The 1,026,298-nt window shown below is 34.8% G+C and overlaps 22 protein-coding genes, 2 long non-coding RNA genes, 10 other non-coding genes and 1 pseudogene across 46 annotated transcripts; 12 read left to right on the forward strand and 23 right to left on the reverse strand.

The window, feature by feature from the left end:
* Window positions 1-21,637: 21,637 nt before the first annotated feature.
* Window positions 21,638-25,456, forward strand: LOC125061755 (TAR DNA-binding protein 43-like). 3 transcript variants are annotated; one of them, XR_007119077.1, is made up of 4 exons: window positions 21,638-23,194; window positions 23,506-23,606; window positions 23,863-23,934; window positions 25,259-25,456. XR_007119077.1 is itself a non-coding variant. In XM_047667343.1 (2 exons), exon 1 carries the CDS (start codon window positions 21,862-21,864, stop codon window positions 23,191-23,193), a length of 1,332 nt encoding a protein of 443 aa, XP_047523299.1. In that variant the 5' UTR covers window positions 21,638-21,861; the 3' UTR covers window position 23,194; window positions 23,506-23,856. The 3 variants fall into 3 exon arrangements, 1 of the variants encoding a protein (XP_047523299.1); XR_007119076.1 differs by lacking the exon at window positions 23,506-23,606 and having other exon boundaries at window positions 21,639-23,194; XM_047667343.1 differs by lacking the exons at window positions 23,863-23,934; window positions 25,259-25,456 and having other exon boundaries at window positions 23,506-23,856.
* A 3,255-nt stretch (window positions 25,457-28,711) lies between these two features.
* LOC125061901 (E3 ubiquitin-protein ligase RNF169-like) lies at window positions 28,712-37,933 on the reverse strand. Its single transcript, XM_047667536.1, has 7 exons — window positions 37,539-37,933; window positions 36,885-37,014; window positions 35,938-36,159; window positions 35,578-35,755; window positions 34,896-35,113; window positions 31,275-31,467; window positions 28,712-29,600 (listed from the first exon to the last, which is right to left on the reverse strand). Exons 1-7 carry the CDS (start codon window positions 37,879-37,881, stop codon window positions 29,058-29,060), a joined length of 1,827 nt encoding a protein of 608 aa, XP_047523492.1. The 5' UTR covers window positions 37,882-37,933; the 3' UTR covers window positions 28,712-29,057.
* Window positions 37,934-38,491: 558 nt separating this feature from the next.
* Window positions 38,492-105,559, forward strand: LOC125061953 (E3 ubiquitin-protein ligase hyd). Its single transcript, XM_047667594.1, has 50 exons — window positions 38,492-38,789; window positions 40,912-41,261; window positions 42,510-42,667; window positions 43,721-43,944; window positions 46,074-46,237; window positions 47,057-47,247; window positions 49,188-49,335; window positions 50,309-50,444; window positions 51,798-51,958; window positions 53,406-53,548; window positions 54,198-54,360; window positions 55,272-55,651; window positions 56,926-57,099; window positions 57,683-57,871; window positions 58,257-58,368; window positions 59,359-59,466; window positions 59,873-60,011; window positions 61,226-61,360; window positions 62,376-62,598; window positions 63,859-63,924; window positions 64,753-64,925; window positions 65,930-66,120; window positions 67,691-67,827; window positions 69,039-69,205; window positions 70,298-70,537; window positions 72,253-72,468; window positions 73,727-73,902; window positions 74,546-74,747; window positions 76,570-76,748; window positions 77,634-77,817; window positions 78,495-78,652; window positions 79,410-79,612; window positions 83,246-83,411; window positions 84,496-84,645; window positions 85,247-85,371; window positions 86,169-86,284; window positions 86,816-86,952; window positions 87,286-87,365; window positions 88,752-88,888; window positions 89,701-89,923; window positions 91,352-91,540; window positions 92,594-92,727; window positions 93,766-93,898; window positions 94,535-94,642; window positions 95,559-95,721; window positions 97,216-97,396; window positions 98,463-98,669; window positions 101,144-101,291; window positions 102,360-102,590; window positions 104,617-105,559. The coding sequence occupies exons 1-50, from the start codon at window positions 38,728-38,730 to the stop codon at window positions 104,827-104,829; spliced, it is 8,493 nt and encodes a 2,830-aa protein (XP_047523550.1). The 5' UTR covers window positions 38,492-38,727; the 3' UTR covers window positions 104,830-105,559.
* Window positions 80,270-82,524, forward strand: LOC125061952. Its single transcript, XM_047667593.1, has 2 exons — window positions 80,270-80,597; window positions 81,605-82,524. The coding sequence occupies exons 1-2, from the start codon at window positions 80,450-80,452 to the stop codon at window positions 82,459-82,461; spliced, it is 1,005 nt and encodes a 334-aa protein (XP_047523549.1). The 5' UTR covers window positions 80,270-80,449; the 3' UTR covers window positions 82,462-82,524.
* Window positions 80,599-82,990, reverse strand: LOC125061950 (protein ALP1-like). Its single transcript, XM_047667592.1, has 2 exons — window positions 82,543-82,990; window positions 80,599-81,571 (listed from the first exon to the last, which is right to left on the reverse strand). The coding sequence occupies exons 1-2, from the start codon at window positions 82,842-82,844 to the stop codon at window positions 80,641-80,643; spliced, it is 1,233 nt and encodes a 410-aa protein (XP_047523548.1). The 5' UTR covers window positions 82,845-82,990; the 3' UTR covers window positions 80,599-80,640.
* Window positions 105,560-106,169: 610 nt separating the features above from the next.
* On the reverse strand, window positions 106,170-107,961 carry LOC125061837 (lethal(2)neighbour of tid protein 2). The gene has a single exon (XM_047667458.1). The coding sequence runs from the start codon at window positions 107,661-107,663 to the stop codon at window positions 106,176-106,178; it is 1,488 nt and encodes a 495-aa protein (XP_047523414.1). The 5' UTR covers window positions 107,664-107,961; the 3' UTR covers window positions 106,170-106,175.
* Window positions 107,962-122,103: 14,142 nt separating this feature from the next.
* On the reverse strand, window positions 122,104-125,037 carry LOC125061679 (septin-2-like). Its single transcript, XM_047667211.1, has 3 exons — window positions 124,874-125,037; window positions 123,185-123,322; window positions 122,104-122,461 (listed from the first exon to the last, which is right to left on the reverse strand). The coding sequence occupies exons 1-3, from the start codon at window positions 124,994-124,996 to the stop codon at window positions 122,294-122,296; spliced, it is 429 nt and encodes a 142-aa protein (XP_047523167.1). The 5' UTR covers window positions 124,997-125,037; the 3' UTR covers window positions 122,104-122,293.
* A 468-nt stretch (window positions 125,038-125,505) lies between these two features.
* Window positions 125,506-125,620, reverse strand: LOC125061962 (annotated as a pseudogene).
* Window positions 125,621-142,286: 16,666 nt separating this feature from the next.
* LOC125061678 (septin-2) lies at window positions 142,287-159,936 on the reverse strand. The gene is made up of 9 exons (XM_047667209.1): window positions 159,855-159,936; window positions 159,414-159,531; window positions 158,794-158,936; window positions 157,883-158,069; window positions 153,731-153,849; window positions 152,148-152,340; window positions 146,730-146,893; window positions 145,651-145,788; window positions 142,287-144,934 (listed from the first exon to the last, which is right to left on the reverse strand). The coding sequence occupies exons 1-9, from the start codon at window positions 159,888-159,890 to the stop codon at window positions 144,767-144,769; spliced, it is 1,266 nt and encodes a 421-aa protein (XP_047523165.1). The 5' UTR covers window positions 159,891-159,936; the 3' UTR covers window positions 142,287-144,766.
* A 1,029-nt stretch (window positions 159,937-160,965) lies between these two features.
* LOC125061672 (neurobeachin) lies at window positions 160,966-699,857 on the forward strand. Of its 5 annotated transcripts, XM_047667198.1 has the most exons (48): window positions 160,966-161,260; window positions 390,219-390,323; window positions 397,860-397,986; window positions 416,942-417,042; window positions 420,558-420,653; window positions 433,912-434,033; window positions 434,773-434,898; window positions 439,773-439,893; window positions 442,279-442,425; window positions 443,255-443,524; window positions 444,217-444,324; window positions 447,930-448,070; window positions 448,846-448,988; window positions 452,199-452,412; window positions 455,789-456,041; window positions 456,604-456,833; window positions 456,903-457,006; window positions 457,374-457,564; window positions 458,445-458,761; window positions 458,839-460,267; window positions 461,054-461,199; window positions 463,990-464,154; window positions 465,855-466,034; window positions 467,088-467,183; window positions 468,703-468,810; window positions 469,695-469,848; window positions 471,641-471,820; window positions 472,844-472,932; window positions 473,141-473,281; window positions 473,444-473,500; window positions 476,256-476,366; window positions 477,405-477,498; window positions 478,204-478,295; window positions 478,912-479,110; window positions 480,669-480,904; window positions 481,944-482,252; window positions 482,611-482,743; window positions 483,728-483,864; window positions 615,825-615,942; window positions 617,678-617,780; window positions 665,075-665,190; window positions 684,554-684,666; window positions 685,736-685,876; window positions 687,490-687,609; window positions 690,986-691,205; window positions 693,742-694,173; window positions 697,113-697,887; window positions 698,364-699,857. In XM_047667198.1, the coding sequence occupies exons 1-48, from the start codon at window positions 161,102-161,104 to the stop codon at window positions 698,452-698,454; spliced, it is 9,360 nt and encodes a 3,119-aa protein (XP_047523154.1). In that variant the 5' UTR covers window positions 160,966-161,101; the 3' UTR covers window positions 698,455-699,857. The 5 variants fall into 5 exon arrangements, with proteins under 5 accessions (XP_047523154.1, XP_047523155.1, XP_047523156.1 ...); XM_047667199.1 differs by lacking the exons at window positions 160,966-161,260; window positions 444,217-444,324 and adding an exon at window positions 268,217-268,483 and having other exon boundaries at window positions 443,255-443,311; XM_047667200.1 differs by lacking the exons at window positions 160,966-161,260; window positions 444,217-444,324 and adding an exon at window positions 268,217-268,483 and having other exon boundaries at window positions 443,255-443,311; window positions 455,819-456,041.
* Trnaa-agc lies at window positions 228,432-228,504 on the reverse strand. The gene has a single exon. It is a non-coding gene; the product is annotated as a tRNA-Ala (tRNA).
* Window positions 380,833-380,905, reverse strand: Trnaa-agc. The gene has a single exon. It is a non-coding gene; the product is annotated as a tRNA-Ala (tRNA).
* On the reverse strand, window positions 383,138-383,210 carry Trnaa-agc. The gene has a single exon. It is a non-coding gene; the product is annotated as a tRNA-Ala (tRNA).
* Window positions 383,755-383,827, reverse strand: Trnaa-agc. Its single transcript has one exon. It is a non-coding gene; the product is annotated as a tRNA-Ala (tRNA).
* Trnaa-agc lies at window positions 384,147-384,219 on the reverse strand. The gene has a single exon. It is a non-coding gene; the product is annotated as a tRNA-Ala (tRNA).
* Trnaa-agc lies at window positions 403,699-403,771 on the reverse strand. Its single transcript has one exon. It is a non-coding gene; the product is annotated as a tRNA-Ala (tRNA).
* Trnaa-agc lies at window positions 405,099-405,171 on the forward strand. The gene has a single exon. It is a non-coding gene; the product is annotated as a tRNA-Ala (tRNA).
* Window positions 405,570-405,642, forward strand: Trnaa-agc. The gene has a single exon. It is a non-coding gene; the product is annotated as a tRNA-Ala (tRNA).
* Window positions 405,932-406,004, forward strand: Trnaa-agc. Its single transcript has one exon. It is a non-coding gene; the product is annotated as a tRNA-Ala (tRNA).
* Window positions 422,130-422,202, reverse strand: Trnaa-agc. The gene has a single exon. It is a non-coding gene; the product is annotated as a tRNA-Ala (tRNA).
* On the reverse strand, window positions 575,127-575,661 carry LOC125061677. Its single transcript, XR_007119071.1, has 2 exons — window positions 575,557-575,661; window positions 575,127-575,370 (listed from the first exon to the last, which is right to left on the reverse strand). It is a non-coding gene; the product is annotated as an uncharacterized LOC125061677 (long non-coding RNA).
* Window positions 592,292-593,660, reverse strand: LOC125061674 (protein mab-21). Its single transcript, XM_047667206.1, has one exon. The coding sequence runs from the start codon at window positions 593,593-593,595 to the stop codon at window positions 592,498-592,500; it is 1,098 nt and encodes a 365-aa protein (XP_047523162.1). The 5' UTR covers window positions 593,596-593,660; the 3' UTR covers window positions 592,292-592,497.
* LOC125061673 (facilitated trehalose transporter Tret1-2 homolog) lies at window positions 618,456-677,566 on the reverse strand. Of its 2 annotated transcripts, none has more exons than XM_047667204.1 (5): window positions 677,384-677,566; window positions 631,272-631,371; window positions 621,996-622,125; window positions 620,583-620,768; window positions 618,456-619,987 (listed from the first exon to the last, which is right to left on the reverse strand). In XM_047667204.1, exons 1-5 carry the CDS (start codon window positions 677,413-677,415, stop codon window positions 618,840-618,842), a joined length of 1,596 nt encoding a protein of 531 aa, XP_047523160.1. In that variant the 5' UTR covers window positions 677,416-677,566; the 3' UTR covers window positions 618,456-618,839. The 2 variants fall into 2 exon arrangements, with proteins under 2 accessions (XP_047523160.1, XP_047523161.1); XM_047667205.1 differs by lacking the exon at window positions 677,384-677,566 and adding an exon at window positions 639,319-639,492.
* A 3,464-nt stretch (window positions 699,858-703,321) lies between the features above and the next one.
* LOC125061676 (40S ribosomal protein S3) lies at window positions 703,322-705,950 on the forward strand. The gene is made up of 4 exons (XM_047667208.1): window positions 703,322-703,456; window positions 703,764-704,067; window positions 704,491-704,711; window positions 705,723-705,950. The coding sequence occupies exons 1-4, from the start codon at window positions 703,424-703,426 to the stop codon at window positions 705,918-705,920; spliced, it is 756 nt and encodes a 251-aa protein (XP_047523164.1). The 5' UTR covers window positions 703,322-703,423; the 3' UTR covers window positions 705,921-705,950.
* Window positions 705,951-707,548: 1,598 nt separating this feature from the next.
* LOC125061675 lies at window positions 707,549-709,039 on the reverse strand. Its single transcript, XM_047667207.1, has 2 exons — window positions 708,834-709,039; window positions 707,549-708,646 (listed from the first exon to the last, which is right to left on the reverse strand). The coding sequence occupies exons 1-2, from the start codon at window positions 708,850-708,852 to the stop codon at window positions 707,730-707,732; spliced, it is 936 nt and encodes a 311-aa protein (XP_047523163.1). The 5' UTR covers window positions 708,853-709,039; the 3' UTR covers window positions 707,549-707,729.
* Window positions 709,040-713,471: 4,432 nt separating this feature from the next.
* On the reverse strand, window positions 713,472-817,672 carry LOC125061838 (GAS2-like protein 3). Of its 4 annotated transcripts, XM_047667461.1 has the most exons (13): window positions 817,490-817,672; window positions 803,955-804,055; window positions 770,442-770,476; window positions 738,521-738,710; window positions 735,225-735,418; window positions 725,167-725,291; window positions 723,983-724,124; window positions 723,321-723,516; window positions 722,023-722,063; window positions 718,898-719,020; window positions 717,834-717,937; window positions 716,530-716,658; window positions 713,472-715,668 (listed from the first exon to the last, which is right to left on the reverse strand). In XM_047667461.1, exons 4-13 carry the CDS (start codon window positions 738,697-738,699, stop codon window positions 714,751-714,753), a joined length of 2,151 nt encoding a protein of 716 aa, XP_047523417.1. In that variant the 5' UTR covers window positions 738,700-738,710; window positions 770,442-770,476; window positions 803,955-804,055; window positions 817,490-817,672; the 3' UTR covers window positions 713,472-714,750. The 4 variants fall into 4 exon arrangements, with proteins under 4 accessions (XP_047523417.1, XP_047523416.1, XP_047523415.1 ...); XM_047667460.1 differs by lacking the exon at window positions 803,955-804,055; XM_047667459.1 differs by lacking the exons at window positions 803,955-804,055; window positions 817,490-817,672 and adding an exon at window positions 778,512-778,591.
* Window positions 817,673-831,929: 14,257 nt separating this feature from the next.
* Window positions 831,930-850,545, forward strand: LOC125061761 (eukaryotic translation initiation factor 2D). Its single transcript, XM_047667350.1, has 12 exons — window positions 831,930-832,099; window positions 832,189-832,447; window positions 833,002-833,168; window positions 834,141-834,270; window positions 835,119-835,257; window positions 842,155-842,281; window positions 842,923-843,019; window positions 843,688-843,884; window positions 844,413-844,548; window positions 845,242-845,394; window positions 846,564-846,707; window positions 850,415-850,545. The coding sequence occupies exons 1-12, from the start codon at window positions 832,044-832,046 to the stop codon at window positions 850,505-850,507; spliced, it is 1,698 nt and encodes a 565-aa protein (XP_047523306.1). The 5' UTR covers window positions 831,930-832,043; the 3' UTR covers window positions 850,508-850,545.
* A 52-nt stretch (window positions 850,546-850,597) lies between these two features.
* LOC125061760 (serine/threonine-protein kinase Nek2-like) lies at window positions 850,598-852,906 on the reverse strand. Its single transcript, XM_047667349.1, has one exon. The coding sequence runs from the start codon at window positions 852,814-852,816 to the stop codon at window positions 850,918-850,920; it is 1,899 nt and encodes a 632-aa protein (XP_047523305.1). The 5' UTR covers window positions 852,817-852,906; the 3' UTR covers window positions 850,598-850,917.
* A 7,334-nt stretch (window positions 852,907-860,240) lies between these two features.
* Window positions 860,241-926,834, reverse strand: LOC125061731 (kinesin-like protein Klp68D). Of its 2 annotated transcripts, XM_047667307.1 has the most exons (12): window positions 926,478-926,834; window positions 919,152-919,238; window positions 915,335-915,460; window positions 897,882-898,154; window positions 886,059-886,252; window positions 867,098-867,262; window positions 866,355-866,491; window positions 864,798-864,959; window positions 863,793-864,114; window positions 862,897-863,124; window positions 862,062-862,272; window positions 860,241-860,771 (listed from the first exon to the last, which is right to left on the reverse strand). In XM_047667307.1, exons 1-12 carry the CDS (start codon window positions 926,580-926,582, stop codon window positions 860,664-860,666), a joined length of 2,118 nt encoding a protein of 705 aa, XP_047523263.1. In that variant the 5' UTR covers window positions 926,583-926,834; the 3' UTR covers window positions 860,241-860,663. The 2 variants fall into 2 exon arrangements, with proteins under 2 accessions (XP_047523263.1, XP_047523264.1); XM_047667308.1 differs by lacking the exon at window positions 919,152-919,238.
* LOC125061734 lies at window positions 868,867-869,436 on the reverse strand. Its single transcript, XR_007119073.1, has 2 exons — window positions 869,244-869,436; window positions 868,867-869,026 (listed from the first exon to the last, which is right to left on the reverse strand). It is a non-coding gene; the product is annotated as an uncharacterized LOC125061734 (long non-coding RNA).
* Window positions 926,835-927,157: 323 nt separating the features above from the next.
* LOC125061733 (vacuolar protein sorting-associated protein 26C) lies at window positions 927,158-939,141 on the forward strand. The gene is made up of 8 exons (XM_047667309.1): window positions 927,158-927,331; window positions 927,407-927,550; window positions 928,073-928,166; window positions 929,405-929,553; window positions 934,890-935,045; window positions 936,260-936,356; window positions 936,973-937,098; window positions 939,011-939,141. Exons 1-8 carry the CDS (start codon window positions 927,278-927,280, stop codon window positions 939,094-939,096), a joined length of 906 nt encoding a protein of 301 aa, XP_047523265.1. The 5' UTR covers window positions 927,158-927,277; the 3' UTR covers window positions 939,097-939,141.
* Window positions 939,142-941,428: 2,287 nt separating this feature from the next.
* Window positions 941,429-960,026, reverse strand: LOC125061877 (protein cereblon-like). Its single transcript, XM_047667514.1, has 10 exons — window positions 959,928-960,026; window positions 959,745-959,860; window positions 959,156-959,355; window positions 958,198-958,362; window positions 951,342-951,446; window positions 948,502-948,629; window positions 946,585-946,724; window positions 944,820-944,922; window positions 942,406-942,550; window positions 941,429-941,660 (listed from the first exon to the last, which is right to left on the reverse strand). Exons 1-10 carry the CDS (start codon window positions 959,935-959,937, stop codon window positions 941,510-941,512), a joined length of 1,263 nt encoding a protein of 420 aa, XP_047523470.1. The 5' UTR covers window positions 959,938-960,026; the 3' UTR covers window positions 941,429-941,509.
* Window positions 960,027-960,887: 861 nt separating this feature from the next.
* LOC125061943 (transmembrane protein 131 homolog) lies at window positions 960,888-1,006,571 on the forward strand. 2 transcript variants are annotated; one of them, XM_047667577.1, is made up of 22 exons: window positions 960,888-961,128; window positions 961,657-961,700; window positions 966,329-966,547; window positions 978,505-978,618; window positions 979,404-979,526; window positions 980,752-980,915; window positions 982,566-982,695; window positions 983,419-983,545; window positions 984,401-984,499; window positions 985,937-986,105; window positions 991,422-991,545; window positions 995,113-995,277; window positions 995,774-995,944; window positions 996,480-996,665; window positions 997,386-997,495; window positions 998,644-998,759; window positions 999,402-999,547; window positions 1,000,375-1,000,646; window positions 1,000,874-1,001,077; window positions 1,002,416-1,002,524; window positions 1,003,391-1,004,687; window positions 1,005,036-1,006,571. In XM_047667577.1, exons 1-22 carry the CDS (start codon window positions 961,035-961,037, stop codon window positions 1,005,242-1,005,244), a joined length of 4,392 nt encoding a protein of 1,463 aa, XP_047523533.1. In that variant the 5' UTR covers window positions 960,888-961,034; the 3' UTR covers window positions 1,005,245-1,006,571. The 2 variants fall into 2 exon arrangements, with proteins under 2 accessions (XP_047523533.1, XP_047523534.1); XM_047667578.1 differs by lacking the exon at window positions 960,888-961,128 and adding an exon at window positions 961,208-961,557.
* A 3,650-nt stretch (window positions 1,006,572-1,010,221) lies between these two features.
* On the reverse strand, window positions 1,010,222-1,011,695 carry LOC125061808 (thioredoxin-like protein 4A). The gene is made up of 3 exons (XM_047667410.1): window positions 1,011,512-1,011,695; window positions 1,011,188-1,011,324; window positions 1,010,222-1,010,584 (listed from the first exon to the last, which is right to left on the reverse strand). The coding sequence occupies exons 1-3, from the start codon at window positions 1,011,587-1,011,589 to the stop codon at window positions 1,010,371-1,010,373; spliced, it is 429 nt and encodes a 142-aa protein (XP_047523366.1). The 5' UTR covers window positions 1,011,590-1,011,695; the 3' UTR covers window positions 1,010,222-1,010,370.
* A 5,625-nt stretch (window positions 1,011,696-1,017,320) lies between these two features.
* On the forward strand, window positions 1,017,321-1,020,438 carry LOC125061819. Its single transcript, XM_047667432.1, has 3 exons — window positions 1,017,321-1,017,506; window positions 1,018,636-1,018,753; window positions 1,019,943-1,020,438. Coding segments are annotated over exons 1-3 (345 nt in total). The 5' UTR covers window positions 1,017,321-1,017,504; the 3' UTR covers window positions 1,020,168-1,020,438.
* Window positions 1,020,439-1,026,298: the final 5,860 nt, after the last annotated feature.

Below are 1,026,298 nucleotides of genomic sequence, written 5' to 3' on the forward strand. Positions count from 1 at the left end.
AAATTCTTCTTTTTATTTTGAGATATTTTTTTTTGTTTTTATTTTCTTATGATACAGTATTAAAAAATATATACAACCCCTAACTTTCACCCCTCTACGATCAACCCCTATTTTTTTATTATAAATGATAAACATGGCAAAACGACATTTGCCCGGTCAGCTAGTTATTAATATATGCTCGTGCGCAGCCGAAGTGAATCGCTAGTTATACAAATTCATGCGTAGTGCAAAAAAATTATCGACATTGACTGATATGGTTTTATAAACCACTTATCAAAGAGTCATCATTCTCGGTACACAGATATACACTTACCTAGTAACATTCTTTGTTCTATCTGCCACAATATAGTACATAGACCTTTATGACTATGTAAGGACTATGAGGATAATACTATTAAGCTTTTAATATAAACATTTATTTTAATATCTAGTGTAGGTGTTTTCCGCGCCGTTAGAAACCGTTTGAAAATATAGAGGGTTTTGTCGAAGTAAACTGTTTTACACACACTTATACATTGGAACAAGAAAAATCAAGTACAATTTTAATGCGAAAAGCACTTATATACACGAAGTGATAAATAAACAAAAAAATTAAATTTAAAAAACTAAACGAAAAGTTATAAATTTTCCATAGAAATGATTTGTGTTTTTATTTTAATTTAATTGCTTTCGCCTTCGAGCACGTACTCGAAGGCGACCTTAAAAATGTATCCTAATTTATCGTATGCGTATAAATTAACTAATATACATTTGATACTTGCAATACTAAACCAATTAAAACACTTTCGTTAAATTAAACAAGTATAAATATTAATAACACCATAGAGTACATTTTATAATGATTTTTAAGGAATTTAAATGGCATTTAAATGGCTAAAATTTTAATGGTATCTTGGCTAGCTTGTGGGAGAAAGTTCACGCCTCCTTATTACGAAAAAACCTAAATATTCTGCACATGAGCTACAAGTTATACCAATCCACTTCTTGTATACAGTATTGCAGGATGCCTGGGCGTTTTGGCCTAAACTCACCGATATCCAGATTGAGCATTCTGTTAAACGAGCTAGGTATATCCATAGTTGCTCCACTTTGAAATCAATTTCCCTTTAGGTTTCATAATTTATGCATCGATGTATTTTTTTCTCTTCGTGTTATAAGTCACATTAAATCTTTTGTTTTATTTTATTTAAGTACCAATGTATCAGTGTGCCGAGCGTTGGCATCCTATTGTAAATAAATAAATAAAAGTCAGCCGCAATAAATCAGCGGCGCTACAAAATCTATATTTATTTCTGAATCTGAAGCCACAGATTTCTGAATGTGATTCATGATCATTTTTAAATCTAATAGGCAAGTCGGTGATCAGCCTCCAGTGCCTGACACACGCCGTCGACTTTTTCGGTCTAAGACATGTCGGTTTCCTCACGATGTTTTCCTACACTGTTCGAGCAAATGTTAAATACGCACATAGAAAGATAGTCCATTGGTCGAACCTACGACCTCAGGTATGAGAGTCGCACGCTGAAGCCACTAGGCCAACACTGCCACAGAGGTCAGCTACTCCAATATGATGTAATATATGCTCATAAAATAAAAAAAATATCATGGTAGTTAAAAGAAAGCCTTCTAATACTTGAATACAACCTGCACTAACATGCATCTTAACTTGGACGTCCACTGAAGCGCCGCATACAATGCTACAGGTGTGTCAAAGATTGATGAAACTATTTATGATAGGGAAGAAAAGAATAGATAAAATATAGAATCATTAAGAAGAACAGTAGGTAGCAGATGTTATAATAAAAATAAATAAAATTTGGTGGAAATGGGCGGGATACATGCCAAGAGAAACAGAAAAGTGGAAGCAAGTAATAAACAGATGCACAAGTTAATAAATGGAAAATACGAACCAATTCAGAAGGTGGATAGACCAAATTAAGGAAACAGCAGGTGGTACAAGGCAGATAGTGGCACAGGGCAGACAGGAATGGCGGGATTTGGAGGATGCTTTTGCCAGAAGGGGCCCACAGCCTTGCGATTCTGTAAAACACTTTTCGAACTCACACAGCGGTTTTCAGTCATGAAGCAGTCATTTTGTGATTTGGCATTCTGATAAACAATAAACTACAAGCTCCTACCTTATCAGAATGCCAAATCATAAAATGACTGCTTCACGACTGATTTGAGAGCGACCGCCGATGCGAAAACCGCTGTGTGAGTTCGAAAAGTGAGTTACAGAATCGCAAGGCAGATACCTAAAAAGAATGAGGTAGAAATATGAGTTGAAGCGTAAAAGGATCTATTATGCTCATAAATTAATTTAATTTTCATCCACTTTTCTTATCATTGTTTGTCGTGATCAAAGCAAAATATGCTTATAAGCGCCGATCAAATGATTGAAAGATTATAAGTAAAGTGGTTGATAAGATATAAATTGATTTAGGTGATTTCCTGAAAATTACCTAGAATAAATAAGTAGATAAATTATTTATTGATATGCTGATTAACGCGGCTATTCGAGACAAGAATGCGTTAAAATCTCGATGAATTATTCATTTAGACAGAGTAGGCTTTGTATAGGTTCTGTCGTAACACTTAAAGAGAAGAGAGAGAGTGTAACAGACGTCTACGCAAAAAAAAGGAAAGAAAAAAAAAAAGAAAATTAACAAAAAATTTAATTAAATTAAAAAAAAAAATCTTTCGTTTGGGAGACGACGACGCGATTACGCACGTATTCCACTGTGACCTTCGCACCGGATTGGACAACTCGGAAGTTGAGCTCGCAGTAGCACAGCAGAAGCTCATGACGGGGTCACGGATTAAGGCCCTATCCCAGCACGAATTGCTGTGTCAGTGTCTCGGGGTGGACTGCGGTGCGCAGTGGAGAGCTGGAGCACTGAAGCGCGCCGCGCCGGCCCGTAATAACAATTAGTTATGTAAAACATTAAATTAATTTAAATTTCTCAATTTTTATCGTGTAAATTTCAAAATCATGTTCTATATACATTTTCGCCATTTCGTCGAAGTGTCAAAAATTAGCTATGTTTGGATTTTTTTTCTATCGAGCGAAGTCATTTAAATTGTGTATAGATCTTTAAAATGGATACATAAACTACTCAACTCCACCATATATTTTTTCCATTCGCCCTACTTCAAGAAACGATGACGAAAAATGGAAAGAAACAATGTACTTTTTTGGAGTTTGGCGACCATATCGGTCCTTAATGGATACTGTTACAGTGCCTTCCATCCATAGCGAGCAGATGGGGCTTTTGGGTTTTAGTGGTCCATTGTAATTTGTACCTCACAAACCGAAACCCACACTCCCCGCGTCACTTTTTAAAGTTGTAAATTGATTTCCCAACAAAAAAAGGGTTGTACAGGTTAAATATTCCAAGTTATTTATTATAATTACATTGTCCCAATTTTAATTTATTAATCCATATAACAATTGTTTAGTTTATATTTGTATTAGATGTGTTAGTATGAGTTCTAAAAAAATTACAACACCATGCGCCTATTTTATTTAGTATAGTAGTTTTGTTTTGTTCTTGGTACATTGTCTTTACATTTATTATCACATGTATACAAAATATTTTAAAAACTATTTTAAAAGAGTAAGTATAGAGTTTCTTGAAGGAGCAGTGTTGGCCTAGTGGCTTCAGCGTGCGACTCTCATCCCTGAGGTCGTAGGTTCGATCCCCGGCTGTGCACCAATGGAGTTTCTGTCTATGTGCAAAAAACAAAGTCAAAAGTCAAAAATCATTTATTCATGTAGGTCCTTACCTACCGTATTATTCATGTAGGTGTTACCTTTAACACAATGTACATTTATGAACGTAAAAAAACATTTAACATTCGCTCGAACGGTGAAGTAAACATCGTGAGGAAACCGACATGCCATAGACCCAAAAAGTCAACGGCGTGTCAGTCAGCCTATTAGATTGACAAATAATCTTGAAACAAATTCAGAAATCTGAGGCCCAGACCTAAAGAGGTCGTAGCGCCACTGATTTATTTAATTTTATGGAGTTTCATGCCCATTCTTCTCCATATACCTTTGGGAAGAGTAATTTGTTTTTTTTTTAACTCGTAATTTTCTAATAAATAAATGATTTGACTTTGAATTCTGTGAAGTATAAGCTTAGCACCGTCTATGACCTATCGCTTGTTGTGGGCCGTTGGCCGTGTTACGATGCAAGTGGGTCGCATGATGAAACATAGAGAGGCGTGTGTTATACGCAAGCGAAATATTGCGCGATGATGTCTCTCCCGAATCGTGTGTATTTAGACACACATTATCTTTGAGACAGGTAATAAAAAAAAAAATGTGTGCGTGTACTAGGTGTACACACGTAAGAAGTGAAACTTCTTTATGACCTTATTTTTCGAAAAATGATCGACTATATGCAACTTTACAGAAATTGGTTAAATAAAGTTTAACAAAAGGCTTTTATTATCATAGACATGAATACAAATACAATTATTTCATTTTACCTTATTACTACTAAGATTATTACAGAATTTCATCAATTGTAATAGAATTATTACTATCATTGTTATCGTTATTATAAATTTTTGTTATTAATGGTTTAGAATCTCTTCGGATCAACCGTGGTAGGGACGAGAAAAAGACGCGCGTAACGGTCAAATGTGACGCGTAACCGAAAAATGTGACGCGTAACGAAAAAATGTTACACTAAATTTTTTTCCAACCCCGATAAAGAAGTTTCACTTCAATAATAATCAAATGGCGCTACAACCAGTGATGTATTGGTAAATAAGAAGTAAGGGAACGCATAAAAAAGTCTACGATCATGACGAAATATTCGATGTTTTTCCGAGTCAAAAAGCCAAAAAGGATATTGAGTGTGAGGAAATAGAGTTTTAACTGTAAATGCACTATTCATACGAAATATAACTAGTTTTAAATTCTTATTTACTTCACTGTAATATAGTAACTAACAATATTTACCTACTTCATAATAATAATAAATAAAAATGGATAAAAAAACAAATACAAATTGATAAAATATTGCGATACTTAGTTGAGCGAGGAAAGCACCAGCCCTGCGATTCTGTAACTCACTTTTCGAACTCACACAGCGGTTTTCGCATCGGCGGTCGCTCTGAAATCAGTCGTGAAGCAGTCATTTTATGATTTGGCATTCTGAAAAGGTGAGAGCTTGTAGTTTATTATTTATTAGAATGCCAAATCATAAAATAACTGCTTCACGACTGATTTGAGAGCGACCGCCGATGCGAAAACCGCGGTGTGAGTTCGTAAAGTGAGTTACAGAATCGCAGGGCAGCTCTAGAGTCACCGATACTATCCACCAGACATCAACATAAATGTTTAATTAGCGCCTGTACACTAGAAACCTTTATATAGAACTAGGGGCAAACCAGCAGGAGGCTCACCTGATGTTAAGTAATACCGCCAGAAGGCTCGCAAGCGCGCTGCCAACCTTTTAAGAATTGGTACGCTCTTTTCTTGAAGGACCCTAAGTCGAATTGGTTCGGAAATACTTCAGTGGGAAGCTGGTTCCACATAGTGGTGGTGCGCGAGAAAAATTGCTTTATGAATCGCTCAGTTGTGGAACTACGGACGCCAAGGTGATACGGATGGTATTTTGTATTCTGCCTTGACATCCGTGATCCGATGATGAAACTCAGCTGCAGGTCCGAACAACTCCTCTGAACACTCTCCATAAGTTTTGTTTGTATACGTGCCATCTTGCCTTGAGAAGCGAATTGGCGAGTTCTTAAAATTATAAATATGTGTACGCAGTACGTTCTATATATGTTCTATGTATGTATTTCTGTAATAAATATTTTCACTCATAAATAATCCGAAATCTAATATATAAATTTCTCGTGTCGCGGTGTTTGTGGTTAAACTCCTCCAAAATGGCTTGACCGATTCTCATGAAATTTTGTGTACATATGTCTGAGAATCGGACAACATCTATTTTTCATCCCCCTAAATGTTAAGGGTAGTCCACCCCTAAATATATTTTTTTTATTTTTAGATATTTTTTTCTGTTTTTTTATTATACAGCATTAAAAAATACATACAACCCCTCTACGATCAACCCCTATTTTTTTATTATAAATGATAGGTATACATGGCAAAACGACGTTTGCCCGGTCAGCTAGTAGTTTTATAAATCTTAAGTTTTAATGTATTTATTTTGTTTTGTTTATATATTCGTTAAGTAATTCCCGTCAAAAAAGTGCCAGCTGAGGGCTAAGCGTCGACTCTGAATTTTAATCTGAGGCGGTCATAGCAGGTCACTGGCCACTGGCCGGTCCCTACTCCTGACTCCAAGATTGCATACGAAACCGGATTTTAAACCGAATTACACAGTTTTCCTCGTAAGGTATACAAATCTTTTCACTAATGTACGTAGTAATTGATTCGCGTGTCTAAATTAAAAAAAATAACAGGAAAGAGTAATCAGAGAACACAAAAAAACAGAGAATATACACGCTGTTCTCCGAAACTACTGAATCGTTTTACATAAAAAACATCAGTGGCGCTACAACCTCTTTAGGTCTTGGCCTCAGATTTCTGAATCTATTTCATGATCATTTTTTAATCTAATAGGCAAGTAGGTGCTTCTTTTGCCTCCAGTGCTTGACACACGCCGTCGACTTTTTCGGTCTAAGGCAAGCCGGTTTCCTCACGATGTTTTCCTTCACCGTTCGAGCAAATGTTAAATGCGCACATAGAAAGAAAGTCTATTGGCGCACAGCCGGGGATCGAACCTACTACCTCAGGTATGAGAGTCGCACGCTGAAGCCACTAGGCCAACACTGCTCTCGTTTTACATTAATAGACTAGTCTTATAAAATAAAATATAGAAATAAATAAATAATCAAACCAAGGGTTTAACAAAACGAAAGAACTTTACGTAAGTTTCTTTCAGTTTTGCGGCGATATTACGAAATTTAACATTATAATTCTCGCGCTAACAGCGCGTGTTGCAAAACATAATAAAATAATGATAGATTACGAAAAAGTTGATTGCGACCATGTCTATTAATTAACCGAAGTTGCATTAGTGTTTTTTTATATTCTTACTTTTCTCTGTACAAAATAGTTTGGTATTTTTTAATAAACATTATTTACATTCTAATGAGTTAATAAACTAGGGTAGTGAATATAAGTGCAAGTGCGGTACACATGGACATAGTGTCAAACATTATAGAACACTAAGCCTAATGAAAATTACCTTAGTTTATGGTATTAACTAGTATTGTAGAAAATTAAAGTATATTATTTATTAGCCATAATTATTGTATATTTTTAATTGTAAAGTTATGTAAAAAAAAGGGTGCGTGTACTTAAGTACGCGCGTAAGAAGTTATACTTCTTTGGCATTATTAAAAATAGTTTGGCTTTGTTCCACCTCCAGCTTTTGATGTTTCACAGCGATAAGATGACAACTCTTTTTTTGTATTCAATTTAGTGCACTTACACTGATTCATCAATTGTTTTTTGTCTCTTGTCCTTATATTTGCTAGATTAAATCAGAAAAATTACATGTTTTGGTTAAACAATGTGGTCATTTTTTTAATCAAAACATTACTCGATAATAATAATACATACGGATAGTTAACCTCAATTGTATTGAAGCACTTAGGAAGGTTGATGTCTGATGAGCACAGTTTTTTCACAAATATTTAATTAGTATTGGTTTAAATATTCAATTTAAAACACTTCTGATTATAATTCAAAAAGCATTGCTATATTTCTTTGAAAAAATAATTAAAACTCCTTTATTTGTTTAAAAGGTAAATGACAAATGTCATTATGGTCATTCAAAATTTTTGGCATACGAACTTCACGCATATTTTATTTCTTTTTACTTGTAGATTGTCTTATTCCTATCTCGCTCGCGCACGCTATAATCACACTCCTAATTTTGTGTCACAGGTGCGCGCGCATTGTAAAATTTCACTCTCATAAATTTTTCATAACGCGCCTTAAGAAGTATAACTTCAAAAAAAATTCATGTAAAGTCGCACTCTATTTTGTAAACTTTATTTTAGAAATAAAATAAAACATTCTAATGGCATCAAATCTTAAATATCTTTTGAATATTTTTTCTTATCACTCACGTGTCACTTGACTAATAAAGATTGCAAATCATTTGTGTGTTATGTCTGTGTGATTATATTATAGTAATTCTTGTTAGAAAAACAACTAAAGCATGGAAATTAAATAGTCCATAGTATGTTTTAATACTAAGGACTGACGTGTCATTGGCTGGTTTTACATTTTATTTATGTCACACTTTAAAGTATTGTCTATAGGTGATTTCTTAAAAGTCTTAATTTATGAACGAACTTCTTTGTAAAAAGATGCTTGTATAAGAAGATTGTATATGAACTTCAATACCTTAAATGCCTCAATAAATAATGAGGATAAACTTATTTTACTCATTAAGATACTTGAAGATAAAATAATCTTTCTAAGCACTTTTCCTTTATAAATAATAACAGCAATAAATATAATTCATTTCAAATCCGCTATCACGCGAATAACCGTTGTTTTCGTGGATGTAATTATTATTGACTCATGTTATTACAATAATTTGCCCCGCGGCCAGGCTGAGGTATTTCGACCTCACGGCCTTGTCTTATTCTTTTTTCGATATGAAGAAAATGTTGCAATATCGCGGGACAAAAACTCGCTAACATGAGGCGACATAATCTGTAATTTGTTTCCATTTGATCCTTATAATTTATAGCTATAAAGGTAAGTTTTATGAAATTTTATTGCAATGGACGGGCGACTTCCTCTTTACTTGAGTCATTAAAACCAGCTGCTCACTGAAGTATTTCCGAACCAATACAATTAGGGTTCTTCAAGAGAAGATCGTACCAATTCTTAAACAGCCGGCAAGGCTATTGCGAGCCTTCTGCGAGCAATGTGAGTGTACATGGGCGGCGGTATCACTTAACATCGGGTGAGTGTGATGCTGTTGCTTGAGCTGAAACCTAGAAATAGGAAAACTATTATTAAAAGACCTAAGGAAGACGATAGCATTGGATTTTGATATAGGTACGGGAGAGACTACGCGTGTAGACAGGAAGTGACTTTGTTTTTTACTATAGATAATAGAGGTTAATAAACATATAAACCGCTTAAATCCTATTAAACCGCTGTCTATTAATGTAGTAAAATCCGTAGTTTAAAGATCTAAGGTGCGGGAAGCGACGTTATTTTACAATATGTATTTTTGTGTATGTATTTTTTGCTTAATAGACATTTAGGAAACAATTTCCGTTTGTCAAGATCAACACATTTACTGGACATTATCTACACTTAATCACACTAAGACTCTGAATCTTACCCATATCCTTAAAAAAAGCACGCAGCGTACAAAGGACACATGTCAGAAGTGAAATTTCTTTGGCAAACTAATTTTTAAGTCTTGTTTATATTTATACAAATCTAAAACTTTAGATTTCCGACACTTAGAGGAATTTAATTGTCATTAAAATATTAAGTGTCGAAAATTAATACAAATTATATTTTTTTACAATTCGTCATTTGAGATTTCAATAAATTATTTTGCATAAAATATAAAATACTTATATTTCATAAATTCTGTTTACGAAATTTTAAAAATAGAATATCTTTAAGGTCTATCCTTCTCACTCTCTCTGTCAATCGCTCTCTCCCTTTTCTTCGATAAAAACGCTGCACATATTCATAACGCTAATATTATTATTATTGCGTTTCATCCGTAAAAATGAACCCTCAAGAAGTTTTACTTCAAAAAACAAATCAAAATCTGTTGCGTTTAAAAATCTATACGGACGAAGCGATCACACCAGGTATGCAGAGATTACAATGTGCAGTAAAACAAAAAAGACATTTGGTCAGATGTCAGTGGCCGCTTGAGGGACGGCGGCGAAATTCCATCGTTTTCTTGACGCACGCCGTCAGAATAATAAACATGAGAACAACTACTCCAAGCGGTGAAACTTTGTTAGATAATTGGATCACGAATGCTTAGAACGGTAAATAGAAGAACAATATGAAATTACCTGATATGTAAAAACATGCTTGACTACACTGTGGTTTATTTTTTTATCTTTTAATTAATAAATATCTATAAAATATTATACTTGTTTATTAAAATGTAAATTTAGTAAAAAAAAATTCATTTATTTTTTAATGTTTTGGAAATAAATAAAGATTATTAAGCTGGATAATGTAGCATAGTTTTTGAGTGTATTCATTACAGACACAGACACACATTTCGTCCTTATAATATTAGTATACATTACAATGTGGTGACCGTTACGTGATATGTAACGACAGTTTTAGCTAATGTATATGTTAACGTATAATAATACGTTAAATTGTAAGCAGTACGTTGAGTTCACAATTTTTCGACACTTTACAATCTCGCGAGATAGATTACAATCTAACGGTATTTACAATTTTACGTTGACATATATATCGTGTCACGGTGTTTGTAATTAAACAAACTAAGTGTAAATGTTAAGGGTTTCACCCAATTTTTTTATGATACAGCATACAAAAATACATAGTGATTTTACCCCTCTACGATCAACCCCTATTTTTTATTTGTTAATTTAATATTCTGAGATTTATATAGAACTGCCCTGAACGGTTAGTTGTGGAACGGCGGACGTCAATAAAATTCAATGATCACAAATTATATATATATTGTGAATCACATCGATATTTACTTTCAACATACAAATATACAGTATATACAATATTCTGAACCTACATAGTAATAATAATAATTAATAAATGGACAATTAAAACAAATTCTAAAATTATGATCCCTGTGGCAGTGTAATTTTATACCGGCCTTCCACTGCGAGCGGAACGGACCCATTACGGACTCCGCTTTACTCGTAACGATGATTTTCATACATGTGCTTCCACCAAAGCGGAGAAGAGCGGAGCGGAGTGAGCAGGTTGAAAGAGGCACACACAAGGTTAGCGAGTTGAGCGAGTTTCCCCCGGACTCCGTACGAAACTAGCTGAACTAGTTTTATTATATTTCATACAATTACTTCCACTGCAAAAGAGTAAAGTAGAACGGAGCAAGCGAGTAAAGCGGAGTCCGCTGCGTATGCTCTTGAAAACTAGTTGTGAACGCAGTCGTCTTGCAAATCGTTTTACATTCGTAATAAATCTCCTTTTACGGGTCTTCCTCGAATGTGATTATTGATCAAAAATCTTGATTTGTGCCGGATATGCTTCTTTTTATAGTGATACATTAGTAAGATTTTTTTTTGAAGTTATACTTCTTTAGGCGCGTTATGAAAAATTTATGAGAGTGAAATTTTACGATGCGCGCGCACCGTGACACAAAATTCAGTATGGGCGCCGACCGTGCGCGAGCGAGATGGGAATAAGACAATATACTTGTAGTACCTTTAAAACAAATAAAGCAGTTTTAATTATTTTTTCAAAGAAATTTAGCAATGCTTTTTCACAAAGACCTATTTATACTTAGTTAAAAGGTTATGAAACATACCTAGTTATTAAATTGAATAAATAATATAATATAATAATAATTATTATTAATATTAATTAATAATTGAATAATATAATAAATATTAAATATATTGTTAAATTATTAACGCTAAATATTTATTATTAATTATTTAATATTTAAAAAAAAGAAAGCCAAAGAAGTATAACTTCTTACGCGCGTACATAAGTACACGCACGATTTTTTTTTTATAGAAGGGGGAGCAAACGGGCAGGAGGCTCACCTGATGTTAAGTGATACCTATTAATACTATTCAGATTCTAGTGAAGATGATTATATTAATAAATACTTCACTAGAATCTGACATAGTGAAATTCACAAAAACGTCTTGGGCTGCCCAATACTGGTGCTCAGCTCCCCGCTTGCAAAAGGACCTACAACCTCGGATGGAGCTAGAACTAGGCAGAAAACGATCGGAGTAGTCGTCCATTTCCCGCTTCCCGCTTCGCCTAGTTGACCTCGTTTTCAGTGGAAGGCAAAAACTATTATCATTTCAAACTCAGTTCCGCCGGTCAACTATGTCTCGTTCAACACTTACGCAGTGGAAGGTGGGCATTAACGCTGCATTTCCTCGCTATATTGCGATACTAATTCGTTGAGCGAGGAAAGCACCTGCTCTGGGGTTACCGGTACTATCTACTAGGCGACACTTAAATCTTTAATTTTTTTTTTAAGACTATTCACACCTATTGACCTAGTCCCATGCTAAGCGGGTGAAGCTTGTGTTATGGGTACTAGGGAACGGATATACATACATATTATAGATAGATAGACATATAAATACATATGACGTTCGTCTCAGCCGGGGTACTAACCACTAGACCAATGAGTCGTCGAGTTAATTGTTATTAGGGCCTGTGCTTTTGAACCCCACGGTCCAAAGGGAACAAAATCAAAGTTGGAGGAAATACATATTTGAGCCGTTTATTATTTTCCGCCTGCTCCGCGCCAGCGCCATCTTTTGTGCTTGTCCGAGAGAGATCTCACGGGGCTAACGTGTCCACACAAGGAGCATCTCATACCAAAGCACGTCCCATCCTCCATCCTCATCCATCCTCCAAGGAACAATGACATTCCATTCGGCCGCTTGCCATCGTCTCTAGTGATGCCTGTTGGCTCCAAAATGGCTTGAACATTGACAAAGGCAAGAGAGCGACGTTTGATGTCCTTGAGCGCTTTTCACAATGGAGGCCATTGTGTCCAAGGCTACTTCAAAGCCAGAGGGATACTTATAGGGAGTAGATATGGGCACTCCTAAGCGACTGCTAATGGCAATGATTCAGGGTGAAAAGGAGTGCCAGTGTTTGGCGAAGAATAAGCATTAAGCCAATGACCGGCTCCCCCCCCCCCCCACAGCCACCAACCTTGCACGGTCTGTAATAGAAGTGTGACCTATTTATAATTAATTATTGGTTAATTAAATACATACGTCTTTAAATATGTAGTTCATCAAGATTTTCCTTCGTGAATAATAGCTGTAATTTAAATACAGTCAAAACCGTTTACGACGACATCGTTTAGAACAACATACCGGTTACATTGACCAAAATCAAAAGTCCCGGCTGAATTCTATTGTATTAGGTTCTTAACAAGGTCATTGGCTGTTACGACTATCGGTTTTTACGACCAAATATGAGTAGTCCCTTCGATGTCGTTATAACAGATTTTGACAGTATATACGGTCGTAAATTATGAAATATTATTATCTCAGCGCAAAGACAATTAATCATAGAGTATTTGAGTTAAAAGAGTGGAATTAGAGTGTCGTTTTTTTAAGAATTAGAGCAATATTAGGATAAAACGCTGGCAATTTGATAGAAACTATTTTGTCATATATCTTGAAGGTCGAATACCAGTTTTGCAACATTTCACTTTAATGTCTTGAACAAAGGATCAATGCAAAAGCCCCTTCACTTGTTATATGTTTCGACCAGGAAACCAGCCCAAGGCAACGGAATATTAAAAAAGCTACCGGTTATTGACAAACTATGAAATATAATACTGTTGTTTATTAAACAGAGACACATATTATTTACCCATAATTTAAATATAACAAGAGTCTCTAACTGTTCACTGTACATTGCTTTACTCTGCTCGTGGTAACTTTTATTTATATTCTTATAATTAACTCGCATTTTTATTTTCGGAACCTTGCCTAAAGGGACTCCTTTTAATAATATATTTTAGTTTATGTTAAGGATAGTTATTTATTTCAATGTATAATGTATAGAATTTACTAAATGTATTTATTTAATATATATGTTACGGGTAATGCTAGAAGGTGGAGTAAACCTAGGTTTACTCGGGTTGACTTAGTATTACCCAAGCTTCTTGGGTAAAGTCCGAATAATAAGTAAAATAAATTTAAATTCGGGGTTTACCCATGCTCTACTCAACCCAACCTAGGTCTACCCAACTCTGGCTGGGTAATGTTAAAAATTTGTCTAATTAATTAGTGAAATGAAAATCCAAGGCCATTTTAAACATTTATTATCTGAAAAACATACAAACATAAAAATTATTTATTTGAGCAAGATAAACTGCTGTGACATTTTGAGTTGCATAATTTTCCTGCAGCTTTGCATGAACACTTCTTTGTGGCACATTTTGTTTTGCAATTACACCTTTTATAACCCTGGCCTCCTGAAAGCGACTGTTCATTTGCAAGCTCTCGTAAACTTTTTTTTTCTGGTGATATATTTTCGATATCAATCAGTTTATCATGACACACAGAAAACTGATTCCTTGAGAACATTTCCTCAATAGTACCACGTTCGTTTCCTAGCCTATACAGATCACCAGCTTTTTCTATAACTACCATAAGCACGTTCCGAAACTCGCCTCTTCCTCTATCGACATCTGGTATTTGGACTCTCACCGTATCTCCAACAGAACATGGAGGAAATTTTAAATTAGATAAGGCTTTCATTTTCTTAGCTTGATTTTCTAAGCTCAATCGGGCAGATAATCTATGTTTATTTATATTTTGTTGAGTAGTACAAATTTCACATAAGTTTATTTCTTGTGTACTTGTGCCTGGGTTCATACATCTACTACACTCTAATTCGTCTTTCTTTTTGGCCGTTTCTTCTGAATTTATTTCTAATAAAACGTTCCTTTCACCTTCTTTTGTATTTAAAACTTCTGTTTCGATATCGCTTCTCATCTCCGTGTTCTGTAAGTGGTAATTCTCTGATTCCAGCTCTACATTTAGTAAATCTTCTTGAGATTCTTGTCTAGATTCCGGTCCTTCTTCTTGGGATTCTGGACTAGATTCTGCTTCGGTAGTAAATTCCGTCAACATTTTCTCGAGCTCTTCCTCAGTGTGAATATTGACAATAACTTCTTTTGGAAGAGAAGACGACGCTAAACCCACCTTGACATCACTACCGAACATGGCGGTATAAGGAGCTCGTTTTATTCCATCGTGGAATGCCCTATTTTTCATTAATTGTACGAACTTCAAACCTTCTGACCAACGCTTACAATTTTCGTCGTTCATCCACGTCATAAGCATATTTTGTACGTCTTGATTTGCTCTTTCCACACTACCTTGAGACTGACTATGGCGAGGTTTGCCATGTACTATCTTCAGACCGCTCCACATCGAGCACAACTCTTCTATTACGTGATTTGCAAACTCGCGGCCATTGTCTGATTGAAGAATTGAAGGTGCGCCAAAAATACAAAATATGTCCAAAAGCTTATAAGCAACTTCTACGGCTCGTTTAGATGTTAACGCGCGCAGCTGTACAAACTTTGTCAAATGATCTTGATAGACCATTATGAATTTGAAGTCGCCGTCAGGGTTAGACTGCATGTCAATTAAATCTACTTGACAGCGACTATTCATTTCTGTTGACACCAATGGTTTGACAACAATTCCTTTTTTAGCAGACTTTAACTTTTTTTGGCATGGTTCGCATAGTCGTAAATATAATTTGATTACTTCTTGAGTAATATTTTTATATTTTTTTTTACATTCTTTTTCCATTCGATGTTTTCCTCCATGTCCAACAGCCAAATGAGTTTCATGCAAAATATCGAACATTTCATCATTAGTCACGTAATATTTAATTGTTGTCTCACTTGAAGATAGAGGAGCAATCAGTTTCTCGACGCCACTTACCGAGCACAAATCAAAACGCTTCAATCGCCGGTATTGTAAAGTAGTTTTCGATTTAGCTTCTTTTGCACTTTTTACCGAATTAATTATTTCCAAATACTGTTCGTTACTAAAGTAAAAAGAATTTAATCCTTTCGCTGAGAATAACTCTTGAAATTTTGTATCAAAACGCTCTCGAAAAGAACGTGCACTCTGTTCGGTCGCCATTTTGTCACTAAGCAAGCGGCGGCGTGGCCAGTGTTGCCAACAAGACTAATGCAAAATTTGCTAAACTGTTGTTAAAATTTAGCCAACACATTACCCAGACAGAGTTGGGTAGACCTAGGTGAGCATGGGTAAACCCCGAATTAAAATTTATTTTACTTATTATTCGGACTTTACCCAAGAAGCTTGGGTAATACTAAGTCAACCCGAGTAAACCTAGGTTTACTCCACCTTCTAGCATTACCCGTAACATATACATTTCAATGGCACTATAATATAAACAGAGCCTAATAAGAAAATATACTCGCATTTTATGTAAAAGCTTTGTTGTTTGATGAACAAAATATTGTTTTAGGGCTGCCCTGCGATTCTGTAACTCACTTTTCGAACTCACACAGCGGTTTTCGCATCGACGGTCGCTCTTAAATCAGTCAATTAACAAAAAGTTAATTCCTATTTTTCTATACTTCTATACTAACAATAAACTTCCTTCAATCGCGTGCGCTGTGACTGAAAACTATTAATGATAGAACAAAATGATGTATTACAATTTTTCAGGACACATCACTATCTATAAAAAATGTCGCGACAGCATGTCTCTATTTTTTATAGTTACGTCCTTTTATTAATTTTTTTTTTATTAAAATACCACCGCTAGAAAAGGCTCTTTATTCGTACCTAGGTATTGATCCTTATCAAAATAAATACCAACGTTTCACATAAGCTACAATTTAATAGCATAACCACCAAAAAAGCATGGTGGATTGGTGTTCTCCTGCCGTTTCTCTTGAATCGTTTACTACTATGTAATATAACAAAAATCTTAGCCACAGCAACGCTTGGCCGAGTCTACTATATTTAATATTTGTGATACCTCGAGACCCTGTTCAAGTCTTAGGACTGGGTTATTGGCCGCCGTGACCATGGATCTCTATATAAAGTGGATATATATACGACGACACGCCAACAGTCACTGTGGTATTTTATATACAGTCGAATCGAAATATCTGCGAACCTGGCTTAATGACGTCATACAAACTGGAGAGAGCAAAAAAATTGAAGATGTAAAAATAAAAAATATTTTATTTGTGTACTTATTTTTATTGATACTCGTACCTACTTGAAATTTACAAATACTTATTATTTACATTATTTAAAATTCAAATTATTTACAAATTTACAAATAATATAAAGAATCGCTTCCATACTCGCATTCCAGCGAGGTTCGCAGATATTTCCGACGGCTTGTACCTAAGATATTGAGTATACATAACACCTATTTAGTAATACTTCTGTTTGATGACCGATAAAACCTGTTTGCATTCGCGGATGAGATCGAAAGTTCACTGGTTGACATTTTGAACATCTTTTAAATTTATGTCGCGAAATATTCGAATAATAATACGATTGGTTCGATTTGATCGTTTCTTTGTTAGCATTAAGTTGTAGGAATAAAATATCAGAAATTGATTGTTTTTTTATTATTTTGATTTAAGTAACTTTATTGCAGTATTTTTATATACAGATAAGGTTTAAATTCTTTTGTTTTGAATCTTTATATATAAAACCGTATTTGTGTCTTATTGTCTAAAAGAAACTAGGAGAAAAGTTTTCATTAGTTGTCTTTTGTTTTAATTATTGGGAATGACATAATGTTTGTGATGTATATAAAGTATATTATTATCACTTTATATGAAAAGCACGATGTTGTATATAAAATGTACGGTCTGTAATATTTTATTTTCAAAACACAAATATACAGTATTTACAATATTATTTTTGTTATTTATTATACCTTAATAAATATTACCGTAATAATAATAAAAAACTGATAAATAGAAAATACCATACGAGGAGCAGATAAATAGAGCAAAATTGTAACACTATGGCAACCAAGAGCCCATAAAAGAAACAGAGGTAGGCAATTTAAAAGGTGGGCCGATGAAAACATGGAAATGGCTGGAAAGACCTGGACGAGATTGGCAAACAATAAGGAAAAATGGAGGACAATGGGGGAGGCCTTTGCCCGTAGGCACACAAAATCAGTTATCGTAGATTAAGAAAAATAACAGTTATAATGTATATATTTTGTAATTCTGTAAATAAGGCTTAAAAGGGTATAAGGGTATAAGACTGTAAATAAAATAAAAAAAAAAATAGAAAATTAAAACAAATTTAAAAAGTTTGGTTCCTGTGGTAGGAAAAGGTCTACCATCTGCGAGCTATTCTGACGTGCGCTGCCAAAACCGGTAGAGTTACACATATGTTCATATATGATGGAAATGTTTATCTTAAATAGTTTTACAAAAAAAGCCTAGTATATATCTGTCTTATGTGTAAGCCATTATAGCCAAAATAGTGAACCATAACTACAATAAAATTTGACAATTTATTTCTAATCCAAATTTGGTAGTAATAACTTGATTACTAATTGAAAAATAGATACTTTTATCGCTTCTGGTATTTAAAGTAGATAAAATATGTCGTTCACGCTACATCATTTGGACAAATATTATTTTATCTTGCGCAGTGGAAGTCGCGCGCACCAGCCAGTTTAAAATAAAACAATTCTTAACAATAACTGCGTAACTATTAACAGTTATATAATATATAATGGCGTTGACGTTTAAATTCGAATGTCAAACCTAATAGAACTTAGTATGACTCCTGGATGGTAAGATTAAATACCTAATAATTGTTTAAATAGTATACACTGTATATGTAGAAGATATTTGATCTTTACTTGCATCGTGAAATCTGAAATTCAACAATAAACTCCCACTCAAAATAACTTTATTCATATAGGTAAACAAGTAGGTACACTTATGAACGTCAGAAAATAAGTTACATATATAAATTCTATATTTAGGTACATTTACTACCAGTTCGCAAGTCAAGGGTCTACGCAAGGGCAAGAAGAACTGGCAAGAAAGTAATACAAATTGTTTGAACTGGAGCAAATCAATCCCAAGGATTAGGATCATTTAAATATTCGTCAAATTTATAAAAAGCTTTATTGATTAATTTACGTTTAACGAGAGCTTTGAATTTATTTAGTGATAATTCTCTAATTTCGCTTGGGAATACATATTTCCTTAATATTTTTCTTTAGTTTGTTTTTTTTTAGTGACGTATTTAAACTTCTGTACAAAGATGGTGGCGGAAACTAAACTAGTATAGAATATATATATAAAGGAAAGGGAAACCTTTTTCTGGGAGGTAGTCGACATAATATAATGAACTTGAGAATATAGTTATCAAGTTTCCGTCCTTACTAGTTACTAGGGAATGATAATAAGTTACAATATATTATATACTCCTTGGCGTAACAAGATAAAAATATTTAAAAAAAAATTATTCTGTTTGTAGAAAAAACGACACTACCAATCGAAAAATTACATGTATTGTATTTAATACATTGAAAGTTTTATTATAACCCATTATCTAGTTAAATAAAGTATATTTAAATATCACAAAAAAAATATTTCTACATAATTAAAGAAATTGACATTTTTTATTTTAAAATGTTGACAATGCTAACTTCAGGTGTCGGTTTTTTGTGACGGTGTGCGCGCGCATTGCGCATTTTACTCTCATCATTTTTCCTTAAAGCGCCAAAAGAAGTATAACTTCAAAAATATCTTCGTGTAGTTTTATTTCTTTTAAACAAATTTCGTTTAATACGAAGCCTCTTTATGCAAACACCTAGTAAAAGTCAAGATTCAAGGTAATCGGTAGACGGGTCCCACTGTGTCCTTCAACTTTGTTTTACTCTGAACGATCTACAAGTTAGCAGTTATATAAATATTGTAGAAATAAAAATTTTAGACATAAATATTTCAGTAAAAGCCTAACATTATTTATTTAATTACATATGCCAAATTTAACTATAAAACTATGATACAATTAAAGGTATTTATACAATTACCAGAAAACTGCTATTAATATTATCTAATGATGATGATATTAATTTATCCCTAATGGGAAAGGCAAAATTATGCAGTCAGTCACGTCCAATTGTGGCCAACTTTTGGAGAATAATGTTATTTTCTATTCCATCAAACGCTTCGCAAAAATCAAAATATACTTACATTTACCTGACACCGCTTTTCAATTTAACGTGACTTCACGTCAGCTAATGACAAGAGATTTGTATTAACTACTCGACTACGTATAAAGTCCAGAATCATCCAGATATGGTTTTGTTATAGCGACAAATAGTTCCATATTTTAATAAAACTTATTGTATTAAGTATTAACTCGTTCTCTCAGAAGCCTCGAAACTTGTTGATTTCGGTTGCGCAGAACCTCCCACAAGATATGGAGCTCAATCGTCGAAAATCGGCCATTTATTTTATTTCCGTGCAGCTTAATATATAACTTTGAAAGCCCTTCGAATACATAAGAATTAAGAATAATAATACTATATTTTGAAGTATGCATTGAACATGTTTAAAATTACAAAATATTTAAAATTTGAACTTGCCGCCACAAAATTCACAGAATAGAAAATAATAATATCCATAGTTATAGGTCTACCAGGATCTGATGGCAAAAAGGGAAAAAAGAAATTGACGCTAGCAATACTGGGGAAATTGGAGTAAAACGTTTTGATACTTTTTTTCCCTTAAAGCGGCTGATTGTATGTGATACATGCAAATATACAAATTTATCCAATGATCAAGGATAATTTTTGAAAATTTTACTGTGGCGAATTTGGGGTTTGAAATTTAGATGAAAACTCCAATTATTCTGTTCATGAGTTTATTAATTAATTATAGGCAATAGCCTATAATTCCAAATACAGCACATCCATAAAAAGAGTCTTCATATGAAGACGCAGTATTTAAGATAAACCTATCCTCCTGCATCTCAATTAACTGATTTTGTTCTATGAACTGATTTTTAATTTTTATTAGATGTTCACAAGATTTTCGCCATTCATCGATCCCTACTTGAGAGTTAGCTTCTTAAATCTCTTCTCTGTTAAAATTTTTATGTTACTTGCAGGTATAGTAACGTTTTTACCCGCAAGTTTTTGTTTCATTATTCCTCAGATTAATTCTATGGGGTTTAACGTACAATGATGTGGCCGAAGACTTCGTGGCCGTGTGATTTAAAAATCTCATCTATCTGATATTTAGGTCTTTTTTCAATTCTAAATCAAAACCACCTTTCCTCTTTTTACCGGGCGTACTAAATACGCCTCTGTTAGATCTGCCCTCGGCAACAATTCGTCTTATGGTAGTATTAGAAACCCCTGAAATAAACCAAAGTTTATATAATTACATAATATAATACACACGAAAATCCAATAAACCAAAGTATCAAGACGTATCATTCCTACTAACCAGTCGACACTTGCACATAGCTCAATATCGATGATTGTGCATGTTCTGCACCTTGTTGATCAAGTATTCTTTGATAAACATTGAAAACAATACTTCTTGCTGGCGATCGAAGAGGTTTCTTCGACATTTTCACCACTTTTTAAAGGAAATTTGAAGCTAAAACAAAAACAATTCCTCGAAATTTCAGTTGACAACTGAAATTTTTTTTTTGTTGCCATATAAGAAGAATAAGCTAATTTTTAATTTTTTTTTTGCCATCAGATTCTGGTAGACCTATAATTCTGCAGTGATTAAATAACGTAATCTTATGAAACAAGAAAAAAACAAATATTGTTTCAGTTTTAGTCATTGACAAGTACAGTTGACAATCCAAAATTCGGCGTCCGAATCCCATTTAACTATGTACTATGTAGTATTTACTACTGTCACCAATGACCAATCGCCATTTTGAATTGAAAGAAGACCGATTATTGATAATTCATATTAATTATTATTAAAATAATAACTTTGTAGTTGTGAAAGCCGTTTTGTGTCGACTGTTGTAAATTTTTAATTAAGTGTTATGGAAGTAACGTTTATGTAAATTAAAATACAGACAGAAAACCACATTTTTACCGCAAATATGAATAACAAGGAGAGCTATAATGATGATTTATTTCAATACATAAAAGTAAGTGAGGACGAAGATGAATCTAATGCAGTGGAAATTCCTTGTGAATTAAACGGAACACTTTTACTATCAACATTAGTAGCACAGTTTCCTGGGGCGTGTGGACTTAAATTTCGGAATCCTGAAAACAAATGTGTTCGAGGTTTACGGCTTAGCGATGGCAAGCTGCACCCTCCCACAGAAGCTGGATGGGGTAAGCACCTTTACACCTGTGTTTTTCCTAAAGAAAATAAACGGAAAATGGAAGATGTGTCTCCAGAAAATTCTGCGGCTAAGACTAAGCGATTAGAAAAAAAACTCATATGCTCTGACTTAATATGTTTGGGATTGCCTTGGAAGTCTACTGAAGAGTCTATAAAGCAATACTTTGAGCAATTTGGTGAAGTTGTAATGGTGCAATTAAAAAAAGATAAGAATGGATCATTTAAAGGCTTTGGTTTTATTCGTTTTGCTACTTATGCATCTCAAATGAGAGCACTAGCTCAAAGACATAATATTGATGGTCGATGGGTAGATGTGCGTATTCCTAATTCTAAAGAAGGTGTTGTGCCACAAATGCCCTGTAAAGTATTTGTAGGCAGGTGCACTGAAGACATGACAGCAGATGATCTCAGAGAATATTTTTCCAAATTTGGAGAGGTCACAGATGTTTTTGTTCCAAGACCTTTTAGAGCTTTTGGATTTGTGACTTTCTTAGATCCAGAAGTAGCGCAGAGTCTTTGTGGGGAGGATCATGTTATTAAAGGAGCTTCTGTCTCAGTTTCTAGTGCAGCACCAAAAATTAAAAACAAAAACAATCCAACATGGAAAGAGGAACAATATGGATCCAATAGTTGGGATGGAAATCATTCAGGCCCCTCTGGTGGCTCAACCAACAATGGAGGAAGCAGTAACATTGATTCTTTGAATATGCAAAACTTGGGTATAAATCCCAACGGAGGTGGACCACCACCCAATTTTAATTTACCAATAAGCCTTGTAGCTGCTGCCTTAAATCAGGCCGGTTGGAGTGGGTTTTTGGGTCCTAACAATTCTGGGCCAAATAATTGGGGCCAAAATGGTCCGCCCCAGAACAGCAACTCAGGTAAAAACTGGAATAATAATCCTAATTGGAACCAAAATGGACCACCACCATCGTGGAATCAAGGCAACCCTAATTGGAATGGTAATAAAAATGGCAATTGGAACCAAGGCAATTGGTCAAATGGGCAAGGTTGGGGTGGCAATGGTGGCTCCGGGCCAGCAGGCTCTAACAGTGGATGGAACAACAAACCTCAAACATAAGGTGAGGCACCAAATATCATGGCCAAAAATGTGAAGAAAGAACATGTGTCTAGGTACAATGATATAATTTTATACTTTTCTCTATAGCACTGTTTAAGAATACCCCATAATAACTTGTAGTAGTTGTAAGTTTGATCTAAGAGTGTGTTTATTATGCAGTGGTGTGGTGCGAGAAATAAAGTATGTGTAATTAGCGATGGATGTTTTAATTATGAGATTGTTTATATTTTGCTGAGACGTATGTTTGATTCTTAATGACTATTCCTTTCAATAATTTGTTACGAGCTGATTAATTATTAAGTATGTGTGTAGCGAGGAAAGGTAATATAACATGAAGCAGATGCCTTGGTGTCTGAATGTGTGATGTGGAGTCTCCTGAAGATAGAAATAATTAAAGCTGCCTATTCTCTGTGGTGAGTGTGTATTTTGGGTATGATATGGTTAATTACAGCGTGTAATTTGATTTGTAATCTAATTGTTAGCTGTCTGTAGCATATGTATGTTTGAAAATCAAGTAGATTGGCAAACCCATGAAAAGTGTAAATCCATTTGTTTTTTATTCATAGACGAGATTGAAAATCTTTTATGTACAGGTGGAATTTTGTATTGAGTGAGATTTGAAATGTTGATAAGAAAATATTTTCTCAAATGAACAACAATATATTTCAGACATATTGGAGCTCTTAACTATGGATTTAACTAATATCAGTGACCCTGAAGGATGTCTTGTGTGGTTTAAAGGTCGGTATTTTTTTTACCATTAGACACTATTCAATACATGATAAGCTTTTACAAAGTATTGAGATTTGAATAGCAATCAAGTAATCTGTTGCATTGAAACCAGAACAAACAAAAAAATAAAAAAAGTGTGTGTACAAAGTACACGTCAGAAGTGAAACTTCAGTGGCAAACTAATCTTGAAGTGTTGTTCATATTTATACAAATCTAAAAGTTTAGATTGCCGATACTTAGAGGGACGGAAAAAGGAAGATATGTTAGAAATTTAATGAATTTAATTGTCATTAAAATATTAAATGTATTTATATGTATTTATTATTTATAAAAAATAATAAATAAAAAAATGTGTGTGTGTACAAAGTACACATGTCAGAAGTGAAACTTCAGTGGCAAACTAATCTTGAAGTGTTGTTCATATTTATACAAATCTAAAAGTTTAGATTGCCGATACTTAGAGGGACGGAAAAAGGAAGATATGTTAGAAATTTAATGAATTTAATTGTCATTAAAATATTAAATGTATTTATATGTATTTATTATTTATAAAAAATAATAAATAAAAAAATGTGTGTGTGTACAAAGTACACATGTCAGAAGTGAAACTTCAGTGGCAAACTAATCTTGAAGTGTTGTTCATATTTATACAAATCTAAAAGTTTAGATTGCCGATACTTAGAGGGACGGAAAAAGGAAGATATGTTAGAAATTTAATGAATTTAATTGTCATTAAAATATTAAATGTATTTATATGTATTTATTATTTATAAAAAATAATAAATAAAAAAATGTGTGTGTGTACAAAGTACACATGTCAGAAGTGAAACTTCAGTGGCAAACTAATCTTGAAGTGTTGTTCATATTTATACAAATCTAAAAGTTTAGATTTCCGATACTTAGAGCGACGGAAAAATTAAGATATGTTAGGAATTTAATTGTCATTAAAATATTAAGTGTCGAATAATAAATAATGTGACGGTAAATTTTTTTCCAACGCCGATAAAGAAGTTTGACTTCAAAAAGGAACATAGCGCGTAACCGAAAAACGTGACGCATAACGAAAAAATGTTACACTACATTTTTTTCCAACCCCGATAAAGAAGTTTCACTTCAATAAAGCATAATTATTCAAGACAATTTGTTTTGTTTACAACCTATTTTCAGTTAGTATATTTCTTAAACTATGTTAGTAAAAGTTATTGAAACCTTGACCCCATCCGGGTATATGCCTCCTCCATACAAAGATCACCACCCTCCAACAAACAAAAATATTCAGTGTAAAATCATGAGAGGTTCTTTGAAGAAATCTGATGCCATTGTTTATTTTCAGGTTGAACTGAACAGTCCTTTCGCCGAAGAATCTCAATAAATCTGGTGAAATTTTTCAAGAAAAATAGGTAAGTTGTAATATATTGTTATTTTAATTATACATAAGATTTTTTTGTTACAGGGAATGGACTAGGATGGCGGGGAGATGAAATCATTTACATAATAAAATTTTTAAAAATAAAACTATTTTTCTATTAAATCTTTTTTATTTACATATTCATGTATTTTACAGCTAAAACAAATTAAATTCGCCCAAAAAAATGAAATTCTAAAACAAATGTTGACTAACAATTACATAGGGACTAATTTATCACCACTTGTGGTATATCACAGCAAGCCTTTACAAAAATATTTCAATTAAACTCATGCATTGCATTCACTCAATACATAGAAGTACTTTATTCATTACATACATACTAAAAGTTTTTAATGTTCAGAACATACAAAAAATAATTGACCAGATTTTTAATTGGAGATCATATTATTCATGAGGTTATCAGCATCAAATAATATTATGATGTGATTGTATAGTAGGCATTATATTTAAACCTAAGACATACCCTTTACCAGGCATTAGCTCTGCCAAAATATGTACACCCTTAATTCTATAGGTAGCATATTTAATGTCTAAACAATAATTTCTACACTATAAAAACAATTTGTTAAATGGTGATTTGAAATACAGTGTAAACTATATAACGACACTGAAGGGGCTGTGCATTTTATGGCGTTATATAGAGTTTTCGTTAAATGAAGAGAAGAAAAACGGATAATCCATGACTACTTATAAGTCATGGTCAACAACAGTCTCAACGTACAAGCAATTTGTAAACAAAAGAACGAATTTCTTAGAAAGTTCGTATGCATGATGCCGACAGTCGAGTTTATTGCGGAACAAAAGAACACAGCTGCGCAGTTTTTACTAATACTAGCGACTTAAAAAGTACTCCATTACTAAAAAAAAAATCGTTATTGAGAGTGGGTGTCGTTATGTAGAGTGTATCATTGTATGGAAAACTAGATAAACCAACCAAACTAAATTACACGCTTTAGGGAGTGCGTCGTTAAATCGAGGGATGTCACATGGAGTTTACACTGTATTTCAAAACACCTGAGGGTACAATTTAAGAAATTAAAACCTTTTATGGGATCAATGGAATAATGAATTCTATTAGTTCAGAATTACACCAGTGTTTTGATTTGAAATCAAAGTTTCCATTAGTAAGAGGAAAACTAATGATTGTCTAATAAAATATAAACAGTGCACAACTGTTAAAGCAAGTTTGCGATGCATTGTAAAACATATTAATACAATGAATAGAATTCAAAGTAATAAAACTAATATAGGCTCTGTTCAGATTTAACATTTGATCAGAGTAAATTTAGAAAAACATTAGTGTTTTTAAATATACATTCAATTTATACATTATTTAAAATCTTATATAATATTACTGTATTACTAATATCTTACAGTTTAATCGGTGAGAATTTCAACTTATTGCATAATAGGAACCTACCTATTATAAATTATTATCAAATACACTATTTTGAAAATAAAATCGGTGGAAGCAAGGTAGCAAGTACTTGTAGCCAAGTTAACATAGAGTCAAAGGTAACTGTTATCTTCAGTAAAGTTTCAATCCGGGTAAAAGTTGCAGTCAGATCATTGTAAACAATAATTATTTAAGCAATTTTAAGAAAAATAAATAATATTTCTTAGATACAAATGTACAATTTTAGACAAGTATACTGATCATTTATGATAAGGTGACCAATTATACTCATTTACTGAGTTTTTTACTCTTTTTTCGCAAACCGTACTCTTTTTAAATCCTATACTCTGAAAGTACTGATTTGTATAATTTAGTTTTTAAAGAAATTTCGTTATATTGTCCAGGTACTAATGCTGCTGTGATAAGGGTATTTTCACTAGGGAATGATTATTGGAGCAGTGAAAAGTCGTAACTTTCTGTAAAAACATTATCTGCCGTCTTAACAGTCAAATTTAATACGCAAAATGAAAGTTGTTCGGATATGGCTACATTATTAGACGAACATCCTCATTTAGCAAAAAAAATCCACTCCGAAGAAAAATATGTATTTAAAAGAAAATCAACTTTTTATCGTTTTTTCTTCTTTTTTTTCACCTATGAAATACTTGCAAAGTGTACTCTTTTTGAACAAAAAATAGTTGGTCACCTTATTTATGATATTATTTTTTTAGTTAAAGATATGGTTAACTCAGCTAGAAAGTTTAACGCCCAATAAGTTAATTACTAAATTAAAAAGTTAATAACTAATTTAGGAATCATCTAGACCTCTAAGGTCTCGTTGGATCTATGGTAAGCTTATTTAGCCCCAAGTCCAATCAAGATCTTAACTGAGCTGAACTGTCAAATATGTTCTTAATTTGAATATCATCCAATACAGATTAAAATTGAAACTTAATAGTGTTAAGGAACTTTGAAAAGTTATGTTTGATTCAATGTTAACTTAGATTTGTCATATTCATCCTGTTATACAAGAATTATAATGAAGTAAAATCTGTTATACATGGCACTCTACGATACATAATATCAACATTGGTGTTGATATAGTGACAAACAATTTACAAAATAATAGTTATCAACTTTCCATTAGCACCAATCAAACATTCAAATTAATTTAAGATAAATAAGCTTTTTTCAGCATTTAAATATGCATATGTAGCTTTGTACTAATAAATAATTCAATAGATAAGGGAGCGTTCAAGTATTACGTCACGCAATGTTTGGAGATTATTGACCCCCACCCCGTGTAATGCGCCGTAACGTTTTTCTGTACCCAAGTATAGTAAAACGTTTCCTAAACACGTAGTGACTCTTTATATCTAAAAGTTACCATTATGTGGTATAAAGACCTGGAAAGTTGAAAATAATATTAACAATAACGCGTAATTCAATCCCCGCCCCGCATCGTTTTACAAAAGGACACTCCCCCCCCCCCAAATTCGTTACGTAACACTTGAAGGCTGCCTAACCAATTTATTTTGATAGGAATAATTATTGTTGTTTAACATTTAGTAAAGGTTCCACTGTTTGGGCTTTTAGATACCTTTATATAATACAACAGAAAAAATAAGCTTTCACTGGTCAGATATGTACAACTGTGATCAATTTACTAAAGTCAAATATTTGACACATTAAATTCAATTCCACACACACTAGAGTCTGGCTAACGAAAGTAGATACTGGATTTCTTTTGCAAACTTTTTATATGACAACACTAAAGTTAGAACGGTCAAAATGTCTTGATATTTTTTTTTAAATAAGTACATAATATTAGTTTTAGTTACTTTAGATAATGTTATTGTTCTTTTACAGATAGTCTTGAGATTATAAGCCAACGGTTAAAAATTTAAGAAAAACAAAAATGAACGTTCCTTATTAATTGAACGATATGATATAGCTGCATGGAGACATCGCCTTTTGCGTACCATTGCATCGAAACGTGCAGAAGGCAAGCTAATAATCTACTTAGATGAAACTTATGTCCACAAAACCTATAAGCCTAAAAATTGCAAGCATCCACTAGTAAAATAAAAATGAATGTCAAAGTATCAAAGTGAGTTGTTCCAACTTTCCTTTTTACTTTAGGACTGCCATGCTGATATTTTTTTAATTTGCCGCGCTTTTTCAGTATCAACTTTCATTAGCCAGACTCTAGCACATCATTGAATGTGCACTAGTGTATGTTGTAAAGAGAATTTGAACATCTATTTGTGCTATTGGAAAGTGAGATATTTCAACCGATGGAATGTTTTACACTTTAAGCTTTTTGGCAGGGCGTAGGGCGTAATTTAAAGATACCTGTCGTTTAGTGGCCGCACGTCGGGGCTGCCGTCTCCCATTCCACTCGGCGTCCATCTTGCACGCCAACTCATAGTCACACTTCTCTTGCTGAATGAGTTTCTCAATACGGAGCTGCTCTTGTAAAATATGCTTAACCCCACAATCTTCTAGAGGATTGGATAAATTCTTTACAGCACTCACCTTAGTTTCAGTTGTTAGACAAGTATCTTTTTTGGAATACTTTTTGGTGTCGCTCCTGAGACGTGGTTTCTTCTCAGACTCTGATTTCCGTTCGGTCACTCTTTTCTTCGGTGTCGTTTCATTGTCTTTGGAAATGCTGCCCATAGACCTGGTGCGTCGAAGGAATGTTTCAGAGTCTTCTGGTAATTTTATGTCTGCGTCATTCGGTTGTTTGTTTCTGGTAACGTTTTTGTCCTTTTTCATTGGTACGGGACTTGTAGGTACATTTTTTCTTTTGGATCTTAAACTGGTTGAATTCTTTTCTGGTGAATCCTGTAAACAAAAAAAAATAGAAGAATTTTAAATCTATTAAATATATATATATACTAGCTGACCGGGCAAACGTCGTTTTGCCATGTATATCATTTATAATAAAAAATAGGGGTAGATCGTAGAGGGATGAAAGTTAGGGGTATGTATTATTTTAATGCTGTATCATAAAAAAATAAAAAAATATCTAAAAATAAAAAAAATATATTTAGGGGTGGACTACCCTTACCCTTAACATTTAGGGGGATGAAAAATAGATGTTGTCCGATTCTCAGACATACCCAATAAGCACACAACATTTCATGAGAATCGGTCGAGCCGTTTCGGAGGAGTTTAACCACAAACACCGCGACACGAGAATTTTATATATTAGATTATACCAACAAAGACGAGAGCTCATTTAGTTTCTCAATACTACAAAGAGACCTTTTCGTAGGGTAAGAAATTTTTTTTATTGTAATAGCAAACTTAATTGACAATACACAATGAATGGATGAAGAAAAGTTGTTTTCTGTAAAATAAAATCGAAGAGGATTGGGTTTTTGTCAAACTTGTTTCTTTATGGCCCAATTTTCGACTAAGTTTTAAATTTTGAAATAGTATTAAAAACACAAACTTAATTTCGAAAGTTAAGATTTTTATATTATTTACATTTTCTTTTAATTTAGTTAAAATAAGGAAGAGATTCAAGAAAACACTATAAGAACATTTTGATAACAACGTAGGTAATTGTAATGTTTATGGACGGTTATCATTTTAGCATATAAAGCCCTAACAGGATCTATACGATAGTTTCATCGAGTTTCTATACGTTTAAAAAAGTACAGTTTTGGCCGTTCGAACACACGATTTCTAGTATTTTTCCCCATTCTAGCGATGAACTTACACGAAATACTCCCACACTGCAAAGTGTTCCATAAAAAAAACATATAATTGAAGTGAAACTTCTTTATCGGGGTTGGAAAAAAATTTAGTGTAACATTTTTACGTTACGCGTCACGTTTTTCGGTTACGCGCCATGTTCCTTTTTGAAGTCAAACTTCTTTATCGGCGTTGGAAAAATTTTTACCGTCACATTATTTATTATTTGTTATTTATTATTCGACACTTAATATTTTAATGACAATTTAATTCATTAAATTCCTAACATATCTTCCTTTTTCCGTCCCTCTAAGTATCGGAAATCTAAACTTTTAGATTTGTATAAATATGAACAACACTTCAAGATTAATTTGCCACTGAAGTTTCACTTCTGACATGTGTACTTTGTACACACACACTTTTTTTATATTCTCTTACATTTTCGCACAATTCAAAATCAGTAGTGTTGGTGTCATTAATGAAATTAGAATGCTGCAAATTTTTTGGTTACGATTACGATAACGGTTTCTTTCGAGATTTCTGTTGAGTCTTCTATTATATCCTTATCAATTAGTACAGTAGGAATAGGCGCAGTTATCGATATAATGGCGTAGTATATGCCTTTTGATTACTAATTTTAATAAAAAAGTTTAATGTGCCCGACAATAATATTTTGAGAATAAATGTGGGAGAGAAATTGTCGGTCCTTCGGGGCCCCCTGAGAATGGGGGCCCTGGGCACGGGCCCCGTGAGCCCTTATGGTGAAGACGGTATTGAATGGAGAGCCGCCAAAAGAAGTTCAATTGTAATACAAACCTTTTTCATTTTTAGTAAGCTCAGTGCTATTACAAAAGCAGATGGCAACTTCTTAGCGAGTGATGTTTGTCGGAGCTGGCAAAGTCTTTCAATATATTCAGCTCGAGATGGTGGACCATTTAATGTTACATTCGAGTCCTTGTTTACACGTACTCCAGGTACGCGTAAGGGTAGACCTCGATTAGACTTGACACTGAAAAAATAAACAAATAAAAGGTTGTTACTTAATAGTTGTTTATGCAACTGTCGTATACCTAATTATATGCAGTTGCATACACTACTTTATTTAATGTCATGGCTATAGGTTTCCAAGTCATAAAGTCTTTGTAACATTTGTCGTACGCTTTTCTTGATTTTTCTGGCAAAACACTATTCGTCAGTTTCGTAGCTGTTTCTAGAATGTCAATTTTCCTCGGTATCGTCGGTGTTGCTTGACATTTTTGCTACTAAAGTTTTATCCAACAAAAAATTACTCAAATTCGTATGTACGAAATAGCGCCAAAATGGAAAAAGTCTGTTATTGGTCTATTGGCTCGGAACCAGCGCGCTCACTACAGATGTGTACTTAAATTGAATTGAAACCTCCTTGGTCGGGACACATTGTACTTTAATAATTAAAAAAAAACTAAAGCATTGTTTTGTTAGGAGAATAATGCTTTAATTTTATTAAAGAAGTATGTAAATAAAATATTCCAATAAAAGTCTGTATTTCATTCCATAATTAGAATATTACCGGATGAGATTATATACAAAAATTAAAGAAGATTCTTCAGATTCTACCACGACGGCTTCATTACGGACGGAATTAAAACAATGGGGTGTGACTGTGGACACACTACGTGAACACGATTATGTAATGTTATCAATAGATTTTGACGACAGCGATGTGTAGTGTACATTCGCTAATCGTAATTAATTCAATACAAAATCAAATATTTTAATTTAAATTTCGGATAGATTCCAAACTAAAACGTCAATATGTATGCCCGGTTTTATTATCGTTAGATTTTTGGATTGTATGGTAGCAAATTGAAAGACGTATACGTAAAAAATTCAGATATGTGATTATAATTTTCTCAATAGTGAGCTTTCCTCCACCGTAGATTTTTCTTTGTTTAATTGCGCACATAGAAAGAAAAGGCTTACGGTTGAGAGGAGCATGCTCAGGCCACTAAGCCAACACAGCTCAGATTTTTATTTATTAAAGTATACAATAAAATAATCCCGTGGCGTACGACTCTCTATATATTGGCCAAAGATTCACTTAAATTTTATGTGTTCAATACAAGCCCCTTACTCTGGTATTTCCATTAGAGATAGCGATATTGATACCGATTTTTTTAATGCAATTTCGATGTATATAGTTCCCACAATATCCGTGGCGCTGAGGTCGCAACCTTGAAATGGCTGCCGGTTTCGCTATTGAAAGTTACAGAGTAAGGACTCAGGTGCTAAAGGTTTTTTATGAAATAAAAATAAAATATTTTTCATAACTTAAAATTATTGAATATGTACTACAATTATATTTCCAAAAAAACTTTAACTGCTTCTACTTTACAGTTTTTTAATCAAAATTTCGTATTTAATTTTCAGTCTTTGGGAGCGTTCAAGTATTACGTCACGCCATTTTTTGAGATTATTAGCCCCCCCATGTAGCGCGCCATAACGCTTTTATGTACACAATAGTAAAACGTTTCGTTACCACCGAAGTGACTCTTTATACCTAAAAGTTACCATTACGTGGTGTAAAGTACTGTCGAAAGTCGAAAATAATACAACAATATAATAGTAGGGGAGCCCACGATGCTAAATGGGGATTTACTCGAGCGTCGTAGAGACCTATTGGGATGCAAAGCTTAGATAATAAGAAGAAAAAAATGTTATATGATATATACCTTTTCATCGGTGGGGGAAGCGGCTATAGATTGTTAAATATGTAAAAAAAACTGTTGCATGGACATCCTCGAGCGCGTCAGATATTGATAGCATCAATGCCCTACGTATTTTTAATAATGTACGTATGTTAATCTGATCGTTTGCATGATGCGGGTGGTTGTATTTAAGGGTTGAAAATGAAAAAAAAATAAAAATTATCGAGCGCGTCAGATTTTCTAAGGGAGTGTTAAGTGCACCAAAAAAAAGCTCTCATTCACTAATCTGACGATTTCGATGGGACGCAAACCCACGGCCATTTTCATAATTTGCAAAAAAAAACGCAATTTTGAAATACTCAAGCGCGTCAGATTAAGATATATGTGGTATATCTTTATGTTCTAAACGTACTGTCTCATAATCTGACGATTATCTAGAGGGATTCGCCTGATCTGACAAAAAAAAATTAGAAAAACGGTTCACCTAAAGGGCCATCCCTGCAACTTCCCGCTAATTCCATTCCTGGGCGCTTAAAATTGATATTTTGAGCTCGCTGCGTTCAAAGAAATAACATTTCTATGCATTTGAGCTCTTCCAGCTCGAAAGTCTGATAGAAGTTTCATAGAACACTATTTTTGGAATTTTCAAACCGCAATAACTTTTAAATGGATCAAGCAATTTTCACGCGGTTGGCGGCATTCGACGCAGTTTTATCATCCTCATAAGTAATTTTGCAATTTTAATTGATCGAACCATAAATTTCGGAGTAATCCCGAAAAAACACTTTTTCGGGTTTCTTTCGTTCACGATATCTCCCGAACGAATCAACCGCTTTTGACCAGCTTGGTGGCGATCGACGTGGTTTTTCAAGCTCAAATACGGATTAGTTTTTGAAGTTGATCGATAAAGAATCCACTTAAAAAAAAAAAATCTTATTTTTTTAAGATTTTTCAAAATTTCTCAAAATCTATCGGTCCGAATCGGTTCAAATTCACAGGAAATGTAATTTTGAGGGAAATATTTAGAACGCCGTTTAGTAGATTCCGATCGGTTTAAGGAAATGTAGGCATCACGCAGCTGCACGCATTTAACTTTATCGACGAATTTTTGTTATTTCGGCTTGCGGAAATCGTCAGATTATATATTTTTCATTATTCTTGAATTATTTCCTTCAAAATAAAAAAAAAATTAGCTACGCTCGAGAATGTGGAGATGACGTTTTTTTTTACAACTTTGTTGCCCTCCCTTTTTTTCCGTCACTCTCAAATTGTCAGATTAGTGGAATATACACTTTTTAGGATGTAATTAACTCACCCTACCTTAATCTGACGCGCTCGGGAATTTCTGATGGTCAATTTTTTTTTTACTAATCTGATCCTGTCTCCTTCACGGGCGGCCTTGTATATGGGCCTCATATTTTGTGGAGGTACTTAACCGGGTACAAGGTATCCCCCTATATATTAATCTGCCGCGCATTAGTAAATCCCGAAATCCCCTCTTGGGCTCCCCTACCATAATAAAAATAACGTTTTTCGAAAGGACCCCCCCCCCCCCCCTCCAAAAATTCGTTACGTAATACTTGACCATTAAACAAATTTCTATAGCCTTTGGCTTATAACAAAAATATTTGTATACAACCATCACCTCTAGATAAAGTCAACAAAACATAAATAATTATGTGATGCTTGAGGGATTATTATTATTATTTTTTTATTTTACCTAAAAAAATCACATTTCACATATACATACCTGGTTGAACTTGTTGCTTCAATGGGTTTAAAATAACATAATTCTTGTTGCATTGAGTCGACACTGCCTGTTTCAATGTTTCTATTATCTATAGTAGTATTTTTGTGCTGAAGTATTCCAGACGATGGCAACGGTAAGGAAACCAACAATGACTGCATGTTATTTCTTGGCTTAGTAATAATTTTGTTGTTTGTTTCAGTGTCAGCAATGTTAGGATTCTACAAATGTAAATTAAATTATAACTATGTTTTTTATTTATTCTACTAATCTGTGACAGAATAATTTAGTCACAGACTATAGTTTATAACCGATTCTAAATATTTTTAGTAGATACAATAATCAATATCAGAATATAGTATAGTAGAATATATATATACTCATTACTTTTTTCCCGAACATCAAAAATCAATGTAACTTAAGTTTATTTTTAAAGTGTGAATGATTTCATTACGCAGGTGTAAAAGGTAGAAAAAAAACCCTTTTGTTCTATTCACTATATTTTATTTATCCAAAAATAATTTTGTTTTATAACTTATGTAACCTTCTTTTTTTTTATATGTATGTTTTAGTACAAGGTAATACAGTGTAAATAAATAAATAAGTGAATAAACATGGCGTTGTAAAGATTTTTCATAAATTATCTATGAAATATTTTCTTAAAAGTGTAGAACATGAAACCTACCTTAGCTTCCTTAACTTCTTTTCCATTTTCTTTAATTGATTCCTGTTTGGTTTGATTTTCAAGACCAATATTTAAATTTTCACAAGTTTTTGTTTCCTTACATTGTCCCTTATTAGTTGACTTTATTGATGCTCTTTTAGAAATAGTATTATCAGCGCTTGTATCATCCAATGTTGAGCTGAAAACATAATTTATAATGAATACATTTGATAAAAAAATTGAACATAAACATAATTTTATTAAATAGGTCTATGTTTTGAGAGTTTTTCAGCAATTGTGTCTTAGGAATTGGACAGTGTCTTAGAGAGACATAACCCTCAGACCTCAGGGTATTTAACATATATTTAAAAAAGTACTTACGAGTTTTCATGAGGTCTAAGCTTAGATAAAAAACAGTCAATAGTTGCGGCTTTGAGTCTAGATTTCTTTGAAGCTTTCTCCTTCTTAGTAATTTTACTTGGTTGAGCATTTTTCATATTATGTTCATTATGGTCCTGTTGTAATTTTTTGGCCAACATTTCATCCGTTTTTAAGCTTTCAATATATTTTTTATGTGTTTGTTCCTCTTCTTCTTTTAATTTCCTAAAATAATATCAAAAATTTAATTACCAATGTTATGATTGAAATTTATGATATAACTATACTTCTATACTAATATTATAAAGAGGAAAGATTTGATTTTTTGTTTGTTTGAAATGAATAGACTCCGAAACTACTGGACCGATTTCAAAAATTCTTTCACCGTTGGCTAGCTACACTATTCCCGAGTGACATAGGCTATGTTTCATTTTCAAAAAAATTAGGGATGCTTACTAAAACTTGAATAATCTAACCCAAGGTGTAAAAAAATAAACAAAAAACTTCCTTCAATCGCGTGCGCTGCGAAAACTATTAATGATAGAACAAAATAATGTATTACAATTTTTCAGGACACTTCACTATCTATAAAAAATGTTGCAGCAGCATGTCTCTATCTTTTATAGTTACATCACAATAAGCACCCTTTTATATAAAAAAATTTATTAAAATACCACCGCTAGAAAAGGCTCTTTCATCATACCAAGGTATTGATCCTTATCAAAATAAATACCAACGTTTCACATAAGCTACAATTTAATGGCATAACCACCAAAAAAGCATGGTGGATTGGTGTTCTCCTGCCGTTTCTCTTGAATAGTTTACTACTATGTAATATAACAAAAATCTTAGCCACAGCAACGCTTGGCTGAGTCTGCTAGTATAATGTTTCTATTGTTTGCAGGATGAATTTTAGAAAAATACCATATTTGGTTTACAAGTAAACATACTTTATTAGAACCACAGTCTCTTGAAAATGGTCCTGCTCAAGTTTCAACCGCTCAGCTCTTAATCTTTCTAGTTCTGCTTCATATTCCGTTCTAATTTCACCTGGTTTGCTTAATCGAGGCAATATTTGTTCTGAAATCATTAACAATAATTTTATAATAGACTTGATAAATTGTAAAAGCCGTGTTGGCTTAATGGCTTCGGCATGCGACTCTAATACCTGAGGTCGTAGGTTCAATCCCCGGCTGTGCACATTTAACATTTGCTCGAACAGTGAAGGAAAACTTCGTGAGGATACCGATGTCGGTAAGACAGGTGTCGGTGTGTCAGGCACTGGGGGCTGATCACCTACTTGCCTATTAGATTTAAAAATGATCACGAAACAGATTCAGAAATCTGAGGCCAAGACCTAAAGAGGTTGTAGCGCCACTGATTTATTTTATTTTAAATTGTAATCGGGCTGTTCACTTATGATATAGTAATAGTAGTGAATGCAAATTTGCATCATGCATCAAAACATGTCTTTAGGTATAAAAAATATAATAGTAGATATACAGTAGCAAGTAATCAAAATTTACAAGCTATATAGTATTTTTAAAATCTATTTCGAAAGGTTTATTATTCAAAACAATGTAAATAAATTATAAGATGTATACCTGGTGACAGTGGTATGTCTTCTCCGTTCAATTTCTTGTGGACTTCTTGAGAGAATTTGTTTTGTATAAAATTCCACAATTGAATGTTCACCAAGTTTTTTTGTTTTGTAGCTTTTCTAACCCAGGAACCAATTCGTAGTCGACACAACGGACAACACAAAGCATTATTTTCTATACTACCGTTAAAACAATTTTCACAAAAGTCATGATAACACGGTAATGTTACTGGTTCTATTAAAATTGATTGGCAAATCGAACAAATCACATCCTTAATTTCCAATTTCTCTAACTTGTTTAGTTTATTTTCATTTCTAGACAACCGCTTCTTTGACTTGGCGGCCATTTTCGACTTTGTTTTCTTTTTTCAAAAATTCGGCCTCTTTTGATTTTTGAAGTCAGACAAGTTTAGTATATGTCAATTACAATTGACAGAATTGAGTTTTGATAGCTTATAAATGAAGCGTTTGTAGTATATTTAAATTAATATGAAACCTATTCTAAGCTCCAATTATTCCGAATTATATAATACTTATTACTTAATGTAAATCAGATGAAAAATTATTGATACATTTTTTTTTTTGTAAAATAATTTATTGATGGAAGTCCATTTCAGATATTTTCATCGATTGTGCCCGGTTAAATCTATTGCCTACTTACGGTAAATAAAACTTGGAATACATTATTTTATCTCATTTTTGCACATTAGAATTCTTGTAAAATAAAGGACCAACATAATATTTTATAAATATTATTCCTACGTTTGCTATTTTAGCGCTAAATTTAATCCTCTTTCGAATTATAGTATCACTAGAATATTATACATCTGTACATTTGACACTATATTCAAAGCATTGCATTATAGTCTGTTAACAATGCCTTTACTTCATTTTGTTTGTACTGTACAATGGCATTATTGCGAGGCTTAGCCTAAAGAAAAGTTGTTGAACGCACCCATGAAACCAGTTGTACCAACATTTTAGTTAAAGAGGCCATGTTGATATTTTCTTTCTTTTTTCGTCTTGTACCGACTCACATGTATTTGAGAACGATAAACGGTGTTGAAAGGAATCACGAGAAATATGGTGGATAGAGAAGAATTTTAACTATCAGTGTATTTTTGATTTGCAATATTGTTGGACTAAAATATAAATATCAATGTGGTGCTAGCTCAGGATAAAGCTTTGCGAAAATGTCTTCAATGCATTTCGTTGTTCATCCCTTACCTGGGACAGAGGATCAACTAATAGATCGGTAAGCCTCTATTACTCAACTTCCTATTTGACTCCATAATGGTTATCTCACGAAAGTCGTCTCTTAATTAGTAGTCCTAACAATGAACACGTTTATTTCGTACATTTTCTAGGCTTAAACCTTTTACAATACTATTATGAAAGACCTGCTAACTCACTCAGCTGGTACTAGCATCATTTTTTTCCGATTGTTGTAACTCTAGAAACATCTAGAACAGAATTTTATTGTTCGCAAATAGGATGATATTAAAATGGATGTCGAAATTCACGATCGTCACGATCTGGTGTCGCTGATCAATTTTGCGAACCCCACTAAGTTTGATAAAGAATTTTATAATTCTATGTTTATATTTCCTTGAGAAAAAGTTTGATTGTCATTAAAGTAAAAGTTAATTATCAGATATCTTTTGTTTACCTACTTTTAAACCAACAACCTTGCTATGAATTTTTTGTTCTCTTAAAATTTTTTTTTTACATCATAAGATTAAAAATCAAATGCAAGTTATATTAATGCATACTGATTAGTTAAGCAAGACATATTTTATTTAAATATCCTAAATTTCAAATTCACATATACTACACACATTCTTTTAAGCTTTCGGTACTAACTATTCAATCATGCTATAACTATTTTCTAATGATAGTATACCTATCAAATAGTGTTCACTGCTTATTTATGCATGTTAGTCATAACAAACTTTAAAAAAGCATTGGGCAAATTATAAGTGCTTGAAGCTAAGATTTTGAATCAAGTCTTCGTCAAGTCGTCAATCTAGTGCCGAGTATGATCCCCGTATGCTAAATAAAATATGTTTTTGACATACATAGATCTCACACTATGAGATCTCTTGCAGCCTCTATTTGAATCTATGATGAACATATTAAAAATAGTCTAAAATTCTTTAACTGTTAATTCTTAGAAAATAATAAATTCACATTATATTAGCCCTGAACTCAAAAGAATTTTTGTTAAAGATAGATCTTTTGTTAATTAAATAAGACATGCATTACTTAAGACAATCTTTTTCAACTTTAAATCACTTTGTGTCACAATATGCATGTGTGTATAATATAATAATCTGTGGATTAGGATAGATGAGAAATAGTTGACATTAGTAGAGTTCAGTGTGTTGCCTATCTTTTCAAACTCAAGTATGAATTTCAGGTCAGGAGTAAATATAAAAAATAAGTCTATGAAGCATTTTTTAAAATAAATAGTTCATAAAATCAAATTAAATTTTATTGGCCTAGCTTTAACATGATATATTATTTCAGTATTATGTAAAATAGGTAGAAATTATTCGTACCAAAAAAAAACTATTTTATCAACTAAACCTTAAATTGCTGAAAGCACACTTGAAATTTAAGGTTTTTGAAATGTGTGTGTAAATCAAAGTCAATATACTAAACATTGAAACTAAATTTGTGTAATTATTCTGTATTTCTGTTGTATTCATTTTACAAATGTGAGCAATATTTTCTTTTTATTTCTACAAGAAATATTTTACATGGGTAAAATGCTACCCTGAAATAAATATAATCATAGTATTTTATATTAAGTAAATTCTAACATAGTCTATTCAATGAATATTAAAAACCAATTATTTGTGTTTAAGAGTTTACATAACCTATATATATTTATAAAAATACCACAATTAAAATAAAAGTTCATATAGTTATTTTGAATGTAAATTATTTTTAAGAATACATAACTTGGTATATATATAAATGAGTTTGATAATCTTTTTAGCTTTTGTACCATGCTACATTTCACTTCTTTGTTATTGATTTGTACGTTTTTACAACTTCTTATATTGCGGCATACTTGTGTTGATATTAAAAAATTTGGAATATGATTTTTGGAACATAAAGAAATAAATATTGTAGTCTATTTTGTTTGCATGTATAAAGGTTTTGTATTACCTCCATGGCTTGTTTATATGCATTTTTTGCCCACTGGACATGCTAGATTTGCTTTGACTGCCAGTCCAATAAATGTCCTTGCTTTATTCTGTTCACCTACACCTGAAATTTACACAGATACTTACTCCTTACAGAAATTGTATTTATATTAACAACATTCATGACACAAATAAATTAATTATCAATAATAATTCTTACAGTTTGCGAGAAGTTACTGAGAGATGGAATAGATTTGGCACTGGGGGCGGATCACCCGCACTTAGCTCCTTGCGAGGAGTGCGCTCCGTTGCTGCTGGACCAGCTCATATTGCCTGCCTTCTTGAAGATGGGACAATATGCAGAGCTGCATTTTCAATCATACCTGACAGATTGGATTTGAGTAAAGCAGACGCAAGCAAAAATAATGGAAATGGTGGTGGTGGAAGTGGCGGAGGTGGGAATAGTGGAGGAAAACAAGGCGGAAGCAGCAGTAGCTGTGGTTCCAGACAACAACCTCGCACTAGAGCAAGAATTATGAGGAACTCTATTCGAGCTGCACCAAGCTCTCAAGGTAATATATTTGTGAATTGCTCTAAATAAATTTATATATTGGCACACACCTAAGCAGACACCGTTAATTTTATTTTTATGTAGATGTGTGTATAAACGTTATTACAGTATACAGGTTAAATAGTATATTGAGTTTAATAGTAATTGTATAAAACTAAGATAATATAGTAAAGAAAACTTCACACAAAAAATGCATGCAGTGCCCTCCTAACAGTATAGTCTAGTAAACATATTCTATGTATTTCTTTAGAAGATATTTTTCTTATCTTTCAAGTGCATTGTGGAAATTTCCCTTTAATATTAATTTTTCCTTTATTAAAAATTCGTTGTTTCTTATCGCTCTGGTATTAAAAGATCGTAAATTACCTGAGGTCGTAGGTTCGATCCCCGGCTGTGCACCAATGGACTTTCTTTCTATGTGCGCATTTCGCTCGAACGGTGAAAGAAAACATCGTGAAGTTGCTACTACTTAAAAAAACATGGTTAAGAATGTATGAATCATGGTGAAACATTTTCTCTAACACATTTTCCTACAATTTTATTCTTATTACGATTAAACTCAATATACTGTTAAATTTTACGCTGTTAAAACGTTTAAAGGTTTTTTTGTGTATAAAACTGTAGCTTATAATACAATTCTCAAGATAACTTTAAATAAATATGTATTCCATGTATATGAATGTTCTAGAACTTGGTTTTTGTTGTTGATCACCTTATTATTGTGTGTGTAGATAGCGGAAGGTTATGATTGTGTATAATTCTTTTGTATGTAATCCCATATCTCCCCTGGGATGGGACTGTGTCATTTCCGCGTGTTTCACTGATATTTTTTCTTTGTCTGTAAAGGTAAATAGGTGATTTGCTTACGATGTTTTCCTTTATCCTTTTAAATGGTCACAAAAAGTAAAGTAGTAAGTATATAAATCAGTAGCGCTACAACCTCTTTAGGTCTGGGCCTCGGATTTCTACATCTGTTTCATGATCCCTTTTTCAATCTAATAGCCAAGTAGGTGATCAGCCTTCTGTCTGACACATGTCGACTTTTTGGGTCTAAGACATGTCGGTTTCCTCACGATGTTTTCCTTCACCGTTCGAGCAAATGTTAAATGCGCATATAGAAAGAAAGTCCAATGGTGCACAGCCGGGGATCGAACTTGCGATCTCTCAGGGATGAAGAGATATCCGCACCGCTGAAGCCACTAGGCGAATCCACCTTTAGGGTTGCATAATTGTTATGTATCCATTACAGGATCTACAAGTCGTGCAACCGGGGTTATTATAGGCGCATCGGGATCTAGCCGTGTTGTGTCAGCAGTGCCTGCCCCGTTTGTTCCCGAAGACCTTGTAACACAAGCTCAAGTGGTGCTACAAGGAAAGAGTAGAAGCCTCATAATTCGTGAATTACAGGTAAAAGTTACAAAAGTTCTGACGTAAATACAGCGTATTACCAACTTATTACATAATTTTCATAACTTATTACTCGAAACCTTTTATTAGAGTTTGTATTTATTTAAACGTTACATTACAAATAAAAACATGGAATATATTATTAAGTATGCAACGGGCGGCATTATCGCTAACAAGCGATCTCATCCAGGCAACCCTATTACGGAGCGTTCAAGTATTAGGTGACGCAATGTAACGCGCCGTAACGTTTTTTCTTTACCCAAAAGTAAAACTTTTCGTGACCACCCAGTGACTCTTTATATCTATAAGTTACAATTATATGGTGTAAAGTACCGGATAGTCGAAAATAATACTAACAATAACGCGTAATTCAATCCCCGCCCCGTTTCTTAACGCGTGAAGGAAGCCTGTTCGCAAAGAGATCCATCGTGGGATTTGGGTTTAGATTCAAACTCAAAAATATCTTTATTCAAGTGGGTTACCAAGTACACTTTTGAATCGTCAAGTTAAATTAATTGTAAATTTACATTTACTACCAGTTCGATTGTGTAATTTACATGTACTACCCGTATGATTGGAGATTGTATTAGTTCACATAACTTGCTACGCCGGTTCTCTTACTCTACCAAGGGTAACATTCAAAGCCGAGACTTTAGCGCTAAATATGACACCGGTATGTCAAAAACATTGGATTTTGACATACAGAAGTCATCGTTCGTCTTAGAATCTTATTAAAGTCAAAGTAAAAAATCATTTATTTATTTATTTACGGCCCAAAGGCCAAACGGAAGAGAAGAACTGGCAATAAAATCTCCAATTTTTTTTAAATATTCTAACATTACAAAAAAAAATATTAGTGGCGATATAATCTTTTTAGGTCTGGGCTTCAGATTTCTGATCATTTGTTAATCTAATACGCGCCGGTGACTTTTTGGGTATAAGGCAAGCCGAATTCCTCACGATGTTTCCCTTCACCGTTCGAGTTATCCTAACGTTTTCAAATAACTTAAGAATTTCGCATTTGTGTTAAAAACGTCTTTCAACATTTTGTAGAGAACAAATCTGGACGTGAATCTGGCAGTGAACAACCTGCTGTCCCGTGACGACGAAGAAGGTGAAGAGCCGGAGAACGGCGAGGGCGGCGATGGCTACGTGCCCGAGGACCTGATCTCCCTCCTCGATGGCGGGTTCCACGCCAGTCAGCAGGACCAGTCGGTGATCATCGATGCTGATGCGATGTTCTCTGAGGACATCTTCGGGTACGCGGCTATCAGAAGGTATTTAGGCTATGCTCCTCGGCCACTCCTGTCCATGATAGCACGGGCTTACGCATAGAGAAGTAATGGTTAAAGCGCATATTGATACCATTTGTGACAGAGCGGTTAGATTATAGTTGAATTAGCTACCGAATTGCCATGGTTACCGTAAATCATTTATTCATATAGGTAACACAATGTACACTTATGATAACATAAAAGAATAAAACTCTATTTTGACCGGATTGAAGTAATATGTATTATTATAAATTTACAACTATTTAACATAATTTTAAATTTATCCGACGTTTCGCGTGCTTTGCAGCGTGCGTGGTCACGGTGACTGAAGACAAAAGATGTTGAATGTTGAATGTCCTCCATCTTTTAGTCGATACCAACTCCGGGGAAATAAATACAGATGATGCAACTTTTTCTACAGCTGTGATACTTTTTGACATTCAACATCTTTTGTCTTCAGTCACCGTGACCACGCACGCTGTAAAGCACGCGAAACGTCGGATAAATTTAAAATTATGTAAAATAGTTGTAAATTTATAATAATACATAACTTCAATCCGGTCAAAATAGTGTTTTATTTAAATGAGTAAAAGTTATGTCCATCAAAGACAATACAACATAAAAGAAATACATAATGAATGCTTTTTATTTTACATTTACTGCCAGTTCTCAAATCAAGAGCGTAGAATGGAAGAGAAGAACTGGCAATAAACTCTCAGCCACTCTTTTTAATAGCCAAGTTTTTTGTTTTACACTGTGTTTTTAAGGAGATGCAACCATTACACCATGTTCTACATGACATCTTAAGTAATTAACTATATTAATATAAAAAACTAAGATTTATCCTTTATATATATATACACAAAAACATGGCGTTACATAAAAGTTATTATATTTCTTTCTTAACATATATTAACACATTGGGAAATATATGCGTTTTAGTCAAGTATTAGTAGTTTGTTTATGTCGTCTTGTTGTCACAAAATGTACAAATGGCATGTATGCACAATTTTTTTTACCTTAAAATATCCTTTACACCAGTTTATATTTATAATTTGAATTGGTATTGAATTTGCTTACTTTAATTGAGACCAAACCATCATCTGCCGCTTCGGATGATAGTTATTATTTTGCTAGACTTTTTTTTAATGATTTTCTTACAAAAGTATTATGCTCTGAATCGAGACTATTTCCCACATATATATGAAAGATACTATGAGTCCAAGATTTACTATCCTTACATAGTAACATTTAGGAGAACTAAGTATTTCTCCCATATGCCAAAAAGGTTTGGTATTTTGATGGGGATATTAATCTTACCCTTACATATGTATTATGTACATATATATTTCCCAAATTTGTATAGCTGCGTTAGATTTTTTTATGCAACAAATAAGTTCACCTTTGTATATATAAATATATTTTTCAAAGAAATGTTGATTAAAGATGAAGATTAAATGTTGATGAAGAAATCGTTGATCTGAAGGGCAAAAAACAATCAATTATTTGTTTAGTTTGACTGTAATGTTAATTGACAGTATGAAAAATAAAACGTTATTGAAACTAAGTTGTATAAAACATTGCTTTATATATTTGGTTTTCAATTGAAACTAAAATTAATATATTACGACTAAGTACGCGAATTTATTTATTTACATAACTCGATTTTCGTGATTCAAAACTATAATTGCTGAAAAGCTACGAAAATTTCGAATTAAAGAAGTTTAATTAGCGTGTACATGAGAAAATTTAAAATTCATATTTATTTTTGCATGATATTATTTTAACCAGTTATGACCCAGTTCCTAGGTAACACTGAATTTTTTTAGAAAATGAATAGGTTCATTTTCACGTGTAAGAGTTTTAAATTTGCCGCCAATTCACAAAAACAAATGACAAATGAATGCAATATACATTAGGTTACCAAAGAGTTCTAATATTGAAATTCAAAAAAGTTTTCATTAGCAATGTTTCTAACTGGCCAGTTCTAAACATTTTCAGTGTTACCCACGTATTATTATCACATTGGTATAGAAATTTGCTGGTTTTTTTTAACACTTAGCATGGTATTTGTGATGCAATGGCATGGTATTTTGAGCGGCCTAATAAATACTAAATAGTTATATTAACAGCCGCAGTGGGGGCGGCAGCGCTGGAAGGGCTGGTGCTTCCCGGGAAGGAAGTTCGGCCCAGGATAGAACCTCGGAGTTCAGCCGCTGGAGGGAGAGGCAGTACTTTGGACCTCGGCGTTGGCTTGAGACCGCGTTACGGGATAATTCCTGGGATAAGGAAGGAGGTATGTTTATAAGTTTATTAATTCTACCTTTAGCTAAGGAACCTTTCAAGTATTACGTCACGCAATTTTTGGAGATTATTTGCCCCCCTCCCCCCATGTAACGCGCCGTAACGTTTTTCTGTACCCAAGTATAGTAAAACGTTTCGTGACCACCTAGTGACTCTATATACCTAAAAGTTACCATTATGTGGTGTAAAGTAATGGAAAATCGAAAATAATATTAATAATAACGCGTAATTCAATCCCCGCCCCGCATCGTAACGTTTTACAAAAGGACCCCCCCGCCAAAATCCGTTACGTAATACTTGAACGCTCCCTAAGCATTTTTCCTGTATTTCATTGTTAATATAAATTAAAAGTATTTTTAATATCCATAAGAGATAGATATATACCATGCGGAGTTTTCTGTAGACCTTTTTAATGTGTACAATACTTAGTACATTATTTTGATAAATCTCGTAGGGTTCAGCCTGCGTTTGCAATGTAAGCGGGAAAAATTTAATTATTTACATCACATTAGAAACCTCAAAAATAACAGTATTTCTCCACTATTTAATGGATGTTATTATACATATAAACCTTCCTCTTCAATCACTCTATCTATTAAAAACCGCATCAAATCCGTTGCGTAGTTTTAAAGATTTAAGCATACATTTGGATATAGGGACAGAGAAAGCGACTTTGTTTTATAGTATGTAGTGATAACTCGTATGAGTACGCCATGTGGAGTACTAAATGACAAAATGTGTAACCATATATCATGCGCGTTTATTTCCAAAAAAATTAATTAAACATTAATTATAACATGTTGGTTTATAGTTGAAAGTAAGAAGAAAGATTCAGCAATGGCAGCGTCACCTCTTTGGGTATCCGAAGATTTGGAGTACTGGGACACTAACATTCGTTTCACCCATATTGCGGCCACCTATAGTGAATTGATTGCTGTCTCCACATATGGACAGATACACCAATGGCGCTGGGCGGATCCACATCCATACCAGAGGACTGATGTAAGTTATAAATATACATAGCTGCAATATAGGTACAGTCCATCGTATTCAGCGTTCAAGTATTACGTAACGAATTTAGGGGGGGGGGGGGTCTATTTGTAAAACGTTACGATGCGGGGCGGGGATTGAATTACGCGTTATTGTTAATATTTTCGACTTTCCAGTACTTCACACCACATAATGGTAACTTTTAGGTATAAAGAGTAAGTAAGTGGTCACGAAACGTTTTACTACATATTGGGTTTTACTATTTTTACGTTACGGCGCGTTACATGGGGGGGGGGGGGGGATCAATAATCTCCAAAAATTGCGTGACGTAATACTTGAACGCTTAACACGGTAGATTGGTTCCGCGTTATAGAAACGCATTGTAGGACTATTATCGCATAACGTGCGTGTATACCCTCATATTACGCGTTATTAGGAAAAACTATTTAAGAACGAAATATGTGGGTACAAATCATTATAAATGTCACAGTACAAAATTATATGGGGTAATACCCGTGTTATACGAGGGACTGATATCGCGTAATATGAAAATGCGTTATAAAAGTACTGTATTACCAAACCTTTGTTAATTGTTATATATAGCTGCCCGCTGAAGTATTTACAAACCAATTCTTAAAAGGCCGGCAACGTACTCGCGAGCTCTCTAGCATTTAGTGTATCGGTGGCGGTATATCGTAAAATATCGTTGTTTTCTAGTATTCAAAAAAAAATTATAATAGTTAAAAAAAACTATTAAACACGCTTTTAAAGCACATGAAACTAAAAAGTGAAAAATAATTCAAAATTTAGGCTGAAAATGGTAATGAACAAAAAATACTGGTATTATTGTGAAAAAAGCGTGGGTTGCTCGATATACCAAAAATATGGCACAGAGCGCGATCTTTGACAGGTGCGCAAAGTTTGAATTAAATCTGTCCATTAAAAGTGGGTCAAAATCGAGTCCGAAGGAGTCGGTTACATACATACATACAGGTGAAGCTAATATAAAGCGTGTAAAAATTCACAACTATGAATTTCAGTACATTTCTCATTAATTCCTGTTAAAAATCATAATTCTATTTCAATGGATTGGAAAATCTCTTAAATAAGGTTTAAATACAAAAGAAAAATAAGTACTAACAAAATAACTACTAATAAAATTGTTAGTCTATGACATGTAAATTTGGCGCCTTCAGCAATTATAGAATACATTACTTATTGTCTATGTTATATCTGGTATCTATGATTTGCTCTGTGTAATGTGTATAAGCTTACTTCCTTTTTCGCCATTGTCTGGTTAACATTAAAATATAATTAACACAGTGATTAATAAAATACTCGTTTCATTTAACAAAAAAAAAAAAAAGGGTGTGTGTACTTATGTACGCGCTTAAGAAGTTATACTTCTTTGGCATTATTAAAAATAGTTTGTGATTCCATGCAAATAATTAATTACAATTAAATAATCAAAGACTGAAAAAGGAGTCATTATAGTCAATTAAGTTCAGTTTACATTTGAAAAATTAAATAAATAATTATTTATTATTATTCTCTTACATTAAGTGTAACATAAATTCTATTTAGTTAAAAGTATATATTATTATATATTTAGAACATCTCTACCAAACACTAAGATGTATGTTGTAGCTTTGGCAGTATTGCACAATATAAAATTAATAAATTTCTTTGAAAAAATAATTAAGACACCTTTATTTGTTTAAAAGGTAAATGACATATGTCATTATGGTCATTCAAAATTCTTGGCATACGAACTTCACGCATATTCTATTTCTTTTTACTTGTAGATTGTCTTATTCTTATCTCGCTCGCGCACGCTATAATCACACTCCCAATTTTGTGTCACAGGTGCGCGCGCATCGTAAAATTTCACTCTCATAAATTTTTCATAACGCGCCTAATGAAGTATAACTTCAATAATAATTTGTTTGCAGGCACTGGGCAATGGGTCGTACCACCCTCGCAGCAACTGGCTTGGTTTAGCTCCAGGCGAAAGAGTCATCAACATAAATGCGGCCGGTATTAGGATCTCGATTCTGACGGATGCTGCACGTATTGCTACGTTTTTGGACGAGTCTATTGGTATGTATGAATTAAATGGATACAAAATTTCGTCTGTATCACCTTGATGGCTGGAAGTCTTCTTTTGCGAACTGTGGAATCTACTACCGGTGGGAATCTTCCAACGGAGATACGACCTCCAGTTCTTTAAAGAAAGAGTATACTCCTTCTCTTCTCCGGTAATGCATGGGTGTCCATGGGCTCGTTTATATCATAAATAAATAAATATTTTTTATTATTCTCTTACATTAAGTGTAAAATAAATTCTATTATTATTCGAATGTTGTTTTTAAATTATGTCCAATGCCGTAGCATCTTCCGTGGGCAACTTCATTCTGTTAATTTTGTGTCACGGTGCGCGCGCATCGTAAAATTTCACTCTCATAAATTTTTCATAACGCGCCTAAAGTCTTCAAAAATATAGAAATAACAACACTATGTGAATTTCAAATTAAAAAAAACCAATTGATTGATATGACGTGTGCTTTAATAAATATATAAACAAGACTCATACCAACTAAATTTCATATATTTTATTAATTATAGACAAGTAGGTGATCAGCCAATTGTTATGATAGATAATGATTGTTCTATGACATAGTTTGCTCATAATTTTTACCTCTATGAACGAAATGCTTAGAAATGGTATATCAAAAGTTGAATCTTCAAATCTTCCAACTCACCAAAGAACAAATCTGCCTCATATTTTTAGACGATTATATGTTGCAAGAATGTTTTTTTCTATGTGTATATACAATGGTCATATATGTAATGATTATATAATATACTATTGAGATACAATGCTCTTTGTGGTCTTGTTGTGATACGAATTAAAAATTAATACTGAAATATATTTGTCCAAGCTGTGTACTTGTTGTATGTATCTTGTAATTAGCTAGAATTTTTTGTTAAGAATCGAACCTAGAAACCTGAGTTGTATACCATGTAAGGAAGTAAGGTATCTATATGGTAATAATTAAAAATTCCTCTTTAGCTCACGCTCCCGGAGCTACACGCTTAGAACACCCACTACAGGCGTTCACCGAGTTTGGCTCAGACAAGCCGATTTCGCTTCACGTCTGCTCCTTATATACAGTGGCGAAACTGGATTCAGGAGCCCTCTATTGGTGGTATGTTAATTAAATACATAAAGAAAGATATGTACAGTGTACAGTTCTGTTACTTTTCCGGACAAAGGCCTCTCCAACTTTTTCCATCCTAATTTATCGTTTCCTATCAGCATCCAATTTTTGCCAGCTACCCTTTGATCTCATCGGCCCATTGCTTTTTAGCTGTTTCTCTGTGCTTTTATTCCAGGTCATACAGTTTATTGGTCGGTTATCGAAAGCTGGCGGGTTCACAGTACTCACACTAATGCAATTTCACTATACAGTATGTTTCAAAATATGATTTTTCTGCCATGCTATACATTTTAGTAAGGTTGGGTCTGTTGTAAATTCATTTTTCGACATAAGCTCCATCTAGCTCAACACACTTCACTTTTACTTCACCAACTATTCTTTCAATACTCCTCTTAGAAACCCCAGTCGCATTGATGTCAAATTAAATATTAATTTTTTTCATTAAACTGTTTTTATTAAGATGCTTAAAATAATTAAAAACATTGTGCACTATTTCACGAAATTGCCCTGGTAATGTTTGAAAAAAGATCAACATGTATAAAATAATAATAATATTAAACAGTAAAGATCAACATAAACAGTAGCAAAAGAAAAACAATAACTGTCTCTTTTATACTCATAAGCTTGACCGAGCGCGAGAGAGACGGAGTCTTTTCATGATGTATTTGTGATTGTATTTCAGTTTGACATCACGTCTCGTGCTTATTCACAGACACTACACAAGCACAAAGTGTAAATGTGTTGAAGCCGCCAGCTTTAGATAACATACCTATACCTTTTTTGATCAAAGTTGTTCGGTTTAATACCAGCAGCTGTTTCATCATCGGACGTCGAGGCAGAATACGAAATTCCACCCGTATCACCTCGACGTCCGTCGTTCCACGACGCGTTTTTTAAGGCAGTTTTTGCCCCGCACCACCACTGTGGAACCAGCTGTCCACAATTTGAAACAGGGTCCTTCAAGAATCGAGCGTATTAATTGTTAAAAGGCCTCTGGCATTGAGTGTCCATGGGCGGTGGTATCACTTAACATCAGGTGAGCCTCCTGCCCGTTTGCCTCCTGTACTATATTTAAAAAAAAACCCATCTGTAAAACCATTTAAGATAGTACATGTTTCTCAGCGCCTATTGCTTCTGCTTTTCCGCGGATATTTTCTTTGTTTGTCACTTAGTTTGATGGAGCAATAGCTGAGCGTATCTGCTTTTCCCAGGGGGAACTTTAGTGTACATAATTTTTCTTTCTTTTTGCGTATTTAAAAAAAAATCAGCTGAGATTTAACTTATGTTATTACTGACCAAAAATTTCCAGTAAGAAATTATCGTAATGATTTAATATTTTAGGGGCGTATTACCTTTGGGTCAACGGGCTCGCCTATGGGAGAAGCACCGCGCACGTTCCCGTAAACAGCAGCGAGGACATTCCTCATCAGCGCCGCAAGACTTGCAGGCCGGCCAAAGTGTTACTATGAAGAATGCTCCCATGTATCAGCCGGGGGCTATTGGTGAGTTTTATATCGTACATTCAATTAGCAAAACAGTGTACACTCTTTATAACGAATTTCAACGGAGCCGAGCACTTTTTAGAGAGTTTTCGTTATAGGGAGAGAAGAGAAAAATACCTAATTTAACCAATTATAATAATTTCTAAATTTTCTAATTAACTTTGCCTGACGTGTTTTGCTATGACAGGCAATGTAATCTAAGAATAATGGCACTCGTGCTAATGCAATTAACAATAACAAAGGCGAGACGGCTGTTTTTTAGAAATTGCGGCACCTCAAAAGGTTACTTTTGTAAGCTGATTATAAAAACAATTTCATTTAAGTATGTTGTTGATGTCTATATATGAAACAATTTCTTCATAAAAGATAATGTTGCGTTATACAGTGTGGATTAATGTATGGGTTTTGTGTTAAACCCAAAAAATATAATTATTTTTACGTTATAGAGAGTTCTTCGTTAAAAAAAATTTATACCAATATCGACAATAAAAAAAAATTTCTGGGGACGCTAAATTATCTAAGTATAGGAACGTCTCGACGTTTTTCCCAACGTGGGACCTAATATAAAATCTCTGTGCGTCAAGCGCAAGGATCTCAATTAATATAGAAGAATCATTATTCAAATTAGAATTTCTGGTTTTCATTATGCTTTGTAAATTTACTTATTGTTTCGTTAACAATTTCCTAGTGATTTCTTATCATCTAAATTTCTTAAGTAAACAATTCATTTTTTAATATACATATACCTATACATATGTTGTATGTATGGGGCCGTTCAAGTATTACGTAAGCAGAATTACTGAAATTTCCCCCCTCTCTCAGCAAAAGAAAGTAAAGCTCTCAAAAATAATAGTACATAATCGTATTAATTTTTTGTAGGAATCCTCGAAAATGCAATTCGTTTTCAAACATAGACAATGTGTGGGTAATATGTGTAAAAAAGTAAATAAGAAAATCAAAATCCCGGCTGAATTCTATTGTATTAGGTTCTTAGTAACGTCATCGGCTGTTACGACTATCGGTTTTTACGACCAAATATGAGTAGTACCTTCGCTGTCGTTATAACAGATTTTAGACAGCCCCAAAGAGCCCATACCAAAACTATAAACATTCCGCATTTGGTTACTCTATCATATTCAATAGTGTGCGACTCTCATCCCTGAGGTCGTAGGTTCGATCCCCGGCTGTGCACCAATGGACTTTCTATGTGCGCATTTAACATTTGCTCGAACGGTGAAGAAAAACATCGTAAGGAAACCGACATGTCTTAGACCAAAAAAGTCGACGACGTGTGTCAGGCACTGGAGGCTGATCACCTACTTGCCTATTAGATTTAAAAATGATCATGAATCAGATTCAGAAATCTGAGGCCCAGACCTAAAGAGGTTGTAACGCCATTTTTTTTATGTTTGAGCGTTGATGATTACAATGTGTGTATGTATTCTAGGATTCAACATGTCAACTGGAGTTCCAAAAGTTGGTATTCTCCAAAATGCGGCCTGGAATCTGTCAGACACGTGTCGGTTCAAACTTCTGCCGGCGCCTCAACCCGATCGATCCATTTCTGAAAAGGATAAGAGGGATATGCAGGTTAGTGATTGTTCATTAGTTATTTTTTTTTTTTAGGAAACATTTTTTTAGTTCAATAAAAATAACTATCTACATACTATATTAAAAAATAGGGGTTGATCGTAAGGGTTGTATGTATTTTTGTGTGCTGTATCATAAAAAAATAATAAATAAAAAATTTAGGGTTGGACTACCCCTAACATTTAGGGGGATGAAAAATAGATGTTGGCCGATTCTCATAGATTCCGGATAAGCACAAAAAATTTCATCAAAATCGGTCAAGCCGTTTCGGAGGAGTATGGCAACGAAAACTGTGACACGAGAATTTTATATATTAGATATGTATAACATTAAGGCTAGGGGCACTTTTATATTGTATTAATCATTGTATTGATCGTAGAGGGGTGAAAATTAGGGGTTGTATGTATTTTTATTAAAAAATACATACAACCCCTAATTTTCACCCCTCTACGATCAACCCCTATTTTTTATTATACATGGCAAAATGACGTTTGCCGGATCAGCTAGTATATATATATTAAGTAAAGTATAAAAAAGGGACTCCTTTTAATAATATATTTTAGTTTATGTTAAGGTTAGTTATTTATTTTTCAATGTATATTATTTTAATTATTATACATAATTATTAAATAAAAATTTCGCATTTCAGAATCAGTCTCCATTGACGGTGTCGTCTGTGAAGGCGTCATCGTCGAGCAGCTCAAACAAAGACCCAGCGAAGGACAGCAACAAAGATATGGCAGATCGCCTGGACATGCCTCCACCGCCCAGTCCTGCTTCATCGACCTGCAGTGATACTAGTACATCCCATAGTGAGTTATTTTTATTTGAAACTAGCTGGCCTGGCGAACATCGTACCGCCTAACAGTCGATTCTTTATTTTTTTTTAATACTTATTCTGCTATTCGGGACACCGGTCTAGCTAGTAAGATAAAAAAAAGAAAGTTGATAAGACAACAAATACATTATGTCAAAAAATAAAAATTTACCTTCCCGGAACCCCTCCACTAACACTTAAACTTTATGATATGGTCTTAAAATGGGAATATAGAAAAGTGTTGTTTTTGGAATTATTCACTCGATTTTTTTTTAAATTTTTCTCTCCATAAGAACCATCCTAGTACTTCAAGGAATGTTATAAAACAAAGAATTGGCCAAATTGGTCCAGGCGTTGTTGAGTTATGCGCTTACCAACACATTTTGCGATTCATTTTTATATTATAGATTTATTATTTTTCAGGATTTCTTATAATCTATTTTCTAAATCGATAAATCACAAATTAAAAGAAGTTATTTATTCATTATTAGCGAATGCACGCTTTTATATTGCAATTAAAAAAGTACATAAATCAGCAAGGTCACTATAACTCAACTAATTGTGTACTCTGCACACGTTTGTTTTATTTGAGAGCAGTGTTTGCCTAGTGGGCTTGCAGGGTGCGACCTGTGGTCGTAGGTTCGATCCCGGCTGTGCACCAATGGACATTCTTTCTATGTGCGCATTTAACATTCGCTCGAACGGTGAAGGAAAACATCGTGAGGAAACCGACATGTCTTAGACCCAAAAAGTCGACGGCGTGTGTCAGGCACTGGAGGCTGATCACCTACTTGCCTATTAGATTTAAAAATGATCATGAAACAGATTCAGAAATCTGAGGCCAAGACCTAAAGAGGTTGTAACGCCACTGATTTATTTATTTTATAAACGTTTGTAAAAATACAGAGCGTGCAAAGCGCGTGACGGTCCGCGGCGAGGAAGGTTCATCCAACGATGGAACGAAACGCGACGAAGAGGAATGGCCCCTCAAAGAAGTGGTGTTCCTTGAAGATGTGAAGAGCGTTCCACTCGGACGGGTTTTAAAGGTCGACGGCGCATATGCGGCTGTCAGATTCCCATCGGTTGGCAAAGATGGAAAGGAAATTGTACCAACGCCCGATGATTGGACGACGCTGCTGCAGGACTGTCGGTTAGTAAGGAAAGATGACTTGGTCGCTGTGAAGTGGGGAACTGGAGGAGCTGCCGGTCCACGTGGCCCGGATTGTCTTCAGCGTATGCCGAGAAAGATCTCGTTACCTCCAGAATTGCAAGTTATTACTATTGCGGTGAGTTATTATATATTATTAGTATCACTTATAGTTATCCGTATCACCTCGACGTCCGTCGTTCCACAACTGAGCGTTTTTCAAGGCAGTTTTTGCCGCGCACAACCACTATGAGGAACCAGCTGCCCACTGAAGTATTTCCGAACCAATTCGACTTAGGGTCCTTCAAGAAAAGAGCGTACCAATTCTTGAAAGGCCGGCAACGCACTCGCGAGCCCTCTGGCATTGAGAGTGTCCATGGGCGGCGGTATCACTTAACATCAGGTGAGCCTCCTGCCCGTTTGCCCCCCGTTCTATAAAAAAAAAAAACAAAAGATTAGAACGTGTAGGTACTTTAGACTTTTAAAATCTACTGAGGTTAGGTTAGTAACAAGTCCGTTCCGCACGAAGTCTCGAAGTAAAAGTGAGTCAACGCCGGTTTTGCCACGCTTTATATAGGTTTCTGCTACAAGATGGCGTTAGTCCGCTAACAATATTATATATATTGGCGAAAAATATTCTTTCTAAATTGGACGTAAATGTATCTTCGCAGTCTTATAAACTATAGTCGACGCATTTTAAACAGTCGTCGGGCAATGAATGTCACTGATAGTAGGAATGTGCACGCAATGCAACCCGTTACCAGCGCACGCGCTCTGACTCCTGATTGGTCGTTACGAGTAAGGGTTGTTGTATTCTATAAATATAAGATTTTTTGTTACGACACTACATTACTTACACTTCGTTACGCAATACGTACAATGGTGAATTTATTTCCTTACGTGGTTTTGAAAAAAAAAAAAATATTCCTATTATTACTTAACAACATTATTTAGCATATCGATCGTAACTATCCCGTTATCGATATGCACCTCTACAATTCTTACGCACATCACTACACCTCTCCATAAAACCTGTAAGTGCGAGCGAGACAGACAGATAAATATGACCTCAGTTCATAATGCGTCGACTATAGTTACTTAATATAGTATTGGTTTTATATATTAAATTCTAAATTGAGAGTTTCTTTACTAAACTCTTGGCGGATTCGGTTCTAAATGATAACCTGAGATTTTTAAACTTAAATTCTTTTATTAAGATTTTTTTTAATTACGTCAAATTAATGTCTAATAATTTGCTTTGTTTTTTAAGAATTTTCTTATATTTCAAGTAAGCTAGTTTCTCGAAACGAAAAGCTTTCTCTTTAAAAAATCTGTGTACTTTTAAATTAGGAATGACTACTAATTATTGTATATATTATTTATTGATTAATTATTGTATATATACTGAAACAGGTGGATAATCGTGGCGTACACGCCGTTGTACGTAGACCGGGCGGTGCGTTAGCGTACGCGGTGTACGCTGTGGGAACGACGCGAGCTCTCACAGATAGCGTATTCCCGACGGACCACACAGCTCTATTGGGACACTCAAATGGACATTCTATACAACTCACTACCGCTGCGGAAGTAAGGCTTTAATATTTGTTTTTTTTTTAGTGAAACTGATATTCAATTTTCAGTTGAATTTAAATCATTACTTGTTTTTTTTAATGCATTTTTAGTTACATACATTTTTTTACAACATTATTTTAGTTCAATAAAACAAATATCTACTATAATAAAAAATAGAGATCGTAGACAATTAAGGGTTGTATATATTATTGTATGCTGTATCATAAAAATATAAAAACAAATAATTTGTTTAAAAAATAAAAAAATTTTTTGGGGTGGTCACCCCTTATCAGTTAGGGGGTTTGAAAGATTGATAGAAACCGATTCACAGACTTACTGAATATGCATTAAAAATTTCATAAGAATCGGTCGAGCCGATTCAGAGGAGTATGGGAAAGAACATTGCGACACGAGAATTTTATATATTAGATTAACTCATAAATCATTCAAAAACAAAATGGAAACGAACATATTGTTATGCGAATTTCGAAGTTAATGAAATTGGTATTTTTGAAAGCGCTCAAAACGAGATTTACATTTATCAGAACCATACTACATTTATCATAAGCGACTGTGATTCATAAGATTTCTCTTTCAGGGCAGCGAACCAGTGGTAATGATGCTAGACGGCAACAACGCCCTTTACCCCATAGCACGTGACTGCGTGGGAATGGTTCGTGAACCGCCGCCATTGAACCTCGCGCCCGCCCGAGCGATCACTGCGCACGCGTTGCCTCTGCACCCACACGGCGCGGCTCATTCCTCTCACGCGCCGCTTAAGTCCCAGGTATTTAATTGTTCTTTGCTTCAAATCTAAATAATTTACTACCCATTTAAGGTTTGTATGTTTATAAATATTTTTCACATTGAATCACCGTTATTCAATTAGGAAAAGATATAAATTTGTAAGCTTTTTCTGCAATTTAGTAATATGTTATGGTAAAATATAATCGCACCATACATATTATTAAATAATTATTCCAGCATATTCAAATAGAGAATTGACAAATTTATTTATATTGTCTTTGATTGACATATTCTTTACACATTTAAAGAAAATAACTTTTTTTTTACCGGATTAAAAAGTGAATAAAATTTTAATTAATTTATAGATATTTAAAATTAAATTAAATCTTTCTTTGAGATATTTTTATGTTGTTTTTTTTTCAAAGGTTGCACTAATAATAATAGTCCCCGAGCCTCAACTGATGATGCCGCGAGTGCTGCGTTGTGATCTCGATGGACTTCGGCAGTTGTTGCATCAACTCGAAACTGATAATAACAGTAAGTTATAAAGTCTACGTCAAATATCCTTCGAGAGAGGGAGCGCTTTAGAAGGTAGAAGAGGGTAGAAGTTGGGGAGTAAATAGGAGAAGATATGCCCAACTCCTACCTCCTATATATTGCACCGGAGGTTTTTGTGTGTACCCTCTGTAATGCGGCTTTGTAGGAACTACACGAGGTGGTTTTAGTGGGTATTGCTCACCCAGTCTCTTAATAGCAGAGATTTTGGCGTGGGTCGAGTTCTACATACCCCGTGCAACTTTTGAGGGCAGGGGATGCGCAAATGCATTTAAAAAAAAGGGTGCGTGTACTTGTGTACGCGCGTAAGAAGTTATACTTATTTGGCATTATTAAAAATAGTTTTTGATTGCATGCAAATAATTAATTACAATTAAATAATCAAAGACTGGAAAAGGAGTCATTATAGAATATAGTCAATAAAGTTCAGTTTACATTTGAAAAATTAAATAAATATTTATTATTATTCTCTTACATTAAGTGTAACATAAATTCTATTATTATTCGAATGTTGTTTTTCAATTATGTCCAATGCCGTAGCATGTTCCGTGGGCAACTTCAATCTGTTAATTTTGTGTCACGGTGCGCGCGTCGTAAAATTTCACTCTCATCAATTATTCATAACGCGCCTAAAGAAGTATAACTTCAAAAAGTCAAATATCCTTTTGGACATCTTATATTTTCCTAGTTATTTATACATATAGATACACATACAGCCAGACATAGATATATAAATATCTGTTCGAGACGTTGATTCGCGCTATGTCTGTAGGGATATAATATAAAAACGCCGGGGTGGTGTTATAAAAAAAAATCTACAAACAATATATGTACTTACAATATTTGTCTCACAAACCTAGAATAAAGTTGAACGTAGACGTACGTGTACGTATACGCGTGCGCTTTGAAAACAATACATGCCTTTACGACTACTGTACAAATACTGATTTTAATTTTGTTGTATTATTTCAGAGCAACAAATATTATCAATTCTTCAAGAGCGTTGTGATGGCAATAGAAATATTTTACACGCGTGCGTTCATATGTGTTCGCCAACGTCAAACAAGGAGCCTGATATAGGTATGTCATTATTTTCTTTGGAGTAATATGTTTTTACTAGCAGACTCGGCCAAGCGTTGCTGTGGCTAAGGTTTTTGTTATATTACATAGTAGTAAACTATTCAAGGGAAACGGTAGGAGAACAACAGTCATGGGGATCACCATGCTTTTTATATATATTTTTTGCATGCTTATGTGAAACCTTGGTACTTTCAACACAGCGCCATCTGTTAGAATTGTGTCAAATTACATTGCAGGTATAAATTGACATGTAAGCTTTTAAGTTGGATCAAACTACACACGGTGTGCAAATTTGATTGATATCGGTTCGGTAGTTTAGGAGTCCATAGCGGACAAACAACGTGACACGTAATTTATATATATTGAGATATATATTTATCAGAAAATAATGAAATGATGTTTACAGTAGATAATCCATCAGTGCCTACAGTTCCGAACCCCTCAAGCGCAACTAACAATGAAGAAGCTGTTCCCGCTTTGTCCTGGCCTCCGGAGACCTTTGAAGCGTCGGGGGATGAAGATAGCTTGATGGGAATCTCCAATAAGTAAGCAGAACTTTCCAGAATTTAATAAACGTTTTCAAATATTAAAACTAAAGAAATATTAGTACACTTATTAGAACGATTATATGAGATTTCACTTAACCTATTTGATAAGATTTAAAAATTGATTTAATTCTGTTCTATTTGGCTTTGAAAAATTTAATTTTTTATTTCAAAACTCGCCAATTCGCTTCTATAGACAAGATGGCGTGCCAACAATAGGTCGAAATTTCTAGAACGAAAACGTTGGAAGCCAAAACGCACTGTTCTTTTGCAACTCCGCCGCCATACACATAATTAATCCTTCGAGCCGTTTCTGCAGCTCTGAAAATTAATCAATAAAGCTTTTTATAAATTTGACGAATAATTAAATGATCCTAATCCTTGGGATTGATTTGCTCCAGTTCAAACAATTTGTATGACAATACTTGGCGATTAAAAAGAGTGCCGGAAAGTTTCTTGCCAGTTCTTCTTGCCCGCTCTACGAACTGGTTGTAAATGTAAATTTACAATTAATTTAACTTCTTTTCTTGACGGTAAACAAGTACACTTATAAACTTGACGTTTATAAGTGTACTTGTTTATCTATATGGATAAATATATTTTGAGTCTGCTAAGATCCAAGATGAAGAAAATCTAATGAACACCTAGATGCATTCTATATGTATTATGTATCTAAAGTCACAGTCTCGTCTTGAGCGCTGTCAAATGTGTCAAACTTCATACAAAAACATCGGTTGTCTGTAAAGTCGGTTTACTGACGATAGTTGAACGTGACAACGTCATAAGAAAATACTGATGGAATGGTTGCATTCTTCAAAAGAAAATTTTAATTTTAATTGTTTGATAGATATTTTGTATGGATATAGAGAAGGACGTAAATGGAAATCACAATTAAATTGATCAAGTTACATTTATTTGTACGCATAAATACAATTATGTAAATTTTTTAACGAACGAACGCTGCCGAACGCGGAGGCCGATTGTGCCTCTTTGTCGCTCGTTCCGCGCTCTCGCTTGCACTTCAAGCCTTAAATGGAACGCCTCAGAGCGAGGTAACGCCACATGCGTGCAGCCGGCTCCATCGAATTATAAGACGTTGTCACGTCAAAAATGTTTTGACAGAACTAGATTTAAGTTTGATACACGTTCTAGAATACGGGGTTTAGATAATTGGCAAAGATTAATTTCACATTAATATGAATAATGATTTGTAGCAAAATGTCGAACAGCGGTAACGGGGCTGTGAGCGCGGATCCAGTTGAGAGGCGTGGCAATGCGCTCTCCGCCTTGAGGGCCCTTTGCGAGAGTACTGCCTTGCAACCATATCTGTTGCAACTTCTAACTGCCAAGTGAGTATATATGTGTTTCTTTCTTTTAAGTAATCTTAATATATATAAATTACGTGTCACGTTGTTTGTCCGCTATGGACTCCTAAGCTACTGAACCGATATCAATCAAATTTGCACACCGTGTGTAGTTTGATCCAACTTAAAAGATAGGATAGCTTACATCTCTATTTATACCCCCAATATTGTTTTATTGCAATATATTTGTTTATTATTTGATAGTCACAATTCTAACAGATGGCGCTGTGTTGAAAGTACCAACGTTTCACATAAGCTACAATTTAATGGCATAGCCACCATAAAGCATGGTGGTCCCCATGACTGGTATTCTCCTACCGTTTCCCTTGAATAGTTTGCTACTATGTAATATAATAAAAACCTTAGCCACAGCAACGCTTGGCCGGCCTGCTAGTTGAAATTATAAATAAAGTGTAAACTCTTTATAACGAAAATTCTCCTTAACGTAAAAAAGATATAATTTGGTTGGTTCAACACAAAACTCATACATTAATTCACTCTAACACCACAGTCATCTCTATAATGAATTATATATTATATGTATGTCTATTTAGACATCAACAACATACTTAAGTGTTATTGTTTTTATAATCAGCTTACAAAACTCCAGTTAAAACAATTTGTATGACAATACTTGGCGATTAAAATGAGTGGCGGAAAGTTTCTTGCCAGTTCTTCTTACCCGGTCTACGCCCTTGACTTGCGAACTGGTAGTAAATTTACAATTAATTTAACTTCTTTTTGACGATTCAAAAGTGTACTTATTTACATATATGAATAAAGATAATTTGAATTTGGACCTGAACAAGTTGCGTTATAAAGAGTGTATTAATGTAAAACCAAACAAATTTAACACATTTTTATGCTATATATGGATTGTCGTTATACCGAATAACATTATAAAGAGTTCAGACTGTATAGTGTATATAATTTAGATCATGTTTTAAAACTTTACACAGTGAATAACTAATATTTATTACTAAATCACTCAATAAAACAGGGATGGCATGGGTCAAACACCTCTAATGGCTGCCGTAGCCGAACGAGCGTATCGGGCGGCCTTAGCCATATTGGACGCAATACGCGCGTGTGACGCGGACGAAACTCAACGGTCGGCGGCCATTTTCCCCCCCAACGCCCATCCAGATCATTCGCCGTTGTTGGTACTCTGCTGCAATGATACATGCAGCTTCACGTGGACCGGACAGGATCACATTAATCAGGTATTTTACGGAATTTTATTATATTTCCAGGAATAATATGGAAACTGGAATGTTTTATACAATTCTATCACAATTAGAATGCATTTTGAAGTGAAACTTCTTTAGAATCGTTGTGATTTCAAACCGGATGCAACGGAAAAAGCGACAGTAAAAAGAGACAGACACATAAATTAATAGGATTTGGCGTGAGAGAGAGTGAGATAGGAGGCATTATACAGTGTATAAACTTTAAATTAGAGATTTGATGAAAATTAAATAAGTAAGTCAAGTAAGTAGTTTAATTATAAAATTAGATTATTTATCAATTTTATTTACAAATCATTAGTTATAGAAACTTTTTGAAGTGAAAACTTCGTACTACACTTAATTAAAAGTTTATACACTGTATAATGCTTCCTATCTGATTTTCTCCCACGTTGGATCTTGTGAATTTATTTCAAACTTTTATTATTTTAGTTTTTACCAAATTAAAGATTGATATTAAAGTTATAAATAAAAATTTAACATTAAAATATATATTTTTTTTAAAGAAAAGCCTAAATCCTACATTTAGATAGAGAAAAAGTCTAATTTACATAATATCTTAATTATAAAAACTTTGTTTTTGAAGATTTCACTTCTACCACGTGTGAATTGGACACATGATATTTAATTTTTTTACCAACGACTTTGTAGTTATCCTTTAATGTACCCAACGTTGCTTGTGTTAGGGATATTCCTGTCATGTTTTTAGCTTGTGTACAAAGTTTTTTGGGCAATTATTTGCCATTCTATAGTTCTTGATGAACTCGGTTTATTTATATTTGTGCTATTTGAGACAGCGGAAATGAAGGTTATTTAGCATTCTTAAAGGCAGAATGTTGATGTTGTTTTAAACTATATTTTCTAATATCTAATATATAAAATTCTCGTGTCACAATGTTCGTTCCCACACTCCTCCGAAAAGGCACGACGGATTCTTATGAAATGTTTTATGCATATTCAATAAGTCTTCTGTCTTTCAAACCCCTAAGTGATAATGGGTGTCCACCCAAAAAAAAAATATTTTTATTTTCTAAGTTATTTTTATTGAATAAAAAAAATCCCTAGAAATAATATACATTGTCGGGTCAGCTGGTTAATTAATAATTAATATATATCGTAAAAAAATTCAACGTCGTTATTAAGCCACTTGAGCCCGATCACCAAGGCTTTACTAACATATTTCGTTATTAAAATAAAATAACTTTTTGGCATTTAATAATAATTTATTTTTTTCAGGACATTTTTGAATGCAAAACATGTGGTCTCACCGGGTCACTGTGTTGCTGTACTGAATGTGCTAAGGTAAGCTTTGTCTAGTATTTAATTTAAAAATGATACACGCCGTTGTTTTTTACAGCCTTTTCTCAGGTTTCGAATTGAGAATTGTAATCTAATATATAAAATTCTCGCGTCGCGGTGTTTGTGGTTAAACTCCTCCGAAACGGCTCGACCGATTCTCATGAAATTTTGTGTGCATATTGGGTAGGTCTGAGAATCGGACAACATCTATTTTTCATCCCCCTAAATGTTAAGGGTAGTCCACCCCTAAATATTTTATATTTTTTTCTGTTTTTATTTTTTTATGATACAGCATTAAAAATACATACAACCCCTAACTTTCACCCCTCTACGATCAACCCCTATTTTTTTATTATAAATGATATACATGACAAAATGACGTTTGCCCGGTCAGCTAGTACTTTATATAGGTCTCTACTCAGGTACACCGCGCCCCGTCCGCTGTCAGACCAAACCTTTAGACTAGTGTGGAGAGAACTTACTTTGAACAACTATCTAGTAACTAGATAGTTGTTCCCAGGCCCTTTTATCAACTAGATTCTAGTTGATAAAAGGGCCTGGGACTAGTGCTAGACAGGCTACTTCTAAATAATTTGCGATATTTGTTTTAAAATAAGTGTTGTTTGATGATTTGCTATTTTAAAAGAGTACCGAGAGTTTTTTACGCCGGCTTTTTCTCTCGGCCTACACCCTCTGTCTTCTTTGCCGATGAGTAGGGATGCCTACAAATTCAAATTTAATGACGTGGAATAAGTGATACATGTATCTTATGTTCCATAATAAACAAATTTTATTTTTATTTTAACAATACATATATAACAATTTTTTTAGGTGTGCCACAAGGGACATGATTGTAAACTGAAGCGCACGTCTCCGACTGCGTACTGCGATTGTTGGGAGAAGTGCCGCTGCAAGGCGTTGGTGGGCGGGAGTTGGACCGCGCGTTGCGATCTCCTGGCCAGGCTCGCTAGGGAGACACAATTGGCTACACACTTCAATTCTAGGTAAAAAATTATATTTGTATGTAATTAAATTGTTTGTAATTTAATTTTGACTTTACTTAATATTTGTTGTCACTATTTTGATAATTTTAAGAATTTCAAAACCCTTTGTCAATTCATATAATTACGGATGGTGGAACTTTTCTGAAATATGTATGTCGAATTGATAAGAGAGAATTGAGAACTTTTTGGTTTTTGATATTTGTAAAAATTTTAAAAAGGTTATTTATTTATTCACACATCGTTACATTTATACAAAAACAAATAACATAATACAAAATTATATGGGATGCAATGGGCAGCCTAATCGCTAACAATCGATTTCTTACACGTAACCCCAGAAAGGCAAAAAAAGAAAAAAAAGAAATATGATGGGTAAAGTACAAGAAGGGCATAACCAAATCATATAAAAATTATAGAACCTAACATCTAAAATAAAAAAAGTTAAAATCTGTTAAACGACATCGAAGGGACTACTCATATTTGGTCGTAAAAACCGATAGTCGTAACAGCCGATGACGTTGTTAAGAACCTAATACAATAAATAGACTTAGGGTCTGTTTCACAATGTACAGATAAGTTCTACATAAGTTCCAAATTAGCTATTTATTACTTATTGGTAGGATAAACACTATTGTTGCGTTTCACGACTGTCAGATAGCGCTATTCGTCGCATAAAGTCCATCATAAGTTATGAGTCCGATGAATGTCAAATAGCACAATTTATCTTCCAAATAATTTATGTGTTGCATAGATATTTGGTACTTTATCCATACATTGTGAAACAGACCCTTAGAATTATTTTTTTCTGATTAGATTGACAATATAAATAAAATAAAATTTTAAAAATATGCTCGAACTTGACTCAATCGCTTTAGTCGCTTACATATTTATTTATTTTTTGTCCAAAATGGCGGAATAGTTTTATGTACTTCAAGTGAAATGGAATTTTTGAAATAATAAATAACGTGCGTTCAGGTTGTAATATTTGTCTATTTATTGTTTAGAGGTGAATCGATCCTTCTGTTCCTGGTACAAACTGTGGGTCGTCAAGCCGTGGAACAGCGTCAGTTCCGTGCTGGAAGTGGTCGTGCCCGTGCACCGCGGAAACAGCCTGGCTCTGATGCTGAGCTGGATGTGCCGGACCACGACTTGGAGCCACCGAGATTCGCTAGAAGGGCACTGGTACATTTGTTGGGTGAGTGCTGTGTGTTTATTAGTGTCTGCAGTGGGGATGTTTTTTAAAGTTGATAACACTTTTATTACAATACAAAGTCGTAGAATACAACATATGACAAATAGTAAACTTTACAGGGCAGCCAGTTCAAAAAAAAAATGTGCGTGTACACACGTTAGAAGTGAAACTTCTTTATGACCTTATTTTTTGAAAAATTATCTATATGCAACTTTACAGAAATTGGTTAAATAAAGTTAAATTAGATAAAGTTTAACAAAAGGCTTTTAATATCACAGACTTGAATACAAATAATACAATTATTTCATTTTACCTTATTACCACTAAGATTATTACAGAATTTCATAAAATGTAATAGAATTTTTAGTATTATTGTTATCGTTATTATACATTTTTGTTATTAATGGTTTAGCATCTCTTTGAATCAACCCTGGTAGGGACAAGAAAAAGACGCGCGTAACGGTCAAATGTGACGCGTAACCGAAAAATGTGACGCGTAACGAAAAAATGTTACACAAAATTTTTTTCCAACCCCGATAAAAAAGTTTCACTTCAATAATAAAATCATGTTAGTTTTTGTCATAACTATTTTAATTCATATTCTGTTATTATGATAATTGGCATACAAGCAAACAAAAGGTTTTGTTTGAAACAAAATAAAAATAATAACATTAAAATTACACAGTTTTCTAGAAAAATCACATGTTTCTATCAAATCCGTCACTTTATCGACTGATTAATTTGAAATTTAAAACACGTGGATTTTTTTTTAATTTAGCCGTAATATTTAGTCCAATGTTGTATCCAAATATGTTAAAAAGTGGATTTTGGATTTTTTTTCAAATCCGACATTGTTCTACGATCATGACGAAATGTACCTGGTAACAAATAAATATCGTAATATTTTCACGTTTTATAATAAGGTCAATTTTTTTTAAATACAAATAGTAACTTTAATTTCGATTAAATTAAATGTTTCCGTGAAATATCGTCCAATAGATTCCAAATCCATGATTATTTGTCATAATCATGACATTATATTTTATGGTATCGTATTCCCAATAGGATTCCTCATCCTATCCATATCCTAACTTTCGTACCAACTGATGTGAAACTGATCTAAAATTATCGTGATTAATGTGTCCTTTTTTTAAATATTGTCCTGTGTTCATATGTTTTAATTCATAGTTTTGTTCCATATGTTTTGTTTTAATAACTTATGTATTTTTGCACTACTTGCCTTATCTAATTTTTTCTTCTCACATATTTGCCTGGAAGATATCGCTCGAAAGCGATAAGGCCGCCAGTTGACCTCCTTTTTATTGATTAATGTCAGTTGTATTATATTTCTGTATGCGACGCAGTGTTAAAAAATAAATTTATAAATAATTTGTATTTTTATAAATTAAATTCCTGAACGAATCTATTATGTGTGCTTAAATAAGCATGGTGCAAAACAATAATCATTTGTTTTTTCTAATAGGCAAATCAGTGATCACTGAACGATTGCGTCGAACCGCAATTTAAAATGTGTGTATAAATATATAATTTTAAAAATGTATATTATTTTAAGGCGATTGGGCTGCGGTAGAAGCGGCAGTGATGTGCGGCTCCAGCACAAACGAAGAAGCGTCGGCTTCTCACCAGCAGTCTGGTACTACGCTATTGGACAAGTTCACCCATGCGCTTATAGTCAAGTGTACAAATGAGGTAATTCATATTAAATAATATTACGCTTAGGTTTCCTAGAAAAGCGGTGCCGTTAACTAACGGCCGTCTTTACTTTTTAACATAATGCAAAAAAACAATCGTTTTCGCTCGTCCAAGTCACGTTTCCACTCATTGCATTAATTAAATATGGGCACCGCTTCACGCGAAAAACGTTGAACTAATGTTCATCACCGCTATGACGGCCGTCATGCAAATGACAGCACCCCTATTTGACGTTACGGTGACACTCAACGTTCTCTAGAAAACCTACTCCGATGTTATTTATAGACAACGTATGGGTGACGTCATACAACGTTACATTACGGCCGTTAGATAACGGCACCGCTTTTATAGGAAACCTAAGCTTTAGATTCTTATATTTATTTTTTTATACAATGAAATGATTCTACAATTCTTAAAATTTAAGGCAGTGAGTTATGTAATCTAAACTAACATTAGTTAAGTTATATATATTTTAGTTAATAATTAAAAGCGTAAACAATATCGCACACTTGAAGCCAGAATGAGCCGTTTAGTTTTTCCCACACTCATAAATTGTAATCATTCTCATTTCTGATAATGTCCAATAACATAAATCTCACTTTGATTGATGAACTCTTCAATAATTCAAGTTAGTTTTTTGCTAATTCAGCGTCGCAACACTACTAAATTTTAATGTTATCATAGTTATAATCTCATGTTTTAAACAATTCAAACAAAGAGTTTCATTTAACATATATTTGAACATACAACATACCACCAAACTTAATGTACTATGCAAGTTTTAAGTTATTTATTATAAGCCCCTTAATAGCTAGGTTGTAAGTCCGTAAAGTTGTTTTCTTAAATCAAATTAAAGGGGCCTCATAGCCTAGCGGTCTTATTAAGTGGCAGCTAGGTGAGGGGTACCGGATTCGATTCCCGGTTCGAGGGCAAGTTTTAATTTAATTTAAATTTGTTCTCGGCCTTTGGGAGGGTTGTGCGGTACCGGGCGAGTGCTTAAACCGTACATGGAGGACACGGTCGAATTTCTAAAGACAAGCACGAATTATAAAAAATCCTATACTTGACGCTGGCTAATGCACAAATCGTGCAAGAGCTATGTAAAAGTCCACGGCCGATATTGTCTTAGTTTTAGACATTGAATTATTTTGTTAAAATCTAAAGGAAGTTTAAATTCTTTTTAATTAGAATACACATATTTTTTACAGATGTTGGATACGCTCCTACACACATTGATAAGAGAGCAGAAGAATGACACGATACCGGGACGTGCGGAACGCGCTCGTGAGGTGACGCGACGGTTCGTGCGTTCGGTCGCGAGGATATTTGTTATATTCAGCGTGGAAATGGCTCCAGGAGCTTCGAAGAAAAAGGGGTATGTGTAAAATATATATATATTTAGCCCTTTTAAGATACAAGTCGGTTATCGAAAGCTGGCGCGTTCAAAGTACTCACACTAATGCAATTTCACTATACAGTATGTTTAAAAATATGACTTAAAAAGTCAGTCTACAGTCTACTCTGGTTTTATTAAGGTTGGGTGGGTTGTAAATAAATAAAAATGTGTCAAATACATATCAATATTATGTGCATACGAGGGTGGATCCAAAAGTTCTTGTGTAAATAATTTTTCATTTTTCGACATAAGCTCGATCTAGCTCAACACACTTCACTTTTACTTCACTAACTATTCTTTCAATACTCCTCTTAGAAACCCCAGTCGCATCTGATGTCAAATTAAATATAACATTTTTTCATTAAACTGTTTTTATTAAGATGCTTAAAATAAATACCAATAGTTAGGGTTAGACCAGTGTTGACCTAGTGGCTTTAGCGTGCGACTCTCATACCTGAGGTCGTAGGTTCGATCCCCGGCTGTGCACCAATGGACTTTCTATGTGCACATTTAACATTCGCTCGAACGGTGAAGGAAACCGACATGTCTTAGACCCAAAAAGTCGACGGCGTGTGTGAGGCACTGGAGGCTGATCATCTACTTGTCTATTAGATTGAAAAATGATCATGAAAGAGATTCAGAAATCTGAGGCCAAGACCTAAAGAGGTTGTAGCGCCACTGATTATATAGATATCTATAGTCATTTAAAATCATATTTTAATTGAATAAGAAATATGTGTAAGGGAGCGTTCAAGTATTACGTCACGCAATTTTTGGAGATTATTGACCCCCCCCCCCCATTTAACGTGCCGTAACGTTTTTCTGTACCCAAGTATAGTAAACGTTTCGTGACCACCTAGTGACTATACCTAAAAGTGTAAAAGTACTGGAAAGTCGAAAATAATATTAACAATATCGTAACGTTGTAACAAAGGAAACCCCCCCCCCCCCCCCCAAAATTCGTTACGTAATACTTGAACGCTCCCTAATTGATATATTATGAACAATTAAACCTCTGCTTATTTAACCTAGTATGAAATAAATGAATTAATTGTTTTATAAATATTTCAGGCCAGTTTCAATAACCTCGTCTCTGGTGCGTTGTCGGCGCGTTTTCGCCGCTCTAGTAGCGTTAGCCGTCGAGGAGCTCGTTGAAGCGGCCGACGCTCTATTGGCTCCAGTGCGACTTGGGGTCGTTCGTCCCACCGCCCCGTTCCCATTGGCCACTACGTATGTGGATTTGGTCAACGGTAGCGAAGATCTGTTTGGTGTGGAGCCACTGTCGACTGGACATCCGCGGTCGTCGCGAAGGTAATTAATAATTTATATTAATATAATAATTATATATAAAAATGAAACCCATTTTTGGTTGTCACGACATAGCATGAAAACGGCTTGACCGATTTGTCTGATTCTTTTTTTATAATATTCCTGGAAGTACGAGGATGGTTCTTACGGAGAGAAAAATTAAAAAAATTGAGTGAAAAAGTCTAAAAACAACACTTTTCTATATTCCCATACAAAAGATTCGTAATAATACTTAAAAGTCAATTTGAACTATTTGTATTATAGTATGATATATGATAAAGTTCAAGTGTTAGTGGAGGGGTTCCGGGAAGGTAAATTTTTATTTTTTGACATAATGTATTTGTTGTCTTACTAGCTAGACCGGTGTCCCGAATAGCAGAATAAGTATTTAAAAAAAATAAAGAATCGACTGTTAGGCGGTACGATGTGGGCCAGGCCAGCTAGTAATTTATATTTATTTTACAAAAACAGTGGCGCTGAAATATCGAGGTCTTGCCTTTCATAAGTGCGAGAGTTAATTTCGCTCGTAGATTGAAAAATCCATTGGTACAGCTGTGTACAGGGTCTAACGGCACACTCAAACCAACATTTCTCTTATAACTCACAATACTTTATACAACACCGCTTTTTGCCGTGCACCACCACTATGTGGAACCTGCTGCCCACTGAAGTATTTCCGAACCAATTCGACTTAGGGTCCTTCAAGAAAAGAGCGTAACAATTCTTAAAAGGCCGGCAACGCACTCGCGAGCCCTCTGGCACTGAGTGTCCATGGGCGGCGGTATCACTAAGTGTGCGATTAGTCCTAGAAAAAAGCATCGTCAGGAACCCAGCATAAGTGCATGCTATAAGTTATTTAGATATATTTTTGACATATAATCTAACTAGCGACCCGCCCCGGCTTCGCACGGATGCAATGCTGATACTAAATTCAAAGTGCTATAAAGTATAGGGAGAACCGCGGCCTCCGACGCACTGCGTCCCGCAATTTTTAAATTTGTAATATCTTCGAAATATTCATTTAAATCATATGCTGTAAAGGGCCATATAAATCTATATTAAATCAGCAATTTATTTAAGGTATTTAATTGGATAAGGATTTATGCTGTATTGGTTAAAATCGCTTCGAAAATTAGCCATTATTCTCGTAAAAAGTAAATGACAAAAAAAAGTTATTGTGGGTTATCCATAAGTGATAGACATATACCATCACGGACTTTTCTGTAGACCTTTTCAATGTGTACAATACTTAGTACATTATTTTGATAAAACTCGTAGGGTTCAGCCTGCGGCAATGTAAGCGGAAAAAATGTAATTATTTACGACATCACATTAGAAACCTCAAAAATAATAGTACTTCTCCACTATTTAATGGATGTTATTATACATATAAACCTTCCTCTTGAATCACTCTATCTATTAAAAAAAACCGCATCAAAATCCGTGGTGTAGTCTCAAAGATTTAAGCATACAAAGGGACATAGGGACAGAGAAAGCGACTTTGTTTTATACTATGTAGTGATATATAAAATTCTGGTGTCACAATGTTCGTGTTCCTATACTCCTCCGAAACGGCTCGACCGATTCTTATGAAAATTTTTTATGCATATTCAGTAAGTCTGAGAATCGGAAAACATCTATTTTTCATCCCACTAAATGTTAAGGGTTAATTTTGACCTATTTTTCATTTAACTGATTGCTATTATATTTGATTACAGAGAATCAGCAACCAACGGCAATCGTGCAACAGCAACAGGCGGTACGTCGATCGGCAGTTCGACCCTCGTGCGCTCGTCTACGCCCGTAGCGACGGAATACGCGGATGATGTGGCAGGTGAAGCGTTGGGGGGAGATGATGATGCTTCGGAAACTGATGAACCAACGGCACCAACTCAGCAGCAGGATGTACAGCATGATGATCCTATGGGCGACAGGTAAACTTATCGAATCAGTTTTTTAAAAAGTGCGTGCGTACAAAGTAGTGTCAGTAGTGAAACTTCTTTGGCAAACAAATTTTTAAGTTTTATTCATATTTAGTCGGTTAGGGTTAGGGGTTAGGGTAGTAGGACTCCTGCCTCCGCAATTAGACTCGTAATTGAATTTTTATTCATATTTATACAAATCTAAAACTTATTTCGAGACTTAGAGGGAGGGAAAAAGGAAGATATGTTAGAAATTTAATGAATTTAATTTATTTCTTCGACAATAACAACACGTGGCATTTGAATTTACAATTCCTCATTTGGGATTTCAATAAATTATTTTGCATAAAATATAAAATACTAATATTTCATAAATTCTCTTCACGAAATTTAAATTTAAAAAAAAAAATGGAATTTCTATAAGGTAATTCGCCCTTCTCACTCTCTCTCAATCCGTCTCAATCGCTCTCTCCCTTTTCTTCGATAAAAACGCATTTTTATCACAAACAGTGAAAAACGCACAAGTTAAGATAATATTTTATTGTATTAAAAAGGTTTACTAAACCTGGAATTAGTCGTCAGTGACGCCAGCTAAAGAATAAAATAAAGTAATTAAAGTTACTTCGATATATTGTTCGTGATATTGAAATATTTGTTATTTTTGTATTAGGTCACTTGAGTAAGTAAATATTTAGATTTACCTTTTTGTAGGTAACACATAAAAAATATGTAGCATTTTTTTTCATGTTCTCCAAATTTGTCCCTTTTTCGATGGAGAACTTTTTTAGACGACTCATTTGTCTAGTGGTTAGTACCCCTGACTGCGAATCCATGGGTCCCGGGTTCGATCCCCGGCTGAGACGAACATAGATGCGATGAGCATTTGGTGTTGTGCTTAGGTCTTGGGTGTTTAAATATATATTTATATGTCTATCTATCTATAATATGTATGTGTATCCGTTGCCTAGAACCCATAACACAAGCTTAGCATGGGACTAGGTCAATTGGTGTGAATTGTCTATAAAAAATAGCAACACTTATGAAATGTCAGAATTCTACGGAATGAAAAATCAGAGTATAATATAAAGGTACATCATGTTAACTTGATCATAGCTTGAATTCAAAAATAGTTTATCTATTGGTACCAGTGGTTCTTTTGTTAGTACGCTAGGAATAAGTATCAATTGACTTCACTTAGATGTCATTATGAATCATTATTACTCTTCTGAGTAAAGCCTTATTTGGTAGATTAAACGAAACATATTTTCAGGGGAGCTGATCACGTGGTGGTCGAAAATGGAACAGAAAGAGCTGAGGGCGGGGAGAGTGAGAGTGAACTGGATATGCTCGCTGAGGTGGAGACTGAGAGTGATTCAGATGATCAAGATAATGCAGAATCGGCCCAACGCAGCGTACAGACTGGCGCCACGCAAGGTTCGGATGCCGGTATGTATATACAGTAAACCCTCTTATAACACGGTATTCTTATAACGCATTTTCATATTACGCGTATTCAGTCAGTCATAATGTGTTACGATATAACGCGGGTTATATTTCTGAACTGTGACAATTATAATAATGTGTACGTACTTATTTCGTTCATAACATAATTTTTAGGTAATATTTGATTTAACTTCCCTTTAACGTGAATAATTTGTACATAACGCGTTTTCTATAACGTGGAACCAATCTATCGTGTTACAGGAGGGTATATTTGTATTATATACATATACGTCTTTAATATTTTTTTTAAATAAGATATTTGAAAATCTATCTATGTTTGTGTTTACACCATACTAATAAACTGATGTGAAATAACTAATGTGTTGAAATATATATATCATATATAAAAAAATATCTTTTGTCTCTTTCTGTATTTTTATAATTGTATAGAGTTGAAAAGAGACATAAGTAGTGAAAATGGTACGAATAAAGAGGTGAACCAACTTGTATTTGTACTTCCGATTCCAAATACATCCAAAGTGCCGCTTACTATTCGATTACGCTAACTATTCGAATGTCCGTAAACAGCACTATCGTGCGAAATGCATGATTAGTTTTAATTGAAATATAGCGTTATACGACGCAGGAATAGCGTCGCTGTTATTGTACCCAGAGGAGGAAAGTGGGGATTCCACTCAGCCAGAAGACGAGGACTCGGAGGCTGGGGAAACTGACGAGCAGGAGGGAGAGTCGGAACCTCAGCTCCACGATGGAGAGACCCTGGAGAGAAGGGCGGCACCGCCAACTAGGACTAATCTAGCGCCGCATTCTATGCAGTGGGCCATACGGTAATGTTTTTCTTTTGTCGTAATAAATCTAATATATAAAATTCTCGTGTCACGTTGTTTGTCCGCGATGGACTCCTAAACTACTTAACCGATTTTAAATTAAATTTGCACACCGTGTGCAGTTACCAACTTAAAACATAGGATAGCTTACATCTTAATTTATAGCCGCAATATTATTTTATTGCAAATTATTTGTTTATTATTTGATAGTCACAATTCTAACAGATAGCGCTGTGATAAAAGTACCAACGTTTCAAATATGCTACAATTTACTGGAATAACCACCAAAAAAGCATGGTGGTCCCCATGACTGGTGTTCTCCTACCGTTTCCCTGGAATAGTTTACTACTATGTAATTTAACAAAAACATTAGCCACAGCAACGCTTGGCCGAGTCTGCTAGTAAATATATAAGTGTGTCTCTTCTTTGTATTACTGATTTCGGATATTACCGATTCATGAACGAAACCAGCTTTTGTTATAGCTATTGTTTGAATATGATTTTGATAGCTTTGCTTTAAATTTAAAGTGTTGAAATGTTCAAAAACTTAGTTACGTCAATGGCCATGCATGATATTTGATCGAACAGAAATTTTAGAATATAATAGTCGAATGTAATGGCTGGGAGAACTTGGCTGTGCCAAAAATCAATCTGGAACTGTTTAGGAAAAACACCTTTTGTGTTGGTGGCAATTAAAGTTTACAATAAATTACCAAAAGAATTAAAAGATCTTCCGACTAGAGTCTTTAAAAAGCGACTTGGTGTATTACTTTTGGAAAAAATTTACTATTCAATAAATGATTATTTGCGTGGGACACTGCAGTTGATTTAAATTAAATAAATTATGATATATGTACAATACAAATAATATAAGAATTGACTAATAATGTAAAATGTAAAATTCCTTTAAAGACAAATTTGCGGGCCGTGTGTGGCAGAATATGCGAACTTACGATTGTACCACCTTACATATTTTTGTACCATATTCTTGCAATAAATAAATTATTATTTAAAATCTTAGAGCCTATTTTCGTAAGAGACTTTAATGCAAAAATTCTCTCACAGTAATATAATTTGTAGCTTCTTTACTATCAACATTACTTTTTAATTAATTGTCCAGAGGTTGTTGGTATTCAATTGCCTTCAAAAAGCATGTTGTTAGAATATGATGATCTATTTATGCTTTTAAACGCACATCCTAAATTTCGTAAGATTTGAGGGTACACCTAAAAACAATTTCATCAAAATCGGTTAAGGGAGCGTTCAAGTATTACGTAACGCAATTTTTAAAGATTTTAGAAGCTCCCTCCCCCCATGTTTTGCACCATAACGTTTTTCTGTAAAACCATCTCCCCCCTCCCCTCACTTAACGTTACGTAACATTTAAGTTTAAAGACACAATCATATTAAAGATTTAAACAAAGTAATACCTTTGTTATTGTATTAATTGCGTTTGCAGTTGTAATAAACAAAAGAAGAGCTTTTTAAGTTATATATATAACATCCTTTATATGTTCTAAAAACTTTTCTTTAGCCGTTTTCCAAATTTCGTTGGCATTTTTTTGGCACAATTGTGCTAGCAAGTAAAAAATATTACGTAACGCGTTGTTTAAATAAAACCCCCCTCCCGCCCATGTAACGCAGTGTAACGTTTCAAACGACTCCCCCCTCCCCCCAAATTGCGTTACGTAATACTTGAACGCTCCCTAAGTTGTTTTTTGAGTTTTGGGTGTTTATATAATATATTTGATATGTGTAATCTCAGTAAATAATGTTAATTACAGTTGTGTGATAATTTTACTAATGTATCTTAATTTTTCAGTTCTCGCGAAGCCCTCCGCGGCGGTAGTAGTGGAACGAGCGGGGTAAGACTGACGGGTGCCTCTTCTCTGGTCTTCATTGACCCGGCGTCTTTGCGCCGTTCGGCCGGAGTGGCAGCTGCCGGAGCTCACGACCCCCATTCTACTTCCACCACGGCCGCTTTTCTTGCGAGGGCTTTTGGTAAGGATTTTCACCACAACGCTCTAATTAAGGAGCGTTCAAGTATTACGTTACGTCGGGTGGGTCATTTATGTTTGAAAAAAAAAGGATCACAATGTTTAAATGGTGACTGTAAATAGAGTACAGAGTTTGATAGCATTTGGATTTAATCTTCTGCCTCTGGAGTTATGTGAAAAAAAAAATGACTATTGTTTTTTCAACAAAAGCAACGATCTTTTCTTTTTAAGATCAAAAAGTCAAAGAAGTCAAATTTAAAATGTATTACAACTTTACGTATCAATTATCTACGCCATTTAGCACCGGCCGGTACGCGTTAGAGTGAGACAGACTATATAGGCGTGTTAGTCTGAGTCTGGTAGAGTGGTAGATTGAATTAATTATCAAAGAAAAAAAATACTGCATAAATAATTATAATTTTTTTAATTTTATTTTTTTACATTTAAGGTACAGAAACAGACATCAGATTGGTTAAATACATACAAGCAATTGCATAAGTTGATAAAAAATGCTATACTTTAGTTTTACCGAGGCAGTCCCTGAGTGCCACTTTTTTTTTTACCCACTCTAGTGTATATCTACACTAATATTATAAAGAGGAAAACTTTGTTTGTTTTTTTGATTGTAATGAATAGGCTCATAAACTACTGGACCGATTTTAAAAATTCTTTCTCCATTCGAAAGCTACATTATCCACGAGTAATATAGGCTATATTTAATTTTGAATAAAAATAGGGTTCCGGTTGTTCTAAGTAATTGTAGATCTTATAAATATCTACAAAAAAGTCGGCGACACACTATACCTATCTATGTCGAGTGAGGCACAATAACCATTTTTTATAAGTATCTAATTGTCCTCAATAAAAATAAATATAATTTCACCCTCAGGTATCGTAATTCGTCAAATTGCTGATCTTCTATGGGAATACGAGCGCGCTCCATTGCCGCTTACGCGTATGCTACCGTTCGCCTATACTGATGCATTGCGTCTTCAGTGTTACTTGGAGAGACAACTCAAGCCCACCTGGGATTGGCTGGTCACCGTTATGGACGCCACTGAGGCTCAACTTAGGTAAGAATATATTTCGTCATGATCGTAGAACAATGTCGGATTAAAAATCTTCCTAGAAAGATATTAGAGTGACTCATGGCCATGTGTAATACCTTTTCAGAATCCCTATTAAATACGCTAAAACTTGTTATACAGGGTCACTTTTCGGTAAATTATTTTTTTTTCACAGTGGGGTCCGAAGTAAACAAAAAGTTATCATTTGAAAACAATTTATATCGTATAACTTAATATTATCTTCAATACACTCAATAAACTACTATAAATAGTATGTCTAACGCAAGAATTCATCAGGACCAATCTAGTGGATATTATGAAAAAGATACAGGTGTAGACTTTTTAGAATTTTAATAAGAATTAGTAAAAAAAGTCAATTTTCTTATAAAACGCAAAATAAATTATAACTCTGCAGGGGTTGAGTTTAGAGACCTCCCGTAGAACAATTTTTTGCAGCTGATGACCTCATCTATCCCCTATTTGCGTTTGATCCACGACTTTTTAACCATCCTGTATATAATTTTATTTTCACAGCGTAGTCTAATTGCTTATAACAATTTAACGATGACAGGTTTTTAATTAAAAAAATGCTTTGAAGTCTTATTTCCTAAATATTATGGTTTAGTTTTCAATAACGAATAACTCTGTTACTAAATTAATTTGGTTAAATATATTTGTTTTAGATTTGGAGCATCATTAACCTCCAACAATGCAAGTACATCCACAGCGGAGCCAAGCAGAGCGGCCGCTCCGACCACTCGCAGAGCGACTTCTTTTACCACACCCGCTTCAAGAATTATAGGATTTTCTGAAGCGCCACGGGTTAGGGATCGTGATCAAGGTAGGCTTTTAATTAATCAATTGAAAAGGGAATTAATGATACACAACAGAACGAGCGTTTGAACATTAATATTAGGAAGGATGTCTTATAGATTTCTCATGTAAAAAAAACGTGTTTGTACTTATGTACACGCGTTAGAAGTTATACTTCTTTGGCGTAACAAGAAAAAAGTCTTTTCAAAAAGCTAACGCTCCAAAAGAAGTATAACTTCAAAAATATCATATTGTAATGAGAAGTAAAATTTTTTAAACGTTAGTTTCTGTATTCACTACTGTTAGTCTAGTCAACAAGTTCAAAAACGTAAAAGTTTGTTAGTTATGATTTTTTATAATTTATTTGATTTTTTAGGAAATTATTGAAAACTTAAAAATCTAAAAAATGTTAATAAATTTAAAAAAAAAAACAGGCATAGCTAAATATTAATTTAAAAAAAATTATCAACATTTTTTAAATTTTTATTGCTTAATTTAAAATTGCTTAAATGTTAATATTTTTTGAGTTCTTAACAGAAAACGAAATATCATTTTTTTTTCATCTTATTTTGTTAATAACAATTGCAATTTTTAACCTGCACCAAAATCCTTTAAAAACTTTTTCTAGAGGTGATTTCGAATCGAATGAGTCATCGCTCATATTTTTAGGATCTTTATCTCTATTTTTACGTTTTTAAACTTGTTGACTAGACTATATTAGATTAGATTTACATTTAAATTGAGTATATATTTGATATTTATACAAACCATTATATATATTACAGGCGTGGAAGCCGGTAGCGCAAGACGCGAGTTCCTCGCATACTGTTTGTCCCTTCTACGTGCACATAGCGCTGAGCACGCGGAACAACTGCCCGTACTGGATGTGGCCGCACTCAAGCACGTCGCGTACGTACTCGACGCACTCGTCTATTACATGAGAGCTGCGCAGCCGCAGCCGCATCATCATCACCATTTGTGGACACCGGTATGTTGTGTATTTAAAAAAAGGGTGCGTGTACTTATGTACGCGCGTAAACAGTTATACTTCTTTGGCATTATTAAAAATAGTTTTTGATTGCATGCAAATATTAATTACAATGAAATAATCAAAGACTGGAAAAGGAGTCATTATAGTCAATAAAGTTCAGTTTACATTTGAAAAATTAAACAATAAATATTTATTGTTATTTTATTACATTAAGTGTAACATAAATTCTATTATTATTCGAATGTTGTTTTTAAATTATGTCCAGTAGCATCTTCCGTGGGCTTTCTCCAATATTGATTAGAAGCGTGTTCTATTTTTTTGCGCGTGAACTGCGAGTAGTGACGTCGCGCGTCTCCCCCTTACTCGCAGCGTGTCTGCCAAACTATATGACAACTGAATGTATAGGTCGGGAGATAGTGACACAAAATAGTGGGTCATTTGTACCAGTTTGGCGGTTCTTCAGGGGTCTTATTACGAAATGAAAAAAGGCGTCGGTATGCCTGGCTGTAAGTCACACCGGCGTGACACCGCCGCCTCTTATTTTTTTTATGGACTATAGGAAAATACTAGAGTTTTTGTGGGACAAATCGTTTGAAAGTCGTAATTAATTCGACGAGTGACGACGACCTGCGCTATGACCATCATAAAGCCCTTCTCCCATTACGATACGCCCGCGCGACTCTAGTCTCGGAGACTAGTCGCCGCGAAGTATCTCACATACATTTATATGGACACTCTCACATTACGATACTGGTATTCTACGCGTTCGCGACTAGTCTCGCGATACCCGCCGTGTTGGTCGCTTGTGCGTCGCGTCTCGCGCGTTTCGACAAGATGGCGGCGGAGCAAGAAACAAATATTAAGTTTGTACAAGAAATTGAAAAACATGCTTGTTTATATAACTACAAACTACCTGAATACATGCGAAAAAATATAATAGACAAGACTTGGGCAGAAATTGGGAACAAATTTCAAATAACAGGTTGGTTTTTTTTGTACACATACATAGTTTATTATTATCAATGTTACATTGTATTCTGCAAACAGGATTGGTATTGCCAAGGCAATGAACCTTGCTCAGATATAAAGTAGTTTGCTAAATAATTTCGTTGATTATGTGGTGACATATTTGCCGTTATTTCTATATTATGAGGTTGTATTGTCGTTGTAACGGGAATAGTGCCCGATCTGTTTTGTATAAACTCCCTTGGACTATATAGAATACCCTCACGTTTTCGAACATAGTTGTGTAAAATACACACTGCTTTTATTATATTTGATACTTTTTCTATTGTATGACATCTTATAGCAGTACTTAATACTTGAAATTTTTCAGCCATCATCCCAAAAGCACATTCAATTGTATTCCTCCCTCGGCTTAGTCTGTAGTTAAATACCCTTCTCAAGTCATTCAAGGTTCTTTGGGGATATGGTCTCATCAAGTAAGATAGAAGGGGAAATGCCTCATCCCCAATAAAATAGTATGGTAATTCATAGTTAGATTGGTCATTAGGAAGTTTGGAAGGTAAAGGAATATTAAGACGTCCATGTTCTATCCAACGTTTGATCCTGGAAGCACTGAAAATTCCTCCGTCGCTGTTCCTACCAGCATAGCCAGTCTCGATAACAGTAAATAATCCATCGGAATCACAACATGCCATTAATACTATCGAATGGTAGGATTTGTAATTAAAATTACTTGATCCTGAATCAGGTAATTTTTCTATTCTGATGTGTTTACCATCACATGCCCCTAAGCAGTTGGGTAAATTCCAGAGGCGATCAAAACGAGCAGCAATGTCTTTCCAATGTTGCACATCTGGTAATGGCATATAGTCTCCATTTAATATCTCCCATATTATAACTGTCATTTCAGCTATGACCTTGCAAATTGTATTATCTCCTCTTGCAAAATACAATCCTAGGCTTACAAACGTACAACCTGACCCCAAATATCTGAAAAACAATTAATATTAAGGTTATTTTCAGGATCAGAAGCTAAAGAAAAGTGGAAAAATCTACGTAGTGTTTTTGTTCGCCACTTGAAACCGGCCAAAAGTGGAGCAGGTACTGCACAAAAAAAACCATACTACTTAGCAGACTATATGCAATTTACTGTACCCTTCATAAAAACAGCAGGAAAACCATCAGGAAATTTGAAAGAGACGATAGAACCACAGACACCTGATCTTGAACTATGTGAACAAACACAGTTCACAGAAAATGTACCTACAAGCACTCAATCAATCTCGCAACAGCAATCATCTCTTCCTTCTACTAGTACAAACACTCAACTAATCTCGCAACAGCAATCATCTCTTCCTTCTACTAGTACAAACACTCAACCAATCTCGCAACAGCAATCATCTCTTCCTTCTACTAGTACAAGCACTCAACCAATCTCGCAACAGCAATTACCACCACCACCACCATCAACAAATAATAAAAAAAAACGGAAGAAGCTGGAAGAAACTCAAGCCGAGCAAGACATTTCAGCTTATTTTAAATTTAAACAATCTAAAATTCTAGAAAACTGTGACAGTACTGAAAATTCAAACAAAATGTTCTTACTGAGTTTACTATCGGACGTGAACAAAATGACTGATAGTCAAAGAAGACTGTTTAAGAGAAGAGTGCTTGCATTGATAGACGATATAATGGACCAAAGTAGTGAAAATATGAATAGTCCCAACACACTTTATTCTACTCCTTCACCGATGAGTGCTGCCGAGGTAATAAGTACGCCAATTACCATAAACGAAAGTCTGAATGTAGTACAATCAAATACTGCCAGTCTTTATTATGAATCAATACCTATGTTATTATCACAGGAAGATGAAGAATAAGTAATAATTATAAAGTACTTACATATTAAAATTTAATAAACATTTAATTACCTACATATGTCACAATGAAGTATTATTTACCTTAGGGTTATCATAATCCTTTCTTCCGCACTGACACATTCTCTAAATTTAGTATTTCGTTGATGTATAGCTGGTTTTAATAATGTAACAAGATGCAAGTAGGTCTCTTTAGACATTCGGTAGAAAGATAAAAATTTCTTATCATCATGTTGTAGTTCTTGTGCGGCTACAAAAACTCTACAATTTATGTTTCTTTCAATATATGGATGAATCCAGTATTTTCTACTCTTGCGTTGACGTCTTCTATTTCTATAAAACAGAAAAACTGCAAGAGCTTCTTCGTCACTGGAGTCGCTCGACATAACGTCCGTCTACAAAAAACAAGTTTGCACAAATGATGAATTTAGTAATTTTTCAGTAGCATAATATGCGAGCGTCGCGTAGCGAACATGTATCCAACTAGTATTATACTCGAGTATCGTACCCTACAAGTATCGTAATGGGAGAAGGGCCTAATTCTTTTTTTCAACCATAACCCCTGAAGAACCGCCATACTGGTACAAATGACCCACTATTTTGTGTCACTATCTCCCGGCCTATTATAGTTCAGTGGTCACCTAATCGATTTGTCCAATATGTTGAATATGGTTATGACCAGTTTGAAGGGCACGGACGCCTATAAATACAACATATTATTTTTTATTTAAATCATTATTTTAGACAAAGTATGATATTGATAACAGAATCATTTTTATTATGACAGGATGAAAATGAAAACGAGGAAGGTGAAGAAGAAATGGTCGTAGGTGGCAGCACTGCGGCAGAATCTGACAATGAGGGGGAGAATGGACGAGGAAGGCAACACTCGTTCTTCCAGAGAACTGATTCCACGCTTTGCCTTGGCTGTCCGCCACCCGATCCATTTAATAGTAAGTTTTTTTTTCATGTTTATATATTGATTCAAATTATATTCTTCTTGGGCCAATGTGTTTTAAAATTGATGCTTTTGTATTTTAAAATTAACTGTAACGTAAAAATAGTTACTTTTGGTTGGTTTAACACGAAACCCATACATTATTTCACTCTTTATAACGCAACAGCCATTCTCTATTACGAAGAAATATTTTCATATTTAGACATCAACAACATACTTAAGTGAAATTGGTTTTATAATCAGCTTACAAAACTAACCTATTGAGATGCCGAAATTTCTAAGAAAGATACCTGAAGTCATAAACAGCCGTCTCGCCTTGGTTATAGTAAATTGCATTAACACGTGTGCTAATATTCTTAGATTACATTGCCTGTAGAAAATTTTGGTCTCAGTACTAAACGTACCATCGTCACCTATCGTGTATTATCAGTCGTAAACTTTGAAATTGTTACGATGGGCAGTAAAATAATTGTACCTATTAATAGTAATAAAATTAGAAATTATTGTATTTGGTTTTTAACTGTCTATAAAGAATTTGAGAACTGGCAGTAAATGTAAAATTAGAAGCATTAATATTTATATCTTTAATGACGAATCACAAGTGTACATTGTGTTACCTACGTGAATAAATGATTTTTTTGAATTTTGAAAAAATGCTCGGTCCCGTGAAATTCGTTATAAAGAGATTACACTGTATATTGTTTTACCCATATGCTAGCTTATACTTTTTATACTAGGACTAACAAATCTAAGATTTATTAATGTTATTAAAAAGGGAGGAGGGGGGTCAATAATCTCCAAAAATTGCGTGAAGTTATACTTGAACGCTCCCTAACTCAAATGTTAGCGCTACCTGTTCAAAAGGCACTACACAGTTATTGTATGTAATTTAATATTGGCGATTAAAAAGAGTGGCGGAGAGTTTATTGCCAGTTCTTCTCTTCCGTTCTACGCCCTTGATTTGAGAACTGGCAGTAAATGTAAAATTAGAAGCATTAATATTATGTATTTCTTTACTGACGAGTCATAAGTGTACAATGTGTTACCTATATGATTAAATGATTTTTGAATTTTTTCAGTGACAATGCAAGACGCTCTGCCATTGGCTGATCAGCCCCAACTATTGCAACCCAACGCTAGGCGCGAAGAACTCTTTGGAATGCCGCGACAACCCGTCACTGTGCCGCCCTCTGGTGATGGACCACCGGGGACTAATAACCCACTTGAAGGTAAGGCACTTTTCTGAAACATATAATTCATCATATCTTTATTGATTTCAAAAATAAGTTCATCAATATTTCTTCTGTATCCCTATATATATTTATATAAAATTCTCATGTCACAATGTTCGTTCCCATAGTCCTCCGAAACGGGTCGAGCGATTCGTATGAAATTTTGTTTGCATATTCTGGAAGTCTGAGAATCGGCTACTGATATCCTTCAAACCCTTAATTGATAAGGAGTGTCCACACCAAAAAATATGTTTTGATTTTTTTATGATACAGCATACAGAAATACATACAACCCTTAATTTTCACCCCTCTACAATCAACCCCTATTTGGTATTATTGTAGATAGTTATTTTTATTGAACTAAAAAAATGTTTCCTAGAAATAATATACATGGCAAAACGACGTTTGCCGGGTCAGCTAGTAACCTATAAAGATATATATATATATATTATGATGATGGATTTAGCATTTTTAATTATTTACTAATTTCCCATAATTTACACTAGAAGTTATATCGAGATGATTCTTCATGAGATGATCCTGTAAAAATATATTTTTTATTTATTTGTTGTTATGATTGACGAAACATGTATTCCAGTTGTGCCTCGTCGCCTAGGGCTCTCCAGCCGAGGCCCGGAACGTGGAGCTTCGCCTCCAGCCCGTCCCGCTTCGGCCCCTCCTGCGCATACGCACACGCACATACTATCCAGAGACGAACCACAGGTACATAATATTATTTTGTTTTAAACTTTAAATAAAATTAAAGATGGTTATATCATATAAAAATAGTTTTTTAACTAAATAAATTATAATAAATAAGGGGCTTCAGTTTGCGACTCTCATACCTGAGGTCGTAGGTTCGATCCCCGGCTGGGCACCAATGGACTTTCTTTATATGTGCGCATTTAACATTTGCTCGAACGGTGAAGGAAAACATTGTGAGGAAACCGACATGTCTTAGACCCAAAAAGTCGACGGTGTGTGTCAGGCACTGGATGGTGATCACCTACTTGCCAATTAGATTTAAAAATGATCATGATAGAGATTCAGAAATCTGAGGCCAAGACCTAAAGAGGTTGTAGCGCCACTGATTTATTTTTTAATTAAATTAATACACGTTACGCTGTTTTTTTTTTTAAATAATAAACATGCTACACTAAATAGAATCTGTTATCATAGACAAGAACTGTACAGTCTTGGGTCCAAAATCATGTTATGAAGAAAAAACATTTATTATTTTACAATTAGGGTTCTACAAGAATCGTACGTACGAATTATTTAAAGGCCGGTAACGCACTCGCGAGCCCTCTGACATGGAAAATGGCAACTTAACATCAGTTGAGCCTCCTGCTCGTTTCATAAAAAATATTTAGGAAAAAAATTCTTGTGTAATTTGAAGTAAAAAGCAACCATCTTCTGAGTACATTATAAAAACAATACGAAAGTGAAACTGTATGGGAATGGTTTGTTATGCACTATTCAGTTCTTTTTTTTTTTTAATATATTTTTTAATATCTTAGGATCTATCGTGTGCCAAAGATACAGTGTCAAAAATGGATATGGATACGGACGGGGAATACATATCGGATTCTGACTCTAATGAAGCTAGACAAATTACAAGGAAAAAACATCATCGGTATGTATATTGCATTTAAGAACATGGTGTAATGGTTGCAGCTCCTTACAAACGTTTAAAACAAAAAGAGTGGTGGAGAGTTTATTGTCAGTTCTTCTCTTCCGTTCTACGCCCATGATTTGAGAACTGGCAGTAAACAAAATTTGTAGTTGGAGTCGACAAATTTCACCTTGAAAGGGAGCTTTTTAATTTACATATTTAACATAGTTGCCAAATCAACTGTTTTGCAACAAAACGGGTACATATGGAAATTACAGTTTATTTAAATGAAATTTAAATGTATGTCGTACTCTGTATAATTGTGTAAATTAATACACGTGAAGTGAATTATGGCGATGTTTTTTATTATTTTTTTATGAATTCTAATAAAACTTGTACGGCCAAACAATAGGAAGTGGAAGAATAAAGAATTTTTTTAACTTTTTTCAATTAAATGAAGTTACAAATGTGTGTGACCTCCTCTATCAACTGACTTTTCCAATTTCATAACTATACTGTGTTCGTGTGTGTAATAAAATTGATTAAATACAGGCACCCACACATGTCCAGTAGCAATCAAATGCACGACTCGAACTCGTCAAGCTCAGAGTTCCATACGCTAGTGAATACGGCTTGCTCCATCATGGAAGGACCGCATCAGCAGGGGCTTAGCATTTCACCATCTCCAGGTATACATAGATTGATATACTTTACATATAACGTTACTTCTGGTCCAGCATTCGATTCCCGATGTCTCAGGGTCGGTCGATAGATAGGAGTGCCTCAATATTGTAGAAATTATCAACGAAACACCCTGTGAAATGTAGAAATAACAAATTATGAGAAAAATAATGTATGTTTGTAACATAAACTACCAAACCGATTTGATGAAACTTTGTTTATTCACTAATATGGAATTATTCTGATTTAAATTATGATCATATCAAATTAAAAAAAAAACACATACAGTTTCCTTGCAGAAAATGTGTATGTACACTAAAGTTGAATTTAATATTTTGTAGGTCCAAGTGGTCTCAACACAGCGCAAGAGCCGCGCGCCTCTTCATCAAGAAGTCCCGGAAAATCCGTTATTGTACGTGCTGTAAGTCACTCCACTTATTTGGGGGACTTTTTCTAAACAAAATTACTCCCGACCTCTTCAATTGGCATTAACTTCTTACTATACCCGGTACCCGGATATCAGGGTATATTTACCCGGATATCAGGGTATATTTACCCGGATATCAGGGTATATTTACCCGGATATCAGGGTATATATACCCGGGTACCAATACCCTCGAGAATTAAGCCTGACGTCTTGTTCTCGCCAACGAACATTTCTCTATGCGCCATTTGACGTATGCAGAAGGAAAACATCGTGAGGAAACTGATACTCTTTTAACTAAAAATTTAAGTGAGACACGGAAGGCTGATCACCGACTTGTCTATTTAGAAACAGTTATATAAATCTCAAGTCAGGAGTTTTCTAGTTTTGATGGTACATAACAGAAATCGTTATAATATTTTTTGGCTTTTTTAACTGCATCAAACAGATGCGTTACTGGCCTTTATTAATTGTGAAAGAGTTTGTAGTATTTTCAATTTGATACGTGACTCATACTTAGCACTAAATCTCAATTTTAAACATAAGTCAAATTCAGGTGCCTACTATTTTTATTTGTACCACGTATATTATACATACAAAGTTAACGACCGCGTACGTTTACGTTGAACTTGATCAGAGATCTATATATAGAAATATCTATTTTCCAATTTTTTTTTTTATTTTAAATTAAAAGATTCATACAAACTTTTCATAATAAAATACAACTCTCCAAAAAGAAGTCAATGTTATATAGGCATCTTATAAATATATAAAACAAATTCGTGTTAGTTACACCATTTATAATTCAAGATCGACTGGACCGAAGTTAGTTATCTCTTTTTTGGTGGATTCTTCTGCGCTCCAAATAGCAGAATAAGTAATAAAATATCGCATAAGTTATTGGAATAAAAATTAATTAATTTTATGAATGCAAACAGCATTTTCAGGTGCCATCTGTTGACAAAATTACGCATATAAAAGAAACCTACCACTTTGTTCTTGCGCCGGATAACAAAACAAAAAATGTTGTATATCAGAAAGTGCTTTAACTTTCTTTTTTCGCAATGGCAAGCAATAAAACATTTGTGTATTTGCAAAAAAAGTTGTGTTAATGTTATTACCTTAATGAAATCCTACATGAGGTTTAACTAAAGTTAACACGATATTATTAGACTTTTAGGCGGATCGAAGTTAGCCGGGTCAGCTAGTAATTTATACAATTATTTGTCCCTTTCTCTCTTATTGTGTTTACCCTGTGACAAAAGGAGACTGATGTATAAATGATATGCTTTCTGTATGTGGAAAGAAATATGACATTGTGATAAACCCACCAAAGTGACCTAACACGGAGTTGTACTGTAACTTGAGTACGATATATTTCAGAGCCGCGAACGTCAAGGTGAATTGTTGAGTGTGGCCGACCCGCTGGAATCGCAAGAGATCTCTGCGCACGTGACAGTTGAAACTACTGGATTGCCCCCTCCGCCGCCATTGCCGCAGCCCAATGCGCCTGCGCAGCCGTTAGTATACATTTTTTGATTTTAATATCTAATAAAGCTATATTCTCAATGTTTATACATACAAAGCACTAGTACTTAAAGTATTTTGGCAAAGCGATTTCTAGTTCATAGAGTTTCTGAGAAAAAAATTCTTTTATCTCAAAATTTAAAATTGATTATTAGTGTAGTGTTATACACTTGTTTAGTTCTTTAATTTTCATGAAATTGCAGACATAACTTTTACAATTAAAGTCTATTTTGCACTTACTATGATAATAATTTTATTTTTTATATAATAATGGTAAAAGACTATTATATTTATTTATTTAAATTATTTCACACTTACATATTTACATAACAAATAACATCATACATATAAATTATAAGAGATGCAACAATACAAAAAAAAATATTAATAAAACAAACTAAAAAGCTAATCTCACGGATTCATAAATTGCTATGCAATACTGAAGAATAAGAAATACGAGAATTACAAAAGGGAGCGTTCAAGTATTACGTCACGCAATTTTTGGAGATTATTAACCCCTCCCCCCATGTTACGCGCCGTAACGTTTTTCCGTACCCAATAGTAACTCTTTAAATATCTAAAAGTTACCATTATGTGGTGTAAAGTACTGGAAAGTCGAAAGTCAATAACGCGTAATTCAATTCCCGCCCCGCATCGTAACGTTTTACAAAAGGACCCCCCCCCCCCAAATTCGTTACGTAATACTTGAACGCTCCCAAAGGCAAAGCAATTTTTTTTTTACATATGCTAAGAATATGATGCTATTTACTCAATTTCATAAAAATATGTTCATTTTCATGCTCAGGCGCGCATGTCCATCCCTCGGTGCGTCAGTATCGCACGACCTGTTATTGGGCAGATGGCGTCTGTCGCTTGACCTGTTCGGACGTGTGTTCACTGAAGATGTGGGATTGGAACCGGGATCTGTGGTATCTGAACTTGGTGGATTCCCCGTCAAAGAGGTGAAGTTCCGAAGAGATATGGAGAAGTTGAGGACATCAGCGCAGAAGGATTTGACACTGCATAAGGTGAGTGGCATTGCGATAGAAGTTGTAAGAGCGTGTTTAGACCTTCAGAAATTACTTTTTTACACGCTTTATATTAGCTTCACCTGTATGTATGTATGTAACCGACTCCTTCGGACTCGATTTTGACCCACTTTAAACGGACAGATTTAATTCAAACTTTGTACACTTATAAAGAATCAGCGACGATATAATAATTTCATAGGTTTATCTCGAAAAAACAATGAAATTTTTTTAAGTCTACAAAGCAATACGATTAAATTGAGACAACACGTATTGCTGCTAGGACTAAAAAGTGGAAAATAAATATAGTTTAAAAAAACTATAAAACACGCTTCACTTTTTAGTTTGATGTGCTTTAAAAGCGTGTTTTATAGTTTTTTTAAACTATATTTATTAATTTATTTATTTTTTATGGCTCTGGCACGGTTTGTGCATTAGCCAGCGTCAAGTATAAAATTTTTAATAATTCGTGCTTGCCTTAGAAATTCGACCGTGTCCTCCATGTACGGTTTAAGCACTCGCTCGGTACCGCACAACCCTCCCAAAGACCGAGAACAAATTTAAATTAAATTAAAACTTGCCCTCGAACCGGGAATCGAACCCGGTACCTCTCACCTAGCTGCCACTTAATAAAACCGATAGGCCCCACAGAAATTAATTTGTTCTTGTTGAAAACAATATTCTTGATGACATTGCTTTATAGTCGACGCATAATGAACTGAGGTAATATTTATATGTCTGTCTCGCTCGCACTTACAGGTCTTATGGTGAGGTGTAGTGATGTGCGTAAGAATTGTAGAGATGCATATCGATAACGGGATAGGCACGAACAATCGTACCTATATTCTGATTTTCATAAGTGTCTAAAAAAGTTCTCAGTTTGACTTATTTGATAGACACTTAATAAAATGGATACGTTCACTAACAAATAAAATGTATGTATAGACTAAGATGTTCAGACTCGTATTGAAATTGAAAAATATGCCCGACCAAAAAGGTTTGCTATCTCTTACATGTCAAAAAATGATAGCTGTCAGAATTCTACGGAATTAAAAATCAGAGTATACCCCAGTTCATAATGCGTCGACTATAGTCAATGATAAGTTATTTACTAAGGATAACCGTATACAGTAATATTATCAATAGGTTTAGCTGGTGGGTGGTTCATTTTATAAATAGTTTTTTTAGGTCTAAATTATGTATCTGAGAATCGCTTATAAGTCTGTCGGCTATAATTCTTGCTCTGCGATCCAAATGTCTTTTGGTCCTCCGAACCGAAATAATAATAGACTGGCATCCTAGAGTTTCTCGGTTGAGATCCATATTGTAGAATCAAGATTTAATCTAGTTTTAAGAGCTGTCAAACCATTGTTTTTATATGAAGTCTAGCATAATTGGTGTGTTTTAAGTATTTTTTTTCTCTTTTAGATGGAACGCGAACGTACGAAATTACTTCAACAAACGTTCGCGGAACTAAATAGTGCGTTTGCGGGACAGAATCGTCGAGCTCTCGGCGCTTTACCGCAACTCACGGTTAATAGAGTCAAGGTCACGTTTAGAGATGAACCTGGGGAAGGCAGTGGTGTTGCCAGGTCTTTCTATACGAGTGTAGCTGAGGTGAGTTAAGTTTTAGGTAAAAAACAAGTAAACACAAATTAGTGGATGATTAAAAAATATTATAAAATTTACATCATCAATGATCATACTCAAATTTTTAAGTCGGTTAAAAAAAGCTTCCATTTTTTCGAAAGTAAGTAAACCTTACCTTGTTCTTTAGATTTATTAAATGAATAAATTAAACTTAGCTGTTAAAATACTAGCCTCAAATTTCTAATAAAGTGTTATTAGAAATTTTGTACTTTTTGTACCAACAAATTTATTTCTAATCTGTATTTAAGTTGCTTTGTGATATATATTAAAAAAACGTAGGGTTGCACTCCGGGAGTTCCGGCAGAAGTGAAAACTTAAATATTAACGTTGTGCATTTTTGATATTTTGGAATGGTTAGGAAATAATTTTGCACGAATTCCTTTAATTATCAGTATGAAAGTACTACCATTTATGTGGTACATTACAATATTTATTTATTGCGCTATCGTACACAAACATGACAATTTATATTACATTAAATACGCCGCGCCAGCTGTCTACTCTCCATCCGTCTTACGAATTTTCGATCAGGTCACGTGGTCACGCAAGATATTCGCGTCAGTCTGACCAAATCGTAAATAATAAAGCTTTACACGTTTCGGAAAATTAAACCTTGATGTATTGACTTAAGGTCCAATTCCACATGCATCAATGTATCTGAGGAAAGAGACAATTGAATTAAAGTCGTAACTCTAACGTAACTAAGCACGAAGGATCATAATCCTTTAAAAAAACATCCGTCTTACGAATTTGTCCTGACGCGAGTTTAAAATTTTTTACCCATTCCAAAAAAGTGTACAACGCCGTTAAAGAAGTTTTCACTTCAAAAATATGTTATGAAATTATATATTTTTAAAGAATTTACTATTAAGTTTGTTCTGGAAGAGAAATTTGTTTGTATGGTTATGGAACTCTGGCAAAGGTATTTCTTTAATTAAAAGGGTTCCCAAATCTTAAACATAATGAATTGGTGTCAAATAAATAAATACATCTTTCTAATTTATTATAACTGTTTTATAGGCTCTTCTAGCAAATGAGAAGCTACCGCCGTTTGAGCCCAAAGCAGGCAACGTGACCAATAATAGCGCTGCGAACGGAACTTCTGGTTCCGCGGGTGGCGCTGCTAGTGGGGCTAGCACTAATAGTGGAGCTCGGTAAGTTATCTATATATATATAATGAAAATGGTCTTCGTTTGAGGCTCAATCACGCCTAAACCGACTGATCGTATCGACATGAAACTACCACCATTCGATGCGAAATTTTTCCTAGATGGTTTATGGCTATTTATTTATTAAATTCCAACGTTCCTTAATTTTTTTATTGCTGTTTTACTTTTATGAAAATTTATCCATACGGACTTCACCGCGGAAACATTCGGGGAGGCTTCCTAGAACCTCTAAACGTCAATATCTGTTAAAAACTCGATTTTCGAAATATTTCAATTTTCTTAGCGGGAAGTTAAAAAAAAGAATAATAAAAATATGAAAAAAATAAAATAAAATAATGAAACATAAAATTTATTTTAATTCGTCCAGCAAAGCGGGCGCGAAACGGCTAGTTTTATTATAAATAGAAATGTTTTGATAAGAGTTATGATTTATTTTTTTATCAACAATGACATGATTCGTGATTTACAGCGATATTAGTGAATAAAATCGAATGTTACTTCAGTGTATTTTATTTTAAATTACTTGAGGAAATTTGTAATGAGCCGTGTTGGCCTAGTGGCTTAAGCGTGCGACTCTCATCTCTGAGGTCGTAGGTTCGATCCCCAGCTGGGCACCAATGGACTTTCTTTCTATGTGCGCATTTAACTCGAACGGTGAAGGAAAACATCGTGAGGAAACCGGCATGTCTTAGACCCAAAAAGTCGATGACGTGTGTCAGGCACTGGCTATTTTGTCTATTAGATTGACAATTGATCCTGAAACATTCTGAAATCTGAGACCCAGACCTAAAATGATTGTAGCGCCTAATTTTTTAATTTATAAATAAGTCAGCTAAGTAAACTAGCTTAGTAATTAAGTTAGTAAGTTAAGTTGTATTTTTGTTTTATTTACTAACCATATCTTGTTAAATTAATCTGAATTTATTCAGACTAATTTTAAGTACTTTTATAGTATATATTTATATATTATTATCAATAATATACAGGAAATAATTCTAATCAAACCTTATTTTAACCCTCCAGCAGTAGTAGTGGTGCAAGTCGTGCACGGACGAAAGACACGGCCAGGCGTGGAGCAGCCAGACCAGCTTCCAGGCCTTCATCACGAGAACCAAGGAGGGTTCTCAGCGTTGATGCACGGCCTTATTCGCCACAGGTATTTAACAGTTCTGACGTCATCACGGCTTTGTGATTTATGGCTTATAATAGATTTGATTTATAATAAAGCAATCATTGTTTTGCGGTGATAGGCACGTTTACTTGATTTAAACAAGTGCGTGCGTACAAAGTACACATGTGAGAAGTGAAACTTCTTTGGCAAACTAATTTTTAAGTCTAATTCATATTTATACAAATCTAAAACTTTAGATTTCCGAGACTTAAGGGAGGGACAAAGGAAGATATGTTAGGAATTTAACTGTCATTGAAACATTAAAGTGTCGAAAATTAATACAAATTATAAATTTATTTTTTAAATTTATTTCTTCGATGATAAAAACATGTGGCATTTTAATTTACAATTCGTTTTAATTTGAGATTTCAATAAATTATTTTGCATAAAATATAAAATACTAATATTTCATAAATTAAGAAGTTTAAAGAAGCCTAAAGAAGTTTTATTTCAAAAAATATCCATTACAGTAATGTTTGCCCTACACCCCATTATGTCGTTATAGAATATATATTGTATGCGCTTTTTTTGTTTGTCAAATGTGTAAATGTTAAATCTCTTAAATAATCCGGCTCGAAGGACCACAATGTGTAAAAGAAGTTTATGACTAATGAATTTCAGGGTGCTCCTGGGGGTGAGAGCGCGGGCTACAGCGGCGAAAGATCAAGCGGACACAACGAACACCTCACCGTTCATCAGGCTCAGTTAGGCGAGAGACTGTATCCAAAGGTAAGGTTTTACTCTAATATATTTAATTACTATAAAAAAAACCAGGTTGCATCCGTTTTTTCATCATTTTTGTTTGATTGACAAGGAGCCGTTCAATTATTACGTAATAGTGGGGAGGGAGGGGTGTTCGATTTTCTTATTTGGTGATAATTATTATCAGCAGTAATTATTTTTTACACACATTACCCATACATAGTCTATGGTTGAAAACTTTTTGCATTTTCGAGGATTTCTCCAAAAAATTTATACGTAATGTATGAGACCTTTACTTTTGCCGACAAGGGGGGGGGGGGGGTGTTAATGATTAATAGCAGTAAATCTGCTTACGTAATACTTGAACGGCCCCCAAGGAGGTGATCAGTCCTGTCCTGTGATTGGAGATGTGCCGGGTTTCTAACAATTTGTAACCGTCGCGTAGGAGCAAAAGTTCATTGCACACATAGACAGAAAAATCTATTGCTAATTAATAAAGCCTCTAGGCCAACACTGATCTATAAAACTAATATATTTATAATTAATTGTGTGTATCTCTCTACTCTGAATCAAACCCAATGACTCCCGTTTGTTGATACAATGAACAAAAAAACGTATGTGATCATACGTTTTTGACATAGGGAGCGTTCAAGTATTACGTAACGAATTTTGGGGGGGAGGGGTCCTTTTGTAAAACGTTACGATGCGTGGCGGGGATTGAATTACGCGTTATTGTTAATATTATTATCGACTCTCCAGTACTTTACACCACATAATGGTAACTTTTAGGTATAAATAGTCTTTAGGTGGTCACGAAACATTTTACTATACTTGGGTACAGAAAAACGTTACGGCGCGCTACATGGGGGTCAAAAATTGCGTGACGTAATACTTGAACGCTCCCATAAGGGTGTCATACTAATTTCATATAAAACATTTTTAGGTTCATTCCCTACACCCAACGTTCGCGGGCAAGATTACGGGGATGCTGTTAGAACTGACGCCTGCTCAATTGCTCGTGTTGCTCGCAAGTGAAGACGCGCTCAGGCAAAAGGTTCGGGAGGCCATGGATCTCATCGTTATGCACCCATCAGAGGCGATACTCGGTAAATATTAAACCAGTTTATCAAATTTTTACTTAAAGCTTTGTATAGTCCATATATATGACTCTATGACCGAATTAACATGGATAAAACCGCGGGGCACAGGTAGTATATAATTATATCTTTTCCTATTTAACCAATCTTTAAATAAGAAATTAAAAAGAAAATCGCCAAATAAAACTTATACTTCTTTGGCGTAGCAAGATAAAAATCTTTTCAAAAATTGTATTCTACGTTTGGGGGCGTCCATAAATTACGTGAGGTGTTTAAGGGGGGGAGGGGGTCGAGTAAAATCTCATTTAATCTTACGTTGGAGAGAGGGGGGTCTCGGCAAATATCACGCAATTTTTTTTCTGATTGAAAAAAAAAATTAGGAAAACGGTTGACCCTAAAGGCCATCTCTGCAACTTCCCGCTAACACCATACCTAAACGATCAACATTTCACTTATTTTGTTTTAGTCGTAAATAAAAGCACGAAGCAATTTTTTTTTCTTTTTACAACAACAATCCAACGCCTAGACGACTTACGTAAGAAACACACATTTTGAAAAATATCACGTGAGATTGGGGGATGGGTTTGAATAAAATCTCACGACATCTCACCAGGGGGGGAGGGAGTCACAGGAAATTTAAAAAACACCTCAAGTAATTTATGGACGCCCCCTTTGTAGAAAAAACGACACTAACAATAGAAAAAAGATATTTAATTGAGATTCCATGGGTCATTACATAACATCAGATGAGCCCGTTTGCAACGCTTTAAAAGACATACAGACGAAGAAATATTATTTACTAGTAGACTCGGCCAAGCGTAGCTGTGGCTAAGATTTTTGTTATATTACATAGTAGTAAACTATTCAAGAGAAACGGCAGGAGAACACCAATCCACCATGCTTTTTTGGTGGTTATGCCAATAAATTGTAGCTTATGTGAAACGTTGGTATTTATTTTGATAAGGATCAATACTTAGGTACGAATAAAGAGCCTTTTCTAGCGGTGGTATTTTAATAATAAAAGGACGCTTATTGTGACATAACTAGAAAAGATAGAGACATGCTGTCGCGACATTTTTTATAGATAGTGTCCTGAAAAATTGTAATACATCATTTTGTTCTATCATTAATAGTTTTCGCAGCGCACGCGATTGAAGGAAGTTTTTTATTAATTTTTTTACACCTTGGGTTACATTATTCAAGTTTTAGTAAGCATCCCTAATTTGGAAATTAAACATAGCCTATGTCACTCGGGAATAGTGTAGCTTGCCAACGGTGAAAGAATTGTTGAAATCGGTCTAGTAGTTTCGGAGCCTATTCATTTCAAACAAACAAAAAATCAAATCCTTCCTCTTTATACACACGACAATACAGACAAGTTATTTTACTCAATTAAATGTTTTTTTCGTACTGTCAAGTAGCCTATTCGTGTCGTTAATTATACGAACAATCGAATTTTGTATCTATACGAACAGATTCATTAAATTTTATGTTTGTTAACAGATCTCGATGTATTCTCTCTATCGGAGCGTGGCGGGGGCGCAGCCCTAAACCCTACGAGCGCTCTCTCGGCCCCTGACGACGCAGCTCCGCTGTTCTACTCCCCTGGCAAGAGAGGGTATTATTCCCCTCGCCAGGGTAGAGCTACTCCAGAGAGGATTAACGCTTTTAGAAATGTTGGAAGGTAATCTATTTTTAACTGAGTTCATAAAAGATTTTTTTCAGAAATAAAAATCATCATAAATCCAGTCATGGGAGCGTTCAAGTATTACGTAACTAATTTTGGAGGGGGGGGGGGGGGGCCTTCCGTAAAACGTTACGATGCGGGGCGAGGATTAAATTACGCGTTATTGTTAATATTATTTTCGACTTACACCACATAATAGTAACTAAAGACACAAGGTGGTCACGTAAGGTTTTACGGTACTGTAACGTTACGGCGAGTTACATGGGGGGGGGGGTCAATAAACTACAAAAATTGCGTTACGTAATACTTGAACGCTCCCCATATTGAGATGACTGCGATGTTTTTAACCTTTAGGAACAGTCCTAGTTTCATCAAAACCTGTTCAGTATGAATCTCTCGGCTGCATTTCCAGACTCTGGGCGATCGTCAACATCCACGACTGTTTTAAAAGTGGGAACAAATTATTTCAGTATAAGTAGTATTATTATTATTTTCTTATGTAGCCAAGTTCATATTTCAAGGATCGTCATGCTCGCTTAAATGTCATTGCTCTCTCCCTAAAATATGGCGAGGGGGCCGATGGCTGGCCATGCGTCATACTCGTGAACGCGTGCTACTTGTGGTGCTAGTTGTTTCGACTATGTGTTTGCGTTTTGTTCCCACGAGAATGTAAGTGCGTGCTCCTATTTCACCATGCCTCCTGCTGATCGAAGACAAATATTTGTTTTTAAGATATTATGGGTATCCACGGATTTCTGGAGAGGATAGGATACTTTTATATTAGGACGAATTTTTGTATTTAATGGTTCTGAATAAAATGATAGATTCCCGGCTTCCCGAACTACCGAATATTTATTAATGTTTTAAATAGTCCCGAAACATGTTGCGATTTTTCAATATTATTTAATTACAATATGCTGTCAAATAAAAGAAATTGCCGCTAATATTTTAAGAGCCTGAAAAATATTTATTTCATAGCGTAATTGAATTTATCACCAAAACTGTTTTTGCACACGTATTGAAAATGGTTTTATAGAAAATTTATTCAAAATGTTTTTTACAGAATAATAGGCCTATGCCTCCTGCAAAACGAGCTATGTCCAATGTTCCTGAACCGTCACGTCCTGAAATATATCCTGGGCAGGAAGATACGCTTCCACGATCTGGCATTCTTCGATCCAGTGGTCTACGAGAGCTTGAGGCAGCTCGTGGTGGACGCGGAAACTGGCGACTCTCACACGCTTTTTGCGGCGCTTGATCTCAATTTTAGGTGAGTTATAAGTATGAACTGGTACTAGAGTCTATAGATGTTATATATATATATATAATGTTATGTATGATGTTACTTATATATATATATATATAACGAAAACCATTTTTCTTATATCTATATATATAAGAAAAATGGTCTTCGTTTGAGGCTCCTTCACGCCTAAACCACTGATCGTATCGACATGAAATTTTTCCTAGATGGTTTATGGCTGTTTATTTTTTAAATTCCAACGTTCCTTCATTTTTCTATTGCTGTTTTACTTTTATGAAAATTTATCCATACGGACTTCACCGCGGAAAAATTTGGGGAGGCTTCCTAGAACCTCAAAACGTCAACATCTGTTAAAAACTCGATTTTCGAAAATTTTCAATTTTCTTAGCGGGAAGTTAAAAAGAAGAATAATAAAAATATGAAAAAAAATAATAATGAAACATAAAATTTTATTTATTTCCTATTTTAATTCGCCCAGCGAAGCGGGCGGGAAACGGCTAGTTTATTATATATTATTTATTCATTTCTAATAATATTAATATCTGAAAATAAAACATTTTAAATTTAATTTTATTAATACTTGACACGCACAAACACAAAAGTGGTCTCGCTCGTTCAATGCGTATGCGTGCGTGCGCGTATATAATCTGTGACTTATGGTTGAATGACCGGATGCTTAACTCTTTATATAGATATTGTAATCGTTTAAACATTAAATCGAGTAATTATTTTTATATAATGTTTAGTTACACATAAAAATAAAATATGCTGTTAGTTTCGAGTTTGATGGCATTTTGACAAGCTTTTGGTGACAGTTGATGATTTTTTTAAGGTAAATAGGTGATCAGTCTTATGTATTTAACTCTTAATCAGTGTTAGTGTAAGGGCAAGATTCAGAGTAGAGTCTTGCTGCTAAGTACGATTTTCGTATATCATAACTTATAATTGTTTTGAAGTCTCCGTACCAAGTCTCTAAATTTCCCCATTCGTATGTCAAGTCACAATCTCATCTTGAGTGCTGGCAAAAAGGTCAAACTTCATACAGAAACATTTGTTAAGCTGCGTATACATTAAGCGCGGCAAACCATCGAACATTGGCGCGCGCGGCGGCCGCGCTCTATGTAGACGGGATCGACGCGCGCGGCGACTCGAACATTGCCGCGCTCGAACGTGCCGCGGGTCGATCCGCTCGCTGTCGGTTTTTGAGACCGCATCAAAGGAGCTTCAGTCGTTGGCTCGCGCGCAGTTGGGACGGTTATAGTTTTGGTGATTTGGCTCGCGCGGCGAATACGTAGAAATGGGTGTGTACATATACAGTTGTACATATATAAAGTTGGATTTAAATATTGATTACAAAGCTATAACTTATAAAGTAACTAATATAACAATTATATATTAATTACATACAAAAAAATGGGTGCGTGTACTTATGTACGCGCGTAAGAAGTTATACTTCTCTGGCATTATTAAAAATAGTTTTTGATTGCATGCAAATAATTAATTACATACAATTAAATAATCAAAGACTGGAAAAGGAGTTATTATAGTCAATAAAGTTCAGTTTACATTTGAAAAATTAAATAAATAAATATTTATTTTTTTTACAAACAAGATGGTGAATCACAATGAAAGCGGCAGCTGCCCGACCACGCGCGTCCATACTCGCAGGTTTACAAGAGTGAACTGGTCTGACTATCCGCCGCGGTCTGTTCGTGATGGATAGCCTGCCGCGCGCGGCAGCCACGTCCAACTAAATTTATATGTACATATTGGCTCGCGCGGCAAATGAAGGTCAACTCTGGTCGAAAATTGGCTCGCGCGGCTGCCGCGCTTAATTTATACGCAGCTTTACAGTCTAAAACTAGATTTAAGTTTGATTAACGTTTTACATATGAGCCTTAGAACCTACAGTCAAAATCTTTTATAACGACATCGAAGGGACTACTCATAATTGGTCGTAAAAACCGATAGTCGTTGCAGATGACGTTGTTATTAAGAACCTAATACAATATATAGTATTGTCTTTTATTGACATAACCTTTACACATTTAAAGAAAAAACTTTTTAACCGGATTAAAGTTATGAATTATAATAAATTTACCATTATTTAACATAATTTTAAATTTAACCGACGTTTCGCGTGCTTTACAGTAGTAGAAGTATCACAGCTGTAGAAGTAGTTGCATTATCTGTATTTATTTCTCCGGAGTTGGTATCGACTAAAAGATGGAAGGTTTTGGCAGAAATGGCTCACGGTGTCCTCTATTTTCTCGGATTATAATATATAATAATACATAACTTTAATCCGGTTCAAAAGTTTTTTCTTTAAACCTAATACAATAGAATTCAGCCGGGACCTTTGATTTTGGTCAATATAACCGGTATGTTGTTCTAAACGATGTCGTCGTAAACGGTTTTGACTGTATTTCCGAATGTTTTTTGTATACTTTAAAATAAGTAAATCGTTGAATATTTTTCAGCCTTGAAATGTGCGAAGAAGAAGGCGGTGGCTGCGTAGAGTTATTGCCCGGCGGACGAGAGATCGAAGTGACCGCGTTGACCGTATACGACTACGTGCGGAAGTACGCGCAACATCGCATGGTCATATCTCAGGAGAAGGCATTAGAGGTAATATTTTTATTTAAAGGAACGTCATCATATGAGTAAATGCATTTAAATAAAATTACTTTAATATACATTACACACACACACACACACACACACACACACACACACACACACACACACATACACACATACACATGTTAATACATTTAAAATTATTTGCTGAAAATCACGCGACACTTAATGCACAGAATTATGCATCACACATTAACAAAATTAATCTAAAATTTTCATTTTTTATTGACATTGTATATTTATTTTTTGCTTTAAAAATTTGATGTTCATTTTGTAATAAATTGTACTTTACTAAGACAATAAAATATACTTAATAATAAAAATCTGAAGAGTTTGTTTGAACGCAATTAATATACTGAACAATCATTTAGACGACTCATTGGTCTAGTGGTTAGTACCTCTGACTGCGAATCCATGGGTCCCGGGTTCGATCCCCGGCTGAGGCGAACATCGATGTGATGAGCATTTGGTGTTGTGCTTGGGTCTTGGGTGTTTAAATAAGTATTTATATGTCTATCTATCTATAGTATGTATGTATATCCGTTGCCTAGTACCCATAACACAAGCTTCACCAGCTTAGCATGGGACTAGGTCAATTGGTGTGAATTGTCTTAAAAAAAAAAAAATATTAGGTTGATTGCCCTCAACCTTTTAACAAAATTTTAACACTTTTAATTCGTTTTTTTTTATAATAAACACGGTAACATCACTAAAGGTTCGAAATTAATTCTAACTAAATCAAATTAAATCAAAATCGTTTATTCATACAGGAATCACAATGTACACGTATGAACGTCAAAAAGAGATACATATTAAATCCTTCTAATTTTGCATTTACTGCCAGTTCCCAAATCAAGGGCGTAGAACGGAAGAGAAGAACTGGCAAAAAACTCTCTGCCACTCTTTTTAATCGCCAAGTTTTTTTTTACAAAATGTTAGTAAGGAGCTGCAACCATTACATCATGTTCCACGTGATTTCTTATATATAAAATAAATTAAAAACAAAGATTTTTCCTCTAACATATAGTTAGTATTTTATAAAATCCCAAATTTCAGGCTATGCGAGTGGGAGTCCTGGACGTGCTTCCCGAATCGGCCCTAGAAGGCCTAACCGCGGAGGACTTAAGGCTGTTGCTGAACGGTGTTGGCGACATCAACGTGGCAGCGCTGGTGTCGTACACGGGCTTCAATGACGAGAGCGGGGAACCCCCGGAACGACTCGCCAGATTCAAACGCTGGCTCTGGGCTATAGTTGATAAGATGACGCATTTGGAAAGGCAGGATTTGGTGAGTTTTTTTAATTCATATAGAAATTATAATAAATTCCCTTCAAAAGAGTTCCACAAATCACAAGTGGTTTCCCAAACGTTTTTGTGCCATGCCCCAGATTAGCGTTTCTAAAATGTCCCCGATATTATACGAGTATAAGTTTTAATATTAAAAAATTTATTTGTCCACTTAAGAAACTTAAATGATAGGCTTTTGGAAGAAATTGCTAAGAACTTGTTAACAGTAAACGGAAACACAGTAAATTTTCAAAACATAAAGAAAAACTGAAATCTATTCCATTAAAAAAACTATTTTGATTTTAAAATTCAAATTATACACTCATAATTTTAAAAACCACCAAACGATTTACTGAGCAAGATGGACCAGTCCCCATGACGGACAAAGCATGTAAACACGTAAACAAACATCAAGTTTTTTTACGTGTTAATTGTCATTCTTAAATTACATAAATACAGATTATTTTCCGTTCAAAATCAGTCTCCGACGAACTGTTCGCGTACTGAAAATTACCAGTTTCCTAAAATTTATTATAAATAAATTAAATATATTTGAAATGCATAAATGCGCACTAAAAAAGAAATTACAGTATAATAATAACCTCATTTATTTTTTGAAATACAGTAAAATCTCTTTATTCGCGGGGTATACGTTCCATAAATATGCCGCGAATACAGAAACCGTGAATACAGAATGGTAATTTATATGGGTTTATAGGGGATACGTTCCTAGGTGCCAAAATAAAAAAACACAAATATATAAGAAAATCAATTTTATTGATGTTATTGAACATTATGCAATCATTATCCTCAGGCTTAGAGTAAATGTCCCATTTACAGTGCTAGTTGAAGCCTCTTCTTCAATGGGCTGTGAATTTAACATTTCCTCCAAGTCGGTTTCAGTCAAATCTTCATCTTGCGATTCAAGCAATTCCTGAATGTCACTTGATTCTGTCTGTTCGAACCCATCTCGTCCTATTCCATTTGCAATTTTGGCTATGTTTGCAGTCAAAGTTTGAACTTGCACGAATTCTTCGTCATTTTCCGCAGTCAGAGCAGGCCATAGTTTTTTCCAGCATGACTTCAATGTGTGTGGTTTCAGTTCGTCCAATGATTCTTTTATGTTTACGATGCATTTTGCTATGTCAAATTTCTTCCAGCAACTTTCATATCAGGATTACACTCCATATTATCTATATGATATTGCGTTAAACACCTATTGGAATTTTGTATGAAATTTTAGATCCGCGAATAAAGAAATGTTTTGCCGCGAATAAAGAAAGTGTGTTGCATTTTTTTAATCCGCGAATAGTGAAAACGCGAATAAAGGAAGCGCGAATAGGGAGCTTTTACTGTATTCATCCTTCCAAAAGTTACATACACAATATTTTATACATACAAAATTATATTTTTTTCAAAGGACTTATAGAGTATAGGCTTCCTTCAACTGGCTCCATCTCTATCTATTGTCCTCCCAATCTCCACCAACTTCTTTAAATTCATCAGCCCACCGTGCAAGCGACCTCTCCTTCTATTCCCTAGTGCAGGGTCACAAGGGGTTCCAAGTCTAAGTCAATATAAAGAAATGATTAACAAGATTTGAGATACGTGGAATCGCACCCTACACACCATACTAACAGTATCATCAGACCTGAGACTGACCTCAGTCTGTCTGCTTGTTTCACTCGTTTTCGAAGCATTTTTTAATTAGGTTATATTTACAAAACATTATCACATTTATTTTTATAACCATGGGTCCGAAAAAGATGCTTTCTATTGAATCAAAGCGTGAAATCATTTTCTTATTACAAGCACAAACAAGTGACTTGTTGTTTTGGGTCCTGGAACGGATTAATGGAGCAAATTGCTGAGATACGAGCAAGGTTGCGGAACGTATTCAACTACGTACGTGTGTAATAAGTACGTACGTGTGTAATAAGTGCGTACGTGTGTAATAAGTGCGTACGTACTTGATTAGACAATCAAAAATATACTTCAAAATGATAATAATTAATTGTGTTAATCAGGTATACTTTTGGACCGGATCGCCAGCTCTGCCAGCATCAGAGGAAGGCTTCCAGCCGATGCCTTCAGTGACAATCAGACCAGCCGACGACGCCCACCTGCCCACGGCCAACACCTGCATCTCCCGTCTCTACATACCTCTGTATTCCTCGCGACACGTTCTCAAACATAAACTATTACTCGCTATTAAAACTAAAAACTTTGGCTTCGTCTAGAATAGTTTTAGTACGACTCATTTATCGATATCAAAGAGATTTAAATATTTTAATTGTATGTAAAATTACATATATCTTTTACATAACTATACATATGTTTTCATTGCAAGCAAGGCTACCCTGTAAAATACCGATTTTTTATAGTTGGCGTTGGTACATGTGTACTATCTGAACAGTCTCGCTACTATGTAAATTGACTTAGTTGGCACTTTGTTTTCTCAAATCACATATAATATAGTCATCTCATAAGCTTAATTATAAATGTCTGCTATATTTAAATCTCTTTGCATTATATATAATTGAATGCTATGCATACAGTTGTATTATTTATGCTGAATTCATGTGACATTGATTTGGTTCGCACAATACTTAGACCGTTCAATACGTTTCTGGTGAAGTATAGTTTTCTGAATATCACCCGATGGTTGCATTGGATTACTTTTTCTAAAGGTTTATATATAAATCAAAATGTCACTTTTATCTATTGTACCTGTTGTACTTAGGTCAACTGCGTTTTCAATAATTTATATGCGAATAGAAAAGCTTTGTTAATAAAGATCTTAGATTACAATGGGTACTATTTTATTGGGTTCAGATAGACGGCGAATTCCAATAACTATGATTCATGTGATAATGGAGGAAGTATGCGCCTCTATCTATAAATTTAAGGTTATAATAGTTTTCATTTTGATTAGTTAAGGTTCTTAATAAATACTTCCTAAAATGCTTATAGTGTTGTTTTATTTCAATATTGTATGTCAGAACAATGGCGCTGATATTGGCTGCCATTTTCATTATTTAATAGATTCAAAGGAATAAACGAATGGTTTATTTAATTTGTCAATGTTGCTAGATCTATAAATTAACAACTATTCAATGGTCGATAATAATAATTACTCTCTATAGTTATTATTATAATGATTATCATAATTTTATGGCAAAATAGCAGCTGATACCAGTGGCATTGCTCTGACATATTATGTCTAATGAATTGCCATCAGCCTTCGCTTAGGAGTTTTCATAAGTGTCCCTGTGGGCTGTGGCATGGAGCAGCGAAGAAATGTTGCTATTAAAGGTACACTGCCACAGGGAACAAACTTTTTCAATTTATTTTCGTTTTCTATTTATCCATTCATAATTATTAATAAGTAGGTTTAGAATATTTTAAATACTCTATATTTGTGCTAATTAATAGTTAATTTGCTTACTATTAATAAATAAAATCACCAAATCTTTGGAAGCTTGCAAGTTGCAATAGTTATTAGACATAATTAAAAATACTAAGCCAGCTTGAAATTGTAAATTCTAAAAATATTATTAAGGCAAATAAAACAAGTCAATGAATACTACAAAGCTTTATTACTTTGTGATACAAAATTAAATTCTCTTGACATTTTACTATAAATACCATACAAAATGCTAATATGACACGCATGTAATAAGACACTAGTTGCATCGGTACTTGGATATGTATTCCAACAAAGTTCAATTAAGGCCAAAATTAAGAATCTAACAACTAAACTAAAATTAGTTGACCACAACAGGTATGGTAGTGTATGGAAATACCAAGAATAAAACTGATAATGCAAGCTTCTAGCACAAACTACACCAATAAAGTTAACCAAAAACATAGGTAAAATAAACAATTGTGAAAGAATGTCGAAATTGATACTATAATGCTTTGTTTCACTTTCAGAGCTTTTGGATTTTACTTCATTGTTCCCCTTACTTCCCTTTGGCGCTGACTTTTTAAGCATGTTTTCAAATGATTTTAATAATTGTTCCTGTTCATTGGTAAGTTCTTCATCCTTTTCCAATTTGCTTTTCATGCTTTTCTTAGCTTTCACTTTTTTCTTATCCTCTAAATTTTTGGCATCTATTTGAGGCTGTACTTGCTTTTGAACATACTTTAAACGGCAATAACTTCTAAAATATTGTATACACATAGGTAAAAACAATAATAACAACATGATATGTATTCCTAACAAAATTAAATGAAACCATGCACTTTCAAATACTTTCACATCCATAAATCTATAATTAACAGTCCATGTATGATTAAAAACTCTACCAACATCAAAACTTCCTCGAATATAAGCAACTGGGTTACTTAACAAAAACGGTAGACCTAAAATCAGTTGTGTCAGAGCACAAACAAATAATTGTTTAAATGTATCTTTAAATCCCAAATTAATCAAATAAAAGAAAAAAAGGGCTGGCGCATATAACAAAATATTCATCTTTACAGAAACTGCTAAGCTGTATATAAAGCTAGCTAAATACCACCTTGAATCTAAAAATAAATTAAGTGATGCATATAACAGTAATACAGCAATCGGATCATTGAACATTCTTAAAACATGAATAGAGTGAATTCTATATGAGGTTAAAATTGTTATAGCAAGGGCATATGGTGGTACTTTCTTTGTTTTAAGATAAATTCTTAAAATGAAAATAAGTAATATTAAATAAACACTGATAAAAATATACTGCGCCAGCTTAATATTTTCACCATGACTAGTAATAAAGTATAAAAATGAATAAATATACACAAAACCAGCAGGATAAACCAGAGGTCCTGTATCACCACGGAGCTTGCTGTAATCAAAGGTACCATTTAAGAATCCTTCGCACTCTTGCATATATGCTTTCCAATCTATTTCTGTATAAGGCACTTTTTCTACAATCAGGACATTTAGAACCAACTCTGCAACCAAAATACAGAACGCAATAAACGATAAATGGGCAGGATCTACTATTATTTTCTTCACGTATGTCCATGTAAACATTTTTTTGATGTCTTGATATCTTATCTGAATGCTATTTCGTCCCATCTTCTATAATTTGGTTACCATTTATTGTAGAATACGCTTTCCTAGACTAGCTCTCCTAAGCAGTAGGTTTCACCTTACGAGAGGGATTTTAAAAATAGATTCAGATGCCACCGGTGTCCGGGCCAGTCTGTCAGGTTATGTTCTAGTAATAAATCTTAGTTAGAAAAATTTTCTGACCCCCAGTGTAGATAGCTCTCGAAGGCGTATTTTAAATTATTTTATAAAATTTAAACAAGCCTGCTCTTAGTATTCACATCTAAGTTTTATAAACTAAAAATACATCAAAAAGATTTTCAAAATATGACGGTTTTACATAACAATAAAACCGATATTATGTGCCGAGAAGGAAAACATACAGCATTGTATAATGAAGAAGCAATGTATACTTAGCCATGAAGTGCGATACATACCGAGTGAAATAGTTCCGCTTAGATAGAATAGATGGCGCTGTAATCGCCTCAACTTCATACTTATCTTAACCAGCTAGGACGGTGTCATTTCCACAGTCATAGAGTCTTCACCAGGAAGAGCTTCCTACAATGCTGTATGTTTTCCTTCTCGGCACATAATATCGGTTTTATTGTTATGTAAAACCGTCATATTGATGTGCCTCCGGAAAACATACAGCATTGTATAATGAAGACGTGTTTGTTATCTGCTGGTGGATGTATATAGTACAATATAAAACACAACGCTATGATGATTATGAAGAATTAAGGTCCGGGCTTTAGCTAAAGCCGTTATTGTTTATATAACTATTTTATTTACTTGCCATTATTCTTAATCAAAGCATAAGTATTTAGCAATTATTATTCTTAGTTACGGTATAAATATAACTACAGTTACTAGTAACTATATACTCATCTGATTTAGATGTACAATTAACATAATAATATAAACTTCCTATTATAACAACAAGGTATTTCTATAATTACGATGGTGCAAATGTATTAAAGAAAGAGTGATGAGTTTTCTCTACGAGAGTCTATCTCGCGGCAGTAATGATTAAAGAATCTATGTATTTGAAGATTTCCAATTACCCCGTGTAATAAAAAATTTCATCTATTGGTTGATTTTCGACCTTATTATTTTGCTGTTGATGGATAAAAAAATATTGTTTAGATTTTTTACTTGAGATCTTGTTGTACCTGTTACTCAAAGCAATATTTTTTTTTTTTTTAAAGACAGTTCACACCAATTGACCTAGTCCCATGCTAAGCTGGTGAAGCTTGTGTTATGGGTACTAAGCAACGGATATACATACATATTATAGAAAGATAGACATATAATTACATATTTAAACACCTAAGACCCAAGCACAACACCAAATGCTCATCACATCAATGTTCGTCCCAGCCGGGAATCGAACCTGGGACCCATGGATTCGCAGTCAGGGGTACTAACCACTACACCAATGAGTCGTCAGGACTAACTGAAGTCTCACTAAAGTGATAGGGCATAATATGTTTTATCGTGGTGTTTAGAAAGTTTCCATGTTGACTGGCGTCTTGAGTGTCTGTCTTAGATTCGAATACCGGTGTTAAATAAATGTTACCACCATCATCCACGAATTGCTCGTCAGTAATTTCTAATAAAGTGAACCCTGCGGCCCAATGCTAAATGCAATACTGTGGCTGTTCTGCGAGCCGTATCGAATAAAGTGTCCCTAGGAGGGTTGGAAGAAAGCCAGTCTAGTACTATTCGCGGGTCCCACGTGACGGATGATTTCACGACTTTTGGTTTAGCTACTCCTAATACTCTGAGGATGTGTTTAATAATAAAATTTGAAAGTGTTTGTTGTTCTACATGGGGACCGCAAAAAGTTAAAATTGCCGATTTGCGAACAAGGATGGTTGATAGGATAAATTCCTGTTTTGGCTTTCTGTACTGTCTAAGTGTTTGTTTTGTAATATTATGTATGTTAGCTGTAAGATTACTTATAATTAAATAAATAAATTTTCTTTAAGAAAAAGTGATATTAAATTTTTTGCAATATCGGCTGTTTGAGGGGATTTTGGGTTCACTTGAGAGTTGTCACACCATGACAGCCCTCTTTTGATTGCGGGTAAATAAGTGGACAGGTGGAGTGACCAACTCTTCAAAAGTAAATCTTTTTCCAGTGTGGACCAGTCTTTTATTTGGGCACCCCACCCCCAATTTCCCAAGCTTTTAGGGTCAATGCTTGTATTTGTGGAGGAGACAGTGCAATTGTCGTATCTAGGAGTGTCTGCGATAGGTATTGAATTTCGTGGGGGTGATCTAGAGACCTGGATTTCAGGTCCTGCAGCCAGAAACCTTGCGACCAATCTGAAGCAACTATCAGATAGGTTCCCGTCGCCCGGTTTAGGTGTGCTAAAACTCAGGGTAACAGACTTGGAGGGGGAAACACCCATGCTAGAGGAGGAAGGTGCCACTACGCAGCCTTTTTTCCCCTTTATAATCTGTCTGCTATGATCACCCTGGTAGGTAATGTACCGACAGAGTTATGTTGAATTTGTTCGTCAGGTGCAATAGTTTGAAGGTTAGTGTAAGTAACCCTATCGATTTCGTTCCTCCTTCTGTTTGAATGTATGCAATCAGAGTTTCATTTGTCCGATTGTCTTTTATGATTAACACGTGTGTGTTTTGTAATATTTTTACATTTATTTTTATTGCGGCTATCACTGCATATAAGTCCTTTTTGTTGCAGTGCCACGTTTTCTATTGGTATGACCATTTTCCTGACAAGGATTCCGTCTAGATGTGAACCCCCCCCCAACCCCAATCCGAGGCGTCTGTCGCTAGGAAGTGGGTTGCAGGTTCTTTGTGTATAGGCGTCGCCTGATGAGTAGCTCCGAGCCACCACATCAGTTCCTGCCCTACAATCTGAGGCAGCAGTTGACCTCGACGGGGTCGGATCTTGTTGAATTGTCGCAGAAATATCTGTACCTGGCGACAGTGAAGCCTCCCGGGCACGAGTTTAGTTTGAAAGTTTGCGAAGTTTACTTGCCCTAGCAAAGCTTTGTAACTCGCGAATACAACGCATAACTATGGTTTTTGCGCTGTATTTTTACCTTGGGTAGCGACATCACATTGACCATAGTATTCCAGCGAATTCCAAGGTATTCTAAATTTTGGGTTGGTACCAATACGGATTTTTTGGTAATTGATTTTCCAACCTAGGTGTTCCAAGTGTCTCACGGCCTCCGCGGCCTGAGAATCTAACTTGGCGGGTGTTCCAAGTGTCTCACGGCCTCCGCGGCCTGAGAATTTAACTTGGAGTGGTCTTGGTTGACCAGAAGGTAGTCGTCTAGGAAGACTAGCACTCGACATCCCTTCGCACGTAAGGTCTCCGCGACCCAACATGATACTGCAGAGAAAAGGTGTGGTACTGACGCTAGCCCAAAAGGAAGGCAAGTCATGTTTTCGTATAACTGCCCTTTTTAGCTGAGCCTTAAGAAAGGTCGGTGTGATCTCGCTGCCGGTAGATGGAAATAGGCTTGTGATAAATCTATTTATCATCCAGTCCCCTGGTTGAAGAAAGTCTGGGACTAAGCCGTGGGTGATCAACCGAAAATGTTTTGTCTTTACGAATCGGTTTAGTTCTCGCAAATCTACAACAGAACGCATCGTGCCGTTGCTTTTCCTGCGAAGAACCATTTTGGATATAAAACTGGGGGTTTTGTTGAGAACTGTTTGTAGGATACCTTGCTTGATTCAGGAGTTCTATGATTATCTGCGATGTCGTAGGTGACGGTTCGGTTGCGTATTGACTTACTATTCGATTTATTGGCATTAACAAAGCGGTTTCTTGTACAGAGGTATGCGGAATCCTTGAATTATGTTGGATAGTAATTTTTTTCCGTCATTGTTAGATAACGGGTAGTTTTAAAGTTGTTTATGACTATCGATTTTCCTGTTAAACGTTCGCATCGTTTCTTGTTTTAGGTGGGTATTACGAAAATTATTTTTTCCATTTTGTGCCTGGTGTCTGTATTTGGATGTAGACGCTTACGATTCTTTGTATCTAGGTTTAAAAAGCTCTTACTCTTGAAGGTTGCGGCGGAGATAACCAGAATTGCGGCCCACCGAGGGATTGTATTAGGGACGCGAGCTTACTTTTGTCAAATAAAAATTCCTCGCTAGGAGGTATATTACTAAGCGCAGTTTGAATACTTTTGTCCGAAATCTTACTTATTAATCTTTTACGCCTAGTTTCTATACATTCCGCTCGTTTTCCGCATACAATTTGCAGGGTTTGTTCATGCAATTTGTAAGAAGGTGATTCATTACCAACAATATAGGATATTTTTGTGAAAAGATTTAATCGCGGGTTTTAATTCCGTTGGGTTATTACGAGTCCAGTTTATGATTTTTTGTAATCCAGATTGTAGTAATTCCCTTTGACATAGGAGTTTTAAAAGCTTAATATATTATTATATTTTTATATTAATATATTTTTATATATTTATTTTGTAATTTTTTTCTTTTTTATCGGCTTTCTTAATAATCTTTTTATCATCAATATTTGTGATCAATATTTGTGACCAAGCCCAGAGATTTCGATTTTCGGGTCGACGGATTAATAAAAAATGGCTATAGTAGTTGGTCGGTCAGTGGGTACCCTCGTCATTGGACGCACTGGCGTTGACATTTGGTACATAATATCGTTGATGCATTATAAAATTTGTGAGGAAACTCACCTGATTATATAACGCGTCGATCATGGGATCGACCGTTACCTGTGCTACTCGTTTCCTTTTCTTTCGTGGCGGTCCCTCGCGCTCCGAGTCGCTATCAGACGCGCTGCTGGTGCACGTGGAGTCCTCTTTGTCTTGTTCGCGACCTTGCTCGACACTTTTTTAGACTACTTGCCTGATCGGCCCCGGCGGCGGCCTTATCGGCATCGTGAGTCCATTACGCAATTGTGATGTATAATAATGCGTTTTGCTAATAATTAACACTAAGAAAGACTATAAGGTTTTAAGTCGTTATTGAGTTGTTTCGGTTTCGACCGCACGCGGCGAAAGTACACAACGCTATGACTGTGGAAATGACACCGTCCTAGCTGGTTAAGATAAGTATGAAGTTGAGGCGATTACAGCGCCATCTATTCTATCTAAGCGGAACTATTTCACTCGGTATGTATCGCACTTCATGGCTAAGTATACATTGCTTCTTCATTATACAATGCTGTATGTTTTCCGGAGGCACATCAATATAAAGATACTACGTAGCACAGACTACCATCCGATGTATCGTCTTACGTATATATACGTTGACACAGTTAAATGACTATAGATAATACTTTTATTTATTTGCAGCATAGCATACAACTACTATTATTAACTCAACTGGATTTTTACATCTGGGGAAGAGCCAAAGTAATTGTGTATGCGACGGAGGTTGAGACAAGGGAGGAGTTAATCCAGAGAATAGAAGATGCTTTTGTCACTATCCGGCAAGAAATGAATCTTCATACGACAACCGTCGAAGTCAGAGATAGGTGTCGCGCGTGCATTCGCAATTGGGGACAACAATTTGAGCAAGATTTGTAATAGGGAAAAATAATAAAAATGATTAAAATTACATTTTCTATGTTTTTTAATTTCCTCCCACGCAATACCCTAAATATAAATTTTAAAATTAATGGAGATAGTAAAAGTTTTTATTTATTTATTGCATACTGTTAGAATTGCGATAGTCCTGAGTAGTTTTTAAAATGATTCGAAGAACATCAGCGCTTTTAGTTTTTTTTAAATTAACGTTCAAAATTGAACTTACTTTAAAAAAAATATTTTTTTAACACTTTGCGAGTTAATAAAAAAAAAACTACATACTGCTGGTAAGAAATTTTTTATTTTTTGGATTGGTACACTATTGTAGATTAAGAAAAAATCAACATTATGTGTAGGTACTTACTGTATAATTTATTTTTTATTTACCTTTGAAAGTCAAATTTTGGATAATTTAAAGAAAACATTAAAAAAAATCGACATTAATTATTCCGTTGGCCCAAGAACTCTTTGTGAGGCCTGGTATAATAGATAAAGACCCCCCAGATCCACCATTTTGATTTGGCAAACGATGCACCAAACACCCTGTATTATTATAGATTATTACAGTTAATTGTGATTTTTATACAATTCCCATAAAATATATAGATATATACATTAGTCTTCTCTTAGTATGCATTTAAATCGCAGTCCGTAATACCCCTATACGCTTTACAAATAGGTCGCTGCCCAGTGAAGACTCGATGCTGGTTAAGCTGCGAGACCAAGCGGAGACTGGACAAAAGCATGAGTGCCATTAGTTTATTTAATACTCTGCAATGAAGCAGTTCATCCAAATCCAGATGCATACATCACATAACAACGTCGGCTAATAATTCTCGGTATTTTAGGAACTGGAGTCACGCAGGATGTCTTCCATAACGGGTAGACAAACACCTGAATATCAAATAATATTGAAAAATGCGGGATTATTAAATAGTCTGCAAGTTCTTTAATGTTTACATCGTGCAATAATTCTATTTCGAAATGTTTGATGTCAAAGTAGTGATGACAAGATTGGATTGAAAAATCTGTATTAATATAGATTGTACTTATTGGAAATTATTTCCAATATTTAGAATTTAGATTTTGATTGGTTTCCTCTTAGTATTAATTAATTGAGGTTTTATTTGACCAAAATAAAAAGAGTAATAATAAGCGTAATATTAGCACGGATTTCTGCTTGTTTCATTTATGCGCTATTAAGTAACGGTCTTTTCGTTAAACGAGGGTTAGAATGAAGGCAAAATGCATACATATAGAAGAACCATTTACAGCTGAACTCTTAACACAGGCTGAAAATGAGGGTCAATTTATACTAGGGATGTGAAAAAATAATCGATTATTAAAAAAATCGATTCATTACGAGATTATTATATTTAAAATAATCGATTAATAATCGATTACTTTTATAATTGAAAATCAATCATAATCGATTTTTTATCTGCCACCTCCCGACATTATGTCTGGTCTTTTATAACCCGGACCTCGAAGTATTAGGGATATTTGATATACAACGATGTTTACAATGCGATACATTGAATCCGATTCTTTGAAGATGTATTAATATACTCGATACATTGATGTTTTTTTATAAAACATCGAAAGGATGATAAAAGCAGTTAATTTTATAAAAACTCAAGTTTGAATGGAACACTATAATTTAAAAGTAAAATAAATTTATTCAGCAGCACAAGACTACATACAATTAAAAAGACAACAAAAATACTGCAATGTGCTACTGAAATGGAATACACTCAGCATTTATCAAAATCTATCAAAACGAGATTAATTTAATTTCGATTTTGATTATTCTTAAACGTTAATTTGTGTTTATAATTTCTATTGTTTATTTTTAATTTAAAAAACCATGAAAAATAAAATATTTAGGGTATTTATTTTGAAATTAATTCAAAAATTTGGAAAAAATCTATTATTAAAAAAATCGATTATTTTTATAAGAAAAATCGATTATTTATTAATCGATTTTTCATGCTAAAAAAATAATCGATTAATAAAAATTCGTTTTTTTTTAATGCAGAATGTCACATCCCTAATTTATACTACCGCAGAGTTCAAGCGTTCATCCAAAACTGAACATAACATAAGCTTTCAGAGATTTCAAAAAGACGCGCGCATTCTTCGAATTTCGCTGATTGGTGCGCTCGCATTCCTGCGGCTTTGCTTTGGTTGTGAAGAATTTGACGCTTTGACTCTGCGGTAATAATAGGTTGGGGAAAAAGTTTCTTCGCATTTTCAAGAAAATTCACAACATTTTTTAATATAGTTTATTTACATTTAACTAAAGTATGTAGGTACCATTTTGTTCGATAACTTTTTGCCATCTTGTAGGTAGGGATATGATCCCATTGCTATAGAAATTTTGGGGCTTCTGACCAAAATACCGCGACAATTGGTTTTGGCAGTCCTCTCGTGATGTTAACCTGACACTGCTTAAAGAATTCTGAAAAGACCGAAACAGGGGGAAATCTGAAGGTGCAAGGTCAGGTCTATACGTCGGATGTATAAACACCTCCCAACCAAGCTCTCTTAATTTTTGCTGAGTTGCTAAAGATGTGTGAGGTCTAGCGTTATCTTGATGAAAAACCACACCTCTTCTGTTGATTAATTCCGGCCGCTTTCTCTCAGCTCGTTGCTTTAATCTCATCGGTGTTTCGCACTAGAGTTCAGAATCGATGGTCAAAAAAAAAACAAAAAAAAAATTTGAAAAAAAAAATATTGAAAAAGCTTAAACCAAATTTGTGTTACTCTCACAGACACTGCACTAGGTCCATAAACATCGCAAATTAATTTTCGCGGCTTGCGTTGCATTTTTACCTTTATTGTAATAAAATTTTAAAATGTATCGAATTTCTTCATTAGATTCACTTATCTTGACGGTACGAAAAATAATAAAAATCACACATTATCCTTATATGAATTAAAATATGAATTTGGAATTATCTTCTTTAAAATCTCAACTTTTAATGATAACAAAAACAGGCACATACATATAGTATAGCCAAAGAGATTTCATTACAAGTTCATACATAGTAGTACGGGAGGTAGCAACGTTTTCGAGAAAGAATTTCAGGTCAGCTGATTTTGTGATATGTCTTCCTTCTTGCACTTCCGGTTAGAGTCTGGGCAATCTGGCTGGCGGTAGCGGTTGCGTTCATTAGTGCGCATCCTATCTGTCCAGGTAATAATCCTGGATTTTAAAAGCATTTTAAGAAGCGTAATTTTTAATTTTTCGTTTTTAAATACATCTACCTGACATACTTTTTTTATTGCCAGACATTTTTCACGTTGCTAACTATGTGCCAGACGCGATTTTAAGTTTTATTTTTATAAAAATTTCAAAGCATTTTAGAATGTCTGTAATTTTAATATTATGTTATTTAAATATAAGGAAAACTGAAAATGAATTTGCCAGACATTAATTCGGTTGTTAAGTCTTGAATTAAAATGATAAAGTTTTGCAGTATGATGAAGCATTGCATTTTAAGAAGCGTAATTTTTGATTTTTCCTTTTTAAATACGTCTACCTGACATACTTTTTTTATTGCCAGACATTTTTCACGTTGCTAACTATGTGCCAGACGCGATTTTAAGTTTTATTTTTATGAAAATTTCAAAGCATTTTAGAATGTCTGTAATTTTAATATTATGTTATTTAAATATAAGGAAAACTGAAAATGAATTTGCCAGACATTAATTCGGTTGTTAAGTCTTGAATTAAAATGATAAAGTTTTGCAGTATGATGAAGCATTGCATTTTAAGAAGCGTAATTTTTGATTTTTCCTTTTTAAATACGTCTACCTGACATACTTTTTTTATTGCCAGACATTATTCACGTTGCTAACTATATGCCAGACGCGATTTTAAGTTTTATTTTTATAAAAATTTCAAAGCATTTTAGAATGTCTGTAATTTTAATATTATGTTATTTAAATATAAGGAAAACTGAAAATGAATTTGCCAGACATTAATTCGGTTGTTAAGTCTTGAATTAAAATGATAAAGTTTTGCAGTATGATGAAGCATTGCATTTTAAGAAGCGTAATTTTTGATTTTTCCTTTTTAAATACGTCTACCTGACATACTTTTTTTATTGCCAGACATTTTTCACGTTGCTAACTATGTGCCAGACGCGATTTTAAGTTTTATTTTTATGAAAATTTCAAAGCATTTTAAAATGTCTGTAATTTTAATATTATGTTATTTAAATATAAGGAAAACTGAAAATGAATTTGCCAGACATTAATTCGGTTGTTAAGTCTTGAATTAAAATGATAAAGTTTTGCAGTATGATGAAGCATTGCATTTTAAGAAGCGTAATTTTTGATTTTTCCTTTTTAAATACGTCTACCTGACATACTTTTTTTATTGCCAGACATTTTTCACGTTGCTAACTATATGCCAGACGCGATTTTAAGTTTTATTTTTATAAAAATTTCAAAGCATTTTAGAATGTCTGTAATTTTAATATTATGTTATTTAAATATAAGGAAAACTGAAAATGAATTTGCCAGACATTAATTCGGTTGTTAAGTCTTGAATTAAAATGATAAAGTTTTGCAGTATGATGAAGCATTGCATTTTAAGAAGCGTAATTTTTGATTTTTCCTTTTTAAATACGTCTACCTGACATACTTTTTTTATTGCCAGACATTTTTCACGTTGCATGAATTATTCATAACTTACATTTAGTAATTAGGACAATTTAAATAAAGTGTTGATTATTAATTTTAATCTAATTTTATATTCCTTTTTATGCTCGTACTACAAGCATTATACTGCAATACTTTTTCATTTTAATTCAAGGCTTAGCAATCGAATTAATGTCTGGCAAATTCATTTTCAGTTTTTCTTATATATAAATAACATAATATTAAAATTACAGACATTCTAAAATACTTTGAAATTTTTATAAAAATACAACTTAAAATCGCGTCTGGCACATAGTTAGCAACGTGAAAAATGTCTGGCAATAAAAAAAGTATGTCAGGTAGACGTATTTAAAAAGGAAAAATCAAAAATTACGCTTCTTAAAATGCAATGCTTCATCATACTGCAATACTTTATCATTTTAATTCAAGACTTAACAATCGAATTAATGTCTGACAAATTCATTTTCAGTTTTTATTATATTTAAATAACATAATATTAAAATTACAGACATTCTAAAATGCTTTGAAATTTTTATTAAAAAAAAACTTAAAATCGCGTCTGGCACATAGTTAACAATGGGACACATGTCTGGCAATAAAAAAAGTATGTCAGGTAGACGTATTTAAAAAGGAAAAATCAAAAATTACGCTTCTTAAAATGCAATGCTTCATCATACTGCAAAACTTTATCATTTTAATTCAAGACTTAACAACCGAATTAATGTCTGGCAAATTCATTTTCAGTTTTCCTTATATTTAAATAACATAATATTAAAATTACAGACATTCTAAAATACTTTGAAATTTTTATAAAAATACAACTTAAAATCGCGTCTGGCACATAGTTAGCAACGTGAAAAATGTCTGGCAATAAAAAAAGTATGTCAGGTAGACGTATTTAAAAAGGAAAAATCAAAAACTACGCTTCTTAAAATGCAATGCTTCATCATACTGCAAAACTTTATCATTTTAATTCAAGACTTAACAACCGAATTAATGTCTGGCAAATTCATTTTCAGTTTTCCTTATATTTAAATAACATAATATTAAAATTACAGACATTCTAAAATGCTTTGAAATTTTTATAAAAATAAAACTTAAAATCGCGTCTGGCACATAGTTAGCAACGTGAAAAATGTCTGGCAATAAAAAAAGTATGTCAGGTAGACGTATTTAAAAACGAAAAATTAAAAATTACGCTTCTTAAAATGCAATGCTTCATCATACTGCAAAACTTTATCATTTTAATTCAAGACTTAACAACCGAATTAATGTCTGGCAAATTCATTTTCAGTTTTTCTTATATTTAAATAACATAATATTAAAATTACAGACATTCTAAAATGCTTTGAAATTTTTATAAAAATAAAACTTAAAATCGCGTCTGGCACATAGTTAGCAACGTGAAAAATGTCTGGCAATAAAAAAAGTATGTCAGGTAGACATATTTAAAAACGAAAAATTAAAAATTACGCTTCTTAAAATGCTTTTAAAATCCAGGATTTTTACCTGGACAGATAGGATGCGCACTAATGAACGCAACCACTACCGCCAGCCAGATTGCCCAGACTCTAACCGGAAGTGCAAGAAGGAAGACATATCACAAAATCAGCTGACCTAAAATTCTTTTTTTTCAAACGTTGCTACCTCCCGTACTATAGTATAATGCGAAAAGTCTTTTTCCCCAACCTAATATAAATTGACGCTAGCACGCTCAATTTGCAATGAAAATAATTATAATATGTCTATTTTCATCAGACCATTATATTCACCATTCATATCATATATCAGAAAATTATTATCAGGTTAGGCCTTAGTTTTTTAAATACGCGCTATATCACCTGTCAGGTGATGTTTGTAGCGACTCCGTCCTGTCAAAGTAAACCATAGAAATAAAACAATTTCATATCAATATAATTTATTACCTATAAAATACAAAACTGTAATACTATAAGGGAATGAATAAATGCAGATTAAATAAGAGAGCTCATATATGTGTATATTAAAATTCATAATACAACTAGTTAAGCCAAGTTTAATCTATTTAAAACACAACTTTCATACAATTTTAAACCAAATCAGTCAACACACTTAGTTATTTATATTTTTATATATGAGTGCAGTTAGAATGAATTTCTAAACTCTTTATTCAAATACTAATTATTGTGTGTTCCCTAACATTCTTAATTATGAATGTTCCGACGTATTGCATGGACACAAATGTTTTTAATTATGAATGTTCTGACGTATTGCATGGACACAAATGTTTGAACTACACACAGATCAACCATTAGAAAAAAAAGGCTTTATATGCTTAGTGCATTACTAAATTGGTTAATATCTACTTGGCAATCGAGAAATTTATTAACATTACATCATATAATACATAGTTTGTGTTCAGCATTAAATCTCATTAGGAATTACTAAATAAAATTAAACTTGAAACGACTATGCAAGCAATGTTTCTTTTAAGTTTATCTTCAAGATTGCATTAAAAAAAAAATCACAAACTTGTAATAAAGTGTTTGTTGTAATTTTAATACAAATAAATTTTAAACACTAATTCATTCTTTAAATCAAATTAATTACAAGATCGATTCTCCAATAATACTTGACGAAAATTATTCTTATAACTAACTTATTCTAGAGATAAATAAAATTTGGTATAAAATGTCAGTATATGGCTAGGTGCAAGTATATTGGCAGTCCATTTGGACGAGATACTTAGTTAGCAAAAAATTTTAGCAAATTGTATTGGAAGCAGTGAATTATGTCTACTGATCTATCGTTGTATACGGAATGTAATAAAACAAATTCTGACAGCGAAACTTCTAGATTTCGGTAACTGCGTCATTTTGGGCGGTATTAAACTTTTTACAGTCTATGGTTAATAACATTCGTTGAGATTTGGTCAATACACAGTCTTTGACAGGCATGACCCAACGCCAAACGTATTTGTATGAGAGTGGTCACGTGACCACGTACAAATATATTTTTTCATTTCACGCCCGTATACGTATGAAATGCATTCCACATTGTATAACAAAGTATCAATGAGAAAGTGTAATGTACAGATCACATGAGGCTTAACACAAAATGTGACAAATGACAAGAACGCGATCAGTGTTACCAATCTCTAGAACTTTCCACTACTTAATTGTAAAGTACACACTGCTATTACTAAAGTATGTTCATACTTAAAACTTGAGATAAAATAGCCTCACTGATAACAAATTTTATGTGAATGCAATTTAGATGTGCTAATACAAGTTTTAGTGTGTATAAGCTCGAAATGACATGTGCTTACAAACTTGAATACTGAATCTATGTTTTGTTCGGGAGCGTTCAAGTATTTATTTTAACGCAATTTTTGGAAATTATTGACCCCCCCCACCGCCGTGTAACGCGCCGTAACGATTTTACCCAAGTACAGTACAGTAACCGAATATAGTAAAACGCGTAATTCAAACCCCGCGTTTTATAAAAAGAACCTTCCCCCCCCCCCAAAGTTCGTTACGTTATACTTGAACGCTCCCTTATTGGATAGCAAAAAGTCTTATAAGTCACTCAAAAATTTCACATCAGCATAATCCATATCAAATTAAAATCATGTAACGTAAAAGGTTTAAAAAAGAATTACTATACCATTATACAATCTGATATCATTATACCATTAGTACAATGTTTTAAAATTAAAGGAATTAACAAAAACATACTGGAAATGCAAAGAATTCAGAAGGACTAAAGGCACTACCAAAAACATCTGAGAGGGCAAACAAAATCCACAACAAGATTTCTAGATCTACGGAAAATGTTTATGACATTAGAACACAGACATTGGTTATTTGTACAAGTTTCGATAAAACAAACATTTTCGCTTATCTCCAAAACCTTTAAAACTTGAGGATTCGCTATAAAGCATTATTTTAATTCAATTGCTTTAACAGACTATTAAAAAAATAATCAAAACAATAGCGAAACGCGATAGTTTTCTCGAAACTTGTACGTTTGGAAGCCAAAGAAAGGTACCAGTCGAAGTGACTTGAATTTTGTTGATTATTAAAAAAACATTTGCCGATTACAAACTTTACCGATTAATGCTTGGTTAATCGGTAAATTTTTTATCATACTTGGTTTTGCTAATTAGACAGTACTTGGCCGACTTTTTTTTTTAAATATAAATTTTGTTTGCCGTAAACCTGTCTACACTTCATGGATATTACATTTGATTATTTTCAATAAATTACTTCACTCGAAAGAAATATACGATGGTTAAGTTAGTAATCTCTCTTTGCACAAAATATCCAAGTATTCAGTCCTAATAATAATCGAGAAATTTGCGGTAGTAATATTCCCAGTCAAAGTTTTTGTCTATGGGTAAAGGTCTTACCGGAAGGACCTGCTAAGAGAGGAGGTGTGTTCTCACTTCTTCTTGCTCTTGCCAAGAGTAAGAGTGTGGTGTGAGTGTTGGGTCTGTTGTTTGCGACGGTTGAATTCAATTGCGTCATCTTCTATCTTCTTACGAAGCTCTTCGAGACGCTTCTTCTCTTCTGTATGGTCTTTCTTCAGCTTGTCGAATTTTGCATGGAGCTGGAAAAATTATTGAATATATTCAAAGATTTTCAATAGAAAAGTATGTTAATAAGAAAATACTTATAAGATTTTATTAAAACAAAAGTAATGTAGAATATTATATGTAATTTAATTTTTTTTTTTTATTAAACCTTATTCTATTGTTGCATTTTTGTACAGATTCTGGTCCCTACATTCTTGTGTTGTTGGTGACCAATCTTCCGAGATAAAATAAAAGAACAAAAACTTAGTACTTAAAAATATTCAATAAAAAAATTATATGAACAGTAAATCAAAATATTTGATAAATAAATGTGTGTGATATGTATACATATACATACATATAATTTTAAAAACCTCTGAACTAGAAGAACCTTTGACCATAATTTCGAAGTCGGTGTACTGAAGTCAAAGGCAAAATGGATTATTTTATCTCAACAAATAAATAAATATATATATAAAATCATTTATTCATATAGGTAAAGTAATGTACACTTATGAACGCCAAAAAAGTCAGTTCCCAAATTAAGGGCGTAGAACGGAAGAGAAGAACTGGCAATAAACTCTCCGCCACTCTTTTTAATCGACAATTTTTTTGTTTTACACAACGTTTGTAAGCTGCAACCATTACACCATTTTCCACATGACTTCTTAAGTAATTAAATAATAATAAAAAACAAAGATTTGTCCTCTATCAGCAGGAGCTATGGTATGGAGTGAATAACAAGAAACTAATCTCACCTCTTTTTCAGCTTCCTTAAGTTCAGCCTCCTTCTCCTTAACGCGTTGAACGAACATCTGACGCATCTCATCTTCTTTCAGCTGCAACTCAGCCAGATGAGCTGATCGCTTCTGCTCAAATGTTTGTTGGAAAGAAACCTAAAATGATATCATAATTGCCTTTTAATAAAAACAGTTTTAGTCTAATTAAATCAGTGGCGCCACATCCTCTAGATCTTGGCCTCAGATTTCTGAATCTGTTTCACGATCAATTTTAGATCTTATAGGCAAGTAGGTGATCAGCCTCCTGTGTCTGGCACATGTCGACTTTTTGGGTCTAACACATGTCGGTTTCCTTCCGGTCGGTTTTCCTTCACCGTTCGAGCTAATGTTAAATGCGCACATAGAAAGAAAGTCTATTGGTGCACAGCCGGGGCTCGAACCTACGACCTCACGGATGAGAGTCGCACGCTGATGCCACTAGGCCAACACTGCTCAAGTCTAATTAAGATTTAAAAAATATTCATTTGTTTTTCATCTTAATGTATCAGATAGATTCTCTCATCCGTAAAGTCGAATACCATCATCACCAATCCATGTGAGAATTTAACACGAGGTCGTATGGTGATGTAAAAGATCACAGGCTGATCAGCTACTTTCCAATAAAATAAAAGTACTCGCGTACAAAGCACACATGTCAGAAGTGAAACATCATTGTAATTTAATTATTGAGCTGCCCAAATCCCATAATTTAATTTTGCCAGTCTTTCTATATTAATGAATGATACTAAGGCTACTAAAAAACCAGAAATAAAATTAGTTGTTGTTATGTATGTATATACAAATACCAAATAATATAACAAATTCATTATTATCATAATTGCTAACTTATGTGCACATTTTCTAAAATAGCCAACTGGGTCTTAGCAAAAAAGGTCTTGGTTCTGTGCCCTTATAAAAATAAAAAAATAAATTTAGTTACTTAATAAAATGATATTGATATGTATTAAAAACACCATCGGTGTTCAAGTAATGCCAAGCAATATTATACTAGCACATCTTTATTAAAGAAAAAAAATCGACAAAAACGCTGCACATCTTCGTGACGTTCCGTAAAAATTTTATCCTCATTCGCCTAAAAATATTCAAAAAATCAGACGATATCGAAACAGAAATGAAGGTTCAAACCTAAAACTTTGTGGCGCTACTGTTTTTATTATCATTTAGTTACAGTATTACGTAACGAATGGGGGGGGGGGTTTCCTTTTGCAAACGTTACGATGTTACGATGCGGGGCGGGGATTGAATTACGCGTAATTGTTATTGTAACTTTTAGGTATAAACGTTACGGCGCATTAGGGGCCATCCATAAAGTACGTCCCACGTTAATGGGGGGGAGGGTATCACCGAAGTGTGACAAGGGTCATGGGGGGGGGGTCAATACTTTTGTGACGTCACATGTTAAAATTTTAAATACTAAAACGCTAAGTTTGGATGTGAATTATTTTTAAATACATACATAAATTTCAAAAATGACGTCACATCAGGAGGGGGGGGTGGTTATAAAAATGTGACAACCTGTGACAAGGACGGGCGTTCACAAGTCTTAAAATTCGTGTGACGTACTTTATGGATGGCCCCTTACAGGGGGGGGGGGGGGGTCAATAATCTCCAAAAATTGCGTGACGTAATACTTGAACGCTCCCTTACCGGTTTGTTGTGAGCGTCAACATCGCTAAATCCCATTTGCGCGAGTCTTCTACGGCGATACAACTCGTAGTGGCGCGCGTGAGTCTTCTCTCGCATATCCTCCATGTTGGTACGAATTAACATCTCACGCAGCTTCACAAAGTCGCAATGGGACTCATTTTCAACTGGAAATATTAAATGATATAATACAATTTTTTTTATTGGAAAGTCGAATTATCGAACCAATATAACGCTTTCTAAACAGTTTATTTAACAATATTTAATTTTCATAGTAGCTTCGTTTCATTATTAACAGACTAAGAAGAATATATTATCGTCTATAGATAACAATTGTGTATACAATTATAATTTTAAAATTCTGTCAGTAATACAATGTTTAAATCTACAAAAAGTAAAAAGGTATGAGAAAAAATATTTTCTATAATCTCATTCGGTAATATTCTAATTATGAAATGAAATACAGACTTTTATTGCCATATTTTAATCACATACACACAAACAAATTAAAAAACTTTAGAGGTGTCAAGGGACACCCGGATGGAACAAATTTCCTTTCGATTAATTTATATGTTAATTGGTATCATAACAGTATGATAGATTTTCTCGACACCAATCTTACGACGAAAAAAAAAAGCCAACATCACGAGGTGTTGACGGTCACCTATCCAAGTACTGACCTCGCCCGACGTTGCTTTACTTCGGTGAACGGACGAGAACCGGTGTATTCAACGTGGTATGAACGTTGGCGATAGCTAAGCGAAAATGTAAAATATAACAACTATAGCAAAAAGTGTCGTTACAACTTATGGTCTTAATTTATTCCGTCTAGCCCCCTTTCGCAACGCTCGATAACTTCGTTCCAACAAGACTAATTTAGTTAAGAGATTCCAATAATAATTTTCATTTCTTATCCCTACAAAAAAAAGCAGCAAATAGAGTCTACATTGTATTTCATAAAAAAAATAATCAGTTTGTCTCTTTTTGTCACAGTGAAAACACAGTAGTTAGGGGCAGAGATGGCCTAGTGGAATTAGCGTGCAGCTCTCGCACCTGAGAGCGAAGGTTCGAAACCCGGCTGTGTAATGGTTTCTCTGTACGATGGTTACTCTTTAATGTTAATATTCTACGGTTTCGATATTTGTAAATATGTGAGGAACATGTATACTAACTTTTTTAGTATAGTACTTTATTCTAAGAGTACATTGTCTTCACATATAATTATTTAACAAATGTAACAAAATATTGTAAACCTATTTTAAAAGAGTAAGTGTGGAGTTTCTTGCCCATTCTTCTCCACACGAAACTACCTTTTGGAAGGGGCAACTAGAATCATCTTTATATTTTTTTTTTGACGTTCAAAAGTGCCATTTTAGATGGTCTAATTGAAATAAACGATTTGACTTTGACTTTGATGAAGGGAAACATTATGAACTGTCATGACTCAAAGAATAGACGCCGTATGTCAGGCGCTGAAGGCTCAGGCTACTTGGCTATTAAGGTGGTAACTGACCAACGTTACGAGGTGTAATGTAACATGTAATGTAATGTTACACAGCGAGCATTCGTGCAGTCAGTACGTCGTGTTACGGGGAAACCAGCGAGCAACGAGCCGCTCGTTGCTCGCTTTGAGTGCTCCACCCGGCTGTCGGTTTTTTGGCGAATCCTTTGACTGTTACGCGGTTCAGTAATTACGCGTCGCACGTCGCGAGTGATCATGATTATGATTTTCTATAAATTGTGTCTTTTTTAAGTACTTTTGGTCCAATTAAATTCTACAGTTCTTCAAAATCGAGACCTGCGTACAAAGTTTTTATACTGTCCAGTAATCATTTGGTTTTTAATATTGCAATCAATAACAAACCACCTCATACGCCTGTGTTTTTAAATAAACTTGATGTCCAGTAACATTTTTTCTTCTTCTTAATTTGGATGAAACAATAATTAAATAGAATGAAAAATATCAACATTATCACTATCACATCTCGCGAACACTGGCGGCGAAAGTGGAGCACAGAGTTTTGACGAGCATGTTACGCCGATTTTAGAACACAGCGTGACATGCTCGATGCGTAACACGCTCGATGCGAATGCTACATTACACCTCGTAACTTTGGTCAGTTCCCACCTTTAGATAAACCAAAATTACGAAACAGGTTATAATACTACTGAATAAACAATAGCGCTGCTAGGTTTTTTCGTAAACACAATTTGAGAGAAAAATCCAGGATAGTAGTCGAGTTGAAAGAATGCAATTAGACTGATTTACTTTTATTAATTAATTAACATGTTCTGTTACGTTATTGTATTTTTTTTGTGTCATTTTGCATTAAATGTGTCATGGCTGATGTCATAATCTAACACCACACTCGAAAGAGAAAATATTAACTTTAAAAACTAAAAAAAAGTTTTATTATTAATTTTAGAAGTTTTACTTTTTATTTTATTAATTAAAACTTTGTTTCATTAAAATTACATATACAATCAAATAGTATAAATTATTATCTGCCTTATAAATTAAACTACTTAGCAATATGTCACAGTGATGGATTTCCCAGAATATAAATTAATTATTAAACTTACGTAACCAACCGGTTTATTTCCTTAAACCTGTTTTTGAGGCTAATAACAACTTAAATATTAAAAATTATATCATCTTAATGTTGTAGACACGTACTACACTCCAATTAATGGCTATGAAAGTTAGAAAACAGAAAAAATGATAACTATATTTTTAATTTTTTTCAGTTTTATATAACATACACTAACTTCAAAGATGTTAAAAGAGATACCTTTATTTATTCATAAAATCACACACAATTTCTGGAGTAGGCAGAGACCACGAATCTCTACTTGCTTCTGTCCTGTCATACCTCTATTGCTTCATCCACTTTCACATTCGCCATGCATGCTTGTCGGTTATAGATTTTTTTAAAGTGAAAACTTCTTTAGCGGCATTGTACACTTTTTTCGGAATGGGTAAACACTGTTAAACTCGCGTCAGGACAAATTCGTAATACGGATGTTTTTTAAAGGATTATGAACCTTCGTGCTATATAGTTACGGTTTTAATTCATTTGTCTCTTTCCTCAGATACATTGATGCATGTGGAATTGGACCAGTCTGGACATTGGATATGAAGATTTGATTTTGAGAAACGTCTAAAGCTTTATTATTAATGATTTGGTCAGACTGACGACGGATGGAAAGTAGACAATTAATTGTATTTAGAAGCGTTTTCGCATCATGGCGAGCAGAAGAGTGTTGGATGAAAGAGATATCGTTTCTTTATTGAATGAAGAAGATGAAGGCGCAGATGTCGGCAGTGACAGTGAGATCGAGGACCATGTAAGTGAAGACAATGTGCAAAGCGATGCTGATGATGAGTACGTAGATGAAGCTATGATTTATGAAAATTCGAATGATCCTTCATCGCAGAATGTCACTGAAAATACTGGACATGACCAACGCCGCCTAATGATGTGATCAGGGGCAAGAATAGGCATGTTTGGGCTACTGCTAAAGGATAAAATAACAGAAGAACGTCTGCGATCAATATAGTTCATTCCAATAGAGGGCCTAGTCGCATGTCTCGAAATATTTTTGAACCACTTCCATGCTTTGAGTTATTTATAACTGACGAGATTATGCAAGAGAAAGTATTGAGAATATCCTCTCACAAACTAACCGAGAGATGTCTAAAGAAGCTGATGAGGAACCTCCTGCTAAAATTCGACAGTACTGTAGCTTATATACAAAAAAAAAGAAGAGAATGTCCAAGATGAGTTGCACAAAATGTAAAAAGACAGTGTGTGGAGAACATAAAAAAGATGTTTGCAACAATTGTCTTTAGCCGTTGATTTTTCCAGTATTTTTTAAAAATTGAGACTGATTATATTATAATTAATTAATTAATAAGAAAAAACACTATAAAAGTTACCTATTTTTAAAAATTTCTACCTAAGTACAGAAGACTTAAATTTTTTGTTAATGGTTTATAAATACCTACAAATTTTCATATTTTGAATAAAAATTTATGATAATACTTATGTATTTCATTTACTTATTAATAATTCAACAATTTACAGTAGTGATTGAAATAAAAATAATTAACATTCATAAAAAAAATCTGCTATTAAAATAGTGCGCCTATCAGGCGCATGTTTATCTTTTCGGTACAAAAAAATAACGTTATCTTTCTAGGGTTAAATAAACTCGGCCCAGTTCCGATTGCAAATAACGAAACGCCAATATCCAACTCGAAACATAAAAACATCCGCTCATAAGCTGACATATAAAAATTGATAGTAACACAGAAAACAGACTGTAATAATATATCGGAATGTCAGCAAAGCCCTTTGGTGCTTTAAATGGTTTGATCGGAAGTCGAATTTATTATTGGTATATAAAAAGCTATTTTCCTCTATATAGCAAATGCAAATGAAACGAGAATTCCATACAAAACTCATTGCATGTTCTGTGAATATTGGTTTTTTTGTTGTTTGGTTGTTGAAGTCGGGGATAATTAGCTATTATCTTCGACTTCACCCGCGTGACAATAATGAAAGAGTCTGCCAGCACCGAGTGATTCCATAATCTTATACAAAAACTTTAGAGGTGGCAAGGGACACCCGGATGGAACGAAATTCCTTTCGATTAATTTATATGTTAATTGGTATCATAACAGTATGATAGATTTTCTCGACACCAATCTTACGACGAAAAAAAAAGCCAACATCACGAGGTGTTCTCAGGCGGTCACCCATCCAAGTACTGACCTCGCCCGACTTTGCTTAACTTCGGTGATCGGACGAGAACCGGTGTATTACAATAGCAAATAGCAAAAAAGTGTCGTGACAACTTTTCGTAAGAATTTTTTCCGTCTAGCCCCCTTTCACAACGCGCGATAAGGAACTTCGTTCCAAAAATATATGATGTGTATGGAAACGCTTGTATATCTATTTATGCCTATTAGACCGATTCTTCACCTTCGGGTTGTGCTCGTATCCGTGCCTCAGACGTTCATAGCACGCTAATGAGACGTGTGTCAAAAACCTTAAAATGCAGTTTAAAAGATTTATCTAGACAGACAGTGGAAAGGAACGATCTCTTTAGTTTTCTTGTATATTTTTACGCTTTCGAGGGGTTGTTATAAGTTGCGAGAACAACCATAGCAAAAAGCAATTTAGATTTAACATGTTGGTGCAGTCTCCGTCGCCAAGTAAGACGAGGAAAAATGCCGCCGCGAAGGCATCGCGACCACCAACCGTTCGGAACCGCTCTCGCTTGCGCTCGTGGTTACCACTCCCTGGAGACGGGAAACCCAGCGCGTCCATTGTTGGCGATGTCGACCCCATCCGCTCCGGCGGTAACAGTTGACAAAGCCCTCTCGTCATCTTCCGAATACGAAGGTTTCCTAACAGGCGGACGCTAGAAGAAGCGCTCCGCTAACGGCGGACCACCTGCCAAAAGGCCTACTCAGCCTGCCAATCCTCCAAAGAGAGACCTAATCTCCCTTATATCCGCAATAATAGAGTGGCAGGCAAAATGCCACGTGCCCCTGACCCAAGAGGGCTCCTAGACATTAGATATTATGTTCTCTGGATGAATGTGAAATCTCCAATACGCATTGGGCTAGCGGTGGGACTACAGACCATTCCCTCTCGCCTAAGAGAGTGTAATTGAGTACGGAAAAACTCGATTTTATTAAAATTAAACTGACAGTACAACGTGACGATTTTTACTGATAGGGCCCCATCTAAAGAATTTGCCACGGGAATTTGCCATTTATAGTTACGCCACTGTCTACACGTCACGATAATTCTGATTAGAGCAAGACCTGAGTGTATGACCTCATGCCTTGTTATCTATTATTTAGATACGAATTGCTTGTCCCGAACTCAATTATAAATTTATTATAATATAAATCAGTCGCTTTTCTTGCAAAATGTTTTCGCAGTTTAAACACATTTTCGTATACTATGTTCTCAGTGTTGTGATACAGAATTCTGTGACTATTGAAGGAAAATATCAGGCCTACCAATCGGAAGACAATAGTAATGGAAATAATTTGTTTGAAAATGATTTCGAAAAAAAAGAACCATTATTTTCAGTGCTTGAGGTATTTAACTGTCCTACAGGTTATATAGCACTTTTAAATACACAAAACCAATACAAATGTATATCATTGTACCAGATTATTTACGGTAATAAGCTTCATAGCTGATTAGCTTTAGAATAAGCTAACGTATCCGTCTATAGGGATTCAGTGAACTACTACAAAAGAAATACTGTTACGATTTCCGCAGTGTATGGTGTTTTCTGGTGTCAACGCGTTTTATTTAAGGACTGAAAAAGCTTAAGCACTGTGATTGCAAGATTCTCGATTACGTAAAATAATTATTATATCTGATATACTGATCTACTATAAAAATGTTGTTCTCCCTATAAATATTAAATTCTTAATTGTGGTATTTATGTATTCTCTATAGATATTAAGAAGTAAAATGTTAAAAAATATCACTTTTATTATTTAATTCCTTTAAATATTTAAAGTAGGGATGCATCGATACGCCTTTTGCCGATACGATACCGATACCGATACTCTTATAGAAATATCGCCGATTCCGATACCGATACTAATGCTTATTGAATTCAAATTAAATTAAGGTAAAATATATCTTGTGTAAATATAGTTTGGTTAGTTTTTATTTTTTTTTTTATTATAAAATATAAACAGTCACAAACTTTGAATAAGATTAAAAGTTTAGTAAATAAAATTAAGAATTAAGAGTAATAGTTAAATTAAAATAAATAACTGTTCATAATTAAAATTAACATTGATAAGATTTTTGTAATTCTGTATTTTACTTAATTTGGTATTGAAAAAATACTACGCGCGATAGCAGTTAAAAACCAACTAAAGTGTCTAGCGAAATGGAATACGCGGGGACTAAGCGGGTGTGAGGGGCATAGATAGTCCGTGCCTCGTTTCCCACACCCCGGATCAAACAAGATGCGCGTTTGCATTACTTTTTTTAAAGCGCGAAATTTGAAAAGTATCGTTGTATCGGCAATTTAAATATCGCCGATACCGATATATCGGCAAACCCAAAGTATCGCCGATATATCGGTATCGGTATCGGATGCATCCCTAATTTAAAGTGACCTTGAATGTTTCGTTATACAATTAAAAAGTTGAAGTTCCTTTGAATAATATCTACCTAAAGCATAATAATGTACATTTCCGGTCTCAATTCTTGTTCGACATCAGCATCTGTTCCTATGGGGATATTTCTGTAGCTGTGATTATCTACCACAAACCTGAAGAATTTATTACAATTTTATACCAACCAAACAGGTTGGTTGAACCTTATTATGAAATACCATGTGGATTTAAAAAAAATTGTGTTGAATATTAATTGAGGAGTCTATATAGATTCACGCTAAAGCGAATTATCAATTTGCTATTGAATATTTCATTTATTTTAATAACTGAAACACGTATTCTTTTTTGAGTTGCATTGCGAGAAGTTGAGTGGCGTTGCATATACAGTTACGCAAAAATAAAAAGTAACAATAATACATGTCCCTCTTTTAGGTTTCAGTTGCTGTATTAATAAATATTTTATTAATACTTATCTAAATAAATCAAAGGGTACAGGTACATTTCTTGTCAATCACTAGTTTAAAAATAGTTTAGCAACAAAAAGAAAGTACCACGGGCCGCCTTATGATCGGTTGGAGATCGCCTTATGATCATTTGAGAAGGCTGCATATATTACATGAATGTCGAGGCTATTCAACGTCTTGACACCACAGAACTACGGTTTTCACTCAATCTTTTGGTTGAAAAAGAGTGCTAACTGGCAAATAGAACAATGTCTTCACTTTAATAGATAGACTGCAATGTTAAATATCTTTTTAAAAATGAACTGTATAAAAATCAGGAACCTCAAATTTGTTCGGGCCAGGAAAATTATTGGTGGCATTCTGTACAACAAAGGTAATAAGTTATGCCTATTACTAAATAAGCCACATAATAGTCATGTTCTGTTTATAATTTTACAGTCAATTTCCCCTTCAAAGGCACACTTCTGACTTATAGACCAGTCATTATAGACATTCGAAATCAAAAATTTGATAATAATTCCAAAAGTTTTCAAACTTCGGTCAAGTGAATGGTACATTGGGACGACAATAAATCTCATTTTGCAACCTTGTCCGCAGTCCGGGACATTGTTAAAATTGCAATTAAATTAATTTTTGCTGTATGGTCGTGAAAAAAATTCCAAAAGTTCTGCAAACTTGGGGAAGTTTTCGATATAATATTTCATATCACGTATAAAATTTGCAACCAACCTAAGTGTACGGAACATTTTTTGTTATTTATTTTATTTTCGATATATCTGTCAAATTTGCAGAACTTTTGAAAGGTTTTCCTTCAGTTTAATAAAGAAAAACATTAATTTTTAATAACAAAAAATGTTCAATACACTTAGGTTGGTTGCAAATTTTATACGTGATATGAAATATTATATCGAAAACTTCCCCAAGTTTGCAGAACTTTTGGAATTTTTTTCACGACCATACAGCAAAAATTAATTTAATTGCAATTTTAACAATGTCCCGGACTGCGGACAAGGTTGCAAAATGAGATTTATTGTCGTCCCAATGTACCATTCACTTGACCGAAGTTTGAAAACTTTTGGAATTATTATCAAATTTTCGATTTCGAATGTCTATAATGACTGGTCTATAAGTCAGAAGTGTGCCTTTGAAGGGGAAATTGACTGTAAAATTATAAACAGAACATGACTATTATGTGGCTTATTTAGTAATAGGCATAACTTATTACCTTTGTTGTACAGAATGCCACCAATAATTTTCCTGGCCCGAACAAATTTGAGGTTCCTGATTTTTATACAGTTCATTTTTTAAAAGATATTTAACATTGCAGTCTATCTATTAAAGTGAAGACATTGTTCTATTTGCCAGTTAGCACTCTTTTTCAACCAAAAGATTGAGTGAAAACCGTAGTTCTGTGGTGTCAAGACGTTGAATAGCCTCGACATTCATGTAATATATGCAGCCTTCTCAGCCTTCTCGTTTAATGACATCAAGAACTATACAGATAGACCGTGCTCCTAGTATAGTACTGGCAAATTCATGGATATTTCCAGAAACATTGAATGAAGGAACAACGGAAGGACACAATTTAGAAGCAAATAAAGAAATTGACGAAGATATAATATACGAAAAGCAGCCCAATGATGAGGAATTTGAATATAGAGTATTGGAAAGTGTTTTTAAGTGTCCCACAAACACTTTTCGTTTTAAAGAGCAGTGTTTTACCCGGTATCAATTGATGCAAATGTTTTCGAAGAAGCGAAAGTGGGAAAAAGCGAACTAATATCAAAAATAAAATTAAGATCAGGCAGTCATTTAGTCTTAGAATCTCCAGTTTCGTGAAATTTCTGTTTTAGTGAAAGTTAGATTGTTTTTTAGTTTTTTCATAGATAGTATTGTCTTTGATTAACATAACCTTTACACATTTAAACAAAAAAGCTTTTACCGGATTAAAGTTATGTATTATTATAAATTTACAATTATTTGACATAATTTTAAATTTATCCGACGTTTCGCGTGCTTTACAGCGTGCGTGGTCACCGTGACCACAAAAGCTTTTTTGTTTTTCATAGATATTGTCTTTAAACGTAACATATTTTTAAACATATATTATTTACGACGAATACATACTTGAATTTACTTGTAATTACAATATCACTACATAAATTAATTATTGCCCTAAGAATTCACAAGGCTTTAAGAAACTAACTCAATTAGTTCATCAGCAATGTACTAAAGGATTTAAACATTTGAAATGTTTTTCGGGTGAGTCTCCTACTTGTTTGATTTGTTCTAAAAATAAATTAAATCACGAGGTGTTGTCAGGCGGTCACCCATCCAAGCACTGACCTCGCCCGACGTTGCTTAACTTCGGTGATCGGACGAGAACCGGTATATTACAATAGCAAATAGCAAAAAAGTGTCGTGACAACTTTTCGTAAGAATGTTTTCCGTCTAGCCCCCTTTTACAACGCGCGATAAGGAACTTCGTTCCAAAAATTAAATTAAACCATTATTCTACTAACAAAACAATGCTTTATAAAAAAAATTTTAATTATTAAAATATAATGTGTCCCGACCATGGAGGTTTCATTTCAATTTAAGATCACATTATCTGTGGTGAGCGCGCTGGTTACGAGCCAACAGACTTATAAAAAAATATATGTGCGTGTACTAGTGTACACACGTTAGAAGTGAAACTTCTTTATGACCTTATTTTTCGAAAAATTATCTATAATATGCAACTTTACAGAAATTGGTTAAATAAAGTTAAATTAGATAAAGTTTAACAAAAGGCTTTTAATATCACAGACTTGAATACAAATAATACAATTATTTCATTTTACCTTATTACCACTAAGATTATTACAGAATTTCATAAATTGTAATAGAATTTTTAGTATCATTGTTATCGTTATTATACATTTTTGTTATTAATGGTTTAGAATCTCTTTGAATCAACCCTGGTAGGGACAAGAAAAAGACGCGCGTAACGGTCAAATGTGACGCGTAACCGAAAAATGTGACGCGTAACGAAAAAATGTTACACAATTTTTTTTTCCAACCCCGATAAAGAAGTTTCACTTCAATAAATAATTTGTTTCTTTTATATTGCATTTTATTTAATGTAGCTACCTATAACCATGAGAATAAATAAAGTAGTGTATGCAACTGCATATAATTAGGTATTAAAACACTCGTGTAATCTTATTTTAACTACACTCATGTTTTAATACCCTCTATTATATGACAGTTGCATAAACTACTATTATAATACGTGGCCCACTAACTACAAACGCATTTGTATGGGAATAGTCACGTGATCGGCGTATTCAAGTATTGCGTAAGGACTATAGATAGGCGGAGCGGTGTGGAGAGGGTTCTTTGATTTTTTATTTGGTGATTACGACAACAGTAATTATATACTTTTTGAAGTGAAACTTCTTTATCGGGATTGGAAAAAAATTTAGTGTAACATTTTTGCGTTACGCGTCACATTTTTCCGTTACGCGCCATGTTGCTTTTTGAAGTCAAACTTCTTTATCGGCGTTAAAATATGACATATAGTATGTTTTTGATTTTGAAGTTTGACAACGGATTACATTTTCGACTTGAAATTTGCTAATCGCAATTTGCATCAACTAATTTGTAAATTGTATGCTAGGTAGTGTATCAAAATTAACTCTATAACATAAAATATTTTGTGTTTCCCTTGGACTTTATCTTATCGAGGTTCTACTGTATTATTATATTATAGATTATTACAGTTAAATGTGATTACACATTAAGACTAATCTAAGTATGCATTTAAATCGCAGTCCGTTACCCCTATACGCTTTACAAATAGGTCGCTGCCCTGTGAAGACTCAATGATGGTTAAGCTGCGAGACCAAGCCAAGCGGAGACTGGACAAAAGCATGAGTGCCATGAGTTTTTTTAATACTCTGCAATGAAGTAGTTCATCCAAATCCAGATGCATACATCACATAACAACGTCGGCTAATAATTCTCGGTATTTTAGGAAATGGAGTCACGCAGGATGATGGGTAGACAGACCTGAATATAAAATAATATTGAAAATATGCGGGATTATTAAAAAGTCTGCAAGTTCTTTAATGTTTACATCTTGCAATAATTTTATTTCGAAATGTTTGATGTCAAACTGATTACATTATGATAGACTGATGACAAAATTGGCTTGAAAAATCTGTATTGATAAATGACTTGAATATAGATTGTATTGGAAATTATTTCCAATATTTAGATTTTGATAGGTTTCCTCTTACCGCTTAGTATTAATTAATTGAGGTTTTATTTGACCAAAATAAAAAAGAGTAATAATAAGCGTAATATTAGCACGTTTTTCTGCTTGTTTCATTTATGCGCTACTAAGTGACGGTCTTTTCGTTAAACGTACGAGGGTTAGAGTTACGGTAAAATGCATACATATAGAAGAATCATTTACAGCTGAACTCACACAAGGTAAAAATAAGGGTAAATTTATTCTACCGCAGAGTCGAAGCTAGTGTTGCCCAAATGCAAGACCAAGACGAGACTTAGGCCAGTCTTGGTATTGTCTTGCGTCAATACACCTGGTCTCGGTCTTGGTATTGGTATTGCGCTCTCAGTCTTGGTCTTGGTCTTGATCTTGCAGCAAGAGTCTCGCAAGTCTCGCAAGACTTGCAAATACCTATTTGCCTATTGCTATTTGTGGGGGCTTGCGGGCTATCCTGGAGCATTCACCAATGTACAATGTTCATCAACCAATAATAGCAGGCAGGCTACAGGCATTGTGTTGAGATTAGCAGATTTCATTGCAGTGTGCGTAGGTACATTTTTTAGGCAATTTGTCGTACTCGTGACTGGCGCGCTTTGCTACGTAGGTACTGTCGTTAAAGTATGTGTACCTAAGTAAGAAACGATGTAGGTACCTACTACAACAAAATTGTATTCCTTAGAAAAATAATCGTCGTACATACACGACGATTATTTTTATTTATTTATTAAATCATCGCTGAAGACAATAGTCGCTACTAGAGTAGGTACGATAGAAGTTGATAAACCGACACTGCAATTCTCGATGATTTTAAAACAAAATGCGTAAAGCAATATGACGTCGCTCATATTTGGAACTTTTCCACGTTTCAAGTTTGTTAAAATCACCCACTTCCAATTTTGCAGTGCAATGTCCTTTAAAAAGGTATAATAGGTAATCTATATATATATAAAAATGAAACCCGTTTTCCGTTGTCACGACATAACATGAAAACAGTTTGACCGATTTGTCTAATTTTTTTTAATAATATACCTTGAAGTACGAAGATGGTTCTTACGGAGAAAAATTAAAATAAAATTGAGTGAATCAGTCTAAAAACAACACTTTTCTATATTCCCATACAAAATATTCGTAATAATACTTAAAAGTGAATTTGAACTTTAATACCATAGCATAAAGTTCAAGTGTTAGTGGAGGGGTTCCGGGAAGGTAAATTTTTATTTTTTGACATAATGTATTTGTTGTCTTATCAATTTTCTTTTTTTATCTTACTAGCTAGACCGGTGTCCCGAATAGCAGAATAAGTATAAATATAAAGAATCGACTGTTAGGCGGTACGATGTTCGCCAGGCCAGCTAGTAATAATATAAACTAGGTATATTTTTATTACTTATAACAATTTTTATAAAATCTACCTATCCTTACGACTACATTCTTCCTTGCGAGGACAACATAATCTATTTGCGTCCGTTCTGAGCACCCGGAAACTTATTTTATTCTTTAGAACATGGGCAGTGGCGGCGACCTTTGACATGAAAGCGACGGCGGCAACACAAAGTCTAGAAGCGGACTAAATTTTTACCTATTTTGGTGGGGTTGTCGATGTTGGCATTAGCACAGAAAAATAAAATTAAGTAAACACAACGTTTATCCACTTTTTAATAACTAGGTATCCACGATAGAATATTTTTTCTACTAATTTCCTAAGGGTCGATTCGACCAAACTTCAATTTATACACGAGTAACTATACCAAGAATAATCTATTCCATGATTTTAATCTCGAGTAAATCCATAGTCGTTTGTCCACGTAATCGATAGTATAATTGCGCTAGGAATAACAATACGCGAATAGCAAGAAAATGGTGAACGAAAATAAAACTCGGCAAATAAATGTTGTTCTACAACGGGACAGTGTAAGAGCATACATCATGTCAACTCGATTTTGCCGTATTATAGTGTGAAAAAGTAGCTTTTAACAGGTGTCAAACGACAACAAAAAGTTTTTATTTCTTGTTTGTTTGAGGCTTTCGTCTAAACAGGAACTTCTGTTGAGCCCAGTTTTTTTAGAGAATTTCATTCTAATATTATAGAAAATAAAAAATCTAAAAATAAATAAATAAATAATAAATTGTTTAAACGTTTCATTATACAATGCCAGCCTATTAATGTAGTGCGTTGCGTTGACTTGAAATTAAAACACAGAACACATATTTGTGAAATGACAGAAATCAGCTGATTGGACTGACTGACGCCATTAAATTATTCTAGGAATACCTGTTATTCCGTGCGAAACGGCGGTATAGTTACAATTCCCGAATAAGCCCACTATTCTTAGAATTTGTAGTTGGTAAAACGTAAAATTTATTTACTCTCGATTAACTGACGATTTATTCTAAGATTAAGATTTACTCTTGTTTGGTCGAATCGACCCTAAGTACTCAGTCTAAATATCTTTTTCATAATTTTTGTTTTTCAATAATATGTTGTGTGTAATTGTATGGTAAACTCTAAATCTTACTAGAGAGCTTTTTTAAAATAAACTTATTGAAAGCACTGACATGGCATATACACTTTTCAATCTTGCTGCTCACATTTTAGTACCTAGGTATCACTCACTATCTACCATTTACCGATATTAACAATGATTATTTCGAAATCAAAATATTCGCAATTCAATAGATGCAATACCTACTTAGTTATTAATTATCATCTCGCCCGACAGCTTTTAACGCTGTAGTGTTCGAATTCAAGCCAGTGTGAGAATGTATTTAAATAAAAAAAACTCAGGGCATTCAATTTATACCTACCTACTGCTGGGACATCTTCAAGGTCATTTAATTTTATACTGCTATACCAACCCTACCAAAATAGGTAAAAATTTGTGTGCCTCTGTCGGCGAATGCGGCGCTCAGTGTCAAATGCTGTGTTACACTTGTTGCAAACCGCGTCTTTGTCGGTAAATTATCAAATAAGTAGGTATTTAATACACCGACCGACCAACAGTTTATTCGCAGAACGTCACATTTCCCCAATCAACTTTGAACCTTAATTCTTTAGCGATAAACTTGAAAATCTGTTGAAGAAATTTGATAGATTGTAGTACCTTGATGTGCTGGCGTCTGTACCATAGTATTGGCTGCCGTAGAAACTGTTACTAGACCTACTCGACTCGCTGTTAGTTTTAAATTTTGCTAAATAGAAGAATAATATAAACTTTGAAACATAAGTTTCACACCTACATGATGTTTATATAATTTTGTTAACTATAATTTTAAGCACATACCAACCTACGAGTACTAACGTTAGATCTGCACATTAGACATTAACAAGCATAACATATTATTATAGGTAGATACCTACAAGGTATGAACTTTGCTAGAAAGTTATTAGGGAACAGATTTGTGAGTATTAACACGCTACCTACTTAATAAATTGTTGAAATATAATAAGTACTTACCTACCTAATCAATACAATACGTTTCAGGGTGCTTTCAGACGAGCGGCACGTTGCCAATTACAAATACAACTGCAGCCCTTAGTTTAGTGTTATGATTTGTGATACCTACGGTTTTGATACTGAGGAACGTTTCTCAAAATCGGGATTGAAACCAAATACCTACTTAATAACGCCCAAATCTCAGTTTGTCTTAACTGCAAGACGCAAGAGTCTTGCAGGCTTAAGTATTGTCTTGCTCAAGTCTTGCAGGGTTCAGTCTTGGTATTGGTCTTGCTATAATAAGGCGGTCTTGGTATTGGTCTTGGTCTTGCAAAAACGCAAGAACAAGACCAAGACTGCAAGACCAAGACCGATTTTGGGCAACACTAGTCGAAGCACATGAAAGCGTTTATCCAAACTGAACATAACAAAATAATTTAACCTTAACTCCACAGTGTAACGCACACATTACTTTTGAGATTTCAAAAAGACGCACGCATTCTTCGGATTTTGCGCGTGACCAACGCTGATTGGTATTTGGTGCGCGCGCATTAGTGCGGCTTCGCTTTAGGGCCGATTTACATTATCTTAGTGTTTAGGAGAGTATTTTAGTACAAGTTGAAAGGCAAGTTCTTTAGTGCCTTGCGAGTGAACGTTTACATTTCTTCCAGTAGAGTATCATTACAGCGCCACAATGAACGCGCAACGACGTCGGCAAATACGCTCTATTCTACGCAAAATACTAACTGTAGTTATGGAACAAATAGAAGACGAGATTTTATTCGAAATAAACTAAATATAAATAAAATAGCTTCTTTTAAGGCATACAGCCGAATGCCTAGCCTGTTTGTGTATAAATTGTTTTTAAAGTTCCACAAACATTCGTGAACAACATATTCAGACACAAATTTGATAGTTGTATCTTCCGACCATAGCCATCTTTAAAAATCAAAAAACACGCAAGCGTTTCACGGCACTTGTGCACTCTCCTAAAGATTTTACTAAATTACGTGTTTACACACAACGAGGGAAGCTCTCGGGGGTTGCGCGGGCGCGGGAGGGGTGTCACTTGAAACAAAAATAATAAGCGATTCTATTTTGATTCAACTTGAAAGTCAAGTAGAGCCGTACTAAAGCAAGTAGCGTTTACATGTTTCAACTAAAGTACTATCCTAAAGCACTCTCCTAAACACTAAGATAATGTAAATCGGCCTTTAGATATAAAGAATTTGACGCTTCGACTCTGCGGTAGTATAAATTGACGCTCAATTTGTAATGAAAATAAATAAATTATTATAATGTATCTATTTTCATCAGACCATTATTTTAAAAGATACGTGTACGATCGGAAAAGCGACACTTAGTTATTCAAATACGCGCCATATCACCTGACAGGTGTTGTTAATTGCTCGTTCAGACACGGCGGGAACCGCGCGATTTGAGAATCGCATGGAAATCGCGCGGGTCTTATTTGTATGAGTTATTAAGTAATCGTTCAGACATATCCGCGCGGTTAATCAAACCGCACGGTTTCCGCAACCCAACCGCCAGAAAATAGAATCGCGATACTCCCGCGCGGTTCTATTACTATGAAGATCATACTCAGCGTTCATTAGCATTGCGGGCACCGCGCGATTAACACGTCATAACAAGAGCACCGTGAGCTCGCTATCGCTTCGACACCGAGTTATTTATTGATGAAGTGGAGAGTTTTTCTTCTGGTAACACGCTTGCCCTCATATGTGTTTCAGAGCTTGAAATATCTTCCCTGATTAGTTCAATGAGTTCATCAAAAGATTTTATTGACATTCTCAAATAGTCAATAGTGTTACAAATTTACCATGTGTCAGTCGATCCTCTCTGAATCTGCCTTTTCTTTATCAACCACAGACACGTTAGTTACTCTTCGACTTCCATCTTGAAACTGATCGCTAACTAACCGCCAATGTTTGAACAGTCGACATTTTTGCGGTTCAAACCGCACGATCTGACAATCGCGCGGTTCCCGCCGTGTCTGAACGAGCACTTATAGTGACTGTCCTGTCAAAGTACACCATAGAAATAAAACAATTTTATATCAATATAATTTATTACCTATAAAATACAAAACTGTAATACTATAAGGGAATGAATAAATGCAGATTAAATAAGAGAGCTCATATATGTGTATATTAAAATTCATAATACAACTAGTTAAGCCAAGTTTAATCTATTTAAAACACAACTTTCATACAATTTTAAACCAAATCAGTCAACACACTTAGATATTTATTTATATGAGTGCAGTTAGAATGAGTTTCTAAACTCTTTATTAGAATACTAATTATTGTGTGTTCTCCCTAACATTTTAAATTATGAATGATCCGACGTATTGCATGGACACAAATGTTTTTAATTATGAATGAATAATCTGACGTTTTGCATGGACACAAATGTTTGAATTACACACAGATCAACCATTAGAATAAAAAGGCTTTATATGCTTAGTGCATTACTAAATTGGTTAATCTACTTGGCAATCGAGAAATCTATAAACATTACATGATATAAAACATACATAGTTTGTGTTCAGCATTTAATCTCATTAGGAATTACTAATTACAATTAAACTTTGAACGACTATCCAAGCAATATTTCTGTTAAGTTTATCTTCAGGTATGCATTCAAAAAAAAATCACAAACTTGTAATAAAGTGTTTGTTGTAATTTTAATACACACTAATTCATTCTTTTAATCAAATTAATTACAAGATCGATTCTCCAATAATACTTGACGAAAATTATTCTTATAACTAACTTATTCTAGAGATAAATAAAATTTGGTATAAAATGTCAGTATATGGCTAGGTGCAAGTAAATTTGGCAGTCCATTTGGACGAGATACTTAGTTAGCAAACAATTTTAGCAAATTGTATTGTAAGCAGTGAATATGTCTACTGATCTATCGTTATATCCGGAATGTAATAAAGCAAATTCTGCCAGCGAAACTTCTAGATTTCGGTAACTCCGTCATTTTGGGCGGTATTAAGTTTTTTACAGTCTATGGTTAATAACATTTGTTGAGATTTGGTCAAAACACAGAGCCATGACCCAACGCCAAACGTATTTGTATGAGAGTGGTCACGTGACCACGTACAATTTTTTTTTTCATTTCAGGCCCCACGTACACGTATGAAATGTATTCCACATTGTATAACAAAGTATCAATGAGAATGTGTAATGTACAGATCACATGACGCTTAACACAAAATGTGACAAATGACAAGAGCGCGATCAGTGTTACCAATCTCTAGAACTTTCCACTAATTAATTGTAAAGTACACACTGCTATTATTAAAATATGTTCATACCTAAAACTTGTGATAAAATAGCCTCACTGATAACAAATTTTATGTGAATGCAATTTAGATGTGCTAATACAAGTTTTAGTGTGTATAAGCTCGAAATGACATGTGTTTACAAACTTGAATATTGAATCTATGTTTTGTTTAGGGAGAGCGTTCAAGTATTTATTTTAACGCAATTTTTGGAAATTATTGACCCCCCCCCCACCGCCGTGTAACGCGCCGTAACGTTTTTCTGTACCCAAGTACAGTACAGTAACCGAATATAGTAAAACGCGTAATTCAAACCCCGCGTTTTATAAAAGGCCCCCCCCCCCCCCCAAAGTTCGTTACGTTATACTTGAACGCTCCCTTATTGGATAGCAAAAAGCTCTATAAGTCACTCAAAAATTTCACATCAGCATAATCCATATCAAATTAAAATCATGTAACGTAAAGGTTTACAAAAGAATTACTATACCATTATACAATCTGATATCATTATACCATTAGTACAATGTTTTAAAATTAAAGGAATTAACAAAAACCTACTGGAAATGCAAAGAATTCAGAAGGAAAGAAAGGAAAAGGAAAGGCACTACCAATCTGAGAGGGCAAACAAAATCCACAACAAGATTTCTAGATCTACGGAAAATGTTTTTGACATTAGACCAAACATTGGTTATGTGTACAAGTTTCGTTAAAACAAACATTTTCGCTTATCTCCAAAACCTTTAAAACTTGAGGGTTTGCTATAAAGTATTACTTTATTTCAATTGTATTAACAGACTATTAAAAAAAATAATCAAAACAACGCGATAGTTTTCTCGAAACTTGTACGTGTGTTTAACTTGAATTTTGTTGATTATTAAAAAAAAAAACATTTGCCGATTACAAACTTTACCGATTAATGCTTGGTTAATCGGTAATTTTTTTATCATACTTGGCTTTGCTAATTAGACAGTACTTGGCCGAGTTTTTTTTTTAAATATAAATTTTGTTTGCCGTAAACCTTAAACACTTAATGGATTATATTTGATTTTTTTTTCAATACTTCACTCCCGAAAAAAACATACGGCGGCATTAAGTTAGTAATCTCTCTTTGCACAGAGTAAACAAAATATCCAAATATTGACAGTTCTAATAATCGAGAAATTTGCGGTAGTAATATTCCCAGTCAAAGTTTTTGTCTATGGGTCTTACCGGAAGGACCTGCTAAGAGAGGTGTGTTCTCACTTCTTCTTGCTCTTGCCAAGAGTAAGAGTGTGGTGTGAGTGTTGGGTCTGTTGTTTGCGACGGTTGAATTCAATTGTGTCATCTTCTATCTTCTTACGAAGCTCTTCGAGACGCTTCTTCTCTTCTGTATGGTCTTTCTTTAGCTTGTCGAATTTCGCATGAAGCTGGAAAAATTATTAAATATATTTAAAGATTTTCAATAGAAAAGTATGTTAATAAGAAAATACTTATAAGATTTTATTAAAACAAAATTTAGAATATAATTTAATACATATATTTTTTTATTAAACCTATTTGCATATTTGTACAGATTCTGGTCCCTACATTCTTATGTTGTGGGACCACTCTTCCTAGGTACAATAAAAAAACAAAAACTTAGTATATACTTAAAAATATTAAAAAAAATTTCATATGAACAGTAAATCAAAATCCAATAAGTGTGCGTGATATGTATAGGTGTATGTACACCCACACACATCCACTCTTGTGCACTGTCACTTCAAACCATATAATTTTAAAAACCTCTGAACTAGAAGAACCTTTGACCTTAATTATTTCGATGTCGATATACTGAAGTCAAAAATCATTTATTCATATAGGTAACACAATGTACACTTATGAACGCCAAAAATAAATACATAATAAATGCTTCTAATTTTACATTTTCTGTCAGTTCTCAAATCAAGGGCGTAGAACGGAAAAGAAGAACTGGCAATAAACTCTCCGCCACTCTTTTTAATCGCCAAGTTTTTTTACACAACGTTTGTAAGGAGCTGCAACCATTACACCATTTTCCACATGACATCTTAATTAATAATAAAATAAATTAAAAACAAATAATTGTCCTCTATCAGCAGGAGGCATGGTGAACAAATCTCACCTCTTTTTCAGCTTCCTTAAGTTCAGCCTCCTTCTCCTTAACGCGTTGAACAAACATCTGACGCATCTCATCTTCTTTCAGCTGCAACTCAGCCAGATGAGCTGATCGCTTCTGCTCAAATGTTTGTTGGAAGGAAACCTAAAATGATATCGATAAGTATATACTTATGTTTGTGATTTATAAGTTGCCTTTTAAATATATGAGTTTTAGTCTAATTAAATCAGTGGCGCCACAACCTCTAGGTCTTGGCCTCAGATTTCTGAATCTGTTTCATGATCATTTTTAAATCTAATAGGCAAGTAGGTGATCAGCCTCTAGTGCCTAACACATGTCGACTTTTTGGGTCTAAGATATGTCGGTTTCATGATTTTTCCCTTCACCGTTCGAGCAAATATTAAATGCGCACATAGAAAGAAAGTCCATTGGTGCACAGCCAGGGATCAAACTTACGACCTCAGGTATGAGAGTCGCACGCTGAAGCGACTAGGCCAACACTGATATAGAAAAAAAAATGAATATTGTTTTTATATATTAACGTATCAGATAGATTCCCGATGTATAAATTTAAAGCAGTTTTATATATTTAATAGATCATCTTACTGAGCTGTGATCAAACAGTAATTAGAAATATGTTAAAAAAAAGTTGTATTTAATGAAATCAGTATACGACATCTAAATACTCCCCTTCTTCCATAATTTTATATATTTCAATTTCACTACAATATTATACTAGCACATCTTTATTAAAGAAAAAAATTCGACAAAAACGCTGCACATCCTAAAAAAATGTGGCGCTACTGTTTTTATTTACATTTAGCAATAGCTTAACGTTCAAGTATTACGTGACGAATTTGGGGGGGGGGGGTCCTTTTGTAAAACGTTACGATGCGGGGCGGGGATTGAATTACGCGTTATTGTTAATATTATTTTCGACTTTCCAGTACTTTACAAATGGTAACTTTTAGGTATAGTGTCACTAGGTGGTCACGAAACGTATTACTGTTGGGTACAGAAAAACGTTACGGCGCGTTACATAAGGGGGGGGGGGGTTAATCTCTAAAAATTGCGTGACGTAATACCGGTTTGTTATGAGCGTCAACATCGCTAAATCCCATTTGCGCGAGTCTTCGACGGCGATACAACTCGTAGTGGCGCGCGTGAGTCTTCTCTCGCATATCCTCCATGTTGGTACGAATTAACATCTCACGCAGCTTCACAAAGTCGCAATGGGACTCATTTTCAACTGGAAATAATAATAAAATTAATAAAAACATTGTATTGGAAAGTCGAATTATCGAACCAATGTAACGCTTTTTAAACAGTTTATTTAACAATATTATATTTCGCTTCGTTTCCTTATTAACAGACTAGGCAAAAAAAACTGATATTATATATTCCTTTATAGTCAACAATTGTGTATTAAATTTTTGAATTGTGTTACACAAATTAAGAATACAACGTTAAAATCTACAAAAATGTAAAAAGGTCTGACAAAAAATATTCTATGATACATGTCCCACTAACTACAAACGCATTTGTATGGGAATAGTCACGTGATCGGCATAAAAAGCCACGCCCTTAAGTAAATATTATATTTCTCTTAGGAGCTGTTCAAGTATTACGTAAGGACTATAGGGTGTCTTTGATTTTCTTATTTTTTGATTACGTCAACAGTAATTATTTCCTTGTTTACACATATTAACCCACACATTGTCTATGCTTGAAAACGAAATGCATTTTCGAAGATTCCTACAAAAAATTAATATGTTTATGTACTATTATTGAAAGCTTTGCTTACTTTTGCTCACAAAAGGAAGCGGGGGATAAAATCCTAGTATAACATAAAATTACTAGTAAATATGCTTAAATAATAATTGAACGGCCCCTTAAAAAATAGAACTAGTGTGTAAAAGAGGTTAAAACACGGGAACTATGACATTTTAAGCAACAGTTTCACGTAATAAGTTGTGAACAATCAATACAGTGTATTAAACAGTGATTTGTTAGTCGTGATCGAACAATTTGTTATCCGCCATACCGCGATGGACATTTCTCGTTTGGTTGTGGTTAAACATCAGAGTAATTGTTGCAAAAAACTGACATAAAATAGTGAAGTGACTTTTAAAAGTGTCTTGTGCTAATCAAGTACTTTAAAATAAAACCTAAACACTGTTTTGGACAAATCGTAATTGTGTTATATACGATTTATTCGCAAGTCAAGTAATGAATTGGTTAGCACTTGTAACAAGTTGTTAGGAACACCATACACACTGTCGATTGTGGATCAAATCCTGGCGCGCACATACCTACGAAACGAATACTTTTTATTTTTTTTAATTTTATAATATTCCAAGATGGATTGTGGTAAATGCCTAAAAAATGCCTCTGATACTGAATTGATTAAATGCACATCTTGTCTCACGGTGTTGCACTTCTTCTGCGCTGATCTATCTGAAGCTGATTTTAAAAAAATTCTACCGATGAATAGGAAAAAGTGGAAGTGCTCGGCGTGCAAGAGCAAAAAGATTGCTCCTACTTCATCCGTGTCGCCGAAAACAAGTTTAGCATCATCATTAAACGTCGATACTGAAATGCTGACAAAATATATGGATACTAAACTCGCAGATCTGAGGCAGCAATGGCGGGACGACCTCAACGCTGCAATTTTCGAAGTGACGCGGAAATTTAGGGATGACATAATCTCTCTTGAAGCTCGTATGAGTACCTGGGAGGGCAGACTGTCGCAAGTGGAAGATCAAACGGCTAACAATGAATCTTTGCCAAACAATTTTATCGACAAGCATCTTTCTAATGAAAATCTGATCAATGAGGTTCGAGATCGTAATCAAAGGGAGAAAAACCTCATTATTGCAGGTATACCTGAACAAATAGCGATCAACGCAGAGGAAGGACCGTTAAAGGATGAAGATAAGATAATACAACTGATTTCCACCATAAACCCCAGTCTACCAAAACCCCTTAAGGTCTTTCGTATAGGAAAATTTAATCCAGGCAAAAACCGTAGAATCAAAGTTTGTTACGAAACAAATACTACGGCTAAATACTTATTACGTAACAAGTCTAAATTTCCAGAAGCCATTAAAATTTATTCAGACTTAACTCCAGCTCAGCAAAAATATTTGCAAAATTTAAAAAATGAACTAGTGCGACGTCAGGCTGCGGGAGATACTGACATCACTATTAAATACAGATCTGGAATACCCACTATTACCAAAATGTCTCCAAAAAACTCGAAGTAACAAATACAACCAAACGCCTCAACACAGATACAAATACCTATGAAGTTTTGCAAAACCATAATCAGCTACAACCACACAAGTCACGCTTATCGTTTTTATACCTTAATGCTAGGAGTATCCGAGCAAAAGGCAAATTTAATGAACTCAAATGCATTTTAAAAACAATTTCTAAAACTGTTCATATCGTACTCATTACAGAAACATGGATCACTAATGAAACTCAGGCCCAAGAGATGAGTCTACCAAACTATACTCATTATTTCAACTATAGATCGGATTTTAGAGGTGGTGGAGTCTCAACTTATGTCCATAACAGTATTAGACATAGTTTGTCGGAGTCAACATATAAAGATGGCAACAACTACCTATGGGTCAAATTAGACAGATATGCCACCGAAATTGGACTTGTGTATAATCCTGGAGATACAAACTTCTCAAAGTTTTTGGAAGAACTTCGCTTGCAACTAAGAGAAAGAAAGAGGGCTGTAGTCTTTGGGGATTTTAATATAGATCTTGTGAAAAAGAATGAAAAACAAACTAAGCAGTATATTGATGTAATGGACGAGGCTGGATATAACATCATAAATAAAATTAGGAAAAAATATTGTACACGTGACTCGAAAACACGTAAATCAATAATCGACCACGTGTGCTCAAATTTAAGAAGTGACCGTTTTCATATGGCATTTATTGAGACAGGAATGTCCGACCATAGGCAACTTTATATCGAGTTAAAAAAATCCAAAGCCCCGCAGTTAATATACTCTGAATATGAAGCCATTGACTATGCTAAATTTAACAAACTATTCACGACCTACAATTTAGATGTAGCAACACTTGATTATTCTTTACTAGAAGATACGATTAAGGACTGTGTAAGGAAATGCAAACAAGTAAAGAAAAAGATACTTAATCCACCTCAGAAAGATTGGATAAGTGGAGAAGTCATTAGTGCAATTCACTTTAGAAACCAATTATGGGCTGAACTGAAAAAAGATCCTACAAATATAGTTGTTCAAGCACAATATACTACTACAAGAGATACGGTCAAAAGGAAAATAAGGGAAACTAAAGATAATTACTTCTCCAACGAATTTATTAAACACGCTAAAAACCCTAAAAAAATGTGGAGTCTAATAAATAAATTGGCTAGTAACAAGCTAAATAAAGATTGCACACCTTCCAAACTTATTATAGACACTAAAGAGCTAACTCAAACAACCGATATTTGTGCTGCTTTTAATACATACTTTTCTACCATAGGGCTAAAACTAGCCAATGAAATACCAACACAATTTCACATTAATTTTACACTAGCACTTCCTCAAAGTCTTAACTCTGAACTATCTAACTTTAATCCATGCACAACACTTGAAATCACTAATCTAATAAAAACACTAAACACGAATTGTAGTAGTGGAATAGATGGGATCAATACTAAAACAATAAAATGCGTAGTTGATCATATTTCTGAATATCTCTCGATCTGCTTTAATAAGCTGCTGCATAATGGTGAATTTCCGGATTCTCTTAAAAAGGCCAGAGTTGCTCCTATCCATAAATCTGGCCCCAAAACCGAACCCGGCAATTACAGACCAATATCTATTCTACCTACAATATCAAAAATATTAGAAAAGATTATTTACTCACGACTTGACACTTACTTGCAAACTAACAATTTCATTTTTAAACGCCAATATGGTTTTAGATCAAAAAGCAGCACTTTATCAGCCACAGCCGATCTCGTTAGCGACATAAAACAAAATATTGACTCTAAGAAAATTGTGCTGGGTGTCTTTATTGATCTGAAAAAAGCGTTTGACACCGTAAGCCACAACTTATTGCTTAAAAAATTAGAATGCATAGGAATAAAAGATCGTGCACTAAAATTATTCAAATCATATCTATCAAACAGAACCCAGATAGTAAAAATAGGTAATGCTCAAAGTTCAGAAATACCAATAACATGCGGCGTCCCACAAGGATCTATATTAGGTCCATTGTTATTTTTAATATATATTAACAACATTCACGAACTCGGTTTACACGGCCGAATCACTCTCTACGCTGATGACACCTGCTTATTTTACTTTGGTTCAAATATCCAGACTATGGTTGCTCAAGCTCAATCAGACCTAAATGTTCTATCTTCTTGGTTTCAACAAAATCTTCTAACAATTAATATTTCAAAAACATCTTATGTAATATTCAAGGCAACAAATAAACTCATTCCTATCTTTCAACCGCTTAAAGTTCAAGACGTTGAAATCAATAACAAAAAATGGGAGAAATATCTGGGTCTTAGAATGGATACAAATTTAAAATGGAACTTTCATATATCACACATAATTACCAAACTAAAATCACTTATAGGCAGATTTTGGTCAATATCTAAATGCATTCCGCAATCTGTACGTCATTTGATCTATAATTGTTTAGTCAAGCCACATTTCATATACCTAATTGAAATATGGGGTACAGCATGCAAAAACAAAATTTCTACAATACAAACACTACAAAATAAATTAATAAAAGCACTATTCAGATACAATTTTTTAACACCTACTAATAAAATCTACCAAGAAACTAAAATTATGACGATTAAACAACTATATGTTTATAGCACCTGTATCCTTATTAAAAATTTTTTAAATAACTCTCTACATAGTAACTTATCATTTAATAAAATCAAATACACCACTACACGCAATACTCGCCGAGCGAGTTTGCTTATCTTGCCAAAGCCGCGCACAAATTATTTAAAGAGATCTATTAGGTATGAGGGTGTGCAATTGTTTAATCGGTTGCCGTCTAAGCTTCGTAACATTAGCGTGATTGATCAGTTCAAAAGGGCATTAAAGACACACATCAGAATGGGCCCATTAGACTAGAAGAAGAATTGGGCTAGCTGATGGCGACGTGTATCTCGTTTGTATATACTTAATATTAAATTTCTCATGTAAATAAAAAATAATTTTTGTAATGAGAAATAAAGTTCTTTAAACATTATTTATCAAATTTATAGCAAAGTTAATTATGAACGAGTATTTTCTTTCGATATACAGAGTTTTCGGTATAGGAAGTGAATTATTGAATTGGGTTTGTGTTGAACCAAAAATCCACCACCAAAAATATGTATTGTACGTTATAGAGAGTTCATCGTTATAAGGAGTGACTCTCTATAACGTCATAAAGAGGTTATACTGTACTTAAACCACTACAAATTAAATGAATTACCTTGCACAGTCCCCCAAGGATACTGCCTGGCTCTCACGGTCTTATTCCCAATTTTGACAAAATCAGTACTGCCAACCACAGCAAATGGAATATGACTGTTCATTGAGGTGTTCACTTCGGAGACAGATTCGTCATCTGTTGGAAACTGGTAAATTTCCACACCGTTTGATTGGAGTTCTTGCATAATTTTGGACTGAAAAGGGAAAACATATAAATAATAAATTTATTTTTAAATTAAATAATAGTTTTACATTATTATTTTTATGCAGTCTGATTATAATTGACTTTAAAATGCTTAAATCCACCGTAGCAGAGCAGTGGCGTAACAATAGGCTGGCAAAATGCCACGGGCCCCCGACCCAAGAGATATTATGTTCTATGGATGAATGTTAAGTCTCCAATACGCATTGGGCTAGCGTGGGGACAACAGACCATTCCCTCTCGCCTAAGAGAAGAGGCCTATGGCCATTAGTGGGACATATACAACGTGTGATTGAGTACGCTGAGAATCTCGAAGTTTATTAAAATTCAACTATGTAGGGACGATTTTTACTGATAGGGCCCCATCAAAAGAATTTGCCACGGGCCCCAGATGGTATAGTTACGCCACTGTTGGCATCCCTGCAGTGTTAACAGGAGCAATCCGCCAGGGGTAAACAATAAAAAAACATTCAGAAATATGAAACCTAAAAGGTTGTAGCGCTGGATTTTTAATACTCGGTTTGGAAGAATGTTCTTTAGGGAATCTGTTACTGAGTGATTTTTGTTTTAAAGAATTTTTTTAAAAATGTTTTCTTAAGTAACAACATTATAATGACCAGTGCTCAAAACACTAAAACCATTTATTCATGTAGGTAACACAATGTACACTTATGAACGTCAAAAAAGAAATATATATTAAATGCTTCTAATGTTACATTTACTGCCAGTTCTCAAATCAATGGAAGAGAAGAACTGGCAATAAACTCTCCTCCACTCTTTTTAATCGCCAAGTTTTTTGTTTACTTATTTTATGTTTCAGCAAGATTATCTCTTACCAACCAACTTTCTAAATCGGTGAGTAATAATAGAAGTCATCTTCGCTTGAGCACTGTCAAATATGCCAAAGATCAAATAGTAAAGATAATTTGACAGCTCTTTGATAACTTTTGTCTAAAGCAAAAAATTACTCTTTTAAATCTGTTCTTACTTAAACAACATTATAATGGCCAGTACTAATTTTATGTTTCAGCAAGATTATCTCTTACCAACCAACTTCCTAAATCAGTGAGTAATAAAAGAAGTCATCTTCGCTTGAGCACTGTCAAATATGCCAAAGATCAAATAGTAAAGATAATTTGACAGCTCTTTGATAACTTTTGTCTAAAGCAAAAAATTACTCTTTTAAATCTGTTCTTACTTAAACAACATTATAATGGCCAGTACTAATTTTATGTTTCAGCAGGATTATCTCTTACCAACCAACTTCCTAAATCGGTGAGTAATAATAGAAGTCATCTTCGCTTGAGCACTTTTAAATATGTCAAAGATCAAATAGAAAAGATAATTTGATAACTTTTGTTGCCTTTCAAGCAAAAAATTACCTTAAACTTCTGCAGTTCAGTCTTAGAGATGGTATCGGCCTTCGCAATTATGGGAATAATATTCACTTTAGTGTCCAATTTCTTCATACAAACAAGATCAATCGATTTGAGACCATGTCCTGAAATGTCAATAAAATAATGTTATTTAATCTATCTATATAAAAATGAATTGCTGTTCGTTAGTCTAGCGAGACTTGAAAACGGCTGAACAGATTTGGCTAATTTTGGTCTTGAATTATTTGTGGAAGTTCAGAGAAGGTTTAAACAGTGGAAAATATAAATAATAAGAAAAGAAAAATACTAAAAACGACAATAAAAATTCCCTATAAAATCTGTTCCTATGTATTTTTTAGAAATAAAGAAGTGTCACTTGGTTGTCATAATATATAGGTGCCGTCAGAAATGTGTGTTTCATGGCGACAGTAAAAAGAGACAGACACGTAAATTAATAGGATTTGGCGTGGGAGAGAGTGAGATAGGAGGCATTATACAGTGTATAAACTTTAAATTAGTGTGTATTTGAACATTTTCTGAAATAAAAAAACAGATTTGATGAAAATTAAATAAGTAAGTAAAGTAAGTAGATAATTATAAAATTAGATTATTTATCAATTTTATTTACAAATCATGACTTATAGAAACTTTTTGAAGTGAAAACTTCGTACTACACTTAATTAAAAGTTTATACACTGTATAATACTTCCTATCTCATTTTCTCCCACGGTGGATCTTGTGAATTTATTTCAAACTTTTATTATTTTAGTTTTTACCTAATTAAAGATTGATATTAAAGTTATAAATAAAAATTTAACATTAAAATATATATTTTTTTAAAGAAAAGATCCTACATTTAGATAGAGAAAAAGTCTAATTTACATAATATTTTAATTATAAAAACTTTGTTTTTGAAGGTTTCACTTCTACCACGTGTGAATTGGATATATGATTTTTTTTTTCTTTGATATTTATTCGATGTACCTGTGGCCTGGTAGACAGAAAATTTTCGCTTAAAATAATATGCCAGCCTATAATAATTTTGGCAAATGGAAATAAAGTAATACCAGTAACCTTTTATATCGATTATTATAACGATATGCGTCATTTTTATCGGTATACAGGAAAATCGAAAGGTTTATTAATTGTAGGAAATAGATATTTATAAATAAACGCCATTATTTTTATGTAAACGCGTATATGTATTTTATGTTATATATTACTAGGAGACTCTCTTTCACAATTTATCCAGGAAGAAAGTGGGTTATATAGGTTGGTTATCGAAAGCTGGCGGGTTCACAGTACTCACACTAATGCAATTTCACTATACAGTATGTTTAAAAATAATACTTTTTGGCCGAGCTATATATTTTAGTCTACTCTGGTTTTAGTAAGGTTGGGTGGGTTGTAAATAAATAAAAATGTGTCAAATACATATAAATATTATGTGCATACGAGGGTGGATCCAAAAGTTCTAAGCCCGACCAAGAACGTAAAAGAGTAGTTTGTGTAAATAATTTTTCATTTTTCGACATAAGCTCCATCTAGCTCAACACACTTCACTTTTACTTCACTAACTATTCTTTCAATACTCCTCTTAAAACCCCAGTCGCATCTGATGTCAAATTAAAAATAAAAACACTGTGCATCATTTCATTTGAAAAAAGATCAACATGTACAAAATAATAATAATATCAAACAGTAAAGATCAACATAAACAGTAGCAAAAGAAAAACAATAACTGTCTCTTTTATACTCATAAGCTTGACCGAGCGCGAGAGAGACGCACAGTCTTTTCATGATGTATTTTGTGATTGTATTTCAGTTTGACATTACGTCTCGCGCTTATTCACAGACACTACACAAGCACAAAGTGTAAATGTGTTGAAGCCGCCAGCTTTAGATAACATACCTATACTATATTACTAAATTAAAAAAAATATAATTTTGTTTTTCCTTTTGATGCTATTGCATAGATTTTATCGCGGGCTTTGAGCGCGGCGACCAAATCAAGAAATTCCGTAACTAAAATAAAAAACTAACGCACAATGACTTAATATATGTGCGGTCAATACGCGTTAATTTAACAAAGAAAAAACTTGAATTAATATCAAAGAAAAAAAATACTGCACATATAAATAATAATATTTTTTTTTTTAAAGACAATTCACACCAATTGACCTAGTAACATGCTAAGCTGGTGAAGCTTGTGTTATGGTTACTAGGCAACGGGTATACATACATATATTATAGATAGATAAACATATAAATACATATTTAAACACCCAAGACCTAATCACATCACCAAATGCTCATCACATCGATGGTCGTCTCAGCCGGGGATCGAACCCGGGACCCATGGATTCACAGTCAGGGGTACTAACCACTAGACCAATGAGTCGTCTAAATAATTATAATTGCATAAGTTGAAAAAAAAAATGCAATAGCTTTACCGCGGCAGTCCCCGAGTGCCGTTTATTTTTTTTTTTTTGATTCTTGTTATTTTGTTTGTAATTAATGATATGTCTATTGTTAGTGTTACTCGTTATTTTCAATAATCTAATATATAAAATTCTCGTGTCACAGTTTTCGTTGCCATACTCCTCCGAAACGGCTTGACCGATTTTGATGAAATTTTTTGTGCTTATCCGGTATCTATGAGAATCGGCCAACATCTATTTTTCATCCCCCTAAATGTTAGGGGTAGTCCCCCTAAATATTATTTTTTAGACAAAATTTTTAATTTCTATTTTTTTATGATACAGCGTTAAAAAATACATACAACCCCTAACTTTCACCCCTCTCCGATCAACCCCTATTTTTTATTATAAATGATGTACATGGCAAAACGACGTTTGCCCGGTCAGCTAGTTCTCTATACAAACAAGGCCCGCTCTAAATTGACGGTAAGTAAAAGTTGGTACCGTTATTTTTTCTACTATTGTGTCAGGCGTGTACTGAATAATTCAATGTCAAGGACACTAATGTATCGGTCACCAGGTCACTCATGCCTTCCTGGTACCTCATTTAATTGATCGGCAATGCGCTATTGCTTCTTTAAATGAATTATCAAATAAAATCACTAGTTGTCCCTAATTCCCTAATGGGGTATGGGGGCAAACTATTTTTCAAGTGTTACAACGCCACGGTCCAGTGTTCAGTCTGGTATGTTAACCAATATTAAATGATTTTGGACACCATTTTAATCTTAATATATATAAATTACGCGTCACGTTGTTTGTCCGCTATGGACTCCTAAACTATTGAACCTATTTCAATCAAATTTGTACACCGTGTGCAGTTTGATCTAACTTAAAAGATAGGATAGTTTACATAAATATATAATTCTACTGTACGTGTGTATGTCACTGAACTCCTCTTAAACGGCTGGACCGATTTGGATGATTTTATTTGTATACGTTTGGGTGGAGCCTTGGATGGTTTAGATTCACAAATCAACCCGGCAGATGGCGCTGCAGTCGGTACTTTCTACCTTATTTAATATTTTAATCAAGTGAAATATCAAACTTGACAACGTCTGTCGGGTACGCTAATTTAGTTATAAAAATTAATTAAATTTTATTTTGTTTCCCACGTACGCAGAATGGACGCATTAGCACGAATAATACGTAAAACCAACTATTTACGCGTAATATAGAACGTAACAATACATTTGTATAATGAAAACTTGTTTAAAAATGTATTTAGTATTACGGCAGAATGTAAAGAAATTTGTACATTATTTTTGTTCTAGCTGTCTGAAAGTGAAATTATCTATTACATTAAATTAGGGAGCGTTCAAGTATTACGTAACGAATTTGGGGGGGGGGGGGGGGTGTATTTTTTGTAAAACGTTACGATGCGGGGCGGGGATTGAATTACGCGTTATTGTTAATATTATTTTCGACTTTCCAGTACTTTACACATAATGGTAACTTTAGGCATAAAGGTACGACACGTTTTAATAAAGAAAAACGTTACGGCCCGATACATGGGGTGTGTGTCAATAATCTCCAAAAATTGTTCCCCCCCCCCCCCCCAGTGCTTACGTAATACTTGAATAGCCCCTAATGAGGCAAAATAATATATTTTTTTAATTCGGTCCAGTATTTATCTTTAGCAATAGACAATCAAAAGAGTTTTTATACCAAAACTCACCAGTCGGACAAATGAAGTAAAGACAAACATGCAAGCGGCTATCATGGTAGGTCGGCAGGGAGCGCTTTATTTTAAGCTCCTCTTGCAAATACGCCTCAAACTGTGCATCAATGTAATCCACTACGGCTTTGAAACTGTCGTCCTTATTGACCTGATCACCATATCCCACAGTGTCGCAGAGTGTCAACTGGAATAATATATATTTAAAAAAAACTGTGGCGCTACAACTGCTCTTGGCCGTCGACTTATAGGTCTAATACATGCCGGATACCTTACCGATTTGAAAAAGATTTGCAAGTTTTTTTAAGTGATTGCTTTCAATGTCAATGTGTTAAAACTCAAGAATTAAAATGGCACTCTCAAAGCGATAGATGATACAATGTAATTTATTGGTTACCACACATGCTTTTTCATTCACTCACTAAATAACTCCTGTTATATATATAATTAAAATTTTCCAATCCATGACCAATAGAAAAAACTGATAATAATATGTATTTCAATTTAAACATTTATAACTATAACATGTATAAGGGAGCGTTCAAGTATTACTTAACGCAATTTTTGGAGATTATCGAAACCGCCCCCCCCATGTAACTAGCCGTAACGTTATTCAGTACCCAAGTATAGTAAAACGTTTCGTGACCACCTAGTGACACTTTAGTTACTATTATGTGGTGTAAGTCGTAAAAAATATTAACAATAACGCGTTATTTAATCCCCGCCCCGCATCGTAACTTTTACAAAAGGAGCCCCCCCCCTCCCAAAATTCGTTAGGTAATACTTGAACGCTCCCTAAGGACTAATCATAACATGTTCTATTCCGACTCAAATTACATTAGTTAGCTGTAGGAATAGCAACAATTTAATATAAATTAAAAATATTGAAGCATATAAATGAATTCACCTACCTTAAGTCGTACACTGCTTTCCTGCAGTTCATAGGTATGTGCTTTCAATTTAACAGTTGGCAGGTTGTGTGGACTAGGAGAAGACTCAAAATTGGTGTTAAACAAGGAGTCCATAAGTGTAGATTTGCCTAAGCCAGTTTCACCTGTTAACATATCCAGTTTGATTAAGTTATTTGATACTTGATAACATGTGTGATGTAACAACATTAATCCATAATAAGTTATAGCACAACACTTCTACAGCTCTATTGAATTATGCTTGGTATTCTTGTTTTAATTCACTACGAAACAATGATTGTAGTTAGAAAGTACAAAAAGCATCACATACTTGCATTCAAGGCACTTTGAAAGTGTCTACAATAAACTGCCATACCTTAGAAACATTGGTTTGTTTAATGAGCTTGCCGAGATTGAACATTAATTTAGAGACTTTCAATTATGAATGCAACATACAAGGCCAATTTGAACCCCACAAGTCTATTATACAATTACAAATTTAATGAATGCAAACATAAGGGTCCGAGGCATTATCAACAAGTCAATAATATAAGTAGTTACGTCAAGCAAACTTTTATCTATCGAGTACAGTTGATTAAACGCGTATACAATGAATCACTTACCAATACATAGAATGTTGAACACAAATCCATTCTGCACACTCTTGTTTACGAGTTGGTCCGGCAGGCTGTCGAAACCGACATGCCCCGACAACTTTAACGTGCGCATTGCAGTCTCCACCTTAGATAAAATCTTATTATTATCATCACTATACTTATATACATGTTCATTGACTCATCCATGAAATATGTCGATTAAATTATTTGTTTTTAAACAATATAGCCGTTATGTTTTGTTTTTATTAGTGCGTCATAAATGAAATCCGAATGTCTATATCCTATAGTAAACAGCAATACGAATGGAGAACGCCCAAGCTGTGACTCTCACCCTAATTTCTTAAATAGAAACAATTAAAGTTTAATTGATGTAACTATGAATAAACAATCCACTTTCTTTCTACGAATGACATCGTGAATCTCTATAGAAATAAATTAATTACTCACTTTTATAGGCATAGGCTCAACGTCTATCGCAGCCATTTTACAAGTGTACAGGTTCACGTCTGGCTACTGACTGAAGTCTGAATGTAGGAAATAGGAGAGTATTTAACTGTCATAAAAATTTCGACCATTACTTGACACATGACAATGACAATTCCATTCCGCACCTATCTTCAACAGTCAAGTTGGGCAACGCAAAGTTCATAAAATCAAAAATCAATTCGAGTTATGTTATAAATACAACAAATTTTGGAAACATTCGTTTACCCAAATGATAACGGCGTAACCCTATCAAATCCTCGAAATATTTTTAGGTAAAATAAATAAAGAATAATTTAAAGTGCACTGAATAAATAAAAGTTCCTAGCACTGCGAGTTTATTTTCAAGATTTGACTAGTTTAAAAGTATATTTAATTTTCGAATATTGCCATGTCCAGAAGATTTCCACTATACATTGGGGATAAGCTAGCTTTGAATGGAATTATTGGTATATGAAGAAAATTACACAAACATTAACATTATGTTTTTGATAATAACAAATTCCATTTTATATGTATAACCCGTTTATTTATAGTGCCCATTAATATACTTCTAATTAACTAAAATATCTGAAAACGTGTAACTTAAGTTCTTGAGCATGTGGTGTGTGTGAAGTTAAAAAAATTACTTCATACTATTTATTAGAACACATGATTGTAATTGTAATTTGATAAAGTTTATTAGTGAAATAAATTATATTATTGTCTTTTTGTATAGACGCTGGTGTTCTGAGGTACAGAAAATCAAACTTAAAAATAACGAGTACAGTAAATTACTTATTTTAAAAGTTAGCCCTCAATGGTATGGTTCACCCCATGAATGTTAAAGTTAAAGTATTATATTATATTCGAAACTATATCAACTCGAAACTATTCGAAAATTTATCTATGACTTTTAGCTTGAATTAAGCTAAACAAGATATTTAGTAAATATTTAAGTATTCGTAGTATTTAACCAAATATTATAAGCTACATACAATAAATGAAGATTTATCAAAACATTTTGAAATACATATAAGTATAACGAAAATAACTTTTAGGGAAATTTAAACACCATTAACCATGACATGGCAACATCGTTACAAAACCAAAATGGCAGCAAGTGATATCAGCGCGTTATCATGTGAGCCGATGAAATAATGTTTTTTTGAGTTTTACAGTCGCGAGTGAAATTGTAATTTGTGAATTAGTGCATTGTGACATAAAAAACCATGGTGGATATAAAATCACCGCCGTTTAGTGATATAAAAAGACCTGAGGAAGTCGTTCGAATGACGACGAACGATAGCCTGAAATTTGCAGTTCTTATCGGGCTGATAGAAGTTGGCCAGGTAACCAACCGTGAAGTGGTGAACACCGTTTTACACCTGGTAAGTTATCATCTAGAAATCCCCCATACATCCTATAAAAATCTTACTAGATTCGTATAAGAGGTTATTGGTCACGCAAAACATTGTTAATTTATTATTTTTTGCTTACTATTTGTATATTTTATTGTTGTAAGTAGTATATTGTAATGCTATTGAACTGTAGGTTGTTTCTATTCATCGATCGAGTTCGTAACAACAGATATTTTCCACCTACCAAGTTTGTTTTGATGGCGTTATTAAATTTACCTTCGCTGTTTAGCGGCTCTTAAATAAACACCCAAACAAAGTTTCAAATAAATAATTTATTATTCTTCTAATATATTTTAAGCAAACAATTTATATTCAGGAAATCAGATAGGTTTTATGAAAAGTTTTCCAGAAACGGGAGACAGATCGGCATAAAAGAATGTGTAGGAGATTGCGAAGATTGACAAAAGAAAAGAAGACTAGGGTTTACCAGTCACAATTTGAAAATATACTGGCAAGGAAGCAATTTTAATTTCTAATATTTCGTCGTTATTTGTATGGAGCTTCACTTATTTTGTTAAATATTTTTTGTTGTACCACGTTCTCTAGGCCACTGGGCCATGCGGTACACAAGGTTGCGTGAACACTGAACAGTGATATTTTTTAACACGCAATAAATATTGATTCGCCGGGTGTCGAACTCAGAACCAGGGTTACATGCTACATGTACAGCTACTTCTTTAAATATTACTTATAGAAGAATCTTTATTTATTTGAAAACATTACGATTATGTCATAAGTAGAACGGTATTTCGCGAGTTTTCGTCATATTATCGTACAAAGAATTACCCTAAAATGAGTACTTAATAGGTCTAATTATTAAATGCACAAATATTTTGTATAAATTCATCAACAGTATTATAATAAAAACTTGTTTATAAATGTTTTTTATATTCATTAAATTAACCCCACCTCACCTCTGAATGAATGAATAAAATGAATGAATAAAAGAAATATAAATAAAAAAAGTATTTTAGTTATGTTTCTTTGCAATTATAATTTATTAATATAATGATTAATTTTTAAAAAATTAACTTAAAAGACAAATTTTTAGTTTTTATAGGTATCTCAAATTTTGTTTTATTATAGCTGTCTTATAGCTTAGGCCATGGGCTCCTCGAGACTGCTCCACTCTTGCAGACTATCATACAATAATAATTAATAACATTTCCCTTGCGATACGAAATTATTTAAATAACTATTTTAAACCATTATGTACAAGGATTAATTGCAGACTGAAGATCAGTCAAAAAATAAATACACAATTTTTAAGTTAATAACTTAAAATGGAAATGCAATGTCCTTCATTAAAAATTTGCCCTTTACAATTAAATTAATAACATCTGTATACATATGAACTACCTATGACGATGAATCCTTCAGAATTGGTATACTTGTTTTGTATAAATGATAAATTCATCCTTCACAAAATAACATCTGTATACATATGAATTACCTATGACGATGAATCCTTCAGAATTGGTATACTTGTTTTGTATAAATGATAAATTCATCCTTCACAATAATCCTCCACATACTAAAAGGCAGACAAACTTTCAAAAATTTTAGCAGTTTGAGTCACACCACTGTCATTTATCAGTCAATCAGCCTCCAGCCCGTTTGCCCCATATAATAATTAATATTTCTTACCCAGAATAACACCACAGACAATAATATAAAACGAGTTGTTTGTATCTTGTCTCTTGAGATAATCAAATTGTTTTGATTATCATTTAATTAACTGATAATCTAAATGATGTTAAACTAATAAATCCAGTCTATCTCGGCTTAACAGCATTAGTATAAAACTGTTTCTGTTTGAGTATGACACCAGGACAATAACAAAACTTTGTGTAAAATGCAAAGTGAATATAAATAAGCTATATATATATAAATAATAATATGTGGATAATTGTGTATGAAATTATTGACATGGTTGTGATAGTTACATAAAAACAGTGTTATTCTATATGCAACTGCAACGCATAACCCATCAATGGGGCAGCTAGGATGTTTAATCTGGTGGTTTAGTGCTGATAGGATGAGACTGGTTTGACCGAGGTTCGAATCAAGGGCTTACATAAAAACAATTGCAACCCATCAGATGTTTACAATTTTTCATACTAAAATTATGTTCTTAGCTGTATTCATTCGAAATCATGATAAAGGTACAGTACAGTAATCAAGTAAAGGGTTAATCTTAGTCAGGTTTTTTTACGTTCAGTTTAATTCTGAACCATAAAGTAAGTTATACTGTATAGTCATAATAAACTTCTAATTAGCCACACCTATTAGAATTGACTTATACGTTAATTAAAATCAGTAATTAAATATTTAAATGCCTACGGCATTGCAGAGATTGTCGTCTTGAATTAGAGAAATAAATAGTAACGTCGAAAATCTTTAGAATGGTTATTGGAGCTGGTCAGTTACGACAGTACACCAGTATTCGCAGTGTGGTGACAAAGCAGCTCGCGTCGCAGTAAACAGGCGAGCATTTACAGAGGGGCGAATGAATGGTAGAAATAGGGAATGTAAAGTAGGTCTCACTCAATGTATTCCAGGTGGACGCCCAGAACAGAGACCGCAGAATTTTTATATTAAATTTTTTGTAGGCTTATTGCTTGCGAGTAACTAGGTGGTAGCCGGCTGTCAATACCATGGTCATAGAATTAATTACGTCAATATTAAGCTTTTCATTTTATTAAACACCCAGGTTTAGGGGCTAACAAACTATATCAATTAATGTTACGGTGAAGATCAAAATTTAATAAATATATATATAAATTATATATTATATATATAAATTCCAGACCTGTTCAGCTGTCTAATTTCGTCAAAATCTCGCAAATTTTGACTATAAGGGTGAGATCTATAGAGCGCACTTAGACTTTGCTCAGACTTAACTATAACCATTCCTTACTTTTTTAAAGGATAATAAAGAAGGTATTGCATGAAATGAAACATCAATTTCTGTCTTAGCTTGAGCTTAGCTTAATCTCACCGCTAAAATGTCTATAAATATACTAAATCATAGTTTAACCTTAGTGTTTTTCGTAAGTAAAGTCTGAGCAAAGTCCAAGTGCGCACTATAGATCTCACCCTTAGGGTAGGTGAAATTAAAAACTTGGCGCTATGTATGACTCCAAAATTACAAAACAATTGTCAAGTATAATACAAAATGATGCCCGGAGGGTTTACATACTTCTTGTTGCTATATCGTCGCCCATGAGTGTAAACACTCAGCTCTTTATTATTTCACCGAACACGTAACAATGGCATTTGCAGCTGTATGAGCAGTGGCAGTGCGAGTGATATATTTACATTCTCACGCAGTCCTCTTCCTTCTCTGAAAAGTCTTAGTAAATGTATGTAATGGCAGATAATAAATTTTTGATTGGTCTACGATCTATGTTTAGCATAATCTAGTAAAATTAATCTACGTTTTGGCCTAAAGGTCTAGATACCAGGCCATAAAATCCGAAAAAAAAAAAACACAGCTGGTGTTAGTATAATAATCAAATAATTATAGAAGATGCATGGGTTGCCATGTTATAAATATTTAATTAGGTAAGACTCAATCTTTATTGCGGCCATTTGACTTCTCTAAGCATACGACGTATTTTACGACACGTGACATTCAAGTGGTTATTTGTGACGTTTCGTAATCCATTGGGGGAGATTTTCTGTTTGACTCGTAATTTCTTTCGTTTAATGATTGTTTAAATAGAAATTTTATAAAAATAAAAACATACAGTTAGTAAATATTTATTTTATTTTATATTTCCACATAATTTATGGTGCTAAGAAATTTTGGCAGATATAAGGTAACGGTAAGAGTTTATCACTTAGATCCGGAGAAGTACATAGGAAAAAGATTTAAAAAAATTGAAACGACTACATATATATATTATATACAAACAAAAACCCTCTATTATATATAAGATTATAGTTTTAGGTGTGGTGCAAACAAATGCATAGTTTTTCTTTCCAGGACGTCAAACAAATTTACAACTTATTTTCCAATGGTAATGTTGTTCATGCAAGACAACCAATTTAAAAGTAGGGTACATTATCAAGCCATTGAGAAAACATTGATAGAAAAGAAGTAGCCGATTCATTGCGAAAAAGTTTGTGGACAAACAAATTTACGCTTGGAAAAGTTCACACACGTGCTTGGAAGCCTAAGTAGAACATCATACTCAAAAATCGATTGTCGGGCAATAAATAATTAGTTATAATTTCCCAGTACATGATTCACAATTTCAACGGGAAGGTCTTCGGCAGATACGTAGGTAAATTGTCTTTAGGGTTACAGAAGTTTATTCTCATTAAAAAACAAATGAAAGTTACACGAAGATTTTTTTAAAATTAAAAACATAAAAAGCACATAAACATACATGACTCCACCGTCTCGGCGTCGTACGCTGTCATATAATTATAGAGGTGTTTTCTGAGCCTAACATTATATAATATGCGACCCATATTTTAAAAATTATGTTAAACAATTTATATTTGAAAATGCTCTGCAAGGTTGCCGCATACCGACAAGGCTCTATAATGCGCTTAAGTTCACCTGTTACCTATAAATATATTTTAAATAAAAGAAGTGTTTTTTCTCTACTCCATTAAATATAATTGGTAGGTCTACTTCCGTTCCGTGCCGAATAAATCTATAGGAGTCATAATTATAAATGACAATCACATCTTATATCTACGACTAAAGTCTAGACCACACTTTTACACAGATTATACATATTGTATGTGAAAGAGTTTATATGACCACAGATCTAGCCTAAAGATAATTCGGTACATCTATTAAAGATTACAACCCACCAATCTTCCTTATTAAAGGTATGCAACACAGATATTTGGAGAAATTGAATGAATGTTGCTAGTATGTACTATGGCAAGGTTCGTTAGATGTGCTGAAGGAGTTTTTGGTACTAACAGTACGCGAACTTGTATACCATCTTCACCTCAGCATTAAACTTGACAAGTTCAGTACCAATATTGGCGGAATCATTGGCATCTGACAGCTGACATCCGGCACGCGTTAGAGCAAAGATAAGTCTGGTAAACGTCACACCTATAGGTTTGTATTTGCGGTTTAACTAGTACAGATAGAAACATTAAGAGGTTGCCTTTTTATACTCTTTTGTATGGGACTAGAACAATTCCATTATGGCTTTGAATAATCCCCAACTCTAAAACACTTTTCATTAAAATTGATGGAAATTAGAATGTCATAAACAGATATTTATTGTGCTCTGTAGTGTATTTGAAAGTCACAGAGTTGCCAATGTAGCTTAATTATCTGCTTAAAGGCGGAAACATACTACTAAAACGCGACGCGACGTGTCGTGTCGACACCCGATGTCCATCGTACACATTACCAACACGCGACACCACGACACGCTTGCAAATTCAAAAGTCATTTAGCTGATTTATTCCCCGCGCAATGTGCCAGCAAGTTTTTACCAATTTGAGGTTCAGATTCGAGGAATGTTTGCAGCGCAATGGTGCACACCTGGATGATGTTATTTTTAAGAATTAAATTTCCCAGATGTCTATTTTAATTGAAATAAAAAATTTTGTGTATTGTATTTAGTTTTTTTTTATTTTTTTTTCAAATTCGCAAATCTTTCTGGCCAACCCTGTATTTTTCTAATAAACTGAATTGATTAGCAGGTTATTTGTATTAACTAACAACATCCTAACTCCCTGTTTTTGTCCTTGTATTGAGGTAATCTCATGTCATATAAAACAGAATATTGTTTCACCAACTCAATTAATTGTTCGTCGTTCATTTCGCCAAATAAATCCAAAAATATCTAAGTATATAAATTGACATTCGTGTCAAAAACTCGAAAGCATTGACGCATGACGTCATCATCACAACATCCACAACACGCCGATCCAAATCGATTGGATGTTACAGCGTGTGATCACATGGCGTGTTGTCTATGTGCATCTGACCATATTAAATATATGGGATTGATAAGTACTGACATGCGTCGGATGGCGTGGTGTGGCGTCGCGTTTTGGTAGTATGTTTCCGCCTTAACCCTGATCTGGAAGGCATAAATTTGCTGTTAGTATTGTTCGTTTATGTACGTACGGTTAAGAAAAACTATTCCTAGAGTCAAAAAATCTATGATAACAATTTATATGCTGTAGCTTCAGTAGAAGTACGTCACGGCCAACCCTACAGAGTCATGCAATCATTGCTCTATTTCCTCTCGTAGCCTGTGATAGATTAACGTTATTTATTATCCAATTATTGGGAAACGCTGAATTTATGCATAGGGCTGTTGCTTCGACAATTTTGATATAATATCTTGTATACGTTCCTTAACAAGTGTAAAAATAACACATTCCAAAAATATATAACTACACAGATACACTTTAGACAGACGTTAGTACTTATAATTCAAAACGTTTATAGAGAGAAAATGTAATATAAGATTGAATGTTAGTTATATTGTTAGTTCTTAGAAGGAACTAGTTTCCCGTGTAGGTGCCTTCAATTTTTTTTTCCTTTATGACTCTTGCACGGTTTGTGCATTAGCCAACCTCCAAATTAGTCTAGTCGTAGTTTCATCCACAGATGTGCGACTGCCATTTGACAGTTCGTCTCTTTGACTAGGCAATAGGATAGTTTAGATATATTATAATCTGTTCCGCGAATTCTTTTCTTAAAGCTTTGATGTTTGCTGCCATTTTTTCAATTACAATGGCAATTGACATGTGTCATATGACAAGGATACCTTATTCAAAAACAACGATAGGTTAGCTCTGGCACACGTTATGGCCAATACTTATAAGATATATGGCTACGACCTATGGTTTATTTTATTTGTCAGGGCACGTGTTTAGCAATTTAACGTGCCTTAATTGGTAAATAATTACGTTAAGTATCTAGGTGTAGCGAAATTTCAATTTACTGCCTCACTCTATCTACACCAAATGCGCAACTCAAACGTAAGTTTAGTTTAATATGAAATTTTCTGGGGTTTATTTTTTAATAATTATGAGATAATGGACAATGTGCGATCTTCTACCTCTATACATACCATGTTATGGGGTGAAATTTATGCTGTAGGTAACTATGCAGAAAGATGTCATTGATATTTTGTCAATCCGGAAAAACTTAATGGATAATATAAACAAGATATGTTATATAATCGATTTAATTATCTTTGAGTAAAATAAAACCAATATTTTACATAAGTGACCATTTCAGAAATATGTCCTACAAACGTTTAAATTCTGATCAAGATAATCAAATGTTTACTGACCAAAAGTTATTTCTTATACTATTCAATGTAATAATGAAACAATTTTTCTAATTTTGGCAAGACAATAATTAAGATTAACGGCAATTTATTTACAAACTGTAAAGGAATTATGCAAACATATTTTTATGTTAGCAATTATTCTTAATGGAAGGCAATGCATTACCTTCCTGTAAGAATACTCATTATGTTCTTTTCTTGAAGGACCTAAAGACGAATTGGTCTAATAACATCGATAGGCAGCTGGATCCTCAAAGCAGAATTACGCGGAATCTTCTTATCTTGAGCCAGACTGAGAAATGTACCTGTTCCTACCCCATTACCGTATTACGTCGAATAAATTAAATATGAAGCGCTTATGAATGCATCGGCCATGAGACGAATAATAATGTAAGAAACCATATAACAGCGAACAATAAACAATTCTTTCGCTTCTTGTACACTCGACCCGGACAATAGTCTTATTCATGCGATATGTTGCGTAAAGAATGCAGATATTTCACAAAATAAATCATTTTACAAGCTTTTTAGGTCTGGGCACATTTCTTATCTATGAAATAAAATAAAAATAAAATAAAATATGTTTATTATGGAACATAAGATACATGTACCACTTATTCCACGTCATTAAATTTGAAGGCATCCCTACTCATCGGCAAAGAAGACAGAGGGTGTAGGCCGAGAGAAAAAGCCGGCGTAAAAAACTCTCGGTACTCTTTTAAAACAGCAAATCATCAAACAACACTTATTTAAAACAAATATCGCAAATTAATTAGAAGTAGCCTGTCTAGCACTAGTCCCAGGCCCTTTTATTTACTTTATAGTAAGCCTTTTTACACAGCTTTTCTTTAATACATTTCTTAAACTTATTGAAAGGCAGTGATAAAAGAGCCTCTGGGATTTTATTAAAGAAGAGTATCCCTTTCCCCAAAAAAGAATTACTAACTTTAGATAGTCTAGTACGGGGAAATTGCAGCCTGCGTTTGTTCCGTGTATTAACATTGTGCGTATGTTCTATTCTAGTAAACTTATCACTATTTTTGTATACATACATAATATTTTCATAAATATATTGCGAGGGAAAGGTAAGTATATTAATTTCCTTGAATTTATCTCTAAGAGATTCCCTACATTTTAAATTATAGATTGCACGAATGTGTCGATCATTTGCAATCTAATAAGTAGGTGATCTGCCTTTTATGTCTGAACTCTTTGATTTTTGGGTTTAAGGCAAGCAGGTTTTACACATAGAAGGAGTACATTGATGCACAGTCGGGAACGAACTTACGACCTGGGAGATAATCGTACGTTGAATATACCAGGCCAACATTGCCTTTTATAGATATTTCATAAAAAAATAGTAAAAGTAGTAAATCTCGATGAAAAGTGTGTAGGTACGTTCTACGACTGAAACTATTGTTGTTAAAATTTGTCGTAGCGCTTTCAAAAATGAATTCACGTGTTTCACTGAATTCTAGAAAAAAATTAAAAAATGTGAATTCTGAAGATTTTATTCCATCGGCACTATAGCTATTAATTATTAGTAAGAATATACTCAAGAATTTTACAAACATATTTCAGTGGAGTTCATTCGTTTTAAACGACTGTATTACAAGATAGCAACATTAGGCCTTAGTTTTCGCTTGTATCTTTCGCCATCACAATATATCTCTTCTTGAGTCCAATTTCTAACACCTATTGTTTTGAGGTCCTTGACAACTCCGTCCCACCAACGCAGCCACAGATTACTGAGTTTTCTCTTGTCACCAGGTTGTGAGTTCAGAAAGGAGCTCGGTCGTCTGCTAGTGTTGCACAAATTAATTGCTTAAAAAATAACCTTAAAAAAAGGATTTTTTTCTTTGTTTTTGCAAAGGAACCTATAAATATACATTTTACAATTTTAATTCTAGTATAAAGGCATTTACAGATAGTACGTATCTTTTTTTTTTAATTGATTAAAAACCTCATCATGCATCTTAATATTAGTCTAAGTTTGCTACGACTGCAATTCTCAAGTGACAACCAGAAAGGCGAGGTCATGGTCAAGAGTTTCCGATGGGGCAGATATGATGCAGCAGGCAACAATTCACACGTAGGTAGTATTTCTATAGTAGATTATGTACTGCAGATTTATTAGGAGGCGGTATCATAGTAGACAAAAGACTAATGATATGACATTTGACACTAGTCAACTTCAAATAGTGACAGCAATGAGACGTAGAGAATGATTTTACGTAGACTTACCACAATTAATATATTTTTTTTTTTTTTTTGGAGTTTATGGCCTGGTCACAATTAATATATAGAGTACAAGCGTTACAGCGTACAGTTATTATAAATATTATAATACAGATTCAAAAAAGTAGTTACAAAGACAATAACTGTCAATCTCAATAATGGCGGTATTACAATTAATGTAATATTATCTGTGATCGTAGTGTTTCTTCTTTGTTGTTGTGCTTTGAATATGACAGCTGAATCATGACAATTGACATTTCCTGTAATCACTTTAACAGTTTAAAAAGACGTTATATCAATGGAGTGGTAATTTGTGTTTTTATTCTTGACTGAGTGTAGAAACCTCTCTAAGGGCTACAAATGTAACTTTTTTTGAAGTTATACTTCTTTAGGCGCGATATGAAAAATTTATGAGAGTGAAATTTTACGATGCGCGCGCACCTGTGACACAAAATTGGGAGTGTGATTATAGCGTGCGCGAGCGCGATAGGAATAATCCAATCTACAAGTAAAAAGAAATAGAATATGCGTGAAGTTCGTATGCCAAGAATTTTGAATGACCATAATGACATTTGTCATTTACCTTTTAAACAAATAAAGGAGTTTTAATTATTTTTTCAAAGAAATTTATTAATTTTATATTGTGCAATACTGCCAAAGCTACAACATACATCTTAGTGTTTGGTAGAGATGTTCTAAATATATAATAATATATACTTTTAACTAAATAGAATTTATGTTACACTTAATGTAAGAGAATAATAATAAATAATTATTTATTAAATTTTTCAATAATGACTCCTTTTTCAGTCTTTGATTATTTAATTGTAATTAATTATTTGCATGCAATCAAAAACTATTTTTAATAATGCCAAAGAAGTATAACTTCTTAAGCGCGTACATAAGTACACGCACCCTTTTTTTTACTATACAGTCAGACTCACTGACCACTAAACCGATGACATAAGAAACCCTTAACCAACCGGTCTCTAACCGCCGAGTTATCGATCTAATACCCCACATATTTTTTACGTCAGTGCACATGTTCAGTTCGATTAGCGTACTTAGTGTATAGTATACTAAAAATACAGTATTTTCGCGACTATTACACCCCTTAATGAAAATAAACTATGCGCAATTGGTCGAGTAAAATGTAGGACATATTTTAGGTTAGTTTTTTTGTTAAAAAACACATCAAATCAACTTTGATTAATTACTATAGATTCAGAGTCGTGATATTTAGAATTATAACGCATGTCGCAACATATCCGTGATGTTGGATTTTAAAACAAAATATTAAGTCTGTTCTGTAGTCATCTGTAAGCAAGTAATTAATAGACTTGATTATTGCATATTTTTTTACCAAGTAAAGGTAGTTTTACCAAGTATTTTACGTTTTCATGCATAGACAATGTGTATAAAAATAAATAATTGTTGACGTAATCACCAAATATGAAAATCCAAGACCCCCCTGCCCCTATAGTGCTTACGTAATACTTGAACACCCTAAAACACTACACGAAACACTATTTACCGCGAACTATAACTATCAAAATCTAATACGTTTTTGACATACAATCTGTACTTGCAAATTACTGCCATGACGTTAAAGGATGCGCACATTAGTAATAGTTACCTTTTAATTGTCATTCACAATTACATTCAGAATGGAATTAATTAAAACATATAAGTACACAATCGTTTAATGTGGTTAAAAAGCGTGAAGGAAATGTTCAATATTTATCTGGTTTGCTTTGCGACAATAGTAACATACATTAACAGATAAAAAATTATAAATTTGTCTCTGGTTTACGCGAGTAGACAGACTGCCCACAGATAGTCTCTTGCTGATCACTAGACAAAGAGTTATAGAAGTACGGAAACCTGAGTTGAATGTTATAAATTCGCATTTATATCCTTTAAAATGAAGAGAGCGTGCCTGACGTGTCTTTTACGTCATTATGGAATGCGAGAAATCATGGGGCAAAATGAAATTCTTCAATCAGTTTCAATAAAAGGCGGTCGAAATTTTTTTTATTGTTTAATATATTATAGATAAACTAAAAGTATAGAAAACACAAAAAAAATCACTAAGGGCCTATATATTAGACCTTGGGTCCTGAAGGGCTACACCACGCAAATTTTAAATTCCGTATAAACTAAAGAGTTACAATTAATACACAAACGAACAGACGATGTATATTTTTAAATCTATTTTGAACTTTTATAACCGATTTTGTCTACAATAAACCGCCAACTAGCACATAAATTTACTGTCAAAACCTATTGTTTGTTTATTGTTCTGTGTGCATTGAGCACAGAACATATTTTGACTATTGAATGGAGTATCTGTGCATTCTAGTACCAATAACCTAGAATTCAAATTGATTGAATTGATAAAGTTGAATTTGAACCCGGATATTTATTTGTGGTTTTTTATTTAATAATAGTATATATCGAGTAAATATCAAAATGTGCACATTTACCTTTTAAAAAAGTAGAAACCCATAAATATACAGTACCTATTTACAATAAGCATTATTCTTAACTTACATAGTGATAATAATAATAATTAAATATGGATGAATAGAATATTAAACCACATTTCAAAAGTTTGGTCCCTGTGGCAATGTACCTTTAATGCTGGCCTCCTCACGTATTGCGGTACTTATTCGTAGAGCAAGGAAAGCACCAGTTCTGGGGTCACTACCAGGCGACAACTTAAATCTTAATTCTTTAGCCTGTGAAACAAAGTTTGAGAAAAGACTCTTAATTTTACATAAAAACGTCTCATTGAGGAGCCATACAAAAGTTTATCTTTCAAAATGAACATTTAATTGTATGCGTAATTTGCATTCTGCATTAAACGAACAATCCAATTATGTCTTCATTAAGAGAAACATTAATGAATAAATATCCCGGAGGCAATGAAGGTTGGGCGTCGGCCAAGTTCAGCTTTAGCGCAAATGTTTTGAGGTGTTTTTAAATGGGAAACGAGTTGTAGAGTATGTAGACGACATACTCGATACGGTAATATATTGTCAAGCTAAGAGACACATGTCCTAAGTTTAATAAAAATAATATATATAGAGACTCTTAGGCCGTGGAGTTCAAGTACACATGCGCTTATTAAAGATTAAACTTGGCGCCTGGTAGTTAGTACAGGTGACCCCAGAGCTGGTGCTTTTATTATAACTTTGTAGGTTAAGAAAATTGTAAATACTGTATACTTAATTTAATCATGTATCATTAATTATATAACGTAAAAATAAATGTCTTTTATTTATTAATAGTCAAGCCAATCATGCCTAACAAAAACAGGGTAGATGAAGTTATACATTTTGCAACCAATGACAATCAACGATAAAAGGTGTGGACGGTGTGCGCAAACATAATGTTTACAATCGATACTTTTTTTTTCGCCCATGGCGCAGGCTATAGTCTTTCGACCATACCGCCTTTACAATCGATACGTCTACACGGACAAACATTACTATAGGATCACAGAACAAAAGACATCATATTATAAAACATAGTAGAGATATTTTTTTTATATTAATAATGCAGACTGATTAGGCCACTTGATAATTGTTGACCAGCGGTGCTTTGTCACACACCGCCTAGTCTTTCGTAGATGTTTTTCTTTAATTATTTATTAAGTTCATTTATGTCTTTATCCACGTTAGTATCTGTCTTGCCTATCTGTTTGTCTTTTACTTTCCGTTAAGTCAGCATTTCCCATAAAGAGATGAGACTATAAGAAGGCTGTTCCGCATCATCATCCACCGTGGACCATCACAATCCTAATTGCTAATTAAATATAATAAATAAAAATTTCAGTTCAGTAAACATATTTTTTCTTTTTTTAAACCCAATCACTTGGTCAATCCTATCAGATCATAGCACGATGTATAGGTCTACTGTAATCTCATGGCATAAAACAAAAATAAAATAACGATATATTCATATGGCAATGTCAAGTGTCAGCCGTCAAATCAAAGTACGAGTCAACCGCTGTTCAGATTTTGTGATTATCTTCTTGAAATTTGTTGTTTTTGTGAAAATATCTAAAAAGCCACTTCGGTTTTAAGCGAGAAATATTGTTTTTAATGATTATCGTATTGTTGTTCATGTTTAAATAATAGTCTGAATACATGAACTGTTCAACACAAAAATTTGAGCCAGAAATTCAGAGACAAGTAAAACATAACGTAGCTTCATAAAGCCTTGAAATTAAGGTTTCAACTGGCTGTATTCATTGGGATAGTTTTGTTCTTGTATAATAATAATAAATAATAAAGCCCGTTTATTTCCAATCTTTACAAAAGTAGAATATACAGCTTACATTTGATGTATAGTTTTTTTCTGGTTAGCCTAATATCCTAACTTCCTTCAGTACCATTGATCGGAACCCCTTGACTGGTTAAAGCTTCTTCCTTTCTTTCTCCATTCCCTTCTTGCTAGCGCTTCTATTCTTTCTATCCACCTTTTTTTGGTACTTTCCCTAGAGTTGTTCGTGTATAAGTGCTAATTAAGCAGGTAATCTTAAATAACTTGACATCTATGTAGTTTTGATTAAACTTGCTATATCAAAGAGCGCTCTTTCCGGTGCATTCAATTACAAAATCCGATAGCTAAGTGCCTTAGCGTGCATTTGACACTGTCGCAAGTTAAACGATGAGCGATTCTATAATCATTAATTTAAATATTTATTTATAAATAAATCCAGAGACACAGACTAACTTTATTCATAAATACTAAATCAATGCACTCTGTTAAAGTGTGACATTTTGAAAAGTGACAGCTTTTTGTCAGATGCACAGACAAAGCAATAAAAACGATTTCGCTGCGTAATTCGCCAATGTGTAGGGTTTTAGCTAACTACAATACCATGTATGACATTTTCCACCTCACCTAAGAGGATGTGTGGAAATATTTTGGGAAGCGGGAGGACTTTGACTTTATGTGGCAGTAGTCAAAATTACTTTTTTCTTTAAAATATTGGATTATAGTCTCTGTAATGTTCAGTTTTCTGTTTTTTTATCTATTCATGTAATTGACTTCTGTTATCTGTTTCGTATATTTTGTTTAACAATGTAATCTGTTCTGTCTGTCTGTAAAACTATAAAGACTAGAGGCTTATGAACGTCAATACTTATAAAACGGTAGATCTTTTACATTTACTATCAGTTGTCGAGATTGTAGAGCGTGCGAGAGGAAACTACGCCACTCTTTTAAATCCCCAAGATTATGGTTTACTGATTTATTATTTTTGGAGGCAAGCCACTATATGCGATAGCATCGAACATACTTTAATTTGTACTAAACTAAAAATTAAAAAGGATATATATTTATATAAAAATACAATTATATTTCTTCGACATTCGGTGCAACATTATCCCGTAATGAATTTTTTTTATATAACTCGATACATCAAGCTAAATGGAGCAAACACTCAGTATAAGCTGTATATAAATGGCATGAGCAGTAGATGTTTTTTCATAACCCGTGGGTAGGTAACTCTTTTTATTTTGCCGCTACCCTCCATACTATGAGCCGTGATGAAGCATAGCGGAAGCAGGTTACGAGGCGACGGGTCGATATGACGTCCGCTATACCTCATTAGACACAGCTGAGCATTAATTATTCTCATTAGCGCAGACAGTGTTGCTCACTTTCAAAAAGCAAGCGATTCGGCACGTAGACTACACACCCTTAAATCTAGAAATTATCTACGATGTTAAGTAAGAAATATGAGCTATCCTATTATTATTAACCGTAAAGTGTGTAAGTATTGATGGATGTTTGTTACTCTTTCCCGTAAAAGCGACTGAACGGATTTTAATGAAACTTTACAATAATATAGCTTATACATCAGTATAACACATATGCTACTAAGGAAGGAGGAAAAAATGCGAGCTATTCTGGCGTGCGCTGCCAAAACCGCTAGAGTTACACTTATGTAATGTATGAAGGAAATGTATAAATCTTAAATAGTTCTACAAAAAACCCCGCACTATATATCTATATCTTATGTGTAAGCCATTATAGCCAGAATAGTGAACTATAACTACAGTAAATATTGATAATTTATTTCTAATGCACATTTGGTAGTAATAAATTGATTTCTAAATGAAAAAAGATACTTTTATCTGGTATTTAAAGTAGATAAAATATGTTTTACTACGTAAGAAAAAAAATCAGTGGCGCTACAACCTTTTTAGGTCCGGGTCTCCGATTTCTGAATCTGTTTCATGATCATTTGTCATAGGCAAGTAGGTGATCAGCCTGCTGTGACTGACTCAAGCCATCGACTTTTTGGGTCTAAGGCAAGCCGGTTTCCTCACGATGTTTTCCTTCAGCGTTAGAGCGAATGTTAAATGCGCATATAGAAAGAAAGTCCATTGCACAGCCGAGGATGGAACCTACGACCTCAGAGATGGGAGTCGCACGCTAAAGCCGCGAAAGCTATTGCATAATTTTTTTTCAACTTAGGGAGTGTTCAAGTATTACGTAACGAATTTGGGGGGGGGGGGGGGTTCCTTTTGTAAAACGTTACGATGCGGGGCGGGGATTGAATTACGCGTTATTGTTGATATTATTTTCCACTTACACCACATAATAGTAACTAAAGAGTCACTAGGTGGTCACGAAACGTTTTACTAGACTTGGGTACACTACTGTACTTGGGTACTGAAAAACGTTACGGCGAGTTCATGGGGGTGGGGGGGGTCAATAATCTCCAAAAATTGCGTTACGTAATACTTGAACGCTCCCTTATGCAATTATAATTATTTATTTATGCAGTATTTTTTTTTCTTTGATATAAATTAAATTTTTTCTTTGATAATTTAATTCAATCTACCACTCTACCAGACTCAAGACTAACTCGCCTATATAATCTGTCTCACTCTAACGCGCACCGGCTGCACCGATCTCGTCAGAGAGATGTGAATACGCAGTATGCGTTCTGTCCCGCTCTAACGCGTAAGGTTTTTTTCGTTACGGAATTTCTGGATTCGGTCTCCACGCTCGAGGCCCTAGATAGAAGCGATGCAATAGCTTAATAAACTTTTAATGTTCTTTATGAATTATTTTGGAGGAAAATGTTATGAATAAGTGAAATTTAAACACGGCTTTGTCTCGGTGATACCAAAGTCAAACTATGTAGCCTAAAGCTCAAAAGTTTGGCGATTATAGTTGGACAGTGACCTTCGGAGCGGCGCGCATTACATTGATTCCTGCGGTGGCGTGGTTTAGGGGTGTGGTGTGGGGTACTTGTTAATATTTAGTACTTTGTGTAGTTTCGGTTCAAAGATATTTTATTTCTCAAAGAACATTCACTTAGTGAGAAATTTTTAGGTTAGTAATGAACATCGTTTTGAAACTACAGTGTAAACTCTTTATAATGATTTTCAAGGGACCGAGCATTTTTTTTCGAAAGAGAAAAAAGCCAAATTTAACTAATTACAACAATTTCTAATTTTATTACTATCAATGGATTAATTATTCTAAACACATTTAATACTTAACGCTTTTCTTCTACTGGCCATCTTGACAACGACTGAAACTACACGATAGGTGACGGTGGTGCGTTCAGCAACTGAGACTAAAATTTAGAAGAGAATTGCTGTTGCGTTATAAAGAGTGAATTAATGTTTGGGTTGCGTGTTAAACCAAACAAATATTACAAATTATTACGTTATAGAGACATTTTCGTTATAACTAATGACGTTATAAAGAGTGTACACTGTATTTAAAAATAAGCTATTTAAATTAAAAATATTAGTTGCTAAGAATATGAACAATATTTTTTTACAAAAGTGCATGGTCGCATCGATGTTACAACACGCATTGTGTGACTGAATAGTAATCATTTCTTAGACGCTCGTTCACAGTTATAAATAAATGGTAGAAGTTATTTTTTTTATGTTTTGTTAATGGGTAGTTCTGTAATAAAAAGTCTTTCGTCTATGGAGGAGACGGCTAAGGAGAAAAGTTGGAGTTTTTCCATTATACATATATATTGAATTTTGGCCCGTTTATGTATCTACTCACGGAAGAGCAAGATACTTAAAACATATTTTGTCACTTTTTAGAGGGCCAGGGTAAATACATCAGGCAGGGTAGAGACATGAAGATCAGGGTAGATACGTATTTGACCAGGGGAGATAATTAGAAGCAATAAAACAAAGAATACAATTTAAATAATCAACTTTTATTAAAGATTGTTCTTGAAACTTATAATCAAGTAGCATTTTTTATCATATTTATTATTAATTAAGGTATCATTTTAAAATATACATATTTATGCTATTAACTTATATTGAACTTTAACGATTTTTATAGATATAACTGTACTTGCTACAGTGTACTATTACTTAGTAGTACTATTAGACGTTTTATCTGTTATTTAAGTAGCAATGATCGCAAATAGTAATTTTGAAAAGAAAGACAGCACGGAGCTTATGTTAGTAGTTGCGCCGCTTAATAATTATCTATGTGCTTTAAATTATATCTTAATTTATATTAATTACGCGTCACGTTCTTTGTCCACTATGGACTCCTAAACTAGCCAGCCCTAATATGGAACAATAAAAAAGAAACGTATTGGTTGATTGAAAGCCTTAGTGTTTGTGACACAAATAGTCAACATAGTAACTTTTGTACACGTATTCAGAACATCAAAAATATTCCGTGAAATGACTAAACATTTAATAACATTTCTTAAATAAAGAGCGTATAATGGACGTAAATAAATGGCAAGAAACTGTCAGCGACTATATACGTTGTGAATTATGTATGTACTCCTGTTTACGTCTGTATGTTGTCATTTATAGTAAATGTCTATGTATTAACAAGCTATTGATAATGTGAACTCCGCGAAAGCCTTGGAGGATTAGGCGGTGATCCAATAAGCGTGAAATGAGTTGCACCGGTGACACGATCGATACGACGACTATTGACCATTGTATACTTTGAACACTTGTCTACTAGGCGTGGTATAAGTAATGTATCTAATAACAGACGTACTATAATCATTTAATCATGCTACATACGTATAATTTATATTTATAATTCATAACCTACAAAATAATAATAAAAATAATTAAAACAAATTTTAAAATTTGGTCCCTGTGGCTGTGTATCTTAAACGATAGGTCCTATCGGGTCGCCAAACTCCAAAAAAGTACATTGTTTCTTTCCATTTTTCATTTAAAATGAAAATTAAACTAAGTACAGCGTGTCGATTTTTACTCATAGGGCCCCATCAAAAGAATTTTCCACGGGCCCCAGATGGTATAGTTACGCCACTGCCTAATGTCATAAAAAGCCCTAAAATAAACAGGAGACAAAGTGGTCTTTTAATGTGGCATCGTTATGATTTTTGTAAATTAATAATTGTTATTCTCTGATATTAATTTTTCTAGTCCACCCATTAGTTCTTTAAATTAAATGCATTTTTTTAACTGAAGTAATGTAATATTATTAAAATGTACACTTACATATTTACTAGGCTCGGCAAAAATAAAAAATAAAAAATCTATTCGAAATGGGCACCTTTACCTTTTATACAGCCCTTTAATCTATTTGATCACGAATCTAAGGATTTACGTATTGTTTCCAAGGGAAATTTCGCCACTGCTCGCTCCAAAGATGTTTGAGGAGACTCAATGTCGTGTCGTTAAGTTCCAAATTCAAAACATTTAAAAAATGGCCAGACTAGTTATATATAGTTCTTATGTATATTTTTTTCTGTTGTATATTTCTAATAAGTCGTAACTTACTAAAAGTTACCACAAGCACCATTGTCGGTTTCATACCGTAGCAGAAATGAGTGCTACGGGGGTTCATTTTACAAATCTCGTAGCAATTGTACCTCGTAGCTCGTAGCGAATTGGTAGGTTAATTTAAGAAGGCCGAGTCATTTATTCCGCTCCAAATCTCGTGCTTTGTCTGACATTACCGCTTAAGCTGTCTAACAATGTATTTTTTAAAATCTATTGGCTTTAGTATGGGACGCTACTTGTGTGGACACATTTGCCCCGTCTCACCTCCTTCGGACAAGCAAAAAAGCTGGGGCGGTCACAGAGCAGGCAGGACCAACTTCGATATTGTTCCCTTTGGAGTAGAGACTCTTGGGCCGTGGGGTTCAAGTGCACAGGCGCTAATTAAAGATTTATGTTTGCGCCTAGTAGATAGTACCGGTGACCCCAGAGCTGGTACTTTCCTCGCTCAACGAATAAGTATCGCAATACAGCGAGGAAATGCTGCCAGCGTTAAAGGTACACTGCCACAGGGACCAAACTTTTTAAATTTGTTTTAATTTTCTTTTTAATAATCATTATTACTTTTTAGATTAGCATCTATTGGAATGTTGCAACTTAGCCGCAATAAGGTTGATTGAAAGGTTACAAAAGAAGTTCCTTAGAACCTTATAAAAAGAAGATACAACTTCTCTTCTTACCCCTACTCTACTGTGTTCTTGTTTGGGGTTTTAGGGTATGATTCACTAGAATTTCAACAGCAAAATTTGACAAAATAAAGCCGATAAAATTTGGCCACTGTATAACGAGATTTTATTTTTGTAAATCTAATATATAAAATTCTGGTGTCGCGGTGTTTGTGGTTAAACTCCTCCGAAACGGCTCGACCGATTCTCATGAAATTTTGTGTGCATATTGGGAATGTCTGAGAATCGGCCAACATCTATTTTTCATCCCCCTAAATGTTAAGGGTAGTCCACCCCTAAATTATTTTTTTAATTTTAGAAAAAAAATTTTTTTTTATTTATTTTATGATACAGCATTAAAAAATACATACTACCCCTAATTTTCACCCCTCTACGATCATCCCCTATTTTTATTATAAATGATATACATGGCAAAACGACGTTTGCCGGATCAGCTAGTTATCTTATAAATTTTATAGACTAATGTAGTCTGATAAAAAATGGCTACCATAAGTTCGCGTCATATTTCCTGATGCTTCTGGATGGAGATTTAAAAATATATGAATAATGCAAATTTCACACCTAGGGTTGTTCAATAGTACACAGAATATCAAAGAGTATAGTAATTTGACGTTTGGCGCCATTTATACTTTATGTATTTCTAAAAATAAATAAAGCATTAATATTTATGGCTATACGCAGTGGGCATACAATGATCTCCGAGTGCAATATAATGATGCTTTCAGGATGTTGTTGGAGCTCAGGTATGTTTGCGGATGCACACGTGGATGACTTTTCATCAATCATCCGCAAACGGACAGTTTTACACATGCACAGCGCCATCTGTTGTTGTAAATAGATGTTAGAATTAATTTAGACACCTTTATTGCTTATATACTTATTTACATCATGTTTTACGTTTAAGTGTTTTATTAAAGTGAAACTTTTATTACATCGTCTCAAACTTTTTCGTCTGTGTGTTGCATGTCGCGTGACGGTCGGCCGCGGAGTAGGGATAAAGTTAAAGGCGCTCGTCATAGCAGCCAAGGCTAATATGGCAGCGCCTATAGTTCGCAGCAGCTGACCGTGTAGTGTATAGACTATTATTTAATATGTGTATATAATCTAAATAATTGTTAAGTATTATGTATGTACTCTCTAAGACACAGAGTTCAATGAAAATATTAGTTGGAGACTTAAGCAGGCCATAGACGGACCGCATGTTGCAGCCGATACCGACTGCTCTAAGCGGTCGCCGCACGGCGATCTGCAGTTTCCATACTAAATTCATATTCGCAATACACGGACCGCTCGAGCAGTTCCTGAGCAAACCGCATGTTGCAGTCGGTCTTGACTGCAACATGCGGTCCGGTTTCCTTCCAATTGTGGAAGGTTGCATTCCAATTTTCCACGTATAAAATTAACATTGATAAAGCGATTTTTATACCCTTAATGGAATATTATTCCAAAATTTTTTAGTTAAATGTCTATAATGTGAAAAAAAGTTTCACTTTTACCGTGGTTTCATAAATCCACACATTCCTTTTTTAGGTTTTTTTGTTAGATTAGCACTTTCGTTATAATTTGAATTATCTGCGGTGTCCCCAAAACCTTTCAACCGTCCCTTTGTCTAATCAAAGATGTGCGAACTTTGCACGCAAAGATGCCCATCTTTAATTTAATTATTTCACGCTTTGGCAGCTTGCAATTGAATTTGCATTTTTTCTTTTAAAATATTAAATTAAGACTGACATTTTGTAATCCCCTCAATTTATTAATAAAAAGTGTCAACCCTGCATGACATATCAGGTCAGTCGGAATGGAGCGCGCCATTAAAATTTTAAAATCGCTGAATTAACTTGCATGGAATTTAAAAAAAGACGTTTAAATTTGGGCTGGACGTAATTGGGTACGCGAATATCATTGCAAGAATAACTTTAAGCTAATTTTGCGCGTGGATCTTTAGATCGTAAGGAAATTAAAACGAAAAAATAACATTATGTTAGTGCAAAATAGTGTTTGTTAGGGGCCGTTTAGGTATGACGTAAGTATTGGGGGGGACACCTTTGATTTTCATATTTGGTGATTACGATAACAGTAATTATTTACTATTTTAAACATCTTATATTGTTGAAAACGAAATGGATTTTCGAGTATTTCTACAAAAAATTAATACGTTTATGTATTGTTGAGAGCTTTGCTTACTTTAGCTGACAAGAGGAGGGGGGGGGGGGGGGGGGGGGGAATTGCAGTACGTAATACTTGAACTGCCCCTTAAGTGCTTAACAGTGGGAACTAATCGAATAACAAAGTAAACTAATTAACCTCTACAATCCAAGAAAGGGCTATAAATGCCTGTTTTGCGTAAACACACACATGCTTATTGTTTTTTTATTTTTTTTATGGCTCTGGCACGATTTGTGCATTAGCCAGCTTCAAGTATAGGATTTTTTATAATTCGTGCTTGTCTTTAGAAATTCGACCGTGTCCTCCATGTACGGTTTAGGCACTCGCCCGGTACCGCACAACCCTACCAAACGCCGAGAACAAATTTAAATTAAATTAAAACTTGCCCTCGAACCGGGAATCGAACCCGGTACCCCCTCACCTAGCTGCTGCCACTTAATAAGACCGCTAGCCTATGAGGCCCCTCACATGCTTATGTTTCAGTTATTTTTCCGTTTATTTTTTAGTAGCAAAAAGTTTTTATGGAATTTCTAATGTGTGCGTTATTCTGTGAACATAGTGAATTCAGAATCGGCCACAAATTCTGTAATATGTGCTTGACTGACGTTTATAGACATGGTCGAGACACGCTTCACTGGCCATTCTCCAATAATGGACAAGACTGACTTTCTCGGGATTATTAAGACTTTTAGATGTTGTCATTGGAAAATTGTAGAAAATTAATTGATGTTTGATTTGCATTTAAAATATTTATTAATAAGTCGATTGCCTCAACTTTTTAACAGCATTTAACTTTCGTGTACCATCTAAATCGGCATCCCATCTTTTTCTTTCTTTTAGTCAAAACTCAATGATATCCAGATTGAGCATTCTGATAAACGAGCTGGGTCTGAATATCCATAGTTGCCCCTCACACTATAATCACTTTCGATTAGTTTTTATAGTTTAATTGTTTTGTTTGATATATTTTTATTATCTCTCCGTGTATGTAATGTTTGCCTATAAGTGCTTGTCACATTAAAAATTGTATTTTATTGTTGTAACAATGTGTCAGTGTGCCGAGCGTTGGCAAGCTTTTATAAATAAACTTAGATTATATAAGTAAGCTTTGAGCTCAGTTTAGGCACATAGATCGTCTTTTGTTTGGGCAGATGTGGGCCGCCATTATCTTTCACGTTAGTGGTCACTTTCGGTAACTGATTGCCGCTCTTGTGTTGTTGTGCTATTGTGTTGAATTCAATTAGTTCGGGCTGGGATTATTGCTATAGTACGACAACCTTAATAACATTCCTTTTAGTTTCTGTGTGTGTAGTAAATAATCTTCCATAAAGGATATTATGGATATGAAAACTTTGTGGCTTATTGGAAATATCAAAATCGTTAAAGATATAAAATCGTTTTTATTAATTTACAATTAATTTTAAATTTTCCGACGTTTCGCGTGCTTTTCAGCGTGCGTGGTCATGGTGACTGAAGACAAAAGGTGTTGAATGTCAAAAAGTATCACAGCTGTAGAAAAAGTTGTATTATCTGTATTTATTTCCCCGAGGTTGGTATCAACTAAAAGATGGAGGGTTTTGGCAGAAATGGTTCACGGTGTCCTCCTTCCTTGAGATTTTAATTTGGATATTATTGGATCCCAGGTCTTTGAAAATTTTAGGCCGTCTTCTCTATTGAAATTGGGGTGTTTTTTGATTTCAATGGCTTCGCGTACCAATCTTGGGAATAATCTTTTTTCTTTCGCAAGTACTTTCGGTTGGTCAAAGCGTATGTAGTGATATGCCTATCTAGTGTGTGTTCACAGACTGCTGATTTTGTGTGTCGTCTAATAAATTTATAATAATACATAACTTCAATCCGGTCAAAAAGTGTTTTCTTTAAATGTGTAAAAGTTATGTCAATAAAAGACAATACTATCGTTAAAGATAGTTTTATGTAGACATAGTTTCGAACAAACGGAAGTCTAGGTTGGCTAACCTTTTTAGGTCTGGGCCTAAGATTTCTGAATCTGTTTGTTGATCATTTGTTAATCTAATAGGCAAGCAGGTGATCAACTTCCTGTGCCTGACACACCGTCAACGTTTTCGGTCTAAGACAAGCCGGTTTCCTCACGATGTTTTTCTACACCGTTCGAGCAAATGTTAAATGCGCATATATAAATAAAGTCCATTGGTGCACAGCCGGGAATCGAACCTACGACCTCAGGTATGAGTCGCACGCTGAAGCCACTAGGCCAACGCTGCTCCATTGCTATACCGACATTATTTATCTAATCTGTGGTTAATACATCTCGTTTAGTCTGTGTAATTATGTGTATTAATGTGGTGTTATACGCCGCTTAATCGCCAATTATCATAAACCAAATAGGTATTCATGTCATCGTTATAACTAATTTGAGCTGCCGAATCGATGTTTTCAGTCTGTCAGTTCATAAAGTACTCGATATATCATTGAGGTTAATAAATTATTTGGTTTGATAAATGAATTGGGAGCGAGAATTTTCTGGCATTATACGCATTGATACACACATTTATAACGGAAATAGTGTTTGAAGATGTATTGTTTTTATGTCTGGATTGTCTGGAAGAAAAAGCATTTTATATTAAGACCGCCAATTTTTGTCCTTTGTCTTTCTTATGTTTTTCTTCAATTTTGCGATATTGTGATGTAAATAAATTGCTATTAATATTATTGGACAACATCCTACGGTAGACAATTATTAAAAAAAAACGTGTGGCACTCGGGGACTGCCTCGGTAAAGCTATTGCATAATTTTTTTTTCAACTTATGCAATTATAATTATTTATTTATGCAGTATTTTTTTTTCTTTGATAAATTAATTCAATCTACTACTCTACCAGACTCAGACTAACTCGCCTATAAAGTCTGTCTCACTCTAACGCGCTCCGGCTGCACCGATCTCGTCAGAGAGATGTGAATACGCAGTATGCGTTCTGTCCCGCTCTAACGCGCAAGGTTTTTTTCGTTACGGAATTTCTGGATTCAGTCTCCTCGAGGCCCGCGATAGAAGCTATGCAATAGCTTAAATTTTTTTTTATTAATTATAAGGAGCTGAGCAATAATTAATAGGGGTGTCCTCGTCGCAAGTGCGTTGTCCACCTTTTAAAAATTTTTACCTATATATATACCCTATTTCCTAGAAGGACCATATTATGTGGAATTGGTTCTGAATGACTTTGAAATGTTTTGATATAATTTTATGAATAAGACATACTGTTTTTCACAAGTTATTTCTCGTGGCCTTAAGATAATTGCGAATATTGACAATTCATTGGTACACGGGCGGGTACTTAAGATGACAAGGCATATAACATATGCATATGTTATGGCGTAGACACGCTACGGCGTAGAGCTTTCTACGTGACGTGTAGCTCGTAGAAGCAATCTCGGTTGTGCTTTTGTTACATTAAGCTCTACGACTAGGGTTATCAAGTGAAACATTACTGTAGAATACGTTTTAAATAGGGAAATGATATTATTAGCTTTTCCCTGCGATTTTACCCGCGTTAATTCGTAGTACTCGTATATGTAATTTAGTCATTGTTATTGAATTCTCGTTTTTTAATAAAATAATATGAAATGTACTAAAATGTACATAATTTACTTAAAAATCGATCCAGCTGTTTTGGTGTGTATATTTTAGTTAAATTAAATTAGTGTGGTGGTACATTTAAGTTTTATTTTTTAAATTTTAACATTGTTTAGTATTTTACGCTTTTCACGAATATTTATATTGTACTAGCATTCAGTTTCGGCTTCACATGGCTGGATATTATTATAATTATTAATTCATTATTAAATATGTAATTGTTAGACATATTATGGTATCCTGGACTTCTTGTAGATATTGATGTCTTCTATAAAACTGTAGTACTACATTTTGCACTACTGTCAATAGTTTCCCCAGCGTATGGGATACAGGATTTTTTATTTTCATATGTATCCCTAACTTTTATGAAAATATTCAGTAGCTTTTGCTTAAAGGGATAATGAAGGATTGTAATGGTGAAAGAATTTTTCAAATCAGTTTTATAGTTTTGGAGCATATTCAATGCAAACAAACAAATCTTTCCTCCATAATATTAGTGTAGATGTGTTGCCAAAGTGCACTAAAGATTAAAATAAGATAATGATTAAATAATAAGGAAAATTAGGCGTTGGGGGCCATTCAAGTATTACGTAAGCAGATTTATATCCCCCCCCCCACCCCCTTTGGCAGCAAAAGTAAGCAAATCTCTCAAAAATAATAGTACATAATCGTATTAATTTTTTGTAGGAATCCTCGAGAATGCATTTCGTTTTCAAGCATAGACATTGTGTGGGTAATATATGTAAAAAGTAAATAAATACTGTTGCCGTAATCACCAAATAGGAAAATCAAAGACCCCCAAATTAGTTCTAGAACCCGTAAACAAAAATATTTGGCGGTAATGTAAAGCTCAGGGAACGCACAGCAGGAGCCAAGATATTAAATTGATTGCAATACCCTGTTACAAAAATAAATTGACTAAATAAAACTTTGGATATAGGTATAAATTTTCTATACTGGCTTTGCTGAGAGGCCTAACTCAGCAAGTGAAGCCTTAAATGTGTTCTACCTATACTTGGACTGTGACTCAATATGTATTAGGTGAGCTCAAAAACTCGTAGGCTGACATATAGATGGCGCTACTAGTATTATGTCATTTGATTTTTAGTCCCTAATCTTCAACAGACACGTGCATAAATTAAAACTAAAAAGAACACACAAAATTCCTATTTATCCATTTTTCCAAACAAACCAAAGTTCCTTAACTCAAAATTCATTTCAATTTTTTTAATTTTTAGAAAAAAAAAATTGTTTTTATTTTTTCACGATACATCATACAAAAATACATACAACCCTCACCTAGGGGTTTGAAAGATAGATAGTAGCCGATTCTCAGACTTACTGAATATGCATAAAAAATTTCATAAGAATCGGTCGAGCCGTTTCGGAGGAGTATGGAAACGAACATTGTAACACGAAAGTTTTATATATAGAGATAAATACACACGAATTCAAACAACCAGGGGTATAAGGGTTCAATAGGACCAATAAGACATAAAAGTGTATATATGGAAACGATTCAATGATATAGTAGCTAACATAGTTTCGACATCAGAATTGGCCGAGCCATATTAGTCTGCGTCTGCCACACGCTTCACGCTGTAATTGATTACTCTATCGGATTACGGTCCGAGTGGATACTGTATTTACAGTAGATATACTGTATTTTCAGTAGTTCACTGCGTATAACGTGATTTGTATGGAATTAACATTTGATGTTTTATGTTTAAAGAACCTTATTTCTCATTACAAAAAGAATGTATTTTATTTACATGAGAAACTTAATATGTTTAAACGAACGAGATACACGTCGCTATTAGCCGTCACAATTTTAGTACTGACTCTCTTTCTGATATGTAACTTTAATGCTCTTTTGAATCGGTTAAACGCGCAAATATTACGAATGACAAGCTATGGTCTAAGATCCCGATATACAACGACCTTCACCGAGATGCTTATTTAAAGAAACGTATTTTATATTTAATTTAATATGTCAAAAATATAATCCATATGGGTTGCCTAGCAAATTTCAGTCCAGAGTATTTTAATTAATATTTAAAAAAAATATTTTTTTAAACATTTCACCGGTATGATTATTAGATAAATTCTATACCAATCGAAAGTATGAAGCCCATAGAATATGCAAAGTTAGGTTGTTTTTAATTAATTAATTATTTATGTGTATATTTTTTATGTGACACTAAAGTATATATACATCTTTAGTAAAAAAGAAAGTTATAGTGATACATATATGATTAAATATATTGATTGAAAAAAATTAAAAAAAATTACTACTTATATGAAAATATAAAAAAAATATTGTTTTAAAAATATTAATTAAACATACTCTGGACTGAAATTTGCTAGGCAACCCATATGGATTGTAATTATTTACATATTAAATTAAATATAAAATACGTTTCATTAAATAAGCATCTCTGTGAAGGTCGTTGTATATCGGTATCTTATACTACTACTATGGAGAGAGTTATTTTTTTTTTATTAAGATACAGGTGCTATAATTTCATAAATCAAATTTAAAATAAATTTTATTATCACAATAATTCGAGTATATTTTATAGTTTAAAGCCTTAAAACAAACATTTTCTCTTTATACTGCCTACCTTTGAATGTCACTATAACATTTGCTGAACTTTTGAATGGTATAGTTCGTGGTATTCAAGAATTATCATGATTTTGGATTGATTTACAACGTAATATTGTCTTTGATTAACATAACCTTTACACATTTAAATAAAACACTTTTTTTTACCGCATTAAAGTTATGTATAATTATAAATTTACAATTATTTAACATAATTTTAAATTTATCCGACGTTTCGCGTGCTTTACAGCGTGGTCACGGTGACTGAAGACAAAAGGTGCTGAATGTCAAAAAGTATCACAGCTGTAGAGAAAGTTGCATTATCTGTATTTGTTTCCCCGGAGTTTGTATCGACTAAGAGATGGAGGGTTTTGGCAAAAATGGCTCACGGTGTCCTCTATTTTCGCGGATTGTTTTTCTTTTTGAGATTTTAATTTGGATATTATTGGATCCCAGGTGTTTGACAATTTTTACGGCCTAAAATTGTCAAACACCTGGGATCCGGTAAAAAAAAAATTATTTGATTTACAACCTTCAGTTGAACCACGGGTAGGGTATCAATTGTAAGAATATGCTAAGGATATAGTGATTTATTTTAACTGTTATTGATGATTGTTTTATTATTCATTAAAACATCGTAACTAACAAAGAAACACAAGCAAATTTTTAGAAAGAAAAAATAAATGCTAAGGTCTTTAGTTTGTATGAATGTCTTGTCTATGAAATAATCTCTATAAATATAAAATTCTCGTGTCACAATGTTCGTTCCCATACTCCTCCGAAGAACTAAAAAAAAAAGACTTCAAAGAAGAAGAGGAGAAGAAATGAAATTATTATTACTACAGACTATGTGACGGTTAAAAAGAGTGACGGAGAGTTTATTTATAAATACACTTCGTTGCATTACAATATAAAAATTTTACGTAATTAAATGTAACTGGCGGCCTTATCGCTTTCGAGCGATCTCTTCCAGGCAACACTGTCAGAAAAGAAAAACAAATGTATTAAGTTAGATGAAGTAGTTTATTGCCAGTTCTTATCTTTCGTTCTACACCCTTGATTTAAGAACTGGCAGTAAATGTAAAATTAGAAGCGTTAAATGTATATTTCTTAGACGTTCATAAGTGTACATTGTGTTACCTATATGAATAAAGGATTTTTGACTTGACTTTTATGTACTTAATAAACTTGACGTTGTTAATTTACGAGCTGTGAGACATGGCAACAATTTTATTTTTGCTTGAAAAATATTGCCACCGTTTTTTGCATATACCTTAGAACATTAGATTGAAACTTGAACAAGAGTATTTTATTAAAAGTTATGTAATGTGCTATACAAATAAAATGTCATATTTAACACCATAATATCTAGTTTTGTGTTTTATCACCGGAAGAACAATAGCACAGGATATCCTCAAAGGAAACGGGTCGTTCATAATTAGAAGTAATTAAATATTCACGCGCCTAGAGCCATTAACAAAGCCTTAATAATACAGCGAGAGGCGTTGTAAGTTGAAGCTACGGGTAAACCACGGTAGTCTGTGGAAACAGAAATGCCTTTGGGATTTGAAGTCGCTGCAGCGCTAAATTACCTTTCTGTTGACATCTCTGTTACGACATTGTAATCTTGGTAATATCAAAGAAGCTATTATTTATTTTTATAAGTAAATGTATATTAACCGTGAATAAGAATTATCCTATTTATAAGGCATCTCTCATTTCAATTCTTCACGAATATATAACATATAACAGAATAAACATTACTAATCCAGAGTTTGCTGATTCGGTAGTGGGTGGTTAAAACAAAGCATTGTTAAGGACCTATCTGGTCGCCAAACTCCAAAAAAGTTGTTGTTTCTTTCCATTTTTCGTCATCGTTTGTTGAAGTAGGGCGAATAGAAATATATGGTGTAGTTGAGTAGTTTATGTATCAATTTTAAAAGATCGATACTCGATTTAAATAACTTCGCTCGATAGAAAAAAAACCAAACATAGCCAAGTTTTGACACTTTAAATTCATTTTATGACGAAAATTTACATAGAACATGATTTTGAAATTTACACGACATATTTTATCGCAAGCCAAGTAATCCATTTTAGAAAAAAAATGATAAAATTACATTAATTTAATGTTTTACATAACTAATTGTTATTACGGGCCGGCGCGCCTCAGTGCTCCAGCTCTCCACTGCGCACCGCAGTCCACCCCGAGACACTGACACAGCATTTCGTGCTGGGATAGGGCCTTAAGTGTCTATCAGATATTTTCCGCTATTTTGGTTGTAATTTTTTTTAAATTTAAAATTGGAGCTGCAATATTCTTATTATTTATACATTTTAAGTTTTTGTAACATGTTTACCATAATTGTCATTATTTTGGAAAGGATAGCTTGTAATCAAGCGTATCGCCAAAGCATTAGTATGGTTAAATAAATATATACTATAAAGACGCGAAAAACTGCCACGCGAATTCTCTTTCTGTACACATCCTTACCACCTATTTCAAATAACCTTACAAACCCTCCATACATATTCGGGTCGCGTAAAAATTTCACGGTTCTGCGGCGATGTTTTTACAAGCTGTATTTTTCTACCAGGGCTGAATAACGAGATAGTATTTATTAATTTATGATTATTCAGTCTTTTTTTTTTAATTTAAAGCCAAACACGCTATAATACTTATAATAATATTTCGGCTTTTCCATATTTGATACGCCAAAATATTGTTGACACAATTATATAAAAATACAAATTACTGTTGCAGAAAAAACAGTGTATACTTTAAACAGACAATTTTCTATAAGAATATTTGTATTATACTTTAGCTATCATAAGCTTCTTGTAACTCATATGTCTACTGAACTCCAACCAATGGAAGTGAATTAAATAGTAAATATCAATATGTTTAAGTTGCATGCAATAATGCATTGCAATTAAAAAAAAATAATTCTTTAATTATGTAGAAATTTATTTTTGTGATGTCCAAATTAACTATATAATCTCATTCGGTAATATTCTAATTATGAAATAAAATACAGACTTTTATTTAGATAATTCTTTAAGAAAATTAAATTAAAGTATTATACTCCTAACAAAACAATGCTTTAAAACAATTTTTTAATTATTAAAGAACAATGTGTCCCGGACCAAGGAGGTTTCAATTCAATTTAACTACACACTATCGGTGGTGAGCGCGCTGGTTCCGAGCCAATAGACCAATAACACACTTTTTCTATTTTGGCGCTATTTCGTACTTACGAATTTAAGTAATATTTTGTTGGATAAAACTTTAGTAGCAATATCAAACAACACCGACGATACTGATGAAAATTTAACTCCACCTGACATTCTAGAAACAGCTACGAAACTGACGAATAGACTTTTGGCAGAAAATTCTAGAAAAACGTACGGCAAATGTTACGAAGACTTTATGACTCGGAAAATGAACAAAAAAACTAACTCATTTGTTAACCTACTTTCAAGAGTTATCGGATAACTTTAAGTGTTCGTCCTTATGGTCTAAATATTCTATGATTAAACACTGAGTATTTACAACGAAATTGATATTACCACATATTCAAATAGTAGAAGATCCCGCTATACAACGACCTTCACCGAGATGCTTATTTAATGAAACATATTTTATATTAAATTTAATATGTCAATAAATATAATCCATATGGGTTGTCTAGCAAATTTCAGTCCAGAGTATGTTTAATTAATAATTAAAAAAAAATATTTTTTTAAACATTTCACCGGTATGATTATTAGATAAATTCTATACCAATCGAAAGTATGAAGCCCATAGAATATGCAAACTTTATGCTGCCCATTCTTATCCGGTCACAACTATCGGGTTGCCTGGTATAAACAGGTAATTCTGTACTAGCATTTTGCAACGGTCTGTTTATTGAATGAAATTTAAATTAAATTAAAGATTATTTTATTCTGAACACGGTGGTATAGGGTTGTCCGCGAAAAATCTGTCCAGAATTGCGGTTGTCGAATTTAAAAAAATAAAATATTGCTCCAAGCGAATGTGTGTGACTGAGAGGTCCCAACCGACAATCCCATGCGATAGAAGAGGACACAGCATAGCAGCTGTTTAAAGTCCGCCCACTTAAAGAATGAGAGTGCGCATGCTATTTGGGCTTGGAAAAGAAAAGGATAGCGATGGACTCGTATAATTATGCATCATTTTGGAGTAGTTTATTATTTAAATAGAGAAATAGTTATTTAATTTTTTTTAATCAATTAATTATTTATGTGTATATTTTTTATGTGACACTAAAGTATACATACATCTTTAGTAAAAAAGAAGGTTGTAGTGATTCATATATAATAATACCCTGATTAAAAATATTGATTGAAAGAAATTAAAAAATTACTACATGCAAATTATAAATCTATAAAATATGTAAACAGAAAAATTGAAATCAATTGAAACTATTGTAAAAAATTCAAAACCCATAAAAGTGAATTTTTTTAATCAGGGTAATCTTGCAAAATTTATTTTTATTATATGAAGACAAAATAAAAAAAGAATGCGTGTACTTATGTACGCGCGTAAGAAGTTAAACTTCTTTGGCTTTCTTTATTTTTTTAAAATATGAAATAATTAATAACAAATATTTAACGTTAATAATATTTATTATTTAGTATATTATTCAATTATTAATTAATATTAATAATTATTTATTATTTTATTATATTATTCATTCAATTTAATAACTACGTATGTTTCATAACCTTTTAACTAAGTAACAATAGGTCTTTGTGAAAAAGCATTCCTAAATTTCTTTGAAAAAATAATTAAAACTCCTTTATTTGTTTAAAAGGTAAATGTCATTATGGTCATTTAAAATTCTTAGCATAGCTGCTAACTTCACGCATATTCTATTTCTTTCTACTTGTAGATTGTCTTATTTCCATCTCGCTCGCGCACGCTCGGGGCCTATACTGATAATTTAGTGTCACGGTGCGCGCGCATCGTAAAATTTCACTCTCATCAATTTTTCATAACGCGCCTAAGGAAGTATAACTTTAAAAACAACAATTAAAAAATTACTTCTATTTATTGTAAAAAATTAAAAATACAATTTTTTTTTAATTATTCAGAATCCGAGTCATAGGACATAAAACTACGTTCTTCAACTTCTGAATCTTCTTCGTCATCACTTTTTCACTTTTTTCGACAATGTCTTCTTTCTTTAAAGGTGTATGATCCCCAATGAATCCTACTGGTTTTAAATATTCATCTAAGAACCGTCCGCAGTTCTCAGGCTCAAATTTCACGCATATTGGATCCGTTGCATGTGGCTTACATGGAATTTACGACAATAAAATATAAAATATATATTTTAATATATACCTATTATATTTTAATATAGAAATATAGAAGATCTATTAGCTAAGATAATTTTAAATCATAATAATTTTAGCAATATTTTACTTTTTAAAATTCGACAACCGCAATTCTGGACTGATTTTTCGCAGACAACCCTATACCACCGTGTTCAGAATAAAATCATCTTTAATTTAATTTAAATTTCATTCAATAAACAGACCGTTGCAAAATGCTAGTACAGAATTACCTGTTTATACCAGGCAACCCGATAGTTGTGACCGGATAAGAATGGGCAGCATAAAGTTTGCATATTCTATGGGCTTCATACTTTCGATTGGTATAGAATTTATCTAATAATCATACCGGTGAAATGTTTAAAAAAATATTTTTTTTAAATTATTAATTAAACATACTCTGGACTGAAATTTGCTAGACAACCCATATGGATTATATTTATTGACATATTAAATTAAATATAAAATACGTTTCATTAAATAAGCATCTCGGTGAAGGTCGTTGTATAGCGGGATCTTAGACCAAAAACTTGTATGTAACTCTGAAACGTAAATCACAAGGTAATAAAGGGAAGAAAGCCAAGAAATTTTCAGCTGAACACTTAAATAAAGTTTTAAATGAATAGATTAAATAAAGTAGTGTATACAACTGCATTTAATTAGGTATTAAAACACTCGTGTAATCTTATTTTGAAACTCGCCTAGGGCTCGTTACGAAAAACTACACTCATGTTTTAATACCCTCTATTATATGACAGTTGCATAAACTACCATTATTTAACTAGACAATGCGTTATAATAAAACTTTCAATGTATTAAAAACCTTTTTTCTAGTGTCGTGTTTTCAACAAACGTAGAATATATATTTTTAAATATTTTTATCTTGTTACGCAAAAAGAAGTATAACTTCTAACACGTTCATAAATACACACACGTTTTTTGAATAAATATTTCGTAGAACTAACTAACTTTTTATTAACTGTTAATCTCAGTGCTAATTTTCATGTCTTACAAACGCCGAAAGTACTGTATTCAGACGGTGTGAAAGAAACCGGGTCAACGAAAAGCACACGAGCTTTTAGGAACTTACATTTAAGCTTTGCGTTGTGCATTAAGGGTCTGTACTAAGACTGTACCTTTGGCTTATTGTACCACCTTAAATGGAGCTTGTTATGTATTTGTATGTTGTTCTAACTGTGCGTACCATGCCTATTCCCGATAGAGGCTATATGGTGGTTTCTAGTTAGACGGAGTACATAGAGACAGGAGGAAACCAGGATGTCTTATACCCAAACAATGTACAGAAAATATACCAATACAGCAAATGTGGGATCAGACTCCAAGGATTTCTGTGACCCTGGTACGTACAATAATAAAGTTTTGTGAATCTGTTTTAATCTGAGGATTTGTGCTGCAAATTCGCTTCAGCTGGTAATAAAACACTTTTATCGTTCGCTGCGGTTTTATGACCCTTTTTTGATATATTTTATTACAGAAACAAAATATTATTAAACAAAACCCATTATCACATCGACGTCCGTTATTCCACAACTGAGCGTATTCAGTTTTTGCCGCGCACCACCACTATGTGGAACCACTGAAGTATTTCCGAACCAATTCGACTTAGGGTCCTTCAAGAAACGAGCCTAACAATTCTTAAACCGGTAACGCACTTGCGAGTTCTGGTAATGTGTGTCCATGGGCGGAGGTATCACTAAACACCAGGTGAGCCTCCTGCCTTTTTCCCTGCTATTACATAAAAAAAGCTGCCTACTGCTGTATTTCCGAATCGATTACCCTAAGTTAGAGCGTAGATATTCTTATAAGGTCGGCAACGCACTTGTGAGCCCTCTGGCAATGTCTATCTATGGGCAGCGGTATAACTTGTCAGATGTCCGTTACATAAAAATCGGGTCAAAAAAGAAAAAAAGTATTTCAAATCTCTAAATAAAATACCTACCCCACAAAATATTGTACTAGGAGATTATACTATGTAAAGGTATTATAATAACATCAAAATAATCTGGCTTACAAAATTAAACAGGCTATCAATTGTGGTACTTGGCTTAATTGCTTCAATAAAGTTGGCCAAACCGATTCGCTAACATGTTAACCACAAACTATTAATTTTAAAGTTGGTAAAAAGTAATTTCAAATAAACCTTCTGGTCCATGTATTATTGAAAACATCGAAAGAACTGTATGTGAATCTATCTTACGATGGTTTGATTGATGTGGGTCAAAGTTTAAAGGCTCCTTAATATTTATGAGCGCCTGGTACAAAGGGCTCATCATTATGTGACAGTTCTATTACACGGGTGACCGCTTTCGATTGATTGATTGATAATTTTGACCAATATTATTTTTGAAGTTATACTTCTTTAGGCGCGTTATGAAAAATTTATGAGAGTGAAATTTTACAATGCGCGCGCACCTGTGACACAAAATTAAGAGTGTGATTATAGCGTGCGCGAGCGAGATAGGAATAAGACAATCTACAAGTAAAAAGAAATGGAATATGCGTGAAGTTCGTATGCCAAGAATTTTGAATGACCATAATGACATTTGTCATTTACCTTTTAAACAAATAAAGGAGGTTTAATTATTTTTTCAAAGAAATTTAGCAATGCTTTTTGAATTATAATCAGAAGTGATTTAAATTGAATATTTAAACCAATACTAATTAATATTTGTGAAAAAACTGTGCTCATCAACCTTCCTAAGTGCTTCAATACAATTGAGGTTAACTATCCGTATGTATTATTATTATCGAGTAATGTTTTTATTAAAAAAATTACCGCATTGTTTAAATCAAAACATGTAATTTTTCTGATTTAATCTAGCAAATAAATAAATGACACAAAAAACAATTATTGATGAATCAGTGTAAGTGCACTAAATTGAATACAAAAAAAGAGTTGTCATCTTATCGCTGTGAAACATCAAAAACTAGAGGTGGAACAAAGCCAAACTATTTTTAATAATGCCAAAGAAGTATAACTTCTTACGCGCGTACATAAGTACACGCACCCTTTTTTTTATCTAATCGTGTGGAAAATAGGCTACTATTTATATAGTATACTAGCTGGCCTGGCGAACATCGTACCGCCTAACAGTCTATTCTTTATTAATACATAATGTCAAAAATAAAAATTTACCTTCCCGGAACTAACACTCTAACACTTGAACTCTATGATATGGTATTAAACTTCAAATTGCATTTAAGTATTATTAGGAATATTTTGTATGGGAATATAGAAAAGTTGTTTTTAGACTTTTTCACTCATTTTTTTTTAATTTTTCTCTCCGTAAGAACCATCCTCGTACTTCAAGGAATATTATAAAAAAAAATCAGACAAATCGGTCAAGCCGTTTTCATGTTATGTCGTGACAACGGAAAACGGGTTTCATTTTTATATATGTAGATAATATATAAATAAACAATAAATTAGTGGCGCTACAACCTTTGTAGGTCCGGTCCTGTTTGTATCTGGTTCATGATAATTTGTCAACCTTCAATAATTAATTAGGTGTCTGACACATGCCGTTGACTTTTTGACTCCAAGGGATGCAGGTTTTCTCACGATGTTTTTCTTCACCGTTCGAGTGGTCCACCGTAGGAAGAAAGTCCAGATGCACAGCTGGGGATCGAACATACTACCTCAGGGATGAGAGTTACACGGTGAAGGCTCTAGGCCAACACTGCTCATGATAACATCTCTCTCTCCTCTCTCATACTCTTAGTAAAACACGTAGTATCAAGTATTCAGGAGTTTCTATATTTCCTACTTAAAAGTCTGAAATTTCTGTAATTTATGCCAGTTAAAAAGTTTTATATATATAAAAGAGCGCAGTTATTAAAAACAACGTACATTTAAAATCCTACATTGATTCCCTAAACATTTTTTTAAATCTAATCTAACATTAATAGAAATTAATTAACATTCATAGTGTGTCATTAAAATAAAACTTTAAAACACTTCTTAATTTTATGACAACCAGTCAACCAAACAAACAACAATTACGAAAATCCGACGACGCACCAGCGTCATATCAAGTGATCTGCTTATTCACGCTTTGACCTATAAAAGCCGGTGCCTTAACGTATTCCATTTGATGCTATATTTAGAAAGAAAAATAACGAACGTCGCGTAGAAATAGACGTTATATTGTTGTTCTTTGTAACATAAACCGTTACAACCGCCAACTTGCTTTAATGAAAAAACAATCCTTTTCTCCGTATAAACGAGACCACAGATTCTAGCTATGGACGACTATTATATTACTCAAAACGATGAAACTCTAGTAATAGAAGTTCTAAATAATGCCCTATGTCCAGCCTTGCGATTTTGTAACTCACTTTTTATGCATTCTGATAAACAATAAACTACAAGCTCCCTTCTTATGAGAATGCCAAATCTTAAATGACTGCTTCACGACTGATTTGAGCGCGACCGCCGCTGCGAAAACCGCTGTATGAGTTCGAAAAGTGAGTTACAGAATCGCAAGGCTGGTCTCAGGTTTCTGTATCCGTTTCGTGATTGCTTTACCTAATACGCGATAGAAATAAGTATTATCGGAATACAATTACGCGACCAACATAAAAGTTCGCAGAATAACAAAAAACATTGCCCCCATCGTTCCTCCGAAACGGCTCGACCGATTCTTATGAAATTTTTGAAGTGAAACTTCTTTATCAGGGTTGGAAAAAAATTTAGTGTAACATTTTTTCGTTACGCGTCACATTTTCCGTTACGCGCCATCTTTTGAAGTGAAACTTCTTTATCGACGTATGGGAGAAATTTTGTAGCAGGTTACGCGCCATGTTGCTTTTTAAAATCCAACTTCTTTATCGGCGTTGGAAAAAAAATTTACCGTCACATTTTTCGGTTACGCGCCATCTTATTCTATTAATAACAAAAATATATAATAACAATAACAATGATAGTAATACTAATAATTCTATTACAATTAATGAAATTCTGTAATAATCTTAGTACTACATAGTAGTACAGTAATAAGTTAAAATGAAATAATTGTATTTGTATTCATGTCTATGATAATACAAGCCTTTTGTTAAACTTTATCTAATTTAACTTTATTTAACCAATTTCTATAAAGTTGCATATAGTAGATCATTTTTCGAAAAATAAGTTCATAAAGAAGTTTCACTTCTTACGTGTGTACACCTAGTACACGCACACATTTTTTTATACATATTCAGTAAGTCTGAGAATCGGCTACTATCTATCTTTCAAACCCCTAATTGTAAAGGGTGGTCAACCCCATCATTTTTATATGATACAGTATACAAAAATACATACAGCCCTTAATTGTCACCCCTCTACGATCAACGCCTATATTTTTATTTGTTAATTTAAAACTCATAAATTGAATTCTGATGTTTATATAGAGAAAAATTCACAGAAAAGCCTAAAAAGTTTTCATTCTGGAAAACAGAACAGAAGTTCGCGGGGGAAGCTAGTTTATTTATAATAATTATAATACGCAAGTGTTCTGTCTTCTGAGCCTGATACACGCCGTGTTGTTGGGTCTAAGGCCTGTCAGTTTCCTCGCAATGTTTAGCTTCATCATACTTGTGAAATACATAGAAAGGTCCATTTAAGTGCACAGGCCAGGTTCGAACCTAAGACCTCAATTGTGAGAGTCGCACGCGCTATTTCTATATAGAAGAGGTATAATAATAAACAAATGAAGATCCCGGAGATTATTCGAATTCCTGTATATCGGGATATAGCGAAGGTATTTCAATCACATAGGGATTCCGGATGCCTTAACAAAGGTCCTGGAGTGGTTTTGCATGTTAATAAATAGTTTATTTACGTTCCAACTCTCGTACTTAATTAAATACTAGCGGACCCGACAGACGTTGTCCTACATGATATTTCATTAGATTAGGATATTAAATGAAGTATGAAAGTACCGACTGCAGCGCCATCTACCGGTCTGATTTGTGAATCTAAACCATCCAGGGCTCCACCCAAACGCATACAAAAAACATCATTCAAATCGGTCCAGCCGAGGGAGGTTGTAAAAACGAATACAATTTCCATATAACGATTGGTTTATCTTCTGGAGCCTTTAACGCTTAGATTAGTTAAGTTATAAAAAAAAAATTGAAATAAATATTTATTTATTTAATTTGTTAAATGTAAACTGAACTTTATTGACTATAATGACTCCTTTTCCAGTCTTTCATTATTTAATTGTAATTAATTATTTGCATGCAATCAAAAACTGTTATTAATAATGCCAAAGAAATATAACTTCTTCTTTAGGCGGGTTATGAAAAATTTATGAGAGTGAAATTTTACGATGCACGCGCACCGTGACACAAAATTAACAGAATGAAGTTGCCCACGGAAGATGCTACGGCATTGGACATAATTTAAAAACAACATTCGAATAATAATAGAATATATGTTACACTTAATGTAAAAGAATAATAATAAATATTTATTTATTTAATTTTTCAAATGTAAACTGAACTTTATTGACTATAATGACTCCTTTTCCAGTCTTTGATTATTTAATTGTAATTAATTATTTGCATGCAATCAAAAACTATTTTTAATAATGCCAAAGAAGTATAACTTCTTACGCGCGTACATAAGTACACGCACCCTTTTTTTTTTTAAATAATTTCGATTACTTACTTACTCTATGAGAATTTTTGCAATAGTTTTTATTACTACAGCGAAGTACTTGTTTGCTCTTAAATCTCGGAAAGAGCACGAAGTTATTTCCGGTATGAGGCGTGGTCGGCTCGAACGGCGATTGCGGAACTTTTACAATTCAGGATGTTAACTTAGCCATAAGGCTGGTATAAACCAGGATATTTTTTAATTAACTTTTATACAGCCTTTGAAAAAGTTTGCCTTTAGAACGAGACTTTGTTTTGACTGTAAAATAAATAAAGCGACTCATTGGTCTAGTGGTTAGTACCCCTGACTGCGAATCCATGGGTCCCGGGTTCGATCCCCGGCTGAGACGAACATCGATGTGATGAGCATTTGTCGTTGTGCTTAGGTCTTGGGTGTTTAAATATGTATTTGTAAGTCTATCTATCTATAATATGTATGCATATCCGTTGCCTAGTACCCATAACACAAGCTTCACCAGTTTCGTATGGGACTCGGTCAATTGGTGTGAATTGTCTTTAAAAAAAAAAATACTTACCGTTGTATTATTTGGTTGGTCTCCAGATCTCCAATGTACATGTCTATGAATGCTATAAGCTGGAGAAGGACTTTGAATCCAAGATGGGGTTCCAACTTTTTAATCTAACAAAAAACATAACTTGCGCTTCCTTTATTTAATTTTTTTAAGTTATACTTCTTTAGGCGCGTTATGAAAAATTGATGAGAGTGAAATTTTACGATGCGCGCGCACCGTGACACAAAATTAACAGAATGAAGTTGCCCACGGAAGATGCTACGGCATTGGACATAATTTAAAAACAACATTCGAATAATAATAGAATTTATGTTACACTAAATGTAAGAGATTAATAATAAATATTTATTTTTTCATATAGAAACTGAAATTTATTGACTATAATGACTCGTTTTCCTGTCTTTGATTATTATTTAATTGTAATTAATTATTTGCATGCAATCAAAAACTATTATTAATAATGCCAAAGAAGTATAACTTCTTACGCGCGTACATAAGTACACGCACCCTCTTTTACCTGACTGCGCTGGCCTGAAAAAGATCGCTCGAAAACTATGATGCCACCAGTTGTCCTAATTTGTATTTAATTATATCTACTGTATTTCTTGCAATGAAGTAGAAATAAATAATTAAAAATGGAACTTTATGTTATATGTACGTTCAAAATTCAATTTTATATATTTTTCTGGGTTGTGTTGTTAGTAATTCGTAAATGGAAATAAAAAAAGCCTTCATAATATTTGTTTAAAATATTTCGTGCTCAAGGTATCAGGTGTAGCAGGACACGTCAGCTGAATGATTTAAGGGCTCCCTTGTTGTATACATTTTGTTCCAGAAATAAACATTTTTCATCCAAAAACTAACCTGATATGACTTTCATTGTTACATATAATCAATTAATACATTTATACGCTTAATAAATAAACACGAAACTTTTTGTTTGAACAGTACTAAACTAATAAAATGCTTGTTTAAAAACTAGTGGCGCTATAAGCTATCAAATCAAATCAAAATCATTTAGGTAACACAATGTACACTTATGAACGTCAAAAATAAATATTAAATGTTTCTAATTTTACATTTACTGCCAGTTTCCAAATCAAGGGCGTAGAGTGTAGACGGAAGAGAAGAACTGGCAATAAACTCTCCGCCACTCTTTTTAATCGCCATGTTTTTGTTTTACACAAGGTTTGTAAGGAGCTGCAACCATATTTTGCTTAACGACATTTTTGTGGTATTCATATTGTATGCTTATTTTATCTTGTGTATATTTTAATTGTATTTTTTCCATATATATTAGATACTAGCAAACTCGGCGAACTCCGTTTCGCCACCAGATGGCTGCGTTTTATGTAACATTTCGTTTGGTGATCCCGCTTTTCTGTTGAATTTTTTCCTGAATTTTCTTTGCTATAAACCTCACGGAGCCCGAGACCTTTCCAACGAATGCAAAACCGTGAAAATCGGTTCGTGCGTTCTGGAGTTATAGCGTCAGGAAGGAAAACCCGACTTATTTTTATATAGTAGATAAGAGTTTGTAACATATGCCGTAGATTTAGTACTATGTATGATGTGGTAAACTTTAATAAATAAATAAAGTAAATTTTGATATAAAGAGCGTACCAATTCTTAAAAGGCCGGCTGTGCTATGTACTTAATATGTACATTAAGTGACTGCCATATAAAGTTTACCAGTTTCCAAGCTGGTGTAAGACAAATTGACACAGTTATGTAGAACAGTGCAGAACTTGAAAAGCTTACTGAAGTATTAAACTTTGAATATGAGGTTATATAATTTAGCTTTGAAACACATCTAAGACAGTAAGTAGATGTGTTTTATATGACAAAATTATATATTACTCAACAAAAGTTCCACGAAATTTAGTTTTTATCCACCCAAAAAAACTAAAACAAAAAATATCTACTTATTAACAATTATTCTTATTTTTAACTTTTATTTTATTTTATTTACTATACACCCTTACACACGATTTTCATTACTCACTGCTAACTTTAATATTATTATTATTATTTTCTACTTAGTATTATTTTTTTCTTTGCTACTGAGGCGCAAACTAGCTGCAGTGGTCTCTGGCAGAATGACCAGCGCTGTGGAACTTTCTGCTCCTCAGCATAATGCTGAGCCAGGGCCAATTACAACCACATTGCACACTTGAAGCGAACCGAATGGCAAAAGGGAATTTTAAATTTTCATTTTTATTGTTTTTGATGTCTTATTTTATTTTTTTCTTTGAGTATTGTTAATTTGTGTGTTTATGTGTGTGTGTTTTCGTATGTAATAAATGTTATGTCTATGTTTAAACCTGATAATGTGCACCATTTTCGCTTTCATTAATAAAATTTATCTGGAGGAATATGTAAGTTGTGGGATTGTCGTATCTGATTATGATTTATTTATTATTATACCTTTATAGATATAATTTTGAATTTATGATAAAAAGTCACATAGACATAATTGTAGGCAATGCGATTTGCTACAAAATATGCTTTTACAATTTTTATGTACGATGGATAGTTTAGGAGATATAGCCAAAAAAGTATTTTCACCCCTTTTTCTAAGATGACGGCCGGGGGACAAGGCTGCCTACCCCACAAATTTGTGTTTAAGCTTGTATTGACCCATAAATAAAATTGCGTCCTCCAACAAATCAGTTTGGCCCTCAAATTGTAACATTTCAATACAAAGTTTTTAAGTAATGCAATTGACTTTCATTGACACACGATAACTTCGATTTTAAAGTGAATAAGTGTCGATAAAGTTCATCGATGTTTGCGATTCGAATTGCAATTTCCTGTCAGCTGATCCTCTCGCGGTAATGGCTGCGCATAAATATTTGCTCATAAAATATTGGATGATTAACGCCCTTAACGTCAAGTTAACTGAGTAAAGTGATTTTAGATTAATAAGACACATTTTGCATTTCGCTTAGCGCATAAACAAATGTTAGAGATACTGGAAGATATAACTTGAAGTTATTGGTATACATATTTATTTACGTAACATACGTAAATATTTCAGTGGCGAGCTGGTTCCATACAGTGATGGTGCGCGGCAAAAACTGCCTTAAAAACGCTTAGTTGTGGAACGACTAATATATAATATTCAAATATTTATAAAAGAAAAATCAATAAATTTATTAAAAATATCATTCATACAACACAATGCGCAATCAAATTAAATTATTACCTGACCTTGGTATGGTTGGTATGCCTAAAAAGGTCGAAAGTTGACGGGTTTTAAAGGAAACGAAAAATGTATGAACACTTTAATATTTACTGATTATTGACCGACCTAGCTTCATAGTATGACCCGACGTTGTAGTCTCTTTTCAGGCTTTGTACCAATGAAGTTTCTATGACCGCATTTAATACTCGCTAGTACGGTGAAGAAGGACATTGTTAGGGTGCGTCCACATCTGGCGAATGCGCCGCGAATGTGCAGCTCGTGAGCCGTTTGCGAGCTGCGCGCGTGCTGTCACGGCTATGTTTATTGTTTGTTTTTATTGTTTTGGCTTACGGCGCTTAGGTTGCGCGCGAAGTGCGCGCGGGCGGCGCACGAACAAAAATGCACGCGCGCAGCTCGCAAACTGCTCGCGATCTGCATATTCGTGGAATATTCGTCAAATGTGGACGCACCCTAAGGAAATCCAAAAAGTCCATGTACCAAACAAAAGATCGCGATACAGATGTAGAAATAAGAGGCCTAAATTGAGGATAGGTTTGTTTTATCCATTAATGTTTTAAGGTTTGGCTTGTTGATCTATGAATAGTAAGGGGCATTAATTAGGGATATGGAAGCCTCGGCTATGTCACGCGATGCGTTTAATTTGACTTTAATGTGTTACTGTAGGTACACATGCAAACAAGTTTCGATTTATACACAAATTGTATCACATTTTGATAATATATAGGTACTCTTAAAGCCACAGCTGGTATCGGAATACTGGGCGTTGACATATAACGTTCAGTTTCGCAGTCATTGGGAGGCTAAATTAGACTCTAAGAAGCCAATAACAAATTAAACGCGGCCAATAATAATAAAAATAAAAATCAGATAAGGGTAAAAAACCGCTTTCAATGGGGATGGCGAGGACCTTTACGGCGTACTTCGCTCACTTTAGTGAGCTTCCGTCCTGACCTTCAGGCGATTGACAACGCGACGGCCCAAGCCGAGGTACGAGTCTCGCAGACGCCCTTGCGCTAGTCGCGGGGAAAACACCCATTCAGGCCGAGCTACGCTCGCGAAAACAGCCCGAGCTGAGCTGTAAAGGCCCTTAAGGCCAACAGCGAGATACCATTAAAACAAATTGTCCTGAGCAGGGCAAGACGGCGCAAGCCAAGGTCATAGCTTGCAAATGTATTAAGTGCAAATTTGTCCCTACATGGAGTACTGTTCTCACCTCTGGGCGGGAGCTCCCCAGTACCAGCTCCTTTCACTTGACCGTATTCAACGAAGAGCGGTTTGATTCGTCGACGACCAATCCCTCTCCGGCTTGAAACCCTTTGAATTTAATTAATTTAATAAAGTATTTATATATAGAATTTATATAAATACTTTACGGTAGATAAGCTGGTAGATGTGGTATTCCACTTCAGATGCTTCGTTGCTGACCAAGGCGCATAGACATGAGCTTAAATCTTGTCGGTAAACGATAGATGATTAAAGAACATTCAATTTAGATACAAGACTCAAACAGCGCTTTAGCGCTTCAAGATAAATTGTTGTTTTTTTTATCCTGATGTTAAGTGATACCGTTTATTGCCGTTTGAGTGTGTACCTTTTATAAACTAATTCGACTTAGGGTCAAGAAAAGAGCGTACCAATTCTTTAAAAGGCCGGCAACGCGAGCCCTCTGGCATTAAGAGTGTCCATGGGCGTATCACTTAACATCAAATGAGCCTCCCGCCAGTTTTCCCCTTGTTCAGTAAAAAATGTATTTGTTTGTGAAATAAAACACGTTTACACTAACTATGAACTTGAATAAGAATCTGAACATCTAAATAAAGCCTTGTTTTGTTTCTCCGACTCAATTAAATGTTATACAATAGAAAATCATAACAATTTGAGCCTAATCACCTTGTTATAAGACTTATTTTAGTATCAAAAGACCAGTATGTGGTTAAAATTTCTAACTTATAAAACATCAGTGGTGGAGTTGACCTAGTACTTTGAGCGTGTGACCCACACATCATGGCCGACCAGGGGGGCAATTGGAGTCTGAATAAATAAAGAAGAGAATTTATGTATTTTAAATATCACAGTCAGGCACAGAAAGCTGATCACCTACTTGCCTATATTAGAGACCAAATGATCATGAAACAGATACAGACATCTGAGGCCGAGACCTAAAAAGGTTGTAGCGCCATTTTTATTTTATTATTGATTTAATTACGTAATAACTTAAGACAGAAGGTCCCCTAAGTAGGGAATAAATTAACTGATTTGGTATTACATGGATCTCTCAACTTTTTACGGTTTTTATTTGCGCTGCGAAGGTTGTTTTTTTACAAGTTACGTTTTGATGGATTAGATATTTTGATTTCACTCTTGACGCGTTTAAATTCCGGCTGTGTACAAATATTTATCTATTTAGATGCGCAATTAATACCTGAATCATATGGTAAAGGTATTGAAATTCCTTTTGAATTCGCGTTTTCGTTAAATCTAAGATTGCAAAACCAAAGGATTCAATTAATACTTTTTAAGGAATACGAATGCTGACGGATCAATTGAACCAACATTTTCTGGCTTATTTGTGTATAAAGATTTCGCGATTTTATTTGTTACTTTATTTTCTTAAGAAAATCCCTTTGAAACCCTTTTCTTATTAAATGAATTGACTTTACATTTCTAAAGACTGATGCTATGAAAGGAGGTTTATTTGGTCAACTGTTAGACAATATTTTAATGTATAATTGCCGAAAAGTTACTGCCATAATTTAGCGCAATTATGGCAGAAAATACTCGTATGTTTCAAAAAAGTCAAAGTCAAAAATCATTTATTCATATAGGTAACACAATAAACACTTATGAACGTCAAAAAAATACATTAAATGCTTCTAATTTTACATTTAGTTCTCAAATCAAGGGCGTAGAATGGAAGAGAAGAACGGGCAATAAACTCTCCGCCACTCTTTTTAATCGCCAAGTTTTTTGGTTTACACAATGTAAGGAGCTGCAACCATTACACCATGTTATATATGTTTACATCTAGCTTTTGTAATGCCAATAGCGGGTGATACGTTTTATAAATGACAACCTTAGGGTCTGTTTCACAATGTATGGATAAAGTACCAATAGTAGTAGTAGTAGTAGTAGCTATGCAACACATAAATTATTTGGATGATAAATTGTGCTATTTGACACTTCATCGGACTCATAACTTTTGATGGACTTTATGTGACGAATAGCGCTATCTGACAGTCGTGAAACGCAACAATAGTGTTTATCCTATCGATAAGTAATAAATAGCTAATTTGGAACTTATGTAGAACTTATCCGTACATTGTTAAAGAGATCCTAAATGTAGTAAATAAATAAATGTTTATTTTTTATATTAACCTTTTAATAATATGGAGAGTGTTCCGAAGAACTTTTCGGATGTCAAGACAGAATGCAAGACAATGAAGATTCCACCAGTTCCACCTTGACGTCTGGCTATGACAGAGGACTTTTAAGACACTTCGCATCATAACTATATGTAACCAGCTGCTGTTCCAGGTATTTCCGATCCGTTACGGAAGAGCGTACCACTTTATTACCGGCAACGCACTTCAAACCTTCTGATGTTGCGGGCCTCCTGTCACATAAAAAAAATACCCAACTTAAAGACTGTTTGTCAATGAAGAAACTACTTAAATGGGCTATTTGACATATAAAAAAAATATTGGTTGTTTGTAAAGTAGGTTTACGATCGAGATGTTTACGTGATAACGTCTTATTGGTGATATATGTTTTTGGGAAGTAAGGAATTAATGAAGATAACAATTTTTTCAAATTTTAAATTACATCTATCGTTTTATTCACACTTTTGATGATAAATTTCGGGTGTAAAATGACAAGTTTACTTTTCGTGGTCACCGTGACCACGCACGCTGTAAAGCACGCGAAACGTCGGATAAATTTAAAATTATGTCAAATAGTTGTAAATTTATAATAATACATAACTTCAATCCGGTCAAAATTGTGTTTTATTATATGATATACATTTTTCTTCATACATTCACGGAATGACTGGCAGCGCTCGAGATGAGACGGGAGATCGGTCCGTCTCTCTCTCGTTATACCTGCGATCGCGCTCGTGAGGTTTTGGTGTGACACAAGTTTCTGAACATGTCACCCGACTAAAACGATTTTAAAGACGTTATCACGTCAAAAACATTTTAGATATTTTTTTGTGACTGTAGAACCATACAATTTGTCAATTTTAATTCTGTTAAGATTTTAAAATTCAAATTAGTATTAGGATTAGATAGGCCTGTATAAAATTTACATGAGGTTATAATATGGAGTGTACCCATTTTACCCAATTATGTATCCAACTTTGTTTGTCTTGGGTACAGTAGGATACAACAAGTTAGAGGTAAGGAGGGACTCTACTATCATATTATATTTTATTAATGATGGAGAGCCTGGGGCTGCGTGTGCCAAATAATCACACTCGGCGTGGTAAGCGGTCGCAATTGCTCGAGCGCGTACAAATTTACTCATAGAAGCGCCATTTACGCGTGTCTTGCGCACCCTGAATATTATTGTTTGTGAGACGGATATTATTAAGTTGCTGTAAAGATAAAATTTGCATTCTACGTCATCGTCGAATACAATAAGAGAGCGTTCAAGTATTACGTAACGAATTTGGGGGGGGTTTACTTTTATAAAACGTTACGATGCGGGGCGGGGATTGGACTTTTTGGTATAAAGAGTCACTAGGTGGTCACGAAACGTTTTACTATACTTGGGTAAAGAAAAACGTCACGGGGTGGGGGGGTCCATAATCTCCAAAAATTGCGTGACGTAATACTTGAACGCTGTAAATAAATCTGTGACCATTCTGTCACGTGACTGACGTAAAAATCAATGTTATATAATATATAACGCCTTTAAATCCATATTTTATATAAACAAATAAACACATCATCATACTTTATCGTATAGATAGATAGAAAGATACAATATAGTGTGTGAGATAAATTGAAACTGAATTCATGGTACCAGGGCAATATAACCGTCATGGTAGTAATATAAACAGCAGCCGGCGAGTCGGGACGAGGTCGACAGTTCAAACTAAGTTATTTGATTTCGAGCCAGTTTTCAGATTAAATGCAATCTCTTCATTTTTAACGTGTCTATTGAATGTTTTTTTATATTTACTAAATGTATGTAGTGTATGTAGTTTTAATAGGGTAAATAGTTTATCATTACTACATAGTATAAAACAAAGTCGCTTTCTCTGTCCCTATGTATGCTTAAATCTTTAAAACTACGCAACGGATTTTGATGCGGTTTTTTTAAATAGAATGAGTGATAGGAAGGTTTATATGTATAATAACATCCATTAAATATGGATGGAGAAATACTGTTATTTTTGAGGATTTTTTTTTAAATTTTTGATTAAATTTTTTCCGCTTACATTGCGAATCCTACGAGATTTATCAAAATAATGTACTAAGTATTGTACACATTGAAAAGGTCTACAGATATGGTAGGTATGTGGTATATGTCTATCTCTTATGGATATTCCACAATATTTTTTTTTTGTCATTTACTTTTTACGACAAATAATCGCTAACTTTCGACGCGATTTTAACCAATACAGCATTAATCCTTATCCAATTAAATACCTTAAATACATTGTGGATTTAATATAGATCTATATGGCTCTTTACAGCATATGATTTAAATCAATATTTTCGAAGATATTACAAATTTAAAAATTGCGGGACGCAGCGCGTTGTTCCGCGGTTCTCCCTTTACTCTATAGCACTTTGAATTTAGTATCAGCATTGCCGCAGCATAAGCCGGGGCGGGTCGCTAGTTATATATAAAAAATTGTAATGGCGACTAACCTGGCAGTGTATAATAAATATAATAAATTAAACGAAAAAATTAACATTTACCCACTACCCAAATACAAATGTAAAAAAAAGGTTACTACTTGGCTGAAGACGTTGAGTTATGATGAAACAGAGGATCTAATAACTGTCATTCTGTAACTCACCCACTTCCCCACACATATACACACACCCACGCACGCATACACACACTTAGAGAGAGAGAGACACACACACACACACACACACACACACACACACACACACACACACACACACACACACACACACACACACACACACACACACACACACACACACACACACACACACACAAACACACACCAAATTTATTTTTAAAACTCCGTTGCACAATGTTTTCTTTAGCACTTAATACTTATTTTCTTCTATTGTAACCTTTGACAATGACATGATTGTACGCGTTCCGGTCCGGTGGTGGAGAGGCTGGTTATCTGTCACTCAGGTCTCCTGTTACAGAGACCAGTCTCTCACATACACTTCCTAATGTTATAATCTTAGTTTAATCATAAAAACCTTATGTATGTGAGAGAAGAAAATAAAGATTATTATTATTATTATTATTATTATAGTGTTAGCTGACCGGCTAAGCGTGCTAAGGTCGGATGTTCGTATTCCGGCCGTGCACAATTGGATTTGTATGTGTCTCGTATGGTAATAGATGTTTAGCCCATGCCATAGGTGAAGATAAAAAGTTTTAAATATAACATTTTGTAAATAAATCTGTTAAAGCGCGCTGACCTATTTCAATGTTGATTTATTCTTAGATTGTCAACCTTTTATCTACATTATAAATATATTTTTATTTATACCACGAATTTACCTGAAAGGTTTTGCTGTAGCAAAGATAAAAACCTATTTGTTTGGTACTCAGTACTATGCCGTACTTATGTAAGCTACGTGCTACGCCGTTCGTAGCAATGCTACGCTGCAATGCTACATATCTAGTGACTGCCGTGTATTAGTGGTTAGTTTTTAAATACTCCCGTTTGTATTCTACCCTTAAAGAAATAAACAAACTATAAATAACATTTAAATAGTTTTGATGTAAAAACTATGTTATTAAGACAAAAGGAAGGCTTAACTAATTAGTGCGAATAAACGATTCTAAGGTAACGTTCAAGTATTACGTAACACACTTTTCGGAGATGTTTGGCCCCTCCAAAAGTTACGTGACCACCAAGTGGCTCTTTTACATAAAAGACACAATTTTGTGGCGTAAAGTACTGGAAAGTCGCTAAAATACCTTTGTTATTATTTTATCCGCCCCATGTGAGACAACATAAAAAAAATATGTTTATTTACATAAGATATAGGTGTCACTTATTCCACGTCATTAAATTTGAATTTGTAGGCATCCCTACTCATCGGCAAAGAAGACAGAGGGTGTAGGCCGAGAGAAAAAGCCGGCGTAAAAAACTCTCGGTACTCTTTTAAAACAGCAAATCATCAAACAACACTTATTTAAAACAAATATCGCAAATTAATTAGAAGTAGCCTGTCTAGCACTAGTCCCAGGCCCTTTTATCAACTAGATAATCGTTAACTTTATAGTAAGCCTTTTTACACAGCTTTCCTTTAATACATTTGACTGACATGAGATTTGTACATGACATGAGATAACGCAACATGACGTTCATATAAAGATGATGTTGCATCGTAACGTTTAAACGTCACAGAAACGGTAACCAGATCTCCCAAATTCGTAACTTTAAATGCATAGCAAGTTTCAAAGGAAAAAATCTTATTTTCAACAACTATGGACATTTATTGTTTGCAAAACAGCGGCGAGAATAATAATGAATTGTAATAAAACGTTGCTACAATGAACAGCGCCGCGTAATGTCTGTAATAGTTTTATCGAGGGCGCGGCGAGAAAAATTTAAAGTACTCAGTTATCGTGGTGTACAAGTTATAAACTTATACTTTATTTAATATTCAACATTTATACTTATAAAATTAACTGCTCCAAAACACAAATATACAGTATTACTAATTAATAACATTTAACTAAATTTTTTGGGAATAATATTCCATTAAGGGTATAAAAATCGCTTTATTAATCTTAATTTTATACTTGGAAAATTAGAATAATAATGGGAAATAATAAAAGTAGACTAAGTCTCCAACTAATATTTTTATTAAACTCTGTCTTGGAGAGTACAACATACATAATACTTAACAATTATTTAGAATATATACACATACATCTAATTGTAATGACAGGTAGGTATGGCTATTATAGTAATAAGTGTTGCCAAATGCGCTACTAATCAAAATGTTATTCAAGTAGATATTGACGGCACTGTTCCAAATGGGTATTTTATCTTGATTAATAAAAAGAGCAGTAGTGGCTTCAGGGTACGACTCTTATACTTGAGGTCGTAGGTTCGATGCCCGGCTGTGCACCAATGGACTTTCTTCCTACGCATTTAACAATTTCTCGAAAGATGAAGGAACACATTGTGAGGAAACCGACTTGTCTTAGACACAAAAAGTCGACGGCGTATGTCAGGCACTGGATGCTGATCAACTACTTGCCTATTAGATTTAAAAATGATCATGAAACAGATTCAGAAATGCCAAGACCTAAAGAGGTTGTAGCGCCACTGATTTATTGTAATAAAAAAAACAGCAAAGCTGGGATACAGTTAAATGTGACTTAAAAATTAAGAATATAAATGCTAAATGCAGCGATTAATTACGTCATAGCTTTTTACGTGCTCCAAGGCCTGAGTGGTACGCTTGGCTTTAGATGTTATCGTTGTCACCTCAATAAATATTACATATTAAACAAGTTTAGAACTAATATCCCAGCCCTGCGATTCGATATGCGATAAACAATAAACTACAAGCTCCCACCTTTTCAGAATGCCAAATCATAAAATGACTGCTTCACGACTGATTTTAGAGCGACCGCCGATGCGAAAAACGCTGTGTGACTTCGAAAAGTGAGTTACAGAATCGCAGGGCAGTACTCAAATGATAAAGGTATTGCTGCTTTCGCTCATGCTATAGACCCACAAAGCTCCCCATTAATAAAGTTGGGATTGCGCCATGTTTTTGTTCAGTGAAATGTAGATTGTGGTCTACGATCAAAGTGCACACTCGTTCACTGACTCACTCACTCATATGAGTACACCTGAACATGCTTTTATGCGTGAAAGAGTACGGAATTGATCCGTTTGTTTTAGGATTCTACGGTCTATTGGTTGCACAGTCACCCGATTTTAGGTCACCGTCATTTTATTTGAAAAAGTCGCTGAAAGTGTTAAGAGTGTCCTTTAATAGTTGGGGTTTTACCGTGTGATTCAACGGCCCTCTAGATCTGGGCCTCAGATTTCTGAATCTGTTTCGTAATCATTTTTCAATGTAGGCAAGTAGGTGATCAGCCTCCTGTGCCTGACACACGCCGTCGACTTTTTGGGTCTAAGACATGTCGGTTTCCGCACAATGTTTTCCTTCGCCGTTCGAGCGAATGTTAAATGCGCACATAGAAAGATCATCCATTGGTGCACACCAGGAGATCGAACCTACGACCTCAGGGATGAGAATCGCACGCAGAAGCCACTCAACGTGTTGTTAGCTATAGAAAATGTCATAAAATAACACTTTAATTAAATCATGGAAAATAAAATAATGGTTACAATAGTTAGAAAAAAATGGCGTAATATGTTTCATTAGATGGTTAAATTATAGATATAAATAAAAGAATCAAAAACATTTATTCATATAGGTAATGTACACTTATGAACAGTGAAATAGTGCTATATTTACATTGACTGTCAGTTCTTAATTCAAGGTCAAACGAAAGGAACTTGCAATTAACTCTCCGTCACTCTTAATTTATTTACAAAAGCTTGCATGCCCACACTGATACATTGGTATTTCAAAAAATACAAGATGTAATGCGATAAGAAAAAAATACACCGATTCGAAATTGATTTCTAAGTGTGTGAAATCGTAAGGATTTTATCACAAAATGTTTGTAACCTGCAACTATGTATTACGTCAGTCGCCTCATTACATGTTAAATTATTAAATTATTGTCATAAAATAAAAAGTATGAATAAGTAAATATAAAAAGCTTAAAGCTCTAACAGCAAGGCTTTTACATTGATGTGGGAACAACAAGAAAATACGTAGCATTAAGGTGAATCAAGGCAGAAAATCTTTAATACATAACACAGATTCCGTCAGAGACCAAACACGTCCAGTCTCCAATAGAAATACGAATTTGTTGCATTCACTCGACTTCTTTCGAGTGTTTTAACTCAAATACGCCAACAAGATAATATGTATATTTTAAAAATAATCTTCCACAACAAAATTCGATAAAAACATTTTTTCAATTAAATGTTTTTTAACTGTTTACAACACGTGTGATATGAGTGAGTGTGTGGGTGCATGTGAGTGAGTGAGTTTAATTGTTGCATTTATTACCTTCCTAGTACCAAACTACCAAACCAATAAGAATATAAGCTAAATTTCATATTATTGTTTTTATACAACTTGCTCCAGGAAACCGCGTCTAGGGGCCGCATAGTATCTCGTGAAGAAGCCACAGAAGACAATGCATAATTTAATAGACTATGCCACAAGTCTTGGCTCGGAAAAGATTGCTTATCGATCAAGAGGCGTTTGACGACTCATTGGTCTAGTGGCTAGTACCCCTGACTGCGAATCCATGGGTCTCGGGTTCGATCCCCGGCTGAGACGAACATCGATGTGATGAGCATTTGGTGTTGTGCTTAGGTCTCGGCTTTAAAAATATATATATATCAAGAGAAAAAGGTTTTGTGTCTGACAACTGTTTACTGAGTACCGCCGGGTTTGGGGCGGAGGGTTGTGGGACCCGCGATCTGTGCATACCCACTAAAACCCCACTGCCCTACCAGGCTACCAGCACTCGCCCTAGATGAGGCGAGATAACAGTGGCGCATTTAACCGCGCTCTGCTATGTAATCGATATCGATAAGCCCTAGCTGCTTCTCGAATAATTCATAAATACCTATGTAATATGCAAATAAGTGAATTTAAATTTTAAAACGAAATGCTTCGAAAGAAAAACGGGGCTTAGTAGGAACGCAATGAAATATTGATGAAGTTTGACGCCGCCCGCCCCATGCGCCTGCCCAAACATTTTTGCTGCTGGGAAAACTTATCGCATATTTTGGCGGGTGAACTCAGTTTTGACATGTGAGTAATTAGTTTTAAATTGAAACAATCGCTTTTTTAAATTAATATTTTATTATATAGTTATAATTCTTGAAACCTGACATTTAAATATACATTATGTATTTAAACGAATGATTTCGACTTGTAAAAGTGTGATAGGGGCCAGTTCCCAAAGACATTTATGTTTAGACAATATTCATTGTATTTTTTTTTTAATTTCATGTACGAGTCGTAGTCTGTCCAAACTGTTTCGATATTTAATTTTAGACTGTGGAACTGTGGAATCGACTCGGTGGGGGTCTTCCCAGGGAGATACGACCTTCAATTATTTAAAAAAAGAGTTAACTTCTCCCTCAAAGGCCGGCAGTGCACCCACTAAAATGTATGTCCAATAAAAAAATTAATAAAAAGATCAATCAATAGTTGCGAAGTCAATTGTCATATTTAATTATACTACAATCAGTTTATTGATTGTCATATATATATTATTCATAATTCTTACTTATTAAAGTTTACCACATAGTACTAAATCTACGGTATATGTTACAAACTCTTTTATCTAAAATGTATGACAATTAATAAACATAAATGTTACACAAATCAATTAAAATATATACAAGATAAAATTTAACTACCAGAAATTTTTGTTAAACTCAAAAAAAAAAATCCAGCAAAACAGCGGATTAGGTTCGAGATAGGCACTTAACAATGCTTTCTTTAAAACCGATCAGCCCACTACCGAATATATCCAGCTCCGGATAGGTACTGTTTAATCCGTTCTAATCGCGAATTCGAATGAGAGGTGTTTGAACTCCTAGTTTGGTTTTTGCAGACGGAATTTGGAAAATTTTGCTATCCTGGAGGTCACTGCTTTGTAATTGAAGAAAGTAACACCGGCTTAAGCTCTCGGAACGTACAGTGATATTATATTAAATTTCTTAAGTCGCTGATGGTACCCGACTATGTGAAAATCCTGAACTTATTCAACTGTGCTCTTAACTGAAGGAATCTTATGGTAGCTGTACACACTCGGCGAGACACCCCGAGACAGGCCGAGGGCGAGAGTGTACAGTAGAGCTCTCGTCTCGCCTCGCTTCCTCGCAGTCGGTCTCGCCTCTCTCGGTCGCCTGTCGGTTTTTTGCGCACGAGTCAAAGGGTCTCGCGAGTAAAACGAGAGCGACCTGTACACACTCGTTCAATCACTTGCTCGATGACTGTGGTTGTGACAGGACGTATCGCACAATGTGGTCTAACGAACGCGAATTTTGGCTGGTATTGCTTCTCTCATAAGAGTATTCTTCTTAGTTATCGACGGAGCAACTTTTTGCAGTAAAAATTGAAAGTCGACTAAAGACATTCTTGTAAAATTATCAAATTGGCCAGAGGGTTCTGCCACTAGCTCTGCCAATTGATTTTCCATGGTGCTGCTGAAATAATGTACAAAATAAATGAATGACATACAAAAGGTAAAACATACATACAAGTAGCAATTTACAATTTTGGATAATATTAAAACTTTATGAACCTAATTACCTATTTCTGTTGCGGTGCATAGTAACCATCCACCATCTTCTTCTTCGCCATGGCTTCGTAATTTTTTTTTATGGTAAACGTGAAGAAAATTATAATAACTTATTGCACAAAGACAAACAGCAGCAGCGGTTTCCACGTCCATTATTAACGGTGTTTTAAATACAAATAACGTAACGAGTGTATACAGGCTGCGCTCTTCTCTTGGTCCTCTCGGTCGAGACTCTCGGCGAGAGGCTCTCGCCGAGTGTGTACAGCCACCATTAGGGTCTGTTTCACAATGTATGGATAAAGTACCAAATAGCTATGCAACATATAAATTATTTGGAAGATAAATTGTACTATTTGACATTCATCGGACTCATAACTTATGATGGACTTTATGTGACGCATAGCGGTATCTGACAGTCGTGAAACGCAACAATAGTGTTTATCCTACCAATAAGTAATAAATAGCTAATTTGGAACTTATGTAGAACTTATCCGAACATTGTGAAACAGACCCTTAATCTTGTTATCAGTAAAAGGTTTCATTTTTAAATTTTAATACAAATACACAACAGTTTAATAAAAGCTGCCCTCGCGGACTTCGGCTGTTTAGCCTTATGAGTTTTTTACCTTTTTAGTAGCTACATACCAACATATTATAGAACATTTTGCTATGCTACATACAGATTGTTTTCTTTTCTCGAATAAAAACCTTACTACTTAATAAAATTGAGCCGTGTTGGCCTAGTGGCTTCAGCGTGCAACTCTCATCCCTGAGGTCGTAGGTTCGATCCCCGGCTGTGCGCCAGTGGACTTTCTTTCTATGTGCGCATTTAACATTCGCTCGAACGGTGAAGGAAAACATCGTGAGGAAACCGGCTTGCCTTAGACCCAAAAAGTCGATGGCTTGTGTCAGGCACAGGAGGCTGATCACCTAGTTGCCTATTTGATTACCAAATGATCATAAAACAGATCATGACGCCCAGACCTAAAAAGGTTGTAGTGCCATTGATAATTATTATTACTTAATAAAATATCATTTTCCCATTTTTATTATATTTTTCTCTACATAAAAACTTTTTCAAGTTTCGAGTTTTGAGCATATTTAATATGAACTATACGGAGTTTTTATGTAATAGGAGGCAAACACTCACACTGCCAGAAGGTTCGCAAGTGCGTTGCCGGCCTTTCAAGAATTGGTACGCTCTTTTCTTGAAGGACCCTAAAAATGGACGGTTGGACTATATTCATCAGGGATAATGTAGGATTCTGATGGTGAATTAATTGTTCAAATTGTTCCACTAGTTTTGGTGTAGTGTGGTGTGTCAATGGAAACAAACAAATCTTTCCTTTTTGTAATATTAGTGTAGAAAAGTTAACTCAAGACTATTTTTACGATTGATGCTGTCAGAAGCTATTACACGAAATGAGATTGACGGAGTCTTATTTCTTTTCATTTCAAAGCAAATTTATTATAATAAATTATCCTTAGAAGCTCTTCACTCATTTATATTCTGAATGCTTTTTGTAATATATTTCTCCAAGAATACGTTTGAAATGAATGTTATCCGTGGATTACTTGCATAAGACGTGCACGAGAATTTGCTGATTTTATTCTCGCTGAGGTATTTATTTATTTACACTTCAATCTATCTCTTCCACTGTGAGAAAAAATTAAATCGTGAGAAGAGAAAACTCTTTTAAATCGCTAAGTTTTGAGTCATACAATTTGTTTGCACAGGAGCAAATCAATCCCAAGGATTAGGATCATTTAAATATTCGTCAAATTTATAAAAATCTTTATTGATTAATTTACTTTTAACGAGAGCTTTGAATTTATTTAGTGATATATATATCTAATTTCGCTTGGTAGTTTGTTGTTAAAACGAATACAATTACAATATGAGGAGGGGTTTTTCTTCTGGAGCCTGGTTGATCATACACTTAAATTAACTCTGTTTCGAGTATTATACTGGTGAAAGTCACCGTTTGTTTTAAAATCGTTTATATTTTTTGTACATACAACAAGGCTTCAAGAATATATTGACCAGATAATGTCATAATATTTAATTCCTTAAACTTATTTTACTATACTTAGACAAAACGAATGGAACAAAACAAAGCAATCTATACATGTAGACAATGAATAGGCTATTTAAAAAAGCACACATAAAAGGATAATTTCAGATCAGTTAGTACGAAATGTAGGGATACGATGTGGATAGGTAATGTTTGTATGTACAGTAGAGATTTAAAGGAAGATTGAGAAGAATGATAGGAGATTTTATATCCTCATTTAAATAAAATTATATAAAGTGTTTTGTTTGTAAAAAACTGTACCTAGTACTGTTTTATTTGTAAAAAACAGTAGGTACCTAGTACTGTTTTGTATGTAAAAACAGTACCTAGTACTGTTTTTTTATAAGGATTAACATTATGAAAACTTCGATAAAATCATTGCGATAAAAACTGTAATGTTAAAGTTCATTTTGCAGCCTGTTCTATTTGCTAAAGTATTTATTTAAAGCTATCCATTTAATATTATAAAAAAGATCAAATACTTAATTGATTAGTTCATAAATCATGAGTTTATAAGGGATTTACGACAGAGCCTTCGGGAATGTCCATTGAGACATTTTGTATATTAAAAGTATAGCTTTGATGATTAAGCTTTGCCAGAAGTATGACTATATATAAAGTAATAAAACAGCTAATGGGCCATTTGGGTCGTCAAAAAGCTTCAGAATCTTTAACTGTTTTGTGAACAAATCCTTTATATTGCTGAAATTATACACTTTATGCTTATTATTTTGGTAGGGGCTGTAATCACTGCGATGTTGTCATACCTTTAAACGCGCTAGCGAAATGATTCTCGCTAAGGATATATATATATATGTATATTGTATATATATCTTATTTCAAATGGTAGGGGAGCCCAAGAGGGGATTTCGGGATTTACTAAAGCGCGGCAGATTAATATATAGGGGGATACCTTGTACCCGGTTAAGTACCTTCACAAAATATGAGGCCCATATATAAGGCCGCACGTGAAGGAGACAGGATCAGTTTAGTAAAAAAAAATTGACCATCAGAAATTCCCGAGCGCGTCAGATTAAGGTAGGGTGAGTTAATTACATCCTAAAAAGTGTATATTCCACTAATCTGACAATTTGAGAGTGACGGAAAAAAAGGGGAGGGCAACAAAGTTGTAAAAAAAAAACGTCATCTCGACATTCTCGAGCGTAGCTAATTTTTTTTTTATTTTGAAGGAAATAATTCAAGAATAATGAAAAATATATAATCTGACGATTTCCGCAAGCCGAAATAACAAAAAATCGTCGATAAAGTTAAATGCGTGCAGCTGCGTGATGCCTACATTTCCTTAAACCGATCGGAATCTACTACACGCGTTCTAAATATTTCCCTCAAAATTACATTTCCTGTGAATTTGAACCGATTCGGACCGATAGATTTCGAGAAATTTTGAAAAATCTTAAAAAAATAAGAAATATTTTTTTTTAAAGTGGTTTCTTTATCGATCAATTTCAAAAACTAATCCGCCTTTGAGCTTGAAAAACCACGTCGATCGCCACCAAGCTGGTCAAAAGCGCTTGATTCGTTCGAGAGATATCGTACACGAAAGAAACCCGAAAAAGTGTTTTTTCGGGATTACTCCGAAATTTGTGGTTCGATCAATTAAAATTGCAAAATTATTTATGAGGATGATAAAACTGCGTCGAATGCCGCCAACCGCGTGAAAATTGCTTGATCCATTCAAAAGTTATTGCGGTTTGAAAATTCCAAAAATAGTGTTCTATGAAACTTCTATCAGACTTTCGAGCTGGGAGAGCTCAAATGCATAGAAATGTTATTTCTTTGAACTCAGCGAGCTCAAAATATCAATTTTAAGCGCCCAGGAATGGAATTAGCGGGAAGTTGCAGGGATGGCCCTTTAGGTGAACAGTTTTTCTATTTTTTTTTTGTCAGATCAGGCGAATCCCTCTAGATAATCGTCAGATTATGAGACAGTACGTTTAGAACATAAAGATGAACCACATATATCTTAATCTGACGCGCTTGAGTATTTCAAAATTGCGATTTTTTTTTGCAAATTAAGAAAATGGCTGTGGGTTTGCGTCCCATCGAAATCGTCAGATTAGTGAATGAGAGCTTTTTTTTGGTGCACTTAACTCTCCCTTAGAAAATCTGACGCGCTCGATAATTTTTTTTTTTTTAATTTTCAACCCTTAAATACAACCACCCGCATCATGCAAACGATCAGATTAACATACATACATTATTAAAAATACGTAGGGCATAGATGCTATCAATATCTGACGCGCTCGAGGATGTCCATGCAACAGTTTTTTTTTACATATTTAACTATCTATAGCCGCTTCCCCCACCGATGAAAAGGAATTTATCATATAACATTTTTTTCTTCTTTTTATCTAAGCTTTGCATCCCAATAGGTCTCTACGACGCTCGAGTAAATCCCCATTTAGCATCGTGGGCTCCTACCAAAATAGGAAATAATGAATAGTACAATTCTTTCAACCGTAGAGAATTACCTTACAGAAATTCTATTTTTAAAATTAAAATTTCGTAAAGAGAATTTATGAAATATTAGTATTTTATATTTTATGCAAATTAGTTTATTGAAATCTCAAATGACGAATTGTAAATTAAAATGCCACGTGTTTTTATTATCGAAGAAAAAATTAAATTTATTATTTGTATTCATTTTAGACCCTTTTAATATTTTAATGAAAATTAAATTCCTAACATATCTTTCTTTCTCCCTCTCTCTAAATCGGAAATATAAAGTTTTAGATTTGTATAAATATGAACAAGACTTAAAAATTAGTCTGCCAAAGAAGTTTCACTTCTGACATGTGTACTTTGGACGCACGCACTTTTTTTAAAAGCATTATTTATTAACTCGATAAATGTATAAAAGCAAAAACTCGTATCTGTAAAAATCTTGATACAGTATTTACGAGAGCAACCCGACGCTCGTAAACTCGTTAATGTTAAACCTTCCTTGAATACATATTATCCAGTGAAAATCCAGGAAAATTGTGTGTACGTAGACATACAACACGATTTCATTTTGTTTTTATTATTGTGACGTGACATAGTCTGCCTTCCACAGATTAGGGAAAATAGATGGGGTTTGACAGGTCAAATATGACATGGGAGTGGGACGCGTGCAAGGTGGATGTTATGATAATGGATCTTGATCGGTGGTCTCTTGGTCCTTCGGAAAAAGGCGTGAATGTATAAATAAATAAAATTGTAAACTTGTTCGACGTCAGATGGAGAACAACTACCATATGTTTAGTATCGGTTAAGAATATTTTTAGAAGGCACACTAACTAAAGACCACAGAGAGATTATAACATTTAAAAACACAGAACATCAATAACTAGTATGCACGACATATATATTACAGATTAAAAAATAGACCATAGACTAGGAAATAACCTAAAACATTTATTTATGATTAATTTGAGTTGTTTAATTAAATAATTTGGTAATTAATCTATAAATGCTTCGAGTGCTGATAACAACATACGGTACTTTCTTCCCTCAACGCCTTTTCTCCTTCACAGGCCCTTTCATCTTTAACCAAACAAAATTAAAAACATTCACATCTTAAACATCTTGTCAAGCTGTCCTATGCTAAAACGGAAAGTATTCTTGTGCCACAATAGTTTTTAAATAACGACTTAATGTATTTATTTATTGAAGTGAAACTTTTATTACATCGTCTCAAACTTTTTCGTCTGTGTGTTGCATGTCGCGTGACGGTCGGCCGCGGAGTAGGGATAAAGTTAAAGGCGCTCGTCATAACAGCCAAGGCAAATATGGCGGCGACATGACACAGGGGATTAGTGCACTTTCTTTTTACCTAATATAAAATCCTTAATAAAATAAATATCCTTTTTACTGTGTGTAATAAAGTCTTTTCTTTCTTTATTTCTTACCCCCGACTAGACTTCAGAAATTCGAAGCCCGTTTATTGTAATTGATTGTGAGAAAATAATTTGTGAGTCCCCGATCGCGAAGCCCTCTGACCTTCTTGCCATTACAGATGAGTAAACACACTCATCTGTAATGGCACTTAAGTGATTGTTTCTGATCTGTTTATCCCACAAATTAGATAATGATTTTAGCGTAAAATACTTATACTGTTTTCGAAGTTGGAATTGAATATTCCAACTAAATAAAAAGTATCGATTCGATTTGACTTAAGCTGCCGTGAAATTAGTTTACAAACGACGAGTTACAACTTTTTTTAGTCGGTTTAATTGTATAAAGACTATAAAATATATATAGACCCTTCGCACTCCTCTACTGCTTTATTTAAGAATAATTTAAAACAATTTTGTGCTGTCATGTTTTGTTTTGCTTAGCTTTATATCATATTTTTGAAGTTATACTTCTTTAGGCGCGTTATGAAAAATTGATGAGGGTGAAATTTTACGATGCGCGCGCGCCGTGACACAAAATTAACAAAATGAAGTTGCCCACGGAAGATGCTACGGCATTGGACATAATTTAAAAACAACATTCGAATAATAATAGAATTTATGTTACACTTAATGTAAGAGAATAATAATAAATATTTATTTATTAAATTTTTCAAATGTAAACTGAACTTTATTGACTATAATGACTCCTTTTTTCTTTGATTATTTAATTGTAATTAAACTATTTTTAATAATGCCAAAGAAGTATAACTTCTGCGCGTACATAAGTACACGCACCCTTTTTTTATCCGTGAAACTTTTTGTGGATACATCCAATGTGTTTATTTTATGTTTTATTTTTTAATGTATAAAGATGTCCGTTTTGTTTCCCAAATAAATAAATAAGAGAGTATAAAGAGCCAAAAGCGAACTTCGTAAAAAATTTATGTAGTAAAAATATTGTTTTTTTGTTTACAGGTAAGTCATGGAGGTTCCAACAATAAAAAAAAGGTTTTATGAAGATTTTATTATTTGTTTTTATATGACATGTCCCTCCTAAACGCGATAGAAGAACGGATGACGTCTAGAGCCAGTGTCAAAAATACACTTTTCATAGTTAACATAGCAATTTAAATTACCGTTTTACTAAAATTCAGTTTTTGTAATAAAATAATATAAGTACCACGTTAATTGACATTTGTTATTAGCGCCATCTAGTTGTAAGCTTTGGAACTACGATAAACGTCTGCAGGCTGCCATGTTAGTTTTTGACGACAAAAGCGCTACTATGTCGTATTTTCTGTACACGTATATCAGGGAACTCACGAGATGGCGCTTTTTAAAATATTACGACTTCGTTCGAGCTTTAAGGTCACATTTGACTAAATAGATGGCGTGTGTTATTATAAATTAATCTGATACAGTACGCGAGTATCACACTTTTACACACAATACTTATTTAATAGATTTTAATGCGTTTGTATTCATTATTTACGTACCACGACGTTTCGAGATTTAACTATTAATATTTTTAATATAATTTTCTCTCTAAACTACTAATACGTAGTTGCTTTGCTTGTATTTAAATTGCAATAATTATTTTATCTTGAAACACATTTCATAATTTATTGATTATATGTATAATAAAAATGTATCAATTTAAGAGCCATCTAGTGTCAAAAATTCGAACTGATGATATCTCATAAATACAACGCCAATAAAATTATGTTTATTATTTCAATACCTTTAATAAATCAATAGATATTGAAGCAACGTGATTCTCAGAAGCTATGATACGCAATAGCTCTGATGTCATGTGAAATGTAAAGAACACTTTGCATGCTCTTTGTCACATCTGTCACCTTGGTACTTGAGACGGAGGCGGCTGCAACTTTGTGTTGGAAGGAAAAACAAAGAAAGGGGCCTCATAGCCTAGCGGTCTTATTAAGTGGCAGCTAGGTGAGGGGTACCGGGTTCGATTCCCGGTTCGAGGGCAAGTTTTAATTTAATTTAAATTTGTTCTCGGCCTTTGGGAGGGTTGTGCGGTACCGGGCGAGTGCCTAAACCGTACATGGAGGACATGGTCGAATTTCTAAGGCAAAAAGCACGAATTATAAAAAATCTTATACTTGACGCTGGCTAATGCACAAACCGTGCCAGAGCCATAAAAAAAAAACAAAGAAAGTTTGTTTATTATTTATTAGTCAAAGTCAAAGGTCAAAAATTATTTAATCATATAGGTAACACAATGTACACTTATGAACGCCAATAAAGAAATGTCGAGTTAATATCGGATATTTTCTAATCTAATTCTAATAAGATATAATAGATGTCGCTTTTGTCTTCGAGCTGGCATTTTGTTTCAGCTTAATATGATCTTTTTTATTGGGTTACCTTTTCAGTAGCTACATTATGCTAACCTAGAGAGACTGACCGCTTCTCCGGAATAAAAACTGAATTTTTATTTATATAGATTAATTGAATTAAAATCGAGATCTTTATTACTAGACATGTAACAAAATTTTTTGTTTATTTAATATGGTTTTAATTATGAAAAGATAAAATTAATTTTTATTTTACGACGTTCTTTGCATAAGAAGTTGAATATTTAACATAATTTGAATGTTAAAAGTTATTTTATGCCATTTTAAGTGGATTCACTTTAATACTGCGAAGGTTCATTCATCGTGATATCAAGCGTTCTATTTACTCATAGAAGTCTTGCAAATTGTAGCCGACTTGAAAGAAATACGCTTTTCATTTGGATGTTTTAATAAAACAGTAGCTTTTCTCGGTTCAATGTTGAATTTTTTATTTAACTAGATATTTTAAAAGTTATTTTAAACAAAGGAGGTTTAATTTATAACACATACATTTTTTTTTACGATAAAACTTATAGATAATTACTAGATAACCCGGTATATGTTTGTTTTACCATGTATATTATTTCTAGGAAAAATTTTTACTGCAACAAAAAATAATAGGGGTTGATCGTAGAGGGGTGAAAATTAGGGGTTGTATGTATTTTTGTATTTTGTATCATAAAAAAGTAAAAACAAAAAAACATCTTTAAAAATAAATTTGGGGTTAGGGGGCGTCCATAAATTACGTGAGGTGTTTTTTTTAATTTTCTGTACCTCCCACCCCCCCTGGTGAGATTTCGTGAGATTTTATTCAACCCCCTCCCCCAACCCCAATCTCACGTGAGATTTTTCAAAATATGGGTTTCTTACGTAAACGCGTTGGATTGTTATTGTAAAAAGAAAAAAAATTGCTTCGTGCTTTTATTTACGACTAAAACAAAATAAGTGAAATGTTGAGCGTTTAGGTATGGAGTTAGCGGAAAGTTGCAGAGATGGCCTTTAGGGTCAACCGTTTTCCTAAACTTTTTTTCAATCAGAAAAAACATTGCGTGATATTTGCCGAGACCCCCCCTCTCTCCTACGTAAGATTAAATGAGATTTGACTCGACCCCCTCCCCCCTTAAACACCTCACGTAGTTTATGGACGCCCCCTTAGGGGTTTGAAATATAGATAGTAGCTGATTCTCAGACTTACTGAATATGTATTAAAAATTTCATAAGAATCGGTCGAGCCTTTTTGGAGGAGTATGGGAACGAACATTGTGACACGAGAATTTTATATATTAGATAATATTTTTTTTTATATTTAAAATATAATAATAAAATAATATACATTGAAATAAATAACAACTACAGAGCTGGTGCGGCTTGTGAAGCGGCTGAAAAAACGAAAGCTTGCAAATACAGGGGTCTAGGCTCAGCATATGATTTTGTCCCATTCGGTGTCGAGACCCTTGGTCCGTGGGGTCCTAGCGCTTTAAGGCTTTTTAAAGAAATTTCAAAAAGGTTAATCGACATCACAGGAGACCGAAGATCTGGCAGCTACCTCGGACAAAGAATTAGTCCAGCAATTCAAAGAGGGAACGCTGCCAGTATCTTCGGAACCTTGCCTAAAGGGACTCCTTTTAATAATATATTTTGGTTTATGTTAAGTTTAGTTATTTATTTCAATGTATAGATAATAAATGTCAACTAATAATTTAAACGACACGAAGACCGTTCAAATGAAAACTTGCTCTTTCGAAATCGGTTAAAGTATACGTCATTATTAACGGATGTTACTAGGTTCGCATGACGGATGTGGAGTTTCCTTGAACGGCTTTTCTCTGCTGTTACAGGAAGCTGATCTCCTTTGAGAGCAACGATGCATATTGTGTAATCCTATGAAGTATATATTATATATATGAACGTAAAATGAGCATTTACAGACTGAACGTGCTATAAATAAAAAGCTCACGGACTGTGATATCGCTTACATACTTGGACACAACGAAAATAAAGCTTGAAATCATTTAAAAAATATATTCTTTCATACAAAACTAAAAAAAGTTTGGAGGCGCCGGGTATCGATCCCGGTACCTCTCGCATGCTAAGCGAGCGCTCTACCATCTGAGCTACGCCCCCTTGTACCTGAACTTGTGAATTTCACCATTAGGTTTAGTTAAAAGGAGACTTATTCAGTCGCTTATAAATAAATCCATTTTGATATGAATTTTTCGAACAGAATATTGCTATTTTCTAGTGTTAGTATATTTTTAGGTAAATAAAAAGAGTTTCGTACTCGTTCTCTCGTTTTCTATATATTACGAATATATACTTAAATACATATAGGCCTTTGTTTGACTTAAAAAGGGCCTTAACATTTCGACGCGTTTGTTTTTTGCAAAGCTTCGTGTGTGGACTCTTTTTGATCATTGTTGCGTAAAATCTTTTACGCTACGAAGCGATCAAGCGACAAACGCATCAACATGTAAAAATACGTCTTATAGGATTATGTTAGCCTGGTACGTATATAAACTAATCAATATTAAAATAAAAATTTATGTTAATATTTATTTTATTTATTACACAATCCTATACAACAATTATGGCAAATAAATAGGTAATTATTATGATGTCGTCTCGCCTTAATATGATTTTTTATTAAAGATTGAAATTAATATAAATATTTCTTTTTTTTCCAATTGTTTACTTAAAACTACAAAGTTCAAAAAATACTTGATTTCGTCCTTCTTGGAGATTTGCGTTTAGAAAAATATTTTGCGATTCATTTTTATTTATATAAATTACTGCTTCTGCTATGCTTAACGCACAAACTGTTTTAAATCATATATTTACAACCTTTTTAGGTCTGGGCCTCAGATTGATGTATTATTTGATTAGAATTGTGATTGTGGTGACTTTTTGGGTCTAAAGCAACTTACTCACGATATTTTCCTTCACCGTTCGAGTGAATATTAAACGCGCACATAGACAGAAAGTCCATTGGTGCACAGCCGGGGATCGAACCTACGACCTAAGGGATGAGAGTCGCAGGCTGAAGCCACTATGCCAACACTGCTTTTAATTATTATACTATTAAACACTCGAATCATACATATGTGTGAAGTCGAGGTACTAATTGTATTGGATGACTCTAAGTAGAACATATTAAATGGCATTTTACTGTAAAATCTAAAGTTAACAATTTCAAGAGAAGTTCAAATGTACTTGCCACAGAAAATACGCAAAATGTTGAAATGAAAAAGTCTAGAGTAGGTAAACAAGATACCTCACTGTGACATTTCAATTGTCAAATAGGTATAATGTATGAGAAGACCTGACTTAAATAATTCACAGATTAGCTTTATAGTTGTGTCAAACTTTAAAAAGAGACAGTAGAAAACAAAACACGATCAGTCATAAAAAAAAACAAAATTGTTTATTTTAAAGTTATATTACTATGTTAATACAAAGTACTTGTGGCCAGCTCTTACTTACGTTATTTCGACTTTGCATTTGCGTGTTGTTCCCACGAGAATGTAAGTGCGTTCTCCTATTTCACCATGCCTCCTGCTGATAGAGGACAAATCTTTGTTTTTAATTTAATTACTTAAGATGTCATGTGGAACATGGTATAATGGTTGCCTTACAAACATTGTGTAAAACAAAAATCTTGGCGATTAAAAAGAGTGGCGCAGAGTTTATTGCCAGTTCTTCTCTTCCGTTCTACGCCGTTGATTTGAGAACTGGCAGTAAATCTAAAATTAGAAGCATTTAATTTATATTTCTATTTTGACGTTCATCATTGTACATTGTTACCTATATGAATAAATTATTTGAATTGATTTACCTAATTTAAAGGGTAATACGTGTATTATCCGAATGGTAAACTGTGTGTGCGTTTGTGTGTGAGTGAATGTGTAATAGATAACAGAAATTAAATCCTCCACTTTTGTATAATTTAAATTTGCAGCAATATAATTGTTGCTTCAACATATGAACACTAGCCGGGTAAATATTAATTGTTTTTAGCAAAGGTATTTTGTGTGAGTGGCAACTCCTTTTCTCCTATTGCTAGAGAGCTTTGTGCTTCCTCAACAATGTGTGTGGACGTACGTAGGGATAAGATTTCTAATGGAATCAAAAGTTCGTGGGTTAGAAATTTCTTAAGGATAATGTTATTACGGTAGTTTGTTTGACATCTAATATAAAATTCTCGTGTCACAATGTTCGTTACCATACTCCTCCGAAACGGCTGGACCGATTCTTATGAAATTTTTTATGCATATTCAGTAAGTCTAAAAATTAGCTACCATCTATCTTTCAAACTCCTAAGCGATAAGGGGTGTCCACCCCAAATATTTTTTTAAGCATATTTTTTTTGTTTTTATTTTTTTATGATACAGCATACAAACATACAACTCCTATACTAAATATATGTTTCCTAGAAATAATATACATGGCAAAACAAACGATTGCCGGGTCAGCTAGTTATTTATAAAGTATTGTCTAAAAATAAGTGACACAATTTATTTTATTTTCTTTTACGAACTAGCGAACTGTGGAATCGAATCCCAGTGGGGGTCTACCATCAGAGATACGACCTCCAAATGTTTAAAAATCGAGTGTACTCCTCCCTCAAAGGCCGGCAACGCACCCACTAAAAATGGGTGTCTATGGGTTGCGAAGACTGCCCTTTTTGGTCGTCCCGCAAGCTCGTTTGCCCCCCCTATTATATAAATAAAAATAAAATAAAAACAACCTACACCCTTAAAAAGTTAAAAAACACTGAGTAAAAAGCTTTTTAGATGTCTTTTCGACTTAAGATACAAACTATGAAACTCGATGTGAAACTTTAATTGGATCAGTTATTTGATGCTGACTTCAGACTCAACAAGTTATTTGAGTTAACTTCGACTTCATTTGCAATTATTTACGTAGAACTAAGGGTGTATTTATTCATATATATTAAATTATTGTATGGTCACTATATAACGCTCTTTATTATACAGTTGTATTCACTTTACATATTAATATATACAAAGCAAAGTCGAAAGTTGAACTTATTTATATATATTTTTCAAGCCTCGCAATAAGTTCCGTAAACCCTAATGTGAATGTCTATTCATAGAAACGACAAAAACAGATTGAAAGTGTGAAAACATGGGCTCAGAAGTTTAGTGTCGCTAATGTTATCGGGCTTAGTATTCGTATCACGTTCCGTCATTGATTGGCAAGTATACAGGTACAGGGGTGGAGAGAGAGGAATATAAAGGATTCAGTTACATAAAACCAGCCGTTATATACTTATATACGAACACTTGTTATGTGTGCTATGGTTGATAGTTATTTGTTTTTGAAAACTAAACCACTAAGGGAGCGTTCAAGTATTACGTAACGTATTTTGGGAGGGGGGGTCCTTTTAAAACGTTATGCTGCGGGGATTAAATTACGCGTAATTGTTAAAAAAAATCGACTTACACCAAATAATAGCAACTAAAGAGTCACTAGGTGGTCACGAAACATTTTACTATACTTGGGTACTGAAAAACGTTACGGCGACTTACGGGGGGGGGGGGGGGGGGGTGTCAATAATATCGCGTTACGTAATACTTGAACGCTCCCTAATTTGCACTGTTTGGAAGTAAACAATTTGATAGAAAGACGAAAATTTGTGAATTCAAAATATCATTTGTATATTGTATTCAATGTACACATAAAACAATCAACTTGGCGATTAAAAAGAGTGGCGGAGAGTTTATTGCCAGTTCTTCTCTTCAGTTCTACGCCCTTGATTTGAGAACTGGAAGTAAATGTAAAATTAAGAATTTAATATGTATTTCTTTTTTGACGTTCATAAGTGTACATTGTGTTACCTATATGAATAAACTGTCTTCTCCTTCTTCATCCGAATAGAGTGTAACTTCTATCAGATTTTTTTCTTAATAAGCCCTCTCTTACTTAGCACATTCACAGCTTACCATTTAAATTTCCTCTTTTTAAAATATATTTTAATTATAATGTGTAATAATACATAAAACGTTATCATAACCGCATTTATTTTACTTGCCGCAGGTGCCAATAAATCGTAATGAAAAACGTATGGTATCATGTCATTTATCGTTTTCACCTTTATCGACTGTTGATGCGTTTGAAACTTTATTATTATTTTCTAATTAAAAGCCACTTATATTAGACACTGTAATGTATTGTGCCTTTTGCCTCATGATGCGTTTGTTACTTTCTTATTATTTTCTAATTAAAAGCCACTTATATTAGACACTGTAATGTATTGTGCCTTTTGCCTGATGATGCGTTTGTTACTTTCTTATTATTTTCTAATTAAAAGCCACTTATATTAGACACTGTAATGTATTGTGCCTTTTGCCTAATGATGCGTTTGTTACTTTCTTATTATTTTCTAATTAAAAGCCACTTATATTAGACACTGTAATGTATTGTGCCTTTTGCCTGATGATGCGTTTGTTACTTTCTTATTATTTTCTAATTAAAAGCCACTTATATTAGACACTGTAATGTATTGTGCCTTTTGCCTGATGATGCGTTTGTTACTTTCTTATTATTTTCTAATTAAAAGGCACTTATATTAGACACTGTAAAGTAATTGCCTTTGCCTGATGATGCGTTTGTTACTTTCTTATTATTTTCTAATTAAAAGCCACTTATATTAGACACTGTAATGTATTGTGCCTTTTGCCTGATGATGCGTTTGTTACTTTCTTATTATTTTCTAATTAAAAGGCACTTATATTAGACACTGTAAAGTAATTGCCTTTGCCTGATGATGCGTTTGTTACTTTCTTATTATTTTCTAATTAAAAGGCACTTATATTAGACACTGTAAAGTAATTGCCTTTGCCTGATGATGCGTTTGTTACTTTCTTCTTATTTTCTAATTAAAAGGCACTTATATTAGACACTGTAATGTATTGTGCCTTTTGCCTGATGATGCGTTTGTTACTTTCTTATTATTTTCTAATTAAAAGCCACTTATATTAGACACTGTAATGTATTGTGCCTTTTGCCTGATGATGCGTTTGTTACTTTCTTATTATTTTCTAATTAAAAGGCACTTATATTAGACACTGTAAAGTAATTGCCTTTGCCTGATGATGCGTTTGTTACTTTCTTATTATTTTCTAATTAAAAGGCACTTATATTAGACACTGTAAAGTAATTGCCTTTGCTTGATGATGCGTTTGTTACTTTCTTATTATTTTCTAATTAAAAGGCACTTATATTAGACACTGTAAAGTAATTGCCTTTGCCTGATGATGCGTTTGTTACTTTCTTCTTATTTTCTAATTAAAAGGCACTTATTTTACTCACTGAAATGTATGTACCTTTGCCTCATGATGCGTTTGTTATTTTATTATTATTTTGTTTTAATATGTCAAGTGGGGCACATTGCTAACTTGGTGATTAATGAAACGGAAAGTCTCTTGCGTCACCTCCTTCCTTTCAAAGGTTAGGTAGGCGATCATGGCTACTTTAATTTTGACTTGATTATTTCCTTCGAAAATACGCGTTTGAAAATAATCTGGAAGGAGTCGAGGTTAGATCTTCTAAGATAGCACACACACTTCAACAAGTAAGTTTTTGTTCACGTAACGTTCACGTTAAGTAAGACAACGTACATTGTCGTTGTTTTACATAATTTACTTCGTAAATAGTGAAATCAGTTTTATCAATTTAGTATTTTTCAACTAAAACTTGTTAATATTATATTTAAAAAGCTGTATTTTTATGATTCGATTCATTCGAAATCTTACCTAGTGTGTAATTTTCACTGATTGTATCTACATTTACAAAATAATATCTGTTGATTAATAAAACTCGTGTATCAATTTAATTTTCTATCAATATACTAATGTGAGCCGCAATGATCAATGTATGTTTTAATATAAATTCAAGAATATGTTTTTGATTGGAACTATTTGTGTTCTGCGGTTTACCTACGTTAATTATATTATTAAATACGAATTGCGCGCGTGGTACTCGATACAATAATTTGTTGCGTAGTTATTTTAAGTCCAAATCTATATATATAAAAATGAAACCCGTTTTCCGTTGTCACGACATAACATGAAAACGGCTTGACCGATTTGGCCAATTCTTTTTTATAATATTCTTTGAAGTACGAGGATGGTTCCTACGGAGAGAAAAATTAAAAAAATTGAGTGAAAAAGTCTAAAAGCAACAATTGTTATCAACTTTCTTTTTTTATCTTAGCTAGACCAGTGTCCCGAATAGCAGAATAAGTATTTAAAAAAAAATCGACTGTTAGGCGGTACGATGTTCGCCAGGCCAGCTAGTAAGTGATAAAATAGCATGCCAATATTTAAAAGGCCGGCAACGCACTTGCAAATCTTCTGGCATCAGTTATCATCGGATGAGCCTCCTGGCAGTTTGTCCCCTGTTATATATAAAAAGTGATGGAAATATCTTTATAACATCCTAGACGACGCCAACATCGTCCAATTGATAAAGTGAAACAGGCTCAAGTGGTGGGAACATGTGCACCAAATGGCGAACGACAGAACCCCAAGGTCCATACTGAACCTTGGGGTTCTGTCGTTCGCCATACTGAACTGCTTGTGGTGACTGGTCGTACTTGAATTCGTGTATGCGGTGATGTTAATTATTTCGACTATGTGTTTGCGTGTTGTTCCCACGAGAATGTAAGTGCGTGCTCCTATTTCAGCATGCCTCCTGCTGATAGGGGACAAGTCTTTGTTTTTATTTATGTTCTTATTATTAATTACTTAAAATGTCATGTGGAACATGGTGTAATGGTTGCAGCTCCTTACAACCGTTGTGTAAAAAAAAACATGGCGATTAAAAAGAGTGGCGGAGAGTTTATTGCCAGTTCTTCTCTTCCGTTCTACGCCCTTGATTTGAGAACTGGCAGTAAATGTAAAATTAGAAGCATTAATATTTATATCTTTAATGACGAATCACAAGTGTACATTGTGTTACCTACGTGAATAAATGATTTTTGAATTTTGAATTTTGAACTCACCATCCGGTGGCAAGAGAAAACCCTGTAGACCCGGAGGCTGCGTTGGTGGGATGGAGTTGTCAAGGTCCCGAAACAGTAGGGGTTCGCGATTGGACGCGAGAAGCACTGGATTCTAAGACTGGATTGATGATGATGATGATGATGGAAATATCATGGTAAAAATATACCAGTGGCGACACAAGCTGTGGCCTTTGATTTCTGATTTCGTTAATTCAAGTAGTAGAACAAATTTTTTTTTTACTTATGTAACTTTAATGACGTTGTGGTTTATGACATTTTCCTTTGAATAATTGTAATGTAAAGGGAGGGCAAAACTTGCTGAGTTTCTTGCCCGTTCTTCTCAGAACAAGGCCTCGTGGTAGTTTTGCGAACGGATGGCGTAGTTCTCTTTCGTGAATTTTGTAAACGTTGTTGACATTCATAAGCATGCTCTAAGAAGCATCTAAATTGAATAAACGTATTTTGATTTTGATTGAGTCATTCCTTAGAGGCAAGTAGGTGATCAGATCTGTGCCTGGGGGCTTAGTCAAGATACCTTAACAGTAGTGTATGTAGAAAGTCGAAAACAAATTTAGTCTTCGACTTACTTCGAGTTACAAATAAAGAATGAGTGAATGGGTGTGTATGCGCAGTATTTGAGAGTGTAGCTGAGAGTTGTTATGATCGTGCAATGTGCCTGTATTATTTATGTAGAATAAAAAGGTAATCATTATTCCATCCGAAAAACAATAAAACAGTTTATGATTGCCAATGCAAAGCCTACGCACATCATTCCTGTTTATTTTATTGGTACATCAAAAAGCGTGTTTATTCGCAGAAATAAATTAAAATTTAATACAAAGCTTTTTACGGTGAAATAGTCCGAAATGTGAGTGATTGTCAAAAGGATTTCCCGGAAATATTTATCATTCAGGGAAAAATCATATTTGTATAAACGTAGTTTTCACGTGTAATTTGAGGTGCGGAAAATTGTATTTGAATAACGAACGAATTTAATTTTAATCAGTGTTAATTTATTATAGCATATTATTTCAGTATTAGCACGGTAACACACTCCAGTACACCCTGCCACACCCAACATTCAGTATCAGTGAAACTATTTTCTGAATCTATACTATATATAATATATTAATAATCTGAGTTTGTTAGTCTCAGGAGCAATAAAATTTATCCTTATTTATGCCAATACGATAATGTTGAGAAAAAATAAAATATAATAAAGTCTAAACATAATATTATACACAATATCGCTACTGTGAATTCTCTCTACGAACATATAAATATGTCGTTAGTGTCGGAGAGAGCATTCACTAGCAACGCCTTTGCTATCGGAGATCTGTACAACAGACTGGTTCTAGCCCTTAGTACACACAACCTTGGTCTTCGCCGTCGTATATATCCCTTAGGTATACAAAAAACACTTGAAGCACACTTGTTTTGAGATTAATATATATATTTTTTTAAGACAATTCACACTAATTGGCCTAGTCCCATGCTAAGCTGGTGAAGGTTGTGTTATGGGTACTAGGCAACGGATATACATACATATTATAGATAGATAGATATATAAATACTTATTTAAACACCCAAGACCTAAGCACAACACCAAATGCTCGTCACATCGATGTTCGTCTCAGCCGGGGATCGAACCCAGGACCCATGGATTCGCAGTCAGGGGTACTAACCACGAGACCAATGAGTCGTCAATATGACTCGATGAATCTACAGGCATTGATAGTAAATGATTTAATTGAAACTGTATACTGCAATTATTATCTAGTTTGCTAATTGGACGATATGGAATTAATTTATGTTAATTATATACTTTGTGTGCATAGAGCAGTGATTAAAATGAACAATCATCAAAATGGTGAATGATTTAGTATAAAGCCACTCAGCTGTAGGATCTTTACTCGAATCTGGTCGGTTCGAAATACATTAAGAGCGTGCATTAGGCTATCCCGCTAGACTAGTGAAACGAACGTATGCCCGAAGTTCGCGTGAAATGCGTGATACAGTATTTCCCATGAGATAAATTCTAAATGTTTTATGTTTAAATCGTATCTCGTAAAATATACAATATTTAATAAAATCTATAACCTTTTATGCGAATCATATGTTCACTGCTATGAGAAAAACGACCTCGAGTTGCCTCCGTCAACCGACCGATGGCGTTGCAGTAGCTTCGCCATGATATCCAAGATATATATACTTCTTTAGGCGCGGTGACACAAAATTTACAGAATGATGTTGCCCACGGAAGATGCAACGGCATTGGACATCATTTAAAAACAACATTCGAATAATAATAGAATTTATGTTACACTTAATGTAAGAGAATAATAATAAATATTTATTTATTTAATTTTTCAAATGTAAACTGAAATTTATTGACTATAATGACTCCTTTTCCAGTCTTTGATTATTTAATTCATTATTTGCATGCAATCAAAAACTATTTTTAGTAATGCCAAAGAAGTATAACTTCTTACGCGCGTACATAAGTACATGCACCCTTTTTTTTTCTACATTGTATGGAACCATAAATATAATTTTTTAGTGGCTTCAGCGTGCGAGTCCCATACCTGAGGTAGTAGGTTCGATCCCCGGTACCAACGGACTTTGTGCGCATTTAACACGCTCGAACGGTGAAGGAAAATATCGTGAGGAAAGCCGGTTTCCTCAACATATGTATAACAATTTTTCACGGTTTTTCGGACGACAAAGGTTTCAAAGGCCAAATGCCAGGGAACAAAGGTATTTAATGTTTGGTCCACGTGATACAAAAGCTGTTTTTAACTGAAATATTTTCAACTTTTTATTTCTAAGCTTTTAAGCGAGCTCTCAGTTTACTAAACACTTAAGTGGGAATTCTAAAAATCTAATAGTTTACCAGTGATTACTGTCAAGAGCAGTGTTGGTTTAGTGGCTTCAGTGTGCGACTCTCATCCCTGAGGTCGTAATTCGAATCCTGGCAGTGTACCAATAGACTTTCTATGTGCCCATTTAAGGAAAGCCTGTCTAAAGCGGGCCATAGACGGACCGAATGTTGCAGTCAAGACCGACTGCAACATACGGTTTTCTCAGTAACTGCTCGAGGTCCGTGTATTGCGAATATGAATTTAGTATGGAAACTGCAGATCGCCGTGCGGCGACCGCATGTTGCAGTTAAGATCGACTGCAACATGCGGTCAAAAGAGGTGCGCTTTAGACTCAAAAAGTCGGCGTGTGTTAGGCACAAAAGGCTGATCACTTATGCAAGTATATAAGAAACATTTAACACGAAACAGATACAGAAATTTGAGGCCTGAAAAGGTTGTGTTGTTGGAAAATTCCTTCACCATTAGAGTGTTTAATCGATGAGTAATATTGGAAAAATTAATTACCGAAATATTTTGAAACTACGTTCGACCGTGCGATGCCTGTTAGTAAGGGAATATAGTCATATTTATGAAAAATAAATCAGTGATACTACATCTTTAGGTCTTGGCCTCAGATTTCTGAATCTGTTTCATTTTCCAATCTAATAAGCAAGTAGTTGATCAGCCACCTAGGTCTGACACACGCCGTCGACTTTTCCTCACGATGTTTTCCTTCATCATTCGAGCGAATATTAAGTGCGCGCACATAGAAAGAAAGTCCATTGGTGCACAGCCGGGGATCAAATCTACGACCTCAGGGATGAGAGTCTCACACTGAAGCCACCATCACTGCTCTCAACAAATAGAGTTATTTTCTATATGGCTGTATTAACAATTCGTATATTAGATTAGATTTGCCCTTTAATATATTTTTCTTTCAATTCTTATTACAATATAATTAATAACCTATCACTGAAAGATACAATATATCAGTACTTGAAAAATCTACATCTTATTACAATTTGTAATATTTTCTACATTGTTATATCTACGTGACCGTCAGCATGTTCATGTGTATTTTATCATCACGATTTGCTGGCTATACCTTGGTAATCATAATTGCAATGGTCAATCAATCAATACGAGATTTGTCTAGTCTGATTTGTTCTCTTGGACTAATGCCGGTCGATGTACGTCTCATTAGATCTCCCAATAAAATAATAGAGATTTTCCCGTGGAGATGAGATAGGCGGCGCGGGGGCGGGGATGCCCGGGAAGCCTCCAGTGATCGCCCGCCCGCCCTGGCGTCCGCACGCCGCTCGCCGCCCGCCCGGGATCTTATAACCTGTGTTGTGCTGTGTAGTGAATCTCGATACGGATCAACACTATTGGTTTGGATATATGTTTAATGGATAACTTAGCTTGTTTATTCGTGATACTACAATGTTTAATGTATAGGTATAACGCGTGATTGGCATTCCAGTAGCAAGTAGCTGCGATTACTGACGAGATTAGAGCTTAATCTGTGAGGAGCCGATATTCGAAACAAAACTTAATTATATTAATAAACCTAAATTATAAATGTTCCATATAATTTATATATTATGTTTTAAAAGCTTTTTAAAAGCTTGAGATATGTGTCTGTAAAGTTCAAGAAATGAACAAAAAGATTACATACTTTTTACGAATAGTATTGAATTTATTAATTTTTATTATTATTTAGAAGTTACTGCGTTTCATGTGGCGTGTTCGGCGTCGGCCGTGCAAACGGTTTTTCTTTATACGCACAAAAAAAACACGAAGAACAACTCAAAAATTTGTTTTTTTTTTAATTTATAAAGACGCATTATGCTGTCTATGGTCTGGACTCAACAATAACCCATTAATGTGTATTGATGTATAAATATCGCATTCTGTCTTACTTGTCTCTGAATTGTGCGAGTATCTATATAAACCTTCTGACCGTTTTACGATATACTATATAAATTAGGTTTTCAAACCAAAATATTAAATAAACCTTGTTCATATAACAAAACGTGGCTTAATTCAATATGTAATGGTAAAAATAATGGGCTATATCAAGATAAAATACAATTAATTAAGGCATATTGTAATGTTGAATTGCAATTTGGTGATGGTATTGAACTTAATATTTATTTTGAATGCATTTTACTTTCGTATTTTTAAGTTCAGCCAATCTGTAACACGACATTCAATGTAAAAATTTGGTAATTGAACACACAAGATCGATGCGTATTTTATATTGTTAAGGCCTAGTGGCTCTCATTCATGAGGTCGTAGGTTCGATCCCCAGCTGTGCACCAATGGACTTTCTTTCTATGTGCGCATTTAACATTCGCTCGAACGGTGAAGGAAAACATCGTGAGGAAACCGGCTTGCTTTAGACCCAAAAAGTCGACATGTGTCAAACACAGGAGGCTGATCACCTATTTACCAGACAAATGATCACGAATACAAAAATCTGAGGCCCAGACCTAAAAATGTTGTAGCGCCACTGATTTATTTTATTGTTAAACGCTAGTTATTTCCAACCAATTTACGATGGGTCCGATTCAACGTTCTCGAGACCAATTGGCCAACTGAGACTAGAAATTTTAGTTATTAAGTAAATAGCCAGTCTCAGTTCACCGAGTGTATGCACAAATACAAAGCTTCTGACTATATATTATATGCTATGATAAGGAATGAGTAGATACTTAGTGTGAAGTAATAACATATGGGAGCTATAGAGTCTATTTCCAACCTAAATCATTCCATCAGACTGTCATTTCAGACACATATACTTAAACTAGCAGACCGGCCAACCGTTGCTGTGGCTAAGGTTTTTGTTATATTACATAGTAGCAAACTATTCAAGGGAAACGGTAGGAAAACACTAGTCATGGGGACAACCATGCTTTTTGGTGGTTATGCCATTAAATTGTAGCTTATGTGAAACGTTGGTACTTTCAACACAGCGCCATCTGTTAGAATTGTGACTATTAAATAATAAACAAATATTTTGCAATAAAATAATATTGCGGCTATAAATTGAGATGTAAGCTATCCTATCTTTTTAAGTTAGATCAAACTGCACACGGTGTGCAAATTTGATTGATATCGGCTCGGTAGTTTAGGAGTCAATAGCGGACAAACAACGTGACACGTAATTTATATATATTAAGATGTATGTAATGTATTTTAAGTAATTTGCATTCTAATAAATTTATGCCACGTTTTGTATGCAAAGGCTAGGATGCGCCGTATTTATCACGTGTCGTAATCAATGGCTTCTAACTTCTGAGAATTTAATTAAAATGTATCGAAGTAATTTACGCAATTACTATTGTAATTTTAGTTTTTTTTAATTCAGAGTTAAGACATTGTTATATGCAAGTATTTTTTTATTTATTTACAAATTTTTGCCAACGCTCGGTACTGGTACATTGGTTCTCAAGAAAAATAAAATGCAAAATTTAATGTGACTTATGACGAAGAGAAAAAAAAAGGAAAATTGATTTCAAATCGTGAAGGGATCTATGTATATTCAGATTATTCCTACAACTAGGTATGTCCGTGGCTTCCGGTGCGACTATCATCCCTGAGATCGTAGATTCGATTCCCGGCGACAAATGAATTTTCTGTTTATGTCCGCATTAAACACACGCGCGGTACGATATCTTAACTGACATTGTTTTTTTAATATTACAAAAATTATTTATGTTATCGAAATATTCATATTACATGTAATATATTAAATTCTCGTGTCACAATGTTCGTTCCCATACTCCTCCGAAACGGGTCGACCGATTCTTATGAAATTTTTAGCATACCTATTCAGTAAATCAGAATAGGACAACATCTATTTTTATCCCTCTAAATGTTAAGAGATAAATGTCAAAAAAATAAAAAAAATTTTATTTTTATTTTTTTATTTTTTTGACAAAACTTTACTTTTTTTTATTTTTTTATGATTCAACATACAAAAATACATACAACTTAATCTTCACCACTCTACGACCAACCCAATTTTTATTAGTAGATTTGATAAAAATATTAACAACCTGTGTTGAGGATCTATAAAGTTTGCTCGTAAATATTTTGGCCTAAATTGTGATTAATTCCTTGCATTAAGGGATCAAATATCAATTCGTTAACGTCCTCGAGGGATCAATTGATTATACCCAGCCCTTGTTTACTTATAATGAATTGTTTTCTCTCAAAAATATTAACGGTAGACAATTAGGAAATTCGTAATATCTTTGATAACTTGAATATGTTTTTGCAACTGTTATAAGGGGATTTTAATTAAAGATTCATAAACGGTATTATATTTGGCGATGGTTATAAGATTATTGGAATGTTTCACTTACCAATTTCAATATACCCATGAGTTATGTGGTGCTGAAACGCGCTCGAAATATCAATAATAATATTTATTTCTTCTCTCACATACAAGGCTATTATGATTAAACTAAGACGATAACATTAGGAAGTGTATGTGAGAGACTGGTCTCTGTAACAGGAGACCTGAGTGACAGATAGCCAGCCTCTCCACCACCGGACCGGAACACGTACAATCGGGTCATTGTCATAAGATACAATAGAATATTATATAATGTCTGTCTATATCAATTCCTCCTCCTCAGTTGGCAGCTCATGTTTGAGCGTTGTCGTAAGGAAGCATCTGGAGCGGACAATCCGCTTCCACCGCCGCGCTTACGCTACTACACCGATCTCGTCAGAGAGATGTGAATACGCAGTATCCGTTCTGTCCCACTCTAACGCACCTGCGCTACGTCACCGATCACGCCAGACCGATGTGAGACGCAGTATGCGTTCTGCCCCGCTCTAACGCGTATTGGCCGCACCTATATTACGTCATCGTGTGTTAGGTTTATTTTCGTTACGGAATTTCTTGTTACGGTCGCCGCGCTCAAAGCCCGCGATAAAATCTATGCAATAGCTTAAAAATAAATAAATTTCTTGTATAACTAACTCCAAAAATCCCAGGACATCTTGATTCCCCTTAAATTTGGAGGTAAGTCCCACGCCATCACTGTGTTGACCCATTAATCCTGAGAGGCTTAATAAACTATTGATTATGTGCCCATAATTAACGAACGAAAACAGCAATAATGCTTATTAAAGGTTGGGTGGCTCTAAGGAATTTCCTTGTTAAATTAAAATTAATTTGTCTGTTTTTAGGAGAACAAAAGAATGGCTTTATTAATACCCATCATTAATGAAATTTTTCCTGTAAATTGGAGTTTAGGGGACCCTTTTATGTATTGTCGTTATTGACGCAAAAAAGGTTATATTAGGTTCCGGGAAAGGGAAAATTGTATGAGGTTATTATTTGATTTTTTAACTTCTTCTAGACCCTGAGGTGGATTATGGACAGTGTTCTGAAGAGTTATTTAGGTTGAACCTAGCTTTGTTTCATCACCGTACGAGACGTATTAACTCAAAGTTACATTCTCATCACCTTGATGGCTGGAAGTCTTCTACAGTCCACTTCACAAGACGTTTTCTTTCCGAACTGTGGAATCGATTCCCTGGGAGATACCTCCAATTCGTTAAAAAAGAGCATATTCCTCCTTTAAAGGCCGGTAAGGCACTCACTTAAATGGGTGTTCATAGGCTGCTTCGACTGCCTGTTTTTGGGCGAACCATAGGCCGTTTTCCCCGCAATAGAAAAGCTATTACGGCAGAATCAACGCAGCTAATAACGCAGCAGGTGTTGTAGGAAAGCTTTTTTAAATTTCTAATGAATCTTCGAAACTTTTTCAGTAGTTACCAAATTCCTGTTGCGAAGGAAAACATGGAAATTATTATCGTAACCCATTTCAATTCAATAAGAAAAAGGAAATAGTGGTACGACAGCCATTTCTAATGCAAATATATGTATGTCCTTATGTAATTTATTTATTTATTCGTTATGGAGACGGGGTTACACAGATACAGACCTACAGAAGTCGTCGGGCCTTAGGTCTGGGCCTCAAATTTCTGTTTCATGATCATTTGTCAATCTAATAGCTGATCGGCTTCCTATGTCACACGCAGTCGACTTTTTGGCTCTAAGGCAAGCCGGTTTCCCCACGATGTTTTCCTTCACAGTTCGAATGTTAAATGAACGTAGAAAGTCCATTGGCGCTAACCGGAATCGAACCTACGACCTCAGGGATGAGAGTCGCCCACTGAAACAAACAAAAATCATTTATTCATGTAGGTAACACAATGTACACTTATGAACGTCAAAAAAAGAAACATTAAATGCTTCTTATTTTACATTCACTGCCAGTTCTCAAATCGAGGACGTAGAACGGAAGAGAAGGAAACTTTCCGCCACTCTTTTTAATCGCTGAAGCCACTAGGCCAACACTGCCCTTAACGACTACTATGACAAAATCCAATAGGTTTTAATACCTCAACGACAGTCTCGAATATCAAACTGACGACTCATTGGTCTAGTACCCCTGACTGCGAATCCATGGGTCCCGGGTTCGATCCCCGGCTGAGACGAACATCGATGTGATGAGCATTTGGTGTTGTGCTTAGGTCTTGGGTGTTTAAATATGTATTTATATGTCTATCTATCTATAAGTAAGTATATCCGTTGCCTAGTACCCATAACACAAGCTTCACCAGCTTAGCATGGGACTAGGTCAATTGGTGTGAATTGTCTTATAAAAAAAAAACTGAAAAAGGCTTCAACGTAATACAAAACAGATCAACAAAGTGAAGTGTCAACGTCGACATAAACAGCTAATGATTAAACAAACACAGAACAACCCCAAACAAGGAGCTAATTGAAACTTATGACGTTTTGCTGCTTTTTACTCAAACAACGCGTATTTTATGAGCTTTTATCACCCACTTTATGTTTTCACTTAAAATTAATAAAGCGTGTTTGTTTACGGTACACTTGTTTAGTGTCATATATATTTGTAAAGAAAAAACTTTAGAGGTGTCAAGGGACACCCGGATGGAACGAAATTCCTTTCGATTAATTTATATGTTGATTGGTATCATAACAGTATGATAGATTTTCTCGACACCAATCTCATGACGAAAAAAAAAGCCAACATCACGAGGTGTTCTCAGGCGGTCACCCATCCAAGTACTGACCTCGCCCGACGTTGCTTAACTTCGGTGATCGGACGAGAACCGGTGTATTACAATAGCAAATAGCAAAAAAGTGTCGTGACATATTTTCGTAAGAATTTTTTCCGTCTAGCCCCCTTTCACAACGCGCGATAAGGAACTTCGTTCCAAAAACTTTTTAACCGGATTAAAGTTATGTATTATTATAAATTTACAATTATTTAACTTAATTTTAAATTTATCCGACGTTTTGCGTGCTTTACAGCGCGCGTGGTCACGGTGACTGAAGACAAAAGGTGTTGGATGTCAAAAAGTATCACAGCTGTAGCTACTACATTCATTTTATTTGACCGATACCCTTGTTTCATTCCTAACTCTATGGACATATAACGGTCGACTATAAAGCCGACCAATCAGGGACAACCTTCGGACAGTTGACAATTTTAAGATTGTAATTTGACGGTTTCAATTCAATAGATTACAATCTACCGAATAATACGTTAAATTGTAAGCAGTTCGTTGAGGTTCACAATCTTTCGATAGTTTACAATCTCGCGAGATAGATTACAATCTAACGGTGTTTACAATTTTACGGTGACATATTCACTACACTAGGTTTATTAAATGTAATTTGAATGTGAAATGTGTGTAAAAAGGCTTACTATAAAGTCAACGATTATCTAGTTGATAAAAGGGCCTGGGACTAGTGATAGACAGGCTACTTCTAATTAATTTGCGATATTTGTTTTAAATAAGTGTTATTGATGATTTGCTATTTCAAAAGAGTACTGAGAGTTTTTTACGCCGGCTTTTTCTCTCGGCCTACACCCTCTGTCTTCTTTGCCGATGAGTAGGGATGCCGACAAATTCAAATTTAAAGACGTGGAATAAGTGATACATGTATCTTATGTTCTATAATAAACATATTTTTTATTTTATTTTATTTTTAATGTATCATATACTTTGGGTGTAAATACTAGTATAAAGAACGTCTGTATTAAGAGTCGTTTTCAATGAAATACGAAATGACGGAATGTTGATTATTTCGCTATTGCAAAAGGTTTTCTCTTGATATTTGCTTTGTAAGGCTTTCATTATGAACCCGATACGACTCGTTATTATTCTCAACAATAATAGCTTTGCTATTTTCAGTTTGAAATTTATATTTCTCTTCAACTAGTTTATTATTTTCTCGAGCTTTCGTAAGCTTTTAAGCCGTGTCTTGTATTGTATTTTAATGAACAGTGGTACTTTTGTGTTATAAAAGTTCTCCCATGTTGATGAATCCGTCTGCCGCTTAATATAAGGGGCTGTTCATTAATCACGTGATGTTTTTTAACATTTTTGTACCCCTCCCTCCCCCATGGTGATACGTGGTGAGGTTTAAGACTACCCACCCCCCACCAAAAATCACGTGTATTTTTAGTACCTATAAAATATCTTAAATTTTTTTATAATATTATTTTTAAGTACAGGTATAAAGTATAATCTAATCATATTCTAGAAAATTAAGGACCATGATAAAAATGTCTAGACAGAAAGGTTGCAGGTTGTTTTTGACTGGCATAAAAATAATATTAAAGGAATGGTGTAATCATGCGAAAAACATATATTGTATTAGTACATGAACATATTTAATGTACATTGCCACCGATTAACAAGACTTTCTTCAATACTAACAACTGGAAAAGCATCTTGCAAGTCAGTGGTTGGCACTGTACTTTGTTGAAGATCAAGGTCGGTTTTATCAGGCCACTTGGCGTCATCTCGCGCACTACGCGGAGAATCTCTCTCGATCTACTGATCGATCGTTTTTCTAAGCCGCTTTTCGGTTTAGAACACGCGTTTGCCGAAAAATAAATACACGTGATACCTTACTATACCCCCCCTTCACCTTGTGATATTTCGTGATTTTTTCCGAACAAGACAAGCGGACAGAAAATAAAAATAAAGAATGAGTGGTAGTGGGTGTGTGGTATGTGTAAGGGTGTGTGAAAGAATTCAATTTAAAATCATAGTTATAGTAAGAAAATCATGCAATGTAAAATTAATTATATCACCACGTATACGAATTCAAATTCGACCATACACCCATCCGTGTACTATATGCGTATTACATAATCATAAAGATAACATCACAATATTTGTTTTATAACTCTTTTGCATTTTAAAATATTGAAAAACTTTGTAGATTCGATTTGGGCTGCGAATTGTGAGGCCATCTTCCACAATTCGGGGGAAACTTTGGCCAAAGTTTTGTCACAACTGATGCTTTAAGGCTTGCGATAGGCGAATTTTATTATATTCGTGATGAATGGCATAAGAAAGATAGATTAATATTTAAGGCAAAAATCGGGATATTTAAAATACCATCTTTATGGCGATAGATGGCGTTAATATCAATACTATTTAAAACAGTTTCTCAGTGATGAAAAGGACTCAATGTACTATAAAATTTTAATATATAAAATTAAATAAATGACAAAACAAAACAATTTAATAATTAGCTTTTATTTATCCAAATCTTATTAACATATTATAACATACAAAAATATATATACAATTGTATTATTCTAAGATGCGGCCCATTTTACGTTTTGCCGTGAGCAACTTTTGCCAACTTGCCCTTGTTTTCTGTCCTTTTTGGACTTTCTAAGACCGTTTTTGACCATCTGCTATCTGTATGATGGGCTACGTGATCCATCTCCATTTGAGTTGTAGGGTATGTTGCTGAACATCTATTATTTTTGTTTTTCTGCGTTCACTTTTCCTACTCCGAAACTTGGGTGTTTTTCCAATAACTTGATCAAAGATGTGAGTTGCTACTATATTATTCTTCTTAATCACTTTATTATAATCAAATATACATTTTTTACAATTTCCTTAACCTTACTAACAATAAAAATAGTTAGAAATGAATAAAGTAAAGTCAAAAAAGTCAAAATCATTTATTCAGTAACACAATGTACACTTATGAACGTCAAAAAAAAGAATATATATGTATGAAATGCTTCTTATTTTACATTTACTGCCAGTTCTCAAATCAAGGGCATAAAACGGAAGAGAAGAACTGGCAATAAACTCTCCGCCACTCTTTTTAATTTAAGGAGCTGCAATCACTACACCAGATTCCACATGACATCTTAAGTAATAAATAAAAACTAAGATTTGACCTCTATCAGCAGGAGGCATGGTGAAATAGGAGCACGCACTTACATTCTCGTGGGAATAAAAATAAAAAGACAATTTAAACAAATTTAACAACTTTGGCTATAGCAGTGTACCTTTAACGCTGGTAGCATATCCTCGCTATTCGTTGAGTGAAAAACGTGTGGCACTCGGGGACTACCGCGGTAAAGCTATTGCATAGCATTATGTATCAATTTATGAAATTATAATTATTTATTTATTTTTATTTCATTAGATATTAATTCAACCTACCTCTCTACCAGACTCAGACTAACACGCCTATATAGTCTGTCTCACTCTAACGCGTACCGGCTGCACCGGCCGCCGTCACCGATCTTGTCAGAGAGATGTGAATACGCAGTATGCGTTCTGTCCCACTCTAACGCGTATTGGCTACGCGTACTGCAGCTATACTACGTCATCGTGTGTTAGGTTTTTTTCTTTACGGAATTTCTTTATTCGGTCGCCGCGCTCAAATCCCGCGATAAAAGCTATGCAATGGCTTAAAAAACACCAGCTCTATAAAAAAAGATGTGATAAAATAAAACTACATTTAAACATTAGTTTTAATAAGTCTATTTAGTCCGTTAGGTATACATAATAATAGTTTATTGTAATGATTAAAAAATAATATTTCGTCACGTGTTCGTCTCTTCGAAGCCTTATTGGCAGTGTCGTGCGATGTTCGCCGAGACGGAAGTAATTGAGAAAGTTAGCGGAGCGCGAAAATTTCTTTAAAAGACGGTCACGACGGTCCTTCGGGTCCGGATTGAGCCTTGTGAGACTCTCTGATGTGATTTGAACTAACTCGATTTAGTTTATAGGACGTTTATGTGCACGCGTCGATGGGTCGAGATCTACTCGTGCAAACGTAATTAAAATTGATCGAAAACAAGTTGGGAATGTCTAAGCAAAAATCGTTCTAATATTATTTATTTGCTCAATAGTATTCCTACAGCTACTCAATAAACAAAATCCAAAAATTTACATTGTACACAAAAGCCAAAAACGGAATACACATTCAAGCATAAACAAAGCACAGTTTCACCTATATATAAAAAAAATATAACAAAGTATATATGTATTTATAATAAATTCTAAGTTCTAAGATTCATTGATCATTCTAATATATATTTAATATAAGAGTTTTTTAAATTATTTTTTAAACATTTTTTAGTAACAAGTTATAAACACGAAAGTTAGTAAGTGTTGATGCATGTTTGTTACTGTTTCGTAAAAACTACTGAATGGATTGTAATAGAATTTTACAGTATTATATGTAGCTTATACATCAGAATAAAACATAGGCTACAATTTATTTATTATGTGAATTGTCCAAAATATCTGTGAGCTATTCTGGCGTGCGCTTCCAAAACCACTAGAGTTACACATATGTAATGTATGATGGAAATGTTTATCTTAAATAGTCTTACAAAAAACCAACCACAGTATATATCTATATCTTATGTGTATGCCATTATAGTCAAAATAGTGAACCCTAACTACAATAAAAATTGATAATTTATTTCAAATGCACGTTTAGTAATAAATTGATTCTTAAATGAAAATAGATACTTTTATCGTTTCTGGTATTTAAAGTAGTTAAAATATGTCTTTCACGCTACTTAATTTAGAAAAATATTATTTTTATTCTGCGCAGACGATGTCGCTAGCTCCCTAGACCATCTAATGAATAAGTGCGATATTTTATTAACGTATTTAATAAAAAAAAAATCGGGCAAGTTACGTTTGACTAGGCAGAATGGAAGGGTATCTTTCAGACGCTTCTATTCTGGACTTTCTCTCACCACACTTGACCACACCTTGCCTGCAACCAGTTGTAGATTATTTTCCCATTCTTTTATAGAACAACAGCACACCGGCAGAACTCACCTCATGTTAATCGAATGATAGCCGCCGCCCATGGACACTCTCAATGCCAGAGGGCTCACGAGTGCGTTGCCGGCCTTTTATTAAAGAACCCTTAGTCCCATCTCTTATACTGTCTGTCCTAAATCCGATCTCGCACGAGTGTCAATATTTTTTAACGTTTTTAATTTAGAAATATTATTATGCGTAAATATTAACAATGTAAAAACATAATTCAACGGAAGTACTTTTTAATTATGAACGGGTTTTTTCCAAAGTTTGCCGGAGTCAATACTTATTAGCCATATTTGTTGTGTACAGAAAAGGTATATTTCCATATTTACTCCTGTTTGCGAGCAATTGTGGTGAATAATTCAACTCATTACGAGTGTTTGGTGAATTACGTGTCTGCAATACTATGATAATTAGCTCTACAAACAACGTTCTTACTGTGAATGATAATTTAATTATTTATTATATGATTAATATTACCCTTCTTATTTTGTGTGCGTCTTATTTCTTCTTGCTTGCTTGCTGTATACATATATATATATATACTAGTAGACTCGGCCAAGCGTTGCTGTGGCTAAGATTTTTGTTATAATACATAGTAGTAAACTATTCAAGAGAAACGGCAGGAGAACACCAATCCACCATGCTTTTTTGGTGGTTATGCCATTAAATTGTAGCTTATGTGAAATGTTGGTATTTATTTTGATAAGGATCAATACCTAGGTACGAATAAAGAGCCTTTTCTAGGGGTGGTTTTTAATAAAAAAAAATTAATAAAAGGATGCTTATTGTGTAACGTAACTATAAAAGATAGAGACATGCTGTCGCGACATTTATTATAGTTAGTGATGTGTCCTGAAAAATTATAATACATTATTTTGTAATATGTGTATCATTAATAGTTTTCGCAGCGCACGCGATTGAAGGAAGTTTTTTGTTTATTTTTTTACACCTTGGGTTAGATTATTCAAGTTTTAGTAAGCATCCCAATTTTTTTTTGAAAACGAAACATAGCCTATGTCACTCGGGAATAGTGTAGCTTGCCAACGGTGAAAGATATTTGAAATCGGTATAGTAGTTTCGGAGCCTATTCATTTCAAACAAACAAAAAATCAAATCTTTCCTCTTTATAATATTAGTATATATACATATATATATAATATATACTCGTATATTAGAACTGCTATTCCCACGCGCCTCTGGTTATGTACCAGGAAGGCATAACTTAAAAGATCTAAACGAACAGGTGAGGGACACCGACTATGTTTTACTTCCAACGTTGTAAAACTGTTTCGTGTTTAATGTATAATGTTTTTCTGGGATTTATGTCTAGTACAGCAATTGTTTATTAAGACTGAATAATTCAAAACACTACTGGCCTAGTGGCTTTAGCGTGCAACTCTCATACCGGAGGTCGTAGGTTCGATTGGTCAGTCTCCGGCTGTTCACCAATGGACTTTCTATGTGCGCATTAAACATTCGCTCGAACGGTAACGAGACCCAAAAATTCAGCTTGTGCCAAGCACAGTGATTACTTACTTGCCTATTAGATTGACAAATCATGAAACAGATAAAGAATTCTGAGGCGTAGACCTAAAAAGGTTGTAGCGCTACTGATTTATTTTGACGTGAGAACATCTTATAATTCGATGGAGCCGGCTGCACGCACGAAAAAACATGACGCATGCGGCGTTACCTCGCTCTGAGGCGTTCCATTTAAGGCTTGAAGTGCATGCGAGAGCGCGGAACGAGCGACAAAGAGGCACAATCGTCCTTCGCGTTCGGCAGCGTTCGACATCTTTATTGTATATACAGTATTTATCGTATTATATCTATATATTTTAAGTACATCAGTCTCAAAAAAAAGCATTTGGAAATTATAACAAATGTTTTCCTAGTTTCAGCCATTCGTAAAAAAATTAAGTGACACAGCATTATTTTTGAAGTCGGTTAAAAGAGGATTCCTTAAATAAGATGTGCATAATATTTTAGTGGGACGACTGCCAACACGTTAAAATTTAAATTCTAGTCCCATAAGAGGTGGAATTGCTATTCCGTACTGTTTCTTACGAAATATAAAATTGAAAATCCAATGCAGGGAGATGAAATGCAAAAATATTTGACTTTGTAATTTCTGAACGAGATGTGGATTTCTAGCGTCGTATTTTTTCGTGAAATTAACCAGGAAATCGTTTAAATAAATGCGAAATTGAAACTGTAGGTTGTGTGGTGTAATATGCCTTTTTGCCCTGGAATAATATGAGAGAACGTGGGTTAAACTATTGTTCACATGATGAAATTAAAATAAAGCTTGTTTTAATTCTCTTTATTATTTCGTGAATTAAATTAAAAAAAAATTTTTTTTTTATTTGTTCTCACCTATTGACATAGTAGACTGATCTGTCAACGCGGTTCTGACAAAAGCGATTTTCTAAATTTCTTTAGAATTTATTTCCTTTTTGAATTAAAAAAGATCAGTTTGCTGAAGAAAAAAAACATTAAAGCCAAATTTGAGTTTTTGTAAATAAAAAGGGTGACCTGAAAATAATCCGGTACCAGGAGCATATAACTGACACGGAGTATTAATTAAGGGACTTGTTATCCTTTAAAATAATTGTTGCAATTCCAATACCATACATATAATCTGCTCTTTGATTTTAGGTTTTCGACGTGCTGGTATCGATATTTCTACCACCGTATATACGCATATCTAAAGAAAATTAATTGTTTTCGAAGATAAGACCGTCAGATATCTTTCTTATATTCCTCAAAATTCTGGTTTTCTATGTTGTTTCAAATATTATACTTACTAATATGAGTCTGCGAACACGCTCTTCTGTTTGCGACGTAACCTAATCAATCTTAGAGTAGACTAACGCCTAAAGTTATTATTCAATCTCAATCTAATTTCAGCAATCTTATCGACTTTAAGATTGTCGAAAAGCATGCCAAAATTCAATCTATGGATTCCACGATTCAACCAATCGTTCAGAGGACGGATCAGAGATAAAAGATTGCCCTCTGTTTGAAAATTAATGTCAATAACCCATCTGTCACTTTTTACAGTTGCTTCGATTGACCAAATCAATCGCGGATTGCTATCGGTGAAATTCGTAAACTAAAAAACAAACTACTTCAGTTGGAGGCCGGACAAAAATGTAGTGAAAATCCCTATGTATCCAAGTTACAGGGTTATAGAGATTTGGGATGCTGGGTTTTTAAAGTCAACAAATAGGGCATGAAATTGTGCGCCAGTTAACAAATAAAAGGATGAAGTAAAAACAAACCGAAGTACCAGCAGGAACATATAACCAACAGGAAGTTATATTAATTGAGGGACGTTTTAGAATGGATTGCGGTAATCAATACTCTGAGATCTGTTTCCGAGTTGGCTTTTGTTTCCCCTCGTTATAAATGTACGAAATATTTTATCTTTTGTATCTCTGTTATTTATTGAGGGTTTAAGTGATAAGTTACGACTTCCACTTGAAGGGGTCGTACCTATTTAGATGTGTTAGGGCCCTTTCAGTTTCACTTACGGCTAAAGATTTATAGTGGACGGTGTATTTCTTAAAACAAAGGTCACGTTCTTCTTTCCCTAATAGCACGTGTTTAACATTTCTTACTCCCAGGTAACGCATGTTAACATCTACGAAGTTGGGTATATTATTTATTAACTCATTGCCTAATGCGTTCTACATTCCTGGTCATATGTTTGTATAATTTTTCGAGTATTTATCAGGTGTAATAAATATACATATAAAAAAAAATTGAATGTTTGAAAAAAAGATCAACATGTACAGTAAAGATCAACATATACAGTAGCAAAAGCAAAACAATAACTGTCTCTTTTATACTCATAAGCTTGACCGAGCGCGAGAGAGACGGACATACTTTTCGTGATGCATATTCAGTGTGACGTCACGCCTCGCGCTTATTCACAGACACTACACAAGCACAAAGTGTAAACCTACATGTAGTTTAAAACTAAAGGTAATAACGAAAAAGAGTCACGCATTAAGTAAATCGAGAAATTTACAATTCAATTCGCGTATCTCAGTTCGATAAGCCGCTATTCGCATCGATTTAAACGCGAATCTCGTCGACATTAAAATTATTCTCTTTTATCTTAATGTATTATACACTATCTGATATTATAAGAACAAAAAAAAAACAATAACTAACCTTAAAATATATTATTAAAAGGAGTCCCTTTAGGCAAGGTTCCGAAGATACTGGCAGCGTTCCCCCTTTGAATAGCTAGACTAATTCTTTGTCCGAGGTAGCTGCCAGCTCTTCGGTCTCCTGTGATGTCGACTAACCTTTTTGATATTTCCTTAAAAAGCCTTATAGCGCTAGGATTTAAAACCTCTTTTTTTACATCAAGACATAGAGAAGAAAACGGTATGTTTCTAAAAACAGTATCGATTACATGTGTCAGGCACAGAATACTGATCACCTACTTGCTATTTGTCGAAGCAATAGCGTTACTGTCAGTTGTCATTGTCATTATATTATGTCACAGACTGACATGTGATAATGTCACTGACTTTAATTAATGACGTCAAAGTCAAATCAATTGTGAACGATAAATATTTGTGGTTTATTTAATTTGTTAATATTGCTAGATCTATAAATTAATGACTAATCGATAATAATAGTGATTCCATAGACGTTATAAATTAACAACATCAAAGTCAAATCAGTTCAAAACTGTTACTTTATTTATTGATTTGTCAATTTGCTAGATCTATAAATTAACGACATTTTGATCGTCTATACTCTATAGGTACTTATAGTAATAATTCATAGTCATTATTATTATTGTCGGAGCAATGGCGTTAGTATCAACTGCCATTGTCATTATATATAATAACATCAAAGTCAAATTAGTTCAAAACAATTGACACTAGTGGTTTATTTGATTTGTCAATGTTGCGACTAATATTTGTTATAGTAACTTCATAGTCGTTATTATTATTAAAAGTAATTTATTATAGACGTTTGAAAGTTAGACATTCAATATTAACGTAATCTTTGACATTTATGATTGCCGATTGACTCTGTAGTCAGTTGGTTTGGTTGGTTGATCGATGCGAAACGATTATACGAAATGTCACGAAACTAATTTCTCAAATATTCTGGATGATATAGATAGATAGATAGAGACCGCACTGGTTAGTGCGGTCCTTGAGGCAAGAGGAACGAACGAAAATAGCAAGATTCCATAAAAAAATGCTGTCCTCAAGTTGATTGAGCAAGTAGCCTTTAGAAAATTAAACGGCCGATGCCAACAAACTAATTTATGATGACAGCAATGCTGACGTCACCATTTTTAATTATGTATTTGTAGGTCCTGTTTTTGTTAATATTCAGGTCGTTCTTTCTCGTTATTGTGCCTTCCCCTTCCACTTTTTCTCCCTCTTTTTCCATCAATTGTCGTTGTCATAATCTCTTATCCTACTTTCTGGCATATATTACTGAAGCTTTAGAGGGTATTTTCTCTTTAAAGTTTAATCATTTAAAGTGAAAACGCTTTTTGCTTCGTTACCGAAAAATCAAACAATAGTACAATTTCGTCGTCAGTCGCCAGCGGCTACGACCTACTTTCCAGCACATAATTAAAGACAGGAACTTAAAAATCTCTTGCGAAGAAACAGAAATTTATTTTTAACAAACCATAAACAAGATAAGTTTTGTTAGTAAACCGTAGCAATTCATAGCATATGCTACCATTTAAAGTAATCAATATATATAACGCGTGAACGGCTGGACCGATTTCGCTAATTCTTTTTTGTTGTGTTTGTCATCAGTCATTATCAGGAGAAGGTTCTTATGAAAGAAAAAATTAAGAAAATTGCGCGGAAAATTAGAAAATTTAAGAATACTTACAATACAAACTTTTTTGATGTAACCTTATGGCGTTTGACATAACATTGACAGAATGCGTGCTGCAGTCGGTACTATCATACTTTGTTTAATATACTAATCCTTTGTAATATCACGCAGGACATTGTCTGTCGGGTCCGCTAGTTATTTATATTTCCTTGTATACTAAAAACCGTACATATGGATAAATATATAAATATAAATAAGCGAAAATTAACTTTCAATTTAATTATTTATTCAAATTATTTATCCAAAATAAATTGTAAAATAATCTAGTTATTGAATGATACTGCATTATACCTAATTACTATTATTGTGTTATACAGCTCTCAAATTTAATTATCAATAATATTTTAATTATGCGCAATATGGAGAGCTTTTTACAGATTAACGGCCTGATTTGTTTTGCCTGATGCTGCCTAATAATGTAAAAAAAATCAGTGGCGCTACAACCTCTTTAGGTCTTGGCCTCAGTGCCTTGTTTTATTTGTTACAAGTGACCCGCCCGGCTTCGCACGGGTGCAATGCTGATATTAAATTTAGTTATTATACATATAAACCTTCCTCTTCAACACTCTATCTATTAAAAAAACCTCATCAAAATCCGTTGGGTAGTTTTAAAGATTTAAGCATACATAGGGATATAGGGACAGAGAAAGCGACTTTGTTTTATACTATGTAGTGATAAACGGTAATATTTTAGAAATATCCATATCCGAATGTAGAAGTTGAAGTAAGAAGTAGACATGGGGAGAAATTGGCTGTGCGTAAAATCTATCTGGAACTGTTTCGGAAAAACACCTTTTGTATGGCAATAAAAGTTTACAATAAATTACCAAAATAATTAAAAGATCTTCCGACTAGAGTCTTTAAAAAGCGACTTAGTGTATTACTATTGGAAAAAATGTACTATTCAATAAATGATTATTTGCGTGAGACACTGTAATTGATATAAATTTAATTAAGTATGATATGTAACATACAGATAATATAAGAATTTACTTTGACTAGAATGTAAAATTCCTTAAGACAAATTTGTGCGCCATTATGTGTGGCAGAATATGCGAACGATGTACGATTGTACCACCTTAACATTTTTGTACCATTCTTGTAATAAATAAATTATTATTGGAACGAAGTTCCTTATCGCGCGTTGTGAAAGGGGGCTAGACGGAAGAAATTCTTACGAAAAGTTGTCACGACACTTTTTTGCTATTTGCTATTGTAATATACCGGTTCTCGTCCGATCACCAAAGTTAAGCAACGCCGGGCGAGGTCAGTATTTGGATGGGTGACCACCTGGAAATACCTCGTGATGTTGGCTTTTTTTTTCTTTTCATAGGGACAAGAAATTAAAATTATTTTTGAAATCTCTTAACTAAATTAGTCGTAGTAAACGTACACCAGAATCCCTGTACAATAAATGCGGGGTCCCTAGTTTCCTTGCAAAATACAATACCTTTAAAAAATATTCATTGTAATTCGGCGAATTCAAAACTTAGTGAACTAATATAACAACGAGAACACCTTATACAAGGAGATGAACCAGATGAGACTGAATTAAAATATGTGAACCACGAAATACGAAATATGCTTATTAATTGTGCCACTTAATTTTATATTTAGGTTATTTTACTATTTAATCCCAGCGTAGCACAAGGACATCATACTTCTTCCTCTTCTAGATTCCTGGTCTCTTAAAACTTTATTAGACGATGAAATATAATATTGGTGTCGAGAAAATCTATCATACTGTTATGATACCATTTAAAATATAAATTAATCGAAAGGAACTTCGTTCCATCCGGGTGTCCCTTGACACCTCTCAAGTTTTTTTATTATAGTATATCCAGTTTTGATTTAGAGCTGATAGAAGTAATAGTTGGTGAAGGCGACTCTATATGCGAAGTAGGTCATGTTCAAGGCCTTTTAGTGCCCTTCATCATCTTTTGTTCGATGTTTCGTTGGGTTTTAAAATTTTGATGTTTTTCCTTCGTGTTTTTTCGAAACAAAATACTATTTTTAGGGTGACAATTCTGAGTGTTGTATTTTCAACATTCAACGCAAAATTATGACATGTGTGTGTTTGACATTGTTCCTTTCTCGTTTTTTCATATCTACAGTTTATAAAGCTATTCAAGCATTAAAGGTCAAGCTTTTGTTAGCTATGAAAGAAATCTTACACATAATAGGTATTTATATAAACACTAGCTGACCTCGCGAACATCGTTTCTCCTTAATGTGATTTTTACTTAACCTATCTTTTTAGTACATACCAACATGGTACATTTTGCTATGCTACCCCAGAGACTGTTCGGATTTCGGAATGAAAACTTTTTAGGTTTTTCTGTGAATTTTTCTCTATATAAACCTCAGAGTTGAAGTCATAAGATTTTAATTAACAAATAAAAAATAGGGGTTGATCGTAGAGGGGTTAAAATTAAGGGTTGTATGTATTTTTATATGTTGTATCATACAAAAATAAAAACAAAAAGTTTTGTCTAAAAAATAAAAATTTAGGGGTAACCCCTTATCACTTATGGGGATGAAAAATAGATTTTGTACGATTCTCAGACTTACTAAATATACATTAAAAATTCCTAAGAATCGGTCGAGCCGTTTCTGAGGAGTATGGGAACGAACATTGTGACACGAGAATTTTATATGTTAGAAGATATATTGGAAAATTTATGTTTTAACAGTTTATGGTGGAGGTCAGAGATGGTCGCGTACCACGATTATGGTATGAGACGACGAAGATGTCAGACGGGTCTGATCTAAGGATTAAGGAGTATGTAATATATGTGTGTTGTAGATAGAGCGAACAGATAGTCTTTTGAAACGGCCCATCCAAATGACCTTTTAAATGACGAACAATAGCGACTGACGTGGTCGCTATTGTTCTGGAGGCTTTCAGCAATACCATATTGTTCTGATTAGTTCGTTTCTTTTAGTTGAATTCTGTTCTTTCGCTATGCTGCTACGAAATTTACTGCGATATTTTAAAGAATTTATTTTGTATTATATTCTTAGTTTTATTCGTTCGTTTTAACTAATAAAACTAAGAATACGGCAGAGTTACGCCCTGAGAGTATCCCAGACGTAGGCACTCTCTTCGACTGTTACATTACAGTCATTAGTTTCATAGGAATTAGCTAAAACATAGAAGTTACGCCCCGAGAGTATAGCCAGACGTAGGCACTCTCTTCGACGGTTACATTGCAGTCATTAGTTTCATAGGAATTAGCTAAAACATATGAGATACGCCCCGAGAGTATAGCCAGACGAAGGCACTCACTTCGACGGTTACATTGCAGTCATTCGTTTCATAGGAATTAGCTAAAACATAGAAGTTACGCCCCGAGAGTATAGCCAGACGTAGGCACTCTCTTCGACGGTTACATTGCAGTCATTAGTTTCATAGGAATTAGCTAAAACATATGAGATACGCCCCGAGAGTATAGCCAGACGAAGGCACTCACTTCGACGGTTACATTGCAGTCATTCGTTTCATAGGAATAAGCTAAATCATGGGAGCTACGCCCCAAAGGTATAGTCAGACGTGGGCACTCTCTTTGACTGGTACATTGCAGTCATTCGTTTCATAGGAATTAGCTAAAACATAGAAGTTACGCCCCGAGAGTATAGCCAAACGTAGGCACTCTCTTCGACGGTTACATTACAGTCATTAGTTTCATAGGAATTAGCTAAAACATATGAGATACGCCCCGAGAGTATAGCCAGACGAAGGCACTCACTTCGACGGTTACATTGCAGTCATTCGTTTCATAGGAATAAGCTAAATCATGGGAGCTACGCCCCAAAGGTATAGTCAGACGTGGGCACTCTCTTTGACTGGTACATTGCAGTCATTCGTTTCATAGGAATTAGCTAAAACATAGAAGTTACGCCCCGAGAGTATAGCCAGACGTAGGCACTCTCTTCGACGGTTACATTGCAGTCATTAGTTTCATAGGAATTAGCTAAATAATAGGAGTTACGCCCCGAGAGTATAGCCAGACGTAGGCACTCTCTTCGACTGTTACATTGCAGTCATTTGTTTCATAGGAATTAGCTAAAACATAGAAGTTACGCCCCGAGAGTATAGCCAGACGTAGGCACTCTCTTCGACGGTTACATTGCAGTCATTAGTTTCATAGGAATTAGCTAAAACATAGCAGATACGCCCCGAGAGTATAGCCAGACGTAGGCACTTACTTCGACTGTTACATTGCAGTCATTCATTTCATAGGAATTAGCTAAAACATAGGAGAACCGCCCCGAGAGTATAGCCAGACGTAGGCACTCTCTTTTAACGCGAGTGGTTAATTGAGAGTTAAACTAAAATCTATTATTTAAAGCACCCCGATGACCCAGGAACCGTACACATATTTTAGCAACACATTGGAGTTTCACTCATCATATATTTCAATCATAACAAAAATTTCTCCGTGATTTTGATAAAATTTCTCGCTCACCCTGAAAAGCACTCGAAAAGTTTTGTAAATGTAAAATCGCATTTTATCCATTTATTCAATGATTTTTTTATACATATACATATTATACTTATACCTTATTTCGACCTTGCGTTAACAATACAACGCAAACTTTTTTACTTGACAATGAACGCATTATTTTTACATGTTTTACAAACAAAACTTGTATCATTTAGATACTGAATAAGTTCTAACCAACAAGAGTGTCTAGTATTGAACGTAATAGGTCCATGCGTACCGTAGACACTGAAATCGATAGCATAAAAGTCGCCACATACCCTCGCCAGACCGACGCCATCATTTCAAATCGAAAACATTTCTGCTTGTATTTGATAAGAAAGGTGTGGAAAGGTCTTTGTTTTAACGCAAAAACTTACTAAAACAGTCGTGATTAATTAAATATAACGATTTGATATTTTATGTATGTTGTGTGTTCTGTGTCTGTATGTCTTTCGTTAGTGTGACTTTTTAAAATAAATATATTATGTGTCGCGAACACACCTTGCTTTTCTATGACTCAAGAGTGTAAATTAATAATTAATACATAAAATAAATAAATCAGTGGCGCTACAACCTCTTTAGGTCTTGGCCTCAGATTTCTGAATCTGTTTCTTGATCATTTTTAAATCTAATAGGCAAGTAGGTGATCAGCCTCCGTGCCTGACACACGCCGTCGACTTTTTGCGTCTAAGACATGTCGGTTTCCTCACGATGTTTTCCTTCACCGTTCGAGCAAATGTTAAATGATATGAAAAAAAGTCCATTGGTGCACAGCCGTGGATCGAACCTACGACCTCATGAGAGTCGCACGCTGAAGCCACTAGGCCAAACTGCTCCAATAATTAATACATACGATATAGTGTATCTTTGTAAGTACAATAACATATGTGTAAGGAATATATAAACGAATATTTTTATATTGAAATATAAATATATATTTTTTTACATACATTATCTCTTGACTGAGACGTAGTCCCGTCTTACCCCTCTCAAACAAGCAAAAAAGCTGGGGCGGCGGAAAAAAATAAACGGCACAAAAATTTAGAGTCTTTCCTCCAACTTCGATTGGAGTATAGAGTCTTGGGTTCAAGTGAACAGGCGCTAATTAAAGATTTAAGTTGGCGTCTGGTAGATAGCACCGGTGACCCCGAAGCTGGTGCTTTCCTGGCTCAACGATGATCGCAATACAGCGAGGAAATGCTGCCAGCGTTAAAGGTACACTGCCACAGGGAACAAACTATTTTTTTTTTTAAAGACAATTCACACCAATTGACCTAGTCCCATGCTAAGCTGGCGAAGCTTGTGTTATGGGTATGGCTACGGATATACATACATATTATAGATAGATAGACATATAAATACATATTTAAACGCCCAAGACCTAAGCACACCAAATGCTCATCACATCGATGTTCGTCTCAGCCGGGGATCGAACCCGGGACCCATGGATTCGCAGTTAGGGTTAATAACCACAAGACAAATGAATCGTCAAAAAATTAAATTATGTAGTTTTAATTTTTTTTTTAATAATTTTTAATAATATTTATTAATACTATGTAGGTTGCGAAAATGCAAGTACTGTATATTTCATTTAATAAGTAATTTATATCTAACCTAATTTACTAATAAGAATATAATATCGCATCATATAGTCATATATTCAGTAACGAATTTGCGCAATAATTTAATTCACCCTTGTTATCGAATTTTTAACCTACGCCGATGCGGGGATGTAATTGATTTATTTACTTTGAAGCTTTTAATTTAAAATCGTATTTTACGTTTAAAATTATTAACGATTTTATTGCTCGTCTAAGGTTTCATCTTTTATCACCCTGTTCTTTGATGTCTGATTATCACTTTTATGGTAGCAGGAAAATAGGTTGCATATCATTCAGCTTGTTTTTTTTTTATGGCTCTGACACGGTTTGTGCCATTAGCCAGCGTCAAGTATAAGATTTTTATAATTCGTGCTTTTTGCCTTAGAAATTCGACCATGTCCTCTATGTACGGTTTAGGCACTCGCCCGGTACCGCACAACCCTCCCAAAGGCGGAGAACAAATTTAAATTAAATTAAAACTTCCCCTCGAACAGGGAATCGAACCCGGTACCCCTGCTGCCACTTAATAAGACCGCTAGGCTATGTTTCTTGTTCGAGGCATCACTGTAAATCTTAGTAGAGAATGGGGAAAATGGTCAGACGGCTTACCAGGGACTTAGAATGTAAAAGGAATGTAAACCCGACTCACGTACGTCTTGGTTAGTAGACTGTAAATTCGTAGTTTTTGTTAATAAGAATTACGTAAAAGCCTATTGGAAGGTAATTTTACTTACTATTTAAGTCGGATACGTACGTGAGCTGGAAGGTAACAAGAAAACACGGTTTTGGCTTTAAGGATTACGTCTAGCCCGGCTTTACAAGCCTCTCAGACATTGCTGAGCTCCTGGTAAGTGTCTGCCACACGTTTTATTTTCTCTATAGCTTTTATTTTTATTAGGGTCGTGTATTAAAACTACTTCCAGTAGTAGTATAAGGGTGCGTACAGACCAACATGTAACAAGTGTAACATATTATATAACTTGTGTTTTATAACACGTCCACATTATGTAACCTTGTTATTCAACATTATAACATAAAACAATACTGTACACATTAGAATAACAATGTTATATAACCATTTTACAAAAGAAAAACAAAAACGTAGATGCTGTGTTCGTCCTAGAATACATATCAATAACATGTTTTATAACATTCAGTGTCCAGATTATCTGAAACATGTTGTATAGCAATGTTGTATAACATGTTATGTTATATAGTCTGTACGCACCTTAAGACATTTTCGAGACCTCAGTTGTCTTTCCTGTTAGGACCTTCAAATTTTAAAAAAAAGATTCTCTTGTTTTAAAGGTCACACAAATGTGTCGTTCGGCTGCTTTATTATAAGAACAACCTCTATTTTATTTAAAAAAATCCTCCAATATAAATCCTTATTAATTTTAATTTTCTGTTAGAATATCTTAATTATCTATCTATTCTGAGGTAACCTTCTAATACTTCTTAATCATACTCGTGAACTGGTGCTTCTTGTGGTGACTGGTCGGACTTGAATTCGTGTATGCGGTGATGTTAGTTATTTCGACTATGTATTTGCGTGTTGTTCCCACGAGAATGTAAGTGCGTGCTCCTATTTCACCATGCCTCCTGCTGATAGAGGACAAATCTTTGTTTTTAATTTATTTTATTATGTTTAATTAAGTATTGATTATTTAAGATGTAATGTGGAACATGGTGTAATGGTTGCAGCTCCTTAGAAATATTGTGTAAAACATAAAACTTGGCGATTAAAAAGAGTGGCGAAGATTTTATTGCCAGCTCTTCTCTTCCGTTCTACGCCCTTGATTTGAGAACTGGCAATAAATCTAAAATTAGAAGCATTATATATATATATTTATTTTTTGACGTTCATAAGTTTATATTGTGTTACCTAAATTAATAAATGATTTTGACCGTGACTTTAGTATGTTATAAATAAACCCCTTAAGGTGGGAACTGACCAACGTTACGAGGTGTAATGTAACATGTAATGTAACATGTAATGTAATGTTACACAGCGAACATTCGTGCATTGAGTACGTCGTGTTACGGGGAAACACGACGTAACACGACGTACTGACTGCACGAATGCTCGCTGTGTAACATTACATTACATGTTACATTACACCTCGTAACGTTGGTCAGTTCCCACCTTTATGTTTACAGAGTAGCGATATTAAACATATTCGGACTTATTAACCGTTACCATGGTAACATACACGGTAACTGGCTTTAGCCAAGTGGGTTTAAAAAAATATTTCATGTTGATTGCTATGAATTTGTGGAATTGAAAGTGGACATGTTACATTTAAATTGCTGCAATAACTTTAACGTTACATCATTCTACGAGCTACGGAATTAACTAGATCGCTACGCCGTAGATGAGTGTGCTACGTTGTAATTGCTAAGAACATTTTAGTTTTCATTTTAAAATGTCAGTGGAGTAGACAATTTAATTCTTCGGTAAAAAAATTAAATCTATATTTTAAATAAAAACTGCTCAAAACAGTTTCTTCACAACGCTTATGCAATTAATCTAAACGTTTAAAACAATAAAAATGTTATACTAAAATTAAAACTACACTTAATATAAAACGTGCACAGAGTAAAATGAAGAACAAAAAAGGTTTTATTTAAATTCTTAGTTAATTCTAATAGGTATGTTCTTGGAGATGGCGGGTATTAAACTGGTCTCTTATTAAAGTTGTCATCAATTTTATATTTCTTATAACGTCAATACAATCAAACTTAAGTAAGGGTTCTTAAATTTACAGACTCTAAAATAGTGCTCTTGTCACATGTGTCAGCTGTCAGGGGGCTGAGGAAGACCTAGAGAGTAGAACGCTTTTATATCAAAAGTATCTTTTATTTGAATAGTAGCTGATCCGGCGAACTTCACACCGCCTGTCAATGAACGTCAATTAACAATCAACGTAATACAATTAATTCAAAATGAATTCACTACTTTATTAAGAAATTAACACAAAAAGAACGCACGCATAAATATTTGACAGCAAATATATATCAATATGTCATTTTTCATTACTGACATTAGTTTTAAAATCTAAGGATGCGTCCACATCTGGCGAATATGCCGCGAACGCGCAGCTCGCAAAGGGCTCGCGCATAGCTGCACATTCGCGGCATATTCGCCAGATGTGGACGCACCCTTAAACACGCCATTATCCGATTGTGGATAAATGTCGATTCGAAACCTTTATTGAAATACGTTCTTTAATTTGAGGGGAGAGTTTAGCGTATCGACGGTATGAACATTAAATGTTTGACAGTTATGAAAACCCATGAACGTTTTGTATTTGATTTTTGTATATTTTCATTGTTTTTATTTATTCTACTATTCGAAACAAATACAATAAATCAAAAACTAAAAGCGGCCACTGACGATACGTCCATTAATCCGAATGGAGTAGTCGTCGTCCAAAATCGTCCCATGAATGGTAAAAAAGTATTCCATTTGGATGGACGTCAGCCAGCTCTGGATTTCCAAAAGGATTGAAATCCATGCGTCCAGGCCAAATGGACGTCATCCGTGGCCGTCCGTCAATGGCAGAAACGTGCGCCACGCCATATGGAAGCAGTCTGAATTGTCCGTGAATGGGCGAAACGGCGTCCATTTTTTTGAGGTTTTTGTTTCAGTTTATGTTTTGATGTCGATGGTGGTGCATGTGCTGTGTATTTGTCAAGCGTTATAATTTTTTTTATTGTCTTTGTCCGCGCGTGACTTTGTGTTGGAAGTAATAGAAAAATATAAATATATTTATATTATTAAATAAATAAAAGTATTTCTTTGTTTCAACCAATCCTTCATCCACCTTCTCTTAGGTTTTTTTTTGTCTTTTTAATAAAATACACACAACTGCTGCCACCAGTAAAGTATTGTTATCCATAGTATTATTTATTTCCGTTCCGTACGATTGCAAAGTTCGAAGTGACGCCATGCATCCAAATGGAAGTATTGTGAATGGTACCGTATCTCGATAAATTTCCATTTGGAGTGCATCCGAAAGGAAGTCTACTAATTGGACGTATCGTCAGTGGCCGCTTTAAGATAATCGGTCCAGCCATTCCCGAGTTAGTTTAAACAATGCCGACTTTTATATATTAACGTGTTTTTAATGGAATCTCACTGTTGGGCTTAAGGACCTTTACAGTTTACAGCTTAGCTTGTGCTGTTTTGGCGAGCGTAGTTCGGCTGGAATGGGCGTTGACCCAATAACTAGCGCAAGGGCGTCTACGAGACTTGGACCTCGGCTTGGGCCGTCGCGGGGTGGTCAATCGCCTGAAAGGCAGGACGGAAGCTCACTGGGGTGAGCGAAGTCTCGGATCAGATTTTGCATTAATTAAGATTTATTTCACAAACCTTATAACCTAAATCCACAACACAACGATAGCGCGTTTTAACTAGTGACGTCATATGTCTACGATAATCCATTATTGTGAGAGCTCGGAAATGTACTGTTGAGTACTTATGAAGTGAGATGATCGAGCAAGTTATCGTAGTAAATCACAGCCGGCGCCAACGTGGTCCGTCACTTGGCTGATGAATTATGATTCATTCAGCAAAAACTTCCCTATTATATTTTATGACTTTATTTTTTGCCAGGCTTGCCGTTTAAGCGTTTTGTTGGTCGCTATTCTGATGTATTTTAAATTAGACACTTGCGAACTAGCGAACTGTGGAATTGACTCCTGGTGCGAGTCTTCCCCGGGAGATATTTATTTATTTCCACATCATATTAGTATTTTATATTTTATGCAAAATAATTTATTTAAATCTCAAATGACGAATAAAAAATATGTATATATTTGTATTAATTTTTAAAGTCAATTAAATTAATTAAATTCCTAACATATCTTCCTTTTTCCCTCCCTCTAAGTCTGGGAAATCTAAAGTATAGATTTGTATAAATATGAATAAGAGTTTAAAATTAATTTGCCAAAGAAGTTTCACTTCTGACATGTGTACTTTGTACGCACGCACTTTTTTTGAACGAAACGTGTACTTAGTGCCATATCTTATATATAAAATTCTCGTGTCACATTGTTAGTATGGTAACATACTCCTCCGAAACGGCTCAACCGATTTTTATTAAATTTTATATGCATATACAGTAGGTCTGAGAATCGGCTACTATCTATTTTTCATACCCCTAAGTGATAAGGGTTGTCCGTCCACCCCTAACATTTTATTTTTATTTTTTGGCCAAAATTTTAATTTTTAAAATTTTATAATTTGCCATTAAAAATACATTTTCACCCCTATTTTTTATTATATTAGATCGTTATTTTTATTGAACTAAGAAATGTTTCCTAGAAATAATACTAGTATAGTCAGCTAGTATTATACATAAAACAAGTTATCCATTAAACATATAAATCTTGATTACGGGTAGTACGTGTATCGTGTCTGCATATAGTATGGAAATATATATAATACTCGGGATCGCTGTAATGCTGTACATGCTGCTAAATATGGTATTGAAAAGTAAGTGCTGGAAAACTTCAGATGGATGCTACTGTGATAACTGCAATAAAGTCTCCGAAATGAAGCATGAGAATGGTGTCAAATGCGTTTCCTCCGGGGTGCCAAGTGAATGGCCATAAACTGCAAGCTCCTTCAGTTTCATGGTCTCCTGGTAGTTTCTAAAGTCCTGGTAGATTTCAGATAGGAACGAACCTTCCTGGTGACGAGAGAAACCACCTCTACCTTGGTGAACTGAGGTGCTTTTGTGTTAGACCTCTGACATATGTGTATTAAATTGTGATTGAACTTTGTGTCAAAAATTTTTGCCAAAAAGTGATGTGCTTATTTTGTGACGGGCAATGGACCCATTCGCTCGACTAATGGAGGGTGCCCCTCTTCCCGGGGTATTGCCCACGCGAGATGCGAGGCCTCGGGGCGCCCTGGTACATGCCAGCCTGGCCGCTACCCCACACCTTGGGGACAAGAAGGGCAGACATCTTACTGGTACCTTCTGTCTCACCGGTGATACAATGGAAGGGATCATACAGTGTTTGGTGTTTTTGAAAGCGTTTTCGGTAAGTAGACGATTTTAATATTGATAGTGTACTATTTTTACACGCTTTATATTAGCTTCACCTGTATGTATGTATGTATGAAACCGACTCCTTCGGACTCGATTTTGACCCACATTAAACGGACAGATTTAATTCAAAATTTGTATGATAAAGAATCAGCGACAATATAATAATTTCATAGGTTTATCTCGAAAAAACAATGAAATTTTTTTTAAGTCCACAAAGCAATACGATTAAATTGAGACAACACGTATTGCTGCTAGGACTAAAAAGTGGAAAATAAATATAGTTTAAAAAAAAACTAAAAAACACGCTTTTAAAGCACATCAAACTAAAAGTGAAAAATAATTCCTAATTTAGGCTGAAAAAAAGCGTGTTTTATAGTTTTTTTTAACTATATTTATTTGTTTATGCTTTTCCAGATACAGTGTAAACTATATAATATCTATATAACGATACTGAAGGGACTGGAGAGGAGAAAAAACGTATAGATAGTCCATGACTCCTACTTATTAGACATGGTCAACAACAGTCTACACTTGTAAACAAAATAATGAATTTCTTGGAAAGTTCGTATGCATGATTCCGACAGTCGAGTTGCGGGCTAGGATAAAGCGACAAAAGAACGTACACAGCTGCGCAGTTTTTACTAATTTTAGCAACTTAAAAAGTACATTATTACTACATTGTTGTCGTTTTTGAGAGTGGGTGTAATGCTATGTAGAGTGTATCATTGTATGGAAGACAAGCTAAACCAACCAAAACCAATTGATTTCGAAGCTTTAGGGAGTTCGTTGTTAAATCGATGGACGTAAACTGTATTTAAAAAAGATTATATCTATTAGCTATATGCCATTTTAATTACAATAGATTATACATTTTTAAATCTACATGATTACAATTCTGTTTATTTATAAATGACGTAAAACCACGCGAACCTAACGAACAAGTGAAGAAATAACGTTTGAAGTTATACTCAAAAATATTATTCATGAAGATATGATACGAGTTTTTATGATATTTAATTGCCTCGCACTGTACAAAGAGGACTCATGTGTGTACTGCACTCGAATACTGGTGGGTGGAGACATGCTCTTAAATGCTTAGAAATAATGGTGCCTAATAATAACTATTAATAATAGTGTTAAGAAGAAATTATAATAATAATCAGTGGCGCTACATCCTTTAAAACCTCAGATTTCTGTATCTGTTTCATGATCATTTTTTTTTTTTTTTATATAATAGGGGGGCAAACGAGCTTGCGGGACGACCAAAAAGGGCAGTCCACGCAGCCCATAGACACCCATTTTAGTGGGTGCGTTGCCGGCCTTTGAGGGAAGAGTAGGCTCGTTTTTTAAAAATTTGGAGGTCGTATCTCTGAGGGAAGACCCCCCCCGGGAGCCGATTCCACAGTTCGCTAGTTCGCAAAAGAAAATGCCTTGTGAAGCGGACCGTGGAAGACCTCCAACCATCAAGATGATGCTGGTGAAATTTAGAGGTCGATTTGTCAATCTAATAGGCAAATAGGTGATCCTGACACACGCCGTCGACTTTTTGGGTCTAAGGCAAGCCGGTTTCCTCCGTTTTCCTTCACCGTTGGAGCGAATTAATGCGCACATAGAGAGTCCATAGGTGGAGCGGGGATCGAACCTACGACCTCAGGGATTAGAGTTGCACGCTGAACCCACTAGGCCAACACATCTCTTACCAAATTTTACCTTACACAAACCATTAAAAGGCGGTCTTCTAAGGGGCCAGGTATACGGCGGAGTTGGGAAGTTCTGTAAGTGTGACAAAATCGTTGGTAGGTCACTGATATACGTTTTTAAAGTCAACAGCAGAGTGATTCTCGCTATGAGGATTGAGCATCTTTCATTCTTGTAGACCGCATGGTCTTCTACTGCTTTCAGAAAAGAAGAAGGTAAAGTATTTATATGTTTATACGTAGTAGTGCTACAGAAACTAAGAAAAAAAAAACGTTTGTGTACTTATGTTTTTTTTTATAGAACGGGGGGCAAACGGGCAGGAGGCTCACCTGATGTTAAGTGATACCGCCGCCCATGGACGCTCTCAATGCCAGAGGGCTCGCGAGTGCGTTGCCGGCCTTTCAAGAATTGGTAAAATGCGCGTTGCGTTATGTACACGCGTTAGAAGTTATACTTCTTTGGCTTAACAAGATAAAAATCTTTTCAAAAATTGTATTCTACGTTTGTTGAAACGACACTAACAATAGAAAAAAACTAGACTGTTGACTATAGCTAACTTTAGGGTGTGGGATTTGTGACAGTGTGCACGCGCACAAAATTTTACTCTCATCATTCCCTAAAGCGCCAAAAGAAGTATTACTTCAAAAAGCTATGATTTTTTTCTTCATTCGGGAACTGAACCCCACGATGCCTTTATGAATAGGCTTTGTACGAGACCCGAGAAGTAGATTACGCCTACGATTAGACGTCTAACGTCACGTCATTTCACCAGCATGATGTATTGCGCCGTTTGGAAATTGCGGCTCTGAGCGATAGATGTTTTTTTAGCGCAGGTGACACTAAGGGTGTCAAAGTCAGATCAATACGTATGTCAAAACGTATTGGATTTTGACACGCTCATAATTTACTTGGTGATGATGGAGTAATGGCTGTGAGCAACCGTCTTTAAGGGAACCCTAAGATCAGCAACATTTAATTTGTGTAACACTACTTTTATTATTATTATTTATTTACACTTCGTTACATATGTTGCAAGAAGTGCAAAACCAAATACTACTAAATAAAAATATATAGAAGCGCCAACCTTAATCTAAAATACTTAATACAAAAAAATAATTAATAAAAAAACTAAAAATTAAAAAAAAAGCAATTTGAGGTGGACACCTTATCACTTAGGAGTATGAAAAATAGATAGTAGCCGATTCTCAGACCTACTGAATATGCATAAAAAAATTCATAAGTATCGGCCGAGCCGTATTGAAGGAGTATGGGAACTAACATTGTGACACGAGAATTTTATATATTAGATAAGGACCTGAGAATTTTAATTCATTTTTAAGATAAGAAGTTTTTGCCGTCTTCTCTTCAGGGATTAAATTTATTTGATTATTCGCATTAAGTTTAATGTAATGAATGCGAAAGTCGCCCAAGGTTACGTTATTTTGAGTCGTCATAAAAATTATTGTACTGATGCATTTAATCTGACATCGTTGACCCACTTTGGAGGTATTAAACGAAAAATGTTGGATGTATTTTCTTTTGTTATTTCTTAAAATACACAAATTCACGTCACGTCGTTTTTAACATTTCAAAACAAGCAGTGGTTTTTGAAGTTATACTTCTTTAAGGCCGATTTACATTATCTTAGTGTTTAGGAGAGTGCTTTAGTACAACTTGAAAGGCAAGTTCTTTAGCGTAGCGTTTACTAAAGCAAGTAGCGTTTACATGTTTCAACTAAAGTACTATCCTAAAGCACTCTCCTAAACACTAAGTAATGTAAATCGGCCTTTAGGCGCGTTATGAAAAATTGATGAGAGTGAAATTTTACGATGCGCCCGCACCGTGACACAAAATTAACAGAATGAAGTTGCACACGGAAGATGCTACGGCATTGGACATAATTTAAAAACGACATTCGAATAATAATAGAATTTATGTTACACTTAATGTAAGAGAATAATAATAAATATTTATTTATTTAATTTTTCAAATGTAAACTAAACTTTATTGACTATAATGACTCCTTTTCCAGTCTTTGATTATTTAATTGTAATTAATTATTTGCATGCAATCAAAAACTATTTTTTTTAATGCCAATGAAGTATAACTTCTTACGCGCGTACATAAGTACACGCACCCTTTTTTTTATTTGTTTCGTAAAAGGTACAGCTAACAAAAAATATATATTAAAACCAACAATTACACTAAAAATATAGCCAGCATTCCATCTGGAATACATAATATTTACCAACAAAAAACATTTACAAAAGGGAACAATCAATAAAATATATTAAATACATTTAACTAAGTAATACCTAATTTGGCTGTGATGTGTGATGGTGTGTGAGAGGGTGTGTATGTTGGGCTCATGATGCAGGGGATTTTGCGCTATGGATATTCTTAATACTCCTTTTAAGATTCCGCGATAGCTTAATCAAGTCAAGGCTTAAATTTGGTCGTTGTATGTCTAGACTGCGTGATACAAAATTTTAGTTTAATTTTTTTTTCCGCAGCCTACAACTAACTTAAGTTATATATAACAAGTAAAACAATTCTACTTAATAGTCAAAATGGAATACATAGTATGATTAATTCAATAACAAAAATAAAATAAAATATACCAAGGAGGTTTTTATTTGTTGTAATGCGCGCATTTTTTAATCTATGGTAGTTTTACTAAGTCAGTATAATTATTAAGTTTAAACCTGACTAAAAGCTATGTAAATGGACTTTGAACTAATAATAACATAATAGTATGAAACGTGATCACTCAGTGAAGATAATATTAAACAGGGCGAGTGATAATAATCACGTTTTCTTAAGTGTGGACACGAACACTTTCATTTGTTTTTTCAATCACTAATTGCGCTTAAAATATTGATTAAAATCAAAAATACTTGAAAATAAATATTATTGTGTCTTTTCATTCACGTCTTGGTCTAAACATATAGTTTACAAGTCTAAATTCATTCCAAATCATTTTTTCATATAGGTAACACAATGTTCCAATTCCACACGAAACTTCCTTTTGGAAGGGGCAACTAGATCTTCTTTGTATTTTGTTTGACGTTCAAAAGTGCCATTTTAGGTGGTCTAATTGAAATAAATGATTTGACTTTACACTTATGAACGTCAAAAAAGAAATATATACTATGTAATGCTTCTAATTTGACATTTACTGCCAGTTCTCAAATCAAGGGCGTAGAACGGAAGAGAAGATCTGGCATTCAGGTTATGACTAATTCGTGTAGCAGAGTGCTACGAGATGCTACGAGATTTAATATTTTGGCACAAATGTAACCAAGTGGTTCTTGTACACTTGGAGAATTAAAATTTGTGAATAAAATTTAAATTTTATAGAATAAATTTTGAATTAAATATCAAAGATGGTTCGTATTTACTTATATTCATTCATACGAAACATTCTCTCATATGCAAAGCGTTCTGCTGTAATCTAAAAAGTATGTTACCTCAAATGTTTTGAAGTGAAGTTACTTATATTAAACGCGAATCAAAAGTTGCTTTTAATGCATGAAGTTACGTGGCAATTAACCGCATCTTAAAACTTTTTAGTTCTCATTTTAAAGCGAGTCTACTCCTCCCTCAAAGGCCGGCAACGCACCCACTAAAAATGGGTGTCTATGGGCTGCGTAGACTGCCCTTTTTGGTGGTCCCGCAAGCTCGTTTGCCCCCCTATTATATATAAAAAAAATGTGCGTGTACTAACTAGGTGTACAGTGTACACACGTAAGAAGTGAAACTTCTTTATGACCTTATTTTTCGAAAAATCATCTACTATATGCAACTTTACAGAAATTCGTTAAATTAGATAAAGTTTAACAAAAGGCTTTTATTATCATAGACATGAATACAAATATTTCATTTTACCTTATTACTACGAAGATTATTATAGAATTTCATTAATTGTAATAGAATTATTACTATCATTGAAAAACGTGACGATTTCCTACAAAATTTCTCCCATACGTCGATAAAGAAGTTTCATTCCAACGCCGATAAAGAAGTTTGACTTCAAAAAGCAACATGGCGCGTAACCGAAAAACGTGACGCGTAACGAAAAAATGTTACGTCTAAATTTTTTTCCAACCCCGATAAAGAAGTTTCACTTCAAAAAAGTGAATCAATTATAACCACAGTTATTTACCGTACATGTATTACAGGGATTCCATGAGTCTGTACTCTGTAGGCACTCGTTAGTCCCAGGACGCTTACATCGCAGAGACGCACTGCGCAAAAGTTTATTTCATTTAATTTATTTGCATACTCTTAGTTTATCAAGTCTTTTGAAGTGCGGCGTGTTGCTTCGTTAGGTTTATGCGTTCCTAGTACTTTGTCACAGTTCATAAACCATTGGCGCTGCTACCCTTGAGGTTTTGGCCTCAGATTTTCTGTAGCTGTTTTGTGATCGTATTTAGGTGATCAGCCTTTTTCGTCTGACACATGCCGTCGACTTTTTGGATCTAAAGCAAGCTGGTTTCCTCACGCTGAAGCTACTAAGTGTTCAGATTTCATCATAGAACATCAACCAACTGCTGACATGGATCACGTGTGTTCTAAATCTTAACAGCTGAAGATGCGCGATACACCAACAGCTCACTAGAATAATATCATGTATGTATATAGGTGTAATTAGTATTTAAGATAATATCTTAGAATAATAAATCAAATTTAAATATTGCTCTGTCTTGTTCCATTCTCGCTTCCTATCAAAGTGGCGAAGACTACTTCAAGCCCTTAATTATCGTGGTGAGCCTGCCCGGTAGCTTTGAGATAATCCCACCACCTCGAACCTTTGATAGCGTAGGGCTCCGTCTGTTACCTTAGGTCTCTTGGTGCAGACATCCCGTACATTATATATTTACTATTTATGTGTTAGGGTACGTCTGTAGGGCTTAGGGATCCGTAGGGTTGTTAGGTTCTTACGTCTCACCCTCTTATATATTTAGTCATCTAGTGCAGCTTGCTCAATACATGACATATACTATTCAGATACTCCTGACATTGAATACATATAAATTTTAAACACACATTTCACAGTCCACTAACTAGCAAGCTGTAAAGCAACGCTATTCTCACTATATGTATACAGAACATTTTAACCAAGCTTTGCCAAGCTTTAAAGCTGTAAATATATTCTATATATCCTGTGTTAACTCTTCCCCTTCAGTATAATGAATTCTGCTCACATAACAGGGAATGAAATTGAATTTGACAATTTAGGTTTTACCAGAAAACGTTTTACAATTTTAAATTTATTTTCAAAATGTACATATTACGTATTATATATGTTAACGTAAAATTGTAAACACCGTTAGATTGTAATCTATCTCGCGAGATTATAAACTGTCGAAAGATTGTGAACCTCAGCGTACTGCTTACAATTTAACGTAATATTATTCGGTAAATTGTACTACACTAACTTAGTTATCATTCAAACTTCTTTGGTCAATTACAGATTAATTTTACTTCCCAACAATTTCATATAACTATCGAATAATAATACGTTAATTTGTAAGCAGTTCGTTGAGGTTCACAATCTTTCGACAGTTTACAATCTCGCGAGATAGATTACAATCTAACGGTTTTTACAATTTTACGGTGACATATATATTCTAAATACAGTGTAAACTCTTTATAACGAATTTCAAGGGACCGATCAGTTTTTTACGTTATAGGGAGGGAAGAGAAAAAAAAACAAAAACTATACTATCTACTTAATACTATCAATAGGTAAACTATTCTAAACACATAAAACATAACGCTTTTGTTTTACTGGCCATCTTGACACTTTCAAAGTTTGTTTACGACTGATAATACACGATAGGTGGCGGTGGTGCGTTTAGTAACTGCGACCAAAATTTCCTACAGGCAATGTAATCTAAGAATAATGGCACACGTGTTAATGCAATCAACAATAACAAAGACGAGACGGCTGTGTATGACTTCAGGTGTCTTTCTTAGAAATCTCGGCACCTCAAAAGTTTAGTTCTGTAAGCTGATTATAAAAACAATTACACTTAAGTATGTTGTTGATGTCTAAATATGAAAATATTTCTTCGTTGTAGAGAGTGGCTGATGCGTTATAAAGAGTGTATGGGGATTGTGTTAAACCAAACAAATGTATCTGTTATTTCGTTATAACGCATGACGTTATAAAGAATATTTACACTGTATTCTGGGAGCGTTCAAGTATTACGTAACGCAATTTTTGTAAATTATTGACCCCCCCCCATGTAACTCGCCGTAACGTTTTTCAGTACCCAAGTACAGTACTGTACTCGAGTATAGTAAAACGTTTCGTGACCACCTAGTGACTCTAGTTACTATTAAGTGGTGTAATTCGAAAATAATATTAATAACGCGTAATTCAATCCCCGCCCCGCATTGTAACGTTTTACAAAAGGACCCCCCCTCCCAAAACTCGTTACGTAATACTTGAACGTTCCCTCTACTGTGTCAAAAATATGAAATAATTTTATTAAATCGCTCTGAAATTAATCATTGATTCATGTAGCTCACGTTGTCCATAAATTCGTTCTAATCCGACCTAGCTATCAGCTCGCCCGACATAGGACAACCCGCACCGACCCTTGTTAAACTGGCGCTTAAATGTCTCGCCTTATTATGCTATCCTAGTACCTACTACAACGTACGGTTTACAGGATCACACTAAAATAACCGCAAACTTGTTACAGAGGTTAACTTTAACTAATTTTAACTATTGTTTCTGAATCTGTGAACTTTGATTACGTGATACTGATTAAATATTAAACTAAACATACTTGAGCATTTTCTATTTTACTGGTTATTTTTTAATCTATAGTAGTTGTCAATCTCTTTTATCTGTGCTTTACGTGATGCTGGGGAGTAAAATGAACGACACAAGAGCGCGTTCTGTTTGATTGTGATTGGCCAACAGGCTCTCTAGTTAACAGGCGACATGATAACACATCGTTTACATTCTCATCTATCTTATGTTCAGATTACCTGCGGAGTTTTATCATCGGACCTCAAGGCAGTATACAAAATTCCACCTGTATCACCTTGAAGTCCGTCGTTCCACAACTGCCTTGCGATTCTGTAACTCACTTTTCGAACTCACACAGCGGTCGTCGCAGCGGCGGTCGCGCTCAAATCAGTCGTGAAGCAGTCATTTTACGATTTGGCATTATGGTAAGAAGGGAGCTTGTAGTTTATTGTTTATCAGAATGCCAAATCGTAATCGTGAGTTACAGAATCGCAAGGCTAAGCGAGGCAGTTTTTACCGCACACAACAATTTGGAACTGGCTACCCACTAAATTATTTCTGAACTTATTCGATTTAAAGTAAGAGAACGAACGCAGAGTTAAAAGAGCGTAATAATTCTTAGAAGCCGAGCCCTCTGGCATTGAGAGTGTCCATGGGCAACTTCAGATGAGCCTGCTCGTTATTCCCGTTCTATAATAAAAAACAAGAAAAAGATGGCGTGTAACCGAAAAATGTGACAAATGTGTGTAAATTTTTTTCCAACGCCGATAAAGAAGTTTGACTTCAAAAAGCAACATGGCGCGTAACCTGCTACAAAATTTCTCCCATACGTCGATAAAGAAGTTTCACTTCAAAAGATGGCGCGTCACGGAAAAATGTGACGCGTAACGAAAAAATGTTACACTAAATTTTTTGACTGATTTAGGAAATAGGAGATTACGAGTAAATCTTATTGAAACCTATACCACTATAATGTTCCAGGAATTGAGAAGCTCTTTTAAGTGAAAATACACATTTGAGGGGTAGTTCTTTAAAACTTAAGACCACTCAACACAACACAAATTCCCTAAAGAACTTTCTCCCAAACCGAGTAGTGGCAGACTGGAATAGGCTTCCGGAAAGTGTGATCAGTGCACCATCTGTGAACACCTTTAAAATAGATTGGATAAGTTTCTCCAAATCTCATAATACACGCGCATCAGCGTATTAAAAGCTGCCAGTGTGTTAAGTAAATAATAATAATAACGTAGCAAATATATGTTCACTAACATTTATTTTTTATATCGTTGCAAACATGAACAGTTCCATGTAATTAATCTTCTCGCGGGTAGCGTAAAATGCATTAAGCGACTAACTCTGCAAAGTAAATAATGTTCGGTTAATGTACCGCATCGCTCTGGTTTTCACGCTTATGGTTTACATTCATAAAGCTGTGTTTTAGTTTAGTATATTACTGTTTTGAGTCACATTTGTGTCTTTTTTATTTATTATTTTTATTAGGCATACAATGTACGTATTGCAGATGTTCAAAGTCGCTGTTTTTGGTATAAGTATTCATTATTTACGAGGCTAATAGTAAATTATCGAAAACATTTAATCATTACTTACTATGTCACACCTTCAAGAAAAGAGCGTACCAATTTTCTAAGGCGTCCACATCTGGCGAATGTGCCGCGGATGTGTAGCTCGCCAGCCGTTTGCGATCTGCGCGCGTCACGGCAATGGTTCGGTGCGCCTCTTTAGCGCAACTCATGCAAAGCTCGTATAAGGAGTGCGCGAGGCACGCACTCAATTCTCGCGTTTACAGTTCTGTTTACTGGCGTGGGCGGAAGGAAGACGCGGGCGGCGCACGACCAAAAATGCACGCGAGCTGCACATTCGCGGCATATTCGCCAGATGTGGACGCACCCTAATAGCTACCTACGCAACGCAGCGTCGTAAAGGCGCTTAATTTTAAGAACCAATTAGTAAATGTTTCGAAGGAAATAAAATATTAAATTTCAGTTTTCTTTATACAGTTTTGTCTATTGATGCGCTTATTTGTTTTATTTTTCGTATATAATATTGTTTATCTATGTAATCTGTTTTGGCTTTCTGTACTGTCTAAGTGTTTGTTTTGTAATATTATGTATGTTAGCTGTAAGATTACTTATAATTAAATAAATAAATAAATATCATACATTAATGATTTTAATCACCCTCATTATGCACATATAGAAGGAAGATAAACAACAAAAAAAGCGTCCAAAAAGGATTAATTTAACCACATAATATCAAGAACAGAGAAACACTGTCAGGACTCTTATTAATCACTAAGGTTTTAGTTTAGACTGCAAGGAGGTGCAATATTTTCCACGTGTTCCACGTTTCACAAGACACGTTCTTTTGCGAACCAGCTAACTGTGGTATCAACCCGGTGAGGGACCGCCAATTGTTTAAAAAAAGAGTGTACTCTTAACTCAAAGGCCGGTACCCACAAAAATGGATGTCTATGGGTGCGATGACTGCTCTTTTTGGGCGTCCTGTAGGCTGGTTTGCTTAAAAATAGGAAGTCAAAATCATATACAACAGTTGTTTTTACGTGAACTCAATAGTTATAACTATTGTCTTTTCTGGGAGATACCTCCAATTGTTTAAAAAGCATAAATCAAATCAAAATCATTTATTCATTTAGCTAACTTCAATTAAACAATGTACACTTATGAACATCAAAAAGAAATACATATTAAATGCTTCTAATTTTACATTTACTGCCAGTTCTCAAATCAAGGGCGTAGAACTGAAGATAAGTACTGGCAATAAAGTCTCCGCCTCTCTTTTTTATCGCCAAGTTTTGTTTTTACACAATGTTTGTACCGAGCTGCAACCATTACACCATTTTTCATATGAAATCTTAAGTAAACTCTTCCCTCAAAGGCCAGCAACACATCCACTAAAATGGATGTCTATGGGTGCGATGACTGCCCTTTTTAGGCTTGTTTATAATAAAAAAGGGTGCGAGTACTTATGTATGCGCGTAAGAAGTTATACTTCTTTGGCATTATTAAAAATAGTTTTTGATTGCATGCAAAAAAATATTTACAATTAAATAATCAAAGACTGTAAAAGGAGTCATTATAGTCAATAAAGTTCAGTTTACAATTGAAAAATTAAATAAATAAATATTTATTATTATTCTCTTACATTAAGTGTAACATAAATTCTATTATTATTCGAATGTTGTTTTTAAATTATGTCCAATGCCGTACCATTTTCCGTGGGCAACTTCATTCTGTTAATTTTGTGTCACGGTGCGCGCGCGTAAAATTTCACTCTCATCAATTTTTCATAACGCGCCTAAAGAAGTATAACTTCAAAAATAGGAAGTTGAAATCATATACAGCAGTTGTTTTCACGTGAATTCAATACATCACTGTTTAATATCGTTTCTATCTATTTCTGAACTATCCTTTCAAACCGAATGAAAGAGCCGAGCCTTCTTATATAAAATGTTAAGTTACAAAAACTAGGTCAACATAGGCAATTGAACGGCGAGTGAAGTTGCAAGGGTTCTTCTGTCTCTAATTGAATTTAATTACCTTAAACTGCCTCTAAGTTTATGAAGTTTACGGGACTTGGGTATTTCGTCTTGTTTATTGATTTATTATCCGCCCGCAGCTTTGAAGGAATTTCGCGTATTTCGCTTCAGTGATATTATATGATGTATTTCACGTATTTCCCGGTGGGGGTCTTCCCTCAGACGACCTCCAAATGTTTAAACATCGAGTGTACTCCTCCCTCAAAGGCCGGCATCGCATCCACTAAAAATGGGTGTGAAGACTGCCGTTTTTGGTCGTCCCGCAAGCTATATAAAAAAAGTGATAGTCATTAATTTTCGATAATTTACCTACATAAAATCATAATAAACTCAGATATTCTTATTTTTAACTTTTAATTTAATTCTATTTATTATACACCGTTACACACGATTTACTCACACTTCTTTAATATTTATCTTTAATATTATTATTATTATTTTTCTACTTGGTATTATTAATATTATTTATTTTATTTTATTAGAGGCGCAAACTAGCTGCTGTGGTCTCTGGCAGAATGACCAGCGCTGTGGAACTTTTTGCTCCTCAGCATAATGCTGAGCCAGGGCCAATTACAACCACAGTACACACACATTGCACACTAGAAACGAACCGAATGGCAAAAGAACATTTCTTAATTTTAATTTCTAATTTTTATTGTTTGTGATGTCTTATTTTATTTTTTCTTTAAGTATTGTTATTTTGTGTGTTTATGTGTGTGTGTTTTTGTTTGTAATAAATGTTATGTCTATGTCTATGTTATGTCTATGTCTATGTCTATGTCTATATTCCATTACACTATCTACGGTTAATTTTTTTTATAAAACCTCCCGGTAGCTTTTTCAGCTTTTCGCGTTACGGACGCGGCCGGGAGGTTGTTTTGCGTAATGATTAAGGAGTTTGTGCCTGGATAGTCTTAGATGACTTACTTTACTTCAAGTCCAATGTCCCCAGGTGGGGCAGAGGGCATCCAGGGTAGAAGACCAGCCTGATCGACCCTGGACAGTCTCAGACCTGGAAAGTCAAAGTCAAAAATCATTTATTCATATAGGTAACACAATGTACACTTATGAACGTCAAAAAAGAAATATACATTAAATGCTTCTAATTTAACATTTTTTTTTAAAGACAATTCACACCAATTGACCTAGTCCCATGCTAAGCTGGTGAAGCTTGTGTTATGGGTACTAGGCAACGGATATACATACATATTATAGATAGATAGACATATAAATACATATTTAAACACCCAAGACCTAAGCACAACACCAAATGCTCATCACATCGATGTTCGTCTCAGCCGGGGATCGAACCCGGGACCCATGGATTCGCAGTCAGGGGTACTAACCACTAGACCAATGAGTCGTCAAACTGCCAGTTCTCAAATCAAGGGCGTAGAACGGAAGAACTGGCAATAAACTCTCCGCCACTCTTTTTAATCGCCAAGTTTTTGGTTTTACACAACGTTTGTAAGTAGCTGCAACCATTACCCCATGTTCCACATGACATTTTAAGTATTAAATAATAATAAAATAAATTAAAAACAAAGATTTGTCCTCAACTCACTTACATTCTCGTGGTCTGCTTGACTAACTTTTATTATTATTAACTTGCTAATATCAAGATGTATTTGATTTGTATTGGTAAGTCCATTTATTGACGAAAGCTTATTGTAAATACAGCTAAAGATTTAAAAATAAAGCTCCTTAATAAGTTTGGAAATTTCTGCCTGAAATTACACACTTGAATTGAACTTTTTACCTTGTTTTCTCAATAAAAACGGGACGGCTCAACTTTCATTAAGTTCCTTTTATGAAACAGGAATCTTTTGAAAGAGACCCTAATAAAGCTGTCTCGAAGGTTCGGTTGAATAATTATTATTAATTGTGGTGCTACAAGCTGCAATTTTTTTTTTATTTCCTTTCACAAGTTAGGTTAATTTAAGAAGTGAGGTGAAAGTCTTGACGGCTGACAACTATTTGGGTAAGATTCATGCACTTGTATCTTTTTTATTTTTTTTATAGAACGGGGCAATCGCGCAGGAGATCTGATGTTGAGTGGACATTCAATGCCAGAGGGCTCGCGAGTGCGTTGCCGGTCTTTAAGAATTGATACTTGCCTTGAAGGACCCTAAGTCGAGTTGATTCGAAATATTAGTGGTGGATTGATTATTATCGATTCAGTGGGCAGCTGGTTCCTCATGGTGGAACGCGGCAAAAACTACCTTACAAGTTCTCTTAAAAGCTCACCAATTCTTAAAAGGCCGGCGACGAACTCGCGAGCCCTCTGGTATTGAAAGTGTCCATGTCACTTAATATCCTGTGAGCCTCCTACCCGTTTGCCTCGAAAAAAGAAGCGTGAATTTCTATATCTATTCTTTAATATATTTAAACAAACAATAGGAAATTATATTAGTCATCTGTGCCTCATATGTAGATTGTTGAGTCTATGGCGTGGTTTCCTCAAGATGTTTTCCTTGACAGTTCGAATGTTAAATGCGCACATTAACAGTCCATTAGTGCAAAGCTGGGGATCGAAGCTACGACCTCAGGGATGAGAGACGCTCGCTGAAGCCACTAGGCCAACACTGCTCAATACTCGTAATACCGGAAGTATTTAAACTTTAGACGGAGTTGCGAAACCAAATTTACCCTTTTAATTAAGTTTCCAAGTTCAGCTGCCAATCTTAGACACCTTGCAGTGGCTCGGAATTGGCCAGTCTGACTTTGGTATTTTGATAGGTTTATGAATAAAACATCGATTTCAAAGTGAAACCAACATTGGTTTCGACTAATATTATGGTTTATTGGAGCGGAAGATATCTCTCTACTTATTTCATTTGTAAGCAATTTTAATAAATCAAATTGGATTTTTGAACGCCAGAAATAGTATTTTTCTTTTTCAGTACGATCTGTGTCCAAGAGAGTTATAGCGTTTGAAAGAACAGATACTTACTTATTTATTCCTTACAAACTATGCCAATACGATAATGTCAGAAAAAAATATTGGTTGTTTGTAAAGTAGGTTTACGATCGAGATGTTTACGTGATAACGTCTTATTGGTGATATAAGTTTGTGGGAAGTAAGGAATTAATGAAGATAACAATTTTTTCAAATTTTAAATTACATCTATCGTTTTATTCACACTTTTGATGATAAATTTCGGGTGTAAAATGACAAGTTTACTCATTCGACTATGATATACATTTTTCTTCATACATTCACGGAATGACTGGCAGCGCTCGAGATGAGACGGGAGATCGGTCCGTCTCTCTCTCGTTATACCTGCGATCGCGCTCGTGAGGTTTTGGTGTGACACAAGTTTCTGAACATGTCACCCGACTAAAACGATTTTAAAGACGTTATCACGTCAATAATTGTAAAGTATATAATATTAAACACATAATATATACAATAAAGCTACTTTGAATTTACTCAACATATAAATATGTCGATAGTGTCGAAGACAGCATTCAGAAGGTGCAACGTCTTTGATCAGATCCGTGCATCAGACTGGTTCTTGGCTCTTGCCCTTGGTACACACAACCTAGGCTTTCGCCGTCGCACATATCCCATAGGTACAAAGAAACCCAGTTCTTGGAGCACACTTGGATTGCACACTACCCCTCGCAAGACTTTCAGTACATAGTATTCCAAATTTAAGTTTATATAATATGGCTTAGAGGAGAGCGTACCAGTTCCTTACAGGTTGGCAATGCACTTGCAACATGCACATATCGTGGTCTCAAGCGTGTGCTTGATACAAACCTACACACTACTGTGTATATGAGTGAGTATTTGGGAGTACTCACTCACACACACACACACATACACACACACATGCACTCACACACACACTCGCATACACCCGTATGGGTGGGTAACCTTATTTCTGAAGTATTCTACTTGCCTTTTTTTCTCTTTCTAGAAAGTTTAAATTTTGTTTGCATACTCATATAAGTACATATATATGTACTTTTATGTTATGACTCAGTATGACTTTTCTGTGGAATTTAAGCCTGGTCATCCATATCACAGGTTCTTACCTAGCTTAGAAACCAGTCTCCCAATACCTTTTTAATTTTAATCTTACTGTTTATTTCAAATGTTGTATGGGAGAAAATAAAGAATTGTTATTTATTTATTTATTTACACTTCGTTACCATATATGTAATACAAAATCATACTGGCATATAAAAAAAAACAAAAAAAAGTAAATATATATACAAGTTATGTCTTCCAGGCAACCCTAATATGGAACAATAAAAAAAGAAACACCTACAGAGGAAAAAAAAGAATTGCATAATTAATTAACAAAAAAAACTTGAAAATTATAACTAAAATAAAATCTAAAGAAGAACTATAAATTATAATATTGTTGTTGTCGTCTGAAAGGTCTGTAATAAAGTCTATTTAACATTTATTATTACTATGGCTTCGAACAAATGTGACTCGTAGACGTGTGCATTGTGATGTATGCGAAATTATACGAAATCCTTTGTCATCACAAAGCAACCCTCCATTAGTACGGATTCCATACGTGTTTTCTTTGTAACCGGTCCCTTTCTAACAATGATATTTCAAAATCAATTGTCTGCCGGGTTACCTACTTTAGGTGACTACGTACCTTTACAAATTGTGATTTTTACACGCTTTATATTAGCTTCACCTGTATGTATGTAACCGACTCCTTCGGACTCGATTTTGACCCACTTTTAACGGACAGTTTTAATTCAAACTTTGCGCATCTGTCAAAGATCGATGACAATGCAATAATCCGAAAAAAAAAATGAAAGAAAAATAAAAAAAAATTAACTAAAAAATAAATAATATATTTTTGTTCATTACCATTTTCAGCTTAAATTAGGAATTATTTTTCAGTTTTTAGTTTGATGTGCTTTTAAAGCGTGTGTTCTAGTTTTTTTAAACTATCATTTATTAATTTTTAAGGAAGCAAATGGGCAGGCTCATCTGATGTTAAGTGATACCCGCACATTGCCAGAAGGCTCGCAAGTGTGTTGCAATCTTTTAAGAATTAGAACGCCCCTTTCTTGAAGGACCCTAAGTCGAATAAGTTCGGAAATACTTCAGTGGGCAGCTGGTTCCACATAGCGGTGGTGCGACAAAAACTGCCTTAGAAAACGCTCAGTTGTGCAACGACGGACGTGGTGATACGGATGGTATTTTGAATTTTGCAGTCTTGGTCTTGCAGCAAGAATCTCGCAAGTCTTTCAAGTCTTGCAGATACCTATTAGCAAATTATTATAAAATATTCATGTGTATGTTTAAAACATACCAAACAGTTTTTTTAATTATTTAAAAAACTGGTGTAAGTTAAAATCTGTTAAAATAATTAACTGTTGAAATCGAGCTTTCGTCAACTGTCATTTTCATACAAAGGTCTATCCATAGACACCGATCCGACCTCCCATGGATAGCTTGTATCGACAGATGGCTATTACAATCCGTCGATTGGTTACCCTTTTACAACATTTGTTTTAAGATTACTATCTCAGATGGTGCATTATGGATTGAGATAGGTTATTGGGTTCGGGCGTTAATAACGCCCAAATCTCAGTTTGTCTTAACTGCAAGACCCAAGAGTCTTAAGACGCAGGCTTAAGTCTTGGTCTTGGTCTTGCGAATGCACTCAATGCACACAAATGCACACAATTTGAAGAAAACAAGACCAAGACTGCAAGACCAAGACCAATTTTGGGCAACACTAAATGCGATGCTTGTGAATTCGGACAGTATGGAAATATATCAGTCTCTTGCAATTGTATTCAGGATGCCCAATACGCTCTAAATGGGGCTTCCCTGAGTCAATTTGCTCTCGACATTGCCAGCAATTGCGGCCGCTTACCACGCCAGGTATGATTATTTGGCACTCGCAGCCCCGATTTCTCTATTTCCGCATTTCGCCTCTAAGAACCTTAAAGAACGTATGCAACTGTAGTTTAATTATAAAATTGTAAGTGTTATGCAGCAGTGTTGGCCTAGTGGCTTCAGTGTGCGAGTCTCATACCTGAGGTCGTAGGTTCGATCCTCGGCTGTGCACCAATGGACTTTCTCTCTATGTGCGCATTTAACATTTGCTCAAACGGTGAAGGAAAACATCGTGAGGAAACCGACATGTCGTAGACCCAAAAAGTCGACGGCGTGTGTCAGGCACTGGAGGCTGATGACTTGCCTATTCGATTTAAAAATCATCATGAAACAGATTAAGAAATCTGAGGCCAAGACCTAGAAGTGTTTGTATCGCCATTGATTTATTTTATTTTTTAAGTGGTATGTAGAATTTATTAAAATCGTTAATATGTCAAATGGAAGAGACAAGGGGGCAGCCACAGGAAATCCTAGCGGCATTTTCTCTTTTGCCTTTTTATTATGTGTTATAAAGTTTTTCTTTTGTTTTACTTACTCTTACTATAATTATTTTGATTTAATGTTAGCTGTGTATGGGTAACCAGTGCTGCGATTCATTTAAAAAAGGAAACTATTATTAATTTTCGATGAATGTGTCGCATCATAATTGTCAATTAGTGTAACCAGCTGTACTGTGGTAAGTGGACTGTGAAATGTGTATTTTAATTTAAATGTGATAATTGTCAGCAGTATATGTTACGTATTAGCAAGCTGCACTAGATAACTAAATGGGTGAGACCCAAGAACCTAACAACTTTACTGATACGCCCTACAGATGTACCCTAACACATAAATATTGAATATATAAATAAGTACGCGATGTTTGTACAAGAGACCTATTGTCACAGACGGAGCCCTAGTAGGATCAAAGGTTCGAGGTGGTGGGATTATCTCAAAGCAATAGGGCAGGATAATTGACAGTCTTCGACACTTTAAGAGGAAGCGAGAAATGAATAAGACAGAGCAAGATTCAAATCTGATGTATTGTTATAAAACAATATCTTAAATACTACTTACACCTTACACATCTATATATATAAAAATGAAACCCGTTTTCCGTTGTCACGACATAACATGAAAACGGCTTGACCGATTTGTCTGATTCTTTTTTTATAATATTCCTTGAAGTACGAGGATAGTTCTTACGGAGAGAAAAATTAAAAAAAATGAGTGAAAAAGTCTAAAAACAATACTTTTCTATATTCCCATACAAAATATTCGTAATAATACTTAAAAGTCAATTTGAACTTTAATGCCATATCATAAAGTTCAAGTGTTAGTGGAGGGGTTCCAGGAAGGTAAATTTTTATTTTTTGACATAATGTATTTGTTGTATTATCAACTTTCTTTTTTTTTATCTTACTAGCTAGACCGGTGTCCCGAATAGCAGAATAAGTATTTAAAAAAATAAAGAATCGACTGTTAGGCGGTACGATGTTCGCCAAGCCAGCTAGTACAAAATAATATTCTTGTGAGCTGTCGGTGTATCGCATCTTCATCTGTGAGAACAATCACGTGAGCCGTGTCAGCAATTGGTCAATTGAATGTGAACACCAGCTATTATATCTATACATAAAGTTCATTCCTAGAATTCATTTTTTATTATTTTCACAATCGCCTCAAATAAACAAATGAACAAGTGACAATTTTGTGTTGGTACGCAGCGGGTAGGGGAAAATTTCCCCTGGGATTGAATTAATATTGCCATTTCAAATGGATTTCCGTTCAATAAAACCAGTCGGATACAAAATCATATCGATTCAACACCATTTGGGGTGGGTTGATTACTTTGACTCGAGTGAGTCATAAGTCAAAAATCATTTATTCATATAGGTAACAATGTACACTTATGAACGTCACAATAAAAACATTAAATGCTTTAAATTTTAAATTTACTGCCAGTTCTCAAATCAAGGGCGTAGAACGGAAGAAAAGAACTGGCAACAAACTCTCCGCCACTCTTTTTAATAAGTTTTTTGTTAACACAACGTTTGTAAGCTGCAACAAATCTATAGTAACATTCTAAAGTGGAATGTAACAGAAGACGAAAGGATGGCGTTGGATTCTGTTTGGTGAACGGCATTTCTAAGTCCAGTATTGACCATGTGACGAAAGAGAGTTTCATTATCGGACGTCAAGGCAGAATAAAGTCAAAGTCAAATCATTTATTTCAATTAGACCACCTAAAATGGCACTTTTGAACGTCAAACAAGATAAAAAGAAGATTCTAGTTGCCCCTTCCAAAAGGTTTCGTGTGGAGAAGAATGGGTAAGAAACTCCACACTTACTCTTTTTAAATAGGTGTAAAATATTTTGTTTACATTAGTTAAATAATTTTATGTGAAGACAATGTACTCTTAGAATAAAACTACTAGGTATACTAAAAAAGTTAGTATACATGTTCCTCACATGTTTAGAAATATCGATAATACAAATATATATATAATAATACAAAATACCATCCGTATCACCTTGACGTCCGTCCTAACAACTGAGTTTTTCTTAAGGCAGTTTTTGCCCCACTATGTGGAACCAGCTGCCCAACCAATTTGACTTAGGGTCAAGTAAAGAGCGTTCAATTCATGAAAGGCTGGCAACGCACTTGCGAGCCTTGTGGCAATGTGTGTCCATGGGCGGTATCACTTAATATCAGATGAGCGTCCTGCCCGTTTGCCTCCTATTACATAAAAAAAAGCCGTCCAATGGGTGGTTCATTTACTCGTTGACTGTGTGACTTTCGAAGGATCCAGGTGCGATCTGGAGTTCGAGACTGGTATACCATGGGCTATCTGACATGTTCCTTGAGCACAGCTGGAATAATTGCAGTCTGAAAACAAGCATTTAGAGTCCAAAAGTCGGCGTATATCTTTTGATAATCTATGAAACATATGCTTAAGTGCGTATAAAAAGGTTGAAGCGCCATTCGATGGATATGCATGACTGGCCGTAGAATTGGGCATGTCTTAGATCAAAAAACGTGTATCAGAGGGATAGTCAATGAAACATATGCACATTTGTGAGGGTTACAAAGGGTTGAAATGAGGATGGGATTTCGTGAGGTTCTTTGCGTAGTATTTTCAAGGCCTATTATTTTTAATTAAAGTAATTATCTTTATATATATAATTCTTCTGTGAGTGTGTATGTCACTGAACTCCTTTTAAACGGCTGGACCGATTTGAATGATTTTTTTTGTATACGTTTGGGTTGAGCCGTGGATGGTTTAGATACACAAAACAGCCCGGCAGATGGCACTGCAGTCTGTACTTTTATGCTTTGTTTAATATCGCTCGAAATATCATGCAGGACAACGTCTGTTGGGTCCACTAGTCTATATATATAAAAATGAAACCCGTTTTCCGTTGTCACGACATAACATGAAAACGGCTTGACCGATTTGTCTGATTCTTTTTTTATAATATTCCTTGAAGTACGAGGATGGTTCTTACGGAGAGAAAAAATAAAAAAATTGAGTGAATAAGTCTAAAACCAACACTTTTCTATATTCCCATACAAAATATTCGTAATAATACTTAAAAGTCAATTTGAACTTTAATACCATATCATAAAGTTCAAATGTTAGTGGAGGGGTTCCGGGAAGGTAAATTTTAATTTTTTGACATAATGTATTTGTTGTCTTATCAACTTTATTTTTTTTATCTTACTAGCTAGACCGGTGTCCCGAATAGTAGAATAAGTATTTAAAAAAAATAAAGAATCGACTGTTAGGCGGTACGATGTTCGCCAGGCCAGCTAGTTACTTATAAATATAATCAAGCGGATCCGACAGACGTTGTCCTGTACACAAGTATTTTTCATTTTTTTTTAACACAATTCACACCTATTGACCTAGTCCTATGCTAAGCTGGTGAAGCTTGTGTTATGGGTACTAGGCAACGGATATACATACATATTATAGAAAGATAGACACATAAATAAATACATATTTTAACACTCAAGACCTAAGCACAACGCCAAATACTCATCACATCGATGTTCGTCTCAGCCGGGGATCGAACCCGGGACCCATGGATTCGCAGTCAGGGGTACTAACCACTAGACCGATGAGTCGTCAAGTTTTACATACAATAAAAATATCCAACAATGTCAATAATTCTAAACTCCGCTTGAACATAAAAAAAATTCATCAAAATCTATCAAGTCTGTTAAGAGTTTAATTATTACACGGAAGATTTATATATATATACCAGCTGTTTATTAGCTTTGTAGATAAATAACCTAGATACCGACTGCGGCGTCATCTGCCGGGCCAAACGCATACAAAAACATTCATTCAAATCTGTCCAGCCGTTTAAGAGGAGTTCAGTCATCACACGTACAGTAGAATTATGTACATGTTATGTAAAGGTAATGAATGAATCTTTAGGCGCATGAGGGTAATATTTTTACGGATACGTCACGAAGATGTGCAGCGTTTTTTGTCGAAGAAAAGGGAGAGAGAGAGTGAGAAGGCGAATTACCTTATAGAAATTCTATTTTTAAAATTAAAATTTCGTTAAGAGAATTTATGAAATATTAGTACATATTTCATATTTTATGTAAAATAATTTATTGAAATCTCAAATGACGAATTGTACCTAAATTAAAATGCCGCGTGTTTTTATTATAGAAGAAATAAATTTATTATTTAAATTAATTTTCGACACTTAATATCCCTAACATATATCTTCCTTTTTCCCTCCCTCTAGTCTCGTAAATCTAAAGTTTTAGATTTGTATAAATATGAACAAGACTTAAAATAAGTTTTCCAAAGAAGTTTCACTTCTGACATATGTACTTTGTTCGCACGCACTTTTTTTAAAACTTAAAGTCTTTAATCTATACACAAGGAGGCCCAGACCTAAGAAGGTTGTAGCGTCACTGAATTATTAAAGAATACAAATAGTGCAAAGTAAAAATAACTCGATAAAACGAGGGATTATATAGCGACACAAACTCACACTCGAACCGAATTTTAAGCCGAGATAATACCTGGTTTTCCTCAAAATACTCGATACTCATTAAATTACCGCCTCGCTGAGGGATTTGCGACTCGGATATTGTAAATTGTTACAAAGATTTTCGTTAATCCTTTAAGAAGTGCGTCATGAATGAATTCGCAGTTTGCGTCGCTTTTATATTTAATTGATATTCATCATCAGCCTCTTCTTTTTCTCCATATCAAGACAAGGGCCTCCTCGTTCCTCTTTCTGTATCCACTGGACGATGGCGTCAGTCCATTTAGTCATTGGGCGGTCGTCTTTTGTTCTGCCGAGGTCTCCATAATAAGATAAAACCTTTTCATTTTTTTTTATCTTTCACCTTATTCTACGTTTGTAGAAAAAACAACACTAACAATATAAAAAATTTACTCTCATAATTTTTACCTTACGAGCCAAAAGAAGTAGGTAGAGCTTCAAAAACTATAATGATGACTATAGCTAACTTTAGGGTGTCGGTTTTTTGTGACGGTATACGCGCGCATCGTAAAAATTTACTCTCATAATTTTTCCCTAACGCGCCAAAAGAAGTAGGTATAGCTTCAATAAAACTAAAATGATGACTATAGCTAACTTTAGGGTGCCGGTTTTTTGTGACGGTGTGCGGGTGTCGGATTTTTGTGACGGTGTGCGTGCACATCGTAAAAAAATTCTCTCATCATTTTTCCCAACGCGCCAAAAGAAGTATAACTTCAACTGTTCAAAATGTTCTGATACAGAAATAACCAATTTGTTGAAGTGTACCATTGGCATTTATTTATTATAGATTTAATTCATTTGGTCTCTTGAAACGACATCTGCGAAATTGGTCCTGTCGATGACAGCCTGATTACGTATTGATTTACTTACGAAGGGCCAATTGTAGAAATCGAAAACTACAGAAAATCTAACGCTCAAGAGATTCTGTTAAATACATAATATATTTAAGATATGACTTTGCTTAGCAGTAACAATTTAGTTTTTTCTTTGAAATATTAATGTTAAATTTCAGTTTTATTTATGTTCTGTGTATTAATTGTATGTTTTCTGTTTCATATATGTTGTTTATGTATGTAATATGTTATGGCTTTGTATATTGTCTAAGTGTGTTGTTTTTATAATATACTAGCAGCCTCGGCCAAGCGTTGCTGTGGCTAAGGTTTTTGTTATATTACATAGGAGTAAACTATTCAAGGGAAACCGTAGGAGAACCCCAGTCATAGAGACCACCATGCTTTTTTGGAGGTTATGCTATTAAATTGTAGCTTATGTGAAACGTTGGTACTTTCAACACAGCGCCATCTGATAGAATTGTATCAAATAATAAACAAATATTTTGCAATAAAATAATATTACGGGTATAAATTAAGATGTTAGATTTCCTATCTTTTAAGTTAGATCAAACTGCACACGGTGTGCAAATTTGATTGAAATCGGTTAATTAGTTTAGGCGTCCATAGAAGACAAACAACGTGACGCGTAATTTATATACTATATTAAGATGTGTGAATAGGTGTAAGTAGTATTTAAGATATTGTTTTATAACAATAAATCAGATTTGAATATTGCTCTGTCTTATTCATTTCTCGCTTCCTCTCAAAGTGTCGAAGATTGTCAATTATCCTGCCCGATAGCTTTGAGATAATACCACCACCTTGAAACTTTGATCCTACTAGGGCTCGGTCTGTTACCTTAGGGATCTTAGTACAGACATACCGTACTTATTTATATATTCAATATATAAAAATGAAACCAGTTTTCCCTTGTCACGGCATAACATGAAAACGGCTTGACCGATTTGACCAATTCTTTTATTATAATATTCTTTGAAGTACGAGGATGGTTCTTACGGAGAGAAAAATTGAAAAAAAAAATGAGTGAAAAAGTCTAAAAACAACACTTCTATATTCCCATACATAATATTCGTAATAATACTTAAGGTGTCTGCCCACTATCCCGTAGCATACCATGACCGTGCTAGGAACGTATCAGGCACGGAAAGCAATCCGGTACGCTCTATTTCGCCCACTGAAGCGGGCCGACAGCGTTCTAAACCCGTTTACAACCCGTATGTAACCCGTATTTAATCCGTATGATGCCCGTATGTGACACGGCAGAAATCTTTTCAATACACACGTAAGGCATCGGTTCATTCTCGTACAAATATCAGTGTTAATATTGGACATTATTCAGGCACTTAGTTGATGACGGAGAAAAGTTTATTCAGTACTTCCGAATGTGTACATTCAAATTTAACGCATTTAAAACGGGTTTGTAACGGTCATACTCCCCGTTCAGTCACCGGTCTGGCAACGTCGCGTGCCATGCACGTAGCGTGTCCGCACCGGCAAAATATTCCCTCCGACGAATAGTTGACGGCCCGTGCATGGCACGCTACGGTGTCGGCCGGTGACGGAACGGTCTAGTGGGCAAGGTCTCATACTTCTCCATACAAAGAATAGTTTTTTGTCTGAAACGGTCCTAGTACGGTCATGGTATGCTACGGTGTAGTGGGCAAAGAGCTTTAAAAGTCAATTTGAACTTTAATACCATATCATAAAGTTCAAGTGTTAGTGGAGGGGTTCCGGGAAGGTAAATTTTTATTTTTTGACATAATGTATTTGTTGTCTTATCAACTCTCTTTTTTTTATCTTCCTAACTAGACCGGTGTCCCGAATAGCAGAATAAGTATTTAAAAAAAATAAAGAATCGACTGTTAGGCGGTACGATGTTCGCCAGGCCAGCTAGTATTCAATATTTATGAGTTAGGGTACATCTGTAGGGCTTTTCAGTAGGGTTGTTAGGTTCTTAGGTCTCACCAATATATTTAGTTATCTAGTGCAGCTTGCTAATATATAACATATACTCCTGACATTTATTAAATATAAATTTAAATACACATTTCACAGTCCACATGCTGGCAAGTTGTACAGTGTGGTTTGTTTATTAACATTTCTCTGCACGAAATGACATAGATTACTATTATTATGTATTTAATAATTACATAACTACATGAAGCCTGTAAATAATAAATATAAAGGTTTTTATATAAATTTTCGACATAGGAAAAAGCTTTTAAAGGTCAAGGTTCTTTAGTTTTGATTGGGTTTCATTTAAAAGTGTGATGGTGAGTATATAGCTTGTTCTTCTCGTACCCTTGAATTGAGTAAAATAAGAAGAATTAATATGTATTTCTTTTTCGACGTTCATAAGTGTACATTGGTTACCGATGTGAATAAACGCTTTGACTTTTTGTAACGCAAGTTCGCCTCTGTACGTCGAAAGCAAACAACGTGTATGGCGAGAGAACGTTGAGGTATTTGCTGCCACGGCTAATAAATGGACTGCCCGGTCAGTTATTAGATAGCCAACATAAAAAGTAAATTGAAAAACCACTTTTATATTTGTCGCGCTCAACAAGACTGCTATGGTTACATTTAAACAAACCACAGCCGTTTTCTTATGTAACATAATATTGTGGTTTTATTTTATTATTCTGTATAATAATTTTTTTTTAAATACAGTGTAAATAAATGTGCTACAAATTTTTATTTTTTATTTGTCAAGTATAATTTAGTTTAGTTAATGCCATAACAACGATTCATAATTTGCTTAAAAACAGCTTTGTTTTTATTTGGCATGTTAGCGTTTTGGATAATTCATGTGGATTTACCAGTATAATACGGGAAATAGAACTAATTTGAGTGTACGACCAACCAGGCTCCAAAAGATAAACCACTCCTTATATGGAAATTGTATTCGTTTTTAGAAAAAACTCCCAAGGGAAATATCACTAGATAAATTCAAAGCCGTCGTTAAACGTAAATTATTCAATAAACCTTTTTATTTATTTGACGAATACTCAAATGATCCTAATCCTTGGGATTGATTTGCAGTTCAAACAATTTGTATGACTCAATACTTGGCGATTAAAAAGAGTGGCGGAAAGTGTCTTGCCAGTTCTTCTTACCCGCTCTACGCCCTTGACTTGCGAACTGGTAGTAAATGTAAATTTACAATTAATTTAACTTCTTTTTGACGTTCATAAGTGTACTTATTTACCTATATGTATAAAGATATTTTGAGTTTGAGTTTGATTCCTTCAAGAGGTCCGTAATCGGGTCTTCTGAAAATAATTCGCTGGAGTAATTCGATGGCTTGGTAAACATTGTACCTAGTAACTTGCAACTCTTTTCATTCTTAATTGATTTTATAATGGATTTTAGGGACGGAATTCTGGTCAAGCAAGTATTTTCGTTTGTTCAATGGTTTTAAAATGTTGTTTTTCTTTTCAGGTAAGTTCCGGTTTTTATTTATGGACAAAGGTGTCCTTCAAGAAATTCAGAAATAAACAAGGTAATGAATGGTACGAAAGAATGTTAACAATTTGTGATAGATAAGTTTATTTATTATATAAGATAAGTTAGTTTTCGGTTAATTAATTATTATTTGTACCAGGAATGCATAATATGTATGTAGCCTTATTTTTTATTATTAACTATTAACTATTATTTATTATATTTACTAACTATTATTAAATTTAGCTTTAATACTATAACGAAAGTATTATTATTATTTATTAAAGTTAGGGATGTCGGGCAGGGGGTAGCAACTGTCATAAGTGTCTGGCAGTGGATGACGAGATTTCTGAAGTTATCTCTAATAATTAAAAAAAAAAAAGAACTTCATACTTTAATGAATTTAGGGTACTATTTTATACACCTTTACTACCTGTTACCTGCCCAAGTAACCACAACCCAAACTCTATAATCCCTGGTCGTTCTGTATAGGGGTGCATGACAGAAACACTTTCAGCTTTTATAAAATAACGATCTGGCCATCGTGGGCTCTTAGAGTATATAAAATAATTGCATCGAGAAATCTTGGCGAGCGAGGTCTAGTCAGGTCGGTCTAGAATTAGCGACTGTGGGTGGTAATTTATAAAATGTTGCCAACAAGATACTTTACCTGAAAGCAAATACCTGTCGTGAAACCCCACTGATAAAGAAGAATCGTCTTTCGTTTCGTCCAAGGGATCTTGATTCATGACTTCAAGCTGGAAAAATTAAGAAAATTAACACAAATGTATACAGGGTGGCCAAAACGTCGTGGATCAAACGCAAATAGGGGATAGATGAGGTCATCAGCGGGTGGTCTCTACTGCAGAGTTATAATTTTTTATTGTAAAATATTTTGTTGTATATTATCTTCAATACACGAAATAAACAACTATAAATAGTATGTCTAACGCAAGAACTCATCAGTACCAATCTAGTAGATATTATGAAAAAGATACAGGATGTAGATATTTTCGGATTTTTATAATAATTCGTAAAAATGTAAATTTTCTTATAAAAACGCAAAATAAATTATAACTCTGCAGGGGTTGAGCTTAGAGACCACCCGTAGAACAATTTTTTGTAGCTGATGACCTCATATATCCCCTATTTGCGATTGATCCACGACTTTTTGATCAACCTGTATAAGAATGGAAATAAAGTTATGCGTGGGTGGAGTCGTTTGTGGAAAAATCGACTTAAAGACTTTGCAGTACTTTCAATATTGAAGGATTAAAAACTTTGTATCAACTAGTACTACTTCGTCTTAATTCTTGGGCGTTTAAACACCCAGATTTCGTAAAGGAACTATAGAATATAAAAAAGCGCGAGCGTACAAAGTACACATGTCAGAAGTGAAAATTCTTTGTAAATTAATTATTGAGTAATTAAGCTGCCCAAATCCTATAATTTAATTTTGCCAGTCATTCTATATTAATGATAAGGCTACTTAAAACCAGAAATAAAATTAGTTGTTATGTATATAGAAATACCAACATAAATATGGTATCAATTACCAAATAATTACTATCATAATTGCTAACTTATGTCCACAATTTCTAAAATAGCCAACTGGGTCTTAGCAAAAAAGGTCTTGGCCCTTATAAAAATACAAAACCAACAAAAAAATGGTAATTTAGTTACTTAATTAAATAATAATCATATCGATATGTATTAAAAACACATCGGTGTTCCAGCATGAATAATTGCACCACAATATTATTATACTAGCACATCAGAAAAAAAAATCGACAAAAACGCTGCACATCTTCGTGACGTTCCGTAAAAATTTTACCCTCATGCGCCTAAAGAATTTTCACTTCAAAAAATAATAAAAGTACCTCAAGAAGTATTTGTGTATCTTCTGTATTCTTCTATTATACGTTAATGTTACCAGGATAACATGACATAAAAGGTACTCATGATCTGTATGGCTTGGGTCAGTTTGCTAACACTTATGTACGATCCCTACCTAACCCTAGTAAACATCTTTTATTTATTAAGTCCTTGTAAGAATTACCTTACGAATTCATTTTCTATGTAAATATGTACCCGTTTATGGTTTAGGTTTACACACACGCGTCTTAGGGAAAAAAATTACAGATTGGAAAAATTATTTTACCATTTGAACTTGAATTTTCCTTGAAAAATATAGGCTATAGATTATTTTAAAATAAGTTAGGATTCTGTATAAATTGCAAGGTGTGAAAAGGACCAATAATAATTCCTTAATCGCTTACGCTGTGAAAACTATTAACAATAGAGTAATGTAATGTACTACAGTTTTATAGAAGACTATCAATATCACAAAATAATTCAATTCAATTCAAAAATCATTTAATCATATGGGTAACACATTGTACACTTATGACTTGTCAGTAAAGAAATACATATTAATGCTTCTAATTTTACGTTAAGTGCCAGTTCTCAAATCAAGGGCGTAGAACGGAAGAGAAGAACTGGCAATAAACTCTCCGCCACTCTTTTTAATCGCCATGTTTTTTTTTACACAACGTTTGTAAGGAGCTGCAACCATTAAACCATGTTTCACATGACATCTTAAGTAATTAATAATAATTACATAAATTAAAAATTACATATACATATATACACATGTCTATCTAATTATTTCTGTTAAAAGTCTATTTACCTAGAAAAGCTTTAGCCTATTAAACATCGTGCTACGAATTAAAGTGGGTGAACCCGCAGAGCACTCTTTACTATTATATAAAAGCGATTTCATTTAATGAATTACGTAAATATTAATTAAAACAAGGCTCGGTTTGCCATTAGTGCGGAATGTTGCCATCTCTAATGAGATACTCATTTACATTTTAAAAGATCCATCCATTTACATCTCCAGTAATATATATACAAATGATATAGTAGGGTAGGGCGGGGCTAGTTGAGCAATTTTTCACTTGCTTGGATATAGCTCCTCAATGATAAGTCTCAATGAGTTGTTATGTGTCCTGATGGATTAGTAATTTATCCCTTAACAAAAGTGTCCATAGTATTTTTTTGTAACAAGTCCAATATAATAGCTACAGATGTTTAGATGCAGAAAGTCAAGTATGCTCAATGTACCCCATAGGTGGGGTAAGTTGAGCAAGGGTATGGGGCAAGTTGAGCACTAAGAATGTCTAGGCTAAACCATGGGTTCTATGTTAACTTGAGATGAAGTAAAATATGTGTTAGACAGTCAGCTTTTTATTTATAGTCTTTTATTGACAGAACAACAAAACTTAAAGAAAGTTTCTTTGTATAATTATCCGAAACTAGAATCAACAAAACATGAGCATCCATATCTATCCATTACTTCCGATAATTTCTAAAAAAGATTACCAAGGCTGGTGGGTTCGGGTTTTTGTATTTTTTTGTTTTAAAAACATCATCAACCATTATTTTCCGGCCATCTTATTTGCAATTCAGCTGGGTGGAATTTCGATGCCAAATTTAGCAGCACACTCCTATGCAAGGCGATGGTCGTATTTTGGAGAAAAATTCCATTTGTAGCAAGTATTTTTTCATACAGTCCTCCTGTGAGGGAGGATATACAGCCCTCGGTGTTGTATAGCCCATAAATGAACCATCACCTTCATTTAATTTATTTAAAAGTCAACCCAAACTGAATTCTTTAGCGGCGGTATTCACACTTTTTCCCTCATCGTGGACAGCCTTTGCAGCATTATTTAAGTATTCAGTAGTGTAAGAACATCTCCGCCTCTTGTAAGCATCCAAACAAAAATAAAAGATTAATTACTCATCAGTTGTTTAAGTCGTGGAGTTAGTTGAGCTATAGTTGCTCAACTTACCCCAACCCGGAATTTTAACAGAAAAGTGGGATTGTAAAAAAATGTCTAGAATTGGACCCAAATCCTATTTACAAATCAAAAATGCAATAATCTTCTGGAAGATTAACACTGTCCTGATTAAAAACAGAGAACATTAGACAAAGACAGACGAAAACTTGCGATAAACAATGTTTTTACTTTTTGGTCACAAAATAAACAAAATGCCGTGACACTTCACTCACTCGTCGAGCTGCCACTAGCTATCGTGCGATGATTACCCCTCCTACAACTCCTTCTTTTCGCTATTTGATACTCCCGCGTAAGGTGAATAGTTTCCGAGATATTTTGATTGCCCAACTTGCCCCTATGCTCAACTAGCCCCGCTCTACCCTAATGTTCTTGAAACTGCCACGTGCGATTTTTTGTGTAAGATATTGCTTTCATTTGAATTGACACGTGACTCGAACTGGACACAGCATAGCTCAGTACTAGACTGGACAATTATACTTGAAAAGTATGGACTAAGAGTTGACCCTATCCGGTGCAAGACTGGTCAAGTATTACCTAAAAAGTATCGACTGAGACTTGACCCTAGCCGGTGCTAGACTGGACAATTATACCTGAAAAGTTTCGATTGAGAGTTGACCCTATCCGGTACAAGACTGGTCAAGTATTACCTAAAAAGTATCGACTGAGAGTTGTCTCTATCCGGTGCTAGACTGGACAATTATACCTGAAAAGTTTCGATTGAGAGTTGACCCTATCCGGTGCTAGACTGGACAAGTAATACCCAAAAACTTTCGCCAGATTTGACCCTGTCCATTGCTAGACTGGACTAATAGCACCTGAAAAGTATTGACTAATAGTTGACCCTGTCCATTGCTAGACTGGACTAGTAGTACCTGAAAAGTATTGACTAATAGTTGACCCTACCCTGTGCTAGACTGGACAAGTAATACCCAAAAACTTTCGACAGAGTTGACCCTGTCTGGGGCTAGACTGAACAAGTAATAATACATCAAAAGTTTCGACTAAGAGTTGACCTTGCCCGGTGCTAGATTGGTCAAGTAATACCCGAAAAGTTTCGACTAAGAATTAACTCTGTCCGATGTTTCCAGTTTAGGCCTCAGGTCACTGACAGGGCAGTACAAGCCGTCGGAAATATCTGCGAACCTCGCTGGAATGCGCTTCCCCTGGCGCTTCCCCGCACCCCGCCCCGTTTTCGCCTATCCAGTACCGTTGCCAACGCAATCGCCGACGCACGTGTATTATTCTTTAATCGCATTTTAGTGTTTATTGTTTCTCTGTTTGGTGAAATATTACATAAACTACCTATTTGAATAATTTGAATTTTAAATAATGTAAATAATAAGTATTTGTAAATTTCAAGTAGGTACGAGTATCAATAAAAATAAGTACACAAATAAAATATTTTTTATTTTTACATCTTCAATTTTTTTGCTATCTCTCCAGTTTGTATGACGTCATTAAGCCAGGTTCGCAGATATTTCCGACGACTTGTACCTCATTCGCCGACTATTAGTTATTATTTATTCATTTATTATGTGTTTTAATAGACAGATAACTGTGTTTGTTGTCAAGTGCTCCTTGACAGATTTAATTTGTACAGTTATTCATTTCAATATTCTATTTAAAGATATTTCAGTGCATTCAAGAGATGAGAGGCGTACAATATCGAGGTACACTAATTTATATAATTACGAGACAGCCTTGATGAATGAGCGAGTATCATGTTCGCTTTAAAAGGTTTTTGTTTGAGTAGCAAACATTTTGTTAGAAAAATTGTACATTATCTTTATAAAACGAGTTCTCGATTGAGTGGAAAATACTGTATAATTTTCTCTTTGAAGCGAGCTTCAGTGTATTATTTTTGAACAATACTTCTTGTGCTATATTCTAGTGCATTTGTAAACCAAAAATGCAAAAAAAAACCTTTTATGATATTAAATATTTATGTCAGACAGAGTAAAAGAAAATTTTCGGTGAAATAATAATTGATGTTTTCAGTTCTATTTACCTTTTAAACATGAGATTTAGAAATTTATCTGCCATGTCCCATTATTTACTATTTACTACTACATACTTATTTACATACTACTACTATGTACTTATATACTACTTTCTACTACTTAATTCCTTACTACTACTACTACTTATTTTACTACTTACTTACTACTCGTTTAACCATTACGTTATTTTAACTACTAGGTTGTCATAAATAGGGATCGGTTTTTAAATGAATTTTTTGAACATGGGGCCGAGAATTGAGAAATATCCCTCAAACAACTACTTCTACATACTATTTATCAAGGCTACATAGCTTAACCATAGTAAAGGTACATGTACACTTTCTACCAGGGTATCATGAATGGGAGGAATTGTTAATCATTCAACATTAGTGATATATACATGTTTCGAAGTCTAAAGGAAAAATACGTTTTGTTCTGACAGTTCAATAACTTTTGACTGAAATTTAAAAATACAATTTACTTGACACCTGTGGTGGTAGTCCAATAGTGATAAATAGCGGTAAAATAACCGACTCATTGGGAAAGAGGAGTGGTATTATTGTTGTACACATAAAAAAATCCTCCCAAATAAATAAAAAAGTGCGTCTGTACAAAGTACACATGTCAGAAGTGAAACTTCTTTGTACATTAATTATTACTAAGGTAAAAGCCCCAATAGATCATCATGTACCAGTATAATATGATCACTCCATGTATTTGTATATCTATATTCACACTGTTTACACTGTATACGTGCTAATGATAATATAAATAAATAAAAAATCTGCGTTTACTGCATAAGACGTTATGCGACAGAATTGCCATCTAAAGTTCTAATATGTATTGGAACATTCGTTCGTTCTACTAAACGAACACATCAACCAATAGGGTGTATTCTTTCTCGATCTCCCTTACTCTCTGTCTCAATCTTTCTCACTATAGCTCTCGCCTACCTCTCGCTTACTCTCGCTCCATGTCTATTTGCTTCATGCTACGTTCACCCTTTTTCACTCGCTCTCAATCGGTCTCAATCGCTCTCTCCCCTTTCTTCGACAAAAACGCTGCACATCTTCGTGACGGTAATATTATTATTGCGAATCATCCGTAAAAATTTTACCCTCATGCGCCTAAAGAAGTTTCACAAACTGAAAGTGAAATCGGTCACAAGATGGCTTCGAAACTTGCAAATTTGTCGTTGTCGAGTGATTGACGACTCGTCTCCCAAGCACTCCATCTTAATTTCCGTCCCCCAAACAGGCTCCATTTATTTTTCATGAATATCAACCGATGTAAGACACTTTAGACAATCTTATTTGTGATAAAAATGTTAAAAGCTTTTGGGATCGGTTATGTAAATGAATGCTGTGTTTAGTTTAAACAATATTCAATATTAAACAATGATTTAGATTGTATACTTTAAGGTTTTAAAGTATACAATCTAAATCGAAGTCAAAAATAATTTATTCATATAGGTAACACAATGAACACTTATGAACGTCAGAAAAAGAAATATAAATTATGTGCTTCTAATTTTACATTTACTGCCAGTTCTCAAAAGAAGGGCATAGAACGGAAGAGAAGAACTGGCAATATACTTACAGGCAATAAACGTTTACTAGTAGAAAAAAAATGTGTGCGTGTACTAGGTGTACACACGTAAGAAGTGAAACTTCTTTATGACCTTATTTTTCTAAAAATGATCTACTATATGCAACTTAACGAAATTGGTTAAATAGTTTAACAAAAGGCTTTTATTATCATAGACATGAATACAAATACAATTATTTCATTTTACCTTATAACTACTAAGATTATTACAGAATTTCATTAATTGTAATAGAATTATTACTATCATTGTTATCGTTATTATATATTTTTGTTATTAATGGCTTCGAATCTCTTCGGATCAACCGTGGTAGGGACAAGAAAAAGATGGCGCGTAACCGAAAAATCGTGACGATTTGCTACAAAATTTCACCCATACGTCGATAAAAAATTCATTCTAACGCCGATAAAGAAGTTTGACTTCAAAAAGCAACATGGCGCGTAACCGAAAAATGTGACGCGTAACGAAAAATTTTTACACTAAATTTTTTTCCAACCCCGATAAAGAAGTTTCACTTCAAAAACATAATAATTTATAAATTGAATTCCCTTTAAAACTTATTCTTTTGTCTCTTTCTGTCAAATTGTGTTAACGGTGTGAAGACAGAGATGCTTATTTTAATACCAAGGTCCAAAACCATTCTGTTTGCACAGATCCTTGTTATCAAAGATGTTGCGCCTTCTGAATGCTATCTCCGACACTAGCGACATATTTATATGTTCGCAGAGTGAATTCACAGTAGCGATATTGTGTATATGTGTTTAATATTTTATTTTTCTCGACATTATCGTATTGGCATAGTCTGTAAGGATAATATATGTATTTCTATAAGAAATAAATAAAATGAATTAAATTGATTTAATTTCTATAAATGTGGTGAATTTGTATTGAAGTGTTTGTTATATGCGTACATAGTCCATTGGTGCACAGCCGTGGATCGAACTTACGACCATAGGGATGAGAGTCGCACGCTGAAGCCACTACGTTAACGCTCATTATTAAAGCCTATACCCGCGATATATATATTTTTTTATAGAACGGGGGCAAACGGGCAGGAGGCTCACCTGATGTTAAGTGATACCGCCGCCCATGGACACTCTCAATGCCAGAGGGCTCGCGAGTGCGTTGCCGGCCTTTTAAGAATTGGTACGCTCTTTTCTTGAAGGACCCTAAGTCGAATTGGTTCGGAAATACTTCAGTGGGCAGCTGGTTCCACATAGTGGTGGTGCGCGGCAAAAACTGCCTTGAAAACGCTCAGTTGTGGAACGACGGACGTTGAGGTGATACGGGTGGAATATCGTATTGTGCCTCGATGTCCGATGATGAAACTCAGCTGCAGGTATAGATATGACTTTAGTATCACAATATTTTTAACAAACACGCTTATATTACGTAATAGTATTCAATTGTCATTATATTCCAACATTTTCCAGTTCCAAAAATATCACATTCGGTTATTTTACCGGATTAATACTTGCAGTGATTTCATAACTTTTTCAATTTTAATTTATGTTTGAGGAGAAAATATTGTAACGTTTCTGATTTTATATTTTGATACAATTTTTTTTACCATGTTATATCAGAATTATTGATTACCTACTAAGTAATGAATAAATACTTGATGTCACAATTCTTGAAGAGCATTCAGCTTATTTGACTGATACCCGTGTTTCATTCCTAACTCTATGGACATATAACGGTCTACTATAAAGCCGACCAATTAGGGACAGCCTTCGGACAGTTGACAATTTTAAGATTGTAATTTGACGGTTTCACTTCGATAGATTACAATCTATCGAATAATAATACGTTAAATTGTAAGCAGTACGTTGAGTTCACAATCTTTCGATAGTTCACAATCTCGCGAGATAGATTACAATCTAACGGTGTTTACAATTTTACGGTATCATATATAATTTAAATTTCGAACGCGGATTTTTGATTATTCCCATTTTTAAGCTTTTGTTCCCACAATGCAAAGTAGATTGCTAAATGTGCATCGAATCGTGTCCGCTGCGTTCGAATACGATGCTATTGTTGTATTATAATATCCGTGCCCCAAATATACGGAAGACGGCTTTTAAGAAAATGAACAGGGCCGTTTCTATGCAAATTTTATTTGATAGAAGAGTTCGTATCGCAATTTCCTAATGGCTTGAACGATACCATGGATTTAGGGATGTCAGTTAATAAGATTATCTATATTCTCTATGTCAGTTCATAAGATTATCTGTACTCCCTTCTCAATCTGAGGACTTACTGATTCGAAATTAATTTTTGTTTAGTACACAAAATATGAAATTCCTTGTACCATTTTTGAATATTCAAATTTGGAATTTAGAATATTACTCAAATAGTTGCTTTGGAATTAAATTTAAATTTAGAATTTCTTACTTCAAAAAGTAATTCATTCAAATTTTAGAATATTACTCAAATAGTTGCTTCGGAATTAAATTTATATTTAGAATTACTTACGACGAGATTAATTTAAATTTTGAATATCACTTAAATCGTTTTTGTCGAAATAAATTAATTGTAGAATTATTTACGACAAGATTCATTCAAATTTAGAATACAACTCAAATAGTTCGGAATGTAATTTAAATTTAGAATTACTTGGTACCAACTTCTATTAGTTCAAAATGGATGAATTTGAAGTTTGAACTAATAGAAGTTTGGAGTATCAATGAGAAATTTTGCAATAAAATATAATTTTTGAGAGATTCTATTGCGTGCGCTTTATATATATATCCTACGACAGAAGTGCTCTTCTAAAAGCTCTAAAAATCTCTGATATAAATTTTATTAATTTTGCTTTATTATTTTTCATCTATAAAAGCACAGATTAATTTATTCATAAATTACACACACTTACTTAGCCAAAACGATACTGTCAAACAATTAAAATACCTAAAAAATATAACAAGACATATACTACTGTAAATGTAGTATTACTTATGTCGTACAACTGAACGTTATTTAAGGCAGTTTTTGCCGCGCACCACCACTTTGGGGAACCAGCTGCCCACTGAAGTATTTCCGAACCAATTCGACTAAGGGTCCTTCAAGAAAAGAGCGTACCAATTCTTAAAAGGCCGGCAACGCACTCAAGAGCCCTCTGGCATTGAGAATGTCCATGGGCGGTGATAACACTTAACATCAGATCTTCTGCCAGTTTGCCCCCTGTTCTATGATTTCGCTAGAATTTTTGTTAAAGTTAAAATGAAAATTGCCACAAATTTACTTCTTCTGAGATTCTCTCATCTATTCATAATTAATTTTTGTGCTATTTGGAATCTTCAAAAACTTAATTATTCCGTGATTACTAAAATTAATTACATTCACAAGCTTTTAACGGCGGCTTAACTCAAAATCAAAATAACTTTATTCATATAGGTAACCAAGTACATTTATGAACGTCAAGAAAAGATGTTAATTGATTCTAAATTTACATTTACTACCAGTTTGCAAGTCAAGGGCGTAGGCAAGTAGAACTGGCAAGAAACTCTCCGCCACTATTTTCATCGCTAAGTTTTGAGTCATAAATTGTTTAAACTGGAGCAAATCAATCCCAAGGATTAGGATCATGTAAATAATTGTCAAATTTATAAAAAGCTTTATTCATTAATTTACGCTTACTTCGTAAATATTTCGTAAAAATTTATTGAATAGTACTTTTTTTGTAAAAGTAATACGCCAAGTCGATTTTTAAAGACTCTAGTCGGAAGATCTTTTAATTCTTTTGGTAATATTTTGTAAACCTTAATTGCCAAAGGTGTTTTTCCTAAACAGTTGAGTCCAGATTGATTATTGGCACAGACAATTTCATCCCATGTCTACTTCTTACTGCGACTTCTACATTCGACTTAAATATATGTATGTTTCTGTGCACGAATAAGGATATTTCTAAAATATAAATACATGGAAGAGATAAAATTTTAAATAAAGGTTACTATGGAGACAGTTTGCTCCACAAATTGCTCTAATACATTTCTTTTGAGGGGGGACGCTTCCAGTACCTTCGGAACCTTGCCTAAAGGGACTCCTTCTAATTAATTTTAGTTATTATATTTTGAGGTTATTGTAATTACATCAATGTACCCGATTGGAAATAAATACAAAAAATTATGTACCACAAAGAACGGTTCGGTGGCCGTCGATACACAATTCATATTAAAATAATAAGTCCTGAGTACATACCTCGTCAATGTCTCCTTACAGGAAAATAGGCACACATATATTATCAGCCGTAAGGATTTGGATTAGTGTTAGTATGGGCACAAAAAGAGGTTAGACTGATGATAATTGATACCTTGCCTCACAATCGTTCTTAAACACGCACTAAACACTTACTATACAATTTTAAATAGTGGACGTGTCTATAATTAACAAAAAGTATAATTCCAAATAAAAAAAATGCTAGATGCACGAGAACACGTAACCCGACAAGCTCAACAATGACTAACAAAAAATGTGTCGATCGGCCGTGCTTAATATTTGGCATCACCCTCATCAATTTTATAAAATTAATAAAATGTATTTCGAACAATTTCTATTTTTTATCGAAATTATTATAATTTCTATTGTCTATCGAAACTTACATCGATATCGATAAAGTGCCTGACTAATACTAGACAGCAACGACTAACATCAATTTTCAGAGTAAGCTGCGGTTTCATGAGCTCTGACTATGATGGATTGACGGTAATGCTAGACTTGATGTTTGTCAGATGCTAAAGTTTATTTGTTTCATACCGGCTCTATCCGGTTGGATAAAATTTTAGTATTATATTTAGGTTATCAGCAGTGTTGGTTTAGTGGCTTTAGTGGCTCAGCCCTCGTAGGTTCGATCCCCAGCTCGATCGGTGCGGAACTTTTTGAGTTTTTTAAGCGTACACAAACCAACATAACATTTATATATATACTAGCTGATCCGGCAAACGTCGTTTTGCCATGTATATCATTTATAATAAAAAATAGGGGTTGATCGTAGAGGAGTGAAAATTAGGGGTTGTATGTATTTTTTAATGCTGTATCATAAAAAAATAGAAATTAAAAATTTGGTCTAAAAAATTAAATAATAAATTTAGGGGTGGACTACCCCTAACATTAAGGGGGATGAAAAATAGATGTTGGCCGATTCTCAGAGATACCGGATAAGCACAAAAAATTTCATCAAAATTGGTCAAGCCGTTTCGGAGGAGTTTAACCACAAACACCGCGCCACGAGAATTTTATATATTAGATATAGATAAATATGTAATCTATTTAATTAACCACAAAAATTCCAAATGTAATATTAGTAACTTCAACAGAATATAGGAATTTTCTTTGGGTCCTTTAGTTTCAGACTACAGTTTATATATTATTTATTTTCCCGCAACTATATTTTAGAGTTGGTAAAAAAAGGAAAGGATAATTGAAAAGCACTCAAGCAAATGGCATGTCGAAGCAAAAGACACCTTTGACACGCTGTCTAGTCATTCACTCTATAGGCATGGAATATTCTAGTAAGGAAAAGCCAAAAAAGGAACTTGGTACTTTCAATATTAGAAATCTTCAAAAAAGTTTAGTTTTATAATATCACTAGCTGCCCCCGCGAACTTCGTTTCGCTCCTCCTTAATGTGATTTTACTTAGCCTACCTTTTTAGTACATACCAACATGGAACATTTTGCTATGCTACCCCAGAGACTGTTTGGTTTTCCGGAAGGAAAACATTTTAGGTTTTTCTGTGATTGTTCTCTATATAAACCTCAGATTTTCAAGTTATAATTTCTTAACAAAAAATAAAAAAAAAACAGGGGTTGATTGTAGAGGGTAGAATGAAAAAATAAAATCAAAAAATTTGTCTAAATATTAAAAAAATTTTTTTTGGGGTGGACACTCCTTATCACCTAAGGGTTCGAAACATAGATAGTAGCCATTCTCAGACTACTGAATATTCATAAAAAAATTCATAAGAATCGAACCATTTCATAATTTCGAAGAAACGAACATTGCTACACGAGAATTTTATATATTAGATAGAATGTAATTTATTAATAAAATACATTCTTATATTGTAAAGTACTAGATCGCTATAAATAATTGTGAAAAGGTTTCTTTTTATAATTTTCGTCCTATAGTTCATACTGACATAACATTTACACTAGGAAAAAAAAAAGAAAGTGAAAGAAATAGAAGAAAGTGAGGGTATGTATATGAAGGTGTGTATGTGGGGCTCATGATGCAGGTGATTTAGCGCTATGGGTATTCTTAATACTCCTTTTAAGATGCCGCGATAGCTTAAACACGTCAAGGCTTAAATATTGGTCGTTGTATGTCCTGGCTCATGTATGAGCAGTGTTGGCCTAGTGGATTCAGCGTGCGACTCTCATACCTGAGGTCGTAGGTTAGATCCCCGGCTGTGCACCAATGGACTTTCTTTCTATGTGCGCATTTAACATGTGCTCGAACGGTGAAGGAAAACATCGTGAGGAAACCGACATGTCTTAGACCCAAAAAGTCGGCGGCGTGTCAGGCACTGGAGGCTGATCACCTACTTGCGTATTAGATTTAAAAATGATCATGAAACAGATTCAGACATTTGAGGCCGAGACAGAAATTTGAGAGGTTGTAGCGCCTGATTTATTTATTTAATTGTATGTCCGGGCTGCGTGATACAAAACGAGCTTTGGCATAGTTGGTGTTGTGAGGAACGTGAAATAAAGCTCGATTATGAGTCTCTTGAGCAGGAAAACGGCAGTGCTGTTTCTAGAAGTGAGCTGCTATTAAGTTTATCTGATACTAGCGACCCGCCCCGGTTTCGCACGGGTGCAATGCTGATACTAAATACACTACAGAAAAACTGTGCGGCCGGCCGGTACCGCCGCAAACGCTACGTCCCGCAATTTTTAAATCTGTAATATCTTCGAAAATATTCACTTAAATCATACGGTGTACAGGGCCATATAGATCTATATTAAATGAACAATGTATTCAAGGTATTTAATTGGTTAAGGATTAATGCTGTATTGGTTAAAATCGCTTCGAAAATTAGCCATTATTTGTCGTAAAAAGTAAATGACAAAAAAAAGTTATTGCGGGTTATCCATAAGAGATAGACATATACCATCACCGACTTTTCTGTAGACCTTTTCAATGTGTACAATACTTAGTACATTATTTTGATAAAACTCATAGGGTTCAGCCTGCGTTTGCAATGTAAGCGGAAAAAATGTAATTATTTACGACATCACATTAGAAACCTCAAAAATAACAGTACTTCTCCACTATTTAATGGATGTTATTACACATATAAACCTTCATCTTGAATCACTCTATCTATTAAAAAAAACCGCATCAAAATCCGTTGTGTAGTTTCAAAGATTTAAGCATACAAAGGGAAATAGGGACAGAGAATGCGACTTTGTTTTATACTATGTAGTGATGATGTCATGTAGATTTTAGCTTATTTTGAAAAGTGACAACCATTTTTTATGCGTAATTATGTTTTATTGAACGGGATATATGTATTTTGATTAAGGGTTGTTTTATTTCGGCTTTGAGCCATGTGATGAGGGTTGCTAAGGGCTGTCGACTGTCGCATTAAGTGAATTACGAGTTTGACCTCCCGTAGGATTCTCGGGCCCTGGTAACTGGTGTCGTGATATGGCGTGAAATTATTGTAATTAGGTAATCAAATTCATTAATTAACTATGAATCATTTCAACAATTATAAATAATATATTCTCGAAATCAAATTAAAGTTGTGAAATTGTTCTAAATTCGTACAGAAAACTAAATACGTATGTCGTGAGACCGATCTTGATTTAGGAGATTGAAAATGATTCATGTGCACTTTTTACTATTTTTTTTTTTTCATGTTTTCTTTATTAGTTTAGTTTGTTTTTTTTGTTCCTGATAAGTTTCTTTTTCTAAACAACTAAATGTAATACATGTATTTTTGCACTTCTTGCCTTTCTTATGTAATTTAATACTTTTCTTTTTCTCACAGTGGTTGCCTGGAAGAGATCGCTCGAAAGCGATAAGGCCGCCAGTTGCTCTCCTTTTTATTTAATTATGTCAATTGTACTATATTAATGTATATGCAACGAAGTGTTAATAAATAAATAAATAAATACGTATTCATTTAGTATTGTCTATTATTGACATAACCTTTACACATTTGAAGGATAAAACTTTTTAACCGGATTAAAGTTATGTATTATTATAAATTTACAATTATTTAACATAATTTTAAATTTACCCGACGTTTCGCGTGCTTTACAGCGTGCGTGGTCACGGTGACTGAAGACAAAAGGTGTTAGATGTCAAAAAGTATCACAGCTGTAGAAAAAGTTGCAAACTGGCAGTTAGTGTAAATTTAGAAGCATTTTTCACTAAGGTTACCCATATCACCTCGACGTCCGTCGTTCCACAACTGAGCGTTTTTTAAGGCAGTTTTTGTTAGTTCTATTCTTAGTGTCGTTTTTTCTACAAACGTAGAATAAGGCGAAAGATAAAATTTTTAAAATGATTTTTGTCGCCAAAGAAGTATAACTTCTAACGCGTGTATGTACACATGTTTTTTGAAGTGAAACTTCTTTATCGGGGTTGGAAAAAAATTTAGTGTAACATTTTTTCGTTACGCGTCACATGTTTCGGTTACGGGTCACATTTGACCGTTACGCGCGTCTTTTTCTTGTCCCTACCACGGTTGATTCAAAGAGATTCTACACCATTAATAACAAAAATGTATAATAACGATAACAATGATACCTACTAAAAATTCTATGACAATTTATGAAATTCTGTAATAATCTTAGTGGTAATAAGGTAAAATGAAATAATTGTATTATTTGTATTCAAGTCTGTGATAATAAAAGCCTTTTGTTTAACTTTATCTAATTTAACTTTATTTAACCAATTTCTGTAAAGTTGCATATAGATATTTTTTCGAAAAATAAGGTCATAAAGAAGTTTCACATCTAACGTGTGTACACTAGTACACGCACATTTTTTTTAATTATGTATCACTCAAATACTACAAACGTATTAAGAAAAGCATACTCAAGTGTCGCTGGAGAGCGTATTAGCAACGGAGTGTAACTGGATTAATTTGGGAGGCTCAAGCGCGCGCACTTCACGTAATAGCCGGCTCTTATAAGTTCGACTTCTTAGCTTCTCTGCGACCCTGGTGCTTCACCAGTTAATTGAGGTCAACTTGAGATATAAATATGGCTTAAATGTTCTGTTAAAAAGGCCAACAACAGGTTAGCGACAAATCTGTTTTTTAATAGGATTTTACTGTAGTATATCTTCGTCTCTTTCAGACAAATTCCGTTTACACTGTGATGGAAAGAGACAGGCTTTTTCATTTGTTTATTTATTCACAACAATACCATAGTATTCTGAGAGTTCTAAGCCAATACGATAATGGCGAACAATAAAATTCGCGTACACTTATGAAGATCAAAAAAGAAATATACATGAAATGCTTCTAATTTTGCATTTACTATTGCATTTACTACTAGGTCTCAAATCAAGAGTCTAGAACGGAAGAGAAGAACTGGCAATAAACTCTCCGCCACTCTTTTACTTTTTAATCGCCAAATTTTTGTTTTACACAGCGTTTGTAAGGAGCTGTGACCATTTAGTTAGTTTAGTACAGTCCGTAATAAAGAAAACCTCTAAACAACTAAATCAGACTCAGAGAAATCAGATAAGACTGATTTAGCAAGGTTTTTTTTTATGTCACGGGAGGCAAAGCGGGAGGATGCTCATCTGATGTTAAGTTATAGTCAAAGTCAAAATCATTCATTTAGGCAATACAATGTACACTTATGAACATCAAAAAAGAAATATACATGCTTCTAATTTTACATTTACTGCCAGTTCTCAAATCAAGGGCGTAGAACGGCAGAGAAGAACTGGCAATAAACTCTCCGCCACTCTTTTTAATCGCCAAGTTTTTGTTTTACACAACGTTTGTACGAGCTGCGACTATTACACCATGTTCAACATAACATCTTAAGTAATAAATAATAGTAAGATAAATTAAAAACAAACCCATAACCCCTAAAAGATACCGCCGCAATTACACTCGCACTGCCGGTTATTTAAAAATTGCTAAGCTCTTGAAGGACCTTAAGTCGAATTGGTTCGGAAATACTTCAGTGGGCAGCTGGTTCCACATAGTGGTGGTGCGCGGCTTTAATTGTCTGGTGATACGGATTGAATTTTGTATTCATGCCATATAGAGTGAGGAAAGTTTAAACTAATATTATCATAAGTTACAAGCAAAATTTGCGGCAGATGAGTGTAAAGTCTCTCTAGAATGTAGATTAACATAGTTTTATTATGTAATACAGGATACCAGGTTGTTTGACTATCATATCAGTCATACTATTTGCATAATAACGTAGTGGTCTAGCGAAATTGGCTTTTTGTGCAGCCTTTAGAACCAGTGGCAGTTTAACAAATTTTCACGGTGTGAAGTTTTTGCCGCCCTGGCCTAGAATATTTGACATACCATCTAGTTCCCAGTCTCTAACCAGTAGTAGGACTGACATGTATCTGCGGATTGGGGGAACAGGCTAGGAGCCCGTTCAAGTATTACGTAAGCAAATTTATTAATTTATTTATTTATTGAAGTGAAACTTCTTTATCGGCGTTGGAAAAAAATGTACACACATTTGTCACATTTTTCGGTTACGCGCCATCTTTTTCTTGTCCCTACCACGGTTGATCCGAAGAGATTCGAAGCCATTAGTAACAAAAATATATAATAACGATAACAATGATAGTAATACTAATAATTCTATTACAATTAATGAAATTCTGTAATAATCTTAGTATTACATAGTAGTACAGTAATAAGATAAAATTAAATAATTGTATTTGTATTCATGTCTATGATAATAAAAGCCTTTTGTTAAACTTTATCTAATTTAACTTTATTTAACCAATTTCTGTAAAGTTGCATATAGTAGATAATTTTTCGAAAAATAAGGTCATAAAGAAGTTTCACTTCTTACTTGTGTACACCTAGTACACGCACACATTTTTTTATTTATTTACACTTCGTTGCAAATAATAAAACACAATTCATAAAAATTATAAGGGATGCAATGGGCGGCCTTATCGCTAATAAACGATCTCTTCCAGGCAACCCTAGCTAAAGAGAAAAACTAAAAAAAAAAAAGAAAAAAAAAACATGATGCGTGCGAGAAGTGCAGAAACAAATGTTATATAATAAAGTATATATATCTAATTAAGGTAATACAAAAAAATATTAATAACAACCTAAAAACTACATTTACTCCAATTTATCCCCCCCCCCCCCTCTTGTCAACAAAAGTAAGCAAAGCTTTCAAAAATAATACTACATAGGAATATTTTGTAGGAAACCTGTTGTGAGTGGCAGGGAGGGAAGAATTTCAACAAAATTGACCACACTTTAAATATATTAAAAAGTTTGTATTACTTAGTATTATCCCTTACTGCGTTCAAGTATTACGTCACGCAATTTTTGGAGATTATTGGACCCCCCCCACGTAACGCGCCGTAACGTTCTTCTGTACCCAAGTATAGTAAAACGTTTCGTGACCATTTAGTGACTCTTTATACCTAAAAGTTCCCATTGTTGTGTAAAGTACTGGAAAGTCGAAAATAATATTAACAATAACGCGTAATTCAATTGCATCGCAACGTTTTACTTAAGAGACCCCCCCCTCCCCTTCAAATTTGTTACGTAATACTTGAACGCAGTAAGGGATAAAACTAACTGCCTAATGAAGTAGTAGTAGAAAGTAATGAGACTACTAGCTATGCCCATAGGCTGATAATATGAATGGTTTCCGTTCGTATACTGCAACCCCTTATGTTTGATCTTTCTATTAATGTCTAAATTAGATTATATGACGCAAACTCAAAGCGCCATCAGTTAATTTAACCCTCAACGAAACCGCCTTGAACCCTGCTCTGTTAATCATTTTTTGACAGTTAAACTTAACTACATCGGTTAAATAGAATTACCAGGGAATTATGAATATCTGCATTGCGGTACCAATACTGTCAATATCAGAAGACGCTACGTGTCACTGACTAACAATTGAAATAGACGTTTGTTGTGAATTGTTTATATAACGCTTTCGTCTGCTGTTATCCTAGTACTTTTAAAACATTATCTTAACCTTAAAGTAAATATTGTTGTTATTATTTACCACATACATCATATATTATTATGTACATATATTATACAAGCTGCCCCCGCGAACTTCGTTTCTCCTTAATGTGTTTTTACTTAGCCTACCTTTTTAGTACATACCAACATGGCACATATTGCTATGTTACCCCAGAGACTGTTCGGTTTTCCGGAATGAAAACTTTTTAGGTTTTTCTGTGATTTTTCTCTATATAAACCTCAGAATTCAAGTTATAAATATCTTCTTAAATCTTAACTAACAAATAAAAAATAGGGGTTGATCGTAGAGGGTAGATGAAAATTAAGGGTTGTATGTATTTTTGTATGCTGTATCATAAAAAAGTAATAACAAAAAAAATGTCACCCCTTATCACGTTTGAAAAATAGATAGTAGGTACCTGATTCTGAGACTTCGTTCGAGCCGTTTCGGAGGAGTATGGGAGTACATTGTGACACGAGAATTTGATAGACTAGAAGCATCTACTCATCTTCTATCTAGAGCTACTGCCGGTCTTCTAGCTCTAGAATATGGTGACGTTTTAGTCGACTCACATACTGTCTAATGGTGAGTCGGCATATTAGATATATAATTAACAATTTGTGTACTTATTCAAATCTACGTATATGTTTTATCAACTTTTATAGAAAGGTTGATTTAATTTCATCACTACGCAAGTTCGTTTAAGATAGCTTCAAGTAGGTACAATTTAATCCTGGATTGTCCTAGTTCTGTTGTAATAAATAATCAAGATTAAGCCGAGATGGGATTTATAAATAGAAAGCGATTGAAGTTGTGAAGAATGAATACTCTTGTTATATTGTACATAGTAAGTAGAACCTAGATAAAGTTACACAGAAAAGTTTCGCTTTGATCCGTCGTGTAACTCGAGATTTCTTGAGTCGTATCGAATTTCTCGTAATTGAAATACAATTTAAAGTTTCTTACTAGTTAGATTTTATAATTAAAAATTGATTTCTAAGAGTGACATTTTGGGGGCCTCATAGCCTAGCGGTCTTATTAAGTGGCAGCTAGGTGAGGGGTACCGGGTTCGATTCCCGGTTCGAGGGCAAGTTTTAATTTAATCTAAAATTTGTTCTCGGCCTTTGGGAGGGTTGTGCGGTACCGGGCGAGTGCCTAAACCGTACATGGAGGACATGGTCGAATTTCTAAGGCAAAAAGCACGAATTATAAAAATCACATACTTGAGCCATAAAAAAAAATTTTTTTTGACATTTATCTACAAATATTTCTTAACCGCAACAAATTAATGGTAAAATAAATGTCGCGTTCTCTTATTAACGTTGATTTAAGCTGGGTTATTTGAGGTGGACGCCAATCTCGTAAAGTTCGAAAAAAGAGAGCTTTTAATATTTCAACTGAGCTTAAAAGTTTCGTAGCGTTTACAGTTAACTAATTAACTAGATTGAATTTATTTTCTTTCAAACAAAGACCGCAGAATTAGGGCGAAGTTACTTTTTAAATGTACTTTGACTTTGTTAAACGGGCGGTTCTTAATTTAAGAAACCTTTCGATAAACCTGTCAAGTTAACTTTTTGGGCAGATTTAAGCGCAATTTTTTTATTGTCGCTTTCAGCTGTCGTGGTCTAATAATGCCATCTATTGATAAGTGTTATATATTCATTGGACAAATAAATAATTTTAAGAGTTGAGTGATGTGTTCATAAAAAAAGGGTGCGTGTTTATGTACGCGCGTATAAGAAGTTATACCTCTTGAGCATTATTAAAAATAGTTTTTGAAAGCATGCAAATAATTAATAACAATTAAATAATCAAAGACTGGAAAAGGAGTCATTATAATCAATAAAGTTCAGTTTACATTTGAAAAATTAAATAAATAAATATTTATTAATATTATATTTATTATTATTTTCTAATATTGATTAGTATTGATTTAAATATTCAATTAAAATCACTTCTGATTATAATTCAGACGCACGTATAAAATTCGCACTTGTATAATGAAAACAATGTTTTAAATGTAGTAACTCAAAGCATGTGGATAAATATTATAAATACACAGTGAACAGAGGCGGCGTGCGTGCCAACATGACTACACTAACTTCATTCTGTTAATTTTGTGTCACGGTGCGCGCGCATCGTAAAATTTCACTCTCATCAATTTTTCATAACGCGCCTAAAGAAGTATAACTTATGATCACACCATGTGTTTGTATACTTAATTTGTGAATATAGATATTAGATATATACAAAATTCTATGTCTATATATAGTTTTATATTTTATTCGTCATTTGAGATTTCAATAAATTATTTAGCATAAAATACTAATATTATAAAAATTCTCTTTAGGAAATTTTATTTAAAAAATAGACAATATTTTTGTATATTGCTACGTTCGCCCTTTCTAGCTCTCTTTCAAACGGTCTCAATCGCTCTCTCCCTTTCGACAAAAACGCTGCACATCTTCGTGACGTTCCGTAAAAAAATTACCCTTATGTGCCTAAAGAAGTTTCACTTCAAACATATAACAGGCACAGAAGACTGCAAGTAGACCTCTTATGAATTATTATAGACAAAAAAATGTATTTTGTCTACATAATAAATTGTGCTATAAATTTTTTTGTTTCATAAAATTCGTCCATATTAAAGTTTGTTCAGGATAAGTCAGGGATTAAGGCGACGAAGCAAAAATTTCATAAAGACGCCAAAATGTTAATATTTGAGCCATTGTCCCGATATTACATTCACAAATCATACAAACGCGATGCGGTAATACAGAATCTGATTATTTCAACTCGTGAATCATATTATATATATATGTAAACTAGCAGACCGGCCAAGCGTTGCTGTGGCTAAGGTTTTTATTATATTACATAGAAGTAAACTTTTCAAGGGAAACGGTAGGATAACTTATGTGAAACGTTGGTACTTTTAACACAGCGCCATCTGTTAAAATTGTATCAAATAATAAACAAATATTTTGCAATAAAATAATATTGCGGGTATAAATTGAGATGTAAGCTATCCTATCTTTTAAGTTGGATCAAACTACACACGGTGTGCAAATTTGATTGATATCGGTTCGGTAGTTTAGGAGCCCATTGCGGACAAACAACGTGACACGTAATTTATATATATTAAGATAATCATACATATATAGTTTAGAAACTTCTCTGTGTTAATTATTGTTATTATCATCATTCATTTCATCATTATATCAGGAGCAGTGTTTGCCTAGTGTTTTCAGCATGCGACTCTCATCACTGAAGTCGTAAGTTCGATCCCCTGCGGTGCACCAATGGACTTTCTTTCCATCTGCGCATTTAAAATTCACTTGAACGGTGAAGGAAAACATCGTGAGGAAACCGACATGTCTTAGACCCAAAATGTCGACGGCAGTGTCAGGCACTGGAGGCTGATCACCTACTTGCCTATTAGAAAAATCTAGTGATCACAAAACAGATACGGAAATTTGAGGCCCAGATCTAAAAGATTGTAACGCCATTGTTTTTTTTATAATGACAGTGTTGTCAACATAAAAGGCAGCATTGTAGCGATCTCAAATCCCATGACAGTCTATTTGCACAGACATTGTAACCATAGCAACGAGCCCGGTGTACCTTTCGCCCACGTTTTATAAGGGCCATTGGGTTTATGATAGTTTTAATATAATTTTCGACGAAACTATCATTGTTTCAAAGTGTACAGGTATAAATAATCCGTGCGGGGAAATGGGATTAAAATTATAATTTCCAACGATTTTAATATTAAATTGCTTTCGTTATAAATTGTTAATGTATTAACAACATGGATCTATGGGTAAGGAAGGATCTAGCTATTACCTATTTGAAGAACATTGTAGGAGTATTCTCTTAAAACGTTTTTTAACAATTCGAAAACTAGGACCACAAATTTTATAATGTTATTAATTTAAATTTTATAACAATACAATTGAAACCTGTATAGATACCGGCAACTTCTTGGGCATTAAACAAGGAAGTGGGGGAAAGTTTGCGCATCTGTGACACAAACGTCAACGGATTTACCAATCACGCGATCGACACGTCACTCTCCCGAGCCCCTCCCCCCCGTGATACCTAAAAATCGCTTCTGCGCGGGCAAGGACATTTGTCCAAGATGTTTGCCGGTATCTGTATTTATTTTTATATATATTGTGATGTGTATGTTATGTTCTTAAAAACTTATTTAAAATATGCAAAGAAATCAAAATTCTTTGTTATTCTAGTTACTTGAGACTACTGAAATTCAATAGATAGTCTAATCACACATAAAACACGCAAAAAGGTGACGCATTAATTCAGTTTAAAAATCATGCGACATGGCAACATTTCCATAGACTTATCATGATGTAAAGTAGGTTATCTGTTGAAATAAACGGTTTTTTTATTATCTTTGATAATTACAGAGTAGAAATATATTTGGAATAGTGAAACAAAATACCTGATATTTAGGGAAAATATGTGCGCAAATCACGATTTATTTTCGTATCAGAATATAATTACCGTGAACAGTATCGATTTTCTGCAATTATGAATCGCTTGTATTATTAGTTTTTGGACTCATAATACGCTATTTGACTGGATAAAGGCTGTGAGAATTGTTTGGGTTGATCCCTCCTGCCTCTTTTCAACACCGTACGACCCGAACGACCTCTAAATTTCACCAGCATCATCTTGATGGTTGGAGGTCTTCCACAGTTCGTTTCACAAGGCATTTTCTTTTGCGAACTGGCGAACTGTGGAATCGGCTCCCGGGGGGGGGGGGGGGGGGGGGGGGTGTGTCTTCCCTCAGAGATACGACCTCCAAATGTTCAAAAAGCGAATCTACTCCTCCCTCAAGGCCGGCAACGCACCCACTAAACATGGGTGTCGTCTATGGGCTGCGCAGACTGCCCTTTTTGGTCGTCCCGCAAGCTCGTTTGCCCCCCTATTATATAAAAAAAAAATTGCTTTGACGGAGTAAATTTGTAAATAATCAATACGTCAGTAACTTGACACGAAACTGTCATAGATAAGTCGTTATGACTCGCATGACAGTCGATAAAATGTCTTCGCATGTCTATAATTCTATAGTAGACGGACTATGGTATAGACCAGGCATCATCGTACAGCGTGTGAGATAGCGAATGATCGACATATGTCGTATTTACAGTTTTAATTCATTGCTTATTATGGACCAAAATACACATTCGAATGAATAATTCTTGAACAAAGACTGAGTCGTGACAAAATTAGCTACTTACCGATGAAAGGTTATGTTTGGTTCTTTACTTTCACTATAGCTTTTACAGTCAATTATGCAATAATTCACAATGACTGACACTTTAAATACACCTCTTATAAGGATAAAGTCTTAAAATATGGGTTTGACTTGGGTTTCACTGATTTATCAGTAAGCGGTGAAAACTTGTTTACCACCAAGGGCTCGGTGGTAAACAAATAAAACCCGACACGCAAATAGAGACAGAAAAACTGATACTCTGTTTCGCTCGCACTTAAGTATTTCACGTTAATGCCTTCTCTTTTTAGTTGTTGTTGTTATTTTAGAAGCTCATCTAGTTCTATACACTATCTACGAATTCTAATGTTATCTTCGTTGAAGTTTAAAGGTTTTTATCGACATTAGTAAATCTATATATATGTTAACGTAAAATTGTAAAAACCGTTAGATTGTAATCTATCGGTTATCGGTTATCGGTATTCGGTAGATTGTACTACACTAACTTAGTTATCATTCAAACTTCTTTGGTCATTTACAGATTAATTTTACTTCCCAACAATTTCATATAACTACCGAATAATAATACGTTAAATTGCAAGCAGTATGTTGAGTTGACAATCTTTCGACAGTTTACAATCTCGCGAGATAGATTACAATCTAACGGTTTTTACAATTTTACGGTGACATATATATAATGAAAATGGTCTTCGTTTGAGGCTCAATCACGCCTAAACCAATGATCGTATCGACATGAAACTACCACCATTCGATGCGAAATTTTTCCTAGATGGTTTATGGCTATTTATTTTCTAACGTTCCTTCATTTTTTTATTGCTGTTTTACTTTTATGAACATTTATCCCGCTAATAAAAACAAAAGAGGGTTCCTAGAACCTCAAAACGTCAACGTCTGTTAAAAACTCGATTTTCGTATAGCATAGCGGGAAGTTAAAAAGAAGAATAATAAAAATGTGAAAAAAATAATAATGAAACATAAAATTTTATTTATTTCTTATTTTAATTCGCCCAGCAAAGCGGGCGGGAAACGGCTAGTATGTAATAAATACGATCGTTTACTGACACGCCATAGTGGCCGGTGCGAAACCATCTTGCCTTGCATGTTCTTTAAATTATTATTGTTTTATTTGAATTATTAAATCCAATAGTGTAATTTAAAATTAACATTTTGTCAGTTACAGTCGCTATAAGTAAGAAGTTGTATGTAGAGAATTTAACGCGTGATTATTAAGCCTACCCGAATATGAGGCTGTATTGTATTGGAGTTGAGGGCGGGTGGGCGGAGGAAGTTAGATGAGTTTCGGTACGCAGGGCGGATAATTGGAAACGCGGACACGTTTTCAAACGTCACGTTGTACGACTTATTTGATCGGGACTCATTTTTTATGATGATACTTGCTTCCCTCGCGACTTTCGTTTCGCCTTAATATTACGTGGGTAACACTGAAAATGTTTAGAACTGGCCAGTTAGAAATATTGCTAATGAAAACTTTTTTGAATTTCAATTTTAGAACTCTTTGGTAATCTAATGTTGTATATTGTCATTTGTTTTTGTGAATTGGCGGCAAATCTAAATCTATTGTTACACGTGAAAATAATAATAAATAACGCGAGAAAATTTTCGGTCAATGATTTATTATGACAACAAATTATTTTATTATGACATTGGCAACAAAAAATTTAGAAACAGTAAGCCGTTTATCATTTTCTAAACATATTCAGTGTTACCTAGGTTTTTTACTTATCCTACCTTTTTAGTAGCTACATACCAATATATGGAACATTTTGCTATGCTTCGAGTTTTGACCTTAGCAAAATTGAAAAATATTTATTCATGAATGACTTATGAACTTTAAAAATAATATATATGAAATGATTCTAATTTTACTCGTACATTTATTGCCAGTTATCAAATCAAGGGCGTAGAACGGAAGGGAAGAACTGGCAATAAACTCTCCGCCTCTCTCATTGCGGTTATTTTTTTTAAATTTAGAATACGGTCAAGACGCTCACCTGATGTTGAGTGATACAGCCGCCCATAAAACAAATAGAAATATATAAAAATAAAAATGTGTGCGTGTACTAGGTATACACACGTAAGAAGTGAAACTTCTTTATGACCTTATTTTTCGAAAAATGATCTACTATATGCAACTTTACAGAAATTGGTTAAATAAAGTTAAATTAGATAAAGTTTAACAAAAGGCTTTTATTATCATAGACATGAAAACAAATACAATTATTTCATTTTAACTTATTACTACTATGTACTACTATGTAAAACTAAGATTATTACAGAATTTCATTAATTGTAATAGAATTATTAGTATTACTATCATTGTTATCGTTATTATATATTTTTGTTACAAATGGCTTCGAATCTCTTCGGATCAACCGTGGTAGGGACAAGAAAAAGATGGCGCGTAACCGAAAAATGTGACAAATGTGTGTACATTTTTTTCCAACGCCGATAAAGAAGTTTGACTTCAAAAAGCAACATGGCGCGTAACCTGCTACAAAATTTCTCCCATACGTCGATAAAGAAGTTACACTTCAAAAACTTTACCAAAATAGAGCCTATATATATACAGGGCAAGTAGAGGGTAGACCGTAAAACAACACGTATCGTGTCCCCAATTCATTGTATTTTTAAAATCATACATGTATTCATATCGTTTGAAAACTACAAAAAGTGGTGTAATATCACGACATAAAATAGTGTAATTATTATTTCGCCCGAAAATATTCTAAAATCATTAGTAATTCTCAAAATCAGAACGCTTAATTCGAGTGACGTTTCAAGTTAAATAATGGTGAAAGGAACACCTTAAAGTTTTGTAAATTGTGCAGTGCTCAACACATGAACTAAAAACAAAAACTAAAGTGAAATAGTGAAGTGAACTTATTTGTGCAAGAAAGTAACGGTACACGTGTCAAGACTTGATACAACTCTTGACTCATTCAGTGTTTGTGACGCGTGTAACAAGTACAATATTTTCGATTGAGTATAGAAAAGACATTTGGTCAAATCGGTTTAAGTGCCGGCGACTCACTCATAGGGTTCGAGTTCAATCCTCAGTAGTGGACAATTTATTTGTTGTTTTTTTTTTCTTTTTCTTTTTTCTCAATCTATAATAACTAAATCAATATTTGATATTTCATTTTAAATAAGAATATCGTATATGGGGATACATACATGAAATAACAACATTTGTCAATAGAGGGCAGTGTCCGCAAGGTAGTTTAAGTAAACGCGTAAGAAAAAAGGGGATACCAGAGCACAAAATTAAGTAAAAAAAAAAAAATAATAATAATTAAAAAAAAAAAAAAATTAATAATAATAATAATTAAAAAAAATGTGCTTTATCTGGGAGTCATACCACAAAAATAGGGGTGCTTACATTATATGATAAACTATTTTACACAACAGTGATCGTATAATAAAATGAGTGGCCCAAGGAAAAAGTTAACCCAGCAGGACATTCACCGCAGCTTGTTCGTCACCAGGCCCAGAAGCAATTCCTTAGGAAGTAACCCTCCAGAAAGCTCACAAACCGTGACAGAACTACCGAGAGACACGACCATGCAAAATGCACCAAGCCAGCAAGGCACTCCATGCCCCCCGTCTTGGCAAAGAGTACCAAGCACGAGAAATCCAAAACGAAAAAAAGTCAGTGACTCTCCAGAGAATATAACCACCAGCAATATGTTCAGTCAACTAACAATTGACCTAATGGAAGAACCCACTACAACAAAAAAACCAGTGGAAAAAAAACCCAGCAAGCCTCCACCCATAATATTATATGGCATAGAAGATGTCAATAAATTAACGGAACTCGTGGAAACAGTTACAGATAAAAGCTCATTTACATTTCGGATAATGAACAGAAACCAACTAAGAATCAACACCCTAGATACAGAGGCCTACAAAAAAATCATCACTAAATTCCGTGTTAGTGGCTTAATTGGTCACACATTTAACAAAAAGGAAGAACGACCCTGTCGTATTGTCATTCGGAATCTTCACCACACAACACCTATAAGCGAGATAAAGGATGAAATTAAAAAAACTGGAAATACTGTGGTCGGGGAAATTATTAATTCCAGATATGGCCCAGAAAAAAAACCTACCTCAACATTCTTTGTTAATCTCCTACCTAGCCACAACAATAAGGCAGCTAAAGAAATTAAATAGGTACATCTACCACCAATCTGTAACCATAGAGGATCCCAAAAAGAAAAACTCAATAGTACAGTGCCAACGGTGTCAGCAATATGGACACACAAAGAACTACTGCATGAGACCTTTCCGCTGCGTGAAGTGTGCGCAAGCACATAAAACCTCAGACTGTCCAAAGCGGGATAGAAATACACCCGCCCAATGTGCACTATGTAATGGCTCACACCCGGCGAACTATAAGGGTTGTGAAGTATACAGAGAAATTCTTGCTAGAAAAACTAACAAATATGGCCATCAAAGAACTGACAGACACATTACCGCAAAAGAAAACACGATTCAAGCCGTAAACGCTCCAAGAAACACTGCCCAACAATCTCCCTTCATTGGTAAGGAAAACGAACCACTCTCTTACGTGGGAGCTGCTAGAAAAGTTCCAGACAAAGAAAATGCTTCACCTGATGCTAACCAAAACCCTACATTATTAGAAACTCTCCTCACCAAACAAAATGAGAAATTTGACTTAATATTACAACAAATGAGTACTCTAATGAGTCTCATGACTACGCTCATAACCAAACTACAAGGCTAACCGGCCTTGGGTTAAGACTGGCGACCTGGAACATAAATGGTCTCTCACCCAATAAAAATGAACTCGAGATACTAATAACTGAGCACAAGCTAGACATAGTCCTAATATCGGAAGCACACTGCACAGACAAAACCACTGTCAAAATTAAAGGGTTCCAGATATACACCACGAACCACCCAGATGGAACAGGACATGCAGGATCAGCTATAGTTATTAGAAACAAAATAAAGCACCATCTACTGCCTGAATATAGAACCGAGCAAATACAAGCCACTACGGTCGCAATACAAGACAGAGGTGGATACTTTAATGTCTCAGCTGTTTACTGTCCACCAAAACATCGAATAGACCCCGACCTGTTCTCTCATTTCTTCTCGACTCTAGGCAATCGCTTTATAACAGGAGGCGACTGGAACTCCAAACATGTGCATTGGGGGTCAAGATTAATAACAACTAGGGGAAGACAATTGATGTTGAGCATCGATACAAATCACCTAAACATCCATAGTTCTGATGGAGCTACCAGCTGGCCAGTTGGTAGCTCCATCAGAACCTACCAACTGGCCAGCTGATCACAATCGAATCCCGGACATCCTCGATTTCTTCCTAACAAAAGGACTCTCTAAACAATACATGAAGATCGAATCATGTGCTGATGGTTCATCTGATCACACTCCAGTCTTATTAACTGTCAGCTCCACTATAATTGAAGTTGAGAGACCGATAAGATTGTATAACCAGCAAACTGATTGGCCTTCCTTCAGGGAACACATAGATGAAAACCTTAATCTAAATGTCAGACTTAAAGAAGCAGAGGAAATTGAAACAGCACTAGTGCAGTTTACTAATCTCATACAAGCTGCTGCGTGGAGAAGCACGCCTACTACTGAACACAAAAACCAGCACACAAACATACCATTGGAAATAAAGATGATGATTCAGGAGAAACGCAGATTGCGCAGAGTTTGGCAACTGAGTCGTCATCCACAAGACAAGACAGCCCTTAATAAAGCCATTGTAGAATTGAAGGAAGCTATAAAGAATGTTAATGACTTAACAATGCAAGCAAAGTTGGAGTCTCTAACCGCTACTAAGGCCAGCAACTATTCGCTCTGGAAAATCACCCGTTCTTGTAGCCAACCTAACAAATCAAAAGCCCCAATTAAAAAGGAAAACGGCTGGGCCAGAACGAGCCAGGACAAAGCGGACTTGTTTGCGAACTATCTAACAAGCTCCTTTAAACCTAATGTAACACTGGACAACTCATCAGATGAATATGTTGACCAAGTTCTAAATCAAGACCTTCAAATGGATCATCCCCCTAGACCTGTGTCGCCTGCAGAAGTCATAAAAACTATCAAATGCCTGGACAGTAAAAAGGCACCAGGTTACGACCTGATAACTAAAGAAGTATTGATGGAACTACCGAGAAAGGCTATGATCTTCATCACTATACTCTTCAATGCTATGTTACGAATAGGCTACTTCCCAGTTGCGTGGAAAATCTCAGAAATCATCATGATTTATAAGGCTGGCTGGCAAACTGATGACCGAAAAAACATCCTACCGACCAATCAGTCTGTTGCCTACTCTTTCCAAGGTATTGGAAAAGACAATACTTCGTAGAATTGTGCCAAGCCTTGTGGAGCGCAAAGTAATACCAGATCATCAATTCGGCTTCAGACAATACCATGGCACAGTGGAACAAGCTCACAGAGTATGTGACGCCATAAGAAAGTCCTTAGAACAAAGGGAATACTGCTCATCAGCATTTCTGGATATCCAACAAGCATTTGACAAGGTCTGGCACAAAGGCCTGCTATGTAAGATCAAGCAGAATATTTCCCACTCTTACTTTCCAATACTCAAATCTTACCTAGAGGATCGCATATTTTATGTAAAAGAAGGTGACGCCACTTCGGAATTTCAAAACATTGATGCCGGGGTACCACAAGGATCTGTTCTCGGCCCCATGCTCTACACGTTGTACACTGCTGACCTGCCGCTATTGCCAGGAATAACCACAGCAACATTTGCAGACGACACCGCTATATTAGCAAGCAATAAAGACCCAGGACTTGCATCAGAGGACTTGCAGAAAGGCCTTGACAAAGTTAACGAATGGCTGCAAAAATGGAAAATAAAAGCTAGTGCCGCGAAGTCAGTACACGTGACCTTCACCCTTAGAAGAGGAGACTGCCCACCTGTAAAGTTGGACCAATGTATTCTGCCCCACAGCGACCATGTAAGATATCTTGGCTTACACATTGATCGTGGATTAACGTGGAGGCACCACATCAAATGTAAAAAGCAGGAGCTACAGCTAAAGTACAACAGCCTTTACTGGATGCTAGGTAGAAACTCAAAACTTTCTTTAGATAACAAACTTCTTATATATAAAGTCATCCTTAAGCCCATTTGGACATATGGCCTCCAACTATGGGGCAGCGCAAGTGATACCAACATAAACATACTCCAGCGACAACAGAACAAGATCCTAAGAGCAGTTGCTAAAGTACCCTGGTACATTACAAACAACGAAGTTCACGAGCACCTCAACATAAGAACAATCAAAGAAGAAATCCGGAGACTGGCAGCTAAGTACAAAGAGCGGCTAAGCTGTCACCCGAATACACTTGCTCGCCAACTCACCATTAGACAGTATGTGAGTCGACTAAAACGTCACCATATTCTAGAGCTAGAAGACCGGCAGTAGCTCTAGACAGAAGATGAGTAGATGCTTCCAATGGGAAGTCACTCCACATGACAGCACCACAGAAAAAATTTGCTCATAGCCTTGGGGCTGATTGCAAATAACCGCAGAAAAAAAAAAAAAAATATATATATATACAGGCTATATTATATAGAATATATACAGGCTATATATATAATATATACATACTGCGCATCTCATTTCTAAAAAGCACGATTGAAGAAAAGCATGATGTGTATGTATGTATGCGTGTAATAAGGCTAATGTGCCATGTAACTACCAGGCTCGCAGACGGTTGCAAGAGATTACGCGTGACATCACACCCTTGTCATTGTGACGCCTCGTTGCCACCTGTATCAAAAGCGTAAAGGCAAACGGAGATTTTTCCGTAAAAGGTATATTTTTGCTGACGACAGCAAAAAATAAGGGTTGATGTAAGTTTTTATGTTCTCCTGCTCCTTTATAATTTCGTAACTTGTGCTATTTATATTTATCTAGCTATAAATCAGCCTCTTGCCCCTTTTCTCTTTTGTTTTGACGTTACCACTATTATCAGCCATCTTTTATCGACTTCAGAATTAGCAAATGGCGCCAAAATACAGCTCATGATTGTGCGGCGATCCTGCAGATAATTTGAAATTGGAATACGCCATAGACACAATGGAGTCTCATTTACAAAAATAAAAGACGAAAACATCTCTCTGGTTCATCTCGTTGATTCGAACTTCGAAATATGTAAAAACTTTTTAATTTTGTTTACACTCATTTTATTTGCTACTTCAACTATGTATATAGGGCCTCATAGCCTAGCGGTAAGACCGCTATGTGGCAGCTATGTGAGGGGTACCGGGTTCAATTCCCGGTTCGAGGACAAGTTTTAATTTAATTTAAATTTGTTCTCGGCCTTTGGGAGGGTTGTGCGGTACCGGGCGAGTGCTTAAACCGTACATGGAGGACACGGTCGAATTTCTAAAGACAAGCACGAATTATAAAAAATCCTATATTTGACGCTGGCTAATGCACAAATCGTGCCAGAGACATAAAAAAAAATGTATAGTATATTTCATTACGAGTGCGGAAAGCCTGTCATTGCAAAGAGTTCCGACAAATGTCTACCCGAGCCGAGGCACAGCCGAAGGTGAGGGTTGACAGTCGGAACAAGTTGCAATGATGGTTCCGCACGTGTACTGAACGACTATTTTTAATACAGTTGCGAAAAAATTAAGCAATTTAATAAAATAATAAAATCACAATAAACTCAACTAACTAATCATTTATTTCTTATTAAAAGTTATAATTCACATATACATTTAAATTGGTACAGTTTTTATACTAACTGGAGAAGCTTTAGGTTGCATATTTATTTACAGTTTGAGACAAACTATTATTAATTTCGTATGATTGTTCATGTATATTTATTATATTTATTTATTTAAGAATTAAACAGATACATCACTATACAGAAAAATTAAATAAATGTAAAACATAAAATAAATAGACACATTGGACATATCCACACAAAAAGTTTCACTAATAAAAAAATATAATATAATAATATAATATAATATAACAAACAAATAAACTCGCAAAGAACATTTTTTAAAATGGCGCCGTAACCGTTAAAGAATATAAGCAGAGATTATTTTTTTCTTCACCCATTCTGGGTAGGGAAAGGGAATGCCCATTACCCATACAACCAAGTCTTTAGTAGATTTTTTTTTATTGATATGAAATAAAAATGAAATTTAATGAGATGAAATTAAATGAAACCTAACCTGAATCATTGAATCAAATGATTAAATCTGATATTGAAACAAATTAGTAGCTTCTTTTTAGAAATATTTGCATGAGTCATAAAATTTCTATGAATTTTTTTTTGTAAAAACTTCGTGGTTGGTTTTTTCTTTTTAATAGACATTATTTTGACAGTTGGGAAAGAGAACGCACGAGTTCGGAAATGGTAAAGAAAAAGCACGAGTGTGTAATAGCCCACATCCCGAACGCTATACGTCCCTGCAATACGCCACTTTTTGAGCAACTGTATTAAAAAATACTTTTTAATTTGTTTACACTCATTTTATTTGCTAATTTAACTATGTATGATAGACAAAATGCGTGCATTATTATTATTAACATCTGTCACTATTGAAATTTGAAATAAGAATGTTCAATTTAGGCGCGCGATTTTTGAAATTCGAATTTTTTCTTGTATATATTCGCTAGATTTTAGAAGGGTTTTGGAATGCGATAAAATTTTATGAAAGCTTACTTTCTAAGAGAATGGGATCTTCGTAGCCTATAATGGCTCTAAGGGTCTATCAAATAACCGTTATTACCTTCGAGGAGGTAGTACTCAACAGCTGTTGTGTAATGAGCTAAGAGATTGCAGCAGCCTTAAGACAACAAACATAAAGTTGATATTTCAATAGCGCGCGGATTAAAGTATATCAAGCGCGTTATTAATTATTATCTCGAAGTTGAAGAGCTTCGATGTTTCTTGAGTTAACGTGGTTGGCGTCGAAGGGAATTATTTTTGAAGTTATACTTCTTTTGGTGCGTTACGCCGTCCCAAAAAACCGACACCCTGAATATCTGTTCAAATGTCGGTAAAACAGTCTAGGTCGGTAGTTGGCGCTTGCTCTGTTTTATCGACATGTTGCATTGTCTGTCATGGCGTAGTGTTTTTCAGAGACGTATTTATTTAAACCAAAATAATGATATTTATTTAATAAAATTTTTATGTTATGTAATTTGCCTAACCAGAGTCAATAGAGATTACAAGGATGGGAAGAAGGCCCTTTTCGCTGTTCAAATTAATAAGACGAGAGTTTACGGTTTTCTTTTTCATTTTGCACCGGTGTTTACTGCGCTTTTATTAATACAGCCATATTGTTCGCCTGGGAAATGAATTCAAACGAGTGATGAACAGCTGCTGCTTTATGCTCCCCTAGTACATGTTTAGATTGATAGTAGGAAATTTCTTTTTGTAAAAAACAAAACTTTGCATATTTTTTTTTAAAGACAATTCACACCAATTGACCGAGTCCCATGAGACGAGAGCATATGGCGGCAAGTTTTTTGATTCGAATTCGATTGGTCGTTCAAGAACCAATTCTTGAAGGGCTGACAATGCGAGCCCTCTGACATTGAGTTTCCATGGGCGGCGGTTTTAATTAATATCAGGTCAGCCTCCTGCCCGTTTGCCCACTGTTCTATAAAAAAAAAGTTATTACTATAAATATTTAATGTGGTGATCAATTGTCGAATGTCAAAGCTGAATTGTCGAATGCAGGAGCTTCTAACTCCTGTTAGAAGTTGGAGTCTATGAGTGTTTTGAAACGACATCAATACAAAGATAATAAAAATTGATAAATAGATATTTAAAAAGCTTGGCAGTGGTGGTAGAGTACTTTTAAAGCCAGCAGCATTTGGAGTCACTGGTAGTATCTACCTATATATAAAAAATTGTTTTTAAAATATATGAACGGTTCGAGGGCAAGTTTTAATTTAATTTAAATTTGTTCTCGGCCTTTGGGAGGGTTGTGCGGTACCGGGCGAGTGCTTAAACCGTACATGGAGGACACGGTCGAATTTCTAAAGACAAGCACGAATTATAAAAAAAAAATCCTATACTTGACGCTGGCTAATGCACAAATCGTGCCAGAGCCATAAAAAAAAAAAATAAATAAATAGAATTTCTATAATATAATTCGCCCTTCTCACTCTCTCTCAATCGGTCTCAATAGCTCTCTCCCTTTTCTTCGACGAAAACGCTGCACATATTCGTGACGTTTCATCCGTAAAAAAATTACCCTTATGCGCCTAAGGAAGTTTCACTTCAAAAATAGTTAATCAGAACGTAAAAGTGTCTATTAAATGGTATTTTTATCATTTAACATGATCGGCCATTCTGTAAAACGCCTAAACTTACAGATTATTTGGCACTATAACTACAACATGTAATCAAGATATTCACCTCTAATTGAATGATCAATTTGTTGATAAGCTCGCGCGTTGTTTGTTCAATTGTTACACTAATTTACTTGGCTCACTTTGAATCATGATTGTTTCCGACCGTCGTGTGATAATTTGAACTTCATTGTAATTGATTTGTGAACTATGAGAACTATTTATTTAATTATTATTAAAGCAAAACTTCTTTAGGCGCATGAGGGTAAAATTTATACGGATGAAACGCAATAATAATATTAGCGTCACGAAGTAAGCAGCGTTTTTGTCGAAGAAACGGGAGAGAGCGATTGAGACCGATTAAGAGAGTGACAAGGAACCTTATATAAATTCTACTTTTAAAATTAAAATTTCGTAAAGAGAATTTATGAAATGAGTATTTATATTTTATGCAAAATAATTTATTAAAATATCAAATGGCGCATTGTAAATTAAAATGCCACGTGTTTTTATTATAGAAGAAATTTAAAAAAATTTAATTTATAATTTGTAGTAATTTTCGACACTTAATATTTTAATGACAATTAAATTCTTTAAATTCCTAACATATCTTCCTTTTTCCCTCCCTCTAGGTCTCGGGAAATCTAAAGTTTTAGATTTGTTATGAACAAGACTTAAAAATTAGTTTGCCAAAGAAGTTTCACTTCTGACATGTGTACTTTGTACGCACGCACTTTTTATATATATGTGAGGAAGAAGAAGAAACTTTCTCTGGGCGCGAGCTCCTTCAGCTTCCTTCCTTCAACGAGCGATTCGAATTGTCGACAAGTTCCGAGCGGCTTGATCCCTTGGCGTTGCGTAGAGATGTGGGGTCTCTCTGACTCTTCTACCGCATTTATCATGGAGAATGCTCAGAGGAGTTGTTCGCATTAATTATAGGACGTCAATGCAGGATACATACACCTAGAGGTCCACCACTGAGCGTTATTTAAGGCAGTTAATGCCGCGCACCACCAGAACCACCTGGCAACTGAATTATTTCCGAACCTATTCGACTTGGGGTCCATCAAGAAAAGAGTGTTCCAATTATGAAAAGGACGCACTTGCGAGCTATGGATGTGTGTCCATGGGCGGAGTTAACATCAGATGAGCCTCCTGCCTGCTCGCCTGCTGTTATATATTTTTTTTAATTAATAGGAGGAGGCAGGAGGCTCACCTGATGTTAAGTGATACCGCCGCCCATGGACACACACTGCCTGCCGCAAGTGCTACTATTGTAATTTGTAATTGCGTACCAGGAATGAATGAATAGGAGTCGTAATTCTTGTGTACTAGGAATATATGAATCTCATTTACTGTAATGTACTAGGAATGAACAAAGAGTTGGCAATTACATCGTTCAAATAGTATAAAAGAATTTTATCGATTTATAACTTATTTCAAGGAACTTATTTTTGCTGTTGAATTAGGCAGGGTAGATGGTTATGTGCGTTATAATTCTGGCCGCACCCATGGATTTTTACTTGCTCTTTATATTAATTTTAACCAAAATATATATTAATATGCATTGATTCTAATTAAAATTACAATACAATATAAATTCCTGGATACAAAAGAACAGTCGCCCCTAACTTTTGTCTAATCACGTTTTTAATCAATCATGGCGAGTATTATGGAGACAAAATCAATTGAATTACAGCAAATTAGTTTGTTGTTGAATAATATTTCGTTTTAGGCATGTAAATATAAGAAAAGTGCATTGCAGTAATACGCTGCACAAATGCGCAGTGCGGCATTGTTACGTGGTTCTGCTGCCCTGGTAATGCCACTGCAATCGCTTTTCATAAAATTTTCTGCTTAAAAGATCGCACAGAAGATCGATAAATATTGTATAGGCACCGACCAGTTCTAAGTTCGGTTTCTATATCCAACTAGCGGACCCGACAGACGTTGTCCTGTCTTAACTATGAATATTGATTTCAAATTGGTATAATGAATTAAAAAATATTTCAGAAACAAAGTGTTTATTATTCTAATGCTTTATGTTATACAACATTCTTTGTTTGTTTTTCTGGCTCGCATATTATTATATTACCAATATAATAACTCCGATCGAAGCATTTATTTTGAACGATATTCATTGTTCTTACATCCTCTGACGATATTTGCAGCACGCATTCTGTCAATGTTGTGTTATGTCAAACGCCATAAGGTTACACCAAAAAGTTCGAATTGTATGGTGGTTAAGTATTCTTGAATTTTCTAATTTTCCGCGCAATTTTTTTCTTTTTTTCTTTTATAAGAACCTTCTCCTGACAATGACAAACACAACAAAAAAAATCAGACAAATCGGTCGAGCCGTTTTCATGTGATGTCGTGACAACGGAAAACGGGTTTCATTTTTATATATGATATGGGTTCTTGCTACGACTTGTATTATTTACTCGTATATTTCAACAAACGACTAGTAGTTTGGATATAGAAACCGGACGTATCCATCATTATAAAATAACTAACTATGTTTATAATAAAAATACTAAAAATAAAATTCCCTTTTTTCCAGGTAAGTTACCAGGATATCACATTTATGCAATAAAGTTACCAGGCAAGTATAAAATAAGAGGGGTATAGTTTGCAATATCGGAGATAAATCACTGCTGGGGTGCGTCGAAGCGAACCTAATGGTTGCGTGATTGAATTGCACATCTTCGTCGCTTCGTCGCCCTTAGTATATCGAATTAATTTGCCACGCTCCACTGAATTTATCCCTCGCAATTTTTTCTAATCATATAAGGTGACATGAGCGAGAAATAGGCAGAAAATTATATATAATCCTGTACCTTTTAGTAGAAAAAAAATCACATCGCGGTGGGTATAATGTGTCGAAATATCCTAGACGCCAGAAAAAAAAAGTCTTCTTCTCTTTCTTCTCATCTTTAAATTAGGAATAAGCCGCCTGTCCATTGATTGATATCTATGGTTTATGTTTTTTGATTGCTATAATAATTATAGCTTATATTGCTATAAAATAATTATCATAGTATATAAAAATGTGAATAAACACTAATCGGCAAGCCGTTTAATTTTTGTTTGACAGCTTGTCCTTGTATATAGGCCTCATCTAAGAGCATCCACTCTTCTCGGTGTCTAGCTTTACGTAGCCATAAGGCCAGCTGCTCTACCTATATCATCTTCCCATCTTTTTTTGTTTTCCTCGTTTTCTTTTGACATAGGAAGCCATTCTTTCTCTTTTTCGTCCATTGATCTTTGTCTTCTCTCATAGTGTGTCCTGTCCATTTCCATTTCAGTCTTTTAATAGAAGTTTCAGCATCTAAACAATGTCATGTCTTTTGACATACTCTTAGTTTGTTGTTATATTTGTTAGTGAGTGCCCAGGTTTGACATGCATATATAAGGCACGGCAATTTTTTAATAATAGTTTTTCTTTACTTCTGTCAGTAACCTTTTGATTACTAGTATGAATAAATTACGAATACTAACCCAATGAGGAAAGAAAGGCAAGCGGTCAGGAGGATTACTTGATGCCTATGAACACACACTGCCAGAAGGCAAATAGCTTTGTAAGAATTGGTACGCTCTTTTCTTAAAAGACCATAAGTCGAATTGGTTCGAAAATACTTCAGTGGCCAGATTCCACATAGTGGGAGTAATTTTAACTTATTCCCGCTATACAAATGTAAGATATTTTTTCAAATCTCTGTAATATCCTAAGTATTTCGCTTTTGAATGGGTTTTGGCGCTGGTCCAAATCAATAAAGATAGCTTTAATCGCTTGTTCTTGACACCAGCTCTTTAACAGATGAGTTGTGAAACAACTTTAAAAGAATTTATGAAAATAAATTCGAGACGGCAAAGTAAAAACATATAGATAATTGCGTAATTGTTTCAATTTCAAATTATCTATAACTATTTTTAACAGCCATTTTGAATCACGTCAATTTTAAAATAAAGAAATCTTAATTTAATATTACGCCATCATAAACATCCGCCATCTTGTCTGTCATGTTCCGAGGTTGTTTTAATACAACGTTGAATTGGATTAACGGTAATTTGGCGTTTAAATAAACAATAACTCTAAATATACAGAGAAATACACAAATACAATAAGGCAACGAACAAAAAAACTGGTATACACGTAGGGTTTCGTTCAAAAAACAAAAAAGAAAAGTTTTCTAATTGTATGCAATTTCAAGGTATAAAAAGGTTCGTATATCAAAAATATATTTTAAAAATAATAATAATAAAACCTTTTTATTTCTTGCAAAAGAACAAAGTAAACTTAATAAGGGTATACAGTGTATAACCTTTATAAAGTAAAATTTAGTCTGCCGTGGGTGGTTAAAGGAGGTCCATCGGTCAAAAGTCAAAAGTCAAGATTCAAAAATCATTTATTCATGTAGCTAACACAATGTACACTTATGAACGTCAAAAAAGAAATATACATTAAATGCTTCAAATTTTACATTTACTGACAGTTCTCAAAGCAAGCGCGTAGAACGGAAGAGAAGAACTGGCAATGAACTTTCCGCCACTCTTTTTAATCACCAAGTTTTTTGTTTTACACAACATTTGTAAGGAGCTTGCAACCATTATGGTTCTTGCTGGAACCATGGTTCTTGCCCATGCGCGTGTGTAAATCTGTGTCACTGGCCAGTTTAAAATATAACGTTATAATGAATTTGAACAAAATCGTTCAAAAACTTTCAACGGTGTTCTTATGAAAAATAAGGTTGAGAAGAAATTAGCCTTTTCAGTCTTGTCCCTATTGTTTGACATTGTTTTACTTTCTTTTGTTATAATTTAATTACACTTAATGTCTTTAATTACTGTCCTGGAAGTTTTCTTTCGTAAATCTCTCTCTTTAATCGGCTCACGTCTGAGCTTCGGCAAGGAAACATCTGGAGCGGAATATCTGACTGAAAGTAAAGGTCGCTGAAAGAAAAGTAAGTTTAATAAAGAAGAACCTTTTCATGTATTTATTTGTTGATAAAGAGTAGTGAGGAAGTGTGAGAGAGAAAGAGCAAGCGAGACTACGAAGAACGAACGAAGGAAACGACCTGCCTTGCGATTCTGTAACTCACTTTTCGAACACACAGCGGTTTTCGCATCGGCCGTCGCGCTCAAATCAGTCGTGAAGCAGTCATTTTACGATTTGGCATTCTGATAAACAATAAACTACAAGCTCCCACCTTATCAGAATGCCAAATCATATCATGCCGCTGTGTGAGTTCGAAAAGTGAGTTACAGAATCGCAAGGCTGGGCGCAAAGAATGCATACGCGTTCAAAATTTTCATAAACCTGATTTGTGGATGCGTTCATAGATGACATACTTTGTTTCGTAAGGTGCATTGGTCTTGGGGGAGGCCGTGAGTTAACATCGATGCTCATCGAACATCGATGGTTTTTGATCTTCAGTTGTGCTTTTCTTTTCTAATAAATTGTTTATAGTTACACTATGTACCACGGAATAATTGTTATCTAGTGACCGACAACACAGGGGCTCGTGTTAGATGATTTTTGTCACAACCATAGTTCTGTCATGTATCAAGTTTTATTATAATTGATATGTTATTCAAGCTCGTTTCTTACACGTTGTATCTATTGATTATTTGTGTTTAATTAATGTAATTAATTAGTGTTGGCTTAGATAGTTGGAGTTATTAATAGTCGCTATGAAAATTAATTAATATCGCACGGAAGACTTGCAAAGTATTTTTTTACAGAGTACTCAAACATGATAGACAACTTTGGTCGAAGTTGTTTTACTGATAATTTATTAATTCTTACAATTATACCGTGCATGGGCAGGTAGGGCAACCGTGACTCAATTGTCTTTAAATTATATACTATTAAATATATAATAATAGTATAGTAATAATTAATATACACTATTTAAATTATATACTAAAATCTTCCTCATGAATCATTCTAGATATTGGTGAAAATCGAAATATATTGCAGTAGTATTTTGATTTGTTTTTATATAATAGTAGGCATTATCTATATCATTGTCTAGAACTCGAATCATTTCTCATCGTTAAGGCAGCGTTCGTAAGAAACGTTTTCCTTAGGCTGCCATGAAAATGTCTTTTTATTTTTCGCGTTATATAGCATATAACTTGACGTAATGAATAATTTTCAAAATCGGTTAAGTATATCTGGAGATTACACCCTAAAACCCCACTTTACCTCTATTAGATAAGCACAATAGGCGGATACAATAAACATGCAAAATTTATTTTCCTATTCCTAATTTTTTTTAAGTACATCACTCTTCTGTCTCTTTTCATCATAGTGTAACCACAATTTGACAGAAAGAGACGAAAGATTACTTTTGTGAGTGAAATAGGACTGATTTAGTTTTTGTTAGGTAGTTAGGGGATAATCTGCAGATAAACATATGGTTAGTATAGTATAACTATGGAAACCACGGAAATGGCCTAATTAGCGAGATTTGTTTGTGTGTACACTAATTACCTCTATAGTAGGTATTGTGAAGCTTACGAACTCACTAATTGGTACCGGCTTAATTGAGATCTAGGATAAAACGTTTTTAATCCAATAATGGAAGCGAAGAACTTGGAACTAGTTTAAAATAAATTATTAGAATTCTCTTAAAGTCTTAGTACGTGTTCACGTTGGAAAGCGCGGGCGCGGCGGCGGGTGCGGGCGCGGAGACGTGGCGTCTGGCGAGTTCGTGTTCACATTGGCCGCCAGGCGTTTGCGCGAGTGTGACGTGTTGTCAGAGATTGTAAACATGGACGACATTCTTTTATTTTTAACCCAAAATTCATATCTAAAGTGGGAGATAATACAAAATAGAATTGGTGTGCACGAAATTAATAAAGAGAACGACATCGACATTTGAGAGAGATCCTTCAAGATTTTTTGGATATACCAGGTTGACTGTCAACTGTTTTGATTACATATTGGATTCAGCACAAATAAACTCTTCTGTATTGAAAGACATACTGAAGACGTACTACTTACTGTTTCTAGCGACAAGGTCAAACTGGTTGAACTTACCTGCGTCGCGAGTTAACCGCGCGCTCCGCCGCTAGTTCGACGTGAACACACAAACATTTCACGCGTTTGATATTGCCGCGAGCGGAACGCGCGCGCCAGTCGCTACCTTGCCCGCTACTTAGACCGCACGTGCGTCTCGTATGTGAACACTTGGATATTACGCCATATGTTTGATATTTCGTGACCGCGTCCGCCACCGCGCCCGCGAGTCAACGTGCACAAGTACTTAAGAATGAAAGTTGAAGCGATATTTCGTAGAATAAATGTGTACTTATAATATCCTGGTATAACTTTTTATTATGAATAAGGTTTATTATATATACGAGATGTTTTTAAACCTGGTAGTGGGTTTGAACCCCGGTAAATCAAACTCAAGTGTGGCTAAAATAATAATTATAACTTAGGTTTTTTTCCTAGAAACATTCATCCATATTTAAATAGATACACACACACATTGAAAATTTTATACAGAAACTAGCTGACCGGGCAAACGTCGTTTTGCCATGTATATCATTTATAATAAAAAAATAGGGGTTGATCGTAGAGGGGTGAAAGTTAGAGGTTGTATGTATTTTTTAATGTTGTAACATAAAAAATACATCCATTTACCCTCCTGCGCCTAATGAAGTTTCACTTCAAAAAATTAATTAAATACATAAGACATATAGTTATTAGAAATTAATGGAACAAAACAAAGCAATTAAAACTTATGTACTCGTAAACAGTGATATATTTTCACATTTTACATATTTTCGGTTTTGTAAATTAAAAAGGTTCGATAGAACTCGGTTTGGAATTGAAATTTTTTGATTAAATCTCTCAATGCAAAATTTTCATATGTTTGATTTTGGGCAAATATTCGTTTGCCTTTTATGAAATACGACGGACTTATTAATAGTATTCTACGATCGTAAATCATGCGATTTGAAAACTATTCATAATTTTAAACTAATGGTGCGATTATAATTTGTAAGTACTTGTTTGCTTATAGGTTGGGCTATAAAATCAAATTCTTTTGCAATATTATATTTGATTTAATCCATAAATTCAATTCTAGTGTCACAGTGTTTGTAACCTTCGAAACGTCAAGAAAGAAAGTGCCGATCTTAAAACGCCTGTATCACTTCACATCAGATCAGCCTTCTTCCGATTTGGCCCCTGTTTTATAAAACAATTGTTGTCGGACGTTTGGTCCAAACCCACATGTGGAGACGCGGCCTGTTGGAGATTTAGGGACACATCCATTCCATAATTACGAGATACATTTACTTGAGTATGAGTTGTATGGAGTGTACCCATTTTACCCAGTAATGTATCCAATTTTGTTTGTCTTGGGTATGGTAGGATACAACAAGTAAGGAGGGACCTTACTATACCATTATATTTTTAAGGCCCTTAGAGTTAGAATAATGCGGAAATGTTGGAGAGAATGGGGCTGCGTGTGCCAAATAACCACACTTGGCGTGGTAAGCGGTCGCAATTGCTGGCAGTGCCTCGAACGCGTACGAACTTACTCAGAGAAGCACCATTTACGCGTGTTTTGCGCACCCTAAACACTATTGCTTGTGAGACGGATATATTTAGTTGCACACTGGCTGAATTCACAAGAATTGCATTATTTATAATTAGTTATAAAATGGTTTAGGTTTTAAATTTTTACTTGTTATGTTTATATTATATTATTAATTTATACAATTTTCTTAACCTACAAAGTATTAAAAGAAATAATTAAAATGAAAATCAAAACAAATTTAAAAAGTTTGGTCTCTGGCTGTATACCTTTAACGCTGGCAGCATTTCCTCGCTGTATTGCGATATTTATTCGTTGAGACCAGGAAAGTTCCAGCTCTGGGGTTACCGAAGAAAAAAATAAAAAGTGGCGTCTATTTTAACACGCTTTATATTAGGTTCACCTGTATGTATGTATGTATGTAACCGACTCCTTCAGAGTCGATTTTGACCCACTTTTAACGGACAGATTTAATTCAAACTTTGCGCACCTGTCAAAGATCGATGACAATGCAATAATCCGAAAAAAATGAAAAAAATAAAAAAAATGAGCTTAAAAATAAAAAACAAGTTTGATGTGCTTTAAAAGCGTGTTTTTTAGTTTTTTTTAACTATTATTTATTAGTTTAGTTTTCTATTGTATTAGTATTAAGTTACTGTAAAAATAGGAAAATAAATAAATAAATAAGAGTTTCACCTCACGGTAAACGCCCTGATATACTCTCTAAGAAAGATTGAAGTGTGTCCTTCAAGTCTCGTTATATGAGAATATCTTATGATTATTATGCAATACGTTTAGCAAACTAAAACAATTTGTCACACTAATAGTCGCGAATTGTACGACCAGCTGCCGTAATAAGGCCGCCAGTAAATCAATTTTGGTTGCGGGACGGGCGGCCGATCGGTCCCCTTTCGGGACTCGATTCTATTAAATTCAATATGTAGGTCCCTGTTGCGTTGGCTCCAATTGAAATTTGTTTATGTATTTTTATTATATACTGTGTACGCGGTCGTAGCAGGAGAGCTTGAAGATTTTTTCAGTAAATGGACTTTTAAATTCAAATATAATGAGACATGGTATCGCGGACTTTTGTGTATTGATGTCTTATATGAAACTGTAGTACATCACTTTGATCTATTGTTAATAGTTTCCGTAGCGGACGCGATTTCGTAATTTTATTAGTATTTTTTGGTTGTTGTTGGTGATACCACTACCTATGTACTAAAATTGCCAAAAGGATCGCAAACGCGTAGCCGGCTTTTTATAATTCATACGCTCTATTTAAAATACCCTAAGTCGAATTGGTTCCAAAATACTTACATGTATGTACGTCTAAAATCGCCAGTCGAACGCGTAACAGTGACCCATAAAAACTCTAAATTCCAGAAAACTCGCGACTGCGTTCCCGGCCTTTTAAGAATTAGTACTCTATGGCGAATGCTACACGCTCGATAATTATCGTGATATTTATCGTGATATTTATCTTGTATTTTTTTAGTAGGGGAGGCCGGGGTTCAAAGTGCCGGGGGTAGGTTGTTCCGATCCGAATAACTCCGCCAAGAAAAGAGATAGCAATAAGTGTGAAGTGCGTCGCGAAACGTCATACCATCACGCATTTGCATCAGCCATTTTAGTAACGTTCTGTCGGCGTGTGAGAGCGGTAACCGATTAGTGACACATAAACGTCACGTAAGTAAATATTTTCGTTCTTAAAGTTTTTGGTCTATATCAATCATTTTTCTAGTTATTTGTGAGTAGCTTGCAATTATCGGTTGGGCGAACGATAGTGAATATCTTTTAAATGTTATTGTAGGCTTTTTATAACCTCTTCAATAATTATTGGAGGTCACTTTGAAAATGGAATTTGGGGTTCAAAGTTCCTCTAGTGTGGGGCTAGTTGTTCCGGGGAACAACGTGCCCCGTAATGAAACACGTAAATAATAAAACTAATATTTTTTTTAGGATGAGAAACTATAAACGGAAAACCGAACGGGGCAAGGTTTCGATAGACCTTTTGCAGCGGGGAGCTGATGCTGTTATTAAATCTGGTCGTAAGCTTAAAACGGTAGCTCGGGAACTAGAAATATGTCATATGACATTAAAAGTTGAAAGCCGGTTTAACATCAACTGTGGGTTACTATTCTAGACAGGTTTTCAATCACGACCAGGAGAAGACATTGGCAGATTATTTGTTAAAATGTGCATCAATTTACTTTGGTCTCTTGCCAGAAGAAGTGAGGAAGTTAGCATATAGGTGTGCTGTTAAATTTGACATGCCTAACATTCCAGTCTCTTGGCATAGAAATAAGGAAGCTGGAGCTGATTGGTTCACGGGTTTTCTGAAAAGAAATCCGAAGAAAAGAAGAAGCTGTTCAACCCTTACCTAAAGCACCACCGAGATCATCTACAACAAATATGCGACGAATAAGAAAACAGCAATACTGACAGATACGCCTGAAAAGAACGCTTTGGCTGAAGAAAAAGCAAGAAGAGGAAAGAGCAATAGGAAAATAAAGGGGAAGGAAATTCAAAAAAGAGTCGGAAAGAAAAGGCAACCGGTGAAAACAAGCGCAAGTGACACGTTAATCCGTAAATGGTAAAGAAAATGCGACTCGGAAAGTCCTGCAGGAAGATGATCATGGAAGTGATAGTGAAGAAGACAGCCTGGAATGGTTTTGTTTAATATGTTGCGACTCATATTCTAATTCACAACCAGGTGAACAATGGATTGAATGCGTCATGTGTAAGAATTGGTCTCATTTAAAATGCCTAAAATCTAAAGATGTTTATTACTATGTTTGTCCGAATTGTAATTCTGACGACGAAATCTTTAAATAATTAATTTTTAAGCACTGCGAGACTGAAATAAAACTATAATTTAAGTAAACCTTTAATTAGATTATTGATCTCAGTAAAGAAAATGCTATGAGACTGAATATAGAAACTTTTGTTGGAAATGTTAAAATTTGTTGATTTTTCTTTTTATTTTAATTAAAATAAATGGTTTGGTTTTTTGACAAATTGACGTTTGTCAAAGTTGATTAATATTATAGATGTTTATTAGACATAAGCCCTAATTAAAAGGTCGTATTACATTATTAGTATTAATACTTGCTACTATTTTGTTTATAGTTTTGATTTCATTAAAGCCTGTTAGTTGAAAATAAGTCGTAATCATTAAAATTTTGTACTTTATTCATATTATAAATGAAGCTTTTATAAATATTCAGAAAATTATTTATTTTATACATACTTTTCCATCTAATATAACTACTATTACCTCATTAATGATTGGAGTTGACAGCGGAACAACTTACCTCAACTAAGGAACAACCAGCCCCTTTGTGGGGCGAGTTGTTCCGTGTCGACTTGCTACAAAAAAAATATCCTGTGCCAAAATATATTATTATTTCAATGAATTTGACTTTACAATTTGAAACAAGGATAATTTCAGATTATATTTATACAGGTATCGTGGATTTTAATCTTTCTATAACATTCATATTACGTCTTTCTTCAAAAATCGGAACGTCGAACCCCGGCCTCCCCTATACTACACACTCGATACGGATCGCGTCAGTACGACGGTAAATTTCATTGAGTACACTCGTACATTTCGTGTTACAATATGAGTAACAATATTAAGAAAGCTTGCGTTGCCATTATTATTATTATTATTATCAGTATATGCTGATATACATCAATATCCAAGACTTTGAATTGTAAACATTTTCCGCTGCAGCACCAGATCGTTTCAAATCTGTTATTTTTTAAATTATTTTCTGTAGTTTGCCTAGTTTGCATTTGAGGTGTCCCATATGGCCGATTTACACGTATTAAGTTGACTAAAAATTTACTAAATATTAACTTAATTTTAAGTAACTTAACCCGTGTAGACAGTGAATTTAGTAAGAAGTTGCAAGTTAAAATTTAGTTGCAACTAAACAAGGTAGAATAGAATTTTGTCTATTTTTCGGTTAAGTTGGTGGGCGTGGCTAATCACTTGACACGTTTGGACAGGCAAAATTTAGTTAAATTTAAGTGAAAAGCATAAGCTGGCGGAGTCATTGCAAAGCTATGCTTTTGCTTTCGGCGCTGGAAGCTCAAAAACATATCCAAAACTATTTGTCCGATATGCGTATACAACAATTAATGAATAGTAGTAGAACCCCTTCCCCAATGAATAATAGTAGTCGTTTTACTCCTTCGCCTTCTTCAAATACGTATTACGTTGAGTCCCCAGAACCTTCACAATCATGTATTGGAGCATACAATACAGTAAATCCCCAATCAGGAAGAGAAAATCCTATAATATTTTGTTCTGTGGTCGTCCATCTTGAGCGAATAAATGAGTTTAACTAATTATTTAGTATTTTTACGTGTAAACGGTTACTTAAAATTTAGTTAAGACTTGGCAACTTAATACGTGTAAATCAGCCTATACTTATAGGTAATGTTTCTAATACAAGTATGAATTCTCTATATTATTCCGCCTCCATATATGCGCGTCCTCTTCCATCGCTGGCAGAATAAATACTGACGCGATAAATATCGAGCAGAGACTAGACGCTCGATATTTATCGACGATAATTGATACGGATCGTGGATTTTTAGATTTCTAGAAATCCAGCGATCCGTATCACGGATCGTGATACGCATGTACTACACATCGTAATTTTGGATCACGATCCAAATATCACGATAAATATCGAGCGTGTAGCATTCGCCTATTCATTGTAATTAATTCAAAATTAATTTATTATAATTATTGGAAATCGGAATTAGTTTTACGTATTATTTTTCTCGGTACCAGGCATACATAGCTTATAAGTAGGTGGCATTTAGCGTGAATAAAACAAATTAATCACAGTGACGCTCCCATGAGACGGCAAATAGAGGAGAGTTTGCTTAGGACTTGGTGAAGGACGAAAGAACAAAAACAATTCAATTACCAAGCCGTGTTGGAGCATCTGCGGCCTAAACCGATAAAATTAATATATAATTAGCTTTGCGCCCTATGTTAATATTTGCTTGGCTAATAATCAAGGGTCTAATTGGTTTAAAATTGTAATAATTGGCGACCGCTGTATTAATTGATTTCTCTCTATTTGCGGAACATTATTCACATAGAAACCATAAGACACATAGAAACAATATTTTAAATTCAAATTTACTGACAAGTATCACATCAAGGGCGTGGAATAGAACTTGTAGTAAAATCTCCGCCACCCTTTTAAAGTAATTTTTGTTTTACGAAATGTTTGTAACGAATTTGCTCAAAAAGTACTGGACCGATTTTAAAAACTCTCTCAACATTTGAATGTTGCATTCAAATACATACACTACATATACCATACAGATACTCCTGACATTTATCTTTATATATATATATTCTACTAAACGTGTGTTTGTCACTAAACTTCACTTAAACGGCTGGACAGAATTGAATAAAAAATTTTTTATGCGTTTGGGTGGCGCCCTGTATGGTTTAGATTCACAAACCAGCCCGGCAGATGGCTGCTGGCGGTATATAAGTTATTTATCTATACAGCAAATAAACAGCTGGTATATATATTAATCTTCTGTGCATGTGTTCGTTATTAAACTCCTAAACGGCTGGACAGATTTTTGTGTGCTTAAGTCGAGTCGAGAATTATTTACATTATTAGTTTTTTTTGTATGTAAGACGTGTGTACAGGACAAAAATTTAAACATACATTTCACAATAAGCTGTACATGCTTTCTAAATAGATAAAGGCAAAACATATAATACTTTAAGTCATAATAAATACATACAGCGTTATGTTTATAATGTATTAAGTTTTCCGACGCCGGCGGGCTGCATACTTAAGTAGCGCAAACAACAGCAGAACAAACTTTCCATACATTCTTAATTCCCCTCAGAATTATCATACGAAAACTAATTATCTTCTGTTAATTAAATTTTCAACATCTATTTTCTTGTGTAGCAAAATCAAAATTCATTTAAATTTAATACCGGTTTTCTTCTATCGGTTTCGAGGTTATATGTGGGCCATTTTCGACAGCAGAAGAATTGGTAATAAATCTTTACCTCTTTATTATTAATTTTTTATTTATTTATTTACACTTCGTTGCAAATATAAGAAACACAATACATCAAAATTATAACGGGATGCAACGGGCAGCCTTATCGCTAATAAGCGATCTCTTCCAGGCAACCCTAGTTAAGAGAAAAACTAAAAAAAAAAAGACACATGATGCGTGCGAGAAGTGCAGAATCCTTAATCTAAAGTAATACAAAAAAAATATATATTAATAACAAACTAAAAACTTAAAAACTAATCTTACAAATACATGAACAGCGAATAGTGATGTAAAAGGAATCATAAGAATTATACAAGTCACGATTGTTGAGGATAGGATAAGGTTAAGAAATGATTATACAGAAGAGTTTTAAAAGATGGCAGAGAGGTAGCCAATCGTACGGAGTTACGTACAGTTACATACAGTTTCCTTTCATAGAAGAACGTTGACCACAAAACGTATGCAATAATTGTCCAAAGGAGTTATAATGCAATCAATTGTTTCTATTTTGCGTAACGGGTTTTATGAGGCCTATCTAATATATAAAATTCTCGTGTCATAATGTTCGTTCCCATACTCCTCCGAAACGGCTCGACCGATTTTTTTTTAATCCATCTGCAATCAGCCTCATGGCTTTTATCAGATTTTATAAGAAACTAGCTGGGCTGGCGAACATCGTACTGCCTAACAGTCGTCTCTTATTTTTTTTTTTAATACTTATTCTGCTATTCGGGATGCCGGTCTAGCTAGTAAGATAAAAAAAAGAAAGTTGATAAGACAACAAATACATTATTTCAAAAAATAAAAATTTACCTTCCCGGAACCTCTCCACTAACACTTGAACTTTATGGTATGGTATTAAAGTTCAAATTGACTTTTAATTAGTATTATTACGAATATTTTGTATGTGAATATAGAAAAGTGTTGTTTTTAGACCTTATCACTCGATTTTTTTTATTTTTTCTCTCCGTAAGCACAATCCTCGTACTTCAAGGAATATTATAAAAAAAGAATTGGCCAAATTGGTCCAGGCGTTGTTGAGTTATGCGCTTACCAACACATTTTCCGATTCATTTTTATATTATAGATAATGGCAATTAGGGAACGCAAATCCAATAATTTTTTTATTCCCTTCTTGTGAATTTTTTTATGCATATTCAGTTAGTCTGAGAATCGGATACTATCTATCTTTAAAACCCCTAAATGTCAAGGGTGGTTCAACCCTTAAATTTTTATTTTTTAGATATTTTTTTTTTGTGAACCCCTATTTTTTATTATTGTTGATAGTTATTTTTATTAAACTAAAAAAAAAGTTTCCTAGAAATAAACATGGCAAAACAAACGTTTGCCGGGTCATCTAGTATGATATAAATAAAAATAAAATAAATAAAAAAATAAAATAAAATATGTTTATTATGGAACATAAGATACATGTATCACTTATTCAACGTCATTAAATTTGAATTTGTAGGCATCGCTACTCATCGGCAAAGAAGACAGAGGGTGTAGGCCGAGAGAAAAAGCCGGCGTAAAAAACTCTCGGTACTCTTTTAAAACAGCAAATCATCAAACAACACTTATTTAAAAAATTAATCAAAGAATCTGACTGAGTTTTTCTCTAATCGGTCAACGGAGAAATATTCCGCAGAAAAACTCAAAGGAGTAATAAAAATAGATCAATCGCGATCAGGCGAGAGTGGCGTAAACCCACGCAAATACGTCACATTCGCGTATTTCAATATCTGATAAATCTGAAAGGGTTTTATTATGTTCTTGTCATGTAAGCTTGCGATCGCATATTGTCGATATTAAAAATATTTTGGATATTAAGCGGGCCGCACCGCTCGATGTTCGTAGGAGCGCGCTCCTACGAACAATGGAATACAGACGAAGAGAGTAACAACGTGGAAAGGTGAGCTCCCTCAACCCTCAACCCTCAACCCTCTTGGTGAGCTTAAAGAACTTGGTGGAAAGGATTGGGAGGGAAATGCTCATGATGGAGGGAGTTGCCAGTTGGAGGATACTCTATACAAGGTCCTTGGAATAATATAATTATTTATATATACATGAGGTCGTAGATTCGATCTCCGACCACAAATAGACTTACTATGTGCGCATTTAGCACTCGTACGGTGAAGAGACATCGTGAGGTTTGGCAAGCCACAAATCACAGGACAGAAGATCACCTACTTGTCTATGAAATAAAAATGATTTTGATGCAATCTAAGGCGCAAGCCAAGCGCCATTATTATTATATAAAGCTCTACAACTTATACTTTATGAAACTATTTGATGAATTGTTCGATTATAGATGGTTAAAGCATTTTTTTTTATGATTGGACAATTCACACCAATTGACCTAGTCCCATGTTAAGCTGGTGAAGCTTGTGTTATGGGTACTAGGCAACGGATATACATACATATTAAAGACATATAAATACATATTGAAAACACCAAATGGGTCCCGGGTTCGATCCCCGGCTGAGACAAACATCGATGTGATGAGCATTTGGTGTTGTGCTTAGGTATTGGGTGTTTAAATATGAATTTATATGTCTATCTATCTATAATATGTATGTATATCCGTTGCCTAGTACCCATAACACAAGCTTCACAAGCTTAGCATGGGACTAGGTCAATTGGTGTGAATTGTCAAAAAAAAAAAATATATATATAAATTTTGCTTAGTGAGCTACCAGTTTTGATGAAAGGGACCTGCTACGGACCCTATTATCTGGATTATAGACCCTTCCAATATATTTGAAATGTCAACACGCGATACGTGTAAATAGGTCAACAGTTATCGGTGCGAAACAATAAGTACACTTAGTTATTTCTATAACGAGGGTACTACACACATGTTTGGAGTGTTTTTGTATTTGAGGGTTTTAATTTGCAGATTTTGTAGCCTTAAGCTCCTATCCTATCGCCAAACTCCAAAAAAGTACATTGTTTCTTTCCATTTTTCGTCATCGTTTCTTGAAGTAGGGCGAATGGAAAAAATATATGGTGGAGTTGAGTAGTTTATGTATCCATTTTGAAAGATCGATACACGATTTAAATAACTTCGCTCGATAGAAAAAAATCTAAATATAGCCAATTTTTAACACTTTGAATTCATTTTATGACGAAAATGTAAAAATGTTAATGTTTTTACAACAAACTCCCAAGCGAAATTAGAGATTTATCACTAAATAAATTCAAAGCCCTCGTTAAACGAAAATTAATCAACAAAGCTTTTTATAAATTTGAGGACTACTTAAATGATCCTAATTCTTGGGATTGAATTGCTCCAGTTCAAACAATTTGTATGACAATACTTGGCGATTAAAAAGAGTGGCGGAAAGTTTCTTGCCAGTTCTTCTTACCCGCTCTACGCCCTTGACTTGCGAACTGATAGTAAATGTAAATTTACGATTTATTTAACTTGACGATGCAAAAGTGTACTTGGTTACCCACTTGAATAAAGATATTTTGAGTTTGAGTTTGAGTTTGTCCAGATAATGAATACGTTCCTAGAGACTTTAAGGGCGGGCACTAACCAAAATCACTAATCGCAGATGTGATGTTATCTAAGTATGTGATGCTTGAATCAATAACAATTAATACGTATTAATATTACACTATAATTTCAATGGTTGATTATAATCAAAAACAATACAATACGAAAAACACGAAGTCGGCTAACTTATGTCTTATTTCGTTATTATTCAATCGTGGCGAGTGTTATGGATCCAAAAAATAACTGAATGCTAGCACATTAGTTTGGTCGAGAGCTGTTACTAGCGATTTTATTAAATACAAGCTGGCCTGGCGAACATCGTACCGCCTAACAGTCGATTCTTTATTTTTTTTTTATATTTATTCTGCTATTCGGGACACCGGTTTAGCTAGTAAGATAAAAAAAAGAAAGTTGATAAGACAACAAATACATTATGTCAAAAAATAAAAATTTACCTTCCCGGAACCCCTCCACTAACACTTGAACTTTATGATATGGTATTAAAGTTCCAATTGACTTTAAATATTATTACGAATATTTTGTATAGGAATATAGAAAAGTGTTGTTTTTAGACTTTTTCACTCAATTTTTTTAAATTTTTCTCTTCGCAAGAACCATCCTCGTACTTCAAGGAATATTATAAAAAAAGAATCAGACAAATCGGTCAAGCCGTTTTCCTATGTCGTGACAACGGAAAATGGGTTTCATTTTTATATATATAGATTGTATATTTTACGAGTTATTATATTTAATTCAAATATTTTGGTTATACTTCTTTTATAATATGGATATGTGTTAGCTTTAGATTACTAATAAATAAATAAATATTAATCAGAATAGAAACTAGCTCACTAGAGAATGTTCCTGCTCCGAAAATAATGTTTCCAAAATAGGTTTTAGATAAACTTTAAATCGTGTAAAGCAGTTAAAATTGAACTCAAAACTAAAAATGTCGGAATGTTTTGAATACGTATGCGTATGTATGTCACGTTTTTAAAACATGAAAGCCAGAAAGAACCAATTGTATGTTCCTCACAAGGCAGACACTTATCTCGTGCTAAAGTCGAGCTTGTTTATTCCCCTAAGGGCTGGAGGGCTTCGTGTCAAGTGGCCCCATCTCGCACTAATGGCGGTTATCCTGCACATACTAGGATAACATAAACGTTAAGGGTTTATGCTAATACCAAATACCAAAATACCAAATCTTGGGATTTGTTGTGATTGTGTTTTAAAAAAAGAATTTAGAATTTTGACCAATCAGAGCTCGACACGTTTATTGAGGTTTCTGATTGGCCAGCACGATGTTCCTTTGTAGTCAACTTATTAATGTTTTAGAATAGTATGGGGGGGGGGGGGCGCGCTTTTGTACAACGTTACGATGCAGGGCGGGGATTGAATTAAGCCGTTATTGTTAATATTATTTTCGACTTTCCAGTACTTTACACTTCATAATGGTAACTTTTAGGTATAAAGAGTCACTGGGTCACGAAACGTTTTACTATAGTTGGGTACAGAAAAACCTTACGGCGCGTTACATGGGGGGGGGTCAATAATCTCCAAAAATTGCGTGACGTAATACTTGAACGCTCCCTAGCAGAAAGTTAAACTACGCTCCAAAACCACATTTAGAACGTTTAAATGCATAGTTCGAATAATATTATTCGTGTATAGAAAATTATGGATGATATATTGTCATAGTGATGTATAAAGCATCTTCAAATAGAATCAGAATTGGTTATAAAGGTCTATGAATACACATAAAGATTTATATTGACTATTGATAAATAAATATACACTTAATCCGGCAACGCATTTGCGAGTCTTCTGCCAATGTATGTGTCCATGGGCGGCGGTATCACTTAACATCAGATGAGCCTCATGCCCATTTGCTACGTAAAAAAAGTTGATGTATTCTTAAATTCATCAGATAAACGTGAAAATTGTAATCCATCGGTCCATCTGGTTGGTGAACGGCCACCTGATCTTTGACCTTCTGTGTTACACCACACCACCACCACAATCTCCAAGTTCTCATCGCCTCTGCTTATGGGAGACTGGCGAGTCCGTATGCGCAGTTGGGTCAGGATGTATTGGTGCGCTTAGCAGCAGTCCACGGTATTCTAAGCATTTGTCACCACATCTCAAAGGCATCAATACTTTGTCGAGCCAAAATAGTTCACGTTTCTTCTTCCGCGAATTTTTAGTCTGCTTTTGGTTTTGATACCAATTCCTCTTTTCTTCCAGATGTTGCCTAAATATGTCATTTTTATCTCGGAGACTGTGCTGCCGTCATTAGAGATTTGGGTTTATTATTATTATTGGGATTATTCCAGTTTTGCTATAATCTTTTAATCTAAATAACCTTTTAATTAAGTAAGATCTTCTCTAACAAAAGTAACTTTTGCCAACTTCGCTACGTGTGAAATACTAAGGACTTATGAAGAGAGAGAGTTCATAATGAACATAATCTCCAAAGTTTTTTAATTACATAGCTTTGTTCTATTTGAAGTTCTTAATACGAACGAATATAATGCCAACTCGTAAGTGGAATCTAATATTATAGTCGAAAAGTTTTTTAGACATAGACATAACATTTATTACTAATACAACACACACACATAATAACAATATTCAAAGAAAAAAAATATATAGTGAGAGCTAACAAATTTTTTTTTTTTTCTTACCTCAGTTCGTTTCAAGTGTGTAATGCGTGTGTTCTGTGGCTGTAATTGGCCCTGGCTCAGCATTATGCTGAGGAGCAGACTGTTTATGGTTTATTACTTAAGATGTCATGTAGAACATGGTGTAATGGTTGCAGCTCCTTACAAACGTTGTGTAAAACAAAAAAATGGCGATTAAAAAGAGTGGCGGAGAGTTTATTGACAGTTCTTCTCTCCCGTTCTACGCCCTTGATTTGAGAACTGGCAGTAAATGTAAAATTAGTAGCATTTATTGTATATTTATTTTTTGACGTTCGTAAGTGTACATTGTGTTACAAAGTACAAAAGCCAGGCGGAAAGTAATAATCGGCACAAATATAAAAGTCTTTTTCCTTTGTGTGTTGGAAATAAATCGATTTCAGAATAAGAAAATAAAAATATAATTCATGTTCTGAATTTAGCCTCTTTTTCAATGATCATATATATTTCCTGGAATATATTTCGCTAGGAGGAAACTCGTAAAAGCAAATCCATTTGTTTTTCCAGGAATTACTAGGATACTAAGTACATTTACGAATATATTTATCAAATTTAAAGTATATTTTTTCCTATTCGACAATTAAAAGTAACTAAATGTACATTACAGTATCTAATGGAAGGGAATTTATTATCTAAGGGAATTTTTAATTTTAATTTTTATTGTCATTGATATGTCTTATTTTATTTTTTCTTCGAGTATTGTTATTTTGTGTGTTTATGTGTGTGTGTTTTCGTATGTAATAAATGTTATGGCCATAGGCCTACAACGCACTAGCGGCTGGCCGCAATGCGGTGTGCCGCTACGGTAGGCCGCACATCGATTATTACATGAAACCGCACGATAACGACGCACTGATTTGCGGACAACTGTCAACCGCTCCGGTTGTTCTGGGGCTGCGACGAGCCGCACCGGTTGAATGATGCGCTAGACACTACGCAGAGTTTTTTTGACGATATTTTCTACGATGATATGAATAAATAACTGCCGCAACTTCTTCAACCTCCATCATGTGCAATATTTCAAGAAGCACTGACGAGTGATGATTGCGGCAGACCGCAATAGGACCGCAATAGGGACAGTTAGCCGGAATACGGCATGCCGCTACGGCGGACCGTATATACCGCGGCCTACCGCAGCGGCACACCGCAACGCGGCCAGCCGCTAGTGCGTTGTAGGCCTTAGTCTATGTCTAATTAGACTGAAGAGCAAAAGCGTTTTACGATTTTTTCCCTGTTTTAATAATTACCAACAGTGATCGTACATTACGATGGCAGATTTTGACTAATGTCTGAATCGTAATAATTTATTACCAATCTTTTCGTAGAAATATGAAACAGAGATAATGATGTTTACCACTTTTTATTTGTTTTTAAACTGTTGCATTAACTTTAATGATTATTTGGTAGAATCACAATCTAAACTGAAACTATCCTTATGGTTGTTGCTATCTATTTAAACGAGTATTACTAACAAAAAAATAATATAAAAAAAAATTCGTAGAATAAAGATAAAGACATCCTCGTGTTTTTCTATAGGAAAAGTTTTTGCAAAATTTAAAAAAAAAATAACAGATTCATCATCACTTAAGGAAATCAAAAATGAGAAAACATTAAAACAGTCGTAACAGTGCTTTACGACTTTGTTCTCCGGGGCAACCGATATATATTATATTATATATATGTTTTAATAGCAAGTGGAGGAAGCTATTTGGTACATGCACTTCCGGATAGCGTAATATATCATTTCTATCATTGAGAAAATGATGATGATGGTACTTTGGTACAAAAATCAATACTGCATTACCGACGTACTAGGAGTGCAGAGACCCGGCACAGGTGCTAGAAAACTTACGGCATCCCCATACCATACAATTAGGTTAGAGCATAAATAAAAGATGGAGCAAAAGTCATATTAACATGGCTGGTAATGCATTCGTGGAGCTTGACAAAGGGAAAATGGCTCTACGAAGTCGGATGTTTAGTTTGCCGGTCCAATTTGTTCGAGCGTATCATTGTTGGACGTTTTGCGGACATAGTTTTGAGTTTGCGAGGGAATGTTTACGGGTCACCGATCTCCATTACGCTTATGACTTCCTGGTGACATTACACTGGAACGCTTTACTTTGATAGGTTCATTTTTGTCTCTTTTTAGGTCTGGACCTCAGATTTCTGTATCTGTTTCGTGATCATTTGTCAATCTATAGACAAGTAGGTATCGGCCTCCTGTGCCTGACACACGTCGACTTTTTGGGTCTAAGGCAAGCCGGGTTTTCTCACGTTGTTTTCTTTCACCGGTTCGAGCGAATGTTAAATACGCAGACGCTACCTATCTCTGAATTACAAGCTTTTTATCAGCAGAGCTGAAAAAAATCTGGTGTTTAATTGCCTAGATAATGGACCTAATAAAAGTAAGTATTTCTTTTTTAGTGAAACCTTTTTATTTTTTAATCAAATTATAGGATTTGTTGTTTTATTGAAATGAAAATATCCAGAAGATATTATATACTATCATCAATAAAGCTGGCACACAATTTTTACGCTTGAAAAGTATTTTGTTGCTGTATTTGTACGATATTAAGACAATGTTTCTACAAGAATATTTGTATCATACTTTAGCTATCATAAGCCTCTTGTATTCACATGTCTACTGAATGGAAGTGAATTAAATAGTAAATATCCATTTCTTTAATATGTAGAAATATTTTTGTGATACATATTTAAATAAACTTTATTTAACAGGATAGTGCGTTATAATAAAACTTTCAATTTATTAAATACCTTTTTGAAGTGAAACTTTTTTAGGCGCATGAGGGTAATTTTTTTACGGTAAATGTAAATTTTTTAATAATATTAGCGTCACGAAGATATGCAGCGTTTTTGGCGAGGAAAGGGAGAGAGCGATTGCGACTGATTGAGAGAGAGTGAGAAAGGGAATTTATTAAATAAGTATTAGTATTTTTTTCCCTTTTTCTATTCTCAAATATTGGTATACAAATACATGGAGTGATCATATACTGGTACATGATCGTCTATTGGAGCTTTTACCTTAGTAATAATCAATTTAGAAAGAAGTTTCACTTCTGACATGTGTACTTTGCACGCACGCACTTTTTTTCTATTGCTAGTGTAGTTTTTTCTACAAACGTAGAATATAATTCAAAACATTTTTGTCTGTTTACGCCAAAGAAGTATAACTTCTAACGCGTGTACATAAGTACACACACGTTTTTTTGATAATGATAAGTGCTCTGCTAACTTCACATAGAATATAATTACACAAATCACATTAGTGAACTTCTCATAGATCCTCGTTATCAAAACTCAATCCGAAAGTTGTGCGATAGATCACGATACCCTTACGATAATTGAAATAGTCGCTTAACGATTGGATCATTAATTTCACAAAGTTGAAGAACGTTTCCAAATCCCCTTTTCGAATTCCATTTTCAAATAATAGCTGACCCGGCAATCGATGTTTTGCCATGTATATTATTTCTAGGAATCATTTTTTTAGTAAAATAAAAATCTGCAATAATATGAGCATCTCAAAATCAGGACTGTCAAAGAGGAGATCAAGACCTGGAGTATGAAATACAGAAAAAGGCTAGAAATGCATCCTAATAAGCTTGCCACGCAACTAACCATACCGGACCTAATAAAAAGGCTTAAAAGGCGACAAATCCTAAGTCTTGATAGACACGGTTGAAAGAGAGGAGCAGTCTCGATGGAGATTTTGCTCTGAACGCCTCACAGCTCTCAACACATCTGCTCATAGTCTAGCTGACTGATTGCAAGATAATATTATAATAAAAAAAAACTACAATAATAAAAAAGGGGTTGGAAGAGCGTGCGACTGCGGTCGTAGGTTCGATCCCCGGCCATGTGCCCATTTAACACTGGTACGGTGTAGCACAACATCGTGATGAAACCGGCATGCCTGATGAAACACTCAAAGTCCACGGTGTGCGTAAGGCACAGAAGATTCATCACCCCCTGGTCTGGGGGCCGTTCAACTATGACGTAAGCAGATTTTCTGTAATTTATCCCCCCCCCCTCCTCTTCAGCAACAGTAAGCCAAGCTCTCAAAATATATAGTAAATAAATTATTAATTTTTTGTAGGAATCCTCGAAAATGCATTTCGTTTTCATGCATAGACAATGTGTGGGTAATATGTGTAAAAAGTAAATTATTACACAACCTATAGGGAGGCCTATAGTGCTTGTACTGCGGAGAAATGATCACGGAATAGAGACAAATCTGAGGCCCAGAGCTTAAAGGTTGTAGCGCCTTTGGTATATACATTTATATAATACATACAAAACAAACATACAGAACAAAGGTTGACAATGCTTTAAAACCTCAAATTAAAACTCTAGAAGACTCCTTGACTAACGACAAAGCGTTTAATGCTATTACTTGTCTGGATTACGTTCATTGAAACGGCAAAGCTAATTGTAACAAACTCTCTTCAAAGGAAATGGAAGTTCCGCAAAAATTCGATTCGAGCTGCAATCAAGTCGCTTCACGCTCATCGCACAAACAAACATTCGCTTATTTATGTGTTTATTAAAAGATTATGATGAGTAGGATTTGGTGTTTAAAGAAAAAACTTTTTAACCGGATTAAAGTTAGGTATTATTATAAATTTACAATTATTTAACATAATTTTAAATTTATCCGACGTTTCGCGTGCTTTACAGCGTGCGTGGTCACGGTGACTGAAGACAAATGAAGTGACGTGGTGACGGTTTTGGATGTCAAAAAGTATCACAGCTGTAGAGAAAGTTGCATTATCTGTATTTATTTCCCCGGAGTTGGTATCGACTAAAAGATGGAGGGTTTTTGGCAAAAATGGCTCACGGTGTCCTCTATATAATCCGGTTAAAAAGTTTTTTCTTTAAATGTGTAAAGGTTATGTCTATAAAAGACAATACTAAGTATTTGGTGTTTTCAGCAGGTATAGATTAGAAGATTTATTTATTTATTTCCTATTTTTACAGTAAATTAATACAATAGAAAACTTATTAATTTAATAATTAAACTAAAAACATTCGAAGAGAGGTTTAGCGACAAAAACTCATGTCAACGCCCCCAGTTACGGACATCCAGCATTCACAAATAGTAATTAAATTATGTTTTAATTAACTAAACAAAAGTGTTGCAAAAACAGGGTGCGTGTATTTATGTACGCGCGTAAGAAGTTATACTTCTTTGGCATTATTAAAAACAGTTTTTGATTGCATGCAAATAATTAATTACAATTAAATAATCAAAGACTGGAAAAGGAGTCATTATAGTCAATAAAGTTCAGTTTACATTTGAAAAATTATATATATAAAATATTAATTATTATTCTCTTACATTAAGTGTAACATAAATTCTATTATTATTCGAATGTTGTTTTTAAATTATGTCCAATGCCGTAGCATCTTCCGTGGGCTTAATTCTGTTAATTTTGTGTCACGGTGTGCGCGCATCGTAAAATTTCACTCTCATCAATTTTTCATAACGCGCCTAAAGAAGTATAACTTCAAAAAACAACTCTCAGAAGACTCTTTTAGATGAATTCGTTTGTTTTTTCGATACGAATAATATTGAATCTTGTAATTTTTGGACTAGTGACAAAAACAGTATAACTAAACTTAAAATATATTATTAAAAGGAGTCCCTTTAGGCAAGGTTCCGAAGAGACTGGCAGCGTTCCCCCTTTGAATAGCTAGACTAAATATATGTATTATATATTATTTATATGATTAGACATTTCACACCAATTGACCTAGTCCCATGCTAAGCTGGTGAAGCTTGTGTTATGGGTACTAGGCAACGGATATACATACATATTATAGATAGATAAACATATAAATACATATTTTAACACCCAAGACCCAAGGACAACACCAAATGCTCATCACATTGATGTTTGTCTCAGCCAGGGATCGAACCCGGGACCCACAGATTCGCAGTCAGGGGTACTAACCACTAGACCAATGAGCCGCTACCTTGGACAAAATCTTTGTCCAAGGTAGCTGCCAGCTCGTCGGTCTCCTGTGATGTCGACTCTAAATTAGAAAGTCGAGTATTATATGGACTTTTTTATACGAGTTTTTTTTTATAGACCCAATATTGTTTAAAGGAAACGTCACGTCTTTCCTCTCCGGGTATCACCCACTTAAGGTACGAAGTTGGGCAATGATGAACGTCAGTTTAGCTCGTGATTAACGTCGTCTCATCCCTCAGCCCTCCAGACCCTCATATAAATTATGCCCAGTTACTATTTATACGGCCATTTTTACCCGGATCGTGAAAAATGCGGACAGTATATTATCCGAAGAACAGGAAATTCAATAGAGGATTTATTGGAGTTATTTTACTCAAACACTAACTCAAAATAACTTTATTCATATAGCTAACAAAGTACAATTATGAACGTCAACAGAAAAGATGTTAAATTGATTCTAAATTTACATTTACTACCAGCTCGCAAGTCAAGGACGTAGAAGCAAGAAACTCTCTACGACTCTTATTAATCGCTAAGTTTTTTTTATACACAACGTTTGTAAGGAGCTGCAACCATTACACAATGTTCCACATGACATCTTAAGTAATTAATAATCTATATATATATAAACTAGCTGACCTGGCTAACTTCGTTCCGCCCTACAACCTTATAATATCGTTGTTACTTTAATTTAACTTATTTTAGGATTTCATTAATGTTAAGTATTACATTAATACAACTTTTTTGCAAATACAGAAATGTTTTATTGCTTGCCATTGCGAAAGAAGAATGGCAGTTTTATACATTACGCATCTTCTCTCTAGCGTCAATATGGCGATACTGCATGTTAAGCACTTTCTGATATCCAACATCTTTTGATCAGGATCAAAGCATGGTTATTATTTATGCATCTCCTCATTCACCTCAAGATCGGAATTTATTGAACTGACACGAATTCGACGTAAAATGATGCGTAGTTTTGTCAACAGATGGCACCATATGGTTTTTGCATTCGTAAAATTAATTTATTTATTTATTGTTATTCGATAACTTATCCGATATTTTATGCTTATTCTGCTATTCGGGACGGAAACAAATCCAACAAATCAAAAACCATGGCAATCGGTCCAGCCGTTCTCGAGTTATAAGTGTTGTAACAAACACGACTTTCTTTTATATATATATATAGATATAGATGAAACCCGTTTCCCGTTGTCACGACATAACATGAAAACGGCTTGACCGATTTGTCTGATTTATAATATACCTTGAAGTACGAGGATGGTTCTTACGGAGAAAAATAAAAAAAAAATTGAGTGAAAAAGTCTAAAAACAACACTTTTCTATTTTCCCATACAAAATATTCGTAATAATAGTTAGAAGTCAATTTGAACTTTAATACCATAGCATAAAGTTCAAGTGTTAGTGAAGGGGTTCCGGAAAGGAAAATTTTTATTTTTTGACATAATGTATTTGTTGTCTTATCTATTTTCTTTTTTTTATCTTACTAGCTAGACCGGTGTCCCGAATAGCAGAAAAATATTTTAAACAAATAAAGAATCGACTGTTAGGCGGTACGATGTTCGCCAGGCCAGCTAGTAATAACATAAATTAAAAACAAAGACTTGTCCTCTATCAGCAGGAGGCATGGTGAAATAGGAGCACGCACTAACATTCTCGTGGGAACAACATGCAAACACAATCGAAATAACTAACAACCCTAACTTAGTGTTTGAAAAATTTAATTAACCAACTTATATATTGCTTATATGAAAATACAATTCCATATAAAAAAAATGTCGTGCCGGGTCTATTCGTTTATATCTTATTGAAAATATATAATAATTTAAAAAACAATTTTCTGAACAATCTTGTCGAGTTGACCCTTTTAAATTTAATTAATTTGTCAAGAATTTATTTAAGACAAGCAAAAAGTGTTATTTGTTTGGGAACATTTTGTCTTACATCTTTTAAGCTTTATAAATGATGCTTAATTTTTAGGGCTTGTTTTCTTTCTCATCTATTATTTCGTAATCCTACAGCTAACATACATTATATATAACAAAAAACAATTATACTAAGATATAATATATGATATCAGTAGAATCGGCCAAGCGTTGCTGTGGTTAAGGTTTTTGTTATATAACATAGTAGTAAACTATTCAAGGGAAACGGTAGAACTTATGTGAAAGGTAGATAGCTTATGTGAAACGTTGGTACTTTTAACACAGCGCCACCTGTTAGAATTGTATCAAATAATAAACAAATATTTGCAATAAAATAATATTGCGGGTATAAATTGAGATGTAAGCTATCCTATCTTTTAAGTTGGATCAAACTACGCACGGTGTGTAAATTTGATTGATATCGGTTCGGTAGCTTAGGAGTCCATAGCGGACAAACAACGTGACACGTAATTTATGTATATTAAGATAATTATGACGACTCATTGGTCTAGTGGTTAGTACCCCTGACTGCGAATCCATGGGTCCCGGGTTCGAGCTGAGACGAACATCGATGTGATGAGCATTTGGTGTTGTGCTTAGGTCTTGGGTGTTTAAATATGTATTATATTTCTATCTATCTATAATATGTATGTATATCCGTTGCCTAGTGCCCATAACACAAGCTTCACTAGCTTAGCATGAGACTAGGTCAATTGGTGTGAATTGTCTTAAAAAAAAAAAACACCTAGTAACTGTATTCAAAAGTTACCAATAACATTATCAGGAACGCCCTTGTTTGAAACAGGTAGTTATCAGCCTGTGCAGGCATGTCCGGTGTGCCGTGAAATGAGAATCGACGTGCAAATATTATTAGGTACATCAAAGCATTATTTTTCCCAACTCACTAGAAACTCAGTTAAATCAGGAGCTGCCAATTTTCTGTATGAATTTATTTTCCATTCCGGAAAACAGTCTCTGGGGTAGCATAGCAAAATGTTCCATGTTGGTATGTATCTGTTAACGTAAAATTGTAAAAACCGTTAGATTGTAATCTATCTCGCGAGATTATAAACTGTCGAAAGATTGTGAACTCAAGGTACTGCTTACAATTTAACGTATTAAAGAAAAAACTGTTTAACCGGATTGAAGTTATGTATTATTATAAATCAGCGCGCGAGGTGCGTACCGTTTCAGAATTTGACGATTTCACTTCGATAGATTAAAATCTACCGAATAATAATACGTTAAATTGTAAGCAGTACGTTGAGTTCACAATCTTTCGACAGTTTACAATCTCGCGAGATAGATTACAATCTAACGGTTTTTACAATTTTACGTTGACATATCTAAAATGGTAGGCTAAGTAAAATCACATCAATGAGAAACGAAGTTCGCAGGGGCATAGTTACATTATAAATAATCATTTATTTTAATTATTTTTTGTGTATTTCGGCTTCGGCGTTCCACTCAAAACTAAGGTCGTAGTTTCGAAGCCCGTGCACCAATGGACTTTCTTTGTGCGCATTTAACATTTGGTGAAGGAAAACATCTTAAGGAACTGCCTTAGACCCGGATGGTCGGCTTGTGTCAGGTTTAGTGCCTATTATTTATTATTATTCTTAAAAGGCCGGCAACGCACTCGCGAGCCCTCTGGCATTCAGAGTGTCCATGGGCGGCGGTATCACTATACATCAGGTGAGCCTCCTGCCCGTTTGCCCCTCGTTCTATAAAAAAAAAAATATTAGAAAAAACAAAAGGTTGTAGCGCCATACTACACGCTCTTCACTTCTCACTCTCTCTCTCAATCGCTCTCTCCCTTTTCTTCGACAAAAACGCTGCACATCTTCGTGACGTTTCGTAAAAATGTTACCCTCATGCGCCTAAACAAGTTTCACGTCAAAAACAAATATCGCAAAGGCTCTATTGATCTGTTAGCCACAATTATCTATCCCAAACAATGTGTTCATCGGAATGTTTCGAAGCTCCAACATCGCGGGAAAGCCTATTAACCATTGTTTGATCGATATTACGAATAAACCCTGTGCAATTCGATGTTTACTGTATGAAACTGTATTCTTTAGAATAAAATCTGAATATTGGAATTGAAGTATTCTGTTATCTCCGTCAAATTGTGTTAAATTAAATTAAATTATAGACGTGTTTTTAAGTACATTATGTACATCTATATATATAAAAGAAAGTCGTGTTTGTTACAACACTTATAACTCGGGATCGGCTGGACCGATGTTAGTTATGTCTTTTTTGATGGATTTTTCTCCACTCCGAATAGCAGAATAAGTAATAAAATATCGGATAAGTTATCGAATAACAATAAATAAATTAATTAATTTTACGAATGCACACGGCATGTGGTGACATTTGTTGACAAAACTACGCATCATTTTACGTCGAATTCGTGTCACTTCAAGAAATTCCGAACTTGAGGTAAATGAGGAGATGCATAACCATTAACCAGGCTTAGATCTTGATCGAAAACATGTGTTACCTCATCAATAAATGTTGTAAAGCAGAAAGTGCTTTAACATGCAGTATCGCAATATTGGCGATAGAGAGAAGAGGCCTAATGTGTAAAACTGCCATTCTTCTTTTGCAATGGCAAGCAATAAAACATTTTTCTATTTGCAAAAAAGTTATCACCTTAATGAAATCCTAAAATAAGTTTAATTAAAGTAACAACGATATTATTAAGGCGGAACGAAGTTAGCCGGGTCAGCTAGTTATATATATTTACTCTTATCATTTTTCCCTAACGCGCCAAAAGAAGTATAACTTCAATAATAATAATAATAAAAAAAAACTTTATAGGTGTCAAGGGATACCCGGATGGAACGAAATTCCTTTCGATTAATTTATATGTTAATTGGTATCATAACAGTATGATAGATTTTTTCGACACCAATCTTACGCCGAAAAAAAAAGCCAACATCACGAGGTGTTCCCAGGCGGTCATCCATCCAAGTACTGACCTCGCCCGATGTTGCTTAACTTCGGTGATCGGACGAGAACCGGTGTATTACAATAGCAAATAGCAAAAAAGTGTCGTGACAACTTTTCGTAAGAATTTTTTCCGTCTAGCCCCCTTTCACAACGCACGATAAGGAACTTCGTTCCAATAATTGCCTTTAATTCAGATACATGGCATTTAAACACATTTCCATTTCAACCCTCTTCTAGTGTAGTGTGCCCTTTTTTGGCTTCTCCAAACCCCGCCATTCCTCTCTGCACTCTGCCACTCTCTTTTTTTTTATAGAACAGGGGACAAACGGGCAGGAGGCTCACCTGATGTTAAGCGATACCGCCGCCCATGGACACTCTCAATGGCAGAGGGCTCGCGAGTGCGTTTTTTTTTCTTTTTTCTTTAATGTGGTTTATCCACCTTCTAAGCTGTCTCCCACTCTTTCGTTTGCTGTACCTTGGGCACCAGTTAGTCTTTTGATCCACTTTTCTGTTCCTCTTTTGTTTGGTTCAGTACATAATAGATACAATTTACCACATAGATACATGTAGCCCTCGTAGTTTGGCGAGCCTTTGATGCCCTTTAATATAATTCGATAGCTTCATGTGGTCACGGAGAATCCAGCAGCTATTAGTTTCAGTTTAGTACTTGAATTTCCAAAAGGGGCAATAGCTCACGACAATTAAAAGTATATTGATGAGGCAAAACATGTAACAACAGAAATAATTATAAATTTTAAACATAAATGTTGTACAAATAAATGACGTATATTTGTTTCATTTAATCAATCGTTCGTGTTAATTATTTGCAATAATTTTGACGTACTTTGATGACCGTTCCAGGATTTTGACAACTGACTATAAGTTTCATTTTACCGTTATTAAGTTGTAAGAATTAGAAAAAAATCAATACCAGACTGTAAGAGAACCGAAAGATTTTCTTTTCCTGTTAATTGAATGTGAGTCTATTACTCGACACTTTAAGGAAAATATGGAAAGGACCAAGGAAAGGAATGATGAAATCGGCCTACACCTGTGAATGGGTTCCGATCAATGTACTGAAGGAAGCAAGGATATTATGATAACAAGAAAAAATGTATATAACAAATCCAAGGTCTAAATTGCATATTAAACGGGTTTTTATTATTATTATTATTAATAAAAGTTACGAATTAAATATTAGTCAGTTTAAAAAGTTTATTTTCTCAATTCTGTAATCTATTATCTACTTATGAAACGCCTATTAGCCCAAAGGGCGTACAAATATTTAATCAAGAAGTTTATTAACAATAAATCTCGTTAATATTCCCAAGTTGGAAATTAAAATAAACAACTTTCAAGCTTTATAAACCGTTAATGTCTGTATTAAAAATGTATACAAAATAAATATTTACTATTATTCTCTTACATTAAGTGTAACATAAATTCTATTATTATTCGAATGTTGTTTTTAAATTATGTCCAATGCCGTAGCATCTTCCTTGGGCAACATCATTCTGTTAACTTTGTGTCACGGTGCGCGCGCATCGTACAATTTCACTCTCATCAATTTTTATCCGAAACGTGAATTAATTAAAAGTTTTGTCGACTCATTAGGGGCCGGCGCCACCACGTCGTTCTTTTCTATGTTTAATTTCCACTTTCCAAATGGAGAAAATGAGGAAATTTATTTCGAGGAAGTGGGTGTTTAAGTAACTTAAGTACCAGGAGAGCTCAAACAAGCAGGAGATGTTCAAAGCTCGGCCGGTGCAAGTAATTAACATAAGGGGCGCGGCGACACGCAAAGCGTGCCCCTGCATTATTCACAACTTGTCTTCCATTGTTTATGCACACCGTGTTGAAAAAGCAGCATATTTTTAACATAGCTTGTGTAACGTGCTATTTTACTTATCTGCAGAGCAATCTCTTAAAGCCGCTGGCTCGTGGTTACGTTCATTCTGAGCGCATTACAAGCATTCTTGTTAAGGGCATCTGCTGCGGTTTTATGCTCGCCTGGTATTTTGAACTTGTTCATGTAAGATGGATTTTAAAATGGCTCTCCTACGATGGCGGCCGTGGGACAAGGATGGCGACCCCACAAACTTGTTTTTAGCTTTACACTGACCCCCTCTACACATCAAAAAAATAAATTTACGTCCTCTAAAAAACGCAAGGTAAGGCCTAAAAAATGTAACATTTCAATGGACTATAAAGAAAGTAAATAAATAAAGTAAGTCACCACTGCCGCCCATGGACACATACACTGCCAGAAGGCTGCATTGCCGGCCTTTTAGGGAGTCAGTACGATGTTTTATTAATGGAACTTAAGTCGTTTTAGTTTGAAAATACCCCGACAAATAATAAATTGAAACCTTTTGAAAGATAGCCAAGAGAGATAGAGATATATTATTAAGTATGGTATTTTTGTAATACTAATTTAATACATTTTATCAATATGTATTTGGTATTGATAGACCATGAGTTGAACCATGATGATGACCTGACGTTTACGTGGCTTTAACCAAAAGGGGTTCATACTTCAGATTAAAAAAGTAGTAGTGTACTACTTAACTACGTAGATACGTAGTTAAGTAGTACACTACTGTAAAGTGTAATAACTAACAACGATATGATTTGTAATTCTTATTGTATGTAATTAAAGTGGCTTTATTATAAGAGCAGTGTTGTTAGTGTCTTCAGCGTGCGACTCTCATCCCTGAGGTCGTAGGTTCGATTCCCGACTGTGAACCAATGGAGTGTCTGTCTATGTGCGCATTTAACAATCTCTCGAACGGTGAATTAAAACATCGTAAGGAAACCGGCTTGCCCCAAACAAACAAAACCGGCGCACAAAAAGTCAGAAGGCGGATCACCTATTTGCCTATTAGTTTGACAAATGATTATGAAACAGATACAAAAATCTGAGGCCCTGATCTCAAAAAAGGTTGTAAGTGCCACTGGATTTATTTTATTTTTTATAGGGGATTTTAATAAAATTTGGGATCAAAAGGGTTAATTGTTCACAAACAAAATACCAGGACACAATAACAGCGACGGAGGTCACAAAATACTGCCAACGTTACGCGCATTAATCGTTGCAAATACCGGCGTTCGACATTCTTGTTTATGACGTTCACGGCCTTTTAGCAAATTGCTATATATCGCAACACTTTGAAGTTTATCCCAGCCATTTTACAAAGTGGATTACGCTTTTTAATTTCAAAAGGAAAATAGAGGCGTACATGATATCAATTTCGTAGCGTAAATCGCCTATGGAAAAGGGGCAATTAATTTGTGCGATATTTCAGTGTGATGGTTGGTTACTGTTTGGTTTTTAAAATGGTAATGGGCTGGTCATATAACACGATACATTGACAATAGATGGAAAGGACGGTGGGAGAGGGAGTGGGTGGAAGGCCAAAAAGAAGATGGGCTGATTTGATAGTAATATCAGGAATACTAGCAGACTATTGGCAAAGCACCTGGAGAGCTCTGGAGGAGGACTTCAACCAAGAGGAGTCCATATCCACAGATGACTAACATTTAGTCTATATATATAAAAATGAAACCCGTTTTCCGTTGTCACGACATAACATGAAAACGGCTTGACCGATTTGTCTGATTCTTTTTTTTAAATATTCCTTGAAGTACGAGGATGGTTCTTACGGAGAGAAAATTTAAAAAAAATTGAGTGAAAAAGTCTAAAAACAACACTTTTCTATATTACCATACAAAATATTCGTAATAATATTTAAAGGCAATTTGAACATTAATACCTTATCGAAAAGTTCGAGTGTTAGTGGAGGGGTTCCGGGAAGGTAAATTTTTATTTTTTGACATAATGTATTTGTTGTATTATCAACTTTCTTTTTTTTATCTTACTAGCTAGACCGGTGTCCCGAATAGCAGAATAAGTATTTTAAAAAAAAGAATCGACTGTTAGGCGGTACGATGTTCGCCAGGCCAGCTAGTTATAAATAAATACTGACAACATTTGAAATTTAAATTAATGATATGGAAATAGAAAAAGGCTTAATATTATTATTATAACTGGCCGGTTTTAGATTGAAAATGTTTGAAATATTTTAGTGGATTTTGTTGAAATACAAACGACACCCTACATCGCGATCACAAAGTTTTTAAGGCGATCCCTAGATCAGATTAGAAATACCAGGACGACAGTCGAATTAAGAGTTATCGATTATAGTTTAATAAATAAAAGTCGCATACAAAATGTATGGTGCTTATTTAACCTTTAAATTTCATTAATTTATAAACAATAAAATCAGTGGCGCTACAACTTTTTTTGGTCTGGCTTTAAGATTTCTGTATTAATTTCATGATCATTTGTCAATCTAATAGGCAAGTAGGTGATCAGCCTCCTATGCCTAACACGTCTTCGACTTGTTGGGTCTAAGGCAAGCCGGTTTTCTCGAGCGAATGTTAAATGCGCAAATTAGTCCATTGATGCACAGCCGGGGATATCCTTCAATCTCAAGGATGAGAGTCGCACGCTGTAGCCACTAGGCCAACACTGCCTAGTGTTACACTAGCAATATTTGTTTAAACATAAACAGAAAAGGCATAAACGAAAATGGCGCCTGAGGTCCGCCATGGCCGTAAAAACCAACATTTATTGCGCGGGTTTTATAATCCCTTTGCGAGAGGGTTTATTGAGGGTTGGTTTCTTCTAATGTTAGTAACCCAAAATATATCTGTTTAAAGGAAAAAAATTACCGGAATAATTATACATTATCTTACATTTCGATTGTTTTTTTTTTACGTAAAAACCATAGGGGGCAGGGGGTTCTTTGATTTTCTTTTTTGGTGATTACGTCAACAGTAATTATTTACTTTTTTATACATATTACCCATACATTGTCTATGCTTGAAAACGAAATGCATTTTCGGGGATTCCTATAAAAAATTTAAAACGTTTGTGTACTATTATTTTTGAGAGCTTTGCTTACTTTTGCTGACAAGAGGAAAGAGGGGGGGGATAAATTGCTGTAAAACTGCTTATTTAACGTGAACAGTTCCATAGGAGGCAAAAGGGCTCACCTGATGTTCAGTGATACCGCCGCCCATGGACACTCACATTGCCAGAAGGCTCGCAAGTGTGTTGCCGGCCTATTAACAGTCATGGTCATGGAGAGCGGAAATTCAAGTCAAAAAATATTAGTTTATGAAGACAATCTAAACTAATGTTTTTTGTAACGAATAAAAAACTTTATTCACTATTTAATCATCACTAAATTTATTTTTAAATAAAATATAGGTTGTCTGTAAAGTCGGTTAACTGACGATAGTTGAACGTGACAACGTCACGAATAGCTCACTCAAGTAGGAGAGAGACAGATGTCGAACGCTGAAGAGCGCGGAGTCCGATTGTGCCTCTCTGTCGCTTCGCGCTCTCGCTTGCACTTCAAGCCTTAAATGGAACGCCTCAGAGCGAGGTAACGCCGCATGAGTCATGTTTTTTCGTGCGTTCTGTACGCATCGAATTATAAGACGTTGTCATGTCAAAAAAAGTCCAGCATTACCAAGCCGGGAAAAGCCGTTATTATATAAACACGGCGTTTATAACAACATAATACCAGAATTCAAAGGTCCGTCTCAATAGAAATAAGGTTGGAAAACTCCAAAGTTTTGAGTGTTTTATTGAAAAGCACCACTCACTCATTAAATTCATCGTGAAAACTTGTTAACGATCGAGCAGATTGTATGAATAACCGGTTTTATTTTTGAAAAGGCACACTAACGAAACATAGAAATACATAAAACACACAACATTTAAAGGGAAACATTACAATGATAAAAGAGAAAAGAAATTATGCAATAATAATAAATTAACAAATGCAAATATGCAAATATGATTATGTCAAAATGTTAGTGTAATTTTGAATATTTTAATTATTGCTTAAACATTATACATTTAAAAAAAAAATAGTTAAAGTTAAATCTTGGAACCTGAAGGGCCATACCAAAATTAAAAGTTAATTGAAAAACAGTGAAAAAATAGTTTTTATATCATATTACGTGCTACATGATTAGCATCCATCCCTTATTTATGTAATTACACCCTAGATTGTCTAAGATTTTTTTTTATTTATTTCCTTTTTTACTGTAACTTGATACTAATAAAATAGAAAACTATTTATACCTATAATATAAACAATCAAGTAAAAAGATGAAACCTAAACCTCTTTATAACTAACCAGTAGACTCGGCCAAGCGTTGCTGTGGCTAAGATTTTTGTTATATTACATAGTAGTAAACTATTCAAGAGAAAAGGCAGGAGAACACCAATCCACCATGCTTTTTTGGTGGTTATGCCATTAAATTGTAGCTTATGTGAAACGTTGGTAATTATTTTGATAAGAATCAATACCTAGTACGAGCCTATAAGAGGCCTATAAAGAGCCTTTTCCAGCGGTGGTACTTTAATAAAAAAAAAATAATAAAAGGACAATTCTTGTGAATTCAGCCAGTGCAACTAAATATATCCGTCTCACAAACAATAGTGTTTAGGGTGCGCAAGACACGCGTAAATGGCGCTTCTCACTGCTAGCAATTGCGACCGCTTACCACGCCGAGTGTGATTATTTAGCACACGCAGCCCCGGTCTTTCCAACATTACCGCATTGTTCTACCTCTAAGGACCTTAAAATATATGTGATAGTACGGTCCCTCCTTACCTCTAACTTGTTGTACCATACCCAAGACAAACAAAGTTGGATACATAACTGGGTAAAATGGGTACACTCCATACAACCTCAAGTTAATGTATCTCGTAAATTTATTCTGAATATGCTCCACCATTAGAGTATCTTTTCTTGTTGGGCCCAAATAATAAAAAATACCCGCTAAGGGTCTCAAATTAATAAAATTACGCACTATAGCGGGGTTTATAGGTCGGTTATCGAAAGCTGGCGGGTTCACAGTACTCACACCAATGCAATTTCACATACAGTATGTTTCAAAATATGATTTTTTTGCCATGCTATACATTTTAGTCCACTCTGGTTTTAGTAAGGTTGGGTGGGTTGTAAATAAATAAAAATGTGTCAAATACATATAAATATTAGGTGCATTCGAGGGTGGATCCAAAAGTTCTAAGCCAGACCAAGAACGTGAAAGAGTAGTTCGTGTAAATAATTTTTCATTTTTCGACATAAGCTCCATCTAGCTCTACACACTTCACTTTTACTTCACTAACAATTCTTTCAATACTTCTCTTAGAAACCCCAGTCGCATCTGATGTCAAATTAAATATAACATTTTTTCATTAAACTGTTTTTATTAAGATGCTTAAAATAATTAAAAACATTGTGCACCATTTCACGAGATTGCCCTGGTAATGTTTGAAAAAAAATCAACATGTATAAAATAATAATAATATAAAACAGTAAAGATCAACATAAACAGTAGCAAAAGAAAAACAATAACTGTCTCTTTTATACTCATAAGCTTGACCGAGCGCGAGAGAGACGGACAGTCTTTTCGTGATGTATTTGTGATTGTATTTCAGTTTGACATCACGTCTCGCGCTTATTCACAGACACTACACAAGCACAAAGTGTAAATGTGTTGAAGCCGCCAGCTTTAGATAACATACCTATACCTTGATTTTCTTTGGTGATTACGTCAACAGAAATTATTGACTTTTTTACACACATTGTCTATGCTTGAAAACGAAATGCGTTTCCTAGGATTCTTACAAAACATTGATACGTTTATCTATACTAATATTATAAAGAGGAAAGGTTTGATTTTTTGTTTGTTTGAAATGAATAGGCTCCGAAACTACTAGACCGATTTCAAACATTCTTTCACCGTTGGCAAGCTACACTATTCCCGAGTGACATAGGCTATGTTTTATTTTCAAAAAAATTAGGGATGCTTATTAAAACTTGAATAATCTAAGCCAAGGTGTAAAAAAATAAACAAAAAACTTCCTTCAATCGTGTGCGCTGCGAAAACTATTAATGATAGAACAAAATGATGTATTAAATTTTTTTAGGTCACATCACTATCTATAAAAAATGTCGCGAAAGCATGTTTCTATCTATTATAGTCACAATAAGCGTCCTTTTATTATTTTTTTTTATTAAAATACCACCGCTAGAAAAGGCTCTTTATTCGTACCTAGGTATTGATCCTTATCAAAATAATTACCAACGTTTCACATTAGCTACAATTTAATGGCATAACCACCAAAAAAGTATTGGTGTTCTCCTGCCTTTTCTCTTGAATAGTTTAATACTATGTACTATAACAAAAATCTTAGCCACAGCAACGCTTGGCCGAGTTTACTAGTGTACTAATATTTTTAAGAGCTTTGGTTACTTTTGCTGACAAGAGGAAGGGGGGGGGATAAATTGCAGTAAATCTGCTTACGTAATACTTGAACGGAAACTAGTTTCTAAGGCCATTGGCCATTAGGTATACAATGCCACGTCTACCAGGGCAACATGCAACTATAGCTGTAGTTCAGAGAATACAATAGCAATTGGTCCAACCGCACAATAGCTTATAATTGTCGAGTCGAAATTGGCCGGACCGTAAAAAAGCTCTCAACTCAACGGCCGTTACGTCGTTACTTTTAAACGACACCCCTCTATTGACACTGCGGTGACAATATATTTGTTTTAAATTGAGTGGATTTATATGGATTTTATATATGTTGAATTGGTTTATGGATTAACCGTTTATAGTGTACGAAAATAACGTCCGCAATGACACTACACAGTAGAAAAAAATAAATATGTGTTCGTGTACTAGGTGTACACACGTAAGAAGTGAAACTTCTTTATGACCTTATTTTTCGAAAAATGATCTACTATATGCAACTTTACAGAAATTGGTTAAATAAAGTTAAATTTGATATTAACAAAAGGCTTTTATTATCATAGACATGAATACAATTACAATTATTTGATTTTAACTTATTACTGTACTACTATGTAGTACTAAGATTATTACAGAATTTCATTAATTGTAATAGAATTATTAGTATTATTATCATTGTTATCGTTATTATATATTTTTGTTACTAATGGCTTCGAATCTCTTCGGATCAACCGTGGTAGGGACAAGAAAAAGATGGCGCGTAACCGAAAAATGTGACAAATTTGTGTAAATTTTTTTCCAACGCCGATAAAGAAGTTTGACTTCAAAAAGCAATATGGCGCGTAACCTGCTACAAAATTTCTCCCATACGTCGATAAAGAAGTTTCACTTCAAAAGATGGCGCGTAACGGAAAAATGTGACGCGTAAGGAAAAAATGTTACACTAAATTTTTTTCCAACCCCGATAAAGAAGTTTCACTTTAAAAAGTTCTTTTAGGTAATAATTAGAAGTTTAAACTAATTGTAAACAATCATCGTACACTTGAAGCCAATGTGGAGTCCTTTAGTTTTTATTCTTAAAATAGTAGTTTATGCAACTGTCATTTAATACCTAATTAAATGCAGTTGCAAGTCATAAAGTCTTGGTAACATTTGTCGTACGCTTTTCTCGATTTTTTTGGCAAAAACTATTTGTCGAATTAAATTTTCATCGGTATCGTCGGTGTTGCTTGACACTTTTGCTACTAAAGTTTTATCCAACAAAATATTACTCAAATTCGTATGTACGAAATAGCGCACATGGAAAGTCTGTTATTGGACTATTAGCTCGGAACCAGCGCGTTGGGCGCGCAGCGCGCTCACCACAGATTATGTGTACTTAAATTGAATTCAAACCTCCTTGGTCGGGACACATTGTACTTTAATAATTAAAAAAATATTTTAAAGCATTGTTTTGTTAGGAGAATAGTGCTTTAATTTAATTTTTAATTTTCTTAAAAAAGTATGTATTTAAAATATACCAATAAAAGTCTGTATTTCATTTCATAATTAGATTATATAAATGGTATTTTAACATTCTCGTCTCCGATAATGTCCAATAACATAAATGTCGTTTAGATTTATTAACCCTTACACAAGCCAAGTTAGTGCTTGTTAGCGTCGCAACCTCACTACCTTAAATTTTATGTTAAAAGCTCATATTTTATACCATTAAAGGCGGTTGTTACCGAGTTTCAAAGAATTTTATTTAAACATCTCCATACAAAAATTACCGAACCTAATTAACTAATTGCATTAATTTCTATTGAGATTCCTTCTATTAATTTTAAGAATCATAATTTGAGTTGATTTGATTCGATTTGTTTTTTTTATTATTTAATTGTTTCATAATTTAGAATCATTATTTAGCTAATAAAACGACAGAGCGGAGAAAATGCCTCATCGAGGCGTCATTTTGACTTTGCATATATAATATCTTTGAGGCCGCTAGTTAAACGGCGTTTTTTAGTTAAAAAGCTAGGCTGTTAATTGAAAGGCTAATTAAACTAGTTGGCTACGACATGAGTAAAAATATTTTTCCTACTTTAATAAGTGGGAATTTACATAACTCGAGTGAAATAAAAATATTAAAAAGTTAAGGATTAATATTACATTCTTTTTCTCCAACTGTTGTGGTCTCTAGGAGAATGAACAGCGTTGTGGAACACGTCTGCTCCACAGCTTAATGCTGAGTCAGGGCCAGTTACAACCACAACACACATACATTACACACTTAAAATATACCTTATTCCTTTTTTTTCGGTTCCATAATGTTTTGTTATTTTTCTTTTTTGATTATTATTATTTTGTGTGTTTCGTTAGTAAGTGGGGTCTCGTATCGATAAAAGTAATCCATTATTTTTAATTATCAAAGACAAAAGCTGTTATTAACGAGATTATTGAGAGGCGATCAAAGGAATCGCTTACTCATAGGAACTTAATCTCAAAGGGTGACTGACGGTAATATAATTTGGCAGGTAAACCTTTAGATGACACCTAATGGATACGTATAATTGGAATCCTCGCAAAAACTCGAAGGATTATAATACCAGGACGACAGCCGAGTTAAGAGCTATCGATTGTAGTTTAATAAAAAAAATAAGATTATTATTTATCCTCTACATTTAATTAATTTTTATTAACAACACAACCCTTTTTAGGTATGGGCCTTAGATTTCTGTATCCGTTTTATGATCATTTGTCAATCTAATAGACAATTAATCGATTAGCCTCCTATGCCTGACACGTGGTGTGGTTGAGGTGTGGTTGTGGTCGTGGTGTGGTTGTGGTCGTGGTGTGGTTGTGGTCGTGGTGTGGTTGTGGTCGTGGTGTGGTTGTGGTCGTGGTGTGGTTGTGGTACGTGTGAAAAGGCCCTTAGAAGATTAAAATATTTACGCACCAAATCGATCCTAACATTATGGCGATAGAACTACAGTTACATATTATATGTAACAGTAGATATTGAAGATTTCTTTAGTGTCAGTTGAGAAAGCTCTATTTCCGCATCCCACCGGAAGTGGCTGTGTTGTGATGTCGGGAAGTGGCAAATCCCGTGATAAATTTTTAACTTCCCGGAACCCCTCCACTAACACTTGATCTTTATGCTACGGTATTAAAGTTCAAATTGACTTTTAAATATTATTACGAATATTTTGTATGGGAATATAGAAAAGTGTTGTTTTTAGACTTTTTCACTCAATTTTTTTTAATTTTTCTCCGTAAAAACCATCCTCGAAGTAAGTAAAAAAAAATCTGACAAATCGGTCAAGCCGTTTTCATGTTATGTCGTGACAACGGAAAACGGGTTTCATTTTTATATATATAGATTAAACTAATTTTTTTTTCTCCATAAGAAACTATTTTTTTTTATAGATGGACCTGTGTACGAATATATGTTGGCCTAGTGGCTTCAGCGTGCGACTCACGTCCCTGAGGTCGTAGGTTCCCAGTATTCGATTCGACTGAAATTCTATGGGCGCATGTAACATTCGCTCTAACGGTGAAGAAAAACATCGTGAGGGAACCGGCTTGCCTTATACCCAAAAAGTTGACGGCGTGTGTCAGGCACAGGAGGCTGATCGTTACTTGTTTATTAGATTGACAAATGATCATGTAACAGATGCAGAAATCCTTACATCTGCCAAGTTGAAATGCGTTTTAATAATTACGATAAACAAATAGACTGTTCTGACTGTTCGGACTTTTGTGGTAGCTTTTGCGCATGCGCATGCTCGCAAAAATTAATATTTGCAACATTTTTTTAATTGATATTTCGCTGCTATTGGGCCAACACGAAAAATATTTTAATTCGAACCAACGGTTCGCAGTAGTTCAAGCTTAGATTCGATTGTGAAGACATTTCAAAGGTCATCGACCTTATTTTTTCAAAATATACAAGAAGAATAGCGTCCCTGAAATCAAGATTTGGGTTACGCTATGGTAAATGGGATTACTTGACAGTTATTTACTGCTTATCCTACCCTACTACCCTTTGTTAATTAGGGAGCGTTCAAGTATTACGTAACGCAATTTTTGGAGATTGACCCCCCCCCCATGTATCTCGCCGTAACGTTTTTCAGTACCCTAGTACAGTACTGTTATCAAGTATAGTAAAACGTTTCGTGACCACCTTGTGTCTCTTTAGTTACTATTATGTGGTGTAAGTCGAAAATAATATTAACAGTAACGCTTAATTCAATCCCCGCCCCGCATCGTAACGTTTTACAAAAGGCCCCCCCCCCCCCCCTCCCAAAACGCGTTACGTAATACTTGAACGCTCCCTTACCAGAAAATTCTTCGAAGGAGTTTTAGACAACAAAAAATCTTTAAACGTAATAAATAAACTTAATGAGGTTTCTGTATATTATATATTGTTAAGTAGATAAACAACTATTATATGTTTAAGAATTTAAAATTATCTAAATGGTCACCATTATATAAACTGAAATGAATCAACGCAAACTACCTTCAAAAATTGAGCACATTTACCAGGATAACATAGAGTGAATGAATATTGTCGCAAATTGTAACTAAGTGGTGAGTCTGGCGAGACCGGGCTAATTCTCTGAATACAACTTAAAGCCATTGTTAGAACCGCATCCTCCCAACTATTTTGGTCCGTCTAAACTTTTGGGGTTACTTTAATTTTCATTAAACGACCTATAAATTGTGCTTTTAAAATGATTTGTTTTTTTTTTATATACATGTGTCTTTACTAAGACATCATGGAACAATCTAGGCTAGATTGTAAGACTAATAAGTAATTTAAGTCTAACCTAATTTACTAATAAGGATGTTTACATAAGAAAGTGTCCAATAACACTACTTACATAATGATTTGATGACGCTATATTAATTTCGTAATCAAAATCGTACAGCTAACAAACTTAATATATAATAACAAACAATTACACTAAAAATATAACCAGGGATGGAATACATAATATTTACCCACAAAAAGGTTCAAACATTTATACAAACAAAACAAAACCATAAAAATTATTCAATACATTTAACTAAGTAATACCTAATTTGGCTGTGTTGTGTGATGGTGTAAATGTGAGGGTATGTACGTGAAGGTGTGTGTGTGGTGTATGATGATGCAGGTGCTTTGCTCTATGGATATTCTTAATACTCCTTTTAAGATTCTGCGATAGCATAAACAAGTCAAGACTTAAATATTGGTCGTTGTATATCCCGGATACACTGCGATACAAATTTGAGTTTTTTGCATTGTTAGTGTTGATGTGAGGAACATGAAACAAAGCAAGAATACGAGTCTAATAGACAGGAACAAGGAAGGAATATTAAATCGAATTATTATGAAAAGAAGCAGAAAAAGCAGTGTTGGTCTAGTAGCTTCAGCGTGCGACTCTCATCCCGTAAGTTTGTTCTCCGGCTGTGCACCAATGGACTTTCTTTCTATGTGCGCATTTATCATTCGCTCGAACGGTGAAGGAAAATATCGTGTGGAAACCGACATGTCTTAGACCCAAAAAGTCGACGGCGTGTGTCAGGCACTGGAGGCTGATCACCTACTTGCGTATTAGATTGAAAAATTATCATGAAACAGATTCAGAAATCTGAGGCCCAGACCTAAAGAGATTGTAGCGCCACTGATTATTATTAATAATACTTAAGTAATACTTAATAGTGATAATGCAATACTTCTTGTAAAAAAGGGATACTGGCAGAACTCTGACATTATCATAATAAAAAAATAGCAAGTTCTTTTAAATATAATTTGATTGCGTCGTATAGGATTTCGTAAAAATGGATTAAAATTCGGGTGGATTTTTTTTTTTTTAATTTTTAAAAGACATTCACACCAATTGACCTCGTGCTAAGCTGGTGAAGCTTGTGTTATGGGTACTAGGCAACGGATATACATACATACTATAGATAGATAGACATATAAATACATGTTTAAACACCCAAGACCTAAGCACAACACCAAATGCTCATCACATCGATGTTCGTCTCAGCCGGGGATCGAACCCGGGACCCATGGATTCGCAGTCAGGGGTACTAACCACTAGACCAATGAGTCATCAAAAGAGGTAATAAAATCAGATATATTTTAAAAAGTAATGGACATTTAGAATATCACCCTTATGTGGCTGACATTCATTGAGTCAAAGGCTCATTGCTCACGATGATTCATATATTTACGGCCTTACGAATGGAATCGGTTATATTTATTAAATCAAAGGATAGTTAGTCGAAAATAAATATAAACAAGTGCCTTTGATGTCATTCCGGTAAGTACGATTTCCTTTACGATGTATGTGTAAAGGAATAAATAACCCACGGATGTTTGGAAGGTCTTTGTAAGAAATAATTTGAGTGCTTCTTTGACATTAAGTGTTCGTAAATTGGTGGTAATATTTGTTGACCGTTTCGAGGAAATTATAGCAATAATCAACAGGCGTCATGCCCAGATCTAAAGAACTTTTTTTGAAGACCTCTTTAGGCGCATGAGGGTAAGATTTTTAAAAAACGTCACGACTATGTGCAGCGTTTTTGTCGAAGAAAAGGGAGAGAGCGATTGAGACCGATTGAGAGGGTGTATATAAATTATATTTTTAAAATTAAAATTTCGTAAAGAGTATTTATGAAATATTTTTATAAATAAAGATTTTATAAAAATTTTATAAATAAATATATTTATTTATATTTTTAAAAATTATAAATAAATATATTTAAAGTTTTTATATTTTATGCAAAATCATTTATTGAAATCTCAAATGACGAATTGTAAATTAAAATGCCCCGTGTTTTTATTATCATGACAATTAAATTCTTTAAATTAGGATTTTTTTTGATTTGTATAAATATGAACAAGACTTAAAAATTAGTTTGCCAAAGACATGTGTACTTTGTAAGCGCGCACTTTTTTTATACAATCGGGGGATGAACGGACTCCATGGCCACCCATTTTTAGTGGGTGCGTTGCTGGCCTTTGGCCGTGAAGTACACTCTAAGTTATTTTATTTATATCTTTAGGGGCAGGCAGAGAACACGGATCTCCATTTGCTACGGCCCTGATACCTTTTACTTCCTCCTCTTTCATGACACTATCTATATATACAACATCAATAAAATTATTTTAAACAAGTGTCCCGGAAATGTCCCCCTTTTGTTATAAAGCCTCGCAAGTGCGTTGCCGGCCTTTAAAGAATTGGTACGCTCTTTTCTTGAAGGACCCTACGTAGAATTGGTTCGGAAATACTTCAGTGGGCAGCTGGTTATTAGTACTAACTGACTACATATTCTACATATGCCATAATCTCTAACTAACCAGGGCTAGAGATAGATAGAGTTTCCTAATACAGCCCGTCACAGACTTAGCTATAATATATATTAATATACCGTACTATAATATATATTATAGCAAGCTACCACACACTGAGAAATATATATTTTGCCTTCATTTAATTGATGCAATAATGTATATTACGGTATCGCTTGGTGACGTCACAGAAATATATATTATAGCTGAGTGTGCGGTCACGCGAAAATTAGTATAGAAAATATATAGTAATATGCCTAGCCATAAAAATACTAATGTATATTATAGCTAAGTCTGTGACGGGCTTACAACTAGTTTTAACACAAATGGAACAGAAAATTCTATTTTATGAAGACCATATTCCACAGTACTTGACAATTAATTTAAACGTCAACTGCACGATTCGCAATGGACCCTGAATTGTGCTAAGTGTGCATTTCTATGAGAGCCTTTATCATCTGAAAATTTGGCTGAATGTAAAATAGATGGAAAGTTTTTATAATGGTCTGAGATAGAAATAATATTTAGTAATTAAAAAATAAATAATAGTTTAAAAAAACTAGAACACACGCTTTTAAGTTTTAAAGCACATCAAACTAAAAAGTGAAAAATAATTCCTAATTTAGGCTGAAAATGGTAATGAACAAAAAATACTGGTATTATTGTGAAAAAGCGTGGGTTGCTCGATAGACGAAAAATATGGCACAGACAGGTGCGCAAAATTTCAATAAAATCTGTCCGTTTAAAGTGGGTCAAAATCGAGTCCAAAGGAGTCGGTTACATACATACATACATACATACAGGTGAAGGTAATATAAAGCGTGTAAAAATATATGAATTTCTTTAGCTGCCCCCGCGAACTTCGTTTTTCCTTAATGTGATTTTTCTTAGCCTACCTTTTTAGTACATACCAACATGGAACATTTTGCTATGCTACCCCAGAGACTGTTCGGTTTTCCGGAATGAAAACTTTTTAGGTTTTTCTGTGATTTTTCTTTACATAAACCTCAGAGTTCAAGTTATAAGTTCTTAACTAACAAAAAAAATAAGGGTTGATCGTAGAGGGTAGATGAAAATTAAGGGTTGAATCTATATTTGTATATTGTATCATAAAAAAATATGTGTTAAAAACAACAAAAATTTTTTTGAGTGGACACTCCATACCACGGGGTTTGAATGATAGATAGCAGCCGATTCTCAGACTTACCAAAGATGCCTTCAATTTAATAAGAATCGGTCGACGCGAACATTGTGACACGAGAATGTTATATATGGACATGTTAAAAAACAGCAATACTCTTACACCACGATTTCCTATAACGCGGGGGATTATGTCCATTTTAGTACTAAGAAACTATAATTTTATTATTTGAAATTGTATGATTAAAAATAAAAAAAACATGGAGGCGCCGGGTATCGATCCCGGTACCTCTCGCATGCTAAGCGAGCGCTCTACCATCTGAGCTACGCCCCCTGATACAATTTACATTTAAAAGTGTAAACCGACGCAATTTCTTAACCTCCAAACCTGCGTAAATATAGTGTACGTGATACTTGTGTGTTACCTTTCACTTGCGTCACGATTATATCACAATCATGATATAAGATATACATATGTACAGCTTGCTAGTTAGTGGACTGTGAAATGTGTGTTTAAAAATTATATGTATTCAATGTCAGGAGTATCTGAATTGTATATGTAACTAGCTGACCTGGCTAACTACGTTCCGCCCTACAACCTTATAATATCGTTGTTACTTTAATTTAACTTATTTTAGGATTTCATTAATGTTAAGTATTACATTAATACAACTTTTTTGCAAATACAGAAATGTTTTATTGCTTGCCATTGCGAAAGAAGAATGGCAGTTTTACACATTAGGCATCTTCTCTCTAGCGTCAATATGGCGATACTGCATGTTAAGCACTTTCTGATATCCAACATCTTTTGATCAGAATTAAAGCATGGTTATGCATCTCCTCATTCACCTCAAGATCGGAATTTCTTGAACTGACACGAATTCGACGTAAAATGATGCGTAGTTTTGGCAACAGATGGCACCATATGGTTTTTGCATTCGTAAAATTAATTAATTTATTTATTGTTATTCGATAACTTATCCGATATTTTTCTGCTTTGCTTATTCTGCTATTCGGGACGGAAACAAATCCAACAAATCAAAAACCATGGCAATCGGTCCAGCCGTTCTCGAGTTATAAGTGTTGTAACAAACACGACTTTCTTTTATATATATAGATGTATGTATGAGCAAGCTGCACTAGATGACTAAATATATGAGAGGGTGAGACGTAAGAACCTAACAACCCTACGGATCCCTAAGCCCTACAGACGTACACTAACACATAAATAGTTAATATATAATGTACGGGATGTCTGCACCAAGAGACCTAAGGTAACAGACGGAGCCCTACGGGTAGGATCAAAGGTTCGAGGTGGTGGGATTATCTCAAAGCTACCGGGCAGGCTCACCACGATAATTAAGGGCTTGAAGTAGTCTTCGCCACTTTGAGAGGAAGCGAGAAATGAACGAGACAGAGCAATATTCGAATCTGATTTATTGTTATAAAACATATCTTAAATACTAATTACACCTATATACATACATGATATTATTCTAGTGAGCTGTTGGTGCATCGCGCATCTTTAGCTGTTAAGTTTTAGAACATACGTGATCCATGTCAGCAGTTGGTTGATGTTCAGATGATGAAATCTGAGCAACATAACAGTTATTGGTTTAAATAGTTATCTTAATGGTTTCAGATACGATCTTCCGTTTTCTATATGCCACTAGGGAGAACCATTTTTCCAAACCCAATTTGATTTTCTACAAAAGATTGGACATATACTGCCGACCTTCTGCTTATGTCTTGGTACGTTACGTGACTACAATCGTGCTTTTCACAATTTGACGGTTTTACTTTGATAGATTACAATCTACCGGTGTTTATATATACGATACGTTAAATTGTAAGCAGTTCGTTGAGGTTCACAATCTTTCGACAGTTTACAATCTCGCGAGATAGATAACAATCTAACGGTGTTTACAATTTTACGGTGACATATACATTACTAGCTGACCGGGCAAACGTCGTTTTGCCATATCATTTATAATAAAAAAATAGGGGTTGATCGTAGAGGGGTGAAAGTTAGGGGTTGTATGTATTTTTGTATGTTGTATCATAAAAAAATAGAAATTAAAAATTTAGTCTAAAAAATAAATAAAAATTTTTTGGGGTGGACTACCCCTAACATTTAGGGGGATGAAAATATTTTGACCGATTCTCATAGATACCGGGATAAGCACAAAAAATTTCATCAAAATGGGTCAAGCCGTTTCGGAGGAGTATGGCAACGAAAACTGTGACACGAGAATTTTATATATTAGAATAGAAGATATACATAGCGTTATCCGTCCCATACTGGGATATTGTCTTTTATTTAACGAGTGTGATCCATTTAAATGAAAGTAAATGACTTGTGAATATTTGTGAGCCTTTGTGAGGGGTGAAATAATTTGAATGCTTTGACATTAAGTGTTAGTAAATTGGTGGAAAATTGTCGTGTCAAGCAGTGTTTATTTTTTTACTAAGCAATTTGAATTTTGGCCCATTTATTTCGTCTTTCTACGTCAAATATTTAAGGAATAAATATTCAATTTTTTTTAAATTTAAAACAAAAATTTTTTGGAGGCGCCGGGTATCGATCCCGGTACCTCTCGCATGCTAAGCGAGCGCTCTACCATCTGAGCTACGCCCCCTGTTACATATAACATTCAAAAGTAAATACAAGAACAATTTCTTAACCTCGAAACTTGCGTATAATATGACGCCATTACGTGGTTTTAAAATAATCCATTATTATGCCAAAAAACATTTTTTTAATAAAATCATCAAAAGTATGATTAACTAAGAACGTTTACGGGTGCTTGTTTCTTTGGTAGAAGGCGTCAATCTGGGTAACTACAGGTAGAATTGAAAATGTATTATTTCAATAGTTCATTCGTCGCTATAGAATGATAACCTCGTATGTCCAGAGAACCAAACATTACAGGAAAAGAAAAAAAAATAATTGCGTCAATATTCGTTAAAATATAATCATGTGCTTTTGCCTTTTGATGGTAAAAAGGACTAATTTATGCTATAAACCAATCCCTTACTTCATTAGATTATACCAGTTAAATGACATAAGAGTCTAAGAAAAAAAAAATTGCTTTTTTGACATACTTGCTGTGCTATTTCCTATTGGAAGAATTGAATTGGAGAGCAAGAATAAATGAATCATCTTATAAGACAAAAAATAATTGGAGGCGCCGGGTATCGATCCCGGTACCTCTCACATGCTAAGCGAGCGCTCTACCATCTGAGCTACGCCCCCTGATACAATTTACATTTAAAAGTTAATACACAAGCAATTTATTAACCTCGAAACTTGCGTAAGACGGAACGCCAATTCGACGTGGTTTTAAAATAATCCATTATTAAGTCAAAAAACTATTTTTTAATAAAAACATCAAAAATATGATTAACTAAGAATTTTTATAGTTGCTTGTTTCTTTAGTAGAATGCGTCTATCTGCGTTACTACAGGAAAAAATATTATTCCAATAGTTCATTTATTTAGGTACGCTATTTGATACTTCCAATAGGAGAGCAAGAATGAATTGATAGTATGTATCTTATAAGACAAAAAATAATTGGAGGCGCCGGGTATCGATCCCGGTACCTCTCACATGCTAAGCGAGCGCTCTACCATCTGAGCTACGCCCCCTGATACAATTTACATTTAAAAGTTAATACATAAGCGTTTTATTAACCACGAAACTTGCGTCACAAGTACAACAGCCTTTCACTTGACGAAATATATTAATATTACACAATCACCAGTTTATTATCACACTAACAAATAAGACAGAATTGTATCTGTTTAATTAAACACGTCTATGGGACTGGCGATATTATTTTGTAGACATTTTTTTCTACAGCCTGTCTGAATTTCGAGATTGAACAATAGATTGGTGCAGCCGGGGTTAGAACCAACGACCTCAAGGTTAGCCGTTGGCACTGGCTGATATTGCTATACAATTGATGACTTTATTAAATAAAAAAAGCACTTCAACCTTTTTAGGTCTGGGTCTCATATTTATATAATTTTATGATCATTTGTCAATCTTGCGTGTTGTTCCCACGAGAATGGAAGTGCGTGCTCCTATTTCACCATGCCTCCGGCTGATAGAGGACAAATCTTTGTTTTTAATTTATTTTATTATTATTAATTACTTAAGATGTCATGTGGAACATGGTGTAGTGGTTGCAGCTCCTTACAAACGTTGTTTAAAACAAAAAACTTGGCTATTAAAAAGTGTGGCTGAGAGTTTATTGCCAGTTCTTCTCAGTTTTTGGCTCTAAGGCAAGCCGGTTTCCTCACGATGTTTTCTACACCCTTCGAGCTAATGTTAAATGCGCACATAGTAAGTCCATTGGTGCACAGAAGGGGATCGAACCTACGATCTCAGGGATGATAGTCGCACTCTTAAGCCACTAGGCCAACATCAATTTATCACTTCTAAAGTCATTAAAAGAATTCTTAAAAACCTTTTATCGTGATTGGAAGAAAATTCATCGAACTATTTGAATTAAGAATATAAAATTTGAAAAGTTCTTATCAGCGTTAATTAGAGATCGAAGCGAAACTGACGTTTTATTTTTCAAGCGAACGAGCACCCAATCGTTTATGAGAATTTTTATATCAGCAAATATTTGAGTGACGTCATTTCCCCTCGCTCATCTCACCCTAACCGCAGGGGGTTGCAGCATCCATTTTGCAAATAGAACTTCAATGTAATATGTGAGCCTGGTATTTTTATTGCATAAATCGCTTAGGATTAGATTTTGCAAGCTTTTCAAAAACACGGTTTAGTGAAATGAAGTATTTTTTTATCATGCAGCTTACTCCAGTATAGTTCTGTAGCCCTATTACAAAATGGTATTTTTTTAACCCGTTAAATCAATAGTTACACTTACGTACAGTATTTGTTATGAAAAATATGTGCAAAATAAAAATTAATTAATTTTATGTTTATAATAAATTATTTACACATATATCAATTACGAATGGTATTTTGAGTATAAAACCCGAAGTGTTCGAAATCCCCCTTATCATATTTTAATTTAGTATTCGATGAGGGTGATCCAAATTATTTTTTAATCGGCCGACTATCTTTCAAACTCTTAAGTTATAAGGGTTGTTCATCCCAATTTTTTTTTTGACAATGTGTTTTGTTTTTATTTTTTTATGATACAGCATAAAAAAATACATACAACCTTTAATTTTGACCCCTCTACGCTCAACCCCTATTTTTTATTTGTTAATTATGACTTGAACTCTTGAGGTTTATAGAGAGAAAAATCACAGAGAATCCTAAAAAGTTTTCATTTTGGAAAACCGAACAGTCTCTGGGGTAGCATAGCAAAATGTTCCATGTTGGTATGTACTAAAAAGGCTAAGTAAAATCACATTAAGGAGAAACGAAGTTCGCGGGGGTCTAGTTTTGTTATAATATTTATTGATTATATGTGATTTAATTGTTCTTGAAAGCAAGATGGCGTGCTAATTTATCAAACCAAATTGACTAAATCAATCTGGTGATTAAAGAAATTGCAGTTAAAAAACCTTTTTAATTAACTTGTTGACGTCACTAGAGTTGTAACTCGGGGATTGAAAGTAGACAAACATATAGAACATACATATGTGAGGTCATCCGCATTTTAATACAAGAGGAGTGTATCCTCCGGTGGCTCTCTCGGTAATTACACATGCAAAGCGACCTTTGCAGATTACAAAATGTCGGAAACAAGAGATTTCTTTTTCCTTACGTATTGTTATATCTAGATACGCTGTTTTTAAATGAAATTCGCTAGTCATTTTATGTCATCATTTTATAACAATTGTTTAAAACATGTGTTCATCAATTACCTGAAAAGTTTGTAGGGCTAACATATAATTGTTTTTTATTGAATTTAATTCGATTATGTCGCCTTCGCGATACAACGATTATACCGGTCAAAAAATAATTAGATTTATTTGATTATAATGCATTTTCTACAGTTCAGTTATCTAAAAATTAAATCAATGGCGCTACAACTTTTTAAAGTCTCTGGGCCTCAGATTTCTGTATCTGTTTCATGATTTAGGTGTTTGAGACATTTCCTTTCCAATAACATACATAATTTTTAATATTAAATTGTTCACTTAAGAAACTTAAATGGTAGGTTTTAGAATGACATTACTAAATTAACAAAACACAATAAGTAAACTTTCAAAAGATAATAAAAAACTTCGAATACACTTTCGAATTCCTTCCACACACTTCACTTACACTTCCACTTTTGAATTCGACCCACAGGGGGGCGTGCGTGATAGGAAACACTGCTATAAAGGGTTCTAGCGCCTACGCATTATTACTTAAAAAGTGAACTACGTGTAGAAAGTCGAAAACTAAATTTGTATGAAAATTTGTCGAAACGAACTTTTATTTTTATATAAGTTCAGTTTTTGACTTCTACATTAAGCCATCTTTACTAAGCCCACTGCAGCAGAGCCTGAATCTATCAGTTTAATATCTCAAATGGAGCCTTTTCTCCACTGTTATTATCAAATAACGTAAGTGGAACTGTCCGGTTGACCACCAATTGGATTGTCTCTGTCCGGTTATCATGTAAGTGACTGCGTTACATTCTAGGAAATGTTACATTGTTTATGGCTAACCGATATACCTAGAATTATTATCTTAATATATATATAAATTACGCGTCACGGGTTTGTTCGCTATGGACTCCTAAACTACTTAACCGATATCAATCAAATTTGCATACCGTGTGCAGTTTGAACTAACTTAAAAGATAGGATAGCTTACATCTTAATTTGTACCCGCAATATTATTTTATTGCAAATTATTTGTTTATTATTTGATAGACACAATTCTAACAGATGGCGCTGTGTTGAAAGTACCAACGTTTCCCATAAGCTACAATTAAATGGCATATCCGTGATCGTGGTTTTTGATAGATACACATACATAGAAAAAGTTTACGTGACCACCAACCAGATGGACCGATAATGTGAACGTCTCATTGTCATAGAAGATTGCTGGACAGAAACCGGTGAAAGCAGTTTGTTCGTGCCAGTTTCCTTACTGATGAAGCTCAGACATGAGCTACCAACTGAAGAGAGAGATAATAAAAGACAGTAAAAAGTCTTTTATTTAAAATTAAATAGGTTTGCTCGTAAAAACTTTGTGTATAAACAAATTTAACATTAAATAAGTTTATAGTGGGATAGATTATAAAGGAAGCGCAAAAGAAATTGCACTAAAGAAAATTTGTTTATTTATTTTTATATGACGATAGTTTTCATTCTGTTGTTGAAAATTGTGTAGTAAACAAATGTAAAATACACTGAAAATAAACATGGAGCGTTTTACTCCCCAAGAACGTGGAATAATCGTGTCAATGTTTCATCAGTGATAAAAACACAACGTGAATTTCGTCGACGATTTCCTGCAAGATCACCCGATCTGACGAGTCCAGATTTCTTACTTTGGGGTTTTTTGAAATCTCGGGTGTATGTGAACAAGCCACATACTCTCGCAGCTCTAAAAGAAAACATTCATCAAGAAATAAGGAATATATCGCAGGAAGTATTACGGAAAGTTATGCAAAATGTCATAAATAGGGCTCAAATGTGCATCAACTCTGGAGGTCACCATTTAAAAGACATCATCTTTAAATCCTAATGATACGAAATTTAATGGCACAAATATACATTTAAAAAAACCTAAATCTAGTTTTCTAATTTAGAAAAAATGTTGTAGCTGAACCAAATAGGGTCTTTACTTTTGCGCCACCCAGTATATATATCCTGACTGGATTTTTTCAGATCAGCTTTATAGATAGATAGATGAAGGTTTAAGAAATATATGTATACGGCGTATCGTAAGCAATATCATTCGTGTATGACCAGGGATATCTATTTAACGGTTATCGGTTATATGGAAATAAGCAATAAAGAATAAATTATTTTATTTCTACCCCTAATAAAATACTACTAATATTTTATACGATCCTGGTAATTTTATGGTGTAAGGGTAGAAATATATTGTTTGCCACCATTGTCATTCAATGAGCTTTTTATAATGCCGCCAAGCCACGCCCCTATAATGACGTGAGGGTCGTAATGTTTATGGACTTGCCAGAGCTTTGAGCTTATGTGGTCCCGGTAGTTGGGACAGTTTAATGCTAATTTTAAACAATAATCAAAATGTAATTATGGTACTGGGATGGATGATTGATAAATCTTATATATAAAATTCTCGTGTCACAATGTTAGTTACCATACTCCTCCGAAACGGCTTGACCGATTTTATCAAACTTTATATGCATATTCAGTAGGTCTGAGAATCGGCTTCTATCTATCTTTTAACCCCCTAATAATGATAATGATAATAATTCTTTTTAATGGGTGTCCACTCCAAAAAAAAAAAATTATATTCTTTACAATTTTTTTTTATTTTTATTTTTTTATGATACAGCATACAAAATACATTTGACCCCTAATTTTCAGCCCTCTACGATCAACTCCTATTTTATATTATTATAGCTATTTTTATTGCAATAAAAAAAAATCCTAGAAATAATATACATGGCAAGACAACGTTTGCCGGGTCAGCTATATAATATAATGTATATATATATATATATCGAAACGCTTCGCGCTTTTATAATTTGTCTGTAGAGGTTGTCAGGCGACGCATCGGAGTGACGCGCGATGGAATGGCGAATGACGTGTAGCTGATGTGAGATTTTGATGGTAATAAAAAACTTGGAGAGAGATAAAAGGAGATAATTGAGGAGACGATAGTAGCGTACTTTAAATGTCGTTTCATTGTATACAGCGAAACAGTGTTAAAATTGTCAATAATATATCTTATATATATTTTCCTCGATCTATATATAACAACTTGCAACTTGAATTGCTGTTGTTCGTTTGTCTCACTAAAACACAAGAATGGCTGGAAGGATTTGGATTATTATCGCGGAGGTTCTGTGAAACATACCTAATACTAACATATAATACTTATGTAATAACATATAATATATGTAAAGACATTGTGTGATACCAAGTTTAGTTCATTTAGTAATCAAATATATTATATGTTCTAATAAACTAACATACTAAAGCTGTATATTAAACGGATCCTGGTTAAGTAATTTTTTTGTATCTATTGTTAAGACACACAATGGATCCTCAAGCACCAGGCGCCTAGAATCTATATAGAGACTGACCGATCGCGTAAATTGAATGTCCGAGTACGCGAACAAGTTCCTTTGTCCGACGGCTTTTCAAGATACAGCCAATATTTCAGCTGGTCAAGTGTTCCATACAATTGAATGGAGGAACGTAATTGTATTTCATGTTTGTTAGACGACTCATTGGTCTAGTGGTTAGTACCCCTGACTGCGAATCCATGGGTCCCGGGTTCGATCCCCGGCTGAGACGAACATCGATGTGATGAGCATTTGGTGTTGTGCTTAGGTCTTGGGTGTTTAAATATGTATTTATATGTCTTTAATATGTATGTATATCCGTTGCCTAGTACCCATAACACAAGCTTCACCAGCTTAGCATGGGACTAGGTCAATTGGTGTGAATTGTCTTTTTAAAAAAAAAACATTTTTGCTTACAAATAAAATTATTTAATTTTGTTTCAGCTGGTCGGAGGAGAGTTTGATATGGAGTTGAACTTCGTGATTCAAGATGCTCAGAACATTCAGCACATGCTGGAACTATTGGATCACTGTCCACCGAGCTTACAGGTTTGTTACTTTCGTGTATAGTATTAGTGGACAGATAAACAAACAAAAAAATCGGTTGTCTGTAAAGTCGGTTAACTGACCATAGTTGAACGTGACAACGTCATAAGAAAATACTGATGGAATGGTTGCATTTTTCAAAAGAAAATTGTAATTTTGTTTGTATGATAAATATTTTGTATGGATATAGAGAAGGAGGTAAATGGAAATCACAATTGAATTGATCAAGTTAAATTTGTTTGTACGCATAAATACAATTATGTCAATTTTTTAACGAACGAACGCTGCCAAACGCGGAGGCCGATTGTGCCTCTTTGTCGCTCGTTCCGCGCTCTCGCTTGCACTTCAAGCCTTAAATGGAACGCCTCATAGCGAGGTAACGCCGCATGAGTCATGTTTTTGCGTGCGTGCAGCCGGCTCCATCGAATTATAAGATGTTGTCACGTCAAATAGTTGAGTTCGCGGTTGTTGGTGGGATGTTCAAATAACACTTTGCTAGAAGCTGGGTTCAAACATGAACTTATAACTAACATAAAATTAGGGGTGGGTTTGCGACGCTGGATTAACAAAAAAACTAACTTGACTTTCAGGGTTCTTAAATCTAAGTTACACTTAAGTTCTATAAAGAATATAAGTGTAGTCTACCTACAGACATTATCGGTAACAAGAATTATTTATATTATGAGTGTGGCAAAAACAAAGGTTTTGGCTTCAAGTGTGCTATGATTGCTAGCATTTGGTTTACGGCTTCTAATTATTAACTAAACATATATATGTATGTATGTATGTAAGTTAACTAATCTTTGGTTCTAGAAATAGAAAACTGCTGTGTTTTATAGTACGAGGATGGCAGAAACTGTAAAGAGGTGTTGAAAGAACAATTTGTTATAATTTTTTTCAATTCTATTTCATATTTTTGTTACAATTAATTAAAAAACCCGCAACAAATAAATCTAACAGACCGCAAAACAAGCTAAGTTCTATCCGGTTTTTAAGTACAGGAGGCCAGATGGCTCGCGAGTGCGTTGCCGGCCCTTTAACATCTTATTAAAACAGTTGAATAATTTCTAATTCTACAACTTTCTAATTAAAAATTGTATAAACTTTGTCACTCATTAACACAGAAATTATGTTATATGTACATTGTACATATATTATATAAATATATATATATATTTATGTTGTCGTTGGAACACTGTACGAAGCTCTCAAGTTTCTGAATAGCCCTTTTTGCGTCAATAAGCTCCTGTCAATACTTCCCGGCGTAAACAAAAGCTGGCGTCGGTCGCGTCAATGTGACAGTTGCCTTTTACCATCAACCCCATTCAGTTTACCGAATGACGCTTCAATTTTTATGCTCGCCTAGTATGTCGACACCATAGGGGTTGATTTTCTATTGTTTTCTATCCTCATTTTCCTTTTATTTTTATGTAATTTATACTTAAAAACAAGTAAATAAAGGCAATATATAAGTCTATTATAAATACCATAGATAATAATAATATTAACATCCTTTATTCGATTTTTCTAATAGAATTGTGACATGTGTGTGGATCATCTCTGAAATTTCATATATAACAACTTCTTAAGTAAATAAAGTCCAATAATAGATACTATAGATAATATTAAATCATAAATAATCATTTTTTCCAGTACCATTAAGTAATCTTAAACCATGGATAAATAATCCATGGGTTAGAGACATTTCCTCCAAAATAATTTTGGTCTAAAAACGATATTTCTTACCACATCGAACTTATAAATATCGACTGTACATAACAAAAGTCATGTTTCTTAAGTACGAAAAATAGACCAAAACAGTTAAAACATCAAAAATAAAAGGCATGAACGTAAACGCCCACAATTTATTTTTTGCTCCTGTGTAAGCCATGTAACTTATAAAGGGGCGGGGTAAGCAACCGTTCAGGATTATTTCTTTTTACTTTCGCTTTGTAACTTTTATGGGTGCTCAAACGAATTGACCTTCTCCGCATTTCTGTTGCTCTAGTACTAATGTGGAGCGAACTAACCCTTTATAACCCTTTTTAGTTTATGGTTTGGTTAAAATTTAACTTATTTTTCAAAACTAGTTAATTAATTGTTGTTTTGTTGTAAGACCGTTAAATCCTTTCACTGATTTCTGAAGTGAAACTTCTTTAAAATCGTTGTGATTTCAAACCGGATGCAACGGAAAAAGCGACAGTAAAAAAAGACAGACACATAAATTAATAAGATTTGGCGTGGGAGAGAGTGAGAAAGCGACAGGTAAGAGACACAAATACAAAAATGTGTAGGATGAAGCCAGGAAAGAATGAGACAGAAATATACATACTATTTTATATTATTTACAGATGAAACGCAATAATAATAATATTAGCGTCACGAAGATGTGCAGCGTTTTTGTCGAAGAAAAGAGAGATAGCGATTGAGAGAGAATGAGAAGGGCGGACTTTATGCAAAATAATTTAAAAATTAAATTTACAATTCGTATTAATTGCGACACTTTTAATATTTTAATGACAATTAAATTCATTAAATTCCTAACATATCTTCCTTGCCAAAGAAATTTCACTTCTGATATGTGTACTTTGTACGCACGCACTTTTTTTAATTATTTTTTATTGATAAAAGCTTGCATCACTGATACATTGGTAAAAAAACCACACTGTACAATTTTTTATGTGGCAAGCACTTTAGATACTATAAATTTTAATTTTACTGTACCGTTATTTGACTAGCATAAAGTTAAAAATAGATTTAAAAAAATGTAGTTTTATTTTATTATTATTTTAATTGTAAACAATACAATATATAAATTCAAAATTTATATAATATTAAAGCAAAATCTAGTTTTGCAGGAAAAATAATATATGTATATCAAATGAAAGCTATTATTCATTTATTTTATTCTTAGAATTCGACGATTTAAACATTGTTGTTATGTATTTAGTGTAAATAGTTAAAAAATTACTTAATGTACATTACGGTAATTTATTAGACTGAGGAGTAAAAGCGTGTTACGAATGTTTCACTGTTTAAAATTACGGACGACACAGTAACCGCACATTACGACGGCACATTTTAAACGAATGTCTCGATTGTAATAATTTATTTCCACTCTTTTCGCGGTGAAAATTATGACCTTGGTTAAACGGAGATATGTATATTATTACCACTCTTTATTTGTTTTTAAACTGTCGCATTAACTTTTATGATTATTTGGTAGGATTACAATCTAAAGTAAAAGTATCTTTATCGTATAACTTTTAATTTTAAAAATAGAATTTCTATAAAGTAATTCGCCGTTCTCACTCTCTCAATCGCTCTCTCCCTTTTCTTCGACAAAAACGTTGCACATCTTCGTGACGCTAATTTGCTAAGAAGTTTCACTTCAAAAACGTTTTTGCAGCTTAAGTACTTATCGAACTACCCTCGTACATGTCATTAATTACATCGCATCATACGCCCAACAAAGTTACGTACAGCTCATTGAGATAACCAATATTTTTCGGGTAATCTTGGTGGAAAGATTGATGGCTGCCCTTTAGGGAATACGCTGACGCATGCAAGTCTTTTTATAGCTGACACGAATCTTTTGGTATGCAATATTTAGTAGACAATTCTATTAAGCTTAAATTATTTATCCTTTTTTACACGCTTTATATTAGCTTCACCTGTATGTATGTATGTAACCGACTCCTTCGGACTAGATTTTGACCCACTTTAAACGGACAGATTTTATTCAAATTTTGCGCACCTGTCAAAGATCGATGACAATGCAATAATCCGAAAAATAATAAAAAAAAATTAATTAAAAAATAAAAAATAAATAATAGTTAAAAAAAACTAAAAAACACGCTTTTAAAGCACATCACACTAAAAAGTGAAAAATAATTCCTAATTTAGGCTGAAAATGGTAATGAACAAAAATACTGGTATTATTGTGAAAAAGCGTGGGGCGCTCTGTGCCATATTTTTCGTCTATCGAGCAACCCTTTGATGTGATTTAAAAGCGTGTTTTTTAGTTTTTTTTTAACTATTATTTTTTATGTAAATCGCAAAGAGGCAGGAGGCTCATCTGATGTAACGATTTTTTTTTCTATTTATAAAACGTTACGATGCGGGACGGGGATTGAATTACGCGTTACTAACATTATTTTCGACTTTCCAGTACTTTGCACCACATAATGGTAACTTCTAGGTATAAAGAGTCACTGGGTGGTCACGAAACGTAAAAATGTTGTATCCAATAGTTTACTATTACAGAAAAACGTTACGGCGCGTTACATAGGGGGGGGGGGGTGTCAATGTCCAAAAATTGCGTGACGTAATACTTGAACGCTCCCTAAGATGTTAGGCTCGCAAGTGCGTTGCTGGCCTTTTAAGAATTGGTACGCTCTTTTCTTGAAGGACCCTATTCAACACAATACATTCTTCTATTTTCGTATTTATAATATTCCTATTTGTGAAGAGTCCATTTGCGTTTCGGACGTCTAATATAGCCTATTCATGACTATAAATATTAGTTTTTAATTAAGCTTTTAAGTTTTTAGTTTGTTATTAATTTTTTTTTTGTATTACTTTAGATTAAGGATTCTGCACTTCTCGCACGCATCATGTTTCTTTTTTTTTTTAGTTTTTCTCTTAACTAGGGTTGCCTGGAAGATATCGCTTATTAGCGATAAGGCCGCCCGTTGCATCCCTTATAATTTTTATGTATTGTGTTTCTTCTATTTGCAACGAAGTGTAAATAAATAAATAAAAATAAATAAATGTTATTCAAGTATTTCCGGTTGCAAATACGTTATGACTTAAGAATCTATTGCAATTAGAAAATTCCGTTGTATAAAAGCAATATTAGATACATTTAAAGACGCAACCACATCAGTAAAAAAAGTAATTAAACTCTAATTGTTTGAGAGTGCAGCGGTCAAAGCAATCAAGGATCGCCTTTATTGTCGGTCGCTCTCGGCTAATGAGAAAACTTTGTCCCTTAAATAGTGTGAGGGAATTCTACAATGCACTGTCGCAAATAATATACTTGGTTACTTCTTGAGACAAAGCTCTCGTTAAAAGTAAATTAATCAATAAAGCTTTCCATAAATTTGACGAATATTTAAATGATCCTAATCCTTGGGATTGATTTGCTCCAGTTAAAACAGTTTGTAGGCATCGAAACTTGGTGATTAAAAAGAGTGGCGGAAAGTTTCTAGCCAGTTCTTCTTACCCGCTCTACGCCCTTGATTTGCAAACTGGTAGTAAATGTAAATTAACTTCTTTTCTGACGTTCATAAGTGTACTTGTTTACCTATATGAATTAAAAAAAGTTATTTTGAGTTTTGACTTTGACGTTTTCGGGAGTTCACAAGAACTGGCGCCTGTGATAAGTTGCTTTCAAAAAGTTGTAGTAATCGCACCATCACTATGTGTAGGAGCCCAAAGTATTTATGAACCAATTCGACTTAGGGTACTATAAGAAGCGTACCAATTCATAAAAAATCGAATGGCAATGTACATTGTACGTGTCTATGGGCGGTGGCATCACTTACATCAGGTAAGCCTGCCCGTTTGCCCGCTACAATAAAAAAAATACCAATAATAAAAAACCGCCATCACCGGTGGAGGCGGGGGAATTTGCACACCACCCGGCGGCGACCCAAGCCGAGGTCAGAGTCTCGCAGGAGACGCCCTTGCGCTAGACACGGGAAAAGGCCATACCGGCCGAGCTACGCTCGGTGAAACAGACCGAGCTGAGCTGTAAAGGCCCTTCAGGCCAATAGGGATTGCATTGTTTTTTAAATTGTCTACCCAATTGTGCTCGGGGGTCGTTTAAGTATTACGTAAGCACCACAGGGGGGAGGGGGGTCTTTGATTTTCTTATTTGGTGATTACGTCAACGGTAATATTTACTTTTTTACTCATATTACCCACACATTGTCTATGCTTGAAAACGAAATGCATTTTCGAGAATTCCTACAAAAAATTAATAAGTTTATGTACTGTTACAAAAAATATTCTGTTTCCTCGAACAACATCGTGTGCTAGAAGAAGCGTTGACGAGATAATTTGTAACGTTGTAGTCCTGTGCAGGAGGTGCTAAACGTTAGTATGAGTGGTGTTATGTCATTTAAAGTGCTATTAAATTTAAATGCGTGTAGAAAAGACTGTGGACCAATCACAAATAAACGAAACGCGCCATTGTTTTTGGCTTTAAAATTTTGACTCGTTCTTGAATTATGCGACCCTGGTAGAAAAATCTGTTTAAACACAAAAGCCACAGACTGAGAACGTAATCTCGCTGAGATCGTAATCTCGTCGAGATTGTCAGAGAATGTCTTCCGTCTAATGAAATTACACTTACGTAATGTAATTAGTATTTAAACACTAGATACGCCCCACGGTTTCATTATATAAGTTATATATGTATATAATTCTACTCTACGTGTGTACTGAATTTCTCTTAAACGGCTGGATCGATTTTAATGAATGATCGATTTGTATGTGTTTGGGTGACTGGATGGTTTAGATTCACAAATCAGCGCAGCAGATGGCGCTGCAGTTAGTACATCGTTTAATATCCTAATCGCTTGAAATATGGGTCCGCTAGTTAATACATTCCAAGATGCATTGATCATTATTATTTATTTTATTTATTTATTTGCTTAATTGTATTCCTACAGCTACTTACAAGTACTATACAATACTCAAAAAATTACACTATACACAAGAGCCAAAAATGGAATACACATTTAAACATACACAAAGCACTTTATATATATTTAATAAAAAGGAACAATAACAAAGGCATCATTAATAAAATATACCAAAGTTTTTTAATATTATTTTTTAAGTATTTTTAAGTTACATTAAATATATATATTTGCTGGTAATTTGTGTTATAATCTGAGGGTATACATGACTGAGTTACGTAAATAGTTTGTATTAGACCGAGGAATTTGAAATAGTTGGGTTTGCCTTGTATTGTATTAAGTTTATTTATAAATTAGCACAGTCGATTAACTCTAAATCAGTTTGAAAACCGAACGGTTTAGTGAAACCTGGAGGCTTTGTGTATAAAGACGCAAAGAGAATATTTGTTTATTATTAAGTGCTGATACATTTATTATAAACACATTTTACAATACATTAACACAATAAACTAAACATCTTAATACATTAGTTAAACTGATTTAACCCACTAATTTAACTAATGTATTAAGATTACGCCCAAATCCACTGATTTAACTAATGCATAAGATTACGCCTTCACCTTTTTTAGGTCTTGATCATTTGTCAATCTAATAGGCAAGTAAGATCAGCCTCCTTTGTCTGACACGCCGTGACTTTTTTGGTCTAAGGCAAGTCGGTTTCCTCACGATGTTTTCCTTCACTGTTTGAATGTTAAATGCGCACATAAAAAGAAAGTCCACACAGCCGGGGATCGAACCTACGACCTACGTTTAAGCCACAAGGCCAACACTGCTTTTTAATAATTATTAATTTACTCTAAAAATAAACTAATATTAAACATTTCCACAGGCTGAAATCTGGTCGGTGTTCATTGCGATCCTGCGCAAGAGTGTGCGAAATCTCCAAGCTTGTACCGATGTCGGGCTCATTCACCACGTTCTGCAGAGGTTGCCCCGTGCGGAGACTGTTGTTGCAGGTACCCACATTTATGAAATACATAGAAAATTATAATGATGTTTTTTATTAAGTGTATTAAATGTATTATTTTAACCGACTTCAAAATAACCGTAAGATGTTATCGATTCTACCAGCTATAGCTCCTTTGCGCTAGACCGATCTGGATGATTCAATTATCTGTAAGGGTCTCCATATCCCATATTAAATTATCAATAGGTAGTTATTTAATTCTAGTTCATTTAAAGTCAGTTCTATTTTTTAAAGGAATTCATTATTATATTGAACAACGTTTAGTAAAATTGTTCATGCCCAGTGTTCTCTTCTCGTTATTACTAGATAATATAATATTAATATTTATTTATCCAATTAATTATTTTACTTCATTGACTAATTCATCCATAAGATGTGCCTTATTTAGCATTAGTGAGTACAAACAAACTCGCCGATTAAACAGTGGCGGAAAGTTAAGTGCCAGTTCTTGTCTGTTTAACGTTTTTGATTTAAGAACTGGAATTAAATTTAGAGTCATTTATGTATTGACGAAATTTACCTATACCAATAAATTATTAACTAAATGACGTTGATCTGTTTTTAATTAATAATAGAACTAGAACAGGACAGTTAAATAAGTGTCTTATTGGCCTGCACTAAGAACTAAAGTCGAAAAATAATGTTTAAAGAACTTTATTTCTCATTACAAAAATTATTTTTTATTTACATGAGAAATTTAATATTAAGTATATACGAACGAGATACACGTCGTCATCAGCTAACCCAATTTTATTCTAATGGACCCATTCTGATGTGTGTCTTTAATGCCCTTTTGAACTGATCAAACACGCTAATGTTACGAACCTTAGACGGCAACCGATTAAACAATTGCACACCCTCATACCTAATAGATCTCTTTAAATAATTTGTGCGCGGCTTTGGCAAGATAAGCAAACTCGCTCGACGAGTATTGCGTGTAGTGGTGTATTTGATTTTATTAAATGATAAGTTACTATGTAGAGAGTTATTTAAATTTTTTTAATAAGGATACAGGTGCTATAAACATATAGTTGTTTAATCGTCATAATTTTAGTTTCTTGGTAGATTTTATTAGTAGGTGTTAAAAAATTGTATCTGAATAGTGCTTTTATTAATTTATTTTGTAGTGTTTGTATTGTAGAAATTTTGTTTTTGCATGCTGTACCCCATATTTCAATTAGGTATATGAAATGTGGCTTGACTAAACAATTATAGATCAAATGATTATAGATTAAACAATAAAAAAATATATACATATATTGTTTTTCTCGTTCTTACACGATTTTTATATTCTATGCATAAACCAAAAATACTAGAGTATTTTGTTAACTGTTTTATTAATGTTCGCATCGCTTTCAATTACATTATCAATAATGTGAAATTTAATTAACTATGAAAAGGGTGTTCCCGTCCATCATTTATTTTCCAAAGTTTTGACTCCAAATTGCGTAGAAATATTCTTGGAAGTTTGATTTTAAAAGACTTTGAAATCAGGTATATGCAATTAAAACAAAGTGTTCACTTACACCCTAAGAACCCGGTATGGTTAATTATTTCAGAATGGAATTTGTTTAATTGGTCCAGACGAGGGTCTTCACGTAAGCTATGCTGCCCTAGTACAGATTGTGTAATTAATACCCACGCCTGTACCTTCGACCCTCTACATTGGAAATATACCTGTTTTCTTACGCACCCTCTTATAAAGTTTCGACTTGCGAAGTAGTTATATATTCCTAGTACTCTTGGGAATATTAAGAAATCCTTTCTGTCTTCAAGACGTCCTTTTTTTCCCTTTTTTTGTTTCTTGGATGGTTTTGTCAGCCAGCTCAGTGGTTACACGTGATTTTCAACCCTAAGGTCGGTATGTTTGAGTCTAATAAAGTGCTTTTCTTATGCCTACAAAAGTCATATAAATAAAAAATTTGAAGAATAGAAGTTTTTCTTGTCATTTATTTATCTGTTAGCCTAGTGATTAAACACGTGATTTTCAACCCTAAGGACGTGAGAAATCCAGTGGATATGTTTCTTAGTATGTGTGCGTACAAAAGGGAACTTAAGAAATCGGCGTTTTTTTTTTTTAAATACAATTGACCTAGTCCCATGCTAAGCTGGTGAAGCTTGTGTTATGGGTACTAGGCAACGGATATACATACATATTATAGATAGACATATAAATACATATTTAAACACCCAAGACCTAAGCACAACACCAAATGCTCATCACATCGATGTTCGTCTCAGCCGGGGATCGAACCCGGGACCCATGGATTCGCAGTCAGGGGTACTAACCACTAGACCAATGAGTCGTCAAGTCGCTTATAATTTTGTATTTTATTACTATGGGAAAAATAGATATTTTATTTCAAATGCGACATATTTTAAAAGTGCCCTCTTATATCCGTTGCACCGCGATCCGGAACATTATAATTATATCGGAAACCTGTCATTTTTCTCGTATTAAATAAAAATACTTTGTAGAGAGATTTCAACGATATTCTCCGCTTTGTACACTTTAGTATGATAATCAATGTTTCTTTGAAAAGTATTTTGATCAAAGTATGCACAATGCTGCCATATTTGATTTATATATCTATACATATAAAAATGAAACCCGTTTTCCGTTGTCACGACATAACATGAAAACGGCTTGACCGGTTTGTCTGATTCTTTTTTATAATATTCCTTGAAGTACGAGGATGGTTCTTACGGAGAGAAAAATTAAAAAAAATTGAGTGAAAACGTCTAAAAACAACACTTTTCTATATTCCCATACAAAATATTCGTAATAATATTTAAAGGCAATTTGAACTTTAACACCATATCATAAAGTTCAAGTGTTAGTGGAGGGGTTCTTTTTGTAAAAATGCATTGCGATGCAATGCATTTTTTGATTTTGCATTTTTATTTGTATTTGTTGTATTATCAACTTTCTTTTTTTTATCTTAGCTAGACCGGTGTCCCGAATAGCAGAATAAGTATTTAAAAATAATAAAGAATCGGCTGTTAGGCGGTACGATGTTCGCCAGGCCAGCTAGTTTTTAATAAAGATTTCGCAATTCTTATTTTGCAAGTCTTTAATCATATGAGTACCTGCTCCACATCGAGAATGTAGGCGCACCTATTGTATTGTTCTTTCGCCCTGGTAACGGCGCCCTTTTGATTTCCCTCGTTACTTATTTCCGTGGAAACCGGGTCAGTGTTGCTGCGGTGAACACCTGGATAAAAGGTGGATTTTTGTCTTCAGATCAAAAATTTAGATCATAGATTTAGATGAGCAGTGTTGGCTTCAGCGTGAGACTCTCATACCTGAGGTCGTAGGTTCGATCCCCGGCTATGCACAAATGCGCTTTATTTCTATGTTCGCATTTAACATTTGCTCGAACGGTGAAGGAAAACATCGTTAGGAATCACCTACTTGCCGATTAGATTTAAAAAATGATCATGAAACAGATTCAGAAATCTGAGGGCAAGACCTAAATAGATTGTAGCGCCACTGATTTAGATTTAGAGATTAAAATTTAATTAAATACAAAGATTAAATTCAAATAATAGTGCGAATTATAATACAATATCGGAATTTAGCTAAATTGTTCATTAGTATAGGATTAGTTAGAACTTGTAATAATACTGATATCTCTAGTTGGTGTTACGAAATGTGGGATGAAGTACAGCTTAACGTATTAAGTAAATTCAATTGCATTATAAGGGTATATGTATTTTATGTATTTCTACCTACATGAGTAGAAAAAGCGTGCACTGCGTTTATTTGGAAATAACACTAAAATGAATATTATTTTATCTAAGGCTGTCTCTTTTCTTCACAGCTTAAACACCATTTGGCCGAAAGAAACGACAGAGAATATGAATCCTTTGTTTCATTATCTTCTCGTAAAGAGTGTCACTTCTCCCACGGTAACCAGGATCATATAAAATCCTAGATCCAGAAAGAATACCTCAATTTCTGCAGCTCAGTTTCCCACAACTACCAAGGTAGCATATTTCAAAGGATGTCATTTAAACATAAATAAAAAAATCTTACCTGCGAAGCGCCTTGACAATAAATAATTTCAAGGGATGTAAAAGGATGCTGAAAAAATAAGGAATGCATTTGACGTGGTTTCAAAGGGTTGAGAGTTTCTCATGAATACTAAGGCATCATAAACAGGGGCAGGTCAGGCGTTAGTGCCTTGTGGCGCCGGTATACACTTTAGTTAATAATTTGTACCGCCATTATCCCTGGAGTTTTAATTAGTCGACTCTCGACTTGTTCCCATTGTTATGAGGGCTTTAAGCATATATTATGCGCTAGGTCTTACAAATTTGGCGCTGCAATTGGTTCTTTGTTAGGCTAGAATGAAATGTAACTAGTGAAAGCCAACTGAAAATATGAAATGAAGTTTATTTGCAAGTGTAAGGTGCCTGTATGGTCTATACTAATATTATAAAGGTTTGATTTTTTGTTTGTTTGAAATGAATAGGCTCCGAAACTACTGGACCGATTTCAAAAATTCTTTCACCGTTGCTAAGCTATACTATTTCCGAGTGACATAGGCTATGTTTCATTTTCAACAAAATTAGGGATGCTTACTATAACTTGAATAATCTAACCCAAGGTGTAAAAAAATAAACAAAGAACTTCCTTCAATCGTGTGGTCTGCGAAAACTATTAATGATAGAACAAAATTATGTATTACAATTTTTCAGGACACACATCACACATCTATAAAAAATGTCGCGACAGCCTGTCTCTATCTTTTATAGTTACGTCACAATAAGCGTCCTTTTATAATTTTTTTTTATTAAAATACCACCGCTAGAAAAGGCTCTTTATTCGTACCTAGGTATTGATTCTTATCAAAATAATTACCAACGTTTCACATAAGCTACAATTTAATGGCATAACCACCAAAAAAGCATGGTGGATTGGTGTTCTCCTGCCTTTTCTCTTGAATAGTTTACTACTATGTAATATAACAAAAATCTTAGCCACAGCAACGCTTGGCCGAGTCTACTACCTAACTACTACTACCTTGCCGTTCTAACCTCTTAAATATTTGTCAGCAAACCTTAAACAACAAAGAGTATATTTATTATTTTTGCACGATATTCTTAATGGGATAGATAGCCCCTATTTGCTGTCGTTAATTTCTCTAAGAATACGAACAAGAATTATCTGAATATGCCAATGTTTCGGGTTTTATCTAAGACACTAATTATGAGGATGTTGATATTTTATTATAGTTTGTTTGAACAATTTAGTTTTTCTTTCAAATATTAAGTATTTATTGTCGTGGGTTTAACGTTAAATTTCAGTTTTCTATACTTATGTTTTGGCTTTTATTGTCTTAGTGTTTAGTTTTATAGTATGTATGTATGTTATATAATTTATTAATAACACTTTGTTGCATTACAATATAAAAATTGAACATAATTAAATGACAAGGAGGGCAACTGGCGGCCTTATCGCTTTCGAGCAATCTCTTCCAGACAACCACTGTGAGAAAAGAAAAAATGTATTAACTTAGATAAGGTAGGCTAGAAGTACAAAAATATCTATTACATATAGTAACTAAGCAAAAAAAAATCTTAAAACAAACTAAACTAATAAAGGATACATGAAAAATACGATAATTAGTTGTTATCTGTAAGTTTACTAATAAATAAATAACATCAAAGACAAATCCTTAAAATACATTTTCAATGGAGGCGCCGGGTATCGATCCCGGTACCTCTCGCATGCTAAGCGAGCGCTCTACCATCTGAGCTACGCCCCCGTTGAAGGTTTATTTGAAAATGTAATTCACTTTTAAACAAAGCTGCCTGAAGCGAGGTCTTTTATTGCTTGCAGAACCGCTTGGGGCGATTTGCGACATTGATTTAATACAAAACCTTTCATAAGTTGGTTGAATTCAAAAGAACTCGAGGTAACAATTAAAGAAAGTCTTTTTAGTTACACTATTTATAACTCAAGAACGGCTCAACCGATTTGGCTGAAAATTGGTGAGGAGGTAGTCCGTGGGATCCGGGTTCGTGACATAATAAAAAAAAACAAGGGTGCGTGTACATATGTACGCGTAAGAAGTTCTACTTCTTTGGCATTATTAAAAATTGTTTTTGATTGCATGCAAATAATTAATTACAATTAAATAATCAAAGACTGGAAAAGGAGTCATTTAGTCAATAAAGTTCAGTTTACATTTGAAAAATTAAATAAATCAATATTTATTATTATTTTCTTACATTAAGTGTAATATAAATTCTATTATTATTCGAATGTTGTTTTTAAAGTATGTCCAATGCCGTAGCATCTTCCGTGGGCAACTTCATTCTGTTAATTTTGTGTCACGGTGCGCGCGCATCGTAAAATTTCACTCTCATCAATTTTTCATAACGCGCCTAAAGAAGTATAACTTCAAAAACAAACAGAAAAAGTAAAAATTTCTGTCAAAACAATCAGTCTAGCCGTTCATTTGTCAAAAATGGTAAAACAACACGCAACTGACAGCTAAACTTAATGTATGGTTAAGAATGATTGAAAATTTGACAATTAGAAGTTTTAAAGTTGATCGGTTGATGAACTTATCGTGCAGATGACGACATTACCAAGACGATCGACGACGACACTGCACTAAATCGGTGGACCGATTTTGATAAGTTTAAGTGGATTCGAAAATAGTTCCGATTATTTACAATTAGGAGGCACAGGAGGCTGATCACCTATTTGCCAATTAGTTTAACAAATGAACATGAAATAGATTCAGAAATCTGAGGCCCAGACCTAAAATGGTTATAGCGCCACTGTTTTTTTATACAATTCGATATTTCACGATGTTTTCCTTCACCGTACAAGCGAGTTAAATGCGCACATAGAAAGAAAGTCCATTGGTGCACAGCCTAGGATCGAACCTACGACCTCAGGGATGAGAGTCGCACGCTGAAACCACTAGGCCAACACTGCTTATACTTCTACTATATCTTATACAAATGAAATAATTGTTAATACGTGCGCAAGTGAAAGGTAAGTATCACGTACAGTTTTACGCAATAACTTCGAGGTTGAAAATATAATTGTGTATTATTTTTTTAATATTATATGTAACAGGGGGCGTAGCTCAGATGGTAGAGCGCTCGCTTAGCATGTGAGAGGTACCGGGATCGATACCCGGCGCCTCCAATTATTTTTTGTCTTATAAAATACTATCCATTTATTCTTCCTCTCCAATTAATATAATCTATCTATATATAATCTAATAAGTAAGGGATTGGTTGATAACATAAATTAGTCCTTTTTACCATCCAAAGTAAGGACCAAAGCACATAATTATATTTTAATGAAACATTGGCGAAATGATTTTTTTTTTTGTTTCCTGTAAAGTTTGGTTCTCTGGACATACGAGGTTATCATTCTACAGCGACGATATCAAGTACCTAAATAAATAAACTATTGAAAAAATAATAATTAATTGACTTAATAACGGATTATTTTAAATCCACGTAATGGCGTTCCGTCTTACGCAAGTTTCGAGGTTAAGAAATTGCGTCTGTATTAACTTTTGTATTGTATGTGTATCAGGGGGCGTAGCTCAGATGGTAGAGCGCTCGCTTAGCATGTGAGAGGTACCGGGATCGATACCCGGCGCCTCCAATTTTTTTCTTATAAGATACCATCCATTCATTCTTGCTCTCCTATTGGAAGTATCAAATAGCGTACCTAAATAAATGAACTATTGGTAAAATAATTGTTCCTCTAGTAACCCAGATAGACGCACATAAAAATTCTTAGTTAATCATATTTTTGACGTTTTTATAAAAAAATAGTTTTTGGACTTAATAATTGATTATTTTAAAATCACGTCGAGTTGGAGTTCCGTCTTACGCAAGTTTCGAGGTTAATAAATTGCTTCTGTATTCACTTTTAAATGTAAAGCGTATCAGGGGGCGTAGCTCAGATGGTAGAGCGCTCGCTTAGCATGTGAGAGGTACCGGGATCGATACCCGGCGCCTCCAGACTCTTTTGTTTGCGCATCCAGTTGGATTTTTTTCTTCTTATAAGAATTTCATTTTTGATTGGCCTATCTATTTATTCCACCTATAGAATGTGTCTGTTTAATCGTTTTTCAGCGTCCACTTACTTCCAGCCATGTTAGCGTTTTTATATCCTAGACGGAAAAGCATTTGCGCCCCTGCCCCCAAAAGTTGCAGGGTTATGTGAGATTCGAACCGCACCAGAATCCCTGCTATCCAGAGACTGTGTGAGCAATAGCCACTTGATGAATTCAAGAAAGTAGTTACTCAAAAGACTTTATTGGTCTCTGAGAGAACAAGTTTCTGTGACTGGGCAAATTAGGAGTTACACAGAAAAAGGTTATGATTATATTAAATGTATGATGAAAAGCGATATAACACTAGTGTGGAATTTAGGGAATATGTTAGGTTGTATTCACATGATTTCAAAAAAGTAACAATATTGCAAAGTTATATTTAAATTCAAAAGTAAAAATAGCATGGATAAAGTAAAAGCTACCTGGAAAATAATAAATGAAGAATCAGTTAAAACGTTTGACAAACGAACCGATTATATGTTAAATTGTTTTATTTTATTTTATTTTTTTTAAAGACAATTCACACCAATTGACCTAGTCCCATGCTAAGCTGGTGAAGCTTGTGTTATGGGTACTAGGCAACGGATATACATACATATTATAGATAGATAGACATATAAATACATATTTTAACACCCAAGACCTAAGCTCAACACCAAATGCAACACATCGATGTTCGTCTCAGCCGGGGATCGAACCCATGGATTCGCAGTCAGGGCTACTAACCACTAGACCAATGAGTCGTCACTAAATGTTAAAATTAAACCAACACAGCTCTTCAAAGAGGTCCATAGTTGACCCTATGTCCTCACGATTAGGTCTATGGTTGATCAGAGAAACATATTTTATTAGAATTTCTGATTAGTTTACGCGTTGCACCTGAATAATTAAAGTGGAAACAATAGCATATTATGAGTTCATTTGCACCTATTGTTAAATTGTTGGCGGCAATCATTCGTAATTGTTCCATAATCAACAGAAATACTGTTTATTCAGGTATATTAGGGTACTGTTTCTGCCCGCGTTTGTGATGACAAATGGGTCAAGGTCTCTAGCCCAGTGGATAGAAGGAGTTTACGCCCACCAGAAACCTGAAAAGGAACCCTTTCGAGCAGGGAATCTGTAGCCGTTTGATGACCGATGAGTCGGTTAGTTGCGTCATTTCCGCTATGGGACCGATACAGGCACGCATAGAATCGCTGATGGTCTTCGCAGTCTACGCGCAGCCAGGGGTTAGATAGGTTAATTCAAGTGTCCCGTCCAGTCCAGTTCTCCGGGAGTCTCACACACCGCACGAAACGCGAGTACAAGATAAACCTATTGTATCACTTCACGCCGTGGTTTCTGTGAGACAGTGGTACTGCCCCGATCGTGCCTGCCCATTTGGCTGAAGCCCGAAAGCAACAGCATGGCACTCCCACTAGGAGTGGGGTGGACTGATTGCACTGGTGAAATAACCCCTGTTACAGGTTATTTCACCAGTTGGCGATGGGGTCGTCACATGCCGACGGCGAAAAAAGTAATAGAAGAGAGCGGGGAATAATTGGAAAATTGTCCCCAAATACCGCCCCAGAAATATGCCGCGCTAGGCCTACTCAGACTGCTGGTAAATCTGCCACTGCGTGAGCTTCCAGTCCGTTTGCCCTGTCATAGAAAAAAAAGAGTGTGTGTAATGTTACTTATGTACACGCGTTAGAAGTTATACTTCTTTGGAACAACATAGTTGGAATCAACAGAAGCAATAATTAAAAATTATACATATCGACAATTTACCAGCAAATAGATATATTTAATGTATCTAAAAAATTCTTAAGAAATTATATGAAAACTCTAGTATCCTTTATTAGATAGAATGGCTTTGTTATTCCTCCTTTATAATAAATATGTTGTAATGAACTATGAATCTTAGAATTTAGAATTTACATACATACATACATATATTCTTTGTATATTTTTTGTATTTTTTGTATTTGTATAGGTGTAACTGTGTTTTGTGTATGTTTAAATGTGTATTCCATTTTTGGCTCTTGTGTATAGTGTAATTTTTTGAATATTGTATAGTACTTGTAAGTAGCTGTAGGAATACCATTAAGCAAATAAATAAAAATAAATAAACCTCAAATCTATAAATGCACTCAAAACAGTTTATTCAAATCAGTTTTATCACTAATATTCAATATATATAGATATACTAATAAATAATAAATTATTATTAGTAAATACTATCACCGTTGTATATGAAATTGATTTAATAAAAACACCAAAATATGTATTTATTTACACTGTTTAATAGTACTGTTACGAAACGTGTTCCAAATATAAAAATACTAGAATATACAACTTGAACATAGTTATTATCGATTTTCATGCCACCTAGAACTAGCTTAACGATGTAGAATTTAGGTGTCGGTGTGCGCGCATCGTAAAAATGCACTCTCATAATTTTTCTCCATCGCGCCAAAAGAAGTATAACTTCAAAAACTAAAGCCTCCCCCAACATTAACAAGTTTTGATCTATCCACTGTGTCTAATTTTGCTAGCTGTAATTTGATAGACTGGTGTATATAATTCTCTATTCAGTATAAAAAAAACGAATTAAAACGAAATTTTTGAAGTGAAACTTCTTTATCGGGGTTGGAAAACAAATTTAGTGTAACATTTTTTCGTTACGCGTCACATTTTTCCGTTACACGCCATCTTTTGAAGTAAACCTTCTTTATCAACGTATGGGAGAAATTTTGTAGCAGGTTACGCGCCATGTTGCTTTTTGAAGTCAAACTTCTTTATCGGCGTTGGAAAAAAATTTACACACATTTGTCACATTTTTCGGTTACGCGCCATCTTTTTCTTTTCCCTACCACGGTTGATCCGAAGAGATTCGAAGCGATTAGTAACAAAAATATATAATAACGATAACAATGATAGTAATACTAATAATTCTATTACAATTATTGAAATTCTGTGATAATCTTAGTACTAAAGGGTATTTCAACAAGAAGTTTGTTTTTCAATTGTGGCAACACCGAGAACGTGATAGTTTTGACATTTAGTTTTTGGCGGTATTCGTAGCAGGTGCTTTGGCAATTATTACAATGAATTCAATTTCGCTCGAAAATCGCATTAAAATAATTTAAATCCACTATAAAAATGGTGGTTCTGTTAAAGTTACATTTCGTAAAATTCGTGATATTTTCGGCCAGCATAATCGTCCTTCTGAGACCGCTGTTAAGAATTTGGTCGCGAAATTTGAGTCGACAGGCTCGGTACAAAATTTGCCTACACGTGTTCGACCGGGTCGTTCAACAGAAAACATCGCCGCCGTGAGCCACAGTGTTGAAGAAGATCAAAATTTGTCAATTTCACGACGTTCTCAACAATTGGGGTTATCCAAAAGCACAACATGGCGAATTTTGCGAAAGGATTTGGCTTTGAAGCCTTACAAGATTCAACTGGTGCAGGAATTAAAGCTGATCGACCATTCAAATCGCCGCAGATTCGCTCAGTTCATTCAGGAACAACCTGCTGTTTTTTCTGAAAAAATCATTTTTTCAGACGAAGCCCATTTTCATTTGTCAGGGTACGTCAACAAGCAAAATTGTCGCATTTGGGCTTCTGAAAATCCTAAAGCAATTATTGAGAAGGCTTTGCATACTCAACGTGTTACTGTGTGGTGCACTATGTGGTCTGGAGGCGTGATTGGGCCGTTTTTTTTTCGAAGATGAGGCTGGAAATGCGGTAACAGTCAATGGATCACGGTATCGCGAGATGTTAACCACTAAATTTTGGCCTATTATTGATGACATGGATATCACTGAAATGTGGTTTCAACAGGACGGTGCCACATGTCACACAGCCAATGAAACGATCAATTTATTGCAAACCAAATTTCCCGAGCGCATAATTTCGCGAAATTCAGCTGTTAAGTGGCCAGCCAGATCGTGTGATTTAACACCACTGGATTATTTTTTGTGGGGCTATGTTAAAGACAGAGTCTATACGGAGCCAATCGAATCGATTGCAGCCTTAAAACTCAAAATCCGTGATGTCATTAACGAAATAGACCCTCCATTTTGCCAAAAAGTGATTAAAAATTTTGATGAAAGAATCAACATCTGTCAGCGTGGTCGTGGTGGACATTTGCCAGATATCATTTTTCATTCATAATTGCCAAACTTTTCTCTTTGTAATACAATAAAAATTTTATTCATTTTCCTCTAAATTATTTGTTTTATTTTGTTTTAGAAAACAAAGTTCTTGTTGAAAAACCCTTTACATAGTAGTACAGTAATAAGTTAAAATGAAATAATTGTACATATTTGTATTCATGTCTATGATAATAAAAGCCTTTTGTTAAACTTTATCTAATTTAACTTTATTTAACCAATTTCTGTAAAGTTGCAAGTTGCAGATAATTTTTCGAAAAATAAGGTCATAAAGAAGTTTCACTTCTTACGTGTAGTACACGCACACATTTTTTTGTCTTGAATATTCATTTTCATTTTACACATTTGTGGATCTAAAGAATATTTAATGAATGCAGCATTATCATTTAATAGCCATCTCTTTGAAAGATAATGAAAACGATAAGGCTTTTCAAATGGGTGTTTCATAAATACTAAATTCATAACATTTTTGGAACGAATTATGAATATCTACCGTGTTTACGTGTAAATAATAAAATGTAATGTTTAAAGAACTTTATTTTTCATTACAAAATTTTGTTTTTAACATGAGAAACTTAATATATACGAAAGAGATACACGTCGCCATCAGCCGTCCTAATTATAGTCTAATAGGCTCATTCTGTTATGATTAATGCCCTTTTTAATTGGTGAAACGCGCTAATATTACGAATTTTAGACGGTAATTGATTAAATAATTGCACACCCTCATACTTAATAGACTTCTTCAAATAACGCGGCTTCGGCAAGATAAGCAAACTTGCTCGACGAGTATTGCGTGTAGTAGTGTTTGATTTTTTTAAATGATAAGCTACTATGGAGCGAGTTATTTAATTTTTTAAAAATAAGATACAGGTGTTATAAACATACAGATGTTTAATCGTCATAGTTTTGTCTTGGTAGATTTTATTAGTATGTGTATAAATAGTGATTTTATTAATTTATTTTGTATGTTAGAAATTTTTGTTTTTGCATCCCATATTTCAATTAGATATATGAAATGTGGCTTGACTAAACAATTATTAATAAATAACGTACAGATTACGGAATTCGTTTTGATATTTACCTAAATCTGCCTATAAGTGATTACTTACTTAATATCTATGTATATAAAAATGAAACCCGTTTTCCGTTGTCACGACATAACATGAAAACGGCTTGACCGATTTGTCTGATTTTTTTTTGTTGTGTTTGTAATTGTCAGGAGAAGGTTCTTATAAAAGAAAAAAAGATAAAAAATGCGCGGAAAATTAGAAAATTGAAGAATACTTAACCACCATACAATTCGAACTTTTTGATGTAACCTTATGGCGTTTGACATAAAATTTACAGAATGCGTGCTGCAAATACAGTCAAAGAGGATGTAAGAAAAATTAATATCGTTTAAAATTAATGCTTCGATCGGAGTTATTATATTGATAATATAAAAACAAACAAAGAATGTTGTATAACATAAAGCATTAGAATAATTAACACTCTGTTTCTGAAATATTTTTTAATTAATTATACCAATTTGAAATTAATTATACAAATTTCATAGTTAAGACAGGACAACGTCTGTCGGGTCCGCTGGTTATAAATAGCTAAAGTTTGTGGGGTTTTGGGAGGTAAATACTGAAACGATTTTGAAAATTCTTCTACCAATAGAAACCGGCGTTATTTGTGAGTGTATACGCTATATTAATACAAAAAATAAAAAGAGATTTTCGTGTTAACCGAACGAAAACGTTTCTTACGATTGCCTGTTTGCACCAGGCAATGGTGTATTGAAAGAGTGTTACGCCATGGCTATCAAACTATTTAAACACCTTCCTAGAAGTTATAGATCACTGCCGTGTAATGCTTTCAATGGTGATTCAATAGCGTGGAGTATTTAGATCATAATTTTAATAACAATTGTAATTTACTGTATATAAAAATAATAGTTAAAAAAACTAAAAAACACGCTTTTAAAGCACATCAAACTAAAAAGTGAAAAATAATTCCTAATTTAGGCTGAAAATGGTAATGAACAAAAAATACTGGTATTATTGTGAAAAAGCGTGGGGCGCTCTGTGCCATATTTTTCGTCTATAGAGCAACATTTTTTAGTTAATTTTTTTTTTCGGATTATTGCATTGTCATCGATCTTTGACAGGTGCGCAAAATTTGAATTAAATCTGTCCGTTTAAAGTGGGTCAAAATCGAGTCCGAAGGAGTCGGTTACATACATACAGTTGAAGCTAATATAAAGCGTGTAAAAACACGTCGAACTCAAAAACTACTGCACGAAATATTTGACGGTTTTCACCAATTGAATTCATGAGGAAGTTGTAGGTATATAATTTCTGTGGTTTAATGTGGGTGTTATTTGATAAAATGGGTTAAAATATTTGCATTCCCGCAAAACAATAAAATAAATTCCGACTGTAACAAGCGAAATGAACCACGCTGGGGGCAACGCGTAATTTGAATGGAATTTAAAATTAATTTTGCCACCAATTTCGAAATTATGAACTTCAGGGGCGCGAGTATTAAACAATTCTCGCGAATAGAAACAAGAAACAAAGCGGAGGCTTACAGCGAGCAATTGTTGCGGAAACTTAATTTAATACAGAAATACAATAAAGCGTTCGAGTCCAGTAATTCCCGCGGTTAACTCGCCGGGATCCAATCCCGGACTGTTCCGGGATTAAACCGGGATTAGTCACCTCAGCGACTCTGGGATTACGTTTGGAACAATACGGCCGCCATTAAGCGAGACTTTTTCCCTATTCGAAGCGGCATAGGAGTACTTCTTTTAATTTATTAGGTCTTGGTACTTTGTTTATACGAAAATACTTTTTTTTTTACTTGGCTTAACCGTCCATGGGCACTTGCGAAATAGCGCCGATGCGTTGCTGGGCTTCTTTCTATGCAGACTTAAGAAATTTTCTAAAAGTGAATCGCGGTTGCGTTACCGGCTTTTAAATAGCTTTTGTTTGCATAATTTGTAATAAAAATATACGTACCGTTTATTCAAGGTTAAACACACATGTTCTGTACAGCGCGGTTGCGTTATCGGCTTTTAAATTACTTTTGTTTGAATAGTTTGTAATAAAAATATACGTAGCGTTTATTTAATATTAAACACACATTTTCTGTGCATCGCGGATGTGTTATCGGCTTTCAAATCACTTTTGGTTGAATAATTTGTAATTAAAATATACGTAGCGTTAATTCAAGGTTAAACACACATTTTCTGTACAGCGCGGTTGCGTTATCAACTTTTAAATAACTTGTGTTTGAATAATTTGTAATAAAAATATCAAGACTTTATTAAACAGTTAAATTTAACTGTAGTTAAATATGCCAACCCTGTATTGACCTCGACAAATTCTTACGAGTTGTTATCTTAAAGGCAAGCTTTGAATTTCATTCTCAACATAAATCTCTTTATCGTCGAGTTTAAACGAAATGGGAATTTTGTGAAAGCCACAAGCTTTCGGATATCCTTGGATTAAGGATGTTACAACGCGAGATAAGGATAATGGTTTGTTTTGCATGTGACTTTGGTACTTCGTTAAGAGTGGGCACCAACCAAAATCATCGTAGATTTTAAGCTATTGCATAGATTTTATCGCGGGCTTTGAGCGCGGCAAGTAGGTGATCAGCCTCCAATGCCTGACACATGCCGTCGACTTTTTGGATCTAAGACATGGCATCCTCGCGATGTTTTCCTTCACCGTTCGAGCGAATGTTAAATGCGCACATAGAAAGTCCAGTGGTGCACAGCCGGGGATCGAACCTACGACCTCTGGTATGAGAGTCGCACGCTTAAGCCAACACAGCCAACACAGCACAACAAAATAATAGTGACTCCATAATCATTATTATTAATTATTTAAATAAAATCGTTTCACACTAAAATCAGTGTTTATGTTCCAAGTTGCATCAAACTCTGTCGAGTAGTTTTTAAAATAAACATTTCTTAGCGGACGAATGATTAGAATGATGACGTGTTTTTGAAGTCGACATCGAGCTTTCGGTATATCCAGATGTGGCTACGTGTCTACTCGGATATCAGGGTTAATCCGGGTACATATATTGTGCCACAAAAATAGGTTGTTACATTATAAAATTACACAATTCTTCTGACGATAATATAAATATATCGCATTAGTAAAATTATTTAGATTAACGTTTTAACAAGAAAATGTACAAACATTACCTGTCCACATCGTATTAACTACTAACTGACGTGAGACTGATCTTAAATTATTATAATTCATGTGCACTTTTTACTTTTCATGTATCCTGTAGTTTAGTTTGTTTTTGTTCCTGTTTAGTATTTTTCTTGATAACTATATATGTAGTTTTGCACTTCTTGCCTATCTTATCTAATTAAATAAAAAAAATCTCACAGTGGTTGCCTGTAAGAGATCGCTCGAAAGCGATAAGGCCGCCAGTTGACCTCCTTTACATTTAATTATGTTAAATTTTTATAATGCAACTAAGCGTTATTTAATAAATAAAATAAACAAGTTGTTAGCCTTTTAATAAATGGTTTTGCTAATTACGAATCGCTTTCACAGAATAAACAGTATTTTTCCTCATTTCTCAATCACTCAATTTGTTTTATCGTGTTTTGTACAATATAACTGGAGCGCTCAACTGCCTTATCAACAGCAGATCAAAAGGACGGATTCAAACTCCGGGTGACGCCGATCACCTGTTTTACTTCAGTAAAAACAATTTTGTCAGTGTGTTCTAGTAATTCAAATTCTCATAAAAGCGCTTCAAGCAACGTAAATCCATATTGACCGGACAAAAGCGCAATAATGTTGGATGATATAAATCTCTAGTTTCTCGCAAGGTGGGTAATAATAGCCCATTCTTAACATTTATGAATAGGCCTTTATTGGCTGGACGTGCTCTCATTGATCAAGTCTAGGCCGGAACCGAAATCTATTGCTATATAGGCTCTTTTATTACCTTCCTTTGTGAGTTTAATAAGGTATAATGTAAAGATTTTTACCCATTCATAAGAAAGAGATCAAGTAGTTTCGCTAAGTTTTTGTAAGTATTTTGTATACGTAAGTATATATATGTAAGTAAGTATGTTGTTCACAGAAAGTCTCATCAATATCTATATAAAAATTGTTAAGCTATTGCATAGATTTTATCGCGGGCTTGCGACCGAACCAAGAAATTCCGTAACGACAAAACCTAACACGATGACGTAATATAGGTGCGGCCAATACGCGTTAGAGCGGGACAGAATGCATACTACGTACTCACATTACTCTGACCAGAACGGTGTAGCCGGTGCGCGTTAGAGTGAGACAGACGACTATATAGTCTGAGTCTGGTAGATTGAATTAATTTATCAAAGAAAAAAAAATACTGCATAAATAAATAATTATAATTGCACGAGTTAAGTCGGTCCCCGAGTGCCACACGTTTTTTTATACTTAAACTACGGACAGATTGAGATGTTGCTTAGAGTGGAGATGAAAGGGCGTCTGAAGTAAAAAAAAATGCGCTTTTGACGTTCTTCAAAAATATAATGTGATAGTAAGGTCCCTCCTTACCTCTAACTTGTTTCCATGACTGAACCCGAAGAACTTAGTGTAAACGAAATTTGGTGATTCGGCAATGAGGCGCCATTGAAACGGGAGATTGTTGGATTATTAATTCAATTGGAATTGCTAATGTTGGGCTCCTAACAATAACGCGATACGACAACTACACGTTTTCATTATGTAAATTGAAGGGTTCGATAAATATTTTATACTCTAATGGCTTTTGACTTTGTGAGCGTTTGAATTTGAATGATTTATAAATGATCGTGCTAGGGTCGATTACGATTTGTTTTGGATCGTCTCCAAAATTTCTGTACCCTTTTTATATTCGGTCTAAGAAAGTACGACCACGCTTATGGAACAGAGATATAATCTCAGCGTTCTCCATCTATTATTCTATCTCAAAAAATGTTTTTTTAATTTTTGAAAAGTATATCCTAGAAATCTCATCTCATAACTTTCATTTTTGGCGAATCCTTGAAGGTATCTGCAGTGAGGTTGTGGAATTTACTTCCCGTGTCTATTCGCTTAGCTTTCCTTTAAATATCTACTGTACAAACACCACTAACTAACTAACTTTCGTACTGACTGATGTGAAAGTGATCTAAAATTATCGTGATTCATGAGCACTTTTTTAGTCTAAAAAATGTCTCATGTATTTTTGCAGGTCTTGTTTACCTTATCTAATATATTTTTTTTGAAAAAACCATTCAACCAGTGGTTGTCTGGAAGTGATCGCTCGAAAGCGATAAGGCCGCCAGTTGCCCTCCATTTCATTTAATTAAGTGTCTATTGTATATACGAAGTGTTAATAAATAAATAAATAATTTCAGTTTTAATTTATTTGACATTAATTGATTTTGAATTTGTATTCATTCATTCACACACTATTTGAACGATGTATGGGTTCGCTTAGTTTTTTTTTTAAACTCGATTATATAAAAAAAACCGTTTCTTAAATTAGGATAATTATTGTTTCTGTATCTTGTCAAAATTTACTTTTACGAGAGTAAGTTTTAAATTTAAAACTTCCCATATAAACCGGGAAACTCGATATTTCGAGTAGTTTTAAGCAATCTTAGTCAGCGAGTTTTTGATAAAAATCTAATTTGTTTCAGATTTACTAATAGAAATGCTGGGTGTCCTGGCCAGCTATAGTGTCACAGTGAAGGAGCTTAAACAGCTTTTCAATGCTATGAAAGCTGTTAATGGAAAATGGGTGAGTTTATTTTATTGAAACCTTTATAACAGAAAGTTTGAAGTGTATTTTGAGTTGTGTATGTAAAAAAAAACGTGTGTCGTACACGCGCTAGAAGTTATACTTCTTTGGCGTAACAAGAAAAAAATATTTTCAATTTTTTTATCTTTCGCCTTATTCTACGTTTCTAGAAAAAACGACACTAACAATGGAACAAATTTATCTCATCATTCTTCCCTAACGCGCCAAAATAAAATAAAATGTTGACTATAAGCTAACATCAGGGTATCGGTTTTTTGTGACGGTGTGCACGCGCACCGTAAAAATTAAGAAGAAAAAAAAATAAAATTACATCCACGATCCTGCAAGAGTCAATTTAATTATATGGGACGGACGTCCGGCATAATTGAAACCGGAAAACGGTGGTTTCTATACGCAAGTAGAAACCACAAATACCAGAGAAGCATAAACGTTTAAGATGCAAATTTAAACAGCACTCGTGACGCAAGTTAACCAGTATTGCAATTGGCCTTGTTGCACTATCTTAGTATCATGTCGCCCTGGTACATTGAAGTCGCCAATGCGGGGGAGGCTGCGGAATTTATCTCTTGGCTCGCGCTAGGTCTTATCTTGTTTATAGATGGGATTACAAATGTTGCAGAGAATTATTAGTAAAAGCTGCACTGTTGAACAATAACAAATGCTTTAACTAAGTTCCCTGTTGTTTCTGGATGCACGCGTGCATTATCTTGTTGTGAAGTTATTTTGAGAACTTAGATTATAAAATTCAATGATATCAAAATCAATCAGATTCTAAATTAAATATTAGCTTCCTTAATAATAATAATACTTAAATATACTCCTTACGAACGATAAAATGGCGATAATGTTCTGTGGCTGTCGACCATATTTTCATACTAAAGGTGGTAAGAATATATGTTTTTATAATATAAATGTTTGTAGTAGTAATAAAACATACCTACATCATCTATGCCCAAATAGGATTTTCTTTCTGTGACCAAAGTTACCTTTATAGTAAGAGAAGAATAAGAATGAACAATCTTTTTAGTTTTAATTTCACTGACCATTACTATTGACAAAACTCTATGGTACGCTAGACAATCTACTTTTATTTTTTACACCTGTCAACACTGACAATGTTGTAACGTGGCTGTCAAAACGTGAATACAAAATAGAAAATTCTGTGTAATGTATTCCATCTCATTCTTTTACACGTTCAATCCTACAGATATATATGTTTGTCTCTTTCTACATAACGCCTCAACTTTTCGAGTTACACTTGATTTTACTCCTCATAAAATTTCCGTACCGGGCCTTATAACTCAAATCGTTTCTTAAGGAGTAAACTCCAATAATATTTCTATCTCCTTTTATGTATCTGTGTGTCCTTTTTGGCGAAGGACTACTCCAAATCCCACCAATTCTGTCTGCACTGTGCCACTCTCTGCCATGTACCATGTGCTGTTTCCTTAATTTGGTCCTATCCACCTTCTAAGTTGCCTTTATTTGGTCCTATCTACCTTCTAAGCTGCCTTTATTTGGTCCTAACTACCTTCTAAGTTGCCTTTATTTGGTCCTATCTACCTTCTAAGTTGCCTTTATTTATTGTACCTTGAACACCAGTTTATTTTTTCTTGCTTCACTTTTCTGTTCCTCTTGCCATGTGCCCCGTCCGTCAATAAATAAAACTTAACTCGTAAATTTACATTTACTGGATGCATTATTATCGGTAAATGCATATTCTATGAAATAGATATTAAAGCCGTTTGCAACAGTATGACAGCGACAAAAGCTGGGTCCACATTTAAAGCCGGGTCCACATTTGTAGCATTTCGGTGCGTATCTCCGTTGCGTGGCTTCGGCGCGTATCATGATCGTTAGTTTGGACGCAAAATGATACCCGTTTATGATACATGCCGTATCGGATACGGCCCGAACCGCACTAAGCGCGTATCTTGATACATCTCGTATCCGATACGCGTATCACGATCGGTGGTATGGACGTATTTTGATACTGTATCACGATACTGTATCGCGATATGATACATGATACATCGCGAACCATCCTGTATCCGTTTTTTCGCGATCATCAAAGAGGATACATGTCGTATCGAACAAGTTTGGATGTGAATGCAGTGAAATAAACATTGTTGAGCTAAATGTAAGTGTAGTAAGTAAAGGTGTACTGAAAGACACGCGCATCAGGAAAAGATACATCGAAAGAAAAGTAAAGCATCTATATTTGTAAAGTTAAAGCCGATACACTGACATGATACAGCATTTGATAAGTATGGACGCGTTTTTTTACAAGATACGCCTTAAAAATACGACATGGACAAAATGACCGTCCATATTTATGATACAAATACTAGATACGATACGACTGATCGTGATACGTCAAGATGCTACAAATGTGGACCCAGCTAAACTTGCTTAGAAATGATACGTTATAACCACGTCATTATAAAATCGTTTCGTCGCTCGTACAAAGTTTGACAATAGAAATATCGAGTTACTAAACACGGTCGTGAAATATTCAGCCTGTAATATGTTGATCAAAACTTTTCTAATAACATATTATACAATTGTTCACTGTAGTTGATATAATATAACGTATGATTTGATATGTACGATATAAATAATGAGAAAAGACAAATTTGCGCGCCCTTGCCCGTGGCAGAATATGGGAACTTACGATTGTACCACCTTATTACACATTCTTGTACCATATTCTTTTTTAATGGCTCTGGCACGATTTGTGCATTAGCCAGCGTCAAGTATAGGTTTTTTTTTATAATTCGTGCTTGTTTTTAGAAATTCGACCGTGTCCTCCATGTAAGGTTTAAGCACTCGCCCGGTACCGCACAACCCTCCCAAAGGCCGAGAACAAATTTAAATTAAATTAAAACTTGCCCTCGAACCGGGAATCGAACCCGGTACCCCTCAACTAGCTGCCACTTAATAAGACCTAAGAATAGGCTATGAGGCACCAGTTTAGTAATTTTTGCTCCACTTTTCTGTCCCCCTTGCCATGTGCCCCGCCCATTTTCACTTTAGTTTAGTTATTGTCACATCTGATATTACATAGGTATCTAATATGTAAAATTCTCGTGGCACAATGTTCTTTCCCATACTCTTCCGAAATGGCTTGACCGATTTTTATGATTTTTTATTCATATTCAGTAAGTATGAGAATTGTCTACTGTCTTTCAAACCCCTAAGTGATAAGGGTTGTCCACCCCAAATTTTTTTTTAGACAATTTTTTTGTTTTATGATGAACCCCTATTTTTCATTATTGTAGATAGTTATTTTTATTGAACTAAAAAATTGTTTTCTAGAAATAATATACACGGCAAAACAAATGTTTGCCGGGTCAGCTAGTTATTATATATTATTACATATTATTTTGATTATAACATCTGTTGCCTAAGTTGTTTGTTTTTCTTTAAGCTGTATTCTTTATTCTGTCTATTCTTTCCTCCTAAAAAGTATTAAAACGACACATATGTTTCAGCCAAGACACTCTGCGAAACTCCTCAACGTCCTTCGTCAGATGCCACATAGAAATGGACCCGACGTGTTCTTCAGCTTTCCTGGTAGGAAGGGATCGGTAAGTGTTATTTATTATTTAGGTACTTGTACCGGGGTATAAGTTATTTGTAAGCAAAAATCAAGTATGAAATTAAAATTAAAGTGTTTCCCCCGAGCGCCTCGTTCAATTAATACGTCACGCAAGTTTTGGAGATTATTGACCCCCCCCCCATGTAGTGCACCGTAACGTTTTTCTGTACCCAATAGTAAAACGTTTCGTGACCACCCAAGTGACTCTTTATACCTAAAAGTTACCATTATGTGGTGTAAAGTACTGGAAAGTCGAAAATAATATAAACAATAACGCAATTCACGCAATTCAATCCCCGCCCTGCATCGTAACGTTTTACAAAAGGACAAAATTCGTGACGTAAAACTTGAACGCTCCCTTACTGTAGATTGGCGTCGGTTAAATTTAAAATTATGACATAGACATAGACATAGACATAACATTTATTACAAACAAAAACACACACACATAAACACACAAAATAACAATACTTAGAGAAAACGTAAAATAAAATAAGACATCACAAACAATAAAAATTAGAAATTAAAATTAAGAAATTTTCTTTTGCCATTCGGTTCGCTTCTAGTGTGCAATGTGTGTGTACTGTGGTTGTAATTGACCCTGGCTCAGCATTATGCTGAGGAGCAAGAAGTTCCACAGCGCTGGTCATTCTGCCAGAGACCACAGCAGCTAGTTTGCGCCTCTAATAAAATAAAATAAATAATTATAATACCAAGTAGAAAAATAATAATAATAATATTAAAGATAAGTATTAAAGAAGTGTGCATGAAAAATAATTATAAAAATACATAACTTAAATCCGGTAAATTGTTTTATTATCAAATGTGTGAAAGTTATGTCAATAAAAGACAGTAAATAATAATAATAATAATAGCAGCTACCTTGGACAAAGAATTAGTCTAGCGATTCAAAGGGGGAACGCTGCCAGTATCTTCGGAACCTTGCCTAAAGGGACTCCTTTTCATAATATATTTTAGTTTATGTTAAGGTTAGTTATTTATTTCAATGTATAATGTATAGAATTTAATCTTTGTTATATATATTATATAATAGGTATATCATGTTACAATGTTAAATCGAATGGATACCAGAGGATCATAAAACCAAAGTGGTTGTATAGACTCTTATTGGAACTCTTTCAATAGAAAACGCGTGCATAGCAATAGTCGTTGCCCGGTTTAGGTTTTAATTGGCAGACTTCGAGTATGAAAATATTTTACCCTGCAATTGTATACGAATCATTATATAGAGTATTTTGCAGAATATATTTTAAAACCTAAAATAAAATGGAATTATATTGGTTTTTAAAAAAAAAATAGCCTCTGACCTTTTCATGTGCCCTTGGCAAGTCATGGAGTTTCTTTCTATAAGGCAATTTTATGGACAAAGTAAATCGTCTTCTTTTAGTGCTTTTTATTACCACTCTAATTGGAAAAAATAAAAATATATTTGTAAAAAAAAATTTGGAGGCGCCGGGTATCGATCCCGGTACCTCTCGCATGCTAAGCGAGCGCTCTACCATCTGAGCTACGCCCCCTGTTTCATATAACATTCAAAAGTAAATACAATAACAATTTTTTAACCTCGAAACATACATACAAGGTTTGAAACGCCACGCCTTTCACTACAGTATATGTGACTTTATCACAAACCGAAAGTAATTCATTCACAAGTGTACATTGTGTTACCTACGTGAATAAATGATTTTTGAATTTGAATTTGAATTTGAATTGTAATATGACACCGTCACGAGTGATTTGAGAGCGGAATCCGCTGTGAGAATTTGAAAAAAGGCATAAAAATGTGTAACAGAATATTTAAGTTAATCGGACTCCATATAAATGTTGCCATCTTCGTATTCGTGACATGAATTATGGTGATAAACGCTATTTTGGAGGAATGTGTGCAATTTTTGGTACGTGCTTTTAACGTATTTGCTGAATTCACATTTATAAGCACGTAGTGGTTATAACTTCACGTATCATGACCGTGCTAAGACAGTATTTTGCAGTCGAAATATCGACGGGAAAAGTACGTTTTTTTCTTCACTTTATAACAAAAAAATTGTGGTGCTACAACCTTTTTAGGTCCTTAGCAGCCCTGCGATTCTGTAACTCACTTTTCGAACTCTGAAAAGGTGGGAGCTTGTAGTTTATTGTTCATCAGAATGCCAAATCATAAAATGACTGCTTCACGACTGATTTGAGAGCGATCGCCGATGCGGAAACCGCTGTGTGTTCGAAAAGTGAGTTAAAGAATCGCATGGCAGAAATCTAAGGATATATTATCATGATCATTTGTTAATCTAATAGGCAAGTAGGTGATCAGCTTCTTGTGACTGACGCACGCCCTCGACTTTTTGGGGCTAAAGCAAGCCGGTTTCCTCACGATGTTTTCCTTGTAAAAAATTGCGGGAATATTTTTTTTTGTTGGTAATGGAGTCTGGCCTGAAGAGCCTTGAAAGCTCAACTCAGGTGCTTTTGGACCTCACAGTGGCAGGGTGCCATTCTGCTGCCCTTCCCCGGTGAAGGCAGTTTTGTACCCTAATCTGACTAATTTACATTACCTATATAAATGTAATATTCAAAATATATCTAAAACTGCTCTGAAGCAGTGTTGGCCTAGTAGCTTCAGCGTGCGACTCTCATCCCTGAGGTCGTAGGTTCGATCCCCAGCTGTGCACCAATGGACTTTCTTTCTATGTGCGCATTTAACATTTGCTCGAACGGTGAAAGAAAACATCGTGAGGAAACCGGCTTGCCGTTGACAAAAAATTCAACGGCGTGCGTCAGGCACAGATGATCATCTACTTGCCTATTAGATTACCAAATGATCATTAAACAGATACATAAATATGAGGCTGAGACCTAAAAAGGTTGTAGCGCCATTGATTTATAGAATAAAACTGTATATAAGTTTATTCAAGACGTAATCTTTATTAATATCGCGATTTGATTAATTCCGAAGCGTTTAGTAAAATAATTTTCCGAGATTTTTCCCTAATCCCGAGGCGTGAAGTAATTAAAAGTCGAATATAAAGGGTAATTTATCGCTCCCGGGAGGTTCCCCTAAATGGTACTAATTAAGGCATTCCGATAATGGATTCTAGAGCCTTGGGGTCTAACCTCAAGTGGCAAGGGATCTGCATTTTACATTAAAGGTTTATAAACGTTTACATCCATATTGTCTTTGGTTAACGGGTCTAACTAGTCTGGCCATAAATACTCACTTATAATACTAATATACTTTTCTTGAAGCAACGACCAGAGAAAATTTTCACAAAAAATTATCAGTATAATACCATGTAGGTTGTACCACGTGACGTCGAATGGTGCAATTCTATTGGCCGATATTTGGGTCGGAAAAATAATCTTACATAAAAAGGGTGCGTGTATGTACGCGCGTAAGAAGTTATACTTCTTTGGCATTATTAAAAATAGTTTTTGTTTGCATGCAAATAATTAATTACAATTAAATAATCAAAGACTGGAAAAAGATTCATTATAGCCAATAAAGTTCAGTTTACATTTGAAAAATTAAATAAATATTTATCATTATTTTCTTACATTAAGTGTAAATAATAACAAGTATTTTTTAAGTTGCCGAAATTTGTTAAAAATGCGGTACTGTGTACGTTCTTTTGTCGGTTTATTGTCCTAGCCACTAATAATTAAGTTGGACTCTCGGCATAATACGTCCTGAACTTTTTAAGAAATCCCTTCTTTTGTTTACAAAATTATACTTTATGCAAAATAATTTGTTTAAACTTCAAATGACGAATTGTAAATTAAAATGCCACGTGTTTTTATTATCGAAGAAATAAATTTAAAAAATTAAATTTATAATTTGTATTGATTTTCGACACTTTTAATATTTGAATGACAATTAAATTCCTAACATATCATACTTTTTCTCTCCCTCTAAGTCTCGGAAATCTTAAGTTTTAGATTTGTATAAATATAAACAAGAGTTAAAAATTAGTTTGCCAAAGAAGTTTCACTTCTGACATGTGTACTTTGTACGCACGCACTTTTTTTTAATAGTAATCAAAGTTATTAGTTAGTTTTATTAATTATAAAACGCAAAGGTAGTCTGGATCTAGCCGATCAGAAAGAACGGCCTTTTTATCTGCTTTATAATGTACAGAGCTTATTATAATAATTTTGCGTCAGCAAGATTTATTCTTAGGGTCTGTTTCACAATGTATGGATAAAGTACCAATTAGCTATGCAACACATGAATTATTTGGAAGATAAATTGTGCTATTTGACATTCATCGGACTCATAACTTATGATGGACTTTATGTTACGAATACCGCTATCTGACAGTCGTGAAACACAACAATAGTGTTTATCCTACTAATCTATATATATAAAAGAAAGTCGTGTTTGTTACAACACTTATAACTCGAGAACGGCTGGACCGATTGCCATGGTTTTTGATTTATTGGATTTGTTTCCGTCCCGAATAGCAGAATAAGCAATAAAATATCGGATAAGTTATCGAATAACAATAAATAAATTAATTAATTTTACGAATGCAAAAACCATATGGTGCCATCTGTTGACAAAACTACGCATCATGTTACGTCGAATTCGTGTCAGTTCAAGAAATTCCGATCTTGAGGTGAATCAGGAGATGCATAACCATGCTTTGATCCTGATCAAAAGATGTTGGATATCAGAAAGTGCTTAGCATGCAGTATCGCCATATTGACGCTAGAGAGAAGATGCCTAATGTGTAAAACTGCCATTCTTCTTTCGCAATGGCAAGCAATAAAACATTTCTGTATTTGCAAAAAAGTTGTACCTATTAATATAATACTTAACATTAATGAAATCCTAAAATAAGTTAAATTAAAGTAACAACGATATTATAAGTTTGTAGGGCGGAACGAAGTTAGCCAGGCCAGCTAGTAAGTAATAAATAGCTAATTTGGAACTTATGTAGAACTTATCCGTACATTGTGAAACAGACCCTTAGTCTGATAAATCACGGCGTTGACCGTCTGTCCAAAACGTCCCAATCGATAAACGAAAAGGGCCGTACGGTCCCGTCGAAGATTTCGAATTCAAATCCCTTTGATATATTCGTCCTTTGCTTTTATTGAGGACACGTGTTTTCTTTGATTTTCTTTTAAGTAATAAAAGAAATTTGTTTTGGAGATAATGCTACTTCACTAGGCTACTATGAATGTTTAGCAAGTGTAAAGTTCTGAATTTAAAAATCACAACAAGTGTCGCGGACCAACCTAAACGCTTCTTCAACCATTCTAATTTCTAAGCACTGAATGGCCCGAAGGCAAATTTGATTGGCCTGAATAGTCTTGACAGCTTACTGCTTAGCTCGGGCTATTTTGGCGAGCATTTTGAGCTTTTCTCACGACTAGCAAGGGCGTCTCCTGCTAGTTTTTACGAGCGTGGCGATACTTAAATCGTCTGAGTTACGCCCCGAGAGTATAGCTAGACGCAGGCACTCTCTTCAACTGTTACATTGCATTCATTCATTTCATAGCAATTAACTAAATCATGGGAGTTATGCCCCGAGAGTATAGCTAGACGCAGACACTCTCTTCAACTGTTACATTGTATTCATTCGTTTCATAACAATTAACAAAATCATGGGAGTTATGCCCCGAGAGTATAGCTAGACGCAGGCACTCTCTTCAACTGTTACATTGCATTCATTCTTTACATAGCAATTAAGATTTCGTTTATGTTTTATTATTGTACGTAGGTGGTTCATATAGAGTAAAAAACAATCCTCTATTATTTAAAGCATACCGATGACCTAAGAACCGTACGTAATATTTTTTAACTTTTCAAATGATTGTAACACTTTCGGGCTCTTTATGTGTAATACAGTATCTTGTAATATGAAACTTTGGGATTTCTCAAGTTCCGGCCGGAAACAGATTGCTTTTATACGCAGCTGGAATTTATTCGACCAGTTTTCCTTTTGCGAATACGTCATCACTCATGTGTGATAGTTCTGACAACACAGTGAGGATTTGTAAGAAAGAGTTTTGTGTCATTTTTATTATAATTTAAATGGTAAATAATGAAAACAAAAAATTAAAAAACATCGGGGAGCATTTATCCTTAAGCGATCTATTTCAGGCAACCCTAATTAAAGAAAACAGTGGAAAAGGGAATTGTGAAGAAGTGCTTGTTTATTTTTATTATAATAATACTAAACAACTATGTCTAGATTTGCTTGAAAATATAGTACATTTCACTAGGTAGTTTTCAAAACTGAGCGTTTTTCAAGGCAGTTTTTGCCGCGCACCACCACTTTGTGGAACCAGCTGCCCACTGAAGTATTTCCGAACCAATTCGACTTAGGGTCCTTCAAGAAACGAGCGTACCAATTCTTAAAAGGCCGGCAACGCACTCGCGAGCCCTCTGGCATTGAGAGTGTCCATGGGCGGCGGTATCACTTAACATCAGGTGAGCCTCCTGCCCGTTTGCCCCCCGTTCTATAAAAAAAAAGCAGCCACCGAATCGTGCCAATTCTTAAAAGGCCGGCAACGGACTTGCTTGTATCGTGAGTCAACGTCAACATCAACATCAATTGAGCCTCCTGCCCTTCCATAATCAATGCTTCATCAACTCCGTCTTTGTCACGTCACCAAAGGCCGGCACCGCACTCGCGAGCCCTCTCCAGTGTCTATGGGCGGCTGTATCACTTAACATTAGGTGACCTTCCTGCCCGTTTGCCCCCTGTTCTATTAAAAAACAAGGCAATACATAGAAACATAACTTTTGCTAATGGTTATTTAAGAAGCCTAAAGAATTCCAAACAATTTTACAATATCTAAAGCCCATAAAGATTTATTTTGTTTAAGAACTCATCAAAAACCACTTTGAGTGAGCGCGATCCAAAACTGTTTATTGGGGAAATCAGTTTTCATTCTATTTATCCACTTATTTCTGATCTCGTCGGATGTAAATTTGGTTATCTTATTTTCCCGCCATCAAGAAAAGTCTTTTTTTTAAATACTCAGAGAGAGAATTGGAGATTCTTTTATTTTAATCATTTTTTATCTTGCTGGCCTGGCGAACATCGTACCGCCTAACAGTCGATTCTTTATTTTTTTTAAATACTTATTCTGCTATTCGGGACACCGGTCTAGCTAGTAAGATAAAAAAAAAGAAAATTGATAAGACAAAAAATACATTATGTCAAAAAATAAAAATTTACCTTCCCGGAACCCCTTCACTAACACTTGAACTTTATGCTAGGTATTAAAGTTCAAATTGACTTTTAAGTATTATTACGAATATTTTGTATGGGAATATAGAAAAGTGTTGTTTTTAGACTTTTTCACTCAATTTTTTTTTAATTTTTCTCCGTAAGAACCATCCTCGTACTTCAAGGTATATTATTTAAAAAAAATCAGACAAATCGGTCAAGCCGTTTTCATGTTATGTCGTGACAACGGAAAACGGGTTTCATTTTTATATATATATAGATAATGTGTTATTGATATAATGATTTTCAGCTGTAAAATACTAGAAACAGAACTAATTTCAGCGTACGACCAACCAGCCTCCAGAAGATAAACCACTCCTTATATGGAAATTGTATTCGTTTTAACAACAAACTCCCAATCGAAATTAAAGAATTATTATTAAATTCAAAACCCTCGTTAAAAGTAAATTAATCAATAAAGCTTTTCATAATTCGAATATTTAAATGATCCTCATCCTTGGGATTGATTTGCTCCAGTTCAAACAATTTGTATGACTCAAAACTTAGCGATTAAAAAGAGTGGCGGAAAGTTTCTTGCCAGTTCTTCTTACGCTCTACGCCCTTGACTTGCGAACTGGTAGTAAATGTAAATTTACAATTAATTTAACTTCTTTTTTGACGTTCATAAGTGTACTTGTTTAACTATATGAATAAAGATAGTTAGAGTTATTTATGTGTTAGAGAACATCTGTAGTAGTACGGGAGGTAGCAACGTTTGAAAAAAAAGAATTTTAGGTCAGCTGATTTTGTGATATGTCTTCCTTCTTGCACTTCCGGTTAGAGTCTGGGCAATCTGGCTGGCGGTAGTGGTTGCGTTCATTAGTGCGCATCCTATCTGTCCAGGTAAAAATCCTGGATTTTAAAAGCATTTTAAGAAGCGTAATTTTTAATTTTTCGTTTTTAAATACGTCTACCTGACATACTTTTTTTATTGCCAGACATTTTTCACGTTGCTAACTATGTGCCAGACGCGATTTTAAGTTTTATTTTTATGAAAATTTCAAAGCATTTTAGAATGTCTGTAATTTTAATATTATGTTATTTAAATATAAGGAAAACTGAAAATGAATTTGCCAGACATTAATTCGGTTGTTAAGTCTTGAATTAAAATGATAAAGTTTTGCAGTATGATGAAGCATTGCATTTTAAGAAGCGTAATTTTTGATTTTTCCTTTTTAAATACGTCTACCTGACATACTTTTATTATTGCCAGACATTTTTCACGTTGCTAACTATGTGCCAGACGCGATTTTAAGTTTTATTTTTATGAAAATTTCAAAGCATTTTAGAATGTCTGTAATTTTAATATTATGTTATTTAAATATAAGGAAAACTGAAAATGAATTTGCCAGACATTAATTCGGTTGTTAAGTCTTGAATTAAAATGATAAAGTTTTGCAGTATGATGAAGCATTGCATTTTAAGAAGCGTAATTTTTGATTTTTCCTTTTTAAATACGTCTACCTGACATACTTTTTTTATTGCCAGACATTTTTCACGTTGCTAACTATGTGCCAGACGCGATTTTAAGTTTTATTTTTATAAAAATTTCAAAGCATTTTAGAATGTCTGTAATTTTAATATTATGTTATTTAAATATAAGGAAAACTGAAAATGAATTTGCCAGACATTAATTCGGTTGTTAAGTCTTGAATTAAAATGATAAAGTTTTGCAGTATGATGAAGCATTGCATTTTAAGAAGCGTAATTTTTGATTTTTCCTTTTTAAATACGTCTACCTGACATACTTTTTTTATTGCCAGACATTTTTCACGTTGCTAACTATGTGCCAGACGCGATTTAAGACTTAACAATCGAATTAATGTCTGGCAAATTCATTTTCAGTTTTTATTATATTTAAATAACATAATATTAAAATTACAGACATTCTAAAATGCTTTGAAATTTTTATAAAAAAAAAAACTTAAAATCGCGTCTGGCACATAGTTAACAATGGGAAAAATGTCTGGCAATAAAAAAAGTATGTCAGGTAGACGTATTTAAAAACGAAAAATTAAAAATTACGCTTCTTAAAATGCTTTTAAAATCCAGGATTTTTACCTGGACAGATAGGATGCGCACTAATGAACGCAACCACTACCGCCAGCCAGATTGCCCAGACTCTAACCGGAAGTGCAAGAAGGAAGACATATCACAAAATCAGCTGACCTGAAATTCTTTCTCGAAAACGTTGCTACCTCCCGTACTATAGGGATCCGTAAGGTTGTTAGGTTGTTACATCTCACTGTCATATATATTTAGTTATCTAGTGCAGATACACATACACTACATATACAGATACAGATACTTCTGACTTAACATATAAATTTACATACATTCCACAACCCACTGGCTGGCAAGTACGCACAGTCATGAACACCAGCTTAACTATGATCCATGTTTTCGTTTAAAGCTTAAAAAATTGTATTATCGATAAAATTAATATCATAATTTCAAATGTAAATAAAAATGTAATTACATATGGACCTTTTGATGTTCAAATCATTTGAAATCGAGTAAATCCAACGGCGCGGAAGTGTTTCGAATATTTCCGCGTCAAAATATTTAATGAATATTGTTTGATCTCGGAATAATGGTTGATCAACATTTGGGGATTTACATTTTTTAATATCCCAGTTAACAAAGGAGGTTATCAGGTTTAGATATATCGTTGGAATTAGATTATATTATTATAGTTTCTTCTAATATATAACATTCTCATTTCACATTTCTCATTGTTCGTTCCCATACTCTTCCGAAACGGCCCGACCGATTCCGACTCGACATATTCCGTAAGTCTGTGAATCGGCTACATCTATCTTTCGAACCCCTTAATGTTAAGGGTGGTCCACCCCTAAATTTTTATTTTTTTATGATATTGAAATACAAAAACCTTACAACCCTTAATTTTTACCTCTCTACGATCAACCACTATTTTTTATTTGTTAATTAAATCATATGACTTGAATGAACTCTGTCTGAGGTTTATATAGATAAAAATTCACAGAAAAACCTGAAAGGTTTCATTCCGGAAAACCGAAAGTGGAGTTTCTTGCCCATTCTTCTCCAAACTACCTTTTTCTTTTACTTCATTTTTCTTCGAAACTACCTTTTGGAAGGGGCAACTAGAATCTTTATATTTTATTTGACGTTCAAAAGTGCCATTTTAGGTGGTCTAATTAAAAGATTTGACTTTGACCAAAGTTGGTAGCAATTGGACTGAGGGACCTTCAAGACACGACCGTAAAGATTTAAAAGGCCTGCAACGCCATCGCCACCCTTCTTGCATGCCATCTTTCCACCAATGGATTCTTTTTCTGAGGGCTAGATACAAAAATTATCTCTCATCTCTTCTATCATCTATTCTCAAAACATAAAGCATTGTAAAAAAACTACTAGGTAAACATAAACTGAAGGCGTATGTTAGGCACATTATCCTTAGCATTCATAATCAAACAGAGAAATCTATGGCCTATTTCCATTATTTCATTTAAATGAATATCATAATATAATAGCGTACGCTTAATGAACGCTTAATAATTTTATACTCCCTTTTTAATTGACACCCTACGAGGGTTTAATTATTCGCATTTTTCACGAATGAAATGGAGATGTTTTTAACTGTGTTCCGGGTATAACAAACATATTCTAAACGTTAATTACATCGCTTTGTCCGTGTCCGGTCAACAATTGTGTAAAACTAAGCTACAGCTTGGAGCTTGTACAATGCGCTCGAAACTACAAAGTGAAACTTACAACTCCTAAATATCTATTTGTTCCTGGTACACGCTTGTGTGACTTTTTATTTATTTTTCAGTGACAAAGTTCTAACTAACGTAGTTAAAATAGAGGACACCGTGAGCCATTTTTGTCAAAACCCTCCATCTTTTAGTCGATACCAACTCCGGGGAAATAAATACAGATAATGCAACTTTCTCTACAGCTGTGATACTTTTTGACATCCAACACCTTTTGTCTTCAGTCACCGTGACCGCGCACGCTGTGAAGCACGCGAAACGTCGGATAAATTTAAAATTATGTATAATTGTAAATTTATAATAATGCATAACTTTAATCCGGTTAAAAAGTTTTTTCTTTAACGTAGTTAAATTTTAATTTAACTAACGCTTGAATATTCAAAATATAATTTCACTCTTTGTGACGATTTTACGTAACCATTATAGGGGAGGGGGGGGGGGGGGTGTCTTTGATTTTCTTATTTGGTGATTACGTCAATAGTATTTATTTATTTTTTACACATATTACCCACACATTGTCTATGCTTGGAAACGAAATGCATTTTCGAGGATTCCTACAAAAAATTAATACGTTTATGTTATTATTTTTGAGAGCTTTGCTAACTTTTGCTGACAAAAGGAAGGGGGGGGGGGATAAATCGCAGTTAATCTGCTTACGTAATACTATACGTATACGTAATATTGAAACCAGCTTTTTATACTTAATGTACCGAAATAGAAAAAGTACGATGCGGGTTTTGGTAGCTTTTTGGTTCATACATCAATGCCTCTTTGTTAAATATAAAATACTAGCTGATCCGGCAAACGTCGTTTTGCCATGTACGTATATATCCTTTATAATAAAAAATAGGGGTTTATCGTAGAGGGGTGAAAATTAGGGGTTGTATGTATTTTTTCATGCTGTATCATAAAAAAATAAAACAATAAAAATTTATCTAAAAAATTGAAAAATATATTAGGGGTTGACTACCCTTAACATTTAGGGGGATGAAAAATAAATGTTGTCCGATTCTCAGACATACCCAATATGCACACAAAATTTCATGAGAATCGGTCAAGCCGTTCCGGAGGAGTTTAACTACAAACACCGCGGACGCGAGAATTTTATATATTAGATATTCAAGCTCTTTTTAAACGCTCAAAAATTGCGAGCGAGGAAAGCACCAGCGCTGGGTTCATGGGTACTACCAACTTAAATCTTTTGTTTTTATGTAAATTGACTGAAAAAATACATTTAAATGTTCGAAGACTTTACATATCATTTACACGGTTTACGTAAGTCTAAACAATTCCTTACACGAACTCTATCGATGTTTCGTATCAATAAAATCTACATACATTCCCCCTTTCCAGAGATTCTTCTTAAGATCCCAAATACATTTAGCCTGAACATGAACGGTTAAATCAAACAAGAACATGTTCTGATTCATAACATTGTAAGTTTGAAATTCTTTCTCCTCTAGTATGTTTTGTATTTTCAGTTTATATTATACTAATACTAGCTGACCCGGCAAACATTTGTTTTGCCTTGTACATATATTATTTCTAGGAAATATTATTTTAGTTCAATAAAAATAACTATCTACAATAATAAAAAATAAGGGTTGAGGGGTGAAAATTTGGGGTTGTATCTATTTTTGTATGTTGTATCATAAAAAAATAAAAACAAAATTTCTTTTTTAAATGATAAAATTAGGGGTCTCATATCCTAGCGGTCTTATTAAGTGGCAGCTAGGTGAGGGGTACCGGGTTCGAGGGCAGGTTTTAATTTAATTTAAATTTGTTCTCGGCCTTTGGAAGGGTTGTGCGGTACCGGGCGAGTGCCTAAACCGTACATGGAGGACACGGTCGAATTTCTAAAGACAAGCACGAATTATAAAATATCCTATACTTGACGCTGGCTAATGCACAAATCGTGCCAGAGCCATAAAAAAAAATGATAAAATTTTTTTTTTGGGGTTGACAGTTGACACCCCTTATCACTTAGGGGGTTAAAAAATAGATAGTAGGTGATTCTCAGACCTACTGTATATGTATATAAAATTTGATAATAATCGGTCAAGCCGTTTCGGAGGAGTAAGCAATGATTTTGTATCCAAAGGGTACAAAATCAAAGTTAGAGGAGACAATATAGTTTTTACTTGCCCGAGAGAGCTGAGACGGGGTAACTTGCCCACACAAGTAGCATCCCATACTAAATAAAAGACTAACCAACATTTTAATTTTCTTTCAGGCTGTAGTGCTGCCCCCACTGGCTCGGTGGCCATACGAAAATGGTTTCACATTTACAACGTGGTTTCGGCTGGATCCTATCAACTCTGTCAATATCGAACGGGAGAAACCATACTTGTATTGGTAAATATTTTTTTTAAGAACTATTTGATATGAGGCACATGTATACTAACTTTTTTAGTATAGTAGTTTTATTCTAGGAGTACATTGTCTTCGCATATAATTATTTAACTAATGTAAACAAAATATTGTAAACCTATTTTAAAAAAGTGTGGAGTTTCTTGCTCATTCTTCTCCACACGAAACTACCTTTTGGAAGGGGCAACTAGAATCTTCTTTATACTTTATTTGACGTTCAAAAGTGTTATTTTAGGTGATCTAATTGAAATAAATGATTTGACTTTGACTTTGACTCTATAAAGATGAACTATATTATGTCTTAATCTGACGCGCTTGAGTCTATATCTAGATATCTATACAGCAAATAAACAGCTGGTATATATAAATCTTCTGTGCATGTATTCGTAATCAAACTTCTAAACGGTTGGACAGATTTTGATGAAATTTTATGTGTGTTCAAGTGGAGTCGAGAGAATTTACATTATTAGATTTTTTTGTATGTAAGACGTGTGTGACAACGTCTGTCGGATCCGCTAGTATTACTTTCTTTGATTTTCTTATTTGGTGATTACGTCAACAGTAATTAATACGTTTATGTATTATTATTTGTGAGAGCTTTGCTTACCTTTGCTGATAAGAGGGGGGGGGGGGGATAAATTGCAGTAAATCTGCTTACGTAATACTTGAACGTCCCTCTTATAAATATTGTTTTTTTTAAATTGTGCGTTCATTTATATTTCAGCTTCAAGACAAGTAAAGGAGTGGGCTACACTGCACACTTTGTCGGCAATTGTCTTGTTCTGACGTCTATGAAGGTTCGAGGGAAAGGTTTCCAACATTGCGTCAAATACGAATTCCAACCAAGACGGTAAGCGGTGTTTTGTTTTTCAATAGCATTTCTCCACGATAAAAAAAAATTGGTTGTCTGTAAAGTCGGTTTACTGACGATAGTTGAACGTGACAACGTCACGAATCGCTCACTCAAGTAGGAGAGAGACAGATGTCGAACGCTGAAGAGCGCGGAGTCCGATTGCGCCTCTCTGTCGCTTCGCGCTCTCGCTTGCACTTCAAGCCTTAAATGGAACGCCTCAGAGCGAGGTAACGCCGCATGAGTCATGTTTTTTCGTGCGTGCAGCCGGCTCCATCGATTTATAAGACGTTGTCACGTCAAAAAAACAAAAGCTATATAATGATCGTGAATCAAAGAATATCTTCAATTCAAGCGCCACTGATTAATGAATTAATGAATTAATGAACTGATGCATTGATAAATAAATAAATTACTGAAGCTAGTTTAGGTATGTAGTTAGCGGGAAGTTTCAAAGATGGCCGATGGGTCAACCGTTTTCCTCATTTTTTTTCAATCAGAAAAAAAATTGCGTAATATTTGCCGAGACCCCCCCTCTCTCCAACGTAAGATTAAATGAGATTTGAGTCGACCCCCTCCCCTCCTTAAACACCTCACGTAATTTATGGACGCCCCCTAATTTGAGATTTCAGTAAATTATTTTGCATAAAACGTAAAATACTAATATTTCATAAATTCTCTTCGAATTTTTAATTTTAAAAATAGAATTTCTTCGACTTCTCGCTCTCTCTCAACCGCTCTCTTTTCTTTGACAAAAAAGCTGCATGTCTTCGTGACGCTAATATTATTATTATTGCATATAGTTTCATCCGTAAAAAAATTACTCTTAAAATAAGTTTCACTTCAAAAATACAAGCAAAACAGTGGATTAGGTATCAAAAAAGCACGTAACAATGCTTTTTTTTTAATTGATCAGCCCACCGAATATATGAAGCTCTTGTTAAGTAGTGTTTATTCTGTTATAGCGAAGAATTCAAATGAGACCTGGAACTCTTATGTTGGTTTATGCAGACGGAATTTGGAAAATTCTGCTGACCGTGGGAATGAATACGGGACGTTAATCTAATATATAAAATTCTCGTGTCGCGGTGTTTGTGGTCCTCCGAAACGGCTTGACCGATTCTCATGAAATTTTGTGTGCATATTGGGTATGTCTGAGAAACGGACAACATCTATTTTTCACCTAAATGTTAAGGGTAGTCCACATCTAAATTATATTTTTTAAATTTTTAGATAGGTTTTTTTTTAATGAGACAATCATTAAAAAATACATACAACCCCTAATTTTCACCCCTCTACGATCAACCCCATATTTTTTATTATAAATTTTATACATGGCAAAACGACGTTTGCCGGATCAGCTAGTATGACATATATAATTTGAATAAAATCATAATCATTTCAATTATAGGTACAAAATACTTATTTGCGAATTCACAAACGTTATAGCTAAATTTGGGTTGAGTTTTAGTTAAAGATAATCTTTAGCGACTCCCAAGCTTAAGGCCCTATCCCAGCACGAATTGCTGTGTCAGTGTCTCGTGGTGGACTGCGGGGCGCAGTAGAGAGATGGAGCACTGAGGTGCGTCGGCCCGTAATAACAATTAGTTATGTAAAACATTAAATTAATGTAATTTTATCAATTTTTTTTCTGAAATGGATTACTTGGCTTGCGATAAAATATGTCGTGTAAATTTCAAAATCATGTTCTATATAACATTTTCGTCATAAAATGAATTCAAAGTGTCAAAAATTGGCTATGTTTGGATTTTTTTTCTATCGAGCGAAGTTATTTAAATCGTGTATCGATCTTTCAAAATGTATACATAAACTACTCAACTCTACCATATATTTTTTCCATTTGCCCTTCAAGAAACGATGCCGAAAAATGCAAAGAAACAATCTACTTTTTTGGAGTTTAGCGACGGGATATGTCCTTAAAATTGAATTTTTTTCGTTGAAAAATCGATTTAACATTTACTGAACGAAGTGTTTTTGAAGGTTGAGAATCGCGTGCACTACTTCGAATATTTTACATTAAAAAAAATGTTGCGTGTACTTATGTAAGTACGCGTGTAAGAAGTTATACTTCTTTGGCTTTCTTTATTTTTTTTAAATATTAAATAGTTAATAATAAATATTTAGAGTTAATAATTTAACAATATTTAATATTTAGTATATTATTCAATTATTAATTAATATTAATAATAATTATTATTTATAATATTATTATATTATCAATTTAATAACTAGGTATGTTTCATAACCTTTTAACAAAGTAACAATAGGTCTTTGTGAAAAAGCATTGCTAAATTTCTTTGAAAAAATAATTGAAACTCCTTTGCTGAAAATGTAATTATGTTCATTCAAAATTCTTGGCATAGCTGCTAACTTCACGCATATTCTATTTCTTTTTACTTGTAGATTGTCTTATTCCCATCTCGCTCGCGTACGCTATAATCACACTGACAACTTTGTGTCTCAGGTGCGCGCGCATCGTAAAATTTCACTCTCATAAATTTTTCATAACGCGCCTAAGTGAAAAGAAACAGATGGTGTTTACAATTGCTTGAATAATTCCTAATGCAAAAACCACTGTGAATTCTTAAAGACACTTTCTATTTTTAAAAATTCAATGTGCAGATGAGGAAAATTACTGGAAGAAATTCCCTTTGTTACTTTGTAATTCTTTTGGAATTGTGAATGATTCGACGTTATATAATTTAGAATTTATTTTGAAATAATACATCATTATTTTCGTTGTACGTGAATAAACTGAAGTTAAACGAAACTATACAATATAACTCGATATACGTTGTTTCCCTCGTTTTTGAAGCATTTTTGAAGTTATTCTTTAGGCGCGTTATGAAAAATTTATGAGAGTGAAATTTTACGATGCGCGCGCACCGTGACGCAAAATTAACAGGATGAAGTTGCCCACGGAAGATGCTACGGCATTGGACATAATTTAAAAACAACATTCGAATAATAATAGAATTTATGTTACACTTAATGTAAGAGAATAATAATAAATTTTTATTTATTTAATTTTTCAAATGCAAACTGAACTTTATTGACTATAATGACTCCTTTTCCAGTCTTTGATTATTTAATTGTAATTAATTATTTGTATGCAGTCAAAAACTATTTTTAATAATGCCAAAGAAGTATAACTTCTTACGCGCGTAGTACACGCACCCTTTTTTTATTTATGTTCACGTGTTTTGCTTTTTGTAGATATGTACATCTATTTTTCTAACCATGGGTCCGAAGAAGATAATGTAGTGTTTTGGCTTAATTAATGGCATTTAAGTTTTAATGGGGAAAATTGCTTTGAGTTGCTTTGGTTACGGAATGTATTTAACTCGTATGTCGAGGTACCATTGTATATAGTTTTATTTACATTTGATTTAAACCCCTCCGCCTCCAACAATTTTGTATAGCGGGTTTCCTTGTTGACGCTTTGAAAGGTCACAAACCCTGGGTTCATGACCGTATGATACGACCAGCCCATGACGTCGTACTGCTCTTCGCTAAACCAGGAGAGAGTCTCACCTTAACTGGCTTATAATAATACGTCATAGTCTAAGACCTACAACGCACTAGCGGCTGGCCGCAATGCGGTGTGCCGCTGCGGCGGGCCGCACATCGATTATTATATGAAACCGCACGATAACAACGCACTGACTTGCGGTCAACCGTCAACCGCTCCGGTTGATCTGGAGCTGCGGCGAGCCGCACCGGTTGAATGATGCGGCGCGCCGCGTCCCCTCCACGCACTCGGCGCGGTTAGCCGTCCTACCTACGTCGTCACATACAATTATTTAACAAATGTAAACAAAATATTGTAAACCTATTTTAAAAGAGTAAAAAATAAAAAAATTAAATATGTTTATTATGGAACATAAGATACATGTATCACTTATTCCACGTCATTAAATTTGAATTTGTAATATTTCAAGAAGCACTGACGAGTGACGATTGCGGCAGACCGCAATAGGACCGCAATAGGGACGGTTAGCCGGAATACGGCATGCCGCTACGGCGGACCGTATATACCGCGGCCTGCCGCAGCGGCACACCGCATTGCGGCCAGCCGCTAGTGCGTTGTAGGTCTTAGAATAGTGACGGATCTGACAAATAGTAAACTTTACAGGGCAGCCATTTCAAAATAATATAATCATGTTAGTTTTTGTCATAACTTTTTTAATTCATATTCTGTTATTATGAAAATTGGCATACAAGCAAACAAAAGGGTTTGTTTTGAAACAAAATAAAAATAATAACATTAAATTTCTCAGTTTTCTAGAAAATTCACATGCTTCATGAACGTACCTATCAAATCCGTCACTTTACCGACTGATTAATTTGAAATTTAAAACACATGGATTTTTTCAAGCCGTAATATTTAGTCAATGTATTTTCCAAATATGATAAAAAGTGGATTTTTGATGTGAAACATCTATAGCCGCACGTTAAACCGATTTCAGGCGTGGCGACGCATGCCGTGGCGACGCGTCACCACGCTATATGATGGTATATAAATACAGTCTATATGCAGTAGTGTGTACGGTGTGTGTATTTCGAAGTCACTGATTAAACGAATTAAGTAGTCACGATTTGAAATAAATTCTTAAATTTTTGTATTTAATGAAAATAAATGTTTATTCAATAAATAGTCATCGTTATCTGGAAAAAAAATCGTAATATTTTATTTTATCATTATGACATATTTAGTTCCTATCACAATGTGTTCTTTTCTGCATATTACTTTTACAAAATAATGTCGATGTTTCACATCTGCCAGGCGTCCCGTGACGGCTCACATTTTTTTTCAAATGTTCTACGATCATGACGTTAATTTTTTGTTGCAGGTGGTACGCGATAGCAGTAGTGTATATTTACAATAGATGGACGAAGAGTGAGATAAAGTGTTTGGTGAATGGGCAGCTAGCATCCAGCACAGAGATGGCCTGGTTCGTCTCCACCAATGATGTGAGTTGATTATTAAATTTCGAAAAAAGCAATTAAAAAAAAATCAAAATCATTTATTCAAAGTACACTTAACGTCAATAAAGAAATACATATTAAAAGTTTGCTTCTAATTTTACATTTACTGCCAGTTCTCAAATCAAAGGATAGAAAAGAATTGGCAATAAACTCTCCGCCACTCTTTTTAATCGCAAAGTTTTTTGGTTTACACAACGTTTGTAAGGAGCTGCAACCATTACACCATGTTCCACGTGACGTGTTAAGTATTTAATGGTTAATTAATAATAAAAAAACGAAGATTTGTCTTCTATCAGCAGTAGGCACGGTGTAATAGGAGCACGTCATTACATTCAGAAGCAAAAAAGTTTTTTCAGTATGCCTAGGTAAAAAAGAAAATTCCATTGGAACGTACGACCTCATTTTTTTATGGAATGGGGAAAACAGGCAGGACACCACCGCCCATGGACACTCAAATGCCAAAGGGCTCGCGAGTGCGTGGCCGGCTTTTAGTAATTGGCACGCCCTCATCTAAAAGGACCCTAAGTCGAATTAGTTCCACGGTGATGCACAGCAAAAACTGCCTTAGATAACGGTTGTGGATAGATGATGGAATAAGGAATCTCGCGCTTAACCACTCGGCTCTCCCTGATAATGCAGATTCAAGTAAACACAGAAATGTGACGAAGAGAGAGAGAGAGAGTCAGTGCATAAAAGAAATTTGAAACTCGTTTGTCTTAAATAACTTTTCTTATTCCTGAATTTCTGCTCAAGTACCAGGCGCACATAAGTCGCAAGAAAGTTTTCCTAATATATTTAGTTATCTTGCGGCGTGCACCCCATTCGAATCGTCACGTACTCGCCTTGCGTCGTTACGAACAATTTATTACTCTAATTTCATGCAAATTATTATATTATTTGCTTGAATATATAATTTCAACTTTGGATGAAGTCCCAAACTAAACAAAGGGAACAACTGTCAACTCACATTTTCCTTAGTTTGTGTGTACCAGTACAATTCAAAAATAGAACTCAAATAGAAACAATTCAAAATATACATACTCCTTGTCTTTACTAATATTATAAAGAGGAAAGGGTTGATGTTTTGTTTGTTTGAAATGAATAAGCTCCGAAACTACTGGACCGATTTCAAAAATTCTTTCACCGTTGGCAAGCTACACTATTCCCGACATAGGCTATGTTTCATTTTAAAAAAAATTAGGGATGCTTACTAAAACTTGAATAATCTAACCCAAGGTATAAAAAAATAAACAAAAAACTTCCTTCAATCGTGTGCGCTGCGAAAACTATTAATGACAGAACAAAATGATGTATTACAATTTTTCAGGACACAGCACTATCTATAAAAAATGTCTCGACAGCATGTCTCTATAGTCGAATTTTTAATTAAACGAAGTCAACTGACGTTTACGGTGTTGTCAGTTTTTAATGAAATAAAAATAGTCTTGTGACAAAGTAAAAACCCCTGAATTAATTATCGGTGATGGCACTAGTCACCGCGCCGCGCTTTGTAATAAGACGTCAAAAAACTGATTGTAGTTACATAGTACTAGTACCTAACTTATATCAGAGCACATTTATACAATTTTGAAATAGAAATAATGTTCTTTTATTGTTTGAAATGATTGACTATTCACACTTATTGTTCATTCATCTGATTGAACAAGAACTGAACACATCACTATTACTTTAAATATGGCAACATTATTTTACAAAGTGACATTAGCTACTGTCAGTTGGCTTCGTCTAATTAAAAATATGACTATATCTTTTATAGTTACGTCACAATACGCGTCCTTTTATTATTATTTTTTTATTAAAATACCACCGCTAGAAAAGGCTCTTTATTCGTACCTAGGTATTGATCCTTATCAAAATAAATACCAACGTTTCACATAAGCTACAATTTAATGGCATAACCACCAAAAAAGCATGGTGGATTGGAGTTCTCCTGCCGTTTCTCTTGAATAGTTTACTACTATGTAATATAACAAAAATCTTAGCCACAGCAACGCTTGGCCGAGTCTACTAGTATTAAATATATATCAAATTGTTTTCTGAATTATGCAATAGTGTTCCAAGTATTTTCGCAGAATCTTAAAGTATTATTTCATTAAAATTAATATTGTCAGCGCTGAAATGCAAAACTTAGAGACGTGAACATATTTTAGCGAATGTACAGCACAAGTTTGTCTAAAACGAAAATGAATATTCATAGACACTTTTAGTACAAGGTGGGGCAAATATGAAATTCTAGTCTGGAATGGTATTAGAAACACGTGCGCGCATAATAAGCATGAGTCCATCCATACTCATGCTAGTTCCACTCCATAATGGAACTAAATCTTTTTATGATAAATTCTTTTATAGCCATTCGACAAATGCTACATCGGCGCGACGGCTGAACTGGATGAAGAACGCGTCTTCTGCGGTCAGATGGCGGCTATCTATCTATTTGGGGAGGCATTGACTACTCACCAGATTTGTGCCATGCACCGTTTAGGCCCCGGATATAAGGTATACTTTTAGATCCGATACCAGGACCTCATAATTTTGAAGGTGTATTAAATATCTCGTAGATATTTTTTGTCTGTTTTTCCGATCATTTATTTTTTCGTTTTAAATGGATACAATAGAATTTGTGTCAATATAGTCGATGTTTTAGTAAAATGGGGGTCAAGTATTACGTAAGCACCATAGGGGGGGGGTCTTTGTCTTATAAATTGCAGTAAATCTGCTTAGAGTCTGGCTAATGAAAGAAGATAATTGAATTATTTGAAAACTTTCGGATGACAACACAGAATGTCATAGGTTAGTATGATTTGTTGTCTTGATACTTCATGCAATTACTCATTTTTATTTCTATTTTTTCCGAATAGTTAACTGGTATAATAGCCTAAACTTTGTTTTATTTGATAGACAGTGACTCGGATGAATCTATGCATATTGATTTTTGAATAAAGTTGTGTTTTATAATAAATATAGTTTTAGTTTTCCATGCAATGCTAGTCATTATAACTATCAATAGTGAAAGACTAAATACGTATAGTATTTATTTTCATAGAAATACAGTTACTATCTATGTAAAAAATAATAAAATAAAATCAAGTATCAAGTAAGTTTAATCCACAAAATATATCAAACTTTTAGGGATACCATACTAAAAAAATTTGAATTTGCCGCGCTTTTTCGTTATCTTCATTAGCCAGACTACGTAATACTTGAACGGTCCCAATAATGAAATTTACGAATGGTAACACTTAGAAAACCTTATATTTAATTTATCGTTGGAGATTTTTTATTAATATAGCAATCAAAATCTTTGTTTCCTGTCTAACATGGATAGAGTCAATTTCGATTCGACAACGAATGCAACATCAGTTTACCGGAGAACCATAAACGGGTGAGCGATGCCGCTCCAACGCTTGCTGCAATCCCGGAAACCCCAGATCCTATAGAACCCGTATCTCCTACCCCTGAAGATACCAGGAGCGCAGAAGCTTGCGTAGTTGTTAAGGAGGACGCGACGCCGCGCGGGCGTCGAATCGCCGACGAAGCGCGAGATGTCGCAGCGACGCATGCTTCATTGCTCGTAGATATTGAAGCATGCAAGCGTGTAAGCATGCCGCGCGTTTTATTTTGTGTTTTCGTGGCTTGCTTTGCTTGCTTTAGATTGCAAGTGCAATTAGAACAGAGCACTACAAAGCTCGATACTTATATTGTAATCTAACGCCCGAACCCAATAATCAATCCACAATCTCAGATGTAACAAACAGACCGTGACATTTGATCGATCTCCTATATGCATCCCAATAACCAAACCCTACGGAGACAATCCATTTTTGACGACGGATAAAATGCTCTTTGTCGTTCCATTTTACCGAGTTTTCATCATATTTGATAATTAATGTAAACCAAATAAAGTAAATAAAACCGTACAAATAACATTAAAATATACATGTGTATGTTTAAAACATAACAGTTTTTTTAATTATTAAAAAAACTGGTGAAAGTTAAAATCTGTTAAAATAATTAACTGTTGAAATCGAGCTTTCGTCAACTGTCATTTTTCATACAAAGGTCTATCCACAGACACCGATACGACCTCTCATGGATAGCTTGTATCGACAGATGGCTATAACAATCAGTCGATTGGTTATTGGCACACTTTTTACAACATTTGGATTAAGATTACTCAGATGGTGGATTATGGATTGAGATAGGTTATTGGGTTCGGGCGTTCAGGCTTTATTCACAGCATTGTTTGTTAACACATGTATGAGATTTTTTACGAGTAGCGTGTGACAGGGTCAGTTCCGATTCGACGCGGAAAATCCGGAAGCGCTTCCTTCCTCTGAGGTCCGCGTTGATCGCTTTGGTGAGCTCGTACACGATCCAACGCAGAACATTCATGATGTAAGCCGATTGTGTTTATAGTAAGGGAACGTTTATAACTCTGATAATATTATGGGATCCTGGTACAATACTTACGCATGATACTTCGGGACATCTTTCTGACTGATCTTCTAATATCCATTTCAGTGCTGAACCCCTAGTACAGAGACTGATTTTGACTACGGTTTTGGGAGCACATAACCTCGACATTTATAAAAAAACTTTAGAGGTGTCAAGGGACACCCGGATGGAACGAAATTCCTTTCGATTAATTTATATGTTACTTGGTATCATAACAGTATGATAGATTTTCTCGACACCAATCTTACGACGAAAAAAAAAAGCCAACATCACGAGGTGTTCCCAGGCGGTCACCCATCCAAGTACTGACCACGCCCGACGTTGCTTAACTTCGGTGATCGGACGAGAACCGGTGTATTACAATAGCAAATAGCAAAATAGTGTCGTGACAACTTTTCGTAAGAATTTTTTCCGTCTAGCCCCCTTCACAACGCGCGATAAGGAATTTCGTTCCAAAAAATATTTATATATATTTGTAATTCTAGATGTAACAGTATAATCATCTTTTCCTTCTTTTAAATTAAGGATTAAACTGCGCTTGGCAATGGTTACATTAAATTTCTTGTATTTCTCAGTTTATATTTAATTTGTAAGACCCGAGTCAACACAGCGTAATACAATTGAGATGATAAGATAAACATAATAAATGAAAGGAAAATAACGTTTAAAAACGCTTTAGGCCCAATTGAGCGTTGAATACACTTATTTAAATTTATTACAGCCAGTTTAAGTATATACGGCGATTATTGGGTCAAAAAAATAAACCTGCACCAATTATTAGAATATTTTTTGACCATAAAATGATGTTCAACTATTCCACGGGATACATACGAATAATTCTGACAAGTTGGGCTTAAGTTCTCCAAATGACGAACCTGATTGAGACACTATTAATAATATTAATACCTAATAATAATGTATTTGCAAGAATGTGGTACAGCGCCTGACACACGCCGTCGACTTTTTGGGTCTAAGACATGTCGGTTTCCTCACGATGTTTTCCTTCACCGTTCGAGCGAATGTTAAATGCGCACATAGATTAGTGCACAGCCGGGGATCGAACCTAGACATCAGGTATGAGAGTCGCACGCTGAAGCCACTAGGCCATTGCTCAAACTAAACAAATACGATACTATAAAATACATTAGCATTTTCCAATTATACCTCATGATTTACGCAGCACCGTATAATTTATTCATTAAATATTAAATTCGCTATTCGTCTACGCCGACTTCCGGTGGATGTCATTAAACTTCCCTGATTGAATTTTTAAAATTAATTACGACAGTTACGGATATCAGCTCACACTTCTGCGATCCTAGTCCCTGGATCCTTCGTTATTGTCCATTTCTTTGACAGATTATTTATTTATTTATTATTAACACTTCGTTGCATTTCGTACAATTGACATAATTAAATTAAAGGGAGAGCAACTGGCGGCCTTATCGCTTTCGAGCGATCTCTTCCAGGCAACCACTGTGAGAAAAGAAAAAAATAGTATTCAATTACATAAGGTAGGCAAGAAGTGCAAAAATACATGTATTACATATAGTTTTGTTCAGAAAAATTATATGAAAGTACTTATTTTTTTCCATATTCATAAAATCTTAAGGTAACTTATAGCTTCATTTAGATAAAGACTATTTGTTTTTTTTTCATTTCAAGTCCAAAAGACTCATAATGTCATAAAATAAAACTGAATCTTTTTCTGATTTATTTTTATGAATAATGGCGCATTTAATAAACCCGATTTTTTCGGTTTTCCGACGAACTTATTAGGAAACTTTGCACTTTAAACATTTTTGTAACTTTTTTACCGAAAGAAATACAGCGCACCTGCGTACCTACAAATTACGTTGACAGTTTATTTTTATGACACAAGTCGCGGAAATTAAGTTAACACTAACGCCAATATGTCTTCTGTAGTAGCTAGTAGGCAAAAATTAAAAAAAAAAGGTAATTTTTTCAAAAAACGTCACGAAGATGTGCAGCGTTTTTGTCGTAGAAAAGGGAGAGAGCGATTAAGAGGGAGTGAGAAGTGTGCATTACCTTATAGAAATTCTATTTTTAAAATTAAAGTTTCGTAAAGAGAATTTATGAAATATTAGTATTTTGTATTTTATGCAAAATAATTTATTGAAATCTCAAATGATGAGTTGTAAATTAAAATGCCACGTGTTTTTATTATCGAAGAAATAAATTTAAAATTTCTATTAATTTTCGACACTTAATATTTTAATGACAATTAAATTCCTAACATATCTTCCTTTTACCCTCCCTCTAAGTCTCGGAAATCTATAGTTTTAGATTTGTATGAACAAGACTATTAAGTTAGTTTGCCAAAAAAGTTTCACTTCTGACATGTGTACTTTGTAAGCACGCAAATATAATTATTAATAATAATATTATAATTATTTATATTTTTTATACTGCTCAACGTTAGCCAGACCCCAGGTCTTGGGGCCGACCAGTGGTAAGACTGATCAACGATCCCCCTTCAGGTCGGATCCGCACCTGCCTTTAATTTTGCTCCATGAAATGTGGCACATTCACTCATTGATACCGGTATGATAAGTCGTTACAAATTACAGCTCTTCAGAACGAGATTTTAAAGTCACGTGACCGCCGTGTGTTTGACCTTTAAATGTTTTGAAGTTATACATCTTTTGGCGCGTTAGGGAATAATGATAGTAATTTATTACGATGCGCGCGCACACCGTCACGAAAAACCGACACCCAGAAGTTAGCTATGGTCAACATTTTAGTTTTTTTTTCTATTGTTAGTGTCGTTTTTTTTACAAAGATTTTTATCTTGTTACGCCAAATAACTTCTAACGCGTGTACGTACACACATGAGTTTTAATTCGTTCACAATTAACAGTAACCTTTTTAAGTTAAGAGGTTGATTTAAGGCTTTTATTATGAATGTTTTCATTGCTTTCCTCGTCTTCTGTGTGGTGATGGTAAATTGAATCTGTGATTTATTTGTGTTTAAGTCATATTTGTATTTTTATTAATGCCTATTATGTATACTAATGCTTGGTAATTGGTGATAGCTATTTTTTGGAATACTTCCTTGCTTACTAAATTATGTTCTGTCCCCTTCTTTCCCGTCGAAGTAAACGTGACAGAACGTAATAATTGTGATTTGTTTAACAAATGGTCATTTCTATGTAATATAGCTAGTTATTTTAATTATATTATATCTATTAGAATGTTTAATTAATAGTTAATTGATTGTTAATTATATTATAGTGTCTCTAGATAGATACTAATTCTTATTAATTGGACCTGCGGCCGTACTCTGGAACTTCTAACTAGCGCTGATCAAAACTTGGAATCTCGCGGTTCTATTAAATTCGGGACCGGAATCGCTTTAGCTTACTTATTAGAAGTTACAGAGTACCGGCGCTGATGATAACAAGTCAAGATATGCCTAGTATTAAAAAAAATGTACTAGGGACTAAGAGCTAACTAGGAGATTTAAAATATAGGGCAAAATTCCTAATACATGATTCTATTAATAATTTTGATTATATATTCAGGTACTATACGACGGCAAATTGTCATCGGCCATAGTTTTTATGTACAACCCGGTGGCTACTGATGGACAGCTGTGCCTACAGTCGGCGCCCAAAGGGAATGTCTCGTACTTTGTGCATACACCGCACGCCCTAATGTTACAGGTATGCAGACTCTTGTGTTGTCATGTTACCCTGGTACATATTGTGCTAATGATACCGGGTGTATTTTACAAAAAACGATGTGTAAAATATATGTATAAAATATAGCTGATCCGGCAAACGTCGTTTTGTCATGTATATCATTTATAATAAAAAATAGGGGTTTATCGTAGAGGGTTGAAAATTAAGGGTTGTATGTATTTTTTAATGTTGTTTGTATCTTAAAAAAATATCTTAAAATTAAAAAATAATAATTTAGGGATGGACTACCCTGAATATTTAGGGGGATGAAAAATAGATGTTGTCCGATTCTCAGACATACCCAATACGCACAAATTTCATGAGAATCGGTCAAGCCGTTTCGGAGGAGTTTAACTACAAACACCGCGACACGAGAATTTTATATATTAGATGTATAGAAAGAATATTTTTTTAAATAAAAAACATTTTTGACCGGATTGAAGTTATGTATTATTATAAATTTACAACTATTTAACATAATTTTAAATTTATCCGACGTTTCGCGTGCTTTACAGCGTGCGTGGTCACGGTGACTGAAGACAAAAGGTGTTGGATGTCAAAAAGTATCACAGCTGTAGAGAAAGTTGCAAGTTGCAATAATATTCATGGCAAAATTATGTTAAATAGTTGTAAATTTATAATAATACATAACTTCAATCCGGTCAAAAAAGTTTTTTATTTAAATGTGTAAAAGTTATGTCAATCAAAGACAATACTAAGAATAATTTTATGACTAAATTGACATTATTTATTTCAGGAAGTAAAAGCCATAGTGACACATTCTATACACAGCGCCCTCAACTCCATAGGAGGCGTTCAAGTTCTATTTCCATTGTTCGCTCAATTGGACCTGCCTCACGACGCGCCCGCAAATGATCCTAAAAGAGACCCCATGTTGTGGTATGTTGTCCTGGTACTTTAAAATTAATATGTAAGGGTTAAAAGGGTCCCATAACTCGGATTACCCTTATTTTTTGAAGTTTAGGCGCGTTATGAAAAATTGATGAAAGTGAAATTTAACGATGCGCGCGCACCGTTACACAAAATTAACAGAATGAAGTTGCCCACGGAAGATACTACGGCATTGGACATAATTTAAAAACAACATTCGAATAATAATAGAATTTATCTTACACTTAATGTAAGAGAATAATAATAAATATTTATTTATTGAATTTTTAAATGTAAACTGAACTTTATTGACTATAATGATTCCTTTTCCAGTCTTTGATTATTTAATTGTAATAAATTATTTGCATGCAATCAAAAACTATTTTTAATAATGCCAAAGAAGTATAACTTCTTACGCGCCTACATAAGTACACGCACCCTTTTTTTTTATTTTGAGAGAGAGAAATAAGATCTATCTTTTTTGGTCCCTTATCCATTAAATTAGGGTGACCTACGCTTTATTATTAATTAGTGTTTGTAAGTGTCTAAATTTCATATCGAAAAAAGTACGTGCGTACAAAGTACACGTCAGAAGTGAAACTTCTTTGGCAAACTAATTTTTAACTCTTGATTTAACAAATCTAAAACTTTAGATTTCCGAGACTAGATAGAGGGAGGGAAAAAGGAAGACATGTTAGGAATTTAATGAAGTTAATTGTCATTAAAATATTAAGTGTCAAAAATTAATACAAATAATTAATTTATTTCTTTGATAATAAAAACACGTGGACTTTTAATTTACAATTCGTCATGTGAGATAATAATAATTATTTTGCATAAAATACTAATATTTCATAAATTCTCTTTACGAAATTTTAATTTTAGAAATAGAATTTCTATGAGGTAATTCACCCTTATCACTCTTTCTTAATCGGTTTCAATCGCTCTCTCCCTTTTTTTTTGCAAAAGAGCTATTCTATCACTTAAATGCATTACTAATATTTATTAACATTGAATAAATTCCAACTATCGTGTGACGGGTTGAACATGTGTGCTCTCTAGCATAATTTATGCACAAACTTTGAAGATATGAGCGCTTGGTCCATTCATTAATATTCTAAGTAGCTCCAAAGTTGCCCGGCGAAATGCACTTTCGATGTCGATCACTAATCACAGGAGTTAGCGCGGCATATCGAGTCTGCCGGCTTATAAGTAACTCCTACCAACTTCTAATTGCCTGTTCCTCGGGTACTCCGTTTTGACGGCTTGTTTAACTAAACACTTATTATGCTGACAGCCGTTTAAGTTTTGCATAATATTTGAATTGAACTTGAACCTTAATTTAGTGGTTAAAGGTTATAACGGTGAGTTCAGTTCCGATTTAACAGGTTATTTTTTGAGATTAAATATTTTCTCCAATTGAGCAGTTTTCAAACTTATTCTGGCGAAATAGTGTTTTTTTTTTCATGTGTCCTTTTTAGCTTAGTTTTTTGGCTTCTATTTTAGTTTTGTATCGTTTATTTTTGCACTTCTGGCCTTTAATTTAATTTTTTTTAAGTTATACTTTTGACACGTTAGGAAAAAATGATGGGAGTAAATTTGTGTTTTTATTTTCGAAGAAATAAATTTATAAAATTAAATTTATAATTTGTATTCATTATCGAGACTTTTAATATTTAAATGACAATTAAATTCATTAAATTCCTAACATATCTTCCTTTTTCCATCCTCTAAGTCTCGAAAATCTAAAGTTTTAGAAAAAAAAATGAACAAGAGTTAAAAATTATTTTGCCAAAGAAGTTTCACTTCTGACATGAGTACTTTGTACGCACGCACTTTTTTATTGATGTATATTTTAAAATATTCTTTAGACTTTTAGTCCAACCTATCTTCGTAAAATAGGTCAGAGCGAGGTCTGGAGTCGGAACGCTTTTTTGCGACGTTTTCTTTGACAAAGAAATAAATCCCTAAGTACACTCAGAGTTAAGATTCTTACTTCACTGAATATGGGACGTATTTAAATTAATTGTACGCCATTCGAAGTTAACATTATCTTTCATACTTAAAATATAATTACTGTTCGTCCTCTCTGTTGGTTGTCATTTAAACGGCTCGTTTCAAGTTAGTTCAGTGTTAACGACACTGGATTAACATAATCTACATTTGTATGTATGTATAAAGTTGTTTGGTTACGCGGTCATGCCAAAACAGGTATTTCATTTTTGACGTTCAGAACGCTCTTATAAAACGACGACTGACGACTCATTGGTCTAGTGGTTAGTACCCCTGACTGCGAATCCATGGGTCCCGGGTTCGATCCCCGGCTGAGATGAACATCGATGTTATGAGCATTTGGTGTTGTGCTTAGGTCTTGGGTGTTTAAATATGTATTTATATGTCTATCTATCTATAATATGTATGTGTATCCGTTGCCTAGTACCCATAACACAAGCTTCACCAGCTTAGCATGGGACTCGGTCAATTGGTGTGAATTGTCTTTAAAAAATATTAAAAATATATATTAAATATTATAATGTCAATTATACAATTAATTATAAAATAACTAAACAAAAAAAATGTCCAATTAAAAACGTGTGTGTTCTTACGCGTAATAAGATAAAAATCTTTTCAAAAATTTTATTCTACGTTCGTTGAAAAAACGACATTTACAATAGACAAATCAAAAATGTTGACTATAGCTAACTTCAGGGTGTCGGTTTTTTGTGACGGTGTGCGCAGCGTAAAAATTTACTCTCATCATTATTCCCTCGCCAAAAGAAGTATAACTTCAAAATAAATAATAGTTTAAAAAAACTAGAACACACGCTTTTAAAGCACATCAAACTAAAAAGTGAAAAATAATTCCTAATTCGGGCTGAAAATGGTAATGAACAAAAAATACTGGTATTATTGTAAAAAAGCGTGGGTTGCTCGATAAGGGCACAGAGCGCCCTTAGAAAGCACGCTTTAAAAGCGTGAGTTCTAGTTTTTTTAAACTATTATTAATTTTTTAGTAAAACATTTTTTTTTTTTTTTTTTTCGGATTATTGCATTGTCATCGATCTTTGACAGGTGCGCAAAGTTTGAATTAAATCTGTCCGTTAAAAGTGGGTCAAAATCGAGTCCGAAGGAGTCGGTTACATACATACAGGTGAAGCTAATATAAAGCGTGTAAAAATTCTAGATGACACAAATAACAGTTTCATTCTCGTATTCCAGCTCCAAACTTCTTGGATTCGTGTGCTCGTTGGTAGAGTCCTGCAGTACGGTACAACAGCATATGCTGCAATGTCGTGGGTTCCTGGTAATATCGCATATGCTGCAACGCTGCGGCCGGGACCATCTCACGCCGGACACGCTGGCGTCTTTCCTTCATCTCACCAAACATCTTGTCACTTGCTGCTCGCCAAACTCGGATCTGCTGCTTAAACAGGTACTTAAAATTAAAGTAAATTACGCGAGTATTATTTTAATTATTAATTATAAAACAATTAAATTATTTAAATTTAATTATTGATTAATAAAAAATTGCCTTATTAAGTATTTAACACATTTTCATGTATCTGTTATGTCTGTCAACTTCAATACAGACTAAAAATAATACAATTTCTACACGTAAATATTACATTTATTACTAACGAAACACACAAAATAATAATAATCAAAAAAGAAAAATAACAAACAATTTTATTAAGGAATCATGTATATTTTAAGTGTGTAATGTGTGTGTGTTGTGGTTGTAATTGGCCCTGGCTCAGCATTATGCTGAGGAGCAGCCTGTTCCACAGCGCTGGTCATTCTGCCAGAGACCACAACAGTTAGTTTGCGCCTAAGAAGCAAAAAAGAAAAATAACGTAATAACAATAATAGTAGAAAAAAATATTCGTAAAAATTAACAGTGTAAGTAAAGAAGTCTTGAAAGATAAAGTATATAGTAAAATATAGTGTTTATCTCCTCTGAAACGGCTTGACCGATTTTAATATTTTTGGTGTAGATATATTAATTACCATTATGGCCATTTAAGAGCACTATATGTGCTCTTAAATGGCCCACCCCTAATGTTGGCACTTTTTTAATTAAAAATATCAATTCAATAGACATCATAACGCTAAAACAACGTTGCCAAGATAGCTATTAATGTAATAAATTCGTATTTGTACTTGTTAAAAAAGGTTTATTAAACTGGCGTAAATTAAAAACAATTATTTTATCTTCATTCCTAGTGATAAATAATTGTTAATTAGATTGAAAACAACTGTCAAAATTTGTATGACATCTGTCAAATTTACTGTTCACACAAATTCAAATTAAGAATGCCATTAACACCACGGCTAGGGGCCTCATAGCCTAGCGGTCTTATTAAGTGGCAGCTAGGTGAGGGGTACCGGGTTCGATTCCCGGTTCGAGGGCAAGTTTTAATTTAATTTAAATTTGTTCTCGGCCTTTGGGAGGGTTGTGCGGTACCGAGCGAGTGCTTAAACCGTACATGGAGGGCACTGTCGAATTTCTAAAGGCAAGCACGAATTATAAAAAATCCTATACTTGACGCTGGTTAATGCACAAATCGTGCCAGAGCCATTAAAAAAAAAACACCACGGCTAGAAGCAGAGGAAGTCTAGCAAACAGTTACTGGATCTGAATAGATGAACAGCCAATCAACATTTAAATGTCAAAACGCTTTATGGTTCTGAAAAGAAACACGCAAGAAATACTCTTTTTTCATTCGCACTGCTTTTGATGCTTAATTGACAACATTTCAGAGTGCAAATGTTTTTGAAGTTATACTTCTTTAGGCGCGTTATGAAAAATTGATGAGAGTGAAATTTTACGATGCGCGCGCACCGTGACACAAAATTAACAGAATGAAGTTGCCCACGGAAGATGCTACGGCATTGGACATAATTTAAAAACAACATTCGAATAATAATAGAATTTATGTTACACTTAATGTAAGATAATAATAATAAATAATTATTTATTTAATTTTTCAAATGTAAACTGAACTTTATTGACTATAATGACTTCTTTTCCAGTCTTTGATTATTTAATTGTAATTAATTGTTTGCATGCAATCAAAAACTATTTTTAATAATGCCAGAGAAGTATAACTTTTTACGCGCGTACATGCACCCTTTTTTTGTAAAGAAATAGTCTATTTGCATATTTTACTTTAATATTATTTAATTACTAGCTATATAAGACAATTATGGGATCTCGTGAGAGGTAACAGTATTTTATTATACAACAAAAATAACTTGAATTTGAAGCTGAAATGTTGTCAATTGTCAATTTTAAGGATTTTTTTTTATTTTATGGCTATAATGTTCTATAATATTTGACATTTTAATCTATTTTGCAATTATTTGAGGTAAGTTATGAATTAAGTTTTTCTTTTTAAATTAAAGGCGATTTATCGAATCATTTTTAAAAGTATGTATGTATATCGACGATCAAGAAAAGAACGTTTCTTAAAAGGCCGGCAACGCACTTGCGAGCCTTATGGCAATGTATCCATGGGCGGCGGTATCACTTAACATCAGATGAGCCTGCTGCCCGTTTGCCACCTATATAATAGAAATCTTATTCTAGAAAATCCATAGCTTAGTGGTTAAAGTTACCTGGTCATGAGTTCAATTTCATTAGAATTAAATTATAACTAACTTGTCTGTATAAATTCTGACACCATTTTTTGTTTGTCTTGTGTTTTGTTTAATAATAATATCCTTGCGAAGTGCAAGACTACTAGGGAGTAATGAATGTCAAGATAACTTTAACGTCTACTGATTATTTAGCATTTTCTGGAAGAAAATAAGGGCTGGGCGCTTATGGGAGTATCGAAGTATATGTCGCAGTTAACTAGCTGAATCAGCCATTTAAATAATAGCCTAGCCGCTTTACTAAACAGCGCTATTTAACAAGCGGCCTGAATTATATTCAGTAATTTGATACGATTAGACAAATATGAAATAACTTGGTTCGGTGACGCTTCATTACTTGCCTAGCCTATTAATTTCAATTTAGTTCCACTTTCTACCACTTACCAAGCTATCAATATAGCGTCGGTAAAACAAATATAATGGATGATCTTTTCCAAAGTTAAGTGACACTAGTTAGTGTTAGAACACTAAATATAAAACATTTTAAATATATTAAAAAAGAATTACCTTCACATGGTCGTACGAATGGCCTAAGCATTAGCCAGTTTATTAAATGTAACAAATTCTACAGCTGGAAATCATTGAGGCCGTTTGTTAAACAGCGCTGTTTAAAGACGTTAGGCTGTTGATTAAACAGCTAATTAAGCTTATTGGCTGCAACATACATACATTTATGTTTAGACTACGCTTCATTAGATAAATCGCCTTAAAATGTGCTTTTTTCAATGACATGGTTGTAAGTGCATGAACCTCTTGCTTTACCCCTTCGATGCGACGCAGTCATACCCATTACACAGCTTTGTATTATAATACACACAAGTACACAAGATAATTCCAATGAACATATTTTTCTCTTAAATGCACTATTTGATACTTGTGGCACATTTTTGATATAAGGGATTATATTGATTTAGTTAATTTTGTAATATATTTCTATGGATGTAAAAATAGGAGGGGGTGATTTTTAATTGCATTAATTAACTATATAAATGTATTAATTAAAAAACAAAATATATTAAAACATAGCTCATAGGAGAACAATTAAAAAGTACCAGGACAGTAGAAGCGAACAAGTAATGTACAATTTTCATTTACAAGCAAGAGGGCGTGCGCTAACAACCATGGAACAGTGTAAAACTATGCTAATTCAGTCTTTTTGCCAATCGTTCCTGACATGGCAGCTGCTGGACCACATACTCTTCAATCCGGCCCTATGGATCCACACACCAGCCGCAGTCCAAGCCCGTCTTTACTGCTACTTAGCGACGGATTTCCTGGCTGATGCCCACATATATGGCAGTGTTCGACGTGTCAGCACAGTTCTGCAGACTGTGCACACACTTAAGTACTATTATTGGGTGGTCAACCCACGCACAAAGAGTGGCATCACGCCTAAAGGCATGGGTGAGTATCTTACGCATGTATTGCCCGACCAATAACATAAAAACCCTGCTCTGTGGGCGCTTATTAACTATGATTATATCAACACTAAGTAGAGTTCATTACTTCAGAACTTCTGATAAATACTTCTTTATATTTTCAAAATCACACATTACATTACATTTGCTGCGAGTTCTCAAATCAAGGGCGTAGAACGGACGAGAAGAACTGACAAAATAAACTCTCCGCCACTCTTTTTAATCGCATTTTTTGTTGTTTTACACAATGTTTGTAAGGAGCTGCAACCTTTACACCATGTTCTACATGACATCTTGAGTAATTAATAATAATAAAATAAATAAAAAACAAAGATTTGTCCCCTATCAGCAGGAGGCATGGCCAAATAGGAGCACGCTCTTACATTCTCGTGGGAACAACACGCACATACGTAGTCGAAATAACAGCACCGCATACACTAATTCAACTCCGACCAGTCACCACAAGTAGCACCCGTCCACGTGTATGACGCATGGCCAGCCATCAGCCCCCTCGTATCCATTATCTAATCCACTAAAACCATTTTCAGATGCCCCTCGACCAGCTCACAAAGACATCCTCACGATAAGAGCATACATCCTATTATTTCTCAAACAACTGATAATGATCGGTAACGGTGTGAAGGAAGACGAACTTCAATCGATATTAAATTATCTAACCACGATGCACGAGGATGAGAACCTTCATGATGTGCTGCAAATGCTGATATCTCTGATGTCAGAACACCCCAGTTCTATGGTACCAGCGTTTGATGCCAAGGTACGTATTCCCAAAGAACCAGGTGTAGCATACCCACTATGTGTTTGACAATTTCCTTTGGTATTTCAGGGAGGCGTTCGCACGATATTCAAACTGCTGGCCTCGGAGAGTCAATTAATAAGACTTCAAGCGCTGAAATTACTTGGATTTTTCCTTAGCAGAAGTACCCATAAGTAAGTGTTTTCGGCTTTTCAGGCATCAGAGGTTTGTTAGGGTTTGCCGCTGTTGGAAAAGGAGTTTGTGATGTTGGGGCATTTAGAGTTAGAAGCTGGTCATCATGAGATTTGATAGAGATAGAGTCTCGCTAGAAGTCTCTTGCAAAACTACGAATTTAGACGAGTTATTATGAGTTTTACAAATTTTAGGACAAAAGTAAATTAAATAAAAAAGGCTAAATATTCAATTACTTCCAGTTCTCAAATCAGGGGTAGAACGGAGAAGAACTAGCCACAGCTCTCCGTTTGAAGCTCGTCACATTATAAGGACCACTACTTTTAAAGTAGTCAACGATAATTTCTAATTATTTTCTTGCCTCCACAGACGCAAATACGACGTGATGTCCCCACATAATCTTTACACGCTGCTCGCAACAAGATTAGCTGCGAGTGGGGAGCCATTATCTGCCCCAGTTTACAATGCGTTGTACGAACTGTTAACTGAGCATGTCGGTCAACAAATATTGTATACAACCCATCCGGAACCGCAACCGCATTTTCGCCTGGAAAATCCTAGTGAGTATCGTGTTTATGTTAAAGCTCGAATTCCTGTTTTGTTTATCTTTCAATGACTTTATTTAGAGCTGTTCCTCGCTGTGATATCGCGTTAATATCAGATCCTTGCGCATTATGCGCTCCTGGTAGTTGACCGTTTGCGGAGTTATTTTAAACCTTAACTTTTAACTTAGTTAATTGAAATTTAACTTTATTAATTAATAACTAGCTGGCCTGGCGAACACCGTACCGCCTAACAGTCGATTCTTTATTTTTTTTAAATACTTATGAAAGTTGATAATACAACAAATACATTATGTCAAAAAATATAAATTTACCTTTCCGGAACCCCTCCACTAACACTTGAACTTTATGATATGGAATTAAAGTTCAAATTGACTTTTAAGTATTATTACGAATATTTTGTATGGTAATATAGAAAAGTTGTTTTTAGACTTTTTCACTCAATTTTTTTTAAATTTTTCTCTCCGTAAGAACCATCCTCGTACTTCAAGGAATATTATAAAAAAAGAATCAGACAAATCGGTCAAGCCGTTTTCATGTTATGTCGTGACAACGGAAAACGGGTTTCATTTATATATATATAGATTTTTTTTTAAGTAGCAAAAACGTTTAAACATTTTAATTGGCTAAAGTTACATTTTATTTTATGTTTATGCAAAGAGCTTCCATTTTATTATCTTTAATATTGATTCTGCCAGTCCGTACCTATTTCTATTTCTATCCGACCATCTTCTATTTCGCCATCTGTTGTCTAGCTATCGTGTTACATGACAGGCTCTTTACCATTTTATTTTCAAAGCTATGGCTTGTGATAGGTCATCGGTTTCCTGTCCAATAATTCAGAAGTACAACTAACATATGCATTTCCATTTTTCAGTGATCCTCAAAGTTGTAGCAACGCTGATCCGTCAATCGAAGCAAACAGAACAGCTTCTGGAAGTGAAGAAATTATTCTTATCAGATATGACGCTTCTATGTAGCAATAATAGAGAGAATCGTCGTACAGTATTGCAAATGTCCGTCTGGCAGGAATGGCTGATCGCACTAGCGTACATTCACCCGAAGAATACGGAAGAACAGAAGATATCTGACATGGTCTACTCGTTGTTTAGAATGCTTCTTCATCACGCAATCAAGCATGAGTATGGTGGATGGAGAGTATGGGTGGATACATTGGCTATTGTTCATTCTAAGGTATGTAATCTGACAATAAAATAAAATAGAGATTAGAGCCCTTAAACACCTAAATTACTTAAAAAATATCTTTATAGGTATCTTACGAAGAATTCAAGCTCCAATTCGCTCAAATGTATGAACATTATGAGCAACGCAGAGCTGACAACATAACTGACCCAGCCGAACGTCAGCAGCGGCCTATCTCAACAATCTCTGGATGGGACCGGCACACAGAACCCCGTCCTTCTCGAGTATCTCCAGAGAGGGATGTTAAACAAAATGTATTAAACCATGCCGCTCAAACAGAAATTGGCAAAGGGTTGTCCCTTAGAGAAATAGAAACGTGCAATTGTAAATCAAACGATGATAGTCGGACTACAGTAGTGTATAGTGAAGTGTGTAAAGTTCATAGTCCTGCCAAAAATACCCAAGTGCCCGATAACGGTTGTGATAGTGATAAAAATGAATTAGATGAACAGTCGGAGTCAGTAGTTCAATCGATTGTAGAGAATGAACTTCTCAAAAGTTCCGAATCTGGTATTGTAGCGGAAGATGAGAGAATCGATAAACCCATGTCGCGACAGGGAAGCCTCGATTATATACCTGTTAGAGATGTTGGCGAGAATTTGGTTAATGATAACACTGATAAAAGTGAGGGATTACCTTCCAGTTTATCAGTCAGCGAAACAGCCAGCCCTGAGAGAGTTTCTGAAGGACTTAACCCCGTTAATGAAAGAGAATCAGAACTTTCAGATCGATCGGAATTATATTTAACTCCGAGTGAAGCAACCAGCCCAAAGAAAGTACAAGATAAGACTGATTTACCTGACGACGTCACTGATGATCCTAAGCATGTTGCCATAAACATTGTTAATGATGTACTGACGATTGCATTGGAAACTGTAAGATTGAAAACTGATGACGACACCGACTCCGGTGCTATATCCGGTGGACTCAACTCAGAAGGAAATACGCCAAATGGGCGAGAAGACTTAGAGCACGATATAGAAGACATTGTCGACCACAAACAAGTTGAAACTATCGCTAGTGAAATAGTTTCGGATATAATCGATGCAGTTGTTATGAAAAGTGAAATGCCTGAAGGTCCCAATGAAGATTACATCAAAAATGAATTAGCAATCGATAACGAATTTATAGTTCCTAATGAAACAGAACACGAAAAAGTAATAGAAAATGAAATTGAAAATGAAATTGATATAGATGAAGAAAAAGAAAAGAACGAACAATCAGGTGAACGACCACGTTCGATTCTAGAAACGAAACCCGAAATTCCAGCAATATCAACAATTAGTGAGAATATTTCGTTAGCGAATAAGGAACATGAGATTCAAGAAGATCAATGTGATAATGATAGGGAGAAACGCCGGGTGAGTTTGCCCGGAAGTGAAATAACGCCTGATTTGAGAGGTGAAGGCATTGCCTCGCAAGGAACTAATACTTCGACATCACCCAAACGACCCAGGAGCGCCTCGACCAGTACTCAAGTGGACTCAAATCATTTTGGTAAGTGTAAAAGTTTGATACCTCAGTGCCTTACTTGGTTTGGAGTTCCTGCAAATGATCAGTAATAAAAAAGACATTTCCTCTTACTCCGTTTGTTTAGTTTAACGTACCAGAGACATTTAATATTTGCATGTGCAATATTTAGTATATATGGCGCAGCCAACTAGCATAATAATTAGCCGTTTAATTAACAGCCTAGCCTTTTAACTAAATGTCGCCGTTTAACAAGCGGCCTGAAAGATATTCAGCCGTAGCGTTTGTTACATTTAATAAACTGTCTGGCTAATGCTTAGGCCATTCGTACGATAGAGTCATTGTTTGGCAGAAATAAAAAAGGTGAAACAAAAAATATTGGTTTTAAAAGTAAATTATTTGAGCCAAATTCACATTATTATTGTCACAACACTCTTCCATTGTACTTGTTGTTTTTCATGAAACTTTGGAAAACACCATCCACTGTCAATATCGCAGCGGCAAACCGTTGTGGTTTGAAGAGTTTCGTTTTGAGTTTGAGAGTGGTAGAAAGTGAAATTTAATAAACAGTCTAGGCAAGTAATGAAATGTCATTGATCTCTTCGCCTAGCTGTTTGATCCACTGGCTGAACATCTTTCAGGCCGCTAGTTAAACGGCGCCGTTTAGTTAAAAGGCTAGACTGTTAATTGAACGGCTAAGCTAGTTGGCTGCGTCATATAAATTTGTCTGCTATCTACATGTTACTAAGCCACTAAGGCGATGACAACATTATTTATACTATGGTAGTTAAAATAATAAAGATGTTATTTCAGAATGTTCCCGATCGGCGCGTGCGTCACGTGCGATGTTCTCTCCTGGTCCAACGCGGCCTCCATTCCGCATTCCAGAGTTCCGTTGGTCGTATATACACCAGCGTCTGCTTTCTGATGTGCTGTTCTCTCTTGAGACTGATATACAGGTGCGTTTTATTTAATACAATTAATTAATTTATTTATTTACAAAACCCATATCTCAAGTTAATAAAGAAAAGAAAATGAACGTAATTTTTTTCCGGGATCTGGTTATCTCCACAATATTATGAATGGGAAAGATATATTTTTGTATGCTTGTAACGAATCAACTCAAAAAGTATTGTACGGTTTCCAGGTCAACAGGATGCTTTAAATAATTGAGGATTTAATTTTTACTCTATATTAGTAATTAAAATAATTAAATGTTAATTGATATGTAATAAATGTTGAAGACAGTATACTCGGGGCGTAACTCCAATTTAGATAATCGGCACGCTTATAACAGAACCATAGAAAGTGTAGGCTAGAACCCATAACACAAGCTTCACCAGCTTAGCATGGGACTCGGTCAATTAGTGTGAATTGTCTTTAAAAAAAAAACACTGAGTGAACCTTGGCTCGTACAAGAACTATTTCGAAAATATTAAAAAAAAGTCCAGCCGTGCGAAGCCGGCTTTCTAAGGGTGCTTACATAAAGAAACAGGTTTCCGGTACAGACAAATCTGTACGGGTCGGTACCGATCGGTACAGTGTTGACTCGCATAAAGAAACAGGTGAATCTGTCCTTAGTGACAATCATGGCCTCCAGTTCGTCGGACGAAGATTTTTTACTTTTAGAAAGTACTTACGTCAAATATAGAAAGAGAAGAACAGTTAGTGTATCTGATATTAACAGAAAAAGAACTAAATATGGAACATATTATCATTTATTCTTAAAAGATATAAAGGACGATGAAAAGGAGTTTTATGATTATACAAGGATGACTCAAGAAACATTTTACTACATATTAAATTTAATCGAACATCGCTTAATTAAGAAATGGTGTAACTGGCATGTTCAACCAATTTCACCTGAAGAAAGACTCGTTTTCGATCCTGTTTCATTTCCAAACTGATCTCTTTCCAACACTTATCTGTAACATTTCTGTTGCTGTGGAACTTATGAGTTTTGTCCCATAAACATTGTTTATCAAACACTAAGGCTATCAAAACTTCGTTATCCAAATCCATTTTTAATATTATTAAACACACCCTACACCAGTAAATGCTTAAGCCCGTATGGCACGGTCCAGGTAGTCGGCACCGACAAGTTACAACCTGTTTCTTTATAAGTGAGTGAATAGGATTATATTGAAATATTATACCTGCGCTGATCGGTACCGACCCGTACAGATTTGTCTGTACCGGAAACCTGTTTCTTTATGTAAGCACCCTAAGTAATACTCTGTTTCATTTCTCACTCTTGACTTTATGAAAATGAATAACTATTATACGAATTATTTATTTATTTATTTATTTACGCTTTATTACCTTATTCACAAACATACACATAACAAAAATACAAAAAAAAACATGTTACAAAAGTTATAAGGCAACGGGCGGCCTTATCGCTAACAAGCGATTTCTTCCAGGCAACCCTAATGTGGAACAATGAAAAAGAAACACCTACAGAGGGTAGAGTACAAGAATAGCAAAAATTATTAACAAAAAATAAAATAAAAACTCAAAATAACCCGTTACTATAACTAAAATAAAGTAAAGTCTAAAGGAAAAATAACAATAATAATAAATAGAACTATGTATAGACAAACATTTAAAATACAATACAATACAAAAGTTTAACAGAGTCACAATAATTAATATATTTAAGCAGAGGCAGCTAATTACGAGGCAGAAAGAAAATGATCGAAAAGAAGCTTTTTGAATAAATTTAAGGACTGAGCTCGTCTAATGTCAATTGGAAGAGAATTCCATAGCAGAATACTTTGCACAGTAAAGGAGGAGTGATAGAATTCAGTTTTATGAATAGGAGTTTCAAGAATTAGGTTGTCTAGAGAACGCAAGTCAAAACTACCGCCAGAGAGAAACATAAAATTTTGCTTTAAGTAACTAGGAGTTTTAGGATTAAATAGAACATTAAAGCGAAGTTGTAAAATATGCATCTTACGCCGCAATCGAATTACATAGGTTAACTGATTTTTTTCTGTGTAATCAAAAGTTCTATTAGTTGTTAGTGTTGATAGTAGATAGTTAATTTCTTGTATTATTTATTTTGTTTTTCGTAATTAATTAATTATGTTTGTTTAGTCTGTAAATTTTATTCACTTATTGTTCACTCTTGTCAATTTAGGGTCACCTGTTAGGGCAGGAGTGTTTTTATAAATAGATAAATATATAATGGAATTCGTACCTACGTTATATATGACTTTGTTGTGGAATAAAGTGTAGGCTTATTTAAGGTTCTGTAATACAACTAAAACCAGATTCCATATCAATAAAACGACGGGTTGCACTCCGGGAGTGCCGGTAGAAGTGAAAACTTGAATATTAACGTTGTGCATTTTTGATATTTTGGAATGGTTAGGGAATTATTTTGCACGAATTGCTTTAATTATGTGTATAAAAGTACTATCATTTATGTGGTCGAATACAATATTTATTTATTGCGCTTTCGTACACAAACATGACAATTTATATTACTTTAAATACGCCGCGCCAGCTGTCTACTCTCCATCCGTCGTCAGTCTGACCAAATCGTTAATAATAAAGCTTTAGACGTTTCGCAAAATTAAACCTTGATGTATTAACTTAAGGTCCAATTCCACATGCATCAATGTATCTGAGAAAGGAGACAAATGAATTAAAACCGTAACTATATAGCACGAAGGTTCATAATCCATTAAAAAAACATCCATCTTACGATCATCTTTATTCTTAAATGTACTTTAAATTTACAGGTCTGGCGCAGTCATTCCACCAAATCTGTGATTGAATTTGTGAACAGCAGTGAAAATGCAGTTTTTGTTGTCAATACTGTACACCTCATCAGCCAGCTGGCTGATAATCTTATCATCGCCTGTGGAGGCTTATTACCACTGTTGGCTTCTGCCACATCACCTAATGTAAGCATTACCAATATATTCCCATCACGGGACGATGGCATTCTGATAAGGAGGGAGCTTGTAGTTTATTGTTTATCAGAATGCCAAATCGTAAAACGACTGCTTTACGACTGATTTGAGCGCGACCGTCGCTGTGAAAAGCGCAGTGAGAGTTCGAAAAGTGAGTTACAGAATCGCAAGGCAATCAAACGGCTCACCTAATGATAAGTGATACCGCCGCTCATGGACACTCAATGCCAGAGGGCATGCGAGTGCGTTGCCGGCCTTTTTTTTGGCAAAAACTGCCTTAAAAAACGTTGTGGAACGACGGACGTCGAGGTGATACAGTGTATTCTACCTCGACGTCCGATGATGAAACTAATGCTCTAAGTTAGAAATAACTATAATTTTTAATGTCAATCGAGTTAGCTATGCTAAAATGAATGCTTTCATACAATATTGGTTGAAGTGTCGACTATATACAATTCTCAGTTGGAACTTCATAAACTGTTACAATAATGCTAATAGTGTCAGTAAGAAAAGTGTTACTTTGTTCATATGGGCTGAGTAGGTAGTGAATTTTCTCGTCTTGCTTTTAGTTCAGAAGCCTTAGGACTAAAAATATGTATAACTAGCTGGCCTGGCGAACATCGTACCGCCTAACAGTCGATTCTTTATTTTTTTTTAATACTTATTCTGCTATTCGGGACACCGGTTTAGCTAAGATAAAAAAAGAAAGTTGATAAGACAACAAATACATGTCAAAAAATAAAAATTTACCTTCCTGGAACCCCTCCACTAACACTTGAACTTTATGATATGGTATTAAAGTTCAAATTGCCTTTAAATATTATTACGAATATTTTGTATGGAAATATAGAAAAGTGTTGTTTTTAGACTTTTTCACTCAATTTTTTTTAATTTTTCTCTCCGTAAGAACCATCCTCGTACTTCAAGGAATATTATAAAAAAAAATCTGACAAATCGGTCAAGCCGTTTTCATGTTATGTCGTGCCAACGGAAAACGGGTTTCATTTTTATATATATAGATAATATAGTTCGAGAAAAGTTTCGTTATATTTTGGTTTTAAATAGGTACGAAGTGCTTCGTGGACGTTTTAGGAACTAAATGGAAGCACGAATATTCTAAAACTGAAACAACCTTAATAACCTTTTAGATCCTCAGATTTCTTTATTTGTTTCGAGATCGTTCTTGCTAATAGGCGAGTAGGTGATCAGTCTTTGTGCGTGACACACGCTATCGACTTTTTGTGTCTAGGTTTTCCTTACGATGTTTTTCTTCACCATACGTGAGAGTTAAATGTGTTAAACAAACTCCATTGATGTACAGCCGGGGATCGAACCTACGACCTCAGGGATGAGAGGCGCCCGCTGAAGCCACTAGTCCAACACAGCATCGTTACGTAAACGATACGGGGATTGAATTACGCGTTATTGATTATATTATTTTCGACCTTCCAGTACTTTACACCACATAATGGTAACTTTTAGGTATAAAGAATCATTAGGTGGTCACGAAACGTTTTACAATACTTGGGAACAGTACTGTACTTGGTTACAGAAAAACGTTACGGCGCGTTACATGGGGGGGGGTAAATAATATCCAAAAATTGCGTGACGTAATACTTGAACGCTCCCTAACGCGCCTAAAGAAGTATAACTTCAAAAAGTTTCTAAGACCTCAGATATATTTATTACAGAATGAATTGGATGTGATCGAACCAACTCAAGGTATGCCCGTCGAGGTTGCAGTTACCTTCCTCCAAAGACTTGTGTCTATGGCTGATGTACTGATATTCGCAAGTGCCCTGAACTTCGGAGAATTGGAAGCTGAGAAGAACATGTCCAGCGGTGGAATACTTCGGCAGTGTTTACGCTTGGTATGACTTTTTATATACAAGTTTTTAGATACTTTGTAATAGAATTTCTTCTTTTGTCTTAGATACAAGAGCCAATGAAATATGAGATACTTATGGTATACATTTTTAAAGAAATAACAAAGTTGATTATAAAAAAACGTTAATGTACTTATTATTATTTTTTGGCGTAACAAGATAAAAAAAATTTCAAAAATTTTATTATTATAGAAAAAACTAAATTGTTGACTATAGCTAACTTCAGAGTGGTTTTTAGCGACGGTGTGCGCGCGCCTCGTAAAAATTTACTCTCATCATTTTTCCCTAACGCGCCAAAAGATAACTTCAAAAATGAATTATTATTATTATTAGTAAGCCTTTATTTCTGACTCCCAGTATAAAATATATAAACATTTGTTTTAGTTACATACTAAAATTTATGGTTGTTGCTATCTATTTCAGGAAAGTAAAATTAGTTTAACTAGTATTACTGACATTGTGCACAAAATAATTTCCGTAGAATAAAGGCATCGCGTTTTTTTTATGAAAATGTTTTTCATAAATTCTGAAATAAATACTATATAAATCACTCAAAGAAGTAAAAAATGTACTTTAAAACAGTCGCATTAGTGCTTTACGACGTTCTTCGCCGGGGCAAGCGATATGCTACGCAAACGGATGCGAAAGGTCGGCATGAGATATATTATATACTATGTAGCGAATACTATAAGTAACTCATGATTTACTGGCCTTGTTGACAAGTATTAAATTGTAGTTTAAGTAATAAAATTACAGTTTATGTTAATAGATAGATAGATTTGTCTTTTCCATGAATTAGTTGAGAGATTGTACAGATTGTATTTCTTGTAACTGTGTTCAAAAGTGTTAGAAATAGATAAAAGTTGTATTTCATATTTTCATGTTAAGTAGTTTACGTACGTATACGGAGTCTACGTACATGTCCGTGTACGTTAATGCTTACTTTTACCTTCTTGTGTTGATCTTAAGTTACTAGGATAGTATGAGTAAGAGTAGATTAGCGTAGTGAATAGGATGAGTAGCTGTAGCGTGTGACAGGTCTGCACGTGCGCGGTACGCAACTGCCTCGAGTGTAAAGAGCGACAGCGCTGCACGGCGCGACCCACACGGAATTCCGAATCACCCTCGCCTAAGGTAACCACTGAAATGTTTATAAGGTCCTAGTACTTTTTCTTATTTAAAATACGGCTTCATGCTATAAAATAAATATATATGTATATATGTTCCAATATATAAATAAACGAGTACGTGCGTACAAAGTAGAAACTTCTTTGGCAAACCAATTTTTAAGTCTTGTTCATATTTACACAAATCTTTAGATTTCCGAGAGTTAGAGGGAGGGAAAAAGGAAGATATGTTAGGAATTTAATGAATTTAATTTAAATATTAAAAGTGTCGAAATTTGTACAAATTATAAATTTCATTATTAAATTTATTTCTTCGATAATAATAAAAACACGTGGCATTTTAATTCACAATTTGTCATTTGAGATTTCAATAAATTATTTACTAATATTTAAGAAATTTTAATTATGAAAATAGAATTTCTATAAAGTAATTCGCCCTTTAAAAAAATCTTTATTATGGAAAATAAGATACAGGTATCACTTATTCCACGTCATTAAATTATTAATCCCTACTCATCGGCAAAGAAGACAGAGGGTGTAGGCCGAGAGAAAAAGCCGGCGTAAAAAACTCTCGGTACTCTTTTAAATTAGCAAACAACTTATTTTAAAACAAATATCGCAAATTAATTAGAAGTAGCCTGTCTAGCACTAGTCTCAGGCCCTTTTATCAACTAGATAATCGTTAACTTTATAGTAAGCCTTTTTACACAGCTTTTCTTTAATACATTTCTTAAATTTATTAAAAGGCAGAGATAAAAGAGCCTCTGGGATTTTATTAAAGAAGAGTATCCCTTCTCACTCTCTCTCAATCGGTCTCAACCGCTCTCTCGCCTTTTCTTCGATAAAAACGCTGCACATCTTCGTGACGCTAATATTATTATTATTACGTTTAATTCGTAAAAAAATTACCCTCATGAGCCTAAAGAAGTTTCATCAAAAACGATCTAGCTTTTAAACAGAAATCTTTCTGAGTAAACCCAGTGCCGGATTAGCCACATAGCAAGAGTAGCAAATGCTACGGGCCCCGCGAACTTAGGGGCCCCGCGCTCTAACGCCTGACTGACCGTAATAAAAAAAGTATTAATTTAGATAGTAGCGTAAAATATCTTGCATACCTTTAACGCCTAGCGCTTAGTCTATGCTTTACTTTTACATAAAAATAAACTCGACTTCGTCAAGTACAATCGTAAAAATACGTAGGTACGTATTTATCTTTTTAACGTTAATTTTCAAATTTTAATTATAATCGATATACATATTTAGACTAGCATGTTATTTGTACCCTTCAGATTTTTATTTTCATATAGGTATACATTTATTTTGCGAGTTTACGTAGCCGAGATTGTACTTTTCTAGTCGATTTTGATATAATATCGATTATAAGTATTTCGAGGAAACAGGCGAACTATATAAATCCTAAAGCCTAACCAAGGTCCCTGAGGCAGAATTTGCTACAGGCCCCGCGCTTGCTTTATCCGGCACTGCTGTAAACCAGATTAGTTAATATTTGTTTTAATAATTTTCAGAGCGTAGTTGCGAGTTTAGCAGAAGCGTCGAGTCCCGTAAAAGACCCGGAGAGGCTGTTACAAGACATGGATGTTAATCGCCTCCGAGCTGTAATATACCGAGATGTTGTAAGTAACCTATGAAAAAAAAAGTAATATCACGAATAATTATCGTACAATTTTAATTTAGATTGATTCCAAACTATGAAACAAACAATACAAAAAAAATTGTGCGTGTACTTATGTACGCGCGTAAGAAGTTATACTTCTTTGGCTTTCTTTATTTTTTTTTAAATATTAAATAATTAATAATAGATAATTAGCGTTAATAATTTAACAATTATAAATTAATATTAATAACAATTATTATTTATTATATTATTAATTCAATTTAATAACTAGGTATGTTTCATAACCTTTTAACTAAGTAACAATAGGTCTTTGTGAAAAAGCATTGCTAAATTTTTTTGAAAAAATAATTAAAACTGCTTTATTTGTTTAAAAGGTACTACAAATGTCATTATGGTCATACGTCACGCATATTCTATTTCTTTTTACTTGTAGATTGTCTTATTCCCATCTCGCTCGCGCACGCTCGGCGCCCATACTGAATTTTGTGTCACGGTGCGCGCGCATCGTAAAATTTCACTCTCATAAATTTTTCATAACGCGCCTAAAGAAGTATAACTTCAAAAATTAAAATTAATTGTGATTCTTAAAATTAATTTGTCCTACTTTAAAGAATCATGATTATTATTCAATGATTATCAAAGCAACAATAAAAGTTAACAATCAATTGATTCGGTCATATCATGACAAATATTAAAAAAAATCTTTTCTATATATCACTGAGTTATATACATGAGAACACTTATATACAACAGTGCTTAGAATACACATACAAATACATATATGTATGTAACTTCACTAACTTGGCAAATCTTTTGTTTCACGTCGGTTAAAAATTGTTAAAAATATAACATTAATTTAATATTCATATTTGAAATTTTCAGGAGGAAACGAAACAAGCTCAATTCCTATCGCTAGCCATCGTCTATTTTATATCAGTTCTTATGGTGTCGAAGTACCGCGACATTCTAGAACCACCACCGCACGCCACTGCCTCAACTGACTGCGCACGTCGCATTCACCACGCCCATGAGCACGGTACGTATACGTTAGATGAGATGTAACAATATTATTATTTGTAAAATAGTATTAATTATATATTAATAACAGTGGTAGAATTTGGGTATTTTATCAATTAATTTGATACCGCGTTTTTGTAAAGGCACAAAGCGTGTGCTGCCATCTATTAATTAATTTTGTAACTATCTCGAAACTATAAGCAAGCAACTCTTTTCCTTGAATTGGAATAGCGATTCTGATTTGTGTTTCGGTGTACTTTACACGGCAATGTTGCCGTTTATTTTACAACGAATTTGACTTATTTTTGAATATAATTATTTGATTTGACCGTCATTTTGAGGTCCAAAAATGCAGTATTTATTATTTTGAATATCATCAAATATTGCTTATGAATGAGTAACGCCATCTACTGACGGCGTTAGAAACTTTTATCACTTTGTGTTGCTATAACTTTCTATTGTATATGTATTTGTCTTTATTTTAATTTGCTATATTGCTTTTTTAATCCTTATTTAATATATGTATATATTATATGCTTAATATTACGACTATGTGTATGAATAATGTACATATTTCACTAACTAGCTCAAGTTTATTTGATAGCTATCATACAAGCATTCCTATAGTTTCATTAATTTGCTTATTTTTCATGCTTTATTGCACTTTCATATTAATATTTTCTAGGTTATCAGGGAGAAATCTTCTCAAGATATATTTTAAGCAGTCAAAAGCTAAAGCAAAATCATGTTTGATACGTAACAGTATACACTATACATTGTCTTTGGAGGTGTTCGTTTATATTGACGATATAATTGGGTTTTTGAAAAAAAAAAAATGATTTTTTTTAATGTATTTTAAAACTTTATTGTTAATAATATTGAAGATTAATGCAAAAAACTTAATTTTTTTTTTCAATTAATTATAAACAATTAAAAATTGATGAAATTTAAATAAAAATCACGTGACTAAACGCGCCATGAATGATCGATCACCATGTTGTGACGTTATAATGTTAAAGCAATTTAACAGTACAGCGTTTATATTATACTATATGTTAAATAGATAGAATATTTATTATTTTTCGGTACTGGATTCAAAATTATTTATTATTTTGAAATAACTATTGAATTATTGCGAAAAAAAAAAATAGTTTTGTTATAAAACTTATATATTATGATCTTTCCCTTTATCACAATTTTTTTTTTCAAAAACCGTATTTTTAGTGTATAATAATTTTTGATTCTTGACGTAGTATCCGACTTTCGTTAATATCTTCTGCTATATTAACGTATACAGCAGATACCTGATCAAATTTGCTTAAGCTTCTGACTGCATTTCGAGCCCTAGAAGGCGTATATCTGACATATCATGTTTCCTCTTTTACACGCCGCTTGATACCGCGTCACGTTGGACACTGGTAACGATAACGTATCTTTCACACTGCGATGATCATACATCGACGCACACACATCTTATTTATCCTTAACATCATCATTTGTATATCTCCGTCTACCGTCTTCATTATTTCTGCCATTTTAATGCTTTATTTTCCTCTTCTCCTCTCTTTCTCTTGTTTTTAACATCCTCTGTCTTTTGTTCGAATGTGGCAACGACTGATTTGTCCTTCCATATATATTTATAATCTTCTGATTTCATTTTTGATTTCCATCTCTTCTGTTCTATCGTCGTATCTTTAACGTCATCCTCTAAAAATACTCGGTCCTATCATTTTGCTACCTTCAAAATCATTCCTACGTAAATCTGTTTGGGAATTGGGTTGGTCCTTGGTATTCCTTGGTCCCTGGTATAGCCGGCGGGTCCCGGCCCCTTTTCGCGCAGTGGTCGCATCACGTCTACCCGCAGTTCCTGGGTGGTGCGCAGGCGGCGCGTCACGCGCACTGCAAACTGGATTGCGCGCACATTAGCACTAACACGCACGCGCACGCTCGCATAGCTAGTTACCACCGCGAGCACGCGCACGGGCACGCAGGTAAACGTGCGGCCAGACGCGTTCGCATCTACGTCTTCTGTTCATATTAGTGTTAAAGATCATTGTAAGAAGGTAGAAAGAGCACAAGAAAATGAAGTCTAACATTTATTGGATTTGTAGAAGAGCAAATGAAAATGTATCTATATGTTTGTGTCTAATATAGGTTCCAGTGTTGCAAATAATGTAAGAATTCTAGACCCAGAACAGGTATTAAATATCTCCATATATACATATATATATGTATGTATGAGGGTTGACATGGATAAGAAAATAAAAGAATCATTTGAAAAGCTCGAAGAATGCGTGAGAATTGTGGAAGAGTTAAATTATATGTTTAGAAGTAAATAGTATGTTTATTTATATATTTATTCCGTAATCCCACAGCTAACTTAAATTATATATAATTAAAAGCAATTGTACTAAAGATGGAATACATAATATTTCCAAAAGTAAAAAAAACAAGAATTGTTTAAAACTTTTATCTATGTTATACCAAATTCAGCTGTGTTGTGTGGTGGTGTGAAAGTGAGGGTGTGTATGTGGGGTGTTCTCATGATGCAGATTTACCGCTTTTTATATTCTTAATACTTAACTCCGCGATAGCTTAAACAAGTCAAGGCTTAAATATTGGTCGTTGTATGTCCGGGATTTTGCATAGTTGGTGTTGATGTGAGCACGATTCTTGTTGGCATGTTACCGGCAAGAAAACTTTTATGAAAGAGTATGCTTTCGTATCGCTTTTAAGCTACAGCTAATATATCGTGATGCGAACGCTGTCAACTAATTCCTATGGTCGATGTTTGCGTCCATTATTTTGTCTCTTAATTTAAGAGCCAGAATATCCAACCCACACGCTTTCGCCATTGCTAACTTGTTCTTTTTATTTGCGATATCATTTATTAAATCATTAAATGTGTCAATTGTACATTTAGTAGCTTCTATGTTTGCTGAATGTATTGTTTCCGCTTTGAATGCTTCTTGATCTCTTGTAGCTACTAGTAGATGATACAATTTTCATTTCAGATGAAACAGCAGAGGATGTTGAGTACGCTATGATTGTTGTTGACGAAAACAACTCAACTGCTCACGACCTGGACTCACCGTCAATGAAGGTATTTCGCTTTAACCATCCAGAATGGTTTACTTAGTAGATATTTAGATTTAAATTCTCATTTCGTAAAAGCATTTTTAAATCTACATTTTGGCATGTATGAAGTAGAGTAATAGAAGAATGGTACCAATAATTTGTCAGCGGTTTGTGTAGACGTGTTGACGCTTTTTACATCCATTGTTATTTTGCTGTCGCGTTTGTATATAAAGGATGGCGAAAACATCGCGAAAATTGAAACCAGCACTGATGAAGTGAAACCATCTGAAAAGACAGTAGAAGTTACTCCAACCGCCGAGAGAGAGGAACCGCTGTTCCAGTCGAGTTTGAGAAGACCTGCGCGCGCGCCCAAGGTGAGCTAAGGAACGACCGATGTTCTAGTAGACTCTACTCTTCTTTCTACCTTCGGTGTCCTAAGGTTTTTGAATCTTGTACATCCTTACGATGTCTAGATCGTTCTAGTAATTAGACAGTGTGCTACTAACTGATACTAATAATTATCTTACTTTTGTAAGCCTCCCAGCTCCAGATCAAAAACTCTATCGGGAATCACGGTGTCTGTGGTCAAACTGGTTCGTAGTTACACCTCTTTATTGGTTCTTGAAGCCTAGTACATTTGATGGCTATCCAGTTCTAACTAACACCTCATTGGTTCTTGAAGCCTGGTACTTTGAGAGGCTATTTAGATCAAACACCTCATTGGTTCTTGATGCCTGGTACTTTAAACGGCTAATATCTAACATCCCGTTGGTTCTTAAAGCCTGGTACGTCACGGCTATCCAGATCCGATCTTAACACAGCTTAATTTTATACGTCACATTTAAAAATCACGTGTGACGCTCGGCAGCTGTGAAAACTAAAAACGCTAGCACAAGCACACTACACAATTTTTACGCTAATAAAAAAGATATATTTTTATCACGCCGTTAAATATATCTTAAAGTCTATACTTACATATATTAAACACAGCTTTGACACTTAAAATACCGAATTGGATTTAATTACCCAGTTTATCAAGCAATAGTTTATGGAATAACGTCGACGTAGTAAGTATTGCTATATACAGTGATTAAAAACATGACTTAGCATGTAAGCATGTGTGTTTATTCTATTGCTTCGCTTTTTCCACACATCTTTTGTCTCGTTTGCATGTCCACTCCCTCTATTTCTCTTTTTTCTACTGTGTGAAACTTTTAAATGTTATATTGAATAAGAATTTCAGAAGAACATAATCAGGTTTGGTTATCCGCTCTTAAATTTATTCTTTTAGTTGAACTAATAGACTCTATATTGGTTCTTATACCCTGGTACTTTTAATGACTAGATTAACACCCGGTTGTTTATTCAAGCCTGGTACATCAAACGGTTATTCTGATTTTACTCCAGTCAATATGGCTAAAAACGGGTTAAATAAACATGAGCGAACACAGTTTGGGGATTTTGGGGATCGATAGGGGGGTGTATACTGAGCATAAATTCAAATTTGAGGGGTTGTACTGAGGTCAGCTCAAGGTCATTTCGATGGAAACGCGTTTAATTCGATATCTCGAGAATGGTTAGTGTTAGGCGAAAAATTGAAGAGACCTTTTCTTGTCCAAACAAAATTTACTAACTTTTTTATCTGAAACTTTTTTTTATAACATTAATATTTTTCAAGTTATTACTCCCGCAAGGCAAAAATTTTACTTTTTTTTAAATTTTTCATCGTTTTCTCCCCAACCATTCAATTTTATTAAATTTTACCGATCATCAAAGTGTAGATCTTTTAATTATGAACAATTTTGTTCTTAAACTTTTTTCCGTAATGCCAATACCTTCGGAGTTATAGATTACTTTACCGAGCGAAATCCGCGCCATTGTCGCAACGTGTATCCACAGATAAGTTTTTAGGCAACGAGAGCAATAAGACCAGATTCATCTCACTACTGAAAACGGTTCTCATCAAATCAGACATAGAGGTGGAGCAAGCCGTAGAGGATGCGGGTGGTCTAATTATCAGTACGGCTAAGAGAATTTCGCAGGAGTATAGTGCTGCGGTTATTATTGGTGAGGATGTGGATTTGCTGGTTTTGCTGACTGCAACAGCCGGCGCGTGCAACAACATTTACTTGAGAAAACCTGGCCATATAGCCCTGCCTCAAACCGATATATGGGCCGATATATGCCGCAAAAATCTTTTATTTTTGCACGCGATTAGTGCAAAAACAATGACCGCATTGAAAAAATCTCCGGATTTGCTTTTGTTAACTGAAGTTTTTCTGCAAGACAAAGCAGATAAAACAACTATAGCTTCATACGGCGAACAATTCATTTTGAATTTGTATCGCAAGGCAGGTGACACGAATTGTATTAATCTCAACGAGCTCCGATATAAGGGATATAAAAAATGGCAGGCAGTGTTAAATTAGAATCCCTTCCTCCTACCTCTGATGCGGCATTTTTCCACTCGTTGAGGTGTTTCTACCAAGTTCAATACTGGCTGAAAAATTATCTGGAACCCGAGGAATGGGGCTGGCTTCGCACCCCCCGTTGATTGCAGCCGATAGCGATGTCATTGAAACCAGCTCCGGATAATTTACTGAGATCGATTGCGTGCAAATGCAAAACCAAATGCGGCAAAGCGTGCGGATGCAGAAAAGCCGGCCTCTTTTGGCACAATGTGTGAAACAGTTTTAATTATTAATTTACTTCTTACCCAAACTAAATACCTAATTTAAAATAGTTTAATCGATTGACCTTTTTATATTGCGACAGTGGCGCGGATTTCGCTCGGTAAACTAATCTATAACTCCGAAGGTATTGGCATTACGGAAAAAAAGTTTAGGAACAAAATTGTTCATAATTAAAAGATCTACACTTTGATGATCGGTAAAATTTAATAAAATTGAATGGTTGGGGAGAAAACGACGAAAAATTGAAAAAAAAGTAAAATTTTTGCCTTGCGGGAGTTATAACTTGAAAAATATTAATGTTATAAAAAAAAGTTTCAGATAAAAAAGTTAGTAAATTTTGTTTGGAAAAGAAAAGGTCTCTACAATTTTTCGCCTAAGACTAACCATTCTCGAGATATCGAATTAAACGCGTTTCCATCGAAATGACCTTGAGCTGACCTCAGTACAACCCCTCAAATTGGAATTTATGCTCAGAATACACCCCCGATATCGATCCCCAAAATCTCCAAACTGTGTTCGCTCATGTTTATTTATTTCGTAATTTGACTGGACTATTTGTGAATAAGAAAAAACAGCACAAATTCAATTGAAATTTTCAATCAATAAAGTTAAGCTAGTTTCTTAAGCTTTCATAAGATTAGTCTAAACTTAACAGAGTGTGGATTCCATTGAGGACGCGGGGTCGTTCCATCTCAACTCCACAGAGACCACAAATAATGATCCAGAGACATCTAGCGAGATTGCATTGGACGACAATAAACATCCCGTAAGTGGTTATATAGTTGTTGGTAATCTGTGATAGATGGCGCTTTGTAAAACGAAGAATTTAATTGACGTAGTTAACAATTGTCGCCAAAGATGGCGCTTTGTAAAGGGAGGAATTTTATTGACGTAGTTACCAATTGTCGCCAAAGATGGCGCTGATAACATTTGCTTTTATTAAATTTTTTTATCTTTTAACCTTAGCTTTATTGATGAAAAACTTATCGAAAATCCTATTTCGTCTCTTTCTGTCGAATTGTATTCATGCTGTAATGAAAAGAGATAAGTACTTTAGTTAACAGGGTGCATATAGACTGTTTAAGTTATATTTAAAAGTTGAATTAAAGATTTAAACGGTTTTAATACTAGATGTTATGTTCAGTTATGTAATGTTTCCAGTAAAAAAAAGTGCGTGCGTACAAAGTACATGAAAGGAATGAAACTTCTTTGGCAAACTAATTTTTAACTCTTGTTCATATTTATACAAATCTAAAACTTTAGATTAATTAATTTCCGAGACTTAGAGGGAGGGAAAAAGGAAAATATGTTAGGAATTTAACTAATTTAATTGACATTAAAATATTAAAAGTGTTGTGAATTAATATAAATAATAAATTTAGTTTTAAATTTATTTCTTCGATACTAAAAACACGTGGCATTTTAATTTACAATACGGCATTTGAGATTTCAATAAATTATTTTGCATAAAATATAAAATACTTACCAATATTTCATAAATTCTCTTTACGAAATTTTTATTTAAAAAATAGAAATTCTATAAGGTAATTCGCCTTCTCACTCTCTCTCAATCGCAAGAAAAGGGAGAGCCCGAACAAAAGTTCGACAAAAACGCTGCACATCATCGTGACGGTTTTTTAAAAAAATTATCCTAAAGTGCCTAAAGAAGTTTTGCTTCAATAATACGAATAAAACTAAAACGTACAACGCTAAATTAATTTATTTTAAAATTAAATCGCGCTTCTATTTTAATGATTAAAAACTACTCTTGCAGTTATTATTAAAGATATTTCGTAAATTTCAGGTGAGTAACGACGAGTCGTGGACTGACGTGAATTTGAATGATGATGCTGAACGTGGACCAGCCACTATTTCTGGAAGACCACGAGATCATGAAGGTACATATATGTATCCATAATATTTCCTTGCATCATAGGTACGCGGAGAGCTTGGACATCTTCATCAGATGATGAAAATTATGGAATGATTCCTACGAAAATAGTTTTTTTTATTGTTTAAATTTATTATAATAATTATTATAAATTCATTAGAATTAGAAATACATTATTATAAGCAAGGGAGCGTTCAAGTATTACGTAACGCAATTTGGGGGGAGGGGGGAGTCGTTTTAAACGTTACAATGCGTTACATTTTTATTTAAACAACGCGTTACGTATCATTTTTTATTTTAATAAAAAAGCTGGAGGATTAATTGGCAACCCTTTTCGTTTATGTTTCGGGGAATCCCTCGACTGTGTACGTGATTTTTATTTTATTAGAGTTTACACAGAAGCACATTGTAATACAATAACAAAGGTATTACTTTGTTTAACATGATTGTGTCTTTAATGGTCACTTAAATGTTACGTACCGTTTAGGGAGGGGAGGGGGTTTACATAAAAACGTTACGGTGCGTTACATGGGGGGAGGGAGCTTCTAAAATCTTTAAAAATTGCGTTACGTAATACTTGAACGCTCCCTAAAAGGTTTATTAGAACATCAAAATATTGTTTGGAATTTCTACTTTATAATTATTAACACACGATTTTTAAAACAAGTTTTAAATTATTTATTAAATCTTAAAATATATTTTATATTTACAGAAATAGAGAAACAAATTCATCTACGCAGCGAGCAACACGTGCAACGTTTGCAAAATCGTAACTTACAAGCAGCTCAGAGACATTTACATCAGGTAGATATACCACTCACTGCCCTATGATACCCTGGTACTTTGAAATTAATTTGATTGGTTGAATGATTTTCATTACTTATAAAAAAATGATTTAATCAATCGATTATATATTATATGTATTATTCATGATGTGTTGACTTCAGCGTGCGACTGTCATCCCTGAGGTCGTAGGTTCGAACCCCGGCTGTGCACCAATTCTATATGCGCATTTAACATTCACTCGAACGGTAAAGGAAAACATAGTGAGGAAACTGGGTTGCCTTAGACCCAAAAAGTCGACGGCATGTGTCATAGATAGACTGATGAAACAGATATAAAAATCTGAGGCCCAGACCTAAAAAGGTTGTAACGCCACTGTTTTTTTATTTATATCTTCATGCAGGTCTTTTATTCCAAAGGCTTAATCGAATTCTCGTCCCGGTCTAGTTCTAGGTCATCTAAAATCTAGTATTTTTCTAAATCAATAAATGCATTTAATTTAATTACTTTTGTTTTTAATTTGCCATGTTTCTAGAAAAATCAATAGCCGTGTTCTGTCTTTATCACATTATTAATAAATGAAAGTGACAAAACAACGAGAACTTCGCCAACTTCTGAATAATAATGTATGTATCAGCAGGAAGCAGCAACCACTTGTAGCGATAATGCAGTCTGTGAAATCACGGGTGTTGGGGCTCGTGAAGCCTCTCTCACACATAAATTGGAACGTGCCTTGGGTGCTGTATGCCCACTACTTCGTGAAATTATGTTGGATTTTGCACCATTTTTGTCAAAAACACTCGTTGGCAGTCATGGACAGGAGCTTTTAACTGAAGGCAAGCAATATTCAATTTCATAACAGACAAAATAATAATGAGAAAAAAGATCAACATGTACTAGTATAAGATCCCGATATACAACGACCTTCACCGAGATGCTTATTTAATGAAACGTATTTTATATTTAATTTAATATGTCAATAAATATAATCCATATGGGTTGCCTAGCAAATTTCAGTCCAGAGTATGTTTAATTAACATTAAAAAAAATTTTTTTTTTATAATTTGCATGTAGTAAAAAATAAATTTTTTTCAATCAATATTTTTAATCAGGGTAGAATTATATATGTATACTTTAGTGTCACATAAAAAATATACACATAATTAATTAATTGATTAAAAACAACCTAACGTTTGCATATTCTATGGGCTTCATACTTTCGATTGGTATAGAATTTATCTAATAATCATACCGGTGAAATGTTTAAGAAAATATTTTTTTTTAATTTTAATTAAAATACTCTGGACTGAAATTTGCTAGGCAACCCATATGGATTATATTTATTGACATATTAAATTACATATAAAATACGTTTCATTAAATAAGCATCTCGGTGAAGGTCGTTGTATATCGGGATCTTAGACCATACAGTAAAGATCAACATAAACAGTAGCAAAAGCAAAACAATAACTGTCTCTTTTATACTCATAAGCTTGACCGAGCGCGAGAGAGACGGACAGTCTTTTCATGATGCATATTCAGTTTGACATCGATCCTCGCGCTTATTCACAGACACTACACAAGCACAAAGTGTAAATGTGTTGAAGCCGCCAGCTATAGATAACATACCAATACTTATTCCTTAATATTTTTACATAAGACCCTTGCCCTCGTATGTTATCCTGGTACAGTAGAACCTCGATAACTCATTCCTCGGTAACTTAAAAACCTCTATAACTTCAAAAAATAATATGTTCCCTTTCCATCAGAGCCAAAAAACCTCCATAACTTAAAATACGCAACCTCTGTAACTTAAATAAGTAAGCTCTGAATTGGCCCTCAGTAACTTAAAAAAATGTTTCCACAACCTCTATAACATAAAATTGTTTGTCAATGAGTCATTGTGAAAGAGTGTGCAAATCAAAAGGTTTCGGTATTTATCATTTATAGAGCAGTGTAGCAACATAAGAGATAATGCATTTTCTTCTCTATTTGTCATTGAAAATCAAATCGATTTGGAAACTGTGAATTGTTTAAAACAAAAGAAAATCACATACTTTTTTAAGTAGTCTAAACCTTTAATTGTTGTTTTATTTTTATGTAACTATTATTTCAATTTCTTTATTTTATTGAACCAATCCTTCTGACGCATTCGGGTAAAAATAGGAGTAAGGGTATATACATACATATGTACAAACTTACCTCTATATTAACCTATCCCTAACATAGACCCTTGATAACATAAAACCTCTATAACTCAAAATATTCTGTTTCCCTTGGACTTTAACTTATCGAGTTTCTACTGTAGTTATAAAAACATAATTTTCAGAGGGAAAAGAAAATCATATATTCCTTTTATTTCTGCTGGTATATCTTTAATATGTAATATTCCAGGTCTTCAAACGTTTAAGACCAGCACGTCTGTGGTGGAACTGGTGATGTTGCTCTGCTCTCAAGAGTGGCAGAACTCCTTACAGAAGCATGCTGGCCTGGCATTTATTGAGCTGATCAACGAAGGAAGATTGCTATCTCATGCTATGAGAGATCATATTGTCCGAGTCGCAAATGAAGCGGAGTTCATTCTGAATAGGATGAGGGCTGACGATGTTCTGAAACATGCTGATTTCGAGGTACAGTTGCGGATAAACAAACAATATTTATTGCTGGCTGGTACAAAAGTTCCAAAATCTACCAAAGTCCTGTGCCCCTTTGGGACGTAAATAAACCATTTATAAGCTAAAAATATGATAGGAATGAATTTCTCTTCACGAAGTTTTGCCTAGAAACAACGTTAAGTTAGAATGATATTAATCCATTTTATGATTTATACAAGTAATTTTACTTAATTATTTAACATGACAGAATTTATTGACGCAAACTTTCTTGTGAGCAAAATTTATTTTAAAAGGCACACACACTAACAATACACATACAAACACCTACACATCTAAAACAAAAACTGATCAATAGGTACATGTGCATAAATAAATAACAAGTGTGCACAATATTTAGAGGGAAACATTACAATGATTAAGGGAGCGTTCAAGTATTACGTAACGAATATTTTGGTGTCTATTTGTAAAACGTTACGATGCGGGGCGGGGGTTGAATTACGCGTTTGTTAATATTCTTTTCGACTTTCCTGTACTTTACACCACATAATGGTAACTTTTAGGTAATTAAAGAGTCACTTGGTGATCACGAAACGTTATAATTTTGGGTACAGAAAAACGTTACGGCGCGTTACATTGGGGGGGGGGGGGGGAAATAATCTCCAATAATTGCGTGACGTAATACTTGAACGCTCCCTAAGAGAAAATAACTTAAACATTAAAAATAAAAGACAAACTAGATTAAGAAATATAAGTGTGCTATTTAAAAATTTTAATATATTTCTACTTTGCAATTGTTACTATTGGTGACTGACAAATAGTGACTGCAGCATGTTACTCCTGAACATGGAGACTGTCATTAAATGGATCTGGTGGAGATCTGTTTAGAGGAGCATTACAAGCGACGTTGGTCCTCATTGCCCGAATGTAAAACAGCAAATTGACATTTATTTTTATTATTTGTCGTAGAGTTAATATGTAATAATTGTAATTATGTCGTCTAGTAATTATTGAATAATGGTACCAGGATGACATAAAACAAAAGAGAAATTCACAGTGCCTCTGCGGTACATGGGGCGCCGAACGCGCGGAGGAAGAGCGGACGTGCGAGCGTTTAATTGCGGGAGCGAGACGCAGAGACACGGCGTCCGCTGCTCGGATGCTCGATAAGCTTCACCACGCATGCGCCGCTAGCTGTGGTGGTAGCGGAGCGCCATCTTGCGAGCACTGGAAGTTGGATTCATGGGAGGACGACGCGAGGAGACGTCGACGTCTAGTTCCAGACGCGCGTGGAAGACGACATGATGAGCGCGCGCATTCTACACACCATGCTCAGTCACACCCACCAACAGATGCTATATTACAGGTATTTTTTGAAGTTATACTTCTTTAGGCGCGTTATGAAAAATTGATGAGAGTGAAATTTTACGATGCGCGCGCACCGTGACACAAAATTAACAGAATGAAGTTAGTGGCGCATATTGGCCTCTGTTCACTGTGTATTTATATTTATAATATTTATCCACATGCTTTGAGAAAACATTAAAATTGTCGTAAAGCGACTTTGTTTTCCTGGGCATGACATATATATATTATATAGGTAGTAGGTACATATTTCTTATTTATTATAAAAAAAACTTATAAAGTAGGCATTTTTCATATTAATCTACAATGAGATACCAGGCTCTCAGCATGGCTAAGGATCTAATTTGTCAAATTTTCAGGCGACAGAGGAACTCCACGCGCGTATAGCGGGCGTGTCGGGCGGGGCACAGTTACCGGCTGCGCCTGCGCAGGAGTTGCTCGATGACGCCGAGTTACTCATTGATGAGAGGGATGCAGAACAGGATCTTAGTGGTAACGTTTTTATTACTTACTTCTTGCGAGAATTTCATGCCAGCTTAAACCATCTTGTATTGTTATGCGACCCTAGTAGGATGCAATCTGTGTTCTAACAGAAATTATTGGAATTAATGTTTATTTGCTGTAGGCAAACCTGACAGATAGATTAAAACTGCATTAATTTTAGTTGAGTAATTTCGCTTATCTAAAAAAATATTTGAATTAGCACCATTGATATACAAAAAACCCAAGATGCACAGTCTCGAATAAAAGTAACGCTCGAGTGTCCCGAAACACTATTTATGTCCCTTTCTTTAACAGTATGTCTATAACAGTACATGTTACAAGCATATATTATTGCAAAATCAACCTTACGCGAATTGCTTAAAGTTGTTATTACAACGCAGTGTATACGTACTTAAAGCAATAAATTTTTACGACCGACCGTGGTCGGTAGAACAAGGTTTTTTTTAACATAATTTTAAATTTATCCGACTTTTCGGGTGCTTTACAGCGTGCGTGGTCACGGTGACTGAAGACAAAAGGTGTTGGATGTTAAATAGTTGGAAATTTATAATAATACATAACTTTAATCCCGTTAAAAAGTTTTTTCTTTAAATTAAAAAAAATGTAAATTGGCTACCTCCTGACCTACACTTTATATAGCGTAAATATATTTGTCAAAAACTACACACAAAAAAGTTCAAAAGTACATAAATTTATTTAAAAAAAAAAAACACAAATAAATAACATCGACTCCACTTGTAGACGCGAGACTATTTGAAATGAGCGCACAATTTAGAATGTTGCGCTCATTTTTTGAGGACGTTTTTTAGACGTTGAGTGTGCATCTTGGGATTTTTGTATATCAATGATTAGCACATACGGATGTAATTCATCTGTCTCTTTTCATTATAGCGTAAAAACAATGTGGGAGAAAGAGACGATATAATCAAATGAAATTTGGCATTTTACATTACTTAATATGTATGTTTCCAGGTCCTGTAAACATGAGCACGCGGGCACGTCTGGTATCGGGTGGAATGGCTGCCCTTGGCACATTATCGCTGACAGCCACTGAACTATACTTTGAAGTGGATGAAGAGGATCCGGAATATAAGAAGATTGACCCTGAGGTAAGTGCGCCTGAAAAGGAAAACATAATATAAAAAAAAAATTTATTATGGAACATAAGATACAGGTATCACTTATTCCTCCTTACTCATCGGCAAAGAAGACAGAGGGTGTAGGCCGAGAGAAAAAGCCGGCGTAAAAAGCTCTCGGTACTCTTTTTAATTAGCAAATCATCAAACAACACTTATTTTAAAACAAATATCGCAAATTAATTAGAAGTAGCCTGTCTAGCACTAGTCCCAGAACTAGAACTAGATAATCGTTAACTTTATAGTAAGCCTATTTACACAGCATTTCTTTAATACATTTCTTAAATTTATTGAAAGGCAGAGATAAAAGAGCCTCTGGGATTTTATTAAAGAAGAGTATCCCTTTTCCCAAAAAAGAATTACTAACTTTAGATAGTCTAGTACGGGGAAATTGCAGCCTGCGTTTGTTGCGAGTATTAACAATGTGCGTAATTAAATAATATATGAAACAAACAGTTACGTACATTGTTTGTATTAGACCGATCATATTCCCTAAAAAACTTACTGACGTATCGCTCACGTGCGCGTGCGCCTAAAATGCGTACAGATTCTTGCTTACAGCGTGAAGCGCCTTTCAGATATTTTCTAACGAATGTTTTAAATCGCTTAAACATTTACCTTTTATTAGTATACTTGTAGAGTCGGCCAAGCGTTGCTGTGCCTAAGATTTTTGCAATATTACATAGTAGTAAACTAATCAAGAGAAACGGCAGGAGAACACCAATCCACCATGCTTTTTTTGGTGGTTATGCCATTAATTTGTAGCTTATGTGAAACGTTTGTATTTATTTTGATAAGGATCAATACCTAAGTACGAATAAAGCGCCTTTTCTAGTGGTGGTATTTGATAAAAAAAAAATTAATAAAAGGACGCTTATTGTGACGTAACTATAAAAGATAGAGACATGCTGTCGCTACAATTTTTGTAGATAGTGATGGGTCCTAAAAAATTGTCATACGTCATTTTGTTCTATCATTAGTAGTTTTCGCAGCGCACACGATTGAAGGAAGTTTTTTGTTTATTTTTTTACACCTTGGGTTAGATTATTCAAGTTTTACTAAGCATCCCTAACTTTAGAAAATGAAACATAGCCTATGTTACTCGGGAATAGTGTAGCTTGCCAACGGTGAAAGAATTTTTGAAATCGGTCCAGTAGTTTCGGAGCCTATTCATTTCAAAATATTGGTTGTTTGTAAAGTAGGTTTACGATCGAGATGTTTACGTGATAACGTCTTATTGGTGATATAAGTTTTTGGGAAGTAAGGAATTAATGAAGATAACAATTTTTTCAAATTTTAAATTACATCTATCGTTTTATTCACACTTTTGATGATAAATTTCGGGTGTAAAATGACAAGTTTACTTATTCGACTATGATATACATTTTTCTTCATACATTCACGGAATGACTGGCAGCGCTCGAGATGAGACGGGAGATCGGTCCGTCTCTCTGTCGTTATACCTGCGATCGCGGTCGTGAGGTTTTGGTGTGACACAAGTTTCTGAACATGTCACCCGACTAAAACGATTTTAAAGACGTTATCACGTCAAAAACAAAAAATCAAATCTTTCCTCTTTATAATATTAGTATAGATTATTTTTTAAACGTTTTTTAGTTACATTAAATATATCTATTTGCTGGTAATTTGTGTTATAATATGAAGGCATATTATACTTCTCCCTAGAAACCTTACTGACACGTATCGCTCACGTGCGCGTGCGCCTAAAATGCGTACATACGCGCTAGACCTCCAGTTGTCTTTCAGATATTTTCTAACGAATGTTTTAAATCGCTAAACTTACCTTTTATTAGTATAAAACCGGTTATAACTAATAAATTTAATCAATAAATCTTTTTTGTATATTTGAGACAAAACTGATTTAAAATAAGGTGTGACATGAATCTTTGTTCTATAATTTATGAACGCTTCATATTTGTTTAAGAGTAGTAAAATTGAATTGTATTTACGAGGAATTTGTCGTAAATCGCAAGGATTTTTAAGGATTTTTGAACTCTATTGCAAGGGAATAGAGTTGGTTTTTCATTGTATGGTGTATGGAGGTAGAATGTTTTGTTCATTGATGTAGGCGTGTAATATAACCGCGGTAACTGAATATGAGTCAGATTAAAGGACGAACAATGAGGCCCCGCAGCGCTGGCCCACGTGGCGCCATTGTAGTGATGTGGCAATGTCGATAGTTTTTTTACACGCTTTATATTAGCTTCACCTGTATGTATGTATGTAACCGACTCCGATTTTGACCCACTTTAAACGGACAGATTTAATTCAAACTTTGTATACAAGAATCAGCGACAATATAATAATCTCATAGGTGTATCTCGAAAAAACAATGAAATTTTTTTTAAGTCCACAAAGCAATACGATTAAATTGAGACAACACGTATTGCTGCTAGGACTAAAAAGTGGAAAATAAATATTTGTTGCTCGATAGACGAAAAATATGGCACAGAGCGCCCCACGCTTTTTCACAATAAAACCAGTATTTTTTGTTAATTACCATTTTCAGCCTAAATTAGGAATTATTTTTCACTTTTTAGTTTGATGTGCTTTAAAAGCGTGTTTTATAGTTTTTTTTAAACTATATTTATTAATATTGTATTTATCACACCGAGAGCAGTGTTGGCCTAGTGGCTTTAGCGTGCGACTCTCATCCCTAAGGTCGTAGTTTCGATCCCCGGCTATGAACAAATGGACTTTCTAAGTGCGCATTTAATATTCGCTCTAATGGTTTGCCTTAGGCCCAGGATATGGTCAGTATAAGATGTTGTTAGGATAGCTAATTACGTAATCAATTATGACAGAAGGTCCCTTTAGTAGGGACTGAATTGACAGTTTTTAAAGAAAAAACTTTTTGACCGGATTGAAGTTATGTATTACTATAAATTTACAACTATTTAACATAATTTTAAATTTATCCGACGTTTCGCGTGCTTTACAGCGTGCGTGGTCACGGTGACTGAAGACAAAAGGTGTTGAATGTCAAAATTATCTGTATTTATTTCCCCGGAGTTGGTATCGACTAAAAGATGGAGGGTTTTGGCAAAAATGGCTCACGGTGTCCTTTATTTTCGCGGATTGTTTTTCTTTTTGAGATTTTAATTTGGATATTATTGGATCCCAGGTGTTTGACAATTTTAGGCCGTCTTCTTCTTCTGAAATTGGGGTGTTTTTTTATTTCAATGGCTTCGCGTACCAATCTTGGGAAGAATCTTTTTTCTTTCGCAATTTTCGAAGTTTTTACATCGATCTTACCTGCGAAGACTTGTTGTTTAAATTATGTTTTGATAGCATATGTGTATTTGTGTACACACGTAGAAAACTTGACGTTATCACTACGTAGCATAGTAGGAACCTCAAAGGTGAGGTTCCATAGTCATTTATCTAATATTTTAATTTAATTTTTATTGTGTTGATTGATACAATCACGATTAAGGAATTACACAATCTATAAAGATTGCTAAGTTTATTATAGACATAGACATAACATTTATTACAAACGAAAACACACACACATAAACACACAAAATAACGATACTTAAAGAAAAAAAAAATAAGACATCAAAAACAATAAAAATTAAAAAAACCCCTCTTGGCATTCGGTTCGCTTCCGGTGTGCAATGTGTCTGTACTGTCGTTGTAATTGGCCCTGGCTCAGCATTATGTTGAGGAGCAAAAAGTTCCACAGCGCTGGTCATTCTGCCAGAGACCACAGCAGCTAGTTGGCGCCTCTAATAAAATAAAATAAATAATAATAATACCAAGTAGAAAAATGATAATAATAATATTAAAGTTAGAAGTGTAAGTAAATCGTGTGTAACGGTGTATAATAAATTAAATTAAAAGTTACAAATAAGAATAATTGTAAATAAGTAGATATTTTTTGTTTTATGGGTGGATAAAAACTAAATTTCGTGGGACTTTTGTTGTAGAAGTGTCTTATAAGTGCGACTAAAATTCGACTTTAATTGAAGACACTTCAGTGGAGGAGTGATATTATTCCAGCACTTCGTCGCGCTATATTTAAAACACCCACGAAATGAAGCCGTCCGATGCTGGTTTACCGATTCAATTACCTAATCAATTTGACATAACCTTCAATTAAAGAGATTATCAATTCTTAAAGGGCCAGCAGCGCGTTAGCGATCCTTTTGGCAGTGTGTTCATGGATGGCGTAAAATAATTCGTAAATATTTAATTAAAATATCGACAGCGGTCATGCCTAGTTGTTAGCGGTGTGTGGTTCCAAGCCTCAGCCTCAGACAGGTCTACAATGGCGTCCCGCTGCGCCCGCGCTGGTTCGAGGTCGCCGTTGCACGATTTTTATTTATACTGGAGAAAATGCAGTCAATCGGAGTGTTTTTAATTACGAGTTGTTAACATTAATTGCTAAATAAAAATAAATAAATAAATGTTATTAATACATTTGTGATCAGATGAATTTCATTATTAATTCTCTGTTTATTTAAAGTTATTAAACGTGCAATTTGTTTACTTACATCTCAAGGATTTTAGGTTGGTTATGTCAAAACGCCAGTGATCTCGTTTCTTCATATGCAAATTACGCGAAAGCGATAGAGACAAAACATAATTCAAAGTTCAAACCTTTGTCGATGATTTTTTTCGACGTTTCCTTTGCTTTCTTCTGTATTGATAAAATATTGGTGCACAGCAATGGTTTAAAGCTTTGAAGACCGCCTAAGCACTAGGTGGAGATAATCTGAATCTCTTGGGTCATTTGCAGGTCTTCCATTAGAGGAATCTAGAATAAAAAACCAGTAGTGCTACCTTCTGTTCTGGGCCTCACATTTCTGCTTCTGCTTAATAGGCAAGTAGGTGATCCACCTTCTGTGCTAACACGTGGTCGACTTTTTTGGGTTTAAGGCCGGCTTACTTGCGATGTTTTCCTTCTAAATCCACTTAAACACAAAGTCCTTTAATGCGCAGCTATGCCTAGTCCTACCTAGTTTAGGACTGTGGTATGCTACTTCATTCCTGTTCCTGTCCATAGATACAAAACTATTGCATCATGTGACAGTTTACAAACAGAAACAATATTCTTTTTTCAAAAGTGACATTATAATGTAGAGTATACCGCGAATACATATGAGAAGTCAGAAGTGTAGCTAAGGGCAATGTTTGCTCATCTGTCAGATATAATGAATTCATTGCTCTTGCGGTCAAAATAATTGGGGCGAGACATAGGTTGTAGCGATATTGTGTGTATTGCTTTGACATATCTTCAAAATACATTTGGTTTTCGTTTTCCGAAGTTAAGAATAGAATTTGGTGAATTAAGACGTATTTTCTTTCTTTTCTAATTTCGAATTCAGAAAGAATACCAATATTGTTCGGTATAAAACTCTGCTGCGACCTTATGGTTCTGAAGCTCTTAGCAAGAAGGACGAGCTTGTTCTTATAATCGAGCGAAAGATCAAAGAATCTTTGGCCCTGTTTGCAACAGTGTTTGGTGTATTTGATACCAATGAAGAACTTTATAACATCGACGCCAACATCGTCCAATTCTTAAATTGCAACAGTGGTGGGAGATGTGTACCGAATGGCGGTCGACAGAACCTCAAGGTCCTTACTGAAGTCACAACTTGCAAGAGAAAACCCGGTAGACCGAGGCTGATTGGTGGGATGGAGTTGACAAAGACCTCGAAGTATCGGATCGGATCGAAGTTCAAGAATCACTAAATACATTGCGATGGCAAAATATAGGTACTTTAGTATTTATTGCCTGTAATATATTTTAATTGCCGTTGTTAAAATGAATATAGGAGAAATAAAGAGACAGATAATGCCTAGAAAAAGTTAAATCGCTAACCTCTTTTGTTTTATGTCATTCTGGTATTATACGATCTGTGCCCGAAGTATTATTTACTGCGACTAATTCAAACGATTTCAAAGATTGTAAATTGAATTCGTAATGGGGCATTTTATTTGTTTATGCTAATCACGGTTTTAATTAAGCGTGTCGTGTTTATGGTTGGTGCGAGCGGGATGGGAGATGAAAGAATTCGTGCTATGTGTCTATAAAAAGATTTGTAATTTATCGATTTGTACATTGTCTATGTTTGTCGACATGACTTTAATAGACTAAGCTACAAAAACGCTATCGAACGGCAGCTGTCATTAATAAATGTTACAAATACGCCTCATTAAAAATGTTTGCTTATGCAAATTATTTTGTAATAAATTCCCAATGGTATAATAGAATCTATGGACGCGGGATGTTCCCACGTCATCGAAAACGCCGGGCCGTCATAAATAAACACATTACGTCACTTTGACAGCTCCCGGTCTACCTGACACGTGTCATCGTGGCCCAAGATTTATTGTTATGCATTTGTCATTAAAATATGAACCTTATTAATATGTATTAAGATTCCTATTTGTGTAAAATCGAAGTTTAGGAAGTTTCTTTTTGTTTTTATGCGAGGCTCCTACCTGTCGTTTCTGCATTATTTTTAATATTTGATTTCAAACAATGATAACAATTGAATGATTTGTTGTTTGTTTTATGGATATGCCATATGCGTTTTCAAACGTAAATATCATTTTACAGGTCTTATAATAATAATAACTACTAACTGACGTGAGACTGATCTTAAATTAAATTCTGAAATTAAATTATAATGATTCATCTGTACTTTTTTTTTTTTTTTTTTTTTCATGTATCCTTTATTAGTTTAGTTTGTTTTTATTTCCTGTTTAGTTTCTTTCTCTAAACAACTATATGTAATACATGTATTTTTGCACTTCTTGCCTACCTTATGTTATATGTAATTTAATACATTATTTTTTTTCTTTTCTCGCAGTGGTTGCCTGGAAGAGATCGCTCGAAAGCGATAAGGCCGCCAGTTGCTCTCCTTTTCATTTAATTATGTCAATTGTACTATATTAATGTATATGCAACGAAGTATTAATAAATAAATAATAAAGCCCGTTTTATTTCCAATCATGACAAAAACAAATTATAATATACAGCTTAGATTATTTTATTTTTCTTTCTTTTGCTTGTTATCATATATCCTAGCTTCCTTCAGTACCATCCATCGGAACCCCTTCACGAGTAAAAGCTTCCAGCTTTTTCCACCTGACTCTGTCTATGGCTCTCTTTCTCCATTCGTTTCCTGCTACCGCTTCTATTTCTTCTATCCACCTTTTTTTGGGTGACCTCTTTTCCTTCTTCCTCTTGGTCCCTTCCATACAGTTGTATTTCCACCTATTATCTGTGTATCTTGCTATATGCCCCGCCCATTGCCACTTCTATTTTAAGGAATAATGTAAGGCATCTATCACTTTTATCGTGATAGCGTAATTGCTCTGTAAATTGATCTTCCCAATAATACAGAATTTAGACTAATTCCAAATATATCCACTAAAGGGGATTGATTCTATCAGAACTGTCAAATCAAGTGGAAATAGAAACGTGGCTGGCTTTCGTACAAGGTACACACCTCAGATCCCATACTTTTTTTCATTTCATAGACAAGCATAGCCTTCTGTCTTGTGATTTGAGACATGCTGGTTTCCTCACGATGTTCTTCTTCACCGTACGAGCCAGTGTTAGATGTGCACTGATAGAAAGTCAAAGGTACACCCGGGGATCTAACCTACTCTTCTTGAACTCCTACTCAGGGATGAGAGTGCGCACTGAAGTCACTCGTCGAAAATTGTGATATCTGAATGACAAGCGCTGTGGTCTGCTCCTCAGCATAATACTGAGCCAAGGCCAATTGCAACCACAGCACACACGCATTACGCACTTGAAACGAACCGAAAGGGAAAAAGAAAAACAATTTTTGAAGTTATACTTCTTTAGGCGCGTTATGAAAAATTGATGACAGTGAAATTTTACGATGCGCGCGCACCGTAACACAAAATTAACAGAATGAAGTTGCCCACGGAAGATGGGAATAATTAAAAAAAACTTTCGAATAATAATAGAATTTATGTTACACTTAATGTAAGAGAATAATAATAAATATTTATTTATTTAATTTTAAACTGAACTTTATTGACTATAATGACTCCTTTTCCAGTCTTTGATTATTTATTTGAAATTAATTATTTGCATGCAATCAAAACCTATTTTTAATAATGCCAAAGAAGTATAACTTCTTACGCGCGTACATAAGTACACGCACCCTTTTTTTTATTTCTCTCTCATTATATATTTTTTTTGATTATTCTTATTATGTGTGTGTTTTTGTTAGTAATAAATGTTATATATATGTCTAAATGTCATATCTACTATAGGATATACCATAAATAGTATCGTTATCCTGTCAGTGGCCCGTACCGGTGTTGGTTGCACGCAGGAATTTAGGCGCCAGATATACGATAACCCCCCGTTGTCTATTATCTAATATCGATATCGACAACGAATGTTTCCCGTCACTAACCGCTTGTTGAAGTCACGATTAATTTGATTTGTTTGCTTAACGAGAGTATCCGTTTTTAACGACATTACTGTAATGTAATTTTGTTTTTTAACTACGTCTGGTAATTAGAGGGATAATGGTAATTAAAAGCGAATATATATATCTAATATATAAAATTCTCGTGTCACAGTTTTCGTTGCCATACTCCTCCGAAACGGCTTGACCGATTTTGATGAAATTTTTTGTGCTTATCCGGTATCTATGAGAATCGGCCAACATCTATTTTTCATCCCCCTAAATGTTACGGGTAGTCCACCTCTAAATTTTATTTATTGTTTGTTTGAATTGAATAGGGTCCAAAACTACTGCACCGATTTCAAAAATTCTTTCACCGTTGCCAAGCTACACTATTCCCGAGTGACATAGGCTATGTTTCATTTTCAAAAAAATTAGGGATGCTTACTAAAACTTGAATAATCTACAAACATAAAACTTCCTTCAATCGTGTGCGCTGCGAAAACTATTAATGATAGAACAAAATGATGTATTGCAATTTTTCAGGACACATCACTATCTATAAAAAATGTCGCGACAGCATGTCTCTATCTTTTATAGTTACGTCACAATAAGCGTCCTTTTATTAATTTTTTTTATTAAAATATCACCGCTAGAAAAGGCTCTTTATTCGTACCTAGGTATTGATCCTTATCAAAATAAATACCAACGTTTCACATAAGCTACAATTTAATGGCATAACCACCAAAAAAGCATGGTGGATTGGTGTTCTCCTGCCTTTTCTCTTGAATAGTTTACTACTATAACAAAAATCTTAGCCATAGCAACGCTTGGCCGAGTCTACTAGTATATTAAGATGAGAAATGTTGTTTCGTCCCATTTTGCGGGACCATTTTTAAACATATTTTTTATTTTGTAACGATAAATTAAAATTAGTCTTAAAATAATTACCAGGGTAACATAGCGTTGTGGGAGACGAAAAACGCGCGGTATGCGACCCCGGGGGCGCCAAGGGAGCCCTAATTGCCGAAGCGTTAACGGGAGGGCGGAACCACTTAATTAAAAAAAAAAAAACTATTAAGAGATCACGTGTTGTTGGTTAGGGAAGGAAGTCGCGTCGCGGTTGGTCTCGCGGGACTGGAATTAGGAACGAAATTCCTATCTTCTGAGAATTGCTTAGATTTCTTTGTACATATTTATTACTAGCTGACCCGGCAAACGTTTTGCCATGTATATTATTTCTAGGAAACATTTATTTGGTTTAATAAAAATAACTATCTACTATAGTAAAAAGCGGTTGATCGTAGAGGGTAGATGAAAATTAAGGATTGTATGTATTTTTGTATGCTGTAAAAAAAAACAAAAAAATAGCCTGAAAAATAAAATAATTCCGATTAGTAGCCGATTCTCAGTGTACTGATTATGTATAAAAAAATTCATAAGATTTGGTCGAGCCGTTTCGGAGGAGTATGGGAACGAATATTCTGACACGAGAATTTTATACATATATTAGATTATTATTGGTATTTGACAGTCCTTCTTTATGTCAACACAATTTTTTTTTAATTGCCTACATGCCTTTTTGTCAGTATAAAACAGCGGCTTCAGCGTGCGACTCTCATCCCTGAGGTCGTAGGTTCGATCCCCGGCTGTGCACCAATGGACTTTCTGTCTATGTGCGTATTTAACGCTCGAACGGTGAAGGAAAACGTTAGAAAACTGACTTGTTTTAGACCCGAAAAGTCGAAGGCGTGTGTTAGGAGGCTGATCACCTACTTGCCTATTAGATTGACCAATGTCCATGAAACAGATACAGAAATTTGAGGCCCAGACCTAAAAAGGTTGGCCTCTGGTATTTTTAAGTAGGTACATATTTTTCGTGAAATGGGGATTTTGCTTAAAATTTTCTATCATATTAATGGTGGATTACCCAAAAACTTGACGTTTACATGTTTACAAGCATGTTACGTCACAGAAACTTGTGCAACGCCATCTGGCATGAAAGCGTTTTGGTGAATTATTAAAATTATGATTGTTTTAAGGCCGAACTTATTGCCACCATAGATAAAATTGATTATACTAATAACTCTAATTGACTTATTATATATATATATTCCCTGGTACAATAGTTTCAGATTTTTTTAATGAATTGAGATTTAAACATGTTATTTTCTCACGGGTATCGTGCATTTGTATCGTAAATATTGATAACAAAAAATAAATTATGTGTTTGTCGCGTGATAATGTCCCACTACTGACACGGCGACCTAAAAAAGTTCAAACTCCCAACACAGATTATAAAGAATCGTTGCACTACTTTTAGCAAACTGTGGAACATGTGAAATGTTGCCATTTAACAAAAACTGTCCGAATTTTAATCTTGATTAAGACATTTAACAAATATGTAACGTAAATGTCTCTGTAAGCTACATCAAAAAGTTCAAATTCTTGATACAGATTATAAACAATCTTATGCAGTAATTTTAGCTGTGGAATATGTTAAGTGTTGCCATTTAAGAAAGACTGTTCAAATTTTAATCATGTTTTAGACATTTAACATAATTAACATAAATTTCTCTGTAAGCTACATAAAAAAAGATTAAATTCCCGACACAGTTTACAAACAATTGTATACACTACTTTTAGCTGTGGAACATGTGAAATGTTGCCATTTAATAAAAACTTTTTCAGCTACATCAAAAAAGTTCAAAGTCCCGATACAGATTATAAACAATCGTAAGCACTACTGTTAGCAAACTGTAGAATATGTGAAATGTCAATTATTCTCTGACACATATTCATGACAGCCACATCCTTTTTTTTAAGTCGTAAACCAAAGACAATATTGCGTCTAGAACGCCGTCAAACGTGTACAATTTATATTAGTAATGTTGCCATATTAGGATGCGAGAATTGTATCTGCTATAGGATTCCGGTAGCGGCATAAAAGCGGTGTTTGTGCACTAAATTCACACCGATACTCACAAATGTACTATTCATGGTGAATGATAAAAGCATGTGTGGGGTGACAATGATTTCCTTAAGAAATCTTCAAAGGACCGCCATTTTGTTTTTAAATGTTGGTGATCCGTTCTTAGCAAAAGATTCTCTTTTTCTCAAAGATCTTTTTTTTGAGCTTGATAAGGTATGTTCAGTTGTGTGTTCTTATCTCATACTTCGAAATTGAAGGTTTCTTCTTTCTTCCCAGCAGCGGATAGGTTTAAAGTTTAAAGGCAAACCTTTTAACCCTACGGTGCCAGTATAGTATATATTTTTACATGTGCGCAATTCATTCTAATATATCCTTAAAGACGGAAATAAAACTACTATACACGCGTCAATCTTAGAGAAAATAGTCGAGATTTGGTGACTTGACATCGTACAGTGCCAAATACTTTTTTTGGCTGGTAAGAGCGTCGCTGTGATGATATTAGTATTGCCAGTAACTAAATTTAACCATTATAAGGGGAATAATTTGAAGTCATGCAGGCTTCTTCATAATTTATTGAAGTGTCTTAATGAAACAATGTATACTAGTATCTAGAAGATACAGTTCTAGGCTTAAATAAATGTGACACAAACTTAGGAACAACTGATATGATAGGTTTTGTTACCTGTACTATTAATATAATATATTTTAAGACCTAGCAATCAGAACCGTTCGATAATTTAAACTTAACTCCTTGTAATTAATAAGGAACAAAAATAAATAAATGTTCGTTGGATTTTTATTAGAATTTTTTTTTATTTGAGAGCTAACTGTCAATGTCAGTCTGAAATTTCAAAATGGGGACGTTAGTACCAATTTCAGCCAAGAAATGTATGTGGCACTATACACAGGGTTTCTCAGGCTCAGACGGTTCACCCGTTGTCTGTCAACTTCCCAAACCAATATTCAAAAACTGTCAAAGTGACGTATTATGTAATTTTTTGAAATCTCAATTTTATGATATGTGAAGACCTCAAAATTCAAAATATTATATTCACCCTACACTTAATATGGTTTAGGCGCCATTTTAGATCACGTAACGCCAACAATGGCCGATAAAATACAAGCGCGTAATATTAAAACAAAATCATCTTTATACGTGAGTAGAAATACATCAAATTACCAGGAAATCTATCATATCATTATGGGAAAATTTGATAAATTCCATTGCGTACACGCTTCTATGAATTAACAGTAAAATTGACTTCAAAGGGGAACCCTCTTCAACGACGTGCATTTTTTGGTGTGTGCTGCTCATTCGTTCGTGGACTGTTCTGGACAATTGAGGTTTTAAATTTGCAGCAAATATGTCATAGTGTTTTGCAGTGGCGTAACTATACCATATGGTGCCTGTGGCAAATTCTATGATAGGGCCCTATCAGTAAAAATCGTCACGTTGTACTCAGTTTAATTTTAATAAACTTCGAGATTTTCAGCGTACTCAATTACACGTTGTATATGTCCCACTAATGGCCATAGGCCTCCTCTCTTAGGCGAGAGGGAATGGTCTGTAGTCCTCACGCTAGCTTGGAGACTTCACATTCATCCATAGAACATAATATGTCTTGGGTAGGGGCTCTCTTGAGGCCCCCGTGGCATTTGCCAGCACTGCCAACCTATTGTTTACTAGTGTTTTAATAATTATACTCTCTCATTCCGCTGGCTCTGGGACCCAAATAGTGTCTTGGCACCCGTAATTAGAATCTTCTAGCGCTCTCTGTCAATCCAGCGGTACCTAGGACGATACCAGTAGGTCGGTAACTGGTATCCACTTACTAGGCCAGCTCAGGTGATCATACTTCACCGCTTATCTTCGCCTATGCGCTTAAAGTGCCCCAACCAACGCAGTCGATAGGCTGGGCTACCCAACTCTTCTTTCTTTTGGTTTGTTAATTATTTCAATTTGGCAAATTAAAAAAAAAAACTTAGTTTAATTAATAAGTCTTATTAAATAGAGTTTAAAATTAATGTTTATTTAATTATTTAGATTATGTTTTATAGTTTTAAAATGAAATTTACCAGGCAATAATAACCTAGCAGGTACCGTTGACCAATTTTGTCTAAGGCACGCGCGTGGTAGCCGCTGGGCGCGCGCGTGTGGTCCCTACAAATCCCTGTTAAAACTAACCTATCTAGACTTCTGATAGCCTAGTCCTTTTGATAATATAATTTCTAGAATAATCTGTTAGAATTAAACATACTTACTTACATACAAACATAGACATTAGTTATGTTTTTATACCATATAGGTATATAATATTATATCTATCTTAAATTTATGGAGCCAAGCTATCAATCTCATCCCAAAAAACCTTTTGTATTGGTAAACAATAACAAGGCGCGAAACAATATGGGGAATTCGTAAAATCGAGTAGCTATCGAAAAGAAAAGTAATTAGTGTATTAAAACATAATTTGGGGCGTATTTGGAACAAAATGTATGGGTTGATAAGTTGATACTTTAGAGCTGTCAAAAACGGAAAATATCTCATTGACCCATCCTAAGTATGGCCAAAAACCCGTGCCTCTCACATGGAACAACACAAGTAAAAAAACACATACTTTAAATATTAATGGTTAATTTTATGCATATTATACGCTGTTTATGACATTGATAAATGACCTATACGCGATTCAAAAGCTAATCACGCTTAAAACGGAAACAGTTATTAGTTATTAGCTTCTGTATTTGCCGAAGAATCAATCAGCTTTCTAATGATACTAGCTGCGCCATCGTTAATTTAAGACCCGTGGACATTATGCGTTCCTAGTACTTTTTTTGCTATGTACCTACTTAAAAAAAGAATTTAATTAAATATATTTATTTATATACAGTAACAATAAAGCTACATAGTATAATAATAAAAAAAAGTGTGTTACAAAGTACACATGTCAGAAGTGAAACTTCAGTGGCAAACTAATCTTGAAGTGTTGTTCATATTAATACAAATCTAAAAGTTTAGATTTCCGATACTTAGAGGGACGGAAAAAGGAAGATATGTTAGGAATTTAATGAATTTAATTGTCATTAAAATATTAAGTGTCGAATAATAAATAATAAATGACAAATAATAAATAATAATAAATAAATAATGTGACAGAAATTTTTTTTCCAACGCCGATAAAGAAGTTTGACTTCAAAAAGGAACATGGCGCGTAACCGAAAAACGTGACGCGTAACGAAAAAATGTTACACTAATTTTTTTTCCAACCCCGATAAAGAAGTTTCACTTCAATAATTAAATATTGATAAATATCAATTTTCAATAAATTTAAAAAGTTTTGTGTTTTTAAATTTAAAAATTAGTGCATTCCTGTTAATCCAGCATCCAGGTGCCGTACGATATGGGACTCTAAATGGCCTTCCTTTTAAGTCATAATATAAAATTCTCAATAAGTCCTTTCTATAATTTAAATATATAAATGTTGTACCGTACTGAGCTATACAATTATTTATCTACATTGCGACTCATTTGTCTTTATTAGGAGCGGCTTCTGTAAACGGTAGTCTGACATGTATTATCTATATTTATTTTTAATTTGGTTGAACGCCCTACTGGAACTATTTCAAATGAAAAAATTCTAGTATGGTATCACCGAATTATATTTAAATAATTATTTCAAAGACAAAAGTCATCTAGAGATTTATTCTTTTTTTTTATTCTTGTCTCTGGTTTAAGAGTACGCCATCTTCGTTTACCTTTTAATAAATATACTACCTACAGTTTTACCTTTACCTTTTGTTCAAAATAATCATGTAATGACCCTAAATTGGAATTTTTGCAATTGACGTTTTATTTTCTTATTTATTATCTGCTAGTTCACAAATCAAGAACGTTTTTTTTTTTTTTTTTTTTTTTTTTTTATGTAATAGGAGGCAAACGGGCAGGAGGCTCACCTGATGTTAAGTGATACCTCCGCCCATGGACACTCACAATGCCAGAAGGCTCGCAAGTGCGTTGCCGGCCTTTCAAGAATTGGTACGCTCTTTTCTTGAAGGACCCTAAGTCGAATTGGTTCGGAAAAACTTCTGTGGGCAGCTGGTTCCACATAGTGGTGGTGCGCGGCAAAAACTGCCTTAGAAAACGCTCTGTTGTGGAACGACGGACGTCGAGGTGATACGGATGGTATTTTGTATTTTGCCTTGACGTCCGATGATGAAACTCAGCTGCAGGTATTAGACCGAACAACTCCTCTGAACACTCTCCATGGTAAATGCGGTAGAAGATGCAGAGAGATCCTACATCTCTACGCAACGCCAAGGGATCAAGCCGCACGGAAAGTGACTGGTCGTCGACGATTCGAACCGCTCTTCGTTGAATACGGTCAAGTGGAAGGAGCTGGTACTGGGGAGCTCCCGCCCAGAGGTGAGAGCAGTACTCCATGTGGGGCCGAATTTGCGCCTTATATAGTTGCAAGCGGTGGCCCGGAGTGAAGTACCGTCTCGCCTTGCTGAGCACACCAAGCTTTTTGGAGGCTAATTTAGCCTTTCCTTCCAGATGACCGCGAAACTGAACGTTATTCGATATGTCAACGCCCAGTATTCCGATGCTAGCTGAGGCTTTAAGGAGAGTGTCTTCGAAGAGGGGAGTAGCGACAAAGGGAGTTTTTTTAGCGGAAAACGCGCATACTTGTGTCTTCTTGGGGTTAAATTGGACTAGATTTAGTCTACCCCAGTCCGAGACTCCACGTAGAAGAGTTTCGACTTCAGACACAAGTTTGTTCCGGTACTCATCGACAACAGCCCGAGAAATACCTGCCCGGCCAGTGTAAAAAGTATCCCCAGTGCTGTCGTCCGCATAGCAATGGATGTTGCTAAGCTGCAACATATCATTGATATGCAGAATAAACAGGGTCGGGGATAGGACACAGCCTTGTGGGACACCAGCATTCACAGGTTTCAGGTCGGAGCATGCTCCGTCGATGACGACTTTGATGCTTCGATCAGCGAGAAAGCTGGAAATCCAGTTGCATAATTTCTCAGGGAGCCCATAGGCTGGAAGCTTCGAGAGCAATGCTCTGTGCCACACCCGATCGAAGGCTTTCGCTATGTCCAAACTTACCGCCAGCGCTTCCCCCTTGGACTCAATTGCCTCTGCCCACCTATGTGTAAGGTATACAAGGAGGTCACCAGCCGAGCGACCACGACGAAAACCGTACTGGGAATCGCTAATCAGCTGGTGGCCCTCTAGATACCTCAAGAGCTGGCTGTTAATAATGGTTTCCATTATTTTGGAGAACAAGGAGGTTATAGCTATTGGGCGATAGTTGGACGGATCAGAGCGATCGCCTTTTTTAGGGATCGGATGTACCGAAGCGATCTTCCAGCACTTCGGAACAGCGCCGAGCGTGTAAAGGTACCGGAAAAGGCGCGTTATTACCGGAGCCAACTCAGGAGCACAAGTACGCAGCACAATTGGGGGAATGCCATCAGGCCCGCTCGACTTATGGATGTCCAAGGAAGACAAAGCTTTACGGATAGCACGTTGCCGGAATATAACTTCGGGCATCGTAGTATCACACCGCAATAGTGTCGGTGGTTCCTTCCCTTGATCATCCAAAGTGGAGTTCGACGCAAAGAGACAGCCTAGAAGATCGGCCTTCTCTTTCGCGGTATGGGCCAGTGAGTCATCCCCCCTATGCAATGGTGGAATTGAGGGCTGACAGAAATTCCCTTGGACAGCTTTGGCAAGAGACCAGAAGGCTCGAGTTCCCGAAGGGAGGTGGGCCAACTTCTCACCAAATCTGGCAATGTGCTCTGACTTTGCTTTAGCGATTTCCCGCTTGAAGGACCTGGAGGCTGAATTGTATGCTTTTTTACGTTCGCCGATAGTCACATCACAGGATGTCACCGCTTCTGCCCAGGCTTTGAAGCATTCATGCTTACGGCGCAAAGCCGCTTTGCAAGAACGCCTAAACCAAGGCTGGGACTTGCCACCGACCGGCACCGAAGAGAATGGAATAAAAAGATCCATACCCTGCAGGACCACCTCGGCGACAGAGTCAGCGACGGCATCTGGAGTACTCGACGAAAAGCAAATGGGCCCCCAAGGGTAGGACGCAAAAAAAGACCGCATCCCATCCCAATCTGCAGACTTATAGTGCCACACGCGGCGACAGCCCGCGAAGCTAGGCCGTAGAGGGCGCGTGAACGGCACAATGCTCCGGACCACACAATGATCTGATGAACCCAATGGCGGTTCAACAGAGACTTGGTAGTTCTCCGGATGTGAAGTCAGCAGAAGGTCCAACAAAGAGGGTTTATGACCATCCACATCTGGTATTCGCGTAATCGCAGGGACCATTTGTGTCAGGTCGTAGGCTAAAGCAAAGTCGTGAAAGGATCTTCCCGCGTGATCGGTAGTTTCAGAACCGAGCCAATCGGCATGGTGGGCGTTAAAATCGCCAAGTATCACGATTTCAGCGGTAGGAACCCTTTCGAGCAGGGAATCTGTAGCCATTTGGATGTGCTCAATGAGTCGGTCAGTTTCGGTATTTCCGCTATGGGACCTATACAGGCATGCGTAGAATCGCGGATGGTCATCGCAGTCTACGCGCAGCCAGAGGTTAGATAGGTCCCTTCCTTCAAGCGTCCCGAGGCGACGAGAACAGATATCCTCTCTGACGTACACGCAAACTCCAGCCCGCGGCACAAATGAATGTTCCAATTTGTACCCCGGGTAGGAGAGGTAGGAAGTATCAGCCGGGGAGGAAATCTGAGTCTCGGTAAGAAAGAGCAAGGCCGGCTTCGCAGTCTCTAGATGATGGTGGACAGCGTTGATGTTGGAATTGAGCCCCCTAACATTTGTGAAGTCCACGGCGAGTGTGGACGGGGGTGCCTTTGTTAAATTGCTCCGTTTGCCCCGAGAACGATTACTGTTGTTTTTATCGAGCGCAGAATTGCCCCCCCCAGAATACGAAGGGCAGCCTGTGCGTCCACCACCGGGTGCTGTGTGTCCCGGTGTTGGACGCCCAGAGGGGGATTCTCCACCGCGAGCGCGTGTGGTACCCCCCTGGGGTAGTTTCTGTTTTTTCTGCACCTTCATATTTCTTGTAGAGGGGGGGGGGAGAGGGATGGGCTCCGGGAGTCTCTCTCACCGCACGAAACGCGAGTACAATAGGGCGAACCTATTGCATCACTTCACGCCGGTTTTCTGAGAGACAGTGGTACTGCCCCGGTCGTGCCTGCCCATTTGGCTGAAGCCCGAAGGCAACAGCATGGCACTCCCACTAAGAAAAGTTCAAGAAGAATTGGCATATTATCCTCTTTTTAATAGCCTCTTATTTCAGTTTATAATATAATTTAATCAGAGAGTCAGGGAAACTCACAAAATCGCATTTAGGTCTAGGAACATCTAGATAATAATAATAATAATAGTGATGTAAAAAAAAGTAAAAAAATCATTTAATCATATAGGTAACATAATTTACACTTAATACTCGTCAGTAAAGAAATACATATTACTGCTTCTAATTTTAGATTTACTTGATGATAAAACTTGATCAATTAAACCAATATAAATGGAACCATCTGCCCAATCAAGTATTTACGAACCTTTCATAAAGAGCGAACCAAATTTTAAAAGACCTGCAACGCTCCCGCGAGCCTGGTTGGCCGTGGGAATGGAATATAAAGGAAAATGCAATTCGTACTCTTATGTTCCGAATTGATATTTATGTAGGTATGAACGCAAAATCGTATTTCAGAATAAAGAGATAGGATTACCTCGCCAGTTAAACTAAATAAAAATATTGTAATATTAGGTGCTTACATATGAAATTGGCGTTTTGTATGAGAGGAACAAAAAGTAGTTTTTTTTAAGTACAATTAATGTATTTAATTAAAGTACATACATATGTACCATTGCTATTGCCATTTTGTATGTAGTTCATTGATCCCTTTACTAAACTAACTTACTAAAACCATTCGACACCTCCGCCATACACATCATTAATCCTTCGAGCCGTTTCTGCAGCACTGGTGCCACGGTGGAACTCGTACTCGTAAATAACGCGATATTTCATGTTATCCATTTTATAAATAGTGTAGAAACGCAGAAAAAAAATGAAATGAATCATGGTTTTCGAAAAACAAAAAAAAAATCTACAATCATTTTGGTCTATGGATCTAAACTTAACAGGAAGCAAAATATGTTTGTGACATCTGTCCTGTCATTGGCGCGTACAGTGTTACATACTTTTCTTGGCTGGTGGCTGAAATTGGTACTACCATCGCCTTTTTGAAATGTCAGACTGACATTGACAGTGAGCTTTCAAATACAACTATCTACCAACATGTACTAAAAATCCAACTAAAATGTATTTATTTTTATTTCTTGCATTATTAATTACAAAGTTTTAATTATCGAACGGTTCTGTTTGCTAGGTATCTTAAAATATATTATATTAATAGTACAGGTAACAAAACCTATCATATCAGTTGTTACTATGTTTGTGTCTCATTTATTTAGGCCTAGAACTGTATTTTCTAGATACTAGTACACATCGTTTTATTAAGACATTTCAATAAATTATTAAGTTAGCCTGCATGACTTCAAATTATTCCTTTTTATAAGGTTAATTTTTATTTACTGGCAATACTAATATACATGACAGCGACGCTTTTACCTGCCAAGAAAAGCCGGCACTATAATGTGTAGTTACACATACAACCTTTTTCAAACGGAACGATGAAGTGCTTCCGCTAACATAGTATTTCAAAGTATTCATGTATTTTTTTTTTAAGACAATTCACACCAATTGACCTAGTCCCATGCTAAGCTGGTGAAGCTTGTATTAGGCAACGGATATACATACATATTATAGATAGATAGACATATAAATACATATTTAAACACCCAAGACCCAAGCACAACACCAAATGCTCATAACATCGATGTTCGTTTCAGACGGTTTCACTTCGATAGATTACAATCTACCGAATAATAATACGTTAAATTGTAAGCAGTACGTTGAGTCCACAATCTTTCGACAGTTCATAATCTCGCGAGATAGATTACAATCTAACGGTGTTTACAATTTTACGGTGACATATACATGTAACTTTTCGACTGTCCCAAAGTTCTCAGTCTAATCAAGGAAGCTTTAGATTGACACCGTACTACCTCCTAAATCTTCTGTGCCCCGTGTATGCACAATTTACTACTGAGCTTAAAAAAATATAGCTTTTATCGAAACATATTTTTTGAATTGTAGATAACAACTCCATTATAGCAATAAGATATTTAATTTAAAAGCATAAAGAACAGCGTTTAATCGGATTGAGTATATCTTGTTGCAATTCGCGAGATAAGAGCCACTTTAAAGGTTTTATTTATCGGCATTTTTGTGGTGCTATCGCTTCATTTGCATGCCGAACCCCTTCGTGTTATTTGAAAAGCACTATATGTAGGAAGTAAAAAAAAATAGTTTATCCAAAGGGGAGATGGAATGCCCTTACCAGAACTCCTGGCGCACTCTGGACTTTTTATCCTTTATTGGTTATATTTTTTCTTGGATAAGTGTGCTCCTATAAGTGTAATTTGTGAAATATTCAAGTATTACGTAATTTGAAGGGGGTGGGGGGAGGCGTCTTGTAAACCGTTACGATGCCCAAACTGGGGTTGAAGGGAGGGTTTGAACTGTGGGTGATGTAGCATTGATTTTAATACGCTACAAGGGTTTTAGAGTAGTGTTAGTGTCCTAGGTCATCGGGTGTTTGAAAGAATGGAATATTTGACTTACTTAGCAATCAAAGAGAGTGCTGACGTCTGGCTATGCTCTCGGGGTGTAACTCCCTTGATTTAGTTCATTGTAATGAAACGAATGACTGCAAAGTAACAATCAAAGAGAGTGCCGACGTCTGGCTATGCTCTCGGGGCGTAACTCCCATGATTTAGTTAATTGTAATGCAACGAATGGCTGCAAAGTAACAGTCGAAGAGAGTGCCTGCGTCTGGCTATACTCTCGGGGCATAACTCCCATGATTTAGTTAATTGCTATGAAACGAATGTCTGCAATGTAACAGTTGAAGAGAGTGCCTGCATCTGGCTATACTCTCGGGGCGTGACTCCGACGATTTAGGAAATCATCATGCTCATAAGTGATCAAACTGTACAGCCAGGGCACGTACATAGGGAATCATCACGATTATAAAACTAAGAAAGCCTGAGTGAGCAGAATGTACAGCCTTGGCTCGTACAGTTAGTATATATACTATATATAATACTATATCTTGTATTAAATATAAATAACGCTTCAATTCTATTTTTATCGTAGGTAATGTGAACACGACAATTCTTGCAGCACACCTGTTGCTATATTTCAATAAACTTGACAATTTCCGATAAAAGTTTTCAACTTTGTATACTAATTTAAGTTAATTGCTAAATACCTTCAACATAAATTGAATTGCATAGAATTAAATAAAACAAAACAACTGGAACTGAAATCTTTAATCTATGGTTACCTAAATATATACCACGATGCGCTTTGAAAACCAAATTAAACGTTACACTAGTGTAGTAGTTTTCATTTGTTTTAAATTCAAGTCAGTAAATTATAAAGAGCAGTTAGAATTGATTCCTTCTTTGAAATCCTACTTCGCGTCTCATCCCAAAAACAGAAGTGGCAATGGGCGGGAAATAAAGCCAGATACACAGATAAAAAAAAACAATTGAAAATCATTTAATCATGTAGGTAACATAATGAACAATTATGACTCGTCAGTAAAGAAACACATATTAATGCTTCTAATTTTACATTTACTGCCAGTTCTCAAATCAAGGGCGTAGAACGGAAGAGAAGAACTGGCAATAAAGTCTCCGCCACTCTTTTTAATGATAAAAGGAATGATAAAAGGTGGACTTCAAAGACAACTATATTTATAAAGGACCATGGGGAAGAAGGTGGATAGAAGATATAGAAACGAAAAGAAAAGGCTGGAAGAGGCTTTCGGCTATGGATCCGATAAATGGTACTGGAGAAGTACCATAGGATATTAGGATAACAAGAAAAAAATTATATAACAAATCTACTTTTGTAATATTTGGAAACTAAACGGGCTATTATTAATATAACGTCTATACGATATTAGAACTAATTTATTTCCAATAATTGTTTAACGAGAAACATTCAAAAGGCTTCGGCAATAAAGCCTCTAATAATAATATTAGCGTCACGAAAATGTGCAGCGTTTTTGTAGCAGAAAAGGGAGAAAGCGATTGAGAGAGAGAAGAGCGAATTACCTTATAGAAATTCTATTTTTAATATTAAAATTTCGTAAAGAGAATTTAGGAAATATTAGTATTTTATATTTTATGCAAAATATATTATTGAAATCTCAAATGACGATGAATTTTAATTATAATTTGTATTAATTTTCGACACTTTTAATATTTTAATGACAATTATATTCATTAAATTCCTAACAAAGTTTTTTCCCTCCAAGTCTCGGAAATCTTACGTTTTAGATTTGTATAAATATGAACAAGAGTAAAAAAATAGTTTGCCAAAGAAGTTTCCCTTCTGACATTGTGTACTTTGTACGCATGCACTTTTATTTATACATATATGGTATAGTTTTGCATTGACTAAAAGCTCTCTAGAAATAAAGAAGCTTTTTGTCGTTAGAGGGAAACGCACGCGCAACTATAAGGTGTATTTTTAAGTGCCTTTACACTATTAAATTGATAAAAATAATTTACGGCTAAAATTATTTTAATGTTATCTTTATCACCCTTTTGTGGAGTTTTTTTAAATTAAATGACTTCCTAATTTGCATTACTTAATAACGTGTTAGTTTATCTTTGGTTATTTTATGATAATTAAATTAGAGTACGTTTAGGCGATAAATTGCGGTCATAAATGTTGAACGCGACCTTTGCTGACAGCTGTCACCTGCTCTTTGACATACCTCAGATATATTTAACTAGCGAGTCGCCCTGGCTTTGCACGAACCGAGATACTTCTAGATATTGGTAAAAACGTTCATCATCGGACGTCGAGGCAGAATGCTTGAATATTCTTGAAGCTTTGTTGTACAAACAACTGGTTTCAACAGTATAATACTCGAAACAGAACTAATTTGAGTGTACGACCAACCAGGTTCCAGAAGAAAAACTCCTTATATGGAAATTGTATTCGTTTTTACAACAACAACAAGCGAAATTAGAGAATTATCACTGATTAAATTCAAAACTCTCGTTAAACGTAAATTAATAAGGTTTTTTATAAATTTGACGAATACTTAAATGATCCTAATCCTGGGATAATGGGATTAATTTGTTCCAGTTTAAACAATTTGTATGACTCAAAACATGGCTATAAAAAGAGTGGCGGACAGTTTCTTGCCAGTTCTTTGCTTGCTCCAGTTCAATTTGTATGACTCAAAACTTGGCGATTAAAAAGAGTGGCGTAGAGTTTCTTGCTAGTTCTTGTTCGCTCTACGCTCTTGACTTGCAAACTGGTAGTAAATGTAAATTTAGAATCAATTTAACATCTTTTCTGTTGACGTTCATAAGTGTACTTGATTACGTTATATAAATAAACTTACTTTGAGTTTGAATTATCACGTTAAGTTAGCGTTCGTAGGAAACGTGTTCGTTCTATCACGAATTTAGTATTTTCTTTCGGATTAATGCCACTTATGGTATCCACAAATATGGCTTTCTATTGGTAGAAGAATTTATAAGTCGGTTCAATATTTCCGGAGATCATTGACAAACTTAACCTTTTAAAAATGCCAAGTGAGGTAGTTTTATTAACGTTATCGAACCAACGCTTAATAGCTAGACTATATCTAATCATATTTTAATGAGGAGTTCTTTGCTAAATGCTATACTTTATTTATTTTATTGGGCCGGATTTAGAGGTATGGAGGACCTCGGGGCAACAAAGGAGTGGTAGCCCGGCCCCAAATTGTTTTCCAAATAAAGTTCAAAAAAAGAAAGAAAAATAAATTTTTCGATTAATAATTTATTGTGATACCAAGTACATTATTTTAGTATTTAACAAACATAAAAATATAAATACACAATAGATCAATGATTTCAGTTAATATTTAAGAACAATAAATCATGATTGTACAAAGGTTAACGTATGGGTAAAACAGCAGCAAAAAAATATAAAAAGTTGTTTACTAGTCGGAATTTAAAACATTATTTTTCGAAGTCTATGTGGGCCCCTCTTTTGTGGAGGCCCCGGTGCTGTAGCCTGTTGCCCTGTTGCCCTCCCCTAAACCCGGCCCTGAAATTAATCCTTGATAACATTGGCTATATAGGTCCAAAATTTGTTAAATAGTCTAAATATTTCATGTTTCCCAAGTATTTGGGACTCATAAACTTGAGGTTTTGGGTTCAATTTTGGGGCTTTGATTGATATTTTTTTTTATTAACGGTGAAAGGAACTTATCGTGAGGAATCGGGCGTTCTAAACCCTAAATCGACAAGTGTAAGAACAGAAATGTAAAATGAAAAAAATACAAATTATTTAAATATCCGCCCTGTTAAAGATTCATAGTTGAGCCGCTAAGTATATCTCTTAAATGTCAAACGCCTATTTTGACATATGGGAGTGATACTTAGCGCTAAGCTCCAATTCAAAGTGTTTTTATAGTCTGATAACGGAGTTTTATTTCGCAGATAACATGATTTATATATATTTTAAGTGATTATTTTATTGCCACACGTGGAGGGTTTTAATTATTTTATAAATAAACTAGCTGACCTGGCAAACGTGGCTTGTCATGTATATCATTTATAATAAAAAATAGGGGTTGATCGTACAGGGGTGAAAATTAGGGGTTTTATGTATTTTTTAATGAAATAAAAAAATATAAATTTGTCTAAAAATTAAAAAAAATAATAATTTAGGGGTGGACTACCCTTAACATTTAGTGGGATGAAAAATAGATGTTGTCCGATTCTCAGACATACCCAATATGCTCACAAAACTTCATGAGAATCGGTCAAGCCGTTTCGGAGGAGTTTAACAAACACCGCGACACGAGAATTTTATATATTAGATTGAATATTTAATGAAATACGAGTCCTGGAGTCGGATCTGCATCTTCTACCGCATTTACCATGGAGAGTGTTCAGAGGAGTTGTTCGGATACACCTGCAGTTGGGTTTCATCATCGGACGTTGAAGCAGAATACGAAATTCCACCCGTATCACCTCGACGCCTAGACAACTGAGCGTTTTTCAAGGCAGTTTTTGCCACGCACCACCACTATGTGGAACCAGCTGCCCACTGAAGTATTTCCGAACAGCTCCGTTGCAGCTCCTTACAAACGTTGTGTAAAAAAAACATGGCGATTAAAGAGTGGCGGAGAGTTTATCGCCAGTTCTTCTCTTCCGTTCTACGCCCTTGATTTGAGAACTGGCACTAATGTAAAGTTAGAAGCATTTCATATACATTTCTTTTTTGACGATCATAAGTGTACAATGTGTTACCTATGATTATTGAATTTGAACCAATTCGACTAAGGGTCCTTCAAGAAAAGAGCGTATCACTTCTTAAATGGCCGGCAACGCACTCGAGAGCGCTTTGGCATTGAGTGTCCATGGGCGGCGGTATCACTTAACATCAGATGAGCCTCCTGCCCGTTTGCCCCATGTTTTATATTTAAAGAAATGATTACGATATTTGATGGCCTTTATCGTAGCTTAGCTTCTAGAACATCTGAGAACTTTTTAAACTCGCTTTTGTTCGGGTTTTATTTTAACCGAGAACAGGATAACGTAAATTGAACACATTATTACCAATGATTAAAAACGGTAATTTAAAACATACAAACGACATTTAATGAAGCGAAAAACATTCTTTTCCTGTTTCGTTGAATTTGAATGCTATTAGGGATGCGAATTTACATAACTGCAGTGGATTGATGGGCGCCTGGTAACCGCAGCTGGCCTGATACGCTGATAACGGACAGATGAATGAGACACGGGCCCTTTTGGACACCGATATGCAAATATTACTTCAACTTAAAAGAGCATCAAAAGATAACTTTTAATCTATATATATAAAAATGAAACCCGTTTTCCGTTGTCACGACATAACATGAAAACGGCTTGACCGATGTGGCCAATTCTTTCTTTATAATATTCTTTGAAGTACGAGGATGGTTCTTACGGAGAGAAAAATTAAAAAAATTGAGTGAAAAAGTCTAAAAACAACACTTTTCTATATTCCCATACATAATATTCGTAATAATACTTAAAAGTCAATTTGAACTTTAATACCATATCATAAAGTTCAAGTGTTAGTGGAGGGGTTCCGGGAAGGTAAATTTTTATTTTTTGACGTAATGTATTTGTTATCTTATCAACATTCTTTTTTTATCTTAGCTAGACCGGTGTTCCGAATAGTAGAATAAGTATTAAAAAAAAAATTAAGAATGTTAGGCGGTACGATGTTCGCCAGGCCAGCTAGTATTTTTTTTAAATAAAAAGAAATCAGTGGCGCTACAACCTCTTTTAGGCCTCAGATTTCTGAATCTGTTTCATGATCATTTTTAAATGTAATAGGCAAGTAGGTGATCAGCCTCCAGTGTCTGACACACGCCGTCGACTTTTTGGGTCTAAGACATGTCGATTTCCTCACGATGTTTTCCTTCACCGTGCGAGCGAATGTTACATGCGCACATAGAAAGTCCATTGGTGCACAGCCTGGGATCGAACCTACGACCTCAGACCTATGACAGTCGCACGCTGAAGCCACTAGGCCAACTGCTGATATCACATTAATATTTTTTATCCGTCTATAAAAAAGTTACTGCAGAGTTGCTTGGGTGTGCGATTCTAATATCTGAGGTCGTGTGTTCAAACCCCCAATGGACGTTTGTTTCGCATGTAACACTCGCTAAAACGGTAGCTGGTTTCTGTTAGAAGTTTAAGGCCTGGTTGGAAGTTTAAGGTTGTTAGAAGTTCCTCACGATGTGGAAAACAGCCTTTTAAACCCAAAGCTTGATATTGTATCAAGTATTAGACGAAAATGATCACGAAATAGATACAGAAGTCTGAGGCCAAGATGGATAGCGTCATTGGTATTTTTATGTTACCATGGTAACAACATGAAATGGTAACCATAGTAACGAAAACGGTTTACTTATATCAAAGAAAGCGGCTTGGTCTAAGAACATACCTGAGGTATCTCGAGGCTCGTCCCTTAATTTCTCTTTCTCTTTTTAAGAGATTACAATTTTTCAAGTGAGAGCTGGTGCAACTTCTTTCCACAATTATAATAGTTTATACTTAGTGCAAGTCAAGTCAAGTCAAATCATTTATTTCACAATTAGACCACCCAAAATGGCACTTTTGAACGTCCCCCTTCCAAAAGGTAGTTTCGTGTGGAGAAGAATAGGCAAGAAACTCCACACTTACTCTTTTAAAATAGGTTTACAATATTTTGTTTACATTACTTAAATAATTACATGTGAAGACAATGTACTCTTAGAATTACTATACTAGTGAAGTTAGCAGAGCACTTACCAGCAGAGCACAAAAAAATTACAAGCAGGACACGCAATAGTTCTATAGTTCCTGAAAGATTCAAGAAATAGTTCTGGACTTTTAAGTCCAGATTTTTTTTTAAATCTTAAAATGCTCTGCTAACTTCCCGATCACAACAGAATTAGTTATTAATTTCGATAATTAAGGTCTCATTAAAACAACCAATTCAATTGTAGTAGTTCCCTATCATTTAAATGCAAAAATAAAAAGGTTTAATTATAAAAAAATTAAGAAGAGAGAGAAAACGAAATAATGAGCATTTTTCAAACTTTTTACTAAATTAAGAAAAACCATATTGTACAGACATGGGAACTCCACGTTTTCTATTAGCTCAACACATATCTAAGCAAAACAGTTGTAGAACAGGGAGCAAACGAGCATGAGGCTCACCTGATGTTAAGTGATACCACCGCCCATGGACAGTCAATGCCAGAGGGCTCGCGAGTGCGTTGCCGGCCTTTTAAGAATTGGTACGCTCTTTTCTTGAAGGACCCTAAGTCCAATTGGTTCGGAAATACTTCAGTGGGCAGCTGGTCCCTATTGAGAACATATGGAAAACGTAAACAAAGAAACCGAAATTAAAATATCTGTTCAAAAGAGTACTGTGCAAATAAACATTAAATAAACAAAGGCAAGTACCCAAAAGTGTATCCCTCAGCGCATTAACCCTCAAGTTATTAATTTAAATGTAGTTTTAAACTGAGTGAGGAATGTCTGATCGCCGCGGGGCGCAGCAGTCGACTGGTTTTTGTTCGTAAACACTCGTTGAGGTATCGGCGGTCTTATTCCCGTCAGATATTTAAAATTAGGTCCACTAAAGGCCTGAATTCACTTTGATTAGTGATAAGTACAGGTGATTAGTGATTAGGAGATAACAAGTGTGGACAGTGACTGATTAGTTGGCTGCGTAGTAACGTGATGAGAAGCGTGTTCTATTTTTACACGCTTTATATTAGCTTCACCTGAATGTATGTATGTATGTATGTAACCGCTACCCACGCTTTTTCACAATAATACCAGTATTTTTTGTTCATTACCAATTTCAGCCTAAATTAGGAATTATTTTTAAACTATTATTTATTTTTGAAGTTATACTTCTTTAGGCGCGTTATGATAAATTGATGAGAGTGACATTTTACGACGCGCGCGCACCGTGACACAAAATTAACAGAATAAAGTTGCCCACGAAAGATGCTACGGCATTGGACATAATTTAAAAACAACATTCGTATAATAATAGTATTTATGTTACACTTAATGTAAGAGAATAATAATAAACATTTATTTATTTAATTTTTCAAATGTAAACTGAACTTTATTTACTATAATGACTCCTTTTCCAGTCTTTGATTATTTAATTCCAATTAATTATTTGCATGCAATCAAAAACTATTTTTAATAATGCCAAAGAAGTATAACTTCTTACGCGCGTACATAAGTACACGCACCCTTTTTTTTGCGAGTGAACTGCGAGTGGCCACGTCACTCTCTTCCCCCTCACTCGGAACGTGCCTGTCAAAACACGTCTGGACAGTCAGCAGTACTCTTCGGTCAACCTGAGAGCAAAGTAATATTCCCTCGTATCTTCAGGAACCAACTCATTAAGTTGGTAGCTTGCGTACTGAATGGGTCTTCTATTAATATTTTCTTGGTCTTGCTTCAGCTTACAAAACTTCTTCTTATACTCTTATCTTTTTTAATACTTCTTTCAGTACTTCTTTCAATTGCAAGCGCGCTTCTCGATGTTCGTCCAAACTTGCTGATTGACAGCTATCGACACCTGTATTTACTAAAACAGAGCCACTAAACAAGAATTGGACACTATTTGCAATCACAATCAATTACTAATCACTTGCACTCCCACTAATCAAAGTGAATTTAATCTGTCGGCAGTCATACGACTGTCATATTTTTCATAAGATCAGCATTGGTATTTGGAATATTTCGCGGGATTTAAACAAAAAGTATTTATTTATTCCTTTACTATATGCTACCAATATTTATATATAGACGCAGTCAGATAATTAAGCATATTTTGTCTTAAATCGTATTAGAATATTCCGAATAGGGCTGTGGCTCGAGTGATGAATGCGGTGGGCGGGCGTGGGGGGCGGGAGAGACCGATTATAAAACAATAAGACAGCCTTCATCGGAGTCGCGGATGTTTACTGATAGGGTTTGAGGGCAAATAATACTTACAGGCATTCTTATAATTCATTAATCGGAGTTAAAAAGGTGGCCTATGTTTATTATTCATATAATATGTACTTATGAGTGTCGGTAAAAACGCTTCTACGTATTTGCCGACAATTTTAATTCGCCATGTTTTTGTTTTGTTTGTTTGCTTCATATTAAAGCAATTAATAGAATTTGTGGTTTAAAAATAAAGGCCGGCAACGCACCATTAAAATGTTTGTCTATGGGCTGCGATGAATTGCCTTTTTGGATGTCTCGTAGGCTCGTATTATCTATAAAAATTAAAAATGATATATGTATTGAGTAAATAGTCACACATGGAGTATGTACTCTCACACATATAGACACATATTGCACAAACATACCAATATATATAAATAATATATATTACTATGATAGGCCGTTGGAACGGCCTTTGAAAACTTTGTAACTAAAAAAAATAAAAAGATATATCTACTGTAATTTTTGTTTTAAGTTATTTAAGGGTATTTATTATATATATTTGTTGTAGGTATATATATATATATAGCTAAGCGTGATTCCCAAATGTCAAAATTACATTTTTTATTGAAGTTATACTTCTTTTAGCGCGATAGGGAAAATTGTTACGATGCGCGCGCACACCGTCAAAAAAAAACGACATCCGCACGCCGTAAGTTAGTATAGTCAAGATTTTAAAATAAAAAATGTACATTGCTTTTATTTTTTAGAAATAATTTTTTTCTGATATTTAAATAAACTTTATTTAACTAGATAACGTGTTATAATAAAACTTTCAATGTATTAAATAGCTTTTTTCTATTGTTAGTGTCGTTTTTTCTTTCTAGAATAAATTTTTTGAAAAGATTTTTATCTTGTTACGCCAAAGAAGTATAACTTCTAACGCGTGTACATAAGTACACAGACTTTTTTATTTATAAATTTACGCCAATATTAAATTATAACCAAAAGAATTGTTCCTAGACTTTCTAAATATACTTTTGAAGTACTATCCCCATGACCAATGCCTGTAAGTGGACCCAATAGAAATTTAAAAAAAAAACTGTGGCACCACAACCTTTTTAGGTCTCAAATTACTGTATCTGTTTCATGATTTATCAATCTAATAGGCAAGTAGATGATCAGCCTCTTGTGCCTGACACACGCCGTAGACTTTTGGGTCTAAGGCAAGCCGGTTTCCTCACGATGTTTTCTTTCACCGACCGAATGTTAAATGCGCATAAATAGCTTCCATTGGAGCACAACCGGGGATCGAACCTATGACCTCAGGGATGGATTTCTGCCCAAACTTGACTAGTTATGTGACTTGGGCATTTAAGACTAATTTTAATATATTTTTTCTATTTCAGGTAAGTCTGAATGTTGCTGATGTTTGATCTCGTAAGGTAAGTGAAACATTTACGCTATCGAAAGTGTATATGTCACCGTAAAATTGTAAACACCGTTAGATTGTAATCTATCTCGCGAGATTGTGAACTGTCGAAAGATTGTGAACCTCAACGAACTGCTTACAATTTAACGTATTATTATTCGGTAGATTGTAATCTATCGAAGTGAAAACGTCAAATTACAATCTTAAAATTTTCAAACTGTTAACCGTTGTTATAATTAATAATTGTTAACCGATTGACCGTTCTATGTCCAATGTCCATAGAGTTAGGAATGAAACACGGGTATTAGTTACAATCTCGCGAGATAGATTACAATCTAACGGTGTTTACAATTTTACGGTGACATATATATACGAATATATATCTTCGGACACGGCAGTGCTCCCGCCACCGAGCAAACGACATGCCCATCCGTTTCGCGAAGAAGTTCAGTGCTTTTTCGGTGCATAACTTCGTTGTGGATGAAATTAGAAGTCTGGAGTTACGAATCAGGGATTGTGTAAACATAATATGTTACAAATTTCATTTAAATTGAACGAGTAGTTTTGTTTAAACTAGACAAAGTTTCTTAATTTTGACTTTCCCTGACCGATCAACTCTAAGGCACTTCTTGCAGACATAGAATCTTCTTTATTATATATCTATATTTATTTAAAACTCAGATTTGTAATTGATATGGTCACTATAAGATAGGTTAGCTAATTACGTAATAACTTAAGATAGGAAGTCCCTTAAGTAGGGGCTGAATTAACCGACTTGGTATTACATGAATCTCACTTGTTTTTTTTTATAGAACAGGGGCAAATGGGCAGGAGGTTCATCTGATGTTAAGTGATACCGCCCAAGGACACTCACAATGCCAGAGGGCTAGCGAGTGCGTTGCCGGCCTTTTAAGAGTTGGTCTTTTCTTGAAAGACCCGAAATCGAATTGATTCGGAAATACTTCAGTTGGTTCCACATAGTGGTGGTGCGCAAAAACTGCCTTGAAAAACGCTCTAAACAAACTTTTTTTTTTTTAAAGACAATTCACACCAATTGACCTAGTCCCATGCTAAGCTGGTGAAGCTTGTGTTATGGGTACTAGGCAACGGATATACAAACATATTATAGATAGATAGACATATAAATACATATTTAAACACCCAAGACCTAAGCACAACACCAAATGCTCATCACATCGATGTTCGTCTCAGCCGGGGATCGAACCCGGGACCCATGGATTCGCAGTCAGGGGTACTAACCACTAGACCAATGAGTCGTCCAAACTAACTATAACTGTTAGTTAGTTAGTCAATTAACTAAGTTCCATTTCTAACCCCAGCACAATCAAGCGATGTACCAGGATTCAAGAGATTGAAGAGAGTATTAACTCCATTCAGGATTCAAAACATCAAAATGTCGTTGCTTTAAACAACATTGTACATTGCGTAAATATTGTCTTGACATTCTAATCACAGGTTAGTGAGATAGCATTCTGAGACCACACACGACGAGGCGGTAGCGAGCATCGCTCCAGGGCAGGCTCTGTCTTAATCACTATGCTATAGTCATAACTCATTTCGACACAGTCAAGTAGTCCCACTGAAGTATTTCCGAACCAATTCGACGTAGTCCTTCAAGAAAAGAGCGTACCAATTTTTAAAAGGCCGGCAACGCACTCGCGAACCCTCTGTCATTGGGTGTAGGTGAGCTTTCTACCCGTTCTCTCACGGTTCTATAAAAGTCATAAAAGTGAAGTGATTCATTGATTTTCACAAAATTTTTGTAAAAATTCTACGGAATATTATATGTTACAATAAATATTGTTATGGAATTAACTACTTATAAAGTTTGTTACGAAAGAGCTAAGAAAACCGACAGCTGTTTTTTTCTTCTTCTCTTTCTTTAGCGTAACCGTAATTTAACAGAAAGAGCCGAAAGAGAACGTGAAGAAAATTCAACTGATGTAGTTTTTAAGAATTAACAACAAATGCGAATAAGCTACTTTGATTCTAGCTGTTAGTTTCTTCCACGCATTTGACAACACTGAAATGATCTGACAGATGTCAATCAAAGAGTTTTTATTTGCAATTTAAAAGGAGGTTTTATTACCTATTTTTTCACAGTATTAAACGGTGCCATCTAGTATTTTTTAATTTAGAATCGCTTTGTATGAATGAAGGCGTAATTCGATGTTCTTTGTTTAAAGGGACTTGAAATATAATAAAAAGTTTTTATTAGGCTCGTAAATTAATTGTTTATAGCACGATAAAACTAGCTTACGTTCATCGCTTGAAGTAACTCGATCCAGCTTGGTTAAGAATTAAATATATCGAGCCAAAGATCTCTTGTAAAAATTTTAAGATTTTTTTTATATTACCCGACTTTGGAATACTCCAGGGATCTTATTCCTAACGTCCAATACTTTATTTCTTTATTTTAAAGGCACACTTACCAAACACATATAAACACAGAGAACATACAAAAACACAATACTTGCATGTGCATCAATGACAAGTGTGCACAACTTTGAAACATTACAATGATAAATAAAAAAAAAATCTTTTTTTAAATCTTTTTTATTTTGTAATTTTTTTTAAATTTTAATAAACGAAATTAAAAAAAATATATAGTGGAAAATCTTCAGGAAGAGATCCTCTACAAAATTGTAAATAAGCAAATAAGATAGTTCTTAAGCAAAACAGGATTTTTTTTCACTTTTTTACTTATAACTTTTTGGATTTATGATAAAAAGTCACAAAGACATAATTGTAGGAATTGATGGATAGTTTAGGAGATATAGCCAAAAACGTGTTTTCACCCCTTTTTCCAAGATGGCGGCCGGGGGACAAGGGCGCCAACCCCACAAACTTGGGTTTAAGCTTGTATTGACCCACACCAGTATTTCCGAATCAATTAGACTTAGGGTCCTTCAAGAACAGAGCGTACCAATTCTTAAAAGGCCGGCAGTGCGCTTGCGAACCTTCTGAATGTGCGAGTCTCATGGGCGGCGGTATCACTTAACATCAGATGAGCCTCCTGCCCGTTTGCCCCCTGTTCTATATAAAAAAAAACAAACAGTCTTAGATAAGTCATCTTTACTTTCACTGTCACTCAAAAAACAGGTAGCATATATTTAAAATATCTATCGCCTATGACATTAAACAGGAGCCAAATTTAACATATTATAATATATACCGAAAACGATTTATTACCCCGCAATTTTTAATCAATTTCACATGGGAACTCGCCAATAAATTTTCGAAAATTTTGCTGATTTTTTACGAGAATTTTAATCGCTCCAATAAACTATTTGACAAGGGATTTTCGCACTTATCACCGTAGATTTAAAGTCGACTAGCGGTGAGTTTACCCTGCAATAAAGGTTGCGGTACTTTTGGTCTTGGTCAAGTTAAACGGTATAGCGTTGTGGTAGAGGTGATTTTGTTTGTATCTTGCTTTAGGGCGTGGTACTAGTTAGCGAAGTGCATATTAGCGATGTAACAATCTTCTTGGCCCGCGCCTAATTGTAGGTTCTCAACGCCTCGAATAAACGCTGCCAGGGTTGCTACTATGAGGTTTTTAGACTAATTATTTATTCCTATATTTCCTTTTTGGGGGCATCCATAAATTACGTGAGGTGTTTAAGGGGGGGAGGGGGTCGAGTCAAATCTCATTTAATCTTACATTGGAGAGAGGGGGGGTCGAGTCAAATATCACGCAATTTTATTTCTGATTGAAAAAAAAAATAGGAAAACGGTTGACCCTAAAGGCCATCTCTGCAACTTCCCGCTAACTCCATACCTAAACGCTCAACATTTCACTTATTTTGTTTTAGTCGTAAATAAAAGCACAAAGCAATTTTTTTCTTTTTTCAATAACAATCCAACGCGTTTACGTAAGAAACCCACATTTTGAAAAATCTCACGTGAGATTTGGGGTTGGGGGAGGGGGTTGAATAAAATCTCACGACACACCAGGGGGGGAGGGAGGTACAGAAAATTTAAAAAAACACCTCAGTAATTTAGGGACGCCCCCTTTCCGGAAGAAATGGGGAGACGGATCTCCACTAAAGCCCTGACATGGGTACACAGGGTACTATTAACTTTCAAACTCAAAACATCTTTGTTCATATAGGTACAAAAGTTCAAATTCAAATTCAAATTCAAAAATCATTTATTCACGTAGGTAACACAATGTACACTTGTGATTCGTCATTAAAGAAATAAATATTAATGCTTCTAATTTTACATTTACTGCCAGTTCTCAAATCAAGGGCGTAGAACGGAAGAGAAGAACTGGCAATAAACTCTCCGCCACTCTTTTTAATCGCCATGTTTTTTTTTTTTTTACACAACGTTTGTAAGGAGCTGCAACCATTACACCATGTTCCACATGACATTTTAAGTAATTAATAATGATAACATAAATAAAAACAAAGACTTGTCCCCTATCAGCAGAAGGCATGGTGAAATAGGAGCACGCACTTACATTTTCGTGGGAACAACACGCAAACACATAGTCGAAATAATTAACATCACCGCATACACGAATTCAAGTACGACCAGTCACCACAAGTAGCACCCGTTCACGAGTATGACGCATGGCCAGCCATCAGCCCCCTCGCCATATTTTAGGGAGAGAGACAACCCGACGCATGGACGCCGCCACAAGCTTGACATTTAAGCGAGCATGACGATCCTTGAAATGTGGACTTGGCTACATAAGAAAATAATAATAATACTGAAATAATTGGATACCTCATGGATCACGGTTTGTTCCCACTTTACATTAAAACAGTCGTGGATGTTGACGATCGCCCCGGAGTCTGGAAATGCAGCCGAGAGATTCAGTCGTGTTACCTATAATACATACTGGAGCAACTCATATCCAAGCACTAGGATCGTTTAAATATTCATTTATATTATAATAAGCCTTAGCAAGCAGTTTTACTTTAATGTACGATTTAAATTTATTTATTGACAACGCTTGTATCTCACTAGGGATTTTGTTGAAAAAACGTATACAATTGCCTTGGAAAGAATTACTCGTTTTATGCAGCCTTCTGGTTGGTGCGCTAATTTTGTCTTTATTACGAGTACTATAATTATGGAAGCTACTATTATTTTTAAAGATATCTATATTTTTCCGCACATACAAAATATTCTCATAAATGTATTGACTTGCCAGAGTCAAAATATGTAATTCCTTAAATTTGCTTCGGACCGACTCCCGTGGGGACAACCCACTGATCGCTCTTATAGCCCGCTTTTGCACCACAAATATCGATTTACTTCACTTATGAACGTCAACAGAAAAGTTGTTAAATTGATTCTAAATTTACATTTACTACCAGTTTGCAAGTAAAGGGTAGCGGGCAAGAAGAACTGGCAAGACACTCTCCGCCACACCTTGAATTTCCCTAGTACCTCGTGGATTTGGTGTAGGTATAAGACCCACCCAAACTGTCCCAATCCACGGTTACCTTGTATATAAGTAAACATAATCATGAACCTACTTTGAATATGGTACGACGAATGGTATCAGCTGTGATTTAACTTTAAGATTTCTTAAAAAAAATGTGAATATACGATTTTTTAGGCATGGACGTAGCTACCCACTGAATACAACATAGGGTCCTTCAAGAAAAGCGTCCCGATTCATAAAACGGTAACGCACTCGCGAATCTTCTGGCATTGAGAGTCTCCATGGGTGGTGGTATCACTTAACAGGTGAGCCTCCTGCCCGTTTGCCCGCTGCTCTATAAAAAAAAACATAATAGCATCTTGCATCTCAGCTGATAGCACCAATGTGGACAGACTTTTGATAGCATGAGCCCTGCAGACTATAAAATATCCAGTATGTGGTAGGGGCGTGTATAATCTGTCGGCGCGGTGTGTGGCGACCCTATGTTATACTTTGACGGGACCAATTGAAAAATAAACACAGATCCGCGATAACCACCGCCGGGTTGTTGACTTGGACTTGCGTAAGATTAGTGTTAACTTTGATACTGGTAGTCTTCCACGGTCAGCTAACCACTGAAGTATTTCCGATTCAATTCGACTTAGGGTCCTTTTAGAAATGTGTACCAATAAAGTTGCAAGCCTTGCGTGAGTTAGACGATACGAAGTTCGTTCAGTAGACGCATAAATGTCTAAGTAAGACGCTGACGGGGGGACCTAATCAAAACTCGGAAATTCAGAAGGTTTTTAATTCCATTTCTGGTGGAATTAATAGAGGGTGCTTTTCTGTGACCTTGGGTGGATTCTTGGCCAGTCGAACAACTGACTGTAGCTACAAATTCTAAGGCTTGCGTCAGTTATGTAACCTAACATTAGTTATTTTACATATATATATAATATATATATCCTCTCCCTTATATATATAAATTATATAGTTAAGCTCAAATGTGTTGCAAAAATATTTATTTTAAGAAACAACATTTAGAGATTGTTATTTCAGTTGAAAATCACTTTCATACTATTTCTTTTATAATCAATTAAAAATGTACTCATGACAAACACTTGTTTTTCCACAGACTAACAAACAAATATAATTAACATTTGTATAAACAAAATAAATAATTAATAATCTAATTTAAGAAATATAATTATTTCTTTACATATATTTTATTTATTAATTAGAAGCGTAAACAAAATGTAAACAATATCGCACACTTAATGCCAAAATAAGCCTTTTAGTTTATACCACACATAAATTGAAATATAACATTATGGTTTCCGATAATGTCCAATAACATAGTAACTTAGATATACGAACTGTTCAATAAATCAAATTACATTTTTGTTAATCCATCGTCGCAACCCCACTGTTATGTTAGTTATAAGCTCATGTTTTAAACAATTTAATTCAAACAAAGTATTAGATATCCAAACAACAACCGCCACCGAACTTATTCGTGTTTTGTTTGAATTAATTTGATTCACAAATGATAGATTGTTATATAATTTTGTAACAACGGCCTGTTGAGTGTGATTGATGCGTATAGTTAATTAGTGATGGTTTTATACCATTTTGTACTTAGCGGGGGGTTGGACGATTTGTATAATTAGGGTCGCTTACTTCAACTACGCTATGTTATCCTAGTACTTGTGCAATGATGAACTTTGAGGTTGGAGGTTCAAACTCCGAGTGTGGGTTAGGTGTTCGTTTTCTATATAGTGCGTAAGCACTATAGGGGGGAGGGGGGTCTTTGATTTTCTTATTTCCTGACGTTAACAGTAATTATTTACTTTTTTACACATATTACCCAAACATTGTCTATGCTTGAAAACGAAATGCATTTTCGAGGATTCCTACAAAAAATTAATATGTTTCTGAACTATTTATTTTTGAGAGCTTTGCTTACTTTTGCTGACAAGAGGAAGGGAGGGGGGGGGGGGGATGAATACTTGAACGGCTCTATGTATAAATTTATGTTATTTTATTTGGAATTGAAAGTTCAAATAAACAATTGCGTTGCTATGAAAATATTTTTTATTACACACTACTAATTACATTATTAAACATAAATCACACTATCCTACCTGAAAATAAAGAAACGACATTAAAAGTTTATTATTTAATTATAAGCTTTTACAATTACCTCACAATTAAACAATATTGAATTCAATCCCGACTTTGACTTTTGTCAAATCCAAACCTACTGCTTTTGCCTGACGGCTGCTAGCGCCATCTAATATAGAATAAAAAAAACATTCTAGTTTCTTTAAATTATTAGCATTTATTTGTAAAATCTGGGGCGTTTCAGACCAAAAAATCAAAGATCGTTTTAACTAAAGGAATCATCTGTTTCTTCTCTGTCTTTCCCTAACTCTTTCTCTGTGTCCAACACAGCATTAACACAATATAAGCAAAAACGATGGGAGACTCATCTGATTTTAAGTGATGCCGTCCATGAATGGGCATTTTACACCAAGGTTTTGATCGTTTTAACTAAAGTACTCATCTCTTTCTAACGCAGCGTTGACTCAATTTGACAGAAAGAGTAAGCTAACTTTCCAACTTCGATTTTGTTCCCTTTGGAGTAGAGACTCTTGGGCCGTGGGGTTTAAGTGCAGAGCTAATTAAAGATTTAAGTTGGCGCCTGGTAGATAGTACCGGTGATCCCAGAGCTGGTGCTTTCCTCGCTCAACGAAGATTGCAATACTTTTTTTTTTTTTTTTTTTTTTGACATATACAGCGAAGAAATGCTATTTACTTTTTAAATATGTTTTATTTATTTTCTTAACGGTATTCCTACAGCTACTTACTAAACAATATTCAAAAAATTACACTATACACAAAAGCCAAAAACGGAATACACTTTTAAACATACACAAAGCACAGTTTCACCTATACAAATACAAATACAAAGAATATACATATGTATATGTATTTATAATAAATTCTAAGTTCTAAGATTCATAGTTCATTATAACATATTTAATATAAAGGAGGAATAACAAAGCCATTCTATCTAATAAAAGATACTAGAGTTTTTGTATAATTTCTTAAGCATTTTTTAAATACATTAAATATAATATATATCTATCTATTTGCTGGTAATTTCTGTTATAATCTTAAGGTATACGATACATGACTGAGTTACGTAAATAGTTTGCATTATTTATATTTTCTTTTTATTGAAGTGAAACTTCTTTATCGGGGTTGGAAAAGATTTAGTGTAACATTTTTGCGTTACGCGTCACATTTTTCCGTTACGCGCCATCTTTTGAAGTGAAACTTCTTTATCGACGTATGGGAGAAATTTTGGAGCAGGTTACGCGCCATGTTGCTTATTGAAGTCAAACTTCTTTATCGGCGTTGGAAAAAAATTTACACACATTTGTCACATTTTTCGGTTACGCGCCATCTTTTTCTTGTCCATTACCACGGTTGATCCGAAGAGATTCGAAGCCATTAGTAACAAAAATATATAATAACGATAACAATGATAGTAATACTAATAATTCTATTACATTTAATGAAATTCTGTAATAATCTTAGTACTACATAGTAGTACCGTAATAAGTTAAAATGAAATAATTGTATTTGTATTCATGTCTATGATAATAAAAGCCTTTTGTTAAACTTTATCTAATTTAACTTTATTTAACCAATTTCTGTAAAGTTGCATATAGTTGATCATTTTTCGAAAAATAAGGTCATAAAGAAGTTTCACTTCTTACGACCTAGTACACGCACACATTTTTTTTATTTAAATACATTATAATTACTGTATCCTCGATTGTAATAAAAAAATACCTAAATGTGTCCAATTGGTCGTGATTTGCTATAATGATAGATAGACAGAGAATATGGTACAAAATTAGAATGTGAATGTATCACGTCATATTTAACATTTGAATAATGTAAATAATTTATCTAAATCGGAATCGACTCCCGTTCCCCGCCGTGTGCCGAGCGCTAACCTATGACCCGCAACCATAATTCTTTGTAATTACACCAATATTGATATGGTATTTTGACGACCGGAAATAATATTGCGCCCGCGTCTTTGTTTGCATTAGTTTAAGAGATATTTTATCTAGTGAGACTTCTTTAGGCGCAAGAGGGTAAATTTTTACGGAACGTCACGAAGATGTGCAGCGTTTTTGTCGTAGCAAAGGAAGAGAGCGATTAAGAGAGAGTGAGAAGGGCGAATTATGTATAGAAATTCTATTTCTAAAATAAAAATTTCGTAAAGAGAATTTATGAAATATTAGTATTTTATACTGCCCTGCGATTCTGTAACTCACTTTTAGCTCAGTGAGTTCGAAAAGTGAGTTACAGAATCGCAGGGCTGTATGCAAAAATGTTTTATTGAAATCTCAAATGACAAATTGTAAATTAATATGCCACGTGTTTTGTGCAAAGAAATAAATTAAAAAATAAAATTTAATATTTGTATTAATTTTCGACACTTTTAATATTTTAATGACAATTAAATTCATTAAATTTTCAAGAACATTTTTTCTATATAAAATAATAAGTAACCTGACTGCGTGACATTAGACAATTCGTAAGACTATTAATCGTTAAGGCTAAATGATTAGTGCCAATCCGTCCTGTAAGGCCAAAAGGCCATTAAATAAACGCAATAAGTGATGTATGGCGTTGTATTATTGATTGTAATTATGCCGTGGGTAAAGCGCACGCGATACAATTTATTGTTTGCCGCAAAAGCCTTTTACAGATCGTTCAGATTGTATCAGAGACGTTCTATTGAATATGAGAGATAATTTTGTTATCATATTATAAGATACAAACTAGTACTAAGCACTAGTTTAAATTTAATATAATTCTCGTGCAGTTGCGAGAACTTGATATATTTTATATGTTGTAAAAAATGAGGCGTTGACATCGTGGGGATAACAGCGGTCGTCCGAGATACGACGCTTTTTTCATTCGCATTGTGATTTGCGACATGTATGTATTAAACATTTTAACATGTGTCCATGCCAGACACGTTTATCTTCCTGTCTTTCAAAGCTGACCCGGCATGTATCGTTGGACGTTAAATATCTGTTAATAGTCCGGTCAATCTGAGCAGTGGTAGATACCTGAGGTCGTAGGTTCGATCCCCGGCTGTGCACCAATGGACTTTCTTTCTATGTGTATTTAAAATTTGCTCGATCGGTGAAGGAACATCGTGAGGAAACCGACATGTCTTAGACCCTTAAAGCCGACGGCGTGTGTCAGGCACTGGAGGCTGATCACCTACTTGCCTATTAGTCAATCAATTTAGACAATCGAAGGTCCCAATAAGCTGAAAATCAGTAAAATTGTTCAAAACATAATTATAAATAATATTTAAAAGTTCTCTATAATTTCCGTGTATGAAATTTTTTTTATTCAATGTCAGGTCAAAAAAATGAGTTTTTCGTGATTTTCAGCAAAACGGTATGTTTTATCATAAAAGGAAAAGTGTTAATACATAACTATTCAGTTATCTTATTTATTTTATTTATTTAATTATAAGTAATCTTACAGCTAACATACATAATATTTTTTATTAAATGTATCCTTTATGACTAGTTTGTTTTTTCTTTTTTTTATGTTTCTGTTTAGTATCTTTTTCTTTACAAGTATATGTAATACATGTACACTTTTTGCCTACCTCATGTAATTTAATACATTTTCTTTTTTTTTTTTCTCACAGTGGTTGCCTGGAAGAGATCGCTCGAAAGCGATATTAGGCCGCCAGTTGCCTTTCCTTTACTTGTAATTTTGTTAAATTTTTATATCATTAAGCAACAAAGTGTAAATAAATAAATAAATATTATAAAACAAACACTTAGTACAGAAATCCAAAACAGATTACATAGATAAACAATATTATATACGAAAAATAAAACAAATAAGCACATCAACGGACAAAACCATATAAAGAAAACTGAAATTTAACATTAAACTCAAACTCAAAATATCTTTATTCAAGTGGGTAACCAAGTACACTTTTGAATCGTCAAGTAAAATTAATCGTAAATTTACATTTACTACCAGTTCGCAAGTCAAGGGCGTAGAGCGGGTAAGAAGAACTGGCAAGAAACTTTCCGCCACTCTTTTTAATCGCCAGGTATTGTCATACAAATTGTTTGAACTGGAGCAATTCAATCCCAAGGATTAGGATCATTTAAGTAGTCCTCAAATTTATAAAAAGCTTTGTTGATTAGTTTTCGTTTAACGAGGGCTTTGAATTTATTTAGTGATAATACTCTAATTTCGCTTGGGAGTTTGTTGTAAAAACGAATACAATTTCCATATAAGTAGTGGTTTATCTTTTGGAGCCTGGTTGGTCGTACACTCAAATTAGTTCTATTTCTCGTATTATACTGGTGAAAGTCACCATTTGTTTTAAAATCGTTTATATTTTTTTGGACATATACACTACACTACATTATAACAACAAATAATACTAAATATTTCATATCACTACCTAAACAATCTTAACCGATACTTCTAATACGATAATACCTACACCGATAATTCAACAATTATGTCCGAAGTATGCGGCCTATAGCTTGTGAAGCCACGCCAAAAGTTGGAAGTAGAAATTCCTGGGAGGAATGTCAGGTCGAAAGAAGGTCTACACGACACGTTGAGATTTACGGCGCATTGTGTCCGCGATCGCTCCTGGATCTTTCCAAAAAACAGGAATGCGAATTCACTTTCGGCATTTCAATGTATGCAAAAAGTTTTAAGGATATCGTTACGAAGTTAGACTAAACCAAAAGTAACACTCTTTTAAGTACTGTTAAAGCTATGCCAAATGAGCATAACCTGGGGAGTACCACAATCTAGTCAAGTCAAGTTTGACGGCTCATTGGTCTAGTGGTTAGTACCCCTGACTGCGATTCCATGGGTTCGATCCCCGGCTGAGACAAACATCGATGTGATGAGCATTTGGTGTTGTTCTTAGGTCTTGGGTGTTTAAATATGTATTTATATGTCTATCTATCTATAATATGTATGTATATCCGTTGCCTAGTACCCATAACACAAGCTTCACCAGCTTAGCATGGGACTAGGTCAATTGGTGGGAATTGTCCAATCAAAAAAAAAAGAAAAAAAGTCAAATCATTTATTTCAATTAGAACACCTAAAATGGCACTTTTGAACGTCAAAGAAAAAGATGATTCTAGTTGCCCCATCCAAAAGGTAGTTTCGTGTGGAGAATGGGCAAGAAACTCCACACTTACTCTTTTAAAATAGGTTTACAATATTTTGTATACCGTTATACCGTATTTTGTATATATATTGTCTCCCAAAACCGGAGTGAACTGATGCAATAGTTTCGTTCTATTGTACTCGTGTCTCGTGAGGTATTCCCGGAGCCCATTCTCATCTCAAGAAATATGAAGGTGCAGAAGAAACAGTAACTACCCCATGGTACCACACGCGGGGGGAATCCATTTCTTTTTCACAGGCTGCCCTTCGTATTCTGAGTGGGGCAACTCTGCGCTTTAGATTAGATTTAGGGTCAAGAAAAGAGCGTACCAATTCTTAAAACTTCGACGGTCTAGTGGTTAGTTCCCCTGACTGCGAATCCATGGGTCCCGGGTTCGATCCCCGGCTGAGGCGAACATCGATGTGATGAGCATTTGGTGTTGTTCTTAGGTCTTGGGTGTTTAAATATGTATTTATATGTATATCTATCTATAATATGTATGTATATCCGTTGCCTAGTACCTTAGCATGGGACTAGGTCAATTGGTGTGAATTGTCTTTAAAAAAAAAAAAGACCGGCAAATTACTTGCTAGCGTTTTGGTAATGTAAGTGTCCATGGGCGACTTATATAAATAAAAAGTGAATCAGTAAAATTGCCCCGTTTTAACTAAAGTATCTTAACACCATATTCTTCATCTTCTCGTGACAGTCATACAATAAATAACAAAGTCGGTTTTGTTTGCACACTTATAATTCTAAAACGGCTGGTGCAAATTTCATGGTTTTTACAAAGGTCTACTCAATTTTTTTCCAATCTTGGTGTTCAGTTAGAATCTTACTCTTTAGTTATTAGAAACGTTTGGATCTTCAAGCAATCAAACGGATTGGTGTCCTAAATAATTCGTGATATTAGCGTGGATTGTTGATTTATAGATAGTTCAATCGTTCACCGTTTGATTTATTACCAGTGATCAATAGCCACATGGAGTCGGTACAAACGCACCGCTTTTTCATTACGAACGCACTATATGTAATTGACTATACATATATAGTCCTATTACTGTACGATTTTTATTTATTTATTAATCTTAATATATATAAATCACGTGTCACGTTGTTTGTCCGCTATGGACTCGTAAACTACCGAAACGATATCAATCAAATTTGCACACCGTGTGCAGTTTGACCCAACTTAAAAGATAGGATAGCTTACATCTCAATTTATACCCCCAATATTATTTTATTGAAAAATTTTTGATTATTATTTGATAGTCACAATTCTAACAGATGGCGCTGTGTTAAAAGTACCAACGTTTCAAATAAGCTACAATTTAATGGCATAACCACCAAAAAAGCATGGTGGTCCCCATGACTGGTGTTCTCCTACCGTTTCCCTTGAATAGTTCACTACTATGTAATATAACAAAAACCTTAGCCACAGCAACGCTTGGCCGGCCTGCTAGTAGTTATATAGGTACGTTAGATTAGTCTCCGTATATTACTATAGGCTCATCTGGTGTTAAGTGATACCGCCGCTATGGACACTCAATGCCAGAGCGCTCGCGAGTGCGTTGCCGGCCTTTTAGAATTTGTAAGCTCTTTTGTTGAAGGACCCTAAGTCGAATTGATATAAACAGCGAAATAATGGAACTCAAATAAAAAATGGGCTCCTTGGCGTGTTGTCCACATCTCACAAAATGGCGTTTGGTATGTTAATTTTTTTTAATTCCGTAAATTTATAGAAAAATGTGGTATTTCCAGTAAAAAGGCAATAGTGGATGGCGAGTGAGGTCGTAACATAAATTGTGATGATACCATCTCCTTCAACTGCCTTGGAATTGAAATATCAAATAATCAACTTTATTACCACGTATTAAGGTATAATTCTCAGTGAACGAGTGTTTTAAGTATGTTACTAAATCTCTATGTTTTAATTTCTCAAAAATCCGATCGTTCGACGAGATATGAACTTTTAGATTTTTTTTTAATCGCGTTGACTTCGTGTTTTCACCCGCGTGTTATATTTGGTTGTTATGCAAAATTGTGACAATAATGATGTTAATTAAATTCAAATAATATATAATGATAAACAATGTGGTACCTCGACGTCCGTCGTTCCACAACGGACCGTTATTTAATGTAGTTTTGCCGCGTTTTGCTGCTTGGTGTATACTATATAAGTATACACCACATATACTACATGTAAAAATATACACTATTTTCTTGAGTCTCAAGACAAGGCAATGTTGATACACCAGTTGTACGCTGTTATAATCAACCTTTCGCATAGAAATAGAAACGTTTATGCATTGCAAATCTATCTAACTATTTGGTACTAAGCAGGGGAAACGCAGCTAACTCACTGGCGACCCTCTGTGAGTGTCCATGGGCGGCGGTATTCCTTAACTTCTTTAAGAAACCTTGCTGTGTTAATTATAAGCTATTACTATGTTCCTACATAATTATGTATTTCTTTATTTCCAACACACAAATTCACAAAAAAGAAGAACAATAAAAACAATTACTAACCTTAAACTAACTAAAATATATTATTAAAAGGAGTCGGAGGCAAGGTTCCGAAGATACTGGCAGTTCTCCCTTTGAATAGTTAGACTAATTCTTTGACTGAGGTAGCTGCCAGCTCTTCGGTCTCCTGTACTATCAACTAACCTTTTTGATATTGAAAGTGCTTTAACATGCAGTATCGCAATATTGGCGCTAGAGAGAAGAGGCCTAATGTGTAAAACTGCCACTCTTCTTTCGCAATGGCAAGCAATAAAACATTTCTGTTTTTGCAAAAATAGTTGTCTTAATGTATACTTTAATGAAATCCTTAATTTAGTCTAACTAAAGTTAACACGATATTATTAGACTGTTAGGCGGAACGAAGTTCGCCGGGTCAGCTAGTAAAATAATAAAATAGGTGAGCCTTCTGCCCGTTTGTCCACTGTTCTATAAAAAATGCAAATCCGTGTACGAATTGTGTATAAATACTTTCGACTTGAATACTAAAATTTTATTGACGCATACTTGACGCAGTGTAAAGAGGAATTCTTTATCAATAAAAACAAGATGTCTTATTAAGCTGGCAGGTGTTTATCGTTAATTGGATAAAAACACTAGAACTACAACGAGAGGTTGAATTCCGTGTGAAATATTTGTTAACATTTGTTTTGCGTGAGTTATGTAGACATTAAGTAAGTTACATATATATATATTTTAGTTAATAATAATTAGACGCGCAAACCAAATGTTAGCAATCATCGCACAAAAGCCAAAATGAGCCCTCTAGTTTTTCCCACACTGTAGTTGGCCTAGTGGCTTCAGTGTGCGACTCTCATCTCTGAGGTTGTAGGTTCGATCCCCGGCTGTGCACCAGCCTCCAATGGACTTTCTTTCTATGTGCGCTTTTAACATTCGCTCAAACGGTGAAGGACAACATCGTGAGGAAACCGGCTTGCCTTATACCCAAAAAGTTGACGGAATGTGTCAGGCACTGGAGGCTGATCACCTACTTGCCTATTAAATTGAAAAATGATCATGAAACAGATTCAGAAATCTGAGGCCCAGACCTAAAGAGTTATCTGCGCCAATGATTTATTTTTTTAGTTTTCGATAATGTCCAATAACATAAGTGTCACTTAGATTTACGAACTATTCAATAAGTCAAGTTAGTTTTTTGTTAATCGCAACCCACTACCCCTAATGTTATCTTAGTTATAAGCTCATGTTTTAAACAATTAAAGGCAGTGTTACCCAGCTTCAAACAAAGTTTTCCATTTAATAAATATATTTTTTTGACGTGATAACGTCTTTAAAATCTTTTTAGTCGGGTGACATGTTCGGAAACTTGTGTCACACCAAAACCTCACGAGCGCGATCGCAGGTATAACGAGAGAGAGACGGACCGATCTCCCGTCTCATCTCGAGCGCTGCCAGTCATTCCGTGAATGTATGAAGAAAAATGTATATCATAGTCGAATAAGTAAACTTGTCATTTTACACCCGAAATTTATCATCAAAAGTGTGAATAAAACGATAGATGTAATTTAAAATTTGAAAAAATTGTTATCTTCATTAATTCCTTACTTCCCAAAAACTTATATCACCAATAAGACGTTATCACGTAAACATCTCGATCGTAAACCTACTTTACAAACAACCAATATTTTTTTATTGAGAAAAAACTTGCCAACGCTTAGCACACTGAGACATTGGTAAAAACAAACACAAAATACAATTTCTAATGTGACAAGCACTTATAGGCAAACATCACATACATATAGACATGACAGACATATATCTGAACAGTATATATATCCGAGCGGTTTTAAATTAGTTTTGGCCGCACTATGAGCTGCCTATTGAAGTATTTCTCAACCAATACACTTAGGGTCTCTCATGACTGCGAACTGTATCTTAAAATGCGACAATCCTTTTAAGAATTGGTATGCTCTGTTCTTGAAGGACCCTAAGTTGAATTGGTTCGGAAATACTTCAGTGGGCAGCTGGTTCCACACAGCGGTAAAAACTGTCTTAAATAACGCTCAGTTGTAGAACGACGTCGAGGTGATACAGGTGAAATTTCGTAGTCTGATGATGAAAGTTAGCTGAAGTGAGCTGTTCTGATGATGAATATTTAGTAGTAGACTCGGCCAAGCGTTGCTGTGGCTAAGATTTTTGTTATTTTACAAAATAGTAAACTATTCAAGAGAAACGGCAGGAGAACACAATGAAAGCAATCCACCATGCTTTTTTGGTGGTTATGCCATTAAATTGTAGCTTATGTGAAACTTTGGTATTTATTTTGATAAGGATCAATACCTAGGTACGAATAAAGAGCCTTTTCTAGCGGTGGTATTTTAATAAAAAAAAATTAATAAAAGGACGCTTATTGTGACGTAACTATAAAAGATAGAGACATGCTGTCGCGACATTTTTTATAGATAGTGACGTGTTCTGAAAAATTGTGATACATCGTTTTGTTCTATCATTAATAGTTTTCGCAGCGCACACGATTGAAGGAAGTTTTTTGTTTATTTTTTTACACTTTGGGTTAGATTATTCAAGTTTTAGTAAGCAACCCTAAATTTTTTGAAAATGAAACATAGCCTATGTCACTCGGGAATAGTGTAGCTTGCCAACGGTGAAAGAATTTTTGAAATCGGTCCTGTAGTTTCGGAGCCTATTCATTTCAAACAAACAAAAAATCACACCTTTCCTCTTTATAATATTAGTATAGATATAGATTAATTTATGTATCCTACGAAAGTATGTCAATTCTACCTGTATGTTCACGTCTGAAGTGAGATGGCTGGGAGATGCCGTCTCGTGGTTTTTGCACAACATTGTATCAAGTAATTATCTTGTTAAAACTAATTGTGTTGTCAGGAGTTTATAAGTACTTTATCACTGTTAAGTTATTTTAGCTTTTTATCATTCGTTTAGAATGATTATTTAGTTTATAGCTGGGAGATTTATATTAACTTTGCCTCGCTAAATTTATTTACCACCACTATGTGGAACCAGCTGCCCACTGAAGTATTTCCGAACCAATTCGACTTAGGGTCCTTCAAGAAAAGAGCGTACCAATGCTTAAAAGGCCGGCAACGCACTCGCGAGTCCTCTGGCATTGTGTCCATGGGCGGCGGTATCACTTAACATCAGGTGAGCCTCCTGCACGTTTGCCCCCCGTTCTATAAAAAAAAAATACAAAATACGCTTAAACGTAAGAAGATGAGCCGTATCAGCTGCTAGACTTTAGTGCCTGTGTGGACTCGACACCAGAATCTTTGCTATTCGGAGATACAAAAAGAAATATGAGCACAAACTCAAAATAAATTTATTCCTAAAAGTAACCAAGTGCTTTTAAACGTCAACAGAAAAGATAGGTATATTAAAAAAAACTTAGACAGTTTTTCCATCCATTAGCATGCGCAGAGGCAATGAGAACTTGGAGAAACTGATCGTGGTGGAACAAAAGGCAAATTATCACGTGACCACCAACCAGGTTATATGAACTTTTGGGACGCTATGGCCTCCTCCGCTGAAGAGTCTTCAATTAAAGTCAAATTTTAATCGCAGCTATAAGATTCATCTACTGACTCAACAAAAATCCCACGAAATCTAACGTTTTTAATAAATATATATATATATATATATTTACTTTTAATTTGATTTACTTTACACCTTTATACAAGACTTCATTACATTCCTTTTCTTTCTTTTTTTGCGACTGAGGCGCAAACTTGCTGCTGTGGTCTCTGGCAGAATGACCAGCGCTGTGGAACAGTCTGCTCGTCAGTATAATGCTGAGCCAGGGCCAATTACAACCACAACACACATTACACACTTGAAACGTACCTTGTTCTTTAAAAGAAAAAAAAACGTTATCTCTCATTCTTTTTTTATTATTGTTATTTTGTGTGTTTCTCTGTGTGTTTTGTTAGTAATAAATGTTATGTCTATGCTAAATTGATTCTAAATTTACATTAATTACTACCACTTCGCTAATCCAGGGCGTAGACCGGGCAAGAAGAACTGGCAAGAAATTCTCCGCCACTCTTTTTAATCGCCAAGTTTTGAGACACATAAAATGTTTGAACTACAAATCAATGTATGTTATTTCTCAAATTGCTAAAAGTTATATATATATATGTTACTGTATATTCTCCTTTAATCCAGAGAAAGCGGTTTCCAACCGGACTTGGCTTGTAAATGAAAATTCATTACCAGCTTTTCCATACATTTTCTTTAAATAACTATTTTCTCGATAGCAGGGCTTTTCTTTATGAGCTAAAATGGTGTATTATAGTCGTATATTAGCGTTTAATTGCGTTTGTGTTTGCTCAGCGGCCTATCAAAGGGCGTGCGGCACCGCGGGCTCCGTTTTTAGTGATTGATAAATCAGTGCAAGTTACTTTGCGGATGCAGGGACGGATTCGTGTTATTTCATTTGTTTAATTAGTTATTACTAAGGATGTGGAACATGGTGTAATGGTTGCAGCTCCTTACTAACGTTGTGTAAAATACTTGGCGATCAAAAAGAGTGGCGGAGAGTTTATTGCCAGTTCTTCTCTTCCGTCCTACGCCCTTGATTTGAGAACTGGCAGTAAATGTAAAATTAGAAGCATTTAATGTATATTTCTTTTTTGACGTTCATAAGTGTACATTGTGTTACCTTTATGAATGATTTTTGAATTTTGACTTTTTAATGACGCTAAATCATGGTAACAAAATACCATCTTCTAGAATGTATACTAATAGCTAATGCTGGCTAATATCGAAAAGTGTTGGCCTAGTGGCTTCAGCGTGTGACTCTCTTCCCTAAGATCGTAGGCTCGATCCCCGGCTGTGCACCAATGAGCATGTGTGACTTTCTTTCTATGTGCGCATTTAACATTCCCTCGAACGGTGAAGGAAAACATGAGTTTGGCTTGCCTTAGAACCTAAAAGTGTGTGTGTGTCAGACACAGGAGACTGATCACCTACTTGCCTATTTCCGAAATAAATATAGAAATGAGGCCACACCTAAAAAGGTTGTAGCGTCACTGATTTATTTACTTTATTATCGATAAGTGTTCATGCGAATCCCTCCCTGGTGCGCCATATCGCAATGAAAAATAAACGCCGCAAGCTCTCCATATAAAGAAATAAAAAAGCTTTTGAAATATTTGCAAAGCGATAATTCTGAACCCGATGTGGTATTTTAAAAGCATTCTAAACGATAACGTCTTATAATATACGAATTGTTTAAATTGCCATTTAAAACTAATGTCCTAAAAGGTTCGAGGCAATTTTTATTAAAAGGCCGGCAACGCACTCGCGAGCACATTGGTATTGAGAGTCCACGGCGGTATCACTTAACATCAGCATTATGCCCAGGCTAAATACTTGCATATAATTAATATCACGAAATAGATGCAGATTTCTTAGGCTCAGACCTAAAAGGCCCATGGGCCCACGTGGTATCACTAAACATCAGGTTCCTCCTTCTTTCTCCGGAAGATAGGTATCTCTAATAGCAAATAGAATTTTTATATAACAGGGGTCAAACGGGAGGCTCATCTGATGATAAGTGATACCGCCGCCATAGACACTCACATTGCCAGAGGTCTCGCAAGTGCGTTGCCGGCCTTTTAAGTAGACAATAGTTTTAAATAGTAATTTAAACAATTCGTATATTAAGACGTATTCGTTTAGAAGGCTTTTAAAATGCCTTAAAATAGATTCGTGGTCTCTGGCCGTCGTCGGGAATATATTTTCGTGTATAAATTAAAATTATGAGTGTTCCGGAACAGTTCTTTGGATATCTCTATATATATACTAGCTGACTGAATAGGAGACACGACAAAAGGATCTTTCTTGGCAGAAAACGAACAAACCTGAGTCTTTGTAGGATTAAACTTAACAAGGTTGTTACTACCCCACACAGAAACCTTCTCCAGAATCGACTCAATTTCGAGAACAAGTATGTAACGTTACGTTACGTACGAGAATTTTATATATTTTATCTAATATATAAAATTCTCGTGTGTGTTTGTGGTTAAACTCCTCCGAAACGGCTCGACCGATTCTCATGAAATTTTGTGTGCATATTGGGTATGTCTGAGAATCGGACAACATCTATTTTTCATCCCCCTAAATGTTAAGGGCACTCCACCCCTAAATATTTTTTTATTTTAGATATTTTTTTCTGTTTTTATGATACAGCATTAAAAAACACATACAACCCCTAACTTTCACCCCTCTACGATCAACCCCTATTTTTTATTGTTGATAGTTATTTTTATTTAAAAAAAATGTCTCTTAGAAATAATATACATGGCAAAACAAACGTTTGTCGGGTCAGCTTTAGTTTAATATAATTACTAATTAACTTAACATTTAATGGACAACTGTGTGATGTAAAGTCATGCTCTTAATGTAACAAAAGCAGATCTCTAGAGGGTGTAGTAATGAAATCCGAATTCGATTTGTGCGGGGCTAATGAGCCGCCCTATACTAACTGGATTACGTATAACCTTATTACTCCCCTTCCACTCGGCTCGATGATTTGTGATGCTCCATTCGATTATGAAACGTCTACGGACCGTCGGAGAGAAAAGCATTTTTACTTTGTGTACAATCGTGTAAAAAAACTTGTGTATATGTCATTAATTTATGAAATAATATTGATATGTTACGGCAGAACGGTCGAAAAAATTGTGGAGAGTTTATTGCCAGTTCTTCTCGTCTACGCCCTTGATTTGAGAACTGGCAGTAAATGTAAAATTAGAAGCATTAAATATGTATTACTTTTTTTTTTATGGCTCTGGCACGATTTGTGCAGAAGCCAGCATCAAGTATAGGATTTTTTTATAATTCGTGCTTGTCTTTAGAAATTCGACCGTGTCCTCCATGTATGGTTTAGGCACTCGCCCGGTACCGCACAACCCTCCCAAAGGCCGAGAACAAATTTAAATTAAATTAAAACTTGCCCTCGAACCGGGAATCGAACCCGGTACCCCTCACCAATGTATTACTTTATTGACGTTCATAAGTGTAGATTGTGTTAAATGAATAAATGATTTTGACCTTTGACTTTTCACAGATTATTTAGACATTGACGTAGAATGCAAATTTTATGTAAATCGTATGCTTTCGCCTGTCTAATCCTTGGAGTTTAATCATGAGAGACTGTTTTTGGTAGAATATACCTGCATCTGATTAATTAAAGAATAATAATACGTAAAAACTTGATGTTTGTTTACGTGTTGCGTCACAGCGACGCCATCTTGTCTAGAGAAGCGTTTTGGCGGGTTCTTGAAGTTATTATTGTTTTAATTTTTAAAAATAACACTTGTAGTGGTAGTAATAAATCATCTGAAACGATTTAAAAATACTATGGGAACTAAGCGAAAATTTACCGATGTGAGGATAGCAGGAGACAATGGCGTACAGCTGTTGAATGAAATGATTGCGTAATCATAGTATAACAATGCAATGATTATATACAACACGTGATAAACTCATTAAATAGGTAAAATATTATTAAATTAAACAAAAAACAGCCGTTCCAAATAACCTCTATAAAAGGAAAGATAAAACATATACAATATAATAAACCGCATTTGAAGCGTCGTAGGGAATTATTTGAAGTAGCGACTAGCGAATTATTTAATTTTTTTTAAGTTTTTTGACTTTGAATCTATACTTAGTTGTTACATGAATTCCTTTTACACGGGTACTAGGCATAATTCATTTAGCGACGATAGAGCAGAATTTTTAATCTATGGGTCGGGCTTTATATTGTGTTATCTATCAATTAATAATATTTTGATTGAGTCTACACGGCTAATACAACTGCATAACAGTGGTACACTTTTACAATTGTAAAAGTCAAAAGTGGCCAGTTCTTTTAGTACTTCATCCATTCCACGTCGTCAAATCGTCTGTATTGACGTTGATAAGTGTAAAGCCTGACTAATAAAATTAAACTTCGCCATATTAGAAATCTATTGGAACTAATTTTTTCTAATGACAACAACCTTTAAGACATCATTATTGCTTGTCATCTGTCATAAGTGTCATAACGAAAACTAAATATAAAGCTCCACCCATAGACTAAAAATCCTGCTCTGTGGACGCTAAATTGATTACGATTATAGCAACACTAAGCAAGACATTTGACTCAGTAATCACAGACTATATTCCTTCAGACTTTCCGATAAATACTTCTTTATTAGATGTAACATGATGCTTTTGGGAGCCGGTTTTAATAAATTTTAAACCCAGATTAAAGATAAACAAAGGGACACAGTCATTTATAAAAACCTGTCAGAATATTGCAACACTTTGCGGCAAAAGATGGCGTTTATTTGACATCATTACCATAGACACTAGTAGGTATCTGTCAACTTGACGTGACAGTCTTCCGCTAACCACAGATGCTATATTTGAAATGTTATGTAAATAATGAAAATTTTGAAATTTTTTTACGGATGAAACGCAATAATAATAATATTAGCGTCACGAAGTTGTGCAGCGTTTTTGTCGATGAAAAGGGATCAGCGATTGAGACCGATGAGAGAGAGTGAGAAGGGCGAATAACCTTATAGAAATTCAATTTTTAAAATTAAAATTTCGTAGAGAGAATTTATGAAATATAAGTATTTTATATTTTATGCAAAATAATTTATTGAAATCTCTCTCAGAAAATATTTTAATGACAATTAAATATATTAAATTCCTAACATATCTTCTTTCCCTTCCTCTAAGTCTGGGAAATCTAAGGTTTTAGATTTGTATAAATATAATTTTTAATAAGTTTGCCATAGAAGTTTCACTTCTGACATGTACTTTGTACGCTCACGCTTTTTATTGAATTCAAATCGATTATGAACCTAAAGTAATGTTTACGATCCAATTGCTTTGCATTACTCAAAAGTAATGTGATTTTCCAGTTATTATAACATAATTTATCGTATTAAAATACCAAATGCATAGTGCAGTGTCAGTGCGGGTGTTTCAAATTTGATTGTATTTGTATCCGGTCCGCTGCACTCCCTCGGCGACATTATTTCTCATTTGCCCCCCACGAGAGGGGGCATAAAAGCAATAATAGTCTATACATAATTTTGTTTTAACCTATTAGAATTTAAATTAATGACAATCTAATTTAAATTAGGAATATAAACGCGAATTCATTGCTTCTACTAATATTATAAAGAGGAAAAGATTTGGTTGTATTTCCAAAACTACAGCCTTGCGATTCTGTAACTCACTTTTCGAACTCTCACAGCGGTTTTCACAGCGGCGGTCGCGCTCAAATCAGTCGTGAAGCAGTAATTTTACGCAAAAACCGCTGTGAGAGTTCGAAAAGTGAGTTACAGAATCGCAAGGCAGGGCTGGGAAGAATTTTGTTGTCTTTACTAAGATTTTTAACATAAGAAAGTGTCCAATAACACTATTTACAATCACTATTAAAGTGTATGTTCTAGTGTTTTTTACTCACTGTTTAGCACTTAATACTAACGTGCACTAACACTAATTGACTAGTTCAAATGGTTTCATGTGATGGTGGAGCCTATGTTCGTGGGATTTAGCAGTCTTTTTTCTATTTCACATACGCTGCGGAAACTATTGACAATAGAGCAAAGTGATGTACTACAGTTTTATAGAAGACATCAATATCTACACTAAAGTTCGTTCATACTATATGTCTTACTAATTATTTTTGCATTTATCGAGATAATCTTTTAGGCTTGTTAATACATATATGTATGGAGCAGTGTTGGCCTAGTGGCTTCAGCCTGCGACAGTCATCCCTGAGGTCGTAAGTTCGATCCCCAGCTGTGCACCAATGGACTATCTATGTGCGCATTTAACATTCGTTCGAACGGTGAAGGAAACCGACATGTCTTAGACCCAAAAAGTCGACGGCGTGACGGGCACTGATGCTGATCACCTACTTGCCTATTAGATTTAAACATGATCACGAAACTGATTCAGAAATCTGAGGCACAGACCTAAAGAGGTTGTAGCGCCACAGATTTTTTTAAATACGTCTTAACTAACAACCTTACAACGCCTGGTACTTTGTACCTAACTTCTTTATTATACATATAAAAAAGCTATTTTAAGCTTCCAAAGCTTTCAAATAAAGCAAATAATTATTCTAATCTCATCAGATTAGGGGGTGAAGATTCGTTCATTAGACATAGATTGAACTGACATTGTGCGTGTTAGGTCACGTGTTGACATCGGATACGCTGTCGCCAGAGATTTGCGTGAAATTACTATAAAAATGTTTTTGCAATGCAGTTTTTTACTACCATTTGATGCATAGGAAACGCAAGTGGATATAATAATAATTATAATATTCTTTAAACAAAAGTCCTTGATCTTTTTTTCATTATGGGCAGGCAACCTATCGTTCACATTGGTAGCCTATCGGTTAATTTGAGGATTGAACGCACGACATTCGTTATGATGTAGGGGTTCAAACGCAGGACTAGGGGGTTACGTCGAGCTCTGGCTTACTTTGATACCAGGATAGCATAAAAAGGTAGATAGTAGATACCGATAATAATTAACAAATGTAGGAATTTTTGAATTCCATATAATTTTTTATAATGTTCCTCAATATCCTCCAGCTTTTTCCTGCTCTAACCATGGCTTTCTTTCTCCATTTCGCTTCCTGCTAACGCTTCTACGTATATACCTTCTATCCCCCCTTAGATCCCCCCATTCTCCTACTTCCTCTTGGTTCCTTCCTTAAATACCAAGGACACATAAAATCGAAACACGCTACCTATACAGACCCTACGAATCTTCCATTAATTAATCTCTAGTTATAAATGAGTGGTACTACAAACTTTTAGTTCTAAGCCTCAGATTTCTGTATCTGTTTCATGATCATTCAGAATCTTCCATTAATTAATCTCTAGTTATAAATCAGTGGCACTACAAACTTTTTAGGTCTGGGCCTCAGATCTGTATCTGTTTCATGATCATTCAGAATCTTCCATTAATTAATCTCTAGTTATAAATCAGTGGCACTACAAACTTTTTAGGTCTGCGCCTCAGATTTCTGTATCTGTTTCATGATCATTCAGAATCTTCCATTAATTAATCTCTAGTTATAAATCAGTGGCACTACAAACTTTTTAGGTCTGGGCCTCAGATCTGTATCTGTTTCATGATCATTCAGAATCTTCCATTAATTAATCTCTAGTTATAAATCAGTGGCGCTACACACTTTTTAGGTCTGAACCTCAGATCTGTATCTGTTTCATGATCATTCAGAATCTTCCATTATTTAATCTCTAGTTATAAATGAGTGGTACTACAAACTTTTAGTTCTAAGCCTCAGATTTCTGTATCTGTCTAGTCATCATTTGTTTATCTAATAAGCAAGTAGGTGATCAGCCTCCTGTGCCTGACACGCCGTCGACGTTTTCAGTCTAAGGCAAACCGGTTTCCTCACGATTTACTTCACCCTTCGAATGTTGCTCATAGCACAGACGGGCATCGAACCTACGACCTCAAGGATGTGAGTCGCACGCTAGGCCACTGCTCTCTTATACGACAATTAATATCCCAATTTTTCACCAGTTTAGTTGGAAAAAAAAGGAATTTGAAAAATGTGTCCGGGATTTTTTTGATAGTCTTAATACCACATAACTCGTGTTTGGTAATGTTCCAGCCGCTGACAGCTGGTGTCTTTAAATCACGACGTGATAAGCCCGGGATTAGGAAGGCTTAAAACTGATTTGCGGTTCACATATGTCTTACAAAAGACGAACAGTAAATTTTGGTTTTGGAGCAGCTGGAGAAGTAACACTATGATTTTGTGAGCTTTTCATTCACAATTTTTTTTATTATTTAAATTTCCCAATATCCCCGACTCTTGTGGTGCGGGACCTTATTTTATACATATATTTTGTACAAACATATACATACATTAAGAAATTCCCTAATATATATATATATATTTACTTGCCCCCAAACTGGGTATAGCTGGTTCTATAAAACGGTCTTAAAATCGCCCATGGACACCCAATGCCAGAGGGCTCGCGAGTGCGTTGCTGGCCTGTTTTCCCTTTGAAATTCAAAATCATTTATTAATTTAGGTAACACAATGTACACAAAACACAATAAAGAAATACATATTAAATGCTTCTAATTTTACATTTACTGTCAGTTCTTAAATCAAGGGCGTAGCGTAACTCTCCGCCACTCTATTTAATCGCCAAGTTTTTTGTTTTACAAAATGTTTGTAAGGAGCTGCAACCATTACACCATGTTTCATCCTTGATATGGGAATTCTAGCTGACGAGAAATGACATTCAAAATCTATTCACATAATATATTCTTAATTTCCCGTTCATTTTGCATAATTATCGTGCGTGTTTGTTTGTGTGTTTATCAGAATCATTAAACGTCCGCGCAGCAGGGGTCGAGCGTGGCCTACCTGAATACCGCTACTTGCACCTTAATTAATCCACATATTTTTACTTATTTACGACTTGCCCACTCGCTAAATATATTTGTTTAATACAACTTATAGCTAAAACAGCTTGTAGATTTTTGCGTTTGACAGCTTACAAATACTATCCAGACCTCACAACAGCTGACACGTAATTACAATTATTAATTGGTTTAAGAACTTTTATAGTGTCTTACGCCCGAACCCAATAATCAATCCACAATCTCAGATTGAAAATAAACTGAGATCAGACCGTGACAGTCGATCAATCTCCTATCTGCATCCCAATAACTAAACCCTACGAAAACAATCCTCCAAATTTTTGGGGACGTATAAAATGCTCTTTGTTCATTTTACCGACCTTTCACTCATATTTGATAATCAATGTAAATCAAATAAAGTAAAGAAATAACATAAATATACATGTGTTTGTAATAAACAGTTTTTAAAAAAAAACTGGTGTAAGTTATAATAATTAACTGTTGAAATCGAGCTTTCGTCAACTGTCATTTTCATACAAAGGTCTATCCACAGACACCGATACGACCTCTCATGGATACTTGTGATCGACAGATGGCTACCTCAATCCGTCGATTGGTTATTTGCTCACTTGTTACAACATTTGGATTAAGATTATAATTGGATCTCAGATGGTGGATTATGGATTGAGATATGTTATTGGGTTCGGGCGTTAATTGCCTTAGAATTCTATCTTAATATAAGCGATCAAAATGTTAACTCTTGTTATTACTGTCACCCTGGTACTTTAAATCTGAATAAAATTATATTCATCATACTTCCTATGTCCTATATACCCCTAGATGGGACAGAGAACGTTCACAGTGAGTCACCATCTCGTTCGGCCTTGAGCCTCATATATCACCAAGTCTTTCCAGCTCTGTTTGCCTCATCTGCTGTAAGACGCCAGGTTTGCTTGGGACGCCCAAGCTTCCGCTTTCCTTGCCACCAATAAAGCGCGTGCTTGGTATAATTGGATTCTCTTGCGTAGATCTGGCTATCTTCTTGGGATCTTCTCGGGCCAGTAGATTACCAGAAGACGACAAAGACAGCGGTTGACGAAGACTCTTCTCTATCTCTAATTATAAATATGTTTTAGCTGCTTTTTAATGCCCGATTAGTTAACGACAGATTTAATGCAAAATTAATATTGATCCTATCGAAATGATTTAAGTAATTCTCAGAGTATCGTTTTGTTTTTAACATGTTATTTATATATATCTTCTAATATAAAAAAATTCTCGTGTCCACAATGTTCGTTCCCATACTCCTCCGAAACGGCTCGACCGATTCTTATGAAATTTTTTATTTATTCAGTAAGTCTGAGAATCGGCTACTATCTATCATTCAAACCCCTAAATGTTAAGGTTAAATTTTATTTTTATTTTTTTATGATACTACAGCATACAAAAATATATACATACAACCCTTACTTTTCACCCCTCTACGATCAACCCCTATTTTTATTATAGTTATATTTATTAAACTAAAAAAATGTTTAGAAATATGTAATATACATGGCAAAAGAACGTTTGCCGGGTCAGCTAGTATATAAATGTTGCAATACCAATAATATGTATACATAATGTACGACATTTAACTTTTAGATTATAACTGTGTATTCAAATTCAATTAGATTATCTTGAATACATATAAACACGATAGTTGATGTGTCGGTAACCGAATCCCGCACCGTATTAAGCCTGTTATATACACACACGACAGAGCATAAAGAATTGATAATGAGATATCCTAGATGATGTCAGAGGCTGTATTGGTTTTAATTTGGCTGCTGGTTGATCCTTGTGGTTTCTGAATCACTCTTACGCAATTCGTTTAGCATCTCCGCCATTAAGTTGTGGAATAGGCTGCCCGACTCCATATGTTTGGCTACCTCCCTATCATCTTTTTAAACTCTTCTTTGGCTACCTGACATCTTTTAAAACTCTTCTACATAAACATTTCTTAACCATATTCTATCAATCGTGACTTAGGTAATTCTTGTCTTTCTTATTCTTTTGTATTGTATCGCAATTCATGAATTGTGAGATTAGCTTTTTAGTTTTTAGTTTATTTTATTATATTAGATTAAAGTTGGTGTGTTTATATTTTTTTATTTGGTTATGCACTTCTTGCACTTTAATACCCATCATATTTTTTTTAGTTTAAATATATTATGACGATATTTTTCTTGTATAGCCAGCTGAAACGAGTAGCTGTTTAATTAAGAAAATCTGGTCTAAATTTGTTACCTTGAACAAGCATATATTTTTATTTTTTTATTTTTTTATTTTTATAAAAAAATAAAAAATAGGTTACCCAAATCGCCACAAGGGGGCGCCCTTCCCTAAAAAGTATAAGTTTGAACAGAGATTACCCCAGGGCGGTACCTCACGTTTCTACTATGGACGCACAGGCTACCAATCTAAACATTGACTTAGGGTCAATTTGTCTCTTTTCATCACAGCTTAAACACAATTATACAGAAAGAGACAAAAGAGTAAGTTTGGATATATGAGCTCCTTGTTATAAGAAATATTATTATTTTTGCTATATTTAAAAATAAAGCTTTCAAAGTAATGAGTACCTTTTTAAAATCGCTTGGGCATTTGGCGGATCGCTTGTGGCGCCGAAGATGTTAAGTCGGGTCTAGTGCGCGCGTGCGCATCGCTGCCTTGCACTCAAATAAGCTGGTACAAATCGCAAGATGTAGCGAGTTTAATTAAGTGTATTTAACATATTATGTTATTGCAGTACTTTTTACCGAATAGCGATTCCAACAATAAGTTTATTAATTGACGGGATTCAATATCCGGATAATAGTGTTCAGTTATTGCATGTAGCTGATGCTAAACTCGGTAGCAAAGAATTGCTTCTTTATACTAAATGAGAAGAGAAAGAGAGGGGAGTAGGAGAGGTCTATCCAGTTGATGTCCAGCAGTGAACGTCTACAGGTTGAAACGATCGAACTAATTCAATCAATCAATTCGACTTAGGGTCCTTCAAGAAAAGAGCGTACCAATTCTTAAAAGGTCGGCAACGCACTCGCAAGCCCTCTGGCATTGAGAGTGTCCATGGGCGGCGGTATCACTTAACATCAGGTGAGCCTCCTGCCGGTTTGCCCCCCGTTCTATAAAAAAAAATATAATGTAATCTATTTACCAATGAGAGTGTTCAGAGGAGTTGTTCGGACTAATACTTGCAGCTGGGTTTCATCATCAGACGTCAAGATACGGATGGTATTTTGTATTCTGTCGATCCACAATTGAGCGTTTCTTAATTTCTGCTGCGCATCACCACAGCCAAGTATCTCCGAACCATCAACATAGGCCGGCAGCGCGCTAGCGGACCTTCTGGCAGTGCAAGTGTCCATGGGCATGTATCACATAACATCAGGTTTGCCTTCTGTTCAAACAAAAACTTCTGTAATCCCGAATTTATTTTAACAAATTCGCTTATGGGATATTAATAGACCCGCTATCGCTTGTTATTTGTACCATAGATTATCAAGCATTCAAAGCATTTGTCTTTGTCGATAACAAAGCGTTATACACTCGACTGCATCTTAGTCGAGGCCTACAAATTTTCCAAGTGATTAAATTTCATATTCAATCTGGTTTCATATTATTTTGTTTTGTTTAATACAAAATTCAAAAAATAACTCCACACAACACTATGTGCGTAGGCGCAGGTGGCTGATCTACTTGGTTTTATCGTCATGCAACAGATACAGATATCTGTGGCCAATACCAGGGGATCATAAGAGCATTGAAGGTTTATAAGATTAATGCAATATATGGAGAAGAATTTTTAAAAGCTTGACAATGGCTTGATACTTTATTAAAAGTGAAATAAAATACAATTTTTAATGTGACAAGCACTTATAGACAAACATACATACACGAAGACATAATACAAATATTAAAGAAAACAATTAAATTGGGGGGCCTCATAGCCTAGCGGTCTTATTAAGTGGCAGCTAGGTGAGAGGTACCGGGTTCGATTCCCGGTTCGAGGGCAAGTTTTAATTTAATTTAAATTTGTTCTCGGCCTTTGGGAGGGTTGTGCGGTACCGGGCGAGTGCCTAAACCGTACATGGAGGACACGGTCGAATTTCTAGAGACAAGCACGAATTATAAAAAAATCCTATACTTGACGCCGGCTAATACACAAATCGTGCCAGAGCCATTAAAAAAAAAGAAACAATTAAATTATTAAAACTAAACAAAAACCGATTTCAAAGTGTGAGGGAAGCAACTATGGATATTCAGACCCAGCTCGTTTATCAGAATTCTCAATCTGGATATCGGTGAGTTCTGAAAGGGACAAATGGGATGATGGTATGATGGGATGCTTGGGGTTGGAGCAATCAACCTCCTTCTTAAATATCTTTAATGCAAATGATATATCAATACTTTTTTATATTAGGCAAACGGGCAAGAGGCTCATCTGATATTAACTGATACCGCCCATGGACAGTCACATTGCCATAAGGCTCGCAAGCGCGCAGCCAACCTTTTAAGAATTGGTACACTCTTTTCTTTAAGGACCCTAAGTCGAATTGGTTCGGAAATACTTAGTGGGCAGCTGGTTCCACATAGTGGTGGTGCTCAGAAAGTTGCCAATGTACACTTATGAACGTCAAAAAAAGAAATATACATTAAATGCTTATAATTTTACATTGCCAGTTCTCAAATCAAGGGCGTAGAACGGAAGGGAAAACTCTCCGCCACTCTTTTTAATCGCCAAGTTTTTTGTTTAACACAACGTTTGTAAGGAGCCGCAATCATTACACCATGTATGGTATTTTGTATTCTGCCTTTACTATTCTCCAATGATAACATCTTAAAGTGTGCTAGACTTGTTCTAGATTGATGGGTCATATTATGACCTAGACTCTAGAAGTACACGGTGAAACCGTTCATAATCTACTTGGACACAACAAAAACCTCGTATTGTCTTTGATTGACATAACCTTTACACATTTGAAGAAAAAACTTTTTTAACCGGATTAAAGTTATGTATTATTATAAATTTACAATTATTTGACATAATTTTAATTATCTTTAGTCGATACCAACTACGGGGAAATAAATACAGATAATGCAACTTTCTCTACAGCTGTGATACTTTTTGACATCCAACACCTTTTGTCTTCAGTCACCGTGACCACGCACGCTGTAAAGCACGCGAAACGTCGGATAAATTTAAAATTATGTTAAATAATTGTAAATTTATAATAATACATAACTTTAATCCGGTTAAAAAAGTTTTTTCTTTAAACAAAAACCTCCTTAAAAATACTCTTATACATTGACGTGAAACGTCTTAATATAACCATTAAGTAATAATTTAGTGGTGATCGAAATGTTTTCAATTAAACGCGCGCCGCCTTTTTATCGCGCGCAAAAAGGGCCCATTACGATCGCCTTTTGTTGACAACAATGCTCGGAGAGCCTTAAATACGATAAAGGACTTGTGAGGGCGCGGTCGCTGTTATGGCGGTTTATGGAAACGGGTTTTTTTTTTTTTTTAACATCGTGTTTAATATTTATACTTCGTTACATAAAAACAAATAACACTAACAAAAATTATAAGGGATGCAACGGGAGGCTAACAACCATTGTGAGAGAAAAAAAATTTATTAAATTAGATAAGGTGAAGAAGTGCATAAATACATATTACACACAGTTATTAAGAAAAAAAAACTAAACTGGAACAAAAAGCAAACTAAACTTAAGAATACATGAAAAATGAAAAGTGCACATGGATCATGATAATTTAATTTAAGAACATATATTGGTATGTACTAAAAAGGTTGGCTAGTTAAAAATCATATTAAAGCACAACGAATGTGGGGATGGTAATAAATACAATCGCTACGTGAAAACGCCATCAGTCGCACCACCACAGGCTAACCCCAACTCCAAAAGCGAAACAAAGAACGGTTTTTGAAACCAAATCCCTTCTTAACTCTATTGAGTACGCCGCCATATTGTCGAGTAACGCAATATCCTTTTGTGTAGTATCAGATAAGTTTTTGCTAAACATTTTTACTCATTTGACGAACACCTGGGAAACATCTCATTCTATTGTTCGCCTACTGTTGTCATGGTGATAGCTTAGTTGATTTTTTTATTCCAGCTGAAGCCAAAATGAAAGTGAAATGGCATCAAAACTTGTAAAACCAAGTCCCGGAACTCAGTTCTTCTACCTTCTACACGTCAAAATTCAAATAAAAATTCAAAAATCATTTATCATTTAGGTAACACGTTGTACACTTATGACTTGTCAGTAAAGAAATACATATCAATGCTTCTAATTTTACGTTTAGTGCCAGTTCTCAAATCAAGGGCGTAGAACGGAAGAGAAGAACTGGCAATAAACTCTCCGCCACTCTTTTTAATCGCCATGTTTTTTTACACAACGTTTGTAAGGAGCTGCAACCATTAAAGCATGTTCCACGTTAATTATAATTACCAAGTCTATTAATTTTAAGTCCCTATACAATCTTGTTAATAACTTGCTTGATTGTGTTTTCATGCGATAGCCAAGTAAATTGATATATATTTAAAATATAAAAGATTTTTAATATAGTCAGAAGGTCCCTTAAGATCTAGTCTAGACCTAGGATATGGTCAGTATAGGATAGTCAGATTAGCTAATTACGTAATTTTTTTTATGTAATAGGAGGCAAACGGGCAGGAGGCTCACCTGATGTTAAGTGATACCGCTGCCCATGGACACTCACAATGCCAGAAGGCTCGCAAGTGCGTTGCCGGCCTTTCAAGAATTGGTACGCTCTTTTCTTGAAGGACCCTAAGTCGTATTGGTTCGGAAATACTTCAGTGGGCAGCTGGTTCCACATAAAAAACTGCCTTAGAAAACGCTCAGTTGTGGAACGACGGACGTCGAGTTGATACGGATGGTAAAATGTACGTACTAACAAAACGTAATGACTTAAGACAGAAGGTTCCTTAAGTAGGTACTGAAGGGCAGGAGTGTAATTATTTATAAATAAATAGGTAAGTTATAAGTTCTGTGTTGTGTTAATATTATATTAAAACACAGTCCTCCGATAACAGGAACTGAAAAAGAACGTTAAATTTAAAATTTAAATCTAGTTTAAAGAACTGTCAAACCATTTTTCCTATATAAAGTTTGACATACTTGTGATAGACGAGTTTTTTGAGAGATAGATATAGAAGATATGTTTGATGTTCCTCAACCTCACTTTGAGGCTCGTTTCAAATAGCTTTCCGTCAAACTTCCTTATTAAAAAAATAAATAAATCAGTGGCGCTACCAACCTCTTTCGGTCTTGGCCTCAGATTTCTGAATCTGTTTCATGATCAATTTTAAATCTAATCGGCAAGTAGGTGATCGGCCTCCAGTGCCTGACACATCGACTTTTTGGGTGTAAGACATGTCGGTTTCCTCACGATGTTTTTCTTCACCGTTCGAGCAAATAAATCCGCACATAGAAAGAAAGTCCATTGGTGCACAGCCGGGGATCGAACCTACGACCTCAGGTATGAGAGTCGCACGCTGAAGCCACTAGGCCAACACTCCAAACTTCCTTATTACGTAGACGAAAATAACGTAACCATGGCAACAATGAGATTTATTGTAATAAAAACACTTATAATAAATGTTTACATATCAATTCGTACTAATCCACCCCGCCCATCATCTGTTATTGTGAAACCATTGTGTTGACGTGCATTGTCATCTCACCACGCCCTTCCCACCCATCTACTCATTTTTTCATCTCGATGCCCTTTTATTATTAATATTACTTTTATTAAGTAGTTTTGGTGTTACATTAGGAGTTTGTTTCAACAAATTTTGAATAGGCTATTATTTTATATCTCTGGCACGATTTGTGCATTAGCCAGCGTCAAGTTTAGGATTTTTTTATAATTCGTGCTTGTCTTTTAGAAATTCGACCGTGTCCTCCATGTACGGTTTAAGCACTCGCCAGGTACCGCACAACCCTCCCAAAGGCCGAGAACAAATTTAAATTAAATTAAAACTTGCCCTCGATCCGGGAATCGAACCCGGTACCCCTCACCTAATAGGCTATTTGACAACCTTCAGATTATTTATTAGTGAGTAAAGAATATATATGTTAACGTAAAATTGTAAACACCGTTAGATTGTGATCTATCTCGCGAGATTATAAACTGTCGAAAGATTGTGAACCTCAACGAACTGCTTACAATTTAACGTATTATTATTTGGTAGATTGTACTACACTAACTTAGTTATCATTCAAACTTCTTCAATTACAGATTAATTTTACTTTCCAACAATTTCATATAACTACCGAATAATAATACGTTAAATTGTAAGCAGTTCGTTGAGGTTCACAATCTTTCGACAGTTTATAATCTCGCGAGATAGATTACAATCTAACGGTGTTTACAATTTTACGGTGACATATACAGCGGAGTTGGCCTAGTGACTTCAGCGTGCGACTCTCATTCCTGAGGTCGTAGATGCGTGTGGACTTTATATATGTGCCTGTAACATTCGCTCGAACGGTGAAGGAAAACACAGGAGGCTGATATACATACCAATTATGTAGATGGACAAATTATCATGAAACAGATACGAAAATCTGAGACCCAGACCTAAAAAGGTTTTAGCGCCATTGCTTTGCTTAAATATAATCTAAACAGCACGTTTTAGCGTTTTCTAAGGCAGTTTTTGCCGCGCACCACCACTATGTGGAACCAGCTGCCCACAGAAGTATTTCCGAACCAATTCGACTTAGGGTCCTTCAAGAAAAGAGCGTACCAATTCTTGAAAGGCCGGCAACGCACTTGCGAGCCTTCTGGCTAGTGTCCATGGGCGGCGATATCACTTAACATCAGGTGAGCCTCCTGCCCGTTTGCCTCCTATTACATAAAAAAAAAAAAATTGTTGTTTTCGATTCTGTTAGCTTTTTTTGGCTTTAAAAAAAAAGGTGAAATATGGTGTAATGGTTGCAGTTCCTTACAAAAATTTTGTATAATAAACTTGGCGATTAAAAAGAGTGGCGGAGAGTTTATTGCCAGTTCTTCTCGTCCGTTCTACTCCCTAGATTTGAGAACTGGCAGTAAATGTAAAATTAGAACTAATTCTTTATTGACGTTCATAAGTGTGCATTGTTATCCAAATGAATAATTGTTTTTGATTTTTGAACAGCACTGCGATTCTGTAACTCACTTTTCGAACGACAGCGGTTTTCACAGCGACGGCGTGCTCAAATCAGTCGTAAAGCAGTCATTTTACGATTTGGCATTCTGATAAGGTCCCTCCTTGTAGTTTATTCTTTACCACTACTTGTATCAGCTTCACTACTGATTTGAGCGCGACTGCCGCTGCGAAAACCGCTGTGTGAGTTCGAAAAGTGAGTTACAGAATCGTAAGGCTGCCCATAAAAAATATCCTGAAAAAAAACAGCAAGACTATATTATAACTTAAAGCATTTAAAAAGTTTTCCAATGAAATTTGAAACTAACCAAAGAATGTCATATTGAAATAATTTAACAAAAAATTAATGAAGGTTCAAACAATTTGAGGACGCGTTAAGAGACGGCTGATCGATATCACTAATTTAATAAGATACAAGTCGACGACACCAAACCCAAACCATAAAACTGTCGAGTCGACTCCGATCAATCTTGCTCCTGAGATCGGAGCTTCCAGATAACCCTTCCACGTACCATTAAAACTGTGACAAATATATATATGTTGTATTGATTCTTATTCGTTTGAAATAAGGTGCGTTTTTGATTAAACAGGATGAACGAACGCACTGTAAGGTGTTACCTGCGCGGGAACGCGTATTAAAAGCTTTGACTTCTATTTAGCTAGGCTTTTGCTAGAGGCCTAACAGTGAGAGCCCTGATAGTTTTTACTAACATTTCTTTTTTTTTTAAAGACAATTCACACCAATTGACCTAGTCCCGTGCTAAGCTGGTGAAGCTTGTGTTATGGGTACTAGGCAACGGATATACATACATATTATAGATAGATATACATATAAATACATATTTAAACACCCAAGACCTAAGCACAACACCAAATGCTCATCACATCGATGTTCGTCTCAGCCGGGGATCGAACCCGGGACCCATGGATTCGCAGTCAGGGGTACTACCCACTAGACCAATGAGTCATCTTTTTTTTACTTGGGGAATTACTGCTCTGAATACCTTTAATACATTTCTTCACCTGCCTCTTCCACACAGATAAACTTCTTTATTTATTGAATATTTTTTTATAGAACAAGGAGCGCTCTCATTGCCAGAGAGCTTGCGAGAGAATGCCGGCATTTTAAGAATTGGCACGCTCTTTTCTTGATGGACACTAAGTATAATTGGATCGGAAATGCTCAAACCATGCTACAATAGTTCCTTACACCTCCTGCTGTCCTGGTGCAAAGACTTACTTGATTGGTTCACGCAATTTTCTTTCTTTTCCACGATACATTATTTAAGTTATCGCTTGCGCATTGTGACTCCAGACTGGGTAGAGGATCGATCACTTCTTCTGCCATTGACCTCTTCTTCTTTCGTGCTTCGTTCTTTCCTGGCAATATTCCCCGTTTATAAATGGTAGTCGACAGTCTTGTGGTCTTCTTAATATTTATACAGTTATTGGTTCTTTTTGCAGTCCATGGTATTCGCAACATTCTCTTCCAACACCACATCTCGAATGCCTCTATCTTTTTCAAATAGTATCTACAATATACTTAATCTACATAGTAATAATAATTAAAAATAGTTAAATAGAAAATTAAAACAAATTTAAAAAGTTTGGTCCCTCTTGTTTCTGTAATCCTGGTAGCATTTCGTCGCACACGCAATCAAAACTTTTAAATTGTATTCTGTATAATTTTAGATTTTTTTTTAATTTTTAGTGATTTTTTACTAACCTGCCGCGATTTTTACCCGAAAGGCAAATCAACGTTCGTTTAAGCGGCTTTTTACCGCAGTGCGGGCTAAACATAAGGCTCCAACAGCGAAGGCTCCTTTGAGCTCTTTGTTTTTCTGGATCGTTCGTGGCTCCGTTTTAATTAATGCGCATCACGTATTTTTTTCGTTGGCATTTTTTTGATACGCTTTTTGTATATTTTTTTGAAATATGTGAGTGGGTGATATCTCGTTGTCCCCTATTGTTTTCGATTTGATATATCTACGTCTGGGTTTAACTGTTGATTTTATTTGGAAGTTTGGTTTGGTTCTATTACCTGCTTATTAACTTTAAATGAAACAAAAGTTTTAATATGCAGACTTTTTGAAAACAAATACCGATCGAACCACATAACGCGATCATACATTTAAGCTACCAAAATAGGCACTTTCTTTGCCCAACTCTATTCTTTCAGAGGATCTTAAACAATTTCTCAAAGCTAAACTAACAATCTTAATAATAATATTTTATTTGCAAGATATTAATCTAAAATCAAAAATTCGTCGCAGTTATAAAGAACATCTAGTTACTCAACAAAAATCCCACGTAATCTAGTTTTAATTCGCACAAAAATATTTATTTATCTATTTCTTAATAATTATTTTTATTTAATTTTATTCTCTATATACTTTTACACTGCTTTACTATCTATACTAATATTATAAAGAGGAAAGATTTGATTTTTTGTTTGTTTGAAATGAATAGGCTCCGAAACTACTGGACCGATTTCAAAAATTCTTTCACCGTTGGCAAGCCACACTATTCCCGATTGACATAGGCTATGTTTCATTTTCAAAAAAAATAGAAAAAATATGCTTACTAAAACTTGTATAATCTAACCCAAGGTGTAAAAAAATAAACAAAAAACTTCCTTCAATCGCGTGCGCCGCGAAAACTATTAATGATAGAACAAAATGATGTATTAAAATTTTTCAGGACTATGGCTCTATCTTTTATAGTTACGTCACAATAAGCGTCCTTTTATTAATTTTTTTTATTAAAATACCACCGCTAGAAAAGGCTCTTTATTCGTACACATAAGCTACAATTTAATGGCATAACCACCAAAAAAGCATGGTGGATTGGTGTTCTCCTGCCGTTTCTCTTGAATAGTTTACTACTATTTGATATAACAAAAATCTTAGCCACAGCAACGCTTGGCCGAGTCTACTAGTTACTAATATAATTGTTTTCTACTAAGTATTATTATTATTATTTTTTATTTTTTTTGCGACTGAAGAGCAAAAAAAAATAGCATGCAGAGTGCCCAGGAGACTTCTGTGCTTCTGGAAGGAGCTAGGCTGAATATTTTAAACTAAATAATAATAAAGGCAATTGTAAACATGAAATCCTGTTAATTTGAAATTTAAAATCCTACATACAGAGACAAAACAAAATATAATTAATGGCGAACAGAAATAGTTATTTTTATGTGAAGTAATTAACCACACAGTTAACCGGAGATATATATAATGCATGACAGTTATGTTCATCAAAGTCCAAATGAACGACCATAAAGTGAAGTGTCAAGTGAATAGAAAGTGTCTACAAAGAATCATTTAGTGTTAAATAAATAACGGATATATTTATAGTATTGTCTTTGATTGACATAACCTTTACACATTTAAAGAAAAAACTTTTTAACCGGATTAAAGTTATGTATTATTATAAATTTACAATTATTTAACATAATTTTAAATTTATCCGACGTTTCGCGTGCTTTACAGCGTGCGTGGTCACGGTGACTGAAGAAAAAAGGTGTTGGATGTCATAATTTTAAATTTATTTTAAATTACAATCTGCGAAAATGGAGCACACCGTCTGTCGTATCGTCGGATAAATTTAAAATTATGTTAAATCCGGTTAAAAAGTTTAATCCGGTTAAAAAGTTTTTTCTTTAAACGGATATACTTATTTCTGAAAAATCCAAAGAATCGAATATATTTAAAGATCAGCGCACGCGCAGTGAGTCTTTCAATAACTTAGTCATCTTTATAAAGCTTACATCTCGTTAAAAATTAAACTGTACATTAATTATCTATTAACGACTGGATTCACCTTACTGGCAGATGAAATAAACAGTTAAACATCGGGTTATCGTTATCTGTAATCAGATGCGTGTATTCAGAGATTATTTTACATTTTAAATTGTTATTAAAGCTTTGAATCTATTTATAAAGTTTCATCATCGGACGTCGAGGATTACGATCACCTCAATTCCGAACTGAAACTGAGCATTATTTTAGGCAGTTATTGCCGCCACAACTATGTGGCTGCTGACAGCTGACCAGCTGACAATTAAGTATTTCTAAACCAATTCAACTTAGGCCCAAACCCAATAATCAATCCACAGTTTCAGATTGAAAACAATCTGAGATCAGTGACAGTTGATCGTTGTCCTATCTGCATCCCAATAACCAAACCCTACAAAGACAATCCATTTTTGGAGACGTATAAAATGCTCTTTGTCGTTCAATTTGACCGAGTTTATACTCATATTTGATAATCAATGTAAACCAAATAAAGTAAATAAAACCGTACAAATACTAACATTGAAATATACATGTCTATGTTTTAAACATAAGACACATAGCTTATTTAATTATTTAAAAAACTGTTAAAATAAATTGAAATCGAGCTTTCGTCAACTGTCATTTTCATACAAAAGTCTATCCACAGACACAGATACGACCTCCCATGGGTAGCTTGTATCGACAGATGGCTATTACAATCCGCCGATTGGCTATTGGCACACTTGTTACAACATTTGGATTAATATTACTATCTCAGATGCTAGATTATGCATTGAGATAGGTTATTGGGTTCGGGCGTTAGAATCAAAGAAGTCTTGTTTATCTAATCATTCTATGTTCTTGTTATCATATCCATTATGTGTTTATCTGTTTGTTTCCTAATATCACATACTTTGACAACGTTGATAGGAACAAGTTATTTCTCAAAATTCCAAAAATAATTTAATCATATAGGTAACACAATGTACAATTATGATCATCAAAAAAAAGAAATGTATATGAAATGCTTTAAACTTTACATTTAGTGCCAGTTCTCAAATCAAGGGCGTAGAACGAAAGAGAAGAACTGGCAAGAAACTCTCTGCAACTCTTTTTAATCGCCATGTTTTTTTACACAACGTTTGTAAGGAGCTGCAACCATTACACCATGTTCCACATGACATCTTTAGTAATTATTAATAATAACATAAATTAAAAACAAAGACTTGTCCTCTATCAGCAGGAGGCATGGTGAAATTGGAGCACGCACTTACATTCTCGTGGGAACAACACGCAAACACATAGTCGAAATAACTAATTCAGATTAGCATCATCAAAATTCTTCCTAAAATATTCATTATTTAATCTGCTTGTATTCCTTATGATCTTTGACGGGTGGTCCCCATTGGAGACGTGTTATTTGTGTATCTATTTGTCCGTCTGTCTCGTGTTACAGGTCCCGAGGGCCGGGATTATCACCCCACGCGTTCACTAAATAGTACACTAGAGATAGAACTTTAATTGTTTGGTATTTTATTCGACTTTTCGTACAATTTGTATTTTATTTGAAGTATTGGAACGATCTATGCAAATCATCGGGTAATTTTGGTTCACTACTAAAAATGGCGATCAAAAAGAGTGCCAGTTATTGACAGTTCTTTTCTTTACACCCTTAATTTGAGAACTGGCAGTAAATGTAAAATTAGAAGCATTAATATGTATTTCTTTAATGACGAGTCATAAGTGCACATTATGTTACCTACATGATTAAATGATATTTACACGCTTTATATTAGCTTTACCTGTATGTATGTATGTAACCGACTCCTTCGGACTCGATTTTGACCCACTTTAAACGGACAGATTTAATTCAAACTTTGTACTCTTATAAAGAATCAGTGACAATATAATAATTTCATAGGTTTATCTCGGAAAAACAATGAAATTTTTTTTAAGTCCACAAAGCGTACGATAAAATTGAGACAACACGTATTGATGCTAGGACTAAAAGTGGAAAATAAATATAGTTAAAAAAAACTATAAAACACGCTTTTAAAGGACATCAAACTAAAAAGTGAAAAATAATTCCTAATTTAGGCTGAAAATGGTAATGAACAATAAATACTGGTATTATTTTGAAAAAGCGTGGGGCGCTCTGTGCCATATTTTTCGTCAATAGAGCAACCCATTTCACTTTTTAGTTTGATGTGCTTTAAAAGCGTGTTTTATAGTTTTTTTTTAACTATATTTATTTACTTTTACTTTTACGGGCTTTTGAGAACTAGCGGAGAGTGGTGGAGAGGCGCAACTTTTATACAAGGGGCAAACAAAGGAGGCAAGGCAATCTTGAAAAGAGTCAATCTCTGAAATGACTTGATGGTTGCCTGCAATTTTGCCCATCATTATCTGCAAAGAACTACCAACAATAGGCATGAAGTGAATCATTGATACTCTTTGTACATTTAGCAAAATGATAATTTAGTTAACATCTGTGAGCCCCAAAGGATGATGTTCAATCTCGGTCCGACAGAGAGCGCTGAAGTGGAAAATTGAAAAGGGATCGTGATTTTGGTGCAAAAGAAGAGCTTTAAGATTAGCTTTAAGGTTGAAATTGCAAATAATGATGTCATTTTGGGGTTTTCGCAATTACAAAATATATTTAGTACGAAACAAAAAAATTGGCAGATCGAGAGATTTGTCTTTTTTGGGGCATACGGTACGGCGTAGGTAGCTACCGCAGTCCGTGGATACTCATTTTGTTTATGCGTTGCCGACCTTTAAGGAAGGATTTAGATACGTTTTTAAGTACTTGGAAGATCGTATCTCAAAACTTTTAGTGGGAGTCGGGAGACCGTGCTAGTTAGTCAATGCCCAGTTTCTTCGGGATTGGAGGAACAGCAGAAACTTCCTTCCTCTATCTGTACTTCGAATTGTAAGGTTTTATATTTTTAATTCTATTTTTATTTTAAATCAGGCGAAAGACTAGTTTTCTCATTACACCAAGTTCTGAGGCTTCACCACGAGGTGTTATATATATATATATATATATAATTTATTTAACATATACCTCGAAAACCTTATTGATTTTAATGGGTACAGCCTACCAGGCTACCAGAGTCTCAAGAAGGTGCCATAACAAAGTATCATTAATATTCCAAATTTAAAAATTGCAAACTTTTGTCTTGCAATTTCGAATAATAAATCTTTGTCAATTCAAAAAAAATATCCCTAACATGTAACACGATCGCTATTTGGAAAATAATGATGTCATCAAACACTAATCCCCAAGCTTTTATTTGGATTACATTTTTGCGATTTGGGGCTTATTTTTACAATTATAGATCCTATTTCAAACGAATAGGACCCTTATAACAATTTGTACGCAAGTTGCAATTTTACAGTTATGTTAAATTCGACTTTATGGGTAATATTATAGAGTTCACTTTTATTTGTGCTTCGTCGCGATACATTAGGCGTGTGATTTATTGGCGGGAAGCGTCGGAGTCAAAACATTGCTCTTTGCTGGGTCTATCTCTTGTTAGTAGGGTTGACACATAAAAACAATAATTTGCAGTTTTATTCGATTCTAGTTATTGCCTTCTTGAATAAATATAACATTCTTTGTCTCAAGTCTCTCAGTTGTCTGTCTCACTCACTTTCTGGATAGAAAAAAATCTGTACGATTAATTCGACGTGTATCTCTTTATGCACCCCTAGTACATTAACGAAGACAAATATTAAATTTGATGCAGTTTGGATGCAATTCATTTTCTATACCTATTGAACATAATTAATGTTTTTAATAAGCATGCCACCTATCGCCGACAGTTTCGAGTTTTAAAATAAGTATTGTAAGTATAGCAGTGTTGGCCTAGTGGCTTCAGCGTGCGACTCTCATCTCTGAGGTCGTAGGTTCGATCCCCGGCTGTGCACCAATGGACTTTCTTTCTATGTGCGCATTAAACATTCGCTCGAACGGTGAAGGAAAACATCGTGAGCCAGACCAGCCAAACCAGCTTGCCTTAAACCCAAAAAGTCAACGGCGTGCGTCAGGCACAGAAGGCTGATCACCTACTTGCCTATTAGATTACCAAATGATCATGAAACAGATACATAAATCTGAGGCCCAGACACAAAAAGGTTGTAGCGCCATTGATTTATTTTTTTGAAGTGAAACTTCTTTATCGGGATTGGAAAAAAAATTAGTGTAACATTTTTTCGTTGCGCGTCACATTTTTCCGTTACGCGCCATCTTTTGAAGTGAAACTTCTTTATCGACGTATGGGAGAAATTTTGTAGTAGGTTACGCGCCATGTTGCTTTTTGAAGTCAAACTTCTTTATCGGCGTTGGAAAAAAAAGGTACACACATTTGTCACATTTTTCGGTTACGCGCCATCTTTTTCTTGTCCCTACCACGGTTGATCCGAAGAGATTCGAAGCCATTAGTAACAAAAATATATAATAACGATAAAAATGATAGTAATACTAATAATTCTATTACAATTAATGAAATTCTGTAATAATCTTAGTACTACATAGTAGTACAGTAATAAGTTAAAATGAAATAATTGTATTTGTATTCATGTCTATGATAATAAAAGCCTTTTGTTAAACTTTATCTAATTTAACTTTATTTAACCAATTTCTGTAAAGTTGCATATAGTAGATCATTTTTCGAAAAATAAGGTAAAAGAAGTTTCACTTCTTACGTGTGTACACCTAGTACACGCACACATTTTTTAAGTTTTGTAAGTGGCAACCCTAAATTCGTATAAGGGTCTAGTCTCCCGGGAGCCTCTTGACGGTACTCTTCCGAATTACTCTCGCGATCCCTGTAGAGCGGATTTAGTCTTTTTTATAGCATCTGTTTCTATTTTATATTTCACTTTGAAGTGCATTTCCGTCATTAACGCTCTACTCAGAGTCGTCAATTAGAATAGTAATAGTATATATAGAAATCTAAATTTCTATATAAATTTTTACTTTAAGTGCCGTACAATTCCCGCATTATTCAAGCATTCTATGCTGTACACAGAGAATTAATAGAGCCACACATGGCTACGTGTAATACCTTTTCAGAATCCCTATGAAATGCGCCAAAACTTGTTATACAGGGTTACTTTTCGGTAGAGTAATTTTTTTTCACAGTGGGGTCCGAAGTAAACAAAAAGTTTTGATTTGAAAAAAATTTATATCGTATAACTTAATATTAACTTCAATACACTCAATAAACAACTATAAATAGTATGTCTAACGCAAGAACTCATCAGTACCAATCTAGTGGATATTATGAAAAAGATACAGGATGTAGATTTTTTCGAATTTTAATACGAATTAGTAAAAAAAAGTCAATTTTCTTATAAAAACGCAAAATAAATTATAACTCTGCAGGGGTTGAGCTAAGAGACCTCCCGTAGAACAATTTTTTGCAGCTGATGACCTCATCTATCCCCTATTGGAGTTTGATCCACGAACTTTTGAACATCCTGTATAATTTTAATCGCCGCTATTGAACATGCTGTATAATAGAACCCTTTTGCATTCGTAAACAAATTAAAAGTAATAAAACAAGAGATGTTAACCCTTCGTACAATCAAATTACAACCCTCACCGTTTTATAATCCCCTGGTACAGTTTTTATATAGTGATGGATTGCTTTTCACATTTAACGACTGCTTATTGTCGTATACTCCTCACCTGTTATTATTACCTGGTAATTAATTAAAAATAGATTATGTATGTTTGGAAGTTGGCGGCGTTGGAACGCGCAGTACGGTCTTGACGGATGGATAAGACACAAACTAAAAAATTAATAAATATAGTTTAAAAAAATTATAAAACACGCTTTTAAAGCACATCAAACTAAAAAGTGAAAAATAATTCCTTATTTAGGCTGAAAATGGTAATGAACAAAAAATACTGGTTTTATTGTGAAAAAGCGTGGGTTGCTCGATAGACGAAAAATATGGCACAGAGCTTTCAGCCTAAATTAGGAATTATTTTTCACTTTTTAGTTTGATGTGCTTTAAAAGCGTGTTTTATAGTTTTTGTAAACTACATTTATTTTCCACTTTTTAGTCCTAGCAGCAATACGTGTTGTCTCAATTTAAACGTATTGCTTTGTGGACTTAAAAAAAATTTCATTGTTTTTTTCGAGATAAACCTATGACACTATATTATAACCTATTATATCGTCGCTGATTCTTTATAAGTGTACAAAGTTTGAATTAAATCTGTCCTTTAAAAGTGGGTCAAAATCGAGTCCGAAGGAGTCGGTTACATACATACATACAGGTGAAGCTTGTAAAAAAATCATAATCAAAATCCCATCATTTATGGAATAAGAACTGCTCATTGATCTTTTTTTTTATAGAACAGGGGGCAAACGGGCAGGAGGCTCACCTGATGTAAGTGATACCGCCGCCCATGGACTCTCAATGCCTGAGGGCTCGCGAGTGCGTTGCCAGCCTTTTAAGAATTGGGATCTATTTCGGCCCAACAATTTTATAAATCTTTGGATCGGATGTTCTGATTAATTTCCCTGACTCAATTTGGCTGATGGTGTTTGCTGGTTTCCTCCCACCTTCCTTCAACATATCATCAAATATTGCGCATATATAATGGCCCCATTATAATATTTCGGGCATTTTATTAAAGTAATTATAAAATAAAGATCTTACTGATAGCTCTTATCATTTCAATATTAATTTGCATTAAACACATAATTTCAATTAAGTATATGGAAATTATTTTTAGTATCTTTTATTTGAATTAAAATTAATGTGGTAAAAAATTATGTAATCATGCTGGATTTTTCGCAACTATCAGCTCAGCAGTAGATGCGTTTGTTCAGGACAGTCACCAGCCTAAAGAAGGAACACGACGACCAGTCGAACCACTCACTGACACACACACACATAAGAAAATAAATCAATACATAATTACTACATAGTATAAAACAAAGTAGCTTTCTCCGTCCCTATATCCCTATGTATGCTTAAATCCTTAAAACTACGCAACGGATTTCGATGCGGTTTTTTAATAGATAGAGTGATTGAAGAGGAAGGTTTATATGTATAATAACATCCATTAAATAGTGGAGAAATAATGTTATTTTTGAAGTTTCTGACGTGATGTCATTTTTTCCGCTTACAGAGACATTTTTCAGAGACATAAGGATTTATATTTTATACCCGTGCAAAGCCGGATCGGGCCGCTAGTATATGTATATAATTTTACATAAATATGACGTCCGCAGTTATTAGTCGAGGCGCGCAAATCTACAGCAAATTACAATGATTGCTTGCGTTTTAATGAATGAGGAAAAAACCTTTAAGGAAGCTGTGCGTAGTACTAATACCTGCAGCTGAGTTTCAATATCGGACGTCAAGGCAAAATACCATCCGTATCACCTCGACGTCCGTCGTTCCACAACTGAGCGTTTAAAGGCAGTTTTTGCCGCGCACCACTATATGGAACCAGCTGCCCACTGAAGTATTTCCCAACCAATTCGACTTAGGGTCCTTCAAGAAAAGAGCGTACCAATTCTTGAAAGGCCGGCAACGCTCTTGCGAGCCTTCTGGCAATGTGAGTGTCCATGGGCTATTACTTAACATCAGGTGAGCCTCCTGCCCGTTTTCCTATTACATTTAAAAAAAGTAGCAGTTATTTTAAGAGACTGATAATCTGTATTGAAAAATAAGAAATCTATATACTTACTAGCTGATCCGGTAAACGTCGTTTTGCCATGTATATTATCATTTATAATTAAAAATAGGAGTTGTTCGTAGAGGGGTGAAAATTAGGGGTTGTATATATTTTTTAATGCTGTATCATAAAAAAATAAAAACAGAAAAAAATATCTAAAAATTAAAAAAAATATTTAGGGTTGGACTACCCTTAACATTTAGGGGGATAAAAAATAGATGTTGTCCGATTCTCAGACCCAATAAGCACACAAAATTTCATGAGAATCAGTCGAGTCGTTTCGGAGGAGTATGGCAACGAAAACTGTGACACGAGAGAGTTTAACCACAAACACAGCGACACGAGAATTTTATATATTAGATTTTCAAAGTTCGGAGAGGCTAAAATAAACTTGGAAAAAAACTCGTGGCTAAGGAAAATTGATTTTATTTATGAAGCATCTCATAGCGTAAAGCTATTAAGATATTGCCCGGGAACACCTGGCCCGACCTATAAATATGCACGATTTGGGGAGCGTTTAATGCGATCCTTCCATTAGGCACCTAAATTATAAACAGCTACGTCTTAAGTGACATTATTTTAAGATATACACGTGCTACAGTAAGTAAACGACGCAATTCTGAACGCGGAAGTACTTTAAAAAGACCGTTCTCATAGGCCGGCAGCCTACACGCTACGGTAGCTTTTTTATAGAGCAAACGGGCAGGAGGCTCGCGAGTGCGTTGCCGGGCTTTTAAGAATTGGTACGCTCTTGAAAGACCCTCAGTCGAATTGGTTCGGAAATACTTCAGTGGGCAGCTGGTTCCGCAGGTGGTGCGCTGCGAAAACTGCCTTGAAAAACGCTCAGTTGTGGAACGGCGGACGTCGAGGTGATACGGGTGGAATTTCGTATTGTGCCTCGATGTCCGATGATGAAACTCAGCTGAAACTCAGAATTTTTACAGCTGTCCCGTAGGCTTAGCTTACTATGGTTTTCTTGTACAGTGGTGTCGTAATCTGTCTTAAACTTGGTCTACACCTGTTTAATCAAAGATTATGCATTCGTCGGACGTTGAGGCAGAATACGAAATTTTACTTACATTACCTTGACGTCCGTCGTTCCACAACTGAGCGTTTTCTAAGTCAGTTTTCGCCTTGCAGCACCACTATGTGGAACCAGCTGCCCACTGAAGTATTTCCGAACCAATTTGACTTAAAGTCCTTCCAGAAAAAAGCGTAATCTTAAAAGGTCTGGTAATGTGAGTATTCAGGGGCGGTGTTATCAGGTGAGCCCCCTGTAACAAAAAAAACGTGTGGCACTCGGGGACGGTTTAATTATTTATTTATGCAGTATTTGTTTTTCTTTGATATTAATTCAAGTTTTTTCTTTGACTCGTCATCGTGTGTTAGGTTTTTTCGTTACGGAATTTCTTGATTCGGTCACCGCGTTCACAGCCCGCGATAAAATCTATGCAATAGCTTAAAAATCTCTAAATCGCCAATTTAAATTTGTTATGAATGAAAGTTTTGTCCCCGTTAAAGTATTTCTGTCCCTCAACTTCTGAATTTTTAATGTGGCATTGTGCCACTGTCATTTGTTTTCATTATAGCCCCTCACAAATTGAATAAGTCTGATCATAAAGTGTTTTTTATATCATAACAGAATTTGATATCCTTTTTCTGCATAAAAAGTAAGTCACAATCAAAAACAACAACGAATTAACGTGTCTAGTGTGTTTGAAGCTAGAAGCATAATAAATCAGAATTTATTCCACCGTATTATCCAGATTTGGCCATAGCGACATCGGACGTCAAGGCAGAATACAAATCCGTATCACCTCGACGTCCGTCGTTCCACAACTGAGCGTTTCTTAAGGCGTTTGTCGCGCACTTTCAATATGGAACCAGTTGCTCACAGTACTTCCAATTCAACTTAGGGTCCTTCTAGAAAAGAGTACCAATTCTGGCAATGTGAGACACAAAAAAATATTATTATCTTTATATATATAATTCTTCTGTGAGTGTGTATGTCACTGAACTTCTCTTAAACAACTGGACCGATTTTTATGAAATTTTTTGTGTGTTCAAGGGGATCTGGGAATGGTTTAGATTGACAAATCAGCCCGGCAGGTGGCGCTGCAGTCGGTACTTTCATACTTTAATATCCTAATAGCTTGAAATATCATGCAAGACAACGTCTGTGGGGTCCACTAGTCTAATATATAACATTCTCGTGTCGCGGTGTTTGTAGTTAAACTCCTCCGAAACGGCTTGACCGATTCTCATGAAATTTTGTGTGCATATTGGGTATGCCTGAGAATCGGACAACATCTATTTTTCATCCCCCTAAATGTTAAGGGTAGTCCACCCCTAATTTTTTTTTAATTTTTAGATATTTTTTTTGTTTTTATTTTTTATGATACAACATTAAAAAATACATACAACCCGTAATTTCCACCCCTCTACGATCAACCTATTTCTTATTATAAATGATATACATGGCAAATCGACGTTTGTCAGGTCAGCTAGTTATTATATAAAATCGTAACACTGTATGTATATAACAAATACCACATCGATCTTTTATCGGCACAAGGTGTTAGTACCAATAAAACAGTAGTTAGGGCGTTGTCGGACACACCCGTTTAGATAAACTTTACGACGCTGTAGGTACTCGTGGCTACTTTAAGTTAGATAATTTCGATTGATTTTTATTATAACATTACTTATGAATGACCTCTTTATTGAAGCACTCTTTTGTTTCTTTCCGTCAAATTGTGATACCGCTATATATATAACCCCCCCCCCCCCCCCCCGCCCTTCTTGTAAACAAATAAAGCAACTTAAAAATACATAAACGTATGAATTTTTTGTAGGAATCCTCGAAAATGCATTTCGTTTTCAAGCAAGGACAATGTGTGGGTAATATGTGTAAAAAGTAAATAATTACAGTTGACGTAATCACCAAATAAGATAATCAAAGATCACTTAGGGGTTTGAAAGATAGATAGTAGCCGAGTCTCAGACTTACTGAATATGCATAAAAAAATTCATGAGAATCGGTCGAGCCGTTTCGTAGGAGTATGGGAACGAACATTGTGACACGAGAATTTTATATATTAGATTTAAAGTCCACTGTGAGCGTGGAAGGGGTTGTCTTAAGTAAATTCTTCCGTTTGCCCCAAGATCGAAACCTATTATTAACTTTTTAGCGCAGTTTAAAAGGCCGGCAACGCACTCGCGTACCCTCTGGCATTGAGTGTCCATGGCATAGTATCACTTAACATCAGGTGAGCCTCGTGCCTGTTTGCCCCCTTAAATAAAAAAGCAATCACATTTCTTTATATTTTTTATATCACACAAATATATTAAATATCGATTATGTGTAAAAAAACTTACACTTCACTTAAGTCAGTACACTTAACGGCACGTGCTCATGTTTTAAGTGGCTCTCAAACCTCTTATGGTACTTCAAATAAGTACCACTAATTTGAATATTTTCCCTCTTTACTGAGATTTCACGAGTAAAGAGGTTTTTTAAGAGGTATCTTTGGTTACGAAATCTTGACTAAAATAGAATTGAAGACTCGGTGTGTGTGGTGTGTTGTTTGAAGCTGTGTGTCAACTGGCTTTAATCGATTAGTACATGAGCTTATAACTAACATAAAATTAGGGGTTGCGACGCTAACAAAAAACTAACTTGACTTATTGAAGGGTTTTTAAATCTAAGTGACACTACTGTTATTTTTATGTTTATTGCCAGTTCTTCTCTTCCGTTCTACGCACTTAAGAACTGGCAGTTAATGTAAAATTAGAAGCATTTAATGTATTTTTTTTGACGTTCATAAGTGTACATTGTGTTACCTATATGAATAAATGATTTTGACTTTTTATAAATAATATAAGTGTAGTCGACCTATTGGACATTATCGATTGCGAGAATGTTGTATTACAATTAATAAGTGTGGGAAAATCTAAAGGGCTCATAACGGCTTCAAGTGTGTGTTAATATTTGGTTTGCGTTTCTAATTAATAACTAAAATATACATGTAACTTAACTTGATATATGTTGGCTTGATCCTTTGGCGTTGCGTAGAGATGTGGGGTCACTCTGCATCTTCTACCGCATTTACCATGGAGAGTGTTCAGAGGAGTTGTTCGGATTAATACCTGCAGCTGAATTTCATCATCGGACGTCGAGACAGAATGCGAAATTCCACCCGTATCACCTCGACGTCCGCCGTTCCACAACTGAGCGTTTTTCAAGGCAGTTTTTGCCGCGCACCACCACTATGTGGAACCAGCTGCCCACTGAAGTATTTCCGAACCAATTCGACTTAGGGTCCTTCAAGAAAAGAGCGTACCTATTCTTAAAAGGCCGGCAACGCACTCGCGAGCCCTCTGGCATTGAGAGTGTCCATGGGCGGCGGTATCACTTAACATCAGGTGAGCCTCCTGCCCGTTTGCCCCCCGTTCTATAAAAAAAAAAAAAAACTAGTGTAAGGGTACATACTCTTTTTTTATTGAAATGTCACTGGCCAGTATCAATGTACACTTTGGTATACAAACTTTTTTAAGAAAAAGAAAAACGACAGATATGTTGAATTGTCAAGTCTATAGTCTGTTTTTTGCACATTTATGTGTAAAGACTAATATATACAGCGTTAAAAGAAAATATATTATCTAATATATAAAATTCTAGTGTCACAATATTCGTTCCTATACTCCTCCGAAACAGCCCGACCTATTCTTATGAAATTTATGCATATTCAGCAAGTCTGAGAATCGGACATCTATTTTTCTTTTTTAAAGAAAACTTTTTGTTATTACTTTTTATAATACAACATATAAAAACACATACAACCCTTAATTGTCACCCCTCTGCGATCAACCCCTATTTTTTTTATACATAGTAATCTTTTTATTGAACTAAAAAAATGTTTCCTAGAAATAATATACATGGCAAAACGAAGTTAGCCGGGTCAGTTAGTATCTTAATATATATATTTCTTGTGTGCGTGTGTATGTGACTGAACTCCTCCTAAACGACTGGACCGATTTTGATGAAATTTTTTGTGTGTGTTCAAGGGGATCTGGGAATGGTTTAGATTCACAAATCAGCCCGCCAGATGTTAAGGGTAGTCCACCCCTAATTTTTATTTTTTTATTTATAGATAAAATTTTATTTTTTATTTTTTATTTTTTTTATGTTACAGAATTAAAAAATACATACAACCCCTAATTTTCAACCCTCTACAATCAACCCCTATTTTTTTATTATAAATGATATACATGGCAAAACGACGTTTGCCGGATCGGCTAGTATATATATATATATATACGTAGTTACTACACGATTTGACTATTTTAAGTATTTGGACAACAGGTCTAGAGAAGTCCGCAAGTCTAAACTTTGATCAATAAATTCAACAGTAAATATTGATTTGTGCGTTATTGAATTCCAAAAATACCTAGCGATCATTAGAAATTTACTAGTGAACGACGGGTGGTAGGCGCCGCGTGTTGGGTTCGATTCCCGGCTACCCACTGCGCCCACCCATGTCACGTAATAATTCACTTTTATAACTAATAACAAATTAATTTGAGATTTATTAATAACGGGCCGTTTTTGTTTATGTGCTTCATGGGGAGAAAGTACAATCATTATGTAGTTTGGCCTCAGTTTCCGCATTTGGACACCCTTTTGGGCCAAGCCAGCCTTCCAGAAGTTTTCTGGGCACTTCTCAGGCGTCAGGGAGCGAGTTCGAGGATTTCTGTTCATCAAGCCAAAGGCACACATTCCATGACTACGTGGCTAATTCCTCTGCGCTCTCTCGCGCCAGGACAAAAAGAAGTGACCCATATTGTCCTTATCATTATTAGGAGATTAGTTCTGTTGACGCTTGGAAGTTGTTTTGTTTCTAGTGCTCCATTTGATCCAAGCCAGTCTTTCAAAAGCTCAGAAGGTTCCTGGGTACTTCGCAGACTTCACGGAGCGACTTTGAGGATTTCTGTTCGTGAAGCCAAAGACACACATTCCATGACTACGTGGCTGATTCCTCTACACTGTCTCTCGCCCCAGGACAAAGAGAAGAGACCCATAAATGTCCCTATCATGATTAGATTAGTTCTGTTGACGCTTTGAAGTCGCTTTGTCTCTAGTGGTCCATTTGATCCATGCCAGTCTTTCAGAAGCTCAGAAGTTTCCTGGGTACTTCGCAGACTTCACGGAGCGACTTCGAGGATTTCTGTTCGTGAAGCCAAAGGCACACATTCCATGACAACGTGGCTAATTCCTCTGCGCTCTCTCGCGCCAGGACAAAAAGAAGTGACCCATATTGTCCTTATCATTATTAGGAGATTAGTTCTGTTGACGCTTGGAAGTTGTTTTGTTTCTAGTGCTCCATTTGATCCAAGCCAGTCTTTCAAAAGCTCAGAAGGTTCCTGGGTACTTCGCAGACTTCACGGAGCGACTTTGAGGATTTCTGTTCGTGAAGCCAAAGACACACATTCCATGACTACGTGGCTGATTCCTCTACACTGTCTCTCGCCCCAGGACAAAGAGAAGAGACCCATAAATGTCCCTATCATGATTAGATTAGTTCTGTTGACGCTTAGAAGTCGCTTTGTCTCTAGTGGTCCATTTGATCTAAGCCAGTCTTTCAGAAGCTCAGAAGTTTCGTGGGCACTTCGCAGGCTTCACGGAGCGACTTCGAGGATTTCTGTTCGTGAAGCCAAAGGCACACATTCCATGACTACGTGGCTGATTCCTCTACACTGTCTCTCGCCCCAGGACAAAGAGAAGAGACCCATAAATGTCCCTATCATGATTAGATTAGTTCTGTTGACGCTTAGAAGTCGCTTTGTCTCTAGTGGTCCATTTGATCTAAGCCAGTCTTTCAGAAGCTCAGAAGTTTCGTGGGCACTTCGCAGGCTTCACGGAGCGACTTCGAGGATTTCTGTTCGTGAAGCCAAAGGCACACATTCCATGACAACGTGGCTAATTCCTCTGCGCTCTTTCGCGCCAGGACAAAGAGAAGAGACCCATAAATGTCCCTATCATGATTAGATTAGTTCTGTTTACGCTTAGAAGTCGCTTTGTCACTAGCGGTTTTACAGCTGACAGTGCCATTTTAGACTGTCTTTGGAAAATCCAGGTTTTCGAGAAGGGCAAGGGAAGGAGCGGGTGTATTAAATTGAGTTGCCAATAGGTTTTTGAAGTGAAACTTCTTTAGGCGCATGAGAGTTTACGGAACGTCACCAAGATGTGCAGCGTTTTTGTTGAAGAAAAGGGAGAGAGCCATTGAGAGAGAGTGAGAAAGGGCGAACGTAGCATGTAGCAAATAGCCATGGAGCGAGAGTAGGGAGTAAGCGAGAAAGATCCAGAGAGAGAGAGTGAAATAGAGTGAACGTCGCATCGCGCACAGGGGAACGAGAGGTGGGGGAGGGCTATAGTGAGGAAGATGGAGAGAGAGTATCGGAGATCGAGAAAAATACACGCTATTGGTTGATGTATTCGTTTAGTTACATATTAGAACTTTAGATGGCAATTCTGTCGCATAAAGTCTTGTGCAGTAAGCGCAGATTTTTTTAAATTTATATTATCATTAGCACGTATACAGTGTGTAAACAGTGTGAATATAGATATACAAATACATGGAGTGATCATATACTGGTACATGATCATCTATTGGGTTCATCTAAGGTAAAACTTAGTAATAAATAATTTACAAAGAAGTTTCACTTCTGACATGTGTACTTTGTACGCACGCACTTTTTTCTTTAATATCGGCAGAGCATACACATTGCTATTGGGATTTGACCAAAATCTTATGGCTTGCCTTTAAGTTGTGCTGCTTTTCTCACGTTTCCAGCTATGAGTATGCCAGGGTCAAAGTGAGGGTCCGAAGGCACAAGCTAAGGGCTTGAGAGTCGCGTGTCTAGACCAGCTTGGCCTTTAAATGATGTGGGGAAGCTTTGTCAAGACTCTAGGTGAGCCGAGGGCGGAAGCCAAAAAATATTAAAAATGTGTGCTGATGTACACACGTAAGAAGTGAAACTTCTTTATGACCTTATTTTTCGAAAAATGATCTACTTTATGCAACTTTACAGAAATTGGTTAAATAAAGTTAAATTTGATAAAGTTTAACAAAAGGTTTTTATTATCATAGACATGAATGAATACAAATACAATTATTTCATTTTAACTTATTACTGTACTATGTAGTACTAAGATTATTACAGAATTTCATTAATTGTAATAGAATTCTTAGTATTACTATCATTGTTATCGTTATTATATATTTTTGTTACTAATGGCTTCGAATCTCTTCGGATCAACCGTGGTAGGGACAAGAAAAAGATGGCGCGTAACCGAAAAATGTGACAAATGTGTGTAAATTTTGTTCCAACGCCGATAAAGAAGTTTGACTTCAAAAATCAACATGGCGCGTAACCTGCTACAAAATTTCTCCCATACGTCGATAAAGAAGTTTCACTTCAAAAGATGGCGCGTAACGGAAAAATGTGACGCGTAACGAAAAAATGTTACACTAAATTTTTTTCCAACCCCGATAAAGAAGTTTCACTTCAAAAATCCATGAATTATTCTAAACATTTTTTACTTAATGAGCACAGGAAACGCTTTATATAAATCATCCCACTTAGCACCTTTTTAAAAAAAAAATGTCATCGAAATATACCAGGCGAGCATAAAAAGTTAATAGTTTATTTTAAGGATGAGAAAGTATGTGGCGCGGTTTGAGCTATGGGCTACGTCTTGCGTCTGTGTTTTGACCGTCCATCATACGTATATCCCTCTCGCTTGCTCGCGTCTGTCTCCCTCTAACGATCAGCGTTTCAGTGCAGTTATCGCAAAAGTAGTGTTAACTAGAATTACGGTAGATCTGTAAGTTATACCGTATTTTATTATGTTAGTGAGATAATGGCGTCGACAAAATTAGGATTTTTTGGCAGGTAAAAAAACATGTAATTGTTTATTTAAAAAATTATAGGACAGACTCTATCATACAGGTTATTTATCGTTATGTGTTAGACATGTGTAAATATGTATATGTGTAAAAAGATTTTTCAAACGAGACTGGTCACGACCCACATTTATTATTATTACACACATATACTCGTAACATTATGTATTACACTTAACTCTGTCCTGACGTTTCAATATAAAAAGAATCAAAATTGAAAACTGTAAATCTAAACCATTCTCCACATAACACTAAAAATTCATCAAAATCGGTTTACCTATATTAGATTAATAACAAACATACAGAAGGCAACAGAACCTGATATGACACAGACTATTTTACATTGTTTCTTTACAAGAGGCAAACGGGCAGGAGTCGCTGATGCCAAGTGATACGCTCATGGACACTTTCAATGCCAGAGGGCTCATGCGTTGCCTGCCTTTTAAAAATTGGTACGCTCCTGAAGGACCCTAAGTCGAATTGGTTCGGAAATACTACAGTGCTTTAAATAATTGTCAGTTGTGGAACGAACAGTAAATGCGGTAGAAGATTCAGAGGCTACCGCAATTACAGTAGACCTAGTTAAAACAATGCGATAGTTGATTTAAATTTTACACCGTTAGCGAGGGGTGGGTTTTTATTTTTACCGACGAGAGCCTTGAGCCGTTTCGAGATAAGTAAAAATTTGCTTATTCTTTGTCGAATTGAAGAATGTCGTATGCGTCACGGTTGTTTTTCGCGTTTTTTACGTTTTTCGATTGGAGTAACACAGAAATGCTTTTTGGACGGTTCCCTTATCGCCTGTGAATGTTTGCGAGGAATTAAATATAATAATTTATTGTTTGTTAAATAAAGTGTTCTTTTTTCAAATGTTACGCACTCTTTTTATTCATGTGACCTTGGTATATAAAAATCGATGTACATACTTTAATCAATCGCAACTGTTAAACGGCTCGACCGATTTCGATGAATTTTGACATGGTTTTTAAGTAATTTTCTGGACATATTTTAATTAAACCTAAGTTTAAGAGCACAAAAAAAATACGTCGATTTAATCTCCTTTTTTGTAGTCGGTTAAATATAGATTTCCCCTTGAAATTAACAATGTAACTTTATCCATGAAAATTATAATTTTAGAAATATGACAGCTGATATCCTATACAATGGTGGGATAATGTTTTTCTAGAAACGTACAAAGAAATATCTGTTATTAGAGCAATTATCGTTATAATGCATCTTTTCGCGGCGCTCGCGCACTCCATTCTACTAAATATTCAATGTTTTCCACATCGATAAACATGTATTGTACGAGTTGTAGCGTTTTTATTGTTGGCTGCCTAAGTTATAGCGTTTTTTGCTCTGACAATTTAAGTATTTTCTAATCAATTCTTCTCGTCCTTCAAGAAAAGATCGTACCAATTCCTAAAAGGCTGGCAACGTACTCGCGCTCTAGTATTTAGAGTGTCCATCGGCGGCGGTATCCCTTAACATCAGATGAGACCTGTTTGCCCCCTATTTTAAAAATTAAGACTTAGGGTACTTCAAAAGAGCGTACCAATTCTTAAAAAGCCGGCAACACAGATTCGAGCCCTCTGGCATTGAGTGTCCGCGGGCGGCGGTATTACTTATCATCATGTGAAAATCAGACTTCTATCAAGATAAGAGCGTACCAATAAAAGGCTGGCTACGCACTTGTCAGACTTCTGTCATTGTTAGTATCAACAACAAATCGCTATAATTTGCAATTTAAGATATTTTTTGTAATATATATTCCGGACGCACCTATAGGCCTTAGTTCTTACTCGTTTCTTTTCTTTTCTTATGCGTCCCTAAATATTATGTTGACTCAAGTATGCTTAACTTGTCATATAGCAAATCCGTCGTACATACAATTAATAAATTATTAAACGCTGTCGCTTCTGCTAAACGCTTTCCCGCTGACAGTGTGGCAAGCGCGGCTCTGCGTGAGCGTCGTATCGTATTACCCGCTCGAATGATTTTAATATCCGCTTCACTTGTTCTCTAGTTGCTATCAAACCGCGATGTTCCGCCGTGACCCCATGTGTTATGAAGATTCTGGAAAAGGTTGGATGGGTCTATTTGTATTAGACTTTATAATTTCATTTATAATGTTTATTTTTTAAACGGTTTAAAAAAACATTTTTATGGACGGAGTTTATTGCCCTTTGAGAACTGGCAGCAAATTTAAATTTGGAACAATTTTAGTTAAAGTCCTTTTCATGAAAGAAGTCCCCCAGACGCGGCGCTGCAATCGCATGACGTAATGTTGCCGTTTATGAGTAAAAAATTTACCTATTTTATTTACATTTAGCAGATGTAATTTATCAAATAATACTATTTTCTGCATACTTTGATGAAACAATATTTCTGTTATGTAAAAAGTAAGAAAAGTATTACAATTTTTATTCAGAGTTTTATTGAATAATTGTGATCAGGGGCCATAGGAACATCACTGTCTGAAGAGTGGATGGGAACAGAATCTGATTCTGTTTCAGTATCACCAGCCGTAGATATAATTGTTCTTTTTATATTGATACTATTTCGGATGCGGGCGACTCTTCCCCGGGGTGACAATTTTCTTCGAAGTACTCGCCGCTGTTATACCTTCTTTTGTAATTCTTGTTACAGTACTCTCTGACACACCTGAATAATGAATAATTAAAAATAATAGTAACTTTAAGTTTATAATGCTTATGTACTATGTAATATATGTTTTTATTTCAGTTTCATTCGTTATGTATTTGTTCAAATTTGTCGCAAAATGAATTTATATCATAAAAGTCCCATAAATACAGCAAAAAATTATTATGTGGCAACTCTAAAAAATACTTGTTATGGCGGCTACTCTCTTCTAAACATTGTTTAGTGGTATTAAAACACCTTGATTCTTTTGTACCGCTTCACAGAACTCTATCACCTTCAATATCATTTCTCAATTTCTTGTCAACAATCTTTAAAATGCACTAAGCTAGTTAAAAACTCACAAAAATCTACCACAACAAACGAACTTGATAACATCGACGAACGACAACATGGCCGACCTGTCAAATTTAGTTCCAAAAATCTCCGCGGGACTTCTTTCATGAAAAGGACTCTACTACAAAATGTGTAAAATGAATAAATGTTTTAATTTTCATTTTGTGGCAGTTTTACTACGATTTTGATTTTAGAATTAGCAGTAAATTTGAATTTAGAACAATTTTACAGACGTCCTTAAGATATGATTAGGAAAAGCGCGGGAAACTTCGTTCATGGTAGACGTATTTTTCACGGTGTTGAATATTTAATTTAATTTTACTAGTTAAAACGCAGAGGATAAGCTGGTAGTTTTAATTTTTGTATTATATGTAATCTTTATATCATATTTGTGTATAGTGTCATCGTGTAGTCGGTAAGTTTTTGTAATTTCTGTAAATATTGTATGAACAAGCCCCCCGATCTAGGTCGGGGGGATGATGGCCTTGTTGGCTTGAATCTCCCTGTGGGATCAAATGTATCTGTTGGTTCACAAGATGAATTTGACAAAATGGATACCGATTGTTCGGTATCATCTCAAACAGGTGAAGGAAGTCGTAAACGAACACGTTATTTGCGCCTTTGTCGGCAATGTACGAAAATTAAGAAAAAGAAAGGTAGTGGCTCTAGCGGTGATTACTGTCAGTGCGAAAGCTTATGCAATGTAGAAGATGAGTCAATTTTAATTAAAAAGGTTACTTCAAAACCTATATCTCAATCCACGTCATCTCCACACTTGCAAAATAATAATAATTCACATAGCACATCCTCTCGACCATCAACATCTTACACGGAAAATTCAAATATCTCTCAAGACTCTAACGCGGGAAATTTAAACAACACCACAACTTCAGTAACCAATACGGACCCCCGTTCGATTGGCCGTGCTGAATATGTTTCTACCGATGTTTCCCCTTATTTTATACATGTTCAACGTATTCAAAGTTCACCTGACGATGGGACTATTCTCCATCCAATAACATTTGGCAATTTTTTAAAGCAGAACAAATTTAATAATATTATTCCCGGAAGTGTAAAGCGTATAGGAAGAAACAGGTGCGTAGTTGGCTTTTCCGATTATAAAGACGCCAATAATTTTCTTAACTGCAATCTTTTGGAAACGAAAAAGTTAAAAGCCTTCATTCCCACTTTCAGCGTAACAAGAATGGGTCTAGTTCGCGGGGTCCCTGTAGATTGGAGTGTAGAGGAAGTTCAACAAAATGTATCCGTACCTATAGGCTGCGGCAAAATACTTAAAATAAGACGTTTGAATCGCAAGGTAAAAATTAATGACTCGGTTTCTTGGAAACCCTCTGAATCAGTTGTATTAACATTTGATGGGCAAGTTTTACCAAAAAGGATTTTCATGTGTTATAATGCTCTTCCAGTAGAAATATATATTTATCCTACCATACAATGCTATAAATGCTGCCGTTATGGTCATACCAAAGTTCAATGTCGTTCTAAGACTCCAATATGTTATAACTGTGGAGGTCAACATGCAGGTGTATCATGTGACAGGTCAGATAAAGATCCTCTGTACTGTGTAATGTGTGAAGTCGAAGGGTCCCATTCAGCGATAGATAAGTCATGTCCAGAATTTGTGAGACAGACAGAAATCAAAGTTAAAATGGCTCAGAGCTGCATGTCTTATGCCGAAGCCAGTAAATATTTTTCTTCTATTAAGCCTTCATACGCAGATGCATTAAGTTCAACAATTCCGGAAGTACCAAAACCCGTATATCCTTCCGCAGCGAAGTCTGTATCTCGTGATAATTCTACTAATGCCTCAAATAAAAAGACAATATTCTTAAAACCTCGCTCTCCTCGTAAACCACAACATGGTTATGATCGTGTTGCTCATTATAATGTTTTAAAAGATTTCCAAGTTCCAGAGCCTAAAAATGGCAGTGCTCTGGTTGGACACAAAAATAAAGAAGAAGAAAAATCTGATGTATTAGAAATGATACTAGCATTATTAACTAGTTTAATAAACTCAAACTTATTGAAACCGTCCCACGTTGCCTCTATTAATGAAAAAATTAAATCAGTTAATGTTATTAAAAATAATGGATTCCAAGATAATTCAATGGAATTGCAGGAGTGTTGTTCCAAAGAAACATGATTTGATATATTTGATAAATAAACATTCTCCCGTTGTTGTTGCGTTATCTGAAACGTGGTTGAAGCCAGGGTACCTATTAAGGATCCCAGGATATACCTGCTTGCGTGATGATAGATTTGATGGCCATGGTGGCGTAGCGTTACTTGTCAGGAACTCAATTAATTTTTCTGAAATAGCGTTTTCTTCATTAATCTCTAATGATGCCATTAATATTGTCGGCATAAAAATTGATAATATTTCTATAGTTTCCATTTACCTAGCTCGTTCCTCTTTTGTTATTCTCAATAGCGTTAATAATTTACTTTCTTCACTTAGTCGTCCATTCCTTCTATTGGGTGACTTTAACTCTCATCACCAAATGTTTGGTTGTGGCACTACTGACTCCAATGGTGTACGTTTAGTTGAAATATTAGATTTACATAATTTGTGTTTACTTAATACTGGCTCACCAACCAGACGTACAAAGCCTAATGAAAAGCTTAGCGCGGTTGACTTATCAATTTGTACTCCAGATCTTGCTTCTTCTCGTTCTTGGTACACTTCATCATCTACTTTTGGCAGTGATCATTTCCCGATTATCATATCCTCACCTATTAGACGCTCTTCTTATCAAAAACGACAACCTCGTGTGAAATATAAATTAAATAATGCTGATTGGCTTGCATTTAAAATCCTTGTCGAATCTAAAATAAATGATTTGCCTGAATTAGTTAGCGGTGGTGAGACCAATTCCTCTAAAGCTTTGGCTACATGTTTAATAGAATCTGCCGATCAGATTTTTTCTGTCAAACGAAATCCGTCTAATAAGATTCCTTTTCCTCCATGGTGGGATAGAGAATGTATGGTTGCTGTAAGCAGAAGAAAGGAAGCTGAGAGAGTCTATGCTGAGGACATGTCCAATGAAAATTTAGATATTCTCAATGAAGTTATTAGTACCACACGTAAATTCCTCAGAGATAAAAAGCAGGCAGGCTGGAAAAATTTTTGTACTTCTTTATCTCCTTCTACGTGCCCTTCAGAAGTTTGGACAAGTATTAAACGTTTTCGATCTGCTTTCAAAGAATCTTTATCATCGTCTTCACTTCCCCCTTTTTTAACAAATGCCTTTTTAGACAGATTAGCTCCTCCATCAGCTGCTGAATCGATCTACTTTCCTTTGGAATCGTCTTTGATAGATGACACTTCCTCTTTAAACTCTCCTTTTTCATTACATGAATTGAAAGGTGTGCTTTCACATGTTAAAGATTCATCTCCTGGTCAGGATGGTATTATGTACTCATTTTTATCTCATCTTGGTGATACTGCCTTAATGTATTTTTTAAATTTAATAAACTCCGTCATGGTCACAGGTAATATTCCTGAAACATGGAAGTCTCAAGAAGTTATAGCGATTAAAAAACCTAACAAACCTACCAATGATGTTGCCTCATATAGACCTATTGCGTTGTCCTCCGTTTTAACTAAAATTGCTGAACATCTTGTGAAGAATCGTTTGGAATGGTTTATAGAAAACAATAATTTAATAGCCAATAGTCAATACGGTTTTCGGAAGTCAAAATCTACAATAGACAATTTAGCTATATTGACCACAGATATTCGCATAGCTTTTTCGCGTGATGAAGATATTGTTGCTGCCTTTTTGGACATCTCTGCCGCCTATGATAATGTGAACATTTCTATTCTACAACGCAAATTATTAGAGCTACAGGTTCCTACGTTATTAATACGTTTTATCATCAATTTACTATCATGCAGATACATATCATTAATCGTTCAGAAAGATGGTAATATTACCGAGTTAAAGCGTACAGTTTTTAAAGGCCTTCCCCAAGGTTCGGTACTAAGCCCACTTTTATATAATATTTACACGTATGATTTAGAATTATCTATAAATTCCCATATAAATGTGCTACAATATGCAGATGATCTTCTTTTTTATTCCGTTGATAAATCTGTGGTTAAGGCTTGCAATTCCATGTCTAGTTCACTTAATTGTCTTAATATCTGGTTAGTTAAAAATGGCCTAGATCTATCAGTTTCCAAAAGTTCTATAGTTGTATTTTCCAAAAAACGCACAACTCCTATAATAAATGTGACCTTCAATGGTCAATCTTTGCCACTCCAAACAAAAATTAAATTTTTAGGAGTTATATTGGATTCAAAATTGTCTGGACTTGCCCATTATGAACATGTTGTTATGAAATGTGCACAGCTGCTTAACATCATGAAATGCCTTTCAGGTGTATGGTGGGGTGCTCATCCGTTTTCTATGAAACTTGTGTATAACGCTCTTATAAGATCTGTTTTAGATTATGGCACATTTCTCTTAGATGGAGGAAGTGTCTTGGGAAGTAAAAAACTTGATGTCATTCAGTCAAAAGCTTTGAGAATTGTGACAGGAGTAATGAAATCAAGCCCATCCAATGCTTTACAAGTAGAATGCTGCGATCCTCCTTTAAAATTAAGAAGGCAATTTTTAAGTGATCGATTCTTGTTCAAATCTATGCAGTTTTCTAACCACCCTCTACATGGAAGGCTGCATGAATTGAACAATATTATTTATACATCCCGTTACTGGCGTCACAAATCATTACCATGTCTAATAATAAGCTTTCGTAAATTTTTAACATTACACAGCCGCATTCATCGATCTCCATCATTACCCATATTTATGACACAATTCAATTCTTTAATTCTTGATCCGGATATAAGATATAATATAGGCGTCCGTAAGCAAGATATTCTGGAAACAAATATTCGTTTCATGAGTAGCGTTGAGGAACAAAATTGGGAAGGTTGGGATTATATTTTTACAGATGCCTCTAAAATCTCTGTTGATGATTGTGTTGGAGTTGGTCTAATTCATTGGCAACATAAAATAATTCAAAAGATTAAACTTCCTCCTGAATCCTCGGTTTTTACTGGAGAGTGTTTTGCTCTTTTAAAAGCTTTAGAACTAGTTATTTTATTAAAATCTAAAAGTACAATCATATTTTCAGACTCAAAAAGTGCACTACAATCTCTTGAAAAATTTCCTTTCCAAATGAAACTTTGTTATCCTATTATTTGCGAAATACGTGATAAGCTTTTAATATGTTCTCAAAGAAATTACACCGTTATCTTTGCATGGATTCCAAGTCACAGTGGAATTAAAGGAAACGAGAAAGCCGATGAGCTTGCTAAAGAAGCTATAAAGGATGGAGACATAGTCCCATACATTAATTATTGTCATGATTTAGCTGCTCTTCCGAAAACCCATCTTTGGGAGTCATGGAATGATGTTTGGTTGAGAAGCAGCAAGTTCAAAGGCAAACATTATGCTGAAATTCAACCCAGGATCCCCAGTAGACCATGGTTCTTTGAGGTTAAAAGTTCTAAAACTGTCACTTCTATCATTTCCAGAATGCGTTTAGGACATGTTTGTACACCTCATCATTTAGCAAGGCTTCGTATTATTGATAGTAATATTTGTGAGTGTGGAGAAGATATTGGTGACCTTGACCATATTTTCTTTTCTTGTTCCCAATATGACCGTACCTCCTTTCTGAATTCTTTACAATCACTTCATGTTCCGTTTCCGACTAAAATCTCCTGCCTTTTGCTTTATCCTTTATTGTATTATAATGTATTATCTTCTTTCATAATCTATAATAATATTAAGATGTAATATGTTTATGTACATATTTTATTTTTAACCAGCTTATCCCTTTATTTCCTTCTGATGTCTTTGTTTATTTTTTTTCGCGTTTAGTTTCCCAACCTTTTACTTGAAACTGGCATAAAGTTGAAGCTGTTGCCATAATATAAAAAAAAAAAAAAAAAAAAAAAAAAGATATGATTAAATTTTTGTAGCAGATCTTTTTCTAGTTCTGTCTACGATATTTGAGAACTGGGAGTAAATTTAAATTTGGAACAATTTTAATTCATAAGTGTAAAATTATTTGATTTTCATTTTGTGACAGGGTTTTACTACGATTTTGATTTATGAATTAGGAGAAAATTTAAATTTAGAACAATTTTACAGACGTCCTTAAGAAGTGATTAAATTTTTGAAAATGTTGTAGCTGATCTTTTTCTAGTTCTGTCTACGCAGTTTGAGAACTGGCAGTTAATTTAAGTTTATAAATAACATATACAATTGTAATGACGTTCATAAGTGTAGCTTATAAATGATATATTTTGTGACGCAGCTTTTTGCCAGTTATATACGCCCTTGATTCGGAAATTATAATTATAACATATATATATGTATATAACGTCATTTAATAGACCAGTAGGTGATCAGCCTTTTCTGCCTGACACCCGTAGACATCATTGAAACGTCCATACTAGGAAAATTGTTTCATCTTAGTCGAAAGGCACACAAATGAACTTTTAATCAAAGTCAAACTTTCAGCAGCTGTCAAAACATTTCTGTATAAAGTTTGACACATTTGACAGCGCTCGAATATGGACCTAAATTAATACTCCGATTATAAGAGTTTTAGAAGCTACCGTGCATCATGAGGACAGCATTGGTATTCACCATGAACGATCTATTTAGCCGATTACCATAATTTTTGTATGCACAGTGTATGGTGGCGCTACTGTACCGTTAGGGCACGTAATTATTAATGCGCATGCGCCTAAAATATATTTTTTGTGGCGCAAATGGGCAGGAGGCTCACCTGAGTTTAAGTGATGCCGCCCATGGACACTGTCAATCTTATGGGCTCGCGAGTGCGTTGCCGGGCTTATAGAATTGGTAAGCTCTTTTCTTGAAGGCATCAAAGTCGATATGGTTCGGAAATAATTCAGTAGGTGGTTGCACATAGTGTGCGGCAAAAACGACTGCAATATATAGTTAAGTTACATGTATATATTATATATGTAACTTAACTATAACGTATATATATATTTCAGTTGACAATTAGACGCGCAAACACAATGTTAGCATCGCATAATCTGTGGCGCTACAACCTCTTTAGGTCTTGGCCTCTGATTTCTGAATCTGTTTCATGATAATTTTTAAATCTAGGCAAGTAGATGATCAGCCTCCCGTGCCTGACACACACCGACTTTTTGGGTCTAAGACATGTCGGTTTCCTCACGATGTTTTCCTTCACCGTTCGAGCGAATGTTAAATGCGCATACAGAAAGAAAGTCAATTGGTGCACAGCCGGGGATCGAACCTACGACCTCAGGGATGAGAGTCGCACGCTGAAGCCACTAGGCCAACACTGCTGTTAGCATCGCATACTTCGCCAAAATGAGCCCTTTAGTTTTTCCCACACTCATAAATATATAACATTCTCGTTTCTGATAATGTCCAATTGGTCGACAACACTTATATACTTTATAGGTAACATAAGTGTCACTTATGTTACCTATAAAGTATATAAGTAATAATAGACGGCTCATTGGTCTAGTGGTTAGTACCTCTGACTGCGAATCCATGGGTCCCGGGTTCGATCCCCGGCTGAGACGAACATCGATGTGATGAGCATTTGGTGTTGTGCTTAGGTCTTGGGTGTTTAAATATGTATTTATATGTCTATCTATCTATAACATGTATGTATATCCGTTGCCTAGTACCCATAACACAAGCTTCACCAGCTTAGCATGGGACTAGGTCAATTGGTGTGAATTGTCCAATCATAAAAAATCACTTAAATTTAAGAATCCTTCTATTGAAGGATTAGTCAAGTTAGTTTTTGTTAGCGTCGCAACCCCTAATTTTATATAAGTTATAAGCTCATGTACTAAACGAAAAGAATTTATCTCTATGTAATATAGGTATCGGTATATATGACATTTCGCCTGCGCAGGAGCCGCGACCGACAAACCGATGTCATTTGTATAATATTACAATTTGCGGAATGAATTATTCAGTGTTGCCATCGGATATATTTCCATACAGTGTGGTTATTGAAGCTAAATTTTATTCTAGTTACGAGTCGTAATATTTGCATAATTAAACAGTTGTGATATTATTTGTGATCGAAAATTTTGTTTCGTCTATCGCGTGTATAGGAATATTAATAGGTAATCGAAAATTATTTAAATCCTCAAAAATTCAAGCTCATTCTCAATTAGCATACGTATATAATATAGTCTGCACTATATTATACTCGTGGGTTGTAACACCAATGCAAGTGTTTAGCGAATATTATGCCCAAAAACCTCGTATCCAAGTGATTAAAAAATTATCTATCTATAGATTACACTTACAAATATAGTTAGTTAAAAATAAATAAATCAGTGGCGCTACAACATTTTTAGGTCTGGGCCTCAGATTTCTGTTTTATGATCATTTGGCAATCTAACAGGCAAGTAGGTGATCAGCCTCCTGTGCCTGACACGACGTCGACTTTTTGTAAGTCAAGACGGTTTTCTCGACGATGTTTTCCTTCATCGTTCGATGTATAATGCGCACATAGTAAATCCATTGGTGCACAGCCGGGGATCGAACCTACAACCTCAGGGATGAGAGTCGCACGCTGACGCTTGGCCAACACTGCTCGCAAATATTAATAAATTGAAAATTAAAACAATTTAAAAATGTTTGTCCCTGTGGCAGTGTGTTTCCTCGCTCCTCGAAAATTTTTAAAGTTGTATTAATATTCTATTTCTTATTTCTTTATTATAAACTAGTAGACTCGGCCAAGCGTTGCTGTGGCTAAGATTTTTGTTATATTACATAGTAGTAAACTATTCAAGAGAAACGGCAGGAGAACACCAATCCACCATGCTTTTTTGGTGGTTATGCCATTAAATTGTAGCTTATGTGAACCTTGGTATTTATTTCTATAAGGATCAATACCTAGGTACGAATAAAGAGTCTTTTCTAGCGGTGGTATTTTAATAAAAGGACGCTTATTGTGACGTAACTATAAAAGATAGAGACATGATGTCGCGACATTTTTTATAGATAGTGATGTATCCAGAAAAATTGAAATACATAATAGTTTTCGCACGCGATTGAAAGAAGTTTTTTGTTTATTTTTTTACACCTTGGGTTAGATTATTCAAGATTTAATAAGCATCCCTAATTTTTTTGAAAACAAAACATAGCCTATGTCGGGAATAGTGTAGCTTGCCAACGGTGAAAGAATTTTTGAAATCGGTCCAGTAGTTTCGGTGCCTATTCATTTCAAACAAACAAAAAATCAAATCTTTCCTCTTTATAATATTAGTATAGATAACTATATCTTTTGATTGTTCTATGTACCTATAGGTTAAGAATATTGTAAGTACAACCTTTGTAGGTTTGAAAGAAGATTTTTCTTCTTTATAAGCAAGTAGGTGATCAGATCTCTTCCTATCTTCACGATGTTCTCCTTCGCCGTACGAGCACAACCTTCACAACTCTTCCCAGCTGAAATCTGTTGAATGATATTTGTTTGATGCCTTGATTGATGTTTGCCGTCTAGATTCTGTCGACAGCTCATTGTTTTGCAAATACTTGTATATATTAGAATGTCTAGACGAACTAGTGTTACAGTGTTGTCATGGCCATTTTTGACTGAACTTTGGACTAACTAGAATTTGTTTTACCATTAATACCATTAAATTAATAATTATTGTTATCGATAACAATGATATGAGTAGATTTTGTTGATTTATTTAATAAAAACGAAATCTGCTGTCAACGCACTCACCAGTGGGACACATTGCCTAGTTCAATTCTTGAAAAGCTATCAACGCACTCGCGAGCGGTATACATTACCTAATTCAATTTTTTTAAAGCCGGCAACGCACTCGCCTTCTTAAATAGATAATAAAATCCACTAATTTTTTTGCTGCTGATTTGTATAAAACGGTTAATACATACAATAAGTAGTAGCCTTTGTTACATTAAAAGATAAACATATAATATAAATTATTAAGGGCGCAACGATACTACTAACTAATTAGCGATATCTTTCAGGCTACCCTAGTAATTAAAAATATATATTAAGAGTAAAGTGCAAGAAGTGTATAACCAAATCAACAAAAATAAAATTACAAGTTACACTAAATATTATAATATTACCAAACTTAACATAAAATAATAAAAAATTATTAAAAAAATAATTTAAATTATTAGTTTTTTTTAAAGCCAATTCACACCAATTGACCTAGTCCCATGCTAAGCTGGTGAAGCTTGTGTTATGGGTACTAGGCAACGGATATACATACATATTATAGATAGATAGACATATAAATACATATTTAAACACCCAAGACCTAAGCACAACACCAAATGATCATCACATCGATGTTCGTCTCAGCCGGGGATCGAACCCGGGACCCATGGTTTCGCAGTCAGGGGTACTAACCACTAGACCAATGAGTCGTCGTTATAAATACTAACATCAATTAATTTGATTACGAGTGGCTCTTTCTTAGGTCTGGGTATATTTCTGTGATCACACAATGATAAGTACATTCATTCATATATCGAGTATTTCATATTTCAATAGTGCCTTCAAGATTTCTTTATAATTTAATTGCTTGAAAAGTAATAAATTTGCTTTTATCATATTCTGACCTATGGCCGCAGATTTATATACATGATCCATGATCATTTGTCAATCAAAATAATATGCGACTAGATGATCAGGCTCCTGTGACACGCGCCGTCGACTTTTTCGGTATTCTAAGCCGTTTTCCTCACGATGTTTTCCTTCACCGTTCGTGCGAATGTTAAACGCACATAGAAAGTCAATTGGTGAACAGCCGGGGATCAAACCTACGGCCTCAGGGTTGACAGATGAGTCATACTGAAGCCACTAGGCCAACACTGCTCTCGTTATAAACTCCAACAAATTTGTATCATTGATTCAAGAAAACTTGAATGAAAATCTCAAAATCAATACATTTTTGACAATCAAACGCTATATTTTGAAGTTTAAAACACTTGTGAAGCCAAGAACAGATGTTTTAACAAAATAAAATGTTTTAGAACCAATTGGTTAGATTATCTAATCTTGTTAGTTAAGTTTAACGGCCGATCGCAGTTAACGCCGCTATAACGGTCGTTATTCAGTGCTTATTGATAAAATTTACTGCACTGTATCATAAAATGTAAAATCGATTTTAAGATTCATATGTGCTTTTCAACACAAGAATAGTGTTTTCCCCTTACACTAAGTAGTGTTATTGAACACTTTATGTTAAATCCTTTAGTGAATGATTAAAATATTTGTTTCCAACACACAAATATACTATATTTACAATATTCTTTACATACATAATAATAATAGTCAAAATTTAAAGCAAATTAAAAAAGTTTGGTCCCTTTAACGCTGACAGCACTCGCGAGTGGGGCACATTGCCTAATTCAATTCTTAAAAAGCCGGCAACGCAATCGCGAGTGCGGCACATTGCCTAATTCAATTCTTAAAAAGCTGGCAACGCACTCGCGAGTGCGGCACATTGCCTAATTCAATTCTTAAAAAGCTGGCAACGCACTCGCGAGTAGGGCACATTGCCTATTTAAATTCTTAAGAAGCCGGCAACGCACTCGCGAGTGGGGCACATTGCCTAATTAAATTCTTAAAAACCTGTCAACACACTCGCCAGTGGGAGACATTGCTCAATTCAATTCCTAAAAAGCCGGCAACGCACTCGCGAGTGGGGCACATTGCCTAATTCAATTCTTAAAAAGCCGGCAACGCACTCGCGAGTTGGGCACATTTTCTAATTAAATTCTTAAAAAGCTGTCAGTGCATTCGCGATACTTCTTAAATAGATATAACAAAATCCAAAGTTTTTGTTGCTGCAGTATTTGTATAAAACAGTTAGTACACACCTTTAGTTGGATCACGCCTAAGTTATGCGCATGCGCAGGCCGTGAGAAGCTCGTAAATATTATAGTTTACGCGCACTTCTAGACTCCTGGCTGTTCATGTAATGTTCACATGTTCAATAATATTCAGCTTCCGAAGAGTAAATTAATAATTTTATGTATTTTCCTTTTATATAAGCACATAAGGCTGATCGTTACTTGCCTATTAGATTGACAAATAATCATGAAACAGATACATAAATCTGAGGTTTAGATCTCAAAAGGTAGTAGCCACTGCATGTATTTTTAATATTTTGAGAAAAGGGATATTTCTTTAATAAAATCCCAGAGGCTCTTTTATCTCTGCCTTTTAATAAATTAAAGAAAAGCTGTGTAAAAAGGCTTACTATATAGTCAACGATTATCTAGTTGATAAAAGGGCCTGGGACTAGTGCTAGACAGGCTACTTCTAATTAATTTGCGATATTTGTTTTAAAATAAGTGTCGTTTGATGATTTGCTATTTTAAAAGAGTAGGGAGTTTTTTACGCCGGCTTTTTCTCCCGGCCTACATCCTCTGTTTTCTTTGCCGATGGATGATGTCTACCAATACAAATTTTGTGACGTGGAATAAGTGATACCTCTATCTTAAATTCCATAATAAACATATTTTATTTTTTTATTTCATTACAACCGCGATTTCGTTTCGCCTATATGATTATTCAGTCTACCTTTTAAGTACATACCAACTTGTATATATTGGTACCTTTTAAAGGTACACTGCCACTGGGACCAAACTTTTAAAATTTGTTTTAATTTTCTATTTATTAATTTTTGCTTGCAATGTTGGCCAATGGGCTTCAGACCTCAGGGATGAGAGTCGCACGTCTCATCCCTGAGGTTGTAGGTTCGATCCCCGGCTGTGCACCAATGAACTTACTATGTGCGCATTAAACATATGCTCGAGCGGTAACAAAACATCGTGAGGAAACCGACATGTCTTAGACCCAAAAAGTCGACGGCGTGTGTCAGGCACAGGAGGCTGATCACCTACTTGCCTTTTAGATTGACAAATGATCATGAAACAGATACAAAAAATCTGAAGTCTAGATCTAAAAAGGGTTTAGCCACTGCATGTTTTTTTATTAATTAAAACCGCGATTTCGTTTCGCCTTATTATGATTTTATTTACCTTTTAAGTACATACCAACATATGGATCATTTCACTATATAATATACACTGACGGACTCATAAACTGCATCAAAGTCAATACTTTGAAATAAATATTTTAACCAAGTATGCAAACTTTCTACACAGATTTAAATTGAAACGTCTAGATTGGTTCGTTAACCCAACAATTCTGCTGGTAACAATAATTCAATTGTCAAAAGAATAAAAAATCAATAAGAATCAATTTTAAAAACACGCAAATCTGATACTACGAGTAAGTTTTCTTTTCCCGGCTATAATTATTTGTTTTACTACAGTTCTATTTTTAAATATTGCTTTTTTTTAAGACTAAGGGCCAGTCTCTCCATATTTATATAATTTAATCTAAAAAGTTTGCATAGGTACTTATTAAAAAAAAAACAAAAAACCCCACGGCCCAAGAGTCTCTTTTTACCGCCTGTTCTGCAGCCGTCCCAGCTTTTCGATTGTCCGGGGCAAACATTTCCAAGTAGCACCCCATACCAAAGTCCGTCCCATCTTCCAAGGGATCAACGACATCCACGCTATATTATTATGTTTGGCTATTTAACTCCTTGACACTACGGGCCTAGTGAGAAGATTGAAAAGGACAAAACCGTTTGAACTAGTGAATTAGTGTTAGTGCACGTTAGTATTAAATGCTAAACAGTGAGTGAAAAAATAGAACACAAGAACAAAGTGTCTTCCCTTTAATAGAGACTGTAGTGTTATTGGACACTTTCGTATGTTAAATATCCTTTTTAATAAATCAGGTTAGACTTAAATTACTTATTAATCTTAAGTTAGGCTAGATCGTAATATTCCATGTATATGTATAAAAAAAAATATTTTGTTTAATTTCAATATGACATAGTAGTATATTTGAAATTACTAAGTGCCATTTCCATTCTCAGTATCCGTAAATAAATTGTATTTCGCCTACATACAACATTAAGGGGACATTTAATGTACTCGGGCGCAGTGTTCTCTCGTTTTGAGCGAAATAGCCGATAAATTAGGTACAAAAACGTGCGTAGGCGCAGCGACGGAACCTGTATTTGGTTTATTTATTATATTTTTAAAGATATTGTACAATAATCGTATTTATAACATTATCCTCGGCGTCATAGTATACGTTATTTAAAGATAAATAAATACTTAATACAAAAGTAACGCTAAAAAACCCTATTTATTGAAATATCGCGTTTATTCCTAGAGCAGCGTTGGCCTAGTGGCTTCAGCATGTGACTCTCATCCCTGAGGTCGTAGATTCGATGCCCGGCTATGCACCAATGGACCTTTCTATGTGCGCATTTAACATTTGCTTGAAAGGAAAACATCGTGAGGAAACCGGCTTGCCTTAGACCCAAAAAAGTCGACGGCGTGTGTCACAGGAGGCTGATCACCTACTTGCCTATTAGATTGACAAATGATCATGCAACTGATTCAGAAATCTGAGGCACAGACCTAAAAAGGTGTGCACTGAATTATTTTATAAGTATTGTACCTACATGCATTTTTGATATAATAAGTTTAATATGCAGATTAAATATAAGTTAACGAAACGATTCTAAATTTTTAAATTCAATTATAGATTCGATAAGTATAATAATTTGTTTGTTTCACGTTAGGTTTTCAATATTTTACCTCCTTTTAGTAAGAAGACCATTCACATTCTTTGTAGTATTTAAAGCATCCTCTTTGTGCTGTGTACTTGCTAAAATATTATGTACACATTTCAAAATTCATTTTATAATTAATTTTTTATACTATCGCCAATTTAATAAAAATTCCTTTAAAAAAACTTAGCAAGATAAAAGTTTAAGTACCAGGCATTTTTGATGTGTTAGGCATAATATTTAGGCCTAATGACTTATAATGAGGTGGTAAACGGTACGGCTTTGAGCAGTGTTGATGTTGATTCCCTCACACATAATTTTTAAAGATGTAAAGGCATTTGACCTTGCCTCCTCAACACGCGGGTAACACTGAAAATGTTAGAACTGGCCAGTTAGAAACATTGCTAATGAAAACTTTTTGGAATTTCAATCTTAGAACTCTTTGGTAACCTAATGTAACATTGCATTCATTTGTCATTTGTTTTTGTGAATTGGCGGCAAAAACTCTTGTTACACGTGAAAATGATTTAATTCGGCCAATGATTTTTTATGACTTTCGTTGTGGGCTTACTCAACAACACAGCTATGATAAGGCTGCGATTGTTTTTCGTTTTCTAAACATTTTCAGTGTTACCCGTGTACAACCAGCTGGTTCTATACTGTTCCATAAACTGTCAGCTGATAGTATAGGTAGCTCCAGAGAAGTTAGGGTAAGACTCAGAATCGAGATTTAATGCTAAGTATGTCTTTAAGAACGTATTGAATTTTGACGTTGAAGTCATAGATTAAAGACCGGAGTGCGTCTTTTAACGCTGGTGACGCATTTGACAGCCTCCTGCCGTTGTTGTTTAGTTCTTAAATATAAGTACTGCCTCATTTGACAATTTATATGTTAAAAAAAACTATGATTTCCCGCGAATTTTTGTCTCTAGATGATGACTTTTATAATGAATTGAAACAGATGCAAAAATCTTTCTTCTGCATGATTTTTGATAGACGCCATTTAATAAAATTTAATGTGTTGCTTAGCAGAAGCTTTCTTTTTTTGTAATTATATGATTTACTATATAGTTATTCTACTTTTTACATAACAGTGTATATAACTGTGTATATATAGACAGCTAAGACTATTTAAAAACAATAACCAATTTCTATAGCTTCAACTGTTTGTAACTAAAACCAAAAAGTATTTTTTTTTATAGAACAGGGGCAAACAGGCAGGAGGCTCACCACCTGATGTTAAGTGATACCGCCGCCCATGGACACTCTCAATGCCAGAGGACATTTTTATATTATGTTGGATTTATACATTTTTGTAAAACTACTTGTCAAAGGCAAACCATTTCTTACAATTAGGCCTATTAAAAAGACACTTTTGATAGTCAAAATTACATGTAAAAATATTTAAAAAAATTACTCTAGTTAACTCTTCCAAACAAGGCAAGAAACTCCATTCTTACTCTTTTTAAAGTTATTTCAATATTTGGTATACATTGATTTGATAATTATATGTGAATTGGAATTTATTAATTGAAATCATTATCTACTATATATTACTAGCATTGTTAAACTGTTTATTTGTGCTAAACTAGTGTCAAGTGTGTTAGGACAATCTGCCACAAAACGTGCTAATAAAAGTTGGTGAAGTTACAGAAGGAAATAGTTTATTATTAATAAAAAAAGTCTTTTGGAATTGTCTTCTCTTTTTACTATATGAAGATATACTTCGCTTTTCTGTTAAAATATTCATACAAACTTATTTTTAACATTGCTAGATTGTCGACTTTTTGAATTTAATTCAATTTTAGGATTTCCATTCCCAGTATACGGTACATTTATTACATAGGTCTAAATAAAATGATTATAAATTTTTCAAATATTTATTATAATAATATCCGATATAACTACTAAAGATTTCAGTCAAATAAATACACGATTTTTTATAAACTAAAATTGTACAACAAGTATGCTATTTACATTATATCACAAATAATATTCGAAAACACCTACATTAATGCTACTCACAGATCATCAGCCGCGTCACTTTGTCACATCACATCACAGAGCACAGTTCACAGCTTTTCAAAAGCTCGCGAATTTGTCAGCATCTCCCTTGTAAGGCGCCACACCTGCTTGGCAGCGTTCTCCATAGCGGTCGGCGATTTCCCCTTGAACAGATCGACATGGGGCAAGAAGTAATGTGGACAGCGGCGGCATTGCAGCGAAGAGATCAGCTGCAGAAAGATCCCGTTAATCCGATCCGCCAGAGCCGCTTCATCCCACTCATGCTCGCGCGGATGCTTCTCACACTCGTATAACAGCAATGTCTTCATGTGGTAACACGTGACGGGGTTCCCTGGCAGCTCCAGGTGCCGGTCGCGTATGGTCTTCAATATGCTGAGACATTTGCGACGGCATCCGCCCTGTAGGAGCCGGTTCTCCGCCTCGAAGAAGCTCAGCACCCACGCGTCACCCTCCATAGCTGAGTTTTTGCCTTGTAGAGTGAGACACTCTTTGGATAGGAGATCGAAACCCTCAGTCTTCACTTCGGCCACAATGTTAGGGTGTGGCCAGGGGATTGTGGGGAGCGGCCAATGTGCTGCTGAACGTGGCCACAATCCGGCGCACTTGAAGGCTGGTGTAATTTGCACGATATAGCGCTCACGGATCCGGAGCTTAACCTCTGTGGTCTCCGCTATCATCTTAACACAGTCGCGATAGGAACACTTGTCGCAGGCCTGTGCCACTAGCGTCTGGAATCGGGAGCGGATCTTCCGCGCTGAGAGGTATCCGGAAGCTGTTATGAACTCAACCCATAGAGACATGGATCGCTTGCGACCGTCGCTCAGTTTGAGCACAGCACATCCAGGTAGAGAGCCATCATCCACGAAGTTCAGCACCCCCATCTGATTGAGGTAGATGATGATCTCGAACTCGTGAGGTGAGACCACTTCGAGGCCGTCGAATCGGCCATTGTAGTCCGTTAACGAAGATATGAACCGCGGCTCCTGCAGCTCTACTTCCTTGAGCACATCCTGAACGATGCGGCACACCTCGTGGATGGTTTTGGCGATTTGGGCCTTGCGGCTGGCGACACGCTCGCTGTAGTACTTGTTCATTTGGTAGACGAGCTTTGACTGCGCCGCCATCATCTCCGGTGGCACAAGCATCTTAGCTGCACATCACGCGCCGCACGCACGCGCCTCGCCCGTTGCGCACTGACTGACGGCAGGTTAGCCGGGTCGCTCGTCGCTCGGGGTACGCCCATGGGGACGACGCGTAGCAAATGAGAGGTGCATACGCCCTTCTCCCTCGCACTTAGGTCAGGTTTTACTGGAGGGAGGGAGAGGGCGTGAGGCGGGACGTGGTGATGTCGAGTATCGATTTGCCCCGCCTCCAATGTGCTATAGATTCTGTGAGACTACATTTTTTTCCGTCGGCACTTCGTCAGTCTATTAATGAGTTAGGTTAAACGGATTGGATGTTAGTATTTGTGCCATAACACTGAATGTTTAATCGTATCGCTAATTAAACATATGAATATTTTGTCCATTCTCCACTGGCATAGCTTTAATATATTCTGACTGGTTAATTACAGATTCGATAACACTCAACACAGCCCACAATTGTGACTACTGTTTTGTATGATAGTGACATTCATTGATGTTTTCTCTTTGTAAAGAATTGTACACAATTTTCTTTTAGCAACGCATTTGAGTGCCCATGGGCGATGATATCACTTATCATCCGGTGAGGTGAGCTGCCCCTTGTTCATTAAAACAATATAGTAAGTCATATTATAATGACGTTTGCAAAAAAATCAATCGAAAAATAAAAACCAACTTTCTTTACAGCTAAATTAATAAAAACTTGCATAGCGAGCAGTATTGGCCTAGCGGCTTCAGCGTACGACTCTCATCCCTGAGGTCGTAGGTTCAATCCCCGGCTGTGCTGCGGCCTTCTTTCTATGTGCGCATTTAACATTCGCTCGAACGGTGAAAGAAAATATCGTGAGGAAACCGGCTTACCTTAGACCCATAGTCGACGGCGTGTGTCACAGGATCACCTACTTGCCTATTAAATTGACAAATGATCATGAAACGGATGCAAATATCTGAGGCCTGGGCTGGCGATCTGAGTGAGTTGTTGCCCCACATATTTTTATGGTGCCACTGGCGGTATTGTTGTGTACCGGGTTGTGCAGCTCCCTCAAAAATGGTTGAGCTGCATGAGCTATTCGGGGCATGCTAGCCGTCTGCTGGCGCAGGCTTGCTCAGATCGATCTGGTTCTTTCTTCCAAAGACCAGTCCAGTAAATACTCTGCATTTGTTTACACCAACTTATTAATTTATCATTGTATTATCTGGACTATAAAAGAGACTAAGACCCCCGAGTTTGTTTCGACATTTCTTCTCAGGGCAGTCAGTTAGGAAATGTCGACTTCATCTAGTTTAGGAAGACATTGTAAAAGTGATTTATATAGTCCTACTTGCAAGAATAAACTATTTCATTTCATTTCATTTCATTTCATTTCATTTCATTTCATTTCATTTCATTTCATTTCATTTCCTAAAAAAGCTGTAGCGCCACTGATTTTTTATTATAGCCGTTTTGCTGAGACACATATATAATATCATATATAAATGTTATATATATAATTATCAACTATTTAAATATAAATTGATTAATATTTTTATAAAACTGGATATAATATATATTAATGATAACTGATTCGAATTATCAATTTCTAATAGGTACAGTATTGGTCTAGTGTCTTAAGCGTGTGACTTACCCTAAGGAGCTAGGTATGTTCGAAAGGCCGTGTACCTATCATGGAGTTTGCTATGATTCGCATTTAATTATACGGCAAACATCGTGAGGAAACCGGAATATATTAGGCTCGAAATATTTATTCTATAAATATCGAAACTAATGCAGTCCCAGGCAACAGAGTTGGTAATTATTAAATGTGCTGGGGAATATATATAATAACGTATATTCTCAAAAGTCAAAAATACCTTTTAGAGATTAATAGACTTTTAAATTACTTTAGGAAGAAAAAAGGGAAAATGCAAAAAGTACTAAAGATGAGCGACAAATGAAAGAATTTGAAGGCCGTCACTCGTATTTTTACATCTCGTTATTTGTACAGTATATATATAACGCGGTAGCCCTATAACGCGATTTGAGTCTCCCTTATAACGCAGAGATAACTCAAGTTATATTTCTGTAGTGTGAAATTGAAAATGATTTGTCAAGTACATCGCGGTAAGGGATTTCTCAAGTTATATTTCTGTAGTGTGAAATTGAAAATGATTTGTCTACCTATAACGCGGTAGCCCTATAACGCGATTTGCGTCCCCCTTATGAGCGGTATCCACCCCTTATAACGCAGAGATTTCTCATGTTATATTTCTGTAGTGTGAATTAAATGATTGGTCAAGTACATAATTAGTTACCTATAAGATTTGCACCTTCAATTGTGTTGTTATAAAATTAAACTAAATGACTTTATTAAATTCGTGTTTCTAGTTTTCGCGTTATAAGGGGCGTTACTATCCTAGTATAAATATAATAACAAAAAAATGTAATCCTTATACACTCAAACATAGGATTTTTTCATATATTGAATTATTTTATACGTATAACTGAGTTTTTAATTGCTTAAACAGAAGTTAAGTGAGTTACGTAGAGTTCGTTCAGAGTGCTTGGATGCCTATTTCAGTCGCAATTGATGGTGGCTCGCGTCTTGATGGATGGCCCGCTATCACTTGATTTACGAACGTACCCCGCAACACATGGTATTTTAATTTATTCTATATTAGGATGGAAAAATTCTAATTGCACTGTGATCAAAATTAGTTCCTTTATACAAACTTTAACCAAGATCATTTTCTTTTGCAATTGCTGATTGTTTTCGTGTAAACTAAATGCCTAGTAATTACTTAGTTAATAAATAGTATAGTTAATTAATTTAATTCAGAACTCAAATTAATATTAAATAGTTTCTTTATTCAAACTTTAAAAAATATCTTTTTCTTTTGCAATTGCTGAATTGTTTTCGTGTAAAATAAAGGCCTAGTAATTACTTAGTTAATAAATAGTATAGTTAATTAATTTAATTCAGAACTCAATTCTAATTAATATTAAATAGTTTCTTTATTGAAGGTTTAAAGCTTAAACGATCAAGAGCTTTTCGAGCTTTTGCGATAGATCGCGATTGTTGAAGTGTATTCGTGTGACAAAGGTGAATGATCTGAAAGTCATGTTAGCCTAGTAATTATTTAGTAAATTAATAGTAGGATTTTATTAATTCAGAACTAAATTGTAATTGCTTTGCCTTTTCGAAAATTGTACCCAGCCAGAAGGCAGCGGAAGTAAATATAGCCTTTATTTAGTATTTCCTGTATAAGATTACAGGTACAAGCTGGTCCTTAGTACGAATATGTGTACCCAATTGCGATATATGTATATGCGTACAGGTCGCTGAAGGTAAGGTCGTCAAGAAAATCGCGTATATAATATGGCTATCCCTATTGAAAACATAGTGGTCCAGGAATGGCTCGTACTTCATACATTCTAAAATACCAGGATATAATACACCTATAGGAACACATTGTGTGGCTAAATTAAACACTACATATAAAGAACACTTTTAATTTTTAATGTTCTATATTTAAATAGTCTAGGTTCCATCCCCGCGGGTGTCGTTAGCGCTTGCGCGATAATCCAAAATGGCGGCGCGCTATCTCCGCCCACTTCCGGCGGATGTGATCCGATAAAGCCTCCCTACATAACCCCAACGTGTTACAAACATTAAACACTGTCAATTAGTGATAAAATAATCAGTACCTTTTTAATTAATGAATTTCAAATGGGCATAACATGATTCCTGAGTAATGTTATTCTCTGTAATTATAATTGCATTGTAATTATAATTGTTACATTGTTATTATAATTGTCTAAGAGTCATTCTATCAATTACTATATAAGTTTCTTTACAAAAAAACTAAAGATAGCATTCTTCTTCCAACTTCGATGGTGGTATGTTTGATTTGTTCGGCTGAAAATAATTGTTTGTACGGTATATACTTGGCAAGAAGATTTTAAAACATTGTAAATGATCTGTTCAGATAAAAATCGATTATATATAGATACGTTTCTTATCAAATACCCACAAATAATAATAATCAGTGGGGCAACCTTATTAGGTCTGGGCCTCAGATTTAAGTATCTGTTTCATGATCATTTGTCAATCTAATAGGCAAGCAGGTGATCAGAATATACCTGACACACGTCGTCGTTTTCTAAGGCAAGCCGGTTTCCTCGCGATGTTTTCCTTCAACGTTCGAGAGTTAAATGCGCACATAGAAAGTCGAGGTGCACAGTGATCGAACCTACGACCTCAGGGAGGAATACAATGAATATCTTAATCCTTAAATCGTTAGTTAATCAATAAATAATCTTCGACTTTAGATTTTATATTAATCCACTTTAATAAACTTATTTACACCTAAAACAAATGAAAGAATAACAGTATTTATATCTTCTATAATTACTCAAAAATTTGCGTCATATGTTGACAAAGCTATTAAAATATCTCTCGCGATAACAAATGGGCGCACGCCGCCAATTTACGATCTTCAACTCAAAACAAATGCGACAATTATTACTATAGTGCTTCCAGTTACTGTTAAACGGTAGATGTTAAGTTATAAACAAGATCTTTTAACCGTCGTTTTAACTAAAGTACTGTGGACACAGTTTTCGAACTTAAACACCTATTTGGTCTCTGTAAAGTCCTGGATAGTTAAGCCAGTCTTCCAGAAGCCGCAGATGCCGGCAGACGTCACGGAGCGATCTCAGTGCAGCCACGTATTCCAGGTTTACGTGGGTGACTGATTCCTCTGCACTGAAACAGCCTCTACACAAGGATAAAGTATATGTCAATCAAAGACAATACTAAGGATAAAGTACTAACAGATACAAAAAAAAAAAGAAAAAAAAAACATGGCGATTAAAAAGAGTGGCGGAGAGTTTATTGCCAGTTCTTCTCTTCCGTTCTACGCCCTTGATTTGAGAACTGGCACTAAATGTAAAAGTAGAAGCATGTATATGTATTTCTTTACAGACAAGTCATAAGTGTCCAAAGTGTTACCAATATGATTAAATGATTTTTGAATTTGAATTTGAAATACAGTTAAAAGTTCGTTTAGATTTAGTTTTATTAGTAAAAGTTATAGAACAATGAATTTATGTTACACAAAAGACTAATCACACGCGTAGTAAAGAATTAAAGTTTGAAATAAGTTATACTTTAAGCCGTGATAGCAGAGTTTCTTATATGACGATATTAACATTCAGTACGCGAGAACTATTAACTATTACGTTTAAATGAAGTGCTGCGTCTGTGAATGAATGCTCTGAACTAGCGAATTCACGAATAATACTTAATATATAGTTGTGACAATTATTAATAATCAGCCTTTTTTGTTTCGATATCCTGAATTTCCATTTCAAATGTGTTAGTATTTCCTTATAGCTAAGTGTTGGTCTCTTGGGTGAAAGGAACCTCCAGATGCTTCAATCTTTGTCAATAGTCTGCTAGTCTTTCCTGCTATTTCTAAGTCAGCCCACGTTCTTTTTCCCCACTCTTTTGCCGGGCGATCCCTTCCATTGTAGTTTAGCTTTGTCTATCACATAAATTTGTGTATTTTTTAAAAATTTATTGGAGCGAAATACTTTAAAAAAATCCAATCAAAAGCTGTTCAGTAGAAATTAAATTCCTATCAAACACAAACACGAAACTTTTGATATTTTCAATCTACACTTTCGGCAAAAACGAGATGAAATGTTTCTCGGAGAACGCGTGCGGTGATCACCGTATATTTATGGTGTATTGAATTCGCTATCGTGTCGGATGAGATATGCTCCCTCAAGACCATCTGTCTTCCCCCACCACGGCCCCTCCCCCCTACTGTAGGGAGTGACAGGCCCCGCCTAGCCGGGGAGATACTTTAGCATTGTAAATTGCCCCTTAACACTTTGATATAGCGACGCAATTACAATTCAAAGCCCTATGCGCAGACTCGCTGTGCTTTGGAAGCTTTTATAAGCTTTTACATTTCGGTGCGACACCGTTTAATGATTTTTTGCAAGATATTTCGGTGCATCCACAATGCACGCTGGTACCCATCGTGAAGTTTACGCAGAATTGGTTTTTATGACCAAGATCGAGGGGTGATTGTTGCTTGATTTTGTTTTAGTAGATGAAGATGTTATGTCGAGTGTAATTATGAAGATCGCTGATAAGTTTCTTTGTTTCGTAATTGTATTTAAGTGGTATTAAATGATATATTCGGACTTAACAATAAAAAGATTCACGCAACTTGAATGTTTGATGAAGGTTTCAATAATATTTTAATTCAAAAAACGTATATTTAAGATCCCATAAAGATCCCGGTTTGTGCGTAGCATTATTAAAAAATGGTTTCGCCTGCATCGAACCTAAAGCTTACTATTTATAAGACATGTGGGTTTACTAAGCCTTTGTTGATATTATAATTTTTTAACATTAATTATAATAAATTTAATACAATAAAATAATATTCGTACTAGGAACCCAGAATTTTAAAGATATAAGCGAACCGCAAAATAACGTACAACTCAACTGCGCGTATTATGCGCATTAATTCGGTCATAATATGATATTTATTAAAGTAACCACATACAATCCTACAGTATAAACAAGATAAGTTTTCTAAAATATATGACAATTCTAAAACATAAATGATACAAATATTAATAATACACTTCCAATTTTAGATTTCACTAAATTTTATTCTCATTGTTAAATCAAACTCAAAATAACTTTATTTATATAAGTAAACAAGTAGGGTGAATGACAACAGAAAAGATATTAAATTGATTGTAAATTTACATTTACTACCAGTTCGCAAGTCCACAGCGTAGGGCAAGAAGAACTGGCAACACTCTCCGCGACTCTTTTTAATCAATAAACAAAGGCACTTAACAATTTTATTTTAAATTGATCCGACTTTTGAATATGTAAAGCTCTGGATATGTATTTGTAGACTGTTATCGCGAAGAATTCGAATGATTGATTTGATATTACATTCAAAACCGTTTACGACGACATCGTTTAGAACAACATACCGGTTATATTGACCAAAATCAAAGGTCTCGGCTGAATTCTATTGTATTAGGTTAATAACAACGTCATCGGCTGTTACGACTATCGGTTTTTATTGTATTTGCCTTTCTCTTAATAGATTATCCAACGCAAAGTTACATATACCTTTAAAGAAAAAAACTTTTTAACCGGATTAAAGTTATGTATTATTATAAATTTACAATTATTTAACATAATTTTAAATTTATCCGAAGTTTCGCGTGCTTTACAGCGTGCGTGGTCACGGTGACTGAAGACAAAAGGTGTTGGATGTCAAAAAAGTATCACAGCTGTAGAAAAAATTGCTTATCTGTATTTATTTCCCCGGAGTTGGTATCGACTAAAAGATGGAGGGTTTTGGCAGAAATAGCTCACGGTGTCCTCTCACACACACAATCCGCGAAAATAGAGGAGAGAATCAATAAATAATCCGGTTAAAAAGTTTTTTCTTCAAATGTGTAAAGGTTATGTCAATAAAAGACAATATTACGTATACCTGCTCTGTAGCAAACACAGTCATAAATAAAGCATTCTAAACGACCCACTACAGTAGGACGAGGTAATACTAATCACCGATAAGATAACATAGTTTTTTTTTTATTATGGTTCTGGCACGGTTTGTACATTGGCCAGCGTCAAGTATGAGATTTTTTTTTATAATTAGTGCTTTTTGCCTTAGAAATTCGACCATGTCCTCCATGTACGGTTAAGGCACTCGCCCGGTACCGCACAACCCTCCCAAAGGCCGAGAACATATTTAAATTAAATTTAAACTTGCCCTCGAACCGGGAATCGAACCCGGTACCCCTCACCTAGCTGCCACTTAACAAGACCGCTAGGCAAAAAGTTTTACCTTAGGGTAATTGTTATCTGTATCGACACCTTCAATCTACGATTAACGGTGACGTCATACTCTGAAACGCGCTTTCGAAGTATTCAACGGTGAGCATATATACATCTCAACCATCATCATCATCGAGGAATCAGATTCCTGCTCTCCTCTAGATACCCTAGGCATCCCATCTTTCCATTCCGAAGAACGAGTTTTGGTCATGCTCACCGATGTCCAGATATAGCATTCTGATCAACGAGCTGGGTCTGGATATCCATAGTTGCTCCACTCGCACTTTAAAATGGATTTTACTGGTCGTGGACCCTCGTGTTACCATCCCCTTTTGAGTCAAAGTCAAAATCATTTATTCATATAGGTAACACAATGTACACTTATGAACGTCAAAAAGAAATACATTAAATGCTTCTAATTTTACACTGCCAGTTCTCAAATCAAGGTCGTATAATGGAAGAGAAGAACTGGCAACTCACCGCCACTCTTTTTTATCGCCAAGGTTTTGTTTTACACATTGGTTGAGGTTGAGTCTTGCTTTTTATTTCTATACGCAATTTAAAGTACTATACAAATTTCATTGCGCACATATTCAAAGTTAATAAATATACCTACTGAAATTGAAATTATTAATTACACTTACACACTATAATATAAACTTATTACTATATAATTTAAAAAATAAAATACAGAATTTGCCCATTAGGTTCGTAATGGCTAATTAAGATATAATTATGGCAAGCCCATTATGGCACATGAATTCAATCATGGTGATTCGGATGAGTGGTGACAAAACAATAACACGTGCGCCGGCGCATTTTGTATTTCCGAAGAAACAGTTTATTCGTATTTTGTTATTCAAAGCTCTTAGAAGATTCAATTAATTACTAAAAAAAATCAGTAGCGCTGAAATCTTTTTAGGTCTGGGCCTCAGATTTCTGTTTCATGATCATTTGTCAATCTAAAAGGCTAGCAGGTGATCAGCCTATACTTGAAGCACGCCGTCTTTATGGGTCTAAACTCTAAGACATGTCGGTTTCCTTACGATGTTTTCCTTCACCGTTCGAGCGAATGTTAAATGCGCACATAGTCCATTGGTGCATAACCGGGCATCGAACCTACGACCTCAGGGATGAGAGTCGCACGCTGAAGCCACTAGGCAAACACTGCTCTGAATTAATTACTAATTATTCAAATATTCAAAGCCGTGATTAATTTACAATCTTAAAGTGAATGGTACAAAGTTTGTTGTACATTTTAAACCAGATTTAATGATCAAGAGAGGTGATAAAACATGTCAACGCTAAACCACATGTCTGGATATGTTCTGTATTAACTCCCTCGGGAGCTCTTCGTGTGATTTGTAGCAGTCATTATGGGACATATCGTGAACTAGTGTAGTAGATATTGGGTAATTTTATTCAGTATTAACATGATCTGTTTGGGTTTTTACGAAACAATTTTCAAGCGTTTTTAATAAGCAAGACATATCACCTCGAAGTCACAATTGAGGTATTTCCGACTTAGGGTCCTTCAAGAAAAGAGCGTACCAATTCTTAAAGGGCCGGCAACACAATCTCCAGGCCTGGGAGTCATAAAAAAAGATGTTTTAGCGAACTGGCGAGCTGTAGTATCGTCTTCCAGATGCTTTCCTGGGAGATACGACCTCCAAACTTAAAAAAAAGGCATCTCTGAAAATCCGGCAACGCACCCGCTATCATGGTTCTCCTTGGGCTTCGCAGCTGCATTTATTTGCTGTTCCATAGACTTGTTTGCCCCTATTATATATCTTTTGCTTGTTAATCTATATTCTAGCTTCTTTCAGTACCGTCGATCGGAACCCCTTCATGGGTAAAGGCCCCCTCCAGCTTTTTCCAACTGACTCTGTTTATGGCTCTCTTTCTCCATTCGTTTCCTGCTACCGCTTCTATTTCTTCTATCCACCTTTTTTTTGGGCGACCTCTTCAGGAGAATTTCATATGTAAGGACCTAATATTTGCAAAAGATTTTGTTTTAAACAATTGTAATGGAAAACTTAAATGCGAAACGATTTTAAATAAAGCCATTGCATTGTCAGATTTATTTGAACTGCATTCAAACAGAAATAACTTAAGTTATTTCTTTGTACATTTGTAAGAGGGGGCGTAAGGCACGGTGCAGATAGTGGAAGCTATTATCACTACATAGTATAAAACAAAGTCGCTTTTTCTGTCCCTATGTATGCTTAAATCTTTAAAACTACGCAACGGATTTTGATGCGGTTATTTTGAATAGATAGAGTGATTGAAGAGGAAGGTTTATATGTATAATAATATCCATTAAATAGTGGAGAAATACTGTTATTTTTGAGGTTTCTAATTTTTTCCGCTTACATTGCAGGCTGAACCCTTCGAGATTTATCAAAATAATGTACTAAGTATTGTACACATTGAAAAGTTGTACAGAAAACTCCGCGATGGTATATGTCTGATGGTATATAGTGGTATACCTCTTATGGATATCTAGATATATAGATTTAAAAATTGCGGGACGTAGCTTTTGCCGCGGTACAGGCCGGCCGGGGGGAGATTGCCTATAAATCTAAAGCACTTTGAATTAAGTATCAGCATTGCACCCATGCGAAGCCGGGGCGGGTCGCTAGTAAGCTATATAAGCTTGTGTACTACAAATTTTTTAATGAATGAAATCATTTAGTTATTAGGTACTTAATTATCTGTTAAAAGTTGTTTCAAGGCGTAAAAAGAACTTTATATTTAGTAAGTTCGTGAGCGTTCAAGTATTACGTAACAAATTTGGGGGGGGGGGGTTTCCCTTTTGTAAAACGGGCGGGGATTGAAAACTCTGGACTCTGAATCTAAATCTTAGTTTAGCTTAATATAGCTTTGTTTTCTGCAACCGGCTTTAGTGCAAAGAGAAAATCAGTACAGACGATAATGAATCTTTGGCGTTTAGAAATAGGGTTTAGTTTAATTTAATCGTATGCCGATGTTAGCTACTCGTAGAGTTGTCGGGTGATGTATGGAGATTTAATTAGAGTTTCCCGACACCGTCGCCGGCGATTAGCAGCCGACACACCGACTCTGACAGTTATATTTGGTTTTTTCCTACTGTCTACTTATTTAGATATTTTAATATCAATATTTATAGCAGTAATCCCGCTACCTTGGTATTATCCGTGGGCTAATATACTTACCTTTCCCTCGCAATATATTTATGAAAATATTATGTATGTATACAAAAATAATAAGTTTACTAGAATAGAACATACGCACAATGTTAATACTCGGAACAAACGCAGGCTACAATTTCCCCGGACTAGACTAGCTAAAGTTAGTAATTCCTTTTTGGGAAAAGGGATACTCTTCTTTAATAAAATCCCAGAGGCTCTTTTATCTCTGCTTTTTAATAAATTTATGAAATTAATTAAAGAAAAGCTGTGTAAAAAGGCTTCCTATAAAGTCAACGATTATCTAGTTGATAAAAGGGCCTGGGACTAGTGCTAGACAGGCTACTTCTAACTAATTTGCGATATTTGTTTTAAAATAAGTGTTGTTTGATGATTTGCTATTTTAAAAGAGTACCGAGAGTTTTTTACACCGGCTTTTTCTCTCGGCCTACACCCTCTGTCTTCTTTGCCGATGAGTAGGGATGCCTACAAATTCAAATTTAATGACTGAATAAGTGATATGGTATCTTATGTTCCATAATAAACATATTTTATTTTATTTTTATATTTTTTAGACATTAATGAATGTTTGAAAAAATAAATAATTCACTAATACAACCTTTTTAGGTCTGGGCCTCAGATTTCTGCATCTGTTTCATGATCGCTTGTCAATCTAATAGGCCAGTGGATGCTCAGCGTCCTGTGTCTGACACATGTCGACTTTTTGACTCTAAGACAAGCCGGGTTCATTACGATGTTTTCCTTCACCGTTCGAGCGAATGTTAAATGCGCACATAGAAAGAAAGTTCATTAGCCGGGAATCGAAACTATGATCTCAGGGATAAAGCCACTAGGCCAACACTTCTGCGTTAAATTATATATGTGTTTACGGGGTGTTAACGTAAACATACCAGAGGGCTCGCAATCATTGCCGGCCTTTTAAGAATTCGCTCTTTGAAGCACCCTGTCTTTGGTTTGGAAATACTTCAGTGGGCAGCTGGTTCCACATAGGTGGAACACAAAAACTGCCTTTTAAGCTTCAGTTGTCGAACGACGGACGTCGCCGTGATACGGCATGATTTCATGTTCGGCAACGACATCCAAAACGGCTTTCACCTATGTTCGAACCAAGACTTGCCGCTATTCTTTTTAAGGGTAATGGGTAAACACTGACTGTTAGCGATAATTTTAAACTCTACGATTAATGCGTGGACGTAGTTCTGGGGAACTGCGTCAACATATTTACGATAAGGCACGGAAGCTTAGGGTAAATTTTATTCTACACTTGGATATTACGTTATACATTTTGATAACTCGTGTCTAGCAAGTGATAACAAGCATTGTACTATGATTATTGCCTGTTCATATTTCATTTGAACATTGACCAACTGCTGATACGGCTCTCGTGGTTGTTCTAAATTTTCGTAGGTTCGATCCCCGGCTGTGCACCAATGGACTTTCTTTCTATGTGCGCATTTAACATTCGCTCGAACGGTGAAGGAAAACATCGTGAGGAAACCGACATGTCTTAGACCCAAAAAGTCGACGGCGTGTGGCAGTGGAGGCTGATCACCTACTTGCCTATTAGATTTAAAAATGATCATGAAACACATTCAGAAATCCAAGGCCAAGATCTAAAGGGGTTGTAGCGTCATTGATTTATTTTATTTATGTGGAAATTGGTGTAAGTAGTATTTAAGATATTGTTTTATAACAATAACATTTCTGGCATCCTTTCAAAGTGGCGAAGACTCCTTCAAGCCCTTCATTATCGTGGTGACCCTGCCCACTACGATGAAGCTTTGATCCTAACCGTCTGTTACGCCACACCTTTTTCACGAAGATAGGCAGATACCATGGATACTTGCTAGATACTTGCTGTACCTAAATAAATAAAAATACGGTCCGTACTCTCTTGCGTGTTGTTCCCACGAGAATGTGATAGAGGACAAATCTTTGTTTTTAATTATTTCTTTTATTATTTTTAATTACTTAAGATGTCATGTGGAACATGGTGTAATGGTTGCCTCACAAACATTGTGTAAAACAAAAAACTTGGCGATTAAAAAGAGTGCCGGAGAGTTTAATTGGTTTTTAAATTGAGTGTAAATTAAGCCATTTTAAAATTTGTGTACTCAATCAAATATCACTACAAAAATGCTTAGAATATGTCTAGAAGTCATTCCTCATTTCTTTATAGTAGTAGGATCCTACTATCCTACTACTGCCGGGAATTGAACGCATGACTCAGGGTTGAATAAGGCTCGCACTGCTCCTAAAATGTTCTATACAAAAGAATCACGTGACGATTAGCAATTTAAATTACCCTAATGTTAATAATTAAAGCACCCCACAGCTTCCGGGGGTCCATAAGCACTTTAACCATAATGTACACAGTCACGCCACCGTCTATTCTCTCTGATCACAGATTATGTGAATACAACAACTGTTTTGATATCTCTGAACGGGGAGCGTTGCGTGAGAAAAAAAAATGATATTACATATTAAACTGCTATTTAATGGAAAAAAATCTAATAATATTATAAACGCGAAAGTTTGTAAGTATGGATGGATGTTTGTTATTCTTTCACGTAAAAACTACTGATACTTTACAATAATATAGCTTATACATCAGAATAACATATAGGCTACAATTTATAAAGGATATTGTGTGAATTGTCCAAAATATCAAGAAAGTAGGGAAAATCTACCATATGCGAGCTATTCTGGCGTGCGCTGTCAAAACCGCTAGAGTTACACATATGTAATGTATGATTGAAATGTTTATATTAAATAGTCCTACAAAAAAGCCCGCCACAGTATATATCTATATCTTATGTGTAAACCATTATGGCCAAAATAGTGAACCATAACTACACTAAAAGTTGTATGAAAATTTTAATGTTAGTTAAATAAGCTACTCGAAATACTTCTCCTGCGGAGGCGAAGTCGCGGGCACCAGCTATTTAGATATAAAATAAATGTTTCACATATAAATCACTGTAAAGATATATTATATTAGAGCACCTGTACTAGGCAAGCAGAAATCACACGCAGTATTTCACTAGTGTATCGCGTTGCATACGCATCACGCACTGAATAAGCAAATACTTTTCGCGATCAGCACCTGATTACCCAGAATCTACGTGAACTTTTAATATTTTAGGTGCACGCAATAATAGGCTGTATTTGTCTTGATTTAGATATCAAAATGAGGTGAGAAATTATTATTATTATCGGCGAGATTGGATCGTGCGTACCAGGTACACAGCGGAGTCTTGGAGATGGTTATCGTGGCTATAAATAAGCCAGCGTGACAAGTGCCCCCATTAGGACCGACCGGCAAAAAGTTGCGACCTCCTCGTACGGTCTGCATATCCGGTGACTGAACTTTGATGAAGAAATCGGTCTCCTTAGCGAAGTAATTAATTACAATGATTGATGAAAGGAATTTAATTGAAATAAAAATAGGTAAAAAAACTTTTTAAGTTAAACGGTTTTATGTTAAACATACATTGCAATGTTTAAGATAAATGTACTAAAAACCAAAAAATAATAAAATAGATACAGTCGTGGGAATTATAAACATATGCATAGACTAGACTAAAATAAAACCGTGGGGCACGTCAATTGTCTACAAATGATCGACTTAATGTGCGATAGAAGAATCGTTTAATTCGTCGTTAAAATAGGCAGTTGGCCCGCAGACGGTCAGGAAATTACTTACTATTTTCTTGCTCATGGAAATTCCAATAGTTATACACTCCATGTAAATAAAAGAGATGTTTCAACTAGTTTATCGTTGGACATTCACACTGCTGGCTGGCGAGGAATCGTTTCACTGCTCGTAGTTTGTCTTTAATTGACAAAACATATGATAAAAGTACCACTATGAAACCCTAAAACTCGCTTATAATCGAGCTTGCTAGCTTGTTTCCACATTCTAGCCCTACTTATCACACGTCCATCGTTGTCGGTTGAACAACTGCCTAATTATAGTGTAACATTACAAAACAAACATTTTAATCAACGATTGTAGACAATTGACGTGCCCTACGGTTTTATTTTAGTCTAGTCTATGCATATGTTTATAATTCCCACGACTGTATCTATTTTATTATTTTTTGGTTTTTAGTACATTTATCTTAAACATTGCAATGTATGTTTAACATAAAACCGTTTAACTTAAAAAGTTTTTTTACCTATTTTTATTTTCTAGTTTTTAGTTTTTATTTCGCATTCTGTTTAATTCATTTAGTGCTTCATTATTGCAAGGTTCCTTGCCCGTTAGTTTATATAAATAAATCAATTCTATAATATAAATATAATATATATTTAATTAATAAAATAGATACAGTTTTTTAATATAATGTTATATATATATATCTATAATATATATTTATAAATTATATAATATTTAGTTATTTTTATTTTATTTATTTAGTTTATTGTATTGTCACCAAAATCCAAAGTGTATACAAAATTTCAGATTAATCGGTTGACAGGAAGAGGGTGAAATTTGAATTACTAAATTTGACCCAAGAATAAAACAAACGGGGTGAGCTAAATAAAACCGTTTAAAAAAAGAGTGTGTGTGTACTTATGTACACGCGTTAGAAGTTATACATCTTTGGCGTATGGAAAGAAATAACTAAAATGCAGTAGTGATTAACGATAAATATTAAAATTAATCAATAAAATTATTAGTAGTAAATACTATCACCGTCGTATATGAAATTGATTTAATAAAAACACCAAAATAATATTTTTTTATTCACACTGTTTAATTGTACTGTTACGACTTACGAAACACGTGTTCTAAATATAAAAATACTAGAATATACAACTTGAACATAGTTATTATCGATTTTTATGCCACCTAGAATTAACTTCATTCTGTTAATTTTGTGTAACGGTGCGCGCGCATCGTAAAATTTCACTCTCACCAATTTTTCATAACGCGCCGAAAGAAGTTAACTTCAAAAATTATTTTGTATTGATACTGTAAAATCAATCATTACCATCGCCCGAACCCAATAACCTATGTCAATCCGTTTTTGATAGAAATCTAAATCCACGTGTTGTAATAAGTGTGCCAATAACCAATCGACGGATTGTAATAGCCATCTGTCGATACAAGCTATCCATGGGAAGTCCGATCGGTGTCTGTGGATTGACCTTTGTATAAAAATGACAGTTGACGAAAGCTCGATTTCAACAGTTAATTATTTTAACAGATTTTAACTTACACCAGTTTTTTAAATAATTAAAAGAGCTGTTTGTTATGTTTTAAACATAGACATGTATATTTTAATACTATTTTATGGTTTTATTTACTTTATTTGGTTTACATTGATTATGAAATATGAAAACTCGGTAAAATGGAACGACAAAGAGCATTTAAACACAAAAATGGATTGTCTTCGTAGGGTTTGATTATTGGGATGCAGATAGGAGATCGATCGACTGTCACGGATCTCAGATTATTTTCAATCTGAGATTACAAATCGGGCGTAAGTGATAAGGATGTCCCAAAAATAATATTTTATTTTTTAGACAATTTTTTTGTTTTAATTTTTTTATGATACAGCATACAACTCTTAATTTTCACCCCTCTACGATCAACCCGTATTTTTTATATAGGAGATAGTTATTTTTATTGAACTAAAACAATGTTTCCTAGAAATAATATGCATGGCAAAACAACTTTTGCCGGGTCGGCTAATCAATAAAATTTCGTAAGTTAAATATTATAAAACGAAAAAACATTTAGAATCTCCAACGATAAAAATAACACAATTATGAACAAATCGAGGAAATGTTGATCGAATCGTCGACAGAAAAATGTCTAAATACATCCGAAGCTATTAAGACACATCGTTCTCACTCGTATTGGTTTTACGAGCTACTAACTAGCTACAACACTTATAATATATAGTTTTTATAAAAATCTCGAACAGGTCACTGTTTTAGCAGACTCACTTACTGACTCATTATCTGATAGAATTAATATAAGCCAATAGAATCCAAGATGTTCACAATAACCTCATACAGAATCTGATAGATAGCCTGGTATATAGTACCGGTGCTTTCCTCGCTCCACGAAGATCGCAATACAGCGAGGAAATTCTGCCATTAAAGGTACACTGCCACAGGGATTATTTTTTTTTTTAATTATTTTTAATGTTCTTTTATTATTACTACTTGTTATAACTGATATAAGGGAATTCATTCCCAAGGTTTAAAAATCAGCAGAATTTTCCAAATTTCCAAAATACAAAACACTAAACTATACATATCCAGAGCCTAATATATTTGGTAGTGGGCTGATTAATTTAAAGAAAACCTTGTTATGTAATGTAATTAATAAAATAAATTTTGGAAGTGTATTTTTTATTGAATTTTTAATTTTATAATAATTTGTCATATATTTTAAAAAATATAGCTAATAACATATTCTGCAGATATAGCATTATATTTGATATGATGAACAATAAATAAGCTATAAATACTGACATGACATTAAGATATATTTTTTGCTGTAATAATTAATACGTAATTCATAAAGTGCGACTCCTTATAAAGGTACGTACATAAGTTACGCGAGAATATGTGAAATTGTATGCATTTAATGAATTAATAAATTATTCATTATCTGTTATCAGCAATCTAACGAACGGAATGTACGATTTCTAAGAATTCCTTACGTGAGCAGTCGTTTCAATTTTGTCGTTAATATAGATACAAAATTTTAATGATAACGACAGAATATAATTAAAATAAAATCTTAATGATATATCGTTATTTGTTGTGTAAAAATAGGAAGATCTTTGATTAAGTGTATAAAATACATCAAAAGAATTTGTTTTATTTTTAGTTTTTCCTATTCGCATGAATTTTTGTCTCTGTATCCATGATTATTTTCGGACTAGGAATTCTTCCTACTCTGATCGCTTGCTCACTGCTGAGCGTCCTGATACTCTGCTGCACATCTCCAAGATCCAGGTTTAATGATACGTCGTGTTGGACTGCATCCCCTTGGTCTATTTCTATTATCCCGGTTAATATCGGATGTTGATGGTTGTCTATGTGAAATATTGCAACACTCCAGAATGCTTGTAAACCGATGACATTCCTTTAGAATGGTCGTAGGTACGATCCCCGGCTGTGCACCAATGGACTTTCTTTCTATGTGCGCATTTAACATTCGCATTCGTGAAGGAAAACATCGTGAGGAAACCGACATGTCTTAGACCCAAAAAGTCGACGGCGTGCGTCAGGCACTGGAGGCTGATTATCTACTTGCCTATTAGATTTAAAAATGATCATGAAATTCAGAAATCTGAGGCCAAGACCTAAAGAGGTTGTAGCGCCACTGATTTTTCAAAATGCAATAAATACTGGAGTCATTCATTGTCTTCTCAACTTCTTTCTCTTTTTCCTTCTCCTCCTAAAACGCCACCTTTCTGCCTCTAAATAAATTCAATGTACCAGGGTAATATGAGACCATAGGAGGTTGTTTTAGAATTAAATATAAATTCTTATTTACGTTTGTCCTGTATTACTTTCTAATATCTCAGGAAGGGAGAGACGCTGACAAATTGCCATACAATTGGACTAGACGTACCCCTCGTATTCTGAAGCAAAAACAACGCATTACATCCCGTCAACAGAAATAGAAAATTATATATGTGCTGGTGTTTCTTTTTATTATTGATTTTATTGGATAAAGGGAGTTAAAAGTATAAAAGTTCAATTTAATTTAAAGAACACGCGATGCATTCCATTAAAGTACAATTTGCATTTTGAGTGCCATTATCTATTTATCAATTTTTAACTATCATTAGCCTCCGCGAACTTAGTTTCTCCTTATAGTCCAGTCAGTCAAGACAATTAATTCATTATTATTCCAAAAGTTTTCAAATTTTGATGTAAGGTCGGGAGTGGTATTAAAACAAACTATAAAATTTTGCAACCTGCTCTGCGGTCCGGAACATTGTTAAAAATGCAATAAATGATAATTTGCTCAGTTCTTGAGACCAAAATTCCAAAAGTTCTGCAAAGTTGGAGTGGTGTTAAATATATTATTTTACATCACGTGTCAAATTTGCAACCAATTTAAGTGTACGGAACATTTTTTGTTATTAAAAATTAATGTTTTTCTTTATTAAACTGAAGGAAAACGTTCCAAAAGTTCTGCAAATTTGACAGATATATCGAAAATAAAATAAATAACAAAAAATGTTCCGTACACTTAGGTTGGTTGCAAATTTTATACGTGATATGAAATATTATATCGAAAACTTCCCCAAGTTTGCAGAACTTTTGGAATTTTTTTCACGACCATACAGCAAAAATTAATTTAATTGCAATTTTAACAATGTTCCGGACTGCGGACAAGGTTGCAAAATTAGATTTATTGTCGTCCCAATGTACCATTCACTTGACCGAAGTTTGAAAACTTTTGGAATTATTATCAAATTTTCGATTTCGAATGTCTATAATGACTGGTCTATTAATGTGATTTTACTTAGCCTACCTTTTTAGTACATACCAACACATGGCACATTTGCTATGCTATTTAGACTTTATCGGAATAAAAACTTATCAGTTTTTCTATCGACAAAAACAATCTAAAAAATGGTTAAACGGCGCTGTTTAGTTAAAAGGCTAGGCTGTTAATTGAACGGCTTATTTAACCAGTTCGCTGCGACATATATATATGTAATATATTATATGTATTTAATAATTCGCTGATTTAAAGCTGTGCTTAACCACTAAAAACACTAATAACATCTCTGATGTACGAAAAAAGTGCGTGCGTTCAAAGAAGACAGGTCAGAAGTGAAACTTCTTTGGCAAACTAATTTTTAAGTCTTGTTCATATTTATACAATTAATCTAAAAATTTCCGAGACTTAGAGCGAGGGAAAAAGGAAGATATGTTAGGAAATTTATGAATTCAATTGTCATTAAAATATTAAAGTGTCGAAAATTAATACAAATGATAAATTTAATTTTTTAAATTTATTTCTTCGATAATATGCCACGTGTTTGGCATTTTAATTTACAATTTGTCATTTGAAATTTCAATAAATTATTTTGCATTCGCAATCGGTCTCAATCGCTCTCTTCTCTACCTTTTCTTCGACAAAAACGCTGCACATCTTCGTGACGTATCCATAAAAATCATGCGCCTAAAGAAGTTTCACTTCAAAAATAAGATTAAATCTTAAACAACTAAATATGGATTTACGTAATGAATTGCTTTAGATGCAATTTTTCACGGCACGCATGTCGTGTTAATGCATCATAACACTTTAGCAACCATTTATCATGCGATGCTAATGTGAGAATGAACCAGCTGATCTGCGTCATGTACTTAGGAGCCCCATCAGGTGATGACTGGTTTCGTCGCTTTTAGCGCTTTCTCAAACTACTTTATCACCTCCCAGAATCACTGCCGTGGAAGGGGCAGGTGATTAAATTTTGCAGTTGTGCATTCAAAGGGAGAGTTTAGACAACAATTATAAAAAAAAATGTGTGCGTGTACTAGGTGTACACACGTAAGAAGTGAAACTTCTTTATGACCTTATTTTTCGAAAAATGATCTACTATATACAACTTAACGAAATTGGTTAACAAAAGGCTTTTATTATCATAGACATGAATACAAAACAATTATTTCATTTTACCTTATAACTACTAAGATTATTACAGAATTTCATTAATTGTAATAGAATTATTACTATCATTGTTATCGTTATTATATATTTTTGTTATTAATGGCTTCGAATCTCTTCGGATCAACCGTGGTAGGGACAAGAAAAAGATGGCGCGTAACCGAAAAAGTGACGATTTGCTACAAAATTTCTCCCATACGTCGATAAAAAATTCATTCTAACGCCGATAAAGAAGTTTGACTTCAAAAAGCAACATGGCGCGTAACCGAAAAACGTGACGATTTGCTACAAAATTTCTCCCATACGTCGATAAAGAACTTTCATTCCAACGCCGATAAAGAAGTTTGACTTCAAAAAGCAACATGGCGCGAAACGGAAAAGTGTGACGCGTAACGAAAAAATGTTACACTAAATTTTTTTCCAACCCCGATAAAGAAGTTTCACTTCAATAACTTATTTATCTATTTCTTAACAATTATTCTTATTTGTTTTAATATTTACTATGTTCTTACTGCTATTAATTTATACTATTATTTTTTTCTACCAAGTATTATTATTGTTTCATTCTAAAAATGATGAAAGTAAATTTTTACAATGCGCGCACATACCGTCACAAAAAACCGACACCCTGAAGTTAGCTATAGTCTAGATTTTAGTTTTTTCTATTTTTAGTGTCGTTTTTTCTACAAACGTAGAATAAAAGTTTTGAAAAGATTTTTATCTTGTTACGCTAAAGAAGTATAACTAACTTCTAACGCGTATACATAAATACACGTTTTTTTTTATTGTATCTTTCACAGTTCATATATGTTTAAATTGCTTTGTTATGTCAAAGTATATCACTTCTTGCGCTCACCTTATGTAAAAAAAAACTCATAACTTTTTTCGCGATTTTTAATTCGTTTTTGTGTTAGTTTTTTAAACATAAATTCAGTCATCGAGTGTATTTTTAGAATTCTTTATGTCTCCGGACGCGCTGCCCTTTTACTATTAACAGACGATATGTCACCATTACAAAGATGTTTTATAGATAGATAGATATTTTCGTTCAGTCGCTTGACATTTTCAATTTATGACTCATAATCGTTAATATATGGGTTTTTATTTTACTAGCCACGTGGATAGACGTTAGGTTTGACTGCTATTTTGTAATACAAGATGAAAAAAATTACACAGATACATACAGAAAGAAATATATATATTTGTGTCTGACAAAACACTGCGATTTAGCAGAATACGAAATTCCACACGTCCGTCGTTGTACAAGTGAACGTTCAAAGGCAGTTTCACTACCAATTCTTAAAAGGCCGGCAACGCACTCGCGAACCCTCTAGCGTTGTGTCCATGGGACACTTAACTTTCTTTCAGGTTACCACCGGATTGCCCCCTATTCTATAAAAAAAAGCAAATTTCTTAAATATTTTTTTACCATGTTACTAGGGCAACAGAATTTAGAGGAGATAAACCCACCAAATAAAAATTGCAAATTTAATAAAACATCTTTCTTTGTTCCAGGTGTTGAAATACTGCGAGCACCTGCACGGAAAATGGTACTTCAGCGAAATACGCGCGATCTTCTCCAGACGTTATTTGCTGCAGAACACGGCCATCGAGATGTTCCTTGCCAGCAGAAGTAAGTTACTCTTAATATTTTTAAAGTTATACTTCTTTAGGCGCGTTATGAAAAATTGATGAGAGTGAAATTTTACGATGACACACAATTAACAGAATGAAATTGCCCACGGAAGATGCTACGGCATTGGACATAATTTAAAAACAACTTTCGAATAATAATAGAATTTATGTTACACTTAATGTAAGAGAATAATAATAAATATTGATTTATTTAATTTTTCAAATGTAAACTGAACTTTATTGACTACTAGCTGACCTGGCTAACTTCGTTCCGCCCTACAACCTTATAATATCGTTGTTACTTTAATTTAACTTATTTTAGGATTTCATTAATGTTAAGTATTACATTAATACAACTTTTTTGCAAATACAGAAATGTTTTATTGCTTGCCATTGCGAAAGAAGAATGGCAGTTTTACACATTAGGCATCTTCTCTCTAGCGTCAATATGGCGATACTGCATGTTAAGCACTTTCTGATATCCAACATCTTTTGATCAGGATCAAAGCATGGTTATGCATCTCCTCATTCACCTCAAGATCGGAATTTCTTGAACTGACACGAATTCGACGTAAAATGATGCGTAGTTTTGGCACCATATGGTTTTTGCATTCGTAAAATTAATTAATTAATTTATTGTTATTCGATAACTTATCCGATATTTTATTGCTTATTCTGCTATTCGGGACGGAAAGAAATCCAACAAATCAAAAACCATGGCCACCGGTCCAGCCGCTCTCGAGTTATAAGTGTTGTAACAAACACGACTTTCTTTTATATACATATATAGATATAGATATAGATATAGATATAGATATAGATAATGACTCCTTTTCCAGTCTTTGATTATTTAATTGTAATTATTTGCATGAAATCAAAAACTATTTTAAATAATGCCAAAGAAGTATAACTTCTTACGCGCGTACATAAGTACACGCACCTTTTTTTTGGCAAATAATGAATTTTTTTTTTCCTAATTCAGATTGAGATTTCTCAGATCTCTCAAAATAGGTTTGTTTTAGACAAAACTGTTTGAACCAAATCTCTTCATACAACTTTTTTTTTTAAATTAGGCATCGTACCTAAAGGTGTATATGCTAGAAGCTTAGAGCCCAATTTATGTTTTTTTGATACTACATGTGTGCCCACGTCCATTGTTTTGTGGGAACTTATTTTCTTCGCCTCTGCTTGAAATGAATAATATTCGCCCTAGTTTTACTCTTTTTCATCCCTACCTGTGTTAGTCTTCATTGGCCCATGTTCAGGAAGAGAAGTTCACTACGTTCTTGAGTCTCTGGTGTAGTGAAGTGTAAAATGTGATGGATCAGTTGAGATCCCTACATCTTCTACCATTCTTCGTGGCGAACTGGTAGAAAATGTACGTTTATAAGTGTACTTGGTTACCTATAAGAATAAAGTTATTCTGATAATTTAATAATAATAGTTGTAATAACAAAATAAATATCAGATCATCCCTTGCCCCTGCGCCATAACACAGACATGTTTTTGTCAAGCTATCACAATTAAAATTGTGTTCCTAGTTTTCGACTCAGGTTGAAATATGCAAATGACATAATCTATATGTACTTGGGAACTATATTGATAATCAATAAAGAACAAATAATACTAAATAATTTAATCGTGATGAGTATAAAACAACTTATTAATCCATAGTAGTATGTTAAAGAAAAAATAATAGGCAAATTTATAATTATCACTGTATATTTTTTCAGCCTCAATATTCTTCGCATTCCCGGACCAGACGACGGTGAAGAAGGTGATAAAAGCTTTGCCTCGAGTCGGAGTTGGTATCAAGTACGGCATTCCACAGACCAGGTAAGTCAATTTTAAAAGCTACATATAATAACAATATTTCTCTGGATATGGCGTGAATAAAAATTTATAATAGCGACATCTAGTGGCAGTATTTAAAACTATACGCAATGAATTACACAAGCGTTGCGTGGGAAACTGTTTAAGATCCGAAAAGTATGCCATAGAGGGCGCTACTTGGATAACATATACATTATAATATAAAGATTTTACCTGACAAATAGGTTGCACGATTATTACCTTACAAATTGTCTAAATTATGTAAATTATGTGATAGAAATAGTTATATGACCATTATCCATAGTTAAGCATTAAATTTGACTAATATTATTTAAGAGTTTCTGCTAATTTAATATTTAAAATTTATAATAGCGTCACCTTGTGGCAGTATACGGATATATGCGAAGCGAAATAGTCGCGCATTGCAAATGATCAAAGTTTCGTTGGAGGTGCGATAGAGGGCGGCCTTTTCATTAACTAGTGTCTTATTTATTACTTTAAATGCGTTTATTTTAGATTTAGATAGTTTCATTATGGCGTTGTGGTTGTGCCTAATGTTGTGGTTCAGATACAATTTTATACACAAATTGTTATTATAATATTTGGTTTGTTATCCTTCAATGTTCTGTTATTTTTATTATTTTATTCTCAAAGGCGGTAAAGAAATGAAAAACAGTCTTATAACAACCTTGTATTTGATTCACACATTATTATTTATAATACTTTATTTTAATATTTGTTATAAACATCACAGAAGTTATAAATATAATATAAAATTAATTCTAAACCGATAAAATTAGCAACAGTCATACGTTACCTAAACTAATTAACATTTGTACGAAATATTATAAAAATATACTTAACTAGTGCTTAGTTAACGTCACCTATTAACACAATATCACTATCACATTGGAATGTAGCAGTCAAATTCGCCGCGTTACTCGTAATACTGATAATAAACTATACTAAAATCTAATCACATTTTCCAGTCGGTAAAATATTCTTTTATTGAGAAATCATAGACATTTAAAACAGCGCCATCTCGTATTACAAAGCAGAAGCTCATTCGCGTTGCTCAACAGTCTTTTCGTGGGTCCACCTGTTGTCAAACAAATTATTGCTCTTTTCAAGGCACACAGCAGCCCCGGCGCTATGCCGTCGCTGTACCACAGTACCCTCAACCGTTGACTTCTTCTCACATCCGATCTCCGGATCTGCGTCTTTTTTATCATCGTTAAATTGCTTCATAATCTCAGTCAAACTCTTCCCTTTGGTTTCCGGTAGGAACAAATAGCAGTACGCTGCACCTAGCAACGCACAGATACCGAAAAGGTACAATGTTCCATTACTAGTGAGGTAGTACTCCAGCTGGGGATACGTCTTTATGTTGAAGAAGATCAACATGTATGCGCAACATGCCGTAGCCCCGGACATGACGCCACGGATGTCTTGCGGATAGAGCTCTCCAGACATGATCCACGGCAGCTGTAGGAAGCCGACCATACTGACTGATACGTGGAGTAGGACGCACGCCAACTTCACTAGTGGTGGCCCCCGTAACGAGTCGCATACAGCAGCACCAAGCATAGTTATGCCTAGAAGCAATCCGGATGTTGCTGCTAAAGTTTTACGCCTAAAACTGTTGATCAAACACGCGCCAACAGCTCCCATGAACACTCTTACTCCCCCTACTATTATAGAAGCAGTGAACTCATTTACGCTCGTACCAACGGACTTGAAGAAGTCCACAGCATAGTAGAGTATCACATATATCCCTGACATCTCTTGAAACAAGAAGAAACCGATGAGCAATGCAAACGGTTTAAGCACACTCCGGCGTTTGAAGAGCGCGAGTTTTTGGCGAAACGTCATTTCCTCGTCATTCTTGCGGTCTTTGGTGAACTCCATGAGCTCCTGCTGGGCGGTGTTGTTGTTCTGCCGAAGCCAGAACATGGCGTTGTAGGCCTCCTTCATCTGACCTTTGGAGGCGAGCCATAGAGGTGATTCTGGCGCGAAATACATGAGGAACGGTGTGAGAAGGGAGACAGCGGCGCAGATGGCAGCGACTTTCCGCCAATGGACAAATGATCCAAGGGAGTACACTATAAATATTCCGGTGGAGACCAATCCAGGGCCTAAAGCGCTTAATACGCCACGCTTTTCCGCTGTTGTGATCTCCGCTACGTAGATGTAGGAGACCGTTGACATACCTGTAATGTTTATTGATAATGTTAATATGCAACTAAATAAATTTATAGATAAAGTATTATTTCATCAATCAGAGGCGACACGCTCGATACTTAGCGTGACAGATTTAATTTCACCTATTTCCTTTATATAGCAAGTTATGCAGAAAAAATATATTCCCATCGGTCATACTATGTTGATACCATTATTATTATCTGTTACATTGTGATCATTTCAAAAATCAATTTGTAAAAAATACTATCCTTTAAGTAAATAAATCAGTGGCGCTACAACCTTCTTTAGGTCTGGGCCTCAAATTTCTGAATCTGTTTCATGATCATTTTTCATAGTAGGTGATCAGCCTCCTGTGCCTGACACACGCCGTCGACTTTTTGGGTCTAAGACATGTCGGTTTCCTCACGATGTTTTCCTTCACCGTTCGAATGTTACGCACACAGAAATTCCATTGGTGCACAGCCGGGGATTGAACCTACGACCTCAGGGATGTGAGTAGCACGCTGAAGCCACTCTGAGTAATTTGTATTTATAAAATGCTTCAAGTAATTTTCAAACTGGTGACATTCCTACGCCTAAAAAACGAAATCTAATTAAACATACCTATAGTGAATCCTGTGATGAACCTCCCAACACAAAGGAAGATGTAAGTCTCCGAGAAGGCGATGACAAGCCAACCCACAAGGTTTGGTAGAACTATTGACTGCAGGAGTAGCTTTCTACCCACTGCATCAACCATCATCCCACCTAGCAGAGCACCGATCGGATTTGATATCACACCCAAGCTCGCTGAAAAGAGTTAAAATAAAATGTTTATTATGGAACATAAGATACATGTATCACTTATTCCACGTCATTAAATTTGAATTTGTAGGCATCCCTACTCATCGGCAAAGAAGACAGAGGGTGTAGGCCGAGAGAATAAGCCGGCGTAGAAAACTTAAAAAGAGTTAGAATATATGAAAGTTGTGTTTGGATTATACTAAAGCTTTTGACTGGGTATATCACAAAAATTTCAATATCGGAGAAAGTTAATAAGAAAATTTCCATAGCAGAACCAATTGATGACGTGGAATGTTGGATGATTACCAACCATGGCACGTCATACACGTTAGTATTAATAGCTGTCCGCAGTGCGTTAGAACGCAAATGTGCAGATTTTTGTAACACATACATAAGAATGTGAGGAATGGCAAGTATCTCATGACAAAAATTATGAAATTTAACGCGACCACCCATAAGGGTTGTAGCACCCAATGGGAAGTGACAGAATAGTATGCTAAAACTCTTCTTTATTCTTCTCATTCAAGACGTATTGTACATTATATAGTTATTATTAAGTCTGTCTTAAGTAGATTTCTTATAAAAAACAAAACTTATAGATTTTTTACAATACTAAAAATTTCTTCTAATAGAGAATTATATATATAACTAGCTGACCCGGCAAACATTTGCTTTTCCATGTATATCATGTGTAGGGGTGAAAATTAGGGGTTGTATCTACTTTTGTATGCTGTATCATAAAAAAATAAAAACAAATTTTGTTTAAAAAAAAATTGGGGACAACCCTTAACACTTAGGGGTATGAAAGATAGATAGTAGCCGATTCTCAGACCTACTGAATATGCATATAAAATTTGATAACAATCGGTCAAGCCGTTTTGGAGGAGTATGGCAACTAACATTGTGACACGAGAATTTTATATAAGAAGAATTTTATATATTAGACTAGCAGACCTGGCAAACGTCGTTTTGCCATGTATATCATTTATTATAAAAATTAGGGGTTGTATGTATTTTTTAATGCTGTATCATAAAAAAATTAATCTAAAAATTAAAAAAAATTAGGGGTGGACTACCCTTAACTCTTAGGGGTATGAAAGATAGATAGTAGCCAATTCTCAGACCTACTGTATATGCATATAAAATTTGATAAAAATCGGTCAAACCGTTTCGGAGGAGTATGGTAACTAACATTGTGACACGAGAATTTTATATAAGATTAAATTAACTTACCAATCCATGAGCTTTGTTCGTAAGTTATCTGTGGATATTCATGCGTGTACTGGGGCAGCAGAACCGCGGAGAAGCCTTGACAGAACCCGACTGATATGTTGATAGACTGCGCTGCCAACGCCGCCAAAACCTAAAAACAATTGTCATTTATTGACATAACTTTTACACATTTAATACAACAATTTTTTACCGGATTGAAGTTATGTATTTGCAATTATTTTACATAATTTAATTTTTTAATTTTTGATTTTTTTTAATTTTTGATTTTTTTTAAATTTTTAATTTTAATTTTTTTTTAATTTTTAATTATGTAAAATAATTGCAAATACATAACTTCAATCCGGTAAAAAATTGTTTTACTAAAAACAAATTCCAATTAACTTCTTCCTTCCTATCCGCTACACTTGACAGAGCGATCGTGATATGAACTAGTGTTAATAGAAGAAGCAGATGCGCTTCACGACGTTTCACCATCGTTGCTTTAGAGCTCAATTTGCTGCACTGATTCCAATTAACACTGAACAATATATCCAAATAACGTTACGTACTTCTAAAAACATCATCTGTACATCCGAGCCCGAAGAAAGCTAAATTCGAATATTTGTGTATAAATAGTCCAGGCCTGGCGTAACTCAATGGAGACCATTGACATTGTGTTTCGCGCGTAAACACGGGAACTATGCCAACATTTTTATCCAAGTGAATACGGTTTTGAAACGTGATCGAAATGTCGCCGCCAGCTAGCTTGATTAGCCGTTCAATTAACGGCCTAGCCTTTTAACTAAACGGCGCCGTTTAACTAGCGGCCTGATATTCAGCCGTAGCGTTTGTTACATTTAATAAACTATGATCCCGAACCAATTCGACTTAGGGTCCTTCAAAAGAGCGTACCAATTCTTAAAAGGCCGGCAACGCACTCGCGAGCCCTCTAGCATTGAGAGTGTCCATGGGCGGCGGTATCACTTAACATCAGGTGAGCCTCCCGCCCGTTTGCCCCCCGTTCTATAAAAAATACTGGCTGGCTAATGCTTAGGCCATTCTTACGATAGAGTCATTATTTGGTAGAAATAAAAGATGAAACATCTGATTTAAAAAATATTTCTTTCTAATTAAATTGCTTGCGTCAAATTCACATTATTATTGTCACTACACTCTTCCATTGTACTTGTTGTTTTTCATGAAACTTTGGAAAACACCATCCAATTCGAGTTTGAAAGTGGCAGAAAGTGGAATTAAATTTAAATTCAACAGGCTAGGCAAGTAATGAAACGTCATCGATCCAAGTCATTTGCCTAGCTGTTTTATGAACTGAACATCTTTCAGGCCGCTAGTTAAACGGCGCTGTTTAGTTAAAAGGCTAGGCTGTTAATTGAACGGCTATTTAAGCTAGTTGACTGCGACAGATACACGTGGTGTTTAATGGGTGTGTTTCAGCGGATGTAAACATCTTGAGGAAAATCACGTTGATGAAATTATCAGATCCATGAAAGTGTAGAGGAAGGCTCCAAGGCTGTTTGCTCACGCAGGCTTACTTAGTTTTATAAGTGGTGATTACATAACGCCCGAACTCAATAACCTATCTCAATCCATCTAAGATAGAAAACTTAATCCAAATCATGTAAAAAGTGTGCCAATAACCAATCGACGGATTGTAATAGCCATCTGTGGATACAAGCTATCCATGGGAGGTCGGATCGGTGTCTGTGGATAGACCTTTGCATGAAAATGACAGTTGACGAAAGCTCGATTCCAACAGTTAATTATTTTAATAGATTTTAACTTACACCAGTTTTATAATAAAAAAATCTGTTTGTTATGTTTTAAACATAGACATGTATGTTTTAATGTTATTTGTACAGTTTTATTTATTTTATTTGGTTTACATTGATTATAAAATATGAGTACGACAAAGAGCATTTTATCCGTCGCCAAAACGAATTGTCTTCGTAGGGTTTGGTTATTGGGATGCAGATAGGAGATCGATCGACTATCACGGTCTGATCTCAGATTGTTTTCAATCTGAGATTGATTATTGGGTTCGGTCGTAAGTCGAATTGGTACGGAAATACTTCAGTGGGCAGTGATGAGTGGTCGTCCATTTTAATGGGCGTGCGTGCTAAATGGGTAATTTATATATTAAATATGATGTTGATCGAGTTGACAGGCGTTTATGTAACTTGAGCGTTTATGTATAATATAGGTGTAACAACCGGAACGATATGAGACGCTACACGGTTATGGTGCCCTGGTACTTTGATCTCAATTTTTTTCACGTTTATTTAAGATTTATTTGTGTGTTCTAACTATTTTTAGTTTTTGTTTTGAAGTGAATAACAAAAAACGCATGCGCATCTCGAATGTCAATGTTACAGTCTAAAAATCCCGTAATGTTGCCCTATAGTTTGGCCTCAGAATGCATATATATATATATTTCTATGACTGCTGTATTTAATTCAATTTACACATAAGTTGTGTGTATGAAATTTAGAACTTAAAAACAGGTCCTTATAGATTTTGAGTCAGTCAATTAGTATACATAACAATAATAATAAAAAATTATAAAATAAAATTGCTTTATAATGCAATATTTACAAAGTTTTAATGTAGCTCATGTAAATAGTAAATAAACAATATTGTCCTAGACATCATTTGATAAATATGATGATTTTAAAGTCAGAATTGATAAAGTCCTAAGCGTGGAGATTGTAAAACATTCATTGTTGTATAGAATAAACAAAGTTGATTAACGAAATGATATATAATTCCACTTCGGAACAAACCAGTGATTAACTTACACGCAAATTTAATGACAGGATTATACGCGAACAACAGGAAACTTTTACAATACAATCATTAAAATTAAAAATCTCTTCATATAATTTTAGCAAAAACAAAATAAAAGGTGTCAGATTTGGTGAACAAGAAGAGTTTTAGCCAAATTTAAATTTAATTTAAAAATTAAATTGCGTAAGAACGAAATTCTAAATTTGAATTAAATATTCAAAATGTGCCCCAAATTTAAACAATTAAATTTGCGTTAGGTTTTTAAATAAGGAATTATGACTTTGACATTGTTATGAACCCATTTTGTTCCCGTAAATGTTACTTTTAATATGTTACATGAAACGTCAGTCACGGTGGTATGAAAATAAATTTAATGAGAAATTGTCGCGGTTACGGGTAAGACGAGAAAAATCGAGCGTGAACAATAAGTTAAATTTAATAAATTTTAATTAAAATAATCAATTTTGTTTGATTAAACATTTGCTAACATATGTATGGGACATTTTTCGATTGGCCTTAGGGGTCGGGTGTCCCTATTTTTTTACATTATGTTTTTAGAATCAATCCGCAAACTATAGAAGTTGACAATAGACAAAATTTATTCACAGCTATTTAGATGATAATTAATTGATTTATATAGACAAGTGTCCTTTACTCCAATTATACTGAGATAATATTATGAACTTTCAAGAATTTGAGCTAAATGCCTTGAACTGGTTTTATGTACCTAATAATATTGTTTTATTATAAATCGACTGGAACAAAGAAACAAGTTAATACTGGTATTTGATAAGAAACACTGTTGATTCTATTTCATAAAATTAAAGCAGTTATTACTAAAACACTTTCTTAACACTATTTGATAGAAAACAGATGCAAAATGAAGTACATACGTCATTAAATTGTATTTGAGTTACATTCTAAATTTGAATCAATTACGTCTGGCCGTTATTTTAAATAAAAATTAATTTCTTAAAAACTTATTTAAGTTATGTTCCAAATTTGAATACCGTCTTGATGTAAAGTAATTCTAAATTGAAATTTTTTTTCATGATTTTATTCAAATTTGATTAAATTTGGAATGTCCGACTATTAATTGAATTGTTTATTCAATAGCTTTTATAAATGTGAATCCAAAGAATTCAATCGGAATATGGAGTGGCTGAGATGCTTTATATTAATAGATGCAATAAAACAGCATCTTTTCATTGTATTGCTTATGTAATATTGATGAATGATCGAGACGCTGGTCTTATGTTTTAATTCTTAAGTATATAGCATAGTTCGCGCTGTATCTCGATTCTAAATCTTGCTCTATGCTCTGTTGAGTAAAGTATATCCAAAACGTATTATCGATGGTGGAATGTTTATGTCAATTGTCATAATAGCAATAATGAAGCGTAATTGTCTGTTTACCTATGGTTACCCTATTACTGAAACTGTTATGTAACCGGTACTGCGTCAGACTTCCTTTTATATGAGATGCTTTGAGTATCATGTTGCATCACATTTACGAAGATTTGCAAAACAAACCTAAAGTGACTTATTTTGTTTGACTTGTTAGTGAGGGACTGGCTTGGCTAGATTGCTAATACATTCCAAATAAGAAAATAATTTTTGAATTAAGAATTTAATATTTAAGGAAAAACAAATGTTCCAAATATTAAGTTAAGAATTATTTCAAATTAATAATTTGAAATGTTAATAAAAGATTTTAATTCATTAATATTGCGTCATCTATAATTTGTCATTCACGTTAACAAACAGATATGATTAGAATTCCATATTTAAAAATAATTGATTTAAAAATTTGTGTTCTCTAAAATAAAACTATTTACAGCACAAGGCCATTAAATTCTATTTTCGTCCAAAGAACTCCAACCATATTTTAGCGAAATTCCACATTTAAAAATACAATTTAATTATGGAATTTTTTACCCATTTGAACAATATATTTTAAAATTCGAATAAAAAATTCCGTTTTTAAAAAAGGAATGGAACAATAAATCACGCCACGTGCGTAGTAGTTTGCTTGATATGAAGCGAAAGGAACGAGGTCGTGCGTGTGCGTGTAGCCTTACAGTCGGTAATGAACTTGACCGCGTGCGAATTACGCTAGAGTCGTTGACCCTCAACATGGCTTCTGTTTTGGTCTAATAACTATACACTTGACTGGATTTGTGACATATAAACAGAGTTATAGGTCGGTTATCGAAAGCTAGCGCGTTCACAGTACTCACACTAATGCAATTTCACTATACAGTATGTTTAAAAATATGGCTTTTTTGCCAAGCTATATATTTTAGTCTACTCTGGTTTTAGTAAGGTTGGGTGGGTTGTAAATAAATAAAAATGTGTCAAATACATATAAATATTATGTGCATACGAGGGTGGATCCAAAAGTTCTAAGCCCGACCAAGAACGTAAAAGAGTAGTTTGTGTAAATAATTTTTCATTTTTCTACATAAGCTCCATCTAGCTCAACACACTTCACTAACTATTCTTTCAATACTCCTCTTAGAAACCCCAGTCGCATCGCTCGACCGACGATGTCAAATTAAATATAAAATTTTTTCATTAAACTGTTTTTATTAAGATGCTTAAAATAATTAAAAACATTGTGCACCATTTCACGAGATTGCCCTGGTAATATTTGAAAAAAGATCAACATAAACAGTAGCAAAAGAAAAACAATAACTGTCTCTTTTATACTCATAAGCTTGACCGAAAGCTAGAGAGACGGACAGTCTTTTCATGATGTATTTGTGATTGTATTTCAGTTTGACATCTCGTCTCGCGCTTATTCACAAACACTACACAAGCACAAAGTGTAAATGTGTTGAAGCCGCCAGCTTTAGATAACATACCTATAATAAATGTGTCAGTAAACTGTAAAGTCAAACTTCCGTAAGAAATTTGAAGTGTGTAAACTGTACACTCCTATACATTCCTGTTCGCCTAGTACCTCAAGAGTGAAACTTCTCAACCCTGACATGTTTTGGACTCAAAAATCTATCTATCTCTATTATCTATGTCGTCTGTATATAAAAATATATCAAAGAATTAACAACAGAAGACATATATTATACGAGTATTTGATAAATATGTTCTTTAAAAGGCATGGGTGTGACTTATTTCCTTTTAAACTGACGGTCGAGGTTCACCGGAACTACATAATATCCGTATAATAAAATCTCTTCCGGTATATATAATATGACAACTATGAGGGTATAACTTAGCAAAGTCAAAGAACATATAGCATATTCCTCCCTCAAAGGCTGGTAATGCACCCAATAAATTGGAGGCTGTTCACAAGGATCTGCATAATAGACAACGAGACAAAAAAAATATCATGTGTCCAATTCACACGTGGTAGAAGTGAAACCTTCAAAAACAAAGTTTTTATAATTAAAACATGTAAATTAGACTTTTTCTCTATCTAAATGTAGGATATTTTCTTTAAAGAAATATATATTTTAATGTTAAATTTTTATTTATAACTTTAATATCAATCTTTAATTTGGTAAAAACTAAAATAATAAAAGTTTGAAATAAATTCACAAGTCCAACGTGGGAGAAAATGAGATAGGAAGCATTATACAGTGTATAAACTTTTAATTAAGTGTAGTACGAAGTTTTCACTACAAAAAGTTTCTATAACTAATGATTTGTAAATAAAATTGACAAATAATCTAATTTTATAATTAAACTACTTATTTAATTTTCATCAAATCTGTTTTTTTATTTCAGAAAATGTTCAAATACACACTAATTTAAAGTTTATACACTGTATAATGCCTCCTATCTCACTCTCTCCCACGCCAAATCCTATTAATTTATGTGTCTGTCTCTTTTTACTGTCGCTTTTTCCGTTGCATCCGGTTTGAAATCACAACGATTCTAAAGAAGTTTCACTTCAAAAATATCACGAAACAGATACATATATATGAGACCAAGAGTTGTGTGTGTGTGTTTTATACTTTAATAACTCATCAGAGCTTTGTTACTAAGGAAATCTTATGCAATACTCGATAAAGTTGCAACTTTAATAACTTAGTAAATAATTTACTATTTTTAGACGCTTTATATTAGCTTCACCTGTATGTATGTATGTAACCGACTCCTTCGGACTCGATTTTGACCCACCTTAAACGGACAGATTTAATTCAAACTTTGTACACTTAGAATCAGCGACAATATAATAATTTCATAGGTTTATCTCGAAAAAACAATGAAATTTTTTTAAGTCCACAAAGCAATACGATTTAATTGAGACAACACGTATTGTTGCTAGGACTAAAAAGTTGAAAATAAATATACATAGTTAAAAAAACTATAAAACACGCTTTTAAAGCACATCAAACTAAAAAGTGAAAAATAATTCCTAATTTAGGCTGAAAATGGTAATGAACAAAAAATACTGGTATTATTGTGAAAAAGCGTGGGGCGCTCTATGCCATATTTTTCGTCTATCGAGCAACCCATTGTAGAGTTTAATAAATATAGTTTTTTTAAAGTATATTTATTAAACTCTACAATGCTATGTTCGTTGGTATGTTTACGAAAATGATATCTGGGGTTATTTAAGCTTTTCTTTCCTTTTCTGGGGAGTGACTGCTCAGAATGTTACCGAATTTCTGCAAATAAGTAAAAAGCTGTTTTACGGTACCAATATGGGGATTACTACCGGATTTAGAGGTCCCCGTTGCCCCCACAATAGAGAAAGGCCGGCGACACACTCGCGAGCCCTCCGGGAATGAGAGAGTCCAGTCCACTTAACAAAAAGTACGGAAAAAATATTGACAATATCGACTAGTAAAATAAAAAAACTTTTCCGTGTATATATCTTTGACTGTTTTACTTTTGCCTACAGTAGTTTGTAGAAACAGAAATCTCTACACTCATCATTTGTAATGATTTGTGTCTCCTTTGTTGCCCCAAGTCCTTAAGATCTTCTAAACCCGGTCCTTCAAACATACAAAATGTAAAATATCTTTTTTTTTTTTAAAGACAATTCACACCAATTGACCTAGTCCCATGCTAAGCTGGTGAAGCTTGTATTATGGGTACTAGGCAACGGATATACATACATATTATAGATAGATAGACATATAAATACATATTTAAACACCCAAGACCTAAGCACAACACCAAATCCTCATCACATCGATGTTCGTCTCAGCCGGGGATCGAACCCGGGACCCATGGATTCGCAGTCAGGGGTACTAACCACTAGACCAATGAGTCGTCATAGATATTTATTTTCATTAAAAGTGGATCTAAGCCAGTATCGGGTATTTCATTCTGTTATACAAAGTCTATGAAGATGTTTGCAAAATAATGTATTAATAGCTCTATATCAAGACAATTACACACGGCAAAAAACATTTATGTCTGAGTTTTTGTCTCGAAAATTATGCAAGTTTTTATCGTTATCTTGTTTATGCCAAAATCGGTCTATGGTTGTAGGTATTCATGTAATTTAATTCACTTAAGCACTTAATATACATTCAAGTTGATTGATACGAAAGAAAACGTCTAGAAAACGAATTGTAAAGATTAAGCAAGAACCTATGACCTACCTAATCAAAAGCTTTGTTAAAATCCTTATAAATTTATTATTAAACATTGAGCAACAAAAACCTGTCGATTCCTTAAAAAGATACAAATAATAATTATGTTCCACTGATTGTTGTTATAAATAACATTCTAGATACGCGTTTAATTTGACATCGGGTACTTAAAGTGGGGAAAACCGCCTGGTTATTAGTTTGATATTTACGCATCAAAATTAACACTAGAGATTTCTTGCTAATTAAACACAGAGATTTAATCAGCGGAATATCGCTGTGTCTCATTAACATATTAATACCATTACTATCTAAGTATTTCTACACGAAAAGTAACTAAAAACTTCGGTCGGTAAAGGTTCTAGGCAACGAAGTTTAAACATTGAGAAACATGTTTCTACGGTAATGTATAGAAACATGTTTTATTCTCGAAACCTGGACTAGTGTTTATTCAGCAACATTCCTATTCCTTTCTTTTAAATGACATTATTATTAACACGTGTCGCTTTTAATCGGATTATTATCAGTGTTTAACAATCGTTTAACCCATTAAATCTCTCAGTAATTATCAACCTGTATTGTTGTTTAAACAATAATAGTTTGTAACAATTTAATAACAGATTTACGCCAATTTTAAATTATTACCAAAAGAATCGTTCCTAGCCTTTCTATATATACTTTTGAAGTATGCTGTCGCTTTGACCAAGGCCTGTAAATGGACCCAATAGAAATTAATAAAAATAAATAAATCACTGGCGCTAATAGTTGTTAAATGTGCACATAGAAATAAAGTCCATTGATGCACAGCCGGGGTCCGGACCTATCACCTCAGGGATGAGAGTCGCGCTCTAAAGCCACTAGACCGACACTATACCAACACATAGAAATTAATATATAAATATATATATGAGTTTATACACACCATATAGAGGTCTCCATAGCGGCACACCTTCCAGAAGCCCTTGATGCTAGCAAGCATGGTGCGCGCGCGACGCTCGCCTACCCGCGCCGCCGCTACCCTCCTAAAAAAACGATATGATTATAATAAATGGTACACATGAGGTTAGGCAAATATTGCTTACAATAGATGTATAGATATAAGTTCAAATAACGAACATCGAATTCAATGGCTTTTTTGTTAACATATTAAGTATATGTTAACAAAAAAGCCACTTACTGAAGGAGGCTAATATATTATATATTTTTTTTATAAAAAACACAGTCACGCAGTGGATACATTAATGTTTATAATCCAACGAAAAGTTGCGAGTTTGCGCCACTAGATGGCGTTATTATCAAACTAATATGAGTAGAAAGAGTATGAACTAGTAGAGTATAGTTATCAAAATGTTAAATCAAACCAAATCAAAGCAAATTCATTTATTCATATAGGTAACACAATGTACCCTTATGAACGTCAAAAAAGAAATATATATTAAATGCTTCTAATTTTACATTTACTGCCAGTTCTCAAATCAAGGGCGTAGAATGGAACAGAAGAAATGGCAATAAACTCTCCGCCACTCTTTTTTATCGCTAAGTATTTGTTTTACACAATATTTGTAAGGCAACCATTACACCATGTTCCACATGACATCGTAAGTAATTAATAATAATTAAATACATTAAAAACAAAGATTTGTCCTCTATGAGCAGTAGGTATGGTGAAATAGGAGCACGCATTTACATTCCCGTGGGAACATCACGTGGTTATCTGTCAGCATAAGGTCTTACGCTTAAAAAATAATGCTAATGAAGCCTCATTTATTCCTTGAAACATTCATCCATCTTTACAAAAGATAAAAACACTTTTAAAAAAATCCAAGGCCTTATGGAGCCCCCAACTGGCTCCATATCTCTCTTGCTTGAGCATATTTCTCCCAATCTTCCCCACCAACTTCTTTAAGATTCAGCCAACCGAGCAAGAGCGCTCTTTCTTTTCCCTGGTGGCCATTTCCACCTTGATACCGTCTTTCTCTTACGCTTACCAATCAAAACCACTCGAGTTATGTATTTAATGTTTTATTTTTAAGTGTTATGTGTGTGTGTGTAAAGTAAAGAAAATATTAAACAAGAAATTAATTTATAGATAAACGCATTGTTTGTGATTGACATTAATATATTATCTATGATGACAGTTTTTTTTATAACCTGGATACAAGTCTTTTGGCCGAGAGTAATAAATAATAGAATTTGTTTATCGGCGAGTCAAAGGGTTTATAACCTCAACATCCCAGGAGAGCATGAACTTCATGTTATTATCGATATTTATCAGCGTTATCATTTGATAAGAACAATGTTTGTTTTGATGCGAATGTAATATTTACACTATTGTACTTCGGAATACAATTTTCCACAACTGAGCGTTTAAAGGCAGTATTTCGCGCGCATTACTAATGTGGAACCAGCTCATCATCATCGTAGAACAATGTCGGATTTGAAAAAAATCCAAAATCCACTTTTTATCATATTTGGATACTACATTGACTAAATATTACGGCTACATTAAAAAAATCCATGTGTTTCAAATTTCAAATTAATCAGTCGGTAAAGTGACGGATTTGATAGAAACATGTAATTTTTCTACAAAACTGTGTAATTTAATGTTGATATTTTTAATTTGTTTCAAAACAAACCCTTTTGTTTGCTTGTATGCAAATTTTCATAATAACAGAATTTGAATTAAAATAGTTATGACAAAAACTAACATGATTATATTATTTTGAAATGGCTGCCCTGTAAAGTTTACTATTTGTCAGATCCGTCACTATTCTACGACTATGACGAGACAAGAAAAGAGAGTAGCAATTCTTAAAACTTGGCAACGCACTTGTGAGGATGCACTACATGATGAAACCACTAGGCCAACACTGGTGGAATAATGATGAGGGGTCGCAAATGATTGCTATACATGAAATCCAAGCCTGAGAAATTGCTGACGGAAGTATAATCACGTTGGACACAACGCAAAATGCGGGTATCTCTTCTGAGGTCAAATCGATAAATTATTTGATGATCGTGTTTATTTATATTAGGAGCTTGTTGGCTTCAGCGTGCGACTCCCATCCCTGAGGTCGTAGCTTCGATCTCCGGCTGTGCACCAATAGACTTTCTTTCTATGTGCGCATTTAACATTCGCTCACACGGTGAAGGAAAACATCGTGAGGAAACCGACCGACCCAACAAGTCGACGGCGTGTGTTAGGCACTGGAGGCTGATCACCTACGTCTCTTAGATTGATAATTGATCATAAAACAGATAAAGAAATCCAGGACGTATTAAGAGAGAAAAGGACCGATGAACGAAGATAGGAATGTCAGGACCGTAATCCGTGATCCGTGATCTCAATCCCTTCGAGTAAAAGGCGAAGAAACAAATAAATTATTATGCATCGCAAAATGAATTCTCGAAATTATATGAGAGATTACGTAATATATTTTATCTCAAATCACATTCCCACATATTAAATTCAACAATGATATCAACAAGTCTTTACACAAACAACCTTTATTTAATTTTGTTTTATGTACAAAGCGTAAAGTGTATCAATAAGACAGAAAACTATTGATTTAGTTCATACATTTTGACAGCATCACATAAAACAAAAAAAGGGGTGCGTGTACTTATGTACGCGCGTAAGTTATACTTCTTTGGCATTATTAAAAATAGTTTTTGATTGCATGCAAATAATTAATTACAATTAAATAATCAAAGACTGGAAAAGGAGTCATTATAGTCAATAAAGTTCAGTTTACATTTGAAAAATTAAATAAATAAATATATATTTATTATTATTCTCTTACATTAAGTGTAACATAAATTCTATTATTATTCGAATGTTGTTTTTAAACTTCATTCTGTTAATTTTGTGTCACGGTGCGCGTGCATCGTAAAATTTCACTCTCATCAATTCATATCGCGCCTAAAGAAGTATAACTTCAAAAATATAGATGTATCCGCGAAACAGAAGGGTAATGGAGCCCAAGTCTGCTAGAATCAGACAGAGGGAGAATATTGGATACACTTGGCAAAGGATAGAGAAACGTGTTTTAATAAAACAGAAAAAATATTGATTTTCTTAAGGAAACAACACATTTTTCACATTTTGACAGCAACAAAGAATATTGCTTTAATAGAAATGCTCCATCTGGAACACTAAAGAGAAGTAGACTACAGAAGTCGCAGTCTAGGATAAAAGAGAGGAAGAATATTGGAAACACTTGGCGAAGGATAGAAGAAGAGTTTATTGATTGATTAATTTTATAATCGATTATGTTTATGTATTGTAACAACGGAGAGCAGAGATAGTGGCATCAGCGTGCGACTCTCATACCTGAGGTCGTAGGTTCGATCCCCGGCTGTGCACCAATGGACTTTCTTTCTATTTGCGCATTTAACATTTGCTCGAACGGTGAAGGAAAACATCGTGAGGAAACAGACATGTCTTAGACCCAAAAAGTCGACGGCGTGTGTCAGGCACTGGAGGCTGATCACCTACTTGCCTATTAGATTTAAAAATGATCATGAAACAGATTCAGACCTAAAGAGGTTATAGCGCCTGTATATTTTTCAATTTGTACAGCACTTTTCAGTGTTAGTAATTTAGTGATTTAGAAGTTATGTTTATTTAAGGCGAGTCACCTGCAGTCAAACTGCGTAAGCAGTTTTGCGGGGCATGGTTTGATTTAAGGTGTAACTTTTTTGTGAATAAATATATTTAAAAAAAAAAAAAAAAAAGTTTTGTTTGTTTACTTTATTAAATGAGAAAAATTTCCAGAATATGGAACGATCAATTATCTATTTGCTTAATTTAATTTTAATAGTTAACGGTAAACGGTGATTAAGGTAAATTAGATCACAACTTTTAACTGTAAAAAAAATAATTGGTTTTATTTAAACGTTTTAATATCATGTATATTGTGTTTGGAAGGAATGAATCTTACTTCTGAAAAGATTTTTAATATACGTATATAGCTACATATATAGTTTGTTATTATGTTTCAATATGTTTCAATATATCTTGGTGATTGACAGGAATTGTTGCCAGTTTCTGGATTGCCTAGATAGGGGTACTGTTTGTAATTAATATTGAGCATTGGCGTAGTGGCTTCAGCGTGCGACTCTCTTCCCTGAGGTCTTAGGTTCGATTCCGTTGTGCACCAATGGACTTTCTATATGCGCATTTAACCGTGAACGGTGAAGGAAACGTGATAACACCAGCCTTAGACACAAGCAGTCGACATGTGTCAGACACATGAAGCTGATCAACTATTTGCCTATTACAAATTATCATGAAGTAGACACTGATTTTTGAAGTTATACTTCTTTTGGCGCGTTAGGGAAAATTTATGAGAGTAAACATTTTTCCGACACCCGCACACCGTCACAAAAACCCGACACCCGCACACAGTCACAATAAACCGACAACCTGAAGTTAGCATAGTCAACATTTTAAAATTAAATGTCCATTTCTTTAATTCCATAGAATTTTTTTGTGATATTTAAAAAAAAAATTAAATAGATATTGCGTTATATAAAACTTTCAATGTATTAAATACCTTTTTTCTATTGTTAGTGTCGTTTTTTCTTTGAAGAATAAAATGTTTGAAAAGATTTTTATCTTTCACGCCAAAGAAGTATAACTTCTAACGCGTGTACGTGTTTTTTTTTACATTAAAGTTCATGAGTGTACTATGTACATATTAACATACATTTTGATTTAAACAATATATACTATAAATCACCCTCTACGTCTCTTAAGAGCTATCGAGTGGCGTCACTGATAGTGTTATCAGTACACGCTCCTTTAAATAATACAATTTATTGATTGAAAATAATATACGACCTTATCAAACATTAAATATTTACTAGACATACTCTGGCAAGGACCTCTATTTTATAGATTAAAGCTTGCCAACACTCGGGACACACACATTGGTACAAGAAAGACAATACAATTTTTATGTACACTTATAGACAAACAAAAAAAAAACTTTAGAGGTGTCAAGGGACACCCGGATGGAACGAAATTCCTTTCGATTAATTTATATGTTAATTGGTATCATAACAGTATGATAGATTTTCTCGACACCAATCTTACGACGAAAAAAAAAAGCCAACATCACGAGGTGTTCTCAGGCGGTCACCCATCCAAGTACTGACCTCGCCCGACGTTGCTTAACTTCGGTGATCGGACGAGAACCGGTGTATTACAATAGCAAATAGCAAAAAAGTGTCGTGACAACTTTTCGTAAGAATTTTTTCCGTCTAGCCCCCTTTCACAACGCGCGATAAGGAACTTCGTTCCAAAAACATAGTTACAACCTTTTTTAATTCTGTGTATATATTCTGTGCCTGTTTCATGATCATTTGCCAATCTAATAGGCAAGTAGGTGATCAAGAAAAAACATACAATTTTAATGTGACAAGCTTACTCGACTTATAGGGAAACAAAAAAAAACAATGGCGCTACAACCTTTTTTGAGTCTGTGTCTTATCTGTCATGATTTGTCATTCTAATAGGCAAGTAAGTAAGCTTCCTGTGTCTGACACATGTCGACTTTTGGGTCTAAGGTTTACTCTCGATGTTTTCCTTCACTGTTAGTTCACCGTTAGTAAACAATATAAAAAAAATCAGTAGCGCTAGAACCTTTTAGGCTTTGGCCTCAGATTTCTGTATCTGTTTCATGATCATTTGCCAATCTAATAGGCAAGTAAGTAAGCTTCCTGTGTCTGACACATGTCGACTTTTGAGTCTAAGGTTTACTACCGATGTTTTCCTTCACTGTTAGTTCACCGTTAGTAAACAATATAAAAAAAATCAGTAGCGCTAGAACCTTTTAGGTTTTGGCCTCAGATTTCTGTATCTGTTTCTAGATCATTTGAAAATCTAATAGGCAAGAAGGTGATCAGTCTTCTGTGTCTGACACATGACGACTTTTGGGTCTAAGGTTTACTACCGATGTTTTCCTTCACTGTTAGTTCACCGTTAGTAAACAATATAAAAAAATCAGTAGCGCTAGAACCTTTTAGGTTTTGGCCTCAGATTTCTGTATCTGTTTCATGATCATTTGCCAATCTAAAAGCCAAATAGGTGATCAGCCTTTTGTGTCTGACACATGACGACTTTTGGGTCTAAGGTTTACTCTCGATGTTTTACTTCACCGTTCGAGCGAATGTTAAACGCGCACATAGAAAGTCCAATGTGGCTCAGCTACTAAGAACACTATAAAAAGAAGGTAAATCGATTTTAAAGTGTGAGAGGAGCAACTATGGATAACCAGACCTAGCTCGTTTATTAGAATGCTTAAAATCGGTGAGTTTTGTCCTAAACGCGTTCTGAAAGGACTACTTCGACAATATTTCTGTTAATTTACAAAGAATAACAGACAAACTTTTTTGGTTCAATAAAAATAGCTATCTACAATAATAAAAAATAGGGGATGATCGTAGAGGGGTGAAGCTTAGGGGTTATATATATTTTTGTATGCTGTATCATAAAAAAAATTAAAACAAAAAATTTTTTTTTTGGTGAGGACACCCCTTATCATTTAGGGGGTTGAATAGTAGACGATTCTCAGACCTGAATATGCATATAAAATTTGATAAAAATCGGTCAAGCCGTTTCGGAAGAGTATGGTAACTAACATTGTGACACAAGAATTTTATATATAAGATATACTCAGGAAACACAGTATGTATTGGCTAATGGTCACCAGCTGTATGATGATATAGCCTCTTATATAGGAACTGTTCAAAAACCAAATTGCTAGCTAATTGTAGGGTCACTTTGAAATATGTGACACCTGCAACGCCAGTGCGGGTGTGTTGTCGACCTTTCAGCGTATTCTTTCATGATTTTAAGTCGTATCGTTTCGGAAATTCTTCTACCAGCAGCTGGATCCACAAAGACGTGGGAACGGCAGAAAGTGCCTTCGCTGACATTGTAAACATTATCAAACTCTACAACTTTTCTGTAGAACTCAAATCATATTATAATCGAATAGAAACCTATGACCAAATAACGTGGTTTTCTATTGGTAAAAGAATTTTCAAAATCGGTTTATTAGATCCAGAGATACAACCTCACAAACTTTACCTCTTTATTAGTATAGATTTAATTTTGTCTTCAAACACTGATTAAGGTTTAAGCTATTTAACTCTGATAGTTAGCTAATGTTGTAATTAAACTAAGTTGTGAACCATTGATTAATAGTTAACGTAAATAGGTTTCGTAGTAAGGTATGTTATAGTATAGGTACATAGAAATGTTATATTGAAAATTTCAAATATATATTTTCTCTTATAAAATATATTTCTACGTTCAAAGTAGTCTGTCTTTTTTATCGCAGCGTAAACACAATTTCACAGAAAGAGACGAAGCACTTTAATTTGATTGAATTAGTTATTAATTAATGAGTTAGATCTTAATTAATTAGAGAAATTAGTAATTACAAATTCAAGTAGTTAATGTTTTTAAAGTATTATTGCAATCAAAATGTATAAATAAATTTCTGTATTTTTTAAATAAATTAATTTAAAAAAAAAATTATGTACTTAATAAGTTTTAGACATTACTTATAACTTAACATAAAAAATATTTTATAAACAGAATTTTCTTAAATAAAGAAATAATTTACAACGAAAATTTGCTTGTATAACATATCACATGCATAATTAGATAACATAGATACTAGATTATTATTATAATATAATATGTAATTAATTTATCTCCAACATTAAACATATAATTCCGACACGAATCTATATTTATGTATGTTTAGAACGAATAAACTGAACAATTCCTTTTTTTAAAGCGTTCAATATTCGCAAATTATTAATAATTATTTTTATTAAAATCATTTTTAAATAATCATTTAAAAAACACATCAGTTATTTGAATAATAATATTTATACAATAATTATATATATATTATATTTAATTTAATAAATCATTTGTGATCACTTACTGGGTAATACTATCGCAGGAGCCCCCCAACTTGGCGGATATCACAACACAAGCACAGAACTCGTAAACACGCGAACAAAGCGGTGTCGCAGATAGCACTGAAGTTTAGCCAGCAAGCGGACTGCGCATGCGCATTTGCTGACACATTCTAACCTTGCTATGGGCGAACTAGAACTATATTTTTCTAACAGCAGTTTTTATAACAAGCGAAATTATCGTAAACGACCGCCATTAGTATTTGTCCATTTACTAAATGTTCATTTAGGACCTCTGTATTCGGATAGAGCTATCCTAGAAATTGTTTAGGGGATTTCTAGGGAGTACTTTATTTAAGATTTTTTTTCTAAAACACAATTTATTATAAGAAACCAACTAAAAACTATAGCCTGATTTTTCATTTCGTAGAATTCTGACATTTCATAAGTATTGCTACTAACAAAGTTCTCCACCGAAAAAGAGACAAATTTGACCCATTTGAGGGTAATAAAAAATTAAATGCTATGTATTTTTTAAGTTAAATCAAAAAGGTAAATCAAAACTTTACTTGATACAAAAATAACAAATATTTTAATATCACGAACAATATATTATCGAATTAACTCTAATTACTTTATTTTATTCTTTAGCTGGCATCACTGCCTAATAATTCCAAGCTTAGTAAACCTTTTTAAAAAATAAAATGTTATCTTTATTTTGTTTTTTACTGTTTGTGATGAAAAGGGACGCAATTATCACTCGCCATAAAACCACTTTTAATGTGATCACCGCACTTAATAAAATTAAAATACTAACAAATAGACTCGTATTGTAATTGAAAAATGTGCCCGGCCAAAAAGGTTTGTAATCTGTGACATGTCAAAAAATGATAGCTGTCAAAATTCTACGGAATATAAACAAAATTCTTTGTTTGAAGCTGGGTGTCAACTGGCTTTAATAATTAAAACATGAGATTATAACTAACTTAAAATTAGGGGTAGTGGGGTTGCGACGCTGGATTAACAAAAAACTAACTTGACTAATTGAAGGGTTCTTAAATCTAAGTGACACTTATGTTACCTATAAAGTATATAAGTGTCGCCTATTGGACATTATCGGAACGAGAATGTTCTATTACAATTTAAGATGGAAAAACTAAAGGGCACATTTTGGCTTCAAGTGTGCGATGCAATATATAAATGCAAGTAGTAATAAGTAATGTAGTGATCAGTTTTGGCCTATTGGATTCAGTGTGCGACTCTCTACCCTGAGGTCGTAGGTTCGATCCCCGGCTGTGCACCAATGGACTTTCTTTCTATGTGCGCATTTTATTATTGTGCTCGAACGGTGAAGGAAAACATCGTGAGGAAACCGACATGTCTTAGACACAAAAAGTCGACGGCGTGTGTCAGGCAGGAGGCTGATCACCTACCTGCCTATTAGATTGAAAAATGATCACGAAACAGATTCAGAAACCTGAGGCCCAGACCTAAAGAGGTTGTAGTGCCACTGATTTATTTTATATAAATGTAACTTAACTAATGTTAGAATACTCGTGGCTATAAATGAAATATCAAAAAGCTATCATCATCAAAATAACAGCTATTTTAAAATGTATTTTTGATACTTAAATGAATGTCTCAACTCAATTGTTGACATACGAGGGCCTGTCGATGTTCGAGGGACATTGACCAGCTTAGGGTCTCCAAGCGTACCAATTTTTAAAAGGCCGGCAACGCACTTGGGACCCTTCTGGCAATGTGAATGTTCGCTGCCTGCCCGTTCGCCTCCTGTTAAATTTAAAAACAATACAAGGCGATTGTTCGAATATTTGAATGGTTGGTATTTGGAGATGGTTTTGGTCCGTTTCTTTGATGATTTCTCAAAGACCGGCAGGTCAGCCTTCTGACACTAACTAAGAGCAGATACACGAACAGAAGTATTGAAACACAAATAAAATTATATACACTAACTAGCAGACCGGCTAAGCGTTGCTGTGGCTAAGGTTTTTGTTATATTAGTAGTAGTAAACTATTCAAGGGAAACGGTAGGAGAACACTAGTCATGGGGACCACCATGCTTTTTGGTGGTTATGCCATTAAATTGTAGCTTATGTGAAACGTTGGTACTTTTAACACAGCGCCATCTGTTAGAATTGTATCAAATAATAAACAAATATTTGCAATAAAATAATATTGCGGGTATAAATTGAGATGTATGCTATCCTATCTTTTAAGTTGGATCAAACTACACACGGTGTGCAAATTTGATTGATATCGGTTCGGTAGTTTAGGAGTCCATAGCGGACAAACAACGTGACACGTAATTTGTATATATTTAGATGTTAAGCCGTCCCATTGAAAGGGAGATGGGCTCAGCTATTGCTCATCATCAAATTGCCCAACGCAGAATCAATACAATAATTAAAAGAGAACAAAGAATTTAACTTAATTGACACTTAAAATACTAAAAAACACTGAATATTATAGAACAAATAGATAAGTTTTAAGGTATTAATTAAATGATAACTTATAATTATTAGATAAGCCTCGTTTCAGTATTTATGTTACGTGAGATTAATAAAATTGTCGACTGCGCATTCTATGTTGAATTACGTGAGTTAGTGATAATAGTCATTTAATAAACCCATTTGTACAGCTTGCCAGCCAGTGAAATATGTATATTATCTAATATATAAAATTCTCGTGTCATAATGTTCGTACCCATACTGCTCCGAAACGGCTCAACCGATTCTTATGAAATTTTTTAAGCATATTCAGTAAGTCTGAGTCTCAAACCCCTAAGTGATAAGGGTAGTCCACCACAAAACTTTTATTTTTTTAGAATTTTTTTACTTTTATTTTTTTTATGATACAGCATACAAAAATACATACAACCCTTAATTTGCACCCCTCTACGATTAACCCCTACCTCTAGATTAAAATCTTATGACTTGAACTTATCGAGATTGGAGGTTTATATACATAAAAATTCACAGTAAAAAGTTTTCAATCTGGAAAACCGAACAGTCTCTGGGGTAGCATAGCAAAATGTTCCATATTGGTATGTACTAAAAAGGTAGGCTAAGTCAAATCACATTAAGGAGAAACGAAGTTCGCGGGGGCAGCGATGTCATGAGTATCTGTATATGTAGTATATGTACTAGCAAGCCTTACAACTCTACCCTACAGATGTAGGGCTGTGATCAAGTACGGGATGTCTGCACCAAGAGACCTAAGGTAACAGACGGAGCCCTAGTAGGATCAGAGGTTTAAGGTGGTGGGGTTGCTAAAGGGCCTGATCGACGGACGAGTAAGACCGCGGTTTTATGGCTCGTCGGTAAAGCTCGCCGGTGTATCATTGCAAAACCACGGTTTTAAATACCGCCGAGCCTGGCTCGCGGCTCGTCGTCGTGCTATATTTTTTACTCGGCTCGCCATGCAAAACCGCGTGTCGGAAAGAGAACAAGACATGTTTGCGACTGTTTTGCTTGCTAATCGATCAGCACCAACGAGCCGCGAGCCAGGTTCGTCGGTATTTAAAACCACGGTCTTACTCGCCCGTCGATCATAGGCTTAAGAGGCCCACCACGATAATGAAGGGCTTGGAGTCTCTTACACTTAGGAAGCGAGAAATAAGACAATACTTCAAATCTGATTTATAAAACATCTTAAATACTACTTACACCTATTCACACATGCACATTACTCTTGTGAGCTGTTGGCGTATCACATTCACATGACATGACATGTATTTTTTATTTTATTTTAGACTAGCTGGCCTGGCGAACATCGTACCGCCTAACAGTCGATTCTTTATTTTTTTTTAATACTTATTCTGCTATTCGGGACACCGGTTTAGCTAAGATAAAAAAAGAAAGTTGATAAGACAACAAATACATGTCAAAAAATAAGAATTTACCTTCCTGGAACCCCTCCACTAACACTTAAACTTTATGATATGGTATTAAAGTTCAAATTGCCTTTAAATATTATTACGAATATTTTGTATGGGAATATAGAAAAGTGTTGTTTTTAGACTTTTTCACTCAATTTTTTTTAATTTTTCTCTCCGTAAGAACCATCCTCGTACTTCAAGGAATATTATAAAAAAATAATCAGACAAATCGGTCAAGCCGTTTTCATGTTATGTCGTGACAACGGAAAACGGGTTTCATTTTTATATATATAGATATAGTAACGTGTTATTTTGAGTTGTTTTGTTAATAATTTTTGCATTACGTGTACTTTACCCTCTGTAGGTGTTTCTTTTTCATTGTTCCACTTTAGGGTTGCCTGGAAGAAATCGCTTGTTAGCGATAAGGCCGCCCGTTGCCTAATAACTTATGTAACCTGTTTTTCTTGTTATGTGTATGTTTTTGAATAAGGTAATAAAGTATAAATATATATATATTTCATTTTTCTTTTTTTTTAAATTGTGCCTTCGGTAGTGAACTTGGTATTTAAGAAGTTTCTAGAGCCTTAGTTCCGGACCAAAGTAAACAGGTCGACCCAAATTTGTCTCTTTCATTATCGATACGCGAGAGAGAGATATAAGCAAAACAAACACGACATGTCCTTCAGTGCGAAATAATTTTATTGCATTTTGAGTCGCAAACAATATTATGGCAATTCTTGGACAAGGTGTTTTCATAACAGCAATAAGAAACTAAGCCTAGCGGTCTTAAGTGGCAGCTAGGTGAGGGGTACCGGGTTCGATTCCCGGTTCGAGGGAAAGTTTTAATTTAAATTAAATTTGTTCTCGGCCTTTGGGAGGGTTGTGCGGTACCGGGCGAGTGCTTAAACCGTACATGAAGGACACGGTCGAATTTCTAAAGACAAGCACGAATTATAAAAATCTTATACTTGACGCTGGCTAATGCACAAACCGTGCCAGAGCCATAAAAAAAAAACTAAAGATGATAAAGGTGTCTAAGGAATTTCCTACCCGTATCGTATCAGTCTGTTGAGTCCACTGCTGGACGTAACCTTATCCCCTAAATTTCCAGTAGGACATCCAACACCTTCACCAGGGCATCTGTACACCTAGTGGGAGGCCGTTCATTGCATCCCCGACTGGATCCCGCCCTCCAGGACTTTTTTGCCCATCCGTTCTGTCTGCAATATGCTGCCCTACATATTTTTCTTCCTGATTCTACAGATGAATTCCGTAGATCTGGCCTTGCTCTTGCTTTTGCTTTGGCTCAAGATGTCTGATTTATGAAATAGTTAAGATTACAGCTGGTATATAAAAATTACGCAGATTATACAGTTGGTTGATGCTTAGCTCCAAAAGGAGAAAGAAACATGGGCAGATCAAAAGACTGATGGGGCAAATTGAAAGGGTGGCTGGTTGGATGCTCACGGGCAAAGATAAGATAGGGGGCTCTTAAAATAATGCAATGGTATATATCTTTTTACATATTATATATAAATAAGATAAATATATCGCTTTATTATCGACAAGACCAATAATTTTTTTACCTGAAAAATGGTGAGGCGATACGAGTCAGACACGCTTTCAGACAGTGTTTCCCCACGTGGGGCCCACGCCCCACAGGGGGGCAATTTGATTGCTATTGACTGAATTAAAAAAAAAAAAATTGAATTAGACGACGACTGTGTTTCGTTAACAATTTCCTAGAAATTTCTTCCTAAAACCAATCATTTAAGTTTCTTAAGTGAACAATATAAATTTAAAAATTATGTATGTTACATAGAGGGAAGCAGTGTTCTAGTGGCTTCATCCCAGAGGTCGTAGGTTCGAACCCCGGATGTGCACCAATGAACTTTCTTTCTTTGTGCGCATTTAACATTCACTCGAACGGTGAAGGAAAACATCGCAGGCATGCCTTAGACCCAAAAAGTCGACGGTGTGTGTCAGGCACAGGAGGCTGATCACCTACTTGCATTAGATAGACAAATGATCATGAAACAGATACAGAAATCTGAGGCCCAGATCTAAAAAGGTTGTAGCGCCACTGATTTTACATATGGCCTAAGAATTTTAGAAAAACTAAACTGCTTTAGAATAATCGGCTAGACACGAGTTTGCTTTGTACATGGATCATTATTATAGAAGATCTATAAAGATTAAAAACATATATATGTATATATCTCTCTCGTGTAATAGATTATCTTACATATGATTAAGAGGATTCTCGCAGTCGTGTCTGTATAAACGCAGTAAACTCAAAAACTTTTGAACGAATTTTTAACGATATTTGACGAAGGTATAGCGGTCCCAGCGAACTTCGTATCGCAGTTAATGAATGTCATGTTACACCCGAACCCAATAATTAAATCAGATCTCAGATTTAAAACAATCTGAGATCAGACCGTGACAGTCGATCGATCTCCTATCTGCATCCCAATAACCAAACCCTACGAAGACAATCAATTTTTGGCGACGGTTAAAATGCTCTTTGTCGTTCCATTTTACCGAGTTTTCACTCATATTTGATAATCAATGTAAACCAAATAAAGTAAATAAAACCGTACAAATAACATTAAAATATACATGTGTATGTTTAAAACATAACAAACAGTTTTTTTTAAGTTTTTAAAAAAGTTGTTAAAATAATTAACTGTTGAAATCGAGCTTTCGTCAACTGTCATTTTCATACACATATCCACAGACACCGATACGACCTCCAATGGATAGCTTGTATCGACAGATGGCTATTACAATCCGTGGATTGGTTATTGGCACACTTGTTACAGCTTTTGGGTTAAGATTACTATCTCAGATGGCGGATTATGGATTGAGATATGTTGTTGGGTTCGGGCGTTACAGATTAGTTGACCTTAACTTTTTTATTAAGAAACTAACTAGTGCCAGCGACTTCGTCTGCGCATGATTAAAAGAATATATTTTGTCCAAATGATGTAGCGTGAATGACATATTTTATCTACTTTAATTACCAGAAGCGATAAAAGTATCCAAATGTGGATTGGACATAAATTATAAATTTTTATTGTAGTTATGACTCACTATTTTGACTAATGGCTTACACATAAGATATAGATATATACTGTGGCGGGCTTGTTTGTAGGACTATTTAAGATAAACATGTCCATCATACATTACATATGTGTAACTCTAGAGGTTTTGGCAGCTCGCAGATGGTAGAATTGTCCTTCTTGATATTTTGGACAATTCACTTAATATAACAAAAATCTTAGCCACAGCAACGCTTGGCCGAGTCTACTAGTCACATATAAACCACTGTTGTGATTGATTGGCTGTTTTTTTGTGTTATTAGTGTATTGTCAAGTTTGTTTAAAAAAAAACAAATAACAGCTGAATGTGTCTGCTAGTATAGAAGACATTGTTGGTGTAACACACGAGATTGGATTATAATGTAATAAAGATCTTCGTATTATTAATCCCGATGCGCCCGCGCAAACATCGTGTAAAACGTGTCAATATATGTATATCTATATACTATATACTTTTATCATATATATCTTTGATAAATTTTCATTGCGTACTACATATGTAAATAAAGACAGGATATAATATAAAGATGTCTTCAGCGTGCGACTCTAATCACTGAGGTCGTAGGTTCGTTCCCCTGCTGTGCACCAATGGACTTACTATGTGCGCACCTAACATTCGCTCAAACGGTGAAGACATAGTGAGGAAACCGGCTTTCCTTAGATCCAAAAGTCGACGAAGACGAAGTCGAAGAAGGCTGATCACCTATTTGCTTATTAGTTTGACAAATGATCATGAAACAGATACAGAAAATTGAGGCCCAGACCTAAAAAAGGTTTTAGTGTCACGAATTAATTTTTAGAGGGTATAAACGCGAATTTGACATATGTCGTGTAATTAATTAATATTACAATTTAAAATGTGTATATTGTTATTAACGCCATCTATTGGCGAAAAGTATAACAATAACACTGGATTTAAAAAAAAATATGTTTAGGAAGTTAAATTTTTAGTAAAGGCAATGCAAAAAAATAACATTAAAATCAATTTGATTATAAAATTACTCGAATAAAGACAATTTGTTCTCATATATAATATAAATGATTACTTTTACTGTAATAGTCTAAATGTATGGCGTCATTAATTGTCATTAGTAAATTAATAATGACTTTTATGATTAATTCATTAAGTAATAATCTGTCCCGTTATTGGGTGGGGAATTCAAGGAAATCCTATTATTCGATTTGCACAGTTTAATTATTCTATCGGAATTCACATTAAATATAATTACACGTTTGTGTCATTCCTAACGACCATTTTTAGGCTACAACGCGTTGACAAGTGACGTGATCCTTTTGTTTACTTAACCTAAAACAAAAAACAATTACACTAAACATATACCCAAAGATGGAATATATACAAAAAGGTTCAAACATTTACGAAAGGAAAAAGTCAATAGAAATTTTTAATTAAGTACTACCTAATTCGTCTGTGTTGTGTGATGGTGTGTGAGTGAGATGTTTACGTGAGGGTGTGTGAGTGGGTGTGTGAGTGATGTGTTTACGTGACTTATGATGCAGGTGATATATTGCTATGGATATTCTAAATAATCTTTAATCCGCGATGGCTTAAACAAGTCAAGGGTTAAATATTGGTCGTTGTATGTCGGGGTTTCGCGTTACAAATGTGTTTTTGCATAGTTTATGATGATGTGAGGAACGTGAAACAAAGCACGATTACGGATCTGGTAAACAGGAACAGAGAAGTGCAATTGTTCTTGTAGTGAACTGCAATTAATATTATCTGATATGATATCATATAGTTGCCATATATCGTACTATATTCGCTGAGTCTAGTGTCAATTTTATTGTGACCAATCACGTCACGCGACGACCGTCTTTTGTTTTACAATCTCCACCCCTAGGGTAGCGTTTGGAGGTTGCTTCCACAATGAGGGATTATTCTGACAGCAGAGAAAAAAAAATAGTTCCAAATTAGTCAATAGATGGCATTTTCAAGTAAGTGTTTTTGTTTTTTTAATGGGACTTAACAGTTTATTCTGTGGTCTTTCCTTTTTTCTTTTGGCTCTTGCATTTGATTGTGATTGGTCTTTGGGCAACTTTGGGTGCTAAAATCGTGGAAAAAACGTTTCATCATCCTTGTATTGTTAAAACATGTAAAAATTGGTACGCACCATTTCCCTACCAATGAACATCGAAGAGTACATATTAGAACAGAACATTCGCGTAACCACCAAGTTTTTATCTGTGGCAAGCAATAATAAAAAAGGTATTAGTAAAAAAGGCGATCAAGCGCCATCTCATCGTAGCTTTTTTTTTAATGGCTCTGGCACGATTTGTGCATTAGCCAGCGTCAAGTATAGGATTTTTTATAATTCGTGCTTGTCTTTAGAAATTCGACCGTGTCCTCCATGTACGGTTTTAGGCACTCGCCCGGTACCGCACAACCCTCCCAAAGGCCGAGAACAAATTTAAATTAAATTAAAACTTGCCCTCGAACCGGGAATCGAACCCGGTACCCCTCACCTAGCAGCCACTTAATAAGACCGCTAGGCTATGAGGCCCCTATCGTAGCTTTTAGAACCATCTTTTTTTTTAATAGCTATCAGAAAAATCCCTCATTACGAGTCGGTAATAGAGTATAGAACTGAGTGGGTACACAGCGAGGATTTATGAAGTTACGTGCTTCATAAATCCTGTATCCTGTCAATATTTCTGACAGCGACAGGAGTTTGTAAACATGGATAAATTGTTCGTTTCCTTATATATATAAATAATCTCACATATTTAGTAAATTATTAAACGTATGTGCTTCCTACATAACAATCGAAAGGTCACGAACAATCACTTTCATAATCTATTAATAGAGAGATGTAGATTGTAGAATAATTGTTTAAAAAAATAATATATATTTAATTATTTGCGTAAATTGTCATTGTCAACACTATTTTCAATAATTGGTTTATTCCTACGCCATTATGCATTTCTCTATCTGTCATTAATATATTTGTACCTAATCTGTACCGATGAATTAATAAAACAAAGCTATATTAGCACCTGGCGTAAAAAAATTAAAGAAATAATTACGATTTACGCGTTAAGCTGTTAATAATCTTTTGATTATGATTGGTCAACAGAATCCCTAGTCCAACAGTTAGGTTGGGTTTGGTTTATCCTATTTAACTCGCGTTTCGTTCGGTCATAGCTGGGCCAGATTTAGGAAAGGCCAACCAGGGCTCCACAAAAGAGACGTTGGAAAAAAATGTTTTAAATTCCGACTAGTCAACACTAGTAAACAACTTTTCTTTTGATATATCGTCATATGACCAGTGCCGATAATTTTTGAAACCTAAGAAATAATAGTAGAATGAAACCTATTGGAAAAGGAGGAGAATATTATAAAAATAAAAGGAATAATTTTTTACGGGCGATCTGTCGGGAAGGGGTTAGGGGGGTTTACTGGAGTTTTAAGGGTAAAAAACGGTTTATCTCGATTTCAAAAACAAAAATCCTATCGAAGAAAGTTAAATAGCAAAGTTGTAGGTAATAAAAAGATCTAAAACTTTTGTATTCACACATTTTTCACATAACCTCAAAATTTATGTGAAAAATTCAAAAAACCAAGTTTTTGGTTTTTAATTTTAATATCTTTTACAAAAAAAATTTTTTTTAACGAAATTTGGTGAAAACTTACCTTTCTATGTCCCAAATACGCTGTAATTTATTTGATTAAAAATATTTATTTTTTCACCTTATTTTGAATTAATATTGGTAGGGTTTGTTTTGAAACAAAATAATAACATTAGATTACACAGTTTTCTAGAAAAATCACATGTTTCTATCAAATCCGTCTTTACCGACTGATTAATTTAAAAATTTAAAACACATGGATTTTTTTTAATGTAGCCGTTACATTTAGTCAATGTAGTATCCAAATATGATGGATTTTTTTAAATACCGACATTGTTCTACGATCATGACGATATTTTTATATGATTTTTTAACACTAAAACAATCTAGTTGGTTTCACAAAAATTGTTAATTTTATTTGGAAAATAATTTGGGGCCAGGGTAACTTCCACTCCTTTGTTGCCCCAAAGCAGACCTCTATCCGGCCCTGGCTCCCCCTGAGAACACCCCCATGAAGTATCAAATGTAGAAGAAACAGAGGCTACACGCGCTCGGTGTCCCTATTTCATATATCTTTGGGACTGAACGAACTTAAAGATCGGCAACGCACTTGCGAGCCCTCTGACAATGAGTCTATGGCTCCTGTTTAAATCACAATATTTTGCCTGTCATGTTGCACTACTAATTTTATGAAATTATACATTTTGCTATCAGACTGCAACATAAATATATGCAAACACATTATGATCGTGACAACATATCAAACGAGAAGGAAGTCGGAAGTAGCTATATTCATAAATAACATTGTCATGAAAACTATGAATAATAACTCTATTTGAATGGTTCCTATCGAGACCTCTCATACAATAACTCCTTTACGATAGGACGGTCTTCTGATAGATTTAAAAGCACTGGTAATTACCACTCTCGGCTTAGAACGTATTGCTACGTTCTAAACCAACACAGTCTCCTTTCTTAGGTAGCATACCTCACTGCTTGCCCTACCAAACCCTACCAAAGGCCGAGAACAAATTTAAAACTTGCCCTCGAACCGGGAATCGAACCCGGTACCCCTCACCTAGCGGCCACATACAAAGACCGCTTGGCTATAAGGCCCTTAGATAAAAAAACACAGATTTAAAAGACACGGTCCAACTTAAAATAGATTTGGTTTCATCTAAATTGCATTAAACCAGTTCACAAATCAAAGGCGTAGAACGAAAGAGACCTGGCGAAATACACTCTGTCCACAAATGTTTGTAAGGAGCTGCATCATGAAAATAAAATTTATTTATTATGGAACATAAGATTCGGCAAAGAAGAGAGAGGGTGTAGGCCGAGAGAAAAAGTCGGCGTAAAGAACTCTCGGTACTCTTTTAAAATAACAAATCATCAAACAACACTTAGTTTAAAACAAATATCGCAAATTAATTAGAAGTAGCCTGTCTAGCACTAGTCCCAGGTCCTTTTATCAACTAGATAATCGTTAACTTTATAGTAAGCCTTTTTACACAGCTTTTCTGTACATTTCTTAAATTTATTCAAAGAGATAAAAGCTTGCATGCTTAATTTAAATTAATTAATCATAATAATAAATAATAATGTATATCAATATTATTAATGTTAGTAATTAATTAAGAGCAAGATAGCCTATTGACAGTATCATTAAAAGTAGCAGATAAGCGAGCCGTAGGTACCTATAGAAATCTTTCAGTTCTAGGATTACAAAGGAAAATTTAGCATTTGTTTTTATGATACCTTTTTGAAGTGAAACTTCTTTATCGGGGTTGGAAAAAATTTAGTGTAACATTTTTTCGTTACGCGTCACATTTTTCGGTTACGCGCAATGTTGCTTTTTGAAGTCAAACTTCTTTATCGGCGTTGGAATGAAAGTTCTTTATCGACGTATGGGAGAAATTTTGTAGCAAATCGTCACGTTTTTCGGTTACGCGCCATCTTTTTCTTGTCCTTACCACGGTTGATCCGAAGAGATTCGAAGCCATTAATAACAAAAATTATATAATAACGATAATAATGATAGTAATAATTCTATTACAATTAATGAAATTCTGTAATAATCTTAGTAGTAATATGGTAAAATGAAATAATTCTATTTGTATTCATGTCTATGATAATAAAAGCCTTTTGTTAAACTTTATTTGCCCAATTTCGTTAAGTTGCATATAGTAGATCATTTTTCGAAAAATAAGGTCATAAAGAAGTTTCACTTCTTACGTGTGTACACCCAGTACACGCACACATTTTTATTTTTTTTGAATTGCAACATTGTAAATACGAAAGATGATGAGGAAAAGTGTACAGGCGCTGGATGAAGTAACGCCTATTACTTTACTTGCGTCAGATAAGGAACTGTGTTTAAATATTATAACATTATATTCATATGAACAATATCAAGTTCCGCGCGTCAGAGAATGTATTCTTTGTTTGGTTCCCACAGTAATGTCGATCTGTTTGATTTGGGAACGAAAACACTGCTTCAATTGACTATAAATTAAAACCATTCAAAAGATTGCCTCTTCTCATTATTATTCTTGACATCTGTGTATCTCTGTGTCGTGTTTGTTAATAATAATAATTTATTTGCAAGAATATGGTACAAAATGTTAAGGTGGTACAATCGTAAATTGTTCGCATATTCTGCCACACACTATGGCGCGCAAATTTGTCTTAAGGAATTTTACATAATTAGTTAAAGTCAATTCTTATATTATCTAGTCTATTATACTATATACATACACATATAACATAGAAGTTACATACATTATGAGCCATTAAAGTCAATTCTTATATTATCAGTTCATCAGCACGTTATTATAATATATTATTACGTTTTAATTATATTATAACGATTTATGCAAATAATCATTAATATAATATTTTCTTCCAAAAGTAGTACATTAAGTCGATTTTAAAGAACTCTTCTAACTAATATTAATATTCGCTCGAACGGTGAAAGAAAGAAAACCTGGAGAAACCGGCTTTCCTTAGACCCAAAAAGTCGACGGCGTATGTCAGGCACACGAGGCAGATCACCTACTTGCGTATTAGATTGACAAATGATCATGAAACAGATTCAGAAATCTGAGGCCCAGACCTAAAAAGCTTGTAGCGCCACTGATTTATTTATTTACAAATGTGTTTTGGCAAAACATTGGCGTTCAGACGTAATGCAACGCACGCAGTTAACGTATATTTAGAACGTAACAACTCCAATTGTGATCATAAATAACATAATAAACGTCAGAATAGCTAGATTTTGCTCCAGCTTCCATTTACTAGAATTCGTTCTAGAAGTTTCCAGAAGAACTTTTATTTTTGCTCTCAATCATCATACATGTAGTCCTGGAATGCGAGACTGTGCCTAAACAACGTGTAGAAATCCTCGGAATAGTGAGGGCGAGTGGAGTATGTGTACCGAGTCATTTTTCACCACTGTTTTATTGTCACAATCTGCTAACAGGACCCAAGCTCTCTCCTTGATATCAAGAATGCAATAATGATTAAGCCCTTGCGGAAATGCGGAAACTTAAGAGGCAAATATCTGTCCATAATGTCGTTCGATACGATATAATTGTGTTTAGTATAAGTGTCTTTAGCATAGCGAATCCCAGCTGTATTGGGTCTATGCGCGGTCACTCCTTCATACGGTGGGATACTTCGTACGTAAGATATCGCGAGGAAACCGGCATTATACTAAAAAAGTGCGTACAAAGTACACATGTCAGAAGTGACTCTTCTTTGGCAAACTAATTTTTAAGTCTTGTTCATATTTATACAAATCTAAAACTTTAGATTTCTGAGACTTAGAGGGAGGGAAAAAGGAAGGTTAAAGGAATTTAACTCTCATTAAAATATTAAGTGTCCAAAATCAATACAAATAATAAATTTAATTTTTAAATGTATTTCTTCAATAATAAAAACACGTGGCATTTTAATTTACAATGCGTCATTTGAGAATTCAATTATTGAAGTTATACTTCTTTAGGCGCGTTATGAAAAATTTATGAGAGTGAAATTTTACGATGCGCGCGCACCGTGACACAAAATTCAGTATGGGCGCCGAGCGTGCGCGAGCGAGATGGGAATAAGACAATCTACAAGTAATAAGAAATAGAATATGCGTGACGTATGACCATAATGACATTTGTAGTACCTTTTAAACAAATAAAGCAGTTTTAATTATTTTTTCAAAGAAAATTAGCAATGCTTTTTCACAAAGACCTATTGTTACTTAGTTAAAAGGTTATGAAACATACCTAGTTATTAAATTAAATTAATAATATAATAAATAATAATTGTTATTAATATTAATTAATAATTGAATAATATACTAAATATTAAATATTGTTAAATTATTAACGCTATATCTATTATTAATTATTTAATATTTAAAACAAATAAAGAAAGCCAAAGAAGTATAACTTCTTACGCGCGTACGTAAGTACACTCACCATTTTTTTAATATTATTTTGCATAAAATATAAAAAACTTCATATTTCATAAATTTTCATTTTAAAAATCAATTCGTCTCAATCGCTCTCTCCCATTCGACAAAAACGCTGCACATCTTCGTGACGTATCCGTAGAAATTTTACCCTCATAAAGAAGTTTCACTTCAAAAAACATGTATAATATTTTAAAAATTAAGAGCATTGTTCAATGAAATTTAAACAGTCGCCTCGCAATGTTATCAATGTTATCAATGATGAAAATGCAATTGTATTAAGAAACAATGTTACCAGTCATAATAAAGCCTCCGAGGTCGTGTACCTACAGGTCATAATTGACCTGCTGTGAACTTATTAAAAGCAGGCCAACTTATGTCGCTCAAGGTGATGGTGACTTATTGCAATGAATTTATTTATTGATAAAATCGAAGGGAATGTTGCATGTTTCAAAAAATGCTAATATTAAATTCGCGGCAATAGCGTTCAAATGACAATAAATATTTTATTAATATCTGTCAATTTGATATAGTAGTCTTTGTATATATGTTAAATAGTGTAGAGTAGTCCTATAATGTATGTTTGGGGAGCGTTCAAGTATTACATAACGATTTTTTTTCCTTTTGTAAAACGTTACGATGCGGGGCGGGGATTAAATTACGCGTTATTGAAGTGAAACTTCTTTATCGGGGTTGGAAAAAAATTTAGTGTAACATTTTTTCGTTACGCGTCACATTTTTCCGTTACGCGCCATGTTGCTTTTTGAAGTCAAACTTCTTTATCGGCGTTGGAATGAAAGTTCTTTATCGACGTATGGGAGAAATTTTGTAGCAAATCGTCACGTTTTTCGGTTACGCGCCATCTTTTTCTTGTCCCTACCACGGTTGATCCGAAGAGATTCGAAGCCATTAATAACAAAAATATATAATAACGATAACAATGATAGTAATAATTATATTACAATTAATGAAATTCTGTAATAATCTTAGTAGTAATAAGTTATAATGAAATAATTGTATTTGTATTCATGTCTATGATAATAAAAGCCTTTTGTTAAACTTTATTTAACCAATTTCGTTAAGTTGCATATAGTAGATCATTTTTCGAAAAAAAAGGTCATAAAGAAGTTTCACTTCTTACGTGTGTACACCTAGTACACGCACAATTTTTTTATTATATTTTTTTCGACTTACACCACATAATAGTAACTAAAGAGTCACTAGATGGTCACGAAACGTTTTACTATACTTGGGTACAGTACTGTATCTGGGTACTGAAAAACGTTACGGCGAGTTACATGGGGGGAAGGGGGTTAATAATCTTCAAAAATTGTTTTACGTAATACTTGAACGCTCCCTTGCTTCTGCAGCACAAATATGGATTGAACCTATGCACCATTAGTTCAACTAAGTTCAGGAGCTCGTATTCTTTGGTGTTACGTACGACGCGTAATATTCAAGTTTCCTTTTTTTTTAAATTTATTCATATAGGTAACACAATGTACACTTATGAACGTCAAAAAAGAAATACATATTAAATGCTTCAAGGGCGTAGAACGGAAGAGAAGATCCAGCAAAAAATCTCCGCCACTCCTTTTGTTTTACACAATGTTTGTAAGGAGCTGCAACCATTACACCATGTTCCACATGACATTTTAAGTAATTAATAATAAGAAAATTAATTAAAAACAAAGATTTTTCCTCTATCTAGAGGCATGGTGAAATAGGAGCACGCACTTACATTCTCGTGGGAACAACTCGCATAAACAATTCTTCGTTCTGCTGCATTATGTTTTTGGAGTAAGATGTGAACTCGGTAGATAGCCCCCTGTTAATTATACTAAATTAAAACTTGCCAACGACTTAGACTTGACCCGTTGCTACTTATAACAAAGTATATAAGCCCCCATACCAGGAATTACGGGCCCGTTGAGAAAAATGCAAATTATCAGCGGAAATCATTAATCAAACATTCTTCGGCTGATTCAATTAAAGCGACATTATGATTCCAATAATCAACCCGAATTACATTATGACGTTCGGTTTCCTTCCACAGACTTGTGTCATACAGCTATTGAAATAGACAAGTAACTGGTAATCGTTCCACAAGTAAGCGTTTTTAAGGCAGTTTTTGCCACCAATTCGACTTAGGGTTCTTCAAGGAAAGAGCGTACCAATTCTTAAAGATCGGCAACGCATTTGCGAGACGGGCTATCGCTTAACATCTCCTATTACATTAAAAACAATTTATGGAATAGTGCATCAAGTATAGTAGCACGTATTTGGAATTTATTTTAAGAACTGACTTAAAAAAAAGGATAGTATACTTGTTTGGATTGAATGAGTTTGTCGAAGAGAATTTATTATATATTTAAAGGCACGGAGATTTTCTAAATATTATTTTAAATCTACAATCGATTTATTTCCAACACACGAATATACAATATTTACAATATTATTAACCTACATAGTAATAATAATAAAAATTGATAAAAAAAAAAGTAAATCAAACTTAAATAGTTTGGTCCCTGGCAAGTTTAATGGCAGCATTTCCTCGCTATAATGCGTTAATTTTCTATTTTTTTTATTGTATACCAATGTCGCTCCAACCTTTTAGGTCTGGGCCTCAGATTGCCTTTTGTCCTGTGATTCGGGACAAACCAAACCTGACGACGATTTCCTTCACCTACGACACCATAAGAGCCATGTTGAAACTAAGTTTTTTTTAATACGAAACTTTCATTAAAATATATCAACAACATTATCTAATATTTACTAATGATAAAGTAATATTGTTTTGTCTCAATTGTGTCAGCTGTTTCCGCAAACAGAACATTGTAGGTTCAATGTCAATCGAGTGCGTTTACACGGTATTAAATATATGTAAACGCTCACACAGACCGTAACAACTTGTAAATGCTCTTGATTAGTTTGGTGTCGTCCTCTCTCTCTCTTTGGTAGATGTCTGAGCGTCGTGGTCATCAAGGAAACATTATAACAGTGTATAGTTGAGGACGATGAGTCTTTCACTTTTTTTTTATGGCTCTGGCACGATTTGTGCATTAGCCAGCGTCAAGTATAGGATTTTGTATAATTCGTGCTTGTCTTTAGAAATTCGACAGTGTCCCCCATGTACGGTTTAAGCACTCGCCCGGTACCGCACAACCCTCCCAAAGGCCGAGAACAAATTTAAATTAAATTAAAACTTGCCCTCGAACCGGGAATCGAACCCGGTACCCCTCACCTAGCTGCCACAGTCTTTCACTTAACATAGACATTTATTACTAACAAAACACACACACATAAACACACAAAATAACAATAATCAAAGAAAAAAATATAATGAGAGATATAAAAAAATTGTTTTTTTCTCTTTCCCATTCGGTTTGTTTCAAGTGTGTAATGCGTGGCAGTGGTTGTAATTGGCCCTGGCTCAGCATTATGCTGAGGAGCAGACTGTTCCACAGCACTGGTCATTCTGCCAGAGGCCACAGCAGCTAGTTTGCGCCTCAGTCGCAAAAAAAGAAAGAAAAGGAATGTATTTAAGTCTTGTGTAAAGGTGTAAAGTAAGTAAAATTAAAAGTAAAAATATAAAAGTTATGGGCGGATTAAAAACTAGATTTCGTTGGATTTTTGTTGAGTCAGTAGATGAATCTTTAGCTTATTGAAGACTCTTTAGCGAAAGAGGGATATATATCATTTCAATACTTCATATAACCAACCTGGTTGGTGGTCACGTGATATTTTGCCTTCTGTTCCACCACGATCAGTTTCTCCAAGTTCTCATTGCCTCTGCGCATGCTAATGGATGGAAAAACTGTCTAGTGTAGTTTCTAATACGTCGTTAATTTGTAGATCAATTAGTAAAAACCATAAGTGTTAATATTTTTCTTTACTGTATCGAGTCAAGATTAATTTAAGAAGTTTAAGTTTCAGTGCAGCTATTATATTTATTTTATCTATATATATAAAAATGAAACCCTTTTTCCGCTGTCACGACATAACATGAAAACGGCTTGACCGATTTGGCCAATTCTTTTTTTATAAAATTCTTTGAAGTACGAGGATGGTACATACGGAGAGAAAAATTAAAAAAATTGAGTGGAAATGTCTTAAAACAACACTTTTCTATATTCCCATACATAATATTCGTTATAATACTTAAAAGTCAATTAATACCATATCATTAAGTTCAAGTGTTAGTGGAGGGGTTCCGGGAAGGTAAATTTTTATTTCTTGACATAATGTATTTGTTGTCTTATCAACTTTCTTTTTTTTTATCTTAGCTAGACCGGTGTCCCGAATAGCAGAATAAGTATTTTATAAAAATAAAGAATCTACTGTTAGGCGGTACGACGTTCGCCAGGCCAGCTAGTATCTAATAATTTTTTATGTCTGAAATTTTTTTTGCCACCTTTGGCTTGTTGCAATGTTCAGCTGGATTGGACCATGATGTCTGAAAAGACGGGATGTTGAAGTAAGAGAATGATGGAATAATTTTTTTTTCATTCGCTGGTTTTTTTTATATATTTTTGTGTCAAAATCAACCTTAATTTTAAACACTTCTATACTAATTTAGCACAGATGTAATACGCGGTAGATATGACTAAATGTAAAGAGTCCCATATGAACGTGTATTGTAGACTATTATTTTGTATGCACTGCGCGTGCGCAGTACTATAAATCTAAAGTTGGCATTTACTAACTGCGCTTGATTCTTATATCGTTCACATATAAAATCACTGATGATTCGGTTCGATTACTATGAAACAATAGTCGATTCATACAATGTATTTTACGAAATCAATATTCAAAAACATTTATTTATGTCTTAGAATAGTTATAAAAGAAATCACGTCGACAATACACAAAGTAACATTGATAACAAAGATAACATTAATAAACAAAGTATATGAAACAGGAAATATAAGTACGTGAATAAACAAAAAATAAAAGACAACTGAAACCTTAAACAAAAGACAAATTATACATAACAAAAAACAATTATACTAAACATATACCTAATCAAAGATGGAATACATAATATACAACAGGTTCAAACATTTAGGAAAGGAAAAAATCAATAAAAATTATTAAACACTAAGTAATACCCAATTCGTCTGTGTGTGTGATGGTGTGTGAGAGGGTGTGTATGTGGGGCTCATGATGCAGGTGGTTTTTCGCTATGGATATTCTTAATACAAAGAGTTAAGCTTTTTATTTTTGACGAATACTTAAATGATCCTAATCCTTGGGATTGATTTGCTCCAGTTCAAACGATTTGTATGACTCAAAACTTAGCGTTTAAAAAGAGTGGCGGAAAGTTTCTTGCCCGCTCTACGCCCTTGCGAACTGGTAGTAAATGTAAATTTACAATTAATTTAACTTCTTTTTTGACGTTCATAAGTGTACTTGTTTACCTATATGAATTAAGAGTTTGAGTAAGATACTGATCGTTGTAAACCAAACTGTGTTACCAAATATATATAACACATACTCGTATACATACATAATTCACAGTGAGTAGCTAAAACACAATACAACATTCATTAGTCGAGTGGTCCATTTAATTCATCAAAATGTTTTTTTTTAATCTTTTACCCATCTTCAAAATATGAAAAAAATATACCACATTTTTTTAAGGAACTGGCTACATTTTTAGTGTGTAATGTGTGTGTTGTGTTTGTAACTGGCCCTGGCTCAGCATTATGCTGTGAAGCAGACGTGTTCCACAGCGCTGATCACTCTGCCAGATACCACAAAAGTTAGAGCGCCTCAGATGCAAAATAAGAAAAATAATGTAGAAAAATAATATTAGTAAAAATTAACAGTGTAATTATAGAAGTCTATAAATAAAGTAATTGAAAGTATATGTTTCGTTACATACAAAGCCAATATAAATAAATACACATTAAGGGAGCGCTTAAGTATTACGTAACATATTTTGGGAGGGGGGGGTCCTTATAAAAAAACGGTGTAAAACGTTACGATGCGGGGCGGGGATTGAATTACGCGTTATTGTTACTAACTTTTAAGCGTTTTCGACTTAAACCACATAATAGTAACTAAAGAGTCATTAGGTGGTCACGAAACGTTTTACTATACTTGGCTACAGTACTGTACTTGGGTACTGAAAAACGTTACGGCGAGTTACATGGGGGGGGGGATCAATAACCATTAATGCATTGTTTAAATTTGGCGTAAATAAACAATGTCATGTTCGGATAATGCATAGAACAACAATAATATAATCAAACACCGCGGATAATTCAACATAAATCTGTAAAGAGTTATTTTTTTTAAATCGATTCAACCGTGAATGTAAGGAAATGTATTTAAAGTAAATGATTGTGGGTGTAACGATTGTTTTAAGGTTACGTTAAGGAAAGTACGAAGGAAACTAAACAGAAACGTCATAGATAAGGGCCAAATGTGCGATTAAAAAGAATTGATATTGATGACTGACAGTTGCAATTGTTTATTTCCTACTACGTATAAACGCGAAAGTTTGTAAGTAGGGATGTTTGTTATTCTTTCACGTAAAAACTGCTGAATGGATTTTAATGAAACTTTACAATAATATAGCTTATATATGTGAATAATACATAGGCTACAATTTATATAGATTTTGGGTGAATTGTCCACTATATCAAGTAGGAAAAAATCTACCATCTGCGAGCTATTCTGGCGTGCCAAAACCGCTAGAGTTACACATATGTAATGTATGATGGAAATGTTTATCTTAAATAGTCTTACAAAAAAGCCCGCCACGGTATATATATATATGTATGTGTAAGTCATTATAGCGTAAATAGTGAACCATTACTACAATAAAAATTAATAATTTATTTTAAATGCACATTTGGTAGTAATAAATTGATTTCTAAATGAAAAAAGATACTTTTATCGCTTCTAGTATTTGAAGTAGATAAAATATTTCTTTCACGCTACATCATTTGGACAAATATTCGAACAGACGAAGTCGCGGGCACTATCTAGTCATTAATTAAAGATTAGAGTTTATTTATAAAAGTACAAAAACAATAAAATACAATTTTTAATGTGACTAGCACTTATAGGCAAACAATACACGAAGAGATAATACAAATATAACAAAAAACAATTAAATTATGAAAACGAAAATCTATTTTAAAGTGTGAGGGAAGCTATGGATATCCAGACCCAACTCGTTTATTAGAATGCTCATTCTGGACATCGGTGAGTTTTGGCCAAAACGCGTTTTCCGTGTTATATATGTCACCGTAAAATTGTAAACATCGTTAGATTGTAATCTATCTCGCGAGATTGTAAACTGTCGAAAGATTGTGAACCTCAACGAACTGCTTACAATTTAACGTATTATTATTCGGTAGTTATATGAAATTGTTGGGAAGTAAAATTAATCTGTAATTGACCAAAGAAGTTTGAATGATAACTAAGTTAGTGTAGTACAATCTACCGAATAATAATACGTTAAATTGTAAGCAATAAGCTGAGGTTAACAATCTTTCGACAGTTTATAATCTCGCGAGATAGATTACAATCTAACGGTGTTTACAATTTTACGTTAACATATACGTTGTGTTCACAGCGAAAAATTAAAGTGTCAAAAAGTATTATACGAATCTTTGTTTATCTCGCTAAAACTCGAGAATGGCTTGACGGATTTGGCGATTTATGATCTTGAAATATTTGTGGAAGTTCAGAGAAGGTTTAAATATATAATAAGTGAGGAAAAACACTAAAAACTATTGAATTTTCCAATAAAAACTGTTCCTAGCTGGGAAATATTTGGTGTATTTTTAGGATTAAAAAAATTTTTGTTGTCATTTATTTATAGATATGATTTTTGAAGTTATATTTGTTAGTGTTAGTGAAACATGATGAGAGTAAATTTTTATGATGCGCGCGCACACCGTCACAAAAAGCGACACCCTGAAGTAATAATAACAATAATAATAATTTATTGCAAGCTATAATAAATTAAAAACGTGTGTACTTTGTTCTACTAAAATGTTGATTGATATTGATTGATGTACTAACTAAATTGTTGATTATTATATAATATTATAAAAAACTAAAATGTTGATTATTATATAATATAATAAAAAACTAAAATATTATATAATACACAACATTTTAGTTTTTTCTATTGTTAGTGTAGTTTTTTCTACAAACGTAGAATAAAATTTTTTTAAAAGATTTTTATCTTGTTACGTCAAAGAAGTATAACTTCTAACGCGTGTACATAAGTACACACACGTTTTTTTACTACCTTTTTATTATATACCAACATATGGAATATTTATGCTACCCTAAAGACTGTTCGCTTTACTTTAAAAAGTGCTTTTTCGATGCAATTTTTCTCTCCATTAAAACCTTCATCAGAGTTCAAGGAAATATAAAATTACTTGAATTTGTCCTGCCGTCTTTGAGTTTTGCGCTCAATAACATATTTTACGATTCATTTTTATTTATGTAGATTGAATAAAGAATAAAATAAATGAAAACTGACAGGAAAAAATTGTCTAAAATCTATAAATAATAAATCACTGGCGCTACAACTTTTTACTTCTTAAAATACTTTTTGGGTCTAAGGAAAGCTGGTTCGCTCACGATGTTTTTTCTTTAACGTTCGAGCGAATGTTTAATGCGCACTTAGAAAGTCCGTTGGTGCACAGCCGGGGATCGAACCTACGACCTCAGGGATGAGAGTTGCACTACTATATATTTCTAGGCGTCGCAAATGCGTTCTATTTTTACCGCCATCGTGGGTTGGCAACAAAAATAAATAACCATTGAAGTATTTCCGAACCAATTCGACTTAGAGTCCTTCAAGAAAAGAGCGTACCAAATCTTAAAAGGCCGGAAACGCGCTCGCGAGCCATCTGGCATTTGAAAGTGTCCATGGGTGGTATCACTTAACATCAGGTGAGCCTCCTGTCCATTTGCGTCCATTAAAAAATTACACATAAAAGCAAGAAATTTACAGTTAAAAGAGAAAAAAGGCTAACTCGTTACCACGCTAACAAATTATCCCGTTGATATTTACGCTAAGTAAAAAAATAAAAAGTGTGGGAGCGCGGAAGAGCACATACGCCGACGCTAGCCTCTGTTGGTTAAATCTCAATATCACCAAATCCTAAACAGGACACAATAAAAATCGATTATTCAGCTATTTCCGATTTTCGCGCAAGGCCTTCCGCTAATATCGTAACTTGAAAATGCCGTAAATGTCATAAGGAAACGAATTTATTTGTTTAAAAGGTCAACGACCCGTGTTCACTTATAGCTGTGTAAAACCTCAGTCATATTAAATATATACTTGTAATATATGGTTTTAAATGCGTTTATGGAGTCTTATTTGAAAAATATGTAAATGCCGTTTCCACGTTTACAAGGAATTTTGTCTCTTTTAGCTTTTGAATCCCTAGAATTTAAAAGCGATTTGAATTTGGAATGCCAGTGTTTAATGTTTAAATCACCAAAAAGATCGCATATGAATAGGTATGAAAATAATAATTGATTTAAGAAACAATAAATAAAAACGCGCCAAACGCATTCTTTTGTTTATTATTGTCTATTTTATATACTTCAACTGTGAAGGGCTGTATAGACCTAACTAAATTCAAAATGGCGCCATTTTGACAACTCAAAGCAAGTCCACTACAACAATTGACCCTCGGTCCCAATGGGCTTAACGTACTAAAATAATTAACGATAACTGTACGCGCCAAGGCTGTACATTTTGCTCATTCATGCTTTCTTAGTTTTCGAAGTTACGTCCCGACAGTATAGCCAGACGTAGGCACTCTCTTCGACTGTTACATAGCAATTAACATTTCATTATTTCGCTTATATTCTATTGTTGTGAGCGAAACGTTAATAAAGAGTTAAAAAAAAAACATGTGTCCAATTCACACGTGGTAGAAGTGAAACCTTCAAAAACAAAGTTTTTATAATTAAAATATGTAAATTAGACTTTTTCTCTATCTAAATGTAAGATCTTTTCTTTTAAAAAAAATATATTTTAAAGTTAAATTTTTATTTATAACTTTAATATCAATCTTTAATTTGGTAAAAACTAAAATAATAATAGTTTGAAATAAATTCACAAGATCCAACATGGGAGAAAATGAGATAGGAAGCATTATACAGTGTATAAACTTTTAATTAAGTGTAGTACGATGTTTTCATTTCAAAAAGTTTCTATAACTAATGATTTGTAAATAAAATTGATAAATAATCTAATTTTATAATTAAACTACTTACTTGACTTACTTATTTAATTTTCATCAAATCTGTTTTTTTATTTCAGAAAATGTTCAAATACACACTAATTTAAAGTTTATACACTGTATAATGCCTCCTATCTCACTCTCTCTCACGCCAAATCCTATTAATTTATGTGTCTGTCTCTTTTTACTGTCGCTTTTTCCGTTGCATCCGGTTTGAAATCACAACGATTCTAAAGAAGTTTCACTTCAAAAAATCCTGTTTTATTTAAAGCGCCCCGATGACCCGGGAACCGTATTGTAACAATATTTGTAATTTGTATTTTATTTTAATCTATGGAAGTTTTTTTATAATCTGTGGAAGGTTGTGTCGTACACTTCATGATGGCCTAAAGGTCTAGATACCAGGCCATAAACTCAAAAAAAAAATACACTTCATGTGATGAGATGTGGGATGTTATTAAATGTTTCTAATAATAATTTTGTTCACAGACGCGCTTCCATGATGTCGCCGCGGCAGCTGATGCGAAACTCAAACATGACGCAGAAGTGGCAACGGCGCGAAATTTCAAATTTCGAATACCTCATGTTCCTTAACACTATTGCAGGTTTGTTTTTATTTATTATGGATTTTAAATAGAGTATTTATGTGTATACAGGAACGTTTTTAATAAAATTTGTATGGAAAAATCTATTTGTTGGAGCTGTCAAACTAATAGTTCTTGAAGCCTCACGTGGCCCGGTGACCTAATGAAGCTTGGTTAACATTTTGAATTGATTTAATAATATTAAGTAGGCAATATAAATATTTTTTTTAAGTTATACTTCTTAATTTGAAAAATTTTGAGAGTAAATTTTTACGATGTGCGCGCACACCGTCACAAAAAACCGACACCCTGAAGTTAGCTATAGTCAACATTTTAGTTTTAAGGTAGTTTTTTCCACAAACGTAGAATAAAATTTTGAAATGATTTTTAGCTTTTTACGCCAAAGAAATATAACTAACGCGTCTACATAAGTACACACACGTAGTTTATACAATATTTTATATACATTGATTTGATTATATGTCAAGACCTACTTAGAACAAAAAAACTACTATATTAAAATAATGGCGCATGGTGTTATTAAACAATGCAGCAGATTAGAGAAGAGAGAGAGCGAAATTATTATGTAGATACATGGTGCATATTTACTCTTCTAATGCATTCTGGATATTTGGAATATTTAGTCTATACGAGAAGGCCAACCCGTCACCACCATTTTTAAATACAGTGTAGACTCTATGTAACGACGAACTCCCTAAAGCATCAAAATCAATTACACTCTACATAGCAATACAACCACTTTCAATAACGATAAGAATTGAGTAATAAAGTACTTTTTAAGTTGCTAGAATTATTAAAAACTGCGCAGCTGTGTACGTTCTTTTGTCGCTTTACCTAGCCCGCAATAAACTCGACTGTCGGCATCATGCATACAACAGAATATACGCAATAGCATTAAATTTATTTTATTAACCAAATAAAATTTGTTTTTATGTACATAAAAATAATCAGTAGCGCTACAATCTCTTTATATCTGGACCTAAGATTTTGGGGGCTCAAATCTTCTTTCGTGGCAAATTCTTTTGATGGGGCCCTATCAGTAAAAATCGTCCGTACTCAGTTTAATTTAAATAAACTTCGAAATTTTCAGCGTACTCAATTACACGTTGTATATGTCCCACTAATGGCCATAGGCCTCCTCTCTCTCGTCATAATGCACCATCTGAGATAGTAATCTTAATCCAAATGTTGTAAAAAGTGTGTCAATAACCAATCGACGGATTGTAATAGCCATCTGTCGATACAAGCTATCCATGGGAGGTCGTATCGGTGTCTATCTATATAGTAAAGCTCGATTTCAACAGTTAATTATTTTAACAGATTTTAACCTACACCAGTTTTTTAAATAATTAAAAAAACTGTTTGTTATGTTTTAAACATACACATGTATATTTTTATGTTATTTGTACGGTTTTATTTACTTTATTTGGTTTACATTGATTATCAAATATGAGTGAAAACTCGGTTAAATGGAAGGACAAAGAGCATTTATCCGTCGCCAAAAATTGATTGTCTTCGTAGGGTTTGGTTATTGGGATGCAGATAGGAGATCGATCGACTGTCACGGTCTGATCTCAGATTGTTTTCAATCTGAGATTGTGGATTGATTATTGGGTTCGGGTGTTAGGCGAGAGGGAATGGTTTGTAGTCCCCACGCTAGCCCAATGCGTATTGGAGACTTCACATTCATCCATAGAACATAATATCTCTTGGGCAGGGGCCCTATTGGGTCGGGGGCCTATTGGGTCGGGGGCCCGTGGCATTTTGCCAGCCCTGCCACCCTATTTTTACGCCACTACAACTATTCTAAAAACTATAAAAGATTGCCTGATCTTGAGACGTTTATCAGGCGCCTCTAACACGTAATATGCCAATTATCATTATTCAATAATTCTTAACATACCGATGGCGCGGTTAAATCAGTTCAAGTGATTCGCTATTTTTAATAAATATCGTTACGTTTTTTATTACATGTTACAGGTAGTACTGTGTTTAAAGATTCTTTCACCTTTAACCACTTTCTCAAACAAAATTTTCACTATAGAACTATAGATTCACTAACTAAAGCAGCTTGTCCTAGTGGTTTCAGCATGCGACTCTCATCCCTGAGGTTGAGGTGCTATCCCCAGTAGTGTACCAATGGTCATTCTATGTGCGCATTTCACATTGGCTCGAACGGTGAAGGAAAACATCGTGAGGAAACCGGCTTGCCTTAGACCCCAAAAGTCGACGGCGTGTGTCATTGGAGGCTGATCACCCACTTGTCTATTAGATTTACAAATGATCATGAATATCTGAGGCCCAGACCTAAAAAGGTTGTTGCGTCACTGATTTATTGTTTTTTTATTATAACTATACATTTTATTATAAATATACTATAAATTTATGTTCGTATGTATGATAAGAATTGGTACGCTTTTTGATCTTTTCTTGAATTCTAAGTCGAATTGATTCGGAAATACTTCAGTGGGCTGGTTCTGCTGGTCAATAATCTCCAAAAAATTGCGTTACGTAATACTTGAACGCTCCCATAGTAAGACGGACGTCGAGGTGATAACGGATGGAATTTAGCATACTGTCTTGACGTTATGAAACTATTAAAAAAATATCCACTTAAAATAATAAACGAAGAAAAATCTTTCTCCTCTGCTCCAAAACATTCTATAACTTGACTTTACTTGACTTAATACCCTATAATACCCTAGATGGGGCAGAGGGTGTCCACAGTGAGTCTTCATCACGTCAGTCTTGAGCCTCGTATTTGACCTCGCTCCAAGTCTTTCCGGTTCTCTTTGCCTCATCTGCAACTGTGGGCCAGGTTTGCCTGGGACGGCCACCTAGCGAATTCCAATCAAGTGCCTGCTGAGGAATATAATTGGGATTCCTTCGGAGTGTCTGGCTATATTCTATAATGGCTATAAATTTCTGTTTGTACTCTAACATTCCATTAACTAGTGCGCGTCGTATTACACACTCTTACATAATACTCTGTACATAGAGTAGAAAAGTGCAAATTGACATTTAATAACAGATATTTATGCCACTATGTCATAACACGAGAACAAGAATATATAAGCTCTAGTGACGTGATGACAAATGACGATCGTAATTGTTTTTTTTTTTTATGGCTCTGGCACGATTTGTGCATTAGCCAGCGTCAAGTATAGGATTTTTTATAATTCGTGCTTGTCTTTAGAAATTCGACCGTGTCCTCCATGTACGGTTTAGGCACTCGCCCGGTACCGCAACCCTCCCATTACCATTGATCGAAACTTCACGAGACAGTTCAAGTATTACGTCACGCATTTTTGGAGATTATTGAGCCCCCCCCCCCCCCCCAATGTTACGCGCCGTAACGTTTATATCTGTACCCAATAGTAAAACGTTTCGTGACCACCCAGTGACTCTTTATACCTAAAAGTTACCAATGTGTGGTGTAAAGTACTGGAAAGTCGAAAATAATATTAACAATAACGCGTAATTGAATCCCCGCCCCGCATCGTAACGTTATACAAAAGGACCCCCCCCCCGTAAATTCATTACGTAAGACTGGAACGCCTCCTCCAGCTTTTTCCAAATATCTCTGTCCATGTCTTTCTTTCTCTATTCGCTTCCTGCTAACGCTTGTATATCTTCTATCCACTTTTAGGGCGCCCTTTTCCCCTTCTTCCCCTTGGTCCTTTCCACATTGTCTTTAAAGTCCACCTTCTATCTCTGCATCCTATGAGGTTGGTCCAATGGCTTCAGCGTGCACTGATGACCGTAGGTGCACCAATGGGCTTTCTTTCTCCGCATTTAACATTCGCTCGAACGGTGAAGGAAAACATCGTGAGGAAACCGGCTTGCCTTAGACTTAAAAGTCGATGGCGTGTGTCACTAGAGACTTATCACCTACTTGCCTTTGATAAATGATGATGAATACAGAAATCTGGTGCAGACCTAAAAAGTTTGTAGCCCCACTGATTTATCAATTTATTTTAATTGTACTGTCAATTTTGAATCTGTTTGGTAACCACTGAGCCGTGGGGCAGCTATCTCCTTGCCCTACTTATATTCGATCAAAGGATGCTGATAATGCTCTTCCTGTCGACTTTCATGATATATCTCATTGATAGTAATCTATGCATGTGACTTATCAATTTATTAGATTATAATAGTGCGCGTGCGCTGGTACGATTACTTGTAAACAATTTGCGTACAAAGGGTAAAATCACAAAGTCAAGTCAAGTCAATTCAAATCATTTCAAATAGACCACCTAAAATGGCACTTTTGAACGTCAAATAAAAATAAATATGATTCTAGTTGCCCCTTCCAAAAGGTAGTTTCGTGTGGAGAAGAATGGGTAAGAAACTCCACACTTACTCTTCTAAAATAGGTTTACTATATTTTGTATTAGTAACACAGTATTAATACATTAGTTAATTATATGTGAAGACAATGTACTCCTAGAATAAAACTACTATACTATAAAAAAGTTAGTTTTCCTTACAAAAATCGAAACCGTAGAATATTATACAAGATGAAAGAAGGGTTTGGCAAGAATAGCGGACACAAAGGCGATTGTAATTTTTGTAAGATATACTGTATTATACGAGTATATCTTTTTATAAAAGCTTGCCAAGACTTGGCACACTCATACATTGGTACAAAAAAATTAAATAATATTTAATGTGACAAGCACTCAAGAAGACATAAACACGAAGAGACAATAAAAAATATAAAAAGTAAACCAAATCCGATTAAGTGTGAAATATCTATTTTGTTGAAGCAATCAGCTGCAATCAGCAGGTATCAGATTGACATTTTATTTAATAACATCAAAGTCAAATTAGTTCAAAACTGTTAAGTTGTTTATTTGATTTGTCATTAGATCTTCTACGTAACACACTATTACGATAGTATGTAGTAATAGTTATTTCATGGTCGTTATTATTAATATTGGAGCAATGGCGCTGCTCAGCTATCAGCTATCAGCTGCCACTATCATTTTAATTTAATAACAAAAAAAAATCAATGTTGCTAGACCTAGTAATTACCGACTATTCAATGGTCGATAATAATAATGACTCCTAGTCATTAGACATTCATGGACTACCCTTAACATTTAGGGGGATGAAAAATAGATGTTGTCCGATTCTCAGACATACCCAATATGCACACAAAATTTCATGAGAATCGGTCAAGCCGTTTCGGAGAACCACAAACACCGCGACACGAGAATTTTATATATTAGATTAATTTTTTTTGGAAGCGTCTCAGGAATTCACTTCAATTCAATTCTTATGGAGAAGGCACGATGGATATTGATCGGTAAAAATAATAATTTAAAAAATTTGACATTCGATTGTTATTTTTAATACAGCATAGACAACACAAATATGAAATTCACTTCAAAGTGTAGCGCGAACTATGACTGCATACGTCGAAATACTTTGACAACGTCATAAAGATAGTCTTATGTCAACACAAGTCTCAAATGTCAGTGCTGCCATAGATAAAAATTTCAATACAATTTCCTTGTCGACATTGCCAGAGCCATTCATGGTATTAAAATCGATGGTGACTCTATTGTTTTCAATATTCTAAGTATTTGATAATAAAGTCATTATCAGGGAATGCAGGAGGACAGGCCCCGCATACAAATGTCACTCGAAGGTTAACGATTCAAAGAGATAAATATATTAAAGCTAAACACTCCCCACTCAACCTATGGAATTATTCGAATTTCAAATGCGTAAATAATTAACCAACTACACATAGACAAAACATCGTCAAATGAGTGGCTTAGACGCGGCGAACTATACCCGGAAACGGAAGGATTCATGATGGCAATGCAAGATCAAACCATAGAGACGCATAGACAACACTCGAATCGACGAGTCGCACGCTGAAGCCACTCAAAACATCGCGTGATTAATGGACGTTATTGAGAGTGGGTACTAGGTAGTAACTTTTTTGAAGCGAATCGAAAATAACTTGTAAAAAAATAATTAATTTATCTAAAAATCCATAAATTAAGTCAAAAGACACATACCGGCCACAGATTTGTCGAACAGATAACGTAGCGTGATTGTAAATGGAGACATTTTTACAAACTAATAAAATCGAAATCTAATACTGTCTTGGAATTTAATTTCGTTGATACTATGTATTTTTGATCGAAATATAATATGTGTATTCCTGTAATTTAAGAATGACAATTAACACATAAAAACTTGACGTTTGTTTACGTGTAAGAATTGTGCGTCATTGGTGCGCCGCCATCTTGTCTAGAGATGCGTTATGGCGCGTTCTTGAAATTATGAATATTTAACCTAACAGAATTAAAAATAACAATTTATAGGTCACTAATAGATAATCAGAAATTTCTAGAAGCTTGTCAAATGGGCTACTGTTCGAATGTGTATATGGAATGTTTTATTAATGTTATTATTTTATAAATAGTAAAGAATTGCACAATATTGTACAATAACTAAACTTTAGTTTTTACTAAGACATTATATCATGTCAACTGTCAACTGTCAGTTGTCTCTGGTAAGGAATTGGCTTACACACTTGATTTTCTAGTGTAGACGCCAGAAGCAGACTGGTACAGGGGAATGTCAGGGGAATATAGGGGTTACCCATTTTAGCTGAGGTCCGCTCACCCAAACAGTCTGAGCTGAGTTGTCAAGGCCCTTCAGGGCAACAGCGAGATTCCTTTAAGTTTCAATTAAAACCCTAATTGTAACCAGTTAGGGTTACAATTAGGGTTTTAATTGATATATTTCTAGTGCATGCGTGTGTGTGTACGTTTATTTGCAAAGTAATAGGGAAATTCAGATTGATTAATTGAGCAGTGTTGGCCTAGTGGCTTTAGCGTGCGACTCTCATCCCTGTGATCGTAGGTTCGATCCCCGGCTGTGCACCAATGGACTTTCTTTCTATGTACGCATTTAACATTCGCTTGAACGGTGAAGGAAAACATCGTAAGGAAACCGGCTTGCCTTTGACCCAAAAAGTTGTGTGTCAGGCATTGAAGGCTGATAACTTACTTGCCGATTCGAACAAAATCGAAATCTGAGGCCCAGACCTAACAAGGTTGTACTAATTGATTAAATATTACCCCACATATAAAAATAGGCATGCAAATGTCATAATAATAAGAACAGTAACTTATAATTGTTGTCAAAATTTATGGTCTAAATAGTCTTCCAAACCTTGTCTTGTGGGATTGCTCCCATATTATCTCGGACATTGCTGTCTTAAGCCACTAAGAGAGCCTCCTGAATCTCTTTTCTCTTTTTTATAACTTAATAAATTTAATAATATTCGTTTTAATTTAATATTTATGTAGTTCTTTATTGATAAACAATACTTACGTTAGATATCGTGACAATACAACGCGGTCACAGCGCGATTATAATAATGATTATTTAATGGCTTATAAAACGGTGTCGATTTGTTACTTGCAATAATTTATTGAATCCTTATTTGGCTTGTGTATATTTTTTATACCAGACTGAAAAGGTCACGAACAACTTTGGGAGCCAGCAGATCAAGGGACACAAGTGGAAATTGGCATACACTCCAACGACCAACCAGGCTCTAGAAGATAAACCACTCCTTATATGGAAATTCGTTTTTACAACAAACTTCCTAGCGAAATTAGATTTATCACTAAATAAATGCAAAGCCCTCGTTAAACGTAAATTAATCAATAACACTTTTTATAAATTTGACGAATACTTGATCCTAATCCTTGGGATTGATTTGCTCCAGTTCAAACAATTTGTGTGACTCAAAACTTAGCGATTAAAAAGAGTGGCGGAAAGTTTCTTGCCCGCTCTACGCCCTTGAACCGTAGAACGGAAGAGAAGACAATAAACTCTCCGCCACTCTTTTTAATCGCCAAGTTTTTTTACACAATGTTTGTAAGGAGCTGCAACCATTACACAATGTTCCACATGACATCTTAAGTTACCATCCTATTCCCTGGAAATTCGACCTCCAATTGTTTAAAGCAAGAGTATATTCCTCCCTCAAAGGCCGGCAACGCACCCACTTAAAATGGGTCCGTGGGCTGCGATAACTGCCCTTTTTCTGCGTCCCGTAAGCACGTTTGCATATAAACAAAAAATAACAGACGTGGTAACACACGCCAAAAAGTTAAAGTGGAAATGGGCCGGCCTGATGATAGATTGGGTCAAAAATAGTTGGAAAAGTTTAGTGCAAGAAAAAAGATAGGACGCCAACCTAAGAAGATGAGGAAAAAGAGATAGAGGGGAAATAGAATGGTAGCGAAGATGAGAGTCAAATTGAAGAATTTGGAGACCTTCAATCCATCGGAGGTCGTGTTTATTTAAATATCATAACATAAACTTAATCTACTCGAATAATTATTCTATTTAATTTATATATAGTCCCTGTCCCTCAGGGTAAAATGTGGCGAAAAGTTTTGATATTGATAGTTTTGACATAAGAGTTTTTTTTTATGGCTCTGGAACGATTTGTGCATTAGCCAGCGTCAAGTATAGGATTTTTAATAATTCGTGCTTGTCTTTAGAAATTCGATCGTGTCCTCCATGTACGGTATAGGCACTCGCCCGGTACCGCACAACCCTCCCAAAGGCCGAGAACAAATTTAAATTAAAACTTGCCCTCGAACCGGGAATCGAACCCGGTACCCCTCACCCAGCTGCCACTTAATAAGACCGCTAGGCTATGAGGCCCCTGACATAAGATTGTATTTGATTGTTGGCGAAAAATAATGTCAAAACTGCGTGTTTACGGTCGTAGAAATTGTGATTAGAAAATATTGCGTATTTAAATCGCCTTGACACGATAAATATTTCTCTCGTATCGTTATCTTCAATGTAAACACAGATCGATAAATCCTATTTTTAATCCACCTATTTCAAGGTTTTAATATAAATAACCTTATAAAAAAGTCTTTTGTCTCTTTCTGTCATTCGAAAGAGTCGAAATAGAGACAAAGAAAAAAATTAAATTTAGAATCTTTTTATTTGCAATAAAACCTTTGTGGAACGTATTAAATTGTTCAATTTTATTTCCTTTCTTTGTTACATATTAGGTTGGGGAAAAAGTCTTTTCGCATTATAGTATGTATGAACTTGTAATAAAATCTCTTTGGCTATACTATATGTATCTGGCTGGTTTTGTTATCAAGGAAAGTTGAGATTTTAAAGAAGATAATTCCAAAATCAAATTAGGATAATGACTGTTTTTTATTTATTTTTCGTACCGTCAAGATGAGTGAATCGAATGAAGAAATTCGATACATTTTAAAATTTTACTACAAAAAAGGTCAAAATGCAACACAAGCAGCGAAATTTTTTTGCGATGTTTATGGACCTAGTGCAGTGTCTGTGAGAGTAGCACAAATTTGGTTTAAGCGTTTTCAATCCGGAAATTTTGATGTCAAAAATCCAAGTCGCTCTGGTCGCCCTATGACAGATAAAATGGATGCAATTTTTGAAAAAGTGGAGCAAGATCGGCATATCAGTAGTTACGACGTAGCTGAAGAACGGGGAATTGACCACAAAACAGTTTTGGCGCATTTGAAAAAAACTGGGTACACAAAAAAGCTCAATACTTGGGTACCTCACGAGCTCACTGTAAGACACCTAATGAACTGTGTACTCATTTTTGATTCTCTATTACGACTTAATGAAACCGAACCATTTTTGAAGAAGCTGATAACTGATGATGAAAAGTGGATCACGTACGACAAGAACGTGCGAAAAAGGTCGTGGTCAAAGGCCGGTCAGGCTACACAGACTGTGGCGAAACCCGGGATAACTCGCAACAAGGTGATGCTGTGTGTGTGGTGGGATTGGAAGGGCATTATTCATTATGAGCTGTTACCACCAGGCAGGACCATCGATTCTGAACTCCGAACTGAACTGCTAACAACTGATGAGATAAAAGCAAGAAGTTGAGAGAAAGCGGCCGGAATTAATCACCAGAAGGGGTGTGGTTTTTCATCATGATAACGCTAGACCTCACACATCTTTGGCCACTCAGCAAAAACTAAGAGAGTTTGGCTGGGAGGTGATAATGCATCCGACGTATAGTCCTGACCTTGCACCTTCAGATTTCCACCTGTTTCAGTCTCTTCAGAATTCTTTAGGAAGTGTCAGGTTATCATCACGAGAGGACTGCCAAAACCAATTATCGCGGTATTTTGATCAGAAGCCCCAAAATTTATATAGCAATGGGATCATGTCCCTACCTAAATAATGGCAAAAAGTTATCGAACAAAATGGTACCTACATACTTTAGTTAAATGTAAATAAACTATATTAAAATATGTTTTGAATTTTCTTAAAAAATGCGAAGAAACTTTTTCCCCAACCTATTATGTATGGCATTTTTGTATATCTATACAAATATTATGGACCTAGACTTTCTACTTGACGGAGATAGTCTGATTAAACGAATGTTTAACACAGATTTTAATTAGTTTAAGGGTCTGTTTCACAATGTATGGATAAAGTACCAAATAGCTATGCAACACATAAATTATTTGGAAGATAAATTGTGCTATTTGACATTCATCGGACTCATAACTTATGATGGACTTTATGTGACGAATAGCGCTATCTGACAGTCGTGAAACGCAACAAAAGTGTTTATCCTACAAATAAGTATTAAATAGCTAATTTGGAACTTATGTAGAACTTATCCGTACATTGTGAAACACTCTAAGTATATCTAAACACATAATTAGTGTCCAGTATTTGAAGCCTCCAGATGCAACCAGGTGCAACAAATGTAGCCGAGCAGGTACCCGAAATATTAAGAAGCTTCAGATCGCAACTGGAAGATTTCCCCAATAGAAGAGTAAACGTCACTCCAACAAGAGTTTAGGGGAGGGGAGATGGAGGGCCCCCACTCGCCTATGAATATATAGGAATAGAAATATATATTCTATTATATTAAGTTTCTAATATGTGAATAAAATAAAGTCCCGCACTACAAGAGTCGGGAATAGAAAAATAAACAAAAAAATTCGCTAACCGTTGTATAGACATAGATCTAACATTTATTACTAACCAAACACACACACAGAAACACACAAAATAATAATAATAATAAAAAATTGTTTAAGGAATAAGCTACATTTTAAGTGTGTGATGTGTGTGTTGTGGTTGTAACTGGGCCTGGCTCAGCATTATGCTGTGGAGCAGACGTGTTCCACAGCGCTGGTCATTCTGAGACCACAACAGTTAGTTTGCGCCTCAGCAAATAGAAAAATAATTTAATACCTATAAATACTTATTAGTAATATTTAATTATAAACATATTCACGCAAACTGTCCATCCATGTATTTATATAGAAACTATCTTGTCGGAAATGTTGTGATCAACACAATTTAAAAAATCATTTTAAAAGTCGCTTTACCATAGATATTTTTTAAATAACAAAAAATGGGCAGGAAGTTCTTTTGGTAAGTGATACCAGATAGTGCGTGCCCAGTCTTATATACACCGTTGTATATTTAATAAACACAACGTTTTTCATCATATTATTCAATCTACATACAACACTATTCCTTATATCGTCGCTGTAGATAACCTCGTATCTCCAGAGAACCAAACATTACGGGAAACGAAAAAAAAATTTTTTTCGTCAAAATATCATTATGTGTTTTTGTCTATAGTTTTGGATGGTAAAACTTATTTATTAATAACATAAATAAGTCCTTACTTCATGGTTATACCAGTTAAATGACATAAGAGTCTAAGGGTCTGTTTCACAATGTATGGATAAAGTACCAAATAGCTATGCAACATATATTATTTGGAAGATAAATTGTGCTATTGACATTCATCGGACTCATAACTTATGATGGACTTTATGTGCCGAATAGCGCTATCTGACAGTCGTGAAACGCAACAATAGTGTTTATCCAACCAATAAGTAATAAATAGCTAATTTGGAACTTATCCGTACATCGTGAAACGGACCCTAAGAATTTAAAAAAAATGTTTTTTTGTCATACGAGGCTATCATTTTACAGTGATGATATATTATTATTTAGTAAACATAACCACTCATGCATGTATAATAATAATTGTATTAATATATACTACGTTTTAAGACCTTCTGGCAATCAAGTCCTGATGTAACATATACCTTCAACAGGCATCAATCTTTTTCCTTTATATAAAAATATTATTACTTACCGCTTAATAAACTCCGTTATTATTGCAATCATCACAAAACACACACCACTTTTCGCGCCAAAGTGTCAAACGCGACTCGCGATTCGACAAAGCAGGTCGTTGAACTCTGCGTAATACTTTCGCTATTAAAATAATCGCGACAATTGCAAGGCGTGTGAGAGTGTCGATTGATGGATACTGAGTGGTGCAGTCACGCGCCGGGAACAGTGGACCATATGACCTTATCGTTTGAGATATGGAACTGACCCAACAAACGTGTTTTGTCGAAGTACAGTGTAAAGACGAAAAATTCTCTATAACGTAAAAACTTTGTGTTTTGTTTAACATAACACCCATACATTCTTTATAACGCAACAACCACTCTCTATTACGAAGAAATATTTTCATATTTAGACATCAATATACTTAAGTGTAATTGTTTTTAAGCATACAAAACTAACCTATTTCCGAAATTTCTAAGAAATACCTGAGGTCATAAACATTCTCGCCCTTATTGTTAATTGCATTAACACGTGTGCGATTATTCTTAGATTACATTGCCTGTAGGGAATTTTGGTCTCAGTTACTAAACGCACCATCGACACCTATCTATTATATATATAAACTAGCAGACCGGCCAAGCGTTGCTGTGGCTAAGGTTTTAGTTATATTACATAGTAGTAACCTATTCAAGGGAAACGGTAGGAGAACACCAGTCATGGGGACCACCATGCTTTTTTGGTGGTAATGCCATTAAATTGTAGCTTATGTAAAACGTTGGTACTTTCAACAGAGCGCCATCTGTTAGAATTGTGACTATCAAATAATAAACAAATATTTTGCAATATATTGCGGGTATAAATTGAGATGTAAGCTATCCTATCTTTTAAGTTAGATCAAACTGCACACGGTGTGCAAATTTGAATGAAATCGCTTCGGTAGTTTAGGAGTCCATAGCGGACAAACAACGCGACACGTAATTTATATATTATATTAAGATTTTTGTAATTGTTTAAATTTGGTTTCATTTCTCTACCCTCCGTATAACGAAAACTCGGACCCTTGACATTCCTTATAAAGAGGTTACACTGTACTTCTATTTTCTAAATTGTATGTGTTTTTTTAAATGGGAGCATCTACGGCCGGCGATGCACACAATAAAATGGGTGTCGCCCATTCTATATGGGTTTGGGGTAATCTATAAAAAAAGTATTGTCAAAAATTTCAGTGGTGCTGCCCTTCATTTAGGGGCCATTCAAGTATTACGTAAGCATTATATTGGGTCTTTGATTTTCTTATTTGGTGATTACGTCAACAGTAAATATTTACTTTTTTACACATATTAACCACACATTGTCTATGCTTGAATTAATGCATTTTGAGGATTCCTACCAAAAGTTAATACTTTTATGTACTATTATTTTTGAGTTGCTTACTTTTGCTAACAAGAGGAGGCGGGGTAAATTGCAGTAAATCTACTTACGTAATACTTGAACGGCCCTTTAGCGGTATAAAAACGCCCTATTTCATAAAAGTCGGTCAAGGCGTTTAGGAGGTTACAATTAGCAGGGATTTTTCATATAGGCCTACTAAAACACGAAAATTTAATAAATATTTACATGATTATACATCACGAAAGTTGGAAAATATTCCCTTTTGCGAGTGCCTGCGAATGTTTTAAAAGATACACAAATATAATCTATAGTAGAAATGTATGTCTTGAAAAGCTTTAACAGTCTTTTATCTCTGATTTATATGTAATAGTCCGGTCAATATAGCTGGGGTATAGCTAAAAAAGTTATTCGGGGTCAAAGGTCAAAATTTTAGGTTAATTTGATTTTTATCGAAAACGCTAAGTTTTATCAAAACACATAGGATCGATGGGGATTTTTAAAACTTTATTTGTAATGGTAAACCCAAGCTCTCCACCAATTTTTGGCTTCCTGGGAATTTTTGTTATCACCACTATTTTTATTACTAACTTGACCGGACTATAAACCATTTGTACGGTTCCTGGGTCATCGGGTGCTTTATATAATAGATTTTTGTTTTACTCTATATTAACCACTCGCGTATAGCAATATGAGCGAAATAATGAAATGTTAATTGCTATGTAACAAATGAATGCAATTTAACAGTCAAAGATAGTGTCTACGTCTGACTATACTCTCGGGGCGTGACTCTGACGAGGAAATCGTCACGCTTATAAGTGATCAAAATGTACAGCCAGGGCACGTAAATAGGAAACCGCCACGCTTATAAAACTAATAAAGCCTGAATGAGCAAAATGTACAGCCTAGGCTCGTACCCCATTATCTATTAAAAACTACATAAAAAAAATTATATAAAAAAAAAAAATATCGTAAAACAACAGTACTATCAAAGTACTCTTGCGCAGACGAAGTCGCGGAGCCAAGCTAGTTATACTGCGTATAATGTCATATAGTGTGTAGCGACATAATATGTTGTCTACGGCTAAAATGACTGCGATAAAGTCATACCCTAAAACTCATACATTCCGCTAAAGATATACCTATATATCTCTATATACATATATATATATTATATATCGCTTGGGACACTGATACATTGGTAAAAGAACAATCTACAATCTTTGATATATCATTTATAGGCATAACACGAAGAGATAATACAAATATTAAACCAAACAATTAAATTATAAAAACTAAACGAAAATCGATTTCAAAGTGTGAGGGAAGCTATGGATATAGCTCGTAGCGGTAGACCAACCAAATTTATAAGTATAGATCTATATTTCCACAATCGACATTGAGCTCTCTAATCTATGGCGTAGCGGCCTTTGAGGAAATAATTTCGAATTTCCTAACGCGTTGTTCACCGCACCGTGTCATGAAACTCATAGAACCTTACCAATACGTACTATTAAATAATAATCCTACAGCTAACATAAATTATATATAACAAAAAGACTAAAGATATATAGCCAAAGGTACATAATATATAAAAAAGAAGAAAAGATTCAAACATTAAAGAAAGGAAGAAATCAATAAACATGATTAAATACATTTCTATACTAATATTATAAAGAGGAAATATTTGTATGTACGTATGTTTGTAAGGAATTGGCTCAAAAAGTACTGGACCGATTTTTAAATTTCTTTCACCATTTAAATGCTACCTTAACACTGATTAATATAGGCTATTTTAATTGCAAGATTAAAATAAGGATCTCTACCAAAACTACAATAATGTGTAAAAAAATGCCTACAAAATATCTTTCATCGCATGCGCTGCGAAAACTATTGATGACAGAATAAAAAAACTTCCACATTATTAAATAAAAAATCAATATCAACAAAAAGTGTTTAAAGAATTCATGTTAATTTTTTTACGAAACAGTTAATGCGACAAAAACAGTTAAAAACATATTTTCCTCCGCATCGACGCTGTAACAAAAGAATGCTTTCTAAAGTACTTTCTGCCACGCACCACCTCTTTCTGGTACCTGTCGAGGTATTTCCGAACCGATTTTGATTAAACATGGACTGTTTCCAATGATAGAGGATGTAGGTATGTCTAGTGCACAAGCTGGCCAGGGTGACTTCGTACTGTCTGACAGTTAATGAATGTTAAGGCCGATTTACATTATCTTAGTGTTTAGGAGAGTATTTTAGTACAAGTTGAAAGGCAAGTTCTTTAGTGCTTTAGTGCGTTGCGAGTGAACGTTTACATTTCTTCCAGTAGAGTATCATTACAGTGCCACAATGAACGCGCAACGACGTCGGCAAATACGCTCTATTCTACGCAAAATACTAACTGTAGTTATGGAACAAATAGAAGACGAGATTTTATTCGAAATAAATAAACTAATTATGAGTAATAAATAAAATAGCTTCTTTTAAGGCAGTGTATGCCGAATGCCTAGCCTGTTTGTTTTTGTATAAATTGTTTTTAACGTTCCACAAACATTTGCGAACAACATATTCAGACACAAATTTGATAGTTGTATCTTCCGACCATTTAGCCATCTTTAAAAATCACAAAACACGCACGCGTTTCACGGCACTTGTGCACTCTCCTAAAGATTTTACTAAATTACGTGTTTACACACAACGAGGGAAGATCTCGGGGGTTGCGCGGGCGCGGGAGGGGTATCACTTGAAACGAAAATAAAAAGCGATTCTATTTTGATTCAACTTGAAAGTCAAGTAGAACCTTACTAAAGCAAGTAGCGTTTACATGTTTCAACTAAAGTACTATCCTAAAGCACTCTCCTAAACACTAAGATAATGTAAATCGGCCTTTACAGATAAGATGAACTTATTAGTTCACTACTTTATTAAGAAATTAACACAAAAATACGCTCGCAAATATTTGACAACCAATATATATGTCCTTACGTTATTATTTTAAGTAGGTACGCTATTAACCGAATATTGTGGATATATATTTATTATATTAAATACTTTCTTTAAATTGAGGGGAGAGTTAGCAGTGTTGGCCTAGTCACTAGTGGCTTCAGCGTGCAACTCTCATTCCTGAGATTGTAGGTTCGAACTATACACCTACGGTATTTCTTTCTATGTGCGCATTTAATATAATATGCTCGAAGGAAACCGGCTTGCCTTAGACCCAAAAAGTCGATGACGTGTGTCAGGCACAGGAAGCTGATCACCTAATTGCCTATAAGATTGACAAATTCATGAAACTGATACAGAAATCTGAGGCCCAGACCAGAAAAGGTTGTAGCACCACTGATTTATTTTTATTTATGATTTTAATTTGAGCGGTAAGTTTGCCGTATCGACGGAATGAACATTCAATGTTTGACTGTTACGAAATCGTGAACATTTTTTATAGGATTTTTTGTCAATTTACCAATGTTTTTATTAGTTATTCTGCTATAATTGGACACAAACCAATAAAAAACAATGTAATATTGGTCTAGCCATTCTTGAGTTATAACTGTTCGAACTATCGCGACTTTTATATTCAGTGAAAACTCTTTATAACGTCATTCGTTATAAGGATAAAGTACTATTACGTAAAAATAGTTACATTTGTTTGGTTTTACTCAACACCCATACATTACATACATTAAGTCACTCTTTATAATGCAACACTCATTCTCTATAACGAAGAAACATTTGCATATTTATATCAACAACATACTAGAGTCTCAGTTACTAAACGCACTACCGTCACCTATCATGTATTATCAGTCGTAAAAAAACTTTGAAACTGTCAAGATGGCCAGTAAAAGAAAAGCTAAAAATATGTTTTATATGTGTTTAGAATAATTTACCTATTGATAGTAATAAAATTAGAAATTATTGTAGGTAATTGGTTAAATTTGTTTTTTTTTTACTCTCCGCTCCCTATAATGAAATCTCTCTATAACGAAAAAAAATGCTCGGTCCCTTGAAATTTGTTATAAAGAGTTTACAATGTATTAAAATAAATCTATAATCCTAGAAATTACGGGACAAAATAACAAAATTAAAATGAAATATCACATCCGCTGTCAAACTTATAACTAAATTTTTGACCTCAATTGAAAATATGATTTCAGTTTACACGAAGGCGATTTCACAACTTTCTATTATACCATTGTATTAGTTTACGCGGAAACGTGACGTCAGTGTCGCGATTGTCAAATGTCATTCTAGTTTTTTTTTATCGCTTTCCGGCGAGGCTGACGTTTTTAGACCTAACTCTAACTGAAATTTTGCTAAGTTATAGATCCGCGGCATTTTGTATGTCTTTTTATATTCAATAATAAGAATTCGAATGAAAGTAAAAAAATGTGTTTATTTCAAAATATTTTTTTTTAGTTTTCAAAATTCACCCCTTATTATTTATTATCTGTTTAATTTATGTTATCTGAATGTATATGCACCAAATATGTAATGCAAGTGGTGATAAATACATAAATAAATTTTAATGTTAGGAAAAATTATTAATAATTTGGTCCAAAGAAGTCAGAAACATTTTGTGTTATTAACTTGAATATAAAATTTATTAATGAAGCCTAGTCACATTATAAAAACGAATCTTAGATTAAACCAAGACTTTATATTCGAAAAATCTCTTTTTTTATCTCTTATATATTATACTCTTTCCACTAACACACTATATACATATTGACACAAAGTGAACATTAAGTAGCTGTATAAATGCGGTCGCAAAAGTAACAGATTCGAATGCGCCTGCGAAGTTTTTTGGACTCTAATGAATGGTGGATAATGGCGTGACATAATTAACTTTGTTCTTTTTTAAAAAAAATTTTTTTTTTTTTTTATAAAACAGGGGGCAAACGGGCAGGAGGCTCACCTGATGTTAAGTGATACCGCCGCCCATGGACACTCTCAATGCCAGAGGGCTCGCAAATGCGTTGCCGGCCTTTCAGGAATCGGTACGCTCTTTTCTTGAAGGAAATTGAACTTCTTTTAATAAAAATAATAATTTAAGAAAAGACAGAGAGCTATTGAGACCGATTTAGAGAGAGTGAGAAAGGGAGATCGAGAAAAAATACACGCTATTGGTTAATGTATTCGTTTAGTAGTTACATATTAGAACTTTAGATGGCAATTCTGTCGCATAACGTCTTGTGCAGTAAACAGTGTGAATATAGATATACAAATACATGGAGTGATCATATACTGGTACATAATCATATATTGGAGCTTTTACCTTTGTTATAATTAATTTACAAAGAAGTTTCACTTCTGACATGTGTACTTTGTACGCACGCATTTTTTTTCTCATGTAAGTGAGATCTCCAGTTTTACCTTAAATATTGGTTGTTTGTAAAGTGGGTTTACGATCGAGATGTTTACGTGATAACGTCTTATTGGTGATATAAGTTTTTGGGAAGTAAGGAATTAATGAAGATAACAATTTTTTCAAATTTTGAATTACATCTATCGTTTTATTCACACTTTTGATGATAAATTTCGGGTGTAAAATGACAAGTGTACTTATTCGACTATGATATACATTTTTCTTCATACATTCACGGAATGACTGGCAGCGCTCGAGATGAGACGGGAGATCGGTCCGTCTCTCTCTCGTTATACCTGCGATCGCGCTCGTGAGGTTTTGGTGTGACACAAGTTTCTGAACATGTCACCCGACTAAAACGATTTTAAAGACGTTATCACGTCAAAACGATTTAACTAAACATACTATGTTTTGTATATATTTCAGGACGAACATACAATGACCTAAACCAGTATCCGGTGTTCCCATGGGTGCTGACCAACTATGAGAGCGAGGAGCTGGATCTGAGCCAACCCTCAAACTACCGGGACTTGTCTAAGGTAAAATTTTGGCATATTCTAGGAGAATGTTTTGTCACGTTTTTGCATTTGTCGAGTGATACTAGAGTGACAAGGATGGTTTATATATAGAAGAAGCGTTTTAAGGATCCGCAAATCGTTTGTGGCGACATCTATAATCTGCCGCCTGAATCAATATGGGACAATATAATATAACAATAGACTTTGCATGCAAATGTCATATTAATTTGTATGTCATATAATAAGAACATTAACATAATATCATGATGAGTTCAGTTGTTTATTATTTTTGTCAAAGCTAAATACATATAATTAGTATAGAATTTTCGTTATAATTGTCTAATAAATATGATTATGATGAAAATGATTTGTTTACGTGTTTACAAGCGACGCCATCTTGTCTGGAGAAGATTTTTGGCGGGCTCTTTATGATTTAAATTTGAATTTTAACGTCACTCAACAAAATTAAAATTATCAATTTGTGAAGGTCTTATAAATGTATTTTTTTTAAATGTTTTTTTAAATCGTAAACATGCTTTGTTTCACGTTCGTCACATCAACTCCAATGCAAAAAGGAGTATTAGAAATATCAATAGCGCTTAATCACCCTCACTTTTACACAATCACACAACAGCCGAATTTTGTATTACGTATTTTTTTTATGGCTCTGGCACGATTTGTGCATTAGCCAGCGTCAAGTAAAGGATTTTTTATAATTCGTGCTAGTCTTTAGAAATTCGACCGTGTCCTACATGTGCGGTTATAGGCACTCTCGCCCGGTACCGGACAACCCTCCCAAAGGCCGAGAACAAATTTAAATTAAATTAAAACTTGCCCCCGAACCGGGAATCGAACCCGGTACCCCTCGCCTAACTGCCACTTAATAAGACCGCTAGGCTATGAAGCCCCCTATTACGTATTTCATAATTTTTATTAATTTTTTTTTTCGTAAATGTTTAAACCTTTTTGTATATATTCCATCTTTTTATATGTTTAGTGTAATTGTTTTATGTTGTATATAATTTATGTTAGCTATTACGAATATAGTAGTAGTTCCAGATCCACGGGATAACATATAACTATATTCCAGCCAATCGGCGCTCTCAATCCGAGTCGTAGAGCCTACTTCGAAGAACGCTACAACACTTGGGAACACGAATCGACGCCGCCGTTCCACTATGGGACCCATTACTCAACAGCTGCGTTTGTACTCAACTGGCTTGTTAGAATTGTAAGTACAATTCCTTATTATAAACTCTTTTTAAGGTACTCTTTCGTTTTTGGCTTGCGTCTCTGGCCCATTCTATAAAAAAGTGGGTCCAAAGTTCACATGTCAGAAGTGAAACTTCTTTGGCAAACTAATTTTTAAGTCTTGTTCATATTTATACAAATCTAAAAATTTTGATTTCCGAGACTTGGAGGGAAGGAAAAAGTAAGATATGTTAGGAATTTAATTGTCATTAAAATATTAAAAGTGTCGGAAATTAATACAAATAATAAAAAAAAAATTGTATATTTATTTCTTCAATAGTAAAAACACGAGGCATTTTAATTTACAATTCGTTATTTGAGATTTCAATAAATTATTTTGCGTAAAATATAAAATACTAATATTTCATATATTCTCTTTACGAAATTTTAATTTTAAAAATAGAATTTCTATAAGGTAATTCGCCCATCTCTCTCTCTCAACTGGTCTCAAAGGTTCTCACCCGTTTCTTCGACAAAAACGCTGCACATCTTCGTGACGTTCCGTAAAACTTTACCCTCATGCGCCTAAAGAAGTTACACTTCAAAAACTAATTACAAAAAACTGGACAGTGATAAAAAAACCTTGCAGACGACATATTTTTCATTTCAAAGGAAATTATCATTTCAAAGTCTGACAATCAGACATTTTAACAGAGTTGGTCATTGTTTTAATCGCATAATTAATACTCAGAGGCGAGTAAATAGGTCACTTAATGACAATAATTATATGATAAGCCAGCGAAAATGCCGGAAAAGAGGTATTATATTGTTACTGTGCTCAAGAAATTGTTGCGAGGAGGAAATTCGTTCGTGTTAAATATTCAATTATATTTGTAAAAACTTAGTATTCATTTTGAAGAACAAAATAGATTAGATTTTGGCTAGACTTTGGTCTAGCCAAAATCAGGTGATGGGGCGTGGTTAAACCCAGAAAATTTTACACCCCAATCATAATTAGGTCAAGACTCAAAGGAATGTATAGGACGGACACAAAAGTATCTCTACATATGTTTCTGGGTTTTAAAGTACCAGGGACACATGATTGTGTGATAATCTTCGATACCGGCATACCGGTAGTCTTTCCTAGCATTCCAATAATGTATACGTTACTAGGAAGTTATAACAAGTTTAGTATTTATAAATATAGCGGTAGGTTTCATCTAGTCTAGTGGGCTGATCAATACGAAATTCATACAAATAATGTTTGATGCGTTATAATTCCCTGGTATATTTTTTACTACAATACTACGTTACCAGGAACTTGAGATTCAAGTTACCCTAGTTTGGTAATTAATAAAGATTTACAAATAATATTTAGGTGGGCTGAAAAGTTCTTAGGCTAACATAGATTTGTTTATATAGAATTTCAAGAAAATAGGTTTTAGTTTCTGTCCAGCAAGCATTCTCTGAGCGCAACAGTCGATGGGGGCTTAATCTGGAGAATATGGTAGAATAAATTCGCATTTTTTACGATTAAGCTTCAACCTCAGAATCATATTATTGGGACGCAGAAATGTGTCTATTACCTTAACGGCATCTAAAAAATCATTAATAAATAATGTATATTTATTTATTTTAATTTTATATTACCAGGAACCCATGACTACAATGTTCCTAGCACTGCATGGCGGGAAGTTCGATCATCCAAACCGGCTCTTCTCCTCTATCGCCCTATCCTGGAAGAACTGTCAACGCGATACATCCGATGTGAAGGTAGGTTCGAAGTAGTTGTGGAGTATTTCAAGACTGATGTGGAATATGCAAGAAACATATTATCTAACATCATATTTATATTGACCTAACAATTACATTTTATTTTAATTGGCGCGAAACGAGCAGCGCTACAGATAACTAAAATTGTAACATGTCAACTGAACAAGCAAAAAGTAATAGAAACTCCTTGGTTCAAAATTTGTGTTTTCTTTTTTTTTTAATTTTGAAGTTCTCAGATTACTAAAATTGTAATATGTCAACTGAACAAGCAAAATGTAATAGAAACTCCTTGGATCAAAATTTGTAGAATTGTTATTTTTAAATTTTGATATTCTGTGCTTATACGTCGCTAAAGAATCGTTTTGACGTTTTTTCTATTATTTATATTAACGAGATTGAATTTAGTTCAAATAAAATCTAAATAATTATGCTACTTAAAATTATTCTTTTGTTTTAGAACTATCTTGTTTATAGTTTAATAATTGTCTATGTACCTTTATGTTAAGTAGAGATAGGGATTTTTTGCGTTCTTCTCCGCTTTCAATCAACCTTATTATCTTATTGTAATATGTATAAATGTTAATGAAAAAAAATCAATAGCGCAACCAACGTTTTAGATCTGGGCCTCAAATTTCTGTATGTGTTTCGTGTTCAATGTCTTGTCTAATAGGCAAGTAGGTGATCAGCCTTCTGTGCCACGCCGTCTTCTTTATGGCTATAACGCTCACGATTCTTCACGGTACGAGTTAAATGCCCATATAGAATGTTCTGTAGCTGGGGTTCGAAGCAACACTGCTCTGCCCTGCGATTCTGTAACTCACTTTTCGAACTCACACAGCGGTTTTCGCATCGGCGGTCGCTCTCAAATCAGTCGTGAAGCAGTCATTTTATGATTTGGCATTCTGAAAAGGTGGGAGCTTGTACTTTATTGGAACGAAGTTCCTTATCGCGCGTTGTAAAAGGGGGCTAGACGGAAAAAATTCTTACGAAAAGTTGTCACGACACTTTTTTGCTATTTGCTATTGTAATACACCGGTTCTCGTCCGATCACCGAAGTTAAGCAACGTCGGGCGAGGTCAGTACTTGGATGGGTGACCGCCTGGGAACACCTCGTGATGTTGGCTTTTTTTTTCGTTTTAAGATTGGTGTCGAGAAAATCTATCATACTGTTATGATACCAATTAACATATAAATTAATCGAAAGGAATTTCCGGGTGTCCCTTGACACCTCTAAAGTTTTTTGTTTATCAAAATGCCAAATCATAAAATGCTTCACGACTGATTTGAGAGCGACCGCCGATGCGAAAACCGCTGTGTGAGTTCGAAAAGTGAGTTACAGAATCGCAGGGCAGCACTTCCATGAATACAAATTATACCTAAACGTGTCACCTGTATTATTATTTAGTTCGTGAGAATTTTTGATTTCTATCAACGGATGTCAACGCTTCAAAAGATTGGTTTTTTATTAAATTATAATTGACGAAAATTTCGGTTTTTGCTCAAAATACGTCCGCTATTTTTTGGCAAATTACACTAACGACTGGGTAAGGAAGGTATACTCTTGGTATATTATTTATGCTTTTAAATAAGGCCTGTAGCGGTAAAGGCCCTTAAGGCCAACAGCGAGATCCATAAAAAAGCGACTTTTAGTGGTAAGACTGGTTGAAGATCCTCTTTTTTTTTTTTAAAGACAATTCACACCAATTGACCTAGTCCCATGCTAAGCTGGTGAAACTTGTATTATGGGTACTAGGCAACGGATATACATACATATTATAGATAGATAGACATATTAATACATATTTAAACACCCAAGACCTAAGCACAACACCAAATGCTCATCACATCGATATTCGTCTCAGCCGGGGATCGAACCCGGGACCCATGAATTCGCAGTCAGGGGTACTAACCACTAGACCAATGAGTCGTCTGTTTAAACTCAAACTCAAAATAACTATATGCATATCGATAACCAAGTACACTTATGAACGTTAGAAAAGAAGTTAAATTGATTCTAAATTAACATTTTCTGCCAGTTCGCAAGTCAAGGGCGTAGAACGGAAGAGAAGAACTGGCAAGAAACTCTCCGCCACCCTTTTTAATCGCCAAGTTTTGAGTCATACAAATTGTTTGAACTGGAGCAAATGAATCACAAGAATTAGGATTATTTAAATAATCGTCAAAATCGGCTCATTGGTCTAGTGGTTAGTACCCCTGACTGCGAATCCATGGGTCCCGGGTTCGATCCCCGGCTGAGACAAACATCGATGTGATGAGCATTTGGTGTTGTGCTTAGGTCTTGGGTGTTTAAATATGTATTTATATGTATATCTATCTATAATATGTATGTATATCCGTTGCCTAGTACCCATAACACAAGCTTCACCAGCTTAGCATGGGACTAGGTCAATTGGTGTGAATTGTCCAATCCAATCAATTAATTTATTCAGTGATGATACTCTAATTTTGCTAGGTAATTTCCTGAAGAGAAGAGTTACCCGAGAGTATAGACGAAGGCACTCTCTTCAACTGTTACATTGCATTCATTCGTTACATAGCAATTAACATTTCATTATTTCGCTTATATTCTATTGTTCGCGGGTAAAACAGAGTAAAACTAATTTTTTGTATTATTTAAAACACTCCGATGACCCAGGTACAACTTTGAAGAAATTTATATAAATACTAGCAGACTCGGCCAAGCGTTGCTGTGTCTAAGGTTTTTGTTATATTACATAGTAGTAAACTATTCAAAGGAAACGGCAGGAAAGCAGCCATGGGGATCACCAACGACCTCTAAATTTCACCAGCATCATCTTGATGGTTGGAGGTCTTCCATAGTCCGTTTCACAAGGCATTTTCTTTTGCGAACTAGCGAACTGTGGAATCGGCTCCCGGGGGGGGGGGGGGGGGGGGTCTTCCCTCAGAGATACGACCTCCAAATGTTCAAAAAGCGAGTCTACTCCTCCCTCAAAGGCCGGCAACGCACCCACTAAAAATGGGTGTCTATGGGCTGCGTGGACTGCCCTTTTTGGTCGTCCCGCAAGCTCGTTTGCCCCCCTATTATATAAAAAAAAAGGCTTTTTTGGTGGCTATGCCATTAAATTGTAGCTTATGTGAAAAGTTAGTACTTTCAACACAGCGCTGATCTCTGAGATCTGTTAGAATTGTGTCAAATAATAAACAAATAATTTGCAATAAAATTACATTGCGGGTATAAATTGAGATGTAAGCTATCCTATCTTTTAAGTTGGATCAAACTGCACACGGTGTGCAAATTTGATTGATATCGGTTCGGTAGTTTAGGAGTCCATCGCGGACAAACAACGTGACACGTAATTTATATATATTAAGATAAATCAAAATTCCTCAACAGGAGCTGATACCAGAGCTCTTCTTCCTGCCTGAGATGTTGGTGAACAGCTCTGGATGTGACCTCCAACTGCCTGATAGTCCCTCTGGCGATGTCCAGCTGCCACCATGGGCGTCTTCACCGGAGGAGTTCGTTAGAGTCAATCGTATGGCGCTGGAGTCGGAATTTGTCTCTTGCCAATTGCACCAATGGATTGACCTTATTTTCGGATATAAGCAACGAGGTAATTATGTTTTCTGGACGTCAAAAATGTAGTTGACACAATTCTTGCTAATTATTTTTTTTAAGTTATACTTCTTTAGGCGCGTTATGAAAAATTTATGAGATTCTACGATGCGCGCGCACCGTGACACAAAATTAACAGAATGAAGTTGCCCACTAACGAATTCTTTTTAAACAAGCCCGGCGCCGAGCGTGCGCGAGCGAGATGGGATTAAGACAATCTACAAGTAAAAAGAAAAATAATATGCGTGAAGTTAGCAGCAATGCCAAGAATTTTGAATGACCATAATGACCTTAGTAGTACCTTTTAAACAAATAAAGGAGTTTTAATTATTTTTTCAAAGAAACTTAGTCAAAAGGTTATGAAACAAACCTAGGTATTAAATTGAATGAATAATATAATAAAATAATAAATAATAATAATTATTAATATTAATTAATAATTGAATAATATATTAACGTTAAATATTTATTATTAATTATTTAATATTTAAAAAAAAAATAAAGAAAGCCAATGAAGTATAACTCCTTACGTGCGTACATAAGTACACGCACCCTTATTTTAAACACAGCCTACAGATAACATAAATTATATTTTACCAAGCCAAATATCAAATATATAATATACAAAAAGGTTTCTGATATTACCATATTTATTTTAAAACATATTTAGATTAAAAATCAATTTGTTCCTATTGAAAGCAAATGGATGTAGTACTGCAGAAATGTTTAGGAAATTTATAACCGGAAAGCTAACGCGGGTAAAAGTCTAGTCAATATCTGTCTATATGGAGAATTTTGCACATGTTCGCAGTGCAATCATTCCGCCCATGAGCACGTTAATAGCTAAGATTTTACGTCTCATGCTATATGATGGGCCAAACACGTGAGCGTCTTTACATCCATTAAATTATTGAAAATTGTTGCATGGTATCTATTAAGTAACGTCAAGATCTAAATAGTTTTATAATAAGTTTCGATATTTATTAGTAATCATAACAATCTGTATTTACAATTTTCTCAACCTAAATAGTAATAAATAGAATATTAAAACAAATTTTAAAAGTTTGGTCATCAGCATTTCCTCGCTATATTGCGATCATTGTTGAGCGAGGAAAGCTCTGGAAGTTACCAGTACTGTCAGGCGCCAACTTAAATCTTTAATTAGCGCCTGCGCACTTGAACCCCAAAGCCCAAGAGTCGCTACCGGCTACTCCAAAGGGAAAATCGAAGCTATAAGTCCAAAATAATATTTATTAATTAAAGAATTCGCTATAACTCCAGAACGCACGAACCGATTTCCACGGTTTTGCATTCGTTGGAAAGGTCTCGGGCTCCGTGAGGTGTATAGCAAAATTCAGGAAAATTCAACAGAAAAACGGGATCACCAAACGAAATGTTACATAAAACGAAGCCATCTGGTGGCGAAACGGAGTTCGCCGAGTTTGCTAGTTAATTATATTTATTAATTTTATTTATTTAAGAATGAAGCCTTTTAACAAATTATGAATAAGTTTTGAATTCAGATAATGCAATGAAATAGATCAGTCTTTTGCAATAGTTCAAAGACGCGCTATATGGGTCTTCCCTGATTAAATTTGTACGCGCTCCTGGCACTACTATTGCGAGCGCTTACCACGCCGAGTGTGATTATTTGGCATTCGCTGCCCCCGTGTTCTCCGCCGCTAGTAGGTTATGAGGGTTGATTGGGGAAGATAAAAAATACGGCCTTTTCTTAAAAAACTTTCGGTTTGTTATTTGGCTGTTCATGCCATGGCAGCTATAGAAAGTACGAGTCGACCTAAAAAGACTCCTTTTTAGTGGGTATCAATTATCATTTTCTGGGTCACTCATATCTGAGTATAATGGTCTGATCTGGCGTGATTAATTCTCCTGCACCAATTTCGCTGACGAACGTCCATGCTGCTATTCCCTTAGGTGTTGCCAAGGGGGAGCATTAATAATAATAAATCTTTTGCAAGAAAATAATAATATTAAAAAAAATCGTTTAATTGCAAATAAGGTACATTAAGATCTTTCTTTTGACAATAAACTTAATGCTATCTATTATTGTGAGAGACTGGTGCTTGAAAAAGGTTGGGAAAACCTGTTACTACAAGTCACCAGTCCCTCTTGGACATAGCGGCATAAAGTATTGTTAATACAAGTTTTAAAAACGTACAATAAATAATTTATAATAAAAAAATATATATAAAAAAAATAGAAAAAAGTTAACAAAAACAAAAGTCTAGTTTATGTGTGTGTGCGTATGTGCATTTGTGAGTGTATGTGTGTGTGAGTGTGGTAATTGAAATGGTGAAATGGTACATTTATATCGATCAATTACAAAAATCCGCTCAAAAACACAAAAAATAAGCATGCAAATGTCACATTAATTTTCATTAAGTCATAATAATAAGTCAAGCTATTTAATTAACTTGACTTAAAGACTTAAAGCACCTTGACTTTAAAAATGTAATCATTGTGTGACTTAAGTACGACATGTTGTCAATCTAAGTAAATGTACATTATTTCAGGGCCTGAAGCCGTACGCGCAACCAACGTGTTCTACTACCTAACATACGAAGGTGGCGTTCGACTTGACCAAATCCCAGAGGGCGTCACACGCGCAGCAGTTGAAGAGCAAATACGAAGCTTCGGACAGACTCCTGCGCAGCTTCTAAGCGAGCCCCACCCACCGCGCGCGTCCCCCCTTCATCTAGCACCGCTGATGTTCTCAGCTCCTCCTGACGATGTGTGCTTGCGACTGAAACTCCCGTCGAACGCTGCTGTTGTCCATGTCTCGGCTAACACGTATCCTCAGCTGGCGGCTCCAGCAGCGCTGACTGTCAGCGCAGCTCGCGCCTTTGCTGCGCACCGCTGGTTGGCTGGTGGATGTGCGCATGTCGCTGCTAGGCATCAGGATTTGGCGCCTCCACATCATCCGCTAGTAATGGACCCAGTGTGGGGTAAGATTACATTTTAAACATTTATGTATATATACTTTATATGTAATAAATGTCAGGAGTACCTGTATGGTATATGTAGAGTATGTATTAGCATGCTGCACTAGATAACTAAATGTAAGGGGGAGACCTAATAACCTTATTAGGTTTTATTTTTCTTATATATATATTAGGGTAATAACCCTACGGATCCCTACAGATAAAAAAAATCAGTAGCGCTACAACCTCTTTAGGTCGTGGCCTCAGATTTCTGAATCTGTTTCATGATCATTTTTTAAATCTAGGAGGCAAGTAGGTGATCAGCCTCTAGTGCCTGGCACATGCCGTCGACTGTTTGGGTCTAAGACATGTCGGTTTCCTCACGATGTTTTCCTTCACCGTTTGAGCAAATGTGAAATGCGCACAAAGAAAGAAAGTCCATTGTTGCACAGCCGGGGATCGAACCTACTAAATTAATAAGCACGGGATGTCTGCACCAAGAGACCTAAGGCAACAGACCGAGCCTTAGTAGGATCAGAGGTTTAAGATGGTGGGATTATCTCAAATCTATCAGGCACCACGATAATTAAGGGCTTGAAGGAATCATCACTAAGAGAATAGAGGAATACAGAGCAATATTCAAATCTGATTTATTGTTATAAAACAATATCTTAAATACTACTTACACCTTACACACACTTATTCTTGTGAGCTGTTCGTGTATCGCATCTTCAGCTGTTGGAACAACCACCTGAGCTATTTCAGTGTGTTACAGAAATTAAATAATTATGAAATGTACAAAAGATAAGCGTAGCTTGCGAAGTGGAACTAAATTTTACAGGATAGGCAAGTAATTTAACGTCATTTTCCTAGCTGTTTGATCAAATGGCTGAACATCATTCAGGCGGCTAGTTGAACGGCGCTGTTTAGTAGCTAGGCTGTTGATTGAACGGCTAATTAAGCTAGTTGGCTGCGACAGATATATAGTGTACTAGCTGCCCCCGCGAACTTCGTTTCTCCTTAATGTGATTTTACTTAGCCTATTTAGTACATACCAACATGGAACATTTTGCTATGCTACCCCAGAGACTGTTCAATTTTCCAGAATAAAAACTTTTTAGAATTTTCTGTGAATTTTACTCTATATAAACCTCAGAGTTCAAGTCATAAGTTTCTATTTAACAAATAAAAAATAGGAGTCGATTGTAGAGGGGTGACAATTAAGGGTTGTAAGTATATTTGTATGCTGTATTATAACAAAAAAAATAGTCTAAAAAATAAATGGACTACCCTTAACTTTAAGGGGGATTTAGGGGGAAAAGGTTGTCCGATTCGCAGACCTAACCGATATGCACACAACATTTCACGACAATCGGTCGAACCATTTCGGAGGACTTTACATTACAAACACCGTGAGTCGTGACACGAGAATTTTATACATTTGATATGTATAATCTATATATATAAAAATGAAACCCGTTTTCCGTTGTCACGACATAACATGAAAACGGCTTGACCGATTTGTCTGATTTTTTTTTGTTGTGTTTGTAATTGTCAGGAGAAGGTTCTTATAAAAGAAAAAAAGAAAAAAAATTGCGCAGAAAATTAGAAAATTTAAGAATACTTAACCACCATACAATTAGAACTTTTTGATGTAACCTTATGGCGTTTGACATAACATTGACAGAATGCGTCTTGCAAATATCGTCAAAGAGGATGTAAGAAAAATGAATATCGTTTAAAATAAATAATATAATAATATGCGAGCCAGAAAAACAAACAAAGAATGTTGTATAACATAAAGCATTAGAATAATAAACACTTTGTTTCTGCAATATTTTTTAATTAATTATACCAATTTGAAATCAATATTCATAGTTAGGACAGGACAACGTCTGTCGGGTCCGCTAGTATATTATAGTTATGTTTTACGCAATTTATAGTAATTACTAAAATATCCATTAAAGAATAAAACAGGTTATAAGAATCTATAATCTAAGTGATCAATATAATTGGTAGTGGCAGGTTTAATCGCGATGTACTTAGATTAATTCAAAGAACATACACAATAGACCCATAATTTTTGTAATTCCACTGTGATTAAACTAAAGAAATTGGTTGTACGCCCTTAACGGGTCAAGGCCTCCTCCAGCTTTCTTTCTCCATTCGCTTCCTGCTAACGCGTCAATATCTTCTACACCTATTTTTAGCTCGCCCTCTTCTCCTTCTGGACCAAGGACCAAGCGGAGTCCTTTCCATAATTATCATATTAGTTCTCTTTTAAAGAACAGCGACATTCACAATAGGAATACAAGAAATAAGGGAAAACTTTTCCAGCCGTCTTACAGGTTGCAGTCTGCAGAAAATAAATACTTCATTTATGGGCCTAAGTATACGCTGCTATAACATGATTCCTAGTGAAATATTGGAACTGCCTTTAAACAGATTCAAAACACATATCAAAAAAACCTTAATGTGTAAAGGTTACTATACAGTCAATGACTACTTGGAAGATAAAAACGCTTGGCAATAGTTCTAATTATATTCTTATAATTTGATTTGTTATCTTTGAAGTGTTATGAATATGTGTGTAATGGTGAATGTGGTAAATCACAGAACAGATTTTTTTTTTTACTTATGTAACTTTAATGACGTTGTGGTTACCTTTAAACGGACATTTTCCTTTGAATAATTGTAATGTAAAGGGAGGGCAAAACTTGCTGAGTTTCTTGCCCGTTCTTCTCAGAACTAGGCCTCCTGGTAGTTTTGCGAACGGATGGCGTAGTCCTGCTCTTTTGTGAATTTTGTAAACGTTGTTGACATTCATAAGCATGCTCTAAGAAGCATCTAAATTGAATAAACGTATTTTGATTTTTGATTTTTGTCTTAGTTAATCTGATAGTAATTCTTACAGTACTTCTAATATCGGCCTATATAAATAATGTTGAAATTGGTGTTTCCAGCTGCTGGAGGAGCAGCTGCTCTCGCCCGACGTCACCTCGGCGACAACTTCTCTCAACGGGTCCGTGCTCGCACCAACTGCTTCGTCACAACCGTCGACTCGCGCTTCCTAATCGCTGCCGGATTCTGGGACAACAGTTTCCGCGTCTTCTCAACTGACACCGGAAAGATCGTCCAAATAATCTTCGGCCATTATGGCGTTGTGACGTGCGTCGCGCGATCGGAATGCAACATCACATCGGACTGCTACATCGCATCCGGGTCTGAAGACTGTACTGTCTTGTTGTGGCACTGGTCGGCTCGCGCTGGGGGAATAGTCGGCGAAGGGGATACGCCAGCACCACGTGTCACACTGACAGGTCACGAGGCGGCTGTGGTAGCTGTGCTGGTGTCAGCGGAGCTCGGCTTGGTCGTGTCAGCCTCCGCGGACGGACCTGTGCTGGTGCATACGACGTTTGGTGAAGCGCTGCGCTCGCTCGAGGCGGGTTCAGGGGCGGCGTCGCCCCAGCAATTGGCGTTAAGCCGCGAGGGGGTTGTTGTGGTGGCGTATAGGAAGGGACATTTGGCGGCTTTCTCGCTGAATGGACGTCTTCTGAGGCGGGAAACGCACGCTGATCGATTTAGATGTTTGGCGCTGTCGCGTTGTGGCGAGTACCTTGTTTGTGGTGGCGATGCGGGCGTGGTGGAAGTGTGGCGGGCGTTTACGCTGGCGCCCTTATACGCCTTCCCGCCAGCTGGGGCACCTGTTTGCTCTCTGGCGCTTTCACATGATCAACGGTAAGCGTTTTATTATTACCATAACTAATGATTTTTTTGATTGACTGATGTTTTTATTAGAACATGGGGCAGGAGGCTTACCTGGTGTTAAGTGATATCGCCGCCCACGGACACTCCACTTGCCAGAAGGCTCGCAGGCCTTTTAAGTATTATAGCTCTTTAATGGACCCTAAATCGAATTGGTTCGGAAATACTTCAGTGGGCAGCTGGTTCCACATAGTAGTGGTGCGCGAAAAAACTGCCTTAAAACGCTCGGTTGACCGCACTTAGCTTGTGATCTGAACAGCTCCAGGTGATATCTAAAACTAAAAAGAAGCTAAAGCTGATTACGCAAAAAAAAAAAAAATTGATAAAATCCCAAACTGTCATCCATCAATATAAAGCAGAACTTGACTCGGAGTTCCATATATTTTATTTTTTAACTGATTTAAGTATATAATTAATTTTTATATTATAAATATTAAATATCGTTACAGGTACCTATTGGCCGGCCTCGAGAATGGTTCACTGGTCGTTTTCCACATCGATTTCAACCGCTGGCATCACGAGTACCAGCAACGCTATTAAATACCAGCAAAGTACTTAATTATTCCAGCACAAGTACTTAATTATACCAGAATAAATACTTAATAATCCAGCAAAAGTACTTAATTATACCAGAATAAATACTTAATTATTCCAGCTAAAATACTTATTAATACCAGCATCGATGTAATTGTAAACAGTTTAACTATAGAACAAAAGTAGGTATATTCATTTTTAAGCGCATTTTAAATATATTTTTAATTCGATATTGTCTTACTTTTCAAAGATTATTAATATTTAGTAGAAAAGTTTGATTTTCTTTTTTCTATCTTGCTTTTATTCTTACCAAAACTTTTAAATATTTGAACTGAATTAAGAAATTAACTATTGTTTTTAATCTATGGACCGTGAGTTTATCTGATAGTAGCAACGGATTTTTCTACTAAATATTTGTATAATCTATATTTAAATGTATAATTGCGATGTAATTCTGGTATATTATTGATCGTTAATGTAATTGTTAATTTTGTTTATAATTGTATAAATTGTGTGAGATATTTTAGTTTTAAGTATTTCTTCACATTCCATTTATCGATGTGTACAATCCCCGCAAATTGCTAATGACACATTCAAATTTAATTTAGCTAACATTTTGATATAACATTATTCATCAATTGATTAAACAATAGAATAAAAAATATTAAAAGAGATTCACAAAAAACAACATGGTGGGTGTATTAGTAATCTGTGTATATTGTATTGATTAGTGCCATAGGTCAATTGAGTTGTAACTACAATTATTATATTACTTTCCATTCCAAACAGTGGTCTAATGTACTTAATAATTACACACGTATGGAAAAGTCATAATATAGCGCTCTTAATCTTTGCTCACGTTGCTAAGTCAAACTTAAAGAGTCGTTGCTTAGTATAGCTCAGACTTTAATTTAACAAGAGCTTAAATATGTACTTAACAGTAATTACAACGTTTCTATTCCCTTTTTTCTAATCTAAACTAACATTTAAGATAAAGTCTAGGAAATCTATGAAAATTCACTTCTGTCAGTACACAAGACAGATTATATCATATGGAGTAAAGTTCGTGAATCCCAATAATTGTAAGGAATTACAAAATTTGTCAAACGAAAATACTACAGGTTAAAAAAAAATTATGGGCAGGCTAAAGACTTTCGACCATACCGCCTAATATTACAAATTTTATTCAAAAATATTTTGAGAACTCTATGAACTGATTGACTGAATTGTCAGATTGGCGCCAAAGTCTGAATTTCGAATATATGACTTCTCAATACGTACGTGTAAAAATTTATATATTTTTATTTTATCTATGACTTTTATTGCGTCCATTATTTAAGTATTATTTTTTTATTCGAATCATTCCTTAAATGAATTTTATTAGGTGATGGGTATTGGTACTTATTTAAAATTATTCCTCATGTTATTTTTTATTTATTTAATTTTTATTAAACGTCGTGTTGACTTAATTTGCTTTTTATTTTCCTTTTCATAGACAAAATTTTATTTTACGAGTAAATTATGTTTGATTTCTACAAAATACAGTAAAGGTCACCGTATTTGTCGTAATATTATAAAATGTCAGCCATGAGTTGCTTTATAGACTTTTAAGCTTTTATTACCAAACAAGAAATGTAATTAAACTAGTCGTATAGATGCGTAGACAAATGACAGTCGCGTATGGTAACACGACAGTTTGTTTTAAGCTCTAGACATAGACACTTTGCGGCTGGCGACACCCACAATCGCCAGTTGAATTTATATGAAATGAGTAGTGACATTTGACAAGCGTGAGCGTTATTACTATACAATATACGCCTGCCGCATTACATAAATCTTTGGCATGCATAATGAAAATAGCAAAGTTGGGGATATAATGTAAAATAAATATACTTCGATTAAGGCATGCAGCGTGCAGCTACGTAATAGGCTCTGCATTATTATAAGAAACTGTTGTAACTATAATAAGTATAGAGTACAGGTATAATATTTTTGCATTGAATCCTTTGCACCGCTCTTCATTCTGTGATGTAGGTTTTACACTACACTATATTTGTAACTTATCCTACTTGTGCCAAAAACCATGAAAATAAATATCCGATTTAAATAAAAATAGTTACAAATTATATTATATCACAATTTTTTAAAGCAGTATTCGCAAATATATTCCCTGTTATTGTAGCATAAGATCTCTTATAGATGTATCGTTATTATTTTATAGTTTCACATAAACACACGCTTTTAGATATAGAAACTTTAACTAACTCACCATGATTTATATTATATTTAACATATAATATAATTTACGAATTACGGAAGAACATACACGAGCAGACTTGGAAGGAATTCCATAATATTAAAAAAAAAAATTCAGTTTGGTAGTTTTTTGTTTTTTTGTTAAAACTATGCGCTGTCGCTTACTAAGCATTCATGATGTCTTCGATTCACGGATGTCCATGTGATGATGTTATGTTGACGTGATGATTTTCTTGTGCCCATGGAATGAAATCCTGCAGAAAATTATATATTGCACTATACATCGCACTTTAGTCTCTGTGACACTGGGAATCGCTTAAGCGCAGCTGCATTACACCGGCCATTTTGAGCACGCGGCATGCAATTCTGTCCATTAGATTTAAGTTAAATAAGATTCACATCTAGAATATAGTAGTCTTATGCACTCGTGACACATGTAGTATTTTCTATGCTCGATTACTATTATTATGACGTAGGAAGCCTCATAATAATCAGTTCTTGCTACGTTATATATTACCAATAGATATATTTCAGCTTGCGGCGACGCATAGGCCAACGTAACGTGCACCGGTAGCTTCTAGCTTTTAAATAGCTTTTAGCATAAAAAGAATATTTTGTATGTAATTAAAAATTAATCTTGTTGATTAGAATAGTTAATATCTAGTCTTCGTAGTTTTACGAAAAGTTCGTTTGTTTTAGAATAATAATTAGTGATTAATTATAATAGAGATTTTTTTGTTGTCTATTAAATTTGTCGTAGAAACTAACTTGACCATTGTTGTGTGTTTCCCATAACTGCTAGAACATATAAAATTAAGGTAAAACGGCTTTTGGTTACTCACTTAGTTAAAAGTGTTTCTATTGACAGAACAATCACAAATCAATGCAAACAATGTATTCATAATGTTTTTATAGCAGCTAACAGAATGTATGTAACAAAAACTTAATACCTATACGATAAATGATAATCTTTTCATTTCTCTGAATTAAACATGACATCAGCAGATTTAATTGGTTAATTCCAGAGTCGTTACTGGTCGCTATATTAAACAGAATGAGGCAATTAATTGAATTGATTTTTTTTAATTTAATTATAACTCGTTTTATAGTTGTTATACCTATTTGTTATTGCACCTACTCAATATTGCGTGCTACATCTTATCGCAAATTTAATTTCAATAATCACGTATAATGTAGAAAAATTGTAAAATATTATTTTTCATTAACCCTAGTAAACTTATAATATAAGCTTTTGATCTTGTGTTTTAGTGGCTATAATTAATATTAATTTAGTAAATATTGCATTTGGCAACAACGTGCAATTCGTTTACTATGTATGATATTGCTTTAAGTACACTACACGTTATTTACTCTGTGGAGTTCTGTGACGTACGAACAGCGGCTGGCCTAAAGGTCTAGATACCAGGCCATATACTCAAAAAAAAAAAATACGAACAGCGGCAGCGCACTATTTTAATTTAGCAAATATTATATTATTGACGATATTAAAATTTACATACAAATAATGTTTGTCGTTACGCTAAATACCTGGTGCGTTTGTAATTGATTAATAAAAATAAATTGCAATTAAGCATATTTTGCAGTTTTATTTACACCTACAAGTAATATAAAAATTTTGTATTTAATAAACTAACTAATTAAATAATTAGACTGGTTTATCAGTGATTTTGTGATAAATGAATTAATGGTATATGCATAAAAAATTCTATTTAAAATTCGTAAGTATCCTTTTAGAGTTAAGTAACCGTTGAATATATTATCTTAGAATGTGTTACGAGCGTGAAATAATTTTAATCCCATTCAATAATGGGTCACGTCCATCATAAAATACAGTTTGTCTAGAAGCCCTTTCAAAGAGCATCTGTAAACATATTAATTATTGTTAAAGTATAATATACATATTTCCTTAATATATAATAATACATTCTCTTATACCTATATAAATTAAAAGTAAACCGTTTATAAAATAATAGGAATAACTCTTTAAGTGTAGTAAATTTACATACGGCAAAATGTGGAAATTCGAACTTTTGCCCTTTGTAAATACTGTTTATTTATTACAAAGCTTAAATAAATCAAACTACTGAATCCAATATTAAAATCACAGTTAACATTGTATTAGGTTTGACTTTTATTTATTTATTAATATACGTTTCAAATATTTCGTCGTTCAGCAAACTTGGAAAATCTAAATTCTACAACATGCCTAAAATAATGTGTCATTAACGTACGCTATTTAAGCATGTTTCTTTGTATTTTTTTATTTTTATGTTTGATTTTTATTTATCATCTTTCGACATAGTGATTACACATCATACTTGAAAAGAAACATTTCATGAATTGATCAACGCAACGATCCGCAAATACAATAATAAATATTGTCTTTATGTGTCGTGAGAACTGCTAATAAGATTAAAATTTCAAAGTAACATTATTAATGTCACAATAAAATATCATATGTTAAAATATTATGATAGTACATAATTTAAAATGTAATTAATGCAAACAAAAAACAAGCCACATCGGCTTTTTAATATTATGAAAGTTATCTGTATACCGTTGAATTTATCTATGCAAATCTATAAATTGACAACCGACATATAGAAGCGTTGGTTACGTACAAGTGTCAAAATTTGCCAAATGTCAATTCGACCTTGACGTTAATTTCTTTTCAAGTTTAGCTCCGCTCTTTGCAATCATGGCGGTGAACAATATTTCTAAAAAGCGAAAAGTATGTTGAGTTTTACTTAATAAAATTGTAAAATATCGTTGTAATTACGTTTTAGTAATTTAACTAAATATGTGCAAATATATATTCATCTTAATTTATGACTACAAACTGTGATGTTAGTGGATGTGTTTTTGAGTACCCAATTGTGTTTTATGATATTTCTTAGTGTGCATAATATAATGTTCGGGTTGCTTACAGCTGCCCAGAATCTGCATCTTGGAATTACATGTACTCGAAGACGTGTCATTTCATTTCAATATTCGTATAAAATGTCAAAATCAAAACATAACCTCTTAAAACTTTTCAGTTCGTCGGAGACGGAGTATTTAAAGCCGAGTTAAATGAGTTTCTTACTCGGGAACTCGCTGAAGATGGTTACTCAGGTGTGGAAGTACGCGTGACTCCGACACGGTCGGAGATCATCATCATGGCCACCCGCACCCAGAGCGTGTTAGGAGAGAAAGGACGTCGCATCCGGGAACTAACATCAGTTGTGCAGAAGAGATTCAACATCCCTGAACAGTCTGTTGAGCTCTACGCAGAGAAGGTTGCCACTCGTGGTCTTTGCGCCATCGCTCAGGCTGAATCTCTCAGATACAAACTTATCGGAGGTGCGTATCTTAGTGCATTAATTTTCAATTCATTGTAAGATTCTATTCAAATTTCATTCTTGTAAATCAAAAGATGTATGGTTATCATATACTTATTTCTGTCAAGGTTCAATAATCAACTAATTTTCTTTCTTTCATAAGAGCCTCTATTACATTTTTCTGTTAAAATGTGTTTGTGTTTTCATTAAATTTGGATTGCTATATCAACTTGATGCAACCATCTGTTGCTATACTTGCAACTTCTCAGTGCAGTGTGCATTCTAGAAATGTGTGTAGTGTGAACCTGAAATTTGACATCCTGTCCATAAACTATGGGGTACACATATCCTATCTTTATTTACATATATGGTTATACAGATTATAAAGGTTCTACTTTAGTGTTGTGTAAGTATTTATTTTCCAACAATCTTTTATGACTTTCAGGTTTGGCTGTTAGACGTGCATGCTACGGTGTTCTGAGGTTCATCATGGAATCTGGTGCTCGTGGGTGTGAAGTTGTAGTATCAGGAAAGTTGCGAGGACAGAGAGCTAAATCCATGAAGTTTGTTGATGGGCTCATGATTCACTCAGGAGACCCCTGCAATGACTATGTCAATACTGCCACCAGACACGTACTTCTTAGACAAGGAGTGCTTGGTATCAAGGTAATTTAATTGTTTTAATATATAAATCATCAATTAAATCTATTTAATAATCCCATCTAACTTAATGAATACTATGGTTAATATTGTATGAATCTCTTTCTTAGTAAACTTAATTGAACAAAAAATACACATGAACTGATAAAATATTAGACTTTTAAATTTTACCAAAAAGACATTTAAATATAGAATCTACTATATTGTTTTTTTATTTGTAATAAAGGTGATACAGTATGTATAATAGAAGTTGTTACAATACTGGGCTGACATAATAGGCTGTTAATTTAAAAAAATCATAAATAACATAGACTTCTAATTATTAACTAACCTCAATATATATTACCAAATTATAATTGAAAAATGATATTTGAGTTATAAATATTTTGCAATAGGTACAATACAAAATAAAAGACCTATTTTATTTTGTAATGTATTCTAAAACTAAGCTTCATCTGCTTTCTGTACTTTGCAAAGATTTATTGCAACCTCAACAAAATTGTTACATGTTGTCACTTACCTTGTTGCATGTTCTATTGCTTAAAACTGAATTAATGATTGTATTAATGATTGTATTGTATTATATGATTGTATGTATTTGAATTTATCATGTTCGCAAAAGACATGGCTAGGGGACTTTAATAAGTTCCATTCTCAGCTATTAGTTACAGCAAACCAGTATTAGTCATTTAGGTTATCCACGATTTCAGGGAGTGCAGTTCCCATGAGCTGTGCTCTAATTAATTGTGGAATATTAATAGAGTTTGTTTTATTGGAGGGTTCATCTGTGTGAGCTCTGGTACGGTGCAAACCCTACAAATGTAATTAATTATATACCTTTTCTTAATTAGTTGCAAAGAAATAATTTATTTAAACCTTTCCCATAAATTTTATAATTATAGTAGTACTTATAATTAATAAATAGATAGTATATTATTAAAATATAAAAAGACAAGATAAATTACTGGAAATTTGGAGTATTAACAACTATGATATAAATCAATATAAACATTCCAGGTGAAGATTATGTTGCCATGGGACCAACAGGGCAAGAATGGACCCAAGAAGCCTCAGCCAGATCACATTCTTGTGACTGAGCCCAAGGATGAGCCAATTCCAACAGAGCCCAGTTCTGATGTGCGGTCATTGGCCCCTACAGCTCTTCCACCCGCTGTACCGCCCACATTACCCGCTGCGCAGCCCGCGATTGCGTAGACTGTATATAATATAAGACCAACCAACTAAGACTGTGTTTAATTTATATTATATTATTACACCACAACAATCTCATGAAAACTGTTGAGAAATTTCGATCTGTAGAATTTTATTGAACTCTGGTTTGTATGTCGTCTTCGACATGGTCTATGGGGTAAAGGAAAAGGTCACGATTTCCTAAATGAATAAGAGGATTCAGATATGGCAATACATGTGTATACTCAAATACTTTGGCCTTATATTTTCATACTACAATATAGTAGATAATGCACTTGAAAGTATTGAAGAATTAAGCATTGAAATATTTATTGAATGTTAGTTTATTTGTCTAGGCCCATGAAGATCCTATAAGGCAATTTATTGATGGGACAATTTAGTTTGCAACCTTGACACTTTCTCTTCTTCAGACCCTGAATTAGACATAACATTAATTATTACAAACGAAAACACAAAATAACAATACTTAAAGAATAAAATAAAACCTCAAAAAATTTTCTTTTGCCATTCGGTTCGCTTCCAGTGTGCAATGTGTGTGTATTGTGGTTTACTTGCAAAAGCTTGTGCCTGACGCATGTCAATACTGATAAATGTGAACAGAATAAGAACTCCCTTGGTGTTAGATTCAAACCAACAAACTGTTGAAAGTCGCAATTAAACCACTAGGCCAACATTTATTTTAGACTGTTTAGAACACACTTAAAAATTGTTTATAAAGTTATTAAATTAAACTTGCATATATACCAAATTTCAATAAGAGCTTATATTTACTATAATTAGCCGCTTTTGAGTTAAAGATTCAGATTTACATTTTAAGAAAAATGATTATACAAGTACCTATTATCAGTTACGCGATATGACGAAAACTAGAGTAAAAATATTATACTTCAATTTGTTAAATGAGCTTTATGGTATTAAAATAAAACAATATTATTAATGCTGATGCAATTTATTGAATAATTAAATGTTAATACAAGAAAATATACTTTCCTTAATCATCACACCAAATAAAATGTGTGGTATTTAAATTACCTATTTGATTTAAATAGCATAGCAATTTGAGAATTTTTTGTAAATTACTTTGTTTTGTTAACAACCAGTCTCACAGCTTTCATGCAATTTCACTCATTGTACACAATATCTGTAATATAGATTTTTTTTTATCTTACAAATGCAATCGAATACTTATTAAGATGGCAAAAAAAATATCAACAATATTGGAATTATTATTTATTCAAGTTGTTAAAGCGATAAGGATTCCTTTGCCAATATGTTTTAATTATACTATACCTATAGTATATAATATATGTATTACAATAGTTTTGAAATGACCCGCTACAAAAGTTTGACAACAATTTACAATGAGTTGAAACCCACATCTTTCAACCCGGCACCAAGAACTTTTACGAATGAACGTATAATGTATATGTTTAAGTTTAATATAAATATTGTATGAAGAAACAAATTGTAATTGCTGATTTACCTAAAATACTTTTAAGATTCATGAAACTTGATATTTATTTCAAAACTTTAATGAAACACAGTAAACTATAAAGTGTAAAGTAAGAAATGATCTTCGATAAGTCGATGTCATAAGTTCGAAAAAGAAGTTTCGTAATTCGTTTACTGAATCGACCGACCATAGAACCGTAGACCAAATCTGTTTTTGCGTAGATAATTATGTCAGCTAAAAATATGTATAGGAGAAATCTTGGAACAATGATATAGATTAGTAGCACTATAATATAATTCATTTAAAAATAATCTAATAGTTCAAGATCCAATATCAAATTAAACTTTAGAAACTATTTCCTATCTTTGAAAATTAAACAGTAGGTTTATGACTCTATAGGAGCAATTTCGGACATCGGTTCGAATACACTCTATATCAGGATTAAACACATTCAGCGCTTTATTAAGTTGTTCTCCAAAAATATAATTCACAGATACCTTAGTTGAACTCTTATTCAAATCATGCTCGCCGTCATTCATTTCTGAAAGATTTTGTAATTTAGTATCTATTATGTTAAAATAAGTTACATCATTTTTGTTAATAGATTCCGGTGTAACTAGATCTTTTGATATTATGTCTTTCTCTTTACGTTCCTCCCGTGTATTATCACCGGTTGTGATATCGTCTAAAACACCATTATTAAATTCATTTTTATCATCCATACTTTTTTCAATTTTATCAGGCACCGAATTTGAATCATCTAATATTTCTTGGGATGAGTCATCGTTATCATTCATTAATATACTTTTATCTACAATGAAATGTGTATAATTGTGGCTCTTTACAGTTGGTGTTTTTACCATTTCATCGATTGTTTCATGTTTATTAACAAATTTTTCTAAACTTTTATGATCCGCTACTTCCAATTTATCCTTATCAATAGTGTGTGCAGTTTCTGCTTTTTCAGCTGTACCTGTGTAACCATCTGCGTATAATCCATTTTTTGTATCTCTATCGAGTCCGGGTATTTTCTGGTTACGATGAAATTTAGCAGCTTTATTCGATGGGGCAAGAATTATAGCTATGGGACCTGCTTTATGCTTCTTAATCCCTAGCAGACTACGGGAGGTGTTGTGTGTTTTGGGGACCAATCGTAGTATACTTCTGATGTCTTCGTACTTTAGATCATCATCATCAGACTCCTGAGAATCGGGGAAGTCGCTGATACCGCGACACGAATGGAGGACTACTTGATGAAACAAGATCAATATTACAACTGGAAAATAAACACGTTTTATGAATAATTTTAGTTGGTAATGTGCACGAAATACTAGCAAACGCAACGCTTGTAATCCTAAAAAGATCATCATATGTTTTGGTCACCATGAATTAGGACATCTTTCAACTTAAATGATGAACTCCACCAAACTATTTAAAAGAACTGGTTACAAAATTTTACTTACTCTGAAGAGCTTCCATCATCTGCGCCGTCTTCGTTCAGACTTTAATTCCTATAAATACTCTAATGAATTAAAGCGAATTTAGTTCCGGTACTAAAATTTTCATCAAGTGTCGATTAATGTTCTTAATGTGAATTTATAAGTGATTTAATTACCTTATCACGAGAATTGAAACGTAGATAATTTTCTTAAGTCTAAACTCGTGCAGTAGGTATTGGTCTCTGTACTTCTGTCAACTGAGTTAGTGCGTCTGTGGAACTGGAACCACAATTGTGCGTCTAACATTCAGTCGTACGCCGAACTCCGAAGGATAAGAGGTAACCGGCATGTCATAGACACGTGTTTAAAAAGCTGACACACGAAAATCTGACGCTAAGACGTATCATCAGACCCTTTCATCTTTAACCACTTTCTTATAACTATCACTATCGATGCATAACTTTATACATTCCCTAACAATTAAGCAACATTATCTCAAGTTGCCCTGAGCTGAAACTGAAAGTATTCTTCTTGTATACAGTTTAATAACAAAATTGTAAGTAAAATTGATTAAGTCAAGTATAAAATCATTAATGTGTCAAATGAAATACTTGCTGCCTACGAGACCGGCAATCCTAATTTGGGGGCACTAGCACTTCTTTGTTAACTATAGATCCATTTTTATGTGTAATACAGTTTTTTTTCTAGCTGCGCCTGACTAATTTTCGATACAATAAGATTACATGGTTTATGATGATATTCAAGATAATAATGATATACCTACGTAAGAAAATTGTAAGGGGAATGTTGATTTATCGCCGGCAAAATTACATTGTGGTAGTTTAATTTGATTATTTATATTGATTTAGCCAAACATCTTCCATACAATAATTATAAATTTAGGGCTATAAAAACGTATTTATATATTTAACCTTTAAAATTGATAAATAATGTCTTTCTTACTATCATTATTGAGGCATAGACAAGATAAGTCTGGTGACAGAAGCCTACGTCAATAAGACATAGTTAAAAATATAGAATAAAAAGCAATGTTCATTTTTCATTTATTTTATTCATGCCAAATGATTTATCGTAATGTTGCGTGATTATGGAAGCTGTCTTAATTCAGTTCATGCTATTAAACAAGAGATATTGTAAGCGGTTTGGGAAGATGGTAGGCGATTGGCTTGAACATTCTATTGTAGTAAGTGTAACGACGCTTGTGCGGGGTCACCGATGCTCTTACGGGCACCTTTACTGGAGCAACTGCTGACACACTTCGAGCACACTGAAAATGTAACAATAAATAATGACGCTATAACTCATATTACAGTGAAACCTTGGTAAGTGGGACCTGGATAAATGAGACAGAATTGCAATAAGGTCCCGACATTTGGTTATTGGGACCTCTCGAACCTGAACTTTTTCGATGTTTAAGTCTATAATTGAGACGCTATAGCTCAATTCCCTGTATAAGTTAGAATTTTGATAATTTGGATATTAGACTATCGACAAAACTTAGGGTAAGATGACACGTAAGCTTAAACGGGATTCACGTTTTAAATGTAGTTTCAGCGCTGTCAGACTATTTCTCTGTATGAAATTTGACATATTTGACAGATGCTCAACGCTCATGAAATTTAAAATATTTGACAGCGCTCAAGACGAGATTGTGAATTCGAAATAGAATATAACCTGAATGTGACTTAACCCGATCTATATCTCCAATATGTCAAAATCCAATACATTTTTTACGTATAGTTCACATACTTAGCGCTAAGTTTCGCTGTTATACTTATTACTTACCCTGAGAGTCGACACTTAACGCTAAGTATATTCCGTATATTCAATATACGAGAGTTCCGCGTTTTAATTTCAACTGATTTTTACCCTTACCAGTCCCGGTTGACGGTACACTTCACCAGTATTTTTCTGATGGAGCATGCTCTTTGTATTAAAATGAAACGATGATACCAATCAAAGTAACAGATCAGCGAGCGGTTCAGTATTTTTTTTTGTTTTGAAATTATTAATTCGTCTCGTCAGACAAATCTTTGAAATACTACATATAAATACTAAGAACATAAAGTGAGACTGCATCAATACAATGAAAATAATTAAACATTACGACTATCAAAATTTTATCATAAAAACATGTTAATTTCTGAATGTAATAAACAGAATCGAATATAACACAAATAATATGACTGACAGTCCAAGACAGCTGACACTGCGATATTGCCGCGCAAATTTGAATCAATGGTTTTACGAAAATTATATTTCTTAAACTTCTTTTTATTTTCATACACATTTCTAGAAAACAAATTCTTGCTAAGATAGAAATTTTTGCTAATGGCACGCGTCCATCATTTTTCATATAATTTTTTATGTTTCAATAACCGGCTTCAAGCGTGAATTTTAGGTAAAGTTCCTACTACCTACGCAATGCTGTGGTAAGCGTCAAGGCGATGCAAGTTTAATAGTGCATGATCTATAGGTATATACTATAATATACACTTGAGTCTCTTGTTTTGAAAGCGTATTTAGACTTTAAGTGAGTGATGTGAATACTATGAATTTTACTGAGTTCTAGCTAAGATATTCGAATCCTGAGATTACCAAGAACTCACTAGTTAAGCATAAGTGCGTCCATCTTGGAGACCAAATGACGCTGAAGTGGTAATTAACAAATGATTTCGTGGTTCAAAAGTTGATTTAAATCCCTTGCGACAACGCGGTAAGAGCGTCCTGTTTAAGTAATGTTTTGTTATAAAATATTTTGAAGGGGTTATAATCAAACAAAGTGTAAGATATCAAAATGTTTATTAAGACAAATTCGATTATTGGCACAAAATTTTCTCACGCATATTACTGTGAGATTGCTGTTTTGAACCAAACAAAACACTACATTTACCACACAAGTTTCACACGGTTTAAACATACCTCAAGACGTCTTGAGAACTGTCAACTGTCAAACGTTGACAGCCCTCGACACAGAATGAGTGTACGTTAGTGAACGGCCTGACATCGCTGTTCGTTGATGACTGATTCAAAACAGCACTACAAGCTCGTGTCGCAATTGGTATTAAAAATGTCAAATGGAAGAAATTGATTCGTAAAAAATTTCTTATTCTATCTAGTGCTTATCTAGGTGCAAAAATATTGTTATTGTCTTATGAAAATAGACTCGTGTGGACTTCAATAATTTTGTACCATTAAATCCAGAAGCATCGTATACATTAGGGATATTCACATAAATTATTGCAATAACAAATTATGACTAGTCTCCCGTGGGAGCATTAATGAAATTACATGAGAAATTTAAATAAAAAGTTAACACTAAGGCCGCTAACTCACTGGGATACCATGGCGGCGTCGATGGCTACGTGTCCAAACAATTTCAATTTTTTTTTAAAGACAATTCAGACCAATTGACCTAGTCCCGTGCTAAGCTGGTGAAGCTTGTGTTTTGGGTACTAGGCAACGGATATACATACATATTATAGATAGATAGACATATAAATACATATTTAAACACCCAAGACCTAAGCACAACACCAAATGCTCATCACATCGATGTTCGTCTCAGCCGGGGGGACCCATGGATTCGCAGTCAGGGGTACTAACCACTAGACCAATGAGTCGTCAATTTCTATTGTATGGCAGTTAGCTGACTTTGCGCCAGTTTGGCAATTGGAAGCAAAGCCAGGATCAAAGCCTCAAAAACCATTCTGAAACCTTCTTTTATTTTTTTTCCTTTCTAGAACCTTCAAGTGAGTTCAATGCACTTCAACACAAATTGTTTGGATACGTAGCCATCGATGTCGCCATGGCATCCTATTGAGTTAGCGGCCTAATACTAAACTAGCGTCGAATTTAATACCTATAACTCTTATCAATTTAATATCGCATAGATTTATCATACAAATGAATGTTCGTGTATATGTTTAGTACGTGAGATTCAGAGTCGAGACTAAGGGTGAGATCTATAGTGCGCACTTGGACTTTGCTCAGACTTTACTTACGAAAAACACTAAGGTTAAACTATGATTTAGTATATTTATAGACATTTTAACGGTGAGATTAAGCTAAGCTCAAGCTAAGACAGAAATTGATGTTTCATTTCATGCAATACCTTCTTTATTATCCTTTAAAAAAGTAAAGAATGGTTGTAGTTAAGTCTGAGCAAAGTCTAAGTGCGCACTATAGATCTCACCCTAAGTATGGCTTCCACGTGTCAAAAGTGACATTGACAGACCGAGTTAGAGCTGATTTTATAAATGTAACATTAATGCTCAAATAAATAAAATTCTTCACTATTTCATTCATATAAATAAAATAAATTGCATATTTTTGTTTTGCAAAACTCGAAGACGGATGGATCGAAAAAAATTGTCTTTGTATGTACTAAAGAGGTAGGCTATATAAAAAAACGTATTTAGGCGAATCGAAGTTCGCTAGTTTTGAATAAAATTAACATTTGATTTCAATGAATAGTTTAAAAATCAGGGGCAGTACAACTTTTTAGGTCTGGGCCTCAGATTTATGTTTCATGATCATTTTTTTGTCAATCTTATAGGCAAGTGGGTGATTACCCCATGTGCCTGACAAACGGCGTCAACTTGGGTCTAAGGCAAGGCGGTTTCCTGACGATGTTTTCCTTCGGCGTTCGAGCGAATGTTAAATGCGCACATAGAATGAAAGTCCAGTGCACAGCCGGGGATCGAACCTACGACCACAGGAAAATTCAAAAGAGCTAATGAATTACCCAGTCCTGACTTTTTGATATGATTAATTAATATTAATTTAACAGATTATAAAGCATGCTATGTCTACGCATTGTGTTGGTCTAGTCTAGGCTTTATGTCTATGCGCATTGTAACAGTTGCTCGTACGCTGAAGGAAAATATAGTAAGGAAACCCTGCTATAGACCCAAAAGTCGGTAAATGTCAGGCTAAGAAGTCTGACCTACTTGCCTATAAGAAAAAAACAAATGATTACGAAACAGATACAGCCACTGGTTTTATAATCTATCTTAATAATTTAAAGCGTACCAAGTTCTTATTCTGTATTGTCAACTAGTCTGTGGTGTTCCCTGTCAAGCTCAAATGTTCAAAATCTTACTTTGACAATGTACAATCATAAAAGCATCTTGACAAGTATCGTTATGACATTAAATATTCGAAAATAGCATTATATTTATTATATGTGACGGCAATTATTATATGGCCATTGAATATTTTATTAAAATGAAAATAGAATTGAAATTATGAACAGCGCTGTGGGCATTATTGAACTAAACAAAATATTGAACATTATTCATTGCGAACAAATTCTATGAAAATCTATGCGTGCAAACACTTACAATATCTAAAGCTAAAATACCACTGAATAGTAGATTTTATAATAAATAGCGTATTTATAAAATCTACGTATTGGTATTAGGAATGGAACTTTGGGAGCAGAGTTTGTTTTAATCACAATTATTTTGAAAATCCATAGACTGCTTTTGCTTTAGCACCACAGACTATCCAAGCCATCAAAATCTAAGCAAGATTTTTGTAATAATTGTTATTACTTTGTATTATTATTTAGGTACATTTAATGTTGTACCAATATTTATTGTTATTCTTTGACGCTTATATTTTCTTGCTCTGGCCGTATTCCCAAACTTGTCAAAAGTCTCAACTGTCATTTGTTTCTTGACAACTTGACATCTCTCAAGACAAGGCTTTTAGTTCTCTTATGCCAATTTGACATTATCCAGTTGTCTCTATCCGTCAGAAATTACTTCGTGGAATACGGATTATCTTGCCGATCATGGTATATATATTTATTTATATGAAAAGGATTCCCAAAATAAACTTTGTGATGATTTCCAAATGTGACGCATGCTTGTCACGTATATAAATATGCTCCACAAGTTCCTTATGGAATGAATTATCTCGGCGGCACTTCTCTTGGTGGTGGACTTCTATATTTGGCTTTGATGTGAAGGAATGGCTTCTTAGGCGACGTAGGGTCAGCAATCGTCGCTTCCAACGACAATCTGATACTCTCTTCTATAGCTGCCTGCGTTACTGGAGTGCTGCTGGCCGACAGACTCTTCTTCAAGGGCTTCGGAAAGTCATTTGTGGTTGCCAGACTCATGCTTCTTGTCTTCTTTCCATACGTGGGCAGCAATTTCTTCGGCTCATTTATTGGTGTCGACGCTAAACTCTGGCTTCGAGTTTTTCGCGCGTCAGGTACGCTGGATTTTCTGGCTTGGTTCAATCTGTCTGTGCCGCAGAATTTCTTATCGTTCTGGAGCGCTAGACTCATGCTGCGAGATTTTTTGGGCGTCGGCACGGACTTCCTCTGTTCAGGTCTGTTTATTGGTGTGTTTGGAGTGCTGAAGCTGGCCGGGGCTGATTGCTTTCTCGGCTTCTCGTTCAGGGGTAACGTTAAAGCGGAACGATTTCTTGTAACTGGTTTGTTGGGTGTGGTCTTTGGGGTGTTCTTGGGTTTTTGTTTGAAGGGCTCGACTGGTGAGCTGTCGATAGAAGCTTTGCTATGAGCTGGGGAAACGGAAGATTCTTTGAGGGAGGTTTTGCTACTCGACGGGGAGACGCTGTTCCGCGAGATCTTTTCGGTACTACTTGGGGATGGGGTGGTTCTATTGGGTGAGATACGGTTGGTGGGGGACGGTGTAGTTCTCTCCTTTGCGGTGTTGGAAGCGGGTGTGGGTGCGAGTGGCAGAAGGTCTCGGCGTCCTGGAGTGACAAGGCGCACCTGACAGGGCTCGTGACGAGATAGGAAGTGCTCCAGAGTGTCCCAGCCACCGCCGACGCGGACCATCATGTGGCGACCTTTTAGTAACTGGAAAGAGATATTGCCAATTAGATTTTTGGTATAGGCTAGACTTCAGCAAGCAATATTTTTATGAATTACACAGACTGTATATTTTTAGATATCCTTTTTAGTTCAGATTGAAATTAAACTTCTCGTATAATCTCGACATAGATATTTTCTAATGTTGTTATAGTATTAGACTTTTCTTTAAATAATGTATTAATTTCAATTTTAATTTTGAATTTTTAAGTTTAATCAATCTTCAATTTTGATAAAAACTAAAATAACTAAAATATGAAAGTAAGAGAAAGAAAATAACGAAAAAGAGACAGACACAGAAATTCATAAGATTTAATAATCATTATACAGTGTATAAAAAAAGTTTTTATAAATTTATTGTAATGTAAATAAAATTGATAAATTCCTTCTAATTTAATAATTGAATCAAATTCAAAAAGAGATTACAGTGTGAATAAATAAATATTATTTTGGTGTTTTTATTAAATCAATTTCATATACGACGGTGATAGTATTTACTAATAATAATTTTATTGATTAATTTTAATATTTATCGTTAATCACTACTGCATTTAAGTTATTTTTTTTCCATACGCCAAAGAAGTATAACTTCTAACACGTGTACATAAGTACACACACTCTTTTTTTTTACTTATGTAACTTTAATGACATTTTCCTTTGAATAATTGTAATGTAGAGGAAGGTAAAACTTAGAGTTTCTTGCCCGTTCTTCTCAGATCAAGGCCTCCTGGTAGGAACGGATGGCGTAGTCTTGCTCTTACGCGAATTTTGTAAACGTTTTTGACATTCATAAGCCGCAGACGCATCTAAACTGAATAAACGTATATTGATTGATACATTTAAACATACCCTTATAAAGACATTTCTGCCGGCGATATTGTACCGCCCTTCACCCACTTTCTTCACTTTCAACAGCCGTGAACATTTGCCCGAACCACATCTACAACCACGTTCCAATAGACGTGTTATTGATTGTACCTGGAATTAAATAACAAATATTTAATATGGAAGAACTGAGACAGAACAGAACTGGACAGACGTTTCTTTGGATTAAGGCCCTTTCTCCACTGCTCCGGTCCGGCGTCGGATACCGGAATGAGTCATGAGAAAAATATCGGACGGCCGGATTGCGCTTCTCCACTATATCCGATCCGACAATAATCGATACTTGTATATTTATCATGCAACACCTATATTAACTAAAACCCATACACTTTATTTTATTAATAAAACGTTCTAAATTCTGAATATTTTCTATGTTCACTAATATTTTGGTATAAAAATATAAATAAATAGCAACATAATTTGGTTTGGTCCAGGTAATCCAGATTGTTTCAAATTATAGAAACTATAAATAAACTTGTGAATAATAATTTATAACCTCTTGGATATACTTGGACCGATAAAACACCGCGTTGCGATCTAGCAAGTTATCGGATCGTTAAAAACCGGATGCCGGAGTAGTGGAGAAGTACGTAAGTACTGTTGTGAGTTTCTAAATCGGATCGGTAATTAACGTTTGCCGGACCGGAGCAGTGGAGAAACGGCCTAAAGATGAATGTAAATCTTCAAATCTTACGAAATGGTTTGTCATGCAAAATATTGCAGGATTTTTCTCAAACATAATTGGAATGGAAAACATAATTTTAACAATTAAACATAGCAATCGTATAGTATATTATGTATAATATGTTTGATACATTCAAGGAATTAACGTATAACTCTGGATACATTAAAAAATATTCATAAATTCAAAGAAGGGCAGTGTTCGCCTAATGGCTCCAATGTGCGACTCTTCCTCGAGGTCGTTGGTTAGATCCCCGACTGTGCTATGGACCTTCTGTCTATGTGCGCATTTAACATTCGCTCGAACGGTGAAGGAAAACATCGTGAGGAAACCGGCTTGCCTTAGACCCAACAAGTCGAAGGCGTGTTAGGCACAGGAGGCTGATGAACTTGCCTATTAGATTGACAAATGATCATGAAACAGATCCAGAAATCTGAGGCCCAGACCTAAAAAGGTAGCTTCACTGATTTATTAGTTTTTTTAAATAATGACTTCATAACTTTGCCATTTCTGCCTTATCTTAATGACAATTTCGAGTTCATTTTCATAACAATATGTTTAGAAATTTATTAAAGTAATATATTACCCTTTTGTCGAGCTCATTCGTGGGTCTGAGTGGAACATCGGTGTCAGAGGAACTATCCGATCGCGTGCTCGCCACTTCCACGCTGTCCTCCACGCATACTTCATCTAAAAGATATTTCAAGATTATTTTCACTCTATTTAATGTTTCATTTTATGGAATAGCATACATACACAATTTTGGATGTACAAATAGGATAGCGAACTAGGTGTATGGGACACGCATGTGCGAATGGCATACGTTTAAACTATTAATGCGTTTGAATTGTAGCTATCGAGTCGATGGCGCGTTGTGTTTCATTGTGATTGGCCAAACAAAATGGCGGCCGTTTCGCTGTCTTTGATTGGACTAGAGATGCTATTGACCAATCGGAATAGTGGAAGAGTGTAGTGTCTTTCGATGTTCAATCGTAATTTAAGTAACATAAATACATATAGATTACTAAGACAATACGTTAATGTCTAAAATTATATAAAACCCTAGCTGACCCGGCAAATGTCGTTTGCCATTATTTCTAGGATATTTTTTTTTAAGATAAAACTTTTTAACCGGATTAAAGTTATGTATTATTATAAATTTACAATTATTTAACATAATTTTAAATTTATCCGACGTTTCGCGTGCTTTACAGCGTGCGTGGTCACGGTGACTGAAGACAAAAGGTGTTGGATGTCAAAAAGTATCACAGCTGTAGAGAAAAGTTGCATTATCTGTATTTATTTCCCCGGAGTTGGTATTTAAATGTGTAAAGGTTATGTCAATATGTTTTTTAGTTAATAATAAGAATAAATAATAAAAAATAGGGGTTGATCGTAGAGAGTTGACAGTTAAGGGTTGTATGTATTTTTGTTAGCTGTATTATAAAATAAAAAGAAAAAGTTTTGTCCAAAAATTTAAAATTAAAATTTAGGGGTTTGATGATGAAATTAAAATTGGACAATTGGACTGATGATGATAAGAAAGAACATGTATTTAATGTTGCCCTTATCATGGAAGAGGTTTATGTAGACAGTAGTAATGTGATTAGGGATATGACAATAGCTCCTAGCTTTAGATTCGCCCCTTACTTGCAATAAAAGGTATTCCATAAAACTCCATAAAAACAAGTAGGCAAAATGGATTATTGATATATATCCGAATCTGTTGATTGCGAGGATCGACAGTAGGCCTATTAATTCTGGAATTTAAGGCTTTATCTTCACTTAGTTTTAATTCAAGTTATTAATTAGGAGTCCTATACCGTGTCGTACTATGACCGTATAAAATTGGGACCGTTCCGTCGCCGACCTAAAGTCAACATAGCGGTAACATAGTGTTAGACCAAAAGCCCATGAACAAAAAATACCTGTGAAATGACCCAACCTGAATTACGCTTAGAAGGCTGTTACTATATCTGAAAATAGCTCTGAGCACTATGCCGTCATTTCTGAGCGGTACATGTGAGTACGTGAGTGAATGGACTTTCTCAGGTACAATGGGGGAATTTCGACTAATTATTAATGTACGGCTTTGTTATAAGTGTATAGATGATTAAAAATAAATGTTGAAAAACCTAGTGCCGTACAAAAGTGATGGTGCCGGAAGTCGGTGCAAATTTTTAATTCGACGATAGTTGCAGAAGCAATATAGGTCATTTATTACTGTACGGCATTTGTGTGATTCCTTTTGGACACATATACAGATACTTTACCCGTAAACGCCGTACATATTCCCAGCGGAGCGGTCGAAAGCCAAGGGTCGCAACATATGTCTGATTAGCATATAGGTGATGATGATATGAAACAACATAAAATTAAATGATCTTGAGAGTACTTCACAAATAGATAACATTTTCCAGCATGCCGTACATTTTTTGTGGAACACATAGGTGTATGGAGTAAATTACTTTCCTCAGAAAAGAGTCATTTTCCGGTGACTTTTATCTGTACGGCAATAACACAGGTTATTAATACTTTAGACAATCTTCAATAAAAGATAAATGCCGTACACTTTCGATAGTCCGCTACCACCGCCTACCAATACAGGGCGTCCCAAAGTTATGGGAAATGAAGGGAAAGTACCTTAAATATCGTAGATAGGGTATTTTACTAAAAGAAGACTTTATGTTATTTTTAAAAGTTATTAATTCTGCATTCAAAGATTTTTTAAAAATTACTTGCCTCGTCTGGGAATCGAACCGACTTAAATGTAAAAAAAACACCCCTACTTTTATGATGCCAATCGAAAGAATGGCCAAAAACTAATAACTCTTCTTAAGTAACATAGTATTTTAAAAGAAAGGAACAGCGTGAATTTATCTTTTTAATCAAATTAAAAACATTATCTATCGTATTCGGCCTAAAAAAATCCCCTACGAGTCTGTTCCTTTAGAAAAGTTATACCATTCTTTCGATTGGCATCATAAAAGTAGGGGTGCTTTTTTTTTATTTAAGCCGGTTCGATTTTCAGACGAGGCAAGTAGTTTTAAAAAAATCTTTGAATGCAGAATTACTAACTTTTAAAAATAACATAAAGTCTTCTTTTAGTAAAATACCCTATCTGCGATATTTAAGGTACTTTCCCTTCATGTCTCATAACTTTGGGACGCCCTGTATTACATTTTTATTTTTGTTAAAAATATGTTTCCTTTACCTCTCTCTGCTGGTACGATAAGGCTGTAAATATACTTTACAGCCTTATGGTAGTATACTCAGATATGTACAGTTATTAATGACCTTAAGGGACACCTCAAACGTCGTCGAAGTTTTTATCAGCTGTAAAGAATAATCTGGAGTAAAATGTACGGCATCTGTTTTTTTTTGTTTATTTATATTTGTTACATATAAAATAACAATAATCTTTGAAAATATTACTCCCCATATTACTCTAGGAGCATTTGAAAAGTCATCTAAATTTCGGAAATTTCATATATTTTTTATCATAATATTTTTATTTGTTACCATTTATAATGAACGGCTATAATGTACAACGGTAATATTTAGTAACATTATGTAAAAAAACAAGTTGCCGTACATTATTTTCTGATCTTACAGCAGTAAGAACTTGGTAAATCCTGAAATTTCGATAAATATTTAATTACACAAATATTAACTATAATATTTGGACGGCATAATTATAAAACATTATTGTCCGTGTTAAATAATATTTTGAACATGTTGCCGTACATTTTACAATGACCTTAGGGTATATGGGTGTAGGGGTAGGGTTCCGACCCTTGGCTTTCGACCGCTTCGCTGGAAATATGTACGGCGTTTACGGGTAAAGTATCTGTATATGTGTCCAAAAGGAATCACACAAATGCCGTACAGTAATAAATGACCTATATTGCTTCTGCAACTGTCGTCGAATTAAAAATTTGCACCGACTTCCGGTACCATCACTTTTGTACGGCACTAGGTTTTTCGACATTTATTTTTAATCATCTATACACTTATAACAAAGCCGTACATTAATAATTAGTCGAAATTCCCCCATTGTACCTGAGAAAGTCCATTCACTCACGTACTCACATGTACCGCTCAGAAATGACGGCATAGTGCTCAGAGCTATTTTCAGATATAGTAACAGCCTTCTAAGCGTAATTCAGGTTGGGTCATTTCACAGGTATTTTTTGTTCATGGGCTTGTGGTCTATGTTCTTATATGACATGAATATTTATATGACATTTTAATGCCTATTTTTATAATTTATCGAACAATGGTACATTTTGTCTTGCAAATAAATGATTTATTTATTAACAATTCGGTTGCTCATGCGTCGTTTGATCATACGCGTAGTGACCGGGCTCTACGCACAAATTTAATTGCATTTTTACCTGTGCATTAGATTGATATAACATAATATATCTTATATATTGTATAGATATAAGAAATTATTTTATGCAGGAAACGGCAAACGGGCATCACCTGATGTGATGTGATACCGCCCATGGGCACTCTCAATACCAGAGGGCTCGCAATCGTTGCAGGCCTTTTAAGAATTGGTGCGCTCTTTTCTCGAAGGACCCTAAGTCGAATTGGTTCGGAAATACTTCTATGTACGTGTTACGCCTATATAACGCGGATGATACATTAACAAAACGCGTTATCCAATGTTAATAGTAACTTTCTCGTATTAATTCATCTATGGCTGATACGTTCATAGTTCGATCATGGTATGACACGGTATAGACTCCTCTAAGTAAAATACTCACTCTCATTAGGTTCCAATGTTTGCTTCTCTTTTTTGGTTGGTCTGAAATAGAAAAATACATTTCTTAATAAAAATATAGTTTTCAAATGTGACATAAAAAACACAAAGAAAATAGGTACAAAATAAAAAAAAAGTGTATATACACGCGTTAGAAGTTATACTTCTTTGGCGTAACAAGTTAAAAATCTTTTCTAAAAATTTATTCTACGTTTGTAGAAAAAACTACACTAACAATAGAAAAAACTAAAATGTTGATTATAGCCAAGGTCAAAATTCACCCTTTGACCACTATTCCTGTAAACCAGTTCTGGACTGTGTTCTTCTGTGTTGTATCTTCTGGACAGGGTTTTTTATGGCTCTGGCACGGTTTGTGCATTAGCCAGCGTCAAGTGTGAGATTTTTATAATTCGTGCTCTTTGCCTTAGAAATTCGACCATGTCCTCCATGTACGGTTTAGGCACTCACCCAGTACCGCAAAACCCTCCCAAAGGCCGAGAACAAATTTAAATTGAATTAAAACTTGCCCTCGAACCCCCCTCACCTAGCTGCCACTTAATAAGACCGCTAGGCTATGAGGCCCCCAAAGCTGAATGGTCTTATTTAAGGCAATAGTCACCCATGACAAGCATGTCTTCAGATGCGTTGTTGCGAGGACTACTAGAAAAGATGTTGTGCTTTTTCTCCGACCTTGAGGAAGAATCGACCAGTCTAACCTCTGGCTGACCCAGTGACAGATTTTTTGTGTAATGGAATCTCGCGGTTGGCCTGAAGCCCTCATTAATAGGGTTTGTTTCGTGACTAGCCCATGGGCGTTGCCTGTGACACTCCAGCCTCTAATCACCTAATTGCCTATTAGATTGAGATTATGAAAATACTAAAATCTGAGGCCCAGACTTAAAAAGGTTGTAGCGCCACTAATATATTTATTATAAAGATTTATATCAAAAATCCAATACATTTTTACAGGAGTCATCAAGTCAGGACTTTTAATCCCAACATACCTTTATCTCACTCGACGACTCATTGGTCTAGTGGTTAGTACCCCTGACTGCGAATCCATGGGTCCCGGGTTCGATCCCCGGCTGAAGCGAACATCGATGTGATGAGCTGATGTTGTTCTTAGGTCTTGGGTGTTTAAATATGTATTTATATGTCTATCTATCTATAATATGTATGTATATCCGTTGCCAAGAACCCATAACACAAGCTTCACCAGCTTAGCATGGGACTAGGTCAATTGGTGTGAATTGTCTTTTAAAAAAAAAAAAAAATATTTCCCTAATTCTCTATTAAACTTACTTATCAAGAGGTGGTGATGAGTCCCTGAACTGCCAGGCTGCTCCAGACATGGCTGAATCTAATCCCGAGTCCCGTTCTTCCAGTGCGATTTCTTTCTCCAGCGCGACTAGACCTGGAGGCTCTACGTTGAACTTCGTGGCCAGTCTGGCCACTTCTAGAAGACAGAGGATCACCTGTCGTGGTTGGTTGTGAAGGACTGAAAAAGGAAAATGAATTACTTCAAGAAATTCTTACAAATTAAAAATAAAGAATCAGAGCACTGTTGGCCTAGTGGCTTCAGCGTGCGACTCCTATTCCTGAGGTCGTAGTCCCTGGCTGTGCAATGACTTTCTATATGCGGATTTAACATTCTAAAAAAACTTTAGCAAGATGTACAAATATTATATTATTTTTGGAGATATTTGAAATTGGTTTAATATATAATATTGTCGTATATATTTCTCATTGGACTAAGCAACGAAAATATTATTCAAATATATTTATTCATATAGGTAACATAATCTACACGTCTTATGAACGTCACAAAATTAGCCTAAATTTCCATTTACTGCCTGTTCTAAAATCAAGAACCTAGCATAGAATAACTGGCAATGTTACAAATTGTTTATAAGGACCTGCATTACATCATCCGTCATTATGACGCGGTCCAATAAAAATCTTACCAAGGTCATCGCTTTCAAACAGCAAGTTTTCATGAACGCCCAATTCACGACAGAAGGTGATGAAGTTCTCGGCGTTGTCCCGAGAGAAGAAGCTGCGCCTTGCTGCACGTTGCCAACATCTTCCTCTGATCGCTGGCACCGGCTGAAAAAGTATCAGAATAAGAATCATCTTCAAGATCTAAAATAAATCAGTCTACAACCTTTTTAGGTTAGTTTCTGGGCCACAGATTTCAGAATCTGTTTCATGATTTGTCAATCTAATAGACAAGTAATCATCTCCTGTGCCTGACAGACGCTGTCGACTTTTTGGTCTAAAGCAAGCCGGTTTCCTCACGATGTTTTCCTTCACCGTTCGAACGAATGTTAAATGCACATAGAAAGAACGTCCATTGTTGCACAGCCGAGGATCGAATCTACGACCTCAGTGACAGGGTGTCAGGGCTGGCATAATCACAAGGGCCCCGGACCCAAGAGGACCCATGCCCAAGAGATGTTATGTTCTATGGATGAATGTGAAGTCTGCAATACGCATTGGGCTAGCGTGGGGACTACAGACCATTCCCTCTCGCCTAAGAGAGGAGGTCTATGGCCATTAGTGGGACATATACAACGTGTTATTGAGTACGCTGAAATTCTCGAAGTTAAACTGTACAAAGTGATGATTCTTACTTATAGGGCCCCATCAAAAGAATTTGCCACAGGCCCCAGATGGTATAGTTACGCCACTACTCAGCGATGAGATTCGCACGCTAAAGATACTAGGCCAACACTGCCAACACTGCTGGGGCTAACATCAGGGCAAGAGGATTTTAGGCAAATCCTATTCTGCAGTGCATTAGTTAGCATGAACTCGTCGGATTAATTAGTGTGTCAAACGATTCGGTCCACAAAATTCAAGTATTTTCAGATAGTCCATAAAAAATAAGAGGCGGCAGTGTCATGCCATACCTTTCCGGACTTACAGCCCACCATACCAACGCGAATGCGACCATCATTTTTCTTTTTTTCATTGCGCAATAAGACCCCTGAAGAACCGCCATACTGGTTCATGACCCACTATTTTGTGCCACTATCTCCCGGCCTAATATTCAACATGACAGAGCGACAAAATTTTTTAGTCCTACAACCAAAACCGATTCTTCTAGAAGTATTGTGAATTTTGTTGCAATTTTGACTCAACTCACCCCAACTATAATTCCCTGGTCGAGCGCCTCCCGCGCCCGGTCATGTATGACGGCAGCCAGCTGACACAATTCAGCACCGTTGTCCAGAACATCTAGAAAGTTCTCGCCCGTGAGGTATGTGATACCTGAAACAAAACAATATCTAAGTGTTTGTGAAGCTCCTTGCGTGAACCATTTCTATGGATTTTTCTGTATTCGTTTTGAAAGAAAGTTCTTTAGCCATTTATTAAACAAATTTGGGAAATAAATACATATGGAGAGAGTAGCGAATTGTATAAATTTACTATATGAGATTTTTGGAGTGTACCAATTTACCCTGGTTATGTATCCAACTGTGTCTTGGGTATGGTAGAGGTAAGGGACCTTGCTATCACAATATATTTTTTAAGGTCCTTAGAGGTAGGGTATAGTGCGGAAATGGAGAGACTGGGGCTGCGTGTGCCAAATAATCATACTCGGCGTGGTAAGCGGTCGCAGTTGCTTGCAGTGCCTCAAGCGCGAACGAATTTACTCAGAGAAGCGCCATTTAAGCGTGTCTTGCGCACCCTGAATATTATTGCAAGTGAGACGGATATTTAGTTGCACTGGCTGAATTCACAAGAATGGCATTATGTATAATTAGTTTTTTTTTTTTTTGACAATTCACACCAATTGACCTAGTCCCATGTTAAGCTGGTGAAGCTTGTGTTATGGGTACTAGGCAACGGATATACATACATATTATAGATAGATATACATATAAATACATATTTAAACACCCAAGACCTAAGAACAACACCAAATGCTCATCACATCGATGTTCGCCTCAGCCGGGGATCGAACCCGGGACCCATGGATTCGCAGTCAGGGGTACTAACCACTAGACCAATGAGTCGTCAAAAGGTTTAGGTTTTATGTTTTCACGTTTTGTTTATATTATGTTTCAGCTTTCAGTTTAGTTCTTTCAGTTTAGTATGAAGTTGCTGTAAGAATATAAAATAAATATAACTCTTTCTATATCATTCATTAAGCAACATCTTACGGATGATAGTCGAGAGAATGAAGTGCCCCTATTTACGACACTGCTCCGACATCTCCGCAGGGTTTTGTACCTGATAGTTTTTGTTGAACTACTTTTTTATTATTTTTACTAATTCTACTAACATAGATCTTAAGAAACTATTGTTACTAACTCCCTTATCAATCAATGGTCTGTATTTGTCTGATAAATACAATTATTATTATTATTATCAAGCATAGAGTTAAAATGTGGAAGCCATACTAGATCTCTTCTTGGAGCCATCAACAGCTGTTTGAAGAAAAAATGCTAAGATTCGTACTACAAACATTTTTAGACACTGTATTGATAATACATACATAATCGGTGTGCTAAAAAGTTCGTAAGCTGGCTCATAGGTGGCGCTTCTATCAAATTAATATATAATACTAGCTGACCCGGCAATCGTTTGTTTTGCCATGTATATTATTTCTAGGAAACATCTTTTTAGTTCAATAAAAATAACTATGTACAGTAATAAATAATAGGGGTTTATCGGGAGGTGTGAAAATTAGGGGTTGTATGTAGTTTTGTATGCTGAATCATAAAAAAATAAAAACAAAAAAAATTCTAAAAATAAAAATAGATTTTTTTTTGGGTCGGACACCCCATATCACTTTGTACTTTGAAAGATAGTAGCCGATTCTCAGACTTACTGAATATGCATTAAAAATTTCATAAGAATCGGTCGAGCCGTTTCGGAGGAGTACGGGAACGAACATTAGGACACGAGAATTATATATATATAGAGATAAACAGACATATATATATATATATATACATATATAAACATAAATAAAAATAAAAGTGCATGTCTAGTGCAGTGATTTAACAGAAAATCACTTAATACCTTTCATATAAAGATCAAATTCCTTTGAATAGGATCACTGAAATACGTCTCTAAAGACATAATCAATCATTTGCGTTCTAACTCTTTCTGATAAGATCCACTTTGCAATATCGTAGTTCATATATCTATCAATAGCTGTTAATATAAGCCGTTACATAACTGCGTCTAGATGCGCACGCGTCGCGACGCATCGTTACCCTTTTAACGAGACCACAAACTTGTTTTTGTATTTTTCTTGTTTACATGATCTATTACTCTTATTATTATTAATTCTATTATAATACGTCGGTTCCTAAATGATTTTTTATTATGTACGTATAATGGTGTCTTAAATAGAAAAAAATATACTATAAATATAGTTTACTTAAATATTGTTTAAATGATATAAAAATTGTTTTGTTCAATTCTGTCTTAGTGTTTTTTTATGGGGGCAAAACACGCAGGAGGCTCATCAGATGTTAAGTGATACCGCCGCCCATGGACACTCACATTGCCAGCAGGCTCGCAAGTGCGTTGCCGGCCTTTCAAGAAATTGTATGCTCTTTTCTTGAAGTCGAATTGGTTCTGGTGGGTAGCTGGTTCCACATAGTTCCACAAAAGACTGCCGTAAAACGCTCAGTTGTGGAACGACGTTACGTTACGTTAGTAATTATATCGTATTAGAACTTCTTGCGTCTTAAATAAATAAAATAAAAATGTCTTTATTTATTTTAAGTAGATGCATTACAATGTGTAATATTTGGGAACCCTTTTAAGTAAGAAATACCTGTGTCAGGGTTCCGAGCTCTTCCATAACAAACTTAAATATACATTCATTAAAATATATTTATATATATATACGCCTTAGTGCATGAGTGAGTGTGTAGGTGCAAATGTGTGAGTGAGTGAGTGAGTCAGTCAGTGAATGAAAAAAAAATTCTCTCTCATTTTTTTTTCCTTACAGTACTTGAAGAGATCCCTCAAGAGCAATAAGTCCGTTTTTTTTTTTTAAGACAATTCACACCAATTGACCTAGTCCCATGCTAAGCTGGTGAAGCTTGTGTTATGGATACTAGGCAACGGATATACATACATATTATAGATAGATAGACATATAAATACATAATTAAACACCCAAGACCTAAGCACAACACCAAATGCTCATCACATCGATGTTCGTCTCAGCCGGGGATCGAACCCGGGACCCATGGATTCGCAGTCAGGGTACTAACCACTAGACCAATGAGTCGTCAAATTCAATTCAATTCGTTTCGTCAATTTCCCTAATTAATTGTACTGTATTGCTACGAAGTGTAAATAAAAAGATCTTTATTTTTATTACGCAATAATTGATTCTCTTAATTGTTATAAGTTCCATTTCCGTTGTAACAGAGGAAGCACCATGTCCCACGTCCCATTGGGATTACATTTAACATCATAAACTTGTAATGAAAGACGGGTTTGACCAGTGTTCGAACAAGGAACTATTAAATCGGGAACAAAAAATTAATAGCTATTCAGGAAGCTTCTTTTCCGTATATATGTGACGTGTGTTGTATAAGGCACTTACTAGTAAAATATATATGTTCAACACACAAATATACAATATTCTTAACAAAAAAATTGATATTTTTTTTTTTTTTTGATTGGACAAATCACACCAATTCACCTAGTCCCATGCTAAGCTGGTGAAGCTTGTGTTATGGGTACTAGGCAACGGATATACATACATATTATAGATAGATAGTCATATAAATACATATTTAAACACCCAAGACCTAAGCACAACACCAAGTGCTCATCACATCGATGTTTGTCTCAGCAGGGGTTCGAACCCGGGACCCAGGGATTCGCAGTCCACCCACTAGACCAATGAGCCGTCGATTAAAATTGAATTGTGAAATTAATTGATGTTAGTTATTTCGACTATGTATTTGCGTGTTGTTCCCACGAGAATGTAAGCGCGTGCTCCTATTTCACCATGCCTCCTGCTGATAGAGGACAAATCTTTGTTTTTAATTTATTTTATTATTATTAATTACTTAAGATGTCATGTGGAACATGGTGCAATGGTTGCAGCTGCTTACAAATGTTGTGTAAAACAAAAAACTTGGCGATTAAAAAGAGTGGCGGAGAGTTTATTGCCAGTTTTTCTCTTCCGTTCTACGCTATTGATTTGAGAACTGGCAGTAAATGTAAAATTAGAGCATTTAATGTTTATTTCTTTTTTGATGTTCATAAGTGTACATTGTGTTACCTATATGAATAAATTATTTTTGACTTTTTGGTCCCTGTGGCAGTGTAGCATTACATGGCAGCATTTCCTCGCTTAATTGCGATACTTAAGGAAAGCACAAGCTCTGGATTCTTCTGTACTATGTACCAGTACCAGCTGTGCACTTGAACCCCATGGCCCAAGTCCAAAGGGAACAAAATCAAAATTGAATAAACATCAAAATTGACTAATTAATTTTATAAAATACTTAAAATTATTGAAGTTATACATCTTTAGGCGCGTTATGAAAAATTGATGAGAGTGAAATGTTACGATGCGCGCGCACCGTGACACAAAATTTACAGAATGAAGTTGCCCACGGAAGATGCTACGGCATTGGACATAATTTAAAAACAACATTCGAATAATAGAATTTATGTTACACTTAATGTAAGAGAATAATAATAAATATTTATTTAATTTTTCAAATGTAAACTGAACTTTATTGACTATAATGACTCCTTTTCCAGACTTTGATTATTTAATTGTAATTAATTATTTGCATGCAATCAAAAACTATATTTAATAATGCCAAAGAAGTATAACTTCTTACGCGCGTACATAAGTACACGTACCCTTTTTTTTAATTCAAATTCAAAGCGGCAATTAATCGGTAGGAACTAGTTTGTTTTTTCCTATCAATTTTTTAACTCTCTTCGCAGTTTTACTATAATTAATTGAATCTCTAAGGTCAAAGAGAATAGAATTAGGGCTGTTAGATTATGTGGAAAAGTTTCCTGCAATTGTGTCTGCAGTAGAAAGTCACCAAGCCCAGACCCACTCATGAATAAGTGATGAGGATTGAGAGTTATTGGCCTAAGGTAAGTCAACATATACACATAATATATGACGTCTGTATGAACGCTTTATACTCAAAACTGCCAGACCAAAATAAAGTTTTATAAGGATGGTTATCGTTAATTGAAAAGGATCACTGTTCAGTCCCCGGGTTGGCGATTATAAAATAAACCTCTTTTTAGGTCTTGGCCTCAGATTTATGAATCTGTTTCATGATCAGTTTTTAAAACTAATAGGCAAGTAGGTGATCAGCCTGCAGTTCCTCGCTGTATTGCGATCTTCGTTGAGCGCGGAAAGCACCAGCTCTGGGGTCACCGGTACCAACTTAAATCTTTAATTATCGCTGTACAACCCCACGGCCCAAGGAGTCTTTTCTCCAAAGGGAACAAAATCAAGTTGGAGGAAAGACTGTTATTTATTGTCTCACTAGTAGACTCGGCCAAGCGTTGCTGTGGCTAAGGTTTTTGTTATATCACATAGTAGCAAACTATTCAAGGGAAACGGTAGGAGAACACCAGTAATGGGGACCACCATGCTTTTTTGGTGGTTATGCCATGAAATTGTAGCTTATGTGAAACGTTGGTACTTTCAACACAGCGCCATCTGTTAGAATTGTGACTATAAAATAATAAACAAATATTTTGCAATAAAATAATATTGCGGGTATAAATTGATATGTAAGCTATCCTATCTTTTAAGTTAGATCAAACTACACACGGTGTGCAAATTTGATTGATATCGATTCGGTAGTTTAGGAGTCCATAGCGGACAAACAACGAGACACGTAATTTATATATATTAAGATTGTTAATTTAGATGAAATTGTTTTTTTAGTAATGGAGTAACAATTATTTCGACGACTTGAAATTTATTGAATTTGGTTATTTTTTTATTGCATAATGGCCCTAGCGAACCTTGCATAGCAATGAGACTACAAGTTTTTGACCGGTTCCACTTGAAGCTTTTAATAAATCGCAAGGGCAACAGAACTTTTAAGATTTTGCAAAACGAGATTCTAGTGTTACGCAAATAGCGTGAAAATTAAAAGCGGCTAGACATTTTTTTTTATCAAAAATATGTTGTCAAAGAAAAATGAAAATTTGAAAATATATCCAAAAATAGGGTAAAAGAAAGTTTTAATTTGAGTTAATAGGCAGTACGGACATTTTAGCCCGGGCTTATACGCGAATACGAATCGTTTCAGAAACAAATGGTAAAGAAAATTCCCCTTGTATTTTTTTTTTCTTTTCAAACCACGAGGTACTTAGGATATATACAAAATTATAATCCTAAAAAGAGCAGAGCAGGGTTGGCCTAGTGGCTTCAGCTTGCGACTCTCATACCTGAGGTCGTAGGTTCGATCCCCGGCTGTGCAATGGACTTTCTAAGTACGCATTTAACATTTGCTCGAACGGTGAAGGAAAATATCGTGAGGAAACCGACATGTCTTAGACCCAAAAAACCGACGGCATGCCCGGCACTGGAGGCTGATCACCTACTTGCCTATTAGATTTAAAACTGATCATGAAACAGACTCAGGAATCTGAGGCCAAGACCTAAAGAGGTTGTAGCGCCACTGATTTATTTATTTTATAATCCTAAAAATATATACATAGTAACGTTTGACAAGCCCGGGTTTTCAAAAGATACTAGTACAAATGAATTAAAATTAATTTCCATCAAAAAAAGATTTTTTGTATTGTAGCCTACGAACTTTTCACCCCACCTAGTAAGTTTTACAGGACGAATCTATTGAGACCGGCGGGCGTCCGCGCAGCCCCATACCCAATAGGAAGTCTGGAGAGTCTGTCAGATACTTGATCCTTTGGCGTTGCGTAAAGATGTGGGGTCACTCTTCTACCGCATTTACCATGGAGAGTGTTCAGAGGAGTTGTTCGGATTAATACCTGCAGCTGAATTTCATCATCGGACGTCGAGACTGAATACGAAATTCCACCCGTATCACCTCGACGTCCGACAACTGAGCGTTTTTCAAGGCAGTTTTTGCCGCGCACAACCACTATGTGGAACCAGCTGCCCACTGAAGTATTCCCGAACCAATTTGACTTAGGGTCCTTCAAGAAAAGAGCGTACCAATTCTTAAAAGGCCGGCAACGCACTCGCGAGCCCTCTGGCATTGAGAGTGTCCATCACTTAACATCAGGTGAGCCTTCTGCCCGTTTACCCCCTGTTTTATAAAAAAAAAAAAAACTTTTTCTCGCTATTTATATTTTCAGGCGCCGAGCTACTCGCATGGACTGTAGCAAATTGCGTATTATGCATATTTAAAGTATAAAATTTATGCAAATCGACGAAAACCATAACAGGACAGCGGATATGCGAAAACAGCTCACATCCGTCTTGCTAACGGAACATCGAAACAATATCACAGATAATGGTTTAAGTATGTTATAACCCGTAACCCTAGTTAGACAGATTAATTTTTTATGAGGCAAACCGACGCCCACACTCACATTGGCAGAATCGCAAGTGCGTTGCCGGTCTTTAAGAATTGGTGATCTTTTCTTGAAGGACCCTATGTCGAATTTAATTTTATTTAAAAATACTTAGTGGTGCTGAGCGGCAAAAACTGCCTTAAGAAACGTTCAGTTCTGGAACAACAGACGTCGAGGTGATATGGATGGTATTTTGTATTCCTTGACGTCTGATGATGAAACTACAGTTGCAGGTATTAGTCCGAATAACTCAAAAAATAACTTGAACCCACGAACTTCGTTGCTCCTTAATGAATTGGTCCAGTCAAGTTTTGCGTTTAGTAACGTTTTTTGCAATTCATTTTTATTGAAGTTATACTTCTTTTGGCGCGTTAGGGAAAAATTATGAGAGTAAATTTTTACGATGCGCACGCACACCGTCACAAAAAACTGACACCCTGGAGTTAGCTTACAACTATTGATGCTGTATTTGTACGATATTTAGACAATGTTTCTACAAGAATATTTGTATCTATATGTATACTTTAGCTATCATAAGCCTCTTCTAACTCACATGTCTCCTGAACTCCAAACAATGGGCGTGCATTAAAATTTAATAGTAAATATCCATTTCTTTAATTATGTAGAATTTTTTTTTGTGAAATTTAACTATATTATGCGTTATAATAAAACTTTCAATGTATTAAATACCTTTTTTCTATTGTTAGTGTAGTTTTTTCTTTCTAGAATAATTTTTTTGAAAAGATTTTTATCCTGTTACGCCAAAGAAGTATGTGCCATTACGCCATTCTAATGTGTACAAAAATACACACACGATTTTTTTTATTTACATGAATCATTAATAAACTCTTCAGAGATATGAAGAGATTCTGATGATCTATCTTTTGTTTACCAACGTTTTGTAACAGTTATGAGGTTAACGTATCATCTGACGGTAATTTAACCCGACGGTTAAACGCCTCATTGCTCCAGTTAAACAATACTAGTAGTTACCGGAGACTGTTATTATTACTTCCTCCGATCATAGACAAACAAATTTTTTTAAACCACCAAATAGCTGTCGACAGAACCAGAAGGTCCTGAACTAACCTGGAAAGAGACCCAACAGACCAAGGCTGGTAGGGAGTTTCAGGGATAGAACAGGGGCAAACGGGCAAGAGGCTCATCTGATGGACATGGATACTCTCAATACCAGAGGAGAATTCCGCTTTTAAGAATTGGTACGCTCTTTTCTTGATGGAGCCTACGTATTGGTTCGGAAAGGATTTAGTGGGTGGTAGCTGGATCCACATTAGTGGCGGTAAAAACTGCCTTCAATAACGCTCAGTTGTGGAACGACGGACGTCGAGATGTTACGGGTGGTATTCCGTATTCTGCGTCGACGTCCGAGGTCGTCTATACTAAAAGGTCTTCTTAAAAGGCGGGCAACGCACTCGCGAGCCCTCTGGCATTGAGAGCGTCAATGGGCGGCGGAATCACTTAGGGACCGTTCAAGTATTACGTGGGGGCCTATCATCAAATCGTCATCAAATGCATTTTCGAGGATTTCTATAATAAATTAACACGTTTATGTACTAGTATTTGTGAGAGCTTTGTTTACTTTTACTGACAAGAGGAGGGGGGGGGGATGAATTGCAGTAAATCTGCTTACGTAATACTTAACCTTAACGTGAGTTAAGGGGCCTCCTGCCCGTTTGCCCCATGTTCTTTAATAAAAATAGATTGGCGATAATAACAAATCACCCACACGCACCTGTTTGGCTATTGACAAAAACAAACAAAAGACCTCATTGATACGCCCTCCCACGCAGAATTTGTACTATTATTTATAAAAGCTTTACATAAGTATAAAGACATCCTGCCTATTTCAAAATCTAAATTAATTAACCTGTTATTTACTTATGGTAAGTCAGCTTAGTGATCGGAGACCAGTACCTAGACACTGCTCGACCTTGACTGTGATAATTAACCGCTAAATCATAATCAAGATGACGCGTATTGGATATTCACGGGAACTAAGTCTCGTAATAGTTATAATATATTTCTGTTATTATCTCCACCCTGACCAATATCCGAAAAGTTCCGAAATATTGATGAAAATATTATGTATGTATACAAAAATAGTGATAAGTTTACTAGAATAGAACATACGCACAATGTTAATACACGGAACAAACACAGGCTGCAATTTCCCCGTACTAGACTATCTAAAGTTAGTAATTCTTTTTTGGGGAAAGGGATACTCTTCTTTAATAAAATCCCTGAGGCTCTTTTATCTCTGCCTTTCAATAAATTTAAGAAATGTATTAAAGAAAAGCTGTGTAAAAAGGCTTACTATAAAGTCAACGATTATCTAGTTGATAAAAGGGCCTGGGACTAGTGCTAGACAGGCTACTTCTAATTAATTTGCGATATTTGTTTTAAAATAAGTGTTGTTTGATGATTTGCTATTTTAAAAGAGTACCGAGAGTTTTTTACGCCGGCTTTTTCTCTCGGCCTACATCCTCTGTCTTCTTTGCCGATGAGTAGGGATGCCTACAAATTCAAATTTAATGACGTGGAATAAGTGATACATGTATCTTATGTTCCATAATAAACATATTTTATTTTTTTCTCGAAAGAAGTAAATATGGCATTGTCAAAGATTTAAATAGAAAAGCTTACCAATAGTTTTATTGATCCAATCAGCCAAGTCCTCCTGCAATGGGAACAGCTGTCTGGCCTGTGAGTAGAGCACCTTCTCCTTATAAAACTCCTCGTCTTCAGAACACGGCGTCTGCGCAGCCAGCGCACAGTCCGCCCTCTCGAAACTGCTCGACATTCTGCGATTTACCACCAGTTCACCGCATCCCGTATGCCTGTAGGAGAATAATATATTAATTTTGTGCAGTCATGGTTTTGTACCTCTTATTTATTAACAATTCGCTGCAGACATATAATACAATTGACATAATTAAATGAAAAGGAGGGCAACTGGCGGCCTTATCGCTTTCGAGCGTTCTCTTCCAGACAACCACTGTACTTATGTGCACGCGTTAGAAGTTATACTACTTTGCCGTAACAAGATAAAAATCTTTTCGAAAATTTTATTCTACGTTTGTAGAAGAAACGGCACTAACAATAGCAAAACCTAATATGTTGACTATAGCTAACTTCAGGGTGTCGGTTTTTTGTGACGGTGTGCATCGTAAAAATTTACTCTCATTTTTCCCTAACGCGCCTAAAGAGGTATAACTTCAAAAATTAAATTAGATAAGGTAAGCAAGAAGTACAAAAATACATAACACATATAGTTATTTAGCTAATGGAACAAAACAAAACTTATGTAAACAGTTTTCAAGATATTTAAAAAAAGGACATATGAAAAAGAAAAAGTGCAGATGAATCATGATAATATTAGATCACTTTCACATCAGTACGAAAGTAAGGGATACGATGTGGACAGTTTGTACAGAAGAGATTTATAGGAAGAAGAAATATATGGGATATCCAAAAAGTACTCCTGACTCAATAGTGGCTGAAGAGAACAAGTAGTATCTGTAGTCGTAATTAAGCACTCTAAATTAAAGGTAAAGGTGTCAAAGATTGATAGAACGATAATAGGGAAGAGAAGAATAGAAAAATAAAGAAGACATCATTAAGAAGAGTAACATAACATTAATAACTAACGAAACACACACACAGAAACACTCAAAATAATAATCAAAAAAGAAAAATAGAAAAAGTTATGGAAAGCAAAAAAAGGAATTAGGTACATTTTAAGTGTGTAATGTGTGTGTTGTTGTAACTGGCTCAGAATTATGCTGAGAAGCAGACTGTTCCACAGCGCTGGTCATTCTGCCAGACCACAACAGTTAGTTTGCGCCTCAGATACAAAACAAAAGAATGTAATAATAATAATAGTAGAAAAATAATAATAGTAAAAATAACCAGATAAAATGAAATATAGAGAGACATATGGCAAGAGAATCAGAAAAGTGGACCAACAAAGTCATTAACGGAAAAGAAGGAAAGGAAGACAAAAAAGGTGGATAGAAATTAAAACAGCAGGTCCATAGAGAGTTGCACAGTACAGACAGAAGTGGGGGTAATTTGGAGGAGGCCTTTGCCAAGAAATAAGACCGTGTTTATATATTATTTATATTTAATTTAAATCAAAAATATTTTCAATTCTTATTAAAGTTCGAAAAAATCTACATCCTGTATCTTTTTCATAATATCCACTAGATTGGCACTGATGAGTTCTTGCGTTAGACATGCTATTTATGGTTGTTTATTGAGTGTATTGAAAATAATATTAAGTTTTACGATATAATATTTTTTTCAAATCATAACTTTTTGTTTACTTCGGAAAAAAAACCACCCACTGTGAAAAAAAAATCCTCTACCGAATAGTGACCCTGTATCACAAGTTTGGGCGCATTTAATAGGGATTCTGAAAAGGTATTTATGGCCATGAGGGGCTCTAATATCTTAGCCACCCTGTATAGATGTATTCCATCTTTCGGATTACGAAATAAATAAATACCCTATTATGAAACAGACATCGAAACCTGCCCTGCGATTCTGTAACTCACTTTTCGAACTCACACAGCGGTTTTCGCATCGGCGGTCGCTATGATATTAGTCGTGAAGCAGTCATTTTATGATTTGGCATTCTGATAAACAAAAACATAAAATGACTGCTTCACGACTAATATCATAGCGACCGCCGATGCGAAAACCGCTGTGTGAGTTCGAAAAGTGAGTTACAGAATCGCAGTGCTGAGGTCCCTACCGTTAAAAGTGTCATTAATTTTTACCTCCAAGTTTAGAAATTCCAGACACATTCTACTAACAAAGCTTTCCACAATACTTGATTAACACAACCACTGCTACGCGAACACAATATATTAAAAGCGTTAACTAAATAGTAATGCTCCGTTCCTGATATTAGTCTAATTAGTTCAATTTGTTAACAATCCTGTTTTTTAGTTTAGAATTTAACTGTTTGCGCCTAATTAGCTTTTCGTAGAAGTAATTAACGCGTATCATACGTTAACAATTTTATGCGATTTATTTTTTCAAAAAAATCTATACATTACCCTTATGCCAATACGTTATTGGCGAAAATAAATTATATAATTTAACATACACCACGTTATTAGACGAGACGGAAGACTTCGAGACTTTTCAGACATTAAGGCCGATTTACATTATCTTAGTGTTTAGGAGAGTGCTTTAGTACAACTTGAAAGGCAAGTTCTTTAGCGTAACGTTTACTAAAGCAAGTAGCGTTAACATGTTTCAACTAAAGTACTATCCTAAAGCACTCTCCTAAACACTAAGATAATGTAAATCGGCCTTTATAGTAAGTTAGGTATTAAGTGCTCAATTATTTGTTTTAGTAAAAAAATCCTATAAGAAAAGTTTTTAGAAGTGACTTCTTTGGATACCTCTTCTTTTAGTTATAATATGACGACTCATTGGTCTAGTGGTTAGTACCCCTGACTGCGAATCCATGGGTCCCGGGTTCGATCCCCGGCTGAGACGAACATCGATGTGATGAGCATTTAGTGTTGTGCTTAGGTCATGGGTGTTTAAATATTTATATGTCTATCTATCTATAGTATGTATATCCGTTGCCTAGTACGTCTTATTGGTGATATAAGTTTTTGGGAAGTAAGGAATTAATGAAGATGACAATTTTTTCAAATTTTAAATTACATCTATCATTTTATTCACACTTTTGATGATAAATTTCGGGTGTAAAATGACAAGTTTACTTATTCGACTATGAAATACATTTTTCTTCATACATTCACGGAATGACTGGCAGCGCTCGAGATGAGACGGGAGATCGGTCCGTCTCTCTCTCGTTATACCTGCGATCGCGCTCGTGAGGTTTTGGTGTGACACAAGTTTCTGAACATGTCATCCGACTAAAACGATTTTAAAGACGTTATCACGTCAAAAAATACCTTTCTTCCTTCCCCTCGAAGGTGCTCTTGACGTACTCAAATGCGTTGGTCCTCTCGAAGGCGTTGAAGATCCTATCATAATTTCCACTTAGAGGACGCTCGTATGTCTTATCAGGGCTGGTCACGGACCAGGATGCCCGGCTGCCGATCGCCGTCGGTCCACAACGGTAGAATGCCATTATTGACACATCTGAAAAAAAAAAAGGAATTTTTATTGAATTTTATAAAGTTTGTCACCATGCCTCCTGCTGATAGAGGAAAAAATCTTTGTTTTTAATTTACTTTATTATTATTTATTACTTAAGATGTCATGTGGAACATGGTGTAATGGTTGCAGCTCCTTACAAACGTGTAAAAAAAACATGGCGATTAAAAAGAGTGGCGGAGAGTTTATTGCCAGTTCTTCTCTACCGTTCTACGCCCTTGATTTGATCATTCATTGGCAGTAAATGTAAAATTTACATTTTAACCAGTATATTTCTTTTTTGACGTTCATAAGTGTCATCTGCCAAAGTCATCATCTACTATGATACAAAAATAACTAACACGTGTGTGTGTGAATTTGTGTGTAAAAGTGTGTGAATGAGGAATCCGAGTAGACACAAAAAAATACACGGCTTCTGTCAGGCACAGAAGTATACTTATTTATTAGAAAAAAACATCACGGAAGAGATACAGAAATATTATGTCCTTAAACTTTTTTTTTTTCAGAAAATATCTAGATATATTGGGAATACACATATTATAATCATTATAATCATCAAATCATGTAAAGCCATATAGGGCAACGCCTTGAACCTAGCAAAAAACCAGACAAACATACCAAATATGATGGAAACGTGCGAGCTTTGTTCTTGCCGACAATACACGACTCATAAGAAACATAAAAACCCACATTTTGGTATGGGATGCTACTTGGACAAGCACAAAAGCTGGATTTGGAGTACAGACTCTTGGAGAACACAGGCGCTAATTAAAGTTATAAATAAGGAAAAGCCAGCATTTAAGCTAAACAGCGTCTAATCTTTTTGAATTTGTTTTAATTTTCTATTTATCCATTTATTATTATTATACCCTATATCCCTGGCGAACGTCAACACGAACAAAGTTAGGAGTTGTACTCAGAAGTTTTAAATATAGCGCGACGACGATATTGGAGTAATACCCCCCCTCCGTTGAAAAATCTTCAACTAAAATCAAATTTTCGTCGCAATTAGAACATCTAGTTACTCAACAAAAATACCACGTAGTTTAGTTTTTAATCCACCCAAAAATATTTATTTATCTATTTCTTAACAATTATTCTTATTTTTAATTTTATTTTATTTACTATATATACTTTTACACTGCTAACTTTTACTATTTTTTTTTACTAAGTATTATTATTAGATTTTTTTTGTGACTGAGGCGCAAACTAGCTGCTGTGGTCTCTGGCAGAAGACCAGCACTGTGGAATATTCTGCTCCTCAGCATGATGCTGAGCTAGGGCCAATGACAAACACAGCACACACGCATTACAATTTTTTACATTTTTTTATTTTTTATTATTGTTATTTTGTGTGTTTTATTAGTGATAAATGTCTGTGTCTATATATAATGTGTGTGTGTTGGAAATAAATATCAATGTATACCACGCAGTCCGCAGTTAATATATCTTACGTATCAAAAACATATTCAACAAAGTTGATGTAACTAATAAATTACATGAAGCTCAAAGCTCGCCCCACCCCGAACTTTTTCACAAACTATTTATCATAGAATTGTTAAAAACTCCGCAGTAAATCACGAAAACATAAACTTTCCCTCGACAATTTGTCGTAAATTGCATAAATTATAGACACGGCTGTGGTAACAGTAGGTAATAGGCTACAAAATAAACTTATAAATTAATTTATATAATGATGACAACGTCCTATCTGCCTTTATGTAGTAAAAAGAGAAGAAAAGAAAAAACTTTATTATACGCAATATACAGGATATTTAGATAAAGTAAAGTGCACTGGCAGTGTGGGGACACTAGGATTCACTGTGTTGTGGGCAGCCACTCTCTTCCTTTTAGGGAGCGTTCAAGTATTATTAACGAGTTTTTTGTCCCTTAGATACTAATATTTATCTCTTCTTGAGACCGATTCGACCATGGACCTTCTGTATTGAGACTTGCCATACGTTATATAATGTACAAAGTGCAGAGACAACATATATACTTAGCAGAATATATAGCAGTGTTGGCCTGGCTTCAGCGTGCGACTCTCATCCCTGAGGTCGTAGGTTCAATACTCGGCTGTGCACCAATGGGCTTTCTTTCTATGTGCGCATTTAACATTTGCTCGAACGATGAAGGAACACATTGTAAGGAAACCGGCTTGCCTTAGACCCAAAAAGTTGACGGCTGATCACCTACTTGTCTATTAGGTACATTGACAAATGATCATGGAATAGATACAGAACTCTGAGGCCGAGACCTAAAAAGGTTGTAGCGCCATGTCATAACATATTTATACTATATTCTTGTAATAAATTATTATTATTACAGCTAGACCTAAATATGATTTCAGCGTGACTAAGTACCACTCCCGACAAATCCAATAAGTTTTTGACAAGGCAAGTCTCGGTCAATAGTTAGTATACCACGCCTCATTAATATCGGTAAAAAAACATGTCGGCATGTTCGTATGTAAATTACACCAAAAATGGATTGAACGCGTGATCATCGCATTTTCGTGATAAAAAACAATGTATTACTTACGGTTTGAATAATTAATGAGGCTATACGGAAACACGATTCGTTTTTTTAACTTTACGTTGAATTGTCTGTGTAATACTATATATATGTAGTATATATATATGTACAATATTATTATTAAGCCTTTATTGCTGACACCCAGTAATCTATATATATAAGAAAAATGGTCTTCGTCTGAGGCTCCTTCACGCCTAAACCACTGATCGTATCGACATGAAACTACTGCCAAACGATGCGAAATTTTTCCTAGATGGTTTATGGCTTTTTATTGCTGTTTTACTTTTATGAAAATTTATACATACGGACTTCACCGCGGAAACATTCGGGGAGGCTTCTTAGAACCTCAAAACGTCAACCTCTGTTAAAAACTCGATTTTCGAAAATTTTCTTAGCGGGAAGTTAAAAAGAAGAATAATAAAAATATGAAAAAAAATAATAATTAAACGTAAAATTTCATTTATTTCCTATTTTAATTCGCCCAGCAAAACGGGCGGGAAACGGCTAGTCTATCTATATATGTATATAAAAATGAAACCCGTTTTCCGTTGTCACGACATAACATGAAAACGGCTTGACCGATTTGTCTGATTTTTTTAAATAATATTCCTTGAAGTACGAGGATGGTTCTTACGGAGAGAAAAATTTAAAAAAATGAGTGAAAAAGTCTAAAATCAACTTTTCTAAATGCCCATATAAAATATTCGTATAATAATAATACTTAAGTCAATTTGAACTTTAATACCATATCATAGAGTTCAAGTGTTAGTGGAGGGGTTCCGGGAAGGTAAATTTTTATTTTTGACATAATGTATTTGTTGTACTATCAACTTTCTTTTTTTATCTTACTAGCTAGACCGGTGTCCTGAATAGCAGAATAAGTATTTAAAAAAAATAAAGAATAGACTGTTAGGCGGTACGATGTTCGCCAGGCCAGCTAGTTATATATAAAATTCTCGTGTCACAATGTCTCGTTCCCATACTCCTCCGAAACGGCTCGAACTCGGCTGAGAATCGGACAACATCAGTTTTTCATCCTTTATAAAATCTACGACCTCAGGGATGAGAGTCGAATGAAGCTTAGACTAACACTTATAATACAAACTCAAAAATAATGGATTCAATTTTTTTTTATTGGACTATTCACACCAATTGACCTAGTCCCATGCTAAGCTGGTGAAGCTTGTGTTATGGGTACTAGGCAACGGATATACATACATATTCAATATAGATAGATATATAAATACATATTTAAACACCCAAGACCTAAGCACAACACCAAATGCTCATCACATCGATGTTCGTCTCAGCCGGGGATCGAACCCGGGACCCATGGATTCGCAGTCAGGGGTACTAACCACTAGACCAATGAGCCGTTTATCATTAGAATATTGACATAGGCTTTAGTAAAGTCAAGTCAAAAAAGCTTTATTCATATAGGTAAACAAGTACACTTATGAACGTTAGAAAAGAAGTTAAATTAATTTTCCATTTACTAACAGTTCGCAAGTCAAGGGCGTAGAACTGGCAAGAAACCACTACCACTCTTTAATCGCTAAGTTTTGAGTTATAAAAATTGTTTGAGAGCAAATCAATCCCAAGGATTAGGATCATTTAAATATTCGTCAAATTAATATAAAGCTTTATTGATTTTATTTCCGCTACATTAATAATGTCGTCGCGTCTATTGCGTTTTATCAATAACCAAAACTACACGAACTGAGGATGGTACTCACTGGTACGGTGAAACATAAAAATGAAACAATAGGAAGTCGTAATGTCGTTCTGTCATGAAACAGATTTGGAACTAAATCGTATTCAAGTTCGGGATTACATTATATTATGATTTTAATCAAGGCCTGATTTAGATGTCTGGAGGGAGCGACAAAGGAGTAGCCGCAAATTATTTTCCAAATAACATTTAAAAAAAAACAGTTTTCATTCAATTATTTATTGTAATAATAATAATAATAATAATAATCTTTATTGACATATTTGTAATTACAGAAATCCTATGAAGACTCTGACACCTAAACTAGGCTTTAGTGCCTGTATCTCAGGAGTCAGTGGCTTCTCCCAATATAATTCGTAACAAGTGTCAAGAGAGCTTATTCAAAATTTTACAAGACAATACTTTTTATAGACATTTGTAAATTCCAGATATTACATCTAATTATCCTCTTACACACAATATACTTAAACAAAAATAACATATATTAAAAAAAAATGTTTCAGTATAAATTACAATGAATATAATAGGTAATAAAATAGGTACATACACATAAAATACTAAAATACATAAATATACATAATACATAAATATACATAATTATACATTTTACATATGGGTATATGTAACACTAGTATAAATATATAAATTATACACATAATTAATGAATCAAAATAACTAAAATATTATTGTAGCATGTTAGTTAAATAGATCTTCTGTTTCCTCATAATTTAAGGACAAAAGCCAAGTCTTAACAATTGATTTGCAGTCATGTAGTGAAAGAGGGTAGAAATTTAATTTTTTGTTTATTTTATTATATAGAAAGACTGAGAGATATGCTCGTTGTCGCCTTGCGAAGGTAGTACGGAATTTTGCTGTGGGGAGTACATTTGGTATACAGCGTTTGTTACTGCAAACCTCTGGGTTATAAGGGGTATGGACATGTTGTTTGGCTATTATATTAAAGACGAATAACTGTCTAACACTGAGGAGCTCACACTGTTTATATAAAAGTGTGGTTGAAAATCTGTAGGGTTTGAAAGTCATTACTTTTAGTAAAGATCTATGGGCTCTTTCAAGCTGAATTAGATGTGACTTGCACGCTCCACCCCACACGCTCACGCAGTATCCAATAACCGATTTTACTAAGGCAAAGTAAACAGTGCGGAGTAGTTCAAATTCCGCGGCATAACGTAATTTTTTGAATGTCCAGATTAGTTTTCGCGTGCGTGCCGTTATAATCTCAATGTGAGGAAGCCAACTCAATTTATTATCTAATTCGATACCGAGGTATTTAATGGTATTGGATTTTGTTATATTAATGCAAGTACAATTGCGCTCAGAGACACATATGTGTATTTGTATTTATATTGTGATACCGAGATTCTTTTAGAATTTATTTATAGAAAAATATATAAAAAGAAAAGTTGTTTATTAGTAATTTTTTAATTCTCTTTATTGTGTGGCCCCTCTATTTTCCCCCTCATTTGTCAAGCATAGAGGGGGTGTCTGTGATTACGTCAACAGTAATAATTTACTGTTTTACACATATTGTCTATGCTTAAAATCGAAATGCATTTTCGAGGATTCCTACAAAAATTAAAACGTTTATGTACTATTATTTTTGAGAGCTTACTTTTACTGACAAGAGGGGGGGTTGGGGGGGGGGTATAAATTGCAGTTAATCTGCTTACGTAATACTTGAACAGCCCCTGTACCTTTAATGCTGGCATTCCTTGCTGCATACTACACAATTAATTTTAATAATTAAATATTACTGTAAAACTTAATAAATTCATGAAATTTTTTTTCCTATCTATGTATCAATTACGTGTCACGTTGTTTGTCCGCTATGGACTCCTAAACTACCGAACCGATATCAAAACTAAAAATATAGGATAGCTTACATCTCAATTTTGATAGTCACAATTCTAACAGATGGCGCTGTGTTGAAAGTACCAACGTTTCAAGTAAGCTACAATTTAATGGCATAACCACCAAAAAAGCATGGTGGTCCTCAAGACTGGCGTTCTACCGTTCCCTTGAATATTTTGCTACTTTGTAATTATAACAAAAACCTTAGCCACAGCAACGCTTGGCCGGTCTGCTAGTTTATAATAATTTCGTCTAATAGCGAACTCGTAACTTAAACCAAGAATCTTACAACAAAATGCGAAAATCTATTACGTATTAGCAGTGTCAATGTTAAAATCATCCTACGCTTATGATGCCCAATCACAAGGTAATAAGGGCCAAACAAAAGCCCTTGAATTGGGACTCCCACGCAGATTCTAGATTAGGTCAAGTTGATCAAGTATTTTGGATATCTAGTACTAGTTGGACTGTTTCCTTATAAAATAATGGTATCACTTAACATCAGATGAGTGTCTTGTCCGTTTGCCGTCCGTTCTATTATTTATTGTCAAAATATTTATTAATGAACGACAAAAAACGTCTCGAAATTTCCGTTTTTTTTTTATGGCTCTGGCACGGTTTGTGCATTAGCCAGCCGTTCTAAACCTTCACAGTCTCCTTTCTTTGGTAGCATACTCACTGCTAGCCTTAGAAATTCGACCGTGCCCTCCATGTACGGTTTAAGCACTCGCCTGGTACCGCACAACCCTCCCAAAGGCCGAGAACAAATTTAAATTAAATTAAAACTTGCCCTCGAACCGGGAATCGAACCTGGTACCCCTCACTTAGCTGCCACTTAATAAGACCGCTAGGCTATGAGGTCCCCAAAAATTTCCGTTTATAAAAAATAAAAAATAATCTATTTGAAATGGCTTTTAAAATAATATACGTGTTCCAAATTCAAAATAATTAAAAAGTTGAAAAAAGATAAGTTTTTATGTAACAGTATTTATGGCCAGACTAGTTATAAATAAATGTTTTTTTGAAGTTATAATTCTTTAGACGCGTTATGAAAAATTGATGAGAGTGAAATTTTACGATGCGCGCGCACCGTGACACAAAATTAACAGAATGAAGTTGCACACGGAAGATGCTACGGCATTGGACATAATTTATTTCATTCGAATAATAATAGAATTTATGTTACACTTAATGTAAGAGAATAATAATAAATATTTATTTAATTTTTCAAATATAAACTGAACTTTATTGACTATAATGACTCCTTTTCCAGTCTTTGATTATTTAATTGTAATTAATTATTTGCATGCAATCAAAAACTATTATTAATAATGCCAAAGAAGTATAACTTCTTAAGCGCGTACATAAGTACACGCACCCTTTTTTTTATATTTAATTCAATCAACACGTTTACAATAAGATATTAACTCAAATGTCATTATTTCTTCCTGTTTCGCGACATGCGATTTCTATTCGTAATAGGGTTGCTACCTTCGTGTAATTATGATGAGAAATTGTTTGATATTAAAAATATATAAAGTTACTAGCTGGCCTGGCGAACATCGTACCGCCTAACAGTCGATTCTTTATTTTTTTTAAATACTTATTCTGCTATTCGGGACACCGGTCTAGTAAGATAAAAAAAAGAAAGTTGATAATACAACAAATACATTATGTCATAAAATAAAAATTTACCTTCCTGGCACCCCTCCACTAACACTTGAACTTTATGATATGGTATTAAAGTTTAAATTGCCTTTAAATATTATTATGAATATTTTGTATGGGAATATAGAAAAGTGTTGTTTTTAGACATTTTCACTCAATTTTTTTTAATTTTTCTCTGGAATATTATAAAAAAAGAATCAGACAAATCGGTCAAGCCGTTTTCATGTTATGTCGTGACAACGGAAAACGGGTTTCATTTTTATATATATACATAGATTGTTAATATGTATTTACAATATTCTTAAAGTACATAATAATAGCTTCAAACTGATAAATGATTGATCATTTTTCTTTTTTGACATACAGTGTGTTGCCTATAAGAATAACTTTGACTTTGAAATAGAAAATTAAAACAAATTTGGTCCCTGTGGCAGTGTACACTTAATGCTGGCAGCATTTCCTCGCTGTATTGATACTTATTCGTTGAGAGAAAAAAGCACCAGCTCTGAGGTTACCATTACTGTCAGGCGCCAACTTAAATCTTTAATTAGCGCCTGTGCACATGAGCCCCACGCCTCAAGGCTCTTCTCCAAAGGGAACAAAATCAAAGTTGGAGGAAAGACTTATTACTTATATTTGAGTCGTTTATATCTAATATATAAATTCTCGTGTCGCGGTGATTGTGGTTAAACTCCTCCGAAACGGCTCGACCGATTCTCATGAAATTTTGTGTGCATATTGGGTATGTCTGAGAATCGGACAACATCTATTTTTCATCTCCCTAAATGTTAAGGGTAATGCACCCCTAATTTTTTTAAATTTTTAGATTAATTTTTAATTTTTTTATGATACAGTATTAAAAAATACATAAGACCCCTAATTTTCACCCCTCTACGATCAACCCTTATTTTTTATTATAAATGATATACATGGCAAAACTACGTTTGCCGGATCAGCTAGTAATAATAAATATAATAAACATAAAATCTGATAAAGTTTAAAATCACGAACAGTTTTCCGCCCCCTAAGTTCCTTTGGAACAACAAAACAAAACCCTCCTCTTTTCTGAGGGGAATACATGTCACAGATTGTGACACTCGCTATAACAGCAGCATCAGTAATATACCATCAAACACATAACTTGAAAAAAAAGCAAGCTCTGTAACTCGGTTCTTCTACCGTAAAGTTGTGAGATCATAGAAATTATTCTAATAGGCAAGTTCATCAGTCCACTTTTTGGGTCTAAGGCAAGCCTTCACGATGTTTTCCGTCACCGTACGAGCGAATGTTAAATGCGCACATAGACAGAACGTCCATTGATGCACAGCCGGGGATCGAACCTACTAAAGGATGCGAGTCGCACGCTGAAGCCACCAGGCCAACACTGCTTTTTTACCCCCTATAGGGGGGGTCAAAAATGGTCTGATTCGAGATAAGGATGGCCGTGCCGCTTTTCTGCTTGGACGCATTGCCGTGCCTCCATATTTTGTCAGCCCTAACGCAGGACAATAGCGGTACAGTGCGTTGCACTCGACGCTCCTTAATTGGATAATCGAACCAGCTCTGAGCCACTCCTGAGCCTTCGAAGGGATTGGTTGAAGGCATCAGACACAGTGCTGGAGCCAAATTATAATGTCTGGCCATCTCTGAATGGCCCAAAAGTTAAAAAATGCTATGGACAAATTTAATTATCTGGCATTGAGAGTGCCCATGTGCATGGATGTGTATCACTTAATCGATTATTTATTAATTAGAGCCTCCTGCCCGTTTTTTCTATTAAAAAAAAGTGCGTGCGTAAAAAGTAGGTACACATGTCGGAAGTGAAACTTCTTTGGCAAACTAAGTTTTAAGTCTTGTTCATATATTTTATATTTTATACAAATCTAAAACTTTCGATTTCCGAGACTTAGAGGGAGGGAAAAACGAAGATATGTTAGGAATTTAACTGTCATTAAAATATTAAATAATAGTCGAATTTTTTTTTAATTATTTCTTCGATAATAAAAACACGTGGCATTTTAATTCACAATTCGTCATTTGAGAATTCAATAAATTTTGCATAAAATATAAAATACTACTAACATTTCATAAATTCTCTTTACGAAATTTTAATTTTAAGAATTTCTATTAGGTAATTCACCCTTCTCACTCTCTCTCAATCGCTCTCTCCCTTTCGACAAAAAACGCTGCACATCATCGTGACGTTCCGTAAAAATTTTACCCTCATGCACCTAAAGAAGTTCCACTTCAAAAAGTTTCTAATTCATACATTACAATTCACATGAAATAGGTTATACGCTGCCGTCAAAATAGTTAAATTGAAAATGATTTAATAACGCAATGGGGTCGACAGTTATAATTGAAATAAATTGCATTTAAACGGCAACAATTGTACACCCAATTATGTCGTCAATAAATCAATCAGCACACTTTCCGTTACGCTACAAATAGCAGATATATGGAGATATAACACGACTCAGATCACTCTAGTGATATACTATGCCAAAAATTATAGACTTAAATAGCTAAAAGAATTCTGTAATTGTATTATAATGGTGACTTAATTAATTAATATGTTTAGTCCATCATTCTCAAGAGACTTGGAATAATTTCGCATTTTTAAAATTGTTTTAAATACTAATTCGTATACCTACTAATATTAAAGAGAGGTTATTCATGTTTGGTTGAAATCGCTAATATATTCGAATTGAACAATATTTTTGTATTAACAATGCAAATCCGAAAACTCATATAGACGGTTTAATACTCACTAGCTCATGGGATCGTAAATAATTAGACACAAAACTTAAATTTTGTAAAAATTCAGCGGAAAAATACTAAATACTACAATTGCGCTTCATCTACCTCTTTTGTCTCTTTCTGTCTAATTGTATTTACGTTGTTAGGAAAGGGATCAGATTACTTCAGTTAAAACAGTGCAAATGGTTGGTTTTTTTTCATAATTAAGTTCGCGGGATGGCGCGCAATGGCGTCAATAGACACATTTTATTTACAAAAAACACTATCCCAACAGATGACCCTAAATCTACAAGCGTGCACAACTAATGAATATGAAATCAATTAAAAAAAACAAAAAAATAAATAAAAACTAAGTAACAAAATAGAATGTTTGTCAGTTCACTTAATAAAAAAGGTCCGTTAACCTATGTAACACACATGTTTTTTTTTAATATTAAAACAATCTGAAGGTTTTTAATAAATAAATTATGTCAATCTCTTCCTGTTGCAGGAACTACTCATGTATCAATACCGGTGCGACACACGAGCCTAACCACAAATCCCTGCGTCACCGCAATTGTTACTTTCATTGGGTTCAATTACAGTAACAGTTTAAATAATGAAAGAACGGATTGTATTTAAATAGTGGCTATAACCCTTGGTTTTTTTTTATGGCTCTGGCACGATTTGTGCATTAGCCAGCGTCAAGTAAAGGATATTTTATAATTCGTGCTTGTCTTTAGAAATTCGACCGTGTCCTCCATGTACGGTTTAGGCACTCGCCCGGTACCGCACAACCCTCCCAAAGGCCGAGAACAAATTTAAATTAAATTAAAACTTGCCCTCGAACCGGGAATCGAACCCGGTACCCCTCACCTAGCTGCCACTTAATAAGACCGCTAGGCTATAAGGCCCCTTAACCCTTGGTATTGTAAACGTTTCTCTTAATTGGCAAGTTGATCAAAGTCAAAAATAATTTATTCATATAGGTAACACAATGTACACTTATGAACGTCAAAAAAACATTTAAATGCTTCTAATTTTACATTTACTGCCAGTTCTCAAATAAAGGGCGTAGAACGGAAGAACTGGCAATAAACTCTCCGCCACTCTTTTTAATTGTTTAGCCAAGTTTTTTGTTTTACACAGCGTTTGTAAGGAGCTGCAACAATTACAACAGTTTCAAAAGATATCTTTAAGTAATAGTAGTTAATTAATAATAAATTTTAAAAAAATCGTCCTCTATCAGCAGGAGGCATGGTGAAATAGGGGCACGCACTTGCATACTCGTGGGAACAACACGCAAATCTAATCAAACAAAAGTCGTATAAAGTCGATTAATTTTAAATTGTCATTGACATTTAATTAATCGATTAGTTTGATCTATAAACGGTTTTTCAAGCTTCGGTGATTCCGTGAAATTTAATAATTATCTGTGGGATATTTAAAGGCCGGCAACGCTCTCGCGAGCCCTCTGGCATTGAGACTGTCAGTGGGCGGCGGTATAACTAAACATAAGTTGAGCCTCCAGTCTATAAAAGAAGGTATAGAGAATGTAAGTACGTGCTCCTATTTCACCATGCCTCCTGCTGATAGAGGACAAATCTTTGTTTTTAATTTATTTTATTAGTATTTATTACTTAAGATGTCATGTGGAACATTGTGTAATGGTTGCATCTCCTTACAAACATTGTGTTAAACAAAAAACTTGGCGATTAAAAAGAGTGGCGGAGAGTTTATTGCCAGTTATTCTCTTCCGTTCTACGCCCTTGATTTAAGAACTGACAGTAAATGTAAAATTAGAAGCATTTCATATATATTTATTTTTTGATGTTCATGAGTGTACATTTTGTTACCAAGTTAGAATGATTTTTGAATTAAATTGATTTAAATAAATTTAAACTAATTAACTATAGACATTAAATCGACGTCTGTCTTCAAATTTATGTTAAATGTTTAGTAAATTAGGTTAGACTTCAATTACTAATTAGTCTTAAGTTAGGCTAAATCCTTGTGTTAAATGATGTCTTAGTGAAGAGAAATTTATAAAAAAAAAAAATTGCCTGAGTTAAATATATTTTAGTTAATAATTAAATCATCAACAATCATCTCACACTTGAAGACAATATGACCCCTTAAGTTTTGCCCACTCTCAGAAATGATACTATAACATTCTCGTTTCCATGTCCATGTCTAATAAAATAAGTTTCACTTAGATTTACGAACACTTCAATACGTCAAGTTAGTTTTTTGTTAATCCAGCGTCGCAACCTCACTACTCCTAATGTTATCTCAGTTATAAGCTCATGTTTTAAACAATAAAAACCAGCTACCCAGCTTCAAACAAGTGTTTCATTTATATATCTGAACACATCCATACAACAACCACTACCGTACTTAACTCCTGATTATCACGAATTTTGTTGAGGTCGGAAATCTTAAAATGAAGTACTAGACGGAAGCTTTTAAAGAACTTTTATAGCACTATATATACATATTTCGATTAACAGTTAGGTAAGAGTTCAGACATGTCGATCAAAAATTTTGAAATACAAGTTATAAGCGATTTGTTTGAACTATATTTGAATATTTATTTATTAAAGTTCACCATATCATATATGCTATATCTATAATATATGTTACAAGCTATCTTTTCTATATATATGACAATTATGGTAAATGTTACAAAAAATTAAATTATAAAAATGTTACACCTCCAATTTTAGATATTACTAGTATTTAACAATTTTTTTCTCTCTCTAAACTCTAGTGTTTATTCTGTTATATTCGCGAAGAATTTGAGAGAATAAAATAATTCTCACAATATGCTATTACAAATGATTTTAGAAGCCTAATCAGATTTATTTATGACTATAAAACCTAAACAAATGTAATTAATTCTGTTTATTCAATTTAACTAACCCGCCAAAACGCTTCAAGACAAGATGGCGTCGCAACAGTCCCTGTGACCTTGTAAACACTTAAACAAACTTCAAGATTTTTAGGTTACAAATACACATAATTAAGTTTTGCCAAATTAAACTCGGTATTATACAGGCGAAGACATTTAATAGTTTTTTTTTCTTTTCGCTCATGGCGCAGGCTATGGTCTTTCGGCCATACCGCCTAGTCTTTCGTAGAATTTTTCCTTTAATTATATATTAAGTTCATTTATGTACATTTATTTCGTATTACATCATCGTCTTTTCGACTTATCTGTATGTTGTGTCATATGCCGTAATAAAGTCATGTTTTACACAGATTACAATAATACTTTAATATTCTTACGTAAATTCTCTTAAAATAAAAAAATAAAAAAAGTTTATTATGGAACATAAGATACAGGTATCACTTATTCCGTCATTAAATTTGAATAGGAAGACATCCCTACTCATCAGCAAAGAATGTATTGCGACGACGTACTATATCTTATACTTATAGCTATTATTTCAGCATTAAACAAAACTATTATTTAAAGATTTAAATTTACGCCTGGTGACCCCAGAGCTGGTGATTTCCACGCTCAACGAAGATGCCAATACAGCGAAAAAATGCTGCCATTAAAGGGACCAAACTTTTAAAATTTGTTTTAATTTTCTATTTATCATTTTAACTAATACTATTTAGATTAACAATATTCGCTCTACGCCCTTCACTTGAGAACTGGTAGTAAATGTCAATTAATTGAACTTCTTTTGACATTCATAAATGTACTAGTTTACCTATATATAGCTATAGTAAAGTTTGTTTATTTGTTGTTTTTTCATTTGTTTGTTGTTCATTTGTTTATGGAAAAGAATTTTTCTTTTCCATAAACAAATGTAAAGCCTTAAAGCTTTATAATTTTAAATCGCTGTATCTCTTGACTCAACACCAATCCATTGATAAACTTAGCCAATGGTGCAACGATGTGCAGTGTAAACACAACGTGTTAAATGCACTGAACAGTGGCGGAAGCTTTGCACTTTGTTTATTCATTTAACGCTGTGAATACTAAAATAGAAACACGCCTATGCGATTTGGCTGGATCTAGCTGAAGTTTGGATTATCAAGCGCTTTTTCTTTAATTTACCGCCAAATCTAGTGCTTTTTGTCTGAGGAGTTAATGGAAAAATCTAGAGCTTTTTTTATAATTTGCCTTTATAGTATAATTAAACGCAGTTTCTGTTTACTTGATGAAGCTCTACCATCAAAAGCTCTCAGGTTTCCTATATAAAGGTAATAATACTTATAATAATTGTCTGGCAATAAACACTTTAAAACAATGAAAAAGGTATAGTATGATCTAATTATTTTTTTAAATGTAATCTCGCTGTTTGACTGAAGAGCCTTGACATTTGACACTTCAGTTTGACAGCTCAGCTAGGACGGAATGGCCTAAGGCCGTCGCGGGGAGTCAATCGCCTGAAGGACGGACGTACTGCAGAATGCAGATTGCAGAACTGAGGACAGCTCACGGCAGCTCACTGGAGTGCGTGAAAAATGAAGTAAAGCAGTTGACAATGCCTTACTACCATTTTCTGATTTTGCTTCACAAGGTGGGCATTTTGTTTTTAAATTTAATCTCGCTGTTGGCCTTAATGGCCTTTACAGCTCAGCTGGGCCTGTTTTGGAGAGCATAGCTCGGCCGTAATAATTAGTACATAAATAGTTATACACATATTTATCATTGTATTTTGCAACTTCGTTTTAGTTAATTATTATCTAAATATCGCGCCATCTATTGGTAAGTAGGCGAACTAAATAAATTGTGATTTAAACAATAATTTACATCAAATAAAAATATATTCGCGTAAACTATAGACTGAATTTCTTTGTAAGTTTCTATTTTCTACGAAATGCAATTGAAGCAATTATTTATATAATAAATTAAAATTCCGCTTAATCACTGTAAATGCATATTGCAGACCGTGACGAATTACGCAATGCATTATATAAAATAGGTGAATTGGGTCATACTTTAATAATATTTAACTCTTTAATTTTACGGTTAGAATTTGAACTCTCTTATTTGCAAACCGTTAATGAATAAACCTTTAGAAAAACATATAAGCGAAACCTGACTAAAAATATATTGATTAAAACTGAGAAATAACGTAATATATTTGTTAAGCTAGTCAAGAGTAATGAAAGTCTTATACTCTGATTTTTTTTATTTTTTTTATGGCTCTGGCACGATTTGTGCATAAGCCAGCGTCAAGTATTTTTTATAATTCGTGCTTGTCTTTAGAAATTCGACCGTGTCCTCCATTAACGGTTTAGGCACTCCCCTGGTACCGCACAACCCTCCCAAAGGCCGAGAACAAATTTAAATCAAATTAAAACTTGCCCTCGAACCGGGAGTCGAACCCGGTACCTCTCATCTAGCTGCTTCCACTTAATAAGACCGCTAGGCTATGAGGCCCCTAATATACTCTGATTTTTCATTCCGTAGAATTGTGACATTTCATAAGTGTTGCTACTAAAAAAGTTCTCCACCGAAAAAGGGACAAATTTGACTTATTTGAGGGCAATAAAAAAAATGGCTACGTATTTTTTATGTTTTACCTACGAAAAGATAAAGCTAAATATTTACTTACTGAAGTGACCTAATTCAAAAATAACAAATATGTCACGAACAATATATCGAATTAACCTTAATTATTTTATTTTATTATTTAGCTTGCATCACTGCCTATTAAATCCAGCTTTAGTAAACCTTTTTAAAAAATAAAATGTTATATTTACTTGTGCGTTTTTACCGTTTGTGATGAAAAGGGAGGTAATTATCAGTCGCCGTAAAACCACTTCTAATGTGGAGCACCGCACTTAATAAAATGGATACGTTAACTAACAATATAATGTACGTATAGGTACTCAAATGTTCAGATTCGTATTGAAATTGAAAAAGGTGCCCGACCAAAAAGGTTTGCCATCTCTGACATGTCAAAAAATGATAGCTTTCAGAATTCTACGGAATAAAAAATTAAAGTATAATTTTTTTTTAGATCAGGCCGAAATTCTGCGTATATTGAAGAGTCGACGTCGTGTGTCAAGCACAGAACTCATCTGATCCTCATGAAAGTTAATTATCTATGAATGATCACAAAAGTGATACAGAAATCTGAGGCCCACATCTAGAAGGTAGCCACTGGTAAGATGAAGAAGAGCTTTAACATTACACTAATAGCGTCTGCAGTCAAGGAAACATGTAAAAGTATCTCAATTCATACGATGTGGCATATAAGTGGAAGAGCAAGTGGGCCAATTGAGCTATGGTTGCTAATATAAGGGAAATGGACCATCAAACAGTTAAGCATCTCACGCACAGAACTCTAAAGACGCCGAGTTCGCCCATATGGACGTGACTTAAATCGTAATAAGTTAGTATTTGGTTCAATCGAGATATGAAGAAATCTTTTGGACGAAATAATGTCATTTAAAATTCACTTCAAAAATTCATATTAGATTTTTTTTAAAGGACAGGGCAGAAGGCTCATCTGAAGTGCCCATGGACACTCTCAAAGCCTGTGGACCCCTGAGTGCATTTATTAATAAAGTTCACCACATCTAGAGTATGTTACAAGCTACCTTTTCTATAACACATCACAATTATGGTAAAAATAAAAGTTACAAAAAATTAAAAAGTTATATTAATAAAAATATTATATAATATTGTCTTTTATTGACATAACCTTTAGACATAAAAAACACTTTTTTAACGGATTTGAAGTTATGTTTTATTATAAATTTACAATTATTTTACATAATTTTAAATGTATCCGAAGTTTCGCGTGCTTTACAGCGTGCGTGGTCACGGTGACTGAAGACAAAAGGTGTTGAATGTCAAAAAGTATCTCAGCTGTAGAAAAAGTTGTGTTGTCTGTATTTATTTCCCCGGAGTTGGTATAGTCGGTTAAATTTAAAATTATGTAAAATAATTATAAATTTATAGTAAAACATAGCTTCAAATCCGTTAAAAAAGTGTTTTTCTAAAAATATTACACTTTATATTTAAAAAAAATAGCGAATTAGATAGATCAGATTTTAAAATTTATAGGCGATTATGGAATTGCGTTGGCGACCTTTTAAGAATTGGTACGCTCTTTTAAAGGACCCTAAGTCGAGTTCGTTAGGAAATATTTCTGTGAGCAGCTGGTTCCACATAGTGATGGTGAGTGGAGAAAACTACCTTAAATAACTCACTTGTGGAACGACGAACGTCGAGGTGATACAGGTGGAATATAAACCTCCTCTCCTCCTTAATAACTCCTTTGAACAATCTCCATGGTAGAAGATGCAGAGACGTAACGGGAGAAGATAGATTTGTCTATGGAATCTTCACGGTCTTGTGAATACACCTTAAGATGCGTGTTTTAGACTAAATAGGACATTTGCTCATTACAACAATTGTTCAATTGTCGCTGTGTTTAATAATTTAATCAGTGGCGCTACAACCTCTTTAAATCTGGGCCTCAGATGTCTATTTCAGTTTCATGATCTAATACGCAAGTAGTCGGCCTACTGTGCCTGACACACGTCGTCGACTTTTTCACGATGTTTTGCAGAAAGTACATTGGTGCACAGACGAGGATTGAATCCATGACCTCAGACGCACGCTGAAGCCACTAGGCCAACACTGCCTATTCTTATTTACTCGAATAAAACATAAGATTTGCTTAAAACATTACGGAAGCATTTTTATAAAACCGCATTTTTGCGTTTTGAATTTTTTTTTACCTTTTATCGCTAATTTGAATTGACCTTCAATTACAGGAAGTGTTACACAATTAATTACGATTAGAATAATTTAGGTTTATTTTGTGTTAATTAATACTTAGTTTCTGCTAATTAATTCAATTAAAAATTTATGTTTATAAACGCAACAAACTTTATTATCATATTTTTAATAACATATTTTTTTAGTACATTTATTCTAATACGTATATTAACTGAAAAAAGATATATAATAATACATAGGATAATTAGACATAGTCCACTCTATGTAATCGTTGAAAATACAAAGAGTTCATCTGTGAGACATTTTAATGACAGATTAAAAATACTATTTATGGTACGTAACTGGATTAGTTGCATTGTAATGAGCCTTAATAGGGTTTCTCTGATTATATCTGTATTTATCAGCATTTAAAACACGTTTTTAAAACCGTGATTAGGGGCCTCATAGCCTAGCGGTCTTATCGTGGCAGCTAGGTGTTAGCCGGGTTCGATTCCCGGTTCGAGGGCAAGTTTTAATTTAATTTAAATTTGTTCTCGGCCTTTGGGAGGGTTGTGCGATACCGGGCGAGTGCTTAAACCGTACATGGAGGACACGGTCGAATTTCTAAGGCAAGCACGAATTATCAAAAATCTTATACTTGACGCTGGCTAATGCACAAACCGTGCCAGAGCCATAAAAAAACCGTGATTACAGATTATAATTAGGTTATCTCCTATTCTATTGTTTATGAACGGACAAATAATTAGCAAAATTCCTAAGGCTTCTTCCGCGCCCCTATGGCCACTGAAGAATAGAGCTGGCTACTAAGAAAATGCTTCCATGAGCGGAACACTTAACATCAGATGAGCATCCTGCCCGTTTGCCCTCTTCCATAAAAAAACACACATATATACGTGTGTGGCCTAGTGGCTTCAGCGTGCGACTTTGATCCCTGAGGTTGTAGGTTCGATCCCCGGCTGTGCACCAATGGACTTTCTATGTGCGCATTAACTCGCTCGTACGGTGAAGAAAAACATCGTGAGGAAACCGACATGTCTTAGACCCAAAAAACGGCGTGTGTCAGGCACTGGAGGCTGATTGACTAGCTTATTACATTAACAAATAATCATGAAACAGATATAGATATCTGAGGCCCAGACCTAAAAAGGTTGTAGCGCCACTCATTTATTACACGCTTTATATTAGCTTCATCTGTATGTATGTATATATGTATGTATGTAACCGACTCCTTCGGATTCGATTTTGACCCACTTTAAACGGACAGATTTTATTCCAATTTTGCGCACCTGTCAAAGATCGATGACAATGCAATAATCCGAAAAAAAAAATAAAAAAAATTTAACTAAAAAATTAAAAAACTCTGTGCCATATTTTTCGTCTATAGAGCGCCCCACGCTTTTTCACAATAAAACCAATATTTTTGTTCATTACCATTTTCAGCCTAAATTAGGAATTATTTTTCACTTTTTAGATTGATGTGCTTTAAAAGCGTGTTTTTTAGTTTTTTTTATCTATTATTTATTTTTTAGTTAAATTTTTTTTATATTTTTTTTTTTGGATTATTGCATTTTCATCGATCTTTGACAGGTGCGCAAAATTTGAATAAAATCTGTCCGTTTAAAGTGGGTCAAAACCGAGTCCGAAGGAGTCGGTTACATACATACATACAGGCGAAGCTAATATAAAGCGTGTAAAAACGGCGTGTGTCAAGCAATGGAGGCTGATTGACTTGCCTATTACATTATGATCATGAAAAAGATACAGTAATCTGCCCAGACCTAAAAAGGTTGTAGCGCCACTGATTTATTGTTATCTATAAGACACCAACTATAACACTAATTATGAGGATATTGATATTTTTCAACCTCACCAAAGAACATGTGAGAAAATATTTGAAGAGGCGGGAAGACTCGAATTTTGTTTAGGTTGTATTTAGTATTATTTATTGTTTCAAATATTAAATTTCAGTTTTCTGTATATATTTTTGTCTATTGATGCGCTTATTTGTTTCATTTTTCGTATATAATATTGTTTATCTATGTAATCTGTTTTGGCTTTTTGTACTGTCTAAGTGTTTGTTTTGTAATATTATGTATGTATTACTTATGTATGTAAACTTATAATTAAACTAGCTGATCCGGCAAACGTCGTTTCGCCATGTATATCATTTATAATAAAAAAATAGGGGTTGATCGTAGAGGGGTGAAAGTTAGAGGTTGTATGTATTTTTTAATGCTGTATCATAAAAAAATAGAAATTAAAAATTTTGTCTAAAAAATAAAAATAAAAATTTAGGGGTGGACTACCCTTAACATCTGGCGGGCTGATTTGTGAATCTAAACCATTCCCAGATCCCCTTGAAGACACACAAAAAATTTCATCAAAATTGGTCCAGTCGTTTAGGAGGAGTTCAGTCACATACACACGCACACAAGAAATATATATATTAAGATAAATAAATAATGTAATAATTGCATTAATTGGAATGCAGTCGCACCGTGACAGTTCCGTAAGATGTCCGTGACCACGGCCTGGTGACCTCGACTCGTTTAGTGGTTACAATCGATTTACACGATTATTGAAATTTGATTAAAACCTTATAATTGATTTTTATAACATTAAATATGGTTCAGCACGAATTTATTTTTTAAAAATTAATTACAAGTATAACGCAAAAGACAAAATCATTTATTCATATAGGTAACACTATGTACATTTATGAACGTCAAAACATGTTACTAATTTTACATTTACTGCCAGTTCTGAAATCAAGGGCGTAGAACGGAAGAGAAGAACTGGCAATAACCTCTCCGCCACTCTTTAATCGCCAAGTTTTTTGTTTTACACAACGTTTGTAAGGAGCTACCATTACACCATGTTCCACATGACATCTTAAGTAATTAATAATAATAACATAAATTAAAAACAAAGATTTGTCCTCTATCAGCAGGAGGCATGGTGAATTAATATGTAGAGTTTTACAATGGTAACCATGGCAACAGGAACGATTATCTATGACACGATCCTTCAAAACTGTCACGTAACGCCCGCTGTCACTTTCACACTTTCCCGCCAAATCCAGTTAGTATTATTCAACCAGATATCAGTCTTATCATTTAATCTCGTTAGTAAACATTTTACGTGAGATTTCTGCATGATTTTGCGCAATGATAAACTGTATCATTTGTAACATTACATAATTTAATTTGAAGCTGTCTTAACTTGAATCTCTGTTTTTTTTGTGTAACAAACGGGATCACCTGATGTTAAGTGATACCACCATTGGACTATGCCAGAAGACTCCCGAGTACCGGTCTTTTAAGAATTGGTACGCTCTTTTCATGACAAGTCGATTTGGTTCGAAAATACTTCGAAGTATTACAAAAAAAAGCCTTAAAAATCGCTTAGTTGTAGAACGACGGACATTGAGGTGATACGGGTGGAATTTTGTATTCTAGCTGCAGGTATCCGAACACAACTCCTCTGAACACCGTAGTAGTTCGTGGAAGAAGAAAAGAGCGTGCCAATTTGGGGTCGTTCAAGTATTACGTAAGCAGTAGGGGGGTAGGGGGGAGGGGAATAGGGTTTGTCTTTGATTTGCTTATTTGGTGATTACGTCAACAGTACTTATTTTTACACATATTACCCACACATTGTCTATGCTTGAAAACTACATTTTCGAGGATTCCTACAAAAAGTAATACGCGAGGGGGAGGGGGGGGAATATAAATTGCAGTAAATCTGCTTACGTAATATTTGAACGGCCCCATTGAGAGTGTCCATTACCACTTTTTTGATAGACATATTATATATGATCAGATAACAAACTATTAAATAGGTAACGGGCTTTAAGGTTAAAAAATCTAAGGATAAAGAGCAAAATATGTTTAAATATTTGAAAAAAATCACAACATATAAAAAAAGGTCCAAAATATTTTTTTTTTATAAATAGCGATTCAGAAACGAGGCTGAATACACCCTGTCAAACCCTGGTTAAGAATCGTCCAGTTATCGACTAGGTCAACATTAACAAACTAATTACTTAATGATCATTATGTAATGATAGTTAATTTGTTAGTCTATCAATTAGCAATTATCACGTAATTACATCATAAATAATGACGTAAAATTAATAAATCTTCAAGTTCAGTATGGCAGTTTATTCAATAGGGTTGACTATTTGGGAAAAGACTTTTGAAACGCGTTAATAAGTTAGGGAGCGTTCTTATGTCACGCAATTATTGGAGATTCTTGACCCCCCTCCCCCCATGTAACGTGCCGTAACGTCTTTCTGTACCCAATAGTAAAACGTTTCGTGACCACCCAGCGACTCTTTATATTCCTAAAAGTTACCATTATGAGGTGTAAAGTACTGGAAAGTCGAAAATAATATTAACAATAACGCGTAATTTAATCCCCGCCTCGCATCGTAACGTTTTACAAAAGGACCCCCCCCCCCCCAAATTCGTTACGTAATACTTGAACGCTCCCTTAAAAATGCGTTCATTATAATGTGCAGACGAATTATATTGTATACTAGCTGACCGGGCAAACGTCGTTTTGCCATATCATTTCTAATAAAAAAATAGGGGTTGATCGTAGAGGGGTGAAAGTTAGGGGTTGTATGTATTTTTGTATGTTGTATCATAAAAAAATAGAATATAAAAATTTTGTCTCAAAAATAAAAAATTTAAATTTAGGGGTGGACTACCCCTAACATTTAGGGGGATGAAAAATAGATGTTGGCCGATTCTCATAGATACCGGATAAGCACAAAAAATTTCATCAAAATCGGTCAAGCCGTTTCGGAGGAGTATGGCAACGAAAACTGTGACACGAGAATTTTATATATTAGATGATATTATTTCCTGTTATGCTCTGTTGTGTCGAAACTATTCGAATCACGTCTGACCGATTGACTGTCTATGTGCGAATAGCACTCGCTCGCTATTAAATAAATCATGAAAACAGTTGTTGTTTTCATTTTCCATTAATGCCGAATTATGGACAATAAATGGCTGATCGATCGCATCGACGCTTTCCAAATGTGGTGCTGGCTGCGTATTCCCATGGAACATCCCATAGGACTAATAATATATCAATTCTAAAATATAAAAGATCTTCCGTCTAGAGTCTTTAAAAAGTGACTTAGTGTCTTACTTTTAGAAAAAATGTACTATTCAATAAATGATTATTTGCGTGAAACACCGTAATTGATATAAAATTAATGATATAACGTATATAGTATAATACACTAGATAATATAAGAATTGACTTTGACTAATAATGTTAAATGTAAAATTCCTTAAGACAAATTTGCGCGCTTTTGTGTTTGGCAGAATATGCGAACGATTTACGATTGTATCACCTTAACATTTTGTACAATATTCTTGCAATAAATAAATTATTATTATTCTAAAGGAAAATGTCACCTTTCAAGCATTTGTCTCCTGAATCTTCCCTCTGGCCACATTGTCCGGAAATATGATAACATTCAAAAAGTTAATAACCGGAAAAATGGAGGGAAAGATACCAAGGGGAAGCCTAACACGATGGATAGACCAGGTATCACAATATCACACTAAGGTCACTGACGCCATTCATCTAGCTGGAGGTTGATGGAAGAAGCAATGCCAAAACGTTGTCGGGAGCATCATGACACATGAGCAAGCGATTGGAGTAGGAGGAGAATAACGCTCGCTCGTACGGTAAAGGACCGCATGTCTTAGACCCAAAAATCGACATATCAGGCTGATTTACGAAACAGATAGAGAAATCTGAGACCAAGGTTAGGTCAAGGTCTAGAGGTTGCAGTGCCACTGGTTCTATGCACATTTGTTACAGCATGTCGAACTGTCAGTCTGGCTCGGAGTTAGGAAAAGTACCTCCTTTGGCTTGCAATCCATTTCATCATCAGATCCACAAGAAAGCGCTTCAAGTCACTTGCTGCCGTGCACCTCTTATTAAGTCAGCTGCCAGAGGTATTTCCGAACCGATGCGACCTAGCAGCCTACAAGAAAAGAACGTACCATTCAAAGCCAAAAGATACTCTTATTTGTTTCGTAATTCTACAACTAACTTAAATTATATACAACAAAAAACTAAAAGGACTAAAGGGACTCCTTTTAATAATATAATATTATATGTATTTATATAGTAGGTTAGTAATAGTTTTTGTTTTGTCTTTGTATACATATTGTAGACATATTTAATTAAAAAGGTTATTTCAATAAAAAAAACAAGTATACTAAATATATAGCCAAAGATGGCCGTATATATATAAATAGGTTCAATTATGTTGTATTAAATCTATAAAAAATATTAAGTACGTAAAACCTAATTCGGCTGTGTGGTCTGATGGTGTGAAAGTGAGGGTATGTACATGAGGATGGCACCAGTGTTGACAACCGTACATTTTCAAATAACATAGAAAATGGTTAATTATTAATAAAATTGATATCACGAACTTATATTCACCCGACGTATTTTTTTTAAATTTTATAATCTTCACACGGGTGCAACGCGTAGTAGGTTGTTGAAAAAATGTTTGAAAGCTGCTGCTCTGTGATTTTATTCCGAAAAAGCAAGAATAAATTTGAATTTTTGGAAATTATTGTACATTTGCGTACGATAGTGAAACGCGATCGTACATCGTACCAATTGGTATCAAAATATCGTACTCGTACGATAAATATCGTACAGTTGCCAACACTGGATGGCACTATAAGCTAGTTCATGTACAGTAAGCACTTCTAGTCATGTGACCCCTATCGTTTGTTCCCTGTCCCAATAAATCTTAATATAGCGTTGTAGCAGCCCTATAAACCCGCGTCAGCGATAATTATGGCGAGGTACAATCAAGTTATGTGTCTAATTGACGTCTAACGCCTCGTATTATCCAACTATGCGCTTTAAATAAACGTGTTGCAGGACATAGGCTCTTGAACCCACAGGTTATATTTAAACTTGTTTTAAGAATAGAGGACAATAATCTAACCTGGTTTTATGTACTCCCATAAGAGAGCATGAGACGCCTATTTAGCAACAGCTTGAATGAACCCATATTAAACTATCTAGGTATGGAAGGGGGCAAGGAGTTCCAATCTTTTGCTGTTTTCACAACAAGAAGGCACTCGGGGCGAAACTCTGCTTCTAGACGTTGATTGAAGTATAGCTCATGATAACAATATTTCTAATTTAATGACATTGAAGTCGCTTTGAACACAAAAAATTTCATGAGCATAACCAGAGCACTAGGAACATGTGGAGTACCATCAATTCTTAACACAACAGCGCTTCAACAGAATACATGAGCAAATTTACTGCAATTTATCCCCCTCCTCCTCTTGTCAGCAAAAGTAGACGAAGAAATAATACTACATAAACGTATCAAATTTTTGTAGGAATCCACGAAAATGCATTTCGTTTTCAAACTTAGACAATGTGTGGGTAAAAAATATTAGGCTATTTTTAATATTTTAACTTATTATTCATTGCTTTCTCAATGGATTTTATAAAATATTGTATATATTACGTACATATATATTATATATCATATACAAGGTATTTTTTATTTTATAATATATACTTTGATGAACTAGTCAAATCATGACTTTACTTGACTTAGAAAGAGTTCAGAAGACAACAAAGATGTTTATGGATTAACAACTCATGCGCACTGTGAAAGTGTAGTAATTTAATTGGGCACGCGTTTCGGCGCATACGTTTAATAGGGTGACCAACGTACAAGATTAGTTAATATTTTCAGATGATTTTTAGAAGTTATATAACTAAAATCATTTTCGTTTTAAATTGTGCTACTCTGCGTCTGTAACTCTTGCAGCAGCATTAAAAGTAATAGGCTTTCTTGTTGAGGAATCCTTGGCCCAATGACTGGCGCAAAGGCCCCGGTGACTATTTTTGAATGGAATCTCGCTGTTGGCCTGAAGGGCCTTTACAGCTCAGTTCGGGCAAATTTGGCGAGCATACCTAGGCCATAATAGGCTTTTTCCGTGACCAGCGCAAGGGTGTGTCCTGCGAGACTCGGGCTTCAGCTTGGGCCGTCGTTGGGCAGTCAATCACCTGAAGGGCAGGACGGTAGCTCACTGGAGTAAGCGAAATACGAAGTAATGGTCCACGCCTTCCCCGGTGAAAGCGGCTTTTATACCCTAATCTGATTTTGACGAGTGACTAAGATCGTCAAGTTGATCAGCTAAATCCTCTTATTTGAAGTGCCCACATTCTCTAGCATAAATTAAATGTAGATGAAGGATGATGACCAGTTTCTCCTTAAAGGAGTAAGGTAGGTTAGAAGTCCTCCCTTACCTAACCCCTTACGAACCCGAAGGGCTCAGTGGCTAAGGTCAATTAGTTGTAGGTATATATGCTTAGTTGGAAACACTTCGATACCGCGTTTCAGTCTATGACGTCATAGCAGTGCTTGTAGCCGTTGTAGGTGACGCTACAAATTCATTCCTAAAATATATAATGTTTAATTACGCTTCCAAGTTACAACAATTTAAATATGCAAGCCGTTTTAAAATTATTAAAATTAGTTTTGACGTGATAACGTCTAATAAATTGTGGAACGCCGGCTGCACGCACGAAAAAGCATGACTTGTCCTGTTTGCGCTGCATCTATCTCTCTTCCACTCGAAGACTTAAGTATGCAATCATTTCATCAATGTGTTGTTATGACGTTGTTACTTTAAACTATCGTCCGTAGACCGACTTTACAGACAACCATTTATTATAAGTTTTATATAACAACAACACTTTGAATTCATTTTATGATGAAAATGTATATAGAACACGATTTTGAAACTTACACGATATATTTTATCGCAAGCCAAGTAATCCATTTCAGAAAAAAATTGATAAAATTATGTATATCAATTTAATGTTTTACATAACTAATTGTTCTTACGGGCCGGCGCGCCTCAGTGCTCCAGCTCTCCACCCCAAGACACTGATACAGCAATTTGTGCTGCGATAGGGCCGTAACGCTCAGTCGTGGAAGAGACGTCGAGGTGATACGTATGGAATTTCGTATTCCTCGATCTCCCATGATGAAAGTCTCAGCTGTAGGTATTAAATAATGGTATTATCTTTGTGATGGTTCTTGGCGTTTGCTGTATAAACAGTATGATGTCGACGACGACCGACCTCAAATTTGCAAACCTTGCTGTTAATTAAACGTTTAGTAAATCCATTGGTGCGTAAAAGGGGTTGAATACACGTCTTCAGTGAGAGGAACCACACGGATTAGGCAATGTATTGCTAATACAAAAAAAAATCCCAAATTTTCCAAATACATATGAACTATACAAGTCGGAAAGCGGAACCATTGCGTCAGTCGAGTGACCATCTGCCAGAGATTAGACCATTACTAGACATACTGTAATTACAGTAGATTTACTGCTTTTTACGGAGTCAGGGAATTAAATTAACAAGCTGTCTCTTTCCATCACACTTTGATAGAAAGAGACGACAGAGTATTTGTGTTACATGTAACTTCAAGTTCACGCCTGTTTTTGTATATGAGAAAGGACTCGTAATATCTTCAAATAGTTCTAGAAGTTAATTTTTTACATGAAATACACACAACACACAAAAGAAGGCCCGCAACGCACTCGCAAGCCCTCTGGGATTGAGTTAATTTGAATCGTATGTATAAATTATATTTCTTAGAAGCTGCACGTTTTCTTTGACTTTCTCATCTAATCGAACTGGTAATGAAAGCTTACTATATATGCGATTACTAATAACGAATCGTAAGTAATTTTTACCCGGGTTCCAGTCATTCTAATTAAAGATTTAAGTTGGTGACTGGTACTGTTGACCCCAGAGCTGGTGCTTTCCTCGCTCAACGAAGATCGCAATACAGCGAGGAAATTCTGCCATTAAAGGTACACTGCCACAGGGACCAAATTTTTGAGTTTACTCCTTAAGAAACGATTTGAGTTATAAGGCCCAGTACGGAAATTTTATGAGGAGTAAAATCAAGTGTAACACGAAAAGTTGAGGCGTTATGTAGAAAGAGACAAACAAATATATCTGTAGAATTGAACGTGTAAAAGAATGAGATGGAATACATTACACAGACTTTCTATTTTGATTTTTTATTTGATTTTCTATTTTGAATTCACGTTTTGACAGCCACGTTACAACATTGTCAGTGTTGACAGGTGTAAAAATAAAAGTAGATTGTCTAGCGTGCCATAGAGTTTTGTCAATAGTCAGTGTTTCACTGGTCACAGAAAGAAAATCCTATTTGGGCATAGATGATGTAAGTACGTTTTATTACTACAACAAACATTTATATTATAAAAACATATATTCTTACCACCTTTAGTATGAAAATATGGTCGACAGCCACAGAACATTATCGCCATTTTATCGTTCGTAAGGAGTAAACTCCAATCGTGCGTCGTAGCTGACACACACACACTTTTTTTTTAATTCTCTTTTTCTGTGTACAATTTTCGTAACCTATAAATTAAAATTAATAATTACAATAATATTTTTTTAAATAAAAACGTATTATTACTCTTTTATATTTTTTATAGATTTTAGTTTAGTAACTCTATTGTTAGTTAAGTTTTTAATAATTTAGCTATGAAAAATAAAACAAATCAGTGGCGCTCCAACCTCTTTAGGTCTTACCCTCTTCTGAATCTGTGTCATGATCATTTTTAAATCTAATAGGCAAGTAGGTGATCAGCCTCCTGTGCCTAACACACGCCGACTTTTGGGTCTAAGACATGTCCTCAAGATGTTTTCCTTCACCGTTCGAGCGAATGTTAAATGCGCACAGAGAAAGAAAGTCTATTGGTGCACAGCCAGTAATCGAACCTACGACGTCAGGGATGAGAGTCGCACTCTGAAGCCAACACTGTTTTTTTTTATAATTTAGTTATGTTTTACTTTACCCTCAGCAGGTATTTATTAATAAGGTTGCCTTATATATAATCGGTTTACCAGAATCAATATTCTATAAGTAACCACAATAAAAGTTACGAACATTATTTCTAGGTTAAGCTAATCAGTAGTCAAATGCGACAATTGTAAGGTCATAAACGGTGCAATGATCCCTCGGTTAGTGGGTCCTACGCCCAAAATGGCACGCCCTGACTCATGGGCAGATAAAGGGGTCTATACATTTGGACACCAATAAAAAGTAACTGAAAATCTTATCAATAAACTAGCTGACTAATGCTAAGCTGGTGAAGCTTGTGTTATGGGTAGGTACTAGGCAACGGATATACATACATATTATAGATAGATAAACATATAAATACATATTTAAACACCCAAGACCTAAGCACAACACCAAATGCTCATCACATCGATGGTCGTCTCAGCCGGGGATCGAACCCGGGACCCATGGATTCGCAGTCAGGGGTACTAACCACTAGTGACTAGACCAATGAGGCGTCAAAAAGTCGTCGTTTCTGGGAAAACACTTTTTTAGTTCAATAAAAATAACTACATAATATAATAAAAATAGTACCGACTTCTTCAAGTAATCATGATAGGCAAGGTCGAGGGGAAAAGACGCGCTGGCAGAAGGAGGAAGTCGTGGCTCCGCAATATTAGAGAATGGACGGGAGTGGCCAGCGTAGAACAGCTGATGCGCTTGGCGAAAAATAAGAAGGAGTATGACGAGCTGACCGCCAACCTCCAGTAGTGGAGAGGCACTTTAAGAAGAAAAAGAATAAAAATAGGGGTTGAACATACAATAAATAAAAACCAAAATTTTGTCTAAAAAATTAAAATTTAGGGGTGTAACTCTTAACATTTAGTCGTGTCACCATGACCGCTACCACCTCCTTCAATTAATTATGATGGGTAAAATCCAAGAGATGCTGCTGGCACAGGAGAATTCGCTTCACGAGACTGAGCCAACTGAAGGTGGCGGTCAGCCCAATGGCACCTAGTTCAAAGGGCAAATCCATGACCATCACAATCTACACAGATTTTGTCGAAATTCCTGAACAGTTACGTTTTTCTACCAGAAATTAAATATTCTTAGTATTGTCTTTTATCGACATAACCTTTACACATTTAAAGAAAAAACTTTTTAACCGGATTAAAGTTATGTATTATTATAAATTTACAATTATTTAACATAATTTTAAATTCATCCGACGTTTATTATATTATATATTATATCGGTTGTCTCAAGATAAACAATCCACGAAAATAGAGGACACCGTGAGCCATTTCTGCCAAAACCCTCCATCTTTTAGTCGATACTACCTCCGGGGAAATAAATACAGATAATGCAACTTTTTCTACAGCTGTGATACTTTTTGACATCCAACACCTTTTGTCTTCAGTCACCGTGACCACGCACGCTGTTAAGCACGTGAAACGTCGGATAAATTTAAAATTATGTTAAATAATTGTAAATTTATAATAATCCATAACTTTAATCCGGTTAAAAAGTTTTTTCTTTAAATATTCTTACTAAATTTTAACAGTAACCAATCCCAAATATTCTGAGTAACGGCTAATTAATTTAGTGAGTAACGATATTCAAGCCGCGTTTACGCTTTTCCACTCCAGCATGACATTGCCTATCAATGGCTCAGTCAAGCGTATTACCTAGATTCTAGATTCAGTAGGTCAGTTACATAAATACTGTTAGTACTATTGTATGCGTGGAAAATCATTTATATTGTCTTTGATTTACATTTGTTTAACGGCATATGTTCTAGGGTTTTTGACATTGTTAGTCTATAAAATTTAAATTTGGCGCCTTCAGCAATTATAGAATACATCACTTGTTGTCTATGTCATATCTGATAATTATGATTTGCTCTGTGTACAAGTCTAGGTCAACACACACACACACACAGTCAACACTGTGATAAAAGGCTAACCTCCCTCGGACACGCACCAAAGTTGGCGCCGACGCAGAGCTGGCGGAAAATAATAAACGGCTCAAATATAAGAGTCTTTCCTCCAATATTAATTATGTTCCCTTTGGAGTAGAGACTCTTGGGCCGCGTGGTTCCAGTGCACACAAAATTAAAGCTATAAGTTGATGCCTGACAGCACAGTGCTTTCCTCGCTCAACGAAGATCGCAATACTGATCGAAATGCTGCCAGCATTAAAGGTACACTAAAGGGACTTTTAATGATTATTATTAGAACTATGTAGGTTATGAATATTGTAAATACTATTTGTGTGTTAAAAATAAATATCAATATATGTTTGTATTGCTTTTTCGCCACTATGCGAAAGCGGTGCGCGTCTTTGGTGCCTGGGTGCGGGGCTTTGTACCTGATAGTTTTTGTTTAACTACTTTTTTCTTATTTTTACTAATTCTACTAACATAGATCTTAAGAAACTATTGTTACTAACTTACTAATCAACTGACTATTTGTCTGATGAATAAAATTATTATTATTAACCAGTAAATTAACAGAACAGAAAACTTACCAAAAGGACGAAATCACACCATTATCAGCTAACACCTGAAAACAAAAGATATAATTTAAAAAAAAAATGTTTGTATACACTATATCTGTTCTCCATGTATATTTTGTGTATACAGTGTAAACTTTATTTATTTATTTTATTTATTAACACTTCCTTGCATATACATTAATATAGTACAATTGACATAATTAAATAAAAAGGAGAGCAACTGGCGGCCTTATCGCTTTCGAGCGATCTCTTCCAGGCAACCACTGTGAGAAAAGAAAAAAAAAGTATTAAAATTACATAAGGTAGGCAAGAAGTGCAAAAATACATGTATTACATATAGTTGTTGAGAAAAAGAAACTAAACAGGAACAAAAAACAAACTCATAAAGGACACATGAAAAATAATAATACCTAATAATAAAAAGTGCACATGAATTATTATAATTTAATTTAATCTTTATATAACGACATCGAAGGGACTACTCATATTTGGTCGTAAAAACCGATAGTCGTAACAGATGACGTTGTTAAGAACCTAATACAATAGAATTCAGCTGGGACCTTTGATTTTGGTCAATATAACCGGTGTGTTCTAAACGATATCATCCTAACGTAACGCTTTTGACCGTACTTATAATTGCTTCATATTCTGTGTTTTTTGTGTGATATTTCATGTGTGTATTTTTTTATGTTACAGGAGGCAAACGGGCAGCTCACCTGATGTTAAGTGATACCGCCCATGGTCACTCACACAGCACAGGCTCGCTAGCGCGCTGACGGCTTTTTAAGAATTGGCACGCTCTTTTCTTAAATATAAGTGTACCCTAAGTCAAATTTTTTGAAGGTTTTTTTGGTACGAAGTTCCTTATCGCGCGTTGTGAAAGGGGGCTAGACGGAAAAAATTCATACGAAAAGTTGTCACGACACTTTTTTGCTATTTGCTATTGTTATACACCGGTTCTCGTCCGATCACCGAAGTTAAGCAACGTCGGGCGAGGTCAGTACTTGGATGGGTGACCGCCTGAGAACACCTCGTGATGTTGGCTTTTTTTTTTCGTCGTAAGATTGGTGTCGAGAAAATCTATCATACTGTTATGATACCAATTAACATATAAATTAATCGAAAGGAATTTCGTTCCATCCGGGTGTCCCTTGACACCTCTAAAGTTTTTTTATTTAAAAACTGAAAGTGTCTTCGCGATTGATCACAAATCCACTCAAAATTTAATCGGAAGTGGTATTTCCGTTTCCTATTCGCGTGATTGAGAACTATTATCGTAGTTACTGGATTCGCAACGAAAGTGGCTATTATATTAACCACTGAACGAAAACAAAATAAAAATTTCGTCAGCTGAAATCTGTAAAAGCCTTTTAGACAGTTTATATTTAATCTAGTATTGTCTTTTATTGACATAACTTTCACACATTTGATAATAAAACAATGTTTAACCGATTTAAGTTATGTATTTACAATTATTTTTCATAATTTTAAATTAAACCGACGTTTCGCGTGCTTTACAGCGTGCGTGGTCACGGTGACTGAAGACAAAAGGTGTTGGATGTCAAAAAGTATCACAGCTGTAGAAAAAGTTGCATAATGTAATTTTATGATTTTTTTTGAAGTTATACTTCTTTAGGCGCGTTATGAAAAATTGATGAGAGTGAAATTTTACGGTGCGCGCGCACCGTGACACAAAATTAACAGAATGAAGTTGCCCACGGAAGAAGCTACGGCATTGGACATAATTTAAAAGCAACATCCGAATAATAATAGAATTTATGTTACACTTAATGTAAGAGAATAATAATAAATATTTATTTACTTAATTTTTCAAATGTAAACTGAACTTTATTGACTATAATGACTCCTTTTCCAATAATTGATTATTTAATTGTAATTAATTATTTGCATGCAATCAAAAACTATTCTTAATAATGCCAAAGAAGTATAACTTCTTACGCGAGTACATAAGTACACGCACTCTTTTTTCTGAAATGGATAGCTTGTGATAAAATATATCGTGTATTATTCAAAATCTTGTTCTACAAGTATATAGATTTTCATCATGAAATGAATTCAAAGTGTCAAAAACTGGCTATGTTTAGATATTTTTTCTATCGAGCGAAGTTATTTAAATCGTGTATCGATCTTTCAAAATGTATACATGAAATACTCAACTCCACCATATATATATTTTTTTAAATGGAAAGAAAGAGTGTACTTTATTGGAGTTTGGCGACCAGATTGGTCCTTAATACTAAATTATTAAATTTAAGCATATGCATGAACAATAACAGGTTCACGTTCACTTCAAGGGCACGTGTGTTGACACTTGAAACACGTCTGAAACAATGGCCAACTCGATTTACGACGCAAATATTATAACACAAGATTTATTTCATCGTAAAACTTATCGGAAAACAAAGCGTTATTAAATCATACACAGGCAATTCGTCCAATACATACGAATTCCGATCCCATCTATACTAATATTATAAAGAGGATTTGTGTTTTTGTATGTACGTTTTACACAAAAACTACTGGACCGATTTCATTCTTTCACCATTAGAAAGCTGCATTTTCACTGACTGACATAGGCTATATTACATTTTCAAAAAAAATAGGTAACAAAAATGCAATAACACAAATAAGAAATATTATTATTTTATACTTTTTGACGGTTCAACGCTTTTTACATGAATTGGGTTATATTTTTTTATAAAACAAGGGGCAAATGGGTAAGAGGCTCATCTAATGTTAAGTAATCCATGGACAAGTTGCCAGTAGGCTCGCAAACGCGTTGACGGCCTTTTAAAAATTGGTACGCTATTTGAAGAACTCTAAGTCGAATTGATTCGGAAATAAGACTTAATAATTGATACTTCAGTGAGTACCTGGTTCCACATTAGTGGTGCACGACAAAAACTACCATATAAACTACCAATTGTGGACCAACTTTGAGGTGATACAGGTGGAATTTCATATTCTCCACGTCTGATGATTAAAATTTTGACCCTTGGGTCTTATACATATTAAATCTCTCTCTCACTAACACACGCTCCAAGTTCTAAAGGTAAGCCTAAGTATCATTAGCTTAGTTTGATTCCAGGACGTAACATTTTTTGATTTTGACATACAGAAATCATTCGCCAAATTAGGCTTCACAATACACAATATACTTTTCTATCACCGTTCGAGCAAGTATGTAATAAAAAATGACGGGTTGCACTCCGGGAGTACCGGTAGAAGTGAAAACTCTAATATTAACGTTATGCATTTTTTATATTAAGGAATGGTTAGGGAATAATTTTGCACGAATTGCTTTAATTATCAGTATTAAAGTACTATCATTTATGTGGTAGAATACAATATTAATTTATTTCGCTACACAAACATGGCAATTTATATTACATTAAATACGCCGCGTCAGCTGTCTACTCTCCATCCGTCTCACGAATTTTCGATCAGGTCACGTGTCCTGACGCGAGTTTAACATTTATTACCCATTAGAAACATACCCATAAAGAAGTTCTAGTGACTGCGAATCCATGGGTCCCGGGTTCGATCCCCGGCTGAGACGAACATCGATGTGATGAGCATTTGGTGTTGTGCTTTAGGTCTTGGGTGTTTAAATATGTATTTATATGTCTATCAATAATATGTATGTATATCCGTTGCCTAGTACCCATAACACAAGCTTCACCAGCTTAGCATGGGACTAGGTCAATTAGTGTGAATTGTCTTAAAAAAAAAAAACATTACGGTCATCAAGGTTGGAAATCGCTTGAACAGTTTTCATCTAAAACCTTATCATTTGATAAGCTAGGCTTTTCATTTACTCTGCGCGGGCGTCATTGTTGTCTTAACGCAAATATCCTATTGTTGTTATATCATAGATACGTGCAATGTACGTGACTCTCATTTCTGAAGTAACGAACCCCGTGCACCAATAGACATTCTATCGCTCGTACGAAGGAAAGCATCGTGAGGAAACCGGTATTAAATCACAGGACAAAAGTCTGACCAGCTACTTGCCTATTAGAAATGGAATTCGACTAAGGGCGTAAAAATAGAGCGTACCAACTCTAAACGCTCCCGCGAGCTCTTTGGCATTCAGAAAGTACAAGGTCGGTATCTCTTAAGGCCGATTTACATTATCTTTAGTGTTTAGGAGAGTGCTTTAGGATAGTACTTTAGTTGAAACATGTAAACGCTACTTGCTTTAGTAAACGCTACGCTAAAGAACTTGCCTTTCAAGTTGTACTAAAGCACTCTCCTAAACACTAAGATAATGTAAATCGGCCTTTAACATCAGGTGAGCCTCCTGCCCGTTTGCCCCCTCTGGGGCCGTTCAAGTATTTCGTAAGCACTATAGATTAGCACATATAAGAGTTGGCCAACATTATAGGCCCTTGGACTAATTGGCTGGGGCATGGGCCTAGGTCCAAGGAAGCTTATCTGACCCGGAAACCAGTAGATGGACCTAGATACCGATCGACAGACTTAAGAAGCTGCTGCAGATGAAAGCCAGCCATTGGGGGTAGCACAGAACAGCACTGACATTTTCCGAAAAAAGAATTTCCTTTTTGGGTCCCAAAATGACTCGAAACTGTTTAAAAACTGATTTCTGTCCGTCTAACGGTACATATATTCAGTACATATGAGAAAGAAAACCCCAGTTATATTCTTAAACGTCAGTTTAAACTTTTGAGAAAAGTAATTAACTAAATATAACTGAACTATTTCCATCCCGACATATTAACGACGTGCCAGTTCCGATCATGAACTATGGCTCTACGATATTTAAAATTAACTTAAACAAGTGTTATAAGTATAAAATAAATCAGTTTTCTGAATCTGTTTCATGATCTTAGGTGATCAGCCTCCTGTGCCCGACACACAAATTTGCACAAATTTTGCCACTTTCCTCACGATGTTTTCCTTCACCATTCGTGCGAATGTTAAATGCGCACATAGAAAGTCCATTGGTGCACAGCCGGTGATCGAACCTACGACCTCAGGGGTGAGAAATGCACGCTGAAGCCACTAGGCCAAAACTGCTTGTCAAAAAGGCCGATTTACATTATCTTAGTGTTTAGGAGAGTGCTTTAGGATAGTACTTTAGTTGAAACATGTAAACGCTACTTGCTTTAGTAAACGCTACGCTAAAGAACTTGCCTTTCAAATTGTACTAAAGCACTCTCCTAAATACTAAGATAATGTAAATCGGCCTTTATAAGTATACATTATATTATTACATTAGCTATATATACATTAGTTTTGTATAGTATACTAGTTTTTTAAAGTCAAGCTGCTTTTATAGCGTGAGCGAGTATTTAGACCATAAGTTTAACAATTATAAATGACTTCTTACTATGACATTATGTTAATGTTCTTATTATATGACATTGCAAAAAATGTATATGACATTTGCATGCCTATTTATATATGGCTGATTATGCGGATTTTTCTTGTTGTTCGATCTAATCGTACCACTATCTTGGAAATAAACGAATTATTATTTATTTATTTATCATACCGCAGCCCGGACATACAACGACCACTAAGCCTTGACTTGTTTAAGCTATCGCGGAATCTTAAAAGAAGTATTAAGAATATCCATAGCGCTAAATCCCCTGCATCATGAGCCCCACATACACACCCTCTCACACACCATCGCACAACACAGCCAAATTAGGTATTACTTAGTTAAATGTATTTGATAATTTTTATTGATTTTTTCCTTTCGTAAATGTTTGAACTTTTTGTATAATTATCCATCTTTGGTATCATTGTTTTTGTTGTATAACTTTTCAGGGTTTTTAGCTCTTCCAATGCAATTTTGTTTATTTTTGTGTTACATCAATAATAAGTAAGTATAAACAACGCATATAGAGGCCGATAGTAATAGATACTTTTGTGTTTGTTTGTTATAATTTTTTCTTTTGACAGATTTCTTATGTTCTAATATAATTTATGTGTGTGTGTTAGATTTGTGATGTCATATTTTCTTGTATTTTTTTAGGCATACACATTGTTTTAGACCGTATTGAATGTAAATTGAATCAGTACAGTCTTCTTTAGTATGACATTTACGTAACTAAATCATTCCTAAAGTAAATATTATTTCAACATTATTAAACATATTTTTAATTAATTTATAAAATAATCACTTATAATACCACAAGAGCTTGAGGGAAATGCCCGATAATTTTGAAGCTCGTGTGGTATTCGGGGGATTATTTTTCCGACCCAAATGTCGGCCAATACAATTGCACCATGAGACGAAATGTACAGTTAACAAATAAGAATTTCATAATGAATAAAACAACTACTTAATACTTTTCTTGAAGCAACGACCAGAGAAAATTTTCACAAAAAATTTTCAGTATAATACCATGTAGGTTGTACCACGTGACGTCGAATGGTGCAATTCTATTGGCCGATATTTGGGTCGGAAAAATAATCAATACAATTAATATTATTAATAATGACATATTCGAATTATTATTGTGAACAGTAAAAGTGCACTTTAGACCCACTTATGCGTGACTTAAAAATGACATTAAGATAACGCATACATATATTAATTAATCACTGTCAAACAGTTGTTGCTATATTTTTTGTTAGTGTTACAATAAATGTCACCACGATTATTCATTACATCTCAAGCCTATATAATATATTCGATTACAATTTAATAAATTTTATACATTGAAATAAATGAATAACCTTAACATATAATAACTAAAACATATTAATAAAAGGAGTCCTTTTAGACAAGGTTCCGAATACTGGCAGAGTTCCCCCTTTTGAATCGGTAAATAATATATATATTAATTAGCCATTTATAAATAATAATACCAGTATTTTATAAAACAATTTTCATATTTATAAATACATAGATAATACTATTTTAGTAAAAAAATATTCTTTAAATTTATTTAAGGTTTATATTTAAATATTATTTGTATACTATTTAATACCAATAATGGGTCATTTATATAACAGCTTCGCTGGGCGAATTAGAATAGGAAATAAATAAAATTTTATGTTTTATTATTATTATTTTTTCTTTTTATTCTTCTTTTTAACTTCCCGCTAAGAAAATTGAAAATTTCGAAAATCGAGTTTTTAACAGATGTTGACGTTTTGAGGTTCTAGGAAGCCTCCCCGAATGTTTCCGCGGTGAAGTCCGTATGTATAAATTTTCATAAAAGTAAAACAGCAATAAAAAAATGAAGGAACGTTGGAATTTAAAAAATAAGAGCATAAACCATCTAGGAAAAATTTCGCATCGAATGGCAGTAGTTTCATGTTGATACGATAAGAGGTTTAGGCGTGAAGGAGCCTCAAACGAAGACCATTTTTCTTTCAAGATTTCCACGTGTATATGTAGTAACTAGCCGTTTCGCGCCCGCTTTGCTGGACGAATTAAAATAAATTTTATGTTTCATTATTTTATTTTTTTTCATATTTTTATTATTCTTCTTTTTAACTTCCCGCTAAGAAAATTGAAATATTTCGAAAATCGAGTTTTTAACAGATGTTGACGTTTTGCGGTTCTAGGAAGCCTCTTTTGTTTTTAGTAGCGGGAAAAATTTTCATAAAAGTAAAACAGAAATAAAAAATGAAGGAACGTTGGAATTAGCCATAAACCATCTAGGAAAAATTTCGCATCGAATGGTGGTAGTTTCATGTCGATACAATCAGTGGTTTAAGCGTGAAAGAGCCTCAAACGAACACCATTTTCTTTTTATATATATATAGATCACTATTTTAATTAATAAAATAACAGGGAGCATCTTTTTAAATTTATTTAAGTTTGTTATTTAATTATTATTATATCCATATAGGTTAAGAATGTTATAAACACTCTCTATTTTCTAAAATACTACTTTCTCAGATTTCTCAACATTTTTTTTATTAAACAAATCTCAACGCATTTTTAAAAATGAAACCTGAATTAATATATTTCACACATTATTTTTAACAAAAAATTATCGTTCCAAAAATTACTATTATAAACATTTAATAACATATTATTATTAATTCAATTCTTATTTTAAAAATTAAACCTACCTTAATTAATAAATCCGTAAATAAGACACTTATATATCACAGCACAACACAGTACCGAACAAGTCAAAGGCGCACAGTTTACTGGTTGTGGTTACGCTGTCTCGACTCTCGGCTTAGGGTTCGTGGACGGTGTCATGCGAGAGGGAAGCACTTTACTATTAATAATAAAAGGTATTTTGATTTTGATCAAAACTGTACGGAGAAATCATTTGATAAAATGAATGACAGTTTTTGAAGTTAAATACTTCTTTTAGCGCGGTAGTGAAAAATGATGAGAGTAAATTTTTACGATGCGCGCGGACACCGTCACAAAATACCGACACCCTGAAGTTAGCTATAGTCAACATTTGTTTTTTTTGAAGTTATACTTCTTTTGGCGCGTTAGTGAAAATTGATGAAAGTAAATTTTTACGATGAGCGCGCACACCGTCAAAAAAAAACCGACACCTATCAGCAGATTTCTGCAATCTATCCACCTCCCCCTTCCTCTTGTCAGCAAAAATAAGCAAAGCTCTCAAAAATAATAGTACATAAACGTATTAATTTTTGGTAGGAATCCTCGATTTAGTTTTCAAGCATAGACAATGTGTGAGTAATATGTGTAAAAAAGTCAATAATTACTGGTGACGTAATCACCAAATAAGAAAATCAATGAGAAATCCCATAAACCAGGTTTTTTGCGGAAAATGAAATGTTCAAAAATCAAATAGCAAAATGTTCCATATGTATACAACATATGGAAGTAGCGAATAAAAAGGTAGGCTAAGTAAAAAAACATTTAAATGCTACACGAAGTTCACAGGGGACTGTTTCATCACCATTTGATATTTAACGTCTTAAAATAAATTAAAAACAAACGTCAATTAGCATAAACCCCTCACAGCATCCGCAACATGAATCAATCAAATGTTTCCTCTCTTTCACTTGCCAACACTTTCTTTACATTAGAGCAAGACAGACGACTCATATCGCGCAGGCCCCCACTAAATAGTAAAACGGACGGCTTATTACTGATCGCGTGACAATTGTAATCGCAAATTGTACAATTACTGTCAAATCGTTCACTTACGTAGATCTTTATCAGTTTTAACTGTAGATTGATAAATTAAGTGTTACGGCGATAGTAATACCGTAACCCTTGGCGTTGCGTAGATACGTGGGGACTGCATCTTCTACCAGACACGGACAATTTCAGGGGAGTTGTTCGGATTAATACCTGCAGCTGAGTTTTTGACAGCCACGCAAGATTTTCCATACAATTTCTATACTATGTTTTTGTTTGTCTGTTTACATTTTCACTATAGGTATGTTATCTAAAGCTGGCGGCTTCAACACTTTTACACTTTGTGTTTGTGTAGTGTCTGTGAATAAGCGCGAGACGTGATGTCAAACTGAAATACAATCACAAATACATCACGAAAAGACTGTCCGTCTCTCTCGCGCTCGGTCAAGCTTATGAGTATAAAAGAGACAGTTATTGTTTTTCTTTTGCTACTGTTTATGTTGATCTTTACTGTTTTATATTATTATTATTTTATACATGTTGATCTTTTTTCAAACATTACTAGGGCAATCTCGTGAAATGGTGCACAATATTTTTAATTATTTTAAGCATCTTAATAAAAACAGTTTAATGAAAAAATGTGATATTTAATTTGAAATCAGATGCGACTGGGGTTTCTAAGAGAAGTATTGAAAGAATAGTTAGGGAAGTAAAAGTGAAGTGTATTGAGCTAGATGGAGCTTATGTCGAAAAATAAAAATTTATTTACACGAACTACTCTTTCACGTTCTTTTGGATCCACCCTCGTATGCACATAATATTTATATGTATTTGACACATTTTTATTTATTTACAACCCACCCAACCTTACTAAAACCAGAGTGGACTAAAATGTATAGCATGGCAAAAAAATCATACTTTGAAACATACTGTATGTGAAATTGCATTAGTGTGAGTACTGTGAACCCGCCAGCTTTCGATAACCGACCTATACCTATTATTAGTATATTTTAGTTGTTTTCTACTTCTTTCTGTTTCGTAATATTAATAACATATTCTTTCTTATATATGAAGCATTTACGGATATTATAAATTGTATATTATAACTAAACTCTATTCGAAAAGACAAGTATGGGTCTCAACATCCCTAATTACCAGAGACAAGCGGACGATAGTGTGAAGGCAGCCCTAGCTGTATCAAGGGTCACCATAAAACATGCCCGCGGGGAACCAACGATGAACGGTAGTGGATTGCGTGGCTGGGCGCCACCCTTGCAAGTACCGGACCCGAACTGTGAAGGATACTTGCTGATAAAGTAGCTTTAAAAACTAACAATGGGCGTGGAGAGGTGGGATGTCGGGAAGCGGATAAGGCTCTACTGTTACTGCGCTTCGTCTAGAACGTGTTGTTAGCGCAGTGGGGTCTTACTGGTACAGACCGCGGTTTCCAGATAAACCCCCCCCCCCCCACATCACGTCGCGTGGTAACGCGTTTCCCCATCAAGAAAAAAGGGCGAAGGCAGCAAGGTAAGTTAGCTTTTCAAGACAAGCACGTCTTATTACAAGACTAGATTCGATATATGTTCACTTGTTTAGTTTCAAACACGATTTTACATACAAACATAAAAATACACATCATTAACGATCGTAAAAGCGATTTACCGTAATAACCCCGTCGAGTAGCGCCGGGGCAATCGATAAACTCGAGACAGTGTGAAAGTGCCTTAATGGCATTCAATATTTGTATTTATGGAGCTGTTATTAATGTTGAATCTAATGGTTAACAATATCTATAAAAATAGCAGTTAAATTAACCGTGCAACTTAATTGTGCGGTTAAATGAACCAAATATTAACTTTCCACGTACGCAATTGAACGATCCAATCCTCAAGGGAAATGTGCACGCCCAAAACAGGCAACGAAGCATCATTGCCGAAGGAAACTGGAATGACGTGGAGTTAAAAGAGCTGCCCAAGACCGATCACGCTGGTATTCCACTGTATGCTCTCTGATCCTGAGGATATAGAACCTTCAGTGCGACCTTCAGTGCGCTGCCTTATGTCAAAAATGGTTTGAATCATGACAACCCATTTCCGGCCGAACATTTTTTTATATAGGGCAAACGGGCAGGATGTTCACCTTATGTTAAATGATGGACATGGACACTCTCAATGGCAGAGGGCTCGCGAGTACGTTGTCGGCCTTTTAAGAATTGGTACGCTCTTTTGAAGGATCCTAAGTCGAGTTAGAGAGTAGGCTTGTCTGTCCACAGTGATTACTATATGACTACACTACTATATTTTTTTGTTATATTTAGTTTCGTCAATCATTAATGCTTTGTGTCTGTTATACATTTTCAATGCCTGAGATGGCCAGGTCCTAGACCTGGATTAGCAGAGTGAATGAAACCCTGCAGCTGTAAGCAACGTGCAGTCATTTCCAAGATACGTTGGTCGCAGGTCCTTTTTTATTAAAAGGGTTCCGAAATCTTATACATTATCATCAATTGTTAAACACGTTTTTTTATTATTCAAAATAAATGCAATCCCATATAATATGATCATTTTCATTTCTATCTCTCTGAAACGGTGTCACCGATTTAGCTTTTAGATCATTACTTTTATTTATTAATTCATATATTCATGCCATTTCCCGAGGGAGAGAGAGACCACGGATCTCCACTTGCTACAGTCCCTACCTTTCTCGCTTCATCCACCTTAATGGCACGCATGCTCGTCGATTATTGGTACTTTTGACTTGTCCCTTCTCTAGCACCGCCTGATAGAAGAGAAGTACAGCTATGTCCTACTTGTTAACTGCTTCTCATTCGACATGGCCAAACCACCTAAGCATTCCCTTTAGTCTCGTTGTCTCATCTTCTTCTTACCCACACTGTTCACGTATCTCACTCTTACTTCTATCTCGCTTACACCACACATACTTCTTTACGCTCTCATTTCCACTGCATTTTTAGAGTATAGGGATTCCAACGCCTGAATCAAATCATTGCTCACCCCGTGATAACTTTTAGAGAAATTTGTGGATAGGTAAAGTCAAACGTCAGAGAAGGTTATCAACCTTTGATAATAATTCAGATAAGTTTTAGAGTTAAAAGTATGTCTCCAATTGAGCGATTTTGTCTGGACTTTTTATAGATAATAATATATTCAAGTAAAGTCAAAAATCATTTATTCATATAGGTAACACATAGTCTAGTCGACAAGTTGAAAATGGAACAAAATAGAGATACTACTCTTAAAATTATGTGCGATAGCTCATTGGATCCGGAATGACGTCTAGAAAAATGTGCTAAAAGCGTGTATTAGCACATAAAAAATTGCAAAAGTTATAGACAATTATAGATGAAAAAAAAATGGCATTTAGTTTTTTGCCAATATTTAATAAACTATTAATATTTAAGAAATTTCAAATAAAGATTCTGAAAGAGGAGGAAATTTCCAATAAAAAACTCTTGACTCCCGGAACTCTATCTCCATTATTTATAATGTTAATTTAACGCTGAAAATAGGTCTGCGGGTGACATTTTTAGGATTCGCGCGTGGCGTCAAAAGCGACTACGGCACATTAATTAATTTATTTAAGGTATTGAATATTTTTTTTTAAATTTGAAAAAATTATGGTGTGTTCTGAACACTATAATTAATTTATTCCCGTTGAAAATTTTACTTAAAGTTAATTTTTCAACAAGTTAAATAATTGTTAACTAACGAAATTTTCTGGAACGACCGTCTTAATTGTAAGTGAAAAAAAATGTTTTAATAATGGTCGTAAAAATATTTCGCTTCGTAGAGCCTTTCTTACATACATACTTAACAAGATCGTGCCATAAAATTTAAAAAAATATTTATACTTTGTTTATAACAATTTTTTTACTTAAACAAAAACTTAAAAATACATGTAATGTTGTTAAAAAAAAATTTTTTTTTCTAAATCATCATATAATCGTTTTTTTATTAATACAAGATATTTATTGATTTGCAAAAAAAAAAATTCCCGCCATTTGTTGATAAATTTTTTTTAAACAGATTGATTAAATCAATGTTTTTTAAAAAAAATTTAACACAACTTTATTACATTAAAAATTTTATGATTTTTAAAAAAAAAAATTTTCCTTAATAACAATTTTCAATTGTTTATAATCGTTTTTTTTAATTTTCTATTGTTTAAATAATTAGTTAAGACATTTTTTTTTCTAAAAATCATAATTGATAGTCCTCTATAAAGTAACAGAAAAAAATTTTTTTTTTTAATCAACAATTCTATTGTTTATTAACTTACCAAGTTGTTATAAACAAATATTCAACTTTCTTTTATTTTTTTTCTAAAACTTCTAAAATTAACAAAAACAACCATATATAACAAAGTATAGAAAAAAAAATTTATAATTTTAAATAAAAGTAATATTCATGATAATCAAAAAAATTTCAAAAAAATTTTTTCTATACTTTGTAATATATAGTTGTTTTTGTTAATTTTAGAAGTTTTAGAAAAAAAATAAAAGAAAGTTGAATATTTGTTTATAACAACTTGGTAAGTTAATAAACAATAGAATTGTTGATTAAAAAAAAATTTTTTTTTCTGTTACTTTATAGAGGACTATCAATTATGATTTTTAGAAAAAAAAATGTCTTAACTAATTATTTAAACAATAGAAAATTAAAAAAAACGATTATAAACAATTGAAAATTGTTATTAAGGAAAATTTTTTTTTTTAAAAATCATAAAATTTTTAATGTAATAAAGTTGTGTTAAATTTTTTTTAAAAAACATTGATTTAATCAATCTGTTTAAAAAAATTTTATCAACAAATGGCGGGAATTTTTTTTTTTGCAAATCAATAAATATCTTGTATTAATAAAAAAACGATTATATGATGATTTAGAAAAAAAAAATTTTTTTTAACAACATTACATGTATTTTTAAGTTTTTGTTTAAGTAAAAAAATTGTTATAAACAAAGTATAAATATTTTTTTAAATTTTATGGCACGATCTTGTTAAGTATGTATGTAAGAAAGGCTCTACGAAGCGAAATATTTTTACGACCATTATTAAAACATTTTTTTTCACTTACAATTAAGACGGTCGTTCCAGAAAATTTCGTTAGTTAACAATTATTTAACTTGTTGAAAAATTAACTTTAAGTAAAATTTTCAACGGGAATAAATTAATTATAGTGTTCAGAACACACCATAATTTTTTCAAATTTAAAAAAAAATATTCAATACCTTAAATAAATTAATTAATGTGCCGTAGTCGCTTTTGACGCCACGCGTGAATCCTAAAAATGTCACCCGCAGACCTATTTTCAGCGTTAAATTAACATTATAAATAATGGAGATAGAGTTCCGGGAGTCAAGAGTTTTTTATTGGAAATTTCCTCCTCTTTCAGAATCTTTATTTGAAATTTCTTAAATATTAATAGTTTATTAAATATTGGCAAAAAACTAAATGCCATTTTTTTTTCATCTATAATTGTCTATAACTTTTGCAATTTTTTATGTGCTAATACACGCTTTTAGCACATTTTTCTAGACGTCATTCCGGATCCAATGAGCTATCGCACATAATTTTAAGAGTAGTATCTCTATTTTGTTCCATTTTCAACTTGTCGACTAGACTAACAATGTACATTGATGAACGTCAAAAAAGAAATAAACATTAAATGCTTTTAATTTTACAATATATTATATATATTTCTTATTATTTATATAACTTGACAAAATAAATAAAGTGTTGACTCGCTCACTCGGGACTTTTAAATACAACAATGCTGAAGAGTTGCGCTTGGAAATTTATAATGAGGAAAACTGGATAAACTTACTAGAAAAGCTCGAAGTTTTCCGCTATTTTAGACTTTAGTCGCCCGCGCTTTTAGTGAATATAATATACAATTTTGATTGTTCTTGTAATAAAGTTCGTAAGACGTTCAACCGTTTTTTCTCCGACGTACAAATCCTTACCATCAGCAAGTCTTTTAATTTTTTGGGTAACCCCCCACTATTTTAGAAAATGTGGACATAAATTAGTAATAATGATAATTCATGGTGGTATTTATATAATTGTCACCGTAAAATTGTAAACACCGTTAGATTGTAATCTATCTCGCGAGATTGTAAACTGTCGAAAGATTGTGAACCTCAACGAACTGCTTACAATTTAACGTATTATTATTCGGTAGATTGTACTACACTAACTTAGTTATCATTCAAACTTCTTTGGTCAATTACAATTTTACGTTAACATATACATAACAACAACTAATTTTAGTTCTAGTTTTGACGTGATAACGTCTTTAAAATCGTTTTAGTCGGGTGACATGTTCAGAAACTTGTGTCACACCAAAACCTCACGAGCGCGATCGCAGGTATAACGAGAGAGAGACGGACCGATCTCCCGTCTCATCTCGAGCGCTGCCAGTCATTCCGTGAATGTATGAAGAAAAATGTATATCATAGTCGAATAAGTAAACTTGTCATTTTACACCCGAAATTTATCATCAAAAGTGTGAATAAAACGACAGATGTAATTTAAAATTTGAAAAAATTGTTATCTTCATTAATTCCTTACTTCCCAAAAACTTATATCACCAATAAGACGTTATCACGTAAACATCTCGATCGTAAACCTACTTTACAAACAACCAATATTTTTTAATTAGCCTTAGTATCATTTATTAATATAGAAAGACTGGCAGAATTACATAAAGGGATTTGGGCAGCTTAATTACTCAATAATCAATTTACAAGACTTGAGTACTTTGTACGCACGCATTTTTTTATTATTATTTTTTTATTATTACTTAAGATGTCACGTGGTCATGGTGTAATGGTTGCAGCTCCTTACAAACATTGTATAAAACAAAAAACTTGGCGATTAAAAATAGTGGCGGAGAGTTTATTGCCAGTTCTTCTCTTCCGTTCTACGCCTTTGATTTGGGAACTGGCAGTAAATGTAAAATTAAAAGCATTTAATATGTACTTCTTTTTGACGTTCATAAGTGTAATGTACACTTATGAACGTCAAAAAGTGTTACCTAAACGAATAAATGATTTTGATTTGATATTATTATTACTATTTTTCGAGACAGAAAGTATACTGCCTTGCGATTCTGTAACTCACTTTTCTGATAAGGTGGGAGCTAGTAGTTTATTGTTTATCAGAATGCCAAATCATAAAATGATTGCTTCACGACTGATTTGAGAGCGACCGCCGATGCGAAAACCGCTGTGTGAGTTCGAAAAGTGAGTTACAGAATCGCAAGGCTGAACACAGAACTACAACCTAAGGGATAACCTCTAAGTTTGATAGTAAGTGAAAATACTACTTGGTTCCGGTCCATGATCTTTAATTCTAAAGTTAAATATAGTGTGAAATATGAAATTTACTGAGACGAAATAATGTTCCATTACAATTATTCTGGACTACTTTCGCGGGGCATAAAATTAACTGTGATTAATCTATAACAATTTGACCCTGAGTCGGCGTGGGAACATTTTAACATATGTTCTTATTTTTTTACTTTTTTATCAGCAGTTGAATTATGAGTATAATTCTTACAAGGATTATCGCAATACAGCGAGGAAATTGATTAATGGTTTGCTTTTTAATTATTATTACGACTTATTGGTCTAGGGGTTAGGTCCCCTGACTGCGAATCCATGGGTCCCGGGTTCGATCCCCGGCTGAGACGAAAATCGATGTGATGAGCATTTGGTGTTGTGCTTAGGTCTTGGGTGTTTAAATATGTATTTATATGTCTATCTATAATATGTATGTATATCCGTTGCCTAGTACCCATAACACAAGCTTCACCAGCTTAGTATGGGACTAGGTCAATTAGTGTGAATTGTTATAAAAAAAAAACTATATATAATAATAATAATAATAAAGCCCGTTTTATTTCCAATCAAGACAAAAACAAATTATAATACACAGCTTAGATTATTTTACATTTTTATACATTTTTCTTTTTTTTTTTGTTTGGTATCCTATTTCCTAGCTACCTTCAGTAACGTCGATCGGAACCCCTTCACGGGTAAACGCCTCCTTCAGCTTTTTCCAACTGACTCTGCCTATGGCTCCCTTTCTCCATTCGTTTCCTGCTACCGCTTCTATTTCTTCTATCCACCTTTTTTTGGGCGATCTTTCTTCCTCTTGGTCTATACAGTTGTCTTTAAGGTCCACTTATTATCTGTGTATCTTGCTATATGCCCCGCCCATTGCCACTTCTGTTTTAGGGCATAATGTAAGGCATCTATAACTTTTGTTCTTCGTCTTATTTTATCGCTTTTAATTTTCGCTTCTATCTATTGCTTTCTGGCATGCTACTAGTTTAGTTTTTATTTTTGTATTGTAAGTATGTAAGAGTAGGTAAAATACAAGTGTCCAAGACAATTTTCTTGAGGTGAAGAGGAAATTGGCCTTTTAAGATTTCCTTCATGGACCAAAACTTTTTTTATTACTATATAGGTTAAAAATATCATAAACATTTTATATTGTTATTACTATTTTATTATTATACTATTTTATTTATTCTTTCCCAACGTATGTAGATTCCAAATCCAATTCAGCGTATTTTTTATGTGATATTTGACTTTATATCTTATCCAGATTGACTATCAGAGATCCATAGATTGGGAATTTTTATTATAAACGGGCCCTAAATGCAAAGCGTTAGCCAAACACAGTGCTTCGTTTTGGTGTACGCAATCTACTATATAAAAATAAGTCGGGTTTTCCTTCCTGACGCTATACCTCCAGAACGCATGAACCTATTTCCACGGTTTTGCATTCTTTGGAAAGGTCTCGGGCTCCGTGAGGTTTATGAGAAAGAAAATTCAGGATAAATTTCAACAAAAAACAAACAAACGAAATGTTACATAAAACGAAGCCATCTGGTGGCGAAACGGAGTTCTCCGGGTTTGCTAGTTGAATATAATAATTATCTACCCCAAGGCTGAGACATAAATTAATAGAAATGTTTTTTTTTTATCTTTTTAAAAGTCCTCAAGCCGAGCTAGACTCAAGTGGCGTGGGAACGTGTACTCCATGTGTTTGAAGGGTGACAATTGACTTGTCAAATAAGTTGTCAAATGACTTGTGTAAAGACCAGTTTGTATATTAAAACAGTTGGAAAGATTATTCTTACACTTAACAAAAGCGTTCCAATTCTTGCAATGCACTTGCGAGCCCTTTGGCATTGAGTGTCCATGGGCGGCGGTATAACTTAACATCAGAAAAAAAAATCCCCTTCTCACTCTCGGTCTCAATCTCTCACTTTTCTTCGAAAAAAAACGCTGCACATCTTCGTGACGCTAATATTTTACCCTCATGCGTCTAAAGAAGTTTCACTTCCAAAATCCCCGTGGCGCTACTCCCTTATAGGGACTTAGATCTCTGTATCTGTTTCATGATAATTTGTCAATCTAGTGGGCAAGTAGGTGATCAGCCTCCTGACACTCACCGTCGACTTTTGGGTTGTCTCCTCACGATGTTTTCATCACCGTTGAGCGATTGTTAAAACAGCACGCTACTAGGCTAACATAAACGGGCAAAGGTTAACAGAACTCCATAGATATGAAAACTATACGATAATACTCTTGGGCCGTGGGGTTTCACTGCAGGGGCTAATAAAGATTTAATTTCGCACCTGATAACCCCAGAGCTGGTGCTTTCCTCAACGAATAAGTATCGCAACTTTTATTTAAGCGTTGTTAATACAACGCTTAAATGGAACTGGATTGGACATATAATGAGAACTAACAAAGAAAAATGGACTAAGGATGTAATAGAGTGGTATCCGAGAAACGGGAAAAGAAAACGAGGAGGTCAAATTAAAAGATGGGAGGACGATCTGCCAATAGGATGGAGAAGGTCTGCCAAGGATAGAGAGATGTGGAAACCCTATGTCTGTCGACATAGGCCAATCGTATTATATATATATATACTAGCAGACCGGCCAAGCGTTGCTGTGGCTAAGGATTTTTGTTATATAACATAGTAGTAAACCATTCATGGGAAAGGGTAGGAGAACACCAGTCATGGGGACCATGCTTTTTTTGGTGGTTATGCCATTAAATTGTAGCTTTTGTGAAACGTTGGTACACAGCGCCATCTGTTAGAATTGTGACTATCAAATAATAAACAAATATTTTGCAATAAAATAATAAATAAATAAATTGAGATGTAAGCTATCCTATCTTTTAAGTTGGATCAAACTACACACGGTGTGCAAATTTGATTGATATCGGTTCTGTAGTTTAGGAGTCCATAGCGGACAAACAACGTGACACGTAATTTATATATATTAAGATATTATTTTCGCTATGTAAATTAGATTTAAGAATGCTACTGTTAAATAAGAATAGCATGTAAGTTAAAAAGGTCAGTGAATAAAGGGCTTTTATTATTATTATTATATAAGTATCGCAACAAATCGGGACCATTTTATATTTATTAAAATTTTCGATTTATACAAAGTATAATTTTAACGTTCCTTAAATGAGTTTTAGAGATAACTACCACCTGTTGAACCAAAAATAAGTTCCATGTGAAGGACTAAAATAGTTATCCAAAGATAGTTTCTAGTTACTGTGGTTTTACGATGTCTTTAGATGTATTAGCTGGATATAGCTGCTTATTTATTTTATATTCATACAGCTATCATAAATTATATATGTCAACGTAAAATTGTAAAAACCGTTAGATTGTAATCTATCTCGCGAGATTGTAAACTGTCGAAAAATTGTGAACTCAACGTACTGCTTACAATTTAACGTATTATTATTCGGTAGATTATAATCTATCGAAGTGAAATCGTCATATTGTGAAACGGTACGCACCTCGCGCGCTGATTTATAATAATACATAACTTCAATCCGGTTAAACAGTTTTTTCTTTAATACGTTAAATTGTAAGCAGTACCTTGAGTTCACAATCTTTCGACAGTTTATAATCTCGCGAGATAGATTACAATCTAACGGTATTTACAATTTTACGTTAACATATACAACAAAGAAACGTGTGGCACTCGGGGATTGCCGCGGTAAAGCTATTGCATCTTTTATCAACTTATTATAATTATTTATTTATACAGTATTTGTTTTTCTATGATATTAATTCAATCTACCACTCTACCAGACTCAGGCTAAAATGCCTATATAGTCTGTCTCACTCTAACGCGTCCCGGCTGCACCGGCGCTCACGCTACGTCACCGATCTCGTCAGAGAGATGGGAATGCGCAGTATGCGTTCTGTCCCACTCTAACGCGTCTTTGCCGCACCTATATTACGTCATCGTGTGTTAGGTTTTTTCGTTACGGAATTTCTTGATTCGGTACGGCCATAATATAATTTCGAAAAGAAAAAATTTATCAAAATTATTAAATACGTAATAATTCGGTTGGTTGTGTGATGTCTATGGGATGAGCCTCCTGGCCGTTTGTTATTTAAAAAAAAGCGTGTACTAGGTGTACACACGTAAGAAGTGAAACTTCTTTATGACCTTATTTTTCGAAAAATTATCTACTATATGCAACTTAACGAAATTGGTTAAATAAAGTTTAACAAAAGGCTTTTATTATCATAGACATGAATACAAATACAATTATGTATTTCATTTTACCTTATTACTACTAAGATTTTTACAGAATTTCATTAATTGTAATAGAATTATTACTATCATTGTTATCGTTATTATATATTTTTGTTATTAATGGCTTCGAATCTCTTCGGATCAACCGTGGTAGGGACAAGAAAAAGATGGCGCGTAACCGAAAAACGTGACGATTTGCTACAAATTTCTCCCATACGTCGATAAAAAATTCATTCTAACGCCGATAAAGAAGTTTGACTTCAAAAACAAAAAGAAAGTTGAAAGAATTTTGAATTAACATATAAATTTACTATTTGTTTTATAATAATATTTGTATCATGTAAGCGAAGGTGTGAATTTGAAACCCGACGAAACAATTCTCGAAAAATGTGCATAAATTTTAAAAAGAATGGCTAAAATTTACTCAAATCAAATTAAAAAAAAAATACATATTTTTTGCAACTTTTAATTTCCTTTTTAGAATTCGTAGGAAATGCTATTCTTAAATTCAAACAATCAAAGCAATGAATATGTCAGTCTTGGAAAGCACTATAGAACAATATTGTTCCGTCTAGACACGCGTGGCGTAACTGCAGTGTCGGGATCGATTTCTATAAACCACCCTTGGTTATTACTCGAAACAACATAGATAACAGAAAAAAACTTTGTCCACTGGTATCAACGTCATTTGGTTCGAATAATCTGGAAAGTTTCTGGGAGTTTTGAAAATTCGTAATTTAGATTACACATTTTATGTCTTGCCAGCCTTTCAAGAATCTTAAATCCTCAAACAAGCAGCATGACGCTTTACCTAAAACGCAAAACTATATTTATTTAAATCAGGACATTGAAAGGCCGACAACGCACTCGCGAGCCCTCTGGCATTGAGAGTGTTTTTTTTTTTTTTTTAAAGACAATTCACACCAATTGACCTAGTCCCATGCTAAGCTGGTGAAGCTTGTGTTATGGGTACTAGGGAACGGATATACATACATATTATAGATAGATATACATATAAATACATATTTAAACACCCAAGACCTAAGAACAACACCAAATGCTCATCACATCGATGTTCGCCTCAGCCGGGGATCGAACCCGGGATTCGCAGTCAGGGGTACTAACCACTAGACCAATGAGTCGTCGAAATGTGTGCATGGGCCGCTGCACCACTTAACATCAGGTGAGCCTCCTGCCCGTTTGTTCTATAAAAAAAACAACATTCTGTTAGGCGTATCCCTGCTGCTGCTCAAGGATTTATTATGTGGAACTCAAACTTAATTTAAAACCCACTAAAACCTGACGGATGCCTTTAGCTCGCCAACAGCTGAGCCATATCATTGCCCCCCACAAAACACGAATGTCACACACCGTGACTCCCAATCTTCAAAACTTTTTCTTGCATTTCTATCTAGCCAATGAATCGTTTTCACACTGACACATTCTCTTTTTGAGTTATGTCGGCCCCACATGGAGTACTGTTCTCAGCTCTGGGCGGGGGCTACCCAGTACCAGCTCCTTCCACTTGACCAGTGATTCCCAAAGTGGTCTATATCGACCCGGGTCTATGACAACCTGCAAGGGGGTCTACGCCAGCGAAAAAAAATTTGGGGGCCCATGAAATAAAAATGGGGAAGAAAAAGATTAACCCCTACAAAATTGACGCCAAATGTTGATAATTTATTATTAAAGCATCACGTTCATCCTTCTCACTAAAAATTATGACTTAATGCTTATGTTATTTTATTTTATTTTTAATTAATGCTACGTATATTTTACATAACAGATACAAAATTTTATTTTGAGTAGTTTTAATTTAAATTCAATTAATAAATGTATAAGTTAACATGTGTTTTTACTTTAACTTTTTAACACTAAACTTCACTACAGTTAGAAATTTAAAGGAAATCAATATCAGGTAAGTAGGGGGTCTACCCAACACGGAAAAACATGGCAAGGGGTCTAAAACGACACAAAAAAGTTTGGGGAACTCTGCACTTGACCGTATTCAACGAAGAGCGGTTCGAATCGCCGACGACCAATCCCTCTCCGAGCGGCTTGATCCATGGCGTTGCGTAGAGATCGCGCACCGTCAGCTATAAAGTTTTAGGTCACGCAGAGTCAAAGACAATATAGATGTATATGTAACAACACATACATACAGGTTTTTATTGCCCTTTGTCGAGCACATATGAAACACAAATGTTTGTACACAAGTGGACAAAGATGGGATGTTTCTTGGTAAACGTAAAGTACATAGAAAAAGTAGAACTATAAAAGCTATGCAAGTGTAATGTAATCTTGGCGATTAATAAGAGTGGGGGAGAGTTTATTGCCAGTTCTTCTCTTCCGTTCTACGCCCTTGATTTGAGAACTAGAATTTTAAAATTAGAAGCATTTAATGTATATTTCTTTTTTGACGTTTATAAGTGTACATTGTGTTACCTACGTGAATAAATGATTTTTTCCTTTTTTTTTTAAATTCTTTTCTAAATAATTGAACAGTTCACTTAAGAAGGTTTTAGGAAGAAATGACTAGCAAATTGTTAACGAAAAACAGTAAGTAAATATTCAAATTCATTACAAAGCATTACACGGCAGTCATGATCCATAACTTCTGGGAAGGTGATAAACGCCCGAACCCAATAATTAATCCAAAATCTCAGATTGAAAACAATCTGAGATCAGACCGTGACAGTCGATCGATCTCCTATCGGCATCCCAATGACCAAACCCTACGAAGACAATCCATTTTTTTCGACGGATAAAATGCTCTTTGTCGTTCCATTTTACCGAGTTTTCACTCATATTTGATAATCAATGTAAACCAGATAAAGTAAATAAAACCGTACAAATAACATTAAAATATACATGTGTATGTTTAAAACATATCAAACAGTTTTTTTAATTAGTTAAAATCTCTTAAAATAATTAATTGTTGGAGTCGAGCTTTCGTCAACTGTCATTTTCATACAAAGGTTTATCCACAGACACCGATCCGACCTCCCATGGATAGCTTGTATCGACAGATGGCTATTACAATCCGTCGATTGGTTATTGGTACACTTGTTACCACATTTGGATTAAGATTTATTGGTCGAAAATGGATAGAGATAGGTTATTGGGTTCGGGCGTAAATAAATAGTGTGATAGCATAACAATTTTTTGAATACATCGTTTATGTTTCTATTTATGTTTCGTATCTATAGACACAGTAACGGATAAAAAAATAATTTTGTCTGTCAACGGCAAGTGTTTTCACATCCTAAAAGATTCGGCTATATAAATCTGTAGCTTTGATCTTCACGCTGAGTGATGGTGAAATTAATCTAAGATATATTTAGCTCCTTCTGAATATGTTATCCTGCTACATTCAACTCTGAAGTTTTTAATTTAAAGGGAAATTAAATCTAGATGAATCCTAGGGCTACAGTAGTCCAGTGTTTCTCATCATAAGACCCAAAAACATATCGGTTCGGACATACTTAGGTAGCTGGTTCCACATAGTGGTGGTGCGTGGCAGAAGTTGCCTTAAGGCCCTATCCCACGAATTGCTGTGTCAGTGTCTCGGGGTGGACTGCGGGGCGCAGTGGAGAGCTGGAGCACTGAGGCGCGCCGTAATAGCAATTAGTTATGTAAAACATTAAATTAATGTAATTTTATCATTTTTTTTCTTAAATGGATTCTTGGCTTGCTATAAAATGTATCATGTAAATTTCAAAATGATTTTCTGTATACATTTTCGTCATAAAAGGAAAAATTGGCTGTTTGGATTTTTTTCTATCAAGTGAAGTTATTTAATTCGTGTATCGATCTTTCAAAATGGATACATAAACTACAAGAATCAAGAAATCAAGAAGCGATGTCGAAAAATGGAAAGAAAGAAAAAACGCCCAGTTGTGGAACGACGGACGTCAAGGTGATACGGATGGTATTTTGTATTCTGCCTTGACGATGATAAATGCGGTAGAAGATACAGAGAGATCCCACATGACACATTTCTAAGCAAATTATATGACAGTTAAAAAGAATTATTCATTTGAAGGGCAAAACTTGCAGTCTGACAGTTTACGAAATACGGAAAAAAATTATTGGATTTGCGTTCCCTAATTGCCATTATTTTATAAATTCTGATAAAAGCCATGATTGCAGATGGATTTAAAAAAAAATTGTAGGTTTCGAAAGCACGCAAGTGACGCCTCGCTTAGCCTCACTCTGATGATGAATAGGATCGTAAAACTGCAACCACTCACATTAAATCAATGTTTGTGTGTGGTCCAGAATTCTATTAGAGGTTATTCCTGGAACAACGAAATCTCGGCTCCGGTGTACATATGGCGTTTTTCACACGAAATGCTTGTTTAATCGATTATCAAATTTTAAATATGATACTAGCATTACCTGTTAAACTTTTAAACTAAGAAAACCTGAACGTGTGTGTGTGTGTGTGTGTGCGTCTGTGTGCTTCTATTTTTTGTATATAACAGGGGGCAAACGGGCAGGAGGCTCACCTACTGTTAAGTGATACTCACATGGACACTCATACTGCTAGAAGACTCGCATGTGCGTTGCCGGCCTTTTAACATATAACAAGGGGCAAAAGGGCAGGAGGCCCACCTAATCTTCAGAAATGCTCACATGGACACTCATACTGCTGGAAGACTCGCATGTGCGTTGCCGACCTTTTAAGATATAACAAGGGGCAAACGGGCAGGAGGCTCACCTACTGTTAAGTGATACTCACATGGACACTCATACTACTGGAAGACTCGCATGTGCGTTGCCGACCTTTTAAGATATAACAAGGGGCAAACGGGCAGGAGGCTCACATAATGTTAAGGGATGCTCACATGAACACGCACACCGCTGGAAGACTCGCATGTGTGTTGCCGGCCTTTTAAGATATAACAAGAGGCAAACGGGCAGGAGGCTCACCTAATGTTAAGTGATGCTTACGTGGACACTCATACTGCTGGAAGACTCGCATGTGCGTTGCCGGAAAGGATCAAGAGGAAGAAGGAGAAGAGGTCGCCCAAAAAAAAGGTGGATAGAAGAAATAGAAGCGGTAGCAGGAAACGAATGGAGAAAGAGAGCCATAGACAGAGTCAGTTGGAAAAGGCTGGAGGAGGATTTTACCCGTAAAGGGGTTCCGATCGACGGTACTGAAGGTAGCTAGGATAACAAACAAAAGAAAAAAAATGTTTAAAAATGTAAAATAATCTGTGTATTATAATTTGTATTATTGTCATGATTGGAAATAAAACGGGTTTTATTATTATTATATTAAAATCATGAAATCTGATTAACTCGAAGCACTAAAAGTTAAAACAAACAAGTAATATAATTACAAGCTAAGCTATTGTCTTACGTTTGTTTGTTATGTAATCTGTGCAAACAGCATTACAATGCACAGATGTCTAAATTTATCATTTCATTTATTTATTAAACAACAGATGGCGTTGTGCGTGTGAAGAACGCGATAACAAAACGATGTTATACGTATACTAGCTGACCCGGCAAACGTTGTTTTGTCATGTATATTATTTCTAGGGAATATTTTTTTAGTTCAATAAAAATAACTATCTACTATAATAAAAAGTAGGGGTTGATCGTAGCAGGGTGAAAATTGAGGATTGTATGTATTTTTGTATGTTGTATCATAAAAAAATAGAAATTAAAAATTTTGTCTAAAAAATAATATAAAAAATTTAGGGGTGGACTACCCCTAACATTTAGGGGGATGAAAAATAGATGTTGTCCGATTCTCAGACATACCCAATAAGCACACAAAATTTCATGAGAATCGGTCGAGCCGTTTCTGAGGAGTATGGCAACGAAAACTGTGACACGAGAATTTTATATATTAGATGTATATAAGTGTTTGAGATTAGATGTTAATATTGACATTCTCGGCTGCGGGCAGCGTGTAGAGTCCATGCCTTCATCTTCTTCCCCTGCAGCAGACTGCCCCAGCTGAGTATAGGTCGCGACCGCACCGCTTTGTATCAGCAGGGCGCTAACGGAAACACCACCCGGAGGGGGCATGCCCCGAATGGGCCAAGCTCACCCCTTTCGATGTAGTGTGCAGCAAAAACCACACTGGATTTATGTTAAACCCTTGTGCCGATCGTCACTCTTCATTGTAAAATCAGCTACCAGTATTTTCAAATTTGACTTACGCCCGAACCCAATAATCAATTCACAATCTCAGATTGAAAACAATCTTAGATCAGACCGTGACAGTCGATCGATCTCCTATCTGCATCCCAATAACCAAACCCTACGAAGACGATCCATTTTTAGCGACGGATAAAATGCTCTTTGTCTTCCATTTTACCGAGTTTTCACTCATATTTGATAATCAATGTAAACCAAATAAAGTTAATAAAACTGTACAAATAACATTCAAATATACATGTGTATGTTAAACAACAAACAGTTTTTTTAAACATTTAAAAAAACTGGTGTAAGTTAAAATCTGTTAAAATAGTTAACTGTTGAAATTGAGCTTTCGTCAACTGTCATTTTCATACAAAGGTCTATCCAGAGACAGTTGGCTATCACAATCCGTCGATTGGTTATTGGCACACTTGTTTCAACATTTGGATTAAGTTTACTATCTCAGATGGTGGATTATGGATTGAGATAGGTTATTGGGTTCGGACGTTAGAAACCTTCAAAAAGAGAACGAACCATTCCCTTAAACACCGTAACAGTTACTAGATACCGCCGTCCGTAGACACTCACATTGCTAGAGGGCTCGCAAGTGCGTTGCCGGCCTTTTAAGAGTTGTTGGACTACTAACGCCGATCTCAGATGGTTTTTAATCTGAGATTGTGGATTAATTATTTGGTTCGGGCGTAAGTTTCTTCTCTTGCCCCATAAAACATGAAGATCCTCTTAGGCTATTTTTGATAGTCAGTTAATTTGACGCGACCATTCGTAATGACTCATAATAATTTTTACAATAACAATCCACTTAATGTGCCAATTGTTCGTTTTATTTAAACAATTGTTCAATTAGAACAATTTTGCACTTGTGTGCTTAGTCACGGTTTTATACAAATAAACATAATTTTATAAACTTGTACAAAATTCCTGTAATATACCATTAATACAATTGTATTTTGTTTTTGTTACATATATACAGGGCGTCCCAAAGTTATGGGACATGAAGGTAAAGTACCTTAAATTTCGTAGATAGGGTATTTTACTGAAAGAAGACAGATATTTTTAAAAGTTAGTAATTCCGCATTCATAGATTTTCTAAAAATTATTTGCCTCGTCTGGGAATCGAACCGACTTAAATGTAAAAAAATAACACCCCTACTTTTATGATGCCAATCGAAAGAATGGCCAAAAACTATAAACTCTTCTTAAGTAACATGGTATTTTAAAAGAAAGGAAAAGCGTGAAATTAATAATTTTAATCAAATTAAAAAATACATATTTATTTATTTACACTTCATTGCATTAAAAAAAACACAAACAACATAATCCATAAAAATTATAAGGGATGCAACGGGCGGTCTAATTGCTAACTAGGGATTCAAGTATGTGTTTTATCTAAGTATGTGATGCTTGAATTGAGCATAAAATTAAATTTACGTGATTTTGGTTAATATCTTAAGTAAAGTACGTCTGTCTATTTCTGTCAAATTGTAATTAGGCTGTGGTGAAAAGAGACAGAAAGCTTTATTTAAATCGGTAGGATTACATTGACGTGTTTTTTTTAGGTAGTCATAACAAAACCTAAATCACGATACTCGAAATACATATACGGAAAAGCTTACGCCTTTATGGCTTTGTATTCAACCGAGCTTTAGAATAATAAGCTCACTCAAATAACACTCGTAAACCAAATTCATAAAAGCTCGGAACCGGAAGGCTACGTATGCAAAACTTTTCGTATTCGACGAAATAAGTTTTTGTTTACATTCGTCTCTTTCTAACAAATTGTGTTCATACTGTGATAGAAAGGGACAGGGCTATAATTAGTAGAACTAATTCAAAAAAAATATTCTGAACTGTAGATTTAAAGAGGTATAGAATCCGCATATATCGTGCACCACCACTATGTGGAACCAGCTGCCCACTGAAGTATTTCCGAACCAATTCGACTTAGGGTGAGATCTATAGAGCGCACTTAGACTTTGCTCAGACTTAACTATAACCATTCTTTACTTTTTTAAAGGATAATAAAGAAGGTATTGCATGAAATGAAACATCAATTTCTGTCTTAGCTTGAGCTTAGCTTAATCTCACCGTTAAAATGTCTATAAATATACTAAATCATAGTTTAACCTTAGTGTTTTTCGTAAGTAAAGTCTGAGCAAAGTCCAAGTGCGCACTATAGATCTCACCCTTAGAGTCCTTCAAGAAAAGAGCATACCAATTCTTAAAAGGCCGGCAGCGCGCTTGCTTGCCTTCTGACAATGCGAGTGTCTATGGGCGGCGGTATCACTTAACATCAGATGAGCCTCCTGCCGTCTGCCACACGTAATTTAAAAAAAAATTGAGTGTTATGGAGGGAGAGGTCTGGGGTTGACCGTAGACTGATCATTAGTTCAGGGTTCTCACTCTCGAGAAGTCTGGAACCGCAGGTCTTGATTGAGGTATGTCGGATAAGGGTTGCCCCCTAAGGGCCCCTCTTAAGGGCGTGTGGAGGGTGTTTTAGTGGATAGGGTATCGCTAACCCTCTGAATAGCACAGAACTATGAGTGGAGACCCAGCCCGACAGTCCCCGCGTCATGGGGGACTTTTTACATTTTCTCATTGTCACTTCATTAAAAAAAATGAGTGTTATCGAATGTCAATAACGCATTTTGACATACCATACAGTTCGCGCTCTCTCTATCTGAATCTCACTCTTAGCACTAAGTAAGATTACCTTATGTCAAAATATGATTGCATTTTGTCATACCTTTGTTGAAAATTTTATTTTATGTTTGGTTAAAAAATTATTTTATTTTAATGTGTGTTTTTGTCGTGTGTGTTTTAGTTGTATTTTTTTTTAATTTCTATTTGATTGTTTTTTTTTGAGAAACTTATGCTTGCATTAATTGTCACACATTTTAGATGTAAGATTTAGTAAAATAATTAGTAAATTTAGGACTGTGTGTGATGTCGTAAGCTTCATAACTAAATAAATAAATAAATACCGAAGTCACAGTTCGTGTTATCTCTCTCTGAATCTCACCCTGACAATATAAGTCCAAATCGATTTGTGCAGCCCTGCGATTCTGTAACTCACTTTTCGAACTCACACAGCGGTTTTCGCATCGGCGGTCGCTCTCAAATCAGTCGTGATGCAGTCATTTTATGATTTGGCATTCTGAAAAGGCTAATAGTTTATTGTTTATCAGAATGCCAAATCATAAAATGACTGCTTCACGACTGATTTGAGAGCGACCGCCGATGCGAAAACCGCTGTGTGAGATCGTGAAGTGAGTTACAGAATCGCAGGGCAGGTAGCTTAAAATTCGACCAATCTATTTCGTGTCATTCCAAAGAAGCTGTCATGTTTATATTCGGTCCGTCACACGTCAACGCAACTTCCTGTTGTGGCTTCCTTTTAGATCAGGTGATAAATAGAAATGTTACATTTTATTTTACTTACTCTTCTGCAACGCTTTGGGTCGGTTTCATATAGGCTAGTAGATTAAGAGACGTTATTATCTCTATCTAATATATAAAATTCTCGTGTCGCGGTGTTTGTGGTTAAACTCCTCCGAAACGGCTTGACCGATTCTCATGAAATTTTGTGTGCATATTAGGTATAACTGAGAATCAGACAACATCTATTTTTTATCCCCCTAAATGTTAAGGGCAGTCCGCCCCTAATTTTTTTCTTAATTTTAGATATTTTTTTCTGTTTTAAATTTTTAAGATACAGCATTAAAAATACATACAACCCCTAATTTTCAACCCTCTACGATCAACCCCTATTTTTTTATTATAAATGATATACATGGCAAAACAAACATTTGCCGGTTCAGCTAGTAATTATATAAAATTGTTCTTGTCAAAGACAAGGACTAGTGTCTACTGTTTTTGGTATTACACAGAACGTTAAGCCTGGCCGTAAAATTTTAAAAATAGAAAACGTTTTTTAAGTAATCTGTGACGCCGTATAAAAATAGATTCGTTACAAAAACGTTGCCTAGTTTATGATTTGACTTCTAAATAATGCAGTCTTTGAAGTGAAACTTCTTTAGGCGCATGACGGCAAATTTTTACGAAAACGTCACGAAGATGTGCAGCGTTTTTGTCGAAGAAAAGGGAGTAAGCGATTGAGACCGATTGAGAGAGAGTGAGAAGGGCGAATTACCTTATAGAAATTACATTTTAATTTTAAAAATTCGTAAAGAGAATTTCTGAAATATTAGTTTGTGCAACAGACTGGATCTGACCCTTGGTATCGCAAACAACCTTGACCTACGTCACATATCCCCTAGGTACAAAGACAACGAGTTCTTGAAGACTACTCTGGTTGGTCACCAGTGGTTGTGAAATGTGGACACGGGGGTATGCCTACAAGTCCTATCCTTTATCAATCAAGGCTATATTAATAAAAGCGTCTAACAATTAATTATATTTTTAAAAAGGATGCGGGCCTCTCAATCTCCCCTTCGCTGTTACCCCTTCTACAATTGTCAACCTTCGTCTACGTGGGGATATATTTTTTAATAAAACATTTTAATCAACGCTACTCAAAACTTTGTATGTCAAAATCATTTATTCATATTGACGGTCTAGTGGTTAGTATCCCTGACTGCGAATCCATGGGTCCCGGGTTCGATCTCCGGCTAAGACAAACATCGATGTGATGAGCATTTGGTGTTGTGCTTAGGTTTTGGGTGTTTAAATATGTATTTATATGTCTATCTATCTATAATATGTATGTATATCCGTTGCCTAGTACCCATAACACAAGCTTCACCAGCTTAGCATGGGACTAGGTCAATTGGTGTGAATTGTCCAATAGAAAAATAATATAGGTAAGTAACACAATGTACACTTATGAACGTCAAAGAAGACATATTAAATGCTTCTTATTTTACATTTAACTTCTCAAATCAAGGGCGTAGAATAGAAGAGAAGAACTGGCATTAAACTCTCCGGCCTCCGCCACTCTTTTAATCGCCAAGCTTTTTGTTTTACACAATGGTTGTAAGGCAACCATTACATACGTTCCACATAACTTCTTAAGTAATTAATAGTTAATAATAATAGAATAAATTAAAACAAAATTTGTCCTCTATCAGAAGGCATGGTGAAACAGGAGCACGCACTCACATTCTCGAAGCCAAGGTAATAATATTAATTCCCACAGGTACTGACTACTGAGATGGAAGAATTCCAGAGAAAAGCATTATGCAAATTGCAAAATCCCATCATCAAAATAGAATTAATAACAAATTTGTTTACACGCCTTCTTCAGAAGGGGTAGGCAGAGACCAGTGATCTGAGATCTCCACTTGGTAAGGATAATAGAAGGATCTCTTACCTAACCTAACCACTGAGTGACTGGCCCGAAGGCCAAGTGGCAAAGATCGAGAAATCGTAGGTATATATGCTTAGCAGGAATTACTTCGATAGCGCGTTTTAACTTATGACGTCATCGCAGTGATTTACTACATTATCGCGATGTATAAAGTGTGTGTACTTATTTTATACAGAAGTTATACTTCTTTGGCGTAACAAGATAAAAATCTTTTCAAAAATTTTATTCTACGTTTGTAGAAAAAACGATACTAACAATAGAAAAAAACTAAAATGTTGACTTTAAAATTTATTCTCATAATTTATAACTTCAAACACGCGTAAAACAGAAAATACGTTTGTTTTACTATAGGTATCAGTATAGTACACCCTAGGGTTAACTTAGGGGGCCCTTTGTTATGTCAAGGACTCACGCGTGACGACAAATTTGCGGAACGAGTCATCTAAAATCGTATTATTTTGCGTGAATTCCTTTTACTATATTGTACTAAAGAGAACTAAACATTTTGATAAACCTAGTGTGGTGAATAAGTACGATATCACACACGACAATAGTGTCAAAATATTACAGACTGTTAATGAATATTACCTTAAAGTTATTCACCAGTATTGAAGAAAATTAAGTCAACATAATATTATTTAGTAGCCATAATTATAAGATAGATTGTAATTCATGTAAAAATATAAAATAACAAACTAACATTGCTGGTTTCGTTGCTTAAATAGCAATAAGGGAATTACCTTATAGAAATTATATTATTAAAATTTATGTATTAAATATTAGTGTTTTATATTTTATGCAAAATAATTTATTGAAATCTCAAATGACGAATTGTAAATTAAAATGCCACGTGTTTTTATAATCGAACAAATAAATTTAAAAAAAAATTAATTAAATTCCTAACATATCTTCCTGTTTCCTCCCTCTAAGTCTCGGAAATCTAAGGTTGTAGATTTGTATAAATATGAAGAAGACTTAAAAATTAGTTTTTCAAAGAAGTTTCACTTCTGACATGTGTACTTTGTACGCACGCACGTTTATGTCACGAGGCAAACGGGCAGGAGGCTCATCTGATGCCGCCGCCCATGGACACTCACATTGCCAGAAGTCTCGCAAGTGCGTTGCCGGTCTTTAGTATCCAATTCTAAAAATGGTTTTGGACTTTTAAAGCTGGAATTTTCTGGCTGTATTGCGATACTTATTCAAAAAAGTCTAGTTTAGTTGAGTAACAAAAAAATTAGTCTCTCGTTCGATATGAGTTTAAAACAGTACTCTTATGTAATAGTTAATTACCTTTTACATGTAATTTAAAAACTTACCTTTCTTTCGTGTGTACCAAGGCTAGTTGCTAAACCATAACTGATTCGTGTTAATTTGGTAAAGTTTTAATTGGTTTTCTATTATGAAATAACAAGGTTACCTGGAACAATTAAAAACACTTTTAAAATACATATAAAAAATTGTAAGTATCACGTAAGCACTATGGAGTGGGGGGGTCCTTTGATTTTCTAATTTGGTGATTACGTCAACAGTAAATTTTATTTTTTATTTTTTGAAGTTACACTTCTTTAGGCGCGTTATGAAAAATTTATGAGAGTGAAATTATACGATACGCGCGCACCGTGACACAAAATTATCAGTATGGGCGCCGAGCGTGCGCAAGCGAGATGGGAATAAGACAATCTACAAGTAAAAAGAAATAGAATATGCGTGACGTTAGCAGCTATGCCAAGAATTTTGAAAGATCATAATGACATTTGTAGTACCTTTTAAACAAATAAAGGAGTTTTAATTATTTTTTCAAAGAAATTTAGCAATGCTTTTTCACAAAGACCTATTGTTACTTAGTTAAAAAGGTTATGAAACATACCTAGTTATTAAATTTAATTAATCTATATATATAAAAGAAAGTCGTGTTTGTTACAACACTTATAACTCGAGAACGGCTGGACCGATTGCCATGGTTTTTGATTTGTTGGATTTGTTTTTGTCCCGAATAGCAGAATAAGCAATAAAATGTCGGATAAGTTATCGAATAACAATAAATTAATTAATTAATTTTACGAATGCAAAAACCATATGGTGCCATCTGTTGACAAAACTACGCATCATTTTACGTCGAATTCGTGTCAGTTCAAGAAATTCCGATCTTGAGGTGAATGAGGAGATGCATAACCATGCTTTGATCCTGATCAAAAGATGTTGGATATCAGAAAGTGCTTAACATGCAGTATCGCCATATTGACGCTAGAGAGAAGATGCCTAATCTGCCATTCTTCTTTCGCAATGGCAAGCAATAAAACATTTCTGTATTAGCAAAAGAGTTGTATTAATGTAATACTTAACATTAATGAAATCCTAAAATAAGTTAAATTAAAGTAACAACGATATTATAAGGTTGTAGGGCGGAACGATTAAGTTAGCCAGGTCAGCTAGTAATATAATAAAATAATAAATAATAACTATTATTAACATTAATTAATAATTGAATAATATACTAAATATTAAGTAAATATTGTTAAATTATTAACGCTAAATATTTATTATTAATTATTTAATATTTTAAAAAAATAAAGAAAGCCAAAGAAGTATAACTTCTTACGCGCGTACATAAGTACACGCACAATTTTTTTTTATATAAAAGGGGGCAAACGAGCTTGCGGGACGACCAAAAAGGGCAGTCTACGCAGCCCATAGACACCCATTTTTAGTGGGTGCGTTGCCGGCCTTTGGAGTAGACTCGCTTTTTAAACATTTGGAGGTCGTATCTCTGAGGGAAGACCCCCACCGGGAGTCGATTCCACAGTTCGCTAGTTTAACTTTTTTACACATATTACCCACATTGTCTATGCTTGAAAACGAAATGCATTTTCGAGGATTCCTACAAAAACTTTAATACGTTTATGTACTATTATTTTTGAGAGCTTTGCCTATTGCTGACAAGAGAGGGGGGGGGGGGGATAAATTGCAGTAAATCTGCTTACGTAATACTTGAATGGATATATTTAAAAGAGAATTATTTGTTTCTAACACAAATATACATACATACATACATCAGTGGCGCTACAACCTCTTTAGGTCTTAGCCTCAGATTTCTGAATCTGTTTCATGATCATTTTTAAATCTAATAGGCAAGTAGGTAGGCCTCCTGTGTCTGACACGCCCTCGCCACGCAGACACGCCGTCGACTTTTTGGGTCTAAGAAATGTCGGTTTCCTCACGATGTTTTCCTTCACCGTTCGAGCAAATGTTAAATGCGCACATAGAAAGTCCATTGGTGCACAGCCGGGGATCGAACCTACAACCTCAGGAGAGTCGCACGCTGAAGCCACTAGGCCAACACTGCTCAACAAATATACAGTAGTAACAATATTCTTAACAATTTCATAGTAATAATAAAAATTAAATCAAATTTAAAAAGTTTGGTCCCTGTGGCTGGTCACTTACCTATTAGATTGACATGGAACAGATTCAGAAATCTGAGCCTAAGACCTAAAGAGGTTGTAGCGCCACTGATTTTTGAAGTTATACTTCTTTAGGCGCGTTATGAAAAATTGATGAGAGTGAAATTTTACGATGCGCGCGCACCGTGACACAAAATTATCAGAATGAAGTTGCCCACGGAAGATGCTACGGCATTGGACATAATTTAAAAACAACATTCGAATAATAATTGAATTTATGTTTCACTCAATGAAAGAGAATAATAATAAATATTTATTTATTTAATTTTTAAATGTAAACTGAACTTTATTGACTATAATGACTCCTTTTCCAGTCTTTGATTATTTAATTGTAATTAATTATTTGCATGCAATCAAAAACTATTTTTAATAATGCCAAAGAAGTATAACTTCTTACGCGCGTACATATTAGTACACGCACCCTTTTTTTATATTAAATCGTAAAAATAATTGACGGCGACTGAATTGCAATTTAAGTTCAAGGATGTGTTTTATAGTATTCACCGCGCTCCATGTTTGCTTTGACCTTAACACGTAAATACGCAAATTATATAATTTCCTTAAAACTTTAATAATAATAATTTAACTGACTCCAAAATGCATAACAATATTTTTTATCAATATTGATTTTATACAGATTGCTAATAAGTTTTTTTTATCTAACAAACATATAGGTTCACCTGATGTTAAGAGATACCGCCCATAGAGTATAGACACACACATTGCCACGCTCTTGTACGCTCTTTTCTTGAAATCGAATTGGTTCGATAATACTTTAGTGGGCAGCTGGTTCCACATAGTGGTGGCGGCAAAAACTGCCTAAAATAACGCTAAGTTGTCGGAAGGACGTCGAGGTGATACAGGTGGAATTACGTGTTCTTCGACGTCCGATGCTGAAACTCAGCTGCAGGTATTAATCCGAACAACTCCTCTGAAGCTCCGAGATGGGGCTTCATTGAGAAATGCTAATCGCAGCCTATCATAGCTTTGTTGTTGAGTAAGCCCACTACGAAAGTCATAATAAATCATTGACCGAAAATTTTCTCGCGTTAGGTTAATTTTCACGTGTAACAAGAGTTTTAGATTTGCCGCCAATTCACAAAAACAAATGACAAATGAATGCAATATACTACATTTATAAATTACCAAAGAGTTCTAAAATTGAAATTCAAAAAAGTTTTCATTAGCAATGTTTCTAACTGGCCAGTTCTAAACATTTTCAGTGTTACCCACGTACAAGATTTTTTAAATACGCACGATTATCCACTTTACTTTATTTCTCTGGTCGTGTCCCAATATATTATGTGTTAGTATTTTGTGGTCCAAATAAAAAAAAATCTATAAAATTTTTATTAAGTCTAACCCAGCCAACAAACTAGATCAGATATAAAACTCCAAGCGTTAGTCATGTGACCTAACATTAGTTAAGTTACTTATATATATATAAGTAAATAATTAGAAGCGTAAACAATAATCGCACACTTGAAGCCAATATGAGCCCTTTGCCCAATGAGCCCAAGAACTTTTGGGCCGTGGGGTTTAAGTGCACAGGCGCTTATTAAAGACCCCAGAGCTGGTGCTTTCCTGGCTCAACGAATAAGTATCGCAATACAGCGAGGAAATAATAATTTAAGTAAGATTACACCGGTGTGAAGTTGATTTCGGACATATTTAACGCCTGGGAAGAATCATATGATGGAGTCGGCGTCTTTTGTGACCTGTCAAAGGCCTTTGACTGTGTTCATCCTGATATACTCGTTGGAAAGCTTCAACACTATGGCGTTGATGGCAAAGCTTCCAGCCTGATGAATTCATATTTAAAGGGAAGGATCCAGAGAGTTCATGTCAATGGAGTCACCTCTCCGGGTTCGCAGGTATCAATGGGCGTCCCCCAAGGATCGATTCTCGGGCCTTTCTTATTTCTGATTTACATAAATGACCTCCCATTCTTTGTCAACGAAGTTCATGAGATGGTATTGTTTGCTGATGACACTTCACTTCTATTTAAAGTGAATAGGAATAACGTATTATTGGACGATGTAAACAATTCTATCTCTCGTATAGTTAACTGGTTTAATGTAAATAACTTATTGCTTAATGAGAATAAAACAAAATGTATTAGATTTACAACTACTAGCGTAAAGCGAGATATTGGTAACCTGAAAATTAAGGACAGTGAACTAAACTTTGTTGACAAAACTGTTTTTCTAGGCATAACAATAGATAGTAAACTCCAATGGGGCCCACACATAGAGACTCTTTCGAATAGGCTGAGCTCTGCAGCATATGCAGTAAAGAAAATCCGACAGTTTACTGATGAGGACACGGCTAAAATTGTGTATCATAGCTACTTTCATAGCGTTATGTCGTACGGCATTTTATTGTGGGGTGCTGCTGCAGAGGTTCAATCCATATTTGTGCTGCAGAAGCGGGCTGTTCGGGGTATTTGTTGTGTTTCTCCGAGGGAGTCGGTACGGAATAAGTTTAAGGAATTAAATATTATGACACTATCTGGTCAATATATTCTTGAAGCCTTGTTGTATGTCCAAAAAAATATAAACGATTTTAAAACAAATGGTGATTTTCACCAGTATAATACGCGGAAAAGAACTAATTTGAGTGTACGACCAACCAGGCTCCAAAAGATAAACCACTCCTTATATGGAAATTGTATTCGTTTTTACAACAAACTCCCAAGCGCAATTAGAGAATTATCACTAAATAAATTCAAAGTCCTCGTGAAACGAAAATTAATCAACAAAGCTTTTTATAAATTTGAGGACTACTTAAATGATCCTAATCCTTGGGATTGAATTGCTCCAGTTCAAACAATTTGTATGACAATACTTGGCGATTAAAAAGAGTGGCAGAAAGTTTCTTGCCAGTTCTTCTTACCCGCTCTACGCCCTTGACTTGCGAACTGGTAGTAAATGTAAATTTACGATTAATTTAACTTGACTATTCAAAAGTGTACTTGGTTACCTACTTGAATAAAGATATTTTGAGTTTGAGTTTGAGTTTGAAATGCTGCCAGCGTTAAAGGTACACTGCCACAGGGACCAAACTTTTTAAATTTCTTAGGTTAAGAATAATTGTCAACAATATACTATAATTAGGGGTTTGATGTTAGTCCTTGTGGGAGCATTCTATAGGAGTTCACTGTCCATACAGTATGTTGCATACAAACTATTTTTAGACACAAATACCTCATGAACCACAGATTAATTGATTTCCTGTAGTAGACAGTAATTTCGGTAATTCATATTCATACAGCGTGCGTTTTAAAAGCATGGCGGGCCAATTTGTTGTACTTAAAAAAACAAAGACAAGCCAAGCGCTATATAAATTTTATTTAACATTAAGAATTTGACAGTTTTTTTTTTAATGGCTGTGGCACGGTTTGTGCATTAGCCAGCGTCAAGTATAAGATTTTTATAATTCGTGCTTGCCTTCGAAATTCGGCCGTGTCCTCCATGTACGGTTTAGGCACTCGCCCGGTACCGCACAACCGTCCCAAAGGCCGAGAACAAATTTAAATTAAATTAAAACTTGCCCTCGAACCGGGAATCGAACCCGGTACCCCTCACCTAGCTGCCATTTAATAAGACCGCTAGGCTATGAGGCCCTCAAATTTGACAGTCATATCAAGGACTCTGTTCATTATAATAATAAATACATAGTTTCGTCTACACCATAGACAATTCAGACACAACAATGTTATCTGCGTGATTCGATTTTTCGGATTTTAGCTAAATACAAAACAATTGATGTAAACAAAAACATAACGTAGACATTTTCCAACCAAAGAGGGTGTGAGGAAATATTTCAAGAAGCGGGAAGACCTAGTTTGGCTTTAGACCTATTTAGTAATAGAAACAATTTCGTTCTTCGTTTGTAGTTTTTTTAATGTACAATTTCAGTTTTCTTTTACACATTAATGTACTTAATTGACTTATGATTCGTATATTTTGTTTTACAATGTCTAATGTATAAATGTACTTTTATATAATATGTATATGTGTAGCTGTAAGATTACGTATAAATATGTATTATGAAATAGAAATATTTCTATTGTTCTTTGTAATCGATTTCATTATTATAGTTTCGTGTAGTCTATATTTTAGTATAGACTATAAGTAGGTATTTAATTTTCTTATTTGGTGTGGACGTAACAGTAATTATTTACTTTTTACCCATAATACCCACACATTGTCTTTGTCATTGTCAAAATGAATACGTTTATGTACTATTATTCAATATTAGGGGTTGGCATCTTCTTCTTCTCTAGTGCTATCTCCTAGCGAAGGTTGGCGATCATCATGGCTAGTTTTATTTTGGATGCCGCTCTTCTAAACAATGAATTGACTTGATGCTTTGCCCAAACCCTTGTCTTGGGTTTTTCAACCAAGACATGCGTCTGTGGCCAAGTCTCCTTCTACTAGCCACTTTGGCATCAGCCCTGCGATTCTGTAACTCACTTTTCTTCTCTTTCTGAAAAGGTGAGAGCTTGTAGTTTATTGTTTATCAGAATGCCAAATCATAAAATGACTGCTTCACGACTAATTTGAGAGCGACCGCCGATGCGAAAACCGCTGTGTGAGTTCGAAAAGTGAGTTACAGAATCGCAGGGTCGTGCGTGGCCAATTAGTCTATGAATCAAGTAGTCCCACTACATATATCCAATTAAAAACTATGATATAGCACGATAAATATAAAATTCCCACGCCCAAGGTCATATCATACAAATAGTAATTACGATAACCGCCCGCTTCCGAAACACATTCAAACATGTTAATATTTCCAAATATATTATAAAGTCCGCTATTTGCACTTGACAGTTGACAATGTAAAACTCAAAATGACATACGTCATCGTGTATCTTTCCTGCTGTCAAAAGTCAAAGCAAACGGGCCCGTCAAAAAGCGACACTGAATTGCGCAATTTCCCAAAAATACGACCGAGACATCCCGTTTAGCCAGCAGATCTTTTACTTTTTTCTTTGACGACTCATTGGTCTAGTGGTTACTACCCCTGACTGCGGATCCATGGGTCCCGGATTCGATCCCCGGCTGAGACGAACATCGATGTGATAAGCATTTGGTGTTGTGCTAAGGTCTTGGGTGTTTAAATATGTATTTATATCTCCATCTATAATATGTATGTATATCCGTTGCCTAGTACCCATAACACAAGCATCACCAGCTTAGCATGGGACTCGGTCAATTGGTGTGAATTGTCTTTAAAAAATATAAAATATAGATCAGGTGGAAATAGATAGGCCATACACTCCGAAGAGATTCCAATTATATCTCCCAGCAAGCGCTTGACTGGAACCCGCAAGAAAAGCGGAAGCTTCCCAAGCAAACCAGCCTACTGTAGCAGATGGGGCAAAGAGAGCCGGAAAGACTTGGAGCGAGGTGAAATACGTGGCTCAAGACCGAACGCGAAGGAGACTCTGTGGACGCCCTCTGCCCCAGATGGGGCAAAGGACAGTAGGTTAGGAAATTGGCACATACAGGGGCACACAGATGAAGACAAACTCATTTTACGACAGGTATGACCTGGTCACGTGAGCTACTGTCATTCCCATACAGTTATTGCGTCATGATTGTCGAAAAGTAATTTTATCGCAAGCCCAAGGAGGTCCTGCCGGTTATGCTTATTCATAACTAAGTATTTGCAACCATCACGGCTAAAAATAACCAAGTAAATCGACTACCATTTTAGGTCTCGTATTCAGAATAATAAATCTAGCCGGCCCTCCTCACTAATTCAATAAATCAATTTCAAATATATGCAGCTTATATTAAAACATTCAGCCATAAAAGGCTATGCGCTTGAAAATTATATGTATTAGTTTTCAATAACTCTTGTTTAATTGGAAAATTATTCACTTTATTTGTAATATATATTGTCTTAATATATTTTACAAATCTATACTAATATTATAAAGAGGAAAGATTTGATTTTTTGTTTGTTTGAAATGAATAGGCTCCGAAACTACTGGACCGATTTCAAAAATTCTTTCACCGTTGGCAAGCTACACTATTCCCGAGTGACATAGGCTAACCTTCGTTTTGAAAAAAAATAGGGATGCTTACTAAAACTTGAATAATCTAACCCAAGGTGTAAAAAAATAAACAAAAACTTCCTTCAATCGCGTGCACTGTGAAGACTATTAATGATAGAACAAAATGATGTATTACAACACATCACTATGTATAAAAAATGTCGCGACAGCATGTCTCTATCCTTTATAGTTACGTCACAATATGCGTCATTTTATTAAAAAAAAATTATTAAAATACCACCGCTAGAAAAGGCTCTTTATTCGTACCTAGGTATTTACCCTTATGAAAATTAATACCAACGTTTCACATAAGCTGCCGTTTCTCTTGAATAGTTGACTACTATGTAATATAACAAAAATCTTAGCCACAGCAACGCTTGGCCGAGTCTACTAGTAATATATATTTGTCGACATCACAGGAGACCGAAGATCTGGCAGCTACCTCGGAAAAAGAATAAGTCTAGCTATTCAAAGGGGGAACGCTGCCTGTATCTTCGGAACCTTGCCTAAAGGGACTCCTTTTAATAATAAATTTTAGTTATTATTTTAAGTTTAGTTATTGTATTTCTGTTATTTATTTGTTTGTAGTTTTCACCCTTCGAAGCTATTGAAAAATTAAAAAATAATAATATCATAATGTTTGTATAAAGTACTGTAGGTAAAAGTAAAACGAGCAAACACATATCAACTAGGTCTTTTTTTTTTTAAGACAATTCACACCAATTGACCATGCTAAGCTGGTGATGCTTGTGTTATGGGTACTAGGCAACGGATATACATACATATTATAGATAGATAGACATATAAATACATATTTGAACACCCAAGACCTAAGCACAACACCAAATGCTCATCACATCGATGTTCGTCTCAGCCGGGGATCGAACCCGGGACCCATGGTTTCGCAGTCAGAAGTACTAACCACTAGACCAATGAGTCGTCTTAACTAAGAACATTTAAATGATCTCTTGTCTTATTTGAATAAAACTTAAAAAATATCCTTATTAGCTGTATCTTTCAATACAAGTTCAACCAAGAAAGTTATTTTTGGCATTTTCCTTCACTTAATTGCGTACAAGATAAATTAGTGTCTGCCTTCATTGACTCCATATGCACCAAAAACTACAGACTAGAAAAATATTAATCTATGCTTGCTCGCGGTGCGATATAACTTTCTTCAATACAGTAATTGAATTGCGATCATAGATTACAGAATTTTAATGACATTGGAAAATACCATTACAGTTTACTGATAAAAATGTTTTTTTTATACTTGACCAATGGCTGTTTAGTAATAATTTCAGCTAAGGGCCGTTCAAGTTACGTCAACAGTATTTCTTTCTTTTTTACACGCTTTATATTAGCTTCACCTGTATGTATGTATGTAACCGACTCCTTCGGACTCGATTTTGACTCACTTTTAACGGACAGATTTAATTCAAACTTTGCGCACCTGTCAAAGATCGATGACAATGCAATAATCCGAAAAAAAATGAAAAAAATAAAAAAAATTTAACTAAAAAATCAAAAATAAATAATAGTTCAAAAAAAATAGAACACACTTTTAAAGCACATCAAACTAAAAAGTGAAAAATAATTCCTAATTTAGGCTGAAAATGGTAATGAACAAAAAATACTGGTATTATTGTGAAAAAGCGTGGGGCGCTCTGTGCCATATTATTCGTCTATCAAGCAACCCACGCTTTTTTCTCTTTTTTCATTTTCAGCCTAAATTAGGAATTATTTTTCACTTTTTAGTTTGATGTGCTTTAAAAGCGTGTGTTCTAGTTTTTTTAAACTATTATTTATTACACATATTATCCACACATTGTCTATGCTTGAAAACGAAATGCATTTTCGAGGATTCCTACAAAAATTAATACGTTTATGTACTATTTTGAGAGCTTTTCTTACTTTTGCTGACAAGAGGAGGGAGGGGGGATAAATTGCAGTAAATCTGCTTACGTAATACTTCAACTTTTAATATTTTAATATTTATTTTAGTTATTTTATTATATTTTAAGGTCAGTTATTGTTTAATTTGTTCTTTTTTTGGGTTGTTTTTTATATGTGTAATTAATAATAATGACTAGCCGTAAATGTATAAATTAATATATTGTATATGGGAGCGTTCAAGTATCACGTAACGCAATTTTTGAAGATTACTGACCCCCCCCCCCCCCATGTAACTCGCCGTAACGTTTTTCAGTACCCAAGTATAGTACAACGTTTGGTGACCACCTAGTGACTCTTTAGTTACAATTATGTGGTGTTAGTAGAAAATAATATTAACAATAACGCGTAATTCCATCCCCGCCCCGCATCGTAACGTTTTACAAAAAGACCCCCCCTCCCAAAATTCGTTACGTAATACTTGAACGCACCTTATGTTATTTTTAAATTTATGAACAACAGACATTTCGCGTGTCCTTTATGTTTATTATGTTATAAAAAATTAATAACGTCATTTCCCGTATCGAAAAATATTAAAGTAATTCGACAACAATTTTTTGCTGTACCAGGCGAGCAGCAACTTACGGGAGATTGCATACGAGGCCGTAAACTGGTTTAAATTATGCTTTTGTTTTAAGTAATCAATCGATTAACGTTTAACCTTTGCGTGACCTTTAATTGTGTAATAATATTGTTAAATATGCCTTTTTTGTATAATCAAAAATCGTCACTTTGTACTTGGTTTAATGTTTCACAAATTGTGTATGTAATAAAATCGTAATTGAACCTATTAATTACTTCTTTATATGATTATAACACTTCTTTTTATAGAAAAGGAGGCAAACGGGTAATAGGCTCACCTGATGTTAAGGGAGCGTTTATGTATTACGTAACGAATTTTTTGTCCTTTTGCAAAACGTTACAATGCGGGCGGGGATTGAAATATATGTTATTGTTAATATTATTTTCGACTTTCCAGTAGTTTACAGCACATAATGGTATCTTAAAGCTATAAAGAATCACTGGGTGGTCACGAAACGTTTTACTATTGGGTACAGAAAAACGTTACGGCGCGCTACACGGGGGGGGGGGGTCAATAATCTCGAAAAATTGCGTGACGTAATACTTGAACGCTCCCTAAGTGACACCGCTGCCCATGGACACTCTCAATGACAGAGGGCTCGCAAGCGGCCTTTTAAGAATTGGTACGCTCTTTTAGTGAAGGACGATAAATGGAATTGGTTCGGAAATACTTTAGGGACAGCTGGTTCCACATAATGGAAAGACAATATCGAAATTCCACCCGTATCACCTCGACGTCCGATGATGAAACTTGTACGGTAAAGAAACGACACATGATCACCTCCTGCTAATACAATTATTGATAAAACAAATAGAAAAACAAACGACCATTTAAGTATAAGTACATACATATATGATAGACATTCGAAATTTCTAGAAAAATCTAAAGAACAATCTTGAGACTGCTCTTTCTTTGGTTATAAGGACTGAAGTAAATTGCAAGAGGCTGCGACACTTCTTCAAACAATGGCCCTTTCTTAAAAAACGTCTTTTCAGCTGCCTTAGCTTTATGAGCGCCTAGTACTATATCCGTCTAGTCTGTAGTCTGAATTATTTCGTGCTCTTTTAACCTGTCTTAAATTTAAGAATACTTTAGGACTGATATTGTTTTTATGAATAGATTTAACTGTAAAACTAATTTACCGTTCATTGTTTACCTGTCTACCTGCTCAACAAAACAATTTTATCACTAGAGACTTAGTCATAGGCATTTAGAATACGTAAAATCTTTTTTTCTTCTATACGTATACGATTAAATACGTAATGGGTATGCGCTTTATTGTGATTGAAAAAAACGGTTGTAATATCGTATCATAGCGAGTTAATATTATAAATGTTGTTGGTCAATATCAATAACAATCACACGAAACACGCTATAGTTTGGGGCTTTCGTTTTTTTTTATGGCTCTGGCACGATTTGTGCATTAGCCAGCGTCAAGTATAGGATTTTTTATAATTCGTGCTTGTCTTTAGAAATTCGACCGTGTCCTCCATGTACGGTTTAGGCACTCGCCCGGTACCGCACAACCCTTCCAAAGACCGAGAACAAATTTAAATTAAATTAAAACTTGCCCTCAAACCGGGATTCGAACCCGGTACCCCTCACCTAGCTGCCACTTAATAAGACCGCTAGGCTATGAGGCCCCGTCTTTCGTTTTCATCCCCACAATCAGGTGACAACTCCCGCGCATAGACTAATATTGTCTATGAACGATGCAAGCTCCTGTTTTGTTAGAAGCATTTCATATACATTTATTTTTTGACGTTCATAAGTGTACATTGTGTTACCTATATGATTAAATGATTTTTGACTTATAATTTTATTTACAAATCGCTGCATTATTATTATTTTGAAAGACCCCTTGTTCTGTGCCAATTATACAAAATTTTAGTTTAAGCCTTTCAAAATTCCTCACGATATCTCCCTTCACCGTACTAAACTTGTGCAAACAAAAAACCTTCTTGTGTTAAGTAAGAATTACTCGTAATACAAGAGTATGTTATATATATTTATATTGACCATTGTTTTTATGCATAAGCTATAAACTAAGCTATATAATCATAAGTACACGAAAGCGTGCTCGTAAACTAATAAAAAAATATGATTGTTATTATTCTATTCTAGTAATCACCAACGCATACTTGCTCACCAACCGTAAAAAGGCATGGTCATACATTCTTATTTACTTCGAAATCCTACAGCTAACATAAAATATTAATAACAAAATACAATTACATATAGCGAAAGATGTAATATATAATATAAACATAAATGTTTAAACATTAAGAAGAGGAAATAATATTATTCAACAACTAAAACTTAATTAAATGATTCTATCCGTGACTACGGCTTGCTCAAATAAAAAACCAATTCAATAATTCTGTATTTTATAGTACATATAGGCATTGGGAGTGTCCATGGGCGGCGGTATCACTTAACATCAGGCGAGCCTCCTGCCTGTTTGCCCCTAATACATAAAAAAATATTCCGTGATTTTTTAATTACATCAAAAATATGTCTTAACTATTAATTTATATATCATATTTGAAGATATTGTAAATTTTATTAAAAGTAATTTTTTATTAAATCTAATCAATTAAACAAACTTAAAGTTTTCGTTTACGTCAAATTGTTTAGTTTTCTATACTTTACAATGTGTCCGTCACATAAGTTTATGTTTTTTAATGTCTGTAATTAAAATCTACGATTTATAACTTAACTTGCTATGTGGGTAAATGCTATTTAAACTTCAACTTACAATAAGTAAAACAAAAGAAATCTTACCGAAATTTTTAAATCAGCACATCTTAGGTGCAAACATAACAGCCGTTCCAAACAGTGCACAATACACTCTCACTAATTAATTATCAAACTTAAATTCGCGTGTTATTTTACGATCGTTTTATTGCGCGGTGTAACACAACTTCACTGTTCGACTGCTCACAGCAGAGTGCTGACTGCTGAATAATGAATAAAGAACCCGAAACTCGGAACGATGATCGATGATTGGAGACTGAATGTGACGGAATGAGAGGAAGAATACTTGTTTATGTTTAAAGCGCTGCAGCGCTTTTATAATTTAGCGTTATAATTTATACTTAAAATGTGCAGCACTGAAGTTGCTAATAGAGTTGAAGTTGCAAAGCGAGATGTCTGAAAATTCAAAATGAAACATAGATATTGTTTTTTACGCAATTCATGTGATGTTTTAATCAAAAGAAGTATATATATGTTAAAAAATGTAATAAAATCGTAATACTTAACTTATTACTTGATAAATACATGTTATTACTCACTTTTATATAAACATTATTACTGTCATATATTTATAACCCTCGTGTATAAAATCTAAATCAGTATACACATAAACTTATTGTCCCTTTTTATCACATGGTGTTTACGGTTTGATAAAAAGAGAGCTACATAAAATAATTATATTTAATAAATTACATATATTCCTCAAAATGTAAACATTTTTATATTCTTAAAATGTACAGAATTCATCGTTTTAATTTTCATATGTGTCTATCACTGTACACCTACGAAATTAGTGAATCCACATTAATAAAATTTTAGATTTAGTCTGGCTAGGTGTGGTCATTGAAAAAATAAATCAGTGGCGCTACAACCTGTTTAGGTCTAGGTCTCACATTTCTGGATCTGTTTTATGATCATTTGTCAATCTAATAGGCAAGTAGGTGTTCAGCCTCCTGTGCCTGACACAAGTCGACTTTTGCGTCTAAGGCAAGCCGGTTTCCTTACGATGTTTTCCTTCACCGTTCGAGCGAATGTTAAATGCGCACATAGAAAGTCCATTGGTGCACAGCCGGGGATCGAACCCACGACCTCAAGGATGAGATTCGCAGGCTGAAGCCAAAACTGCTCTCGTGTGAACATTTACAGTTCTCAAAAAAGCATAAACAAAAAGGTTGAATACATCTTACCTTTGGTCATTTTTGGTTATTTGTTATGAATGACAATTGACAACAATATCTCCCCGAAGCGTGTGAACGGATGTCAATTGTGAACCCGAAACGTGTTGTTTTAATCAGTGCCAGACTTACCGCAATTACAGTATATACTGTATTTCTTGACTTAAAAATAATGTATATACTGTGATGTACATGTCGCAACTAGTTTAATAGCCTTTCAATTAACGGCCTAGTTTTTTAACTAAACAGAGCCGTTTAACTAGCCTGAAATATATTCAGTCGTAGCGTTTGTTACAATATTTAAAAAACTTGCTGGCCATTATGTACGATAAATATATATAATGTGTGCATATGTATTTAAATTGATATTGCAGCATTTAATTATGGGTAAAATAATATAATAAATCATGGTAACAATTTAAAACGTAGATATCAAGCGATCTAATTGTTTTGAGCAAAAACCTTGAATTCGCCACAATGTTAATAAATCGACATTATTATTATTATTTAGACTAGGAGCTTAAGCTGATGCGCACTTATTTACAGATTTGGAGTAATTATCCAACCTTCTAAAATAGTTCAAAGTTCACTAATTACACTTTCCGGAACCCTATTACAGTGCGGGAGAAAATTAATTAAGGAATTTGTATTATATTGCCTAGATTTCAGTTTTAAAGGACTACCCATCAAATATTTTAAATCTACTGTTTAAATCTTACTTTATGTTTAAATCTACTGTTTTTATACAAATCTACTGATTTTAATCCTACCGCAGATAATTAAAAACATACAATTTACGCATTAAGTCATATACAGTTCACATATTAATTAAAGTCATAACTTTCCTTACATTTTTAAGATAATTAGGCGAAAGTGAAGTCACATTTCGTAACGTTTTGTGAATTTTGAGTGTATGTGGGAATATGGTTAGAAAATGCGTCAATTACAGCATTTTTACGCATTTTTCTACTGGTATAAAACTAGTATACTTAACATGCTAAATTATTTAAAAAAAAAACTATTTGAAACGATTTCATTAAATGCATCATCTATCTTTATTCAACACAGCATAAATTCAATTTGTCAGTAAGAGACAGAGTACTTTAAAGAATGAATGAAATAAGATTGATTTAGAAGAGGTGTCACTTTTGTCTATTAGTAGATATTAAAATAAAAATCAAGAAAATATTGTTCTTTTTTTAAATATCAAAATCGGTTCTGATAATATTTGTTAAAATAAAAACTTTTCGCACTAACCTCTTTAAAGACAATCGTTTTTCGTTGTCTTTGATATATGAATAGACTAAGTTTAAAATAGATGAAGACAACGCAAAGCGTGTTGCCTAGCAACAGATGAATTGGAGGGAAAATATAATCATTCAATTTTCGATTCGTTATGAATTTGCACAGAACACATCCTTTTATTTTTTGATTCTGATATAAGAACTCATTACAACCTCTTTTGAATGTAGATATGGGCCAGTTAACATCAAAACATTGCAATGCCCTTTTGTTTATACCTCACGAAGAGCCGCGCCCTACACATATAGGGCTATCTTAGGCGTGGACTAGAAATTTCACGGGTCATTGAACTGGACAATGCACAATGCGACATTCTATGACAACATTTTAACACTATATTTTATGAAATACAGTGTATAGAGTTATTCTCGACAAAATCCCACTGGGTCTAGTGACTCTGGAGCCCTGGAAGTCCTGCACTCCGAAATTTTAGATTATATTTTTGAGCTTGATAGGAGCCTACGGAACGACCAAAAAGGGCAGTTATCGCGGCTCATTTTATTGGATGCCGGCCTTTGGGCTCCTCAGAAGAGTATACTCCTTGTATACTCTTCTTCTTGTTTAAAGAAGAGTATACTCCTTCTATATTCTTCTTTAAACAATTGGTGGTCGTATCTCCTAGCAAAGACCCCCACCGGGAGTCGATTCCACACTTCGCTAGTTCGCAAAAGAAAATGATTCTTCTTTTACGACTTAATATGTTTACTTAGCCTTCCTTTTTGTACCAACATATGGAACACTGTATAATATGCTACCCCATTGATACTGTTCGCTTTTTCGAAATGAAAACTTAAGTAAGTACCAAATAAAAATTTCTTTTATATCCAACTTTTCACAAAAACCTTCCTCAGACTTCAAGGAATAAAAAATCCACTCCAATTGGTCCAGACGTCTTCGAGTTTTGCGCTTACAGTCAAAATCGTTTACGACGACATCGTTTAGAACAACATACCGGTTATATTGACCAAAATCAAAGATCCCGGCTGAATTCTATTGTATTTGGTTAATAACAACGTCATCGGCTGTTACGACTATCGGTTTTTACGATCAAATATGAGTAGTCGATGTCGTTATAACAGATTTTGAATGTAGTAACATATTTTGCGATTCATTTTTATTTATATCGTAATTCTATAATAATACTAGCTGTTCCCTGCCACGCTTCGCTGTGGCACATTGTGATTGAATGGTTGAGAAATGAGAAACAAAAGAAAGAAAACATTTCATATAAGTTTAATAATCTGTGAAAAAAAAATAGATAAAAACAATCCTTGATGCGGATTATATGTATAAGTATCATGCAAACTTTTTGAGTTTTTGAAGCGAACACAAATCAACTTTTTTATATACATACTAGATGACCCCGTGAACTTTGTTTCACCAACATATATTTGTATCAAAACTTTTAAAACAGACCAAAGAGGTCGGCCCTCATACAGCAGACTACATACTAATACTATGAAACACATATTTTTGAAAGAATCTACAAATATGTAAATGAGAACCAAGTGACAATTTTTTATTTCTAAAAAGACGTCCAATTTCCCATCTAAGAACAGTTTTTATTGAGAAATTCAATCGTCGTTTTTAGTATTTTTCTTTAAATATTATTTACGTTTCCCATCGTTTAAACCTTCCCTGACCTTCCACAAATATTTTAAGATCATAATCGGTCGCGCTCAAATCAGTCGTAAAGCAGTCATTTTACGATTTGGCATTCTGATAAGGAGGGAGCTTGTAGTTTATTGTTGAGTTCGAAAAGTGAGTGACAGAATCGCAAGGCTGATGGCAACATGTATTAATAAAGTTCTTTAAACATTTATAATAATAAACTCTAATGCTATATTTACAATGAGCATATATGCTCTTTAATACACTACAAGCTGTAATTTGCACCGTATAGCTTCGATCACATTAGAGCGGACAAAATGGCGTACAATAAAGTAACAACAGGTGTGGCCCACGAGCCACGAGGGTACAGGATGTCCGGACTCACCCCACATGGGGTAGCTTGAGTATACTTATGTTTTTCATTATAGGGGCACGTAACCTGACCGTGTAAATCGTTAGTAATTAATACAACATACTTATGATTATTTATCAGATAGTACTTTTAATTTTATTTTTGCATGAAAATGTATTTCTTTTTTTTACGTTCATAAGTATACATTGCGTTGTTACCTATATTAATAAACGATTTTGACTTTTACTTAAATCAAAATATTATTTCATATAAACAAACTTACTAAAGCTCGCGGAAATGTGTCATTAAAACTAAGTATGTGGACTTAGTTTTTCACGAAAGCTCGTTAGCGCCGGCCTCGTGACATATTTCTTCTTAAAAGCTTCTCTTAAGGCTTTTCAAAAGGTTTTATTGACGAGAAAGCTCACTAGAATTCTGGTGTACATAAAATGGAAGTCGAAAATTGTTGCCAAAAACAAATAAAACTTATGAAACATAAACAACAGTAAAATAGTCACAATTCTCTTAACTTACAAAATATAATTAAAATAATTAAAAAGAAAATTAAAACAAATTTAAAAAGGTTGGTCCCTGTGGCAGTGTACCTTTAACGCTGGCAGCATTTCCTCGCTGTATTGCAAGACTTATTCTTTGAGCCAGGAAAGTGCCAGCTCTGCGGTCACCGGTACTATCCACTAGACGCCAACTTTAATCTTTAATTAGCGCCTGTGCACTTGAACTCCACGGCCCAAGAGTCTCTACTCCAAAGGGAACAAAATCGAAGTTGGAGGAAAGACTCTTATATTTGAGCTGTCGATACTAGGGTAACAGCTCAGAAAAGAGATTTAGCGATCTCTGGAATCTCGTTGTCAAAATACAAAATAAAATTTTTGATATGCTAAGCACTGAGTTTAAATATCGCTAAGTATGTCTCCCATACGCCACATCGAAGTTTGAACTATTTATAAGGGAATGTTTTAATACTTCTAATCTTATTACAAATATATCGAGCGTTGTGTCGACTGTCAAATATCTTTCTTACCTATAAAGAAGGTTGGTTTAAACCTATATCAAATATATCTGAGCGGAGGACTCCACAATATTCAAATCTGATTTATTGATATAAAACAATAACTTAAATACTACTTACTTATTTACACCTATACACACATAATTCTTCTGGTGAGCGGTTGGTGTATCGCATCTTCAGTTGTTAAAATTTAATAGAACCATGTTAGCTGTGACAGCTGTGACAAAAAAAGAAAAAAAAATCGGTTGTCTGTAATGTCGGTTTACTGACGATAATTGAACGTGACAACGTCATAAAAAAATATTGATGGGATGGTTGCATTTTTCAAAAAATAAAAATTTTTTATGTTTCATAGGTATTTTGTATGGATATAGAGAAGGAGGTAAATGGAAATCACAATTGAATTGATCAAGTTACATTTATTTGTACGCATAAATACAATTATGTCAATTTTAAATGGAACGCCTCAGAGCGAGGTAACGCCTCAGAGCGAGGTAACGCCTCAGAGTGAGGTAACGCCTCAGAGCGAGGTAACGCCGCATGAGTCATGTTTTTTCGTGCGTGGAGCCTGCTCCATCGAATTATAAGACGTTGTCACGTCAAAAGGGAAAAAAAAATAAAATAAAAGGGAAAAGGGTTTCCCAAACAATAATTACTAATACTTTTCTTTAATAAAATCCCAGAGGCTCATTTATCTCTGCCTTTTAATAAATTTAAGAAATGTATTAAAGAAAACCTGAGAAAAAAAGCTTAAGTAAAGCTTAAGCAAGTGTTGTTTGAAGATTTGATGATTTTAAAAGAGTACCAAGAGTTTTTTACACCGGCTTTTTCTCTCGTCCTACACCCTGTCTTCTTTGGCGATGAGTAGGAATGTCTGTGATTAAAGCCGTGGAATAAGCGATACCTGTATCTTATACTCCATAATAAACATTTTAAGAACTAGAGAGTGACTCGCCTCTGTCAAAAATTGTTTTTGCATGACGAAAAAGTAACTGTGCTTCGTAAGTTTCTTTGATAAAATTATTACCTTCGGTTTCCATTTCTCCAAATCCGAATCTACAGTGTGAATGCTCAAAGCATATTTTGAATCCACTCAAAGTTCATTTAAGCCCATATGTACTGCAATGCGGAGCCTGCAATGCAGTATCCGGGGTTGATATTGCCCGGGATAAACCTCCGATGTGGCGTGGTTCACCGACTTTTTAACAGTGGATTATATGTTAGGGTTTCTTGAATTAAACCCAGATCTTATGTTATGTATATTTTAGAGTGCAGACGAACAATGACAAAAAGATATGATATGTCGATACTTCTGAAGTTTATGAGTAATATAGAAATATACAGTATTTATACTTTTATTAACCTACATAGCAATAATAAAATATTACAAATTAATAAAAAGAAAATTAAAACAAAATTAAAAAGTATGGTCCCTGTGGTAGTGTACCTTTAACGCTGGTAGCGTTTCCCTACTGTATTGTTACTGATTCGTTGAAAAACTATCGATATTAAAATAATAATGTGCAATTAATAAATAATGCTCTCGCCATTAACGAATCACTATTTAAACGCAGGCTTAAAGAGCTGTTTACGAGACGGTCCGTTAAATTTGTAGTTAAATGTGACTGATTGATCACTTCAACGTCTCTTGTTAGGTTTTTAGATAAACGTTCAAAATTTGTTGTTTGATTTTACGTGAAATTCTAGGAACTAGGTTAGATTTTCGAAACTACCTATTGCACTCCGTAATAGGCCCTTAATTATTGTGGTGATGCCCGATAGCTTTGAGATACCTAGAAGCTCTGATCCTGCCCGTAGGGCTCCGTCTGCTTGTGTTAGGGTACATCTGTAGGGCTTAGAGATATGTAGAGTTGTTAGGTTCTTAGGTCTCACCCTCTCATTTAGTTATGTAGTGCAGCTTTCATACACTACATATACTATTTAAATATAAATATACATTTCACTAGCTGGCAAGCTGTACAGTTATTCGCGTTATTAGGAGCTATTAATAACTCGAAATGTAATAGTCAGATAATTTTTTGTAAATTTTATTGTCACCGTAATTGTCATATATTTTAGAATAGATTGTACCTTTTAATTTAGATAATAATAATATAATTTAGGTAAGTATATTAGACCAGTGCCGATAATTTTTGAAACCAAAAAAAATTACAGTAGGATGAAACCCATTAGAAAAGCAGGGGAATATGATCAAAATGAAAGGAAAAATAAATTACGGTCGATCTGAGGTCGGGAAGGGGTAGGGGGGGGGGGGGGGAGGTTTAAGGGTAAAAAACGGTTTATCTCGATTTCCGGCAAAACTAAAAGTCCCATCGAAGAAAACTAAATGGCAAAGTTGTAGGTCATAAAAAGATCTACAACTTTTGTATTCACACATTTTTCACATAACCTCAAAATTTATGTGAAAAATTCAAAAAACCAACTTTTTGGTTTTTTATTTCTATCTTTTACAAAAATTTATTTTTTTAAACGAAATTTGGTGAAAACTTACCTTATTATGTCCCAAATATACTGTAATTTATTTGATTAAAAATATTTATTTTTTCACCTTATTTTGAATTAATATCGAAAAAACACCCTAATTTTCAATCGAAAATTCTGACGTCAAAATTTCAGCTTTTTTCAAAAAGTTGGTGTGCTTTCAGTTCGTTGAAATCTCTACTTTCCTATGGTAAAAAAATATATATATATTACCATAGTAAATCTTCTCAGAAAATGCAAAAAACCGTATGCAGTAACGCCCAGACCCGTCATCCCCTTCCCTACTTCACTATGAATCTTCTTTAAATTATAATAAGATGCCTATTTATTACTATTTTAAGATAACTTATATATACCTGAGTGACCTTAAAAAAAATTTTTAGCCTTTAGATGGGCTAAAATATATTTAGGTATATATGGTTTAGCGTTCTTTAATAAATAACCATAACAGGCACAAATATGTTTTATACATTGCCGACGGGCCTTCAAAAAATAAAAAGAGTAGCGACCTGTGCCTACCGGCTTTATTATATATATATATTCCAGTATTTTTTAAATATATACAGTCTATGTTACTCGAGGATAATGTAGCATTGTAATCGGTAACAAAACCATCCTCAGGCAGTCGCAGAGAGTAATCGCAATTAGGGTCGCGAGGGCGTACCGCACGGTTTCGTATGACGCAGCGTGTGTTATAGCCGGCACCACACCCTGGCACCTCGAAGCGGATGCCTTAAGCGAAGTTTATTGGAGGAGGGCCGAAGCCAGGCACAATGGTAATGACCCAACGCTCGGAGCAATCAAGTCGTGGAAAATTTCCGAAGAAAACAAAGCAATAAGACAGTGGGCGGAAGAACTGGCTACTGCGAGCGCTGGGTTCTACACCATCAACACGTTCAGACCACATCTCGACAAATGGGTGAGGAGGCGGTGGGGCCGCCTCAGCTACCGACTCGTGCAGATATTGTCCAGACACGGCTGTTTCGGCAGCTATTTGCGCGCTCCACACCTTAAAGGATTGACTAGCATGGGAGGTGGAAAGGAGGCCTCTACTGGGCGTGCTACAGGGCGAGGACGCTACTCTCGATAACATTGTGAGAGTAGCAGTTACAAACTCGGACAGTGACGGCATGTGGGAAATCCTCCAGAGATTCTGTGAAGCCGTCATGCACCAAAAGGAAGAGGCGGAGAGGGCCAGGGAGGATGATCCTGCAGCCCACCCGCGTCACCGTAGGAGACCACAGCGCCGCCGTTGCACCGTGCAACCCTGTGTGTAATCCTGGGCACGCAGTTGCTCCAGCGGGGGAACAGGGGTTCATGCGTCGAAAAGAAGGGATGCTAACGCATCCCTGCAAGCATCGTGCCCGGCCTCCCCCAGCTTTATAAACAGGGTGAATTGGCCGATGTGAAAGGCCCTTGCTGTGCCAAGGTCCATTCCACATCATTTGTGGCCGTAGAGGACCGTGATACTAACGGCTGATCGCGTGGCTGGATGCGGACAAGGCGATTGCTGGTGGCGCCGTGGGATTTTAGTGGGTATGCACTGTTGTGCGAGTCCCACATAACCCTTCCCCACAAAGGCAACCGTGCCGCGGTATGCGTAATGGGGCATCCACACGCTGGCTATTTGTCACAAACACCACAAACAGCAAACGAAGTCCCAAACACCAACCACAATCACCCAACACAAACAGCCATCCACATGCTTGGCGAACGTTCATAACATTCCGAATCGGCAAACATGGCGGACGACGAGCTTGTGGCAGCTATTACTTTCGGGTTGACAAATTTTTATTATAAATTAAAGCAAGAGAAAGAAAAAAGGAAAAAAAGAAGAAAGCAAAGACATAGATATACATAGAAATCGTACAAGGTACTGCTTTAGACCTATTCTTCTTCTTCCTATTCGGTGCACTCTTGACAGAGCGGTCGTGATCGCTAGGAAGTAGTTGTAGTAGTAGGGGCAGATGTGATGCGTTTCACGACATTTTGCCATCGTCGCCTATTAGTTGTCATCCTGCTGCATTGATTGACAGAGTCTCCTACGGCCGACTTAATTTGGTCAGTCCAACGCGTAGGTGACCTTCCGCGCGGTCTAGTGCCTTCCACCTTCCCCTGGACGACAAGGCGTTCGATGGACTGATCACCACGCCGAGATACGTGACCGAAGAATGTAAGGATGCGAGATTGTACTGTTGAAAACAGACGCTGCTTAATACCGAGTTCTTGAAGTATCGAGACGTTTGTACGAAACTCGGTCCACGAAACCCCAAGCATTCTCCTCCAGCACCACATTTCCAGAGCGTCTATTTTCTGTTTTTCCACATCTCGCAAGGTCCACGTTTCAGCTGCGTACAGAAATATGGGGAATATAAGTGTCTTCACGAGCCTGGTCTTCGTGGCTTTTGTTATATTCCTGTTTCTCCATATTTTTTTCATCTTGTCCATCGCCGTTCTTGTGATGCCCATACGTCGTTTGACCTCATCGATGCATCCGCCATGGCTTGAAATCTGAGCCCCAAGATAAACATAAGATTGGACCACGTTGCATTTCGCGATTTGAGTAACTTGAGGCGAATTATTTCTGGCACGGTCAACAATCATCACCTTGGTTTTGCTGCGATTTATCTTTAGTCCAAACTCATGGCTCACTCGTTCCATCCTTGACAGAAGCTCTTCCAAGTGTTGCGAACTGGATGCAAACAAAGTGGTATCATCCGCGTAACGCAGGTTCGCAATTCTGTATCCACCAATTGTTACACCGTCTGTCCAGTCTTCCAAAGTGATGCGCATTATTAGCTCCGTGTACACGTTGAATAAGAGCGGTGATATTATGCAACCCTGGCGTACTCCAGCACTAGGATGGAAATCACCTGATAGGACATCATCTGTGCGTACTGAAGCTGTGCCTTCTTCATAAAGCCGTCTTAAAAGGTGCACAAGATGCTTTGGTGTACCCATGTCTAGCAGAGTCTTCCACAGCACCGGCCATCTCACAGAGTCGAATGCTTTTGAGAAATCAACAAAGCAAATGAACACGGGCTTATTAAATTCTCTTGACTTCTCTATGATCTGGCGTAAAATAAGAATTTGTTCCCGAGTGCCTTTCCCCTTGACAAAACCGGCCTGTTCCGGAGCGATCTCCTTAGAGAGGTAGGCTTTCAGGCGCTCGTTGAGAATATGTAACAATATTTTGCTAGCGTGTGGTATCAGAGCAATGAGGCGGTAATTGTTACATTTCTTCGTTGAGCCCTTCTTATGCAGGGGTGTGAATATAGTGTGTGTCCATTCTGAAGGCCAAACTCCTGTCTGCCACACCTTATTGCAGATGAGATGAAACATCTGGTCGCCACGTTCTCCTAAGGCTTTAATTGTCTCTATAGGAATTGCATCTCTACCAGTTGCTTTTTTGCTTTTCAGGAGTTTTATGGCAGTTCTTACTTCGGACAGAAGGATGTCTGGTTCCAAATTCTCTGGCTCTGGTTCTGTGCTTATAGACAGTCGCGACTGCGGATCCAGGAACAATGACTGGCAATAGCTCCTCCACGTTTCAGAGATCTGTTCGAGTTCTGTTACCACTTCATTTTTGTCGTTCTCGATAGCCCAGGTTTTAGCAGGTAGAGATTTAGTAATTAGACGAATTTTGTGGTAAAGATCTCTAGACTCGTGCTTCATAGCATGTTTTTCAAGTTCGTCACAAATGCTATGAAGGTGGGAATTATGGTCTCGCCTGCAGCAGGCTTGGATGTTAGCAGACAGCCGATTCAGTTCTCTTATGTCTGCTCCTGCGGCTTTCTTAAAGCGCCTCTCTTCTATAAGGGCAAGGGTACTGTCCGTCATCCAGTGTTGACGTTTGCGCGTTTCTGATCCCGGACTAGACTCCGTGACTGCATTTTGGATGAGTTCTTTAGCCTTATTCCATAGCGTGTCTGGTGTAGCTTCGGTGTGGTTTACAACTGTCCAATCTGTCCAACTCCGCTCAATGGCTGTAGTGAATTTCTCGTTATCTGCTACTTCAATCCGTCTTGTCTTCTTGGAGGATCGAGCGGCTTTGAGCTTCAACCTCATCTTTGCGATAACGAGTTCGTGATCGGAACCACAATCAGCCCCAGGAAGCGTGTGGGCGTTAAGAATAGAGGTGCGCCAACGTGATCTTATCAGTATGTAGTCGATCTGATTTTTGGTTCTACCTCCAGGTGACGTCCAGGTGAACAGTCTACGGGGATGGTGTTGGAATAGACTGTTCGCCACTACCATGTTGTTCTCGTCTGCAAACTGCATGAGTCTTTCACCTCTTTCGTTACGTACCCCAAGTCCGAAGTTTCCCACTGATTTGCTGTACTGGGCAGAGTTTGCGCCAATTTTTGCGTTGAAATCACCCATTATTATAAGTAACTCTCTATTAGGGATTTTGGCAATTGTTGCTTGTAAATCTTGGTAAAAACTCTCCAGTACGAGGGGTAGAGCTTCACTAGTGGGGGCATATGCCTGTATTAGGTTCAGGTTTACAGGTGACGCTTTGAGCTTCATAGACATAATGCGGTCGCTAACTGCCTCATACCCTATCACACTGTTATTCTGATGCTTAGGAATTAGAATCGCTACTCCGTTTTGGCTACTGTCATCGCTACTGGAAAAGTAAACAGCATGGGCGTCGGTAAAGAAGTGCCCGTTGCTTCTCCAGTGCGTTTCTGTTAGACCGCAAATGGATAAACCACATCTGGTGACTTCCCTCTCCACGATATTAAGTTTACCGGGCTTTAGCAACCCGCGAACATTCCACGTGCCTATCTTCTGGATTTTTCGTAACTTGACGGAGTTTCCAGTAGCATTATTTCCACGTGGAGCCTGGTCTCTTACTCCAACATGGCCGGTAGTCCATTTCCCACCGCTCGCCCCGGACGCGGCGCGGCGCCGCTGGCTAGGCGGTTCGCATGGCAGTCGTGATTCTTTTGTGTCCACTTCCATAACGATTTTCTCGGGAGATTAGCTGCAGTGGTTTCCCGTTGCCTTCTGCACCAGTTCTTTTAGGGGTTATTTGAACCCCAAGGCCGCTGTAGCCTCTTCTGACCTCTGGTCAGGTATGTGGTTATACCGCCACTGCTCGGTCGCCATTGCCTCGTCTGTTATCTAGCAGGGGGACCACGGTATAGGAATACCGCCGCGGATGATGTGTTGTCCGCGCGTGCAGGTGAGGTTGACAGTTGGGGCCGGAAAGATGTTAAATCCGTTCTCCCCCATTACCCCCCTATTAGACCTATTATTTGGGCTTTAATTGAAAAAGTGTAGCAAGTAAATACGTCCGCCTCCCGCAAGCTCGCGCGCATACTGATCGCTGCCAAACGTGTGGATACGTAGCAAACTGTTTGCCAAACATCCTTTGATCTGGCAAGATAAACCGACACCGATGCCGAACACTGCCCAACACAAACACAAACAGGCAAACAACGACAAACACCCATCCACACATCTGTGTTTGCTGTTTGCTGTTGGCTGTTTGCCATTGTTTGGCAAGCGTGTGGATGGGGCTTAACGCATTTCACCACGAAAAAAAAAAAAAAGCATTGTAATCGGTGAAAGAATTTTTAAAATCGTTCCAGTAGTTAATTAAAAAATGATGTAGCTACTTAATGAAATATATTTAAACTAATACTTTCGATATTAATATTAAAATTATCTTTCAACGTGTGCATGATAAAATAATTCCACAGAACAGAATGCTGATTACAAATTTTACAGAAAAATAGTCTGTGATGTAGATAATAAATGGTAAATGAACTAAAGTCTTGTAGCAATATATATTTTAACAATATTATTAAAATATATACTTATTTTATTTAATAATGTTTAACATTGATGAAGTTCCGGGATTCCGTAATACAATTTAATTATATGTGCAATGCGCAGTTGCATATTTATGGCATATTAGTTTAATTATCAAGTAAACATCAACCTACACCACCCCCGCTGTAATTATCACCATTGTACCAGGAAATCTGCGTTGTTCTATTATGTTCGAGATTTGATACAATCTCGAACAAGGTATCAGGTACAAGTGTAGGGCGGACGAACAAAAAGAATATTGATAAAACCATGAACATTATTTTTCTTCTTTGAATCCGGTAATGGTTTGGTTTAAAGACCAAGTCATTGTTCAGAAGATCAGCATCCAAAATCAATGCAGCCATGATTATCACCAATGTTCGAAAGGAGATGGCACTATTAGAAGAAGATCTGGAGTTCTTGCTACCCTTCACTGGAACAGGACATATCTGTCCCATCGGGCAGTGAGAGTTTGGAATTTATAGAGAGAAGTGCGTCTTCGATATGAAATATAAAAAAATTATAAAACGAAGCACTAAGCAGCCCAACAACTTTTAAGTTTTGAAGTTGACACTATACGCCTAGGACACAGTCAATATAACAATAATAACGAGTACACTATAGTCTTTAGGGGAGATGTAAATTGTCGTAATCGGTAGTTAATTGTCATTCTAATTTGTCAGCTGTATTTTGATTTTTTTTATAGGCTTCTTATTGAAAATTACAGGTTTTTATTAATTTTGTTCATCTAAACCACTTCAAAACCGTATTATAGAATTAATAAACATGTTTGCTAAACCGTATAAATTGAAATCCACAAATACTCTCAAAAATTCAGAGAAGTAAGTGCGGTTAGATTGCCTATTCAACTTTTATGTTCATTAACTAGAAAATCTATTTCTAAATATCCTTATATATATCTTTTTTACAGAAAACACTTGATACAGAGACTTGAAAAAGGATTTCCGTCAGTCAACGAGGAAAAACTTAAAGAAATCGTGCCAAATAAGTCGACATGTAATCTCATGAAGTTAGTATTGCATTCAGGAGAAACGGCCGGTGTTTATGCTGTGGATGGTGTGCCGATGATCATAGATACTGGAGAGACATTAGTTCCTACTGTTTGCGCACTTTGGAAAGTCCCTGATTTAATACCAACAATAGTTATACACTCACCTGTTCTAAGCAAGGTATAGTTAGACCTTTACTTTATACGACACATTTATCAAAAATAATATTTCTTTAAGAAAAAAATAAGCAAGTTATTGATCTGCTGTCTTTGCCTGAAATCATTCTTTTAATTTTGTTATATGTGCAAAGAAAGTAATGAGTTTTGACAAACGGGAGTAAAACAGAGTCCAGTTTTACTATTGCATAACTCAAAGCAATGCAGTAACATAATTTAAATACAAGCCTTAAACCTGTAATTTTTGTAAGGGTGATATATAAAAACAGTACTGGCCTAGCATTTTTATGAATTTTTAATGAACTTTTAATACACATGTACTCAAATGGCTGCAGAGAACTTTATTTAGAATCTTATATACAATAAAATAGAATTAAAGATAGAATTCTCTTTATAAATTATTATAAGTTTAGAGTTTAGTGACTGTAACTGTGTCTGCTATAAAAACCCACCTGAAACAATAATTGTACTGCCAGAAACATCAAGAATGAAAGTCTCATATAAGAATCAGACTCAAAAAGACAATATCAAGAATAATAGATATGCTCAATATTACAGGTGCAAGGTGGGGTGCCACTTTATGCCCCTGGAGTTGTCACAGACCCCACAAACTTTCCACGATTCAATAGAGGATCATTACTTGCAGTATGTACAGATGACAATTCAGCAGCAGCTATTGTAGGGCGAGCCATGATGTCTTCAGGAAATCTTCTAATAGCATCTATGTTGGTAATTTACTTACAATTTTTAATTTAAACTGAGAAACTAAACAACACTAATATTGTTATTCCTTTTTATTTAGCCAAATTAAATTGAATATTTGACAGATCAATGACAGTAACTCCAAATTATTTGTATATTTAACCAATTTTAAGTGAGCACCTTTGGACTGTTAGTTGTTAGCTAATAATATACTGTTAGTTGAAATTTGCAATGATCCCTCTACCCATTCTCACTATAAATTATTTTATGATTTTACCTACTATCAATTTTTGCACTTGATTCAGTCTATATTTAGTGGTTTTCCAATTTCAGTTTCCTTATTGGTTTATATTATTTAAGTCTCTTATGTGATATGTAATTAATATATTCAAAAAAACCAGTTGATCTATAAATATTGGTCTGGGCCTCAGGTATCTGTTTTCTTGTGCGCCTGACATTAGTTTATTGTGTCTTACATGCCTCAAGACGTTTTCTTTCACATTATAAGTGAATATTGTGTTGACAAATCACTTGCCACTCGGCCATTGAATGCAATTCTTTAGGATAATAATAATAAAGCTTTTTTTTTTCCAATCATGACAAAAGTTAATTAAAATATACAGTTTAGATTATGTTACGTTTTTATCCATTTTTTTTCTTTTGCTTGTTATTCTATATTCTAGCTTCATTCAGTACCGTTGATCGTAACCTCATGACGGGTAAAGGCCTCCTTCAGCTTTTTCCAACTGACTCTGTCTATGGCTCTCTTTCTCCATTCATTTGCTACCGCTTCTATTTCTTCTATCCACCTTTTTATTTGGGGACCTCTATTCCTTCCTCCTTTCCATATAGTTGTCTTTAAGGTCCACCTATTATCTGTGTATCATGCCCCGCCCATTACCACTTCTATTTTAGGGCATAATGTAAGGCATCTATCACTTTTTTTTTACACTTTAGGATAAGCTTGCTAAAATCTATGTATTTTTCAATTTCAGGGGAACATGTTTAGAAGTTTTACATGTAATAGGCGACAATTTATGTAAAGAACTAAAGTTTAACAAGATAGAAAGGCCAAAACTACAGCACGGTTTAAATGTTAACTCCATTATACAAGATATGGGTCAGGTATATTTTATTTAAATATTATTATTTTTTTATTTAGTTAAATTTTACATAAAACTTTGATGTAACACAATTTTATTAGAATTTGAGAGCCTTTCAGCTATGGTTATCTGACAGTAAATAATGTAATTCATTTAAGAAGTATTCATATATTTTATCGCCACCCCTTCCTCTTGTCAGTAAAAGTAAGCAAAGCTCTCAAAGGTAATAAATATATAAATTTTTTGTAGGAAAATGCATTTCGTTTTGAAGCATAGACAATGTGGGTAATATGTGTAAAAAAGTTTATAATTAATTACTGTTGACATAATCACCAAATAAGAAAATCAAAGACGGGGGGGTCTATTGTGCTTACAATCTATATAAGTCTTCAATAAATATAAGGATAAATTAACTGTATTATTTACTCTCAGATGACCGTTACTGAGAAGCTGAGAGAACAGAGAAACATTTGAGAAAATATATATGTATTTAAATTAAATATAGATTTTTTTCAAGATAACGATGACTATTTATTGAATAAAATTTATTTTCATTAAATACAAAAATTTACAAATTTATTTCAAATCGTGACTACTTAATTCGTTTAATCAGTGACTTCGAAATACACACACCGTACACACTACTGCATAATATAGACTGTATATACCATCATATAGAGTGGCGACGCGTCGCCACGGCATGCGTCGCCACGCCAGAAATCGGTTTTACGTGCGGCTATAGATGTTTCACATCAAAAATTTCAACCATTTGTACCTGTACCTGTACTGGTACAAATGACCCACTATTTTGTGTCACTATCTCCCGGCCTATCATATTATGTTTTAAAGCTATTTAAATTAACATTACAGCTTAACCTACAAGTAAAAGAGGAGTGGCCCAGCTTGGTACCTGAAGCTCCGGTTGTCAATGAACCTAGATTAATTCCAGATAATGTAATGGATAATAAAATAATAGAAGAAGAAAATTTAGAAGACACAATTGAAACTGGTGAGACTTCTACCGGTTCGAATCGGTCCAAAGTTAATAGAGATTTACATACGGCCACACACATACACACACACACACACACACACACACACACACACATGCATACACACACAAATACACACATATACATACAGACATACGGACTTAACCGCGGAAACATTCGGGGAGGCTTCCTAGAACCTCAAAACGTCAACATCTGTTAAAAACTCGATTTTCGAAAATTCAATTTTCTTAGCGGGAAGTTAAAAATGGTAGGGGAGCCCAAGAGGGGATTTCGGGATTTACTAAAGCGCGGCAGATTAATATATAGGGGGATACCTTGTACCCGGTTAAGTACCTCCACAAAATATGAGGCCCATATATAAGGCCGCGCGTGAAGGAGACAGGATCAGATTAGTAAAAAAAAATTGACCATCAGAAATTCCCGAGCGCGTCAGATTAAGGTAGGGTGAGTTAATTACATCCTAAAAAGTGTATATTCCACTAATCTGACAATTTGAGAGTGACGGAAAAAAAGGGGAGGGCAACAAAGTTGTAAAAAAAAAACGTCATCTCGACATTCTCGAGCGTAGCTAATTTTTTTTTTATTTTGAAGGAAATTATTCAAGAATAATGAAAAATATATAATCTGACGATTTCCGCAAGCCGAAATAACAAAAAATCGTCTATAAAGTTAAATGCGTGCAGCTGCGTGATGCCTACATTTCCTTTAACCGATCGGAATCTACTAAACGGCGTTCTAAATATTTCCCTCAAAATTACATTTCCTGTGAATTTGAACCGATTCGGACCGATAGATTTTGAAAAATCTTAAAAAAATAAGATTTTTTTTTTAAAGTGGTTTCTTTATTGATCAACTTCAAAAACTAATCCGCCTTTGAGCTTCGAAAAAACCACGTCGATCGCCACCAAGCTGGTCAAAAGCGGTTGATTAGTTCGAGAGATATCGTGAACGAAAGAAACCCGAAAAAGTGTTTTTTCTGGATTACTCCGAAATTTGTGGTTCGATCAATTAAAATTGCAAAATTACTTATGATGATGATAAAACTGCGTCGAATGCCGCCAACCGCGTGAAAATTGCTTGATCCATTCAAAAGTTATTGCGGTTTGAAAATTCCAAAAATAGTGTTTTATGAAACTTCTATCAGACTTTCGAGCTGGGAGAGCTCAAATGCATAGAAATGTTATTTCTTTGAACTCAGCGAGCTCAAAATATCAATTTTAAGCGCCCAGGAATGGAATTAGCGGGAAGTTGCAGGGATGGCCCTTTAGGTGAACCGTTTTTCTAAATTTTTTTTGTCAGATCAGGCGAATCCCTCTAGATAATCGTCAGACTATGAGACAGTACGTTTAGAACATAAAGATGAACCACATATATCTTAATCTGACGCGCTTGAGTATGGGTCATTTCACGTGAAGCGGACAGGGAAAAAAAAGTGAGGTTCTGAAAATCGACCATATTCGGCCCATTTGTACTTCTAGTAGGTATGAATGTGTACGCAAAATATTTTTTTTGTATAGTGTATATTTACCAAGTTATAGGTTTCAAAAGAACTGTCGTTGATTGGTACTACAATTTTTCGAAAGTAATTTTTCGAATATAACAAATCTACTTTAAAATATTTTACATAGCGATACATATTAAAAATATACTGTTCTTTTTGACAGTAAAAAAAAATTTTAAAATTTAAAAAAAATTAATGGCCAAAACCGGAAGTAAACTTTTCAAACCAGAATTACAGTCACTTCGACCAATTTTTTTTTATTTTTTTTTTCTTTCAAAATATAGCTTAAATGATAATGAAAGTACACTAGAAAATTTAAAATGGGATCTCTATTAGTTTAGGAGATACGTTGAATAATATACACCCGCGTCGCAAGGGGCGCCATATGTAGCGCTTGCAAGGTTGAGCAGTTTGCGCGATATTGCAACTTTATTAATATTTTATATCGTTTTAGCGTATATTTATCCTCATTTAATGATATGAAATAAGTTTTATTAATATAATATAATATAAATATAACTACATAATACAAATATAAGTTAATAATATATTATAAAGAAAAAACGTTTTTGGAGCAGTAGAAAAGTTTTATTATTTGCGAAACGTGACTAATAGCGCCATCTGTTAGTAACGTGTAGTACTTTTTTGTCTCAGATAGAGTCAAACGGTCAAACCTATCTACAAGAAAGAGATAGAAATATGACGCCTAGCGGTTTCGTAACTTAAACTTTAGTGTTGCTTTAACCGCTCAGCGACTTGTGCACGTTTTAATCTGTGACAGTTATTATTATTAATGGCGCCGTACGGTGATCGATGTTTTAACCCATTTCACTTGGTACTTCATCGAAAATTTAAAAATTTAAGGAAAATATCTAAAAAAAATATACACATATATACACACAAATATACATACAGACATACGGACTTAACCGCGGAAACATTCGGGGAGGCTTCCTAGAACCTCAAAACGTCAACATCTGTTAAAAACTCGATTTTCGAAAATTCAATTTTCTTAGCGGGAAGTTAAAAATGGTAGGGGAGCCCAAGAGGGGATTTCGGGATTTACTAAAGCGCGGCAGATTAATATATAGGGGGATACCTTGTACCCGGTTAAGTACCTCCACAAAATATGAGGCCCATATATAAGGCCGCGCGTGAAGGAGACAGGATCAGATTAGTAAAAAAAAATTGACCATCAGAAATTCCCGAGCGCGTCAGATTAAGGTAGGGTGAGTTAATTACATCCTAAAAAGTGTATATTCCACTAATCTGACAATTTGAGAGTGACGGAAAAAAAGGGGAGGGCAACAAAGTTGTAAAAAAAAAACGTCATCTCGACATTCTCGAGCGTAGCTAATTTTTTTTTTATTTTGAAGGAAATTATTCAAGAATAATGAAAAATATATAATCTGACGATTTCCGCAAGCCGAAATAACAAAAAATCGTCTATAAAGTTAAATGCGTGCAGCTGCGTGATGCCTACATTTCCTTTAACCGATCGGAATCTACTAAACGGCGTTCTAAATATTTCCCTCAAAATTACATTTCCTGTGAATTTGAACCGATTCGGACCGATAGATTTTGAAAAATCTTAAAAAAATAAGTTTTTTTTTTTAAAGTGGTTTCTTTATTGATCAACTTCAAAAACTAATCCGCCTTTGAGCTTCGAAAAAACCACGTCGATCGCCACCAAGCTGGTCAAAAGCGGTTGATTAGTTCGAGAGATATCGTGAACGAAAGAAACCCGAAAAAGTGTTTTTTCTGGATTACTCCGAAATTTGTGGTTCGATCAATTAAAATTGCAAAATTACTTATGATGATGATAAAACTGCGTCGAATGCCGCCAACCGCGTGAAAATTGCTTGATCCATTCAAAAGTTATTGCGGTTTGAAAATTCCAAAAATAGTGTTTTATGAAACTTCTATCAGACTTTCGAGCTGGGAGAGCTCAAATGCATAGAAATGTTATTTCTTTGAACTCAGCGAGCTCAAAATATCAATTTTAAGCGCCCAGGAATGGAATTAGCGGGAAGTTGCAGGGATGGCCCTTTAGGTGAACCGTTTTTCTAAATTTTTTTTGTCAGATCAGGCGAATCCCTCTAGATAATCGTCAGACTATGAGACAGTACGTTTAGAACATAAAGATGAACCACATATATCTTAATCTGACGCGCTTGAGTATGGGTCATTTCACGTGAAGCGGACAGGGAAAAAAAAGTGAGGTTCTGAAAATCGACCATATTCGGCCCATTTGTACTTCTAGTAGGTATGAATGTGTACGCAAAATATTTTTTTTGTATAGTGTATATTTACCAAGTTATAGGTTTCAAAAGAACTGTCGTTGATTGGTACTACAATTTTTCGAAAGTAATTTTTCGAATATAACAAATCTACTATAAAATATTTTACATAGCGATACATATTAAAAATATACTGTTCTTTTTGACAGTAAAAAAAAAATTTTAAATTTTAAAAAAATTAATGGCCAAAACCGGAAGTAAACTTTTCAAACCAGAATTACAGTCACTTCGACCAATTTTTTTTTATTTTTTTTTTCTTTCAAAATATAGCTTAAATGATAATGAAAGTACACTAGAAAATTTAAAATGGGATCTCTATTAGTTTAGGAGATACGTTGAATAATATACACCCGCGTCGCAAGGGGCGCCATATGTAGCGCTTGCAAGGTTGAGCAGTTTGCGCGATATTGCAACTTTATTAATATTTTATATCGTTTTAGCGTATATTTATCCTCATTTAATGATATGAAATAAGTTTTATTAATATAATATAATATAAATATAACTACATAATACAAATATAAGTTAATAATATATTATAAAGAAAAAACGTTTTTGGAGCAGTAGAAAAGTTTTATTATTTGCGAAACGTGACTAATAGCGCCATCTGTTAGTAACGTGTAGTACTTTTTTGTCTCAGATAGAGTCAAACGGTCAAACCTATCTACAAGAAAGAGATAGAAATATGACGCCTAGCGGTTTCGTAACTTAAACTTTAGTGTTGCTTTAACCGCTCAGCGACTTGTGCACGTTTTAATCTGTGACAGTTATTATTATTAATGGCGCCGTACGGTGATCGATGTTTTAACCCATTTCACTTGGTACTTCATCGAAAATTTAAAAATTTAAGGAAAATATCTAAAAAAAATATCTACTCCAAAAACGTTTTTTCTTTATAATATATTATTAACTTATATTTGTATTATGTAGTTATATTTATATTATATTATATTAATAAAACTTATTTCATATCATTAAATGAGGATAAATATACGCTAAAACGATATAAAATATTAATAAAGTTGCAATATCGCGCAAACTGCTCAACCTTGCAAGCGCTACATATGGCGCCCCTTGCGACGCGGGTGTATATTATTCAACGTATCTCCTAAACTAATAAAGATCCCATTTTAAATTTTCTAGTGTACTTTCATTATCATTTAAGCTATATTTTGAAAGAAAAAAAAATAAAAAAAAATTGGTCGAAGTGACTGTAATTCTGGTTTGAAAAGTTTACTTCCGGTTTTGGCCATTAATTTTTTTTAAATTTTAAATTTTTTTTTTACTGTCAAAAAGAACAGTATATTTTTAATATGTATCGCTATGTAAAATATTTTAAAGTAGATTTGTTATATTCGAAAAATTACTTTCGAAAAATTGTAGTACCAATCAACGACAGTTCTTTTGAAACCTATAACTTGGTAAATATACACTATACAAAAAAAATATTTTGCGTACACATTCATACCTACTAGAAGTACAAATGGGCCGAATATGGTCGATTTTCAGAACCTCACTTTTTTTTCCCTGTCCGCTTCACGTGAAATGTCCCGTATTTCAAAATTGCGATTTTTTTTTGCAAATTATGGAAATGGCCGTGGGTTTGCGTCCCATCGAAATCGTCAGATTAGTGAATGAGAGCTTTTTTTTGGTGCACTTAACACTCCCTTAGAAAATCTGACGCGCTCGAAAATTTTTTTTTTTTTCATTTTCAACCCTTAATTACAACCACCCGCATCATGCAAACGATCAGATTAACATACGTACATTATTAAAAATACGTAGGGCATTGATGCTATCAATATCTGACGCGCTCGAGGATGTCGATGCAACAGTTTTTTTTTACATATTTAACAATCTATAGCCGCTTCCCCCACCGATGAAAAGGTATATATATCATATAACATTTTTTTCTTCTTATTATCTAAGCTTTGCATCCCAATAGGTCTCTACGACGCTCGAGTAAATCCCCATTTAGCATCGTGGGCTCCCCTACCAAAAGAAGAATAATAAAAATATGAAAAAATAATAATAATGAAACATAAAATTTTATTTATTTCTTATTTTAATTCGCCCAGCGAAGCGGGCGGGAAACGGCTAGTCTAATATTAAGAAAACTATTAAACTTTCTTGAGCAGTGTTGGCCTAGTGGCTTCAGCGTGCCACTCATCCCTGAGGTCGTAGGTTCGATCCCCGGCTGTGCACCAATGGAATTTCTATGTGCACATTTAACATACGAATGGTGAAGGAAAACATAGTGAGAAACCGACATGTCTTAGACCCAAAAAGTCGACATGTGTCAGGCACAGGAGGCTGATCACCTACTTGCCTATTAGATTAAGAGTGAAACAGGCTAAATCATGATGGTTTTTGATTTTACAAAATTACATATTGCAACTCAAGGAGTAAATTTCATCAAAATAACTTTCATTAATGTGTTAATAAGAAAAAAATTGTATTTTGAAGCATAACATTATTTATTTTAATTTTGGGAATTATTGGTAACATTAAAAAAAATGGTGCTGATGTACTTATGTACGCGCGTAAGAAGTTATACTTCTTTGGCATTATTAAAAATGGTTTTTGATTGCATACAAATAATTAATTACAATTAAATAATCAAAGACTGGAAAAGGAGTCTTATTTTCTAATATTAATTAGTATTGATATAAATATTCAATTTAAATCACTTCTGATTATAATTCAGACGCACATATAAAATTCGCACTTGAATAATGAAAATAATTAGGTATGTTTCATAACCTTTTAACTAAGTAACAATAGGTCTTTGTGAATAAGCATTGCTAAATTACTTTGAAAAAATAATTAAAACTCCTTTATTTGTTTAAAAGGTACTACAAAGATCATTATGGTCATTCAAAATTCTTGGCATTGCTGCTAACTTCACGCATATTCTATTTCTTTTTACTTGTTGATTGTTATTCCCATCTCGCTCGCGCACGCTCGGCGCCGGCTATAATCACACTGATAATTTTGTGTCACGGTGCGCGCGCATCGTAAAATTTCACTCTCATCAATTTTTCATAACGCGCCTAAAGAAGTATAACTTCAAAAATTTAACTTTCTTTCAGAATGCTCTGATACTGAAGATGGTATACCAAGTGACATGGATGGTTTATTGAGATGGTGTCTTCTCTCATTCCTCAAAATACATGGAAAAGATGTTGAATTACCCCTCAAAACCAACCTTTTATACAAGTGAGTTTTATTTAAAAAAAATATATATATTGTGTAGAGTTTGTTGTCATAGATGCATTTTTATTTTAAATGTTGGGAAAATTAATATTTTTAGCTTGACTTTGACACTACATGTAAACTTTTTAATAGAAATGAAATAATAACATTTAAACAACGAATGTTCAAATTAAGGAAATAAATATATTAATGTTTTTTTTTTAATCCACACACGAATAAAACATAATAGCTGCTTAGAATAAAACATGCTAGCTTGATGAAATTATTGCATACTTAAGTCGTCGAGTGGAAGAGATATAGATGCGGCGCTTGCGTACAATGAGCGTAACGGGACAATGAGTCATGAATTTTCGTGCGACATTGTCACGTCTAAAACTATCAAACCCGACTTTTTATTGGGTTTTTACAATAATTAAAAACAGATGACGCTATTTGAATAAAAAAATAAATTATGTATTAAATTTGATTACACACGTATTAAACACGATAGCTATTAAATTTATTTTAACAGATTAGACAAAAAAAACTATAGATAATAAATCTAAAAAAATTTAAATTATCAAATAGATAAATTAATAAAGCAGTATTGTTATAATGACTAAATTATGCGCCATAGAGTATAAATGATTATTGTCAAATTTCAGGAATTATCTGATGTCGCTGTGCCCTCCAGACCGTACCATAGATGTAAAGAAATCCTCTTTTAAGAAAATGGGCAAATTCCTGGAGGCAATGCAAAGGGTAATAACTAATAATAATAATTTATATATATATATATATATATATATTTTATAGGGGGGCAAACGGGCAGGAGGCTCATCTGATGTTAAGAGATACCGCCGCCCATGGACACTCAATGCAGAGTGTTCGTGAGTCCGTTGCCGGCCTTTAAAGAATTAGTACGCTCTTTCTGTCTCTTTTATACTCATAAGTTTGACCGAGCGCGAGAGAGACGAACAGTCTTTTCGTGATGCATATTCAGTGTGACGTCACGCCTCGCGTTTATTCACAGACACTACACAAGCACAAAGTGTAAATGTGTTGAAGCCGCCAGATTTAAATAGCATACTTATAAAAAGATACTATATTTTTCGAAAGGCAGAGAGAGGAGATAGATTTTATACATATAAACGTGGCCCTACAACCTTTTAGGTCTAGGCCTCAGATTTATGTATCTGTTCCGTGATCATTTGCTTTTTCTGATAGACTTAAAGATGATGAGTTTTCTGTGTCTGACACATGTCAACTTTTTGAGTCTAAGGCATAAGACCTTCACCATATAAATGGTAAATGTGCACAGTGGTGCACAGCCGGGGTTCGAACCCACGACTCTAGGGATGAAAGTCACACGTTATAATTACTAAGCCAATACTGCTCTGAACACATTAATAGTAAAGATTTATCTGCAGGAAGGTCTAGTAGAAGTGAAGGAGATAGAGAAAGGTGTTGACGCACTGGTGTCAGTGCAAATGTTGCACCCGGCAGTGCGTTCACACACCGCGGTGAAGCCTAAAGTGTCTGCGCCCGTACTCGAGTATCAGCCACCGGTAGTGCGAGAATTGTATTGTATTACTGCACACGTATTGGAACTCTTTTTGCCCCTCAAGTAAGTTTTTTAATATACTATATAGTATTAATTAAAGATATACCTTCATTTTACGCTAAAATAATTTATTTAAAAAAATACTTTGAACCAAGTATGGGAGCGTTCAAGTGTTACGTAACGTATTTTGGGAGGGGATAACGTTACGACGCGGGGAGGGGATTGAGTTACACGTTATTGTTAATATTTTTTTCGACCACATAATAGTAACTAAAGAGTCACTGGGTACTGAGAAACGTTACTGCACGTTACATGGGGGGGGGGGGGGGTAAATAATCTCCAAAAATTGCGTTACGTAATACTTGAACGCTCAGTATTTTAAAATTAACGCTTAACTATTTTTATTAATAATTAGTTATATTTATTAATTATTTACTCAATTTTTGTTAATATTAATTGATGTAATAAATTGTTCATATTTATTTTAAAAATATTGTTTTAAATATCTTGAAAAATCTTTCGAAATTGTTGCTTTTTTCGTATCTTAATTAAAAATTGTAAAAAATATTAAAGTATATTACAATATTTTAGAAAGGGCACGCCCCTACCAGCGAACGAAGTGCGTAGAATTGTACGTGATTACGTGAAAAGCAAACAGCTGGATTCAGGTCGCGGCTCTGTCAAAATTGATGCGACTCTCGCTAAAGCTACCGGGATTAAGGAGCAGGTATACCGCTTTGACATCTGATTTTTGACAGTTTACTTGACTTAAAATAGTTTATGTTTGTGTATTTGTCCATAGCGATTCCAATAAAATCATTTTTTTTTATTCAATAGAGATTGGGTTTGTATTTTTGAAATAGATGGGCGCATACATAAGAAATCAATAATTTTATTTATTTAAAATAATATATAATAAATAAAATATTTTGTAAGTAAAAACGTTTTAAAACACAATAGAGATTGGGTTTTTAAATTTCTTAAAAAAATGCGCCATTTTTCCAATTATTATAAGAATTTTAAAATTTCAAGGTGATGGCTATTGTAGTTCCAAGTTTCTGGGCGTCTTCTCTTCTTCCCACTGGGCCATTCCAAGTAGAGAGCGTGCAAGTATTACGTAACAAATTTGGGGGGGGGGGGTCCTTTTGTTAAACGTTACGATGCGGGGCGGGGATTAAATTATTATTATTCGTTATTGTTAATATTATTTTCGACTTTCCAGTACTTTACATTTTAGGTATAAAGAGTCACTGGGTGGTCACGAAACGTTTTACCGTTGGGTACAGAAAAACGTTACGGTGCGTTACATGAGGGGGGGGGGAGTCAATTATCTCCAAAAATTGCGTGACGTAATACTTGGACCATTTCCACTTTAACTTCTTTACATACAAAGATACATCAAAATCATATTCTTCGACAGGCTCTTACGAAATGGGATGAGCTCATGGCTGGTCTTCTTTCTCATATGACAGCGAGCACTGAACTAGTTTTTGCTGACGGTACATCGAGACTTATTAAGACGAGGATTGATCCAATACAAATGCAGGTTTCCACCAGGAGTGGGAATAAAAAGGTAATGTATCGATCTCCGGCTGCGCACCAATGGACTTTCTATGTGCGCATTTATCAGTCAGTCACCGGTGAAGTACTTGCCTTTGACCGAAAAAGTCGAGGTCGTGTGTCAGGCACAGGAGGCCGACTACTTGCCTATTTGATTGACAGATCATGAAACAGATACAGAAATCTAAGGTTTTTTGATTTATATGTTAATCGGGATATTGCATATAAAATGTTGTTTTGTATAAGTATATATATGATTCATAATTGTGTGGCTACGTGCAGATAGTAGACTGTGAAATGTTTATTTAAATTTATGTTATAAATGTTAGGAGTATATGTATAGTATATGTATTAGTATGATGGGTGAGACGTAAGAATCACAACATAGTAAAACACAAATAGTAAAGTAAAAAAATCATTTAATCATGTAGGTAACATAATGTACACATATGGACGTCAAAAAAATATATGAAATGCTTCTAATTTAACATTTAGAGCCAGTTCTCAAATCAAGGGCGTAGAACGGAAGAGAAGAACTGGCAATAAACTCTCCGCCACTCTTTTTAATCGCCAAGTTTTTTGTTTTACACAATGTTTGTAAGGAGCTGCAACCGTTACACCATGTTCCACATGACATATCAAGTAATTAATAATAACATAAATTAAAAAAAAAAAACAAAGACTTGTCCTCTATCAGCAGTAGGCATATTGAAATAGGAGCACGCACTTACATTCTCGTGGGAACCACACGCAAATACATAGTCGAAATAACTAACATCACCGCATATACGATTTCAAGTCCGACCAGTCACCACAAGTAGCACCCATTCACGAGTAATGCATGGCCCCCTTGCCATATTTTAGGGAGAGAGAAAACTTATGATACACTATTTATTTCTTACATAATACTTGTATATGTGGATACCAAAACTACTGAACATATTTTGATGAAACGTAAACTATCTCCTAATTTGGAATTCACCTGGGTGACTTTTAGTTTCCGAGGAAATTGTTGACAAACATACATTTATATTTCACACACATGCTAATTGATCCTCCTCAAAGGCCGGCAACGCACCCACTAAAAATGAGTGTCCGTGGGCGGCGACGACTGCCCTTATTGGGCGTCCTGTGGTTTACAAATCATTGTAAAATAAAAGTATCGAAATTTTCATCCACCAGGTGACACTAGTGTCCAATCTAGAAGCGTTCGGATTCGTTTTACCGACTCTTGCGCAAGAGTGCCAACGCGCAGTGGCGGCCTCTTGCGGAGTCACTCGGTCAGCTGGAGCCAGCCATGATCAGCTAATGTTGCAGGGAGATCAGGTGAGATTTCAATTTAGTTATTGTAACCGTTTAACTTGTATTAATAAACATTAAACTATTATAGAAGTTATACTTCCTTTGGCGCGTTAGGGAAAAATGATGAGAGTAAATTTTTACGATGCGCGCGCACATCGTCACAAAAAACCGACATCCGCACACCGTCACAAAAACGGACACCCTGAATATCTGTTCAAACGTCGGTAAAACAGTCTGGGCCGCTAGTTGGCGCTTGCTCTGTTTTATCGACAAGTTGCATTGTCTGTCATGGCGTAGTGTTTATTTAAAACAAAATAATTATTTCTATACGAAAAAACCCGTTCCAATGTGATAAAAAAACATAGTGTTTATTGTAAAATATCATGATGATTAGTATATATTATAAAGTTTCTATTGGTAGTGAACATTAAAATGAACAAGAAAAATGCAATTCGAAAAGGGAAACGTCCCTCTAAAGTGCTCGAAGAAAATTACTACGCCAAAGAAATATAACTTCTAACGCGTGTACATAAGTACACACACATTTATTTATATATTTTAATATATATTAATGTAACTGTATCAAATATATGGGTGATTCTCTTATAAGAGGTAACTATGGTGGCAATCTATTTAAAAGTGGTTTTTTAATCTATACGTTGCTATTTCGTGCAATGAATCACATCACTTTAATGTCCTTTATTAAATAACATTATAATTAAATGTCTCATTAAAGCATATTTTTGTAAAACTCGTTATATAGTCTAAAAAAGTCTCTACCCTGGCCTGTCCCCTTACCGGTTTTAGCTTAACTAGCATACAATACATACAATATTTGTATTATTTGCTAAACCAAACTATGTTTACCACAAACTTAATTAAATATACTTAAATATTATTAAAGAAAAATTGAAAAATATTTGCTTATTTTCAATAATTTTTTAAACTTAATTGTTGTCCCGCTTTTTTTGTGTATCTACCCTGGCAATATTCGCACCCCTGCTACAGTATAAAATATAAGATGGCCACATTCCCGAACTCGCTCATTGACATTTAACAACGTGAAGTTAGCAATACTAAGCACAGAAGCGGTTAGATCGACGCCATTTGCCAGATGTTGTGACGTGAACGTGGGATGCAATGGTTTCGCAAGGTCATTGTGTCTCTCCACTGGTAAGTAATAAAAGTTATAATTATCATTTTATTTATTTGCAATTCCTGACCTAATTTAGTAATACTGTAATAGTCAAACCTTGCTTTATTATAAGTTGAAAACTTTCTTGGATAAACCAAAATAATGTATTATGTTATGAAAACGTCTTTCCCCTGGCGTCTTTCCCCTGGTAAGATTACTATAGTAATTGTGCCACCTATTTATTGTCTGTTTGTTACACACGCCAATATGGATCTGATTCTTACGGCACTATTCCAAGCCAAAGTTACATCAATTTTAAACCATCAAAATCTTCTTCGTATAATTTATAAAAATAAAGGACTTCAATACAAAGAATTTGATATTAGTAATCCAATTTTTTGCAGAAAGTGGCAATCCAAGACTACCAATATAACTGATCCTAAAACGAATAAGACCAGAAAGGTGACTAAATATTTGAAAAAGGTTATTCAGATATATCTACGTGATTTGATTATGCAGTTAGAAGACAACTTGGAGTATTTTCTTCACCATGAACTGAATATAGTCCACCAACATTCTGCTTTTAAAATTAATAAGACAAATTTGACAGTAAGAAAAGCTGTGATTCACGTGGACCTTAGTGACTATAAACAAAATACGCAGAAGAAACTCAAGCATTCCATTTTGGAGGTGCACGTCAACAGATGTCTGCACACAGTTGTAACTTACACGATAGAAGAGGCATCAGGTGAAGTAAAGACAACATGCTATTGTTCGATGTCACAATATTTGTTAAATTCGCCTCCAGCTATATGGACATACTTACAGCCAATTTTGAACAGCTTGCCACCAGAAGTAGAGATCCTTATTTTTTGGAGCGATGGACCCGTAACACAATATCGCAACAAATACATCTTTTATTTTCTTGTCACTCATTTAATAAAATTTTACCCAGCTCTTAGAGACTTTACCTGGAATTACCATGAAGCTGGACACGGTAAGGGTGTTCCAGATGGTGTCGGTGCTGTTTGCAAAAGATCAGCCGACCTATTAGTAGCTAGTGGCAAAGATAATAATAAAGATATAGCCTGTCTGAGGGATTAGTCAGATGCTATTCAGAAAAACTGTCCTAGCATTAATATTTTCGTTATAAATGACAAAGATATTTCAGACAAAGACGCTTTGCTTGCTAGTGGTAAAACACACATAAAGACTTTTGCTGGTACTTTGCGCGTCCATCAGGTGTCATGGAACATTGAAGATGCGACAACATTGAAAATGAAGTCTTTAAACTGCTTTTGCAGTGAAGATATACATTGCGATCATTTTAAGCTTGGTACCATGACATAGTCGTCTAATAAAAAATCTCGTCTCCGAGTCGAGGATGTTTACGGCCCCAATTCAGAGTCCGAAAACGAGACTCCATTTGACATTGAACAAATAATAACTTCGTAAGATCACAAGCACCAAATAAAGAATATTCAACAACTGTCGACATCCAAAGAAACGCCTAAAAACGGCGCATTTAGTCTGATTTATAATAAATATGATAAAAAATGTTGCCTGATTATAAATTTCAAGAACAATCTTTGATAAAAGTTGATTATTTCAATTGTATTCTTTGTTTTATTGCTTCTAATTATCTCCCCTGGTCAAATACGTATCTACCCTGATCTTCATGTCTCTACCCTGTCTGATGTATTTACCCTGGCCCTCTAAAAAGTGACAAAATATGTTTTAAGTAACTTGCCCTTACGTGAGTAGTTACATAAACGGGCCAAAAGTCATAATATATATATATAATGGAAAAACTCCAACTTTTCTCCTTGGCCGTCTCCTCCATAGACGAAAAACCTCTTATATAAGAACTACCCATATAATTGTCAGAGCTTAGGCAGCATTTTGATTATAATTTCCTATTGAACTTCAATAAACAATAATATGTTTGCATGCAATTGCAATTTTAAGGATACATTTTTATCTAAAAATCAATTCAACCTTTGCAATTAAATTGAAGTAATAATACTAAATCTTTCTATAATAATATTTAATTAAATATTGAGAATAGTATATATTATGTGAATTTTTTTTTGATTCAATACATCAACCATTGTCATTTAGATGTACATATTTATTTATTAAAGTTCACCACATCATACATAATACTATATCTATGGTATGTGTTACAAGCTCTTTTATCTAAAATAGATGACAATTTGGTAAACATAAATATTACAAAAAATAATTTTTTTTTAACTATAATTTATAAAAAATAATGCTTTTTATCATTAAAGAGTATTTTCTATGAAATTTACAATAACTTTAAATGTTTGATGTATTTTATTACTTTACATTACTCTATGATTGAATATGAAATAGTTATTAAAATTTAGTCAATATTTAATATGTCGAAACTCATTTGTAATATTAACCTCTTTATTGACTTTTGGTAGTAATTGGGAACTAAATAATTATACACCATTGCTTTGTAAGAATTTATTTGTTTAAGTTACAGTAATATATTTTCATTTGATTAAACATAAATATTATATATTTTATTTATTAAATAAAATTAATGAGTAATGTTTCTTTTCAGACACACTTCATGGCAAAGCTTCTTATTGAAAAATATGGTCTTCCCAAAAAATATCTGGATGGCGCAGACAAAGCTCTTAATAAGAAGAAATAATTATATAAGATGAAAATAAAATGTTGATTTTCATAAAATTTATTTATTTCCAAAATACACAATTTAAATTAAAAACTAATTATGGCAAATTTTGTAAAGCCTTATTTAATAAATCTATTCTATGGAAGACAAAATTAATATAATGTTATTCATAATAATCTCATTTACATAGCACTTAGAAATTATATCTATAATTCTATAAAAAAATACAATTTATTCAAACTAATTCTAGTACATTTTATAATTCAAATACACAAAATATAATTTTCATTAAATTTCTTAACTAGTTAAGGTGGGTTATGTCCGTTATCGAATTTACAATAAGAACTTATAACTAAGGAAGCATTTAGCTGCTTTATACCACAACCATTAAAATTAATAATTTCTTAATTAATATTGATCTAGGAGATCTAAATTTTCGTTGATGACGACATAAATTTAAATGGAGTTTTAAATGGTAAAAGAGACTTACGTTTAGTTTTTTTGACTGCTGGGGTTGGAAGGGATTCTGGTTGACGGATGGACCTTGTCCTTTCAAAAGTGCTTTCTCCAACCTCTGTACTCCATTGGCTTTTGCTTGATATGATTGAGCATCTTGATATATTGGAAGACTTAGATGTTATACTAGTTTTGGATGGAGTCTTCCTTAGATTACTCTTATTTGTTACATCAGAGAAAATATCACTTATTTTTGCTTGTTTATTGGGAGATGAGTGGCACCAATCGCTACCTCTTTTCTCAGATGTATCTACATTTAGATACTTAAACTTATTGATGTCCTGCCTCGGCACTTGATATCCTTCCTTATCTATATTATCTAGTTCATAAAAAGTTAATGTAACACTCTCATCACTGTCAACAAATGGATTGTTTGGTGTGAAGTGAACTTTCTTTGTAGATAAATCAGGGAATAGGTTTCGAGGCATGTTTTCCTTAGTTATCTTGGCTGCTGTGATAATCATGCTGCTGTCTCCATTGTCCGCTGATAGTGAGCTGTCTAGGTCTTCATAGGCATAACTTTTCCTTCGTCCACGAGAACGTACAGAGCCACTACGCCGACGAGGACGTCGTGACATCCATTGTTTTTTCTCATCAATGTGATTGATTTCAGGGGGCAAAGTAATGCCATTACTGTCTTTCACAGGGGTCTTACTAATACATACTAGTTTAGTATTGGGGCTGTTCTTGATTTCCTTAGCTAGTAGATCTCTCTCCCTTAGATTTAATGATTCTTCTCTCTGCCTCAACGCTACTAAGCGAGACATCCACTGATGGCTAAGGGTTTCTTGAGAAACTTTTTGGGCATCATCAATGAAGGTAGCAGGTTCACTGTAAGGTTTTCTGCTTCTAGGAACATAGCCAGGCAGCTCTAAAGCTAATGCAGCTACTGTTGGAGATAGACATTCGCTATTCAAGTTAGTGTGTGGTGTATTATTTTGCTTCTGCCTCCGAGATACTATGTTGCAGTAAATGGGGCTGTCATCTAACAGATGAGTTCTTGGCAGAGGTTTAATTTTCTTACACATATCCACAGCTTTCTCTGAATCACATTTATTGACTTCAGAACTTGTATAGTTGAACTTTAAAAGAATCTCAGATATATGTTTTGGAATTTTTAAAGAATCTGTGTTTGTGAGGACTGTAGGGTGATACAGGACTACATCTGGACGTAATATAGTATTTCTGTCCTCGATTATGAAGTTAATGACATCCTTAAGGTCGTCACTGTATTGTACCATGAATTCTTGTTCGCGTGGTATTTTTTCGGATCCACAGCACAGAGACTTGATTAAATACCCAACTTGCTGCATAACATCTTGAGGGATGAATTTTGGTGGATCTAAATCAAAGCTATTTATACGCAGTTCGCAGTTAGGGCTCACGAAAATCGATGCTGGTATTATGCATTTTTGTAACGTCACAAATTCTAAATTTTTCAGTTCTTTGCAAGCCCTTACAACTTCCAATAACGTATGCCATATAAAATCTTCTGAAAAATACTTCCCTTCCTCCTTTGAGACATCGATTAATTCTTGTAACGTCTGCCAAGGGTTGTATTCGAGAACAAAGTACAATGTCTTTGTTGGGCCGTGGAGAATTGTGTCGTAGTAACGTAGTAAGCTGCCTGATAACAATTTACCAATGGATTTCACTTCACCAACTACGTTTTGTATTTGTTCACTGGAATATGCAGAGCAATTGTATGCTTTCCAAGCAAATATGTTGTTAGTGACCTTGTGCTTCACTTTGTAGAACGTACCACCGCAAAACACGTCAAGAACTTGATAATCACTAAGCTTATCGGCCATTATTATATAATTTGTACCTTTTTAATTAATTTCCCGCATTTTGTAACCGAAACAAGGCCCCCCAATTTTCAAACTGAATCAACGGCCAACGGTCAAAACTAGTGATGGCTATAAATCGGCTTTAGTCGGGAATAAGTTTGAAAAACCGATATTTTTATATCTGTATACACAATAATGTCAGCAATTATTACGAAATTAATTATATTGTTAAAATTCATCATTTATAGGCTAAAATAAATATAATAAGTTTCATGGCGTTTTTCAATTATAAATATTGTTACTTCTTCACTCATTGGTATTTTACCGGTTTTACGGAATACGATTGAAACTACTAATAATAATGGGTAAAATTTAGGAAGTTTAGGACTTTACTGCCTCAACAATTAAAGTAAAATTAAATATTTTTAGGCGTGTAAGTAATTCCTTGTTGTGTATTTAATAATTATTAATATTGAATAAGGTAAGTTACGAAGAAGGAAATAAGCGCTCTTGTTAACGACTGTAGTAGTTATAAAATTATTTTATTTTAGAGTAGATCGAGTTTCCCTATCTTTGTTTTCACACAAATTATAGGTCTACCAGGATCTGATGGCAAAAAGGGAAAAAAGAAATTGACGCTAGCAATACTGGGGAAATTGGAGTAACGTTTTGATACTTTTTTTTCCTTATATTCTGCTGATTCTGTGTGATACATGCAAAATATATAAAAATTAATCCAATGATAATTTTTGAAAATGTGGCGAACGTGGGGTTTGAAATTTAGATTAAAACTCCAATTACTCGGTTCATTAAATTATTAATTAATTAAGAACTTGAAAATGGTTCCAAATACTGCACATCCATAAAAAAAGTCTTCAACGCAGTATTTATGATAAACCTTTCCTCCTGCATCTCAATTAACCGATCTTGTTCTATGAACTGATTTTCAATTTTTATTACATGTTCACAAGATTTTCATCAATCCCTATTTGAGAGAAAGAAACAGTGTAAAACTCATTTATCTTGTTTCTGATCAATTCTAAATCAAAACTATCCTAGTTTATTTGTAGTATAAGAAACCCCTGAAATAAACCAAAGTTTAGTATAAGTACATAATATAATACACACGAAAAATCCCATAAACCAAGTATCAAGACGTGTTATTCCTACTAACCGGTCAATGCTTGCACATGGCTCAATATCGATGATTGTGTATGTTCTGCATCTTGTTGATCAAGTATTCTTTGATAAACATTGAAAACAATATGTCTTGCTTGCGATCGAAGAGGTTTCTTAGACATTTTCATCACTTTTTAAAGGAAATTTGAAGCCAAACCAAAAACAATTCCTCGAAATTTCAGTTGACAGATGAAATTTTTCTTTTATTGCCATATGAAAATCGCTAATTTTTTAATTTTTTTTTTGCCATCAGATTCTGGTAGACCTATAGTTGCCTCATCATGGAATCGACAAAGTATTAAATTCAAACATATAGTACCTACGTCTAAAGGCCGATTTACATTATCTTAGTGTTTAGGAGAGTGCTTTAGGATAGTACTTTAGTTGAAACATGTAAACGCTACGCTAAAGAACTTGCCTTTCAAGTTGTACTAAAGCACTCTCCTAAACACTAAGATAATGTAAATCGGCCTTAAGACAAATATTTGTTTGAAACAGGAAGTTACGCCCGAATTTAAGAATTTCACCAAAACTTCACCGTCATTTTATAATGAAATGGTTGTATGAGTTTAGAAACATTAGAATATTTTGCCATTATATTGAAAGAGAATATTATGTTTATATAGTCTGGCTAATGAAAGAAGATAATTGAATTATTTGAAAACTTTCGGATGGCAACACAGAATGTCATTGAATTTCTTAGGTTAATATGATTTATTGTCTTGATACTTTATGCAATTACTCATTTTTATTTATATTATATATTTTTTCCGAATAGTTAACAGGTTTAATAGCCTAAGCTTTGTTTTATTGATTTTGATTATTCCGAATAAAGTTGAGTTTTATAGTAAATATAGTTTTAGTTTTCCATGAAATGCTAGTCATTATAAGTATCAATAGTAAAAGACTAAATACGTATAGTATTTTATTTCATAGAAATACAATTACGATCAATGTAAAAAATAATAAAATAAAATCAAGTATCAAAAAGTAAGTTTAATCCACTAAATATATCAAACTTTTAGAGATACCATACTATTTTTTTTTAATTTGCCGCGCTATTTCGTTATCTTCTTTCACTAGCCAGACTCTACAAACCTAATCATTCCTCTATAGTATATATCCAATTATGGTTATGGCCGTTGGCAGCTATGAATGTAGCCATCGTATCCGTCAATGTGAGAAGATATATTATTGACATATTAACAAACTTCCTGACTAAGTTACTCTTTTTCAGTTTAGTTGTCTTAAAGTCGGTTTGCGGACCACAGTTTAACGTGGGAACGTCGTAACAAATCATTGATGAAATTATTGCATACTTTTATGAATAACATTGAACCATTTAAATTGAATAACTATTTTGTATGGATACAATGGAGTGAATCCTCGGACGCATAGTCCAATCGAGTGGAAGAGAGATAGATGCAGCGCAAGCGTACAATCAGCGTAACGGGCCAATGATCATGCTTTATCGTGCCGGCGTTCATCGATTTATTAGACATTGTCACGTCAAAAGAGTTTTCAGGTTCTAATTGGAAATTCTACAATAACATTTTATTTATTTTTAAATGTAAATGCTCATAAAGTAATCTTATTAATTATGAAAAAACTGTCAAATGTTAAATGTCAAATTTTTAAAATTAAATTTATATAAACAAAAATTAACCAAATAAGCTAATTGTATATGATGGCAACATTGGGTTACCTACCTAACTACTTAATTAAATATGTAAGAATTTTTTTTATTAGAGAAGCATAAGACAGCTAAAGATTACAGAACATTCAATTGTATGAAGTAAAACTGAAGAGGATTTATTAAGTGTTCGTGGGTTACGGAATCCATGGACAAAGTCTAATGGATTTATATTTTTATCTGCGCTGTGCTACTAATGTACTTCAAAGAAAAATATCTTATTATGACATCTACAAGTCTTATGTCACTGTCCAACCTATAGGTATTGTAACTAAAGCTGGCGGCTTCAACACATTTACACTTTGTGCTTGTGTAGTGTCTGTGAATAAGCGCGAGACGTGATGTCAAACTGAAATCTATATATCTATATATATAAAAACGAAATGGTGTTCGTTTGAGGCTCTTTCACGCTTAAACCACTGATCGTATCGACATGAAACTACCACCATTAGATGCGAAATTTTTAGATGGTTTATGGCTATTTATTTATTAAATTTCAACGTTCCTTCATTTTTTTATTGCTGTTTTACTTTTATGAAAATTTATCCATTGGGACTTCACCGCGGAAACATTCGGGGAGGCTTCCTAGAACCTCTAAACGTCAACATCTGTTAAAAACTCGATTTTCGAAATATTTCAATTTTCTTAGCGGGAAGTTAAAAAGAAGAATAATAAAAATATCAAAAAAAATAAAATAATGAAACATAAAATTTATTTTAATTCGTCCAGCAAAGCGGGCGCGAAACGGCTAGTACAATCATAAATACATCATGAATAGACTGTCCGTCGTGTATGAGTGGACTAAAATGTATAGCATGGCAAAAAAATCATATTTTGTATGTGAAATTGCATTAGTGTGAGTACTGTGAACCCGCCAGCTTTCGATAGCCGACCTATACCCTAATCCATTCCTGGTTGAAAATATGCTGAATCTTTTGCGGATTGAAATAGTAGAGGAACTAGAGTTAGGATTTGTTACCTTCTATTGTTAACGTAAATTTATACTCGTCGTTGTAACTAAATTAAAATGCTTACAGTAAAAAACTTATGAATATTAATGATTAAAATAAAATAAATAAAAAAGAGGTAGTTTAAGTATTACGTAAGCACTATGGGGACGGAGTCTTTGATTTTCTTAATAATACTGATGACGTCAACTGTAATTATTGAAGTGAAACTTGTTACTAGGCGCATGAGGGTAAATTTTTTACGTATTAATAATAATATTAGCGTCACGAAGATGTGCAGCGTTTAGTAGTTACATACAACGTTCTAAGCGTTAGATGACAATTCTGTCGCATAACGTCTAGTGCAGTAAACGCAGATTTTTGAAGTGAAACTTCTTTATCGGGGTTGGAAAAAAATTTAGTGTAACATTTTTCGGTTACGCGTCACATGTTTCGGTTACGCGTCACATTTGACCGTTACGCGCGTCTTTTTCTCGTCCCTACCACGGTTGATTCGAAGAGATTCTAAACCATAAATAACAAAAATTTATAATAACTATAACAATGATACTAAAAATTATATTACAATTTATGAAATTCTGTAATAATCTTAGTGGTAATAAGGTAAAATGAAATAATTGTATTATTTGTACTTAAGTCTGTGATATTAAAAGCCTTTTGTTAAACTTTATCTAATTTAACTTTATTTAACCAATTTCTGTAAAGTTTATTTATAAAAAATAAAAAAGGTCAAAAAAAAGTTTCACTTCTAACGTGTGTACACTAGTACACGCACATTTTTTTTTTGTCAGCTTTGCTTACTTTTGCTGACAAAAGGAAGGGGGGATAAATTGCATGTAATTTTTTTTCGTAATACTTGAACGGCTTAATTGGGGAGTAAAGGTTATCTGACCATTAAATAAAACAAAAGTACATATGGAATTAAAAATATTTATTAGTGAGTATAAGCGTGTACGCGGCACATCTGACTAGCGGTTTCCAAATATATATCACATGATTTATTTTTCCAATGATAAAATTAAAAACGGTTCTCAAATTTTTAATACTAATTTAACTATCACCTTACGGCACAAGCCACAGGAGCTAACAAAATAAAATTAATGCTCCATTGCGGTAAATTTTAAAATTACACAATAACATAAGCTTTTTATCGTAATCAAAAATTGTGCGAACGTAAGCCACTACCTATATATTATATACTATATCTATTATTTTGATAACCAAATAATTTATTTACATTAACTTTGTATACAAGAATCATTGACTAGAAACCATAAACGTTAACAAAACGAAAAATCGATACTATTTTTCAGGAACATCACTATTTACCGATATTGACATTAGGACATGGAATGGACAGTTTCCATCTTTGGTAACGCATTTGAACGACACTATCACAATTATTAAATTTTACACAATGGAATTTCCGAGGTTTTTCAGGAAATATCGGAAAACCTAATAACACAAATATTGTTGTATGGAAAATGTTAGGTTTTCCGATTTACGCTGTCATGTGACGTAAGAGAGAATTTTCAAATATTACAACACTACAATAAACTAATATCACTCGCCGCGAACCCAAGTCCGAAGCAATAAATAAAATTTACTAAAATCAATAACGATAAAATATTATACAAAATAAACCTAAATAATGATAAAAATTCAGTTATCTGTAAAACAAATGACAGTCAGGCTATTTTGAAATAGGGCTTCATACATAGCACTTGGCGACCAGGTGTCACAACCAGTCACACAATTGATGTAACGTTTTATAATCTGTGTACATGAAATGTCAACGCAACGTTTGTGACAGGCATAATTCACAGTCGAAAATTAGCGCTAAAAGTGACTCCGTAAGTCAAAAAAGTATTTGACACAAGGAGGTCGTAGTTACCTATCTGCCAAGAGCCTATCTGTCTGATGTTGACGCCTAGTCTTATTTCTGAATAGCCTAAAACGTCAAAATTCGTATGAAATGTCTGAGCCTTTATCCATATTGTGATTAAAAAACAAAATTCATCTAATTAAAAACAACTTTGCGTATGAATACTGGAAATTCAGTGAGATCGTTACGTCACGTGGCTCGTGACAAATTATTAAATACTATTAATATATATTTACATCGACGCATGCGTTCGCATATGACACAAATTAAAATATATTAATTTATTAAAAGACAATTTTGTGCGGCTGAGAGAGACCAAAACATCTTTTTTAATATTTTCTCTCAGCTAAAGTGTCATATTTCCCCCCCCCCTATCACCATTTATCAATATCTGAGTGGCAAGTTTGACTTGAAGGTCTGCCAACAAATTCCTAGAGAAAAGGAGTTTGACAGATCTATGTGACGATGTCATTCTTATACACTATTTAAAGTTCGGGCCTAAAACAGTGTCAAATTTCAAAAAAATACTTTTTGCTTTGAAACTATGAACTGATGGTTTTTACATAGCAAAACAAAAAGGTTAAATATAAATAACGTCCACATGACCTTCAAGTGGCCACAATGATGACAAATGACATCTGTCAAACTTGACACATCTCATGAGCTATATATTCATCGCAGTGATTCTAAGCCAAGCATTCGTTACATTATCGTATAAAAACGGCAAACACAAAACCGATATTTCGAGATGCGAGCCGTTCCGTTTTAAAGAAAACCTTACAAAATTTTGCGAACTGAATTTTTTAAAATATTTTTTAACATTCATAGTCCTACCTACCTCTCCTGTAGAATGATTCTACAAATGCAAAGGAAGATTGAAAATACCTACCCACATTTACACACATTTTTATGGAATTCGAATTTCAAAAAACCGATAAACGAGTTCCCGAAAATGACCATCGAGAATGGCTTCATAGTGTTGTAATAGCAAACTCATTTCCAAATATCGGTTATCGATTGAAACATATTTTTTATTTTATATAACTTCACATATTAGTATATTTCTGTAGACGTTTAGAACTCCAAAATTTACTCAGATTTTTTTTTTGTTACGGCAAGGTATAGTTTAGAAATAGTTCGCAAAATTTGTATCTCTCAGTATTATTTTGATTGCCACAAAAGACAATTCAACTTATTCTAGACGGCAACCCTGTTTTGATTTCCATAAAGTTATCGGAACGGTATCATCAGACAGTCGACGTAAAATAAATTTCTCATAAAAAAAAATTTGAATAAAAAATTAATGTTTCGCTCACAAGTTGTTATATGAGAAATTTATTTAAGAATTAACTTAACCGCTTATAAAACTTTAGGACACATCTCTTATAGTTTTCCGCCAAAATAGTTTGACATTTTTGACAGCATTGAATTGCATTTGTCAATATTTTTATGACTTTTACACATATAATATGCAAAACTGTTTTCTCATACAAATTTATTTAGCGTTGTAATTTTAAAGAAACAAATGTAATAGAATTCATAATTTTGTTTAGATTTTTGTATTAAAACAGATTAAATTAACCACAGATAAATAATAATTCTATATAAATATTGACAATTGCAAAATCCCCTTATTCTGAACTAAAATAGGGTCTATTCAATAGAATTTAGAAAAAGGCAATGATTCTAGAAATGCAAATAAACGTATGCGAACTGCGAAGACATTTACACACAATTCTATGTAATTCAAATTTCAAAAAACCGGTAAACGAGTTCACGAAAATGACCATAGAGAAACTCTATGGCTACATAGTGCTGTATTTGATAACCGATTTTCAAATATCGGTAATCGATTGCAATTTATAACTTCATAATTAATAAATAATGTAATTTAGGTACTATTAACTAATATTAATTTAGAGTAGATTAATTAATATACAGATTTTTTCACATTATTTTTCTTTTTTTTGTCGAAAACATCGACCTTCCGCTCAAAATATTAACTCCATTTCGCTAAATTCTATTGGAATAGTCACCGTCTCTGTCTATCACAGCATAAACACCATTTGAGAGAAAGAGACGAGTGATACATGTATCTCGTATAAGCAGATAAGCCCAATGTTAAGGCTTATGTATAAAGGGTCTACCGCACACCAGCGGTACCAAGTCTATGTAATGCGGATGGTGGTCTAGGCTTTCCGCTGACGCGACGTGTTTCCGGTACTTCCTTTTTAACTGGAACCTCCACTGACTGAAATTATAATACATATATAATTAATACACTTAATAAACGCAAATGTAATATATTTTTTACTTAGAGGGATTTTTGATCAGTGAGAGAACAGATTCACAGATAATAATCATTTGATATTAAAATATTGTCATATTAAGACCATATACCTGGTAACTTTATTGTATTTGAAGGAAAAAATTTTTAGTTCAATAAAAATAACTATGTATAGTAGAAAATGAGGGTTGATCGAAGAGGGGTGACAATTAGGGTTGTATGTATTTTTGTATGCTGTATCATAAAAAATAAAAACAATTTTTTTTTGGGATGGACACCCCTTGTCACTTAGGGGTTTGAAGTGCAAATGGACTTTGTATCCGGCTAATAAATAAATTAAAAAAAAAATTAGGGGTTTGAAAGATAGAAAGAAGCCGATTCTCAGACATACCGAATATAAAAATCGGTCACATCGGAGGAGTATGAGAACGAACATTGTGTCCGAGAATTTTATATATTAAATTATGTAAATTAAATGGCGAAGTATAGGAACTTTAGAAAAACTAAGGCACGGCACAAAAAAGGAATCGCTAATTTTGACACATTATTCATAGAGTACATTCCTACAGACTCTCCGATATTAATTCATTATATTCGACTGTCACTTTGACAGATGACAATAACTATTGACTATACTCAGATTTTTAATTCCGTAGAATTCTGACATTTCATAAATGTTGCTACTAAAAAAGTTCTCCACAATATGTAATATAAAATGCTACATATTGTTTATGTTTTACCTACAAAAAGGTAAATCTTAATATTTACTTTTAATCTAATTCAAAAGTAACAAATATTTCAATTTCACGAACAATATATCGAATTAACTTTAATTACTTTATTTTATTCTTTACCTGGCAACACTGTCTACTAATAAAACCAGGTTTAGTTTTTTGCTTCAAACATAATGTTTGTATAGAGTCAGACCTTGACTCGTATTCAAATGTGCCCGGCCAAAAAGGTTTGTAATCTCTGAAACGTCAAAAAATTATGGCTGTCAGAATTCTACGGAATTAAAAATCAGAGTATTATGACATCTTAAAGAGTGTTGCCACTTGAAGTAATCAGTTCCAATAGTTGCGGAATATTTTCATCGCTTTTTGGGACGCTAATAAACAATGATAATAGCAACACTAAATTCTAGACCAGGGATACCCAACGTTTGGCCCCCAGTTCTCCTCAAAATATTGCATACACTCTTGACCTCTTTTCTCAAACACAAACTGATCTTTTTGAAGTAGGTTAAAAAAGTACCTTATTCATGGGTACCTTATTAAAAGGCACCTTGGTGATGGTGGTCTGGGGCCTCTGCGGGGGGTAGTTCCGCACTGTGGATGGCAGGGGTATGGGCCGTAAGTCCAGTAAATTCTCAGAACGACGTCTTGGGGTATTGGTGTCGGTCGCTGAGTGGGGTCTTCTCGCACCTGGGGTCGCTACTGGACGGACTGATAGGGGCTCGGCGCCGCTGGAAAATGGGGTTAAATGTTATGATATGGGACTCAAAACAACACCGCGTTCTAGATTGTCTATGGACGACGGTCAGCATAAAAAAGTGCGTGAGTACAAAGTACACATGTCAGAAGTGAAACTTCTTTGGCAAACTAATTTTTAAGTCTTGTTCATATTTATAGAAATCTAAAACTTTAGATTTCCGAGACTTAGAGGAAAAAAGGAAGATATGTTAGGAATTTAATGAATTTAATTGTCATTGAAATATTAAGTGTCGATAATTAATACAAATTATTAATTTATTTTTATAATTTATTTCTTATATAATAAAAAGATGTGGCATTTTAATTCACAATTCGTCATCTGAGATTTCAATAAATTATTTTGCATATAATGTAAAATACAAATATTTCATAAATTCTCTTTACGAAATTTTAATTTTAAAAATAGAATTTCTATAAGGTAATTCGCCTTCTCACTCTCTCTTAATCGGTCTCAATCGCTCTTTCCTTCTCACTCTCTCTCTCCCTTTTATTCGACAAAAACGCTGCACATCTTCGTGACGTTTCCGTAAAAAATCACCATCATGCGCCTAAAGAAGTTTCACTTCAAAAATAAAAAAAACTAGCAAAAAAATTACCTCTGAGGCAGCTCCCAGCCATCAGCATCATCATTATATCTAAGCCTCATGACGGTGGGTCTGCCCGCATCTGGAACGAAGCTGTCGGCCAACAAAAGCCGACGCCGCAACTCCGCTATCAACGCCGCCTGCAGAGCCTCCTGCTCGCGTCTCTCGGAGTCGTGGGCTTCCCTTTGTTCTACCATCTCTTCGCGCAATGAGGCGTATTTCGCGAGGCACCGCTTTAACCTGATAACCATAGAGTAAAGAGTAGGACTTCCATTCCTCCAGAAATACCAGGATTTTCATTCGTTGAAAATAAAAAAATAAAAAATCAGTGGCGCTACCTATTTAGGTCTGGGCCTCAGATTTCTGTATCTGTTACATGATTGTCAATCTAATAGGCAAGTAGGTGATCAGCCTTCTGTGCCTGACACATGTCGACTTCTTGGGTCTAAGGGAGCGTTCAAGTATTACGTCACGCAATTTTTGGATTATATTCATAACCCCCCCCCCCCCCCATGTAACGCGCTGTAACGTTTTTCTGTACCGAATAGTAAAACGTTTCGTGACCACCCAGTGACTCTTTATACCTAAATGTTACCATTATGTGGTGTAAAGTACTCGAAAGTCGAAAATAATATTAACAATAACGCGTAATTCAATCCCCGCCCCGCATCGTAACGTTTTACAAAAGGACCCCCCCCCCCAAAATTCGTTACGTAATACTTGAACGCTCCCTAAGGCTGGTTTCCTCACGATGTTTTCCTTCACCGTTCGAGCGAATGTTAGATGCGCACATAGAAAGAAAGTCCATTGGTGCACAGCCGGGGATCGAACCTACGACCTCAGGGATGAGAGTCACACCCTAAAGCCACAAGGCAAACACTGCTGTTAGTTGGAAATATTTTTTTTACCTTTGGGTTTTGTGATCAACCTCCTGTTGAAGAGTTGTGAACGTATTCGTAACTATCGCCGTCGTCTCTTCTTCCAAATCTATCTTCTGCTGCATCTCTATCTCCCTCTTCTTCCTCTCTGTTATCTCCATGTGCCTCTGTTGGAGGATAACTTGGCTTTCATTCAAGTTGTTGAGGAGATCTTTCCCCCCACCACCCTGGACTAATCGGTCTTCTAACGCCTGGATTTGCTGCTCCAGTTCTTCCGTTTTCGTTTTCTCTTGTTCTATCGTTGATTCTGCTAGAATGTGCTCGCTTTTCAGACTGGCTGTTTCTTCCTCAGCTGGAATTTTGAAGTTATTACTTTAAAAGAGAGTTACAGGCCTGCAGTTTGAAGTAAAAATTATTTAGATATACAAATTATAAAGTTTATTAAAAACCTTTTTGGTACTAAAATCTACAGATTACAACAATCAATAGTTATAACATTCTATGCTCAATGCAAAGAGCATTGTTCATTAGCAATAAGTTTAATATATCTCTTTGTCAGTCAATTCAATGAATTTCCCGATCGGTCCTTGGGTACGTCAACAGTAATTATTTACTTTTTTACACATATTACCCACACATTGTCTATGCTTGAAAACGAAATGCGTTTTCGAGGATTCCTACAAAAAATCATACGTTCTTTTTGAGAGCTTGACTTACTTTTGCTGACAAAAGGAGGGGGGGGATATTTTGCAGAGATTTACCCCTTACGTAATACTTGACCGCTCCCCAAGGACGGTTTTCTTAAAAAATTGATAAAATTATATTAATTTAATGTTTTACATAACAAATTGTTATTACAAGCCGACGCGACGCGCCTCTCCACTGCGCCCCGCAGTCCACCCCGAGACACTGACACAGCAATTCGTGCTGGGATAGGGCCTTTTTGACGAATACTTAAATGACCCTAAACCTTGGGATTGATTTGCTACAGTTCAAACAATTTATATGACTCAAAACTTGTCGATTAATACTTACACTCCTGAGGTGTGGCCTTGGTGCGTATTCGTGGTGGTTTTTTCCGTTTATCAATCGCTTTTCGTTGCTCGATGAGAGACCGTAGTCTTTCGATTTCCGCCTGATATTCCCGTAGTTTGGCATCTTTCGGATCTTCATTGCGGACTGGTTTGTTCTTGATTGCTGCAAATATTTGGAAATAACCTTGGAACTTCTCACTATCATCATTGGACGCTGGTTTAGACATAGACCATAACATTTATTACCACGAAACACATAGTAGCGTAACAATAGGGTGGCAGGGCTGGCAAAATGCCACGGGCCCCGAAGCCAAGAGATATTATGTTCTATGGATGAATGTGAAGTCCCCAATACGCATTGGGCTAGAGTGGGGACTACAGACCATTCCCTCTCACCTAAGAGATGGCCATTAGTGGGACATATACAACATGTACGATGAAAATCTCGAGGATTATTAAAATTAAACTGAGTACCATTAAAAGAATTTCGGGTCCCAAATGGTATAATTACGCCACTGGAAAAAAAATTATGGAAAAAAAGGAATAAGGTACATATTAAGTGTGTAATGTGTGTGTGTTGTTGTTGTGGCCCTGGCTCAGCATTATGCTGTGGAGCAGATGTGATTTCATTTCTAAATAATGGATTTTTTTGCCTCTTCACAAATTGCTGTTAACGGGTTTATATGCTGCAGGACCGTCTTTGTGAGAGGCTGGTGCCTATAATTGATTTTTTTAATGCTACAAGAAGCAAATGGGCAGGTGGCTCATGTGTTGTTAAGTGATACACCCATGGACACTCTCAGTGCCAGAGGGCTAGGGAGTGCGTTGCCGGCCTTTTAAGAATTGGTTACACCACTTAGTGGTGGTGCGCGGCAAAAACTGCCTTATAAAACGCTTAGTTGTGGAACGACGGACATCGAGGTGATACTGGTTGGCTTTCGTATTCTGCCTCGACGTCCGATGATGAATCTCAGCTGCAGGTATTACTCCGAACAAAAGGAGCACTGAAGACTGTAGAAGAGTTCCATCGCGGACAGAAAATATACAAAGAGATGACTACATACTATGATTATACTAAAGCATCAGTGGTTGTGGGTGTGTGAATATGTGTATGGGTGTGTGAAAGAAATATTATTGTAAGTCAGTGCTGAGAATCTCTATATCAATTTTCTATTATTTTTATAACTGCTTGCAAAGGGGGCTCATTTGATGTTAAGTGATACCTTGGACATTCAACGCCAGAGAACGCGAGTCCTGGTACGCTCTTTGAAGGACCCTAAGTCGAATTGATTCAATAATACCTACTTGAGGGTAATTTTACATTAGTGGTGCGAGACAAAAAGTTCTCTCATTAAAATTTTAATTAAAACAGCCAGACGTAGGTACTCTCTTCAACTGTTACATAGCAATTAACATTTCATTATTTCGCTTATTTAACGCGGGTTAATAGAGAGTAAAAATAAAATCCTCTATTATTTAAAGCACCCCGATAACCCAAGAATCTTTCATTTTGGTCCTTCGAGCCGGAATTGTGTTTTAATTTGAAAAGAAATATTACCTTTAGCTCTGTGGGCATATCTTAGCGTAGTTACAGTCTCGTCGTAGTTGTATGATGCTGGACCAATATTCGCTATCATAATTGTCTTACTATTCCCACCTAGAGAATCTTGCAGGATTCGAGTCAGCTTCGAATCCCTGAAAAAAAAATACATAAAGCTAGCACAATATCGTAGAGATAAAAAAGTTTTAAGGATAGCAAACGAACAGGTTGTAGCGGCACTTTATTATTGTAGGGAATCTCTGAGAGATAAATTCAAGGAAATTAATATACTTACCTTTCTCTCGCAATATATTTATGAAAATATTATGTATGTATATTGTATATGTTTACATAAATACTCGGAACAAACGCAGGCTGCAATTTCCCCGTACTAGACTATCTAAAGTTAGTTATTCTTTTTTGGGACAAGGGATACTTTTCTTTAATAAAATCCCAGAGGCTCTTTTATCTCTTATTTAAATTTAAGAAATGTATTAAAGAAAAGCTGTGTGGGACTAGTGCTAGACAGGCTCCTTCTAATTAATTTGCGATATTTGTTTTAAAATAAGTGTTGTATGATGATTTGCTATTTTAAAAGAGTACCGAGTTTTTTACGCCGGCTTTTTCTCTCGGCCTACAACCTATGTCTTCTTTGCCGATGGATGATGTCCACTGATTAAAATTTAATGACGTGGAGTAAGGGATACCTGTATCTTATATTCCATAATAAACATATTTTTTTTATTAACTTAACAGCTTACCTATAAGGCACATGCGGGCTGTTCTCAGCAAGGGCGGATATGACATTCCCCAGCGATGATAGGGCTTGGTTGATTCTAGCCGCCTCTCGGAGACGATCAGCTGATGCGCCAGTCTTGCGTTGACGCTCGCTACCAGCCAGATCCACCAGGTTCAGTTTACCCACTCTGAAAATCACGTCAAAAACACAATTAATTTTACGGAGTAAAATATATTTTTGGATACTTTTAAGTATTTATTAAATGTATAACTATGATTACAAAATATAGTCTAAATCATTATAGTTAGTTGGTAATTTTTGTTTTGCAAAATTTAAGGTTTATTAATAATTAGTATGATTTAAAAAAAATCTTTCAGTTAAGGAAAAGTAATATGTTACTTTTTGAGCTTTTGAATCGTTTTATTGTATTATAATTTGGTATTTATTAAATGTATAACTACGATTACAAAATATAGTCTAAATCATAAAGGTTAATAATTATTGTTTATCTTAATAGAAAATTAATGATTTATTATTATAATATTTATTTCATAAACACTTTTAATTTTACGGAATAATAATATATAATTTATTGAACGAAATGTGGGTTTTATAATAAATACTATAGTATTTAATAAATACTTTAAAATCAAACCAAATTTAAAAAGAAATATCTAAATGATAATAGTTAATCATTATCTTAGGAGGAAATTAAAGGATTATTTATTTTAAATGAATGTCTGCAAGATAGGCGATAAAAATTAGAAAAAAAAATTAGATAAAACGGAGTTATAAATAATTAGTTATAACAAATTATACAAAAAAAAAAAAATGTTACTGCACGTTCTATATAGATAGTATAAACTCTTCATTATTTTTTGTTCACCAACATCGTTTTTATAACCACAAAACTGGGCCACAAGTTTCCATAGCAACTTAAAATGTCACAGGGTTACCTTGCAATAGCATTTCGATATCAATATTAAGTTTCAAACACTTTCTGGGGGCCTACCATGAACTCTTATTGCGAGCCTATTGACAACCTACAACTGAGATGCATCGCTAATTCGCACCATGACATCGAAAAAACGATACAGTTTAGGTTCCCACGTGACCTTAGCGATTATCAGATTTCGTTCGTTCAATTTGTATGAAAATCCGTACCATGACCGCTCGGCTGAACCGAAATTTGACAGTTGCGCCTTCCAACTATGACAGGATAAGCGATTCTAAAAAAGTTACTTTTTGTTCAACTTTTTTGTATCGAAATGTCCAAATAATAGTTTAGAACCTATAAAATTCAATATTTGTATTAAAACTTGTTAATAAAGTTAAAATAATAAGATTTATCTACTATGGCTAATATATGAAAAAAAATATAATTTTTATATTTTGGGGTATTTTGAGTTTAGAGAGTGTGATAATAAATAAATTATTAAAATATCGACGGAGATGAGAAACAAGACGGCAATGCCCTTCTACCGACTTCGTAGATATTGAGTTTATAATTTATTATAGATTAACTACTTTGACTCATTGAAGATTTCAGTGTACCTACAAATAATTGCACATGGTTCAATAATATTCAATTAATTATTTAGGCATGTCTAACAAAAACATAATTCCTCAATATATCATATTTACAATAAATAATAATGCCATATCACTAGTAGATATTTATTATAGTTAAATTTTTCCTCATTATGTTCATGAATTGTATTATTCTCCTCTGCTTTTTATTTAAAAAAACGGAGGTGTTTCTCAAATTTATAATGTGTAAATAATAAGCCATTTGAAAGTATTACAATAACAGTATTTATTTAGTTAGGATGACTCCATCAAGATAGAAAAATCTTGTCTTGTCTTGAATCAGGCAATGTTCAATTGGATATAAACATATATTCATTTATATATTTCCTTCTCTCAATTCAGCGAGTTTGTCAGGTTTAAGCTGTAAAGACAATAGAATTATTCATATTATATGAATTAGTTAACGTATAAATTGAATTTGTAAAATATTAAGGAATCAATTTTTATCATTATTTACTTGATGATTTTCGATTCGTTGATTCGTTGATTGTAATATCTTATGCAAAGAGTTTAATATCAGCAATTCACTTCGATATAGATATTTATTTATAATAAACCAATTTTTGAACAATACTTACCCCATCATATTATTTTATAAGTTAAACAACTTGTAAAACTATATTTATGAAACCGAAATTTTGTAAACACCAAATATATTGAAAGCTCCTGTCAAAATTTGAAGGAAACGTTTAAAAATAATAAGTGTAAACTGCACAGCACCAGAAAACTTTAAATTTAAAATATATCAAAAGAATAGTTTTATATTAAATAAATATATATTAAGACATAATAGCTTATTGTAATTGATGAATTATTTAAAATAATTTTATATTTTATTTATTTTTATAGAAACATCTGTCGAAGTAAGTTTGACAGTTAAATTTCAAAACTTACATAGAAACCTCAAATAAAATTATCGTTCTTTCATTCGGTCTTGCGATGCAAATGCGTTTCAGCTTATAGGCGGTCATGGTACGAACTAATGCGATTGACTTTAGGTACCTAAACTCAACTGCATCTCAACTGGATTGTTTTAAGAAAGTTCATGGTAGGCCCCCAGTTATATTAAAATCGTTGGACTGAAAAGTTCGTAGTGTGGCACATAGATGGCGCTACTATCAAATTAATATGACTTTTAGTTAGTGTATAAATTTAAACTGAGGGGCCTCATAGCCTAGCGGTCTTATTAAGTGGCAGCTGGTTGCCCTCACCGGTACCCCTGTACCGGGTTCGATTCCCGGTTCGAGGGCAAGTTTTAAATTAATTTAAATTTGTTCTCGGCCTTTGGGAGGGTTGTGCGGTACTGGGTGGGTGCTGTGCGGTGCTTAAACCGTACATGGAGGAGACGGTCGAATTAAAAAAAAAAAAAGACAAGCACGAATTATAAACAATCCTATACTTGACGCTGGCTAATGTACAAACCGTGCCAGAGCCATAAAAAAAATTGAACTGTCATCGTGAATAATTCGAAGTAATGCAGAATTTCAATCTCTTCAATATTTCCATTACATCTTGCACTTTTGCCTGGAGGAGTTCTTAGTTTTGTTAGCGCAGCGATTTCCTAAATAGGAGTTTTAGCAGCCGGACTCTTAAACATTTATATGACATTCGATTCATAGACATTAACGTACAATAATATGTGAAAGAATTAAATGTTATACAATTATTTCCGAACCAATTTGGATTATGGTCCTTCAAGAAAAGAGCGTACCAAAAAAGGTCGGCAAAGCTTGCGAGCCGGCAATGTATCCATTGTCGGTATAACTTAATATCTGAGTCTCATATCCGTTTGCCCTCTATAAAAACATGATCAAATCTATGAAGCCAAGAACCAAAGTCAGCCTACTGTTATGCAAACCATTCAAGTGTGAATGGCCGTTGGTTAAGCGTTTTCATTGAAACTTCCGTTAGGGTCCAAACAAGGACAAATTGGGGACAAATATATGACATTGTATCAAACAAAAACCCTTCCTGCATACATTTAAAACTATCAAGTATTACGTCACGCAATTTTTGGAGATTATAGCCCCCCCGTGTAACGCGCCGTAACTTTTTTCTGTACTCAAGGACTGTACCAAGTATAGAAAAACGTTTCGTGACCACCTAGTGACTTTATACCTAAAACATACCATTATGTGGTGTAAAGTACTGGAAAGTCGAAAACAATAACGCGCAATTCAATCCCCGCCCAGCATCGTAATGTTTTACAAAAGAACCCCCCCTCCCCCCCAAATTCGTTACGTAATACTTGAACGCTCCCTAAGTAACCGTGCTATGGTTTGTTTTCTTAGCTGTCCAGGGATATACAGAATTTAAGCAATATTTGCTCCTTCCAAACATTTTGTGCAAAACTTTACGATTTAAAAAAAGTAACGGAGGGTATTTCCTACTAAAGGACAAATCTTCGTTTCAAATTTTGTATTATTAATTAGCTATTAATTACTTAAGATGGTGTAATGGTTGCAGCTTCTAAACATTGTGTAAAATAATCTTGGTGATTAAAAAGAGTGGCGGAGAGTTTATTGCCAGTTCTTCTCGTCCGTTCTACTCCCTAGATTTGAGAACTGGCAGTAAATGTAAAATTAGCATTTAGCATTTAATATGTATTTCTTTATTACACGCTTTATATTAGCTTCACCTGTATGTATGTATGTAACCGACTCCTTCGGACTCGATTTTAACCCACATTAAACGGACAGATTTAATTCAAACTTTGTACACTTATAAATAATCAGCGACAATATAATAATTTCATAGGTTTATCTCGAAAAAACAATGAATTTTTTTTAGTCCACAAAGCAATACGATTAAATTAAGACAACACGTATTGCTGCTAGGACTAAAAAGTGGAAAATAAATATAGTTTAAATGAACAAAAAATACTGGTATTATTGTGAAAAAGCGTGGGGCGCTCTGTGCCATATTTTTCGTCTATCGAGCAACCCACGCTGCGGTACTAAATGATATTTTGATACAAAGATACTGTTAGTTAGATCGTGCCTGGAACGGTTCTGCGATAAAATTGTTAAATATATAGGCGGCAAACCAAACTCCAAGAACGGGTCTCGCGAGGAATTGCGTCCCGGCTCGCCCATGAATATTACAGATGTAGCCAGGGCGTATTTCGCGAGACGTGTGATGAAAAATAAAAAATAAAATATGTTTATGATGGAACATAAGATACATGTATCACTTATTCCACGTCATTAAATTTCAATTTGTAGGCATCCCTACTCATCGGCAAAGAAGACAGGGTGTAGGCCGAGAGAAAAAGCAGGCGTAAAAAACTCTCGGTACTCTTTTAGAATAGCAAATCATCAAACGACACTTGTGATGTGAAGCTTAGATATAGAAAAAGTCCCTGGACACAATGGCAGGGCAGTAGAAAAGGTATTATTTAAAAAAAAAAGTAATTAATAAAAAAAATTAATGTGTGACAGGCGTCTAAATTAACAACGTAAAACGCGCTTACGTCTTCTCTGTGCTGCTCTACAGCTTAGAATCTTGGGCGCTAAGAGAGACTATGTCCAAGTATGCTTAAAATATCTTAGACTTTCGTATGCGGTCTGCATACCGTGCTGGAAGAACGCAGAAGAAAAGGAAACTTGAATTTTTCGGACACGTCTTACGTAACACCAAAAAGTACCAGCTCCTTCAACTAATCATTCAAGCCAGTGGTAGAGGGTGACCTGGCCGCATTGGCCAACGTTGGTTAAAGAATCTTAAACAGTGATTTGAATGCACCAAGTCATTGTTCAGAAGTGTGCCATCCAAAATTAAAGTAGACATGATCGCTAACCTTTGAAAGGAGATAGCAAAGTATATTGAAGGCTTTGTGTAAAATGTAACGATCGTTCTGAGAAGGAATAAATAAAATAAGTATAGTTTAAAAAAACTAAAAAACACGCTTTTTAAAACACATCAAAGTAAAGTTTTATTTTTTAGTTAATTTTTTTTCATTTCTTTTTCAGATTATTGCATTGTCATCGATCTTTGACAGGTGCGCAAAGTTTGAATAAAATCTGTCCGTTAAAAGTGGGTCAAAATCGAGTCCGAAGGAGTCGGTTACATACATACATACATACAGGTGAAGCTAATATAAAGCGTGTAAAAACCTCGGGGCTTTCGAAGCTGTCCATTGATATAACAAAACTGCATGATAATCGCCATCAGACACGGAGAACTTATAACTAATGAACGCACTTTTATTTCAAAAAGGTAGGTTTTCATTTTGGAAGTTTTTCAACCAAAACTTTCTAAAGAATATCATGAAGTTTTGTGTCATACAAACGCTACTCAATTTCGAATCGCCGTCATAGTTCTGTTTCAGTCTGGAATCAAACGGGAAAGCCCGGGATCGATTAAGGATGAACGCACTTTTAAAAACTTCAAAAAGGAAGGTTTTCATTTTGGACAACGTTTTTCAAACAAAACTTTCTAAAGAATATCATGAAGTTTTGTGTCATACAAACGCTACTCAATTTCGAATCGCCGTCATAGTTCTGTTTCAGTCTGGAATCAAACGGGAAAGCCCGGGATCGATTAAGGATGACGTCACTATCATTTGGAGCCTACATAACAAAGCAAACGGAAGCGAATTAATTACTCTGTATGAAATAAACAAAAGATTTCTAACACACGAATGCATACGTCATTGGGAAATACTCAATTAAAATTATTGAACTATTTTAATTTCATTTTTTTGTTCTAATTTCGCCTACCTTTGTATTTTTTAGCTTTTACAGCTTTCAACAGTACTGTAAAACATTATTATTTTATATTATTTTGCTTTTCTTTCTGTATGGACACCTTGAGCTGCACTCCACGTATAACTGAACGGGCACTCGTAGTGAATGTGGAATATCTATGCGTTCGAGCTGTCAAACTCGGTTACTGACGTATGACATTGACGTTTACACGTGACAATTATCATAGTAGCTACAGATATTTTTGTATAGACCATAGGGCAAACGGGCAGGTGGCTCACATGATGTTAACTGATACCATGGACACTTAATGCCAACGGGCTCGCGAGTGCGTTATCGGCCTTGTAAAACGTATTAACATTAAAACCATTAGTAGATAACTTGTGTGTCTGATGAGAAGAATTTTTTAATTCAATTAGACCCAATTATTTCTTGAGTAATTTTATATTAAAAACATGTTTTCCCCACTTAAAATATTCAAGGTGATCAATACCACCTTGTTATTTTTCTGTGTATTTTCAAGAATAGCTTTTTCCTCTGTGGACCTATCGGACAGATATATCCAAGATGTTCCTTGTTAAAAAGGGATTTATAAGCGCTATCTCGTGTTTGTTTTGTATTTGCCTTCACACCAGGTTAGTGTTAATATATCTTACATACATTTTAATATCAGCTGATGGGGCAAGTATAATAGCGGAGAAGCGTCAGTCCGCCATTTTAATTGCAGCTGACATAAGCTATCGCCATCTTTACGTATGTCAGATTGTCGCACTATTGTCTAAACGCTGTTTTGAATTTCGAACTCTTCAATTTGTTTCCGTATTCACTTGTCGCACTATTCTGTGCGCTGTTTTGAATTTCGAACTCTTCAGTTTGTTTGCGTATTGACCTGTCGCACTATTGTCTTTGCGCTGTTTTGAATTTGGAACTCTTCAGTTTGTTTCACATTGTCACACTGGTCTATGCGTTATTTTGAATTTCGAACACTTAAGTTTATTCCCGTATGTCCAGTTGTTACACTAGCTGTTTTTGAATTTTGAATTCTTTACACAGATTAATAAATACTTTGCACAGTATTACTAAATACACACAATATGTATAACGAGATCTGCAATGGCTCCATCTTGAGTGTTCAAACTGTTATGCAACTTGTCCAGCTTGCATGCCGAGTATCGACCGACTGAACTAATACGACGTAATGTACTGTATAATCCTGTTATGTCTCTGACCTAACTTTTTACCCCTAATCACTATATACATTTTACACCTAGTTGGAAGATAATACAATTAAAATAATCCTTATCGCCTTATCGCTTTCGAGCGATCTCGTCCAGGCAACCACTGTAAAGGGGACAAAATACAAACGATGAACGCAAGAAGTGCTACACAAGAGATACTTATACAAAAGTAATGGAACAAAACAAAAATATTAATAATAAATATTTAACGTTAATAATTTAATAATATTTAATATTTAGTAAGTATATTATTCAATTATTAATTAATAATAATAATAAGGTATGTTTCATAACCTTTTAAGTTTTAACTAAGTAACAATAGGTCTTTGTGAAAAAGCATTTCTAAATTTCTTTGAAAAAAATAATGAAAACTCCTTTATTTGTTTAAAAGGTCATTATGGTCATTCAAAATTCTTGCCATAGCAGCTAACTTCACGCATATTCTATTTCTTTTTACTTGTAGATTGTCTTATTCCCATCTCGCTCGCGCACGCTCGGCGCCCGGCTGGTTTTAAAACAATTCGTTAGCTGTGGGCAACTTCATACTGATAATTTTGTGTCACGGTGCGCGCGCATCGTAAAATTTCACTCTCATCAATTTTTCATAACGCGCCTAAAGTATTACTTCAAAAACTAGCTGCTTCCGAGAACTTCGTTTCGCCTTAATATGTTTTTACTTAGCCTACCTTTTAGTACATATGTACCAACATATGGAACATTTTGCTATCCCATAGACTGTTCGCTTCGAATTTGTTCTAGTCGAGTTTTGCGCTTAGCATCATATTTTGCGATCAATTTTTATTTATATAGTTATGAACATCCATGATATAATAATAAAACAATTAGAATACTATGTTATTTATATAAGTAAAATAAATTAATTTGCAAATGTTTTAAATGATTTCTAACTCGTAAATTGCTTATAAATACATAATTATCTATACTAATATTATAAAGAGGAAAGATTTGATTTTTTGTTTGTTTGTAATGAATAGGCTTCGAAACTACTGGACCGATTTCAAAAATTCTTTCACCGTTGGCAAGCTACACTATTCCCGAGTGACATAGGCTATGTTTTTTTTTTCAAAAAATTAGGGATGCTTACTAAAACTTGAATAATCTAACCCAAGGTGTAAAAAAATAAACAAATACCTTCCTTCAATCGCGTGCGCTGCGAAAACTATTAGTGATAGAACAAAATGATGTATCACAATTTTTCAGGACACATCACTATCTATAAAAAATGTCGCGACAGCATGTCGCTATCTTTTATAGTTACGTCATAATAAGCGTCCTTTTATTAATTTTTTTTTTTGTTAAAATACCACCGCTAGAAAAGGCTCTTTATTCGTACCTAGGCATTGATCCTTATCAAAATAAATACCAACGTTTCACATAAGCTACAATTTAATGGCATAACCACCAAAAAAGCATGGTGGATTGGTGTTCTCCTGCCTTTTCTCTTGAATAGTTTACTGCTATGTAATAAAACAAAAATCTTAGCCACAGCAACGCTTGGCCGAGTCTAGATAAAGGTCTATTTGCTTATACACTCAAATAATTCAGAAAAAATGTAATACAGATAAAAATTAAATTAGTTCCTTATAAAAAATCTTTATATGCGCATGATTTCTGATTCTAGCGTAAATATAGAACACACAGACCAATATAGTATCCATTGCATTGCGGTGAACACCTTTGTTTTGATTTTGTGGTTAATACAAAGTGTGGTTTCATATGCATACGTATTTATACACTACATAACATACATAACTATATGTTTAGTGTAAGAGAGACTTAGTGCAATTTTTTTAGTAAAGGCAGACATGGTGCTTTGACGGCCTATAATTCCCTTTTTCAAGTGTAAATCATATCGAGCAGAAAGACGTCCACAGGAAGTTGTTTCTTCAGATGAGATTTTAAAGGCAGTTTTTGCCGTGCAACAATATACAGTCAAAACCGTTTACGACGACATCGTTAAGAACAACATACCAGTTATATTGACCAAAATCAAAGGTCCCGGCTGAATGTATTAAGTGCTTAACAACGCCATCGGCTGTTACAACTATCGGTTTTTACGACCAAATATGAGTAGTCCCTTCGATGTCGTTATCATAGCTTTGACTGTCAAAGTTAAAAATCATTTATTCATGTAGGTAACACAATGTACACTTATGAACGTCAAAAAAGAAATATACATTAAATGCTTCTAATTTTACATTTACTGCCAGTTCTCAAATCAAGACTGTAGAACGGAAGAGAAGAACTGGCAATTAATTCTCCGCCACTCTTTTTAATCGCCATTTTTTTTGTTTTACAAAATGTTTGTAAGGAGCTGCAACCATTACACCATGTCCCATGTGACATTTTAAGTAATTAATAATAATAACATAAATTAAAAACAAAGATTTGTCTTGTCATCTATCAGCAGGAGGCATGGTGAAATAGGAGCACGCACGGTCGTACGAATTTAAGTACGACCAGTCACCACAAGCAGCACTAATATAAATTGTCATGTTTGTGTTCGATAGCGCAATAAATAAATATTGTATTCTACCACATAAATGATAGTACTTTTATACTGATAATTAAAGCAATTCGTGCAAAATTATTCCCTAACCATACCAAAATATCAAAAATGCACAACGTTAATATTCAAGTTTTCACTTCTGCCGGCACTCCCGGAGTGCAACCCGTGTTTTTTTTATTATAGATTTAGGAAATAGATAGTGGATTAGGAAAATAATTAGTCAACCTCGAATGTATAACGCAATCAATAAAAACTTCAGCCTTCACGGTGGCTACGTTCACTGAAAAACGCCTTGACTTTCCAAGGATTGGTACTCCAGACTCGCGGCAAGATCTATTCAAACTTGCCAGGCGTTTTAATTACCTAAAAAAGTCATTTATAATCTACGAGTCAGTATTAATGGCAATAGGAACAGAAAAGTGGAACTAGAAAGTTTTGTTCCACTATTGGTGCCCAAGGTACATGCAAAAAGATAATTTAGAAGGTAGATTAAGGAAACAGCAGGTATTTGGAGGCTTTTGCCTAAAAATTACTGGTATAGTACTGAATACCACTGATCGGAACATACGAATATTGTTATTTAATACTTTTTAGTAATACTCGACTACGAAGGTAGACAACATCGTAGATGGAAAGATGACATTAATAAATATAGTTTAAAAAAACTATAAAACACGCTTTTAAAGCTGTTTTATTGTCGATAGACGAAAAATATGGCACAGAGGGCACCACGCTTTTTCACAATAATACCAGTATTTTTTGTTCATTACCATTTTCAGCCTAAATTAGGAATTATTTTTCACTTTTTAGTTTGATGTGCTTTAAAAGCGTGTTTTATAGTTTTTTTAAACTATATTTATTTTCCACTTTTTAGTCCTAGCAGCAATACGTGTTGTCTCAATTTAATCGTATTGCTTTGTGGACTTAAAAAAAATTTCATTGTTTTTTCGAGATAAACCTATGAAATTATTATATTGTCGCTGATTCTTTATAAGTGTACAAAGTTTGAATTAAATCTGTCCGTTTAAAGTGGGTCAAAATCGAGTCCAAAGGAGTCGGTTACCTACATACATACATACATACAGGTGAAGCTAATATAAGGCGTGTAAAAAGGTGGCAGGAGCGACATGGATGAGGAAAGCAAGAGATAGATCTCTGTGGAGAAGAGTTGGGGAGGCCAATGCTGAAAAGCAAGACCATCAAGAAACCGGCGTCTAATAGGAAATAATATGATAAGATTTACATTTACTTTAACTAAATTTCTTTAATAACTATTTCAATAAAGGCTTTATTTATTTATTTAGTAATACTCTACGTATTATTCAATTATTTTGTGACCAGTGACGTCAATAGACGTAGTCCACCCTCATGACAAGGTCACTAGAACCTTCGTGACCAGCAAAATCAATAAATAGCGTTATAATTGGAATGCTTTAATGGTGATACTTAAGTTGATAGAACGGATTACTTCCGGACTACTACTACTTGTGTTTTTATCACTGATGAATTATTCCGTAAGAACATGGACACGATTCCACGTTCTTGGGGAGTAAAACGGTCCATGTTTATTTTCAGTGTATTTTACATTTGTTCACTACACAATTTTCAACAACAGAATGACAGGAAATGTCATATAAAAAATGTGTGCGTGTACTAGGTATACACACGTAAGAAGTGAAACTTCTTTATGACCTTATTTTTCGAAAAATGATCTACTATATGCAACTTAACGAAATTGGTTAAATAAAGTTTAGCAAAAGATTATTACAGAATTTCATTAATTGTAATAGAATTATTACTATCATTGTTATCGTTATTATATATTTTTGTAAGAAGTTTGACTTCAAAAAGCAACATGGCGCGTAACGGAAAAATGTGACGCGTAACGAAAAAATGTTACACTAAATTTTTTTCCAACCCCGATAAAGAAGTTTCACTTCAAAAAAAATAAACAAATTTCTTTAGTGCCAGTACTTTTGCGCCACCCAGTACTAAGTATTATTACATTCCTTTTCTTTCTTTGCGTGTGTGCTGTGGTTGTAATTGGCCCTGGCTCAGCATTATGCTGAGGAGCAGACTGTTCCACGGCGCTGGTCATTCTGACAGTACCACATCAACTAGTTTGCGCCTCAGTCGCAAAAAGAAAGAAAGGAATAAATAGATTTTGCTTTTACGACTTTGTACCCCGGGGCAAGCGATATCATATACATTAAATAAAAAAAAAGTTTACCTTATCAAACTATTGCAATCCATTGCAGAACTATTTTAAGAAATCAAAACGTATGATTAAGTCTGAGGTCACTGGATGAGTGTTTTGAACACGTCATTTATTCCCGACAACATCCCACGCTGATTTTACCAATTGTTCACGCTTTCGGGGTCTTAAATTGTCTTTTCTATTCTAGGTAGTCTATTATTAGTAATTATTCATCTAAATTCTTACTTTTCTGACTATAAAAGTTTCTTTTAATTTATTTGTTTCTTTTTTATATTAAACTAGCTGACCGGGCAAACGTCGTTTTACCATGTATATCATTTATAATAAAAAATAGGGGTTGGTCGTAGAGGGGTGAAAATTAGGGGTTTTATGTATTTTATTACGCTGTAGCATAAAAAAATACAAATTTATCTAAAAAATAAAAAAAAAATATTTAGGGGTGGACCCTTAACATTTAGGGGGATGAAAAAAAGATGTTGTCCGATTCTCAGACATACTCAATATGCACACAAAATTTCATGAGAATCGGTCAAGCCGTTTCGGAGGAGTTTAACTACAAACACCGCGACACGAGAATTTTTTATATTAGAAGATTTCGAAACTCAAAATATCTTTATTCATATAGGTAAACAAGTACACTAATATGAACGTCAAAAAGAAGTTAAATTAATTGTATATTTACATTTACTACCAGTTCGCAAGTCAAGGGCGTAGAGCGTAAGAAGAACTGGCAAGAAACTTTCCGCCACTCTTTTTAATCGCCAAGTATTGTCATACAAATTGTTTGAACTGGAGCAAATTAATCCCAAGGATTAGGATCATTTATATTCCTCAAATTTATAAAACGCTTTATTGATTAATTTACGTTTAACGAGGGCTTTGAATTTATTCAGTGATATTTCTCTAACTTCGCTTGGGAGTTTGTTTTAAAAACGAATACAATTTCCATATAAGGAATGGTTTATCTTCTGTGGTTGGTCGTACACTCAAATTAGTTCTATTTCGCGTATTATACTGGTCAAAATCACAATTTTACCTACTTAAAAAAACATATAAAAACACCTGTACCCGACACTTAGCATGGGCGTAAAAAAACAGGTGCCCATTGTCGCACTTTTAGATTGTCATCATGCCTTGATTGAATTTAACCCCCTTTTTATTAAATTAAGGGCCTGTTTCACAATGTACGGATAAATTCTATATAAGTTCCAAATTAGCTATTTATTACTTATTGGTAGGATAAACACTATTGTTGCGTTTCACGACTGTCAGATAGAGTTATTCGTCACATAAAGTCCATCATAAGTTGAGTCCGATGAATGTCAAATAGCACAATTTATCTTCCAAATAATTTATGTGTTGCATAGCTATTTGGTACTTTATCCATACATTGTGAAACAGACCCTAAAATTAGTAGTTGATTCTGTATTTTGATAAATAAAGAACGTTGCAACTCGACTGTCAAGACAAGAGATTTAGTTATCTGGATTTAATTCTCCAGACTGATTTTTACGTCACGTGACACAAAACGATGACCATAATTTCGCATACTTGTTAATAATCGCCTAGCCTAGAGGAAATATAGGATTTTAATTTGGAGTGTTTAATTATGATCTAAATATAATTTAATAAGGATAATTAACACTTAAAAAACTTGAATTTGAAGTTTGTTAACGTGTTTACAAGCTTGTTACGTCATAAGGATTGGTGCGACGCCATCTTGCTTAGAGAAGCGTTTTCTCATTATAAATCTTTACAATACTTTACATAATTTAAAATAACAATTGATATAGGTTCTATAGCCTAGTGTAGCCACTTAGCTTTATTAGTATAAATAGTAAAATTTTTGTCTTACAACCTAAAAGTTTGTTAACGTGTTTACAAGCATGTTACGTCATACGGACTGGTGCGACGCCATCTTGCCTAGAGAAGCGTTCTCGAATTTATGAATGTTAACCGTTTCCATACTAAACAGAATGTAAAATATCAATTGTTTAGTAATGAATAGTCTGTAAGGATTTATTAAATCTTGTCTAATAAATTATTAGGAATCAGTCTTGCTAGTTTATATACCATAGCTTTATGAAAATATCAGCTATTCTATTCACGTACTTTGTCCTTGTATCTTTGCCCTTGACACGAAGTACTAAGTGGGAATGAGTGTAATTGACTCCCTGGCGCCCTCTTGCGTCTAGACTTGACGGTCAAGCGTGTTTTACGATTAGGGCGGATATAGTGGGTCATGAGCCCCTCCTGCTTTGGTTCTTTTAAAGTAACGGTGTGACTTGGTCCACACGGAAAAAGAGGTAGACCGCTGGAGAGGCGGTTTGATGGAATTGAAAGACAGAATTCTTTCTTTTTAGAATGAATTAGCCAAGGAAATTGGAGCTTCGTTAAAAATGTTTTATTTATTTTAGTTAAAATTTTGTCTTAAAACTTTTAAGTTTGTTAACATGCTTACAAGCATGTTACGTCATAAGGATTGGTGTGACGCCATCTTGCTTCGTTTTGATTATGTGTGTATATTGATAATAGTTTACATAATAATGTACGTATATAGTATAGTTAATACTATATGCGTACAGAATGTCAACAAAAGAAAATAATAGCCCAAAAAGTTCTGCCAAATAAAACACTACAAACGCTGTTTTATCTCCTTTATACGCTTTTGAATTGCGTTAGAAAAAAAAGGACCGATATATCACCTCCAGTTCTAGAGGTATTAAAATGTCTGGAAATAAAAAATGTGAAAAATACGTGAATCTATTTCAATACCAACTGAATATTTTCCTAAATTGAAATATACCTTAAATCTAGATTTTAAATCTCAGACAAACATACAAAGGAGATTTATCACACCTTTGATTTGAATACTCAAGTCCTTTTGTTGATATCTGTTTAAAATAAACAAAAGCATTATCTCATGTATGACCGTATTAGTTTAGGATGAGTAATAAACTCGCGAAGGGGCAATGTTCTTACATGTCTCACTTATGCAAACGCTTTACTAAAATCATTATTATCACACGCATTTGATTTAGAAGGATTTTGCTCCTGGTTAAAGATTTTTTCTTAAAAGGTCTAGAGTCTTTAAAAGATCGTAATGGTCTAAGATCCCGCTATACAACGACCTTCACCGAGATGCTTATTTAATGAAACTTATTTTATATATAATTTAATATGTCAATAAATATAATCCATATGGGTTGCCTAGCAAATTTCAGTCCAAACATTTCACCGGTATGATTATTAGATAAATTCTATACCAATCGAAAGTATGAAGCCCATAGAATATGCAAAAGTTAGGTTGTTTTTAATCAATTAATTATTTATGTGTATATTTTTTATGTGACACTAAAGTATATATTACATCTTTAGTATAAAAGAAGGTTTTAGTGATACATATATAATACTACCCTGATTAAAAATATTGATTGAAAAAAGTTCAAAAAATTTACTACATGCAAATTATAAAAAAAAAATTTTTTTTTAATATTAATTAAACATACTCTGGACTGAAATTTGCTAGGCAACCCATATGGATTATATTTATTGACATATTAAATTAAATATAAAATAAGTTTCATTAAATAAGCATCTCGGTGAAGGTCGTTGTATAGCGGGATCTTATACTATAAATTACTCCAATTTGAGTTCATTAAAACATTGGGCATATTCTGAAAAGGTGGGAGCTTGTAGTTTATTGTTTATTAGAATGCCAAATCATAAAATGAATGCTTCACGACTGATTTCAGAGCGACCGCCGATGCGAAAACCGCTGAGTGAGTTCGAAAAGTAAGTTACAGAATCGCAGGGCAGTCCTAGTGCCATCAAAAAAACCAATTAAAATAAAATTTTCGTCTTTTAACCCCCGACACGAATTACAAGATGGAGATATGTGTCTCTGTATGGCATCGTAGCGTCTAAGCGAAAAGGCGTGCCGTTGTTATAACCGTGACTGAGATGGTTCTTGGGTAGAATTTATGAAGATCTGTTGAATATAAGACCCCTGAAGAACCGCTATACTGGTACAAATAACCCACTATTTTGTGTCACTATCTCACGGCCTATATATCGAAATGTTAACAAAAACGCCAGGGTTTTTGCCTAATTTACAGGATACAGATGCTGGGACTCATCAGGAAGGTTTTCTTTACCGCATAAAGCAATAAAGACTATTATTATTATCATACAAATACGAGGGACAACAATATTATTATTGAATACTTTTTAGTACATTTTGAAGTCACAGCGTCAGGAAACTTTACACATAATGGGTAATGTATTTAAATTTGACGTCTAATTACCCATGTTTCTACTGCTACTTTGATGATGGAGCTCGAAGATACTTTTGTATTACCTTCAAACAACGCCATTATAGTAGAAAATCGTGATTGCCAAGCGATTAACATCAATTTTCGTTCTATTCTTCATGTAAATAATTACTATAATTGCCTGCATTTCGAAACGATTTGGCGTAATTATGAAGGATTAATGAAAATCTATTTGAAAATATAACTATGAAGTGTTTTATATGTTTAAATGTATTCACTAAGTCACACTTACATGCACACACACATAAATCTTAATATATATAAATCTCGTGTCACAATGTTTGTCCTCAATGGACTCCTAAACTACCGAACCGATATCAATCAAATTTGCACACCATGTGCAGTTCGATCCAACTTGAGAGATAGGATAGTTTAAATCTCAAATTATAGTCGCAATTTGATTTTATGGCTTATTATTTGTCTGTTATTATTTGACAGTCACAAATCACAATTCTAACAGATGGCGCCGCGCTGTGTTGAAAGTACCAACGTTTCACATAAAATACTATTTAACATCTGTAACAAAAACCTTAGCCACAGCAACGCTTGGCCGAGTCTACTAGTATTTATATATTTTACTAGGCTGGATTAAAGATATTTTCTTGATAATACATAAACATTTAGATTTATAAATAGGATGTTAAACACATGACATTGCTAATAAACATATGAACACGCAAATTATGTTGTGAACTTTTAACGCAAGCACATTTTAAATTATTTTATGTTTAAAACAGTTACTTAAGCATAAATTTACAGTTCTTATCACAACGGTGTGTCATAAGGACACGGGTGCGTTGTTTATAGGTGTTCATGCGTGAAGCGTAGTTGGGGAAGGTCAGTGCGCATGTAGACGATCAAGATAGTGGTGGTGGTTTATCAGTATACAGTAGTCAAATTAAAATAAATATAGTTTAAAAAAACTATAAAACACGCTTTTAAAGCACATCAAACTAAAAAGTGAAAAATAATTCCTAATTTAGGCTGAAAATGGTAATGAACAAAAAATACTGGTTTTATATATATTTATTTTCCACTTTTTAGTCCTAGCAGCAATACGTGTTGTCTCAATTAAATCGTATTGCTTTGTGGACTTAAAAAAAATTTCATTGTTTTTTCCAGATAAACCTATGAAATTATTATATTGTCGCTGATTCTTTAGTGTGTGTACAAAGTTTGAATTAAATCTGTCCGTTTAAAGTGGGTCAAAATCGAGTCCGAAGGAGTCGGTTACATACATACATACATACAGGTGCAGCTAATATAAAGCGTGTAAAAAATAAGACTGCTTAAAGGTTTCGTTACCAGGCCATAAAACCTTAAAAAAAGTAAAATTCAATAGTCATAATAACAAAAAGTAGATGTTGAAATATTAGCAGTGTTGGCCTAGTGGCTTCAGCGTGCGACTCTCATCCCAGAGGTCGTCGATTCGATCCCCGGCTGGGCACCAATGGACTTTCTTTCTATTTGCGCATTTAACATTCGCTCGAACGGTGAAGGAAAACATCTTGAGGAAACCGACATGTATTAGACCCAAAAAGTCGACGGCTGGCACAGGAGGCTGATCACCTACTTGCCTATTAGATGATGATGATGATGAAAAACGATCATGAAAAATATTCAGAAATCTGAGGCCCAAACCTAAAGATTGTAGCGCCACTGATTTATTTTTATTATATTAATTAATTAATAAGTACTAAAAATCTGTAATAAAGATGTTTTTTGTCCTCATCACTCGTATAACAACGTATATTTAACTAATTAAGGCTTATAGTCATTGATATATAAAAAACCCAAGATGCACAATCAACGTCTGAAAAACGTCCTCAAAAAATGAGCGCAACATTCTAAATTGTGCACTCATTTCAAATAGTCTCGCGTCTAATAAGTGTCGATGTTATTTATTTGTGTTTTTTTTATAAATAAATTTATGTACTTTTGAACTTTTTTGTGTGTAGTTTTTGACAAATATATTTACGCTATATAAAGTGTAAGTCAGAAGGTAGCCAATTTAACATTTTTTTTTTTAATTTAAAGAAAAAACTTTTTAACCGGATTAAAGTAATGTATTATTATAAATTTATAACTATTTAACATCCAACACCTTTTGTCTTTAGTCACCGTGACCACGCACGCTGTAAAGCACCCGAAAAGTCGGATAAATTTAAAGTTATGTTAAATAGTTGTAAATAAAAAAGTCATGTTCGACTCCACTCAATACCTTGTCCTACCGACCACGGTCGGTCGTAAAATTTTATTGCTTTAAGTACGTATACACTGCGTTGTAATAACAACTTTAAGCAATTGGCGTAAGGTTGATTTTGCAATAATATATGTACGTAAGTACCAGGATCACATAGACCTTACCGTATTCTATCAGTCGAGCGATGTGCCGTCTCCACAGTCACCAGGAACACAGCGTGACTTCTAGAAGAGTGCTCATTCATATCGGTCCTCCCAGATGCTCTGTTCCTGTTCCCAGCCCTCATCAGCCTCACCATTTCATTAGCAGATTTGCAAACTATTGACGTCATCTCCGGTATGTAGAAGCCGTTTAGTTCCTGTAAAAATTCATCATCTACATAAACATTGATTGTTTATCTTAATATATATAAATAACGTGTCACGTTGTTTGTCCGCAATGGACTCCTAAACTACTCAACCGATTTCAATCAAATTTGCATACCGTGTGCAGTTTGAACTAACTTAAAAGACATACATACAAGATAGCATAGCATTCATTTATACCCATAATATTATTTTATTGCAAATTATTTGTTTATTATTTGACAGTCACAATTCTAACAAATGGCGCTGTGTTGAAAGCATGCAAGCAATGGGTCCCCCATGACTGGTGTTCTCCTACCGTTTCCCTTGAATAGTTTACTACTATGTAATATAACAAAAACTTTAGCCACAGCAAAGCTTGGCCGAGTCTGCTAGTTTATTTATAAGTAATCTTACAGCTACACATACACACACATAAGTAAACACTTAGACAAAATATACGAAACAGAAAACATTAGTAAATTAAGTATATTAATAGATCCAAAAATAAAACTGATATTAATCCTTAAACAAACAACTTAATATTAAAAAGAAAAAAGGGTGCGTGTACTTATGTTCGCGCGTAAGAAGTTGTACTTCTTTAGCTTTCTTTATTTTTTTAAATAATTAAATAATTAATGATAAATATTTAACGTTAATAATTTAATAATATTTAGTATTTTATTCAATTATTAATTAATATTAATAATAATAATAATTATTATTTTATTATATTATTCATTCAATTTAATTACTAGGTATGTTTCATAACCTTTTAACCAAGTAACAATAAGTCTTTGTGAAAAAGCATTGCTAAATTTCTTTGAAAAAATAATTAAAACTCCTTTATTTGTTTATAAGGTACTACAAAGGTAATTCAAAATTCTTGGCATAGCTGCTAACTTCACGCATATTCTATTTCTTTTTACTTGTAAATTGTCTTATTCCCATCTCGCTCGCGCACGCTCGGCGCCCGGCTGGTTTACTTAATGAGCGATTTAGTGGGCAACTTCATTCTGTTAATTTTGTGTCACGGTGCGCGCGCATCGTAAAATTTCACTCTCATCAATTTTTCATAACGCGCCTAAAGAAGTATCACTTCAAATTTTTTTACTAATGCCACTTCCTCTGTCCATAGACATTGCTGTGTAGGAGTCATTGTTTTTCTTACTAGCTAGTGGGAAAACCGGAAGTTCCGAAGAAGAATAATTAAGAAAGAAACAGAAATCCTATTCGCAATGAATATTCACAAAACCCTTTTTCATATCAAATATCAATTCCCGTAGAACTATAATGACGTAACACTGTTATCAATTTAACACAAGTACACGACAGGACACGTCAAAACTTTCGTCTCTTTCTGTCAAAACATCAGCAACAGCAGTGTTGGCCTAGTGGCTTCAGCGTGCGACTCTCATACTTGAGGTCGTAAGTTCGGCTGGATTTTCTATGTGCGCATTTAATATTCGCTCGAACCTTGAGGAAATCTTGCCTTAGACCCAAAAGTTGACATGTGTCAGACACAGGAGGCTGCTTGCTTATTAAGATTGACAAATGATCATAAAACATACAGAAATATGAGGCTCAGACATAAAAAGGTTGTAGGACAACGTATTACGTGTTGATCTCCGTTTGTTTATACATCCCTAGTATTTGTTATTAAAACCTGACAATTGAAAACGTTTGTAAACTGCGCGAACCGGTTTAAAAACACGGTTAAACTATTGCATAACATAACAGAAGTCAAGTTTTTTATTTAACTACACATATATATATATATATATATATATATAGCTGCCCCCGTGAACTTCGTATCTCCATAATGTGATTTTAATTAGCCTACCTTTTTAGTACATACCAACATGGAACATTTTGCTATGCTACCCCAGAGACTGTTCGGTTTTCTGGAATGAAAACTTTTTAGGTTTTTCTGTGAATTTTTCTCTATAAAACCTCAGAGTTCAAGTGATAAGATTTTAATTAACAAATAAAAAATAGGGGTTCAGATCGTAGAGGGGTGAAAATTAAGGGTAGTATGTATTTTTGATTGCTGTATCATAAAAAAAGGGGTAGGACCACCCTTAACGTTTAGGGGTTTGAAAGATAGATAGTAGCCGATTCTCAGACTTACTGAATATGCATAAAAAAAGAGATAGATTTTATTGATCTCCCATTGATTTTGTTCTAAACACATCTAAAAGTACTAGTATTATTACATTTTTCTTTTTTTGCGACTGAGGCGCAAACTAGCTGCTGTGGTCTCTGGCAGAATGACCAGCGCTGTGGAACTTTCTGCTCTTCAGCATAATGCTGAGCCAGGGCCAATTACAACCACAGCACACACGCATTACACACTCAAAACGTTCAAAAAATACGTAAAAAATGTTATCTCACATTCGTTTTTATTAATGTTATTTTGTGTGTTTCTGTGTGTTAGTCATAAATGTTATGTCTATGACTAAAAGAAGTAAAGCTGTAAAATCAATCTTTAACCGTGCAGTCGTTACGAAGATTTACCGACCTAAAAATCGCAGAAGAAACTAAAAATAACTCCAATTGATGAACCTCTACCAGTTACCACGTTATGTACCAATTAACTTTTATTACATATAAAAATTCGTAAAATGCCGCACGCGTCGCTGAACACATCTAATTGACACACATTTCAAAGGAATTCAATGTTTTGATTGAATTATATATATTTTCTAAATACGCTCAATATAGCAGTTAATTAATACGTAAATTCATATAACATGCATTATATATAACAAACATTATAATAAAGATATACATATGTGTTGCTGAAATATGTAATTTAAGAAACAACATTTAGAGTTTGCTTTTTTACTTGAAAACAATAATTTTTATCCTATTCTTTTATAATTCAAAATTTTCTAACAAAACAATCTTTGAATTAAAATTGAAATGGCAAGCCAAAACTAGCGTATTTTTCACAGACTAACAAACAAATTAAATGAAACGTTAGTTAAAAGGAAAAATTTATAATAAATATTAATTAAAGTTAATAGTTCTAATTTAACTGTTCGTGTATGAAATATTGAATATTATTAGCCCATCAAGAATTTCAAACGCTTCTCATTCCTTATACGATCCTGGTACTTATTTAGGGTGCGGACAGATGTGTAATATGTAATTGCATATATTATAATGCTATATTGGAGCAGTGTTGGCCTAGTTAGTAGTGGCTTCAGCGTGCGACTCTCATACCTGAGGTCGTAGATTCGATCCCCGGCTGTGCACCAGTGGACTTTCTTTCTATGTGCGCATTTAACACTCCATTATATAGATATGATATGATAGTCCGTTGGTGGACAGCCGGGACTGGAACCTACGACTTCAGTTAAGAGTCGCACTGCTCCACTTAGAAGTATAAAAAATAGTTCTCAGACCTAGATAACATTACAGAAAAAATTGTCTTTTTAAATTTGTAAAGGATTTTTAAATTAAAAAATCGCGGAATTTTACACGTTACGTAAAACTCAAGGTCATAATTACTTTCATCTTCAAACAATTATACAACTGTTGCAATATTTTTGGTAATTAATTAAAAGATTATATAATCTTGTCGCTGAATTAAAAGTGGGATCGAAAACTTTTGTATATAAAATTGGTTTTAAACACATTCTGTTACCGTAGTTTCTAGGGTGTTAAAATTGTGTCAAAATCACCTTTAAGATATCTTTGAATAGACCTTCAATAAATAGACAAAAAATTGGATGTTAAAACGTATAAGTATTTGAAAATTTAACAATGAAAAATTGTGGGTTAGTTTTCATCTGTCTGTCGAAAATAAAGAGAGATTTTAAAATTGTCCATCAGAGTTATATCTATCAGTAATCTAATCTATACTACATATATATCTATATATAATCAAATATACCTTAGCGCAATATAGCATATGAATAAAAAAAATAATCAGTGGCGCTACAACCTCTACAGGTCTTGGCCTCAGATTTCTGAATCTGTTTCATGATAATTTTTAAATCTAATAGGCAAGTAGGCGATCAGCCTCCAGTGCCTGACACACGCCGTCGACTTTTTGGGTGTAAGACATGTCGGTTTCCTCACGATGTTTTCCTTCACCGTTCGAGCGAATGTTAAATGCGCACATAGAAAGAAAGTCCATTGGTGCACAGCCGGGGATCGAACCTACGACCTACGGAGTGAGAGTCGGACGTAGAAGCCACTGACTAGGCCAACACTGCTGTCAATAAATATCTAATTTTTATCATACTCGTGGTATTAAAAAAAATCTCTATGGTGAGATTATTTAATTATAATATAGATCCTTAATTTCTTTTAAAATTCCTCCTCATTCGATAAGAAACACAAAATTGTTCCATGTGCCTCGTACGAACTCGAATTACCTGCATAATTCGCCAATGTTTCGGGTTTTATTTTATATTATTCATATACGTAACACAATGTACACTTATGAACGTCAAAAAAAAGAAAATATATGTATGAAATGCTTCTAATTTTACATTCAGTGCCAGTTCTCAAATCAAGGGCGTAGAACGGAAGAGCAGAACTGGTAATAAATTCTCCGCCACTCTTTTTAATCGCCAAGTTTTTTCTGCGAGTCCGTCATGAAAGTCAAAGAAGAAGCGGAAAGGACCAGGGAGCTTTGTCCCGGAACCCATCAGCGGCGGCGAAAGAAACCGCAGGCCCGTCAAATCTTCCACCACCACCTCTCCCGTCATAGTTTAATCATTATAGAATAGTAAGACTGTTGATGAACATTACCTTAGTTTAAGCTATTCATTAGTATTGTAGAAAATTAAGTCATCATCATAATATTATTATTAGCCATAATTATTGTATAGGCTAGATTGTAATTCATGTAAAGTAATACTCTTTTTTGTAAACGTAATAAAAATAAAAAAATAAACATAGTCTAATAGTTAATTCTCTACTGTCAAATGGCACTTTCATCACCCAACGCTTTTTCTCTTTTAGAGGCCCTTTCATAATTAAACACTTACTTAAAAACATAATTTTCACTTACGATTCAAAACTTTAAACATTCACTAAAATCGTAAACATCTTCTCATCTTCGTCCTATGCTGAAACGGACAGTATTCATTACAAAATTTTAAGTGTTAGATATGTGGAATTAATTCAAATCATTAATATGTCAAATGGAAGAGACTAGCAGCCCACGACACAAGGAATCCTAGTATGGGGCTACTGCTTCTCTTTTAACTATACATCCTTTCATAATCTTTTCTTTCTCTTCTCTTCTTTTTTTTTATGGAACAGTACCCTGGTACGCTCGTTTCTTGAAGGACCCTTAGTCGAATTGGTTCGGAAATACTTTATTGGGCAGCTTTTTCTTTCAAATTTAAAAGCACTCGAAATAATAAATTTCCGTTTTATTATTAAAGCAATATTGTTAATTGAAAATCCTTAAACCTTGAGTAATACTTGGAGTACGTGAGATAACATTAATGAGGAAAATATACAAAACTAACATATAACGAACATGCTATGTCTGATATATAAACATATATGTCCTAACAAACGCAATGTTTAATGTTTTTATGACACAAGACTCTCCGAGCATATAGCTTATTGAAAAGAATTTAAATTCCGGAATTGTATATTACTTTGTATGACTTTATTGGACTGTTGTGGTCTCGGGCAGAATTACCAGCGCTGTGGAACACGTCTGCTCCAGAGCATAATGCTGAGTCAGGGCCAGTTACAATCACAACACACACACACATTACACACTTAAAATGTAGTTTATTTCTTTTCTTTTTTGGTTATTATTATTATTTTGTAATTAAATTTTCAACTAAAGAGCGCACTTTCTATGTGCGCATTTAACATTTGCTTGAACGGTGAAGGAAAACATCGTGAGGAAACCGACAGGTCTTAGACCCAAAACGTCGACGGCGTGTGTCAGGCACTGGAAGCTGATTACCTAACTTGCCTATTAGATTTAAAAATGATCATGAAACAGATTCAGAAATCTGAGGCCAAGACCTTAAGAGGTTGTAGCGCCACTAATATATATTATTATTTTGTATGTTTCGTTAGTTATAAATGTTATGTCATGTTATATGTTTAATTCTGTTAAATATATATTAATAATTTTGATAAATAGATTATACTTTTAACTATATATGATTCTTCTATACACACTACCTTACCTAATATCAAACCCATACGTGGCGATATCAAAACATAAAGCAATAATGTTTATTAGCAATAATAATATTTTTATCAATCAAGAAACCTTGAAGTATTAAAGATATGCCAGATTAATTATCTAATCAACTTATTGCTTCTTGAGTTTTATACGGCTTTTGAAGAATTCACGCTCTTTCTTCAAGGACTTAGTCGGAATTAAAATAAAATATGTTAATTGTGGAACATAAGATACATGTATCACTTATTCCACGTCATTAAATTTGAATTTGTAGGCATCCCTATCATCGGCAAAGAAGACAGAGGGTGTAGGCCGAGAGAAAAAGCCGGCGTAAAAAACTCTCGGTACTCTTAATAGCAAATCATCAAACAACACTTATTTTAAAACAAATATCGCAAATTAATTAGAAGTAGCATGTCTAGCACTACTCCCAGGCCCTTTTATCAACTAGATAATCGTTAACTTTATAGTAAGCCTTTTTACACAGCTTTTCTTTAATACTTTTCTTAAATTTATTGAAAGGCAGAGCTAAAAGAGCCTCTGGGGTTTTATTAAAGAAGAGTATCCCTTTTCCCAAAAATTACTTCAGTCTTCAGTGAACAGCTGTTTTCACATAGCGGCCAAAACTGCCTTCAATAACACTAAGCTGTGAACGACGGACGTCGAGGTGATAGTTCAAACAATTTGTAGGTATACTTGGCGATTGAAAAGAGTGGCGGAAAGTTTCTTGCCAATTCTTCTTACCCGCTCTACGCCCTTGACTTGCGAACTGGTAGTAAATGTAAATTTACAATTAATTCAACTTCTTTCTGACAATTCATAAGTGTAGTTGTTTACCTACATGAATAAAGATATTTTGAGTTGAGTTGAGTTGATACGGATGGTATGTATTCTGCCTTGACGCCCGATGATGAAACTCAGCTGCTAGTATTAGACCGAACAACTCCTCTGAACACTCTCAACCGGCTTATGGCAATCAAGGTTTACAATAATTTACCAAAGGAATTAAAAGATCTTCCGGCTAGAGTCTTTAAAAATCGACTTGGTGTATTACTTTTGGAAAAAATGTATTATTCAATAAATGATTATTTGCGTGAGACACTGTAGTTGATATAAATTCAATAACGTATGATATGTGCGATACAAATAATATAATAATTTATCAATTTATATGACTAAAAATGACAGAAGACAAATTTGCGCGCCATTTTGTGTGGCAGAATATAGTACGGGAGGTAGCAACGTTTTCGAGAAAGAAATCTTCTTGCACTTTCGGTTAGAGTCTAGGCTTTCTGGCTGGCAGTAGCGGTTGCGTTCATTAGTGCGCATCCTACCTGTCCAGGTATCCTGGATTTTAAAAGCATTTTAAGAAGCGTAATTTTTAATTTTTCGTTTTTAAATAAGTCTACCTGACATACTTTTTTTATTGCCAGACATTTTTGACAATGCTAACTATGTGCCAGACGCGATTTTAAGTTTTTTTTAAATATTACGTTATTTAAATATAAGAAAAACTAAAAATTAATTTGCCAGACATTAATTCGATTGTTAAGCCTTGAATTAAAATGAAAAAGTAATGAAAAGTATCATTATTTTTCATATTTGCCAAAATTTTGACGCAGAAGTTGTTACCTATACGCTGTTCTGATTCTGATATTTTAATTATACTTCTGGGAAATATGGATCACCTGAAAACATCATCGTACGGAAAGTGACTTGTTGACGATTTGAATCAAAGGTGATGTCCGAAGTTTAGTATTTTCCCTCGACACCAAACGATGAAACTCTCTATTTCTCTGTTTATTATAGTATCTAAATCTATTTCTTTTGTGTTAATAAAATTTACAATTTCGCTACAAAAAATCCATTAACAAACAATCGAAGGAGTTTTTGTTATTTATCTCCACCGTTCGTGGACCGATCTAAAGGTTTCAATGATTCGGATTTTCAATATTCTACTTAATTGTCTATGGGTCTGTTTCACAATGTATGGATAAAGTACCCAATAGCTATGCAACACATAAATTATTTGGAAGATAAATTGTGCTATTTGACATTCATCGGACTCATAACTTATGATGGACTTTATGTGACGAATAGCGCTATCTGTCAGTCGTGAAACGCAACCGTGTTTATCCTACCAATAAGTAATAAATAGCTAATTTGGAACTTATGTAGAACTTATCCGTACATTGTGAAACAGACCCTTAGTAATACCAGTCAATAAAAATAATAAATTTGAATACTTTGTAGTTAGTGAAGGAGTTTGTAGTGTTTACATCAGTAAAACACCACTATTTGATTTATTTCACCTTGAGTAAAGCCTTCGATGTCTCAACCAAATACGATTTGTGATACAATATTTGTACACGATTGTACTAATATTTCCTATTTGTTTTAACTGATGTTAGTTACGTAGTTAGGCAATGATTACAACGATTTTTAACAAGTGTAGAAAACCCCTACCCCTATTGATTAAATCTAAGAAACCACACCCTTAATTAGTTCAATTAAATAACAAATTGGAAGATTTGAACCCCACTTAAAGAATAGTACCAAAAATAATATAATAAACGCATAGATATATGTAGTACTTCGTGGTATCAAAAAAATCTCCCAAATCCCAGATGCCTTCATGTATTACCGAGTCGAATGCCTTTTAATAATCAATAAACGAACAATTCAGTTTAAATCCCTAAACCAATCTATACAAATGGATTGAATCTCGAAAATTTATTTTTAGATTCTTCTCTAGTATCATTAATACTTAGCGTTGATGAATAAGTCCTTACGTATAAGGCTTTGTTTATACAACTATCTCTATTAGTATAGCCTGATTTGTCTTAGATTATTTGAACGTTCAAGTAATTCTCCAACCTCAACGCATAATAGTTGTTAGAAATTCTTAATACAAAGTTATTGACTACTTTTGCGTAAGAATGGATAAGAGGACTGTGGCAAGGCTCTGTCGCGGATAGGTTACATAAAAAATCGGAAAAACAGCCCTATTTAAAGAAGAAGAAAGTGCGGTTTTTTCAAGACAATACACAGTCACAAATCAATGCAAACATTGGAAAAGTTCTTTCGAATTGCTTTCGAAATTCATCGCAGTCTTCAAACTTGTCCTCGCGACCTTTTCCTGTTCTCAAAGCTCAAGAGAACGCTCGCTGGATAGAATTTTGCGCTGATGAGAAGCAATCGCCGAAACTGAAGCCTATTTTGAGGCTAAAGACAAATCGTACTATAGAAATGGTATAGAAAAATATGATCGTTATAATCGTTGTATCGCTCCCGAAGGCAACTATGTTGAATAATCAAATCGTATTAAAAAAAAGTTTTTTTCTATGTCAGCTCAAGAAGTTATTAGCCCACCCAACATAGTCTGCAGTAACAAAATTGTTACAGCATTTATCTCAATACAATTTATTATTAAAATAGATGCAAGAGTTGTTCAAAAATATAAAACTTTGAGAATATTTATGGAGTACTCTTCTGTATCTGTCTGAAAAATTGTGTTTAAACTTCAGCTAAAACAGTGAAATCAGATTGATTTTAGGCGGCAAATCCCCATCCAGATGAATGAAGATATTGCACAAGTGTGTGCAGTTCTTTCAGACAACAATGTATATAGTTCCTTATCTTTCATAGCCAGTTGGGGCGGATATCCGACCATATGACCATAGTTGGAGACAGTTTAACATTTATCCAAGACACATTGTCCAAACATCACTTATCATTGACATACTGACATCTACTAACGAACCGAACCTCCACACGGCCAACCGTGAGTTTAAACTAACCTAAACTTTCCTCATGAGTTCTATCTAGTTTCGATTCAAATTTTCTGTAGAAAAGTTTTCTGGTGAAAACCGCAATTCTGTGCAGTAGTTCTTGCGAAGAGAGAGGCAGATAGGCGCAGCGGAGGACTTGTTTTTGTATAATAGAAAATATAGATATATGCTGTCGCTAAAATTTAGGCATTATCAAGCTGTACAACTTTTCTCTTACTCAATCATATATCTCTCATCGTTCAGCAGCGTTCGAAAGACTACTTTCGACAAATCAAAATACCACGATTTTTTTTTTCGGTTAATATCATACACAAAAAACTTGCCTTTCTATTAGTGAAAACATTTTCAAAATCGCTTCAGTATCTTCAGAGACTCCTAAAACCTCACAAAGTTTTCCTTTTCCAGATATTACAATTACATAATAAAGAATTTTTAGTTATTTAAGAAAATTTTATTTATTCGTTTTCAGTAATTTAGCTAAAGAAGAAGATTCTCATTTGGGAGTCCATGACACTTTTTGGGTCTCAGAGCTAGCGGAGTGAATTTAAAATCTAGGAGGGACCTAGAATTCGTACCTCATAATCTACCAAAAAACAAATTAAATGAACATACATGTACCAAGACTGAAGGAATTGGAAGCGTTCACGTACTACTAACTTGACTCGAAAGATTGGAAAATGGTGGCAACAGACAAGTGGAAGAAGTTGGAGAACGCCTTTAGGTTAAACATAGTTTTTTTTATAGATAACTAGCTGACCTGGCTAACTTCGTTCCGCCCTACAACCTTATAATATCGTTGTTACTTTAATTTAACTTAGTTTAGGATTTCATTAATGTTAAGTATTAATACAACTTTTTTGCAAATACAGAAATGTTTTATTGCTTGCCATTGCGAAAGAAGAATGGCAGTTTTACACATTAGGCATCTTCTTTCGAGCGTCAATGTGGCGATACTGCATGTTAAGCACTTTCTGATATCAAACATCTTTTGATCAGGATCAAAGCATGGTTATGCATCTCCTCATTCACCTCAAGATCGGAATTTCTTGAACTGACACGAATTCGACGTAAAATGATGCGTAGTTTTGTCAACAGATGGCACCATATGGTTTTTGCATTCGTAAAATTAATTAATTTATTTTTGTTATTCGATAACTTATCCGATATTTTATTGCTTATTCTACTATTCGGGACGGAAACAAATCCAACAAATCAAAAACCATGACAACCGGTCCAGCCGTTCTTGAGTTATAAGTGTTGTAACAAACACGACTTTCTTTTATATATATAGATAGGGGAGCAAACGAGCTTGCGGGACGTCCAAAAAGAGCAGTCATCGCAGCCCATAGACACTCATTTTTAGTGGGTGCATTGCCGGTCTTTGAGGGAGGAGTACACTCGATTTTTAAACATTTGTAGGTCGTATCTCTGAGGGAAGACCTCCACCGGGAGTCGATTCCACAGTTCGCTAGTTCGCAAAAGAAAATGCCTTGTGAAACGGACTGTGGAAGACCTCCAACCATCAAGATGATGTTGGTGAAATTTAGAGCTCGTACGGCGCGTACGGTGTTGATAAGAGGCAGGAGGGATCAACCCAAACAAGAACGTGACAGTGACATGGAAATAATCTATCCTAATTATGTTGAACTCAAATACAGGCTATATTTTACTAACCTGCCCTCGTATGGTGAGCTTCTTACAATCCTTGGCCAGCAGATCCCTTACATCTTCCAGATACAACTCGACATATGAACACGACACTAGATGGGTCACATCCGGACTGGCAGTGTTCTCTATATGTGCCCACATATGTCTAAACGTTCGTGGTATTATGCCTTCATCGTCACCAGTTCCTTCCATCGTGTGGGTCTTGCCGGTACCAGTTTGACCATAGGCAAAGACGCAACCGTTGAAACCATCCAGAACTGACGCGACGAGGGGTCTGACCTGCAAATAACATCAATTTATTCAAGAATACTTTGAGATTGGACAGTGAAAGTTACCAAGGATTCTTAAGCGTATGGGGTAAAGAGCAGAACGTACGCGTAGCATCAAGCAGAGGAATGTCATATCTTGACGACATCCTCCGTGGTAATGATAGTCAAAATTACTGGTACATGCCAGCCTGGCTCAAAATGGCTACGGAGTGGACGGGGGTCTGTTTAGATTGGCAACGAACAATAGATTTTGTATTGACTGCCGACCTTCGGTAGTTGGCAAGGCACCGCAAGACCTATCATGTAAAATGGACTTTAAATAACTTTTATATACTAGCAGACCGGCCAAGCGTTGCTGTGGCTAAGGTTTTAGTTATATTACATAGTAGTAACCTATTCAAGGGAAACGGTAGAAGAACACCAGTCAAGGGGACCACCATGCCTTTTTGGTGGTAATGCCATTACATTGTAGCTTATTTGAAACGTTGGTACTTTCAACAGAGCGCCATCTGTTAGAATTGTGACTATCAAATAATAAACAAATATTTTGCAATAAAATAATATTGCGGGCATAAATTGAGATGTAAGCTATCCTATCTTTTAAGATAGATCAAACTGCACACGGTGTGCAAATTTGATTGATATCGGTTCGGTAGTTTAGGAGTCCATAGCGGACAAACAACGTGACACCTAATTTATATATATTAAGATATGTTATATATAGCTGTTTCTATATTTCAATTTTTTTTTATCTATCAATATACTTAATTGAATTATGTTATCTGTTTTGGCTTTGTAAATTGTCTAAGTGTTTTTATAATACATATCTGTAAGATTACTTAAATATTTTTTTACATAAAATACAGGTAACGCCCGCCCAAAAAAAAACCTAAAAATAACGGCAGGTATCAAACTTTGAAGACCCAAAAAATACAAAAAGATCTATACATCATCAATCACGTAATTCAATTAAAATTAAACTATTTGTGATTTTTTATGTCTAACGATTTCTTTAGTTATTTTATTTATAAAAGGAGCTTGTATAATCCATCCAACGGCAATAAGGAATACCTTAAGTCGACATCCCAACATTAAAAATAAATAAATCAGTGGCGCTAAAACCTTTTTAGGTCTGGGCCTCAGATTTCTGTATCTGTTTCATGGCTGTCAATCTAATAGGCAAGGGGCCGTTCAAGTATTACGTAAGCAGATTTACTGCAATTTACCCCCCCCCCCCCCGCCCCTCTCTCTCTAACAAAAGTAAGCAAAGCTCTCAAAAATAATAGTACATAACATATTAATTGGAATGAGAGTCGCACGAAAAAGCCAATAGGCCAACACTGCTCAATCCCAACATTACCCTAATACAATCTTTATATAAATAAATAGAAAGATATTGATATACTAGATAGAGATACTTTTTAGTACATTTACGAGGTTAATATTTCTTATTCATTTATTTAAGTATTTAAGATGTTTTTAATATAGCACAGCAAACGGGCAGGAGATTCATCTGTTAAGTGATAGCGCCGCCCATGGACACATTATCAGATAGCTTGCGAGTGCGACAGCCTTTTAAGAATCGGTACGCTCTTTTCTTGAATGACCCTAAGTCAGCTGGTTCCACATTAGTGGTGCTTATAATAATAATGTATTTTCTCCCATATAACATTTGCAACAAACAATAAGATGTTAAGAAGGTATTGGGAGACTGGTTTCCAAACTAGGTAAGAACCGGTGATATGGACAACCAGGCTTCCATTCCACAGCATACATATATGGGTAGGCAAACAAATTTAACGTTTTACATAAGGAAATAAAAACAAAACAAAACAGTCAACTAATGAGAAGTTAGTAGAAATAAAGTTGTATGTGTGTATGGGAGTGTGTGTGTGTGTATGTATGTGTGTGTGTATCAAAGTGTCATAAACCCTCAGTGGTTGACGGACGTCGAGATACAGGTGGAATTTCGTATTCCTGGACGTCTGATGATACTTATCTGGTATTAATCCGAACTTTGAAGACTCCACTTAAATGCGGTAGAAGAGAGACACCACTACACAACATGCTGTACATTCTGCTGACTCAGGCTTTCTTAGTTTTATAAGCGTGACGATTTCCTAAATCGTCGGAGTCACGCCCCGAGAGACGTAGGCACTCTCTTCAACTGTTACATTGCATTCATTTGTTACAACGTAATTAACATTACATTATTTCGCTTATGTACGCGAGTTAATATAGAGTAAAACAAAAATCTTCTAATATTTAATGCACCTCAATGACTCAAGAAACGTAGATTTTCATACCATCAAGCGCTTGAGAAAATTTGATGCATTACATTAAACACTTGAATTGAATCAAGTACACCGGTTAAATGATTCAAAAGGCTTTTCATATTGAACACTGAATAAAACTGAAATATACTTTAAGTCTATACTAATATTATAAAGAGGAAAGATTTGATTTTTTGTTTGTTTCAAATGAATAGGCTCCGAAACTACTGGACCGATTTCATAAATTCTTTCACCGTTGGCAAGCCACACTATTCCCGAGTGACATAGGCTATGTTTCATTTTCAAAAAAATTAGGGATGCTTACTAAAACTTGAATAATCTAACCCAAGGTGTAAAAAATAAACAAAAAACTTCCTTCAATCGTGTGCGCTGCGAAAACTATTAATGATAGAACAAAATGATGAATTACAATTTTTCAGGACACATCACTATCTATAAAAAATATCGCGACAGCATGTCTCTATCTTTTATAGTTACGTCATAATAAGCGTCCTTTTATTAATTTTTTTTTATTAAAATACCACCGCTAGAAAGGCTCTTTATTCGATCCTTATCAAAATAAATACCAACGTTTCACATAAGCTACAATTTAATGGCATAACCACCAAAAAAGCATGGTGGATTGGTGTTCTCCTGCCGTTTCTCTTGAATAGTTTACTACTATGTAATATAACAAAAATCTTAGCCACAGCAACGCTTGGCAAAGTCTACTAGTATTAAATACTTTTCTACTGTTCCTGGACTGACGCTATGCTTTAAATAAAGCAACATTAAGTACCTACACTATTTTCTTTTTTTAAATAATAATAATAACCTTTTAATTTAGATACTTTTACATTTAAACATGTTTCTATTTCAATCTTTTTTAGGTATCTGTGTGCCCTTTTATGGCAAAGACCTCCTCCAAATTCCGCCATTTCTCTCTGCCATGTACCACCTGCTGTTTACGTTGCCGGCCTTTTAGGAATTGGTACGAATACCAGTAGTGAAGGACCCTAAGTCGAATTGACTTGAATTAAATCGAATCCGAACAACTCCTCAGAATTGATAAACAAAAATTGAATTGCGATACCTATTATATAATATACAAAAAGATATTAAAAGGTTTAAATATTATTAATAAAAATTACTCATTTTAATAAATTTAAAAAAAATAAACATTATAATGTAGTTGCACAATCGTTAACAATAATGGCGCATCTGAAAATCACCGATTGTGTAAACTGACGTAATTGCAAGCTTTGTGCGCACGCGCAACCTTGAGTGCCAACTGCTTTTGATTTTATGACCATCTGTTTTTTACTAGCGTTTCCTTTTATATCGAACAATTCTTTTTTACAACATACAATTATAATAACCAATCAACACACTATAATCATAGACTTTCTACGTGCGTATATAACATGGTGAAGGAAAACATCGTGAGGAAACCAGCCTTAGACCCAAAAAGACGGTGTATGTCAAGCACAGACTGATTACCTACTTCCCTATTAGTAATGATCATGAAACAGATATTTGCTCTTATTTCACAATGCCTCCTGCTGATAGAGGACAAATATTTGTTTTTATTTTATTATTATTAATTACTTAAGATGTCATGTGGAACAAGTTGTGAAGGTTGCAGCTCCGTACAAACATTGATTAAAAGAGTGGCGGAGAGTTTATTGCCAGTTCTTGTCTTCTACGTCCTTGATTTGAGAAGTGGCAGTAAATGTAAAATTAGAACCATTTCATATATATTTATTTTTTGACGTTCATAAGTGTACATTTTGTTACCAATCCAAATAAATAATAGACTAGACTTAAAAAGTTGTTTCTTAATGTTTATTATGAATCATAAGATACAGTAAACACTTATTCCACTCACTTCATTAAATTTGAATCGGTAGGCATCTCTACTCATCGGCAAAGAAGACAGAGGCCGAGAAAAAAAAACTCTCGGTACTCTTTTAAAATGGTAAATCATCATACAACACTTATTTTTATTACTTAAGATGTCATGTGGAACATGGTGTAATGCTTGCAGCTCCTAACAAACGTTGTGTAAAACAAAAACTTGGCGATTAAAAAGAGTGGCGGAGAGTTTATTGCCAGTTCTTCTCTTCCGTTCTACGCCCTTGATTTGATCATTCATTGGCAGTAAATGTAAAATTAGAATCATTTAATATATAGGTATATATATTTTTGATGTTCATAAGTGTTCATTGCGTTACCTTTATGAATAAATGATTTTTGCCTATGACTTTGACTTCCAGAAGCATAGAAGTCTCCTATTCACTTCGACCTCACTGCTCAGAGGATCTCTGTACATTGGTTAGCCACGCATTGCGAACTCTTGACTTAGGTCTCTTTTTTACTCTTACATATTCCGGTTTCCTTCGAATAGCAATTGACCCTGGAGTGCCATCACACGACCCAGGTTAAGAGTCTTCACCCACTAGAACTGTCTCGTTAGCCGTCAATTTCATTTTGGCTGACCTTGTGCAAAACTAAAATCATAGACCGGATTGGTATCTTGCCAACTTGTGTAAAGAAATTTATTCATTTGCAAATTGCTCCTACTTCAGCGATCAAAATATATTAAAGTAATATTCGACGTCCGTCGTTTCACAACTGAGCGTTTTAAGACAGTTTTTCTATCACTATGTGGAACTAGCTGCCCATTGAAGTATTTCTAAACCGAGACTTAGGGTCCCTTCAAAAAAGGAGCGTACCAATTCTTAAAAGACCGGCAACGGAATCACGAGCCCTCTGGCATTGGGTGTCTATGGGCGTCACACACGTCAACGTTAAAAAAGAAATACACATTAATGCTTCTAATTTTACATTAACTGCCAGTTTTCAAATCAAGGGCGTAGAATGGAAGAGAAGAACTGGCTATAAACTCTCCGCCACTCTTTTTTTTTTACATAACGTTTGTAAGGAGCTGCAACCATTATACCATGTTCCACATGACATCTTAAGTAATAAATAATAATAAAATTAAAAACAATGATTTGTCCTCTATCAGCAGGAGGCATGGTGAAATAGGAGCACGCACTACATTCTCGTGGGAATAACAAACAAACACATAGTCGAAACAACTAAGATCACCGCATATACGAATTCAAGTACGACCAGTCACCACAAGTATCACCTGTTCACGAATACATCAGTAGTACAAATACATCGACTTGGCCATTAAAATATTTTCATTAATAAATTAAGGCTTCTAATTTTATCCACAACGAAGTTATAAATGTCAAAAATGGCCTGAACGTCTTCGAGAAAAGGTTGGCCGTGCCGCTTTTTAGCTCGTCTACTACTATATATATACATAATACACCACATCTTATATAACGAATTTTCTATAGTATATGTTACAAGCTTGTAATACATGACAATTATAGTGAAAATACATTTTACAAAAAATTATTTCTTCCAACTTTAGTTTTTACTAGTAATTTTGATCAACAACAAATAAAAAAAACAATGTGAATTAGATATCAGCTAGGCACTAAAAAACGTTTTTTTTATCCATCAGCTCACTAATACACTACACTACAGATTACATTATCCTTGATGATGTAAATTTTCAAAATTAAAAAAAATTAAGTCCTAAAACAATAGCAATATGAGAAAAATATGCCATTACAATAATACATCAGAACAAAAAAAAAATAATGTAAAGCTTAAAGCAAAAACTGAAAAAATAATAATAGTCACAGCTAATATAATTTTATTTACATTCTACATAAATCTGTATTTCCCATATTAAAGTGTGTTTATGACTAACAAAATTTAAATTTCATTCAAAAAGCTTATTTTAATTATTAAGTTACTGGTCACCCCCAATGTAAATATAATATATATATACACGTAAATGAAATAATAAAATTTACATTAATATCAATTTTTAACGCTAAATTATAACCAATATCAAAGACAACAAGAATCTTTGGTTTTTTAAGTTACCAAAACGACCTTGGTAAGGTTAAAAATAACATTGCACAAATCAATAAAAACGATAATTTATTAATAAATACTTATTTGGAAACTCGTGGGCTGGTTCATGGATTACTCATATTTGTTTTTAATAAGATTTTGACATTCAAATTAAAAATATCTCAATCCCGTATATCACTAAAGTATTTACGAACCAATTCGACTTAGGGTCCTTCAAGAAAAGAGCGTACCTATTCTTAAAAGACCCGCTCCGCTACCCAGGAAGAGTATCCATCATTTAACATCAGATGAGCCTGTCCTTTGCAGAATAAAAAAGATTTGACATATATAGAAGTCATAAATCAATAAATAGAACAGTAGCAACCTTTTCAGGTCTGGGCCTCAGACTGTATTAATTGTTTCATGCTTGTCAATCTAATAGGCAAGTAGGTGATCAGCTGTCTGTGCCTGACACACGGTGACTGTTTGGGTCTAGAGCATGGTCACCGTTCGAGCGAATGTCAAATGCGCACACGTCAGAAGTGAAACTTCTTCGGCAAACAAATTTTAAGTTTTGTTCATATTTATACAAATCTAAAACTTTAGATTTCCAAGACTTTAGGGAGTGAAAAAGAAATGTTAGAAATTTAATGAATTTAATTGCCATTAAAATTTTAAAAGTATCGAAAATTAGTACTAATGATAATAAAAACACTTTAATTTATAATTCGTCATTTGATATTTCAATTAATTATTTTGCATAAAATACTAATATTTCATAAATTCTCTTAACGAAGTTTTAAAAATAGAATTTCTATAAGGTCATTTGCCCTTCTCAATCTCTCTCAATCGCTCCTTCCCTTTTCTTCGACAAAAACGCTGCACATCTTCGTGACGCTAATATTATTATTGCGTTTCATCCGTAAAAATGTTACCCTCATGCGCCTAAAGAAGTTTTACTTCAAAAATAATAACGAACAAACACAAAACTACTGGACAGATGACGAAAATTATTTCACCATTCTAATAGTCTAAGCTACTCAGGTATAATGAATAAGCCATATTTATTTCCCGCTTAGCAAGCAGCACCCCCAAATCAAATCAATCAAATCAAAATACGTTTATTCAATTTAGATGCTTCTTAGAGCATGCTTATGAATTTTTTCAACAACGTTTAAAAAATTCACGAAAGAGCAAGACTATGCCATCCGTTCGCAAAACTACCAGGAGGCCTTGTTCTGAGAAGAACGGGCAAGAAACTCAGCAAGTTTTGCCCTCCCTTTACATTACAATTATTCAAAGGAAAATGTCATAAACCACAACGTCATTAAAGTTACTTGAATAAAAAAAATAAAAATTCTGTTCTGTGATTTACCAATGTTACATACTATATGTTATTAATAAAACTGACAGCCCACCAAGGCTGTATCTTCACAGAGACCTTGTATATGTTATCTGGTCAAATCATACTACAAAAACCTACACATTACTACGAATATCATTAGGTGAATTAAACTGAAGGTTAGCTCTCGCCCACGTATGAATCATTGACACTTAAAATAGAAACATCACTTCAAAAGTTATTAGATAACAATACTTGATAGATGAATGAACAAATGGGGTCATGATTCCAAGAGTTCCACTTCTCTTGGTCTTCTTTACCATCTGAGCCTCTACTCTGTACCAAAAGTCAAAAAGCATTTATTCATATAGGTAACACAATGTACACTTATGAACGTCAAAATAAATGCGTCTGATTTTACATTCATCACAACCATCGGCCCTAACCTTCCAACAGCGTAGCGTGCAGAGTAGCTTGAACTTGCAACTATACAGGGTGGCCAAAAAGTCGTGGATCAAACGCAAATAGGGGATAGATGAGGTCATCAGCTGCAAAAAAAATTTCTACGGGAGGTCTCTAAGCTCAACCCCTGCAGAGTTATAATGTATTTTGCGTTTTATAAGAAAATTGACTTTTTTTTACTAATTCTTATTAAAATTCGAAAAAATTTACACCTGTATCTTTTTCATAATATCCACTAGATTGGCACTGATGAGTTCTTGCGTTAGACATACTATTTAAAGTTGTTTATTGAGTGTATTGAAGTTAAATGATATAGTTTTTTTTCAAATCATAACTCTTTGTTTACTTCGGCCCGCACTGTGAAAAAAAATTACTCTAAAACAGTACAGATTTTGGTACGGCTTTGATTCTTGAAGTTTAGTAATGAAAAACTATTCAAGAGGTCGCAAATCATGCTAAAACGACCCACTAACGCCCGAACCCAATAATTAATCCACTATCTCAGATTGAAAACAAACTGAGATCAGACCGTGACCGTCGATCGATCTGCTATCTGCATCCCAATAACCAAACCCTACGAAGACAATCCATTTTTGGCGACGGATGAAATGCTCTTTGTCGTTCCATTTTACCGAGTTTTCACTCATATTTGATCAATGTAAGCCAAATAAAGTGAATAATCAGTTAATTATTTTAAAATTTGTTAAAATAATTAACTGTTGAAATCGACCTTTCGTCAACTGTCATTTTCATACAAAGGTCTATCCACAGTCATCGATCCGACCTCCCATGGATAGCTTGTATCGACAGATGGCTATTACAATCCGTCGATTGGTTATTGGAACAACATTTGGATTAAGATTACCATCTCAGATGGTGGATTATGGGTTGGGATAGGTTATTGGGTTCGGGCGTTAGGCGAGAGCTTTTTTTTTTTTTTTTTTTTTTTTTTATAGAACGGGGGGCAAACGGGCAGGAGGCTCACCTGATGTTAAGTGATACCGCCGCCCATGGACACTCTCAATGCCAGAGGGCTCGCGAGTGCGTTGCCGGCCTTTTAAGAATAGGTACGCTCTTTTCTTGAAGGACCCTAAGTCGAATTGGTTCGGAAATACTTCAGTGGGCAGCTGGTTCCACATAGTGGTTGTGCGCGGCAAAAACTGCCTTGAAGAACGCTCAGTTGTGGAACGGCGGACGTCGAGGTGATACGGGTGGAATTTCGTATTCTGTCTCGACGTCCGATGATGAAATTCAGCTGCAGGTATTAATCCGAACAACTCCTCTGAACACTCTCCATGGTAAATGCGGTAGAAGATGCAGAGTGACCCCACATCTCTACGCAACGCCAAAGGATCAAGCCGCTCGGAGAGGGATTGGTCGTCGACAATTCGAACCGCTCTGCGTTGTATACGGTCAAGTGGAAGGAGCTGGTACTGGGGAGCCCCCGCCCAGAGGTGAGAGCAGTACTCCATGTGGGGCCGAATTTGCGCTTTATATAGTTGCATGCGGTGGCCCGGAGTGAAGTACCGCCTCGCCTTGCTGAGCACACCAAGCTTTTTGGAGGCTAATTTAGCCTTTCCCTCCAAGTGACCGCGAAACTGAACGTCGTTCGATATGTCAACGCCAAGTATTCCAATGCTGGCTGTGGCTTTAAGAAGAGTGTTTTCGAAAAGAGGAGTAGCGACAAAGGGTGTTTTTTTAGCGGAAAACGCGCAAACTTGTGTCTTCTTGGGGTTAAATTGGACTAGGTTTTGTCTGCCCCAGTCTGAGACTCCACGTAGTAGAGTTTCGACTTCAGACACAAGTTTGTTCCGGTACTCATCAACAACTGCCCGAGAAATACCTGCCCGGCCAGTGTAAAGAATATCCCCAGTGCTGTCATCCGCATAGCAGTGAATGTTGCTAAGTTGCAACATATCATTGATATGCAGAAGAAATAGGGTCGGGGATAGAACACAGCCTTGTGGGACCCCAGCGTTCACGGGTTTAAGGTCGGAACATGCTCCGTCGATGACGACCTTGATGCTCCGATCGGCCAGAAAGCTGGAGATCCAATCGCATAATTTCTCGGGAAGCCCATAGGCTGGAAGCTTCGAGAGCAGTGCTCTGTGCCACACCCGATCGAAGGCTTTCGCTATGTCCAAACTTACCGCCAACGCCTCCCCCTTGGACTCAATTGCTTCCGCCCACCTATGGGTAAGGTATACAAGGAGGTCACCAGCTGAGCGACCACGACGAAAGCCGTACTGAGAATCGCTAATCAACTGGTGACCTTCTAGATAACTCAAGAGCTGGCAATTAATAATGGTTTCCATTATTTTGGAGAACAAGGAGGTTATAGCTATTGGGCGATAGTTGGACGGATCAGAGCGATCGCCTTTTTTTGGGATCGGATGTATCGAAGCGGTCTTCCAGCACTTCGGGACAGTGCCGAGCGAGTACAGGTACCGGAAAAGGCGCGTTAAGACCGGAGCCAACTCAGGAGCACAAGTACGCAGCACAATTGGGGGGATACCATCCGGCCCGCTCGACCTATGAATGTCCAAGGAAGATAGTGCTTTGCGGACAGCACGTTGCCGGAATGTGATTTCCGGCATCGAGGAATCACACCGCGAAATGGTCGGTGGTGATCTCCCTCGGTCATCCAAAGTCGAGTTGGACGCGAAGAGACAGCCCAAAAGGTCGGCCTTCTCCTTCGCAGTGTGGGCCAGAGAGTCATCCTCCCTGTGCAGTGGCGGAATGGAGGGCTGACAAAAATTCCCCTGGACAGCTTTGGCGAGAGACCAGAAGGCTCGAGTCCCTGAAGGGAGTTGGGCCAATCTCTCGCCAAATCTGGCAATGTGCTCTGACTTTGCCTTAGTGATTTCTCGTTTGAAGGACCTGGAGGCTGAGTTATATGCTGTTTTAAGTTCGCTGGTATTGGCATCACGAGATTTCGCCGCTTCCGCCCATGCCTTAAAGCATTCTCGCTTTCGACGCGAGGCCGCCTTGCAAGAACGTTTAAACCAGGGCTGAGACTTGCCACCGATCGGCACCGCAGAAAATGGAATAAAGAGTTCCATGCCCTGCAGAACCACTTCGGCGACAGAGGCGGCGACGGAATCTGGAGCTTCCGGCGAAAAGCACATAGGCCCCCAAGGGTAGGACGCAAAGAAAGACCGCATCCCGTCCCAATCTGCTGACTTATAGTGCCAAATACGGCGACAACCCATAAAGCGGGGCCGTGAAGGGCGCGTAGATGGCACAGTACTCCGGACCACACAATGATCTGATGAACCCAATGGCGGGTCAACAGAGACTTGATAGTTCTCCGGATGTGAAGTCAGCAGAAGGTCCAACAAAGAGGGTTTATGACCATCCACATCTGGTATTCGCGTAATCGCAGGGACCATTTGTGTCAGGTCGTAGGCTAAAGCAAAGTCGTGAAAGGATCTTCCCGCGTGATCGGTAGTTTCAGAGCCGAGCCAATCGGCATGGTGGGCGTTAAAATCGCCAAGTATCACGATTTCAGCGGTAGGAACCCTTTCGAGCAGGGAATCTGTAGCCATTTGGATGTGCTCAATGAGTCGGTCAGTTTCGATATTTCCGCTATGGGACCTATACAGGCATGCGTAGAATCGCGGATGGTCATCGCAGTCTACGCGCAGCCAGAGGTTAGATAGGTCCCTTCCTTCAAGCGTCCCGAGGCGACGAGAACAGATATCCTCTCCGACGTACACGCAAACTCCCGCCCGCGGCACAAATGAATGTTCCAATTTGTACCCCGGGTAGGAGAGGTAGGAAGTATCAGCCGGGGAGGAAATCTGAGTCTCGGTAAGAAAGAGCAAGGCCGGCTTCGCAGTCTCTAAATGGTAGTGGACTGCGTTGATATTGGTATTGAGCCCCCTAATATTTGTGAAGTCCACGGCGAGTGTGGACGGGGGTGCCTTTGTAGGTTTGCTCCGTTTGCCCCGAGAACGAATTATGTTATTTTTCCGAGCGCAGAATTGCCCCCCCCAGAATACGAAGGGCAGCCTGTGCGTCCACCACCGGGCGCAGAGTGTCCCGGTGTTGGACGCCCAGAGGGGGATTCTCCACCGCGAGCGCGTGTGGTACCCCCCTGGGGTAGATTCTGTCTTTTTTTCTGCACCTTCATATTTCTTGTAGAGGGGGGGGGGGGGGAAATGGGCTCCGGGAGTCTCTCTCACCGCACGAAACGCGAGTACAATAAGGCAAACTTATTGCATCACTTCACGCCGGTTTTCTGAGAGACAGTGGTACTGCCCCGGTCGTGCCTGCCCATTTGGCTGAAGCCCGAAGGCAACAGCATGGCACTCCCACTAGGAAGGGGTTGACTGATTGCGCTGATGAAATAACCTCTGTCACAGGTTATTTCACCAGTGGGCGATGGGGTCGTCACGTCCCGACGCCGGAAAACTACAAGGCTACAATCAAATCAAGATCATGAATCAACAAGTCTTTAAGTTCAATAAATCTTTATATGGAGGTTACTGAGCAGCCTTCATTCTTACCAAGGTTAGGAGGAAGCGTTGCAACTTCATGTGGGAGGCTGTTTTACAGAATTAATACATTTTGATATTATGTCACTTGCCCGTGACTTTGTTTGTTAAGTATATATATATATATAACGAGGTAAAGTTTGTGAAGTAATCTCTGGATCTACTGACCCGATTTCGAATATTCCTTTACTAATAGAAAGCCACGTTATTTGTGAGTGTATAAATTAGATCCTTACATATGAACTGGCCACTTTGAACTCAAATGTCTCCTCAATTGAAATCGCCTTCAAAGAATTCTAATGTTTTTTTAGTAAATGGATCAATGAACCTATAGTGCAAAACGCATTACATACTTTGAGTAATTGAACATATTTTAAAAAAAACCTAATATTAACCCGAAAAATTCAATGGCATTTTCGTGGATTTGCAAAGTCGGAAAAAACATAATTTAACCATTAATATATTTAGATATATTCTAAAGATTGTTCTATCTCACCTGATCGCCTTTATTTTTGTTATTTATATTGTTAATTATAGTTTTATATTTTTATTTATATTGTTAAACCTATTGTTACTTAAATTTAAGAAAGAACCACCACTATGTGAAACCAGCTGCCCACTGAAGTATTTCCAAGCCAATTCGACTTAGAGTCCTTCAAGAAAAGAGCGTACCAATTCTTAAACCGGCAACGCACTCGCGAGCCCTCTGGCATTGAGTTTACATGTTCATATCACTTAACATCATGAGCATCCTACCAGTTTGCCCCCTGTTCCACAAAAAAAAATCAACCAATATATTAAAAAAAAAATATATTGACACATTTTTATTTATTTACAACCCACCCAACCTTACTAAAACCAGAGTAGACTAAAATATATGACACTTGGCAAAAAAGTCATATTTTTAAACATACTGTATTGTGAAATTGCATTAGTGTGAGTACTGTGAACGCTCCAGCTTTCAATAACCGACCTATACGAACGATATCTTGACGTATTCAATTACGATTCCCTCAATATCGCCATGGGACCTGCAGACTACATTTGTCTGGAGCGCTATTGGAAGAGTACCAGCGCCGAAAGCCAGAGAGAATAGAGAGATATAAATAGTACTGTAATTCCCTAAGAATTTCCGCTGAATAAAATTATCACGTGCGTCATTTGGCCCGTCTTACTATTTCGTCACTGGCATGGTATAACATAGACTTTTTGCCATTAACGCGTATTATAGGTAAACGGTAATTCTCATAAAAAACAAATGCAGTCTTTTGGCTAAAGCTCTCGTCTCTTTCGGTCAAATTGTGCTTACCTTGCGATGAAAAGAGACAAAGAACAGTGCAAAACACATGTTTCTGACAATTGATAATTATTAATTGGTTAATATTAAAATTAGGAAGGATTTACATGGGGGCCTCATAGCCTAGCGGTCTTATTAAGTGGCAGCTAGGTGAGGGGTACCGGGTTCGATTCCCGGTTCGAGGGCAAGTTTTAATTTAATTTAAATTTGTTCTTGGCCTTTGGGAGGGTTGTGCGGTACCGGGCGAGTGCTTAAACCGTACATGGAGAACACGGTCGAAGTTCTAAGGCAAACACGTATTATAAAAAATCTTATACTTGACGCTGGCTAATGCACAAACCGTGCCAGAGCCATTAAAAAAAAAGATTTACATAACATCGTTACCATGGTAACAAATCCAGTACAAACGTTACAAACAAGGCCTAGAATATGTTCGTGTCACCGTTTAGTTTCAAAACCAGTTTCTAGCAAAAAATTTATGAGAAATCACTCAAATTTCATTATAGTTAACAATTAGAGACCTACAATCTTTTAATGTTGACGTTACTATACATATCTATATGATTAAATGTATTTTGACTTTATACTAACAAAGCGTTAAAGACAACTGTATGGAAAGGACCAAGAGGAAGAAGAAGAGGTCGCCCAAAAAAAAGGTGGATAGAAGAAATAGAAGCGGTAGCAGGAAACGAATGGAGAAAGAGACAGAGTCAGTTGGAAAAAGCTGGAGGAGGCCTTTATCCGTGAAGGGGTTCCGATCGACGGTACTGAAGGTCGCTAGGATATAGGAGAACAAGCAAAAGAAAAAAAATGTAAAATAATCTAAGCTGTGTATTATAATTTGTTTTTTTTGTCATGATTGGAAATTAAATGGGCTTTATTTTTATTATTACTAACAAAGCGGAGATATATTGACATATATCATAATATTTAAACATGGTTTAGAAACCAAAACCAGACTCCATTATATATATATAGTATATAACTGTCACTTGTTTATGTGCTAAGTTTTTGTGAGAAATAAATAAAGATTTTATATTATTATTATTATTATATACACACTATGGACCCGACCCTATCCTAAACTAAGCTAGGATGCGCTTATAATTGAAAAAATAATATTCTGAATGTTATCAGACAATTCACATCAAGTTATTCAAGTATGTAACGTATAAAAGCTTTTAGATTTATCAGATAAATCCATTAAGACTAATAAAAGTGCAAAGAATATTCATGATGCACGCGCAGCGAGATAAAAATATCATTAGCACCGCGAAGTGATTTCAATAAGCATTTTTTATTTACGTTATTAGTTTCCTGCTACTTTGTTGACGTTGTTCTGTACACACATTTTACATACAAAAAAATCTAATAATGTAAATCATTAGATTAGTATTAGTATAGTCCAGCCGTTTTGGAGTTTAATCACAAACATGCAGAGAATATTGATATATATACAGGGTGGTCAAAAAGTCGTGGATCAAACGCAAATAGGGGATAGATGAAATCATCAGCTGCAAAAAATTGTTCTACGGGAGGTCTCTAAGCTCAACCCCTGCAGTTATAATTTATTTTGCGTTTTATAAGAAAATTGACTTTTTTTACTAATTCTTATTAAAATTCGAAAAAATCTACATCCTGCATCTTTTTCATAATATCCACTAGATTGGTACTGATGAGTTCTTGCGTTAGACATACTATTTATAGTTGTTTATTGAGTGTATTGAAGATAATATTAAGTTATGCGATATATTTTTTTTCAAATCATATCTTTTTGTTTACTTCGGACCCCACTGTGAAAAAAAATTACTCTACCGAAAAATGACCTTGTATTACAAGTTTTGGCGCATTTCATAGGGATTCTGAAAAGGTATTACACATGACCATAAGTGGCTCTAATATCTTTCATTCATTCATTAATATGTAAAATGCATAAAAATCACTATAATATTTAACAAGAACACTTTATTTTTATCATAACCTTTTATAAAAGATTATTATTTTACAATCATTTTGGAAATAAGTCCATAAGAAGGTCACATGCAATTCTTGAAATATAATCTAATAGAAAGGTCAAAATATTACATTCGACCGTGAAGAAAAACTAAACAAATGAAAGCTTTGATAAGTTTTTAAGAGTTATTTGCAGCGAGTTTTTTGAAGTTATACTTCTTTAGGCGCGTTATGAAAAATTGATGAGAGTGAAATTTTACGATGCGCGCGCACCGTGACACAAAATTAACAGAATGAAGTTGCCCACGGAAGATGCTACGGCATTGGACATAATTTAAAAACAACATTCGAATAATAATAGAATTTATGTTACACTTAATGTAAGAGAATAATAATAAATATTTATTTATTAAATTTTTCAAATGTAAACTGAACTTTATTGACTATAATCACTCCTTTTCCAGTCTTTGATCATTTAATTGTAATTAATTATTTGCATAGAATCAAAAACTATTTTTAATAATGCCAAAGAAGTATAACTTCTTACGCGCGTACGTAAGTACACGCACCCTTTTTTTAATTAAAATTAATGTTTAAAGAACTTTATTTCTCATTAGAAAAAAGAATGCATTTTATTTACATGAGAAACTTAATACTTATACGAACGAAATACACTTCGCAATCAGCCGTCCCAATTTTAGTCTACCAGGCTCTGATATGTATCTTTAATGCCCTTTTGAATTGGTTAAACGCTATAATATTACGAATTTTGGACGGTAATTGATTAAATAATTGCTTAATAGAATTCTTCAAATAATTTGTACGCGGCAAGATAAGCAACTCGCTCGACGAGTATTGCGTGTAGTGGTGTTTGATTTTTTTAAATGATAAGCTAATATGGAGAGAGTTTTTTTTTTGACGTGATAACGTCTTTAAAATCGTTTTAGTCGGGTGACATGTTCAGAAACTTGTGCATTTATGAAGAAAAATGTATATCATAGTCGAATAAGTAAACTTGTCATTTTACACCCGAAATTTATCATCAAAAGTGTGAATAAAACGATAGATGTAATTTAAAATTTGAAAAAATTGTTATCTTCATTAATTTCTTACTTCCCAAAAACTTATATCACCAATAAGACGTTATCACGTAAACATCTCGATCGTAAACCTACTTTACAAACAACCAATATTTTTTTATTACGATACAGGTGCTATAAACATATAGTTGTTTAATCGTAATAATTTTGGTTTCTTTGTAGATTTTATTAGTCTGTGTTAAAAAATTGATTCTAAATAGTGCTTTTATTCATGTGTTGTACCTTGTAGTATGGCTATAATGTGAAAAAAAAGTTTCACTTTTACCGAGGTTTCATAAACCCACACAATCCTTTTTTAATTTAAAGAAAATAAACTTACCATTTCATCGTAAATAGTCTTTGTATCGGCTGTGCAGTCGTACGCTGCATCGTAGGTGAAAAGTTTGTCCTGGCCTTTGGGATTGTCGACTTGCACTGCTCCACGTTCCGGCCACACTTTTACAACCTGTTACAGACATTATTGCTATTATTTTTGATATAGGTCATTTATGCATATTGGGAAACATATGGGTCCTAGTATGGAACCTTGCGAAGACTGTATGTATTTTATTCTAAATACATAGGTATAGAATTATAACGTAGAGTCTCGCATCTTTTGAGACGGATATGGCATCAATTGGATTTGTTTCATATAAATGTTTCTTAAATTACACTATCTATAAATACATGCAAAATAAATTAAGTATGAGAAAACACCTCGAAACAGATATTTGAAAGATTTACCTTGAAAAGTCTAAGGGTCTGTTTCACAATGTATGGATAAAGTACCAAATAGCTATGCAACACATAAATTATTTGGAAGATAAATTGTGCTATTTGACACTTCATCGGAATCTTAACTTATGATGGACTTTATGTGACGAATAGCGCTATCTGACAGTCGTGAAACGCAACAATAGTGTTTATCCTACCAATAAGTAATAAATAGCTAATTTGAAACTTATGTAGAAAGTATCCGTACATTGTGCAACAGACCCTAAATCTGTACCATATAATCAAATATGTAATCGATTCATAAATTCAAATTTAGCTAAGCTTCCACCACCGTTTAGTAAAGCAGAAAGTTTCAAAGTTCAATCAAAGTTTAGCATTATTTCAGTTATCACCCAAAATATTATTATTGTTATGTTTATATAACTTCTATATCAACTAATCTTTGGGTACAACGCCAATTGTGAAACGATATAATTTCTATAGAGACAAATTGTGTTACCTAAGAACAAACTCAACACCTACACCTGTAACTTTCAACAGACCAAAATATAGATTTTTACTCGTAAAGTGAAGCGAAACACTTAGAGCAGAGGCCTAACAAAACATCGATAATATTCTTCCAATAGGGCTGATATCGCAAACTTGGGATCGCGCTACACAAAAACTCAATATTGAAATTGGGATCGCGGGGAACCAAAATTGGTATCGGCCAGTGGCGTAACAAGGTGGTATGGCTGGCAAAATGCCACGGGCCCCTGCCCAAGAGATATTATTTTCTATGGATGAATGTGAAGTCTCCAATACGCATTGGGCTAGCGTGGGGACTACAGACCATTCCCTCTCACCTAAGACAGGAGGCCTATGGCCACTAGTGGGACATATACAACGTGTAATTGAGTACGTTGAAAATCTCGAAGTTTATTAAAATTACACTGAGAAGGGACGATTTTACTGATAGTGGTCCATCAAAAGAATAGCCACGAAAGAACATTTGCCACAGGCCCCAGATGGTATAGTTACGCCACTGGTTTCGCCATAGCAACGAAGAAAACCACGAATAGAAAAATTAAGCTTAAACATCAAGCTTTAAGAGCAATAATAGGCTGGAACTCGATAGGTAACAAGTATCTTTAATCCTTTTGTTGTGTTAAGCCGTTGGCTTGAATGTAGGAAAACCTAGCAGTGTGACCTAGCATTTAGGTCATCGGGCGAGGACGTAATGCCTAGCAATTAGCACCTGCCTAGGATTACCATTCCACTTTCATTTAAAATTCATAAGTCTTCCTTCAACCCTTTTTAATATAAAATCTATCCGTTTCAGTTATAATTAAATGGGTAGCCCAAAGTAAGGAAGATAGTTGTTCTGAACTAGAAATTTACTATACAGTTTTGGTTACGGAATTTGGTCTAACAGCACAATGTATTTTAGAGGAATAGTCAAAGTATTTAATAGGTTTATTATAATTATTTACACCAATAGTAAACCGAGTATATTCACCAGGGAACAGAGAAAAACAACAAAATTCAATCAAGATTTGTGTATCATTTATTTCATTTGTTTCAATTGGTTTCTTAACACTTGTCCAATTCTCATTTATAGTAACGAAAATTAGCTTTATACTTAGCTTGGATACTAATTATATAAAAATAGGAAGAATACAATCGGGTCAATTTGCAAATTTAGCTATATCACCGTTTCCAAGTTAAGAGTTAATCACCAGGCTGATTGCATTGTGTAATTCTATAAAATACCAAAATTGTGTGTTACCAAAGTTGTGATAGGAAGTAATTTATTAAAACCGTTTCGCTTGCAAAATAATTATCTGCTTAATCTACTGTATAATAAGCGTAAAATGAGGAATTAAGCTTGATTAGGCACCAATTCATGTGTCTAGTTTCAAAGTACGGCGTGTCTAACACGAATTCACGAATGTGTATAAATAAAATATTTATAGTAAGAAAAAATTAATTCTTATTTAATCTCCAGATAAGCTAGCTCTAATTTTAGCTTTCCTGTTTCCATGGCAACAAATAAAAATTAGGTTCAGGTGTGAATTGTTACCATGAAAAGCTGAATATAGGGAATTTTAAATAATTCCCTCAAATATGGTTGAGTAAAACGATGGCTGGTCACGTCATGCTTGTGAACAGGTGCCGCTTCCGGACTCTGGACTGTAATTAAATACAAATAAAGAGCGGACCGTGTCTCCCTTCTTCTGGTTTCTTCTATCTATGTTTGCCATAGTCATTTTGTATGATGATTTGATATTTTAAAAGAGTACCGAGAGTTTTTCGACGCCGGCTTTTTCTCTCGGCCTACACCCTGTCTTCTTTGCCGATGGATGATGTCTACCGATACATATTTAATGGAATAAGTGATATATATTCCATAATAAACATATTTTATTTTTTAAACAATTGCGTTAGGTGTGAACTAAACCACACAATGTCAATGAAGCGTGCCTACGCGCATGTGCCGCCAATAACCGTGAAATATCAATCATTATGTAACCTGCTGTCATATTAATGTAATAATTTTCATACGACTTCGTTCGAGTGGAAATTACGGCAGGAGGCCTAAACATTTGCTTATATGGATTATTTTCAATCAATAAAATTTATTTGTTACAAATTAGTACTATAACGTATCCCAGGAGTGAGGACTTAATTAGGGAAACCGAACTCCCCAGAACATTTCATGTGTTCCCGGTATAAGATAAACATTTATTTTATGATACTAATTTAACATTCATTAAAACAAACAAAACTAAAAGGTCTTGGCCTCAGATTTCTGTATCTGTTTCATTATCATTTTTAAATCTAATAGGCAAGTAGGTAATCAGCCTCCAGTGCCTGACACACGCCGTCGAGTTTTTGGGTCTAAGACATGACGGTTTCCTCACGATGTTTTCCTTCACCGTTCGAGCAAATGTTAAATACGCACATACAAAGTCCATTGGTGCACAGCCGGGGATCGAACCTACGACCTCAGGTGTGAGAATCGCACGCTCAAGCCACTAGGCCAACACGGCTTTTATTTGATAATATTTACTGAATACATATCCATAGATATTGCATTGCATCTTGCTATAATATGACAATTTAAATTCAAAGCAAAAATGACATGGTTTTTAATTAAATTATCTTTATTTGTTTTATTATTATTAGCTTTGTTATATAATTTTAGTCCATTTGTTTGATTTTTCATGATTTCGCCAATTCTGATTTGTGTAATGCTTTCGACAGTGTAACCCACGTTCAGAGCATATAAAAGATTATTTACAAGTAGCCAATAAAAAACTTCCTTTAGAATACTTCTGTATATCTCAAGCCACTACCTTTTCCACTCGATCTTAATTAGTACAAATTAGTAAACACCACCACCTATTAACAAGTGTTAAAGGCACCTACACCGTTCACACCTGTAATTTGCCATCAAATTTGTTCACAGCTTTCGTCGACAGACGATCGTACCAGGCTTTTTCTTCGTGTCTTACTCGTTTCTTCCCCTATAGATTATTAATGTGTCACATAAATGACAAATTGAAAAAAAAAAAAAGCAATTTAGGGAGCGTTCAAGTATTACGTACCGAATTTTGGGGGGGGGGGTCCTTTTGTAAAACGTTACGATGCGGGGCGGGGATTGAATTAAGCCGTTATTGTTGACTTTCCAGTACTTTACATCACATTATGGTAACTTTTAGGTATAAAGAGTCACTAGGTGGTCACGAAACGTTTTACTATACTTGGGTACAGAAAAACGTAACGGCGCGTTACATGGGGGGGGGGGGTTTAATAATCTCCAAAAATTGCGTGACGTCATACTTGAACGCTATATACAATCATTAACAGTAATAAAATAAAAAATTGTATTTATGTACCCGGGTAAAAAGCCTCCTCCAAGGCATTCCATCCTCCCAAGACCTGGCAACGAAGCATCATTGCAGAGGTGAGAGAAGCTGGAATGTCGTGGAGCTGCCAGAACCACTCATGGCCAGGTCATGTGGCCCAGTGGACTGGGGCTAAGAACTGTATTACACAATTTCTATCTATTCCCTCTCTATTATATATATTTTCCCTATGTCATCGCAATTTTACACACACATAGACACACCAATATATATACATATATATATATATATTTGACTGCCAGCCGTTAACGGCATCAAGTAAAATACATATATTTTTGCAGTTACCTAAATAGTTAATATAGCGATAAAGTACTGTTTATTACACGTACTATAAGCGTAAATTAATTGATCAATTGTTACGATTATTTATGTTACGTTTAATGAATTGTATACATTTTCTAGAAGATAGTCATACAACGCACAATGTTTAATCAACGCCTTTTAAGTATATTTCGCGCGTTAGGGAAAAATGATGAGAGTAAATTTTTACGATGCGCGCGCACACCGTCACAAAAAACCGACACCCAGAAATCAGCTATACTCAACATTTTAGCATTTTAAATTATACTTCTTTTGGCGCGTTAGGGAAAAATGATCGTAAATTTTTACGATTTTTTTACGAATATTTAGGCGCACACCGTCACAAAATAGCGATACCCTGAAGTTAACTATAATAATTTTTTTAGATTTTTCTATCATTAGTGTCGTTTTTTCTACAAAGGCAGAAAAGAAGAAAATATTTTTATCTTGTTACGCCAAAGAAGTATAACTTCTAACGCGTGAACATAAGTACACACACGTTTTTTGCTACTGAAATCAAGACGAGATTTTATCCGCTAGTTTATAAATATTGCAATAAATGCAAAGATGAAAGTAAACATGACCTTGTGGTTTTACGTAACGCAGCTCGCGGTCGGAACGCATTGATGTTATATTCTTACGTATTTAATCAGCCTACAAACTCATATCCAATATATAATATAATATTATATATATTATATTGTATTATATATTATATTATACATTAAGAAAATACTGATCAAATGGATTATTTGACAAGTATTTAAATACCATTTTAGATTATTTATTGAAGTTATACTTCTTTTGGCGCGTTAGGGAAAAATTATGAGAGTAAATTTTTACGATGCACGCGCACACCGTCACAAAAAACCGACACCCTGAAGTTAGCATAATCAACATTTGAAATAAAAAATTTAAGTTTAATTTTGTAGAAATATTTTTTTGTAATATTTAATTAATAAACTTTATTTAACTAGATAATGCGGTATAATAAAACTTTCAAAGTATTAAATACCTTTTTTCTACTCTTAGTGTCGTTTTTTCTACAAACGTAGAATAAGGCAAAAGATAAAAAAAAATAAAAAGATTTATATCTTGTTATGCCAAAGAAGTATAACTTCTAACGCGTATACATATTAGTACACACACGTTTTTAGTGACTATAGACTGTAAAAATAAAATAAATCAGTTGCGCGATATTCTTTGGTCTGGGCCTTACATTTCTGTATCTCTTTCATGATCAATCAATCTAATAGGCAAGCAGGTGATCAGCCTCCTGTGCCTACACACCGACTTTTTGGGTCTAATTCAAGCCGGTTTCCTCACGATTTCCTTCACTGTTCGAGCGAATGTCAAATGTGTACATTAGCCGGGAACCTACCTCAGGGATGAGAGTCGCACATTTAAGCCACTAGGGCAACACTGCGTTTTAGACAATCATAAACTATAGAGTACAGTAGTAACAAAACTCTTTAACTACAATTTCTTTAGTACACGTAAAAATATCCAATAACGAGGTCACGAAAACATTGTATAGCGATGCCCGCATTTTTTATTCTATTTATTGACAAAAAGAAAAATCCTCGTGACGGGAGGTCAATGAACCTTTCCCTAACGTTGAAATGGCGGCTCATTTTAACAAGCCTGTTGTCAACACAATGCCTGTCCTATATATTTCAACTTTAGGACCTCAATCATATCGTGAGTATGATTTGCTCCAGTTCAAACAATTTGTATAACTCAAAACTTGGCGATTAAAAAGTGACGGAGAGTTTTTTTTTATAAAATTTTGCACACGGGCAGGAGGCTCACCTGATTTTAAGTGATACAGCCGCCCATGGACACCCTCAATGCCAGAGGGCTCCCGAGTGCGTTGCTGGCCTTTTAAGAATTGGTGCGCTCTTTGCTTGAAGGGCCCTAAGTCGAATAGGTTCAGAAATACTTCAGTGGGCAGCTGGTTCCACAAAGTTTCCTTTCAGAGTTTCTTGTCCGCTCTACTCTTGACTTGCGAACTGATTAATTAATGATAAAAAATTTATAATTAATTTAATATCTTTTCTGTTATTATTGTTGAATAAAGTTATTTTGAGTTTGAATGTTACAATATAAGTTCTTCCTTTAAATTTCTTCCGTACAAACATTACCTGTCCACATCGTATCCCTAACGATCGTAATAACTACTATCTGACGTGAGACTGATATTAAATTAAATTATTTTGATTCATTTTTTCTTTTTCTTTTTCATGTATCCTTTATTAGTTTAGTTTGTTTTTTGTTCCTGTTTAGTGTTTAGTTTTTTTTCTTACTAACAAATATAATATGTATTTTTGCACTTCTTGTTTATCTAATTTAATACATTTATTTTTCTCACAGTGGTTGCCTGGAAGAGATCGCTCGAAAGCGATAAGGCCGCCAGTTGCCCTCTTTTAATTATGTTAAATGTTTATATTGTAATGCAATAGGGTAAATAGATAAATATAACTATATGGTATCAATAAGAAACAAATTCATCAAACATGACTAACGCCGACGCTTTTGGTAAAGATTTTCCGTTTATGTACAAATATTCGTATAAAACATTACTCCAGGTATGTGGTCTTATATGGGACATACTTATTTGGACTGACCACTTATGGCCAGGTCAAGATAGCCGATACACGATTGATTTTAATAAGGGACTCGCTTGTGATCTCGTGTGTACAGTTAATATAAAGATGGGTTCAAATTAAAATATTCTAGTATCAATAACGCTTTCCCTTTAAGAGCGTACCATTTTAAAAAAGGCCGGCAACGCACTTGCGAGCCTGGCAATGCGAGTGTCCATGTGTCCAAGACAAGCCTTGTGCAAGTTTACCCCGATAAATAAAACAAAAATTTAACCCCCATTGTAAAGTGGGAGTAGACAATTTTTTAAACCGACCCAAAAGCAACAAAATCTAGTGTATCTAACTTTCACACATTTGATAATAAAACAATTTTTTACCGGATTTATGTTATGTATTTACAATTATTTTTCATAATTTTAAATTTAACCGACGTTTCGCGTGCTTTACAGCGTGCGTGGTCACGGTGACTGAAGACAAAAGGTGTTGAATGTCAAAAAGTGTCACAGCTGTAGAAAAATTTGTATTATCTATATTTATTTCCCCGGAGTTGGTATAGACTAAAAGATTGGGTTTTGGCAGAAATGGCGGGTTGGGTGTTGAATACCACCGCACTTTTTTGATGATGTCCTCTATGGACACCAGGCTATTTTTTTTTTTTAATTGTTTTACTATCAAAAATCTAGTGTAGTGAATATAATAAAATATTTATATCTTAAGGTTAAAAATGCCGATGAAAGGCAGATTATTCGAAATTATGTTTAAATAAAAAAGTTACAAAATATAAATTTATCTTTGAGCCCATATTTTCTCATCACAAATAACTACCAACATGTTGAGTGTTGACACATTAACGTACAATAGACGATAAGCAAAATTAAATTAACGATTTCCTTTACGTTAATTTTTAGTTATATCATAGCATAATCCAACAATTTAAGCCTCAACATTAATTTAATAAAAATAAGAACACGTTGATCAATCACTAAGTACCATTGTTTTTAATTTTAAAACATAAAAAATATTAAGAATGTCAATAAATTCTTGTAGTTTTGACGTGATAACGTCTTTAAAATCGTTTTAGTCGGGTGACATGTTCAGAAACTTGTGTCACACCAAAACCTCACGAGCGCGATCGCAGGTATAACGAGAGAGAGACGGACCGATCTCCCGTCTCATCTCGAGCGCTGCCAGTCATTCCGTGAATGTATGAAGAAAAATGTATATCATAGTCGAATAAGTAAACTTGTCATTTTACACCCGAAATTTATCATCAAAAGTGTGAATAAAACGATAGATGTAATTTAAAATTTGAAAAAATTGTTATCTTCATTAATTCCTTACTTCCCAAAAACTTATATCACCAATAAGACGTTATCACGTAAACATCTCGATCGTAAACCTACTTTACAAACAACCAATATTTTTTTTATTAAACATAGTGTTGTAGTATTGTAGTTGGTACGCTCTTATCTTGAAAGAGCCTAAGTCGAATTGGTTCGGAAATTCGTCAGTTGGTAGCTGGTTCCACATGGTGCGCGGCAAAAACTGCCTTAAAACGTTCAGTGTTTATTAGAATGCCAAATCATAAAATGACTGCTTCACGACTGATTTCAGAGCGACCGCCGATGCGAAAACCGCTGTGTGAGTTCGAAAAGTGAGTTACAGAACCGCAGGGCAGTTGTGGAATGACGGATGTACTATTCGTATTCGTACTCACTTTGCAGTTCTTACATTCAAACCCCCGCTGTGCAATATTTATATTTATTGACAAAAATATCATAAGCAGACCTATCCTAAACTTAGTTGATATCCTTATGTCAGGAACAAAAGACTGGTCCATGCCTTAGGAAAAATTATCAATGAAACAAATGAAGAAATATATAAGTTATAGTCAATTTCAAAGTCAAGAACTACTCAGTTTGACATCCAAGAGTCATACTTAGCACTAAGCCTTGACTTATCTTACCCTAAGACAATCAAAAGGTTATTGTGCTAGTAGATTTTTATGTTTATATAATACTAGCGGACCCGACAGACGTTGTCCTGTTTTAACTATGAATATTGATTTCAAATTGGTATAATAATTTAAAAATATTTCAGAAACAAAGTGTTTATTATTCTAATGCTTTATGTTATACAACATTCTTTGTTTGTTTTTCTGGCTCGCATATTATTATATTATCAATATAATAACTCCGATCGAAGCATTTATTTTAAACGATATTCATTTTTCTTACATCCTCTTTGACGATATTTGCAGCACGCATTCTGTCAATGTTATGTCAAACTCCATAAGGTTACATCAAAAAGTTCGAATTGTATTGTGGTTAAGTATTCTTAAATTTTCTAATTTTCCGCGCGTTTTCTTTCTTTTTTTCTTTTATAAGAACCTTCTCCTGACAATTACAAACACAACAAAAAAAAATCAGACAAATCGGTCACGCCGTTTTCATGTTATGTCGTGACAACGGAAAACGGGTTTCATTTTTATATAATATAGATATTTATATGTCATTTAGACATAGACATAACATTTATTACATATGAAAACACACACACATAAACACACAAAATAAAAATACTCAAAGAAAAAATAAAATAAGACATCAAAAACAATAAAAAAAATAAAAATTCCCTTTTGCCATTCGGTTCGCTTCAAGTGTGCAATGTGTGTGTACTGTGGTTGTAATTGGCCCTGGCTCAGCATTATGCTGAGGAGCAGAAAGTTCCACAGCGCTGGTCATTCTGCCAGAGACCACAGCAGCTAGTTTGCGCCTCAGTAGCAAAGAAAAAAAAAATAATAATAATAATACTAAGTAGAAAATAATAATAATAATATTAAAGTTAGCAGTGTGAGTAATGAAAATCGTGTGTAAGGGTGAATAGTAAATAAAATAAAATTAAAAGTTAAAAATAAGAATAATTCTTAATTAATAGACCCTCATTAAGAATAAATTAAACGCCTTTTAGCATAAATGCATTAATTAAATCATAATGCCAATGTAAATATTTAAGCAAACAATCCTTATTAGGAATGTCATTTACATACATGTATTGCGATCTAAACACTTTAACAGGAAATTATGTTTATGAAATACACAAGGTTATGGTTAAAACTTGAATATTTGATAACAGACATATTATCTTGTAAAGAAGGTAGATACCACATAGACCCTATCTACATGTAATAAATATAAACATTATTTTAAAAATATTAATATTTGAAGTGAGGGTACTTGTAAAAAAGTCTAATAATTTATTTAATTATTTAAATAAACTCAGCTGTATTTTGTAAACATTGTCTTTGTATTAAAGTAAACAAAATTACACTATGATTCAGAACTAGATCTCCATGAGTCAGTTATTTCAGTAAACAGTGAATATAAAACGAAAGCAATAATTTTATTGATAATTAACCTTTTTGCGTAATAATAAAAATATTTGATTTCAATAAGAAATAATTTTGTAATGTTGGTCAAGGATGTATTACAAATGGATAAACAAGAGCTTATTCTTACGTCTTAAACCATGCATTTTAACAATACATATTTTAATAATTATTAGGGACATCGTATTGTTTGTATGACGTTATTAACGTACGCTGTATGACTTTGTATGGGCGTAAAATCGTCTTAACCCACGTAGGTACAACACGTGAATCACATTTAATCTAATCATAGGAATTATTCAAGATTTCGGCTATCATAAATGCCGTAACATTGAAAAATTATTTGCGCGTTTTATAAGCGATCGATAGGAAATCATTCGTTGCGATTTGCGAATCATGATTAAAAACTTGTGCGATTTTCTTTTACGAAATATTGCAACGCAATGCAAATATTATTGTTTATCGATAGTCCGGTAGCTGTTTTAAGACGACGCACTAGGTTTGCGCATCCCTTGTTCCCTCAATCAACAAAACAAATCTTACCTCTTCATAACTTTCGTTCTTTTCCCTTTCGGATAGAGGTCGGCATCGGACAACCACCTTAACACACTCATTCAGAGCCGTTCGTGGTCTAGCCGACTTCTCCATCTTCAACCACTTATAATATTGCTGCTAAATTTTATACTCAATCTAGAAAATATCGATCCATCCAGGGTGCACGTTTAACATCACCAATTTATTAAATCAACACACAAATTTCACTAATTTATTCACGATTTAATAATTAATCAACTGATCAAAACAATAAAATTATAAACAGGTGTATTACAATGTAGAAAAATAAATAAAATCGTAAAATTCGAATTCCGCTTTTTCATATCACACCACATCGAGCGGACATTTCTATGCAACTGACGTTTATTTTCAGATTTGCAACGATTTTTTGTTGTGACAGTTTTACGTTCAGAAACATAGAAATTATAATAAAAATGTATATGTCATGTTTGTATTAACCAATTAGATTCTTTTTAGCTCTTTCCTTAAAAATTAGAATATTATGACTTAAATAAAAAATAGCACCAGAAATTAAAACAAATTACTAAATCACACAAATAATGAGATAAATTAAACATCACAATTTACAAATACGTCGAGAAACATAAAAGTGTCACAACGAAAATATAATATCAAATATGACAATTGACATTATTTTAATCATAAATGGTTTGGTTTGTTTTGCTAATAGTTCGTTTGAAATAAAATTTGATACAAGTTACACAGTGTTTAGTATTTCGAAACGTTTATATCAGTGTTGTGGTTTATTTTTTTCCAGTTCAAGAACAATGACAACTCTTACAATCAGTTTAAAACGTCCTAGTAAAGTTTATCATGAAGGCGTACGTGTTGTTTTGACTCTAAAATTATTTAAGTATATTAAATAAATACGAGTATGAACTGATTGTTTATTCCAGGAAGTCATAGCTGGTGTTGTAGTCGTTAAAAGCAACAGCGATGTAAGACATGAAGGCTTGGTACTGGTCATGGAAGGCTCAGTCAACTTACAAATAAGTTCCAAAAATGCTGGTATTTTTGATGCATTCTCAAACAGTATTAAAGTAAGTTTAATAGATAGAAAACTTAGAAGGGCTATGTAAGAGGTAAAAGTATTATAAATATTCAAAACAATACCACAAATCAATTTGTATGTAAAAATTATTATATACCTTTATTACACACACCCTAGGTTTTTACCGTGAAAAGTCTCCAAATACAAATCAAATAAATGTGTATTAGTTTTTTCTCTTTTACCATCATGGTTCTGTGCCATGGCCATTCTTGTAGTGAAAATCTTTCAGAGAAGTATAAAAAGTAGGCTTAGAAGTTATGAGTTGGAATTGGATTAAACATATACATATTAAATAAAATTTTAATGATTAGTACATTTTACCTGGTGAAACTTACATCCACGTGAATTTCTTGGGATTCATACTCAGTAGCACTCATTAAAACTTTTTTTCTTTCTATATGAAATATTAATATTTTGAATATAATAAATTTCATCATCTAAATTTAATGCTAGTTGAAAATTAATCTAACAAGTGTAAAATTGCTTTGATTCAGATTTTTTTTTGTTTTAGCCCATTACACTAGTTAATACATCTATGGAAATTGTCCCAGCTGGAAAAATACCCGTAGGTGTGACTGAAATCCCATTTGAGATGCCACTTAGAGGTGAACAATATTTTTTTTAATATGTCATAATTTAACTAAATTTAATGTAACTAAATTAGTCTTGTCTAGCAACTCTAGACTAATATCTGACTAACTCATTCACAACTATTTCTACTTAACTAACTCTATTACTGGTGTTACAACGAATAAATTAAATTTTTATTCATGCCAGTATTGAGAGAAATAGATCATAGCTTGACTTTGCTACTTAAAGTTTCTCTACTCTGACCTCCGAGACAAGAGAAGCCACTGAGGCCATAGTTTAGTCTACTAAAGCAGTGTTGGTCTAATGGTATGTGGTTTGAGTGTACAACTTTTTGAGACTATGGTTATGCATTCAAATCTAAGCAGTGTTCTACTGGATTTTAATACAGCTAAAATAAGCTCTTGGTTGTACGGCGAAGAAAGAGCAATGGGACTTAATAAAACAACCATTACTTAATTCTCTATTAAGATCAAACAAACCGATAAAATTTGAAAACCAAAAATATTGTGGAACTGGAGTATTATTATTATTTCTAAGAGTGATTTAGTTTTTATGAATACTTTTAATTTTAATATATAGAATTAGGAGGTTTATGATACCAAGTTTTACAAATCTACTATATAAAAATAAGTTGGGTTTTCCTTCCTGACTCTATAACTCCAGAACGCACGAACCGATTTCCACGGTTTTGCATTCGTTGGAAAGGTATCGGGCTCCGTGAGGTTTATAGCAAAGAAAATTCAGGAAAAATTTCAACAGAAAAGCGGGATCACCAAACGAAATGTTACATAAAACGAAGCCATCTAGTGGCGAAACGGAGTTCGCCGAGTTTGCTAGTCTCTATATATAAGAATAAAGAAACGCAAAGCCGCTACAACGTTTTGATGGATCATATTTCTGTATCTGTTTCATGATCATTTGTCAATCTAATAGGCAAGTAGGTGAATAGCCTCCTGTTCTTGATTTACGCTGTTTTTTTTTGGGTCTTAGGCAAGCCAGTTTCCTCACTAAGTTTTCACGGATGTTAAATTCGCACATAGAAAGAAAGTCCATTGGAGCACAGCTGGTATCGAACCTACGACCTCAAGGATGAGAGCTGAAGCCACTAGGCCAACACTGCCATCTCTATACATGCTTAGATATAAAGTCCATCTACATTGTTTTAACCAAGGACGACATTGTCTTGTTGTGTACAACTGATTTAGTTTTTATCTTTAAGGAAGTTAACTATTGCAAGTAAACCTTTTTCTAGGAAGACCGAGCTCAGCTGGGCCGGGTCTATTGGAAACCTATCATGGAGTATTTGTGAATGTTATGTATACAATACAATGCAGTATGAAAAGGTCATTTTTAAATAAACCGCTAAATGCAGTATGCCAATTTTTTGTACAATATAAGCATGTGAGTATGTTATAGATTCTTATAGCTTTTATTTTGTCACATCATGATGGCTATAGTTGCATTTATGTATTTATTAATCCTACAGCTAACAAATGTTATATATAATAAACAATTACACTAAAAGTATAGCCAAAGATGTATTAGAGGAAACTCTTTGGTAATTTGCATACATATTATATCGTCATAGTTCGTTATTTTAAAGTTGGCGTTGCTATGGTCTTGTTATGTTTTTATATTGTCAATTATTAAAAAACTGGACTGCTGCACGCGACTACCGCTGCACACTTATAACCCAACAAAGGTTATGGGCCCAGTCATAGTCTAGTAAATTAATAAAAAAAAAAAGGGGGAACTAGAGTGCTTAACCTAGTAACGATGGCGAGTGTGCGGATAGAATTACTAAGCCGTGATAATTACGACTCATGGCGAATCCAGGCCCATGCTCTATTGATCAAGAGCGATGTGTGGGGCTATGTGGATGGTAGCATTAAGAAGCCAGCTGAGCCAGCAGAGGCGTTGCTTTGGGAAGCGGCGGATGCAAAGGCGAGAGCGGAGATTATTCTCTCAATTAGTCCAGGTGAGCTACGACACATTAAGGGGACGAGTACGTCGCGAGAATGTTGGTTCAAATTAGAAAGCATCTTCGCGTCTTCGGGTCCCGCTAAGAAAGCGACACTGTTAAAGCAGCTCATATTACACAAAATGTGTGAGGAGGACGACATGCGTGAATATCTGTTAAGCTTCTTTGAAGCCAAAGAAAAGTTACTAGACATGGACATAAATATAAATAATGATCTTGCATCTATTATTTTACTCTATAGTCTGCCCCCAAGTTATGAGAACTTTAGATGTGCGATGGAGACTAGAGATTCATTGCCAGACCCGAATTCTTTGAAAGTTAAAATTCTTGAAGAAGATGCCTCTAGGCGACAGCAAAGGAAGGAGACAGAGAGGGGGTCGTCAGCAATGTTCGCTAGGAGAAAAACCACGAAGAGTTCTACATCTAAAAATCCGCAGAATTATAAACCGGATCAAGCGTTTAAATTTAAATGTTACAGATGTCATAAATTTGGGCATAAAGCTTCGGAATGCCCGTGTAAAGGAACAAGGCAGGACTCAAAATGTGTTAGTGAGTTAGGTGCTAGTGAGAATTTTAACTCATGTGTTCTATCTGTTTCAGAGTGTAACGGAGTGATTGGTTCGGGATGTGGAGGAAACTGGCTCATAGATAGTGGGTGTACATCGCACCTTTGTAGATCGAAAGGAAAATTTGACACCTTGACAAATTGCAGTAGTAAGTTAAGTTTGGCCACCAATGTGAGTACATTTGCAAAAGGTAAAGGAACTGTGAGTTTGAATGGGGAGGTTCCGATAAAACTATCAGACACTTTATATGTTCCCGATTTGCGATGCAACTTAATTTCCGTATCTAAAATTACAAGCAAAGGTTTTAATGTAACTTTTAAGAAAGATTCAGCTTATGTAACCGATTCTGAAGGGAATATTAAGTTCATAGCAGATCGAAAAAACAACCTTTATTATATGCGGGAGGGCCATGCTTCTGTTTCTGCGATTTCCGAAACTAAGAACGATTTACTATCCTGGCACGAACGTTTAGGTCACTTAAATGTGAAGGATTTAATAAAAGTATTAGGTCATGTGGGCATTAAAGTTGATATGTCAAATATAAATATTTTATACGACTGTAAGTATTGTGTGCAGGGTAAGATGACTTCTTTCCCATTTTCCAAGTCGAGTGGACCATGTGACGAAAAACTGTCCATCATCCATTCCGATGTAGTTGGGCCAATTCGAAATGAAACTGTCGGTGGTGCAAAATATTTTGTCACGTTTATTGACGATTGTACTAGATGGTGCGAAGTTTACTTACTGAAGAGTAAGAGTGGTGTTCTGGAATGTTTCAAAGAATACAAGAGCTATGTTGAGAACCTTACCGCTAAGAGAATAAAGTATTTACAAACTGATAACGGTGGAGAATACTGTAATAATAAGTTTGATCAATTCCTGAAACAAGAGGGGATAATAAGAAGACTGACTATACCTCAAACCCCACAGCAGAATGGCGTAGCAGAACGAATGAACAGGACATTAGTTGAAATGGCTAGGTGTATGTTACTTTCATCTAATCTCTCAGCAGGTTTTTGGGGAGATGCTGTATTGGTGGCATGTCATATTAGGAATCGTTGTCCCACGAGTAGTTTGGGTGGTACAATTCCGTACGAGAAGTGGTTTGGCTCTCCAGTGAAGATTGAGTATCTTCAGAAGTTTGGAGCTGAAGTTTATGTTCTAGACAAGAGTCCAACCAAGGACAAATTTGCTGCCAGAAGTGTCAATGGAATATTTATTGGATATCCAATGAACCAAAAGGGATATAAGGTATGGATACCAGTAGACCATAAAACCATTATAGCTAGGGATGTAAAATTCTGCAAGACGAGGCTCGATACTAATGATGACAGGAAATCGGCAATTACTCATGATCCTTTTCAGCTAGATCAATTTTCTGCTGATGTTGATACACCGAAGCCGAAATATGTAGAGGTGGACGTAATACCAAGTACATCTTATTCAGGAACTCGAGAAATGATCGTGGAGACGACTGATTCACCCCTTGGTTCACCTTCTCTATGTCATGAGGAAGATAGTGAAATAGCGCAAGCTGATACAGAGGTAACGTATAAGAGAGGTCCCGGAAGACCAAAACTTCAGAAAGGCCAAGTTGGCCGACCTAAGAAGGTCTATAAAATGATACCCAATGATAATAATGGCCGTGCAGAAGAAACTTTACCTGAGGATGTTGCGTTGACTGTGGAAACTTCCTTAGGGGATGCCCTAAGTAGCGCTGAACGTGCTCTATGGGAGGAAGCAATATTGTCTGAGGTCAAAAGTCTTGTAAAAAATGAAACATGGGAAATTGTTCAAAAGCCGAGAAATCGAAAAGCGGTAGGATGCCGATATGTATTGACAACGAAGCTTAACGTTGACAAAACCGAGAAGAAGAAAGCACGGTTGGTAGCCAAGGGCTACAGTCAACGATATGGCATCGATTACCGAAACACTTTTTCACCTGTCGTCCGACTAGACACGGTAAGACTGCTTACAGCGCTCGCGGTTGAATTAGACATGGAGATACACCAGTTGGATATCAATACTGCATATCTGAATGGATATCTTGACGAGGAAATTTATATGGAGGTTCCAGAATTGTTGACAGAGTGCTTAGGTAGAATTATTAAAGAAGAAAGAGACGAAAGCTTAAAAGAGCAGGCTCGTAAGATGTTAAATGATCTGAAGACAGGTGGAGATGTATGTCGATTGAAGAAATCACTGTATGGCTTGAAACAAGCTGGACGTCAATGGAACAAAAGACTTGACAATAAATTGAAGTCAATGCACTTTAAACAGTCTTTGAAGGAACCGTGTCTCTACTATTTGGACGGTAACTCCATTGATACGTCTATATACTTAGCGGTTTATGTTGATGATTTACTGATAGTTTCACGCAATAAAGGTCTCATACAATCTTTCAAAGATGAACTTTCCAAAGAGTTTGATTTAAAAGACTATGGACTGGCGAAATATATTTTAGGCATTGACATTGTCAAAAATGAGTATGCCACGAAACTGTCACAACAAAAATATATTAATGATTTGATGATAAAATTCGGCATGGAGAATTGTAAAGAAACAGTGACCACGCCGATGGAGGTGAATTTTAGACCCGATGGTTCACAAATTCCGCTGGAGAAGGAATGTCCATATAGAGAATTAATCGGAAGCTTGATTTATCTTTCAGCAGGAACTCGTCCGGATATCACACATGCCGTGACAAGATTAGCAGCGTTTTGTGATAATCCTGGACAGATACAGTGGAATGCGGTGAAAAGATTACTTCGTTATCTTAAGAGGACAGCCGATTATGGACTGATTTATCGAAAAACAGGTAAGAGCTTAATTGGTTATTCGGATGCTGACTGGGCAAATTGTCCTATAGATAGGAAGTCATACTCCGGGTATGCTTTTTTGTTAGGAGGGGCTGCGATTTCATGGAAATCCCAGAAACAGAAATGCGTAGCAACTTCAACGTGCGAAGCCGAATATATTAGTTTAAATTTGGCGATAAAAGAGGCAGTTTACCTGAATAGTCTTATGAAAGAGATAGGGTTGCGCGATTTCGGGAACATAGTGTTGTACTGCGATAATCAAGGTGCCTTATTTCTATCGGAGGATCCAGTCTTCCACGCCCGAACTAAACATTTCGATATTCAATATTATTTTATAAGAAGTGTTTTAAGGGAGAATACTGACATACAATTATCGTATGTGTCTACCGAGGAGATGGCGGCGGATGTGCTAACAAAAGCTTTACAAAGACAGAAACATTACCGCTGCATCTCAATGTTAGGTGTAGATTAAGATTGCATGTCTGTATATTTTTGTAATGACTATTTAGTACATATTTGTTGTTAAATGTGTATGCAAATCAAGGGGGTGTATTAGAGGAAACTCTTTGGTAATTTGCATACATATTATATCGTCATAGTTCGTTATTTAAAGTTGGCGTTGCTATGGTCTTGTTATGTTTTTTTATATTGTCAATTATTAATAAACTGGACTGCTGCACGCGACTACCGCTGCACACTTATAACCCAACAAGATGGAATATACTTTTAGTGTAATACAAAAAGCTTCAAACATTTACAAAAGAGAAAAGCAATAACAAATATTCAATACAACTAACTAAGGAATACCTAATTTGTGTGTTTTGTGATGGTGTAATAGTGCACTACATACACACCTTCACGTACATACCCTTTGTACGTGAAGGTGTCTATGTGGGTTTCATGATGCAGGTGATTGAGAACTATGGATACATTTTTAACTAAGTGAAGGTTCTTTATTTGTGTACAATTTTTTTTTTAATTTAAAAAAAAAATATTGAAATGTATTTAGTTGTATTTTACTCCCATTTAGAAAGGAAAATTGTAATCAATAGGGCATTTATCAAGGAAGGAATCACATTATTATTATAGTAGTCTCTATTGCTATCCTATTAAAAATAGCGAAATCACTAAGGGTTTTAATTTATGATTAAATTATTTATTACATCAATTATTAATGTATTTTTGCACTTCTTGCCTTTCTTATGTAATTTAATACTTTTTTTTTCTCACAGTGGTTGCCTGGAAGAGATCGCTCGAAAGCGATAAGGCCGCCAGTTGCTCTCCTTTTTATTTAATTATGCCAATTGTACTATATTAATGTATATGCAACGAAGTGTTAATGAATAAATAAATATTAATAAAATATTTTAGCAAGACCCTGGACCTCTTAAGCCAGTGCGATGCGAGATAACCCCCGCATCTATTCGTGCGTCTGGGGCCCCTTCGAGAGCGTCAATGCCAAATTTTCAGCTGTATGCGGAAATTGACACCACGGTGTGTGCCCTTGACAAACCGATTACTGGAAAGGTGAGTTAAGGCCGATTTACATTATCTTAGTGTTTAGGAGAGTGCTTTAGTACAACTTGAAAGGCAAGTTCTTTAGCGTAGCGTTTACTAAAGCAAGTAGCGTTTACATGTTTCAACTAAAGTACTATCCTAAAGCACTCTCCTAAACACTAAGATAATGTAAATCGGCCTTTAGATTGTGTCTGCTAGGTCAAATGTAAAGTTAACAGTTTCATCTTTAGGTAGCGATCAAGTATTACGTCGTATGTATGTTTGTGCATAAATTTCTCGAAATTCATGTGAATTTTAGTAAAGCTTAGGTTTCCTAGAAAAGCGGTGCCGTAAACTAACGGTGTCATTTTACGGTTGTTAATAACGGCCGTCTTTACTATTTTAACATAATGCAAAAGAAATCATTTTCGCTCGTACAAGTCACGCTTCCACTCATTGTAATATTTATCACCGCTATGACGGCCGTCATGCAAATGGCAGCACCGCTTTTTGACGTCACGGTGACACTCAACGTTCTCTAGGAAATCTAGGATGTTATTTATAGACAACGTATGAGTGACGTCAGCCAACGCTACATTACTGCCGTTAGATAACGTCACCGCTTTTCTAGGAAACCTAAGCTTTAGCCCTAAACTTCAAAAGACGCATGTAGAAATTTGACAACTGTCGCACTATTTGTTTGTGAGATAAAGTATTTTCGTGAAACTTTTGTTTATTTAAAAAAGGGTGCGTGTACTTATTTACGCGCGTAAGATGTTATACTTCTTTGGTCTTCTTTATTTTTTAAAATATTAAATAATTAATAATAAATATTTAACGTTAATAATTTAATAATATTTAATATTTAGTATATTATTAATATAATATTTAGTATAATAATAATTATTATTTATTATATTATTAATTCAATTTAATAACTACGTATGTTTCATAACCTTTTAACTAAGTAACAATAGGTCTTTGTGAAAAAGCATTGCTAAATTTCTTTTAAAAAATAATTAAAACTCAAAATTCTTGCCATAGCTGCTAACTTCACGCATATTCTATTTATTTTTCTCGCTGGCGCACGCTCGGCGCACGGCTGTTTTAAAAAGAATTCGTTAATGGGCAACTTCATTCTGTTAATTTTGTGTCACGGTGCGCGCGCATCGTAAAATTTTACTCTCATCAATTTTTCATAACGCGCCTAAAGAAGTATAACTTCAAAAAATATTTCCTTTCAGATTCGTGTCGATGACTGCTCGGTGCAGATAAAATCTATTGAACTTCAACTAGTGAGAGTAGAGACCTGTGGCTCAACAGAGGGATACTCAAGGGATGGTAATAGTAATCTGTGAAAAATAAATATAGTTTAAAAAAACTAAAAAACACGCTTTTAAAGCACATCAAACTAAAAAGTTAAAAATAATTCCTTATTTAGGCTGAAAATGGTAATGAACAAAAAATACTGGTATTATTGTGAAAAAGTGTGGGTTGCTCGATTTGCACAGAGCGCCAAGAATTATTTTTCACTTTTTAGTTTGATGTGCTTTAAAAGCGTGTTTTTTAGTTTTTTTAAACTATATTTATAAATTTTTTATTTTTTAGTTTATTTTTTTTATTTTATTTTCGGATTATTGCATTGTCATCGATCTTTGACAGGTGCGCAAAGTTTGAATTAAATCTGTCCGTTAAAAGTGGGTCAAAATCGAGTCCGAAGGAGTCGGTTACATACATACATACATACAGGTGAAGCTAATATAAAGCGTGTAAAAAAAGATAAGATACCGGACATAAACAATATTTCTTGCCGTCTAACTTCGTCTGTCTATGAAGCAATCCGAGTCTATGACGTGGAGTAAACGTCAAATTTAATGTCAAATGTCAAAGTCCTATTGTTCCCGCTTCTGTGTAAAAGATTGTTTAATTTACGTAATACGTATAATTTCTTAAACAGCGACAGAGATACAAATCATTCAAGTGGGTGAAGGGGATGTCTGTCGCTCTCGAGATGTGCCTCTATACATGGTGTTACCGCGGCTCTTCACGTGTCCCACCACGACAACTACCAATTTTAAAATAGGTAAGACTTAAGAAAAAAATGTACTATGTATTTTTTATCTGTAATAATAATCCTAATTAGCAAGAAAATATTGTGTTCACCTCTAAAAACTTAGGTAAAATATGAATTTAAAGTGACACCGTGTGACGTGTGACCAAAGTGACGCCCATATTTAAAGTGACACTTCCAACAAGGTTGCGTTGAACGTTTAATGCTCCTGGGGAGGGGGAATAGAAAGAGACAGAGCGAGAGTGAATGCTTCCTACATCATTTCCTCATTACGAAGTACTGCCGCGCGTAGGGACTCCACACTTATTTTCTTTTTTTTTATTCGGCTGACTTAATACAATGCTTACGCAAAACTGCTTTATTAAATTACACAGATAAAAAACATATCGTATACCAGCATGAATCTCAGAACATGATAATGTAATAGGGGTGCACGATTGCGCATGCGTCGATAAACAAATATATTTAAAACTGTTACGATAACAACTCGCTTTGTGCTATTGTCAAGGGGTTTGCATTCCTCTATGTATTGCTAAGATATATCAAATAAGGCTGAACTGGACATACATAGTGGTGTATGTATGTTAACATACAGAAGTGAATATTTGGTGTGACAGGAAAGAATGACAGTAGAACGCCGTTGACATAAATGTGTTAAGAAGAATGTGTGGTGTATTGCTTGATATGAGAGGCAGTGAGAAGGGACAGATTAAAAGTGACTAAGGTGCCGTCAGAGTCGAGCCTTATCGACATACGGAAGTCAAATATGTCGGTATGACAGAATTGAATATCGTCTGTTTTTTTTTTTGTAAAAACAGATGTTGACGTTATCTGTCAAGTTATCTAATGGAGCAAAGATTGATTAAGACATTTTTTATCCTAAAATTATGTAAATATTTGTGACGCTACACCTATGAGTAAAGAAAGTAGTGTGTTTATTATATACTAGATGGCGCTAGCAGCCATCGCGGTCGGCAAAAGCAGATGGTTTGCAGTTGACAGAAGTCAAAGTCACTGTGATTGAATTTATTATAGTTTAATTATGAGATTATTGTATAAAGCTTAAAAAATATTGATAATTTAAATAATTAACTTTCGTCGTTTCTTTGTTTGTTATTTAGAAATATCTATTAGTCTCAAAAAAACGTGTGTGTAGGTACACGCGTTAGAAGTTATACTTCTTTGGCGTAATTATTTCTTCGAGCACTTTAGAGGGACGTTACCCTCATCGAATTGCATTTTCTAGTCTATTTTAATGGTCACTTCCAATCGAAACTTTATAATATATACTAAATTGTACATTAATCACTATGTTTTATCACATTGGAACGGGTTTTCTCGTATAGAAATCATTATTTTGGTTGCAGTGCAACTTGTCGATAAAACATAGCAAGCGCCAACTAGCGGCCCAGACTGTTTTACCGACGTTTGAACAGATATTCAGGGTGTCAGTTTTCTCTGACGGCTGCGCGCGCATCGTAAAAATTTATTCTCATAATTTTACCCTAACGCGCCAAAAGAAGTATATAGTCGATACCAACTCCGGGGAAATAAATACAGATAATACAACTTTTTCTACAGCTGTGATACTTTTTGACATTCAACACCTTTTGTCTTCAGTCACCGTGACCACGCACGCTGTAAAGCACGCGAAATGTCGGTTAAATTTAAAATTATGTAAAATAATTGTAAATTTACAATAATACTTAACTTCAATCCGGTAAAAAAGTGTTTTCTTTAAAAGTATAACTTCACAAATATTATAAGGCCCCAACAATACCCTTATTGTTGGGGCCTCAACCATCGTACTACCTTTTGCTCCATTATGTCCCCAGTTATAAAAGTCAGTTCCCGCCTATTTGTGAAAGGAGAGTAAGCTCTCGTTTGAAATAATTGGAGGTAATACATTAATATATTGTTTCAGAGTTCGAGCTCAATATTTCGGTGATATTTGAAGATGATTATTTAGTGACTGAAAACTTTCCAATTCTATTGTTAAGATGTAGATAATAATTAAATTATATTAAAAAACTTTGTTTTATTTTACATAACTTAATACCACTTATAGAGAGACATAAAAGAACTCAGAAGATTGCATAAATAAATAAGTGGCGTTACCTTTTTAGATTATGGCTCAGATTTATGTTAGAAACAAATGTAATACTTGTTTTTAGTTCTAGTTTTTGGTTATTGTGATTTTGGTTGGCAACACTGCCTGTTCATGGACGTTTGTTGTTTGTACCGGCGCGGTCTTTAAGAAAATTAAAGTTTAAGTGCAAAATACCTGCGTTTTACTCATTTCAACAATGTATGTAGCTGTTTCATGATCATTTGTCCTATAGGCAAGTAGGTGATCAGCCTCCTGTGACACACGGTTTCCTCACGATGTTTTCGTTCACTGTTCTAGCGAATGTTAAATGCACACATAGAATGAAAGTCCATTGGCCGGGGTTCTACGATCTCAGGGTTGAGAGTCGCACGCTGAAGCCTCTATTAACTCAAAATATCTTTATTCATGTAGGTAAACAAGTACACTTTTGAATTGTCAAGTTAAATTAATAGTAAATTTACATTTACTACCAGTTCGCTAGTCAAGGGCGTAGAGCGGGTAAGAAAAACTGGCAAGAAACTTTCCGCCACTCTTTTTAATCGCTAAGTTTTGAGTCATACAAATTGTTTGAACTGGAGCAAATCAATCCCAAGGGTTAGGATCATTTAAGTATTCCTCAAATTTATAAAAAGCTTTATTAATTTTCGTTTAACGAGGGCTTTGAATTTATTTAGTGATAATTCTGTAATTTCGCTTGGGAGTTTGTTGTAAAAACGAATACAATTTCCATATAAGTGATGTAGTGATGAGTGGTCGTACACTCAAATAAGTTCTATTTTGCGTATTATACTGGTGAAAGTCACCATTTGTTTTAAAATCGTTTATAGTTTTTTGGACATACAACTAGGCTTCAAGAATATATTGACCAGATAGTGTCGTAATATTTAATTCCTTAAACTTATTCCGTACCGACTCCCTCGGAGAAACACAACAAATACCCCGAACAGCCCGCTTCTGCAGCACAAATATGGATTGAACCTCTGCAGCAGCACCCCACAGTAGAATATCGTACGACATAACGCTATGAAAGTAGCTATGATACACAATTTTAGCTGTGTCCTTATCAGTAAACTGTCGGATTTTATTTCATCTTCTTTTTTTTTATGATTGGACAATTCACACCAATTGACCTAGTCCCATGCTAAGCTGGTGAAGCTTGTGTTATGGGTACTAGGCAACGGATATACATACATATTATAGATAGATAGACATATTTAAACACCCAAGACCTAAGCACAGCACCAAATGCTCATCACATCGATGTTTGTCTCAGCCGGGGATCGAACCCGGGACCCATGGATTCGCAGTCAGGGGTACTAACCTACTAGACCAATGAGCCGTCATCGTAGGAGATAAATGTAAAAGAAATTATAGACCAAAAACTTTATTTTTCTAATATTATTTACAATATCTTAAAATCTAACACACAAAAGAACTAAAAAAAGTATTATATATACAAACTAAGCACTGATGATCACTGTACAAGTTCTTACATTACGTAAAATTAATTAAAATGTCAACATTTTTGCAATTTCAAAACGTAAAATACGTTAACTTTTCTTTCGAATTGTGTTTAAGCCGAGAAGAGACAGAAGAGAAATCAACTTATTTTATATAAATAAGGAGAGTCTAAACACGTCAATTGGGATATTTATAATGAATATCTAATATATAAAATTCTCGTGTCACAATGTTCGTTACCATACTCCGAAACGACCGATTCTTATGAAATTTTTTATGCACATTCAGTAAAGTCTGAGAATCGGACATCTATTTTTCATCCCCCTAAATGTTAAGCGTGGTCTCACCCCTAAATTTTTAATTTTTAGACAAAACTTTTTATTTTTGATACAGCATACAAATAAAACGCAACTCCAGCTTGGCGCGAAAATTATAAAAAAAACTACTAATCGCTCCAGAGAATGCTCGTTGGATGCCGCGCTGATGAAGAGTTATCGCGGAAACTTTTTTTTTATGTTACAGGAGGCAGACGGGCTGGAGGCTCATCTGATGTTAAGTGATACCGCCCATGGACACTCGCACTGCCAGAAGGCTAGCAAACGCGCTGCCGGCCTTTTAAGGATTGGTCCGCTCTTTTCTTGAAGGACCCTAAGTCGAATTGGTTCGGAAATACTTCAGTGGGCAGCTGGTTCCGCATAGTGGTGGTGCGCGCCAAAAACTGCCTAAAAAACGATCAGTTGTGGAACGACGGACGTCCAGGTGATACGGATGGTATTTTGCTTTGACGTCCGATGATGAAACTCAGCTGCAGGTATTAATCCAAACAAAAAATTATTAATGAGGGTAGATGTTTTATAGAGGTTGGGATACTGAGCCGTCTGAGGGTAGATTCGCAGGGGGTGGGGTAGGAGGCGGAAAAGTGGGGGCAGGTCGTGGTACGACGTTATTGCGGCAAAGGCCGAAGAACTGTGATGGGCGTACTGCGCGCTTTAGGGCATCGAATCTGGAAAATTTAAAAAAATGGTTTTATTAAATAGTCCTGGGGAAATCTAAGAAGATTTTTTTTTTATTGCTTTGTCTGGGGAAAATATATTACTTATAGTTTATTTATACATTACGAATTTTTAGGATTGATTTCCGATTAATGTATAAATATAAATCAGTGGCGCTACAACCTTTTTAGGTCTGGCCCTCAGATTTCTGAATCTGTTTCATGATCAATCTAATAGGCAACTGATTGTAATATCGACCCTTCGGTGGATAAATTGTAACCAATAAATTTAATTTATAAAAATTTCGTGTCACAATGTCGTTCCCATACTCCTCCGAAACGGCTTAACCGATTCTTATGCAATCGGCTACTATCTATCTTTCAAACCCCTAAGTGATACGGGGTGGCCACCCCAAAAATTTGATTTTGATTTTTTAGATTTTTTTTAATGATACAGCATACAAAAATGCATACGATCAACCCTACATCTATACATCTACGATCAACCCCGATATTTGAATTGTTAATTAAAATCTTATGACTTGAACTCAGAGGTTTATATAGAGAAAAATACACAGAAAAACCTAAAAAGTTTTCCTTCCGGAAAATCAAACAGTCTCTGTATTACCATAGAAAAATGTTCCATGTTGGTATGTACTAAAAAGGTAGGCTAAGTAAAATCACATTAAGGAGAAACTAAGTTCGCGGGGGCAGTAGGTTAAATAAAATTTACAAGCCAACTTCTCTTTCTACTCACCTCCAACCAACATGCGCCATACAACAAACGCAGAGCGCTATACTCCAAGCATATCCTGGAAACCAAGAAAACTCGGTAGAAGCAGGGCCACTCAATTGTATATTTTGAGTTCGGGTCACGGTCACCAAGTCATGCATATATCCACCTAAAACATTTTTTTTTTTTAAGACTATTCACACTAATTGACCTAGTCCCATGCTAAGCTGGTGAAGCTTGTGTAATGGGTACTAGGCAACGGATATACATACATAGTATAGATAGATAGACATATAAATACATATTTAAACACCCAAGACCTAAGCACAACACCAAATGCTCATCACATCGATGTTCGTCTCAGCTGGGGATCGAACCCGGGACCCATGAATTCGCAGTCAGTGGTACTAACCACTAGACCAATGAGTCGTCAAACATTAGAACAGTGTCATCTGTCAAAGGAACGATGTACATTGTCATTTGACGTGTGACGTGTCGACACGCAAATGGCGGATTGACCTAGGGGCCGTGCAAGTATTACGTTAGCAGAATTACGCCCAATCCCAATAATTAATCCACAATCTCATCAGAGCATGACAGTCGATCGATCTCCTATCTGCATCCCAATAACCAAACCCTACGAAGACAATCCATTTTGACGGATAAAATGCTCTTTGTCGTTCCATTTTACCGAGTTTTCACTCATATTTGATTATCAATGTAAACCAAATTAGGTAAATAAAACCGTACAAATAACATTAAAATATACATGTATATGTTTAAAATATAACAAACAGTTTTTTTAATTATTTAAAAAACTGGTGTAAGTTCAAATCTGTTAGAATGTTGAAATCGAGCTTTCGTCAACTGACATTTTTATACAAAGGTCTATCCACCGATACGACCTACCATGGATAGCTTGTATCGACAGATGTCTATTACAATCCGTCGATTGGTTATTGGCACACTTGTAACAACATTTGGATTAAGATTAATATCTCAGATGGTGGATTATGGATTGAGATAGGTTATTGGGTTCGGGCGTTAGTGATGACTCCTTCAAGCCTTTAATTATCGTGGTGCCTGATAGCTTTGAGATAATCCCACCACCTTGATCCTACTAAGGCTCTGTCTGTTACCTTAGGTCTCTTGGTGCAGACATTACGTACTTATTAGCGCTATTTATGTGTTAGGTTAGGTACATCTTTAGGTCTTAGAAATCTATTGCTAAGACCTAAGGATGTACCCTAGTTGTTAGATTTTTATGCGTCACCCTCTCATATATTTAGTTATGTAGCTTGCTTGCATTTTACATACTAAAACTGATTTAAAATATATCTGAACTTGTATACAACAAACGCCGCCAAACTTTACTTCTGTAAAAATTTATTTATTTAATTTATTTATTTCCACTTAGTTGCAATAAAAATAAAAGAAACAAATAACACAATACATAAAAATTATAAGGAATGCAACGGGCGGCCTCGTCGCTAATAAACGATCTCTTACAGGCAACCCTAGTTAAAGAGAAAAACTAAAAAAAAGAAACATGATGAGTGCGAGAAGTGCAGAACCAAATGTTATATAAAAAAATAAAGAACCTTAATCTAAAGTAATAAAAAAAAATTAATAACAAACTTAAACTTAAAAGCTAATCTTACAGATTCATGAACAGCGAATAGTGATGCAATGCAAAAGAAAAGGAAACACAAGAATTACACAAGTCACGATTGATCAGGATAGGATAAGGTTAAGAAATGTTTATGCAGAAGAGTTTTAAAATAAAATAAATAAAATAAAATATGTTTATTATGGAACATAAGATACATGTATCACTTATTCAACGTCATTAAATTTGAATTTGTAGGCATCCCTACTCATCAGCAAAGAAGACTGAGGGTGTAGGCCGAGAGAAAAAGCCGGCGTAAAAAACTGTCGGTACTCTTTTAAAATAGCAAATCATCAAACAACACTTATTTTAAAACAAATATCGCAAATTAATTAGAAGTAGCCTGTCTAGCACTAGTCCCACGCCCTTTTATCAACTAGATAATCGTTAACTTTATAGTAAGCCTTTTTACACAGCTTTTCTTTAATACATTTCTTAAATTTATTGAAAGGCAGAGATAAAAGAGCCTCTGGGATTTTATTAAAGAAGAGTATCCCTTTCCCCAAAAAAGAATTATTAACTTTAATAGTCTAGTACGGGGAAATTGCAGCCTGCGTTTGTTCCGTGTATTAACATTGTGCGTATATTCTATTCTAGTAAACTTATCACTATTTTTGTATACATAAATAATATTTTCATAAATATACTGCGAGGGAAATGTAAGTATATTAATTTCCTTTTTAAAGGATTATCATCCGGGAGGCAGAGAGGTAGCCAATCGTATGGAGTCGGGCAGCCTAAATTTAATTAAAATAACTATAAAACTCACCTAAGTTAATATAATTTGAATGCACGCCCTCAGTGGACATAGCGAACACATTCTCTCTTCGCGCGATTTCCGTCGAACAAGACACACAACACAGGACACTATTCTGTGAACAATATATCCTACTATTATAAACGCCAAAGTTTGTAAGTATGGATGGATGTTTGTTACTCTTTCACGTAAAAAGTACTGAATGGATTTTAATGAAGGTACAATAATATAGCTTATACATCAGATAACACATAGGTTACAATTTATAAAGAAATTGTGTGAATTGTCCAAAATATCAAGAAGGAAATCTACCATCTGCGAGCTATTCTGGCGTGCGCTGCCAAAACCGCTAGAGTTACGCATATGTAATGTATGATGGAAATGTTTATCTTAAATAGTCCTACAAAAAAGCCCGCCACAGTATACATATATATATATATATATATATATATGTATGTATGTGTAAATCATTATAGCCAAAATAGTGAACCATTACTACAATAAAAATTGATCATTTGTTTCGAATGCACATTTGGTAGTAATAAATTCATTTCTTATGGGAGCGTTCAAGTATTACGTAACGCAATTTTTGGGGATTATTGATCCCCCCCCCCCCCTCCTTATACACCTACAACTCGCCGTAACGTTTTTCAGTACCCAAGTACAGTACGTGACCACCTAGTGACTCTTTAGTTATTATGTGGTGTAAGTCGAAAATAATAATAACGCGTAATTCGATCCCCGCCCTGCGTAACGTTTTACAAAAGCCCCTCCCCCCCCACCAAAATTCGTTACGTAATACTTGAACGCTCCCTAACAAAACAGATACTTTTATCGCTTCTATTATTTAAGTAGATTAAATATATCTTTCACGCTACATTATTTGGACATTTTAGTAATAGACCAGGGTCGATAATTTTTGAAACCAAAAAAAATAATAGTAGAAAATCCATTGGAAAAGGAGTAGAATATTATAAAAATTAAAGGAAAAATAATTAACGGGCGATCTCGATTTCCGGCGAAACTAAAAGTCCTATGGAAAAAAGTCAAATGACAAAGTTGTAGATAATAAAAAGATCTAAAACTTTTGTATTTACACTTTTTTCACATAACCTCAAAACTTATTTATGTGACAATTTCGAAAAAAACAAGTTTTTTATTTTTATCTTTAATAAAAAAAATCCACGAAGTTGGTGAAAAGTTACCTTTTTATGTCCACACACGTGCAGGCTGTGTTACTTTAAGAAACAAATTTACGGGATTTTCACTTTTTATTATTTTTAAAGGCTAAAAATTTATTATTATTATGTATTTTATTATTTTTATTATTATTTATTTATTTATTATTATATTTTTTTCTACCCTGGTCTAAAAGTAATTATTCAGATTGTAATATAGCGGCGTGTCTAGAAAAAAAAACTTTACAAATCCTAACTTGAGACGCCAATAATAATTAAGAAAATTGAACATTACACATTATACATTTCCTGGAAAAACAAATAGTTCATTATAAATTTAAATAATAAACAAATCTACTATATAAAAATAAGTCGGGTTTTCCTTCCTGACGCTATAACTCTAGAACGCACGCACCGATTTCCACGGTTTTGCATTTGTTGGAAAGGTCTCGGGCTCCGTGAGGTTTATAGCAAAGAAAATTCAGGAAAAATTTCAACAGAAAAGCGAGATCATCAAACGAAATGTTACATAAAACGAAGCCATCTGGTGGCGAAACTGATTTCGCCGAGTTTACTAGTTTAATTATAAACTAACTTACCAATCCAATAAGTCTGACCTCCATATGTAGCCTTAGTAACGCATCATCCACCATGAACAGCGCCAGTCTGTCCCTCGGTGTGAGAGTCAGATTCGATGCAGTCCAAAAAGACAAAGAGACCGGCTCTTCTGGTATTGACGCTGAAATATTTAATCAGACACACACACATAAACACAATATAATGAGAGATATATGAAAAAAAGGGTGCGTGTACTTACTTATGTACGCGCGTAAGTTATACTTCTTTGGCATTATTAAAAATAGTTTTTGATTGCTTGCACATAATTAATTACAATTAAATAATCAAAGACTGGACAAGGAGACATTATAGTCAATAAAGTTCAGTTTACATTTGAAAAATTTAATAAATAAATATTTATTATTATTCTCTTACATGTGTAACATAAATTCTATTATTATTCGAATGTTATTTTAAATTATGTCCAATGCCGTAGCATCTTCCGTGGGCAACTTCATTCTGTTAATTTTGTGTCACGGTGCGCGCGCATCGTAAAATTTCACTCTCATCAATTTTTCATAACGCGCCTAAAGAAGTATAACTTCATTGTTTCATGTTTTCCCTATTCCAATTCGGTTCGTTTCAAGTGTGTAATGCGTGTGTACTGTGTACTGTGGTTGTAATGGGTCCTGGCTCAGCATTAAGCTGAGGAGCAGAATGTTCCACATACATTCAAAGAAATATATTTTGATATCATAATGTCTTGCCCACTATTATAGGCCAGGGCTTATCGGAGACGTTGGCTGTGGCATGGGCCAAGATCAGGCGTTGAAGGAAGCTTATCTAAGCCTAAGACCTAGATAACACTGGATGAAAAGAGTGAAGGAGTACGTGCTACAGCTGAAAGCCAGAAATGGACAGTTGGTACAAGACTGAGCGCTGACGCATCCCTGCAAGCATCGTTCCCGACCTCCCCCAGCTTTATAAACAGGGTGAATTGGCCGATGTGAAAGGCCCTTAATGTGCCAAGGTCCATTCCATATCATTCGTGGCCGTAGAGGACCGTGATACTAACGGCTGATCGCGTGGCTGGATGCGGACAAGGCTACGCTGTTACCGTGTCCTGCCCCGGGCGATTGCTGGTGGCGCCGTGGGGTTTTAGTGGGTATGCACTGTTGTGCGAGTCCCACATAACCCTTCCCCACCAAGGTCAACCGTGCCGCGGGAGGGTATGCGTAACGCATTTCCCCACGAAAAAAAAAAAAAAAAAAAGACTGAGCGCTGGAAGAGCCTCGTTTCAGAAAGACACTGTGGAGGAAGGATGGACTACTGTTTCTCCAACCTAATGCGAGGATCTTCGATCAGTCTAACCACTGACTGGTCGGTCTGAGTGGCTATGGTTGAGAAGATGTAGGAGATGTATGTGTAGAAGAAGTAGGTATATAAGTTGAAGGTTTATAAGTTGTAGGTGTATAAGTTGTAGGTGTATAAATTGTATCGGTATAAGTTGTATATGTATAAGTTGTAGGTGTATAAGTTGTAGTTATATAAGTTATAGGTGTATAAGTTGTATGTATATAGTTGGAAATACTTCTTAAACTACTGTCTCGGTGAATATAGAGTAACTAGCTGATCCGGCAAACGTCGTTTTGCCATGTTTATCATTTATAATAAAAAATAGGGGTTGATCGTAGAGGGGTGAAAATTAGGGGATGTATGTATTTTTAATGCTGTATCATAAAAAAAATATATCAAACAATTTAAAAAAAATAGGGGTACTACCCTTAACATTAAGGGGCATGAAAAATATATGTTGTCCGATTCTCAGTTATACCCAATATGCACACAAAATTTCATGAGAATAGGTCAAGCCGTTTCGGAGGAGTTTAACCACAAACACCGCGACACGAGAATTTTATACATTAGATATTAATTTAAATAGAGAAATAAGTACTTACTTTTAACAAAATTCCTAAAATATTCCTTAATAGTCTGTTTCATTCGATGAAAGTCGAATATGTCATAGACAAAATGTGGCCAAGTTGTCATCGCGGAGTCTATGATACGAAAGCGATTATCTGCCAACCTGGAATTTTCAGTTTCACCTTAAAGAGATAGATAGACAGAGCGGAAAATAATCTCTCTCTGTTTTTACTAGCCGCGGACCGCAACTACGAGGAACCAGCTCATAGCTCTGAACCAAGGTCCCATATTTATTATAGATTTTTTTTGCCAACGAGGGGCAAACTGGCAGGAGGCTGGAATGTTATATCGCCCATGGACACATTGCCAGAAGGCTTACAAGTGCGTTGCAGGCCTTTTAGTATTGGTCAACCCTTGAACCCTACGTCAAATTGGTTCGGAAATACTTCAGTGGGTAACTGGTTTCGCATAGGTGGTGCAATGTTTTGCTTCACCGCACAAGCGAGTGTTAAAATTAGGAAGTTTTTAATGTTGAGTCGCAAATTAAATACACCGCTCTCTTTCCATAACAGCAAGAACACATTAATAGAAAGAGACAACTATAGTTCAATCAGTGTCACTAACACGTAATTTAGAATTTTGCGCTGGTCAGTTAAAAGTATTGCCATAAAAAAAATAGATTCTGAAATTTTCATACATATTTATTTTCAAAGGTAATGGAGTCTATCATCAATAGGCAGCTCTTGCGATATCTGGAGGAGCACCAGCTAATTAGTGATCGTCAGTATGGCTTTCGCCATGGCCGCTCGGCTGGTGATCTTCTTGCCTATCTAACTCATAGATGGGCCGAAGTTGTGGAAAGTAAGGGAGAGGCATTGGCCGCTAGCTTGGATATAGCTAAGGCCTTTGATAGGGTTTGGCATAGGGCGCTTCTTTCGAAACTACCGTCATACGGTTTGCCCGATGGCTTATGCCGATGGCTGGCAAATTTTCTTGTAGGACGTAGCATTAAAGTCCTAGTTGACGGAGCGTGTTCCAATCCTAGACCCATCAATGCAGGCGTTCCGCAAGGTTGTGTCCTTTCGCCGACCCTGTTCGTTCTGCATATCAATGACCTGTTGAATATCGACAACATCCATTGCTATGCAGACGACAGCACCATCGACACATTATATTCCGGCCATCCGAACATGTCTCGATCTGAAGTCGATGAGAGTCGCAACATACTTGTTCTCGAAATTGAGTCGATTCTGGAGAAGGTTTCTGTGTGGGGTAGTAACAACCTTGTTAAGTTTAATCCTACAAAGACTCAGGTTTGTTCGTTTTCTGCCAAGAAAGATCCTTTTGTCGTATCTCCCCAATTTGAAGGCGCTCTCCTTAGTTCGTCACACAGCCTCAGTATCCTTGGGGTTGGCATTTCGAAAGAAGTCCAATTTCGCAGTCATCTGGAAGAAAAAGCCAAACTGGCTTCCAAAAAGCTGGGTGTTTTGGGTAGGGCTAAGCAGTATTTCACTGAGGTGCAACGTATGCAGCTCTACAAAGCTCAAGTACGACCTCATATGGAATACTGCTCGCATCTCTGGGCCGGTGCTCCCAAATACCAGCTTCTTCCTTTTGACCAAATTCAGCGAAGGGCTTGTCGAATTGTCAATCTCCAATGTCTTACTGATCGGCTTGATTCTCTATCGCTACGCAGAGACATTGCGTCTCTTTGCGTTTTTTACAAAATTTATTACGGAGAGTGTTCTGAAGAATTGTTTGGGTTGATCCCTCCTGCCTCTTTTCAACACCGTACGAGCCGAACGACCTCTAAATTTCACCAGCATCATCTTGATGGTTGGAGGTCTTCCACGGTCCGCTTCACTAGGCATTTTCTTTTGCGAACTAGCGAACTGTGGAATCGGCTCCCGGGGGGGGTCTTCCCTCAGAGATACGACCTCCAAATTTTTAAAAAACGAGCCTACTCCTCCCTCAAAGGCCGGCAACGCACCCACTAAAATGGGTGTCTATGGGCTGCGTGGACTACCCTTTTTGGTCGTCCCGCAAGCTCGTTTGCCCCCCTATTATATAAAAAAAAAAAAAATACACATGTCATCAATGTTATTATATATTTATAGTAAGTGTTGACGTTTGTTATATATTTTTTAAGTATATTTAAATTATATATGAGCTGTGTTGGCCTAGTGGCTTCAACGTGCGACTCTCATACCTGAGGTCGTAGGTTCGATCCCCGGCTGTGCACCAATGGACTTTCTTTCTATGTGCGCATTTAATATTTGCTCGAACGGTGAAGGAAAACATCGTGAGGAAACCGACATGTCTTAGACCCAAAAAGTCGACCGCGTAAGACACTAGAGGCTGATCACCTACTTGCCTATTAGATTTAAAAATGATCATGAAACAGATTCAGAAATCTGAGGCCAAGACCTAAAGAGGTTGTAGCGCCACTGTTTTTTTTATATATTTAAACTAGCAAACCGGCCAAGCGTTGCTATGGCTAAGGTTTTAGTTATATTACATAGTAGTAACCTATTCAAGGGAAACGGTAGGAGAACACCAGTCATGGGAACCACCATGCTTTTTTGTTGGTTATGCCATTAAATTGTAGCTTATGTGAAACGTTGGCACTTTCAACAAAGCGCCATCTGTTAGAATTGTGACTATCAAATAATAAACAAATATTTTGCAATAAAATAATATTGCGGATATAAATTGAGATGTAAGCTATCCTATCTTTTAAGTTAGATCAAACCGCACACGGTGTGCAAATTTGATTGAAATCGGTTCAGTAGTTTAGGAGTCCATAGCGGACAAACAACGTGACACGTAATTTATATATATTAAGATTACATTACAGAAATTTGTTTATACCAACATAGTTCGTTCTCGTCTCCAAGGATCGAGGCTGGGAAGCCGCACTTGCTGTAAGGGATCACCAAGTTGCACTTCAGGTAATATTATTATTTCTACCAACTTCATTCTAGAACAAAACATTTTATGTAATATAGGACTATATAATAACAGACGGCTCATTGGTCTAGTGGTTAGTACCCCTGACTGCGAATCCATGTCTCCCGGGTTCGATCCCCGGCTGAGACAAACATCGATGTGATGAGCATTTGGTGTTGTGCTTAGGTCTTGGGTGTTTAAATATGTATTTATATGTCTATCTATCTATAATATGTATGTATATCCGTTTCACCAGCTGAGCATGGGACTAGGTCAATTGGTGTGAATTGTCCAATCATAAAAAAAAACGTTTTTTCATAAGCGATTCTTATAGAATTATTGCCACTAGTAGTAACTAGTAAGTTTAATCCACAAAAAAAAAAATCAAACTTTTAGGGATACCATACTATTTTTTTTTTTTAATTTGCCGCGCTTTTTCGTACTTTTATTACCCAGACTCTAGGTTTTATACCTACTTCAAAAGGTCGCAGACTTGTTTTGAAGAATTACATAATGTAATACAGGAAAAAATAAGCAAACTTGACTCGAACTGGAGAAGGGTTATTAGTTCAAGAGAAAGGCTGGCAATTTGTTTGAGGTAGGTTCATTTATTGTCTTTCATTTATAAATTTAAAAACTCAACATCATCAAATGAATTAAACTACTTTTAAATTAAAATCAGCATTCTTATGAATTATTAGTCTGGCTAAAGAAAGAAGATAATTTAATTATTTGAAAACTTTTGGATGGCAACACATTGTGAGAATGTCATTGAATTTCTTAGGTTTGTATGATTTTTTGTCTTGATACTTCATGCAATTACTCATTTTTATTTCTATTATATATTTTTTCCGAATAGTTAACGGGTATAATAACCTAAACTTTGTTTTATTTCATAGAATATTTCGTTTCTTTCGCAGGATTTGATTATTCCGAATAAAGTTGTGTTTTATAATAAATACAGTTTTAGTTTTCCATGCAATGCTAGTCATTTTAAGTATCAATAGTAAAAGACTAAATACGTATAGTATTTAATTTCATAGAAATACAGTTACTATGAATGTAAAACATAATTAAATAAAATCAAGTATCAAGTAAGTTTAATCCACAAAACTACCAAACAATTTTTTTTTAATTTGCCGCGCTTTTTCCGTTATCTTCTTTCATTACCCAGACTCTAGGTTTTATACCTATGTACTTCAATACGTCGCAGACTTGTTTTGAAGAATTACATAATGTAATATGTAATATAAAATAAGCAAACTTAACTAAACTTGGCAAAATAAGCAATTTGTTGAGGTAGGTTCATTTATTGTCTTATTATTTTAATTACATTTATAAATTTAAAAACTCAACATCATCAAATGAATTAAACTACTTTAAACTTAAAATCAGCCTTCTTATGAATTATTAATGATTATTCACAAACACTAAGTATCGGATGATTTTAAATGTTTACTTGTTTAAATCTTAATCTTAACTTACGCCCGAACCCAATAATCAATCCACAGAAACAATCTGAGAACAGACCGTGACAGTCGATCGATCTCCTATCTGCATCCCAATAACCAAACCCTACAAAGACAATCCATTTTTGGCGACGGATAAAATGCTCTTTTTCAACCAGACAAGACACGCTTCAAGATACTGACGGCCAACCTCCACTAATGGAGAGGCACTAAAAGAAAAAGAAGAACAAAATCCGTTAAAATAATTAACTGTTGAAATCGAGCTTTCGTCAACTATCATTTTCATACAAAGGTCTATCCAGAGACACCGATACGAGCTCCCATGGACAGCTTGTATCGACAGATGGCTATTACAATCCGTCGATTGGTTATTGGCACACTTGTTGCAACATTTGGATTAAGTTTACTATCTCATATGGATTATGGATTGAGATAGGTTATTGGGTTCGGGCGTTAGTCAACATATAACACTGGGGCCGATAGGCACATCGTTTCAATAAGTACCCACTAGCTACTCTTCACACTGTTTTATCGCTCTACCGAGTGATATCGTAATCATTGATTTGCGGACTTGATGAATACAACGAACGATTTTCATCACAGCTCACAGAGGAGTTTGTAACTGATATGACCGAAGAATGACCGTTGAGCAATTGTAATTCAGTCTTCGCAAACAATTTAGCTAACTCCAATTTTACGATAGCTTGCTCACGCGGGGGAAATTTTTTGAAAGTATCAGCGTAACTTAGAAATAAATAATCGATGACATCATGCTTTTTCTTTGCATTTAAAAATTCCAACACTCTCCCAACATCATCTCCAGTTCTTCTGATCTCTGATGATCGTCTTTTGTTGCGATATGAAACTCCTGATGTTGATGCTGGTGTATTAGCTGGCGATTCTGGAGTAGACTCTAATGAGAGTTTCGAAGACGCTCGTGGCTCATTAACATTGTCTAGGAACGCAAGCTGTGATGCCCACGTATAATTGACATTTTTTCTGCTCGGACATGTTGAACTTCTAAGCTGTTTTTTATATTTGGTGTAGCCATCTCTAACAGTCTTCCATTTACTCCTCACAGCTTCACCTATGGTAGCAAGAAAGTTTAATATTAAACAAGCATGTTTATGTATAAAATACTACTTTTATCGCATTAGTTTAATAATAATAATGATAGATAATGAAGTTATACTTCTTTAGGCGCGTTATGAAAAATTGATGAGAGTGAAGTTTTACGATGCACGCGCACCGTGACACAAAATTAACAGAATGAAGTTGCCCACGGAAGATGCTACGGCATTGGACATAATTTAAAAACAACATACCAATAATAATAGAATTTATGTTACACTTAATGTAAGAGAATAATAATAAATATTTATTTAATTTTTCAAATGTAAACTGAACTTTATTGACTATAATGACTCCTTTTCCAGTCTTTGATTATTTAATTGTAATAAATTATTTGCATGCAATCAAAAACTATTTTTAATAATGCCAAAGAAGTAGAACTATAACGTACCTAAGTACACGCACCCTTTTTTTTAATTTAAATCTTATTTTATGTTTTTCAGGTGACCACCGGTGACTCCTATCAAACCATTGCTTTTCTTTTCACGTTGGACACAGTACGGTGGGTGATATTGTGAAGAATGTTTGCACAGAAATATGTAACGTACTACAACCGAAGTATATGCCAACACCGACAGAAGAGATATGGACGACATAGTGGGAACGAGCTCTTATTTTATAAAAAAAGCTATATGTGAAGATTTTTAATTGGCCCATTAATGTTATATATATACATCTATTTCTGTATTGTGCTGTAAATCTTCTGAATAAATAAATAAATTAATAATAATAATATAAATGACTCATGATGTAATATTACTTACCGCTTTCATTGAGCTCCCTTCCTATTGATTTCCAAGTAGCTGATTTTAAGCTCGCATTTTTGTATTGAGGATTGCCCAAATCATACAAAAAAATGTGGCCACGAACACTTTCGATTAGTTTTCAACTTTTTCCATGTCCATTTTAGTAGACGAATACATAGCTACCGTCACAACGCGATGCTATCTGTTTAACTACTACAACGTATACCTATATAACACGACGTGTAGCGTCGCGCTCACGCCCCGTCCCGCCATACTTTTCTTGTATTACCGTCTTGCGGTGGCGCGTAGGGATGTGAAAAAATAATCGATTATGGAAAAAATCGATTATTTTACGCGATTTTAATATTAAAAAGAATCGATTTTGACGTGATAACGTCTTTAAAATCGTTTTAGTCGGGTGACATGTTCAGAAACTTGTGTCACACCAAAACCTCACGAGCGCTATCGCAGGTATAACGAGAGAGAGACGGACCGATCTCCCGTCTCATCTCGAGCGCTGCCAGTCATTCCGTGAATGTATGAAGAAAAATGTATATCATAGTCGAATAAGTAAACTTGTCATTTTACACCCGAAATTTATCATCAAAAGTGTGAATAAAACGATAGATGTAATTTAAAATTTGAAAAAATTGTTATCTTCATTAATTCCTTACTTCCCAAAAACTTATATCACCAATAAGACGTTATCACGTAAACATCTCGATCGTAAACCTACTTTACAAACAACCAATATTTTTTTTAATGTGAAACATCTATAGCCGCACGCAAAACCAATTTCTGGCGCTGCGACGCATGCCGTGGCGCCACGCTATATGATGGTATATATATACAGTCTATAAGTAGTGTATACGGTGTGTGTATTTCGAAGTCACTGATTAAACGAATTAAGTAGTCATGATTTGAAATAAATTCGTAAATTTTTGTATTTAATGAAGATTAATGTTTATTCAATAAATAGTCATGGTTATCTGGAAAAAGAATCGTAATATTTTATTTTATCATTATGAGATCCGTTATCGAGATGAGTTCCTATCACAATCCGTTATTTTCTGCATATTACTTTTACAAAATAATGTCGATTTTTCATCTGTTACCTCACTAGATATTTGGTCTTTAATAACCCGGACCTCGAACTATTAGTGATATTCGATATACATCGATGTTTGCAATGTGATACATTGAATAGATGCAATTTAAAGATGTATTGATGTACTCGATGCATTGATGTTTTTTTATAAAACATCGAAAGGATGATAAAACTAGTTAATATCACAAAAAACTCACAACTCTGCTGTTGGTAAGCGCATAACTCAACAACGCCTGGACCAATTTGGCCAATTCTTTTTTTATAATATTCCTTGAAGTACAAGGATGGTTCTTACGGAGAGAAAAATTAAAAAAAATGAGTGAAAAAGTCTAAAAACAACACTTTTCAATATTCCAATACATAATATTCGTAATAATACTTAAAAGTAAATTTGAACTTTAATACCATATCATAAAGTTCAAGTGTTAGTGGAGGGGTTCCGGGAAGTCTTATCAACTTTCTTTCTTTTACCTTACTAGCTAGACCGGTGTCCCGAATAGCAGAATAAGTATTTAAAAAAATAAAGAATCGACTGTTAGGCGGTACGATGTTCGCCAGGCCAGCTAGTATACAATAAAAAAGACAACAAAAATACTGCAATGTGCTACTGAAAAGGCATACACTCAGCATCTATCAAATTTCACCTACAATCTATCAAAACGACATGCTTCATGTCAATTTTGATTATTTTAAAACTCAATTTTTTTTTCATAGCTCTGGCCCGATTTGTGCATTAGCCAGTATGTATAGGATTTTTTATAATTCGTGCTTGTCTTTAGAAATTCGACCATGCCCTCCATGTACGGTTCAGGCACTCGCCCGGTACTGCACAACCCTCCCAAAGGCCGAGAACAAATTTAAATTAATTTAAAACTTGCCCTCGAACTGGGAATCGAACCCGATACCCCTCACCCAGGTGCCACTTAAAAAGACCGCTAGGCTATGAGGCCCTTAAACTTTAATTTGTGTTTATAATTTCTATTTTTGATTTTTAATTAATAAAACCATGATAAATGTAATATTTTGAAATTAATTCAAAAATTTTATGCTAAAAAAACAATCGATTAATAAAAAATCGACTTTTGTATGCAGAATGTCACAACCCTAGTGACGCGACGCGAGCGTTGGCGCGCCGGCCCGACGCCTTTGTGTGACATGTCCTAAATTTATTTTTCTTACATTAAAAGTTAAAACTGCTCACGTCCCGTCGCCGTCCCGCCACGTTCGACGCCCGTGGGACGCCATCTTGTCTAGGGAAGCGTTTTGGCGGGGATTATAAATATTTAATTTGATTTTTTAACTTAGAAGAATTAATAATTACAATCTGAAAAGTTTTATAAAATATTTTCAACATGAACTTGGCACTCCACTGTCAAATGTAGCATAGACATAACATTTATTACTAACAAAAACACACATAATAACAATAATAAAAAATAAAAAAATGGATATTTAAAAAAAAATCCCTTTTCCCTTTCGGTTCGCTTCAATTGTGTAATGCGTGTGTGCTGTGGTTGTAATTGGCTCAGTATTATGCTGTGAAGCAGACAGTTCCACAGCGCTGGTCATTCTGCTAGAGACCACAGCAGCTAGTTTGTGACTCAGTTGCAAAATAATACAGAAAAGAAATGTAATAATACTTAGTAGAAAAAAATAATAATGTAATGTCAATTTGATACGTAAATGTCAGTCAGTATGAACGCGTCATTTGGTGGTATGCTGCACTTATAAACTTGGCTAAACTTACACTTTAATATTTCAGGACAATTGAACTGGATTCAATCCCGTAACCCCAAATAGGGCAAGCCATTCTAATGATGACTTTTTGAGACAAATAGATGAACCAATAATTCCAGTAATCGAAATCAGGACCTTAGGGGGCGTCCATAAATTTACGTGAGGTGTTTTTTTTTTTAATTTTCTGTACCTCCCTCCTTCCCTGGTGAGATGTAGTGAGATTTTATTCAACCCCCTCCCCCTCCCCTAATCTCACGTGAGATTTTTCAAAATGTGGATTTCTTACGTAAACGCGTTGGATTGTTATTGAAAAAAGAAAAAAATTGCTTCGTGCTTTTATTTACGACTAAAACAAAATAAGTGAAATGTTGAGCGTTAGGTATGGAGTTAGCGGGTAGTTGCAGAGATGGCCTTTAGGGTCAACCGTTTTCCAATTATTTTTTTTCAAATAGAAAATTAAATTGTGTGATACTTGCCGAGACCCCCCCTCCAATTTAATCTTAAATGAGATTTGACTCGACCCCCTCCCCCCCTTAAACAACTCACGTATTTTATGGACGCTCCCTTAGGTTAAATTACTGAACAGCTTACCTGTTATACAAGTGTATAGGTTTTGACATCTTTGGCATTTCTCTGAACCTAAATCGATGACTCGCTCGAGACCGGAATGACAATGTCTGTGGTGCGTCATTGGAATCACTTGCTTCAATCACTTCACATAACACACCATACCCAGAAATGTATGTACATGTTTCACTGAAAAAAAATGAATGATTTACTTATACCCTATCTTTTCTAAAAATATACAGAGGACACTTTTGTATGTTTGTAAGAAATGCAACTCAAATTCAAATTCAAAAATCATTTATTCACGTAGGTAACACAATGTACACTTGTAATTCGTCATTAAAGAAATACATGTTAATGCTTCTAATTTTACATTTACCGCCAGTTTTCAAATCAAGGGCGTAGAACGGAAGAGAAGAACTGGCAATAACATGTATATAAATGTCATATTGTAGCCTCTACATATTACTCCATTTTGAAGGGGTTTTTTAAATATATATTTTCTAAACATAAAATGGGTAGGAGCCTCATCTGATGTGATGTGATACCCCACCCATGGACACACTCACACTGTCAGAAGGCTGACAAGTGTGTTGCCGGACTTGACTGATTTAAGCAAACATAGAACTGTATAAATCTTTTGCTGCCCAATGATAAATCATCAGTCGTATCGTCGTGGTTCTATCAAATCCGTCACTTTACCGATTGATTAATTTGAAATTTAAAACACATGGATTTTTTTTTTAATGTAGTTGTAATATTTAGTTAGTAGTATCCAAACATGATAAAAAGTGAATTTTGGATTTTTTCAATTCCGACATTGTTCTACAATCATGACGTTATGTAATACACAAGTAAACTGAGACACACCAGTCCTAAGAAGTACAGTTTTTTCATATCTTTAAAGGTGAATTTTGGAGTATGTTAGATTAAAATACTTGTCAATCTTAAGTTAAATACCAATTATAATATATTTCCTTACTCAGGACAAAGCAATCCAAAGATTTTATCATTATCCAATGCTTGCGATATCACAGTAATATCTTGTGCATCTGTGAGCATCATCGGTACTGTTTCTCCAGGAAAAACTGCTCCATGGTGTGCCATAACCGGAATTTTTCCTGTCCATCCAGGCTCCAGGTCAGGTCTTCCAGTGATTGCAACAAGATCTTGGCTCAGATACTAAAATATATAAATAAAACCATTCTAAAAATTTATAAGTAAAATGAGCATTAAAAACCTAAAATGTATATTGCAGTGTTTAGATATATTATGTAGCCTCTAATAAATAAATAAAAATTTGGACTTTGCACATAGAGTACATAAATGGTACAACGGTAATAATGCCCTTGCACCATTTAATTGTCAAACCATCAATCAGAAGCATGTGAACAGGCTCCAATTAGGATAGTTATACAAAATAACATTATGTTAATTGCATGTCGAGTTTGTTTTAAGGAACACTTACTTTCATACTTATTAAACTTTTATTATTATTAAGAAGAAATGTTTTAAAAAATAACATCGGAAGAAGTATGAGTATGTCGCCATCATTTAGATTTTATACTTACTGAATGTGATGCCGCAAGGGTAATATCGAATTCTTCAGGCTCTAGTTCCAGATTTTGCATTTCTTCAGATGTATCACTTCCCGAAGTCCGATCCTCTTCATTTTCACTTACAGTCCCTTGTAAAAATATTATTTTATAAACAACGTCGCAACACAATATCATAAAAAATGCTTTTATTCTCACCGTCATCCATATCAAAGGGGTAAAACAATATCAAGATATGAATTTATCAATAATATTAATTCAATTTATGTAAATAACTGAAGTTGTATAAATCACAGACTCCAGTCTCCAACGTGAAAAAATTAAAGAAACGATAATAATAACTAATAAGCACTAAAATAGTAAACACGATCTGACGATTGACAATTCTTCAACCTAACATTGAATTGCTGACTCTTGACAGTTGACACCCCTGACATATGAAGTAAGTTTATTATATATACGTATCGTTACACTAACGCTAAATTAATTTAACTAAAGATTCCTAAGGACTGGAAATATCTAAAAAGGTATGCAACTAAAGCAAAGATTGATTTTTAAGTATGGTTAGTTGCCGACCTGTACCTATAGTACTTACTTTGGCAGCATCTTTTCGAGGTGGGGCCGCGGCACTTACAAATTATAAAGGTACTTGATATATTTAAGGACCTTTATAATATACTTGGCCTTCTTAATTCCAAGCTTTGATAGACTAATAGTATTTTGCAGATAACCCCCTTATAGAATATCAACCCTTCAAAGCTTTATACACGAGAAATCAGTAAAACAATAAAGCTTTAACATTTTCTTATTTCGATAGAAAATAAACTTATTCCACCAAAAATTTCTTCAAATGAAAATGTAGTGTAGAAAAACTTTACAAAGTTATCCAAAACATTCTCCGACAAAGGTATCTCCATGTTACCTCTTTCAATGTATAGCCGGATTAGAACATATTAATGAGTTGTGTATTCAATTAAATACGAGCAAAAAAATCCATCTTTGCAACTTTAACAGCAAATTACAATTAACAGACAACTACTCTGTATACAACTATACAGATATTTCGTTTAGGTTTGTTTCGTAGATTAATATATTCAGTCAATTGTCAACATGAAGTGAGCAATCAAATTATTGACATAAGTTGATCAGATTTGTCATGTGTTATTTGATTTTGACTTTCGTCTCAATTTTTCTTGAACGCACATCTTGTGATTGTAATGAGATAAAATTACGATAGTGCTTTTTATAAACAAATGTTATGTTGAAATGAGATTAGAAGGTGTTTAAAAAGACTGAATCAGCAAAATGTATCGGAAAATTTTGTGGTGTTACGTATTTTTATTGACATCATTTGATATATCTCCTTACTCGAAGTTGACAGCCCAGGGGAAGAGCCATGGTAAAATCGATTTCTCATCTTCCAAATACATGAGTACCTATTATGTGAGAAACATGTACTACATGTTTATTTAAGTAGTTATCGAAATAAAAACCTTGCGAGTAAAATCTTACGAATATTGAAAGCATTCTTTAGGATCGAAATTGAATATATTTTGTGTCTTCACGCGATGTTATTTTTGACTAACGCTGTTGTTTTTTCTGCTTATATTTGGTTATTTTTGGATTTGTGATGGGATAAATACGTAGTTTTGGCGGTAAAGATGCAACAAGGCGGATGCAATGTGCAGCGCGCAAGCTGCGCATACCGTCCGAGTTGCGTACAAGAGCGACATTCAATTATTGAATAACTTTTTGTAATATTATGCCGAAGCGTAGCTGTTATCACTTCCGCCCCTTATCATTTGAGTATTGTTTATTGTAAGACAATGTTAGTAATGTTGGTTTAAAATGTTTCTACCATGTGGGATTTTTGAAATTTCGTTTAACTAGAGTATATTGTAATATATTGGTCAATAATTGCTTACAGGTGCTTCAGTGCAGGATTCTATCACAGAAGGGATTGCATTTCAAGTAAGTTCTATATCATAAAATTTGTTATAGTTTAACCATTTAAATAATTAAAGGTAAATTAATATACAATATTAATTATTTAATAACTGTGCATTTTTTATGTATTGGAAAATAATTTATATCTTATGAAATTAATATCAAAAGTATACAGATAAAATTATAATACCATATAAATTTTATATACAGATAAAATTAATGTACAATATAAATTTTATCTGTAATATATTAATAAAATGTATATACTGTAATATTGAATTTTTTATTATATTATATTGAATTTTTTTATTATATAAAAAATTCACAGCAATTAATAATGCTGCTATTATAATTTATTAATCATAAAGTTATATAGATATTAAAATCATAACAGATAGCTACAGATAATGTTAAAAAACATAGTTATAAAGGTGTGATATAAATAAACCTCTTGTTGTGATTAAAACAATGACAAGATTGTAATTATTAAAAAAAAATAATACATAATCTCTTCTATTCAATGTAATCTATAATAATAATGCAGAATTTATTTAAATGATTTGTGTTGGAAGTCAACCCATGTGTTCTGACTAATTGCGGACGGCCTAATTCTTTAACATTACTAAGCCATTTATAAACATCAGCCTTACCATTGTTATTTGTTTGTATTTGGTTTACAAGAGATCTTGCTGATAAACTCCAGACATAAACTTCAGAAATCATACAGATCAGTCATCTATAATATATACTATACTAGCAGACTCGGCCAAGCGTTGCTGTGGCTAAGGTTTTTGTTATATTACATAGTAGTAAACTATTCAAGGGAAACGGTAGAACACCAGTCATGGGGACCACCATGCTTTTTTGGTGCCATATGTTAGAATTGTGACTATAAAATAATTTGCAATAAAATAATATTGCGGGTATAAATTGAGATGTAAATCGCACACGGTGTGCAAATTTGATTGAAATCGGTTCAGTAGTTTAGGAGTCCATAGCGGACAAACAACGTGACACGTAATTTATATATATTAAGACTATAATACAGTCAAAACCGTTTACCAAAATCAAAGGCCCTGGATGAATTCTTTTGTATTAGGTTCTTAATAACAATATCATCCGCTGTTATGACTATCGGTGTTTACAACATGAGTAGGTAGTCCCTTTAATGTTGTGTGTGTGTTTAACAGATTGTGATTGTACATTAGAAATTGAAGTATAAAGAGGTAAGTCTGTGAGGTTGTAAGAGCTGTAGTCACTTCATCTAATGAACAAATTCAAAAAAATCTTTTAACTCGGAAAAGAAAGATGTTATTTGTGAATGTTTGTGTAACCCACAAATGCAAAGACTTTTTGTGGTAGTTGCATTAATTAGCAAACTTATTTTTAAATACATATACTATTTACACAATATGATTATTGCATATTAATAGTATTATTGAAATGAAAGATGGCCATGAAAAAACAAGTTTGACAACTACAATGTCAGAACATTGGCCAAATAGTTATATAGTTAGCAAACTAAGCAATCATGAAAATCATTTAGTTTAATTTGTTGGTAATATGTGGATTGTGATTACAACAAAAGCAGTCTATATTAAGACATTCAAGAATTAAGACAATGTCATGAAACTTAACCGAAAATTACTATAATTAGACATAGACATAACATTTAACATTATCTATCCATATTGTATCCCTAACATTCGTACTAACTACTAACCGACGTGAGACTGATCTTAAATTATCGTGATTCATGTGCATTACTTTTTATTTTTCATGTATCATTTATGAGTTTAGTTTGTTTTTTGTTCCTGTTTGGTTTTTTCTTCTTCTTTATAACTATATGTAATATGTATATGCACTTCTTGCCTACCTTATCTAATTTAATACATTTTTTGACAGTGGTTGCCCGGAAGAGATCGCTCGAAAGCGATAAGGCCGCCAGTTGCCCTCCTTTTCACAGTATAAATTTTTATATTGTAATGCAACGAAGTGTTAATAAATAAAAATAAATAAATAAAATAAACATTTATTACTAACAAAACACACACATACAAACACACAAAATCCCAATAATAAAAAAAATAGAATGAGAGATAACATTTTGTTCTGTTAAAGACTTGTACGTTTTAAGCGTGTGCTGTGATTGTAATTGGCCCTGGCTCAGCATCATGCTGAGGAGCAGACTGTTCCACGGCGCTGGTCATTCTGCTAGAGAGACTGCAGATAGTTTGCGCCTCAGTCGCAAAAAAATAAAAATAATGAAATAGACTGGATAATCTATATTATGTTTTATATTTAGTTTTAATAAATATGGCCATGTCTCTAAATTCCGCAGACAAATTCAAATTTAAATCATTTAGTCAGATAGGTAACACAATGTACACACTTATGAACGTCAAAAAAGAAATATATTATATTAAATGCTTCTAATTTTACATTAACTGCCAGTTCTCAAATCAAGGCTGTAGAACGTAAGAGAAGAATTGGCAATAAACTCTCCGCCACTGCTTTTAATCGCCAAGTTTGTAAAGAGCTGCAACCATTACACCATGTTCCACATGACATCATAAGTAATTAATAATAATAAAATAAATTAAAAACAAAGATTTGTCCTCTATTAGCAGTAGGCATGGTGAAATAAGAGCACGCACTTACATTCTCGTAGGAACAACACGGAAACACAGCTCTGATACCTTTTGACTTAGACGCTCTTCTCCTTCAACTTCTATACTCAATTCTTTTCAATCCCATAACTACCTCTTATCTTAAAAATTAATTCATATTCTCAGGTCCTTATTACGTTACGCTCTTCTAATAGATGCTTAGAAACTCTATCTCACAACTCATCCTTCTTAGGCAATTCGTTTAGGATCTCCGTCATTAATTTGTGGAATAGGCTGCCCGACTCCATATGTTTGGCTACCTCCCTAACATCTTTTCAAACTGTTCTGCATAAACATTTATTAACCATATACTATCCTGCTCAATTGTAATTGCGACTGTAATTCTTGTATTTCTTATTCTTTTTCTTCGTCACAATTCATGAAACCGTGAGATTAGCGTTTTAGTTTTTTAAATTATTTTTCAGTTTCTATATTTTTTTAATAAGATTTGGTTATGCACTTTTTACACTTTACCCATCATATTTCTTTTTTAGTTTTTCCCTTAGGGAGTGTTCAAGTATTACGTAACGAATTTTTTGTCCTTTTGTAAAACGTTACGATGCGGGGCGGGGATTATATTACGAGTTATTGTTAAAAAAAAATCGACTTACACCAATAAAGAGTCACTATGTGGTCACGAAACGTTTTACTATACTTGGGTACTGAAAAACGTTACGGCGAGTTACATGGGGGGGGGGGGGGGGGTGTCAATAATCTCAAAAAATTGCGTTACGTAATCAGTGGCGTAGCTAGGTGACCAAGGGCCCTGGGGCAAATTAAAAAATGGGGCTCCACTGCTATGTAAACTGATTAGGTTTTATCAAATAAAAATATGAAATATACAATTACTTTAAAAATGCTAAGCTACGTAAGCTCTTATTTGTGCAGGGCAGGTAAAAAAAATATTAAACAGTAATACAATAAATTACAATTAATACTTGGTGTAGGTTTGGCGAATAAAATGAAATACAGAAGATTCAAGGGTTTATTATATAAAGATCGGGCCTACCAACTGACTATTTAACAATTATATTTACAATTTTTTCCTAGCTTTAGTTTTCGCAAAAGTATCAATGACTTCGTTTAAATCCAGGCTTGATGCGGTTTTGTTTTCAATTGCTCTCTAATTCGCGTTATACTGGGTGCCGCACAAGTACTGGCACTAAAGAAATTTTTTTTATTTTTTTTATATGACATTTCCTGTCATTCTGTCGTCGACGAAATTCACGTTGTGTTTTTATCACTGATGAATTATTCCGTAAGAACATTGACACGATTATTCCACTTTCTTGGGGATTAAAACGGTCCATGTTTATTTTCAGTGTATTTTACATTTGTTCACTACACAATTTTCAACAACAGAATGACAGGAAATGTCATATAAAAAAAATAAACAAATTTTCTTTAGTGCCAGTACTTTTGCGCCACCCAGTACAATGAGCTGTAGCCGAAATCTGTAGATTTGACACGATTTATTGACATTACCGGACATCAATATGAGTGGTAAAAGCAAATAAAATTGAATTACTATACTGACCAGTACGAAAAAGGTTATCGACATTAGCTTACTTACTCCTGATACAGAATGAACTTTTTAACCGTTCTAAAAAAAACTCGAATTCACAATAAAATGCACATATCACTATCCGTCAACACGGCCAACCTACAGAAAGAATTTAGGGAAATTCCCTAGGCATAACTTTTGAATTTCTCTCAAATTAATGCTTGATTAAAGTGGGGTTGCAACCTGTCATATTTATTTTGAAAATGGGAGAAATTTCCAAAGTTCAGAACGATCGAGATTTCTGGTGAGGATTCGAGGGCCCCCTGAGCTTGAGGGCCCCGGGGCACTGCCCCGCCTAGCCCCTTGGTAGCTACGCCACTGTACGTAATACTTGAACGCTCCCTTACTTGGGTTAGATCCTGGAAGAGATCGCTTGTTTTGTTTCACTTGTGGTTTTGTAAAATGTAATTTTTGTGTAGGAATGGGGCGCAGACTCCATGTCAGTGGACAGCAACGAGGCGGGCGAAGGCGTGGAGGGCGTGGCGCTGTGGCCTCCAGCTCTACACTTCGGGCGCTCCGCCCTAGCAGAACCACATACACAATTGGTTACGTTAACGAATATGGCAAACACAACGTTGCATCTCGCATCTGTGGCGGGGACTACGCCAGACTTCCACGCATCGTTCTTTGATTCCAAGGTATGTACGGTTTTTAAGGTTGCAAACGGCTGGGACACCAAACATTAAAAAAAAAATGTGTGCGTGTACTAGGTGTACACACGTAAGAAGTGAAACTTCTTTATGACCTTATTTTTCGAAAAATGATAATCAACTTTACAGAAATTGGTTCAATAAAGTTAAATTAGATAAAGTTTAACAAAAGGCTTTTATTATCATAGACATGAATACAAATACAATTATTTCATTTTACTTTATTACTACTAAGATTATTACAGAATTTCAGTAATTGTAATAGAATTATTAGTATTACTATCATTGTTATCGTTATTATATATTTTAGTTAGTTTGGCTTCGAATCTCTTCGGATCAACCGTGGTAGGGACAAGAAAAAGATGGCGCGTAACGGAAAAATGTGACGCGTAACGAAAAAATGTTACACTAAATTATTTTCCAACCCCGATAAAGAAGTTTCCCTTCAAAAAAACATTTAATCATTTAGGTAACACATTGTACACTTATGACTTGTCCGTAAAGAAATACATATTAATGCTTCTAATTTTACATTTAGTGCCAGTTCTCAAATCAAGGGCGTAGAACGGAAGAGAAGAACTGGCAATAAACTCTGCGCCACTCTTTTTAATCGCCATGTTTTTTTTCATACAAAAAATATTTGGCAATATATACCTGCCGTACTAAAAATATTGCCGAGAATTGCATAGTCTAGCCGTAATGATGCTACCAGTAAAAAAAATCCCCGTCTGAGAGCCCCTAAGACATCTTTGCTGCGTTGTGACTACGGATAGAGGACCGTCGTGGTATTGTTTGAGTTGACCATCTAATGTTATCAGCAAATCCCTATCCAATATGTGTGTTAAGGGGAGCAATCGAAATCGGCTGGATATAACAAAAGAGGAGACTTGGGACTGAATCTAACCAAATTGGAACATAATATAAGGGTGCGTCCACATCTGACGAATAGTAATTATAATATAATTATATATAACTAGCTGGCCTGGCGAACATCGTACCGCCTTACAGTCGATTCTTTATTTTTTTTTAAATACTTATTCTGCTATTCGGGACACCGGTCTAGCTAGTAAGATAAAAAAAAGAAAGTTGATAAGACAACAAATACATTATGTCAAAAAATAAAAATTTACCTTCCCGGAACCCCTCCACTAACATTTGAACTTAATGATATGGTATTAAAGTTCAAATTGACTTTTAAGTATTATTACGAATATTTTGTATGGGAATATAGAAAAGTGTTGTTTTTAGACTTTTTCACTAATTTTTTTTAAATTTTTCTCTCCGTAAGAATCATCCTCGTACTTCAAGGTATATTTAAAAAAAAATCAGACAAATCGGTCAAGCCGTTTTCATGTTATGTCGTGACAACGGAAAACGGGTTTCATTTTTATATATATAGACTAGTGGACCCGACAGACGTTGTCCTGCATGATATTTCAAGCAATTAGTAAAGCAAAGTATGAAAGTACCGACTGCAGCGCCATCTGGCGGGCTGATTTGTGAATCTAAACCATTCCCAGATCCCCTTGAACACACACAAAAAATTTCATCAAAATCGGTCCAGTCGTTTGAGAGAAGTTCAGTGACATACACACTCACAGAAGAATAATATATATAAAGATAATAAGTTAGTAAGTACAACTTAAAATGTAAAAAAATCCAAAAAGACGTGTCAACCCGTCATCATCAGTCTCCATCGCGGTTGACCTTGAGCATTTCACCTTGCTCCAAGTCTTTCCTGCTCTCTGCATCATCTCCAACTGTACGTGCAATGTCAAAAGTTCATCTAATCATATAGGTACAATGTACACTTATGAACGTCAAAAAAAGAAATGTATATGAAATGCTTCTAACTTTACATTTAGAGCCAGTTCTCAAATCAAGGGTGTAGAACGGAAGAGAAGTTACAACAAACTCCCAAGCGAAATTAGAGTATTATCACTAAATAAATTCAAAGCCCTCGTTAAACGGGAATTAATCAATAAAACGTTTTATAAATTTGAGGAATACTTAAATGATCCTAATCCTTGGGATTGATTTGCTCCAGTTCAAACAATTTGTATGACAATACTTGGCGATTAAAAAGAGTGGCGGAAAGTTTCTTGCCAGTTCTTCTTACCCGCTCTACGCCCTTGACTTGCAAACTGGTAGTAAATGTAAATTTACAATTAATTTAACTTGACAATTCAAAAGTGTACTTGGTTTCCCACTTGAATAAAGATATTTTTAGTTTGAGTTTTGAGTTTGAAGAACTGGCAATAAACTCTCCGCCACTCTTTTAAACGCCATGTTTTTGTTTTACACAACGTTTGTAAGGAGCTGCAACCATTACACCATGTTCCAAATGTTATGTAATGTCAAGTTAAACGAACATTGTTCCGTGTCCCTTGAACATTTATTTTTCGCAACAATTATTTCATATTAACCCTTTCATGTCACTTAAACCAGTTGGGAACTGGGTCAAACAGTCTCAAGCGCAGATGTCAACATTTTTATAAGCCGTAGCTTATACCCGCGTTCAATTGTCTTTGGTTTATCATTAATAGTAAGTTAGTAATATATTAATATAGTTAATATAAAGGGTTTTTCAACAAGAACTTTGTTTTCTAAAACAAAATAAAACAAAGAATTTAGAGGAAAATGAATAAAATTTTTATTGTATAACAAAGAGAAAAGTTTGGCAATTATGAATGAAAAATGATATCTGGCAAATGTCCACCACGACCACGCTGACAGATGTTGATTCTTTCATCAAAATTTTTAATCACTTTTTGGCAAAATGGAGGGTCTATTTCGTTAATGACATCACGGATTTTGAGTTTTAAGGCTGCAATCGATTCGATTGGCTCCGTATAGACTCTGTCTTTAACATAGCCCCACAAAAAATAATCCAGTGGTGTTAAATCACACGATCTGGCTGGCCACTTAACAGCTGAATTTCGCGAAATTATGCGCTCGGGAAATTTGGTTTGCAATAAATTGATCGTTTCATTGGCTGTGTGACATGTGGCACCGTCCTGTTGAAACCACATTTCAGTGATATCCATGTCATCAATAATAGGCCAAAATTTAGTGGTTAACATCTCGCGATACCGTGATCCATTGACTGTTACCGCATTTCCAGCCTCATCTTCGAAAAAAAACGGCCCAATCACGCCTCCAGACCACATAGTGCACCACACAGTAACACGTTGAGTATGCAAAGCCTTCTCAATAATTGCTTTAGGATTTTCAGAAGCCCAAATGCGACAATTTTGCTTGTTGACGTACCCTGACAAATGAAAATGGGCTTCGTCTGAAAAAATGATTTTTTCAGAAAAACCAGCAGGTTGTTCCTGAATGAACTGAGCGAATCTGCGGCGATTTGAATGGTCGATCAGCTTTAATTCCTGCACCAGTTGAATCTTGTAAGGCTTCAAAGCCAAATCCTTTCGCAAAATTCGCCATGTTGTGCTTTTGGATAACCCCAATTGTTGAGAACGTCGTGAAATTGACAAATTTTGATCTTCTTCAACACTGTGGCTCACGGCGGCGATGTTTTCTGTTGAACGACCCGGTCGAACACGTGTTGGTGTTGGCACATTTTGTACCGAGCCTGTCGACTCAAATTTCGCGACCAAATTCTTAACAGCGGTCTCAGAAGGACGATTATGCTGGCCGAAAATATCACGAATTTTACGAAATGTAACTTTAACAGAACCACCATTTTTATAGTGGATTTGAATTATTTTAATGCGATTTTCGAGCGAAATTGAATTCATTGTAATAATTGCCAAAGCACCTGCTACGAATACCGCCAAAAACTAAATGTCAAAACTATCACGTTCTCGGTGTTGCCACAATTGAAAAACAAACTTCTTGTTGAAATACCCTTTAGTAATATACTCTTCCAGAGGCTCTTTTATCTCTGCCTTTTAATAAATTTAAGAAATGTATTAAAGAATAGCTGTGTAAAAAGGCTTACTATAAAGTTAACGATTATCTAGTTGATAAAAGAACTAGTGCTAGATAGGCTACTTCTAATTAATTTGCGATATTTGTTTTAAAATAATTGTTGTTTGATGATTTGCTATTTTAAAAGAGTACCGAGAGTTTTTTACGCCGGATTTTTCTCTCGGCCTACACCCTCTGTTTTCTTTGCCGATGAGTAGATTTTTAAATTTAATGACGTGGGATAAGTGATACCTGTATCTTATGTTCAATAATGAAAATATTTTATTTTTTATTTATTTAATGAAACACATTTATTGCTAGACACAAGTATATAATGTATTTTTTTTCCACATAATTATTCTAAAAGGATAGAACTAAACAATAATATCTACACCGATAATTATACAATTAAAAATACATTAAAAATATATAAATACACTAGCTGCCCCGGCGAACTTCGTTTCGCGTTAATGTGATTTAACTTAGCCTACCTTTTTAGTACATACCAACATGGAAAATTTTGCTATGCTACCCCAGAGACTGTTCGGTTTTCTGGAATGAAAACTTTTTATGGTTTTTTGTGAAGTTTTCTCTATATACCTTAGAGTTGAAATCATAAGATTTTAATTAACAAATAAAAAATAGGGGTTGATCGTAGAGGGATGAAAATAATAGTTCGGTAGTAAAAACACATGGCATTTTAATTTAGAATTCGCCATTTGCGATTTCAATAAATTATTTTGCATAAAATATATAATACTAATATTTCATAAGTTCTCTTTACTAAATTTTAATTTCCTTCTCACTCAATTTCAATCGGTCTCAATCGCTCTCTCCCTTTTCTTCGACAAAAACGCTGCACATCTTCGTGATGCTAAAAGTATTATTATTGCGCCTCATCCGTAAAAAAATTACCCTCATGCGCCTAAAGAAGTTTCACTTTAAGAAGTCTATAAAGGTATTTAACAGTAGAGAAAATAAAGCTTGAGTGTTATCTGTATAAAACATCATTGAAACAAGCGTTATGGAGTAAAATAATTTGTAAGTAATTTATGAAAAAATCCATACTTAGAAGTATTGATTGACGTAGGTGACGTGACACAAAAAGATCACAGATTAGTCCATGGTCACCCAACTATTTTTGTAAAATTCTTATGCCTTATGTAACATACATATACTTTTAATATAAAAAATAAAAATGTGCGTGTACTAGTGTACACACGTTAGAAGTGAAACTTCTTTATGACCTTATTTTTCGAAAAATTATCTATATGCAACTAACTTTACAGAAATTGGTTAAATAAAGTTAAATTAGATAAAGTTTAACAAAAGGCTTATTTTTAACACAGACTTGAATACAAATAATACAATTATTTCATTTTACCTTATTACCACTAAGATTATTACAGAATTTCATAAATTGTGATATAATTTTTAGTATCATTGTAATAGTTATTATAAATTTTTGTAATTAATGGTTTAGAATCTCTTCGAATCAACCGTGGTAGGGACGAGAAAAAGACGCGCGTAACGGTCAAATGTGACGCGTAACCGAAACATGTGACGCGTAACCGTTACACATGTTACACTAATTTTTTTTCCAACCCCGATAAAGAAGTTTCACTTCAAAAATTGACCACCATCCGTATCACCTCGACGTCCGTCGTTCCACAACTGAGCGTTTTCTAAGGCAGTTCTTGCCGCGCACCACTACTATGTGGAACCAGCTGCCGACTGAAGTATTTCCGTATCAATTCGACTTAGGGTCCTTCAAGAAAAGAGCGTAACAATTCTTGAAAGGCCGGCAACGCACTTGCGAGCCTTCTGGCATTGTGAGTGTCCATGGGCGGCGGTATCACTTAACATCAGGTGAGCCTCCTGCCCGTTTGCCTCCTATTACATAAATTTTTTTTTTAATATTCAGTTAAGAAATTTAAATGATAGGAAGATAGGAAATTGTTTACATAAACACAGTAAGTAAATTTAAAAAAAATAACGAAAAGCATCGAGTCCATTTTAAAATTGCACAATACGTATGGTAAACGTTGGACAATACCGTATTAGTAAAATAGACTATGATGTATATATATAATGTAAAGGGAGGACAAAACTTGCCGAGTTTCTTGCCCGTTCTTCTCAGAACTAGGCCTCCTAGTAGTTTTGCGAACGGATGGCCTAGTCTTGCTCTTTCGTGAATTTTGTAAACGTTGTTGACATTCATAAGCATGCTCTAAGAAGCATCTAAATTGAATAAACGAATTTTGATTTTGATGTATAATGTCTTCGCGTTTAATTTCACCGGAGACTATTGATCTAATATATATATTTAATTTAATAATGGTAACGTTATGAACTTAATATTTATTTACGTGACTGGCATGGTACGTGATAGGGACTAGTGCGACGCCATCTTGTCTAGAGAAGCGTTTTGGCGGGTTTTTTGAAATTATTAATGTTTAATTTTAATAAAAGCCCATTAGGTTTCATAGTCATTAATAAATGATCTGAAATGGTTTTTAAAATATCGTCAAGTAGCTCACTTCCAATGTCTTCCTGTCTAATTTGTGTGATTTATGACAATTGACTCGAAAATCTTGAAGTCTGTTTATGTGTAATACGTCGTCGTCGTCGTACGTTAGTGTGATACGTCGTAGGGACTGGTGCGACGCCATCTTGTTTAGCGTTTTGGCGCGTTCTTACAATTACAAATGTTTTATTTGTTATTATCAGAAGTTAAAATAAAAAATAAAAATGTGTGCGTGTACTAGGTGTACACACGTAAGAAGTGAAACTTCTTTATGACCTTATTTTTCGAAAAATGATCTACTATATGCAACTTTACAGAAATTGGTTAAATAAAGTTAAATTAGATAAAGTTTAACAAAAGGCTTTTATTATCATAGACATGAATACAAATACAATTATTTCATTTTAACTTATTACTGTACTACTATGTAGTATGTACTAAGATTATTACAGAATTTCATTAATTGTAATAGAATTATTAGTATTACTATCATTGTTATCGTTATTATATATTTTTGTTACTAATGGCTTCGAATCTCTTCGGATCAACCGTGGTAGGGACAAGAAAAAGATGGCGCGTAACCGAAAAATGTGACAAATGTGTGTAAATTTTTTTCCAACGCCGATAAAGAAGTTTGACTTCAAAAAGCAACATGGCGCGTAACCTGCTACAAAATTTCTCCCATACATAAAAATAGTCTATAAGAAATTTACTAATTAGAAATCTGAAATGTATGTATATATAACTTAAATATATATATATGTCACTTAAACAATGTGTACATACATCGTGGCTATAACTGAAATCAAAGCTCCAAGTCCAACTCCAAAATTTTATACAAATTTTTGATTCATATTTGAAATTACCTTTCATACTGAGTGTACAACAAAAACTTTAAAGGTTTTTAATCGAAATTTTGGTGTATTTGAAATTGGTCTCAAGGGAAACCATTTTGTAGGAGTTGGCTAGCTTTCAATCTAAAATAAAAGCTATTTTTAATTTGAATTTTATAATGGCCGCGGCTGTTATTATTCGATATATAGACATGAATTACATTGATACAAATCTAGCCATTATTGTAATTACATAGAATATTTTACACAGAATATCAAGTGTAGCTACCGTGCATACATATAATCTGTTTTGATATTTTGACAGCTGCGGTTGTAATCATGTCTGTCATGGTGTTATTGATATTTATATTACATTTTTGTAAAGCGGTATGTTTTTTGTTTAAACCTTTCTATAGATACATTGAAAAAAAAAACACTCCGGGAGTGCCGGCATAAATGAAAACTTGAATATTAATGTTGTGAATTTTTGATATTTTGGAATGGTTAGGGAATAATTTTGCACGAATTGCTTTAATTATCAGTATAAAAGTGCGCTATCGTACACAAACATGACAATTTCTACATTAAATACGCCGCGCCAGCTGTCTACTCTCCATCCGTCTTACGAATTTTCGATCAGGTCACGTGTCCTGACGCGAGTTTAACATTTTTTACCCAATCCAAAAAAGTGTACAACGCCGCTAAAGAAGTTTTCACTTCAAAAAAACAGGCCTTTGACATATACTTAGTATGACTTAGTCGTGACTTAGCATGTGGGGATGTATAATGAAGGTGCTTATGACATATGACGTCTTTGACAGTTCGTATATTTATTGACAATTATGTCACTTGACATTGACATATTCGTTTAGAAATTGTACTTACGTAGGTTATAAACTTTGTTTTTTTTATCTAACGGGGGGCTCGCCTGATAGCACCTTGAATGATACTGCCGCCCATAGACACTTACATTCCGAGAGGGCTCGCAAGTGCGTTGCCGGCCTTTTAAAAATTGATACGCTCTCGTATTGATTCGGAAATACTTCAGTGGGCAGCTGGCTCCACATAGTGGTGGTGCGCGGAAAAAACTGCCTTAAGAAACGCTCAGTTGTTGTGACTCTCACCCCGACTATTGTGGTGCAGAACCGTATTTTAAACACATATTTTGTACAAATATATATATATTTGTACAAAATATGTGTTTGTTACAAAGTATGTGTTACTATTCCTATTCTATATTCATAGGCGAGTGGGAGCCCGTCTCGCCTCCGCTACGCGTTTGTTGCAGTGAGTGACGCATTTAACTATCTTACTGTTCGAAAATCTACTATATAAAAATAAGTCGGGTTTTCCTTCCTGACGCTATAACTCCAGAACGCACGAACCGATTTCCACGGTTTTGCATTCGTTGGAAAGGTCTCGGGCTCCGTGAGGTTTATAGCAAGAAAATCAACAGAAAAGCGGGATCACCAAACGAAATGTTACATAAAACGAAACCATCTGTTGGCGAAACGAAGTTCGCCGAGTTTGCTAGTATTGTATAGAAATGTTCCAGTTGCGATCTGAAGTTTCTTAATATTTCGGGTAAATCGGTAGTTATCTTTATATTGATTTGTTGCTCCAGATCGCACCTGGAGGCTCCAAATACAGGACATCATAAGTCACCCTTAGACACTTTACGCTAATTTAAAAAAACATGTGTGTACTTACATATGGACACGCGTTAGAAATTATACTTCTTTGGCGTAACAAGATAAAAATCTTTTCAAAAAATTTATTCTGCGTTTGTAGAAAAAACAACACAACAATAGAAAAAAGGTATTTAATATGTACATTGAAAGTTTTATTATAACGCATTATCTAGTTAAATAAACTTTATTTAAATATCACAAAAAAAATATTTCGACCTAATTAAAGAAATTGACATTTTTTATAATGTTGACTATTCTAACTTCAGGGTGTCGGTTTTTTGTGACGGTGTTCGCACGCATCGTTAAAATTGACTCTCATCATTTTTCCCTAACACGCCAAAAGAAGCATAACCAAATACAGTATTATTTAATCTAACAGATTGATATCTCTGAATCTTTTTATAGAATTGTATATGTGATTATAGGTAGCCGGTTTTGTTGTTCTGATGTTTAATTATAATTCCTTCCTTAAAACGATTTTGATAATTTATTCTGATTGACGCACTTTTGGTATTTCCTGTTTATCATATTTATGGACGTTGTTGTATGTTGTACAAGAATTTGGATTAAATTTCTGTGTTATTTATGACCCACGTATATCAAAAACTTGTGTGTTGAATATTATGGAATAAGTTTAAGGAATTAAGTATCCGGTCAATATATTCATGAAGTATGTACAAAAAAATATAAACAATTTTAAAACAAATGGTGACTTTCACCAGTATAATACGCGAAATAGAACTAATCTGAGTGTACGACCAACCAGGCTTCAAAAGATAAACCACTCCTTATATGGATATTGTATTCGTTTTTACAACAAACTCCCAGGGGAAATTAGAGAATTACCACTGAATAAATTCAAAGCCCTCGTTAAGCGTAAATTAAACAATAAAGCTTTTTATAAATTCCAGTTCAAACAATTTGTATGACTTAATACTTGGCGATTAAAAAGAGTGGCGGAAAGTTTCTTGCCAGTTCTTCTTGCCAGCTCTACGCCCTTGACTTGCGAACTGATAGTAAATGTAAATTTACAATTAATTTAACTTCTTTTCTGACGTTCATAAGTGTACTTGTTCGCCTATATGAATAAAAATATTTTGAGTTTGAGTTTACTAAAGATATTGGTCTACCATTTAAGTCTTTCTTAGACTCCCTGGACAGCTAAGGAAATCATACTAAATTCACATTTTGTGTTAGCAAGGCATCTGGAGTTTTTGAAGTTATACTTTTGGCGCGCTAGGGAAAAATGATGATATCAATTGTAACGATGCGCGCGCACACCGTCACAAAAAACCGACACCCTGAAGTTAGCTATAGTCAACATTTTAGTTTTTTCTATTGTAAGTGTCATTTTTTCTACAAACGTAGAATAAAAATTTTGAAAAGATTTTTATCTTGTTACGCCAAAGAAGTATAACTTCTAACGCGTGTACATAAGTATACACACGTTTTTTTGGACATAACACGCAGAGATCCAAAAAATATATAAAAACTTATCGTGATTGGCAGAGTTGAGTGCACCATCTCTTACAGGTCTTACCATCACCCGGGGACAGAGGCTTGCCAAAGACTGGGACTGTTCGACTGAAGAAGAAGTAATGAGAAGAAAGAAGACCTAGCGAGATTGGGGCGCGGGAAGAGTTCGATTCTTGTCATGAGATGGAATGGGAGGCAAGCTCGAACTTTTCCTGCGTTTCAGTTTTGCGTTTTCTACAGAAGAGATGAAGAAGAAAGAAATAACAACTTACATTTTTACAACGTATTTATAAAAACTGTGTATTTTATTAAGATTTTGTATAATGTATCTGTTCTGTTGTGTTCAAGGCCGTCTTAAACCAGGCTGGGGCTATTGGGCACACAAGAATTTGGGGCCCTTTTGGAAAGAAAAAAAGCTGATTATAATAAAAAAAAATTACTAAGTATAACCATTTAGGTCATCTAATACAGTATGATATATTATGTCATTAATGATATTAGAATGCTGCTGGTTTTTTGGTTACGATTACGATAACGGTTTCTTTCGATATTTCTTTTGAGTCTTCTATTATATCCTTATTAATTTACAATAGGAATAGGCACAGTAATCGATATAATGGCGTAGTATATGCCTTGTAAATACTTTCTGATAACTTTTTTGATTACTGATTTGTGAAAAACAAAAATGTTTTGAGAATATATGTGGGAGAGAAATTGTCGGTCCTTCGGGGCCCCCTGAGAATGGGGGCCCTGGGCACGGGCCCCGTGTGCCCTTATGGTGAAGACGGTATTGGTTGTGTTAGTTATAATATGACAAATGGTTTCCAGTACTAATCTATTTATATTTATTCTATATAAAGTTTTATTATTATTTTATTTATATTATCACCTTTATATTAAGCCTTTTTCCCGAAGGGGTAGGTAGAGACCACGGATCTCCACTTGCTAAGGTCCCTATCTCTCTCGCTTCATCCACTTTCATGGCATGCTCGTGATGGGTACTTTTAACTTGTTCCTTCTCTAACTCCTGAATTTGGTCTATACGACAAGGACTACCCAACCGGATTTCACCACGGCGTTATTTTCTATTTAAAAAATACGACTCTTCAGGAAAATAGACAGGAGTAGCGATCTAAAGATATTATTTTATTATAGCAATTCGGAAATCTTTGGCTGTGATCTGTCGGACGGCCAACTTTTCTATAAAATTATTATTCTTAGAACAATGTACAATTTTCATATACAGTCGACTCTAGATAATTTGGAATGTTCAGTCCCTTGAAAAATACTCGATAAATTAAATAAAATCTATGTCAATATGTAAGGAATAGTATCTTGTTCGCTCGCATGCGATATTTTGTACTTCGGGCTTCCCTTCTTTCTATATTTTGAAGTGTTCACGCACTAATATGTCAATTGTCAAAATTATTTAAATAAAGTTTGTCTAATAGTGATAATTTCTTATTTGTTACTGTATTCTTTCAGTCAATACCACCTCAGGGCAATACAAGTTTCAGCGTGGTGTATCTGGGACGACGGGAGGGTCTCGTCACAGCTCACCTTTACATTCATACATCGCTTGGAGTACACAAATATCCTGTGAGTTAAATGTTACATTGCCGACTGTAAATGTAATAAATTCGTTCAAAGAAAATTATATTTGGATTTGAATAGGCTTTAATTTTGTGGCAATTGGATGCAATTTAAAGTTCCAACAGGTGTGCAGATCTAAAAAATTCTTGGAAAATTTAGAATCATTGAGATTATTTCAATCAAGGATAGTCAAACTTAACAAATTTCGTCAAATTCTGTTGAATCCTTTTAGAGATATACCCATTACCCATTCATGATGAATGAAACTTCAATATATTGCTGAAATAATTATATATTATTATGTTAATGAAATAATTATTAATACGTGAATATTAAAGTAATTAGTAATTAATTACCTGTAAATAAAATTTTAGAAACAACATTAAAGGTCAGTACTCACATACGGTTTTACTACTATTTTTACTCGAGTCGAGTAAAAATCAACGTGTGGACCGCAAAACTCACAGTTCGAAGGCTCACCGAGCCGGCTCGATGGAATTAAATGAAAGTAATTTCCTTCGAACCTACACGAAGCGAGCCGTCAATCTTGTCTCGAAGAGTTCTTCTTAAGAGTTTATTTCATAAAAGCCCTTCAAAACCTTAATTAAAATCTGAAAATGTTAACAAAAAAATGCTTGTAACAATTGAAATGACAAGCAAAAACTCGCGCCTTTTTTCACAGATTAACATAGTCGCAAAAACTTTGACACATGACAGATAATTAACAATATAAAAGAAGTCTATTTATTTACATGGATGTGTGTCGGATAATTTTTGAATTTGGAATTCAGGTGTCAGCGATAGGCGTGGCCAGTGAATATGACGTTTGGCCACTTGTTGGATTGCGTGTGCCTCACAATGCATCTGTCGAACCGGAGCTCACCTTATATAATCCCACCGACAAAACTATACAGGTATATAACTATACAGAAGTAAAGCTTTTTATTGTTACCACTATTTTTTATAAATTTTAGGAAAATTTAATTAATAAATTTTTCCGACTTCAAGGGAGCGTTCAAGTATTACGTAACGAATTTTGGAGGGGGGGGTCCTTTTGTAAAACGTTAAGGTGGGAACTGACCAAAGTTACGAGATGTAATGTAGCATTCGCATCGAGCGTGTTACGCATCGAGCATGTTACGCTGTGTTCTAAAATCGGCGTAACATGCTTGTCAAAACTCGGTGCTCCACTATCGTCGCCAGTGTTCACGAGATGTGATAGTGATAATGTTGATATCTTTCATTCTATTTAATTATTGTTTCATCCAAATTAAGAAGAAGAAAAAATCTTACTGGACATAAAACTTATTTAAAAACACAGGCGTATGAGGTGGTTTGTAATTGATTGCAATATTAAAAACCAAATGATTACTGGACAGTATAAAAACTTTGTACACAGGTCTCGATTTTGAAGAACTGTTGAATTTAATTGGACCAAAAGTACTTAAAAAAGACACAATTTATAGAAAATCATAATCATGATCACTCGCGACGTGCGACGCGTAATTACTGAACCGCGTAACAGTCAAAGGATTCGCCAAAAAACCGACAGCCGGGTGGAGCACTCAAAGCGAGCAACGAGCGGCTTGTTGCTCGCTGGTTTCCCCGTAACACGACGTACTGACTGCACGAATGCTCGCTGTTTAACATTAAGGTGGGAACTGACCAAAGTTACGAGGTGTAATGTAACATGTAATGTAATGTTACACAGCGAATATTCGTGCAGTCAGTACGTCGTGTTACGGGGAAACACGACGTAACACGACGTACTAACTGCACGAATGCTCGCTGTGTAACATTACATTACATGTTACATTACACCTCGTAACGTTGGTCAGTTCCCACCTTTACATTACATGTTACATTACACCTCGTAACGTTGGTCAGTTCCCACCTTTACGATGCGGGGCGGGGATTAAATTACGCGTTATTATTATTATTTTCGACTGTCCAGTATGAACTATGTTTATTTCGTCTGATACTTCAATGTACTTTATTTTCTTGGGAAAATACGTTTCGAACTTCCCACGAGGCTGGAGATTGTCATGACACCTATCAGGCCCGATCACCAACTTGCCTATTAATGAATAATCACGAAATCGGAAGATGAAGGGTTGTAGCTCTTATAATTTATTGTAGGTGAGTGAAGTGTATTCGTCTGGCGGATGGCTAGGCCTTCGCCTCGCTAGTGGGGAGTCCCGAGCCCCTCGCGATATCTGGACCATCCCTCCCAGGGAACGGCGGGCCCTCGTCCGATTAAGGATTTCTCCTACTCACAAACAGCCCTTGGCTGCGTATGTGCGGTGAGTACCAATTTTTATATTATTGACTAGCTGATCCGGCAAACGTCGTTTTGCCATGTTTATCATTTATAAAAAAATAGGGGTTGATCGTAGAGGGGTGAAAATTAGGGGTTGTATGTCTTTTTGAATGCTGTATCATAAAAAAAATTATCTAAAAATTAAAAAAAAAAATTAGGGGTACTTAACATTTAGGGCGATGAAAAATAGATTTTGTCCGATTCTCAGTTATACTCAATATGCACACAAAATTTCATGAGAATCGGTCAAGCCGTTTGGGAGGAGTTTAACCACAAACACCGCGACACGAGAATTTTATATATTATTTATCTATCTATATATATAAAAAGAAAATGGTGTTCGTTTGAGGCTCTTTCACGCTTAAACCACTGATCGTATCGACATGAAACTACCACCATTCGATGCGAAAATTTTCCTAGATGGTTTATGGCTATTTATTTTTTTAATTCCAACGTTCCTTAATTTTTTTATTTCTGTTTTACTTTTATGAAAATTTTTCCCGCTAATAAAAACAAAAGAGGCTTCCTAGAACCGCAAAACGTCAACATCTGTTAAAAACTCGATTTTCGAAATATTTCAATTTTCTTAGCGGGAAGTTAAAAAGAAGAATAATAAAAATATGAAAAAAATTAAAATAATGAAACATAAAATTTATTTTAATTCGTCCAGCAAAGCGGGCGCGAAACGGCTAGTTATTTATAATCATTTATTCATATAGGTAACACAATGTACACTTATGAACGTCAAAAAGAAATATACATTAAATGCTTCTAATTTTACATTTACTGCCAGTTCTCACATCTAGAGTGTAGAACGGAAGAGAACTGGCAATTAACTCTCCGCCACTCTTTTTAATCACCAAGTTTTTTGTTTTACACAACCTTTGTAAGGAGCTGCAACCATTACACCAAGACCACGTGACATCTTAAAAAATAATATATAAATGTTGGATCCTTCGGTAGATAACATTTTTTATATTTTTAATAAATTATTTATTGTTCGTTTTTAAAAGTTGTATTAGCAATACTTTTTGCCATGTCCAAGAGGGACTGGTGACTTGTAATAACAGGTTTTCCCAACCTTTTTCAAGCACCAGTCTCTCACAATAATACATAGCATTAAGTTTATTGTCAAAAATGCAATTGTATGAATGTAAGTTAATTAAGAGTTGATTATATATTACTAAAAAAAAACTCATGTGTGCAATTCACACGTGGTAGAAGTGAAACCATTAAAAACAAAGTTTTTATAATGTATATTAAAATAAAATAATATGTAAATTATACTTTTTTCACTAACTAAATGTAGGACTATGTTAAATTTTCATTTATAAGTTTAATATCAATATCAATCTTTAATTTGATAAAAACTAAAATAATGGAAGTTTGAAATTCGATGATTATTACTTATTTAATTTTTTGCACATCTATGTTTTTTTTAATTCAGAAAATGATCAAATACACGCCAATTTAAAGTTTATACACTGCACAATTCTTCCCATCTCATTCTCTCCCACGCTAAATCCTACAAATTTATGCGTCTGTCTCTTTTTACTGTCGCTTTTTCCGTTGCATCCGGTTTGGTAAAAGATCAACAAATGTTTCCTCTTTATAAGTAATACTCTATTCTCAGGATCAAGGCGAACATCCCGGGCGGTGGTTTAGTGGTGTGCGTGGAAGCCCGTAGTGCACCACCCGGAGAACACACGAGACCGCTGCATTTGAGGCTTCGCCCGCGGGGCTCCAAGGACCCGGAGCATTCGGTGAGAACTTCTATTCTTATAGCTAAAGTCAGTTAGGGGTGTGGTGGTATAAAAGTATATTTTAGTCGGAATGTTTTTTGGTAATTGTTGTAGAAACACTTTTATTACCATTATTAAAAAAAACAATATAATTATTTTTTCGGATATTAATGTCTACACCTATATTTATTTATTTGGGGCCGTTCAAGTATTACGTAAGCAGTATGGGGGGGACGGGGGTCTTTGATTATCATATTTGCAGCCATTGAAGCCGTATAGAAGTTTGTGCGTTGAATGAAATTTTTAGAAAAAATAAATAAAAATCACACATTGCTTGTTATAATCAGTCATAAAAACAACAAAAACTAATCAATAAAGTTTTTTACTTACCGAAAATACGATATCCCATCCTTTTTTAGCCTTCTTGACGTTATATTTTTACAATTTCTCACAGAACACTTTGGCATTTTTAACGACTGCTCCCAGACGCGAGCGACGCGAGACTATTTGAAATGAGCGCACAATTTAGAATGTTGCGCTCATTTTTTGAGGACGTTTTTTAGACGTTGAGTGTGCATCTTGGGTTTTTTGTAATCAATGCATATTACCCACACATTGTCTATGCTTGAAAACGAAATGTGTTATCGAGTTTCATATTAAACATTTTTTTTTAGTTTTGATATATTTAATAACAAAGGTTATATATTAATTAAATTAAACAATTAATAAAAAATGCGAATCCAGGTGTTCGTGGAAGCGGCGAACAGTGCAGCATCTGGCGTGAGGCTAGACGCAGCTCTAGACGCGGCCAGCTGCTGGAGAACCGCCCCAGCACCTCCGCCGCCTTGTGCGCATGCGCATGTCGCTAATGGTCAGTAACGCAGTATTTATTTAACGACTTCAATAAAATAAGGTTTTTTTTAATTTTCATTAGATATTCATAATGTATGTTTTCAAAATTCTTGGAAACCAAAAGTTGAATCGAAATGTGCGATTAGTTTTTTCATTAAAATCAGGGGAGGAAAGGGATAAAGGGGATATAATATAGGTACCCTCCATCACTTATTATTACATATAAAAAATCAGTAGCGCTACAACCTCTTTTTAGGTCTTGGCCTCAGATTTCTGAATCTGTTTCATGATCATTGTTAAATCTGATGCAAGGCAAGTTGGTGATCAGCCTCTAGTGCCTGACACACGCGGTCGACTTTTTGGGTCTAAGACATGTCGGTTTCCTCACGATGTTTTCCTTCACCGTTCGAGCAAATGTGCAATGCGCACATAGAAAGAAAGTCCATTGGTGCACAGCCGGGGATCGAACCTACGACCTCAGGTATGAGAGTCGCACGCTGAAGCCACTAGGTCAACACTATTGTTTCATATTATTATATTTCATACTAGCTGATCCGGCAAACGTTGTTTTGCCATATATATCATTTATAATAAAAAAATAGGGGTTCATCGTAGAGGGTTGAAAATTTGGGGTTGTATGTATTTTTTAATGTATAAAAAAATAAAAACAGAAAAAAATATCTAAAATTTTAAAAAAAATATTTAGGGTTGGACCACCCTTAACATTTAGGGGGATGAAAAATAGATGTTGTCCGATTCTCAGACATACCCAATATGCACACAAAATTTCATGAGAATCGGTCGAGCCGTTTCGGAGGAGTTTAACCACAAACACCGCGACACGAGAATTTTATATATTAGATGACTTTTCCAGGTGGAGCAGACGTCCATAGTGGAGCACATTTGACGGTGCTCAAGTCACATTTGGAGCCGTTTGAGGACTTCAGTCGAGTCGCAAAACTCACATTTAACTGTAAGTTTAAACTAACCAGGGGTTTTTGGGACTGGGACAATGAGCAGGCACCAAGGACCGATCTGGTCGCAGTTTGTTGTGTCTGGACATACGAGGTTATCATTCTACAGCGACCATATATGTGTGTGTACTTACGCCCGAACCCAATAACCTATATCAATCCATAATCCACCATCTGAGATAGTAATCTTAATCCAAATGTTGTAACAAGTGTGCCAATAACCAATCGACGGATTGTAGAAGCCATCTGTCGATACAAGCTATCCATGGAAGGTCGTATCGGTGTCTCTGGATAGACCTTTGTATGAAAATGACAGTTGACGAAAGCTCGATTTCAACAGTTAATTATTTTAACAGATTTTAACTTACACCAGATTTTTAAATAATAAAAAAAACTGTTTGTTATGTTTTATGTTTTTAAACATACACATGTATATTTTAATGTTATTTGTACGGTTTTATTTACTTTATTTGGTTTACATTGATTATCAAATATAAGAACTAAACTCGGTAAAATAGAACGACAAAGAGCATTTTATCCGTCGCCAAAAATGGATTGTCTTCGTAGGGTTTGGTTATTGGGATGCAGATAGGAGATCGATTGACTGTCATGGTCTGATCTCATATTGTTTTCAATCTGAGATTGTGGATTGATTATTGGGTTCGGGCGTTAGACGTTATATCTAATTACATAACAAGCAGCTTCAGTCAACTCGGCCAGAGTACAAAGAAAGAGATCGTTGGCCCTGACTGCGTACTCCTATTTCACCATACCTCCTGCTGATAGAGGAAAAATCTTTGTTTTTAATTTATGTTATAATTATTAATTACTTAAGATGTCATGTGGAACATGGTGTAATGGTTGCAGCTCCTTACAAATGTTGTGTAAAAAAACACATAGCGATTAAAAAGAGTGGCGGAGAGTTTATTGCCAGTTCTCTTCCGTTCTACGTCCTTGATTTGAGAACTGGCAGTAAATGTTAAATTAGAAGCATTTTTTTTAATGGCTCTGGCAAGATTTGTGCATTAGCCAGCGTCAAGTATAAGATTTTTATAATTCGTGCTTGTCTTTAGAAATTCGACCGTGTCCTCCATGTACGGTTTAGGCACTCGCCCGGTACCGCACAACCCTCCCAAAGGCCGAGAACAAATTTAAATTAAATTAAAACTTACCCTCGAACCGGGAATCGAACCCGGTACCCCTCACCTAGCAGCCACTTAATAAGACCGCTAGGCTATGAGGCCCCCAGAAGCATTTAAAGTATATTTATTTTTTGACGTTCATAAGTGTACATTGTGTTACCTATATGAATTTTGACTTTTGACTTTTTATATACAAATGTATATAATACATCCAAAAGTTGTGACATTCCCTTCAGATATTTCTTTGCAACCCGTAGACCCAGTCCATTATATCCACATACTGTATGATCACAGATGCAGAGCTTTGGGCGTTGTCCCGCCAGAAGGTGGATGAGCAAAGCAACGGCGAGAGCAAAGAGGGCGTGGCCTGGTGCGGAGGCTGCGTGCGTCTGGGAAAGGCCTCCGTGCCCTACAGCCTCACGCTCTTGCCCGGGACGCTCGCCTTTCAACCGGATACGCTCGAGTGAGTCTCTTGTTCTCTCTATTTTTATTTTTGTAGTTATACTTCTTTAGGCGCGTTATGAAAAATTGATGAGAGTGAAATTTTACGATGCGCGCGCACCGTTACACAAAATTAACAGAATGAAATTGCCCACGGAAGATGCTACGGCATTGTAAGAGAGTAGCACACTTAATGTAAGAGAATAATAATAAATATTGATTTATTTAAATTTTCAAATGTAAACTGAACTTTATTGACTATAATGACTCCTTTTCCAGTCTTTGATTATTTAATTGTAATTAATTATTTGTATGCAATCAACTATTTTTAATAATGTCAAAGAAGTATAACTTCTTACGCGCGTAAAAAAATAAAAATATAAAAATAAAATATGTTTATTATGGAACGTAAGATACATGTATCACTTATTCCACGTCATTAAATTTGAAGGCATCCCTACTCATCGGCAAAGAAGACAGAGGGTGTAGGCCGAGAGAAAAAGCCGGCGTAAAAAACTCTCGGTACTCTTTTAAAACAGCAAATCATCAAACAACACTTATTTATAACAAATATCGCAAATTAATTAGAAGTAGCCTGTCTAGCACTAGTCCCAGGCCCTTTTATCAATTAGATAATCGTTGACTTTATAGTAAGCCTTTTTACACAGCTTTTCTTTAATACATTTCTTAAATTTATTGAAAGGCAGTGATAAAAGAGCTTCTGGGATTTTATTAAAGAAGAGTATCCCTTTCCCCAAAAAAGAATTACTAACTTTAGATAGTCCAGTACGGGGAAATTGCAGCCTGCGTTTGTTCCGTGTATTAACATTGTGCGTATGTTCTATTCTAGTAAACTTATCACTATTTTTGTATACATACATAATATTTTCATAAATATATTGCGAGGGAAAGGTAAGTATATTAATTTCCTTGAATTTATCTCTAAGAGATTCCCTACATTTTAAATTATAGATTGCACGAATAGCCCTCTTCTGCAGGATGAAAATAGTTTCGACATCAGCAGCATGACCCCATAATAATAAGCCATAAGTCATTAAGCTATGAAAGTAACTAAAATAAACAAGTCTAGCTGTATCGACATCAGTTAGAGAGCGAATTTTTTTAACCGCGTAGGCTGCAGAACTAAGTCTCTTCGCCAATCCGTTAATATGAGGGGACCACTGAAGTTTTGAATCCATGGTGATTCCGAGAAATACAGTTGTATCATCCAGATTCAATTCCTCACCGTTTATAATTGGTCTAGTATCCATAATCCTTGAATTTTTTGCACAAAATTTAATGCATTTTGTCTTTTTTGCATTAAGTAGAAGGTTATTCATACTAAACCAATGGACAATCGAAGACAGAGCATTGTTCACATCGTCAAAATTTGTTATTTGTCGTTTGATTTTAAAAATCAAGGACGTGTCATCAGCAAACAAAACTATCTGATGTTTTCTCTCTACCATGAAAGGTAGATCATTTATATAAACAAGAAAGAGGAAAGGGCCAAGAATTGAGCCCTGTGGTACCCCCATATCTACTGCCGACCCAGAGGACCTCTTACCATTCACTTCAACCTTCTGAGTTCTTCCGTGTAAATAGGAAGTCAGAAGATTCAGTGCGGTATTCTTGATGCCATAATGGCGGAGTTTCCCGATTAAGGTCTCGTGTTGGACACAATCAAATGCTTTGGATAAGTCGCAGAAAACACCTAAAGCGTCATGCGACTCCTCCCAAGCCTTAATTATATATCTATATAACTCAACACCGGCATCGGCTGTCGAGCGACCCTTGGTAAAACCGAACTGATTATTATGTAATAATTTGTTTACGTTAAAATGACTTACCAGTTGATTTAATATAATTTTTTCAAATATTTTACTACAAGTAGGTAGTACGGAAATTGGTCTAAAGTTACTGGGGTCGGACATACTACCTGCTTTAAATAATGGAATGACTTTACTATGTTTCATTAGATCGGGAAACTCGCCACTTTTAATACAATTGTTGAAAATTATAGCTAGATGGGGAGCAATTACATCAATTATGCTACTAATTATTTTTACAGAAATACCCCAAAGATCGGTAGTGTTCTTAATATCTATGGTTCTAAATATCCTCACTATATCGTCGGCACCAATGGGTCGGAATGTAAAACTGACTTTGCACTCGTTTACATTATCTTTGAGCAGCGATTCAGCGAGGGCGGGAGATGATTGAAGAGACTTTGTAGTCGAAATTGGAATGTCAGAAAAGTACTTATCAAAAACAATCGCTATCTCTTCGTTAGATTTGATTATAGTGTTATCGACACATAGTTCGATGTCTTGATTGCGATCCCTGACTCTTCCAGTTTCACTATCAATTATCTTCCAAGTCATTTTAGTTTTATTGCTACTATTTTTAATCTTGTTTTTAATATTTAAGGACTTGGCCGCGTAACAAACTTTCTTAAATAATTTCGAATAATTTCGAACATAAAGAATAAATTCTTCATTATGATTGTATGACTTTTCAGCGTAAAGGTCATACAACCGTTGTCTACTTTTATAAATTCCCGCTGTCGCCCAATCACTAAACGATTTACACTGCGAATGAGAGACTTTCTTTGGGGTAAAGATGGTGTTGAACTCTTTATTAATACAATCACTTAGATTGTTGTATTGTATATCAACGGTAGTACCTACCGGTAATAAAGGTAGGTGTTTACCTATATTATGTCTAAATCTCACCATTCGCTTTTTATTTACTGGAACAAACACACTGCTCTTATTTACTTGTTTCACCACTTTACATTTTAGCGCCACTAACTGTCCACAATGATCTGAGCTAAGATCAGTTGTAATTGAGGTTTGCATTGCCTCTGCATCTGTAAATACATTATCTATACATGTAGCAGTGGAGCTTGTAATTCTAGTGGGCTCAAGAAACAAGTTAACAAGATTGTAAGATTTTAATAACAGATTGAATTTTTTACTAATGGAGGTATTTTCTAATAAATTTATATTGAAGTCACCACATACAATAATATACTTATTGTTCTTAAAACTAACTTTACACAAAATTTCCTCCAACTTTGCTTCAAAAAAATCGTAAGATGCACTTGGTGGTCTATAAACACTTAAAATAATGCAATTCTCAATCTCTATACAGGCTACCTCCAAAGAGTGTTCTACAGACAGACACACGATGTCATTACGCTCTTTATACTTTAAATTTTTATTAACAATAATCAAAGAGCCCCCATGAATCGCCGACAATCTGCAAAACGAACTTGCAACTTGGTGCTGATCAAAGTTAAAGATGATTTGGCATTCTCTAAGCCAATGTTCGGTAATGCATAGGACATCAATTTTTCTTGATTTTAAAAACAACTCCAATTCTAATTCTTTGCCCAACATACCTTGCATGTTTTGATGCATCAAGTTTAAACAGTTGTTGTTAGTAATATTACATGTTTGTGTTGAGCTGAGTTGTACTAAATTATTGCTAGAGTTTGCCTCTATTGTCACACTATCTAATTTAAATTATTAATACTTAATGAAGTGCTACTGCAAGTATCACTACATTCTCTTAAGCTAAGCTGCTCAATAGAAGCAGTTGTCTCAAAAGCTAGCTGCTCAATAGAAGCAGTTGTCTGAAAAGCTAAATGTTTAGCTTTAGTTGTAAATAAAAAGTAAGATAGCATAGTAGCTATCTGTTGTAAATAATAATTAGGTAGGCGGAACCTATCCTTTGTCAATACATACTTATTTTTAAATACACAATTTATATCCATTAAATTAGGTAGTGTACTTAAGTCACAATTTAATTGTATATTGTTAGTAGTTAATGAATTGTGCAATAGCATATTTAACTTATATCTAATTTTATTTTCCTTTGGTGCACCTTTGATGTAAGGAAATGTATGCAAGACAATATTCTCTACATTAAGTGATTTTAATTTATCAATAAATGACAACAATTCATTTTGTCCTACATTTCCCCTTCTCCCAAAAAGCAATATTAAAGTTGTGTTATTTGTGTAATTTCCACACAAGACTTTGTTGAAAATGGTTACAGGGGTGGCTCCGGGCATACAATGATTTGTTACAATTTTGCCGGAGGACTGATATAATTTAGTACCAATATTTTTCCCTATATCATCACTAAATAACAGAATTTCACTTTTATTTACACTGACTTTTTCTATGAAACTGTCACTCTGCACACTGGGCTCACATGATAACAATGGAGGCTCCGCATTTGTCCCATTAAAACCACACTGGCAATTGTTGGTCAATGACAAGAAGCGTTGTTCATTGTATTGAGACAGTAGCAGAACCTCATCCATGGCCAATATGTGCTCCCCTATTTGTTGCTGGGCACAACTATATTTATCTGTCATATCTTGAAGAGAATTATGAAGACTTGTAATCCTAGAATTTAATGTGAGAATGTCAGTTTCATATTTATTCTTTACTGATTCAACCTCACATGAAAACATTTTACATTGATTTAAAACATTTTTATATTTTTTTGATAGGTTTATATGATTTTTGTAAATATTATTTCCATTTATTAATTTTTTAGTTTTTTTAATGAATTTTTGCAATTTATTATATTTCTTTAATTTGTTTTTGCTGTTACAATTGAATTGAGTTGATGTATGTGATACAGAGTCATCACCTGTCAAGTCAATTGTTGCAGTGGACCTAATACAGTCTTTACCTAGATTTGAGATGACCAGTTCTTCATACAGACTTTGTGTATGAGAAGACTCTAATTTGTTAATATAAGTACATATAAGTACACGCACCCTTTTTTAAATTAATTAATTTAATCTTCATCATCATTGGTTCTGTCTCTTCAATCTTCTCACTAGGCCCGTGGTGACAAGAGCCTCGACATTCAGGTGATGGTGGACTCAACACATTTGTTAACAAAAAAAATCGGTTGTCTGTAAAGTCGGTTTACTGACGATAGTTGAACGTGACAACGTCATAAAAAATATTGATGGGATGGTTGCATTAAAAAAAAAAAAAAAACATTTGTTTGATAGGTATTTTGTATGGATATAGAGAAGGAGGTAAATGGAAATCACAATTGAATTGATCAACTTACATTTATTTGTACGCATAAATACAATTATGTCAATTTTTTAACGAACGAACGCTGCCGCGGAGGCCGATTGTGCCTCTTTGTCGCTCGTTCCGCGCTCTCGCTTGCACCTCAAGCCTTAAATGGAACGCCTCAGAGCGAGGTAACGTCGCATGAGTCATGTTTTTTCGTGCGTGCAGCAGGCTCCATCGAATTATAAGACGTTGTCACGTCAAAATCTGGTTCTCTTCTTCAGTATAATAACGTCTGATGAGAAGTCAGCGTTCAAAGAGCGTGAGGTCTACGCCCACAATCAGTTTGAGGCGCCGCTTCGCATTACTGCGGTGCATCTCCCTGACGAGGTGTTGCCATTTTTCGAGGTAAGCTTTTAATTACTATGAAATTTGATATCTTGTTGAATGCCTAATTTAAACTACTTCCAAAATATAACTGAATACGTATAATATAAAACTCATACATTTTTCTCTATGTCACTAACTCTATCTCTCTCTTTTTTTTCTACCTCTCTTTTTTTTTTTTTTTTTTTTTTATAGAACGGGGGGCAAACGGGCAGGAGGCTCACCTGATGTTAAGTGATACCGCCGCCCATGGACACTCTCAATGCCAGAGGGCTCGCGAGTGCGTTGCCGGCCTTTTAAGAATAGGTACGCTCTTTTCTTGAAGGACCCTAAGTCGAATTGGTTCGGAAATACTTCAGTGGGCAGCTGGTTCCACATAGTGGTTGTGCGCGGCAAAAACTGCCTTGAAAAACGCTCAGTTGTGGAACGGCGGACGTCGAGGTGATACGGGTGGAATTTCGTATTCTGTCTCGACGTCCGATGATGAAATTCAGCTGCAGGTATTAATCCGAACAACTCCTCTGAACACTCTCCATGGTAAATGCGGTAGAAGATGCAGAGTGACCCCACATCTCTACGCAACGCCAAAGGATCAAGCCGCTCGGAGAGGGATTGGTCGTCGACGATTCGAACCGCTCTGCGTTGTATACGGTCAAGTGGAAGGAGCTGGTACTGGGGAGCCCCCGCCCAGAGGTGAGAGCAGTACTCCATGTGGGGCCGAATTTGCGCTTTATATAGTTGCATGCGGTGGCCCGGAGTGAAGTACCGCCTCGCCTTGCTGAGCACACCAAGCTTTTTGGAGGCTAATTTAGCCTTTCCCTCCAAGTGACCGCGAAACTGAACGTCGTTCGATATGTCAACGCCAAGTATTCCAATGCTGGCTGTGGCTTTAAGAAGAGTGTTTTCGAAAAGAGGAGTAGCGACAAAGGGTGTTTTTTTAGCGGAAAACGCGCAAACTTGTGTCTTCTTGGGGTTAAATTGGACTAGGTTTTGTCTGCCCCAGTCTGAGACTCCACGTAGTAGAGTTTCGACTTCAGACACAAGTTTGTTCCGGTACTCATCAACAACTGCCCGAGAAATACCTGCCCGGCCAGTGTAAAGAATATCCCCAGTGCTGTCATCCGCATAGCAGTGAATGTTGCTAAGTTGCAACATATCATTGATATGCAGAAGAAATAGGGTCGGGGATAGAACACAGCCTTGTGGGACCCCAGCGTTCACGGGTTTAAGGTCGGAACATGCTCCGTCGATGACGACCTTGATGCTCCGATCGGCCAGAAAGCTGGAGATCCAATCGCATAATTTCTCGGGAAGCCCATAGGCTGGAAGCTTCGAGAGCAGTGCTCTGTGCCACACCCGATCGAAGGCTTTCGCTATGTCCAAACTTACCGCCAGCGCCTCCCCCTTGGACTCAATTGCTTCCGCCCACCTATGAGTAAGGTATACAAGGAGGTCACCAGCTGAGCGACCACGACGAAAGCCGTACTGAGAATCGCTAATCAACTGGTGATCTTCTAGATAACTCAAGAGCTGGCAATTAATAATGGTTTCCATTATTTTGGAGAACAAGGAGGTTATAGCTATTGGGCGATAGTTGGACGGATCAGAGCGATCGCCTTTTTTTGGGATCGGATGTATCGAAGCGGTCTTCCAGCACTTCGGGACAGTGCCGAGCGAGTACAGGTACCGGAAAAGGCGCGTTAAGACCGGAGCCAACTCAGGAGCACAAGTACGCAGCACAATTGGGGGGATACCATCCGGCCCGCTCGACTTATGAATGTCCAAGGAAGATAGTGCTTTGCGGACAGCACGTTGCCGGAATGTGATTTCCGGCATCGAGGAATCACACCGCGAAATGGTCGGTGGTGATCTCCCTCGGTCATCCAAAGTCGAGTTGGACGCGAAGAGACAGCCCAAAAGGTCGGCCTTCTCCTTCGCAGTGTGGGCCAGAGAGTCATCCTCCCTGTGCAGTGGCGGAATGGAGGGCTGACAAAAATTCCCCTGGACAGCTTTGGCGAGAGACCAGAAGGCTCGAGTCCCTGAAGGGAGTTGGGCCAATCTCTCGCCAAATCTGGCAATGTGCTCTGACTTTGCCTTAGTGATTTCTCGTTTGAAGGACCTGGAGGCTGAGTTATATGCTGTTTTAAGTTCGCTGGTATTGGCATCACGAGATTTCGCCGCTTCCGCCCATGCCTTAAAGCATTCTCGCTTTCGACGCGAGGCCGCCTTGCAAGAACGTTTAAACCAGGGCTGAGACTTGCCACCGATCGGCACCGCAGAAAATGGAATAAAGAGTTCCATGCCCTGCAGAACCACTTCGGCGACAGAGGCGGCGACGGAATCTGGAGCTTCCGGCGAAAAGCACATAGGCCCCCAAGGGTAGGACGCAAAGAAAGACCGCATCCCGTCCCAATCTGCTGACTTATAGTGCCAAATACGGCGACAACCCATAAAGCGGGGCCGTGAAGGGCGCGTAGATGGCACAGTACTCCGGACCACACAATGATCTGATGAACCCAATGGCGGGTCAACAGAGACTTGATAGTTCTCCGGATGTGAAGTCAGCAGAAGGTCCAACAAAGAGGGTTTATGACCATCCACATCTGGTATTCGCGTAATCGCAGGGACCATTTGTGTCAGGTCGTAGGCTAAAGCAAAGTCGTGAAAGGATCTTCCCGCGTGATCGGTAGTTTCAGAGCCGAGCCAATCGGCATGGTGGGCGTTAAAATCGCCAAGTATCACGATTTCAGCGGTAGGAACCCTTTCGAGCAGGGAATCTGTAGCCATTTGGATGTGCTCAATGAGTCGGTCAGTTTCGATATTTCCGCTATGGGACCTATACAGGCATGCGTAGAATCGCGGATGGTCATCGCAGTCTACGCGCAGCCAGAGGTTAGATAGGTCCCTTCCTTCAAGCGTCCCGAGGCGACGAGAACAGATATCCTCTCTGACGTACACGCAAACTCCCGCCCGCGGCACAAATGAATGTTCCAATTTGTACCCCGGGTAGGAGAGGTAGGAAGTATCAGCCGGGGAGGAAATCTGAGTCTCGGTAAGAAAGAGCAAGGCCGGCTTCGCAGTCTCTAAATGGTAGTGGACTGCGTTGATATTGGTATTGAGCCCCCTAACATTTGTGAAGTCCACGGCGAGTGTGGACGGGGGTGCCTCTCTTTCAGCACCTCTCCCTCTTTCCCACAAACTTTATCTCTCTCTTTCTCTGTGTCACTCACTATCTATATTTCTATCCCTATCTATCTCTATAAATTTATATATATCGATATCTCTCTCTATATAGCTACCTTTATCTCATTCTATCTCTCTCGTTCACTCTCTCTCTCTCTCTTTCTCCTCTCTATCTTTACCTATATTTTCATCTCTACTATATCTCTCTTTCTGTCTCTTTCTCCCCTTTCTCTCTCTCGGTCTCTATCTTTTCTCTCTGTCTCTTTATCCTTATGTATGTTTCTCTCGCTTTCTCTATCTACCTATATCTCTTTCTCTCTCTCTCTCTCTCTCTCTCTCTCTCTCTCTCTCTCTATATAAATTGCAATTTTTCTATCGCTTTATGTTTGTATAATATGTTTCTAGGTTAAAGAAAACACGCCCTTGTTACTAAACCCGGGTGCGTTGGGCTCACTCCTCACGCTGCGTCTCCATACGTTGCCAGATACGATTGACACGCGTATAACAGTACACACGAATCTCTCGCAGTACCATATACCGCTGCGGCTTTATAATGGCAGTTTTTCATTTGTAAGTATTTTTTTTACTTTTTTACGTTTCTCGAATTAAGTAATATTTGCACTACAGGAGTGCCGGCAGAAGTGAAAACTTGAATATTAACGTTGTGCAGTTTTGATATTTTGGAATGGATAGGAAATAATTTTGCATGAATTGCTTTAATTATCAGTATAAAAGTACTATCATTTATGTGGTAGAATACAATATTTATTTATTGCGCTATCGTACACAAACATGAAAATTTATATTACATTAAATACACGCCAGTTGTCCACTCTCCATCCGTCTTACGAATTTTCGATCAGGTCACGTGTCCTGACGCGAGTTTAACATTTTTTACCCATTCCAAAAAAAGTGTGCAACGCCGCTAAAGAAGTATTCACTTCAAAAATTAAAAGCATCGTGATCTCTTGAGGATTTGATAATATAATAAAAAAAACCGCCTTCATTGTCGTAAATGCCAACCGAATGTCGCCATTTTGATTATCTATTTAATATTGGTTTTTAGGAATGGGATTGGCCTAATTCGGACGCAAATTTGGATTTGGGCGTGGTCGGGACGTCGACGACATGGCGCGTAGGCCTGCGGCTGCGCAACCGCGCCTGCGTTGAACTTTGCGTCACCGGCCTAAGTGCAACGTTGCCGGGGGCCTCTGCCACGCTCACTAATGCTGTGCCGGTGAGAATTATTTCAATATATTTTGATGTAGTTACAATTGTAGGACGACCTCATCCATGAGGTCGTAGGTTCGATCTTTCTTATGCGCATTTAACATTCGCTCGACCGCTGAAGCAAAACATCGTGAGGATTGTCTAAGATTCAAAAAGTCGACGGCGTGTGTCAGGCACAGGAGGCTGATTATCTTGCCTATTAGATTGACAAATGATCATGAAACAGATTCAGAAATCTGAGGCCCAGACCTAATAAGGATGTGTTACAGGGTTTTAGTTTAAGTTCCAAAAATTATGGTTAGTTGTTAGTGTATTTGTATGGCTCATAAGCCTTTCCATATTTTCCATCTCTTCTTTTATCTTCCTAAACATCTATTTCCATTCAAGTGTCGCATATTTTATTCCGCATTCTAGAATTTTTTAACCACAGCGGTTTTCTAATGTAACATACTGTGGTTATATTAAATTATTTTGTAAAATAAAGAAATTAAAAAAAAAAAAGATATACCGTATAAATTAAATGCCATAACAAATGTTTACAGCAATGCGTCTCGCCCTACGGCTGGTCGAAAGCCTGGCTGCGTGTGGTAGCACCAGCCCGAGAAGGCGTGGTAGTGGGATCCATTCGTGCGCAAACAGCGTACGCGTTCACGCACGCGACGCTAACGTTACGAGCGCACAGCGGACGACTTGCGGCCATATCGCCGGTGTTGCCAGCTGCCGCACCTGTATGACTTTTTATTATTAAACAAATAATATAGTTTATGGTCAGTAAACTTTTTTTTTCTAGAGGCACACCTGATGTTAATTGATACCGCCGCCCATGGACACTTTCAATGCCAGAGGGCTCGCGAGTGCGTTGCCGGCCTTTTAAGAATTTAACGCTCTATCTCACTCTCTCTCTCGATCTTTCTCACATGCTTGCTCCCTACTCTCGCTCCATGGCTATTTGCTTCATCCTACTTTCGCTCTTTCTCACTCTATCTTAATCGGTCTCAATAGCTCTCTCCCTTTTCTTCGATAAAAACGCTGCACATCTTCGTGACGTTACGTAAAAATTTTACCCTCATGCGCTTCAAAGATCTATGTTAGCCTAGGGAGCGTTCAAGTATTACCTAACGCAATTTTTGGAGATTATTTGAAACCCCCCCCCCATGTAACTCGCCGTAACGTTTTTCAGTACCCAAGTACAGTACTGTATCTAAGTATAGTAAAACTTATCGTGACTACCTAGTGTCTCTTTAGTAACTATTATGTGGAGTAAGTCGAAAATAATATTAACAATTCAATCCCCGCCCCGCATCGTAACGATTTACAAAAGGACCCCCCCCCCCCCCAAACTCGTTACGTAATACTGGAACGCTCCCCTACGTACTTTTCAGCCCACCTAATATAGCTCCCTTGGTACATAATTCTTCAAATATAAACAGTTTACTGTGTAATTCCAGTACGCGGGTTCGGTGGCGCCACTTGTGGTAGACAGCACAATGTCAGTTTGGATGAAGGTGACAGGGGTGTCATACGTCGACACACACACACAGGAGGCACTCAAATTTGTGTAAGTGTTTTTGCTTTCACGCGTTTTTATACAAAACTCTAATAATGATAATAATTTTATTATTTATTTACACTTCGTTTAGAGAAAAACAAATAACTAAAGTCAAATGTGTTGGTGAAATATGTATTTAAAGAAAAAAAATTGAGTATGTTATTTTACTGGAACACAAAAAAAAATTATTTTTATAATCTATAATGTTCTAACAAAAAAACCTTCGAATTAAAATTTTAATGACAGACCAAAACTAGCGTATTTTCTACAGACTAGCAAACAAATCAAATAAAAAAGCAGTAAACATTTAATATATAATCAATAATCTAAAGAATGTTATCTAAGAAATATAACTATTTCTTTTCATATCTATCTATCTATATATATATATAAAATGTTATGTTGGTTTGTGTACGCTTCAAAAAATCAAAAATTTCTGCACCGCGAGCTGAAATTTTAGCATGATGTATAATCCGCATCAAGGATTGTTTTTATCTTTTATTTCTTTTTTTTTTTCACAATTATTGCAAAATTAAACTTATGTGAAATGTTTTCTTTGTTTTGTTTCTCATTTCTCAACCATTCAATCACAATGTTCCACAGCGTGACAGGGAACAGCTAGTATATTTATATATAGTATTTGAAAATGAAACATAGCCTATGTCACTCGGGAATAGTGTAGCTTGCCAACGGTGAAAGAATTTTTGAAATCGGTCCAGTAGTTTCGGAACCTATTCATTTCAAACAAACAAAAAATCTAATCTTTCCTCTTTATAATATTAGTATAGAAAACATTCAATATTATTGACGTGATAACGTCTTTAAAATCGTTTTAGTCGGGTGACATGTTCAGAAACTTGTGTCACACCAAAACCTCACGAGCGCGATCGCAGGTAAAATGTATATCATAGTCGAATAAGTAAACTTGTCATTTTACACCCGAAATTTATCATCAAAAGTGTGAATAAAACGATAGATGTAATTTAAAATTTGAAAAAATTGTTATCTTCATTAATTCCTTACTTCCCAAAAACTTATATCACCAATAAGACGTTATCACGTAAACATCTCGATCGTAAACCTACTTTACAAACAACCAATATTTTTTATTAATGGTTATATCTTTCTGAAATATATTTAAAAAATATAAATTTCAGCCCACTGGACAGTACAGAGGTGGGTCCAGGTCGACATACAGTGGGGCACATTCATTATGAACCCGAGAAACTGTGTGAACCCAATTGCTATACGGGACTGCCTCTGGACTCTTCGGGTGAGTATCTTCTGTATATACGAGCAATGCAAAATAGTTTGTCTAGTGTGAAATTTTTTTTAAGTGAAATCTTATTTAGCGGCGTTGTACACTTTTTTCGGAATGGGTAAAAAATGTTAAACTCGCGTCAGGACACGTGAGCTGATCGAAAATTCGTAAGACGGATGGAGAGTAGATTACGTATTTAAAATAAATTGTCATTTTTGTGTACGATAGCGCAAATTCTAACGTGTTTGTGTAAACACGTTAGAATTTGACACGTGACATTATTTACAAGCATGATACGTCATCGTTGACGTCGATTCGTGACCGACGTATTAATATGTTTCGATAATTTACACTCTCAATAACACTATTTAGCCTCATAGCCTAGCGATCTTATTAAGTGGCAGCTAGGTGAGGGGTACCGGGTTCGATTCCCGGTTCGAGGGCAAGTTTTAATTTAATTTAAATTTGTTCTCGGCCTTTGGGAGGGTTGTGCGGTACCGGGCGAGTGCTTAAACCGTACATGGAGGACACAGTCGAATTTCTAAGGCAAAAAGCACGAATTATAAAAATCTTATACTTGACGCTGGCTAAATGCACAAATCGTGCCAGAGCCATTAAAAAAAAACACTATTTAGATGATATAATGATTTTCAGCTGGTCTTTTGTGGCTGGAGCGATCCAAGGGAAACAACTGGGCGGACACAATCCGTGCGGACATACACGCGTTGCAGACACGCCTGGAACAATTTGGGAATAGTTTGACGCAAACAAATTACTCTATATATCTACATACGACACAGGTATGTCTGTTTGTGTTTACAATAATCCCTCCTATCACACGGTGGATTGGTTCCGCGTTTTTGGAAACGTGATGAGTATTATCGCATAACGCGCTTGTCTGACTGTATATAACGCGTTTTGTACAAATGATTAACGTTTAACATTTCTCGTCAAAGAGGATTCAAATCAAATATTAAGAAAAAATTATGTTATGAATATGTGCGTACAAATCATTGTCACTGTACAGAAATATATGGGGGATTACCAGTGTTGTATTGGGGATTACCCGTGTTTTATAGGGGGATTACCAGTGTTATATTGGGGATTACTCGTGTTTTATAGGGGGATTACCAGTGTTATATTGGGGATTACTCGTGTTTTATATGGGGATTACCAGTGTTATATTGGGGATTACCAGTGTTATATTGGGGATTAGTCGTGTTTTATTGGGGATTACTCGTGTTTTATGGGGTATTACCAGTGTTATATTGGGTATTACTCGTGTTTTATGGGGTATTACCAGTGTTATATAGGGTATTACCAGTGTTATATGGGGTATTACCAGTGTTATATGGGGTATTACCAGTGTTATATGGGGTATTACTCGTGTTATACGGGGCCTAAACGTGTTATACGAGGGACTTAAACCGCGTAATATGAAAATGCGTTATAAGAGTAAATTGTTATAAGGGGGTTTACTGTATACGAATTATCAACCGACTTTAAAAAAGTACTTTACCTTATATAGTTAATTGACTATGATGTTTATTAATATTTAGGCTTCTACACGCTATCTATTGTTTAATAAATAAATAAACTTATTAATTTATTTAATTAAAATTTTCAGGTGATTCAAACACCTATCGACGTAATGATAGAACACACGTGGCCACGCCTTATCGTAAGCAGTGGTGTGGTCGACCCCAATGCGACAAGCTCCCTCAAAAATGGGGAAAGTGGGGCAAATGGTGCAAGTGAGGCTAAGGAGTTGGGGGGCGTGGGTCTGGTCCCTGTTGGGGGGCGTGGGCTTGTGTGGCTGCGCGTGCGCAATCCTTCGAGTAAACCGATTTTGGTACAGCCCGTCCTGGCCCCGACGGTGACTGACGGATTGCCTAAAGAGTAAGTTTCGTGTGTTGTAGCTTATATGACTCGCCCAAGTGAACAAATAGAGCGCCTACGAAATCTTTACATGTTATAATTATAAAGTTCCCCGTCAGCGTCTGTATGAGCGCGTTAAAAAAATGTGTTAAAAAACCTCTTGTACACACACAAAAAATTTCTTCAAAATCGGTCCAGCCGTTTCGGAGTTTACTAAGATTATATAATAAACCTAATTCTGTATTCAGGGCGGGCGGTGAATCGGGCTGGTGTAAATCCACCTCCTGCGTCTGGTCGGACTCATTCTCAATAGAGGAGTGGAGGGGGGTGACGGGGGAGGCGAGGGCGTGGGAGGGGGACGTAGTGTGGCTCGAGCCGCGGGCGGAGGTAGACGTGCGTGTGAACTTTACGCCCAAGCAGGCTGCGAGTTTGACTACGTATTTGTATTTAAGGTATGGATTTTTAATATTTAATAACGTGTATATCTATATATATATATAAATGAAACCCGTTTTCCGTTGTCACGACATAACATGAAAACGGCTTGACTGATTTGTCTGATTCTTTTTTTATAATATTCCTTGAAGTAAGAGGATGGTTCTTACGGAGAGAAAAATAAAAAAAAGGAGTGAAAAAGTCTAAAAACAACACTTTTCTATATTCCCATACAAAATATTCGTAATAATATTTAAAGGCAATTTGAACTTTAATACCATATCATTCAAGTGTTAGTGGAGGGGTTCCGGGAAGGTAAATTTTTATTTTTTGACATAATGTATTTGTTGTCCGGTGTCCCGAATAGCAGAATAAGTATTAAAAAAAAAATAAAGAATCGACTGTTAGGCGGTACGATGTTCGCCAGGCCAGCTAGTAATAAATAGATAAACGCCGACTGCACGCACGAAAAATGACTCATTGTCCCGTTACGCTTATTGTACGCTTGCGCCGCATCTATTTCTCTTCCACTCAAAGACTTAAGTATGCAATCATTTCATTAATGCTCTGTTATGACGTTTTCTCGTCTATGGTCCGTAAACCAACTTACTTTATGTCAACCATTTTTTTTTAAACATCTTTTGAAAGTCATGTATCCTTATATATAAATTTAGTATACTAATTAATGAAGTTTCATCAAAATCAGTTCACTAATTTTTGCGAGGTATAAATAATCTTTACGTATAAATTACTTTATGGTATAAATGTATGAGAGCAGTGTTGGCCTAGTGACATCAGTGTGCGACTCTCCTGAGGTCGTAGGTTCAATCTCCGTCTGTGCACCAATGCACTTGCTTTCTATGCAATTGCAATATATCTACTAAAGTAATACTTGAACCTATTGGTTAATAAACAAAAAAAAGGGTGCGTGTACTTATGTACGCGCGTAAGAAGTTATACTTCTTTGGCTTTATTAAAAATAGTTTTTGATTGCAAGCAAATAATTAATTACAATCAAATAATCAAAGACTGGAAAAGGAGTCATTATCGTCAATAAAGTTCAGTTTACATTTGAAAAATTAAATACATAAATATTTATTATTATTCTCTTACATTAAGTGTAACATAAATTCTATTATTCGAATGTTGTTTCTAAATTATGTCCAGTGCCCTAGCATCTTCCGTGGACAACTTCATTCTGTTGATTTTGTGTCACGGTGCGCGCGCATCGTAAAATTTCACTCTCATCAATTTTTCATAACGCGCCTAAAGAAGCATAACTTCAACAATAATTTGTCTATAAATATGATCTTAAGATATTTAACTTTGGCACAAATGTTTTTTTTTTTTTTCAGAAATAATTTGACGATATTAGAAGGAGTACAATTGAATGGCGTTGGAGCGGTACCAAGCTTCGATTTGGGCGGAAGACGACCTGGGCCATCCTCAATATTTCATTTTGAGGTTAGTTTTCCATTGAATAGGGTCAACGGTTCATCTGATGTTATGTGATGGACTTGGACACTCTAAATAAAAGAGTGCGATGCCGGCCTTTTAAAAAATTTTAGACTCTGAAGGAATTTTCTTACTCTGTGAAGCTTTCGCGATTGAAGCGTCGACTTTTAACAATAATTAAATATTAAATGACAATAATTAGTAGATATGTGGGTACCCACACGTTTTGACAATCTTAGGTCCATATTCGAATCTCAAGTCGCGATCTCTTGAGCGCTGTCAAATATGTCAAACTTACATGAAAAATTGGTTTGACAGCTCTTGAAACTTGACGTTTAATTGACATTATGGTATACTTTCAATAATATATTTGTTTAGTTGAAATATACCGTTTTTTATTTATGGGCGGATACCCTTAATCATCAGAATCAGCCTTGTCTTCAATAAGTTATAATGTGGGTAGGAACAAAAGAATCACCAAAGGCACAATAAAAAGTTATTAAATCACATAAAGTATCTCCCTTACAGCAATTCACTAAAATATATTCACTAGTAATTAGGGAATCACTTAATCAATCACTTTTTATTAGTTTTGAAACAAAAAGGCACAAGATTACTCGGAACAAAAGCGATTCGTCGCATACGTGGTGCGTTCGCCGTTGACGTTCGAAAAACTGAACGAAATTCAACATGGCCGCGCTGACCATCGACACGACGCTTCGCCAGACTGACAATTGTCAAATCTGGTTCCAACGTATTTCTTAACAGATGGCGCTAGGAATGCGCCGTCATATTGGTTCAGCCGTAATAAACGCAAATAATGGATAATATGTATTTTTGCATTGAATGATTAATATATTGGTTCGTATTTCCAGGTGGAAGAGTGTGTGTCGAGCACACGTTCCGCGGTAGTCCGACGACGCATAGTTGCTCGTAATACTGGTAGAGTTTCCATCCACCTACACGGGTGGGACATTTCCCGCCAAGGGTGCCGCGGACGGGGCTTCCGCGTCTACCCCTGCGCCCCCTTAACCCTCGCCCCCAATCAGACCGCCCCCATACACCTCGCCTTCACCCCGGACTACACCCTCTCCCGCCAGTCCGCGAAGCTCCGGCTCCTTTCCGACCTAGGTCCGGTCGAGTACACCCTACTGGCCACCGTTCCCGTCAAACTCCTGACCCGCTGCGCCCCCACGTTCCCGAAACACCCATGGGACGCCCCCATCCGAAACTTCGTCAATACTCTCACATTTATAATACTCGCCGTTCTCCTATTCACCGCCGTGTATGACTCCGAGAGACTCTTACGCAGAGCGAGATCCACCCGAGCGCCATCTATCCGTCCCCCCTTAGATCTACGAGAAATCGCGGCGACCACCACGGTCACCCAACCGCCGCCCCCCAGAGCGCCTCCGTCGAGGCGAAAGCGCCCCACGAGGAGAACGGACCCACGCGCAGAAAGAATTGCCTTCGAAAGATGGCGCACGGAAGTTCTGAGACGCACGGACGACGATTCCTCCCGATCCAGTGAGGATCTGGAGGAGAAAGAGGACAAAGAGAAGAAAGAAGAGGTGGTCGAAAAGGAGCCAGAGAAACCAGAGGAGATAGAGGCGTCCAGCGCGTCTGACGAGTCCACTCAGGTGGACGAGCACGACAACGATGAAGCTTATACGGCAGATGCGGAGTTGGACGCGCGCGATTCACCCGAAGAAACCATAGTGGAGCCAAAAATAAGCCCCATTAGGACGCAATCTCCCCCCAAGGTTCAAGTTACCCGACGCTCCCCTAACAATCGCCGGGAGAGGCGAAACGACGAGACTGTCAGGAAGAACACTCGACCACATGTGAGGAAGGAGAAACGCCGAGTGCAGAGGGCTGCGACCCCCCCGAGGTCCGTCACCGTGAAGGAGAACGTTGAACCGGGGGAGATTGGGGAAAGCAGGGGCAATGTCCGTTGGGGGGCTTCGTGGAGTTCGGTCGTCGCGGGACCCCCGCTCGCCCCCATCGGCTCGGACGTCCGGAGGCGGGAGAATAATACAGACAACTCCCTGTTCTATTATAATGGGGCACCGGAGCCGCCGAGGCCGGAGCCCGAGTTCCCCTGGAGGCCTGCGATTGGAACACCTGAGAGGTTGCCATTTACGCCGTCCACTTCCACTAGAGATTTCCTTGGTAAGACTCTTTTTATTTCATTTTACAACTTTAAATTAACTAAAGGAGCGTTCAAGTATTACGTAACGAATTTTGGGAGGAGGAGGGGTATTTTTGTAAAACGTTACGATGCGGGCGAGGATTGATTTACGCGTTATTGTTAATATTATTTTCGACTTTCCAGTACTTTACACCACATAATGGTAACTTTTAGGTATAAAAAGTCACTGGGTGGTCACGAAACGTTTTACTATTGGGTACAGAAAAACGTTACGGCGCGTTACATGGGGGGAGAGGTGATCATTGCGTGACGTAATACTTGAACGCTCCCTAAGGTATATTGGTTTAACTGAGTATAAATATTTCCAGACGAGACCCCAACATACAACAATATTGGGTCCGTATGGGGGGCAAACAATGCTTGGTGTTGGGGTGGCGCCCCCATGCGTCCGCCCCCCGGCTTCGCCCAACAGGCCCCTCGACCTTATGACCCGTTCCGCTCTTTGGCTTCCATCTGGGCCCCTGCCCCCCACGATTGGCACATCAATCCCCCCAACGATGATGAGCAGAACAACTAAATTATCGTTTATAGTCAGTTATATCTAAGTAACTTGAAACTAACTAAAATGTTTAAACTAAACCTTTGCATAAACTTAAAGGGTAATCGCATTATTGATTGTACCCTAAAAATAAATCGTGCCCCAAATATAAAGAAAAAAATACTAATATTAGAAATGATAAAACCCCATTCAACCCCATTACACAGATTATGCAAAAAAAAAGTCCAAGCTGTCAAAACTTATTTTGACGTTACTAAGATATTAACTGCTATATACGATATTACGGTTATACGGCAATGTAAGATAAATGTAATTTTTAAGATAAGTAAAAAGGAAACGCAACCACTTTTTAAATTGCCATTATAATCGTGTACTTGTAAAATATAGCTTTATTTGTGGTTAAATCCAGAGAAAATTGATCACTGGTTGGTCATAGACAATACGTCAACAGATAGATTACAGAACTGTATGTCAAAATTTGTTTAAGAAAGACATTTTGGCAAACAAAGCATCGTTAAGTCGATCCATTCCAGCTGTCAAAACTTGACATTGACGTATTCAAAAGCATGAAGCTGTCAAGTTTCCGTAAGGTTTTAGTTTCAAGGAAAACGAAGAAAACAAGAGCAAGCTATATTTTACAAGGTAAGGTGACCTCGCTTTTACAATGGACTCTGATATTAAAGTTTATTAAATGTTGTAACAGAAGATGTGTTTGGTGATGTCTAGTCATGGTTTCACATCACCGGGCCATTATCAAATGTGAACAAACCGATGTAATGTCCGTTCTCGAATGAAGTTTGACAATTGACTAATGGAAATTGGCGGGAAATTACGGATTGGGAAATAAAAACTCATGTTTGAAATATTTTTACCGATAAATCGAATTGTTAAACGTATCTCGAAATTTTACCGCGAAACTTATTGACAGACAAGATGGCGGATTTTGATCAGCTGTGTATTTGTCAAGGTAATGTAAGTTATTATTTTTAAAGACGCGATTTAATGACTCTCAGAGACAATTAGTTTGTTAGGCACACGATAGATTTCATTGGTAAGAATCTTTAAACTTTGTTTTGCTTGTTAAATAACACTTTTAATCGGTCAGGTTGAATAGTTATTTTTACCGTCTGTTATAAATACCATTCGCAATTACTACGTGTCGTTTTCTTTAAGATTCGTAACTTTCTAGTCTTTTAGATAACTTCTTTCAAGAAACGGACATAAAAATACAGTATGAAATGACAAGTCATGTGTATTTTGTTCCATAGATACTGTTTTTGTAATTGAACAAACTTATTATTACAGATTGTATGTTACAACTAAAATAAACTTTGCTACAAATGAAGTTTTTTTAATGGCTCCACAGATAATGCTCATGGCGTGACCGTATTTCAAAACGTCAACAAGTCAAAAATTCATTGCAATTATTTGTCTGAAAAATTCTAAATTTAAAATATTTCTATTTTGACAATTCAAAACAAGAGATAATAAGTAATAACCTTCCCAAGGTCAATCTATGACCCTTTTGATTTAACCAAGACATTTAAAATTAATTTATATTTCATATATTCACAATTTAGAATTATATTTTTACAACTATTCCATTTCCGTCTAACGTGATAAAAGAGGATTTAAGGAACGTCCCTAGTTTGGTAATTTATTTTGATTGTACGCCATTTTGAAAACGTCGCTTGTTAAATTGGCGCCAATCATACATGATGGATTACGTCACGATTTCATATTCGATGGCGTAGTCTGTGACTTGTATACGTTTTGAAGTTCGAGCCTTATGGCCGATTTACATTATCTTAGTGTTTAGGAGAGTGCTTTAGGATAGTACTTTAGTTGAAACATGTAAACGCTACTTGCTTTAGTAAACGCTACGCTAAAGAACTTGCCTTTTAAGTTGTACTAAAGCACTCTCCTAAACACTAAGATAATGTAAATCGGCCTTTATACCTATTTGCACTAAAGATTGGGCAAAATTTAAGGTTCCTAATTTAGTTATTTAGGTTATTTTAGTTTTAATGTGTTTTTTTTGTTTTTTATTTTCTTACTGTCATAATGGATTTAGTGCAAATGGGCGTGTGTTAATGATACCATAACCAAAAGGCAAGATGTTTTAAACACTCGACAATTGTAATTGCGCCATTATTGCGTTGTCATATGTCTTGCGTTTACGGTAATGGAGATATAATGTTACTACGTAATAGATAAATAGGGAATGAAGACACCACAAGCAGGCATTTAACTTCATAGATTTTGATTTGGAGTCTACCCATTACATTGCCTTGTGCATGAAAATATCAGGCGCAAAAAAAGGCCAATATACGACGTTGGTGACTGAACGGTCAAACATAGTATATGGAAATACAATGAATACTTTGATTTGACAGTGTAATGGGGTGACTACTATCTGAAATTTGAATCAAAGCCGCAGTATTGGTTCCCAGTAGTTCGCCCATAGGCCCTTCCATTCCTATTTATCTATTATGTAACTCTACCATGTCAATGCGTCTGTGTCTGTATGAAAAATGTTGTTGATGGCTAGTGAGCCTTGAATAAAATGTTTACTCTGTTATAATTGCGTGAAAATTTCTAGCCAACTGTTTCCATAGACAACTTAGGTCTATTGCGTGTTTCTATCGTATTCGCGCGAATAGTGGTTACGTTACCAGGCCATAAAATTATATAAAAAAAAAAGTGGTTACGCGCCAAAACATTTTTCAGATTGACATTGACATTAACAATTAATCATATTAAATCTATGGTAGAGCCACTGTCTATTAACAATACTAATGTAACACGGATTTGGTGGAATTTGAGAGCTGCTTAGCCGATACTAGAATCTCAATTGGCGTATGGACTCAGGTAACCTGTATAACTTTAAGTTGTCATCGTGTGACGATCCTTTAGGCATTTAAGGTATTTTTACAAAGCATTTGCTAGTCGTGACTACCTGTCTCTTGAAGACTGAATAAATGTTTCTTTACGACGCTTCTTGTTTAATTTATTACATTTATAGACCAATATTTATCATAATCTGTTGAGAAGTTTTAAGAGAATGACAACCGCAATTAATAGTCTTTAATCCAAGAAGTCTTTAATAAAAGAATCTTGAATCACGATTTTATTATCGAAGGTTTTTCGAAATATGAAATTTAACTTTTAAAGAAGGCAATGGCGTTATTTTAGGTGTATGTATGTAGATATTGTAGCAAAACCTTTACGCTACGAACACTGATGACGTCATACCGCGCTAACGGAGTTAAAATAAAACTTCCCGACCTAAGCAACTGGGACCATGGGACCAGTCAATGGTTCGAGTTGAGGATTCGCCATTCGATGGGCGAGCAGCACCTTTCTTCCTCGCCGCTATCATCAGGCTTATTATGGGGTCATGCTACTGATGTCGAAACTATTTTTATCCTGCAGAAGAGGGCTATTCGTGCAATCTATAATTTAAAATGTAGGGAATCTCAGAGATAAATTCAAGGAAATTAATATACATTCCTATCCCTCGCAATATATTTGTGAAAATATTATGTATGTATACAAAAATAGTGATAAGTTTACTAGAATAGAACCCACGCATGTAGGTGATTAGTTAACGTGTCGTAGTTAAACGGTGATGTGTTCTGACAAGAACAGATCAAGAGTTAAAGAAACGGTCGTGTGTTCTGAAAAGAACAGTTGTCATCGTTGTCGTAAGACACGGTAATAGGTATGTACTGAAAACGTAGATAGAGTATAGAACTAGATGAGCTTCTAAAATAACAATTATAACTAAAGAGAGAAGGCATTAACGTGAAATACTTAAGTGCGAGCGAAACAGAGTATCAGTTTTTCTGTCTCTATTTGCGTATCGGGTTTTATTACACCGAGCCCTTGGTGGTAAACAAGTTTTCACCGCTTACTGATAAACCTGTGAAACCCAAGTCAAACCATATTTTAAGACTTTATCCTTATAAGAGGTGTATTTAAAGTGTCAGTCATTGTGAATTGTTGCATAATTGGCTGTAAAAGCTATAGTGAACGTAAAGAACCAAACATCTTTGATCGGTAAGTAGCTTATTTTGTCACGACTCAGTAACTTTGTTCAAGAATTATTCATTCGAATGTGTATTTTGGTCAATAATAAGCAATCTTTAATGAATTAAAACTGTAAATACGACATATTATGTCAATCATTCGCTATCTCACACGCTGTACGCTGATGCCTAGTCTATACCATAGTCCGTGTACGACTGAAAAGGACAGTTTATAAACGTTTTCGTAAGATAAGTACGATAATGTGTTCTGAAAATAACAGTTCATTAGCGTTATCGATAGCGATATCGAAGTGTTCTGAGAAGAACCCTAAGGCCTAAATCATCAAATTTACTATAGTTCTTGAATGTAATAATGGCAGTTTTTGTTTAAATAACATTATTTCTTATTACAAAATATTTTTTTTACATGAGAAACTTAATACGAACGAGATACACGTCGCCTTCATCCTAATGTTAGTCTACTAGGCTCATTCTGAGATGTAGGTACCTATCTTTAATGCCCTTTTAAATTGGTTAAAGACGATAATATTACGAATATTAGACGGATTGATAAAATAATTGCACACTCTCGTGCTTAATAGACTACTTCATATAATTTGAACGCGGTTTCGACATGATTACATAGTTAACTTGCTCGACGAGAATTGCGTTTAGTGTTTGGTTTTTTTATATAAGCTACTACGGAGTTATTTAAATTTTTAAAAATTAAGATACACATAGTAGTTTAATCATCATAATTTGTTAGTCTGTGTTAATTTTTTTTATCTAAATAGTACTTTACTTTTGTATACTCTACTGATTGTTAGCTATTGGTCTGAATCTGTCTCAACAGGGCAAGAACAGAGACAACAGAACAGACAAACAAGCCCTTCAATTAAAATGAATTTTATTTAAACATGAAGATAGTTTAAGAAAATAAGGATTGTTAAGATAAAAGACAAAATTGTTTCCATATTCTTTATGAAGTCTTGAAACAAATTTTATAAAGACCGGTCTCAATTTCTTTTGACACATATCTTAGATCAAAAGTCACCATTCACATCCAAACATTGGAAAGTCAAAGATATAATCCAAAATAAATACAATAAATTCTCAATATCTATATTTAGTTGAATAGTCCTTTGGTGAGACTACTAAACCACGGCCTTTCCTGGCCCCTCTGTATACTGTCTCTATAATATCTATCATTTCTTGCTTATCTTCTAATGTCCAATTGATTTTGTTATTATTACCCGTTCCAAGATCAATCATTATGTGTTTGTTTCTGAAGAAAAACATCACTGTGCAGGGGTCGTACAATTCGTACCTGTAAATTAAAAAAAATGAAATTTGATGTGTTTCAATAACACATTATGAAACTGATAAAGGTTTTCTAATATACGGTATCTTACTGAAATAAATGACATATTATAATATTTACAAACACCTACAATCAGGGCCGTCTTAAACTAGGCTGGGGCCATTGGGGACACAAGAATTTGGGGCCCTTTTGGAAAGTAAAAAAAGCTAATTACCTATAATAAAAAAAAATTAGTTCATAATCAAATACAGTATGATATATTATGTCATTAATGATATTAGAATGCTGCTGGTTTTTTGGTTACGATTACAATAACGGTTTCATTCGAGATTTCTGTTGAGTCTTCTATTATATCCTTATTAATTAGTACAGTAGCAATAGGCGCAGTGAACGATATAATGGCGTAGTATATGCCTTGTAAATACCTTCTGATAAGATTACTGATTTGTGAAAAAAGTGTAATGTGCCCGTTAAAAATGTTTTGAGAATAAATGTGAGAGAAATTGTCGGTCCTTCGGGGCCCCCTGAGACTGGCCCTGGGCACGGTCCCCGTGTGCCCTTATGGTGAAGACGGTATTGCCTACAATGTGTGCAAATAATAATACTTACATTTTATTGAAATCAGGGACTTCTGTGATGTCTACAAGGTAAATTACAGCGAAATTCTTTACTTTTTCTGCAATACTGTATAACACTTCATCCATTTTCATGCAGGTTGGGTCCCAGTCATGACCAAACCGTATCACCTAAAAACAAAAATTGATATATAATAATTAATTGATTTCGCAAATCTCTTACATTTTGGTTCTTTATAGTATCAAAATTTAAATGTAAATACAATATATGTATATATATATATGTATTTGTAGGCATACAATGTTTTTTCACGGATTTCAGTACGGGAAGTTGCGTTAGCATAAAAATTTTGCTTACCACAACACGATCTTCTTCCGAAAGAATGGCTTGATCGACTTGCCAGCCATTATGCAAATGTCCCAACATATAACTCATAGTGAATGTTTTTAAATAAATACGTTTGAATTAATAACAACAAAAATATTCAGTATAAAGCGTACAGCTTAAAACAAAATAGGGCAAAATTCTATAACTAAAAATATTTTCGTGAATTATTTTTGTGAATTGATGGTAATTGTCATTTGTCAACTTAGTAGTCATATATTTTAAAAAGTGTATCGTGTGACGTTGACGGAGTTCCACAATGACACAATGACTTTGACTTTAAAATCAATAAACATGAAATAATCTGTAAAATTTTTAATTTTAAGGAAGTACAAGTTAACCGCTTCAAAACGTTTGATAAGCACTTTTAAGCTTAATTAAAATCATAATACTAACAACTATGTAAAACCACGACACAAGACAGTTTTAGGTGGATTTTATACTTTACAGCTGCTAATATATTAATGGAAATATTGTGTACAAAAATGTATTTATACAATCTAATGACAAAACCAACATAGTACATACTTACATACATTTGCAGCATAATACCTGTATTTATATTTAAATATAGCCGTATTTTTAACGTTGACGCAAAAGGGAGAGTTCTAAGTTTGACGTAAGTACCTATATAATATATGCTTGTCATTGGTATCGTAAATTCGAAATAAATTATCTACTGTCGAAGGTCATCAGCCCTTTTTCTTAGCTACAGTAGAAATCTTGGATGACGGGTATTTATTTTCTAGCATGTTTTAACATTTGGAACTCATTTATACTGACCACTGAACTACTCTGATGGGTCTTTTAATTATTACAGAAAGTTGTTAAAATGCCTGATTCAACACATAGGCGGTAACATCTAGATTTAACTTGCAAGGGCTTCATTTAATCAAGACCTAAGAACCCCTATAGTTTCATTCACACATTTATGCTATTATAATTCTAAGTACAGTCAAAGATATTATATAAACGTTTTTTTTTGGGACCGGAGGCAAATGAGCCGGTTACTTGCAGTGCTAGCAGAAACACCAGGTTGCAAGTATGCTACTGAACTTTTAGGTAGCCTTTCGTCCCTCCTTAGCCTTGAAGACAAGCCCACGTTTCGGAAATAGGTACGCAAGGCGTGTCTTAAAAATTTCTGAAGCCAAGTAGAAATGGGGATATCGCATTGCCTTCTCCTTAATGAAAAAGTGCGTGCGTACAAAGTACACGTCATGTCAGAAGTGAAACTTCTTTGGCAAACTAATTTTTTTAAACTCTTGTTCATATTTATACAAATCTAAAAATTTCCGAGACTTAGAGGGAGGGAAAAAGGAAGAAAGGTTAGGAATTTAATGAATTAATTGTCATTAAAATATTAAAAGAGTAAAAAATTAATACAAATGATAAATTTAATTTTTTAAATTTATTTCTTCGATAATAAAAACACATGGCATTTTAATTTACAATTCTTCATTTGAGATTTCAATAAATCTTTACGAAATTTTAATTTTAAAAATAGAATTTCTATATGGTAATTCGCCCTTCTCTCTCTCTCAATCGTTCTCTCCCTTTTCTTCGACAAAAACGCGTCACAGCTTCGTGACGTATCCGTAAAAATTTTACCCTCATGCGCCTAAAGAAGTTTCACTTCAAAAATCGTTTGATATATGTATATATATGACATACACGAGTGTTTAACTGGTCAAGTTTACGACTCGATCGATCAAACTCCGTACTAATAGATTCTTTGTTTGGTCAGGAAATACATCCTGAAGAATCAGCTCGTTTCGCGCCTAAAGATAAATGAAATATACGTAGAGAATTTGAGGTCGTGAAATGGCTTTGGAACCTACAGGGTCTTGCTATATTACAAATTGTCTGTGGATATTTTCAGATTTTGTAGGACAAGGTTTTCAGTCATTTAAATTGATGAGAGTGAAATTTTACGATGCGCGCGCACCGTGACACAAAATTAACAGAATGAAGTTGCCCACGGAAGATGCTACGGCATTGGACATAATTTAAAAACAACATTCGAATAATAATAGAATTTATGTTACACAATGTAAGAGAATAATAATAAATATTTATTTATTTAATTTTTCAAATGTAAACTGAACTTTATTAACTATAATGACTCCTTTTCCAGTCTTTAGTTATTTAATTGTAATTAATTATTTGCATCCATCAAAAACTATTTTTAATAATGCCAAAGAAGTATAACTTACGCGCCTACATAAGTACACGCACCCTTTTTTATTATATACGACTTATGTTATCTGTTGCATTACAAAATAAATAAACAGACCCTTATTCACCCTTATGCGTATAACGAATTCCTCTTTGTTTTTAAAATCATGTAAATTTCACTATCGATTTAAAACTTAATTCAATAACAATAAACATCATATAAACCTATCCTATGCTGAAACGGAAAATATTCTTGAGCAACAGTAGTTTAATTATAAAATGTAAGTGTAATCATCGCTGTAGAATGATAACCTCGTATGTCCAGAGAACCAAACATTGCAGGAAACGAAAAAAATGTTTAATTACGTCAGTGTTCGTTTAAATATTATTATGTGTCCATAGTTTTGGATGGTAAAAACGACTTATTTATTAATAACATAAGTCCTTAGGGTGCGTACAGACTATGTAACATATTATATAACTTGTGTTTTATAACTCGTCCACATTATGTACCTAACCTTGTTATTCAACATTATAACATAAAACAATACTGTACACATTAGAATAACAATGCAATATAACAATGTTATATAACCATTTTAAATAACAAAAGAAAAACAAAAAAACGTAAATACTGGGTTCGTCCTAGCATACATATCAATAACATGTTATTATAACATGTTTTATAACATTCAGTGTTCACATTATCTGAAACATGTTGTATAGCAATGTTGTATAACATGTTATGTTATATAGTCTGTACGCACCTTTACTTCATGATTATACCAGTTAAATGACATAAGAGTCTAAGAATAAAAAGTACCTAAATGGTTTTTTGACATACGAGGTTATCCTCCTACAGTGACGTTATGTAGAAATTATTACGTCAAGTACCGTTGATATGTCAAGTGGATGAGCGTAGCTGACCCCGACACAGGGATTCTTGGGGGCTAGTGCACTTTTTTCAGTAAACATCTTTTTTTATTATGTATAAAAAAATTGTTCTTTTCTTCCTTATGTTAAGTGATTTAAAAATGTTGAAGACAAAGTTGGGAATCTTTAGTTTCTGTACATGCCATTGTTGCCGGCTTTTAGCGCAATGGAGATATTCTCGTATAATAAATTAATAAATGCTAATTATAATAAATATCTAGTGCTATGTTAATGATGAAGAGAGTGCCTGCGTCTGTCTATACTCTCGGAGCATAACTCCTAGTCAGGTAATTACCAGGCTTATAAAACTAAAAAGCCTGAGTCAGCAAAATGTACAGACTTAGCTAGTACAGGCAAAAAAACAAGGTGATTTTTATATGTTTAAAAGTCTCTAAATATAACACTTTTTATTCATGGCCTTATCATCGCACTATCCCTAACATTAGGGCCCGGTATTGGCCCTTGCGCTACCTACATGGAGTCCAGTCCTGGGTGGCTTCCTCTCAAATGTACAGCCTTGACTCGTACAGGCAAAGAAACAAGGCGATTTTTTAATATATTTAAAGACTTTTTAATCACGGCCCTATCATCGCACTATTACTAATATTAGGGCCCGGTATTGGCCCTTGCGCTATCTACATGGAGTCCAGTCCCGGGTGGCTTCTTCTCAAATGTACAGCCTTGACTCGTACAGGCAAAAAACAAGGTGATTTTTTAATATGTTTAAAAGTCTTTAAATATAACACTTTTTAATCACGGCCCTATCATCGCACTATCACTAACATTAGGGCCCGGTATTGGCCCTTGCGCTACCTACATGGAGTCCAGTCCCGGGTGGCATCCTCTCAAATGTACAGCCTTGACTCGTACAGGCAAAAAACAAGGTGATTATTTAATATATTTAAAAGTCTTTAAATATAACACTTTTCAATCACTGCCCTATTATCGCACTATCACTAACATAAGGGGCCATCATGGGCCCTTTCTACCTAAAGAGAGTCCGGTCCCGGGTGGCTTCATCTCAACTGTACAGCCTTGACTCGTACAGGCAAAAAACAAGGTGATTATTTAATATATTTAAAAGTCTTTAAATATAACACTTTTTAATCATGGCCATATCAACGCACTATCACTAATATTAGGGCCCGGTATTGGCTCTTGCGCTACCTACATGGAGTCCAGTCCCGGGTGGCATCCTCTCAAATGTACAGCCTTGACTCGTACAGGCAAAAAACAAGGTGATTATTTAATATATTTAAAAGTCTTTAAATATAACACTTTTCAATCACTGCCCTATTATCGCACTATCACTAACATAAGGGGCCATCATGGGCCCTTTCTACCTAAAGAGAGTCCGGTCCCGGGTGGCTTCATCTCAACTGTACAGCCTTGACTCGTACAGGCAAAAAACAAGGTGATTATTTAATATATTTAAAAGTCTTTAAATATAACACTTTTTAATCATGGCCATATCAACGCACTATCACTAATATTAGGGCCCGGTATTGGCTCTTGCGCTACCTACATGGAGTCCAGTCCCGGGTGGCATCCTCTCAAATGTACAGCCTTGACTCGTACAGGCAAAAAACAAGGTGATTATTTAATATATTTAAAAGTCTTTAAATATAACACTTTTCAATCACTGCCCTATTATCGCACTGTCACTAATATTAGGGCCCGGCATGAGCCCTTACCTAATCGGAGTCCAGTCCTGGGTGGCTTCCTCACAAATGTACAGCCTTGACTCGTACAGGCAAAGAAAAAAGGTGATTTTTGAATATGTTTAAAAGTCTCTAAATATAACACTTTTTAATCACGACCCTATCAACGCACTATCACTAATATTAGGGCCCGGCATGAGCCCTTACCTAATCGGAGTCCAGTCCTGGGTGGCTTCCTCACAAATGTACAGCCTTGGCTCGTACAGGCAAAAAACAAGGTGATTTTTAATATGTTTAAAAGTCTCTAAATATAACACTTTTTAATCACGGCTCTATCATCGCACTATCACTAATATTAGGGCCCAGCATTGGACATTGCGCTACCTCAATGGAGTCCAGTCCCGGGTGGCTACCTCTCAAATGTACAGCCTTGACTCGTACAGGCAAAAAACAAGGTGATTTTTTAATATATTTAAAAGTCTTTAAATATAACACTTTTTAAGCACGGCCCTATTATCGCACTATCACTAACATTAGGGGCCTTCATGGGCCCTTTCTACCTAAAGAGAGTACGGTCCCGGGTGGCTTCCTCTCAAATGTACAGCCTTGATTCGTACGGGCATAGAAACAAGGTGATTTTTTAATATGTTTAAAAGTCTTTAAATATAACACTTTTTAATCACGGCCCTATCATCGCACATTCACTAACATTAGGGGCCTTCATGGGCCCTTTCTACCTAAAGAGAGTTCTAGTTCTAGTTCACTATCACTAATATTAGGACCCGGCATGAGCCCTTACCTAATCGGAGTCCAGTCCTGGGTGGCTCCCTCTCAAATGTATATATAGTATATATATATATACTGTATATATGTATGTATATATTATATATCTTGTACAGACTTTGTACGATTTAGGTAATGTGACATCATGTTCTATCCGCATTTATCGAATTTTGTTTACACACCATTCGAGTTTGTTTATAAATTCGGCCTCGAGGGAACTTGGCAGAACGCCATTGTAAGCCAAACAAATTTCTCGCTGAAAAAAAGCGATGAATTACTCAGTTTGCCTGATTTGCATAAATGGGTAGGTCGCTTCGCGCGTTGCATTATGTCATAATAAGGGATTATTGTGTTTAACACGTGTGTGTATCTGTGTTCTAGTGTGTAATTGCTGTGGAAACTGTACCAAAATAGATGTAAGTATTGATTCCCTTCATGTTTAAGCGTTGAGATTAAAAATAGCATTGCTCATATACTTTAAATCTTAAACGCTTTCGTTTAATGCTTATTTTCATTTGTAGTTTTTCTTTAACAAAGGGTAATTCAATTTCAACTAAAACTGATAAATCACATATAATAGGTAAAAAGCAAATGAGTAGGTACTTTAAATTTGTAAGGCGTAGATTTTCTGTATAAGTTTAAAAAATCAGTGGCGCTACAACCTTTTTAGGTCAGGGCCTCAGATTTCTGTAACTCTAATAGGCAATCATTTGTCAATCTAATAGGCAGTGTGCCTGAGACACGCCGCCGAATTTTTGGGTCTAATGCAAGTTTTACTCATAATGTTTTCCTTCACCATTCGAGCGAATGTTAAATGCGCATAAATGTCCATTGGTACACAGCCGGGGATCGAACCTACGACCTCAGGGATGAGAGTCGCTAAGCTAAGGCTAACACTGCTCATAAGTTTTTTCTACTAATTGAAAACGGATAAATAGAAAACTAAAATGAATTTAAAAGGTCCGTGTGGGAGTGTACCTTTAATGCATTTCCTCGCTGTATTGTGATCTTCGTTGAGCTAGGAAAGCACCAGCTCTTGGGTCATCGGTACTGTGAGGCGTCAACTTAAATCTTGAATTATTATTAGTAAAATTATGTTTCTATTCCATTAGAGTTTAACTATTACAAATAATAAATTTAAGAAATGTATTGAAGAAAAGCTGTGTAAAAAGGTTTACTATAAAGTTAACGATTATCTAGTTGATACAAGGGCCTGGGACTAGTTCTAGACAGGCTACTTCTAATAATTCATTTGTTTTAAAATAAGTGTTGTTTGATGAATTGCTATTTTAAAAGAGTACCGAGAGTGTTTTTCTCTCGGCCTACACCCTCTGTCTTCTTTGCCAATGAGTAGGGAGGTCTACCGTTTCAAATTTAATGACGTGGAATAAGTGATGTTCCATAACAAATATATTTTTATTTTTAAATAAAAGCCTTATAATATTCAGGTAGCATGTTTGCGAATGATATTCATGACTGTTGATCTAATAACTTAATTGGCGTAGTTCAAAGACTCTGATGTTTAAAAAATCCAACGTTTTTTAGGAGTATGGAGGCTGTTTACCCTGCTGCAGCATCAGCGCTTACACGCGGCAGGCGACGCAAACGCACCGAGCCACGACAGAGACATCGCACTATGCCTGTCACATTTGCTGAAATTAAGGTGAGTCGACATATAAAGTTCCACAGTTGGCCTTGACATGAGGTTGTACCTATATATTTATCAAATAAGAGGCAAACGAGGACATTGGCAAGTGCGTGCCGGCCTTTCAAGAATCGGTATGATCTTTTCTTGAAGGATCCTAAGTCGAATTGGTTCGGAAATAGTTCTAGCAGCAGGTTCCACATAGTGGTGGTGCGCGGCAAACTGCCTTTAAACGATCAGCCTTGCGATTCTGTAACTCACTTTTCGAACTGATAAGGAGGAAGCTTGTAGTTTATTGTTTATCGAAATGCCAAATCATATAATGATTGCTTCACTACTGATTTTAGCGCGACCGCCGCTGCTAAAACCGCTGTGTGAATTCGAAAAGTGAGTTACAGAATCGCAAGGCTGTTGTGGAACGAGGGTTCGTGATAGGGATGGTATTTTATATTCTGCCTTGACGTCCGATGATGAACAGTTAGTCCGAACAACTCCACTGAACACTCTCCATGGTATCTGTCCAATTAACTCGTATGGTGAAGAATAACATCATGAGGAAACCGGCATGCCTAAGAGTCGACGGCGTGTGTAACTTGCCTATTAGAAAAATGCATGTATTACAGTAAATGTAAAAGTTATTTATTGGAATGTCAGTCGGCTGAATTGGGATTTTTTAAATATTGTTATAATTGTTTTCCGGGATTAAAACTTTTTAGGTTTTTGAATTTTTACACGCTTTATATTAGCTTCACCTGTATGTATGTATGTAACCGACTCCTTCGGACTCGATTTTGACCCACTTTTAACGGACAGATTTAATTCAAACTTTGCGCACCTGTCAAAGATCGATGACAATGCAATAATCTGAAAAAAAATGTAACTAAAAAATAAAAAAATTAATAATAGTTTAAAAAAACTGGTAGCGTGGGGCGCTCTGTGCCATATTTTTCGTCTATCGAGCAACCCACGCTTTTTTACAATAATACCAGTATTTTTTGTTCATTACCATTTTCAGCCTAAATTAGGAATTATTTTTCACTTTTTAGTTTGATGTGCTTTAAAAGCGTGTTTTTTAGTTTTTTTTAACTATTATATATTCTGTATTAAACTCAGAGTTATATGAATAAATGATTTTGACTTGATTCACACTCTCAAGTCACTAAACCAACACTGTTAACTGCTGCTAACAGCTTCTATTTATTTCCAGGAAGTTGATGAGGACAAGGAAGACGACCAGATCCCAATGACAGCATCCAACATATCAATCACAAGCGTTGAGGAGCGACGTCGAAAACCGGATCTTCTAGATGATACACTCGGAAGGCAGTTCACAGAATTTCGCAACCGAAGAACGCGAAGACGCCGAGACATCATCCACGAACCTGATGAGATAGAGGATCACGAACCCAGCGAACAAAGTGAACCCACATAGATGATCAAAGTGAACATCACACTATGATGCTTTTCTTTTTAGCATATGTTTATAGACCTCCTGGACAGAAGATGTGGGTCTGTTTTTCTTCAATTAACTTTAGTGTTAATTGCACATAGATATGCGTGCTAAAGCACGAAGTTGCTGTTGTGGTATCTTCTTATACAACCCTTTAAAAAAAATCGGTTGTCTGTAAAGTCGGTTTACTGACGATAGTTGAACGTGACAACGTCATAAGAAAATACTGATGGAATGGTTGCATTCAAAAGAAAATTTTGATTTTATTTATTTGATAGATATTTTAAAATATCTATCAAATAAATTAATGAATTGATCAAGTTACATTTATTTGTACGCATAAATACAATTATGTCAATGTTTTAACGAACGAACGCTGCCAAACGCGGAGGCCGATTGTGCCTCTTTGTCGCTCGTTCCGCGCTCTCGCTTGCACTTCAAGCCTTAAATGGAACGCCTCAGAGATAACACCGCATGAGTCATGTTTTTCGTGAGTCCATCGAATTATAAGACGTTGTCACATTAAAAATACTTAGTTAAATATCCATCATTTGAACCGCTCGCGCCACTCAAGGAGCTGCTCTAGTGTCTTCTAATGGAGAGGCAATAACTGTGTAGTGTGTGGGTTCCGTCAATATTTTTTTTATATATGACCGAATAAATTTTTCTTTCTTAATGTTTAAAACGTTTTTACAAATAAAATTATAGTGGGTAACATATTCTCTGATTTAAAGAAAACACTTTTTACCGGATTGAAGTTATGTTGTGACCACGCACGCTGTAAAGGACGCGAAACGTCGGAATTTTTTTTAATTATGTAAAATTATTATAAGTTTATAATAATAAACTTAGTGTACCGGTAAAAAACTGTTTTCTTTAAATGTATAAAAGTTATGTTAATGAACGACAATACTATATTCTCTGATGTTATTATAATAATTGTCTTAAACATTTGAAATCACAAAAAACTAGCAACCATTTTGTTGCAAATTACACAGTTGATTATATTCGATAGAATCCGACGTTAGAATTAGTGATTTTGGGTGATTTTCCCTCAAGTTAAGAGGGAATCAAGATGTCCTGGAGAATTTTTAGGGTACTTATAACTTTTAAATGCACGATTCTATAGGTTTAATTTATATTAAGCCTATGGGGCTGTTAAAGTATTACTTAAGCACTAAAGGGGTAAGGGGGGGTCTTTGATTTTCTTATTTGGTGATTACGTCAACGGTAATTACTTTTTTACACATATTACCCACACATTGTCTATGCTTGAAAACGAAATGCATTTCGTGGATTCTTACAAAAAATGAATACGTTTATGTACTATTATTTTTGAGAGCTTTTCTTACTTTTGCTGACAAGAGGAAGGGGGGGGGGGATAAAGTATTTGAAGAGAACATTCTGTCGGAGTTGGAATCTTCATTTGTTAAAATTCCTTTTGAGACTTGGAGGTGGCTAATGTGACTACAATGCATGTTATAATATATTTATTATATATCAACAAATGTTGATTAGGTTTAAGGAACTTTTGTAATTTAATTTATTAATAAACAATAGAAAAATAATGAAGATTTTTTATAAATTAAATGGGTAATAAAAATATTACCATAGCATATAATGTTAAAAAGAATTGTCCATAAACATATTCATAGTTTCGTAAACATAAAATAAAAAGCCTTTATTCGAGTACCTTTTTTTTATGTAACAGGGGGCAAACGGGCAGGAGGCTCACCTGATGTTAAGTGATACCGCCGCCCATGGACACTCTCAATGCCAGAGGGTTCGCGAGTGCGTTGCCAGCCTTTCAAGAATTGGTACGCTCTTTTCTTGAAGGACCCTAAGTCGAATTGGTTCGGAAATACTTCAGTGGGCAGCTGGTTCCACAAAGTGGTGGTGCGCGGCAAAAACTGCCTTGAAAAACGCTCAGTTGTGGAACGGCGGACGTCGAGGTGATACGGGTGGAATTTCGTACTCTGCCTCGACGTCCGATGACGAAACTCAGCTGCATGTATTAATCCGAACAACTCCTCTGAACACTCTCCATAAACAACACTAAATTCAAATTCATATTCAAAAATCATTTAATCATATTATGGGTAACACATTGTACTCTTATGATCGTTAAAAAAAATGTATATGAAATGCTTCTAACTTTACATTTAGTGCCAGTTCTCAAATCAAGGTCGTAGAACGGAAGAAAAGAACTGGCAATAAACTCTCCGCCACTCTTTTTAATCGCCATGTTATTTTTACACAACGTTTGTAAGGAGATTGCACCCATTACACCACGTTCCAGATGCCATCTTAAGTAATTAATAATAATAACCTAACAAAAACAAAGATTTGTCCTCTATCAGCAGGAGGCATGGTGAAATAGGAGCACGCACTTACATTCTCTCGGGAACAACACGCAAACACATAGTCTAAATAACTAACACTAAATCCATGCTCCTCCAAAATCTTCCACTTCCCTCTTTCGTCTTCTCTGAGCGTCCTCTCCTTCGTCCCACTGTGCCATTTCAAGGTCTTCTTCACCCATCTGCCATCACAAAAGCGGGAAATGTGACCGGCCCATTTCCACTTTAACTCTTTTGTTTATGACGTCTTTTATGTTTGTACGGCTTCGTATCACACCGTTTTTAACTTTGTATTTAAGTTTCAATCTTCTTTATGAGCCTATGACCGTATGTGTCCGTGACTGTTCTTTTTATACTTAAGAGCAGCCCTGCGATTCTGTAACTCACTTCACGAACTCACACAGCGGTTTTCGCATCGGCGGTCTCTCTCAAATCAGTCGTGAAGCAGTCATTTTATGATTTGGCATTCTGATAAACAATAAAGTACAAGCTCCCACCTTTTCAGAATGCCAAATCATAAAATGACTGCTTCACGACTGATTTGAGAGCGACCGCCGATGCGAAAACCGCTGTGTGAGTTCGTGAAGTGAGTTACAGAATCACAGGGCAGTGCCGGATTAGCCATATAGCAAGAGTAGCAAATGCTATGGGCCCCGCAAATTTAGGGGCCCCGCGCTCCAACGGCCATATTAAACCCAGAAAAGTTAATTTGAAACAGTTTTGTTTTATTAAATATCCTTAACTTAAAAACCTTAGCAAACCAAGAGCCCATAGGCAGAATTTGCTACAGGCCCCGCGCGACGAACGGCAACGCGAGCATGGCCAAAAAGCTTGTTGTTTCATCCAGCGCAATGTCAGAACAAGAGGTAAAGCGAAAAGAGATAGCATAGATAGATTAGCCATTCATAAAAATGGCTAACAAGCAAGTGAGAACGCGATAACATTGAAAGAAAAAGAGTGTGCGGAAATTTCATAAAACTTGTTCCAAGAAACACGTGTTTTTTCGTAAGCCTTACAAGATTATGAAAAAAAAAGTTTTACATTTAGAAACTCCATTACATTTGCAAGGTTTCTCTGAAAATATTTCTTTACAATTAATGAGTACATTATAAACGCCCAAACTTCATATAAAAATTTGTGCAAAAAGGCTGATTTTTGGAGGTTTGTACTGAATTTGTTTCTTAAAATTTTGATTTCGCGTTTTAATAGAAACCTAGATATAGTGCACAAGGTGCCTATTAGTTCAAAAGTTTCAAAGAAATATCTGTTAGAACGCCATAATCACGTACGAGCGTTTGTATGAAAAAATAGACGGGTTGACCGCTCTTAAGGTCGTATTTCAGAACTTCTTTTAATGCCCAAAATGTTTTCCATGCTATAATATATTTCGTATATTATATTATATTTTGAGTATGTAGTCTTGGCCTAGAGGCTTCAGCGTGTGACCCTGAGATCGTAGAACCCCGGTTGTGCACCATTCGAACGGTAAAGGAAAACATCGTGAGGAAATCGGCTTGCCTTAGAGCCATAAAGAAGATTGACAAGCGGTCATGAAACAGGTACAGAAGAGGCCCAGACCTAAAAAGTTTGTGACACTGAATTATTTATTTATATTAAAAATAAGATAAATATAAAAAATAAAAAATAAAATATAAAATATAAAAAAATAGAAATTATACTAGGGGACCCGACAGACATCCTGTACACACAACTTAAATACAAAGTTTCAAAATAAAGAAAAACAAACAAAAAAAATCTAATTGTAAATAATCTGAACTATTCTCGAATCTCGTAAAAAAATTAAAAGTGTTAATTAAAAATTGATAATAGAAAATGGTAATCAAGATACAAATTAATACTTTCATGGAATGCATCGCCTATTCTTTGAACATACTAAATGTTAATTAAATCGCATTTTCTTTGACGATATGGAACTTTAATAAACTCTCTATTTTAATCTATTTTTCACGACTATTTCCAAGACAGTTTTATTCTGTAACACTCAATAGCGGTTCCTACTTCGAAATTACGAGATTACGTTATAGAAAAGAAATTGCAATCGGAACTTTCAGAATAGCAATGCTCATCACAATTGTCCCTCAAATATACAATATTAAAGCAGTGATGAACTAGTACTTCAGCGTGGGATTCTCATCACTGAGGTCATAGGTTCGAACCCCAGCTGTGCAGAAATGGACTTTCTATGTGCGCAGTTAACACTCGCCGGTACGGTGAGGGCAAAACATCGAGAGGTATCTGTCATACCAACCCATGTCACTCATCTTAGAAAAAAAAACAGACATAGAAATCTCAGGCTTAGACCAAAGATTATAGCGAAGCTGCCTATTTTCTTATAATAATAAGGTCCACGGTCCGGTCCTTCCACGGTCCGCTTCACTTTCTTTTGCAAACTATACGTATTGAACTATGGAATCGACTCCCGGTAGGGATCATCCCTAGGAGAAACTACCTCCAAAAGTTTAAAGAAAGAGTAGCCTCATAGGCCGGCAACGCATCCCCTTAAAATGGTGTCCATAGGCTGCGATAACAGCCTTTTTTGGGTGTTCCGTAGGCTAGTTAGCTACCCAATTCTAAAAACTTGAATCTCTTGGGTATCAGCTGCCCGTCACTGCCACCCCATTGGTAATTAGTTAGGATCCTAAGAGAGGTTAATAAACATACATAGATTGATGATGTCAAATAAAAGCAAAGATTTTTTAATACTTTAATTTCACTGTAAAACCAGTCATTCATACATTTTACGTACTAAATAATATCTATTAATAAATAGAAAATGTATTCTAAGAAATAAATTATTATATTAAAATAACAATCATGCCTTAGGTACAACATCGTAAATTATTCTTGTCATTAAAACATTATACACACTGGCCGCGCTTTTTATGCGAATTTATTTATTTATTCACAAAATTATAAGTCCTTATAGTACGATAATGTCGAAAATTAAATGAATATTAAATAAGATACACAATTTCGCAATTGGGAACTCACTCTGCGAACATATAAAGATATTAATAGCGTCGCAGACAGCATTCAGTAGCAACGTCTTTGATAACGGGGATCCGTGCAACTGGACTCCGTGGGACTGGTTCTGGCAAACAACCTTGGCCTTCCCTGTACCACATATCCTATAGGTACAAAGAAACAGAGTTCTTGGGTTGCAAGACTAGGTATGTAGTAGACCAATTTCTAATTTATTGTTGAGCGGTAAATGGTAATAGACCTTTATCTAATTTCACCAAATGTTATTATATTACATTAATTATTCAAACATAATTATAACTAAATCAGCCGGACACCATCAGCCGATGTCATTGTATCAATCAATTAAGTTAAGCTGAAGATATTTAATAACCTGGATGAATCAAGCGCTATTTCATATATGGTCCTTCGAGCCGGAGTTTATTCGGTGAGCTAAGAATGGTTTTTTCTATATGTTTCAAGGCAAATTCGCACCAACCCGACCTTCTTAAAAAATTAACAACTCTACAATATAAAATCCTAGTGTAAATAGTAATTTAAATAACATTGTTAAATACTGTTTCAAATATTCACATCAAAATTTACAAATAATATCACTTCATACATTTAATTCTATTCTCATATATTTTACTATAACACACTTAGTTAATAATACTGTACATAATTATTTGTCATGTTGGCTTATCTACGTTTGAGGGTAGTTTCAAAGTTGGCTCTTCATGCGACAGCGATAATGGACGGTAGTTTAAG

Source organism: Pieris napi, chromosome 24 (assembly GCF_905475465.1).
Source record: "Pieris napi chromosome 24, ilPieNapi1.2, whole genome shotgun sequence".
In the NCBI taxonomy this organism is placed as follows: Eukaryota; Metazoa; Arthropoda; class Insecta; order Lepidoptera; family Pieridae; genus Pieris; species Pieris napi.

Excerpts from the sequence above, each read along its gene's own strand:
- LOC125061678 (XM_047667209.1), bottom strand. The coding sequence starts at position 159,890 with ATGGCTGCGATAGACGTTGAGCCTATGCCTATAAAA. Across the intron at positions 152,341-153,730 it reads CTGAACTGCAGAAGTTTAAG|TCCAAAATTATGCAAGAACT; the intron begins GTAATTTTTTGC and ends TTCCCTTTTCAG. Across the intron at positions 144,935-145,650 it reads TTAAGGAAGCTGAAAAAGAG|CTTCATGCGAAATTCGACAA; the intron begins GTGAGATTTGTT and ends TAATTTTTCCAG.
- LOC125061676 (XM_047667208.1), top strand. The coding sequence starts at position 703,424 with ATGGCGGTGAACAATATTTCTAAAAAGCGAAAA. Across the intron at positions 703,457-703,763 it reads ATATTTCTAAAAAGCGAAAA|TTCGTCGGAGACGGAGTATT; the intron begins GTATGTTGAGTT and ends AAAACTTTTCAG. Across the intron at positions 704,068-704,490 it reads CAGATACAAACTTATCGGAG|GTTTGGCTGTTAGACGTGCA; the intron begins GTGCGTATCTTA and ends TATGACTTTCAG.
- LOC125061674 (XM_047667206.1), bottom strand. The coding sequence starts at position 593,595 with ATGCTTGTGCCACCGGAGATGATGGCGGCGCAGTCAAAGCTCGTCTAC.
- LOC125061761 (XM_047667350.1), top strand. The coding sequence starts at position 832,044 with ATGTTTGCTAAACCGTATAAATTGAAATCCACAAATACTCTCAAAAAT. Across the intron at positions 833,169-834,140 it reads AATCTTCTAATAGCATCTAT|GGGAACATGTTTAGAAGTTT; the intron begins GTTGGTAATTTA and ends TTTCAATTTCAG. Across the intron at positions 846,708-850,414 it reads TAATGTTGCAGGGAGATCAG|ACACACTTCATGGCAAAGCT; the intron begins GTGAGATTTCAA and ends GTTTCTTTTCAG.
- LOC125061731 (XM_047667307.1), bottom strand. The coding sequence starts at position 926,582 with ATGGAGAAGTCGGCTAGACCACGAACGGCTCTGAATGAGTGTGTTAAG. Across the intron at positions 886,253-897,881 it reads AGCTCACCATACGAGGGCAG|GAACTAAACGGCTTCTACAT; the intron begins GTTAGTAAAATA and ends GAATTTTTACAG. Across the intron at positions 866,492-867,097 it reads AGCCCGCATGTGCCTTATAG|GGATTCGAAGCTGACTCGAA; the intron begins GTAAGCTGTTAA and ends TTTTTTTTTCAG.
- LOC125061901 (XM_047667536.1), bottom strand. The coding sequence starts at position 37,881 with ATGGCCGCCAAGTCAAAGAAGCGGTTGTCTAGAAATGAAAATAAACTA. Across the intron at positions 35,756-35,937 it reads CTTAGACCTCATGAAAACTC|CTCAACATTGGATGATACAA; the intron begins GTAAGTACTTTT and ends TTATGTTTTCAG. Across the intron at positions 35,114-35,577 it reads AAGAAGTTAAGGAAGCTAAG|AATCCTAACATTGCTGACAC; the intron begins GTAGGTTTCATG and ends TTACATTTGTAG.
- LOC125061679 (XM_047667211.1), bottom strand. The coding sequence starts at position 124,996 with ATGTTAATTCGTACCAACATGGAGGATATGCGAGAGAAGACTCACGCG. Across the intron at positions 123,323-124,873 it reads TTGACGCTCACAACAAACCG|GTTTCTTTCCAACAAACATT; the intron begins GTAAGGGAGCGT and ends ATATCATTTTAG. Across the intron at positions 122,462-123,184 it reads TTAAGGAAGCTGAAAAAGAG|CTCCATGCAAAATTCGACAA; the intron begins GTGAGATTAGTT and ends TAATTTTTCCAG.
- LOC125061953 (XM_047667594.1), top strand. The coding sequence starts at position 38,728 with ATGTCTTCAATGCATTTCGTTGTTCATCCCTTACCTGGGACAGAGGAT. Across the intron at positions 41,262-42,509 it reads AGCTGCACCAAGCTCTCAAG|GATCTACAAGTCGTGCAACC; the intron begins GTAATATATTTG and ends TATCCATTACAG. Across the intron at positions 57,872-58,256 it reads ACGCGCCGCTTAAGTCCCAG|GTTGCACTAATAATAATAGT; the intron begins GTATTTAATTGT and ends TTTTTTTCAAAG.
- LOC125061819 (XM_047667432.1), top strand. Across the intron at positions 1,018,754-1,019,942 it reads TCACATTTGCTGAAATTAAG|GAAGTTGATGAGGACAAGGA; the intron begins GTGAGTCGACAT and ends ATTTATTTCCAG.
- LOC125061838 (XM_047667460.1), bottom strand. The coding sequence starts at position 738,699 with ATGGCATTCTACCGTTGTGGACCGACGGCGATCGGCAGCCGGGCATCC. Across the intron at positions 724,125-725,166 it reads ACCAGGGAATTATAGTTGGG|CCGGTGCCAGCGATCAGAGG; the intron begins GTGAGTTGAGTC and ends ATACTTTTTCAG. Across the intron at positions 717,938-718,897 it reads TGGAATACCTTTTATTGCAA|ATGAAGTATGCGTGGAGGAC; the intron begins GTAAGGGGCGAA and ends AATATCTTTTAG.
- LOC125061943 (XM_047667577.1), top strand. The coding sequence starts at position 961,035 with ATGTATCGGAAAATTTTGTGGTGTTACGTATTTTTATTGACATCATTT. Across the intron at positions 978,619-979,403 it reads TTGGAGTACACAAATATCCT|GTGTCAGCGATAGGCGTGGC; the intron begins GTGAGTTAAATG and ends TTTGGAATTCAG. Across the intron at positions 991,546-995,112 it reads AGGTGTTGCCATTTTTCGAG|GTTAAAGAAAACACGCCCTT; the intron begins GTAAGCTTTTAA and ends ATATGTTTCTAG.
- LOC125061837 (XM_047667458.1), bottom strand. The coding sequence starts at position 107,663 with ATGGGACGAAATAGCATTCAGATAAGATATCAAGACATCAAAAAAATG.
- LOC125061673 (XM_047667204.1), bottom strand. The coding sequence starts at position 677,415 with ATGATTGCAATAATAACGGAGTTTATTAAGCG. Across the intron at positions 622,126-631,271 it reads GCTATGGAGACCTCTATATG|GTTTTGGCGGCGTTGGCAGC; the intron begins GTGTGTATAAAC and ends AATTGTTTTTAG. Across the intron at positions 619,988-620,582 it reads CATCACAGGATTCACTATAG|GTATGTCAACGGTCTCCTAC; the intron begins GTATGTTTAATT and ends TAAACATTACAG.
- LOC125061952 (XM_047667593.1), top strand. The coding sequence starts at position 80,450 with ATGGCGGCGGAGCAAGAAACAAATATTAAGTTTGTACAAGAAATTGAA. Across the intron at positions 80,598-81,604 it reads GAACAAATTTCAAATAACAG|GATCAGAAGCTAAAGAAAAG; the intron begins GTTGGTTTTTTT and ends GGTTATTTTCAG.
- LOC125061733 (XM_047667309.1), top strand. The coding sequence starts at position 927,278 with ATGACAACTCTTACAATCAGTTTAAAACGTCCTAGTAAAGTTTATCAT. Across the intron at positions 927,551-928,072 it reads CATTCTCAAACAGTATTAAA|CCCATTACACTAGTTAATAC; the intron begins GTAAGTTTAATA and ends TTTTTGTTTTAG. Across the intron at positions 935,046-936,259 it reads ACAAACCGATTACTGGAAAG|ATTCGTGTCGATGACTGCTC; the intron begins GTGAGTTAAGGC and ends ATTTCCTTTCAG.
- LOC125061808 (XM_047667410.1), bottom strand. The coding sequence starts at position 1,011,589 with ATGAGTTATATGTTGGGACATTTGCATAATGGCTGGCAAGTCGATCAA. Across the intron at positions 1,011,325-1,011,511 it reads CGGAAGAAGATCGTGTTGTG|GTGATACGGTTTGGTCATGA; the intron begins GTAAGCAAAATT and ends TTTTGTTTTTAG. Across the intron at positions 1,010,585-1,011,187 it reads GTCCCTGATTTCAATAAAAT|GTACGAATTGTACGACCCCT; the intron begins GTAAGTATTATT and ends TTTAATTTACAG.
- LOC125061950 (XM_047667592.1), bottom strand. The coding sequence starts at position 82,844 with ATGTCGAGCGACTCCAGTGACGAAGAAGCTCTTGCAGTTTTTCTGTTT. Across the intron at positions 81,572-82,542 it reads AGGATTATGATAACCCTAAG|ATATTTGGGGTCAGGTTGTA; the intron begins GTAAATAATACT and ends ATTGTTTTTCAG.
- LOC125061760 (XM_047667349.1), bottom strand. The coding sequence starts at position 852,816 with ATGGCCGATAAGCTTAGTGATTATCAAGTTCTTGACGTGTTTTGCGGT.
- LOC125061877 (XM_047667514.1), bottom strand. Across the intron at positions 948,630-951,341 it reads TGGAGACGAGAACGAACTAT|GTTGGCAGATAATCGCTTTC; the intron begins GTTGGTATAAAC and ends TGAAAATTCCAG. Across the intron at positions 942,551-944,819 it reads TTCAAATTATATTAACTTAG|GTGGATATATGCATGACTTG; the intron begins GTGAGTTTTATA and ends AAAATGTTTTAG.
- LOC125061672 (XM_047667198.1), top strand. The coding sequence starts at position 161,102 with ATGGTGGATATAAAATCACCGCCGTTTAGTGATATAAAAAGACCTGAG. Across the intron at positions 434,899-439,772 it reads TACGAATTCCAACCAAGACG|GTGGTACGCGATAGCAGTAG; the intron begins GTAAGCGGTGTT and ends TTTTTGTTGCAG. Across the intron at positions 461,200-463,989 it reads CTCTTGAGACTGATATACAG|GTCTGGCGCAGTCATTCCAC; the intron begins GTGCGTTTTATT and ends TTAAATTTACAG.
- LOC125061755 (XM_047667343.1), top strand. The coding sequence starts at position 21,862 with ATGAATAACAAGGAGAGCTATAATGATGATTTATTTCAATACATAAAA.